Raw genomic sequence first — 1,055,999 nt, 5'->3', positions numbered from 1 at the left:
AAAAACGATTAGGACAGTGCTCTTCAACCTTTTGACACCTATGGACCGGCGGAAATAAAATAATTATTTTGTGGACCGGCACCGGTTCGCGGACCGGCAGTTGAAGAACACTGGGCTAAGTCGTGCCCATCTCCACCCAATCTTCGCCCCAGATCCCACCCCCTAATAGTACTAATTGTAACACCATTTTTTCCATCCATTTTTCATATATACACACATACAATATAATCATATTAACAACACATAGTGGTTAATCACAAAATTAAAATACACAAAGCACACTGTATGCTTTTCAAAAGTCATTCCTACCAGAAAACACATAACCCCAAGGGCTCAGAGGAAAAATATCATTGTTCGCCGACGACGCCAAACTGTGCAACATAGTAGGTAAAAGCACTATGCCTGACAGTATGACGCAGGACCTACTACTATTAGAACAATGGTCATCGACTTGGCAGCTCAACTTCAATGCTAAAAAATGCAAAGTGATGCACCTGGGTAAAAGAAATCTGTGCAGGACTTACACGTTAAATGGTGAGACCTTAGTTAGGACCACAGAAGAACGGGATTTAGGAGTAATCATTAGTGATGACATGAAATTGCCAATCAAGTGGAAAAGGCTTCCTCCAAGGCAAGGCAAATGATGGGTTGTATCCGTAGAGGTTTTATCAGCAGGATGCCAGAGGTCATAATGCCACTGTACAGGTCCATGGTGAGACCTCATTTGGAATATTGCGTTCAATTCTGGAGACCACATTACCGGAAAGATGTGCTGAGAATTGAGTCAGTTCAGCGGATGGCCACCAGGATGGTCTCGGGGCTCAAGGATCTTCCGTATGAAGTAAGGCTGAATAAATTGCAGCTGTACTCACTTGAAGAACGAAGAGAGAGAGGGGACATGATTGAGACATTTAAATATATCACGGGTCGTATCGAGGTGGAAGAGGATATCTTCCGTCTTATGGGACCTTCGTCCACCAGAGGGCATCCGCTGAAAATCAGGGGAGGGAAATTTCATGGTGACTCCAGAAAGTATTTCTTCACTGAGAGGGTGGTCGATCATTGGAATGAACTCCCACGGCAGGTGATTGAGGCCAACAGCGTGGCAGATTTCAAAAATAAATGGGATATTCATGTGGGATCTCTAATGAGGTAAGGGCAGGGGGTGGTGAGCAAAATCAAGGAGAAGGGTCACTAGAGTGGGCAGACTTGATGGGCTTTGGCCCTTTTCTGCCGTCATTTTTCTATGTTGTTTTTTTTTTTTCTAAATGCAGGACCAAAAACTAAAAGTACTAATATTCACAAACAAACCCTAAGATGCAAGACTCTGCAAGCAATACAACCCCCAGAGAAAAACAAACAAATGCATTTCTTCCTGAACAGACAGCAGATGTAAAATCACTAAATAAAAAAAATAAAAGCATTTCCCCTACCGTTGTTGTCTTTCTCCCTCCATGTGCCTTGCCTTCTGGCCTGACCCCTGGTGTTAACTTCAGGCCAGTCCACGGTGCGATCAACGCAGAGTCTTCGGGCCGGCTCCCTGATTGCTGCATTGCACAAAGATGTGGGAAGTGGCTCCTCGCGCCTCATCTGGAAGCCTTCCCTCTGATGTTGCGATGTCAAAGAGAAGGCTTCCGGGTTAGGCGCAGGAGCCGCTTCCCACGACTTTGTGCACTGCAGTACTCAGGGAGCCGGCCCGAAGATGCTGCATTGAGCGTATCAAGGACCGGCGGCTACAGAACAATCTCTTGGGCCCAATGGAGGTGCCGGACCTGTGGACCAGTAGAAAATTTCTGCGGACCGACACCGGTCCACAGTCCGGCAGTTGAAGAACACTGGGTTAGGGCACATTACACTGGTCAACAAACATTTTGCTACTGGAGTTCTGTCACCTGGGCCACATGCTGCCTCTAAATCTGAAAACAGTTTTCGTCTTTCACATCTTGTTTTTAAGTTATGCATCAGTTTGTGTTTATATCATTTTCATCAATAACGCTATCGTGAAGTGTCGGTATTTTCCTGTTTCTGTAACACAATATTGCATTATAGGACAGCTCATCAATCACATATATAGTACAGTCAAACCTCGGTTTGCAAGTAACGCGTTTTGCGAGTGTTTTGCAAGACGAGCAAAACATTTGCTAAATTTGTGTCTTGCAAAATGAGCATTGACTTGCAAAACGAGCAGTCAAATACCTTCTTCCTGCTGGGAGTATGTCCTTGTTGCAAGGTGATGGGATCTGAAGAAGGTACGGTGAGTGCACCTTCCTCCGGAGATGGGAGGGTCCACGCGTTCACTTAAGGCAGGGCTATTTCTGTGCAGCTCACGCACCTGGTTAGAGCTCCTGTACTATGCGTGTTTGGAGCTCTGGGAGGCGGGGTCGGCACGTGCATACAGGTCCAGCCAGAGCTGGTGCAAGCGTACAGGTCCGGCTAGTGCTGGTGGTGTTTACGTTCCTACAGGGTGTACATTGGGACACTGCAGAGCCTGGGAAAGCGTGGCAAAAGCATGGTGAATACCTGGTGATTGTGTTCTTGCAGGGTGTGCACTGGGACGCTGCGGAGCCTGAGAAAGCATGGCGAATACCACCTGCAGGTTCACCGCTTCTGCTCCACAAAGTGCCATGCCGGCTTCTGCGGCAGTACCGAGCCCAGCTCCGGAAGCAACGGTGGCTGCTAAGACAGGAGCAACAGTATCGGGGAGCCACCCAGGCTACGGTTCTTCTCCTCTTCCTCCTCCTTTGGCGGCTCGGCATCTTTCTCCTTTTTATTTTATACAGGTACATTAGTTTTGGGGTTATTTTATACTGTACATTAGTTTTTGGATTGTGGGACGAATCATCTAGGTTTCCATTATTTCCTATTGGGAAATAAGTTTTGATATATGAGTGCTTTGAATTACAAGCATGCTTCTGGAATGAATTATGCTCGTAAACCAAAGTACCACTGTAATTTGAAAGTTTATGCTGCTTTTTCTACCTGTGAATTTTTATATTTTGTTTGTTTTTGTCTAAGATATTATAACTATTATGAACAGACGAGGTTGTGTTAACCATCCTGATAATTTCTGTTATGTCTGCGGACAATTTACTGCACAAGATCAGCAAAATAATCTGTTCAGACGACTTCAAAGTGCATACAAGCATTTTTTTGGCTGTAAAGTTGGTGACCAAGATAAAGCATGTGTGCCGCACTGTCTGCTATTCCAGATTAACATAGTGGCTGAATGGGAAACGGAAGAAGATGCCTTCCACTGTACCCATGGTGTGGCGTGAACCAACAAATCATCACTCAGAATGTTATTTTTGCATGACAAAAATTGCTGGAATCACAAAGAGGAATAAATCAAACATTGTGTATCCTGATTGCCCGTCAGCAATTAAACCCGTTCTTCATGATTCGGAGAATTCAGTTCCAATTCCTCCTTCCACAGCTGCAGCACAATATGCCGAAAGTTCAGCTGAAGAATGTGCCTCTGCTGCTGTGGAGGAGTTGTATGAACCTGAAGTGGATGAAAAACAGTCTCACCTGCTAACTCTAGAAGATCTTAATGATCTGGTTAGAGACTTGTCACTGTCAAAGGAGAAAGCAGAATTGTTGGATTCAAGGCTGAAGCAATGGAATCTTTTAAGACAGGACACCAAAATATATTTTTTTCCATGATCGTCACATTATCCTGGCTTCCTTTTACCAAATGGAAGGAAACATTTGTTTCTGATATTAATGATCTCGTGCATGAACTGGGATATGAACATGTTTCTGACAAATGGAGACTTCATTGATTCAAGCAAAGCAAGCCTTAAAGTGGTACTTTTACACAATGGAAATCAGAAGCCATCTGTTCTTGTTGCTCATGCAGTTGGGTTGAAGAAAACGTACAAGTCGATGGAGACACTTTTAAAACCCACATGCTATGCGAATCACTAGTGGAACCTCTGTGGTGATCTCAAAGTTGTGTTACTCCTTCTGGGTCTGCAACTGGGGTGTACCAAATACATGTGCTTCTTGTGTCTTTGGAACAGTCACTTCAGGCAGAAACAATGGCCAAATTGAGATGAACTGGTACCTGGCAGATATAATGTGAAGCATCTGCCATTAGTACTTCGTGAGAAAATCTATCTTCCAGCACTTCACATAAAACTGGATCTGCTGAAAAATTTTGTCAAAGTGATGGATAGAAATGGTGATGCGTTTCAGTTCCTAAGAAGTACGTTTGGTTTCGAGAAAAATGAAGCCAAAATCAAAGAATGTGTTTTTGTTGGACCCGAAATCCGTGAACTTATCCTTGATGATGCATTTAAACAGAAGCTGAACCCAGCTGAATCAGCATCATGGGAAGTATTTGCTGATTGTTCAGAATTTTCTTGGTATTCACAGATCAGAGAATTATGCTGAGCTTGTGGAGAACATGCTGACAGCATATCAGCTAATGGGTGCCAGAATGCCACTTAAAATGCACTTCTTACATTCTCTCCTCGACTTCTTCCCACCCAATCTTGGTGATGTCAGCGATGAACATGGGGAAAGAGTTCATCAAGATATTAAGGTAGCCAAACAGGTTGAAAAGCAAAAGCTAGAAGGATGCTAGGTTGCATAGGGAGAGGTATGGCCAGTAGGAAAAAGAAGGCATTGATGCCTCTGTATAAGACTCTGGTGAAACCTCATTTAGAATATTGTGTGTAATTCTGGAGGCCGTACCTTCAAAAAGATATAAAAAGGATGAAGTCGGTCCAGAGGAAGGCTACTAAAATGGTGTGTGGTCTTCATGATAAGGTATATGGGGACAGACTTAAAGATCTCAATTTGTATACTTTGGAGGAAAGGCAGGAGAGGGGAGATATGATAGAGATGTTTAAATACCTACGTAATATAAATGTACACAGCACAGGTCACAGGGAGTAAGGCTGTTACAGCCTATGGGGCTGAACGAACAACTGCTGGAAATCAGGAGCCATAGGTTATAGCCTTATCATTGTTTTGGATCTCCTTAGGGATCCCTCCGGATCCTCCCAATGCTCCGTTATTAGAGAGGTTAGATTTGGATGCATTGGAAAAACTGAACTCTGTGCCTGAGAAATACTCATAATCAAGCACTACACTGCTACAGTCTGCGGAGGCTCCAGGTTTAACTTCATTAGTGACTCTAAGACAGGGGTGCCCACACTTTTTGGGCTTGCGAGATACTTTTAAAATGACCAAGTCAAAATGATCTACCAACAATAAAATTTTAAAAAAACACAAAGCACACTGTACACAGAGAAAATGTTAATTATCATTCCTATTCCGGGGTTTTTTCAAAGAGGTCAAGGCAGATGACTCTATGCATTGTCACCTCAGTAACAACCATACAAAAATAGACAAATATACCCCCTCCCTTTTTACTAAACCACAATAGCAGTTTTTAGCGCAGGGAGCTGCGCTGAATGTCCAGCGCTGCTCTGGACACTCATAGGCTCCCTGCGCTAAAAACCGCTATTGCGGTTTAGTAAAAGGGGGCCATAGTGCAAAATATAGACAGCAGATATAAATTCAGTCACATTTTGATCACTAAATTGAAAATAAAATCATTTTTCCTACCTTTTTGTCTGGTGATTTCATGAGTCTCTGATTGCACTTTCTTCTTCTGACTGTGTATCCAATCTTTCTTCCCTTCTTTCAACCTGAATGCTTCCTCTCCTCCAGAGCTCATTCCCTCCCCCAACTTTTTCTTCCTCTCTCCCTGCCCTTTCTTTCTCCCTGCCTCCCTTTCTTTTTTTCTCTCTCCATGCCCCCTTTCTTTTTTTCTGTTTCCCTTCTTTCCTTCTGTCTACCTGCCTGCCCCCTTTCTTTCTTTCTCCCTGCCCTTCCCCAAGCCACTGCCACCGCCATCGAGGAAAAGGCCCACAAGCCGCCGTCGCCCCAAGCTCTCCCTGCTTCCCTGCATCGGGCCGACCAGCATTCCTCTCCCCGACATCAATTCTGCCATTGGAGAGGAAGTTCCGGCCCAGCCAGGCAGTGATTGGCTGGCCCAAACTTCCTCTCCGATGGCAGAATTGACGTCGAGGAGAGGAAGGCTGATCAGCCCGGTAGATCGCCAAGGCAAAGTGAGTCTATCACGGAGCCCTGGATGGGCTCCGCGATCGACTCACTTTGCCTTGGCGATCTATCAGTTGATCGCAATCGACCTATTGGGCACCCCTGCTCTAGGATAAGCTCCAGCAGCGCTGACACATTAAATAGGTGGTGTGCTTGTTCAAGAGGCACTACAGTCTCCTGTTCTCCCATCTCTATTCTGGACTCCGAGTCCCACAGGAGAGATGAGGCACTCTGGGACAGTAAAGGCATAGAATCTGACCTTCAGACCCCCATCATCCTTGGCTTGGTCCTCTTTCTTCTGCTCAGGAATTTTTTGGGTTAGAAAGCATGCTTGGAGATGACATGTCCCCATGCATAGCCACTATTATCCCCTGAGGAAATACTATTTTACAGAAGAGTGGTAGATGCGTGGAACAGTCTCCTGGAAGAGGTGGTGGAAACAGAGACTGTGTCTGAATTAAAGAGGGCCTGGGATAGGTACGTGGGATCTCTCAGAGAGAGAAAGAGATAATGGTTACTGTGAATGGTCAGACTAAATGGGCCATTTGGCCTTTATCTGCCATCATGTTTCTTTGTTTCTTTACCAATGTAGGAGATCCCTGACAGTTTAAGTAGGCTTTCCACATTAAACTCACAAACTCTGGGATAAATCACTGACTTAGGGGTACCTGAGGCACCCTTCCTAGGCTCCATAGCGCCCACACACCTGTGCATTTGAGCTCCATCCCCCGGCTCCTGAGAGGGGTTCCTGTGTGATCCCCCAGTTGTGAGGGTGACAGAAGGGGCTAATCCCGAGGCTCTGACCCCTCCCTCACATGCCCCAAGGCACATGGCCGCTTTTCAGCTGGCCATCCATCACAAATATGGCATGATATAGGGGTATCACCATTAGAGGAGTCCATCCCAAGTGATTAAAAGTTGGAATTTTGAGGCAGATGGAGGCTTTTGATCAAAATCAGGAAAATCCAATATGGCCACCGTAGCAATGTGAATATGCTTAAAAAGGTCTGGGAAAACCCACCCAAGCTGACACAGAAGCTGGAATTTGGAGAAGACACTGCCTCACTCTGCAAATCAGGCCCACGAGCTGGAATCTTCGGGCTGCCAGTCAGACTCAAAGCCCAATCAAGCTTCAACCCCCACAGATCTACGCACGAGTGGGAGGAGAAAGACGACATGCATATAGCACCTACAAAGTCCAAAGGGACTGATACCAGGGCCAAACAACCTGCACTCAAGCACTTGATAAATCAGGATACAAACCAGCTTCAAGGGGAATGAACCCTGAGCTCCACACAGTCCAATGCAGGCCAGCCGAACAGGAACCCCAAGGGTTACCTGCTATCTGCAGACTTCTGACACAGAGTCTGTGTCCTTTACCATACAGAGCTGCCCCGGGGTCACTGGGAACCTCTCCAGCACCAAAACCCCTCAAATTTGGATTAAAAAAAACAAAAACAGTAAAAGATTGTCAGAGCAGATCAGAAGCACACCTTCTCAACTCAGTTGCAGATGGAATGAACTGAAAAGGAAGCTACATCACTGAAGAAGGATGTGGAGCTGAAGAATATTAATTTCACCCTTCTGCAGTTCAGTTTGTGAGTTTGGGATAAATCACTTACTATTAGGACTCGTATGCTTTGTGTAACAGAAATGTTGAATATGGCAGTGGAAGAGAAGAAATAAGAAAATGTTCCATGGGTGGGGGATGCAAGGGAGGGAGAGAAAGAGAGGTGTTGGACATGGGGGTGGATGAGAGGGAGAGAGAGAGAGATACATTGGGGGTGGAGGGGGGAAGGAGGGAGATGTTGGATCCAGGAACAGAATGCAGCAATGGAGAGATGCCTTGGCTATGGGGAGTGAGGGAAGAGAGAAGAAGAAATGCTGGATCATGGAGAGAGTGCAAAAGGGAAGAAAGAGGGATATGAGGGTGGGGATGGAAGAAAGAGAGAGCAGATGCTGAGCTATAAGGGTGGAGGAAGGAAGACACTGAGAATGACAGAACCCTGAGAGGAACTAGAGGGTGACAAAGAAATGGATGTAAGGATATTACAGAGAGTAGAAATATGGTAATGGGGGTATATTGAAGATGGAAGGGAATGGAGGGCTGAGGAAAGAATGAGATGGGGAATGGGAGAGGAGATGTAAATCTGATAGGTAGCTGAAAAGTGAAAGAGGAGAAGGGTAAGAAAGAGGCAGAAAAGAGCTAAAAAAAGTGATCAATATGTCAGAGGCTGGTGTAGTAAGGGAATAGACAGGAGAGAGGAGAAAAGACACATGGATAACAGCCGCTTGAAGGTAAATTAGCAGATGACAGGAAAGCAGAAAAGAGAAACTGGAACCAACATGATGAAAAAAATGAAACATCCAGATAACAAAAGTAGAAGAAAAACATTTTATATGTTTTAAATGCAATATGGATAATAATTAGCAAAACTATTGTTTACATTTTGACAAATAAACTTGCAGAATTATGAATTCTGCCAGGTGTATTTATTTGTAGGTTATACGCCACTTCTGTGTGCTTGTTCACAGAAGCAGTATTGTAAATTTTGTATTAAACAAACATTACATTGATGAAAAGCTAAATTTCAAATTGGACGTTAGTGAAAAAGTTGTTTTTTCCTATCCATGTTTATGGGCCTCTAGGGGTCCATGTATCCCAGGCTAAGAAACCCTGTCTCTTTCTTGCACTGCAACACTTAGGTTGAAGTTCCATTAGGGATCACTCCACTGGTAGTGGCCCTCCAGAACCACCAGCTAGGACCTGTGAGTTGAGGCTTAGGGCCAAGGATACATCTCATTAAATCTGCTGTTCTTTCTTTCCCCTGCCTTCCTTGAAATTTAGCTTTGCCTACAGACTCCTGTGCTGGGAGGGGGATGCATTTTTGGTAGCATGGTCCCACAAAGCATCTATCAATCAGGGGTGGTAGGTATGAGCCCTTAGGTGCCCATGATTATAAAGTTAGAATATATAAAATAATTTAGAAAAAAATCAGCTGATCCACTTGCAGATTCCAGAACAGCAGCAGCCCACAGCAGGCAGTAGGTCTTAAGGGTATTTTGCGGGTACAAAAGGATTCCATCAGAAGCGCGTTGTAGGACACCACCAGTTCATAGAATACATTAAGCCAAGAGGGCCTATCCAGATAGCACTGAAGGGATCTCAATTTGTGCAGGGCAAAAAGCAAGAACATACTGTAGCAGAGATCTGACTAATAATAGGCAACCAGACACCAAAATACTTGAATGAGTTGACCACTGTGATTGGGTTGCTGGAAAGGAGAGCGGAAAGGGAAGGTTGAATGAATGGTGTGTTTGCCAGTGACTCACATTGCCAAGGTGCGACTCACACTGCCAAGGTTTTTGCTGGGTTCAGGACAAGATGATTAGTAGAAAGCCAAACAACTGCAGAATTGAGACAAGACTACAGTAGGGTAAGGTCCAGCTTATCTATATCCAAGTGCACCACAAGGAGGATTTCAGCTGCAGAGAAATAAGCTCTGAGACCAGCATTGTGAATCAAGGTGGCCAAAGGACTTAGGAAAATGTTGAATAGCAATAGTGCAAGGCCCAAGCCCCGGGCGACTCTGCACTCTAGAGGAAAAATTGTAGAAGTTGTTGAATTAGAAGAAACTAATTTATTGGCTCTAGAAAAACCTAAAAACTTCTATGCCCTCAAAATCGGCGATATCTCAACCAACAGTAGCAACCTTTTTAAGCTGGTAAATGATCTATACAATATAGAAACATTTATCGATACACCCGAAGAGCCCTCCCTAACTGCAAACTGCATGGCGGACTTCTTCATCTCCAAAATACAAAAACTAAGGTCCTCCCTCACTGACCCAACAAAACCCCACTGGTGTTACCCCATTCTTCTAGATTTAGACAATTCTAGAGCCGATCTATTCTGGAACACATTCTCACCCATAGACTGGCAAACTTTCAGTAAATACTACAATAAGTATGCCAATTCCTACTGCAGACTAGATACCTGCCCCCCTAATGTCATGAAATCAGCCCCTGTCTTTTTTAAGGCCAAAATGCTGACTTGGATCAACTCTCTACTAACCTCTGGGAAGTTCCCAGTTGAACAAGGGCACATTATGATTTTGCCAATTAAGAAAAACACTAAAGAGCCATCTAACAATGCATCCAACTTTAGACCAATCGCCAATATCCCCCTGGTCACCAAAATAGCAGAAGGGATAGTAAACACCAAACTCACCACATACTTAGAAAAACACAATATCTTACATGACAATCAATCCGGTTTCCGATCAGGCCACAGTACTGAAACAATTTTAGCCTCTCTGCTTGATTACCTTCATCAACTATTCAGCCAAGGCTCAAGCGCTCTTATATTGCAACTCGATCTGAGTAGCGCATTTGACTTGGTTGACCACGCCACTCTACTAGACTGCCTAACATCTATTGGAATCTCAGGTCATGTTCTCAACTGGTTCCACGAATTCCTGACAACAAGAACCTACAAGGTGTTCAAGGATGACACTACCTCTTACAGCTGGGTCAACCCCTGTGGGGTCCCACAAGGCTCCCCCTTGTCCCCCACCCTATTTAACATCTACCTTGCCTCTCTAGGAAACCTCCTGCAGAGTTTGAATCTCAAATTCTTCATCTATGCAGATGACATCACCATAATCATTCCGCTCTCCTACCTTACCTCAGAGCTACTCAACTCGCTATCTCTCACCCTAAATCAGATCGAACTTTGGATGACAGCGTTTAGGCTAAAGCTAAACCCAGAAAAAACTAAATTCTTCTTAGCATCCCCAAACGACAAAATCAAGGAAACTGCGATATATATCAATGGCCTAGACTACTGTATCGAGCAATCCTTAAAAATTCTAGGAGTCACCTTAGACAAACATCTCTCTCTAGAGAAACATACTGACCTAGTGTTTAAAAAATGCATCTCGATACTCTGGAAACTCCGCACCATTAAAAAATACTTTAACGAAACCTCCTTTAGTCTGCTGGTCCAAGCTTCTATTCTTAGCGTCCTGGACTACTGTAACATCATTTATCTAGGCGCCTTCAAGAAAGTCACCAAAAAACTGAGATTGGTCCAAAACACCGCCATCCGCCTTATCTTCGGCCTAAAGAAATGGGAACACATATCCCCCTTCTACCACAAGTTGCACTGGCTGCCATTCGAATCCAGGGTCCTATTTAAGTTCTCTTGTATCTGCTACAAAACCGTATGGGGTATGTCACCTGACTATCTTTACCCCCACTTCAACCTGAACTATAATAATAAGAGCTCCCGCAGAATAACTATGTTCGCTTTCCCCTCACTGAAAGCATGTCATCTTAAAAGATTCCTTGAACGAACCTTCTCTTTTCAAGCGGCCAAACTAAACTCATGGCTCGCCCAAATTATACTTGACGCCTCTTCATACCTCCACTTTAGAAAAAAGCTCAAAACTCTACTTTTCAATGGACCAAATCCTTAATGCTCCCCTCTTCCGCCTTAACGCTCCCCCTCTCCTCATTAGAAAACAGATCAAATTCCCTCCTCTGCATCAGACCAAATCCTCCTCTTCCCCCCCCCTCAACACGGCCCACCTTTCTTTACTTTTTCCCCCTCCTCCCCCCCCCCCCCAACGATCCCTGTCCCCTCCTCTCTTACAATATGCTTGGCTCCCCCTTCTCACAAATTCTATTGAACTCTTTTACGGTAAATACCATATATGCTCTGTATTAGTCCTTCCATACTTAAATTGTCAATGTAAACTAGTTTGACCCTTCGATTGACTTGTTATGTACTTCTTTTTCAACCGCACTGTATGTAACTCATCTATTTGTTGTGAACCGCCTAGAACTCCCTGGGTATGGCGGTATACAAAAAATAAAATTATTATTATTATTATTAAATTAGACATCTAAAATTATTATACCCTAAAAAAAGTGAAAATCATAATCCATTTGGTTGTGTGAAGTATCATTTTCTCTGAATGATGGTTATCACGTATTTGTGGGGGTTTTAAAAAAATATTTTGATAACTATTTCAGCATAATTGGTTTCCTTTATAATACAATCTATATATATTTTACTTTATCGCGTTCAATTCTGGTCTCCTTATCTCAAGAAAGATATAGTGGCGCTAGAAAAGGTTCATAGAAGAGCAACCAAAATGGTAAAGCGGATGGAGTTCCTCTCGTATGAGAAAAGACCAAAACGGTTAGGGCTCTTCAGCTTCGAAAAGAGACGGTTGAGGGGAGATATGATTGAAGTCTACAAAATCCTGAGTGGAGTAGAATGGGTACAAGTAGATTGATTTTTCACTCCGTCAAAAATTACAAAGACTAGGGGACACTCGATGAAGTTACAGGGAAATACTTTTAAAACCAATAGGAAGATGTGGTAAGAGCAGATAGCGTAGCTGGTTTTAAGTAAGGTTTGGACAAGTTCGTGGAGGAAAAGTCCATAGTCTTATTGCGAAAGACATGGAAGAAGCCACTGCTTGCCCTATATCGGTAGCATGGAATATTGCTACTCCTTAGGTTTTGGCCAGATACTACTGACCTGGATTGACCACCATAAGAACGGGCTACTGAGCTTGATGGACCATTGGTCTGACCCAGTAAGACTATTCTTATGTTCTTATCATTTGTTTTAAAAAGGGGTTCATAGGTTTAATCAGACTCTCAAAGAGATTCATGGCACCAAAGGGCTAAAAACTCCTGGATTAGGGACATCTGTGGCAGCATTGTCTCATTGGATTGCTGCCAGTGGGATGAGGAGTCTTCTCTAACCCAGACCGCAAGACTTTGACCTATGGGTCCCAGTCTAGTGGTGGTGGTGGTAGTGGTGGCAGTGCATTTCTTCAGGGGCTTCATTGTTCTTATTCCCTATCTGCCTCTGAAACACTCAAAGTACACAAAACTGCTTTTAGATAAATAAAAAAAAAGACAATATTCTACTTCAGATATAATGTCTATCTCAAAACCTGGAGAACTACTTTCAGTAATTTATAATTTATTGTGAAAGCCTTATATGAATGTAGTTTTTGATCTTACTTCAGCACAAAAAGTTGCTGACTTTTTGGTGCTAAGGTTAATAACCTGCCTGTATATGATTTACATTCAGATTCTGACTCATTTAAAGGCCAGGATAAAAAATTGAAGGACATTGGCTGCATTCTTTGGGACTCTTTGGGAATCGGAAAGAATTATACCACTGCTTCAAATATGTGATCATCTACTTGTTTCAAGTTTATTCGTTCTTAATGAATCGCTTATTTAGATTGCTAAGCGATGTACAACATAATATAAATGTGCAGATAAAATATTGGTGCTGACGTACAAAATGACTTTTATATTGTGGGTTAAAACTTACAAGAATTGTGTGGGAAAATGGGGAGAAAGTTGCAATCTTTAAATAGGAGAGAAAGAAAAACATAAAAGGAATGAACAAAAAGGGAGGGTAATTTTGGCTACTTAAATAAAAATTGTTAATTTGAAAGCTAGGAATCGTAAGCATCTTTAAAAAGATATGTTTTTAAGGTTTTTTTAAATGAGGGTAAATCTTTTAATTCTCTAATGTATTGAGGTAGGAGGTTCCATGATTGGGGGGCCATTACAGAAAACATGTTGTGCCGTCTAATTCCTATAACTTTTATCGAGGGAACGGAAAGAAGATTGTGGGAAGTCGAGCGGAGAGATCGTGAAGTGCTGTATGGGATTAACCACCTATTAATAAATTGTGGTTCATTATAACTCAAAGCTTTAAAAACTAAAAACAGTAATTTAAAAGTAATGCGGTGGCTTACCGGAAGCCAATGGGATTTAATCAACAGAGGGGTAACATGATCATATTTTTTTGCATTGTGGATCAGTTTCACGGCGGTATTTTGGATTAATTGCAGCCTTCTTTTTCTTTTCTAATACATCATATTCTAAATATATTTTTCCCCCTCTCCCTCCCCCCACCCTTCTATTACTTTTCATATATTATTTTTAATTTTCAAATTTTACATAAAGTGTACAAAATATTAAAATACAATTGATGAATACACAATATCACTTTTATATCTAATACATCATATTCTAAATATATTTTTATCCCCTCTCCCTCCCCCCACCCTTCTATTACTTTTCATTCATACATTACATATTGTATAACATATTATAAAATATTATGTAGAAATTATTTTCATTACCCCCCTCTATGTGTGTCACAAAAAAGATATTTAAAAGAAGAAAAGAAGAAGAGAAATCCTACTATTTATTCATTGCAGTATTTTGTCAATGGCCCCCATATTTTTATAAATTTAGTATATGTCCCTCTTTGTATTGATATTGTTCTTTCCATTTTAAATATATGACATATTGTATTCCACCAAAATGTATAATTTAGGTTATTATAATTCTTCCAATTATTGGTTATATGTTGAATGGCAACCCCTGTCATAATTAATAAAAGCTTGTTATTTTCTGGTGAAATTTGACTTTTTTTTCTCATCATCATTCCAAATAATACCGTATCATATGATATTGCTATATGATTTTCCATCAATTTATTAATTTGTGGCCAAATTGAATTCCAAAAAGTTTTAATGTAGGGACAATGATACAGTAAGTGATCTAATGTCCCTGGTTCCAGATTACAGTGCCAGCATTTATTGGACTTTTTTTTCTCATCATCATTCCAAATAATACCGTATCATATGATATTGCTATCATGTGATCTGAACAACTGCCCACCATACCTACTAGCAACAGCGGTCCACCAACTTCAGAGCTAGCTACATATTATGGCTGCAAACAACACTCAGGGAAGGCCAGTTCCCACCTGACCTTGGTGAAATCATAGTTACGCCTATACTGAAAGACCCCAAAGGTCTAATAGACAGCCCATCGAACTACAGACCAATCGCTTCAATTCCAACATACGTCAAAATAATAGAAGGGCTAGTAGCAAAACAACTGTCCACGTACCTAGATGCCCACAACATCCTACATCCATCCCAATCCGGATTCAGAACCAACCACAGTACAGAAACTCTTCTGGTATCTTTACTAGACATAGCTCGAAGACACCTCAGCCAAGGACACAGACTGCTAATCATCCAATTTGATCTCTCGGCTGCATTCGATCTGGTGGACCATTCCATACTTCTCCAGATACTAGACGCAATTGGAATTTCAGGAAAAGTTCACAATTGGTTCCAAGGCTTCCTTAAAACTAGAACATATAGAGTCAAATCAAAAGACATTCTATCAGAACCATGGACCAATCCATGCGGAGTGCCACAAGGCTCTCCCCTCTCTCCCACACTCTTCAACCTATTCATAGCTTCCCTAGGCACCACCCTGGACACCCTAAATATTACCTCCTTCAGCTATGCGGACGACATAACCATCCTCCTTCCTTTCGACATCCACAATCCAACCTCCACAGGACGCCTGATAACAACACTAGAAACAGTAGAAAAATGGATGACAAATCATAAGTTGAAGCTGAACCCAGACAAAACCAAATTCCTAATGCTAGAGAAGGACAAAAAACCATCCCTAACAGAACTGGAAGTAAACTCAATCAAGTACCCAATACAAAGCTCCCTCAAAATCCTGGGTATACATCTAGACAGATGCTGCACAATGCAAACACAAATTCAAAAAATCACCCAAAAAGCATTCTTCACAATGCGAAATCTAAGAAAAATCAGAAAATTTTTTAATAAAGACCAATTCCGGATCATTGTCCAATCTCTTGTGCTGAGCATTGTAGACTACTGCAATAGCCTTTACTTACCTTGCCCTATCAACACAATAAAAAAACTGCAGACCATCCAGAACACAGCCCTCAGACTCATATACTCACTCAGCAAACATGACCACATTACTAATGCATACTTAGAATCGCACTGGCTACCAATAAGAGCAAGAATACAATTCAAACTCTACTGTCTCATTTTCAAAGTAACCCACGGCACGGCACCTAGTTACCTAAACAACCGCTTTCACTACTACCTCTCACCCAGAAGAAGGAGAACGCAGAACATCTTCACCTTCCCACCTCTCAACGGAACTCGTCGTAAGAAACTTTACGACAACCTCCTAGGGACACAGGCAGCTAAAATCGACTCTGACATCTCAGAATTACTGATCAAAACAACAGACATAAAAGATTTCCGTAAAGAAATAAAAACACTATTGTTCAAAAAATATCTCCCATCACTCTAACCTCCTCCCAACGAGTTCCCAATCAACACCTTCAGAAACACCCACCTATAGTATCTCCTTGTCTGTGATTTAGAAGGTACTGTAACCCTTCTACACTACACCTGATCTAACTTGATTCAATCGATATATAATATCTCCTGTGATATGTATTATCTTCTGTGACATGTATTATCCTCTGTGTTATGTACCATTCTTTTTGAGTGATATTAAGAAGGAGGGAGTTACAATAGTCTATTTTGGATATTACCAAGGAATGTATTAAAATATTAATAGATTTAGACTCTAGGAATTTGGCAAGTGAACGAATTAAGCGTAATTTTAAAAAACATGATTTAACAATATTGCTAACATGATCATGATAGGTAAGTTTATCATCAATGAAGACGCCTAAAATTTTTATAGTGGTGACCAATTCCAATTCGGTGTTGTTAATGGAAAACGGAGTGCTTAATGCTATATCCCTTTTCCAAGAAAAAAGCATCGATTTTGTTTTTTTGAGGTTTAATGCCAATTTATTTGTGTTGAGCCAGTTTTTTATGATTACAAGTTTATTGTTGATAGATGTGTTTTAGATATTACATCAAACTCCTTCTGTAAAGCAAATGTGAATATCAGTGCCTAGTTTTTGAAGAGAATTAACCTGATGAAGGGAAGGGATTATGCCACAGCTTTGAATTGTGCATCAGATAAACATGTAATAAAGAAATTGACTGATTTGAAAGCTGGCTGTTGATTTTACTGTGAAACATAAGGGGTGGCAACCATCTCAATAATACCTTTTGTTTGGTTTTTATTTATTTATTATTTTAAATAATATACAAACATTTCAGCTTGTGTAGGTAATATGAAAAGATAAACTTAGGGCTCCTTTTACAAAGGTGCAGTAGGACCTTAACGCGCGGAATAGCACGCGCTAAAATGCAGCGCGCACTAGCCTCTACCGCCTCCTCTTGAGCAGGCGGTAGTTTTTGGGTAGTGCGCGCTATAGCGTGCGCTAATCCGGCTAAAAAGGCAATTTCTCAGGCAGTCGCCAATACTGGCGCCATTTATAGAATCCGGCCCTAACTGGTCTACACAGTCCATTTGTTTTCTTCAGCATTGTGAAGATTTATAAGACAAAAGTGTCCTGTAATTAAACCTGACAAGCAAGGGAGAAGCCAAAATTAGAGGTCTCCATTAGTAAATGAGAGTTGCAGCATTAAGGAAAAAGCAGATTTGTTTTCTAAGTTTTCTAAGATGTATTGATGTAGGGCTTTTTTTTTTCTTCAAACTGGCAATTATACTTTAGTGACATGGTTTAAGAACCATCTGCCAAAAATGATCTTTTGGTAAAGCATCTTGACTTATCTTTTCATCTCAATCTGTATTTAAAATAATTTGCACAAGTTAAAAAAAAAAAAAATAAAAAAATATATATATATATACAGTTAACATTGGGAATTCTAATCATGCACAGATTAAAGATTAAGAAATCAGATGTGATTCTATTTTGACGAAAAGAAAAAGTGGTTAGATCATGTCTGATCTGGTTCCATTTCTCCAGAGGAGTAGAAATGGTGGGGAGGATGAGGAGGAAGGGAAAGTTTGTAGTCCTAAGGAATAGGTATGTCAGGGCTCGTTTTTCACGTTATTTGTTTCAAATATTGGAAAACTCCAAGAATGAGCTTAGTAAGAGATAAATGGGGTTCATAGACAACGGCGCGAAAGACAAAGGCGTGCGCCAACAACAGCGCAAGACGGAGGTGCGCGCCGAAGAAAATTACAGTTTTTAGGGGCTCCGACGGGGGGTTTTGTTGGGGAACCCCCCCACTTTACTTAATAGACATCGCGCCAGCGTTATGGGGGGGTTGTAACCGTCCACATTTTACTGTAAACTTAACTTTTTCCCTAAAAACAGGGAAAAAGTTAAGTTTTCAGTAAAATGTGGGGGTTACAACCCCCCACAACACCCCCACAACGCGGCGCGATCTCTATTAAGTAAATTGGGGGGTTCCCCCCAAGCCCCCCCATCGGAGCCCTAAAAACAGTAATTTTGAGTGGCGCGCACCTCCGCGCTGCGCTCAATTGTCTGGGCGCGCCTTTGTCCCGGCGCGCTTTTGACCTGACACCAATAAATGGACATCAGAGAACTCAGTGAAATAAGGTATGCATTAAAATTCTACTGAGATTCAACACACTGTTTCCTAATGCGTTGTTTTTTTTTTATTAAAAATTTTTAATCCTGCAAATTAGTGCAGCATAAAAAAAATGCAAAGATGGAAAATTGTGCAAACAAAACCATGGTAACATGCACAGCTCTCCTTCACGTTTTTCTGCACACAGATCTTAATTTATTCAGTGTTGCTCAATAATGATTGGTTCCTTGTCAATGAAGACATCTATCCATATTCACTATTCAAAACTGAACAGGAATTTACCCCTTTGTTGTGGGTGAAGGGGCCATTTTTTGCTGAGGTACAGTAAATAAAAGAATATAAAATACAGTGCTGGCTAAAAGCGGCACTTAATATTCAGCCCTGCAATCACCTAATCAGGAACAACACATCCAGACCAAGGAGAACACAGACACACTTTACCCACCCCCCAGTCAAAGGCATACAAAGCAAAAAAATATTTGACAAACTATTAGCAACCCAAGCAGCAAGACTAGACCACCACATTTCCAATCTAATGACCACAACGCCCAACTACAAAACCTTCAGGAAAGTATTGAAAACCATGCTATTCAAGAAATTTGTCAATTGATCTAACAAAACCTTCTCGACTCTCCAGATCCTAATGCTTTTTCCAACTATCAACCTTGGAATCTCTCTGGGAATGCACAGGCTAATTCTTTTGTAAACCGTCTAGAACTGAAAGGTATTGGCTGGATAGAAGACACCATTGTAATGTAATGTAATTCTTCTGCTGGATTTGTGGGCCCTTTTACAAAGCCATGGTAGCAAGTCCCAGTGCAGCAAATGTGATGCAGCCCATAGGAACTGAATGGGATGCATCACATTTGCTGTGTAGGAATCACTACTGAGGCTTTGTAAAAGGGGCCCTTGGTGAGCAATTCTGGGGATTCAGGGACAGGTTTAGGTATTTTCACTATAACATTGTTTTAATACACTGGGAACTAGGAGTGGGATCCACTCCGCAACTACATTATTATTATTATATTTTTTTTAATAGTGGTGGTTTGGATGCTACTCAGCATCCATACTTGAATATATTGGGATTCATCCAGGGGGAGGGGGTATCCATTTCTTTCTTACCTACTTCACACAAGAAAGTTAGGTGGAAAGTCTATAGTCTGTTATTGAGAAAGACACAGGGGAAGCAACTGCTTGTCCTGTATCGGTAGCATGGAATATTGCTACACCTTGGGTTTTGACCAGGTACTAGTGACCTGGATTGGCCACCGTGAAAACGGGCTACTGGGTTTGATGGACCATTGGTCTGACCCAGTAAGGCTATTCTTATGTTCTTAGGTGAGCAAGATGAAGAATCGCAGATAAATTAGCCTGGCACAGCAACCTACACTAATGCTAGTACTTCTGAGTCCATTGGTTAAATCCCAGCATTTAAAATGCTGCACACTTCTCTTCCACAGTGTCTCCAAATGAGTTAGTTTTGCACATACCATCACTGTACTGAATCTCATTCCTAAGCCACGGTACGTGGTTTGTGATCAATCTCTCAAATGTACTATTAATGTTCATTGTAAAACTTGCATCCTGCCAAAGAGAGCTTCCTTCTGAAGTTCATCAGATGTAATATACTGGTATATAGGCAACTTGAGCAGTTATATTTGGATTTTTTTTTTTTTTTTTTAAATCAAGCCTGTGGCAACCAAAACAGTGGGAAATATTTCTGCCACATTTTCATGATCTTGGAAATCATTTTTTGGTACTTAAAGATTTTCATTCTGTCCACACAATTCAGTCCACACAATTCACAGAGTACCGTAATTGCATTTGACTGACACCTGTTTTTCCCATGTGGGTAACTGGGGGAAACCACTGCTAGCCCTGGGTCGGTAGCATGGAATGTTGCTACTCCTTGGGTTTTGGCCAGGTACTAGGGACCTGGATTGGCCACCATGAGAACGGGCTGCTGGGCTTGATGGACTATTGGTCTGACTCAGTAAGACTATTCTTATGTTCTTATGTCCTGTGATACATACATTTTCATCCACCGAAGTAGTATGAGAGACCACTGAAAAGTTTTCAGCCCATCCAAGAAGAGAATAATGTGGAGCCATGAAACTTTCAAGTTATTCCATACTTTTCTTGACACTTTTCGTTTCAATGATATGAAATGAAGTATCAAGAAAAGTGTGAAATAACTTGTAAGTTTCATGGCTCCACATCTTTCTCTTCTTGGTTGAGCTGAGAATTTTTCAGCAGCTCCTTGTACTGTGAAGATACTGCTAGGAGTTACTAGTGCCATTTTGAACCGAGCCGAAGCAGCTGAGGAACACTATTGCCCAGAATATCTAGACCACCAGGAATTCCGAGACTAGACCCAGGTTGGAGGGATTCAGAATGGGAAAGGAGGGAAAAGCCATCTTTGAGAAACTCCGGCCCCTATAAGAAGCTCCCCTGGAGCATTGGGCAGTGGTTTAGCAGCTTGATTCTCCCAGTAAGGATGAATAATGCAGTTTGCATTATTTACCTTGGGAATCACTAACCTGATGTATTGAAATATCTCAGGATGTGACTCTTATGATAAACTAATGCAAAATGCCAACTTTTGCTATAGTTAGTTATTTTTCCTCACGCAGATTCTGATTAAGAAAGTTACAGCTGCCTAATGAGAAAGGATTGTTTGGCAGTTATGGGATTGTAAAAGAAGAAAGTGTATAACACGCATACGCGTATAGCGCGCGGGAACAAAGCATTGCTGTAAAAAAAAATCTATATAGCACGCACACGCGTATACCGCGCATGCTGCTATAACTTCCTCCCGCCACCCCCTTCTCAGATTCAGAATCTCGGAGAGAGCGAGACCAGAAGGCTTTGAGCATGTGCAAATGCTCAAAGCCCAGACCAGCCCAGCACAGGGAAAAGGGAGGATCTCCCTTGCACCGCCCAGCCCAGCCCGGGCGAGGGAGGATCTTCGGGCACTGGCACTGACACGTCCTGTGCATTGGTGCTAGTGCCGGTGCCCAATCGGGTAAGCGATGTCTTTGCGGTGCGGGGGGGATGTAGGATCGCGGGGGAGGGGTGACTCGAGCGGGGGGGGAGGATGCCAGTTCGCAGGGGGATGGCAGATCACAATGAGAAAAAAAAATTGTATAACGCGCTCACACATATAACGCGCATAGTTATACTCGGTTTATAAAATCGTGTATAACGCGCGTGTTATATGCATGAAAATACGGTAGTTGTGTATAGAAGTTATTGGGGCTCTCAAGAGGGAACAACTGTTTTCATTTCTATTTTGAGAGGGGATTGAATCTGAACTGCTGACTGCAATATTTACTTTTCTATGTAGAGTTTGCATTAAAGTCAGAGTGTGAAATGCACTTGCATACAGATGTTACAGAATATTAGCAATTGCACATATAACTGATTATATTTATATGCGCTATTTAGCTTGCATATGTTCTTACATCTAAAATTAGGTGTGTAAAGGTGGACTTACACTAGTATTCTATGATGCCAATTGCAAGCAAAATTTGTACTTAGTGCGCATCATCCCAGAACCTAACTTTAGGTGATGTTATATTAATCAGGTTTTCTATTCCGCCTTTACCTATTCAGTTCAAGGTTGGATTACATTACAAGGGTTGGGTCTGTTACCCAGGAAGTTGCAATGAACAGATTGACGCGGGACATTCAATAGGGTTGCTAGTACAGGTAGATAAGTAAAACTATTAATATAGTTAAGTCATAGTTTCAACTACATAGTTACAAGTAGGTTATTGTCGGTTCTCTGTTTTGTCCCAGGAGTTGCATTAGACAGTTTAGAAGTGTGCTTTTACAATTACCGTTTCAGTTACTTCAGGGTTGGCTCCCTGTCATGGTAAAGAAATGCTAGAAGTTTTCTGAACCTGAGGTAATGGTTACAAGATCATAGTGTAAATGATAGTTGGTTCCAGCATTCTGCTAAGGGTAATTTTGCCTTGTAGACTTTATATTGTTGCATGCTGGGAATTTTAATTGGAAAAGATTTCTGGTGCAAATATCTGTTGGAGGCACCCTGGAATAGGATGGCCAACTCTGTTAGGTAGTTGGGGGCATTCTCTCTCAGGAACTTAATTTCCACAGTCCATATATGAGTCTTACAACTGCATTTTGAGCTAGTTATAGACATGATAGCAACGTTTTAGAGCAAAGAACTAGCATTACATTACAGTAGTCTAGTAGAGCAGGCTTAAGGATTGCACTAAAATTCGGAAAGCCCTCTATTTTGAAATATTTTCTGATGGATCTTAGCTTTCTCATCACAAGGAAAGATTGTTTTTTATCAATTGTATGTGGCTTTTCATGATAGCTGGTTATAAATTTATACTCATAAGATTTGAGATTGTAGTTCTAATGGAACGTCTGTGTCATCTACTGTGATCCTTGGAGCGTAGAGTGGGTCAGTCATGGGTCCTATCTTAAGGAATTTGTTTTTGTTCTTATTTAGTTTGAGGCGGTTGATCGAGATCCAGTTTTCTCTGATGTAGACACATTTTTGAAAGCGGGAAGGGTATTGACTAATGCGGCTGTTACAGATAGTATGATCGTTATGTTGTCCGCACAGGTGAAATGTTTTATTCATGCGAGAACTAGGTCAGCTCCCAAGGATTGCATTAGGAGATTTAACACTAATAGTAAAAAGTGGGGGATCCTTGGGAACTCCACTTGGAGGGGTGCCAGCTATCAGAAAGTTCTCCATCCTTATGTACTGCATAGTGCCAAGTGGTTGGGAAGCCTTGGAACCAGGAAAGGACTGGGCCATTGAATCCAAAATTGCTGAAGGATCTTGGACATTTGATCAAAGTCTACTAGGTCAAATGCTTAGGTCAAAATGGATTATGATTGCGCTGTGACCCTTGCTTAGTAGTTCTTTTCCAAACATTACTAGTGGTGCAACTAACCGTCTCAGTGCTGTGATTTTTTCCTGAATCCTAATTGTGAAGGGTGGAGGATATTGACACTTTGTACGTAGTATTTGGAGTGTTCTATTACATATCCCTCCATCATTTTGATGAATAGGGGATGGAAGCTAAATGATATGTAGAGAATTACTCCCTTGGAGTTCTGATACAGTGTACTTCCATTCACCATGGGTACATGGTAGGAACCTATTCTGCAGCATAACCTGATATAGATATACCTAACATTTAGGCACTCATACTTACACCAACCAAAGAGCTAGTGTGAATACCTGTTACAGGGACTTGCATAACTTATAGTATTCTAAGAGTTACACACACAAGGGAGAGCCATGCCTATATCCCACCCTTGCACTTATACACTATGAAAGGGGCAGATGCTGAAAGGAAGAGAGCGAGGACAGATGCATGGAAGGGTCAGAGAGAAGGAGCAGACAGAGCCAGATTAAGGCATAGGCAAACTAGATATATGCCTTGGGCCTAAAGCAGTGTATCGCAAACTGTGTGCCGCAGCACATTAGATTAGAGAGCTGCATGGGAACGGGGATGACAGGAATCCCGCGGGACCCGCGGGCATCCCGCGGGTTCCCCCTTTGGGTCACGTGGATCCCGTGGGGACGCCCCCTAGGGTCACGGGAATCCCATGGGGACTCCCCCTAGGGTCGCGGAGATCCTGTGGGGACGCCTCGGAGGGTCGCGGGATTCCTGCGGGGCTGAATGTATAAGTCGCACAGCTTTTCTCCCTACCTGCTCTGCTTGCAGCACAGAGCCGAATGGAAGTCTTCCCGACGTCAGCGCTGACGTCGGGAAGACTTCCGTTCGGCTCTGTGCTGCAGGCAGGGTAGGTAAGGAGGAGTAGCCTCGCGGCTCGAGTGGCTACTAAGGGAGGGGGCGGTCCGCCCCGCCCCGGGTGCAGCACAGCCGGCCAGGTCCCCTTACTTGTGTGGCGTTTCCCCGACCGACCGACCGACAACAGCCCTGGTCCGACAAACCTCCCTGCCCTTAACCACGAATCTAAATTTCCTTCTTACAGCAGCTGTAAGAAGGAAATTTAGATTCGTGGTTAAGGGCAGGGAGGTTTGTCAGACCGGGGCTGTTGTTGGTCGGGGAAGCGCCACAAAAGTAAGGGGACCTGGCCGGCTGTGCTGTACCCGGGGCGGGAGAGAAGGAGGCGGGAGAAGGACGCTGAAAGCACTGGGGAAGACAAAGGGGTGGAGAAGGACGCTGAAAGGCCTGGGGAAGACGGGGGGGTGGAGAAGGACGCTGAAAGGCCATGGGGAAGACGGGGGGTGGAGAAGGACGCTGAAAGGCCATGGGGAAGACAGAGAGGGAGAAGGACGCTGAAAGGATATGGGGAAGACAGAGGGGGGAGAAGGACGCTGACAGGACATGGGGAAGATGGGGGGGGGGAAGAAGGACGCTGAAAGGAACTGGGGAAGAGAGAGTGGGGAGAAGACGCTGGCAGGGAAGAAGACAGAGATGCCAGACTATGGGGGGAGCGGAGGGAAGAAGATGGTGCCAGACCAATTTGGAAGGGGGGAGAAACGGAGAGGCACAGTGACAGAGCAAATGGAAGACACAGAAGGAAGAGAGACAGTGGATGGAAGGAACTGAATGAGAACATGAGGAAAGCAGAAACCAGGCAACAAAGGTAGAAAAAGAATTCTATTTTTTTTTTTTTTTTTTTGCTTCAGGATAAAGTAGTATATTAGTTGTGTTGATAAAAATTTATAAACAAAAGAGGCTCTGGTAGAAACCCGTTTACAAAGTATGTATTCTTCCCAATTAATATTTCCAAATTAATAAAGTCTTTTTGCTTATTTGTAAATGGGTTTCTACCAGAGCCTTTAATTCAGTAGTATAATTAAATGAAATAACTATTTCTGAAGTTTATAGGGACGGGCGTGGACAGAGGGGATTCCTCACGGGGACGGGCGGGGACGGAGGGGATTCCTCGCGGGGATGGGTGGGATTCCTCACGGGGGCGGGTGGGGACGGGTGAGACTTTGGCGGGGACGGATGTGGACGGGTGGGATTTCTGTCCCCGCGCAACTCTCTACACTAGATTCTAGGTGTGCTCCAAAACGCTGGAAGAGGAGAGGCACCAGCACCAGCTGGCTACTTACAGGATATGCCTCTCGCAGCGAGAGGTACGTGCTATAGGCAGTCAGTCGGCGCCTCTCCTCTTCGCATGTCTTCCTCTGCAGCACTCCTCCACTAGCAGTAATAGGAGGCTCAGGGCCATGGCTAGAGGACTTCCTTTCATATGCGGACATCGACGTGAAGACATTACACTTGTGTGTGACATCATCGCATCGATGTCTGCACATTTCTGGATGACCTCCAGCCGCGGTCCTGCGTTTAGTGTGCTGCAGCTTCAAAAGGTTTGCGGCAGGATTTAGGAGGTTAGGATTGCCAATTGTCTGGATTTTTCAGGATTTGAAAAAGTTGTAAATTACTTGCCTTAAAGCCAGAAGAATGGCTAAGTGTGTGGATATTTTTCAGAGTTCAGCCCCTGCAGCTCTCCATGCCCCCCCCCCCCTCCACTGCAGAGGCTGTGGTAGACTCCAGTCAATGGATAGGCTGCTCTAGTCATAGGAAAGAGGAGCTGAGTTACAAAAGCTGTGAGGGAAGTAAAACTCTGAACAGAGGCCTCGATGTAACTTACCATTAAAATCCTGAAGGCTGTTGTAGTGCCACTAAATTTTCCGATTTCAAAAAGACAAGCGCTGCTGCAAAATCTTCATATATAAATGAACTCCATAAAGGGCCACATAAAATCCATCAGATCCATTGTTGGAGAAAGTGACTGACACAAGTACAGAATAGTCCATGGAAAGAGGCATAAATATGCACCAGGAAATGCTACATTTTAGCCATATATAAACATTAGTCATAGGCATGCCTTATTGTGGTGCATCATGGGTGCACGTCAAAAGCGTCCATTGATGTAGGCAGAGAACTATCAGCAAACCATGGAAATGCTTTTTTCTACATTGCTTCTGCAGGACATATATTTTGCCCAGCCTCTCATGCAATCAGCAGCCCCAGACCTGGACAGCATATGCTTTTAACAAATGCACAAGAGATGCGCTTTTAAAGTTTCAAGTTTAATTAAAAATTTGATTAAATTACATATATGACAACTCTCTATCAAGTATGATAAATGTATGCAATTGGCTGCCCAGACCTGTTAGTGTACACTTTTGATGCACATGCATGAGATGCACCTTTAACACATGTGCATCAGATGCACTTGTAACACACGTGGTTCAACGCTACCAGCACCTTCAGACTTGCTAGTAATTTTGGAGCATTAAAAGTCAGCGCTTCATTTTGTGCATCACCAGGCAATGTCTGGGCTTCATCAGGAGTGCTCATTTTAATATTAATGACCTCATTGTACTACATTTACATATATTATTGGAGATGCTATGAAGCATGGAAAAGACCGCGCAGAGCCATATGGAACAGGCTAGGTGTATAATCCACAAGCAGCTGGTATGTAGAAACTGTCAGCCAAGTGGGTGCCCAAATGTTTGAATGCTGATGGGAAACAACATCAAGTAGACACTTCCAAGTTGATTTTGCAGCATTTTCAGTGAGCTGATGCCAAACTTTTTGAATGACTAGTTACTGTTGACGAAACATGATTACACCTGAGCCAAAACAACAGCCCATGCAAGGGCAGCACTCGGGTTCTCCAAGGAAATTCAAGACACAAAAGTCAGCAGGAAAGGTTGTGGCCAAAGTGTTGTGAGCTCAGGAAAGTGTTGTAATGATCGACTATCTTCCAAGGGGCCAAACAGTTAATGCAGAATGCAGTAAAACCTTGGATTGCAAGTAACTTGGTTTGCAAGTGTTTTGCAAGACAAGCAAAACATTTTATTAAATTTTAACTTGATATACAAGCAATGTCTTGCAATACAAGTACATACAGTATACACACATCACAAATGAGCCGATGGTTCTCTCTCTGACACTGCAGAAGTGTAGTGACTGTTCTAAATGAGTGAGGTCTTGCAATACAAGTACATATAGTATTTTATATTAAAGTTTTGGGGTTGTGGAACCAATCGTCTGAGTTTCCAGTATTTCTTATGGGGAAATTTGCTTTGATATATGAGTGCTTTGGATTACAAGCATGCTTCTGGAACGAATTATGCTTGCAAACCAAGGTTTTATTGTATTTCGGTAACTTGCTGTGCCAATGAAAGGAGGCATTGAAAGAAAAAAGGAGAGGGAAGCTGTGGAAAGGAGTTCTCTTTTTGCAAGACAATGCACCTGCTCATAAGAACAATGGAAGTTTTGATGCAGTTGGTGTTTCATTGCATAGACCATCCACCCTACTCACTAGATCTCGCTCCATCTGACTATTTTCTGGATCCAAATCTTAAAAAGAGTTTGAAAGGGCAACAATTTTTGAATGATTCCGAGGTGATTGCAGCAGCGGAGCAGTATGTCAGTGACCAGACAGCGTGTTTTTTGGGAAGGGTTACAGGAACTTCAGACACAATATGCCAAGTGTGTTGAACTTAGGGGTGAATATGTGGAATAACTTGTAAGTTTCATGGCTTCTTGTCATTCCCTTCATGACTGGGTTGAGAACTTTTCAGCTCATGATAAATAAAATAAATAATTAAAAACTTCAGGTAAGGTGCCTTTGAGGAACAGTACAAAAGCAGAGCATCTCCAAAATATTACAAAATACACTTCTCCCTCCATATCCACGGTTTCCATATCTGTGGATTCACTTATTCACGATTTTTCAGAAGCTGGCTCCACCCCCCAAATAAATTACATCATCATTAAAGTTCTTTTTCCTTTTACTGTACTGATAAAAAAATGTATCGCTTACCATTCACTCTGAAAATTGCTGCTACCATGCTTTCTCCCACAAATTTGCTGCTTCCATGCTTCCCAGTGTGCACTGAGAAAAACGCTGCTTCCCAGCATGCCTGCCCTGAAATCTCTGCTTGTTTGCCTGCCCAGAAATTGCTGTAGAAAAGTTATTTACGTTTTCAATAATAAAAATGGAAGGCTTTTTCTAAAAACCACAAATAACATTTAAAAAGTTATTTGTCGTTTTTACGTATTCGTGCCTATGGTCCGCCCGCATCCCCCACAAATACGGAGGGAGAAGTGTAGTAGCATGATACTATTTCTGCAGGAAAACCAATAAGCTTTTACAAGTTAAAGGAGATAATTAGGGATTCAAGCAGCATGACAAGCCTATTTACTGCAGCCCACTGGCACAATAAACTATAGCTACTTGCAGAATGACCTTCACATTCAGACTGCACAGGATAATCTGTGAAGCAGACAGCTAAGATATTAAGAACATACATGTAGTTTCTTTCAGAAAGGTTGTGAATTGGATCATAAAATGTTGTAATTCAATGGAAGGGCAATTCTAGTATACAAAATGTGTAAATGCTGGACTTGTACTATTGTATTGACTACCATATCCAAAGCTTGAATGTGATTATTAAGTGGGTATCTTTGAAGCCAAGCAGTCTATTAAAAAAAACTAAACAAAGGGTTATTCTTCTTTATCCTTTCCTCCTTATTTTGTTAACATCATTTCTACAGTATTTCTGCAAAAGGCAACATGGAAAAAATAATATAAACAGATTTACAATATCACAATATCTTTATACTCATTCAGCACACTTGTCTGTACAGTTTCCATCAATATTTTAATGTGAGCATACTGGCTATATAATATTACCAGGCACTTATGCATTGTCCATTTTAATTGTTTTAAAGTGCACTAAAATATTGGGGAATGAGTGTGATGAAGATGCTAAAAAGCATCCTCTATGACAACTTGCCTGCAGGAGGGATCGTCACCTGACTAAGCATTTTGGGTATTGTGCTGTAAAATGAAACTCAACATTTCTGTTTGAAGCAATTAGAGATGTTTCATACATTTACAAGTATATTTTATTAAACATTTACTCTTTAATCAAATGTATTATAATTTAAAAATTAAAACCCTTCTCCTACCAATTAGAAACAAATGGGTCATTCATTATAACCTAGACATTTTACTGTATGAGCAATTATGCCTATTTATAGGGTTAAGAGGGTTCAGTGAATTTAGCAATCTGGCTAAATGCTGCCTTGTTGAAATAAATTATCCAGCTTCATTTAAAGTAGTAGATATCATGGAAAGTTAATAGAAAAGGCAATTTTCAAAGCTATTTCCATGGGTAAAAATGTATTTTATCTGCAGAAAATTGGCTTTTAGAATTGCTAGGACTATACCTACATGATTTAATTAGATGAATTGCAATCAATCATACACATTGATTTGGCAACCATATACATTTACTTTCTCCAGAACATCTTTTATTTTCATTAATCGTATACCTACATAGAGGGTGGGTATTTTTTCTTTATAATCCCTTCTATTTTCCACATAAAATCTGAATAACCCTAGTTTCTTGCATGACTTTGACAAACCAGGAACCACTGGGTTAATTTTGTTAAATCTGCTTACTGTGTTGTTTCAGTTGGCCTGATAAGGTTTTCCTAGTAGGAGAGCCACTGCCAAATCAGGAGTTACCTGCTGCAGAAGGAGCCAATCAGCAATGAGAAAGCAACAGTTCGAGCTGGCACTTAGATTCTATAACTTGATTTAACCCTAAGCCAGGAAAAACACTATGGGGTTCATAATCGAAATAGAAATATGTCTAAAATCCCACCCAAATTGACCAATAATCAAAATGGGTTTGTAGACGTATCCGGAGACTTTTTAGGCCTCTGAATCCTGCTGTGCACCTGCTCAAAAGGGCATTTTTGGAGGAGTGGTTATGGATAATTGAAAGTTTAACGAGACTGTCTAGACCAGGGGTGCCCAACACATCGATCGCGATCGACAGGTCGCTCGCTCAGGCGACCCCAGTCGATCGCAGAGCGGGTTTCCTTCTTCCATTCTCTTTTTTCCCCTCCTGACTGGCCTGCTCCTGAATTCTGCTGCTGCCTCCGCTGCACAACATTTAAAAAAAAAACAAAAAAAAAAACTGGCTTGGAGAATTTATGCTCCGGGGGCTAATGTGTGCTTGTACCGGCTTCCCTTCTCTTCCCTCTGAAACCGGAAGTTATGTCCGGGGGGAAGGGGGAGGGGGAGAGAAGGGAAGCCGGCACGCACATGTTAGAGCCCCATTCGCGGGCTAAAGCGGGAGACAGGCAGTGAAGCTTGCGATTTGCTCTTCTTGCTGCCAGGTCCTGCCTACTTTATGTTTCCTCAAAGGCAGGACCCGGCAGCATTTCTCCCAATAGGTCGATCTTGGGCCGATCAGCCTTCCTCTCCCCGACGTCAATTCTGCCGTCGGAGAGGAAGTTCTGGCCAGCGGAACTTCTTCTCCGACGGCAAAATTGACGTCGGGGAGAGGAATGCTGGTGGTCCCGAAGCAAGGAGAGCTTGGCGGGCGGCTTTGGGAGCCTGTTATCCGATGGCAGCGGCAGTGGCAGTGGCTTGGGGGAGGGCACAGAGGGAGAAAGAGGGCAGGCAGGGAGACAGAAGGAAAGAAGAGAAACAGAAAAAAAGAAACGGGGCATGAAGAGAGAAAGAAAGAGAGGGCAGGGAGAGAAGAAGAAAACATTGGGGGGGGATGAGGTCAGGAGGAGAGGAAGCATACTGGCTAAAAGAAGGGAAGAAAGATTGGATGCACAGTCAGAAGAAGAAAGTGCAACCAGAGACTCATGAAATCACCAGACAAAGTAGGAAAAATTATTTTATTTTAAATTTAGTGATCAAAATGTGTCTGAATTTATATCTGCTATCTATATTTTACAATATTTTACTAAACCGCAATGGCAGTTTTTAGCGCAGGGAGCCTATGAGCGTCGAAAGCAGTGCTGGGCATTCAGCGCAGCTCCCTGCGCTAAAAACTGCTATCGTGGTTTAGTAGAAAGGGAGGGGGGTGGGTATTTGTCTATTTTTGTATGGTTGTTACTGAGGTGACAGTGCATAGAGTCATCTGCTTTGACCTCTTTGAAAAAACCCCAGAATAGGAATGATAATTAACAATTCTATGCGTACAGTGTGCGTTGTGTTTTTTTTAAATTTTATTGTTGGTAGATCATTTTGACTTGGTCATTTTAAAAGTAGCTCGCAAGCCCAAAAAGTGTGGGCACCCCTGGTCTAGACGGAACTTATACATTGTGACTTAGGCAATCTAAAAACAGGTATAAGTGCTCAAAAGTTATCCAAAGTGGCCAGATAACCCGCTGCAGGGACAAAGTACAGACCCACACACACACTCCCCCAGTGATCACTGACCCTCTCACACTGCCATAAAAATCGGAATAAAAATGTACATACCTGCCTCTGGAACATCAGCACCTGGCATAGGAAAACCTAGTAGAGCTGCACAAAGGTGGCTTAAGTAGCCACTCTAGCCACTGCATTCATGGTGGAAAATATGAGCCCACCAACCCCCCCACCCCCATCAACCCTTTTTTACTGCTATATAGATGACTGCTATTGGGGTTGTAGACAAATGGGTATAGTGTTTTGGGGGGCTCACCGTGACCTGCAAAGGAGTTGTGGTCACCCTTTTGTGAAGTTTACAGCAGTGCCCTGTAAGGTGCCCTACTACTCTGTTACCATGTCTGGGTATCCACTCCATTACTTTGATGGCCCCTCCCACATCCAAAAGGTCTTCTGGGTATTTGGGACATCGAAAATTTTTTGGATGAGAATGTGGTATAAAGATAGATGACTGGGCAGTCTGGACAATCAAACGGTTGGACAATTCCCCCCCCCAAAAAAAAATATATTTTGAACGTATTTTTTGAGAATGAACTTTAGATACTGCCAACTTTGGGCGACTAGTGCCTTAGGCCCAAAACAGACTTAGATTTTTTTTTTATTATGCCTCTCCAAGGGCCTGATTCTCTGTGAATCCTAATTGTAGGTGTCCTACTGCCATCTGGCAGCCAATCAGAATGCACGTTTAAAAAAAAAAAAAAAAACTCAGATGAGGAAGGATGCCCACATTGTAGGCACCTGTTGTGGGTTCAGGGAAATGCATAGGGACACTTAAGCATGTACAAGGTGGGGCGTGGGCGTGGTTTCACCCAGAAGTGGCCTCACTCGTGTTTCAGCATCCTTACAAGTCTCTGCAGGCTAGGGACAGACTTCCTGCCAGCTGAGCATAGCATGGGAATCCCCGATCAGCTGAGCCAGCAGGACTCCCCGAAACTCGTGGCCTTTGGTATCTGAGCCAATCGGAGTCTTAGGCCCCTCCCAGTGTATCCCAGGATGCACCAGGAAAGGGACTTAAGGCCCTGATTGGCCCATGTGCCTAAGGTCTAGTTTGGTGGCAGAAAGGAGAGGGTATCCCTCCTGCTGATCTCAGGGGGGGTATTGAGGTGTGTCAGGAAGGAGAGCGTGGGCATCCCTCCTGCCGATCTTGGGGGGTGTCAGGCAGGAGAGAGTGGGCATTCCTCTTACCGGTGTCAGGGGAGGGGTGACCAGGGGGGCATTTTCTGCTGTAACCGGCTCAGCTGATTGTGGCAGGGGAATTTCCTCCCCAATCAGCTAAGCCGGCAAGACTGAATCTTGATTTGGTGTTTGTGGGCTATATCCAGGACAGGTGTAATGTAGAGATTAAACAGCAGAGGGAATAGTAGTGCTCCTTGATGTACCCTGTACTTGATTGACTTTTGCTTTGATAGGGTAGTATTAAGTAGCATGCATTGGGATCTGTTTCTTAGGAAGGATGTGAACCAGAGTAGTGCTGTATCTAGGATGCCAAGCTCAGCGCATTGGGTGAGGAGGAGGTCATGGTCATTGGTGTCAAATGCTGCACTGAGATCTAGTAGCACCAGTAGGACATTTGTTTCCTTTGTCCATGAGTTTCCAGCAGTTGATGATGATATCAAGGAGGACAATTTCAGTGCTATGAAATTTCCGGAAACCTGATTGGAAAGTGGATATGTTTTTTTGTTGTCAATAAAGAAGGGTAGTTGGTTCAGTACCATTTTTTCCAGGATCCTTGAAATGAGAAGTAGGTTGGAGACAGGCCTAAAGTTGCCGAGTGTGTCTGGGTAAAATGTGGGCTTCTTCAAGAGTGGTCTAATGATTGCTGATTTCCAGCTTGTAGATACAGAGAGTGAGGTATTGATAAGAGGGAGGGCCGAGCATACAAAAGCGTTTTTACTTCAACTAGGAGGTGTGATGGGCAGGGATCTAGGATGGAGCCAGATGACTGCAGGGAGTCAACAATCTCGGTAAGGTCATTGAGTGAGACATTTTTGAAGTGAGTTAATTTTTTGGTTATGGGTTTAGGGGTTCTATTTGTGTAGAAGGGTACTGGTGATGGAGAGTGATTTGTTGTCAAGACTGGTGTTCAGGTATTGATTGTCTCCATGTGGTGCTAAGAATATCTTTTTGGATAATGTAAAGAGGTTCTTTGATCTACTGGAATTTTTTAGTAGTTGTTGGGAGTAGTAGGCCTTTCTGCGTTGAACATGGGACATATATACCGCCTTTTTGTAGTTTTTACAACCACACTCAAAAGCAGTATACATACATGTACTTCAAGCATTTTCTATACTTAAAGCATTTTCCCTCTATGTCCGGTGGGCTCACTATCTAATGTACCTGGGGCAGTGTAGGATTAGGTGACTTGCCCAGGGTCACAAGGAGCAGCGTGGGGTTTGAACCTGCAACTTCAGGGACTGTCCACTCTCTCTAATAGTAAAGTACCTTCTCTTGTTTCTTTGAGTTTGTATGATTGTTAGAACCTATGGTTTGGCTTTGATTCCAGGTGTTCTTCGTACCCCTAAAGGCTGCTGCCCTAAGCAATTACCTAGTCCTGCCTGATAGCTGGACCATCCTTGCCTGTATAGAGTATTGATGAGGTTTCATTTGGAATACCGTGGTCAGTTTTCGATAAGCATTTGAAGATGAAAATAGTCTAAAGCAGTGGTCTCAAATTCGCGGCCCGCCAGGTACTATTTTGAGGCCCTCGGTATGTTTATCATAATCACAAATGTAAAATAAAACCGTTGCTTGATCATATGTTTCTTTAGCTATAAATGACAATATTATTATTAAGACTTAGCCAAAATGAAAGATTTATAAACTATAAAGAGTTTTACCTCATGCAAAATTGTCATTTCTTTAATAAGACATTAACTATTTTTTTCTGAGGCCCTCCAAGTACCTACAAATCCAAAATGCAGCCCTCCAAAGGGTTTGAGTTTGAGACCACTGGTCTAGAGAGAGGCAGTGTACAGGAAAGCAGCCAAAATGGTGCAGGGTCTGCAGCAAAAGTCATGCAAGATGAGACTTGAGAACTGAGTATGTATACAATAGAGAAAAGGAACAATAGAAAAGATATGATGTAGATATTGAAAGGTATTAGGGCACAAGGAAAAAAAAATCCTTATCAAAGGAAAGGGATCTGTATAACTAAAGGATATGATATGAAACTGCAAGGAGTGAGATTCAGAAGCAACATCAGGAAATATTTCTTCATGGAAGGGGTGGTGAATACCTAGAATGCCCTCCTGGAGGGATTGTAAAAAAAAAAAAAAAAGTGATGGAATTCCTAAAGGAGTAGGATCAAAACCAAGGTTGTTTTAATGGTAAGAAGACCAAAACCAAGTATAGGGTGCATTTGCTCAGGGGCTCTGAGGCTTTTTCCTCTAATTTTTGTGGTGCTGAAGAGATGGAGGTAGATGTTACAGAACAAGCAGTAACTGCCCTAAATGAAGATTTGAGGGGAGAGTAATTTGCAAGAAGCCATAAATACACTGTGGAGTAACCAGCATGAAGCAGCAGGTATAATCTCAACCTGTGGGAAGACTAAATGGGCCTTTTGATTTTTAATTGCTGCCTTCTCATATCCTATGATTCTATAGTACCCAATGTTTCCATGTAATTTGTTAATTATTCATTTTAATTATAATCCATTTTTTTGAAATAAGAGTTTATATTTAGTTAACATCAGAACATAAGCAAAAAGCCATGTTGAGCCAGACCAAGATACATCAAGTCCAGCCAATCTTGGTCACCATTATCTGACGCATCCCAAGAAAGAGGTGACAAGGTTAGGGCTCTTCAGCTTGGAAAAGAGGCAGCTGAGGGGAGATATGATTAAAGTTTACAAAATCCTGCGTGGAGTAGAATGGGTACAAGTGGATCAATTTTTCACTCCGTCAAAAATTACAAAGACTAGGGGACACTAGAAGTTACAGGGAGATACTTTTAAAACCAATAGAAGGAAATATTTTTTCACTCTGAGAATAGTTAAGCTCTGGAACGCATTGCCAGAGATTGTGGTAAGAGCAGATAGCGTAGCTGGTTTTAAGAAAGGTTTGGACAATTTCCTAGAGGAAAAGTCCATAGTCTGTTATTGTGAAAGACATGGGGGAACCACTGCTTGCCCTTGATTGGTAGCATGAAATGTTGCTACTCCTTGGGTTTTGGCCAGGTTCTAGGGGCCTGGATTGGCCACCGTGAGAACGGGCTACTGCGCTATTGGTCTGACCCAGTAAGGCTATTTTTATGTCATAGGCTCACAGTTATATTATTCAGCAGACCTCTACATTAAATCTAAATTAGGGGCTGCCAGTAATTTTGTTTCTAATTACTGCTAGTATATCTAAATAGTATAGGCCTGGTCCTTCTGTATCCAAATTCTAAAATTATGAAAAGAAAGCAGTGGCGTACCAAGGGGAGGGGCGGTCCGCCCCGGGTGCCAGCCCTGAGGGGGTGCTCCCGGCCTTGCCGTTCAGTCCCCCCCCACCCCCGAAGGACCGCTCGCCCCACTGACCTTTCTGCACCACCTGTGAAGCAGCCCGCAGCAGGTTCGCGATGTCAGCGATCCCTGAGCTGCTTGGGCGCTGCATCCTGCGCCACGGTCCCGCCCCTCCTCTGACGTCAGAGGAGGGGCGGGACCGCAGCGCAGGAAGCAGCGCCTAAGCAGCGCAGGGATAGCTGACATCGCGATCCTGCTGCGACTGCTTCATAGGTGGTGCAGGAAGGTCAGTGGGGCGAGCGGTCCTTCGGGGGGGGGGGGTGGGGGGACTGAACGGCAAGGCCGGGAGCATAGGTAGTGCTGCTTCATAGGTGGTGTGGGGAGGCCAGGGGGGCGAGCGGTCCTTCGGGGTGGGGCGGGCGGGCGGGCAGGCAGGCTTTCAAGGGGGAGGGGTGACAGGCAGGCCTTCAAGGGGGGACAGGACTTCGGGGGGGTGCAGACCTTCAAGGGGGTGCAGGCCTTCAAGGGGGAGACAGGCCTTCAAGGGGGAGACAGGCAGGCAGGCCTGCAAGGGGGGGACAGGCAGGCAGGCCTTCAAGGGGGGGACAGGCCTTCGGGCGGGTGCAGACCTTCAAGGGGGTGCAGGCCTTCGTGGGGTGCAGACCTTCAAGGGGGTGCAGGCCTTCGGGGGGGTGCAGACCTTCAAGGGGGGACACAGGCCTTCAAGGGGGGGACAGGCAGGCAGGCCTTCAAGGGGGGGACAGGCCTACAAGGGGGAGGGACAGGCCTTCAAGGGGGGGACAGGCCTACAAGGGGGTGGGACAGGCCTTCAAGGGGGGTGCAGGCCTTCAAGGGGGGACAGGCAGACCTTTAAGGGGGGACAGGCCTTTGGGGGGGGACCCTGGTTTAGAAGTACACGGAGGGAAGGGGTTGTTCAAAGAGACGTGCATATGCCAAACTTTGGGGGGGGAGGAAGAAATAATGCGTCTGAAAATAGAGGAGAGGGAGAGAGATGATGGACTATGGGATTTAGGGAGGGAAGGAACAGAAAGGGAGAGAAATTGGACACAATTTGGAGGTGTGGAGGAGGGATAGAGATACTGGATAGGAGGGTAATTGGGAAAAGAAAGGGAGAGATGGTGGACTCTGGGGTGGTGGGGAAGGAGGAAGAGATGCCGGATGAAAGGGTAGTTAAGAAAAGGTGGATCTGTGGAGGGAGATGAAAAAAAGAAAAGATACCAGACTTCCTGGGGAGGGGAGGGAAATGGAAAGGGAGGACAGAGTTGGCAGATGGATGGTTAGCACGCAGAAAGAAGAAAGAAGGAGAACCTGGCAAGCAAGTTATCAGAAGAAAACCAGAGCCTTGGACCAACAAGATTTGAAATATAGCCAGACAACAAAAGGTAGAAAAATTAATTTTATTTTCTGTTTTGTGATTATAATATGTCAGATTTGAAATGTGTATCCTGCCAGAGCTGGTGTTGGACTGCAAACGTGAGCTAGGATTTAACAGAGAGAGGAAAAGTCCTTTTTGTTTCTTTATTTTATTTACACCACAGCGCCAGTGTGGTTAGGAGAAGCCAAAGGGGGTGAAAAAGCTATAAAACCCACCAGGAGTTTTGAAAAAAATCACCCAACTGGGCAGGAAAATCGAATTGAAAAACCAATTCAATAGGCTGAATTGAATCGAAATTTTTTTTCCTGAATCTGGCAGCATTAGTTTGTGCTACTGTCTTAGACTTTAGGACCTGGGATTGGGGAGAGATGGCATCCTCTGTACTTTATAATGCAAGTGAAACGAGGATTTGGTCAGACTTTTGAAGGGTCTGCAGAAAAAAAATATTGTATAGGCCGGGGACATGAGACAGCAGGAAATGGGAACTTTTCTTCCTTCTATTTTTGTGAATGGAAAGGCTGAGGATGTCAGAGAGTTCAGTTAAAATATGTGCTTTATAAGAAAATATAATAATGTGTTTTATAAAGTTTATAGCATAGCTGGCCTACCCAGTGAGGTGTTCCTAGTGGTGGTGGTGGCAGCGTGTCAATGTGTTGAGAGGAAGAGGTGGTCTGGGAAATTCTGCTGAGCAAACTCCGGGCCCATTTCCACCCCCCAGTTAGTCCACTCCACTCAACTGGTTCACACACTGAGTGGGTCTTTGGGTGTTGTTTTGGGATCTCTTCCAGTGGTTTATCAGTATCTCCTTCTGGTCCAAGGAAGGAAACTTTGTTATCCTTAGCATTGACCTACAGAATATGTTTGTAACAGCACTGCTTGTGTTTCATTAGGCTATGTAGTGATCGAAAGAAAAAAACAGACCTTTGAACATTTTTGCACTATATGGTGGGTGTATGAGGAGATTCACATTTCCTGCACAGCTAAGTGCATGTGAAGTTACCTTGTGCTGTATTTGACATCTAGCAAGGTCTCTGTTTGAAAGGAAAGATCTAAACTTAAAAATGAAGTGGCCAGAAGTTATGGTAAAAGCAGATAGTGTAGCTGGTTTTAAGAAAGATTTTGACAAATTCCTGGAGGAAAAGTCCATAATCTGTTATTAAAGACATGGGGGAAGTGTCTGCTTGCCCTGGATCGGTAGTATGGAATGTTGCTACTCTTTGGGTTTTGACCAGGTATTAGTGTCTTGGATTGGCTACCATGAGAATGGGCTACTGGGCATGATGGACCATTGGTCTGACCCAGTTAGGCTATTCTTATGTTATGTTCTCATCTGTAGGGGCCTTTGTTTTCACTTCTTATTTTAATGTATTTTTTTTCTGGGAACTTATCAGTGTTTTTTTATAATGGGAACAAAAATGGAAGAGAATTAATGTGTGTGGGATGAGGGGGTAACTAATTTCTTCAGCTAAATAATTCAATCCACTTCAAACAGACATAGGAGAACTCACGCACCATTCACACACCCTCCAACCAAAAACGTCAAAAGAAAAACACTGTTCGACAACCTCCTAGCCATTCGAGCTGCAACACTCGACCCCCCAACTCTACAACCAATTGACATCGACCACAGACTGCAAAACCTTCAAAAAGAAATAAAAACCCTTCTATTCAAAAAACACATAAAACCGAACTAACACAATCAGAACTGTCCCAAGCATCACCTGCAACTACTCCATATGTACTTCTGATGTCATGACAATTCAGACATAATTTATGTTATGTTATGTTTGGAATATAAGAAAATTTTCACTGCCTGTTTCTATTCTGACCATTTATTCCGTTTCATGGTCATTACAAAAAATATTTTTTTACATGGGGGGGTGTCAAAAAATGATGGGCCCCGGGTGCCACATACCCTAGGTACGCCACTGAAAGAAAGGATCAGTTTTTATATAATATACTAGTTCAAAATTTGTTGTCAAATGTTTTGTAATGTAGTCACCCTTAGTCCACTATTAAAGATAATAAATATTGTAGAAATATAACAAAATTTCAAAAAGAAAATAAAATTACCGGTATATCTTTTTTTATTGGACTAACACTACTTTTTTTTACCAGCTTTTGAAGGCAAGACTTTCATCAGGTCAGAAATTAGCAAAACATGACAAATAGCAGAATCCATAAGTGAAACATAAAAGTATTCCAATGACATACTCACAGGGGAAAGTTGGGGGGGGGGTGAAAAATAGGGCGAGAAGACTGGGTGATCATAGGGTGACAAAGCAGTATAATTTTAACTTCAAAGATCTTATGTTCCTGGATTGTTTTAAAATTTCCTTTTAGTATTCTATTTCTAACCATAAAGTCAGCAATGCCCTGCACTGCATCAATGATGTGAAGTAGAACGGGTACAAGTGGATCAATTTTTCACTCTGTCAGCAATTACAAAGACTAGGGGACACTCGATGAAGTTACAGGGAAATACTTTTACAACCAATAGGAGGAAATATTTTTTCACTCAGAGAATAGTTAAGCTCTGGAACGCGGTGTCAGAAGTTGTGGTAAGAGCAGATAGCGTAGCTGGTTTTAAGACAGGTTTGGACAATTTCCTGTTATTGAGTAAGACATGGGGGAAGAAGCCACTGATTGCTCTGGATCGGTTGCATGGAATGTTGCTACTCTATGGGTTTTGGCCAGGTACTAGTGACCTGGATTGGCCACCATGAGAATGGGCTACTGGACTTAATGGACCACTGGTCTGACCCAGTAAGGTTATTCTTATGTTCTTATGTTATGGTCAGAATAGTAAAATAGAATTTTTAAATAATCCAGGAATATAAAACCTTTGAAGTTAAAATGATTAGATATTTTGACACCCACTAGACAGGACTTAAAAAAGATCTGAACTTCCTATCACATTAAACTATAACATTACGTGTATACTGCTTTGTCACCCTCTAATCACCCTTCCATCTCTCCTTGCTTCTCACCACCACTACACACAGCATTGGAATGCTTTTGTTTTTCACTTATATATTCTTTTATTTGTCTTTTGCTCATTTCTAATCCAAAAAAGGTATCACCTTCAAAAGCTAGTCAAAAAAAATATACTGTTATTCCAATAGAGAAGGTAAAATCTTATCTTCTTTTTTAAATTTTGTTTTTTTTCCCTGGCAAAAATCAGAAATGTATCTGAGTTCTACGACTAGAGTCAAGGCTGGTAGGCATGCTGAGGCCCAGCGCAGAAGTGTGGGAGGGGTTCCAAAGTCCACTAGTAGGCTGTGCTTTCTCGGCCTTGACCTTTTATGGAGGGTTCAGGATAAGGGCTTTGATTGCACCTCTGTATTACTGGCCCTGATTATACTAGTAATACATGTAAGCTGAACAAATGTCACAACTAACATTAATATACAGAGCTGATGTAATCCTACAGAATTTGGTACAGTACAAAGAACTTCCAAATGAAACAGTCTGGCACATTGTCTCAAAGCTGTACTGTGTGATTCATCAGCTTTTTAGTTTATATGTGTTACTCAGAGTTTAAGATGTAGCTGGTTTGGAGGAATACGGAAATTGTTCCGTTTTACATTATAGAAAGGTACAGTACTTGGGATTTTGATGATAATGGTAAATTAAAGTACCTCATAAAATGATGCAATTTTTGGTAAAACCTCCAGAAGGCGCTGCTGTACTTCACTTAATGACATTATGGAGCAGAACAATTGGGAAGAGTGGTACAGCGATTCGGAATCAGGGCTTTTTAGACCCCTAAGAATGCAGATTCTTGTAGATGCCATAACTGCTGTAACCAGAATTGTATGTTAAACAGAAACTTTATTTTTTCCTCACATCCAAGCAATGAGAACAAAACATTGGCTAAACATTTGAGAAATTACCAAACTACCTGGAATAACCTGGTAATATACATTAAAAGCCAAATTTGCTTCTCACTGCTCATTAAAAATGTATTATGAGTTACTAGTAACTCATGTTTCCATGTTACCAGTTATTGTGACAAAAATCAATTCCAATGTACACCAAAAATAAGCTTATTAAAATTCAAGTGACTTCAAGTGACTTAGGGGCCCTTTATTAAAATTTGGCAAAAAATATGTAGCTGCCAAGCATTGGTTGCAACATTAATGTGCGGCACCTGCAAAGCTGATGTAACTATTAGAGGCGGAACTAGCATCTACCCATACAGTTAATTCAAAGATAATATACAGCATTTACATTTGTAAAATCTGGACACACCTAGACCTGCCCCCCACAGGCACACCCATCCCTACCCCATTATGCCCCAGTCCTGCCCCTAATCCCACCCTAGCCACACCCCTGCTGCTTGCTCTGGTTGGGCAGGAGGGCATGCGCGGATACAACATGATGATGTCATGCACACATGCGTGTGACATCATCGCATGGCATCTGCACATGCACGGATGTCCTATTGCTCAACACAATTTCGGGGGAAGCTTTTCAAAACCTGGACAAAGTGCCGGGTTTTGAAAAGCCGTCCAGACCCATGGACATGTCCTCTAAAGGAGGACATTTCCGGGGAAATCTGGGTGTCTGGTAACCCTAACTTAATGCTGCATATTGAGATGCCATTAAATGATTTGCATTGTCTACCATAATAACAGTTAATATGTGGTAAGGTACAGCATGTTAACTGCAAGGCACAGTCAACACTCAGTCCCCACCCATTTTTTATGCTGTGCATCTAACACACAATTAGCACACTATGGCCTAAATCCATTAAGCAAACCGATTGGTTTGTGAGCCCTTAGTGACCCCAGCCTGATTCACTTACCTCTCGGCCGACCATCATCCGATCTGCGCATGCAAACGAGGGCAACGGCATGCAAAGTAGGCAGGGACCCGATTCACAAAGCAAAACCCTGCAACACCCGACTGGAGTGGCCGATCGCAAACAAGCGACTGCTGAAGACCAGTCGCTGAAGCCCTTTCTGTCTGCCCTGCCTTCTGCTGCCCTGCTCTCTGCCCTATCAGCCCCGGTTCAGCGCCATGACTCGATCAGTTAGTAAAAGGATGAAATGCTCTATTTTCAACAGCATTTGTGCAGCTTCTTTCTCCCTATTCGGCGGAACTGAAACTCATAGCTGTAAGCCGCCTGCCTGCTGTATAAACCGATTAGCTGCCTGCCAGCCCCGATTCTCCCACCCTTCCCCTGGGTCCAGCGCATGCAATAGTAGTTAATGGAGCTCAGCCCAAGAACCTGTTTGCTCCGATCTTCCAGCCCCGAGCTCCTACTCTCTGCCGCCTTTCCTGCAGTGCGAGCCCACGGGTTTAAAGCGGGGATGCACGCTGCAATGCAGCCCCGCTTTAAACCCGCGGGCTCGCACTACACGAAAGGCGGCAGAGAGCAGGAGAGTCTGGGCAGCAAGATTGCCTGGAAGGAGGAGCAGGAGAGCCAGCCCGCGCGAAGGATTTTTTATTTATTTTTTTTAAATTGCAGCTGGACAGGCATGCACAGTCCATCTACGGATGTTGTGCGCATGCACGGGGATCGCTTAACTACGATCCGTGCCTGCATATGGGGGAGTTCCTCTGATCACCCTCATCTGCATATTTTGGCTTGAATAATTCGTCGGACCTGCCCGAATTGGGCCCAGATCGGGTCCGATCGGGCAGGTTAGTGAATCCAGGCCTATAACTGTCAAGCTTCCACATTAAACTTTAGAGTGGATTTGCACTCTCAATTAACATACACTAATTCACACCTCAAAGGCTGGATTCAGTAAATGGTGCTCAAAATTCAGTGCTGGAAAAAAAATAAAGTCACACTGATTGGTATTCTGTAATGGTCCACTCTCAACTTTGGGCACAAAGAGTTACACCAATTGAAACCAAGTGTAAATTCCAGTGCACAAATTGGGCATTGATCTGCACTATTCTATAACATTGAGCACATTTTAAGGGAATGTCCCGACCCATCCATGTTCTTCTCATCATTACACCTCCTTTGCAGATCCGCACAGAAAGATTTAAGTGTTATTCTTTAAAAGGGTATGTAAGCGTATGTTTGCACAGATCTGCCATTTCTGCCCCCTTGTGGTTTCTTACATCCATTAGAACACTTCCCCGCTGAGTGTGTCTGTTAAATCGCAAGAGGATTGTGAAAAATTGCAAGAGGACCTTGTGAAACTGGGAGACTGGGCAGCAAAATGGCAGATGATGTTTAATGTGAGCAAGTGCAAAGTGATACACGTGCAAAAGAGGAACCCAAACTATAGCTATGTGATGTAGGGTTCCACGTTAGAAGGCACTGCCCAGGAAAAGAAATTAATGAAAGTTACTCTCAAATCGGGCAACAACAGCCCACCACTATGCACAGGGCAAAAAAGCTGTTGCCCGATTTGAGAGTAACTTTCATTAATTTGTGGAGTTTTTTATGCCGATGAGAAGTTGACCAGCTTATAATCAGTTCTGATTGCTGTCAAAATTTCCAGTGTTGAGGCTTTTTCTCCACAATCTTTAGTTTAATAGTTCGCTCCTTTGGACAAGCCTCCTACCACTGGCTGGTGGCATATTTTATATTTATTTAATTTAAGCATCTCTATCACATCTCCCCTCTCCCACCTTTTCTCCAAAGTATACAGATTGAGATCTTTAAGTCTGTCCCCATATGCCTTATCACGAAGACCACACACCATTTTAGTAGCCTTCTTCTGGACTGACTCCATCCTTTTTATATCTTTTTGAAGGTACCGCCTCCAGAATTGTACAAAATATTCTAAATGAGGTCTCACCAGAGTTTTATACAGAGGTATCAATACCTTCTTTTTGCTACTGGCCATATCTCTCCCTATGCACCCTAGCATTCTTCTAGCTTTCGCCGTCACCTTTTCAACCTGTTTGGCCACCTTAAGATTATCACATACAATCACACCTAAGTCCTGCTCTTCTGTTGTGCACATAAGTTCTTCACCCTTAAACTGTACCATTCCCTGGGTTTTTGCAGCCCAAATCCCCTGTACCAATTCCCTGGGTTTTTGCAGACCTTGCATTTTTAGCATTACATTTTAGCTGCCAAATTTCAGATCATTCTTCAAGCTTGAAGTGAACTAGGTAGTTTCTTTCTTGTTTACAAATGTTTTGTAGTACAATTCTCCTTAAATGTATGCATGATAATAAAATATATTAGAGTACACTATTTTCAATTCATGAGGAGCAGGGACACAAGAACACAAGGAATTTGTGTCATATATTCCAGAAAATTCTGCTTTCCCAGCTTGCAGAAACTATTCATAACACATTTGAGGATTGCCTATTATTCAAGCACTGTTTTTAGAAGACAAATTTGGTAGCAGGTCTTGGTCAGCAGCGAGACAGACTGTGGTTAACTCTTTTCTCCATGGAAAAATTCACTGAAAAATATGACAGCCTGCCAAGAGTTGTATTTTCTAAAGCTAGTTAAATGTCATTTTCAAGAATGGGAAACATACTTTCTGTATTAATGCTTTTTTACCTGTAATCCTCCATAAGATGCTTTCCCTGAACGGTACCTTTTATTTGATAATGTCCTAGTTCAAAAAGGATTATGACTAAAAACATTTTGTAAGACAATGTTCAACCACACATTCCTGGAAAAATCATTTAATCGAGTTAATTAAAGCGAAGCTTTGAAGGAACACTCTAATTACTCAGACACTGTACTTATGGGGAGAAGAGAGTGAATCATATTAGAAGAGCCATACTGTTCTTAACCTAGAAACAGAGAAAATGACAACAGATAAAGACTATACGGCCTATCTAGTCCGCCCATCCACACCACCTACTAAACTCTGTAATCCCTTCCTCTTCCTCAGAGATCCCGTGCTGTCGTGAATCCAGATACTGTTTTCGTCTTCACTACCTCCGCTGGCAGGCTGCTGTTGCTACTATTACTACTACTACTTATCACTTATATAGCACTGAAAGGTGCTTACAATCTAACTTGGTCAATGTCACACCTGTTCCCCCAAAAAGCGTACTGGGCAGTCAGGTAGTGACACATTGCTTAAATCTGGCATGGTCCCCCTGGAACTAGGGGAGCCTCTCAGGACATTACTTCCTAGTAAACAGCCTAGAATTGCTCCTGCAATTGGTCTTCAATGAATAACCCTTAGTCAGAATGTCCACAAGGTAAAAATATAAACTTTTTTTGACCAATGGCCTCAAAATCATAGGCCGTAACAGGTTTCAATGAAAGCATGAAAACATAACCAAAAAAAAAGATTCATCAAAAACAAACTTTAACTCTGTTGCCAGCTCTGGACTTCAGTAGATAAATTATACATAGTCCTCTTCACCAGAGTCTAATGTTAGGCATGCTTTATGCAGGCAAAAGAATACAATCATTTCGCTTAAAAGCTTCAATATTTTACAGCAGCTAAAATAAGCAGCTCTCTGTTCCTGAGCTGCAGGATGAAAGTTTATAGCAGTGATTAATAAGCCAACAATATTTATTTATTTATTTCGATTTCTATCCCGTTCTCCCAGAATCTCAGAAAGGGTTACAAGTAGACATTCACAATCGTTTGAAAACAGGCTAGTCATGACAACAAATAGGTTACAGTAGACAATAACAGAGCTTATTCTAGAGACCAGACTGGTCATAGCGAAGAGTACTAGGAGAAGTATATTGAGGAGGCAGTTTTTAATGGCTCAATTGGTGGAAGAGGAAGGTCTTTAATGCTCTGCGGAAGGTCATTAGTGAGTCTAGTGACCTGATCTCTGTGGATAGTCGGTTCCATAGCTGAGGTAGAAAATGGCTGTAGGATCTTTTGTACGCCGTACTCATTCGGAGGAATCTCCCTGCGGGAATGCTGAGTCTTTGTTCTGCTTTGGAGTGGAGAGGGCAGTTAGGGGTGTATAGGCGTAGCTTGGATGCTATGTAGGCTGGGGTTTTTTGGTAGAATCTCTTGTGTGCCATGACCAGGGCTTTGAAGATGCATCGCTTTTTGACTGGTAACCAGTGAGCTGCATAGAGCGCTGGAGTAATGGGGTCATGGTAGCTGAGGTTGTATAGGAGTCAAATTGCTGAGTTCTGGACTTTTTGGAGGCATTTTAGATCTCTTGCAGCGATGCCATTGAATAGGGAGTTGCAGTAGTCTAGTCTAGAGAGTACGTAGGCATATAGCAATTGGACTAAGTCTGTTTCTGGGTGGTAGAGTTTGATCCTTCGCAGTTGGCGTAGGTAGTAAAAAGATGTGGGCGGAGAGGGACAGGTAGCCATCCGGTATAATTCCAAGACTTCATACCTGGTCTTTTGCTGTTAAGGGGGTGGATTCCCAGGATAGTGTCGGACGGGTAAAAGTAGTGTTCTTTTTCCTGATCCAGAGTAGTTCAGTCTTTGAGGCATTCAGTTGGAGTTTATTAACTGTCAATACTGAGCTACTGGCATAGGTAGCCATGAGAAAGAGACAGAACTCTGTACACTTCTATGAAGCAGGTTCTTTAGCAAGGCAGACAGACAGCTTTATAGCATTTAGGCAGTAGACAGCAAACACTGGTTCTTAAAGATGAACTCAATCAAAACTGAGATGGTGTTTAACAGAGAAAACATAGCAGTTTCAAATTCAGATTTTCAATAAGTTTCTGAGAAGCATGCAGGCTCCCTGTAATCAATAGGCTGCTATAGTAACAGCTAACAGCTGGTGTCCACGCACAGAGTTCTGCTAACAGTGAATCATAGGAACAAACAGGCTGAGTTTCCTGCCCAGCGTTTCACTTAATGTAATCACTGTTTTGTACAGTGAAGGATACTGTCCCTTTGCTTAAAGCACAGAGGAAAAATACAGCAAACTTAACAGCCCAAAAATACCTTCTCTTGCAGCACACACAGTCTGCATACCAGAAAAAAAACAGCCACGGAAAACATCCAATCAACTCATGTTTGTTTCAAGCCAATTCCATTTGCTCTGGCCAAACTTCAGCTGCAGCACTGTTGTCCTCCACTATCATAGCCTCACCCGGCTCTGAGGAAAAGGATTCTGAAGGCAGGTTCTCTTCAGCTTGCTCCTCTCTCATTTCCCAGTCAGTGCTGTGTAGCTGAGTTGCCTGGTCTGGGGTGAGCTCAGTCCCATTCTGAGCTTCTTGTCTCTCCTCCCCCTGCTCTCTGCTGTGCCTTGCTTTAAACTGAGGAAAACCACACACCCATGGCTTCAGTGGGGAGAAGGGCTTTCCTTCCTCAGCCTGTGACGTTTCTCTGAGGGAAAACTGTCTTTCTGTTTTCTGCCTTACAGAACCTGGGTAATATTAGGGCAGATATTTCCTGCTTTGCTTTGGCTCTGCCTCAGGTAAGGCAAACCTTTCCTGTTCTGTCTCAGTCTCATCTTCACTGCTAATAGGGTAGTCAGCTAAATTACTGTCATGGGGTCTGACCTGGTCTGCCCTTCTGCAGGGTTTGTATGATTTCATATATTTTCCTGTGATAAACCTTGAGATTGCAGTAGGTTTGTCACAACAGACAGACATGACATATAGGATTGGAGGATGCAGAACCCAAGGTGAGAGAAATTAGGAGTCTAAAGCATTCTCAAAGAGGTGGGCTTTTAACTGCACCTTGAACACTTCCAGAGACAGAACGCCATAGGGATTCAGGCAACTTGTTCCAAGCCTACAGCGCAGCAAGGTAGAGCTCACAGGGGTGGAGGGCAGGTGGATCATAGTAGGCGATAAGTGAAGAGAGATAGTGAGGGACAGCTGAGTGAGTGCATTTGTAGGTCAGTAAGAGGAGTTTGAATTGTTTGACTTTTGATTGAGCTCATCAAAATTTTTTTGGTCATAGGGAAGATGGAGCTCTCCACTCGTTGGACTGTGATTTCAGCTCCGGCTCAAAGTTTCTGACCTACGTTTCATCAATAGCAACAATGAGATTTAAGAATTCCTGACCTTCAGTGTTGAATCTTTGTTTCAGCATGGTTTCATTGTCCAGGCGTCTCTGCTGCTGTTCAGCAGTCAAGAAGTGGGGGGCCCATCGCGCAGAAATTTTTCTCTTTTTTAAATCATTTGTCAGAATTCGGTATACTGATGTCGGTGGAATCACTGTGATTTCAGAAAGTTCCTTGCATGTCGCATGACGATCTTGTTCAAGAGCATTAGCCACGAATTTCACACATTCATCGGTTGTTGATTTCGGCCTTCCTGGTATTGCATCATCATCATCTATGCTCACATGACCACTCTGAAAACAAGTTGCCCACCGAGAAACTGTACTATGGTTCACTGTTAACTCACCACAAACTTCACGTAACGCACTGTGGATTTCAGGTCAGATTTTTGCCACGTAGAGTTTCAGTCTTAATGTACGACCTCTGATCGTCAACAGACACAGTACCCGAGACACCTGCAGCCTCCATTTCCCACACTTGTCACAGCCACACTATATACACTACAGAGCTCCTAAGCACATGTCCTACTGCTTCAAGCACTGAAGTGAAAGTGAAACAAGGTTTACTGCTATTGCATCATCCACTCCCCAATGTTGCCAACCTGTGTATTATTTATGAAATGACCCTCGTACTTCCTTGCAGCTGTTTTCCTGGCTCCACCCCTTCCATGTCACGTCCCCCCTTTGGAGGGGCTATGGAGCTTAAGGTGGCTGTGATGCTGTGAGGGAGTATCCAGCAGGGGGAGTGGTAGTGCCTTATAGACTCCCTCACAACACCATTTACAAATTTAAGCCTTATTCTATAAGTTATGTGCATAAATATGCACCCTGCTCATGCTATGCTCATGTGTACCCACCTGAAAGCTAAGCATCATCACAGATAGGCATCTAGTTACTGAAGCATATAAGCACATTTGTATGTGTGTATGTACAGTAAGCACATATACTGTAATATTCTAAACATTTATATGTGCATCAGCTGCATAAATATTAGTGCTTCCTTTATAAAATTAGTCTATAATTGGGCTCCTATCCCTGCCAGGGGCTTTGTGCAGTTTCCACACCATCCTCAACTCCATCACGAGAGTAGAACATCTGATCCAGGAATCAAACCCGGGTTCCTGTTATGGCAAGCATGACCAGGCAAGGTGACCAGGTGGTACTTAATATGTTTATTCTATGAAGACCCGACACGTACGTGTTTAGGCCCGAAGGCCTGCATCAGGAGTCTTAATTCTTTGATCTATACAGTTTATGTTGACTGTTCTATCTTATAAAATTATAATGATTGAATCATTCACCAAACACATCAATCAGAATGATCACTAAAAAACACAGGCTGAAACATATACGTGTTTTCTTTGAGCATCTGCCTTGATAAGGTAGACTCTCCTGTAGCTTTGTAAGCTTGACCAGGCATCAGCAATTATCATTTTGTGTTTCATGCCATTTATTTTAAAATGTATTCATCAGACAGATTGTTTGAGGAGAAATGTGGATAGATGTAGGAATAGTTTATGCTAAATCATTCTTTACTCCATGAAAAATCAAATGTACATGGACGGAATATCCTGTTTTCTGTGCATCAGTTATAGTTTATAAAATGTTATATACCACATAACTTTATATAAAATCACAGTGGTGTACAAGGAAATTTAACATAAAAAATAATATATCCTGGCCGATATTCAAAACTTTTTTTGTGACATAGCTGGTTAGGTATGGATATTCAGCCCTAAACTGGCTATGTTTAGTGATTAAAAGTCAAAGCACTGCCTACCGCCAACTGAATAACAGATGCAAAAATGAAATTCCAGGAGTTGGAAACGATAAGAAAATAACACAAGAGAAATTCAACCCCTGGGTATATTTTTAGTTTTAACTAAATTGCAAAACCCAAACCCAGCCACCCACTCTAGCTCACAATGCTGGCAGCACTGGTCCCAGACATCTTTAAAGACTGTCCAGAAAAATCTTAATTGAGATGCTTCAAAAGAAACATATTTTATCTTCTGAAAAACCACTAAGTATTTACTGGAGTAATGAAAAAACATATCCACCCCCAAGGGATCTCATCTCTTGGCACAATTGAAAATAATCTTTTTCTCCTCTCTTTACTCAATTTATACAAGTCTGGGAATAGCCATCTTGTTTGACCCAAGAAAACTTCAAAAAATGAGTGCATAAAACCATACAAGGTCTTGTTCCAGTATGAATGATCCAAGCAGCATTGCCTTTTCGGACTGTTTCTTTGTTGATTCCAGAAGCAGTCCAGACTACCCTTGGTTATCCGAGCTTCTCGCTGCACTTACTCATAGTCAGTGCCACATTTTGTCATTGACATATAATCAAATGCTATTTATTGGAGGTACAAGTTCCAGTGAGTTTTTGAAAATACCAAGTAGAGAGTGTTTGAAAATATTCCTTGAAGTCATAGAAACATAGAAAGATGACGGCAGAAAAGGGCTATAGCCCATCAAGTCTGCCCACTCTATTGATCCACCCCATTAAGTCTGAGTACTAATGACCTAGTTCCTTAACTCGACCCATTTGTTTGAAAAAAGTGTAAAATATGCAAGTTGAAATGCCTGGAACTCTTGAGAAGTTCCAGCTTCCAATGTATGGCAAAATTATCTTGAATTATAGCACAGTTAAAAGTTTTAATCTATTTCATTGTTTTCTCCAGACTCTCAGTTCTCCTCTTATGTTCAACAGGAAACTTTCCTGCTTTTTTAAAGGGTTTGAACATTGTCCATCCAGGCTAATCTCCTTGGGTTTGTGCAGCCTTATAAGGACATAAGCATTACCATACTGGGACAGACCGAGGATCCATCAAGCCCAGTATCCTGTTTCCAACAGTGGCCATTTTAGATCACAAGTACCTGGCAAGATCCCAAAAAGTAAACTTTATTTAATGCTACTTATTCCAGGAATAAGTAGTAGATTTTCCCAAGTCCATCTTAATAATGCCTTATTAAAGCCAAACCTTTTTTAAACACCGCTAAACTAAGTGCTTTTACCACATTCTCTGCCAATAAATTCCAGAGTTTAATTATATGGGGCTCATAGTCGAAACAGAAATATGTCTAAAAACCCGCCCAAATTGGCACTTGTATGACCTAAAAGACAGGTTGTCCAAGTGCCGATAATCGAAACAGGTTTTTAGATGTATCCAGAGACTTTTTAGGCCTCTGAATCCTGCTGTGCGCCCAGAGCTTAAAGAGGTGTTTTTGAAGGCGTGGTTAGAGCAGGATGTGGGCCAACCTAGACTTAGTCGTGCCGCAGGAATAATTGAAAGTTTTACGAGGTTGCCTGGACGGAACTTATATGTTGTGACTTGGGCGATCTAAAAACAACTCTAAGTGTTTAGAAGGTATCCAAAGTGACCAGATAACCACTGCAGACACAAAGTACAGAGCCCCACACACTCCCCCAGTGCTCACCACATAAAAATGAGAACAAAAAGGTACATACCTGTCTCTAAAACAGCAGCATCTGGTATGGGGCATTCTAGTAGAGCTGCACACATGTGTCTTAAGTAGCCTAGTGGGTGGGCTAGTGAACCAAAGAGAGGAGGACCCAGGCCCATAAGCCACTCTAACCATTGCATTCATGGTGGAAAATGTGAGTACCTGCAGCCATAAGGGCTATTGGGGTTGTAGACAGATGGGTATGGTAGGTTTGGGGGGGGCTCACCATGACCTGCAAGGGAGTTGTGGTGAGATGTTTATGGGGCACCCTTTTTGTGAAGTTCACAGCAGTGTCCTGTAAAGTGCCCCACTACTCTGTTGCCATGTCTGGGTGGCCAGTCCATCACTTTGCTGGTCCCTCCCATGTCCAAAAGGTTTTGTTCTAGGCGTTTAGGACGTGGACAATTTTTTGGATGAGAATGTAATATAAAGACAGACGTACTAGCAGTCTGGATGATCAAACGGCTTGACTTAGAAGTAGACAGTTTTTGAAAAAAAAAACAATTTTGGGATGCATTTTTCAAGAATGGACTTTGGACACTGCCGACTTTGGATGACTAGCGCCTTAGGCCCAAAATGGACTTAGGGCTCCTTTTACTAAGGTGCGCTAGTGGTTTTAACGCATGCTTAGCGCACACTACAATGCTGCGTGTGCTAGACGCTAATGCCTCCATAGAGCTTGCATTAGTTTTTTTCATTTAGCGCCACACCATGGAGTGATACAGAGGCGTTATAGTATCCTTAGTCTTGTTAGCCATCCCTTTTTAAATAATTCCTAGCATCTTGTTTGCTTTTTTGGCCGCCACTGCACATTTGGCGGAAGGTTTCATCATATTGTCTACAGCAGGGGTGCCCAACGCGTCGATCGCGATCGACCGGTAGCTCAGGAAGGCAACGTGAGTCGATCGCAGAGCCCATCCCGGGCTCTGTGATAGACTCGTGTTGCCGTCCCGATCTACCGGGCCTATCAGCCTTCCTCTCCCCGACGTCAAAGACGCCGACGCCGGACATTAGGCTGTTTTTGTTATTTCGGGGGGTGGGGGTGGGGGTGCATGGCGGCGAGAGCAGCAACTGCCTGAAAAAGAAATTATCCTGGCCCGGGTCGGTGTCATACTCCGGAACTTCTACCTCTTCCAGCAGCCCTCTCCCTTCTACCTGCTTCCGGCCACACCCCCTGCTCCGCGGCTCTCTTCAGCAACTCAGCAGCAGCGATCGACACAAGCTTCTGACGTCGGGACCTACCCTCTGCGAGTCCCGCTTGTTTCAACTTCCTTTTTCCACAAAGGCGGGACTCGTAGAGGGAGGGCATCGATGTCGGCAGCTTGTCTTGATCACCGCTGCTGACGAGTTGCTTAAGAGAGCCGCGGAGCAGGGGGGTTTTGCCAGGTGCAGGTAGAAGGGAGAGGGCCAGATGCAGGACTCGTGGGTGAGGGAGCAGAAGAGAGAGAGAAAGAGAGAGGGGAGGGAAACAAAAGGAAATATTTCATACTGGGCTGGGCCGGAGTGGAGAGAGGGTGGAAAGATTCTGGCTACAGGGTGCATTAACAAAGGAAAAGGGGGGAAAGCTGAAAATGGAGATAGTGACACAAAGAAGAGAAAGAGTAAGCAGGACCTACAGAATAAGGATAGAGATACAGAGGGGACATGAAGAGGAGGTGAAATAGAGACATAGAAGTAATGCTGAAAAAGTGTGTGTGTGGGGTGGGGGAGATAAAGACATTGAAAGGGCAAATGGTGAACATGGGGTAAAGACAAGGACAGAGACAAATGAAGATTCTGAAAAAGTGGTGAGATAGGGATATAGGTGAGATGGACACAAAGAAGGGTGATGCTGGAAAATAGGTGGAATGGTAATTCTGACAGACACAGAAGGGAAATGCTGGATCAAGGAGAGATGGGGCTCAGGCTGGATGGAATGAGGAGAAATGCCTTGTTGGCCCGGAACTTCCTCTCCTACGTCAGAATTGACGTCAGGGAGCGGAATGCTGGTCAGCGCGACGCTTCTGCAGGGAAAGCTTGGGACGGCGGTGGCTTGGGGGCTGTTCCCCGATGGCGGTGGCAGCAAACCGAGTGGCTTTGGGGAGGGCATGGAGAAAGAAAGAAAGGGGGCAGACAGGGAGACAGAAAGAAGGGGGAACAGGGAGACAGAAAGAAAAAGTTGGGGGAGAGAATGAGGTCTGGAGGAGAGGAAACATACAGGGGGCTGAAAGAAAGGAAGAAAGATTGGATGCACAGTCAGAAGAAGAAAGTGCAACCAGAGACTCATGAAATCACCAAACAGCAAAGGTAGGAAAAATGATTTTATTTTCAATTTAGTGATCAAAATGTGTTGGTTTTGAGAATTTATATCTGCTGTCTATATTTTGCACTATGGCTCCCTTTTACTAAACCGCAATAGCGTTTTGTAGCGCAGGGAGCCTATGAGCATTGAGAGCAGCACGAGGCATTCAGCGTAACTCCCTGTGCTAAAACCTACTATTGTGGTTTAGTAAAAAGGGAGGGGGTGTATTTGTCTATTTTTGTATTTTGTTACTGAGGTGACATTGCATAGAGTCATCTGCCGTGACCTCTTTGAAAAAACCCGGAATATGAATAATTAACATTTTCTCTGCCTTTCAGTGTGCTTTGTGTTTTTTTTTAAATTTTATTGTTGGTAGATCATTTTGACTTAGTCATTATAAAAGTAGCTCGCAAGCCCATAAAGTGTGGGCACCCCTGGTCTACAGTGACACACAGATCCCTTTCTTAGGTGCTAACACCCAAGGTGGACCCTAGCATCCGGTAACTGTGAATTGGGTTATTCTTCCCAATGTGCATCACTTTGCATTTGTCTACATTATGAGGGGGTACTGAAAAGTTCTCAGCCCAACCTTACACTATTTCCTATCATTTTCAATTGGATCCTTCTTCCACTTTCTGAATGATTTTCATTTAGCTCAAATAGCTTCCTTCATCTCACTTGTTAACCATGCTGGCTTCTGTTTAGTCTTCTTTCCTCCTTTTGTAATACATGGATTATATCTGGTCTGGGCTTCTAGGATGATCTTATTGAATAACATCTATGCCTAATGTAAATTTTTGACCTTGGCAGTTGCTACTCTTAGGGCCTCTTCTATCAAACTGCGCTAGCAGTTTGTAACACAGTGAGCCGCACTGAATGGCCCGTTCTGCTCCTATGAGCTCCTAGGAGCGTCAGGAGCATCGTGGGCCATTCAGCGCAGCTCTCTGCGCTAAAAAATGCTAGCGTAGTTTGATAGAAAAGGCCCTAAGTTTCTTTTTTAACATTCTCCTTATATTATCATAGTCTCCTTTTTTAAAGTTAAATGCTATTGTTTTGGATTTCCCTGCACAATTACCCCCTGCGCCAATTCATGTGCTCCAGTAAGAACTAGATCTAGAATTGCTTCATCTCTTATTGTTTCCCGAACGAGCTGCTCCAAAATCCAGTCCTTGATTTCAAAAAGGAATTTTACCTCCTATTTACCCAGTCAATATTGGGGGAATTGTAATCATTCATTATTATTGTGTTACCCAGTGCACTAGCCTCCCTAATTTCTGATAACATTTCAGCATCTGTCTGTTCATCCTGGTCAGGCAGGTAGTACACTCCTATTACTATCCATTTCTCCTTTACATATGAAATTCTACCCAAAGGGATTCCAGGTGTGTTTTGTTTCCTGTACAATTTTTAGTCTACTCTATTTGATTCAAGGCCCTCCTTAACAGATAATGCTACACCTCCATTAGTTTGATCCACCCTATCACTGTGATATAATTTGTACACTCAACCAATAGAGCACTGTGAAAATCTTCCTTCCACCAAGTCTCAGAGATGCTTATTATATCTGTCTATTCATTTAGTGCAATATTTTCGAACTCTCCCATCTTGTTTCTTAGACTTCTGCATTTGCATACAGCCATTTCAAACAGTGTTTGTCATTCCTATGTACAACTTGTTCTGCAGTTGACATAAATAATTTGCAATCTTTAAAATCAGTCTGCTCTGTATTTAAGGATACTTAGTCTACCATGGTCTGTTTTGCAACCTTACTATCAGGATGACTTATCTTCCCTATCTTTTAGATCTTTTAAATCTTTTAGAGATACCTAGGGCTCCTTTTACTAAGGTGCGCTAGCGTTTTTAGCGCGCGCTAAAGATTAGCGCGTGCTAACCATGCGTTAATTGAAAAATACTAACGCAAGCTCTATGGAGGCGTTAGCGTTTAGCTCGTGCGGTATTGTAGTGCGCGCTAAAACCGCTAGCGTGCCTTAGTAAAAGGAGCCTCTAGTTCTGATATGTAATGAAACATTTTACAGGAAACTTTAATAAAAATATACCTCCCAAGGCAAGGATTCTTGGCCTCAATGCCAGGAATTCCTTTCTCCACCTTTGGGATTTCTGAGACATGTCTGGAAATACAGGAACATTAGAACCCAACAACTGACAAAAATATGACAAAAATACATGCGTAATACATATTCCCTATCATTCTCCAAAGCAAATGTTAACAGCAAGGTTTTCCTCTCTGTTATAACCACCAAGGAGTTCTCCAGGAAATTAGATAAATTGAAATCTACCCCATTTTCTTCTTGATTTCAATTAGGAGTAGATATCACCACAGGTTTCTTTATTTGGAGATAATTAGCTCTTACAATAGGGGGCAAATTTTCTGGTGGAATAGCCAAAATTTCCTTGAAATATTTCCTTGCCATCTCCACAGGTGCAATCAAGGGACACATAGGAAAATTCAAGAATCTCAAATTAGAGATTTGGGGTCCATTAGAGTCTTATGTCAAACACCTTTAAAATTTAGGTTACAATATTGTCTTCTGGAACCTACCAGGTTTGAGATATTTAGTTACTCTTCATACACATCCAGGACGAGGGAGGGGGAAGGGAGAAAAGGGTCGAGAGGGAGGGTTGTTTCATGTTTCATGCATAGAATGTAAGTGCTTTTCGATGAAATTACTGTTTATGTAAACTGTTGCACTTTGTACAAGCTGTTTTTACAAAATCAATAAACAATTATAAAATGAAAGGAATCTCAAATTATTTCTCCTCAATTGGTTCTCAAAGCTTTCCATTTTTCTTGCAATAAAAGTTCTTTCTTTAACCAACTCAATTTCTAAAGCTTTCATTTCAGTCAGTTTTTCTTCATGTTTTCCCAACTTCTCATTCAAGTTTCAAGTTTATTATTTTTCTTAATTAATCGCTTAATCAAATTCTAAGCGATGTACATATTAAATAAAGTCAAATAAGGACAATACAATACAAAACAAACTTTAAATAATAACATTGGGTAAAAACTAATATATAATATTGTATATTCATGACATAGGGTAAGATAAGGGTTAGAAATACAATTGATAAAGAAAAGTAAAACAAAGGAAAAATACATTAGGGAAATCAGTTAACACGTAGCTTAACACAGTAAAAGAACATCACCAAATTAAGAACTATTTAATTAAATATTAAAAGCATCTTTAAAAAGAAATGTTTTCAAATTGCTTTTAAATTTTCCTAAATCCTGCTCATTCCGCAGGTAAATGGGAAGATCGTTCCAGGTTTGAGGAGCAGTTACAGAAAAAATAAATTGACGTCTAGTGTTAATAATTTTAAGTGATGGAATGGTTAATAGGTTTTGCTCATTAGACCTCAGGGTTCTATTTGAATGATAAGGAATTAAATGTTTAAATATGAATGCTGGGGTCTTATGAAGAAGAGATTTAAAAACAAGCAGACAGAGTTTATACGTTATCCGATGATTAACTGGAAGCCAATGTGCATCTATCAAAAGGGGTGTAACATGGTCATATTTTCTAGACTTAGTGATGAGTTTAATGGATATGTTCTGAATAATTTGAAGTCGCTTAATTTCGTTTAGCGATATCCCCTTAAATAGGGCATTACAATAGTCCAATTTAGAAATCACTAAAGAATGGATAAGAATGTTTATTGATTTAGGACATAGGAATTTTGCAATAGATCGTATCCTACGTAATCTGTAAAATGTAGATTTAATTATAGTGCTAATATGATCATGGAAATTAAGTTTTGAATCAAAAGTTACCCCTAAGATTTTTATATTGTTAACTATTTGTAATGGTAAGTTTTTTATTGTAATAGGAGCAATAAGAGTAGGATTGTCTTTCCAAGGAAAGAGCATAACGTTGGTTTTTTTAATATTAAGAGAAAGTTTATTTCTATTTAATCAGTGGTGAATTTGGTCGAGTTTTTCACTAATTTCTTGAATATCAGATGTTTTGTTTAAGTCCATTGGATGCAGAAGCTGAATGTCGTCTGCGTAAGCGAACACCTGAAAACCCATGGACTGACATAGAGTGATCAGAGGAGCTAGAAAGATATTAAATAGTAACGGAGAAAGGATAGATCCTTGGGGAATCCCATAGGTAGTTGATAAAGAGGTAGATGTTGAATCATTGAAGAAAACAGTAGAAGTGCGGTTAGTTAAATATGACACGAACCAAGAAAGAATTTGGTCAGTAATACCGATAGAATGAAGTCTGTTAAGAAGAAGCTGATGGTCAATCGTGTCAAAAGCCGCAGAAAGATCAAGAGAAATTAACATTCACTTTTTTTTAGAGCTAAACCCTGCTGCTCTACTTTGGAATAGATAGTCCCATAGTCCATATTTAAAGTAGAAAAAGAAAGTTTGAGATTTGCATTCATAACTGAAATGGCCTGCCATAAGGCTTCCATGTCTATCTTTTCAAGTCTCACCAATACCACAAATTTGATGTTAGACCCACCAGAAGAACCTCTCACCTCTGCCCTGGTGTGGGGTAATTGATGTATTTCTCCTGGTGTTCTGTCGCTGAGGTCCAAAATCCCCTCTTTGGGTTTCGGCTCCTCAGATGCTCCCTCCACCGGTTTGCTTCTGGGTTGGGGTGGAGCTGACCTTTGGTCCAGGCTCAGCACCGCCCATTACTGTAAGCCAGGTTCGCCCAATGAACTCGGGCTCTCCCCTGAAGTAGCTATAGCAGATTCGCCTGATCGTGCAAAGGCTCCCGCTATGATCCTCTGCACTAGATGTTGCGGAGTTGCCGCCATCGCTGGAGGGTTAACACGAGGGGCTCCCTTCCTCTTCCCCATATTCAGATATGGGAAACGCTGTTGAGCAATGCCGGCAGAGCCGATTTAGCGGAGTCTCCCTCTCAGGCATCTGCTCTCATCGCCATATTGATTTCTGTTTTTAGAATCCAAGCAACTATTAGAATTTATAGAATTAAAAGAGCAAACTGTATTCGTAGCTCTTGATGTGTAATCTGCCATAAACTGGCTGTAGGATATGTAGAGTATTGCTGTTCTTTCATTTGATTTTATGTGTTTCCACTGACTTTTTATTCCTGATGATTTCGTTCAAATATTCAGAACCTTCAGTTCATTCTGTACCCTGGTCGGATCATCACCTTATATCTTGTAATTTTACATTTCAACAAATCATACCAAATTTATTACCTGCAAACCATAAAACAATTTCTTATGGAGATTTCACTAAAATTGAACTAATTGACATAACAACTACTTTTAATTCCATCAGTGCAACGTTCAATTCCTCCTCCTTTGATGAACAACTTTTAATTTGGGAATCCACATTAAGGGATCTCATAGACGCTAAGGCTCCTTTAATATCAAAAACAACTTCAAGCCGCAAATTTTTAAACCCCTGGCACACAGAAGAACTTACGCTTCTGAAAAAACAGCAGAGATCACTAGAAAGAAAATGGAGAAACAACAAATCTCTCACAAACTTACAACAATATAAAGAACACGCATCATTTTACAAACAAAAAATCAACCAAGCCAAAAACAAGTATTATAATAAAAAAATTATAGAAGCAAAAAATCCAGCAGCTTTATACTCATTGGTGAAATCAGTATTTCCCTTATCAAAAAAGAATAAGAACATAAGAACATAAGCAGTGCCTCTGCCGGGTCAGACCACAGGTCCATCCCGCCCAGCAGTCCGCTCCCGCGGCGGCCCAAACAGGTCACGACCTGTCTGTATCACCAGAAGGGGCTCCCTTGCACCTTGGTTTCTCATTTAAGTCCTGTCTTCCTATCGAGGTCCTAACCCTCCGGTCTTGCACATGCACGACCTGGTTTGGTTTCTATACTCATTACCTGGTTTGCTTTCTATACTTGTGTTACATCCCAGCTCCTCCCTCAGTATCCCACGATCCCTTTATCCTTCAGGAATCCGTCCAATCCCTGTTTGAATCCCTGTACCATATTCTGCCTGATCACTTCCTCCGGTAGCGCATTCCAAGTGTCCACGACCCTTTGGGTGAAAAAAAACTTCCTTGCGTTTGTTCTGAACCTATCTCCCTTCAGTTTCTCCGAATGCCCCCTCGTACCTGTTGTCCCCTTCAGTCTGAAGAATCTGTCCCTATCCACCCTCTCTATGCCCCTCATGATCTTGAAGGTCTCTATCATATCTCCCCTGAGCCTCCTCTTTTCCAGAGAGAAGAGCCCCAGCCTATCCAACCTCTCGGCGTATGGGCAGTGTTCCAGCCCTTTTACCATTTTCGTTGCTCTCCTTTGGACTCTCTCAAGTACCTCCATGTCCTTCTTGAGGTGCGGCGACCAATACTGAACGCAGTATTCCAGATGTGGACGCACCATCGCTCGATACAATGGCATGATGACTTCCCGTGTTCTGGTTGTTATGCCCTTCTTTATGATGCCAAGCATCCTGTTGGCTTTTTTCGAGGCTGCTGCGCACTGTGCAGATGGCTTCAGTGATGCATCCACCAGCACACCCAAGTCTCTCTCAAGTCTGCTGTCTCCCAACAATACCCCCCCCAATTTGTAGTTGAACAACGGGTTCTTTTTCCCTATATGCATGACCTTGCATTTGTCCACGTTAAAGCGCATTTGCCATTTGTTTGCCCAGTCTTCTAGCTTGTCCAGGTCTCTTTGTAGGTCCTCACACTCCTCCCTGGTCCTAACTCTGCCGCACAGTTTGGTATCGTCTGCAAATTTTATAACCTCGCACTTTGCCTCCTTTTCCAGGTCATTGATAAATATGTTAAAGAGTAATGGCCCCAGCACCGACCCCTGTGGTACACCACTCGTGACTCCCCGCCAGTCAGAATATTGACCCTTTACTCCGACCCTCTGCAGTCTGCCCGACAACCAGTGCTTGATCCATCTGTGCACATCCTCTCCCACCCCGTGGTTCCACAGCTTCTTAAGCAGCCTTTCATGTGGCACCTTGTCGAAAGCCTTTTGAAAATCGAGGTAAATGATGTCTATGGGTTCCCCATTGTCCACCCGACTGCTTATTCCCTCAAAGAAGTACAGAAGGTTCGTTAGGCACGACCTTCCCTTACAGAATCCGTGCTGGCTTGTTCTCAATAGGTCATTTTTCTCGATGTGCTCGCAAATGCCGTCCTTGATCATAGCTTCCACCATCTTCCCTATAATTGAAGTCAGGCTCACCAGCCTGTAGTTCCCGGGGTCACCCCTCGATCCCTTCTTGAAGATAGGTGTGACATTCGCCAATTTCCAGTCCTCTGGTACCTCACCAGTTTTCAAGGATAGGTTGCAAACATGCTGGATTGTGCCCGCTATTTCTTGTCTTAGTTCCTTCAGAACCCTTGGGTGGATCCCGTCCGGGCCCGGTGATTTGCCGCATTTTAGCCTGTCTATCTGTTTGAGGACATCCTCCTTACTTACCTCTATGTGATCCAATTTTTCAGCCTGTTCCCCACTCATGAGCTCCTCTGAGTCCGGTATATTAGATGTGTCTTCACTCGTGAAAACCGACGAGAAGAACGTGTTCAACCTCTCAGCTACCTCTTTATCCTCCTTAATCACTCCCTTCCTATCCCCATCGTCCAACGGCCCCACCTCCTCTCTCGCTGGTCGCTTTCCCTTAACGTAACTGAAGAATGCCTTGAAGTTTTTCGCCTCTCTGGCCAGCCCCTCTTCGTATTCTTACAGCACTCTTACAGCTCAAGAAATTGCAGATTATTTCTATACCAAACTAAATAATGTTCGAAACTCATTTCAATCAGGCACGTCTAGTCAACCTTCAGATAATAATATTTCTCCATCCATTCCGATATCTAAATGCTCTAAATTTAAAATCTCAACCATAAATGATATAGAACTCTGTTTGCGCAAAATTAATCTAAAGGGTACTCGTGATGAAGCAATACCACCATTCTACCTTAAAAAATTTTTTTCCTGCTTGGGCCCCTTCATCCTCTCCTTAGTACAAAACAGTCTTCTCACTGCTTCACTTCCTCAGACTTGGAAACAATCCATAATTACCCCTATTCTGAAAGATCACAAAATTACTCCAGATGAAATTTCTAATTATCGCCCTATTGCAAATATCCCTTTCATGGCAAAACTTACTGAGAGGCTTGTATTCGAACAACTCTCAAACTTCATCGAATCAACCAATGTTCTTCATCCCCATCAAACTGGGTTTCGAAAATTTCATAGCACTGAATACTCCATGATTGGTTTAACCAATAATATTCACTACTTTCTTGACCATCATAAATCCGTAGTTCTAATCTCCCTAGATCTAACTGCAGCTTTTGACACCATAGACCATGACTTATTAAACGATCGATTAGAATCAATTGGAATCACAGACCAAGTTCTAGCATGGTTCACCTCCTTTTTGTCTAGCCGTTCATCTTTCGTCAGATTTAACGATAGTACGTCCAAAATTTACTCTTCAAACTATGGTATCCCACAAGGTTCAATACTATCTCCCCTTCTTTTCAATATATTCCTCTCACCACTCTTAAACATAACACAATCTTTAGGTTTTACAGCATTTGCTTATGCTGACGACATTCAGCTAATTCATCCATTAGACCCGGAAAACAAAGATGATATTGCAGCCATTAACAACAAACTTGTAATAATAAAAAACTGGCTTAACACAAATAAATTAGCTTTAAATCTCAATAAAACGAACTCGATGATCTTTTCTTGGAAAAAAGATACACTATTAAGATCTCCAATTTCCATTAACAACACTGATTTAGAACTGGTCACCACTATAAAAATACTGGGCGTTTTGATAGACGATAAACTTACATATCACGATTACATTAGAAATATTGTTAAAACATGTTTTTATAAACTTCGATTAATTCGCTCACTTGCCAAATTCTTACAGCCTGAATCCATTAATATTCTAATCCATTCTTTAATAATCTCTAAAATAGATTATTGTAATTCCCTCCTCATTAACGTTACGCAAAAAGAAAAAAGAAGGCTGCAATTAATACAAAATACTGCCGTAAAAATGATCTACAACGCTAAAAAATATGACCATGTTACCCCTCTGTTGGTTAAATCCCACTGGCTTCCGGTAAGCCATCGCATTACTTTTAAATTATTGTTTTTAGTTTTTAAAGCCTTAAATTTTAATGAACCCCAATTTATCAATAGATGGTTAATCCCCTATAGCACAACACGATCTCTTCGCACAACCTCTCAAAATCTTCTCTCCGTTCCTTCATTGAAAGTCATAGGTATCAGACGGCATGATATGTTCTCAGTTATGGCCCCCCATTCATGGAATCTCTTACCACAATATATTAGAGAACTAAAAGATTTAACTTTGTTTAAAAAAATGTTAAAAACGTTTCTTTTTAAGGATGCCTATGACTCCTAGTATATTAAATATCGAATTTTTTTTTTTTTTCTTTCTTTCTCTTTTTAAGCAGCTAACATTACCCTCCTTTTTGTTCTTCCCTTTTATGTTTTTTCCTCTCTTCTATCCAAAAATTATAACTTTTTCCCCCACTTATCCTCACAATTCTTGTAAGTCTCAACCCATAAACTTATTTTAAATGTATGTGCTCAGTTTGTTTAGTTCTAACTCATAACAAAAGTTATTTTATATGTTAATACTAACATTTTATTTGTATATTTTATTAGTATATGTTTTTTTTGCTGTACATCGCCTAGCAATTTGAATAGGCGATTCATCAAGAACAAATAAACTTGAACTTGAACTTGTACCTATCTTATTTTTTCCTTTTCTGATTTTGGAATTATGGATCTGTTTCAAGTTATGTATACTTGAATGTAATAAGAAAAATGTTATATAAAAAGAATTTTAAAATAAAAGACACCTAGTTTTGAATTATGTCCGAGTGTCTGCCTTTCCTCAGTTTCTAGTTTAAAAGCTGCTCTATCTCCTTTTTAAATGTTGAGGCTAGGTTCGACCCTGGTTAGAGTGGAGACCATCTTTTTTATTATTATTATTATTTATCAATTTTAAACATACAGTATCAAGAATTAATCTTGTACAGAAAAGAACGCATTAGCTAAGAACAAATAATACTTAGGGCTCCTTTTACAAAGGTACACTAGCGTTTTTAGCGCACACACCGGATTAGCACGCGCTACAGCGCACGCTACCCGAAAAACTACCCTCAAGAGGAGGCGGTAGCGGCTAGCGCGTGCTGCATTTTAGCGCACTAAAACCCCTAACGCCCCTTTGTAAAAAGAGCCCTTAATCTATATCTAGAAAGAAAATACATAAGTCCACATAATGGTTGAGACCCTTGATTAAAATCTAAGGAAAACTAACCTCCTCTTCTATTAAACTGTGCTAGCACAGAGAACCGCATTGAATGGCCAGCGCTCCTCCCGACACTCATAGGAACTCTATGAGTGTTGGGAGCAGTGCCGGCCATTCAGCATGGTTCCCTCCTGATTTCCAGTCAAACAATCACTCAGTGCAAAGTAGTTCTTATTTCAGTGGGAATTCTGACTCCACTTGCTCAAAACGAGTCTGTGGTCATGGAATTCTTCATTATTCCCTTACTGATAGAATTATTTTTTTAGATTTATATACTGTTATATATCTTCAATCTTTATCAATTCCCCTTCCTGACGCGTTTCGAAGTCCTTTTTCAAGGTCGGGGGAACGATAAAATAAGGTAATCTTACTCCAATATTCTGCCACCGGCTATCCAAAAAGATTTGACATTTGTATCTATCTTTGCATTCACATTTGGTCTAGAGTAGACCATGGATAGATAACAGCCCTTCTCATAATCCATTTCATGACAACTAAACTTTTTTTTCTTAAAATTGTCCATATGCTTGGAGTCATCTAACATAGTGCTTTTCAACCTTTTTACACCCATGGACCCGCAGAAATAAAAGAATTGTTCTGTGGACTGGCATCGGTCCATGGACCGGCGGTTGAAGAACACTGGGCTAAGTCGTGGGCCAGATCCCGCCCATCTCCACCCCAGACCCCGCCCCCATAATAGTACTAATTGCACCTTGCACGTCCCGTGCCTCATCTGGAAGCCTTCCCTCTGACATTGTAACGTCAGAGAGAAGGCTTCCGGTTCAGGCGCAGGATGCCCTTAGGAGCCACTGCCCGTGGCTTTGTGTACTGAATCAGTTAGGAAGAGGGAGCTGGCTCGAAGATAACGCCGCATTGATTGCACTGTGGACCAGCGGTTGAAAAACACTGTTTTGGGCCTGATGCACGTGCTGGCCCTATGGACCGGCAGGAAATTTCTGTGGACCGGCACTGGTCCATGGATCGGTGGATGAAGAACACTGATCTAACATATCATTACAATTTGTATCCTCAGTCATAAGAGCATCCATTTTTTCCTTAGCAGCTGCTTTTAAGTAATTAATCCATTTTATAGAGGTTTCAACTAAAAGGATCATTAAGTTTAAGGAACACTTATTGAGTATGGCACATCATTTGTCTAAAACTTCTTAGTCATCACGATACATCTTAGGCTCCTTCATTATCCTGAGATGTTTCACTATTCTTTGCGCTCTACAGTACTTGAAGATGGTGGCATAATGTAACTCATTACATATGGTATACTTCTTAATGCCTTTGAGCTCTGTCCATTTAGGGATGATGGATTCATATTCCAAGCATTCTGTCAAAGAAGGATTGTTGTGTCATATTGCTGGAACTGATTCCATTTGAGATACTGTAATAAACTTACCTTGGGATTCCTGTTTCCTTATTCTTATCTCCTGGGTCATCTTGACTCACCCTCCATCCCCAATGAGGACTACACCAAGGTCTGTACAATCTTGCTGTGAGTCACAAACATATATAAAATGGAACAACCACTGGTACCAGTGAAAAAGCAGCCAAACCAACAACATAACTTCCCTTCCCTCCTCTGAGTGAACCCCTTGAGTAACAATTTTTCAGCTTATTTATCATCCCATGATGAGTGTGTGTGTATGCCTTTGAGTTGACCACCAACCCATGGCTGCATGCACGATAAGGAATCCTCCCTGTGATGTTTCAGAGCAGCTTGCAGGGGTGGTTTGCCATTGCCTTCTCCTGTGCAGTGTGTGGCTCTGCTGTGTTACTGCTGCCCAGCATGGGGCCCTGTGGCCTATGGTGCCTGGTGTTCTCCAGAGGTCCCCCATCTAGGTCCTAGCCAGGCATGATACTGCTTGGCTTCTGATGGCAAGGGTGGGCCTACTCAGTCATTGGCCCCAGTCACATATTCTGATATTCTTGTTTGCTTTTTAAACTTGTTGGTACCTGAAGGTCTCAAAGTTCCCTAAGTACTTCTCTGCCCTTTCTTTTTGAACAGGAGGGATAGTTTAATCCTTCCAATCCTAACAAAAATCTACATGAGGGAAAACTTTTCTCTCTTACCACTGGTTGCCATGCTTACTCTAACTTCAAGTTCAAGTTTATTTAAAATTTGATTTGATCGCTTATCAGACTTCTAAACTTAAGGCACACACAGTCCCAAGGGATATGTTGTCATTAGCGCCTGTTTAACTTTCAAAATCCTATATGGTATCCTCCCTCCCTTTATCCCTCTTTCTTGGAATTCCTCAAACCCTAATACCACCAGATCCTACCACAAATTAAAACTATCCTTCCCCTCGCTAAAAGGCATTTCCCACACAGGAAAGCTAGGGACCTCCCTCCACTTCAAAATCACTGAGCTCTGGAACAACCTTACCTCCCCTCTTCGGAACTTGAGCTCTCTCCAAGTTTTCCGCAAACATCTGAAAACCTGGCTTTTCTCAAAAAATGTAAGTCTCCCTCCAACTTAGGAATCAAGGAAACTCTTATATCTTGGCATCCCAAGTCCTCTAAATTTTCTTCACACTTCTACCTCTAACCCTCTGGTGTAGTTCCTTCCTATTTCTCCTACTGTAAACCGCGTCGAGCTCTACGAACGTGGAGATGATGCGGTATACAAACCTAAGGATTAGATTAGATTAGATTAGTGATACAGGAAACAGCCATCGCAGCAACCTCTTGTGCACCAGGAAATGGTGCACTTCTAATCTACTCTGCTTGATATCACCATTCCCTAGAGACACACTACTTTAGTAGTGATCTCAGTCGTGCGCTCCATTTGAGTATCCACAAGTAAGGGACCTCTATATTCGCCTCATGCTTTCTTGAATTCCAGTACTATTTTCTGAAATCCTACTTCTTAGGGTTGCCAGATTTTCCAATTGGAAAATCCGGGCCCCCTAGACCCACCCCCAGGCCCGCCCAGTTCCACCCACCCCCACCCAGTAATGCCCTAGTCCCACCCCCCAGTCCCACCTTAGCTCCACCCCCCGCTGCCTGCTCTTGGCGGACAGGGAGGACGTCCACGCATGCACAGACTTCCTTCCTGCCCGATGCGATTTGAGGAGGCTTTTCAAAACCCAGACAGCGTGCCAGGTTTTGAAAAGCCGTCTGGACCTCCGGACGTGTCCTCAAAAGGAGGAAATCCGGATGTCTGGGAACCCTACTACCTTTCATTCATCACCATTTCCTTGAAATAATATTCCATTATGTTACTCCTCAATCTACCTCCTCTGTTATCTCATTTTTTTTGTTTTTATTTTCCTTTGGGTTGCCTGGCAGTTTCTTTTTTTCTTATAAATTCTTTATTGTTTTTCAAACTTTAACAGTGCATTACAAATAATATAGCATTAGAAGATTACATAAAATGCACCACAATACAGAAATAGAACAGCAAAAACAACCATTTCCCCCAACCCCTCTCAATTATGAATACATTAAATCATATTATTTATATAGCATTATACTCAAATAATTAGCTCCTCAAAATATCCTTCCCTCCCCTCCCCCCCCAGGTGTGTAAGGAAATCTAAGAAAGAAAAATACATTACTATTATTGCGTATTAACAAATGCAGTCAACGGGCTCCATATTTTATTAAATGCATTATTTTTCCTTTGGAGTTGCCTGGCAGTTTCATCCTGTTCCCGTGGGCTTTCAGCTCAATCAGAACAGGCTTCTGCTCGAGTACAGTGCATGAGCTATGCATTGCTGATAAGGGAAACCACAAGGAAAGGAAGAAAATCAGGTATGCAGTTTCAAGAAAGGCAAAAATGATCTTCAGGTCTCATGCTGCTCTTAAATCAGGGGTAGGGAACTCCGGTCCTCGAGAGCCGTATTCCAGTCGAGTTTTCAGGATTTCCCCAATGAATATGCATGAGATCTATTTGCATGCATTGCTTTCAATGCATATTCATTGGGGAAATCCTGAAAATCCGACTGGAATACGGCTCTTGAGGACCGGAGTTCCCTATCCCTGTCTTAAATACTTTGAATTATATCCATGTACTATAACAGGGGTAGACAATTCCGGTCCTCGAGAGCCGCAGCCAGGTAAGGTTTTCTGGATCTTCACCATGAATATGTATGAGATGGATTTGCATGCACTGCCTCCTTGAGATGCAAATCTATCTCATGCATATTGATTGTGGATATCCTGAAATCCTGACCTGGCTGCGGCTCTCGAGGACTGGAATTGCCTACCCCTGTACTATAAGTTCTAAGAAGACTCATTTACTTAATCCAGCTACTTTCCAAATTCCTCCTGGGGTTTCAATAAAACAATTCACTAATAATAGAGGAAGTCCAAGATTTGATGCACAGCCTCCAGGAATTTGTTTCCCAGAATCCTATGTAGCAATAAAGGTCACAGTCACTCCATATCCAGTTGTTCTGTGCAGTGCCTGTATGATGATCTCAATCATTCTTCCTCTGTGGAACAAATAATAACAATAATAATGAGACTCCCAACAAACTGGAATACAATAATAATAATAATAATAAAAAAAGAATACCTACTTTAACCCCTCCCTCCCCCCATCCAGATGGACAAAACACAAAACTAGAACATTGCATAGAAAGTTTCAGACATAGGGTAAGATCACAACTCTCCAGCCCACAAAATACAATTCTATACAACCTTTCCCCACATTGAAATCCAAACTGAAGGCAAAGGAGGTGCTAAAGTAATTATGGACACACATAACTACATTGAAGAAGGACACAAACAACTCTCCAAAAACACAGACTATAAGAAACTGACAGGAGACCCCACAAAGGATGATACCACACAGCTAAAAAGCCTCACCAAAACACTTCCAAAGCAGGTACAACCACATTTACCCCCCTCTTTTACAAAGGTGTGCTAAGCTTTTTAGCGTGCGCTAAATATTACCCCCTGCTGACGCGCTAAACGCTAATGCGTGCATGTTATCGGCTAATGCATGCGTTAGCGGTTAGCACACATGGTGATTCAGTGCTAAATAATTGCATGGAAGAATAATTGCATTTATATTATTAAAGGGGGTGGGGGGAAACGATTACTTTTGAATATTTGTAAGTTCAAAGTGCTTTTCTTCATTTGTTATACATTCAGATTCATATGTATTGCACTGTTACTACTTGAAAATCAATAAAGATTTATTAAAATAAATAAATAAATCTGCGCTAAAACACTTAGCACGCCTTTGTAAAAGAGGGCCTTAATGAAACTGATAAGAATATAAGAATTGCCGCTGATGGGTCATACCAGTGGTCCATCGTGCCCAGCTGTTCGCTCCCGTGGCGGCCCCCAGGTCAAAGACCAGTGCTCTAAATGAGCCCAGCCTCACCTTTGTACTTTCCAGTTGAGCAGGAACTTGTCCAACTTTGTCTTGAATGCCTGGAGGATATTTTCCCCTACGACAGACTCCAGAAGAGCATTTCAGTTTTCTACCACTCTCTGGATGAAGAACTACCTTACGTTCGTACCTAACCATCCTTCTGTGGACACATTCTACATGCTGCTGAAAATCCATAAACCTGGCAACCCTGGCAGACCAATCATATTGGCACTCTCATGGAAGAAATTTCTAGATTTATAGAAGGGATTTTTAAGCCCTTGGTGCCGAAGACAAAGAGCTTTATACAAGACACCATGGACTTCCTGAACAAATTAAATAATATCAAGCAGTTACAATTAATGTGGAATCGCTATTCAGCAACATCCCCCATGCAGATGGCAAAGCTGTATATGAAAAATTCCTAAAAGCATCAACCCTGGACCACCAACACTCACCAGAAACTATTACAGCATTAATCAAATTCATTCTAACTCACAACTATTTCCACTTTAATAATGATATCCATCTGCAAATCATAGGCACAGTTATTGACACGAGGATGGCACCACAATATGCAAACCTCTTCATGACAGAATTGGAAGAAACATTTCTAAACACATTTCAGACAAAACCCCCGAAATACCACTGCTATATTGATGACATTTTTATGATTTGGACTGAGGGAGAAGAGACTCTCAAACAATTCTACAGTTCTTTCAATACATACCATTCTACAATCAAATTAAAAATTGACTATTACCCAGAAAAAGTCAATTTTCTAGACACCATAGTCTCTATCAACAATGGTTACATACAAGGATCTATATACAAGAAACCTATGAACAGATACAGCTGCCTCCACAATTCCAGTTTTCCCCCTCACATATAAAAATAAATTCATTATACACAGCCAAGCCACATGATACCACCGCATCTGCTTTGTCCCAACAGACACCTAAAGACCCTGACTGAATCCTTCAAACAAAAAAAGGATACAACCCTAAAATATTCTCCAAGAATATTGCCTTATCCTTTACAACACCCAAAGAAAATGTACTACACAACAAGGACAAGGATACCACAGACCGGACCCCCTTGGTAGTGATATACAATCCAGAGCTGGAAAAACTATGAAAAATTATAAGAGATCTACAACCACCACTCCAGGAGGATGAATTACCAAAAGAAAAATTCCTAGTTCCACCTATGCTGGCCTTCCCTCAGCAACCTAATTTGAAACAAAAATTGATAAAAATCAAGCTCCCCACACAAACTGGATAGCACATCTCTTGCTGCTGAACTACTGTCTGCATCTTATTTTTGAGCTGATTAATTAAACCTTATTAAGGTTTAGGAATACTAGACTAGTATAGGATTATATAGTATGCTTTATTTACCCCCTCTTTTACGATACTGCGATAGCAGTTTCTAGTGCAGAGAGCTGCGCTGAATTGCCCGCGCTGCTCCCGACGCTCATAGGAACTCTAGCATCGGGAGCAGTGCAAGCCATTCAGCGCAGCTCCCCACAGTAGAAACTGCTATCGCAGTTTCGTAAAAGGAGTCTTTAGTGTTTGATTCATAGCAAGTAATGAAATGCAATAAGAACAGGCAATATACAGTTCTCCTGTTATCCTAATTAGATTAATTGACTTTTGGGAAGAGGCACCTTACCAGAGGACCCTGGGCAGCACCAATGTAAGGTAGAGGGTGGCGGGGGCTGACGTCACATGCTGCCGCCGGGACCAGCAACTACAAATTCTCACCGCACTAGTGGTCCAATGGAAGAGGCACCTTACCGGAGGACCCTGGGTAGCATCAATGCGAGGCAGAGGGTGTCGGCATTTGATATCACACGCCACCACTGGGATCAGCAACTATAAATTATCACCGTGCAAGTGGCAAATGACCAGTGGCATTCACTAAGGGGCATGCCACAAGGGGCATGACTAGCCCCTTGGGAACCCCTTAGGAACTGAAAGGAGCCTGAAATGATTTGGTGGAAGACATATGGTGACTGGAGCACGAGATACACATTTTCTATATGACAATGGTGACGTGGAAGGGGGAAGCTAAAAGAACCAGTACACCAAAAACTGTGGCCCAATGGACAAACATATTCAATCTAAGCCACTTATAGCACCTATAGGTGATTTGTCCATTCTGGGGCCTTACTAAACGAGGATGGATGTTCTACTCCTTCCCCCCCCCCTCAATTTACTCCTGTTTGCCCACCTGAGAATGGTTCCTTAAAAGGAACAACCCAGGTGGACAAAATATCTGCTGATTTAAATGCATCTCTTCAGGTACAACCCGTGCTGCCAGTACTTTTCCAGTATCTATAATTTGTCCAAATGTGTCTAAAAAGTTAGACCAACCTCAAGATATTACTTTGAAAGATATTTGGCAAGTGGTTGTTAGGACCGAAGAGTGCATAAAGAGGTTGATATGTAAATTGACAAGTTGGATACCAGACTGTCTCAGATTTCTTCAAATTTACCTAATTATCAATTGGTTTTCTCTTCTTTTGACATTAACAATTATTAAAATAATTTCTTGTTGCCTCTTTCCGTTGATGTGGACTATGTATTTCATTCACTTTATTTCATTTGAAATATGTAATTAAATAATGATCAATAATAATAAAAAAAAGATTAATTGACTTTATATAAAGAAATGAGCTAGGGGTGGGTGTGAATAAAGGCTAGCATTAAAGACAAGTTGCCAATTACTGGACCATTCTTCATGCCAGATCATGCCTCATCTTATCCACACCCTCCAGGGTGTCTACCTAATTTCAGAACTTGGTATCATCCACAAAAAAACAAACTTTGCCAGAGAGTGTTTCTGCAATATCACTCATAAAAATGGTAAAAAGAGCCAGCCCAAGGACAAATCCCTGTGGCAATCCACTAACAACAACATACTTTTCCATGGACCAAACTCCTTTTACCACTACCCTTTTGTCTCATTCCAGTTAACCAGTTTTTAATCCAGTCCGTCACTTTAGGTCCCATACTGAGGGCACTCAATTTGTTTATCAGCTACCTATGCGGAACCAAAAGGATTTGCTAAATCATATCTAGTGCTCCTCCCGCATTCAACTGTTTGGTCACCCAGTCAAAAAAATCCCCTGTCTGTCTCCCTCAGGTCCTCTAAGTCTGCTACTCTAGCCTCAAGAGAACAGATGTGTTTTCTGAGAGTTAGGAGCTCTTTGCATCAAGCACACACATATAACTTCTCACCAACTGGAAGATAAGCATATATGTGACAGAGCAAAAGACTGGATAGCAATCCTCTTGCTAGTGGACTAATGTCTGCATCTTATTATTACTGAGCTGTTTACTTAAACATTGTTAATGTACTAGGTATATTAGACTATTACAGACTCATTACATTTCATTACTTGCTAAAAATCAAACACTGAATAAAGTACACAATATAATCCTAAGGCTATTTATTCTAAATACAGTAAAACCTTGGATTGCAAATAACTTGGTTTACAAGTGTTTTGCAAGACAAGCAAAACATTTTATTAAATTTTAACTTGACATACAAGCAATGTCTTGCAATACAAGTATATACAGTATATACACATCACAACTGAGCCGATGGTTCTTTTCTCTCTGACACTGCAAGAGTGTAGCGACTGTTCTAAACAAGCAAAGTCTTGCAATATGAGTATATACAGTATATACACATCACATTATCACAACTGAACTGATGGTTCTTCTCTCTCTGACGCTGCAGGAGTGTAGTGACTGTTCTAAATGAGAGAGGTATTGCAATACAAGTATGTATAGTATTTTGTATTAAAGTTTTGGGGCTGTGGAATGAATCGCCTGACTTTCCATTATTTCCTATGGGGAAATTCGCTTTGATATGAGGGCTTTGGATTTCAAGCATGCTTCTGGAACGAATTATGCTCGTAAACCAATGTTTTACTGTAATTGTCTTGTTATCCTAATTCGAATAATTGAGTATAAATTAAGTTTATCAATTAAGAAATATGCAAGGGTTGGGCGGGGAAGAAGACCGAGCTAGGCTCTGTTATGCCTGCCGGAGGCTATTTATTAACACCGTAGATTGTGACAGTTAAGTTTCTATTTCTAGCAGAAAGTTCAAGTTAAAAAAATATGAGGAAAAATCATTTCTGCTATGGAAACTAGCTACTAAGAAAAGTTTGCTCTTAAACTATCTTTATAAAGGAACCTACTATTTATCTTTTATCCCAAAATTATCAAAGCACAGAGCAAATATAATGTTCACTTACCCAGAAAAAAATGTCCTCTTCTCTTCCCCTCTCCTCCATTTGGATAATTTTGGAGATTTTACTTTTTTGTGTTAAAAAAAAAAAAAATCTACTTTATAAGAAAATGGCTCATAACTACACTCTGAATGACAAGGCTCGCACCATTTAGAACATCCTGTGAAATCTGAATGTCGACTTTAGCAACAGAGATGCTTTTCATTTCTTAGACATGAAAGCTTCCCCAATCCTTTCTAAACATGACTGTGACTAAAGGAAGTGATACGCTTGGGCATTTAGCAGACATATTTCTCACAATTAATGACAAAGAGAAATTAAAGCAGGGCTAAGAACGGATTCGTTTCAGATGATCGTGTTGTAATGCCTTTTGCGCTGCTGAGGTATCATGCTTAAGTTTCATGCTGGTGTTTTACCAGGGGTAGAGCTAAGATCTTTTCCTGCCCCCCCTTCCCCCCCCACCCCGAGGGAGCACATTGGGCTCAAAATCCCTCCCCCCATTACAACACCTGCTGTGTTGCCAGGTGGTGGTCTACTTTCAACTAGAGCAGCGAACCTTCTACTTCCAGCCAAAGGCAGAAAGGAACTTTTTTCTTCCTTTCTTTATTTTTAGTATTTATATACTACTTATAACCTAAGTGGTTTACATACAGGTACTCAAGCATTTTTCCCTGTCTGTCCCGGTGGGTTCACACTCTATATAATGTACCTGGGGCAATGGGGGAATTAAATGACTTGCCCAGGATCACAAGGGAACAGCATGGGATTTGAACCCACAACCTCAGGGCGCTGAGGCTATACCTCTAACCACTGTGCCACACACTCCCTGGGTGTCTTCTCTTCTACTGGGCTCAGTAACTAAGTTTGCCTAGCCAGCACTTTCACTAACATAGTAACATGGAGGGGCATTTTCAATAGAATGTCTAAGTCTCAGTTTGGGAAAGCATGTCCAAAAATCCAGTAGAGAAAATGTCCATTTTCAAAACAGTAAGATGTCTATCTTTTATTTTTTTTAAAAATGACCTATCTAGATGTTTTGGCCCTTAGTATATCTATCTTTTGTGGCCATTTTTGAATAGAAAGACTCCAAATGAAAAACCAAGCTATTGGGAAGTCCAAGCAGCCAGCATTCTTAGCAAACTGGCCACAGGCAGTGGAACATAGCTGAGCACAGCAGAGGGGCACTCTTGGGGGTACTGTAGTGAACGTCACATTAAAAAGTCCCAGGTATACATGTCACTATAACCTGTTGCTTATATTGTATAGTGAGCCCTCCAAAATCCATCCAAAACTTCTGTACCTATCTGTACAGTAGCCCTTATGCCTGCAGGTGGCATCTTTATGGAGGTACAGTAGGTTTGGGGTGGGTTCTGGAGGGCTCACCATACAATGTAAGCAGGTTATAGTAACATGTGCACCTGGGACTTTTTATGCAATGTTCACTGCAGTACTCCTTAAAATGCCCCTCCTGCTCTGCTCCGCTGTCTGTGTGGCCATCTGCACCTGTAACACAGGCTGGAATATACTGGGATTTTTTCACATCTTTGGGAGTTGGGAGAAGATTGGTGACCACTGGAGGAATAAAGGGGGGGGGGGGGGGGTTATGCCTTAATCCCTCTAATGCTATAACTCAAATGGCAGCACAACTTCACCACCATTAGCATACCCTTATGCCTTCAAGACTTTTAGTCAAGTTTCAAGGATCCTCAGCGGCACCACTTAGAGCTCAATAACATTTCATTGCTCCAAGCTTTATGTGTCTACTCGTCATCAGGTCCTGTTGTTATATTAATTATCACGTTCTATTATTCTTGCTTTCTTCTATTATTTACTCTTACTTTATATCAGAGTTTATATAATATTCAGATTAATATTTAAAAGCTGTTACTTAGCTTTTTCGTGTGGCCTCTGGCAAGGGGAATGTCAAGGGGTTTGACTTGGGGGACTTGGGGAGTTTCTCATAGGGAGAATGGTAAGATGGGCATAGGTATCGTATAGGGAATGGGAATTAGGAGTTAAACGCAGCCTCAAAATGTGAGCTTTTAGCTTGGATTTGAATATTGCCAGTGATGGAGCCTGACATAATGACTCGGGCCATCTGTTCAAGGCATAAGGCACAGCAAGATAGAAGGGATTTTTTCACATCTTTGGGAGTAGGGAGAAGATTGGTGACCACTGGGGGAATAAAGGGGGGGGGGTTATGCCTTAATCCCTCTAATGGCCATCTGGTCAGTTTGGGTACCTTTAGACCTGAAGTTGACAGTGAGGGAGAAAGGTACAGATAGGAGGGACTTACCTGATGAACAGAATTTGCGGGAGAGAGCATGGGGGAGATAAGTGAGGAGAGGTATTGCGGGACTGCCGAGTGAATGCACTTGTAGGTCAGGAAGAGGAGTCTGAACTATTCAGAAAAGAGATCCAATGAAGTGATTTGAGGAGAGGGGTAATGTATGATTGTTCTTGTGGAATATAAGTCGTGTAGCAGAATTTTGGACGGATTGAAGAACATAAGAACATAAGAAGTTGCCTCCATATCACATATCGGGTGGCCACGTCGTGAATAGCATATAGTACTGAGGGATTGTGCCCTGAGGAAACCCCAGCAGGTTGAAACATGTTGGCGACTTTATCCCTCCTGGCTAACCACCCAAGTTAAGTAACATGCACTTTATAATTTAATTTATTTAACTTATTTAATTTATTGAATATTTAAAGATAATTGTTGCACACCTCTAAGTATTAAATCAGTGACCCGATGACGATAGGGGGCATAAAGCCAAAAGTTATGAAAGTCTACTGAACTTTTGGTGGCACCTCTGAGGGCCTGAAATATCTACATTTCCATGACAAACCTTTACTTGCATAGAAGGCATGTAGGGGAGGTTGAAATTACACCATCCCTTCAACTATGATATAGATTCTATCCTTCTATAGAGATCCTTACATTCAAAGCCTTACATAGGAATTCATTATGACATAACATTGACATATTCTAGTGTATGCTTATTCTAGTGTATGCTTATGAAGGGAATTTTTAAAAATAAAGTAATATTCTGCAATGTCTCATGGCAGACCTGGAATCTCTTCGGGGCACACAGTTTGAGACACACTGGTCTAGATGCTAGAGGTGAGGGGCTGAGTATTACTCCAGAACAGAGAATGGAAGATGAATAGTCAATAGAGAAAAAGCTGCAGTGAGTGCATAAGATTTAGATGGTACCAGGAACGGGTAGAAATTCAGTTTTAGAGATGTTCAGCATAAGGGAGAAACACCACATCCGTAATCTGACAGTTGTGATGCAGGAGAAATGAGAATATTGAACTGGAGGATTGAATAAATACAGGAAAATGCTTAAAGGGACATAATCGAAAGGGAAGTCTAAGTCCGTTTACGTCCAATTCACAAGTCATCCAAAGTAAAAAATAGTTTAGGACACATTTTCAAAAAACACTTCTAAAATATTTTTACTTTTGAAAATCATCTAATTATACATCCTGCAGATCTGATCATCCAAGTTGCTAAATCGTCCATCTTTATACCACATTTTTGTCTAACTTTTTGTCCATAGAACAAGACCTGTTGGACATGGGAGGGGTCTGCAAAGTGATAGACTGAACACTCAGACATGCCACCTAAATAGTGGGGTACCTTACAGGGCACTGCTGTGAACTTCACAAAAAGGGTGCCATGTCTTCTCACTACAGCTCCCTTATAGGTCATGGTGAGCCCCCCAAACCACCTCCAGAATCCACTAGACCCACTTATCTACCATCCCAATAGCCCTTATGGCTGCAGGAGCCACTTATATGCCAGTATATGCCTCTTATATGCCACTTATATGCCAGGGTTTTGGGGGTGTATAGGGGAGTGCATATGTTTAAGTATCAATGCAGTAATTACAGGGGGTTATGGGCATGGGTCTTCCTCTGCATGAGTCCCTAACCCACCCCCAAGATGGATTAAGCCGCCTCTGTCCTGACTAGGCTTTCCTATGCCAGGCGGCCAGGTGATGATGGTCTGGAGGCTGAATTTTAAAGGTATGATTAATATTTTTATGGGTGTATGTGGGGGTTGGGAATAACTGGGGTAGTGTGTGTGGGTCTATTTTATGTGTTTTCATTGCTTATCTGGTGACTTAAGGTGGGTTTTTGTGACTTAGACCACGTTTTACATGGTCTAAGTCACAACGTCCAAGTTCCGTCAATCATGGGCTGCATAATTTTCAGTTATACATGCTGTACAACTAAGTCTAAGCCGGCCCACATCCCGCCCTCGACACTCCTCCCGAAACGCCCCGTTTAGCTTTGGTCATTCAGCGGCACTATGTAGGCCTAGGTCGTTTAGAAATACGTCCAAAAACCGTTTTTATTATCGGCACTTGGACGTATTTGGGAAATGTCCATCCAAGTGCCAACTTAGGCCGGTTTTTGGACGTTTTTCTCTTTCGATTATGAGCCCCTTAGGATTTTATTTTATTTTATTTTCCTGCATAACACTGAAAAAAACATTTAAAAAGTTGTGGATTTGATATACCACATTTCTGTGATTCAACCAAAATGGTTTACATTTTTATTTTTTAATCATATGTAGGTACTTCCTCTGTTCCTAATGAATTCACAATCTTAGGTTTCTTTGTACCGGGACAATAATCTAAGGGCCCCTTTTATAAAACTGCAGTAGCAAGTACCGGCTTTGCAAATGCAACAAAGCCTATTCAGTTTCTATTGGCTTTGTCGCTTTTGTCGCACTGGAAATCACTACCTCAGCTTTGTAAATGGGGCTCTAAGTGACTTGCTCAGAGTCACAAGGAGCTACAATGAAAATTGAACCCAGTTCCCCAAGTTTTCAGCCTACTATATTAGGGATTAGGCTGCTCTTCCATGGACTAATGCTGACTATATATTTTTTTTTAATTTTAACATTTCAATTTAATGTCAAAGATTACATCTTTGAAAAAAAATGCAGCAATAACCATAAGGAAGAAAAAAAAATTTCTATTTTCCAAACTGGATGGAATGTTACTTTTTATAGTCCACAAACCAAGAAAGAGGAGTCATTTAGGAAAAAAACATAGAAAGATGGTAATAATTACTGAAAGAAAAAGGGAAAGGGAGCTTATCTTCTCAAATTAAATCATCCTCAAGTGAGTAAGAATCTAGGACAGAAAGAACAAACAGCAAAAGAGACTCTGGTGTCCAATCACCTTTACTGTATCTCAAGACTTGATTGGACAGTCTTGAGATACAATAAAAGTGATTGGACAACAGAGTTTCCTTCGCTGTTTGTTCTTTCTTTCCATTCTTTGGGAAGTTGTCATCTCCTGTTTCTCTAAGAATCTAGGACAACATTAAATAAAATGAGCGCCCCTCCCTTCCAGAAAAATTCTAAATTGTGATACGTTGTTGAAAATATACTGCTATCATTGCTAGAGTGCTACCAGACCTCCGACTCAATTGCAGCAAATTGACAAAGATCTGATTACGGATATACAAAAGATGGGAAAGAAATGGGAGGTGCTGTTGATGGGTGACTTCAATCTGCTGGATGCAGACTGTGGAATTAGAAAGAAGTAGGGAGATGGTAGATGCCTTTCAAAGGGCTCTGCTCAGACAAATGGTGATGGAATCCACAAGAGAAAAGCAATACTGGATCTGGTGCTCACAAATGGAGAAAGTGTCTCTAATGTCTGAGTGGGGGCCCACCTAGCAATGGTCATACGATTTGGTTTGATATAGCAGCCAAAGTGGAGGGTGGCTACACAAAACTCAAAGTCCTAGATTTCAAACATACGGACTTTAGTAGCATGGGAGAAAGAGCTGAATGGATGGGAAGACATAAGAGAAGTGGAAAAACAGTGGTCCAAGTAGAAAGGTGCAATGAAAAGACCTACTGACCTTTATGTGAAGAAAATAAATAAAAATAAGAGAAAAAGGAAACTGACATGGTTCTCCAAACTAGAGGAGGAAAAAAATAAATGCAAAAGAATTGGCATTCATGAACTATTAAAAAACTCAAGAAGAGGCATTTAAAAAGGAATATTGGATGAAACGGAAAGAAGTCAAGAAAGGTGAAAGGAGAAAGACAAAAAATGGAATTATGAGACTGAAAGAAAGTATGAACCGCTATATGGAGAGTGATGAGGACAAAGCAAACGTGCTAAACAAATACTTCTGTTCAGTATTCACAGAATAAAAATATGGAGAAGGACCATGATTGGTTAACAAAGTTACACCTGAGAATGGAGTGGATACCCCACTGTTCACAGAAGAAAGTGTTTATGAACAACTTGAAAAATGAAATTGGACAAAGCTATGGGACCGGATGGGATCCATCTCAGGATATTGAGGGAGCTCTGAGATGTACTGGTGGGTCCTCTTTAAGATTTGTTCAATAAATCTTTAGAGATGGGAGAGGTTCCGCGGGATTGAAGAAGAGTGGATTTGATCCCTCTTCACAAAAGTGATTGCAGAGATGAAGCAGGAAACTACGGGGCGGTAAGCCTCACTTCAGTTATTAGAAAAAGTTATTAGAAAAATAATGAAAACGTTGCTGAAGCAAAGGATAGTGAAATTCTTACAATCTAATGGATTACAAAATCAAGGCAAAGGTAAATCGTGCCAAATGAATCTGATTGAATTCTTTGGCTGGGTGACCAGAGAATTGGATCAAGGACGTGCGCTAGATGTAATTTACTTAGATTTCAGCAAAGCCTTTGACACGGTTCCTCAAAGGAGGCTTTTAAACAGACTCCATGGGCTGAAGTTAGGGCCCAAAGTGGTGAACTAGATTAGAAGCTGGTTGACAGAGAGACACCAGAGGGTGGTGGTTAATGGAATTCGCTTGAAGGAGATAAAGGTGAGTAGTGGAGTGCTTCAGAGATCGGTGCTGGGACCAATTCTATTCAATATGTTTGTGAATGACATTGCTGAAGGGTTAGAAGGTAAGGTTAGCCTTTTTGTGGATGATACCAAGATTTGTAACAAAGTGAACACCCCGGAGGGGTAATGCATTTGGGGGGTAGAAATCCGAGGGAACCGTATGTGCAGGGAGGTGAGAGGCTGATAAGCCCTGATGGAGAGAGAGACTTCGGGGTGATGGTGTCTGAGAATCTAAAGGCATCTAAACAGTGTGATAAGGCAGTAGCAGTAGCCAGAAGGATGCTAGGCTGTATAAAAAGATGGCTAACCAGCAGAAGAAGGGAGGTGTTGATGCCCCTATGTACTGCAGATCATTGGTGAGGCTGCACTTGGAGTATTGTGTTCAGCTTTGGAAGCCATATCTGGTGAAGGATATAAAAAGACTTGAAGTGGTCCAGAGGAAGGCGACGAAAATGGTAAGGGGTTTGAACCAAAAGAAATATTAAAAGAGACTGGAAGACCTAAATGTATATACTCTGGAGGAGAGGAGGGACAGGGGAGATATGATACAGACATTTAAATACTTGAAAGGTATTAATATAGAACCCAATTTTTTCCAGAGAAGAGAAAATGGTAAAACTAGAGGGTATAATTTGAGATTGCAGGGAGGAAGACTCAGGAGCAATGTTAGGAAATTATTTTTCATGGAGAGGGTGGTAGATGCCTGTAATGCCCTCCCAAGGGAAATGGTGGAGAGGAAAATGGTGATGGAATTAAAAATGTGAGATAAACAGAGGATCTCTAATTAGAAAATGAAGGATGTAAATTAAAGAACTAAGGTCAATACTGGACAGACTTGCATGGTCTGTGTCCCGTAGGGCATCAGTGGGAACTCCACTAACTTGGCCAGACTTTATGGTAGATATTCTGCAAACATGATGGTTGGATAGGCTGGAGTGAGCTTGGAAGGCAACTTCAGCATTTGGAACCTAGGACAATACCAGGTTGACCCAGAAATATCACAGAAGAGACAAGTTAATTTAATCATGTATTTTTAATGGATATAACTAATGGGCAGACTGGATGGCACATTCAGGTCTTTATCTGCCGTCATTTACTATGTTACTATGGATGTTGTGGATGGGCCATTTGGCCTTTATCTGCTGTCACGTTTCTATGTTTCTAAATCTGATCATGCTATGATCACTGTTATCAAGCGGCCTCAGCACCATTACCTCCCACACCAATTCATGCGCTCCACTGAGAACTAGGTCTAGAATTGCTTTGCCTCTTGTCTTAGACCTGGATAACTTTGTAGACCTGAAAGAAATGACCCTAGTGGCTGCTGACACAATTTTATTTCTATTGTCTCATTTTGTCTACACACCTGCCAAGTCTTCTGCATTCAGCTCCACAGTTCTCATTGTGATATTAGTCCCTTGGCAGCAAGAAATGACACTTTGTTAAGAGGTTTTCTGCTGAAACTGGAAGGGGAAGCAATAGCTGGTACCACGGGACTTGACATTGGGGTGTGCCAGTAGTGGGGCTAAGGGCGGGGCTGGATGGAACTGGGAGAAGGGCTGTAGGCATGCCTTCAACTCTCTCTAAACCCTTGTAAGCTCTGAGTCTATCTGCTCTCCGGCAATTAGCTTTTTGAGATCTTCAGTAAAGTATTTTTTTTAATGGTTTGTACCATGAACCTGGACTGGATGTTTTCTCTGCTCAACTCAGCAGTCTCTCCTTGCAATCCCTTCCATGTGTCAAATTGTGTATGATACTACACATAAAACCATTTTCTGCATTGTTGCACCCTCACTGTGAAGCTCCCTCCCTATCAAACTGAGAAAAGAACATTCACGCGTCTAAATTCAAATCTGGCCTAAAAACGTTCCTGTTCCAAGACGCATTCATTATTTAAAGTATGTTTTCAACCCACGATTATTTCAGTCAGCATCGTTCCTTTTCTTCTAGGACCTTTGCTAAACCCTTTACCCCTTCATGTGCCTTTTCTATCTTTTTGGTTTGTCCTTCCCCCCCTCCCCCCGCACCTAAAATTTAGAAGATGCATCCTTTTCTGCTTTTCCTTTTGTATCCATCTTTACATTTTAGTGTATCTTATTGCTTGTCTCCCTCTTTATTTTATTATGCTATGACCTTTGAAGCATTTGTACAAATGTGTTTCATTTTATGTAAACTGCCTAGGTACAAAAAACTTGAACTTAATGGAGTGAGAAGATTTAGGGTGTAACGCACCGCTTAGCGCACCCTAAAATGCTGCACACACTAGCCGCTACCGCCTCCTTTTAAGCAGGTGGTCATTTTTCGGCTTGCGCGCGCTAATCATGTCTGTGCTCTAAAAACGCTAGCACACCTTAGTAAAAAGAGCCCTTAGTGACCTCTTAAGAACTGTTGGTTCTGTCCCAAACATACTTCAACTGCTGCTTCTGAAGGGGGGCTTCTGTCCTTAATCTCTACTTGGAGAGGGGGGGAGGTCTTTCATCATTTAGCTTTTTTTTCTCTCTCTCTCTTTTGCTGGAATTGTCACAAAATCTCCATGCTTTACTCTCCCGCTCTCAAGCTGACACAGCAGTTGAAAAGTATAGTTTTTGTTATCTATGCTTTTCCTCGCCTTCCCCTCCCTCTCTGTTTGCTGGAGTAAAACTTTTCAGGGCTCTCTCCCTCCTTGGGCTCTGAGAATTGTTTTGGTCTGGTTTCGAAATGTCAGGTTCAGCACTCCTCCATACAGATTCTTCTTTGAGAACAGAACAGAGAGAGAAAAAAAAATATTGTCCCCCCCACCCCCTGAAAAGGATTATGTGGAAACAATCCTGTGATTATGTTTCAAAACTAGGCTGAATGTTTCCTTGCAACATAGTGGCTGAAGTATATAATGACCTTGACTCTGAATTACCGGTGCACATTATTTGGACCAGTGACAGTGAAGTTTGCAGTAGTGGAACAGACTCCGCCAAAAGTAATACAAAACGTTTCAGGAAATTACTATATAAAGGCTTGTCTAGCTAAAAATAACAGAAGTTACTCAGCTATGCATGAGATCCTGTGTGGGATATGCCAGTATAAATCAGTGGCGCATCTCAGAATGAGAGCTTCGAGGGCTGTTGTCTAGGGTATAGGCAGTCTAGGGGGATTCCATGCGCCTTAAGTGACAAACCCAAAACCTGGCATACTCGTACCAGGGTCAGGATGGAATCAGGCACAGCAATTCTGGGTTCCAATGACGTCATTAACCAAACAAGCACAAAGCAAACACTACTAGATCCCAGCTTACTTTATGCAGGGAAAAGAGCAGAAGGCAAGAATAATTTCCTGTTAACAAGGTTTTAGGCCAGTGCTATTCATGTTGTTCTCAAAGGCCACAAATGGATGTGTATAAGATAGATTTACATGCATATTGCTTTGACTCTATGCAAATCTCTCTCACCCATATTCATTGGAGATAGTCTGAAAATCTGACCTTTTGGTGATTCCTGAAGACTAGGAGTGAATACTGCTGCTTTAGGTTCACAAGTCAGACAAGTTCAAGACAGCACATAACATAACATGACAAAATTTATTTTATACCGCAGCTACCTCGTGGTTCTATGCGGTTAACAAAAATTAAAATTCACTTATATACGGTATAAACACAATTAATTAAAATATTTACTAAACTGATCAGTCCTCATAAATTTTCTAAATGCCAAATGAGAAGTAGAGATAGAAAGATACATGCTAATTTGTTTATCCCACAATGCTGCCTGATGTGCTAAGATCTTACTAAAGAAGTGTTTATGCACACATCCAGTGGCGTACCTAAGAGGAGGCGTGGGGGGCGGTCTGCCCCGGGTGCATGGGCCCAAGGGGGTGCACAGCTGGCCTGCCACAGGGGAAAGGCTGCCATTGCTGCAAAAGAAGTCAGCGCCAGTTCTCCCTCCCTCCGAATTCGCCTTGCTTCTTTTTCCACGGGCCGACCAACTTTAGCCGTCCGATGTCAATTCTGACGTCGGAGAGGACGTTCTGGGCCAGCCAATCGCTGGCTGGCTGGCCCGGAACGTCCTCCCTGACGTTAGAATTAACGTCGGACAGCCAGAGTTGGTTAGCCCGCGGGAAACAAGTAGGGCGAATTCGGCTCCGGCCTGTTTCCGATGGCCAGTGGCAGCCTTTCCCCGGCGGTGGTGGCAGCATGGTGGCGGTGGCGGTTGGGGCATGGGGGAAGGCAGGGAGAAAGAAAGAAAGGGGGGGGAGACAGGGAGCCAGAAAGAAAGAAAGGGGCAGGGTGAAAGAAAGAAAAAAAATGGGGCATGGAGAGAGAGAGAGAGAAAGACAGACATACAGAAAGAAAGGGGGCATGGAGAGAGAAAGAAAGAAGGGGACAGGATGAAACAAAGAAAAAGTTGGGGAGGGAATGAGGTCTGGAGGAGAGGAAGCATACAGGAGGCCGAAAGAAGGGAAGAAATATTGGATGCACAGTCAGAAGAATAAAGTGCAACCAGAGACTGATGAAATTACCAAACAAAGTTAGGAAAAATGATTTTATTTTCAATTTAGTGATCAAAATGTGTCCGTTTTGAGAATTTATATCTGCTGTCTATATTTTGCACTATGGCCCCCTTTTACTAAACCGCAATAGCGGTTTTTAGCGCAGGGAGCCTATGAGCGTCGAGAGCAGCGTGGGGTATTCAGCGCAGCTCCCTGTGCTAAAAAACGCTATTGCGGTTTAGTAAAAAGGGAGGGGGTATATTTGTCTATTTTTGTATAGTTGTTACTGAGGTGACATTGCATACAGTCATCTGCCTTGACCTCTTTGAAAACCCGTGGAATATAAATGATAATTAACATTTTCTCTGCATAAAGTGTGCTTTGTGTTTTTAAAATTTTATTGTTGATAGATCATTTTGACTTGGCCGGTAAGGGGGAGGGAGGGAGGGGAGCTGCTGAAAGACATCTAGTAATCCTTGCAGGCTTGACTGTGCAGGGAATTATTTTTGTAAAATCATGTTTTGTTATGTGACTAGCAATATTTAGATTTTAATTTCTATGAATGAATAGAATGAAAATGATATAAAATTACTTGCTTGTTTTTATGTGCGTGTGCTGAAGGAAAGTGGAGAGAGAGTGGGCTGAAGACGCTGAAAGGAAATGAGAAACAGAGAGTGGGGAAAAGACGCTGATTTATAAATTGATAATTGTACAGAATATTGTTTCTTTTTATACTTTAATATAATAAGTTCAATATAAAACAATTCAAGGCTTGTGTGGATGGAATCAGGTGGTTTGTGGGGATGAGGATCGAGCTTACGGGGATTAGTCCAATAAAATGGTATTTTCTTATTTCTCATTATTTGTTTTATTTTTATTTGTTAATTTGTAAAGTGGTGATTGTTATGAATCAGTTTTTTCAAATTTACATCTACTGTCTTTATATTTTGCACAGTATTAGAGGTCTGTTTTTGTGGTGTTGCATTGTATGCAGAGTCTGGTTTCTTGGCAGTTCAATTTAACTTTTGTCTACATATTTCTATTTTTAGTTTGTGATTATTCCATATTGGGCAAGGGTGTATCTGTCTGTGTGTATGAAAGGGACATGGCTTTCTGATAGCATCGACTGTACAGGATCAATTGACTGTGCAGGATCTGGTTTGTTTAGTTTTACAATGTATATGTTGGTGTTCTAGTGCTCACTGCAGTGTTTAAGATGTTGCCTTTTCCTAGGTACACTCTTGTTGTGCGATATGTAGATTGTTACTAAAAATCATATTTTTCATATAGATGGGGGGGGGGGGGTGTCAAAAAATGATGGGCCCCGGGTGTCACATATGCTAGGTACGCCACTGCACACATCCTTTTACATAAGGAAAATCAAAGAGCTGAGGATCACTTAGATGTTTTCTATTGGCTCAGAAGAGAGATCAAATTTTCTAATGGCTCAGAAGACAGATCAAATTCAACGCCAAGGGTCAAAGTAAGCAAGGGTGGGGACCTATTGGGCTCCCCAAGGGTATTTTTATGTTCCATATGTGGACTAGAGTCAAGCTTGGGGAAAAAGCTAAGTGGATTATTTATTATTGCACACTTTTTAGCAAATGTGGGCTATGTGGAAAAGCAACATTGAGTAAAAAAGTAAAATTAAATAGTTAAAATAAGGAAGTGGACATACCTGATGTTTCAACAAAAAAGGGGGAGGTTTTTATGACTGATGATAGCTCAAACAATTGGGAGCAGGGTCAGAATGTTTTAAATGTTCTAAAAACCCTGTCTTCTTAAGTTCTTGAAGTTTTTTCCTCCCCTCAGCCACTTGATGAATACTGTTTAACAGCTTTCTGACTTTTATGGTTACCTAGAGCTAAGGTTACCATATTTGTTAAGCCCAAAAAAGAGGATACCTGACCCCACCCCCACCCATGCCCCATGCTGCACTCCTGCCCTGCCCACAGTGCCCTGCCCCTGCATCCTGATAGTCTCACCCCTAAACTGCCCCCCCCCCCTCCACAGCGCAACTTCTTTCTCTCCAGCCCCCACCAGGCCACCCTTGAGTCTGGCATGGCTTTCTGAAGTCTCCCCTGTCCCCAGTACCTCACCTGGCACTGCAGTTTCAAAACTTCGGGCAGCTGGCAGTGTTAGTAACATGATCTAGCTCAGTGTTTTTCAACTTTTTTATACCTATGGACCGGCAGAAATAAAAGAATTATTCTGTGGACCGGCATCGGTCCGTGGGCTGGAGGTTGAAGAACACTGGGCTAAGTCGTGGGCCAGACCCCGCCCATCTCTACTCAATCTCCACCCCAGACCCCGCCCCCATAATAGTACTAATTGCACCTTGCACATCCCGTGCCTCATCTGCAACGTCAGAGAGAAGGCTTCCAGTTCAGGTGCAGGATGCCCGTAGAAGCCACTGCCTGTGGCTTTGTGCACTGAATCAGTTAGGAAGAGGGAGCTGGCTCAATGATAACACTGCATCGATTGCATCGTGGACTGGCGGTTGAAGAACACTGTTTTGGGCCTGATGTGCAGCACTTCCTGTTCCCATGTAGGGGGGATGCTGCAGAGCAAAGGCTTCTGGGGCAGTCCAACGGCAGCAGGATCAAGTTGCTAACACTGCTGGCTGCCCAGTGTTTTGAAGTCCCAGCACTGGAGGAGGTACTGGGGACAGAGGAGACTCGAAGAGTCATACCCGTCTCTGAGGTGGGGGCTGGACTGGAGAGAGTGAGTCCAAAACCCGGACAAACTTTCACCAGTCCAGGAAACTGTCCGACCACCTGGACAGCCCTCTAAAAAGAGGACATGTCTGGGGTAAATCCAGATGACTGATACCTCTAACTAGAGCTAGAGTAGTGGTTTTCAAACCTGTCTAGAGGAATTCCCAGGTAGTTGGGTTTTCAAGATATACAACTACTACTACTATTTATCATTTCTATCGCACTGCTAGATGTATGCAGCGCTGTACATTAAAACATTCAAGGGACAGTCCCTGCTCAGTAGAGCTTACAATCTAATTAAACAGAGAAACAAGACAAGCAGGAGGTTAGGGAGTTTCTCAGGGATGGGTGTTTTACAAATGAGTTGAGGTTAGGAGTTAAAAGCAACCTTGAAAAAAAATGTTTTTATGAAAAATTTTATATGAAATTGAAGATCTAAGAATAATGGAAATGTCTTTGCTTAACAACTGTTTGATAAGACAATAATTGTTCAAATAATTTCAATCTTTTAATTCCTCTGGGAGAAGAAAAACAAAAACATTCTGTTTCTTAAAAATTTTGATTCCCTCTTTTATATTAAACTATTTGTGAATTGGCTCTACCAGGCACCACTCTTCTCACAGACCACTCTGACACTCACCAGAGATAAAACCTGATACTTAGCGGCACTTTCAGGTTAAGGGCCATGAATATCAGCAGACAGGCAGGCTCCGGTGTTTAAACTAGGTAGGAGGCTTTCCTGTCTGGCTACATAACTCTATCCACAAAGATTTGGGGCTCCTTTTACTAAGATGTGCTAGCGTTTTTAGTGCACGCACGAAATTACCACACGGTATGCTTCTAGAATAATGCCAGCTCAATGCTGGCGTTAAGGTCCAGCGCGCATGGCAATTTAGCGCACACTATTCCACACGTTAAGGCCCTGACGCACCTTAGTAAACGGAACCGTTTATGTGGGCTTTTCAGGCCTTGTGGGTTGCAAGCAGGCTAAATTTTTTCAGGATACCCCTAATGAATATGTATGAGCTAGATCTGCATGTATGCAGCCTTCATTGTATGCAAATCTTTCTCGTGTATTCATTAGCAATATCCTGAAAAGCTAGCTTGTTTGTGCCCTTGAGGACTGAACTTGGAGGGATCTGATCTAATGCACCTCAATCCAGTAAGTGTATAAAGATCTTTTCCCAGTTAAAAAGATGTTATCATTTCAGCATACTGATTTTGGCTGATACAGTTTATGGATATCTATTTCTACACAAGAGGGACTGAGCTACCAAATTACTCATTGCCAAAGGGTAGATTTTAAGACAGTCTTGGATTGCTAATACTTCTCCCTCCGTATTCGCTGTGATAGGGGATTAACAGACCCGTGAATACAGAAAAACCGTGAATAACACTGCACAACAAAGTTTTTGCTTCCTGAACACTGCTGGGTGTTTCTTATAGAATTTTGGGTGCTGATCATGAATATTACATCAAAAATTACCCATCACGTACCATTTCAGAGAAATCTTCAATTTTGTCGTGATTTTTTCTTATATTTGGATGCAAACAATTTTTTCTCCCATAAGTGTCTTATCAACAACGGTTTGTGCCGCCTGGGTATGTCCATGCATAAAATCTAGCCAGGTTGGAAGCTGTTTTATGGAAGATGACATCCTGGGCATGTCTGGGCAGGTCTGAACGAGCTTGCGCTGTCTCACCATGCTATAATGGTGGCTTCCATACACCGATCCTGCTCATTTGGTTAATATAGATAGTCCGTGTGTGTATATAGTATCAGTATAGTAAAGTATAGTAGTATAGTAGCTGTAGCAATATAACAGTAAGTAAGCTTGATGCTATAGACGTTTTGGTGTCGGGCAATATGTCTCGTCGGTGTCGTAACAGCCGCGACACATTCTGCTATATCTGTGGGGAATATACACTTACGCCTCAGAGACGTTCGATGACTGCCCTTGTAAAGAAAGCCTATCATCTGTATTTTGGCTGCAAAATAGGTGATCAAGACAAGCAATGGGCGCCTCACATTTGCTGTGCGACATGTGCTGTTAGTCTGAGAGCCTGGCTCAGAGGTACTCGAAAGACGATGCCATTTGCTGTTCCGATGATATGGCGAGAACAGAAAGACCATGTGACGGACTGTTATTTCTGTTTGACTAATGTGTCTGGTTTCTCTGCCAAAAACAAGAAGTCAATTGAATATCCTAATCTGCCTTCAGCAATGAGACCCATGCCACATGATGACAGTCTTCCAGTTCCGAAACCACCAGAGGATTGGACCTTAGACGAACCAGATGAAGAAACTGCAGTGCAGGGTTCTAACAGTGACATTGACCCGGATTTTGAACCATCCTCATCAGGCGATCCACATCTGATAACACAGTCCGAATTGAACGATTTGGTCAGAGATTTGGGTCTGTCAAAAGCAAAAGCTGAGCTGCTAGGTTCGAGACTGCAGGAATGGTGTTTGCTATCACCAGGTACGAAAATTTCTGTGTTTCGAGACCGGCATCATGATATAACCAAATTTTTTGCACAAGTCGACAGTCTCTGTTTCTGTTGTGACATTGAAGGATTGTTCTCGGTCTTTGGTTGTGATCACAACCCGGAAGAGTGGCGTCTTTTCATTGATTCGTCAATGTTAAGCCTGAAAGCTGTTCTGTTGCACAATGGCAACGTTTATCCTTCAGTACCTGTTGGCTATGCAGCACATATGAAAGAAACATATGAGAATATGGAAATGTTACTAAAGTATGTCCAGTATACCAGGTATAACTGGAATATCTGTGGAGACCTCAAAGTCGTTGCTCTGTTACTAGGACTGCAGCTTGGCTATACAAAGTACTGCTGTTTCATCTGCGAATGGGACAGCCGAGACAGAGAGTCGCACTATTCTAGAAAGAACTGGCCACTCCGTAAAAAGTTAGTTCCAGGACAGAAAAATGTAGCACATGAATCGCTTGTTGACCCGACAAAGATATTTTTGCCTCCTCTTCACATTAAACTGGGACTCATGAAGAATTTTGTGAAAGCAATGAACAAGGAAGGGGAAGGTTTTCGTTATTTAAGACAGATGTTCCCAAGAATAACTGATGCCAAGATCAAAGAGGGTATTTTTGTTGGCCCCCAGATCAGACATGTTATGAGTGACAAGCGATTTGAAGATCTGTTAGTTGGGCCGGAAAAAATTGGCTGGAAAGCCTTGAAAGACGTTGTTGACAATTTTCTGGGCAATTACAGAGCCCCAAACTACATTCAGCTGGTAGACAAACTTCTCAAAGCATACAAGAGAATGAAGTGCAATATGTCACTCAAGATTCATTTCCTCCATTCACACTTGGACTTCTTCCCCGCAAATCTCGGTGCTGTGAGTGACGAGCACGGTGAAAGGTTTCATCAAGACATAGCTACGATGGAGAAACGATACCAGGGCAATTGGAATCCGTCAATGCTTGCCGACTATTGTTGGATGCTACAACGTGATGCACCAGACACTGAATATAAAAGAAACTCGGGAGCAAAACACTTTTAATTCTGTTTCATTTAGTCGCTTGTGCGAAACGTAAACTTGACTATATATTTTATTGTCAGTAAACATAAAAATGTCTATTTCTCATAGTTCTTACGTGATGCAGTAAAACCAAAACCATATTTGAGCATACCAAGTTGGTACCTGTCATAATCACCAAAAACTTTTCAGGAATCAAGACTTAACCAAAAAATTGTTGTGCAGTGTAACTTTTTCATATGTTATTCGCTGTTTTCTATTAAAAACCATCGTGAATATGGTGAAACTGCGAATAACATGGTGGGAGACCTGGCCTGTTGCTGAAGGAGAGGCAAAACATGGTGAAGAAAGTGCCGGGAATCGGCGATTTTCTCTGTAAATGCTTGGAATCAGCGATTTCTCTATGCAAACTGATGTAATGGGGGCGGGGAGGAGCCAGCAAACTAAAAACCGCAAATAATCGAAACCGCGAATGCTGAAACCGCAAATACGGAGGGAGAAGTGTAGTCTTAACCAGATGAATCACCTTGCGTTAATCTCTTCATAAAGATGGTTAATAAAGCTCAAAAAAATAAATATCTAATATCTGTACTTGACCCCTCAGCTATAGGATAAGCTGTATTAAAGAAAAACATTTCAGTTCTATCTATGTTACTTGAATGTTCTGATCTATGCTTATTAGATGCGACATAAATATTATGTCTCCCTTTGAGTATGTATTATATCTCTCTTGTTTGAATTTCAGTGCTGCTAATAAATATATTTTACAAACTGTTTCATGGTAGTCCTATTAAATTTCAATTTACTTATTTTGACTTTATGTCATAATTGGTATTTTTACTACTGTTATGCTGTTAACAAAATTATAAGTTTTATATTGAATTATACCTGCTGTACACTGCCTTGGGTGAAGCTTTTCATAAAGGCGATTAATAAATCCCCCAAAAGAAATAAAATTATGGGACCTGTAAGACTGATTTCAATGATTGGAATCAAGGACTTCTTTATATGATTTATTTCTTGCTTTAACAAATTCCCCCCCCCTTTTTTATCAAGCCACATTAGGGTTTTTTATCACTGGCCATGGCAGTAAAAGCTCTGACGCTTACAGGAATTCTGTGAGCGTTAGAGCTTTTACTGTTGCAGCCGGCAATAAAAACCCCTAACGCGGGGAGAGGGAGTTAGCTCAAAGTGAGTTACAATTAATATAGCAAAAGAACAGTACTATGCTTTAAGAAGTAAATTTAAAACCTGGACCAGCCCAAAAAATCTCCCTTCTGGAACTGGGTAAGTTGGCAACTCTGGAGCAGTGGGGTATAAGGAGAGTGCATAAGAAGGTCACAAGATTCAAGAAACTTTATTGGCTTGCCAAATTTGTTCATGTGTTGCCAAAGTAACACATATGGTGGTAAAAAGAATTACAAAGTACAGAAAGAAATTAAAGACAATTATAGGGTTCTGGCAATATCCAGGGTTGCTTCTGGCCATAATACATTTCTGGCCTGATGGCAGGATATGACATATTTTGCTGCTGCAGATTTGGTCTCTCCTGTTTCCCTGATGATTATACAGAGTCTTTCCTACTCATTCTTTTGTGGGAAGTCTTTCATTTTCTCTGTCAGTTTTTGGAAATGCCATCTCTTTTATCTCTGTAGTTTGCACAATCCAGAAGGATATGGTTTTCTGTTATTATTTCTTTCAATGGTCTACTGCGTGCATCTGGCTTCTTTGGGTTTCCATTTCACATCTTGAATGCACATTTCTGTTTCTAATTTATAGTTACAGTTTGCATTTGTTGGGAGTCTGTTGGTGACCAAGAGAAGCTATTCTACCAGTGTGTAAGGTCTATCATGGATTTTATAGCAGTCTAGCTTAGTTGTTTTCCTCCCTAGTGGATTAACTAGTGTTCGGGTTGTTGTTTGAGTCCTGGCAGTTTGTGCCATCGTGGTATGGCAAGTTTACTATGTAGTTGCTGAGTACTTGACAGTAGAGGGAGTTGGTGTTGCTATTATGGAGCAAAATGTGAAGATTTGTATTCTTATATGGTAATATCCTAGTTTTCTGCTTCCATGGCTGGAAATATCTGTGGACTGTTTGTTAACCAAACTGGAAATGAATGGTTACCATTGGGGTACTGTCCCATTTTCAAAATTTGAGATGAATGATGGACTCCAGACTTCACTCCCATTTAGAGTTTGTTCAATGATATGCAGAAGGTCACTGGCAAGGTCAGGAGGTTTTCAACCTTTCTGAGGTAGGGGGATATAATTATAAGATTATCTACATGTAGGAGACATGAATTATTTAGTTATTGTTTCACAGAATTTATATTACAATGGGGAGATATTTGATATCAGGAGAAGCTTCGTCAGCAGGAAGCCTGAAGTCATGATGCCATTGTACAGAGCCATGGTGAGACCTCATCTGGAATACTGTGTGCAATTTTGGAGGCCACACTACTGTAAAGATGTGCTCAGAGTTGAATCGGTTCAGCGGATGGTCACCAGGATGGTCTCGGGGCTAAAGGGTCTCCCGTACGAGGAAAGACTGAGCAAGTTACAGCTCTACTCTCTCGAGGAGCGTAGGGAGAGGGGCGACATGATTGAGACATTTAAGTACATCACGGGACGGGTCGAGGTGGAAGATGATATCTTTCTCCTGAAGGGACCCTCGACCACAAGAGGTCATCCGCTCAAACTCAGGGGAGGGAAGTTTCGTGGAGATGCCAGGAAGTACTTCTTCACGGAGAGAGTGATTGAGCATTGGAACAAGCTTCCAATGCAGGTGATAGAGGCACACAGCGTCCCAGACTTTAAGAATAAATGGGATACCTATGTAGGATCCCTACGAGGGTCAGCCAAAGGATAGGATCACTAGGGTATAGACTTGAAAGAGCGGGGCAGTAGAATGGCATTCTTAAAAATCTACTTAAATGGGACATTAGACTTAAAAGGGAGGGTCGATGGTGTGGGCAGACTTGATGGGCTGTAGCCCTTATCTGCCGTCATCTTTCTATGTTTCTATGTTTCTATGATATTGATGGTTTTACTCCTGCTTGAAGTTGGGACTTTTAGATAGTATAAAATGAATGAAGGGCAGACGCATTCTTGTACAATCCCACTCTGTTCCTGGTTGTGAACCTATCCTCGCCAGACAGGCTTATAGAGAGACATAATTATTCAGAATCTTCAGCACCTCCCCTCTTATCCCAGAATCAGTTTTAACCTATAAGCCAGAATCAGTGGCGGTGGATGGCTGTCCGGTGAGTGGTCGGGTTCCACGTGCATTGTGGCACGAGAGGGGCTGAAATTTCATCGGCCCAGGTTCCCTTGACTTCAGATGGCAGTCTTACAGTCCAAAATAACCCAACCCAATCTAAACAATACAATAGCGCTGGGTGTATTGTCAGTATTTTTTTTAAAACTTTCTCAATCTAATTCACCAACAGGAGTACTTCTTGGAAATTCAGATTTCCACCTTTATCAAGGTGGGATGGGATTCTTCATAATTCCCAGTACTGTTTCTTACTTTTTATATTACTTATTTTAAAGCATACTTTGATAATTCTGCCTTCAGAATCTTGGTACAATCCCTCGTATTAAGTCAACTCGACTACTGTAACATCGTCTACTTAGCAATCCCCCAAAATAATATGCGACGATTACAACTAATGCAAAACACTGCAGTCAGACTAATCTTCGGTCTAAAGAAGTTCGATCACGTGACGCCATACTTCAAACAGCTACACTGGTTGTCAATGGAAGCTCGTGTAAAGTTTAAATTTGCCTGCCTCTGTTTTAAAGTTTTCTACGGTCTAACCCCTAAATACATCACTGACCTCTTCTCCTTCTCAGCCAACAAACACAAGAGAAGTTCCCACTCGCACTTCGTTTCTCTCCCGGTTAGAGGATGCAAACTAAAAAAACACCATGAGCATCTCCTCTCACATCAGGCTGCTCTATGGGGTAAAGACCTAGAACAACTCCTATTGCCCACCACTTATGAGGTATTCAGGAAACGCCTCAAAACCCACCTATTCCTGAAATACCTAGACAGTTGACCCACTTCCCTCTTTCCCCTCCCTTGCCCTTTCTTCCCATTGTTCCCCACATCCCTTAAGTTAATTCAACTTGTACGTCAACTCAACTTGTACTCCACTAATCTTTTGTAAACCGCATAGAACTTAACGGTATTGCGGTATATAAACTGTTATTATTATTATTATTTTCTTTATATTATTTTTTTACTTATTAATAAATATATAAATAGTGAACTTAGCTTTATTTGAAGTCCATTCCCCTTCCCGACGCGTTTCGCCTAACTTTCTCAAGGTCAGAACTGGACATTACAGCATAGCTTCTCCTAGTATAACCAGCCGTCAGCGATATTTGTTTGATAAAGGTGGAAATCTGAATTCCCAAGAAGTACTCCTGTTGGTGAATTGGATTGAGAAAGTTTTTTTAAAAAATACTGACAATACACCCAGCGCTATTGTATAGTTTAGATTGGATTGGGTTATTTTGGTGTAAAGAAGAGTGAGATTCTCTTCACATATGCTAGGAATATTGGAAGAAGTCTTACAGTCCAGCACACCCAGGGGCACTCAAAAAAAGGTCAAAAGCGGCCCCCAAGGACAGCACGTCTGCAGCCCCCATGAAGCGCAGCTGCGATTCAGAGTCCAAAGCCCACAAGTCTTCTAAGGGTTTCAAAAAAGGATCTACCGGCAGAGACTTCTGCCCAAGAAGATGGTTTTTCACCTGATTTCATTAATATGCTATATCAGGCTTATTTAGCTAAGAAAATGGTGCCTTCCACACCTCTCCTGGTGCTTGCATCGGTACTGGGGGTCCCTCCCCCAAAGGAGAGTGGTCCCAAGCGTGATCCTCTCATCATATCTTCCCCAGTTATACCAGTGGTCGACCCAGACTCTCTGTGTGCCTTTACCATGCCTTTAATTACGCAGACTGATACTACTGCAGTGGAGGATATTGGTACTCTTGTGGATTTCCAGGACCAGGATCCAAGAAGAGGATTCTGTGGCGCGGAGATTATTTTAAACCTGCAAACTTGGTTGATTTTATATCTGAGTCCCTTATGGAATTACAGCTAGATACAGGTCCTTCTGCTGCTGCTACCGATTGCTCACTGATGGATAGCGAGAGGGCACACTCTGCATCTATTGCTAAAATGCTCAGTTTTTATTGCTTAGTTTTTATTGTTTAAGATTGTTGTGGAAATGTGTTGTATTCCATCCTGTGTATGTTTATCGTGAGCCGCTTTGGCTTAAAGTGAATTATACATGTTTTAAATAAATAAATAAAATTAGATATCTGGGAAGCTCCTGAGGGTCCCTTAAAATGTGCTTGGGCCATGTCCCAGCTCTATGTCATGGCTGATGCTTTTAATCAGCATTTTGCTTCTTCAAGGGTTGATTCCTCGGTGGCTCAGGTGACTAAGTACACTTCTCTTCTGAGTGATGGAGGTGTCATTCTGAAGGATGCTCAGGACTGTTGGCTGGACTTTGTCCTTAAGAGCCTTTTCAATTTAGCAGCAGCGGACCTCTGCCCAGCCTGCCTACATGTTCCAAATTACTGGAGTTACCTTTGAATCCTTCCCCAGGGAACTCCAGTAATTTGGAACATGAGAATGGGCTGGGCAGACTTTATGGTCTATATCCTGCAAACTAGACGATAGTTTGGATAGGCTGGAGTGAGCTTTCAAAGAGAGAACAAGGTGAAGTGAACATTCAGAGAGAAAACAAGGTGGCTGCCTTGCAAATAGTATTCAAGGAGGCAGGCTTTACACCAAAATAACTCTTCAGCCATAAGGGCTATTGGGGTTGAAGACAGGTAGGTATAGTGAGTTTGGGGGGGCTCACCATAACCTATAAAGGAGTTCTGGTGCGATGTTTATCTGGCACCTTTTTTATTAAGATCACAGCAGTGCCCTGTAAGGTGGCCCACTGCTCTGTTGCCATGTCTTGGTGGCTAGTCCATTACAAGATTGGCTCCTCCCACATCCAAATGGTCTTGTTTTGGCTGTGTGGGACTTGGAAAAAAATTTGTTGGAAAATGTGGTATAAAGATAGACATCCTGACCGTCTGGGTGTCCCAATGGCCTGGACGTCCAAATAAAGGATTTTCCCCAAAAAATAATTTCTAGATGTATGGTGATTTGCCTTTCGAAAATGGGTATTTTCTTACTGCCAACTTTGGACGTCTAGTGCCATATGTCCAAATTGGACTTGGAAATGCCCCTCCATGCATATATGATGATGCCTGGAAAGAAACCATGTAGAAGGGGAAGAATGTTTGTTTTCTTAGCTTTCTTATGTGTGACCTCCTTCTATGCCTCAGGCATAATATGATCTTTAATATATAACGCTACTCCCCCTCCTTTTCTTCCTTCCCTGACTTTCCTGAACAGATTAAAGCCCAGTATAACTACATCCCAGTCATGGGTCTCTGTGAACCACGTCTCCATGATTGCCACTATATCCAACTCTTCTTCTTCCATCACAGCTTCTAGATCAAGAATCTTGTTTCCCATACCTTGAGCATTAGTATACAGTACTCCCCCGAAATTCACGGGAGTTCCATTCCAGGAACACCCGCAAATTTTGAAATACTCGAGTCGGGGGGGGGGGGCAGGCATCATTTCTAGCACTAATTATGCACTTTAACTCTGCTGAGGATACTTCCAATTCATCTACCCAACCACTCAGCAAATTCAACAATATACAGTTAAGTATTTTTTTATAATAACGCATTACAATGCTCGTATAAGATGTAAGATAATATATTCAATGGTTGGGCCAGGGACAGTGAAGACAATGATGGTCCCTGAGAGTACCCCACTTTGGTGACATCACTAAATCAACGGGTATTAGGTGTGAGAGCTTCACGATTAATTTGTCATTTTATGAAAAGCTGTGATAATAAGTACGATTTGTTTCAAGAGGCATCACAGATTCACAAGAGTTTTCTCCCTATTAGTTAGCTCTAGTATTAGCACGTTGCCATTAATGATGAAAAAGAAAATCAGCCAATTTACTGCAGTGCTGTAAATAGCCTTTGTGCTACAAATGGCCTTAGCCTTTCAGGGAGTGCATTCCAAAGAGCCTGTGAAGAAAAGTGGAATGATCCATGTAAGAGCACGTTAAGGCCACTTTTTAGCATCAATAATAATAAAACCCTAAGAACGCATGAGCACTTCTATCTCCGTGATCCCTGCCTCCGTGATCCGTAGCTCCGTGGCACTGTTCGACGCGTTCAGCAGTTTGTGTGCGGCAGACCCTTTTCCTTTTGGTTTAGTTTCAGCATGCGACAGTGGCGGTGGACCAGGGGGGGGGGGGTGTTTGAAGCGGTGATAGACCAGACGGTAGGTAGCAGCAGCGGAGGCCGGAACAGGAGGGGGACAGGCTTCGGCTTTGGCGCTGGAGGGAGGCAGGCAGGCTGGCTTTAGTGTGGCAGGGAAGGAGGTAGGCTGGCTAGCTTCGGGGGAGGGGGTGGGACAAAGGCTGGAAGGCAGTGAGGGGGGGCATAGGAAGGAGCACTGGGGGCACTAAGGACATGGGAAGGGGCACTGGGGACACTAAGGACATGGGAAGGGGCACTAAGGACATAGAAAGGAGGCACTGGGGGACTAAGGAAATGGGAAGGAACACTAAGGACATAGGAAGGAAGGAGGGAGGGAATAGAAAGGGACAATTGTTGGGCCTGAGTGTAGAAAGCGGCCAAGGAGAGAGAGAGAGACAGAAAGAAAGAAAGACAGACAGACAGACACATCTACTCTAGCACCCGTTAATGTAACAGGTTTAAACACTTGTTACTTCATAAAAGGGCTCCTAAGTACAATGCAGAAGACAATATCAAGCTGTACAAATCCAGACGTGTGAAAGGATGACAAAAAATTATGAAGCAGACAAAGATGAAATATTTGCTCCAATATTTAACCATATTATGCTCAGAAAACGACTTAGTGTAGCAGTGGGAAAGGGAAAGCAAGTTAAACATCTGGCTGTGAAAACAACAATCTTACATGGTGAGCTAAATGAAGTCATCAATATGGAACCACCCCTAGGATTTAAAGATACAGAAGAAAAACAGACCACCATATCTAAAATGCATAAGAGCATCTACAGACTGAAGCAAACCACCAGAGCGTGGACACACAAAAATAAACAGCGTGCTCACCAAAGGAAATTTCACAAGAAGTAAGGCAGACCCTTGTGTGTATCAAAAGAGACTGGATGACAGATGGATTTCTATACTAATGTACATTGACGACCTGGTGAAATGTTTTGAGTGAGAAGGGATGACTGTGGAATAATAAGACCATTAAATCAAAATTTTGGAGACAAAGGACCCCGAAACATTAACACACTACCAAGAACTACAGATACTACTCTTAAATTACCCTCCACATTTCCCCAGCTGATCTTAACAAGGACAATCTCCAAAAACCAGAAGTACCTAACTCTCAAACCCTCCCACTGGATCTGGAAGCTCACCTTTTTCTCACACCTGAAGAGGTACTGAGGGAGGATCTGTTCTGCTAAGGAGAAGAAACATCCATTGGAATATCTTGCCTGCTGGCATTCAAACTTGGGAAAGGTAAACTTGGGTTTCAGTAAACATAGAAACATAGAAATTGACGGCAGATAAGGGCCACGGCCCATCCAGTATGCCCACCCTAATGACCCTCCCCTGCCTTTACTCTGCGAACAGTAGGTTTTTTTCACTGTAGTTCTCTTTTTTAGATCAACAAAATCAGTTAGGCAATGGTGTAGCCTTTAGAGTTTCTGTTAGGGTTTCATACAAAAAAGTGTTTTAGTCTAGATCAGAATTTTAGGTTGTATTTCAGGGCATAAGATCAGATTAGGACACAAATAGCTGTTAAGGAAAATCTCTGTTTTGTGATGTAAAGGCTTTTCAGCCAACCAAGAACAGGGCATTGCTTTGGTAGGATTTTTCTGCTCATTGGGTTTTGTTTTGTTTTTTTCTTTCAGGTGTAAGTACTTCTGCAACTGCAGTATGGCTGGGAAACACCAGGTCATCAAAGCTACTGCTCAGGTTCAGCTTCTGTCTCTGTGCATAGAAAATGTTACCAAAGCAGAGGGAGTGGTTCCATGTGCAAGCTGTCTTCAGCTTGAATCCCTCATGAAGGAACTAAAGGAACTGAGAGAGGAGGTGGCAAGACTGAGAAGCATCCATGAGAATGAGAGGTACATCAATGAAATGGTACACGAGGCATCAAAGATTTCCAGCAATGAGGAAGAAGAAGCTGTGCTGAGGGAAGACAGCTGAACTCAGATTACGGATCCCTGCAAGATTAGTACTGTGATTCCACCCACCTTTGACCTGAACAACTGGTGTGCAGCCCTGGAAGTGAAGATGAGAGGACTAAAGCTTGAAGTCCCCCAAATTACTGGATCCGTGACCACTAGGAGGCATAAGGTAGTGGTGGTTAGTGATTCCCTTCTGAGGGATACAGAAGCATCCATCTACAGACCAGACATGATGACCCGGGAGATAAGCTGTCTGCCTTATGCCAAAATCCAAGATGTTACAGAGAGCTTTCTGAGACTCATCAAGCCTGATGACTATTATCTGAGGCTGATTATCCTCATTGGTACTAATGATACTGTCAGGTACCCCTACAAATGTATCAAAAATGACTTCCTGGCTCTGGGAGAGAAGGTAAAGCAGTCAGGTATGCAGGTGGTATTCTCATCCATCCTCCCTGTCAAGGGCAAAGGCCAAGGCAGAGAAGCTCATATCCTGGAGATGAATGCGTGGCTACATGGATGGTGTTATCAAGAGTGTTTTGGCTTCCTGGACCATGGGATAACTTTCCAAGGGCTGCTGAATAGGGGTAGTAAGCTTCTATCAAAGAAGGGAAGGAGTGTTTTTGGTAGCAAGCTGGCTAATCTGAAGAGGACTTTAAACTAGAAGCAATGGGGCAGAGTGATCAAAGCCCCCGGGTGAGTAAAAGCCCTCAGGTAACTAAATCATTGAATACCTCTGCATGGATGGGAAAAGGGGGCAATGTCTAGAAAGCAGTATACAGTGTTCCACCGCGAATTCGTGATTCACGTACTCAGTTATTCACGGTATTTTCTGACTGCCTCTTATGGTCAGAAAATACAGGGAATGAGTCCACAAATCAGCCTTCAGCACAGCCGATTCCTCCTCCTCTCCCCCCAATCAGCCAATCAGCCTTCTGCATAGCCAATTCTTTCTCCTCCTCTCCACTCACCCCCTCCGGTCAGCCAATCATTCTTCTACACAGCCAATTCCTCCTCCTCTCCCCGCCCCCCCCCCCCCCCCCCCCGGTCAACCAATCAGCAATCTGCACAGCCGATTCCTCCTCCTTTCCTCCCCCCACGGAGCATACCGGATATGATTTACTCCACCTGCCAGTGCCCAAGCTGCCCTCTTCTGCCTTTTTACAGACTCAAAACTGCATTTGCGGTTTTTCAAAATTTGCGGGTGTTCCTGGAATGGAACTCCCGTGAATTTCGGGGGAGTACTGTATACTAATGCTCAAGGTATGGGAAACAAGATTCTTGATCTAGAAGCTGTGATGGAAGAAGAAGAGTTGGATATAGTGGCAATCATGGAGACGTGGTTCACAGAGACCCATGACTGGGATGTAGTTATACTGGGCTTTAATCTGTTCAGGAAAGACAGGGAAGGAAGAAAAGGAGGGGGAGTAGCGTTATATATTAAAGATCATATTATGCCTGAGGCATAGAAGGAGGTCACACATAAGAAAGCTAAGAAAACAAACATTCTTCCCCTTCTACATGGTTACTTTCCAGGCATCATCATATATGCATGGAGGGGCATTTCCAAGTCCAATTTGGACATATGGCACTAGACGTCCAAAGTTGGCAGTAAGAAAATACCCATTTTCGAAAGGCAAATCACCATACATCTAGAAATTATTTTTTGGGGAAAATCCTTTATTTGGACGTCCAGGCCATTGGGACACCCAGACGGTCAGGATGTCTTATACCACATTTTCCAACAAAATTTTTTCCAAGTCCCACACAGCCAAAACAAGACCATTTGGATGTGGGAGGAGCCAATCTTGTAATGGACTAGCCACCCAGACATGGCAACAGAGCAGTGGGCCACCTTACAGGGCACTGCTGTGATTTTAATAAAAAAAGGTGCCAGATAAACATCGCACCAGAACTCACTATACCTACCTGTCTTCAACCCCAATAGCCCTTATGGCTAAAGATGGCACCTATATAGCAGTAGATAGGGTTTTGGGGGTTTTAGTATGTGCACATTTTCCACCATAAATGTAGTGGTTAGAGTGGCTTATGGACCAGGGTCCTCCTCTCTATGGTTCACTAGCCCACCCACTAGGCTACTTAAGACACATGTGTGCAGCTCTACTAGGATGCCCCATACCAGATGTTATGGTTTTAGATACAGGTATGTACCTTTTTGTTCTCATTTTTGTGTGGTGGAAGGGGGGGGGGGTCAGTGAGCACTGGAGGAGTATGGGGGTGTCTTACCTTGATGCTTGCAGTGGTCATCAAGTCAGTTTGGGCACCTTTGTGGCACTTAGACCCTACTAAAACAGGTCTAGTTCCAAACCTAAAAGTTATGTCCAAAATGTTTGATTAATTATCACAGCAAGATATCCATGTCTAACCTGCCCTTGAGACTGCCCAAAGCCTGCCTATAATGCCCATCTCATGCTCTGAACATACAGAGGCTGGAACATCTTGCTAGACGTATAGAATGATGGTATTGATTATCGGTGCTTGGACGTCCTGGCAATTAGGACATACACGTGCTGATTTAGGATGCTTTTTGAACGTCTATGTTTTTTTATTATGGGCCCCATAGTAAACATCTATGCCTAGAGGATCATTCTCCATCCATCCACCTGATCTCTCCACAGAGGCACGCCTCGACATTGAGGTCTCCCATGTCATGTCAACTGGTACAGCAGACTGCTTCAATGCCACTGTCTCTTCCAGTACTGGTACTGACTCTCCAGGAGGAGATATAGGTTATGCTCAGACAAGAGCTTTCCAGGTGCAGTAATACATTCTTCACATGCCTTAAAGGCTTCCATGTCAGCCTCAGCCCAGCCTGAGGATGCATCAAAGCGCTGTTTGAGGACAAGGTCACACACTGCTGCTCGACGTTGAGTATCAGAACTGACAAGGACCCACTCATCAAATGCATCACCTCACTGGAGGAATTATCCCCCGTTTCACCTCAACGTACCTTGATGCAGAGTCAGTGCTCTCCTTGATGAACACTCCCTATTAAACTTAGGAAAAAATATTTTGAGGAATCTGACTCAAACATTTCCATCCACTCAAATGAGGAGTTGCAGAATATTCAGTGAAAGAGTCCTATGGTATAACTTCTGATCTTCCCCTTCTTCTCCACGATGCACATCTTCACCTGAGAGCATCTCTTTTACTAGCTTCGTAAGACAGATAGGTCAGGCATTACCCATTAAAATGGAGGCAGAGGAGGAACCTGTTCTGAACTCTTTGAATTCCTTATCTATTAGATGTGTCCATGCAGATTTTATGATTCGTTGCTAATAAAGTGGGATTGAAGACCAGGTGCACTCTGCTCTCTTTTTTGGACTTGTGGTTGGTCATGCAGAGGCGTTTGTCTCTCTCATTGGCTTCCTTCTCAGCATGTCGGTCTTGCATTAGATTTTTTTCCAAGTAGGGGATTCCAGACATAGATCTCTTCACTTCCATCCCCTCCACCTCCCAACTACAAACTTCCAGACTGTATGCCCCCAAATGCCTGGAATCTGATGCCCATCAGCTCTATCTATCTAGATAGGACCCCTGGAGTGAAATGGTGTGGTGGCCTTGTTAGTCCATTTTCCAAGGTAGTACAAAGAAATAAAACAAACAAAAAAAACCCTCCAAAGGAAATAAGGTGATACCTTTTTTATTGGACTAACTCGTTGCACTTTATGATAAGCTTTCGAAGGTAACCCTTTTTAAAATCAGAAAATGCATTTCAGGGATAGGAAGAGGGGGTGGGGGATAGAAAGGTAACAGTGTAGTTTTAAATGTCTTTATAGTAGGAAAAAAATCCCAGATCTCTGTTAAGTCCTGTCTGGTAGGTGTCAAAGTACCTTATCTTTTTGATTTTAAAGGTTTTATGTTCCCTTTTAGTATTAGAACATAAGAACTGCCATTTCCAGATCAGACCTTAGGTCCATCAAGTCCGGCGATCCGCCCACACGGAGGCCTAGCCAGGTGTAACCTGGCGAATCCTTAGTCACCCGTATCCTTCTATGCATCTTGCGAGGAGATGTGCATCTAAGTTGCCCTTAAATCCTAGAATGGTGGGTTCCACAGCAACCTCCACCAGGAAAGCCAGGTGTCCACCACTCGCTGTGTGAAGCAGAACTTCCTGGCATTTGTCCTGGGCTTGTCCCCCCTCAGCTTCAGTCCATGACCTCTTGTCCTAGTCACATTTGACATCGTAAATAACTTTTTTTCCTGCTCTATTTTGTCAATTCCTTTTAGTATTTTGAAAGTCTCAATCAGATCCCCTCGCAGTCTCCTCTTCTCAAGGGAGAACAGTCCCCGTTTTCTAAGTCGTTCTTTGTAGCTTAAGTTCTCCATACTTTTTACATGTAGCTCAAGTTCTCCATACCTTTTACATGAGGATGTTACTGGCCAGACTTTACGGTAGATATCCTGCAAAAAACAGGATGGTTGAATAGGCTGAAGTGAGCTTGGACAGCAACTTCAGTATTTGGAACCTAGGATAATACCAGACCTCACCGTAAAATCATTGGTGCAGTGGTTTTTCTAAAGTGTTGTCTGATACCATCTTGTTCGATATGTTAATGAGAGCTAAAAGTCAAATATCAGCTCAAAATAATAAACTTCTCTTTATAATGACAGGGGTTACCATTCAACTCATTTTGAAGAACTGGGATAGGTTAAATTACACTTTCTGGTGGGAATTTCTCTGTTATTCTTTTAAAATGGAACATTTGATGGTCGTACAACAGGGAGGGTATAAGAAATTTATGGATGTTTGGGAACCATTGACTAAGGGCTCCTTTTACAAAGGTGCGCTAGTCTTTTTAGCACACACACCGTATTAGCACGCGCTATAGCGTGTGCTAGCCGAAAAACTACCACCTGCTCAAGAGGAGGCAATAGCGGCTAGTGCGCGCTATTCCACGCAATTAGGTCCTAATGCGCCTTCGTAAAAGGAGCCATAAGTTCTATAAGGAATGATAACTGATTTTATTTTATTGACCTTTAAGCATATACATCCAGGGTGGGTGGGAGGGTGGAGGGTTTTGCATTGGAATTTCATTCGGGGAATATTTGGAAGGTTTCCTGTAGGTATGTACTTTTTCTGATTATTTGAGGGGGGAGGGAAATAATTGTGCATTAATGTCTATAAGTTTAATGTGTATTTCATGTAATATTATGTATATTGAAATTGTTTGTTTGCACAATGCTACCATTGGAAATTTAATAAAGATTAAAAATAATAATAATAAAGTGTTGTCCAACAGAGGTGATATTCTGGTTAGCATTGCAATTCTTAATATGATACCTATGTAGGTTGATTCTGGTCTTTAGCATTTGACTTGTTTCACTAATGTGATATGCCTCTTTGCACTGAATGATGCATACCACATTAGAAGATGAACATGCGAAGGATCACCTTATGTTGAATGTGACCGCGGGATCCTTTGAGATGTGCTTGCACAGTTTGCAGTTTGTCATACCACAAGGATGATAGTGTCTGGAAAAACATAGGACCCTTTACATGGTTTCAAAATACTTTGATACTTTACAACATTTAGTAAGAATTTTCAAAATACATTAGTATGGCTAATTCATAATTTCAGTTCAAAAGCATCCTCCTTCAACCTTGATACATGCAGGAAGTCTTCAATACTACTGAGCTGCTGGCTTGATTACTTCGGGGGGGGGGGGGAGGGGGTTCATAAAGAGCTCAACTGTTTTACAAGCTCAATGCTCTGGAGCTTTGTCCTGTTGAAAAATAAAGTACTCAGAAATGTGTTGAATTTCAGGCAGATATTTCTGCTACAGTAGGACATTTTGGGGTTATTTGGAAAAAAAAATACTATCTAATATAATAAAACCCTAAGTGTGCATGCGCACTCTTACCTGCATGCTTCTGTGATCTCTGATCAGTAGGTCCGTGGCGGCAGGAGTGCGTATGCGCGCTTACCAGTGCCAGCGGCTGGAAGAGAAATTGCAAAGTGCCGGCCTCCCTACTCTATAGGTCCTCCATCCAGTCCAACAAAGCGGCCCAAGCAAAATGGCCTGGCAGGACCGGAGCCTGCGCAGGATTTGAATTTCATTTTGTCAGCCCACGTCGGCGCCTTCCCCCTCCGACTGCGGTTCCTGTTTCTGATTTGGGGATAGCGGGTGCTTGGCTGGAAGAATGGCCGGCGCAGGATTTGGATTTCATTTTCTCAGCCCACGTTGGCACCTTCCCGCCTCCGACTGCGGTTCCTGTTTCCGGTTTGGGGGAAGCGGGCACGCGGCAGGAAGAATGGCCGGTGGGCACGTGCCCTGAATGAAGAATTGTCACCCTGGAGACTAGGTAGCTCACAAAAAAAAAAAAAATTTAAAAAAAGCGCTGGTAATTCTGTACTTTTACAGAATCTATCCCCCTAATATACTCCAGCAGACCCTGCAAACATTCAAGGCTGCCTGTCTGTACAGCGGGAGCAGGAGAGAGAGAGATGGCCTTGGGGAAGGACGGAGGGGACAGGAAAGGGAAAGATGGCAAAAGGGGTGCAACAGGATCAGAGAGGGTGTACCGCTGCTGCTTTAGGGCACTGAGGGAGGAGGGGTTGGTATGTCAGGACCGCCTCGGGTAAGTAATGGGGGTCCAGGAGGTCAGATGGAGGTCACGGGTGGGGTCAGGGTCATGTTATAAGTGAGGCTATTCTAGCACCCGTTACTGTAACAAATGTAACGGGCTAAAACACTAGTATATATATATGATATTGTGCAAATGGCATCTCTTTTTCAGACTCATTTACAAGAATTTATATATACCTCTTTATAGAACAGAGCCTAATTCTAACTGTTGCCAATTAATGCCAATAATTCATTATTAATGCCCATTTAGTGCTAATTGGTTCATTACTCATTTCAACTGCCCAGATTGAGCATGCACCCAAATTTGCGCACACAATTTTATGCACCATATAGAGAATCTAGGAGATAGTATTAAAAAAAACAAAAAACTATAGAAAGCTTGATTTCTGCATAACTGTCAAAACTTGACCAATTTGAATACAATTTGGGATATACCTCAACCTGAATAAGTTTACAATAGACCACCTGACCATATGACACTGCCACCATCTAGCGATTGTCGTCATGATACATGCAGATGCAATTTTGCTGTAAATGTAAACAATTACCACAGTTTCATTCAGGAGGGTCTGCTCCTTATATAAAAAAAAAAGTATCTGGTGAAAGATTTTGGTTATCATAGACTGTTGCAAGAGTTTCCAGAAAAGAGGTGGAAGAAACAATATATTGTGAAGAAACTGCAAGAAACGGGCTCAGCTGAGGGCATGATGAATTTGCACTGAAGAAAACATCACAATGGTTGAAGAACTAGATAGTGAAGTGACACAATTTTGGTGAGGTGGCTGGAGTGCAGACTTATTGCAAATTTATATCCCAAATTGTATTGAAATTTGGTCAAGTTTTGACAGTTATGCAGAACACAACAAGCTTTGTATAGTTTTTTTTAAAAAAAACACAGCATATATATATACATAATGAAGAACATTCATTTCTGGAGGTAAATGGTCAGTATACATGCTGATGGTTGTAGCTGTCAGGGTGTATTATTTTCTTTCATTGCAGCTGCTCTTTTTGAAACTGCTGCCCTAGGCCATTGCCTAGTCTTGACTAATGGTTAGGCCCTGTTAGAGAAATAAGCATGTAGGCAGAAAATTTTCCATGTGGTTTCTACTGAGTCTGCAGAAGAGTTAATAGACCACTGGTCACTGAATAGGGCCCTAACCCTACCTCCCACCACACAAAATTTCCTTTTATTCTGAATGTCTAGATCTGGGTTTTTTTCCTCTTTAAGGAATGGGCAGATCTGACATCTTTGGATGGACACTGAGAGAGCCTTGTCCATTTGACCATGATTAATTAGAGTCACACCTTTTTGTTTTGTGCCCCCTATCCAATTTCACCCTCTCTTTTTGTTTTACTGCCTTCATATCCTTGTTAAATATATTAAATATGTTTGGGTGTAGAAGCAAACTGAATTTCAGTTTTGGTGCCAAAACTAGCCCAAAATCAGTATTCAGCCATGTTTTGATTTTGACAGAAAAAGCTGATGCATTTGTGTCTCCATAGTGCTCATAACCCCTCCCTCCCCAACAGGAGCAGCCAACCCTCCCTCTCCCACCCCGAAAAAGAGGCATTTCCTGGACTCACCAATAGGCCTACCTTTTCATTGCTAATAGACTACCTTATAATTGCTGGTGGTCTAGTGGTGATCCCCAGTCACTTCCAAACTCAAAATGGCTGCTGTGATCTCTAGTGGTTGCAGCAACTATTTTGATAGCAGGGACAGTATGGGCAGAGGGCAGCTGGAGACTTCTGCCCAAGCCCCTTTCAATCTTAAAATGGATTCTGCAACCAGTGATGTAGCAAAGGAAGCTGGTCCCTAGGGCAGAAGGAAGATGAGGCCCAGTATCCCCCCTGGTGATGGGAGGTCTCTTAAATGCACTCCCCCGTACTTTAGTCTTCTTTACAGGCAGTGAGCAGAGTCTGCTACCTGCTGTTGCGCAGGTTCTAGCCTGCCCTAGTCCCATGAACAGGAAATTATGTCAGAGGGAGGGCTCAGGGGCTGGTGTGAGCAGCGGGGAGGAGTTCCTGCTTACTGCCAGTGAAGAAAAGGCATATGTTTCTGCTGCAGTGTGACATTTTTGGGGTTATTTGGAATATATATGATATGGTGTAAATCCCCACATTAGGCTTTTAAGAGACTATCACTGGGGGAGGGGAGAGAGGAGAGAGGGGAGAGGCAGACTGCCAAGATGGCATCCAGAGTGCTCCACTCCCTTTTACTATGCCACTGGCATAGTAAAATAAGACAATTGGCATATAGTTAATTATATCTGACATATTTAATTGGTTTATGAGTACAGGAAATATGTTTCCTAAGCAATTTTATGTGTGTGTGTATATATATATATATTTTTTTTTTTAAAGAAGAGCCCGAGAGCTCGTCTCGATGGGCGGCGGTAACACGGGGATGAGGGCCCGCGCGGCCTCCCATCAAGACGAGCGCTCCGCGCGAGGGGAGGGGGAGGGTAGAGTGCAGGAGGCAGCATAGGATAGGCGGGTTTAAAATTCCCGCAGCGGGGCTGCCTCCTGATAGGATGGGGGGAGCCGGGCGGAGATGTTAAAGCCGGGACCTTGGAGGACCCGATCTCTTCCTGGGTCCTCCGAGGCGGCTTTTCCTGTTCCTCGTTTTTTCGGGCGGCGCGAACATGTCGGGTGTGGACGGAGAGGCGGAGATTTCCCTGCTCGCCGGAGACTCCCTTAGTGACGAAGAACAGGTGGGAGTCGGCGGCAGCGGGGAGAGGGGGAGACCTTTGCGCCATTCTAAAACGGCGGCTCTTTCGGCCCTCGTGGTCTCGGGGGCGGGCCTGGGTGAGGTGGGAGGAAGGGCTTCCCGATCCGGTGCGGGGCCTACTGCGCCCTTTCTAGAGCGTGGGAGGGGGAGGACACCTGCCAGGAGACCGCGTGGTCGTGGGGCAGGGAGAGCGGCAGGGAGGCCTTCCAGTCTGCCGGTTTTAGCCGGCAGACTGTATAGCCATCACAGCCCTTCTGTGGCTGGCTTGGGGCCTTCTGTAGTCGGGGAGAGGGATGTTGTGGGAGGCAGACAGTATGGGCAGCTCAGCCCTTCTGTTTTAGGTGAGAGGGAGGTGGCCAGAGATCCGGGAGGCACTGGGACTGTCGGGGTGGGCGCTTCTAGTGACCGGAAATGGGGTCCCCCCGGGACTGGGCCTTCCTGGGGTATGAATCCCTGGGGGTCTATGTGGGGGATGCCCCCTTGGATGTCGGGCGGCCCCCCTGCCGGATCGTCTTTGCCATGGGGTTCGGTGCCGGGAGCGGGTTGGCACCCGGGACAGGGCCAGGGGTGGGCTGCCGGATTCCAGAGTCAGGAGAGTTTTGGGGTCCGCGAGGGTGGGGGAGTGTCGGTTGCTGCTCCTCTGTCTGGTTTTTCGTTACAGGTCCCGAGTGCTGGAGTGGATGTTCCTTCTTCGCAGAGGCCGGAGCGTGAGAGAGCGGTGCATGGCGAGCCTCCTGGAGTGATGGCACAGCATGGATCTGGTGAGGCTGTTGCTGGTGATGCTCGGGAGCCGTCGGCTGAGCGTGCGGTTGCTGCGGACGGCGCTGTGGATCTTCTGGCTGGAGTGCGGGACCCCCCGCTTCAGGGTAATACGGCGCCTGTGGCTGCTACAAGGGGTAAGAGGGTGAAGTCAAAACGTAAGAGGCGGGGTAGGCGCGGCCGAGTATCCTCGTCGTCGTCCTCCACTTCGTCATCGTCTTCTACTACTAGTTCTTCTACGTCCTCACATGCATGCCAGGCGGGGGTGGAGACGGGTGGTGGTGAGGCGGGGCCATCCGGGTCTCAGGCGAGGGGTGCTCCGGCGTTAGTGGCGTTGTCGGAACTCTGGGAAGGGGTGCCAAAACGGTTGCGTCATAGGATCAGAAAGCGCGCTTGTGTAGATATCTTCCGCTTGCTGGAAGGCAGGTCTCGCCGTAGGAGTAAAAAGAAAGATAAGAAGGTGGGCGAGGTTTCCAAGGCGGTACCGGTGTCGCGGAACATAGTTAATTGGATTAGATCCTTCCTGCGCTTGGCCAGTGTTTGGGGTAGGGCGCGGCCGCAGGACTATGGGATTTTATTATCTTATGCGGATTCGGTGTTGGACGCCTACCAACGTTTCGGAGGCTGGTCGTGGCTCAATTACGACGAGGCCTTCCGTGACAAAATGGAGGAAAACGGGTTCATGTCCTGGGGCACGCAAGATGTTAACTTGTGGTTAACTCACATGGCGTGCCGGTCCAATTCCGCGGTTCAGGGCCCCGGCAGGTCCCCCGCGGGAGGGGGTGGTGGACGCTCCTTTCGGCCCACAGTTGGAGGGTTTGCGGGAGGAGGCACAGGAGTGTGTTGGCGCTTCAACCAGGCTGCATGCGCCTTCACGGATTGTAGATTCCGGCATGCCTGTTCAATCTGTAGTCAAGCGCATTCCGCCCTCAAATGCCCCAAAAAGGGGGGTGGAGCTTCGACCGGACCAAGTAAACCGTAAGGTGAGGGGCATGTTGCCCACACCAGTGCGGGTGGCGGCTCTTCGCCCTTGGTTACAGCGTTATGGGGATCGCGCGGCGGCTGACCAGCTGGACCGGGGGTTTACGGAGGGTTTCCCTATTCCTTTTCTGGGCGAATTGCGGGAATGTCGGGTGCACAATGCATCTTCTGTGCGGCACTTAAGGGAGGTAGTGCAGGCAAAATTGGATGGGGAAATTGCATTGGGTAGGATTGCAGGGCCGTTCCGGGTTCGCCCCTTTCCTTCTCTGATTGTATCCCCCTTAGCGGTAATTCCCAAGAAGGAGCCTGGGAAGTTTCGACTAATTCACAACCTGTCTCGCCCAGTCGGCGCCTCGGTTAATGAGGGAATCCCTGCGGATCTCTGCTCTGTGCGATATGCTTCTTTCGATACCGCTGTGCGCCTGGTGTTGCGCGCCGGTAGGGGAGCGTTGCTGGCGAAGGTAGACATAGAGGCGGCTTTTCGCCTCTTGCCGGTCCATTCTGATTCGTACCCTTTGTTGGGCTTCCGCTTTCAGGGGTTTTACTATTTCGATCGTTGCTTGCCTATGGGTTGCTCCATTTCGTGCGCCTACTTTGAGCGATTCAGTTCGTTTCTCCACTGGGTTACGGTAACGCGGTCTCGCCTGGACTCAGTGGTCCATTATTTGGATGATTTCTTGTTCGTCGGTTCTCCGGCCTCAGATGATTGTGCTCACTTGAAGAGTGTTTTTGAGCATATGGCTGCGGAGTTCGGGGTTCCCTTGGCGGTGGACAAATCAGAGGGGCCGGTGCATGTGCTTACCTTTCTGGGCATTGAAATTGATACGGTGGCCATGGTTACTCGGCTTCCTGAGGGTAAAATCGTTCAGCTGTTAGCTTTGATTCAACTTGTTCTCCAATCGCGGTCGGTGACTTTGAAGCATGTGCAGTCATTGTTGGGGTCCCTTAACTTTGCTTGCCGGGTGCTTCCCATGGGTAGAGCGTTTCTGCGACGTTTGGCGGTGGCGACGTCGGGTGTTCGTGATAAACGGCATTTTATCAGACTGTCTGCGGGAGTGCGTGCTGATTTAGGTATGTGGAATTCCTTTTTTGCGTGGGTTCAATGGCACTCTTCGAATTCAGGCCTTAGAGGTGGCTAATTTCGATTTAGAGCTGTTTTCGGATGCTGCAGGAGGTCTTGGATTTGGACTGTATTGTCAGGGCGAGTGGTGTGCGGCGCGTTGGCCTGAAAATTGGAGAACTCAGGGTGTTACGCGTAACATTACCCTGTTAGAACTGTTTCCTTTGGTGGTTGCGTGTGAACTTTGGCCTGCTCAGTTACGAGACAGGCGGATTGTTTTTTGGTGTGACAATCAGGGTGTCGTGGAGGTGGTGAACAAGCTGAGTGCGCGTTGTTTAGAGGTCAATGTGTTGGTTCGGGAATTGGTGTTGCGCTGCCTCCAATTAAATCTTTTTATTCGCGCGCGTCATGTCCCAGGGTCGCAGAATTCCATAGCTGATGCATTATCTCGCTTTCGTTTTTCACAGTTTCGGCTCCTTGCTCCGGAAGCACGCCTGGAAGGCACACCGATGCCCGAAGGTTTATGGGACCTGGTCAAGACGAAGTCTGGGAGATGCTCCGCTTGTCAGTAGCTGCGTCAACGTGGACTCATTACTGTGCAGGCTTCCGCATGGTGACTGCCTTTCTGGAGTCGAGAGGATGGGTCTCGGGTTCCGTGTCGGAGGCGTTGTTGGTGGAGTATGTGTTGCATGCTTTCCGATCCGGGGATTCCCGGGGTTCTGTTTCGGGGCGCCTTGCGGGCTTTGCCTTTTTCTGCAGAGCCTTTGGTTGGGCTTGCCCTAGGTCGGGGATTTTAGTGCGTCGCATGCTGGCCGCCATGGGGCGCTTAGTTCTGCGTCCTCCGGATAGCCGTTTGCCCATCACACATGACTTGCTGGTACGTCTACTAGCGGCACTGCCTGGGATTACTCGCTCCCCTTTTGAGGGGCGGCTTTTTCAGGCAGCTTTCTCTGTGGCGTTTTTTGGAGCGCTACGGGTGGGTGAGTTGCTGGGGACGCAGTCTGTCGGTGGATTGGCGCAGGGGTTACTGCGTAGGCATGTTAGTTTTTCGGGTCCCACATTGCGGGTTTTTATTGCGCGTTCCAAAACGGATCAAACGGGTAGAGGCCATTCTATAATTTTGCATTCCATCCCTGGCAGTGCGTCCTGTCCTGTTACTTTGATGCAAAACTTCCTTCAGGTACGGGTTCAGGTGGGAGCTCCCTTATTCATGCATGAGGATGGCTCTTCGCTTACGCGCTACCAGTTTTTGGCGGTTCTTCGGATGGCTCTTGGTAGCTGTGGCGAACTGCCTACTCGTTATGGGACTCACTCCTTCCGTATTGGGGCTGCGACCAGTGCCCACGCGGCGGGAGTGTCTGCTGAGGGTATACGACGCCTAGGGCGTTGGTCTTCCGGGGCTTACAGGGGCTATATTAGGCCTGAGGGCCTCGGGAGGCCAGACAGGGTCTAGGTTCCTTTGGACTGGGGTGGAGTGTGTTGGGGTTGGAGCATGGGCACGGGCACCTTATTTCACTTACAACTGTCTGTGCTTGTCGGGACTGGTGTTCATTGTGTGCTTTGTTTTGCAGCCATTGTTTCCCGGGCCTGTTCTGTGTGGATCGTGGGCCACTCCTTTATACATCGGGCGGGGGAGCGGGCACTTATCCGCCCAGGTGGCCGTCATTTAGGATTGGAGCACCGGGGAGTCCGTGTTTCCTGGTGGGGGCAGCGGGGAATGCGCTGGCGACAGCTTCTTCCTCTGATGGCTCGCCAGCGTTCTAATCCCCGGAGGCCGGATCTCCTGTTGATTCATCTGGGCGGCAACGATGTGGACGCCATGACAGTCAAACAGCTCATCGACCGCATTAAAGATGACCTTCGCTGTGTACTGGACTGGTTTCCCCATTTGCGGCTGGTATGGTCGGATATCATTCCACGCCTGCGCAGATTAGAGTCGCGCAGATGGACTCGAGGGTTAATTAAAATTAATAGACAGGTGGCTAAGTGGGTACTGGGGATGGGGGGGTTGCAGATTCAACATTCTTGGGTGGATGTAAATTGCAAGGGTTTGTATGCACGTGATCGGGTTCATTTGTCGGCGGTGGGGTGTGACTTGCTCCTGGATGATTTTGCCACCTGTTGCGAGTCTCACCTTGTGGTAGCGGGTGTGTAGTCGCAGCTCCTGTTTTGGGGGGAGGCCTGTTTTCCAGGCCTTGTGGCGGTTATCCCGAGCTACGGTATGGTACAGCTCATCAGGAGATGAGCGGGGGGGGGGGGGCCGGCAGGGAGTCGTGCCCGGGTTCTGGTTCTATGGTTAAAGGGGCATGTTGGGACATGCCACCCCCCAGAACCTTGCTGGCATGGCAGGATCGGGGGCCGAATATTATTGGGATTGGTTAAGGTGTAGCTCGGGAGAACTGTTTGTTATGTAATGTTAAATTAATGGTTTATTAATAAACAGAGCTGCGGCTGTTTATCCATATACATGAGTTGTGTTGTTATTGGAAGGGAAGTTTAAGTGTGGGTGGGGTGGGGGAGAGAGAGCGGGCTAATACATATCCCGCTGTTAAGAAGAGCCCGAGAGCTCGTCTCGATGGGCGGCGGTAACACGGGGATGAGGGCCCGCGCGGCCTCCCATCGAGACGAGCGCTCCGCGCGAGGGGAGGGGGAGGGTAGAGTGCAGGAGGCAGCATAGGATAGGCGGGTTTAAAATTCCCGCAGCGGGGCTGCCTCCTGATAGGATGGGGGGAGCCGGGCGGAGATGTTAAAGCCGGGACCTTGGAGGACCCGGTCTCTTCCTGGGTCCTCCGAGGCGGCTTTTCCTGCCCACCCTCCCGCCCTCTCGTTGTCTGGGTTGGTTAGTGACTGAGTTTCGGTAGGCGGTTATCCCGAGCTACGGTATGGTACAGCTCATCAGGAGATGAGCGGGGGGGGGGGCCGGCAGGGAGTCGTGCCCGGGTTCTGGTTCTATGGTTAAAGGGGCATGTTGGGACATGCCACCCCCCAGAACCTTGCTGGCATGGCAGGATCGGGGGCCGAATATTATTGGGATTGGTTAAGGTGTAGCTCGGGAGAACTGTTTGTTATGTAATGTTAAATTAATGGTTTATTAATAAACAGAGCTGCGGCTGTTTATCCATATACATGAGTTGTGTTGTTATTGGAAGGGAAGTTTAAGTGTGGGTGGGGTAGGGGAGAGAGAGCGGGCTAATACATATCCCGCTGTTAATCAAAGAATGAAAAGAGATTATGTATTCTATTGTTGTATTTGAACATGTTCTAAATAAATAATTGCAAAAAAAAAAAAAAGAATAGCAAAATAAAATGAGCAAAATAGTTTAGAGATAAAGGGGGAACAAACTAAGCACAAGGTGCAGCAAATAAAAACTGAAAAGAAAAAGTAGACAGTCACTGTAAACTATTACAACCAAAAGGAAGAAAAGCCTCTAAATCTGCCTTAACAGACTGTTCACACAAACAGATATACTGTAATATGGTGAGTAAAATCAGAAAAAAGGGGGAGGAGGCAGGAGTTTGAAGACTTTAGTTTAAACAGAACTGAAGGGGAATAATAATTGCCCAGTATTTTGAAGGGGTGCGGGGGAGGAAATGAAAACGGATCAAGGATGGGGACTGCATTAAAAACAAACAAACAAACAAAAAAAAAAAAAACATTCCAAATACTTTTATATTTTGCAGGGAGATTTAGCAGTCAGGAAGTTATCAGCTCACAATAAAAATGATAACTAAAAAGGCACAGCAGAGAACATCTTAAGCGGGAGCATCCCCAGCAGGAGTCAGAATCAGGTAGAGTACGAGCCCAGCCCCTCTCACTTCCCTCCTAGCCTAGGAGGTTCCCTACCCTCCTCGTGGGCTTGCGGAAGGGACTGGCCCTTGTCCAGCTCTCTCTCTCTCTCTCTCGCCTTCCCTGGGACTGGGGATCCAACCTGCAATAACAGTCCCCCTCCCTTCACACCCGGGGGGGCTCCTAATCCGCGCATCCTCGCCCCCCCCCCCCTCTAAAGCACCCCGGAGCCGCAGAAGGCAACTCGCCGAGGAGCCAGCTTGTGACAGCTGCCCGGGAGGGGAGGGCAGGCGCGATCGCCACTGGCCCGCAGGGCACGTTTGCTGACAAGAACATTAGTTTCCTTCAGGGAGTGCACAGAGAGAGGACTCAACGGGTTTTGCTTTCTTTCGGCTTCTCTCTCTCTTTTTTTTTTTTTTTTTTACACAGCGCTGACTGAAGAGAAACATGTGAAAAAATCTGGAATTCTCAAGGGGTTTTCTGTTTTTGTTAATTAATCTTTATTTTTTTTTTCTACTACGGAAAGTGCAATCGATTGCCAACTTAACTATTTATGAAAGAAAGAGGCGTCCATCATCAAGTTTTGTGTACGGGCTTGGGAATTTTTTTGGCCAAGTCCTTATTTTCTCTTTCTTTTCGCGCGCGCTCTTTTTTCCCCCCCCCCCCCTGAAATTGACACAACAGTTGACAGGTGCTCTGCAGCAACTTTTCAGCCCCCCCCCCCCTCTTCCTTCCCTCCCCCCCCATCCCCCTGTTTGTCTGAGTGAAAATTGCACCGCTCTCAGTGCTTGCCGGTCTCATCAAGGATCTGAGGATTGTTTTTTTTAGTCCGGTGGGGAACAAGAGTCAGGTTCAGAGCTCTTTGATCCTTTCTTCTCCCCCCCCCCAAAGCCTCTCCTTTCAAACTGGAGACAAAAAAAGGGACAAGCCTAGAGAGGAAAACTTTTCTTCGGATGGGATGATGTGGAGTCTACCCGGCGATTATCAGCTCCCCACGCTGCCGAGCCGGGCCGAGCGTTTCCCTGCGAGAGGCGACACGGTTGCTCCGTGGTGAAATTAGCGCCTGGTCTGCGGGGCTCCCCAGCCGTGCCCGCCCTCCCCCGTCCATCCAGATGAGCCTCTTAACTTTCCTCCTCTTGACTTCTGCCCTGGACGTCCTGCAGCGGGGCGCGCGGGCTGAGTCCGACCTGAGCAGCAAGTTCTACTTCGCGAGCCCTAAGGAGCAAAACGGTAAGTGCCGCTTGGCTTTAGGAACTATTTTTTTTTCTCTCTCGTCTACCTCTCTCGGCGGGACTCGTCTGTTTCTTGAGGAAATCTGTCAGTTGTTTTTTTTGTTGTTGTTGTTGACGGAAGCAGCGCGGTTGGGGAGGAAAAAAAAAAAAACCAACACCAAACACACCCCAGGGTCCACGAATAAATTACTAGAGAGGAAGAAAACCCCGAAGGTGTTCGTGAGGGCAAAGTAAAACTTTTTTTTTTTTTTTTTTAAGCACAGGGCTGTGTGGTTTGTGCGCTGGTAAACGAGTTCTGTCATTTTCGGCCTGGAAGCGAAGTCATCCGGCGTAGGAAATGGAGAATTACGCTCTTGCTTTCAAGTGTACCTGAAATGTTTAGACGCTCCTGCAATGCGAGGTCCCTGTGGGCTGGGGGGGGGGGGGGGGGGGGGGGGGGGGCGAGGGGTTGCGCGGTGTTGGAGAAAGGCTCCTTTCATTGAGCCAGCACTGCTTCGGGGTGTGTAATTTGCTTAGCCTTTGAACTCCATATGATTTACATTAATCAGATTGCTAGGCGTCTATACAGTTCATATTTTTGAAGTCTGCTCTTTTTCTGGCAAAGAATGTTAAATGCAGTTAAGTGCACTTTCAGGAGGCCACTGTGTTGAGACCATGCGTGTAAAGCTTGTTTTTGTAAGGGCCCTGCTTCCAGGTGATTCTGAAAACTATATGTAACTACTGCAGATCATGTGTGTGTGTGTGCACATCAGTGAGAATAGAATAATTAAAAAAAAAAAAAAATGAGCTGACAGGTGATATTAGAGGCCTAAAAGTAAAAATATACCAACATTGTCTCAAAATGCCAATACTTAAAAAAAAAAAAAATTGGGCAGGTTAGAGCTTTCATTTGTCTTCTGTTAATTCAGCTATTATGCTGTGCCGTTTAAGAAGAGGGTTGTTAAAAAAAATATAATAAATATATCTGTTATTATGCGAAAGCGTTGCAAAGCAGATGATCAGTTTTAGCCGGGATAATATTGCTGCTCCTTGCTCTTTGCCGCTTGCTAATGCGATGACAAGTGGCACCTGCAGACCGCGCAAGACAGCTCACCAAAGAGCAGCTCGCGCCCTAATCTGCATAACTGTAAAGGGCCAGCAGAAAGTGATCAAAAGGCAGCAGGAGCAGAGTTCTATGGAGATATGATCCGACTAACTGACCCTTTGTTCTCAGAGCTTAAGTCCCGAAGAAAAAAAAAAAGTCTTGCCGAACTGTAAGAGACGTACCCCCCCCCCCCTCAATAAAGTTGTCTGGCAGTAGTGGTTCCTTGGGGACTAAAGTGCCTCAGAGAGGCTGTGAAAGTATATGCTTCAAATTACAAAACACAGCCCTTGAACTCAAAAAACAAACAAACAATGATGCTGGTTATATAACAAGATACATAGCCAGCCATATTGTTCTCTGGTTTAGAATAACGTCATGAACTTTGCTCCTTGTAAGGATAGAATCGTGTGGTAAATATAAAATAATCCGAGGGGGCTGTGTAATATATGTTCTTGTTTATTAGAGCCTAATAACATATGGGGGAGGAGTCATTTATTAACTGTATGTGCTACACCATTGATGTGTGTTATTTGCTGCAGGACCTATTGTATATAATGCAAATAAGGCATGTACCAAGTGACCCCCATTATGTAGTAACTGACAGCAGATGAAAACCTTTTGGGCCACCCACTGATCTCTTACCTGGTGATGCAATTATGGAACTTATGAAGCACTATGATTACAGAAAGGAATTTTATTTTCTTATACATGTTCCTTTTTAGATGCCATTTATTTTGTGGTTTTTAAGGTATGTGCTTTTGGGACATCAATCCTGAGGACACCAAGAAAGAAGTTTCAGCTATAACTCTAGTTTGAAAAGAAAGGAGCAAAGCATTGGCTTAGCAAAGTGGAAAGCCTATTTATAAATCTGGTTCTCTGTGCTCTAGGTGTACAATCTTGATGAAGTCCTGTTAGAATGCATGTGTAGTGAATCTGGATAGCTGCAATGGTTTGCTGTCTGCACCTTGTACATATGTTCTCCATAGCCCTTGCATACTTTTTCTAATATTAAAATTAAGTAATCATATTAACTTGCAAATCAAATACTTCTCTGATTAGTTTGAACTGGGTTTCACTGAGGTAAATAGCCGTTGAAGTTTTAGGCAAGAAGGAAGAAGATAAAGATTACCGTATTTTCATGCATATAACGCGCGCGTTATACGAGTTTTTACCTACCGCGCATACCCCTCGCGCGTTATACGCATGAGCGCGGTATACAAAATTTTTTTTACATAGTTCCCACCCCGCCCGACGCCCGATTCACCCCCCCCCCAGCAGGACCGCTCGCACGCGCTCCCACCCGCATCCACGATCGGAGCAAGAGGGAGCCCAAGCCCTCTTGCCCGGCCGACTCCCCAACTCCCCGACAATATCGGGCCAGGAGGGAGCCCAAACCCTCCTGGCCACGGCGACCCCCTACCCCCACCCCACACTACATTACGGGCAGGAGGGATCCCAGGCCCTCCTGCCCTCGACGCAAACCCCCCTCCCTCCAACGACCGCCCCCCCCCAAGAACCTCCGACCGCCCCCCCAGCCGACCCGCGACCCCCCTGGCCAACCCCCATGACACCCCCACCCCCCTTCCCCGTACCTTTGGTAGTTGGCCGGACAGACGGGAGCCAAACCCGCCTGTCCGGCAGGCAGCCAACGACGGAATGAGGCCGGATTGGCCCATCCGTCCCAAAGCTCCGCCTACTGGTGGGGCCTAAGGCACGTGGGCCAATCAGAATAGGCCCTGGAGCCTTAGGTCCCACCTGGGGGTGCGGCCTGAGGCACATGGGCCCAACCCGACCACCACCAGAAAATCAGCCTTGGTGAAAACTAAGCGGCAAGCATGCTCAGACCATTGCGCATGCTTACAGAGCTGGGAGCAGGGCAGGGCGGGCGAAAGGAGAGTCGGGACAGCGCACGGAGAGGCGGGGCAGTGCACGGAAAGTCAGAGCGGGTGAACGGAGAGTCGGGACAGCGCACGGAGAGGCGGGGCAGTGCACGGAAAGTCAGGGAGGGTGAACGGAGAGTCGGGACAGCGCACGGAGAGTCGGGGCAGTGCACGGAAAGTCAGGGAGGGTGAATGGAGAGTCGGGACAGCGCACGGAGAGGCGGGGCAGTGCACGGAAAGTCAGGGAGGGTGAACGGATAGTCGGGACAGCGCACGGAGAATCGGGGTGGCCAGAGGAGAGTCGGGGTGGGTGAAAGGACAGTCGGGCAGCATGCGCGGTATACCCGTGAGCGCGGTATACAAAAGTTTTTGTACATTAAATCGTGGTTTCTGCGCGCTATACCCGTGTGCGCGTTTTACATGGGTGTGTGTTATCTGCGTGAAAATACGGTAGACCTCCTCATGCTCCTGCTGTAACTGAAGGATGGCTGGTGTTTCAAAACATTATATTAAATGTAAAGTTTACTTATAAATAGACCAGTCTGCTGCCAATATTGTTCATAGTAGAGAATGACACGGAGACAAATTTATCCCCATCCTCGCAGGAACTCATATTCCCCTGCAGTCCCAGCAAGTTCTTTTCTTGACTCTGCCCCATTCCTGCAAGTTCTGCCCTCATTTGCACAAGCCTCAATCACTTTAAAATCATAAGTGTTCAAGGCTTGAGCGGTTAAGGCAGAGCTTATAGGAATGGGGCAGGGACATGGACATTGGCAAAACTCAAGGGGACGTCTCTTGCATTCTTTTTCTGCAATACTACCACATGTGCTTACCGCATGCTAAAAAGGTTTACCGCACTGCCATCCCATTGTAAATTTGCCAATTTGCTTGTACAGTTTGTGCTAAAAAAATTATTTTTTTATTTTCTGGGAAGGGGGCATATTTGGGGGTTGAGAGTGGGCATGATAACATTAATCAGTTAGCACATGAGGCATTGCTGCATGCTAATTGATTAAGCGTGGGGGACCTTATCACCTACAAAATAGGTGTTGGTAAGGACTCACACGATAAGTTTTTTGTTTTTTTTTTTCCTTTTAATGGATGTGCTTATTACAGAGTGAGTGCATGGCTGTTATTTTGGAAAACGGGAAAATCAGCCATCTTATAATCACAGCAAAAGTAGCCTTAATGCATGGGAAAGACTCGCTTGAGGGGCACTCTAAGGCCACTCTTTACCGCAGCTTTAGTAAAAGGGACCCTTGGAAAGGTATATTTTTAAATTGCCTCTGAATAGGGCACAATTCTTATCTACTTGCTATGGAGGTTAATTCTACAGTAATCTAGGATCAGAATGACGTAAAGGGTAAAGGATAAACATTTCAAAACTAGTGCATATTGTTGCTTTAAGTTGTGAATCACACTTCTGTAAAGGATGCTTAAATTTAGGCACACAAATTTATAGAATAAGCACACTACTTATGTGTGTAAATGATATCACAAATGGACATTTGCATGCGTATATCCTAAGCATGCTAATGTATGTATTGTAATTGGCACACTAGTCACCTGGCATGTAACAGCAAATGAGCTGTGCCAGTGGCCTAGCATGGCCTATTATGGGCATTCCACCTTTCAATGCACGCAGCATGCGGAATAGTAGTAGATGTGCACATTCCAAGGTGCACCTAGGTGTGTCAGCTTATACCCACCATAGACCTGAGAGCTTCACGCTACTATTCTATAATGGGTTAAGCTTGAGACAGATATATAAGATCTTTAGAGGAGAGGAAGGGATAGTTGATGACATGGATGGACTGATACGGTCTTCATCTGTCTTCGTTTTTCTCTGTTTCTTTTTTGATGCACCTACTTTTGGGCAACACTTTATAAAATTATCCCCGCTATTGGGTGATTAGTAAAGATCCAGTAACTTAAGGCTTTTTAACAATCTTGGCAATGCACAAGAGATGATGGTTTTCAGATATGTGCTTCAGAGGGCCTCCAGTGGGCTCCTGGGATGCCTCTTATTAAAATGTCATGGGGCAAAGAAGAGTGTTATACTGAATAGCATAGAGCTGGCAAGAACCTCAATATATTTAAATTTGGGGAGTGTCATAGAATGCAGTTCCGTTTGGAAGAGTACATGGCTGTAAGATAGGAATGGGCGGCCCAAATATTTTTGTTTTGTTTTCCCTGTCATGTATAGCATTATTTGTTTTGTTGTAGTTAGACTCCATTTTTGTTTCAGGAGCAATGTTCTTAAAAGTACACACTCTTTTCCAATAGTGCACACATGCACAATGATTTATTTGTCAATGCCTTCATGTGCTAATGCTATTTGCTGTTAAAGCTTTACCGTCCTGTAAATGTTTTTATGGGATTTTGTCTTTCCATCTTGTAGGATGAATTTGAAAAAAGGTTTTAATTATGATACCGTTAGTTAATGTTTTATTGTGTTTGTTCTGTCGAAACATGTTTTAGTATTTTTAATATGTATACATGCAATTTTTTTAACTGCATAGTTTTTATACGGTATATAAATTTAAAAAAAAAAAAAATTTATTCACATAGGGTCAGATTCTATAAACAGTGCCCTAATCGTGGACGCCTAGCAATGCCTAATTAACCCACCCCCCTTTTACAAAACTGTAGCATGGTTTATAGCGCTGGACACGGCGGTAATAGCTCCAACACTCATAGAATTCCTGAGAGTCGGAGCTGTTACTGCCACGGTCGGCACTAAAAACCATGCTACGGTTTTGTAAAAGGGGGGAGGGTAAATTTTGCATGCAATTCAAATTGATTTAACAAGCTTAATTGGTGTGATAATTGACCATGCTATTGTTTTTGTTTTTAATATTTTTAAAATTAAAGATCAATCAATTAAAAGTTGTGTGTAGAATCCCATACGACGCCCATATTAGTTGAGGTGCCCTCCAATGCCTAATGATATATACCTGAAAAGTAGGTGTGGTTAGGGGCAAAGAATAGGCATGGTGGACTTAGGTGCTAAAAACTGGCCTAATATACAAGCACTTACCTCTAGAACGCCTAAGGCCCAGATTCACTAACCTGCTCGATCGGGCCCGATTCGAAAAATATGCAGATGGGGGTGATCAGAGGAACGCCCCATCTGCCTGCACAGATCGCTGTTGTGCGATCTGCGCGCTTGCACAGATCATCTGTAGATGGTCTGCGCATGCCCGTCTGAGACACAACCTTTTTTTTAAACTTAAAACTTTTTTGTTTAGTTTTTAGCCTTGCGAGCCAATGGTTTTAACTGGCTTTAAACCCGCGGGTTAAAACCACAGGCTCGCAGGGCGGGGAAGGGCAGGAGAATGGCGATGCGGCAGGAGAGATTCGGGGAAGATTGAGGCAAAGCAGGTGGCATGTGGGGTGAGCAGCAGGAGATAAAAGCAGGGCAGAGCAGGGCGGCATTCAGGGCGAGTAGGCAGGAGAGATTGCAGGGCAGAGAGCAGGGCTTCCAGTCGGAAAGACGTTTTCGACTGGTCCCCAGCAGTCGCTTCTTCAGGTAATCAGCCAGCCCAGTCGGATCTGAAATATGGTGTTGTGAATGTGTGTCCCAGCCTACTTTGCATGCGTTTCTCCTCATTTGCATGCACGGATTTGAAGCGGATCGCAGGAGAGGTAAGTGAATCAGGCCGAAGGGAAATTTGATAGTAAAGGGGTTGCAAACCGATCGGTACACGATCGGTTTGCTTTGTGAATCTAGCCCTAAGTCTGCTTAGGCACCACTAGGTGTGATTCTATAAAGAGGAACTAGCGATTAATTGACAACTGCAAGGACCTGCACCTATAAGTTAGGGGCAGTGGGTGCCGTTTATAGAATCAGGCCCATACTGTCTTAAGATAGTGCGCCCTTCTTTCAAAATGTGTCTGCTATGAATGGTGAACAAATCCCTCTCCCACACAAAATGTCATGTATTTTCTGTTCATTTTTGTTTGCTGACATGCAGCAACATGAGATATGTCACTGACATTTCCTGTATCCTTTGTAATTATCAATCCATCCCTACTATAAGATAGTGAAAAACAGACTTTTTAAAATAAATTGATGGCATTTGTGTCCTACTTCTTCCCCTTAGGGTATGAGGCAGCTTAATGTAATATCTACATATTACAAATAAAATCATACAATTTGTCTGTCTCTAATACAAAAAATTCCTAACAAGCTGCATCATCCTCTTAACCTCCCCAATGCAGATTTCAGATAAATCATAATATTCTGCTTTCTGATATATAAAATTCCTATATAAAGTCATCCGCATCCCTCTACAAATAAAATGATACCAACACTCTACCGTTAAGAAAAACATATGCAGTCACAATTACAGTACTACCGGTATGTATATATCTCTTTTTTTTGCTTGGGCCATTTTTCTGTTTCTTCATGGCTCCCTCTCTTATTGAAGAAATTGCTCATTTGAATGTTGCTGTACCCACGCAACTTCTGTGTACCCTGTTGTGGAAGTCTCAGCTCAGAGGTCAACTGGTGGATTGCCATGTCTGAATGTAACGTGCTTCTGTGGCACTGAGATAATGTTGCATTGAGCTGATATCACAACACATGTTGTCAGGGCAATGCAACAGTTTTTACACACCATTTCTAAATACACTACAGTCTCGATTATCCGACCTTTGCTAATCTGACCATCCCGTATATCCGACAGCCCCCTTACCCCAGTGACATTATTGGATTGCTGTTAAGAAGTGCACAGGTTTGCTTCCTGTTTTCTGCAAAGAAGCCATGTTTTCGAGCAGATACCATGCTTTTCCAGCAATTTGGGGAACATGAGTCCTTGCTTCTACAGCGAGGGAATCATTTTTTTCCATGCATTTTTTAAATACCAGCCTTGGCAATTTGCCATATGGACAATCATTTATCGGATACTATTTGGAATCCCTTTAACAGTATTTGTCACATTTATTGCATTGTTTTATCGTTTTATGATTAATGTTTTAATAAACCTGGTAGCATTCATTAAGGTTTTTTTCTTGTTGTCATTCCTTTTAAAGGATTGCCATTGTTTTCCATGTTATCTGACAATGGGTTGGCCCTGTTTACGTTGGTTAATTGAGACTGTACTGTACACGTATTTACTCTAGTTATACTAACATAGCTTATTTGGAAATTACAAGCGCATAGCAGGCTGATGTACCGTACTGGTTTAAGCAATAGATATTGGTTCTTGTTGTGGCCGTATTCATGGATAATTAGGGGGATCATTTGCAGGTGATGGCTTCTTTACAATATCTAAGCAGTTTGGCAACTCTGAGCCTCCTCTTCTGCATTTCAGCTTGATTTGGAACTCCCACCACATCACAAGTGAAAGCACTGGAGCAGTACGATTTGAAATTGAAGTCTCTTACTTTTCTGGTTTCAAAAAAAAGGCAAAATTGTCTACATCAAACATTTGCCCAATCAAGCCTTGTCACAGCCCTCTAAAGCTTCATTATGCTAGTCAGGTTAAAGTTTTTGTGAGTGGGTGCTGCTTGTGGTTGATCTAATATACAGTGGAACAGAAGGACTTTGGATTAGAAAATAACCTTCAGTATTTCAAGGTATTTTTCCTGTATAGCAAAGCCTCTCTTAACTTGGTATCTGGAGATGTGCCAGATCTGTCAACTGTAATGTAGGTATTTGGTGAACAAGACTTTTTGCTGATAATGAAGTAGTAAAGGCAAGCACGAGGGTATCAGTTACTCTATCTAAAAGGTATTAGTTTGGCAAGACATAATGAAATTTAACAATGAGGCTATTGTTCTTTTTTTTTTTTTTTTAAAAACCCATCTAGAACAAGTTACTGTATGTGTTTTTGTGCAGCTAGTTAAATAGAAATAAAATACTAACAGGAAACAGACATTTTTTTTATTGCTTCAGGGCTGGGATTGGTAATTACATCTCAGTTTGAAACCACATAAGCCTGCCTAGCAAATAAGAGTAATACACATTTGAACTTTTTTATTTGTACTTGAGCACGATTCACTGAAATTTATATAACTGCTTTTTTTTTTATAGCAACACAAATAAAAGGCAAGGATCTGCAACAAATCAAATACAAAACCAACAAGAAGATCAATCCGAATAAGTCTATCAGTCCGAATAGCAAGAAGTCTGATTTACTAGTATCCATGACCACGTTTCGCCCACAGGCTGCGTCAGGGGTAATGGCTTCAGGAGAAAGCAACAAGGAATAAGCACCTGCTAATCAGAAGTTTTGATTTGCTGTGTGATAAGTGTGTTCATTCTGCTGCCCCTCAATATCTCTCCTCACTTCTCTCTCTTTATACCTCCCAGCGAAATCCGTTTTTAAGTTAAGTCACTCTTAGCGTTACCCTTCTCCTCCACTGCCAATTCCAGACTTCGTTCCTTTCATCTAGCTGCCCCCTATGCCTGAAATAAATTACCCGAGTTTGTCCATCAAGCCCCTTCCCTTGTTTAAAAGTAGACTGAAAACCCACCTTTTTGATATAGCTGTCAATCCTTAACCCTACTCATCTGTCCTCAAACCCAGCCCACTGATTAACCGTTCCCTTTAACTGCATCCATGACATCCTGTTTGTCTGTTTTGCCTTTTTAGATTATAAGCTCTTTCAAGCAGGGACTGTTTTCTTATTCTTTGTGACTCTGTGCAGCGCTACGTGCATTTGGTAGCACTATAGAAATAATTAATAGTAGTTGTAGTGATAAAAAGTGCTGATTGCAGGGAATTATTCCTTGTTTTCCACTGTAGTCATTACCCCTGAGGCAAACTGTGGGCAAAGCGTGGCCCCTTCGGGTCATTAATACTAATAAATCAGATTTCTTGTTATTCGGACTGATTGACTTCTTTTATTTGGACTTGTGCTGTCCATCTCTCTGCATAGTCTTCAGGTTTTTGTGCTGAAGCAAGGGCTTCTCTAAGTTACTGGCCACTGTAAGAATTTCCTGTTCATCCAACCCCCAATTCTTTAATCTTGATATCACCAGTCAGACTCTGAATCAATTGAACAGTTCTTTAATAATGAAGCAAACGGGGGGGGCGCTAGAGAGCCCAAACAAGATGGAGGCTTAGGTCCGGAGCTCCTGCCAGCGATCCCGTGTTTCAGCACTTATCGCCATTAATAACCTACGGCTGCGTCGCAATTCTTGCAAGTAAAGATGCCTCAACCTAAACAAGGTAAAATAGAGGCTGCTTTTGCCGGAACATCGGGCGTGAAACGACCAAAACAAGACCCTCCAACGCCAACCAAGGGGGACGCGACCCGATCACGTGTTGATCCCGAAATCACAATTTCCGAGCAATTGCAACTGATCTCGGACATGATGTCCGAAAGTAAGGACGACATAAAAGACATAAAGCACGAGATAATAAACCTCACCGAAAAGTTTACAGCTATGGATACTCGCCTAATTGCACTGGAACGCAAACACCAGATTGTAGACGAAATCGCCACCAACCAAAAAATGGACCGTCGAGCCCTGCACGCGCTAGAGAGTCTCCTGGAGGACCTCGGTAATCGCGGCAGGAGACAGAATCTACGCATCAATGGACTAAATGAAGGAATGGAAGGGTCCGACGCCTGTAAATTTTTTGAAGATTGGCTACCTAAAGTACTCTCTCTCAAATTTGATCGAGACCTAGAGGTGGAACGCGCCCACAGAGTACCAACTAAGATGGCGGCGGGATCCCAACGTGCACGCCCTATGGTGCTAAAACTATTGCGCTTTCAGCATGTAGCTAAAATCCTGGAGAAAATGCGCTCAATGAAGAAAATAGAGTGGCAGGGCCAATCGATTTACATCTCTGCGGATTACACCAAGGATACGGCGGAGAAGCGCCGCAAATTTCTGGCCCTCCGCCCTCGCCTGCGCGCCATAGAGGCCCGTTTTGGTCTTCTGGCCCCGGCGCGATTCAAGATCACGTACCAGAACAGAACTAAAACCTATACTGATCCTACTGAGGTAGACAAATTCTTGAAAGAACAGGAGGATATTATTCGTATGGACACATGATTCTATGCTTTTTCTTGCAAGTATACAGCTTGAGCAGGTTATATTGTGTTGCTGCAGCTGTGGGTTATTGTGCATTTATCTAATGTACATTTCTTTACTGATGTTTTTGTTCCACTATGGTGGGCATAAGTGTTGAATTTCTATTTCTAGTATTTACTGTTTGATCCATTTTATATACATCGGGATTGCTGGGGGTGTTCTGAGACTTGTAGCCTCCATGTTGTTCCTGTGTCTCCTACCCCTCCATAGGCCCTAGGGTCGCCTAATGGGCGGGTTAGTTATAAGGCCTTTGTCTTGTGGGTGGTGGGGTGTTAGTGTGCATGAAGGGAGGGTGGGAGGGAGTGTGGCTGTGTGTATGCGTGGGGTTTTTCTTTCTCTTTTTGACTACAGTTTAAAGCAGCAGAAACTTTATGTACTATACTTGGCATGGGATCATATGTACTTATGCAGCGCTACTGTTAATCCCGACCTGAGAATTACTTCTCCGTGATGACTAAGTGTAAAGTTTTATCTTTAAATATCAGGGGCTTAAACCATCCTATTAAAAGAAAAAAAATGCTATTATACTGTAAACACCACTCCGCCCAGGTAGTTTTTCTACAGGAAACCAAACTAAATGTCATAGAATCTGCCAAATTAAGAAGGGATTGGGTCTCCCATTGTTTTTTCTCTCCTGCTGCCTCTACCAAAGGTGGAGTCGCTATCCTTCTATCTAAGCGCCTTCAATATACCATTCTTGACTCCTCTCACGATTCTCAGGGTAGATGGGTTGCGGTTAGTCTTAAAATTGACTCTAGTAGTTACACATTCTTATCGGTTTATGGACCCAATAATTCAGACCAGAAGTTTTTTCATGAGATCTCAGGGGTGTTGGCTTCCCTTTCCACAGACTTTGTTATTATAGGTGGCGACTGGAATTTAGTCATTGATACACACTTAGATCGTAGATCTCATTCTACCTATCGACTGCCATCTACACATTCACACCTGTTAAATATTCTCCAGACCTCTGACCTGACTGATGTCTGGCGATTATTTCATCCCAAAGCCCAAGAATATACTTTTTGGTCAGCGCCTCACTCGTCTGCTATGCGGCTGGACTATTTTTTGATTTCTAATACACTCATACGCTCGGTACAATCAACCTCCATCCTTTCCTGTCCTCTTTCGGACCACTCTGCTATTTCAGTAATCTACACTGTATCAAATTCCCCACCTACCACACCATCTTGGCGACTAAATACTGCTCTTTTATCTGACCAAGAGTTTTTGACCCAAGTTGAGACATGGACAACTGAATATCTCCTGCATAATGATACAGCAGAAGTATCATGTTCCACTTTATGGGATGCTTACAAGGCGTACTTACGGGGAAGATCTATAGCCTATTCGGCCCATATTGCTAAAATACGTAAACAATCCCTCCTAGACCTTGATAATCTGATAAAAAAATTGGAAACCCGTTATCATATATCATCTAATACCGTAGACCTGCAACAACTTCGTAAATTGAAATTTCAATACAACTCCATTCTATCTGAACAGGCTGGTGTAGCACTATTACACGAAGGGGCCTTATATTATGAGCATCGGAATAAAGCAGGTTCCTTGTTAGCCAATTTTCTTAAGCGGAAAAAACGAGCTCACCGCATTACTGCTCTTAAACCAGAGGGTTCTCTCATTACTGACCCTGTTGCCATCACCAATCATTTTCGTTCTTTCTACGAGAAATTGTACACATCAGGGGTTTCCCCCTCGGAGAGTGACTTTACTGAGTTTTTCAAAGACCTATTGCCTCCTTCGTTTCCATCTAAATTACACGAAGAACTTAATCAACCCATTACTGCCTCGGATATCAATATAGCCATTGGCGGTCTTCGTGCAGGTAAGGCCCCGGGAGGTGATGGCCTCCCTTTGGGCTTTTATAAATCTTTTCAATCCATCGTTACTCCATTGCTTCTCCGGTTATATACAGACTTTCTTGACAAGGGCTCTAGTAGAGGAACATTTACGGAAGCGGATATAGTGGTCTTTCCTAAACCTGGACGAGATCCTTTGCTCCCTAAAAATTACAGGCCAATCTCCCTACTTAATTATGATTGTAAAATTTATGCCAAAATTCTAGCGGACAGACTCGCCAAAGTCCTACCTTTGATTATACATCCGACTCAGTGTGGTTTTGTTAAGGGCCGACTTACGGCTGACAATTCCAGGGTGCTCTGCCATGTGCTGCAGGCTGCTCGAAATGACACCGTTCCTCAATGTGTGATGTCTTTGGATGCCGAAAAGGCGTTTGACTATGTGGAATGGAAATATTTATTTTACACTTTACGATGGTTCCAATTGGGAGATAATTTTCTAGATATGGTAAGCCTCCTATACTCCAACCCCAGGGCCAGATTGAATGTGGACGGTCATATCTCATCTTATTTCTCCCTATCTCGGGGAACCCGTCAGGGATGCCCCCTATCGCCGCTCCTATTCAATCTGGCCCTGGAACCCTTGCTGAGACGATTAGATACATCTATTGATATAAAGGGTATAAAAGTAGGTCCCAGCGAGATACGTCTTTCCGCATTTGCGGACGATGTGCTACTATATGTCTCTAATCCTGAGACTACTTTGCCGACTGTATTAGCTCTCCTATCGGTGTTTGGTACTCTATCCGGATATACCATAAATAGGGATAAAACTGAAGTGCTTCCTTTAAATCAGTACTGCACTCAGACAATGATATCCCCTTTTGGTCTCACATGGTGTCCTAATGATATAAAATATTTGGGTATCCGTTTTTGCAGCACGTGGCAGACCACCTTGAATTTAAATATCACGCTCTTACTTTCCAAAATACAATCTTTATGCTCTCAATGGTCCCCCTTACACTTGACCTGGTGGGGTAGGCTTGAATCCATACGTATGATGATGTCTCCCCAAATATTATATGTACTACAAATGCTCCCACTCCCGTTTCCCCCTGCTTTTTTCAAAAAATTGGACAAGATTCTGACCCAATTTCTGTGGAAAGGGAAGCCACCGCGTATCGCCCTATCAACTCTCAAAAAACCTTGGCACTTGGGGGGAGTAAATTTCCCTCAATTCTCCGTATATGCATCTGCGGCGATCTTACGGGGTGTTAGTAAATGGTTTTTGCCCTCAAATGCTGCTGGTCTCCCATACTGGGGAGAAATTGAAAGAGCCTTGGTTCTTCCACATTCAATAGACAGGTTATGTTTCTCCTCGGGAGCTTCATGTTTTAGAGACTGGGTGATTCTCTCTCTCTCCCAGAGAGCATTACTAGGTCTTGGACGTGATATGGGGTTCCCCCTTTATTTGTCTTATTACTCCCCTATTTGGGGAAACCCCCAGCTTACTATTGGTTCCCGCATGATCTACTGGTCCATTTGGATTGAGTGCGGAATCTGGCATATTAAAGATCTTATAAGGGCGGACTCTCTGCTGTCCTTCACTCAATTACAACTCCTTTATGACCTGCCCTCCAGCCAAGCTTACCGATATTTACAGCTCAGACATAGCCTTCTTGCACTATTTGGGAAGGACCTGCGAAAACTTCACTGTACTGCTTCCTCTCCTATTATTCCTATGTTATTAACATGGAGTACTAAGCCTCATGTCATGTCTAAGATCTACCATACTATTCAGTCTGCAACTCCGACAATAATGTTGCCTATTCAGAAATTATGGGAACATGAATTAGCTCTTTCTATATCTGAGATTCAATGGAGCCAGGTATGGCGACTATGCAATAGACCCCTGCGCTCGGCCTCTGTCAGACAATCTTTGTATTTTGCTTTGCACAAGTCTTTATGGACCCCGATCAAACAACAACGAGTTACTCCCACCTCTCCTAATGTATGCTGGAGATGTCACACTTCTCTTGGAACTTTTAAGCACCTACTATTTGACTGCTCCTTTGTCACTGGTTTCTGGTCAACGGTTGGAGATATTGTGAGTCACATCATTCCTTCTCCTGCAATTTTGTCATATGATATGATCATCCTACGCTCAGCAATATTTGATCCACCTCTACCACGTCATATGGAGATCCTATTTGACATTCTTTGTGGTCTGGCCGTAAAGACTGTAATGCTCCACTGGAAATCACACAAACTGATTCCCATCTCTCAATGGTGGTCCATGGTATTGTCTGCCTACAAATATGAAGCTAGAGTGGCCGAGTGCAGGGGCTCCCAATCCACTTTTCGCTCTATCTGGTCTCCATTGAAATCTTATTGCGAGACCACTGATTGACCTCTCCTCACTTTTTTGCTCTGCATTTCTTTCTTCTTTGTTCATCTCATGTTCAGTAGTACTGCCTATTTGATGCCTATGTAACCTTGCCTCTACATGTTTTTGTTATTTATCTCTTTAGATTACATACTATGGTCCTTTGACTTGTATATTGGATTGTTCAATTTGCTGATATGTGCTGCTGCTCTTTCTTTCTTTCTTTCTTTTTTGCATTCTGTATTTTTGTTATGTTTTATGGCTGTATTATATTATATTATATTATTTATTTATTTTGCTTTATCAATAAAAATCGTTTGACTTAAAAAAAAATAATGAAGCAAACAACTTACAGTTAGTTCAAGCCTGTACATTCCTTCTCACTCCACTAGCATATCAGGGCTACATTAGGAGTGTCCACTCTGTGGAGATGACACCGTTCTCCAGACTTAGAAGTAATCTAAGCTGTATTTGATTGTCAGAATTGAAGGGGTGAAAAACTTGGTGGGAGAACACCACACTCAGGCTCTTACTCTGGCATGTGCTCAGCAAATATGGCCACTGCTCTCTTTAGGCTGATGAAGGAGGCGGGTCCATGCTCTGTGGAAGCAGCCCAGACCACCCATAACTATTACACATTTAATATAAATATTAACTGAGCAAATGCCCAAATAACATGGGCCATAACAGGACTGATCTGCTTGTTGGCTTTGTAACTGCTTTTTTGATATTCTGTGTTGTTACATAGGGGAGTTGTTTGGATTTATGTTTGGTGCCATCTTAAACCCTAGGTTGTTGCCAAGGGTGACAGCTTCTAGAGGGGTGGCAAAGAGCAATTGCAGTCAAAAGAAAAACAATTGGTCCTGACAGTTGCACAGAGTCATTAGGACATACTTTGCCCATAAAAAGAGTAACTAAATGTGTAAAGGTAAAGGGTCAGGGACTTCATATACTACCTTAAGCTCTGGAACTCGTTGCCAGAGGATGTGGTAATAGCAGTTAGCATAACTGGGTTCAAAAAATTGGACAAGTTCATTGAGGAAAAGTCCATAGTCTGATATTGAAACAGAAATGGGGGAAGCTACTGCTTGTCCTGGAATTGGTGGCATGGAATGTTACTATTTGGGATTCTGCTAGGTACTTTTGGCCTGGATTGGCCATTGTTGGAAGCAGGATACTGGGCTAGATGGACTATTGGCTATTCTTATGTTCATATTTTCTTTCTGTGGTGCAACAAAAGCAATTTGCGTACTTTTTTTGTTCCTAGTGGACTCATAATAAGTGGCTAATTTTCAAAATACCTATTTACCCAGGAAAACATCTTTTGATTGTTTCTTATGTATGTGATATCTGGGGCGTGCAACAGTTTAATGGGAAATTACAAATGATGGCTGCTTGGCTTTGGAGTCTTGAACTTCATCCTAATTTGGCTAAGACTGAGGTCTGGCTGGGTAAGGATAAGTGGGAGGGTTCTTGCTTCTGGAGCTGTAAGGTTTGCAGATTAAAGGGTAAAGAGTCATGATTTTTTTGTACCTCCTTTCTGTGATATAACCAAAGCAATTTACATTTATTTTATACAAGTACTTTCTCTGTCCCTTGTAGGTTCACAATCCTAAGTATTTTGGTTTTTCAAGATCAGTAATTGCGATGTATAATGCAAATGTATACTGTATACAAGGTCTGACAATTAAGTTTGTGAACTTTATGTTCCATTAGGGTGTTCAAATTGGCATTTTATTGTTCAATTTTATAACTCACTGTTTTTATTTGTAAACTGTTTCAAATAAGTTTCAGGTATTATAGTATAAATCCTTCAAATAAAATTATATACCACTCTGGATTGGGCTATTTTACTGTATGTGCAATTCGACAACCATCAACCCAGATTTTCTAAGGGCAATGTTGGAGAACAATGATGATTCAGATTTTGAGGATTCAGACATTTGAGGTATGATTGATCTCATCTTCAAAGAACAGTCAGATCAGAGTGACATAGAATCCTTTCAACATGTTTTAGATGAACCATATGTCGATAGCAAACTTCATCGACCCATTGATAATCTTGCAAGAGCAAAAGGTCGTGCATTGTACATGTGATGGGTGATATGGCAAGAGTCATGGTCAGCTCAACCATGGCTCTGTAAATGCATCTCAACAGGAACCAACACCAGATATACTAGTTGAACAAAATACCACAGTTTGACATAGAAATGCACAAAATACTGGTTGACACAGGATTCAAGACATTATCAGACAACAACCTGGAATTTCTAATGCTGTTACTTGTTCTTCAATTTTGGATGCTTTTACATGCTTCATAACCCCAGAAATGTTTGATCTCCATTGTTGTTAGAGCCTCTGAGAATATGGTAGCATTTCAAGTAAAGAGACTTGATTCAATTACAAGGACATTATGGGTTGATACAATTTCAATCTTTCACTAAAACACTCGGGGTGACTGGTTCTCAAGATATATTGGAGCAATTCTGTAATTGGATGCCTCCATTTTGGCAAATAAAGTACATTTTCTAGCCAGGGAAAGAAGATGGCCCATGTTGTATCAGGCCAAAGGTCCATGTAGAGAAAGATGTAACATATCTCTTCCCCCAGTAGACTTAACTTTTTCCCAGCCCTCTTCATCTCACAGACTGCCATCCCTTAAACTAATCTGGCAATTTTAATCTTGCTCAGTAACACCTTACCACAAATTTAACCGATCTTGCTGTAAGCTGCAATGATTCCCTGTTAAAAATTGCAGGATATAAGAAGTTGTATTGTATTGCAAATGATGATGGGTGAACTTGCAGGGAATACAGTTGAAACGCATCTTGACAGTTAGGATAATCTGAACTAATCTGAGTGGCCACAAATTCTCAAATAATTCTTAGATTCTTGGCCACTGTATCTTAGTAACTTTTCAGATGGGGAAAAATGTACACTTGCATTTGTCTATTTAAATACAGTGTTTCATCTTTCAGTGCTTTGATCCTGGAGAATATTTGAGTTAGATAATTGCAGATCTAAACTTGGATTTGAACCAGGTGGAGGATTTACCCATCTGAAGTCGTAGGATAAACTCTTGCCCCTTTTTATTAGGTGTGTCTGAGATGTACCAAAGCCAGAGTTAGAAAACTGGAAAACAAAGTGCTTGTATCCAGAGCTCATACACTTCACACGGTATTAGGGTAAGCTTTTTGTATGATAATGATGTTTCAAGAGCAAGTCTGTGTTTATTACTGATTCTAAAACCTTGATCTTTCTGCTAAATCTGAACATTTGTGCTGGGGAGGAGGCAATTGGAGAAGTCCTAGATATACATCATATGCCAGGCATTCAGGTATTTAAATCAGTGCTGAAAACTTGTTTTATTTCACTATACTAATTATGAGGTTCATATTGGTTCCTGTCCTGTCTAGATTATTTGACTAGAGTTTTACATTTTAATTACAGGTATTTGTGTGGTCTGTGTATGGCACATAGACATGCCAGTTCTATAATCTAGGTGTGCATATGAGGTCTGACAATTAAGTTTGTGAACTTGCTTACATTGGCAGCACTGTACAAACAACTCAGTAAGATTTCATAACCTTAGTATATCAGTGTCTCACAGCTGTGTTCGTGGCAATGTCTTGTTGGCATTCATTATTGTTACATAGAAACATGATGGTAGATAAAGGCCAAATGGCCCATCCAATCTGTCCATCCACAGTAATCATTATCTCTTCCTCTCTCTTAAGAGATCCCATGTGCCTCCCATGCTTTCTTGAATTCAGACAGTCTCTGTCTGTATCACCTCTTCTGCGAGACTGTTCTATGCATCTACCACCCTTTCTGTAAAAAAAAAAAACCAACAAAAAACTATTTCCATAGGCTCAGGAGTAATCTATCACCTCTTAATTTCATCCTATGCCCTCCCATTCCAGAGCTTCCTTTCAAATGAAATAGACTCGACTCGTGCATTTATGCCATGTAGGTATTTAAAAGTCTCTATCATATCTCCCCTCTACCACCTTTCCTCCAAAATACACATATTAAGATCTTTAAGTTTGTCCCCATACACCTTATGAAGAAGACCATAGACTTTTTATATCTTTTTGAAGGTGCGGTCTCCAAAATTGGACATCAGGGCTGCCCAAGTCCGATCCTCGAGATCTACTGGCAGGCCAGGTTTTCAGGATATCCACAATGAATATGCATGAAAGAGAGAGATTTTCATACCAAGAAGGCAGTGCAGGCAAATCTCTCTCATGCATATTCATTGTGGATATCCTGAAAACCTGGCCTGCCAGTAGATTTCGAGGATCGGACTTGGGCAGCCCTATTGCACATAATATTCTAAATAAGGTCTCACCAGAGTCTTATATAGGGGCATCAATACCTCCTCTTTCCTACTGGCCATACCTCTTCCTATGCACCCTATCATCTTTCTAGCTTTCAATGTCACCTTTTCAATGTGTTTGACCACTTTAAGTTCATCACATACTATCACACCTAAGTCCTGCCTATCTCAGGCTTTCTTGAATTCAGACACAGTCTCTGTCTCTATCACCTCTATTGGGAGACTGTTCCACGCATCTACCACCCTTTCTGTAAAAAAGTATTTCCTTAGATTACTCATGAGTCTATCACCTCTTAACTTCATCCTATGCCCTCTCATTCCAGAGCTTCCTTTCAAATGAAAGACTAGACTCATGCGCATTTGCATCACACAGGTATTTAAACATCTCTATCATATTTCCCCTCTCCCGCCTTTCCTCCAAAGTACACATATTAAGATCTTTAAGTCTGTTCCCATACACCTTATGAAGAAGATCACACACTTTTTATATCTTTTTGAAGGTACGGCCTCCAGAATTGTACACAATATTCTAAATGAGGTCTCACCAGAGTCTTAAACAGAGGCTTCAATACCTCCTTTTTCCTACTGGCCATACCTCACATGCAACCTAGCAACCTTTTAGTTTTTGCCGTTGTCAGCCTAGCATTGCTAGCAGTCAGCATTTTCTGGTGGCCTAACTAATGTCAGCAAAGGCCTATGGGAGATCATATCATTCATATCTGACCTTAGGGCGTGTCAGTGCAGACAGCCGTAGATTGCCCCAGAATGCCTAAATTACATCAGTGCTTAAAGGTAATAAAGGACCTTGGTACAGCTAAGAAGTGCGAAGATGTGCTAAAGACAGCTAAAAGGTGCTAAGATGTGTTAATGTCTGGTGCTTAAGATGAACAACTTAAGATAGACAGTAGACCCAGCTAGAGAATGACACGGTGACAAAATTCATCACCGTTCCCGTCCCCATGGATAACCGCGGGAAATAATCCCATGTCATTTTCTAGTGTCTATTTCAACCTCGGTCCTTCTACACCAGCATTCTTCATAGCAAAGCTTGTGGGTTGTGCCCAATTATACTCTGATTCTTTCCTCTCTCCTTAAAGAATGACAGGAAGATGGTTTCCCGCGGTTATCCGTGGGGACGGGAACGGTGATGAATTTTGTCACCGTGTCATTCTCTAGACCCAGCTATATGTTCTAGCACAGATAGTTAGGGTAATCAGAAACTATTGTCAGAGTGATACTGGAAAATTTGACTCCAGTCAGTGATGGACAGTTTCTCCCTCTTTCCTTCTCCAGTCTCTCACACCCCACTCACCTTATTCACCATTGTTTCAAACAGTTTACAAAAGATAGGGGTACTTAATTTCAATAGATTCTATTTTTAGAATAGGTCTCAAACTTAGATGTGGAACAGCTTTATTTTCATCAGAAAAAGCTTGTGAATGGACTGAGTACAAGCTCCAGGTTTTCTTCCCCTGTATTGTGGGATAATACAGATTTTAGTAACTGGAAGTGCAATATGGATTCATTTATGTTTAATGTATAATATAGTGTCAAGATTTGTGTTATTTAATACAAAATACAGTATATTTAAATAAAAAAAACCTGTCTAGTTATATGTATTAGAATGGGTTGGAGGATTTGGAGAATGGGATGGAGGGGGAAAAAGAGATTGGGTTGGAGGGTGGAGGAAGGGGAGGAAGGGAGAGGGAAAATGAAGAGGCGTGATAAAGAGGGATTATGGTTTATAATATAAAATGTTTGGAGGAGTGATAATATTATTTGATAATATACAAGTGTATATATAGATTATATGGAGTGGAATTTTTAGATATATTAATTTATTTGTAAGAGATATTTTTTATATATTATATGAATGTATTTTTGTTCCTTCAATAAAAATGTTTGAACATAAAAACTCATAAATATATGAGATGAATTCTCTTTGGACGGCTCTCTCTTTGAAGTCTGGACTATCACCCCCCCCCCCCCCTCCCCTCTCTCTCTTTCTTTTCTCTGGACTCTGTAATGCAGGTAAACTGTCTTTTTTTTTCTCATTCAAAGAGCACAGAAGCAATCTCTCTATTTGTAAAGCTTATTTCTATTTCTTTCTGTACTTGCTTGATGCATCTTTATAAATCTTGCTTTTCTGTAATATTAAGCCTATTTCTGCACAATATATATTCTTGGTATATTCTTGGTAATTACAGGCCGGTAAGTCTGACTTCTGTGGTAAACAAATTAATAGAAACACTTTTGAAACAGAGAATGGTCAAGTTTCTGGAATCCTGTGGATTACAGGACCGTAGGCAACATGGATTCACTAGTGGTAGGTCTTGTCAGACAAATCTGATCAATTTCTTTGACTGGGTGACCAGAGAATGGGATAGAGAATGTGCGCTAGATGTGGTATATTTAGATTTTAGCAAAGCCTTTGACAGTGTTCCACACAGACGTCTGATACATAAACTGAGTGCCCTCGGGATGGGACCCAAAGTGGCGGGCTGGGTCAGGAACTGGTTGAGTTGAAAACGACATAGAGTAGTGTTCAATGGAGATCGCTCTGAGGAAAGGGATGTTACCAGTGGTGTGCCTCAAGGTTCTGTTCTTGGGCCTGTTCTTTTTAACATTTTTATAAATGATATTGCTGAAGGGCTGTCGGGTAAGATTTGCCTCTTTGCAGATAATACCAAAATCTGCAATAGAGAAGACATGCCGGATGGTGTGAATAACATGAAGAAAGACCTGGCGAAGCTTGAAGAATGGTCTGAGATTTGGCAGCTAAAATTTAATGCTAAGAAATGCAAGGTAATTCATTTTGGCTGCAAAAACCAGAGGGAACGGTACAGTTTAGGGGGTGAAGAACTTATGTGCAGGACGGGAGAGTTGGGTGTGATTATATGCGATGATCTTAAGGTGGCCAAACAGATTGAAAAGGTGACGGCTGTCTGCACTGACATGTCATAAGGTCAGATATGAATGATATGACCCAGACAAGCCCCCAAAATGTAAGGATTTAGAGGGGTAATATTGATGCAAATAAGCCCCAATGATATACTGTGGCGGCCTTACAATCTGCCAGGCCCTGGGTTCGATACCCTTGTTGAAGATTCAATAGGCAGTAAAATTACTGATAAAGACAGCTAAGAGTGGAGAGGGACCACACCTGCCCTTCTCCAGTACTCCAGTACCAGTCCTGACTCTAGAGACTTGTTGAAAAGGTCAGTCAGTGGAGCTATCAAAACTTCCCTAAATTCCTTCAGCACCCTTGGATGCACACCATCCGGCCCCATTACTTTGTCTACCTTTATTTTAGCTAGCTGCTAACAGACACAACCCTCTGAAAATTGATCAGGGTCTATTACTCCTCCATCCCTATTCACATTTGTCTTCTGCGGTCCTGCTCCCGGCGCTTCAGCCGTGAACACAGAACAGAAATATCTGTTAAGCAATTCGGCCTTTTCTTTATCAGCTTCTACATATTCCTCCCCTTCACCTTATAGTCTCACAATGCCACTTTTCTCCTTCTTCCTATCACTAATATATCTAAAAAATGTCTTGTCTCCCTGATTTACCGTGGCAACTATTTTTTTCTTCCATTTGTATCTTTGCTTTCCTGACTACACGACCAGCCTCTCTTAACTGTTCCATCAAACATACGTTTTTGTTTTTAGTGTTGAAACCAGGTTTAGTTTCAACATGACTTGAACTTGAAAAAATCAAAACATCCACCCCCCCCCAAATAATATAAAAAGCTGCAACATTGGTTTTGTATTTAACTGCTTATGAAAGTACTGTACTTAAATCCTTATTGAAAACACTTATCACACTTATACATGTAAGTACCAATTTTCTTGGCACTTTGTATGCAATGTGCATGTATCCACGGGTGCCTAGTTATAGAATTGTACTTCACTTGTCTCTTCTTCTTTCAGAGCTTTACAAAGATACAGCAGAGGATTAGTGAATTTCGGGTTCTTTTTTACTAAGGTGCCCTAACTGCAATGAGCCCATTTTATTCCTTTGGGCTTCATAACATTTCACACATGCTAAATCTGTTAGCATACCTTAGTAAAGGGATATCCTTATGTATAATGCTCCACAAAACCAAAAATTGCTCTGAGTGCTGAAAACATGAGCATTACTCCTGGAGGAATTCTGTGCAAAGTAAAAAAAAATCAGTGCAGTGTAAAAAAAAATAATCTGCAAAATATGGCATTTTTTATTTGTGCTTTTCTATGTAGAATTTCCTTAGCATTAAAGCCTGGATGTTCCATATCCCAGTCCTGATTCTCTCTTCCCCCCCCCCCCCCCCACACACATACACTTTCTCACAGCTCAGGCTAGATGCCCCCTGAGCAATTTCATTTGCCAACTAGTTTGAACCCTGGCAAGTTTAATTCTCATTTTTCTTTAACCCTTCTCCAGGGCAGACACTTTTAAGCTTTATTTCTCTTTTTCTTCTCATTACCCAGCAAGATTCCTGTTCTGTTCTTTTATGGAAGAATACTTCCTTAGCAATATCACAAGACTATCACTAAGGGTCATTAGCACCATTTTTAAGTCAGGCACTGACTTAGGCAGCAGTGGCAGAAGATTGCTGCTGTCAGGGGAGCATTACCCACTAGTGCTGACCCTTGGGTAAGTTGGGGGAGGGGAGGTATTTAGGGCTTTGGTGGGTAGTATTTTTTTGAAGGTGTGGGTCCTGGTATATGGTGGTTCAAACCATTAAGAGGACACCTTTGGAAGGGCGGTAGAATGTGTGTGTGAGGATCAGTAGGGAGCTTTGATCAGGAGATTGAATGAAGGGACTATATTGTGTGTGTGGGGGGGGAGGGGGCAATGGCATGAAGGGCTAGTGCTATTGGCCCAGGTCTTTAACTTGATGCCCAGTGCACTGTGTGCCCTATGCAGTAAATGAAAGACAGATGCAGGGCCTGATCCTGGCATTTACCACATATGATTTGCACTTAGGCCCGGATTCTATAAAAGCATGTTGTGATCTGTGGCTGCCTAGGAAATGGCCGCTGATCGCATGTCAATCACACAACGGTACCGTGTATAGAATCGGGACCGTTTATAGAATCAGAACATTGTGAAAGGTAGGCACCAGAAATGTAGGCCAGGATTTTCAAGGCTTACAATTCCGGCACCTACCTTTCATGTGAATCATTGCTACAGAGGCATTTTACAAAGCCTAATTCCACTTTCGGCATTAGGTACGCCTACAGTAGCATTAGGAATCGTAAAGCGCCTCTGTAGCCATGATGCAGGCATCATTTTACATTTTTCTTTTAAACCTGCTTTTAATCTTAAATTAGGCACCTAATTTAAGGCACCGTTTATAGAATATGGACCTTACTGCATATTAATCTTTGCTGTTATTATGCAGTAAGTACAAAACCTTCCAGAATTTAGCAAAATGGCTTGTAAGCTGTGTTGTCATTGTATTTTTTGTTCTTACACACAGCAATTAGTACAAAACATCACAATTTAATCTCAGCTGTATCAGGTCATTTCATGTACAATTTTTTTGCTGTTCAAGTAATGTTGTTTGTGCTGATTTAAATAAAGAGTTAAAACAAAACAAAAAAAAACCCCCAACAACAAACGACCCCTTTCCCCAAACAAAAATCCTCTTCCAGAAGGTGGACTTTACCTTTTTATGTAGGTGAATTCCTTGGGTCAGCTGCTAGACTCCTTCCTAAAGGGCCTATTATTTGGTGCCTGCCATGGTCTTTGTCTTACCTAGCCTTATCTTGCAGTCTGCTCTCTTCCCTCTCATGTTCCTACTTCCTATGTTTTCTTTCTGATATCTCTTGTAAGGGGAAGTACTTGGAGCTTGGCTCCTTCTTTTCACTGGGCTCCACACAGAGATTCCTTTTTTTCTTCCCTGTCAGGCTTTCCTTTTGACTTTTTTTTTAAAAAAAACACTGACATCTTTAACACACCCTTGCACCTCTTCAACTCCCATCAATACACGTGAACCTCCACCTTCCCTTCTTATCGTACCCACCAAACCTATTAATTTCAATGACCGGTATATTCCTGTAAATAAAATATTACCTTCCTATTGTACATTCTTGTATATTCCTGTCAACTTCAATGACCTGTACATTCCTAAAATGTTAATTCCAATGATTTCATCGTTTGTTAATCTTAATTAATTGTTGTGAAACGCCTAGAACTCTCTGGGTATGGCGGTATACAAAATAAAGCTATTATTATTATTAGTATCTAATTAACACAGCCCCTGGTGCTTTTTTTTACTGTCTTCATGCTTCCTGTTAGATTTACAAGTGCCTCAATCACACCTTGTCCACTAGGACTTATCTTTAAATTTCCTATTAGCTTGCTAGATCTATGAAATGTCATCATTCTCACAGACCTAAATTACAGTATAGTTGCTGTTTAATATGTTGTTTTCATTAGATTTCATTGATTGTTAATACACTTTGTTTCTTGAAAATGATTTAGGCACAGGAATCTGGTTTAGTTTAATTGACTTAAGCCATAGTGACTTGACTGCTGTGGATTGATAATAAGGGTGATGTGTTGAAGTGTATTCAGAAAAATATTATGTGTACATACATGACTTCATTAAAGAGCTGCTGCCATCCACAAGATGAGAGAAGCTGGGCGGTGTGTCCTGAAATCATGGTTCTACTAACAAGTGCATTGTTAAGTGGTCACATAAATGCTTGTGTTGGCTTCATTTATATCTTATCTATGTTTGCAGGTTATCTGTCTTAGTGACTGTTGACGATCTGTATTTTTACTGCATACCAGCCTAAACAACATAACAGATGATCAGGTTGAGTGCAAACTGTTTCTACATAGAACCCTTAAATGACTCTACCTTTCTGTAACACATTCATCGTAAACGAAGCATACTGTGTATCTTGGAAAACTGCTTGCCACAGTGTTTTGTACTCCTAATTCATGAGAACAAAACATCATGAGGTCTCATGAAAGATCTGGAAATGCACTCAAATTTTATGCTGGTAGATGTTAGTTTACACAGCTTTTCCTGCTGACTTGGGTTAGGTTGAGCGTTTTACTACTGGCAAAGGGATAGACTTGTTTCCTACTAGGTACTGTGAGAAATCTATTGCTGCTAGTTAGTGTATGGTTGGATAATAAGGAGGTCATTTTAGAAGACTTGCGTAACATTTGCATGTGCAGGTTGGCGTTTTATGCAGAGTAATGCATTTGGGGATTAATAATCGGAAGGCATTGTATATGCTGGGAGGTGAGAGGCTGATATGCATGGACGGGGAGAGGGATCTTGGAGTGATAGTGTCTGAATATCTAAAGGTGAAAAAACAGTGTGACAAGGCAGTAGCTGCTGCCAGAAGGATGCTGGACTGTATAAAGAAAGGCGTAGCCAGTAGAAGGAAGAAGGTGTTGATGCTCCTGTACAGGTCATTGGTAAGGCCCCACTTGGAGTATTGTGTTCAGTTTTGGAGACCGTATCTGGCAAAGGACATAAGAAGACTTGAAGCGGAGGAGGGCAACAAAAATGATAGGAGGCTTGCACCAGAAGACGTATGAGGAGAGACTGGAAGCCCTGAATATGTATACCCTAGAGAAAAGGAGGGACAGGGGAGATATGATTCAGACGTTCAAATACTTGAAAGGTATTAACATAGAACAAAATCTTTTCCAGAGAAAGGAAAACGGTAAAACCAGAGGACATAATTTGAGGTTGAGGGGTGGTAGATTCAAGAGCAATGTTAGGAAATTCTACTTTAAGGAGAGGGTGGTGGATGCCTGGAATGTGCTCCCGAGAGAGGTGGTGGAGAGGAAAACGGTGATGGAGTTCAAACAAGCGTTCAAACAAGCCACCGCCTTGTCACACTGTTTTTTCGCCTTCAAATCAGGAACGTACTCAAGTTTGAAATATTCCATACTTGAAGGTACTTAGTGGTTTTCTTTTCCAGTTGTGCGGTGTGTGCTTAGGTTTCCCTATCCTTGTTGTCATTCTGTTACCCCCTTAATTGGTACCGCCAAATTGGTACCGCCAAATCGATACCCTGAAATTCTTCAAAGATAGATTCCCAGTTAGTGGCTGAGCCATATTTGCATTAACCAATGGATATTCACTGGATGCAGTCTAATGAAGGTTCCTTGAGAAATCAGGTGAGGAAAATGTAGCATTTGCAATACTCAGATGTCTGCTTCCCAGGTGGGGCTAATGCAGTGCAACTGAAACAGAGAGAACTAGGTAAGGAATCTGAGTGAATGAACTTCCCCCAAATTCTTAACGGCCTTATGAAGCCTTTTAAGCTGTCATTAGGACTTATTTCTTGCCATTTGGTAAGCACCTGGCTACCTGGGTCTTTGTTCTTTATGTTTAGTAATTCCCATGTTTACTCAATATCTCCTTCCCTGCCCATGATCCAGTGTGCTCAGTGAATGTATATTTTAAATGGGAAGGAATATCCTTGGAGGAAAACCAGATGACAAACCTCAATTTACATATAACCGGAGGAAGGACTGAATGCACAACTCAACTGAAGCATTTATGCCCACATTCTCCTCCCTCAGTGTCTTCCTGTGGTTTTGCCAGTTGCCATTCCAGCTGTTGCTGCCTTTCCCTTTTTCTTTTCCTAGTGACTGCTGTTAACACTACTAGAAGAATATATGAAAAGAGAAAAACCTCTCCAGCTTCACATCTCTCTGCTTATGCTGCCTTTATCTAAGCCTGTGGGGGCCTGGTCTAATGCCCCAATCCTAGTAGATTCTATTAACCCCTATATAAGAAAAAAAGAAAGACATCCTTATTCCCTGTGTGACTCTCTGCTTCTTTACTTTTGCAGCCTGTGTCACTGCCTCCCCTTCCTGCTTGAGACACTGCTACTTCTCAGCCTGCAGTCTTAATTCAGTGCCACCACCCTGCTTTCTTTTTCTCTTACCACTCTAACTACTATTGCTTGGCATGATCAGCTACCCTGTTATAGTTGTTTTTTTTTCCCACTGTGCTGTTTGTTGTGAGAGGATTGTTAACAGTAGTGTATTTGGCATATGTGATACCCAGGGCCAATAATTTTTTAATACCCCCTACTCTATATGAAAAACATGATTTTTAGTAATAATCCACTAGTCGCACAACAAGAGTGTACCTAGGAAAATCTAGTCTAATCTAGTATTTCTGAGTCACACTATGCCTATATGCTACATTACATTACAGCAGTTCGAGGAGGACCGAATTATGAATGGAGTAATGGGAAGGGAGGATCGAGGCAGGACCTTACACACTGCAGTGAACACTAGAACATCAATACACCCATTGTAATAATAAACAAGCCAGATTAGTACAGATTGATCCTGCATAGTCAATGCTAACAGAAAACCATGCCTTTTTCATACACACAGAGCATAGATGCACCCTCACTCAGTATGGAATAAGTAATCACAAACTAAAAGTAGAAGTATGTTGACAACAGTTAAACTGAACCAACAAGAAGCCAGATAATGCATAAAATGCAACACCACAGAAACAAGAAACATTGAAGCATGTTGCTTAATACTGTGCAAAATATGATAGCAGATGTAAATTTGAACCTGAGAAATAATAATTATTCCTTAGCAACAGCAGCAGATGAATCCAGAGACCAATGGGATAGCACACATCTCCCAGCAGGTGATGATTGCTAGTCACCTAGCTCCTGGATTCTGGCTGTGACTGGGCAATTATTTTCTCCTGTTGAGGTTTCTCTTCATTGAGATGACAATTCTATTTCTCTGGTTGAGGTTTCTCTTCAGTGAGACAGGGGTGTCCGGCTAAACGGTGCCGGCTTTAGGCTCTTTTCTCCTATACTAATTATTGGAATATCGGGGGATGTTGTTCACGTAGGAGAGGAATGTGTTTCTTCCCAGAGACTGGGGCAACAGGTTACAGTCTCAGGTTTGCTTTCTTCTTCAGTCACCAAGTACAAGAGTATGGGATTCTGTACAGGTTCTAGGATCTATGGTGGTGACTCCACTGGGAATTTCGGTTCACTTTCATGTGAGAACACTACAGCAGTCGCTTTTGTTCCAGTGGTTCCCGGTATCTCAAGGCTCCAATTGTAGTATCTAGTAGGCTCCTTAAGCATCGCTCAAAATAATTTGGTGGCTCAGCGAGATTAATCTTTTCAAAGGCATGCCTCAGTCTTTGCTGGACTGGCTCATAGTCACCAAACATCCCAGGTTGTCAGGTTGGGGGGCTCAGTGCCTTCAATCCTCAGTGCAAGGAATCTGGTATTAAGAGGAGACTCAGTACTTGTTCATTCTTCTGGATTGAAGCATGGTCAGGCTACCGTTTCAGGAGTTTCAGCCCATTCTTCGGGAATGATGATAAAGGTCTTTTAGGACAGTGTTATGACGATGGTATTTCTCTACAGCCAGGAAAGTTATGGTTCTACTTCAATGGGTGGAATCTCATCTTCCTCTTCTGTCAGCGCATCATTTTACAGGACAGGAAAAGGGTTTAGATAAACTGTCTCACCACAAAATCTGAGCAGCAGTTAAAATGTACAGCACTGCATACGCCTTTCAGCGCTTTAGAAATAATAAATAGTAGTAAAATCTTCTATATCCTGGAAATTGGGAACTATTCCCTCAGGCGTTCCAGCTCTTTGTATAAAGGTGAGATCTCCTAGAACTAGGCCTCTTCTCGAAATTCAAAGCTTCCTAGCTTCTTCAGCAGACGCAGGGAGTGGCAGTCAGAAGGGGTAGCAGCGTTGCTTCTTTCTCGCCTCTGATTTCTCTTTTTTAAGTGTTTTCCCCTGGCTGATGATTGGATGGATTTGCCATCTCATGCTCATTTTCAGGGCACAGTAATCAGAGAATCTCCAGATTGGCTGCGCCGTCCTTGCTATGCAGATCTGATGAGTCTTTTGATGGCCGATCTGTTGAGATTCCTGGTATCTCCGGATTTACTCACCTAGGGTCCGATCAACATGGATATTCATCCTACTTTGGTATTACGACCTAGCTTTTTGAAAAGTCATGGCTCACATGTAAGGGTTATGCGAAGCAGGTTATTTCTTCTCTTCTCCAGGCGATACAGATGTCTTCACCTGTGGCATATGCTACCGTTTGGAGGCTTTTATTTTCTTGGGTAGTTCTCAACATTGGCACCCTTCCAGGCTTCTAAGCGTATTGCCGAGGGCTTAGCGTTCAATTCCCTTCATCTTCAAGTGGCAATTTTAGATTGTTACAAGGGCTAGGTATTTCACTCTTTGCTTACTTCTCAGCTTCATGTAGTTCAGTTCCTAAAAGAAGTACAGTATATTCGTACATCTCTTAAGAAGCCCTGTCTGGAGTACAGTCTTAAGTTACTTCTTTGCAGTTTACAGAAGGCTCCATATCAACCTTGTCTTTTGAGACTCTAAAAGGCTGTGACATTGAACACAGTGTTTCTTGTGGCCGTGGTTTTCTTAGTTGCAGGCCTTGTACGGCAGGGATTCTTATTTCTGATTTACAAATTCTTGGGTGTCAGTTCGGACAGTACCACAATTTCTTTCTAAGGTGGTGTCATCTTTTCTTTTATGCCGCTCCCACTTTTCCTTTCTTCTTCATGGGAGGAGGAATGGGGAGGCAAGCTTTTCTTCATTGCGTTTCTTAAAAGTGCATAGAATTCTCCGCAATCTGTAGGTTTCTAATGACTTTTAGTTGTTTAGATCACCTCTTTGTATTCTTCAAGGGACGTGACAAACTTATGGCAGCATCCAAAGCCTCCATCGCTCGAAAGATCCAGGAGGACATATACTTGATGGCAGGGAAGCGGTTGGCGAAAGAACTTCATGACCATTCAGCCAGAGCAATGGTCCAGAGGTTTTTTTCCTTGGAGTTTTGACATGCGGCTACTTGGTCTTCCAAGAATACTTTATCTAAGCATTACTGGTTGGATGTGGGGGTGCATGCGAAGGCTGCATTTAGTGTTTCAGTTGTTGCGGAAGCGGCATTTGCTTCCTACCCAGATTGAGGATTGCTTTGCTACATCCCATTGATCTCTGGATTCATCTGCTGCTGTTTCTAAGGAATGAAAAATTATGTTCTTACCTGTTAATTTTCTTTCGTTTAGATGCAGATGAATCCAGAGCCCCACCCTTTCTGGATATTGACTGTCGTTTTTTTCTTTTGCAACTTTCGAAGTCTGTTATTATTGATAGTTGTATTCTGTATTATTATCTTTTGAAATTTGTTATGAGAAAAAAGTTTTTTACATGCTAAGCATATTGATGGTTACAGATGCTTGGGCAAGGAGCAATACTGAAGATGCAGGAGGCGTGCAAGCCAATAGGACCACCTGTTAATCAGTTTCTCTATTTCCACCTGCTGGTAGATGTGTGCTATCTCATTGGTCTTTGGATTCATCTGCTGCATCTAAAGGAAAGAAAATTAACAGGTAAGAACATAAATTTTCCTCACTTTACAAATTAACAATTAAAAAAAAAAGCAAAATAAGAGTTATGCAGAGAACAAACTTTGTATAGTGGTGTGTTTTTTCTTCTTCAAACACAGTGTAGAATGCATGTCCTAAGGCAATGGGAGATAAAGCAGCTAGCCCAAAGTTACAAGTAGCAGGGTATATTGGTAGATTTTTACCTTTCTCATGTTTAGTAAGTATTGTTGAATTCTTTGGAAGTGTAGCTGTAAAGTGCATTGGAATCTCATGAGGTCGTAAGATACTACTACATGACCAAGATTATTATGACTATAACTCTGCATTCCTGGCATTTGCAAATGGTGTGAATAAAGGAGTGAACCTTGCAAATAGCCCAAATACCTGCCTTGATTTAATGTTCAGAATAGTTTTAAAAGAGGCCTACAAAGTTTCAGTCCTCATGTTGCAGCTTTCGGTTGGTTCATTAAATGCATTACAATTTACAGAGATTTTCAGGTTTTTTTTGTTTTTTTTTTTAATAAGTCTAAACCTGAACAAGACAAGTAGCACTGGTGTATTAGAAGGGAATGTGAAGAGGTCAGGACAGGCTAAAAGTTGGTCAGATGATAAGAGATTTGTTGACCCTACAAGTTTATTTCATATTTGGCAACTTAGAATACTGTCAGCAATACTTGGAGTCTTGGTTATAACCACATATTCCCATCATGTTTGGCTGCCTATATGGTTGGCATGCTAGCATACTACATCTGAGGAGGGGCCCACCCATAGGAGTGGCCTTAAACAACCTGGGCCAATCAGAACCTCAGGCTGCTCCCTGGTGCATTCCAGGATACACTGGGGAGGGGAAGGCCTCCCAGCTGGCTGGAGGGAGTAGGCATCCCTCTGGCCAGCCATATGAAAGTAAGGCAAGGGGAAGAGGGAGGGGGTCGTCGGAGGCATTGGGGGAGGGGGCGAGGTGTTGCATGGCACCGGAAGAGATTGGGCATCTCTCCTGCTAACTGGGGAGTGTGTTGGTTGGCGGCAGGAGAGATTGGGCATCTCCCTCTGCCAAGGGGGGTTAAAATACACACTCTCAAGAAGCGTGCTTATACTACTCACACACACACAAAAATAGACAATTTATGATTCTTTGTATAATTTTTTTTTTTCATTAGCCACAGTCAAAACACATTCCACGAAATGCACTTTTTAACACCCAGACCCCTGGACCAGTCACTGACTTTTGTTGCCAAGATCCAAAGCCGCTTTTGGAGAATAACTCGGTGATTTTTAAGAATCCACTGGAGTGCTCATTTCAGTATTCAAAAGCCCATTTGCATGGCAGTGTCAGAGACTGCTAGAAATCTCGCTAAAGACTGTGGTAAGCCATTTTGATAACCCACCGCTAAAATGCATGCAGGATAAACCATCTGCAACCAGTTTAGCAACTGCGTTAAAGTTTTCAGAATCTGGCAGGATACACATTTCAAATCTGACATATTGTAATCACAAAACAGAAAATAAAATTAGATTTTCTACCTTTTGTTGTCTGGTCATTATTCAAATTTTGTTGGTCCCAGGCTCTGGTTGTCTTCTGATAACTTGCTTGCCAGGGTCTCCTTTCTTTTTTCTCCGTGATAACCATCCATCTGCCATCTCTGTCCTCCCCTTCCGTTTTCCTTCCTTCCCCAGGAGATCTGGCATCTTTCCTTTTTTTCGTCTCCCTCCACAGATCTATCTTTTCTTAACTACCCTTTCATCCAGCATCTCTCCCTCCTTCCCCACCACCCCAGGGTCCACCATCTCTCCCTTTCTGTTCCTTCCCTAAATCCCATTGTCCATTATCTCTCTCCCTCTCCTCTATTTTCAGACCCATTTCTTCCCCCCCAAAGTCCGGCATATGCAGGTCTCTTTGAACCCCCCCTTCCCTCCCTCCCTCCCTCCGTGTACTTCTTCACCAGGGCTCCCTCCCCTGAAGGTCTGTCCCCCCCCGAAGGCCTGCACTCCACCCCTGAAGCCTGCACCCCACTCCTAAAGACTTGTGCCACCATCCCTGAAGGTCTGTTTCCCCCTTGAAGGCTTGTCCCCTCCCCTTGAAGGCTTGTCCCCCCCTTAAAGGCCTGTCCCCCCTTAAAAGCCTGCATCCCACCCCTGAAGGCCTGCCTGCCTGTCCCCCCCTCCCACAGAAGGCCTGCACATTCCCCCTGGCCTCCCACTGGTGTCCGGCTTCCCCCCTGGCCTCCCCGCACTGTTTACCTTTGAGGAGCAGCCTACAGACAAGATCACGGTGCTAGCGATCTTTGTAATGCTTCGGAGCTGTTTCCTCTGCCGCGGTCCCGCCCCTCCTCTGACGTCAGAGTCAGGATCGTGGTGGAGGAAACAGCTCAGAAGCAGTACAAAGATCGCTAGCACCACGATCTTGTCTGCAGGCTGCTTCTCGAAGGTAAACAGTGCGGGGAGGCCAGGGATGAAGCGGGAGGCTGGGGGGGAAGCCGGACGCCAGGGGAGGGGAAACCGGAAGCCAGGGGGGGGGAAGCCGACAGCAGCACTTCCCGACTGACCCTCCCCCTCACCATCTAAAGCAGGTGCGGCAGCGGCCGGCCAGCAAGAGCAGCGCTGCCGCTCCTGCTTTAGGGCGCCAGGGGGGAGGGTCAGCCATATCGGGAAGTTGATTTTTTTTTTTTTAATCAATTTGAATCGATTCACCTGAAGTGAATTGGTGAACCGATTCGAATCTTGAATCAGGCAGCACTACTCAGGGGAGATAGAAGTCTATAAAATACTGAGTGGAGTAGAAAGGGCTATGTGAATCACTTATTCACTTTTTCAAAAACTATTAGGAATAGGGGGCATGTGAAGGAGCTACTAAGTGGTAGATTTAAAATAGACCTGAGACATATTTCTTCGTTCAATGTGTACTTAAATTCTGGAATTTGTTGCCAGAGAATGTGGTGAAAGTAGTTAGTTTAGGAAGGTTTAAAAAGGTTTGGATAACTTCCTAAAAGAAAAGTCCAGAGTCTTTTTTTTTTTTATTAAGATGGACGTGGGACAATCCATTGCTTATTCCTAGAATAAGCAGCATAAAAATCTGCTTTACTCTTTGGGATCTTCCCAGATACTTGTGATCTGTATTGGCCACTATTAGAAACAGGGCTTGATGGACCTTTGGTTTGTCCCAGTATGACAGCTCTTATGTTCATATGTTATCCTTGGTGTTGTGTATAGATTGAAGAAGCTGCCATACACCTCTGCTAGTCAATCGTACTAGGGTGCAGTGTTTTTGCATGTGTGTGTGTTTTTTACAAAAGCACTTTTTTAATAATACTATTCTTAATAAGAATTTTGTGCATATACAAACAGTTCATCTTTTTCGATTTTTAATTTTTTTAACTTTATATATATATATATATATATAATTTCCATTCATATCTTTATACATTTATCTATTTTGAATTGACATGATTTTTACATTCATTCATTTATTTGTAATCCACCTATCTTGGCTCTATGTATGTATGTGTGTGTACGTATATATATTTACACACACATATATATATATATATATATATATACACACACACGCAAAAACACTGCACACACACACACACACACAGAACTGTATATATATATATAAAAAACTAATGAAGTTTAAGATAATAGAAAAAAAGGGGCATGGCAACCAATGTTCCCTCTAAGGATTGATGAGGTGTGTGCAAAAAAAAATATGCATGAGCGACAAGTTACATACTCCACAAATTTATGAGCAGGCACAGAGGAAGCATTTTTAAACAAATGTAGTTTATCCTTGTACTCCTTATGTATTTTTAATCATCTATGGATATTTTTGTATGTTTATTGTTCAAATGGTTTTATTTATTTCCCCAAATTTTTTTTTTGTTATACGCATTGAAAATATTTGATATTGCGTTTAAATCAAAATCTCAAGAAACTTGAAACGAGTGCCCGTGAGATTGTGGGAGGGTTAAATACTCAAAACTTAGAAGAATAACAATTTACTTAAAGTTTTTGCTTCGCCAGCTTTCTGGTATCTTTACATACAGTGGCGTACCTAGCATTTGTAACACCCGGGGCACATCATTTTTTGGCACCCCCCCCATCTGTACGAAAAACATGATTTTTAGTAACAAGCCACACATCACACATGAGTACCTAAGAAAAGGCAACAACTTACATATTGCAGTGAGCAGTACATCAATACACCCATTGTAAAACTAAACAAGCCAGACCAGCACAGATCAATTCTACACCGTCAATCCTAACAGAAAACCATGTCTTTCGAACACACAGAACACAGAAAACACCTTCGCCTAGTATGGAATATGTCATCACAAACGAACCCCTCCCCCTTTTACAAAACTGTAGTGTGGATTTTAGCCACAGTGGTAACAGCCCTGACACTCATAGAATTCTGAGCATCAGAGCTGCTACCACCACGGCTGGCACTTAAAAACGCTCCACAGTTTTGTAAAAGGGGGAATAACATAGAAATACACAGCTTCAACGCTCTAGCTCAGGGGTGCCCAAACTTTATGGGCTTGCGAGCAACTTTAAAATGACCAAGTCAAAATGATCTACCAACAATAAAATTAAAACACACAAAGCACACTATATGCTGAGAAAATGTTAATTATCATTCCTATTCTGGGTTTTTTTCAAAGAGGTCAAGGCAGACGACTCTATGAATTGTCACCTCAGTAACAACCATACAAAAATAGACAAATATACCCCCCTCCCTTTTTATTAAACCACAATAGCAGTTTTTAACGCAGGGAACTGTGCTAAATGCCCAGCGCTGCTTGCGATGCTCATAGGCTCCCTGCGCTAAAAAACACTATTGCGGTTTAGTAAAAGGGGGCCATAGTGCAAAATATAGACAGCATATATAAATTCAGACACATTTTGATCACTTAATTGAAAATAAAATCATTTTTCCTACCTTGTCTGGTGATTTCATCAGTCTCTGGTTGCACTTTCATCTTCTCACTGTGCATCCAATCTTTCTTCCCTTCTTTCAGCCTGTATGCTTCCTCTCCTCCAGACCTCGTTCCCTCCCCTAACTTTTTCTTCCTCTATCCCTGTCCTTTCTTTCTTTTTTCTCTCTTGATGCCCCCTTTCATTTTTTCTGTTTCCCTGCCTGCCCCCTTTCTTGCTCCCTACCCTCCACAAAGCCACTGCTGCCACCATCGGGGGAAACAGGCCCCAAAGCCACCGCTGCAACCATCGGGGGAAACAGGCCCCAAAGCCACTGCCGTGGCTGCCCCAAGCTCTCTCTGCTTTCCACCGGGCCGACCAGCATTCCCCCGACGTCAATTCTGCCGTCGGAGAGGAAGTTCCGCCCAGCCAGGCAGCGATTGGCTGGCTCGAACTTCCTCTCCGACTGCAGCCTTAGGGCAGGTGCACAGCCGGGGTATATATTTGATCCTTCCTCAGCTCATGGAACATCTTCCGGATTGGTTAATTCTGGAATGTCAACTCCTGTCTCCATTGAGATTGTGTCACATTTTAAGTATCAAGTTACCTAGGAATTATAAGGACAATAGAATTTTATTCACTGGATGGCAGACATTGAAACTTAATACCTATTCCGATTCATTTATCCATGTGTCAATCCTTGTGGTTGAACTCCAAGATTCAAATTGGCGAGTCTAAGATCCTCTGGAAGCACTGGCTGCAGGCTGGCATGTGCACACTGTATGATGTGTTATCTAATGGGAAGATGCTTGAGTTTTCACGACTGCAACAAATATTTGGTATCACAAAGTCTCAAGTATATAAGTGGTTGCAGTTGAAGCAGGCCATTCAGAAGGGGTTCCCTGAATGGCAAAACTTAAAAACTCAGAATAGCTTACCGGGTCTGTGCTTCCAGCCAGATTTGCTGGGGCATCAGGCAGTCAAGTAGTATAAATTAATATCTGAATTTTTGAATAAAAAACCAAAAACTAGTCTTAGAGACATTTGGAGCATTGAGACAAAGTAGCAGATTTCTGTGTCTCAATGGCCACAAATTTGGACTTGGAGGATGAGATGTACAGCGTCAGCATCTATGAGACAAACATGTGTTTGTTTGTTTTTTGTTGCTGCATAGATGTTTTTGGACCCCTATTAGATTACAAAAATTAGATAGTTCTAAGTCAAATAGGTGCTGGCACTATCATCTCGATATAGGGACACTGGATCCTCTGTTCTTCTTTTGTCCCTTGATACTTAAATTTTGTTAATCTATTAGGGGTCAAATCAATAGAATACTGGAAGTTCCAATGGCATTGACATATGATACAGTTCTGTTTGGCACATTTATTGAGGACCAAAAGTCCTATAACTTCATGTAACAATAGACTACTTTTCATCATGACGGGAGTTGCCATAAAGCTCATTTTAAAAAATTGGAAAAATTGGGACAGGTTAAATTATAGTTTTTGGTGGGAATCCTTGTGCCAAACTTATAAATTTGAACGTATGAGTGCAATACAATTGGGAAATTATAAGAAATTCAAGGAGGTTTTGGACCAATTGACAAAATTTTGTAATGATTGATTATTAGTTTTAACCCTTTGATTCTAAACGTCCAGGATGGGTGGGGATATGCCTTTAATTTATTATTTGATCACAATTTTATTTGTCTTGATCATTTGTGTTATATTGATTGTCTTTATGCTGTATGAAAGGGTGAGTGGGTGGGAAGGGATATGTATTTATTATATCATTATATCATTGATGGAATTAAGTGCTGTTTTTTTGTATGTTGTTTGATAATATGTTTCACTTGATGTTGGTTTTAAAATGAATAAAGATATGGAAAAAAAAAGAAAAAAGAATACTGCCCTTCCTTCACATTCTTTTTTTTTTTAGCATGCAAAAGGAATTATGCTCGATCAGGAAGAGTGAAAGTATGAACAGGTTCAAAGACAATGGATAGAAAAATACCCACAGTTTGCATACCACTTGAATTCCGAATTGGAAATACCATGGGATCTCATTTCTTTCTGTCTGTGCATGGGAAGCACATGCTGAGCCTGCATTTAATGCATGGCTCCTGAGCCCGTGCCCCTGTTTTCTTAGGTGGTGGTAAGCATGTGTTAGTGCTCACCACTGCTTAGTAAAAGGGCCCCCATTTTGTTGGGCAAACATACATCTACTTATGTAATACTTTATTTTCTCCAAAACAGGGAAAACTCTTTAGTGTATCAAGCACAGAGTGACAGAATTTGTCACCATCCCCATCCCCGTGGATAACTGCAAGAAACCATCCCATGCCATTCTTTAGTGTCTATCTGAACCTCAGTCCTTCTTCACCAGCATTCTTCAATGCAAGGCTTGAGGGTAAGTGGTTGTGCCCATTCATGCTCTGATTCTTAGAATAGGATAATGAACCCATTGTGACATCATGGATGAGGTTGGCTCTTAGGCATTGGTGGAATGAGGCATTAAGATGTTACAATATCTGCTCCGGATACCAGAGACTATTATTCTTTAGTGTTTATCTCAACCTTAGTCCTTCTACACCAGCATTCTTCAGTGCAAGGCTTGAGGGTCAGTTGTTGTGCCCATTCATACTCTGAATCTTCCCTCTCTCTTTAAAGAATGATATGGGGATGGTTTCCTGCGGCAATCCGCCGGTATAGTGACAATTTCTGTCACCGTGTCATTAACTTCTGAGGGATTAACTGAATTAGAAACCTGGGTTTGATGTACCAGGATACTTTAGCTAAATTTAATTCATTAAAGGCTTGTGAGAAGAGCCAGGCTCTCACCTGTTTCCTAAAGTAGAGATAAGAATATAAGAATAGCCTTACTGGGTTAGACCAATGGTCCATCTAGTCCAGTAGCCCATCCTCATGGTGTCCAATCCAGATTACTAGTACCTGTCAAAAACCCAGAGTAGCGACATTTCATGCTACCGATTCAGGGCAAGCAGTGGATTCCCCCATTGTTTGTCTCAATAACAGACTATGAACTTTCCTCCAGGATAGTCTTGTGTTGAGTGAAGCCTTTCAGGGAGTACATCCCAGAATGCAGGGCTACTCCACAGAAGACTTGATGGGTTTCCTATCGAGTGATGCCCTTTGGAGAGGGTTTGGTTAGTGATATTCCTTGGGAGGATCTTAGTAACCTTGGAGATGTGTATAGGAAGATCTTGTCCTTCAAGTACTCTGGCCCATTTCTTTAAAGGAACTGCTTTCTAGTTGTGGTTCATTGTTAACATTAAGGTCTCCTTTTGTCAAGCTATGTTAGGGTTTTTATCATGGGTCACTGCGGTAAAAGCTCTGACGCTTATAGGAATTCTGTGAGCATCAGATCTTTTACCGCAGCAGCCTGCAATTAAAAAAAACAAACTAACACAGCTTTATAAAAAGGGGGCCTTAATTTGACTTCAGAATTCCTTTTACATGGAGATGATCTAATACTGGATACTTCCCAAAGTCATTTATCTAGGACTGAAACACTTTCCCTGGGAAAGTCAGGTTACGTCAGCATTAATAGATGTATTTTTCTCCAATTTTCTTAAGTTTGAGTCTAGGAAAGGCCCACAGTTATTTCACAGAATAAATTTAATTTGCACAGTTTACAATATGGATCATATAACATGTGGAAAGAACAAATTCTATCTTCAGTAATTATGAGCTTTTCTTCTGCTGGCTCTGTGTCGCTGTGATTTTTCAATTGAGATAATAAGCTCGGATCTAGTGAGCAGCATGAGGGATACTTTTATGGCACTCTAGGAAGAAACTGTCAACCCTATACTCCTTTGCAGCAACCTAGATTAGCCAGTGTACCAGTCTGTGTACACCTGGGCTTGATGAAGACAAATTTTGCAGGCAGCAGGAGCTATCCTCTGTGCCCCCTCTTTACTCATTGTGCAGTAGTTGCCTCCTGCTTCCATGGAAAGGGTGTGCAGGCTTTTCTATAGAGAAATTTCTGTCACTATAGCTGCCTCTCTAAGCTCACCAACTATCAGAAATGCTTTCTAGTGCCAAATTCAGTGCTTTTAACATAACATAATTTTTTATTTATATACTGCAAAAGCCTTTCGGTTCTATGTGGTTTACAAAAGAAGGTAAGGCTGACCAAAGTCAGCAAGCAACAGCATAGATTGACAGGTGGTTAACAAAGGAATTTACAGTGAGGTAACTGAGATTTACAAAGAGGTAGAAATGGCCAATGTCGGGGGCCAATTTACAAAGAGGTATAACTGACCAGTATCATTGAGCTACACCATAGCTTGGCAGCAGTGATTAATAATGGAAGTCATATCCTAGCTGTCTTAGGCAGGACTGCCAAATTTAGAAAAGAGGTATGTTTTTAGGAGCTTTCTAAAGTGCATGTACTGACTAGCTGGTTCCATTCTGGGTCTCTGGAAGTGGCTTGGTATGATAGGAGTCTGTTGATGAATCTTTTCTGAGTGCAGCCTTTGACCGAGGGGAAGGTGAAGAATGATTGATGGCGTGTGGATTGGCCAAGTCTGGTGAATAGGAACTGATTAGTAAGGTAGTTGGGACAGTAGGCCATACGAGGTGCTATCCATAAGTTCAGGGAATTCAATTGTAAATAAAAAATTGCTTACTGAAACTCCTAGTTTCCAATGTCTCCTTCGAAGTAGTCTCCTTGAGAATGTATACAGCGATCCCAGCATTTTTCCCATGAGTCCATGCATCTATGGAAGTCATCTTGGGTGAGTGCCTTGAGGACCTCCTGCAATTCTGCCTGGATCTCTTCAATCGTGTTAAACAGCGCCCTTTCAGTTGTAATTTCATTTTGGGGAATAGGAAAAAAATCAGAGGGGGCAAGGTCAGGTGAATAGGGAGGGTGTGTAATCACTATAATGTTTCTGGAAGTCAGGAATTGTTGAACAATGAGTGATGTGTGAGTGGGCGCATTGTCATGGTGGAGCGACTAATTTTTGTTTTTCCACTTGTCTGGGCATTTGCGCCGAATGCTCTCATTCATCCGCTTCAAAACCTCACAGTATGGCTGTCCTATTATCTCACAAACATCGTGGATAGTTTGCCTATGATCTGCAAGGATAGCCTCACAAACTTTTGCAATGGTTTCCAGTGTTGTGCTTGTTGATGGTCGTCTGGAACAGTCATCGTCTTGGACAGATGTTCGTCCGTCCTTGAAGTGTTTATACTAAAAAAAGGTTTTGCTTTGGCACATGGCATTATCTCCAAAGGCTTCCTTGAGCATACGATGGGTTTCTGCAGCAGTTTTTTAAAGTTTGAAACAAAATTTGATGCAGATTCTTTGCTCAGTAAAATCCGTCATATCGAAATCTGCTGAGTCACTAAAACAAAACCTTACAAAATCGCACAGAACAAAACAACACGACCACTCAGCTGCACACCCGTTGACACACTGATTCAGAAAGCATACTTCTAGACACCTCTAGCAGCGGAAGGGCATACTATATCCAGTTCACATGCGCTGTTCACATTTCCCAAACTTATGGGTAGCACCTCGTATAATGCTTTGTAAAAGAGACAGCTGAATTTGAAAAACACTCGGCCCTCTATCGTCAGCCAATACAGTTTTTGATAGAATGTAGTTATGTGGTTGATTTTTTTTTTTTCAGGTTAAAGACGAACCTTACTGCAGTGTTTTGGACAATGCTTAGTGTTTGCGTAATCCTGCTAAGTAGACAGTGTTGGCAGTAGTCTAGAATGTTTATGACTAGTGCTTGGACTAGGAGTTGGAATTGCGTCAGTTCAAAGTATTTTCTTATGGATCTGAGTTTCCAGAGTATGATGAAATCTTTACATATGATGTGGTCCACTTGGGCTGACATGGATAGTTGTCTGCCTAGATGAACACCCAAAATTTTGATTGTAGGGGAGATAGGAAAGTTGGTTCCCCTTAGGGTTCATAAATGATCTAGAAACAGGAACGAAGTGCGAGATAATAAAATTTGCGGACGACACCAAACTATTTAATGGAGCTCGGACTACAGAGGACTGCGAAAAGTTGCAAAGGGACTTGAACAAATTAGAAGAATGGGCGGCGAAATGGCAGATGAAGTTCAACATTGAAAAATGTAAAGTATTACATGTGGGGAGCAGAAACTCGAGGTACAACTATACAATGGGAGGGATGTTATTGAATAAGAGTACCCAGGAAAGGGACTTGGGGGTAATGGTGGACATGACAATGAAGCCGTCGGTACAGTGTGCAGCGGCTGCTAAGAGAGCGAATAGAATGCTTGGTATAATCAAAAAGGGTATTACAGCCAGAACGAAAGAAGTTATCCTGCCGTTGTATCGGGCGATGGTGCGCCCGCATTTGGAGTACTGCGTCCAATATTGGTCGCCGTATCTTAAGAAGGATATGGCGTTAGTCGAGAGGGTTCAAAGGAGAGCAACACGTCTGATAATAGGTATGGAAAACCTGTCATATTCTGAGAGATTGGAGAAGCTGGGTCTCTTTTCCCTGGAGAAGAGGAGACTTAGAGGGGATATGATAGAGACTTATAAGATCATGAAGGGCATAGAGAGAGTAGAGAGGGACAGATTCTTCGAACTTTCGAAAAATAAGAGAACAAGAGGGCATTCGGAAAAGTTGAAAGGGGACAGATTCAAAACAAATGCTAGGAAGTTCTTCTTTACCCAACGTGTGGTGGACACCTGGAATGCGCTTCCAGAGGACGTTATAAGGCAGAGTACGGTACTGGGGTTCAAGAAAGGATTGGACAAATTTCTACTGGAAATGGGGATAGAGGGGTATAGATAGAAGATTACTGCACAGGTCCTGGACCTGTTGGGCCGCCGCGTGAGCGGACTGCTGGGCACGATGGACCTCGGGTCTGACCCAGCAGAGGCATTTCTTATGTTCTTATGTTCTTATGGGAGTCCACTGTGAAGTTGGTGGCTGTGGCAATGAATAATTTTGTGGTTTTTTTCTCTGTAGCTAGCCCCCTGAATAGTACTTGGCTGCAGAATGTAACACCCAGGGAATTTGTTTCTATTGGTTCATTATTTCTTTGCCTCAGACTAGATTGAAGAGATTCTAGAGCAGTGGTCTCAAACTCAAACCCTTTGCAGGGCCACATTTTGGATTTGAAGATACTTGGAGGGCCTCAGAAAAATATAGTTAATGTCTTATTAAAGAAATTAAAATTTTGCATGAGGTAAAACTCTTTATAGTTTATAAATCTTTCCTTTTGGCTAAGTCTTAATAATAATATTGTCATTTATAGCTAAAGAGACATATGATCAAGAAACTGTTTTATTTTACTTTTGTGATTATGATAAACATACCGATAGTACCTGGCAGGCCGCAAGTTTGAGACCACTGTTCTAGAGGAAACCAGGAACCAGGAATTAATCTGAATGCTCATATTTCAGAGGGATACAGAGAAAGTAAGTTCAGTTGAAAAACAGAACTGACCTGAGCAGACTGTAGGGAGAAATCTGTACAAGTATTATCTGTAAATCCAATCTGTCCTTTGTTGTAGGCAAATAAGGCAAACCTTTTAAGCAGGGGTGTCCAACCTTTTGGCTTCCCTGGGACGCATTGGCCATAAAAAATGTTTCTGGTGGCAGCACAAACGCTGCAGCAAGGCAGAGGAGGGAGCCGGCAAGACGGTAAACACTTGGGGGCAGCAGAGGAAAACACTGCATCGCCCTCGACCGGGGCCGCACAAAATACTTCACGGGGCCGCATGTGGCCCTCAGGCCGCAGGTTGGACACCCCTGCTTGTAAGCATCTCAGTAAAGCTGATACTTGGAGACTTTATGTTGGTGCCTGAATGCTTCCCTGGGCAGTCACTTGCTCTCTTTAATATTAAAGGAAAATGAAAATGAGAATGTTATAACTCCATAATTCCAACTCTCAGGTTAACTTAAGCTCTTTAGGGAAAAGACCTGAGGTTTGTGAGGGCCCTTATACAAATGACAGAAATTAAATAAGGCCTAAATCAAATAGGAAGCAATAAAACACGTGGAGGGGCATAATCGAAAGGGACGTCTAAGTCCGTTTGCTTCCAACTTGCAAGTTGTCCAAAGTAAAAAACAGCCTAAGACACATTTTCGAAAAATACTTCCAAAATTTTTTTTGTTCCGAAAATCATTTAATTATACGTCCTGCCAATCTGATCATCCAAGCCGCTAAATTATCCATCTTTATACCACATTTCCGTCCAATTTTTCTTCCAAGTCAAAAACGCCTAGAACAAGCTCTGTTGGACGTGGGAGGGGTCTGCAAAGTGATGGACTGCACACCCAGACATGCCACCTAAATAGTGGGATACCTTACAGAGCACTGCTGTGAACTTCACAAAAAGGGTGCCATGGCTTCTTCTCACTACAGCTCCCTTATAGGTCACGGTGAGTCCCCCAAACCACCTCCAGAATCCCCTAGACCTACTTATCTACCACTCCAAAAGCCCTTATGGCTGCGGGAGCCACTTATATGCCAGTAAAAAAGGGTTTTGGGGGTGTATAGCATCCCTAGGCACGGCCCTAGACGCCCTAAACATTACATCCTTCAGCTACGCGGATGATATAACCATCCTCCTCCCCTTCAACATCCAAGACCCCACCTTCAACAGACGCCTGAAAACAACATTGGAAACTGTAGAAAAATGGATGACGAACCACAAGTTAAAACTGAATGCGGAGAAAACCAAATTCCTACTACTAGAGAAGAAACAAAAACCATCCCTAACAGAACTAGATGTAAACACAATCAAATATCCAATACAGAATACTCTCAAAATTCTGGGAACACACCGAGACAGAGGCTGCACAATGCAAACACAAATACACAAAACCATAAAAAAAAGCATTCTTCACCATGCGAAACCTAAGAAAAATAAGAAAATTCTTTTCCAAAGAACACTTCAAGATCATTGTACAATCGCTCATACTCAGCTCCTTAGATTACTGCAACAGCCTTTACCTACCTTGCCCAAATACTATGATAAAACAACTACAGACCGTTCAGAACACAGCTATCAGACTCATCTACTCGCTCAGCAAATTCGACCACGTCACATCCGCCTATGTAGACTCTCACTGGCTTCCGATAAAAGCAAGAACTCAATTCAAACTCTACTGCTTACTTTTCAAAGTAACCCATGGTATGGCCCCCAATTACCTGAACAACCGTCTTTGCCGCTACCGACTACCCAGATCAAGAAGAACTCAGAATCTTTTCACCTTCCCCCCTCATAATGGTACCCGACGTAAGAAACTTTACGACAGCCTTCTAGCAACTCAGGCAGCGAAAATTGACCCCGCCATCACCAAATTGATGATCAAAACAACAGACATCAAGGTGTTTCGGAAAGAAATCAAAACATTTCTTTTCAAAAAACACGTCCCTACTTAATATTCCCCTCCCCAATCGCACATGCACTCTCCCCAGCAAATAACACACTAGTCATCCCCTTGAACCTCATTTACCAAAAATATCCAAACTCCTAAATAAGCATCTCCCCTAGGTATCCACTTAACTGATTCCTTCAAAGTTAGGTATCTTTCTTCAGTTGCCTATATTGTTTTCCCCACTGAACCTTGTAACTACTTGAACCCTGTCAAGTTATTCTATCGATAAATCCAGATATCTTATACTTGTATTTCTATACCACAACATGTAATTTACTTAAATCGTTGTAATGTAATTCTCTCGGTAATGTCCTGATCTCTTTTAACTGTAATCCGCTTAGAACCGCAAGGCACAGGCGGAATAGAAATCACAAATGTAATGTAATGTAATGTATAGGGCAATGCACGTGTTTCAATATCAATGCAGTGATTACAGGGGCTTATGGGCATGGGTCCTCCTCTCTATGGGTCCCAAACCCACCCCCAAGACAACTTAAGCTGCCTCTGTACTGGACGACTAGGCTTTCCTATTCTAGGCGGCCAGGTGATGATGGCCTGGAGGCTGAATTGTAAAGGTGTGATTAATATTTTTTTTTTGTGTGTGTGTGTGTGTGTGTGTGTGGGGGGGGGTGATCACTGGGGTAGTGTGGGGCCTGTTTTGTGTGTTTTCAGTGCTTATCTGGTGAGTTTAGGTGGGTTTTTGTGACTTAGACCCCCCCACACACTCAAAAAAAACTATGCTTGCCAACACTCTAATAGAGTTGATTCTCTGGGGATTCAGTTAGCCTTTTCCCTGACTTGTTTTGGTATCTCTGGATATGATAACAGTATGATTTTTTTTGGTGTGTGTGTGTGGTGTGGGAGGGGACAGTATTTTAAAGGTTTTATTTTTCAAACATCTACATGTGTTGCCACTTCTAAATAAGCTATCCAAAGGCTTGATTCCCAGGGTTGAAAATCTTCTTGAAGAGCACAATTCCCCTTATAAAAGGGAGTGCTCATTTTTTTGAGAACTAGTGCATGACTTGTTTGGGTTGTGGCTGTATAAGGCATTTTCAAGCTGCTAACAGCATTTCATTGGCTGGCGGTGGTAAATTACAGGAGGCCATTTCCTTCAGAAAAAGACTGAACTCTCTTGTGGTTCTGGGGCTTATTCAAACTCTCACAAGCAAAATAGATGTAAAAAAATAAAAATGGATGTAATGACTGCTTTTATGGAGAAACATGAAAAGCTACAGAGCAGCAAAAACAAATTGAATTGTTTACTAAGGGCTCCTTTTACAAAGCCATGGTAGAAGTTCCTACCATGGGCCGGTGAGGTAAATGCTCTGACGTGCTTAGGAATTCTATGAGCTTCGGAGCATTTACCTCGCTGGCCCACGGTAGAAACCTCTACCACAGCTTTGTAAAAGCCAGCATAAATGTTTTAATAGATAAATGGCAGTTCCTGCACCTGGCTTTAGGTTGGGCTAGTTAAAGCTATGAATGCTTCAGAGGGAGGGGGATTATCTGCCATTGCACGGTGGTGACACCTAATGTTCAGATTTGAGGGCACACCTATAAACAGTGTGATCCCTGGTTAAAGACTGGCTGCAGTGGTTGGTGTAGATCAGGGCTGCCCAAGCCCGGTCCTCAAGATCTACTGGTAGGCCAGGTTTTCAGGATATCCACAATGAATATGTATGAGAGAGAGATTGTATCCCAAAAAGGCAGTGCAGGCGTATTTCTCTCATGCATATTCATTGTGGATATCCTGAAAACATTACATTACATTAGTGATTTCTATTCCGCCATTACCTTGCGGTTCAAGGTGGATTACATTCAAACTAAAGACCTGGTCTGCCAGCAGATCTCGAGGCCCGGACTTGGTCAGCCCTGGTATAGATAGAAGAGAGTTAAACATACAGTGATGGAGAATATGAGTTGATAATTGTGTGAACCTCTTTAGAGGCTGGTTCTTAACTGGAAGCCCTAAGTTGCAGGAGGGTGCTGCCTGTCCAAAAAAAGAAAAATTCTACCTTGAGTGAATACATATTTGAGGAACCTGTTTGTGGGCTATGACTTGTGAATGGATTGAAATTCATTGTTTAAGTCTTTCCTCTTTGACACGAATGTGCAGCAGAGTGTGAAATATTATGAGAGCTGGAGAATTGCTTTAAATAATGCTGTTTTGTGGGACTTTCCCCCCCCCCCCCGGACTGCTTATATAATAAGATGGTACCACCGTGTAGCATTCCAAAGAATGAGAACCTTAATTATAGTTTTCCTTCTGGGGTCATGCATGTCTGGACTAGTTGTGAAATAATTCAGCCTTGGCTATCTTCAGTGTTTATGCAGCGGTGAGTCTACAGTACATCAGTTCAGAACAGCAGCACAGCAGAAATGGTAACTTGAGAAACTCCCTTCTGCATTCTTAACGGATAACATCATAACGATGCCATCCAGAGCAATATCCATGGTCTAAAAATAAAAATGCTGTGTATCGAACTGAGAACTTATTTCACTTTTTTTAAATTTTAAATATAATTGTATTCACTCTTCATTAAATAGGTAATTTCTACCTTACTGTGTTAGCATTGGTAGATAACTGCTTAATTTTTACTATGATTTTTTTTGTGCCCAAGACTGTCTTAACAATTTTGGAGTTTTACAGTTTTGGAGAGTTACTTTTGTAACTGGTAAAAGGGCTGCTGGAGAAGATGAGAGGGCTGGGGGAGGGTGAACATAAGCATCGCCATACAGGGACAAACTGAAGATCCAGAATCCTGTTTCCAAAAGTGACCAATGCAGGTTCAAGTACCTGGCAAGATACCAAAAGAGTAAAACAGATTTTATGCTATTTATCCCTGGACTATGCAGTGGATTTTTCCAAGTCCATCGTAATAATGGCTTATGTATCTTTTAGGAAATTATCCAAACCTTTTCTATCCCTGCTAAGCTAACTGCTTTTAACACATTCTCTGGCCATGAATTGTACAATTTAATTACCCATACCCCCTCTTCTACGAAACCTCGCTAGCGGTTTTTAGCTGCGCTGAATGGCCCGTACTGCTCCCGATGCTCATTGAGTTCCTATGAGCATTGGGAGCAGTGCGGGCCATTCAGCATGGTTCTCTGCACTAAAAACTGCTAGTGCAATCTTGTAGAAGAGGGGGATAGTATGAAGAAATATATTTTCTCTGATTTGTTTTAAATTTTCTACTTGGTAACTTCATTTTGTGCCTCCTAGCCCTTGTATTTTTGGAAAGAGTAAACATGCAATTCAAATTAGTGATTCTCACTCCACTCAGTATTTTATAGATCTTTATCATATCTCCCTTCAGCCTTCTCTTCTCTAAGCTGAAGAGCCCTAGACTCTTTAGTCTTTCCTCATAAGAAGTATTCCCATTCTCTTTATCATTTCCATTACCCTTCTCTGGGGGCCATACACTTAGGCCCCGATTCTGCAAAGTGTGTCCCGATTATAGGCAGCTGTAGGTGTCCTACAGCTGTCTAATCAGCCATAGGCGGCTGGGCCAATCGGGCCCTAGGATCCTGTAGGGGAGGGGCAGGCCCGCCTCATTTGGATGGAGGCATGCCTGCTAGCTGGACGGTGCGAGGACCCGTCTAGCCAACTTGCAGGTAAGGCCGAGGGGATGTGTTCCAGGATGGGGTTTTTTGTTGGGAGGGAGGGTCCGGGGAGAGGGGGGTTGGAGCATTTTGTTTGGGAGGTCATTGGGGGGGTCCGGCAGGAGGGGTTGGATACCCTCCTGACGGTGATCTTCGGGGGGGCCTACCGGCAGGAAGGATTGAGCACCTTCCTGCCGGCGATGGTGGGTTTCTGTGGGCAGTAGGGATTGGGCACCCTCCTGCCACGATCGTTGGGGTTGGGGGGTTCTACCAGCAGGAAGGGTTGAGCACCTTTCTGCTGATGAAGGTGGGGTTCTGTGGGCAGGAGGGGTTGGGCACCCTCCTGTCGTGATCATCGGGGGGAAGGGGTAGAACCCTTGCCGCGATTAAGTATAGCGGCCGTGTCTAAACAAACCCAATTCTGTAATCGGTATCTGCAACATGGACGTCGGTTACAGAATTGGGTTTAGTTTGGGTGAGTGTAGACCTGATTCTGTATAGGACACCCGGGACGGGCATCCTATACAGAATCCGGGCCTTAATATCTGCAAAAATGAAATGCCTTTGATTTTTATTTTTGAAAGTTTTAAAAACAGAATGTACGGTGGTGGGTGGTGGTTACATTTGCCCCTGCTAGTATTATTCAAGGTGCTATCTGAGAGATTAATTTAGCTTCTGCTGGCAATATGTTGTAGAAGATCAGATAATCTCTAGCAATGAGTAGTTCTAGGACTGTCACTGTTCCTGTAAGTGCAGTGTGCAGAGGAAATGGTTATCCTATATAATAAAACCTTAGTCGCGCATGCACACGCTTACCTGCGTGCTTCCGTGATCTGTGATCAGTAGGTCCGTGGCCGCAGGAGTGCGCATGCGCGAATCCCCAGCCCCTACCTACACTCGCAGGATTGGCTGCCAGTGCTGGACTCCCTGCTCTCCACACGATCGGTAAGGCTCACTTACTCCCTTTCCGCCCCCCTTCCCTTCCCGCGATCCGACCGGCTACCTTAGTCCCTTCCTGCCCCCCCCTTCCTGCGATCCGACCGGCTCACTTAGTCCCTTCCCGCCCCCCCTTCCCTTTCCGCGGTCCTGACTCCAAACCTGCGACTCCAGCAGCGTCTGCAGCACTCTACACACGCTGCTTCGGGGCCTTCTACTGCCCTGATTTACTCTGGCACGTCCCTGATAACATCATCAGAGACGCGGCAGAGCAAATCAGGGCAGTAGAAGGCTCCGAAGCAGCGTGTGTAGAGTGCTGCAGACGCTGCTGGAGTTGCAGGTTTGTCAGGACCGTGGGAAGGGAAGGGGAGGGCGAAAGGAACTAAGGGTGCCGGCCAGATTGCGGGAAGGGAAAACGGGGGTAGGGGAAACGATGCTGCTGCACAGGGAAGTAGTGTGGGAAGAGGGAAATGGAGGGGGAGGGAATGCTGCTGTGGCTGCTGCACAGGGAAGTGGGGGGAGAGAAATGCTGGTGCATAGGAGGCAGGGAGAGAGACAGACAGATAGCTAGAAAGGAAGGAAGGGAAGACAGATAGTGTGAGGAAGGGAGACGAAAGAAAAGAAGAAAGACACAGGGGCAGGGAGAGACACAGAAAGACAGACAGACAAAGGGGGCCAGGGGGAGAGACAGACAGAAAGAAAGACAGCGGAAGGGAGAGAGAGACAAAAATAAGGAAAGACAGACATATATTCTAGCACCTGTTAATGTAATGGGCTAAAATACTAGTTTTTATATATACTCCCCTTTTACAATTCTGCACAGCAAAAGCCCCAAAACCCTTTAAATCTCTATGGGCTTCAGGCAGCTACTGCAGCAGCAGCTGCTAGCACAGTTTCGTAATGGGGGTGGGTAGGGTGGGAGTAGTGATTTGATGTTGTCACAGTTGGGTATAAGAAGTCCTCCTCTTCTGCCACTCTAGCAGAGGGAAGAGTTCTAGAATGCATGGTCTGGATCTGGGTCCTGATGCACTAATTTATGGTTACCAGATTTTCAATAACGAAAATTCAGACCCATGGCCCTGCCCCCGCCCACCCAGTTCCTCCTGAGTTATGCCCCGTTCTGCCATTAGTCCTGCCCCTCAACATGTTCACTTGTTGGGATGGCATCTGTGAGTGCGCTGCTGTGATGCGATGACATCCCATACACACGCAAGCATGCGTGTGACATCACCGCGTTGCATCCGCGTATGTGCAGTTGCCGTCCTGACGTTGCTCCTAGCTGGAAGCTTTTCAAAACCCGGACAAAGTGTCGGGTTTTGAAATGCCGTCCGGATGCCCGGACATGTCTGGGGAAATCCGGATGTCTGTTAAACCTACACTAATTCAGTTTAAAGGCAAAGGAGGTAAAAGCCTGTGGTGTCTCCCTTCCCCCACCCCTAATTTTCTACCAGGCTTTCAGTAGACTTTTGGGGCTCAAGCAAAGTGAGTTTCTGAATCCTAAGAGAATTAGGCCCCAAGCACCAAAATCATCCTGAGACACAGGACAAAGAGGTACTATATTACATTACATTAGGGATTTCTATTCCGCCATTACCTTGCAGTTCAAGGCGGATTACAAAAGAATTATCAAGGAAGTATTACAACAAGAACTTACCAAAAAAAAAAAAAAAAAGAAATTTGGTCATTTTCAAAGAGAGTAAGAAATGAGTATGGTTATTTGTTTGGGGTAGTTGGCTTTAGTGAGAGTTGGTGTTTGAAAATTGCGGTGTTATTTCTTTTTTTCAGGGATTTCTTGAAGAGTATGTTCTTTATTATATTATATTATATTAGTTTACTTTCTGTTTTCCCCCATTCTGAGCAATAGCCAGAATCCAGTGTTGGAACTGTTGGACTCTCTGGGCTGTGATTCCCACGTCTGGGGTGAGAAGAAGATGCTCAGAGTAGGGTTACCAGATTTTTCCACAGAGATACCCGGACACAGGGCCCCATCCTGCTCAAGGCCTGCCATCTCCCACTATATCTGAGGTTCCGAATACCTCACAAATTTAGGGTCTTTTTTTTTAGGGTCTTTTTTACTAATGCATGCTAAATGTTGAAGTCATTGTGTCTTAAATACAAGAAATTAATGTGTGGTAAGTGCAAATTTAATGGCTCCTATTAGAGGTGTGTCAAGCATTTCTTTAGAAGATTGTGCATTAAAATGCCCCTTAGTGTGTGGTACCTGCTCACAGCACAGATGCATGTACAGTAGTACCTCATTTTTAGGTTGCACTAAGTGGACCTGCAGTAAGTGCAAAATTGTTGGTTGGCTTGCAGTAACTGCTTCAGGTCCATTCTTCATCGCTGCCCTGCCTTTCACATGTGAATTAGCTTGTGCTATTTTAAAATAACTGAAAAACAGTTTCTGTGGTTGTGCGGTAGTAGATAACATATACCAGTTTGTGTGTTGAGGGCCTGATTCTATAAACAGTGCCCAAATCAGTAGATGCCTAGAAAAACAGCATCTATCGTATGTCATTCAAAGTTAGGCGCCATTTATAGAATTGTGCCTAACGGTGCTTAAATCAAATTAGACACTGCTAAGCCTCTGCAACATAAGTGCCAGTATATTAGCCAGGGTTTTCTTTGCCTAAAATACTGGCACCTGAGGTAGGCGCTTACCAGCTCCTAACTCATTCCATGCCCAAACTCTGTGCCCAAACTCTGTGCTCACTTTTTGGGTAGGCGCTGGAGGGTGCCTTGATGTAGATGGCTACATCACGCCTACTGGGTTAGGTGCCTACTCAAAAATGATTTTTTAATTGTTTTTTAATGGTGCTGTTAAATTAACAGTGCCGATCGAACCAGTTCAAAAATTAAGGTAGGCTCCTAGATCGGCTAGGCTTTCTGATCTAGGTGCGAACTGAAGGCGCCTTTTATAGAATCAAGCTGCCTAAAGTTAGGTGGCGATACTGGTGCCTAACTTAATTGATTAATAGACATAATTAGTGCTGAAATTGGCTCTCAACACCCCACAATCGGCTTTAATTGGACTTAATTGAAAGTTAGGCACCTAACTCAAAAATCTTGATTCTATAAAAAATAGGCACCTAGCACAAAGCGCCTACACTAAAATTGTGAGCCATGGGATTGAGGGTGAAATACACATGTGGATCAAAAACTGGTTGGCAGATAGAAAGCAAAGAGTGGGGGTAAATGGACAATACTCGGACTGGAAAAACATCACCAGTGGAGTGCCGCAGGGTTCTGTGCTTGGGCCTGTGCTCTTCAACATATTTATAAATGACCTGGAAATTGGAACGACGAGCTAGTTGATTAAATTTGCAGATGATACAAAGTTATTCAGAGTAGTAAAGACTCAGGAGGATTGTAAAGACCTGCAACAGGACATAAACAAGCTCGAGAAATTGGCTGCGACATGGCAAATGAAGTTTAATGTGAACAAGTGTAAGGTGATGCATGTTGGTGACAAAAATCTTGTACACAAATACAGGATGTCTGGTGCAGTACTCAGAGAAACACCCCAGGAAAGAGACTTGGGAGTACTGGCCGACAAGTCGATGAAGCCGTCTGCGCAATGCGCGGCAGTGGTGAAAAGGGCAAACAGATTGCTTTGAATATTAAGAAGGGGATCACAAACAGATCGGAGAAGGTTATCATGCCGCTGTACCGGGCCATGGTACGCCCTCACCTGGAATACTGCATCCAGCACTGGTCGCCGTACTTGAAGAAGGACACAGTACTACTCGAAAGGGTCCAGAGAAGAGTGACTAAAATGGTTAAGGGGCTGGAGGAGTTGTCATACAGTGAGAGATTAGAGAAACTGGGCCTCTTCTCCCTTGAAAAGAGGAAACTGAGAGGGGACATGATTGAAACCTTCAAGATAACGAAGGGAATAGACTTAGTAGATAAAGACAGGTTGTTCACCTTCTCCAAGGTAGGGAGAACGAGAGGGCACTTTCTAAAGTTAAAAGGGGATAGATTCCATACAAACATAAGGAAGTTCATTTTCACCCAGAGAGTGGTGGAAAAATGGAACGCTCTTCCGGAGGCTGTCGTAGGGAAAAACACCCTCCAGGGATTCAAGACAAAGTTAGGCAAGTTCCTGCGGAACTAGAACGTACGCAGGGCTGGTCTCGGTTAGGGCGCTGGTCTTTGACCTGGGGGCCACCGCAGGAGCGGACTGCTGGGAATAATGGACCACTGGTCTGACCCAGCAGCGGCAATTCTTATGTTCTTATGGGTGTGGTCATATGTGACACCCGGGTCCCATCATTTTTTTACACCCCCACCCCCATCTGTATGAAAAACATGATTTTTAGTAACAATCCACATGTCACACAAGAGTGTACCTAGAAAAGGCAGCATCTTACATAATGCAGTGAGCAGTAAAACATCAATACACCCATTGAAAAATGCTTGAGTACCTGATTGTAAAAACCGCTTAGATAACCTTGATAGGCGGTATATAAAATCCTAATAAACTTGAAAAAAATTGTAAAACTAAACAAACCAGACTAGTACAGATCAGTCCTGCATAGTCAGTCCTAACAGAAAACTATGTCTTCAAACACACAGAACACAGAAAACACCTTCCCCTAGTATGAAATATGTAATTACAAACTAACCCCTCCCCCTTTTACAAAATTCTGAGCGTCGGAGCTGTTACTACCACTGCTAGCACTAGAACATGTTCTACGGTTTTGTAAAAGGGGGGGATAAAATAGAAATACGTAGACAAAGGTTAAATTGAACCACCAAGAAGCTGGATGCTACATACAATGTAACACCACAGAAAAGCGATGCATCTCTCCTAAAGCAAAAAAATAAATAAATATAATTTTTTTTCTACCTTGTCTTCTCTGGTTTCTGCTTTCCTCATCTTCTTGTCACTCTCTTCCTTTCATCCACTGTCTGCCCCTTCTATATGGCATCTTTTCTCCATCTATGCACCCCCAGAAACGGTATGCCTCCCCCTTCCATCTCTCCCTTCACCCCCATTGGTCTGGCATCCATCTTCTTCCCTTCCCTCCTCCAATGGTCTGGCATCACTCTCCTCTCCCTTACCCCCCCACTTCTATCAGCATCTGCCCCCTTTCTCTCCCTCTACCACCCTTCCATACCACCCTGACCTCCTTTCTCTCCCTCCACCACCCTTCTATGCTTCTTTCTCTCTCCCTCCAAATCAGCAAGGTACCGCGATGACTGCATCTGCCGCCTCTGCTCCGGAAGATGTAAGTGATGACGGAGGGGGAGGACCAGCAGAAATGGACCCCATGATGACTGCAGCTGTCGGTCCACCCCCCTCCGACATCACTTATGTCTTCCAGAATAGAGGCGGCAGACGCAGTCATTGCGGGACCTTCCTGCACTTCAGTGTGGCTTCCGACTCTTCTCTGGAAAGTACGGCAGCCGCACTGAGGTGCAGGTCCCATTGTAGAGCAGCGCGGGAGGTTCCAGACCCGGCCAGCTGTGCACCCCCTTAGGGTGTGCACCCAGGATGGTTCCCCCACCCCCTGCCCTTGGTACACCACTGGCCTTAAGACTCATTTACTCGCTGAAAAAATACAACCACATCACAGAGGCATACCACGACTCTCACTGGCTCCCTATACACGCAAGAGTACACTTGAAATTCCACTGCCTACTATTTAAAGCCATAAACGGAGACAGCCCAACCTACTGGAACAACCGACTAACTCAATCCACCTTAACCAGACACTGGAGAAACCACACACCATTCATACACCTGCCAACCAAAAATGTCAAACAAAGAAAAATGTATGACAACCTACTGGCCACCAGAGCAGCAAAACTGGTCAGACAGTTCACCGATCTGCTATTTTCGAACACAGGCTACAAAACCTTCAAAAAAGAAACAAAACCCCTACTCTTCAAAAAACATATAAAACCTATACAACAAAAACAGATCCTCCCGAGCATCACCTACGTTACTATCTACTTCATAGCAAATCAAAAATGTTCAAACCATTCCTTATGTATCTCCTAATATCTTGACAATTCTCATGGAATCCACTTTATGTATTTTGTAGTATCATGACAATCGTATGTAATCCACCTTGAACCGCAATCACTAATGTAATGTAATCATGGGCATGTATTTGAGTTAGGCACCTCTTTGTGAATTAGGTGCTGTTGGGCTCTGATATTGGCACCTAACTATAGGTGAAGAAAGTCCTTGCATGAATTGGAAGCTCCTAAATGTTATGATGCTGAGCACCGCCTAAGTACGATTCTGTAATGGGTGCCTAAGTTTTATAGAATTGGTGCCTATATCGACACCTAACTTTAGGTGGACTTTAAAAAATCAGGGCTTAAGTGTCTAATGCACTTTAGTAAAAAGACCTCTTAATGATGAATGTGAATAATCATAATCGCCCTAACACCATCCCTCCCAGAATAATCCTGTAAAAACCCATAATTGCTCTCAAGTTTAGTATTTAAAAAATATCAATTTCTATAAACCATGTGCTTGAATAGAAGGGCTATTTGAAAACTGTTCACTCTTTCTTCAGGCGAAAGGGAATTTGATGGGTCTTTGAGTTAGTATGACTGTCAGGATCTATTGTTTGACATTGACTTCAGCTGCTCTGTCACCTTAAGCAACTATATAGTCTGCTTTATGGTTAGGCTAATGTCTCTCAAACTGTGTGCCATGGCACACTGGTGTGCTCCAAAGAGATTCCGGATGTGCCTTGAGAGATTCCAGAATTTTACTTTATTTAAAGAAATTCCTTTCATAAGTAGACACTAGAATAGATGATGTAAAGTATATCATATACGCAAGTCTGTCAATGTTATGATCATCTGTGTGCATAAGAATACAACTTCCCAGGCAAACATCATTCTTTGATGTGATTGGCACTTGAAAACTAACAGCAAGTAATTTTATTTTTATTTTTATGCAGTAGTTATCCTAACTTGAGCAAAAAAACAATCAAGGATTTATCGTTTCGATCTTCTTATCTTTATGAACTTGGATTTTCAGCTCTGACTGAAATTAAATTTAAAAAAGAGAACAATTGCAGGTGGTGAATGATGAAATGTGTGTTTGCTTGTTGACTATCAAGCCGCATCTTGAGTTCATTTGCACTCAAAAACAAGCACATCCATCGCATTGATTAGCAATTCTAGTCTATCTATTTTAGTTTCACTGTTGTTACAAGTACCTATAGAAAATCACAAAAACCTGAAAATGCTTGGGAGGCAAATGAATCAACGTCAAAAAGGAAAACCTCCCAAACCCCAAGAGCTGGAACCAGATAAGGGGGAGAGACAAGAGCGGAACTGGTGGAGTGATAAATACACAACTACCGCTAATTTATGTGTGATAGACACAGGAGAGCCCTCAGTCACACAGCCACCCGCTGGAAGACCCAGCGGTACAGGCTGTCACTTGGCTTACACCCAGAAGGGTGTTAATTGTGAAACATCCCTGGGCTTTACTCCGTGTATAATTTTATATTAAAGTGCACCAAATAGTGCTCGGTGTGAAAAAAGATAATAATTAATCAAAAAAACACACACACTCCACCCATAAACAGCAATTGTCTCTGCCCCTTATGCGGGGGGCCAAAGTCAAACGTCCTAATTAGGACGAATTAAGATCTCTGCTGGCTGTTTGTTTCCATGGAGAAGCTAAGTGCTTCCTGTTGGCATTTTCACTTTGCTGGTTCTGGACGTTTGACTTTGGCGCTAAGCGTTTTAGCTCGAATTTAGCATATGCTAACCGCTAACATGTCCATAGGATAACATGCACGTATTAACATTTATCGCACACTATTATTTAGCGCGCACTAAAGCTTAGCGCACCTTTGTAAAAGAGGGGGACAGGCTCTGTCTGCTAGTGTTGGGAGATTAATCCCATTGCCTCAAAGGAAATCAGGGCTAGATTCACTAACAATAGCGACTCAATCGCTGTTGGCTGATTCCCTGGCCAATTGTCCAACAGTGATCGATTCACTATCAAGTTTGCATGCAAATGATTTGCATGGAGGTGCAAATCATTTGCATGCAAACCCACAGACTTAATTGCTCATTGAGCGATTCAGACATGCACAGAGCCCTAACAGTAGTGACAGGGGAAGTAGCTTTCTGTCACTGCTGTCAGGGCTTCTGCTTTTTTTTTTTTTAATGGAACAGATGTTCTGCGTTGACTTAAACACGCACCATCTGTCCCATTAAAAAGCCCCCCACCCCCCGTGCTAACCCCCCAAACTCCCCCAAAACAGCACTCCCTCCTGCCTGGAAAGACCTCTCCCCTCCAACGAAGAAAAAGGCAGGAGGGATGCTCACTCCTTCCTGCCACGAAGGCGCACGCTCACTCCCCCCCCCCCCCCCGAGAAAAATAGCAGGAGGGATGCCCACTCCCTCTTGCCCTGAAAGACCTCCCCCATCCTCTGAAGAAAAAGGCAGAAGGGATGCCCACTCCTGCTCCTACTTTTTTCTGATGACCTTAGGCCCTGCCCTGGTGCATCATGTGATGAATGGGAAGGGGCTTAAGGCCCTGATTGGCTCTGATGCCTCGGACTCTTCCCTTGGGAGGGGCCTGAGGTGTCTGAGCTAATCAGAGACTTTTTTAAGAAAGAGCCTAAAGGAAGTCCCTGATTGGCCATTTGTTGTGGTTCTGTGACCAGGATGTGATGTCAGAAGGGAGCCAAGGCTGGCATGAGCAGGAAGTGAACACTTAAAGTGTGTGTTTGGAGAGGAGAAAAGACACCAGCTCTGACACCCACCACAAAGAGTGTTCTGGGCGGTCCATCCCCCTTACTATGCCAAAGATGGGACCTGCAACTACGAAATTGTTTACTGAGTAGTGTCATATGCAATTTGCATGAAGGAGGGTTTAACCAGAAGGTACTGTTGGAAGGGGCGAAGAGAGGGGGATAATGGGTGTCAAGAGCTAGAAAATGCCAGAAACCTCATAGTTTGCATCTTAAAAACCAAGCATAAGCTCTTATGTGATTCTATGTATAATTGGGAGCCAATGTACATGGTTATATTTTGTCTTAAAAACCCCAGAAATTTTTAGCTGCCCATGGGGGAGACTCTCCTTCAGCGATTATTTCTAAATGGAAAGAAGAGGGCATCTCTTTTTTTTAATCTCGCTGTCTTGCTGGTAAGATGTTGAGCTTATATACTTGAGCTCTTAGTACTGGCATCTGGACAGAACAGAAGCAGATCACAAGTAGACCCTGCATGAGACATGGGAATAAGCACATGTGGTAAATATTTTATTAAAACAGACTCCAGCACTTATTATGTCACAATCAGATTAAAACCATGCTGTTTCTATTTACTTACATAAATGTTTCCCACTGTATTCTGTTAATTAAACTGTTGTGGAGCTTTTAACTTTCATTACAAAGAAGCGTAGCCCTGGTCTTACATGTCCCAATCTTCCTCTTTCATTTTAATTCCAGAATTTAAAGTCTACTTAATTCTTAAAGTTCTGAGTAGATTACAAAAATTGTAAAAGCATTCATTACAGAAAAAAAAATCCACGTATAAATACATTTCAAAATAGAAGTTCAAATAAAATAAGAATACAAAAAAATAAGAAATTAGTAAACATTACAACAAAATACAAATCTTTGTCATATCAGTTATGAGGAAATGGGAAGTAAGCACCTGGCCAAAAATGACAGCCATCCAGGATAGGGTTACCATATGGCTCCATAAAAGGAGGACGGATTGAGACATTCGAGTTTTACTTCCATTGCTTTCAATGGAAGTAAAACCCGAATGTCTCAATCCGTCCTCCTTTTTCTGGAGCCATATGGTAACCCTTTTCCAGGCTCCCCATACGCTTTAACTGTTGGCCAGAGTTTCTTAAACTGGGTAACTTCAGGTTCTTTGAGAATAGGTAGTAATTGAAGGCAGCTGTTCACCAGTCCTGATTGAGCCATTTTTTTAAATGACTTTTGAGTTGTTCTAAGTATGTGACCATCTCTGGGGAAAAAGTGACTAAAGTCAACAGAAATTTAAAAAAAGGTTTTATTGTATTCTGTTAGAGCAAACAATCTGTAATATAACAGCCCAAATCTTTTTCTTTTATATGAAAACAATAAAAAAGTTACAGAAATTCAAGCATGTAACTTTTGCAGATTGCTTATGGAAAACTGGAGATGCTCAACAATTTGGATCTGCTACTTTAAGTTACTTCCCTCCCCCAGAGATGATCACATATGATAAGCAAATAGAGGGCAATTCTGTAACAGTATAGCGAGATACCAAGAGGGTACCTAGATGAAGGTGCCTGCTTTTCTTTCTAGAAATACTAGTGCTACTGCTGAAATATATGCCTATAGCTTAGGTGCTTACACCAGCCTTACAACTAGTGTTAAGTGCTTAATCCTAAATTACTATGTGGTAATGTGAGCAAGCATGGGCCAAGAAGCCTTCACAAATACATCCAGACCACATGTTTAAAAGAACCCCCCCACTCCACCAAAGTCTTTAATGATGTGGTTCAAATGGAAAATATACAGGAAGCTGTGTCTCTCATAGGATGTTACAATAGCTCAGTTTGTATATGCTGTAAATGAGTGCAATATCAACTGAACAAAAATGGGGCCTGGTTCCTACCAGACCATGGAAGAATTCCAGGGGCCCATGCAGAAAACTACTGTGAGCTGCAGCATGTAGTTAACGAGTAGTTAACAAGTAGTCTACGTGTTTGTTATAGGCTGTATGATACAGAAAAGAGTTTAGTGATGAAATTAACTCATGAGGTAGATATTGGTACACAACATATTAAAGTCTTGAAAAACAAGCTATTAGCTAATCTGCAGTAATACAGAGAAACTAACAGTCTGTGCGCTGATGTGTGCAATGCAAGAAATTTACTGCCTGGCCTGAAAGGGTTGTAAAAAAAATTAGGGGGATTCTCTAATCCCCTCCCTCCGCAGCTTTGGTAGTCTTTGGCGCAGGAGTGGAGGGAGGAGTCACATCTGAAAACTTCAGCCACCCTCCTCTACAAAAAAGTCCCAGTGATCTAGTGGTCCACCCTCTGTCCGTTCATCCATTCCTCTGACTCACTCCCAACTTTATACATTCCTGGTAGTCTAGTAGCTCTCCTCCAATCAACCCGACCCCCATCCCAGAGTTAGATACAGGGTGTGCCATGGAAAAGTAGCCCACCTCTAATACAGGTGCCAGAAAGATGGTGGTCTACCTCTGACAGTGAATAGTGATTGTGGAAGGCTATGTGCGAAGCGGATCGATTAAGGAAGAGCAAGAGGCCTTCACCGACAAGTACCCAGGAACAAAACCACCAGCTAAACGTTGTATTCAGAGCCTGGTTTGGAAATGGCATCAAACCGGCTCTGTCACAAACATGAAGAAATCGAGGCCTCCATCAGTCCAGATGCCCGAAGTTGTCTGAGACATTCAGCAGTGGACTGCAATTAGCCCCTGAAAATCAACTCGAAGCCTCTCAGCAAGTTGGTGTATCACAAACGACATATCGGCGAGTGCTGGAATCTCTGAACCTCAAACTGTACCAAATAACATGTGTGCAGGAACTGAAAGAGCCCAACAAAGCTAAATGCGTAAATTACTGTACATGGTTGCTGGTTATGATTGCTGATGGACATTTGGACCCATTGCTGTACTTCATGATGGACGCAGCTTGGTTTCATTTATCAGGTCACGTAAATTCCCAGAATATGAGATACCGATCCACTGAGAATCCCCACTTAACTCATGAAACACCACGTCACGACCAGAAAATTGGAGTTTGGTGCATGGTGTCAGGAACACAAATAGTGGGCCCAATTTTCTTTGAATCAACTGTGAATACCACGGTTTACTTGGACATCTTTGAACAATTTTATGACCAACTAACGCGAGAAGAAAAAAATGTACTGCTTTTTCCAAGAAGATGGGGCAATATCCCACACCTCACACAACTCACTGGCACGGGCTCATGAACTATTTACAGAGGAGCGAACTGTGAGCAAGGGGGTTATGGCCACCATGTTCCCTGGACTTGTCCACATGCGATTTTTATCAATAGGGAAATTTTAAAGCAGAACGTGTACGCCAAAAATCCACATGCCCTGGATGAACTCAAGGAAAACATCACAAACACTATCCGCAGCATCACTTTTGAAGAGGTGCAAGCAGTATCAGCCAACACTATCCAACGTGCTCAAAGGTGCATAGATGCAAATGGGGACCGCTTTCACCATCTGTTGTAACTTGTTGGTAAGTGAATAAAAACAATCCACTTACTTGTTCATTTTGTCATACTATTGCCGGAGGCGGGCTACTTTTTCCATGGCCCACCCTGTATAAAAAAATCCCCTCCCCAAGCCATCTCTAAGCCCCACCCCCAGACCCATACTTCAAGAAAGGCAAGAGTGATGCCCACTCACTCCTTTCCATTTTGGGCATCGACAGCTAAAATACTTTGACGCTAAACTAATCATTAAAGGCACGGTGAGTTTTGAGCATATAGGCCTAGGAATTCGTAGTAGCTTTTGCTGAGATAGACAGCCCTAAGAGAGGTCCAGTAGACAGAAGGAAGAGGGAAGCAGAGGCAAAGCAACAGGAATCTGTGTTGAGCTTGAACTAGGGTTACCATATGTTCCCAGAAAAAGGAGGACGGATTGAGACATCTGGGCTTTACTTCCATTGGTTTCCATAGAAGCAAAACCCAGAGATGTCTATCTGTCTTCCTTACTTCCATTGCTTTCAGTAGAAGTAAAACGCTAGCTTGAGAAGGTGAGAGCTCAGAAAGGCTGTTAAGAAAAGGAACCCAGCCCAGAGAGGTGTGAAAAGTAGCTGAGGAGAGACTGACTGAGGAAAGAGGGGGCTGCAGTAGTTGAACAAGCACAGGCCAGTAGAGAGCCCCTGGAGGTATAGTGTGCTGGAAGAGAGTCACTGAGGTGTGCCAGAGGGAGTGTCTGACTCCATCTGACAGAGAGACTTGTTGAAGTTATCAGGCTGCTTGAACTGTAAGTCACTAATGTCAGCCAACAAAATTTATTTCAGTTTTTAGTTTCATGAACCTTTCTTTAGAGCTCACAGAGTAGAAACACTTTTATGTGAAGTTGTAAGACTTACCAGTTAATATGAGGTATTTTTTAATTTTTGTAAATTTTAAGTGTGAGAGGCTCACTTAAACATTATTTACCTGGGTCATTAAGCCCCGACACAGCATCACCAACTGGAGAGCTTGGGGGAGGAGATAGAGATTAGTTGGTTTGACCCCTCTAACCAAAAAGATGTTCTTCTGCCCTGGCCAAGATAAAAAAAATAATAAAACAACCTTTGACTGGTATTTCTTACTGTCTCCCTCAAAAGAAAACTTGTGTTACTTTTTTTTGCTGCAGCCTCTTGTCTTCCACTGGGAACCTTATGTGGTCATCTTCAGTAATACCAGAGAGGGGTAGTGTCTCATTGTACCTCACCCCATTGGAAGGTCAGGGCCCAGAGAGACTCAAGCTTGGCAACAATGATCTAGGGGAACTTGGATGATCAACCCTGCCTGTGTAGGCATGAAAGTTATAGTAATACTCTCATCCTTCCTGTTTTGACTGCTAGTAATCTTGATGTCATCTTTGAATCCTCTCTCTCCTTCACCGCCCAGATACAACATATCGCTAAAACCTGCCACTTCTTCCTCTATAATATTTCCAAAATCAGACCCTTCTTCTCTGAGCACACTACCAAAATACTTATCCATGCCCTCATAACCTCGTGCTTAGACTACTGCAACTCACTACTCTCAAGCCTTCCACTTAGCCATCTCGCTCCCCTCCAATCCAGTCAGAATTTGGTTGCACGACTCATATTCTGGGAGAGCTGCTATACTCACGTTACCCCTCTCCTAAAGTCACTTCATTGGCTTCTCATCCATTTCTGTATACAATTCAAACTCCTCTTACTGACCTACAAATGCACTCACTCAGCTGCCCCTCACTATCTCTCTTCACTTATCTCCAACTATGTCCCCCACCCCTGTGAGCTCCGCTCAGCTGGTAAGTCCCTCCTATCTATGCCCTTCTCTTCAACTGCCAACTTCAGATTCCTTCTCTTCTACCTTGTTGCACTGTGTGCTTGAAACATAATAATAATAATAATAATAATCAATTTATATACCACAAGGCTGTAGAGTTCTATGCGGTTTACAATAGTTAAAAAAAAACCAAAAACAAAATAAAAGAAGTTGTATAGAACTAAATAAGTTAAAAGCCAATAATTAGAGACACTAAAATGATCAAAATAGTGCATAATAAAATTTTTACGGAATTAGCTGCCTAAATATTTCAAACACAGATATGTTTTTAGATGTCTCCTAAATTCCCCATAAGTGTCAGTAAGCAAAAGCAATTGTTCTAAATCCTTACCCCATAACGCTGCTTGATTTAAAAAAAGATTTTGATGTTGTTTTTTAAAGTTTACATCCTCTAACAGGTAGAAAAACAAAATTCAGATGTGAGTTTCTCTTATGTCTATTGGTTGCAAAAGAGAAAAGCTCAATTATATATTTGGGAGCTAAACCAAACAAGCTGCCCAAATCCCTACGGCGGGCTCTCTCTCTGGCAGTGTTCAAGGCCCAGTTAAAAGCCCACCTCTTTGAGAGTGCTTTCGAGTTTCGACTCCTAATGTCTCTCACCTTTGGGTTCTGCTTTCCCAACCCTATATCTCATGTCTGTCTGTCCAAGTTAGATTGTAAGCTCTTCTGAGAAGGGACAACGCTGTGTACGCCTTTCAGCACTATATAAGTGATAAGTAGTGTAGGATAAAGCTATTGTTTTTTTAACCACAGTTCAGTAGATCATGCTGAATATATGTATTGTGGTTTCTGTTTTTATCTTTGTGTGTCCTTCTTGTCCCTATGTAATGCCCCCATCTCTGTCAATATAGGTTTTCCAGTTTTTAATGATTGTTGAGAGACAGAGGATAAGTTGGCACATTTTAAAAAAATGCATGGGGCTATTGAATTTGTGTGTCTAGAATAATGCAACTTATCACTATTGTCAAAATTTGTGAAGTTAAAGAAACACACATTACAAGCCGTACAACTTAAAACCATTTAGTCACAGGGAGAATAGATTATGAAAAGAGTACAGAAAGATAAGGAGCTACAACCCCCAGGATGCCCTGGGCTCAGCAGCTTAGGGCTGAGTTACCTGAGAAGAGACTGAAGAGCTGCTGAGTCATAGGAGTGGGACCCAGGCAGACATGAGTATATCTTTTCCAGTTAAGATTCATTCAAGGAGGTCCCAGAGTGAGAGGAAGCTTCCAAATCTAGAGACTGAGACTACAAGCCTCAAGAAACACTGTCCAGGAGAGTTCCCTAGCCATGGGTTAAGGGGAACCCTGGGAAGTTAAGTTGAGGTCTTCTAGTCTCTTCTCGTACTTATTTGGACCGCTTCAAGTCTTTTTAATCCTTGATCAGATATGGCCTCCAAAACTGAAATCAGTACTCCAAGTGAGGCCTCACTAACGACCTGTATAGCGGCATCAATTGAGAAACGAGTGCATGTTCTTTAAGTGTGGAAGCTCTTTCACATAATGCTCACTCTTTAAATTTTTTTTACTCAAAGTGCACACTCTTGACAGTGTTCATTCTGAAACAAAAACAAAGGCAAAAAAGAGACATTTTGCCCATCTCAAAATATAAATTTAATTTCTTAAAAACATACAGCATATTCCACCAGTTTGGCTGAGTCAATCAAAGCAGTTTACAACATACATAAATTTAAAAAAAAAAACCTTTATCTATATTATAACAAGCTTTTTATCATAATCATTCACACACACCCTAACATACCTGCAAATGAAACCTTACCATATAAATCACCATTCAAATATATATCATATGATTCAAACTCTCTTACAGGAAAAGCAATCATGGTAATCATAACTAAAGATTTGTTTTCAAACTGGTAGCTTCTTCCAACAGTCTGGCGCTGCCACAGAGAGAGCTCGAAATCCGCGTCGAAATCGGAGGCCTGCCACTGCCGTAGCACTTTCTCCTCTGCCTTGGTCCCGCCCCTTCTCTGACATATGGGACCGCGGCAGAGGGAACGTGTTACGGTGGCGGCAGGGCTCCAATTTCAAAGCAGCTGCTTTTAACATAGGTGGAGCTGAACTGTACCTGATGGAGGAAGGGAAGGAACGGTGGGGCAAATTTCGGCAACGGCAGGAATTGTTTGGCGGGCCAAGCACCGTGAAACATTGTTTCTTTAGGCAGCCCCGGTTGTTTACTTGGATTCAATGTGAGCCGGATGAGGAAGGCCGCCGCAGTCTCGCGGCTAGGTAGGGGGACAACAATGGCGCTTATGCTCAAGCCCCCGCCGCAGCTCCTCTCTCGATCCTGGTGCGGTTCGAGAAAGGAGTCGTGGCGGCGGCTTGAGCATAAGCGCGATTGTTGTCCCCCTATCTAGCCGCGAGGCTGCGGCGGCCTTCCTCACCCGGCTCTCACGGCTGGCGGCCGGCGAACCCTAATGCTGACATTGAATCCAAGTAAACAACCGGGGCTGCCTAAAGAAACATGGTAATCATATTCTGTCCTGAAAGCCCCCGCCGCAGCTCTTCTCTCGATCCTGCTGCAGTTCGAGAGAGGAGCCGTGGCGGCAGCTTGAGCATAGTGCACAGTGAGAGCCAGGGGCGCGCATGCGCACTCGTTTTTCCGCGATGGATCAGGGAACACGACTTTTGAGTGCGCATGCGCGGCCTAGCATTTTATTATATTAGATTGTGTTTAAATCAAAATATCAATAAACTTGAAACTTGAAACGAGTGCCCGTGAGATTGTGGGAGGGTTAAATACTCAAAACTTAGAAGAATAACAATTTACTTAAAGTTTTTGCTACGCCAGCTTTCTGGTATCTTTACATATAGTGGCGTACGTAGCATATGTAACACCCGGGGCCCATCATTTTTTGGCACCCCCCCATCTGTAAGAAAAACATGATTTTTAGTAACAAACCACACGTCACACATGAGTACCTAGGAAAAGGCAGCATCTTACATATTGCAGTGAGCAGTACATCAATACACCCATTGTAAAACTAAACAAGCCAGACCAGCACAGATCAATCCTACACCGTCAATCCTAACAGAAAACCATGTCTTTCGAACACAGAAAACACTTTCGCCTAGTATGGAATATGTCATCACAAACTAACCCCTCACTCTTTTACAAAACTGTAGTGTGGATTTTAGCCACAGTGGTAACAGCCCTGACGCTCATAGAATTCTGAGCATCAGAGCTGCTACCACTACGGCTGGCGCTAAAAAACGCTCCACAGTTTTGTAAAAGGGGGGATAAAATAGAAATACACAGTTTCAACGCTCTAGCTCAGATGTGCCCAAACTTTTTGAGCTTGTGAGCTACTTTAAAATGACCAAGTCAAAATGATCTACCAACAATAAAATTAAAAAACACAAAGCACACTATACGCTGAGAAAATGTTAATTATCATTCCTATTCTGGGTTTTTTTTCAAAGAGGTCAAGGCAGATGACTCTATGCATTGTCACCTCAGTAACAACCATACAAAAATAGACAAATATACCCTCCATCCTTTTTATTAAACCACAATAGCAGTTTTTAGCTCAGGGAGCTGCGCTGAATGCCCAGCGCTGCTCTTGACACTCATAGGCCCCCTGCGCTAAAAACCACTATTGCGGTTTAGTAAAAGGGGACCATATTGTAAAATATAGACAGCAGATATAAATTCAGAACTGTGCATAGTAAGTGAAGGGAAGTTTTCATCTCTGGGAATTTACCCAGTTAACTATTAAGTTATTTGGGCAAATTCCTGTGAAAACTGTGGTAATACTGCCTCCACTTTGCTAAATTTAAAATAAAATCATTTTTCCTACCTTGTCTGGTGATTTCATGAGTCTCTGGTTGCACTTTCTTCTTCTGACTGTGCATCCAATCTTTCTTCCCTTCTTTGAGCCTATATGCTTCCTCTCCTCCACACCTCATTCCCTCCCTCAACTTTTTCTTCCTCTCTTCATGCCCCCTTTCTTTTTTTCTGTTTCTCTTCTTTCCTTCTGTCTCCCTGCTGCCCCTTTCTTTCTTTCTTTCTTTCTTTCTTTCTCCCTGCCATTCCCCAAGCCACTGCCACTGCCGCTGCCATTGGGGAACAGGACCCACCCATGGATAACAGGCCCCAAAGCCGACGCCGACGCATGCTCTCCCTGCTTCGGGCCGATCAGTCTTCCTCTCCCCGACGTCAATTCTGCCATCGGAGAGGAAGTTCCGCCCAGCCAGGCAGCGATTGGCTGGCCCGAACTTCCTCTCCGACGGCAGAATTGACGTCGGGGAGAGGAAGACTGATCGGCCCGATAGATTAGATCGCCAAGACAAAGTGAGTCCTGGGTGATCGACTCACTTTGCCTTGGCGAGCTACTGGCGTCCCTGCCTTAGAACATTGCCTAGGACCCTGGGGGAGCCCGGGCCCCCTATCAGCTCCGGGCCCCTGAATGCAGGACTGGTTGTACTGCCCTGATGGCGGCCCTGGGGGGGGGGAAAGTTGGAAGGTCTAGCTCAAAGACTAAATCACTGGGGGTGTGGGAAGCCTTAGGAAGTTACAGTTAGGAGCACTGGGCGGCATCTTGGTGACCTGGTGGTTCAAGCCAGTAAAACAGAGGTTATTTTACCTACATATTCCATGGCTTAAAGTGGCAAAGCCACAGTATATATTTATATAGTAACAAGCTGCTTTGTATGTATTTGCATTACTATGTTTCCCACAATGTGTCAATGCCCTTTAAGTGTTCTTGACTTTCCTTTTATTTCTTCTAAACGTTGTCAAATAGTATTAAAGCTTGTCCACATAGATCATAAAAAGGCTCACGGACCCAACACGGGCTGTGTTTCTGCTGAAAAGCCTTCCTTAAGGTCCTAAGGTGTTAAGTGAGAAGCATTTATAAACATAAATGTGTTAAGGGGTGTTCTAGTGGATGGTGTGCACTAACATGGGAGTGAGAAAGAGAAAATTATCTCGTGAAAAGGTGTGCTGTGAAACTTTGGAGACACCAAAGTTAAAATACCATGGAACAAAGGCGAGACTACCTATGCATCAGAATGTGATAACTGGTGAAAAGACCCTTTATGGGCATATTCAATAAAAATGCTTAACAAACCAGTGCCCTTTAAGTCACATTAAGGGGAAAACAATGCAGATTATTTCCCTAACAAAGCATAATAACTCCAACCCCCCCCCCCCTTAAAATTTCATCCTTCATGACTCAAATCTGTGAATGCAGAAATCATTATTTATTTTGAAAATAAAATTGTATTTAGAAAGTGTACTTTAGACTAATGATTCTTCTAAAGAACTTCTTACTATAGATAGGAAACTTCTTGAAGTAATAGGGACAAATACTTCTATTTTGCCAACTAGTGATGAATTATTATTTTTAAGGACATTCAAAGGGATATTATTGTTCTAGTCTAGTGGAAGAGTAGTCTAATGGTTAGTGCAGCAGCCTGAAAGCCAAGGGACTTGGGTTAAATTCCTACTACAGCTCTTTGAGACTCTGGGCAAAGCCACCTAAGCCTCCATTACCCAAGGTACAAACATTACACTTTGAGCCCAGTAGGGACAGAGAAAGTACTTCTATGGAATCTGTAAACCACTATGGATGTACCACTGAAAGATGGCTTTTACCCTCTAGTTACAGCTGGGTCCTTTAAAGAAAATGTTTGCAAGGGGGTCCGAGAGAATTTCTCAACATTACAGAAATATTATTTTACTAAATCATTTTGATAAAGGAAGTAGTGTGGTAGACTCGTATACATCTTAGCTTTTTAAAAATTAATACCTTATGAATGCAGAGTGTTTGGGGTTTAGCAGTACATTTAATAGAGTGTGAGTCCATTGACTATATTTGTTACATCATAATAATTGTAATGTATTTATTTATTTTTGAGGTTGGTAGAATTCCTTACAAATCCAGGAGAGGGAGGGGGGAGGGAAAGATATTTTGTTTTTTAAAATACTTAATTATAATATTATGATTACATAATTAGTCTTATTGTAGTAATTTGGTAAGAGAGGGGAGAAAATGATTGTTCTAAGTATAAATTGTATGTTTAATAATGTGTTTTATGAAATATTTATGTTCAGATATTTGTATTGCATTCTCAAAGTTTAAAAATCAATAAAGATTTATTTAAAAAAAAAATTAATGCCTTATGCATCTGATGCTTATTGATGCTGCAAGCACTGTGAAGCAGAGCCGAATTTGACCTATTGTAAACTGAAAAATAGTTCCAGTTTGATTTTTCTCTCCTATGTGCAAGTGTTGACCTTTACTTATTTATTGCATATTGATTTTTTTCTCCAATATTGTGCATTGCCTGGATCTCAGTGGGACAGATGATAAATCTAAATAAACATGTCTTTCTTTCCCTACCTTGCCTAATTTTTCAGCATGAACTGAGAGATGCTCTGAGCAGAACAGTAGGCATAACCGCATTTCCATCCAAGTTGCAGGGGATAATCCAATAAAAAATCACCTCATACACCACAGAAGTTGAACAGTTATCAATCAACTCACAGAGCTGAGGGTTCTCTTTCAAGGAAACCTTCGTGTCTGCTATTGCTACTTATTCGTATATTGTTACTAGATGTATGTAGCACTGTACACGTTATATACAGGTACTTTCTTTGTCCCTAGTGGGCTCACAGTCTAAAGTTTTTTTTAAATTTATATATTTTTTGTACTTGGGGCAATGAAGAGTTAAATGACTTGTCCAGAGCCACAGGGGGCTGTGGTAGGAATTGATCCTAGTTCCCCAAGATCTCAGCGCTAACCATTAGGCTACTAGTCTGCCCTTAGGGGCATGCAAAAGCTCCCTGGCCAGCCAGATATGATTGATGAGTCATGAGGAGCAAAGATGGCTGAGGGTACTGGGAGAGAAATTGGGGTAAAACATATATTTAAAAAAAGAAAAAAGTTTCCTTTTACTAAAGTGTGTTACATTTGCAATTACAATGACCTAACGCAGCAATTTTATGCACCACAGCTGCATATCTAACGCAGCAACTATGTCCCTGTACTATTCTAATCTTAATGTATCCATTAGCGCCTGGCACCTGGATGCAATTAGTGAAGATGCAAAAGTTGACCTGCATTAAATGCAAAAATGACATTTAGTGGTATTTACCATGTGCTACCTGCAATATGCCCTCCAGCCCTAGTCTCCGTTCATGCCCTGTCTAGTTAACACTTTATAATAGAAAATGCACATAGTATTTTTATTTATTTATTTGGATTTAGCTCATACCTTTTTCAATAGCAGTTTAAGGTGAGTTACATTGAGGCATGTTAGGTATTTTCCTGTCTCTGGAAAGGCTCACAATCTAATTTTGTACTTGAGACAATGGACTTGCCCAAGATCACAATAAGAGGTTGGCTGCATTTCTACCAGTACCACAGGCTAAACCAATCACACTTGTGTGCTTTTACCATGCATTAACCTCCAGGTTCTATAAATGGTGTACATGTTTGTGCACGGTTCATAGTCTAAAGTGCGCAAGGACAAAGGCGCGCCAACAACCAAGCGCGGACAACTGAGCGCAGGACTTCATCGCGCCGAAGAAAAAACGTATTTTAAAGGGCTCCGATGGGGGGTGTTGGTGGGGAACCCCCTCACTTTACTTAATAGAGATTGCGCTGGTGTTTTTTAGGGAAAAAGTTAAGTTTTCAGTATAATGTGGGGGGTTACATCCCCACACACCCCCAACATGGCAACGTGAGGCAGCGCGATCCCTATTAAGTAGAGTGGAGGGATTTCCCCCCACACACCCCCTCAAAGCCCTTTAAAATACGGGTTTTCTTCGGCACGATTAAACCCTGCACTCAGTTGTCCACGCTCAGTTGTCGGCTCACCTTTGTCCTCACGCGCTTTTGACCCGTCACCATTTGTGCATTGTTTTGGGATGTATGCACAATTAAGTTGGCTAATGAGCCAATTATTGCCAATAATTGGATGCTAATGATGATTTATTGGTGTTAATGGGCATGCAACTTGCTAAATGCTATTCTGTATACTGTACAGTAGACTCTCAGTTAACTGGCACCCATGGGGATTGATAGATGCCAGAAAAATGTAGTTTCTGGTTGCTTGAGAGCTCCTATTAAAAACAGGCCTAACTAATACTATGCCCCATACTAAGTCATACCATAAACTGTTCCAGACAAACTACTGGACATGTGATAGGCAAAACATGGGCGTACTCAGGTGTGGCGGGCCAAGTTTACACTTAAGGGCTCCTTTTATCAAGCCACGCTAGCGGTTTAATGTGTGTAATAGTGCGCGTTAAACCACTGGCTACGCTAGCCGCTAATGCCTGCCTTGAGCAGGCGGTAGTTTTTTGGCCAGCGTGGGGGTTAGCGCATGATTAAAAGTCATGTGCGCTAACCCTGCTAGCGTGGCTTGATAAAAGGAGCCATTAAATTTCCTCCAAAAATTGATTTTTTTTTTCCATTTTTATTTAAAGTACAGTGTTCCCCTGCGCTAGGGATTGAGTCACTTAATACTCCATTGTCCCAGGTATGTTAGATTGTGAGCCCACTGGGACAGATAGGGAGAAATATTTAAGAACATAAGAAGTTGCCTCCGCTGAGGCAGACCAGAGGTCCATCTCGCCCAGCGGTCCGCTCGCGCGGCGGCCCATCAGGCACATTGCCTGAGCAGTGGTCCCTGACTAGCTCTATAGCCTATCTCTACTCCTATTCCTGTAACTTACCTCTACTCTTATCCTTACAACCCATATCTACACCTATCTATACCCCTCAATCCTTTTGTCCTCTAGGAACCTATCCAAACCTTCTTTGAAGCCCTGTATAGTGCTCCTGTCTACCACAGCCTCTGGAAGCACATTCCATGTATCCACCACCCTCTGGGTGAAAAAGAACTTCCTAGCGTTTGTTCTAAACCTGTCCCCTTTCAATTTCTCCGAGTGCCCCTTGTACTTGTGGTTCCCCTTAGTTTGAAAAATCTGTCCCTGTCTACTTTCTCTATGCCTTTCAGGATCTTGAAGGTTTCTATCATGTCTCCCCTAAGTCTCCGCTTCTCCAGGGAGAAAAGTCCTAACTGTTTCAATCTGTCAGTATATGAGAGATTTTCCATACCCTTTATCAGCTTTGTTGCTCTTCTCTGGACTCCCTCAAGTACTGCCATGTCCTTCTTGAGGTACGGCGACCAGTACTGGACACAGTATTCCAGATGCGGCCGCACCATTGCACGATACAGTGGCAGGATGACTTTCTTCGACCTGGTCGTGATACCCTTTTTAATGATACCCAACATTTTGTTTGCTTTCCATGAGGCTGTGGCGCACTGCGCCGATGCCTTCAGTGTTGTGTCTACCATCACTCCTAGGTCTCTTTCCAGGTTACTTACCCCTAGTAGTGATCCCCCCATTTTGTAGCTGAACATCGGGTTCTTCTTCCCCACATACATGACCTTGCATTTCCCTATGTTGAAGCTCTTTTGCCACTTTTTGGCCCACTCTTCCAGTGTCGTTGGATCCTTTTGGAGATCTTCGCAGTCTTCCATGGTTTTAACCCTGCTGTATAGTTTGGTGTCATCCGCAAATTTAATGACCTCACATTTTGTTCCCTCCTCTAGGTCGTTTATGTAGATATTGAACATGAGCGGTCCCAGCACTGACCCCTGCGGTACTCCGCTTGAGAGCCATTTCCAGTCTGAGTAATGTCCCTTTATTCCAACCCTCTGTTTCCTGTCCTTAACCAGCGTTTCCATCATCTTTCCCGGGACTTAGGTCAAGCTCACCGGCCTGTAGTTATCTGGGTCACCCCTTGAATCCTTCTTGAAGATGGGCGTGACATTTGCTATTTTCCAGTCCTCCGGGATCTCTCCAGTTTTTAAGGATAGGTTGCATATTTGTCGAAGTGGCTCTGCTATTTTGTTCCTTAGTTCCTTGAGTACCCTTGGGTGAATGCCTTCCGGACCCGGCGATTTGTTGCTCTTTAGCCTGTCTATCTGCCTGAGGACATCCTCTTAGCTTACCTCTAATTTGACCAGCTTAACATCTTGGTCTCCATTTACGATCTCCTCAGGTTCCGGTATGTTGGTTGTGTCTTCCCTCGTGAAGACTGACGTGAAGAACTCATTTAACTTGTCCGCTGAATGTAAACTGCTTAGGCTATAAGCGGTGTATAAATACTAAAATAAAAAAATTGGCACCAGGATTCAGTTCGTATAAATTTTTACATATATGCCCTCTTTTTGGTTGACTTTCAGAGGTTGTGTCTTTTTGTATGTGCTGCATGTAGAAGCAATTTGTCATTTTTTTTTAAACTATATAAATGTGTATCCTTGTACATGCATACATCTCAAGTGATACGGCTTAAGTACAAAGAGCTAAAAACAACTGTGACTGAGAAGAGAAAATGTATTGAAGAAGATCAGATGTGGAAAGGAGGTCAAGCATAATTACCAGCTGCAAAGAAAATGGCACTTTTGTTTGTTTATCAGAAAATAGCAATAAGAAGAGTGTATATTATTGGAAAGAATGAGTCGCAAATGCCCCCAAAGCATGATGTCCCTTCAGTCTCTTTGCCTGTATCATCATTACTAAAAAGATTACAGTCAAATCTTGGATAGCGAGTAACGTGGTGTGTGAGTGTTTTTGCAAGACGAGCAAAACATTTTATTAAATTTGGACTCGATAAACGAGCGTTGTCTTGCAGTACAAGTACATATCGCGCGTCACCTAATCAGAACCCACAGTTGAAGTGTGCACACCTTACGTTGAGCGCGGCTGAACGTAATAAAAGTGTCACGCCCAATTTACCCACAGTTCAAGCATGCACAACATATGCGCATCTTACACCAAGTGCGGCTGAACATAATAAAAGTGTCACACCCAATTTACCCACAGTTCAAGCATGCACAACATACACGCATCTTACGCCAAGCGCCGCTGAACGTAATAGAAGTGTCACACCCAATTTACCCATGGCTCAAGAGCTCACAGTATACAGTATTTTGTATTAAAATTTCTATTATTTCCTATGGGAAATTCGCTTTGATATACAAAGCGAATGAATTGTGCTCGCAAATCAAGGTTTTACTGTATTAGCATTCAATTTTTTTTTTCTTGCTCATATTCAGTATATTAATGCAAAGTGTTCTGAATCAACTCCCCCAGTCATTTAGTAGCGGTATAGAAGTTTCCAATAAACAGAAACAGAGTAGATGGGTGTAGAAGATGCAGTTTTTATTTACTGCTTTAGCTCCCAGGTTTATAGGAGGAGTGGTCTAGTGGTTAGAGCTGCTTTCTCAGTGCCCTGAGGGCGTGGGTTCATGCCCAGTGCCACCCCTTGCAACCCTGGGTAAATCACTTAACCCTCCTGGTCCTCCTGGGACAGATAGGATATGAAACAATTATGAACCGCTCAGGTGGCTATGCTGATGGGCAGCATATCAAATACGCCAACATAGCTGCCTATGTGAAAACGCAGGTAGAGAGATGGTTTTTTAACCAGTTTAGTGAAATTTGGATTTTGTGCCAGCTGGTGGTGTTCATTCCCCCCCCCCCAAAAAAAAAAAAGAAGTGTTTTTTTCCCCCTTTGAAAATTCTGGTATTCTCTTGCCGGCCGCGTTGGGGCGAGTAGCTGGCTGCCGCTCCAGGCTGAAGACTACCCCCGATCCGCTCCCACGCGCCCGCATCGGCTCGAGCCGTGCGTGCCTCGACAGAGAGAGTGCACGCTGCAACAGAGGCTATTTGGGGATGGGTGCTCCTGGCCACAGAGGTTCGCGGCACAGACGGGCCAGCGACGCTCCTAGGCCGCCTGTGCAGTGGCCCAACCCCGTCTAAGCCCCTAGTGCTCTTACCCGCAGGTCCACTGGTAGCGCTTGGGCTGCTGGGACCACGAAGCCGCAGCCGTCTCCCGCTCACCTCAAGGCACAGAGCCAGAGAGGGAACCAACAAGGTGATGAAAATTTTTTTTTTTTGTCGAGGGTGAGCGGGAGGGAAGCCACGTCCGCCTCATGTGAAGCCGGATTGAAAGGGGCGATCTCCCCTCCGCTCACCCCTAATCTATACTACCCCTCCCCCCCCTACACCTAGCCGATTGGCCCCAAGGCTTCGGCCTATTTGTCATCGCTCCTCCCTATGTGGCTCGGAGCTTGTTCTTTTCTGATGTTGACATGGAAAATTTGTTCTTATGATGCTGGGTTTGTGTTGTCTGTACCCAGTAATTGGCAGTAATTAGAAGTTGCGTGCAGATATGCCCTACTCTATAATATGCATGCCTAAACTTCATAGCACGCAACTCCAAAAGGGGCATGGCTATGGAAAGCGCATTCCTAGAAATTAGGTGCATTGCATGCCTAACTGCCGTCAGGTGGGTGAGAGCATTTACACCAGTTTTGACAGGCATTAATGCTTGCACCCAGGTGTGAAGGGCCAGATTCTATAAACGTTGCCTAAGCGCACCTGCATAGTAGGCATCATGCCGCGCATTTATCAATCAACCGCTTAGGTGCTGCATGTAGAATCACGCCTAGGGGCATCTAACTGGACATATGCATTGCCTATGTCCATAAGACATATGAGGAGAGACTGGAAGTCCTGAATATGTATACCCTAGAGGAAAGGAGGAACAGGGAAGATATGATTCAGACGTTCAAATACTTGAAGGGTATTAACGTAGAACAAAATCTTTTCCAGAGAAAGGAAAATGGTAAAACCAGAGGACATAATTTGAGGTTGAGGGGTGGTAGATTCAAGAGCAATGTTAGGAAATTCTTCTTTACAGAGAGGGTAGTGGATGCCTGGAATGCGCTCCCTAGTGAGGGAGAGTAAAACGGTGACTGAGTTCAAAGAAGCGTGGGAAGAACACAGAGGATTTTAGAATCAGAAAATAATATTAAATATTGAACTAAGGCCAATACTGGGCAGACTTGCATGGTCTATGTCTGTATATGGCTGTTTGCGGGAGGATGGGCTGGAGAGGGCTTCAATGGCTGGGAGGGTTTAGATGGGATGGAGTAGGTTTTAATGGAGATTTCGGCAGTTGGAACCCAAGCACAGTACCGGGTAGAGCTTTGGATTCTTGCCCAGAAATAGCTAAGAGAAAAAAATTTAAAAAATTTAAATTGAATCAGGTTGGGCAGACTGGATGGACCATTCGGGTATTTATCTGCCGTCATCTACTATGTTACAATGTTGCGAGGTGTCAGCACATTAGGCCAGGTTTTACTGGGCCTAATTTATCGGCATCTAAGTCCACCGTGCCTATTCTCCATCTCTAACCACACGTACTTTTCAGGTTGCCCATGTCTGTGTCGTTAGGTATCGGTGCCTATCTTGACTTAGGTGTCGCTAGGTGCTGCTCTGAGTTCTGCACGGAACTCTTTAATTGTTTAATATTTTAAAAATTGATCAATTAACTTCAATGGTGCGGTCAATTACCACGCCATCTAAGCTAATTAACACAATTAGGGTTGCACAAGGATTTTAATTAGGTGTTGCTAGGTATCTGCAATCAAGGTGCCTAGCGACGCCTAATGTAGGCGCCCTGTATAGAATCTAGTCTGAAATGCGTACTCAACAAATATTCTGTAAAGGTTGCTTCATTCAGAGCATCCTTTTACAGGCTACTAGCTTAGCACGGATCATCTTGGCGCCTGATTTTGTGTACCCTTTACAAAATCTTAGCACAAAACTCATACAAGTGGAGAACCATCATCAAAAAGCACAAAACTGACAAAAAGCATGGAAAATACTATAAAAGGGTTAAAATAGAATTATAAAATCAGATGTTGAATGAAAGTCATCACAATCTTTTACACAATGATGGATTCACATTGTCAGTTTTGTTTCCTCAGAGTAACGTTCCGTTCACTGTCCTCTTCCCCCACCCCCCATTCCCTTTATAAATTTAAGGTGATTTCTATTGGCAGCTGTATAATGCATATGTGTATTAGAAAGGCTATGGGCTCCTTTTACGAAGGTGCGCTAGCGGTTTTATCGCTCGTACCGGATTAGCGCGTGCTATAGCGCACACTAGCCAAAAATCTACCACCTGCTCAAAAGGAGGCAGTAGCAGCTAGCTCACGCGGCAATTTAACGCACGTTATTCTGCACGTTAAGCCCCTAGCGCACCTTCGTAAAAGGTGCCCTACATTTCACCAAAGAAGTTGCTGGAAATTCATTGTATAACTAGTTTCTTGCTGATGGTTCTGACCCAATGTAGGAATAGCATGAGCCAGCTCTCCTATTTCATTGTGGTCCAAGCTAAATGGTTATGGAAAAGACATGTATTCCTTCATATGCTGTACTGGCATAGTTCGGTGTTTGTCTTCCTTGCCTCACACAGTGGTTACCCAATTCCAGCTGAGAGCAGCTACCACAACATATCCTGAGGTTGTATATAGCAAATGCTGTACTTCATAGTAAAGAATGTTTGTCCCTGCTAGAAGTCTCCTAAGTCTCAAATTATCTTAATGGTAGGCGTACCGAACAATGGTAGAGTGGCCTGTCTTTACTAAAATGGTGATGGTTTATTTTTTGTGCCTGGGAAAACCCGTGACAGATGCTTACAAAACTCTTCCTGTACCAAATATAAAAGACTTTGAACTTTAGATTTTCATTATCCTCTTTCTCACAAGATTTTATATCTAGGCAGCAGAATTTTTGGGCCATTAAGAGGCAGAGCCTGACCAATATTTTGTACATCGTAGCATTGGCAACCGGAGAGCTGCTGTGACGCTGGAGATCGGCTTGTTTGTCCCCTCCAGCCTATAAATGGTGTTCTGCCCGTCCCTTTTATGGAATACTTTACTTTCTTAAATGAATATTTGCAGATTGACCATTTTGAAAAGCTTGTCTGCAAAGTCTACCATGTTTTAACCTCACTGGATGCCAGAGTCCTTCGTTTCTGCCCAGAACAAGTATTTCAGTAGCAGTGTGAACATCTCTACTAGGATTTCACCCCCATGTTGGAAGATCACCTCTAATGATCAAAGGACAGGGCAATATAGGAAATCAGTAATAGGTGTCCTTCTTAAACTGCTGTACAGATGCACGTATAGCTCCTCTCCTTGGAGTTGGACCAAGTCTGTGATAATAATGGCTACAATGGCCACCAAATCATAAGAACATAAAAATAGTCTTACTGGGTCAGACCAATGGTCTATCTAGCCCAGTAGCCCATCCTCACGGTGGCCAATTCAGGTCATTAGTACCTGGCAAAAAATTCAAATAGTAGCAACATTTCATGCTTACCAATCCAGGGCAAGCAGTGGCTTCCCCCATGTCTGTCTCAATAACAGACTATGTATTTTTCCTCCACGTAACTATCCAAACCTTACGTTAACTATCCTCTGAGTGAAAAAATATTTCTTCCTATTGGTTTTTGAAAGTATTTCCTTGTAACTCTGAGTGTCCCCACTTCTAATAACCAGAGCTAGATTTGAACTGGTGACCTAGAGATAAAATGTTCCCTTGACTTGAGTAGAGATGCCCTGTCTGTGGTGTTTCCCTTTTGAGAGAGAGTTCCATAGACTTGCTATAGTTTGCAGTTTAATTTCACGACCTGTGCTCTTTTACATGATTTTACCAATTTGACATATGTGCAGCTACTAGAAGAGTTCTTATTTAACCCACATGTGACATCTCCACTTGGACTCCTAATGGGGCAGGCAGTGCTTCTCGAGTCTGGTAGCATTTGTTGCTTTCTGAATAGGTGGGTCCTCAATCAACACCTTGACCCATTCCCTAGTCATCTCCCAATTAGACTACTGTAACTCCCTCCTTAACGGACTCCCTCAAAAAGAACTACGACGACTGCAATTAATACAAAATTCCGCAATAAAACTAATATATAAAAAAGGTAAATTTGAACATGTCACTCCCCTTCTTAAAGAGGCCCATTGGCTTCCCATCAATCATCGCATCACCACAAAATCATCCTACTCTCTTTTAAAATTAAACTTTTCCATCAACCATTATTCCTCGATAAACTACTGATTCCACAAAGTTCCCCTCGTATATTAAGATCTACCGACCAAAAACTCTTGTTTATTCCTTCTTTAAAAGAATTTTACTACACCCGAAAAACCAACTTCGCAGTAACTGCCCCCACACTATGGAATTCTCTCCCACAATCTCTACGGGACGAACAAAATCTAATTAAATTCAAGTCTGGCTTAAAGACATTCTTATTTCAAGATGCTTTCAATTGAACCTAGATCACTCTTTTTCTCTTTTCAAATCTTCTTTTTTTTTTTTTTTTTGTCTCTTTCTCTCCCTTTTTCTACCTCTTACTGCGAATAAGTACTTGCTCCAACAATGCCACCCTATCCCTCACGTTCTACCCCTTCCCCTCCCCCCCTCTTTCACTAAATTTTGTAACTTCTCCCCTCCTCCCCTCACATTCCTCACTATCCAGTTTGTCTAGTCTATGTCATCTATGTTCACTTTAGCTTATAACATTTTTAGCCTATACAAAACATTGTTAACCGGCCAGATATTCACTTGATGGTCGGGATATTAAAAACTAATAAACTTGGAAACTTGGAAACTCCCTGCTAGGGGCATTCTTTCAGCTTCTCTGCCATCCAACCCCATAACCCCTCATTAATAATTTCCCAAGGCCAATCTGTTTTAAAGAAACAAATCTTGCAGCAAAGACCATCAGAGTGAATTCCTTTTTGTTGCTACCTTTAATGATTAATTGGAATGATGTTAATGTTCTGAAGAAAAGTAACAAGTGAGCAATGCATCCATTCTAATCTCTTTCTCATCCAGCTGGGGGTCTCAAAATAGTTGTGCATTGTCCTCCAAATTCTATATATGGTGCCTAAAAAAAAAATCTGTGCTGTATAGAAAAGTGCTTAGCGCAGTTCTACAGGGTGCACATAACTTTTATAGAATTGCGCTTAGCACCTGTATGCTTTACACAAGTTAGGCACACCCATTTAGGCCATTTTAAACCAGGCCTAAATGCTTGTGCCTAAGTTGTGTGTGCATTGGGTGTTGTATGTTTATTTATGGGTGCATTTTTGTAATAACCATGAAACGGAATAAATGGTCATAAAGGCAGTGAAAATTTTCTTTTATTGAACCTCATATGTAACCATTATTCCAAACATACCATAACATAACATAAATTATGTCTGAATTGTCATGACATCAGAAGTACATATGGAATAGTTGCAGGTGATGCTTGGGACAGTTCTGATTGTGTAAGTTCGGTTTTATGTGTTTTTTGAATAGAAGGGTTTTTATTTCTTTTTTGAAGGTTTGGTAGTCTGTGGTCGAGATCACCAGGGTTCAGGTAACTAGCAAATGATATTCTTAGTCCATAAATGCCATGAAAAATAGAAACACAAAACATAGAAGGCCAGCACTGTATCCAAATAGGAAAATAAAGCCAAACCTCCAATGCTTCAGTCACTGGTTTGGTATATTCTATACAGTAGTTAGCTTTCCGGGTCACACAGCCAAGTTAACTTTGCTTTGCAGCTTGATCTATGGAAAGCCAGAACCCAGCCCTGGGTTCCCGTCACTGCTGACTTTGCTAGCACAGCTTCCCTGTTTTTGCTCCTCAGAGTTCCCTTTGCTTAGAAGGCTTATCACAAACTGTTAAGCTTCTGAACAAACGTGGTACAGGAGGATGCTTAAGGCAAATTACTTATGCTGTAGAGCAGTGGTCTCAAACTCAAACCCTTTGCAGGGCCACATTTTGGATTTGTAGGTACTTGGAGGGCCTCAGAAAAAATAGTTAATGTCTTATGAAAGAAATGACAATTTTGCATGAGGTAAAACTCTTTATAGTTTATAAATCATTCTTTGTGGCTAAGTCTTAATAATAATATTGTCATTTATAGCTAAAGAGACATATGATCAAGAAACTGTTTTATTTTTACTTTTGTGATTATGATAAACATGCCGAGAGCCTCAAAATAGTACCTGGCGGGCCGCATGTGGCCTCCGGGCCGTGAGTTTGAGACCACTGCTGTAGAGGCTTTTATCAGGTCAGTTTCTTAGCAAAAAGAAACACGGGGAAAACAGAAAGGGCTAGATTCACTAAGCAAACCGATCGTGTACCAATCGGTTTGCGACCCCTTTGCAACCCGATTTCCCTCCGACCTGATTCACTAACCTCTGACCCGATCATCCTCCGATCCGCACATGCAAATGAGGGGGAACAGCATTCAAATGTAGGCAGGCAGCGATTCACTAAACAAAAACTGCAACACTGACTGGACAGGCCGATCAGAAAACAAGCAATTGCTGGGGACTGCTTTCCGACTGTATCTCCTGCTCTCTGCCCCGACTTTGCATCTCTGTGCCCTGGACTCTCCTGCTCTCTCTGCCCCGATTTTGCAGCTCTGTGCCCTGGACTCTCCTGCTCTCTCTGCCCCGATTATGCAGCTCTGTGCCCTGGACTCTCCTGCTCTCTCTGCCCTGACTTTGCTGCTTTGTGCCCCAGACTCTCCTGCTCTCTGCCCCGACTTTGCAGCTCTGTGCCCTGGACTCTCCTGCTCTCTCTGCCCCGATTTTGCAGCTCTGTGCCCTGTACTCTCCTGCTCTCTCTGCCCCGACTTTGCAGCTCTGTGCCCCGGACTCTCCTGCTGTCTCTGCCCTGACTTTGCTGCTTTGTGCCCCAGACTCTCCTGCTCTCTGCCCCGGCCTTTCCCCGCAGTGCGAGCCTGTGGTTTTAACCCACGGGTTTAAAGTGGGTTAAAACCATGGGCTTGCGGGGCTGGCTAAAAAGATGCTAGAGTCTATCATATCTTCCCAACTCTCATCCTACTTAGAAAGATTCTCTATTCTCCTTCCTTACCAATATGGATTCAGACCCAATTTCAGCACCGAATCCCTATTGGCCTCACTCATCTCTAAGGTTCAACAACTTCATTCTCGTAATAAGTTCGCTGTTCTTCTACAATTTGACCTTTCTGCTGCTTTTGACGTAGTCCATCATGATATTCTAGTTTTCCAACTCTTCGAGATAGGCATCAACTCCACAGTTCTAGACTGGTTCTCAAAATTCTTACGTTCCTGTTCTTACACCGTTAACATGAACGGCACCTCATCCTCCCCCTGGAAACCGACATGTAGAGTCCCGCAAGGTTCACCTCTATCTCCTATTCTTTTCAATATCTATATGTCCTCTCTGAAACTCCTCCATCTATCCCCCTTGAAACACTTTACACTTATGCTGATGACATCCTTGTCCTCCTCGAGACCGACTCAAACCTAACTAACCTCTCCGAGAACATATCCTCATATATATCAAACCTCCAAAACTGGGCCCTCACTGTTCAAATGAAACTAAACGAGTCCAAAACAAAACTACTTTGGCTCGGTCCAATATTAGACCATTTACCCACCTCCATTCCACTGTCCTCCGGCCCCACACTACAGCTTGAGTTCTCAAGCAAAGTTCTGGGCATCATCGTGGACTCTTCACTATCCTTCAATGATCACCTCCACTCCCTGGTAAAAAAATGCTTCTTTAGCCTTCATATGCTGAGGAAAGTGAGATCCTGTTTCCATCAAAAACACTTTTCCGTCCTTGTACAATCCATCATCCTCTCCAGATTACACTATTGCAACTCTATCTACTTAAGCCTACCTAAGAAAAGCCTCCTCAGAATCCAGCAGATTCAGAATGCTGCGGCTAAGCTTATTTTCGCAAAAAGTAAATTTGATCATGTCTCACCACTTCTGTCCAAGCATCACTGGCTTTCAATAATCTCCAGGGTCCACTTCAAATGTGCCTGCCTAACTTTCAAGACCCTTCATGGCATTCTTCCTCCCGTTATTCCACTATCTTGGAATTCCTCTAATCCCAGTTTCACCAGATCCTCCCAAAAATTAAAACTATCCTTACCGTCTATAAAAGGTATATCCCATGCTGGAAAACTAGGGACATCCCTCCCCTTTAGAATCTCCGAGCTCTGGAACAACCTTACATCCCCTCTCTGAAATTCGAGCTCCCTCCAACTCTTCCGAAAGCATCTGAAAACTTGGCTTTTCTCAAAAATGTAACACCTCCCCCCTCTCTGGTACCCTAAAACCCTCTATTCCCCCTTTTCTCTTAATCCACAACCATCCTTTGGAGTTCCATTCTATCTTAGTCCTGTAAACCGTGCCGAGCTCTATGATCGTGGAGAAGATGCGGTATACAAACCTAAGGTTTAGTTTAGTTTAAAAAAGTGAAAAAAAAAAGGTTGCTGCTCTTAAAGCAAGGGAAAAAGGAAAAGGCGGTTAGCCTCCAAAAAAAGGAAGATTCTCATACCTTGAATGCATCCTTGAATAGGAACGTTTTGAACTTAAATTTAAAGTTTACCATGGAAGATTCTAGTCTGAGATCTTGAGGCATGGAATTCCATAACTGAGGGGCCATAACAGAAAAAAAAATGTTTTGCACATAGTATCATACACTATCTGGCGGATTAATATAATTATTAAGATATTTTGTGATTTTGATTGTAGTAATCTTGATGGGGTATATGGAATGAGACTTTTATTAATAAAAGTGGGTGCATGCTCGATTCTAGTTTTAAAGGTGAAACATAGAATTTTATAAGTTGGTCTAAAATTCAGATTAGGTCATGATTTGGTTTCAACTGAAAATGCTGGTGCAGTTTTGGCTGAAATCAAAACTTCTTCCCCCATTCTCCGACCAAAAGCAAGACTGCTGCAGGAGGTCCTGGCAGCAATTTTGAATTTGGAGCTGGTATGGGCAGGAGTGATTGGATATTAGCCCTGTCCCAACTAGGGCACTAGATCACCAGGGCTTTTAAGGTAGGCCTGGGGAGGGCCTATATGTAGTGGGAGGGTGGTACATTTGGTTGGAGGGGGATTTCTGTCATTGGGGGAGGGAGTATAACCCATTTTTGGTAGAGGGAGGGAGGGGCATGCCATCTGGTCTCATCTTTGGTTTTGGCTGAAATTATGTGGTAGGTTTCGGCAGCAGATTCATTTTCTTCTGAAACCAAAAAAAACCTGGTTACTCTCTCTAGGAAACTGCATTAGAATCCAAAACATTGTTTCTACTACTAAGTATTAATTCAGTACCCCTCCCCTAACACTTGTAACAAAAAAGTCTTGAAGGAGAGGAGAAAAAAGACATAAGAACATAAGAGTTGCCATTTTGGGACAGACCGAAGGTCCTTCAATCCCAGTATGCTGCTTCCAACAGTGGTCAAAACAGGTCATGAGCCACATCATGTACACTTGACCAGAGCAAGCCAGACTGAAATGTTCTGTTGCTTCTCTTCTGCTACCAAACACCTGTATGGATTCTGTTACCAACTGCTAGAACACTTCTTCCTAAAGAGCCTGGATCTCCCTTCTTCTAGACTGCCCTACAAAAGGCATGCCCCAGTCAGCATCTGGCATATCAAAATCGTCTATTGGTAGTACTTCCTTTTTCATAGCTATATTCTGAATGTTCTCAATTATATCTCTGTCCACTTCCTCTGCCTGTGAAGGAGGCCTGAATATCACACCAATGTAAATATACTTTTCCAAGTTTATTAAAAATTTGTTGTACACGCAATGTTGAGTACTTCAATTCGTATGACAATTTAAAAATCGGAGACAAAAAAAAATAAAACAATTTTATACAAATAAGCATACAGTATATATGTACAAATAATTACCGATACAAAAGGAGAGGGGGGATGAACTACAATCTTTAAAGAAAATAAAGAAACATTTAGGGAAAATACATCTGGAGGGTAACAAAGAATAATCATAAAAGCATGGATAAGCCTAGAAGAGAAAGTAAAGAAGATTTCAACCTATACATAGGGTCTGATTAAAATTAGGTATTAGAGCATAAGCATTAATGATAGACAAATTATCCTATCTATGTCTCAAAAGCGTCCTTATACAGGAAACCTTTTAAAGAGCTTTTGAATTTTTCTAATGAGGATTCATCACGCAAGTAAATTGGTAAGTTGTTCCAGAGCTTGGGTGCTATAAGCGAAAAAATAGTAGATCTCCTAGTACCTATTACTTTTAAAGAAGGGATATTAATCCACAGTGCTTCTTCCTTACCCCCCATAACTTCATTTATACTCCAGCAAGGTGTGGTAGAGAGGGGAATTGAATCTGGATTTCCATATTCACAGCTGTGTATACTAATCTTGGCAGGTCCATTTCCAGGGGAGACATTTGGGACTTGTACAGTAGAATGATGGTGTGAACTGCAGCTATGTTTTTATTTCATCATCTGCCTGTTTAATCCATATTGCAGGTTATTGCCTTTGCTGAGTGTTGCCTGGTACTTTTTCAATTGGCTGTTTTTTAACCCTTACTACAGTCCTTTACATGCCCACTCTTTACCACCAAGCTGTTTCATGCTGAGAGTTATCTCTGTTATTTTTGGCAGTCTGGGTGAAGGAATTTATTTATTTTTGTGCAAGGAATTGTTTTTTTCAAAAACAAATATAGTTAAAATTATACTTTGATTTAGCCTTTTTTTCTTTTTTTTATACAGTACTTGTTTAAGAAAGCTGGTGGCTGGTATGGTCATGCCAATTTAATCCATCCTTCTACATTCTATTCTAGGTATGAAAAAGGGCAAACATTCTTTTTGTGTACTTATCTGAAACATAGGGTACCATTCAGCCACATGTCAAGAACTGTGTTTAGCGAGGGAGAGATTGTGCTATAAGCCAAAAAAACCAAACAGTTCAAAGAAAGCATACATGTGCTGCGTTGCATTGTCCATTCTGTACCAAGGCATGCATGAGTAGCATAGGGCTTGCATAATAGCAGCATCTATAAAGATTATGGATTGAGGTTTGTTTGTTTTTTGTTTTTGCTGCCCTCCCTGCTCCGCTTCCCCTAGGAAGTGTTAATGCATTCTCTTTGGTGGTTTTGCTTGATCAACAACCATCTATTATTTCTATAGTGCTACCAGGCACACACAGCGCTGTACATTGTACATGCAAGAGACGGTCCTTGCTCAGAAGAGCTTACAGTCTAATTATGACAGACACACAGAGGGGATAGGAGACTATTAAGGGAATGAGAGACAGATAAGTTGGTTGAGTCATTGTTTAAACGCGAAGGTGTGCTTTTTACCAGGCAGACTGCTTTCTTAGGGGAATGTGAGATACCCTCTATTTATTCAGATTTATTGGTAGCCGTGTTTATTTACATTGTTTTCCATTACTATGAATGCAAAATATATGTTTATGAAGAATACACTTCTCCCTCCTTATTTGCGGGGGCAGAACATAGCCGTGAATACTGAAAAACCGCAAATAACTTTTTGCATGTTATTTGCAGATTTTCAGTAAAATAGACCTGAAAAAAGATAATAAACCGTGAATAACCCGACCTGCAATTTGCTCCGTACAACGCTGGGAGCAGCGATGTCCTTCAGGAACCACCGGGAGCAGCGATTTCCAATGTGAAACGCTGGGTTCAGTGACAAAAATTAGGGGGCAGAGTCGGCAGCTGAAAAACCGCGAATAAGTGAATCCGCAGATACGTAAACCGTGGATACAGAGGGAGAAGTGTATATTGTGAACTTGCTCTTTACATTCAAGCAATTTTTATTGATGACTGCACATGACAAGTTACAAAAACAAGGTGATCAAAAGATACAAATGTGCTCATCATCATTTAAAGTAGCCCCCCCCACTAATCTTCCCTCTCCTCCCCCCACAATCAAAGTGATCCAAGAATTAGAACAACAATTTCCAACTAGGCAACAGATCAACAAATTACAAAATAATTCCAAACAGTCTAGCGGGTGCCGAAACAGTGAAAGACTCCTACTCCACAGATGGTCAGGGAAATACTAAAAGTCAATGTTGCACCCAAAGTCTAAGTGGACCATAGAAAACATCAAGAATACTTCTCATGGAATTGGGAAAACCTGGGATAGACTAAATTATAGCTTTTTGTTGGAGTTTTTATGCCATATTTTTAAAATGGAGCGAATGTTGGCTGTACAGCAGGAAAATTTTAGGAAATTTTCAAAGGTTTGAGATCCATTGATAACTTATTGTAAAGAGTAATCTTATTTTGTTCATTTTATTATACACATCCAGGGTGGGTGGAGTGGGGATTTACAAGGTTATTTTAAATGAGATAAATTATTGATAATCTTAAAGTATTAATATTTATGGATTATTAATTATAGGGGTGGGAGAGTTAAAATGTTTGGTTAGAGATATTTTTTAGTGGAAAGTGCTTTTATTGTATTATTATATGTGTGTTTATTTGCTAATGCACTATGATTATTTTTAAAATTAATAAAGTTTATACAAAAAAAAAAAGAATACTTCCCATACCCCCCCCCCATACACACACACATATCCCCCCCGATCAACTCATCCCCTAGAAATACTCTCTAGGAGGACGTGCCTGTGAACTTAGAGATCCTTTTACGAAGCCGCGTTAGTGGTTTAATGTGCGTAATAGCACACGCTAATTTGCCGGCCACACTAGGCGCTACCACCTCCTCTTGAGCAGGCAGTAGTTTTTCGGCTAGCACGGGGGTTAGCGTGCGCTAGAAAGGTGCGTGCGATAAAGCCGCTAACGTGGCTTTGTAAAAGGAGCCCTTACTCTTTAATGGGGTTAATTACTAAAGTGTGTTCACATAATAACATACAATATTTGCCTCTTAATGCACCTTAAATGACAATATCTTGCTTTATATTGCCATAACACACGTAGTTTGCCACCAAGGGAAACTTTGTGATGTGATACAAAGCATGCAAATGCATGCAGAACACCTCATTTTTATAAACATTGAACAAGGCTGTGGTAGTATTGCAGATGCAAGCTGACTCATTTTGAACTTGGCACTGGCCAGATGTAGGATCGACTAGGAATCACACCTGTCCCGGAAACCTGGACCATCAGGGATTATAAGAGGTAAGCTAGAGAGAGAGAGTCTATGAGATAGTGAGGGTCTTCAGGGGGTTTTCTTTGAAGGGGGAGGGGAAAAGCATGCATCTAGCCTCTTTAAGAAGGGTCACTGGGAGCACTGGGCTCCAGGGAAGATGAATAGAAACACAATTTGCAAAGTTAGTGACTCCCATGGTAAATAAATTAAGGTATGGTAAAAAAAACCAACAAAAAAACACACCCAAAAACAAAAACAACAACAAAAACAAACCAACAATTTTTATCGCACCATAGTAACTGTCCTACTATATTGGTGAGTGTTCATGATATGCTAGTTGCCATAGTGGACGAAAAAGAAGTGGCTATTGTTATGGCTGGTATGATGATAACAAATTTGTCATCAGGGTGCATAACAGCTTGTGTCAGCCTAATTTATAGAAAGATCTCAATTTATGGCTAGGTGGTTTCAGTGAATCTACTGGGTGCATGAGCGCTCCTGCATCTTTTGTTATTTCTTCTGCCCTTCCTTTCCCTTCCCCATTTTATGTTTTAAAAGAGATGGGGGAGAATATCAAACCTCACACAGAAAGCATAAAAACTGCAATGTTTGTTTCTAAAGAAATTTTTACTAGGACAATAAATATTTATGTTAAGCCATTAGTCTTCTAACATAGAAACATGATGGCAGATAAAGGTTTCATCTTCAGTTTGCCCATCTACAGCATTCACTATCTCTTCCTCTCCATAAGAGATCCCACATGTCTGTCCAATGCTTTCTTAAAATTCATAAACAGTCTTACTCTTCCATATATATATATATATATATATATATATAAGCTCATGCAAACCTTTTCCTTTCTCTTCTTATATTTTAAGTTCTTGTAAACCGTGCCAAGCTCCACTTCCGTGGAGAGGATGTGGTATATAAACTTAAGGTTTAGTTTAGTTTAGTCTTTGTCTCCACTACCTCTACCAGGAGACTATTCCATGCATCTACCACCCTTTCTTTAAGAAAGTATTTCCTTAGATTATTCCAGAGCCCAGCACCTCATAATTTCATCCCATGCCATTTCAAACATGGAGATTCATTTTAATTGAAAGAGATTGTCTTCATACACATTTATGCCACGTAGGTATTTAAGCGTTTCTATCATATCTCCATTCTTCTGCCTTTCCTCCGTAGTATACATATGGAGATCTTTGAGTCCATCCTGTACACCTTATGACATAGACCACTGACCATTTTAGTTGCCTTCCTCTAGACCAGTGGTCTCAAACTTGTGGCCCCCCAAGTACTATTTTGAGGTCCTCAGTATGTAACCATTGTTCTGGAACTTTGCCCACCTCACTGCTGTAACCTTCTGCAAGTGCTTTCCTGCATCTGTACACAATTGTGAGGTGGAATGGAGAGGACAGTCACGTACAGACGCAGAAAAGCACTTGCATGAGGTTACAGCAGTGAGGTGGGCAATGTTCCAGAATGTAAGGTAACCACTGGACGCAGTACGTATGTAATCTTGTGAATTCGCTCAAAATTTTGCACCTCTCCTGGCGGTGGCTGCTTGATGTAAGATAGCAGTTGTGTCCGGTGCTAGAGCAGGTGAGAGCTGAAGGCGGTTGCGGACGTGACCACCGAACACTTAAGGCACAAGCTTTCCAGGCACAAGTCAGATATTGATTCTCCTCTCTACAAAAAGCCTAGAGGACTACACCAAAATCTTGTCTCTTGCAGTTGATACTTTAGAATCTAAATCACAACTTTGCATGAGTTAAACTCTTTATAGTTTATAAATCTTTCCTTAATTGCTTCTGATAATTTCAGCTATATACACAGCTGAAAGCAGTGTAACATGCAGAAAGTGAAAAACTATCTAAACTTCACTAACAGCGGGATCTGGATAGCTCCTACTACCCCCAAACACCCCTACCCCTCCTTTCCCATAAATAACTGATAGACCACACACATATTTGGTATAAATAGCCGCAGCTCAATTTATTAACAAAACCGGAAATAATTTGCATAAATTAACATCCAAAATCATTAACATCCATCTATCAAATCAGCAGCTCCTCCCGAGCTATCTGGTGTAACCATCAACAAAGTTTCCCCCGACCCCGCCATGAACAGCAAGAGTCTGAGGGGTGGCATGACCCCATGCCCCATTAACTGATTCAGTAGACCCCCGGGCACGGCTCCCCGCCGGCCCACCGCTCATCGCCGGATGAGCCCCAGCACCCAGTAGCTCGGGAGACCCGCCAACCCGAGCTACTAGAGCCATCAATAAAGGGTGGGTGGGCGGGAAAAAAGCCGCCCTGGAGGACTCAGAAAAAGAAGTCCTCCAAGGTCCCGGCTTTTGAAACTTTTCTCCAGCCACGCCCCTTAGCAACCACCAATCGCGCTCCTATCTAAACGCGATCCAGCTTCACCTCTGCTCAGCCTTCTTAATTCAATTCCCCTAACTTGCCTACCCATGGGCACTTAGGGCTCCCAGCCCCGTGTTATCTTTCGCCCGTCGAGACAGGCTCTCTGGCTACATTTAACAGCGGGATCTGGATAGCTCCTACTACCCCCAAACACCCCTACCCCTCCTTTCCCATAAATAACTGATAGACCACACACATATTTGGTATAAATAGCCGCAGCTCAATTTATTAACAAAACCGGAAATAATTTGCATAAATTAACATCCAAAATCATTAACATCCATCTATCAAATCAGCAGCTCCTCCCGAGCTATCTGGTGTAACCATCAACAAAGTTTCCCCCGACCCCGCCATGAACAGCAAGAGTCTGAGGGGTGGCAAGACCCCATGCCCCATTAACTGATTCAGTAGACCCCCGGGCACGGCTCCCCGCCGGCCCACCGCTCATCGCCGGATGAGCCCCAGCACCCAGTAGCTCGGGAGACCCGCCACAGGACTGTAAACATACAGGCCCCCCCCCTAATAAAGTGAACTGCGGCTGTCAACGTAAGGCAAGGACCCTCTCACAAACCGACGCAAAATCATCGAGGAGAAGATCCCACCCCACCGCCGACAAATGAACCCCATCCTTGTTAAACAAACCCGCACAAGATACATCCACCCACTCATGCAATATTTGCAGTCCCCCTTGACTAACAACCCACTTACCCACTTGTCTATTCAATTTGGACAACCCCCGTGTCCAACGCCGAGACGCTAAACAACGAGGTCGGGGCACAATATCAGACCAAATCAATAAAACCCCAGGAAACCAATCCAATACAATCCTGAGGTCATCTTTGATAATATTCACTAAGTCCTTTCCGGAACATGCATCCACATCGTTCCCCCCAAGGTGCAACAACAGTAAATCAGGATGACGAGGACGCGAACGAATGCGCTCAAGCAACAGCAGCAAGTGACTCCATCGCATCCCACGCTGACCCCACCAAGATACACGCAGTCCCTGATGACTCAATCCCAAATGGCGACCACCAGGACGGATAGCTGCTCTCTCCGATGCCCAGTGTATAAAGGAGTGGCCAACGATCCACAAGGAGTAAGAACGCCCACAGGAACCTGCAAGACAAACAAGAACAACTAACCAACAACAAAGACAACCCAAGGTGAACAACATAGGGCGGTAACATGTTAACACCATACCGACACACCCAGGACCTCACAAAGCTCCCCTCCCCGAATTCAACTCACTGGAAGACCTCTCCCGACGAATATACCCCCGAAAAGCATCAGAAGCCCAACGCCCCAACCTCTGTATGCCCTCCCCTGACATACCCGCCATGCTCGCACTCGTAGCCGCTCCAATCCGAAAGGAATGCGTCCCGTAAGCAGCCGGGTTCTCCCCACAACGAACCAAAGCCAAGCGCAAAACCGCCTGAAACTGATAACGCGTAAGCGGAGCACCCTGCGCATGCACAAACAATGCGGAACCCCCTACCGGACGCATCCCCAGAAACTCTCGCAACCGGGTAACCGGACAGGAACAACAAGCCGCTACTGAATGTAAAACTACCCAGTGCCCCCGAGCGCTCTGATCCGTCTTTGAGCTCGCAATAAACAATCTCACCAAAGAAGGCTGTAGTCGAACATGCTGTAACAACAGGCCACGCGACGCTAAGCGAGCCAAAGGACCGACCAACAACTCGCTCACCCGCAACGCCCCAAAAAACGCGATGGCGAAAGCTGCCTGAAACAAGCAGACTTCGTAAGGCGAACTCGCCACTTCTACCAACGCAGCCAACAACCGAAGGAGTAACTCATGAGTGATAGGCAACCGCGTATCCCGAGGGGCAGGACGAACACGCCCCATAGCTCTAAGCAATCGCTGTACCAAGAATCCAGACACCGGACATGCCCAACCTAAAGCTCTGCAAAAGAAGGAGAATCCCGCTAATCGACTACGAACCACACCCCGGGAGGTATGCACCCGAAAAGACGACAGCACGAAATCCGCCAACAAGGATTCGGCCACATCACCAGGGCACCAACCACGCTCTGCCAGAAAGGTCGCCACCAATCGAAAGCCCACAGAATAATGCGACCACGTAGAATCCGCTACGGACAAGCGGAGCAGTTCCCAGATTCCTTCCTGACCAGGTTCCATAAATGAGCTGGCATCTGCGAACCTTCCTCCTGAGCATCCGGGGCCAACTGGCGAAACTGCAAGAAATTGAAACGAGACAAGGCATCAGCAATTCCATTCTGCAAACCTGGAACGTGACGCGCCCGTATATACAAGTTCAACCGCAAACACCGCAAAACGAGCTCTCGCATCAACGCATTTACAGCCAGACAACGCGCCGCTTGCTTATTAACTACTGCCACTACTCCTAAATTATCGCACCAAAAGACCACCTGCCTATTGCGCAACACATCCGCCCACATCTCACAAGCCACAACAAGGGGGAACAACTCCAATAAGGTAATATTTCTGGTAATACCCGAACTGACCCAGACGTCAGGCCACCTTTCAGCACACCAGGCACCGCGACAATATAGACCAAAACCCACACCTCCTGCGGCATCAGAAAACAACTCCAAATCCAAGCTAGACACCGCAGGCGCCTGCATAGGCACCGTCCCATTGAAATCCTGTAAAAAACGCGCCCACATACGAAGGTCAGCTCGTACTCCTGCTGAAAGACGTACGAAATGTCTACGATCCCGCACCCCCGAAGTGGCCGCAGCAAGTCTCCGCGAAAAAGCACGTCCCATAGGCAACACTCTACAAGCAAAATTAAGGGAGCCCAACAAGGACTGCACTGTATGCAAAGTCGATTTAGAAGCCCCTATCACCCGCTCAATAAGCCCTAACAACTGTCGCACTTTCAGCTCCGGAAGACGAGTAACCATGACGTCCGTATCAAGCTCGATCCCCAAAAACACTAAAGAGGTAACAGGACCCTCAGACTTGTCCCCCGCTAACGGAACACCAAACTCGGCGGACATTTCTTCAAAAACCCTCTTTAAACTCTCGCACACCATACTGCCGCCGGCACCAACAAATAAGAAGTCATCCAAGTAGTGTACCACTGAAGCGAACCCCGCTCTCTGCACTAAGACCCAATGCAAGAACGAACTGAACTTTTCAAAATAAGCACACGAAATGGAACATCCCATCGGCAAACAACGATCATAAAAGAAAAAACCTTCAAATCGAAAACCCAATAACGGAAAGGACTGAGGATGAATCGGCAACAATCGAAACGCCGATTCAATATCCACTTTGGCCAACAATGCGCCCCGTCCCGCCTCCACGATAAGGCGCAGAGCACAGTCAAAGGATGCATACCTGACAGAGCACATATCTCGCGGAATGCCCTCATTAACAGAATGACCCAAAGGTCGAGACAAGTTATGAATGAGCCGAAACTGCCCTGAAACCTTTTTAGGAATCACTGCCAAAGGTGAAATAATCATCTGTGGAAAAGGAGGCTCCCGAAAAGGACCGGCAATACGTCCCAACCGCAATTCCCCCAATAACTTGTTTCGCACTATGTTCCGCAACTGAGAAACCGAAGAGGTGTTCTGAACCCGCCCCCTAACCAAAGAACCCTGAAAAGGTATAACAAAACCTGAAGTAAAGCCCGCTTCCAACAAGGCAGCCGCCTCCCGCGGCCTATACCTCAGAAGCCAAGGACGCATTGCCTCAATTCGTATAGGAGTCGGCAACTCACCAGAAAACTCACTTCCCTGCCCCACCTGCAACACCGCCACTGCGCTTGGGGCACTTGAGGGCTGTATGCGCCTGACCACAGACCGAGCAAGCATGTCTAAATTTACAGTCGGTGAAAGGGCAGCTGGACTTATTAAATTTCCAACAGACGTCGGACCCAGCAGCGGAACCTCCACCGACTCCCCCTCGAAAAGGCCGCCCGCCACCTGCGGGGCCGGGTGCCGCCTTACTAACCTGATGTGACAGAGACTTAGACGCCATGTGAGTAAGCCACAAATTCACATCCTGGGTACCCCAAGACATAAACCTGTTCTCCTCCATTTTGTCTCGAAAAGCCTCGTCATAATTTAACCAGGCCCAACCGCCAAACCTCTGATACGAATCTAAAATAGAATCTGCATAAGACAGCAATAAACCGTAATCCTGCGGGTTAGCTCGCCCCCAAACACTGGCCAGCCTCAAGAAAGCCCGCACCCAATTAAGGATTGACCGCGCTATAGGGAAAGGTTTCACCTCCTTCCGATCTTTTTTGGATTTTTTAGTACCCCGTCTGTGAGCCCTGCCCTCCATCAAACGAAAAATATCCACGCAGGACCGCCGTCGGATTTTACGACGCAAAGAACGAGGCACCCGTTCCCAAAGCTCCGACAAGGCCACTAATGCCGGAACCCCACGCACCCCTCCCGAAGAACCCCCAACCTCACCTCCCGCCGAAGGCTCAACCCTGCCTGCATGCCCTTTAGACGAGGACGAGGAAACAGACGAAGACGACGAGGAAGATGCTGACGACGACGAAGACGACTCGCCCCGCCGCCGGCTACGCTTACCCTTTTTACCGCGAGCTTTACCCACAAGAGCAACCTGAGCAGGCGCCACATTACCCTGTGAAGAAGATCCGGGATCCACGACTCCACCAGAAGATATGCCGCGGACAGCATTCCCACTAGAAGAAACAGGTCCAGAAGCCGAGACGCCCCGAACAGCAACCCCTGGCAAGGAAGACGAGAGATGAGAAGATCCCGTAGCGCCTCCGCCAGCAGCTACTTCACAACCGAACGCCGAACTGCGCTCCGAACCGGAACCTCCTGGCCGCTCAGGTGCTCTCGCAGCTCCCACATCCGAAACACCAGAATCTCGACCACCAGGAAGAAATGCAGGCATCTGTGGAGACCAAGAAAACAAGGAGGCAGGACCAGGCAAAATACTTCCACCCATGCCCAAAGGGACACCCCAACCAGTACCATAACTACAACTTGGCATAATTCCCATAGCCATAGGGCCAACAGAACTCCCCCCCCACTGTGATACCGAGGGTCCCACTCCACTAACAGAAGACCCTGGACCCCAGGACGGAGAACCCCAACCAGGACCCCAACTCCCAGGAAAAACACCTGCCCAAGACGTCGATGCACCTCCAACCGGAACGGACCCCTGACTGAAACAATCCATCCCCCTACCTACACCAAAAACGTGAGGAGACCCACAGGAATCCAAAACCCCCATCCCCCGATGCAGAGGAGCAGCCACCCCGTCTCGGAGCGATCCCAAACCCCCTTCAATCCCTATGTGTGCCGAAGAAGCAGCAGCAGCATCCTCGGCCACCCTCCCGCTCATTTCCAACGACACAGGGGCCGCACTAGTAGCCCCAGGCAAAAAAGCCGTTGCAGAAGCCCCGCCCACACACGACACCGACGAGCTGCGGCCGGCCGAAACAGCCCCACCCGGGCCACTCGACGCAACAGCCTGAAGCCCCACTTTGTTCCCAGGTACACCCGCTAACCCAACACTCCCCCGAGTCCCCCCGAGACCTGCAATGGCCATAGCGGACAACGCGGCGGTCTTAGACCTGCGCACGGGCCGAATTCTTTCCTCCCCTAGGCCCCGACCCACCTGCTGCGTCGCGTCTTCCGAAAAGGAATCACCAGCTAGCAGCGAAATCTCAGCGACGTCTCCCTCGGCGCTGTCACACTGCAAACCGCTGGGCTCCATACCGCCGCCGAAAAATTACTGAAAACAGCTCAACCGCCTACAAAGTCCCAGCACCTGCACACAACAACCGCCAAAAAAGCCGCCCTGGAGGACTCAGAAAAAGAAGTCCTCCAAGGTCCCGGCTTTTGAAACTTTTCTCCAGCCACGCCCCTTAGCAACCACCAATCGCGCTCCTATCTAAACGCGATCCAGCTTCACCTCTGCTCAGCCTTCTTAATTCAATTCCCCTAACTTGCCTACCCATGGGCACTTAGGGCTCCCAGCCCCGTGTTATCTTTCGCCCGTCGAGACAGGCTCTCTGGCTACATTTTTCTGCATGTTGCATTGCTTTCAGCTGTGTAAAGCTGAAATTATCAGAAGCAATTAAGGAAAGATTTATAAACTATAATGAGTTTTACCTCATGCAAACTTGTCATTTCTTTAATAAGACATTAACTGTTTTTTTCTGCAGCCCTCCAAGTACCTACAAATCCAAAATGTGGCCCTGCAGATGGTTTGAGTTTGAGACCGCTGCTCTAGACCATGGGTGCCCACACTTTCTTGGCTTGCGAGCTACTTTAAAAATGACTAAGTTAAAATGATCTACCAACAATAAAATTTAAAAAAAAACACAAAACACACTGTATGCAGAGAAAATGTTAATTATAATTTATATTTGGGTTTTTTTTCAAAGAGGTCAAGGCAGATGACTTTAAAATATGCAATGTCACCTCAGTAACAACTATACAAAAATAGACAAATATACCCTCTCTCCTAATACTAGACCATGATAGCAGTTTTTAGCTCAGGGAGCTGGCTGAATGCCCCATGCTGCTCTCGACGCTCATAGGCTCCCTGCGCTAAAAACCACTATTGCGGTTTAGTAAAAGGGGGCCATAGTGCAAAATATAGACAGCAGATATAAATTATCAAAATGGACACATTGTGATCACCAAATTGAAAATAAAATCATTTTTCCTACCTTTGTTGTCTGGTGATTTCATGAGTCTCTGGTTGCACTTCTTTCTGACTGTTCATCCAATATTTCTTTCCTTCTTTCTGCATCCTGTATGTTTCCTCTCCTCCAGACCTCATTCCATTCCCCAACCAACATCTCTCTCTGACCCTCCATGAGTCCTACTTTTTCTTCCTCTCTCCCTGCCCCTTCCTCCCATTTCTTTCTTTCTCTGCCCCCTTATTTCATTCTGTCTGTCTTTCTTTCTCTTTCCCTGCCCACCCTTTCTTTCTTTCTGTCTGTCTTTCTCCCTTGTCTCTTGCCAGAGAAGGCAGCACTATTAGTTGGTCATTGGAGGAACAGTAGCCTGTTTAGTTCCAGGAAGCATGAAGCTCTGTGTCTTTCTTTCTCTCTCCCTGCCCAACCCAAGCCACCGTCTTTCTTTTTATCTCCCTGCCCCCCCCCCAAGCCACCACCGCCTGCTCCCTCCCCCAGCCACTGCCGCTGCCGATTTCTCCCTGCTTCCCCGACGCCACAAAAGCCAGGTGTGTGCAGCCACTACATAAGCGCTGGACCCACAAGTCTCCTCCCCCAACGTCAATTCTGACATCAGAGAGGAAGTTTCGGGCCAGCCATGCAGCGATTGGCTGGCCTGGAACTTCTTCTCCGATGTCAGAATTGACGTCGGGGGAGGAGGTTTGTGGGCCCAGGGCTTGTATAGTGGCTGCACGCGCCTGGCTTTTGCGGTGTTGAGGAAGCTGGGAGAACACAAAGGCGACGTGATGTGCTCCGGGATGGGCTCCGCGATCGACTCGCGTTGCCCGTGCAATCTACTGGTCGATCAGGATCGACCTTTTGGGCACTCCTGCTCTAGACTGACTCTATCCTTTTTATATCTTTTTGAAGGTACGGCCTCCAGAATTAGTGATGCTGGGGAATAGGGGGAGGGGGGCAGGTCTATGAAAGCATGAGGTGATAGGGACTGGAGAGGTTCTGTGTCTCTGTGAAAGGGCTGGGGATGGGAAGATTTAGGCAGAGTATGCCTTGTTTGTTTGTTTTTTTATTGTTGTTTTGATTGTATACTGTAGTGAGCAATTGTATACTGGCAGAGCAGTGATAGAAGAAAAAAATTAAATGAAATAAACGTGTGTGTATGCATTTGTGAGAAGTTCTAAGAATTTGTCATAGTTTTACTGCAATCCAAAACATCATAATTAGGGGCTTTCACTTTTAATGCAATATTTTAATTTCATGCACACATACTTCATCTGATGGAGCCTTGTCCTTTAAACACTCATGTGTGGTCCTTATTGTGCTTTTATTCTCTCTGTCTTTTTTTTCTGCTATTCATTGACAAGGCTACTTCACTGGAACAATTATGTATGAAATCCTATAGCAACAGATTTTGCCAAACAATAAAGGGCTAATTAGACCAAATGCTTGTAAAATGATCCATCAAGTAATGCGTGTACTTTTGGCACATCCAGGAACTTCAGGGTGCTGTCAGCAAACACGTGAATGACAGCTCCTTTAAAAGCAGTGCAAATGGTGGGGGAGACTCTCCTGCTACCTGTTAACTGTTGATTGCTTGGAAATAGCTTCAGTAAGGGAGAGATGCAGAAAGGCTTATGGTAGAGTTGTGCACGGATGTCTGAATGCATGACTTCTACCACATGTATAATACCACAACATGCAGAAAGCAAATCATAAGCACATTTTATACATGGTAAACCTGTGGCAAGTGTGTGTGTGTGTGTTTAGGGGGGGGGGGGGGGGGTGGAGTATACTGCACAAGGTTTCATGGTAAGCGCAACATCTTGTGCGCATGTCCAAATCAAAAATAAGTGTGTCGGCACAACCAGCGCTTGTTTTTCTGTGCCTAAATATAAGTCTTGCGCAAATTGTTTTCCACTTGGAATTTTCAAGAGGTTCATGTTTAGGTGCAGAAGAACAGGCACCATTGTGCGTTTTCATGTTCAGGTTTGTTCAGCCACACATACGTGTATGTTACTTACCATCTGCCTTTAAAACTTATACGGGCCTCCTTCTGCTTGTATAACCAGACAAAACCAGCACTGTAATGTGAAAGAAAGACGAGCACTGTAATGTGAAAGAAAGACGAGAAATCCTCTCTGCAAAACCTTCTACTCTACTCCGGACCCTTATGGAAAAATTATTGTATTCTGCATGCATTAACAGTAGGCAGAGTACTCTCTGTACCAGAGAATACCTAAATCATCTCAGCATACATTTTAATACAATTTGTGGCTGTGTCTTCTGCATGAGTTAACACCTACGCACAAATCCTCTTTGCATTCCTTGGCCCATACAAACAGTATTCAACCTGTGGTAACCCTGCGGTTAAGCCCGTGGTTGGTTTCTGCATGGCCTCTAAGTGATTTGTGTGAGTGAATTCAAATTTCTTGAGAACATCTCTGCTGTGAAATGATATTGCCTATCTTTTGGGGGAAAAATAGTGCATTCCATCCTTCTCCCCACCAGTTGCACATACACATAAACTCCTTTCCCCCTGTTCCCACTAGGGTCTCCCTTAGCCCCCTCCCTCCTTTTTTTTAACCCTATCCCCTCCAGATTTTCCTTTCTGTCTTATACACCGTCCTGACAGGCAGCAGCAGCAGTTCTCCACTTTGGCCAATGATAGTGCAATCACATCCTCATCCCCTCCTCTTCCTCCTTCTTTCACTGCATGGACTGATTGCATTCTTTTTGGCTCCTTCCATTCCCCTCCCCTTTGTGAAATCTGTAATATCAGTGGTCAGCTAGGGATAGTATGCATTACCTTCTCCATGTGCAAAGCCATGTCCGTCTAATGCCCTAGGCAGACCTTCAGTTGTGCACCTCCTTCATGACAGCTCTACCTCCTATATTCTAGCATATTCCTCCACTCTCCTCCCTACCTCCATGTCTAGCATATCTCTCTTCCCCTCTCTAACCAACCCCATCTGATCAATAGCTGCCATTCCTTTCTCCCCTTCACCCCATTTGCCAGCAACTTCCTTCTCTTTGCTACGCCTTCAGATTCCAGCATCCTTGTCCAACATTTTTCCTTCTTTTATTTCCTCCCCCCATGTCTAGAATCTCTCTCCTTTTCTACTGTCTCCTTTCTAAAGGTGTCCAGCATCACTTCAACTCTACCCTTTCCACCTTCCACCGCAGTCACCCTACCTCTATCCTTTACCTAACTCATACCTTAAAAACAATGTGTGCTTTGGGCCTGCTAAGTTCCACCTTCTCCATTGCAAACTTTCTTTTGGGAGGACAGGATATAGCAGGCCTTGAGGGTATGGGTGCTCAAAGCTTGTTGCTGTGAAAGTGTTGCTCCTGCACTGTCTTGCAGAATGTCCAGGCGCCATGCTGTCACTCCCAAAACCTACTGCCTTAAATGGACACCTGGTCTGCCTAGTGATAGGGCCAGCCATGGCAAAGTATTTCTGATGTTACTTTTTTTCAAAAAAAGCTGTTTCCACTCCGTTGGCTGCTTGAATGTTGATGGGGAAATGAAAGAGGTGTGGTGCAAATCTCCCAACATAGGGATACTTGGTCTGTCATTCTGTCTATGTATTCACTTGCACAAGTCTGGAATAGAGAATGATACAGTGTCAAAATTCATCATCGTTCCCATCCCCATGGATAACTGCGAGAAACCATCTCTTTATCATTCTATAAGGAGAGAGGGAAGAATCAGAGTATGAATAGGCACAACCACTGATCCTCAACATTGCATTGAAGAATGCTGGTATAGAAGGACTGAGCTGAAATAGACACTAAAGACTGACACGGGATGGTTTCCTGTGGTTATCAACGGGGACGGGAATGGTGATGAATTTTATCACGGTGTCATTCTTTAGTTCGGAATCCTTACTGTTTCTCTAGATAAGTGTTCTTCAGCCCTTCCCAATGTCTGTTCAGGACTCAGGTTTTTTTTTTTTTTTTTTTTTTTTACTGGTGAGAGAGTTATTTGGAAGAAAGGTAACAGCATGGGTATATCAGTATCATGGAGGTATTTATGTCTCTCTCTCATAAGAACACAAAGAGTCACTTTCATTTGAAAGGAAACTTTAGAATGAGGTGGACAGACTCAGGAGTAACCTGAGGAAATACTTCTAACTGGTCTCCCACTGTGCCACCTCTCCCCCTTACAGTATGTGCCAAACCTTTCTGCACGACTCATCTTCTACCAATCTCGTTTCACTCATGTTAACCCTCTCCTTAAATCACTTCACTGGTTCCCTATCCTCCTTTGCATACAGTTCAAACTCCTATTACTAACCTACAAGTGGGTTCATTCTACTGCCCCTCAATATCTCTCCTCTCTTCATATACACCTCCTAGGGAACTCTGTTCTTCAGATCCACTACTTTTAGCTGTACCCTTCTCCTTTACTGCCAATTCCAGACTTTGTTCCTTTCATCTAGCTGCCCTGTATGCCTGGAATAAACTAACTGAATTTGTCCACCACACCACACCCCTTCCCTTTCCTTCCCTTGTTTAAAAGCCGATTGAAAACCCACCTTTTTGATGTAGCCTTCAATCCATAACCCTACTCCCCATAGTCCACCATCTTAGCTAGCAAATTAACCATTCCCCCTACTTCTATCCATGGCATCCTGTTTGTCTTGTCTGTTTAGATTAGGGATATCAAAGTCCCTCCTCGAGGGTCGCAATCCAGTCGAGTTTTCAGGATTTCCCCAATGAATATGCATGAGATCTATTAGCATACAATGAAAGCAGTGCATGCAATAGATCTCATGCATATACATTGGGAAAATCCTGTAAACCCGACTGGATTGCGGCCCTCGATGAGGGACTTTGACACCCCTGATTTAGATTGTAAGGGACTGTCTTCTTCATGGCTCTGTACAGCACTGTGTATGTCTAAATATCAGCACTTTACCACAGATAAGCAAATCATTTTAAATATCAGCCGGTAACATTACAAGTCTTCTATGATAACAATATACCTACTGTATACCGTGAGAATGGGCTACTAGGCTTGATGGACCATTGGTCTGATCCAGTAAGGCTATTCTTATGTTTTTATGTCCCTGTCCCCACAGAAAATTGTGGTACATTATCCCTTTTCTTTCTTTAGTGTCTATATTAACCTCATTCCTTCTGTAACAGCATTTTTCAGTGCAAGATTTGAGGGTCAGTGGCTGTTTCCATTCATGCATTGATTCTTCCCTCTCTCTTTAAAGAATGACACGGGGATGATTTCCCATGGTTAACTGCAGGGACGGGGCCACATTCAGAATCAAATGCAGGTCTCTTGTACGTAGAATTCTTTACTGCTTTCATTAAGACAGAATTCTTCAACACTAATGAAGGAAAATTTTGCAAATTAGTCAACTGTGTTTTTCTTTTAGCCCAATAAAAATAGCAGTGATCTTCAAGTAGGCACATGCCATCATTTTTAATGTTTTAGATCAAGAGTGTTCAACCTGCGGCCCAATGGCCGCATGCGGCCCCGTGAAGTATTTTGTGCGGCCCTGGTCGCGGGCGATGCAGCCCGGGTGTTTACCGTCTTGCTGGCCCCCTCCTCTATCTTGCTGCAGCATTTGCGTGGCCCCAGAAACATTTTTTTTGGGCCAATGCGGCCCATGGAAGCTAAAAGGTTGGACATCTCTGTTTTAGATTCACACTTCTAAATCTAATCTAATCTAATCTTCCATTTGTGTGTCGCACAAACCTGTACAGGCTCTAGGCGACTTACATAGAAATGAGAGAGAGAGGAAAAGGTAGTGGAGAACTGAGGGAAAGGCATGAGAGAGGAGGGGAAGAAGGGACATAAAGATTTAATTGTCGAAGAGAAGAGTTTTCAGCTTCTTCCAGAATAAGGTGCAGCTAGTTTCCAATCTGATTGCATCGGGGAGGTCTTTCCAAGTCGTCATTCCCAGAAAGGCAAACATGGAGTGGAAGATTCTTCTGTAGGATTTAAGTACCCTTTCCTGAGCAAGAAGTTTTAAACTGTAAAGTTTCCATGAAAACTGTGCATAGCACAATTATAATAAAAATGTATCACAGCTGTCTAGACTTGGCATGGGAGCACCATAGCCTAACAAATGCCTTGTTCAGCAGTCTTATCAGTCTTTTATGAAGCAAACTATGCATGAAAGACAAGCAGATCGTGAGGGTGATCGTATCTGATGAGCTTAAGGTAGCCAAACAAGTAGAAAAGATGATGGCAAAAGCCAGAAGGATGCTGTGTTGCATAGGAAGAGGAAAGGCCAACAGGAAAACAGAGGTGGTGGTGCCTTTGTGTAAGCCTTTGGTGAGACTTCATTTGGAATACTGTGTGAAATTCTGGAGACTGTACCTTGAAAAAAATATAAACAGGATGGAGCTGATGGTCAGGAATTTGACATAAAGCATATGAAAACAGACTAGAAGATCTAAATGCATATTTGGGAAGAAAGATGAAAGAGGGGAAATATGAATGAGGAGGGGGGGAAGGGAATGGCCAAGATGCTGCTGACAGAGGAAGCAAATATCTAAGCGCTGACTCTAATATGGGTGAATTGTGGGGAGAACCATGATGAAACACAAAGGATAGCCCTGGACTTAATGTCTGAAGCCAAGGCATCCTCAACTTCAACATAGCAGAAGATATTGAGAGGAGAAAAAAGCCGGAGAAAGTTACTCTGGAGGAGTTGTGGGAGAGCGTTGGAAACATGGAGAATTCTTTGTTGAATAAACTTGAATTGCTTCAACAAGGAAGAGTCTGCAAACCCAGGCAACCCATTGTGAAGAAATGATGATAAAAAATGAGAAGAAAACTCTAACATTGAAAAAAGACCTTAAGAAGTTTGAAAAAGATCTTTCAGATATGAAAAATATACAAGGTACTCTGATTAGAGATAATATTTTTACAAAAAAACTTATTTTTACTCATCAGAAGCTTCAGACTTTGGAAAATTATGAGCAACGTTTGAACTTGCACTTTATTGACTTTCCTAAATCTCAAGTTTTTACATCATCTGATATGTTAAAAAATAAATAATGGAGATATTCCAGGTTCCTAAAGAGTCTTTGACACCTATCACACGGGTTTATTATGTTGACAGGAGAGTGTCATAAGGACACAAGAAAAGAAGACTGAATAGATAGCTTTGATCTCTCTGGTTTTCTAGAGGGCTTTAGCCCAGTGGTGACCAGAGCCACTTTGATTGCTTCCTTTGCCTTAGAGCCAGATCAAAATTGACTCTTGTGACTATATTTTCGTTATAAAGATGTAGAATGTCTGGGACATAAAGTGCAGATATTTCCTGACCTCTGAAGAGCCACTCAACTCAGAAGGAAGGCTTTTTAGATTTAAAATCTGAGATGTTGGCCTTAGGAGCAACATTTTTCCAGCAGTTTCCATGTAAATGTTTTGTTAAACTTGAATTGAAATCATGTTTTCCTAGACCCAGAACAATTTAAGAGTTTTCTAGAAGCTAGGAAACCTCCTAGAGTCGTGATGACTTCTACTCCATTTCTTAATTCGGCAAATAATGTCTATTTGAAAAATTAGGTTTAGTACCTCTGTTTAAGAAATTGGCTTAATTTTCTTTTTTGTACCAGTTAAAAGCTTCCATTTACTGGTTATAATTTCTTTACCTCCTTCCCTTTTTCTTTTTCGTCAAAATTTCCTCTTATGTGGTATATTGATCTCTGTTATGAGTAATTCACTTGGTTAGCATGATGTGTGCTTTGTTTTTCTTAACAGGGAGCAATATTTTTGTTTATCAAGAATTATCTTGAATGTATTTGAAAATTTATAAAATAATATATATATATATATGAAAAGAAAGATATTGCTCCACTTTTGTTGTCTCTTGGAATTTAGCTGACCTAAAGCTCAGTAGTGTAGCTAGAACATTGGGGGGTGGGGGAGGGCTCATGGGAAAAATATTGAGGACCCCCACCCCTCTCTCATGACCCTGTCCCCACATCCCACAAAACATACTCCCCCCCCACCATATCTCATATTTTTCTTGATCTCTTTCACCCCAACCAAACCTGAGGCTTAAAGTTTTTAAAGAGCTTTGCTAGAGGCTGGAGACTTTTCTTATGCAGGCTGTTCTGCTCCCACTGGTCTTGCCACTCCCAAAACGCCTCCTACTGCTCCTCGTGGGTCCCTGTAAACCGTGTCGAGCTCTACTTCTGTGGAGATGATGCGGTATACAAACTTAAGGTTTAGTTTAGTTTAGTTTAGTTTAGTCCCCAATATTCCTTCTGCCACTCCTCGCCAGTCCTTGATCTGCAGGCTGTTGCTCCCAGATATTCCTGCTGCTCACCACTGGTCCCCTCCACTGCTGCTGTACAACTGCCATGTGTGTATATGTGTGGAGGGAGGGGAAGGGGAGAGGATAAAAAGCACTCCACTGTTATACAGCTGCTACTATACTCCAATTCTTAGTTATCTATTTTGCCAGCAGAAAATCTTAGGCACCAGGTCTAATATTTATCCCAGGACAAGCAGGCAGCCTATTCTCACATATGGGTGACGTCATCCACGGAGCCCGGATGCGGACTGCCTCGCAAGCAAACTTGCTAGTAGAAACTAGAAGTTTCGAGTCAGCCGGACTGCGCATGCGCGAGTGCCTTCCCGCTCAGCACAGGGCGAGTCTCCTCAGTTCTCCATGGAGCCGAGAAGTCCGTCTTTGACTCTCTGCGTTTAACTTTGTTACTTTGTGCCTTCTCTCACCGTGGTTTGTGTTTATTTTCTTCACGAATCGCTGTGTTCTTTTATTTATTTCTAGTTAAAAAAAAAATTTTAATTTAATTTCTTCCATTCGACTGGCGGGGCAGGCCGCTTGGCTGCAGCCCGTGGGCTTCGACTTTGCGGGAGCTATATTTCCTTCTATGTCCTGGCCAGCAACGGGCTTCAAGAAGTGTAGCCAGTGCCAGCGTGAGATTTCTCTCACGGACCCACACCGTTGGTGCCTCAAGTGCCTTGGGCCGGACCATCAACTGAAATTCTCACACCCTGGTAGGAATTTATATGTACATGCACCAATTTACACATACTCCAAAAAAAGGGTGTTAATTTATGTGCTTTTGGAGCTGGATCTGGAAGCCTGTTTTTATAGGTATATAGGTACCTATATTGCTTTTTTCAAATAGGCTTCAAATAGGATTTTGGATTTTAGGCATTCTGTTATAAAATCAAGCCTACATTGTATTGTATTTTGTAACTTATTGAATGTTTATGAAATGTAGAGACTCCTGAGGCTCTGCCTTGCTTAAATGGCAGAGACCTCTAGTGGTTCTATGACAGTATTGTGCTGTGACCTTTCTGTACCTCCTACAGTTTCCAGAACAGGAGAGAGCACTCTGTACCATTGAAGTAATGATGGAAGGAGACCTCACTTGCAGGGAAATCAGAACTGGAATGAAAACTTAGCTCAAGTGTGTTAACTGTGTATACTACCCCTTGATTTAGGAGTCAGAGAAAAGATTTGGCTCTTAAGAGTCTCAAGACACATCCATAATGTGTTGGGAAGGATGTGGGAAAGAGTATAATATAGGGATGTAGATTTAACTTATTGTATTTGATTTGTTTTGGTTTTATTTATGTGAAATAAAAATTTAATTCAGCCTTTCCAATAGAATGGAAAAAAAAAAGGAAATAGTAAATGAACAATAGAAAGCAACAGTAAGAAGACAATGTAATGCACAGGCTCTAGTGAATACATCCAAAAAACTTTAATTGTCATGACACTACTTAAAGCAGTCCTAGAGAGAGAGGGATTAAATTACTGGTGCTGAAACTACTACTTATTTGTATGTTAACTTTCCAGGTTCCAGAAGAGTTTGCTTCAGCCATGTCTTGTGTTTCTCCTGCATTGCATTCATTTATTCTGAAAAATGTACTTTGGGTGTTAGCAGTAAGTGCTTGCAGGAGGTATTCATTTGCCCACACTAGCCCTGTAAAGTTTCTTGGAAGAGCATTCTCTCCTTTTCCACCTTTTCCCCCCATTTGCTCTCGCATAACCCCCTACCCCACCCCACCCCCCACCCCTACCCCTACCCTCATGACCCACCTGCCCCAACCCTTCCTTCCCTTTTACACTTCACATCCCCACCCATACCCCTAGCCTTTATCTTCCCCTTCTCACCTTTCCTTCCCGTTTTCCCCTCCCCCTCCTTCCCTTTACCCTTTATTATTTTTTTTTCTTTTTATCCCTTTTTTTTGATTCTTCTTAGGATGAGATATATCTTTGGTTGTAATCATTTAAACCCTTTGAGATATATATGTTTAATATAATAGTACAGTGGTGCCTCACACAACGGACGCCTCGCACAGCGCACGCTGCGCACAACGAACTTTATGTCTTGATTTGTACAACGAACTTCGTTTCACACAACGAAGTCGCCCGAGCTGCATCCTTCCGCGCAGGCACTGCGCTTAACTGCCCTCTCTCCGCCTGGCTCCCTCTTGCCCCCCCGACTCCCCGACACGATCGGGGCAAAAAGGAGCCCAAGCCCTCTTGCCCCGCCGATTCCCCAACTCCCCGACAATATCGGGCCAGGAGGGAGCCCAAGTCCTCCTGGCCACGGCGACCCCCTAACCCCACCCTGCACTACATTACGGGCAGGAGGGATCCCAGGCCCTCCTGCCCTCGACGCAAACCCCCCCTCCCCCCAACGACCGCCCCCCCAAGAACCTCCGACCGCCCCCCCAGCCGACCCGCGACCCCCCTGGCCGACCCCCACGACACCCCCAACCCCCTTCCCCGTACCTTTCTGTAGTTGGCCGGACAGACGGGAGCCAAACCCGCCTGTCCGGCAGGCAGCCATCGACGGAATGAGGCCGGATTGGCCCATCCGTCCCAAAGCTCCGCCTACTGGTGGGGCCTAAGGCGCCTGGGCCAATCAGAATAGGCCCGGGAGCCTTAGGTCCCTCCTGGGGGCGGGGCCTGAGGCACATGGGCCCAACCCGACCATGTGCCTCAGGCCCTGCCCCCAGGAGGGACCTAAGGCTCCCGGGCCTATTCTGATTGGCCCAGGCGCCTTAGGCCCCACCAGTAGGCGGAGCTTTGGGACGGATGGGCCAATCCGGCCTCATTCCGTCGATGGCTGCCTGCCGGACAGGCGGGTTTGGCTCCCGTCTGTCCGGCCAACTACAGAAAGGTACGGGGAAGGGGGTTGGGGGTGTCGTGGGGGTCGGCCAGGGGGGTCGCGGGTCGGCTGGGGGGGCGGTCGGAGGTTCTTGGGGGGGGCGGTCGTTGGGGGGAGGGGGGGTTTGCGTCGAGGGCAGGAGGGCCTGGGATCCCTCCTGCCCGTAATGTAGTGCAGGGTGGGGTTAGGGGGTTGCCGTGGCCAGGAGGACTTGGGCTCCCTCCTGGCCCGATATTGTCGGGGAGTTGGGGAATCGGCGGGGCAAGAGGGCTTGGGCTCCCTTTTGCCCCGATCGTGTCGGGGAGTCGGGGGGGCAAGAGGGCTTGAGCTCCCTTTTGCCCCGATCGTGTCGGGGAGTCGGGGGGGCAAGAGGGCTTGAGCTCCCTCTTGCCCCGATCGTGTCGGGGAGTCGGGGGGGCAAGAGGGCTTGAGCTCCCTCTTGCCCCGATCGTGTCGGGGGTGCCAGGGACCACACGGAGTCACCCACCGTACCACCCGATTCGGGTAAGCGCAGGTATCGGTGGGTGGCTTATTTGCGGGGGGGTGCCTTATTTTACATTTTTTTCTAAAAAGGGGGGGCTGTCTTATTTGATGGCCCTGCCTTATCATCGGGGAAACACGGTAGAAAAAAAAAAAAAATGAACAGTTAAGTCCCAGTTTTTGCCGCTGAGACTCTGCCCTCTCTCACTGTAAAATTAGACTCTACTTAGTCTGTCTTTAAATTTAAAAAATGTGTGTTGTTTTAAAAAAACAATTATGTTTTTAGATGTATCTAAATAAAAATAATAACCAAAAATTTATCTTTTTTTATGTCATCTTAGCATATTTTATGCTACAGAACGAATTATTTTTTTTAACATGTATTGTTATGGGAAAACGCGTTTCACATAACGAACTTTTCGCATAACAAACTTGCTCCTGGAACGAATTAAGTTCGTTGTGTGAGGCACCACTGTATTATGTTTTTGGTTTGTTTTATACCAATGGGGTCTCATTAAAAAAAAAAATTTTAATTTAAAAAGTTATGAAATACTGTGGAAATTGAGGACCATCAAGAAGTTCTTTGATATGGAGACCTTCCGGTTGTTGGTCCAGTCTTCTGTTCTGTCCACTTTGGATTATTGTAATATTGTTTATTTGAGGTTACCTAAAAATACTTTAATCAAGACTTCGATTAGTTCAGAATGCTGCTGTTCATCTGATTTTTGGTCTTAAAAAATATGATCATGTCAGTCCTTTTTATGCTAAGTTGCACTGGTTGACATTTGGGGCAAGATCGCTCTTTAAGTTTGGGTGTATTTGTTATAAGGCACTTTTTGGATTACTGCCTTCTTATTTGGTTTCCTATTTGAAACTGTCTTATTCAAATTATACCATAAACTCAGGTATGTTCATCTTCCCTTTTCCAAGGGCCTCCTGTTACAAGACTTTTTTGGACAGGACACTGGAATATCAGGCTGGGAAGATGAACTCCTGGTTAAATCCGCTGATGGTCCAAACCTATTCTTACTTTACATTTAGGAAACTATTAAAAACTCACTTATTCGATAAACAAGAATGTTGATTTTATATTCATGAAGAGGTGTTTTATTTTTTTATAATTTTTTATTATGTTTTAATTGATAATAGTTTGGAACCATATTTTAACTAATGTCATGAAATTATTATTATGAAATTGTACTTTTTGCTGAAATGGTTCAGTTTTTTCTGTTGTGAACCGCCCAGAACTGCTGGTTGGGCGGAATATAAGAAAATAAATTATTATTATTACTTTAATATTGTATCATTATTATTTTTAACTGTGTGATCATATATATGGTTTTTATATTTTTTTGAACTATTTTTTTTGTAGGCCCCTGAGGCAGGCCTTGTGGCCGAAACACATATGTGTCGGGTCTTTAGTGAATAAAAAGTCTGAGCACCATAGGTCGCCTCTTTTGTTTTTCTTTGCTCTACCTTGAGGATGTAGAATCTCCTGTTTGTGTGCATCTAGAACCCTTGTCAACCAGTGCCACATAACGTAGCGGTTGTCATTTTCGGCTAAAAGTGATGCAGAGTAGGTTAGTGGAAAACAAAATAAATAAGAAAAGTATTATGATGACCTTAAGTTGAATAGACTGTATGGATAGACCAAATAATTCTTTTCATATCATAGGCCTCCTTTTACAAAACTGTGATAGCAGTTTCTAGTGCAGGGATCTGCGCTGAATGGCCTGCGCTGCTCCAGATGCGCATTTGAATGAAAATCATATAGAAAAAAGAAAATTACTCATTTGCTTCCTTAAAAAGGAAGCATTTTAGACTACCCTTAAATTTATCTAAATTATATTCTGCTCTGATAGAAAATGGAAGAGAGTTCCAGATCATGGGTGCTGTGACAGAGAAAATGGAAGCACGACAAATGCCAATAATTTTTAGCGAGGGGATGTGGAGAGTTCGTTGAGAAGTAGATCTTAAAGCCCTTGGTGGATTGTATGGAATCAAAAGACGGTCTATAAAAGCGGGTTCTTTAGTTTTTTGTGTTTTAAATGTTAAGAGGGTAATTTTATATGTGATCCGGTGAGGTATAGGTAGTACGTGTGCTTTTTTTTAAATAGAGGAGTGACATGGTCAAATTTTTTTTGAATTTGTAATGATTTTTATGGCGGAGTTTTGGATCATTTGAAGGCATCTGATATATTTTTGACATAGTCCTTTATAGAGTGTGTTGCAATAATCGATTTTTGAGATAACTAAAGAATGTATCAGAATATTAAGTGATTGGGAATTTAGGACAGAAGCTAATGAACGTATCATTCTTAGGCCAGGATTCACTAACCTGCCCTATCGGGCCCAATCCGAGTAGGTCCGACCAATTCAGGAAACAAAAATATGCAGATGGGGGCGATTGGAGGACTGCCTCCATCTGCCTGCATGGCTCACGCATGCGCGATGGGTGCACATTCGCAGTCCGCGCAGACCCGTTCCAGCCATGACTTTTTTTTTTTAACTTTAAACTTTTGCAGCCCGTGGGTTTAACCCGCTTCGGGTTAACCCACGGGCTTGCCCAGGTACCGTAGTCGGGGCAGACGTGTTCGGGGCAGTGCACTGTGCTGATTTCAAAGCCCCTATGTGCAAGCTTCGGAGCCGAGCAGATCGGGATGGGTTTTGTATGTATTGTTTCTGAAAAGGAGGAATACTGTTACTTAAAAACTTTTTTTTTACTTAAAACTTTAGTTTTTAGCCCTGTGAGCCTGTGGTTTCAACCCATTTTAAACCTGCGGGTTAAAACCACGGGCTCGCTGGGCGGGGAAGGGCAGGAGAACGGTGATGCGGCAGGAGAAATTCGGGGAAGATCGAGGCAGAGCAGGCAGCAAGAGGGTGAGCAGCAGAGATAAGAAGCAGGACAGAGCAGGGCAGCATTCGGGACGAGCAGGCAGGAGAGATTGCAGGGCAAAGAGCAGGTCTTCCAGTTGGAAAGATGTTTTTGACTGGTCCCCAGCAGTCGCTTCTTCAGGTGTTCGGCCAGCCTAGTCGGATTGGAAATTTGGTGTCTTGAATCACGTCGCTGTCCAATTTGCATGCATTTCACCTCATTTGCATGCATGGATTCAAAGCGGATCGCAGGAGAGGTAAGTGAATCAGGCCGGATGGAAATTTGATAGTAAAGGGGTTGCAAAACAATTGGTAAACGATTGGTTTGCTTTGTGAATCTAGCCCTTAGTTTGTAAAAACAGTTTGTAAAAAAGGCGCTAATTTGTGGGCGATAGGTAAGCTTGTTATCAATGATGACACCTAAGATTTTGATTGAGGAGAGTAATTCAATCGGAGTGTTTTCAATGGACAAAGGGACAAGAAGATGAAGGTTTCCTTCCATGGAAAGAAGACACAGTTTGTTTTGTTGATACTGAGAAAGAGCATGTTACAATGGAGACATTCTCTGATTATTTCTTATGTTTTTTTTTTTTTTTTTTTTTTTTCAAACTTTAAGGTTCCTTTTACAAAGTTATGATAGAGGTTTCTAGTGCAAACTTGCGAGGTAAATGCTCTCATGCTCATAAGAATTTTGTGAGCAACAGAGTATTTACCTCGCCAGCCTGCGGTAGAAATCTCTACCGCAGCTTTGTAAAAGCCAGTGCTAATTTTTTAACAGATCACACCCAGTGTATAAACATTATAGAGGCTTACTTAGGGAATGCTGGTATATATGTAAATGATATGATATGAAACCCAAATAATTTGAACACCTGCCCACCCTCTTCGCATTACCCTCAGGCACTGCAACTTGAATTCTCATGCAAGGTCCTTGGCATCATTATCGATTCTTCTCTCTCCCTCAATGACCACCTCAACTCCTTGGAAAAATCATGATTTTTCAGCCTCCACATGCTGAGGAAAGTAAGATCCTACTTTCGCCAACAACATTTTGCCGTCCTTGTTCAATCCATCATCCTCTCCAAACTAGACTACTGCAATGCCATCTACTTAAGCCTATCAAAAAAACAGTCTTCAAAGACTCCAGCTAATCCAGAATACTGCAGCCAAATTGATCTTTGGAAAACGCAAATTTGACCATGTCTCCCCACTCCTTGCCAAACTTCACTGGCTCCCAGTGATTTCCAGAATCCATTTCAAATGCTCCTGCCTGGCTTTTAAGATCATTCAAGGCATCCTTCCTCTCCTAATCCCACTATCTTACAACTCCTCATGTCCTGACTCCTCCAGACCTGCCCAAAGGTATAAACTATCCTTCCTCTCTACAGATAAACTGGGAAAATCCCTTCTCTTCAAAATCACAGGTCTTTGAAACGATCTTACTATCCCGCTACGGAACCTGGGCTCCCTCCAATTATTCCGCAAGCAACTGAAAACTTGGCTTTTCACTAAAATGTAAACTTTATCTTCCCCCTTATTCTTCTCTTCTTCATATAAGTTCATGTAAACCTTTTCTTTCTCTTCCTATTTTTAAGTTCTTGTAAACCGTGCCGAGCTTTTTCAGATCGCTAAAACCCTTACTTTTTTTTGCACATAGCCAAGCAATGTTAATGCATCAAGCACTTGGCTAGTTTGCATGGGGTTTTAGCTAATTTGCATGGCCAGATCAGAAAATGGGCGATCGAGGTTGCGTGCATCTGGTAGCACTATAGAAATAATAATAGTAGTAATAATAATTTTTTTTTTAAACCCACCAAAATGAAAAAGCTGAAATCATTTTAACTATTTGCATAAAATCTAATCTAAAATGTCATCATCCAAAAAGACTCTCTGTGTTATATTTGGCAATGAAAAATAAGTTAAGGAAAAAAATCTTTAGAAATTCATACTGGAGGTAATTTTTTTGAGGGGCACTTTAGGCCACACATGTGTATTTAAAATCCTGAAAAAGACAGTATGATGGTGTGTACTTTTAACAGTGGGCTTATGCATGGATGGAGTTTGGGTAGAGTTTGTGAACAAGAAACAAATGCGTTAAGGGTTGTAAATCTAAGAGATTTCATCAGTGTCTTTTGTCCTTCCAAGTAGCTTCTTGGGACAAGGATTTGAATCATTTAATTGTGTCCTCCGACACCTATCACCGATTTAGACATGCTTTCAAAATCTATCTTTTTATTAAATCTTTTGGAAGTTAGATATATTTTGTTTATTCCTTTACTTTGTAGATCCTTTATCTTTGGTGAACTGCATATAACGTAACGGTTTTGCAATATAAAAGTGCATTTTTATGTTATGTTACTTTACATTACATTACATTACATTACTGGCTTATATTCCGCCTGTACCTTGCAGTTCTAGGCGGATTACATCAAAAAAATAACTGGACATTTCCAGGAAGAGAAATACAATTAACGAAGTTGGACCTAGTACAACAAAAAAGATAGCTGGACTATTCCAGTAAGAGGAATACAAGTAAAGGTGTAAGGTCTAAAACAATTTTGATGTGAGGATTCTAAGAGGGGGCGAGAGGGGAAAAGGAAGGGTTTAGGACGTTTGGGTGAATTTCTTGAATAGTAGGGTCTTGATTTCTTTGCGGAAAGCCTTGAGGTCAGTTGAAGCTGTCAGTAGGTTGGTGATGGTGGGATCCAATTTAGCTGCATGTGTTGCTAGTAAGTTGTCATACATCTTTTTGCGTTTAGTTCCTTTAAAAGGGGATTGGGTTCTCCTCTGTCTGGTTGAGAGGTTCCTGTTTAGACGGTTGTTTAAGTGGGTGGGTGCCATTCCGTTTAATGCTTTGAATAACATGCAGTATAGTTTGAATTGGATGCGGGCTTGTATTGGAAGCCAGTGTGAGTCTAGGAAGGCGTTGGTGATGTGGTCAAATTTTCTTGGGAATAGATCATTCTGAGGGCAGTGTTCTGCACGGTCTGTAGTTGTTTTATTAGGTAGGTGGGACAAGATAGGTAGAGGATATTGCAATAATCCAATAGACTTAGGACTAGGTATTGGACTATGAGTCTGTGTAGCTATGTACACATGTGACTATGTCACATGTGTAGCTTGTGAAATACTGCACTTTACATGCAAACTTACAAAATATAATCACAGACATTTACAACAGCTCTAGGGCTACTGTATATATCCACACCAGCAATGAAGGTGCACATTAACCACCAAATTCTATATATGGCACCTAAGGTTGTGCACATTCATGCACAACTTCTTTAATTGGCGCCAATAATCAGCAATTAACACTTATAATTGGCATAATTGGGCTAATTAAAAGGTACGCACACAACTCAAACAGGTGCTATAAAAAATATGTGCCAGTTGCAGTGTGTGAATTTGAAATGGGAGGGGGGGGAGACATGGCCAGAGACAGATTGGGAGCATTCCTAAAAGTTGGGTGCATTGTTATAGAATACACCTGATGTGTGCATAACTTAGCCAAAGGCATTTAAAATTTTAATGTTAACACATAAAGCCTTTCATACGCTTGAACCCAGTTATCTAAACTCCTTAATTATTCCATATGTTCCATCACAAGTGCTTAGGTCCTTACAAGACAATAGATTAGTTTTACCATCACCCAAAAGAACAAATTGGGACTGTACCAGACGTAAAGCTTTTTTTTTTAATCCGGCGCCGAGTTCTTGGAACCAACACTTCTCCCTCCATATTCGCGGTTTCAATTAATCACGGTTTTTAGCTTGCTGGCTCCTCACCCCAAATTACGTCAGCTTACATAGAGAAATTGCTGATTCCAAGTGTTTACAGAGAAAATCGCCGATTCCCAGCACTTTCTTCATCGTGTTTTGCCTCTCCTTCAGGATCAGTCTCCCACCATGTTATTCGCGGTTTCACCCTATTCACGATGGTTTTTAATAGAAAATAGCAAATAACACATGAAAAACATATTTGCAGTTTTTCTGTATTTGCAGTTCTGTTAATCCCCTATCACAGCGAATACGGAGGGAGAAGTGTACTAATAATGTTCGTCTTGAACTGAATTTCAAAACTTTCAAGACTTAGGGGTCCTTTTATTAAGGTGTGTTAACCAATTTATTGTGCGCTAAAGATTAGTGCACACTAAATGTTAAGATATCCATTATATTCCTATGGGCATCTTAGCATTTAGTGCGCTTTAATCTTTAACATGTGCTAAATTGGTTGGCGCGCTTTTTCCAATCTGCCTTTGGGTCGGATATTCCTCAAAAGGAGCATATTATTAAGAAGATATTAACGTATTTTTTATGGATTTTGTTTTCCTCTTATATGCTTGTATAGGTCTTTGCTATATAATATGGAGTTCCTTTCTTACCTCTATTGAATATATGGTTTAATTGTTAGCCGCAGAGATCTGTTGTAAGCTTCTGTGGGATATCAAATTTAATAAACAAACATTTAGGCCTGGTTTTAGCTTGCCTAAATGCCTGCACCTAAGTTATGCGTCACGCACCAGCACTAAACGTGATTCTACATGCATCTTGTAGAATTATGCTTAGCGCCGCACTAGTCAGCACTGATTTTTTTTTTAGGTGTGAAATGTAAAATCAGGCCCTAAGAAAATTATACCAGCACTTTAAAAAGAAAAAGGAAGTGACCACTTTTTTTCTTTTTTTTTAATATTCTTCATTATTTTAAAAAAGCCAAAGTGCAACAAGTAAACAAACAACTTTTTTTATAAATAGCGCTGCTACCTTATGACTCTTATTCCACTCAGCAATGACTCTTCCTGCTCTACCCTTCTCCTCACAGTATGTCACCATTTCATGAGCCTGCAGCCTTTTTGTGGTCTGCTCACCATTTCCTTCCGTCTTCACTTCATGGGCATAACATTTCAGGAACCAAAATCCAGAAAATTCAGAGCTTCTGAATTTATGCTCTTAAATTAGGCTCATACATTTGTGCCCTAATTTCAGCCAAACTCATGAGCATATGTTTTCATCCGAAAATTCATCTTAATTTTGGAGCTTAAAAAATTACTTTCATAAATTTAAGCCTGACATTTGCCTAGATTTATGAGCCTAGTGCTGAAATCAGTGATAAGCTCCTAGCTTCTTTTGCCCACCTTAAATCATCTGCCCCTATTACTACCCACTTTCTATGCTCCTAAATTTAAGAGTTCAGTAAAATTTTGAGTAAAAATGTATGCACTCAGGTCAATTCTATAAACAGCACCTAACTTGCAGGTGCTGTTGAGCGCAGTTGTCAATCATCTGCTAGGCGCTGTTTAAAGAATTGTGCCTCATGGCACCTACGTAGTTTTAGGCGCCAGTGGGCACTGAAACTTGAGACGCACTTCCATTTAGGCCAGGCTTTTCTTGGCCTAAATGAGCGCACCTATGTTAGGTGCCTATCACCATCTAAATCAAACCATGCCTAAAATCTGCCTCAAACCACGCCTACTTTCCGGTAAGTGCCTCAATGTAGACACCTACCTCACAGTGGTAGGCACCTAACTTGGTAGATGCCTACCAGATAATTTCTTCAATAGTTTTTTTAATCGTTTTTTTTTTAATGGCACTTTCAATTAACAGCACTGATTAAGCCAACTAAGAAAATGAAGTTAGGCATCTAGATCGGCTAGGCACACCAATGGAGGTGCCTAACTTTAGGCATCATTTATAGAACAATGGCCTCAGTCCTAGCAAATTTTCAAAGAGGCAAATTTATGAGCATAATTCCTTTGACTATCAGACCCTCAAAGTCTACATAAAACTAGTAGATAGGAAGTGTTTGTGCATTTGGTAGCTAAGTACAAAATCCAACGACTCAACTCTATCCAGTCTTCTCGGGGTGAGGCTTCAGTGTTATAATATGCAAGGTGTAAAAGAAAAAAAAAAAACTTTCTGATTTGCGGTCGTTCAGAAGGTTTCCTATTTTCAAGGAAACAAAATCCACTAACTTCTGAGGGAACGGCAGCTGAAGGGGCTCTTGAACAGTTCCACAATTCAAAGCATTTGGACCTTACAAAGAATGACCCAGTGTCACATTTTCTGCCTCTTCAGCTTAGCAATAAAGCTCCAATTTTCCTGTCTAGAAACAAGATAATTATGCTTTCAAAAACTTCAGTCTTCCTGTAAACCCTACAGAGAGCCAGCCAGTGTCTGTGGGGAATGCTTGGAGAGGTTGGCTTTGAATAGACAAAACTGAAAAGAATTGTGAGAGCAAGAGATGTGACAGCCTCAGAATTCCGACCCCTGAAACCTGAAACCATATGTATGACCCAGCAATTCAGCAAACATGAATTCTTTTGTATTATGGGTGAAATGGCAAATATTTCCTGTTATTAAAAACATTTTTGGATTACCTTCTCTCAACTCAAATGTGGAACTTCTGAAAAGCTGATAACTGCATGCAGTGACAATAAAAAGATTGTTAAGGGTGCCCTTAAGCTATGGCCTAAAGCAGATTATGTTTCTGCTACAAAGAACAGTAAAATTACAGGCCTGGGTCCCTGCTTGTTGGGTTTGCTGAAGACCACATTAACCCTTTTACTATCATCAAGGCTGTTTGCTGGAACTCATGATCCCCTGGCCTAATGAAAGAGTGAAATACACTGAACTATTCTGCTCTACAGAAATGGAGTTGAATAAGCTTAGACAAGAATCTGTTCAGTTGTATCTCAAACTATTTGTTCACGTTTAGCTTGCATCAAATGTGCATTTCAGTACCTGTATCAAATTCATGAGACCTTCCTAAAACCTATGCAACGGTATCCAAAGATTCCTTATCAGATTAATGTGTTTTTCACCAGGAACTACTGTACATACAACTCAGGTTAGAGGAAGAGAGTACTGTAATAAAGACATGCAGTGCCTGGGATTTTATAAGAATAATAAGGGTGTTCTTTGTGATGACTCCAGGGCTCGTTTCTGCAGCAGCATTTGAGGGGCTTCGGTAAGATATCAGAAGAGAATTTTGGGAAGCTCCTTTTCCTACTAGGATTTCTCCTTTCTAGCAATTTCAAGTTGGAGAAACATGGGAGTTTGGGAGGGGAGCAGAGTTATAAGGCATTTATGACCCTATGACCAGTGTGTATGCCTTGTAGCTGCTCTGTCAGGGTGGGAGAATAGGAGAGGGTAGGCAGATAGGTAATAAGTACTGGTTTACATAGAAATGTGTGGCTGGGGAAGATATACAACTACAGTGTATGGTACTGGAAACAATATGTACTGTAGGATTAGAGATAGATGAGTGTGGGTTTATGCATGCGCATATCAATGGAGATATCCTTTATTGCCTGCATCTCCTCCAGGATTCTCCTCAGGGCCAGCTCAAGGGATTGTAGCACCTTGAGCCAACTTTTGTTTTTATACCCCACCCATCTCAGTCAGTCAATTTTGCAGTATGATCTTGTAGTTCATACCAAAAGACTGGTCCTCACACTGGAAGAAAGTCACTATCTAACTTAAACCCCATGCATTTAAAACTCAAAACTCTTCCTCCGCCACAAACAAGGACATTTAAACTTTCAAGACCCCTTCAACTACCAGCCCAGTAACATTGCTTCCATTCCTAAACCCCTTCCTCCAGCAACTTTACTTCTTCACCCTTCCCTCCAGAATATTCTTTCTTCCAACCTTACCAGCCCCATATATGTTCATCTTCCCCATTCCCATCATACTTCCTTAGACCAAGTCTCCTCTCATCTGAGGCTGGAACTTGAAGATCCACTGAAATCTTCATTGGTGGGTCTAGGCAGCGACAGAAAAAAAGAGTTACAGCAGCATAATTTTAAGAGTAGTGGTAATAGCAGCATGCTGAATCAGCTGAACAGAGCATGCTGGGATTTAGTCACAGTATGTTGGGTGAAGAGGGAAAAGGCAGTTGGGGGGTGGGTCAAAGGAAATGCAGCAGCACTGTATATTAGCCCTGTCTGCATGCCTATTAAAAGGTGATTTATTTTGGCACCCCGATCTAGTGGTTCACTGGCTTACCTCTTAAATTAGCCCTGCCCCCCCAAAGCTAGCACTATATCTTGTTGACCCCCTCCTTAACTGAATCCATGAGCCCACATACCATTGATCTTTCTTGAGTTCAGCTTTGTTTAGATCAGATTGCTAGTTGGTTACTGGAGAATCATCTAGTGTTGAACACAGTGACGACCTGGCTATCTGAAGGGCATGGCTTACCATCTATAGTGACTACTATCAACAGAGGTCTCTATTACCCTTGTTTCTCAGTATAAGTATTTAGGAATGATAGACTGTAATCTCACCTTTCAGCTGCAGATCTGACTCTTAGGCAGTTTCGTTGTGTATGTACATACCTAGAAGAGCCATCTCAGAAGACTTGAGTTTACATTGATAGTAGCTTCTAGACTTGACTACTGCAATGCAGCATATGTAGGTCTTCCTACTCTGCCCTCAAACAATTACAAACCATAGCCATAGCCATCAGACTCCTCTAGGACCCGGTTTTTCTGTTGTCAGTTTTAATGGTCTGCATGGCAGCTGGCCTGGCCACTAAAAAGCTGTCCAAGCTGACTGAACTGTCCAATTGGCAACTCTATTCCTGAATATACTGCTTCTCCCCCCTTTTCCTCATGCTTTCTGTCTTTTCAGGTGGAGCTGTTTGATCTGTGTGTACCTGTTCTCCACTAGCATGTGCCTTCATGTGTCCTTTGTCTCTTATTGGGACTCCACGATTGCTAATCTCCTTTGTCTGCTCTTACCTCAGACCTGCCAAGTCTCCCGCTTTCAGATGATGGGCCATGATCTTCCACTGAGTTGCTCGATGCTGCGACAACAGAAAATGACCTTTTTATGAAGGTCTTTCCTGCTGCTGTGGCACCTGGAGTCAACTCTTGTGTGTTGAGGAGGTTGCCTTTAGAATAGACCCGTGTTTGATCAGGATTAAATTTTGAGAGACTGAATTTTGAGGAATCTTTAAATATAATTGAATTGTTAGTAAGTGTCTGAAATAAAGTTTAAAATACCGTATGTAACGTCACCTGTGATACAGAAATACATTTTTCCATGCTTCTGAAGGCACTACTTTTCAAGAAGAGTAGCCAGCAGCCCTTCCTCTGGCATCAGTCCTTTCACCACCTTCCCAAATTTATACTCCAAATGCACCACAAGAAAAACTCACTCATTGGCCTTCCATCTCAGATTGGGATGGACCACCCTTGGTATCTTCCTCCCCTCCCCTGGTCCAATAGCTTCTTTATCCCCCATACTCCCTGCCAGCCCCACTCATGCCGCAAGAAATTAATCTATAAGGTGCCACCTGCCTCTCAATAATATACATAGTTTTCCCAAGAAAAACATCTGCAGGGAAAGAGGCACAGTTCTACTTTTGTCAGTATGCTGTAGATTAGACACCGTAGGTATAGCAAAGCACAGGATAGGACAAAGAAGGGGCATGAATGGTTGGCAGATATCCGTTTTTTATCTCTGTTAAAAAGTTGACAACCCTAACATAACATAACATTGTGCTTATTAACCGTGTAACCAGAAGTTCAATGTGGTTTACAAAAAGTTATAAAAGTAAACATGTTACATAGAATAAGATAATTCATTAAGCAGTCAAATATTTAGAAAAATAGATAGGTCTTCAGTTGTTTTCAGAAGTGACCATAAGAATGGGCAGTAAGCAACAATATTTGGAATTCGTTGTCATGAAGAGCTGCCTGAGATGCCAAAGTTTGAACATGAGGCCCCCTCACCCTCCCTCATTAAGGAAAGAGCAGGAGTGTATCACAGTGAAGCACAAAAGCTGGAAGTGGAAAACTGAATGTTGTGCTGCCCAGCCTAGAAGAGCTGCAGCTTGAGCTGATGACAGAGGCTGAAGCACACAGAAAGAGAGGCCAGGACATACACGCTAACAGAGCGCTGGACTGCCAGTAAGTCAGACAGAAGCTCGGGGCTGAAAGTTTCCCAGGGTTGTGATGCTAAGCCAGAGGTAATCAATTCAAAGACAGACAGACAGACAAATGTCTACAAGAGAAACTTGTGAGAAGCCCGTGCCAGAACACATCCTGCCAGAGGATAAAGAAGAGAGCTGCAAGTGGCAGAAGACAAGTTCTGGCTAGAGAGAGAAACCCCTGCTCCAGAGGGGTTGCAAAGCTACTACAGGTCCCTGAAGGAAAAGCAGCTAGAGCAGTTCAATAGTTTCTAGATAGACTGATAACTGTTTTTTTTTATTTGCAGTTTAGGCCCAGTTTCAGAGAAGTGCACACCAGAGTGGGCATATTTAGAGCAAGGCCTGGATTCAGAGAGTTTCTATTTGCCTTATATAAATGCTGTAGGCGCAGTATGGGAAAGGAGGGTCTTGTGGTATAACCAAGGGACCCCCCCCCCCCAGTGCCAGATAAACCTGCAGGAGCTAGGGCATGAACAGAGAGTGTGGCCCAGATGCACTAAAGCCAGTGATTGTCGTTAAACCTGTTTTGACAGCTTTAGTGACGATCACATTTGCTAACCTGATGCCCAAAACGGCTCACTGTACATTAAACACGCAAGACACTATCCCTGGTCGAAAGAGCTTATAATCTAACTAGTATTTAAGCCCATTATATTAATGGGTGCTAGAATAGATGTGTAGACTTTTAGCACAATGGGTCGCTGAGGCGTTTCTTTCTTTGTTATTTTATGTTTTTTATCTCTCTCCCTTCCCCCCTTTCTTTCTGTCTCTGTCCCCCTGTGTGTCTCTGTCTCTTCCGTGGTCCCCTGTCTTACTGTCTCTCTCCCTGGCTGTCTGTCAGTCTTTCTTTGTTTCTGTATCTTACGGTAGGAGTGCGCATGCGCCGCTTAGGGTTTTATTATGTAGTCATTAAGCCCGTTACATTAACGGGTGCTATAATATATGTCTGTCTGTCTCCCTCCCGCTGACTCTCTCTCTCTCTCCCTAGCCCCCTTTCTCTGTCTGTCTTTCTGTCCCTCTCCCTGCGTCTTTCTTTCTTTCTTTCTGTCTCCCTCCCTCCCTCTGTCTGTCATTTTTCCCATTTCCCTGTGCAGCGACATTTCCATCCCACTTCCCTCCTATCCCCCCCCTTTCCTGTGCAGAAGCAGCAGCAGTATTTCCCTTCCCCTCCAAGTCCCTGTATAGCAGTAGCAGCATTTTCCCCCACCCCCCTTTCCCTTCTCTTACCGCGATCTGCTCTTCTCTTACCTGCTCCGTTCGGCCCCACCCCTTCTTTTACTGCCGTTGTTCTCCTGTTCTGGCCTGCTCCTGACCCTCCCACCGCCGACAAACTTCCGGGCTCCAGCCGCATAGGCAGCACTTTAAACACGATGCTTCGCGGCCTTCTACTGCTGATTTCCTCTTCCGCGTCTGTCTCTGATGATGTTTATAGTGCTGCCTATGCTGCTGGCGCCGGGAGATTTGTGGAGGGTCAACGGGCGGAGTGGGGCTGCTCTCCACCACTTGGTTGCTGCCACTGCCCCACAGGGCCGCGAGTGTGTTGTAGTCGCATTTGTGGAGGGTCAACGGGTGGAGCGGGGATGCTCTCCACCACTCGGTTGCTGCCACTGCCCCACAGGGCCGCGAGTGTGTTGTAGTCGCGCATGCGCACTTCTTCAGGCCACGGACATACGGAACATGCAAATGGAAGTGCACATGCGCGGCTTAGGGTATTATTATAGAGATTATGACAGACACACTGGACAAAATTGGCCTAGTTTTAGGTTGTTTTGCCTCACAGAATATTGAAGACAGCTAACAGACAGGATATTACAATTTTATATCATGGCCTAATACTTTAAGAGAATGTGCGCTGTTATGCAGAAGACCGAGGTTCAGATCCCAAGGCAGAAACCTGCTCCTCACGACAACCAGGGCTAAGGATGTGGTAGCAATCAGGTTCACAGTCTCTAAGGATTGTTTTTGTTTAATACAGATACCTAGCATTCAGATTCAGGACTTGCATGAATGAGTTCTAGAAGAAAGTGTGATTTTATGCCCTTTTACTAACAATTATCACGGCGATGGCTGGGACAGGAAAGATTGGGCAGGAAAATAAGGGAAAATCCCTCTGGTAGTTGTAAATGAAGACTCAAGGTACTGTAATGCAGTGACGTATCTAGGGTATGTGATAGTGCTGCCCGATTCACGATTCAATTCGATTCACCGATTCGAATTAGGTGAATCGATTCAAATCGATTTAATTTCCCAAAAAATTGGCCTACCGATTAAATGATTGACCCTTCCCCCCGTGCCTGCCAAAAGCAGGAGCTGCAGCACTGCCTCTTGCTGGCCATCCGCTGCCGCTCCTGCTTGAGGGGGAAGAGTCAGTCAGAAAGACCTCCCCCAGCTTCCCCGCTCTTACCTTCTTAAGGTTAACACGGCAGCTTGCAGACTCGATGGTGTTATAGCGATCCCTGCAGCTGCCCGTCGTCCTCAGCGGCACGTTCTCTCTGCTACATTCTGCCCCTGCTCTGACTTCAGGGACAGGATCGCGGCAGAGAGAATGTGCCGCTGAGGACAACGGGCAGCTGCAGGGATCGCTATAGCACTAGCGATCCTGCAGGCTTCCATGTTAGCCTAAAAGTAAGAGCGGGGAAGCTGGGGGAGGATACAAGCTTGCGGGGGGAGCAGGCGTTCACAGCAGGGAGCAGGCCGAAGAGTGCTTTCATGGCAGGAGGGCAGGCCATTGCGGGGGGGGGGGGGGGGCAGGCCTTCGTGGGGGGAGCAGGAGAAAAGAGTGCTTTCACGGCAGGGGGGCAGGCCTTTGCGGGAGGGCGGCAGGTCTTTGCGAGGGGAGCAGGAGAAAGGAGTGCCTTCACGGCATGGGGGCAGGCTTGTGCAGAGGAAAGAGGAGGAAGAGTTCCTTCGCAGTGGGGAGGCAGGCTTGTGCAGAGGGAGGAGGAAGAAGGAGGAAGAGAGGGGAGGAGAGATGCCAGACCTGGAGTGAAGGGAAGAGAGAGACCAAACAAAAAAGAGGGGGAGGAAAGCAAAGGAGAGGTGCTGGACTAAAGGAGAGAGGGAGAAGAAATGCAAGACCACAAGGGGAAGGGTACAAGAGGGACAGATACTGCTCCAAAGTAGGTGGGCAGGGTGCAGGATGGCAGGAGAGATAGTAGGAGAAAGCCTGTACCTGGGGAAGGGAATACAGGAGGTAAGGAAGAGAGAAAGAACAACTGGATATGGGGAGAGATAAGATGCTGGACATGGAGGGAGCATAGGAATGGGGAAACAAGGGGGACAGTACTGGAGAGGAGAATAGGGACAGGGACACAGAAGAGAGATGCTAGATGAAAGGGTAGTTGAGAAAAGGAGAGATGGTGGATCTGGGGATGGTGGGGTCCATCACTGCAGCTGCAGGGGGATGGAGATGAAAAAAAGAAAGATGCCAGACCTCTGGGGGAGGAAAGGGAAACAGAAGGGGAACACAGAGATGAAAGATGGATGGTTAGCACGGAGAAAGAAGAAAGAAGGAGAGCCTGATCAGAAGACAACCAAACCAACATGGGACCAACATGATTTGAAAAATAACCAGACAAGAAAAGGTAGGAAAAATAATTTTATTTTCTGTTTTGTGATTACAATATGTCAGATTTGAAATGTGTATCCTTCTAGAGCTGGTGCGAAAATGCGAAAAGGTCCGTTATGTACTTGGAGGTTAGGCCGTATAGTACTATGAAGCAGAGGCAGGCAAATTTAAACCTTACTCGGGCTTCCATTGGTAGCCAGTGCAGCTGCCGATAGTAGGGTGTCACGTGGTCGAATTTCTTCAGCCCGAAGATAAGTCTGACCGCAGCATTTTGCATTATTTGGAGACGTCTCATATTCTTTTGTGAGATTGCTAGATAGGCGATGTTGCAGTAGTCAAGCTGACTCAGTATGAGGGATTGCACTAGGATTCTGAATGTTGACGTATCGAAATATGATTTAATGGTTCTGAGTTTCTAGAGAGTAAGGAAACCTTTTCTGAATAGGGAATCCACTTCTTCCTTCATTGTTAGGCATTGGTCTAGAATAACACCTAGTATTTTCATGGTGGGCTGAATAGGGTAGTTGAGTTTATTGATGCATAGTGGGGTTTTATTGATGCATAGTGGGGTGAGGGGAGGCAACGAAGAATTTTGTTTTTTCTGGGTTGAGCTTGAGCTTGAAATCTGTCATCCATTGTTCCATCTCATTTATGGCATCGGATGCCTTGGGAATGGTTTCCGAGATGGAGTTGGAAATGACCAGAATTCTCTCTGTAATTATCCTGGAATTGTCCAGTTGTCTCTCTTGTAATCCGCACAGAACTGCAAGGTTGAGGCGGAATAGACATCGGTAATGTAATGTAATGTAATGTTAAGTGCGTGTTATTGCTTAACTGGCTTAGCCAATGGCCCCAAAGTTAGGTGTGTAACAGACCTTATTCTTTAAATTGTGCACACATCTTTGCGTGGTAGCATAAAGTTGGCACCTAACTTCATAGAATTTAGGGGGGAATGGGTATCTTTAGCGTTAGTGCATGCTAACTGCTAAAGATGCCTATTACGGTTAGCGCGTGTTAACGTACTTTGCACCCTTTCATGAATTCCCTCCTTAGGGATAAGTGTGCGTGTCAGGTTTTTTAAAAATGTTTTTTTTTATATATAAAATCTGGAATAGAATGTTTATTGAGCTTGTGAAAAATTTTATTTTTTCGTCTGCAGAAATTTAAAAGAACAACAACATGTATTGTCTTTTTAGACCTGGCCCCTTTCTGCTTCCCTTTCAAATGCGTCCAGAGGCTCTGGTGCCATGAGCCTTCATTTTTAGGTTACCCAGGGTGTTTTCCCCTATTTTATATTCTTCTCCTCCCCCCTCCCCAGCTTTCTTAGTCCAATTATTTCATAAACAATCCTTAGTTCCATCTAAAATCCTGCAATACTATGCCCTATATCCAGCCACTAGGTGCTAGTGTTGCACAATGACCAAGATTTCAACCCCTACAAGATGTGAACTGTCTTCTCTGCAGCATCATTAATCCTAGTAGGCCTCGTAATTAGAAGATCTGAGGCTGGACTTAAATTATAGGTGTACAGTATATCTAACTTGTTGTAGGGAAAGGGATTAGGACTTGTATACTTCCCTTTTTGTAGTGTTACAACCACTACAAGCAGTTTTCATACTTCAAGCATTTTCATACTTCAAGCAGTTTTCATACTTCAAGAAGTTTTCCTTTCTATCTTAGTGGGCTCACAATCTATCTAATGTACCTAAGGGCTCCTTTTACTAAGCTGCGGTAGCGTTTTTAGCACGCACTAACCCCCACACTACGCGGAAAATACTAACACCAGCTCTATGGAGGTGTTAGCGGTCTAGCGCGCGTGGCATTGTAGAGCGTGTTAAAACTACTAGTGCAGCTTAGTACGAGGAGCCCTAAGTGACTTGCCCAGGATCATATGGAGCAGCAAGGGGTTTGAACCCACAACCTCAGGGTGATGAGGCTGTAGCTGTAACCAGTATGACACACTCTCCTCCAGTAAAGGAAAGTAGTCTCCTCCTAAGTGCCCTCTGGGTGTCTAAATATAGGCACATTGTCTAAACAGCTGTTAAAACAATATTTTTCCTTTGAAAATTGGCAGCAAGTTATTTAGTACCCAAGATGTCTGTCATTATCAATAAATATACAAGGCTATAATAATATTTACAGTTTTAGGATTTATTTTCCACCTTTTTTGAAGTCATTCACTCAAGGCAGCGTATAGCAAGAATAAGTCAAACATAGGCAATAGACAAGTACAGCAATACAAATATTCAAATAACAGTACAAGGTATGACATAGTTTGCTATATTACCATGACAAAAAGTATAAAACATTTTAATAGACCTATAGGGGGTAAGCAAGAATGGAACATGTAGATAGAGTAACAGGAGTTAGAAAATAAGGGGACTAATTTAAGGAAAGTTGAACATGAGGTCAAAAATGTGCTTGAATATTACCTCAGCTAGGGTAGGAATGGAAAAACATATCCTGCTACAGTATGTGCAGCTGGTGTTACTTCTTGTGTGTGTGTATAGGCCTGGGTGGCAAGCCAAGCTTTCACTTGCTTCCTAAAGTAGATATATTCTTGTGTTATATGAAATCCTTCAGGGAGTGCATTCCAGGGTGTGGGGGCTGTTCTGGAGAAGGCTTGCTGGTAGGTGATATCCTTTAGAGAGAATGTGCTTAGGGATACTCCTTGGGAGGACCTTAGATGTGTGTAGAGGGAGACCTTGTTCTTCAAGTACTCCCAGAGTCACAAAACAAAATGGGATAAGATATCTGGATATCACGGTATCTGGATAAACACACACAATTTTATTGTAGGAACAATTCATGATTGTACTAAATTCAAAACAATTTTCAAATGTGGATGGTAGTAAAGGATATAAAATGGGACTCTACACAGTCCATGTTTCAGTAGTGGATGCCTTCCTAATGAAGTCCGATTGATTCAATTCAGAGCACATTTGAGAGAAAGTATTCTTTTTAAAAAAAAAAAAATCTTTATTAATTTTCAAAACAGATACAAAGTGCAAAAAACATACAATCAAATTGTACATTACACAGCACCTATGACCAAACAAATATTAATACAAAGTAGATTTCCCTCCCCCCACCGCCTCACTCCCTCTCTAAATGTGTGTAGAAAAAAACTAGAAATTAAAGGTCTATTTGATTAATCAGTTTTAACAAATGCCGCTAATGGACCCCATGTTTTTAAAAACTTTTTATTATGATCTAATTGCTCAGCATTCATTCTTTCATATTTATAATATTGACAAAGAGTTTCCCACCAAAAAGTAAAGTTCAATCTGTCCCAGTTCTTCCAATTTCTCGTTATTAACTGCATGGCCACTCCTGTCATAATAATAAGAAGTCGGGGGAGGGGGGGGTTCCCATCAATTGGACTCTTAGGTTTCAATAAAGTCCCAAATAAAACAATGTCATAAGACAGTGGACTAGAAGCCTCCAATATCCTGTTAATTTTACCCCAAATTGATTTCCAGAAATTGAGTTTCAAGGGACAGTAAAATAATAAGTGATCCAATGTCCCAACTTCAAGATGACAGTGCCATCTATTAGACTATGTACTATCCAACTTTTGTAAACGAACTGGGGTCCAAAAAATTCAATATAACAAAAAAAGCCAAGTTTGTCTCATAGATGCTGACGCTGTACATCTCATTCTCCAAGTCCAAATCTGTGACCATTGTGTAGCAGAAATATGCTGCTTTGTTTCAATACTCCAAATGTCTTTTAGGCTTGATTTAGATTTTTTAGTCAAATATGCAGATATTAATTTGTACCACTTGGCGGCCTGATGCCCTTGCCAATCTGTCTGGAAACATAGGCCCGGCAAGCTATACTGATTTTTTAAGTTACGCCAGTCAGGGAAATCTTTCTGAATAGCCTGTTTCAACTGCAACCATTTATAACCCTGAGATTTAGAAATGCCAAATGATTGTTGCAATTGTAATAAATTTATCATTTTCCCATTCTTAATTACATCATCTAGAGTACATATGCCTGCCTGCAACCAATGTTTCCAGAGGATTTTAGACTCGCCGATTTGTATCTTGGAGTTTAACCATAGAGATTGACATATGGATTGTTGTATTAGAGTAGGAGTTAAAGTATTAATAAATTTTAATGTATTCCAGGTGGAAAGAAGAATACTATTGTTTTTGTATATTCTAGGAAGCTTGATACTCAAAATATGGCTAAGACGTAATGGGCCTTAAGATGACTTTCCAATATCAGCCAATCTGGCAGATTCTCCATGAGTTCAGGAAAGATCCAATACATACCCTGACACAAAATAAAGGCTTGGTGATACCTGTAAAAATTTGGAAAATTTACCCCTCCCACCACTTGTGATTTTTGCAAAGATACTAAGACTATTCTAGCAGTTTTACCCAGCCAAAGAAATTTATAAGAATCCCATTAATTTTTTTATAAAAGGAACTTAGAAAATAAACTGGTAACATAAACTGGTAACAAACCACAGACAAAATCATCATTTTGATAGTTTGTACTCTCCCCCACCAAGAAGGATGTAATGGATTCCAATGCTCACACATTTCTTTGACTTTCAATAATAAGGATTTTTCATTTACTGTCATTGTGTCTTTCAATATTCTTTGAATCATTATATCCAAATATTTTATACCCTCTTCCTTCCATCCCGGGCGTCCTATACAGAATCGGAACATAACCCATCCAAAGTAAAACCTGATTCTGTAACCGACATCCATGCTGCAGACGCCGATTACAGAATCGGGTTTTTAGAAGCGGCTGCTATACTTAATCGCGGTAAGGGATCTCCCTGCCGTGATTAGTATAGCGGCCGTGGCTACAGCCGCCAGTCTCCCCAACTCCCCCCCGACATTCACGGCAGGAGGGTGCCCAACCCCTCCTGCAATAGAACCCGCCCTCCCCGAAGATCACCGGCAGGAGGGTACCCAACCCCTATAGCGGGAGGGGCCTTAGGCACCTGGGCCAATCAGGCCCTAGGATCTTGTGGGTTGGGCAGGGGCAGGGGAGGGGTGGGCCCGCCTCATTTGAACAGAGGAGGGCGTGCTGGCCGGACTTGCAGGTAAGCCCGAGGAAGGGTTCCGGGTTTCGTTATGGGGGTCCGGTAGGAGGGGTTGGGCACCTTCCTGCCGGCGACCTTCGGGGGAGCTGTTGGGGGGTCCAGCAGTAGGGGTTGGGCACCCTCCTCCTGGCAATCTTCGGGGAGCTGTTGGGGAGATCCAGGGAGGGCGGTTGGGGCATGTCATTGGGGGGTCTGGCAGGAGGGATTGGGTACCCTCCTGCCGGCGATCTTTGGGGGAGCGGGTTCTGTTGGGCACCCTCCTGCCGTGAACATCGGGGGAGGGGGGGGGGTTGTGGAGACTGGCATCCGTAGCTGCGGCCGCTATACTAATCGTGGCAGGGAGATCCCTTGCTGCAATTAAGTAGCAGCCGCGTCTACTTACCATGTAGGCCAGCATTTTTCTAGCCTACAATGTAAGCATCTCCCGCTCTGCTAGGGAGATGTGTAGGGCCACCTAGGTTCACCGTCTAGCCTTAGGCGAGCTTAGGCGGGCCTCCCTAGGCTCCCAGAGGCGCCTTCAATATAGGCGGCCTGCCTGGGGAGCATTTTTTTTAGAAAATATGCCTCCCGATTGGCTGATTAGACAGCTATAGGACGCCTACAGCTGCCTATAATCGGGACGCACTTTGCAGAATCAGGGCCTCAGTGTACTGGCCTGCGCCAAAAAACGCTTCCGTGGTTTTGTAAAAGGGGGGGGGGGATAGTCACCATCTTTTTCAGCCAGAATTTCAAAAAGCAGTATGGAATCCATATCCGGTCACCCGATAGAGATCCTATTTCACGATAAATAATCGCTGTTTCAGGGGTAGGCTGTGGCAAATGTATCACACCGGCTCTTCTGTTGTCCACTGCAACGCTATTATTGGTTTTAGTTGCTTGTATTTCTTGAATAAAGTGTTGGCAATATAGTCTCTTACTGCTCCAAGCTGTTTGCATTTGCATTGCTCTGAGATGCCAGTTTCTTCACTACAATAAGTTCCTAAAAATTGTAGGGTAAAAAACAGAATGAACCCAGCTGTTCAACTTATATCATATCTTACATCTCCAGTACTCAGACATTACCACAAGAGGAAACAAAGAATTTGATGGCATTCTTGTAGCTACTTGTTGTGGGCCTCAGGTACTCCATCACATACCACCATTCTGTATGCAAGCAGTGGCAGGCAGAAAAGGGGTGAAAGTATGTTTCTACAGAGGAAGAGTACTGCTCAATATGGAATGTGATATAGCAGAAAATGTTTGCCTTTCCACTATGAATAGTCTTTCAAAAACACATCTTACTTAGCTAACCTCCTCCCCCCTTTACAAAACTGCAAAAGTGGGTTTTAGCGCAGGCCAGTGCGCTGAATGCGCTGCTCCTGACATTCATAGAGTTCCTATGAGCGTTGGAAGCAGCACAGCGCATTCAGCACGCCGACCTGCGCTATAAACCGCTTCTACAGTTTTGTAAAAGGGGGGGTAATATCATTGACACTCCATTATTACAGGCCGGACTTAGTAAAATCTGATGAAAAGAGAATGCATTTATAATTTGCACTGACTCTTTAAAGACAAAGACTGTGACTGTGGAGAATCACTCGCTGCTTCTGTGTTCAGTGGAGCTGTTCAAGGAAGTGTGCTTTTCAGAAAGGGATTATGGGATGTGATTATGAAGTTGATTTATAACAATGGTCTCAAACTTAAACCCTTTGCAGGGCCACATTTTGGATTTGTAGGTACTTGGAGGGCCTCAGAAAAAAATAGTTAATATCTTATTAAAGAAATGACAATTTTGTATGAGGTAAAACTCCTATTACTAAGGTGCGCTAGCGTTTTTAGCGTGCGCTGCATTGCCGCGCGCGCTAACCCCATGCTATGTGCTATGAACTAACACCAGCTCAATGCTGGCATTAGCGTCTAGCGTGCGCGTAAATGCCGTGTGCGCTAAAACTACTAGCGCAGCTTAATAAAAGGAGTCTTAATAATACTATTGTCATTTATAGCTAAAGAGACATATGATCAAGAAATTGTTTTATTTTACTTTTATGATTATGATAAGCATACCGTGGGCCTCAAAATAGTACCTGGTGGGCCGCATATGGCCCCCGGGCCGCAAGTTTGAGACCACTGATTTATAACATCGCTACACATGTCCAAATTCTTTTGTAAAATTCTGTGAAAAGTTAATAATGCATTAAGGGGCCCTTTTACTAAACTGCGTTAGGCACTAGAAACATAGAAACATAGAAAGATGACGGCAGAAAAGGGCCACAGCCCATCAAGTCTGCCCACTCTACTGACCCACCCCATTAAGTCTGAGTGTTGATGACTTAGTTCCTTAGCTCGACCCTCGTAGGGATCCCACGTGGATATCCCATCTATTCTTGTTAGGGTTACCAGACGTCCGGATTTCCTAAGACATGTCCTTCTTTTGAGGACATGTCCAGGAGTCCAGGCAGATTTTCAAAACCCAGCACTTTCTCCAGGTTTTGAAAAGCCTCCTCAAATCGCATCGGGCAGGGAGGAAATCCGCGCATGCCACGCGATGACATCATGTGTGTGCATGTGCGGACTTCCTCCATGCCCGAGGAGAGCAGGCATTGGGGATGGGGATAGGGTGGGACTCAGGGCGGGATGAGGGCATTACAGGGTGGGGTGGGCAGAACTGGGCAGGCCTGGGGGTGGGTCTAGGGGTCCTTATTTTCCGATTGGAAAATCTGGCAACCCTATTAATGTGCACCTAATGCACTCTGAAATGACATTCTGTGGGACACACTATGATTGATGTCCTGCAGTAATTGCCAAATAAGCATGCAGTAACCGTGTGCTAAAAAATATTTTAAGCTTTTTTTTGAGAGGGCATGTCAGGGAGGTGGTGAGTGGGCATTCCTATGCTAATCGATCGGCACTACTACATTTCCGTGTGCTAACTGCTTAGCGCAAAATACCATGTGATCTCTTACCACCTACAAAATGGGCGGTAGCAAGTGCTCTTGTGGCAGAAGGTTTTAATGGCCACATGCTATTTGCAAAATTAGCGCACAGCCATGATTCAAAAAAAATACAAAAAAGGCCATTTTTACAGCTACAGTAAAAAAAAAAAAATGCTTTAACATGGAAAAAACTCACATAAGAGCACACTAAGGCCACTTTTTCTGCTGCAGCTTAGTAAAAGGACCCACAAGTAGGTATTTATAGGAGAACTGAGCAATCAGACTGACCAGTACCAGTAATGACCTTGACTTAGAACCGTAACAATTCAAGGTGATGAGAAACTGGCCTGGTGCTGTAATTTATTTTTAAATTTTTCTTATTTTAGCAGTTCTAATTAGTGCATTTTTTTCTTTTTAATGTTAATGTGTATCTACTGACATGAACTTAGTGGAGTCTGGAAGCTTTCTAGAAGTAGCTATGGTTTGACCTTAGGTGGTATGCAGCAGATGCTAATAACTTTTACTGATCAACCCTTCCATGGCAGCTGGCCAGGGAAAATTATTCTACGTATGAATGAGGAATGTGAACCTCTTATCAGTCTGGATGTTGACATGCAGCTGTCTCTGATGCATGAGAAAGTGAGTGGATTATATTCAATTCAAATAAGAATGGGTGTGATTAATTTTTACAGCACCCTAGAGGTTTCCTTTTGCTGTATGAGCTGCTGCTGCATGCATTCAGAGACGTGATACGTGATGGAGTACCTGAAGTCCAGAACACATGGTCTTTGGCAAATGAGTGGGGTTTAAAGACTAGAGATTCAGTCTAAGCAATGGGAATTTCAGTTTCTTTCCTGTTAGTCTTATGATCTATACATCAGTGGTGGGACACAGCTGCTTCTTTTCTTTCCTGCACAGGAAAAGGGGCAGGTCTTTGAGCAACGAATGGAAACGCTTATTCAATCCTGGATTTACCACTTCTAGATCTAGATTTGAGATTTAGGCAATAAGTTAACAGTATGGGTTACTATTAAAGTGTGTTATTTTATTCTTAACCTGGGTTATTAGTAACTAGATTTCAATGCAGAAAATGGGACGTGTTCTAAAATAGCACGAGCTGTAGTAAAATAACCCATCTTCACAGTAGCCCACATTGATAACTCCTCCCCCCAGTATGAAGAGTTTTAGTCTCTGGTAACTAGAGCTTATATTGTGATGTCATAATGCCTAATTCCACCAATGTCTAAGAGCCAGCCTCATCAGTGATATTGCAATGGCTTGATTTCCCCTTTACTTGGCTCACTTTTATCATACAGGTAGGCTAAAAGTAGGTATAAATTATTTATTCATTATTTATTTTTATTTCATAGGTATCACAAATAACATTTGTGTAAAGTTTTTGTATTAGTTACATCATAAAACACTTTTTCTACCTTGATTATTGTTCAATACTGCATTATACCTATTCGATACCTGTAAAAAAAAAAAAGAATAAATATACCAACTTTTGGCCCACCATACAGTATATATAGCAGTGATTTAGATTTCTGGAGACATTTCTTTTTCTTTTAATTAAAGGGAGAAGCTGTCAATGGAGCTACCTTTATGACATGTTATTTTATTCTTAACCCAAATTAGCAACTAGGTCTCATTGCATAAAATGGGACCTTTTGTAAAAATAGCATGAATTAGAGGTAAAATAACAGGTCTTAACCATAGCCCATATTGACGCCAAACCCTTTTATTGCTTGCCTTTGTCCAAATCGTGAGCTCAAGGTGAGATGCATTTTTTAAATTATTTATTTAAAGCTTCTATACCTGGGCTTTTTTTGTAAACAAAGAAACAACTAGCAGGGAGGAAATACTCCGCAGGATAGCACTTAGTTGCTCTTCAATGAAGGCTCTCGACAAAGTATTCAAAGGCAAGAAGGTAACACTTCAATTGAAGATCGGACTTGTCCACGCACTCATTTTCTCAGTGGTCAGTTACGGATGCGAAAGCTAAACACTACAGAAACAAGACGGAAAGAAGATTGACTCATTGGTGCTGGAGAAGGATTTTAGACGTGCCATGAATCGCAAGAAGAACTAACAAATTGATTCTGGAAGAGATCAAACCAACTATGTCACTCGCAGCCCAAATAATGAAGTTATGGCGCACCTTAGTAAAAGAGGGCCCAAGTCTTTAGGACTCAAGCACGAGTCGATGGCACCTAACAACAATACCGCTACTAATGACTATGAAGTCAATTCAGAGCGGTTTACATGAGCAGCTATGATGGAAATATGAACATTAACTCCAGTAATGATGTTATAGTACTCAAGCTACAATATATGAACTATAGTCCAGGAGAAATACACTGCAGGAATTATGATAAAAAGCCTAGAAATGGTGTTACATAAAGAATTAGATTGTTTCTGAGATGTCCAATATACATATATATTATGATGTGCAAAAATGATCTCTATTGAACTTCCTGTGTCCTTTTGAAAAACATTTTTCTGAATCAATAATCAATGATATATTTGCATATGCTCAGTATTATGTAGCCCCACCAAAGATAAAAATCCTTATAGCAAGATCCACCACCCAATCATTGCATATGCGCTGGAAATGTGCTAATTTATGCTACTAACCACCAATAAATTCTGAGTAATAACGAATAAGCACTTATCTTTGGTGCTTGAGTGAATGCGCTTCCTACATGCAGAGCTTTCAATAAAAATGGCTGCTGTCAGTTCCCGCTGTAGTCTCGTGAGACCACAACTGATGGCAGCCATTTTTGTTGATGGCTCTGCACGGGGCAGGAGCATAGGAAGATTGCTTCATCACCATTAGACCACGAGGTTAGGTGTGGAGAGATGCAGGAGGGAGGCGGGGATGGGTCAGTCGGCCCTAAAAGTTATTTGCGATTTTTCCATATTCGCGAGCCGGCTCTGCCCCTAACCCCCGTGAATATGGAGGGAGAAGTGTAGTCTGACATAAATATTATTGGTAGTTGAATGCATTGCCTACCATTTCCCAGCTAAGGCACCTTACCCTTAACCCTGCTCTTAGCGATGTGGTCACCTTAGCTGAAATAAGAAAGCTCTGGGTTGTTCATGCTCTCACAAGAAAACAAGCTGGCATAAAACCAGCTAAGGTTAGCCACAGAAAAGTAAATGATAATCTTTTACTCCATTTGAGACTACCTACTAAATCCCTGGAATTAGAAAACTAGGTATTAAGTCTTCAGGTCGTGTGTGCACTTCTTTACATCTGCTGGGTTTAAGTGAGCAATATGCTGATGTCTGTACAATCCTTTATACACAGTTTTCAGAAAATTATGCTCAGAGCCAATGCTATACTGTGCACTAAACAGGGCCAGTTTTAGACATGCTGGGGCTCAGGGCAGAAATTAAGGAAGTGGGGGCCCCTCTCCCAATTTCCCCACCCACCATTACTACCATATACATATAAAATGATTTTAAATTACTTCTTCACCCGCAACACACAGAAAGACCTTCGCCAAATAGAGAACAATGTGTCACAAATTAGAAATATGAATACCAAAACTGAACTGGGAACCCCCCAAACATACTCAGCAAGTACTTCATTTTGCACAATTGGTGGCATAACCATGAGAGGGGGGCTGGGCCTTCCATTTTGAGCTTAGGCCCCCTCACAATGAACATATGCCTTGCTGTAGCTGGTGGGAATCCCCAAGCCTCACCAGCTAATGACCAGCTCTTAAGGTCCAGAGACCAGAACTTTCCAAGTTCTGCAGCTTGCAGACCTGCTGTTGCTGCTGCCTCTCCACTAGTGCTGCCCGATTCACTGATTCAAATCAGGTGAATCGATTCGAATTGATTCAATTTGAAAAAAAATCGGCCTCCCGATTCAATGGCCGACCCTTCCCCCGTGCCTTCCTAAAGCAGAGCTGCCTCTTGCTGGCCGTCCACTGCTGCTCCTGCTTAAGGGGGGAGGGTCAGTCAGAAAGGCCTCCCCCAGCTTCCCCACTCTTGCCTCCCCCAGCTTCCCTGCTCTTTCTTCCCCCAGCTTCCCCGCTCTTACCTCTGTAACGCTAATAGGGCAGCTTACAGGCTCGCTGGTGTTACAGCGATCCCTGCAGTGCCCGTGGTCCTCAGCGGCACATTCTTTCTGCCGCAATCCTGCCCAAGCTCTGATGTCATGGGCAGGATCGCGGCAGAGAGAACGTGCCGCTGAGGACCACGGGCAGCTGCAGGGATCGCTATAACACCAGCAAGCCTGCAAGCTGCCCTATTAGTGTTAAGGAGGTAAGAGCGGGGAAGGTGCAGCCTTGCAGGGGGAGCAGCGTTCGTTCACGGCGGCGAGGGGGGGGAGGAGAAAATGTGCCTTCATGGCGGGGGAGCAGGCGTTCGTTTGCGGCGGGGGGAGCAGGCCTTCATGGCAGGGAGGAGGAGAAAATGTGCCTTCGCTGCAGGCGGGGGGGGGGGGGGCGAGCAGGCCTCGTGGAGGGAGCAGGCCTTCATGCGGGGAGGAAGAGAAAGTGCCTTCCTGGGTGGAGAAGGCCTTCGTGGGGGGAACAGGTCTTGGTGGCGGGGAGCAGGCCTTTGCAGAGGGAGGAGGAGGAAGAGTTCCTTTGCCGGTGTGGAGGTAGGCCCGTGAAGAGGGAGGAGGAGGAAGGAGTAAGAGAGGGGAGGGGAGGGGAGATGCCAGACCTGGGGTGAAGTGAAGGGAAGAGAGAGACCAAAAAGAGGGGGAGGAAAGCAGAGGAGAGGTGCTGGACTAATGGAGAGAGGGAGAGAGAAATGCAAGACTCACACGGTCAAACTTTTTCTGACCATAAATCAGGTGGACTGCAGCCTAGATAAATTCTTTTGTAGGCCTGCTAAATATGTTATGTTGCAATAGTCCAGTTGTCTCAACATCAAAGATTGTACTAGTAGTTTAAATGATGCAATGTCAAAGTAAGATCTTATACTGCACAGGTCCCAGTTTCTCTTTCTGCTTTTGTCTGTCTTCTACTAATTCTCTTTCCAGTGTCTGATGTCTATTTTTTTCTTCTCTTCCCTCCTCTCCATTCCCTCACTATGCCTGTCTCCAACATATTGATTTTGCCCTTTCAGCTGTGCTCCCTTTTTTCTTTACTGCCTCTGTCCACTCAAATCCCACCCTTCTTCTTTTTTTTTTTTATATATAATATTTCTTTATTGGGCAAAGACAATGAAACAGAGTACAACGGAAAACAGATACACGTCTGTAATACCAAAATGCAGACACATCTAAAGTACCCACAAAAGCGGGTGAACATACCTCCACACAAGCCCAATACCGTGTTTTATTATAACCCCCCCAAAAAAAAAACCCCAGCAGAAACCCCCCCCAACCCATCCCCCCCCCCTTCCCCAACCCAAACCCGTATGGTGTACAACCTTCCCAAGGAGAGAAAAGAAAAGGACAAAAGAAAGGGGTAGGATACTGTAGAAAAGATACCATGGCAGGAGACCTATCGTACCCTGCTTTAGGGGAAGTAGCAGACGATCCCCCACCCATTAATAGCACATCCCACCAGATTAACTATTCAGCAGCATACTCCTCTCCCTATGTGAAAGGGACAACCAGTATCCCTCCCAAACTTCTTGAAATTTAGTCCACCTGCCTTCATCACGGGTCCCCACCATCTTACGCTCTACAAGCGCCAACTCGTAAAGGAACAGTTGCCACTGAGAAAAAGAGGGAGCATGTGGAGCTCGCCAGAATATCAGAATGGCCCTCTTGGCCAAGAGCAGAGCCTTGAACACCAATAATTTCTGCCCACCAGAACAACTGGAGAGAGCCGCTCCAGCATAAAAAAGAGCAATATCCGGGGAACAGGCAGGTAGTGGGATAGATAGGGAGGACAGGAAACTCCACACTTGCCTCCAAAAAGCCTGTATTAGAGGGCAATGCCAAAACATATGTCCCAAGGTAGCAGGGCACTCAGGACATTTGGGGCAGCGCGCATGCTCCGCAAAGCCAGCACGATAAGCCCTCTGGGGAGAAATAAACATTCTCTGTAGAAATTTATAATCCTGTTCCCTGTGTAGCATGTTACAGGAAAGAGTGCGCAGGAGAAGAAAACAATGAGAAAGTAATGGAGACGTAATAATGCACCCCAAGTCATCGCTCCATGCCCCAGCCAGCAAATCCGCCCGCTCAGTCGACAACGGCATCTGTAGCTCAGTGACATAGTAACGCAGGCGCGGAGCTGTATCCTCCCACAAGGCCAGACTTTGTCCCAGGCTCTTCGCCACCGAGGCACGGCGAGCGGTCTCCCCAAGGCTAAACACATAATGGCGAAGTTGCATATAGCTAAAGGCATCCACTCGGCCTAACCCATATAATGACGCCAGTCCAGTAATGGAGAGAGGGGCCCCATGATAATCAAGAACATCCCCTACCCTGCGGATCCCCCGTGCATGCCAAAGCCGAAACACTCGATTATCACTGCCCGGGGTAAATTGAAGATTCCCCACAAGAGGCAGCATAGGGGAAGCCCCATAATTAACCCCCAGATGTTTACAAAGCAATTTCCAGATGAGTCTCATATAAGCCCAAACCACATGTCCTCGCTGAGAAAGGTCCAACTGAGTCGAGGGTGCATGCAACAGAAACAATCCCGAAACCGGATACAAAAAATCCCTTTCCACCGAAAAAGTCAAGAAGGAGGAGCTCTCCAGACACCAATCTCGAACTAATCTCATACCACACGCCAGATTGTATGCTCGTAAGTCTAACAGACCGAAACCCCCCTGCGCCTCCGGCAGCATCAAGACACGCAAGGGTAGTCGAGGCCGTCGCCCCCGCCACAAAAACAGCCTCAGGGCTCTGTAGAATTCCTCCAGATCCGCTCGGCGCAACCAGATCGGTAAAGTCTGCAACAGATATAACCACCGAGGCACCACCATCATGTTATATAGAAAAATGCGACCAGCCAGAGAAACCGGTAGAGCACCCCATAGGCGGAGGCTCTCAATAGTCCGCCGGAGCATGGGCCTGACATTTATCTCATAAAGACGTGATAAAGAAGAAGGTATGTAGACACCCAGATATTTCACCTGCGAAGAGGCCTCCTTCATGGGAAAGTCAGACCAGAGGTGAGAAATATGTAGGTGAATAGGCAGTGCCTCGGATTTAGACACATTGAGTCCAAGGCCCGAGAGCTCCCCAAATTTACTAAACAATTCCAACAATAGGGAGAGATGCGATACCGGATCCGTAAGCAGAACCATGATATCATCCGCGAAGGCCATGCATCGCAAGGAGGAACCTCCTACCTCCACACCCACAATCAGGGGATGAGTACGAATACTTAATAATAGGGGTTCCAAAAATAAAATATAAAGCAAAGGGGACCAAGGGCAGCCCTGTCTAGTACCCCGCTGGAGGGAAAAAACCGGAGATGTCCATCCATTGACCAGCACAGCCGCCTGAGGACCTGCATACAAGGTACGGAGAGCCCCCATAAAGAACCCATCCACCCCATATCGATGTAACAACGGAAAAAGAAAGGCCCACTCAACCCGGTCAAAGGCCTTTTCAGAGTCAAAACTAATAGCCAGGGCCGGTTGCTTTCTGGAATCACAATGGGCCAAGGCAATCAAGAGCTTACGAACATTATGACCCGCCTGTCGCCCCTTCACAAAGCCCGCTTGGTCTACCCCAACCAGCGAAGGCACCAACGGAGCCAATCTATTTGCCAAAATCCGGGCCAATATTTTCAGATCAACATTGATGAGCGAAATAGGGCGATAGGATTCCACCAAAAGTGGGTCCTTACCTGGTTTAGGCAGGACCGTAATCAACGCCCGATTGGATCCAACCGGAAAATGCCCCCCTTCCACAGACTGCTGAAAGTATCGTCTCAGTGGATCCGCAACATAACCCCGCAGAAGGCGATAGAACTCCCCACCATAGCCGTCTGGACCCGGGGATTTACAAAGAGGAAGAGTCTTAATTACCCCTAAGACCTCCTCCCGAGTGATAGGGGAGGCCAGGCTCTCGCTATCCGTCTCAGAGAGTCGAGGTAAGGGGAGAGAGTCTAGATAGTCCTTGATCGAGACATCCCTATCCACCACCTCCGCCGAGTAAAGAGAACTATAAAAGGAGACAAAGAGCCGTTCTAAATGAGGTTGAGCTGTAACCAGTTGCCCCCCAGAGTCTTTAAGAGAGGTGATGGAGGAGGGTCCCCCCCGCGCCCTAGCCAACCGAGCCAGCATTCTGCCCGGCTTGTTGCCAAAACGGTGCAATCTATATTTGTAGTAAAAAAGAGATTTTTCGGCACGTTCATGTAGAAGGGCATGGAGCGCTGACTGTGCTACCTGAAAGTCCCGCTTATGGGACATCGTGGGGGAATGAAGGGCCAAAAGCCTGCTCTCCCGAACCCTACACTCAAGGGCCAAGATCTTGGCTGCCATTAGTTTCTTCTGGCGAGCACAATAAGCCAACACAGCGCCACGGAGCACCGCCTTCGCTGCCTCCCAGAAAAGACGCCCCTCCTCTGCATGCCCACCATTAAACTCTACATAATCCTGCCACTGTTTCTCGAGGTACACTTTAAAGTCTGGGTCCGAGTACAAGGCCACCGGAAACCGCCAACGTCCCCCTCCACCCTGGGTGCCCCCCGCCAGACTCACATCCATCCACACCGGAGTGTGATCAGAAATGACCAGTGCACCTATTTCGGAGTTATGGACCTCAGAAAAGTAAAAACGGGAAAGAAAAATAAAATCAATTCTGGATGAGGAATCATGCGCTCTCGAAGTATGCATAAAATCCTTTTCACCAGGATGCAAAGTTCTCCAGACATCCACCAAATCTAGAGCAGACATCCACGCTTGTAGCCCATTATCTGACCTTCCCAACGAACGTAGGTCCCCCCTAGTGGAGTCTAATACAGGATCCAAAATAGAATTAAAGTCCCCCAGGAATATCATAGGGACCCCCGGCGTCTGTGATAAAGACATTATAACCCCTAAAAGCTTCTTATAGAAAGCCCTTTGAGCATTATTGGGAGCATACACTGATAGCAAAATAACTGGACGCTGATGCAACATACCCTGAACTATTACATAATGACCCTCCGGGTCAGCAGTGACTCGTGAGTGTACAAAGGGGACCGCTTTATGTATCAACAAGGCCACCCCGGCCTTCGCCTTAGGAGAAGAAGCAGAGTAACACTGGCCCACCCAGGACCGTCTCAATTTGCCATGTTCCCTTTCATTAAGTTTGGTCTCCTGCAACCCCACAATGTCCGCCTGGTGTCGGGCTAAGTGTTGTAAAATCTTAGTCCTCTTAATAGGGGAATTTATGCCCGACACATTCCATGTCACACAGCACACTCCCCGTTTAGGTGGCATCCCACACAGTGATCAGCTCGGCCCTCTGATCAAAAGAAAAGTAAGCCGTTGCCAGGGGTCCCAGCCCTCCCCCCAGCAACCAAGCATCCAACCCTCTACCATCCACAACCATTCTACCACCATACGAATCCCTCCCCTCCCCCCTCCCCCTGCCTGCCCCCCCCACCCCCCCATACTCCAAATACCACCTCTCCAGAGAAGGGACCCAAAAGACCCAAGTCCCCCCCTCCCCAACCTCCCACACAGCAAGCCCGCACCCATTCGCATAAGAAGAACAAAAACGGAAATGAAAGCGAGAAAGATTTCAATAGCAGTGGATAAAACAGTAACAGTGATCTGAGCATCAATGCTAAGAATATTACAAATAATCAGAAACAAATACAAAAACAAAAACAGGGGCCAGCAATCTACAACCCCCAACAAAGATATTATTATGTAACAGGACCACATGCCGCAAACCCTGCACCCTCCAGCTGGAGGGCAAACTAAGCACATGGTACAGAACAGAATATCAGAATGCACTTACGGCTGAAGGGGCCCCTGAATAGGGACCCCCTCCAGCACAATAAGAAAAATAATAAAGAACAGTCCGAGGTGTCTCTTCATGCAGGTAGTCCTCCCGCCTCAGAGACCCTCTCACAAGCAGAAGAGAAACCACCAGGAAATGTCAGCACTCCTCAGGTGCTGGGCGCTAGATCCGGAAACCAAAGGTATACTTGCGCCCGTGCTGCCTCACAGTTGTCAAACAAGAATGGTTGGCCATTATGCAGCACCCGAAGCTTAGCTGGAAACTGAAGCGTGAATCTCATCTTCTTTTCCGATAGAAGCTTGCAGACGGAGGAAAAGCTCCTACGTAAAGAGGCTACTGGGGCCGAATAATCCTGGAACAACAAGACACGCTGATTTTGAAACCGAAGATCCTGTTTGTGTCTATAATTTTTCAGCAGCAGATCTTTCAGAGCAAAATTAAGAATCCGAATGATCACCACCCGTGGCCTGGCCGCTCCATCCTGCTTCCTGCCAAGGCGGTGTGCGCGCTCAATACGCAGGGGGCCCAGACCATGTGCCACGAGCAGCTCTGTCGCCAGCCATTTTTCCAGGGTAACCAATAAGTCCGCTTCCATCACCGATTCTGGGATGCCCACTAAACGTAGGTTGTTCCGCCTGGAGCGATTCTCCAGGTCATCCAGCTTTTCCTCACAGTGGGTCATTTTTTTCTGCAGACGTTGAAGCTCCTCCTGAACCGAAGTCAGGGTATCCTCTGCAGAGCTAACTCGGTGCTCCACTTCCTGCACTCTTCCATTGAACTCTGCCACTGTCGTGGTAAGTGTTGCCAGGGTGTCGTGCACTTTGTCTAGGCGGGTGCCCAACGCAGCCACCACCGCCTCGGTCAATCGCGCAAGCGTTTCCTCGCTCACCGTGTCCGCCGCCTCAGGCGCACCCGCCATCTTTCCCTCACCAGTAGGCCCAGATTTTAGCGTGCCTCGCTCCTTCTTCCCCGATTTTGAGGCCATCTCCACGCTGCTTTTTTGGACAAACTTGTCCATACGCCAGCAGCGATTCCGAGGGTGAAATCGGGCTAATATTTATTTGCAGATTTTAGCGCAGGGAGGCTGGATAGGAGAGAGACTGCGGAGCTCAGGGAAAATGCGTCTCTCCCGCTCTCCGCACGGCCACGCCCCCCCCACCCTTCTTTTTAAATTTTCAGCTACTTATCAATTTTCCACCTCCTCTCATTCTGTAGCTGTTCCATTTCCCATCTCACTCCTTTCCCAGCCTCCTATCTCCTTCTTTCTACTTCCCATTACCACATTTCTACCACTGTACTTGGTGTTCTCTTTCATATGTACTCAGTATTCTCTTTCATGTGGCTCACCACTTCCAGAATTGCCCTCCCTCTCTTGTCAGGCTATATCTCTCTGTCCCTTTCTCTCCTTCCCCTAGCATCTTCTTATCCCAACTCTCTTCCCTTCTATGGGTCCATCATTCATCCTCTTTCCCCATGGTCTAACATCTCTCCCTCTCTTTTCTGTTCTTCGCTTCCTCCTTGATACTTAAAAATAAGAGGGAGGGAGGGAGGGAGAGAAGGAAAAAGATGCTGCACCTCTTTCCCTTCCACCCCCAGACCTAATATTTCTCCCTCCCTCCTTACCATCCTTCCATCCCCAGGTCCAATTCTCTCCCTTTCTCTTCCCAACTGCCCTCCAATGCCATATCTCTCCCTTTCCAACTATCCTATCATCCTATATATCTCCCTCCCTCCCTCTACACCACCCCCAGGTCCACCATCTCTGCCTTTTTCCAACTGTCTTCCTTTCAAGTATCTCATTCCCCTCTCCTTCACAGCACCCCATATCCAACTGCTCTCCTTTTTTTTCTCCCTCCAGACCATTGCCCAGCATCTCTCTCTTTAGTACCCTCTGTTTCTGGCCCTATAAGTTCTTCCCCTTCTTGCCCCACTCCCAGTCTGGCACATCTTTGAAACCCATCCCCATGCTACTTTAAAAAAACAAAAATCAAACCAGTTCAGGGGGTTCCTGGCCCAGCATGTCCTCCCCCTTCATCTCCACTTGTATCCATTTTTGTTGCAGAGGAATGCTGGCTGCGCAGCAACTCTGAAACACAGCCTGCAGCCTCCCTCCATACTTTCCGTGAGTCACAGTCACTGATGCAACTTCCTTTTTCAGCCTGGGTGGACCGTAGCACAAGGAAAGCGTGGATAGAGGATTTCAGAGTTGCTTCCATAGTCGTCATGCTCCTGCAACAAAAATGGATCGAGCGGAGGTGAAGGCGACGTTGGACCGGCATACTTAGAAGAGAGAGGATATGCCAGCCTGCAGGGGCCTCCCATAGCCTTGGGGCCCAGTGTTTGTTCCTCCTCCCACCACCACCACCAAATGCCGGCCCTGGCACTAAGCTCCTTATGTACATCAGCAGCCTCTTGGTGTCAGTAGGGGCATCAATGCAACTAGTTAAGGACAATTTTGTGACACCTTTACACAGATGTGATGCAAATGTTTTCATTTTAGGTATTGGTGAATTTTTTTCCTATATATTTCCTTCTAATCTTTTAGTATTCCAGCTCCTTTGGAACTAGGGCACGGATCTGGTTCTGTCGGGGTCATTTTTTAAGGACCTGTCTAATTTTAGGCATTGAGGACACGAGTTAATGCTGGTATTTGTCATTTTTGTGCGCCTAAGTGACCTCTTACCAACTAGCTTAAAAGTACATGCCTAAGTGTCACAAACCTTCACTGTGAGTGTGCACTGGGATGGAGTAAAGGTAAAATCCACATTTGCACATGTAGATTATAAAGTTCCATAATTTATACGTTTGCTCAGAAAGTACATACTAACATTTTCCAGCCCTTGAGCTGGTGTATGTGCTAGTACCTCTGTGTAGACATGCATTTCATTTTATCAAATAGGCATAACATAGGGAGTGTGAAAACATGCATTAACTAGGCATCCAGGGATTATCCTCAATGAGCATTGTTTGCAGGCAGCTGGGTATTTTTTCCCCCCTGATTTATAGCTCCTTTCAACTTGTGTTTTAATCCAGCGATGGCAGTGAGATTCCTTGGCATATGCCCATGCATCAGGACTCTTTCCAGAACCATGCAATCATTTATAGATAAACATCTCACGAATACTCATTGTGGATGTCATAAGACTCCAACATGTTGCAGCCCAATTGCCTGGAACTGACTTTGTAAACATTGCATATGGATTAATGTGACAAACTGTTTTCTATTGTATGAAGGGCTGTAAATAGTTTCTCTTGGTGTTTTGATGGCTGTCTTTTGCACTTCGCAAGTTTCCCTGTGATATTAATTCACATAGGAATTAGCTCTTACGGTGCAGTGGGTGCTTGAGCACCCCCAATTCTAAACTGTGTCTAGGGTTAGGTAATTTCCATTGGGTTTAGCACCCCCAATAATTTTGAAAACTTGACTCCTGTGTTAATTGATGTTGCTGAGTTGCTGTCAAATGTAACCTGGACCACAGCAACTAGTTTGAAAGCCAAGGAGACAGACAGGTCAAGAGAGAGAATTTATATAAGAACATAAGAAATGCCTCTGCTGGGTCAGATCCGAGGTCCATCGTGCCCAGCAGTCCGCTCACGCGGTGGCCCAACAGGTCCAGGACCTGTGCAGTAATCTTCTATCTATACCCCTCTATCCCCTTTTCCAGTAGGAATTTGTCTAATCCTTTTTTGAACCCCAGTACCGTACTCTGCCCAATTACGTCCTCTGGAAGCGCATCCCAGGTGTCCACCACACGTTGGGTAAAAAAGAACTTCCTAGTATTTGTTTTGAATCTGTCTCCTATCAACTTTTCCAAATGTCCTCTTGTTCTTTTATTATTCAAAAGTTTGAAGAATCTGTCCCTCTCTACTCTCTCTATGCCCTTCATGATCTTATAAGTCTCTATCATATCCCCTCTAAGTCTCCTCATCTCCAGGGAAAAGAGACCCAGCTTCTCTAATCTCTCAGCATATGACAGGTTTTCCATACCTTTTATGAGACGTGTCATATGCTGAGATTAGAGAAGCTGGGTCTCTTTTCCCTGGAGAAGAGGAGACTTAGAGGGGATATGAAAGAGACTTATAAGATCATAAGGGCATAGAGAGAGTAGAGAGGGACAGATTCTTCAAACTTTCGAATAATAAAAGAACAAAAGGGCACTTGGAAAAGTTGATATACTGGTCCATCAAGTCCAGTATTCTATCTCCAATAGCAGTGGTCTCAAGCTCAAACCCTTTGCAGGGCCACATTTTGGATTTGTAGGTACTTGGAGGGCCTCAGAAAAAATAGTTAATGTCTTATTAAAGAAATGACAATTTTGCATGAGGTAAAAACTTTATAGTTTATAAATATTTCTTTTTGGCTAAGTTTTAATAATAATATTGTAATTTATAGCTAAAGAGACATATGATCAAGAAACTGTTTTATTTTACTTTTGTGATTATGATAAACATACCGAGGGCCTCAAAATAATACCTGGCAGGCCCCTGGGCCGTGAGTTTGAGACCACTGTCCAATAGTATCCAACCCAGGTCACAAGTACCTGGCAAGATCCAAGGAGCAAAACAAAGATTTTACGCTCCTCATCCTAGGAATAAGTATTGGATTTCCCCAAGTCTATGGTTATGGACTTTTCTTTTAGGAAATTATTCAAACCCTTTTCAAACCCTGCTAAGCTAAATTCTTTCATCACATTCTCCAGCAATGAATTCTAGAGTTTAATTATATGTTGACTGAAGAAATATTTTCTCAGGTTTTAAATCTACTACTTAGTAGTTGCATCGCATGCTTTTGGAAAGAGTAAACAAGTGATTCACATCTACCCTTTACACTCCACTCAGTATTTTTTAGACTTCTATTATATCTCCCCTATGCCATCCTGTAGGATAGGAAGCTTAACCCAGGAATTTCTCTCTTGTCCTACTGACCAGGTCAGGCAGCCCCTGGTCACTGGCATGAGAAAGTATCTGGATTACGCCTAGTGGGATTCTCCACAAATGCACAGCACAGAATTTGTGCAGAATTCTCTATCTGTGCAGAATTCTCTGCACAAACATTACTTCCTGCCCCTGTCCCCCTCCCTTACCCAGGTCTGGTTTCTCTCCCTCTGACCGAACCAGATAAACCTTTGGGCCTTCCAAAGAAGCAGTGGTAGTCGGCTGGCAGAGGCAGCACTGTGAGCAGGCTACTTGCGGCCCCTCCCTCTGGGCCTTCCCTCTTCTGCATCACTTCCTATAGATGGATGATACGACAGAGGGAAGGTTCTGGTGGGGCTGACTGCAAACAACCTATTCACATCGCTGCCTCTGCCAGCCAGCTGACATCGCTACTACTGCTCTGGGAGGCCCGCAGGTATGTTTGATTTCATGGAGGTGGAGTCAGTCAGTGGGAGAGAGGCCAGACCCATGTGGGGGAGGGGAAATGGATGGGAACATGGATGCTAAATCACAATATGTTCAACATTTTGCTTAACATCAAATGGTACGTCACATTAAAAACTTGCACTACTTTAAACTGTGTAAGCTGAATGATTTGTTCCATTCCAAATCCTTTTGAAGTTTTTTTGTTTCTTAATGCTAGAAACTATCTTTTGCAGATAAACTAGGATTTTGTTTAAGTCATTTAGCAGGTAAATTATTAACGGGCACTAAGCACGTTAGCACATCCTAAATGCTAAAGATGCCCATTTATATTCCTATAGGTGTCTATAGCATTTAGCATGCGCTAATTGTTAGTGCATGCTAATGTGATTAGTCTGCGCTAAAGTACTTAGGGGCAAATTCTATAAGAGGCTCCTAAAATTAAGTGCCTAAATAAAAATTAATTGGGAGATAGGTGCCTATTTCACAAAAGATAGGCACCTGACAGTAAAGTAGGCATGTTAAGGGGTGGAGAGTGACTTAGGCATGATTTGATAAAGGACTTAGGTGCATATAATGAAGGCCTGTAAAACCCTGGCCTACATTATAAGCATCCATGTTTTTTAAGGTAGGCGCTGCTAAGTGTGATTCTGTAATGGGTGCCTAAGAGTGATTGACATATGATAGTCGTCATACTTATAGGCGCCTATGTTTTGAGGTGCCCCTTACAGAATCTGGCCCTTAGAGCCCTTTAATGAATTTCCCCCTTGGTACACATGCAAAACATTAGTTGTTTTGCAGGTTGAAATAAAAATCATTTGACTTATAGGTTTTCTTTGTTTGGATTTTAGCTCATTTGGAACAGTACTCTGCTGGAAAATAGCACCAAAGGCCTTCGTTCGCAACTACTTACATTTTCTCCTAAACGTTTATATTCTCTTTCAAGTTCACTAACCCCATTCATTCACCCCAGTGACGGTGGGCAAGATAATCCCCTCTGGATCTTTGCCGTTGTGGACCCAAAGTCTTATCACTAGGTGGCAGCGTTGGGCAGCAACTTATTTCCTCCTTTGAACAAGACAAGAGAGCGTCTTCCACTGCCTGAAAATTTGAAGGCTTTTCGTACTTTGTTCAGAAGTTAAAATGTGGTTCTTATTTTCCTTCTCTTTGATGTAAATTTAGGAACACAGTTATTTAAGGTCCTACATTATACTTTTGAATTGTTTGAGTCAACAAGAGAACGTGATGACATCTAATTGTATGTGTGCTAAGTGAAAATAAAGATCTAACTAAACAACAGAGGACATTGATCCAGAGTCCTTTTGTGGAGTCCTTAACAGAATCTGGACAGTTAAAACTGATGAATGGTGAATTCTAAATTTGTAGTGACTCAGGTAAAAGATATACTTTAAAATGGGTAAAAAGATAACTTTTGATTCTAGGATGGTAACATTGTTCTACAAATAGAATAGCTATCTGATTTTACCACATTCTCCAGAAATGAATTCCAGCAGTCAGCTGGCCAGAATGAATCATAGGTGGGAGAGTAGCACCCCTGGGCACTAGTTCAGGGGCAGGTACCCTCAGTCACTTTAAAACAATTTCTTACGTGGACCTTAACAAAAGAGTAGACTCACTGCCCCCATCAGACTCAACCTTAGACCCCTGCCCAGCAAATCTAGTGACATCAGTTGAAGCTTCAGTCAATTCATCCTCTGATCAATGAATCCCTAAAATCCGGAGAAGTACCTGTGACCTGGAAAATGGCCATGGTCTAACCTATCCTAAAGAAACCAAACGCAGACCCCGATCAACCAAACAATTTCAAACCAGTCTCATTCTTATAAAATATTTTAGCAAGGTTGTTCTACAACAACTGCAAGATTTTGGAGTCTACCAAAAAGCTCTTTCAATCTATCAGAAAATTTCACAGTACCGAAACAGTCTTATTAGAAATTATTGACAACTGTTGGAAATTCCTTGATAAAGGAGAAGATTTGCTGCTTGTTCTCCTAGACCTCAATGATGCCTTTGATACCATTGACCACACTTTTCTCATCTCCAGACTAGCCAACATTGGTATCTGTGGCACAGCATTATGTTGGTTCTCCTCCTTTTTAGAAAATAGATCACAGTATGTACTACTAGGGTCTGTCATGTCACATCCCAAACCACACAAATATGGTGCACCCCACGATGCTTTACTATCACCAATGCTTTTAATCTGTACATTAGACTAGCATGCAATATTGCTTCAAAATACAGCATTAAAAATCACTCATTTGCAGATGATATCCAATTCTACCTCCCACTAGCTACAAACCAGGAAAATCAAATAATAATAATAAAAAACTACTGTGCTGCTTACCCGAAATAAAAAATTGGATGACTGCAAACAAGCTGCAACTAAATGCATCAAGACCGAACTAATTTGGATTTGCAAGAAAAACTGCACCCACCTTTGCCTAACTTTCTCCTGAGATAATGCAGCCCTCAAAGCTAAGGTAAAGTCTGCAGCCTTGGAATTACCCTTGATGCAGACCTATCATGAATGAGTCATGTCTCATAGGTGGTATCAACCTCCTACTACCTGCGCCAAATATTAAAAATCTGTACATACTTCTCTGAAGAAGAATTCACTCAGCTGCTCTATGTCTTAATCTTATCCCACATGCAGTGGCGTACCAAGGGGGGGGCGGGAGGGGCGGTCCGCCCCGGGTGCCAGCCCTGAAGGGGTGCTCCCGGCCTGGCCGTTCAGTCCCCCCACACCCCCGAAGGACTGCTCGCCCCACTGACCTTCCTGCACCACCTGTGAAGCAGCAAGCAGCAGGATCGCGAGGTCAGCTATCCCTGAGCTGCTTGGGCGCTGCTTCCTGCGCCGCGGTCCCGCCCCTCCTCTGACATCGGAGGAGGGGCGGGAACGCGGCGCAGGAAGCAGTGCCTAAGCAGCGCAGGGATAGCTGACGTCGCGATCCTGCTGCGGCTGCTTCATAGGTGGTGCAGGAAGGTCAGTGGGGCGAGCGGTCCTTCGGGGGTGGTGGTGGTGGTGGGGACTGAACGGCAAGGCCGGGAGCATAGGTAGTGCTGCTTCATAGGTGGTGCGGGGAGGCCAGAGGGACGAGCGGTCCTTCGGGGTGGGGCGAGTGGGCAGGCAGGCAGGCATTCAAGGGGGAGGGAGGTACAAGGCAGGCAGGCCTTCAAGGGGGGGGGACAGGCCTTCGGGGGGGGTGCATACCTTCAAGGGGGGGGCAGGCAGGCCTTCAAGGGGGGACAGGTCTACAAGGGGGGACAGGTCTACAAGGGGGTGGGCAGGCCTACAAGGGGGTGGGACAGGCCTTCAGGGGGGTGCAGGACTTCGGGGGGTGCAGGCCTTCAAGGGGGGACAGGCCTTCAAGGGGGGGGACAGGCCTTCAAGGGGGGGACAGGTCTTCAGGGGGGTGCAGACCTACGGGGGGTGCAGACCTTCAAGGGGGGGGACAGGCCTTCAAGGGGGGGACAGGCAGGCAGGTCTTCAAGGTAGGGGGACAGGCCTACAAGGGGGAGGGACAGGCCTTCAAGGGGGGGACAGGCCTACAAGGGGGTGGGACAGGCCTACAAGGGGGTGGGACAGGCCTTCAAGGGGGTGCAGGCCTTTAAGGGGGGACAGGTCTACAAGGGGGGACAGGTCTACAAGGGGGTGGGCAGGCCTACAAGGGGGTGGGACAGGCCTTCAAGGGTGGTGCAGGCCTTCAGGGGGGGCGCAGGACTTCGGGGGGGTGCAGGCCTTCAAGGGGGGACAGGCCTTCAAGGGGGGGGACAGGCCTTCAAGGGGGGGGACAGGTCTTCAGGGGGGTGCAGGCCTTCGGGGGGGTGCAGACCTTCAAGGGGGGGGACAGGCCTTCAAGGGGGGGACAGGCAGGCAGGTCTTCAAGGTGGGGGGACAGGCCTACAAGGGGGAGGGACAGGCCTTCAAGGGGGAGGGACAGGCCTACAAGGGGGAGGGACAGGCCTTCAAGGGGGGACAGGCCTACAAGGGGGTGGGACAGGCCTTCAAGGGGGGTGCAGGCCTTTAAGGGGGGACAGGCAGACCTTTAAGGGGGGACAGGCCTTTGGGGGGGACCCTGGTTTAGAAGTACACGGAGGGAAGGGGGTGTTCAAAGAGACGTGCATATGCCAAACTTTGGGGGGGGATGAAGAAATAATGGGTCTGAAAATAGAGGAGAGGGAGAGAAATGATGGACCATGGGATTTAGGGAGGGAAGGAACTGAAAGGGAGAGAAATTGGACACAAGGGATGGTGTGGAGGAGGGATAGAGATACTGGATAGGAGGGTAATTGGGAAAAGAAAGGGAGAGATGGTGGACTCTGGGGTGGAGGGGAAGGAGTGAGAGATGCCGGATGAAAGGGTAGTTAAGAAAAGGTGGATCTGTGGAGGGAGATGAAAAAAAGGAAAGATACCAGACTTCCTGGGGAGGGAAGGGAAATGGAAAGGGAGGACAGAGTTGGCAGATGGATGGTTAGCACGGAGAAAGAAGAAAGGAGACCCTGGCAAGCAAGTTATCAGAAGAAAACCAGAGCCTTGGACCAACAAGATTTGAAATATAACCAGACAACAAAAGGTAGAAAAATTAATCTTATTTTCTGTTTTGTGATTATAATATGTCAGATTTGAAATGTGTATCCTGACAGAGCTGGTGTTGGACTGCAAACGTGAGCTAGGATTTAACAGAGAGAGGAAAAGTCCTTTTTGTTTCTTTATTTTATTTACACCACAGCGCCAGTGTGGTTAGGAGAAGCCAAAGGGGGTGAAAAAGCTATAAAACCCACCAGGAGTTTTGAAAAAAATCACCCAACTGGGCAGGAAAATCGAATTGAAAAACCAATTCAATAGGCTGAATTGAATCGAAATTTTTTTTCCTGAATCTGGCAGCATTAGTTTGCGCTACTGTCTTAGACTTTAGGACCTGGGATTGGGGAGAGATGGCATCCTCAGTACTTTATAATGCAAGTGAAACGAGGATTTGGTCAGACTTTTGAAGGGTCTGCAGAAAAAAAATATTGTATAGGCCGGGGACATGAAACAGCAGGAAATGGGAACTTTTCTTCCTTCTATTTTTGTGAATGGAAAGGCTGAGGATGTCAGAGAGTTCAGTTAAAATATGTGCTTTATAAGAAAATATAATAATGTGTTTTATAAAGTTTATAGCATAGCTGGCCTACCCAGTGAGGTGTTTCTAGTGGTGGTGGTGGCAGCTTGTCAATGTGTTGAGAGGAAGAGGTGGTCTGGGAAATTCTGCTGAGCAAATTCCGGGCCCATTTCCACCCCCCAGTTAGTCCACTCCACTCAACTGGTTCACACACTGAGTGGGTCATTGGGTGTTGTGTTGGGATCTCTTCCAGTGGTTTATCAGTATCTCCTTCTGGTCCAAGGAAGGAAACTTTGTTATCCTTAGCATTGACCTACAGAATATGTTTGTAACAGCGCTGCTTGTGTGGCATTAGGCTATGTAGTGATCGAAAGAAAAAAACAGACCTTTGTACATTTTTGCACTATATGGTGGGTGTATGAGGAGATTCACATTTCCTGCACAGCTAAGTCCATGTGAAGTTACCTTGTGCTGTATTTGACATCTAGCAAGGTCTCTGTTTGAAAGGAAAGATCTAAACTTAAAAATGAAGTGGCCAGAAGTTATGGTAAAAGCAGATAGTGTAGCTGGTTTTAAGAAAGATTTGGACAAATTCCTGGAGGAAAAGTCTATAATCTGTTATTAAGACATGAGGGAAGTGTCTGCTTGCCCTGGATCGGTAGCATGGAATGTTGCTACTCTTTGGGTTTTGACCAGGTATTAGTATCCTGGATTGGCTACCATGAGAATGGGCTACTGGGCATGATGGACCATTGGTCTGACCCAGTTAGGCTATTCTTATGTTATGTTCTCATCTGTAGGGGCCTTTGTTTTCACTTCTTATTTTAATGTATTTTTTTTCTGGGAACCTATCAGTGTTTTTTATAATGGGAACAAAAATGGAAGAGAATTAATGTGTGTGGGATGAGGGGGTAACTAATTTCTTCAGCTAAATAATTCAATCCACTTCAAACAGACATAGGAGAACTCACGCACCATTCACACACCCTCCAACCAAAAACGTCAAAAGAAAAAAACTGTTCGACAACCTCCTAGCCATTCGAGCTGCAACACTCAACCCCCAACCCTACAACCAATTGACATCGACCACATACTGCAAAACCTTCAAAAAGAAATAAAAACCCTTCTATTCAAAAAACACATAAAACCGAACTAACACAATCAGAACTGTCCCAAGCATCACCTGCAATTACTCCATATGTACTTCTGATGTCATGACAATTCAGACATAATTTATGTTATGTTATGTTTGGAATATAAGAAAATTTTCACTGCCTGTTTCTATTCTGACCATTTATTCCGTTTCATGGTCATTACAAAAAATATTTTTTTACATGGGGGGGGGGGGGTTGTCAAAAAATGATGGGCCCCGGGTGCCACATATCCTAGGTACGCCACTGCCCACATGGACTATTGCAATTCACTATTAGTGAGTCTGCAAAGAATCTACACAGATTACGTGTGCAAAATGTAGCAGTTCACCTACTGAAGAACCTAACTATTTGCAACCCCGTCACTCCAGCTCAGGCCGCTGTACACTGGCTGCCTTTTTGGAAAGGCTGCATCTTTAAAGCTATGACACTAGCTTTCAAATTCCTTGAAAAAAGGTCCCATCCTACATGGCAAAGAAACTAATAATCTACATCCCCAACTGACCTCTGAGATCGCAAGGCAAGAGAAGACTATCCCACCAGCATGAACCCTTCCCTAAAAAAACACCCGCAAACATGCCTATTCACACTTCCTACCCAGAATATGGAATGAAAAACTACCAACTATTAGGCCACTGGCAGGTTTATTAAATGTCAGAAAGGCGGTAAAAAAACACCTTTTTACCTAATTATCGTCAGTAAAGACACCCCCAAAACTAAACCAACTATTTAAATCTACTTCTATAAGAGTTGTGCACACATCATTAAAAATGCTTTGCCATTTAAATTGTAACTGCAATTAAATCCCAATGTATATTTTGGTTTTAGACTATGCATGGACATGTCTTCCTACTTCATGTGCCCACATCAGTAGAGTGCCTTAACAATTGTCTTACTACTGTACTTAGTTCCTAAAACATGTATTTGATCTTTCATGCTGTGTATAGAAATTATCCTACTGTTGCTGTACTGTACATAGTTCCCAAAGCAGATACAGTAAAACCTTAGTTAGCAAGCATAATTGTATATCAAAGCAAATTTCCCCATAAGAAATAATGGAAATTTAGAAGATTTGTTCCACAACCCAAAAACTTTAATATAAAATACTGTATGTACTCGTATTGCAAGATCTCGCTCATTTAGAACGGTCACTACACTCCCACAGCGTCAGAGAAGAACCATCAGCTCAATTGTGATGATGTGAAGCGTGTATACTGTATGTACTCGTTTTGCAAGACCTCGCTCATTTAGAACAGTCACTACACTCCCACAGCGTCAGAGAGAGAAGAACCATTGGCTTAGTTGCGATGATGTGACGCGTGTATACTATATGTACTTGTATTGCAAGACATTGCTTGTTTATCAAGTTATAATTTAATAAAATGTTTTGCTTGTCTTGCAAAACACTTGCAAACCAAGTTACTTGCAATCCAAGGTTTTACTGTATTTAAAAATTGCCTCATTACTGTATGAAGAATGTGCCCACCTTGTTGCTAAACGCTATTATATATGTCAACTTGTAATCTTATCGCTAACCTTTATTATGTATGTAAACTTGTAACCCATTCTGGGCTATATTGGGAGGACAGACAAGAAAATTGAATAAATAAATAAGTAAAAGCAGATTTTGCCTCTGGTTCCTGCTTTGTCCTCTATCCTAGTGTCTACAAAAGAAAAACAAGTAGGCTGAAGAAGTGTTTTTTTAAGGACCAGTAACTCCTGGGTGCTGTTCTGGAGACCCATTCAGGTCTCTTTCAGGAGACTCTGTATCAAACTAGAACCTGACTCCAAACTCGAGGGGCCAGAGCCAGCACAGATCTATCCATTCAGCTGCAATGGCTAGTGCCCAACCATACCAACCTCAGCATACCTACACCACTGGATCAAACCTAGACAGTTCCTTGGAATAACCTTTTAATCCTGCGCCCAGTAGTGTTCATTACATTACATTACATTACGTTATGGATTTCTATTCCGCCTATACCTTGCAGTTCAAGGCGGATTACAAAAGATTTGACTGGACATTTCCAGTGATGATCACATTACAGAGGATTTTACTGGACATTTTCCAGTGAGGATACAATTTTTTTTTTTTTTTCTAGGGGATCTTACGGGTTGGATAGTAAACTGACAGTGCCTAGCTGTGTGATATTAGCAAATGGAATACAGTTAGAGTAGGCAAGATTACAATCTTTTTTAGGGGTCTGTTTACTTGAAGGGTGATAAGGTGTGATATTTGGGGGAGGATTATCTGGTGGTAGATGAATTCAGTGGAGGTAGGTGAATTATCTGGAGGTAGGTGAACTTAGCTGGAGGTAGGTGAAGTGGGTTTAAGGTTTTTGGATGAATTTTTTAAAAAGCAGGGTTTTGATTTCTTTACGGAATGTTTTGAAGTCGTCCGATGTTGTCAGCAGGTTGGAGATGGAATGGTTGAGTTTTGCTGCTTGTGTTGCCAGAAGGTTGTCAAACATTTTCTTGCGTTGTGTGCCTTTGAGTGGAGGGAAGACAAAAGGATTCGGGGTTCTTCTGTGTCTTGTGGTGGAGATCTGGTTTAAGCGGTTGTTTAGGTAGGATGGGGAAGAGTCTTGTACTGCTTTGAATAATAGGCAGTGGAATTTGAATTGAATTCGTGCTTGTATGGGTAGCCAGTGGGAGTCTAAGAAGGCGGTTGTTATGTGATCATATTTTCTAAGTGAGTAGATCAGTCTGAGGGCGGTGTTTTGTATGGTCTGGAGTTGCTTTATCATAATGGCTGGACAAGGAAGATATAGGGTGTTGCAATAGTCCAGCAGACCTAAGACTAGGGATTGTACGACTAGTCTGAATTGTGTTTGGTTGAAGAATTTTCTGATTTTGCGTAGGTTTCTCATGGTTAGGAAAGCTTTCTGGGTCGTCTTGTTGATTTGGGACTGCATTGTGCAACATCTGTCTATGGTGACTCCTAGTAGTTTTAGTTCGGGTTGTATTGGGTATTTGGTATTTTTGATTATCAGTTCTGTGATGGTAGGAGATTTGGCTTTTTCGAGCAGGAGGAATTTTGTTTTTTCTGAGTTTAGTTTTAGTTTGTGATCCATCATCCATTTTTCTACTGTATCTAGGGTTGTTTCCAGCTTTGCGGTGGTGGTAGGCTCTGATGGGTCAAAGGGGAGGAGTATGGTGATGTCGTCTGCGTAGCTAAAGGATGTGACATTTAGGTTATCTAAGGTGGCTCCTAGGGAGGAGATAAAGAGGTTGAAGAGTGTAGGTGAGAGAGGTGATCCTTGTGGAACTCCGCAGGGATTTGCCCATGGCTCTGATTTGATATCATTGTATTTTACCCTATAGGTTCTTGATTTGAGGAACCCTTGAAACCAATTGTAAACTTTGCCTGAGATCCCTATGGCGTCGAGTATCTGTAGTAATATGGTGTGGTCAACTAGGTCAAATGCTGCAGAGAGGTCAAGTTGTATCAGTATCATCTTTTTTCCTTTACTGATGTGTTGCCGGGCTGTATCTAGAAGAGAGACTAGTAGTGTTTCTGTACTATGGTTAGTTCGAAATCCTGATTGTGAGGGGTGGAGTAGATTATGTTTTTCCAGGTAGTTTGTGAGGTATTGTGTGACTAGGCCTTCTATTATTTTGACGTATATTGGAATTGAAGCGATAGGTCTGTAGTTGGAGGGGCTATCTATTGGGCCTTTGTGATCTTTCATGATTGGGGTGATTAAGATCTCTCCTAGGTCCTGTGGGAATTGGCCTTCTGTTAGTGTGGTTTGAATCCATAACATAAAGTTGGTTTTGAATGTGGTGGAGGCGTTTGATAACAGGTAGATGGGGCAATTATTTAGTTCGCTGGAGGCATGGCTGTATTTATTGTAGAGTCGGTTCATATCCGACCAAAGTAGGATTGGGAAGTTGGACCAGCTTCTGTCTGCTACGATGGCTTCACCTGTTGTTGGGTTTGTTGTTATCTTTTCGAGATGGGTGGGTGTATTGATGAATGCGGTTCTGATATTAGTGATTTTGTTTTTGAAGTGGTCTGCTAGGTGGATGGCTGTCGGTGGGTGGATACCTTGAGTGGCAAGATAAGGTTTAGTATCAGTGAGGTTCTTTACTAGGTTGAATAGCTTTTTTGTGTCTGGGATTTTTGTGCCTATCATTTTGGAGTAGTAGGCTTTCCGTTTTTCCTTGAGTTTGGTTTTATATTGGTTAATTTGATTTCTCCATGCTGTTTTAGTGTGTTCTAAGCTCTTATTTTTTTTCCAGTCTCTCTCTAGTTGTCTGCAGAGCTTTTTTGATTGGAGGAGTTTGGAGTCGAACCATTTATCAGAAGGTCTACATATTTTAAATTTTAGTTTTTCTGGGGCTAGTTCATTCAGGATGGTTTCGCTTATGGTTCGCCATTGGGATATGAATTCGTTGGGGGCTGTGTTGGTGATGGAGTGGTCTGCTTTATCCCAGAATGTGGGGGGTTCGATTTTTTGGCGTGTTTTGAAGGAGGTTTTTTTTGGCGGTTGTTTGTTAATGCTTTGAGGCCAGTTGATGTTAAAGGTGTATTCATAGTGGTCTGACCAGAGTGAGGGGTGCCAGGCCCCATTTGAGATATGGATTTCGGGTTTGTGGGGGTGTTGGGTCATGTAAGCAGCGACATCTAGTTGGTGGCCTTTTTCGTGTGTGGGTTGGGGGTTAAGGATCTGGTAGTTCAGTGCTTTGAGGTATGAGAGTAAATTTATTACTTGTTTAGAGGTGTGATCTTCAAGATAGAGGTTTATATCTCCTAGGATTAGATTATGAGGTGAAGTTAGGGAGTTCTGGTAAATAAATTCTTCGATATCTTGTTTGTTATCATTCCATTTTCCTGGTGTTGAGTAACAGAGGATGCATGTTAGTGTTCCAGTGAGAGAATCATTGGATAGTTGACAGGCTAGGAGATCTAGGTGAGGGGTGGTGTGTTTATCTAGGGTCTTTATATTGATGTTGTTTTTGAGTATGATGGCTAGACCTCCACCACGTTTTTTTTCCCTGCAGATCAGTTCTATTTTGTAACCCGTAGGGCATAGTTCTGTGATGGTGGGATCGGATTCCGAGGTTAGCCAGGTTTCGGATAGGAATAAGCAGCTTAGTTGCTTTTTAACTATCCAGTCCTTAATGAGGTCTGCTTTTGTGCTTATTGATCTGATGTTCATGTATGCGCAGGATAATGAGATGTTGAGATGTGTACCCCTTTCTCTTGTCTTTTCACGCACTCCATGTCTGGCATTTTGTTTTCTCCTAACCTCTTGCTCTGTTTGGTATATCCTTAACTCCTCTCCTCCTCAAACCCACCAGAATCAATTGGAATTCATCATCCTTGAATCCTGGTCACTGGAGTCTTCCATTGTCTCCTCAGTATGGCTGTGTACCAACACAGTCTCACAGAGGTTTCAGCGGAAGGCAGCATGTAGCTTAGGGTAGCAGAACAAACTTTTTCACTTGTCCTGACCTCTGCTGTTTGCAGGCATGTTCTGCACCTGTATGCTGGGTATGTCAGTGCAGTGTTCATCCCTTCCAGCACATCCCATTCCTGATGAACAAGGAAGTAAAAGTGAAGAGCTGCAACAGGCTGTTCCTTGGATGCCATGTTGGCTGATTCAGAAGTGAGGAAGAAGCTTACAGTTTTCCCTTTTGCTTCTGTGGGCTGCCCACATCTAAGTAGCATAAGATTTTGGGCAGCCACCCATTCACCTCATGTCTCCGAGTCCAGGCACTAGTAACTAACTGGGGAGTAGCTTTTACAACTTTAAAATTTGCAGTGTAGTTATTAAAATGCTTTGTAATTCCTGGATGAATTGATTCAGCTCTTATTCTGTGGGATCTGTCCTAGAACTGACAAGGTATAGGTGAAATAAAAATATTAGCATAACATAAATACCCCCTTAGAAATTGTGCAATCATGACAAACATGATCTTTGCTGTCTTCAAAATGTCAGCCGAATTGGGAAATACTTTTGTAATACCGTTGCTTTCAGTTAACGTGTCTTGTACATTGGAAGAAACTGTAGCAGTTCAGAAGGTATATCCAGCTTGTGTGAGATCCTGCTCAACTTTTAACCCTTCTCCTAATATGGTGCTGACTCAGAGTAAAGCACCGTGGTCTTTTCCTTGCCCTGGGAACGCCTGGTGAACAGCTCGCATCTGCTGCAGTGTTGAGTGAGCACAGATTGAGAGGGCAGCCATCAAATATTTCTTGGTTCTTTTTTTTTTTTTTAATAGAACTGTAAATAAATGAGCTGGTGTAGCAGAAAGATTTGCCAGATGAGTTTTGATCATCAAGTGGACCACCAAAGAAGCTCTTTAATGTACCCTTCCCTGTCTGCTAGAGGTACAGAAGGGTGTGCATATTCTCACCCTGTCCCTCTTCTACGTTCATATTTCCTTCACAAGAAAAAGGCATGGCAGCCCAGAGAAATTTTGAGGGTGGGGTGGGGAAAAGTTTTGACATAATAATAAAAAAGTAGTTTAAATTTTTTTCTTAATGCTATATTGAGGAGAGAGAGAGAGAGAGAGAGAACGAGAACTAGCAGAAGAAAGGAGGTGTTAATGTCCCTGTACAATTCGTTGGTGAGGACGAAGGAGGTTTAATTAACAGGAGATAGCATTACATAACCACACTGAAACCATCTCATCCCGCTGCCACCATTGTGATACATTCAAAACACATTCTCTGGTGCAAACTCATGCCAATTAAACCTCCTAGGTTTCTTATATGCTGTTTTGGGTGAATTAATATGGCAACAAGCTTTGCCTATTGGCTTTACATCAGGTAATAGGCCAAGCCCGCTCCCACTATCTCCTACTGGGCCTCTTCTCCCTCGAAAAGAGGAGATTGAGAGGGGACATGATCGAAACATTCAAGATATTGAAGGGGATAGACTTAGTAGATAAAGACAGGTTGTCCACCCTCTCCAAGGTAGGGAGAATGAGAGGGCACTCTCTAAAGTTGAAAGGGGATGGATTCCGTACGAATGTAAGGAAGTTCTTCTTCACCCAGAGAGTAGTAGAAAACTGGAACGCTCTTCCAGAGTCTGTCGTAGGGGAAAACACTCTCCAGGGATTCAAGACAAAGTTGGACAAGTTCCTGCACAACTGGAAAGTACGCAGGTGATGCTGGGCTCATTTAGAGCACTGGTCTTTGACCTGGGGGCCGCCACGGGAGTGGATTGCTGGGCTCGATGGACCACTGGTCTGACCCAGCAGCGGCAATTCTTATGTTCTTATTAATTAAACCTTGGTGAGGTTAATTAAACCTTGGTGGGTTCAAACCCCATGCAGCTCCTTGTGACCCTGGGCAAGCCATATAATCCTCCATTGTCCCAGGTACATTAGATAGACTGTGAGCCCACCATGGCAGATAGGGAAAATGCTTGAATACCTGATTGTAAATCATTTAATACCTTTTGTCCAAGCGGTATATCAAATATCAATCCCAGTATTCACAGGGGAGGTTGTTAACCCTTTAGACTTACTGTATACAGGGGAAAATTGTACCTTTCAACTTTTGGAAGCCCTCCAATTTTGGAAGCCATCCAATTTTGATGGCCTTCCCTTGACAACTTGTAAATTCAGTGGTGCCTCCCAAGGATAAGTTAATACAATCCTAAATTTTAAATGGTGGCCTACCTTTGTAACTTATTTCTTAACATTAATATTTCCTTAATGATTCACCAAACAGTTGGCTCCTATTTCCACAGAAACGTTTTGAAACAAAACGGGGCAATTCTATAAATTGGTGCCTTAGTCTAGGTGACCCAATGCCTTGCGCTTGGTGCCATTTCTATAATGGCATCTTGGTGCCAAGAATCTGTTATAGAATACTAGTTTAATATCTGCATTGGTTCACCCATGGTTAGGCATGCCCTCTTATAACATGTCAATGGCAGGCATAAGCTGGTGTGGCTAAGTGCACCAACTAGCACATGTAATTTATAGCATTCTATGAACTATGACCCAGATTCTAGAAATGACACTTAAATTTAGATGGCTAGAATGGCGCACCTTGCCATTATTATTTTAAAGGCGTCCAAGGCGCCTACCAGAAGGTAGAAATAGGCCCTCTTTTACAAAGGCACGCATGGAGGGGCATAATCGAAACGGATGTCTAAGTCCATTTATGTCCATCTCGCAAGTCGTCAAAAGTTAAAAAGAGCCTAAGACACAATTTCAAAAGATACGTCCAACTTTTTTTTACTTTCGAAAATCGTCTAATTATGCATCCTGCCGATCTGATCATCCAAGTCACTAAATCGTCTATCTTTATACCACATTTCCGTCCAACCTTCCGTCCAAGTCCAAAACGCCTAGAACAAGCCCTGTTGGACGTGGGAGGGGTCTGCAAAGTGATGGACTGCATACCCAGACATGCCACCTAAATAGTGGGGTACCTTACAGGGCACTGCTGTGAACTTCACAAAAAGGGTTCCATGGCTTCTCCTCACTACAGCTCCCTTATAGGTGACGGTGAGCCCCACAAACCACCTCTAGAATACCCTAGACCCACTTATCTACCACCCCAATAGCACTTATGGCTGCAGGAGCCACTTATATGCCAGTAAAAAAGGGTTTTGGGGGTGTATAGGGCAGTGCACATGTTTCAGTATCAATGCAGTGATTACAGGGGCTTATGGGCATGGGTCCTCCTCTCTATGGGTCCCTACCCATCCCCAAGACAACTTAAGCTGCTTCTGGGCTGGATGACTAGGCTTTCCTATGCCAGGCAGCCAGGTGATGATGATGGTCTGGAGGCTTAAATTTAAAGATGTGAATAAAATTTTTATGGGGGGGGGTTGGTGATCACTGGGGTAGTGTGTGGGGGTCTGTGTTATGTGTTTTCAGTGCTTATCTGGTGAGTTTAGGTGGGTTTTTGTGACTTAGACCATGTTTTACATGGTCTAAGTCACAACGTCCAAGTTCCGTCTAGGCTCTGTTAAACATTTGTTTACACATGCTGTACGACTAAATCTAAGCCGGCCCACGTCCCGCCCAACTCCCGCCCTTGACACATCTCCCGAAACGCCCCGTGTAACTTTGGACATTGAGCGGCACTATGAAGGCCTAGGTCGTTTAAAAATACGTTCAAAACCCGGTTTTATTATCGGCGCTTGGACGTTTTTGAGAAATGTTCGTCCAAGTGCCGACTTAGGATGGTTTTTGGATGTTTTTCTCTTTCGATTATGAACCCCTAAGCGTTTTAGCGTGAATTTAGCGCACGCTAAATCAACATGTACGCTAACGCATCCATAGGATAACATGCAAGTGTTACCTTTGTAAAAGAGGGGATAGTTAGGGGGGTGTATCATGAGCATGTTTGTCATGTAGGTGCCTGTTTTGGACTTAGGTGCCTAATTTAGTGTACTCATTTAGTCCAAGAAAACCTTGACACAAATAGGGTATACTTAAGGTTAGGATGCCTAAGTCCACTTTAGATGCCACTAAGTGTGATCCTATAAAGCGTGTCTAACTTTTATAGAAATGCACTTAGGTGCCATTTATAGAATCGGGTTATACGTGTGTATCTGCAAGACACGATCTGGGCCTTCTCATATGCTATCCACAATTATACCAGGTGCCTATGGGGTGCTCATTTTCAAAAAAGAAAAACTTCCAAAAGACAGCATAAACAGGCACTTGGATGTTTTAATTGCCAAAATGTCCAAGTGCCGATTTTTGAAACTGGCATTTTTAGACATCTTGCAGGTCATTTTCCCTCCAGTACATCTAAATTTTAGGGGGGCATGCTAGAGGCTTGTTTTGGGCGGGATCAGGGTGGGATCTTGCAACGATAATGAAACATTTTTGAAGATATTCAGAGTTAGACCTGTTTTCGAAGTGCATAAGAGCACAAAACGTACCCAAACTGACCATATGACCACTGGTTGCATAAAGGCATGATCCCCCACACTTCCCTAGTGGTCACTGATCCTCTTCCACCCCCAAAGATGTGAAAGAAACAGAATATACTGGCCTCTAACAGCTGCAGTTATTATGAGAAATCCTAATAGAGCAACAACCAGGTGCTGGAGTAGCCTGGTGGGCAGTATAGTGAGCCATAGAGAGGAGGCTTTAGGCCCATACCCTACTCACTACATTTATGGTGGAAAGTGTGATGCCACAAAAACTCCCCCCCAAACCTACTGTACTGCCATACATGAGTAGGTGACACCTGCAGCCGTAAGGTCTATTGGGGTGGTGGACATGGGTTTAGTAGGTTTTGGGGGAGTTTTGGAAATGTGTACCTGTCACCCTTTATGTGAAGTTCAAAGCAGTGCCCCCCCCCCTAAGGTGCCCACTGCTCTGTTGGCATTTCTGTGTGACCAGTCCATTAAAATGCTGGCCCCTCCCATGTCCAAATGGGCTCGTTTTGGATGTTTTGCATTTGGACGTTTTGATTTTTGAAAAGGCCAAAAAATATAGATGTCCTAAAGGCCAGAATGTCTGGGTGAGTCATTTTCGAAAAAAGAAGATAGTGGGCCTGCGGTTTTGAAAATGGTCATTTTCCTGACCTAACTTTTGGATGTCCTTGCAAAGATGGACTTGGACATCCTATTGAAAATGCCCCACCTTAGATTCGCATATGTGGTACATACATCTAGCTGCCATAAAGTTGTCCTAAAAGTGTTTTGTGTTTAAAGAGAAAATTGCTTTGGGGGGGTCACTTTTTGCTTTTGTTTTAAAGGGCTGTTGTCTTTGTTTTGCTTTGGGATTTTGTTTCTGAAGCATAGCATGAAGAACCCTTTTTTCATCCCTTTCTTACCGCTGTTTGGAACATGTAATTGCACTGTTGCTAAGAAACCAGCCATACAGATTCTAGAATTCAGTTGAGTAGGAGTTTAAAAAATTCATGCAAAAAAAACCCCTGAATGGATGTAGGTAGTTTTCATGTTTTATCGTTATTTGATAATCTTGCCAGAAACTCAACACTTAAATAGTGCAACAAGAGAAATTAAATGTTGATGTTTCTGGCCTTATTCATTCAGGGACCCTTTTACTAAAGCATGCTAACCGATTTAGGCTAAAGCGTGCACTAATCGGTTAGAGTGCGCTAAATCAGTTAGCGCGCCATAGTAAAAGTTTTTATAATTCATTGAGCTGAGTATTGACAACCAGTTTTCCTATAGATGGTATTGCTAGAGTTTTTCCCCAGGCAATGGCAAAAATGTATTTATTCTGCCCAATTACCAACCATTTAATTTTTGAGTGGCCAAAGCCAGATTTACGTAATTCAGTTGCCAAAGTCACTGTTCTGTTCTGATTCTTTTTGCATTTTCTCTTTTATTTTCGTGCTTGCTTCAAGGCCGTCTTCAGCACGTTTGCTGTTTTTCCTCTCATCTCTGTTTTGCCAGATTTTGAGGTAGGCAAAAAAAAAAAAAAAAGATCCACAGGATAGGCCTTGATATTCTCTGGGCTGGCTTGAATATATTTCTCAGCAATGAGAGAAAACGCTATAGGCAATAACTTTTTCAGAAGCTTGTCCAATTGTGCGACTCAGCTGTAGGATTGGGGCCTCCAGCTAATACTAATGATGCTTTAATTAATTTTGGAATCACTTGTGCTTTTCTGTAGACCTGGAATCATAGCTTTGAATAAGTATTAATGGACACACATTTAAGCATTGGTAAAATATTTTGCACTGTGTCAGCTTTCCAGTTTATTAGCTGTGATTTTAATTTCCTCTTGAAACTCATGTAAAGAGTTCTACAAAAAAAATTGGCTTTTTGTATGTGACTGATTTTATTTATTTTTGGCAAGGAGCAGCTGTACTGTTAGTTTAGTTATTAAAATGTATTGTCTTAAATTAAAAACAGCAAATCCTTCAGGCAGTAAATTCCAGCTTGTTGGATTCTCCAGTACTTTCTGTCACTTACTTCTCTTTCTTTTCTGGTAAATCTGCTTATTGTCTCTCTTAGTGCATATGACAAGTGAATAATAAATACATTTTAAAAGACTGTCATTTTGTTATAAGCAATGTGATTGGTAGGAACATTGGTTATGAAAAAAGGGGACAGAGAAGTGGGGAATGACAGGCTGGTAAGGCTTACTTTGTTGATTGGAAAAGTAATAGAGTCACTGCTTAAAGGAAATGATAGCAAATTTCCTGGAATCCAGTGGGTTGCGAGATCTGGGGCAAAGGAAAATTGTGATTTTCTTTTGACTAAATAACCAGAGAACTAGATAAAGGACATGTGCTAAATGCAGTCGACTTCGATTTCAGAAAAGTCTCTGATATGGTTCTTCCTAGGAGACTCATGTGTAAAATGAGCAGGCTGAAGTTAGATACATAAGAACAGCCATACTGGGTCACACCAATGATCCATCTATCCCAGTTTCCTGTTTCTAACAGTGGCCAATCCAGGAAACCTAAACAGTAACGACATTCCATGCTGCCGATCCCAGGGATAATCAGTGGCTTCCCCATGTCTTTCTTAATAGCAGACTATGGCCTTTTCCTCAAGGAACTTGTCCAAATATTTCTTAAACCCAGCTACACCAACCACTGTAACCACATCCTCTGGCAATGAGTACCAGAGCTTAAAGTGATGAACCGGATTAGAAACTGGTTGATGGTGGTACATGGAATTCATTCAGATGAAAGAAAGGTTAGCAGTGGAGTGCCTCAGGAATCAGTACTGGGGCCAATACTATGCAATATACTTATGAGTGACATCACAGAAGAATTAAAAAGGAAAGTTTGACTTTTTGCAGATAACACATAGACTTGCAACAGAATGAACTTCTCAGAGGACATTGTCAGTACACAGAAGTGATCTACAAAAATTGGAAAAATGGCCTAATATTTGGCAGTTAAAATCCTATGCAAAGAGTGATGCTCTCAGGGTGTAAAAATCCAAAGTCGGTGTATACAATAGGGTGTGACATGTTGATATCCATGGACCAGGAGAGGAACATTGGCATAATAGTGTCTAAGGAACTCAAGATGGCAAAACAATGTGACAAGAAAGTGGCCATAGCTAAAAGGCTGCAGAGAGAGAGAGAACTAGCAGAAGAAAGGAGGTGTTAATGCCCCTGTACAACTCATTGGCGAGGACGAAGGAGGTTTAATTAACAGGAGGATAGCATCACCTCCCACTGCCACCATTATGATACATTCAAAACACAGTCTCTGGTGCAATCCCATGTCAATTAACCCCCCCCCCCAGGTTTCTTATAGGCTATTTTGGGTGAATTAATACGGCAACAAGCTTTGCCTATTGGCTTTACATCAGGTAATGGGCTGAACCCGCTCCCACTATCTCCTGTTAATTAAACCTTAGAGACTGCTTCTTGCTAAGGACATAAAGGCCCTCATTTTATAAGCCTTATTTGCATTTGATATGGGCATAAACTGGCACTTAAATGTTTAATTTGCATAAAAAACTAACTCTCCATTTTACAAAGCCAGCATATGCATGTATCAAACCTAAGTTTATACATGTGCCTAGGGGCTATAGACTGACTCCCTCTTTTACAAAGGAGCGCTAAGCTTTTTAGCGCGTGCTAAATGCTAACGCGTGCATGTTATCCTATGGATGCATTAGCGGTTAGCGCACGCGTTGATTTAGCACACACTAAATCCACGCTAAAACACTTAGGGATCCTTTTACAAAAGCGCGCTACGGGGGTTAGCGCGTCGGAGATTTCATCACGCGCTAACCCCTGCGGCAAGCCAAAAAACTAAAGCCTCATCAGTGGACGCTTTAGCGACTAGCGCGACAGGTGGTTGAAAGCGTGGTATTCCATGCGTTAACTGCCTACCGCACCTTGATAAAAGGACCCCTTAGCGCGGCTTTGTAAAAGACGGCCTGAGTGTGTTTTGGGTGGGACAAGTTTATAGACATATTTTTCCCATTTCAGAAGGGGACTAAGGGGCTCAATTTCAAAACAGATAAACATCCATAAAGTGGCACTTGGATTGTTAAATTGCCAAAATATTGAAATCACCATTTTCAAAACCTATTTTCTAGACATTTTCGTTGCTGTTTGTCAGCTGTTCACCTAAATTCCAAGAGGGTGTGTTAAGAGGTGTGGTTTGGGCGGGAGTTGGACAGGCTTAGGACCTGGACATTTTGCAGTGATAATCAAACATTTTACAAAATATCCAAGGCACAGTTTGGATGTTTGGGGCTAGACCTGTTTTGAAAACGAATAAGCCCCAAACGAGGAAGGACGCGGTAAAAGAGCTCCTCTGTGAACCCTTGAGAAAGCCCTTTTGGGCAAAATGGGTCTCATCGGGGCATGTTAGAGACACTGCATTAAAACGATAAGTAAAAAGAAATTGTGCCATCAATTACTCTTTATTTCTGAACAACAATGATAAAGAACACAGAAGTAAATAGACAAGCTACATTTGATAAGGAGGCAATGAGATGAGCCAAACCAGACATTTACATTTGTGCAGACGCCTTTATGAGCCCCTTTGCCATCCTATAACTGAACCCTAACCAGTGAGGATTGCGGTTGTTGTGGTTGTTTCCAATTTGGCCTCACTTTTTCATCTTCTGCATCTTTTTAGTGTTTACTAAGGTTGTAAGCATGACCCCTTGCATACTCCCTCTGTGGTCACTGACCCCCTCTTATTCCCCAAAGATGTGAGTGATGCAGTACTTACATGCTTGTATGACAGCTGCAGATGTCGTAGCCAGCCCTATTAGAGCAGCAAAAAGGTGTTTTGAGTAGCCCGGTAGGACTCTAACTAGTACACTTATGGTGAAAAGTGTGAGCCCAAACAGGAGATTCTACCCCCTCAAGGTACAACAAAGAAAAACAAAAGAGGCGACCTATGGTGCTCAATCCTTTTATTTACTTAAGACCCAACACATGTGTTTCGGCCATAAGGCCTGCCTCAGGGGTCTAGGGAGATCAGAGTTTCATAATTCTCCTTCATCACTTCCCTGTAAAGCTCCTTCTGTTCTTTATCTAAATACTTCCACTCCTCCTGGGAGAAAGAGACAGCGATGTCCTCAAACGATACCTGCATCTGAGCAGGTTTGCTGGAGCTTCTGCTCAGATGCAGGTGACGTTTGAGGACATCGCTGTCTCTTTTTCCCAGGAGGAGTGGAAGTATTTAGATAAAGAACAGAAGGAGCTTTACAGGGAGGTGATGAAGGAGAATTATGGCCAAAACACATATGTGTTGGGTCTTGAGTGAATAAAAGAATTGAGCACCATAGGTCACCTTTTGTTTTACTTTGGAAAATACGAGCCCGCCAAAACCCTACTGTACTGACTTATAAGTGACACCTGCTGCCATAAGGGCAATTGGAGCAGTAGACCAATCAGTCCAGTAGGTTTTGGGGGTGTTTTGGAGGGCTCCACAAACAATGTAAGAGGACTATGATGAGATATGTACCTAGGACCTCTTATGTTTATTTATTTTTCGTATTTATATATCACTTATAGCCTTAGCTCACTGCGGTGCCCCCTAAGGTACCCCACTGCTCTGCTGGCATGTCTGTGTTGCCAGTCTACTAAAAATGCTGTCTTCCCCCCCCCCCCATCCTACATCTAAACGGCTTGTTTGTGCATTTTTCGTTTGGACATTTTGGTTTTTTTGAAAAGATAAACTCACTAAGGGCAAACGCATCTAGAAAGTTCATGTTTGAAAAAAATAAAATAGATGTTTTGCTGTTTCAGACTATGTCTGTGACACAGACATAGTCTGAAACAGCAAAACATAAAGGAGTAAAACCTGTTACAAGCATATGTAGAATTTGGTGAACAGCTGCTATTATGCAGTACTCCAGTGAAGGGATAGGGAGATTGCCCTCTTATTGCCCAATGATTTTTGCCTCCCCATAATGCCAAACTGGCAAGGGAAATCTGTCAATGTGACAGTATCGGGATAATGATCACTTATGCTTCTAAGGTTACAAAGATAACGGGTTATGTGCCAGCCCATAACCAGTTACGTCACCGTTGTACAACTTGAGCAATTATGTGAAAACTAGCTTTATTGCCCGTTACATTAACGGGTGCTAGAATATATGTGTGTATCTGTCTTTATTTTTTTCTCTCTCTGTCTCCTTAGCCGCTTTCTGTATTTCTGTCTTTCTTTGTTTGGCTGTCCACCACCACCCCTTGCGTGCTCCCCCTGTCCATTCTCCCTTCCTTTTACCTCCCCTTCACTGCTCCCCTTATCCAGCAACAGTCTTTCTCCCTTGTTTTACCTCTCCCCGTCCATCAGCACCTCTTCCTGCTCCCCCTGTCCAGCAGTAGGCCTCCCTTCCTTTTTTCCCCCCCTATCCATCAGCACCTCTTCCTGCTACCCCTGTCCAGCAGTAGGCCTCCCTTCCTTTCCCCCCTATCCATCAGCACCTCTTCCTGCTCCCCTTGTGCAGCAGTAGGCTTCCCTTCCTTTCCCCACCCCCCACCAGAGCAGAATCTCCCCTCTGTCTATCCCCCCAACAGTCCAGCATCTCCCATCAATCCATCCTCACCTCTGTCTCCTCCTGTCAGCCACTGCCGTTCGCCATGTGGTCGATCCGCTGCCGACAGGCGGGGTCCAGCTCTGGCGCGTCACTCGCACACAGCAGCAGGAGCAGCGCCACCAGCAGCAGTGCCGCCATCGGGAGCCCTTCTCGAGGGAGCGGGACAGGCTGCTGAGGAGCTTTGTGGCCTGAGACGGAGCGGCCGAGCTGAACTGGCGTCCCCCACCCCTCCCTGGTGCCAGCGCCTCTCTCCCTCTCAGCGAGCCGGGCTGGAAAAAAAGGAGACTGTGACGTATAAGCGCGCATGCGCACTCATGGCCACATCGCGACGGATCAGGGAACACGGCTTTAGAGTGCGCATGCGCGCTTACCATTTTATTATATATGATAATCAGTTCTATGCCTGTTTTGAACCAGTAAATATTACACATGTTTACTTTTATTAATGGATGTTTATGCTGTATGACCAAATGCATAAATGCCCATTTCCCCAGTATTTCAGAGGAGGCTCTTCATTGGTAGAATCTGGTGAAATGTGCGCGAGTGTATGTAGGGGTTCCCTCCCATCCCCCTCAAAGCGGAAACGGGAAGGGCGTAAACAGGAAGGGAGAAGTGCTCAGAGCAGAGAGCGTGAGTAGTAAGTTTAGTGGGGGAGGTTCCCCCCACACACCCCTCAAGGGGAGCCTCACACCCCCCTCAGAATGCAAAAGGGAAGGCATAGGGTGGCGTGCATTTGTCCAGCGTGAAAATGTCAGGGCGAAATTGTACCCCCCCATCAACAAGAGTGTGAGTGTAGTGGGGGGGGGTTCCCCCCATACCTCAGAACGCAAAAGGGAAGGCATATGGGAAGGCATAGGGCGGTGTGCATTTGTCCTGCGCGCAAATGTCAGGGAAGAATTGTTGGCGCACCAATGTCCTGCGCGCATTTGATGGGTCACCTCCCAAAGTACATGAGCTAGACCACTGTTCTTCAACTGCCGGTCCGTAGGAAATTTTTGCCAGTCCGCGGAGGGCCGGCGAGATTAATTAACTTCAATTTCCTGCCGGTCCGCGCAGGGCTGGCGAGATCGACGAGATATTTCCAGCTGGTCCGCACCGGGCCGGAGAGATCTCCCGGTGGCTTTCTCCCCTCTCAGCAGTGGCTTTCTCCCCTCTCAGCAGCTCTCTTTACTTACCAGCGCAGCGATTCAGGAAGGTAGCCTTGGGGCTTTGCTGAGTTGCAGCCATCTCTGATGATGTAACTTCCTCTTTCCTCAGAGGTGGCGTGACCCATCAAACGACCCGAGGCTGCCTTCCTGAATTGCTGCACTGGCAAGTAAGTAGAGCTGCTGGGAGGGGAGAAAGCCACTGTTAGAGGCTGGGAAGCTGCTGGGCATGGTAAAAAAAAAAAAAAAAAAAGGGACAGCTGCTACTGGATCTGAAGGGAAGCAGAAGGAGAGATGCTGCTGGGAGGGGAGGAGGGAAAGGAGTCTGGGAAGCTTCTGGACAAGGGAAAAAAAGGGACAGCTACTACTGGACCTGGAGAGGGAAAAGGAGAGATGCTGCTGGGAGGGGAGGAGGGCAAGAAGTCTGGGAAGCTGCTGGACAAGGGAAAAAAAGGTTCAGCTGCTACTGGACCTGGAGAGGGAGAAGGAGAGATGCTGCTGGGCGGGGAGGAGGGAAAGGAGTCTGGGAAGCTGCTGGACAAGGGGAAAAAAGGGACAGCTGCTACTGGACCTGGAGGGAAGGAGAAGGAGAGATGCTGCTGGGAGGGGAGGAAGGGAAGAGAGTTACTGCTGGACAGGAGGAGGGAAGGGAGAAGGAAAAAAGGAAGGAAACAGCTGACAGAGAGATTAGAGGAGGGGAAGGGGAGACACAGGCATGAGAAAGTAGAGAGATTGATGATAGGAAGGGGTCAGCAGAAAAATAAGCAGAGAGGTACAACGATGCTAGATCTGGTGTAGGAGAGATAAAAATGAAGAAAGCAGTGAAGCTGGAATGAATGATGTAAAAAGGAGAGAGAAGGCATAAGCTGGATGGAAAGGGGAGAGGGGCATAGAAAGAAGTCAGATACATATGGAACGGGGAGAGGGCAGACAGTGGATGGAACGGGCAGATGCTGGATTGAAGAGACAGGGCAGACGCTGGAAGGAAAAGAGTGAAAAGAAGATGAAAGCAGAAGCCAGAGACAACAAAAGGTAGAAAAAAATAATTTTATTTCTATTTTGTAATTAGAATATATCAGATTTGAAAAATATATCCTGCTAGAGACATAACTGGGGACTGCAAAGCCCAGGGCTCTCTCTGATCAGGGGGCACTCCCCTAACACTATTCCTCTCATGTAAGACTTCAGTATACTGTTAACAAGATATTTCTATGTAGCATTCTGTAATAACTTGGCTTGTTCAGTTTTCTTGATAGTAGAGGGGATATATGTGAAGGGGAGGGGAGACAGGGGTTTTGTTGGTCCTTGCTCTGTATATTTGTATTTATAAAATGACAATTGTACAGAATATTGTTTATTTTTATACTTTAATAACATACGTTCAATGTAAAATCATAACTGCGGCTTGTGCAGATGGGATCAGATGGTTTGCGGGGACTGAGCTCGCAGAGACGGGGCGGAAATGGTTTTTTAAAATTTCAGTCTTAGTAGTTTGCCGGTCCACAAAATAATTCTTTTATTTCTGCCGGTCCACGGGTGTAAAAAGGTTGAAGAACACTGAGCTAGACAATGTGGGGATGTTTTGCCATGAGAGTTCTTCAGAGTGTAGCACTTTGGTTCTTAAATCTATCCTGAGGGACCCCCAGGCAGTCGGGCATTTGCATGCCTACTGCCTACTTTATAGGCAAATCTCACTCATGCATATTCATTAGGGATATCTTAGAAACCTGACTGGCTGGGGGAGGTCCCCCAGGACAGGTTTAAGAACCACTGGTTCTAGCACTCTCATTCTGATGTTACAGTGTATTTAATTTCCACCTTTTATTTCTGGAATGCCACAGTTATGGTAATCTGATTATAGCTGACATTACTTTGGTGGTATTGTGTGTATAAATCATCTTTATAATTTGGTCCAGAAATATAGCAAGTGTTTTCAAGTTGGAAAAAATAATAATAATAATAATAACAACTTTATTCTTCTATACCGCCATAGTCAGATGACTTCTAGGCGGTTCACATCGAAGAGGGCTGGACAATCAGCGAATTACAGAATACAAGAGAGCCCTCACTTCTCTCCACTACACAGAAAGTTTAACCAACAATGCAAATCTGTGCATAAACCTACTTAGAGGGATTAGAGATAGGGTTTAATCCAACTCACTACTCAGCAAAAGTAACCATTCTGGAAAGATGTAAACATATCTACTAAAAAAAGGTGCTGGACCATTTTGTTCTATCAATATCCATGCTGTTATATTTATTTTAAACGGGGTTTAATTATTCAGTATGAGTTGCTAAGTACTTTTGCAATCTTTCTGACAGCCATATTTCAGACTTCCTAAGCATACAGTGATTGGGTACGTGGAGGAGGAAGAAGAGGAATTTCTGTCTGAAGCTCATTTTCTAATGAACTCTGATCACTTCTTTGCTTTGCCTTGAGCAGCCACAGCCTCCATGGCCTTATGGACGGTCTCCTTATCCCCCAGGAACTGCATAGGCTTAATGGGCTTGAGGTTCTTGCCCAGCTCGTAAACAACAGGGATGCCAGTGGGCAGATTGAGTTTCATGATCGCTTCTTCTGACATACCCTCCAAGTGCTTGACAATCCCTCGTAGGCTGTTGCCATGAGCTACAATCAGAACTCTCTTGCCCTCTTTGATCTGAGGGACAATTTCCTCATTCCAGAAAGGGAGCGCCCGGGCAATAGTATCTCACAGGTTGGCAGCTGGTCCTCTGTCAGGTCTGCATAACGACAGTCCTTTGGAGGATACCCTGGTCTATTTCAAGGCTATTATCCAGTGGTAATAGCCTTGAAATAGTGGAAAACAATCATGAGAAGGTTCCAGTGTCCGTAACTGAGGTGCCATGAGATCCATCCAGCCGTGTAAGTCTGCAGAATGAGGGATAGCACGCAGATGTAGACAATCAACACAATGGAACTGGTGAGCACGATCACCAGAGCCACAAAAAACACACCAAACCACCTGGTCATATGATTCACAAGCCAATAGCTAGGCTCAAAGAGAGAGTCAATGACAACATCACTGTAGGTGAAGGAGTTGTAAACCAATGAGAGCAAACATAGCCGCCCATATCTGTAGAACTCTTCAACGTTCTTCATTAGCTTGAACTGTCGCCGCTGCCACCATCCCAGATGCAAACACTTTAGAAAGAGGCGCATGATGCTGGCAAAGAAGTGCCGACGACTTCTTATTCCCACCATTCAAAATCAGCCTGTAGTTCCCTACCTCTTCCTTATTTCCACTTTTCTGGAGAGGGACCACATCCACCCTTCTCCAGTACCACTCCCGACTTTTTGAAAAGACCTGACGTGTGTATTCATTCAAGAGTACATCAGGAATGAATACACATATAGGAATGACTTATACTTCCCCTGTCTGAACCTTTCTCCAGTAGATATCACCTGGACACCAGATTACACTGACTTTCTCTCCCTCAGCACAGATGGATAGTGCTGGCATGCTGCTTAGTTCGGGAGAGAAAGAATTAAAGCAATCCTCGCCAGCCTTTCTTTTTTCTTGTTCTTCTTGTCCTATACTCTCTGCTGCCCGTAACACAGCAAGAAATATAATTATCTATGGTTAGATGGGCATTGTTCATGACAGAGAAATCTAGACTAGGGTGTGTCTGTATTTAATCTTCCTGTTTTAGGTCTTCACTTTTTCTATATTGTTAATGTTCCGCCAGGTATAACTCATATATGCATGTCTATTTCAGGATTAGACCTATAGTTAAAAGATTTTCCAGCTGGTACAATAGCTTTCTGGCTTGAAAAACCTCACGGGGAACTGTTTTTTAAATTTCTTTAGCAAGACAATTTTGCACTGAATAGTTCCACAAAACCATTTAAGAAAGCAGGTTGCAAACTTTGGAAGTAGCCTGTTCTCTTTACCTCCTGAGATGATGTGAAACTCATGTACAGATTTAGCAAGAGTATTTCAAAATAGTAAAAAATCTTTCTGTAGGAAAATGCTTGCTAGGATATAAAGTTTCAATAACAACATTTCTAAATACAACTTTATCATTTGCTGTAATTGCTACTATAAAAAATTCATATTTTATAATTGTATCATAAGATTAACTTACGCATTTGTGCTTTCTTATACAATCTTTTCTGTGCATTATATTTTTCTTGTGTTTCAGGCATACAGGAGAGAGAAGCTTTTTTAACGAGCCCAAAACAGGGTTTCAACAATGAATTAAGGTTGTATAGCTGGGAGCGGTTTCCTTCCACAACCTAATCCTCCTTCTGATTACAATATGTCACTCCTCCCAACTTCTCCCTCCTTCTAGAAGAGGCCAGAATGTCTAGCTAATCAACTTCTGCCTGCCTACTGCTGAGGTCAGATAAGAGGTATTGGGTTAAGTAGAGCCAATGGGAATCTGTGCAGAAACCCCTACTGCTTGCAAAATCTCCCCAAGAGAGAACTGAACATCCAGCAACAAACACTGAACTCTGATACCATATGAGAAAACACCTCAGTTATACAGGAGGGGGAACAAACCACCCAACCTTCCATCTCTTCTGTATAACTGAGGCTTTTTCTTTCTTTGGCTTTCATATGGTATCAGAGTTCAGTGCTTGTTGCTAGGTATTCAGTTCTCTTGGGGAGATTTTGCAAACTGTATTTAGATTGATTATACCTAAGGTGATCATATGTTTACTTTTGAACGGGACCGTCCCGTTGTCCCAGCACACAGCTTCGGGATGCCGAAATGTCCTGTTTTCAGAGACAGCGTCCCGAGACATCCCTCCCTGCCACGCCAAAGCCAGCCTCCCTTCTTCCCTCCCTCCTGCTCCCACACCCCCGGTCTGCTGCCGCTGCTTGCCAGCCTACCCTCCTTCCTTTCCTCCAGCGTCGATTCAACCCCCCGCTCCCCCCAAGTCCGCTGATGCTGACTACCGCCCACAAAAGGAAGGTTCTGACGTCGGCCCATGGGCCGGGTAAATCCGGATGTCTGGTAATCCTATTAAAAGTGATTTAAATCTCTTGCACCTGCTTGTCTGATGATAATTCAGAGACATTCAGTGTCTACTGTATATCAGCCTTCATCGTCCCTGCACTGTCTGCATACTAGTGCTGCAGCAGTCTGTGGGTGGAGCTTGGGCAGAATCTGGGTGAAGCCAGTTCTTAAACGATTAGTGGCGATATTCAAACTGAGAACCAGTTAGGTAACCAGCTAAAGTTAGGGCAGCCCTGAGCTAACTTGGTGCTGGTCTGACTAATGGCCAGGAATTGCAGCTATTATACTAATGGACCCTAGTAGGAAAAATTCAAGAATGGACTGTCAGCAGTCCAAGAGGGGATATTCAGCAGCCAGGGAAGGATTAACCAATAGGCCAAGTAGGCATGTGCCTAGGGCCCGAAATGGTCAGGGGGGCCCGATGAAGGAAGGCATCAACATTGTTTTTTCCAAACAGCGATGAGCCCCTCCAGCATAGATCGGCAATGCGGGCCCCACCCCGATCGGCAACCCCCCCCCCCCATCGACGGAAAGTAAGACAAGCAAACAATGCGGGTAAGAAAGGCAACGGGAACTGTAATTGTGCAAGCGGTGCTTCTTGCCCAAAGCTTCCTGTTTCCGCCTGGGCACATGGTGGAGTGGGGTGGGGCAGGGGGCCCAGTGTGCCTAGGGGCCCTCGACGAATTAATCCTGCCTGTCAGGCAGTGTTCCCGCTAAGCTGCGCTGGCCTGCGCTCGCGCACAAAATATTACATCGCAGCGCACAAGTTTCTCTTCACAGCGCACACACGCGTCGCAAAGGTAAGGGGAGGTAAGGTAAGGGGACGCATTGGGGGGATTGCACTTCCCCACAATTGCCATGCTTCGGTTCCTCTTCTTCCTTCCTTCCCCCCCCCCCCCCCCCCCCGCGGGACCCTGCGGCACCATCAACTCTTACTCCCTCTAATGTCGGCCCTGCAGCTCCAGACTTCCTCGCACCTTCTCCCCTCCCCCTTTGGATCGCTATTATTTTAAATGTTATAGCCGCGGAGCTGTATCCATCAGTGGAGATGTCTAACCTCGGCCTGCCCCGGAACTCTTACTGCAACAGTGACTTCCTGTTCCTGCCTAGACGGGCGGCTGCTGCAGTAAGAGTTCCGGGGCAGGCCGAGGTTAGACATCTCCACTGATGGATACAGCTCCGCGGCTATAACATTTAAAATAATAGCGATCCAAAGGGGGAGGGGAGAAGGTGCGAGGAAGTCTGGAGCTGCAGGGCCGACATTAGAGGGAGTAAGAGTTGATGGTGCCGCAGGGTCCCGCGGGGGGGGGGGGGGGGGGGAAGGAAGGAAGAAGAGGAACCGAAGCATGGCAATTGTGGGGAAGTGCAGAGCTGGAGGGAAGAGTGTTGCGGTACCCAGCTGGAGGGAGAAGGAAGATGAGGGAGGGAATTAAAGGAGATGCCAGGGCTTGGAGCGTAGGAGGAAGGTATGCCAGTCTAAGGGAAAAGGAAGGGGGAGATGTGAGAGCATGGAGGGGGAGCGAAAGATGGAAGAAAAGGGAAGGAGAGAGATGCCAGAGAATCAGGGAAGGGGAGATACCAGACTATGAGGAGAGGTGTGGGAGAGGGAAGGCGAGGAGAGAGATGCCAGACCAATGGGGTGAAAGGAGAGATGGAAGGGGGAGGCATACAGTTTCTGGAAGGGGCATAGAAGGAGAGAAGATGCCATATAGGGGAAGAGAGACGGCAGACAGTGGATGGAAGGAAGAGAGTTACAAGAAGATGAGGAAAGGAGAAACCACAGAAGACAAAGGTAGAAAAAAATTTCTATTTATTTATTGCTTTAGGAGACATGTGTCACTGTTTCTGTGAAGCATTGTATGCAGAGTCCAGCTTCTTGCTGGTTCAATTTAACCTTTGTCTATGTATTTTTATTTTATCCCCCCTTTTACAAAACTGTGAAGCGTTTTTAGCACCAGCCTTGGTGGTAGCAGCTCTGATGCTCAGAATTTTATGAGCATCAGAGCTGTTACCTCCGTAGCTAAAATCCACACTACAGTTTTGTAAAAGAGGGAGGGGTTAGTTTGTGATTACATATTCCTTACTAGGCGAAGGTGTTTTCTGTGTTCTGTGTGTTCGAAAGACATGGTTTTCTGTTAGGATTGACGGTGTAGGATTGATCTGTGCTGGTCTGGCTTGTTTAGTTTTACAATGGGTGTATTGATGTACTGTTCACTGCAATATGTAAGATGCTGCCTTTTCCTAGGTACTCATGTGTGACGTGTGGCTTGTTACTAAAAATCACGTTTTTCGTACAGATGGGGGGGGGTGCCAAAAAATGATGGGCCCCGGGTGTTACATATGCTAGGTACACCACTGCATTATGTAAAGATACCAAAAAGCTGGCGAAGCAAAAACTTTAAGTAAATTGTTATTCTTCTAAGTTTTGAGTATTTAACCCTCCCACAATCTCATGGGCACTCGTTTCAAGTTTCAAGTTTATTGAGATTTTGATTTAAACGCAATATCAAATATTTTCAATGTGTATAACAAAAATAAATTTTGGGAAATAAATAAAACCATTTGAACAATAAACATAAAAACATATCCATAGATGATTAAAATTACATAAGGAGTACAAGGATAAACTACATTTGTTTAAAAATGCGTCCTCTGCGCCTGCTCATAAATTTGTGGAGTATGTAATTTGTCGCTCATGCATATTTTTTTTTGCACACACCTCATCAATCCTTAGAGGGAACACTGTGGGCTGTCAGCAGCACTTAATTAGTCAGTGTGTTGTAGAACATTTCCTGTGACTGCTGTAGCACTGTGTGATCAACACCAGGGCAGATTATGGGCAGTGTCAGCATAGAGCCAGGAGGTACATGGGCTCCTGTGATATTCATTGCCAGTGCTCACGTGTCTAACCAAGAAGATAGAACCGCACAAAAGCAATGTTATCTTTGCCTGCGTTGAATATTAGCCTGGCTGCCGTAATTTCCGGGTCTGCTGTGAACCTGGATATTCAGTGCTGGCATTAAGGGTTCGATTCTATAAACGGTGGCTCGTAGGTGCCATTCAGCGCAGTTGTAAGTCATTGGCTAGGCGCTATTTATGGAATCGCGCCACTGCTTGTCCTGGATCAGTAGCATGGAATGTTGCTACTCTTTGGGTTTTAGTCAGGTACTAGTGATCTGGACTGGTCACCGTGAGGACGGGCTACTGGGCTTGATGGACCGTTGGTCTGACCCAGTAAGGCTATTCTTATGATCTTATGAATCCTTAGGTGCACTGCCATTTAGGCCAGGGTTTGTTTGACCTAACTGAGTGCACCTAAGGCACCTAAATCAATGCATGCTGAAACTCCGCCCTGAATCTGCCCCAACCATGCCTACTTGCTGATAGGTCCTAGGTTTAGATGCCTACCTCGAAGTGATAGGCACCTACCAGCTGGTTGATTAATTTTTTTTAAAATTGGGAGTGTGTGGTGCAGTGGTTAGAGCTACAGCCTCAGCATCCTGAGGTTGCGGGTTCAAATCCCACACTGCTGCTTGTGACCCTGGGTGAGTCACTTAATCCCCCATAACACCAGGTGCATTAGATAGAGTGTGAGCCCACTGGGACAGATAGGGAAAAATGTTTGACTACCTGAATGTAAACCACTTAGGCTATAAGTGGTATTTAAATAAATAAATAGTTTTTTAATGGCACTTTCAATTATCAGCGCTGATTAAGTAAAAAAAAAATTAGTGGCTCTTTTTACATGTAATATAGTAAGTGAAAGCAATCGGCAGGATAGTATGACGCAGGATCTGCTTACGTTGGAAAACTGGTCCTCGACATGGCAGCTGGGCTTCAACGCTAAGAAATGTAAGGTCATGCATCTCGGCAGCGGAAATCCATGCAAAACTTACACCTTAAATGGAGAAACATTAGCTAGGACTTCAGAAGAACGAGACTTGGGAGTAATCATCAGTGCAGACATGAAGGCTGCCAAACAAGTAGAGAAGGCCTCATCCAAGGCAAGGCAAATGATGGGATGTATCAGTAGAAGCTTCATCAGCCGCAAACCTGAAGTCATAATGCCACTATACAGAACCATGGTCAGACCTCATCTGGAATACTGTGTGCAATTCTGGAGGCCACATTACCATAAAGACGTGCTTAGAGTTGAGTCGGTTCAACGGAAGGCCACTAGGATGATCTCCGGGCTTAAAGGTCTCCCATACGAAGAAAGACTAAACAAATTGCAGCTCTACACTCTAGAGGAATGCAGGGAAAGGGGGGACATGATTGAGACATTTAACTACATCACAGGACGTGTCGAGGTGGAAGACGACCTCTTCTTTCCCAAAGGACCCTCGGTCACAAGGGGGCATCCGCTCAAACTCAGAGGAGGGAAATTTAATGGTGACACCAGGAAGTATTTCTTCACAGAAAGGGTAGTAGATCACTGGAACAAGCTTCCAATGCAGGTGATCAAGGCCACCAGCGTGCTTGACTTTAAGAATAAATGGGACATACACGTGGGATCCCTACGAGGGTAGAGTTAAGGAACTAGGTCATTAGCACTCTGACTTAATGGGGTGGGTTAGAAGAGTGGGCAGACTTGATGGGCTATAGCCCTCTTCTGCCGTCATATTTCTATGTTTCTATGTTTCTAAAGCCATGGTAGTAATTCCAATGCCCATAAGGATTTGATAGGCATTGGAGCAATTGTAAAAGGGGGGGAGGGGAGTAAGTTAGGTACCTAGATTGGCTAGATATACCAATCTAGATGCCTAACTATAGGTGTCTTTTATAGATTCACTCCTAAGTATCTAGGTCTAATTCAATTTATGATGGTCAGTAGTTTTAAAATCACTGACCACCGCAGGCTGACTATCATCTAGGACAGTGTTCTTCAACCTTTTTACACCTATGGACTGGCAGAAATAAAATAATTATTTTGTGGACCGGCATCGATCCGCAGACCGGCGGTGGAAGAACACTGGGCTAAGTTGTGGGCCAGACCCTGCCCATCTCTACCCAGTCTCCACCCCAGACCCTGCCCCCATACTCCTAATTGTAACACTATTTTTTCCATTCATTTTTCATATATACAAACAATATAATCTTATTATCCCAGGACAAGCAGGCAGCATATTCTTGACTGATGGGTGACGGCACCGACGGAGCCCCGGTACGGACAATTTTAGAGTGATTGCACTCTAAGAACTTGGAAAGTTCTAGCAGGCTGCACCGCGCACGCGCGAGTGCCTTCCCGCCCGACGGAGGCGCGCGGTCCCCAGTTTCTTAGTTTCCGCGGAGCTAAGAAGACGCACTTTTCAACGGCTGTTGAAAACTTTTTTCTCTTTCGCCTTCCCGCTCGCGTAAACTCGTTGGGAAATATTGTTTCCTTCATTTTATTTTATTTTCTTTGTAAAAAAAAAAAACAAAAAAACTCTTACTTTGTTTTTCTTTCTTTTTTATGGTTTCGCCCCAGCGGGGCCTGTTGCCACCATCGAGGCCTCGGCCTTCGATTTGGCTGAAGCCGTTTTTACCTTCATGCCCTCTCAACCCGGGTTTAAGAAGTGCCAGCGGTTCGCTCGACCAATTTCACTCACAGACCCGCACAACTAGTGTCTACAGTGTCTTGGTCCTGACCATCGAGCGTCCACCTGCACCCGCTGTGCCACTCTTAAAAAGAGAACTTTAAAAAATCGCCAAATCCAACAGCGATTATTATTTGGTACCGAGATGTCGGATTCAACGGCACCGGTTCCGGCTTCGGCCCCGATGCAGTCGGCACCTACTTCATCGACACCGCGCGATACCGCGCCGGCGTCGCATCCCTCAGGTAAGCCGGCTAAGAAGCCTTCCCCGCTGGAGCGCCCTCCGGTCTCAGTGGCAGCGAGCCCAATCCTGCCGACCTCGAGGCGCCCACGGAAGCGCTCCGCTCCGATTGAGGTTAGCCCCTCGACATCGGGTTCCTCTTCGGAGTGTAGAGCAGCACCCAAGGTACCGCAGAAGAAAAAAGCGGTACCGGTGCCTTCACTGGACGAGCGCATTGCCGCCGTCCTGCAGGTCCAGCTCAAAGAACAACTCCAACAGCTACTCCCTGCTCTTTTGACACCGAGCCTTCCAGTCCCGGTCTGGTCTGAGCCGCCGGTACCGGCAGTGGAGCAGCCTCCTTTATCGGCATCCACCTTGTCGATACCGATGCATACCACTTCCTCGGTATCAATGCCGGTCTTAGCGCCGGAACCGAGATCCTTACACCAGGCTGTTCAAACCTCGGCGCCGACACAGCCTATAACATCTCCCGGTACCGTTTCACAGAGGTCTGGTAAATCGATGCATAAAACTCGACACCTAGAACCCTCCATACCGGACTCCCGGGACCGCAGTTTTCAGGTGAGGGACCCTGATCTGTGGGGTGATTCGGAGGACCCTCTCCTCTCGGAGGGAGAGTGTTCATCAGGGGAAGAGGATCCTTCTGGTTTAGATCCCTCCTCTAAACCTGATTCAACCTCTTTTACCTCTTTTCTCAAAGAGATGTGTGACTCTCTCTCTATTCCCTTGGAGGCTGAATCCAAAAAATCCAAGGCATTTCTAGATGCTCTGGACTTTGACCAGCCTCCAAGGGAATTTCTCAAACTGCCTCTCCATGACATATTAAGAGAGACATTTTACAAAAATCTAGAGACACCCTTGACCATCCCAGGAGCTCCCCGCAAACTGGACTCCTTATATAAGGTCATACCTATTCCAGGCTTTGACAAGCCGCAACTCCCCCATGAGTCTTTACTGGTGGAATCTACTTTAAAGAAATCCACGGGGGCTAGTGTATACGCTTCTGTCCCTCCTGGCAGAGAAGGTAAGGCCATGGATAAGTTTGGCAAGAGGTTGTATCAAAATGCGATGCTAGCAAATAGATCAAGGAACTATGCTTTCCATTTTTCTTTTTACCTTAAGCATCTCATTCAGACTTTGTCATCTTTTGAGAAATACCTCCCTGACCGTAAAAGATCCGCCTTTCGCCAAACTTCTTCATCGCTCTTACAACTGCGCAAGTTCATGGTCAGATCAATCTATGACACCTTTGAGCTGACCTCTAGGGCCACGGCTATGTCGGTGGCTATGCGGCGACTGGCCTGGCTCAGAGTTTCAGAACTCGATGTCAATCATCAAGATCGACTGGCCAATGCACCTTGTTTGGGGGATGAGCTATTTGGAGAATCCATGGACTCCACTACTCAAAAGCTCTCAGCTCATGAGACTCGATGGGACACTCTCCTTAAGACAAAGAAGAAGACCCCACCTACCAGGCCTTTTCGCCAGCAATCGGCCTATCAACGTAGATTTGTGGCTCGTCCTTTACCTCAGGCCCAACAACAACCCAGGCGTCAGAGGCAACAACAGAGGCAAGCTGCTAGACCAGCACAGCAGCAACAACAGGTGAAACCTCCCCCTTCACAGAAATCAACTCAACCCTTTTGACTTGGTTCTCCAGGACATAGCCAGTCTCCCTCCTTCTGCCCATCTTCCGCAGCCCATAGGAGGACGCCTTACTCATTTCATAAGCCGTTGGGAAATCATCACCTCGGATCAGTGGGTCCTCAACATCATCCGCCACGGCTACTCTCTCAATTTCCAGACTCTTCCTGCCCAAAGTCTGCCAAGAGAGTCTGCTTTGAACACTCCTCAGTCTTCCCTCCTTCTTCAAGAGGTTCAATCCCTTCTTCTCCTGAACGCCATAGAGGAAGTTCCTCTAGATCAAAAGGGGCAGGGATTTTACTCCCGTTACTTTCTAGTTCCCAAAAAAACAGGAGATCTCAGACCCATTTTAGATCTTCGCGATCTCAACAAATGCTTGGTAAAAGAGAAATTCAAGATGCTTTCTCTGGCTACTCTTTATCCTCTTCTCAATCAAGGCGACTGGCTATGTTCCCTGGATCTCAAAGAAGCATACACTCACATACCGGTCAATCTGGCCTCCAGACAGTACCTCCACTTCATGATCAACCATTGTCATTACCAATACAGGGTGCTACTCTTCGGTCTTGCCTCCTCTCCAAGAGTGTTCACCAAATGTCTGATTGTGGTGGCTGCCTTTCTACGTTCCCACCACCTTCAGGTGTTTCCTTACCTGGACGATTGGTTGATAAAGGCCAATTCTTCTCAGACAGTACTCCAGGCCACCCACCAGATCATCCTGTTTCTACAACTTCTGGGGTTCGAGATCAATCTACCCAAATCTCATCTCATCCCCACTCAGAGACTTCAATTCATTGGAGCAGTGCTGGACAAAGTCCTCATGAGAGCATTTCTGCCGTCCAACCGTCTCCAATTTCTGTGTCAGCAGGTGCTTCATCAACGCTCCATCTCTGCCAAGCAAATGATGATACTCTTGGGTCACATGGCCTCCACAGTTCATGTCACACCCTTCGCACGTCTCCACCTGCGCACTCCTCAATGGACCCTAGCGACCCAGTGGTCCCAAGCATCGGATCCTTGCTCCCGACACATATCTGTGACATCATCTCTTCGTCAGTCTCTACAATGGTGGTTGATATCCTCAAATCTCTCCAGAGGTCTTTTGTTCCATCTACCTCCTCATCAACTTGTCATCACCACCGACGCCTCCCCTTATGCCTGGGGAGCTCATTTGAACCAATTCCAAACTCAAGGACTTTGGTCAGCCCAGGAAATGAAACATCACATCAACTTCCTGGAACTCAGCGCAATGTTTTATGCCCTCAAGGCCTTCCAACATCTTCTCTTTCCTCAGGTCCTCCTGCTGTGCACAGACAATCAAGTTGCGATGTACTACATCAACAAGCAGGGTGGGACAGGCTCTCGCCTCTTGTGCCAGGAAGCCCAGAGGATTTGGGCTTGGGCCACAGATCACCATCTATTCCTGAAAGCTATCTACATTCAGGGAGAACAGAATTCCTTAGCGGACAAGCTCAGCAGAATTCTCCAGCCTCACGAGTGGACACTCGATCCTTTCACTCTACAGTCCATCTTCGCTCAGTGGGGCACTCCTCAGATAGACCTCTTTGCAGCTCCTCACAATCATCAGCTGCCCCACTTCTGCTCCAGACTCTACTCTCCTCACCGTCTGGCAGTGGATGCATTTCTCCTGGATTGGTCCAATCTCTTCCTGTATGCTTTCCCTCCTCTGCCTCTCATGCTCCGGACCTTGTTCAAGCTCAAGAGGGAACAGGCCACCATGATTCTGATTGCGCCACGGTGGCCAAGGCAACATTGGTTCTCCCTTCTACTTCAACTCAGTTCCAGGGAACCTATTCTACTTCCACAATTTTCTTCTCTGCTTTCACAGCATCAGGAGACCCTTCTGCATCCCAACCTCCAGTCTCTGCACCTGACAGCCTGGTATCTCTCGGGCTGACTTCGAATGATACTCTTTTGTCTCAGTCCATTCGTTCTGTTTTGGATGCCTCCAGGAAACCTGCCACTCTGCAATGTTACCATCAGAAGTGGACACGGTTTTCTTCCTGGTGTCTTCTTCATCATCATAATCCTACGTCCCTTGCTGTGGAGACCTTGTTGGATTACCTTCTTTCTTTGTCTGACTCTGGTCTCAAGTCTACTTCCATCAGAGTCCACCTCAGTGCTATTGCTGCTTTTCATGAGCCAGTACATGGGAAACTCCTTTCAGCTCATCCCTTGGTTTCCAGATTCATGCAAGGTCTTTTCAATGTGAAACCACCTCTTAAAGCACCTCCTGTGATATGGGATCTTAATGTGGTTCTCTCAGCCTTAATGAAGCCTCCGTTTGAACCTTTGGCCACGGCTTCTTTCAAATTTATCACTTGGAAGGTTCTCTTCCTGATTGCTCTCACCTCTGCCAGGAGGGTCAGTGAGCTTCATGCACTAGTAGCAGACCCACCTTTTACCGTCTTTCATCATGACAAGGTGGTTCTGCGTACACATCCAAAGTTTCTCCCTAAGGTTGTCTCTGAATCCATCTCAACCAATCCATTGTTCTGCCTGTCTTCTTTCCGAAACCTCACTCTCATTCTGGAGAACAGGCTCTGCATACTTTGGACTGTAAGCGGGCTTTACCTTACTATTTAGACCGTACTAAGCCCCACAGATCATTCCCTCAACTCTTTCTGTCCGAATAAATTGGGACATCCTGTTTCTAAACGTACGCTGTCCAATTGGCTCGCAGCGTGCATTTCTTTCTGTTATGCTCAGACCGGATTGACACTGGAAGGTTCTGTCACAGCCCATAGAGTTCGAGCCATGGCAGCATCTGTGGCTTTCCTCCATTCCACACCTATTGAGGAAATCTGCAAGGCTGCTACTTGGTCCTCAGTTCATACTTTTATAGCTCACTATTGTCTGGACACATTCTCCAGACGGGATGGTCTCTTCGGCCAATCTGTTTTGCAAAATTTGTTTTCCTAATGGCCAACCTTCCCACCATCCCTCTTTTTGTTAGCTTGGAGGTCACCCATCAGTCAAGAATATGCTGCCTGCTTGTCCTGGGATAAAGCACAGTTACTTACCGTAACAGGTGTTATCCAGGGACAGCAGGCAGATATTCTTGCGTCCCACCCACCTCCCCGGGTTGGCTTCTTAGCTGGCTTATCCTAACTGGGGACCACGTGCCTCCATCGGGCGGGAAGGCACTCGCGCGTGCGCGGTGCGGCCTGCTAGAACTTTCCAAGTTCTTAGAGTGCAAATCACTCTAAAATTGTCCGTACCGGGGCTCCGTCGGTGCCGTCACCCATCAGTCAAGAATATCTGCCTGCTGTCCCTGGATAACACCTGTTACGGTAAGTAACTGTGCTTTAACAACGCACCAATCGCACCGCGGATCGGCAATTGAAGAACACAGTTTTGGGCCTGATGCACATGCCGGCCCTGTGGACCGGCAGAAAATTTCTGTGGACTGGCACCGGTCCATGGACCAGTGGTTGAAGTACACTGATCTAGGAAGTGCTTTTAACAGGCTTTGACAATAGAGAGGCTCCTTTAGTTTGGTAATACAGCTTGTGATGTGACACTCGCAATGTTGTAGCATCATATTCAGAGGTTCTTGTTTGGAAAATAGGACTTCACTCTCTCAAGAGCTCTCACGACTTATTCTTCTTAAGTTTAATTAAACTGTGTTTATCGCATGTTCCCCTCTTCTTAATCTTCCTTTTTTGGTAGTGTTACCGAGCTTGTGAGCTTTCGCTATTGTTTGTAATGCTGCCAAACATGCCACTTGAAGATTATTGAAAACTTATTAGTTGTCTAGTATGTGAATCCTTTTGGCATAGCAGGAGGACTGTTAATAAGTTAATTATGTAGCCTCGTGAGTTTTTTTAATTGGAACTATTTCAGTGTGTCTTTTGCAGTCAACATTTTTTTCTTCTTTGTTTTATTCCCAGCAGGTGGCAGGGTTTGTGGAAATAAAAAATAAAAAAAATATAACAATTACAGCATGACAACATAATGAGAGGATTTTTTTTTAGCAATATTTAGTTGTTATACTGTGAAGGGAAGAGACTACTCCAAAATTAATCTGTCTGCCCTTCAAAGTCTCTTTTTCCACATCTTAGTTCAAAAGATTCTGTGAGCTAGCTACTTAAATATTTAGACCAGGGATCTCAAAATCCCTCCTTGAGGGCCGCAATCCAGTCGGGTTTTCAGGATTTCCGCAATGAATATGCATTGAAAGCAGTGCATGCACATAGATCTCATGCATATTCATTGCGGAAATCCTGAAAATCCGACTGGATTGCAGCCCTCAAGGAGGGACTTTGAGACTCCTGATTTAGACAAAATGATTCTAGCATTTCTACTGTTATGTCCAGGGTCTGATCTCAACTCATACCTATTTTGTTCTGCCCAATATGTCTTCTAAGAACCAGGATATTTTCCTCTCTATTGGAGCTATTGTTGTTTATCTAGGACAGTGGTAGAAAATTCCGGTCCTCGAGAGCCGGAGCTAGGTCAGGTTTTCAGGATATTCACAATGAATATGTATGAGATGGATTTGCATGCATTGCCTCCTTGAGACGCAAATCTATCGAAGATGGCATCTGAGTAGCATCTGAGCTGACCCGTCTCCTACATTGTTAGGGTTAAATTTGGCTACTTACCCCACTTAGAGTGGACTTGGCGGCAAATACAAATCTCGTAGAGAAGCGGCGCCTCTGTCTTCCCTGTGAAGTTTGAGCCGCATCTGAGGAGCTGCGGATGGACTTCGGCGGTTCTGCCAGGCCAGGAGGAAGGGCCGCGAGTGAACGGAATGGAGAAGGAATCGGCCCCGACATCGTTGAGGGAGGCAGTCTCTTCTGGGTTAGGAGGAGCGCAGGACCAGAAGTATAGTCGGAGCCTGGGAGCCGCAGGGCAGCATACGAGTTGCTCAGAGAAGTTGGTAGCTGCCTAGAAGTTTGGCAGACCTTCCTTTTTTTCCCCTCCCCCATGTTAAAGGCTGTGAACTGAGAGGAGAACGAGAACAAGAGAGGAGGCACTGTTTGTGCCTTGGAGAGGGAAAGATATAGAGCTGGAGCCCAGGTGCCGAAGGTAAGACTGACCCAAGGAGGCAAGCACTGGAACTGGGTAAGGACTGTGGCTGAAGACTCTTAACAAAGATTTTTGATGGTGTGTTGGTAAAGATCTGGAGAGAAACAATAGCCTTTGCATTCTTAAAAATATTCTTTGATACTACATTCAGATAGAAAGAAAGGAAAATAAAGAATTGAATCAACTAATTGATATACATAACTGTGCAAGTGACTCTAGGGGTATATTATTTAAAAAAAAAAAAAAAAAAAGCATTGATTGATTGAATTTTTGAAATATGGCTACTAAAAAGAACAGACCTGATCTTAAGGCTTTTGCTTACCGTCCAGAAGGCGTGAAAGAAAAGCCAACTCTGGAACAAAATCTCACACAGGAAGAAGAAGAGACAACAACTACATTAGGAAGAGAAACGTTAGAGACTTTGGAATCTCCACCAGCAGACTCAGCCATGGCAAGTAAGGGAGACCTACAACAATGGATGGCCAACATGAAATTATCATTAGCAGTGTTCACTTCAGATATTAAAGTCAATATTGATGGCCTACATAAAAAAATGGACGATATGAGTCAGAGTCTACAAGAATTAGAAGAACGGGTTATTTCTCATGAACAAGAGATAACGGAAATTCAAAAACATTGTAAACAAATAGACTTATCGATAGAAGAGTTACTCCTCAAAGTTGAAGATGGAAAGAACAGGCAAGGTGAAATAATCTGAGATTTCGTGGGATCCCTGAATTGGAGGAGTTTAAAGATCCGACAACTTTTATACAGTCCATTTGTCATAAGTTTTTATTAACAGAAAATTCAGATGTAGAACTTCCAGTTATAGAATTCGAAAGGATTCACCGAGCTTTGGGACCACGTAATTCGGAAAGACCAATGGATATAATTGCATGTTTTTTTAAGATATCCACAGAAGGAGAGAGTATTCCAAGCAGCTCGGAAAATTGGACATTTGATGTGGAACAATGCAAAAGTGGAATTGTTTGCAGATATTTTTTCAGCAACTTTGAAACGTCTCCTCTAAGAAATTCATAAGCTAAGCAGCTACAAGATTCTCCATTTGAAACAAAAGAAAGGTTAGATGTGACAGACTTTTGAAGGAACAAATGCTTAACAAACCTTTCAAACTGGCCAGGCTGAAAGATATCCCAGAGGCCGGTGCACAAATATACTAGCATCTAGGGCCAAAATTGCAGTGCAGTTCTCCCCAAACTCTTATATAATGGCATAGAGACTGTTAAGGGTCCCCTGATAGTAAACTGTTAATATCCTGAGGCACATTATATTCAAAAGGCAAACAGGTACCTGGGAAAATGTACTTAATTCTAATAAAACTCCATTTTATTGGGCTATCCCCTCCCAGCCGGCTCGGACTTGTGTTACAGACAGTCAACAGCTATGGGTTTCTGATGAAGGGACGTTGAGTTCCTGAAAAAGGGCTTGGTTGAACCCGGCATCTAGGGGTGTTTGGATCATCGTGGGACTCCCCTTCTTCCAGCAAGACTTATGGATACTTCCTTAAGCTAAGTCTAGGTCTATTTGTGGAGTTGGCTGGGGGTTCTCAGAGTAGTTCTAATGATTGATTTCACCTATGTGATTATTAGTTACTTCACTGTGGTATTTTCACATATTTTGGATAAAGTACACGTGAGGTATCCGATGATAGTGTGCAGGCAGAGGTGTGCTTACCTTTGCCCTGTTGTGTAAAGCGCTGGAGAATTTCTCCCTTCGCTGACCTCTCACGCTGAGGATACCTTGCTTTACTAATATTTCAGCAACATTATTTAATGAATTCCAAGTTTGTGTTGGGTCACACAGGTTTATCTATCATTAGGTTACCATTCTCAGAACTCTGACTTGTCCTGCCTTTTGGTCTGTGTCTTTTGAAGTTACTGGCAGTTCTTTTGGAGATTGTGTATTATCCCAGGGGTAGGCAATTCCGGTCCTCGAGAACCGGAGCCAGGTCAGGTTTTCAGGATATCCACAATAAATATGCATGAGATAGATTTGCATCTCAAGGAGGCAGTACATGCAAATCCATCTCATACATATTCATTGTGGATATCCTGAAAACCTGACATGGCTCCGGCTCCCATGGACCAGAATTGCCTACCCCTGGGCTATCTATGTATAGATAAATAAAAGAAAACTAATAAGAAAAACAACAAGGCAAATAGTCTAAAAACAAAGTAATGCATTATGTAAAGGATCAGATAGTTTCAATGGAATGGTAACTCTTGGTCTTTTTTGCTTCAAGCTCAAACATCTTTCACACTTAATGGACTGGATAGTTGTACAAATCCTTGCTCTCCTTAATGATGCCTTTTATCCTCCTCAAGATCATTCATTAGCCCTCCCTTTTACTACTGTAGTTATTAGACCTAAATATGTATACTCTGGAGCACAGGAGGGACAGGGGAGATATGATACAGATGTTTAAATACTTGATTAATATACAACCAAATCTTTTTCTGAGAAGAAAAAATGGTAAAACTAGAGGGCATAAAGTGAGGCTGCAAGGAGGTAGACTTAGGAGTAATGTTAGGACATTCTTTTTCATGGAGAAGGTGGTTGATGCCTGGAATGCCCTCCCGAGGGAAGTGGTGGAGAGGAAAACAGTGATGGAATTCAAAAAAGCGTGGGATAAAAATAGAGGATCCTTAATTAGAAAACGAAGAATGTAAATTAAAGAACTAAGGCCGGTATTGAACAGACCTGCACGGTCTGTGTCCCATATATGGTGATTCGGTGAAGGATGGGCTGGGGTGGGCATAAGTTTGAAGTTTTTATTAAAATCTGATTAAGTCTCTTACCCAATTTCTAAGCGAGATACAAGTTAAAATATAATAGGGAAAACGAAAACAAAAATATAACTAAAATAAAAACAACGCCAATAACAGGATAATTAAAAGAACTTAAATGAAACATCAAATAAATGGTTGACTAATGGTTGACAGATTGACAGACAAACAGCATCAATGTGAACTCCACTAATATGGAACATGAGGATGTTACTGGCCAGATTTTACGGTAGATATCCTGCAAACAATGGGATGGTTGGATAGGCTGGAGTGAGCTTGGCTAGCATCTTCAGCATTTGGAACCTAGGACAAAACCAAGCAATCTGATTCTTAACAAGTCAATTAGCGCTGATAATTGGGCGCTAATTGACAAAGATTGATACTTACGTATATGCGCCTCTTTATAGTTGCTTCTTTAGAAAGATGTGCATGTAAATATTTCTGTGCGGATCCGAAAAGGGGGCGTTGCCATGTGAGGGGTGTGGGCAGGCCATGGTGTTTCTAGGATATGCATGCAGTGTTCTAGAATTCAGGAGATCAGACATAGGAATTTACAGCAGAGTTCAGTTGATGTAAATTCTTGTGCCTAAAATTCAGTGCTAAGTGCTAAGTAAACAGCACCTAACTTTGAGTGCCATGTATAGAATAGTGCTTACCATGCCTTAAAGGAACACCTAGCAGCCAATCTGCAACTGTTGTGGAGCTCCTCCTCTTGTTCATTGGAGTGGTGAGTGTGCAGGGAGGGAGGGAGGCAGCTAGAAAGTAAATACAGTGGTACCTCGGAATCCGAACGCCCCAGAACTCGAACATTTTGGAATCTGAACTTTTTTTGTAGTAAATTTTGTCTCGGAATCTGAACTCTGTTTTGGAATCCGAATGCCCTGCACATTGTATGTGTGTGCTTGTGCCCCAGAATCTGAATGCTGATTAATATTTTACCTTAAAATCCAGTGTATTTCCTGTTAAAATTTGAGTTTGTGGGACCCAGGAACGTATTAATCCAGTTACTATTATTTTCAAAGGGAAAAATTGTCTTGGAACTCAAACGCTTTGGAACTCGAACTGAGTTCTGGAACGGATTAAGTTCAGATTTGAAGGTATCACTGTATCTGTGTTGCTCAGCAGTGCAAAAACAGACTGCACAGAATTCTGCACAGGAAAGGCAGAATTTTGTGCATTCTGCCCATATTCAGAATTTCTTCGAGATATACTTACAAAATAACTAGGGTTACCAATTTTTTCTGGTCCCGCCCACAGGCCCACCCATCCCCACCCAGTTCTGCCCGAGCAATGCCCTGTTCTTCTCCTAGCCCTGCCCCCAGCCCCACCCTCTCAACCTGTTCACATGGGAGGCCATCTGTGCATGTGCTAGAGTGACGCGATGTGCGCTCCTAGCTGGAAGTTTTTCAAAAGCCGAACAGAGTGCTGGGTTTTGAAAAGCCATCCAGACGGACATGTCCAGGGAAATCTGGACGTTTGGTAACCCTAAAATAACAGAGAGAGAGAGAGTATTTTGTTATTTATGTGTGTATGTGTGTTCACATAAACGTGGCATTGTGCATGTACTTTATGCAAAAAATCTAGGCAGCTCCTTACAGATTTACCTCCAATATGTCTATTAGAAATCTCAAGTTAAGTGAAACATTTCATGTAACCCTAGTTGGATGGGATGTGGGAAAGTGTCTGTTTTATTATGGATGTTCTATTGTGTGCTGCTTGGTTTAAGCGTTATATAAATACTATAAAGAATATAAATAAATGCCCTGTTCCATTATTTAATTTAACCTTTGTTTTATTTATTATTTAATAACTGTACAACTAACTATAGTAGGGAGCTAGTTTGAGAAAAAAAAAAAAAAAAAGACGCAAGTGAGTACATTTAAGTCGGGGTTTTCTTTTGCCAGCTGAAAAATGATATAGAAGCTCCAGTGGACTCTGAGCATTAAAAGGTGACCCATCTGAACCCCTATAAAATGACACCAGGACATCTGTCAATGCGAAGGGTAGTATAAGTGAAGAGTGATGGGAAGAATCTGCAAATAGAATCATATTGTCGACAAGAGGTGAGGCTTATAAGGCTGATGAAATGGAATGAATAAATAATATGAGTGACAGCAGCAAAATGAACTCTGTTATTCCCATATCAGAAAAGAGCAGCGTGTGAAATGAGCAGTAAAAAAACAAAACAAAACCCCTCTGCTAGAAAGCATCTGACTTCATTACTTTCTAAACTTAATAATCCATCTGCAGCTCTTCTGATAAAAATTAACACAACTTTGTCATACGTTGCAGAGACCTCACATGGTGTGTGTTTGCATGTTCTGTAATCTCTTGACCATAGCTTTTCCATCTGTCATCGGACTGGCTTTTCAAGTTTAATTTCTTTTCCCAAAGATCTAAATATGCTGCCGTTCCACTCCATTCAATATAAATTAAGATATTTCACTTGTAAAAGCATCATTGTTCTAGAGAATCTCACCTCCACATAATGGTCACGAGCATTAGCCTTGCTTCCCAGAGGCTGCTACTGTTAAGAGTTGACGTTAACGGTGGAGGGGAAAAGGCATGTCTGCAAAATCTCAGGTCTCGTGTGAAAATGTCAACATTTGTAACTTAATCTAAAAAAATGACCAAAAGGAGATCCTACTGCTTGGTTACATTTCTTCTGCTTAGCTAATTGCTGATATATTCAGCAGCACTATTTATGTAGTGCTGGGGTGGTCTTGGGGAGGGCTGGGGGGAGTGGAGTCTGGGTAGAGCTGGCACTTATCTGAGCACTGACAAGGTTCAGTGCTGGTGCCCGGAGAGCTAAACGGGCAGATAGGACAGCATGAAAAGCCAAGTAGCGGTCTGCCCTTGAATATCATCTCCCAGTGTCTTCCCTCCCCCAAAGCATTCTCCCTTGTGACCAGGGCAGGATTAACCAATAGGCCAAGTAAGGACATGCCTAGGGCCCAAAATGGTCAGGGGAGCCTGATGGAGGGCATCAACATTGTTTTTTCCAAACGGCGATAGACCCCTCCAGCATCGATCGGCAACGCGGGCCCCCCCCCCAATCGGCAACATGGGCCCCCACTCATCGACAGAAAGTAAGACAAGCAAACAATGCGGGTAAGAAAGGCAACGGGAACTGTAATTGTACAAGTGGTGCTGCTTGCCCAAAGGTTCCCTCTGATGCAGCTTCCTGTTTCCGCCTGGGCGCATGGTGGAGTGGGGCAGGGGGCCCAGTGTACTTGTGTGCCTAGGGGCCCTCAACAAAATTAATCCTGCCCTGCTTGTGACCTCTCCCGCCTCCTCATAGAATGGTCATCTCCCCAACTTCTCTAAAAAGCTGGCCCCCTCCAACATCTCTTCCAAAGAGCAGACCCTTGCTAGACCTCCTTAAGGGCACTCCTTCTCCTAAAGCCCCCCATTCATAGCTCCCTCCCCCAGGACTACCTGAAGCAAAGGGGACCTGTCAGGGCAGGAGCAAACCCCAGTCATTACTCTCAGTGCCAATTCCAGTCCGCTGTTGTCTTGATACCTATTAGAAATATTATGAAACTACTACTAGAGGTTGTGGCTCCTATTATTGCAACATACCTTAATTACAGGTAAATATATCTCAGTTACATTTATTTATTTTTCATATTTGTCCCCGTGTTAGGCTACTGATGACACAGCATTGTCTGATTAGTTGACATTCCACCTTAAATAGTTTCAGACAGTTCAAAGTATTAAAGCAAATAAATGCTTGAAGCAACTGTGTGTAAACTGCTTTGATTGTGGTTGTATAGCTACAAAAAGGCGGTATACAAGTCCCATTCCCATTTCCTTAAATTAGATCTGCAGTACTGGTTGCAACATCAACACAAGGTGCTTATGTGAACTCTCTCCTATGTCTATTCATTCTAAAATGCAGCCACCCTCTCCCGCCTGAGTTAACCCACCTTTCTGATATAACTTTCACTCCTTAACCCCACTCCTCTGCCCTCCAACCCAGCCAGCTGATTAACTGTATCCATGACATCCTATTTGTCTTTGGGAAGCAGAGCTGAGATTGTGATGTCATAATGCCTCATTCCACCAATAAGAGCCAACCTCCTCAGTGATGTCACAATGGCTTGATTGTCCTGTACTCCCCTCTGCCCTCCAACCCAGCCAGCAGATTAACCGTTCCCCTTAACTGTATCCATGACATCCTATTTGTCTGTCTTGCCTGTCTAGATTGTACTCTCTTTCGAGCAGGGACTCTTTTCTTACTCTTTGTGACTCTGTGCAGCACTGCGTGCGTCTGGTAGCGCTATAGAAATAATTCATAGTAGTATTTATATATGACTTATTGCCTAAGTGGTTTACATTCAGGTACTCAAGCATTTTCCCTTGACTGTCCCGGTGGACTCACAGTTACAATTTATCTAATGTACCTGGGGCAGTGGGAGATTAAGTGACTTGCCCAGGGTCACAAGGAACAGCATGGGATTTGAACCCACAACCTCAGGGTGTTGAGACAGTAGCTCTAACCACTGTGCCACACGCTCCCCACAAGAGTTGTGCCTACTGTACAACTCTCAGACCTCGGCGGTTCTGCTGTGTGTATTAAACTTCATACATAGATTCGTCATCTGTCATCGATTTAAAATCATTTTCTTTATCTTCAGTTATTTAACCATTTGCTTTATTATTACTTTATAAATGATTTAAGATTCTTATAGATACTCATCTTATCAAAGATTCGGCTAGGGGGTTCTTGTTCCGACACAGAACTATGTTTTTGCCGAAGCATTTTCAAGTACTGTAAGTTCCCCTTAGATTGCCGGTACCATTATTTCCACATCATACTTAGAGATTGTGGCTGCCATTTTAAGGCTCAAGCCAGCTTGGTAGACAGGAGCGATTAGGGATCATTCCTGTCCTGGTGCCCCCCTCCCAGACCACTAGGGAGCTTAAGGTAGGCCCAAGGTAGCTTAGGCGGTAAGGGTTTGGGAAGTGTGGGTAGCTCTGATCCTAACCCAATATTCAGTCTGCTACCTGGATATCGAACCTGATCACAGAAAGTCTGGCACATAGCCCAGATCTTCCATAGCAGTACCTGCATAAGTGCTGGCACTGAATATTGGGGCTAAATTCAGACCATGGTACTCAGCATTTAAAAACATACTAACCGCTGCTGGCTCAGTGTTGGGGGTCAGGGTATCGTCATCTTCTTGGTAAATGGAAATTATTTTTCCAAGGTAGCAGTTTTTTGTTTTTTTTAAACTCCAATTGCCATGGGTTTTCTATACCCAAATATTCAGCCGTGGTATCTGGACACCAGCTGGCACCGATACTTGGGTATAACCTGGCTAGCGCTACTTACTAGTGCTGCCCGATTCAGGAAAAAAAATTTTGATTTGATTCGATTCAGCCTACTGAATTGGTTATTCGATTCGATTTTCCTGCCCAATTGGGTGTTTATTTCAAACATCCTGGTGGGTTTATTTTATAGCCTCTTCACCCCCTTTGCCTTCTTCTAACCACTCTGGCGCTGTGGTGTAAACAAAATAAACAAACAAAAAACACTTTTCCTTTCTCTGTTAAATCCTAGCGGTCTAACACCAGCTCTGGCAGGATACAAATTTCAAATCTGACACATTGTAATTACAAAATGGAAAAGAAAATTAGTTTTTCTACCTTTTGTTGTCTGGTCATTATTCAAATCTTGTTGGTCTCAGGCTCTGGTTGTCTTCTGATAACTTGCTTGCCAGGGTCTCCTTCTTTCTTCTTTCTCCATGCTAACCATCCATCTGTCCTCCCCTTCCATTTCCCTTCCCTCCCCCAGAGGTCTGGCATCTTTCTTTTTTTTTTTGTCTCCATCCACAGATCCACCTTTTCTTAACTACCCTTTCATCCAGCATCTCTCCCTCCTTCCCCACCGCCCCAGGGTCCACCATCTCTCCCTTTCTTTTCCCAACTACCCTCTTATCCAGTATCTCTATCCCTCCCTCCACACCATCCCTTGTGTCCAACTTCTCTCCCTTTCTGTTCCTTCCCTCCCTAAATCCCATTGTCCATCATCTCTCTCCATCTCCTCTATTTTTAGACCCATTATTTCTTCCCCCCCAAAGTCCGGCATATGCACGTCTCTTTGAACCCCCCTTCCCTCCCTCCATGTACTTCTACACCAGGGCCCCCCTCCCTTGAAGGTCTGTCCCCCCCTGAAGGCCTGCAACTGCCCCCTGAAGGCCTGTCTCCCCCCTTGAAAGCCAGCCTGTCCCACCTGAAGGTCTATGTCACCATTCCTGGCCTATCCCCCCTTTGAAGGCTTGTCCCCCCTTAAAGGCCTGCACCCTCCCTTAAAGGCCTTTTCCCCCCCTTAAAGGACTGCACTCCCCCAAGGTCTGTCCCACCCCCGAAGGACTGCCCTCCCCGAAGGCCTGCCTGTCCCCCCTGAAGGCCTATGCCACCATCCCTGGCCTGTCCTGCCTTTGAAGGCCTGTCCCCCCCTTAAGGCCTGCACCTCCCCAAGGCCTTTCACACCCCCTGAAGGACTGCCCCCCAAAAGACTGCGCACCCCCCCCCCCGGGAAGGCCTCCGTGTTCCCCCTGGCCTCCCCGAACCGTTTACCTTATAACTTCAGCCTGAAGCGAAGATTGCAGTTACAGCGTCTTTGCAAAGTGCTTTAAACTATTTCTTCCGCCGTGATCCTGCTTCTGACGTCAGAGGAGGGGCGGGACCGCAGCAGAGGAAACAGCTCAAAGCACTGCAAAGACGCTGTAACCGCGATCTTCGCCTGCAGGCTGAAGCTATAAGGTAAACGGTTCAGGGAGGCCAGGAGGCCTTCCCGGGGAGGGTGCACAGAGTTTCAGGGGGGGGAGGCAGTCCTTTGGGGAGGCCAGGAGGGAAGCCGGACTGCAGCACTTCCTGACTGACCCTCTTCGCCCTCTAAAACAGGTGCGGCAGCGGACAGCCAGCAAGAGCAGCGCTGCCGCTCCTGCTTTAGGGGGCGAGGGGAGAGGGTCCGAATCGGGAAGCCAATTTTAAAAAAATTTAAATTGATTTGAATCGATTCACCCGAAGTGAATCGGGCAGCACTACTACTTACTCAGGCATTGTAGATATTCAGATGGAGATTTTCTGGCACAGAGGTTAAAGCTACAACCTCAGCACCCTGAGGTTGTGGGTTCAAACCGACGCAGCTCCTTGTGACCCTGGGCAAGTCACTTAATCCCCTCATTGCCCCAGGTACATTAGATAGAATGTGAGCCCACAGGGATAGACAGAGAAACATGCTTGAGTACCTGAATAAATTCATGTAAACTGTTCTGAGCTCCCCTGGGAGAACAGTATAGAAAATTGAATAAATACATTTAAAAAACTGGATAAAGTTAGGATAGCATTTTGCCATCCTAACTTTATCTGTGCCGTTACACAGTTAATGGACTGTGGAGCAAATACACAGAACTCTGGCGTAGTAGAGGAACAGCGCTGTAGAAACATCGGTCTGCTTTTAGTGACCAATGCATGAAAATTATATGCATGCTGTTACTGTGGAGCATTGATTGCTAAAGGGGCTGGAACTTCCTTGGGCATGCCCATAAGAGCTTGCAGAAGGCACAACTCTTGTGTGCATGCCAAGGGAACCCTATAAAGATTTACTGGGTCCCCCTCCCTCCCTCCCTCCCTGACCCAAGCCCCTCCAAAATCAGGTACCATTAGGCTCTGATATCGGTATCTAACTTCAGGCATAGAAACCCTGGCATAAGTTGGGGACACCTACATGTTAGGATGCTGAGTGCCACCAAAGCACAATTTTATAATGGGTGCCTAAGTTTTATAGAATTGGTGCCTATATCAATACCTAATTTTAGGCAGACTTTATGGAATCAGGGCCTTAATGTCTACTAACTAGAAACATAGAAACATAACGGCAGATAAAGACCAAATGGCCCATCTAGTCTGCCCATTCACAGTAACCATTATCTCTTTCTCTCTCTGAGAGATCCCACGTGCCTATCCCAGGCCCTCTTGAATTCAGACACAGTCTCTCTTTCCATCACCTCTTCTGGGAGACTGTTCTAAGCATCAACCACCCTTTCCATAAAAAAGTATTTCCTCAGATTACTCCGCAGCCTATCACCTCTTAATTTCATCCTATGCCCTCTCATTTCAGAGTTTCCTTTCAAATGAAAGAGACTCGACTCATGTACATTTAACTTTCTTTATCATATCTCCCTTCTCCCACCTGTCCTCCAAAGTATACAGATTGAATTACGAAGACCACACACCATTGTAGTAGCCTTCCTCTGGACCGACTCCATCCTTTTTATATCTTTTTGAATGTGCGTCCTCCAGAATTGTACACAATATACTAAATGAGGTCTCACCAGAGTTTTATACAGAGGCATCAATACCTCCTTTTTCCTACTGGCCATACTTTTCCCTATGCACCCTAGCATCTTTCTAGCTTTTGCCGTCACCTTTTCAACCTGTTTGGCCATCTTAAGATCATCACATACAATCACATCTAAGTTCCTCTCTTCCGTCGTGCACTTAAGTTCTTCACCCCTAAACTGTTCCCTCGAGTTTTTGCAGCCCAAATGCATGACCTTGCATTTCTTAGCATTAAATTTTAGCTGCCAAATTTCAGACCATTCTTCAAGCTTCGCCAGGTCTTTCTTCATGTTATTCACAGCATCAGGCGTGTCTACTCTATTGCAGATTTTGGTATCATCCACAATTAATCAAATCTTACCCGACAACCCTTCAGCAGAAACTTGAGGCACACCACTGGTAACATCCATTTCCTCAGAGCGATCTCCATTGATCACTACCATCGCCTTCCACTCAACCAGTTCTTGATACAACCCATCACTTTGGGACCCATCCCAACAGCACTCAGTTTATTTATTAGATATCTGTGTGGAACACTGTCAAAGGCTTTGCTAAAATCTAAATGCCCCACCAGTGGCATACCTAGCATATGTGACACCTGGGGCCCATCATTTCTTGGCATCCCCCCATCTGTACGAAAAATATGATTTTAGTAACAAGTCACATGTCACACATGAGTACCTAGGAAAAGGCAGCATCTTACATACTGCAGTGAGCAGTACAACATCAATACACCCATTGTAAAACTAAACAAGCCAGACCAGTACAGATCAATCCTACACCGTCAATCCAAACAGAAAACCATGTCTTTTGAACACACAGAACACAGAAAACACCTTCACCTAGTATGGAATGTCATCACAAACTTACCCCTCCCCCTTTTATAAAACTGTAGTGTGGATTTTAGCCACGGTGGTAACAGCTCTGACGCTCATAGAATTCTGGGCATCAGAGCTGCTACCACCACGGCTGGCGCTAAAAATCGCTCCACAGTTTTGTAAAAGGGGGGATAAAATAGAAATACATAGACAAAGGTTAAATTGAACCAGCAAGAAGCTGGACTCTGCATAAAATGCAACACCACAGAAACAGTGACATATGTCTCCTAAAGCAATAAATAAATAGAAAATTTTTGTTCTACATTTGTCTTCTCTGGTTTCTGCTTTCCTCATCTTCTTGTTACTGTCTTCCTTCCATCCACTGTCTGCCATCTCTCTGCCCCTCCCTATATGCCATCTTCTCTCCTTCTGTGCCCCTTCCAGAAACTGTATGCCTCCCCCTTCCATCTCTCCTCTAGACCCCCCCCTTTGGTCTGCCATCCATCATCTTCCCTCTGTTCCCTCATGGTCTGGCACCTTTCTCCTTTCATCTCTCTTTCCCTCCCCCCTGTGATTTTTAGCATCTCTCTCTTATCATTTCCTCCGCTCAGATCTGATATCTCTGTCTCCTTCCCCGTTCTCTGGCATCTCTCTCTTCCCTTTCCTTCTCTGGTCTTCCTTCTTTATCTTCTGTCTCCGTTTAAATTAAATTCTTTCTTACTATGCAGTCCTCAGTTTCCCTCTTTTCACTATGTCTACCCACAGCATGCCACCCCTTTCCTTCACCCCTCCACTATCTCACTAACTCTTATCTTCTTACGCCATCCAACGTTATTTTTCTTTATCCCTCCTTTCATCCAGTATGTGTTCTCTTTCTCCACTTCCATTCAGCATTTACTCTCCCTTCTCCCCACTTCCATCATCTGACCTCTTCTCTCTCCACTTTCTACCCACTTCCATCATCTGCCCCTTCTCTCAATCTCTCCATCCACCACAGGCCCATCTTTCTCCCTTCCTCACCTTTCCGATTTTGGCAACAAGATCTGCAACGCTCCCCCCCGGACAACAGGCCCGGTCCGACAAACCTCCCTGCCTGTGGCCGGCGATGCCTAAACTGCCTTCTTACAGCAGCTGGAGCATTGTAGTTGCATATGGCTGCCGTAAAAGTCGTCTCTGATGCAACTTCCGATTGTGTCAGAGATGACCTTAACGGCAGCCACACGCAGCTTCAATGCTCTAGCTCAGGGGTGCCCACACTTTTTGGGCTTGCGAGCTACTTTTAAAATGACCAAGTCAAAATGATCTACCAACAATAAAATTTTAAAAAAACACAAAGCACACTGTACGCTGAGAAAATGTTAATTATCATTCCTATTCTGGGGTTTTTTCAAAGAGGTCAAGCACCTCAGTAACAACCATACAAAAATAGACAAATATACCCCCCTCTCTTTTTATTAAACCACAATAGCAGTTTTTAGCACAGGGAGCTGCGCTGAATGTCCAGCGCTGCTCTGGACACTCATAGGCTCCCTGCGCTAAAAACCGCTATTGCGGTTTAGTAAAAGGGGGCCATAGTGCAAAATATAGACAGCAGATATAAATTCAGTCACATTTTGATCACTAAATTGAAAATAAAATCATTTTTCCTACCTTGTCTGGTGATTTCATGAGTCTCTGGTTGCACTTTCTTCTTCTGATTGTGCATCCAATCTTTCTTCCCTTCTTTCAGCCTGTATGCTTCCTCTCCTCCAGACCTTATTCCCTAACCCAACATTTTCTTCCTCTCTCCCTGCCCTTTCTTTCTCCCTGCCTCCCTTTCTTTTTTCTCTCTTCATGCCCCTCTTTCTTTTTTTCTGTTTCCCTTCTGTCTCCCTGCCTGCCCCCTTTCTTTCTTTCTCCCTGCCCTCCACCAAGCCGCTGCTGCCACCATCGGGAAACAGGCCCCAAAGCCGCCGCCGCGGCTGCCCCAAACTCTCTCTGCTTCCCAGTGTCGGGCCGACGGAGAGGAAGTTCCGCCCAGCCAGGCAGCGATTGGCTGGCCTGAACTTCCTCTCCAACAGCAGCCTTAGGGGGGTGAACAGCCGGCCAGGTCCGGAAAATGGTCGATCGCCAAGGCAAAGTGAGTCTATCACGGAGCCCGGGATGGGCTCCGCGATCGACTCACTTTGCCTTGGTGATGGACCATTTTCCGGACCTGGCCGGCTGTGCACCCCCCTAAGGCTGCACCTGGGGCGGACCTCCCCCCTCCCTTGGTACGCCACTGTGCCCCACATCTAGCTCACATCCTCTATCCAATAATCACTCCTGGTGTGAGCAGCAACCCCCCAAGCTGCTATTGCACCAGCATCGGCTCTTCCTCTGACATCACTTCCTGGACTTGCGCCTAGGAAGTAATGTCAGAGAAAGAGCCGACACTGGTGCTACTTGTGCAAGAATGTTACAGAGGTACAGGGGAAGGGAAGCAGTGTGCATGTGCGGTAGGAGAGGGTGGGGAAGGAGCAGGTGGAGACAGAGAAGAGGGTGAGGAAGGGGTACCACTCACCCTTGTTACGCCACTGAAAACATGGCAATACTTAATATTATAGTGCCTGACAGTACACATCGTGGTAAAGGAGTACATAACAGAGCATGGCAGTGCATTAGGATGCATGACAGTACATGGTATGGCAGAGAATATATACAGGAGCATGGCATGAATATGACAGTGCAAGGCATGACAGCACAACCAGCCTACCTGTGAATGAAAATATATGCTAGGTATGGTATAGCATGGAATGTCTGGCAAAGTGTGGAAGTATCGGAAGTGACAGTGCATGACAGTACGTGGCATGGCAAAATAGTACATAACAGCGCATGATAATATGTTATGTATGACATGGTATGGAATGTATGTTGATTACAAGGTGCTAATTGTTAATTATAGGCACTGATTAAGCCTTTTATTTAATTGAGAGTGGGTGTGGAAGGCATTTGGCAGTTAGCTTGCAGTAAGTGCAGCATGTTGACTGCCTAATGAAAAACTAAAGATTGGAGATAACAATATAATCTCTTTTCAAATGATGTCATCTGGTCTTCTTTTTTGTTTAGTTTTTTAGTACATTATACTGCATGGAGAACTCTTCACTCCTTAAATCAACATCTATTGAGTGTTCCTTCTTTTAGGCAGTTATTTCTTGATGTACATAGAAATTTTTCATTTTCAATTATGGCGCCCACTCTGTGGAATTCTCTTCCTACTTATCTTTGTGAAGAAAAATCATTCTTCACATTCAAAGCTCAATTGAAGGCATTCTATTTTTCTCAAGCATTCTGCTCATAGTTGCTTCTATTATACTGGTAATTTTTTTTTTCTCTCCCTTTCTTTTTTTTTCCTTTTCCCTAATTTTGCCTGTAAGTGTAATGATGTCTGTTTTTATGTATTGTTCTTCCCTTCCCCAATTTATATTCATTGTAAAACAGCTTAGATTTTAACTTTGGTTTTATATTTGTGGTATAGGAAATAAATTGAACTTGAACTTGGTAAGTGCTTCCATGCTAACCTAGAGCAGGTACCACACATTAATCTGAAAGTTAACGCATGACCTACAATTAAAAAAAAAAAGTGAAATGCCACCAATAGCTGCTGTGTTAAATTAAGAGCCACTGGGTAGTGAAATACCATATTAAGCCACAGTAATAGCAAATCTTATCACAGTTTAATAAAAGGGCCCTAAATTCAATATAAATAGTTCTTGCAACTCCATCTGTTCCTTTACTATCTTGAAATGATAAAAACACAAAATCTTTTTGTGAGGGAGTCTGTAAGACTTGGCCACATCCCCTTAAGGACACTCCCTCACAGAGTCATAACCACCTGAAAACTTACCGATCATCTAGCGATCGATCGGATCGGATTACCCGACACGATGCACGAAACTGCTTTCCTCTGTGTTTCTCCGAGTGCTCACTCAATCTCTGATCCGAGCATGCTAATGAGGGGATTAGTATTGAAATGCTTTGCAAAGTAGGCGAGTGATCGGTGTACAAAAAGGTCTCAAGCAGAAGTGATACCGATCGGGTTTGCCGAGCCAACAAAAAAGCGATTGATGAAGACCAGTCGCTCATTATCCTTGCCTTGAAAAAGTAATACTCAGTATTGAAGTTATATAGTGACACTATAAAAATGATTTTAAAAACTATACTATTTTATAAAAAATATAAAAGCCAATATAGATATGCACAAGAACTTATGTTTGTGCTATACGTTTGTATCATGTGCGCATGTGTTTTTAAAGTGTGTGTTCAAGTTCTGTTCAATGCATGCCCATTATCAGCGTACAACAAAAAAAATAATAATTAAGGGATGGCGGCAGATGGGGTGATCACAAATCTTTTCTTTCTAAAAAAACTAAGGAGTAGGGCCATCACTATATAACACCCTCTTTTTATGCTACCGTAGTTAACTGCAACCACCCCACACCCCTCCTTATGGACTTGATGGTCGCGTGGATATGACATCACGAGGTCGCATTGTCTGCTTCGTGCTTTATGACACAAGAAGCCACAGAGCATCATGGGATAGCTATGCAGCTCTGTCCAACAGCTTCAACAGCTACCACCAACTCCTCCCAACACAAGGAAAATCTCTTCCGGCATTCCTTATATCACATTTTTTATGACAATGCTTTGCGACCGACGCCTTCAACTTGCTGATGACACATGCAAATAAACCATGCCTATGAACTATGTGCGCGTGCATACATTGCATCAAGAACCAACAAGAATAATCTGCGCGTGCGTTTAAATCACTCTCACAGCAATCGATCGGATCTCTGTAGGGTGTGTGTCCGCCCAAATAATTTGCATGTGAACTCAGTTGTGCATCAGTCGCATGGCAAAAATTGGTCAAAGAATCAGCCAACAGCGATCCAATCGGTAGTACCGACTGACTTTTGTGCATCTAGGCCATAGTATTGTCCATGGGGGAAGTGACACAGGAGGGCATGGCCCAGGAAGTATAAAAGCTCAGTACACAGCTAGGTTAAGGAGGCTAAGAGGAAAGCTGTGACACTCAAATGCATATGCCACCACCACCCTCTATGTATGAATTGCAACCACTAGGGTCACATAGGCCAAGTTTGATTTGGAACCTTTCGATTTGTTCTCTTTGACTTAGCTGATAGCAGGCTGGCAACTCTGGGGAGCTAGGCCAAAGCCTAGCAGCGTACGTTGCATTCTGTGGCTCTGCAGGAGCAGGCTACAGCAAGACACTCTTGTATGAAAGGACTAGTTTTTCACTTGTCTTCCCCACCTGTGGATCGAAGAGGATCTCTGATGCCGTCAATTTATTATTTACTATTTATTTAAAAATATATACACCGCCTAAAAACCTAGGCGGTTTACAAACAACATAAAAATTGTTAAAAATCATTATTTTGTAAGCCTTAACCTGGTCTGGTTTAGGGCCACCCTCATTCACATTATTACACTCCCTCTTCAAAAATATGTCAAACCATATGCAGCAAAACAATCTTCCCTAGCAACAGCAGCAGATGAATCCAGAGACCAATGGGATAGCTCACATCTACCAGCAGGCGGAGATAGAGAAACTGATTAACAGGTGGTCCTATTGGCTGGCACTCCTCCTGTCTCATCAGTAAACTCTGTCTCCCAGCAGGAAAAGGTCGCTATTCAACTAGCTCCTGAATTCTGGCTGTGGCTGGAACTTTATTTTCTCCTGTTGAGGTTTCTCTTCAGTGAGACTGCCATTCTGTTTCTCCTGTTGCGGTTTCTCTTCAGTGAGCTGGCAGTGCTATTTCTCCTGTTGAGATTTTTCTCTTCAGTGAGACAGGGGTGTCCGGCTGAACGGTGCCGGCTTTAGAGGTTACACTTGGGCCCCCCCTTGTCCTGCCTCACCCTCCCTCCATTGCTAGAGGGTCTGACTGGGTCTCAATTTTTTTCTTCTTTCCCTTCTCTGTTAAAAAAAAAAAAAAAAAGAGACCACAGTTGTTACATTCCGCCATGCTTTTGCTGCAAACTGACTTCAACTGGCCCTAACAACTAGCTTGTGAGTATGTCTGGCTTTTACGGTTGTTTGAACTTCAGGTTCTGTTTGGGAGTCTTAGTACTGTGGGTTCGGTCATCATACATTTAAGGTATGGATATTTTATTGAGGCTACGTTTTATGACTAGAAATCCATGGAGGGAGCCGGGACTTCCCGCCCTGTGCATGCACGCGCTTTGTTTCCTTGTTGGTTACAGCGCAGCAGTAGCGATGCGATTTCATGCTCGTACTTGTTCTCATTGTTGGGTTTCAGTGCAGCAGTAGTCCTGTTTATTCTGAGGCTCTCTTTCATCAGTGTTTGTCACGGCCATGTGCAGCTGATTGTGCAGATGCCAGTTTCTAGCAGCGCACATGAGATGGGATATGTTTTTTCCGGTGCTGTGGGCCGTTCTTCTGGTTATTCCCCGAGTCTGATTTTCTTTCTATGCAAGCCGTGGCAGGGTAAATTTTGCGGGGCTCGAGTCCGACTATGTTTCTAGGAGCGTTGATGCAGCGGCCATGTGTCAGCGAGAATCAGGCGTGCGCATGGGTCTCCGGCGATGGCGGGAGAGCTGCAGCGTTCCGGTAGTTTGTTTCCAGCTGACTTTGGTTAGGGTATGCCGGGGCTTCTCTCCTTTCCGGTTCAGACAAGTTGTATGTGTTTCACCAGCTTTGGGACAAGCTTGGGCAGATTTATAGGTCTATGTCTGTGTTCCTGCTGTACTCCCTTGAAGGAAGCTGCTTGTTTAATCGGACTCTGGGTTAGCACTCAAGGGCTTTACCAGAGAGTCTCTGACCTGTGCTAGGTCACCCAGTCTTGGTTTGTCTCCAGACTGGGGTGACATACGGCAACTCAAGGCACAGTGAGATCAGCAGTGCCCTGTATTTCACACAGGTATCTCATTGTCTCTCTTGGGGTCCCTGCAGATTGAGCCTTTGTCTATTGGTAACTGTCCTTATTTGGGCCTCTGTGCTGAGCTGCATGTGCCTAGTAGTGGCACAGGATATTTATGCCTAAAGGTAGTACAAGCAGTTTCCAAGTTCGGGCTGTCTCTATGGGCATAATGACACTGCACATATTCCTGCGGCCAGGACTCTCTTTCTCTATTTCTGAGGGGGCCTGGACTTCAGATTTCCATGCTTATCACACTGGTTTCTCCTGTCACCATTTTCTCATGGCACATGCTAGACGGGCCCCCCGACCAGACAGAAAGGGCTGTACAGTTCCTTTTAACCAGGAGCTAGTTATCTATTCTATCAAACCCACGGAGGATCACGCACTATGTGGCTGTTAGCCTTATCCCTGAAGCTCTCATTAACGATGTGAGCTTTGTCTGATACCTGTAAGGATGCTGTTGTTTTCCACGGGGCGGTAGATGCAGCATCTTAATTAAGTCTAGTACGTATTCACTTTAAAGGACATACGTATTTCGCTCATGTTGCATGGGGTTAGTACTGTTTTCATGGTTCCAGTATATTCCTCTTTACATTGTGAACCTTGATTTTTCCTAGGAGAATCTTCTTGCAGATCCTACAGTCTCATTCTGCCATTCCCTGACCTTCTGCACTTCATTCTGAGGGGATCTTGACTTCTTCCAATGACTCTTCAGGCTTTCTCATGAGGGAGAAGACACTATAATGTCAGGTCAGAGGGCTGTGAAGATTTTTCAGGATGCTTGCATCTTTGCATTCTCCTCAGGTTTTCCAGTTCGTTCTTGGAGTCTCTATGTTTTGTGTTTCCCTTTTCAGTGTTACTGGTCATCAGGACGGTTCTTGTAGTTCTTCGGGAACTAAGGGACGTTGTTCCACTTACTGCATGGTGCCCGAGACGGGGGCATTGGGCAGGCTGGATCCCATTCTGCTGAATTAGTTTCTCGGGGTACACATTTCTGCAGACAACCTGGGAGTATATTTACATTTTCTCTATGGACTCCGAATTGGCACTTGGTTTGCCTGCCTCTCTTGGAGCGGCGCTTTCGATTTTGGCACATGCCATTTCGCCTACCCAAGGCTTCACGAACGTTTTAGGTGATGTGGGCGGTGGTACCGTTTTGGCGCTACCAGGCGTTTCATCTAATTTCTTCTTGACTGCCTGCTTGATTCGGACGACTTCCAGTCGGGCCATTTGACTGACACGAAAAGGGTGATATCTTTTCCTCAGTTCTTTACACGTGCATCTTTGAATTTGCACAGCACTCTTTTCTCCTGTACTATTTATAGGTATATCGGGGTGATGTTTTTATTCATATAGGAGAGACATGTGTTTCTTTCCGGAGACTTGGGCGTGGGGTCTCGGTCTCAGATTGGTATTCTTCTTCGCTTACCATGACCAAGAGTATGGGATTCTGTACAGTTTCTGGGATCCATATTGCTGACTCCACTGGGGACTTCGTCTTGCTTTCCCCTTCTTACGCTACAGCAGTCGCTTTTGTTCCAGTGGTTCCCGGTATCTCAGGGTACCAATTATTTGGTATGCTCCTCCTGCATCACTCTGTATGATTTGGTGGCTCAGCGCGATTTCTCTTTTCAAGGCATGCCTCGGTCTTTGCTGGACTATCTCATGACCACCGACCATCCCGGGCTGTCGGGTTGGGGGGCTCCGTGGCTTCCATCCTCAGCTCCTGGAGTCTGGTCTTCAGAGGCGACTCAGTACTTGTTCATTCTTCTGCTCTTGAGCAGGGTCAGGCTACCTTTTTGGAGCTTCAGATCATTCTTCTGGATTGCCGCTGAGAGTCCTTTTGGTCAGTATTAGGATGGGGGTATTTCTCTACTGCTTGGGCAGTAAGTGTTGTACTCATTGGCAGGTGAAGTTGTTCTGCTTCAATGGGTGGACTCTCATCTTCGTCTTCTGTTGGCAGATCCTTTTATGGATCAGGATAAGAGTTTGGATAGACTTTCTCTCCGCGGAATCTGAGCATGGCCCATTTCTTGTATGTTACAGTGTACAGCACTGTGTACGCTCTGGAAAGTGTGCATGTTAGTAATAATGTAATCTTCTGCATCCTGGATATTGAGATTTGTGGCTCAAGCATTCTAGCTCTTTTTATGGAAGTGAGATCTGCTTGACCTAGACCTCATGGCCTCGTCTCTCAATTCTAAGCTTCCTAGCTTCTTCGGCGGGCCCAGGGAGTGGGAGTTAGAGGGGGTAGCTGCATGGCTCCTTTCTCACTTCTGCCTTCTCTTTTTCAGTGTTTTCCGCTGGCTGATGATGGCTTGGATTTGCCACCTCGAGCTCGCTTTCCGGGCACAGTATTTGTAGAATCTCTGGATTGGCGGCGCCATCCTTACTTTGCGGATTTGATGAGTCTTTCGACAGCTGGACTAAGAAGTTTCCTGGTATCTCCGGCTTTGCTCGCCTAGGGTCCGTTCAACATGGATATTGGTACTACTTTAGTATTACGACCTAGTTTTTTGAAAAATCTTGGCTGACGTGTAAGGATTATGCGAAGCAGGTTGTTTCTTCTCTTATCCAGGTGCTCCGGACGTCTTCTCCTGTGGCTTCTGCTTCCTTTTGGAGGTTTTTCCTTTCTTGGGTGCTTCTTAACGTTTGAACCACTCCAGAGTTCCTTTTTGGCACAGCTGTATTGCCGAGGGCTTAGCGTTCAATTCCCTTCAGCTTCTAGTGCCATTCTTAGCTTGTTACAAAGGCTAGGTATATTGCTCTTCGCTTACTTCTCAGCTTCATGTAGTTCAGGTCCTAAACAGAGTGCGGTATATTCATGCGCCTCTTAGAAAGCCCGGTTTGGAGTACAATCTTCACGTACTTCTTCTCAGTATACCGAAGGCTTCATTTCATCCTTGTCTTTTGGGACTCTAAAGGGCTGTGCCATTGAACATGGGGTTTCTTGTGGCCATGGCTTCAGCTCTGCAGTTTTCTATGTTGCAGGCCTTGTTCAACGGGGATTCCTATTTCTGATTTCCGAAATATGGGGTATCAGTTCGGATGGTACCATTATTTCTTTCTAGGGGGGTGTCATCCTTTCTTTTATGTCATGCTCGCTTTTCCTTCCTTCTTCCTGGGAGGAGAAATTGGGAGCAGTGCTTTCATTCACTGCATTTTTCGATATGTACATAGCGTTCTCTGTGAGCTTGGTTTCTAACGACTTTTAATTGTTTATATCTCCTTTTTGCATTCTTCAAGGGACGCCTCAAACGTTTGGTGGCGTCCAAAGCCTTCATCGCTCAATGGGTCCAGGAGGACATTCTTTATGCTTGCTTGCTGGCAGGGAAGCGGTTGGCGAAAGAACTTCATGACCATTCCGCTGGAGCGATGGCTACTTCTTGGGCTCGGCCCAGAGGTTTTTTCCTTGGAGGAGATTTGTCTCACGGCTAATTGGTCTTCCGAGCGTGCTTTCTCTCCCCATTTCTGCTTGGATGTGGGGGCGCATGCGGTAGGGGCGTTTTGTGCTTCGGTTGTTGCGGAGGCGGCGTTTGCTTCCCACCCAGATTGAGGATTGCTTTGCTACATCCCATTGGTCTCTGGATTCATCTGCTGCTGTTGCTAGGGAAGGAAAAATTATGTTCTTACCTGTTAATTTTCTTTCCCTTAGACGCAGCAGATGAATCCAGAGCCCCACCCTTTCTGGATATTGTCTCTCGTTTTTTTCTTTTGCAACTTTCGCAGTTTGTTATTATGGCAGATTGTTTGTTTTCTGTATTATTGCATTTTGAGATTTGTTATGGGAAAGAAGTTTTTTACATGCTATGCCTATTGCTGGTTACGTGTGCTTGGGCAAGGAGCTATACTGATGAGACAGGAGGAGTGCCAGCCAATAGGACCACCTGTTAATCAGTTTCTCTATCTCCGCCTGCTGGTAGATGTGAGCTATCCCATTGGTCTCTGGATTCATCTGCTGCGTCTAAGGGAAAGAAAATTAACAGGTAAGAACATAATTTTTCCATATGCAAAATCTATCTTGTGCAATGTGTTTTAATATGCACGTATCTTGTACTCTGCCTAGATCAGGGGTAGGCAATTCCGGTCATCGAGAGCAAGAGCCAGGTCAGGTTTTCAGGATATCCACAATAAATATGCATGAGATAGATTTGCATCTCAAGGAGGTACTGCAGGCAAATCCATCTCATACATATTCATTGTGGATATCCTGAAAACCTGACCTGGCTCCAGCTCTCGAGGACCGGAATTGCCTACCCCTGGCCTAGATGGATCGATAGATGGATAATAAATATTTTAAAACAAGTAAATAAAAAAACTGACAGATTCTGATACCTAGCAGTTTTATTTGAAATATGTTTACATATTTAGTTTTATGACAGGTTTTATAGGCTGAATATATTTTGCCTGTTATAATTGCTGACTAAGGTATTGTACCAGGACATTAAGGTATTGTACCAGGACATTGGTATGTTTCTCTTTAGGGAGAACAGGGTAAAGCAGAAGATATATAGACACAAAAGATCTGTCAGCAAAGGTAAAAAAAAACTGTATAGTAAGTCTAAACCAATTTACAGGGACCTGTTGAAGAGTTTGAAAGGCAACAACAAGTGAATATGAAAGAAAAACTGTCATGTAAAAGGAGAGAAAAGACAAGGGTGGAAAAGAGCTAAAATCCTCTGTTCCAGAATATTAGTTGCTCTAAAACATTTTGTTAAAATTAGGCCATAATTTAGAAACCGAAACATAACCTCCAAATCTTTGAAAAGCAAGGGAAGCAGTGTGACCCCCCCCCCCAACACATTTCTTGTAAGAATGCGATGTCTAAAGTGCCCGCTGACAACACATGTAAACTATATTTATACACACATCGTTAAACAATTTTAATTCATGCCACTGTCTGATTTCCCATAATTTATCAAAATATCAAGACACATCCACAGTTAATCACTCCCCCTTAATTAAAAACAACAATTAATGTAGTGAATAGACCAGCTTAGTAAATGTCAGCAGACGAGGACCATTTGGCCCACCCAGCCTGCCCAGTTTTCTCTGCTTACACTGCTCTAATGGAGGGTATCTTTAAGCTGTCAGCTGTACTAGTTTGATTGCCAAGAGATCATTCCTTCTATTTGTCCTTATCTGGGAGTACGTCCAAGTCATCATGCTGCACATACTAGGATACTTATCACCTCCCCCTGATTATAACTGAGAATGTACCAAAACCCTGCCCCTGCTAAGTATTCTTTGATCTTGTCTACTCATCTGAGGAGCTTGGCACAGTTATGCCATTCTGTGGAAACAGGCCTGGTCATCTTACTCTTTTAACCACTATCTTTCTGGGTAGATCATCATACGTTTACATACCTAAGCCAGCTCACTAGTTTTCCAATTACTGTTCCTTGTCATCAGCAGCAGATGAATCCAGAGACAAATGGGTTATGACCATCCACCAGCAGGCGGAGATAGAGAACACAAAAGCTGAGCTCTATCATATGTAGAATGGTAAGCCTCCTGGTAAGCCAGTATTCTCTATCTCTCAGCAGGTGAATGGATAGTCTCTCACAAGCTCCTGGTCTTCTTGGCTACTTCACTTCTGTTCCAAGTTTCTCAGTTCAGCGAAGCGGGGGGTGTTTAGGCTAAGCAGTACCTACTTTAGGGGGTACATCGATAGTGCAGAGATTCCCTTCCCCACCCCATCCTCCCTCTATGCTGCTGCCCCATTCTCTCTCCTCACACCAAAAAGATACTTTTTGGCATCTTCTAAATGCTTGTGGCTATAGTTTGGAGGGAGCTAAATTAGTTCTGAGCCACTGCAAACTGCTTCAGATCTGTCAGCCCTTTACAATAGTGAGTACACCTGTAAGTTTCTTATTCCTTACTATCTCGGCTGAGACTATAAAGTGCTGCTGTTGCACTGGGATGCGAAGAGCAGCGGCAGGGCACGGTTTGGGATTTCCCTCGAGGTCAGAGTCTTCAGATTTGACATGGATGGTGACAGGGCCATTGGGTTCCCACACATCCTTGTAGCTCAGTCACTGGCATTCATGACCATTTTTTTTTTTTACTTTATTAATTTTCAAACTTTCAATAGTGCAATACAACAAATGTAACATAATTATACAATAAAGGCACATTCAACTTACACATGTTCATAATAAACCATTTCCCCCCCACCCACCCAATGATTATTCAATAAAACACAAACATTCGTGACCATTTTGAAACCCGTGTTTCAGGCTCTGCAGGTGAGAGGGACTCCCTGTTGTTTTACCAGCTTGCTAATTTCAGTATCTGCACAGCTCACTGTGCATCTTTCTCCTCTGGTTATTACTTCTTCTCTATTGACTTTGTTTTCTTGCTTCAAGCTGATCTTCCTTGGACACTTCTGTTCCTTTCCAGAACTTTCTGAAAGGGCATTCTGTGATTCCTATTGGCATTTCTGTCAGCTGGTATTTCTGCATCTAATTATGCTGCCTGACTGTAACTCTGGACTTTTATAATAATATGAAATCCCCTAAAAGGTGTGTGTGTGTGTGGGGGGGGGGGGGTAGTTTAATTGAGAAATTGTGGAGAGTGGTGATTTTATTCACAGTGAGTTTTAAAAGCATGTTTGCTTTCTGTCTGTTCTGTGGTGGAAAATAACAGTGGCTTCTGAATAACATTTCTATCGCTTAAGCAGAATTGCACCCCGTTTGAAATGGTTATATTGCTGATGTCAGTTACTGGCTTATCTGGTGAGCTGTATTGGTGAATAGGCTGGATCATATTACTGATCATTTGTATGTCAGTCCTCATAGCAACTTTGGCGTGCTAAGCATTTTAGCGCATGCTAAATCAAAACATGCGCTAACCGCTAACACGTCCATAGGATAATATGCACATGTTAGCATATAGTGCGTGTTTAGTGTATCTTTGTAAAAGACATTCTCTTTATATTCCTTGTATCGCACAATTGCCCAACACAAATCTGTGTTTCGCCTATTGGAATAACATACTCATGAAGTGATAAGCTTGCACAATATCAAGAACTTTTTTGGCCAGTGTATGGCCAGTACCGCAACAGAGTAGTTTTCAAATGAACTTTTAGTGGGTTGGTTGGGTAGGTTGGTAAGGTTAATATATGATATGAAGTATTAACACATGTGGTGTGAAAAAATCTTTTTTAAAAAAGTATAAAATAAATAGAAATGATTAATGAATGTGTGGAATTTTAGTTTATAAATTTGTAACAAATATAGCTCTTTGTGTTTATAAAATATATTTTAATATAGTAGAGCTATTGAATTGATATTATAAATCGCAAAGTTGTTTAGTGTGTGGAACACCTAAAGTTTGGCGCTCTTTCTTGAATCTGTCCCTAAGAAGACAGATCAGTACCCCAAGATCAAGCAACAGGTACAATTATTGTTTTTTTTAGAAAGTTTTAGGAAAAGAAACATTTTATTCTAAATAACATTTCAGTTACCAATTCTATTGACAACGTCTCTTGCTTCCTTCTGCCCTTTCTTTACTCCCAGTCTCACAGGACCAGTATAATCTTTCTCTTGTGCTCAGAGAGCCTTTTCTGTCTGTCTTCACTGTGGCATAAATGGTACTTATTGTCTTTATTAATGATTTTAATATGTTTTAGGTTACAACAGTCTTCTGCACAGCTCCTTCTTTATAGACATGTCGCCTTTCCATCTTTCAGGCTTATGTCCTTCTCATAAATTATCCATTCCATGTACTACTTGTACTTCCATTTTTCATCACTTCTCATCTCTTCAGTCTGTCGACTGGATAACCAAATGTCACATTCTCTCTGTTCGAGAGAGCCTTTAAAAAAAAAAAAATTAAAAAAATGGCGTATTCTACCAACTGAAAACAGGACTGGGTTAAAAGTCAGAGCCAGGCTAGGCTGCCCTTGTCTGAACCAGCCGTCAGTTTAGATAATGGCTGGTTCACTCATCCTTAAACTATGTTGACTCTGTTGGCTGAAACTAATACTCTGGGTTTCTTTATGAGGAATGTGTAAATATTTTTGCTTAGATAAGGCTTTTTTCCCTGGCACTCTAGTTTGAGGAGGAGATCTGAGTGGGCAGACTGGATGGATCCTGCAGGTCTTTTTCTGCTGTCATTGTATTACTGTGATTGGGAATAATTTCCCAGTCAAAAAACAGTAGTTTTGTTTCTACGATAGGTGGCTTCTGATACATTGGGACACCAATGGAAGCTCTAGTTCGTAGTAATTAATCATCTGTGCTATCTTTTCAGTATTCTAGTTGAGACTGCTTAATAGTTGCCAACCTATTATTCTGTAGCTTAGAATTTCCCTGCACTGAGGTAGGGTTAATGGCTCTGGTTGATGTCCTCACACAGAGGTTGACACAAAAAGCCCCACAGTAGAGCCAAGTGTGGGTGGCTAAGCATATGGGCTTCTGGAATGAGTTTAAAGCCGCACTGTGCATTTTATCCAAATGTTATGCACAGAGAACTTGCACACTGATTGGGGGAAGTCTGCTAGGCACGTGTGCACAAGGGTTGAGTGTTAAACATGGCTTCTTGTGCACGTGTCTGAAGCACATGGAAGTTGACAGCACACATGAGCAGCTGTTATGCACATGAATATTAGCCTCATAAAATTTCTTACACATAAATTTTTTGCGAGGCTAATATATATACTCAAATATAAACCCATCTGAATATAAACCTTTTTCTCCTCAAAAAGGGGGGGGGGAAAGGGTTGACTCAAATATAAACTGAACTCACGGCAGTCTTTCGAGGTTATTGTGGAGTGGAGGGGTGGCCTAGTGGTTAGAGCGGCTGCTTCAACAGCCTGAGGTTGTGAGCTCGATCCCTGCACAGCTTTTTGAGATATTAACCCTCCATTGCCCCAGGTAGATTGTGAGCCTGCCAGGACAGATAGGGAGAATACTTAAGAGTAACTGATTACTATTCAATGTATTGTAAACCACTTTGGGTGAATCTCTTCATTAAAAGGAAGTTGTTAAATCCAATTAAATACATAAACTTGCGTTGGCCATTTTGAGTAGTGAGACTTCAAAGGGCAGGAGCTTAGCAGTAGGGTTACCATATGGCTCCAGATAAAGGAGGATAGATTGAGACAGCTGGGTTTTACTTCCATTGCTTTCAATGGAAGTAAAACCTGGATGTCTCAATCCGTCCATCTTTTCTGGAGCCATATGGTAACCCTACATAGGAGTAGAGTTGCCAGATTTTCCAATCGGAAAATCCGGAACCCTAGACCTGCCTGCCCAGTTCCACCCATCCCCACCCTGTAACGACCCAACCCTGCCCCCAGTCCCACCCTAGCTCTGCCCCGCGCCCCCTGCTGCCTGTTCTTGTCGGGTAGGAGGAAATCTGAGCATGTGTGCATGCCTTCCTGCCCGACACTGATTTCTTCAAAGCTTTTCAAAACCCTGGTTTTGGAAAGCCGTTCAGACCCCCGGACATGTCCGGGGAAATCCGGATGTCTGATAACTCTCCATAGGAGGATCACTCCTGCCTTGGCTCACCCCTGGACCAGCAGGATTTAAGGTAGGCCCCAGGAGGCCTGTGATGGGTCCAAGAGCAGGTGGAATTGAATATAAGCTGAGATCCCATTTTTGAGTCATTTTTTGGCCCCAAAATCTAGGTTTATAGACTTCTAGTTACTTCACAATCGGTTCCTCAGTTCCTTTTTTTGGCCACTTGTGTACTGTCCTGTCTGCTGTTTTGTATCACAGCAACAGCCACAGATGTGTGCTGGCACTTTCATTTTTGTTTAGACTTGCACACATTATTGCTGTTACCTCCTGTGTGTGCTTTAAAATTGCAGATGTTGTTTTGGCTGAATAAAAAAGAGAAATAAGGCATTTAAATTGCTAAAGTAGCATGAAATCTTCTTGAGCAACCCTTCTATACTGCCCTGGGCCTTGCAAAAAAAATTATTGTCATTATGCATAGGTAAAATGACACTTTTAACTTTTCTGCTTTCCACAGAATAGTTAATGGCCTTATTACCATTAATTTTAATGCAGTATGTGGCCATGTTTTCTGCACAAGTTAACACTCATTCTTATCCCCTTTCTGCATTGTTTTACGAGTAATGTGAGCATAAGAGTTGCTATTCTGTGACAGACTGAAGGTCCATCAAGGCCATTATCCTGTTTCTAGCAGTGGCCAATTCAGGTCACAAGTGCCTGTCAAGATCCAAAGAGTAAAACAGATTTTAAGTTGCTTATTCTAGGAATAAGCAGTAGATTTTCCCAAGTTCATCTTAATGGCATATGGACTTTTCTTTTAGGAAATTATCCAAACCTTTTTAAAACCCTGCTAAGCTAACTGCTTTCACCACCTGCATTAACCACACAGTTAAGCTCATGGTAGCTTTTTGCATCCACTTCACAGTCCCTTAAGTTATTTTTGTTGTTTACCTGTGCCGCCATCAAAAACAGCAACATTCTTTAGTACAAGACCCAGATCCACAGATGGATATGACAACAATTTTGGAAACATCTCTTAAAGATTTAGGGCTCCTTTTACGAATAAAAAAAAAACCGTTCAAAGAAATTGGGCCTTTTTTTCTGTTTCATTTTCTACATATTTCTTTCTCTTCTCGAAGCAATCTAGCAGTGTCCTAATAGCTTAGTCCATTGGGAGAACTTCCCCAGTGTTATATAAATTCTTAACATAAGTTGTCTGATAACTAAATTCCTGGCATTTCAGAGATTTTATTCAATATATCCTTAGGCATGCCAGAGAGACACATTGCTGTTTGGTCCTGTTCATTCATCTTCTTAAAGCCATTAATTATTCTAACCCCTTCTTTTACTAAGGTGCGATATGTTTTTTAGCACGTGATAAATATTAGCACGCACTAATCACGTGATAAACGCTAACGTGTGCATGTTATCCTATGGACGAATTAGCAATTAGCGCATGAGTTGATTTAGAACGTGCTAAATGCGTGCTAAAACACTTAGCGCACCTTAGTAAAAGAGGTCCTAAGTCTTATATTAAAGTCGTTCTTCCTAAGTTAGAGGGGCTGCATGATTTTAATGGTTTTTCATCTAAGGAACTGATCTTCTCCTTTGCAATTTGAGTAAACTAAATTACATGAAAATGATTAAACAAAAGAAATCAGATTTTTCTGAATTGATCTCGATTGCTCTTTATACTGTATTGTATTTTACTAACCCCCTCTTTTACTAAGGTGCGCTAACTGATTAGCACGTGCTAATTGGTTAGCGCACCTTGGTAAAAGAGGGCCTATGTGATAAGCCATTTGTGGTCCACTTAGGAAACTGCCCTCTCCTCCACCCACCCCACTTCTTCCCTGACTCCCCCTCCCCCCGCCGCATGAATGGCCCCTTCACTTCCTCCGCACATGTAGTTGTTAACTGCTGCAAGCAACAAGAACTTCAGCATGCTCCTTGTGACCTCATTATCTCTCACACTGACGTCACTTCCTATATGCAGGACCCGGAAGTGGCGTCTGCGGGAGAGATGACGTAGTTGTAAGAATACGTTAAAGTTGTTGTTTGCAATGGTGAATAACTAGAGGTACGGGGGGAGGGCGCGTGCATGGCGGGGAGGAGTGGGAAGAGGCGGGGGGGGGCAGAGAGACGGAGAGATGCTAGAACCCCTACCAACGAAGCACCCAGGACTGACCGCCCCTCCCTTACTATGCCCCTGGGTTAACTATTTTACCCTCTAATAATAATAATAATTTTATTCTTATATACCGCCAAAGCCGTAGTAGTTTGAGGAGGTTTACAATAAGAAGAGCTGGACAATCAGCGAAGATAGGTACAAAATAAAGTTACAGAGTACATGTAAGCGGACACAGGGATGGGAAGGGCTGGAACATTCAGCGAACAATCAGCGAGAATAGGTGCACTGTACAGTCATCAATACATGTAGGCAGAGAACAGAGCGGGATTGAGAGATCGTGGTAAAAATCAGTTGGAAAATCAATTGGAGTAAAGCGATAGGACAATAGGAACATTTAGGTTACAAATCGATTGAACAAGTTTGTTTTTACTAGTTTTCTAAAACTTAGATAGGATGAAGAGTGTGTTATTAAGTTACCCAGCCAGTTGTTCATTTGGCCTGCTTGGAAAGCAAGTGTTCTGTCTAGGTATCTTTTGTATCGGCAGGCCTTTATTGTTGGATGAGTGAACATATGGACTCTGCATGTGGGCCTGCTAGGACAGCCCAAGTTGAAATGAGCAACTAGGTGTGTTGGAGCCGAGCCAAGTATAGATTTGAAACAAAGATAGGCAAATTTGAACAGGACACTTGCCTCCAGGGACAGCCAATGAAGCTTTTGGTAATAGGGAGTTATGTGGTCCCATTTTTTTATGCCAAAAATCAGTCAGACTGCCGAGTTTTAGATGATTCAGAGTCTTTGAATGGTTTTCTTGAAGGACCCCAGATAAATGATGTTGCAGTAGTTGAGTATGCTTTGTATGGAGGCTTGCACCAGTAAACGGAAAAAAGTTGCATCATAGTACTTTCTGATGGTTCTTAGTTTCCATAGTGTCGAGAAGCCTTTTCTAATCAATAGCTCCGTGTGTGCCTCAAGGGTAAGGTAACGGTCCAGAGTTACTCCCAGAATTTTTATGGAATCGACAATAGGGAAGACTTGACCATTCAAGGAAATTGAAGAATCTTTGAGTTTGTCATTCGGGCTAGCTAGGAAGAATTTGGTTTTTTCTGAGTTGAGTTTCAATTTGAATTGGGCCATCCATTGATCGATTTGCTTTAATATGGATGCCAAGTGGATCTTTGTCTCAGAAGACAGGTTTGTTAGGGGAAAAACTAAAGTGATGTCGTCTGCATAGATGTAAAATTTGACTTTTAAGCTTTGCAGTAGGTTCCCCAATGAGGCTAAGTAGAAGTTAAAGAGTGTGGGGGATGGGGTAAACCTTGATGGACTCCACATGAGTTAACCCAGCTATAGGATTGATTGTTGTCACTGTAAACTTGGTATGAACGTTTCCTCTAAAAACCCTGGAACCATTTTAAGACGTTACCCGAAAGGCCAATTGACTCCAGACACTCAATTAGGATGTCATGATCGACTAGGTTGAAGGCGTTGCTTAAGTCAAATTGTAGGATTAGAGCACTTATACCCTGACTAAATAACCTAGCAGAGAGGCAATAACTGTTTCCGTACTAAACCCAGGACGAAAACCTGATTGATTGTCATATAGTATGCTAAATGTATCCAGGTAAGTTACTAAGTCCTGGTTAACCAGGCCTTCCATCAGCTTTATAAAAAATGGAATGCTTGCGATGGATCTGTAGTTTGCAGTCAGTTTAATGGATTCCTTGGGATTTTTTACGATCGGGGTGATCAGAATCTGGCCTAAGGCTTCGGGAAAAGTGCCTGACAGTAGTAGAGAGGAAAGCCAATTATGTAATTTGGCTTTGAAGGTGACTGGAGCAACTTTCAAAATGTTTGGTGGGCAAGAGTCTAATTTGCAGTAGGAGTCAGCGTATTTTGGATAAAATTTGCAGACTTGTTGCCAGGTGGGGGTGTTAAAATTATTCCAGAGCATGTCTACCCTAGGTTTGTCTATGTATTGAGCAACTGGGTAGTTTGAATGATTGGTTGTAGTGACCAAAAGGATGGATCTCAGGTTGATTTTGTTGTTGAAAAACTCAGCCAGCGCATCGGCCAATGGTGGGGAAGTCTAAGGTAGGGCAGGAAAATGACTGTATGTCGTGGAGATTGCTGACTAATTTAAAAAGATTTCTAATGTTGTTGTTTGGCGAACCAATTTTTTGTGGGTTTTACTGTGATTAGATTTTTGCATTCTTTTAATTTTTGTCTCCAGTTTGCTCTCCCTTTACTGTCACCTGATCTCAGCTATTGTCTTTCAAGTTTTCGTAACTCCCGTTTCACTGTTCCTAGCTCGGCGTCAAACCAACCTCCCAGATCTTTGTTTCTCATTTTTCTTGATTTAATGGGGGCCATTTTGTTTAATATCTGCTTGCTCGTGTTGGTCCAGGAATCAGCCGAGAAGGATTTGGGGTTAGAGTTAGAAGTCATGTCGTAATGAGACCAGAATTCTACAGGGTTTACTAAACCTTTAGTGGCTATTATTTTCTTATTCCTTTTAGCCACCTTGGGATTGGATGGGGAATGACTTACTTGCCAGCTGAATTGGAAATTACATAATCGGTGGCCTGACCATAGAGAGTTAGTCCAAGTGGTTTGATCCCAGAGTTTCTTGGGGTGGTCTAGTTCTTAAGAGAAAAAGGTTACTAGGTCAAGTTGATGTCCTTTTTGATGGGTCTTTATTGGGGCCGGCGTGAAGAAATCTAGGGAAGCAATGAAGGAAAGTAGATCTTTGGTGTCACCTTGCTCTTCCTGCTCTAGGTGAATGTTCAGACTTACAGACTAATCAATACACTAGGTAAAGAGGGACAGAACTACAATTCAATATTTTAAAGTACAGAAGAGAACCATAAAAGTTCTATAGCACCCTTTGTCATATTTTCTGTATTTTGCTTTGGTCTTCATCCTGCAAGGTGTTTCTCTTGTTTTGCTGATGGTCAATTACTATGCCATTTAACCCATTAAAATTCAATTAAGTGGTGTACAAGTTTTCAGTAGGCATTGCTAGGCATCAGCGATTAGGGCACCTAGCAGCGCTTAATGTATGCACCATTTATAGAATCGGGCCCAAGATGAATAACAAAAAAAGTTTAAAATTTCAGCAGAAGAAAACAATCATATGTTTAAATCTCCCAAATAATAAGGCCCCTTGTACACAGCTATTATAGTCAATCCCATGTGGCAGATGCAACACAATCCATTCAATCCCTTTGGGCTGCATCACGTTTGCCGGAGCTTGGTAAAAGGGACCCATATTTGGAATTCAGATATGTCCTGGGGTCCTGTTACCAAACAGCGGTAATAACTTGCCTTATCACATCCTTACACAGGCCATTTCTGTGTGCTGAGGCCATTTTTACTGGTGGGGTAAAATGGCTGATTTTTCTATTTTCCCTATTAATGGCTATGTGCTAATTTTTCCATTAGCACATGGCCATTAACATAGAAACATAGAAACATGATGGCAGATAAAGGCCAAATGGTCCATCTAGTCTGTCCTTCTGCAGTAACCATTATCTCTTTCTTTCTCTCTCTGAGAGATCCCACATGTCTATCCCAGACCCTCTTGAATTCAAACACAGTCTCTGTTTCCACCACCTCTTCTCTTCATGCATCTACCACCCTTTCATAGATTATTCCGGAGCCTATCACCTCTTAACTTCATCCTATGCCCTCTCATTGCAGAGTTTCCTTTCAAATGAAAGAGACTCGACTCATGCGCATTTATATTACGTAGGTATTTAAACACCTCTAACATATCTCCCCTCTCCCGCCTTTCCTCCAAAGTATACAGATTGAGATCTTTAAGTCTGTCCCCATACGCCTTATGACGAAGACCACACACCATTTTAGTAGCCTTCCTCTGGACCGACTCTCTCCTTTTTATATCTTTTTGAAGATACGGCCTCCAGAGTTGTACACAATATTCTAAATGAGGTGTCACCAAAGTCTTATGCAGGGGCATCAATGCCTCCTTTTTCCTAGTAGCCATACCTCTCCCTATGCATTCTATCAAATTTCTAGCTTTTGCCATCACTTTTTCAACCTGTTTGCCTACCTTAAAATCATCACATACAATCACACCCAAGTCCCTCTCTTCTGTTGTGCACATAAGTTCTTCACCCCCTAAACTGTACCATTCCCTTGGGTTTTTGCCCAAATGCATGACCTTGCATTTCTTAGCATTAAATTTTAGCTGCCAAATTTCAGACCATACTTCAAGCTTTGCCAGGTCTTTCTTCATGTTATTCACACCATCCAGCATGTCTAATCTATTGTAGATTTTGGTATCATCCGCAAAGAAGCAAATCTTACCTGACAATCCTTCAGCAATATCATTTATAAAAATGTTTAAAAGAACAGGTCCAAGATCAGAACCTTGACATGCATAAACCCCTACTGTCACCTATTTTGTAGTCTGTAGGGACTTACATGCTAAACATGTAGGGAAATCCAATATGGGGATTTTATTTTGTTTTGTCACTTTTTCCCTTGTTTTCTTTTCCTTTTCTCAGTTTTCTTCATTCTGCTTTCATGCTTATATTTTGGGGGTGATAAGAGAATTCTCCCTGCTGTTACTCTTTCTCCTATGTCAGCTGGCTGCAATAACTTTTTGATCTCGACCGTTACTGACCAATGGACTTGCGGCATATGGGCCTGTGTATATTGATCTACCGCTGAGAGAACACCTACCCCTTTCTCCTAGGAAGCCTTGATGTTGGTGTGTTTCAGTTGCTGCTCCTGGAGGTTCTTGTGAACGCGATCGGGACAGTATTGGTGGCTTACAGTACTTCTTGCTGCCCGCATAGATGGTGGGATGTGGCATGGTGATGGCTTTGCTCCATTCAGAGAAGAGCTGGCAAGAAGCTTGAGACAGAGGCTTTGGGTTTAAGTATGGACCTTTTCATCGTTATTGGTTGCTTTCTGCAACTGTTAGGAAGGACACTGGAGATGGAGCAGGCAGTTGGAGGAGTCCAAGCCTTTCTGGTGTAGCAGACTGGAAGCAGAGGCGTTGGTAAGCATTGAGTTTGTCCTTGCCTGCTCGGAGAGTCAGAAGTTGAGGCAGCCAGAAGGTAAGGATGCAGGGGAGAGACTCTGTTATACTGTACTTTGGAAAAATTATGTTAGAGTTTCTTCTTATCTTGAATTTAGAAAATTGTTAAAGACACAACTATTTGTTTTAATTCTCTAATAAGTTTTTTTACATTTATAATTTGATATATTTTATCTGCATTATATGTATCAGTTTTATTTGTTGTGAACCGTCTAGAACCATTTTGGTCTGGCGGTATATAAGAATAAAATTATTATTATTCTGTTGTTATTTTTTTACCAACCTTTTTGGATATGTTCACTTTATCCTTCTCGTATTCCATCCCCAGCTTGCCCAATCTTTCCTGTTTATTTATGCAATCTTGTCCCCTTCCCTTACCCCCCTCCCTTTCCCCCTGCCCCCCCCCCAGTCCCCTGTGAATCAATCTTCTTGTCTGTTGGGACTGGGAGGCAATGCTAGTTTGCAATTCCATCTTCCTGGCTCTTTCTTTGGGATAATGTGGTGATGGTGTTCGATTGTTTTTTAATCTTTTGTGCATTATCTACTGTGAAGACCCCTTACTGTATTCCATCTATGCCCAGGGCAGGATTAATTCGTCGAGGGCCCCCTAGGCACACAAGTACACTGGGCCCCCTGCCCCGCCCCACCCCACCATGCGCCCAGGTGGAAACAGGAAGCTGCGTCAGAGGGAAGATTTGGGCAAGCAGCACCGCTTGCACAATTACAGTTCCCGTTGCCTTTCTTACCCGCGTTGCTTGCTTGTCTTACTTTCCATCGATGGGGGGGGCCACGTTGCCAATTGGGGGGAGGGGGGCCCGCATTACTGATCGATGCTGGAGGGGCCTATCGCCGTTTGGAAAAAACAATGTTGATGCCTTCCTTCATCGGGCCCCCCTGACCATTTCAGGCCCTAGACACATGCCTAATTGGCCTATTGGTTAATCCTGCCCTGTCTATACCTCTCCCTTCTTGGGACGTTTCTTTTAGTTGATAATTGTACTACTGTTAGATAAGTTTGGAAGTATGCATTGCAATATGTAACCTTATGTCTATTTGCTCTGCTGTGTATGCTTTCTTGTAAACCGCCAAGAACTTTGAATTGTTCGGAATAGAAGTGTAAATAAATAATCAGTTAGCACAGGGCAGTGTTGGCACGCTTTTTAGTGTAGAAAACAAGTTTCAAGTTTATTTAGTTCTTGATATCCTGCACATCCAATATCTATGTGGCTTACAATTTAAAAATATGTTAGATTAAAAAAGCAATAAAAACAATTGGGGTAACAAGACAAAGACTGATGAAAAAAAGGGAAAGAAATATCCCGCCCCCCCCCCCCTCCTTTTATAAAACAGCAATAGCGATTTTTAGCGCAGGCCGGTGCAATTCCGTTCTTAAGACATATTAATACCAGGAGAAATTCTATCTGTTCAGTTGTTGCTCCCTTCCTTTGGAATTCTGTTCCAAACTTTTACGTCTACTACGTACTGTATGGGGAATTTAGGAAACACCTAAAAACATATCTGTTCCTGAAGTATTTAGGCAGCTGACCTGTACAATTCTTACTCCAAAATAACTGTTAATTTATACCTGCTAATCACTAGCTCTTAACTCTGTTTAGTGCACTCAAGTTGTACCATCTTTTAATTATTGTAAACTGCATAGAACTTCACGGTCCTGTGGTATATAAACTGTTGTTATTATTATTATTATTATCCCAGGACAAGCAGGCAGGTATTCTCACTAGTGGGTGATGTCATCCGACAGAGCCCCGATATGGACATCTTGAAAGCATGTCTTGCTTGAAGAAACTTAGAAGTTTCGAGATGCCCGCACCGCGCATGCGCCAGTGCCTTCCCGCCCGATGTACCGGGCGTGTCTCCTCAGTTCTTTTCTTTCCGCGGAGCTGAGAAGTTATCTTCAATCTGCGCTGACTGAATTTCAGTTTTTCTTTGCCTTTTCTTTGCAAAACCCGCGTTTTGGTTTATTTCTTTGAATTTACTTTATTTAAAAAAAAAAAAAAAGTTCAAAATTATTTCTTCCGGCGGTTCGGCCGGCCCGGCCTCGTGGCTGCGGCCTACCTCTTTCGACATTGCAGCGTCGATTTTCCGGCCTATGTCACGGCCAATCACCGGTTTTAAAAAGTGCAGCAAGTGCCAGCGTGCGATTTCGTTGACGGACCCGCATCGACGCTGCCTTCAGTGTCTTGGTCCGGACCACGTTCCGAAATCGTGCAGGCCTTGTTCCACGCTCACTGCGCGCTCGTTTAAGCGGCGTTGCTTACTTTGGGAGTCGATGTTCAAGATGGAGACTGCCAAGGATCTGTCTGCTTCTACATCTGCTGAGGTTTCACCGATTCGCTCGAAACCTGCATCGACGACTTCCGCATCCGGCATCGTGAAGCCAGCATCGTTTACACCAGCTGCGGCTTCCAGTTCCGCTGCGGCGCCTGCCTCTGTCTCTTCGGTTCAGGTACCGCCTTCCACTGTCCCTCCCGTGGTCATCAAGGTGCCCAAAGCTACTAAGCAGAAGCACTTGGCCGCGAAGGAGCGCGAAGACCGTGCAGGAGGACCCCCTTTCGGTGCGGATCCCTCCATATCAGCTTCGCTTCGATCCCTGCTGGAAGCTCAGTTTGTCGAGCTTATGCAAACTATGGGACCCCGGCTTATCGCCAACATTCAGGGTGAAGTCCGAGCACCGGTCCCTGAGGGCGGTCCGCCCCCTCCCCCTCCCCCTCGCCGTTCGATCTCGCTGCTCGACGAGGGGGATCGGCGGAGGGCGGCGGATGCCTCCAGGAGGGCTTCCCTTCCTGATATGCCACCTTTAGAGCCCATTACTCCTCCAAGGCAACAGGGCGCTGGGACGGTCCCTGATATTCGGAGTCCTGGGCATACTGCATCGCAGGAAGAGTTCTTCCGCACTCCATACCAGACTTGGGTGGCGCTGCGTGAGTCCGCGTCCTTGCCACCTCTGCGATCCACCGCTTCGAGCCCCATCCATTCCTTAGAGGCTTCGGGGGATCGTGCGATGCACAGAAGTTCTCGCTCCCCATCCCGGCACCGGGAGGGGCATCGTTCTCGTCATTCATCTCGACACTCCTCACGTCATTCGGAAGTGTCCCCACAGAAAAAGATGCAACGTTTGGGATACTCATCGTCCGATGTTTCCCAACCGGAGGGACCAGAGTATGAGGAACCATCTACCTCTTATTCTCCATGCCGGTCTCAGCTCTCCCTAGACCCGGAGGCTTCCACTTCGTCTAGTCCGTCTCGGCGGCCGGCCTTGGCGGACCAATTGTCTTTCTCATCTTTTCTCCGACAGATGGCGGATGACTTAGATGTGACTTTGGATACTGGATCTAAATATTCTAAAGAGTATTTGGATACGATGCATTTGCCTCACCCTCCGGCGGAGACTCTTCGGCTTCCTTTGCATAAATTGCTGGACCAGACTTTCATGCGCTGTTTTGAGACACCGTATTCTATCCCTGCGGTTCCCAGCAAGCTGGATGCTCGATACCGCATCGTTCACCACAAGGGGTTTGAGGGAGCTCAACTTTCTCATCAGTCTCTGCTGGTCGAGTCTTCTCTCAAGCGTTCTCACCCTTCCCAGGTCTACGCTTCTGTGCCTCCGGGCAGGGAGGGGAGAACGATGGACAAGTTTGGTAGACGAGTTTACCAAAATTCGATGATGGCGACTCGAGTACTCAATTACAATTTCTTCTTCTCTTCTTATTTGGATTTCTTCTTGCCGGTCCTCCGCAGGTTCGTCCCTTTCATCGATGCTGAAGCTCGTTTCCAGGTTGAGGAGGTGGTGGCAACCCTGTCCCAGTTGCGGCTGCAGCTGATGCAATCCTCCTACGATGCCTTCGAGCTCTCGGCACGTGCTGCGGCCTGCTCAGTCGCCATGCGTCGCCTGGCCTGGCTTCGCACTATTGATATGGATCCGAACCTCCAAGACAGATTGGCTAATGTGCCTTGTGCGGGAGCGGATCTATTCGATGAGTCTATCGAGACTGTCACTAAAAAGCTTTCGGACCACGAGAAGTCTTTTCAATCCATTCTGCGTCCTAAGCCTAAGCCTCAACAGTCTCGTCCATCTAGACCGCCTCAAATCTACCAGAGGCGTTATCAACCAAGACAGGCTCCCCTAGCGAGACAGCCTGCGAAGAGGCAGCCTCCACAGAAGTCTCAGCAGAAGCCTCAGATGCCGGCTGCACCCAAGGCCACTCAGCCCTTTTGACTCTCTTCCAGGGAGCATAACCGACGTTCTGTCTTCCCTTGTTTTTCCCATCGGGGGTCAACTCCACCATTTTTATCATCAATGGGAGTCGATCACCTCGGACCTTTGGGTCCTTACCATCGTAAGAGAGGGATACTCTCTTCATTTCCAACGGGTCCCCCCGGACCACCCTCCAAGAGAGTATCCTTCCAACTCGATGCAGACCGCTCTTCTTCTACAGGAGGCGCAGGCTCTGCTTCGGCTTCGAGCCGTCGAGCCGGTGCCAGTAGATCAGCAAAACCGGGGGTTCTACTCCCGGTATTTCTTGGTTCCGAAGAAGACGGGCGATCTGCGTCCCATTTTGGACCTTCGAGTCCTCAACAAGTTTTTGGTCAAGGAGCGGTTCCGCATGCTGACCCTTGCCTCTCTCTACCCCCTACTCGAGCAGAACGATTGGTTATGCTCTCTGGACCTCAAGGAGGCCTACACTCACATCCCGATTCATCCGGCCTCCCGCAAGTTCCTCAGATTTCGGGTGGGACATCTACATCTGCAGTATCGAGTGCTTCCATTTGGCCTTTCCTCTTCGCCCAGAGTCTTCACGAAGTGTCTGGTGGTGGTGGCCGCTGCACTCCGGAACATGGGTCTTCAGGTGTTTCCATACCTCGACGACTGGCTCATCAAGGCCCCGTCGGCCCCAGAGGTCATTTCGGCGACCTTGACCACGATTTGTTTTCTGCAGAGCTTGGGCTTCGAGATCAACTTTCCCAAGTCACATCTTCAGCCCACCCAGACTCTCCCCTTCATCGGGGCGGTCCTGGATACCATCCAACTTCGAGCGTTCCTCCCTCCTCAGCGCATGGATGCTCTTCTTCTACTCTGCCAGTCGGTGTCTTCTCGCCCGTCCATCTCAGCGAGACACATGATGGTCCTCTTGGGTCACATGGCATCCACAGTTCATGTGACGCCTTTTGCCAGACTACATCTCAGAATTCCTCAATGGACCTTGGCATCTCAGTGGACTCAGGTCTCCGACCCATTGTCCCGACACATTGTAGTCACTCCTGCTCTACGGCAGTCTCTTCTTTGGTGGATGACCTCTTCGAATCTATCCAGAGGTTTGCTGTTTCACTCTCCTCCCCACCAGAAGGTTCTCACGACCGATTCATCGAACTATGCATGGGGAGCTCATCTGGATGGTCTTCGCACTCAGGGGTTCTGGACCAGTGCGGAACGACTCCATCAAATCAATCTTCTGGAGCTCAGAGCCATCTTCAATGCTCTTCAGGCTTTTCAACATCTCCTTCACGACATGGTGGTCCTAATTCGCACCGACAATCAGGTCGTCATGTATTATGTAAACAAGCAAGGAGGCACGGGCTCGGCCTCCCTTTGCCAGGAAGCTCTTCGAGTCTGGGATTGGGCGGTCCGCCACAACACCTTCCTCAGGGCTGTCTACATTCAGGGGAAGGACAATGTCTTGGCAGACAAATTGAGCCGTCTTCTCCAACCTCACGAATGGACGCTCAATTCCAAACCCCTTCATCAGATATTTGCACAATGGGGGACACCTCAGATAGACCTCTTTGCAGCCCCCCACAACTTCAAGCTGCCTCAGTTTTGCTCCAGGATCTACACTCCTCTCCGCCTCGAGGCAGACGCCTTTCTACTGGAGTGGGGGAATCGCTTCCTTTATGCGTTTCCTCCCTTTCCTCTCATTCAGAAGACTCTGGTCAAGTTAAGATCAGACCGTGCCACCATGATCCTGATTGCTCCTCGGTGGCCCAGACAACCTTGGTTCTCCCTTCTACTTCAACTCAGCAGCAGGGAACCAATACTTCTTCCAGTGTTTCCTTCACTGCTTACTCAACATCAAGGTTCACTGCTTCATCCCAACCTGCAGTCTCTCCACCTGACAGCTTGGTTCCTTTCAACATAACCCCTCACCAGTTCTCTCAGGCTGTGAGGGAGGTCTTGGAGGCTTCCAGGAAGCCTGCTACTCGACAATGCTATTCCCAAAAATGGACGAGATTCTCGACCTGGTGTATTTCCAATGCTACAGAACCTCAGAAAGCTTCTCTATCGTCTGTATTGGACTATCTTCTACACCTGTCCCAGTCTGGTCTCAAGTCTACTTCTATACGAGTCCACCTGAGTGCTATTGCGGCTTTCCATCAGCCTCTACAGGGGAAACCTTTGTCTGCTCATCCTGTGGTTTCCAAATTTATGAAAGGACTTTTTCATGTCAATCCTCCTATCAAACCTCCTCCTGTGGTTTGGGATCTCAATGTTGTCCTGTCTCATCTTATGAAGCCTCCGTTTGAACCTCTCAAAACGGCTCCTCTTAAGTATCTCACCTGGAAGGTGGTTTTCCTGGTGGCCCTCACGTCAGCTCGCCGAGTCAGTGAGCTTCAGGCCCTAGTGGCAGATCCACCCTTCACTGTATTCCATCATGACAAGGTGGTTCTCCGTACTCATCCAAAATTCTTACCTAAAGTGGTCTCTGAATTTCACATCAATCAATCCATCGTGCTTCCAGTGTTTTTTCCAAAGCCTCATTCTCATCCTGGAGAATCTGCTTTGCACACTCTGGACTGTAAACGTGCTCTGGCTTTCTACTTGGATCGCACAAAGCCACACAGAACTGCACCTCAACTTTTCGTCTCCTTTGATCCAAGCAAGTTGGGACGACCTGTATCGAAGCGCACCATCTCTAACTGGATGGCGGCTTGTATCTCTTCCTGCTATGCCCAGGCTGGATTATCCCTTCCCTGTAAGGTCACAGCCCACAAGGTCAGAGCAATGGCAGCCTCTGTAGCCTTCCTCAGATCGACACCGATTGAGGAGATTTGTAAGGCTGCCACTTGGTCCTCGGTTCATACCTTCACCTCTCATTATTGTCTGGATACTTTCTCCAGACGGGATGGACAGTTTGGCCAAACTGTATTACAAAATTTGTTTTCTTAAGTTGCCAACTCTCCCACCATCCCATTGGGGTTAGCTTGGAGGTCACCCACTAGTGAGAATACCTGCCTGCTTGTCCTGGGATAAAGCAATGTTACTTACCGTAACAGTTGTTATCCAGGGACAGCAGGCAGCTATTCTCACGTCCCACCCACCTCCCCTGGGTTGGCTTCTCAGGCTAGCTACCTGAACTGAGGAGACACGCCCGGTACATCGGGCGGGAAGGCACTGGCGCATGCGCGGTGCGGGCATCTCGAAACTTCTAAGTTTCTTCAAGCAAGACATGCTTTCAAGATGTCCGTATCGGGGCTCTGTCGGATGACATCACCCACTAGTGAGAATAGCTGCCTGCTGTCCCTGGATAACAACTGTTACGGTAAGTAACATTGCTTTATTGTTAAGAGAGCCAACATTCCTAGAGAAATTTAAATCCTCCCTTAAAACGTTCCTTTTTAAAGATGCTTTCCAAGTTTAACTGTCCTTGTAAGGACATTTTAAACTTTATTTAGTCCATGCTCTTGGACAGATTTGTTGTCTTCCCTTCCTTTTGTATTTTCCCTCTCGCCTTTCTTTTCGTTAATTATATTGTAGTTTTCCCTATTCCCTCTTGTACCAGTTCATTTATTTTTGTTTTGTCTGTCATGTTGGCAAGATTATTGTTTTGTTAGACTAGCCTCCCTCGGCTTAAAATTTTTGTTCTCCATTTGATTTTAGTGTACAACCACCTTGAAATGTATGATAAGGTGGAATAACAAATTTTTAATAAACTTGGAAAACTTGGATGTATTGTTAATAAGATTGTATTGTGTGTAAATGAAAAATGAATGGAAGAAATGGCATTTACAATTAGTACTATTATTATGGAGTGTAGTCTGAGGTGGAGCTAGGGCAGGTCTGGGGCGGGGTCTAGGGCAGATCTTTAGGGCCCTCCAAATAAAACTGTGTTTCACTGCCTATGAGTCAAAAAAAAATCTTGAATAGAACTCAAGTGAAAGGGAAGCCAGGTTAGGTGAAGTTAAAGGGTGGTGAGATGGTCAAATTACTGGTCGATGGCAAAGAAACTTAATTCAAACAATAAAGTAATAATTGGAGAGGCTCTAAAGTCTCTTAACCCACTGACCTCAGAAATGCCTAGGGGTATGTTTTTCCTGATATAAAACTCTACAGCGGGAAGCATGAGTCGCTGGATTTAAGGGGGATTCCTTGATACAGCCCGTAGGGGCGAAACATAGTCTATGTCGGAGTGCCTACCCCCACCCGCGTAGATGAAAACAAAGCAAAAGATGAGTACTGTTTTGATACTTTAAATAACAAAAGAAATATTTATATAAACTATTGAATAAATAAAAAGAATTTAGTGACCTATGACGACTATGGGTGCCGCTATAGGTTTGTATGTTCTTTGAAGATTTATGAACATACCCCTAGGCATTTCTGAGGTCAGTGGGTTAAGAGACTTTAGAGCCTCTCCAATTATTACTTTACTGTTTGAACTCTTTGAGAGGTGTCAAATATAAGAGCCTGCTATAATAGAAAGAAACTTAATGACAGTATTTTGGAGAGTCTGCATGTGTTTGGCTTGAATGGAAGGGATGCTGGCATAGATTTACTGTATAGACTCGAATATAAACCTAGAATTTTTTTTGGCCAAAAATGGGGGTCTTGGTTTATATTTGAGTCTTCCTCCTCTCAGATCCGTCACGGGCCTCTCCCCTGGCCTACCTTAAACCCTGCTGGTTCAGTGGTGAGTCAGGGCAAAGCGATCCTACTACACTCCTGCCCCATGCAATCTCACTACTCAAAATGGCTGACACAAATTCCCACAATGGTTGCTATATTTATTTACTGCCTTTTCATGAAGAGATTCACCCAAAGCAATTACAATACACTGAATAGTAATCAGATACTTTTAAGTATTTTCCCTATCTGTCCCTGCAGGATCACAATCTAACTCTTGTACCTGGAGCAATAGAAGGATTAAGGGCTCCTTTTACAAAGGTGCACTAGCGTTTTTAGCGCACGCACAGGATTAGCGTACGCTATAGCACACTACCTGAAAAACTATCGCCTGCTCAAGAGGAGGCGGTAGCGGCTAGTGCGTGCTATGGCCCTAACTCACCTTTGTAAAAGGAGCCCTAGATGACTTGCCCAGAGTCACAAGGAGCAGACTGGGATGGAACTCACAACCTCAGGGTGCTGGGGCAACAGCTCTGATCACTTGGTCACTCCCACAGTAACCTCACAAGACTGAGTCAACATTCCCCCTCTCCCTTTTTTTGGGTGAAAAAGGTTACCTCTGTTTATGTTCAGATGGGTTTATAGTCGAGTATATATGGTACATTGCAGTAGTCCAGCCAGGATATCAAGAAGGCCTAGATAAGAGTATGGAAGGCTGAGAAATTAACAGAGCTATGCAGGTAGCGGAAAGCCAGCCATAACTATTGCAGAGATCTGTTTGTGAAAGTTTAATTTGGAGTCTAAAATGACCTTCTAGATAATGAAATGATGAAACAGGTGCTATTGGTAGCTTTGAAAATCTTAAGGGCATCACAAGCTGAGATAATACTCCGGTTTCCCAGCAGGCTACTGTCTTGTTGGGATTTTAAACTAATTTTTGTTCTTTTTAACCACGTAGCAAGAGAGTCAAGATTGCAATGAATCAAGGACAATACCAGAACTGGACATTGACTTAGGTTTCAGTTGACTTGCGCAAGATCAGTCTTGCATTCTTTTAACTATTGATGGCATCTTTTCCTATTCATATTAACTTTCTTAGAAGCCCTTTAAAACATCGCTCAAAAGTGGCCTGCACTAGCCCCAGCACAAGTCTTTTCTGCATGCTATGGCCACTTTTAGAACTGCCGGGAAATGGATGATTTTTCTATTGCAGCTATAATAGCTATGTATTTATTTTCCCTTTAGCACGTGAGCACTTACCAACTCTCATAAGATTGCCATACTGGGACAGATAAAAGGTCTATCAAACCTAGTATCCTGTTTCCAACAGCAGCCAACCCAAGTACCTAGCAAGATCCTAAGTAGTAAAACTGCATATCCTAATAAGCAGTGGATTTCCCTAAGCCATCTCAATAATGGCCTATGAACTTCTCATTTGGGAAATTAGCCACACCTTTTTTTAAAACCCTGTTAAGCTAACTGATTTTACCACATTCTTCAGCTCATGCACATACCTATTCTCTGCTCCCAGTCCAACCCCAGCACTAAAAAATAAAAGCTATTTTTAGTGCATGCATAGTGCATACACAACATGCAAAAATTACTGCAGGATGCTTGAGCACATCCCATAGCAATGCATTTTAGCCTGTAGTGAACACATGATAGTACATACCACAGCTTAGTAAAAGGACCCCTTAGCTTCTTCTGATGCCTTTTCCCACTGTTTAGCAACCTTTAGATCCTCTGAGATGATCTCTCACTTGACCTTTCATAACAAAAGAAAGTATGACTTTCTTGGCTGTTCTCCAGAATAAAGAGTTAGTGGAGTAGAAATGTCTGCCTTTTTTTTTTTGGGGGGGGGGGGGGAACTTAGCAGTGGGAAAACATGCTTTATTAATTTTATAATGGTGGCCTCATATATTAACAAATCCTTTTCATAGCGAGTCTTGAGCTTGACAGATCCCAGGTGCCAGGTCACCATGACGACTAAAAATTACTCACTGGTGCCTGGGATTTTCTTGTTCTGAATACATTTGTATTTTTAACTGTTACTGTTTTCCAGAACAGTGGCTGGTTCTTCACAGCATTGCTCTGTTAGCTTGAGTTGCATGGTATAGGAGTATTCGTGCTGGTCTCAGGAATGTAAGTCTCGTGAGGTCAGCTTTGCAATTCTTGCATTGCACAGCTCATACACCAGGAGCATAGCCTGGCCCGCCCACCCCCTTCCAAAATTTTGGCATAGCTGGGGGGCATGACCAAGCCCTATTAGCCAGAGATTCGCCACCCAAGCCCCCTACCCATGCTGCTTGAGCAGCTTGAAGTTGGTGGGGTGCTCCAGCTGCTGAGGTTAACACTAGAGAATAACACGGGGACTGTTTAGCACAGTAAACCATGGTCACTACAGTAAATCTGCAGGAATGGAGACATTTGCAACTGATTTACTTCAGGAATGGGGACAAGACCTTTAACCGCCCCGTGGGAGTGGTGAAAAGTCTTGCTCCTGTGGTAAAAAAAAAATTACATTACATTAGTGATTTCTATTCCGCTTGTACCTTGCGGTTCAAAGCGGATTACATTAGAAGAGAGCTGGACATTTCCAGGAGGATGCATTACATTGGAAAATTTCTGGTACAGGTTACAAATTGAGGATTCAGATTACATTACATTGGAAATTATTTCAGGTTACGTTACATAGAAAAATATCCGGCTTCCTTACATTGGTAGATAGCTGGTTTTCAGTAGGAGATATTAGGTTTCAGGTTGATTACTTGGGTTTCCGGTTACTTTTTTGGGACGATTGAAGATATGGTACCAGGGAGTTGACTGTACTTGGGAAAATTATAGAGGGGATAGGAGGAGGGGGAGATTAAGTAGATTGAATATACTTTTTGAATAGAAGTGTTTTGATTTCTTTATGGAATGCTTTGAGGTCAGATGTTGTGGTTAACAATTTGGAGATGGAGGGTTCAAGTTTTGCTGCTTGCGTTGCTAGGAGGTTATCATATAGTTTTTTGCGATGAGTGCCTTTGAGTGGTGGGTAGGAGAATGGGGTCTGTGTTCTCCTTGTTCTGGGTGGAAGGTTATGATTTAGGCGATTGTTTAGATAGGCAGGTGCAGTACCGTAAATTACTTTGAAGAGTAGACTGTATAGTTTGAATTGAATTCTAGCTAGAATTGGTAGCCAATGTGAGTCTAGGTAGGCATTGGTGATGTGGTCAAATTTTCCGAGAGAATAGATTAGTCTGAGAGCTGTGTTCTGAACGGTCTGTAGTTGTTTGATCATGTTTGTGGGGCATGGTAGATATAGGATATTGTAGTAGTCTACAAGGCCAAGTACAAGGGATTGAACTATGATCCTATATTGTTCTTTGTCAAAGAATTTTCTTATTTTTCTTAGGTTGCGCATTGTGAAAAATGCTTTTTGGGTAGTTTTGTTGATTTGAGTCTGCATTGTGCAGCATCTGTCTATCAGCACTCCCAGGATTTTGAGTGAGGACTGTATTGGGTATTTGGTTGCTTTAATTTCCAGGTCTGTTATGGATGGATTTTTGTCCTTTTCTAGCATTAGGAATTTAGTTTTGTCCGAGTTCAGCTTCAGTTTGTGGTTTTTCATCCATTTTTCTACTTCCTCCAATATTATTTCCAGGTGTCCTGATGAGGTGAGGTCTTGGGTATTGTAGTGGAGGAGAATGGTTATGTCGTCTGCGTAGCTGAAAGATGTTATGTTTAGGTTGTCTAAGGTGGTACCGAGGGAGGATATGAAGAGATTAAATAGAATGGGTGATAGTGGAGACCCCTGTGGCACTCCGCAGGGGTTTGACCATGGGACTGATTTAGTATCTTTTAGCTTAACTCTGTAAGTTCTTGTTTTGAGGAATCCTTGGAACCAGTTGTAAGCCCCGCCAGAGATCCCTAATGCGTCTAGTATCTGGAGTAGTATGGTGTGATCAACTAGATCGAAAGCGGCGGAAAGATCTAGTTGGATAATTAGGATCCTGCGTCCTATACTGAGGTACTGTCGGGCTATGTCTAGTAGTGTTACTAGCAGTGTCTCCGTGCTGTGGTTTGATCTGAATCCTGACTGAGAGGAATGAAGTAGGTTATTGTCATCTAGGTAGTTGGTGAGGTATTGAGCCACAAGTCCTTCTATCAGTTTGACATACAATGGGAAGCTGTTGGTGGTTGTTACCTTGAGTGGCTAGGAATGGGTTAGTATCTGTAAGTTTTTTTACTAGGTTGAAGAGTATTTTTGTGTCGGGGTGTTGGTGCCAATTAGTTTAGAGTAGTATGCTTTGCGTTTTTCCTTAAGTTTGATGTTTTATTGTTTGATTTTGTTTCTCCAAGCAGTTTTGATTTGATCTTGTTTCTTTTTTCTCCAGGATCTTTCAAGTTGTCTGCAATGCCTTTTTGGTTCAGAGTCGAACTATTTGTCGGAGGATCTGCAGGTTCTGTGTTTGTTTTTTTCTGGGGCTAGCTCATTCAAGGTTGTTTCACTTAGGGTACGCCAATGGTTTACAAAATCTGTAGGGTCAATGGAGACAGACGATTGCAGGGTCCACTTTGTCCCAGAATGTAGCAGGTTCAATTTTCTGTCTAGATTTGAAAGTTGTTTTTTGGGGCTCGGATTTTATGTTATTTTGAGGCCAGTTGATGGTGAAAGTATATTTGTAATGGTCTGACCAAAGAGAGGAATGCCAGGTACCATTGGTGATGTGGATATTTGGGGTGTGAAGGTTATGAGACGTGAATGCAGCGATATTAAGTTGGTGGCCTTTTTTGTGCGTGGGTTCAGGATTGGGAATCTGGTAGGACAGGGCGTCGAGGTATGAGAGTATATCCTCTACTTGTTTGGAAGTGTGGTCCTCGAGGTGGAGATTTATGTCTCCAAGGAGCAAATTATGTGTGGAGGTTAGAGAGTTCTGGAATATGAATTCTTCGAGTTCAAGTTTTGAGGCGTTCCATTTTCCTGGCGTGATGTAGCATAGCAGGCAATTCAAGGTGCCTTTGAGTGTGTCGTCGGAGAGTTGACAAGCTAGAAGGTCCAAATGAGGGGTTAAGTGTTTGTGTAGGACTTTTAGGTTGAAGTTGATTTTTACTAGAATAACTAGTCCTCCCCCTCGTTTGTTTTCTCGACAAACCAGCTCTAGTTTGTATCCTTTGGTGCAAAATTTGGTTATGCATGGGTCTGAGTAGGATGTTAGCCAGGTTTCGGCTAAGAAGAGGCAGCTTAGTTGTATTTAATCAGCCAATCCTTGATTAGATCTGCTTTTGGGCTAATTGATCTTATGTTCATGTAAGCAACATACTAACGAGGTATATTTTGTGTTGGAATTAGAGTTGCAATTTGGGTAGAGGAGATTTTTTGGTGGTGTTTGTTGTTTTTAAGTAGTAGTTTTGAGCTTTGGTGGAGGTCTTTTTCCCCATGACAAATTTATAAACAGACCATGATATTACTTTGGGGTAGAGAATGACACATTTTTAAATGGTTTTCTATCCTGTTTGTCTGCACTTTGTCTAAATCTCTGGGGACATGTTTTGGTTGGGATTAGGGCGGACTTATAATTTGGATATTTTTTCTGCAATAATGGAACATTGCAGGAAATATCCAGGGCAAAACTTGGATATTTAAGGCTAGACCTGTTTTAATAATGAATATGTGCTAAAAAGGTAGTCAAACTGACCAGATGACCACTGAAGGCATGGCTACTCCTTTTCTCCCCTAGTGGTCACTGACCCCCTTACCACCCCAAAGATGTGAATGAAACAGTACATACCAGCCTATATGACAGCTTTAGATGTTATGGCCAGTCCTATTAGAGCAGCAAACAAATCTCTGGAGTAGCCTAGTAATCGGAGCAGTGAATTGCAGAGAAGGAGACCCAAGCCTATATCCCGTTCTAATACAATTGAGTTGGAAAGTGTGAGCCCTCCAAAACCCACCTAAGATCTACTGTATCAACATATAAGTGATATCTGCAGGCATAATGGTTTTGAGGATAGTATACAGTTGGGTACAGTAGGTTTTGGGTGAGTTTTGGAGGGCTCACCATATAATGTAAGGGGGTTATGGTAAGATGTGTAGCTGGGACCCCTTATGTGAAGTTCACTGCAGCGCCCCCTGGGGTGCCTCACTATGCTGGGATGTCTGTATGGCTAGTCTGCTAAGAATGCCGGCCCCCTGCTATGACTCAATGATTGGATTTTATGTGTTTTTCATTTGGACTTTTGTTTGAAAATGGTTCAAAAAGATAGATGCACCGAGGACAAACATCTAGGAAATGGCAATTTTCAAACAAAAGAAAAAAAAAAGATGTTTTCTGGTTTGAAAATGGTCATTTTCTCTACTGGATTTCCCCAAAACATCCAAAATTGAATTAAGACATCATGTTGAAAATGCTCCTCCACATCAATTTAGCCTTTTAACCACCCCCGTCTAAAACTAATCTAAAATATTTTTATTAGCAGGTTTTTTTGGGTTTTTTAAATTAATATATATTCTACAATGGGTGGACTGTTTTAAAATATTGACCTCCAACCCCTGAAATGCATGAATTATTATTTTTTTTTTTTATTCTGATAAAAAGTGAAGGGCATTTTTAAAAACTGTGGGAGTATGATGAAATAAGTGCAGTCTAATATAAGTGCCCAGATAAAGACTGCAACAAACATAAAAAGCAGCCAAACAGGTCAGAGGGAAAGCTGGAAAGCAGGTGTTAGGATCAACTATAGACCAAAAATGAGCAGATCTACAAGGGAAATCAAAGCTATTCTATCAGAATGAAGTAAGACCCTGTCCCCCCTGCCTCCAGCCCCAGGTTTGTGACTTTACCACTACAGTGCATAAGATTTCCATTCTGGGTCAGACCAAATGTTCATCTAGCTCAGAATCGTGTTTCTAAGTGAACAATCCAGGCATGGCCAGCCCAAAGATATCAGACACCCTAGAAAACCTTCAAGTGTGCCCCCCCCAGTCAAGAATCTCCTCTCTTCTCTCTATCCCTCCCTCTCCCCAGTACCCAGCATCTCTCCTTCCCATCCAGCACACTCCCAATTTGTCAGCTTCTCATAAGACAGAAGAATAGCTACTGGGTCAGACGAATGGATCATCTAACCCAGTATTCTGTTTCCATAGTGGCCTATCCCATGACTCTAATTTTTTCAGGAGCCTCTCATGAGGAACTTTGTTGATAGCTTTCGGAAATTCTAGATACACAACTTTAACTGGTTCACCTTTATCCACATGTTTATTCACACCTTCAAAGAAATGTAGCAAATTAGTGAGGCAAGATTCCCATTAAAACATGTTTGTCTACTTGTTCCATAATTTTATTTTATTTTTATATATAATGGTTTCAACTACTTTTCCCAGCACTGAAGTCAGGCTCACCAGTCTGTAATTTTGTGGATCACTCCTGGAACCCTTTTTAAAAATCGGCCTAACATTAGCCACTGTCCATCTTCAGACAATAGAGCTGATTTTAGCAATAGGTTACAGATCATTAACAGCAGACCAGCAATTTCATGTTGAGTTCTCTCACCTCTTCCCTATCTACCCCACATCCAGCAACAGCCATCTTCCCGTTCCTTCTTGCTGCCAAGCCTGCTCTGTTGCCTCCCTACCTCCTCCAGGCCAACCCACAGATTAAAGAAGCATCAGGGCCTTACAGGTCCTATAAGCACAAACCCATGCCGAAGTGCTGCTTTGTTCTACCTCCACCCCACCCCCCAGCACAATCACTTAAATCAATTTCACAAAATTAATTGTGGATATTTAGCGTGGCTGGGCCACTCATCTGAAATGCAATGTTTTTATACTTTCATTTGATGGATTTGCTGCAAACATTTAAGAAATAACTTAAATATTTTCTGTTTGAAGACACTTTTGGAGCTCAGCTTTTTACCTTGCAGGTGTGCCAATTGTTCACTGGTTTAATAGTTGGGGCCAGAATGACCAACACTGGATAAATGCTTATATCTTTTTGTTTATGTTTTTTAGTTTTTTTGCTGTTCTATTTATAGATTGTATGTTTACTTTTATTTTCAACTATCCTATTTTAAGTTAAGAGTCTAAATCACCGAGAACATCATTCAAATAGGCAGTATATTAAATTTTAAAAATAACTTGGAGATTTGCTTTCCCCATCCCCGCCCCTCAAACTCGGTCCACGTCCCCACCCTGCAAACTGTCGGATCCCATCTGCACAAGCCTCAAATAGTTATGATTTTATACTGAACTTATTTTATTAAAGTATAAAAAGAGACACCCCTGTCTTCCCTCCCTTTCACAAATGTCCCCTCCATTATTGTGAAAACTGAACAAACCAAATTACTACAGAATGTTACTTAGAAAAATCAAGCTAACAGAATACTTCAGTCACATATGGCAGGAATAGTGTTAGGGGAGAGCAACTAGGGCAACTGCCCTCTGGTCAGAGAGAGAGAGCCCTAAGCCAGCTGGAAGCTAAAGAAGCACAACCTGGGCTTTGCGGTCTCCAGTTATGTCTAATACCAGTTCTATCAGGATACATATTTCAAATTTGAAATATTCTAATCACAAAATATAAAATACATTTATTTTTTTCTACTTTTTGTTGTCTGGTAATTTTATTCTTCAAATCACATTGGTCTCAGGCTTTGGTTTTGGGTTCCTGCTGTCTTCATTGTGGCATGGCTTACTCCTGAAGGTAAAATAGGCACAAGAGGAGCTGGGGAGGAGATGCCAAGTCTGAGAAGGGCACAATTTTGTGTAGTCTGTAGAAGTTAGATTGTAAGCTCTTCCGAGCAGGGACCATCTATAAATTTCAAAATGTACAGCGCTTTGTATGCCTTTCAGCGCTATATAAGTGATGTGAAGACTTGTCTTTAAAGATATATATTGAAGAGATATTGGAGAAAACAGTTATTATTTAACAAGAATATGAAGTACGTATTGATGTGAAGTTGCACGATTTTTATGTTTGAGTAGTTAAGCTACAGAGAGATGCATGGTTAGCGCGCATGCGCACTCTGCCGACCATGGAACTACAGATCAGGCAACACGGCGTTAAGAGTGCGCATGCGCACTTAGCGTTTTATTATTATAGATGGCAGACATTCTAAAAAGTTCTATAATGGGGTGCCTAGAGGTAAGCACTTATGTGCATCAAAAGCACCGCCAAATTGACAGGCATCTATTCTATAAAGTAATGCCTAAGCATCCTAGCGCTAATTGCAAAGGAGCACATACATGGGTGGGGAATGGGTATGTCTTTCAGGCACATAGGCTATTCTATATACGGCGCCTTAACTTAGGTGCCAGTAGGCATAAGAACATAAGAATAATCTTACTGGGTTAGACCAAAGATCTATCAAGCCCAGTAGCCCATTCTCATGGCGGCCAATCCAGGTCACTAGTACCTGGCCAAAACCCAAGGAGTAGCAACGTTCCATGCTACCGATCCAGGGCAAGCAGTGGCTTCCCCCGTGTCTTCCTCAATAACAGACTACACCTTTCTTAAAACCAGCTAAGATATCCGCTCTTGCCACAACCTCTGGCAATGCGTTCCAAAGCTTAACTATTCTCTGAGTGAAAACAAAACAAAGAAAAATGTGTCCTATTAGTTTTTAAAAGTATTTCCCTGTAACTTCATCGAGTGTCCCCTAGTCTTTGTCATTTTTGACAGAGTGAAGATTCAATCCACTTGTACCCGTTCTACTCCACTCAGCATTTTGGAGATTTCAATCATATTTCTCCTTGGCCGTCTCTTTTCCAAGCTGAAGAGCCCTAATCGTTTCAGTCTTTCCTCATACGAGATGAGTTCCATTCCCTTTATCATCTTGGTCGCTCTTCTTAACATATAAACACAGCATATTTCACCAGTTATTATAATCTGATTTAAAGTTATGATTAATAAATATATTTGGGGCTCCTTTTACAAAGGTACGCTAGGGCTTTAATGCATGGAATAGTATGCGCTACATTGCCACGTGCACTAGACTTTAACGCCAGCCTTGAGCTGGCGTTAGTTCTAGAAGCGGAGCACATGGTGTAGCGCGTGGTAATTTCCTGTGTGCGCTAAAAACGCTAGCACACCTTAGTAAAAAGGGCCCTTGGTCTTTTTACTACTGTTACACTGTTAACAAAATTGTTTTATGTTGAACTATACCTGCTGTACACCGCCTTGGGCTGAATCTCTAAATAAAGGCAATTCAAGTTTGCCTGTTTCTGTTACAAATCCATCCTTGGCTCGACCCCCCTTTACTTGATATCCCATTTCATCCTAGACCACCCATCCAAACTCACATGTAGAACCCACCTGTTTAGCTATCCTACCCTAAAGGCCTGCCGCTACAAAAGATTTCTAAATAGAACTCTCGCCTTCCAAGCAGGTCAGCTCAATGACTGGCTGGCCCACATCATCTCACGCACTTCATCCTACTTAAACTTCAGGAAACTACTAAAAACTAATCTTTTCACCCGATTCACACCCTAAACCCCTATGCCATACCCTGGCCCCTTCTTTCTCACCATGTCGTTCACGCAGATTGTCTTGACTTTCTTCCCTGTACCTATTCTACCCTAATTGTACCTATCCTCGCTGATTGTACCATTCTTCGCTGATTGTACCACTGTTCGCTGATTGTTCTATATTTCTCTGTTTGTACCATTGTACCAGTTTCGCTGATTGTCCAGCCCTTCTTCGTTGTAAACCGCCTCGAACTACTATGGCTTTGGCGGTATATAAGAAATAAAATTATTATTATTAATAAATCTCAATAAATACCCTCAATTGGCATTTCAGTAGGTGTCAGCTAACACATTAAACAGCTGTGATAACCACTAATATTCATGGGTTGCTTTTATTTAGTGTGATTTAATTTAGATTAACTGAGCACTTTTTTTTGGCAACAATATTAGTTGATGACTTTGGATTATTTATGCTCATGTGACAAACACCAGAAGGAAAGATGAAATTATAGGTGAGTTGAACTCAGACTTGCCAGTGTCGGTAGAATTTGAAGGTAATAGTATGTTTCTGATGAACCTATGGCATATATAGATATTCAGATGAAGTCATACCATTATTAGCCAGTCCCACTTTAAATTATTATCACAGTGTGACAGCACAAGAATTCTACAAATACACAGATAATTTGTTTCTTATGTCTTCAGAGACTTGGCATAAATATTGCTGAAGCTTGAATGTCTACTTTTTTTTATTTTCCTAACGTATCTGTGAATTTAATCAGATGCGGGTATGTCAAAGCTTACACAGCTGCACAGACAGCACTGAGACAGCTGTCAGAGGCTATTTTTTTAAATTTATTTAGCTGGCATATTTCCTTGAACCACAGCCTTAGCTTCTGGACACACAGTAGTCTGGTTTCCAAATGTTATGGAGCTGTGGAAATCTTATTTACAATCACACTGCACACTCATTACCACAAGAATTGTGCTACGTAATGCAGACACACTTCTAGAGATGTTGCAATTAAGGTAAATCTGAGTCCAGAATTTTATTTTCTTGCTATACGGTATATTTAGGTGTATTTTCAAAGCACTTAGATGCACAGAGTTCCATAGGATACAATGATATTTTTAGGGGCATTTTCAAAATATTAAGATGTCCATAAAATGTCATAAATTGGCACTTGGATGTTTTCTCGCCAAAATGTTCACGTGCACGTTTTTTGAATTATTTGTATATTTAAAGTGTGTTTCTTGATTGGTTTATGTTTAAATTCATTGTATTGCAATCTTCGGGCAATTCCTACCCCTCTCACTTTCCCTCCCACTTTCAACCCCTCTTACATTTCCCTTCACTACTACCCTTTCTTCTGTAACTTTCCCCTCATGCATTTGTAATTCGCTGAATGTCCAGCCTTCTTTTGATGTTGAACCGCCTAGAAGTCATCTGACTATGGTGGTATAGAAAAATAAAGTTATAATAATTATTATTATTTATATTTTAAAATTAATAAAGATTTTTTTAAAAAAGCTGACTTTCTGGATGTCTTGCTAGGCTTCTTAGCTACTGTGCATCCAGAGTTCACCGGGGGGGGAGGGAGGGGGGGTGTCGGAGGTGTGTTTTGGGCAGACTTTGGGCGTTCTTAGCACTTGGATATCTTTCAGTGATAAATGAACATTTCCTAAGATGTCCAGAACGGAACTTAGATGTCCAGAGCTTTGCCTGTTTTTATAGCGTCTAAGTGCCAAAAAGAACCAAAACTGTCCAGATGACCACTGAAGGGATTATGTAATGACCACCCACCCCCACCCCCACATTCCCCAAGTGGTCACTGACTGCCTCCCACCCCACAAAGATCTGACTAAAACTGTACATACCTGTCTCTAGGAACAGCAGCACCTGGTATGGAAAAGCTTAGTAGAACAACACGGTGTCTTTAAGTAGCCTGGTGGGTTAGTGAACAGTAGAGAAGTGCCTAATGCCTAAGTGGGCATTTTTATGGGCAGAGCATTACGTAGGCACCACTAAGGCCTCCTTTTACGAAACAGCGATAGCAGTTTCTAGCGCGGGGAGCCACGCTGTTCCCGACGCCCATTGAGTTCCTATGAGCATCAGGAGCAGCGTGGGCCATTCAGCGCGGCTCCCCGCGCTAGAAACTGCTGTCGCAGTTTTGTAAAAGAGGGGGTAAGTGTTATTCTCCCAAAACTTAGATGCTTAAAATGTAGCCCTTTAAAACCCTAGCCTATATTTCAGGTGCCTGTTTTTACATAAGTGCCTCAAGCTACGATTCTGTAGATGGCACCTAAATGTGACTGGCCGATTTAGGTGCTGTTTATAGAATCAATCCCAAAAATTGTACACCTGTGTGCACAAAAATAAATGAAAGGAAGCAAAACCCCAATCTTCCTGGATGAATGCAGGCTAAAAGTGTCGTCTTAGGCTAAGGGCATGTATTTCACTTTTTTTTCTGTTTTAGAAAAAAATATTTATTCTGAATTTGTTGGGTTTTTTAAAAATGTTTTATTTTCAATATAACAAAAGCAAACAAAACAAAAAATAAAACAACAAAACAACAACAACAATATACACTCCACCAAGCACATGATACATCAATACAAGAACACCATAATTAAGGCCATGTATTTCTAACTAGATGTGCAAAAGAACAGATAATTTTTTAAGCCCTAAGCTGACTCTCCCATGAAAAAAAAGTTTCTGATATGAAATCAGCTCACAGAACTTCAACACACACATTCATACAGTATCTGAGCAACTTCAGTTTTATCTGTATATCCAAGTATCTTTGATTCAGAAACAATGAAACACCTAAGTAATTGTCTCACAGTCCCACAGAGCCTGCCAGTATATCTGGAATATTAACTGGAAACAGCTCTGCACCACAGAATGTCTCAGAGAGATTACTCAAAGTTTTAGTCCTTAAGTTCTCAGAAGAACATAAGAACTGCCATCTCCGGATCAGACCTTAGGTCCATCAAGTCCGGTGATCTGCCAGGTGTAACCTGGCAAAGAAAAAAAGAAAAAGAAAAAATTAGTCACCCATATCCTTCTATGCTTCTTTTGAGGAGATGTGCATCTAACTTACCCTTAAAACCAAGAACGGTGGGTTCCGCAGCAACCTCCACCGGGAGAGCGTTCCAGGTGTCCACCACTCACTGCGTGAAGCAGAGCTTCCTGGCATTTGTCCTGGGCTTGTCCCCCCTCAGCTTCAGTCCATGACCTCTTGTCCTGGTCACATTTGACATCGTAAATAACTTTTTATCCTGCTCTATCTTGTCGATTCCTTTTATTATCTTAAAAGTCTCAATCAGATCCCCTCGCAGTCTCCTCTTCTCAAGGGAGAATAGTCCCAGTTTTTTAAGTCGTTCTTTGAAGTTCAAGTTTTCCATACCTTTAACTAGCTTCGTTGCTCGCCTCTGCACCCTCTCCAACAGTTTTATATCCTTCTTTAGGTAGGAAGACCAGTGTTGGACACAGTATTCCAAGTGTGGTCTGACCATTGCTCTATAAAGCGGCATTATGACCCTCTCCGATCTGCTAGTGATTTCCTTCTTTATCATGCCCAACATTCTATTTGCTTTCTTTGCCGCTGCCGCGCATTGTGCCGACGGTTTCAGGGTCCTATCTATCAGTACCCCCAGGTCCTTTTCTTGTTCACTCTTACCCAGAGTTGCACCTGACATTCTATACTCGTGCTCCTTGTTTTTTCTGCCCAAATGCATTACCTTGCATTTTTCCACATTAAATTTCATCTGCCATTTCTCTGCCCATTTCTCTAACTGGCTCAAATCTCTCTATAGTTCCTCGCTATCCTTTTGTGATCTGATTGCCCAAAATAACTTTGTGTCGTCTGCAAGCTTGATGGCCTCACTGGACGTTCCTTCTTCTAGGTCGTTGATGAAAATATTAAATAAGATGTGCCCAAGAACCGAGCCCTGGGGCACACCGCTAGTCACTTTCTTCCAGTCTGAGAGCTTCTCATTTAAGCCCACCCTCTGCATTCTGTTTTCCCTCTATTCCGTGGCTTTGTAATTTCCTGAGAAGTCTTTCGTGTGGAACTTTGTTGAATGCTTTCTGGAAGTCCAAGTATATTATGTCCACTGGTTCCCCGTTATCAATTTGTTTGTTTACTGTTTCAAAGAATTGTAGTAAATTTGTCAAGCATGACTTCCCTTTCCTGAAGCCATGTTGACTGGCTCTCATCAGGTCGTGTGTATCCAAGTGCCGGACTATGCTGTCTTTAATCAGTGCTTTGACCATCTTTCCAGGGACAGACGCAAGACTCACTGGTCTATAGTTACCCAGTTCTCCTCTTGATCCTTTTTTGAAAATTGGGATGACGTTTGCTAATCTTCCAGTCATCCGGTATCTGTCCAGTTCTAATTGACAGGTTAGCAAGATTTTGCAGTAGTTCTCCAATTTCTGCCTTCAGTTCCTTTAATACTCTCGGGTGAATTCCATCCGGTCCAGGGGATTTGTCACTTTTAAATTTGTCGATCTGGTAGTATATCTATTCCAAATCCACTTCTACTGTGGTGAGGCTGTCCTCTATTTCTCCCTTGAACACTCTCACTGCTTCAGGTATTGATGTAATGTCTTCATTTGTAAAGACAGACGCAAAGAAGAAGTTCAATCTGTCTGCAATTTGTCTGTCTTCTTTGATGTACCCTTTTCTTCCCTGGTCGTCCAGCGGACCCACTGCCTCTTTTGCAGGTAGCTTTCAAAAACTAGTAGCTTTTAAAAAAATAGTTTCAGATTCTCTAGACTTCATACAATGATATATACTGGTTAAGGGCTCAGCAGATTAGTAATCAGAAAAGACTGCAGGGAGCACTCCAGCAGAAAAACAGCTGAATACTAAATTACATTCAAAACATTTGGTGTACACACCAATAATATTAGGCAATCTGAGTTGAATCGGTGGTCTTACACAGTGAAGGGATTAAAACTCTATTTCCCATTATTTAACACTTCTTTTTAGCAGCAGGAGTCCCAAAAGTCCAGTTTAGATTCTGTAACACACTTTAAAAGTTATCAATTTTCCTTTGAAATATAACTCCAATCTTAATTTAAAAATCTCACTAAATCAACTTGGCTGATCAGTGCTTAAAATTGACGGCTTTTGCACAATATAGCCTGCCAAGTTTAAGCCGCAGCTGCTAATATTCAGTGGAGATAGCCAGTGGAGATTGAATATCAGCAGTTAGCCAGCCAAATGCTATTTAACCGGCCAGGAGCCATTCCTGATCAGTTAAATAGCGCTGAATATCAGGCCCATATTACCTAAGACACATAGGGGTCCTTTTTTTTTCAAAGGCTTGCTAATGATTTCTACATGCTAAATGCTCCTGACCTATTAAATATCACTTAGCTCAGTGGTTCCCAACCCTTTCCTGGAGGACCACCAGGCCAATCGGGTTTTCAGGCTAGCCCTAATGAATATGCATGACAGAGATTTGCATATAATGGAAGTAAGAGGCATGCAAATCTGCTCCATGCATATTCGTTAGTGCTAGCCTGAAAACACGATTGGCCTGGTGGTCCTCCAGGACAGGGTTGGGAACCACTGACTTAGCTGGCTAAGCGCTAATACTCAGCATGAGATGGCCGCTGAATATTAGTGCTTAGTGACTAGCCCGGTCATCGGCTACGTCATATGACATAACCAGTTAGTGCCAATGCTCACTGTCTGACCGGCTACGTTTAATGGCTAAATAGACCTGCATAAATATCGACTCTATTTAGCCCGATACACCATACACCAACATCAAGAAGGAAAGGGAAGGAGCCTAGAGCAGTGGAAGAGAGAACTAAGTAGGGGGGAAAGGACATTTGGCAGAGCAAGGAGAAAAGACTTTCCTTACCCACACACACCTCTCTCACAAACACTCCATGCCCATATACCTCCCATCTTCTCAAATACCCTTTCTGAGTCTCACTTTTTATCCATACATATTCCCCACTTATTCATAACTCCACCATATATGCCCCCACTCACTCATACCTCCATATCTGCCACCAACTCATGCATACACTCACTCCATGCTTTTATTAACTCACCATAGAAAACAAATACCCCCGAGGAGTGCAGTATTAGCCTAGTGGTTATTGAGACCCAAGAGAGCTAAGTTTGATTCCTACTGCTTCTCCTTGTGGCAAGTCACCATTGCCCCAGGTACAAAATAAGTAGGACAGTATATATAAATGTACTGTTTTGATTGTAACTATAGGCGGTATATCAAGTTCTATACCCTTTACCCAAAATATCAACCATATAAAAAATATTTTTAGGACTATCAGAGGGATTATAATTAGCTACATAAATTGGTGACTGATATAACTTTCACCCAAATAACCATCAGTCCAGTTCTTGTACAGAATTCTTCTTATTGTACCGATATCTCGCCTTAATCCAGTATAAATTTATCATTCATCCATCATACTCAAAAGTATGTATGATCCCACTTATCTAATTTTCTAATGAAAATACAGTAGTTTAATTCTTATCTGAATATAATTTTTGTTATATTCTTAGGAGACAGGCAATTCTGATTTGGCTTATTGTTCAATTTGAACAGTAGCAAATCGCCTGGACTAGATGGTATACGTCACAGAGTGCTTATGGAATTGAAAAATGAACTTGCAGAGCTGCTATTAGGAATTTGTAATTTTTCTTTTAAAAACCAGCATAGTACCAGAAGACTGGAGGGTGGCCAACATGATGCCAATTTTTTAAAAGGGTTCTAGAGGTGATCCAGGAAATTATAGACCGATGAATCTGACAGTGCTGGGCAAAATGGTAGAGATTATTATAAAGAACAAAATGAGAGAACATATAAGTAAGCATGGATTAATGAGAGAAAGCCAGCATGGTTTTAGTCAATGGAAATCTTGCCTCACCAATCTACTGCATTTCTTTGAAGAGGTGAGTGAACATGTGGATAAAGGTGAACCGGTTGATATTGTGTATTTGGATTTTCAAAAGGCATCTGACAAAGTACGTCATGAAAAACTTCTGAGAAAATTAGAAAGTCATAGGATAGGAGGTAATGTCCTTTTATGGATTGAGAACTGGTTGAAAGATGGAAAACAGAGAGTGCATTTGAATGGTCAATATTCTCAATGGAGAAGGGTAAATAGTGGGGTTCCCCAGAGGTTTGTGCTGGGACCGCTGCTATTTAACATATTTATCAATGATCTAGAGATGGGAACAACTAGTGAGATAATTAAATTTGCTGATGACACAAAGTTGTTCAAAGTTGCTAAATCACAAGAGGATTGTGAAAAATTGCAAGAGGACCTTGTGAGACTGGAAGACTGAGCATCAAAATGGCAGATGACATTTAATGTGAGAAAGTGCAAAGTGATGCATGTAGGAAAGAGGAACCTGAACTATATGTGATGCTGGGTTCTGTGTTAGGAGTCACTGCCCAGGAAAAGGATCTAGGTGTCATTGTTGAGGATATGTTAAAACCCTCAGCTCAATGTGGGTTGGCTGCTAAGAAAGCAAATAGAACGTTAGGAATGATCAGGAAAGGAATGGAAAACAAAGATAGGAATGTTATAATGCCTCCATTGTGCAGCCACACTTCAAATATTGTATGCAGTTCTGGTCACCATTTCCTAAAAAAGATATAGTGGAATTAGAAAAGGTACTGAGAAGGGTGACAAAAATGATAAAAGAGATGGAACAACTTCCCTATGAGGTAAAGCTAAAGCAGCTAGGGCTTCAGCTTAAAGAAGAGACGGCTCAGGGGCGATATTGATAGAGGTCTATAAAATAATGAGTTGAGGGAAAGGATAGATGTGAACCACTTGTTCTCTCTTTCCAAAAATACTAGGACTAGGGGACATGTGATAAAGCTATTAAGTAGTAAATTTAAAACAAACTGGAGAAAATTTCTTCACACAACGTGTAATTAAACTCTGGAATTTGTTGCCAGAGAATGTCGTGAAATCAGCTTAACAGGGTTTAAAAAAGGTTTGGATAATTTCCTAAAAGAGAAGTCCATAGGCCATTATTGAGATGGTGTATGAAAATCCACTGCTTATTCCTAGCATAAGCAGCAAAGATTCTGTTTTGCTACTTAGGATCTAGCTAAGTGCTTGGAACCTGGGTTGGCCAGTGTTGGAAACAGGATACTGAGCTTGATGAGCCTTTGGTCTGTCCTAGTATGGCAATTCTTCCGTTCCTATGTTATATTCTTATGTTTTGATTGCTGCTTCAGGAAGGTTTCTGTCAATAAGCATGCGTTTCATTTCATTTACTCACCAACCCTTGGTTCTACCTACTAATGTACACACAATTACCCTCTGCCCACCCACAAAGGCAGTCACTAATGTTTTATTTTTTAAATAAATAATGAACTCCACCTTTTACAAAACCGTGAAAGCATTTTTAGTGCTGGCCGGCACGCTGAATGCTCTGGGAGCGTCGGGAGCAGCGCAGAGCATTCATGTGCCGGCCTGTGCTAAAAACTGCTTCTGCAGTTTTGTAAAAAGGCAGGGGGGGGGGGGGGGAGGATTAAAAACATCAATTTATGGCACCGAGTGTTAGCTGCAGGGTGAGACTTGATGGTTAGAGTAGCAAACTGAGAAACAGGGAAGTCAAAGTTCAAATCCCAGATCCCAGTGATGCTCCTTGTATGACAGCCACTTAACTGTCCATTGTTTCAGGTGCATACTTGGACTGTGAGCCCCCAGGGAACAGAGTATACCTAGTATACCTGAATGTAACTTGCCTTGAGCTAGGGTTGCCAGATTTTCCAATCGGAAAATCCGGACCCTTAGACTCTCCCCCAGGTCCGACCAGTTCTACCCATCCCTGCCCTGTAACACCCTAATCCCGCCCCCCAGTCCCGCCCTAGCCCTGCCCCACTCTTGCCCGACACGATTTGAGGAGGTTTTTTAAAACCCAGACACCTTGCAATATGCCTTTGTATGTATTTTCTTTTACATATTTTCTGTTCTTGTTCTTTCTGTTTTGTATAAAACAAAAAAATTTTCAATAAACTTTCATGAAAAAAACCCCAAAAAACGGACAAAGTGCCAGGTTTTGAAAAAGCCGTCCAGACCCCTGGACATGTCTTAAAAAGGAGGACTTGTCTGGGGAAATCCCGACTTCTGGTAACCCCACCGTGAGCTAAATGCAAATCCACTTCTCTTTCCCCCTCCCTTCCCATTTTTCACTTGGCTGTGGTTCAGTTGTATTTCCATTTGCTGTGAGCCTCTCTGCATCATTTCCATGAGCTTAAAAGGGTGTGGCATAAGTAGGAAGTTATATGTATATAACTGATCTTTCTACATATCCCTGTGGTATGTTCTTTCTTATTTATACATCTTTTAAATTATTTTTAATTGAAAAGCACAGATCACCTTGTGCTTTAGGCTGCAATTAATACGAATGAATTTCTGACATGCCTGTGTTCATCGCTGAAGTCGAGTCTTCCTGTCACTGACTTTATTCAACACGCCTCACTTGGCTCTATTCAGAAGTAGAATACAAATATCTCATAGACTTATACTTGCTTTAACTTGTTGGGAAACTAATCCTGCTTCACTTAGATATCTTAAGATTCAAGATAGTGAATGGTTATAAATGATTAACCCTTTGATTTTTTTTTTAAGATGAAAGGCAATTATTATGTTGAAAAACCATAAATGCTGTATAATGAGAACTGCTGCAGTGGTTTCATTTCTCATACCAGACATAAAGATATATGGAATATTTTCTTTTTGTATGTTGCATTGCAAGCTAATAGTGTGGGAAAAATAGACTCTACATCATACTGCATTATTTTCATTCTCTTATATCCTTTGTGTTATCCATGTATTCAGATGTAATGTAAACTACTTTGATGTATCACATAGAAAGCAGTATATAAAGAAACTGGAAATTACTAAAACAAAAATCTCTGGATATTCTCCATTAAAAAGTAGCCCACATTAGAAGAATTAAAAACATGTGTAAGACTTTTAAAAAAAATATAAAAAAAGACCTGCCATATTTATTTAAGACACTTGTAGCCCGCATATCAACCATCTATGCAGATAACAATGATACATACATAATTAAAACAAAACATAGCAGATTATTAAAATAACAGCATACAGTAAGCTTTAAAATAAAAAGCCAAGCAATTACAAGATTACAAAGTAACCACATTTGAAAAGGCAAGTCAAAAAAAATGGGCTTTCAAACTTTTCCGAAATGCCCCCCCAAAAATCAAAGGTCAGACGGATAGAATCTGGAACCGAGTTCTATAGATAAGGGCTCCTTTTACTAAGGTGTGCTAGTGTTTTAACGCACGCAGGAAATTACCGCGCGCTACACCGCGTGCTACGCTTCTAGAACTAACGCCAGCTCAGTGCTGGCGTTAAGATGTAGCGCGCGCTATTTCGCTCGTTAAAGCCCTAACGCAGCTTAGTAAAAGGAGCCCTAAGTTCCGGCTACTTGGAACGTACGTGATCGAAGAGTGGGAACAGCCAAAAAAGCTCTGTCTTGTGATCTCAAAGACCGAAAAGGCACATAAGTTTGCAGCCAAGAAACAATCACCTTGGGCAATAGATCTCAGACAGATTTGAATACCAGATTTGTATTCTCCAAACAATCGGCAACAAATGAAGTTCGGCCAGCACAAGTGTAACATGGGAATAACGGGGCAATCTAGTTATTACCCTGGCAGCAGTATTTTGAGGTACCTGAAGCACTCTGAGTGAAGACTTCGGCAAGCCACAAAAAATAGATTTACAATAGTCTAGATGTGGTAAGACGTAACTCTGCATAACCAGTCTAAAATTCGTAGCTGATAGCAAATCCCGTAGTTTTAATACCATCCTTATTTTTAAAGAAAACAGTTTTAACTACTGACGCAATGTGCGAAATTTTAATGAGGTATCAAGGATTACTCCCAAACTCTTAGGGCTCCCTTTACTAAGCTGCGATAAGCGTGCGCTAAATTGCCGCATGCGCTAGATGCTAATGCCAGCATTGAGCTGGCGTTAGTTCTAGCCACGTAGCACGAGTTTAGGAGCGCTTAATTTCCTGCTGCATTAAAATGCCATATGTTTGAATGACAACTTAAAAATAAAATGACGACACCAACCGGCTCAAATATACGCTATAAATTATTAAGATGCCCAGTGGCACATGTAATGCAAACTCTCGGCATTTGCATGCATGTGCTTCATTCTCCTAACAGTAACTTTTTAGAGATAACAAATGGACCCGAATGGTCCATCCAGTCTGCCCAACCTGATTCAATTTAAATTTTTTTTTTTTTTTTTAATTTTTTTTCTTAGCTATTTCTGGGCAAGACTCCAAAGCTCTACCCGGTACTGTGCTTGGGTTCAAAATGCCGAAATCTCCGTTAAAACCTACTCCAGCCCATCTACACCCTCCCAGCCACTGAAGCCCTCCCCAGCCCATCCCCCACCAAACGGCCATACACAGACACAGACCGTGCAAGTCTGCCCAGTACTGGCCTTAGTTCAATATTTAATATTATTTTCTGATTCTAAATCCTATGTGTTCATCTCACGCTTCTTTGAACTCAGTCACAGTTTTACTCTCCACCACCTCTCTCGGGAGCGCATTCCAGGCATCCACTACCCTCTCCGTAAAGTAGAGTTTCCTAACATTGCCCCTGAATCTACCACCCCTCAACCTCAAATTATGTCCTCTGGTTTTACCATTTTCCTTTCTCTGGAAAAGATTTTGTTCTACGTTAATACCCTTCAAGTATTTGAACGTCTGAATCATATCTCCCCTGTCCCTCCTTTCCTCTAGGGTATACATATTCAGGGCTTCCAGTCTCTCCTCATACGTCTTTAGATCACGAGCAGGGATAATATGGTCTGTGAAGCATACTTGGCCCACCAGTGCTCTTGCTGGCCTGCTTCACACTGTTGATTTTTAATTACCACTGGCTCATTAACACCTATCCCATGGTCATTCTTAAGGTCCTTTTTTCACTAAGCCACAGTAGAGGTTTTTACTGCAGCCCAGAACGGGGAAGAGATAAAACGCGGACCTGATGGACCTCACAGATCTAAAACCGCACGTCCTTAAAAATCTGAGGTCCGTCTCCGTACCACTTGTAGTTTCTGTCTTTTACAGACCTCTATGACATTTTAGCTCTGACGGATCCGTCTCAGCATAGGGAGGGAAAAGTATTAAGATCCGTCAGCGCTAACGACCTCAGATTTTAGGAAACCGGTTTAAAAGATTCGTTTTAGAGCCGCTCCAGCACTAGTCTCTGGCTCTGACAGACCTCTATGACATTTTTGGCGCTGGCAGATCCTATGCTGAGATGGATCCGTCAGCGCTAAAATGTCATAGAGATCTGTAAAAGACAGAAACTACAAGTGGCACGGAGACGGACCTCAGATTTTTAAGGACGTGCGGTTTTAGGTCCGCTAGATCCGTCAGGTCCGTGAGGTCTGCGTTTTACCCCTTCCCCCCCAGAGCGCTAAATGCTCTGACACTCATAGGAATTCTGAGTCTCTGAGCAGCGTCGGAGCATTTAGCACTCCAGGCCATGGATAGAAACCTCTACGGCAAGCGTTACTATACAACTAAATACTTTTAGTACATATTTATTTAAATAAGTATAAAGTAAACACAAAATGCAAACATAAAAGGGTATAATCCAATGACGATTTTGAGCATAAGGCCAAGCACTATGAAAAGTATTTGAGTGCTTGGTGGCCCTGCTGAGGATCGTGAAGACAATCATTTGTGATATTGTCTATGAGGTGCAATACGAATAGAATTAAGTCTATGAGGTGCAATACGATTACACCCAGCATTCTAAGATTCAATTCAAAATTTAGAATAATGGCATACATACATATAAATGAATTGCTGGCTGCTGGTGAGTGCTTAATTCCCTTTGAATAGCTGTCCAATATTTATTAGAAAGACTCGGGCTCCCAGTTTGTGTCTTCATGAAAAGCTGCTGTTTGGAAAGTAAAAAACATGGCACAAATCAATGGGAGGTGGACATAACACCCTTATTCCGCATCCCATCAGCTATTTCTGTACTTCTATACACCTTCCCCCCAATTTCAGAAATGAAACTTTGAGTTGGGCACATGTCCACTTTGCATGCACAATTTAAATGAAAAACAAGTCAATAAGTGCTAAAGGTTTCTTAGCAAACTGTTATTTACAGTATCCCATAAACTTTTCGATGCCGTGGCACATTAAAATCAGTGCCGTGGCCGGAGGGTATCCAGAAGTGTGCAGATGTCGATGCGATGTCATTCGCACATGTGATGTCATCGTGTCACCATCTACGCATGCGTGGAGGCCCTCCAGCTGCGGCCCTGAGCCTATTTCTATGCCGGTAGGGATTACTGACGGAGAAGAGGTACTGGGAGAGGTGCCGGCACCAATTGACAGCCTACAGGACATGCCTCTCACCGCGAGAGGCACATCCTTTAAGCAGTCAACTGGCACTGCCACCTCTCCTCATCACCAATGTCTCGTAGCACACAGTTTGTGATACACTGAGTTATTAGCATAATTAGTTTTACTGTATATACTCGACTACAAGTCAACCTAATGCATAGGTCAAGGGGAAATTTTAGACCTAAAAATGGTCTAAAATCCCTCAATCCCTGTATAGGTCCACTCTCCCCTCCAGCCCTCACCTGGGCTAGTACTGCTCTCTCCCTCTCTTCCCTACCAATCCCCTTGGCAACCAGCAACCTTCTCCCTCCCTCCTCTCCTTTTAACACTCTACAGCATGGGGAAAAGCTCATACACATGGGGAGAGGGTCTCATGGAAAGTTGGAGGAAGAGCTCACACGGAAGGAAGACCAATGGGGGAATAGCTCACACACAGGGGAGGGTTTCATGGGAAAATGGAATACATGCTCACACACACAGAGAGGGAAGTCTGTGCAGCATCCCGCTTACGTTGGAATAGGAAGTCGCTGCAGAGAGGCAGCTTCCAGGGCAGACTGATGGCAGCAGGCTCACCTCATTGCCACTTCCAGTTGCTCGAAAATTCAATTGCAGCAGTGGGGAGGAGCAGAGGTGGGGGAGTCGGGAGAACTAGGGGGTGTAAGCTGGACAGTCGGTACACCACCAGCCTGAAGTCTTCAGGCCCAAGGCACGTGCTTACTAGGCCTACCCTTTAATCTGGCCCTGCTCCCAGTTCCATATCCATCTGAGCTTGCTATGCCTGGCCCAAACTCCCCCCCCCAACCCCTTTATAAATAAGAGAAATTTGCAGTTAGTCATGGGACTTGATAGATATAGGATATTAGAGGTGAACTAAACATGGGATTCTGTATGCTCCTTTTCCCAAGAGACTAGAGTAGAAAAACAACAAAACAGGTTTTAAATAAGGAATAATATTTTGCACCTGTTTTCTAAAAGCAACATACAGTATACTGTATGTCTCTATACCCTTAAAATAGCCTACTGAGAAGATCTCATGCTGTATATCTAATATACACTGACTTATGAATTATTCATGCAGCCTTTAGCTATGGTGCTTATAGTTTGATCTATAACTTTATCAGCAATTATAAGGCAGTTTTAAATGCAGTTGAAATACAAGCAGCAACACCCTTAGCAGTCCTTTCACTCCTGGCTACCAAGCCAATAGTTGATCAGGTTTTTTCACTCTCCCAGCCACCAAGGCAAGAGTCTCCCAGGTTTTTTCACTGTGCTGTCTAACTCCTACTATACGGATACAGCTCTCTGCATAGTCTTCAGGTCTTTGTGCTGAAAGCAAGGACTCCTCTAAGTTACTGGCCACTTTAAGAGGTTCCTGTTCAGCCAGCCCCTAATTCTGTAATCTTGATGGCACCAGCCAGACTCTGAATAGTTCTTTAATAAATGAAGCAAACAACTTACAGTCAGATAGTGGTTCAATGCAGTTCAAGCCTGTTACATGTCTTCTCATTCTACCAGCATATAAGAACATAAGAATTGCCACTGCTGAGTCAGACCAGTAGTCCATCATGCCCAGCAGTCCGCTCACGCGGCGGCCCTCTGGTCTAAGACCAGCACCCTGAGATAAGCCCTACCAGCGCACGTTCTTGTTCAACAGAAACTTGTCTAACTTTGTCTTGAATCCTTGGAGGGTGTTTTCCCCTATAACAGCCTCTGGAAGGGCGTTCCAGCTTTCTACCACTCTCTGGGTGAAGAAGAACTTCCTTACGTTTGTACGGAATCTATCCCCTTTCAACTTTAGAGAGTGCCCTCTTGTTCTCTCTACTTTGGAGAGGGTGAACAACCTGTCCTTATCTACTAAGTCTATCCCCTTCAGTACCTTGAATGTTTCGATCATGTCCCCTCTCAATCTCCTCTGTTCGAGAGAGAAGAGGCCCAGTTTCTCTAATCTTTCGCTGTACGGCAGCTCGTCCAGCCCCTTAACCATATTAGTCGCTCTTCTCTGGACCCTTTCGAGTAGTACCGTGTCCTTCTTCAGGTTATCCCAGGACAAGCAGGCAGCATATTCTTGACTGATGGGTGACGGCACCGACGGAGCCCCGGTACGGACAATTTTAGAGTGATTGCACTCTAAGAACTTTTTAGAAAGTTCTAGCTCGGCCGCACCGCGCACGCGCGAGTGCCTTCCCGCCCGACAGAGGCGCGCGGTCCCTCAGTTTCTTAGTTTCCGCGGAGCTAAGAAGACGCGTTTTCAACGGCTGTTGAAATTTTCTCCTAACTTGCCTTCCCGCTCGCGTAAACGTTTTGGCTTAAATTGCCTTTTTTCTTTTTTCCCATTTGAAAAAAAAAAAAAAAAAAAACTTTCATTTTTATTCTTTATTTTTCGGTTTTCCCCGGCGGGGCCTTCTGCCACCATCGAAGCCTCGGCCTTCGATTTGGCGGAAGCCGTTTTTACTTTCATGCCCCCTCAACCGGGTTTTAAAAAGTGCCAGCGGTGTGCTAGGCCTATATCTCTCACGGACCCACACAACTGGTGTTTACAGTGTTTGGGTCCTGAGCATCAGGCCTCTTCTTGCACCCGCTGTGCTACTTTAAAAAAACGGACATTGAAAAATCGCCAAATTCAGCAGCGATTGTTATTCGGTGCCGAGATGTCCGACCCCGTTCCTTCGACTCCGGCTTCGGCACCGATTCAGTCGGCACCCTCGTCTTCGACGCCGCGTGATTCCACACCGGCATCTCAACAGTCAGGTAAGCCGGCTAAGAAGCCTTCCCCGCTGGAACGTCTTCCGGCCTCGAGTGCAGTGAGTCCAATCCTGCCGCCTGTAAGACGCCAGCGGAAGCGCTCCGCCCCTATAGAGGTGAGTCCCTCGACATCGGGCTCCTCATCTCCGGGGCGTCGAGCGGCACCGCAGGTACCGCAGAAGAAAAAAGCGGTACCGGTGCCATCCCTCGATGACCGCATTACGGCCATCCTTCAGGTGCAGCTTAAGGAGCAATTAGAACGACTCCTTCCTGCTATCATGACACCGAACCTTCCGGTGCCAGTCCGCACCGAGCCACCGGTACCGGTTATGGATCAACCCGTATCGATACCGATTGTGGAACCCGTGTTACCCGCTTCCACTGTCTCGGTACCGCTTCACCTAACCTCATCGGTATCGATGCCAGTCCTGGCACCGGAGCCGAGAGCTCACCATCAATCGGTGCAGACTTCGGCACCGGTGCGACCGTTAACTTCTCCTGACTCGGTATCGATGAGGTCGGGTAAGTCGGTGCGCAAAACCCGACACATGCAAACGTCGACACCTGAGTCTCGGGACCATTCTTCCCATGTCAGGGACCCTGATCTGTGGGGAGACTCAGAGGAACCCTTTCTTTCTGAAGGCGAATGTTCCTCAGAGGAGGAGGATTCGGCTGTCCCTGACCCATCCTCCAAACAGGCCACTTCCTCTTTCTCTAGTTTTTTGAAAGAGATGTGTGAGTCCTTGTCCATTCCTTTGGAGGCTGAATCCAAAAAGTCTAAAGCTTTTTTGGATGCTCTTGATTTTGATCAGCCTCCAAAGGAATTTTTGAAACTTCCCCTTCATGACATCTTGAGGGAAACTTTCTATAAGAACTTAGAGACTCCTTTAACTGTCCCAGGGGCCCCACGTAAACTGGATTCTCTATATAAGGTAATTCCCATTCCTGGGTTCGACAAACCTCAACTTCCACATGAATCCTTATTTGTCGAATCCACCCTTAAAAAGACTTCAGGAGCCAGTGTATATGCATCTGTCCCTCCTGGCAGAGAAGGGAGGGCCATGGATAAATTTGGTAAGAGACTCTACCAAAATGCTATGCTAGCAAATAGGGCTAGTAATTATGCTTTTCATTTTTCTTTTTATTTAAAGCATCTCCTTACCACCATGGCTTCTTTCGAAAAATATCTTCCTTCACGAAAGCATCCCGCTTTTCACACATGCTTGTCGTCTCTTCTACAATTACGTAAGTTTATGGTGAGATCCATATATGACACCTTTGAACTAACATCCAGAGCGACAGCAATGTCAGTAGCTATGCGTCGTTTGGCCTGGCTTCGGGTATCCGAGCTTGATGTTAACCATCAAGATAGGTTAGCCAATGCCCCATGCCTAGGGGATGAGCTCTTTGGGGATTCCATGGACTCAACCACACAAAAGCTCTCTGCTCATGAGACGCGCTGGGATACCCTGCTCAAGAATAAAAAGAAGCCTCCTCCGCCAAGACCATACAGGCAGCAATCGGCCTATCAACGCCGCTTCACAGCTCGTCCATTGCCTACCACTGCTCAGCAACCTAGGCGTCAGAGGCAACAACAACGTCAGCCTCCCAGACAACAGCAGCAGCAACAAGCTGTAAAACAACCTCCTCAGCAGAAGTCACAGCCCTTTTGACTTCATTCTCCACAGTATAGCCAGTATCCCTATTCCTGCTCTCCTGCCTCAGCCTATAGGAGGTCGACTTTCTCTGTTCCTCAGCCGGTGGGAAGTAATCACATCGGACCAATGGGTCCTCAACATCATCCGCCACGGCTACTCTCTCAACTTTCAGACTCTTCCACCTCAAAGCCTGCCAAAAGAGTCTGCTTTGAACAGTCCTCAATCGGCCCTCCTTATTCAGGAGGTCCAATCCCTCCTCCTTCTGAACGCTATAGAGGAAGTTCCTCTAGATCAAAAGGGGCAGGGATTCTACTCCCGTTACTTTCTAGTTCCCAAAAAGACAGGAGATCTCAGACCCATCCTGGATCTTCGCGATCTCAACATTCATCTAGTAAAAGAAAAATTCAAGATGCTTTCTTTAGCCATCCTTTATCCCCTCCTAAATCAAGACGACTGGCTATGCTCCCTCGATCTCAAAGAGGCTTACACTCACATACCGATCAATGTAACCTCAAGACCATATCTCCGATTCATGATCAATCATTGTCATTACCAGTACAAGGTACTGCCCTTCGGTCTTGCCTCTTCTCCAAGGGTATTCACCAAATGTCTCATTGTGGTAGCGGCATTTCTACGCTCTCACCACCTGCATGTATTTCCTTACCTGGACGATTGGTTGATCAAAGATACTTCCGCTCAAGCAGTCCTTCTGGCCACCAACCAAACCATCCAGTTTCTACAACTTCTGGGATTCGAGATCAATCTACCCAAATCTCATATCATTCCCACTCAGAGGCTTCAATTCATTGGAGCGATCCTGGATACACTCCTCATGAGAGCTTTCCTACCATCCAATCGTCTCCAGACTCTTCAGTCTCTATGTCACCAGGTGCTTCCTCTGCCGTCCATCTCAGCAAGACAAATGATGGTACTCTTGGGGCACATGGCATCCACAGTTCATGTCACACCTCATGCCCGTCTTCACCTGCGCACTCCTCAATGGACCCTTGCTACCCAGTGGTCCCAAGCGTCGGATCCTTGCTCACGACACATATCTGTGACATCATCTCTTCGTCAGTCTCTTCAATGGTGGTTGGTATCCTCAAATCTATCCAGAGGTCTTCTGTTCCATCAGCCTCCTCATCAACTAGTCATCACCACCGACGCCTCTCTGTACGCATGGGGAGCTCACTTGAACGAGTTCCAGACTCAAGGTCTTTGGTCAGCCCAGGAAAGGAAGCATCAAATCAATTTCCTGGAACTCAGAGCGATGTTTTACGCCCTCAAGGCCTTCCAACACCTTCTCTTTCCTCAGGTCCTTCTGTTGTGCACAGACAATCAGGTTGCGATGTACTACATCAACAAACAGGGTGGGACAGGCTCTCGCCTTTTATGCCAGGAAGCCCAGAAGATCTGGACTTGGGCCATAGATCACCATCTCTTCCTGAAAGCTATATACATTCAGGGAAAACAGAATTCCTTAGCGGACAAACTCAGCAGAATTCTCCAACCTCACGAGTGGACACTCGATCCAGTAACTCTGCAGTCTATCTTCAATCAATGGGGCACTCCTCAGATAGACCTCTTTGCAGCTCCTCACAATCATCAGCTGCCCCTTTTCTGCTCCAGACTTTACTCTCCACACCGTCTAACAGCAGATGCTTTTCTCCTCGACTGGTCGAATCTGTTCCTGTACGCCTTCCCTCCTCTGCCTCTCATGTTGAGAACCTTGTTCAAGCTCAAGAGGGAACGAGCCACCATGATTCTGATTGCTCCGAGGTGGCCCAGGCAACATTGGTTCTCCCTTCTACTTCAACTCAGTTCCAGGGAACCTTTTCTTCTTCCTCTGTTTCCTTCTCTGCTTACGCAACAGCAGGGAACCCTTCTGCATCCCAACCTCCAGTCTCTACACCTGATGGCTTGGTATCTCTCGGGCTGAACTCGACTGATACTCTTTTGTCTCAGCCCGTTCGTTCCATTCTGGATGCCTCCAGGAAACCAGCCACTCTACAATGTTACCATCAAAAGTGGACGAGATTTTCTTCCTGGTGTCTTCTTCATCATCTTGATCCCACTTCCCTAGCAGTGGAGACGTTGTTGGATTATCTTCTTTCTTTGTCTGACTCTGGCCTGAAGTCCTCTTCCATCAGGGTCCACCTCAGTGCCATTTCAGCTTTTCATGAGCCAGTCCATGGAAAACTTCTTTCAGCTCATCCCCTGGTGTCCAGGTTCATGCGTGGGCTTTTCAATGTGAAACCACCTCTTAAAGCCCCTCCGGTTATCTGGGATCTCAATGTGGTTCTTTCAGCTTTAATGAAACCTCCATTTGAGCCTTTAGCTACGTCTCCTTTCAAATTTCTCACTTGGAAGGTTCTTTTCCTTATTGCTCTTACCTCTGCCAGGAGAGTCAGTGAGCTTCATGCACTGGTTGCAGATCCACCTTTTACGGTTTTTCACCATGACAAGGTGGTTCTGCGTACACATCCAAAGTTTCTCCCCAAGGTTGTTTCTGAATTTCATCTCAACCAATCCATTGTTCTACCTGTTTTCTTTCCAAAACCTCATTCTCATTCTGGGGAACAAGCTCTGCATACTTTGGATTGTAAAAGGGCTCTTGCTTACTATCTGGAGCGTACGAAACCCCACAGATCAGTTCCCCAGCTTTTTCTGTCCTTTGATCCGAATAAATTGGGACGTCCTGTTTCGAAACGTACATTGTCTAATTGGCTAGCAGCGTGCATTTCATTCTGTTATGCTCAGACCGGACTGACACTGGAAGGTTCTGTCACGGCCCATAGAGTCAGAGCAATGGCAGCATCTGTAGCTTTCCTCCGTTCCACTCCTATTGAGGAAATCTGCAAAGCTGCTACTTGGTCCTCAGTTCACACTTTTACATCTCATTATTGTCTGGATGCATTCTCCAGAAGGGATGGTCACTTCGGCCAATCTGTTTTACAAAATTTGTTTTCTTAATGGCCAACCTTCCCTCCATCCCTCTTTTTGTTAGCTTGGAGGTCACCCATCAGTCAAGAATATGCTGCCTGCTTGTCCTGGGATAAAGCACAGTTACTTACCGTAACAGGTGTTATCCAGGGACAGCAGGCAGATATTCTTGCGTCCCACCCACCTCCCCGGGTTGGCTTCTTAGCTGGCTTATACTAACTGAGGGACCGCGCGCCTCTGTCGGGCGGGAAGGCACTCGCGCGTGCGCGGTGCGGCCGAGCTAGAACTTTCTAAAAAGTTCTTAGAGTGCAATCACTCTAAAATTGTCCGTACCGGGGCTCCGTCGGTGCCGTCACCCATCAGTCAAGAATATCTGCCTGCTGTCCCTGGATAACACCTGTTACGGTAAGTAACTGTGCTTACGGCGACCAGTGCTGGACGCAGTACTCCAGATGAGGGCATACCATGGCCTGGTACAGCGGCATGATAACCTTCTCTGATCTGTTCATGATCCCCTTCTTTATCATTCCTAGCATTCTGTTTGCCCTTTTTGCTGCTGCCGCACATTGTGTGGACGGCTTCATTGACTTGTCGATCAGAACTCCCAAGTCCCTTTCCTGGGAGGTCTCTCCAAGTACATCCTGTATTCGTGCATGAGATTTTTGCTACCCTGGGAGTGTCCACCCTGTGGAGATGACACCGTTCTCCAGACTTAGAAAAATAATCTAAACTGTGTTAGATGGTTGGAATTGAAGGATGAAAAAACCTGGTGGGAGATCAGCACCACACTCAGGCTCTCATCCAGGCATGTGCTCAGCAATATGGCCACTGCTCTCCCCAGACTGGAGAACGAGGTGGGCCCATGCTCTGTGGAAAGCAAAGCCCTCTGGGAATCCGAGTCCACAGAGCACCCATAACCTATACATGTAATACAGTGGTCTCAAACCTGCGGCCCGGGGACCACATGCGCCAGGTACTATTTTGAGGCCCTCAATATGTTTATCATAATCATAAAAGTAAAATAAAACAGTTTCTTGATCATAATGTCTCTTTAGCTATAAATTGCAATATTATTAGTAAAACTTAGCCAAAAGGAAAGATTTATAAACTATAAAGAGTTTTACCTCATGCAAAATTGTCATTTCTTTAATAAGGCATTAACTATTTTTTTTCTGAGGCCCTCCAAGTACCTACAAATCCAAAATGTGGCCCTTCAAGGGGTTTGAGTTTGAGACCACTGATCTAATACAAACAATTAACTGAGCAAATGTCCATATAACATGGGGGCAGGACAGTTGGCATATATCTTTGGCAGTTCAGGCAAGAATCACTGGCAAACTGGATGGTGCAGCAGATTTTTTTTCTTTTTCCATCATGTACCGTTGTTATGGAAACAAGATGTAGTTTATTACATGCTCTCATATTCTCCATCGATATATCACTCATAGTTTTTGGAGAAGTAATTACAAAACAGTTCAAAGATATATGTGATTACTTTTACAGCCCACCAGTGGAGTGTTTAAATAAGTAATAGTGTTTAGATAAATAAATGTCTGTGCAAACAGTTTATAATTTACGCTTTGCCAGCTATAGAAATTGTTTACCTAATAAAGGCAAGCATCCTTACAAAGTTCCTTCTGAAGTACTGCAGTGTTCATTGAATAATGCACTTTATAAATCTTATGATATAAATGGTCTTGGGCAGCTCCTCACTACAGTTGTTTAAGAAAACACAACACGCAAGTCAGAAAAGAGAGAGTGGCTTTCCAGGAAGAAATCTGTCCTCAAAAAGCTGATAAACAGCGATATTGGTACTGTAGAATGGGACTCTGGCAGTCCCATTGGTTGATTTCTCTTTGAATGTGGACTCGCCTGGTGCATGATTGCCCAAGTTTTGGATTTAAAATGGAAAGTTTGGGCTTCAGGAAACACGTTGCCTCCACAATTGACTGTCATCATCAATGCATGCTCCTCCCCGCAATGAGAATTGAGAATTTATGTTATCTGCATGCTACCCCTGCATTTGTTTCTTTACGTCTACATTTCTTTATGCTGAGTGATTCTAGTGTATAATTGAAGCCTGTAGCCACACTGTGGCCTAAGACCGGGGCTCTACAGCACTCCAAGTGGCTCCACATAAATAGTACACCAGCGTGTGACCCGGCCTGGAGTCACCCTGCAGGACTGGATTGACACAAACCAGGAACTGAATGCAAAACCACACAATTGGAGTTTGAATGGAAATATATTGATTTTACTTTCCAAAAACAAAAAGGTCAGAATGATACGAATAAGGAAAATGGTGTCAAAAGGCAAAAATCCATCAAATCAGAACTCAAAAGGAGAGAAATTAAACAGTTCAAATAAAGTTCCAACTTTCTCTCTTTTAAACACAGTCAAACCTGCACCTGAGATATTGCTCTCCTCAGAGCTTGCACAATCTGCTCCCAAGCAGTTTATCACGAAAAAACCCAAAATATAGTTCTCTGCAGTAGTGCTAACAAACACAGTTCCAAACTAAAGCCTCCAGCAGCTTTTATAGCACTGCTGGGCAAAACGGGGAAAGCGCCTTAGGTTTGCCTTGCACAAGCTGTTCAAACAGCCTTCCAAAATTTCCCACCCTGGGTGATTGCAAACCCCACTTTCAGCTTTATAAAGCAAAAATCAAAAGCAGGGTTCAAAACAATTCAAAAGCCAAAACTCTCTGTTGCAGACTTATTCATGGCACCTGGTGAGCAATCTTACTTCCATCGGTTCCGACACCTCCACAATTTCCTCTGGCAGATGTCTTTGTATTTCCATAGGGACTTCCTCCTCCTCAGGCAATGGAAGGTTCAGAGTCTCACCAGCTTCTTCTGTCTCCATGAGTATTCATCTGTCCCCTTTGCTTGGCCAAGGGAGGTCATCAGGGAAGAAAGGCTTTACCCTTCTCCCTATCCTGCTTGCCTGTCTGTATTCAACTGAGAGCTTTTCTACCTTAACACGTCCTAACCTAGCTAAGTCAGCAGGATACTGTGGAGCTCTTGAGCTCCCTTGGTGGTGACCTGAATACTGCCTGCCTAGTGTTCCCCTAGGACAGGGGTGCCCATACTTTTTGGGCTTGCGAGCTATTTTTAAAATGACCAAGTCAAAATGATCTACCAACAATAAAATTAAAAAAAAACACAACGCACACTGTACGCATAGAAAATGTTAATTATCATTCCTATTCCAGGGTTTTTCAAAGAGGTCAAAGCAGATGACTCTATGCACTATCACCTCAGTAACAACCATACAAAAATAGACAAATATACCCCCCTCCCTTTTTACTAAACCACGATAGCAGTTTTTAGAGCGCAGGGAGCTGCGCTGAATGCCCAGCGCTGCTCTCGACGCTCATAGGCTCCCTGCGCTAACAAACTATTGCGGTTTAGTAAAAGGGGACTTTAGTGTAAAATATAGACAGCAGATATAAATTCAGACACATTTTGATCACTAAATTTAAAATAAAATCATTTTTCCTACCTTGTCTGGTGATTTCATGAGTCTCTGGTTGCACTTTCTTCTTCTGACTGTGCATCCAATCTTTCTTTCCTTCTTTTAGCCTGTATGCTTCCTCTCCTCCAGACCTCATTCCTTCCCCCAACTTTTCCTTCCTCTTCCCTGCCCTTTCTTTCTCTCTGCCTCCCTTTCTTTTTTTTCTGTTTCTCTTCTTTCCTTCTGTCTCCCTGCCTGCCCTTTTTCTTTCTTTCTCCCTGCCCTCCCCCAAGCCACTGCCATCGGGGACCAGGACCCAAACCACCAAAAATAACAGGCCCGAAAGCCGACGCCGCCCCAAGCTGTCCCTGCTTCGGCCGACCAGCATTCCTCTTTCCGACGTCAATTCTGCCGTCGGGGAGAGGAAGGCTGATTGGCCCAAGATCGCGATCGACCTATTGGGGGAAATGCTGCCGGGTCCTGCCTTCGCGGAAACAGAAAGTAGGCAGGACCCGGCAGCAAGAAGAGCAAATGCTTCACTAACCTGTCTCCCGCCTTAGCCCATAGCGAACGCTTGCTTCAGGGCTCTCAACATGTGCGTGCTGGCTTCCCTTCTCCCCCCCACCCCCCCGGACATAACTTCCGGTTTCTGAGGGAAGAGAAGGGAAGCCGGCACGCACACATTAGAGCCACGGAGCATAAGTTCACTGCGGGCTGAAATCTCCAAGCCGTTTTTTTTTGTTTTTGTTAATGTTCAGCAGCGGCGGCAGCAGCAGATGATAGCTGGGCGGACCGCCCAGCTAAAAGGCCCTAGAGAGAACACTAGAGAGAAAGGCTGATCGGCCCGGTAGATCAGGACGGCAACACAAGTCTATCACGGAGCCCGGGATGGGCTCCGCGATCGACTCGCGTTGCCTTCCTGAGCTACTGGTTGATCGCGATCGACGTGTTGGGCACCCCTGCCCTAGGAGTTTCAGGCTCCCCCTGGTGGTCAGCCGGGAAATCACACTGAACAGGGACCAGACAGGTCTTGCACATTTCTTTCCTGGGTTTCTTATTCACTTGCCGGTCTGCTTTCACTGGGACCCTGGCAGGCACGGCGCCTGGCTGGTCACAAGCCCCATTGGTAGTGCATTATGGGGTGGATTAGTTCTAATAATGGCAATTGCTCACATAATTGTTGTTATGAAATAGCAACCAAGGGGTCCTTTTGCTAAGGTGCGCTATCCGATTTAGCACATGCTAAAGATTAGTGCGCACTAAATGCTAACGCGCCCACAAAATATAACGGTTAGCGCGCCTTAGTAAAAGGAACCCTAAGACTACATTTATGCATGCACATTTTATGCCAGCTCAAATTTCAAGTTTATTAAAATTTTATATACCGCTTTTCAAATATCTAAGCAGTGTACATGGTTACAGAAATAAAATTTTTTAAATAAAGAAAATTAAGGGCAATCACAATAACCAAGACAGACTAAGTAGGGGAAAAAGGGGAGAGAAGTACAATAGTCAATAGGAAAGAGAGACGCCAAAGGTAAACAAAATAGGGAAGATATAAAAATAGTGTAAGATAGTAGAGGTATAAAGCGATATTAGCGGCAGTCAGATGCATCCTTGAATAGAAGTGTTTTTAAGTTTGATTTAAATTTGGTAAGAGAGGTGTCATCCCAAAAGTGCATGGGCATACTGTTCCATAACGATGAGGCAATGACAGAGAAGATTGATTTTCTGGTCACATCGTATATTATACAGTATGTCGAGGTGATGGAATTTCTAATAGATTTTGATTACCTGACCATAGCTCAAGTGCTGATGTAACTGTGGGCACCTGAATGTTGCAGAATGTGCAGAAATGCATGTATTCTCTGCATACACTAATCCTGGGCCCACCCCTGACCTGCCCATGCCCTTCCCACATTACCGCCCCCCTTTGCAGATGCATGTTCTAGAATTAGCACATGCAGTTTAGGCAATAGCGACTAAGGGAAGTTGTACACACAACTGCAAATGCATACCAGTTAACACTAATAACAGCCAATAATTGACTGTTAAGTCCAATTAACAGCCATTTATTGAATTAACTTGTGTACAGAAATGATCCTATTCAGGCGTAGCCGGACACCTCATTTTGGATGGGCCTGGACCCAAGGTGGGCGAGCAGAAGAACCCTACCCCATTTCACTCTACAGGTGATTCAATCTCCTCTTCTCCCTTTCCCACCCACTTGCAATTAATCAAACTCCAGCTCCCCCCTCCTCCGCTGCATATCTTTTAAACATCCTATCTTCAGTAGTAGTGAGCAATGTCTGAAACACACTACTAGTGCCAGCCCAGACCCCCCCCCAGCCTTCCTTATAATTTATTCCTTCCTATACAGAACCAGGAAGTTCCATCACAGGGAAGGCTGCGAGGCCAGCGCAAGGAGTGCGTATCAATTGCTGCTCACTGCTGGCAAAGATATGCTATTTAAAAGGTACATGGGAGGGATAGTTGGGAATTTTCAGCTGGCGGGGCTTGGGTATATCCTCCAGTCACAACATATGAGTAGGCCTGAGCTCAAAGTGGGTGGGTTTGGACCTACCTGAGGCAACACAATTGAATGAAGCGTGCAAATTTGCCCTCCCATAATGTGGTGACACATTTTGGAATGCTGCTAGGGTACCACTCCCTCCAGCGAAGATTAGATCAAATGGTCAAGTGTGGAGGATCAGTGTGAACTGACCAATACAACTGTTGGAAATTGGGCCATGTCCATGCCAGCACATTGTCATCTCCAGCACCTCCTGGAGATAGAAACATGATGGCAGATAAAGGCCAAATGGCCCATCTAGTCTGCCCATCTGCAATAACCATTATCTCTTTCTCTCTCTGAGAGATCCCACATGCCTATCCCAGGCCCTCTTGAATTCAGATACAGTCTCTGTTTCCACCTCGTCTGGGAGACTGTTCCATGCATCTACCACCCTTTCTGTAAAAAAGTATTTCCTTTGATTACTTCAGAGCCTATCACCTCTTAACTTCATCCTAGGCCCTTTTATTGCAGAGTTTCCTTTCAAATAAAAGAGACTCGACTCATGCACATTTATATTACGTAGGTATTTAAATTTCTCTATCATATCTCCCCTCTCCCGCCTTTCCTCCAGAGCCCCCATACACCTTATCACAAAGACCACATACCATTTTAGTAGCCTTCCACTGGACCGACTCCATCCTTTTTATATCTTTTGGAAGGTGCAGCCTCCAGAATTGTACACAGTATTCTAAATGAGGTCTCACCAGAGTCTTATACAGAGGCATCAATACCTCCTTTTTCCTACTGACCATACCTCTCCCTATGTAACCTAGCATCCTTCTAGCTTTCACCGTCACCTTTTCAACTTGTTAAGATCATCACATACAATCACACCCAAGTTCCTCTCTTCTGTCGTGCACATAAGTTCTTCACACCCTAAACTGTACCGTTCCCTCAGATTTTTGCAGCCCAAATGCATGACATTGCATTTCTTAACATTAAATTTTAGCTGTCAAAAACCAGACCATTCTTCAAACTTCGCCAAGTCTTTCTTCATGTTATTCACACCATCCGGCGTGTCTACTCTATTGCAGATTTTGGTATCATCCGCAAAGAGGCATTTTCAACAGATTAGAGGAGTACGGTACAAATGACTGCTCAATTCCTCTTTTTCTTATGCTGCCATTACAATTTGGAATAATCTACCTGTTTATATTAGGAAGGATATCAATTACTTAAGGTTTCATAAAAATTTGAAAACTTTTTTATATGACTTGTTGCAATATTCGTGTTATGATATTTTAAATATTGATTGCTTTTGTATTTTCCCATAGATTTTACGGCCTCTTTGAATGTAAATTGCCTTGAACCTTTTTGGTATATTGCAATTAATAAATTGTGGATTAGATTAGATTTAAAAACTGCTGCATGGTCTACTACTTGGCAACTGAGTTTTAATGCCAAAAAGTGTAAGGTTATGCACCTTGGTAGTGGAAACCCATGCAGAACTTATACTCTGAATGGCGAGACCTTAACAAGAACTGTTGCAGAACGGGGCCTGGGAGTAATCATTAGTGAAGATATGAAGACTACCAATCATGTGGAGAAAGTTTCATCCAAGGCTAGACAATTTTCTGGGTTGCATCCGAAGAAGTTTTGTCAGCAGGAAGCCTGAAGTGGTAATGCCGCTGTACAGGTCCATGGTGAGACCTCATCTGGAGTATTGTGTTCAATTTTGGAGGCCACATTATCAAAAGGATGTGCTGAGAATAGAGTCAGTTCAGCGAATGGCCACTAGGATGGTCTCAGGACTCAAGGATCTCCCATATGAAGAACGTCTAGGTAAGTTGCAGCTATACTCTCTTGAGGAACGTAGAGCGAGGGGAGACATGATAGAGATGTTCAAATATGTTACTGGCCGTATTGAGGTGGAAGAAGACATCTTTTTCCTTACAGGACCTACGGCGACAAGAGGGCATCCATTAAAAATCAAGGATGGGAGATTTCATGGTGACATTAGGAAGTATTTCTTCACTGAAAGGGTGGTTGATCGTTGGAATGATCTTCCACTTCAGGTAGTTGAGGCCAGCAACATTCTCGATTTTAAGAAAAAATGGGATAAACATGTGGGTTCACTTCGAGGAAGTGCTTAGGGGGAGGGTTCTTTGACTGGGCAGACTTGTTGGGCCGATGGCCCTTTTCTGCCGTCATACTCTATGTTTCTATGATGTATATTTTAAGCCAACTAATGTTTAATTATTTTTAGGAATTTGAAGTATTTTATCTTCCCAACTTTATTGTGTTGGTTATCACTGTTGGAATCTGCAATGAACTGAAAGGAAGATGCGGACTATAAATGTATTTATAAATTTGTATGCCAATTTAACATGCACTGACCTTCAAAGTAATACACAAGCCAATTTGTGTATGTCAAAAACTACTAAGAAAAGATAAAAGGGCTCCTTTTACTAAGGTGCGCTAGCGTTTTTAGCGCAAGCAGGAAATCACCGTGCGCTACGCTTCTAGAACTAACGCCAGCTCAATGCTGGCATCAAGGTCTAGCGCGCGCGGCAATGTAGCACGTGCTATTCCACGCGTTAAAGCCCTAGCACACCTTAGTAAAATGAACTGAAAATTTTCCCTGTGCCATCCCTAGTAATAGAAGGAAAAAAGATAGAAAAGAATAAGGTTTCACTATAGAACCTTGTGGGTCACAGATGAGAGAGAGTGTAAACTTCCAATCCACATAAAAAAAAAAACAATGGCTAATTAAAAAGGGCTTAAACTAATTAGAAGCTAAAATTTAAACTAAGGGCTCCTTTTATTAAGGTACGCTAGCGTTTTTAACGCACGCATGAAATTACCGCGCGGTATGCTTCTAGAATAACGCCAGCTCAATGCTGGCATTAAGGTCTAGCGCTCGCGGCAATTTAGCACACGCTATTCCATGCGTTAAGGCCCTAATTTCCTTCAATGTGAAGCTCTTGTAATCAAGGCTTTAGAAGCAAGTCAAAAGCAGCATTCACATCCAAAAGGATATTGCGAGTCATTTTTATGTCATTGTGGTTGCAATAAAGCTTTTAACTGGATTACTGCTGGTTTGTTGGTTTACCCCGCTGCATGTTTTTTTATTGGATTTATCTGCTGTGGAGTTTTCTTCTTCTTTTTTTTTTGTAAACCACTTTTGCATACTGATCTACGTACATAAATAATCTCTTAAAAATACACCAGTGTAAAAGTAGGTTCCATGACATGATAGTGCTTATTTTGCTGGTAGATGTGTACAAGGATGAAATATGGACAAAATTTGAAAGTACAGTCAAACCTCAGTTTGCGAGTAACCCGGTTTGCGAGTGTTTTGCAAGACGAACAAAACATTCTCGCAAAACTTGTCTCGCAAACCGAGTGTTGACTCGATTTTTTGAGCACCCCCCCCCGAGAACTGGCATCATTCCCCCCACTCACAAAGGCCCCCCCCCCCGCCCGAACTGGCACCCCCCGCCCGAACAACTTGAAACTTACCCCCGTCTGGCACCGGCACGCAGCCCACATGACGTGCCGTTGTCGCTTGAAGAACTTCCTGCCTTTGACGGACCTTGAGCATACATCTGCGTATGCTCAAGGCCTAATTCTCCCTTCCGCCGCAAAGGCCTGCCCCCCCCCACGCCACGAAGGCCTGCTCCCCCAGCTTCCCCACTTTTACCTTAAGCTAATATGGCAGCCTGCAGGATCGCTGGTGCTATAATGATTCCTGCAGCTTCCGTCGTCCTCAGCGGCATGTTTCCTCTGCCGCGATCCTGACCCTGACGTCAGAGGAGGGGCGGGGCTGTAGCAGAGAGAACATGCCGCTGAGGATGACAGCAGCTGCAGGAATCACTGTTGCACCAGCAATCCTGCAGGCTGCCATTTTAGCTTAAGGTAAGAGCGGGGAAGCTGGGGGAACATGCAGGCCTTTCCGACTGACCCTCCCTCTCAAGCAGGTGCAGTCGTGGACGGCCAGCAATAGGCAGCACTGCTGCTCCTGCTTTAGGAAGGCATGGGGGGAAGGGTCAGTCATCGAATTGGGAGGCCGATTTTTTTAAAAATTGAATCGATTTGAATTAATTCACCTGATTTGAATCGGTGAATCGATTCAAATCGTGAATCGGGCAGCACTAGTCCACAGATCAGACTTATAAATGACCCACATTTCATAGCATCAATGAATGAAATCAAATCATGTAACCTGGTCTTCATTTGTTCTTGATGTGAAAAACTTTCTTGGCAACAAGAAGGCAGACAACTACGCACAATTAGTAGAAGATATGCTTTTTTATTTCAACAGGCTTGGCTTTAAGATGAGTGTTAAAGTCACAATCACTTAGATCGCTTTCTAGAGAACCTTGGTGACTTAAGCGAAGAGCAAGGTGAAAGATTTCACCAAGACATAAAAACAATAGAAGCCAGATACCAAAGAAGATTGGATGCACACATGATGGCAGACTATTGTTGAAATCTTATACAAGATTGACCTGGCAGATCCCACTTTTCGGAAGTCTTACAAAAGGAGCTTCTTGTGTGTCAGACTAGAAAGTTTGTATCATAAACTTGTGCTGTGATATGAAATAAGTACATTTTCATGGTGTACACTTTTCTTTTACTTTTTAATGTTTTCTTCATGCTTAAAATATATTAATTTAAACACAACATTAAAATATCCATTTTTCTATACCCTATCCCCTCATCGGCCCTCCTCCAGAGAGAACCACACTCACTCAATCCGACAAGCATCCAACAATCAACACAAAACTATTATACCCCCCAGTCACTACTCCAACACCCTCCACCCCCCGTGTGAGAGACTAGAAGAAGATTTAAATAGGCTTTCCACAAGGCAGTGTTAGGCCAGAACCTCAGGGTTCCTGGTGTGTTTGTAGTAACAGAGCTCGAACCGAGCCACTTCAGGCATGTGATGAATCCAACTCTCCTGAGGTATCTCCCCCTCCTGCGTCCAATGCTGTAATATTATCTTCCGGAGGTTTCCTTTGTTGTTTGGCCTGATCAGTTTGTGAGTGATCAGTGGTTGTACCTGCACGTAATCTGTGTCAAGCGATTTGCATCTTTGTACTTTTGCTGCCTGTATACTTTTGTACTGCTGTCCTTGTTCTCTGTTGCCTTGTTAATAAAGATGATTTTTTAAAAATCCTGATTTTTTTTTAATGGGCGAGCAGAATGAAAGAGTATATCTCAAAATTAGATGTGATAGGAGAAAACTGATGCCATGTTTTGAATCAGCAGGTCAAATATACCAAGAAACAGGTCTAACATGAGGCACCAAAATGAGTGTTGGCCAGTGTAGTAGATGCTAAATTTGAGGAAAACTTCAATTTCAGAATTTTTATCTGCTTTGAGGTTGCTGGATCTAGATAACAAGTTGCGATCCTTATAGCTGTTAAGTCTCTTCAACCTCAATGGCAGATACCAATCTACAATAAGTGCTAGATTCTTTAAATGGTGCAAAAAAGCCTTCAGCACTATAATATAAACAGTGCTCAATGGCCCTTCCCCCCCCTCCAACCTCCCTTTTACTAAGCCTGATAGTGTGGGTTGGCACAGAAAATTCTCAGACAGCATAAGAATTGAATAGGCTGTGGAACATTTGCCACGTGGCTCTCAACTGTGTGGCTTAGTGAAAGAGGACCAAAGTTGAACAATGCTTGATGCTGGGAACCATGCCTAAAATTTAGGCTCAGTCATTTACATCAACTGAAATGCAGTACAAATCCTTATGCCTAAATTGGGCATGGAACTCCCCTTATTCTCAAACTGCGCATGTAAATTGGAGATTCGCATAACCCTTCTACGGTCACACTCCCTTTTTGGATCGCATGTAAAATTTATGCATGCAAATTTTAATTCCAATGAGCACCAATAATTTTTTGTTAAAATCCCAATTGTTGGCGCTAATTGGCTCATTATTCAATTAAATTTTGCATGCAAATTGGGAGCACACTGAAATTTGTGTGCACAAGTTTTAGAACTTTGTATAGAATTAGGGTAATAATACATGACAACTTTGTAAGGAATCATCTGTTAAGCAGTATGGAGATAATTCTGTAAATATGCAACTGTGCTATAATTAATAATAATAATAATTTTATTCTTCTATACTGCCACAGTCGAAAGACTTCTAGGCGGTTCACATCAAAGAAGGCTGGACAATCAGCGAATTACAGAATGCGAGAAGTGAGGGCACAACTTATTACATAAGAAATAGATAAAAAGACAGCTTATTACACCGAGAATGACAGAGGGAAAATATAACTTAGTAAGTGGTGAGGCTGCTGTTTAGGAGATGAATTTGTCAAATAATACGGTTTTAATTGCTTTCCGGAATGCGCCGTAGGATAGCACCTAGAGGACACCTCGCAGGATCCTTTTTGCTTTATAAAATACTAGAATAACAGTAAAAATATTTATTTATTCATTCATTTATTTAGCCCTTTCTCCCAAAGGAGCCCAGACCGGGTCACAAGAGTACATTCACAGTATAAGCAAGACAGACTTTACAGTGCTTGAATACTCAGTGGCATAGCGAGGGTGAGAGGTGCCCGGGGCGGTGGCACCCATCCTCCTCCTGCTCCTTCTCCGATCCCCCCCCCCTGTCGCACACGTGCGCCCCTATCCCTTTCCTTCCTCCGTACCTCTAGTTCACTGACTCGAGTGATGAGAACTTCAATGGGCTCTTCGTGACCCCATCATATCTCCCATTGACGTCGCTTCCTATGCATGGCAACCTGAAGTGACATCAGTGGAAGAGACGACGTGGTCGCGAGGAGCATAAGAACATAAGAATTGCCACTGCTGGATCAGACCAGTGGTCCATCATGCACAGCAGTCTGTTCACACGGCAGCCTTTGGGTCAAAAACCAGTGCCCTAACTGATACTAGCCTTACCTGCGTATGTTCTGGTTCAGCAGGAACTTGTCTAACTTTGTATTGAATCCCTGGAGGGTGATTTCCCCTCCCAGATTTCTACCACTCTCCTTACGTTTGTACAGAATCTATCCCCTTTCAACTTTAGAGAGTGCCCTCTCGTTCTCCCTACCATGGAGAGGGTGAACAACCTGTCTTTATCTACTAAATCTATTCCCTTCAGTATCTTGAATGTTTCGATCATGTCCCCTCTCAGTCTCCTCTTTTCGAGGGAGAAGAGGCCCAGTTTCTCTAATCTTTCGCTCTACGACAACTCCTCCAGCCCCTTAACCATTTTAGTCGCTCTTCTCTGGACCCTTTTGAGTAGTACTGTGTCCTTCTTCTTTATGGCGACCGGTGCTGGACGCAGTATTTCAGGTGAGGGCGTACCATGGCCTGGTACAGCGGCATGATAACCTTCTCTGATCTGTTCGTGATCCCCTTCTTAATCATCTCAAGCATTCTGTTTGCCCTTTTCGCCACAACCGCGCATTGCGCTGATAGGTTCATCGACTTGTCGATCAGTACTCTCAAGTCTCTTTCCTGGGGGGGGTCTCTTCAAGTACCACACTGGATATCCTGTATTCGTGTATAAGTTGTTGCGGCAGTGAACAACTAGAGGTACGGGGGAAGGGAAGAGTGGTGCATGTGTGGCGAGGGGAAGATTGGAAAGAGGTAGGGTGGAAAGGAGGAGGGGTGTCGGCGCCCCTACCAGCATGGTGCCCAGGGTGTACATCCCCCCTCCTTACTACACCACTGTGAGCACTTAAGGCCAGTCACAGAGTTGGTGTAGGCGTGTGCACCTACGTTTTTGTGATACATGAATCATTTATGTTGCATGTATAACTGTGCGCTCTGCTCATGTGTATGCCCACCTACGCACTATGCTTTATGTCTGTGTTTCTCAAACTGTGTGCTGAGGCGCACTAGTTTGCCTCCTGAGATTTCAAGTGTGCCGCGGAGGAGGAAGAGAGGTGCCTACCAGCTGACTTCCCTATGCGGTACGGCGCCAGTGCTGCCCGATTCGCCGAAAGCCTGCATGTTTCCCCCTTCTCTCTATCGTACTCCGGCTTCTCCCCTGGCCTCTCGGTCTCACCTTTAAAGATAATTACAGCAGCCTGCAGAGGATCGCCGGTAGGTTAAATGATTTTATTTCAATTTAGTGATTGAAATGTGTCAGTTTTGAGAATTTATATCTGCTGTATATTGTGTGTATATGAAAAATTTATATCTGTGTATATTGTGTGTATATGAAAAATGAATAGAAAAAATTGCATTACAATTAGTAAAGGGGATGGGATCTGGGGTAGAGCTTGGGTGGGCCTAGGGGGAGGTCTGTGGTTGGGGTACTCAATTGATATTTATTAGACTTAAGGGGTGCTCAGCTTGAAGTAGTTGAGAAACACTGCTGTAGGCAATCAGCTGGCGCCAGTGTCTCTCCTTCTCTCCGGCCATCTTCCCTGCTGGCACCCCCTGTTTATTGGGATTTCGGCACCCCCTACTAGCATCTCAGAGCCCATCTGCACATGTGCGGACATCGATGTGATGATGTCACGCATATGCCTCAAGCCGTGGCCACTACCTTTAGTGTGCCCCAGCTTGAGAAAGTTTTGAGAGGCACTGCTTTATGTAATGTTTGTGCATGGCTACAGAATAGTGCTTAGATGGGATATTAATATATATATATATATATATATATATATATATATATATATATACACACACACACACACCAGTGGAACCTCGGTTTGCGAGTGTTTTGCAAGACGAGCAAAACACTCAGCAAACTTTTGCCTCGCAAACCAAGCATGTTCTGGTGTACGAGCACCTCCCGCTGCTCTAACCGGTATCGCACCCCCCGAACCTGCATCGCAACCCCCCCCCCCCCGCGAATGCCCCCCCCTGCAAGAATCGCAAAGCACCCCCGTGCTGAAAGCGGCATCCGCCCGCCCTTCCTCCCAAGCACGGTCTTTACCCTTTCTGCTCGTTGTAAGGGTGAATGCGAGCTCCCACCTCTTGCCTGGGCTGGGCCTTGAGCATGCACAGATGCTCAAGATGCTCAAGGCCCAGCCCAGGCAAGAGGCGGGAGCTTGCATTCACCCTTACAATGGGCAGAAGGGGTAAGGACCGTGCTTGGGAGGAAGGGCAGGCGGATGCCGTTTTCAGCACAGAGGTGCTTTGCGGTTCTTGCGGGGGGGGGGGCGTTCGCGGGGGGGGGTTGCGATGCAGGTTCGGGGGGGTGCGATACCGGTTAGAGCGGGGGAGGCGGTGATGGAGTAGCGCCGGTAGCCTCGGGGGGGGGGGGGGGTTGGTGGAACGAATTGTTCAAGTTTCCATTATCTTCTATGGGGAAAGTTGCTTTGATATACGAATGTTTTGGTTTAAGAGCATGCTTTTGGAACGAATTATGCTCTTAAACCAAGGTACCACTGTATATGCACATATAGGGTCAGATTCTATAAATGGCCCTGAAAATTTGGCGCTCATTGCTATTCTATAAAGGGCATTTGGGGATGAGCATGGTTCATAGAATAGTGTTGAGTATCAAATTTGGTGCTCAACTTTCAGTGCGAGGACTTACACCAGCTGTAACGTGGTATAAATCTCGGCGTGCAAGTTAGGCTTGGGTTCCTGCTATTCTTTAACACTGAACACATCATTTATGAATACCCCTGACCTGCCTATGCCCCTTTCATGGTCACACCCCCTTTTGAGTGGCATGGGATCCAATGTAGGTACCAATTGTTACAGCATAGTGCATAGCCAGATTGCGGCCAAATCACAATTAGTGCTTGTTACTCCAATAATTAAATCCACCCCCCCCTTTTTTACAAAACTGCATGAGAGGTTTTTAGCATCAGCTGGCACGCTGAATGCTCTGCGCTGCTCCGACACTCATAGGAACTCTATGAAGCTCGGAGCAGCGCAGAGAATTCAGTATGCTGACCAGCGCTAAAAACCTCTTGCGTAGTTTTGTAAAGGGGGGGGTAAATTATTGTAGCCCATTAATTAATTATTTTTGATACCCAAATTTGGTTGACCTTTATAGAATCTGGGGATATAGTAGTAGTCTTTTTTAAAAAAAAACTTTTATTTTTATTCGTGTTTTTTAAAATTATCCAGTTATTTACATATTTTTGACTACATTTACATACATAACTAGTGTGTAAATGTTAGATTACTCCCAATGAGCTCTATGTAAATATGTTAATAGTGCTAATAATATATTTGGCTTATTCTGAGCAAGAATCCCCTAAATTGACTCCCTCGTTAGGACTCATGAGCCAGTCCTTCCACATAGAACATAAGGCACTAGCTGCTTCTTTCTTTCTTTGAAGAAAGTAATTTAGCCTTGAGAGCTTGTATTATACAATCATCAACTGGAGTGATTCCCTTCATGGAACAAATGTGCTCTTAGTATCAGCACTTCTACTCTCAAAAAAAGTAGCAAATTCTTTGCTAGTGAGATAATAATGGTGCCATGACCTAGCCTGGAGGATTGAGGAATATTCTGAAACCTCTTATGACTAGCTATGCTTAACTCTTCATTTAGACCACATATGCATATCTCTGGTTTTTGAGTCAATGCTCTTTCCTGCTATACTGTAGAATCCCAAAGCATGGATTTTCCTTAAGCTGAAGTTAACAGTAATATTTGAATTTTTAGATCCCTTTCTCAAAATAGGGCTAAAGGTAATGGGGAAATAATGCAGAGTCTGGCTTATGAACAGGGCAGAATTAAGATATTGCTAAACTAGGCACATGCCTAGGGCCCAAAGATGTGGAAGGCCCATGTCAGGCTAGGGACTTAAAAATTAAAAAAGAACTTGCAAGAGCCTAAGGCATCAATATTCTTGTGCCAGTCCTGAACCCATAACTCACTTATCAGTATATTTTTAGCCCTTCTGTGGATGAAATCTGCTGTTTACTAAGGCAGTATTTCTCAACTCAGTCCTGGAGTACCCCCTTGCCAGTCAGGTTTTCAGGATATCCACAATGGATATGAATGAAAGAAATTTGCATATAATTAAGGCAGTGTATGCAAATCAAATGTATGCATATTGATTGTGGATATCCTGAAAACCTGACTGGCAAGGGGGTACTCCAGGACCGAGTTGAGAAACACTGTACTAAGGGACCAGCATTGCAAGGAACAAGGGCAGAACAGACACATGTTCAACTGCCGAGATGGCTGAGTGGGGGATATGATTGAGGTCTACAAAATCCTGAGTGGTGTAGAATGGGTTGAAGTGAATCAATTTTTCATACTTTAAAAAAGTACAAAGATCAGGGGATACCCAATAAAATTGCATAAAAATCATTTAAAATCAAATAGGAGGAAATATTTTCTCACCCAAAGTATGGTTAAGCGCTGGAACTCGTTGCCAGAGGATGTGGTAACAACGGTTAGCATAGCCGAGTTTAAAAAAGGTTTGGACAAGTTCCTGGAGGAAATGTCCGTAGTCTGCTATTGAAGCAGACATGGGAGAAACCACTGTTTACCTTGGGATTGATAACATGGAATATTGCTACAGTTTGGGTTTCTGTCAGGTTGGATTGGCCATTGTTAGAAGCAGAATACTGGGCTAGATGGACTATTGGTATGACTCAGTATGGCTAGTCTTATGTTCTTATGCAATATTCACAATAAAACAGGGGAACCAATTCCACAAAAATCTAACAAGCAAGAGCAAAGTGGAAATGTCCAATCAGAATGGTGCACAAAAAAGTGTCTTTCAACTCATCTGATAAATTTATCAGATGAGTTGAAAGGCACTTTTTTGTGCACCATTCTGATTGGACATTTCCACTTTGCTCTTGCTTATGCAATATTCAACCACTAAATAGATGGCAGACCTAAGGGCTCCTTTTACAAAGGTGCGCTAGCGTTTTTATCGTATGCACTGGATTAGCGCGCGCTACCTGAAAAAATACCGCCTGCCGAAGAGGAGGCAGCAGCAGCTAGTGCGCGCGGCATTTTAGCACACGCTAAGCGCGCGCTAAAACTGCTAGCACGCCTTTGTAAAAGGAGCCCTAAATCTAAGCATTTAGTTAAAGTTTCAAGTTTATTAAAATATTTTTTTGACCGCTTATTCTAGTTTCTAAGCGGTTAACAAAATAAAATTACATAAAAACAAATTGTAAAATTACAATAAAACATATAAAAACAAGAAAAAAGGGTAACATACAACGACATACAGCCACACAGTGGGATGGTAGGGAATAACTACAATTGATATAGAAAAGGCGGTTGAGTAAAAATAACAGAAGTTTAAAATTTGGATTATAAATTTAGCCCTTAAAAGGGCATTTTTAACCAAAAGCGACTTGGAATAGAAATGTTTTTAATTTTGTTTTAAATTGTTTTATATCAGATTCGTAACGTAGATGAGTAGGCAATGAGTTCCACAGTAACGGCAAAGTTATTGGAACGCAGTGTATTGATTGATTTTAATGAAGGTATAACTAAAAGATTTGGGGAAGTTGAACGGAGGGATTTTGATGTGCTATATGGAATTAAAAGGCTATTAATAAAGTCAGGTTGATTATTCAGTCTGGTTGTAAGTGTTAAAAGTAAAATTTTTATAGTTGTTGGTGTAGTCACCACATGTGTGTATTTGATGACAATAATCCAGTGGTCTCAAACTGGCGGCCCGGGGGCCACATGCCAGGTACTATTTTGAGGCCCTCAGTATGTTTATCATAATCACAAAAGTAAAATAAAACAGTTTCTTGATCATATGTCTCTTTAGCTATAAATGACAATATTATTATTAAGACTTAGCTAAAAGGAAAGATTTATAAAGTATAAAGAGTTTTACCTCATGCAAAATTGTCATTTCTTTAATAAGACATTAACTATTTTTTCTGAGGCCCTCCAAGTACCTACAAATCCAAAACGTGGCCCCTAAAGGGTTTGAGTTTGAGACCACTGCAATAATCACACATCAGCTCTAAATGTAGGTGCAAAATTAAGCGTTGGTGCCAGTGCTTAACTAGCTGCCCCAGCTGCATACCAGTTCCCCAAAGAAAAAGAAATTCTGTGTCAAAGGAATTTGGGGTGCTTAGCATGTGTGAACTAGACATCACTGTGCACTCCAGTGTCTGTAGTACAACTCTGATTGAAACTGGATAAATGTTTGAAAAGTTACCAGGGTGTATGCACAGATATGGGGCTCCTTTTACCAAGGTGCGCTAGCGTTTTTAGCGCATGCTACCCGAAAAACTACTGCCTGCTCATGAGGAGGCGGTAGTGGCTAGTGCGCGTGGCATTTTAGCGCCTGCTATTCCACGCGTTAAGGACCCAACACACCTTTGTAAAAGGAGCCCATGGTGTTTTTATAAGGTCATTTTTCCTATAGGAAACTGCATTAAAAACTAATGTTCTCTACACAGAAGTTTCTGTGTTCCTACAGTTTCGTGCACTTTTATTAAGCAAAGAAAAAGCTATTTATGCATAAATATTTAAAACTGTCTCAGGGTTTAACTAATGTTTCTGCATTCCAGTACAAAGACATGTATTCTGCCAAGACCATCCCAAAGACCTTTATAATTGAGTCTAATTATTAAAGATGGATTACACAGATGCATTTATTGTTTTTATGTTCCCATTTTTGCCTTTCCATTTTCTTTAAAAGGTGACAGGTAGATATAATAATAAATGAGTATACTGACCATTACTCTTCACTTACATCATTCCTGTTATTCCCAAAAAATTTTCTGTGTCAAGAAAAAGAGGCTCCTAATGGTAGTGTTTATAATGGTTTGATTGCAGACTAAGCAGAAGACGGGGTGGTGGCAGTCTGAGATCTGCAGCCAGAGTTCAAGGGCTTGCATTCAAAGACAGACGGCTCCCCCTTCCCAAGCTCTCAGAAATGAATGTTTACACCAGATTTCCAGTACATTTAAGATTTTGCTTACAGCACAGATCAGTGAGGTTTTCCAGGATTCAAACCCATAACCTTGCGTCCCAAAGACTGGAGACTTGCAGTGGAGCTGCACCCAATTACAAGGACATAAAAACTCAAATGATAAAGAAATGCCCTGACTGGGCATCCAAATGCTAGATGAAATTTAATGTGGACAAAGTGGATCGATTTTTCACTCCATCAAAAATTACAAAGACTAGGAGACACTCAATTAAGTTGCAGGGAAATACTTTTAAAACCAAATGGAGGAAAAAAATTTTCACTCGGACAATAGTTAAGTTTTGGAACGCATTGCTAGAGGATGTAGTAAGAGTGGATAGTGTAGCTGGTTTTAAAAAAGGTTTGGACAAATTCCTGGAGGAAAAGGTCATAGTCTGTAATTGAGAGACACGGGGGAAGCCACTGCTTGCCCTGTATTGGTAGCATGGAAAATTGCTACACCTTGGGTTTTGGCCAGGTACTAGTGACCTGGATTGGCCACCATGAGAACAGGCTACTGGGCTTGATGGACCATTAGTCTGACCCAATAAGGCTATTCTTATGTTCTTATGTACAACCCTGAACTGCCAGGGATTGTAAGACAGGCCTGAGGGGAACACCTATAGGTGGACAGGGGGAGACATATCTCCTGTTTGGAGGGGAGGGGAAGATGGACACAAGCATAAAACAATAAGCCGCTGGTTTATCCTGACAGTCTTCTCCCCAACAAGAATGGACCTAAATATGTTTGAGATAATTTTTCAGCCTGTAAATTCCTTCTGCTGTTTTTGAATCACTCTGGATTCACAACTTACCTTTGCGTCCCAAATATCCAATCTTTGCACGATTAGTTTCTTTATTCTTCTTCAATTATGTTTGGTAAAATGATACTTTGATAACAACTCTTTTCACTCTCTTATTCTTTCAGTTCTGATCACGACTAGACTACTGCAGTGTTGTCTACTTTGCCTTGACACACACTCAATTTTAAAAACTGCAGGCTGTTCAAAATACTGCTGTTTGGCTTTTATGTCGTACTCAAGAATACAATCATTTCCTATCCTTTTTTAAATTTTCACTGGCTTCCAGTAGAGCAGTATCTGATTTTAAAATCCTCTTACTTCAAGGCATTGAGAACAAGTCTTCCCTTGGACTTATCGTCTCTCACCATAACCTATTCTCCAGCTCAGTTTCTCCATTCACTAAACAATCTCCGTCTGGTTTTTACCAGGTCTGAAAAAAGCAATTAGAATCTGCTGAAAAATCCTTGATGAGGGGGAAAGATGTTCTGCTGGTCCTATTAGACCTGAGCGCCGCCTTCGATACCATCGATCACTCTCTCCTCCTATCCAGACTACACTCTATTGGAATCCATGATATCGCACTGGCATGGTTCTCCTCCTTCTTAAACTAAAGGCCTCAGAAAGTATTATTGGAACCCTCCTTATCGGAGCCAAAACCTCTCGACTACAGAGTGCCTATTGAGTGCCTACTCTCGACTACGGAGTGCCACTCCTTTTTAGCATATATGTCAAACCAGTACTTGACATCTCAGAAAAACACCAAATCAAAATACATTCATACGCAGATGAACACCGAGGTCAACACCGAGATGTACAAATGGAAAAACGTCACTGCTGCCTAACAGAAATAAAAAAACCGGATGACTGCAAACAAACTACAGCTCAATGCGTGAAAAACAGAACTTCTCTGGATATATAAAGATTCCTGCACATACCCACGCCTATCCCTTTCCTGAGGAAATGACACCCTCACAGCCAAAGACAAAGTCCACAGCCTAGGAGTGACTCTTGACTCAAACCTGTCGCTCTCAGACCATGTATCAAATTTAGTATCTTCATCCTTCTATTACCTCCGCCAACTAAAATGCATCCATGCATATTTTTCAGAAAACAACTTCGCCCAGCTACTATACGCGTTTGTAATATACCGCTTAGATTACTGCAACACTCTACTAGTGGGCTTATCAGCAAAATCACTCTCCTGAAGTGTCCAACGCCTAAAAAATTTGGGCTTCCGCGACCATGTCACTCCTGCACTAACATCCATGCATTGGCTACCTATCCAAAAATGATGCGCCTTTAAAGCCTTAATGCTAGCTTACAAGCCTTTCCACAAAATGACACCAAACTACATAGCATCAAAACTTCAAAATTACATCCCCAACCGATCACTCAGATTCGAAACAGAAAAATGGCTGGTACTGCCACCAGGCCGCTCACTCAAGTCTGAGATTCTCATATTCTCATTATATACCCAGAATGTGGCACATCATCCCCTCATCCATTAGATCACTAGACAGTCTTTGGAACTTCAGAAAACCTTCCTCTTTACAAACCTAGCTCCTTGAAGACCCACGTCTACACCCCAGACGGATAGAATCTCAAAGACACCACCTAATATATCAAACGGAATCTAGCTAAAACTCGCATGCCACCACACATATAACCTGAATTGCTACCACTTTTCTCTGACAACAAAGATGTACCCACCTACAAAGAAAGCTATTTCACTTCATAGTATATCTACACTGGAAATGCTGCAATTTAAACTACCCTATGTCCATTAAGTCTGTATTTGTAAGTCTGCATGTTATGTCTATAAAAACATAAGAACATAAGCATCACCTCTGCCGAATCAGATCATAGGTCCATCATGCCCAGCAGTCTGCTCCTGCGGCAGCCCCCCCCAGGTCCATGATCTGTAAGTGATCTTTTACCTAAAACATTTTATCCCCTACTCATTTAATATCCTGTATAGGAGACCTCTAACTGTACCCTTCAATCCCCTTTTTCTTCAGGAAATCATCTAATCCCATTTTGAAACCCAAAATCGTACTCTGCCATACCACCTCCTCTGGAAGCGCATTCCAGGTGTCCAGGCTTCCTAGCATTTGTTCTGAATCTGTCTCCTTTCAATTTTTTTGAATTCCTCTTGTTTTTGTTGCCCCGGCTAGTCTGAAGAATCTGTCCCTCTCTACCTTCTCTATACCTTTCATGATCTTATAAGTTTCTATCATGTCCCCTCTGAGTCTCCGCTTTTCCAGGGAAAAGAACCCCAGCTTCTCTAGCCTTTCAGCATATGAAAGGTTTTCCATGCCTTTTATCATCCTTGTTGCTCTTCTCTGGACCCTCTCGAATATCGCCATATCCTTCTTAAGGTACGGCAACCAGTATTGAACACAGTACTCCAGATACGGGCGCACCATCGCCCGATACTGTGGCAGGATAACTTCCTTCATTCTGGTAGTGATACCTTTTTTGATAATGCCCAACATTCTGTTCATCTTCTTTGAGGCCGCTGCACATTATGCCGCTGGCTTCATTGTTTCATCCACCAAAACCCCCCAAGTCCTTTTCTAGTTTGCCTTCCCCCAGTACCATCCCCCACATCATGCAGTTATACATCGGGTTTCCTTTCCCTATGTGCAAGACTTTACATTTCTCTATATTGAAGCTCATCTGCCATTTATTTGCCCACTCACTCAGTTTGTTCAGGTCCCTTTGTAGTTCTTTACATTCCTCAACAGTTCTAACCCTACTGGAGAGTTTTGTGTCGTCCGCAAATTTTATAACTTCGCACTTCGTCCCTGATTCCAGGTCATTAATAAATATATTGAACAGCAGCGGTCCCAGCACTGACCCCTGACCCCTGTAATTGCTATAATCTAAACCCCTTGTCCATGCTGTAAATGCTGAAGAGTATATCTTGCTAAAGTTTGTTCTACCCATACTATGAATGTACTAGTAGTGTTGTTAGATCTACCTTCTTTAGATTATGGCAAATTCATTCAGTTTCTAAATTTTTATACCCCAAATCACTAAACATATTAATTCATTCGCCGGTGACCTCAAAAATTGATTATTGTAACGCGTTGTTCAAAGGAATTGCCCAAAAAGAAATCCATCGTTCAAAATGCTTCAATTAAACTCATAAGGAATGCTAAAAAATTTGATTATGTGACCCCTTTATTTAAGGAAGCGCATTGGCTTCCAGTAGAACACCGCATAACTTATAAATTAAGTCTATTGACTTTCAAATCTCTCCTTTACAAAACGCCTGCTTTCATACATAGATTATTGATTCCCTATAACTCTTCTAGATTACTTAGATCTACTGACCAACACCTCTTGATTGTTCCCTCTCTTAAAACCATAAATACACGGCGGCAATCTATTTTCTCCGTCACTGCACCTCAAATATGGAATTTACTCCCAATTCAAATACGTGAAGAACATAATTTAGATAGATTTAAGAGCAGGTTAAAATGCTTTCTTTTTAAGAACATAAGAACATAAGAAGCGCCATCTCCGGATCAGACCTTCGGTCCATCAAGTCCGGCGATCCGCACACGCGGAGGCCCTGCCAGGTATACACCTGGTTTATTTTATAGCCAACCATACTTTATATGCCTCTCTCAAGGAGATATGCATCTAGTTTGCTTTTGAAGCCTAGGACTGTCGATTCCGCAATAATCTCCCCTGGGAGAGTATTCCAGATGTCAACCACTCTCTGAGTGAAGCAGAACTTCCTGACATTAGTCCTGAACCTGTCCCCCCTTAGCTTCATTACATGTCCTCTAGTCCGTGTCAAATTGGACAGTGTAAATAATCTTCTCTGCTCTATTTTGTCGATTCCTTTCAGTATTTTGAAGGTCTCGATCATATCCCCACGCATTCTCCTTTTCTCAAGGGAGAACAATCCTAGTGTTATAAGTCTGTCCTCGTATTCCAGTTTTTCCATACCCTTCACCAGTTTTGTTGCTCGTCTCTGCACCCTCTCCAGCAGTTTTATATCCTTCTTTAGGTAGGGAGACCAATGTTGGACACAGTATTCCAAGTGTGGTCTGACCATTGCCCTATAAAGCGGCATTATAACTTTCTCCGATCTACTCAAGATTCCTTTCTTTATCATGCCCAACATTCTATTTGCCTTCTTTGCCGCTGCCGCGCATTGTGCCGACGGCTTCAGGGTCCTATCTATCAGTACACCCAGATCCCTTTCTTGTACACTTTTTCCCAGACTTGCACCTGACATTCTGTACTCATATTCCTTATTCTTACTGCCTAAATGCATTACCTTGCATTTCTCCACATTGAACTTCATCTGCCATTTCTCCGCCCATTTTTCTAACCGACACAAATCGCTCTGGAGTTCCTCACTATCCTCCTGCGATCTGATTGCCCGGCAGAGTTTTGTGTCATCTGCAAACTTGATGATCTCACTGGATGTTCCGTTTTCCAAGTCATTGATATAAATATTAAAAAGGATCGGTCCAAGTAATGAGCCCTGGGGTACACCACTAGTCACTATCTCCCAGTCGGAGAACTTCCCATTAATGCCCACTCTCTGCTTCCTGTTATCCAGCCATTTGCCTATCCATCTTTGTATATCTCCCTCTATGCCATGGCTTTGTAGTTTCCTGAGAAGTCTTTCGTGTGGAACTTTGTCGAACGCTTTCTGGAAGTCCAAGTATATTATGTCCACCGGCTTTCCACTATCAATTTGCTCGTTCACGGTCTCAAAGAATTGGAGTAAATTCGTCAAACACGATTTCCCTTTCCTGAATCCATGTTGACTGGGTTTCATCAAGTCGTGTGTGTCCAAGTGCTGAACTATGCTATCCTTGATCAGTGATTCAATCATCTTGCCTGGGACAGACGTAAGACTCACAGGTCTATAATTGCCCGGTTCTCCTCTCGATCCTTTTTTGAAAATTGGCGTGACGTTCACTTTCTTCCAGTCGTCTGGTATCTGACCAGTTCTGATTGACAGGTTTGCAAGTTTTTGCAATAACTCTCCGATTTCAACCTTCAATTCCTTCAAGACTCTTGGGTGAATTTCATCCGGTCCAGGGGATTTGTCACTTTTAAGTTTGTCGATCTGGTAGTATATCTGATCTAAGTTCACTTCAACTGTGGTGAGGCTGTCCTCTATTTCTCCTGTAAACAGTTTCTCCGCTTCAGGTATTGTTGAGGTGTCCTCCTTCGTAAAGACGGACGCAAAGAAGGAATTTAGTTTGTCTGCGATCTGTTTATCTTCCTTGATGTACCCTTTTCTTCCCTTGTCGTCCAGGGGTCCCACTGCCTCTTTTGCAGGTTTTTTCCCCTTCACGTATCTAAAGAAGGGCTTGAAGTTTTTGGCCTCCCGGGCTATTTTTTCCTCATAGTCCTGTTTTGCATCCCTCACCGCCTTGTGACATTTCTTCTGTTCATCTTTATGTTTGTTCCAGGCTTCGGTTGTCTTTGTGCATTTCCATTTTTTGAAAGAGTCCTTCTTTTCTTTTATGGCTTCCTTCACCTGTATGGTAAGCCATGCCGGTTTTCCTTTGCCTTTAGTTCTCCGATCTTTAGAAATCCTCGGAATGTAGAGATCTTGCGCTTCTGCAATAGTATTTTTCAATAGGCACCATGCCTGATCTACTGTTTCAAGTTTGTCCACCATCTTCTCGAGTCGTTTTGTTACCATGGCTCTCATGCAATCGTATTTACCCTTTTTAAAGTTTAAGGTGGTGGTTAAGGTTTTGGCATGTTTCCCTTTCCCGATGTCCAGTTTAAAGTTGATTACATTGTGATCACTCGTTCCCAGTGGAGCCATGACTTCTACTTCTGTTATCGGTCCCGTGAGACCATTTAGGACCAAGTCCAAGGTGGCGTCGCCTCTTGTCGGCTCTTTTACCATTTGCTCCAGGAAGCAATCCCCTAGCACCTCCAGGAACTTTGCCTCCTTGCCGCAGTTGGAGGCTCCTAGTTTCCAGTCTATTCCTGGGAGATTGAAGTCTCCCAATATAACTACATTGCCTGTCTTGCATACTTGTTTGATTTCCTCCATCATTTCTGAGTCAGTGTCTTCCGCCTGTCCTGGGGGACGATAGTAAAGGCCAATTTTTGTATCTGCGCCATTTTGACCAGGAATTTTGATCCAGAGGGACTCCAGCTTCTCTTTCCTGTCTGTTGTAATCATTCCAACAGAATCTATTCCTTCCTTAACATATAGGGCAATACCTCCACCTTTCTGCCCTTCTCGATCCCTTCTATATAGTTTGTATCCCTGTAGTACTGTGTCCCATTTGTTTTCTTCATTCCACCATGTTTCTGTTATGCCAATGATATCCATGTTCTCATGTCTTGCTATCGTCTCTAGTTCTCCCATTTTCTTTCCTAGACTTCTAGCATTTGTATACATGCATCTAAGTTCCCTTCGTGTTACCTTTTTGGACCTTCTACTCTTGGCTGTCCTTACAGTTTCATTTACGGTATCCTTTACTGCTCCTGTGTTATCTCCCATGTTTGCTGTGTGGTCATCCCCTCCTGTGTCTGAGTTGTCCCTTCCTGCTTGTTCTCCTTTGTTGGCTGTGAGGTTGACCTCTCTTGTGTATGAGTAGTAGTCCTTTGTTCCTACGTCGGGGCATCCTGTTGTCCGTACCATCGACCGGTGGTCGACTGTCGGCTTTCCCCTGTCCTTCAGTTTAAAGCCTTCTCTATTGCTTTCTTCATGTTGCCTGCCAAAACTCTTGCTCCTTCCTTGTTGAGGTGTAGTCCATCCCTTCTGTAGTACTTGCTTTTTCCCCAGAACGCCGTCCAGTTTCGCACGAAGTCGAAGCCTTCGTCTTCGCACCATCGTCTCATCCAGGCGTTGATCGCTTGCAATTCCCCTTGTCTCTTTCCATCTGCTCTTGGTACAGGAAGGATTTCAGAGAAGGCCACCTTCACCTCCCTGATCTTCAGTTGTCTTCCGAGTGAGCGGAGCTGGCCCTTCATCTCTTCCCTGTCATACTTCCGCCCGCTCACATCATTTGTTCCCACGTGGATAAGCACAGCGGTGTCCACTCCCCCTGCTCCATCTATGATCCTGGAGATCCTGTTGGTCACATCCTTTACTCTTGCTCCAGGCAGACAGGTGACGACTCTGTCCTCTCTTCCTCCTGCGGTGTGGCTGTCCACGTGTCGTATAATGGAGTCGCCTATGATGATCCCCATCTTCTTTATTCGGGAGTTCCTTGGGGGGCGTAGGTCCATGTCCTTGGAGTAGGGCCAGTCTTCTTCCTCCAATGATACTCTTGAAATTGTTTCCTGTTCTTTGAGCGGGGGGACATCTTCCTGTGCTCTCACTATTCCTCCTGGTGTGCGGTTGTCTCCTACCTCGTCTTCGTTTTCTTCTGTGTTTGCATGGGTGTCTTCTCTATTCACATGGGTTTCCTGAGTACAGTTTTCCAGCCCTGGGATCTCTACGTGGTGCTGATGGGCTTCCTCTATGAACATTTCTAGATCCTTGACCTCGTTGTTTGGGCTGTACTCCACTAGAATCTTCTCCTGTGCTCGGATTCTGTCTTCAAGTTCCATCACTGTTCCCTCCAATAGTCTTACCTGACATTTCAAGCTATCCATCTCCATGCATCGATCGCAAATGTATGCCTGGATCCCCGAAGGGAGGTAGTCATACATATTGCAGTCGATGCAGAAGACAGGAAAGCTCATCTTCTGACTTCCTTGGGCTTCCATTTCGTGCTTTACTCGTGGGTTGTCTGAGTGATTTGATGTGACCTACTTGTGCTCTTTTTTCCTACTGATCCTACCTCCCCCTTTCCTTCTGACTTCCTGACTGCAGGCTTCCTATTTGAGTGAGTCTGTTTGTGTTACAGTGCCTGTGTGCTTGTGTCCCTTGCCTGCTGCTTCCTTGCTTGTCGGTTCCTTACCGGTCAGGTCTCCTCTGGTGTTCTTGAGAGTGTAGCGCTCGTCCCTTGCAAGGCCCTTCGCAAAGGCGCTCTCGCTAAGGCGAGCGCCTTTGCCGCTCGCCGAACGGCTGCGCGCCGTTGGCTCCGCCCCTTTTCAAGGGGGAGTCCGACGCTGCCTCCGACGCGGTGGGGGTGGGCGGAGCGTACTCTCGCCGCTTCCCCGAACTTTCAGCTCTCACTTGCCTCCTTCTCCTGCTCTGCCCCGACTCTGGCCGCTTCCTGGTTGCTGAGCACGCTGCTTTCTGCCTCTCCTGTGCTCAGCACCAGCACCACGAGTTGCCGCGTTGGCTCCGCCCCTTTTCAAGGGGGAGTCCGACGCTGCCTCCGACGCGGTGGGGGTGGGCGGAGCGTACTCTCGCCGCTTCCCCGAACTTTCAGCTCTCACTTGCCTCCTTCTCCTGCTCTGCCCCGACTCTGGCCGCTTCCTGGTTGCTGAGCACGCTGCTTTCTGCCTCTCCTGTGCTCAGCACCAGCACCACGAGTTGCCGCGTTGGCTCCGCCCCTTTTCAAGGGGGAGTCCGACGCTGCCTCCGACGCGGTGGGGGTGGGCGGAGCGTACTCTCGCCGCTTCCCCGAACTTTCAGCTCTCACTTGCCTCCTTCTCCTGCTCTGCCCCGACTCTGGCCGCCTCCTGGTTGCTGAGCACGCTGCTTTCTGCCTCTCCTGTGCTCAGCACCAGCACCACGAGTTGCCGCGTTGGCTCCGCCCCTTTTCAAGGGGGAGTCCGACGCTGGCTCCGACGCGGGTGGGGGTGGGCGGAGCGTACTCTCGCCGCTTCCCCGAACTTTCAGCTCTCACTTGCCTCCTTCTCCTGCTCTGCCCCGACTCTGGCCGCTTCCTGGTTGCTGAGCACGCTGCTTTCTGCCTCTCCTGTGCTCAGCACCAGCACCACGAGTTGCCGCGTTGGCTCCGCCCCTTTTCAAGGGGGAGTCCGACGCTGCCTCCGACGCGGTGGGGGTGGGCGGAGCGTACTCTCGCCGCTTCCCCGAACTTTCAGCTCTCACTTGCCTCCTTCTCCTGCTCTGCCCCGACTCTGGCCGCTTCCTGGTTGCTGAGCACGCTGCTTTCTGCCTCTCCTGTGCTCAGCACCAGCATTTGACAACTAAAAAAACTAGATTAGATGCATAAACCAGAAAATTAGACTAGGTGCTTCAACTGAGCCCTGGTTCTCAAACTCTTTGAAGCTTACTGCTTTCCCCTTTCCTATTGTTTTTTCCCTTACTTGTTTTACTTACTATTTTTAACTTGTATTTCTTTTCCTATTCCTTTCCTTTTGTATAATATGTTTTGTCTTGTCTGTCATATTTAAATAGTTTGTTTCCCTTTGATTATTGAGCAACAATATTTTAACATTTTGTACATCGCTTAGAATTTTGAATAAGCGATTACTCAAATACATAATAAACTTGAAACTCCTGTAACCCGCTCTGGGCTCCTTCAGGAGGATGAGCTAAATAAATGACTAAATAAATAAAAAATAAAAGAATCCACAAGGCATAGTGCTTTCTTCTTTGCTGCCCCTAATCATTAGACCAGAACTCTCTCTCTCAAAAATTTCAAGAAGCATCTAAAAATCTGGCTCTTTCAGCAAGCTTTTGTATCTACCTGAGGATGGTCACTGTCCCTTCTATGGTATGAGAGAGTGCTGAAAATTTTTCAACCCAACCAACGTCCTAATTCTGAGCATTATTTTGCAATGTACCAATCTGCAGAATTGTAATGCTATGTTTTGACATTGTTTCAGATCATTGATTGAAACATATCAACGAAAAGAGTGGAATTTTCCAGTGTGGACTCCAAGCCTTCATGCAGGTTCTATTCTTGCAGAAAAAAACTCCAAAGAAAATCTATAAATGTACGATGCAAACATTGAGTGACAAATGCCCATCATACTCCACAGTGAAGAAGTGGTGTACAAACTCTCAGCATGGAGATTTCAAGACCAAAGATACAGCCGAGGTCTGGCAGGCCTCAAATGGTGTCAACTCCTGAAATTGTTGACCATGTCCATGATACGATTTGGCAGATCAGTAAATATTGGCTAAAACATTTGCTGAGACACTACAGATATCCAGGGAATGTGTTGGGTAGATGATCCACAAGCAGCTGAGCATGCAGAAGCTGTCAGCCAATGTTTGAATGCTGATGAGAAACGACATTGAGTAAAAACTTCCAAGTTGATTTTGCAGCATTTTCAGCAAACTGGTGCCAATCTTTTGGAATGACTAATTACTGTTGAAGAAACATGGTTATACCACTATGTTCCTGAGACAAAATAACAGTCCATGCAATGGCTGTACTCAGGCTCTCCAAGGCCAAGGAAATTCAAGACCCAAAAGTCAGTAGGAAAGGTCTTGGCCACAGTGTTTTGGGATCATGAGGTATTGAAAGAAAGAAGGAGAGGAAAGCTGCCGAAAGGAGTCTCCTTATTGCAAGACAATGCACCTGCTCTCAAGACTGGCAAAACTATGGATGTTTTTATGCAGTTGGGGTTTCAGTGCATAGACCATCCACCCTACTTACCAGATCTTGCTCTATGTATCTATTTTCTGTTTCCAAACCTTAAAAATAGTTTGAGATGTGACAATTTTTGAGTGATTCGGAGGTGATTGCAACAGTGGAGTCATATTTCAGTGACCAAACACCAGAATATTTTTTGTAAAGATTTCAGAAACTTCAGGCACAATGTGCCAAGTATGTTGAATTTAAGTGGGAATATGTGGAATTACTTGTAAGTTTCACTTTTCAGCACCCCTTTGTATTTTACTACCCCCTTTAATGTATCCGCTGCTACTACCCTAATCCCTCCTGTGATCTTAGTTATGACTAGTCGTGAATGAATATTTGCATTCCTGTTGGGTATTGCAGTTCCTTTCTGTCCTTTTTTTGTGTTTAAATTATAAATCATTTCAGTCCATGAGTTACCGTAAGGCAGTGTAGCAATTAAATATAAACTCTAAACAGGATAAAGCACAAATTTTCCGCTTCCACCCAAACCAGCAGTTTCTGCTGAAACTGAACCCATAGCCATAACCTTTTATCAAAACTGAAAACAGAAAGAAAAAGAATTGTGTGCCAATTTCAGCACTAAAACTGAGATTCATGTTCTGTATCTGAAAAATGCTCCAGATCAGGTGTTTTGGGGGCCAACCTCTGTAAGCGCATGAAAACATTTACCAATAGCTTATAACGTATCTTGTTCCTTACTTTCAGCCAATACAACTTTATAAAATATTCTGTCACATGCTCATGTCTGTCCAATTTAAACAGAGATCATACCACTGAATTCTGGGCCACCTGAAGCACACTCAAAACTGATTCTGGTACTCCCCAAAACACCAGACTGCAATAGTCGAAAACAGATAATACCATTGACTGCAACACCATCCTAAACAATGGAGCCGCCAGATAAGGTCTAAGTCCATTGACTAACCAGAGATGAAAGTACACGTTCCAAACTACTGCAAGCACCTGCCCTCTCATGGTAAGTCCTGAATCCAAAAGCACACAGAGATACTTCACCTCACACTTCACCAATACTCTCTTCCCTAGCAACTCAACTGCCTCTGGGACATTAGCATTAGTGAATAAGATACTGGGACCAACACAATCAGAAGAATAAAATGCCCAGATAACAAAGGTTGAAATAAAAAATATGCTTTAATACTTTTTAGGATTGAGAGCTGAGGTGGATCAAGGTGGAGTTTGGGGTAGAACAGGGCAAGGTTTGGGACAGAACTGTGTGGGGCTGGGGGAAGGACAGGGCAGACTCAGGAGAACTGGCAGCAGCCATTTAGGGAGTGGCGCAGGGCCAGGCTGGAGAACATAAGAATTGCCATTGCTGGGTCAGACCAGTGGTCCATCGCGCAAGGCAGTCTGCTCCTGCGGCAGCCCCAGGTCAAATATCAGAGCGCTAACTGAGATCAACCCGACCTGCATATGTTCCGGTTCAGCAAGAACTTGTCCAACCTTGTCTTGAATCCCTGGAGGGTGTTTTCCCCTATAACAGCCTCCGGAAGAGCGTTCTAGTTTTCTACCACTCTCTGGGTGAAGAAGAACTTCCTTACGTTTGTATGGAATATATCCCCTTTTAACTTTTAGAGAGTGCCCTCTCATTCTTCCTACCTTGGATTCAGAACCAATGCTAGGAAGTTCTTCTTCACCCAACAGGTGGTGGACACCTGGAACACGCTTCCAGAGGGAGTGTTAGGACAGGGTACGGTATTGGATTTCAAGAAGGGATTGGACAATTTTATGAAGGAAAGGTGATAGAAGGGTATAGATAGAGGGCTAGTATACAGGTTCTGGACCTGATGGGCCGCCGTGTGAGCAGACTGCTGGGCATGATGGACCTCAGGTCTGACCCAGCAGAGGCACGGCTTATGTTCTTATGGAGAGGGTGAACAACCTGTCTTTATCTACTAAATCTATTCCCTTCAGTATCTTGAATGTTTCGATCATGTTCCCTCTCAGTCTCCTCTTTTTGAGGGAGAAGAGGCCTAGTTTTTCTAATCTCTCGCTGTACGGCAACTCCTCCAGCCCATTAACCATTTTAGTTGCTCTTCTCTGGACCCTTTTGAGTAGTACTGTATCCTTCTTCATGTACAGCGACCAGTGCTGGACACAGTATTCCAGGTGAGGGCGTACCATGGCCTGGTACAGAGGCATGATAACCTTCTCCAATCTGTTCGTGATTCCCTTCTTAATCATTCCTAGCATTCTGTTCGTCCTCTTCACCGTCGCCACGCATTGCGCAGATGGCTTCATCAACTTGTCGACCATTACTCCCAAGTCTCTTTCCTGGGGGTTCTCTTCAAGTGCCACCCCGGACATCCTGTGTTTGTGTATAAGATTTTTTTACCACCATGCATCATCTTACACTTATCCACATCAAACCACATTTGCCATGTCTCAGCCCATTTCTCGAGCGTGTTTATGTCCTCTTGCAGGTCTTCACAATCCTTCTGCATCTTTACTATGAATAGCTTCGTATCATCTGCAAATTTAATCACCTCGCTCGTCGTACTAATTTTCAGGTCGTTTATAAATATGTTGAAGAGCACAGGTCCAAGCACCGAACCCTGCAGCACTCTGCTCGTGATACTTTTCCAGTCCGAGTATTGTCCATTTACTCCCACTTTCTGTTTCCTATCCCAACTCTCTGTTTCTACTCCTGCGTGCTGGCCTGGGTTCGCCGCTGGCTTCTGGACGTGAGATCGGAAGGAGGGGCTCAGCATGAGGCAGGAGCATGGAAAGCTCACTCCTGCCCATATACTGCTGGATCACCAGGGATGTGAAAAAAGGTACGCAGGGAAGGGGTAAAATATTGTTAGTATCGGCTGGGACAGGAGACGGGAGGGATCCCTCCTGTCCCGGCCTAACAGCAGGCCTGCAGCAAGTCCGGGAGGGTGTCACTGGGTATGACCTGAATTATAGGATGAGACCCCCATTTGTGGGTCATTTTTTTGGCCGAAATATCTTATCCTATATTCGAGTATTTATGGTAGTTTCTATATATTTTGCGCCATAAGACGCATCTGACCATAAGACGCACCCTTGATTTAGAGGAGGAAAACAAGAAAAAAACCATTCTGAACCAAATTCTCCCTGCCAGGCTCTGCACCCAACCCCACATTCCTTGCCAAGCTCTGCACCCTGTCCCCCCTCTGGTGGTTTAGTGGTAGGCCGAGACAGGGCAGGCAGGGAAAAGGCACAGGGCAGGCAGGCCTAGTGGCAGATCCAGTGCTGTATTGACATCGTTCCTAGCTGGAAGCTTTTCAAAACCCGGACACCCTAGCCTCACAGTTTGCAGCCTTAACTCTTCTCAATGGTAGAGCCAGCTTTTGGAGCGCAATATAGGGGGATACACATTCAGTCAGATATTGTGGGCCATATGATTACTTTGTACCAACTGATTAGAGTAAATGACCATAAATAAACAGACACTCTATGAAAGAAGCTGCCAAAGCGTTATTTTTTCTCATCTTTTTAGTAACTTCTGTCAATCTCACATTTCTTCTCTCTCCATGTCCACCATCTTCCTCCTGCAACCTTATCTGTCCTGTGTAACAAATATCTCCTTTCTATATCCTGTTCCTTTCCTCCCTCCTGTTTCTACATCTGCCCTCATAGTCAGCATTTTCCTTCTGTGTGTTTTTGTGTGTCTTGTCCTGTCCTGCATTTCATCCTCTTTCTCTAGTCCCTCCCTCTTCTCCACTGATCAGCATTACCCCTCTGTCTCTCTATCCCTTCTTCTTCCATGCCCACCATCTCTTATGTCTCCCTGTCCCTCCCCCCCTATCGGGATTAGTATATCGCACTGTTGCTTCCCACTCCTCAGCTCCCTCAGTATGACTCTCTCATGGGTCTCCAATGTCTTTCTCCTATCCAGCACGGAAGGAAGGAGCGGGCTCGGGGGATCGGGGCATGCCTGCTGCCCTCGTAGTCCAGCTGTCCCCTTCTCTGAGCAGTACACGCTAGGTAAAATCCGAGGGCGGCTGCATGCAACTTCTGTCCGGGTCTCACTCGGTCACGGCCATTGCTCCCAGTGCCTTAGAGCATCAGCGTCAGTCATGCGTGCGTAGGGGAGGCAGCGGACGAAGACTGGACGGCATGGCGCTATCGGGAAGAGAAAGGCCTGGTGCAAAGAGCCGAGACTCATGGCAGGTGGAAAAGGAGCTTGAGGTGGAAACGGCTCTGCCGGGTGGGCAGGCTGGTGGAGCTGGCTGCCGAGACAGGGGCTGTTTCGAACCGCGATCTGGCTCAATCGCAGTTCTGCTAACCTCTGAGCAACGCTGCAGGTGGAAGTGCTGGACCGCCGAGATTACAAAATGTACTGGGGGGGGCGGGCGGTATTCGCTCCATAAGACACACCCTTATTTCCACCCACTTTGGGGGGGAAAAAAGTGCGTCTTATGGAGTGAAAAATATGGTAGTTAGTGATATTTAGTCCAATAATTGGTTAAGTAAGCAGGTAAAGTTATGGCAGCAAAAAGGCTGACCTAACTTTCTCTGTCAAATTAACCAAGCACTGATCTTACTATCAGCCGGTGCCCAGTTAACTTCCGCATTGCAACACTAACTGAGGTATTCTGTGCTGGAGTCCAGTCATGCCTCAGCATTGAATATCCAGGTTTAATTCAGCCCAAAGCTCTGAGTGGTTTACAGGCTTCTCCCTTACACTGGCCTGCTGGTTTTTGTTTTGTTTTTTTCTTAAGATTCTGTATATTTACATTTTTAAAGCACAGAATGCAGGAATTGAGTAACTGACACACATTAAGAAAAACGTGCTATGTGCAGACTACAATATAATTTAAAGCGATTATTACAAGCAACACTTGACTTGGTCAGGCATGATGTTTGCTTTATAGAGGAAACCATCTGAGCCGGCCCTAGCTAGGCTTTTCTTCTTACACAGCTTGCACCTGCTCAACAGATTTGTCTGATTTATTTATTATTCATTTGGCTTTTTCTAATCCGGAAGGCCTTACTGTAACTAAACAATAGATTTGAATTGAGCTTTCTATGAATTTCTTAAGTTAGTACAGCTTTGCACTGGAAGATTTAGAGATTTTATCTTGCTCATAATTGTATCCGAAACATAAAATAAGTAGAGATTTCCTCAGTAAAGGAAGCTGGGGTTAGGATTTCTTAACAAACATGGTGCTTCACATCATTCACTATTTTGAGGTTTTATTAGATATATAGAGAAGATAACATGGATAATGCAGGATATAGGGGTATACGCTGGAAATATTGGCTTTGTTTCATTGTTTCCATCATTCCCGGACTTTGTATTTCATTTTATGCAGTTTTTCATTTGGAGATTCCATTTTTATTATTAACGCTTACTCTTCTTAAATTAGTACATCCACACTAGGAACACAGAATGAAATTTTAAACAAAACAAAACTGTGCCCAGTGTTGATATTCTTATGTTTTTTTTCAAATGACTGCACATCCACATGGAGGCCTTGTGCTAAGTCTCTGGGACCGAGGGTAATAGGTAGTGTGGCTTGTGTGCGATCTGTTGAGTGAGGGAAGGGGTGGCTGTTTGAGCAGAGGAGAGAGGGGTTATTATGTCTTCAAAATTTGAATTTAAGGGATGCTGATTCTTGATTGGTGAGGAGGAGGTATGAAGGTAGGGCTTGGTATAAAATGGGATGCTTCTTTCTTGTGTTTAGATTATGGTTCTGGATTTGTTTTTCTTGATTACTTGTTGCAGCTAGCTTTCTATGCTTAAAGAAACCAATTTTTTTTTTTTTTCTGTTGATGGGGGGGGGGAGGGAAAGGAGATGGATTTTGCTACAGGCCAGGGCTGCTTGTCAACTGATGGAAGCCTGACCAGCTCCTGGTCTCAGGCTTCTTGGTGGATTATTAAGCCCGTTGCTTTAGGGACTATGACAGTGATATCAATGCCATTCAGTGTTTTTACTCTGAATGGTGTAGTTACCTGTTGAAAGCATTGGTCTATGTAAGACTTACAGGAGACCCTGTATCAGTTACCCATGTTACTAATATCCTAATAAAATAAGAAACTGTCTTAAGGGGACCAGTACTGAGCTTCAGATTTGGAAAGGTTTGACCTTAATATCCTGTCCTTGATATATAGAGTCAGCCACCTAACATCAACATCAAGAGGAATGGAGTTACCTCAGTCCTTACAGGCACAGAAATGGATGAGAGAAATTCTGTCATCCGCATTATGGTTATAATGCCATGCCCTCTGCCCTGGAGGAGAAAAAGTGGGTGACTTTTAAATAGTTTTTATATTATAACTTGTTTTTATTAATAATATGCAGCATCTGAACTAGCTTCATAGAGATGTTTAAATATTTACGTGGCATAAATGCGCATGAGGCGAGTCTCCTTCAATTGAAAGGAAGCTCTGGAGTGAGGGGGCATAGGATGAAGGTGAAAGGGGATGGATTCAGAAGTAACCTTAGAAAATGCTGTTTCACAGAAAAGGTGTTGAATGCTTGGAACAGCCTCCTGGTGGAGACAAAATGTGTATCTGAATTCAAGAAAGCAAGTATGTTGGGACAAGCATGTTGGATTTCTAAGGGAGAGGAGGAGATAGTAGATTGCATGGTTAGGCAAACTACCGTATTTTCTCGCATATAACGCGCGCGTTATTCGTGTTTTTACAAACCGCGCATACCCTTGCGCGTTATACGCGTGAGCGCTTTGTACAAAATTTTTTTTACATAGTTCCCCCCGACGTCCGATTCACCCCCCCCCGCAAGACCACTCGCACCCCAACCCCGAAGGACCGCTCGCACGCACCCGCACTCCGAAGGACCGCTCGCACGCACTCCCACCCGCACCCCCAGCCTGAAGGACCGCTCGCACCCCCACAGCCTCCGGACCCCCCCCATCATGTAGAAGCTCCTACCGGTGATCTGCTGCTTCCTCTTGGCAGTCCCGGCCCTTCTGTGAGCCCTGTGCCTGCGCTGCTTCTTCCGGCGGTCCCGCCCTTTCTCTGACGTCAAGCCCTCTTGCCCCGCCGACTCCCCGACACGATCGGGGCAAGAGGGAGCTCAAGCCCTCTTGCCCCCCCCCGACTTCCCGACACGATCGGGGCAAAAGGGAGCCCAAGCCCCCTTGCCCCGCCGACTCCCCAACTCCCCGACAATATCGGGCCAGGAGGGAGCCCAAGTCCTCCTGGCCCTGGCGACCCCCCCCCTGCTAGTTGTTCGGCCCAGGAGGGAGCCCAAACCCTCCTAGCCACGGCGACCCCCTACCCCCACCCCGCACTACATTACGGGCAGGAGGGATCCCAGGCCCTCCTGCCCTTGACGCAAACCCCCCTCCCCCCAACAACCGCCCCCCCCCCAAGAATCTCTGACCGCCCCCCCCAGCTGACCCGCGACCCCCCCGGCAGGCAGCCAACTACGGAATGAGGCAGGATTGGTCCATCCGTCCCAAAGCTCCGCCTACTGGTGGGGCCTAAGGCGCCAGGGCCAATCAGAATAGGCCCGGGAGCCTTAGGTCCCTCCTGGGGGCGGGGCCTTGGACACATGGTTGAGTTGGGCCCATGTGCCTCAGGCCCCGCCCCCAGGAGGGACCTAAGGCTTCCGGGCCTATTCTGATTGGCCCAGGCGCCTTAGGCCCCACCAGTAGGCGGAGCTTTGGGACGGATGGGCCAATCCGGCCTCATTCCGTTGTTGGCTGCCTGCCGGACAGGCGGGTTTGGCTCCCGTCTGTCCGGCCAACTACACAAAGGTATGGGGAAGGGGGGTGGGGGGGGTCGGCCAGGGGGGTCGCGGGTCAGCTGGGGGGCGGTCGGAGGTTCTTGGGGGGGGCGGTTGTTGGGGGGAGGGGGGTTTGCTTCGAGGGCAGGAGGGCCTGGGATCCCTCCTGCCCGTAATGTAGTGCGGGGTAGGGGTAGGGGGTCGCCGTGGCCAGGAGGGTTTGGGGTCCCTCCTGGCCCGAACAACTAGCGGGGGGGGGGGGGGTCGCTAGGACCAGGAGGACTTGGGCTCCCTCCTAGCCCGAACAACTAGTGGGGGGGGGGGGTCGCCAGAGCCAGGAGGGCTTGGGCTCCCTCCTGGCCCGATATTGTCGGGGAGTTGGGGAGTCGGCGGGGCAAGAGGGCTTGGGCTCCCTTTTGCCCCGATCGTGTCGGGGAGTCGGGGGGGGGGGCAAGAGGGCTTGAGCTCCCTCTTGCCCCGATCGTGTCGGGGGTGCCGCGGTTGGCTGGGGCAAGAGGGCTTGAGCTCCCTCTTGCCCCGATCGTGTCGGGGAGTCGGCGGGGCAAGAGGGCTTGACGTCAGAGAAAGGGCGGGACCGCCAAGAGGAAGCAGCAGGACACCGGTAGGAGCTTCTACATGATGGGGGGGGGGGGGCGGGAGGCTGTGGTGGTGTGAGCGGTCCTTCAAGGTGGGGGTGCGGATGCATGCGAGCGGTCCTTCAGGGTGGGGGTGCGAGCGGTCCTGCCAGGGGGGGGTGAATCGGACGTTGGGGGGGCATCAGGCTTTCAGGGTGGGGACAGGACTTCAAGGGGGAGAGGTGAGTTGGGGCGGGCGAAAGGAGAGTCGGGGTGGCCAGAGGAGAGTCGGGGCGAGCGAAAGGAGAGTCGGGCGGCAACGGGAGAGTCGGGCAGCATGCGCGGTATACGGGTGTGCGCATTATATAAAAATTTCTGTACATAAATTTGTGTTTTTCGCGCGCTATACCCGTGTGCACGTTTTACACGGGTGCGCGTTATCTATGTGAAAATACGGTAGGTAGGCCATATGGTCTTTATCTGCCTTCATTTTTCTATGTTTCTATGACATTTTTTGTAGAAGTGATATGCATAAAGATATTTATTCTCATATTTATTTAAAACTTATAAGCCATACTATCTAAGGGGTACAGAGATATGTACACAATAAAAACAAGAATGAACAAAAAAACCAACAAAAACATATAAAATGCCATCACATAACATCAAAATCTACATTTTAACTTCCAAATGATGTTACTACTCATATCTGTTTGAAAAAGGAAAGAATATTAAGTAACATCAAAAGCCTGCTGAAATAGAAATGTTTTGAGAGATTACTTAAAGATCTCTGAGCTTTTGATGGACCTTATATTAGCAGACAAAGTGTTCCATAATTTTGGGCTCAAATTATAAGAAATACAATTCCAATATGCATGGGTACAAATAATATGGAGTGATCTGCATGTAGTGTGAATGAAAAGTGTGAGTGACATATTCATGTATTTCATTGTTAATAATGATATGTAGTGTTTCATTTTTAATTATTTTGATTAAAACAATCCATATACATTACATGCTTGCTATTGTTGTGAGGTCTGTGTGTTGTAGTATCCCTCTAGCCCTGGGATCCATACTGTGATTGACACATATTGACTGTTTCAGAATTTAAGAACTGTATATAAAAAATAATTTCAATATACAAAGAACACAATCCAGATTTGTGTTACACATTGCACCTGAAGATGTAGCAAAACTGTGACGTGCAAGTTAATGTGCACATTAGAATACAACAAAAAGGTTTTATCTCCAGTTGAAAATGTGGTTTGGGCCCTTTCAGTGCTCCTTTTTCAGGGAGGAGCATAAAACAGCTCACTAAAGGCTCCTTTTACTAAGCAGCGGTAGCGTCTCTAACGTGCGCGACTTTTAATCACGCGCTAACCCCTGCGCTAGCTGAAAAACTACTGCCAGCTCAAGAGGAAGCGGTAGCGGCTAGCGCGTCTGGCGGTTTAGCGCACGATATTACGCGCATTAAACCACCAACGCGCCTTCGTAAAAGGAGCCCTTAAAATATTCTTTGGCCATTAGCAAATGTAAAATGATTAATTCCTGCTAGCATTCCTGTTTTCTAATCCTGTGAAACAACTTTAAACGTTTCAGAGCTGCTTGCATAGAAACAAGTAGGAACTTCAAGGGTGTGGCTGCTCTGTTAGCGAAACACAGGAACGAGGGGCAGAGGCGGAGGGTTTGGGTTTGGGTGAACTGACACTTATTTGGAAGAGTGGAAAGATGTAAGTAAATCATTTGTGGAGATGCTGCCTCCTGCATGCTTAGAATGCCTTTATTATCAGGCCATAAAAAATATTTAATTTTTTTTTTTGATAAATATCTGTTTTGACAGAGGCTGTTTTGGATTTTTCAGATATTTTGCTCTTCAGAGGTGAAAATGAACTTGAATAAATAAAGCTATAGAGAGTAATTTTGGTGGGCAACGATGACAAATTTTAATTGCACGACGTAACAGGCTTAATCACTGCATGCAAGGGTAAAATAGGACCATGTATTGGGGAGGGACAGGACTCAGCCAGTAGTAGGCTCCTGAGTCGGCTGCAGAGAGTATGTGGGAGGTGGAAGCAGAGATGTGCGATCAACAGAGCGAAATAAAAAATTTTAGTCAGTTGAAATTTTACCAAAATAGTCAAATTAACAGTGCACTACAGCCCAAATTCTCAAAGCTGCACCAAATGTTAGGTAGCAGTAGGCGCCCTACCACCGCCTAATTTAAGTGGTTTAATTGGTGATAAACGATGCGGTAATTGACCTAGTTATTGTTTATGCCTCCCCTCCCCCCCCCCAAAAAAAATTAATACTGGCAAAGACTATGAGGCTCTGTAATAGCTTCAGAAAAACCACATGTGTATTTCAAAATTGACCGACATAAACCTGAATCATTTCATAGGCCAGATTAGGGCCCTGAAGCTCTAAACCAGGGCTGCCCAAGTCCGGCCCTCGAGATCTACTGGCAGGCCAAGTTTTCATGATATCCACAATGAATATGCATGAGAGAGAGATTTGCATACCAAGATGGCAGTGCAGGCAAATCTCTCTCATGCATATTCATTGAGGATTGTCACCACTCTGCTGTCCGGGAACGGGTCTCCACAGCACTACGAGTGGCTGAGCATTAGTATTACGTGTTATTATTAGTATTGACGTGTGACCCGAACTGGAGTCACCCTGCAGGAATGGAGTGATAAGATGAACACAGCAACACACAACTCCCAAAGTTATGTAATAAGGTGAATTTTACTTTCTTCAAACTAAGGATAAGAATGGCAAACAAAAATAGATAATCAGTTTTGTCCAACAGAAGCAAAAACCAAAATCACATTACAAAAGGCAAAAAATAAAAGTTCAAGTTTTTCCTTCTTTTCACCAGAAAAAAAGCAATGTTCTTGAACACTGGCTCTCCTTAGAGCTAATGGCTAGCTTGTGCTCTTCACCTGCTCCCAAACAGGGAACCACTAATAAAGTCCTCTGCACTGCTTGCAGATATCAATTAGAAGCCTCCAGCAGAGTAAGAAGCCCTTCTGGGTCAAACAAGAGTGTCCCAGTTTTGCCTTACAATTAGCTTTTCAAACAGCTATTCACAATACCCTCCCAGGGTGTTAGCAAACCTCACCCCAAATGAGCACTCTTAGCTTCAACAATTTAAACACAAAAAATGCTGAGTTCCCAAACCAGAAAGTCCCAACAAAACTCACTATGCAGAAAAATAGATCATTAGCACCTGGCAGTAAGTCCAACCTGCATAGGTTCAGGATCCTCAAAGAATTCCTCAGGCAAGCTTCCTTGAAAGTCCATCGGAGTTTCTTTCTCAATGTCCTGCAGATCCAAGGTGTCTCCAGCCTCAATTACCTCCATGGATGTACTGGTATCACTCTGCCTGAACCAGGGGGTCATCCTGGGAGAGGAACCTGATCCTTCTCCCTAGCTTGCCTGTCTGCTTCTCCCAAGCTGCTGGCTTTTCTAGAGCAGGGCCACACCCTGATCTAGCTTAGTCAACAGGCAACAGCACCGCTCTTGGGCTCCCCCGGTGGTGACCTGGATGTTGACTGCCTAGTGACTTTCCAGAGAGTTCAGGCTCCTCCTGGTGGTCAAGTGGGAAATTACCATGCTCAGGATCAGGACAAACCTTGTAATTACCCTTCCTGGATTTCTTCTTTACTTTCCCCCTTGTCCTAACAGGAACCTGGGCAGGCATCGTGTCTGACTGGTCACAGGATATCCTGAAAACCTGGCCTGCCAGAAGATCTCGAGGACCAGACTTGGGCAGCCCTGCTCTAAACTAACTGTTAAAATTCCGTGGGGTCATTGTGGTGCTGGTAAATTTTCCGATTTCAAAAAAAACAAGCAATACACGAACTTTGCAGGCAAATGAGCTCCATGGAGGTCCACAGAAATTCCATCAGATCAGACATTGGAGAAAGCGACTGACGCATGCGCAGAATAGTCAATGGAGCGAGGCATAAATGTGTGCATGTGCCAGGAAATGCTACATTGTAGACACACATGAGCATCAATCATAGGCGCACGTCGTAACCGTCCGTCGATGCCATAGGCGGAAGGGAGGGGTGGAGAACTACCAGCAAACAATGCAAATGCTTTTTTTTCTACACTGATTCAGCGGGACATATATTCTGCCCCTGTATTTTATTTTATTAGCTTCCACCTCTCATGCAATCAGCAGCCCTAGACCTGCTGTCATATGTTTTTAACACACGCGCATGAAATACATCTTTAACGTGCAAATATATGACACTCCCCTATCAAGGAACAGGCAGTAGACAGTTGAAACCAAGAGCTTCTTTTACAAAGGTGCGCTAGCGTTTTTAGCACACGCAGGAAATTACCACGCGCTACGCTTCTAGATCTAACACCAGCTCAATGCTGGCGTTAAGGTCTAACGCGCGCAGCAATGTAGCGTGTGCTATTCTGCGCGTTAAAGCCCTAACGTGGCTTAGTAAAAGGAGCCCCAAGAGTGATACACTAATTTTTGTTCAATATAAACACGAATAGTCTTTCTATAGAATGGCTAATTGAATGAAATTTCTAGTGGTAAAGTTGGATAAAGAGGCTGTTGAGTGCTTGCCTTCTCAATCCAAGATGGATATAACGCTCAGAATTTAGAAAGTTGGTTGGGCTGAGAACTTTTCAGCACCCCCTCGTATCAGCACTTCACTGGCCAAGTGCTGATTCCATCCCAGAATGCCCCCCCCCCCCCAATAGCCATTTTTCACTTAGGTACTAGCCACTAATTTTCAGCAACAATACCTGGTTAAGTGCTGCTTAAAATTTGTGGATAGCTCCAAACAAGTGATTTACGGTAACCGGTCAGCAGCCGTATCTTACCCTTCTCCTCCACTGGCAACTCCAGACTCCGTCCCTTCTGTTTTGCCGCACCGTATGCCTGGAACAGGCTGCCTGAATCAATACGTCATGCTCTATCCCTAACAGTATTCAAATCCAAGCTAAAAGGCCACTTTTTTGAAACTGCTTTCAACCTTTAAACTCCCACTCACTGCTGCCTATCATTGTATCACCCACTGTATCATTTCCTCTACCATAATCTCCCCAACCCTGAGATGTCCTGTCTGTCAAATTAGATTGTTAGCTCTTCTGAGCAGGGACTGTCTATTGTATGTTAATTGTATAGTGCTGCATACGCCTTTCAGCGCTATAGAAATGATAAATAGTATTAGTAGATATATTTTTCCTTGAGTGAAGGGTACTTAGGAAAATCTAGATGGACTGGAAAGAGCTAGTAGGATCAAAGGGTGAATCAAAACCTAGAAGCACTGGAAACAGCTAGTTGGGTCAAAGGGTGATGGTGGGGGATGAGGTGTGAAGCTAGGCAGGTCTCAAGGAGATCAGAGGGAATAAGTTACATGTACCATGTATGCTGTACGATTTGTACTCCACTTAGATTTTAGGCAGAATAGAATTTTTTAAATAAATAAATAAACCTATAGAACTACATGAACCTAGTAGGAAACTGTTGCTTGCTTTAGCCCAGTGGTCTCAAACTCAAACCCTTTGCAGGGCCACATTTTAGATCTGTGGGTACTTGGAGGGCCTCTTATTAAAAAAAATGACAACTTTGCATAAGGTAAAACTCTTTATAGTTTATAAAACATTTCTTTTGGCTAAGTCTTAATAATAATATTGTCATTTATAGCTAAAGAGACATTTGATCAAGAAACTGTTTTATTTTACTTTTGCGATTATGATACACATACCGAGGGCCTCAAAATAGTATTTATTTATTTATTATTTAATTTAGCCCGTCCTCCCAAAGGATCCCAGAACGGGTTACAAAGGTACATTCACAGTATGGAAGAACAAAATTATTGAAAGACATTTTTGGCAGACATAGCTTAGAAGAATTTGTGGCATTCGTAGAAGATATTACATGGAATAGATTTAGATTTAGGACAGCATTCACTGTACATAACATAAAAGTTTTAATGTTGTAAGCGATTGGTGGTCGACAGTTTAGGTAGCGTTGGCCAATTTGGAGCTCATGAGTAGTGTTGGACATTAAAGAGCTGGATTTGTGAAGAGGAAGGTTTTCACGGCCTTCCTTAAGTTCCATAGATTGTCTAGCGCAGTGGTTCCCAACCCTGTCCTGGAGGAACACCAGGCCAATTGGGTTTTCAGGCTAGCCCTAATGAATATGCATGAAGCAAATTTGCATGCCTATCACTTCCATCATATGCAAACCTCTCTCATGCATATTCATTAGGGCTAGCCTGAAAACCCGATTGGCCTGGTGTTCCTCCAGGACAGGGTTGGGAACCACTGGTCTAGCGATCTAATGGATGTGGGGATGATGTGCCAGAATTTGGGTATAAACTTTGAATAAGAGTGTTTGCAGGCTGTTTCAGGTTTAAGTAAATGACCAGGTGGTAGTGTGAGCTGGGCCACGAGTTTGAGCCCACTGCTTTAGCCTATAGGCTGTCGGTACAATGAAAACGTGTACGTAATTATCACACAAAACTGCAAAATAGCTCAAGCAATCACCCAACCATTTCATGATTGCTGTATTAGTTTATTTTATCTGATTTACTGCTCACTAGATACAATCTCAGTGGTTTAACATAGTTGTGAATAATTAGTCTGGCAGGTTTTTCTAAATATGTAGATTGGGCCTTAGATGCCCGTGACCAACTAATTTCAATAATTTAACACGTTTTACATTTCTAAAAAAATAGATACAGCTAGTACTGGGTCGAGGTAAGTGGAAACAATAATCTTTCCAAATTTTTTTTAAGAAACTGCTTTGAAGAAACAGAAAAAAAGTTTAAAAATCAGACTGAATGTTACAAACACCTTTAATGACATCCTTCGTATTTTTTTTTCTTCCCCCGTATGTCTTTCTGACGTAGGAGTACACAATCCCCAGCATGAGAAGATCGTTTCTGTGTCTGCTAATGGAAGTATTCACAGTCCCAAGTTCCCCCACACCTATCCACGCAATACAGTCTCCATCTGGAGATTGGTAGCAGCAGAAGAAAATGTGCGGATACAGCTTATATTCGATGAAAAGTTTGGACTTGAAGACGCTGAAGATGGCATATGCAAGTAAGATTTTCCGGTGCTTAGTTGATGCGAAGTTGAAATAAGATGGGAATAGCCAAATTACTCCTTGAAATCTACAGTCGACTCCATTTAAGTGCACGCCCCTCGGACCAGGTCACCACGTGCGCTTAAACAGAATGTGCGCTTAATAGGAGTGGAGGGGAGGGTACGGGGAGGCTGTAGCTAAGCCGGCCGAGTTTAAATATGGCGTGTGGGCTGCTAGAGCCTAAAGTACAGGAAAGCTATGCCCTACAGTTTGAGTGGAAGCAGAGCACTCACTTTCCCAGCTGTCCCAGCGCTTAAGCTGCTGTGTGAAGCCTAGCCATTCCCAGTCAGAGCGTGATTGCATTTAACCGGAGTGAACGTAACGTGAAAGAATAGAAGTTGGACCTGTGACATCAGTGCGCATAAGCGGATTGTGTGCTTATCCGAATTGCAAATATCTTGAGTTTACGTCCATTGACTTTAATGTAAAAAAAAAAACAGGACCATGGTAGTAGGGTGCGGATAACCAAAGCGTGCGCTTAACCAGCATGCACTGTTTCATAGTTTTTTTGAAGTAAGTACCATGCCATGCCTAGATATTGAAATGTTTTCTGTCCATATCTTAGTAGTATAGTTTTCCTACAGCTGTTGACCATAGAATTGAAGTTAATCTGTATCTATCCCTTTCACCTTCATCCTATGCCCCCTCATTCCAGAGTTTCCTTTCAATTGAAAGAGACTCGCCTCATGTGCATTTATGCTACCTATATGGCATAAATGTGCATGAGGTGAGACTCTTTCAATTGAAAGGAAACTCTGGACTGAGGGAGGCATAGGATGAAGGTGAAAGGGGATAGATTCAGAAGTAAAGTCAGAATATACTTTTCACGGAAAGGGTGGTAGAGGCAAAGAGGGGGAGATTCGAAAAGAGGCACCTAATGCTAATGCCTAACTTAATTAGTAATTGGCTTCAGTTATGAGCTTTAACAAGCTTAAAAATTTTATTACTATATTAGCAATTCATGCTTATATATATACAGTATATGTCATTTTTAAGATTTAACACAAATCACTTATCTTGAATGCTTCACTCTCATTTGATTGAGCCTGGGAGGGCTGGACCTGACATATTTCACCAAAGCTTTCACAAGGGTCCCCCAGAGTTGCCAATGTCAGCAAATTCAGTGAGTCAGATGACATTGGCAGCTCCAGGGGGACCCTTGCGAAAGCTTTTGCCAAACATGTCGGGTCCAGCCCTCCCGGGTTTAATCAAATAAGAGTGAAGCATTCAAAATAAGTGCAGTAAATGCACTGAAGTTCATAGGAATTGGAAGAGCTTTGATGCACCATTTACCGTGGCAGCCTTGCTACCGCGGCTTTGTAGAACTGAGACAGTCATACAGGATTAAATCATCATATATAGCTTTACATTGGCTCCAAATAGATGCCAAGGATAATGTTTAAACTCTGTTGTCTACTGAGCTCACCGATCGTGTTTGTGATCGTGTTCCAACCCGATTTTCCTCTGACCCGATTCACTAACCTCTGTGCCGATCACCCTTCGATCCGATCCACGCATGCAAATGAGGGGGAACGGTATGCAAAGTAGGAAGGACGTGATTCACAAAACAATATCAGCAACACCGACTTGGCTGTCCAATCAAAAAACAAGTGACTGCTCAGGACCAGTCACTTGTTTAAAAACCCCTGCTCTCTTCCCCAATCTCCTGCTCGCTGCCCCGACTCCGTGGTTTTAACCCACGGTGCAGCCCCACTTTCAACCCCCGGGTTAAAACCACGGGCTCGCGAAAGTTTCCAGCTCTGTGATAACAACAGCAACAAAAAGTTTCCAGCTCTATCTTCGTGGTGAGCGTGCGCAGAACGTCTACAGGCAAAGGAGATGGTCTGCGCATGCGTCAGGATCGCTGGAGAGAGATCTGTGCGGTGTGTGTGTGTGGGGGGGGGGGGGGCCTACGATCGCCCGCATTTGCATGAGGATTCATTGAGAATTCATCGGCCTGCCACGGATCGAACACGATCGGGAAGGTAAGCGAACCTAGCCCTAGGTGCGTTGACGCCACAGTATATGAATAATTTAATATGTAGACCGTTGGTTAGTCAACACTGTAGCATACATGATGCATTGTCATTGCAATTCCCTAGTTCAAGGGGAATTATTTCTAAAAGGTTGTTTACCACTCTTTTCTCTTATAAGGCTGCTTCTGTTTGGTCAGCTTTGCCAATTCAGTTGCTATCAATAACTAACTTTAATGTCTTTTAAAAAAAGTGCTTAAAACTTTTTTGTTTCAGAAATTTAACCTTTGTACTTAATAATAGGCTAATATTTTTTCTTTACCTAGATTGATTTTATGACATGTACATCCTAGATTTACTAATCTAGCCTCTTTCTATGTTATCCGCTATGAAGTAATTGCTGACAATAGTGGAATATAAATGATTTAACTATAACTATAGTTTATCAGCCAATCCTGATTTTCCGCAGAGATTGAAGAGAGAAGCAGTGGGAGGGGGGTGAGAGTGGGTGGGATGGGGGGAGGGCTCAAGACTGTGTTGGTGAATTTGAGCAGAATTTTGGTATTCATGACACTTGTTGTACACCATGTGCACTTGAGTGCTTTGTTCTTTTCTTATTGAAAAATTTAATAAAAAATATACTTTTCAAAAAAAAAATAAATAAATAAAATACTTAAAACTACACTATTTCTAGAAGCTTTTCAATAAATGATATGTTGTTTACTGCTGGTTGTAAGAGGAATGAGGATTTTTCAAATCTTGGTTTTAAGATGTAACTATTCATTTGTATTTTAAGATATGTGTATAAGTCGTGTTTGTTTGACTTTATGTATGCTACTTTTGTAATGCCGCTTAGGAATAGGTGGTTGACAAATTTTTTAAATAAATAAAGCCACCCAGTGGACTCCTCTACTTTCCTTATGATTTCCAGACTTACCAAACGATCAACTCTTAGCTTTTCAGTGCTAATTTTCATATTTTTTGGTTGCATGCCCTGCAGGATTTTTTTTTTTTTCAGTTTTGCTTTCTATGTCATAGGCAGTTTTCCCATCCTAAAGATAACATCATCATGCCTTTTATCAGGTTTTGGAGGTATTCCAAGATCCTTCAATACATTTGTTCGTTTTTTCTTTTCTTTTCTTTTTTTTTTGTCCCATCAATTTACATCTATTCTTTTATATATCCAGCTCATTTGGAATCAAAGAGGGGGGAAGGGAGGAATCATGTTGCACAAGACTTTAGTACTTCGATTACAACCACCTAATAATTTTTTCCCCTAATTTAAGTGCCCACTCCCACTCTAAACATACCTAGTTTTAGTAATTATAGCAATTATAGTAATTATAGGAGTGTGTGGCGCAGTGGTTGAAGCTACAGCCTCAGCACCCTGGGGTTGTGGGTTTAAACCCCGCGCTGCTCCTTGTGACCCTGGACAAGTCACTTAATCCTCCATAGCTCCAGGTACGTTAGATGGATTGTGAGCCCACCGGGACAGATAGGGAAATGCTTGAGTACCTGATTGTAAAACCGCTTACATAACCTTGATAGGCGGTATATAAAATCCTAATAAAAGTAAAAAAAATAAAACAATAGCTTATGCAAATTACTGCTGCAAGATTGATTTTTTGGTAAAGCTATCATGTATCACCTTTGTTAAGGAGTTTACATTAGATTCCTTTTCGATTGAGAGTTCAGTTTAAATGTGGCTGTATAGTTTTTAAAATCTTACATGGTATCTCTGATTCGCCAATTTCTCTGGCTTTAAATTCTTTGAGATCTTCAAGAAGTAGAACTATTCATATATTTAAACTTTCTTTTCCTACTGTAAAAGGCACTAGATCCATCAGTAAGATTGTGCATTCCTTACCGTACCTATTAACAGCAATTTGGAATGACCTACCATCTCAAATAAGATCTTGTTTATCTCCTCAAGTTTTACGAAAAATTCTGAAAACTGCTTTGTTTCAGCGTTTTCTAGCAGATAAGTTTCCATGATGTCAATCCTTTCTTCAACTACAACTATTGGTAACCGAGTTGAGCCTTGTTTTTCAGGGATAACTCGGTATATAAATCCAAGATTTAGATTAGATTAGATTAGAACTGGCCTGAGCTGGAAGACATGTGGTAGGGCTTCTTCTGGGCAAAGCATTTGGCCTTTATCTGCCATCATGTTTCTATGTTTCTATTGTGTCTGACTTCAAAAGGGCCTGGGATAGGCACGTGGGATCTCTCGGAGAAAGAAAGAGATTAATGGTTACTGTGGATGGGCAGACTAAATGGGCCATTTGGCCTTTACGTGCCATCATGTTTCTACATTTCTATGTTTAGTCACTACTGTTTTGGACAGTTATTTGGCCACTGCCATTTGGGCACCATTGTTCTGGTACCTATACATATAGTGCCAGACCTTTGGGCACCCAAATGCCAGCATCCAAAAGCCTAAAAGTCCTGCTGGTCCTCTGGGCTCTCCTCCACCTCCCTCACTGATTTCCCAAGAGCCCCAGCAGGAACTCTCCCCTGCTAACTTGTCTCTTTGATCCACCTCCCTATGGCATCATTTCCTCCTTTCCTTTCCTTCTTTGCCTCCCTGTTCACCTGCTTCCGCTGTCAGGAAGGCAAGGCAGAGGTAAGTTGACAGGGGCAGCTCCTGCTGGGGCTCTTGTCCCTACTGAGGTTTTTTGTGTAAGCACCCAGGGAAGCGGAGGAGCAAGGCCAGCTCAACCACTGGACCAGGTAAGGCTCTGATCCAGGGCACCAAAATCCCTGGCCCCTGAGCTCATCACCAGTCCTTCACCTGCTTCAAAGCTTTCTCCCCCTTCTTTCCAGCCCATAGTCTGGCATTGCTTCCTCTCCTCCCTCCCTCCTCCTTCCCCCATAGCTAGGGTTAGTAGATTTTCTGTCTGGAAAATCCAGACCCCAATTTGACCAGAATAATAATTCCATCACTTTGTCCTCAAGACCACTTTGTAATCATAGTAACATAGCAAATGAAAGCAGATAAAGACCTGAACGGTCCATCCAGTCTGCCCATTAGTTACATGCATTATAAATTCATAATTAAATTAAATTGTCCTTTTTTCCTTTGATATTTCTGGGCCATAGACCATAAAGTTCATCCGATACTGTCCTTAAGTCCCAACTTCTGGAGTTGCCATCAATAATAATAATAATAATAACTTTATTTTTGTATACCGCCATACCCAGGGAGTTCTAGGCGGTTCACATCAATTAAACAAAACTTAATAAGAAATTACAATAAACTATCTTTACAAGTAAAGAAGGTATTGGAACAAAATTAACAAGAAATTACAATTGATCATGGTTACAGTTGATCATAATTACAGGCAATGAGGTGATAAAGATGGGCATGCGAGGGGGGGGAATGAGTAGGTCATTGGAGTTAGTGAGATGGGGGAGATCAAAAAGAGGGGGGAAGGGACCGGGAGAGTTGGGTCATTTGAGGGAGGGGAGAGAGAAATGGAAGAGATGGGATTAGGGATATTGAGCGTGGAATAAATGCGTTTTGAGTGTTTTTCGGAAATCAAGGTAGGAGAGGGCCTTGAGCAGAATTTGGGCTAGCCAAGTGTTCTGTTTGGCTGCCTGGAAGGCGAAGGTTTTGTCGAAGAACCTTTTGAGGTGACAAAGTTTTAGGGAGGGGAAGGCGAAAAGATTGATTCTGCGGGAGTTCTTTTTGTTGCAGTTCAGGATGAACTTGAGGTAGGTTATAGAAGTGGTCAGAAACCACTTCACAGGTCGCAGACCTGATGGGCCGCCGCGGGAGCGGACCGCTGGGCGAGATGGACCTCGGTCTGACCCAGTGGAGGCAACTTCTTATGTTCTTATGTTCTTAAATGAGGGGTGAGGTAGCTCAGAGATAGCCCAAAGACAGTTTTGTAACAGAAGCACGCGAACTTGAATAGGATTCTAGATTCAAGGGGTAGCCAATGTAGTTTGTGGTAAAAAGGGGTGATGTGGTCCCATTTGTTTAAGCCAAATATAAGGCGAACGGCGGTGTTCTGGATAAGTTTCAGTCTCCTGATGGTTTTCTTCGTGGAGGCCATATAAATGATGTTGCAGTAGTCTAGAATGCTGAGAATGGAGGATTGAGTCAACAGGCGGAATGAGGTGTCGTCGAAGTATTTTTTTATGGTGCGTAGTTTCCAAAGAATTGAAATGCATTTCCTGACCATAATCTCAGTATGTTTTTCCAGGGATAGATGTTTGTCTAGGGTGACTCCCAATACTTTTAAGGTTTGTTCGATGGGGAAGGCCATACCTTTCACTTGGATTGTGGTGTCTTTGATTTTGTCGTTGGGGGTAGCTAGGAAGAATTTGGTTTTGTCAGGATTTAATTTTAGTCTGTGGGATAGCATCCAGAGTTCTATCTGAGTAAGTGAGCTTGAAAGAGAGGTGAGCAACTCTGGAGTGAAGCTGGTTAGTGGGATGACTATTGTAATGTCATCTGCGTAGATGAAGAATTTGAGCTTGAGGTTTTGCAGTAGGGTTTCCAAGGGAGGCGAGGTAGATGTTAAACAGGGTGGGGGAGAGGGGGGAGCTCTGTGGGATCAAAGTTAATTCCAGCACATCCAACCATCTCATTGCAGTATAAAGGACACATGCACACTCTTACATCAAAGTGACCTTGTAACTGTGAAGGGATCCTTTCTCCATTCACGCTCTAATTTTCTACAGTGCTTTTTCAACTGAAGAAGTTCAAGATCAAAACATTTACCAGCTTGGCAGGTTTGCTTTTTTCACAATCTATATAAAGAAACCTCATCTAAAACAGCTTTACTCATCGATAACCAATTAAAAATAAGAGGTTTCCTTCTCATCTTCTCCCTTAGCATTAAACCCATCACAAAACTTCAGTGGGTCAACTTTATCCCTTGGAAAAGTTGACACCCGGGCTGCAAGATGTTTCCGCACAACACTTTTCCAGTTTAAAGTAAATGAATAAATAAAATGATCTCCCACAACATAGACTCCCACTTCCATCAGTATTAGTTGTTGATTATAAAGAATAAAGAGGACCTGAAAAAGACACTAAAGGCCTCTTCTTTCAAACTGTGCTAGCAGTTTTTAACGCAGAGAGCCGCGCTGAATGCCCCAATCTGCTCCCGACACTCATAGGAACTCTATGAGTATGGGGAGCTGCGTGGGCCATTCAGCGCGGCTCACCGTGCTACAAACTACTAGCGCAGTTTGATAGAAGAGGCCCTAATTTAAGATGATGGCCATGGATATGAGTCACAACAGAGTTTGGACGAGTATAATTCAAGGACAGTATGAAGAGGCAATGATCTGCAAATATTCTCATAGGCAGAAACAGAGCAGACCAATGATATCAAGGAAACTGCAATTTATTAGATAAGCCAAACCCGACGTGGCCACATTTTGTCCTCAGGCTGCGTCAGCGGAAAACTGCTAAAGTTCAATTTAAAACAAGATATATAAACATACAAAATGTGTAATTCATAAAATTCTATAACAAACAATAAGTAATATTTTAAATAAAATATAATAAAATGAAGGAACATGCACAAATAAAACAGAACATAAAAATGTGTTCGTCCAGTGTACATATCTAAAAATAGATGTTACAAAAGCTATATTTATACATGCCTTAATAGTGTTACATCAACAAACTAAGCACTTTTGAAGCATGATGAACAACTTTTGTTAGCTCTATTAGGCATAATATCGCACCAAGATCACAATTAGTTTGTTGATATAACACTACTGTGTTCTGTTTTATTTGGCTTATCTAATAAATTGCAGTTTCCTTGATATAATTGGCCTGCTCTGTGTTTTTACCCGCAAGTATAATTCAAGGCAGTTATATATGAAAACAATTCTGGCACTGGAGCATTTAGAACATTTTATATGCAAATTGGTGTCCTCTAATAATCAATTATAAGAGGCAGAAATAGAATTTCTAAATATAAAATCAAATAAGTCATCTTTTGCAAAAGACCACGTCTTAAGGGGGGCCATAAAAAGCAAAATAATGAATATTATCTTGTGGTAAAGGATCACCTATCTGTCAAACAAATATTTCCAAATCTGGGGAACAATGGGAATCCAGTTTTTACCCTAAAAAAAAAAATCCTGTGTAGTAATAGCTAGCCCTCCCCCTCTCTTGGCAGCTCTACATAAAATAGTTATTGTAAAACCCAGTGGACATAATTTTTTAATCAACGGGTCCTCCTCAAGTCTCAGCCATGTTTCTGTTAAAAGTACACATCCCAACTGACTGCCCCCCCCCATGGGCTTTCACAAAATTGTAGTGAGGTTTTTAGCACCATCCACATTGGTAACAGCTCCCATGCTCATAGAATTCCTGTGAGCATCAGAGCTGTTACCTCCATGACTGGTGTTAAAAACCATGCTATGGTTTTGTAAAAATAGGGGGGGGGGGGTGAATCTCTCCTAACCAGTCATAAATCAGGCTAGTTTAATTTCTAATCGAATAAATATTAAAATAGACACAAGGAAATGGGACAGAATTCTGTTGAATAGACAAGGTAGTGGGGATTAAAATCAAGTTCAACCGAGCTCTGCCAGTATATGCCAAAGAAGTATTAGCTTTGTTCCCTTGTGGGCAGTGTCCCCAAAACTAGGAATCTCATGATTTAAAACAGTAGAACAATCCACCAAATTTCTGTGACTAGGAGCAAAGCAATAAAATTGAGGTGTTATTGAGTGAATTAAAGGAGCATCTTGCAATTCTGCTTCCCTATCCCATATTAACTTATCCCATTCAAACAGTGCAATAGTAAAGCTAACCATTCCATTTTGTTCTTGATAAAAACCTCATCGCTAAATAAAAACAAACCTTATCACCATAGATAATGTCCAAACATATATTCGTGCAAATCTTTGTGCGAAGGGGTGTACAAGGGGGTAGGGCATGCCCCTTTGGCACCCCTCTTAGGTGCGACGCTTCAGAAACCAGTGCTCCTTATATATAAGTGGATGGCATCACTGGTGGTATGGCAGATGTGCTAGAACACCAAATTCCTACTAAACAATACAGTAGACCACACCAGGAACAGGAGAAGACTCCAAATTGTAGTGGTCTAGCAGCAGGTAATTTTAAAAAGTCCAGAAACTGGTGCCGCTTATACATGAGTGGATGATGTCACTGATGGCGCAACAGACACGCTAGATCACCAAGGTCCCACTAAATTGTAAGGTAGGCCACACCATGAACACGAGATGACTCCAAATTACAACAGTCTAGCAGCAGGTAATTTTAAAAGTCCAGAAATTGGTGCTGTTCATATATTAGCCGATGACATCTCTGGTATATGGAGTTGAGGAGTAACCTAGTGGTTAAAGCAATGGACTGAGAACCAGGGGAGCCAGGTGCAAATCCTACCATCAGGGCAGGATTAATTTGTCGAGGGCCCCTAGGCACACAAGTACACTGGGCCCCCTGCCCTGCCCCACCCCACCATGCGCCCAAGTGGAACCAGGAAGCTGCGTCAGAAGGAAGCTTTGGGCAAGCAGCACCGCTTGCACAATTATAGTTCCTGTTGCCTTTCTTACCCGTGTTGCTTGCTTGTCTTACTTTCTGTCGATGGGGGGGCCCGCGTTGCTGATCGGGGTGGGGCCCGTGTTGCCAACTGGGGGGGGGGCCTGCATTACCGATCGATGCTGGAGGGGCCCATCGCCGTTTGGAAAAAACAATGTTGATGCCCTCCTTCATCCAGTCCCCCTGAACATTTCGAGCCCTAGGCACGTGCCTACTTGGCGTATTGATTAATCCTGCCCTGCCTACCACTGCTCTTTGTGATCTTGGGCATTGCCACAGGTACAAACTCATGTTGTGAGCTCTCATGTGACATTAAAATACTACTTTCCTTGATTGTAAATTGCTTTCAGGCTTACAGGCAGTATATACAACATAAGAACATAAGAATAGCCTTAATGGGTCAGACCAATGGTCCATCAAACCCAGTAGCCTGTTCTCACGGTGGCCAATCCAGGTACTCGCACTAGCTCTAGAAGTTTTAAAAATACATGTGTATATGCCATTATTCAAATGACATATGAGGTCTGTTCAAAAAGCTCCAGGACTGATTTTATAAAAATGTATTAAACAATCTTATAACTTATTCCATTGGGTCCCCTTCAAAGTACTACCCTTCTCTACGTATACTGTGCACTTTTCCCAATGTCATTTCCACTTCTGGAAACAGTCCTTAAAATGCATCTTGAGGAATCGCCAAAAGTTGCTGCTTTATGTCTTCAATGGTGTTTGAATCGCTTTCCTTTCAGCGTGGATTTAAGTTTAGGAAACAAGAATCAGGAATCGCCAAAAGTTGCTGCGTTGAATTTTGCTTCATGTCTTCAATGGTGTCGAATCGCTTTCCTTTCAGCGTGGATTTAAGTTTAGAAAACAAGAATCAGGAATCGCCAAAAGTTGCTGCATTGAATTTTGCTTCATGTCTTCAATGGTGTCGAATCGCTTTCCTTTCAGCGTGGATTTAATTTAGGAAACAAGAATCAGGAATCGCCAAAAGTTGCTACATTGAATTTTGCTTCATGTCTTCAATGGTGTCGAATCACTTTCCTTTCAGCGTGGATTTAAGTTTAGGAAACAAGAATCAGGAATCGCCAAAAGTTACTGCATTGAATTTTGCTTCATTTCTTCAATGGTGTCGAATCGCTTTCCTTTCAGCGTGGATTTAAGTTTAGGAAACAAGAAGAAGTCAGCAGGGGCCAAGTCAGGAGAATAAGGTGGCTGGGGAAGTACTGTCATCGCATTTTTTTTTGTGCAAAATTTGCGAATTTTGATGCTTTCAAAACACCTTCCACGACTCATGACATGTTCCCCCTAAGTCACTTTCAACATTTCATAAGTTTCTGTAGCGGTCTTACCCAATTAAAAACCGAACTTCACGCTGTAGCGTTGCTCATTGAGGTCGCACCTGATGAAAAATAGCTGATCACGAAAATACACGTTCACAAAAACTGCTGTAGCTTGGAGACGAAAACAGATATCAACAAACGGAAAAAAAGGAGGTTACTCGTGAGGTTTCAAGCTACTCAACGCCACATAGCATGTCTCAAAAGAACTTCCCGTTGATGCACATTTCAAACTTTTCTGGAACGTTTTGAACAGACCTTGTATATAATTAGTGTGTGTTCATGTATACTTTGTAGAATTGCCCTGGATGAATGCAACATTCAGAGCTATTTTCTATAGTTTGTATTTGCATGGTGTGTATTTGTTTTCCTGGAAAAACTATGGAGCTGCTACTACGTATTAAAACACTTTCATCAGACATCACTTTTGAAAATTGATACAAATTTCAGGAATAATGTGTGTTTCAAGTTTAATTTAAAAAAAAAAAAAATTGATGAAATCGCATTATCCTAATTTCTAAGCGATGTACATTTTTTAAAAAAGGGAAGAACGAACAACATATTGGTGACCAAAGATGTAGACAGAGACATACCCAAACAAAAGGAAAGCAGGGGGAACTACAATGAATTATAGAAAGAAAGAACATAAAAGGGAATGACATAAAGTTGGGTTGTTGTTTTTTTTTTAAAGAGAGGTCTCGTATGAAGTTTTAGGATTCGAACGCATCTTTAAACAAAAATTATTTTAATTTTCCTTTGAATCGATCAATGATTTTTTTTTCCTTCCTTAAGTGTACTGGTAATGAGTTCCAGATTTGGGGGGCCGTGACTGAGAAGATGGTGTCCTGCTGTGTGATTTCTCATTCTTCCTATATAACTTTATGGGTCAATATTCAGTCCACAGTACTTCGAAATATCATAAGGCTGCTGCTTATAGTCATGGCAGGCATTTGAGGGAGGCAGAATAAAGGGCAGGAGTGAGTGGGCATTGCTCCTATCCATTTCCCCACTGGACCACCGGGAAAGAAGGGCAGGAGAGCCCGCAAACTTGAGGGAAGGTTGCTTGATATTGTAAGGGTGGGGATGCAGTAGGGGTCCTGCTTTCTTTGGCGGGGTGGGAGGAAGGTAGAGGGTACAAGCTCTTGCTGTACTTTTGGTGATGGGGGAGGGAAGGAGTGAGGAATGGAAGGGGTGATAAAGAATGTGGAAGTGGTGTTGCAAGGGAGCGAGGGGGATGGCAGGGCTTCATATCATGATCAGGAAGTTAACAGGATACGGGCTGATATTCCAGAGCAGTGCCTGGTTGATTCTGCCACAAAGTTAGGGCAACCTTTTTTTTTTCCCTGTTCCAAGATTATGCAGTTGCTCAGTCGGTTAGCAAACTGAAAATCTGTGTTAACCAGCTAGGTTTTTGCACCATCCTAACTCTTCTTCCTACACTGCCCCCAAACTAACCGGTTGTGGAATAAATAGTGGTTAAGTGATGCTGAGTATATTCAGTTAGCACGGGCAAGCAATTTTAACCACTATGAAATCGACTGCTTAATTTTTATAGTACATCAGAGTCATGTCAACTTACCTCGTGAGCAATTCATGTCTAATGCACTTTGCTAATGCTTGTGGGCCCATTTCATATTGTGACTTAATAAGTGAAAGTGGATGAGGTAATTGGCAGACGATTTGATAGTAAATTCTACTTCCTGCTGATCAACCTGGGCTCCTTAAAATTTCTAGAAAGCTCTTTCTTATCCACATGTTGTAAAGAAATGCAGTGTCAGCCCTGGATTCTTGCCACAGTCGTGCTAAATGGTAAAGAAACCTGTCTTTAAAGGACAAAGAATTTTTTTTTAACATCAGACTTGTTTATTGAACATAAAAGAACATAAATCCTCTATAGTTCCCAAGAGAGATTCAGAGAAAGGGAGTAATCATTATGAAGCACTTAATGCTGTATGCAGTGTATCATGTTGCCGTGAGAAAGTTAGGTTTGATTGGTTCATAAAACAGGTTTAGCAAATGCTGTAAATAGTGATTTCAGGCAATTGTGTGAACTGAAATACAATGCTAGTCATTAAGTCTCCTGAAAATCTTTTTCTCTGTGGAGCATTGGGTTTCCTGTTAGCGCTACAGTAATTTTTCATTTTTATTTTTTTTTTTACTTTTCAGCATGATGTGGTACTTCCCATTGTTGTGCTATCTTCATTTTCAAACCTCTGCGCTACATGGCCTGTGTGATAAAACATGTTAGAAAGGTTTATCTTACAATATGAGATAAAATGAGACTGAACATTCTAAAAAATATACGAGGTTTGAAAATAAAGTTTGCAAACTCATACCTCATTGCTGAATATCACTACAGTCACCTACGAAGTACTCCCTTTGAGAAGCTACGCACTGACGCCAGTGCCTGGTCCACCCTTCAAAGAAATTTTGGAGCTCTTTTTTGGAATGCCCATCAGAGCTGTCATCGTATTACTCTTGATGTCCTGAATGTCATCAAAATGTCTTCCTTTCAATATTTCCTTTATCTTCAGATGAGTAGGAAGGATGTTCCAATACAGGTATTTGATTTCTGGCTAAAAGCTCCCTCACAGACAGTGTCGTGTGAGCTGGCGCATTGTTGTGATATAAAAGCCTTGAGCGGTTGGCGAAAAGTTCAGGTTGTTTTGACTCTTGATTTGGACTGGCGGAATTTTTTGGGTCTTGGAGAATTGGTGAATTGGCTAATTTCCATTGTGCACTTCGACGCTTTGTTTCAGGGTCGTATTGGTACACCCATGTTTCATCGCCAGTGATAACATAGCCCAAAATATCGTCTTGCCTCTCCAAAAGGTCTTGGCAAACTTCGACTCTCCTTTGCTTTTGTTCATCGATGAGCTCCTTTGGGACCATTTTTGCACACACCTTTCTCAAACCAAGATTTCCAGTTAAGATTTTCCTGTTTCTCTAACAATGTTTACTTGGTCTGCTATGCTTCTCTTCTCACAGTCAGCTGACGATTTTGATGCAGAATCCGATGAATCTGCTGTTACTGGCCACCCTGACCTTTCTTCATCAGTGACACTTTCTCTCCCCTCAGAAAAAACGTTTAATCCATTTGTACACTTCCATTTTCTTCATGGCATTATCCCCATAAACTTGGACTAACATATCCCTGATTTCACTTCCACTCTTGCCAAATTTAACAAGAAATGTAATGTTTGTTCATTGCTCTAGTTCAAGCTCCAGTCAGGCCTTAGGCTTAGTGGGGATGGGCGGACCCAGATAACCCTAAGGCCTGATTGGTCCAGGCGGGTATGAACCGGGAAGGGGCGGGCCCGCCACATTTTGACAAGGCGGGTCTGCTGGCCAGCAGCAAGACCCGGCCGGCTGGCCAACAATTAAAGGTTAGTTGGGGGGAGGTTAAGGGGGGTCATCGAGGGGTGTTAGCACGGGGGGGGGGCGTTAGTATGGGGGGGTCGGCAGGGGGGCATCCTCAGGCAGGAGGGGGTTGAGTACCCTCCTGCCGGCGATCGGGAGGGAGGGGACAGGCGGCTCCAGCTGCTATATCTATTGTGGCAGGAAGATCCCTTGCCATGATAAGTGTAGCGGCCGCGTCTACTCTAACCCGATTCTGTAACCAGCGTCTGTAACATGGACGCTGGTTACAGAATTGGTGTTAGTGTAGGCCCAATTCTGTATAGGACGCCCCTCCCAGGCATCCTATACAGAATCCGGACCAAAGTGTTTGTTTTTTTAGACACGAAGTGGCGTAGCGAGGGTGAGAGGTGTCTGGGGTGGTGGTATCCCTCCGCCGCCCTCTTCTAGGCCCCCTCCCCACACCACCTGCGCCCCTTCCCTCCCCTGTACCTTTTTAACTTTCCTGGCGCAAGCAGCATTGCCACCAATCTGCTGCCCGTGACAGCTCTCCCTCGGACATCACTTCCTAGGTACAGAAAACAGAAGTGACATTAGAGGGAGAGCCAATGCTGGTGCGAGTAGCAGGTTGGAGTTGCTGCCAGCGAAGAGCTAGAAATATGGCGGGAGGGGGGTGGGGGCAGTGAAGGCGCATGCACAGTGGGGGAGGAGTGGGGGTGCAGAGAGAAGGATGGCTGCTCTTGCCACTACCAAGATGGTGCCCAAGGCGGACTGTACCCCCGCCCCTCCTTTACTATGCCAATGACCACATGTCGACACGAACACAGCTATGAGACACTGATACACCAAGGTTATGAAACCTTACCAAGTTGATAGTACAGTACTGCCAACGTAAGCGCACAGAGGCAAGTTTGCAAACTTAATTGTTAGACATCGTATACAGAGGGTACAGTAACTGGTCCTCAGTACACAGCAGCAGCACTAAGGCATTAACGCAAAAAGATTTACCGTATTTCCCCATAGATAGGCCGCCCCATTCTATAGGCCACAACAAATGCTGATTAATATTTTAACTTTATGGTATTAGCTGCGGCTTTCCTTACCGGTACCTTTTAAAATCATCCCCCCCCCCTTAAATTCCTCCCTCGCTGGACAGCTGCCGGCTGCCTCCTCCAATCTCACAGCCAGCGGTGCAACACAGGAGCTTTCTTTTCGATCTCCAGCCCGAGAGAACTGACGACAGACATTCAGAAAACAGCGCGGGGCCAGGCTGGAGAGCGAAAAGATTGCTCCTGCCCTGCCCCGCTGGCCGTGAGATTGGAGGAGGCAGCCGTCCAGCAGGTAATGTCCCGTCTGACTGCAGCAGTCTAAGTAGGTTTGTGTGCTGGGAGCAGGGTCATGCTGTCTCAAGCAGTCCTCATCATGGACCCTGCATGTGAACCCGGTATTCACTTTTTTAATATGCAACCAAGTTTTCCTGCCTTTGTGGGTCATATCTCTGCCTCAGATCAGTTCCTGCCCAGACTTGTTCTACTGTTTTCCCAGGGCAGGATCATTCATGTCACAGCCTGAAGAAGCAGAATGTGACGAGGCTGGACAGAGGTTGCTTGTTTTCATATTGCTGCTGCCAGCAGGTTTGCAGGACCCACAAACAACTCCTAAGACATCTTCCCAAATAACGTCCCCCCGCAGCTTGAACCTCCCATTCTGAATCCCCCAAATCAAGGACTCCAAGAACCCCCTGGCATAAACTGGGGACGTCTAAATGGTAGAACACTGAGCACTGCCTAAGCCACTCAAGCAGCAAGACTGGACAACCGGATCTCCAACCTTCTGATGTCCACCCCAGACTACAAGACATTCAGAAAAGAACTAAAAACTATACTTTTCAAGAAATTCCTGAAACAGCCCTAACCTCACGTACTCTCAACAACACTAAAATAGACAAAGGATCTACCCTTTACTATCATAACAAGGGCAATTATGCTTCCACTGATACCCCAGTTCATAAATCTTCTGTTAAGCCTCCTTGTTCTTAACTACCAAAGAAATATCAAAAGATCTTCTCTTTAGCACTCTAGCAAATCTATTGTTCTCCCATTGTAACCCTGTTTATAAATCTTTTGTAAGCCGCCTTGAACCGCAAGGTAATTGTGGAATAGAAATCCCTAATAATAATAATAATAATAATAATAACAGTTTATATACCACAGTACCGTTAAGTTCTATGCGGTTTACAAAAGATTAGTGAAGTACAAGTTGAGTTGACGTACAAGTTGAGTTAACTTAAGGGATGTGGGAACAATAGGGAGAAAGGGCAGGAACACCGTTAGAGAGGGGAAAGAGAGAAGTGGGTCAGCTGTCTAGGTATTTCAGGTATAGGTGAGTTTTGAGGCGTTTCCTGAATACCTCATAAGTGGTGGGCAATAGGAGTTGTTCTAGGTCTTTACCCCATAGAGCTGCTTGATGTGAGAGAAGATGCTCATGGTGTTTTTTTAGTTTGCATCCTCTAACCGGGGGAGAAACGAAATGCAAGTGGGAGCTTCTCTTGTGTTTGTTGGCTGAGAAGGAGAAGAGGTCGGTGATGTATTTAGGGGTTAGACCGTAAAAAACTTTAAAACAGAGGCAGGCGAACTTAAACTTTACACGAGCTTCCATCGGCAGCCAGTGTAGCTGTTTGAAGTATGGTGTCATGTGATCGAACTTCTTTAGACCGAAGATTAGTCTGACCGCAGTGTTTTGCATTAGTTGTAAGCGTCGCATATTCTTTTGGGGGATTGCTAAGTAGGCGATGTTACAGTAGTCGAGTTGACTTAATACGAGGGATTGTACCAGGATTCTGAAGGCAGAGTTATCAAAGTATGCTTTAATGGATTTAAGTAATGTAATGTAATGGGTGCCTAAGTTTTATAGAATCGCTGCCAACATTAGCGCCTAACTTGAGGCAGACATTATAGAATCAGGGCCTGAGTGCCAGTAGTCAGGTATAATCCAGCACTGAATATACCAGTCCAATTCAACTTATAGTGGCCAATATATATATATACACTTCTCCCTCGGTATTCGCGAGGGTTAGGTGCAGAGCCGGACCACGAAGTGTGAAAAATCGCGAATAACTTCTCGGCTGGCTCTGACCCACCCCCGCCTCCCTCCTGCATCCCCGAACCTTACCTGGTGGTCTAGCGTTGAAGCGGGGTAGGAGCGATCTTCCTATGCTCCTGCCCCATGTAGAGACGTCATCAGAATGGCTGCCAGAAGTTCCCATTGTAGTCTTGGACGGCTTAAAAATAGCCAAAAAATGAAAATAGGTTGTTTGTAAAAAAAAACAACAACAAAAAAAACATTACGAATTACCAAATCTGCGGATACTGAAACCGCGGATTCGGAGGGAAAAGTGTATATTTTTTTAAACCAAAACAATACTGACCTGCACAGGCTATTGGTCATGCTGATTCTAGGAAAGAGTTAGCACAGGGTAGCTAATCAGGGCAAGTTTCAAGGGAATCCTGAACAATTGCGTAAAGGAAAATGCCACGAGAGGGAAATTCTTTGAAGCTTGACCTTTTATTGCAAAGGTTTTGACATTTTTAAAGCAGCTCCTTTGCCCGTTTCCCTGGTCTTCTACAAGTTGCTGCCTTTGCCAGCATTTTATCATTCCCACCAGCCCCTGAGCGATTCCTGCAGTATGTTTGATGACACATTCACAGGAAGGGAACACTTACATCTAATGTAGATGAAATCATTTCTGATACTTCACCAAATCTGAATTTTTTTTTTTTTACAGGGTTTTATTAGAGGTTAAAAAATAAACCAAGCATTCCTTCCTTTTCACATGCACATTTAGACTAGTGAATGCTGCTTGTTGTCTACAACCGTCCACAACTAATATTTCAGTAGAGTGCAAGCATTTAAATCACTCAAGGGGTCTTTTTACTAAGCTGTGGTAGAAAGTAGCCTTATTGTGCTGTTATGCAGATTTTTTCCTGCATGCCAAGGCCGTTCTTACTTCAGCCAGAATATCAATGTTCTTGAAATTTTTCTAAAACGGCCTTGGCATGCAGGAAAAAAAGCTGCGTAACAGTGCAGTAAGGCTACTTTTCACCACTGCAGTCAAAAGATAAGTTATAGTACTCCCCCGATATTCGCGGGGGTTCCGTTCCAGGAACCCCCACGAATCTTGAAAAACCGCGAATACAGGAGACAGGAGAGGGCAGCGGGACTTGCTCCCTGCCCGACAAGAGCAGGCAGCAGGAGGCGGGGCTAGGGTGGGACTAGAGGCGGGATTATGATGTTTACAGGGCAGGGATGGGCGGAACTGGGCGTGCCTGGGGGGGGCGGAATAAGGGGTCCGTATTTTTCGATTGGAAAATCTGGAAACCCTATATCTATCTATGTATGTTTTGAAATTTTTCTTAAAAAAAAGGAAGAATATTAAGAATCAATGACGAATATAGCTGTGTGTTGAGTTTATCTACTCAAACAGCTTCCTGAAGATCCTGAAGAAAAATAACAGATATAATTAAGTGTATATATACACACAGATCCTCAAGGGCTTCACTACCAGAGAGGTGTGTTGGCACGATATTGTTTAATTAGTTCTAACATTTTCAGTGGTGTCTGAATTGTTCATGCACTAATACTGCCATACATGCATGGCCCCTACCCAAAGTAAGCGTGTGAGCCCTTTTTGCCACCTATTTTATACTCAGAGGCGAGAAGGGCTCACATGCTGATCAGCACACTGCAATGTGACTGCGCTAACTGATTCACATTTTCATGCCCACGCTCTAGCCCCACCCCCTCTGAGAAAATGAAAGAAAAATTGTTTAGCATATGGTTAGTGTGTGTCCTTTGGGCTTTTACCACAGGACGCCCCAGTGCATCCTGTGGTAAGCCCTTTTAAACTGCAGTAAGCGCACGCTAGCACTTACTGCAAGCCCTCAGTGAAATCATAGATGAGAGAGTCTTTCTGTGGTCCTATACTTAAATCTAAAACAAAAAAATTCCTTTTAATCTTCTCAATTTATATTTATTCCCGTCAGGGAGCTGTCAAAATTATTGAAAGGGTGAAGTTCTCAATGGGGCTACTGTTACGAAGTGTTATTTTACCACTAATCCAGGTTATTAGTAACTAGGACTCATTGCATAAAATGCGACCTGTGCTAAAATTGCACAAGTTAGTGGTAAAAAAAAAAAAAAAATAGAATGTCTTAAATGTACCCTTAAGTATGTCATTTTTTAATGGAGAGTTCATCAAAGGGCACATGCTAATAATTAGTGCTCTCTAAATGCTAATGACACCCATAGGAATATAATGGGTGTCTTTAGCGTTTAGGGTGCGCTAACATGGTAGTGCCATTTGATGAATTCCTTCCTAAATGTATATTCTAACACCCTTAACACATTATCAACCACAGGGCCCATTACATAAACCCCCTAATTCTATATAAAGAGCTTAAAATTGCATGTGCAAATTTGGGCATGCGCCCAAATTGCACAATTTAATTGCATAACAAGCCAGTTAGCACAAATAATTAGCACTAATAATTAGCCAATAACAAGCCAATTAGCACCAATTAGCAATCAATTATCAGTGTTAATTGGAAATAATTTGAATTTATACATGCATCTTTACAGTCACTATTCTATATAAGATATGTGTGTAATTTTTTCCTCATGGATCTGAAAAGGGAGTGTGGCCCTGGGAGGGGCATGACTAGGTCAAGGATATTTCTAGGATTCATGCGCAGTGTTATACAAGCATAGAAACTTAAAACATGATGGAAGATAAAGGCCAAATGGCCCATCTAGTCTGCCCATCCGCAGTAACCATTATCTCTTTCTCTCTCCAAGAGATCCTATGTGCCTATCTCAGGCCCTTTTGAATTCCGACACAGTCTCTTCTCCACCACCTCTTCCGGGAGACTGTTCCACGCATCTACCACCCTTTTAGTAAAAAAAGTATTTCCTTAGATTACTCCTGAGCCTCACCTCTTAACTTCATCCTATGCCCTCTTATTCCAGAGCTTCCTTTCAAATGAAAGAGACTCTAGACTCATGCACATTTATATTCCGTAGGTATTTAAATGTCTCTATCATATCTCCCTTCTCCCGCCTTTCCTCTAAAGTATACAGATTGAGACCTTTAAGTCTTTCCCCATACGCCATATGATAAAGACCACATACCATTTTATTAGCCTTCCTCTGGACTGGCTCCATCCTTTTTATATCTTTTTAAAGATGTGGCCTTCAGAATTGTACACAATATTCTAAATGAGGTCTCACCAAAGTCTTATACAAGGGCATCAATACCTCCTTTTTCTTACTGGCCATACCTCTCCCTATGCAACCTAACATCCTTCTAGGTTTCCCCGTCACCTTTTCAACCTGTTTGGCCACCTTAAGATCATCACATACAATCATACCCAAGTCACGCTCTTCTGTCATGCACATAAGTTCTTCACCCCCTAAACTGTACCGTTCCCTCGGGTTTTTGCAGCCCAAATAAATGACCTTGCATTTCTTAGCATTAAAGTTTAGTTGTCAAATTTCAGACCATTCTTCAAGCTTCACCAGGTCTTTCTTCATGTTATTCACACCATTCGGTTTGTCTACTCTATTGCAGATTTTGGTATCGTCTGCAAAGAGGCAAATCTTACACAACAACCCTTCAGCAATATCGTTTATAAAAATGTTAAAAAGAACAGGCCCAAGAACAGAACCTTGAGGCACACCACTGGTAACATCCCTTTCCTCAGAGTGATCTCCATTGATCACTACGCTCTGTCGCCTTCCTCTCAACTCCAGTTTCTCAGGTTTGAAGTCAACTTTCCCAAGTCACAACTTCAGTCTTGTCAAGTGCTGCAAATCATAGAAGCCTATTTGACACCACTCTTCTATGGGCTTTTTTACCTCAACAAATGCAAGACACCTTGCTTCATCTTTGCAATCATGTTTCCACTCTACAAACCATTTCAGCAAGACAGATGATGTGACTCATAGGTCACATGGCATCCACAGTTCATGTTACTCCCTTCACATGACTTCATCTCAGATCAGCTCAGTAGGCCCTAGCATCTCAACGGTCTCAAGCCCTTGATCCCATATCCCGATAGATCAAAAACACATCACCTCTTTGACAATCTCTTCAGTGGTGGATAAATCCAACAAATATTTCCTGTGGTTTGTTGCTTCACATCCCCACACATCAGAGTGTGCTCACCACGGATGCGTCCATGTATGCTTGGAGAGCCCACCTGGACAGTCTCAAGATACAAGGTCGGTGGTCTGCTCAAGAAAAGACATTTCACATCAACCTGTTAGAACTGCGGGCAATTTGAAATGCTCTAAAAACCTTTCAGGAGAGTCTTTCCAACCAAGTCCTCCTTGTTCGAACAGATAATCAAGTAGCAAAGTACTACATCAACAAGCAGGGAGGAACAGGCTCTCTTCCTCTGTGTGAAGAAGCCAAGCACATTTGGAATTGGGCAATTGCTCGAAAAATATCTCAAAACCATATATGTATAAGGAAAACAAAATGTTCTAGCCAACAAGTTCAGCAGATTTCTTCAGCCACACGAGTGGACTCTCAATTCCAAAGTCTTACGCTACATTTTGTCATTATGGGGGACTCCTAAGATAGACCTGTTTGCGTCTCCCCACAATCACAAATTGCCTCAAATTCTGCTTCAATCAGTACTCACCTTATCGTCTCAAAGCAGATGCATTTCTTCTGGATTGGATGAGCAAGTTCCTCTATACATTTCCATCAACCACCATGATCCTGATAGCTCCTCGGTGGCCCAGACAATCTTGGTTTTCCCTTCTGCTTCAGCTGAGTTCCAAAGATCCAATTCCTTTACAGATCATTCCATCTCTGCTCACTCAGAGTCAAAGATCTCTCTTACATCCCAATCTGCAATCTCTGCACCTAACAGCTTGGTACTTCTCGGTCTGACTTCAGCAGATTTTAATATTTCTGACTCAGTACAAGCCATTATCGCTGCTTCCAGAAAACCTTCTACTTAGCAATGCTATCAACATAAGTGGAAACACTTCAATTTGTAGTAATCTCCATGCTTCTTCCTCTTCTTTTCCTTTAGTGTTGGACTACCTTCTCTATTTATCCAGTTCTGGACTTAAGACTACTTTGGTCAGAGTTCACCTCAGTACTATTAGTGCTTTCTATGCTCCTGTCAATAATAAACCTCTGTCCAAGCATCTGCCTGTTTCCTGGTTTATGAAAGGAATTTTAACTCCAAACCTCTGCTCAAGCCACCTCCAGTTGTCTAGGATCCTAATATAGTCCTCACCAGTATGATGAAGCTGCCATTTGAACCACTGGCAACTACTCATCTTAAGTTTCTTACTTAGAAAGTGGTCTTCTTGATCTCCATCATTTCCACTCATCGAGTGAGTGAACTTTAAGCATTGGTTTCCGATCCGCCGTACAAAGTATTTCATCATGACAAGGTGGTTCTCAGGACCCATCCTAAATTCCTCACAAAAGTATTCACAGAATTTCACCTGAATCAATCCATTGTGCTTCCAGTTTTTTTTTTTTCCCAAAGCCTCATTCTCATCCTGGAGAAACAGCTCTACACACTTCGGACTGTAAGCATGCCTTGGCTTACTTACTACATACAAAGGACTAGGCCACACAGGACTTCATCTTAACTGTTCATCTCTTTTGATCCTAACAGATTTGGCCTGCCTGTAACCAAGAGAACTATTTCCACATGGGTAGCGGCCTGTATTTCTTCTGCTATGCTCAGGCTGGGCTTGTGGTACAGCACACAAGGTCTGAGCTATGGCATCATCATTGATGAAATTTGTGAAGCAGCTACTTGGTCATCAATTCACATATTCACATCTCACTACTGTCTATAATACACTATTGCAGTAGCTTCCACACTCCAGCTTTCAAATAAATCTAGGTCACATCTGTGTATGCACTACAAATAGAAGATGGCTACAGTATGATTCAGTATCTGTGACCTATCTGCATGCCATCCAATTATTTTGCTATCTTTTTCTATTGAGTTGCACTAGCTCTTTAATACTCTCCAATAGAGCAATTTCAATATTTGCTTTGATTGGCTGAAAACTGGTCAATTACCACACCAGTTTTTAAAAAGTTGAACATGGATTTCGAAGTTAGATATCGCTAGGCGATTAGGGTGCCTAGTGGCACCTAATATGGGCACCCTATATATAATCTGGCCCTTATTGCCAGAGCCATCAAGGGATGGAGTCAGAGTCAGTACAAAAATGTTGTCCTAACTTTATCCAATTAATTATCTTGGCACCAGTCTGAACACTGGCCAGCACCTTGATAACTGCTGGCAGCCTGTACATGACCCAGATATTCAATGCCTGTGGCCCGATAAGGCCCTGCATTAAATTAGAGCTGGGCTTCAACGCTAAGAAATGTAAGGTTATGCATCTCGGTAGCAGAAATCCATGCAAACCTTACACCTTAAATGGAGAAACACTAGCTAGGACTTCAGAAGAAAGGGACTTGGGAGTAATCATCAGTGCAGACATGAAGGCCGCCAAACAAGTAGAGAAGGCCTCATCCAAAGCAAGGCAACTTATGGGATGTATCAACAGAAGCTTCGTTAGCCGCAAATCTGAAGTCATAATGCCACTGTACAGAACCATGGTGAGACCTCATCTGGAGTACTGTGTACAATTCTGGAGGCCACATTACCGTAAAGACGTGCTTAGAGTTGAGTCGGTTCAGCGAATGGCCACTAGGATGATCTCGGGGCTCAAGGGTCTCTCGTACGAAGAAAGACTAAACAAATTGCAGCTCTACACTCTAGAGGAGCGCAGGGAGAGGGGGGACATGATTGAGACATTTAAATACATCATGGGACGTGTCGAAGTGGAAGAAGACATCTTCTTTCTCAAGGGACCCTCGGTCACAAGGGGGCATCCGTTCAAACTCAGAGGAGGGAAATTCAATAGTGACATAAGGAAGTATTTCTTCACAGAAAGGGTTGTAGATCACTGGAACAAGCTTCCAGAGCAGGTGATCAAGGCCACCAGCGTTATTGACTTTAAGAATAAATGGGATGCCCTAGTAGGATCCTTACGAGAGTCGAGTTAAGGAACTAGGTCATTAGTACTCAGACTTAATGGGGTGGGTCAGTAGAGTGGGCAGACTTGATGGGCTATAGCCCTTTTCTGCCGTCATGTTTCTATGTTTCTATGACACTTGGAACAATGTTTTAGATTAAAAATCAATAAAGATTTTTTTAAAAAAGAGAGAATGACACTTGGACAAATTTGTCCCCATTCCCGCGCAATCTGTCTTCATTTCCGTTCTAACTCCGCGAGTTCTATTCCTGTCCCTACCTCATCCCTACAAGCTCTGCCCTCATCTGCACAAGCCTCAAACACTTATAATTCTAAAGTTTTCAAGGCTTATATAGATGAGGAAAGAGCTTGCAAGGATGGGGCAGGGACAGAGACAAAACTTGCGGAGAAAGTACGGAGATGGAAATTAGATTCCATGGGGATGGGGACAAATTTTTCCACTTGTCATTCTCTACATTGCATAACTCGGTCTAATTAGATTGTGAGCCTGCCGGGACACAAAGGGAAAAATGATTGAGTAACTGAAAAAATGAATGTAAACCGTTCTGAGCTCCCCTGGGAGAACGTTATAGAAAACTGAATAAATAAATAATTCAGCCCTTGGCTGTCAGTAGTTTCAAAATCTCTGACTGTTGTGAGCTAAATTTTGGTGGGAAAATAACCAGATGTCTGTTTCTAAAATCCTTCTGTTTAATGAATATATTTTTTTTCTTTTTGTCTCTGTAGGTATGACTTTGTAGAGATTGAGGAGCCCAGCGATGGTACCATTCTTGGGCGCTGGTGTGGTTTCAGCAGTGTGCCAGGCAAACAGCTGTCCAAAGGAAACCAGATCAGGATACGATTTGTATCTGATGAATATTTTCCTGCTGAACCTGGGTTCTGCATTCATTACTCATTACTCATGCCAGTAAGTAATAATCCTTTCAAGACTCTGACCCTATCGGGGACAAAAACCAAGCAAGCTCCCTGCTTGTAACTTGATATGCCTGAGGTCGGTTGCTTTTAGCTGAAAAAAGAAAAATGTTCATGAAAGAAAAACAGTTGTCTGAGGTCTGGAATTTCATTTCTGCATCATAACTAACCAAATGTTCCTGTGGTTGTCATGGATGGCTTTATACAAGGAAGTTGTGGGTTCAGTAGTTCATGTGGTCATAAATGTACCCAGTAAGTTTAAATGCAAAAATAATCCAAGGACCCTTCTCAGCTTGTGAAAGATGCAGCAGATTTGGAGAACTAGCTGTCTTATATGTGGGGAATCTTGGCTTTCCAAAATGCATTGAGAAATACAATGCAGAAAAGCTGTCATTGTCCCATGGGAAGGATGGAAACAACTCATCTATACATTCCACAGTCTAAGCATAGGGCATTGCTAAACTCCTGAAAGCTTGGGCTGAATTGCTATTAAGCAGTGCTTTTTTCTTTTTATATGTATTGTTACAAAATATTTACACCCACCCCCCCACAGACACACACTCTTTTCCGAAGCTGCATTAGCGTTTTTGATTGCCGGCTGCGGCAGTAAAAGTTCTGATGCTCATAGGAATTCTATGAGCATCGGAGTTTATTCTACCGTGACTGGTGATAAAAAACCTTATTGCGGCTTCATAAAAGGGGGGGGGGGTAGTTTTTCAGTGGATCCCCATTAAATAATCATTTCACCATTGCAGATTAAGCTAATCATGAGTTTGTCAGAGGTCCTGTAAATCCACATCCCAATGTTTGTGTGTCCGTGCTTCCTTTCTCAGTTTCCATGGGGCAATTTGTCCAAATAGGTTAGTGTTGTGTATATTATGATAGGAATGAACTTTACTCCTAAGCCAGGGCGTGCGGAGTATGATCTCAGTCTCTCAGATTTGCTGCTAATTCTCACTGTGGTGCTTCCATTGTGCCAAAGAGAGCTTCCTTCTGGAGTACATCCTCTGTTCAGTCCTTTTTAGTTTATACGCTGAGGAAAGACATCGTTATGAATACCTAACGTAGCCTTCCATCAGTTTTATTAAAAACGTACTTGCAATTTACAAGTTGCCCACATACAGGGCTTATACATAGGGCTTCTTTTACTAAGCTAGCGGTTTTAGCACGCGCTTAGCGCATGCTACAATGCCGCGTGCACTAGATGCTAACACCTCCATTGAGCTGGCGTTAGTTTTTCCGCGTAGCGTGGGGGTTGGCGCGCGCTAATCTACAGTGCACGCTAAAAACGCTATCGCAGCTTAGTAAAAGGAGCCCATAGTAACTGAATGAAGAGGTTTCTGAACGACCTCCTTCCAGCTGTGATCTGTTGATGATCTCTGTTGAGCTTTGTGTTGAAGAAAGAGACTCCTCAATCCTAACTGACCATAATGAATTAGGTTTTAGGAAACAGTAGGAAAGTGGTAAGGAATGATCATTGGGGAATGTTTACGGGAATTCTCACATACTCAGATGTTAGGCCTGGATCATTTAACCTCTCATCTCCTTTCCCCATAGAAGAGGTGCATGTTGAACTTGTCATGGAAAGTAAAATAAACGGGTTGTAAAGGAGCATAAGTAGGTGGAGTGGAAGGATGGTCACAATGGATTCTGGAAGATAGTCAATAAGTTCACCTTCTGCATGAGAGCTCTTTTCAGTAGGATGGTCTCAAAAGCAAATTATGATAGGATTGAAAAAATTCATTCATTTTCATTTGAATTTCCTCCAGAAAGTTTTAATCTGCAAGCAATATATTATTGAATCTCCAAACAGGTCTAGCAGAATCTTCTTCATTAAACTATTCAATCCAAATGCCAGCATGATCCATCAAAAGGATCGGGTCTATGCTAGCCCTTGTAACCAAACTAAATTAAACCTTAAGTTTATATACCGCATCCTCTCCATAAAGATAGAGCTCGGCATGGTTTACAAGTACTTTAATAAATGAGGGAAAAACATAATAAGAATTAGTGGTTATAAAGAGGGTAGTAAGCTTTACATTTTTGAGAAAAGCCAGGTTTTCAAATGCTTTCAGAATAATTGGAAGGAGCCCAGATTCTGCAGCAAGCTCAGTGATTTCCCAAATTTTCCTGCATAGATGACACCTTTTAATGAGGGGAAAGATAGTTTAAGTTTTTGGTTGGATATGGTAATGTCAGGTCTCAAAGAATTCCAAGATAGTGGAATTAGGGAAGGAAGAATGCCCTGTAGGATCTTGAATGTTAGGCAGGTACATTTAAAGTGAACTCTAGAAATCATTGGAAGACAGTGAAGTTTTGACAGAAGCGGGGAAACATGATCGAATTAACTTTTTGTGAAGATCAGCCTAGCCGCAATGTTCTGGATCCGCTGAAGTCTTTGAAGACTTTTCTTGGTTAGACTTAGATAGATGGAGTTACAATAGTCCAGTATAGAAAGAATGTTTGATTGTACAAGGACAGCAAAATGTTGTTGCTGGAAGCAGGATCTCACTTTCCTCAACAAAATGTAATCAATTCTTGAAAATGATGTATGAACATGAGAGCAAAAAGTAAATCTGTGAGCATTAAAATGAAAAAGCCTCCATATATCTTTTAATCCACATGACTGTACAAGATTATTTAGACCTAGTGAATTTAATTGCTTACTAGGTTATTTGTCCAATAATGGATCCATGACAGCATTGAAATCTCCGGCTACAATTAAATTAGATGTAGCCAGTGACAGAATTAATTTGGCTGGGTAAATCTGCTAGAATAGCTTTAGTATCTTTGCAAAAAACAATCGGCGGGAGGGGGGGAGGGGGGATGTACATTTTCCAAAGATATCATCAAGCTATCATTACTGGAATCTTCCTGAATTCATGGAGCATCTTCCCGACTGGCTTGCTTTAGAATGGCAACTTATGTCCCCATTACGGTTAAACAAACACAATCCCTGAGAGAGAAAATTAAGAAACAAGCGAATGGATTCAAATCTAATCAGGAGGAGAGAGCTGAATGGTTTTTTTTTGAAGACGATTTTGTTTTGTTTGTTTTTTCATTTTGTGCTTTGAATACTACTGGATCACATTGTTGGACTTTGCACTTGCACTTTGCTCATCGTGATGAATTTAGGAACAGTTTGCACATGACTCTTTGAACTTGTGGACGTTTGATCTTCAGATAGTTTTGGATGGCTTAGGATTTCAATTTATTCTTGATGTTTCATTGGACTTGACATCAAAGGATGGAAGATGAACTAAGATGAATTAAGCTGACCTAAGCCGAAGTTTGGGTCTATTCGAGATAAGTGACTGATGAAATATCTGATGAAAATATATGAATACTATGAATGATTGAATTCCTGTGCCTTGTCTGGTGTTTGTGTATATGTTTATATGTTTGTCTGTTTAATTTATTGATGGTGATATATATATTAATAAAATGTTGAACAAATGCTATATTAATGAACTTATATGACTATTCTAATAATTAATGTGATAGATTATTGGGTTAATGGATGAATTTGGATTGTGATTTTAAAGAGTGGGTTCGATTGATGGTTATAACCCATTACGGTTAAGCCATATTTTGAGTATCAAGTTGCCCCGAATCTACAAGGACAATAGTATTCTTTGTGCCTCCTGGAAAACATTAAAATTCATTAACAATTTAACATCTATACCAGTACAACAATCCACGTGTCAATCCTTAGGTTTCAAATTGGTCAATCCTTATGATTCAAATTGGCGAGTCTAAGATCCTCTGGAAGCATTGGCTGCAGGCAGGTATACATACTTTAGATGATGTGTTATCAAATGGGAAAATGCTTGATTTTTCACAACTGCAACAATCATTCGGCATTGCACATTCTGAAGCATATAAGTGGTTGCAGTTGAAGCAGGCCATTCAGAAGGGATTCCCTGATTGGCATAATTTAAAGAATCAGTATAGCTTGCCAGGCCTATGCTTCCAGACATATTTGCTAGGGCATCAGGCCGCCAAGTGGTATAAATTAATATTGAATATTTGAATAAAAAAACCAAAAACTAGTCTAAAAGATATTTGGAGCATTGAGATAAAGCAACAGATTTCTGCTACTCAGTGGCCACGGATTTGGACTTGGAGGATGAGGTGTACAGCGTCAGCATCTATGAGACAAAGTTGTTTTTTTTTCTGTTACATAGAGTTTTTTGGACCCCAGTTCGGTTGCAGAAGTTAGATAGTTCAAAGTCTAATAGATGCTGGCATTGTCATCTTGGAGTTGGGACTCTGGATCATTTGTTGTTCTATTGTCCTTTGATACTCAACTTTTGGAGATCAATATGGGGAAAAATCAATCTGATTTTGGAATCTTCAATTCCGCTGTCTTATGAGGTGATTATTTGTGGTACATTGTTGTCATCCAAACCTCCTTTAGACAAATATAAAAGTAGATTATTTTCCATCATGACTGGGATAGTCATGCAAATGTTTACCAAAAACTGGAAAAATTGGGATCGACTTAATTTCTCCTTTTGGTGGGACTCTTTATGTTTATGCTACAAATATGAGAAAATGAATTCAGAAATGTTGTATAATAATAAATTATTCAAATTGACATGGAGTCCACTGATGAATTTTGTTAACGATATTTAGCTGGATTAATTTCCTGATTTCTTATTTGATGCAAACATCCAGGGAGGGAGGGTGGGTGGACGAAGGAGTATTTTATTTTGAGGTTATCATTGATTAATAAGTTCTTTTATTATATGTCTGAAATAATACATTTTGTTTTTGTTCTTGTATTGGGGTGGGAGGGAGGGTAAAATGTTTTTGAAGTATTTCTATGATTGATGTAAATGCAATTTTGAAGTTTATCAGTATATGTATATTTGAAAGCATTGTTTTTGAGTGGAAAATTAATAAAGATTTATAAAAAGAAACAAAAAACAAATTATGATAGGATTATGCATGTTATTTTTCTATAATTCTTCCCCTCCTCACCAATGGTGCTTGGTAGAGTATCTCCATCTTCAACTAAGTTTAGTTTTGAGGATATCTATAGTAAATATTTTTTTTAGCTGTGCTTGAATATTACTGACCTAAACATCAGATAAATTTGCATATTTTGTTTACTCTGAAAACAGCTTGGTTGAGGGTTCCCCAGTCTATGAAGCTTTGACAGCACACTGATCATTTGCTGCATAGTTTAATTGAAAAAAACTCCTATCCATTAGAAGTCAACCTTCAAATGAGCCCTTACCAAGCAATTACTGTATGTTTTATTCGTAAATAAGTAAAATTAAAACCCGTGGCATATAAGCTAGTTTAAAAAATTAAGAGCAATTTAATCATTCTCTCTACAAATGTTAATGCAAATGTCAAATGATGCAGTGCAATTTATTTATTAATAATGTAGTGTACTATCATGGTGGCACAGTTTAGGAAATCAAGGCATGCTGGCATTTTGCCACTGCTGGAAATAGGTCCCAGCTTCTACTGTCATCTCAATGAAAGATAAGTTTGTCAAATTCCTATTCAGACTATCTCTTATTAGCTTGATAATGATGATCTCTTTCCTTATTGAAAATGTTATCTTCAATAAATTATTAAAGCGTGCAAGTTATCTGAATGTTTGCATCATATCTCATCTGTCACTTCTTTCAGAAACATAGGACATAGAAAATGAAGGCAGATAAAGACAATATGGCCTAATCATATCATCTACTATCCTTTCCTCTCCCATGTCCAAAGCTTTCATGAATTTAAATATACTTTTTGTTTCCACCACCTTCACCGGAGGCCATTCCATGAATTCACCACCCTTTTTGTGAAATAAGTATTTTCTGAGGTTACTTCTGGGTCAATCCCCTTTCACCTTCATCCTATGACCTTTATTCCAGAGTTTTTTTTCAACTGAGACTCACCTTATGTGCATTTATACCATGTAGGTGTTTAAACGTCGCTCAAGAATAAATACATAATAACTCTAGATAACTAAATAATCGAAATGTTATTAGCCAGCGATGGAGATGCTCCAAGAAAGCCACATTTAGCAATTAAGTGGAGAAAAAGCCTCGAGCCATTTATATAAAGACGGCAATCTCAACAAATTTTAAGCCATTCAAATAATATCATAGGCAAAAAAACTCCACAGTTCAAAATGTATATTTCAAAATGGGCATAACACCCACCACTGTGCACAGGAAAAACAAGGGAGAAAAGTTTCCAAACTTAGCTTGGCATGTTAATGTTTGCCATAAACATAAGAACATAAGGAATGCCTCCGCTGGGTCAGACCTGAGGTCCATCGTGCCCAGCAGTCTGCTCACAAGGCAGCCCAACAGGTCCAGGACCTGTGCAGAAATCCTCTATCTATACCCCTCTATTTCCAGCAGGAAATTGTCCAATCCTTTCTTAAACCCCAGTACAGTACTATTACGTCCTCTGGAAGCGCATTCCAGGTGTCCACCACACGTTAGAAACATAGAAACATAGAAAAAGACGGCAGAAAAGGGCTATAGCCCACCAAGTCTGCCCATTCCAAATACCCGCCCTCTGGTTTCACTCCCCTAGGGATCCCATGTGAATATCTCATTTTCTCTTAAAGTCCAACACGCTGTTGGCCTCAATCACCTGCAGTGGGAGTTTGTTCCAATGATCCACTACTCTTTCAGTGAAGAAGTATTTTCTGGAGTCGCTATGGAACTTCCCTCCCCTGATTTTCAGCGGATGCCCCCTGGTGGTCGAGGGTCCCATGAGGTAGAAGATATCTTCTTCCGACTCAATACGGCCCGTGATGTACTTAAACGTTTCAATCATATCACCCCTCTCTCTTCGTTCCTCAAGTGAGTACAGCCTCAGTTTATTCAGTCTTTCTTCATATGTGAGATCCTTGAGCCCCAAGACCATCTTAGTGGCCATTCGCTGAACCGACTCGATTCTCAGCACGTCCTTCCGGTAGTGTGGCCTCCAGAATTGAACGCAATACTCCAAGTGAGGCCTCACCATGGACCTGTACAGCGGCATCATAACTTCAGGTCTCCTGACGGGTAAAGAAGAACTTCCTAGCACTCATTTTGAATCTGTCCCCTTTCAACTTTTCCGAATGCCCTCTTGTTCTTTTATTTTTTGAAAGTTTGAAGAATCTGTCCCTCTCTACTCTCTCTATGCCCTTCATGATCTTGTAAGTCTCTATCATATCTCCTCTAAGTCTCCTCTTCTCCAGGGAAAAGAGACCCAGTTTCTCCAATCTCTCAGCGTATGAAATATTTTCCATCCCTTTTATCAGACGTGTCGCTCTCCTCTGAACCCTCTCTAGTAACGCCATATCCTTCTTAAGATACAGTGACCAATATTGGATGCAGTACTCCAGATGCGGACGCACCATCGCCCGATACAACGCCACTGTCTAACCTCCACTACAGCTGCAAAAAACGCTCAGCAGCAAACACCATCGCTGTTCCTCAGTGTTCCAACAAGGCTGTAGTGAAGGTTCAGACAGTGGCATGTGAACAACGTTGCTTTATGGTGAACATCAACATGCCAAGCTAAGATTGAAAACTTTTTGTCACCCCAAATTTTTTTAAGGGATGCTGAAAAGTTCTCAGCTCAACAAAGAAGGGAATGGAGGAAGTGACGTCATCGTGGCTGATGGCAGCCTAGAGCGATAGCTCAGCGGACCCCTGTGCTGATCTTTGCTATCTTCGCGCGATTTTGCGTGCCTGCACTTTTCACTTCCTTCAGCTTGTTTGTAAAACTGATTTGCTGCATCTCGATGGCGACGCGAAAGAAGCAAACGGATATTAAGGCGTTCTCCTCGCCGCTCCCGAATGGGCCACCTAAAGCTGGTTCCAAAATGGCGCCCGATCCGACCGCGGCTGCGGAGGGTTCACTTGCTGATGCAGCGTTGCCGACTTTTCATCTGGAGATGCGTGGCTGGTTCCAGGAACTGAAGTCTGAACTCTCTGCGGTTCGGGCTGATATCCATGCTGTTGTCGCTGAGTTAAAGCGTGAGGTGGGTGAGATCGGGAGTCGAGTGGGAGAGACAGAGGTTGCAGTGGAGGCACATGGCTCTGAATTAACACAGTTGAGAGGCAGGATTGCAGCGCTGGAGGAGAAAGCTGATGTGAGCACCCTAAAGCTGGAGGATCTGGAGAATCGTTCCAGACGATGCAACCTTCGCTTTCGGGGTGTGCCTGACACTGTTTCTGACTCTCGCTGTATGGAGGTGATTGATCATATATGTATTCAGGCACTAGAGACTGCTGGCTTACCTTTGGAAGTGGGGAAACCATTGCTTGATAGGGCCCATCGCATCCCTGGCCCTCGTGATGTTAACCGCCCCCGTGATGTAGTGGCTTGTTTTCATCGCTATATGGATAAGGAACATGTGCTTAGAGCGGTGCGGCGATCTGGAGGAGCGGTTAAATGGGAAGAAGTGGATATTGATGTTTATCCTGATGTGGCTCCAGCAACCTTGGCCCGCCGTCGCACATATCGAGACTGTACCCGTATACTGCAGGAGCGCAGTGTTCGGTATAGATGGATTTATCCTATTGGGCTGGCCTTTACTCATGCGGGCAAGAACTATTCTGCAATATCTGTGGCTGATGTTCAATCCCGAATGGTGGAAGCGGGGTTGATGACGGCCTCAGAAATGGCTCCACTACCTCAGAGGTCTCCTGTACCCAAACCAGGGAGGGGGCTCGGCTGGCAGAGAGTGGCTAGGTCGACTGCTGCTCGTCGTCCCTTGGAAGTGGCTGCTTCTTCATCTCTTTGAACTTTTGCTTTTGTGGGACTTGTTCCTGAGTTATTGTACTGTATATGTTTATTTTTGCAGTGAGATCTATACTGCGAAGGTTGTTTTGTGGGTTTGTTCTGAGGGTCCCTGCGGGAGCTGTTTTTCTACACTTCCTGTACCGTGGTATCCAGGTGCTTTGGTAGCTGGACCATGTGGGGTGATGATGGGGGGTTGGGGGGAGGGGGGTGGGGTGTTGGGATGGGTGGTGACCGAGTGCAATTGAATGTGGTTGTATGGGAGTGTGTTTGTTTATTGTTTCTATTTAGGGTGCGATTAAAGGGGTTGGTTGATTTGGGTGCTTTGGACCATGGTAAGGGTTTGGCGTTCCAGTGCATTTATTTTTATTATATGAATGGATAAATTTACTTTGCTGTCTTATAATGTTCATGGTTTGAATACTCCACAAAAGCGACGCTTGTTATTTAAGGAATTGAGTCGCCTGAATATTGCTGTTGGATTCATTCAGGAGACCCACTTTCAATCTCATTATGAGAAATTGCTTGTTCACAAGAGTTACCCTCATGTTTTTCTCTCCTCTAATAAGATTCGGAAAAAAACTCAGGGGGTGGGTATTTTAATCCATAAACGTGTCCAGGTGGTATTGAGAGAGGTTGTGCGGGATGTTGAGGGACGCTACGTCCTGGTCAAGGCTGAGTTGGATGGCATTTTATATAGCTTATTGAATGTCTACGCTCCTAATGTTGGTCAAGGGGCTTTCTTTACTTTGTTAGAACGTGTGCTGTTGGATCATGTAGAGGGTACTCTCCTGGTGGGAGGGGACTTTAATCTTACCTGCTATCCTCAGGAGGATAATTCTAATTCTTCCATCCGTTATGCTAGAGGTGACAGAAGGGCTTTTTTGCGCTTTCTCCGTCGGCAGGATTTGATAGATGTGTGGCGCTATTTACACCCTGGTGCTCGGGATTATACATTTTATTCATCGAAACATGATTCGTATACCAGGATTGATATGTGGATGCTGCCTCGTGTTGTTCTACCGCGTGTCTTAGCCTCAAGTATTGAACCCCGTGTGTGGTCTGATCATGCTCCCTTAACTCTGGAGTTACAGGTTGGACTGGTTAGAGGAGGTCGTCGATTGTGGCGTTTGAATGATTTTTTGTTGAAGGATCCCATTACCTTATCTTTGTTGGAGACGGATGTTAGGGAGTTTTTTGTTTTTAATGATGTGGCCGGCATTAATGTAGTGGTACTGTGGGAAAGTTTTAAAGCCACTCTTCGTGGTTGTTGTATTTCAAGAGGGGCGTATCGCAATCATTGTCGGGTTGCTCGCAGGTTGGAGTTGTTGACCCGCCTCCGACGCTTGGAGAATGCTCATAAGAGAGCCCCGTCGGTGGCTGGTGGTGTAGCTCTGGCGAAGTGTCGGAGGGATTTACAGGAGCTTGATTTAGAGGGAATGGCGTGGGCCCTACAACGGCGGAAGCAACGGTTTTTTGAATGGGGTGGTAGGGCGGGTCGTTTGTTAGCTACGCAGATTAGGCAAACGCAGGCACAGCATTCTATCACACGGATTCGTAATGAGTCGGGACAGCTTTGTGCTGATGATGCGGCTATTCACCAGGTTTTTTTGTCTTTCTATCAGACTTTGTGTTCTCCGGAGATTGAAGCCACGGAGGGGGAGATTGATACTTTTTTTTCTAGAGTGACCTTGCCTTGTTTGGCGGAGGTTGATGCGGACTGGCTCTCTTCCCCTATTCAACCCGCTGAGGTGGTGGCTGCTATACGTCATTTAGCCGCTTCTAAGGCACCGGGTGTTGATGGCTTCTCGCCTTTATTTTATAAGAAAATGGAGACCTATATAGTTGATCCTCTTACTCGATTGTTTAATTCTTTTTTGGAGGGTGAATGTTTACCGTACTCATTTCGGCAGGCGGCGGTCTCTCTTCTTCTTAAACCCGGCAGAGATCCCCTCCTTTGTGGGTCCTACCGTCCTATCTCGTTGTTAGGAGTTGATTATAAGCTGTTTACCCGTATTTTGGCAGTCCGTTTGCAACGTTTTTTGCCTTCCCTAGTTCATGGTGATCAATGTGGCTTTATTTCAGGGAGGCAACCTGGCGATAACATACGGAGAGTGTTAGATCTTATTGGAGTGGCCCATCAATATTCTGTTCCAGCTGTTTTATTATCAGTAGATGCTGAAAAAGCCTTTGATAGGGTCTACTGGCCATTTATGCTAGCAGTTTTGAAGCGGATGGGCATTTCGGGGGCTTTTTTGCATTGGGTGACTTTATTATATTCTGCTCCGGAGGCTTGCTTAAGGGTCAATGGGAGATACACCGCCAACTTTTCGATCCGTCGAGGTACCAGGCAGGGGTGCCCTTTATCACCACTGATTTTTGCGTTGGTTTTGGAGCCTTTAGCAGCTGCTATACGTGAGCATGCGGATATCCAGGGGATTGTGGTGGGTGGCGAAGAGCATAAGATTCTACTATATGCTGATGATATCTTGTTTACATTGACTCGCCCACTTCAGTCTCTGACAGTGGTGCTTCGAGTTTTGGCTCGGTTTGGTGTAGTTGCCGGCTTTAAAATTAACATCGATAAATCTGAATTGCTTAATGTCTCGCTTCCAGAATCATTGGTAGCGGACTTGCGTGCTAAATTCTCGTTTCGATGGGCGGCTAAGTCTCTTAAGTACCTTGGTGTGCGTATATCTCGAAGGCTCTCTGATCTTTTTGATTTGAATTACCCTCCGTTGTTACGGACTGTGTTTGCGGATCTGGACCGCTGGGAAGGTTTACGGTTATCTTGGATGGGTAGGATTAGTGCTTTGCGTATGAATGTGTTACCTCGTTTTTTATATCTGTTTTCCTGCCTGCCTCTCTCAATTCCTAAGCAGTTTTTACTTAGGCTGCAACGACGGGCCTTTGCCTATATTTGGACACATAAACCGCCCAGGGTACGGAGGGAACGTATGTATTGGGACAGGTTACATGGGGGAATGGGTGTCCCTGACTTTTTCACATATTATTATGCGTCCCAACTGCAAGTGTTATTCCATTGGGCTTATCCTTCCCAACGTTGGGTATCTTTAGAACAGGCTCTACAGCCGACTTACCCATTGGCTGCACTGCCTTGGCTATCTTTTGAGATCCTTCGGGATTTACAGAAGGGGGCCTCTCATGGGATGGCATGTACGTTGCAGGCGTGGTGCCGGGTCCGACGGACTTGGTTTCCCCGTCAACGTTATTTTTATGCTACTCCCATTAGATTTGCCCCTGGTTTTTTGCCTGCCAGAGATACTGGGATTTTTCGACGTTGGAAAATGGAGGGTCTTCGGGTGCTAGGCCAATTGGTATCGGGTGGAAATTTGGTCCCATTTGCTGCCTTGCAATCTTTATATGATCTACCAACAACGGATTTTTTTGCTTATGTTCAACTTCGGGACTTTTTGATGAAGAGGGTGATTCCTGAGTGGGAAGGGGCGGATTCTGCCTTTCTTCAAGTTTTTAGGATGGGATCTGGAGTGGGCCTTATTTCACGTTTATATAAAGCTCTTTTATACACCAGACCTCAGGCTCGCACATACGAGCATCGGTGGGAAACCATGTTGGGTAAGACCTTTGATTTACAACAATGGGACCGCCTTTATGGTACATTACTAAGAGTTTCTTTAGCGTCCCCCTTAGTTGAACAGGGTTATAAAATGCTGTTTCAGTGGTACCTAACGCCGGAAAAGGTGCACCGTTTCTATCATTGTGGTGATGGACATTGCTGGCGTTCCTGTGGGGGTCTTGGCACTTTTGGGCATATATGGTGGGATTGTGCTAAAATTGTACCTTTTTGGAAGATGGTTCAACAACTGGTGATTGATGTGTTACACTTACCAATTTTATTGCGCATGGAAGTATTTTTACTTAATTTTCCTTTGGGAAGTTTGGATGTTGACCAGAATCATTTTGTGGCCCTAGTTGCTACGGCGGCTAGACTTACGGTGGCCACGTTTTGGAAACATACCTATTTGCCTTCTCGTTCTGATCTTTTGAATAAGGTTGACCAAATTTATTTGATGTCTAAATTGACTGCTTTGAACAATGATTCCTGTGGTACGTTTCATCGTCAGTGGTCAAGATATGGCTCCTGGAGGGGTCTTTTTTGAGTTAATTTTCTTCTTCCTTTGTTTGGGACTTATGCTTTATCACTCGGTAGGGGGTGGGGGGGTTGTGTTTTCTGTGGGGGATTGTACATTTGCTGTTGGCATTCAGCCTGTGTACTGTTTTTCATTTTGTTGAATAAAAAATAAAAATATAAAAAAAAAAAAAAAAAACAAAGAAGGGAATGATGTGGAGCCATGAAACTTACAAGTTATTCCACATATTCACCCCTAAGTTCAACACACTTGGCACAACATATCTGAAGTTTCTCTAACCTTTCCAAAAATATTCTAATGTCTGGTCATTGAAATATTGGTTCACTGCTGCAGTCACCTCTGAATCACTTCACTTAAAAATTGTCACCCTTTCAAACTCTTTTTAAGGTTTGGAAACAGAAAATAATCTGATAGAGCAAGATCTGGTGAGTAGGGTTGGATGATCTATGCATTGAAACCCCAACTACGTCAAAACATCCATTTTGCCAGCCTTGTGAGCATTGTCTTGCAAAAAGAGAAATCCTCTCCACAGCTTCCTTCTCCTTTTTAATTTCAGTACCTCCTTTATTCGGCACAGCAAATTATAGTAGTACTAGCTGATGCCCCGGCGTTGCACGGGTATTTAATTATAGCAATAACACTGTAAATTGATTCAAATAAAGATACTTTATAGTGGTGAATGAAATTATTTTTTTACAGCTTTATAAAAAGTACAATATTCAAATTATAATGTGAAATATTTGACAAAATGAATACAATACAACTAACACAAAACTTGATTATAAACAACATTTTTAGTTTCACCTCCAGGAGCAAGAACATATAAATTCTTGGGTGAACCCACCCTTGAGCAAGCAACATAGAGTTGTCCATGGGAAAAACAGGGGGATCTTAAATCCACTCCACAGTATGTAATAGTCTGTCCCTGTGATTTGTTGATTGTGATAGAGAATGCAAGTCTCACTGGAATTTGCAATCTCTTAAACTGAAAAGGAAGATGTGTTGCAAGTTTCGTTCAAATCGGGCAAGCCGTTTTTGCGTTGGCAGCTTTGTACAATTTTTCCATTGACATGAATGGGTGTAATCTGATTTTCTGTTTGTAGCTCCGCCCACGTGTGCAGGTGGGCCGCGAGACCCCCAGAACATATCACCCCAGGTAGTGAGGGATCTGCATACCAAGTTTCGTTCAAATCGGTCAGGCCATTTTTGCGTGATCGCGGCACATACATACACACATACATACCTCCGATTTTATATATATATATAGATTCTGCATTAACTGTTTGGCCCCTTGGAAAACAGTCATTTCAACACCTTCCTGATTCCAAAACACTGCTGACTTTTGGGTCTTGAATTACCCTGGCATTGGAAAACTTGAGTGTCGCCTTTACATGGACTGTTGTTTTATCTCAGGATCATAGTGGTGTAACCATATTTCATCAACAGTAACTAGTCATATTAAAAGTTGGCACCAGCTCACTAAAAATGCTGTAAAATCAACTTGGAAATGTCCACTTGCTATCGTTTCTCATCAGCATTCAAACATTTGGGCACCCCGTTGGCTGACAGCTTGCATGCCCAGCTGCTTGTGGATTATACACCCAACACATTCTCTGGATATCTGTAGAATCTCAGTAATTGAATGGTGCCTCTGGTAAAGATAGGCGCCGGAAAGGTAGGCCAGGGTTTTCCAGGCCTACATTTCCAATGCCTATCTTTGACATGAATTGCGTCTCTGGAGGTGCCTACCGATGCCTAATGTCTCTTCCGTCATTAGCCACAGATATAGTGTCGTTAAGTACCTCTGGAGGCATGATTCCAGTGCCTTTTGTTTAGGCACTGGTAGGAACATTAAATTTTATATTAATTGCTGTCTCAAAAGTCATTACTAATTAACTTAGGTGCTAAGTTTAGGCGTTGGTTAGAGAATTTCCCTCTAAGCCTCAAAGCTATGTGCACGGCATGCTTCTAAGTGCAATGCTGCACAAGACAGTGTCCCTGCTATTTTTTTGTGACAGGCTCTTATGGAGTTGGCGTCTTCAATTGGTACAAATTAAGCTGATTGGTTAGCAATGGAAAGCTGCTTATGCTAGGCAAAGCGACCGGTAAAACACCAGCTTCTCAGTGGAGGCCACACACAGTGAAGAACATGCTTGTAAGGAAAAAGTCATGTTTAATTCTGATGTGATTTATACAACTATGCAGTGTATTTTGTTTATTGGCCGTTAACTATATCTGGAGAATGAGTCTTTTCCTGGCTTCCCCAGAGAGAGCAATTTCCAGCAAGTTGTCTGATGTCATTAGTTTCAGCACCATTTGCTGAGGTACTAGGATTCAAAGAATTGAAGATCTGATAACCAGTAATTATGTATGAAGGCATAAATTCAAAAATAAACCATTTTTTGTAAGGGACTGACACACTGGGGTTTTTTTCATTAGGGCCAGACACTGTTTTGTTTAGTAATACCTGGAAATAAATGTATTTGTCTGTGGTGATGCACTGTCAAAAAAATGACACATATAGCTCTTATCCAATGCAGAACGTTAGAGCAACCTCAAAACCTGTAATAATTTGTTTCTGGGAAGCCATACTTTTACAGGTTTCCTCACAATTGCAAATTTTATAAAATTCTTTAAATAATGGATTGTTCTCACTGGTATAGCTGAAACCCCTACTTGATGTCTTAGGTGCCATTCTGGAGTGCATGACCTATAAAATAGTTATTACATACTAGTCTTTAAGCCCGTTACATTAACAGGTGCTAGAATAGATGTGTGTGTCTCTTTTTTTCTCTCGCTCTCTCTCCTTGGCCGCTTTCTGTCTGTCTGTCTGTCTTTCTGTCTCTCTCTTTCCTCGGCTGTCCACCACCACCCCTTGCCTGCTCCCCCTGTCCAGCAGCAGCCCTTCTCCCTTCGTTTTACCTCCCCCCTGTCCAGCAGCACCCATTCACTGCCGGTCCATAGGTGTCAAAAGGTTGAAGAACACTGCTCTAGAGATTGCTGCTGGATAGATGGATGAGAGATGAGAGATCTCTCTGAGGAACAAGCTTGAAATCCTTAACCCTTCAAGTCAACTTCTTGTCTCATCCAAATACTTGTCCTAAGTAATAACTGTCATGCCATCGTAAAAAACTAAAATAAAAGTGTCTCATGTGGAACTTAAAGGGCCAACCAAGACCTTCCATCACTGCAGAAAATAAGGGTTGACACGGAAACTGAAAACACCATTATCTTGATTAGAGTTACCAGACGTCCGGGAAAAGCCAGACATGCCCAGACGGACTTTCCAAAACCCAGTAGTTTATCCATCTTTTAGAAAGCCTTGACCTACCAGCCACGTCTGGAGGGCCTCTGAGCATGCGCGTATGATGTGACATGGAGGCCCAGAGGTTTGAAGGGGCGGGGCTGGAGGCAGAATAGGGCGGGGCCATGTGTCTGGGTTTCTCCGTGCAAAAATCTTGTAACTCTAATCTTGATCATTTGGGAGCTTCAAGACCCAAAAGTATTACTAACAAAATAATGGTGCACTGAAGAAATTAAAATGGGAGCAGGTTCCCTTAAAACACCAATTGTATAAAAAAAGAGCAAGGCAGATATGGAAGAATGCACTTCCTTCTTGATAGCTACTGTGACATTGCAGCAGGGCTGATTCAAAAACAGGTGATCCATGGCTCACAAACCCAGTGATCTGTGCTTTTGGCATGACTTTGCAGTCTCATTCTATGGAATTTCTCTTTTAGACATAGATTAAGAGTTAACTCTTTGCTTTTCAAGCGCAGATACAAAAGTTGAACTGTTTCTACTTAATATAGAAATGCTTGTGGATGAAGTACAGAGTAATATATTTGGCCCTCTTTACCTGTTGAGTTTGAGATAAATGAATTTGTGGAAATCAGATAAAGCTTTCCAACCTTTTATTCCAACAGATAATAGATCCGATATCAGAGGGTCTCATCAATTATAAGGATAATTTGGTAACAGGATGCCTAAATTGTGCATCAAATATGAGTATAAGTTGTACCAGTTTTCAAAAGCAAAGTATACAGTCAGTCCCCGGGTTAAGAACGAGTTACGTTTTTAAAGCTGTTCTTGTCAGATTTGTATGTAACTCAGAACTTTTAGATTTTAAGATTTTGCTGCTTATCTCTGCTCCCAGCTGACTGAAGAACCAATTGTCCCTACCAGTGTTCTTCTAAGGTACAGACAAAAACTCTGGAGAAGGTGATGTTCAAGATGCAGACTTTATTTTTAAAATACAGTTTAATAATCCACATAAAAATATTTAGGACCCAAAGAGGTTTTTTTTGTCTTTGCCAGATTTTCATTTTGTGGAGCACAACTTTTGTTTGCACTTATGTCCCACTAAGGTACAGCATGCACTGTTCTTAATACAGTATAATCTCGTTATAACGGACTCGCTTATAATGGAACCTCACCTATAGTGGATGAGGTCCCCAGATCCCAGCTGTGCACCATTATATCTTTGGGACATTGCTGAAACAAGGCTGCCCTGTGAACTTCTAAAAGCTAAGTTACTCAACATTTCATATTCTGCTCTTTTCACTGGTTTTCAGCATTATATCTGCTTAATTTCTCTTCTCCTCCCTGTTTCTTACTAAAAAAAATATAAAAAAGCACAAAAAAATAAATCCTTCTCTTTCCTCTGTTAAATCTTATTTCCTCTTCCTGCATTTTTGTTTAAAATACTGTGTTTTAGGTGGTATAGAGCCTATATATTCTGGTGCCTGTGGCTCAGGGTGACTAAAGTAGGGAAAATCCTGTGTTTTAGGGTAGCACTGATAGAACCTGCAGTTTTGTTTAAAAATAAATATACAGAAAATCATTGCATATAGCGGACTCACATATAACGGATTTTCGGATATAATGGACAACTAATTTGGTCCCAAGAGCTGCTTTTAGCTGTAGTTTTCTTCAGCTATAACGGACATGCAGGCTCTGCCTACAAGGCGTGTGTCATTCCAGTGATATAGTATCAAAGTGCAGCCCAGAAGAAAGTGACAGAGTATTTTTCTTTCCAGTATAGTACGACATAATGCTTTAGAACATCTTTTAGTGTTCTGGTTTTGCAATCATTTCGTGCCAGATCAATGTTTTGCTGAGTTTTGTTCTTAATGTTGCTGACATGCTTGTGCAGTGACTGTTGTTCATTGATTGAACGTTGTTTCAAGTTGACCTAAATAAAGTTTTTTATAAAAAAATGCAACTCTGGATATAACGGACCATTTTTCCAGGTCCTTTGAAGTCCGTTATAACGAGATTATACTGTATGGCCATGCATTATTTCTGAATCTGCTACATGAGAAGTGTAGGAGTCTATGCCACTGGAAATACTGCTCAGTGAAATCAAGGGGTCCTTTTACAAAGGCGCGGTAGCGGTTTAACGCGCAGATACCGTGCGTTAAACTGCCTGCCGCGCTAGTACCTAACGCCTCCATTGACGAGGCATTAGGATTTTAGCTGCCGCGGGGGTTAGCGTGTGATGAAATGTCCAATGCGCTAACCTTGATAAAAGGAGCCCCCAAATGAAGTTACACCTGTGTTCTTATGTACAGTACACGAGTCATACTTAAGTCGAGTGTCTGTAACTCGGGGACTGCCTGTACACACGTAGTTCCTTTTGAAAATTACCCCAGTGAACTACACACACATTAACTGCTGCTCATCTTTATCTGTTTTCAGAAAATATGTGCAATAAGTAACAAGCCTTGCCTCTACCTAGGAGCATAAGCATCAACATTTCCAAATGATTGATGGAGCCAAAAAGAATGCACACTGTAGCTCTCCCTAGACAGAGTGGAGCTGGCATCCCCCGTTGCTCCTCTGCCCAAAGAGTTTGCACAGAATGACATTCAGGGTCGGATCTGTAATTGGCATCTAAAAAAGATAGGTGTCTAAAGTTACATGCCTAGGGCCAGATTCCATAAACGGCGCCTAAATCAGCAGGCACCTCGAAAAAAGGCGCCGGCCGCCTGTCAACCATTATACCTTACCGTTTACAGAATCACATCTTATGTTGTGTGTTCATGTTGTGTTACTGAGTAATTGTATTGCTTTTATTTTATGAATGTAATGTTGTAACTCGCATAGATTTCAGATATACAGGAAATAAATGTGTAAATAAATAAATAAATTAAGTATTTTAACATAACATTCATCATACAACTTATAAAATGGTATCAGGTATGAATTAAATCACTCCTGAATCCTGGAAAGCATTTCTAAAAAGATGAGCCTTTAAACTCTTACGAAATGATTAAAAAAAACCCCAAACAACCAGAATCAAATGAATCGCATCCGAGAGAGAATTCCATAACTGGGGTCCAATGAGAGAAATAATACATAAATGACTTGAACAATTAGATATAGATTAGGCTGGAGAAACTACTAATTGTTTAGACTGAGAGCGCAGCGAGTGTGTGGGTACGTATATCTCCAGTTCTGAAGCAACAACTTCAGGTAGCAAGCCATAAACTGATTTATATACCAAAGTCAAGATCTTGAATTGAATTCTTCATGTTATCGGTAGCCAATGAAGCTGAACAAGCAAAAGAGAAACATGAGCATAGTGAGGGATCCCATCAATCATTCTGGCCGCGGCATTCTGAGCCACTTGAAGGGCCCTCCGTGATTTCTTTGGCAGTCCGCACAAAAGAGAATTACAATAATCCAAATGTGGCAAAACAAAACATTGCATGACTTGTCGGAAATTAGATGGGGGAGAGCAAGTCCTGTAATTTTACGACCAAATTTAGGCACCGGTAAAGCTGGCCAGGGTTTTACTGGCCTATATTGCATACTAAACTAAACTAAACCTTAGGTTTGTATACCGCGCCATCTCCACAAGTGTAGAGCTCGGCACGATTTACAGGGTTAGGTTGAAAAGGAGCTACAATGAAGGGTTATAGGAAAGGAGCTAGGAAGATAAAGAGGGACAGGGAACCAAATAGCGGGAAGTGTTAGATTTTTGAAAAGAGCCAAGTTTTCAGGTGTTTGCGGAAGGATTGGAGGGAACTTGAAACTCTGAGCGGGGATGTGAGGTTATTCCAGAGTTCTGTGGTTCTAAAGGGGAGGGATGTTCCTAGTTTTCCTACGTGGGATATACTTTTTGTAGAGGGGAATGATAGTTTCAGTTTTTGGGAGGATCTAGTGGAATTAGGGTTAGAGGAATTCCAGAAGAGTGGGATAACGGGAGGGAGGATGCCATGTAGGATCTTGAAGGCTAAACAGGCACATTTAAAGAGGACTCTGGAGTGAACTGGGAGCCAGTGAAGTTTGGACAGGAGTGGGGAGACGTGGTCGAACTTGCCTTTTGTGAAAATAAGCTTGACCACGGCGTTCTGGATTAGCTGAAGTCTATGGAGTTTTTTATTTTTATTTACGCATAAGTTCTTTTCAGAATTGTGCCTAAAAGCACCTATCTTTGTCTCCACCCCAAAACACACCCACTTAGGTGTTAGGCGCTGCTTGGCATCATGTAATAGGCACCTATCAGCCAATTAAATGTTGTTGTTTTTTCCAATTACGAGCTTGTTAAAGCTCATTTAGATAATTAATGTATTTGCCGATTTAGATGCCTAGCAGCGCCCAGCATAGGCATTCATTATAGGATCTGACAGCTATTGCATGTCAATCACACTTATGTGCCAATTACAGAATCATGCTTAGTGACACCTAACTTAAAACTTAGCTGCCTGTAATATAGTCTAGGGTTTTAAAGACGTACATTATAAGTGCTAAGTCCTTTAGAGAATCGCGAAGTCTTTCTCTACCCCTAAGCACATCTATTTTGGTGTTAGGTGCCTAATTTTTGTAGAATCGCGCCTAAGAGGATAGGCGCCTATCTCCCAATTACATTTTTTTTTTTTCAATTATGAGCTCAACCCTGCTTAGCCTTCAAGATCCTACATGGCGTCCTTCCTCCCGTTATCCCACTCTTTTGGAATTCCTCAAATCCACACTCCATCAGACCCTCCCAAAAACTGAAACTATCATTCCCCTCTATAAAAGGTATATCCCGCGCAGGAAAACTTGGAACATCCTTCCCCTTTAGAACCACAGAACTCTGGAACAACCTCTCATCCCCACTCAGAAATTCAAGCTCCTTCCAATCCTTCCGCAAACACTTGAAAACTTGGCTCTTTTCAAAAATCTAATCACCTCCCATTCTCTAGTATTTTCTCCCTCTTTATCTTCTTAGTCCCTCTCCTATATCCTTTCATTGTAGTTCCTTTCCTCTTAATTCTGTAAACCGTGCAGAGCTCTGCGCTTGCGGAGATGGCGCGGTATACAAACCTAAGGTTTAGTTTAGTTTAGTTTAACTTAGAGGGAACGGTGGTCCTAAAAGTACCATCCTGCAACTCCAGTTCATGCCCTCTAGTTCTGTTTGTCAGTCTGGTTACATTTGCTGATTATTTATGTCGCATTGGGAAAAATTCAGCATAATATCGGTGTGAATTTATCCCTGCTGTTCCTAACTTTTTGAGTCTTTTGCCTGTGTGTCTATTCCTAAGCAGTCGTTTTCTGTTCTAGGTGCCCAGCCAATGAGACCAAGCTGCCTACAGACTGCCTGCAGATTATGCTAGCATTTTGTTTCAATTTTTTTTTTTTCAAGCAACCTTAGAGCTACTGGTTGCCCTTTTTATGAACTTATATTTCTTGCACCTGCTTGGAAACTTAGACATTCTGGCAGCAGAACCTTCCAAAGACTTGGGGAAGTCAATGGAAGGGAATAGAAGTGAAACAGTAGTTAGATTTTTAAATGTTCCTTTCCCAAAGTAATTTAAGCTCCTGCTTTGCCTGTCAACATTGTCTTTGGTACTCTCCTGCCTCTGACCTTCCATCTCACAGGGAGAGCTCTTACTTTTGTTTCCTGTCATGCCTGTCACTGTTTTCTGAATTTTGAAGAATCAGCCTGCCTATACCCCCATGGGAAGGCATCACAGGCACTTGTTTTTGAAAAAGGATTTAGGTGTTCCTGGACCAGATGGCTGCTACTGTGTGGTAGTGTGGGGAGCCACTACACCCCAGCAAAATCCAGGCGAATGAGGAGATTTATTGGAGTAGTGCATAATGCATATCATCCAGGCTACATCTCTGGTAAAAGTGGATGTCAGTTTTCCCAGCAAGCTTAAGCAGGTTGCAGATCATTAACATCTGACTGCTGGAAACTGTCATCAAGCTGGCTACTGGTTTTAGATCAAGGTATTTCTAATTTAACTGTAACATCTGTAACTGAAGGAACAGACCTTAACATTTTCAACAGATATTTTTGTGTTCTGGAAAGACAAAGGAGGACTGCTGTAAATAAGATGCCACCTGTAATGGCCTGTTATGGTGTTGTACTTCATCAGTTGAAAGCACAATAAAGTTTGTTTTGAATCACATGATCAACTGTTGTGGAGTAATTTATTTTTATAGAGCTATGAGTCTGGTGCTTTCCTTGCCTGGCCTGACAGGACTTTCCTGATCGTGGCCCTGGTCCCAACTAGTTTGTGACACACTAATTCCATGGTTACTGTGGTAATGGAACTGACTAAAACAATTTGTCTGGTATTACCATGGTATCTATAAAAACATAGAAACATGATGGCAGATAAAGGCCTAATGGCCTATCCAGAATGCCCATCCTCAGGAACAATTATCTCTTCCGCTCTCTAAAAGATCCCACGTGCCTATCCCAGGCTTTCTTGAATTCAGACACAGTCTCTATCTCCACTGCATCTTACAGAAGACTGTTCCATGCATCTACCATCCTTTCTGTAAAAACATATTTCCTTAGATTACTCCTGAGCCTATCACCTCTTAACTTCATCTTATGCCCTTTCATTCCAGAGCTTCCTTTCAAATGAAAGAGGCTCAACTCATGTGTATTTACCGTATTTTTCACTCCCAGGGCAGGATTAACCAATAGGCCAAGTAGGCACGTGCCTAGGACACGAAATGGTCAGGGGGGCATTGATGAAGGAGGGCATCAACGTTGTTTTTTCCAAACAGCGATGGGCCCCTCCAGCATCAATCGGCAACGCGGGCCCCCCTGATCGGCAATGCAGGCCTCACCCCAATCGGCAATGTGCCCCCCCCATCGATGGAAAGTAAGACAAGAAAGCAACACGGGTAAGAAAGGCAACGGGAACTGTAATTGTGCAAGCGGTGCTGCTTGCCCAAAACTTCCCTCTGACGCAGCTTCCTGTTTCCGCCTGGGCGCATGGTGGGGTGGGGCAGGGCAGGGGGCCCAGTGTACTTGTGTGCCTAGGGGCCCTTGACGAATTAATCTTGCCCTGTTCACTCCATAAGAAGCACCCACCTCTAGAGGAGGAAAAAACAAGAAAAAAAAATTCTGAACCAAATGGTGTGCCCTGTACCCTCTCCCCCCCTCTGGTGGTTGGTAGGCAGCCCCAAGCCAGCCTACCCACAGCCAGCCCGCCAGCCCTAAGCCAGCCAGTCCACCAGCCACAAATCAGCCAGCCCCAAGCGAGCCAGCCAGCTCCAGGCCAACCAGCCACCCAACCAGCCCCAAACCATCCAGCCAGCCCCAGGCCAACCAGCCAGCCAGCCTCAAACCATCCAGCCAGCCCCAAGCCAGCCAGCTCCAGGCCAGCCAGCCCCAGGCCAGCAAGCCCACCCCAAGCCAGCCAGCCAGCTCTAGTCAGCCAGCCCCAGGCAAGCCCCCCCCCGAACCATTTAAAATTCTGCCCAGCAGCTCCAGCCGGCTTCTCTCCCTCCCTGCCTACCGCGGCAGCCTTCGCTCTTCTGGGCTCCTCTTTTCCCGGCCAGTGGCGAAACAAATCAGCAGCGCAGACATCAGGAGCAAGCTTTACGCTCTCCTGCTCAGCCCCGTGCTGCTTTCCAAATGGCTGCCGTAAGTTCTCGCGAATCCCACGAGAACCTGATGTCCACGCTGCTGATCTGTTTCACTGCTGGCCGTGAAATAAGATGGGGATGCTGGATCACCAGGTAAAAAAGGGGAAACGGCGACAATGGATGGACGGGGGAGGGGGGAGAGTTTTTAAAAAAGGTGGTGCAGTGGCAGTGGGCGGGTGGGTTTAGAAAGGTGGCGTGGCAGTGGGGGGCGGGTTTTACAATAGTACGGTGGGAGGGTAACAAAATTTATACCTTCGCTTCATAAGACGCACCAAGATTTCCACCCACTTTTGGGTGGAAAAAAGTGTGTCTTATAGAGCAAAAAATACAGTACATCAAATATAGTAGGTATTTAAACATCTCTATCATATCTCCCCTCTCCCGCTTTTCCTCCAAAATATACAGATTGAGATCTTTAAGTCTGTCCCCCATATACCTTATGACAAAGACCACACACTATTTTAGTAGCCTTCCTCTGGACCGATTCCATCATTTTTATATCTTTTTGAAGGTGTGGCCTCCAGAATTGTACACAATATTTTAAATGAGGTCTCACCAAAGTCTTATACAGGGGCATCAATACTTCCTTTTTTCTACTGGCTATTCCTCTCCCTCTGCACCCTAGCATCCTTCTAGCTTTCACCGTCACCTTTTCAACCTGTTTGGCCACATTAAGATCATCATATACAATCACACCCAAGTCCCACTCTTCTATCGTGCACATACATTCTTCACCCCCTAAATTTCTTTCATTTCCTCTGCATCATGTAATGTCTTGTAGCAATGCACCCAAATTTGAATAATATTCTTCTTTTGATTTGCAACCAATGTAGCTTCTGATAGTAACCCATGACATGATCGAATCGCTTCAGATTAAATATCAATCTGACGGCGGTATTCTGAATAATTTGTAGCTCCTTAATGTTCTTTTTGCACAAGGCAAGATAAATCAGGTTGCAATAATGCAAGGCACCTAATAGTCCGAAGTTTCCAAAGCAAGAAATAACACTTCTTAACTACAGAACTGATTTGTACTTCAAATGATAACTCCCAATTTAAGTTTACCCCCAAGATCTTAATATTAGAAAGGATAGGGTATGTTGTCCCACTCAGATCTAATATGTTCTCTTTGGGCTTACTTAAACGTTAAGCCAATAATAACTTGGTTTTATCAGGATTCAATTTAAATTTAAATTCTTTCATCCAGGATTCTACTTTATGGATGATAGAAGATATAAATTGTAAAGTATCTGTCGAAAGGTTGGAAACAGGCACTAAAATTATTATGTCATATACATAACAATAAAGTTTGATATCAAAAGAAGATAGCCTATTGCCCAAAGAGGTCAGATAGAGATTAAAGAGTGTGGGTAAAAAGGGAGAACCCTAAGGAACTCCAGTTGGATTTTTCCATTTTAGTGAAAGCTGTTCTCCTGAACGAACTTGGGAGGTACGACTCTGCCCCCCCCAAAAAAAACCGGAACCAATTCAGAACCTGCTCTGATATTCCAATAGCATCAAGGCATCTGAGCAAAATTTTGTGATCTACAAGATCAAATGTGCTGCTTAAATCAAATTGTAGAATCAGAGTACTCACACCCATACTGAACTGTTTGTACAGATAATCCAATAAATTAAACAAATTTCATCTCTGTTCTGTGCAGGGAGTAAAACCCTGATTGGGAAGGATGTAGTATTGAAAACTGATCCAAGTAGTTATTCAATTCATGACAGACAAGTCCCTCCATCAATTTGATCAAGAAAGAGATTTCGGCAGTTGGAACCCAAGCACAGTACCGGGTAAAGCTTTGGATTCTCGCCCAGAAATAGCTAAGAAGAAAAAAAAAAAAATAAATAAATAATTTAAATTGAATCAGATTGGGCAGACTGGATGGACCATTCGGGTCTTTATCTGCCGTCATCTACTATGTTACTATGTTACTATGAAAGGAATAGCTGCAATCGATCTGCAATTATTGATATATATTACAGATTCTTTGGATTCTTAATGATTGGTGTTGTTAGAATATGACCTAATTCTAAGGGAAATTCTCCTTTTTGCAAAAGTTATTATGCAAAAGAATACGTTCTTTCTAAATTGTAGTGTACTGACCTGAGGAAGGAGGTTTTGGCCCTAAAAGCTTATTGAAAAATGGCATCATTTTATTGTCCATTTATGTTAATTTGTAAAGTGGTTATTGTTATTTGTTAGTTTTTTGAGATTTACATCTGCTATCTATATTTTGCACAGTATTAGGGGACATGTGTCATTGTTTCTGTGTCTGTGGTGTTGCATTGTATGCAGAGTCTGACTTCTTGGCAGTTCAGTTAACTTTTGTCTACATATTTCTATTTTTAGTTTGTAGATACTTATCCCATGCTTGGTGAAAGTTTGTGTGAAAGGGGCCATTTATTCTAATACTATTGAATGTCTATATAGAATCGATCTGTACTAACCCATTTTGTTTAATAACTTGGAAACAAGAAAATTTTGAACTTACTGCTAAACTTGAACAGTTATAGAGGACATTGATATTCCTGTCTCTCTTTGGTTTCTTGATGAAAAGGCAATAAGGATTGCCTGTACACTTCTTCCTCGGTATTCACGGAGTTATGGGCAGAGCCAGACTGTGAAGTGTGAAAAATCACGAACAACTTTGTGCCGGCTCTGACCCACCCCCGGACCTTACCTGGTGATCTCCGCCTCCGATCGCCTCCTTCCGTGCGTGTTTGCAGGGGCCAGTGTGGATGCTTCGGTCTCCTCTTTCCCCGCTTAATGTCGAGCTGGGCAGAGTGAAGATCGTTCTTCTCTGGGCTGGGCATCCTGTGCCGGCCTTACCTGGTGGTCTAGCAGGCTTTCAGGGCAGGAGCGATCTTCCTACACTCCTGCCCCATGCAGATCGCCAATAGGAAATGGCTGCCATGAGCTCCTGTAGTCTCTCGAGACTATGACGGGAATTCATGGCAGTCATTTCCTATTGGCGATATGCACGGGGCAGGAGTGTAGGAAGATCGCTCCAGCCCCGAAAGCCCGCTAGACCACCAGGTAAGGCCGGGATGCCAGGGAGGAAGGTGGGAGGGAGGTGGGGAAGGTCCAAAACAAAGCTTTTTCCCCCCCCTAAAAAAAATTGCGACTAACCGAATCCGCGGATGCTGAAACCACGGATTCAAAAGGGGAAATTTATAGGTTTCAAGGTTCCTGGAAATGACTGAGGGAAAAGCACTCTTTTCCAAAGCCAGGGTAGTGATGCTCCTCTATCTTTAGTTGCAGTTCCGTTACCTCTGTTTTATATGTATAGTGCAGAATTTCATGTTAAATGGGAGATAATTTTCTTTCCCCCATCTCCTCACATATTTCTTCCTCCCCTCCTCCCATATTTCTTTCTCCAGTCTGTGAAAACAAGGCATGTTTTGTTTTTTGTTTTAAAAAATGAGCTCCTGAATATCCTTGCTAATCAGATAACCTTTGGCTTCATCTAAGCTCTACCCCAGCACTATCTGAACAGTTGTATGGTGGTCAGAGAAAATGATAAGCAGCACTAATCCAGTTTCTGCTGTTGAATATTCCCATTGGCCAGCATTTCATAGGATAGCAGCACCTGCTAGCCTCAATTTTTAGGTGTCAATAAATTGTAAACTTAGGGGGGGGGGGGTCGATATCCAAAATGATTTAACTGACTAGATCTTGGCTGGCTAAATCACCTGTTTGGGGCTAACCACTAGTTTTCAGTGACAGTTAACTGGTTATTGCCATTGAAAACTGATTGAAGGGGGCATTCTGGGGGAGAGTAGACATTTGGCTGGTTAAGTGCCAGTATTCAGCATTTACCAAGCCAGGCTAACCATATAAATAAGATCACTTAACAGTCAGATCTATATTTATGCAGTAATCCACAGCCCACTGAATATATTATGTTATATTAATCAGGTTTTCTATTCCGCCTTTACCTATTTAGTTACATTATAAGAGGTTGGGTCAGTTACTTAGGAAGTTACAATGGACAGATTGACATGGACATTGAATAGGGTTGTTAGCACATGTAGATCAGAGCAACTATTAATACAGTTATATCATAGTTTCAAATACATAGTTGGCTCTTTGTTTTGTCCTAGGAGTTGCATTAGACAGTTTAGAAATGGGCTTTTACAATTCTCATTTGTTACTTCGGGTAAGCTCCCTGTTTTGGTAGAGTAATGCATTTAAAATTTTTCTGAATCTGAGGTAGTGGTTACAAGATCATAGTGTAAATGGTAGTTGGTTCCAGCATAATGCTAATTGATATTGGATGGATAATGTAATTTGCCTGGTAGACTCTATATTGTTGCATGCTGGGAATTTTAAGTGGAAAAGATTTCTGGTGGCATGTCTGTTGGAGGTGCCCTGGAGTAGGACAGCCAACTCTGTTAGGCAGTCGGGGGCATTCCCTTTCAGGTTCATAAAGGCAGTGATGCCTAATCTAAACTTGATACTTATGGTTATCCACAGACAGTGTAGTTTCATATAGTAGGGTTTTCCGATTTATAGGTCTTTAGCTAGTTTTCAGCTAGTTGGGGGGTTTTAAGAGTACAAAAAAGTCCATGTTCACCAGTCTTTTTGTTGAGTAGCTGCTTCGGCAACCTATCTTTCCTGTTTGAACTAAATGCATACAGCTGCTTCCCATTATATCGTCCTCCTCATCGTACATGCACTTCAGACGTAACTTGAAAACCCATCTGTTCAATACGTTTTTGATGGAACATTGATCTATGCTTTCCGTTTACCTCTCTGACTCTGCTCAGTCTTTAGATCACTGTCCCTGTACTATGTGCTGGTTATGTTCACCCTCTAGATAATTCTGTTAACTGCATCAAATGATCAGGTGTATAGTGGCATATAAATAATATTTTATGCTATGTTACTTTTTGAATTAAATATATATATTTGTGTAGCTAAGGAGTAAGCAAAGTGAACAAGGCACAAAAACAGAGTGGTAAATCCAAGGAAGGCTAGTGGAGGGGTGAGAGTACCAGGAGAGATTTGGAATGCTATTCCACTTATAAGAGACTTAAATTCATTTCAGTCATTTCGTAGAACATTGAAAACATTATTATTCTTTAACAGCTCCTTTTACTAAGTTGCGGTAGTGGTTTTAACGCATGCTTAGCGTGTGCTACAATGCCACGCGTGCTAGACTCTAACGCCTCCATTAAGCTGGCATTAGTTTTTCTGCGTAGCGTGGGAGGGCAGCACGCGCTAATTTGCAGCGTGCGCTAAAAGGATGCCTAAGTATCTGTCATCTCATTCTTCTTAATTTTTGTTATTGTTTTTCCTAGACCCTTCGGTTTATCTTTCCTTTTTTTATATATTCATCGATATTATTTGTGGTTATTATTATTAATCTATGATTGTTAACTGAGTCGAGCTCCATTTCCATGGAGATGACCCAGTCTATAAACTTAAGTTTTAGTTTAGTTTAGTTTACCCAATAATGTCTATTTTAATTATTATTATTATTATTTTTTTTTTTGCATCAGGGATATTTTAACTGTTTATGAGTTAAAACCTAAAAATCAGAAGGTCTGCTTATATAAAATATACCCTTCTTGTTTTTGTGGTTTCTGAGGAAAAGCACCATGCTTCATCAGGATTACTGATCTTGGCATCTACACTGACTTTCTTTAGAGCAAAACAATGGCCTTTCCCTCCAGGGACATTTACAAGTGCTGATTCACAGCATCTGCTGCACTGGAACACCTGCCTGGCATATCTTTTGCTGTAGTTTTAATGTACCTCTAATTACTGGAAATGTCTTTGCCTATTTGATACAAAAAAAATTAGAACATGAAACATTGTCTTTTTCTCTTCCCTGGGCCAATTAGAGATTCCAGAGGCGTCTTAATTTATGACCATTGGACATATTTTTAAGGAATTTTACTGCTGTTGGAAACCATTTTCTCTTTTGTTCACAGGATGACACAATCAGGACAAATGTGCTGATAGGAGTGCTGGCATCATTGTGTTACTTCCTCTCCTCCTCCTTTTCCCTTTCTCTTGCTGCGGTTTGGTCCCAACACAAAAACAACTCTGAACTGGGTCGTGGATTGTTTTGTTTCACTCCATTGACAATGTAAACAAAAGCTTCACCACACACTCAACACGCAGTGCTGTTCCAAAGTGTCCTATAATGAGTTAGATATTACTGCTTATTTTTATAGTGCTGGAGAGAAATCTGTGGATTTCTAGTACTTATGAAAGAACAATAAAAGAAAATTGAAGATTTGGACATAAAAGGGACATAGGAAAAGAATAGATGCACTAAGCCTCAATGGAGAATGCAAAGCCAGAATGCTTCTTGCGATTCTTCATGGAGGTCTCATCTAGTGGAAGGGGAAGATATGCAGCAATTAGACCCAGTGTGTTCCTTGAGACCCCAAGGAAACTAGACAGATGTCTAGAAAAATTAATTATTATTGTAAACTTTGACTCCAATTCCTACTGATATTAGGCTTTAAATTTTGTGTTCTGATTCTATCTAAAGTATTGGTAAATACAGCTTATATTTACCAGTATTTTAGATCCAGGACATACAGTATAAAGTATAAAATGATAAATTTATCATATGTTATAATGCGAGTTTTTATGTAGAAGCTACAGTCAGAATTTGTCAGAGAGTTATGAAAATCCCTATCTGAAAAGCAGGAAATAAAGCTTCTCTTAAAAGGAGAATAAATACTTTTCCAGTTCCTGGAGCGGTAATGGGTAGCAAACTTTAAGATTCTTACATGTAGGGGAAGTACTGAGACAGGCAGGGGACAGTCTAGTGAGTATAGTGGAAGGCTAAGAATCAATGAGAGGCAGGAATCTCTCTGATGCTTTTCTCAGGGGACAGGAAAGGGGAGCAGCCAAGGGCCTGTGTGGGTTAGTGCTTAGGCCTGAAAACGTTCCTTCGGATGAACAGAGGGAGAGCAGCCACAGAGCCAATGGACACTACTGAACAGTGGCGTACCTAGCATATGTGACACCCGGGGCCCATCATTTTTTGACACCCTCCCATCTATATCAAAAATATGATTTTTAGTAACAATCCACATATCGTACAACAAGAGTGTACCTAGGAAAAGGCATTATCTTAAACACTGCAGTGAGCACTAGAACACCAACACATACATTGTAAAACTAAACAAGCCAGATCCCGCAGTCCATTGATCCTGTAGTCAATGTTAACTGAACACTATGTCCTTTTCATACACACAGAACAGAGATACACCCTCGCCCAATATGGAATAATCACAAACTAAAAATAGAAATATGTAGACAAAAGTTAAACTGAACCGCCAAGAAACCAGACTCTGCATACAATGCAACACAACAACACCACAAAAACAGTGACACATGTCCCCTAATACTGTGCAAAATATAAAGACAGTAGATGTAAATTTGAAAAAACATAACAATCACCACTTTACAAATTAACAAATAAAAATAAAACAAATAATGAGAAATAGGAAAATACCATTTTATTGGACTAATCCATTTTTCAATTAGCTTCCAGAGGCCAAATCTTTCTTCAGAACAGTACAATATACTGCTGTTATGGTATCCTGTCCTGAGGAAAGGGGGTTTAGTCCGAAAAATTGTCTTATTTCCATTTCCTATTTATAAACTTTTATCAATACAGTTATAATACTACTTGATTCTAAGTAATGCAACAAAACAAATCCTTCTACCTTTTGTCGTTTCTACTTTAATCATCTTCTCTTTGCTCTCTTCTTTCTATACAGCATTTGTCCTCTCTCCCTTCCATGCAATATCTGTCCTCTCTTTGCCCGTTCCACCCAGCTTCTGCCCTCTCTCTCTACTCCTTCCCTCTACTGCCCACACTCTCTCTCTTCCATATGGCATCTTCCCTCTTTCTATGTCCCTTCAATAAATTGTATATCTGGGGTCCCTTCTCTCCTTTGCACATGATTTATTTCAGCTTCACCCCCTCTCCATTTTTCTGTCTCACCCCCTCCCCTATGCTTTGACATCTCTCTCTTTCTCTTCTCCTTTCCTTCCTCCCTTCCCACTCCAAACCATGGTGTGGTATCTCTATCTCCTTCCCTTCTCTCATGCCATGGCATCTCTTCCTCCCCCTCCATGGTCTGGTATCTTCTTTCCTTTTTTCCTTACCCTCCCTCTCATGGACTTGGCATCTCTGGTTCCTCTCCCTTGTCTTCCTTCTCCCTCCTTCTATCTCTCTCCCCAATTGGATGCTGCTGCAACATTTCTCTCCCCCTTCCCTATGCAGAAGCAGCATTTCTCCCCCCTTCCATGTGCAGCAGTAGCAGTTCAACCCCCCCTTCCCCACACAGCATTTCTACCCTCCCCCTTTCCTGCCCAGCATTTCTACTCTCCCCCCTTTCCTGCCCTGCCCAGCATGTCTGGCCAGTTCCCCTGCTGAAAGCCGCGGGCGTCTACACCTCACCGATCCGCGGCTGCGTCAGAAGCCTTCTCTCTGATGTCATGAAATCAGAGAGAACGCTTCCAACGCAGCCGTTGATCGTGCGAGGAGTGGACGCCCGTGGCTTTCAGCAGGGGAGCCGGTCAGAAGTTGACACCCCTGTTTTACTGCCGCTGCTGCTGGTTAAGGAAAGGCAGCAGCGGCAGAATAGGGAGGATGGCCGGCTGTACACCCCCATGGGGCGTGCACCCGGGGCAGACCGCCTCCCCCCCGCCTCCCCCTTGGTATGCCACTGCTACTGAACCCTTATTTGAAACTGGATAGAAGGTAGGGAGATCGATTTATAAAAGCAGGCAAAACATGAACGAAATTCTTTTGCTTTATTTTGACTATTTTGAACCAGAAAGGTAGTGTTTCGGCCTGCTTACATTTTGCAAACATATGGACATTGATTTAGAGGGAGCAAGAAATTAGAACATCCAGAGCTAGATTTTGGGCTGATTTTTATTTATTTTTTTTCTTTTGAAGAAGAAGTAGAACAGCCTGATGTGGATTTGAGGTGCTGGCTTTTTTTTTTTTCTTCTTCTTTTTGAGAAAGAAGGGCAAGATTTTGTCTACTGAGTTTTTTATTTCTTATGGCTGTAGGTGCCACCTATATGGCAGTACAATAGGGTTTTGAGGGGTGCACATGCTTCACCATGAATGCTGTGGTTAGAGTGGCTTATGGGCCTGGGTCCTCTTCTCTATGGTTCACTTGTCTACCCCCCAGACTAATTCAGCTACCTCTGTGCAGCTCTACTAGACTTTCCTATGCCAGGTGCTGATGTTCTGGAGGCAAGTATGTACATTTTTATTCTGATTTTTATGGCAGTGTATGTGTGTGTGTGTGTGTATTGGGGGGCGGGTGATCACTGGGGAAGTGTGTGGGGGTCTGTACTTTGTGTCTGCAGTGGTTATCTGGTCACTTTGGATACCTTCTGGGCATTTAGACCTGTTTTTAAATCGCCTGTCGTTATGTATAAGTTCCATCTAGGCAGTCTCATTAAACTTTCAGTTATACTTGCAGTACGACTAAGTCTAGGTCAGTCCACGTCCCGCCCAAATCCCGCCCTCACTCCTCCTCCTAAAATACCCCTTTCAGCTCTAGGCATACAGCTCTAGGCATACAGGCCTAAGCTGTTTTTAGATACGTCTAAAACTCGTTTTGATTATCGGCACTTGGACGACCTGTCTGTAAGGTTGTCCAAGTGCCGATTTGGGCAGGATTTTAGATGTATTTCTGTTTCAATTATGAGCCCCTCAGTGTCTCCAGGACCCCCCTCCCCCTCTCACACAGGAAGTCAGCTTTGGAGAGGGGGCAGGGGGGGGAGGCTCTGGCAGAGACTGGGCAATGCCCAAAAGCTCCAGAGTCTCATGCTGTTCTTTGCTCTTACATCTGCCGCAGACCCATGAGGATGGCAGCAATGATAGCAGCAACAGCAGAAGTAATGATGTGAGAAAGAGAAATGTTAGGAGAAACTGGACCAAAGAGGAAAGGAACAGAGGGAGAAATAGAAGGGGAGAAAATACTGCCTTTTTGTATCTCTTGTACAGGTTCACCATCACCAATTGCTCAGATCGCCACTGCTGGTAACTTGTAACCCTCAAATCTACTATCAAGATTCTGCGTGTGCTAATCTAATCTAAACCTTAGGTTTGTATACCGCATCATCTCTACATTCGTAAAGCTCGACACGGTTAACAAGAGTTAGGGTAGAAGGGAACTCCAGTGGAGGGAAGAGGCAAAATGAAGAGAAAATTTAGAGGCCTAGAATAACCAGAGGGAGGAGGAGTTACATTTTTGAGAATAACCAGGTTTTCAGATGTGCTGTTTGATTCTCTCAGCTTTTGACTTGCTATTTCTTATATTGGCCATCGCTGCTTCTTCAAACTAAAGATGATCTATTCCGTACATAAATTCTTACAAAATCTTCTTTGGAAATTTTTCTTCACTTTAGTTATTTCAAATTGCAGCAGTTTTCTCCAAAAGGCCAATGTCTCAAGAATCAAGATGTTTGTAACTAGCTCAAAACCCATCAGTAAAACTTCTTACAGGCTCAAAAAAAAATTGATCATGTAACCCCTCTCTTATTCGAAAAACACTGGCTTCTAATAACAACCCGAATTTCCTATAAAATGTTGACCATTGCACATAAAATACACTACTCAGGCTCTCCCCTTACCTCTTTTGCCTGCTAATTCCCCATATGCCATCTAGACCCTTTCACGTCTCCCTATCTAACAGTCTTTCAACACATGTGCTATGACTTCATCAGAACTAAAATCTATAACATAGTAGATCCTTTCTTGTGGAATGCTCCTATCACATTTATACCTAGAAGACTCCCTGAAGAAATTTAAATCTGGCTTTAAAATACCTGTAGTCAAAGATGTATTCCTTAACTAGTTACAGTAGGTGTGCCTGAGGACTGGTTTGATAACCCCTGGTGTAAGGAAACTTATGTATTTTGTTTTTGCAATCAAAATTGCATTGGTGTTCCAAGGACTGGTATAATACTTTGTATTTTCAGGAAAAAAGAAGGAAACAGCCTTCCCTTTATGTCTTCATCTTCATCTGTGGACTCTTCTGGACCAATATGTGCAGAAAACCCTTATTCATACTTCATGATGACCATCTCTGTATAAATGTATGCTTTTTTTCTTATTTTCATCATTCCTTCTTCTTTCATTCATTTTCCTTATTTCTCTCTTTTATGTATGATGGCGATTATTGGCAAGCATCATGTTAGAGAGTTTAATTATTCGATTTCAACCACATTTGTACCGAATTATTGATTTGTTTCTTACTGATGGTTTTTTGTAACTTTTCTAAAACTTCAATAAATTTTTTGAACTAAAAAACAACAACTTTAGAACTTAAGAAAGAAGTCCTGATTGGTGCCAGCATGTATGCATTTCGTTGAGTACTACAGACTCCTGATGCAGGTGACACACACAGAAACAAGGCCTTGTTGGGTCTTTTTATGTTTGAATAAATCTGGGTTGACTCATTGGAAAGAAAAAATATATTTTCAGTGCTGCCGTTTTCATATGCTCTGTGGGACTGGTTGCAGAAGGTGTGGCTATTGTGGGGGTGGAACCACAGTCAGCCTGCCCCTAAAGCTGACCCTGTGAGTACCAGCAACCTTTTTGCTAGAAACAAAGCACTTCTCCATATAATAATATTTATATTCAGAAATCCTTCGCAGTTATGAGAAACCTAAGACAAGTCAGGAAATTCTTTGAAAAAACATAATTCCAGCTTATAGTACAATCCCTAAGTCTACTAGATTACTGCAACATCCTCTACCTCCCCTGCCCTGCTACAATGACTAAACAACTACAAACAATCCAAAACACAGCTCTGAGACTCATCTACTCATTGAGAAAACACGACCATATTACAGAAGCATGCATCAACTCACATTGGCTACCAATCCAAGAAAGAATACTATTTAAATTCTACTGTATGTTATTTAAAACCTTAAATGGAGACAGCCCAACCTACCTGAACAACCGCCTCATCCAAACCACCTCAATCAGACATAGAAAAACACACACCCCATTCACACATCCCTCGATCAAAGAAGTAAAACGGAAAAAACTATACGATGGCCTCCTGGCCACTCAAGCAGCTAAACTAGATAACCAAATCTCCAATCTACTGATAACAACACCAGACTACAAGACGTTCAGAAAAGAAATAAAAACTATACACTTCAAGAAATTCCTGAAACAGCCCTAACTTCAAACTTACCGTCCTTCCTCCCTCCCTCTTCCCGCCACACAGAAACTACATAATCTACTCTTTACCTCTCTAGAAAGGACAAATGTTCTTCCATTGTAACCCACCGTTTTTTTATCTCTTTTGTAATCCGCCTTGAACCGCAAAGTAATGGCGGAATAGAAATCTCTAATGTAATGTAATTATCTAGACATTCTAAGCAGATAACAGACATAATAATTCAAGACAAATGATAAAAAAAACATAAAATTTAAAATAATAGCACCTATTTATATTCCACATTATGCATCTAACAACCCAGTAAGGAAGGCTCAAAGTCAGGTCAAAAACCCATACATTATCCTGTTTGTTAAAATTTATGTTCAGATTTCTTGTTTTTAAAGCATAATTCATCAAAATAAATTTTTACATTCAAAACAGTTTGCTTCCCTTTCACTCACTATTTGTGATATGCCAAGTTCAAATGAGTAATTTGCACTGCCTATGCTAACAAAGTTGCCTTGTTTTCTTATATTTTTCTCTTGGTTTTTCTTTTCTCTCTCTTCTGTTATAATGCAAAATCAAAGCAACTTTTGGCAGCCCGTGCAAAACAAAAGAGGAGGCAATAATGATTAAACAGATTGTTGCAGGGCATACCTATCCTTCTGTAGAACCTACTATTGGTTATTTCTGTCATGAATGAGGGGGTGCTGAAAAGTTCTCAGCCCAACCAAGAAGGGAATGACATGGATCTATTAAACTTACAGGTTATTTCACATATTCACCCCTAAGTTCAACACACTTAACACATTGTGACTGAAGTTTCTGTTACCCTTCCAAAAAAAAATAGCGCTCCGTTGCTGCAGCAGCTTTGAAATGGCCCAAATATAGTCCAGTAAACAACTTGGAGCTGCTACATAGATTCCCGACCTCAGAGCATCTTCACCCTAAGGTCTTTAGGTCCCGGATCACTGCAATTTAGTCCTGGTTTCCAAATATATAACACAGCTGTCAGTCTCCCAGTATGTTCACTAATACATCTCAAAAAGAAACAAGACAGCAAGCACACAGTCTTTCCAAGCATAAATACATAAGCGTCGCCATACTGGGACATACTGAAGGTCCATAATACCCCAATATCCTATTTCCAACAATGGCTAATCCAGGTCAAAAGTACCAAAATACCCAAAAAGTTTAAAACTGATTTCATGCTGCTTATAGGTGGTTCATAGACAACGGCGCGAAAGACAAAAGCGCGCGCCAACAATTGAGCGCAGCGCGTGCCGCCGCACCGCTCTAAATTACAGTTTTTAGGGGCTCCAACGGGGGGGTTTGTTGGGGAACCCCCCAGTTTACTTAATAGACATCGGGCCGGCGTTATGGGGGGTTTGGGGGGTTGTAACCCTCCAGATTTTACTGTAAACTGAACTTTTTCCCTAAAAACAGGGAAAAAGTGAAGTTTTCAGTAAAATGTGGGGGGTTACAACACCCCACCCCCCCCACAACACCCCCACAATGCGGCGCGATGTCTATTAAATAAAGTGGGGGGTTTCCCCCCACGCCCCCCCGTCGGAACCCTAAAAACAGTAATTTAGAGCGGCGTGGTGGTGCGCGCTGAGCTCAATTGTCTGGGCACACCTTTGTCCCGGCGCGCTTTTGACCTGACACCCTTATAGGTATAGTGGCTTTATATATATCCCACCCTTCCCCAGGGCAGGTTACAGTTAAAAAAGATGCATAATCTATATAATAAAACCGTAGGCGGCGCATGCGCATTCTTATCAACGTGCTTCCATGATCTGTATGTCCGTGGCCGCCAAGAGTGCAGCATGCCCCGCGCTTACTACGGCCCCAAGCACAGCTGAGTTCGGCACGGCGGTTTCCCCAGATAGGGGAAGTCGAACAACTCACTCCCGAAGCGCAGCTCAGTTAGGCACGGCGGTTTCCCCAAATAGGGGAAGTCGAAAAACTCACTCCCGGCTCTCCTCGGAACGGCGGTTTCCCCAGATAGGGGAAGCCGAACAACTCACTCCCACCTCATGGTCCTGCCGCCGCTCCTGTTCACAGCGGCCTGCACGTCAATGACTCCCCCCATCCTCCCGCAACAGCTGCTACCGCTCATGTTCAAAGCGGCCTGCTGAGGTTCGCGGCCGACTGTAGCGAACCTCTCAGGCCGCTCTCCACATGGTAGCACGTTCCCTCTGACGCGATCGCGAGATAACTATCAACGTACATCCTTAACCGACCTCTGTGATCACAAGGTGAGATAAGATTATCTACTCCATCAGACGAACCCTTCTACTAGAAAATGCCCGCAAACATGCCTATTCACATTTCCTACCCAGATTATGGAACAAAATCACACCAACTATTAGATCACTGTCAGGTCTATTAAATGTCAGGAAAACAGTAAAAACCCAGCTTTTACCTAATTTATCACCAATAAAGCCACTTACCTAGTCACTGTATATATGGAAATGGGAACACGTCACCCCCTTTTACCACCAACTTCACTGGCTGCCATTCGAATCTAGAGTTATTTTCAATTTGCATGCTTCTGCTACAAATCGGTAAATGGTTCATCACCAAGTTACATCAATCCTCACTTTAACCGTTATTGCACAAACAAGAAATCCCATAGAATTCAGCTGTTCGCCTTCCCCTCGCTAAAACTTTGTCACCTCAAAAGATTTCTAGATAAAACCTTCGCCTGCCAAGCTGAACTCATGGCTTGCCCAAATGATACTCGAGGCCCCCACTTACCTCGGCTTCAGAAAATCACTCAAAACTTACCTATTCAGCAAACAAGACCCCTAAGGGTTCCCCCTGATTTCACTACACTTCGCCCCACCTACTCCACACCCCCGCTCTTCTCCTCCTCCACGATAGCTTCTCTATTCCCGATCCTCCCCAATCTCCCCTCCTCCTCTATCAAGTTCGGTTAAAATTTGTTATATTTCTGATAAATTGTTGTAAATCTGCTTGTCAACGCGGATCCTAATCTAACTGATGTAAACCGCCTAGAACTCGCCGGGTATGGCGGTATATAAAAATAAAATTATTATTATTATTATAAATGTCTCGCTCTTGTAAGAATGTGCCTACCTTGTCACTATGTATAAGTGTCTCACTATTGTATAAAGGATGTGCTTTTCCTGTCGCTGTGAATAAATGTCTCATTATTGTATGAAGAATGTGCCTACCTTGTTGCTACATACCTACAATACTGTTACCAAATAAATTACATCACCTTATGTTTGAGGTGCTACCCAAATGTTTGGGGAATGTGAACGCACGCGAACTGGATATAGGATGCCCTTCCGCCGCTAGAGGTGTCTAGCAGTATGCTTTGTGAATCAGTGTGCAGCTGAGTGGTCACATTGTTTTCTTCTGTGCGATTTTGTAAGGTTGTGTTTTAGTGACTCAGCGGATTTTGATATGACGGATTTTACTGAGCAAAGAATCTACAGCAAATTTTGTTTCAAACTTAAAAAAACTGCTGCAGAAACCCATCGTATGCTCCAGGAAGCCTTTGGAGATAATGCCATGTGCCAAAGCAAAACCTTTCTGTGGTACAAACGTTTCAAGGATGGTGACCGTTTTGGCTGACTGTCAACAAGCACAACACCAGAAACCATAGCAAAAGTTTGTGCGATTATCCTTGCAAATAGTAGGCAAACTATCCAAAATGTTTGTGAGATAGTAGGACAGTCATACGGGATAGTTAAACGAATTTTGTCGGATGAATTGAACATGAGACGCATTTCTTCGAAATTTGTGCCAAGACTGCTCACCGGTTAACAGAAGGTCCATTCATACATCACTCGTTGTTTGACAATTCCTGACTTCCAGAATCATTACAGTGATTGCGCACCCTCCCTATTCGCCTGACATTGCCCCCTGTGATTTTTTTCCTATTCCCCAAAATGAAACTATGACTGAAAGGATGCTGTTTTATCACGATTGAAGAGATCTAGGCAGAATTGCACTCACCCAAGATGACTTCCATATATGCATGGACTCATGGGAAAAACGCTGAGATCGCTGTATACATTCTCAAGGGGACTACTTCAAAGGGTAGCACCTCGTATGAGTATCTGTCTTTATTGTCCAATTGTATAATTATGTATATTGTCCTGTAACCTGTTTTTGGGAGTATGGGTTAAACAACCAAATAAATAAATACTCTAAGGGGCTCATAATCGAAAGAGAAAAACATCCAAAAACCAGCCTAAGTCAGCATATTTCTCAAATATGTCCAAGTGTTGATACTAAAAACGGGTTTTGGACATATTTCTAAACGACCTAGGCCTTCATAGTTCCGCTGAACGTAAGTCCCCAGATAAGCACTGCAAACACATAAAACAGACCCCCACACACTACCTCAGTGATCACTGACCCCCCCCATAAAAATATTAATCCCACCTTTAAAATTCAGCCTCTAGACCATCATCACCTGGCCGCCTGGCATAGAAAAGCTTAGTCGTCCAGCACAGAGGCAGCTTAAGTCATCTTGGGGGTGGGTTAGGGACTCATGGAGAGAAGGACCCATGCCCATAAGCCCCTGTAATCACTGCATTGATGCTTAAACATGTGCACTTCTCTATACACCTCCAAACCCTTTTGTACTAGCATATAAGTGGCTCCTGCAGCCATAAGGGCTATTGAGGTGGTAGATAGGTGGGTCTAGGTGATTCTGGAGATGGTTTGGGGGGCTCACCATTATCTATAAGGGAGCTGTAGTGAGATGAAGACATGGCACCCTTTTTTGTGAAGTTCACAGCAGTGCCCTGTAAGATACCCCACTATTTAGGTGGCATGTCTGGGTCCCTTGCCTGGTAAAAGGTTTTTAATCTAATGTTTTATTCGTTATAAATAAAGGCTGCCTGCATCGTGTACAAAGTCTGCAGTTTTTTGTTTTGTTTGCTCTGGGTGTTCAGTCTATCACTTTACAGACCCCTCCCACATCCAACAGGGCTTGTTCTAGGCATTTTGGACTTGGACGAAAAGTTAGTCGGAAATGTGGTATAAAGATGGACGATTTAGCAATTTGGACGATCAGATCAGCAGGACGTATAATTAGACATTTTTCGAAAGTAAAAAAATTTTGGACGTATCTTTCGAAAATGTGCCCTAGGCTGTTTTTTTACTTTGGACGACTTGTGAGTTGGATGTAAACGGATTTAGACGTCCCTTTCGATTATGCCCCTCCACATTTTTAGGCTCCAAACAAAATCTTTTACCCCCTTTTTTGGAGGGTTCCATTGTTTTTCCTTCCTTTTTGCCAGAAATTGCTGCTTCTATTACCAGTCTGGAAAATTCTAGTCTTTTCAATACCATGACTCTGTCTCCTGGTGATCCTAAGAATCTTGAGAGCTTTGGTCTTTCCAAATTCTTGTTCATGCTTCTGCTTTCCAGTTTCCGGCTGCTGTACTTCTTATTACCCAAGCTCTGGCACCTGGGTGCTTAGTTCCTGTGATGGGACATTGGGACATATACTGTACATCGCCACGTTGCTAATGTGCATTAAAACTATGACAGATAATGTGGATGCGGCTAAGAATACTTGTGAAGGTGCTATTAACTATTCCATATTATCTGATGGGTTTGTAGTTGATGGCAATTAGCTTTAATAGCACATAACACTCCTTGCCTCTTTTCCATCCTCATCCTTGCATTATCATAAAATTCCATGGCGAGTATTTGACTTGGTATTTAACACATTAGTGATATGACACATTTGCCGCCTTCTAATATGTGTTAACCCCTAATTCTATATAATGGCACCTAAAAATTTGGTGCCAATCAGAACGGCATTTATCAAGATTCTATAAAAGACACCTGCTCTATATAGAATCACATGGCATAATCTTTAGGCATATCCAGTTAGGCCAGTTCTAAATACCTGCACCTAAGTTGTATGCAGATCGGCCGTATTCTATAACAGTGCGCCTAACTTTTAGGAATGCCCATGATCTGCCCATGCTCCATCCCTAGCCATGCCTCCACCCCCCCTCCCTTATGCAATAGAAGTGACACGCAGCATTTTATAGAATGTGCCTACAAAGTTGTGCACATAACTTCTACAGTATTGGTCGCCGTACCTTAAGAAGGATATGGTGTTACTCGAGAGAGTTCAGAGGAGAGCGACACGACTGATTAAGGGGATGGAAAGCCTTTCATACGCTGAGAGATTGGAAAAACTGGGACTTTTTTCCCTGGAGAAGAGAAGACTTAGAGGGGATATGATAGAGACTTACAAGATCATGAAGGACATGGAGAGAGTAGAGAGAGACAGATTCTTCAAACTTTCAGAAAATAAAAAAAACAAGAGGGCATTCGGAAAAGTTGAAAGGGGACAGATTCAAAACGAGTGCTAGGAAGTTCTTCTTTACCCAACGTGTGGTGGACACCTGGAATGCGCTTCCAGAGGACATAATAGTACGGTACTGGGGTTTAAGAAAGGATTGGACAATTTCCTGCTGGAAATAGAGGGGTATAGATAGAGGATTACTGCACAGGTCCTGGACCTGTTGGGCTGCCGCGTGAGCGGACTGCTGGGCGCGATGGACCTCAGGTCTGACCCAGCGGAGGCATTTCTTATGTTCTTACTGCCAATTGAGCATCAGTTTTGAAGTGTTAGTTATCATTTATCAGCACCAATTGTCTTGTTAATTAAATTGAGCTATCTTGGGGAAATCCACTGCTTAGTCCTAGGATAAGCAGCATAAAATCTGTTTTACTACTTGGGATCTAGCTAGGTACCTGGGACTTGGGTTGGCCACTGTTGGAAACAGGATACTGGGCTTCATGGATCTTTGGTCTGTTCCAGTATGGCAATTCTTATGTTCTTAATTAATTTAGGATGCCATATACAGTACAGAATATGGGCCTAAGTATATTAATGCAAGTCAAAACATCTAATTCTAATCTATTTGTATGTGAGATATTTTTAATTGTACTAGTAATTTAATTTAAAATTTACAGTAAATTTAAAATATTGTAGTACTGATAGTCACATGCTGTAAAAAGTGAAAAAGATTTACATCACTACTTCAGGTGCTGCATTTCTTCCCAATGGAAGCAAGAAGCAAGAAATTTATTTAAAATAGACGATGTCTTGCTTATGGCATATGGCCAGTTGTTTAAGTGAAAAAGCTTATATTGCAATGAGGTCATTGCGTTCAAGTGGAATAGTGAATTCATCATTAGCCACGATTAATGTGTTTAGATGCATCAAGATCCTTGCTAGTTTTCAGAGGCAGAACCGGGGTTTTGGAATGGATTATCGGAGGATTTTTTTAAAATGCTAAGGATTATCTGAGTTTTAGAAAGCAGTCGAGTCCTTGACTTTTTAAAGAACATTTCGATAGTGTGAATGTTTCTAAGCATGTGTGTTTTTTTTTTCAGTAGAATGGGATTTTAGAAGGGGTTGAACAGGTTAGATGTGGTTTGTTAAATGGGAGAGGAAGGAGATTGAGTGATTATAATAGAAATAGTTGTTGAGGTGTACAGCTTTTTGTTACCAAAAGAAACAGGCCGCACATTCATGTATTAAATTAAATTAAATGATCTAGATGTGACATATTTGTAATTGTACTGGTTACTGTCATATTGATGATAATGAAAGTCAGCTGCTGTGCCCACTGTTTAACATTGCAGACAGCTGTAGCCATAGGCAATTCATTTTCTGAGCCGAAACCAGGATTACCGATTCATGTGGACAGGCTGACTAGTTTTTAGGAATGTGCATTTATTCGTGCATGTTCAGCTCATTTTAGCATCTTTTAAAAAGTGCAAGAAAAATCAAGTTGACATATATTATTAGCCCATGATTCCATGCACACAAAGCCAATTTCTGTCTGCTAAAAAGTTCTAAAACTCGGTATAAACTGATAGTGTCTGAAAGTCAGGGGGGGGGGGGGAGAGGGAATGTCCAACCTAAGCTAAAATGAACCAGAATATTTTCCATGCACATTCCTACTAGGTCTTACCCTATTCCGTTTACAAAAACTGGAAATGGAATTAAACAGGAGAGCTGAGGTTAACAATGTCGAGGGATAGTATATTCCATTGTCTAGGACCTAAGGGATGGAACAATCGCCTAAACCAGATCCACACCTCAAAACAAAGAAGAACTCCGAACCCTTTTGCCTTTCCTCCACTCAAGGGCACTCAGCGCAAAAAGATGTTTGATAACCTTCTGGCGACGCAAGCAGCAAAACTTAACCACTCCATCTCCAACCTGTTGACAGCAACGGGCGACTTCAAAACTTTTCGAAAAGAAATCAAAACCCTACTTTTCAAAAAATTTATCCAGATATCTTAACCCAACCCTTGCCCCTCCTCCTAGATAAATTCTCCCCCAAAACCTCCACTTAAATAATCTCTTCCTCTCCAAAACACCAACCAAGTATTCAGATCCCTGAAATGTAACGTAATCTTATTTGTACTCTAACTGTAATCTATTTGTTATATCACACAGTAACGTACAGTCAATTTAATATCCAATTTGCAAGTTCTTCCAGAATTAATCCAGGTACCTCTCCTCCCTTGTAACCAAAAAAAAACCAAAAAAAAAACCACCCCAAAACCGTTGTAACTTCACTGGAAATGTCCAGTTAGTTCTTTTGTAATCCGCCTTGAACTGCAAGGTATAGGCAGAATAGAAGTCCCTATAGTAATGTAATGTAATGTAACAATCTCCCTAAGTACATTTGTTGACAACAGAACATACAGAATTTTAAAAGATTGCTGAAACAGCATCTTTTTTGCCAGATGAAATACAGGATATGAGACTGTCCCCCTCTTTTACTAGGGTGCGCTATGATTTTTAGCATGTGATAAATATTATCGCGCGCTAATTACGTACTAAATGCTAACGCGTGCATGTTATCCTGTGGACACGTTAGTGGTTAGCGCATGCGTTGATTTAGCGCACACTAAACGTGCGCTAAAACGCTTAGAACACCTTAGTAAAAGAGGGTCGGTGTGGTTGATGAGGAAGAGATGACAGTAAGGTGCTGGTCATCTATGTGTTTTACTGTTTGTATTTTTGCTCTGTTTTGTGGGTGTGTTTATTGTCGATCTTGTATGTAATTTTGTATTTTTGTATGTTAGTTTGTAACCCGCCCTGGGTAAGGGCGGGCTATAAATAAATAAACCAATCCAAACACCTTTTCTGCTTTTCCAACTGCCCTCCTTTTACAAAACCGTGAAAGCAGTTTTTAGCGCCAGCTGGCATGCTGAATGCTCTGCACTGCTTCCAACGCTCACAGAGTTCGGGAGAGGTGCAGAGCATTCAGTGCGCCGGTCTGCACTCTTTAAATGTGCCTGTTTAGCTTTCAAGATCCTACATGGCATCCTCCCTCCCGTTATCCCACTCTTCTGGAACTCCTCTAACCCTAATTCCACTACATCCTCCCAAAAACTGAAACTATCATTCCCCTCTGCAAAAGGTATATCCCGCGTAGGAAAACTAGGAACATCCCTCCCCTTTAGAACCACAGAACTCTGGAACAACCTCACATCCCCACTCAGAATTTCAAGCTCCCTTCAATCCTTCCGCAAACACCTGAAAACTTGGCTCTTATCAAAAATCTAACACCTCCCGCTCTTTGGTACCCTGTCCCTCTTTATCTTCCTAACTCCTTTCCTATAATCCTTCATTGTAGCTCCTTTTCAACCTAACCCTGTAAACCGTGCCGAGCTCTACACTTGTGGAGATGGCGCGGTATACAAACCTAAGGTTTAGTTTAGTTTAGTTTTAGTTTAAAAACCGCTTTTGTGGTTTTGTAAAAAAAAAAAAAAAAAAGAGAGAGGGGGGAGAGAATGCACAATGTGGTCCTCCGTTCATTTCATCCCGGTTTGCATTGCATTCCGTATGAGCTAGTGCGAGAAACCATGTCATTGCGAGAAACAGAAACTCTGATTCATTGTTCACAAATGCTAAAGAGGTTCATGAAACACCAGAAAGCAGAGAAATTTGGTTTCAAGAGGTTATAGTGAGCTATCAAACCAGTGAAAAGGACTCCTAAGAAATTCAGCCTTGGTGCCATAGAATCTAAAGAACGATCTCATAACACTATATTTCATTTTGTAGGCTGTAGTGTACGAGGGCTCCACCTGCATCTTGATAAATCAAAATAAAGTATGGATGTCGTGGTGTTCATCTTGTGGAATCTACCAGAAAGGCACGTTATTCACCTTCATTCATCTTTCATCTGCTAACAAATGTTTCTGGTGTGGGACATACACTGATTTACTTTCCTTTCCTAATTTGATAAGAGATTTGCAAGCTGTGAGCCGTCATTTAATACAGGCTCTAGTTTGGTCATGTACAAGTCTGGCCAGCCTGTTTCTATCTCTGTATCAGCAAGGCTGTACGTTGTCTCTTTCCTTTCAGTATTCACCATAGACTGGAGCTTGTTAGTAGCACAGTGATATGCTTCCTAGCAAAAAAACTGAAGAAGGGAAGAAACTAAGCTCTCATGGGTATACATGAATAAATGTGGGGAAATCTGAGCCTGGATGCACAAAAATCATCATTAAAGTCCTGTGGGTTGCTGTGGGGGCCAATAAATTGTCCGATTTTAAAACGCGGTGATCAATGTTCAAATGACTTTGTATGCAAATAAGTTTCGTGAAAGTCTGCTGTAATCCCATCCGATCAGTCATTGGAAAAGCAACTTTGACACATAGGCAGAGCTGGCAGGGGAAGCCCGAACACCTGGGTGGTAGGGGAAGCCTCAAAGCAGCCTCCTGTTGCTCAGCTGTTCAGGGCAGGAAGACTTTTACACACGCACAATATCTGTCCCCATTTAAAAAAAATCATGACTGCTCCCCCATGACCTCCTACCAATGATAGCCCCGAACAAAAAAAAAAAATGAAGATAGTCAGGAGGGATGCCCACTCCCACCTGCTACAGAAACCCAGACCCCCCCCCACCCACCCACAAACTGTCAACCCTCCTCTCCCACAAAGTCATTGGCAGGAGGGATGCCTATTCCCTCCTGCCTCGGCCACCCGCCGACTTGCCCCTGCACCTTATACAAAAGAAGACAACAGGAGAGATGCCCAGTTCCTCCTGCCTCAGCCACCTGGACCCCTCCCCACTCTTCCCCCCCCCCGCACACACACACACACTAAGATCGCAGCCACCCAGACCCCCTTACATACTTCAGACCCCCTGTGAAGATTGTTGACAGGAAGGATGCGCATTCCCTCCTGCTTCAGCCACCCAGACACCCGCTGACTTGTCCCTGTATCTTATACAAAAGAAGACAGTAGGAGGGATGTCCAGATCATCCTGCTGGCAGGCCCACCTCTTCAACATGGTGGGCCTTCGCGGTGCATCCTGGAATGCACAGGGGTGGGGGGGCTAAGGCCCTGATTGGTTCAGACACCTAAGTCTCCTCCCAGGTCTTAGGCACCTAAGCCAATCAGTCTTAGGCCTCTCCCCCTGGGAAGAGACCAAAGGCACCTGAGTCAATCAGAGCCTTAGGCCACTCCTGGTGCATCCCAGGATGCACCGGAAAGGCAAAGGCCTGCCAATTTGAAGAGGCAATTATCAACACTAATTGGCTCATTGTTCAATTAAGCTGTGTATCTAAATTTGTGCACACAATTCAAAATTCTGTTTATAGAATTCAGGGGATAACTTACAGAATAATGTAAGTTGCACTTGCTGTTACCACATTTACATACCGGCCATCGTGGTAACAGCTCCAACGCTCATAGAATTCCTTTGAACGTCCCAGATGTTACCGCCATGAACAGTGCTAAAAATACTAGCGCTGCTTTGTAAAGCAGGGGGAACATTTTTTATTTATTTTTTTTAATTTATTTACATGTTTATTTATCCCGTCCTCCCATAGGAGCCCAGAATGGGTTACAAGGTATATTCATAGTATGGTCGAGACAGGACAGAGACGACACAACTTACATTGGAGACATGACACAATAAAACATATTACTTTATGCAGCATCTCGGTGAGTTGGCACCCAGATGTTATAGAATAGGCAATCACTGCACTTGAGAAGGTGCCCACAAAATAATTACTGCCTAAGTGGCTGGATATATTTGTTCTGTTAATGCGATATATTATTTAAAGTTAGACATTTAGAGGGGCATAATCGAAAGGGACGTCTAAGTCCGTTTACGTCCATTTCGCAAGTTGTCCAAAGTTAAAAAGAGCCTAAGACACATTTTCGAAAGAGACATCCAACTTTTTTTTACTTTCGAAAATTGTCTAATTGTACATCCTGCCGATCTGATCGTCCAAGCCATTAAATTGTCTATCTTTATACCACATTTCCGTCCAACTTTCCGTCCAAGTCCAAAATGCCTAGAACAAGCCCTGTTGGACGTGGGAGGGGTCTGCAAAGTGATAGACTGCACACCCAGACATGCCACCTAAATAGTGGGGTACCTTACAGGGCACTGCTGTGAACTTTACAAAAAGAGTGCCATGGCTTCTCCTCACTACAGCTCCCTTATAGGTGACAGTGAGCCCCCCAAACCACCTCCAGAATCCCCTAGGCCCACTATTCTACCACCCCAATAGCCCTTATGGCCACAGGAGCCACTTATATGCCAGTGCAAAAGGGTTTTGGGGTGTATCAATGCAGTGATTACAGTGGCTTGGGCATAGGTTCTCCTCTCTATGGGTCCCTAACCCACCCCCAAGATGACTTCAGCTGCCTCTGAGTTGGACGACTAGGCTTTCCTATGCCAGGCGGCCAGGTGATGATGGTCTGAAGGCTGAAATATAAAGTTGTGAATAAAATTTTTATGGGGGTGGGGGGTTTGAGCTTGAAGTTTGTCATTCATTGCTCCATCACGTTTATGACTTCTGAAGCCTTGGGAATAGTTTCCGTGATAGAGTCAGCAAATGGGATTATAATTGTGAAGTCATCTGCATAACTGAATAGTTTTATCCCCAGCTGAGTTAATTGGAAGCCCAGTGAGGACATGTAGACGTTAAATAGCAATGGAGACAGTGGTGACCCTTGTGGCACACTGGATGGATTGCTCCAGGTATCGGAAAGCTCATAATTGAAGCGAACCTGATAAGTGCGGGATGTAAGGAAGCCACAAAACCAGTTCAGCACCTCGTCTTTGATACCAGTGGCATCTAGGCATTGTAGCATTTTCCTGTGGTCTACCAGGTCAAAGGCTGAGCTCATATCGAATTGCATAACCAATGCATTGAGGCCCCTGCTAAACAGTAGGCGCAGGTTGTCTAAAATAGCTGCAATTACTGCCTCCGTACTGAATAAAGGTCTGAAACCAGATTGAGTTTCGTGTAGAAGATTAAGATAGTCCATCAGTTGGGTGTGTGTACTAGTCCCTCCATGATTTTTACAATAAACGGAATGGATACTACCGGTCTGTAGTTGGTTATTAGGGCTGAGGGTTCTTTGCGATTTTTTAGAATTGGGGTTATTATTATGTGACCGTTATTAGAGAGGAACTTCCCATTTTTTAGGTTGTGGGCCAGATATTGTAGCAGCAATAGTTTGAATTGTAATGGTGCCACTTTCATAATTTCTGGGGGGCATGAGTCCAGAACGCAATAAGTTTTAGAGTATTTGTTGTATAGTTTGGTGTAATCACTCCATTCTAGGTCTTGAAAGGAGCTCCAGATCATGTCTGCTGGTATGTCATTTCCTTGGGTGTTAGCTATTTGATGATCATTAGGGTCGTTTGTTGAGCAGTGGTTTCTAAGGTTTTTAATTTTTGAATCGAAGTGCAGTGTTAAGTCATTCGCAGAGGGTAACTTAGTGTTGTGTGGGGTATGGTGTAGCGAGTGGTGTCGAATAAATTCGTGACCAGGTTGAATAGCTCATTTGTATTGATTCCTTGCAAATCATTGCAAGATAAGTTGATTTTAGTGGAGTAAAATGCTTTACATTTGTCTTTTTTCATTTGTTTGTAGATTTTTATATTAGCTCTCCATTTGTTACGGTCTGCTGATTCTCCTGTTTTTTTTCCAGATTCTTTCCAATCATCTGGCTAGTTGTTTCGTTTTTAGAAGTTCGGTGTCGATCCATTTGTTATATTTGTTTGCATTGCTTTTGCTATTACGTTTGGGGGCAATTTTATCTAGAATGGATGTGCTGGTTATCATCCAGTGATCCCAGAAATCGATTCCTTCTATCTCCCCCCTCCCCCCCCCTCCGACCATATGGATCAAGCATGTGCAGACCATTTTATTTGCCTGTAGATGGTCTGCGCATGCGTTTGCCCTCCATAGCCAAACTTTTCTTTAACTTATTTTAAGCTCCCGATCGGTCCGGTGGAGGAAAAGCGCACCCGGGAGGTTACCTAACTGGTGTTTGAGCCGTGCCTCTGAAAGGCTGAGGCTGGGATCAGTGGGCTGGAGCTGGGACTCAAGTTTTCCCTGTCCTGGGAAAAGCCAGGAGGCACAGCAGAGCTCCTCCAGCAGTGACTGGAGGCAAACGGGGCTTTTAAAGTTTCACCTTCTCTCTCCGACCCCCTCCAGAATGAGCAGCAAGTGTGAGGGACTCCTTTGCAGTCGTTCAAGACTCCGGCACTGCAAACCATCTTTGCCATAGTGCAGCCCCGCTTTTAACCCGCGGGTTAAAACCACGGGCTTGCAGAGGGGGCTTCTGAGCAGGCAGCGGGAAGTTCGGTCGCCGAAGAGGAATCCTGCACTGGGCTAACGGAGCAGGGTGGCAGAGAACTGGGAGCAGAGAGGCAGAGAGCAGGGCGCTTTTGATTGGTTTATTCAGGGCGGCAGAGAGCAGGACAGTCGGCAAGGACGTGAGCGACTGGTCCCCAGCAGTCACTTCTTCTGTTGATCGGTCAGCCCAGTCAGTATCCCAGATTTGTTTAGTGAATCACTGCCTGCCTACTTTGCATGCCGTTTCCCCTCATTTGCATGCATGGATCGGAATCGGATCGGCACAGAGGTTAGTGAATCGGGTCAGAGGAAAATCAGGTTGCAAAGGGGTCGCACGATCGGTTTGCTTAGTGAATCTAGACCAAAGTTTGGAGGCAAGCGTGGAAATACCCGTGGAGTTGGAAATGGGAACAGATATAAATAACACACAGCCTGATGACACGGAAGTCAGCTGAAGTACTATGCAAGGTGCCTGAGTTTACTAGAGACTTTGAGAGTCCCAAGGAATGGCTGGGGGCCACTTAAAATAACTGTTACTAGAACATGCTTGAAAGACGGTTTTGATGGATGGTTGAAGTCCAACAGGTAAAGAGTTGTGGGAGAGTCTGTTGTTATTAGGGTGAGTCTGTGGGTTTTGTCCTCCAAATATCACAGACACTCGACAGCTGTCTAGCAGTTTCCAGCCCAAGAAAAGGAGGCTAAAAGAAGCTGTTTGATATTATGCAAAGGGCTGTGCAAAGCAAAGCAATAAGACGTTGGATGTCTGAACTGTTGGGGGTTTCAAGGACTGAGCTCCTGGATTTTTTTTGCGTGTTTTCTTTTGTTTTGTGAGTGTTTTCTAAAAGCAGTGCTCTCCAAAGCAGAGTTACTTATTACCAGTGGTGTGCACAGCTTTCTTGTTTGGTGTTCTGTTGAGGGAAAAGGCTGCAAGGACTTGCGTTTTTGACTTGGGATCCAGTATTATGAATATGGGAGCATGCTGACCACATGCTTTTGTGTTTCTGAGCAGCTTGCCCTAAAAGCCAACTAATTTTAGGACGCCAAGATGTTAAAGGTGCCATTGAGATTTGTTTGAACTATTTCTTTTTATCGATTGATGTAAAGGCCACCAGCAGCTTCTTCTGTTGAGAAGAGCTCATATAATTAAATTATGCCACCAGCCAGCATCAGAACTCAGATTAAGGAGTGGCTGGTGACAGCGCAGATCCTGGCGTTAATTGCTATTCTGTGAAAAAAGTCTTTATCTTTGAGTGCCATTTATAGTTGGTGCTGATTTTTTTGTGCCATTTATAGAACTGAGTCCAAACTGCTAAACGCACTTTAATAAATGGGCCCTTTTTTTGTGTGCTAAAATTAAAGTGCATTAATGAATGCACATCTCTAGTAAACTTGTACACCCAAAAGTTTATGACTAACACTAGCTGTATTTTACCAGTGTTTTTTCAAAACATGGCAAAAAAATACATCCAAAATACCCAAATTTTGGTATTTTTCTGTGTTTCTGGATATTTTGTGTGGGGTTTTTTTTTTTGTCACACCTTGCCGGAAAGATTACACTTTCACCTTCTATGTTTACCTCAGTGTCTCGCGAACTTTGTCGACTCGAGGCACGCTAAACGTAGTGGTCACGGCTCGAGGCATCCGGAATTGCACGGATGTCGACGTGATGATGTCACGTGCATGCATGATATCATCACATCCATGTCCGCGCGTGCGCGAAGTCCCTCCATCGCGAGAGGCACGTCTTGTAGGCAGTCAGCCAGTGTCGGCGACTCTCCCCCTCCCCAGCATCTCGCGGCACACCTGAAATCTCAGGAGGCACACAGTTTGTGATACACTGATTTACCTTTTAGTACAATAGTATTCACATCAAATAAGGAAACAGTTGACTCCTATACAACCTCAGCTACCATGATCCCATTACTCCAGCGCTCTATACAGCTCACTGGTTACCAGTGAAAAAGCGATGCATCTTCAAAGCCCTGGTCATGACACACAAGAGATTCTACCAAAAAATCCCAGCCTACACAGCAACCAAGCTAAGCCTATATACCCCTAACCACCCTCTCCGCTCCAAAGCAGAACAAAGACTCAGCATTTCCGCAGGGAGATCCCTCCGAATGAGTACGGCGTACAAAAGATCCTACAGCCATTTCCTACCTCAGCTATGGAACCGACTACCCACACAGATCAGGTCGCTAGACTCACTAATGACCTTCCGCAGAGCAGTAAAGACCTTCCTCTTCCACTAATCGGGCCATTAGAAACTGCCTCCTCAATATACTTCTAGTACTCTTCGCTATGACCAGTCTGGTCTCTAGAATAAGCTCTGTTATTGTCTATTATAACCTATTTGTTGTCATGACTAGTCTGTTTTCAAACGATTGTGAATAACTACTTGTAACCCGTTCCGAGCTTCTGGGAGAACGGGATAGAAATAGAAATTAATTAATTAATAAATTGAGTGTTTGGGGTTTTTTTCTTTTCTTTTATTAGACTTTGTAGTATATGATGCATGAAATGTAAATAAAGAAAATGGGGCCACTGCCAGTCCCTTACTCTCCAGCCTCTTGGGTCGTGTGTCCTGGACACTTCATTTGTTTAACCAATTTGCAACCTAAGAAATTTGTTAGTTTTTCACTTCTTCCATTCTGTAAGCTTGTATTCGATGTCTTTGTATGGTGCTAATTTCCAGCACCTCTTGTTGTTAACTGCCTCGAACTATCATGGCTTGTATTCGATGGCTTTATACTGTGACCACTTCGCTGATTGTCCAGCACTTCTTGTTGTAAACCACCTCGAACTTTCATGGCTTTGGCGGTACATAAGAATAAAATTATTATTATTAGTCCCACTGCCAGTCATCAAACCTGAGCCCCACACCTGGACTCCAGACTCTACCGGGCCCTCCAGCTACTCCTTCCAGGCCCTCTTCCAGCCAGTATTTCTCTGAGAGGTCTTCCTGAGAACTCCTTCCAGTCCCTCAGCTGCTCTCTGTGAGGACTCTCCCAGTCACCCATTCTCCTGGTCACATACGCAACTCTACTAGGCACCCTGCTGGTCATCAAGCTTGAGCCCCCTCCCTCCCTCGGACTCCAAGCTCTACAGGGCAAGCCACTCTATCAGGCTTACCAAGGGTTAGGCCAAAGGCAGCAATCCTCCCTTTGAGGGTCACCTGGCTCCAGAAGGTTCCTTTCCCAGCTCTTTGCTCTGGAACTGCCCTTTTCAGCACCCTACTTCACTCATGGTGAAGTGGACAGCTCCCAAGTACCTTTGCAGGGTCTTATACATTTACTCCTTCTTTCTGCTGCTCAGACTCACTCTGATGGCCAGTGACAGAATCTTCACCCTGTCACATATAATAATAATAATAATAATTTTATTTCTTATATACCACCAAAGCCATGGTAGTTCTAGGCGGTTTACAGTAAGAAGAGCTGGACAATCAGCGATATAGTTCCAATGTAGAATCAATGAATACAAGTACAAAGAATGCAAATGCAATAAGAAAGCTGGACAATCGGCAATGTTACAATGTAGAAGCAATGAATATCATAGTACAGAGTAGGAAAGGTGATGAACGGAAAAGGAGAGGGGTAATGAACGGACAAATTCTTAGGTAACAAATCGATTGAACAGTTTCGTTTTTACTAATTTTCTAAAACTAAAATAGGATGAAGAGTGGGTGATAATGTTTCCCAGCCAATCATTCAGTTTGCCTGCCTGGAAAGCTAGAGTTCTGTCCAGGAATCTTTCGTAACAGCAGGCCTTTATTGTTGGTTAGGAAAATATGTGGATTCTACGTGTGGGCCTGGTAGTATAACCCAGATTAAAGTGGGAAACCAGGTACATAGGGGCCAAAACAAAGATTGATTTGAAGCAGAGACAAGAAAATATAAAGAAAATTCTTGCTTCTGCCAATGGAGTTTTTGATAATAGGGACTTACGTGTTCCCATTTTTTTAAACCGAAAATCAGGCGTACTGCCGAATTTTGAATAATTCGGAGTTTTTAAAGGGTTTTCTTGAACGTACCCAAATAGATAATGTTGCAATAGTCCAGCATGCTTAGAATAGAAGACTGGACCAGTAAATGGCTTAACTCATTAGTTTGTGCGTGGATATGAGATCCATGCCCAAATCTGGTCTCCTTATACAGAATCAGTAGGATGATCATGTTATAATGGAGCACCAAGGCAGGAAAGGCACATGTGCTTTCATAAAACAGCCCAGTCAAACGCTCCTCACAAAGATACAGCAGCTCCGAGGCAGGAATGACTTTAGGCTGGTTGAACTAGGTACATAGGAATGTACTTTAAAACAGATAGCAGAAGCACAGTTGTATAGTAAGGAGAGGGGGGCGGACCACTCCAGGCATCATGTGGGTGGGGGCGCCGGAACCTCTCCGCTCTGCCCCACCATACCACGCCACACTTGTGCCATCCCTACCCCCACCCTGTCCCTTTGTAGATCTCTGCCTAGCGTGAGCAACTTCTTCTCCTGCCTGTTGCTCTGGCCAGCCTGGTTCCCCTCTGAATCACTTCTGGATCATGGGACCAGGAAGTGACATCAGAGGGAAATCCAACACCAGTGCGAGCAGCAAGTTGGAGAAGCCACTCACGCTGGCAAAGATTTAGAGGTATGGGGGAGAAGGAGAGTGCGAGTGTGGAGTGGGAGGGGGGAGCAACACTGCCCCTGGCACCTCCTACCCTTACTACGCCACTGGTTAGAACTGCTGCCTCAACATCCTGAGGTTGTGAGTTTGATCCCAGCCTATGATTCTGACATGGATATTCTGGAACTGAGATTGCTTCAAATTAGAGAATGACACGGTGACAAAATTCATCACTGTTCCCGTCCCCGCGGATAACCGTGGGAAACCATCTTCATGTCATTCTTTAAGGAGAGAGGGAAGAATCAGAGTACGAATGGCCACAACCACTGACCCGCAAGCTTTGCTTTGAAGAATGCTGGTGTAGAAGGACTGAGGTTGAAATAGACACTAGAAAATGACATGGGATTATTTCCCGCGGTTATCCGCGGGGACGGGAACGGTGATGAATTTTGTCACCGTGTCATTCTCTACTTCAAATGTCAGGTAAATTTGTTGAATGCCGATATAGGCAAAGCTAAGTACTCTGGACCTTTGCAGTTTATCCATGCCGATTCAATATCCTTGAATGTAATCTTAGATGATTTTCAATTTGGATTTAGGCAGTAGAGAGTGAAACGGGGCAAAGATTCATTCCCATCCCCTCACCATCCCCACATTTTCATCCCTATACCTTCACCGTCCCCTCAGTGAAGCACATTTTTCATCCTCGTCCCCTCATCATCACTACATTTTTCATGTCTGTCCCCTCACCATTCCCATAGTCTTAATTTTCTTCCCTGCATCACACTACTCAGAGCAGAAAGATGCTTTTATGCCATTTTATGGGCCTAAGGCATTGCAAATAAATACTTAAGCCTATAGTGTGTGTGTGTGTGTGTTGGGAGGGGGGGGGGTTTCTAACTTTTATGTTCACTGAATAAACTTCAATAAAAGTTAGAATTTGTGAGGCATACTGGGGTCTGCATTGTGCACAGAAAACTAAACATCAACTCAATGCTAGTGATAGTTTAGTCCTGACAATAATTTTAGTTCTAATCATGCGTAAATCTGGAATTTTAATTCTTATTTTATTCTAGTTCTGTCAATGATGAAAATTTTAGTTTTTATTCAGTCCTGTCTCAAAACTTGCAACTTTTATTCAATTCACAAACTCACAGCAAATAAGCAAGAAGTGTTTTTTTTTTATTGTGAGCAACCAGACAATTGCAACATATCAAGAACAGTCATAGTAACATAGTAACATAGTAACATAGTAGATGACGGCAGATAAAGACCCGAATGGTCCATCCAGTCTGCCCAACCTGATTCAATTTAAATTATTATTTTTTTTTTTTTCTTCTTAGCTATTTCTGGGCGAGAATCCAAAGCTTTACCCGGTACTGTGCTTGGGTTCCAACTGCCGAAATCTCTGTTAAGACTTACTCCAGCCCATCTACACCCTCCCAGCCACTGAAGCCCTCCCCAGCCCATCCCCCACCAAACGGCTATACACAGACACAGACCTGCAAGTCTGCCCAGTAACTGGCCTTAGTTCAATATTTAATATTATTTTCTGATTCTAAATCTTCTGTGTTCATCCCACGCTTCTTTGAACTCAGTCACAGTTTTACTCTCCACCACCTCTCTCGGGAGCGCATTCCAGGCATCCACCACCCTCTCCGTAAAGTAGAATTTCCTAACATTGCCCCTGAATCTACCACCCCTCAACCTCAAATTATGTCCTCTGGTTTTACCATTTTCCTTTCTCTGGAAAAGATTTTGTTCTACGTTAATACCCTTTAAGTATTTGAACGTCTGAATCATATCTCCCCTGTCTCTCCTTTCCTCTAGGGTATACATATTCAGGGCTTCCAGTCTCTCCTCATACGTCTTCTGGCGCAAGCCTCCTATCATTTTCGTCGTCCTCAGAATATCACACACAAGTAACTAAAACCCCCCCCTCTCTTTATTTTTTTTTTTTTTTTACACAAAGTCACACTGCTGAGCAGCACAAGCTAAATGCCAAGCAACCCTAGGAATAGAATGGATGGCTCGGCATTTAGCTCATGCTGTTCTGCAGAGTGACTTTGTAAAAGGAGGGGTTAGTGTTTTATTCAGTGTAAAAGCAAACCAATATCACATGGCCTAATGCTTTTTCAATGTGAAGCCAAACCAAACATCATAAATAGTCAATGTCCATTTCCAAGTAACAACAGCAACAACAACAGAAAAAAGAAAAAAAGACAGAAAAATTCAATCAAGAATTTCACATGCAAAAATCTTAGGACCTCTTTTACAAGGCTGCGGTAGCAAAGCTCCTTCAGTAAATGAATTGAAGCCCATATGAATTGAATGGGCATTGGTGTGTTTATTGCAGCAATATTGCTACCATGACTTTATAACAGAGGCCCTTAGTGCAAAGTTTGAAGAATGGTCTGAAACTTGGCAGCTTAAATTTAATGCTAAGAAATTCAAGGTCATGCATTTGGGCTGCAAAAACCTGAAGGAACAGTACAGTTCAGGGGCTGAAGAACTTATGTGCACGACAGAAGAGCGGGGCTGGATGTGATTGTATGTGATGATCTTAAGGTAGCCAAACAGGTTGAAAAGGTGACGACAAAAGCTAGAAGGATGCTAAGATGCATAGGGAGAGGTATGGCCAGTAGGAAAAAGTAGGAATTGATGGCCCTGTATAAGCGTCTGGTGAGATCTCATATAAAATATTGTGTACAATTCTGGAGGCCATACCTTCAAAAAGATATAAAAAAGATGGAGTCGGTCCAGAGGAAGGCTATTAAAATGGTGTGTGGTCTTCGGGATAAGGCGTATGGGGACAGACTTAAAGATCTCAATCTGTATACTTTGGAGGAAAGGCGGGAGAGGGGAGATATGCTAGAGACGTTTAAATATCTATGTGGTGTAAATGTGCATGAGTTGAGTCTTTTCATTTAAAAGGAAGCTCTGGAATGCGAAGGCATAGGATGAAGTTAAGAGGTGATAGGCTCAGGAGTAATCTAAGGAAATACTTTTATAGAAAGCATGGTAGATGTGTGGAACAGTCTCCTGGAAGAGGTGGTGGAGACAGAGACTGTGTCTGAATTCAAGAAAGCATGGGTTAGGCACGTGGGATCTCTTAGAGAGAGAAAGAGATAATGGTTACTGTCGATGGGCAGACTGGATGGGCCATTTGGCCTTTCTCTGCCATCATGTTTCTATGTTTCTTCTATTTCCAGGAACCTTGAAACCTATACAAGCAATCCTTAACGTTAACTTATACTACATGGCTTATTGCCTTTTCAGTGAGAAACAGAACAGCCCAAACAAACATAATATCAACGTCCACTGTAACTAGTCAAGTTTAGCATTAAGTTTTAGAAATACTCTTGTTTCCAAGCTACTAAACAAACTGGATTAGTACAGATTGAGTCTACATAGACATTCAATGCTATTAGAATAACTGGTCTTTTTCACACAGATAGATCCTCATCAAGCATGGGATAAGTATTTACAAACTAAGGGCTCCTTTTACTAAGGTGCACTAGTGTTTTTAGCGCACGCACGAAAATACCGCATGCTACACTTCTAGAACTAATGCCAGATCAATGCTGGTGTTAAGGTCTAGCGCGCGGCAATGTAGCACGCGCTATTCCTTGCGTTAAAGCCCTAACGCGGCTTATAAAAGGAGCCCTAAAAGTAGAAATATATATATTTATATTTAAAATTTATATACTGGCTATATCTAGATGGATTCCATATAAAACATGCAAAGCATAAAATTAACATTACAAAAATCTGAGTCTTCATGACATTTCTTGCCCATTTCCATCTATTGCCTGTACAAATAGAATTCTTTACTTAAATGAAAGCAGATACAAATAGCTGCGTTTTCAATAGATTTTTAAATTTCAGTCTGTCAGCACATAGATGTAATCGCCTCATCAATATGTTCCATATTTTAACAGCTGCCACACAAAAAGCAGCTGCTCTAGTCTCAGCATATCACACTTTCGTCGATGTTTCAAGTAAATGGCTTTTTTTTTGAGCACAGTACTCTACCGGGACAGTATAATATCAGCAATTGCTTAAAATATAAAAGTACTGGACGGTAAAGTGCTTGATGAAAAACTGAGATTATTTTAGATTGGACTCTCTGTGCTACTGGTATCCATTGCAGTTTCTGAAGGACTGGGGTTATATGCTTATTTCTTTCAACGCCAATAACCAACTTGCTGCTGCATTTTGGATCAACTGCAATGCACTGCTCCTTGTTTTAGTTATTCCAAGGTACAGGGCGTTAACAGTAGTCCAGCCTGGAGATAACCATTTCCTGAACTACAGTTCTAAAATCAAAAGGTGTCAGCATCGGCTTTAAACGATATAGTAAGTAGCCAAAACAGGCCTGAATAGTTTTATCAATTTGACACTTCATTGTTAAACCAGAGTCCAGCTTTACCCCACCAAAAAGCCAGACTCTGCATACAATGCAGCACCAAAGAAAAAATGACACACATCTCCTAATACTGTATAAAATATAAAGCTTGTGCCCCTTCTCTCCTTTATACATGATTCATTTTAGCTTCACCCCCTCTCCATTTTTCTCTCTCCTCTCTCTGTTTCTAGCCCCACCCCATGCTCTGGCATCTCTCTCTTCTTTCCTTCCATCACCCCTGGCATCACCATCTCCCTCTCCTCCCTTCTCCTGACATCTCTCTTCTCTCCTCCTCCACACTCTGGCACCTCTACCCACTCTGGCTGGCTGGCTAGCCTCTCTCGCTCCCTGCTCTGCCATCCCTCCCTCCATTGGCTGACTGGCCTCCCTCCCTCCCTGCTCTGGCATTCCTCCCTCCATTGGCTGACTGGCTGGCCTGCCTCCCTTCCCTCCCTCCCTGCTCTGGCATCCCTCCATTCATTGGCTTGATGGCTTCCTTCCCATTCTCCATGCTCTGACCTCTATCTCTCTTTCTCCCTTCTGCCACACTACAATCCCTTTCTTCCTTATCCCCTCATGCCATGACCCCTATCTCACCCCATGCCACAACTTCTTCCCACACTATGGCCCCTCCCCGTGCCCTACTTTAATAGACGTGGTGGTCTGTAGCCTCTTTGGGGGCCGAAATAAACCCAGCTCTTTCCTGCTCCTGTTGTAGTTGCTACTACTACTATTTATCACTTATAGCGCTGAAAAGCATATGCAGCACTGTACATTTTGACATTTAATAGATGTTCCGTGCTCGGAAGAGCTTGCAATCTAACTTTGACAGACAGACATTACATATAGGGTTAAGGATGCAGAACCCAAGGTGAGAGGAATTAGGAGTTGAAAGCAGTCTCAAAGAGGTGGGCTTTTAACTGGGCCTTGAACTCTGCCAAAGCCAGAGCCCACTGTAGGGATTCGGGCAGCTTGTTCCAAGCATATGGTGCAGCAAGGTAGAAAGGATGGAGTCTGGAGTTGGCAGAGAAAGAGAAGGGCACAGACAGGAGGAACTTACCAGCTGAGCGGAACTTGTGGGAAGGGGGGAGGGATATAAGGGGAAAATAAGTGAAGAGAAATAGTGAGGGGCAGCCAAATGAGTGAATTTGTAGGTCAGTAAGAGGAGTTTGAATTTTATTTGGAAATGGATGGGATTTCAATGAAGTGACTTTAAGAGAGGGGTGATGTGAGTATAATGGCTCTCACGGAATATGAGTCATACAGCCAAATTCTGGATGGATTGGAGGAGAGCGACATGTCTAAGTGGAAGGCCTGAGAGTAGCGAGTTGCAGTAGTCTAAACGTGAGGTGATGAGGGCATGGATAAAGGTTTTGGTAGTGTGCTCAGAGAGAAAGGATCAGATTTTGGTAATATTATAGAGGAAGAAGTGGCAGGTTTTAGAGATATGTTATATCTGGGTGAGAGAGAGGAGTCAAAGATGAGTCCGAGATTGCAAGCAGACAAGACAGGGAGGATGAGCTTGTTGTCCACAAAGACAGAGAATGGTGCTTCATGCAGCAGCCTTAAAAGACATCAAAGTTATTTCCTGCCCCAAAGAGGCCATTAGACCACTAGTTCTAAAGGTAGGTTTGTGGGGAGGGCCAACCGTTGTCCCCATTACCGCAGCAGTGGTTCTCGTTCCCATAACACTACCACAGAATGGTCTACCATTACTATGGTAATACTGGGCAAATACCTGCAGGTTTTCCTGTTACATTTGTAATTCCTGTAGTAGCCACAGAAGTACAGTGTCAACAATTACTGTGTCAGTCTCTATTAGGCAGCATTATGATACTGAAACCTTATTAATCTCTCTTTTTGATTTAGTGAGAAGGCACAAGCCTGTAAGATATTGGTTAGTATCTTTGGATATTTCAGCTGCCTTTGATACCATTAGCCATACCATACTGAAAAATTGTTTACAATCAGTTGGCATAGCTGACACAGTATTTAGGTGGTTTGCTTCATTTCTAGAGGACAGGAAATTTCGTATGTTTAATGAGGGTATGAACTCTAATGAGCATGACATAGTAACAGGTGTTCCTCAGGGATCCTGTCTGTCAGCAATGCTATTTAATATCGATTTGTTGCCATTGAGTTGGTTATTAGGTCGTTTGGGGTTGCAATATTGTCTATATGCGATGACATACAATTTCTTATTCCTGTCCACCACTCTCTGGAACATAGCTTTGAATTACTCAATTTGTGCCTAGGCAAGATAGAAAAGTGGATGTTAGCAAATAAGCTCAAATTGAATATTGCAAAAACTCAAATTATATTCTTGTCACCTTCTCCCTAAAGTCACAATTTCAGATATTCAGTTTCTAGATGTGACACAAATTCAAAACTTGGGAGTAATGATCGACTCCAATTTGACAAGGAAGTGTCGGGTATTGTGTAGGCCATGTACATTGCTTAGATTAAGAGAATATCTCATAGAAGATAACTTCAGGAAAGTTATTCAAAGTTTAGAGTGTTCTTATTTTGATTACTATAATTGGTTACTTTCAGGAATATTGAAAAACTTAGGGCTCCTTTTGCGAAGCCGCATTATCGCACGTGACTTTTTATCACGCGCTGACCCCCGCGCTAGCCCAAAAACTACCGCCTGCTCAAGAGGAGGCGGTAGCGGCTAGCGCGGCCGGCAGTTTAGCGCGTGCTATTATACGCGTTAAACCGCTAACGCGGCTTCGTAAAAGGAGCCCTTAGAGCGCTACAGGTGGCCTAGAACACAACAGCCAGAGTAATTTTTGGCAGATCTAAATATGAACATACTTCTCCACATTTAAAATGATTATACTGGCTGCAGATCCAACAGAGAATTGAGTTTAAGGTTATGTTGCTGGAATTTAAGACACTGAGTAATACAAGCTCTGTTGTCATCACTGCTAGATTAAGATTGTATCAGCCTTCAAGAGCTTTGAGATTAATGAATCAGGCTTAGAGCAATTCCGGTCTTCTATTTTCTTCATTATGGGGCCAAAGCTCTCGAATATACTACCTTATTACTTGAGAATTTTGCAGGGTGTAGGAATTTAAAAAGGTGTGAAAATGTTTCAGCAGGCATATCAGCAAGTATAGAGAGTACCTATGTGAATTACTTATGGAGTCATGATATTTGTATTACATTGTGATGTTATAATGTATTATGAATGTTCCTTTCTTCTAAATGTTTCTAAATAAATAAATCAAAAAAATAACCAACAAATATTCAGAATAAAGCTGCTAATAGTGGAAGGAAACAGGCTGAAAGGCAAGTAACTAACATGGAGAAAAAGACCTCAGTGTTTCAAGGAAACAACCAAGAAACTATATGTTCAGTTATAAACTGCCATACAAAACACATCCCAGGTCAAAAAACTCCATGGAAAAGATTCATAAAGATACAGTTTAAAATACACAAGTTAAACTGCAAAAAAACTGTAAAAACTTGCACTTATCTTCCATTCATCTCCCACAAGCAGTGGAAATAAATATCCGTTGCTCCAATACGGAACCAGACACACTTTTCAAAGAATGAACTCAGTATTCCCGACAGGCCCTGTTTCGCCAAGTGGCTGCATCAGGGGAATATCTTTAGAAAGAGAGCAACTGCTTCAAAAAATCTTCCACGGGAAAATGGCCGTGGAAGTAGTTGCTCTCTTTCTAAAGATATTCCCCTGATGCAGCCACTTGGCGAAACAGGGCCTGTCGGGAATACTGTGTTCATTCTTTGAAAAGTGTGTCTGGATCCGTATTGGAGCAACGGATATTTATTTCTACTGCTTGTGGGAGATGAATAGAAGATAAGTGCAAGTTTTTACAGTTTTTTTGCTGTTTTTTTTGCAGTTTAACTTGTGTATTTTAAACTGTATCTTTATGAATCTTTTCCATGGAGTTTTTTGACCTGGGATGTGTTTTGTATGGCAGTTTATAACTGAACATATAGTTTCTTGGTTGTTTCCTTGAAACACTGAGGTCTTTTTCTCCATGTTAGTTACTTGCCTTTCAGCCTGTTTCCTTCCACTATTAGCAGCTTTATTCTGAATATTTGTTGGTTATTTTTTTGATTTTTTTGAATATTCAGCTTGTATACTTTTTTTCTAAATAAATAAATACATTTTCAGTGGCACAAAACCAGTTAGCACTGTGGAAAAATAACCAGTTAATGCTGAACTCAAAGCCAGCTATTGTGGGGGCATTCTGGAGTCAACACTTGGTTGGTTAAGAACATAAGAGTTGCCATACTAGGACAGACCGAAGGTCCATCAAGCCCAATATCTTGTTTCCAACAGTGGCCAATCCAGGTCACAAGTATCCTATGGAGTAAAACAGATTTTATGTAGCTTATCCTAGGAATAAGCAGTAGATTTCCCCAAGCTGTTTCAATAATGGCTTATTTAGGAAAATCCTAAATACAACACCCTTCTACTCATGATTATTTGAATGAAGACAGCATGCAACCGAGAGGGCTGAAGTATTAAATCTGTCTTTTCCCTGCATTGCTTAAGGCTTGTAACATTTCCCAGTGGGAAAGGTTTTTTTATGCCTATGATGAGATTTACCCCTGGAGAATTTTCCCACATTTTGTTTCACTCAAGAAGGTGTATGTGTGTGGGAGGGGGCTCTGAGGCTTTTTCCTTTACATTCCTTCACATTGGTTTGGCTAAGATGTTTTTGAAGCCCTCGCACTGACAGGGATTTAGTTATTCACTACCACTTTATCCTCTTTTCCTTGGAGTGTGTTTTTGAGTAGAAGGGTGTTGTATTTAGTATTATAGTGTCCTTCCACACTTGTGTTTGTTGATCTCTTATTTAGGAAATTAGCCAATCCATTTTTAAACCCTGCTAAACTAACTGATTTCACCACATTCTCTGGCAATGAATTCCATAGTTTAATTACGTTGAGTGAAGAAATATTTTCTCCAGTTTGTTTTAAATATACTACTATTATTTTTGGAAAGAGTGAATAAGCGATTCACATCTACCTTTTTACAAAGCTGCACAGCCCTATGGGCTTCGGAGCAGTTACCGCAGTGGCCCATACTAAATGGCTTTGTAAAAGAGGCCCATAGAGTTTAAACCAGAACTTAAATAACAGTCTCACAGTAGCAGGCAGTTTGGGGAAAATTAAAAAAGCTATTTTCCATCAGTTCTATCTCACAATGTAATATCGTATTTTATTTCATAGCTACCAAAGTCGGTTTCTGCTGTAATTCTCATTGAGTCATGTTGAGGTACCACCACTTCCAGTTGCAGCAGTTTATCTTCATGAACTTTAAATTTAGATAAACTGTCTCCTTTGCGAAAGGTGAACTCTATTCATAAAGCCAGTCAGAAGTCAGTGTGGGCCACTATCTTCCAAATGTCCACAAATGTAATGTCAGAAGAAAAATCAAGCAAGATAATTATCCCAGGAAGTGAGACCTTCCTCTTCTCCCTCCTTGAAACTCAGAAACCAGCTCACTAGTTTCAGATCATATAGGAGGATCGTATAAGAGGGTCAGTATCCTAACCCTCAAGGTTAAAGAAGTTCCAGAGGACCCCCAGAGAGTCCATAAATAGCAAATTCACATTAAGGGAAGACATAACTGGCAAGATTTGCAAATGCTTATCCATCGATGCTGAAGAAACACTCCTTTACTTAATCCAAGTTTCCGAGTTTACTAAAAAAATAATTTATACCGCCTAATCAAGCTTCTTCTCCAGCTCATCAGACAAAAATGTTCATTCAGTTTACAATTGTGGCTCATATTGGCACTGAAGAGGCCCCAAAAGTGCTAGGTGTGGCCCTTTTGACCAAACCTCTTTGACCACATCTTCAACCACACACTGCAACTGTGTGCCACAGTGGAAGAGGTATTAAGAAGGAGCCTATGTTGAAAATAACTTCATTGCCCACTAACTTTCAAGGTTCGGTTCACCTCAGTCCTCTGTCAGCTTCAAACGCCTTGCCTCACCCTGCCAGGTTCCTTCAGGCCTTTTCTCTCCTTATTTCTTTGCTTGAAAAATGTATCGCCTGACAGTCAGCAAATCATCTTGGTAGCAAGCCAAATTTCAGAAATAGGTGAAGCAAAATGATATAGCAACAGGTGAAGACAGAAGAATTAGAGCTGATATAGCATCTCGCAGAAATTAAAAATGGACCCCTGCCCCCTTCCTCCTTCACCAGTCCCTCCCTCCCCCACTCTCTACCTCCCCTACCTAGCTCGATCAAACCTGCAATTTCTGTAATATTGTTGTAAACCTGCCCTCTTTGCAGACAGTTAAGAATCGCTGTAATTTCACGGCTGACTGCGGCAAATCACTGTAATTTATCGTAACTCAGCCTGCAATTTGCTGTTAAAAATACTTCTAATTATGCTGTAAATCTACTTCTAATTTTGTAAACCTACTTCTAATTTTGTTGTAAATCTGCTATTCAATGCAGATCATTTGCTAATTGATGTAAACCGCCTAGAACTCACTGGGTATGGCGGTATATAAGAATAAAGAATAATAATAATAATAATAATAATAATAAACTTCTATGTATCGATAGTTATCTATCTGCACTCACATATATTAGGAACTCAGCTTCTCCTTTTATTTTTTGTAGTTATTGCAATTATATACATTCTGAAAATATATGAATTATAGAATTTGGGATAGCCAGTCTCCTAGGTACCTTTACTCAGTGGAAGTAGCCAAGGGGGATGAGCACACTCCTTACATACTGTACTTACATTTCTGTGGGGAGAGTGTGGCACAGTGGTTAAAGCTACAACCTTAGCACCCTGAGTTAGTGGGTTCAAACCCATGCTACTCCTTGTGACCCTGAGCAAATCACTTAATCTGCCCCAGGTACATTAGATAGATTGTGAGCCCGCTGAGACAGAGAGAGAAAAATACCTGAGTACCTGAATAAATTCACCTAAAGCATTCTGAACTCCCCTGGGAGAACAGTATTGAAAATTGAATACATAAAGATCAGGGAGAAGACAGGTCTTCTGTAGGTGGAATACTTTAAATAGTTTCAGGTGTGTTTTCTTTCTTTCTCTCTCTTTATCCAGTCATTCCTAAATCACCCAAATGAATTTAAATCCAGTCCAGGTTTTGGCTATATATGCAACACTGTAGGCTTTACTGGGCAATCAAATGCAGAATACAATTTGCTATCTTCACAATTTTTAATGAAAAAAAAAACAAACAAACAAGGAACAAATTTACTTTTTTTGTCCTCCTCTCTCCATGTCTGGAAACTCCTCCTACCGGTCTTCAATCCAAGATTCCCTTCTTCATCATTCCATGCTTATAGTCAGTTACTCAACATTTGGATCTGCAAGACACTATTAATCCTCTCATTAATCCATCTCTGTTGGATGGTCCTTCAACCCAAGGGGGAATTCCCATTAGATACTCTTCCAATATTATGGTTTTCTGTGTTTCTTGTACCCTACCAGGCAATCTCTACCAACAACAAGACCCTAGCTAAGTAATCCAAACATCTGACACTTGTGCTGATCCTACCACAGCGGGTTTTAAAAAGTGAAAATCTCCACTGCCCAAATTTCAGAGACTTCTTCCCTCCAGGCTTGGATGAAGGAATATAATCTCAATAACCTTCTCCATCTGATTTACCTACCGCATAGTAATAGGCTCTTAGACATTCCTCAACAATTCCTGAGCTAAATAAGGATGTAAAAGAACACAACTCATCAATTTATTTCATTTGTCTAGGGACTAGGCAAGGATACAGAACCCTATTTATTTATTATAGGTATTTATATACCTTCTATCAAAGTTACCTAAATGGTTTACACTCAGGTACTCAAGCAAGTTTCCCTATCTGTCCTAGTGGGCTCACAATCTATTTAATATATCTGGGGCCATGGAGGATTGAGTGACTTGCCTAGGATCACAAGGAGCAGCATGGGATTTGAACCCATAACCTCAGGGTGCTAAGGCTGTAACTCTAACCACTATGCCACTCCTTCCTTCCTGCTGTAATTCCCAAGTAGAAGTCATCTTCAACTCATTCCTGTATTATCCCCCGGATTCTATACAGGTTGCCCAAAGTTGAGTACCCAAATTTGATGTGAATCTAGGTGTGTTTATAAACTAATTAGTCAATTGGGTAGTAACAATTATTAACATTAATTTGAGTTAATTGGCACTTGGCACTAATTTGGATTTATATATGCGTCTGCATACATTCTCTTTGATAATGCTGCATGCTCAAAGGGGAAAATTCTATAAAGGGTGCCTAAAGTTAGGCATTCACAATGTAGATGTCCAGCATCATATGCATCCAAATAGATTGAATAATAAGCAGAATTAATGACTTTAACATGCTCATTGTTAGAGCTGCTACCTCAAGAGTGTGAGGTTGCAAGATCAAATCACAGTACTGGCAAGGATATCTGTGAATTATTTTATACATGTTTAAACAAGAAGGTGGTATTTACATTATTATTTATAGCACCATAGCTATAGTGATACCAGTAACATATACTTACAGCACGAGGGAAGGAGGCAAGCCTATTGTATCTTCTTGCCAGTCTTTCCCAGGCCTTTTTGTATTGTAGGCATGTTCTCCTCTGGCCTGGGAGGACAAAATAGTGGTGCTCCTTGGGGGGGAAGAGACTAGCCAGCAGCCTGGAGTCAGGCTCTGTAAAACTGGGCTGCCTCCTGCATGCCATCTTACAGCATATAATTTTAATGAAAAAATTGCCATTCTAATGTCGTCATGATGCTACAACGCGATTATGTCATTAGATGCCGTGAAGATGTCTATATGACGCCTAAACAGTGATTCTACAAAGCACGCACATACACTTGATTCTGTAAAGGACGTCTAAAAATATAGACGCACTTAAATTCGCTGGGTGGAGCTGAGCATGATTTTCTATTGTGCCTCTATGCATATTAGAATTGTGCTGAGCATTGTGCTTCTGGATGTCTAAACAATGCCTAACTTTTAGGCTTCCTTTATAGAATTTGCCCCAGAATGTCTCATGCACAACCCAAATGAAGGTGTGGCCATGGGAGGGGGCATGGGTAGATCGGGGTGTTCCAGATATTTCGGTGCACTGTTATAGAATACCGGCATTACGCGCCCACCTTGTGCACAAGGATTTACACCAAGTTTCAGCTGGTGTAAGTCCTTGCGCCCAACTTTAGACACAGGAATCTAAACAGTATTCTAGAAAGGACGATCTGCCCAGAGTACCCTAGCACGGATTTTTCCTGGTGTCTACATTTGACTGCCTTCTGCTGAATCTAGCCCTCTACTCATATGCATCTCCCTGGGCCAGTGGAACCTCTGCAACACATACAGTATGTTCTAAATTTAGAGTCATCAATGGTCAATCACTAGGGGCTCCTTTTACTAAGGTGTGCTAGCATTTTTAGTGCGCTGAAGATTAGCGCACGCAAACCCCGCGCTAAATGGAAAATACTAACGCAAGCTCCTATCACACTGGGGTTATTTTTCTATTGCGTTGTTGACCTTATACATTAAAAAATCCAAACTGACTCATAGTAGTTCATCCGTAGGAGTTAGGAAGAATTTTGTGTTGTGTGTGCTATTCTAGTTTCTCTGTTTTTCTTTCTCCTCCTCTTCTGTTACTAATGAACACAAAACATGTATTACTTACCTGGAGGCAAGTAAAATATAAGAACATAAGAATAGCCTTACTGGGTCAGGCCAATGGTCCATCAAGCCCAGTAGCCTGTTCTCACGGTGGCCAATCCAGGTCCCTAGTACCTGGCCAAAACCCAAAGAGTATCAGTATTCCATGCTACCGATCCTGGGCAAGCAGTGGCTTCCCCCATGTCTTTCTCAATAACAGCCTATGGACTTTTCCTCCAGGAAATTGTCCGAACCTATCTTAAAACTAGCTACGCTATCCGCTGTTACCATAACCTCTGGCAATGGTAACTATTGGTTTTAAAAGTATTTCCCTGTAACTTCATTGAGCATCCTCTAGTCTTTGTAATTTTTGACGAAGTGAAAAATTGATCCACTCGTACCTGTTCTACTCCACTCAGGATTTTCTAGACTTTAATCATATATCCCCTGAAGAGCCCTAGCCTTTTTGGTCTTTCCTCATATGTTCTTATGTATAATCACCAATTTAATTCAACTGGGTAGGAAAGACTGGGTTTGCTCCAAACTGATAGAGACATAGCTATTGCTTCCTAGAGGGCAAGGGAATTTGCAGGCAGCAGATCTCAGCTCACTGTGAAACAGATGTGCTATGAGACATTCTGAAATGAAACCTTGGAGCCCAGATAAATCAATTAATCATAGATGCTGTATTCACTGTGAGATCTTATCCTTTGTAATGATGATTTAATTGGACCACAGAAAATGTTTCCCGATAACATTTACCACAACAGTTTTCTCAGCTCAAAACAGGGATTATTGAGCTGGCAATTGCTTAGTTTACCCAGAGTAAATTATGATTTTAGTCTTTAGTGGCCTTTATACTGTAGCATCAAACATACTAATATTGGCAATGATATTTTCTTTGAAAATGATATACAGTAGAAAGGATCACACAGGCAGGCTAAATACCCACCTTTTTGATGTAGCCTTCAATCCATAACCCTACTCCCTATTGCCCACCAACACAGATTAACCGTTCCCCTTAACTGTATCCATGACATCCTGTTTGTCTGTCTAGTCTGTTTAGATTGTAAGCTCCTTCGAGCAGGGACTATCTTCTTTGTGACTCTGTACAGCACTGTGTATGTCTGGTAGCACTAGAGAAATAATTCATAGTAGTAGTAGTATGAAAAGTTTGTCTTTGGGAAGCAGAGCTGTGATTGTGATGTCATAATACCTCAATCCACCAATAAAAGCCAACCTCATCAGTGATGTCACAATGGCTTGACTGTCCTGTACTCCCCTCTGTCTTCCAACCCAGCCAGCTAATTAACCATTCCCCTTAACTGTATCCATGACATCCTGTTTGTCTGTCTTGTCTGTTCAGATTGTAAGCTGTTTTGATCAAGGACTGTCTTTTTTGTGACTGTACAGTGCTGTGTACATCTGGCAGCACTATAGAAATAATAACAGTAGTAATAGTAATAGTAAATTATATCAAGCAGCCATTAAATTATACAGCATATGAAACACCCAAGTAAAGACTTACATATCATAAATAAAAGCTATGTGGTCAAAGCCCTGATCTTAATCCCATTGAGATGCTGTGGGGTGATTTGAAATGGGCTGTACATGCAAGAAACCCCTCAAACATCTCACAGCTGAAAGAATTCTGCATTGAGGAGTGGGCCAAACTTTCCTCAGGCCAATGTCAGAGACTGGTAGATGGCTACAAGGAGTGTCTCACTGCAGTTATTTCAGCCAAAGGGGGTAACACTAGCTATTAGGGTGTAGGGTATCCTAATTTATTCCTCAGTTAGAATACATATTTTTGTAGATATCTTTTGTTTCTTGAGTAAATCAAGGAAAATTTTTGTTGTTTACCTTGTAATTACATCATTTTCTTTTCCAGAAATAGATTAAAAAAAAAAAGATTTGACATTGATATATGAACATTTCTTAAGAAAGAACTGAATATTTCATGGGGTGTCCTAATTTTTTTCATATGACTGTATATACAGTAAAATCTAGGGGCGGGTGCATCCACTGACTTCTTAATCCTGATTGGATGGTGTTCTTAGTCACTGTTTGTTTCTGTCCTTCAGAATAAGGCAGAAGCAGCGGCATAGCGAGGGTAAGTGGCAACCCTCCCCTGCCCCCCACCATGCACGCACCCCCTTTTCCCGTGCAGCAAGTTGGTGGCTGCTTGCGCCGAAGTTATAAAGGTATGGGGGAAGGGAAGGTTTGCGCAGCAAGGGGAGGAGTGGGGGGCGGAGAGGAGGGACTGCCCCCCCTCCCGCTCCCTAGTTACTATGCCACTGGGCAAAAGCATGCAAAGAGATGACATTCCTGAAGCTGTCCAGCTAACAAGGCAGGGAGCATTGTGGGCTCAGTACCACAGATGACATGGTGGAGTGATCCTGTTTGGAGGGAAGGCGACAGAGCTGGTAACTTGATGGCGGCCTTGGTTGTTACCCATTCTACAAATTTAATGCTTCTCAATTCTTTTTGAATAGAATGAGTGCTGGTGCATATGTGGACTACAAGGAACAGAAGCAGGTCTGTGTGAGTGTACTATATTTGAAATTGACCCCTTCATATTATTATAGAACTTTAGGCTTTCTGATATTTTTGGCCTTGGTTTAGCAACACTATTTTCTTCGGCTAACTCTATTTGTTTAGGGGTAGGTGACAAGCCTCTCTGCTAATATGCGAAGACATTTTTTATCACTTGGCTGCTAATTTTAGCTCTACTGAGTTTGAAACACGGACCGTGTTGGGTCCGACACAAAGCTCGATTTGTACATCATACATTGTTATCTGTAAGGACTTATTAGCATTATACAGATTCTTAGGTTTATAGATTTTCATAATTAAATGACTCCTGAGACATCCAGGGACTTTATTCCATCTTTTTTGTTTTTGGATCTACCCACCTTGCCCTCATCTAATATATGTATTTGACCCCCCCTCAGCTATAGGATAAGTTGTATTATAGAAAAACATTAGCATCATATCTATGTTATTTGAATGTTCTGATTGTGCTTTTTAGATGTCTCCATTTTAGTATGCATTTATACAGTATTTCTCTTATTTGAATTTCAGTGCTAAGTATATTTTTTAAACTGCTTCATGGTAGTCCTATTATAAAGTCTACCTTATTCATTGTATTTATGTTTGGTCTTTTTACTACTTTTGTGCTGTTAACAAAATTGTAAGTTTTATGTTGAATTACACTTCCCCCTCCCCGTTCGCGGTTTCGACACTCGCGGTTTCACATATCTGCGATTTTTTTTTTTTTTGGGGGGGGGAATCCCATAGTTTAGCATGTTCCCGCCTCTCTCTATCCTTCCTCCCGGCCTTACCTGGTGGTCTAGCGGGCTTTCGGGGCAGGAGCGATCTTCTGACGCTCCTGCCCCTTGTAGCTCGCCAATAGGAAATGGCTGCCGTCGTAGTCTCGACGTGGATTTGAAATTCTAAATCAAAAGGAAGAGAACTTGGGGAGATGGAGAGAAATATGCACCAATATGAAAGTTAGTGATTCTCCCTTTTAACACAACAAAGGTATTTCCTCAGCATCTAAATGTTTTCCAAATGTCAATCACTGGAAGCTATTCACAATTTTGTTTGACCCCAAGGTAGCAGATACTCTTGAAATGGTGAAGTTTCTGGAATCCGGTGGATTACAGGACCAGAGGCAACATGGATTCCCTAGAGGTAGGTCTTGTCAGACAAATCTGATCAATTTCTTTGACTGGGTGACTAGAGAATTGGATAGAGGGTGCGTGCTAGATGTGGTGTATTTAGATTTTAGCAAAGCACTTGACAGTGTTCCACATAGATGTCTAATAAATAAACTGAATGCCCTTGGGATGGGCTCCAAAATGAAGGGATGGGTCAAGAACTGGTTGAGGGTAGTGGTTAATGCAGATCACTCTGAGGAAAGGGATGTTACCAGTGATGTGCCTCAAGGTTCTGTTCTTGGGCCTGTTCTTTTTAACATTTTTATAAGCAATATTGTTGAAGGGCTGTCAGGTAAGATTTGCCTCTTTGCTGATGATACCAAAATCTGCAATAGAGTAGACACCCAGGATGGTGTGAATAACATGACGAAAGACCTAGTGAAGCTTGAAGAATAGTCTGAAATTTGGCAGCTAAAATTTAATGTTAAGAAATGCAAAGTCATGCATTTAGGCTGCAAAAACCCAAAGGAACGGTACAGTTTAGGGGATGAAGAACTTATGTGCACAACAGAAGAGCGAGACTTGGGTGTGATTGTATGATCTTAAGGTTGAAAAGTTGACAGCGAAAGCTAGAAGGATGCTAGGGTGCATAGGAAGAGGTAGAAAAAAGAATGTATCGATGCCCCTGTATAAGACTCTGGTGAGACCTCATTTAGACTATTATATACAATTCTGGAGACCACATCTTCAAAAAGATATAAAAAGGATGGAGTCTCTTCAGAGGAAGGCTACTAAAATGGTGTGTGGTCTTCATCATAAGGCGTATGAGGACAGACATAAAGATCTCAATATGTATACTTTGGAGAAAAGGCAGGAGAGGGGAGATATGATAGAGACGTTTAAATACTTATGTGTCGTAAATGCACATGAGTCAAGTCTCTTTCATTTGAAAGGAAGGGCATAGGATGAAGTTAAGAGGTGATAGGCTCAGGAGTAATCTAAGGAAATACTTTTTTTATAGAATGCGTGGTAGATGTGTGTAACAGTCTCCTGGAGGAAGTAGTGGAGACAGAAACTGTGTCTGGATTCAAGAAGATGTGGGATAGGTACGCGGGATCTCTTAGAAAGAGGAAGGATAATGGTTACTGTGGATGGGCAGACTATCTGCCATCATGTTTATATGTTTCTATGAAAAGCAAGTGTGACATCAAGGTTTACTTCCTTTTTCTCTCTCAGCTTCTTTGAAGGTCATTTCAGGTCAATGAGGCCTAGGATCAGTGTGACAGTATGTTTGAATATGGATTTAGCTATTATGGTAAGGTGTGACCATCTGATTCAGTAGCAAATCTTTACCACAGTATGGTGCCTCCCTCTAGTGGTCAGGTGTATTATTCCATGTAATCTCTCCATTTGATAGAAGAGGCAGTGTTGTTCCCTATTTCCCAAATTCAAGCTTGCACAATTATATTTTATAAGGGGTTTAGGGAGGCCATTACTAAAAGCTTGTATGGTATTTGTATGTGTAAACAATAGTGCAGTTTGAATGTATAAATGCCCTATGCATGTAAGCAATTTTAGTAAAGCTGATATTACATCTGTAACTAGCATGCATAGTTTTGAATGGGATATATTGTTTGAATGGGATATATATGGTTTGGAGAAGCCTTGAATTATTCTTGTATTTCCATTCTCTATCCTCTAATCTGCTCCATGACAGGCCTACCAACTAGGTTTTCATTTGAACCTGGGGTTTGCACAAGTGACTTCATGGGACAACTGTGCTTACCTCTCAGGTATGTAAAATCACCTCAAAATCTGAGCCTTCCTGGATGCCAGTTTTATAAACTACAACACATCAGTTGTCTTTGGAAAATTTTTATTTTTATTTTTTTAATTTCTATTTCTTTTTTTAATATCCTGCCTGCAAGCCTAAAAAGCTATCAGTATGGAAATGGGGCTTTTCTGTAACTCCATGCAATGTTCCAAAATGCCCTTGCTCCTCTCCTGACCTTTTGAGCTCGTGATATGGTATGTAGACATGTGGGGTTATAGTATGCACATACAAATCCCAATTACAGCCAATTAACTGCAATAATTGATTGTTGCCATCAGTTACGGTAATTGCTAGTTAATGGCTCATGTGCTAATTAAGATCTTGGATCCACACTCAGCTTTCAGCACTGAAATTTCACACCATCTACGGAATCCAGGGGAAAGTTCAAAACAGGTCATTTAGCCTCCATTTAGGTCTAACTTGTCCTCTTAATCTATTTTTATAAAGACAGACAGGCACTTATGTGTCTTTACAAAAATACCAGCACACATCCTTCAGAAATCGCATCTCCTATGAGACCACGGACATTTATACCTGCTTGAAAGCAAATATAAATGTTCCTGCATAAATTGTGACCCTATCTCGGAACACACCTACATCTGCATTACATTAAAGCAGATGTGTTCTGGTCCTCATGTGTACTTTTATGTGTGGGGTAATTTTGAAAGAAACATTTTACATGCAATATGTCTTTCTAAGTTTACCTTCTGCATGTACATGAATTTCTTCTTTTACAATTTCCCTTTAGTGCACCCAAATTAGGTTCAATTTATTGTTTCAAAAACACTTGCTTGTTGCAGGGTTCTGTGTTGAATAATAAAATATCTAAGGTAGATTCAAAAACTCTAGTGGTTGGGAACCAAGACCGATGCTAGACACAGTTCTACGGCCCATATCCCACAAATGGCAAAAGACAGATGAAGATCAAGTTTATGGTTTTATTAACACTTTATCTACCGCCTTTTTTTTATAAACAAAAACAAGGTGGTTCTCAACATGTTAAAAGGAGAAACATAAAAAGAAAAGTACTCTATTTCATTTAGGACAGAGAAATGGTGAAGAAAAGGAATTAGTTAACAAGAGTAAAGAGAAAATGATTAATATACACTATCAGTCATTCTCAAACTCTGCTCCCAAATGCTAGAATAAAACAGTGAATCTGTAACACTGCCTTAAACTTGGGGAAAAGAAGACTCAAGTTATAGACTGGTAGAGAGCTTCAAAGGAGTGGGCCTAAAAATAAGAAATCATAGTTCCTAGCGGAATCAGAGTGAGTTTCAGAAACCAGTGGAAGAAATGTGGGTCTGCAAAAGAAAATCAGAGTCAGGCCAGATGTGGAGGACAGCCTTAATATAAAGCCTTGTTCACCAGGGAACAGATTTTAAAATGAATGCGGTAGAAAACCTTAAGCAAGTCTGCATATTGTATCACTTTATTCTCATATGCCATGTATCTCAAGGGGGAAGGGATGACATCTTAATATTGAAATTAGCATGCAAAATACTGGTGGCAATACTTTTGTTTTTAGCATATGTTGTTTCAAGACTGCATCATATGTAACTGTCCATATTTGGTTGGCATGATGGCATTTGCCCCAGGCCCCTGCATAAAAGGGGCCCAGTCACCCAGTTGCCTACTGATAAATTTATTTTGGAGTTAAGCATCTCTCTCTTTCTCTTTGCTCCCTATGTGGTTCCAGCATTTCTCTCTCCCTTTCTTCAAGGCCCTGTGAATGCATCTCATTGCTAGTAGCTGTAGCAAGTCAAACAGTCGGCCTTCTACTCACATCAAGGATTTTCTTCTGGTGCATATAACTTCTTGTGATGCATCTTCCTGTTCCTCATAGGGTGGGGTTCACCAGAGGAAAGGCCCCAATATGAGTAGAAGGCTGACTGCCTGACTCACTATGGCTGCTGTCAATAGAAAATGCATTCATAGAATCTCAAAGGGGGGGGGGGGAAGAAATGCCGGAACAACATGAGGAGCAAACAGATGCTACAGGTGGCTGGGCCCCCTTTAAGCAAAGGCCTGGGGCAGAAACATTTCTAAAATATCTCTGGAACTGAGCACATCCCAGCCTAGACATCTCAAATCCAATCTCTAGGTTCTCTGTAAATTAGGTCTTCCACATGAATAATCTTGCTTGCTAAATTTGCAAATATTTAATTAAAAGCTGCCGCTCTCCAGAGAATAGCCAAATTTGGGAAGCAGGTTCCATACTGGAAATACCACAGAGACCTAGGAGGCCAGCTATTCAATCAACAGCTACAAATGTTGGTAACTATCTATCTTGTAATCTCACTGGGTATGCCCAGACCATTTCTTTTGTAATCAGCCTAGAACCAAAAGGATTGTTGGAATAGAAGACACTAATGTAATGTAATATTTAAATTAATGCAAAACTCTGCACTTGGACATGGGATGGGAGGGGTGCTGAATGTAACTAAGAAGAAGATTTTGTATACTAAGCTAACCAAGATGGTAGACTACAGAAGAAGAGTGCAGTTGTCTTGGATACACTTTATGGATGGCAGCTGGGATATATGAGCAGAGGTGACTGCCTAGATTAAGGAGTACATTCTATAAGTTGTCTGGGCAAAATCAACATTAATCGCTGTTTTGAGTGCCCTATGTTCATGGATCAGATTCTTGCCCCCAACTTTGGGCATGAAGACTTATGCCTGCTGAAACCTAGTATAAATCTTACCATGCAAGTTGGGCACATAACCCCTTTTTGGAATGCCTATGGCCTGCCCATACTCTTCCTATGTCCATGCCTCCTACGAGGTTGCAGGCAAGGCACTTTGGATGCCCAGCGTTTTAGAATAGTGCACAGGTTCAGGACACACCAATTATCTGAATCAGAGTCTGAAATGGTCTGATTACATCGAAAACATTTCTTAAAGCCACTCGGTACCTTCTTTGACATTGAGGAGAAAATGGCTGATGCTACATCAAATGGCTCAATAACCCAGGGAGTTCAAGAAACTAGGATGCTGAAAACGGTCGACACTTCAGGGAGGAAAAAAGGGCTTGAAGTGACTTAAACCAAAAAATTAACCAATGCCAGGTAAAATATGGAACAGGATAACAAGAACAAATTATGAGGAAAATAATGAAAAGGGACAAAAGAATGGCTGAAGAGAAAACTGAAGGCAGTTTCTTAGCTCTTCAGAAAATGAAGAACTGATGGTCCCATGATTTGACATCAGGCGGGAAGGCACCGACACACATGTGGTAGGGGTACTGCCTAAAGATTTAAAGTGACAATATACTTGGTAGTGTCCGTACTAGGTTCCATGGTTGATGTCACACATGTGAAAATATTAAGCCTGCTTGTCCTTGGAGAAGGTTCCAAGTTTATTCTATACTTAATATACCGTCTATCAACTTGTACCTAGATGGTTTGCAATACTAAAAAATTTAAAAGAGGGTAAAAGATAAAAATATATATACTGTATGTTCAACAAATAAAACAAGAGGATCGAGGGTTCAGTAAGAGTAAAAATACATCGAGATAAAATAAATGAAAAAGGGTGGTAAGAGGGTAAGGAGAAACAAAGGAGGAGAGGAAGTTGCTTCTTAAAAGCGTTTGGTATTCATTACTGTGAGCATGTAGATTACTAAGGGGTTATATCACATTTAAATTCTCAATTTCTGTTTAGATACCAAAAAATCAGATTGATTGATTTAATTTGATTTCTAGCCCATCCTCCCCAAAGCTCAGAACGGGTATACCAGAAAGTATTTCTTCACAGAGAGAGTGGTTGATCATTGGAACAAGCTTCCAGTGCAAGTGATCGAGGCAGACAGCGTGCCAGACTTTTTTTAAGTTCAAATATTTTATTATATTTTCAATAAATGACAACCAAAATAGTAACAATAAGATCAAGCTTACATAAGGTAATGCATCTAAATATAAGTGATTTGTGAAATAAATTCTGAGTTCAGACATTGCATTACAACTAAGAGGAGTAATATGAAAGGAAACTAACATAAATAGTAAATCAATAGTAAAGAGAGAGAAATGAGAAAGAGAGAAAGAATGACTGCTTGGTTAGTTTTCATAGGTATGAGGCATAGAATATATATCTTATAGTAAACAACATCACATCAATCGGAGCAATAGTCCAATAATGGTTTCCATATATTTTGTGTTTTGTACAGCGATCCTCTACGTTCAGCAGCAGCCAGTTCAAATTTAGCAGTAAGGCATACCTGATTCCACCACGCCGAATAGGACAGTGCCGGCGAATTTTTCCAGTTAGCCAAAATCTGTTTGATGGTAATAGCTATTAGAGCTTTTAGCAGTTTGGCTTGGGGTTCAATTAAAGGAGTCTTAAGTCCATAAGGGCCATACATAACAATAGCCAATGTAATGGGTTCCGATATGTGTAGTATAGCACTAGTAGTAAGCCAAATTTGAGACCAAAAATGTTGAATAATGGTGCATCGAAAGATCATATGTTCCAAAGTCCCAGGAGAGGCATGGCAGGACCAACATCTGCCATTCAACGAATCCGGCTGGTGTGCAATCTTAGCCAGTTTTATCGGAGTCCAAAACGCTTTGTGAAGGAGGAAGAAGAGAGATTGAGATATAGCTGAGGAAGCTAGTGCAGAGTGAGACAATTTCCAGACCATATTCCATTCGGATAGTTCCAGTTCCAAACCTGTGTCCCTACTCCACAAGGAGTAAAGAGTAGTGAGTGAGAAAGTATCATGCTTCCTCATGATTTTGTACCATTGTGAGGATTCATGTCTATTATGGGAAAGTAGATCACATAAGGTTAAGAGTTGAGGAGGCTTCTCAATTATTGATAGCGTGCCAGACTTTAAAAATAAATGGGATACCCATGTGGGATCCCTACGAGGGTCAAGATAAGGAAATTGGGTCATTAGGGCATAGACAGGGGGTGGGTAAGCAGAGTGGGCAGACTTGATGGGCTGTAGCCCTTTTCTGCCGTCATCTTCTATGTTTCTATGTACATAAGGACATTCACAGTACAGATATTTTACAAAAACGAAGGTCATAGTAGATGATGACGGCAGATAAAGACCCGAATGGTCCATCCAGTCTGCCCAACCTGATTCAATTAAAAAAATTTTTTTTTTTTAATTTTTTCTTCTTAGCTATTTCTGGGCAAGAATCCAAAGCTTTACCCGGTACTGTGCTTGGGTTCCAACTGCCGAAATCTCTGTTAAGACTTACTCCAGCCCATCTACACCCTCCCAGCCATTGAAGCCCTCCCCTGCCCATCCTCCACCAAACGGCCATACATAGACACAGACCGTGCAAGTCTGCCCAGTAAGTATGACTGGTCATAGGGTAGTGGGTACATAGAGACTAAGATAATTGTTTGGGATCATAAAATATATGAGAGAAGATTTATTCTCATAAACAATACAAGTGCAAGAAAAACACACACACAAAAATTAATCCCCAGAGCCTGTGCCCTAGGGTGAAGTGCCAAGAATTCTTGTCATCGCCTTCGGATATTTTTAGACAATAAATAAATATTCTAATCTTGCAAACCATGAACAATTGACCCATATAGCGGAAATGCACCTTTAGGACAGTGTTCCTGTCCAATTCCAGAGCAAAAGTTATTATTAAGGTGGTTCTCTGAGAACCCAAAGAGGCTTTTCTTATAGATGCAACTTTTGAACATTGCCTCATTAATGACCATTAAAATCTCAAGAATGTTCCATTGGCAGTAGTCTGTTCTAAAAACAAACAAAAATTACTGCCAGACTAGAAAAGGAAATGAATACTCCCGTCCAAAGATTTTATTTGTATTTGTTTCAAATGCCACTCTTTCCAATATTGGATCTCTCGCTCCTTTTAAACAAAGCAAAGAGGTAGCAGGAGCCCTGAGGATAAGTTTAAAAGTTTTCATTACATTATATACTATGTCCTACTTGCTGGCCACAGTTCTAAGAGGAGATTTATTTGTTTACCAGAAGCATAGTGACATGCAATCTGAAGTCTGCCTCAAAGCATTTGGGGGGTAATTTTCAAAAGAATTGGACTACTATTGTTTGAGATGAACACTTCAAGTCACAGACTATTTCAGTAGAGAGCCAAGTGTATCAGGATTTTCATAATTTTTCATTCTTGATGATACATTTCTTCTCCTGAAGTTTGACATGAGCTTCATTTTAAGAAGAAATTGTGCCAGCTTCCAAATCTTTACACCTGCAGCAGAGTTCAACAATAATGATCTATGCTTTAGAGCAAAAGATAAAAAATAATTTTAAAAATCCCTTAGCAATAAAATAAATAAATGGAATTAGTGCTTCTAATATGTCTTTGTGGTAAATGTCTTGCCCATGCATCAAAATTATTAGCCGTTGTAATCTGCAATTCACAGTATGTTTCTGAAACATTAACATTCTCCTTGGAATTCTTCTTTGGGACTATGATTTTATAACGGGGTGCCGGTGTTTGAGGTTCAAAACGTGTTTATTTTAAGGCTTTTTTATAAAGGCAATCCAATCAGAATAGCAAACTAGTAATATACCCCCCTTTTATGAAACCGCGTTAGGCTTTTGTATCGCCAGCCGCAGCGGTATTAACTGTGATGCTCATAGGAATTCTATAAATTTCTGAGAATGCCGGCGACTTACTTACCCATGCCCCTCCTGTGGCTAGGTCCCAGTTTAGTTGCATTCTATGAAATTTAGGCACACATGCTATAGAATGGGGCCTAACTCCTAATTACTGCCAATTAATTGCTTTGAAACATCAGTTCTTGATTGTTGACACCTAATTAATTAGTTTAAGTGCTGATCTGGGTCAAAATTGTGTGACCTATAGAGAATTTGGGAGTTAATATGCAAATTAGCATATGCTTTTATACTGGTATGATAAGATAATTTTTGGGGTTGTATAGTTACCACATTTGGATGATAACAGCAAATGCTAATTTGCTTGTAAACTCTAGTAAAAAGACCTCTGTGTTTTGGGGGGATAGCTTTTACTATTTGTGTTTTTTGCATATCTCTGCCATTATGTAATTTTGTTTCTCATTATCTGTTTTCTCTAGCTTTTCATGACTGATTAGAACAGGTTGGCAAATACCCAACTCCAGATTGTTTTTTTTTTTGTTTTTGCATCTTTATACTTCGTTCTCGTATTATCGTTATGACTGTATACTGCTTTGATACTCTTAACAAAGGTGATATCAAAATTCTAAGATAAATATAAATAGAAATACATTTTGCTTAGATCCAACATCAAGCTTAACAGTCTCTGGTTTCCCTGGATCATCTCTGGAGTTAGTTTTGTAATTTTCTATATTCCTGAAGTGATGTAACAGACTATTTACCAGTGATTGTTTTATGCTGCGGTTGATTTATAATGAAAATTTTAAAAAAATTGTGTTACATTAGCCACTATTCAGTCCTCAGCTACAGTGGGTGTTTTAAATTTCCATGGGCTGATGGAGTATATTGTATGTGGACTATCAAATTGGTATTTTTAAATGTCCTTGCCTATTTGACTTTAATAACGCTGTAATTGCATATGGCTGCCGTAAAGGTCATCTCTGACGCAACCGGAAGTTGCATCAGAAACGACCTTTACAGCAGCCATGTGAAACTACAACACTCCGGCTGCCGTAAGAAGGCAGTTTAGACATCGCCGGCCACAGGGCAGGGTGTTTTGTTGGCCCGGGCCTGTTGGGGGGGGGGAGGGGAAAAGCGCCACAAAGGTAAGGGGGGGGTGAAAGCGCCATGAAGGTAAGGGGAGAAAAAGCGCCACGAAGGTAAAGGGGAGGGAGAAAGGGAGGAAAGGTGGGGTGGAGAGGAAAAGATGCTTAAGGGAAATGGGTAAAACAGAGGGGGGAGAAGGACGCTGAAAGCACATGGGGAAGACAGAGGGGGAGAAGGACGCTGAAAGCACATGGGGAAGACAGAGGGGGTGAAGACGCTGAAGGGAAATGGGGATGACAGAGTGGGGATAAGACGCTGAAGAGAAATGGGGAACAGAGAGTGGGGATAAGATGCTGGAAGGGAAGAAGACAGAGATGCCAGACTATGGGGGGAGAGGAGGGAAGAAAATGGGTGCCAGACCAATTTGGAAGGGGGAGAAAGGGCAGATGATGGAAGTGGAGAGAAGGGGGAGGGAGAAGGGGCAGATGATGGAAGTGAGGAGAGAGAAGAGGGCAGATGATGGAAGTGGGGGGAAAGAGAGAGAAGGGCAGATGATGGAAGTGGGAGGAAAGAGAGAGAAGAGGGCAGATGATGGAAGTGGGGGGAAAAGAGAGAAGAGGGCAGATGATGGAAGTGGGGATAGAGAAGAGGGCAGATGATGGAAGTGGGGAGAAGGGAGAGCAAATGCTGAATGGAAGTGGAAAAAGAGAACACATACTGGATGGAAGGAGGGATAAAGAAAAAGGACATATGTTGGATGGGGGAAGAAGATAGAGTTAGTGAGATAGTGGAGGGGTGAAGGAAGAGGGAAACTGAGGACTGCATAATAAGAAAGAATTTAATGTAGACGGAGGCAGAAAATAAAGAAGGAAGACCAGAGAAGGGAAGAGAGAGAGAGGAGAGAGAGATGCCAGAGAACGGGGAAGGAGACAGAGATATCAGATCTGAGCGGAGGAAATGAGAAGAGAGAGATGCTTAAAATCACAAGGGGGAGGGAAAGAGAGATGAAAGGAGAAAGATGCCAGACCATGAGGGAACAGAGGGAAGATGATGGATGCCAGACCAAAGGGGGGGGGTCTAGAGGAGAGATGGCAGGGGGAGATAGACAGTTTCTGGAAGGGGCAGACAGTGGATGGAATGGGCAGATGCTGGACTGAAGAGACAGGGCAGACGCTGGAAGGAAAAGAGTGAAAAGAAGATAAAAGCAGAAACCAGAGACATCAAAAGGTAGAAAAAAATAATTTTATTTCTATTTTGTCATTAGAATATATCAGATTTGAAATATATATCCTGATAGAGACATAACTGGGGACTACAAAGCCCAGGCAGTGCTTCTTTAGCTTCTAGCTGGCTTAGGGCTCTCTCAGACCAGGGGGCAGTTGCCCTAGTTGCACTCCCCAAACACTATTCCTGCCATGTGTGACTGCAGTATTCTGTTAGCATGATATTTCTGTGTAGCATTCTATAATAATTTGGCTTGTTCAGTTTTCTTGATAGTAGAGGGGATATATGTGAAGGGGAGAGGAGACAGGGGTTTTGTTGGTCCTTGCTCTGTATATTTATATTTATAAAATGACAATTGTAGAAAATATTGTTTCTTTTTATACTTTAATAAAATATGTTCAATATAAAATCATAACTGAGACTTGTGCGGATGGGATCAGATGGTTTGCGGAGACTGAGCTTGCGGATACAGGGTGGAAATGTGTTTTTTAAATTTCAGTCTTAGTAGTTTGCCGGTCCATAAAATAATTATTTTATTTCTGCCAGTCCACGAGTGTAAAAAGGTTGAAAAACACTGCTCTAGAGCAGAGTCGGCAGCTGCGCTGAGGTGCAGGAAGGTCCCTCGATGACTCGTCTGCCGGCTTTGCTCCAGAAGAAGTAAGTTATGTCGGACGGGGTGGACCTGGTAGACGCAGTCATCGCGGGACCTTCCAGCACATGGCTGCCGACTCTGCTCCAGAGCTAGTACGTCAGAGTGGGGTGGACCAGAAGCTGGCAGCTACAGTCATCGCGAGAAAGGAGCAGGACTGCTGGAATGAAAGAGTGGTGCAGGGAGAGAAAGGGGGCAGGGTGGTATGGAAGGGTAGTGCTGATGGAATTGATGTACAGGGAAAGGGGAGAGAGACATAAGGGGAAGGATACTGGATGGAATTGGATCGGAGGGAAAGAAAGGGGGCAGATGCTGATTGAAGAGGGGTGGATGGAGAGAGAAAGGGCAGACATTGGATGGTAGTGTGGCGGGTAGAGGGGGAGCCTATGCTGGATGGAAGTGCAGATGGGAGAGATAAGGGAGCAAATGCAGGAAGGAAATGGGAGGAGAGAAAGAGGGGAGCAGACAATGGAAGTGGACAGAGAGAGGAGAAGGTACTAGATGGAAGGGGTAGAGAAAGAGGGCACATGATGGAAGGAGGGGATAAATAAAAGGAGGGCACATGATGGGGGGAAAGGATTGAGTTAGAGAAATACTGGAGGGGGTGAGGGAAAGAGGTGGCAAGCTGTAGGTAGACAGTAAAAAAGGAAATTGATGAGAGGGTAGTAAGAACGTAATCTAGATGGACGCAGAAAATAAATTGAAAAGGAAAATGAGAGAAGAAAGGGATTGCAGAAGAGAGGTGTGGGAGAGGGAAGGAGAGGAGAGAGATGCCAGACCAATGGGGGTGAAAGGAGAGATGGAAGAGGGAGGCATACAGTTTCTGGAAAGGGCATAGAAGGAGAGAAGATGCCATATAGGTGCAGAGAGATGGCAGACAGTGGATGGAAAGAAGAGAGTAACAAGAAGATGAGGAAAGCAGAAACCAGAGAAGACAAAGGTAGAACAAAAATTTTCTATTTATTTATTGCTTTAGGAGACATGTGTTACTGTTTCTGTGGTGTTGTATTGTATGCAAAGTCCAGCTTCTTGCTGGTTCAATTTAACCTTTGTCTATGTATTTTTATATTATGCCCCCTTTTACAAAACTGTGGAACGTTTTTTAGAGCCAGCTGTGGTGGTAGCAGCTCTGATGCTCAGAATTCTATGAGCGTCAGAGCTGTTACCACCGTGGCTAAAATCCACACTACAGTTTTGTAAAAGGAGGAGGGGTTAGTTTGTGATGACATATTCCATACTAGGCGAAGGTGTTTTCTATGTTCTGTGTGTTCGAAAGACATGGTTTTCTGTTAGGATTGACGGTGTAGGATTGATCTGTACTAGTCTGGCTTGTTTAGTTTTACAATGAGTGTATTGCTGTTGTACTGCTCACTGCAGTATGTAAGATGCTGCCTTTTCCTAGGTACTCATGTGTGATGTGTGGCTTGTTACTAAAAATAATGTTTTTCATACAGATGGTGGGGGGGGTGCCAAAAATGATGGGCCCCGGGTGTCACATATGCATCCAACTGTACCTACCACTAGGAGAACACTCAGATTGCAAAACTCTTAAACTGCCTCTCAGAAATCAAAAACTGGATGTCCGTCAACAAATTACAACTAAATACGCCTCCAAGACAGAACTCCTTTGGATTCGCAAAGAACACTGCAACTGTGCCAGTCCTTTACTGCACTGGGACTCGACTACTATAACTGCAAAAGACCAAGCATGCAGCCTGGGAATACTCTTTGTGCAACCTGTCGCTTTCCAACCATATCTCTCAGGTGGTATCTTCCTCGTTTTACTACCTGTGGCAACACTGAAAAATAAGGAACTACTTTCCAGAGTCTGACTTCGCCCATCTACTCTATGCCATAGTACTCTCCCACATGAATTACTGCGATATGCTATTCACCGGTCTCATGGTGAAAAATGTATGTCTCCAGCGTGTTCAAAATGTGGTGATCAGTCTTCGAATCCTGTTTCCCAGGCTCTAGGATCGGCTCACTGGCTACCCAAAGCCAAACGTTGTATCTTCAAGGGCCTGATGCTAGCATTCCAAATCCTTGCACAAGAAGGTCAAGTTTCAAGTTTATTAAAAATTTGATGTACACGCAATGTCAAATACTTCAATGCATATGACAGTTTAAAATTGGGGGGACAAACAATAAAACAACTTTATACAAATAAACATACAGAGGGGCATAATAAAAAATAGTCTAAGTCCCCTTTTGGCCTAAGGCCTTAAATGTTGAAAGCAGAAGCAGAGAAAATGTCCATTATCAAAAAAAGTCCAAAATGAGGTTTTTTATTGATAATGGCCTGCCTCTACGTTCAGCTGTTTAAACACCCAGACCACCACTACATCTACACTAACAACATATAATCAACTTAAAAAAAGCCTAACTCTCAAACGCCCAAAACAAGAGCTTTTAGGCGAAGAGAAGCCAGTCCTTCGTCTAAAGGCTGGATTCTGTAACCAGTGTCTGTCAAAAACAACACTGGTTACAGAATCCACCCCACCCTACAACGATTGGGGCAGGAGGGAGCCCAAGCCCTCCTGCCTGGTGACACCCCGAACCCCCGACAGCATCGGGGCAAGAGGGAGCCCAAGCCCTCTTGCCCCGCCAACCACTTGAAAGCATGGCTAAGCCTGGAGGAGAAGGTAAAGAAGATTGCAACCTATACATAAAGTCTGATTAAAATTAGGTATTAGAGCATATGCATTAATGATAGATGAATGATACTTTCTATGTCTCAAATGCGTCCTTATACAAGTAACTTTTTAAAGAGCTTTTAAATTTTTTTAGTAAGGATTCACCACATAAGTAGATTGGTAAGTTGTTCCAGATCTGGGGTGCTATAACCGAAAAAATAGTAGATCTCCTAGTACCTATTACTTTTAAAGAGGGGATAGTCAGCAGATGCTGTTCGGTTGATCTAAGTGTCCTAACTGGAGAATATGGTATTAGAAGACGATCCAGAAATATTGGTGCGTTAGTTTGTTGAATTTTAAAGGTTATCAGTGCGATTTTATAAATTATTCTACTCCCATTTAATAACGAGCCACTGGAATCGACTGCCCCCGCAGATCTGATCCCTTGAAGGACTCCTCAACTTTAGAAAAGCAATAAAAACATCCTTCTTCACCTAATCCCCTGCCCTTCACCAATGAAATACAAAGACATGTATATTGGTACCAGAACCAGTATGTGTCACGTAAGGAAAACTTGAACTGTAAAATTTTGCTCTGTAACTATGGCAAATTGTAACTGGTAAACTGTATTCTGTATATTAATATTAGACCTTAGTATAGAAACATAGAAACATAGAAAAATGACGGCAGAAAAGGGACAAAGCCCATCAAGTCTGCCCACTCTAGTGACCCTTCTCCTTGATTTTGCTCACCACCCCCTGCCCTTACCTCATTAGAGATCCCACATGAATATCCCATTTATTTTTGAAATCTGCCACGCTGTTGGCCTCAATCACCTGCCGTGGGAGTTCATTCCAATGATCGACCACCCTCTCAGTGAAGAAATACTTTCTGGAGTCACCATGAAATTTCCCTCCCCTGATTTTCAGCGGATGCCCTCTGGTGGAAGAAGGTCCTATAAGACGGAAGATATCCTCTTCCACCTCGATACGACCCGTGATATATTTAAACTCAGAACGGGTATGTGTCAAGTTTGGATAAAAACTTGTATTGTAAACTTGTACTGAAATTATGGGCTCCTTTTACTAAGGTGCGCTAGCGTTTTTAGCGCGCACACAAGATTAGCGTGCGCTAGCTGAAAAATTACTACCTGCTTAAAAGAAGGTGGTAGCGGCTAGCGTGCGCGGCATTTTAGCGTGCACTATTCCACGCGTTAAGGCCCTAACTCGCCTCTGTAAAAGGAGCCCTATATATGCGTAACCTGTAACCCGTTCTGAGTTCTTTGGGGTCAGCAGGATTTAAAAAAGGAATTAAATAAATAAATAGTATGCCCTAATGCAATTAGCACACGTTAAATTAGTTAGCGCCCCTTGATGAATTCCCCCCTTATCCAATCAAAATTGGGGTTTCATTTTTCATTTTGAATTATTTATTTATTGAATTTTTCAATATAATCAAGCATTAACTTGTACAGAAAGGAAATTCAGCAAGAAACTAATATAACAAACAATATAAAACTATATAAAAGATAACAAATATAAGCATAAATTTCAACTCAAGTCCTCAAAAAGATCCAAGGTGGGTAATCGGCGAATAATAGAAAAAAGAAAATCACATTTACAAAGTAATAACTAGTTGAATGAGGTTAATGCACCCTTTCTTAAACTGAGCATTCATGTTTTCTCTTTCTCCAGACATGAAGTTGAGAGAAAGGTTGTCAGTTGAGATGGCTCAAAGAAAACAAATTTATGTGAACGGTAGATAATTACACATTTACATGGATGTCGCAAGTAAAAAGTCGCCTCCAGGGCCAACACACCAGGTTTCCTTAACAAAAATTCACGTCTCCTTCTCTGCGTATCCCTAGCCAAATCTGGGAACATCTGAATTTTACAATCTAAAAATTATTTTTGTTTATTTTTAAAGAAAAGTCTCAACAACCAGTTTTTATCTGGTGCGAGAGCTACCGTCAAAAGTAAAGTTGCTGGGGTCACTAATTCTTTGTCAGATATTTCCAAAATATTAGATATATTCATTAAATCTTGTCCCAATTTCTGTTGTTGTTGATTATCCTGAGTCCTTTGCGGGAGGTAATAAACCTGCGTGAATGGTGGTAATGATTCTTCAGAGAGCTCCAATATTTCCATCATATAACGTTTCAACATTTCCCTAGGGAAATTAATCAATCTAAGATTATTGTTTTGAGAAAAATTTTCCATTGCCTCCATCTTCCTTCTTAAATTAATATTGTCCTTAATTAATGTCTCAGTGATTTGCTTGGTGACTTTTAATTCTTGGTGGACATTCTGTACTGAAGTCTTAGAGCCCTCAATTTCAATCTTTAAATTTTTAATCTCAGTTTCATGATCATTAAATTTTCTTTCCAGGTGTTGTAATTGTGGATTTATAGATCTTGCCAAATTAGCTACAAGATCCCACAGAGAATCCAATGTTACCTCCTGGGGCTTCTCAATTTGAACAGAGTGTAATTTCAATTTTAATTGAGTTAGCTCACCCTCTGGCAACATCTCTTGTCGAACGTCCTGTCTGGTTCGTTTATCCCCCGCCGCTTCCTCCTCAGTATCAACGCTCAGGTTCCTCTGCTCCAACGAGGGATCCGGCAGCCCAGTCCCCCTCTCGTTCTCCTCCGAGAGGAGGTGAACTCCAACTTCCGGGAGAGCCTCCGCTCGCAGGAAACTGGTGGACTGAGGGCGTGGGGGAGGTGCTCTCGCATCGTGGCTCAACGATGTCTCCAACCCTATGAAGAACGGCACGGGTTGATCTCCACCATGCGTCTCCTGCAGGGGACTCCCCGATGATGTCAGCGTGCCCTGCATTCTCCTCATCAGCTCTTCGATGTTGCCGAAAACGGCTGTTCTGGAGCGCTGCGAGGCTCCAGCAGTGCTGTGTCCCCTCCTCTTCGGCATTGCTCTGAGCGAGTAAAGAAAATATACCGAAGTAAGTATATTCGAGCGAGCTTCAGGGAGAGTGTAGCTCAGACAACCTTGCATGCGGCCATCTTGGATCCTCTTGAGGTTTCAATTAAAAGAAATAAAGACCATACTCTTCAAGAAAGCCCTGAAAGAAGAAATAACACCGCAAGTTTTAATCACCACCTCTCACTAAAGCCAACAACCCCAAACAAATAACCATACTCATTTCTTATTCTCTTTGAAAATGACCAAACTTTTTTTTTTTGGTAAGTTCTTTTTGTAATACATCCCTGATAATTCTTTTGTAATCCGCCTTGAACTGCAAGGTAATGACGGAATAGAAATCCCTAATGTAATGTAATTATCCCATTACTACTGTGTTTTCCTAGCCTTCTTAATTTCTGTTAGTATTTCAAGTTCTGTCGTCTCTCGTCGAGTGTCCAGCCCTTCTTATTGTAAACCGCCTCGACCTACTTCTTATTGTAAACCACCCCTACAATGTGACTTTACTCTGTCTCCCTTCCTCCCTACAAATATTCATGCACTCAAAGACTTCATTGTTTTTTCGCTGAATGTCCAGCCCTTCTTATTGTAAACCGCCTCGAACTACTTTGGCTTTGACGGTATATAAACAATAAATTATTATTATCCTGGTACAATATCCCCACCGTCATAGGTGGAATTTGTTTCACAGTTTTTCAAACCAGTTTGCTGTGTCCCTGGATATTTTTGGAAAGAAAGGTAAACAAACAATAACATAAAGTGATGGGTTTTTTTAAAATTGCACTAACTTTATACATATCTTGGCTAGGGCCGAGATCTGACATTTGTTTCAAGTCACGACAGAATGAGCAATGATATAAGTAAATCATGAAATGCATTCAAGTGATTTAATCCCACAACCGTACTACTGCCTCTCTAGAACATGTATTAAGTTAGTCCCAGTAAAAAAGATGTCTCCTGCAGTTTGATCAAATTGGACTAACGCAGCAACCATACTGCTTTATTCAGGATGGCAGCCCCACACATCTCTTTGCTCGGTATGAGCTTGAAAGCACAGCACACAGGCTCATTTATCATCCTGCTCTGTGCATTCCTTCTGGAGATGTTCCAAGTGCTTGGTCGTTGGTTACAGGGAAGAGTGCTGCTTCTGCACTAAATCATTGTTAACGCTCCTGGTGATGAATTGTGCATGCCATGGATTTTTAATGTGACTTTCAACATTTTAATGGTTAACTGTTTATTTTAGTATGGAAGACTGATGCCCTTCCATTCCCTTGTCTCTTAGAAACGGTGCTCTCTACCAGTTTTGTTCTAGGAGAAATATTGTAGAACCATTCCAGTTTACAGAACCAGAGATAAAATAAAAGAGTACATCTTTAGCATTTTTACAGGACTTTCTAATCTGCAGTACTTCATGCACACAGATGGATATTCTCTTTCTGCTTCTGTCTTGGATAGCTGGCCCATAAAGGAGAGCAAAGCAATGGCTTTTTATGTTGTTTTCTTTCTTCCTTTATTTAATAAGCCATTATTTTTGTCCCTGCTGCACACTTATCAAATCATGCAAGCACAACTACTCATTTCTTCCATCCAGCTTTCATTATTCAACAACACAATATTTCATCTCACTAGTTCGCCTGATTTTTAATCTTAAAAAGTATGATCATGTCAGCCCTTTTTATACCAAGTTGCATAGGTTGCCTTTTGGGGCCAGAGTGCTATTTAAGTTCTGATGCATTTGTTATAAGGTGCTTTATGGATTATCTCCCTCATATGTGTCCCCCTATCTGAAACTTTCTTACTCAACAAAAGGAACTAGAAATTCTGGAAAGTTCATCTTCCCTACTCCAAAGGCCGGTCGTTTTAAGACCTTTTTAGACAGGACTTTGGAGTATCAAGCTGGGAAGATGAACTCCTGGCTAAGTCCGAGGATTGTTCAATCTAATTCTTACTTCACATTTAGGAAATCATTAAAGACCTATTTATTTGACCTCCGGAAAGATCTGAACCAGCTAGAAACGTGGGCAACAAATGCAAGGTGTTGCATCTAGGAAAGAAAAACAAAGAACACGAGTACAAGATGTTGGGGGTGACATTAGCAAAATGCGAACAAGAAAGGGATTTGGGGGTACTGATTGACAGTACCCTAAAGCCATCGGTACAATGTGCGGCGGCGGCGAAGAAAGCAAACAGGATGTTAGGCATAATTAAGAAGGGGATCACGAGTAGATCGAAAGATGTCATAATGCCACTTTATAGAACAATGGTCAGACTGCACTTAGAATATTGTGTCCAACACTGGTCTCCATACCTTAAGAGGGATATAACTCTGTTGGAGAAAGTGAAGAGGCGAGCCACGAAACTTGTCAAAGGAATGGAGCATTTGAGCTACAAAGAACGACTCAGGAAGCTGGGACTATTTACCCTCGAGAAAAGAAGACTGAGAGGCGATTTGATAGAAACTTTTAAAATATTAAAAGGATTTGATAAAATAGATCAAGAAGAAGCATGGATAGACAACATGGATATCAATGCACATCTTCAGGGAAGACAACATGGATATCAATGCACATCTTCAGCTTTGCAGTCCAAGATGCAAAGCACTGGGTCATTAAGTTGGTGCATCATTTTTTTCTGTCCTAATTAGGGTTACCAGATTTTCCATCTGGTAAAAGAGGATGTGTGGCCCCGCCCCATTCTGCCCCGGCCCCATCCCGTTACGCCCCCAAGCCCAGCCCCACACAAACCTCGTCTCTTCAGGCCGGGGCTGGAGTGCATCCACGCATGCACAGATATACTCCAGCCCCGGCCCCGATCTCACCAACTTTTCAAAATCCGGACAATCCGGGAAATCCGGACTTCTGGGAACCCTAGTCCTAATACCCACTGTTTGCCATGCACCTGTCAATTTGAAAAAACAGCAAACAGTGCAGCAGGTTTTCAAGACAGGTTTGACCTAAGGAGATGCTGCCAAGCCCAAGTGGGAGTAAAGGAGGGAGTAATAGTGAGAAGAGAGAGGAGAGTGCAGAGGAGTGGGGCAGAGTGGGTTGAGGACAAGGGAGATTATGGTCTGAGCAGATAGTGGAGAAGAGGAGACTGAGGGGGTGATTACTCGGCAGTAGTATAATATTGTATTTTACTGCACCAGTATTTACTGAAATGTATTGTAATAAAATGCTGCAGGTAGTCTAGAAATGATCCCACCCAACAGACTTTCTATCTGGTCAGCGCCTCCAAATTTGGCCACCCAGCCCCTGAAATGCCTCCTCTTCCCCTGGCATCTACTGAAAATCTCTCTAGTGTCTAGAGGGGAGCAGGAAGGAAAGATTAGGTTTTTACCTTGCTAATCTTCTTTCTTGTAAATGTGACACATATTCTTGACCATCGGCTTAAATCCCCATTAGTTGCAAGGGTTGTAGAGAGTCCACTGTTCGCTTTCTTGCGCCACCTCCCATCACTCTGGGATGAGCTCCACCCACTTGGTTGATAACAAAGCTTGTAGCAAGTCTTTGCATTCAAATATAAGAAAGGAGTGCGGGGGAAACTCCCTGAAACTACATAAGTCTGTTCTGTTCAAAATGCAAACATTAAAGAACAAGGTGGTAATAAAAAGGAACCACCTACCTGTGTGACGTCTGTACTGAGAGTTCTGCAGCTCTTATGAGTGACTTCTTCATTTCTGACTCTATCGGGTAGGCGATAGAAACAAGACTAAGCAGGTATGTCTGAAACAGGCAGGGTTGAGCTTCTGTCCATTAGGGCAAATGCGATTCTGTATAGGACGCCGGGGTGCGATTCTCAATCACATCTTAGGCGGCTGTGGAAACCGGCATCCTATACAGAATCCGGCCCTAAGTGCAAGGCATAGACTCAGAAACTGAAGACAGAGTATGAGTTATTATGAATGTTTGAGGAGGGTTTTTTTCATAGAGCTATGATGATATAAGCGTCAACTGATAAATGTAGTTTCTGGTTGCTTGAGAGTTACAGTGTGCTATTAAAAATAGGCCTAACTAATACTATACCCCATACTATTCCATACCATAAACTGTTCCAGACAAACTACCAGACATGTGGTAGGCAAATCATGGGTATACTCAGGTGTGGCGTGCCAAGTTTACACTTAAATGTCTGCCAGAAATTGATTTTATTATCATTTTTTATTTAAAGTATTATTTCTTTGATTTTTTTTTTTTTTTTTACTGGTTGCTTGAGAGTTCTGGTTGCTTGAGTTCCAGTTAACAGAGAGTCTTCTGTATATAGAACCTGAGTGTTTTATCCTGAGTTATACAGACTTATCCAGATAAAGATGCTGAAAATCACTGCTATCCACAGCTCAGCCCATGGACGCCCCCTGCACTGTACAGATTGTGACGCTAAATATCGGGCTCGCTGGGACTTATTTGGTAAGCAAATCTTGCTAACTACTACTATTAATTATTTCTGTAGCGCTACCAGATGTACAGAGTCACAAAGAAGACAGTCCCTGCTCAAAAGAGCTTACAATCTAAACAGACAAACAGGATGTCATGGATACAGTTAAGGAGAACGGTTAATCTGCTGGCTAGGTTGGAAGACAGAGGGGAGTACAGGACAGTCAAGCCATTGTGACATCACTGATGAGGCTTTGGTGGAGTGAGGCATTATGACATCACAATCTCAGCTCTGCTTCCCAAAGACTGAAACTCTTCACACTACTACTACTATGAATTATTTCTATAGCGCTACCACATGTACGCAGCACTATGCAGATTCACAAAGAAAACAGTACCTGCTCAAAAGAGTTTACAATCTAAACAGACAAGACAGACAAACAGGATGTCATGGATACAGTTAAGGGGAACGGTTAATCAGCTGGCTTGGTTGGTTGGCAAAGGGGAATAAAGGACAATCAAGCCATTGCAACATCGCTGACGAGGTTGGCTCTTATTGGTGGAATGAGGCATTATGACATCACAATCTCAGCTTTGCTTCCCAAAGACTGAAACTCTTCACACTACTACTACTACTACTATGAATTATTTCTATAGCACTACTGGATGCATGCAGCACTGTACAGAGTCACAAAGAAAACAGTCCCTGCTCGAAAGAGCTTACAATCTAAACAGACAAACAGGATATCATGAATACAGTTAAGGGGAACGGTTAATCTCCTGGCTAGGTTGATGGGCAGTAATATTGGCTCCTTAGTCTTTAGCAGATAATAAAGGGAAAGAGGATGAGACTTAATATACCTTACTTTCTATGGTTGCAATCAAAGCAGTTTACATATTATATCCAGGTAGTTATGTAGTACCTGGGAGAAAGGAGGTTTAAGAGACTTGCTCAGAATCACAAGGAGCTGCCAAGGAAATCAAACCCAGTTCCCCATGTTCTCTACATTAACCATTAGGCTACTCCTTCACTCCTCAGAGATTTGGGCAAACTGTTTACTGTCAAATTTCAAACCTATTGTATATCACATATCATTCCTGTAGCCTACCTGATTTATAGCAAGTATTGTATCTAACACGATTTTTTAAATACTACACACTTCTGCATGAGTGGTTCGATCAGCTTATTGAAATCTGCTGGTTAAATAAATTACATAAGAACATAAGAGTTGCTGCTGCTGGGTCAGACCAGTGGTCCATCGTGCCCAGAAGTCCGCTCACGCGGTGGCCCTTAGGTCAAAGACCAGTGCTCTAAATGAGTCCAGCCTCACCTGCGTACATTCCAGTTTAGCAGGAACTTGTCTAACTTTGTCTTGAATCCCTGGAGAGTATTTGTCTCTATAACAGCCTCTGGAAGAGCGTTCCAGATTTCTACCACTCTCTGGGTGAAGAAGGACTTTCTTATGTTTGTACGGAATCTATCCCTTTCAACTTTAGAGAGTGCCCTCTCGTTCTCCCTACCTTGGAGAGGGTAAACAACCTGTCTTTATCTACTAAGTCTATTCCCTTCAGTATTTTGAATGTTTCGATCATGTCCCCTCTCAAGGGAGAAGAGGCCCAGTTTCTCTAATCTCTCGCTGTACGGCAACTCCTCCAGCCCCTTAACCATTTTAGTTGCTCTTCTCTAGACCCTTTCAAGTAGTACCGTGTTCTTCTTCTTCATGTACAGCGACCAATTCCGGACGCAGTACTCCAGGTGAGAGAACACCATGGCCCGGTACAGTGACATGATAACCTTCCCCGAATTAGGGTGGATATCAACCAGCATTCAGTGTTTAATGTGGTAGAGCCTTCTCTCTGCAACGCACTTCCCTTTTACATTTGACAAGGTGTGCTTGGATCATGGATGGGAAACCTCAGCAGTCTGATGAGACACTGTAGCAAGCTTGAGAGCTGCATGCTATTCTCACGATTTTATAGCTGTCTTATCTGATACATTTTTATTATTTAGGCTTTCTTTTTTCTTTCTTCTATTATTATTATTTTATTGTAAACCATGAAGGTGGATTCCCTATTACTAGTACAGTCAAACCTTGGATAGTGAGTAACGTGGGTTACGAGTGGTTTACAAGACGAGCAAAAACATTTTCTTAAATTGTAACTCGATAAACGAGCATTGTCTTGCAGTACGAGCACATATACGTGCGTCACGTCAAATATGCACAATATATGCGCGTCACATCACTAATCGCGGCTGAACATAATACATGCACCTGCAGTTCAAGTGCGCACACCTCACCCTGAGCGCGGCTGAATGTAATAAAAGCATCACGCCGAATTCGCCCGCAGTAAAGTGACTGTTCGAAGTGAGTGAGATTTTGCAATACAAATACGTACAGTACTGTATTTTCTATTAAAGTGTTTGGGATGTGGAACGAATCGTCCGAGTTTCCATTATTTCCTATGGGGAAATTCGCTTTGATATACGAGCGCTTTGGATTGCAATCATGCTTCTGAAACGAATTATGCTCGCAAACCAAGGTACCACTGTATATCCTAACGTAGGACTTGGCAAATTCTGGGCACCAAGTCACTATGACGTCTAGAAATTGCATCCTGGTGCTCAGGATTTCCTGAATATTTTTTTTTTCCCTACTGCAGCATTGTCTGTAACTGCTGCTCTCCACTCTTCGTGGCGGTCAGGCTGTGTAAATACTTAAGCTGCATGGTGCAGGGGTTTGGAAAGTGTCACAGGACATGTACTGTCAAGTACATGCAGAACCCGGTTGCTGTGCAGGGTGAAGAGAAGAGTTTCAGGTAGTGAGGAACACGAGTGAAACGGGGGGAAGGAGGGGAGCGGTAAGGGGCATGAGAGAGACTGGGAGAAGGCTGGAGAGGAGGGCATAAGAAAAATAGTCTGAATGAAAGCATTGTTGGGGGAACATTAGAGAGACAGACAGACAGACTTGATGAAGGCCGGGGATATGAGAGAGTGACTGATGGGGATCAAGAGTATGATGATAGGTAAAACAAAGATGCAAATGTCTCTTTGCTTCGGCTATCTAGAGGGTGATGTCACACAGCTGACAGTATTCTTTATAAAGGGAAATTCAGCTTCTGCAGTTGATTAGCAGAAGCACCTTAAGGAACTGGTTTATTAAAGTTTCCTTGCGCACAGGCAAAAAATAGGGGAGGGGGGAAACTCTTGGTAAGACAATTTCTAAAAAAAGCTACTGAGGACAATATGGGAAGGATGGAAGAGGAGAAGCAAAAAGATCTAGATCTAGATTTAATGAAAATTTGTTGAGGCCTGTCATAAATAAATAATTTTGGGGTCCTTTTACTATGTTGCAGCAAAAAGTGGTCTTAATGTGCTCTTACGCAGGTCTTTCCAGTGTGCTAAGACCTTTTTTTTTTTTTTTTTTTCTGCAGCGGTAAAATGGCCACTTTTATTTGCATTATGGCTATGAACTAATGTTGATTATCAAAGGGCTCCTTTTACAAAGTTGCGCTAGCGGTTTTAGCATGCGCTAACTGCTACCGCCTCCTTTTAAGTAGGTGGTCATTTTTCAGCTAGCGTGCTATAGCACGCGCTAATCTTGTGCGTGCGCTAAAAACGCTCGCGCACCTTTGTAAAAGGAGCCCTAAATCTCTTGAAATGGTCTAAATGCGCAAAAGAGGTGACCCAATATATCAAATAACCAAACAACCTTGTTTGCAGGAGATTCCCAAGAAATATACAACGAACATCAATGTTTAAAACAATGTTCAATTAAATTATATGAGAGAATGTCAGTAGTGTGAACCTACCCTCAGGTAAAGTATCCTAGTGGAACCACGCATTTATATACAGCAAAATATATACAGGTCCACCACTACATCATTTCCTCTACTGTAAAGTCATTTTTTAAATTTAATTTGAATATAAATCTTGGAAATCTCTCATTATAATTATGTAAATTTTTAGTTCAAAAAGTCAATTAACTCCTCGCTTATTCACCAGTATGTTAAGCTAATATTTAAAGGCGAGATCACTTGTCTGTTTGTTTGTTTTTAAAGTACGGCGTGGCTTTGAACTACCCAACAGAGTTCTCCATTTCATCCCTTCGTCAGGGGTAGACACCCGCTTTTCTGTGCTAAGCTCCTAGCTCTTTTCGAAATCCGATTGATCCTCCTGCTGATGTGAATCTGAGTCGAAAAACGTTTTTGCGACGTTCTTTTTGCAAGGAATGTTCGAGGCTATGTACTCTTACATAAATATAATGAGAGATTTCCCAGATTTATATTCAAATTAAAAAATCAAAAATTATTACAAGTCGCCATTCAACAAATTACATTTAATTGGAAGAATGGGAGTAGATTAAATTTTAATTTCTGGTGGAACTCTTTGCGTCATATTTATAAGATGGAAAAAATATTAGCCATACAGAAAGGACATTTTAATAAATTCAAGGATGTTTGGGGACCATTAACAGATTATTGTAATGAGTAAATAACATTTTTCCATTAATTATACAATTGCAAATGAGAGGGTGGGGGTGGGGGGTTTCTGATCTTATATTAATTGTTTGGATTAGTAGAAAAGAATATATTATATGATATACGTGATTACATATGATATGGTAAGGGTGGGAAGAGGAGATAAATTTCATTCATTTAAAATGATTGTAACAGAAATTCAAGTGATGTTTGTAAGTTTAAATGTTATTTCCGATTACACTTGTTGTAAGTTGTAAAAATGAATAAAGAATTTAAAAAATATATATATATATTTTAAAATCAAGAGGAAATGATATTAGTGTACAGTAATGTAAATGAACTGTTTAGAGCAGGAATGCCCACGTCCTACCCATGACACACCCCCTCAAAAGAAATCTGAAATATTTTTCAGCGCACGGTTAGTGCATGCACATTTCTGGGTTACCACAGGATGCCCGAGCCAAGCGCGTCCTGCAAAATTTTCTACTGCATTAGCTGCTTGTTAGTGCCTAATGCACTTAACTGCCCCGCCCCCTCCGCTTTTATTAAGCTGGGTGATTCGGCCACTAGCTCGTGCTGCTCAGCAGTGCAGCATGATAAAGTAGGGAGGGTTAGTAAAAGGGCCTCTTTGAAACTTGATTATGTAATGGACAATTGATTCAAGTGTTTTTGTATTCATTGTGCTGTACACATGATGAATGTTTGGTGGGACAAACTGCATCATCTATATGTGTATATCAAGGGATTTTCTGTAATTAGGAGACATCTGCCTTTTCTTTGATTATTTAGGCTTTCAATTAGCTGCAGATTTAAGTCCTTGATTTTAATTTCTCCAAAAAAAACAAAAAAAAAAACAACCAAGAGAAAATAAAGGAAGAGAAAGAAATTAATAAGCTAAATTATTTTCTTGTAGCAGCAACAGATCTTTATAATGAAAAGCACCTTTCAAAACTATACAGTTACCAGAATTGCAGGTGGGAGCAATTGTGCCTAATGGAGTTTGATTTTTTTTTTTATTTCCGGGCTTATAGCTCCACTTGCTCTAATTATTTCTGACACACTGCTTATTATTTTATGACCCCCTTTAGAGGAGAAATAGAACAACTTGTCATACCGAAAGCAAAAATAGCAAAGAACTGAACACAAAAGGGAAAATTGCATTTTGGAAATGTGCTGTACTATATAGGATCGCTCTCATTATTATTGCCATTATGGAACCTATAATATATAATGAACTATTTAATGCTAGACTATTCATTATTTAAGGCTAATTAACGATGTATGGAAACACCTTTTTATTTCCCTTGTAATTTCATATAATTGATTCCTGTTAAATATCTGCTCTTAATGACAAAATTAAGATTCTATTTGCTGGTGGGTTTCCTCAGCAGGTATTTTATTGTCAGTAAATGCAAGAGGCCCTAGTGACTACTGGACTGGTATCCTATATGCTGGACCCAGTTGGGCTAGAACATCTTTAGGGAGTGTATCTAGATCCAGTGACAGGGAAGGATAAGAGAAGGCAGATGAGCATTAAGGTGACAGTTCTATAAAAGAAACCAAATGATAGGTACCAAGATGCAGCATTCTTTCATGGTACACAGGCTTCAGCTTCCATTAGAAAATAATAGCATTAAGTAATCATTTATATGCCAACATTTAGGTATATCCAGTGGCATAGCGAGGATGAGAGGCGCCGTGGCGATGGCACCCCTCCCCACCCTCTTCTCCACCCCAACCCCCATCTGCTCCTTCCCTACCCCCTCCTGCCATGCGCCCCTTCCCCATACCTCTTTTAACGTTCACGTTATGAGCAGCAACCCTCAACCTGGTTCTTCCTCTGACGTCACTTCCTAGGTGCGGGTCCAGGAAGTGGCATCAGAAGACGAGCAATACTGGTGCCAGAAGCAGGTTGGGGGTTGCTGCTCATGCCGCAAATGTTTAAAAGGTACGGGTGAAGGGAAGCGGCACACACGTGGTAGTTGGGGGAGGGGAAGGAGGGGGCATAGGGGAGGGTGGGTGCTGGTGCCCCCACACTCCCCCCCCTTACTATACCACTGGGTACACCCACTTATGCCATGTCACTAGCAGACATGCGTGTGCCTGAATGTAGCACTTCAGTGTATAAGTTACAGTAGTCTTTGAGTTATGTGCATAAATGTTTGACCTGCCCATGCCCTCGCCTACATATATCAACCTTGCATTGACATACTAAGCAAGTTGCATGCTTATGTTAGAAAGTACCACTGAGGGACAGCAGTTATGCACTTAACTGCCAATTGCATGTTAAGTGCTGGTATTTTATAACTTAAGTTATAAAGATGAATAAACTATACAATCTTACTAGCAAAGCCCAAAAAATATATAGAGTATAACCAGAAAACAGGCTAAGCACATTAGCAATTATATCAGTAGAGACTGCATAAGTTTCAAATAGTGGAGAAAAAGGACCTCAGGTATATTGCTCCAACTTCTTGAGACTGAATATATTTTATATATAGGAGCTTCTCCATTCATTGGTCAAAAAAATACTGCTTTAAATATATCAATCTATTGCAGTCTTCAAAAAAAATTGCAAAATATGTGTATTTAAGCACCGTTTTCATAGACACAATTCCATATCATTCACAACTCACAACCATAACAGTTGAAAAAAAAAAAAAGCGAAGTCCAGCTGTATTCTTTCTCTCACATTCACAAAAAAGCCATAACTTGCACATACCTTAGGCAACCTGGTATAGAATGAGGGGGTAGGTGTTATCATGGTGTGATTAAAGGTGGGCTTTTACCTCACCATAATTTACTATGGGAGTAACCAGCCTAGGGTATCTTAGTATTTATTGCATGTTGCTGACTCCTCTAGTAAAGGAATAACACTGCTTCTAAGCCACCTCACAAGGAGCATTATTCCATCCATCCACAAGGAGCATCAGGCCACCAAGCTTCCACGCCACATTTTAAAGGGGCTAGCATCAATAGGAAAAGTAGTCTCCAGAGTGGCCTTGATTGGGAGGTTACTTAAAGGGGTTTTGCTTGGAGGATGCTTTAGAGCAGGGATGTCAAACTGAATCATATAAGGGGCCGAAATCTACAACATAGGCTAAGTCGCGGGCTGAATTTTTTATTAAGATACTTAAGGGTCCTTTTATTAAGGGACGCTAACTGATTTAGTGCACGCTAAATGCGCACCTTAATAAAAGAACCCCTTAGTTTTAGTAGAAGTATAGGGTTACAACCTCTCCAACCCCACGCCGGCTCTGTGATGTAAACAAAATTAAAAAAGACTTTTCCTCTCTCTTTTAGGTTCTAGTTCACACGTATTTTATTCGATTACCCTCACATTCTCCCACACCCAAGCACTCCTCTTCAATTGGCAATCAGAAACTTCTCCCTTGTCCAGCATGTTTTTCCCTCTACTCCCCGTCCACAGTCCTGCACTTATCCTCCAGGAATCTTTCAAATAATCTTGACATGGGGACGTCAGTGAGGTCAAAACAGCCCCTAAGTCTCAAAGGCCCTGATTCTTACCCCCAACATTTAAAGGTTAGTTGGGGGTAAGGTTAGGGGAGTCATCGGGGGGGGGGAGATCGTTAGCATTTTGTGGCCTACATTTTATGGCCTACATTTTAAGCGTCTCTTCATCTACTAGGGAGACGCGTAGGGCCGCCTAGGTTTGCCTAAGGCCCTTAGGCGAGCTTAGGCGTGTTGCGGGCCTCCCTAGGCTTCCGGAGGCACTTTCAATATAGGTGGCCTGCCTGGGGAGCATTTTTTAAAAAAACGTGCATCCCGATTAGCTGATTAGACAGCAGTAGGATGCCTACAGCTGCCTAAATTCGGGACGGCACTTTGCAGAATCAGGGCCAAAGTGCAGCAAAAAGCAAAGCCGAAGACACACTCAAAAACACGTACGCAACCTGCTACCTGGTAGCGGTACCTTTCTCAAGCCCAGCCCCTCCAGCTACACTACGGGATCTCTCCCTCATGCTCCAACACACCACCACTGTCCCACCTTCAAACTTATCTTGCAAGGAACTCGTGACTGGCCCTGCAGTTTTCCCTCGGATCTGCCCTGCCGGAAACAGGAAGTGGCATCAGAGGGGGCGTGTCAAAACTGAGGGAAAGATATTGCATTAGAGGTGACGGGATACCCGAGAAGAAAAACTGCAGGGCTTGTTACGGGCGCTTGTACCTGTCTGCTGGCGGGCCAACTTAAATTAAATTTTGTATTTGTCTGGCGGGCCAAATTTTATAACACCACAGGCCAGATTTGGTCCACGGGCCAGAGTTTGACATGTCTGCTTTAGAGAATACTTTTCCTGCTGTGTCGGTCTTTTTAACATGCAGCCCAGGAGCATCAGGCCATGCAGCTTGCAATGTGCACCTCATGTTCACTGTAAGATGCATTATACTATTTGCATAGTAATGAGCTGCTGTACATGTATTTGCATAATTTGCATTTCATTACTACATAACACTGGGTGACCTAAATGACAATGCCGTAGGGCACTGCAACCAACGTGAAAGGGTTAGTGTCTTAATGCAGCTTAATAGCTACCCATCCCCCCTAAGAAGACACAGATGACTAATAAGAATTCACATAAAGGGTGGCCTCTCCTAATGCCTCTGCCCATTATGGTTTATAGGTTTTCTTTCTGTTTTTGATATTTTATTTGATCCTGATCTCTCTCGCCTCACTTCTGCAATATCTATAATCTCTTTCTTATTAGTCTTCATTAGGCTCTTATTTCTGTCATTTCAGGATGTGAATTTGTTAATGTGTAGTCAGGTTATTGGAGCATCTAAAATATTTTAGGAGTAGATATTCAGAAGGAATTAGGGTAGGAGCCATTCCTAACTGAATAACTCCCATATGCCACATCTGACCTGGATTTACAGCAGCACTTGCTTGGAGAATACCGCTGAAAATCTAGACCAGGGGTGTCCAACTTTGACAGGTTTTCAGACTTTCCCCAATGAATGTGCTTGAGATCTATTTGCATAACATGAAGGCAGTTCATATAAACTGATCGCATGCATAGTCATTGGAGAATTCCCGAAAACCTGACTGGATTGCGGCCCTTGAGGATTGAGGTTAGATACTCCTGATCTAGGCAGAATACCAGGACAGAGTCAGGGTAGCATTCAGTGACTGTAACCAGCTAGCTACTTGGTTAGCTTTACAGTATACTGAAAAAAGGCTGATCTCGAGTGAACCAAGCAGGTCTCCTTGTACCACTGTTGAACATAGCAGCAGTACCTGAATAACTTCCAGCAATTGCCCTAGGCTGGTGACCAGGTATGGCCCGGCACTGAATATCTAGGACTCAATCAGCCTGCGGAAACCAGGGTTTAAAAAAAAAAATGCTGGCCACCATGGACTGAATTTTGACCTTTCAATTCAATATGTATGCACCTATAAATTAACACCATGCAATCGAATTGTGCACACAAAGAATGTTCTAGTAAGCATATGGGGGTGATTCTATAAAGGTTGTAAAAGGCAGGTGCTGAAATGCAGTACATTAAGTACCAATTCTATAACAGCATCTGAATGCCCAGATTTCTTTATGGAATACTAACATAAGTTGGCATTTATCCATCAAAATGTAGGTGAACCCAATTTTGCAATGTCAATAGCTCGTGAAAATGTATGTAACTTGTAGCATCCTGTAAGTTAAATCTGGGAACTGCCTATGCCTCACTCATGCACCTTCCCTCACATTTACATGCTAAGGGCTCCTTTTTACTGATATGCAAATTGATTTAGTGTGTGCTAATTGCTAAGAAGCAATTCACTTTTGTGCAGTTTCTGTTGTTGAAGCCATGCAGCACTCGAACGTTACACTGTCTACAGACACAGTTTTTATTCATAACTTCCCTGGGAGTTTCTCACGACATGAGATTTAGATGTTTAAATGTTTTTGCGCCATCTACTGGATGGCCATCCATACTCCTGAGTCAGGCTCCCTCTTTGGAGCCGAAACACGGATCGTGTCGGGTATTGAAAAAAAACCACAAGAGAGTTTGGTTATTTTATATTGTAAACTTTATCATATCCCAAGGTTGATGTGTAAAGTTCCTTTCCCACTTTCCTTTTGCTGTATATTAACCGTGGGTTGATTTGCCTTGTTCTATGCACTACTATTTGCTAAGAAGCCCATAGGTATAAAATGAGCTTCTTAGCATTTAGCACATGCCAAATCCATTATCACACTTTAGTTAAAGGGACCCTAAGTGAGCAGCTAACAGTTATGAGTAACAGTCTTTTGCATAAATTTCACATGCAGTTGGTGCTTAGCTATAAATGACCTGTTAGAAAGAGGGGGACAAAATGCACATTAAAAACAGATCTGTAAGTGAACTGGGAAAAAACACCCAAAAATATAGCCATGCACCTCTCTGTCCTCCGCTTAAGACACTGCTTCTGCCAAAATACTGGGAAACAGACAGAATATTGGGGTGGCCTCTCATCCACTGGGAGCTGCCTGTTGAAGCCTCCAAATGACTGCAGTGGTCCAAAAAACATTGGAGGAGCAGAGAGTCAGAGCCTGCATGGAAAAATCGCTCTGCCCCCTCCGATTCTGACATCACATGGCGCCCATGGCAAACATCTTCCAGAGCACCCAGAAGTAGGCAGGATGTTGAGGCAGTCCCTCATCCACCAAGAGCCATCTGTTGAAGCCCCCAAATGATGGTGATGGCCCAAAAAGCATTGGAGGAGCAGAGAGAGTCGGGCTGATGTGGAAGAATCGCTCTGCCCCCACTCCTCCCCTGATGCTGACATCACTCATGGCACCCACTTGGACACAGTTATAACAACTAATCATACCTACAGGCTATAGTGAACCAATTTCTGAACGTGAGCCAACTCAAATACAACTACAGTGGTTAACCAAGCTTACCTTCTATAGGGTACTAATTTCTGAATGTGAGTTCACTCTTATACATCTAATCTAATTCATAGTCTTATATACCGAATCATCTCCTAAAAACAGGAGCTCGATTCAGTTTACATAATTAGATTAAAAACTAAGATCCATTAACATTCATTGGAACTATAGCCTAAAAAGCAATGAAACATAGTTGTTTTTAAGGTTTTGCGAAACATCTGAAGAGATAAACACGATCTAATTTAAGGAGGTAGTCCATTCCATATCGCAGTTAGTAAGTATGGAAAGGAATGTGAAATTTTACTAATGGACTTGATTCCTCTTAATGATGGAAAAGAGAGCTTTTATATATGAATTGTTCTCGTGCCTGAAGATCTCATGGTGTTTAGAGCTAAAGACTTCAAAGGAACAAATAGTCCATGTAAAATTTTAAAGACTGTACACACACATTTAAATGGAACTCTCAGTTGAATTGGAAGCCAATGTAATTTCCTCAACAGAGGTGACACGTGATCAAATTTTTTTCTAAATCAGAATGGCTGCAGCATTTTGAATCAATTGCAGCCGTTTCTCGTATCTTTTGCTTAATCCCACATAAATGGAATTACAGTAATCCAGCTGTGCCAAGATAATGGTTTGAACTAATACTGCAAAATGATCTTGATGGAACAGATGAACTTTTCTCAGTGTGCGAAGATTAAAGAAACATTTTTTGGTAAAATAGATTACCTGACATCGAAAAGACAGAGAAGAATCCAAAACAACACCCAATACTCTAGAATATGATTCTATATGCAAAATATCACTGGAATGAAGAATAATTGAAACTGGCAAATTACCAATTTCTGTGCCAAACCATAATAATTTTGTCTTTGTTGCGTTAAGCTTCATATGAGCCTGAAGTAACCACAATTGCAATTTAAATATACAAGAGTTTCTAGTAGCTGTAAAGTTGCTCAAATTAGGATCAACTTCTAGCAGGATGAAGATATCATCAGCATAAGTGAACATCGTCTTGATGGAACTTAATTTATAGTGTTTTAATGTGGTCATATAAATGTTGAAAAGAATTGGAGACAATGAAGAGCCCTGCGGGACACCACAATCTGATATCCATGCAGCAGATGTCTTACCTTCAAAGTTTACCACATAAGAATATAATGTAAGAAATCCTTTAAACCAGCTTAGAATTTTTTCTTCTAATCCTATATCTGAGAGTAATTGAATTAAGATATCATGGCTGACCACATCAAAAGCAGTAGAAAGGTCAAATTGTAGCAAAATGGTATATCGATTCTGAGATATTAAGCTTTGTACCTTAGAAATCAGAGAAACTAATAGAGTTTGGGACAAAAACCATGTTGAGATGGTAAAAGAATAGAGAATTTATCTAAATAGTTGGATAGTTGTTTGGAAATAATAGTTTCAATCATCTTTGTTAATAATGGAATATTAGCAATCGGATGGTAATTTGATGGTACTGTAGGATTCGTCAGTGCCTTTCAATAAAGGAGTAAGAGCTATATGCCCTATGCTCACAGAAAAATAACCATTATCCAAGAGAAAATTTATAAATAATGTTAATCAAAAGACAGCCTGGGAGGAGATTTTTTTGAAAGATATAAGATGGAAATGGATCCAGAGAACATCTGCTATACCCTAGTTTACTACATAACTTTCTAATCTGATCTTCATTGACATGCTCAAAATCTACAACACCCACCCAATCTGTCTTCTACAGTGAACTAAAAAAATGAGTTGGTATCTCATAACAGTTATCTGCCTACTGATCAGCACCAGATGAACCAAAGCCTACTTCATTCCTCCCAACAGTAGATCAAATAACTCCTCAGAATACACAGTCCCATCCTGGAGTCACCCTATGATAAACTGCGCCGACCACATGCATGGGTAATCCCAATGCTAGTTGGATCCCCCAGACACCAAAAACCATGCCACATACACATCACTAAACTAAACCCGGGCAACCTAATAAGAATCCCAACCATTTACACTAATGAAGTATTCACCTCAGTCCCATGTGAATATGTTAAAGCAAGATCAGTGGTCAACAAGACTGAAATCATAAAAGATCTCCTTGATGAATTACAACCCAGCTTCTCATTCCTAACTGAAACATGGATACCAAAGTAAGATGACCCCAGATTACAACTACTCTGCCCAGTAGATTACAAAATCTCCCAACTATTGATGACTGGTCACAGGTGCAGCGGTCTGGCAATATTGCACAAATTATCTTTTCACATCAAATTCATGGAATCTATAACTCTCGCCTACTAGAAATACTAATGGTAGAAATAAACAACGACTCTTCTGTTGCATACTATTCTACATCACTCCTGGAAAGTGGCTAGAAGCTGAACCACAGTTCTCAAACATTATCTCAACAACAGTACAATATGATTCCACTTTCATCATTGGAGACCTCAGCCTCTACCTAGACTCAACCTCAAACTCGCAAACCCTGAAATTCCTAGACCTCTTAAATGAGCTAGACCTCAAACCCTTGTTTCAATAACCCACACCTGAAAAAGTTCATCAGTTAGATCTACTTGTCTCCATTTCAGCAAAAAGCACAAGCTACCTAGAATTTAATTCCCTATCCAAAATACCTTGGTCAGTCCACCTACTCCTAGAATTCACCATATTCTGGAAAGAGATATAAACCAAGCTGACCCACCAAGTAGCCTCTTATTATAGAAACAAAGTAGCCCCTGAATCATGCTGGAAAGAAATAGATACCTCATTACTGTTCCTCCCAATCCCTGACCAAGACTTCCTGGACCATTGGAAAATGATCAATGAACAAATCCTGAACAAACTGACTCCATTCAAATGCAGTAAAATAATCTAAAGATCATCAGATAAGTGGTTTGACTCAGTATTTATATCCCTAAAATGAGCTTGCCGACAAGCCAAGCAGTACTGGTTTAAACACTCCTCCACAGAAAACAAGACTAAGTGGCACCAGAAAATCCTAGAATATAAATCATTACTGATGCAAAAGAAGAACGAATACTCTAAACAGATCAGCACTGAAGATAATCTTAAAATTAACATTGTTCTCAATATAAACCATATAAACTAAGATGTTTGGGGTCAAAAAATGGACCAAAATTGGGGGTCTTGGTTTATATTTGGGTCCTCTAGTCTGCACCCCTTCCTGACCCTGCCCAGACCTGTTGCAGGCCTCTTGTGGGCCTTCCTGGTCCAGTGGTGAGCCAGAAATTGGAACACCTACAGCCCTACTATATGCCCATAACTGCACGGATCAAGTTTAAATTATTCATCACTGCCTTTAAGATCCTGACAAGCAATGCCCCCAACTACCTAATAGAGTTGGCCATCCTACTCCTAAATGCCTCCAACAGATATTCCACTAGAAATATTTTCCACTTAAAATTCCCAGCATGCAGCAATATAAAATCTACCAGGCAAATTACCTTATCCATCCAATATCAATTAGCGAAATGCTGGAACCAACTACCACTAATACTGCGATCTTGTGACCACTATCTTAGGTTCAGAAAACTTTTTAAAGTACTAGCTGATGCCCCGGCGTTGCACGGGTATTTAATTATAGCAATAACACTGTAAATGGATTCAAATAAAGATACTTTATAGTGGTGAATGAAATTATTTTTTTACAGCTTTATAAAAAGTACAATATTCAAATTATAATGTGAAATATTTGACAAAATGAATACAATACAACTAACACAAAACTTGATTATAAACAACATTTTTAGTTTCACCTCCAGGAGCAAGAACATATAAATTCTTGGGTGAACCCACCCTTGAGCAAGCAACATAGAGTTGTCCATGGGAAAAACATGGGGATCTTAAATCCACTCCACAGTATGTAATAGTCTGTCCCTGTGATTTGTTGATTGTGATAGAGAATGCAAGTCTCACTGGAATTTGCAATCTCTTAAACTGAAAAGGAAGATGTGTTGCAAGTTTCGTTAAAATCGGGCAAGCCGTTTTTGCGTTGGCAGCTTTTTACATTTTTTCCATTGACATGAATGGGTGAAATCTGAATTTCTGTTTGTAGCTCCGCCCACATGTGCAGGTGGGCCGCGAGACACCCAGAACATATCACCCCAGGTAGTGAGGGATCTGCATTAGAGAATGACACGGTGACGGTTTACCCGCGGCCACCGCATTTAAGCCGCGGGTCACCGCCGAAAACGGGGAAGAAAACTAGCAGTCGCTGCGGTGACGGGGACAAGGCCATTCACCGACCGCGGAAACGGTGAACAGGTTTGTCCCCGCGGGCCAATGTACCCCCTTCTAGGAACCGCTATTTACCTGTGTTTCACCGTGCTCCTCATTTGTCAGATCAACCCTTCCTGCCAATCGCAGCAGAAGGGTACCCAACCCCTCCTGCCAGTCCTCCCAATGGCCTCCCCTAAGATCGCCGGCAGGAGGGTACCCAACCCCTCCTGCTGGACCCCCCCCCCCAACGAACCCTCCCACCCCGGAACCCCCTTAGTCTTACTTTCCAAGTTGGACCGGACAGCTCCTCGCTCGTCTGGCCAGCAGGCCTGCCTCCGTCCAAATGAGGCGGGTCCGCCCCTCCCCTCCCCTGCCTAACCCACAGGATCCTAGGGCCTGATTGGCCCAAGCACCTAAGGCCCCTCCTATAGCGGGAGTGGCTTTAGGTGCCTAGACCAATCAGGCCCTAGGATCCTGTGGGTTGGGCAGGGTAGGGGCGGGCCCGCCTCATTTGGACGGAGGCAAGCCTGCTGGCCATACGTGTGAGGAGCCGTCCGGTCCAACTTGGAAAGTAAGACTAAGGGGGTTCCGGGGTGGGAGGGTTCGTTGGGGGGGGGGGTCCAGCAGGAGGGGTTGGGTACCCTCCTGCCGGCGATCTTAGGGGAGGCCATTGGGAGGACCGGCAGGAGGGGTTGGGTACCCTTCTGCTGCGATTGTCGGGAGGGCCGTTGGGGGGGTCTACAGGAGGGGTTGGGTGCCCTCCTGCCGTGATCGCTGGGGGGAGGGGAGACTTGCAGCACTGCTTATACAGCGACTCTGGCTGTGAGGAACTACAGTAAGGCCAGTGTTGAACAGACTTCTATGGTCTTTGTTCCATGTGTGGTAAGACAGATTAGGATGTGTTAGATAGGGCTTCAACAGCAATTTCAGTAGTTGGAACATTAGAACAAAGTCAGGCAGATTTCTACAGTGTGTGTCTCATGTATGGCAAGACAGATTAGAATATGCTTCAATGGCAACTCCAGTAGTTGAGACTTAAAGAGAACACCAAGCAGACTTCTACGCTCTGTGTCCCTTCATGGGTTCTAATTTTGGCCATTGGGGTTCCTTGGAATAATTGTACCTAAAGGGAGGCCCTACATTCTTTGGGCTAAAGTACTTTCGGAAACCCTTTTGGCCCAAATGAGGTGTATGGGATGGGAGCTTGGGGGTTTGAAGGAGCTCAGTAAGATCTCTAGTAAAGAGGTGGGACTTTGTAAGCATTTAAAGTACATGTCGTGTTTGTTTTTGCATTGCTAGCCCCAGGGGTGGTGGAAGATTAGTGATTGAAAAACTGTATGAAAAATAACAATTTTAAATTTAGTGATCAAAATGTGTCAGTTTTGAGAATTTATATTAATTAATTTTTTTCTCTGCGTGTTTTGTTTTTGTATAGTTATTAACTAATATTTAACTAAGTTTTAAAGTTTTAAAGAATGTTTCCTTTATACGTAAATAAAGAAAAGTGAATGGGATTGCAGTGGCGGTGACGGGGCAGTGAATGGGGTGGCAGTGGCGGTGACGGGGCGGTGAAGAGGATGGTGAGACGGGGACGGGGCGGTGACGGGGATGGTGAGACGGGGACGGGGCGGTGACGGGGACCAATTTTTTCACCGTGTCATTCTCTAATCTGCATACCAAGTTTCGTTCAAATCGGGCAAGCCGTTTTTGCGTTGGCAGCTTTTTACATTTTTTTCCATTGACATGAATGGGTGAAATCTGAATTTCTGTTTGAAGCTCCACCCACGTGTGCAGGTGGGCTGCGAGACCCCCAGAACATATCACCCCAGGTAGTGAGGGATCTGCATACCAAGTTTCGTTCAAATCGGGCAAGCCGTTTTTGCGTTGGCAGCTTTTTACATTTTTTCCATTGACATGAATGGGTGAAATCTGATTTTCTGTTTATAGCTCCGCCCACGTGTGCAGGTGGGCCGCGAGACCCCCAGAACATATCACCCCAGGTAGTGAGGGATCTGCATACCAAGTTTCGTTCAAATCGGGCAAGCCGTTTTTGCGTTGGCAGCTTTTTAAATTTTTTCCATTGACATGAATGGGTGAAATCGGATTTTCTGTTTGTAGCTCCGCCCATGTGTGCAGGTGGGCCGCGAGACCCCCAGAACATATCACCCCAGGTAGTGAGGGATCTGCATACCAAGTTTCGTTCAAATCGGGCAAGCCGTTTTAGCGTTTGCAGCTTTTAACATTTTTTCCATTGACATGAATGGGTGAAATCTGATTTTCTGTTTGTAGCTCCGCCCACGTGTGCAGGTGGGCCACGAGACCCCCAGAACATATCACCCCAGGTAGTGAGGGATCTGCATACCAAGTTTCGTTCAAATCGGGCAAGCCGTTTTTGCGTTGGCAGCTTTTTACATTTTTTCCATTGACATGAATGGTAAAATCTGATTTTCTGTTTGTAGCTCCGCCCACGTGTGCAGGTGGGCCGCGAGACCCCCAGAACATATCACCCCAGGTAGTGAGGGATCTGCATACCAAGTTTCATTCAAATCGGGCAAGCCGTTTTTGCGTTGGCAGCTTTTTACATTTTTTCCATTGACATGAATGGGTGCAATCTGATTTTCTGTTTGTAGCTCCGCCCACGTGTGCAGGTGGGCCGCGAGACCCCCAGAACATATCACCCCAGGTAGTGAGAGATCTGTATACCAAGTTTCGTTCAAATCGGGCAAGCCGTTTTTGCGTTGGCAGCTTTTTACATTTTTTCCATTGACATAAATGGGTGAAATCTGAGGTTATGTTTGTAGCTCCGCCCACGTGTGCAGGTGGGCCGCGAGACCCCCAGAACATATCACCCTAGGTAGTTGGAATTACTGTGAGAATGGCAGCTTTTTACATTTTTTCCATTGACATGAATGGGTGAAATATGATGTTCTGTTTGTAGCTCCGCCCACGTGTGCAGGTGGGCCGCGAGACCCCCAGAACATATCACCCCAGGTAGTGAGGGATCTGCATACCAAGTTTCATTCAAATCGGGCAAGCCGTTTTTGCGTTGGCAGCTTTTTACATTTTTTCCATTGACATGAATGGGTGCAATCTGATTTTCTGTTTGTAGCTCCGCCCACGTGTGCAGGTGGGCCGCGAGACCCCCAGAACATATCACCCCAGGTAGTGAGGGATCTGCATACCAAGTTTCGTTCAAATCGGTCAAGCCGTTTTTGCGTGATCGCGGCACATACACACACACACACACACACATACATACACACATACATACCTCTGATTTTATATACTGTATATAGATTTCTCTTCCAAGGCAGGGAGCCAACCCTGAAGTAACTGAAATGGTCATTGTAAAAGCCTATTTCTAAACTGTCTAACGCAACTCCAGCGACATAACGGTGAGCCAACGATGACCTTTCTGAACTTGTAACTATGTATTTGTAGCTATGAACTAACTGTATTAATAACGGTACTGATCTACTGTACCTGTACTAGCAACTCTATTGAATGTCCATATCAAACTGGGTAAATGAACCAACCTCTTGTAATGTAATCCAACCTTGAACGGAATAGGTAAAGGCGGAATAGAAAACCAGATAAACATAACATACAGTAGAATTGCCTTTAATTGTAAGCCTTTAAACTCTGCATCAACTCTATTTGACCTCTAACTATGCTCTACTACCCTACTCAGCAGCAAGTACACTTTCTTAATCTAGTCCCTTTCTTCCTCCCCCCCGCCGCTCAAAGTTTCATCCAATCACCATCACTCTGTGGCTCTGTCCACCACTTTCTTGTGTTATATTATCAGACAGATAATAAGGCAGTTTTTCATATGCTACTGCTCTTTGAGAGCATACAGAATAATATGTGCTCACTTATGGATACATCTCATTGGAACCCAAGTGTGGGAAAGCACCCTCTGGTCTTTCTAGAAGCAAATCATTTAGGAAGCAATTCTATAATGGATTGATTACATTTATGTTTGCATTATACATGTAAATGTACTGTCTATTACTGTTGACATATGCATGTGTGCAATTAGGCATGTAATTATCAGCATTCCCTCAAATGCTATTTTGTCAGGGCACGCCTAAGTGGTATTGCACCTAAATGCAGGGGGGGCGTACACAGGAGTGGAACATAGGCAGGGCTGTCCCTTATATACATCTTGCAGAGTGCTGTAAGTTGAACACATGACCTCACATTTGGGCGCCCACTATTACATCAGGTCTATGGCTAGTGTAACAGTGGGCACCTAGATTTTAAGTACCGTGGTACCAGGTTATGCTAGTATTCTATAACTGGACACCCACAAACACAGTTGTATAGCTAGGGAGGTTGGAGCCCGGCATTGCTGTGCCATGTGCCCCCTGCTCTTTCCCACTGCTTGAGCCCCCTCTCCCCCCCCCCCCACCGCTTGAGCGCCCCCTGGTCCCATATACCTCTCAAAATGTTTGCTGGCATGAGCAGCATCTTCCACCTGCTGCTCGGGCCAGCCTTGGCTCACTTCTGACATCACGCCCTGGTTCTGTGATCTGGAAGTGACTCCAGCCCTCTTCGATGTGAACCACCTAGAAGTCATCTAACTATGGCGGTATAGAAGAATAAAGTTATTATTATTATTATTATTATCAGAAAGGAGCCGAGTAGCAGGTAGAAGTTACTTCTAATGCTGGTGAATATTTCAAGAGGTATACGGGGGAGGGGAGTGGGGGGGAAGATGAGGAGAGTGTCGGCACTCCTGCAAAGACGGCACCCGGGTGATCTGTCTGTCCCTTACTACGCCACTGTAGATGCCATTATAGAATAGGCTGTCGTTATACAGCTGCACAGATCCCAAGAAAAGGATCTGGGTGTCATCGTAGATAATACGATGAAACCTACCGCCCAATATGTGGTGACGGCCAAAAAAGCAAACAGGATGCTAGGAATCTATATATATAAAATCGGAGGTATGTATGTGTGTATGTATGTATGTGTGTGTGTGTGTATGTGCCGCGATCACGCAAAAACGGCTTGACCGATTTGAACGAAACTTGGTATGCAGATCCCTCACTACCTGGGGTGATATGTTCTGGGGGTCTCGCGGCACACCTGCACACGTGGGCGGAGCTACAAATAGAAAATCATATTTCACCCATTCATGTCAATGGAAAAAATGTAAAAAGCTGCCATTCTCACAGTAATTCAAAACCGGCTTGACCGCTTTGAACGAAACTTGGTATGCAGATCCCTCACTACCTGGGGTGATATGTTCTGGGTGTCTCGCGGCCCACCTGCACATGTGGGCGGAGCTACAAACAGAAATTCAGATTTCACCCATTCATGTCAATGGAAAAATTGTAAAAAGCTGCCAACGCAAAAACGGCTTGCCCGATTTGAACGAAACTTGCAACACATCTTCCTTTTCAGTTTAAGAGATTGCAAATTCCAGTGAGACTTGCATTCTCTATCACAATCAACAAATCACAGGGACAGACTATTACATACTGTGGAGTGGATTTAAGATCCCCCTGTTTTTCCCATGGACAACTCTATGTTGCTTGCTCAAGGGTGGGTTCACCCAAGAATTTATATGTTCTTGCTCCTGGAGGTGAAACTAAAAATGTTGTTTATAATCAAGTTTTGTGTTAGTTGTATTGTATTCATTTTGTCAAATATTTCACATTATAATTTGAATATTGTACTTTTTATAAAGCTGTAAAAAAATAATTTCATTCACCACTATAAAGTATCTTTATTTGAATCCATTTACAGTGTTATTGCTATAATTAAATACCCGTGCAACGCCGGGGCATCAGCTAGTTATTTTTAAAAGGGACGGTTAACAAGACTAAGAATGTTATAATGCCCCTGTATCGCTTCATGGTGTGAATTCATTTGGAGTATTGCGTTCAATTCTGATCTCCTTATCTCAAGAAAGATATAGTGGCGCTAGAAAAGGTTCATAGAAGAGTGGCCAAGATGGTAAAAGGGATGGAACTCCTCTCGTATGAGGAAAGGCTAAAATTTTTAGGCTTTTCAGCTTGGAAAAGAGATGGCTGAGGGGAGATATGATTGAAGTCTACAGAATCCCGAGTGGAATAGAATGGGCACAAGTGGATCGATTTTTCACTCCGTCAAAAATTACAAAGACTAGGAGACACTCGATGAAGTTACAGGGAAATACTTTTAAAACCAATCGGAGGAAATATTTTTTCACTCAGAGAACAGTTAGCTCTGGAATGCATTGCCAGAGGTTGTGGTAGAAGCGGATAGCGTAGCAAGGTTTAAGAAAGGTTTGGACAATTTCCTGGAGGAAAAGTCTGTTATTGAGAAAGACATGGGGGAAGCCACTGCTTGCCCAGAATCGGTAGCATGGAATGCTGATACTCTTTGGGTTTTGGCCAGTTACTAGTGACCTGGATTGGCCACCGTGAGAACGGGCTACTGGGCTTGATCCAGTAAGGCTAGTCCTATGTTCATATTAGGATACTTAAAAGGAGGCACCCATGTAGAGAACTCCCTCCATGTTTCCTGTTCTGTTTCATCACATGGATAGTCTGTTTGCTCTGTTCCATGGAGTTTATGTTTATTAAAAATCTTTATATACCACTCAATTTGCCAATATAATTAACAATATAATCCAAAGTAATGAAAATTACTCCATTTAAAAATAGGAAAGGCAAAGTAAAAAAACAAACAAACCCTGCACAGTCTTCACTGGTTTTCATGCTTGGGTTGTTTTTCTCTTTTTGCTTTTTAGTCCTCATATAGTCAGTTTTTACAGAGTTCAATTTTATCTTCATCTTTTCACATCTATTTCTTCACTAGGATTTCCTGGTGCTCTTGGAAGTTGATTGAACTTTTTTTTTTAACAGAATTGTTTGAATTTTTTTTTTCAACACTGTGGCCCAGAAGAAAGCCCCCAGTGGCTTTAAAGAAATGGCTGTGCAGCAAGTCCATATCCAGAATGGCATACACAACTGGAGCTTGCAGTACTTCAGCCAACAAAAACATTGTAGTCTAATTGGACAACTTGGTAGATATGTTTTATATCAAAAATCAGGGAGAAACAGGCTCATTCCTCCTGTCTTGGGAGAACTGTGAGAATTATCAAATGGGCTACCTCCCTCAGCGCCACATATCTGACTGAGAAAGAGTGCCTTGGTGGATAAATAGAAGTTTTACAACTACGGGAGTGGTCTATTTTGCGAAACACCTACATTGCACTTCTCCATGTTTCCTCAGAACAAGGATCCTTGATTCACTTCCAGGATAAGGACTTTGGATGCCTTCCTCCTACCTTGGAAGAGGGTCTTCTGCATGCATATCCTCTATAGTACCGCTGGCAAAAACGTCCCTAAAATTCAAGCAAGAGTTTATGACTCCCATAGCCTCTTATTGGTCAAGGCAAGGTTGGTTTCTTCCCTGTCAGAAGATGTGCTTCAGAAGGCTTATTATACTCAGTGGCATAGTAAGGGTGAGATTTCCCCCCCCCCATTGCGTGCGCATGCCCCCTTCCTTTTCCCTGTACCTTTTAAACTTCTCTGGCAGGAGTACCATGCCTACGTCAGAGTCGGTTTGCCCTTTGACGTCACTTCCTAGGCGCGGGTCCCGGAAGTGATGCCAATGCCAACGTGGGCAGCAACCTTGAACAGGGGAAGTAAAAAAGGTACCGGGGAAGGCAAGGGGGCGAGGAGAGGAGCAGGGGGAGTGGAGAGGAGGAGGGGTGCCCGGGGCTGAGCCCCCACCCTTACTACGCCACTGATTATACTTGATATAATGCCTACATTTCCAACCCAAAGCTCAGCCTTGGAATGTCAGCCTTGGAAATTCTCAGTGCTGGTTATGAAGGTGCAGCGTTAGGTCCATAACCCCTGCAGCCTGGATGTTGAAAAGATGATAACGGTTTTAAACCTGTCTGATTCCATGTCTTCAATCCTCTTGGCTTCTTGAGAGACTGCACTAAATGGTATTATTATTATTATTATTATTTAAATGGAGGTTATAAAAAACCTGGCAGAGTATAACCAAATATTCAGTTAAAAGGTTATAGGGACAGATTTTTCAGATTATGGGGAAGCACAAGTACAAGGGGGCACTCAGAGAAATTGAAAGGGGACAGGTTTAGAACAAACGCTAGGAAGTTCTTTTTCACCCAGAGGGTGGTGGATATGTGGAATGCACTTCCAGAGGCTGTGATAGGCCAGAACAAGTTACAGGGCTTCAAAGAAGGTTTGGATAAGTTCCTAGAGAACAAGGGAATTGAGGGGTACAGATAAGGGTTGAGGTTAGGTTATAGGGATAGGAGTAGAGATAGGTTATAAAAATAGTCAAGGACCACTGCTCAGGCAATGGGCCTGATGGGCCGCCGCGGGAGCGGACCGCTGGGCGCGATGGACCTCTGGTCTGACTCAGCGGAGGCAACTTCTTATGTTCTTATGTTCCTATTACATCTATTGACGGTTTTCTATAATCCACAACTACATACATATGTTATAGAATAGTGTCATTTGCATTCCAAAGTGCAGCATTTAGACCAGTGTGTCGCACACTGTGTGCCGCAGCAGATTAAAGTTCAAGTTCGATTTGTTTGATATACCGCAGATATAAAACTAGGGTAAATCTAAGCGGTTTACAATAAAATATTGTTTTAAAAAATGAAAATAGGAACAAAAAAGGGGACGGGAACAAAATGTACAAAACACAAAATTTCGATAAACAAGCAAGCAAATTATTGAGAACACGAGGAAAGGAAAGAATGAGCAGGTTACAATAAAAATGAAAGAGTGGGGAAGGGGAGGGAGTAGAACAAATAAGGGAGGGATAAAAGAACATATTTGATTTCTGCCCACGCATGTTGAGATGTAATCACAGAGACCATAGAAGGAGAAATTGCCTGTGATTATAACTGCACAAACAAAAGGTGAGCGTTAAGAGCAAAAAGTCTAAGATAAATAGCACGCCTTTAATTGCATCTAATGCCAGGTGTGCCATGAGACGCCCGCGGCTGACTGCTTACAGGATGTGCCTTTCACGGTGAGAGGCACGTCCTATAAGCTGTCAGCCTGCGCAGGGGCCTCTCCTCCTTTCCAGCCGCGGCCTCACGTTTAGTATGCCGCAGCTTCAAAATGCTTGCGGCACACTGTTGTAGACACGCTCGCACCTGCCGTAAACGTGGCTTAAGTGGGTGCGCTTAGATGTTGGTGTGTAAGTTCTAACTTATGCCTACCATTCTACAATGAAATCTGGATGTCCAGATCCTGTTATAGAATTTGCACTTAGGATGGTTTTGCACATGCGACCAATGTTCCAGCCTAAGGTGGTATTGGATTTCCACCTTAACCAGTCTATTTTGACCCTAGTAGACCTAGTATTGCCATAGCCAACAGAATCTGATTGACCAGCCGATAGTATCTCCATATTTGCCCAAAAAGTCTGACCTTAAAGACTTGTGTTAAGGCTCACAGTGTCTGAACCACAGCCATGCTGCGTACGCCTTTCAGCACTTAAGAAATGATAAATAGTACCGTAGTAGTGGTAAGCCCACTTCAGATCCACCTCTGTGGAGAAAAGTTGCATGGCTACTATTTATTTATTTAAAAATTTATATACCGCAGTTTCCATATCACATACATAAAATCTTGTTTCCCTACGATTATCACATATAACATAGACATATCTAAATAACATCATTAATCGTCCCTATTATAAACAGGGATAGAGCGCATATTCAATCAGTTCAGAAATACAAGCAAGCTTTAAATCATACATTGTTGTCAAAAAATTATAAAAGGTGATTATCAACTGAAACATACCTTAACATAAGAAGGCATTGGCAACTAGTTGGGTTTCTGTCCATACATTCATATCTTTTGGGAAAAAAATTGTGATAAGAGAATATGAGGGGCTGCTGAAAAGTTCTCAAGACAAGTGTGGAATAACTTGTAAGTTTCATGGCTCCACATCTCTCTCTTCTTGGTTGGGCTAAGAATTTTTCAACGGCCCCTAGTAGGTTTGGTCAATCCATCCTGAGGAATTTTGTAAGGATTTACAATCTAAAGCTTTCCCGCCCCCATCCCTCGGAAAGTCAGTTTTTAAGTTTTCTAGGCTGCCTTAATAAAATAAGAGGTCAAACATTTTAAAAAGCTGGTTTGCAGAAAAAAAATTGCTTTTATTGTCTCTTTTTTTCCTTTTTAGTTAAAAACAACCTGTTTTTGAGGAGTTTGTGTGTTAATCATTTTTAGTAAATCCCTTCATGGAGAAGGCTTCATGTAATCCACTTTGAATTCTTTGGGATAAAAGTAGACTATAAGGCACAGAATAAAATAGAGTCCCAGATATGAAGACTTCTTATCATGCATGCTTTCTGGTAAATCCAAGTTACTTGTAGCAAATATTTTAGTTGGTTAGCAGGCTAGAAGTCCTCACAGACACCCTAGACACCATGTGAGGCCACTGAAAGACCATGTGGAAAAAGAGAGCACAGGGAGAGGAATGAGGATTTCGGAAGGGAAAGGGAGGGGTCAGAAAGGAGGAAAGGTCTCTGAGATGCAAACGTGTTGTGCCTGTGTGGGAGGGTTAACATGCTGGAGAGGAGGTGAAAAATCTAATCTAGTCTTCACTTTATATACCAGGTCATCTCGCGTCGGAGTTTGACTCGGTGTACAAGACATCAAGAGATTAGGGGCTCCTTTTATTAGCTGTGCTAGCGGTTTTAGTGTGCGCTACAATTCCACGCACGCTAGACGCTAACGCCTCAATTGAGCTGGTGTTAGTTTTTCCGTGTAGCGTGGGGGTTAGCTCGCACTAATCTGCAATGCGCACTAAAACCGCTACCACAACTTAGTAAAAGGAGCCCTAGAATATGCATAAAATAAGGAGAAATAAAATATAATAAAAATTAGTTTAGTCTATCATAGAAGGAAACCTTGTAATGTTAACAATTAGTAGGTTCTGCATGTAAGCTAATTCGATATTGTGAGAATAGCAGGGTTTTTAAGGTTTTCTGAAATAATTGTAATTGGTATGTCATTCTAATAATACCAGGGAGTCCATTCCAAATCTCTACCAATTTGAAAACATAGGACTGACAAAGTTTTCCAGCTGATTTAATTCCCTTGAAAGAGGGAAACGATAATTTGTACTTCTGTGTGTTCCTCAAATAGCAGGTTCTATAAGCATTCCAGTGTAAGGGAATCAGAGGATCAAATATTCCATAAAGAAGTTTGAAAATAATACTTGCACATTTAAATTGGATCCTGAAGCGAACAGGAAGCCAAAGAAGCTTTCTAAGCAAAGGAGAGACATGATCAAAGTTTCATTTCCCAAAGATAAGTTTCGCCGCTGTGTTTTGTAACAATTGAAGACGTTGCAAGTTGCCTTGCTTGATACCCAGATATACAGAATTGCAGTAGTCCAATTGAGTAAGCACAGTGGACTGTACCAACAATGAAAATGTTCATGGCAGAGGATGAACAAGAAGAGCAATAGGATGCAGAATAGCAAAAAATGAAGAAGCAGGACCGTGATCACAGGAATACATATAGAGATTACGGTAAATAAGAAAGAAAATAAGCATACTTTAGAACTGGACCTCAAAACCGCCAGCTTGCTGTTTGACCGAGACTGCATAAGGAAAAATCCCTGACAGTCAAGGTGAATATGTGAAAGCAAAGAGCTTGAGTGGTTAGCAGCCTTGGAGCCGCTCCCAGCACAGTAACCCAAACATCAATATCCCGGCATTAAATTGGCAATTAGAGAAAATACGGAACAGGTACGAATTTAGAAGAAGATGGGAAGTGGATGAGGGTGTGGCATTTGCATCACACCACTGGAGCGATGCCTTGCTGGAAGATTAGGCGATGATATCACCATTGGCCTAGTTTCTCTGCTTTTAGTATTTCATTGAGGGACTGGTTTGTGCATGTTTCTAAGATGATGTGTTCCTGTGGGTTCATAGACAACCCCGCGAAAGACAAAGGCGCGCGCCGACAACTGAGCGCAAGGCGGAGGCACGCGCCGAAGAAAATTACAGTTTTTAGGGGCTCCGACGGGGTTTTTTGGGGGGGAGCCCCCCAGTTTACTTAATAGAGATCGCAACAGCGTTGTGGGGGGGTTGTAACCCTCCACATTTTACTGTAAACTTCCCTAAAAACAGGGAAAAAGTGAAGTTTTCAGTAAAATGTGGGGGGTTACAACCCCCCACACCCCACACAATGCCCCCACAACGCGGCGCGATCTCTATTAAGTAAAGTGGGAGGGTTCCCCCCTACCCCGTCGGAGCCATAAAAACAGTAATTTTCTGTGGCACGTGCCTCCGTGCTGCGCTCAATTGTCTGCGCCTTTGTCCCGGCGCACTTTTGACCTGACACCGTTCCTGTATTACTGCTTTGAGTCTGAGAGATAGAAGTAATGAATATGTTGAATCATTTGAAAGGAAACTCTGCAATGAGAGGGCATAGGTTGAAGTTAACAGGTGATAGGCTCCAGAGTAATCTGAGGAAATACTTTTTTACGGAAAGGGTGGTAGCTGCGTGGAACAGACTCCCAGAAGAGGTGGTGGAGAGAGAGACTGTGTCTGAATTCAAAAGGGCCTGGGATAGGCATGTGGGATCTGTCAGAGAGAGAAAGAGATAATGGTTACTGTGGATGGGCAGACTAGACGGGCCATTTGGCCTTTATCTGCCATCATGTTTCCATGAAGGTTTAATTTTGTACCCTATAGAGGTTGTGTCAGGTGCTGTATACTTAATTATTCGGTGAAACATATAGTTTGACCATAACTCTGCGATGCTTAGAAGGTTTCCCATTATATTTAGTAGTTGCAATAATGTTTTAGCGTGGTACACTGAAAAGCCATTATTTTCTAGTTGTATTTGTCTATCAGATATTTGGGGAGGAGGTATTAATTACTGTAATTTAGTCATTTTCCTCCCTTTTAGAAAACCGCGATAGCATTTTTTTTTTTTTGCGCAGGCCAGCACATTGAATGCTCTGCGCTGCTCCCGACACTCATAGAGTTCCTATGAGCAGTGCAGAGTATTCAGCACGCCGGCTTACTACTATTACGTATCACTTATATAGCGCTGAAAGGTGTATGCAGAGCTGTACATTTTTATATTTATAGACAGTCCCTGCTTGGAAGAGCTTACAATCTAACTTGGACAGACATACATAACATATAGTGTTGGGGTTGCAATTGCGGTTTTGTAAAAGGGGCGGCGGGAGAAGGAGGTTAGTTTGCTAATTCTTGCAACAATTACAGTGTTTCACCAGCTCAAGAGTCTTGTAAAATAAGCTTATTGCATTCATAATTTGATGGGTGGAAAACTTATTTTCTAATAATGCTGTTCCTCCTCTAACGACTTCATTTTCTTGCAGTACCACCCAGAACCTGCAACTCCCTCACTGCTGCCCGCCTCAGCATTGCCATTGGACTTGCTAAACAATGCTGTTGCTGGCTTTAGCACCGTGGAAGAACTTATGAGGTATCTTGAACCCGATAGGTGGCAACTGGACATAGAAGACTTGTACAGAACAACATGGCAACTACTTGGAAAGGCTTATATCCATGGAAGAAAATCTAGAGGTACAGCTTGATGTATTGATATTACACAGTTTTTAATAAATATTTATTTATTCATTCAGTTTTCTATACCGTTCTCCCAGGGGAGCTCAAAACGGTTTTCATGAATTTATTCAGGAACTCAAGCATTTTTCCCTGTCTGTCTCGGCAGGCTCACAATCTATGTAATGTACCTGGGGCGATGGGGGGATTAAGTGACTTGCCCAGGGTCACAAGGAGCAGCATGAGTTTGAACCCACAACTTCAGGATGCTGAAATTGTAGCTTTAAGCACTGTGCCACACTGTCTTCTCATCTTGTCAGTGCCGTCGCGGGGGGGCGTCGATGCCGCTGAGTTCCGTCTGAAGAGCTGAGAAGTGGCGCTGTTCACACCAGAATCTCTCAGCAGACCTAAGATGCTGTTTTAGGAGGCAAAGACCACTATGGAACCCTAGTTCTTTTTGGACTAAAGAGGGAGTAATCATAAAAGAAGGGGCAATGTAGTCCAGAGCTGTGTGCAAGCTCTGATTTCAAGAGTCAGCTTGTTCTTCTATAGGAAGGGAGAAAAAACCCGAAGGAAAAAAAAGTTAAAAAAGGGGAGTGCATTCCAAATGGTTAACTCAGGTCAAAACCTGGTTTGAAGATAAGTAGTATGGGTGCAAGACTTGGGGAAAAAAAAATAAGAGACAGTTTAAAAAACACTAAGAAATGATCTGACCAAGAGAATGGGAGTGAGGTAGACTGAGACACAGGAAAAAATGGTTGAGGGCACCAGAACAAGGTCCAGCATGTGACCTTCTATATCAGCTTGAAAGTTTTCGAAGACAAGAATCCACTTCATAAGATACATGAAGTGAAGCTCAGGAGATGGGCACATGTACTCCTAATATAGACGTATGGGGGAGGGAGTGGGACAGAAAGAGAAATTATTGAAAAGTTCAGGGCAGGGTGTGGAAAGGGAGTGATAATAGCAGCATATTTCACTAACAGTTATGGTGGGTGAGAGAGAACAGAGACAGGATAACCTCAGAAAAGTTAAATCAATATTCAGGCTGAGGGCTGTGGCGTTAAGTGTTTTGATGAGTTCCAATTCAGCAGTTTCTCACCGGAGCGGTTGCCATTACTAGTGTCAGATTTGCATTCAAAAGGAAGAGTAAAGGGGGATGGGACTTGTATACCATTTTGTCTGTGTGGTTTAAACAATCAAAGCAGATTGCGTATTTTAGACAGGTACACTTCTCCTTCCAAATTCACAGGTTTAGAATTCGCGACTTCAATTATTCACGAGTTTCTAAACCCTGAACCACCCCCGCCTCCCGGACCTCCCTACACTATACCTGGTGGCCTAGCAGTGAAGCGGGGGCAGGAGTGATTTTCCTATGCTCTTGCCCTGTGCAGAGCCGTCAACAAAAATGGGTGCCGTGAGTTCCACTGTAGTCTCATTAGACCATGGGAACTTATGGCAGCCATTTTTGTTGATGGCTTTGCACGGGGCAGGAGCATCAAAAGATCGCTCCTGCTCCACTTCACCGCTAGACCACCAGGTAAGGTGTGGAAAGGTTCAGGAGGCAAGAGGGTGGCGGGGGTGGGTCAGAGTCAGCCCTAAAAGTTATTTGCGATTTTTTTTCATATTTGCGGGCTGGCTCTGCTCCTGGCAGGTGGGCCGACCTAGACTTAGTCGTACAGCAAGTATAACCAAAAACTTGAGCAGGTTGCCCAGTTGGAACTTATACATTTTGACTTAAATCAAGACAAAACAGGTATAAGTTCTGAATAGGGGCCGCTGAGCTGATTGCGGCTGCCGCGATCAGCTCAGCAGCCCTGGCAACCTGCCACCCCTCCCCCCCCCCCCCCCGCAACGACCGCGGCATGAGAGATGGCCAGACATTTGCTTGATGGTCGGGATATTAAAAACTAATAAACTTGGAACTTGGATCTCCCCTGCCACAATCGCGATCCCCACCACGAGAGACGGCCAATCTCTCCTACTGTGATCGCGATCCACCCCACCCCCGAACCCCGAAACAATACCGGCAGGAGGGAGCCCAACCCCTCCTGCTGAGACGCACCCGTGACACCCCCTGAAACAATACGGCAGGAGGGAGCCCAAGCCCTCCTACCGAGACGCACCTGTGACCCCCCCACCCCCCTAAAATACGGGCAGGAGGAGCCTAAGTCAACTCGGCCAATTCCGGTTGGCCCAGGCACCTAAGGCCCCTCCTGTTGGTGGGGCCTTAGGTACCTGGTCCAATCAGGCCCTAAGGCCCGCCATTCGGAGGATGACGGGTCTGCCGGACGGACGGGCTTGGGACCCATCTATCCAACTTACCGTAAGTGAAGAGGGGGTATCGGGGGTGGGGGTGGGTCATGGGGTTCAGGGGCGATCGGGAGTTGGAGGGCTGATCGGGAGTTTGGGGGGCATTTACAGAGGAGTACGTCGTGAGAAGGAGGGCCTGGGATCCCTCCTGCCCATATTTTAGGGGGGGTGGGAGGTGCGCCGTGGGCAGAAGGGGTTGGACTCCCTCCTGCCTGTATTTTAGGGGGGTGGGGGGTGTCGTGGGTGCGTGTCAGCAGGAGGGGTTGGGCTCCCTCCTGCCGGTATTGTTTTGGGGGTGGGGGTGGATCACGATTGCAACAGAAGGCATCGAGCATCTCTCCTGCCGCGATCGCGAACCCCCACCCCCCTGAACTGCCATGAACCACAGCAGTTCGGGGGTTGGGATCGCAATCACGGCGGGGGAGATGAGCCATCTCTCCTTCAGCGATCATTGCTTGGGGGGGGAATTCTGTAACCGGTGTTGTTTTTGACAGACACTGGTTACAGAATCCAGCTTTCAGGAGAAGACTGGCCCCTCCTTTGCCTAAAAGGTCTTGTTTTGGGCGTTTGGGACTTGGGCTATTTTTGGGTTGATAATGTGTTGTAAGTTTAAATGTAGTGGTGGTCTGAGCGATTAAACTGCTGAACGTAGAGGTAAGCCATTCTAATAAAAACCCTCATTTTGGATGCTTTTTTTGAGAATGGACATTTTCCCTGCTGCTTCTTTCAGCGTTTAGGGCCTTAGGCCAAAAGGGGACTTAGATGTTGTTTTTTTATTATGCCCCTCCATGCATATAGCTAGTGAATGCCCATGCCTAGATGTATGCATGAATTTGCACAACTTATAATATTCTCTAATTTATACATATACATATTTGCTCTACCTACACGCTCACTTGCAAAGTGTATGTCATCAGAACATGATGTGTACTTTTCAGTTGGTATTCCAGAACATAAGAACTGCCATCTCCGGATCAGACCCATAGTCCATCGAGTCCGGCGATCCGCACACGCGGAGGCCCAGTCAGGTATACCTGATGTAGTTTTAGTCACCCATATCCCTCTATGCCTCTCGAAAGGAGATGTGCATCTAATTTGCCTTTGAATCCTAGCACAGTCGATTCCTTAATAACCTCCTTTGGGAGAGCATTCCAGGCGTTCACCACTCGCTGCGTGAAGCAGAACTTCCTGACATTTGTCAAGTTTCAAGTTTCAAGTTTCAAGTTTAATACGTTTTTGATGAATCGCTTCTTCTAAATTCGAAGCGATGTACAATATAATAAAATTACAATGTAAAAACAAAATCATAGAAGATACTACTAACAAGGTTAAAAAAACAAATTTGACAAAACTGGAGACAAAAGGAAAATAAGGGGATGAAGTTACATTTTAAATACAGTAGAATATACATAAAGGGAAGGCACATATGGGAGTCCTAGACTTGTCCCCCCTTAGCTTCAAACCATGTCCTCTTGTCCGTGTCGCATTGGACAATGTAAATAATTTATTTTCCTGCTCTGTTTTATCGATGCCTTTCAGCATTTTGAACGTCTCGATCATGTCCCCTCGCAGCCTCCTCTTCTCAAGGGAGAACAGTCCCAGTTTCTTGAGTCGTTCCTCATATTCCAAGTTCTCCATACCTCTTATTAGCTTCGTTGCTCGTCTCTGCACCCTCTCCAGCAGTTTTATATCCTTCTTTGGGTTGGGAGACCAATGTTGGACACAGTATTCCAAGTGTGGTCTGACCATTGCTCTATAAAGTGGCATTATGACTTTCTTCGATCTACTCGTGATTCCTTTCTTTATCATGCCTAACATTCTGTTTGCTTTCTTTGCCGCTGCCGCGCATTGTGCCGATGGCTTCAGGGACCTATCTATCAGTACACCCAGGTCCTTTTTTTGTTCGCTCTTACCCAGAGTTGCGCCTGACATTCTATACTCGTGTTCCTTATTCTTACTACCTAAATGCATTACTTTGCATTTCTCCACATTGAACTTCATCTGCCATTGCTCTGCCCATTTCTCTAACTGATACAAGTCGCTCTGGAGTTCCTCACTATCCTCCTGCGATCTGATTGCCCGGCATAGCTTTGTGTCGTCTGCAAACTTAATGATCTCACTAGATATTCCGTCTTCCAGGTCATTGATATAAATATTAAATAGGATCGGTCCAAGTACCGAGCCCTGGGGCACACCACTAGTCACTTTCTCCCAGTCTGAGAACTTCCCATTTATGCCCACTCTCTGCTTTCTGTTTTCCAGCCATTTGCCTATCCACCTTTGTATATCTCCCTCTATTCCATGGCTTTGTAGTTTCCTGAGAAGTCTTTCATGTGGAACTTTGTCGAATGCTTTCTGGAAGTCCACTTGTGTACATAAATGATTAAAATATTACCATTTACACCTTCTTGCCAACTTAGACCTGGCTCAACCCGTGTTATGCTTATTGCAGGAATTTTATCATGCAGTAGTTTTTTACACATAAGAACATAACCTTACTGGGTCAGCCCAATGGTCCATCTCACGGTGTCAAAGTAGCCCATTCTCACGGTGGCCAATCCAGGTCCCTACTACCTGGCCAAAACCCAAGGAGTACCAATCCAGGGCAAGCAGTGGCTTCCCCCATGTCTTTCCCAATAACAGGCTAACAGTGTAGATTTGTAAACAAGAATTCTCTGGTGCTATTTCTCAGTAGTGTGTAAAGTTTCAACTGTATCAAGCCTTGATTTTATTTGAAGTTTGCTTAATGCATTAGATATCTGTATTTCCTCCACCCATCACATATTTAATACTTAATTTCAGCAAAAGTAGTATTGGTTTTTCTAAAGAGAGTAATTCATACACAAATACTACCACAGTTACCTAAAGATGCAATTGTAAAATTGTTCAAAAATTCCTTCTGTTGCCTGTAGGCCAGTTCAACAATCACAATTAATCAGGTATAGGGTCTTTTGCTGAAGAAACCATGCTTTAGCAAAACCTAGACCAATGAAAATGTTCCTTGCTTTAATAAACCAATAGCAATATGTATCTCAAGGTATTCTTTGATTATATTTGATATATTTAACCTTTTGATGGTGTAACTGGAAAAATAAGAACAGTTTACTGTTTCTGGTGTTCATGAAGCATTTCCATCCCTACAAACACTAATGGTTCAGTAAAAATTAAATGAGACATCCCGGATGGTTTAATTAATTTGTTCTTCTCTTTCTTGCCTTTTGTTGTTTTAAGTGGTAGATCTGAACCTTCTAAAAGAAGAAGTACGACTTTACAGCTGCACGCCACGCAACTTTTCAGTATCACTGAGAGAGGAGCTAAAACGAACAGATGCCATTTTCTGGCCAGGTTGCTTGTTGGTCAAGCGATGTGGAGGAAACTGTGCCTGCTGTATTCATAATTGCAATGAATGCCAATGCATTCCAACCAAAGTCACCAAAAAGTACCATGAGGTATTCTGTGTTCCTCATTAATACATGTTAATAATATTACTATGTGTATTTACATAATGGAATGATAGTAGAATGAGTTGGGAAATGATAAAACCAGCACCTAAACTTAGGCACTGGTAAACACTTTACTGATGCCTCAATTAATTGAAAAACATCATTAGAAACAGCAACAAAACGGCAAGGTTGAGGTGCCGGAATCACATCTACATAGGCGCTTTAGGCCACAGAACACCACAGGCGTTGCCATTCAGCAAATTACATATAATTGGAAGGATTGGAGGAGATTAAATTATAACTTTTGGTGGAACTCTTTATGCCATATCTATAAAATGGAAAGGTTTATTGCATTACAACGGGGATATTTTAAGAAATTTCAGGATGTGTGGATACCATTAACAAAATATTGTAAAGATTAATTGAAATTGTTTCCCTTATATTTATCAATTTAAGGGGTAGGGAGGGGGGGAATATTATTATTATATGTTTTATATGATAATGGAATATATGGGTGGGAGGGATGGGAAAGGGGAAGGGATAAGAATTTATATAATGTACCAATGATTGTTTGTAAGTGATGTATTTATTGTTAATGTGAATGAATATATTTAACACTTAATGTAATTTTGAAAATGAATAAAGAATATTTAAAAAAAAAAAAAAAGAACATAAGAATAGCCTTACTGGGTCAGACCAATGGTCCATCAAGCCCAGTAGCCCGTTCTCATGGTGGCCAATCCATGTCACTAGTACCTGGCCAAAAGCCATGGAGTAGCAATATTCCATACTACCAATCCAGAGCAAGCAGTGGCTTCCCCCATGTCTTTCTCAATAACAGACTATGGACTTTTCCTCCAGGAAATTGTCCAAACCTTTCTTAAAACCAGCTACGCTATCCGCTCTTACCACAATCTCTAGCAAGTAAAACAAAACCCGTGGAATGATCAGGTTCCACTTTCATATCTAGTTTAGTTGTAAAGCAACATATATGTGGCATCCTTATTTTCAAAATTGACTTCAATTTTTACATTTCAGGTTCTTCAGCTGAAGCACAGGAGTGGTATGAAAGGATTACACAAATCCTTGACTGATGTCCTCCTGGAACACCATGAAGAATGTGACTGTGTGTGCAAAGGGAACACAGATGGATAAACAAACCTCTCTTCTTCATAGTATCTAGTCAGTGCTCATGTATGTTCTGGGACTTGAGCATTATCTTTCTCTAAGCCTCATTTGCTTGATTTGGTGATCTTCCACCTTTCAAATGTAGAGCAAGTTAACAAGAGGATTCAGCTCAAACTGGGATTACGAATTATATACTGGTTCTGCTGCTTGGAGACTATATCAAAGGACAGCCAAAAAAAGACAATGAGAGATTTTTTTTTTCTCTAGCTTCTAAGATTGTCCAATAAAATAAGCCTGAAATAAAAAAACAAATCGTATGAATATTAAGAAAGAAAGTACTTTCCAGACTCTTCTGAACACCTGCCTTTGCTGACCAAACTAGTTTTGGAGCTCCATTTTAATGTACATATGAATATCACCATCCAGGAAGCCATAAACTCTTTATCTCTGCTTGTTCTGAGATCACTATATTTTGTGTCTTACGTATTTGGCTTTTATTCATTCAGTGAGGAGAAAGTGGACTTTATTGGTTGGGTACTAGAAGGAATAACTGGAGTTTACTATGGTCCTCATTTATATGTGTTTCAACTTACATTACTGATTATGGGACCAACCCAGTAAACAGAAGGAACCAGCATTAAAATAAGCAATGACCATATGTCCATGATGGCCTACACACTGTTCTTGTTGTTTGTTTGTTTTTTTTGTCGCTTGATTTTGTTTTTTGTTTTTTTGTTTTTTTTTGTGGCTTGTGTACATTTTGTATTCTTATTTTAATATTTTGACCATATACTTGGTTTTCTAATCTTGTTAAATATATCTATTTTTACCAAAGGTATTTAATATTTTCTCCTTTATTTCAAACTAGATCAGTTTTTGTTTAGGTTTTTAAGTTGTTAAAAGTAGTGTTCTGCAGTGACAATATGTCATTATTTGTATATGGTGCTAAACATCTGGGTTTTTAAAAAAAAAAACGTTTGAGTAGTATACTGTATTGCTAGAGACAAAGAATCCATTAGTGTTCCCTCAATTGACTAGCTGAGTTTTCCAGTTCCTTCCTTACCCTTCCCACCTACCCCAAACCCATTACTCTCCTTTCTTAAGTTGCTTATTATTTCATGAAAGTTTCAGCAATAGATAAAAATAGGATATTGTAGAAAATGTTGTGAAATTCCCTGCTGTGTGCTGAACTTTTTTTTTTGTTACATAGACTCAAAAAAACATGCTCAGACTTGTTTTCTACTGGGGGAATATTGCAGTTAATAGAAGCAGCACAGTACCTCAGTCCCTTTGGATAGAAATGTATCCCCTGACTAGGACATGCCCGGGGGTCCGGCGTCTTTTCAAAACTCAGTACTTTCTCTGGGTTTTGAAAAGCTTCCTCCACATCATGTCGGGCAGGAGGGCATCCGCGCATGCGTGAATGCCTTCCTGCCCGATGGGATGGGGTTGGGTGGAACTGGGCAGGCCTGGGGTGGGTCTAGGGAACCAGATTTTACTAATATAAAATCTGGCAACCCTACCCCTGACCAAATACTTGATGAGTCTCTCATATTTACTGTTACATGTTGCCTCCAACCCAACTAAGTTGTCAATTCCCAGGATCGATTAATCACATGCAGTGGCACGATCTTGTTCGATGTTGCAATATCGGTAATTCCACTCATCGATGCTTATGATCCCACCAACAGCAGAATCCACAATTATTTGGTTTGGGTTATGGTTTAAGATGGTTTTAAGTTCTATTATGTTTTCTGAAACTACAGGAGAATGTTAAATTGAATCCTTTCAGCCACTGAGATATGATTTTCAACCTTCAAAGGAATATCAAGGGGCTGTGAAAATTGTATTGTTTACATGGACACAAAGAAGCATCTAGGAATCAATAGTGCCTGAATAAAGCATAACGTAAAGTTTTCTGCATAATATTACCTGTGATTTGTACTTCTGCTAAATACAGTTATGGTACAGTTGTATTTCCCATGTATATTCGTTACCCAATGCACTTAAACCAGTTTCTTGCAAAGTGGAAGGGAAGCAATAAAGCATTTGCTTGAAACAGCTCCATTGCTTTGCGATCAGTAATTTTAAAAAAAAAGTTTTCCAAGCCATGCTCTTTATTTCCTCAATTTTTTTTTTTTTTTAATTTAGGCATTTTCTTTAAAAGAGTTTCTGTGAACATAGTATCATCATAAAATGTCTTATGCAAGCAGTTAGGAATCTCAAAAATAACTAATGACTGCCATGGAAGAAAAACAGCTCTTATTTGCCTCTCCACAGTATAGAGCATGTTTTTTACACTATTTTTCTTACTAGTAAAAACATATTATTCCCATTGCTATTTAGCTAAAACACATACTTCAATAATCCAAGTAAAATTTATCAACTTTCTCTCAGTGTGAAATTGCAATGGTTTGATTTTCCAGTAATTTCACTGGGGTCTTTAAAGGCTGTGATAACCTCTTATTAAATCAATACATAAATTATTTAAAGATGACATATATGGCCATTCAGTACCACAAAAGTCACCTCTTCGAATGTGTTTAAAGTCTTGAAAGTTTATATATAGCATCTTTAGTCAAACATTATACAACTTCAATCAAGAGTATTACAAAATGCAAATAATTTTATTCAGAACCAATAAATTTACTAAAGGGCTACAGGAGGCATAAGGTAGTGGTGGTTGGTGATTCCCTTCTGAGGGATTCAGATGTGTCCATCTGCAGACCAGACATGATGTCATGAGAGGTATGCTGTCTGCCTGGTGCCAAAATCCAAGATGTTACAGAGAGCTTGCCGAGATCCATCAAGCTTGATAACTATTATCCAATACTGCCAGGTATCCCTGCGAATGTATCAAACGTGACTTTGTAGCTCTGGGAGAGAAGGTGAAGCAGTCAGGCTGCACAGGTGGTATTCTCATCCATCCTCCCTGTTGAGGGTAAAGGCCAGGGCAGAGAAGCTCACATCCTGAAGATGAATATATGGCTAAGTAGATGGTGTCATCAAGATCGTTTTGGCTTCCTGGACCATGGGATGATTTTCCAAGGGCTGCTGAGCAGGGGTGGTGTGCACCTATGAAAGAAGGGAAGAAATATTTCAGCAGCAGGCTGGCTAATCTACTGAAGAGGGCTTTAAACTAAAAATGATGGGGCAGGGTGATCAAAGTCCTCAGGTAAGTAAAACACTGAATACCTCTACACAGATGGGAAAAGGGATCAATGTCTGTAAAGCAGTATATTCTAATGCTCAAAGTATAGGAAACAAGATTCTGGATCTAGAAGCTGTGATGGAAGATGAGTTGGATATAGTGGCAATCATGGAGACTTGGTTCATGGAGAACCATGACTGGGATGTAGTTATACCGAGCTATAATCTGTTCAGGAAAGACAGGGTAGGAAGAAAAGGAGGGGGAGTAGCGTTATATATTAAAGATCATATTAAAGCCACACAATTACCGTATCTGCAGAGCAAGGAAGAGGCACTGTAAATCAATTTGGTAAGAGGGAATGGTAAATATATTTACATTGGTATGATATACAGGCCTTCTTCACAGACAGAAGAAGTTGATAGAAATTTAATAGTAGACATTCAAAATATATCTAAAAAAATGTGACGTTTTACTAATAGGTGATTTTAACATGCCGGATATTGTTTGGGGTATTCCTGTTGCAGAGTCTTCTAGAAGTAGGGAGATGCTGGATTCTCTACGAGGACTGTTCCAGCAGTTGGTAATGGAACCCACGTGGTATGGGGTCATACTGGACTTAAGGATCTCCCGTACGAGGAACGGCTGGATAAGTTGCAGCTGTACTCACTCGAGGAACGCAGAGAGAGGGGTGACATAATCGAGACATTCAAGTATCTCACGGGCCGCATCGAGGTGGAAGAAGATATCTTCTTTTTCAAGGGTCCTGCGGCAACAAGGGGGCATCCGTGGAAAATCAGGGGCAGGAAACTGCACGGGGACACCAGGAAATTCTTTTTCACTGAAAGGGTGGTTGATTGCTGGAATAGTCTTCCACTTCAGGTGACTGAGGCCAGCAGCGTGCCTGATTTTAAGGCCAAATGGGATAGACACATGGGATCTATTCACAGAGAAAGGTAGGGGAGGGTCGTTGGGGTGGGCAGACTAGATGGGCCGTTGCCCTTATCTGCCATCTATTTCTATGTTTCTAGTGCTTACAAACGGGGAAAGTGTTTCTGATGTTACAGTGGGTGATCATCTGTCATCCAGTGATCACTGCATGGTATGGTTTAATATTAAGACGGATATAGAGAAAGCTCATTCAAAAGTAAAGGTTCTAGACTTTAGAAAACCTAACTTTCTTTGGATGGGGGGGGTTACGTCAAGGAATTGCCTGGATGCGAACATCTAGAAGCAGTAGAAATGCAGTGGGCAAAATTGAAAGGAGTTTCTGTGAACATAGTATCATCTTAAAATGTCTTATAGAAACAGTTAGTAATCTCAAGAATAATTGATGACTGCCATGGAAGAAAAACCGCTCTTATGTGCCACTCCAAAGTATAGAGCATGTATTTTACATTGTTTTTCTAACTAGGGCGACAAACCTTTTTGTGAGGCAAGTAAAAGTAAGAGGAAAAGAAGGCTGTTTTGGTTCTCAAACGTAGTAGCTGAGAAGGTAAGGAATAAGAGGTTAGCTTTCATAAATTACAAAAGATTGCAGAAAGAGGAAGACAGGCAAAAATATCTGGAAAAATTAAGAGAGGCTGGTCGAGTAGTTAGAAAAGCAAAGATACAAATGGAAAAAAAAAATAACTGACATGGTAAAATGGGGAAACAAAACTTTTTTTAGATATATTAGTGATAGGAAAAAGTGCAAAATTGGCATAGTGAAGGGGAGAAATATGTAGAAGATGATTAAAAAAAAAAAAAATAAAAAAGGCTGAATTGTTTAACAAATATTTCTGTTCTGTGTTCACAGCTGAAGTGCCGGACTGCAGAAGACAAATACAAATAGGGATGAAGGAGTGGTAGATCCTCATCGATTTTCTGAGTGTTGTATTCGTGAGGAGCTAGCTAATTTAAGGTAGACAAAGCGATTGGGCTGGATGGTGTACATCCAAGGGTGCTGAAAGAACTTAGGAAAGTTCTTGTGGCTCCACTGACTGACCTTTTCAATGCTTCTCTAGAGTTGGGAGTGGTACCTGAGGACTGGAGAAAGGCAAATGTCCTTCTACACAAAAGGAAGAAGTAGGGAATTACAGGCCAGTAAGTCTCACTTCTGTGATAAGCAAATTAATGGAAACACTTTTAAAACAGAAAATAGTGAAATTTCTGGAATTCTGTGGATTAGAGCAGTGGTTCTCAACCCTGTCCTAGGGGACCCGCAGCCAGTCGGGTTTTCAAGATATCCCTAAGGAATATGCATGAGAGAGATTTGAATATAACAGAAGTGACAGGTATGCAAATCTCTCTCATGCATATTAATAGGGATATCTTGAAAACCCGACTGGCTGGGGGTCCCCTAGGACAGGGTTAAGAACCACTGGATTAGAGGACCGGAGACAACATGGATTCACAAAAGGTAGGTCTTGTCAGACAAATCTGATCAAGTTCTTGGACTGGGTGACCAGAGAATTGGATAGAGGGAGTGCGCTAGATGTGGTGTATTTAGATTTTAGCAAAGCCTTCTACAGTATTCCACACAGACAACTAATAAATAAACTGTGTGCCTTCGGGAAGGGCCCCAAAGTGATGACCTGGGTCAGGAACTCCTTGAGTGGAAGACGTCAGAGGGTAGTGGTCAATGAAGATTGTTTTGAGGAAAGGATTGTTACCAGTGGTGTGCCTCAAGGTTCTGTTCTTTGGCCTGTTCTTTATAACATTTTTATAAGCGATATTGCTGAAGGGCTGTCAGGTAAGATTTGCCTCTTTGTGGATAATACTAAACTTTGCAATAGAGTAGACACCCCTGATGGTATGAACAACACGAAGAAAGACCTAGCGAAGCTTGAAGAATGGTCTGAAATTTGGCAGCTAAAACTTAATGCTAAGAAATGCAAGGTCATACATTAGGGCTGCAAAAACCTGAAGAAATTATACAGTTTAGGAATTGAAGATCTTATATGCACGACAGAAGAGCAGGACTTGGGTGTGATTGTATGTGATGATCTTAAGGTGGCCAAACAGGTTGAAAAGGTGTCGGCAAATCTCGATGAATGCAATGGTGCATAGGAAGAGGTATGTCCAGTAGGAAAAAGGAGGTATTGAGGCTCCTGTATAAGACTCTGGTGAGACCTCATTTAGAATATTGTATACAATTCTGGAGGCCGCACCTTCAAAAAGATATAAAAATGATGGAGTCAATCCAGAGGACGGATACTAAAATAGTGTGTGGTCTTAAGGCATATGGGGACAGACCTAAAGATCTCAATGTTAAGGCATATGGGGACAGACCTAAAGATCTCAATGTATACTTTGGAGGAAAGGTTGGAGAGGGGATATATGATAGAGACTCTGAAATGAGAGGGCATAGGATGAAGTTAAGAGGTGATAGGCTTAGGAGTAATCTAAGAAAATACTTTTTTACAGAAAGGGTGGTAGATGCGTGAAACACTCTCCCAGAAAAGGTGGTGGAGAGAGAGACTGTGTCTGAATTCAAGAAAGCGTGGGATAGGCACGTGGGATCTCATAAAGAGAGGAAGAGATAATGGTTACTAAAGATGGGCAGACTGGATGGGCCATTTGGTCTTTATCTGCCATCATGTTTCTATGTTTCTAACATTTGGGACTTCAATTGCCTGATTTCACAGCTCCTGCAGCTGCTAATTATCAGCATCATCCCCTGGCAACCAATTACCAGCCAATTTATCCCATTAGAAGCCTCTTTAAAAACAAATGCACACAGTCTGCTTAAAATGAAAATATATTATGGTTGATATTTTGAACATAGCATGAAATAGGTAGACTCAAATAAAGGCACCTACATTGACTTCACTTTCTTAACAAATGGAATTTGACATATCTGAATGATCGTTTGCAGGTGCCATTTTTAACCTGGAGCCAGAAGGGGCAGGATTGTTCCTGTCTTGAACCCACTAAACACCAGAGATTAAGAAAGGTAGGCCTGGGGTTGCCTACAGAAGATGATTGAGGGAGGAGCATTGGTTTAGGGGGGCATCATTGGAGGGAGGTCTTCTGAGCAGGATGATATACTTGGGGGGGGGGGGACCTTCCAGGTAGGAAGATATTGTGGGAGGGAATTTCCAGGGGGAGGGAATGTTACTGCAAGAAGAAAGAGGATGGGCAGCTCCTAATTGCAAGCACTGGCCCTTTAAGAAATGCTTGGGGACATCAAACCACAACTTTGCAGCCCAATGCTTCAGAGATAGTAAAATGACATTTCTGGTGAGACTGATTGAAAGAAGTGTTATTTGTGTACTGTGGGAGGGATTAATATGAGGTACTGAGATGCAGCCCAGGTTAGTCATTCCCGTGGTAAATTAAGGTATAGTAAAAGCTTAACTGTTACTGTACCTTAGTTACTGCCCCCTTAATCAGTGACAAATATCCAAGTTTTCGCTTCTTATGGAATCTCATATGAGGGTAATTTTAGAAAAGTAGACTGACTGCCAAAAAAGGTACTTAATTTGGGTCTCAGAAAAGTAGGCAATTATTTCATCAAAGCCTGAGCGAGCACTGAACATGCGTTTAGATCGATTTGAAGATATGGTATATTAAATGATGTCACTTTTTTTTACTTTCTGATCATCCATTGATCTCTCTTTTCCATTCCCCTTGAGACTGCTTCCTGCCCCGCGGTCCCGCCCCTCCTCTGACATCAGAGGAGGGGCGGGACCGCGGGGCAGGAAGCAGCGCCTAAGCAGCGCAGGGATCGCTGACATCGCGATCCTGCTGCGGCTGCTTCAGAGGTGGTGCGGGGAGGCCAGGGGGGGCGAGCGGTTCTTCGGGGTGGGTCGGGGCATCAGGCCTTCAGGGTGGGGCGGGCAGGCAGGCAGGCTTTCAAGGGGAGGGGGGTGACAGGCAGGAAGGTAGGCCTACAAGGGAGGAAGGTAGGCCTACAAGGGGGGGACAGGCCTTCGGGGGGGGGTGCAGACCTTCAAGGGGTGCAGGCCAGGGGGGGCAGGCAGGCCTTCAAGGGGGGGACAGGCCTAAAAGGGGGGGACAGGCCTTCAAGGGGGAGACAGGCCTTCAAGGGGGGACAGGCAGACCTTTAAAGGGGGACAGGCCTTTGGGGGGACCCTGGTTTAGAAGTACACGGAGAGAAGGGGGTGTTCAAAGAGACGTGCATATGCCAAACTTTGGGGGGGGGGGGAAAGAAATAATGGGTCTGAAAATAGAGGAGAGGGAGAAAGATGATGGACCATGGGATTTAGGGAGGGAAGGAACAGAAAGGGAGAGAAATTGGACACAAGGGATGGTGTGGAGGAGGGATAGAGATACTGGATAGGAGGGTAATTGGGAAAAGAAAGGGAGAGATGGTGGACTCTGGGGTGGTGGGGAAGGAGGGAGAGATGCCGGATGAAAGGGTAGTTAAGAAAAGGTGGATCTGTGGAGGGAGATGAAAAAAGGAAAGATACCAGACTTCCTGGGGAGGGAAGGGAAATGGAAAGGGAGGACAGAGTTGGCAGATGGATGGTTAGCATGCAGAAAGAAGAAAGAAGGAGACCCGGGCAAGCAAGTTATCAGAAGAAAACCAGAGCCTTGGACCAACAAGATTTGAAATATAACCAGACAACAAAAGGTAGAAAAATTAATTTTATTTTCTGTTTTGTGATTATAATATGTCAGATTTGAAATGTGTATCCTGCCAGTGCTGGTGTTGGACTGCAAATGTGAGCTAGGATTTAACAGAGAGAGGAAAAGTCCTTTTTGTTTCTTTATTTTATTTACACCACAGCACCAGTGTGGTTAGGAGAAGCCAAAGGGGGTGAAAAAGCTATAAAACCCAACAGGAATTTTGAAAAAAATCACCCAACTGCGCAAGAAAATCGAATTGAAAAACCAATTCAATATGCTGAATCGAATCGAAATTTTTTTTTCCTGAATCTGGCAGCATTAGTTTGCGCTACTGTCTTAGACTTTAGGACCTGGGATTGGGGAGAGATGGCATCCTCAGTACTTTATAATGCAAGTGAAACGAGGATTTGCTCAGACTTTTGAAGGGTCTGCAAAAAAAAAAAATATTGTATAGGCCGGGGACATGAGACAGCAGGAAATGGGAACTTTTCTTCCTTCTATTTTTGTGAATGGAAAGGCTGAGGATGTCAGAGAGTTCAATTAAAATATGTGCTTTATCTATATATATATAAAATCGGAGGTATGTATGTGTGTATGTATGTGCCGCGATCACGCAAAAACGGCTTGACCGATTTGAACGAAACTTGGTATGCAGATCCCTCACTACCTGGGGTGATATGTTCTGGGAGTCTCGCAGCCCACCTGCACACGTGGGCGGAACTACAAAGAGAACATCAGATTTCACCCATTTATGTCAATGGAAAAAATGTAAAAAGCTGCCATTCTCACAGTAATTCAAAAACGGCTTGACCGATTTGAACGAAACTTGGTATGCAGATCCCTCACTACCTGGGGTGATATGTTCTGGGGGTCTCGCGGCCCACCTGCACACGTGGGCGGAGCTACAAAGAGAACATCAGATTTCACCCATTCATGTCAATGGAAAAAATGTAAAAAGCTGCCATTCTCACAGTAATTCAAAAACGGCTTGACCGATTTGAACGAAACTTGATATGCAGATCACTCACTACCTGGGGTGATATGTTCTGGGGGTCTCACGGCCCACCTGCACACGTGTGCGGAGCTACAAAGAGAACATCAGATTTTACCCATTCATGTCAATGGAAAAAATGTAAAAAGCTGCCATTCTCACAGTAATTCAAAAACGGCTTGACCGATTTGAACGAAACTTGGTATGCAGATCCCTCACTACCTGGGGTGATATGTTCTGGGGGTCTCGCGGCCCACCTGCACACGTGGGCGGAGCTACAAACAGAAAATCAGATTTCTCCCATTCATGTCAATGGAAAAAATGTAAAAAGCTGCCATTCTCACAGTAATTCCAACTACCTGGGGTGATATGTTCTGGGGGTCTCACGGCCCACATGCACATGTGGGCGGAGCTACAAAAAGAAAATCAGATTTCACCCATTCAAGTCAATGGAAAAAATGTAATAAGCTGTGGGACCGATTTGAACGAAACTTGGTATGCAGATCCCTCACTACCTGGGGTGATATGTTCTGGGGGTCTTGCGGCCCACCTGCACACATGGGCGGAGCTACAAACAGAAAATCAGATTTCACCCATTCAAGTCAATGGAAAAAATGTAAAAAGCTGTGGGACCGATTTGAACGAAAATTGATATGCAGATCCCTCACTACCGGGGGTGATATGTTCTGGGGGTCTCGCAGCCCACCTGCACACGTGGGTGGAGCTACAAACAGAAAATCAGATTTCACCCATTCAAGTCAATGGAAAAAATGTAAAAAGTTGTGGGACCGCTTTGAACGTAAATTGGTATGCAGATCCCTCACTACCTGGGGTGATATGTTCTGGGGGTCTCGCGGCCCACCTGCACACGTGGGAAGGGTGGGTTCACCCAAGAATGTATATGTTCTTGCTCCTGGAGGTGAAACTAAAAATGTTGTTTATAATCAAGTTTTGTGTTAGTTGTATTGTATTCATTTTGTCAAATATTTAACATTATAATTTGAATATTGTACTTTTTATAAAGCTGTAAAAAAATATTTTCATTCACCACTATAAAGTATCTTTATTTGAATCCATTTACAGTGTTATTGCTATAATTAAATACCCGTGCAACGCCGGGGCATCAGCTAGTAAGAAAATATAATAATCTATATATATAAAATCGGAGGTATGTATGTGTGTATGTATGTATGTGCTGCGATCATGCAAAAACGGTTTGACCGATTTGAACGAAACTTGGTATGCAGATCCCTCACTACCTGGGGTGATATGTTCTGGGGGTCTCGCGGCCCACCAGCACACGTGGGCGGAGCTACAAAAATAACATCAGATTTCACCCATTCATGTGAATGGAAAAAATGTAAAAAGCTGCCATTCTCACAGTAATTCCAACTACCTGGGGTGATATGTTCAGGGGGTCTAGCAGCCCACCTGCACACGTGGGCGGAGCTACAAACATAACATCAGATTTCACCCATTCATGTCAATGGAAAAAATATAAAAAGCTGCCATTCTCACAGTAATTCAAAAACGGCTTGACCGATTTGAACAAAACTTGGTATGCAGATCCCTCACTACCGGGGGTGATATGTTCTGGGGGTCTCGCGGCCAACCTGCACACGTGGGCGGAGCTACAAACAGAAAATCAGATTTCACCCATTCAAGTCAATGGAAAAAATGTAAAAAGCTGTGGGACCCCTTTGAACGAAACTTGGTATGGAGATCCCTCACTACCTGGGGTGATATGTTCTGGAGGTCTCGCGGCCCACCTGCACACGTGGGCGGAGCTACAAACAGAAAATCAGATTTCACCCATTCAAGTCAATGGAAAAAATGTAAAAAGCTGTGGGACCGATTTGAACGAAACTTGGTATGCAGATCCCTCACTACCTGGGGTGATATGTTCTGGGGGTCTCGTGGCCCACCTGCACATGTGGGCGGAGCTACAAACAGAAAATCAGATTTCACCCATTCAAGTCAATGGAAAAAATGTAAAAAGCTGTGGGACCGCTTTGAACGTAAATTGGTATGCAGATCCCTCACTACCTGGGGTGATATGTTCTGGGGGTCTCGCAGCCCACCTGCACTCGTGGGAAGGGTGGGTTCACCCAAGAATGTATATGTTCTTGCTCCTGGAGGTGAAACTAAAAATGTTGTTTATAATCAAGTTTTGTGTTAGTTGTATTGTATTCATTTTGTCAAATATTTCACATTATAATTTGAATATTGTACTTTTTATAAAGCTGTAAAAAAATATTTTCATTCACCACTATAAAGTATCTTTATTTGAATCCATTTACAGTGTTATTGCTATAATTAAATACCCGTGCAACGCCGGGGCATCAGCTAGTATTATATATAGGTACAAATATTTTTTGTACTTGGGGCAATGGAGGGTTGTGACATGTCAAATTCCCTTGGTTCTTAGGTCACTGTATTAATCATTAGGCTAATAAAAAGGCCCCTAAGGAGGAACTTCCATAAATGACACCTTAACTTAGGCACCGGTAGTTATCCTACTGGCGCCTAAGTTAATAAGGAAATGGTCTTCGATGGAGGAGATCCAAGATGATGTTGAGGACAGATATGTGACATGGAGCTCTCCCTTAATGCTGGTCTGATTCCCTGTTTCCTTTTACCTGAGTTTTCAATAGTTTTCAATATTGTGTCAAAATGGGGAAGGGAACTGCCCCGTCAGTTCCTCCAGTGCCCGGAAGCTCCAAAAACCTAATTCAGATGACGATAGATGGCAGGACCCCGCACCAAATGAAGGAAGCACTTCCGGTCACGGGAGGCACGCTGAATTCTACGGTGAGCTTCAGTTCAGTTTTGGTTTTCCCTTAGTCCAATCCTGAAGCAGGCTCCTCTCCAAACCGGAAGACAGAGCTCCACGGAGAGAAAGGCAGTGCACTTTGCCCAAGGAGACAGGCAACTGCTAAGCCCTGGAGGAACATAAGAACATAAGAAAAGCCCTCACCGGATCAGACCGAGGTCCATCCAGTCCGGTGATCCGCATACGCGGCGGCCCATTTAGGTACTCCTGATTGGAGACCCAGATATACCATAGCCCTCAATACGATTTGCAAGAAGGTGTGCATCCAACTTGCGCTTGAATCCCAGAACAGTAATCTCCGTCACAACATCCTCCGGGAGAGCATTCCAAACTCCGAGCACGCGCTGTGTGAAAAAGAACTTCCTGACATTCGTCCTGAACCTGCTACCACTCAGTTTCAGTCTGTGACCTCTTGTCCGTGTCACCTCCGAAAAAGTTAGTAATGCTTCTTCTTGATCTATTTTATCAAATCCTTTTATTAATTTAAAAGTCTCTATTAAATCCCCTCTCAGTCTTCTCTGCTCGAGGGTAAACAGTCCCAATTTCCTAAGGCGCTCTTTGTAGCTCAAATTCTCCAATCCCTTGACAAGTTTCGTGGCTCGCCTCTGTACCCTCTCCAGCAGAGTTATATCTTTCTTGAGGTATGGAGACCAGTGTTGTACACAGTATTCCAATTGCAGTCTGACCATTGCTCTATAAAGTGGCATTATTACATCTTCCGATCTACTCGTGATCCCCTTCAGTGGGTCAAGAGTTGAAAAGAGGTGAGGAGCCCACTGGAGCCCTGAAATCGGCCCTCACTGTGGAGCCAGCAGAGGTTTTAGCTTCCGTTGCTAGAAGTGATCAGTTTGAAGAGTTAGTAAAGCCTGCTGTGGTCAATATGGTTGAAATGTGGAGAGCTTTAGAAGTCATGGACCACAGAAAGGCAGTAACCATGGTAAGAGCTGATTGTGCTTCTATCAGCTCTCAGGTAAATATCCATGGTGAGATGTTACAAAAACAAAGTGAGAGTTTAAGGAGACATGAAGAACAAATTAATCAAAATAAAATCTTAGAAGTAGATATTGTTAAAGAAAGAGCTTATATCCAGAAAAAGTTGGAGTATATGGGGAATAAACAGAGATGGAACAATTTGAGAATGTTAAACTTTCCTCAATCTCCTATAATATCAGCAGTTGAAATGGTTCTGAGATATTTGAAAGAAACTTTGTTAATTCCAACGGAAAGTTTGCCACCCATAGTTAGAGCTTAGTATATGTCTTTGGGGAAGAAACAGGAAAGCTCTACCCCTACTGAAATAGTAGGTGTAGAAGGTAGTAAAACAAATTTGACTAATTTTCTGGAGAATTCACTGGAAGTTTGCCTTGGAGTTTGATAGAGATTTGATTTGTCGGACCTACTGTAGACATATGTAATGTAATTTGTAATGTAATGTAATTTATTTCTTATATACCGCTACATCCGTTAGGTTCTAAGCGGTTTACAGAAAATATACATTAAGATTAGAAATAAGAAAGGTACTTGAAAAATTCCCTTACTGTCCCGAAGGCTCACAATCTAACTAAAGTACCTGGAGGGTAATAGAGAAGTGAAAAGTAGAGTTAGAGGAAAAATAAAAATAAAATAAACATTTTAACAAGACAGCATTGATCAAAATACTTTGGAAGGTAGAAGAGAGGAGAGAAAGGAATAGAAGCAGAAGGGGGAGCCGTTGAACAGTAGAATTCTGGAGAAATTTAAATGATAGAAATAGAACAAAACAAAGACAAAAGGCAAAACAATAGATAAGATTAAAGATAAATCATAAGCTGGAAAGAAAAATAAAATAAAACTTTGTCTTCAATCCACGGTTTCAGCGTCAGTGATGAAGTGGAGCAAGTAAGTTTAGGAGGAGCGATTGACGTTTCCAGAAAGGGCTTCTTCAGGGAAGAGACTTGGCAGACAGTCCCAGGATGCCTATGTCTCCTCCCCTGCGATGTTCTCCCATCCATGCATTCCCTCCCAGACACACTGCCCGTGCCCCAGCTGCTCCAAGGAGGCTGCCCCAGATGAGGCCCACGGTGAATGCAGGATTCTCTCCTCTGCGGGAAAGCCGCCCGGAGCCGACAGTCGATCTTCTTAGCGGATTGCATGGGGGGAAGAGTTCACACTCTTGGTAGGATCGGGTCTGTGTGCTCTCGGTGGTTGTGGCTGGTCTCGTTGCTGCTTAGGTGTAAAAGCAGTTGATCTTCACTGCTGCTGATATTTAAAAGCAGGCAGATTGATCTCTCCAATGGACTGCAGGGGGAGGAGTTCACACTCCTGGCAGGATCGGGTCTGTGGGCTCTTGGTGGTTGCGGTAGGTCTCGCTGCTGCTTGTATGTAAAAGCAGTTGTTTTTCTACTGCTGCTGATATTTAAAGCAGGTAGATTGATCTCTTAAACGGGATATAGGGGGAGGAGCTCACATGCCTGGTTGGATCGGGGCAAGGGCTCCTATTATAGGCAGCTGGTCTTGCTGCTACTTAGGTGTTAAAGCGGACTGCAGGAGGTGTGGAGCTCACACTCCTGTCATGATCTGGTCTATGGGCTCTTGGTAGTTGCGGTTGGTCCCAATGCTGCTTAGGTGTAAAAGCAGTTGTTCTCCCACTGCTGCTGATATTTAAAAGCAGGTAGATTGATCTATCCAATGGAATGCTGGGGGAAGATCTTATATGTCTGGCTGGATCGTGGCAAAGGGTTCCCGGTAGTGGCGGCTGGTCCTATTGCTGCTTAGGTGTAAAAACAGTTGATCTTCTTATCGAATTGTAGGGGGGGGCGGATCTCACATTCCTGGCAGGTTCGGGTCTGTGGGTTCTTGGTGTTTGAATTGGGCACTCCTCCTGCCATGGACATTCAGGGGTTCTGGCAGGAAGGAGTGGGCATCTCTTCTGCTGGCATCCTTCCTGCTGGCCAACTTCGTGGGGGGAAACGGGTTCTCTGCGGCGGCTGCTAAACTGGTCACCGCAGGGAGATTTCCTTGCGGCAATAAACTCAACAGCAACATGATTCTCTCACCAGCTTCTATGACATGGACGCCAGATAGAGAATAGGGGTGGTTAGGTGACGGACAGACATGATTCTATATAGAACGCCCGTTTGCGATTCTCAAAAGCCGATTAGGCGGCTGCTGAAACTGGGCGTCCAATACAGAATCCAGCCCTTAGTGAATAGCACATCTAAGTTACGCATCTTCAAATTATAGGTCCAGTAAATATTAGAATATTGACATTTTCATGTCTAATAAGGAAGTTACAGGCAAGCTACACATTAGTAGAAAATGAATTTTACTCAAACTAAAAAATTATATACATCTGTGATAGTATTTATCCTTGTGTGTTTCATATGAAAACATATTTTTGCCATAGTATAAATATTTTTGGCACTGCATGAGGAAGAATTAACATCCTTCAGGGATTTAAGTATTTATAAAGAGATTAAGGCTTTCCCTGCAGTGCTTTTGGAAATGGAACAAACAAGACTGCTTTGAGACTGATTGATGTGCCTATACCTTGCTAAGAAAACATGGCCTACCAACACGACTCTTTTGATAAATAAGATGCTTCATTTATGGTTTCCAAATTGCTTGTGATTTATCTGTATTCTAACATTTCAGATTTTAATTTTTTAAGTGTACTTCTGTCAAGAAAGATATAGCAGCACTAGAAAAGGTTCAGAGAAGAGCAACCAGGATGATAAAGGGGATGGAACTCCTCTCGTATGAGGAAAGACTAAAAAGGTTAGGGCTCTTCAGCTTGGAAAAGAGACGGCTGAGGGAAGATACGATTGAAGTCTACAAAATCCTGAGTGGAGTAGAACGGATACAAATGGATCCATTTTTTTGCTCCGTCAAAAATTACAAAGACTAGGGGACACTCGATGAAGTTACAGGGAAATAATTTTAAAACCAATAAGAGGAAATATTTTTTCACTCAGAGAATAGTTAAGCTCTGGAATGCACTGCCAGAGGTTGTAGTAAGTGTGGATAGCGTAGCTGGCTTTAAGAAAAGTTTGGCAATTTCCTGGAGGAAAAGTCCATAGTCTGTTATTGAGAAAGGCATGGGGGAAGCCACTGCTTGCCCTGAATCAGTAGCATAGAATGTTGCTACTCTTAGGGTTTTTGCCAGGTGCAAATGACCTGGATTGGCCACTGTGAGGACAGGCTACTGGGCTACTGACCCAGTAAAGTCTTATGTTCTTATGTCTTCAGCTTTATTACAGAGCAAATAATTTGAATGAGTACATAAATATCTCCAAGCACTTGCATTAATACATTTCTAAAATACACTGGTTGGCTTATACTGTATATTACCATGGACATACAGACTTATTCCTTATTACCTGTTCAGTAGTGGAAAATTATTATCAGTGTTTTAGTTGGCAGTTGTTTGCACAGCTAAGGGCTCCTTTTACAAAGGTGTGCTAGCATTTTTAGTGCACGCACAAGATTAGCGCGCGCTATAGTGCGCGCTAGCTGAAAAATTACCGCCTGCTCAAGAGGAGGTGGTAGCTGCTAGTGCGCGCACCATTTTAGCATGCGCTTTTAGGCCCTATCGCACCTTTGTATAAGGAGCCCTAAATTTCTAAACATAATACTGGCAGTGATCATCAAAATGCTGAGCACCACCGACTGAATATTGAGTCAGAATTTTTGAATGACTTGCTGTCTGCTTAAATTTTTGTTTTGGTTTTGAGATGTCTTGTTGGTTTTTGCGAATAATAAAAAGAACAGAGAAAATAAAATCAAAGCTATTTCAAGAACAACAATAATAATTTTTAAAAACCCAGTCGACTTTGAAAGTTTGAAGTGCATTTTAATGGTTTTAGGTGATCCACCTCTCTAAGAATTTTCCGATTTCAATTACAGTGGTGCCTCACACAACGAACTTAATTCGTTCCAGGAGCAAGTTCGTTATGTGAAACGCGTTTTCCCATAACAATACATGTTAAAAAAAATAATTCGTTCTGCAGCATAAAATATGCTAAGATGACATAAAAAAAGATAAATTTGTCAAAATGGTGAAAATGGTGGTCTTGCTGAGGCCAAACTCTTTGACGAGGTCACACTGTTTTACCCCACATTCACTCCTTCTAATTATTTCCCGTTTCATTTCAACAGAAATCACCTTCCTGCTTTTTTTAGAAGCCATGATATATAAAAAATATTGAGTTTATCTTAAAAGGACGACTGTATACAGTGAGAGAGGGCAGTTAAGCGCAGTGACTAACGACTGCCTGCAGTGCCTGCGCGGAAGGATGCAATACATCGGCAGCTCGGGCGACTTCGTTGTGTGAAACGAAGTTCGTTGTGTGAAACAAAGTTCGTTGTGTGAAACGAAGTTCGTTGTGTGAAGTTCGTTGTGTGAAACGAAGTTCGTTGTGTGAATCAAGACATGAAGTTCGTTGTGTGCAGCGTTCGTTGTGCGAGGCGTTCGTTATGCGAGGCATCACTGTATAACTTTTTTGGTTTATGATTCTATAAGAATTAGGAGACTATTTGGGGCATTTTCCAAAACACTATCCCCTCTTTTACTAAGGCGTGCTAACTGATTAGCGTGCGCTAATCAATTTAGTGTGCGCTAAACACTAACGTGTGCATGTTAATTTATGGACGCGTTAGCGTTTAGCGTGTGCTAATTTTATTAACGCGCGCAAATCGGTTCACGCCCCTTAGTAAAAGAGGGGGTATGACTTCCAATAAATGGCATACATCAGCAGTTCGACGTCCTAATCACCAAGAGGTCCTAGTGTCGATTTTTGAAACCGTTTCCCAAGGGTCTTCCGGTCTGGAGTAAAATCTTGGTGCTTTCACTCTCGTTTGAGAGTAAGCAAGTGCAGGGTCCGTATGAGTAATTTAGAAGATAGAACCTATTCAGTAGTTTTATAATATAGCTCAACTGGACAGAGGAAAACTCAAATCTTCCAAGAGGTATTGTCCTGAGGGCTATAAGACACCGTGGTTTTCTCTGTGGCCTTTATTTACTCCAGTTACAAGCTAGTCTGGTGTTCAGACCTCTCAGCCTGAGCTTCAGGGCTGACCAAAGTTCAAGCCCCAGATGGAGTTTCTGCCCTGTCATAACAGGACTGAGCCAATGATGGAAAAAGGATTATGTATGCTTGGAGTTGCTATTTTTCTTATGAATTAATACTGTTGAGGTCACAGATGCTATTAACACATAGAAGCAACAGTTTTTTACGGGTTAACATGCATGACATTTTTGGTGTGGTTTTATTTTACAGTTAGTCACTCTGTACAGTTGTCTGCAATTGAATGATGCAGACTTTAGTTTCATATATTAAAATAAATTACCACCACATGCTAAAATTTAATGTATAGTCCATTAAGTGTAATTTTTGTGAAAATGTTAAATTGTTAATGATGCTCATGCTTCACTCTTTGAACAGAAGTTTAAATCTATAGACTTCAAGCTTCCACCATGGTTAAATATCTTTCTGTTAATTTCATTTTCATTGTTCATTTTCTCTGGGCTGTATTTAATGTTCATGTTTTTTGAGCATTTAAAATGGCAATACAGAGATTTTTAAAGGACAAATCTGACAGTAGCCTTTCACATATTTGTACCTAAGCAGTGTTGAAACAGAGAAACTTGAGGTAGAAAGGTCTCATCTGTGGGATGAGGAATGACACCATTACTGGACAGTTTTATCATCATCAAGTATCATAAGAACATAATAAGAACATAAGCAATGCCTCCGCCGGGTCAGACCATAGGTCCATCCTGCCCAGCAGTCCGCTCCCGCGGCGGCCCAAACAGTTCACGACCTGTCTAAATCACCAGAAGGGGCCCCCATGCCTCCTTGGTTTCCTAATTGAGTCATATCTTCCTATCAAAGTCCTAGCCCTCCGGTCTTGCACCTGCACGACCTGGTTGGGTTTCTACATTTATTTTCTGGTTAGCTTTCTCAGTATCCCACGATCCCTTTATCCCTCAGGAATCCATCCAGTCTCTGTTTGAATCCCTGTACCGTACTCTGCCTGATCACTTCCTCCGGTAGCGCATTCCAAGTGTCCACGACCCTCTGGGTGAAAAAAAACTTCCTTGCATTCGTTTTGAACCTATCTCCCTTCAGTTTCTCCGAATGCCCCCTCGTACCTGTTGTCCCCTTCAGCCTGAAGAATCTGTCCCTATCCACCCTCTCTATGCCCCTCATGATTTTGAAGGTCTCTATCATATCACCCCTGAGCCTCCTTTTTTCCAGAGAGAAGAGCCCCAGCCTATCCAACCTCTCAGCATATGGGTAGTGTTCCAGCCCACTTACCAGTTTCGTTGCTCTCCTTTGGACTCTCTCAAGTACCTCCATGTCTTTCTTGAGGTACGGCGACCAATATTGAACACAGTATTCCAGATGCAGACGCACCATCGCTCGATACAGTGGCATGATGACTTCCCGCGTCCTTGTAGTTATGCCCCTCTTTATGATGCCCAGCATCCTGTTGGCTTTTTTTGAGGCCGCTGCGCACTGTGCAGATGGCTTCAGTGATGCATCCACCAGCACACCCAAGTCTCTCTCAAGATTGCTTTCTCCCAACAATGCCCCCCCCAATTTGTAGTTGAACAACGGGTTCTTTTTCCCTATATGCATAACCTTGCATTTTTCCACATTAAAGCGCATTTGCCATTTGTTTGCCCAGTCTTCCAGCTTGTCTATGTCCCTTTGCAGGTCCTCACACTCCTCCCTGGAGCTAACTCTGCCGCACAGTTTGGTATCGTCTGCAAATTTTATAACCTCGCACTTTGCCTCCTTTTCCAGGTCATTGATAAATATGTTGAAGAGTAACGGCCCCAGCACCGATCCCTGTGGCACACCGCTCGTGACTCCCCGCCAGTCAGAATATTGGCCCTTTACTCCGACCCTCTGCAGTCTACCCGACAACCAGTGCTCGATCCATCTGTGCACATCCCCTCCCACCCCGTGGTTCCACAGTTTCCTAAGCAGCCTTTCATGTGGTACCTTATCAAAAGCCTTTTGAAAATCGAGGTAAATGATGTCGATGGGTTCTCCATTGTCCACCCGACTGCTTATTCCCTCAAAGAAGTACAGAAGGTTCGTTAGGCACGACCTTCCCTTACAGAATCCGTGCTGGCTTGTTCTCAGTAGGCCATTTCTCTCAATGTGCTTGCAAATGCCGTCCTTTATCATAGCTTCCACCATCTTCCCTATAATTGAAGTCAGGCTCACCGGCCTGTAGTTCTCGGGGTCACCCCTCGATCCCTTCTTGAAGATAGGTGTGACATTCGCTAATTTCCAGTCCTCTGGTACCTCTCCAGTTTTCAAGGATAGGTTACAAACATGCTGGATTGTGCCCGCTATTTCTTGTCTTAGTTCCTTCAGAACCCTTGGGTGGATCCTGTCCGGACCCGGTGATTTGCCGCATTTTAACCTGTCTATCTGTTTGAGGACATCTTCCTTACTTACCTCTATGTGCTCCAATTTTTCAGCCTGTTCCCCACGCATGAGCTCCTCTGAGTCCGGTATATTAGATGTGTCTTCTCTCGTGAAAACTGACGAGAAGAACGTGTTCAACCTCTCAGCTACCTCTTTATCCTCCTTAATCACTCCCTTCCTATCCCCATCGTCCAACGGCCCCACCTCCTCTCTCGCTGGTCGTTTCCCCTTTACGTAACTGAAGAATGCCTTGAAGTTTCTTGCTTCCCTGGCCAGCCCCTCTTCGTATTTCCCTTTTGCTTTTCTAACCTCTCGGTGGCATTCTTTTTGGCATTTCCTGTGCGCCTGGTGATTTTCCTCCGTTGGATCCTTTTTCCATCTCCGGAAAGATACTTTTTTGTCATTTATTGCCTTCTTTACTTCTGCTGAGATCCAATCTAATAAGAACATAAGAACATAAGCATTGCCTCTGCTGGGTCAGACCAGGGGTCCATCGTGCCTGGCAGTCCGCTCCCGCGGCGGCCCCCCAGGTCCATGACCTGAAAGTGTTCCCTACCTAACCTAAAATATCCATACCCTATTCGCTCAATGTCCTGTAAGGTAACTCTATCTGTACCCTATAATCCCCTTCGCTTCCAGGAAGTCATCCAGTCCCTTTTTGAACCCCAGAATTGTACTATGTCTTATCACCTCTCCGGGAAGCGCGTTCCAGGTGTCCACCACCCTCTGAGTGAAGAAGAACTTCCTTGCATTCGTTATGAATCTGTCTCCTCTCAGTTTTTCTGAATGACCTCTTGTTTTAGTTGTCCCTGCTAGTCTAAAGAATCTGTCCCTCTCCACCTCTATGCCTTTCATGATTTTATAAGTCTCTATCATAGAAACATAGAAACATAGAAATAGACGGCAGATAAGGGCCCACGGCCCATCTAGTCTGCCCACCTTAATGTCCCTCCCCTACCTTTGCCCTGTGAAGAGATCCCATGTGCCGATCCCATTTGGCCTTAAAATCAGGCACGCTGCTGGCCTCAATCACCTGTAGTGGAAGACTATTCCAGCGATCAACCACTCTTTCAGTGAAAAAGAATTTCCTGGTGTCACCTCGTAGTTTCCCGCCCCTGATTTTCAACGGATGCCCTCTTGTTGTCGTGGGACCCTTGAAAAAGAAGATATCTTCCTCCGCCTCGATGCGGCCCGTAAGATACTTGAACGTCTCGATCATGTCCCCCCTCTCTCTGCGCACCTCGAGCGAGTATAGCTGTAATTTGTCCCCTCTCAGTCTCCGCTTCTCCAGGGTAAAGAGCCCCAGCCTGTCTAACCATTCGGCATATGAAAGGTTCTCCATACCCTTTATCATCCTCGTTGCCCTCCTCTGGACCCTCTCGAGTATTGCCATGTCCTTCTTGAGGTATGGTGACCAGTATTGGACGCAGTATTCCAGATGTGGGCGCACCAATGCTCGATACAGTGGCAGGATAACTTCCTTCGTTCTGGTAGTGATACCTTTCTTGATAATGCCCAACATTCTGTTCGCTTTTTTTGAGGCCGCTGCACATTGTGCCGCCGGCTTCATTGTGTTATCTACCAATACCCCCAGATCTTTTTCTTGGCTGCCTTTCCCGAGTACCCTCCCTCCCATCGTGTAGCTGTACATGGAGTTTCCTTTCCCTATGTGCAAGACCTTACATTTCTCCACATTGAAGCTCATCTGCCATTTTTTTGCCCACTCACTCAGTTTGTTCAGGTCGCTCTGCAGTTCTTTGCATTCCTCAACAGTTCTGACCCTGCTGGAGAGTTTTGTGTCATCCGCGAACTTGATAACTTCGCACTTTGTCCCCATTTCTAGATCATTAATAAATATATTGAACAGCAGTGGTCCCAGCACTGACCCTTGCGGAACACCACTTGTGACCCCTATCCAGTCAGAGTAGTGCCCCTTTACTCCTACCCTCTGTTTCCTGTCCGCCAGCCAATTTTTGATCCATCTGTGCACGTCCCCTTCCACCCCGTGGCTCCACAGTTTCTTCAGTAAGCGTTCATGGGGCACCTTGTCGAAGGCTTTTTGGAAATCTAGATATATAATGTCTACTGGGTCACCTTGGTCCAATTGCTTATTTATCCCTTCAAAGAACTGCAGTAGATTTGTCTGGCATGATCGGCCTTTACAGAAACCATGCTGGCTCGATCTCATCAGATTATTTTTTTCTATATGCTCATTGATACCTTCCCTGATCAGTGATTCGGCCATCTTCCCCGGAACAGAGGTTAAGCTCACCAGTCTGTAGTTTCCCGGGTCGCCTCTCGATCCTTTTTTGAAGATCGGTGTAACATTCGCTATCTTCCAGTCCTCCGGGATTACCCCTGTTCTCAAGGACAGGTTGTAAATATGCTGCAGTAGCTCTGCTGTTTCATCTCTGAGCTCTTTCAGTATTCTCGGGTGGATCCCATCTGGGCCCGGAGCTTTGTCCGTTCTTAATCTATCTATCTGTCTGAGAACGTCTTCGAGGCTTACCTCCATGCATGATAATTTCCCCTCTTGATCTCCCCTGATGTTCATCAAGTTTCAAGTTTATTAAAAATTTGTTCGATTGCTTTACATAAAATTCTAAGCGATTTACAATAAAAGTGGGGAAACGTGTAATCAATTAAAAACATAACAAGACACATAAACACAAATCACTTACTGGAACGTATGAGAAAAGGGAGAACTACAATTTAAAAAGGAAAGGAAGCACGAATGGGAGGGGAAGATATGTAAAAAGGCGAGAGAGGACTGATGAGTCAGTGTTGTGGGAGGGAGATCGAATTTAGGAATCGAAGGCATCTTTAAAAAGAAAGCACTTTAGAGATCCCTTGAACTTATCTGTGTTTGTACTCTCTTAAAAAGGCAGGGAGCGAATTCCATGTAGTAGGGGCTGTAACAGCGAAAGATGTGTTTCGATGTGCATTAATTACTTTCAATGATGGGACTGTCAATAGATTTTGAGACGTGGAGCGTAGCGTACGGGATGGAGTCATAAACAGAAAAGAGATAAAACATCTTCAGAAACAAAAACCACCCACACACATAAGCAAAAGCTGAAGCCAGGGTAAAATATTAAGAGCATAACATAAGACCGTAAGAACTGCCATATTGGGACAGACCAAAGGTCTATCAAGCTCAGTATCCTGTTTCCAACAGTGGCCAACCCAGGTCCCAAGTACCTAGTTAGATCCCAAGGAGTAAAACAGATGTTATGCTGCTTATCCTAAGAATAAGCAGTGGATTTTTTCAAGCCTTCTCAATAATGACCTAAGGACTTCTCTTTTAGGAAATTATCCAAACATTTTTTTAAACCCTGCTAAGCTAACTGATTTCACCACTGTATAATCTGCATTTACTGCCTGTTTTACAAAGCCGCATGGCAACAGCCCTGAAGCCCTTTAAATCTCTATGGGCTTCGGGGCCGGTACTGCGCAGCAGCCCCTAGTGCGGCTTTGTAAAACAAGCTCTTAGATTGTTTTGTTGTTGTTTTTTCATCCAGGTGTATCCTAACAAGTTCAGAATATTTAACATTCCAATTCTAGTTGTTTTTGTGTGCAGCTGAAATCTGTATTTGTACTTATAATTTAACAGTTCTGTAATGGTAATGACATTAATTTTTTTGCATCCTATTTTGCCCTTGGGGCCATCTGTGCCCTTCCTCGTATCGGCCCACTGGGAGATTGCATCTGCAAATTTCCTCCTTCTAATGTCTGAGAACAACATCAATCACTTTTCAAATGGTCTGGATGGCTGTTTGCACATTACTCTCAAAGTTGCTGTCGAGTGGATGGCAAGGATCAGCTGCAGCTAAAGCAAGAGGTCACCCAAACTTTTTACCTGCAGGGAGGGTGGGAAATTTTCAAATTATGTCACAATTGGCTGAAATATTGAAGTGTATCAGTGTTGGCTTAGGAGCTGCTGTTAGATGTGAGTGGAATTTTTTCCTGACCTATGATTAATGTGAACTCTCTATAAAAACACTTTATGCTTTATTAGTGTAGCTCTTTTTGACTGAAGTCTTTTTTTTTTTTCTCTCCTTTGGTTAGTTTTCTTTGTGAGGTTGTCAGCTTGTTCCCATTCCATAGTGGTATCTTGATATAATTGAACTCTGACCTATAATATTAGTTCTTAAATGTTCAAATAGCCCTTTCACTAAGATAGATATTTTTGTATATTGCCTGTATTATCTATATTTATTTATTTATGTTTAAAATTTATATACAATCTATATCTAGACCAGGGGTGTCCAATCTTTTGGCTTCCCTGGGCCGCATTGGCCGAAAAAAATGTTTCTGGGGCCGCACAAACGCTTAAACGCTGCAGCAAGACAGAGGAGGGAGCCGGCAAGACGGTAAACACCTGGGGGCAGCAGAGGAAAACACTGCATCGCCCTCGACCGGGGCCGCACCAAATACTTCACGGGGCCGCATGTGGCCCTCGGGCCACAGGTTGGACACCCCTGATCTAGACGGTTTCCATATAAAACATTCATAACATAAAATCAACATTACAAAAAGCCGAGTTCTCATGACATTTCTTGCCCACTTCCATCTATTATTACCTGTACAAATAGAAATCTTTCCTTCCATGAAAGCGGATTCAAATATGTACTGGGCAATTCAACAATCTAGGTGCTCGCATTTAGGTGCCACTTGCCTAGGGTTACCAGACGTCCGGATCTACCCGGGCATGTCCTCTTTTTAGAGAACACTTTTGTTCGGGTTTTGTAAAGCTTCCAGCTCAGGACCACGTCGGCAGGTCATCTGCGCATGCGCGGAGGCGACGCGGCGATGTCACGTGCACGCACAGATGTGTATGACATCATTGCGTCACACCTGCGCATATGCAGATGCCCTCCCGATGCGGCTCCCAGCACAGGAACAGGTTGAGGGGGGCGGGCCAATCTGGTTACAGTAAAATCTGGTAACCCTACACTCCTCCATGTAAATGTCTATAATACTAGCACTTATGTATAAGTGAAAGTATTACAGTGGTACCTCGGTTTACGAGTGCACTGATTTGCGAGTGTTTTGCAAGACGAGCAAAACATTTGCAAAATCGGCACCTTGGAAACCGAGCGCGCCTCGATTTGCAAGCGCCCCCCCCCGCAAACCGGGCACCCCCCACCGCCATCAGGCACCCCCTCACCGCCATCGGGCATCCCCCCGCCGTGACTTGAGGTCCCCCAATCCACCCGAACCCTCTTCTTACTTTAGTGTAGCCTCCACACCGGCACCAGCATGTCCTGTGCATTGGTGCCGATGCCCGAAGATCTGCCTCCTGTGCTGGGCCTTGAGCATGTGCACGTGAACTCTCAGGCCTTGAGCATGCTGGTGCCGGTGCCGGTGCGGAGGCTACACTAAAGTAAGAAGAGAGTTCGGGTGGGTTGGAGGGACCTCAGGTCGTGGCGGGGGGGGGTGCCCAATGGTGGCAGGGGGTGCCCGATGGTGGCGGGGGGGGGGGCCCGATCGCAGGGGGGAGGGTGCCGGTTCGCGGGGGGGGGGGGTTCTTCGGGGGGAGCAATGCCGGTTCTCGGGGGGGGGGGGAGGGAGCAGCGTTGCTGGCCTCGGGGTGGGGTGAGAACATATCAAAGCGAGTTTCCATTATTTCCTATGGGGAAACTTGCTTTGATAAATGAGCATTTTGGATTACGAGCATGCTCCTGGAACGGATTATGCTCGTAATCCAAGGTACCACTGTACTATTAATAATCAGGGCCATAGCAAGCCATAACTGCTCCCTGTGCAATCGCACACCATTGCAACCCTCCCCTCCTCCTCCAACACACACACACAGAGTGCCTTCCTATTTTCCTCCTGCTATAACCAGTGGCGCAGTGGTTGAAGCTACAGCCTCAGCACCCTGGGGTTGTGGATTCAAACCCCACGCTGCTCCTTGTGACCCTGGGCAAGTCACTTAATCCTCCATAGCCCCAGGTATGTTAGATAGATTGTGAGCCCACCGGGACAGATAGGGAAAATGCTTGACTACCTGATTGTAAAACCGCTTCAAAAACCTTGATGGGCGGTATATAAAATCCTAATAAACTTAAACTTAAACAATGCAGCATCTCCATCCATTCCCCCTGCCCCAGAGTTCACCCCTTTCCATACCTCTCACTTACAGGCAAAAGACTGTGCCCAGCAAGCACAACAGGCTCAAAAACAGGTCAATGCTTGGCCTGCAGATAAAAAACATCTGGAGTACCTGCAACTAGAGTTAGTCAATATCAATGATGCCCTTTAGAAAGTCTGACAGGAACACTTTGAATCCAACAGTAAAGCTAGCTGGAACAAACAAATTACTAAAAATTATATAATGCATATTCGTGAAGACACTAGAAATTCATGGGTGGACCAACAAGGTATTGGTGAAGCTTTTGTACAACTTTATAAAAGCCTTATTTTCCCCCAGTTGCTGAACATACAAAAGCAGATATAGACCATTATCTGTCCTGTCTTTCAATGAGAAATGTTTCTAGAGGGAAAAATGTGAGTCCATCCCCCCAAAAACCCCACAACCTACTGTACTGCCATATAGGCGGCACCTGTAGCCATAAGGGCTATTGGGGTTGTAGACCGGTGGGTATAGTAGGTTTTGGGATGTTTTATGGGGCTTACCATGACCTGCAAGGGAGTTGTGGTGAGATGTTTATGTGACACCCTTTTTGTGAAGTTCACAGCAGTGCCCTGTAAGGTGCCCCACTACTTTGTTGCCATGTCTGGGTGGCCAGTCCATCACTTTGCTGGTCCCTCCCACATCCAAAAGGTCTTGTTCTAGGCATTTGAGACTTGGATGATTTTTTTGGACGAGAATGTAGCATAAAGATAGATGTACTAGCATTCTGGATGATCAAATAGCTGGACGTAGAAGTAGACGATGTTAAAAAAAAATATTTTGGATGTATTTTTTGAGAATGGACTTTCGACGCTGCCGCCTTTGGGCGACTAGCGCCCTAGGTCCTTAGACATTTGTTTTGATTACGCCCCTCCACACCTTCAACTTTCCATACATTATCCAATTTTGGATCTTTCAAGAAAAAGCTCAAGACTATTCTTTTCCTTTGTGCCTGTGGGGTCTTCATAAGTGTACCACTGTCTAACCATCTTGGTTCGGTGTTTTTATTAATTGTCACTAACTATTCATTGGCTAGACTCTATTGTTTCATTTAATGCTGTATATGTCTGTTGTAATCGCCTAGAACTTTGGATAGTATACAGAATAGAAATGTAGAAAATATATAAATAAATAAAATTCCCTGTTCCAAAAAATCGTTCAAAATGGTTTAAAGGCATATAAAATAATAAAAGTCTAGATCTAGAACAAAGAAAAAAAAATAATCAAACGAGAATATTAAAATAATCTAATAGCCTCTACCTCCTTCATAATAACATTTAATTAACATAGAAATGCATTAAAGTGGAAACATAAATGTTTTGAACTTCCTCCAAGCTCAAATCTATGGAAAGTTTATCCCATAACGCTGGCCCAATTATTTGAAAAGCGTTTGACCACCATCCTATTTTCTTTACAATGTCTGTGCCTGGGCTTGAAGTAAATTACCCTGACCTAATTCTAACGGTCTATTTGGTATATGAGAAGTAAATTTATCTTTCAAATATATCATGCATGGAAAGGGAGGGGCATTGAGTGAAAAGGGAAAAGAGAAGGGAGGGCTGAGTCATTCGCAATTGTCTCCGTACTCTTTAACTGTTCACTCTTCTTCCCTCCCACTAGTATCCCCAATTCATACACAGTCACACAGCCTCCTGCACCCTCTCTTCTCATAATCGGACTCTAACCTCACAACTCAAATCCCACCGCTGCCTCTCACAGCTGGCACACCCCCAAACCAGTTAGTGCCCACACAAACCCAGACACATGCACTCACTCATATAAATGTGACTTCAGTGAATTGTTAGAGCACTTACAGTGACTAATGATTGGGGGGGGGGGGGGGAAGAGAGTAACCACTGTGGATAAGGAGGGAGGGGGTTGTGTGTGTGTGTGTGTGTGTGTGAGTGAGTGAGTATATGAAAGAGAGAGAGAGAAAAAAAGATGGACACCAGAGGCAGGTGTTTAGAAAGAGAGTGGGAATGGAGAGATTGCGAGAGAGAGAAAAGAAGAAGAGAGGGAGAGAAAGTGCTAGGAACAGGTACATTAGATAGATTGTGAGCCCACCAGGACAGATAGGGAAAATGCTTGAGGACCTGATTGTAAACCACTTAGATAACCTTTATAGGAGGTATATAAATACCTTAAATAAACAGCGAAGAGGCTATGGTTAATTTCCAAAGCAAATGAACAAATCCCTCTTACTGAATTCAGTAGGTTTCCTTTTAGGCACCAAATGCCATTTTAGAATACTAGAATGACCTGATACGGGGAGGGGCCTTAAACCTGGGCACACAAAGATACACCAGCCTTAGGCCTGGTCTAACTGCAGATGCCCAAATATGGCAATGATGTGCATAATTTACAGTATTCTATACATTGAGTGCGCTAAGTGGTACCTCAGCCTATGCTATTCCCTTGCCATACCATTTAGGTTCACCCTTACAGAATAGCATTTAGGAAGAATATTGATATTTTCTCACATATGTCAAGGTCGGCATTCTTTACATTTACACAAGTGTATGTGTAAAAGTGTAAGTGTCATATTATAGAAATGCCTCTTTAATGCTCTGATCCTATTGGTCCTTAGGTGTAAGGGACTGGCTGAGGCACAGTTGAAAGGGGTTGCTGGGAAACAGGAAACTGCTTGCAGTAACTCAAAGCTGAACTCTCTTTCTTGTATGCAAACCTTTGATTTCTCAGATTCTTTGTGACACTTTAGTTATGTCTTTCCATCTTATGCTGTAGTTCAACCAGTTCTAGCCTTTATTACTAGTGCTGATACTGCTAATGACCTGTTCCCTGACTCTGCGTTTTTTGGCCAATCATGCTAGCTTGCTTCTAGGCCCTGATCCAGCCCTGCAGACTGGCTCCTGATCCTACTCTTGATTCCAGGTCAGCTTCTGACTCAGAATCCATCTCCTGCCTCCTGGGAGGTTCCCAGCTGTGCTTGACTCAGCCTGTGCACCCACATTTGAGGTTCATCTATGCTGTGAGTACTAAAAGTACACAAGGGGCTGACGTTCTGATACATTTCTTGTATGTAAAACAATTTAGTAATGAAGTTTAGATGACTACGTCAATGTACATGCACAGATCGAAGATTTACTGGCAGCGGAGAAGCAATGTTGATTGGTGCTTTGGTTACTCAAGAATTTGACACAGTCAACTTCCTGCGAGGGGCCGCTGAAAAGTTCTCGGCCCAACCAAAAAAGAGAATGATGTGGAGCCATGAAACATACAAGTTATTCCACACTTTCCTTGACACTTTTTGTTTCAAAGAAGCAAATGCATCTAGTAAATGGGCACAAGTATAGGGAAACCAAGTCATTGTGACATCACCAATGAAGTTGGCTCATAGGCATTGGTGGAATGAGGCATTATGACATCACAATATGAGAAGCTGCTGAAAAGTTCTTAGCCCAACCAATAAGAGAATGATGTGGAACCATGAAATTTATAAGTTATTTCACACTTCTTTGACACTTTTTGTCTCATTTCATATCATTGAAATGAAGTGTCAAGAAAAGTGTGAGATAACATGTAAGATTCATAGCTTCACATCATTTGCTTCTTGGTTGAGCTGAGAAATTTTCAGCAGCCCCACGTATATGCAATGTATATAGGGAAATTGTACTTACGCCATTATATCTAGATAATTTTCCCTGTTGAGTATTCTAATACTTAAATTTGCTAAAAGCAAAATTTAAAGCTTTGTGCTGCTCAGCCCCCCCCCCCCCCTTTTTTTCCCTGACATCTACAGTAAGGATGATTTTATCTCGACGTCTGCATACAGTTCAAAGCTTCACTTTTCACCGATGACAAACTTAATCTTGCCAGAAATGTTGAAACCCTGCAGCATAAACTTGAAAGTGAAGCTACGTCTAAACAGAGATGAGCTGTAAAACTTCAAGGAAAGTTAGACAAAATGATTTTGCGAACCACAATGAAAAACAGACTTGGGCCGCGAAGAATGCATGTCAATAAAACATTCCGATGGAGAGAGCATGTTAAACACCAAGGTGGTCCTCGTGTTTCTCTTTCGACAATGGATGTATTATAGCATTCGTGATTTACTGTCACAAAAAAAAAGCAGACAAGCACTCATTCATTCTCCATTACAGATATAGCCAGCTACAGTAACTAAAAAATGGAATTAAGGATCTCATAACTCGTGTATACACCGTGTCAGCTGGAAATTTCTTTGAAGAGAACACATTTTTAAAGAGAAATAGGTTTCAGTATGTACAACTCTTTCCCGTTTTAGGATTTATAAGCTGAAAGATAAATACAGATAAGCAGCTTAAAAATCTGTTTTACTTTTCTGGGATCTTACCAGGTACTTGTGACCTCGATTGGCCATTGTTGGAATAGGATACTGATCTTAATTGACCTTCAATCTGCCCTAGTAGTGCAATGCTTATGTTCTTATGTGCTTCATGTTTTAAATTAACTATTCCCTTTGAAAATCACCCCTTCCCCTCCCCCCATTTGGATTTTATATTTTCTAATCAGTATCTATTAGCGTCGTGACAAGTGTACTTGGTAATGTTCTGTTGGGATGATGTTTCCCCCAATGTTACCCTAACCACTTTCAAGGCTTCAAGCAGCGAATTAGTTAAAGAACTGCTTTCTTGTTAGTCGTTACTGTTTAATATCAAGTGTCTTCACTCAGAAAAGTTAGAAGTAATATAAATAGCCCTGCAGACTGTTGCCCTCTTTTACAAAAGCCCTCTTTTACAAAGGCATGCTAAATCAACACGTACGCTAACGCGTCCATAGAATAACATGCATGCGTTAGCATGTAGCGTGTGTTTAGCGCATGCTAAAATTTAGTGTGCGCTAAAAAAGCTTAGCGCACCTTTGTAAAAGAGGGGGGAAAGTGATTTCAAATAAAAAACGAGGGAACCCCAGATTTTGTTATCTTTGTTTAGCATGTAATTTAAGCAAATTTGTATAAATTGTAACAAAATAAACATTAATCAACACTTTACAGAATTGTCTGTCAGACCACACTGCTTGCTTATTTTTTTCTACCATGCAGAAATGACATGAGTGTGGTGTCATTGTTTCACTATGAAAATTGGTGACGGGTCTTAAGCGCGCGAGACAGACGCGTGCCGACAAACGAGCACCGACAATTCAGCGCAGGACTTCATCGCACCGAAGAAAAACCTTCTTTTAAAGGGCTCTGACGGGGATGTGGGGGTGAACCCCCACTCTACTTAATAGGGATCGTGCTGGAGTATAATGTGGGGTTACAACCCCCATAACCCCCCCATGCCAGAACGATCACTGTTAAGTAGAGTGGGGGGGGTTCCCCACCAAGACCCCCCATCGGAACCCTTTAAAAGAAGGTTTTTCTTTGGTGCGATAAAGTCCTGTGCTGAATTGTCGGTGCTCGTTTGTCGGCATGCGTCAGTCTCGTGCACTTAAAAGTACTGGGTGTAACACTGGACAAACATCTATCCCTCGAGAAACACTATGATCAATTTGATATGTAACCACTTGTAATCTCTGTCTAACTAATGTGAACCGCCTAGAACTCTTCGTGGTATGGCGGTATACAAAAATAAAGTTATTATTATTATTATTATTAAGACTATGAACCTGAAAATTATGTTTGTTGAAGAAGATATTTGTTTTCAAGTTTTTGGACAAACAAAACAGCACAGTACAAAGTAGCTAATTGCCGAATCTCTGTGAAAGAATTGGACATTGCAAGGCTTAATTGGCTTCTGAAAAAGATTGATGACACAGGTACAGCAGAACATCGTCAGGGTAGTGACTGCGTGAGAAGAACTTGATCAATGCGCGATCAATGCTGCAAGAAGACAGCGGCGCACAGGTCTTCACACTTCTTTTTTTTTTTAAATAAATCTTTATTAGTTTTCAATTATTAACAGTGCAATACAGTAAATTTAAATATAATCAAATCAAACAAAAGCACTTTAAATACACAAATATTTCAAAAACAAACATTTTCACCCCCCCCCCCTTAACTAATGAAAATAAAACCACATGTATAATTTCAATAAAATAGATATAATGAATAATAATTATAATGTTTTCCCAACTCTCTCCCTCCCACCCTGGATGTGTAAGGAGGTCATGACAACTATTGTGACTCAATAAACGATGTCAATGGGCTCCACACCCTTTCAAATGCACTACTATATCCTAAAATTTCAGCATTCATTCTTTCATATTTGTAGCTAGAACATAAGTTTGCCCACCAGAAAGTATAATTAAGTCGATCATAACTCTTCCAGTTGCGTGTTATCATCTGGATGGCTATTCCCGTCATTATTAAGAAAAAAACAGCTTTTATAGCGATCCAAAGAAGGTTTAACATGTAATAGAGTACCACAAATTATGGCTTCATAAGTCAATGGTATCGATGACCCAAGTACTACATTAATTTGGCCCCCATATCATCACACTTCTGTGTCTGCTCAGGGAGGACAGTTTGAACAAACTCAGGGACTGAAATTCACTTTATAATTTACTAGCTGATGCCCCGGCGTTGCACGGGTATTTAATTATAGCAATAACACTGTAAATGGATTCAAATAAAGATACTTTATAGTGGTGAATGAAAATATTTTTTTACAGCTTTATGAAAAGTACAATATTCAAATTATAATGTGAAATATTTGACAAAATGAATACAATACAACTAACACAAAACTTGATTATAAACAACATTTTTAGTTTCACCTCCAGGAGCAAGAACATATACATTCTTGGGTGAACCCACCCTTCCCACATGTGCAGATGGGCCGCGAGACCCCCAGAACATATCACCCCAGGTAGTGAGGGATCTGCATACCAATTTACGTTTCAAATCGGTCACACAGCTTTTTACATTTTTTCCATTGACTTGAATGGGTGAAATCTGATTTTTCTGTTTGTAGCTCCGCTCACGTGTGCAGGTGGGCCGCGAGACCCCCAGAACATATCACCCCCAGGTAGTGAGGGATCTGCATACAAGTTTCGTTCAAATCGGTCAAGCCGTTTTTTGATTTACATGTGAGAATGGCAGCTTTTTACATTTTTTCCATTGACATGAATGGGTGAAATCTGATGTTCTCTTTGTAGCTCCGCCCAAGTGTGCAGGTGGCCGCGAGCCCCCAGAACATATCACCCCAGGTATTGAGGGATCTGCATACCAAGTTTTCGTTCAAATCGGTCAAGCCGTTTTTGAATTACTGTGAGAATGGCAGCTTTTTACATTTTTTTCCATTGACATGAATGGGTGAAATCTGATGTTATGTTTGTAGCTCCGCCCCCGTGTGCAGGTGGGCCGCGAGACCCCCAGAACATATCACCCCAGGTAGTTGAATTACTGTGAGAAAGGCAGCTTTTTACATTTTTTTCCATTGACATGAATGGAGATATCTGATTTTCTGTTTGTAGCTCCGCTCACGTGTGCAGGTGGGCCGCGAGACCCCCAGAACATATCACCCCAGGTAGTGAGGGATCTGCATACCAAGTTTCGTTCAAATCGGTCAAGCCGTTTTTGAATTACTGTGAGAATGGCAGCTTTTTACATTTTTTCCATTGACATGAATGGGTGATATCTGATGTTCTCTTTGTAGCTCCGCCCCCGTGTGCAGGTGGGCCGCGAGACCCCCAGAACATATCACCCCATGTAATTGGAATTACTGTGAGAAAGGCAGCTTTTTACATTTTTTCCATTGACATGAATGGGAGAAATCTGATTTTCTGTTTGTAGCTCCGCCCATGTGTGCAGGTGGGCCGTGAGACCCCCAGAACATATCACCCCAGGTAGTGAGGGATCTGCATACCAAGTTTTGTTCAAATCGGTCAAGCCGTTTTTGAATTACTGTGAGAATGGCAGCTTTTTACATTTTTTCCATTGACATGAATGGGTGAAATCTGATGTTCTCTTTGTAGCTCCGCCCATGTGTGCAGGTGGGCCGCGAGACCCCCAGAACATATCACCCCAGGTAGTGAGGGATCTGCATACCAAGTTTTGTTCAAATCGGTCAAGCCGTTTTTGCGTGATCGCGGCACATACATACATACACACATACATACCTCCGATTTTATATATATAGATTTTGCAGGAGGTAGTCCTTTGGTTGTTACTAATTGAAAAGGGCCACACAAGTTTTTGCTTAATGTACACTGGATAACATGTTTCACCCAAATTATTGAATCTTGTATTTAACCAGGTATGTGACAACAGCATTGGAGTGTGTTAACATATATTGTTATTACCTTTTTGTCATTATATTTCTGCCCATGTACTGAAAAATTGACCTGTGGCATACCTTCATTGGTTGCCAACTAGGGCGGAGTCTAATTTTATGATGCTGTATGTTTATTGACTATGTGTGGTTTTTTTTACCCGCATAGAATTGTAGGATAAGCGGGATAGAAATAAAAATAAATAAATAAATAACCCTCGCCAGGTGAAATACTCTCCCTACAAGCAATGTGTGTGTGTGTGGTGGGGGGGAGGGGCCAGCATAGAACAGTCATGGAGTTGTGGTCTGGTGGGTGTGGCTGTCGGCTCTGCTGGTGCCCTGCCCTTTGAGCAGTACACGGTTGTGCAGCCTTTGGTAGGCGCATTGAGCTGAGTCGGGAGAGTTCTTTCTCAAACGGCAGTCGCTTTTCCAGAACAGTACAGCGTTTGCCACTATATTGCAGTGGAAATGTTTGCGCCCTTCTGAGGGGCAACACTGTTTATTAACCACCGAGGAAGATCTGTTTTTCAGATTGAAACGCCCGCTCCTTTTTGGGAGGGCGTCGAGAGCTGATTACTGTAACCAGCACTGGTTTTTGGATGAAACCATTTAAGTTAAGTGTTGCCTTACTTCTAAGTTGTTATCATTAGAGAGTAGGGCATAAAAAACAGGCACACACTTGCATATGTAATTTTATAAGGACTAATTATATAAGATTGGTGAGGTAGGTGATGGGGACAGGCGTAGTGATTAAAACATGGGTCTCCTTTTACTAAGCCGCGTTAGGGCTTTAACACGTGGAATAGCACGCGCTGAATTGCCCAGCGCACTAGACCTTAACGCCAGCATTGAGCTGGCGTTAGTTCTAGAAGCATAGCGCGCAGTAATTTCCTGCATGCGCTAAAAACGCTAGCACACCTTAGTAAAAGGAGCCCATGGAGTCAGGATGTGGACCTTGAATAATATAGAGATTATAGGAGGTCCTATGATCTGATTATCTATAATTATGATACGCCTGTCTCACATATTAATTAGATGTTTAGAAAAAGTATATATTGGACAAAACTCTACAGAAATATACATAATCTAGAATATAAGTTTTTCTGAAGATGAAAGCTCTATGTAGCCTTTGTTAGTTACTTAAAGATCTAAAAAAATTTTGTCTTTTTTAATCATCCATGTTATACCCCTTTGGCTCTATAAAACATTTATGTTCGGGTTGGATGCTGCTGTTTTGAAAAAGCCCGTTTTCTTTACATCTTTGTGCCCTGCCCTGGAACAGGAAGTTGACATCAGAAGGGTGGAGTCATCTGCTGTGAACACTAGACTGTGGCCCCATGGCTTCTCCCTGCACCCCCTTACTGGCTGCATCCAGAGCAGACCACCCATACCGCCTCGCCCTTGGTATGCCACTGAATTTGACTTAAATAGGTGCATAGTGCCTCATGTTATGAATTAAAATGCGGGAGTTTGTTTATTTTCCACACAACGAGTGGTATAAAGTGACATCACACTGATGCCACTTGTGCACAGTAGAAAAAGTAAACAGCGACTTCTGGTGGTCAGTTATGCAAAGCGTTGTTTTGACGTTTATTTTGCTACAAGTTACCCAAACTTGCTTAAATCACGCCGTTCAACAATATACCAAAATCTAGGGCTTCCTTTTATTTCCAGTCGCCTTGTAGATTAATCGAGGGCAAATTGTGTGATTCCCTGCGTATGCGGTTATTTTAGCCATTTACATGCCAAAAATCTATGGGGCTCATAATCAAAAGAGAAAAGCGTCCAAAAACCGGCCTAAGTTGGCACGTGATCGATCATCAGTCAAAAACGTCCAAGTGCTGATAATAAAACCGGGTTTTGGGCGTATTTAAAAATGACCTAGGCCTTCACAGTGCCGCTGAACGACCATAGCTGAACGGGGAGTTTCAGGAGGAGTGTCGAGGGCGGGATTTGGGTGGGATGTGGGCAGGCTTAGACTTAGTCGTACTGCATGTATAACTGAAAGTTATACAGCCCACGATCGACAGAACTTGGACGTTGTGACTTAGACCATTTAAAACATGGTCTAAGTCACAAAAAAACATCTAAAATGACCAGATAAGCACTGAAAACACATAATACAGACCCCCCCACACTACCCCAGTGATCACCGAAACCCCCCAACCCCATAAAAATATTAATCACAACTTGAAAATTGTCCCTCCAGAATATCATCACCTGGAAGCCTGGCATAGGAAAGCCTAATCATGCTGCACAGAGGCATCTTAAACTGTCTTGGGGGTGGGTTAGGGACCCATAGAGAGGTGGACCTATGCCCATAAGCCCCTGTAATCACTGCATTGGTATTGAAACATGTGCACTCCCGTATATACCCCCAAAACCCTTTTTTACTAGCATATAAGTGACTCCTGCAGCCATAAGGGCTATTGGGTTGGTAGATAAGTGGGTCTAGGGGATTCTGGAGATGGTTTGGGGGTCTCACCATGACCTATAAGTGAGCTGTAGTGAGATGAAGACATGGCACCCTTTTTATGAAGTTCACAGCAGTGCCCTGTAAGGTACCCCACTATTTAGGTGCCATGTCTGGGTGTTCAGTCAATCACTTTGCAGAACCCTCCCGCATCCAACAGGGCTTGTTCTAGGCATTTTTGACTTGGACGAAAAGTTGGACGAAAATGTGGTATAAAGATGGACGATTTAGCGATTTGGACGATCAGATCGGCAGGATATATATAGAGACGATTTTCGAAACAAAAAAAAATTTGGATGTATTTTTCGAAAATGTGTCCTAAGCTGTTTTTTACTTTGGACGACTTGCGACTTAGACGAAAACGGATTTAGATGTTCCTTTCGATTATGCTCCTCCACGTGTCAACTCTGCCCCTGAAACACCCACAAAATAGCTGGCTTGGCTTGGGCACTAATTGGGCATTTTCATTGGCCCTATCCTGTTAAATGCCATTGCAAATTCCTGGTTAGCCCTGTGCAGGTACTTGGAATAGCCAGGAACCTCTCCTGGCCAATTAAATCATTTTGAATATCAATCCCTATGTTGTTTGACACCATCCAAACACTACTGCCTGGAAATGCCATTTTTGAGGAAAATTAAAAACCGGATGCTTTTCCTCTTCTTAAATCTCACTCCTTAACTTGAAACACTGTGCCTTAATTGATTTGTATTTTGTGATGAAATGAGAGTACAGTAAAACCTTGGATTGCAAGTAACTTGGTTTGCAAGTGTTTTGCAAGACAAGCAAAACATTTTATTAAATTTTAACTTGATATACAAGCAATGTCTTGCAATACAAGTACATACAGTCTACACACATCGAACCCTTCGCTCATCACAACAAGAGTTACTTTTGGTCCCCTCACTCAAAATTGTGGGAACAAGGAGAAACAATATGTTCTCTGTTTTAGCTCCCCAACTCTGGAACACTCTGCCTCTTTTTATTAGAAAGGATAGAGATATTATCTCTTTTAAAAACTTTTTTATTTAATGATGCTTTTAATGAATAATTTCTTCTCTTTTTTGTTTTTTCATCCCTACTTTATGTTTTTTCCTAATATATGTTTTTTTCCTTCACCATTAGAAAAATATGTAACTTTTCCCCCCTTTCCTCCCTTTTCATGTTTGTTTTTAATGTATTATTTAACTATTTAACAAATATTTGTTTTGTTGTTTTTAATGTTTTACTAATATGATTGAATGTTCTCTTATAATCTGTTTTTAAATGTACATCACTTAGAATGTTTTAAATAGGCGATTCATCAAAAATAAAGTGAACTTGAACTTGAACTTGAACACAACTGAGCTGATGGTTCTCTCTCTGACATTGCAAGAGTGTAGTGACTGTTCTAAATGAGCAAGGTCTTGCAACGCAAGTATGTATAGTATTTTGTATTAAAGTTTTTGGGTTGTGGGGTTTCCATTATTTCTTATGGGGAAATTTGCTTTGATATGCGAGTGTTTGGGATTACAAGCATGTTTTTGGAACGAATTATGCTCCCAAACCTAGGTTTTACTGTCTATTGATTAAAGGCCTCTTTTACAAAGCTGCGGTAGCAATGCTGCTGCAGTAAATATACCGAAGCCCACAGGAATTGGCAGTGGTGTCATGAGGCTGAGAGGCGCCTGGGGCGGTAGTGCCCTCTCCCCCACCCTCTTCTCCACCCCCCACCCCCAACCTCATCTGCTGCTTCTCCTTCCCCCATGCACGTGCGCACCACTTCCCCCATACCGCTTTAACGCTCGCGGCGCAAACAGCAACCCCACCCTGCTGATCGCGGCAGCTCTTCCTCTGATGTCATTTCCTAGGTGTGGACCCAGGAAGTGACATCAGCGGAAGAGCCGATGCTGGCGCAAGCAGCAGCTTAGAGTTTGCTGCTCGCACTGCAAATGTTAACGAGGTATGAGGGAAGGGAAGGGGCGCATGTGTGTGATAATGGGGGGGAAGGGAAGGAGGGGGGGGCAGAGTGGAGGATGGCACCTGGATCAGACCACTCCCCCTGCCCTCCCCCTTACTGCGCCACTGGTCTTTGGTGCATTTGCTGCTGCAGCATTGCTACCGTGGCTTTGTAAAAGGGGCCCAAAGTGAGGAGTTTTATAATCCCTATAGTTAATTTGGCGTCCTGTGTTCATCTGCCTCTGAAATGTTTAAATCTGGGCTGCAACAACAACAAAAAATGACAACTTCAGTCAGGGTTTCGTGTAAGTCATAGCACTGAGACAGTTGTAGGGACTATGGGATCCTTTTACAAAGCCGTGGTGGAGGTTTCCACCATAGGCTAATGAGGTAAATGCTCAAGTGCTTACAGAATTCCTTTGAGCATTGGAGCACTTACCCTCTCCTGTGGCTTTGCAAAAGGAGCTCTGTGTTGGATAAAATAAAATCATATGTTCCAGAAGGGAAGAGTATTAGTCATGCAGTTTGACCTACCAAGGGCTTTTGACCTGGTGCTTCATAAGATATTAATGTAGTTGTTAGATCACATTGGAATATTGGGAGAGGTAGCAGCTTGGCCGAAAGGTTTTCTAAGTGGAACTTAAAAAGTAAAAATGTGTTCGGTTATGTCAGATCGTTGGAATATTCACAAAATACAAATTGCCCAAAGGGGAATATCAAAACAATCAAAGTCACAAAATCCCCAGATATAAATCAAGAGGTGGGTAGCACTGCAAACTACCACATAATACTAAATGAATGTATATAATAATAAATGTGAGGCCTCAGTGCAATAGTGCAAGCTGTGGTGCGCTGATTACCAGCGCTCCTGGCTTAACATATTAGAGCGTGGCTCTCTCTCAAACCCCACTGTGCACCATCAGAGGCCCCACATGTGCACAAATAATAATAAATGCTAATAATAACAATAAAGTGCAAGCGCAATAAATAAATTTAGTTAACAGGCATAGGAATGCAGTGCTATCAACGTTTCAAGGTGAAGGCTTAAAACCAGCGAAATATTTAAAACTTATCTGCGGTAACTGCCTGTTCAACATTCTCAAAATATTTCCTCCATTTCCAAACGAGGCGTAACAAAATCGCCAAGTTCCTCAAGGTTCTCCACTGTTGCCTACACTTTTCAATATTTACTAGTACATTTACTAGGTTTTACATTGGAAAAAAACTAATTTCTGCCCGATTATATTTGCGGATGACATCACAGTTTTGATTCCTTCTCCTACTACTTTAGAAGACGTACTGGGTGATATTGTCAACCGTATGAGTTTAATAGAACCATGGATGCAAGAATTTCAACTGAAATTGAATAGACAGAACACAAAATGTATAATAGTGGATCCACCTAATATGTTATAATGCTGATTTTACTGTCTCATCAGTTATTTGGATTTTGGGCGTCTACATAGACAGAAATTTATCTCTGGAGCCTCATATTAATTTAGTCTGGGTTTTACTAAACCGCAGAAGAGCTTCTTAACACGGGCCGCTGAGGTAAAAACTCTGACGCTTATAGGAATCGAATGAGTGTTGGAGCATTTACCTCACCGGCCTGCGGTAAGAAGTTCTACCGCGGTTTAGATTTGGGGCGTCTAAATAGACAGAAATTTATCTCTGGAGCCTCATATTAATTTAGTCTGGGTTTTACTAAACCACGGACGAGCTTCTTAACACGGGCTGGTGAGGTAAATACTCTGACGCTCATAGGAATTGAATGAGAGTTGGAGCATTTACCTCACTGGCCTGCGGTAAAATGTTCTTCTGCGGTTTATTAAAAGGAATCCTTACGGCCTCTTTTACAAAGCCGTGCTAGTGGCTATCACGCGGCAACAGTCCCAAAGCCCTTTAAATCTCTATGGGCTTTGGGGCCGCTAGTGCGGCTTTGTAAAAGAGGCCGTTAGTGATAAAAAAACAAACGCCATTTGGTTTATTTTGGAAATTGAGGAGAATTAGAAAGATTTGGGAGCACATCATTTTGGATTATTAGTGCAATCTCTATTCTTCTCCCTAATAGATTATCGCAACCAGTGACGTAGCGAGGGTGAGCAGAGCCAGGGGCAGTGGCGACCCTCCCCCGCCACCCCCGCGCTCCTTCTTCCCCGTCACCTTTTTTTACTTCACCGCTAGCAGCCACCAACTTACTGCCCATGTCCTTCCTAGGTGCGAGCCCTGGAAGTGATGCTAGAGAGAGCGCCTAAGCCGACGCGGGCAACAGGTTGGTGGCTGCTTGCACCGAAGGTAAAAAGGTATGGGGGAAGGGAAGAGGCATGTGCACGGCAGGGGGAGGAATGGGAAGGGGGTGGAGAGAAGGAGGGGTGTTGGCACCCCGAGCAAGATGGCACCTGGGGCGGATGTCACTGATTGTAACATTATTTACTTAGATTGTTCAAAATTACATTACATTAGATTACATTAGTGATTTCTATTCCGCCATTACCTTGCGGTTCAAGGCGGATTACATCCAAACTAAAACAAAAATTACATTCAAAATTTGAAGGAATAGAATAAGCAATGACATAAAATTTTTAAGGTAATAAAACATTGGGTAAAGAGTTACCAAAGGGAAGTGGAGGTTTTAGGAGATAAGAATAGGGTGAAATTATGGGTTTTAGATAACATTTGGTAGATAAAAGAATATTAGAGAGATCTAAGAGTAAATAGAGTGTTGGATATTGGATTGGGATTGGTTGTGCTGGATAGGTTTTATGTGTTTTTTGAAGAGTATGGTTTTAATGTCTCTCCTGAAGGCTTTGTAGTCTGTAGTCGAAGTTAACAGAGTGGTGATTTGTCTGTCCAGTTTAGCTGCTTTGGAGGCTATTAGGTTATCATAAAGTTTTTTTCGTTTGACATCTTTGGATGATGGGTGAGTGAATAGTGGGTGGGATCTTCTGTGTCTGGTTGAGGAAGATTGATTTAGTCGGTTATTCCAGTAAGTTGGGCTTTCTCCGTTGAGAGCCTTGTAAAGAAAGCAGTAGAATTTGAAGTGCACTCTCGCTTATTATTATTGTTATTATGTAGATTGCATACTTTACAAAACACAGCAATTTGATTGATTTTTGGTCTAAGAAAGGGTGATAGAATCTCACCGTATCTGTTAAAGTTGCACTAGCTTCTTGGGGGTGCCAGAATATGGTTTAAGTTTTATTGTCTATTCAAAATTTATTATGGAACTACGCCAAATTATTTAATCATTTTAATATGCTTTTCTCTGGTTAGAAAGTACTATCTAAGAACACCCCTCCCCCCTTTTTACTAACCCCCCTCTTCTACGACACTGCAGTAGCAGTTTCTAGTGCGAGGAGCCGCGCTGAATGGCCCGCGCTGCTCCTGACGCTCATAGAGTTCCTATGAGCGTTGGGAGCAGCGCGGGCCATTCAGCGTGGCTCTCTGCACTAGAAACTGCTAGCGCAGTTTCATAGAAGAGGGGGTAAGTTGCAGTAGAGGTTTCTACCATGGCCCAGAGCGTTGAATACTCTGACACTGCTCCGACGCTCATTGAATTCCTATGACTGTCGGAGCAGCATCAGAGCATTTAGCGTTCTGGGCCGCAGAAGAAATCTCTACCGCGGCTTTGTAAAAGAGGGACAACTTCTCCGTTTCAGTTTCCAGAGGTGAAAGGAAAGAAATGCACTAACATAGTAACATAGTAGATGACGGCAGATAAAGACCCGAATGGTCCATCCAGTCTGCCCAACCTGATTCAATTTACTTTTTTTTTTTTTTTTCTTAGCTATTTCTGGGCAAGAATCCAAAGCTTTACCCGGTACTGTGCTTGGGTTCCAACTGCCAAAATCTCTGTTAAGACTTACTCCAGCCCATCTACACCCTCCCAGCCATTGAAGCCCTCCCCTGCCCATCCTCCACCAAACGGCCATGCACAGACACAGACCGTACAAGTCTGCCCAGTAACTGGCCTAGTTCAATCTTTAATATTATTTTCTGATTCTAAATCTTCTGTGTTCATCCCACGCTTCTTTGAACTCAGTCACAGTTTTACTCTCCACCACCTCTCTCGGGAGCGCATTCCAGGCATCCACTACCCTCTCCGTAAAGTAGAATTTCCTAACATTGCCCCTGTACTATACTGTACTATACTAAACTGTATACTGCAACGTTCGCATACCAAGCCGCTAAATCTTGGAAATATTTGCCAGTCCATATTATTTATTTGACTAATTATAAAAGTTTTAGGAGGGCATTGACGACATATTTTTTTGGTAAATGAATTCATTTTTTTAAAATGAATTCATTTTAATTTAGATATTTTATTTAATTTGATTGTAATTCTGGAATATGTCTCCATTTTTTTATATTTGTAAACGGCAATGACCTTCGCAAAGGTATTTACGGTATATAAACAAAGACTGTAATGCAATGTAAAAAGGGTCCAGGGAATAATATAGATGTCATACTTCTACTACCCAATATTCTGCCAACTGTGAGCAGTGCTTTGACAGACTAGCTGCCAACAATGAATCCAGATATTCAATGCCAAAACATTTCCAGTGACTGACATTTGGTTGTTGGTTTTTTTTTAATATCAGTTAAGAACATAAAAACATAAGAATAGCCTTACTGGGTCAGACCAATGGTCAATAAATCCCAGTAGCCTATTCTCATGGTGGCCAATCCAGGTCACTAGTACCTGGCCAAAACCCAAGGAGTAGCAATATTCCATGCTACCGATTCAGGATAAGCAGCAACCTCCCCCATGTCCCTCTCAATAACAGACTATGGACTTTTCCTCCAGAAAATGTCCAAAGCGTTCTTAAAACCAGCTACACTATCTGCTCTTACCACAACCTCTGGCAGCGCGTTCCAGAGCTTAACAATTCTTTGAGTGAAAAAAATTGTCATCCTACTGGTTTTAAAAGTATTTCCCTGTAACTTCATCGAGTGTCCCCTAGTCTTTGTAAATTTTGATGGAGTAAAAAAAATCAATCCACTTGAACCTGTTCTACTCCACTCAGGATTCTGTAGACTTCAATCATAGCTCCCCCTCAGCCTTCTCTTTTTCAAGCTGAAGAGCCCTAACCTTTTTAGTTTTCCTTCATACGAGAGGAGTTCATAGAAACATAGAAAATGACAGCAGAAAAGGGCCACATAGCCCATCAAGTCTGCCCATACCAATGACCCACCCCCCTGACTTTACTCCCCTAGAGATCCCACGTGAATATCCCATTTTCTCTTAAAATCTGACATGCTGTTGGCCTCAATCACCTGCTGAAGTAGTTCGTTCCAATGATCGACCACCCTTTCGGTGAAGAAGTACTTCCTGGAATCACCATGAAATTTCCCTTCCCTGACTTTCAGCGAGTGACCTCTGGTGGTTGAGGGCCCTATAAGACAGAAGATATCATCTTCCACCTCTATACGGCCCGTGATATACTTAAACGTCTCAATCATGTCTCCCCTCTCTCTTCGTTCCTCCCCTTTATCATCTTAGTCACTCTTTGAACGTTTTCTAGTGCTGAGATATGGAGACCAGAACTGATTGCAATACTCCAGATGAGGTCGCACCATGGAGCGATACAGGGGCATCATAACATTCTTAGTCTTGTTAACCATCCCTTTTTAAATAGCATCCTGTTTGCTTTATTGGCCGCCGCAACACATTGGGCGGAAAGTCTCATTGCATTGTCTACGAAGACATCTAGATCCTTTTCCTGGGCGCTAACCCCGAATGTGGACCCTAGCATCCGGTAACTGTGATTTGGGTTATTCTGCTTAATTAACATTGCTAGTGTCCCCTACCCTCCTTACATCCACCCTGCTACCCTTAAGAAAAACGAAAAGCATCAGCTTCCAGCGACCAATGATAATGTCACGGCGGTTACAAATCATCTTAGTACCTTTTCACTCCATGGAAAAGTTGGAAGCAGCGTATGTTTATTTAAAGTGTACTGTAATTCCCTCCGCTACCATTAAAAGATGGCACTTAAATTGATAAAAGCAGCATTCCTTCCGACATGAAAGCAATGAACAAGTCCCTCTGTGTAAATATTTTGCTTCATAAAATACCTGCATTAACATATTGCTGTAATAACAACGCTCAATCATGTCAGGCTAGCTGGCATGGCCTTCACAGTTTTGGACATTGTTTTGAATGCCGTAGTTTAGCTTTAAACCATTTCCCCTCTTTGAGTCTGAAAACTTCTGGCAGCCCTTACGGGTTGCTGAAAGGGCACCGTAAATGTACAGCCTTAAAACGTGCCTTTCATCCTTATGGCCTGTGAAAGACTGTTTTAAGTGCTTAGGTGACGGAAACATTCCCAGAGACAAAAGGCCAGACGTCGATTTATACTGAGGTTTCAGAAGGAGGAGATTAATTCTGTGTGCTGATCTGAGTATATTGGCCTTCGTTTAACATCCATTAACCTTTTAACACCTGTAATCCATTACAATCCAACAGAGTACAAAATAGGCACGCAGCTAGTGATAAAGAAATCGGCTGGGGGAATTAGCATAGAAATACAGAAACATAGAACATTGGAAGCAGATATGCACTTTGAGGTCAAAGTCCCTCCTTGAGGGCCAGAATCCAGTTGGGTCGAATGAGGTTGAAATCAGAGAGGATTGTGAATGAAGACACAATATGCGCCTTACCCAAATTTGAATGTGATTGTGGCAGCTTCAAACTGTAACTGCAGACAGCTAGTCTAACGAGCACCAAGCTAGCCGCTTGCAGCTCAAGTTTGAAGCTGCCATAATCACGTTCAAATTTGGGTAAGTCGCATATTGTGTATTCATTTACAATCCTCTCTGATTTCAACCTCATTCAAGGCCTATTATAAGGACCCCTGAGGAAGGCAAAACATTGCCGAAACACAGCCCAAAGTTGGATGTGAGATTGATGCTCAAGTACGATTCCATAAAGGGCACACACCTTTTACAGAATGGAAAAAGGATCTGAATGAAGAAAATAAGAAGAGACACAAGCACTGGCAAGTTAGTTGCAAAGCAATGATAAAGACAGCTAGGAAAGAATATGAAGAGAAACTTGCAGAAGAGGCAAAAACCCATAACAATTTTTTTAGGTACATCAGAAGCAGAAAACCTGTGAGAGAATCTGTGGGACCGTTTGATGATCAAGGAGCAAAAGGAGCACTCAGGGAGGATAAGGCCATAGCGGAAAGACTGAATTAATTCTTTGCTTTGGTCTTTACAGAAAAAGATGTAAGAGATCTACCTGAACTAGAAATTGTTTTAAAGGGTGATGATGTGGAGGAACTGAAAGAAATCTTGGTGAATCTGGAAGATGTACTAAGCCAAATCGACAAGTTAAAAAGTGATAAATCAGCTGGACCAGATGGTATACATCCCAAGGTACTAAAAGAACTCAAACATGAAATTGTTGACCTGCTATTAGTGATCTGTAACCTTTCGCTAAAATTGGCCAATGCGATTTTAAAAAAAGGTTCCAGGGGAGATCTGGGAAATTACAAATCGGTAAGCCTCACTTCAGTGCTGGCAAAATAGTAGAAACAAAAAAAATAAAATAAAATTGTGGAACACATAGACAAACATGATTTAATGAGATGGAGTCAGCATGGGTTCAACTGAGGGAGACCTTGCCTCACCAATTTGCTTGACTTCTTTGAAGGTGTGAATAAACAGGTGGATAAGGTGAGCTGGTTGATATAGTATATCTAGATTTTCAGAAAGCTTTTGATAAAGTTCCTCATGAGAGGTTCCTGAGAAAATTAAAGAGTCATGGGATAGGTGGCAAAGTTCAGGTGTGGATTAGGAATTGGTTATCAGATAGACAACAGAGGGTAGGGTTAAATGGTCATTTTTCTCAATGGTGGAGAGTAAACAGTGGAGAGCCGCAAGGGTCTGTACTGGGACCGGTGCTATTTAAATTATTCATAAATGATCTGGAAATTGGAACGACGAGTGAGGTGATTATATTTGCAGATGACACTAAACTGTTCAAAGTTGTTAAAACGCATGCATAGTGTGAAAAATTGCAGGCAGACCTTAGAAAATTGGAAGACTGGGCTTCGAATTGGCAGATGAAATTTAAAGTGGAGAAATACAAAGTGAAGCACATTAGGAAGAATAACCCAAAACACAGTTACCGGATGCTAGGGTCCACATTGTAGACAATACGATGAAACCTTCCACCCAATGTATGGTGGCGGCCAAAATAGCAAACAGTATGCTAGGAATTATTTAAAAAAGGAATGGTTAACAAGACTAAGAACGTCATAGTGCCCCTGGATCGCTCCATGGTGGGATCTCATCTGGAGTATTGCATTCAATTCTGGTCTCCTTATCTCAATAAAGATATAGTAGCGCTAGAAAAGGTTCAAAGAAGAGTAACCAAGAAGATTAAGGGGATGGAATTCTCTTAAGAGGAAAGACTCTTCAGTTTGGAAAAGAGATGGCTGAGGGGAGATGTGATTGAAATCTACAAAATCCTGAGTGGAGTAGAATGGGTACAAGTGGATCAATTTTTCACTCTGTCAAAAATTACAAAGACTAGAAACAGTCAATGAAGTTACAGTGAAATACTTTTAAAACCAATAGGAGGAAATTTTTTTTCACTCAGAGAATAGTTAAGCTCTGGAACGCATTGCTAGAGATTGTGATAAGAGCGGATAGTGTAGCTTGCTTTAAGAAAGGTTTGGACATTTTCTTGGAGGTTTGGACATTTTCAAAATGGCAGGCCTCCCCCTTCCCGGTGCTTCCTGGGATGCACTGTTAAGGGGTCTAAGATTCTAATTAGCCCAGGTGCCTAAGGCCCTGTGCTAAATTCTAAAAAGCCCTTAGAAAGGTTTGGACAAGATCCTGGAGGAAAAGTCCATAGTCTCTTATTGAGAAAGACATGGGAGAAGCCACTGCTTGCCCTGGATTGGTAGTATGGAATATTGCTACTCCTTGGATGTTGGCCATGTACTAGTGACCTGGATTGGCCACTATGAGAATGGGCTACTGGGTTTGATGGACCATTGGTCTGACCTTATATTCTTATGTGCTTAGTGCTGATCTTTCCTGCTTCCATTATTAAACACCATTAAGGGTAATAGATTTACTGAATCTGCCCTAAGTACATAAGAACATAAGAATAGCCTTACTGGGTCAGACCAATGGTTCATCAAGCCCAGTTGCCCGTTCTCTCGGTGGCCAGTTCAGGTCCCTAGTAACTGGCCACCCAAGGAGAAACAACATTCCATGCTACCGATCCAGGGCAAGTAGTGTCTCTCCCCCCCCCCCCCCCCCATGTCTTTCTCAATAATAGACTATGGACTTTTCCTCCAGGATCTTGTCCAAACCTTTCTAAGGGCTTTTTAGAATTTAGCACAGGGCCTTAGGCACCTGGGCTAATTAGAACCTTAGACCCCTTAACAGTGCATCCCAGGAAGCACCGGGAAGGGGGAGGCCTGCCATTTTGAAGAGGCAAGCCTGTTGGCCAAAGGGAGTAGGCATCCCTCTGGCTAGCCTTCGTGAAGAAGGTAGGGAGTAGGGGGGTCATTGGGGGCATGAGGTATTTGTCAGCGGCACGATGGTAGAGGGAGGGAGTGGGCATTCCTCCCACTGCCGGTGGATGTTATCAGGGGGGGGTGTTGACGGTAGTGGGAGGGAGGGCGCATTCCTCTTGCTGCTAGGCGTGTGTGTCAGAGGATTTGTTTGACAGCATTGATGGTTGAAGGGAGTGGACCTTCCTCCCGTTCCTAAGGGTATTGCTTTATGGCGGGAGGGAGTGAGCATCCCTCCCACTGCCTGGGAGGAGTGTTGGCAGGGGTTGTTTGATGGTGGTGATGGGAGGGAGTAGGCATGCTTTCTACTGCCAGGGGTGTGTGTCGGGGGGGTTTTGTTTTATGGTGGCGGCGGGAGGGAGTGGGCATCACTCCCGCTGCTGGTGGGGGCTGCATGACAGTGGCAGAGGAATTGAGTGGGCATCCCTTCCACTGTCTGGGGGTGTTGGGGGGGGTTGTTTGTATGTGGTGGGAGTGGACATTCCTCATACTGATCTTCAAAAAAAAAAATTGTGGTTAGGGGGGGTCTGAGCTGTCAAACTTTACTTTCCTGTCAGTGTATGAGCCAATCAGCACTCAGTCACTGATTGAAAGTAAGGGTACAACAGCTCAGACCCTGCCAGTAAAATTTGCCCGCACATTTACTACAACGAGGTTAGGGAATCACCCAGAGATGATAGATAATCACCTGGAGTGTTCATTTTAATATTGATGACCTCATTGTAATACATTTACATGGCAGAGACGGAAACAGCTAGGTAGCTCAGAAAAGAACACGGTGAGCCATTCTGATCATCGTCTGGTAAAATACTGCCCTGCTAAACTGGCTGGAGCAGATTTAGCAACCATGTTAAAGGCAACGCTAAGTTTTGAGAATTTTCCTCTTAATGCTTATAATCAGGGAAAGTATTTCTGATGTTATAGTGGATGGTCATTTGGTAATATGGTGTGGTTTAATGTTAAGACAGGTGTAGAGAGGGCTCATTCGAAAGTGAAGGCTCTAAACTTTTAAAAAACTAACTTTGTTCAGATGGAGGATTATGTCAAAGAACTGTCTGGACAATGGCCAATCAGGGACTTCCTTAGACTCCTCCCTAAGGATGTCCCTGATTGGCTGAGGTGCCCCGGCCCGTCCAAAGGGAGAAGCCTGAGGCGCCTCAGCCAATCAGTACCTTAGGCCTCCCACCGTGCATCAGATGATGCACTGGGACGGGGCCTAAAACAGCTATTGGAGAGGCGGCTGGCCGGAGAGCAGGAGCAGGAGGACTTTCTTCCTGCTTCCGAAGATTTTGAGCAGCGTAGGAGCAGGAGGAGGGACCGGGCACCCCTCCTACTCCCAACAATTGTATAGGTACCGGGGTGGGTGGGCTGGGCCCGACCTCTTGGGCCGACCAGGGGTGGACCGTGGGGTGGGAGGCCTAGGAGCAGGAAGGACTGAGCACCCCTCCTGCTCACAACTTTTTACTGCCGGGGGTGGGCCGTGCCGGTCCGGTCGGGGTGGGGGAGGGGGGAGGGCCATGCTGCATGCACGCAGCATTTAAAAAAAACGCTGATGGCAGGAGGGAATTGGCATCCCTCCTGCTTTTTTCTCCGGGGAGAGAGGGGGGTGGGCGGCATGGCACAGCAGAGTGGGGCAGGCAGGAGAGATCGGAGCCTGGGGGGGGGGGGTCTGGCAGATCTCTCTTGTCTGCTCCTGGACTCTCCTGCTCTCAGCTGCCGTTCTCCGCAGTGCTGGCCCGCTTTAAAACCACAGGCTTGCACTGCAGGGTACGGCGGCAGAGAGCAGGAGAGTCCGGGAGCAGGCAAGAGAGATCTGGGCTGGGCTGAGTCCCGACAGCAGTGACAGGAGGCTGCTTCTCCTGTCACTACTGTCAGGGTGTGCGCATTAGCGGGGATCGCTCAGGCCGTGGGTAGGTGGGGCGTGTTAACGATCATCCCCATTTGCATGCAGGCCTTTACTGAATTGGTTGGCCGGCATGCAAACGGAAACGGATTGCACGTGGTTTGGAAGTTTAGTGAATCCTGCCCTAAAGCTGTCAGTCTAACACCTGCTTTGGCAGGATACACATTTCAAATCTGACATATTGTAATCACAAAATAGAGAATAAGATTATTTTTTTCTATCTTCCACTGCCATATCCACCATTTGTTTCTCATTGCCTTGTGCCCTATATCAAGCCTCTCTATTCCCCTCCAAGCAGCATCTCTCTTTTCCTTCCCTCCAATATAATGTGCAACATTTCTTTCTCTCTCCCCATGCACCATCTTTCCCTGCCCTCCACCCTATATGCAACATATCTCCCTCTCTCTTTTCCATGCATATCTTCCTCCCCTCCACCACATGCAGGATTTCTCCCTCTTTGTTTCATCTCTCCCTTCTTCTCCTCCACCCCAATTCTTCCTTTCTCCTCTCATGTGCAGCATCGTTCCTCCCCTCTTACCCCCCTGTACAGAAGCTTTCCATCTACCTGTGAAACAGTGCCCCACCGATCCTGCCACGGTGAGACCTGATGTACCTCAGAGGCCTCCTAAAACAGCAACAATGGCAGTGCTCTGAACGAGCTGCTTCAAGGCTTGCTCCACCAGGGCTTCCCTCTGCTGCATCACTGATAATTACATCATTAGTGACATGGCAAAGAGAAGGCCCCGGCAGAGTAGGCCGCAAAGCTGCCCGTTCAGAGCACTGCCGTTGCTGGTATTTTAAGAGGCCTTGGAGGTGTGTCAGGTCTCACTGGGTTGGTGTGGGAGGGTGGTGTTGGTCACTGAATCGGTGAGTCTGATTTTCTCAAGCAACAAATTGATTTGAATTGATTCACCGAAGTGAATCGGCGAATTGGACAGCACTAGTATGGAGTTGGCCTGGGGGAGCAGAAGACCATCTGTGCAGCACTGCTATTGTCAAATACCATGCAGCCCCATCACTCTCACTTTCCCCTCAGAACACATAGTTGCTTCCTGCATGAGCAGTTTCTCCTGGCCTGAGCTTGGCCCCCCAGGGGGTAGATGGCTGCAGAGTGCACCGCTGATATAGTGTAGGTGTGCATTCTACACTCCACCCATGGGCACAATAGTGTTTCAGTGACCTGCTCTGTAGTCTCAGGTCTGGGTCCGTGAAGCAATATGTGGATATTGTCTTCTTGCAAAGTTCACCTACATACCCTTCCCCTATTCCTTGGAGGCAGGCAGGAGGAGCATTGACTGGGCTGGAGATTGGAGCATGGCCTCCCTAAGTGGGGACCAGAGGCCATTTATCAGCCCGGTGTAGCAGGATATTCACACATTTCTTACAGAGTGGAGGCAAACATATTATTATGTAAAAATATATTTTAAAAAAATATCTATTGAGCTTAAAAACAATATTGGAACTAGCTTGTCAACATGTAAATCAACTCTGCCATTTGTTGCCAGAGAATGTCGTGACTGCAGTTAACATAGCAGGGAATCAAAGAAGGATGTGGATAGTTTCCTGCAAGAAATATCCATAAGCCATTATTAGGATGGCCTTAGGGAAATCATCAGGTTATGCCTAGGATATCTGTTTTTACTCTTTGGGGTCTTGCCAGCTATTTGGTGACCTAGATTGGCCGCTCTGGAAACAGGATTCTGGGCTAGATGGACCATTGGTTTGACCCAGTATGATTAAAAAAAACAATCAATGAATAATTGCATCTGAATAACTTCATCCATTCACCAGCTTGTTAAATATCAGACTCACTATTCTATGGTATTTGATCATTAAAAATAGAACATTTTTCAGAGCTGCAGTCTCTCTTTATTTGCATAATATGCTTTTCTATGCCAAACATTTCTGTCTGCAGGTGGAGTATGCATAAACCTGAGGGAAAATAACTTTTCTATTTTTCCTGCATACTCTTTTTTTTTTTTTTCATATTACATGTGAGGACAAGGAAAAATGAGCTCATTGAGAACAAAAGATAAATGCCTTTAATTATTCTGAGCTCTCTGGTTCGTCCAAAACTTGATTTGCTGGAGGATTTCTTAAGTCTGGGTTTTCAGACTAAATTTAATTAAATTACACAGGCATTAGCTGAGGAGCGCCTGGTTTGCAGCCATGTCCTATTTCACAGATACTGTCCATCTGTGGTTATACAGAAAATAATACCTTGTAGATTTATTTATCTGTTTAAACAAGTTTTTATGAGAGTTAAAAAAGAAAAGTTTCCACACTTTCAAATTTTCATGGGAAATGGGGGCGGCGGGGGGAGAAGACGCCTTCAAATCATCCAAAACACCGCTGTAAAAATTATTTCCAAAGCACGTAAATACGATCGTGTCACACCCCTTCTGATCAAAGCTCATTGGCTCCCCATTGAGCACCGAATCACTTACAAAATTATGGGCTCCTTTTACAAAGGCGCGTTAGGGCCTTAACGCGCGGAATAGCGCACGCTAAAATGCCACACGCGCTAGCCGCTACCGTCTCCTCTTGAGCAGGCAGTAGTTTTTCAGCTAGCGCATGCTATAGAGCGCGCTAATCCGGGGTGTGCGCTAAAAACGCTAGTGCACCTATGTAAAAGGAGCCCTATGTTACTGACCTTTAAAACAAAAATTGCCGGCCAATCAGAATTCATCAACATCGTACTATATGCTCCTCAAATCAAAACTTACCCCCTCTTTTACTAAGGTGTGCTAACCGATTAGCGCGCGCTAAATGCTAACGCATCCATAGACTAACATGCACGCGTTAACGTTTAGCACGCGCTAATCGGTTAGCGCACCTGTCTATCCCATCACTATCATCCATTAACACTATGCGTACTAGTATTTTTTTCCTGTTACGGCCCCTACAATCTGGAATTCGGCACCGAATCACATAAGAGAAATTACATCCCTCGATAACTTCATACGACCCTTATCCTTCGTATTGCTGTATTGCACTACTCCTTCTTTCTCAAAGGAAACCAGGCACACCATTCCACACAACCGACACACAACCCACACAACCCACACAACACCACTCCACACAACAGACAACTCTAACTCAACAACCAACTCAGCCACCAACCCATGCAGTCCACCTGTATGAAACCTACCCTCCCTCCCCCCTCCCATCCTCGGAGTGCAGGCAGGGACCCAACCAGGAGCCCCCATCAGGAGACCCTGATGAACAAATAAGCAGAAAAAAGGGGCATTCAGCCCCAAGGAGCTAAGAAGAGAAGAGTTCCAGCATGTTCTTCCACAGAGCAACATAATATTTCAGATCTAGGTTCCGGGAATGAACATAGGAGCGAATCTCAAATTGTGCCATCTCTCTCAGTTTGGCACGCCAGTGAGCAGCTGGGGGAGGTGCCTCGGAGGTCCTATAAGTCAGGATCAATTTCTTCGCCACCAGGGTGGCGTTATACAAGAATCTGCATTGAGGAGGAGAAAGACCCTGCTCCTGCAGGGAGCCCTGAAGGCCCAAGAGAAGGGTGCCATAGTCCCACTCTATAGAACTATGAAGAACAACATCCAGAAGGCCCAAAATGTGCCGCCAAAAGATGAGCTCAGTGCATTCAAGGAAAGAATGGACATAGTACCCGGTTAACACTTACACTTGATACAGAGATTGCTGCTCCACAACCCAATCTGTGCTCCCCGATGTCTGGTGAAGTAGGCTCAATATAAGATCTTATACTGCATCTCCTGATAGTCAGCAGACTTAGAAAAAGTAAAGGGTGCGGAAACACTCCAAGAATTGAGAATCGGAAAGATTCCGGCCCAAATCTCCCGCCCAACTTTCCCGTAGCTTGCGCATCCCAGGAACTTGGGAAGAGAGCCTTAGAATACTATACCAGTGGGACAACCGACTGAGCACAGGCGGGATAGCTGCAAAAATCCTATCCAGGGGCCCCGAGTCCCAACCCCCATTACATGCCTGTCACATAGTGGTCCAATAATGACCAAGCTGAAGAAAGGAAAACAGATACTGATGGGGGATTGCCTACCTTGCCTGGATCTGTTGAAAGGAGGGAAAGGAGTCCTCTGATAAAGCCAACAGCTGAGCCATAGAGTGACATCCGCGACCTGCCCAATCCCGGAAGATCGACCACCCCCATCCAGGCAAAAAGCCCGAATTACCTTCAAACAACAGAAAAGGAGAAACCAGGGTCGTAAGGCCCTGCCGCCGTTGCCACCACTGCTAAGCCCGCTGAAAAGGCAGCAGAAACCGAGAACGACCCCCGAGCGGGCAGCCCGGTCCGGTTGGAAGTAAAGTAAATTGAAGAACTGAAAGGGTTGACTCCACCCCGCATTCCACCCCAGTGGGAAATAGCGTGTGTGCCCAGTATAACCCTCATGGATCCATCGCATAAGGGCGGCAACATTATAGAGGCGTAAATCGGGAACATTCAACCCGCCCGCTGCCTTAGCCAGAGTCAATTTGGCCAAAGCCACCCTAGGGGCCTTAGACTGCCAGAGGAACCGGAAGATCAGGGAGTTAAGCAGTATTCTTCCTGACGGCGCAGCCAGAACGGCACCGTCTGGAAAAGGTAAAGTAATTTAGGGAGCAGGACCATTTTAACCAGAGCTACCCAACCCAATAAGCTCAAGGGTAGATCCTGCCACACTTGGCACAGCCTCTCAACTGCATCAAGATGGCGAGTGATGTTCATGGAGTAAAACGTGGCGGTGTTGGTGCTCAGATAGATACCCAGATAGCGGACAGGAGCGGCAGAGGGCGGGATAGGAAGCAATGCATGCCAGGGCTCTACGGGGCCCCCAGCCAGCAGCAGAAGTTCAGATTTACTACAGTTAACCTGTAGGCCCCAAGGTCCCGAACAATCGCCAACGCTGCTGCCAGATGCGTGGGGGCCTGGTCCAGATAGAGCAAAATGTCGTCCGTGAACAGACTAATTTTACATTCCTGCCCCCCCACCCAAATACCCCGAACACTAGGTGCCCGACGTATCCGTATAGCCAAAGGCTCAATAGCCAAAAGAAACAGGGGAGGAGAAAGTGGGCAGCTCTGTCGAGTTCCCCGCTGCAGCTTGAACACATCCGTCAGACTCTCATTGATGAGCAGCTGAGCCTGGGGCTGAGTGTGCAGCGCTTGGCTCTACTCCAGGAATCCTCCAGTGAATCCAAAGCCCTCCAACACCTGAAACAAGTACTCCCACAAAACACTATCAAACGCCTTCCAAATATCCAGTCCTTCTACCGCCGATTGACACCCTCTGCCCCTATGTTCGTGGATGGACCCCAGCACCTTCAGCAAGTTCATCGAAGCGTAGTGGCCAGGTACGAAGCCCACCTGATCCGGATGGATCAGATCCGGCAGGAAACAGTTGAGGCGCCACGCTAACATCTTAGCTAACAATTTAACATCCTGATCCAAGAGAGAAATGGGGTGTAAGGAGCCCACTAATTCGGGGTCCTTCCCCAGTTTTGGCAGCAGCACAATATGGGCCAGATTCTCGGGGAAGCAACCCTTGTCACCAGCTACCAGGTTGCACATCTGACTGAGCGGGCCCGCCACCAGATCCCGCAGTATGCGGTAGTACTCCGGGCCCAAACTGTCCGGTCCCAGAGCCTTAGCCAAAGTAAGGGAGCCGATGGTAGTAAACATCTCAGCCACCGTGATTGGAGCATTCAGGGTTGCTGCCTGCACCTCAGTCAGCCGGGGCAGCCCTAAATCTGCGAAAAAGGTTGCCATAGCTGCTCCATCTAGAGGCCGGCGCACATATAGAGACTGGTAAAATTGAACAAATTGCAAAGCTATGTTGCGCTCCCCTACATGACAAACACCCCAGGGGTCCTTGATAGAGGTAATAATCTGTCGTTTTTTATGCGGGCGGATCAAGTTAGCCAGTAGCTTCCCTGTTTTACTACTCCAGCGATAAAGCTGGTACTTCTGATAATATAAAGAGCGTTCTGTGCGTTTGTTGAGGAGGGTCTCAAGTTGGTCCTTGACCTCCCGCAGTTCCAAATGGTCCGCCTCCGACAAAATGTGGATATGTGACCGTCTAAGATCATGAAGCCTCCCCGACAAGCGTAATAGCTCCCTCTCCTGTTTCTGCTTTTGTCCGGCGATATAAGCATTAATATGCCTACGGAGAACTGCCTTAGAGGCATACCAAAATGTGACAGGGCCGACGTCAGGCGTATTATTTGTAAGTTGATAATCCACCCAGCGTGCTCTCAGGAAGGTGTGGAACTCCGGGTCCTGATACAGGTGGGGAGGCAATTTCCAAGAGGAAGTCCGTTCCGAGGGAGCTATGCTCAACAGGAGTCCCACCGGTGCATGGTCAGATAGTGTACACTCAGAGATCTCAGATTGAGTGGCCATACGGAAGAGACGCCTATCCAAAAGAAAATAGTCCAGTCTAGCATACACCTGGTGAGCATGTGAATAGAAAGTAAAATCAGTGTCATAAGGGTGCAGGATATGCCAAACGTCCACCAGGTCCAAATGCTGAGTAATAAAACCCACCCCCCAGCTATAATGATCCTGGGTGCGCGCTCTGGGTGGCTTGCAATCCACCCCAGGGTTCGCAGTGATATTGAGATCCCCACCCAAAATCAAATGGTAGTCAGAGTGCTGAGAGATGTGAGCCAAAAGAGTGGAGAAAAATTTGTGAGAGTAAACGTTGGGAGCATACAGGTTGCACAAGAGCAGCTTAAGACCCCAGAGCTCCCCCAGGACCAACACAAAGCGGACCTCTTTATCTGAGATATGTTTGTGGAGATGAAAAGGGAGGTTCTTATGCAGGAGTATGGCCACCCCCTCTGTTGGCCCATAAAGGCCGAGGAGAAGACCTCCTCCACCCAGCTATGTTCAATTTGGCATGTTCCAACTGAGATGCGTTTCTTGTAGGTAAGCAATATCAGTACCTAATTTACGAAGGCTGGTCAGAACTCTGGACCTCTTCACAAGAGACTTGATGCCGTCCACGTTGAACGTGGTCACCTTTAGATCAGCCATAGTCACCTCGAAGAAGGGAGAAAGGATCAACCAGAGCCACTACAGGACCTCCCAGCCGGGCCCTATGGCTTGTCAACATACTCAAGCCAATGTTATGCCCCCCCCACCTGCACGCCAAGCAACAACCCTACCACAAGCATACCCCCACACACTCCCTCATACACACACCCTAAGCTGCCCCTCCCCCACCCTCCGGAATCCTTCCCCCCACACCAAACCCACCTCGTGTAACCCGCATTCACCCAATGCTTCTCCCCACAGCTAGCACAGAGAGCATCCCCGCTCCCACCACCCCAAGCAGCAGGACAAAAAAGGAGCAATAAGCCCCCCCAGCCACAATCCCCCACAGAACATATGCAAACAGCAAACAGGCAAAGGCCTCAACAAGAAAGAACAGGTTTAAACATGAAAAGACCACACTGGAAAATACACAGCTATCGGCAGGAGCAGTCCCAGGAAAAGCTGTCTTGCAGGGAGAGCTGTCGTGAAGTAGACTGGCATAGGACCACCATAGGCACACCTCCCATCTAGCCGAAGATAAGGACAGGCTGCCGATCCAGGGCCCTAGCAGGAAATCGGCCAGGAGCATCCCAGGTCAAGTCCTCTGGTCAGCAAGTTCAGTGAAGGTAGAGCCCGGTTTCGCGGCCATGGCGGCACCGAGAACAGGAACAAACTGAGCCTAATTCGGGCAGGTAACAAAAGGGAGACATAGATTCGGCCCTGAGCAGACCAGCGCTGCACGGAGCCATCCAGAAAGGCATGCAACAGCAACACAAAACTCTAGGTTGGTAAGTCTAAGCGCCCTGGAGACCTTGGGTGCAATCTGAACGTAAAGGGAAGGCTGATATCCAAAGCTCCCCAAGCCGTAGTAGGGAAATGGAGCGGAGGGATGGTCCAAAAGTGTCAGAGAGCAGTGTCCCCAGAGAAACAGTCAAGCAGGCAGCTTCTGCACATAAGCCCGCGCCTCATCCACTGTACTGAGGAGTACTGATTTCCCATTCTGCCAAACCCTAAGTAGAATCGGGTAGGCTAGGGTGAACTGAACACCTCAATTGTGCAGCTCAGTGCAAAATGGGGACATCAGCTTCCATTGGGCCGCAACCCGCACTGAAAAATTATTGAACATGAGCACTCGTGAACCCTCATACTCCAGCATTCCTGCTTGGTGGTACACTTTAAGAAGAATTTCCTTGTCCTGCCAGTTGCTGAAGGGAGCTATCGCTGTGCAGGGCCATACTCCAGCCAGATCTCTGTTGCCAATGCGGTGGGCCAGTTCACACTCAAAGTGAGGGCCATTTCCTGACCAGGCCGAGCTTTTCGGGCAGCCAGGAGCTGAAGATATTGTACAGCTCAGAATCTTTGACCGCCTCGGGCAGCCCAACTAGCTGCAGGTTGTTATGGCGGCTACGATTCTCAAACACTTCCAGGCGATCTTGCATCTCTGTGCCCTGCTTTTTCAGGTCCCGCACCTGTCCAAAGCGGCGCACGTGTCTTCGTGGTTAGAGACGCGCTGCTCAACCTCTGTAAGCCGGTGACTGTGGGAGTCAATCTTCTCATGTACCTCCTCCACCACCGACTGCAACTTGTTCAAACGGTCAGTCAGGGCAGCCAAAACGGAGCGGGTGATCTCCTATATCCAGTCCCCTGCTGGGATCGTAAAAGACGCGGGCTCTGCTGCCATCTTGGCTGTGGGGGACTGGAATTTCTGTCGGGTCGATTTAGCTGCTTTAATAGGCATACCTGCCACTGTGCAGCCACCCTGTCACCGCCGGGATGTGGTACGAAGCATTCCGCCACTTAAGGCTTGAATAGGGAGAGTTGTGGGGAAATTTTGACATGAAAAAAAGCCGATATCACCGTGGTAGGAGCGGAGCTCTCCCTTCCCGCGTCCGTTTAGGCAAGCTGCATCACGTGACCCCGGATTCATCGATTCCATTAACCTATGTTGTAGTTATCTGTGGGACACTTTTGCATATTAAACCCCCATTGGATAGGTATAAATGCCGGCTTTTCCTGATCATGACCGGGATAGCCATGCAAATGGTAACTCGCAATTGGAAAAATTGGGATCGCCTTAGTTTTACCTTTTGGTGGATGAATGTATGTTTATGCTACAAGTATGAAAAAATAAACGCTGACATATTGGGACATAATAAGTTATTCGGATTAGTTTGGGGTCCATTGACGTCTTTTGTTACTTTGTTATAGTTGTCTCTTACCTTAATTTCCTCTATATTATACACACATCCATGGAAGGGTGGGAGGGAGGGGGATATCTACTTTGTTTTAGTACTTGATTGAATGTACTGGATGGGAGGGAGGTAATTCATTTTGTATTGTTACTGAAGGATTGTAAGGGCTGATTCTGATTATTAATGTATGTACAATTTTATGCACTTTATAATAGCTTTGAAAACTTAATACAGATTCCCCCCCCCCAAAAAAAAAAATCATAGATGAAATTGCATTCCAAACCTCCGTTAATTTAAACATATAGGAGTTTGCCAGTTTTCCTGGTTATATCTGTTCAAGTTATTGTCAAGGATCACCATCTCACTCTGACCCTCTTTTACTAAGCCACGGTAGAGATTTCTACCATGGCCTAGGGCGCTAAATTCTCCGATGCTCGTAGTTATTCAATGAGCGCCAGAGCAGCATCGGAGCATACAACGCTCCGGGCCACAGTAGAAACCTCTACCGCTGCTTAGTAGAAGGGGGGAGGGGGGTGTTCTGTTTTATTAATCAATGAAAATCGATTGAGATGTTCATGCTGTGCTTCCCCTGTTCATCACAACAAAGAAAAATGGGGAGACACAATGATCCACAGTGAAAACAATCCATAATTTATTAAACACTGACATATAAAACCATGAAAATTAAATTAAAAAAGTACAATGATAAGAAAAATACTGTGATAAAAATCCAACCGGACCCTAAAAGGTCCGTGTTTCGGCGAAAACGCCTTCCTCAGGGGTCCAATGGTTTGCAATCTCACATATAAAGAATTGGACTGAAAACAGTCTATTGTCTTTAAACATGTGAGAAAAGAACACCGCAGACAAGCTGAAGCAAAAAAACACCAGCAGACTAGGAGCTGGCAAGTGTCTGATGCGCTCCAGCAAGAAAACTAGAACCTGACCTTCAATCCATTAACACCAGTAATGAACCGGTAATAAGTGACTGTAACAAAAATAAACAAATGAAAGAAGCATATTTATGGCCTGGAAGTCACAGAGCAGGAGAATGCATGGAACCCATGCATCTCGTGTTACAGAGGGAGTTAGAGTAAGACACAGATTCTTGAAATACTTTGCGACAGCCAGCTATTAATTATAGTTTGGTAAGAATGTTCCAGTATAATTTTAACTTGATGGTGTCAGAAAAAGCATTAAAGCCAGGTAAGCTGTGATATTAGCATACGTTTTGTGGTTTAACCTACTGGGCCATAACTACTTTGGTATAGAGCTGTATATATTTATAAGGTGATTCTGTGTAATGTCAGGAATTTTGTAATGTAATTGTATTCATCTACTGGAGATAACATCAGCATCCTTACATTCCCCCACCCCCACCCTCTCTGTGTCAAAAAACGGGATGCATTTTAAGCTTAAGGCCTCCTGAACCGAGTGACAGAGAAATGTCGAGGAGCGGCAGATGCTTGGGTTAGGAAGGATTAGCGGGATTCCAGAGGGATGCCAGGAATATAGCAGCAGGCCGAGAAAGGCCTTAAGCTGTCAGTCCGTCATTTTAAGGCAAAGCCCCTTGGTGAATTCAAAATTCAAATCAATGAAGCCCTGTAGTTCAGACTTGAGTACAGTTTTTGAGAATTATAGCCGTTCCCTTTATACCCGTCTCTTCAGCGTGTGCGGTGAACTGAATGCTTGTCAATGATAGTAAACGGTAATACACTCTTACCCCCCTCTTTTACTAAGGTGCGCTATGCTTTTTAACGCGCGATAAATATTAGCGTATGTTAAACGCTAACGCGTACATGCTATCCTATGGACGCATTAGCGTTTTGCGCGCACGTTGATTTAGCGTGCGATAAACACGAGCTAAAATGCTTAGCGCACCTTAATAAAAAAGGGCCTTAGTGGCCGTAACCCGTTTGTAGAACAGCACTTGTTGCTCTACCCCAAGGTCTGACGCGATACAAAGACGACACTCAGACATTTATCAACTCAGTGTGGAATTTATTAGGCCGCAGCCATAACAGCGAGATTACATTAACTTATCAGCAACTGAACCGAATAACCATTATGCATGTTGATGAACTGTACACTGCACTGAACATGTGAACATAACATAACAACAGCCGCACAGCATATGCCTCTCTCTCCCCGCACAATGTAGGGGGGCCGTACAAGCTTCCCCGGCTCGCCAGACCCGTCCCATTCAAGGAGGTGTCCTCTCATCAGTGGTACGTTGCAGTGAAGCTCATGGCCTGGCCTCCCTGCCGTCCAAGCAAGGTGATGTGCCCCATTTCTTAACACTACCCAGATGTATGCCTTTTAGACATATGCTGTGCTTACCTTCCGGCGGATGGCTGCGACAATAGTCGAGGGAGGGCGGGAGGGATGCCGCTTCCTTCTCCAGCTCTTGCCTTCGCCGAAAAGGGCGACCTCCCTCCCATTCCTCGCTTATCTACCCTCCTCCCCCCTACCTTATATGGCAACGTCTTTCGGCCGATTTGCCTTCGCTCCTCCCTATGGGGATCGGAGCTGATTCTAAGGAAGCAGTACCACTTTCCAGTATGACAGTGAATGCAGGATCTCATTCTATTTAAGCACTAAAAAGTTCTGCATCCTGGAGAATTTTTCCATTTTTCAAATTGAGTGAATTCAGGAAATAAAGCTGGGTGATTTTTGAAAACCACTGATTGCATAGGTGCTGTAAAACAAGTGTTTTTCTTTCAAAACTGGTGGCACTCATGACCTGCAAGCTGAGTACAGTTTAAGATTCTTTCAATCATACAGCAAATTTTATATCACGTTTCTCCAAAGGTACTAAAGTTTTTGTTTTTTAAATCTATCAACCCAGAAAATGTTTGAGATCTGAAAATAGTATGAAACTGAGTTTGGAGAGTAAGATGTTAGTCTCTCATTTTAAGATAGGAGCAACAATGCTGTTTGTGGCTGGCGCCAAGCTCCGGAATGCGCTGCCTGGTATTCTGCGATTCTGTGATGGGAAACTGAACTTTAAGAAAATGTTGAAAAAGCAATTATTTGTCAAGGCTTTCCTGTGCTAATGTTATTCTCTGTTAATACCTTCCTGTTCTGTAAATGATTTTATGGGCTCTTGTGTTTCCATCATGTAGGATGAATTTACAGAAGATTTTGATAACGATACCGTTTGTTAATGTCTTCCTGTTTGTCTTGTTGAAACATGTTTAGCATTTGTTAAATATGTATGCATGTAATTTTGTAAACTGCATAGGTATTATGTGGTATATAAATTTTTAAATAATAAATAAATAAGTTCTGCATATACAAATGGAGTGGACTTGAGAGGACGGGGGAGGGGAGTCAATAACCTGCATGGAGAAACCCAAAATTCAGCTGCTACCCATATAACTTAAATGTATAAACAATGCCACATAATACCAGGTACAAATTCTACACTCATGAGTTATTCATTGGAATGGCATTTTAGAAAGGACGTTGACCTCAGACCATGAATGCCCCAGGTAGTAGATCAGAAATGGATGTTTATCTTACATACTGCATATTATAGAACACGATAGAGCCTGTTTATAATACATGTGAGATGGGCAGCCATGCGTTGGAAAATTCCAGCGTGAATATCCATTTTACAAACTGAAATGTCCAAATTATGAATGGGAAAATTAAGGGACATAGACATCTCTCTTTGACAGAAACATCCAGCTTATAAAATGGTCCCATAACAGTATATTACCAAACAATTGACAATGAGGCACTGGAGTAAATAAACTACAAATTAAAATATAAATTCACCTCCAGTAGCATGCCATTAACCATGATTCTCATCAACGGTAGCTATCAGGAGGAAAAAAGCCTCAGGAGCTATTAAAGAAATATCACTTCTGTAGCAGTGAAGAGCAGTGCTCCCTCTAAGCGGGCGGGTGTTGTGAGCAAACTTTTTTTCGCTGTGAGCTAAAAATATCGGGCGCCAGCAAGTTATGAGCCAACTCGCCCGATTCTCCTCTCGCCGCCCTGCCATCTGCCGTATGCCGTGCGCTGTGACGAGAAACTTGTGCGCTGCGATGTAATATTTTGTGCGCCAGCGCACGCCAGCACAGCTTAGCGGGAACACTGAAGAGTAGAGTTGGGCAAACAAGCTCTCCTTCACGTTTCTATTATGGGCAAGAAACCTCCTACTAATATGCACTCTTATCACAAAATTATAGGAAACGGCTCTGGTCTGTGCTGTTCCTTGCAGCTCATACTCCGAGCAATCGGGAATCGCTCACTTTGTTCGTTATGCTTTCACATTCACCAGGAATTCATTCCGTGCTTTAAAAGCTCTCACACCAACCGCACCATGCTCACTGGATTCTCGCGCTTGACAAATTTTCACATTTGCTGATGATGGTCAACGTTTCATGACAAAACAGTCACTGCTTCAGGGCTCTAGAGCTTTAACACTTGTCCAGTTTGTCTGCTGTTTTCTAATAATTTCCTCATACCAGCAGAACCTACTAGTTACTGTTAATGAAACACGGTTACACCACTATGATCCTGAGACATAACAACCGTCCATGCAATGGTAGCACTCAGGTTCTCCAAGGCCAAGGAAATTCAAGACCCAAAAGTCAGCAGGAAAGGTTGTGGCCAAAGTGTTGGGATGTTGTAATGATTGACTATCTTCCAAGGGGCCAAACAGATAATGCAGAATACTACTGTAACTTGGTGTGTCAATTAAAGGAGGAATTGAAAGAGAAAAGGAGAGGAAAGCTGCAGAAAGGAGCTCTCTTTTTTGCAAGACAGTTCACCTGCTCCCGAGGCTGGCAAAATTATAGAAGTTTTGACGCAGTTGGGGTTTCAGTGAATAGACCATCCACCCCACTCACCAGAACTTGCTCCATCCGACTGGTTTTTGTTTCCAAACCTTAAAAAGCGTTTGAAACAGTGACAATTTTCAAGTGATTCAGAGGTGTTTCCAGCAACGGAGCAGTATTTTAGTGATAGGAGGCTTGCGCCAGAAGACTTATAAGGAGAGACTGGAAGCCCTGAATATGTATACCCTAGAGCAGGGGTGTCAAAGTCCCTCCTCGAGGGCCGGAATCCAGTTGGGTTTTCAGGATTTCCCCAATGAATATGCATTGAAAGCAGTGCATGCAAAGCGATCTCATGCATATTCATTGGGGAAATCCTGAAAACCCGACTGGATTCCGGCCCTCAAGGACTGACTTTGACACCTGTGCCCTAGAGGAAAGGAGAGACAGGGGAGATATGATTCAGACGTTCAAATACTTGAAGGGTATTAACGTAGAACAAAATCTTTTCCAGTGAAAGGAAAATGGTTAAACCAGAGGACATAATTTGAGGTTGAGGGGTGGTAGATTCAAAGGCAATGTTAGGAAATTCTACTTTACGGAGAGGGTGGTGGATGCCTGGAATGCGCTCCCAAGAGAGGTGGTGGAGAGTAAAACTGTGACTGAGTTCAAAGAAGCGTGGGATGAACACAGAGGATATAGAATCAGAAAATATTAAAAATTGAACTAAGGCCCGTACTGGGCAGACTTGTACGGTCTGTGTCTGTGTATGGCCGTTTGGTGGAGGATGGGCAGAGGAGGGCTTCAATGGCTGGGAGGGTGTAGATGGGCTGGAGTAAGTCTTAACAGAGATTTCGGCAGTTGGAACCCAAGCACAGTAGCGGGTAAAGCTTTGGATTCTTGCCCAGAAATAGCTAAGAAGAAAAAAAAAAATTTAAATTGAATCAGATTGGGCAGACTGGATGGACCATTCGGGTCTTTATCTGCCGTCATCTACTATGTTACTATGATCAGATATCAGAGTATTTTTTGGAAGGGTTACAGAAACTTCAGACATGATGTGCCAAGTGTATTGAACTTAGGGGTGAATACGTGGAATAACCGTAAGTTTCATGGTTCCACATCAATTTTTCTTGATTGGGTTGACAATTTTTCAGCACCCCCTCCTATGCTGCTAGATAAAAAATAATAATTCAGTAGGTTTATTAGGTTGTTAAAGTTTTAAGAGCTGTGTACTTCCGACAGAGCCTGGAAGAGAACAATTATTAATTTACTGAAAGTTGTACTTTGCTACTGCGAGTACCTTAAGTTAAGCTCAAGTTTCATTATTTGAATGGTTTTTAATGCTTATGTTGTAGCTGTTAAAAAAAAAATACCTCTAAATAATTTCCCAGAAATTTTGTGGTGTAGTGTGCTATTTGGTGTCAGGTCAAAAGCGCGCCAGGACAAAGGCGCATGCAGACAATTGAGCGCAGCGCGGAGGCGCGCGCTGCAGAAAATTACTGTTTTTACGGCTCCGGCGGGGGGGGGGGAAATCCCCCCCACTTTACTTAATAGAGATCGCGCCGCGTTGTGGGGCGTTGTGGGGGGTGTGGGGGGTTGTAACCCCCCACATTTTACTGAAAACTTCACTTTTTCCCTGTTTTTAGGGAAAAAGTTAAGTTTACAGTAAAATGTGGAGGGTTACAACCCCCCAACTCCCCCCCAACGCCGGCGCGATCTCTATTAAGTAAACTGGGGGGGCTCCCCAACAAAAACCCCCGTCGGAGCCCCTAAAAACTGTAATTTTCTTCAGCGCGCGCCTCCGTCTTGCGCTCAGTTGTCGGCGTGCGCCTTTGTCTTTTGCGGGCTTGTCTATGAACCGTACTATTTAACTAATGGGAATTTTTTTTTTTTTTTCCAAATGCACCTCATCATAATAAACCACAGACAAGTTTAGTGGTGATTATGGGGAACTGACGGGCTGATTCTATAAATGGCACCTAAATCGGCCAGCGCCTAGAAAAATGGCACTGGCCGCATGTCTCACTTAGATGCCATTTACTGAATCGCATTTAATGGCACCTGAGTAAAAACTTAGGGGTCCTTTTACTAAGGCGGCTAGACGATTTAACACGCGTTAAAAATTAGTGTGTGCTAAATGTTAATACGTGCTAACACGTCCATTATATCCTATGGACGTGCTAGCACGTTAGCATTTAGCCCGCGCTAAATCGGCTACCGCACCTTAGTAAAAGGACTACTTAGGCACCTGAAATGTAGGGCAGAACTTCAAAGGCCCTACATTTCAGGTGCCTATGTTTTTGGAGAATTGCACTTAGCAGTGCCTAAGGGGTCCTTTTATCAAGGCGCGGTAGGGGGTTACACTGCCTGCCGTGGTAGTCGCTAACGCCTCCATTAACGAGGCGTTAGTTTTTTGGCTTGCCGCAGGGGTTAGCACGTGATTAAATGTCCGACGCGCTAACCCCACTAGCGCACCTTGATAAAAGGAGCCCTAAGTCATGCTCTGCCCATAGAAACGCTCACTTAGGCATTAGGCGCCACTAAGCGCCATGCAATAGGCGCCTATCTTTTATAGAATCGGATAAGCCCCCATCGCCCAATTAAAATTTTTTTTGCCCAATTATTGAAACTATTAAGGCTATTTTGCCAATTAAGGCCCCCTTTTACGAAGCTGCGTTAGTTTTTTTTTTTTTTTTAATCGCCAGCTGCGGCGGTATTAGCTCCAATGCTCATAGAATTCCTATGAGCATCGGAGCTAATACCGCTGCAGCCAGTGATAAAAAAAAAGCCTAACGCGACTTCGTAAAAGGGCAAGGTAAGTTTGATGCTTTTTATAGAATCTGGCCCTGAGTACCTACGTGCCAATCGCCAATCTTGTGCGTGTATTTTTCCTTGCAAAAACTACCCATAGAAAGCAGCAGATGCAAGTTGAAGTTTGGATATTTCCCTGAGATCATTTTCAAAGTGAACGAATGCATACTTTTTTTTTTTTTTTCATACTTTCTGTCTGTGGGGAAAAAAGTTTAGTAAATTAGGCCCTAAGCAATTACATTATATTCAGAGAATCAACAGACTGTTTTCTGATTACTAATAAAAAAAAAAAACGTTCACTTATATATTCTCTCTTTCATCCCCCAAACCTATGAAATATCTTTATACCGATCATTCCATTGTACTGTGGCATGGGATTCAGTTACAACCTTTGGCCACCCAAGCAGTTTGCAGTGGTAGATTTCAATGTCAGGCATCTGTGCTGTAATGCAATCACTCATCTATCTGAGAGTGATACAGACTTTTGCTTTCACGGTCATTAGACTTCACTTAGTTGTCTTTTATTGCTAGAGGGAGTAAACTTTGAAATGCTAGCAAAAATATCCGTGTGGATGAAAAAGCTAGAAATGACGATCCATACAACAGCCGCAGAATTTAAAAAAAACAAACCAAAAAAAGCTTTACCCACCTAGGAGATTCATAGTACATAAGCCATGGATTTAATATTGAATCAACAAGTTCCTGACACATCGTAAAAGCTCATTTTTCTAAAAGATTGATTTACTAAGGCTTCTCTATTTTATGCTAATGGAAAAAAAAGCTTCATGAATCAGACCTTAAGTCAAAGCATGAACCTTTAAGCCTTTGAAAAATGTTTTCCTTATGTTCATCCTAATTAAGGGTCTATTACTTGAAAGCATAGCCATGAAATGAAAGCTTATTTTTTTTAAAAAAACGTTGCATCCTATGGAGCACTGGATCGCAATATGGGTAATTTTTGCGGGCACTGACATCCCTCTTTATATAACTGTTATCCTTAATCATTGGTAATTTAATCCTGAGCCATCTCTCTCTTCTTTGCTTGATGGTTTTGCCATAGATAAAGTTAGAGTCCCCTATTCATTAATTTTCCCACCACTGAAGTCCAAATACAGTCAAACCTTGGTTTGCGAACATAATTCGTTGCAGAAGCATGCTTGTAATCCAAAGCACTCGTATATCAAAGCGAATTTCCCCATAAGAAATAATGGCAACTCAGACGATTCGTTCCACAACCCAAAAACTAAACTAAACTAAACCTTAGGTTTGTGTATACCGTATCCTCTCCACAATCGTAGAGCTCGGCGCGGTTTACAGGAGTTGGGATAGAAAGAAACTCCAATGAAGGGTTAAAGGCCAAAGTATAAAGAATGTTTAGAGGGCTTAGTATACCAGAGAGGGAGGAAGTATTACATTTTTGAGAATAGCCAAGTTTTCAGATGTTTACGGAAAAGTTGGAGGGATCTCAGATTCCGAAGAGGGGAGGTTAGGTTGTTCCAGAGCTCAGTGATTCTGAAGGGGAGGGAGGTCCCTAGTTTTCCTGCATGGGAAATGCCTATTAATGAGGGGAAGGATAGTTTTAATTTTTTGGTGGATCTGGTGGTATTAGGATTTGAGGAATTCCAAGAAAGTGGAATAAAGGGAGGAAGGATGCCGTGTTAGACATCTTGAAAGTTAGACAGGCGCATTTAAAGTGGACCCTGGAGATTATCGGAAGCCAGTGAAACTTGGACAGGAGCGGTAAGACATGGTCAAATTTACTTTTTGCGAAGATAAGCTTAGCCGTGGCATTCTGAATCCGCTGAAGTCTTTGAAGGCTTTTCTTTGTTAGGCTTAAGTAGATAGAGTTGCAATAGTCCAGTCTGGAAAGGATGATGAATTGGACAAGGACGGAAGTGTTTTTGATGGAAACAGGATCTCACTTTCCTCAGCATGTGAAGGCTGAAAAAGCATTTTTTTTTACCAAGGAATTGAGGTGGTCGTTGAAGGACAATGTAGAATCAATGATGATGCCCAGAACTTTGCTTGAGAACTCAAGCTGCAGAGTGGAGCCAGAGGACAGTGGGATGAAGGTGGGTAGTTGGTCTAATTTTGGGCTGAGCCAAAGTAGTTTTGTTTTGGATTTGTTCAGTTTCATTTGCACGGTGTGGGCCCAGGATTGGAGGTTCGTTATACAAGAGGATATGTTCTCAGAGAGGTTAGTGAGGTTCGAGTTGGTCTCGAGGAGGACAAGGATGTCATCAGCATAAGTGTAAAGTGTTTCTAGGGGGGATAGATAGAGAAGTTTTAGGAGCACATATAGATGTTGAAAAGAATAGGAAATAGAGGTGAGCCTTGCGGGACTCCATATATCAGTTTCCAGGGGGAGGATGAGGTGCCATTCATGCTGACAGTGTAAGAGCAGGAACGTAAGAATTTTGAGAACCAGTCTAGAACTGTGGAGTTAATGCCTATCTCGGAGAGTTGGTAAACTAGAATATCATGATGGACAATGTCAAAAGCTGCAGAAAGGTCGAATTGTAGAAGAACAGCGAACTTATTACGAGAATGAAGTTGTTCAACCTTTGAGATTAAGGAGGTCAATAGGGATTTGGTGCTGAAGTTGGGACGAAAGCCATATTGGTAAGGTAGGAGAATAGAAAATCTCTCTAAATAGGATGAGAGTTGGGTAGATATGATGGACTCTAGCATCTTGGTTAGGAGAGGGATATTTGCTATTGTACGATAGCTAGATGGTGTGGAAGGGTCTAGGTCAGATTTTTTCAGTAGTGGGGTCAAGGCAATATGTCCCATTTCTGGGGAAAAAGGCCCGAATGGAGGGCGGAGTTTATAAGTTTGGTAAGAGATGAGATGGCCTGTGTGGGAATTTTCACGTATAGGTAGGACGGGAATGGGTCCAAGGTACAGTTGCAGGATTTCAGTTTGAGGCAGAGTTTGAAGACCAGGGATTCGGATACGTACTCAAAGGCAGTCCATGATCTGTCGACTGGGATAGGGTTGGAGACCATTAGGGTAGGGTTGGAGTCGGTGGGCACCAGAGAGTTGTAGGAGACTGCAGGTGGGAAGGAGCATCTCAAGGTAGTGACCTTTTCGTTGAAGAATTTTGCTAGAACTTTAATACAAAATACTATACGTACTTGTATTGCAAGACCTCGCTCATTTAGAACAGTCACTACACTCCTGCAGCGTCAGAGAACCATCAACTCAGTTGTGATGATGTGACACGTGTATACTGTATGCACTCTTATTGCAAGACTTTGCTCGTTTAGAACAGTCACTGCACTCCTGAAGCGTCAGAGAGAGAAGAACCATCGGTTCAGTTGTGATGTGTGTATACTGTATGTACTTGTATTGCAAGACATTGCTTGTATAGAAGTTAAAATTTAATCAAATGTTTTGCTTGTCTTGCAAAACACTTGCAAACCAAGTTACTTGCAATCCAAGGTTTTACTGTATTTCTAACTTTCTAACCTATTTTTACTGTCACTTTTTGTGCACAAATAGAAAATTTTGATTAGAGAAACGAATTAAATGAATAAATATTAAAGGAGGACAATTGCTGCTGTTCACTTGTTCCCAAGTATATATTGCACAAGTTCTTCAGAAGGTTCATAAGAACAATTTTTCCCACACTTTTATCTAATAGAAAATAACAAAAGCAGATATCAAGGCTTCACTATTTGCCTTTCTTATGTGCGGAGTTGTGTCTTTTGTATTTACACTGTTAGCCAATATGATTCCATTTAAACGCTTGGCCTGGATTCTGTAACCAGTGCCTTTATCGACGGGCGTCGATTACATGCCAATCACGCAATAGCATGGGTACAGAATCGCACCTCCAGCAAATGTAGGTTCAAGAACTGTAGGCCTACATTCCAGTGCCTTCCTATTATGTAAATCGCGCTTTATGGTATTCAGCCTATGCCTGCTAGGTCTGTCTCCAGAACAGTGCACAGCTCAGGAGTAGACACATGACAAACAGTTCAATTTAAACCCCAAACTGAACATTTTCTTCTTTGGCCTCTAGAGGGAGCAGGAGGGCTGATTTGCCTTTCCCAACCCCCACACAGCTCTAGTTTAGTTCCCAGTAGTCACCTGCAGGCTGGAAGCAGAAACAGCAGGAAAACCTTTTCACCAGGGAGTTTGGGGCATGTCTGCAGGCTATTACACCAGTGAGCAGAACAACTAGAGAAGCAGAAAGAAAAGGAGCAGCAACAGAAAAGGCAGGGAGACTCAGGGTTGAGAGCTCTGGATGGCAGTGAACAGCTGGAAGGTATGGAGCTGACTGAGGCTGGTCTGGATCCACCAAACTTAGAACATAGAAAATGATGGCAGAAAAGGGCCACAGCCCATCTAGTCTGAACATTCTAATGACTCACCCCCTAACTACCTCCATGAAGAGATCCCACAAGCCAATCTATCTTTTTTTTAAAATCTGGCATGCTGCTGGCCTCAAGATTTTCAGGACATGGAGCTGGAGCCATATGCTGAGCCACGGAATGGAGTCCTGTCAATGGAGGTTTGCTGGACTAAAGGCAAGTAATTTGAACTGCCTAAATGTTTAACCAGTACACTGCTTGACTAAGCTGACTAAATGTTTATTTTGTGTAACCCTGAAGAAGGTGTGGTGCTTGGAGGCACCTGTAAGAACTGTAAAAGAACTGTTTTGGATTTGGGGGGGTGGTTTCTTCCCTCTGGGTGGGGAAAGGGTTGTTACTAGTCCCAGGAAGTGGGGAATGCTCTGCGTTTTCTCTGGTGGGATTGAGGGCCTATGATTGGCAAATTGTGACCACACAGAGCACACTCCCTGGCCAGCAAGTCAGATGCTGGAACCTAGAGCCGTAGCACTAGCGCAGGCTGAGGTGGGGATATCAGCCCAAAAGACTGATTTTTGGAATGCTTTAAAAGTTTGGACTGTTAATTGGCTGGAGAACCAGCAGCAGCTTTGAAGAGCCCATATTATGTGTTTTTTGAACTTTATTGGCCGGCACTAACCCAGAGACTGTTTAGAAGGGCACTTTGTTTGTTTTGGGACTATATTTTATAGTTGGAACATCCTGACAAGATTGTTTTTTCAATATTGAACTGATTGAACTTTAGACAAGCAGGCTGGTTGGAATGTTTTGCTTTGTGAATAAACCCAGAACTTGCTTGATACAATACCTACCTGGTGTGGTGATGTTCACTTCTGTTGACCTTTTTTTTCTTTCCTTGTGCTGCCCGTAGCGGCTCACAAGAGTTTTCCTATTGCTACTAGTGGCCTAGGACCCATTGCCCTGAGGCTGCTGGTGACAGCTTCCATAGGTGCTTTAGGCTGCCTAATGCAACTCTGGCATTAGCCCACAGTGGTGTTAGGTAGCCTAAAGCACCTATAAAGGCACAATTCCAATACCAATTGTTGAGCCACGATGCCTCATTTGAAATACAAGGGGAGCATCCAAACTGATTCCCTGTGGTAAGGATGTCTACCAACTGCGCAACGCTCAATTCTCGAGTTTACTGCCATCTCCATGGGTTCCTGCGTTGAGTCCGGAGAGCTGTCTGAGTTGTCTTTGGCAGGAAGAGTTGCCAAGAACTTGGCCTTGAAGGTTTAAGAACATAAGAACATAAGAAACGCCTTCACCGGATCAGACCAAGGTCCATCTAGTCCGGCGATCCGCACACGCGGAGGCCCATTTAGGTGCTCCTTGTTGGAAACCCGGATTTCCCATATCCCTCAATATGATTTGCAAGAAGGTGTGCATCAAACTTGCGTTTGAAACCCAGAACAGTATTCTCTGCCACCACCTCCTCCGGGAGAGCATTCCAAGCGCCCACCACTCTTTGTGTGAAATAGAACTTCCTGACATTTGTCCTGAACCTGCTGCCATTCAGTTTCAAGCTATGACCTCTTGTCCATGTCACATCTGAAAATGTCAGTAATGCTGCTTCCTGGTCAATTTGGTCAAATCCTTTTAATATTTTAAAAGTCTCTATCAGATCCCCACGCAGTCTTCTCTTTTCGAGGGTGAACAGTCCCAGTTTTCCGAGGCGTTCCTTGTAGCTTAAATTCTCCATGCCTTTGACTAGTTTCGTGGCTCGCCTCTGCACCCTCTCCAACAGAATTTTATCCTTCATAAGGTATGGAGACCAGTGTTGGACACAGTATTCTAAGTGTGGTCTGACCATTGTTCTGTAAAGTGGCATTATAACATCTTCTGACCTACTCGTGATCCCCTTCTTAATCATACCTAACATCCTATTTGCTTTCTTTGCCGCCGCCGCGCATTGAGCCGATGGCTTTAGGGTTCTGTCTATCAGAACCTCCAAATCCTTTTCTTGTTCGCATTTGGCTAATGTTACCCCCGACATCTTGTTATCATGTTCTTTGTTTTTCTTTCCCAGATGCATCACCTTGCATTTGTCTATGTTAAAATTCATCTGCCACTTTATCGTCCACAATACCAGCTGATTTAGATCCTTCTGAAGATCCTCATAGTCCCTTTGAGAGCCAACCGCCCGACATAGTTTTGTATCATCTGCAAACTTGATTATATTGCATGATGTTTCCTCTTCCAGGTCATTTATAAAAATATTGAACAAGATGGACCCAAGAACTGAGCCCTGGGGCACGCCACTGGTCACCTTTTCCCAGTCCGAGAATTTCCCATTTATGGTTACCCTCTGCGTTCTGTTCTCTAGCCAATTTCTGATCCATCCGTGCACTTCTCCTCCTATTCCATGACTTAGTAGTTTACTCATAAGCCTTGCGTGCGGAACCTTGTCAAACGCTTTTTGGAAGTCCAAGTAAATTATGTCCACTGGATCTCCACTATCTATTTGCTTGTTCACCTTCTCAAAGAATTGAAGTAAATTTGTCAAACATAACCTCTCTTTCCTGAAGCCGTGTTGACTAGCTCTCATTAGGTTGTGCTTTTCAAAGTGTTGTACAATGCGATCTTTAATTAGTGCTTCGATTATCTTCCCAGGAACCGATGTGAGACTCACCGGTCTGTAGTTTCCTGGTTCACCTCTTGATCCTTTTTTGAAAATTGGGATGACATTTGCTATCCTCCAGTCATCTGGTATTTGCCCAGTCCTCTCTCCCCTCCGATGGCTGCTTCAATCGTGGCTTCATTGGGGAAGCCCTACGGAGTTCCTCTCATGGGGAAGACCCCAATTTCAGGGCTGGTTGCTGCGAGAAATCCAAAGGAGCAGCGAGATTTGGGAACTGGCCTGGGGGCTAGCTCTCAATTAACAAGACCAGCGGTGGTGACTATAGAGAGCATCTTGGAGGTTATCTCAAAGCTGAACGCCTCAGTTGTCAAGTCTTCCCAGGAAGTTGCAACACTTATGAGTACTGTGGATGCTTTGTGGGAAAAACTCGAAGGTGCAAAAGAAGTATTCCCCTCTATATTTATTGTGGTCTAAGGAAGATATATAGTTGATTGCTTCTTTTTTGGTATGTGTAATTTTTCTTTCTTTACGATATTTCTTTCTGCTTTTCCGAAGCAAGAGTTATCTTGCAAAATATCTTTATATAGCAATTAAAAAAAAAAATCAAACTAATAGTCCTTCCATCCATTTCTTTTTTATTCTACTTATCAGAAATGTCTATAAATGGAACTCAAAACTGTGTATGTAAATTTGAGCACACATTCAATTTGTGTGTGCAGTTTGAGTAATGAACCCTATTAGCACCAATAACTGGACATTAACAATCAATTTCTGGCACTAAGGGCCTGATTCTTTAAATGGCGCCTAAATCAGTAGGTGTCTATGAAAATGGTACCTACTGCATGTCATTCACAGTTAGCACTGTTTATAGAATCGTGCCTAGCGGCATGCCTAACTTAAATTAGGCACCAGAAGACATCTGTAACTTAAGTTCCAGTATATTAAAGGAGGGTTTTCATGGCCTAAAATATTGGCGCTTAACTCAATCCATGCACAAACCCCACTCCTAACCATGCCTACTTTTCAGGTAGGCATTGGTAGGTGCCTTGGTGTAGATGCCTACATCATGCCAGTCGAGTTAGGTGCCTAACCAAAAATTAATTTTTTAAAATTGTTTTATAATGGCACTCAATTAACCCCTAATAGAATTCTACAATAGCACTAATTGCTTTTCACCAAGGGTATACAGTCAATATAGACCAACTCAAAGGGAGGACCGAAACTTAGTCACCCCTTTCATGCCCTGGAGTACGTAAAGATTTTACCCCGATCCTCAGCGGCACCACTTGGAGCTCAAAACAATCTCATTGCTCCAAGCTTTACGTGTCAATTCGTCACTGGATCGATCACTTATATTATATTATTTATATTTTTCTTAACTTTTGTCTGTTCTATATGTATCAAACTTCAATATTCACATTTTGAAATAGTTTTTAAGCATATCACTTAGCTTAGTCATGTAGTCTCTGGCAGGGGATTAACACTGACATGTTTCGCTATACAAGCTTTATCAAGGATATCCCCTGTTCAAAAACAAAAGTTAAAATTAATAATGTTCAAAAGGATAGCTGTCGAGGTCGCCAATCTTAATGGAACCAGAACAACTACAGATTTCTTACCTTAACATGAATAACCGCCAACCTCTGACCACTAAATCAAGAGAGATGGCGGCGGCGTCTTTTACAGAAATTAAATAGAGCAGAACCCGGGACAACTGTACCCACGTGATTACGTGGTCAACAGCGTCACGGGACTACTTGCCGGATTTAAAGCTACAGGCTCGAATTATTAAAGAAGAGACTGACAACCACCCAGAACACAGACTAGATTAACGTGCCCCACTCTAATTCCCCATTCAAGCCTTTTGGTGTTACAGTATCCAGAACATATATCCATCTCTGCTCCTTATAATTCAGCCATTCTTCACAATTTCCCCCCTCCCACCCCGCAGCAAGGCTCTCTATTACCCGCCATTGTATCTGTTCCATAGTGTGTTGACTAGCCAAGAAATGTTCCACCAGAGGGGCTTGTGTATTCCTAGTTTTAACTCGTGACTTGTGCTCGTTCAACCTTATGTGCACGGGCCTTGACGGGCCCACATACACAAGCTTGCACGGGCACACAATCACGTACACTACATTGACCGACTGACAATTTGTGTTGCTATTAAAATTTATTATTTTGCCAGTATGAGGGTCCTTCCATGAGGAACCCGAAATCGTGGTGGCACACCATTGACAGTGTCCACACTCCATATGGGTGCCCTGTATTCGCTCCCTATAATTACCCAATTTCTGTTGGATCAGTACCTGTCCTATGGTCTTCCCTTTCCTGAAAGAGAACATGGGAATTTCATTAAATATGGAGTGAACCTGCAAGATATGCCAATATTTTTTAATGAGGGATATCAGTTCTTTAGCAGCTATCGAGTACGGGAGAACACAAATCAATCTCTCTATACTATCTTCATGCTGCCTTTCGGCTAGCAACAGGTCACGATTTGCGTATTTTGCTCTTAAGAACGCCTGTTTTATTGATTTTGAGGGATAACCCCTAGCCTTAAACCGATTATTTAACTCTCTAGCTGCTATTTTAAAATCATTGTCCTCAGAAGATATTCTACGAGCCCTCAGAAATTGGCTGACTGGGAGATTAAATTTCAGATGGTAGGGGTGATGGCTGGAAAAGTGCAGCAGAGTGTTACGGGCCACTGATTTTTGGAATAGTTGGGTAATCAACCGATTTTCTTCCTTGATAATTCGAATATCCAGAAATTCAATTTGGAGCGTACTAAAAGAGGAGGTAAAGTGGATGTTAGGATTTCTGGTATTAATCCACTGGAGAAATTCTACAAGCTCACTTTCAGGTCCTTCCCACAGAAAGAATATATCGTCCAAGAACCTCTTCCACAATGTAATATGGCAAAAATATTCTGAGGGGTAGATTTCTTGATCCTCAAAACGTCCCATATATAATGTTGCAACTGAAGGGGCTAACGTAGCCCCCATGGCGACACCTTGAATTTGCTGATAGTGAACTCCTTCAAAAAAGAAGTAGTTACTCCCTATTACCCATTGAGCCAATTGGCATAAAAAATCACTACTAATACGAGGAGTTGGTCTCTCATCCAGGGTATCCTTTATGATGGTCAAAGCTTTACCTTGGGGAATCTTCGTATATAGGGATACCACATCAAGCGTCACCAATATCGTTTGAGGACTCATATGGACTTCCTGTGACAAAATTCTCAAGAGGTGTGACGAATCTTTCAGGTAGGAAGAAACCTCCAAAGCTTTTTTTGAAAGGAAGACATCAATAAACTTAGACAAAGGCTCTAGTAAAGACCCCCTAGTATTAACAATGGGTCTGCCCGGCGGGGCTTCTACATTCTTATGGATCTTTGGTACAAAGTAGATATTAGGGGTGCGAGGATATTTTTCTAATAAGAATTGATATTAACAGCACTGATTGAACCAATTAAAAAAAATTAAATTAGGTGCCTAGATTGGCTAGTCACACCGATCTAGACACCTAAAGGCTTGCTAGAGATGCAGCCCCAAGAGAAAAGACCCCACTGAACTGCTTCCAGGCAACCTACCCATTAGAGGTGGTTGCTATTGACTATACTGTACTAGATCCAGAGGCAAATGGGGTCGGTGAATGTACTGGTCATTACTGACATAGCGGAGAGACTGAATGAATTATTTCCTTCAGTCTTTATGGAAGAAGACGTAAGAGATCTACCTGAACCGGAAATGGTTTTCAAGGGTGATGATGCAGAGGAACTGAAAGAAATCTCAGTGAATCTGGAAGATGTACTAAGCCAAATCGACAAGTTAAAAAGTGATAAATCACCCAGGGTACTAAAAGAACTCAAACATGAAATTGCTGACCTGCTATTAGTGATCTGTATGCAATCTGTTGCTAAAATTGTCTGTACTACCTGAAGATTGGAGGGTGTCCAATGTTACTCCAATTTCTAAAAAGAGTTCCAGGAGAGAACCAGGAAATTACAGACCGGTAAGTCTGACTTCAGTGCCGGACAAAATGGTGGAACCAATTATAAAAAATAAAATTGTGGAGCACATAGACAAACATGATTTAATGAGACGGAGTCAGCATGGGTTCAGCCGAGGGAGATCTTGCCTCACCAATTTGCTTGACTTCTTTGAAGTTGTAAATAAACATGTGCATAAAGGTGAGACGGTTGATGTAGTGTATCTAGATTTTCAGAAAGCTTTTGACAAAATTCCTCATGAGAGGCTCCTGAGAAAATCAGAGTCATGGGATAGGTGGCAAAGTTCAGTTGTGGATTAGGAATTAGTTATCAGATAGAAAACAGAGGGTAGTTTTAAATGATCATTTTTTTTTTTTCAATGGAGGAGAGTAAACAGTAGAGTGCCACAGGGATCTGTACTAGAACCGGTGCTATTTAACTTACAGTGGTACCTTGGATTACGAGCATAATCCGTTCCAGGAGCATGCTCGTAATCCAAACTGCTCGTTTATCAAAGCAAAGTTCCCCATAGAAAATAGTGGCAACAGCAACGATTCGTTCCAGAACCCGGGGTCTGTACCTGTCGGTTGCCAGGTGCTGCAATGCCGTCTCCTCCATCTACCTCCTCCATCCGTCATCTAAAGAAGAACCCCACAGTGCTGCTTTGAGGGGATGCCTCTAATGTCGCCGGAGAATCCTGCAGTGCCATTTCAGAAGGATGCCTCCTCCATCCACCGGCCAGCCCTCCACGTCGGATGCTCCTCGCATGCTGGAGAGCCCCCACCTGATCCCACACAGCTGAGCGCCGCCCCACCTGCATGCTGCGCACGACAAGCACAACGCCGTTGATTGACACTGTGCGCGTGACACGCAACGCGCAGGCGGGACGGCACCCAGCCGTGCAGTCCCAGACAGAGGTCCTCCAACCTGCGGAAGGCACCCGACGTGGAAGGCTGACTGGAAGACGGAAGAGGAATCCCCCGAAGTGGCGCTTCCTGGATTGTAAGTGCTCGTTTATCGGGGCAGTGCTCGGTTTGCGAGTCAAAAGTTTGCTGAGTGTTTTGCTCGTCTTGCAAAACACTCAAAAACCGGGTTACTCGCAAACCGAGGTTCCACTGTATTTATAAATGATCTGGAAATTGGAACGAGTGGGGTGATTAAATTTGCAGATGACACTAAACTGTTCAAAGTTATCAAAACGCATGCAGATTGTGAAAAATTGCAAGCAGACCTTAGGAATTGGAAGAATGGGCATCCAAGTGACACATGAAATTTAATGTGGAGAAATATAAAGTGATGCACATTGGGAAGAATAACCCAAATCACAGTTACCGGATACTAGGGTCCGCCTTGGGGGTTAGCACCCAAGAAAAGGATCTGGGTGTCATTGTAGTCAATATGATGAAACCTTCCTCCCAATGTGCGGCAGTGGCCAAAAAAGCAAACAAGATGCTAGGAATTAATATAAAAGGGATGGTTAACAAGATTATTATAATGCCTCTGTATCGCTCCATGGAGTGACCTCACCTGGAGTACTGTGTTCAATTCGGGTCTCCTTATCTCAAGAAAGATATAGTAACACTAGAAAAGCTCAAAGAGTGACCAAGATGATAAAGAGGATGGAACTCCTCTGGTGTGAGGAAAGACTAAAAAGGTTAGGGCTCTTCAGCTTGGAAAAGAGACGGCTAAGGGGAGATATGATTGAAGTCTACAAAATCATGAGTGGAGTAGAACGGGTACAAGTGGATCGATTTTTCACTCCGTCAAAAATGACAAAGACTAGGGGACACTCGGTGAAGTTACAGGGAAATACTTTTAAAACCAATAGGAGGAAATATTTTTTCACTCAGAGAATAGTTAAGATCAGCAAGGCATTTCCAGAGGTTGTGGTAAGATATTGTAGCTGGTTTTTGTAGATAGTGTAGCTGGTTATTGTAGATAGTGTAGCTGGTTTTAAGAAGGGTTTGGCGCCTTGGAAGATAGTCAGTCATTAGAACACCTTCCTGATCCCAAAACAAGTTTCAAGTTTATTTAAAATTTGATTGAATCACTTATCAAAATTCTTAGCAATATGCAAAGAATATAAAATGGGGAACATACACGTAATTATGAATAACAAACATAATAAAATATATACCAAAAACAAACAGACTGACAAACTGAATCAAATGGGCAGAGGGGGTAGAACTACATTAGAATAGGACAGTAAACATAAATGGTAAAAACAACTTGGAGGGGGGACCTTTCCTGCTGTCTTTTGGGTCTTGAATTTCCTTGGCCTTGGAGAACATAAGTGCCGCCATTGCATGGACTGTTGTTTTGTCTCAGGATCATAGTCATATAATTATGTTTCATCAACAGTAACTGGTCATTACAAAAATTTGGCACCAGCTCATTGAAAATGCTGCAAAATCAACTTGGAAGTGTACGCTTGATGTTGTTTCTTGACAGCATTCAAACATTTGGGCACCCTTGGCTGACAGCTTCTGCATACCCAGCTGCTCTACACTACACCACACCACATGTTCCCTGGATATCTGTAGTGTCTCAGCAATTGTTTTAGCTGATATTTGACAATCTGCCAAAATCAGGTCATGGATATGGTGAACAATTTCAGGAGCTGACACTGTTTGAGGCCTCCCAGACCTTGCTGCATCTTTGGTCTCAAAATCTCCATGCTCAAAGTTTGCATACTACTTATTCACTACTTCGTTTCCCCCCCAGTTAGAGGTTGTAAACTGAAAAAACACCATGAACACCTTCTTTCACATCAAGCAGCATTGTGGGGTAAAGACCTAGATCAACTGCTTTCGCCCACTACTTATGAGGAATTCAGAAAACGTCTAAAAACTCAACTGTTCTTAAAGTATCTAGACAACTGACCCACTCATCTTTTTTCTCCTCCATAGTGATTCCTTTGTCCTTTTAATCTCTTTCTCCTCAACAACTCATTTCCGGTCCTATTAACTCTCCTCTTCTCCCCTCTTAAATTCAATCAATTTGTACCTCGCTTAATCTATTGTAAACCGCATAGAACTTAACAGTATTGCGGTATATAAACTGTTATTATTATTATTATTACTTCTTCACTGTGGAGTACGATGGACATTTGTCACTCAATGTTTGTATAAAACATTGATGGATTTCCTTTGGAGTTTTCTTCTGCAGGAATAGGAACTTCATGACAGCTCAAAGTTCGACACTTGAAAATTCCATATTTTTGGTGACATGGTTCAATCAATGATCTGAAACAATGTCAAAACATAGCATTACGATTCTGCAAATTGGCACTTTGCAAAATAAAATAACACTCATTTCAGCTACAATAGTGGAACAATAACACTCGGAATTTAGGAAGTTGGTTGGGCTGAGAATTTCTCAGCATCCCTTTGTAGCACAAATCGCATCCAAAAAGGTCTCCTGGACTCAGGTCAGTGGTAGAATGGAAATCATCTCCATTAAAAAAAAAATAAAATAAAATCTCCTAAATAGCAACCAGACCTTCCATCTAGTCTCCAGGTCCTCTTCCAGCTCCACCTGAAGCCTTGACCAATAGTGATCCTGGAAATCATCCTCTGATTGCCTTGCCTTGCCTACCGAAGTTAGAGGTGAAATGGCCACAGTACTAGATTTCAGTTTTATTTCCATGTTTCAAGGCAAAGATGATCCTTCAATACCACCTCCAGCTCAAACTGGTCAAAACCCTGTCTCACTGGAAGGTACAAGGGACTTTGTGGGCTGAGAGATACCTTCCTCTCCAGATCAGAGCTTATCTCCATCCCTACCAACTCAGAAATGTCCACCACTGCAGACATAGGGTGAGCATACATGGTGATCCGTGCTTGCAGCAAGGCAAGAAGATCTGATATAAGGGGAAAGGGTCCCCTAAGTTTCCTCTTGCATTTAGGTATTACGAAGAAGGAAATAATAAAAGAAGAAACAAGGTAAATAGGGAGAAGTAAGAGCATCATTCCAGTATGTTATACTCAGTGGCCTTTTTGCATAGAATTTGAATTTTCAAAAGAATGCATGGAAAGAGAGGGACACGGAGATTTAAAATGAATCAAAAAGACCAGACATGACAATGTTGACTTTGAAGAAACAAAATTTAATTTGATGTTCCAATAACTGAATTTTCAACATTAAAGTGCATGGTCTTTTTTAATCCAATTGAAACTCTTGAATGGTACCTGGAACTCTGTTAACTTTACACATAGACAATCTATTTACCTGTGTTATGCCCCCATGTTATGTGGACATTTGTTCAGTTAATGACTGTTTAAGTGTATAGTAGTTATGGGTGCTCTTTGGACTCAACTACCCAGAGAGCTTTGCTTCCAGTAGTCTGGGCTGCTTCCACAGAGCATGGGACCGCCTCCTTCTTCAGTCTGAAGAGAGTAGAGGCCATATTTGCTAAGTGAGAGCCTGAGAGTGATGTTCTCCCACCAGGTTTTCACCCCTTTAATTCTGACAAATAAATACAGCTTAGATTACTTCTAAGTCTGGAGAACGGTGTCATCTCCATAGTGTGGACACTCCTAGCATAGACATGATATGTTAATGGAGTGAGAAGGAATGTACAGGCTTGAACTACATTGAACTATCATCTTACTGTAAGTTGTTTGCTTCGTTATTAAAGAACTGTTCAACTGGTGACATCAAAGATTAAAGAATTGGGGGTAGGCTGAACAGGAAACTCTCACAATGGCCAGTAACTTAGAGAAGTCCTTGCTTCAGTACAAAAACCTGAGGACTAGGCAGAGAGCTGTATCTGTATAATAGTGAAGGTACCTTTTAGGATAAGGCCCTCCGTCAGTAGTGCAGAGACTTGAGCCAGAGACTGAAGAGATGTAAAAAGGCTTTTATTAAACAAGCATATATGCTGGACTTCTGGGCAGAACTGGCTGCATAAACAGAAGACCCTGAGAATTTCAAACACAAAGATTATATAGGGTCCTAACCAGTCCGAACCAGTTTAACCAGTTCTGACCAAAAGGTAGGAGCAAAGAGAAAAACAAAACCATAAATCCATCCTATAATCTATACATCAATGGCTAGCTAACATCTACATTCCTTTGCCTCCTGGCTGTACCAGGCACTAAGACAGATACATAGAACAGGCCTGCATGCATACGTGATTTCTCAGAGCAGTAAAATGGAGTCACAAGTTGTTCTTTGTACTAATTATGACCCACTGGTCTAAAATAAAGTTTTCTTCATCTACACCGTGACCCAGCTATGTCAGCTAGCTAGGGATCCTTCATTCCCAACTTTTCTTCTGTAGGCTAGCTGACTAGCTGGGTTACGGGAGGTCAGGGCCATCTGTATCAGAGGTGGGGACTGGGTGATAGGAGGAAAGGGCCAGGACTAGGGCGGTGGTACTTTTGTCAATCGTAGTCCTAATAGTACGGTTAAGGGTTTTCAATAAACATGGTAACAGGCAAGGAAGAACACAAAATATGACAGAGAATACCAGGAAAATTATGGTGAGGGCTTTAAAGAGTCCCGGTTTGGAGGCCCAATCAGTCAGTGAGTTAAGTCCAAATATATCAGCAGAAAAACCCTTTCAAGTCTGGACAGGAAAGTGAGCTAATCTGGTAATTTTATCTATGACCTCTTCAACCACAAATCCTTCATCATCCAGTTGTAGACAGCAGTTGGAAAGATTGAATTTGCCACATACCCCTCCTTCAGCGGCCAATAGATAGTCTAAGGCCAGTCGGTTCTGATAGATGGCGGTACGCATCATAGTGTTCGCTTTGGCCAGGGCTCCCAGGGCCCTAGCTGTTTCATTGGTGATAACTTCTAAAACCGCCTGCAGTCGTATGAGGCGGTTAAGCATGTAGATTGGGGTCCGGTTCCCAAACATACCATCATCAGCCCAAGTAGCAGGACCGTAGACAGCAATGATGCGCTCCGGGGGCCAAGTGTCATCCCATTTACCGATTTCCAAACTTCTTTCAGGACGGGCCCGTTGATCGAATACTGGGACAGCCAGATGTTCTCCTTCGGATAACGGGAGGAGGAAGAAGGCTGGTTTGATAGTGCCCAGAACACAAGTGCCAGTCCAATTTGAGGGTAGAGTGGGGTATGCCGTTTTCCCACAGATCCAGTAGTATCCTTCCGGTGCAGCCCAAGGGGCAGAAGCAGGCAGGTTGAGGTAGACATTTAATGTGGTAGCATTGCCAGTAGTATTCCATCGTCTGGGTATTTTTAACTTAGGATCTCCGGTCCAATAAGTCCAACCGGGCTGAGAGGTGCTGTTTTTAGTCCATAAGGATTGGCACTGCAGGTGTCCAACACGAGTGGTAAAGGATGGTCCGAGACGCTGTATGCAGTGTTTTGCCAGAATGGAGTTTTTCAGGGGCCAGCTGGGTGCCCGCTGTAAGTTGGGGGTGTAGTTGAAAGACGGGAGGCTGGCCAGCCGGAGCATGGAAACCTGTTTAGCCTCCCATGGTCATTTCTCTCCCATATTTGTGCCCCCGCAGACATAACAGTTTGTCAGATTTAAGGTGGCTCCTATGGCTTCAGCGAACTGTATGAAAAGGTTGCGGGTGGTGGCAGAGGGCACAAAGTCTTGTTGGTCTAGTTTCATATGTTCATAAAAGTCAGGAAACACAATGCTGTGTTGTTCAGGGATCCGGTGTCTCTCAACGAGTTTGATGTGTAAGACAGTACCAGGGTCCGTGCCTTTACCATATATCTGTAGGCCCACAAGATAGCGAGCTTTCCGGAGGCTATCATCGAGGTTCCATTTAAACGGCTGTAGGATAGTGAAATTAAGTGGATTACAGTTCTGGAGGCCACAGTCAGAGGTAGTCACCCTTTGGATAATATGGCTCGGATGGTGGGCAGTCGGGTCATACCCCAAGTAGCCCAGGATACACATTTCCAGTAGTTACAGTAGTAGTGTTCGGAAGAACCTTCACAGTGGGACGGCTTCTGTCCCGCCAGGCACATGTATTTATCATTGTGCATATATTCCCTCCTCCATGCTAGGGCACCACAACATCCAAGGAAGGTGGGGTTTTGGTCCATGGCATGGCAAGCATCAAAGAGGACTGAGGCCGGGACATGGGAATTAGTGACCAGGGTTTGTTGAATCAGGGGGCCCTGATCCCAGACTGACCTGACCTCTATCCAAGTATCCCTATTAGTTGCTTTGGGGTCGAAACAGATCTGTGAATCTCCATTATTACATATAGAATATTCAACCTTGTTTTATATACATACAGGGGTCACTAGTTGACCCCTACACTCATAATTAGTTTGAAATCTAATAACATTTTCCGTTTTGCCCCCATTGTCCACTAGTGCCACACAAGGGGCACACCCAGGCGTGGGAGGGGTAGGGGACATGGACAATGTTGGCAAGACGTAAATCACAAGCAGTAAATATACACAACAGAGTTCATATTAAATATCTTGTCAGATCTCCGGATCAGACGTGCGTGATTACTCTTCCAGAGTGTGGGGCAGCCGTGTGATTTTCAGTTGAAGGTCCGTAGGCCCTTTTTCACAAATATACTCAGCAGCGGGCTTCACACGGCTGTAGTGAATCCAAGACTCGTGGCGGGACAATTTGACAGCTGTGGGAGAAGCAAGTAAGACAGTGAAAGGCCCTGTCCAAAGGGGTTTCAGCGGTTCTTTCTTCCATACTTTTAGCCACACTTGATCCCCAGGTTTGTAGAGGTGAACAGGGGTTGTAATTGGCAGCGGGGCTCTAGAAATGACCCAGTTCTGTAATTTCATAATGGTCTTTCCTAGCTGCTTTATCTCTGCGTCTGTGATAGCGTTCCCTATCTGTTCAAGAGACTCAGGGTCTGGGCTGACTATCGGCGGGGGTCGGCCATACATGAGCTCAAATGGGGACAACTGATTGCGTTTACCTGGGGTACAGCGGATGCGAAATAAAACAGAAGGGATCAGTTTGGGCCATGGCAGGCGGATTTCTTCTGCCGCTTTGCCGAGGAGGGTTTTAATAGTTCTATTAATGCGTTCAACTTGGCCAGAGCTCTGGGGTGATAGGCCGCATATAATTTCCAGGTGATTTGCAGAGCCTGAGAGACAGCTTGTGTGACTTGTGATATGTAGGCGGGGCCATTATCGCTGCCAATCACTAGGGGCAGGCCATAGCGAGGGATGATGTCATGGAGTAAAACCTTTACTATTTCCCTACTTTTCTCTGTGCACACTGGGTAGGCCTCTGGCCACCCAGTGTGGGAATCAATGAAAACCAGGAGGTAACGGAACCCATGGGAGGGGGGCAAGTGGGTAAAATCAGTAGAGAGGACTTGCATGGGGTGTGAACCGATAGGCTGGTGACCAGGAACGGGGGACCTGACAGAAGAGGGGTTGTGTCGGAGGCAAATGACACAGCGGAGCAGGACATGGGAGATGAGTTGAGAGAGATTCGGGATATAGAAATTCTGTCGGAGAAGAGTGCGGAGAGCTGGGTTACCGGCATGAGAAAAATCGTGTGCACGTTGGACAACAGTGAGGGCCAGGAGTTGAGGGACGTACAGGAGGGGGGTGGATGTGTGAGAGGAAGGTATAGTAATCCATCCAGATGGGAGGGTGCAATGGCCAGATTGCTGCACGGCCCACTTGCGCTCGGGGTCAGTGTACTGGGGGGAAAGGGAATGAAGGAAAGGTTGAGGGGAGGAAAGGGATAACAGAAGAGGGGGTGTGGGCGGACCTTGGAGGGCCGCCTGGCGAGCCGAGTGGTCAGCCAAGGCATTACCGCGGCTGATGAAATCACGGAGGCGACGGTGGGCCCGGCAGTGCATGATAGAAACTTTGGAGGGTAGCAAGATAGCATCCAAAAGGTCCAGGATGAGTTGGTGGTGTTGGATAGGGGATCCAGAGGAGGTGAGGAAGGAACGCTGGCGCCAGAGGGCAGCGTGGGCATGAACAGCTAGAAAGGCAATTTAGATAGGAAAAAAACAAAAATGCAAAAAGGGAGAGAAAAATCTTCAAAAATGGCCAATGGTATAGTTGGTTTCCCTGGGGTACCCCACAAACCAAACAGATAGACAACACAAAGATTACAGGGCATAAACAAACATAGAAAACAGAAAAGGCGTGAAACTTTTCTTCCAGCTGGCAAGGATTCAGAGCTGAACTTAGATCTGCAGAGAAATGCACAGTTATACAAAAACAAACGTCCATCATAGCACGAATCATAATTGTGTGCACACAGTGGCAAAGTAAAGTGCGATATAACACATGGCATAATAATCACATAATCATAAAAGGCATCTATTAATGGTTACTGGAACGTCCGAAAGAGAAAACGTAAGAATGTGATCACTCTGGCTTGGTGCCCTGCCAATTACATTCATAAGGCAGACAGGGACGCAACTGCTAGGGTGTGCTTCAATCTTGAAAAATAAGCAAAACTTACTAGGTACAGTGTACAATGTTAAATATAGAGGTATTCTGAAGTATGGCAATGTCAATTCAAAGGAAAAAAAAAAGAAACATGTTAAATGTTAAGTGCAAGGTCATTTCAAGGTTACTGAAAGCAGAACATTGTCCTCCTTCTCTGGGTAGAAAAAGGCTCATTGTAACAGGTCCAGAACAGCTCTGTATGTATGACTGCGAAGACAAAGAAGAGACATTTTAACGTGACACCACCCCTGAGGTCACTTAGCCATGTTCCCTGCAGGCAGACCTGGAACCCTTGTCTGCCACCTGGGTCCCGCTACACTCTGAGGAGTGGGCACTGCTGCAGACTAGATGTAGCTACTTTAGTCTGCACTGTCCTTACATAATAACTACCCCCTTCCTCTGGAGTTTGAGCTACCAAGTTTATTTGAAAGGTATTTCTGTTTCCAATTGTATTTAAAATCAGATTGATAATAACACTTTATACAAACATGCATGGGAAGAAAGAATTCATAAAGAACACCAGGATAAAGACACAATACGGGAAAGCAAGGGAGACTGTTAGCACAAAAGAAGTAATCTCAATCCATCCGTTATCAATAAAACTCATTCATAAAGGGAAAAAAAAAAAAGTTGACCACATTACACCGCTATTGATTAAGTCCCATTGGCTACCTATTAGCCACCGAATTATTTTTAAGATATTATTCTTGGTTTTTAAAGTTCTAGCTTTCAATGAGCCTCAATTCATTTCTAGAATGATCATTCCTTATTATGCCCCTCGTTCTCTACGATCATCATCACAAGACTTATTAATTGTCCCTTCCTTAAAAATTGTGGGTACAAGAAGAAATGACATGTTTTCTGTTACAGCGCCACAAACGTGGAATGTACTGCTACTGTACATCAGAAAAGAAAAAGATCTTATCTCTTTTATAAAACTCTTAAAAACTTTGTTATTTAACTTTGTACTTGTGTCTTAAAATTGTTTGTCCTCTAAAATGTTGGGTTTTTTTTAATTTTTTTTTTTTTTGTTCAGCGCTTAGAATGTTTGTATAGGCGATTCATCAAATAATAATAAAACTTGAAACTTGAACTTGAATTATCAAGCCCATGTTTAGTAAATATTTCAATTTTCAGAAAAATATGGATACTTAACCTCTATCATTGTTAGTCTTGTACTTTAAATCCCCCAACACTGGGATACAAAGGCAGGGATGTGCCCAACACAAACCCCACATGTCTGACAAACGGTTGCTTTTTTTTTTCTTTTTTATTACCAGCAGACACACTTTGACAACTGCGAGAACACATAAACTATCTGGCTCAACTTTCTTTAAATTGCTCACTGTCTGTAACAAATCCACTGCACGCAACATATATCTAAAATCACAGTCTTTATTCTCGTTCATCAGTGCGAACTCACATTCTTAATTCTGGCTAGATCCACACGCATTTTACCCTGTTAAGCAACTTACAGTATCCTGTCTGCAACTTTCGGCAAAACAATCATGCTGGCTTACTTTACCAACTTTTCCCAGGTTTCCAACCTAAATGCTATTTCCATCTACCCGGGTAATTTCTCAACATCACCAATTTCTTGTTCTCTGTGTCTTGTCAGGTGTCCCCAGAGCTTTTGTTTTATTAATTTGACAAAAAGTTGATTAAATTCCAAATACTAAGCCTTTGACAACAATAAAAATAAGGATGAAAAAAAACAATAAAAAAATCTTAGGGTCGCCATAATCGCCAGAAAAGGCGGTTGTAAAATATTTAAGCATGATCTGAAGGGGGTCGGTGGTGCTCTGACCCATATTTTACAATCTATATATGCACCCAACAAAAGTTCCAATTTCCAGAAACCAGAATCCTATATACCTCTCTGAGCTTCACAACGGATTAAGAAGTTACTAGACAGAAGAGATAGAGACAGGATAGAGAAGGAATCAACTTCTCACTTACCAAGACAGGTCCGGTACCGGCACAACAAAACCAGGAGCCAGAAATCTCCACCGATTCGTTCCTTCTCGAGGTGCAATCCGTTGTCTTCGACGAGAAACCGTTCCTGATCAACCATCAGGCTAATGCCGGCTATTACGGGTCTCGTAGGAGGCAAGGTTTGAAATCCTCCGAGGGAGACGATCGTGCCAAACAGGCTCAAGTCTGTAGATCAAGTCCCTGTTCGGCTGCGCCAAATGAAGGTACCTTTTAGGATAAGGCCCTCCGTCAGTAGTGCAGAGACTTGAGCCAGAGACTGAAGAGATGTAAAAAGGCTTTTATTAAACAAGCATATATGCTGGACTTCTGGGCAGAACTGGCTGCATAAACAGAAGACCCTGAGAATTTCAAACACAAAGATTATATAGGGTCCTAACCAGTCCGAACCAGTTTAACCAGTTCTGACCAAAAGGTAGGAGCAAAGAGAAAAACAAAACCATAAATCCATCCTATAATCTATACATCAATGGCTAGCTAACATCTACATTCCTTTGCCTCCTGGCTGTACCAGGCACTAAGACAGATACATAGAACAGGCCTGCATGCATACGTGATTTCTCAGAGCAGTAAAATGGAGTCACAAGTTGTTCTTTGTACTAATTATGACCCACTGGTCTAAAATAAAGTTTTCTTCATCTACACCGTGACCCAGCTATGTCAGCTAGCTAGGGATCCTTCAAATAGAAGTTAGACAGCAACAACCTGCAACAAAGATTCTAAAGATAGGAAACATCTTTAGATACTATCTAATATAATAAAAGTCTAAGCCGCGAATGCGCACTCCCATCGCGTGTTCCGTTTTCCGTGCGCTGTAGGGCACCGCAGATAGGAGTGCACATGCGCGCGAAACACTCTCTCTCCTCCCCCGAGGCGGATGTCGGACGTGGCCCCCTGCTGTTCTTTGGTCTGCCCTGCTCCTGCGAGGAGCCGCCGCCGCCGCATCTTTCAACTTAAAAATATAGTAAGGTAAGGAGCAGGGCAGACCGATCCAGGGGAGGTTTTAAAATCTTCAGGCGTGAGCGACGGCTTGCCGCACGCGCCCCAATGCCAAGCGTCTTTTTAAAATCTTCAGATGCGAGCGGCGGCTTGCCGCACGCACCCCGACCTCCAAACCCCCTGCCGCCATCTATTTTTCCCCCTCCTCCCTCTCGCCTACTTACAGCGTTTAACTGAAAAGCGCTGCGCTGTGCTGCCACTGGCCTCACTATCTTCTCTCCACTGCGGCCCGCCCTCTCACAACTTCCTATTTCCACTAGGGTTGGCCGTAGTGTAGAGAAGATACCGAGGCCAGCAACAGCGCGGTGCAGCGCTTTTCTATGAGGCAAGTAGAGCGTATGCACAGGGGGAGCAGGAAATGAATGCTGATGGACAGGGGAAGGGAACAGGGGGAGGATGCAAGAGATGGGTGCACAGGAAAGGGGGGAATGTTGCTGCTCAGGGAAGTAGAGAATGCTGCTTCTGTACAGGGAAGTGTGGGGGAATGCTGCTGTACTGGGAAGGGGGAATGCTGCTGCACAGGGAAGGGGAAGAATGCTGTTGCTGCTACACAGAGAAGGAGGGAAATGCTGCTGTTGCTGCACAGGGAAGTGGGGGGGGGGAGGAAGGGAAAGGGGGCCAGGGAGCAATCTTGGTTTGCTTGACATAGAAAGAAAGAAAGACAGATAGACTTATTCTAGAACCCGTTAATGTAACGGGCTTAATGACTAGTTTTTATATAAACAATTTAGAACAGATTTACAGAAGGATATCACGCTTAATAAAGAAACCTCTCCCCTCATCACATACTGGTAAACTATGTTCCCTCTAAGCTGAGCACGTGAGCAATTGCTCATACATTCTAGGAGCGTCGCTTACAGATTTTACATGATCGCTCACAAACGTACTTGCAAATCTTAGAGGGTTTTTAGAACTTGTGGCTCACATGAGAAAACATTTGCATGCACCTGGCTAATCCTTAGAGGGAGTATTGCTGGTAAACCTCCTATTAAGATTATGAGATAGCAACAGCCCATCCTTAACACCAAACTATATAGAATAAGAATATCAATAGAAATTTTACAGCTCTTATTATTATAGGACTCATGGGGGTAGATTCACTAAACTTAACGATCCTGTACCGATGGTTTTGCGATCATTTCCCGACCCGATCGTACCCCCACCCGATTCACTAAACTGCTGTGTGATCAATCTCCTACCCGATCCGATCCACCCATACAAATGGCATGCAAAAGTAGGAAGCCATCGATTCACTAAGCCAGTGGTTCCCAAACCTGTCCTGGAGGACCCCCAGGCCAGTTGGGTTTTCAAGATAGCCCTAATGAATATGCATGACAGAGATTTGCATATAATGGAGATGCCAGGAATGCCGATCTGCTCCATGCATATTCATTAGGGCTATCTTGAAAACCCGACTGGCCTGGGGGTCCTCCAGGACAGGTTTGGGAACCACTGCACTAAGCAGAAGAAAAAACTGACTGGTATGCTGATCAGAAAAGAAGCGACTGCTGAGGACCAGTCGCTGTCCTATCCTTGCCAACTCTCCTGCCCTCTTCCATCCTGAAATCTCAGTATCGAGGTTACAACCCCATATAAAACAACCATCAGAATAAAAAAATAAAACTGTCTTTACATATACATAAGATTTCCTTTTTATATATATACTAGCTGATGCCCCGGCATTGCACGGGTATTTAATTATAGCAATAACACTGTTAATGGATTCAAATAAAGATACTTTATAGTGGGGAATGAAAATATTTTTTTACAGCTTTATAAAAAGTACAATATTCAAATTATAATGTGAAATATTTGGCAAAATGAATACAATACAACTAACACAAAACTTGATTATAAACAACATTTTTAGTTTCACCTCCAGGAGCAAGAACATATACATTCTTGGGTGAACCCACCCTTCCCACGTGTGCAGGTGGGCCGCGAGACCCCCAGAACATATCACCCCAGGTAGTGAGGGATCTGCATACCAATTTACGTTCAAAGCGGTCCCACAGCTTTTTACATTTTTTCCATTGACTTGAATGGGTGAAATGTGATTTTCTGTTTGTAGCTCCGCCCACGTGTGCAGGTGGGCCATGAGACCCCCAGAACATATCACCCCAGGTAGTGAAGGATCTGCATACCAAGTTTCGTTCAAATCGGTCCCACAGCTTTTTACATTTTTTCCATTGACTTGAATGGGTGAAATCTGATTTTCTGTTTGAAGCTCCGCCCACGTGTGCAGGTGGGCTGCAAGACCCCCAGAATATATCACCCCAGGTAGTGAGGGATCTGCATACCAAGTTTCATTCAAATCGGTCCCACAGCTTATTACATTTTTTCCATTGACTTGAATGGGTGAAATCAGATTTTCTGTTTGTAGCTCCGCCCACGTGTGCATGTGGGCCACGAGACCCCCAGAACATATCACCCCCGGTAGTGAGGGATCTGCATACCAATTTTCGTTCAAATCGGTCCCACAGCTTTTTACATTTTTTCCATTGACATGAATGGGTGAAATCCGATTTTCTGTTTGTAGCTCCGCCCACGTGTGCAGGTGGGCCGCGAGACCCCCAGAACATATCACCCCAGGTAGTGAGGGATCTGCATACCAAGTTTCGTTCAAATCGGTCAAGCCGTTTTTGAATTAATGTGAGAATGGCATCTTTTTACATTTTTTCCATTGACATGAATGGGTGAAATGTGATTTTCTGTTTGTAGCTCCGCCCACGTGAGCAGGTGGGCCACGAGACCCCCAGAACATATCACCCCAGGTAGTGAGGGATCTGCATACCAATTTTCGTTCAAATCGGTCCCACAGCTTTTTACATTTTTTCCATTGACTTGAATGGGTGAAATCTGATTTTCTGTTTGTAGCTCCGCCCACGTGTGCATGTGGGCCGCGAGACCCCCAGAACATATCACCCCAGGTAGTTGGAATTACTGTGAGAAAGGCAGCTTTTTACATTTTTTTCCATTGACATGAATGGGAGAAATCTGATTTTCTGTTTGTAGCTCTGCCCACGTGTGCAGGTGGGCCGCGAGACCCCCAGAACATATCACCCCAGGTAGTGAGGGATCTGCATACCAAGTTTCGTTCAAATCGGTCAAGCCGTTTTTGAATTACTGTGAGAATGGCAGCTTTTTACATTTTTTCCATTGACATGAATGGGTGAAATCTGATGTTCTCTTTGTAGCTCCGCCCACGTGTGCAGGTGGGACGCGAGACCCCCAGAACATATCACCCCAGGTAGTGAGGGATCTGCATACCAAGTTTCGTTCAAATCGGTCAAGCCGTTTTTGAATTACTGTGAGAATGGCAGCTTTTTACATTTTTTCCATTGACATGAATGGGTGAAATCTGATGTTATGTTTGTAGCTCCGCCCACGTGTGCAGGTGGGCCGCTAGACCCCCAGAACATATCACCCCAGGTAGTTGGAATTACTGTGAGAAAGGCAGCTTTTTACATTTTTTACATTGACATGAATGGGAGCAATCTGATTTTCTGTTTGTAGCTCCGCCCACGTGTGCAGGTGGGCTGCGAGACCCCCAGAACATATCACCCCAGGTAGTGAGGGATCTGCATACCAAGTTTCGTTCAAATTGGTCAAGCCGTTTTTGAATTACTGTGAGAATGGCAGCTGTTTACATTTTTTCCATTGACATGAATGGGTGAAATCTGATGTTATGTTTGTAGCTCCGCCCACGTGTGCAGGTGGGCCGCGAGACCCCCAGAACATATCACCCCAGGTAGTTGGAATTACTGTGAGAATGGAAGCTTTTTACATTTTTTCCATTGACATGAATGGGTGAAATCTGATTTTCTGTTTGTAGCTCCGCCCACGTGTGCAGGTGGGCTGCGAGACCCCCAGAATATATCACCCCAGGTAGTGAGGGATCTGCATACCAAGTTTCATTCAAATCGGTCCCACAGCTTATTACATTTTTTCCATTGACTTGAATGGGTGAAATCTGATTTTCTGTTTGTAGCTCCGCCCACGTGTGCATGTGGGCCACGAGACCCCCAGAACATATCACCCCCGGTAGTGAGGGATCTGCATACCAATTTTCATTCAAATCGGTCCCACAGCTTTTTACATTTTTTCCATTGACATGAATGGGTGAAATCTGATTTTCTGTTTGTAGCTCCGCCCACATGTGCAGGTGGGCCATGAGACCCCCAGAACATATCACCCCAGGTAGTGAGGGATCTGCATACCAAGTTTCGTTCAAATCGGTCCCACAGCTTTTTACATTTTTTCCATTGACTTGAATGGGTGAAATCTGATTTTCTGTTTGTAGCTCCGCCCACGTGTGCAGGTGGGCTGCGAGACCCCCAGAATATATCACCCCAGGTAGTGAGGGATCTGCATACCAAGTTTCATTCAAATCGGTCCCACAGCTTATTACATTTTTTCCATTGACTTGAATGGGTGAAATCTGATTTTCTGTTTGTAGCTCCGCCCACGTGTGCATGTGGGCCACGAGACCCCCAGAACATATCACCCCCGGTAGTGAGGGATCTGCATACCAATTTTCGTTCAAATCGGTCCCACAGCTTTTTACATTTTTTCCATTGACATGAATGGGTGAAATCCAATTTTCTGTTTGTAGCTCCGCCCACGTGTGCAGGTGGGCCGCGAGACCCCCAGAACATATCACCCCAGGTAGTGAGGGATCTGCATACCAAGTTTCGTTCAAATCGGTCAAGCCGTTTTTGAATTAATGTGAGAATGGCATCTTTTTACATTTTTTTCCATTGACATGAATGGGTGAAATGTGATTTTCTGTTTGTAGCTCCGCCCACGTGAGCAGGTGGGCCACGAGACCCCCAGAACATATCACCCCAGGTAGTGAGGGATCTGCATACCAAGTTTCGTTCAAATCGGTCAAGCCGTTTTTGAATTAATGTGAGAATGGCATCTTTTTACATTTTTTCCGTTGACATGAATGGGTGAAATGTGATTTTCTGTTTGTAACTCCGCCCACGTGTGCATGTGGGCCGCGATACCCCCAGAACATATCACCCCAGGTAGTTGGAATTACTGTGAGAAAGGCAGCTTTTTACATTTTTTCCATTGACATGAATGGGAGAAATCTGATTTTCTGTTTGTAGCTCTGCCCACGTGTGCAGGTGGGCCGCGAGACCCCCAGAACATATCACCCCAGGTAGTGAGGGATCTGCATACCAAGTTTCGTTCAAATCGGTCAAGCCGTTTTTGAATTACTGTGAGAATGGCAGCTTTTTACATTTTTTCCATTGACATGAATGGGTGAAATCTGATGTTCTCTTTGTAGCTCCGCCCACGTGTGCAGGTGGGCCGCGAGACCCCAGAACATATCACCCCATGTAGTGAGGGATCTGCATACCAAGTTTCGTTCAAATCGGTCAAGCCGTTTTTGAATTACTGTGAGAATGGCAGCTTTTTACATTTTTTCCATTGACATGAATGGGTGAAATCTGATGTTATGTTTGTAGCTCCGCCCACGTGTGCAGGTGGGCCGCTAGACTCCCAGAACATATCACCCCAGGTAGTTGGAATTACTGTGAGAAAGGCAGCTTTTTACATTTTTTCCATTGACATGAATGGGAGAAATCTGATTTTCTGTTTGTAGCTCCGCCCACGTGTGCAGGTGGGCCGCGAGACCCCCAGAACATATCACCCCAGGTAGTGAGGGATCTGCATACCAAGTTTCGTTCAAATCGGTCAAGCCGTTTTTGAATTACTGTGAGAATGGCAGCTGTTTACATTTTTTCCATTGACATGAATGGGTGAAATCTGATGTTCTCTTTGTAGCTCCGCCCACGTGTGAAGGTGGGCCGCGAGACCCCCAGAACATATCACCCCAGGTAGTGAGGGATCTGCATACCAAATCGTTCAAATCGGTCAAGCCGTTTTTGCGTGATCGCGGCACATACATACATACTCACATACATACCTCCGATTTTATATATATAGATTCTGCAAAAAACTCAGTGCGAGCCTGGCATTGTCATTTAGAAGCAGGAACTTTAAATCATTTATTGTTTCATTGCCCATATATTATGAATTTTTGGAAATCAATTTGGGACCAAATTAATAATTTATTAGAGAACCCAGTGGCATTATCCTATGATACTGTGATATTTGGTATGGATATGAGAGCAAAAAGTCAGATTTCTGCGAATAACAATAAATTATTACTAATAATGACAGGGGTTGCCATTCAACAAATCACATATAATTGGAAAGACTGGAGGAGATTAAATTATAACTTTTGGTGGAATTCTTTATGCCATATCTATAAAATGGAAAGATTTACTGTGTTACAAAAGGGATATTTTAAGAAATTTCAGGATGTTTGGAAAACCATTAACAAAATATTGTCAGGATTAAGTAAAATTATTTCCCTTATGTTTATTGTTTATTAGTTTATGAGGTAGGGGGGTATTTTATTATTACATATATCATACAATAATGGAGTATATGGTTGGGGGGATGGGCGAGGGATAAGAATATATGTAATATACCAATGATTGTTTATAAGTGATGTATTTATTGTTATTGTGAATGAAAATATTAACACTTAATGTAATTTGTGAAAATGAATAAAGAATTATTAAAAAAAAAACAAAAACGTGTTCTGTTCCATAATCTGGCTGCACAAAAATTCAAATCATTCCTATTAAATGTCCACTCGTAGGGCCTGCAAGTAAACTGCAGCCCGCCCCTCCCCCTTTCTTTTGAGCTCGCTTGTGTGAAGGGCAAGTGCACGGGCAAATTGCATCTATAACCAACAAGGATGCTCTGCGCATGCGTTTCAATTCCTGCAAGGCATGCTTCCGAGTTCCGATCAGATCATTTCCATGCAGAATCGGTTGTTTGGCAAAACCCGGCCAAGAATCGCTCAACAACGATCCAGATCGGTGAGTTTAGTGAATCGGGGCCATAGAGCCCTCTGAAGCTGGTTACTTTCCAAGAAATGGCATAAAAATGTGAAGATCCCTTTGTCCGGATTGCCTTTGATCTTAAAACAAATACTCCAATCATGGCTGCAGAGCAGAACTAGGATGTTGGATTTGAAAAGTGTGTCTCTTGGGCTGCAAGGTGATCCTGCAGGTTTGGACCACTTCCTCTGCCCCCTCTTACTGGGCTTGGCGAGCTCATATTGCTCGATTGATTGCTTGGGAAGTGCTAGATGCACGCCATATATTTAAACGGCGGAAGCTTTTCTTACTTATCAGGAATCCATATTTGCAATCCCTGCCCCAGAGAGCGCTTAGTCATCTTTTGAATACGTTAGGGGACGTGTCCCTTTAGGGCTGCCCAGGTCCCTCTTTCTTTATCTCTTTCCATCTGGAGTTCTTGATTTTGGTGGCATTGGTCTTTGCCTTTGGCATCCCCTGCACTAGCGTTTTTGGATCGGGGGAGACCCCTCCATCAGGACTTTCAGTTATTCTGTTGGACTTGTGATTGGTTTTGATGGGGGATGGGGGAGGGGGGACTTGGCTACTTGGTTGTTTACTGTTTTGATACCTGTCTGTATATACCTTCTTGGGATTGTGATTTTTTGATATGTTGCAGTATTTGGACTTGGTGGGATGGGGGTGGGATTATAACTCTTTGTTTGGTTTGCCCTTTTTTTTACTGTATTTTTTTTGTACTGTTCAAGGTTTTCTTGTTGGCTAATCAATAAAAAAGATTTTATTCTAAAATTTGATGAAAACGCTTATAATCTCAAAGTGATTTACAATGGAAATATAATATTCTTTGAGACATATAAACAAAAGACATTGCTCATGACGCACTTTGGGAGAGGATAAAAGGGAGAACTACAATTTAGATAGGAAAGCACAAAAAAAGGAAAGAACAAAAGGAAGTAATTGCAGTTTAAATATGCCTGAACTTATTATTTTTTTTTTTTTTAAAGGATGATCGGACTACCTAAATTATTGTTATCTATCGAAAGCGTCTGTGTAAAGATAGCATTTGAGAGAGCCCTTGAATTTCTCCAAGGTAGATTCTTCTCTAAGGTAAACTGGTAGATGGTTCCAGATTTGGGGAGCGTTAATCGAGAATATTTGCATGCGTCTTATATTTATTACCTTTAAGGAGGGGATGGACACGATCTGGGAGTCCTCGGGATTGAGTGTGGAATTACGTGCTTATCCAAGAAGGCTGGTAATTTTGATTGTTGAATTTTAAAGGTCAAGATTGAAGCAAGGACAACATTTCCTCCCCATTCCAATACCATCCCCGCAATCAAGCAGACAATGTAACCTGATCCCTTCATCATCCCCACAGTCTTAATTTTCTTCCTCGCATTTCCCCCCTCAAAGCAGAAAGGAAGATTTTATACAATTTTATGAGCCTAACATGCATTGCAAATAAACATGTTACACTTCTCCCTCGTCATTCGCGGGGGATACGGGCAGAGCCGGACCGCGAATGCCGAAAAACCGCGATAATCCAGCTCTGACCCACCCCCACCTCCCTGCCGCCTTCCCGGCCTTACCTGGTGGTCTAGAGGGCTTTCGGGACAGGAGCGATCTTCCTACGCTCCTGCCCCGTGCAGATCGCCATCAGGAAATAGCTGTAGGGAGTTCCCGACGTAGTCTCGAGAGACTACGGGAACTCCCAGCAGCCATTTCCTCATGGCGATCTGCACAGAGCAGGAGCATAGGAAGATCACTCCTGCCCCGAAAGCCCTCTAGACCACCAGGTAAGGCCGGGAAGGCGGCAGGGAGGAAAAAAAGATGGATTTTTTTACATGAAGACTGTTTTTTTTATTTCCCCCTCCCCAGAAAAAAATTGCGATTATATGAAACCGCGAGTGCAGGAACCGCAAATGGGGAGGGGGAAGTGTATTATCCTAAAGAATTTACTGACGAGACTATGGGCTCCTTTTATGAAGTCGCATTAGGGCCTTAACACGCGGAATAGCATGCACTAAAATGCCGTGCATGCTAGCCGCTACCGCCTCCTCTTGAGCAGGCGGTAGTTTTTCGGCTAGTGCGCACTAATCCAGTGCGTGCGCTAAAAACGCTAGTGCACCTTCAGAAAAGGAGCCCTATATTTGATAGAGACATGTAAATATTTCCATGGCATTAATGCACAGGAGGTGAGCCTTTTTCAAATGAAGGAAAACTCCAGAATGAGAAGGCATAGGATGAAGTTAAGAGGTTATAGGCTCAGGAGTAATCTAAGGAAATACTTTTTTACAGAAAGGGTGGTAGGTGTGTGGAATAGGCTCCCGGTTGAGGTGGTAGAAACACATGTATTCAAGAAAGTGTGAGACAGACACATGGAATGTCTTAGGGAAAAAAAGAAATAGTGGATGCTGAGGATGAGCTGCCCAATTCAGGGAAAAAATTTTCGATTCGGCCCTTTGAATTGATTTTTCGATTCAATTCAATTCAATTCACTTTTCCCCCCCCAATAGGGCATTTTTTTCCCCAAACGTCCTGGCGGGTTTATTTTCTAGATTCTTCACCCAGCCCCGCCCCCTTTGTCCTCTCCAGCCCCTTGCTGGCACTGTAGTGTAAACAAAAAATACTTTTCCTTTCTCTGTTAGGTCCTAGCTTACTCTCGCTGTCTAACACCAGCTCTGGCAGGATACACATTTCAAATCTGACATATTGTAATCACAAAATAGAAAATAAAATTATTTTTTTCTACCTTTTGTTGTCTGGTCATTTTATTAATCAAATTATGTTGGTCCCAGGCTCTGGTTTCTGTTTGTCTTCTGTTAACTCACTCTCCAGGGTGTCCTGTCCATTTGACATTTTCTTCTTTCTTCATGCTCATCATACATCTTCCATCTCTGTACTGTCCCTTCCACTGACATATCCAACATTTCTGTTTCTTTCCCAATGTCTACCATCTCTCTCTCTTTCCCTGCCTTGTGCCCTGGGTTAACCCTCTCTATTCCCCTCCGTGCAGCATCTCTCCCTTCCTCTCTCCATTATCATGTGAACCATTTATTTCTCCCCATGCGCCATCTCTCCCTACCCTATGTCCAACATTTCTCCCTCTCTCTTCTCCATGCACGTCTCCCTCTCTTCCACCATATGCAGGATATCTCCCTCTCATCCCTTTCTACCTCTGTAGCATCTCTCTCATCCTTTCCTCATACCATCTCTACCAGTTCTTCCTTTCTCCCCACATGTGCAGCAGCTTTCCATCCCTCCTATCCCCCTATGCAGCAGCTTTTCTCCTTCCTATCCACCTATGCAGCAGCTTTTCAGCTTTTCCTCCCATCCCCCTGTGTAGCAGCTTTCCATCCCTCCTATTCTCCTGTGCAGCACCTCCTGACCGAATCCCCACCCCCCTTCGGGCCTGCTAAAGTAGCAGCAGTGGTGGTGGTAGCGACCGGCTTGGCAGTAGCAATGAAGTGAACAGGCTTCTCGCGACTTGCCTGGCAGGGCTTCCCTTTGCCGTGTCATCAATGACATAATCAGTGATGCAGCAGAGGGAAGGCCCCAACGGGGTAGGCCAAGAGAAGCCTGTTCACTACGCTGCTTCTGCCAAGCCGGTCACTGCCACCACTGCTGCTACTTTAGAACACCTGGAGGTATGTCAAGAGTCAGTACTTACTGAATTGGTGAGTCTGATTCTTTTAGAAAGTGAATCGATTCGAATCGGTGAATCAGGCAACACTAGAGCAGACTGGATGGGCCATTTGGCCTTTATCTGCCGTATTGTTTTGATGCTGGATTAACACACAAATCTTACTCCCTCCCCCCCTCCTTTTATCAAGCTGCACTAGAATTTCTATGTGCATCAGAGTGCTTACTTCGCTGGCCCGTTTTAAAAACCTCTGGTGCAGTATGATAAAAGGGGGGCCTTAGAGTGGTCTGTCCTATTGGCTATATGAAGAGTGTAGCCTGTTTAGAACAAATGTTTACAGCCTCCTGGCAATCTCCCCATATAGTATCCAGACATACACAAAGGACTCGCCTCCCCCACCCCACCTACTGCCTTGTATGAATCTATTAATAACAATAGTTAATAAATCACAATAAATAAGTGAAATAAATAAAATAATTTTACTTATAGATAACAATTGAAACTTTGGATTTATTACAACAGGCTTCTTGGCTTGGATGAATCACTGTGTACCTAATGAGTTCCAAATATTAGTCTGAAAGACAAAATCTGGGGGCAATTAGCAAAACCATTTAATCAGGAAAACTGACCTTTCAAAAAATTATTCTCCTCAACTTGGGTAAAAGCATGCATAGGGTTTCACAGCATGCATATTTTTAGCCTGTTTTGAAATAGATCCATTCCTGGGGTTTGTGCTTAGGTGTGGGAGGAGGAGGAAGAGTAAAACCGAGTGTAAATTCTGTTCAGTATCATGGTTGTGATTCACAGATGTGCTTACCTGGTATGGTGAAAGCTTAGAAGGGGCTGGAGGGATTAACTGATGTGCTCTTGCCTGCTCATCGCCACTGCTCTGCTGCTGCTTCAAAGTATCCTCTTCGGGGACAGGAAAGAACCTCACTCTGAGCAGGAAAGAGCCATTTTGAAGAAGGGGACACACCGGGCAGAGCAGCAGCAGCAGCAGGCAGGAAAGAATGGAGTTTTTGCTTGCCCCCAAAGAGGACACTAGACCACCAGGATTCATTAAGGTAGGTCCAGGGTGCTTCCACTGAGGCCTGGGGGGTGGGGCAGCCAGCCAGCCATATACAGTCAAACCTCGGTTTGTGAGTAACCCGGTTTGCGAGTGTTTTGCAAGACGAGCAAAACACTCAGCAAACTTTTGACTCGCAAACCGAGTGTTGACTCGATTTGAGAGCACCCCCCCTGATAACCGGCATCGCTCCCCCCCCCACTCGCAAAGGCCCCCTCGCTCCAACCGCCACCCCCCGCCCAAACAACTTAAACTTCCCCCACCCCTTCTAGCGCAGGCACAGATCGTGTGCCTAGAAGATCTTCCGGCTTCCGGCTTCTGCCTGCCTGCCTTGAGCATGCATCTGTGCATGCTCAAGGACTTCTAATTCTCCCATGCGCAGATGCATGCTCAAGGCAGACAAGCAGAAGCCGGAAGATCTTCTAGGCACACGATCTGTGCCTGCGCTAGACGGGGAGGGGGGGTAAGTTTAAGTTGTTTGGGTGGGGGGGGCAGTTCCCGCGGGGGGGGGGGGGTGCCGGTTGGAGCGAGGGGGCCTTTGCGAGCGGGGGGAGCGATGCCGGTTAGTGGGGGGGGGGTGGAGGGGTGGGAACGTATCAAAGCGAGTTTCCATTATTTTCTATGGGGAAACTTGCTTTGATAAACGAGCATTTTGGATTACGAGCATGCTCCTGGAACGGATTATGCTCGTAATCCAAGGTACCACTGTATCTCCATTACTGCGGGATTACCATGATATGAGTCCCCATAGAGTTTAATAATTCTATACTGACTATCCTTAAGAAATATGTTGTACTTTTACTATTTGTATTTTGTAAATCACTGATTGTCCAGTTCTCTTCAGTGTAAACCACCTAGAAGTCGTATGATTGTGGCGGTATAAAAGAATAAAGTTATGTTATGTTATTACCATAGCACTACCGCAAAATGGAATACCATTACCCATTACCATGGTAAATTTGGGGCAACTTGATACTCAAAATATGGGTTAATCGTAATGGGGACATAAGTTGCCATTCTAAAATAAGCCAGTTCGTAAGATGCTGCATGAGTTCAGGAAGGATCCAGTACATACCCTGACGCATAATGAAAGCCTGATGATATTTATAAAAATTTGGAAAATTTACCCCCCCCCCCCACCAATTCTGGTTTTTGCAAAGATACTAAAGCTATTCTAGCAGACTTAATGAAATTAACTCCTATGTCTCAGTACCTCAGTTTGGTAACATGTTACAAATCCCAACCAAATACAAAGTAACATAACAGAGTAACATAGGGCTCCTTTTACTAAGCTGTGATAGTGGTTTTAGCGCGCTCTTAGCACACACTGAATTGCCACGCACACTAGACGCTGATGCCAGCATTGAGCTGGCATAAGTTCTAGCCACGTAGCACTGTGGCAATTCAGCGCACGCTAAAAACGCTATCGCAGCTTAGTAAAAGGAGCCCATAGTAAATTACAGCAGATAAAGACTTGAACGGTTTAACCAGTCTGCCCATTAGTTATTCTCATTAAAATACATGATTAAATGAACTTGTTTCTTCTTTAATATTTCTGGACCATAGACTAAAATCCACCTAATATTGTCTTAGGTTCCAACTTCTGAAGTTGCCATCTAAGCTCATTCCAGCCTATTCAACCATCCCGTTGATTGCAGGATCTCTACTGTAAAGTCTGGCCAGTAATGTCCTCATGTTCCAAGTTAGTGGAGTTCTCATTGATGCCCTCCCCAGCTCATCCTACACCGAATCACCATATATGGGACACAAACCATACGAGTCTGTCCAATTCTGGCCTTAGTTCTTTAATTTATACCATTTGTTTTCTAATTAGAGATTGTGACAAATCTAGCTCTCCTTCTAGCTTTGTCACAGGATTGACTAGGAAGAACAGTAAACCCCTATGCAGGAGAGCTGACCAGGTTGGCTTTGCTGAGTTTAGTAGCACTGACCTCCCTTGCACAAGTAATGATGAGCTAGACAGTGACTGCCAGGTAGAGCTCAGACCAACTATAGTTCACTTTACCAAGCTTGCTGTTAGCTCACCTAAAACCTCAGGAGCAAGGAGACTACATTTCCCAGAAAAGTAGAGAACCAGCAGGAAGCTGACATGTGAGCAGTCACAGCTGCAAAGGGAGCTTTCTCTCTTCCTCCCTCTTCAGAGCAGGGAGGGGTGGCTTGGAGCCAGTTAAAACAAGGCATCTCAGAACCAGAGGGGAGGAGGAGCAAAGAGGCTGGAAATGAGAGCCTCAGTGGCAGCAGGGCTTGTCTCCCCAGCTGAATGCTGACAAGCTGGGAAAGGATTGTGAAATGGTGGACATTTCAGAGATGCCTGATCCCACAATTTAGAGTCAGCTAGAAAGCTAGGAACCCATGGACATTGTTGTGCCAATTATCCCTGGTGTGAGATTGGAAGCAATGGTCACAAGCTAAAAAAGGTTGGAAGTGTTTTTGCTATTTTTGATTCTTACCTGTTTCCTGAAAGTTTTGGGACTAAATTTGTTTTTGTGTTCAGAATTGTTTAAGCTTCCCAGAGCTAGGCTCTGAAGAATTCTTGCACATAGTATTGTGCTTGAACTGCCTAACACAAACTACTCAGTGTTTTGTTTTCTCTCCTCTCCACACAACTGGAGGCTAATTTGATGTAGATAAGCTTCTGCAGGGAACCTAAGCCACGGAGGAGCTCCATTTGTATGAGTTCCCTAGCTGCAAGGGAGCTTCAAGTTTAGCCATTTCCTTTTTGGTTTTGAAAAGTTTTATTTTTCATGCAGCAAGTATCTTGTGTGCTTCTCTCTCCTGCTCCTTTACAGGAAGAGAGCATTGCTAAAACTATCTTAACCATTTAAGGCTGGAAAAGAGGACTGAGTTAGAAAGGCTAAAGTCCAGCCACAATTCTGGTATGTTTTTTTTTTTCTGTTTTTGAAATAAGAACCAGGCTATTGTTTGTGAAGCCAGTGTGGCCAGGTTGGCCCAGCGTTTTATGTTTTGGTTCTGGAACAAATGTCTTGAAAAGTATAGCATCTTGTTGATAACACCAGAGCAATCTGACCAAGGGTCAGAAATAAAAGTATATCTTTATTTTGGACATTTCTGGGTGTGTGTTGTGGTTTTCCTGGCCTATTCCATTGTGGTCATTTACCTGACGTTTTCACCCTAGGTCGGTGCCTAGGGAGCCTGAAGGATTCCTTAGTTGGCAGGAACACGCTGGCAGCAGTATCAGTCGCTGTGAACCAGGCTCGCGGCACTTATCAGGAGCCCAGGTTGCCACAAGATCCTCTGTTTATCCCATGTTTATTGAATTCCATCACCGTTTTCATCTCCCCCCACCTCCTTCGAGAGGGCATTCCAGGCATTCATCACCCTCCGTGAAAAAGAATTTCCTAACATTACTCCTAAGTCTTCCTCCCTTCAACTTCAAGTTATGCCCTCTAGTTCAGTAGTTCCCAACCCTGTCTTTGATTACCTCAGGTTTTCAGGATAGCCCTAATGAATATGCATGGGGCAGATTTGCATGCCTGTCACCTTCATTATATGCATATCTCTCTCATGCATATTCATTAGGGTTATCCCAAAAACCAAACTGGCTGGTGATCCTCCAGGACAGGGTTGGAACCACTGTTCTACTTGACTCTGCACCAAAACAAGTGAAATATGCTAACCAAAACTGATTCAGAAGTATGAATCGGCAAGGAACAGAAAATTATGCAAAATACAAAGATGTGCATTATGTTTCCAAGAGCTGACTGATAAAATTTAAGACTTCCAATAAAAGAAATAGGAAAAAAGTCTGTAATTCACCAGGAGACAGACATAGAAGCCAAATATTGTGTATTGTGCAACCAGGCCAGAAACATAATTGCGGTAATGTTATAGCAGTCTGCCTGTGTTGGAAAGTCCAACAAAAACCTGTTTTTAAAGGCAGCAGAAGTGCTTGTAACAGGGGTTCACTGAACCAATCCCCAAAGCTCTGAATTGCTCACACAGAAATACGGTATACTGTATATGTACTCTATACAAGGTAGAAATGTGTGCATGTACTCTGTATTTTTTAAAATAAAATATGTATGTACATTACAGGTCCCTCCACGTTATCCCTCTGTCCCCCTGGGAATGCCAATATGCAGATTATTAAAAAATTAGGTTTCCTTTTTCCAGGTATCTTTTTATGTATGTATGCAGCCATACAGTTAAAATAGGCTTTAAATGTAGAAAAAAAAGCTTTCAAAAATTACCTCTAATAGGATCAATTCTATAAGGTGACCCGTCAAATGCGCGCAGGACAATGGCGCTCCAACAATGGTGTGCCGGACATTTGCACGCCAGCACGCACTGCACTGAGACCCAAATTTTTTTTTTATTTTTGAGGGTTACAAAGTAACCCTCTTTTTTGAGGGGGGGAACCCCCTCCCACTACACTTAAAAACATTCACTTGCTTTCTAGTGTTAGGGTAAGGTTTACTGTACATGATGATTATGGGAACCCACCTGCTACCGTGAAATTTCAAAAATTCTACAAACAGTTCAATCAAAGATTGGAAAAAAATAATAATTATATGGTTGCTGAAAAGACCCCTGAGGCAGGCTAAGAGCTGAAACAGTGACAGTGCTGGATCTCTTTTCTCTGGAATAAAGGAATACATGTCCCAGATCTTCAAGCGTCTACACTCATTATTGAGTGATATTTTGTTTGTTGTGTACAATACTTGACAGAAAAAAAGTTGACTCGGTATGTAAGCTGGTATTTCACTGCATTTGGAAATCAAACATCTTTAACATTCATAGATTTAAAAAAAGGCAAAAGATTATTTTGTTATATCCATAGTGGTCGCAATTATGAAACTAATAAGATTGAAAATGAGGGAAAGAGGTAATAGATTTATTTTGTACAAGAATAGTAAGCTTCACTGGACACAAATTATAAGGATGATGTGCTATCAGTGGCTTTGGCTTGCTCTTCCTCTTGCACACTCTGTGCTCATAAAATGTATTTGTTTATTAGGATTTATTTACCACTGTTTTGAAATAATTTCACTCAAGGCAGTGTACAACAAGAATAAGCCAAACTTAGAGAACAGATAATTAAAGCAATATAATCTAAAAGAGGCCTCTGGGAATTCCCAGAATCCCTCTGGTGTGCTATCCAGCATACATCCTCCTGAATGTAACCTTGGTTAGACTAAGATGACAATTGTTACAATTTTGAACCGCACTAGAGGAGACTGTACTACCAAGAGTTTTTACTGGAATCACCATAAAAGTATCAAAGCTCTTTTATTTTCCAGGATTAGCAGAACACTTCATGTACTCTGCTTGAAAGCATAGCAAAAGGGAATAATGGGATTGCATAAAATCCTCTCACTTGAACAAATAAAATAAAAGGAAACCTGATATATGCCAGCAGTATTAACATTGTATGTGCAGCTGCTGGGACTGCCCACCTAAAGAAATGTTCCTGGGATAACAATGATCAAAGGTATTGCCACAATGTGATATGATATATTGAAGTACAGTACATAAAAACTACCCCATTAGTGATTTAACAGATTGTTTTGGATAGATCACTCGTGAAATGAGCTGCAGGTGTTCACAGAAACAGAAGAATAAAACATGTAAAGATATCAGTTCTTTGTTCTTCCAGATATAATTTTATTGGATTTTAGTGAAAGATACCATTTGGATAGATGTAGATATAGTAACTTTTGTGGTATTTGGTTGTCTTAAAAAAAAAAAAAGGGGGTGGTAGTGCTCAGCCATTTTTGAAGTAAGTTATAATGTTGGTGGTCATTTTACAAGTGCTATTTTGGCTCTAAACATCTCAATCCTGGCCAAAACATATAAACCAGTATTTTACAAAAGGACTCAGGCAAGTTGGGGATGGTATAGGAGGAACGCTGAGGGCAGAGATGATGTACATCCAAAGCCAGATGAACCGCAGCACTTAGACCACCTTTAAACCATATAACATGTCACTTAGGGCTAGATTCACTAAGCAAACTGATCGGTTTGCGACCCGATTTTACTCCGGCCCGATTCACTTACCTCTCCTCCGATCCGATTCTGATCTGTGTATACAAATGAGGGGAACGGCATGCAAAGTAGGCAGTGACGCGATTCACTACAGAAATCTTGCAAACTGACTGGGCTGGCCAATCAACACAAGAAGTGACTGCTGAGGACTAGTCGCTGAAGTCCTTTCCGACTGCCCTGCCTTCTGCCGCCCTGCTCTCTGCTCTGCTTCTCCGCCCCGATCTGCTGCCCTGTCTCAGACCCGATCTCCTGCCTGCCCCGATCTCCTGCCCTGTCTCAGCCCTGATCTCCTGCCTGCCCTGATCTCATGCTCTGCCCCGAATCTCTCCTGCCTGCTGCCCCGACTCGCCACCCTGCTCTCACCGCAAATCTCTCCTGCCCGCCGCTCTGACTCTCCTGCCTTTCCCGGCACTGCAAGACCGTGGTTTTAACCCGTGGGTTTAAAGCGGGTTAAAATCACTGGTTGGTTGGGCTAATAAAAGGTTAAAAAAGAATGTTGCAGCTCTTAGACGCATGCACAGACCATCTACAGATGGTCTGTGCATGTGTCGGGATTGCACATGCGATCTGTATGGTCGGGGGGGGGCATTCCCCCAATCCCCCTCATTTGAATTTTTTTATTTTCTGAATATATCAGGCCTGCACAGATCGGCCATTGATCGGGGAAGCAAAGGAGGTTTAGTGAATCTAGACTGTTCGTACTGGTGCTAACTATGAGAGAGCTGAGAGAGAGTTCGAGTGCAGGGCAAATATTTTGCAATCCAAGATGGAGTGGAGGGGTAACTTTAAGTTTTGCCCCACGCATTTCCACTCCTTACAATTCTGGAGGCCGCACCTTCAAAAAGATATAAAAAGGATGGAGTCGGTCCAGGGGAATACTACTAAAATGGTGTGTGATCTTCGTCATAAGGCATATGGGGACAGACTCAAAGATCTCAGTCTGTATACTTTGGAGGAAAGGCGGGAGAGGGGAGATATGATAGAGATGTTTAAATACCTACGTAATGTATGTTGAAATCTATTTTATTAAGCAACAGTAAGTACAACTACAATAATAACCATGGTATGCATTTTCAGCAAACACCCGCGGAGGACTGGACTCTGATGTCCTCCCCGGACCTACCTTACCCCCACCCCCAACAAAGAAAAACCCTACCCCCCACCCACCCCTCCCCATCCCCCCTTAGAGACAGAAAAACTCGTAAGCAGGGAACAGCAGAGACATCTAGAAACACAGTTTCAGAGGTGGAGTCTATTCAAGACCCGGCTACGACTCTCAGGAGGCAAAATGTTCAAATATGGAGTCCAAGTGTGAACAAAGTCTCTGCTCTGGCGTCGGGAAGAACGTGCCAAACGGGCTTCCCAACCCATAAGTTCATGGAGGCGATTCCTCCAATACCAGAATGATGGTGGTTCAGAAGACAGCCAACAACACAAGATACATTTCTTCCCCAAAATAAAACATTTACTAAGAAATAATTTTTCATATGAATTGTACATATACAAGAATGAAAAATGGGCAAACAGCATAGACTGCACGGATACTGGCACAGGGGTCCGCAACAAGCCCTGTAAAAAGGAGGCCATCTCTGTCCAGAAGGTCTGAATCCCCTCACAACTCCAAAGACCATGAAAGTAAGAATTTATCTCCACCGAGCAGCGGATACATAACTGAGTATCAATACAACCCATATGGTAAGCCTGACTCTGGGAAGCGTAGGCCCGCAGGACAGTTCGAAAGTGACATTCACGGAGCTCAGCACTATGTACCAAGCCCGCAATTCGAGTCAAGGTGTTTAACAAGAAATTGTCCCCCAAGTCCCTACCCAAGTCCCGCTGCCATGCCTCCAAAATACCAGGGAAAACCCTAGGCGGGCAGAGAGCCAGAATCCGGCCATGCAGAGCAGATATAGAGACCCTAGTATCAGGATCCGCAGCCAAAAAAGTACAAAGCTGGGTCCCAAAATCCCCCTGCAAGGAAGTCCCCTGAAGGGAAATACCTACGTAATGTAAATGCGCATGAGTCGAGTCTCTTTCATTTGAGAGGAAGCTCTGGAATGAGAGGGCATAGGATGAAGATAAGAGGTAATAGGCTCTGGAGTAATCTAAGGAAATACTTTTCTACTGAAAGGGTGGTAGATGCATGGAACAGTTTCCCAGAAGAGGTGGTGGAGACAGAGACTGTGTCTGAATTCAAGAAAGCCTGGGATAAGCACGTGAGATCTCTCAGAGAGCGAAAGAGATAATGGTTATTGTAGATGGACAGACTAGAGGGGCCATTTGGCCTTTATCTGCCATCATGTTTTTATGTTTCTATTAATGATTAGAGCATGGGCTTGACATCCAATAGTGCCCAGTTCAAATCCCACCACTGCTCCTTCTGGACTTGCGCACATCACGTCATCCTCCGCTGCCTCAGGTGTGTTAGGTTGTGTTCCTAATAGGAGTTTAGTTACTGTTGAAAAAAGGTGTGAACAAATTCAAAATAAATATACTTCACCCCAGAGCAGTGCAAAACATTTTGTATTACCAAACAGAGCAGAGGAGTGGCTTTGTGGTTAAAGTACTGGCCTTTGTGACAAATCAAGCTCTCTTGCTAGCTTTGTCTCAGGGTTAGATAGGAAGAGCAGTAAACCCCTATGCAGGAGAGCTGACCAGGTTGGCCCTGCCGATTATGAAAGCGCTGACTTTCCTTGTACCGACATTGAGCCAGACACTGACTGCCATGGAGAGTTCAAACCAGTTGCAGGTTACTCTCCCAAGCCTGCTATTAGATCTCAGAGGAACTCAGGAGCTAGGAAACTACAGCTCCCAGAAGGCCAGAGTCATAGCAGGAAGCCGTCACATAGGCTGACACAGTTGCAGAGAGAGCTTTCTCCCTTCCCTCTCTTCAGAGCAGGGAGGGGCAAATTGGAGGCTGGTAAAACAAGGCAGCTGAGACCCAGAGAGGGGGAGGAGCAGAGGAACTGGGAGCGTGTTCTAGAAAGGCAGCAGGATTTCTCTCCCAGGCTGAATGCTGAGGAATTGGGAGAAGAATGTGAAGTGGTGGATCTTTCAAAAGAGTCTGAACCCACCATTAGGAACCAGTTGGAAGTTTATGAACCGATGGATATTGGTTTGACCAGTGAACCATGTGAGAGGTTAGAGATTATGGACACAAGCTGAGAGGTGGGAAGAATTCTGCTACTTTTTCTTACCTGTTTATTTTGTTTGGTGAAATCCTGAGACGTGTGTACAACAGAACTTTCTGAATTTGAAAACTAACCTCTGAAGCATTTTTGTTATATTGGGTTTTTTTTGCTCCAAACTGCTTGAACCATTTAACTACGATGCCCTGCTCCTTACGCTCCCCTCCACACAGTTGGAGAATTATTAACCACTGATAAGGCTCTGTAGGGAACGTCAGCTACGGAGGAGCTCCATTTTCATAATTCCCTAGCTGCAGTCAGCCTGCACCAGAGTGTCAGTTTGATTAGTATACTTTGTGGGTTTTGAAAGTCTTTTTGTCATGAACTTTGTGTTTTGTTCTTTACTGCTGCACAATTGAAAAGAACATTACTAAACTTATTTTGAGGACTGGTGAAGAGGACTATGTTACTGAGACTGAAGTCCAGCCATAATTCTGATTTTGTGGTTTCTTTATTTTTCCTGATTTTTTATAGTGCTGGTAAAGCCAGTGTGGCCAGATTGGCCCTGTTTTGCATATTTTGAGTTCTGAATGAATGTACTATAGAATGTTACAACATATTGATAAATACCAGAACCTTCTGACCCAGGGTCAGAAATAAAAGTACACCTTTATTTTTGAACCTGTTGAGAGTGTGTGGTTTCCTTGCCTGTCTTCATTGTGAACATTTGACCTGTGGTTTTTTTACCCTAGGCAGTTCCCTAGATGGAAGGAACGCGCTAGGAGCAGTAATGGTCGCTGTGCTCACTGCGGTGATCAGGAGCCTGCGGGTTGCGACACCTTGGCATTTAGGGGTGCCTGGTTCAAATCTCCCTCAAAGCAATGCAAAACATTTAGCAGCCCTTTTTCTTTTCTTTTTTTTGGGGAGGCCTTTATTTAATCAGCACTACACAGAAATGGACCACAGCATCTAATCTAATCTATTATTTATGGGTTCCACTATGCCTATATAGGTTCAAGGCAATTTATAATGCAAAGAGCCCATGAAGAAATGGGGAACTTACATAATGATTTTAAGATAAAGAATAAAAGTTACACAAAACCAAATAATATACAGTACAGTCAGTTGTACAATATAGCCAGTTAAGCAATACAGGTAAACATTGCAGTAGTTGGTACTGTAACAACTGAATGCAGGACAAAAGCGCTCCGACAAAGGCGCACCGACAATTGCATGCAAGATGTATGTGCACTGCCAGTCCCGCCACTTTCAAGCCTTATCGTTAGCGCTGTGAGGGGGGCATGGGGTGGAACTCTGAAAACTTCCATTTTCCTTTCAGTTTTCAGTGGTCGGCAGTTTTTCAGTATATTGGGGGGGGGGTTTCCACCCACACCCCCCCAACGGGAGCGCGAGTACTTGTACATGTAGTAAGGGGGGTTTCCCCCCACACCCCCTCACAGTGGTAATGGTAAGGCTTTAAAGCTGTGGGACCAGTGCCATGCCTATGTCTTGCGTGCAATTCTTTGTCGGCACGCCAAAATCCGGCACGCTTTTGAAGGGCCACCCAGTAGTTGGCTGAAGTCAGAGTAGTGCAACACTGTCTGGAATGAAGAAGTAGTTCAGTGGTTAGAGCACAGGGCTTGCTGGCCAGAAATACCAGGTTCAAATAACACTTCTGTCGCTTGTGATCTTGGCCATGTTACTAAACCTAGGCCCCAGTGCACAAAAGCTTTCTATGGAAGTAAAAGTGTTTTAATGACTCTTACTGGCATGAAAAGCTGTCCTCCTGATGCAGAGAAGGGTTCTCCGTGACTGTTGCCGATTGGCGTAGCATTGCTAATAATAGGGTTACCAGATGCCCTGATTTATCCGTACACGTCCTCTCTTTAGAGGGCCTGTCCAGGCGTCCGGATGGGTTTTGAAAAGCAGATCACGTTGGGAGGGGTCATCCGCGCATGTGCATGACATCATCGCATTGCATCCCAATCGAGGAGAACAGGCTGAGGGGGTTGGGGCTAGGGGTGAGGCTGGGGGTGTGGCATGGACATAATAGAGCGGGAATGGGTGGAACGCGGTGGGCCTGGATGCGAGTCTATAGGTCCGGATTTTACATAAGTAAAATCTGGTAACCGTAGCTAAGAACATTATGCAAATGCATCGCTAGGAGCTCATTAGTATTTAAATGAGCTCTCCTAGTGATGCAAAATAGGGAACGCCTCACCAGCATCGAAGGAAACTTTTCGACAGTTCTGGAGCTGCTGAAATCTGCTGTGTGTGTATTCTGTGCTCACAGGGGGGAAAAGTGGTACCGCAAGAGACCAGTTAGAAGTAGACTGCAGTAATTTAAGTGTGTGGTTATGAGAGTGTGGACTAGGGTCCGGGTAGTATGCTCAGAGAGGAAGGGGCGAAATTTGGTGACGTTGCAGAGATGGAAGCGATAGGTCTTAGCAGTTTGTTGGATGTGCATAGAAAATGAGAGGTCAGAATCGAAGACGACGCCAAAGTTGCAATCAGAGGAGACTGGAACGATGACAGTATTATTTACCGAGATGGAGAATGGAGGAAAGAGGAGAAGCTCAGTCTTGGACATGTTTAGTTTCAGATGGCAGCAGGACATCCAGGCAGCAATGTCAGCCAAACAGGCAGAGACTTTTTGTTGGAATTTAGGTGAAATTTCAGGTGTAGAGAGGTAGATCTGGGAGTCATCAGCATATAGGTGATACTGGAAGCTATGGGAGGAAATCAAAGAAGAGGTCTTATGACAGAACCCTGGGGTATGCCAACCGATAGCGAAGTAGCAGTAGAAGAGGACCCACTAGCACATACACTAAAGGTGCGATGGGAGAGGTAGGAGGCAAACCAGGAGAGGACAGGCATTACATTGGGTGACATTTACTCAGCAAGCAATGACCTTATGGACTTGCAAGTAAATGATAACATACAGTGTTTTCCCCAAAATAAGACAGTGTCTTATATTCATTTGGGGCCCAAAAAAGGCACTAGGTCTTATTTTCAGGGTATGCACATGATCATCTCTCCCCTCCTCCCCTTCACCCCAATTCTTCCTTTTTCCTTTCTCTACCCCACATGTACAGCATCTTCCCTCCCTCCCATCCCCTATGCAGTAGAACTCTTGAGCACTCCCCCCCCCCTGCGCAGCTGAACCCCTGCTGACCCTCCATCCTTTCCTCCCCGCTGACCGTGAGTGAGCCCTACCTTGATCCGATGCAGCGTCGGGCCGGCAGCACTCTAAACAGGCTGCTTGGCCTTGTCCGTTAGGGATTTCACTCTGCCGCCTTACTGATGTAAAAACTTAGGTGCCAGAAATGTAGGCCATGGGTTTAAAGGTCTACATCTCAGGTGCCTAAATTTTTGGATAAAAATAACCACTTAGGTGTTAGGTACCTTTTATAGTATTGAGTAGGCGCCTATCGCCCAATTGTATTTTCTTTTCAATTATTGAAGCTACTAAGGGGATTTTGCCAATTAAGTTAGGCCCTCTAAGCTAATGCTATAATGGGTGCTTATCTTTGAGTTCCTGTTATAGAATTAGCATTATATGCTGATTTTTTTCCAGCGTCGAGTTTTGAGCATCATTGACTGAATCCAACGCATTATGCTGCCGAGAATCCTTCTTTTTTAAAAAAAAATATGTATCTTTATTAATTTTCCATTCGAAAACAGTGCATTGAAATATACATACAATTAACTTCAAGACAGCACATACAATCGATCAAAGAAATACGACAAAACATTTCCCCCCTCCCTCCCACCCTAATTCAAGAACAAAAACAAAGTGCATTACTTCATGCATACAATTAAAATCATAAATAGCACTTACATATGATCAGTGAATACATCAAAATATAATAACCCCCCTCCTTCCCACCCACCTTCCCTGGATGTGCAAATCAAATAGGAAATAAGGGTAATAATCCGGCTAATAAGAGTTAACAAAATTTGTCAATGGACCCCCATATTAATTTAAATAGCTTATTATTACAGAATATTTCTGAATTCATTTTTCATATTTGTAACAAACATAGAAATTCCCACCAAAAGGAGAAATTAAGTCTATTCCAATTTTTCCAGTTTTTGGTAACCATTTGCATGGCTATCCCAGTCATTATGACAAATAGTCTGCTTTTATATCTATCTAACGGAGGTTTAGGTGACAACAAGTTACCACAGATAACCACCTCATAAGACAACAGAATCGAAGACTCCAGAATTAAATTGATTTGTCCCCATATTGATTTCCAAAAGTTGAGTATCAAAGGACATTAGAACAACAAATGATCCAGTGTCCTTATTTCAAGATGACAGTGCCAGCATCTAACTTTTGCAAACAAACTGGGTCCCAAAAACTCTATAACAGAAAAAACCAAGTTTGTCTCATAGACGCTGACGCTGTACATCTCATCCTCCAAGTCCAAATCCGTGGCCATTGAGTGGCAATGCTGAGAATCCCTCTAACCATTGTCAGAGATAGTGAGGAGCGAGGGCAAAAGCACACAGACAGCAGCAATATTAGTCACTATCCTCCTGATATTCAAAGCAATTTAAATGACCCAGATAATCTCCAGGATATTTAAATGACTTGGCTGGGGCTAACCATGAATATTCAGAGGCAATTAACCAGTTAGTGTTACTGAATATTCACAGTTAACTACTAATCTGAAATCAGCTAACTTGGCATTCTAGGGGTGGATTTGATATTAATGTGATTAAGTGCCAATATTCAGCTCTAAACCTTTGTATTTATCAGGAAGTTAAACAATCAACATGCTAACACACACATGGAAAATCCTTATAATCTTCTGAATTATGTCTAAAGAGGCCCAAACAGTTAAATGCCTTTTACACATGATGAATATTGCTGCTCTCAGCTACCATATTATACATATATTCAGTGCCATTGCCTTTCTACATAGGTGGCAATGAATATAAGTATATATTTTTTAAAAGCAGTAAGTGGTGTGATCACTGCCACTGCTGAATATTTATCTAGACTGACTGTGAATAAATTATGTTTTCCACTCTACCGTTTCTCAATTTCCCAGTTAGATGTCTCCGAAAAACAATACTGATATGGCTATTAACTAGCAGAATCCTCTGAAAGCCACAAATCACTTTTCTAGTATTCTTTGATCCATTTTGGATGGCTACTCAGTGGTTTCTGTTGAGGAGTTTTGTGGAGTCCTATAGTGCCATATGACTGAATGAAAAGGATTAAATACAGGCAGTCCCCGAGTTACAGACACCCGACTTAAGTATGACTCGTACTTAAGAACACAGTTTCTCTCTCCTATAGTGTTGTGGTCTGAGAAGGAGAATTATTCCAAAGTATTATTTACTTAGTTTAATAATTTCCTTTTTTTTCTATTTTGGAATTTACTCTGTATTACTAGAATGAGTGTTATAATTTTAATGATTGAATAAAGTTATAAAAAAAAATTTTAAAAAAGAATATAGTTGTAGCTTCATTTTATTTCACTGCGCAGTATTTCCAGTAGCATAGACCCCTACACTTCTCCTGAAGCAGATTCAGGAATGATGCATGATCACATTAAGACCAGTGTGTGGTTGTGCATGCTGTACCTTAGATGGAACTGGTATGGACAGTTGGCCCTTTTGTCAGCTGGGAGCAGAGGGAAGCAGCAAGAGTCTTAAAATCTACAAGTTCTGAGTTACATACAAATCCGACTTAACAGCTTTAAAAACGTATTCTTAACCCGGGGACTGCCAGTATATACAGTTCTCCATTAGTCTTGCCTTATGTATGACACTCCAGCTTCTGTTGTGAGCATGAATACTTTTTTCAGAAGCAGCTACCTTGACGATGTCATCTCATGCGCCTTCTACTTGGCAGCATGTCATAGACACATTCGCTGACTGTTCTGCACTTGGCACAAAATGGCTGCTTCCTGGAGGCCTATAGAGTTGCTAGAATACTTCTGCGTAAAGTTTATTGTTCGAGCTTTCATTTGCTCGGACGACATATCTTTTCTTTATTCCACAGCGACACATGTCCTCTAATTGCATATTAATATATGTATTGAATACAGGGATTTTATAACAGGTCATACTTAGAGAGGCCAAGTAGACACCTATTTTGAGGCTAAAGATACAAAGATGCCTATCATGTATCCTTATAAAATACCTTCACAAAACCTGCCAAAATTGTGGTTAAAAATGCTCAGGATCTTGTGCTAACAGGAGTGGCAAAGTATGCACTTATCCCCTCTTTTACTAAGGTGCGCTAACCGATTAGCGCAAGCTAAACGCTAATGCGTACATAGACTAACATGCACGTGTTAGTGTTTAGCATGCACTAATCAGTTAGCGCTCTTTAGTTTTGGGTTTTTTTTTTTTTTAATTCTTTATTCATTTTCAAACTTACAATAAGTGTGATAAAATGTCCAAACAAATTAACAATATCTATATCACTTAATAATCATCAATGGTAACAGTGATAAATTCTTAACTCCCACCCTACCCCCTTTACCTATCAAATAATCAATACTTATACAATACATAACTATAAAATCCCCCCCCCTTCCCTCACAATTGAACTTGTAAATTTAAGGGAAAAGAAAATTTCATCTAATCAGTACAATACTTTGTTAATGGCTCCCAAACATCTTGAAATTTCTTGAAACTACCCCGCTGTATTGCCAGAAATCTCTCCATTTTATATATATGGCATAAGGAATTCCACCAAAAATTATAATTTAATCTACTCCAGTTTTTCCAATTATACGTAATTTGTTTAATGGCAACACCAGTCATGAGTAATAATTTATTATTGTTTGTAGAAATCTGACTTTTTGCTCTCATTGCCATACCAAATAGCACAGTATCATATGATAATGCCACTGGGTTATCTAATAAACAATTAATTTGGTCCCAAATTGATTTCCAGAAATTCATAATAAATGGACAATAGAATAATAAATGATCTAAAGTCTTTAGTAAAAGAGGGCCTTAGTTTCATAATTAACGACCAAAGTGAGTCCATCTAGGCATCCCGATCGTGCCTAAACCCAGCCTCGCATAAAAGTACACATTGTCTTGTTATTGTGCGCAATTTTATATCTAGAATAATGTTATGAGGCCTTTTACATGCATGCAACAAAAAAATCCTTTATATTTATTTATTTAAAAATTTATGTACCATGTATTACCTATACGGTTTACATAATAACAAATATAAAATATAAAACAAAACATACATATTTCAAATATTACAAATCATCAAACTTTAAAAAGCAATCAGCAGGACAGAAGACAATTTCAGATCATTCTAAGGTGCGCTAAGCGTTTTAGTGCGCTACTAAGGTGCGCTAAGCGTTTTAGTGCATGCTAAATATACGTGCGTGCTAAACGCTAACACGCCCATTATAAGTCTATGGACGCATTAGCGTTTAGCATGCGCTAATATTTAGCGCACGCTAAAATGGCTAACGCGCCTTTGTAAAAGAGGGAGATAGTCTCAACACAGAAAAGCATTAACAAATAGTTGGGATTTTTTAAACATTTTCTTAAAATTCACCCTAGCAGTACAGAAACACAAAAAGGTACCCCCAAAGTGCCTCTTTTATGTTTCTAAGACATTATATGGTTTCCTAATTTCACTGCAGATTTAGGGCTCCTTTCACTAAGGTGCGCTACTCATTTTAGCGCACGCTAAATATACGCACGTGCTAAACCCTAACACACTCATTATAAGTCTATGGATGCATTTGTGTTTAATGCATGCTAATATTTAGTGCATGCTAAAACAGCTTTGTAAAAGAGGGGGTTAGTGAAACTAGAAGCCATTAATATGACCATCAACCCAGACTATAATAGAATATATGTTATGTTTTCTTCATCACTGGATTTAGTTAGGATGAAATCAATTGTTTCAGTACAATGAAGAAAGAACTTGAGACCCTGACAACCATTACCGAGAAGTTCAGCATTGGTGCACAGACACACCATCTGGACAGTGTTGACTCTTTTGCTGTGACGAAAGCAGTAAACGAAACCTAATTCCTGTTTGCTGATGTCATGGGGATTCCTCGAGTGTATGAGCAGCTGGAGCTCCCTGTAATAAGGCATTAAGGGATTTTTTTTGCGTAGTGCATATGGTCTGCTCACAGACTTTTGCATCCTTAATGAATAGTATTGCAATATCTCAGAAGTTGAGCGAAGAGCGAAGAGAGAGGGGGGACATGATTGAGACCTTTAAGTATATCACGGGGCGTATAGAGGTGAAAGATGATATCTTCAGTCTTACAGGGCCCTCGGTGACCAGAGGGCACTCGCTGAAAGTCAGGGGAGGGAAATTTCAAGGTGATGCCAGGAAGTACTTCTTCACCGAAAGGGTAGTCGATCATTGGAATGAGCTACCTCAGCAGGTGATTGAGGCCAACAGCGTGTCAGATTTTAAGAGAAAATGGGATATTCAGTGGGATCTATAGGGGAGTAAAAATCAGGGAGTGGGTCATTGGTATGGGCAGACTCGATGGGCTGTGGCCCTTTTCTGCCGTCAATTTCTATGTTTCTATGTTTCTACCTGTCCTATCAGGACCGGCAGCAACTGAGATAAGTGCTGGGCTGATTTTCCATATATTTATTGCACGTATAAGAAAAGTAAAAAAGAAAAATGCACTGAGCTCAATGAATGATATCTATCATCTGCTGAAACTGATCTAAAAATCCTTGATCGATCAGTGCAGGTATCTGAGAGCTCAAAAGCGTCACAATAAGAATACACATTGAAGAGCAATTGTGTAAAAAAAATCCAGCTATAACCTATCTTTCATAAAACCATCCCATCAATTGAGACTACCTTTTTGATGAAGGAAAATAAGATAGTCACATTTGAATAAAAATAATAACCAGTTTATATACCGCAGGACGGTGAAGTTCTATGCGGTTTACAATTTTTTAAAATGCTACAAATTGAGTAGAACTGACAAGTTAAAACTAGTGAATAGTGGCTTTAGAGATCAGTTAATGTGGGAAAGATTGTACAATTCAGCTGCCGAAGTACTTTAGGAACAGATATGTTTTTAGGTGTCTCCTGAATTCCCCATAAGTATTAGCAAGCATAAGTAATTGCTCCAGGTCTTTACCCCATAATACTGCTTGATATGAGAGAAGATGTTGATGATGACTTTTGAATTTACATCCTCTTATCGGTGGAGATACAAAATTCAAGTGTATGCTTCTCTTATTTCTGTTGGTTGGGAAGGAGAAAAGGTCAGTTATATATTTAGGGGCTAAACCAGGAGTCTCAAAGTCCCTCCTTGAGGGCCGCAATCCAGTCGGGTTTTCAGGATTTCCCCAATGAATATGCATGAGATCTATGTGCATGCACTGCTTTCAATGCATATTCATTGGGGAAATCTTGAAAACCCGACTGGATTGTGGCCCTCAAGGAGGGCCTTTGAGATCCCTGGGCTAAACCAAACAGGTACCTTAAAGCAGAAACATCCAAACTTAAACTTCACATGTGCCTCCATCAGCAACCAATGCAGAAGTCGGTAGGAAGGAGTTACATGGTCAAACTTCTTCAACCCCAAAATCAGTCTGACCGCTGCATTTTGCACCAGCTGTAATCGCTGCATATTCTTCTGGGAAATTGTCAGATAGGCGATATTACAGTAGTTAAGTTGGCTCAGTATAAGTTGACTACTGTAATATCTCCTATCTGGCAATTTCCCACAATTCATGTCAGTTTAAAGCTTTCCCCAAATTAATTTTTTTAATTTAGATGTAATGCAGTGAAGGTATTTTTTTTAATTAGGGGATTTTTTTTCAGAGTATGTATTTTTAGATATTAAGAAATTTTGCTAATCAGACTAGGGTCATGCTTTAATTCCCTGCCCATTTAAATGTTTCTGGTCTTTAGTGTTTTGGGTATTTTTGATAAAGAAGTTCTTACTAATTAATTTGTTTTCTATCCTGTTTCCCCTAAAGAGCTCAGAATGGGTTACAGGTTAAATATACGTGGAGGGGCATAATCGAAAGTTGCCTAAGTCTGAGGTTGTAAGTCAAACGTGCTGGGTGGAGAGGACTTACAAAAAGGTTCCTTCATTATATGAAACATCTTTCGTCTGAATCACACGTTTTTCCTTGGCAATTGAAGTCTAAAACCATTCTTTTCTTGGGTTCCTTGAAAAAGACCCTCGAAACATGCTCCATGTCGGGACCTGCAGCAACTTTTTAAGTTAAGTAAATTCATTTTTCTTGCCACTGAAAATCTTTATTATTAGTACACAAAGAGCATTTTGCTTTAGCCAGCATTTTTACACTAGAGCCATACACTGTGATGGGACAGTGTGTTCGGCTATAGGAGTCTAGGCTCTTGGTCAGATCACACATTTTCTGAGTAATGTGAAGATTGTATAAATGCAATTTATATATTTATTTATACTTTCAGTTCTCTATATATATTGAGAAGTCTTGCTTGCAGTATTGTAAGTCTGAGGTTGAACATTTTGTGTAAGACGTCCACAAACCCAGCAGGAAAAATGTCCATTTTCAAAGCTGCCAAATGTCTATCTTTTATTTTTGAAAATGAGCTAGGTATAAGTTGTGGTCCTTAGGATGTCAACCTTTTTTGCTCATTTTCAAAATTAAAAACGCCCATGTGAAAAGCGTACAAAAGCAAGTTTTATAGGCCAACTACCTTGTCCAATTGTGGCAGAGGAATCCCCATCAGCTGAGCCGGTTTGGTGGATTCCTGACGGCTCAGCTGATGGGGATTCCCCCTTCCAGGATCAGCTGAGCTGTGGAGCTTTATATCCCTCCCCCATCTCCTGCCGTCCCAGACCTCCCCCTGACATCCCCGATATCCCATTGACATCCCCCACATTCTTGTTCGACACTTAATGAAGCCTATCTAAAAAGCAAGCATGGTTAGGGGGTAGAGAATAGGCCTGGTTTACTTAGGTGTTGCTAGGCCTCGTAAATAGACACTGGTAAATTAGGCCAGGTAATGTGCTTACCTCACAGATGTTTACTGATGCCGTCCAGTTAGGCGCTGCTAGGCGTGATTCTGTAAACAGCTCCGTGCAGTTGATTGACAAATGCATTGAGCGGCGCCTACAAAATAAACGTCGTTTATAGAATCCATCCTTTTGAGCATTTACATTGATTGTGAAATTTTGACATGTTAATTGTATTTTTGAATGATGCCATGAGGGGGGGGGGTCTGCTGAAAAGTTATCCGCCCAACCAATCAGCTTCCTAAGTTCTGAGCATAATTTTGCCATTGCAGCTTAAGAGTATCTTATTTTGTTACGTGCCAATTTGCAGAAACAAAATTCTGTGTTTTTGACATTTGTTTTGGATCATTGATTGAACCATATCCACGTTATCCTCTTCTTATATGGACTGAGAACTTTTCAGCACCTCCTTGTATTTTGCTGTGTTTTAGCTTGACCATTTTTAGTGTGCAAAAATCGCTAGGTAGTAACATTAAAATGTCAGTAACATCAACATAGCTTAATTAAGAGCTTTTTTTTACGAAGGCGTGCTAGCGGTTTTAGCGCATGCACCGGATTAGCGCACGCTATAGTGCGTGCTAGCCGAAAAACTACCGCCTGCTCAAGAGGCAGTAGCGGCTAGCGCACGCGGCATTTTAGCACGCGCTATTCAGCGTGTTAAGGCCCTAACGCTCCTTCGTAAAAGAAACCCTAAATGTTAATAGTAATACATAAGTACAGTATGATGATTAAATAAGTACATAAAGTTTCTCATTGAAATTCTAAGTGGTTGTTGAGAAAACAGCAAAAAACTGTAGGGGGTTACCTTTCTTTCCCTCACCCTGTACTGTATACTGTAGAGTATTAAGTTCCACAGTTATCGCTAGGAATCAAAGTACACATCCCCCTCCATAATTGCGGGTTCAGAACTCGCAACTTTAGTTATTTGCGGTTTTCGTCTGGGTGACCCACCCCCTCCCTCCTCCCGGACCTCTCTACTTACTTGCTTTTTAAAACCTGGTGGTCTAGCAATGAAGTAGGACAGGAGTGATCTTCTTACACATAAAAATAAAAGCATAAGAATTGTCATACTGGGACAGACTGAAGGTCCATCAAGCCCAATATCCTGTTTCCAACAGTGGCCAACACAGGTCTTAAGTACCTGGCAAGATCCCAAGTAGTAAAACAGATATTATGCTGCTTATCCTAGGAATAAGCAGTGGATTTCCCCAGGCCATCTCAATAATGGCCTATGGACTTCAATTTTAGGAAAGTATCCAAACCATTTTTAAACCCTGCTAAGCTAACTGATTTCACCACATTCTCCAGTAACGAATTCCAGAGTTTAATTACACGTTGTGCGAAGAAATATTTCTCTGGTTTGTTTTAAATCTACTACATAGTAGATCCCCTAAGCCTAGTATTTTTGGAAAGACTGAACAAGCGATTCACATCTACCCTTTCCACTCCACTTAGTATTTTATAGACCTCTATCATATTACCCCTGAGCCATCTCTTCTTCAAGCTGAAGAGCCCTAGCCGCTTTAGCCTTTCCTCATAGGGAAGTCGTCCATCCCTTTTATCATTTTCATCGCCCTTCTCTCTATCTTTTCTAATTCTGTGGTTAGCGGTAGAGAATAGGTGTGGTAAACTTAGGCGTCGTTAGGCATGTGAGATAGGTGTTGGTAAATTAGGCCAGATATAACCTGAACTAATATATTAGCATCTACTTGTAAGGTGTCTAGCGATGCCTAAGTCTGCTAAGGTGCAGCTAGATGTGATTCTATAAGTGGTGCCTAACAGTTGATTTACAATTGCTCTCATCGGCGCCTAAAAGTTAGGCACCATTTATAGAATCTGGCCTTTACTCTCTCCCTGTAGCCAATAAGAACATAACATAAGAATTGTCACTGCTGGGTCAGACCAGTGGTCCATCTGCTGGGTCAGACCAGTGGTCCATCTGCTGGGTCAGACACAACGGCCCTTAGGTCAAAGACCAGTGCCCTATTTGAGTCTAGCCTTACCTGCGTACGTTGTGGTTCAGCAGGAACTTATTTAACCTTTTCTTGAATCCCTGGAGGGTGTTTTCTCCTATAACAGCCTCTGGAAGAGTGTTCCAGATTTCTTCCACTCTCTAGGTGAAGAAGAACTTCCTTATGTTTGTACGGAATCTATCCCCTTTTAATTTAGAGAGTGCTCTCTCGTTCTCTCCACCTTGGAGAGGATGAACAATCTCTTTCTCTACTATGTCTATTCCCTTCAATATCTTGAATGTTTCTATCATGTCCCCTCTGTCTCCTCTTTTCAAGGGAGAAAAGGCCTAGTTTCTCTAGCCTCTCATTGTACAGCAACTCCTACAGTCTCTTAATCATTTTTGTCGCTCTTCTCTGGACCCTTTCGAGTAGTACTATGTCCTTTTTCATGTACGGCAACCAGTGTTGGACGCAGTATTCCAGGTGAGGGTGCACCATGGCCCGGTACAGCTGCATCATAACCTTCTCTGATCTGTTTGTGATCCCTTTCTTAATCATTCCTAGCATTCTGTTGTCCCTTTTCGCCGTGGCCGCACATTGCGCGGACGGCTTCATTGACTTGTCTACAAGTACTCCCAAGTCTCTTTCCTGGGGACTCTCTCCGAGTACAACACCGGGCATCCTGTATTCGTGCATATGATTTTTGTTACCGACATGCATCATCTTGCACTTATCCATATTCAACCTCATTTGCCATTTCATGGCCCATTCCTCGAGTACGTTTATGTCTCATTGTAGGTCTTCACAGTCCTTCTGTGTCCTTACTACTCTGAATAACTTTGTATCGTCCACAAATTTAATCACCTCATTTGTACCAATTTACAGATCATTTATAAATATGTTGGAGAGCACGGGCCCAAGCACCGAACCCTGTGGCACTCCACTCATGACACTTTTCCAGTCCGAGTATTGTCCATTTACCCCCACTCTCTGTTTCCTATCCGCCAACTAGTTTTTAATACATGCGAGTATATCACCTTCGATTCCGTGGCTTGCAATTTTTCAAAGTAGATGTTCATGCGGGACCTTATCGAATGCCTTCTGAAAATCTAGATATACAATGTCAACCGGGCCACCCTTTTCTATCAGCTTGTTTATTTCCTCAAAGAAGTGCAGTAAGTTTGTCAAATAAGATCTTCTTTTGCTGAAGCCATGCTGACTGGTCCTCATCAAATTGTGTCCATCAAGGTAATCAATGATGCGGTCCTTTATCAGCGCCTCTATCATCTTTCCTGGAACCAAAGTCAGAATCACTGGTCTGTAGTTTCCCATATCTTCCCTCAAACCTTTCTTGAAGATCGACGTAACATTCGCCACTTTCCAGTCTTAAGGAATCTTTCCTGATTAGATTGACACTGGTCGCCGTACATGAAGAAGGACACGGTACTACTCGAAAGGGTCCAGAGAGCAACTAAAATGGTTAAGGGACTGGAGGAGTTGCCGTACAGTGAGATTGGAGAAACTGGGCCTCTTCTCCCTAGAAACATTAAAAATACTGAAGGGAATAGACTTAGTAGATAAATACAAGTTGTTTACCCTCTCCAAGGTAGAGAGAACGATAGGACACGCTCTAAAGTTAAAAGGGGATAGATTCCGTACAAACGTAAGGAAGTTGTTCTTCACCCAGAGAGTGGTAGAAAAATGGAATGCTCTTCCAGAGTCTGCTATAGGGGAAAACACCCTCCAGGGATTCAAGACAAAGTTGGACAAAAAGTTCCTGCTGAACCAGAACGTACGCAGGTGAAGCTGGAATCATTTAGAGCACTGGTCTTTGACCAAAGGGCCGCCGCGTGAGTGGACTGCTGGGCACGATGAACCACTGGTCTGACCCAGCAGCGGCAATTCTTATTTTCTTGTGGCTATTAGTTGAAGCAGTTCAGCTATAACTCCTTTCAGTTCCTTGATTACTGTCAGGTGGATGCCGTTCAGTCCAGGGGATTTATCTGTCTGCATACCTCTTCTAGACTGATCGTCGACCCTGTCAGTTTCCTTTCTTCATTTCCTGTGTATTGCCTGTCGGCTTCTGGTACAGTGGCGTACCTAGCATATGTGACACCTGGGGCCCATCATTTTTTGACACATACCCCATCTATATGAAAAATATGATTTTTAGTAACAATCCACATATTGCACAACAAGAGTGTACCTAGGAAAAGGCAGCATCTTAAACACTGCAGTGAACACTAGAACACCAATACATACATTGTAAACTAATCAAGCCAGATCCCGCACAGTCAATTGATCCTGCAGTCAATGCCAACTGAAAACTATGTTCTTTTCATACACACAGAACAGAGATACACCCTCGCCCAATGTGGAATAATCACAAACTAAAAATAGAAATATGTAGACAAAAGTTAAACTAAACCGCCAAGAAACCAGACTCTGCATACAATGCAACACCACACCACAAAAACAGTAACACATATCCTCTAATACTGTGCAAAATATAAAGACAGTAGATGTAAATTTGAAAAAACTGATACATAACAATCACCACTTTACAAATTAACAAATAAAAATAAAACAAATAATGAGAAATAAGAAAATACCATTTTATTAGACTAATCCCCATAAGCTCGGTCCCCATCCCCGCAAACCACCTGATTCCATTCACACAAAACTTGAATTGTTTTATATTGAACTTATTATATTAAAGTATAAAAAGAAACAATATTCTGTACAACTGTCAAATTATAAATCAGCGTCTTCTCCCTACTCTCTTCCCCATTTCCCTTCAGCATGCTCAGCCCACTCTCTCTCCACTTTCCTTCAGCGTATGCACATAAAAACAAGCAAGTAATTTTATATCATTTTCATTCTATTCATTCATAGAAATTAAAGTCTAAATAATGCCAGTCACGTAACAAAACATGATTTTACAAAAATAATTCCTTGCACAGTCAAGCCTGCAAGGATTACTAGATGTCTTTCAGCAGCTAGCCTCCCTCCCTCCCCCTTACCTTTGTGGCCAAGTCAAAATGATCTACCAATAACAAAATTTTAAAAACACAAAGCACACTGTACGCAGAGAAAATGTTAATTATCATTTATATTCCGCGGGTTTTCAAAGAGGTCAAGGCAGATGACTTTATGCAATGTCACCTCAGTAACAACTATACAAAAATAGACAAATATACCCCCTCCCTTTTTACTAAACTGCAATAATGGTTTTTAGCGTAGGGAGCTGCGCTGAATGCCCCATGCTGCTCTTGACGCTCATAGGCTCCCTGCTCTAAAAACCACTATTGCGGTTTAGTAAAAGGGGGGCCATAGTGCAAAATATAGACAGCATATATAAATTCTCAAAACGGACACATTTTGATCACTAAATTGAAAATAAAATCATTTTTCCTACCTTTGTTTGGTAATTTCATCAGTCTCTGGTTGCACTTTATTCTTTTGACTGTGCATCCAATATTTCTTCCCTTCTTTCAGCCTCCTGTATGCTTCCTCTCCTCCAGACCTCATTCCCTCCCCCAACTTTTTCTTTGTTTCATCCTGCCCCCTTCTTTTTTTCTTTCTCCATGCCCTCTTTCTTTCTGGATGTTTGTCTTTCTCTCTCTCTCTCTGTGCCCCATTTCTTTCTTTCACCCTGCCCCCTTCTTTCTTTCTCTCTCCATGCTCCCTTTCTTTCTGTATGTCTGTCTTTCTCTCTCTGTGCCCCATTTCTTTCACCCTGCCCCCTTCTTTCTTTCTCTCTCCATGCCTCCTTTCTTTCTCTGTGTCTTTCTCTCTCTCCGTGCCCCATTTCTTTCTTTCACCCTGCCCTCTTCTTTCTTTCCCTCTCCATGCCCCCTTTCTTTCCATTTGTCTGTCTTTCTTTCTCTCTCCGTGCCCCATTTCTTTCTTTCACCCTGCCCCCTTCTTTCTTTCTTTCTCTCCATGTCCCCCTTTCTTTCTCTGTTTGTCATTCTCTCTCTCCGTGCCCCATTTTTAAAATTTCATTCTTTGTTTCACCCTGCCCCCTTTCTTTCTTTCTTTCTGCCCTCCCCCATGCCACCGCCATTGGGAAACATGCTACTTCCACCGCCGCCGGGGAAAGGCTGCCACTGCCGCCATCGGGAACAGGCCGGCGCCAAGTTCTCCCTCCCTGCTTTTCTTCCCTGCGGGGCCGACCATTTCTCGCCGCTCGATGTCAATTCTAACGTCGGAGAGGACGTTCCGGGCCAGCTAGTTTGTCGGTGATGGTTTTGTCCTCCTTTAGTCCTCCCTTTATTCCATGGTCATCTAATGGCCCCAATGCTTCTATCGCGGGTCGTTTCCCCTTAATATATCGAAAGAACAGCGTAAAAATACGCTCCATTAGTTCTGGATGGTACTTCTTGTTATTTCTGCTTTTTTGTATTCAAATTGCCTTGAAAATATTTGCAACTAAAAATGCATATCTTAGATGAGATTTCTAGTCCTAAGTCTTATCTCATAAAAGATGTGCAGAAAATAACAGAGATAATTTCTCCATTTGCCAGCAGCCTTCTATTTATTCATATTACATTAACTCCTTACAGAAAATATCCTTATGTAGCCCCTGCTCCATTCACTGGTTAGAAACATTAAAGCAAACATGCTCCGGTGATCTTTTCTTGGCAGGCACAAATGTAGTTTTTCAAAGCACTTAGGCATGTGGAAAATGCTTTTGCTAAGTTCCAAAGGTTGTTCGGAAAAAATATTTTCGTAGATAATTGGTGCAGACGAATAGCTTAGGAAATCATACATCAAGATTTGGTTCAATCTATTTAGAAAATCACAAGTCAGAAAATTTTCAGTTCACCAAGTAGCTGCTGATGTCGTTGGCCAGATTAGCCCTGGATATTCAGTACTTAGCCATGTCTGAGCACTATCACTGAATATCGGGGGTTAATTTACACCAGAACTCATGTGGACCCCAGTTGAATTTTAACCAGGACCTTCATAACTATTTTTTAGTTTAAGAACCCTCCCAACCCCTCTTCTGGTCTCCCAGATAGCCCCCTCCCTCTTACTCCCTCACCACAGCATGTGAGCATCAACACCCCTCCCCTCCTCCTCCCCCTGAATGAGACCCTCACCTCAATTCTCCTGAGGTCTAGGCAAGCCCCTTATGGGCCTACCTGTCTCCATGGTGTCCCGGTGGGTTTTTATAGGGCAGAAGACCCTTGCTTCTACCCCTCATGGCTGCTACAACCTCTTGCGGAAATTTACGGTACTTTGAATATTGCCAGCATCCACATAAACCCTGCTGCCCCTCAGCATTGCCCCTGACTTGCCAACTGTTTTGTTGGGTGGTCTATGGGGATATTTAATGGCACTGTCTGGTTAAGTGCATTTGAATATCCCCACTTGGGTGGCAGTAAGCAATTAACAGGTAGGAGAGGCACTTTGAATATCAGTCAGCTAGAATCCTACTTTTATTTTGACCTACTTATGTTTACGTTTATTAAAATGTGGTGTCCCACAATTTACAACAGATCAATGTGGCTTACAAAACACAATACAATCAGTTAAAACAAGAAAAGAACACTGTTATCAGTAGGAAAGACCTAATCTAAATACTGAGGAGAAAAAAAATCCAAACCTCTTTGTGGTAGTCTCCTGAATGCAGTCTTGTGTCCTCTGACAGTCTAAAAATAACCTCAAATTAAATGCCAAATTGAGAAAATGAGTTTTCAACATAGACTTAAATGTTGGAAATGAAAGTTCACTTTGAATAGCATGTGGAAGGTCATGCCATAAGAAAGGAGATAAACAGAATTGCGAGTTGATTCATAATGGGCCATTTTTGTTGAAGGAAGTACCAGTCTCCGAGAGTCAACTGACCGTAATATACATGTCGGAGTGTATGGAATGGTTACAGCAGTTACATAAAGTGCTGCATTGATTCCACAATATATTGAATTACAATAGTATAACCTTGATATTACAAAGGCATGAATAAGTGTGTGAATGGAGTCAAAATCTAAGGTCTTACTGACTGAATGAATATGTCTAAGCCAGTAATAGCCTTTTTTAAATACCTGACCTATCTGCTGTTTAAAGAAGAGTTTACTGTCAAAAAGGATTCCTAGATAATAAAATGTCTTTGCTGGAATCAAATCAACATCTAATAATTTAATAGAATCTATAGATGCAGAAAGCATTCCACTAATCCAACAGGTAGTGGGGTTTTGTTTTGGTTTTCGGCTTAACTAGACCACGAGACACACATGGTTGAAGAGCATCTAAATCTATATTAAGTGAGGCGACCAGAAAGATCAGTAGGATGTCATCTGCATATACAAATGCCTTAATATTCTTTTCTTGGATTAAAGTCAGTAGTAGACTTTAAAAGATATTAAATAATAATGGAGACAAAACTGAACCCTGAGGCTTTCCACAGGTCAACTTAAATAGAGATGAAATAAGTGTAGATGAAGTAAAAAAAACCTTAAATAGTCTTTCAAAAAACTATTCTAGCTAGAAAGAAGTTATCCTGCCGTTGTATCGGGCGATGGTGCGCCTGCATCTGGAGTACTGCGTCCAATATTGGTCGCCGTACCTAAAGAAGGATATGGCGATACTCGAGAGGGTCCAGAAGAAAGTGACACTTTTGATAAAAGGTATGGAAAACCTTTCATACGCTGAAAGACTGGAGAAACTGGGGCCCTTTTCCCTGGAGAAGCGGAGACTTAGAGGGGATATGATAGAGACTTACAAGATCATGAAGGGCATAGAGAAAGTGGAGAGGGACAGATTCTTCAAACTTTCAAAATCTGAAAGAACGAGAGGGCATTTGGCAAAATTAAAAGGGGACAGATTCAGAACCAACGCTAGGAAGTACTTCTTCATCCAACGGGTGGTGGACACCTGGAATGCACTTCCAGAGGGCATGATAGGACAAGATACGTTATTGGAGTTCAAGAAGGGATTGGACAATTTTCTGAAAGAAAAGGGGATAGGAGGGTATAGATGGAGGGCTACTATACAGGTCTTGGACCTGGTATTGGAGTTCAAGAAGGGATTGGACAATTTTCTGAAGGAAAAGGGGATAGGAGGGTATAGATAGAGGGTTACTATACAGGTCTTGGACCTGGTGGGCTACCACATAAGCGGGCTGCTGGGTATGATTGAAGTTGTGTAATAAGAAGTTCATGGTCAACCAAATGAAAACCCTCAGAAAGGTCTAAGGTAGGGTTACCATATGGCTCCTGAAAAAGGAGATATGAACTAATGTGCACACAGGTGATTATAACACACACTTTCTAACACTTCTCAGTGCTCAGAGAACCATTTTTAGCTTATGAGACCGCTGGGTAAGCAAAATTTTTTAGCCCACTACTGATACGGCTCAATTCTCAATCATTGCACTGGTCCCTGTAGTATCTATAGTATAATACTCTCTCACTTTTTCTTGATCTTTTTAAATTATTTTGTCTTTTTAAATGCTCAACTGCAAAACTTAATTCTGCCCCCACCAAGTCTGTTTTTACTTCAACCGCTCTTACTAAGACTTGCGGTTGAAGTAAAAACAGACGTGGTGGGGTCAGAAATAAGTTTGTGTTGATGTGGGTTCTCTGAGGCAGCATGGCGAAACGTGTCAGAACCCGTTGAACCCCTGCATTAAAAGCCAAGTATGTTTTGCAGTTAAGTATTTAAAAAGACAAAATGTAATTTAAAAAGATCAAGAAAAAGTGAGAGAGTATTATACTTATAGATACTACAGGGACCAGTGCAATGATTGAGAATTGAGCCGTATCAGTAGTGGACTAAAAAATTTTGCTTAGCCAGCGGTCTCAAACGGTTCTCTGAGCACTGAGAAGTGTTAGAAAGTGTGTATTATAATCACCTATGTGCACATTAGTTCATATCTGTTTGCAGTTTAGTGCACTTGGGGCAATTAATTATTCCTGAATATATATTTGGGTGTCCAGAAAAAGGAGGACAGATTGAGACATCCAGGTTTTACTTACATTGCTTACATTATAGCTCCTGGCCAGTTATATGGCACTTACCGGCTATCTGCCAATATTCAGCGGGAGATAGCCAGCTAAGTGCTATTGATAACCAGTTATCTGGCAATATTCAATGGGAGACAGCTGGTTATTTTCCACTGAATATTGCTGGTTAGTGCTTAGCAGGTAGCCGGTTATATTTGGCACATCATTAGCTAATTGACGGGGGGCAGGTGAGCTAGTGAACCTTAGAGAAGAGGACCCAGGCCCATAAGGCACTCTAACCACTGCATTCCTGGTGGAAAATATGAGCCCACCAAACCCTACTGTACTGCCATATAGGTGGCACCTCAGCCATAAGGACCTTTGGGGTTATAGACAAGAGGGTATAGTGGGTTTTGGAGGGACTCACCATGACCTGCAAAGGAGTTGTGGTGAAATGTTTATGTGGCACCCTTTTTGTGAAGTTCACAGCAGTGCCCTGTAAGGTGCCCCACTACTCTGTTGCCATGTCTGGGTGTCCAGTCCATCACTTTGCTGGCCTCTCCCACATCCAAAAGGACTTGCTCTGAATATTTGGGACATGGACAAATTTTTGGTCGAGAATATTATATAAACATAGACTTCTTGGTGGCAAATGGCTGGATGTATAAGCAGACAATTCTTGAAAAAAATATATATTTTGGACATATTTTTCGACAATGAACTAACACCCTAGGCCCAAAACGGACTTAGATGTCCTTCTAAGGAGGTTGGCCATTTCAGCTTGCTATAATCTATTTATACACATACTATTTATACGTTTAGGCGATCCAAACTTCCAGATGCCACTTTATACCACTTTATGGAACTCTCTGTGTTTTGAAAATGAGCCCCATTGGTCTGCTTTTACTAGGCCATAGGAATAAAAGCGGCATTAATGTGATGTTTCATCGTCATTTGAAAACTTCCCACCTGTTTTACTAAGGTGCGCTGACCGATTAGCGCATGCTAAACGCTATCTCGTCCATAGACTAGCATGCACGTCGTGCTAATCGGTCGGCTTACCTTAGTAAAACAGGGCCTTGGCTTTTTACAAAATGTTTCCCCACGTAATGAGACTGTTATTAAGGGTGAAAGCTGAGGTTTAGTATTGATGTATAGGACAGAAATATTTTATTTGGTAATCCAGTGACGGTTCGGCAGAATATAAATGAACTAAAGCTATATTTTGCATTCTGAAGCCTGTTTGACATGAGGCACTAGAGGGTCATACGGTGACCAAACAGAATTAGTTTGGCACATGGCCGGTATTCTGTGCTTAGGATTAATTAATTACCAATAATGACTGTCACATACTTTTCACAGAGAGAGATTTTGATGAGCATTTGTATAATTGTGATTTGAATACGGTGTGAAAACTCGGCCTGCTCTGACCGGCCTCATGATCAAACCCACAGATAAAGGAGGAGGAAAGCGCCGCACTTGAAGACAGCGCAGGGTTCAGCTTCCTGTATACAATGACTAATACAAATTCTAGATTTTACATGTATCGTATAATAAGAGATCTGTATCTGTTTTTGAAGTCAGAAGTGAATCGAATGGATTTATTCTCCAGAAAATATATTCAAATGCTTTGCAAGAGAGAGTGTGTTGTTGTGAACACATACTGTATACTTAAATAAATTTTTTTTAACAAAAATGGAACAAGAATAATAACTCTCCTTTTGACGGCCCGGAAAGTTTCCCTCTGCGGCATCCTGCCTCGGTAGAGGTAGGAAAATAAAGCAGAGGGAAAGCTTCTGGGGCCACCGAAGGCAATGTGTTTAGGAGAAGAAAGAGAAAGCAATCAGTTATCCTAGAAATATGCAATGGATTTCTCCACATCCATCTTAATAATGGGCTATGCACTTCTGTTTTAGGAAGGTATCCAACCCTTTTTTAACCCCTGCTAAGCTAACTGCTTTCATCCCATTCTCTGGCAATGAATTCTACAATTTAAAAAAAAATATTTTCTCCTGTTTGTTTTAAATCTACTATTTAGTAGCTTCATTGCGTGCCCCCTAGTCCTAGTATTTTTGGAAAGAGTAACCAAGCAACTTGCATCTACCCGCTCTACTCAGTATTTTGTAGACCTCAATCATACCTCCCCTGAGCCATCTCTTCTCCAGGGTGAAGACTCCTAGCCGCTTTAGCCTTTCCTTACAGGGAAGTCCGTGTGAGACGACTGCTGGTCTGACCCAGCAGCGGCAATTCTTATGTTCTTATGTTATTTTGTCACCCTTCTCTGTCTGCTATATATTTTTTGAGATGTAGTGACCAAAATTGCACACAGCAGAGCAATTCAAACGCATTATAAAATTTTCATCTTTATTTTCTCTCCCCTTTTACTTTGATCCTATGCCCCCTCATTCCAGAGCATCTTTTCCATTGAAAGAGATTCTCTTCCTGTGGCATTTATGTCTTGGAGGTATTTAAATGTCTCTTATCATATCTCCTCTTTCCCACCTTAGTAGCTACATTTTACTTATTAATTTTTTTACCTTTAGCATGGCTGAGAGAAAAGGCACTATTTGGGTGAGACTCCTGGCCTCTTCACATATGTTTCCATGTATGGGAGTAGCCAGCGGGGTAGAGGAGGGTGTAGCTGCACCCTCCCAACTGACTGAAAATTAATGCAATGCTAAATGCTTTTGCGGCCAACCTCGCCAGGGCCTTTCCTCTGCCGTATCACTTCTGACATGGCAGAGGAAAGGCCCTGGTGGGACTTCCTGGAAGCAGCCTGTTTGCAGTGTTTCCTCTGCTAGCCAGTCACTGCTGCAGCTTTGGGAAGGCCCATGGGTAAGAAATTCTGGCTCCACACAGGGAGGAGGTCGATTTGAGGTCAGACACACACAAAGGTCAGAAGCAGGACAGCAGGGAGAAGCCATGGGGGATATGTTAGAGAGAGAGAGGGCAGACCCACAGAAGGAGGAGGGGGAGAGGAAGGGGACAGATGGTGAACCGCAACTGGGGAGGAGAGGAGAGAACATGGACGGTGAAACTGCAGGGTGAAGGGGAAGGGAGGGGCTGGAGATGGATGCTGGACCCATAAGTGGGGAGGAAAAATGTGATCCAGACCTGAAAGGAGGGTGGGAAGGGACATGTTCTTCTCATTTCTTTGACCCAACCATGTACAAAAATACTACCGAGTGCTCATTTATACCCTGTGCAGAGTGAAAACTTGGTTGTGCTCAACAATAAGAGAGGATCGCTGGAATGGGCTGTGTATGTTGAGTATGCATCGAAAGCTGGTTCAGGAAGGAAGGACAGACATAGAAAAGGAAGTTCTGGCAAGGTTTAGCACAGCTAGAATAAAAATTGTTTTAGTGTAAGTTGAAGACCAACGCCGTATTTTACAAAGGTCCGTTAGCGTTTAGCGCGTGCTTAGTGTGCGCTAATATGTACCTCAAGCTAAAAAGCATAGTACACCCTTTGTAAAAGAGGGGGCAAGTTTAAAATAAACATTTTTTCAAAAGCCTATTTTTTCATGTCTTCCAACCTTGAACAAAAATCCGCTTACTTAGCTTACACCCATGTATTCAAGCTCAGTCCAATCCCTGTGTAGTTCTCTCAGTCTAAGATCGTTTGCATCCCCTGACTCAGATCATGGTTACGTCCATGTCTCCATGCCAGACAACATTTTAAAACGTAGCATCTAGATAACTCTGACTATATTCGTTTATTTATTATTTATTTATTTATTTATTTATTTAGATTTATATCCCGTTCTCCCAGTAGCTCAGAACGGTCTACAAGTAAACATACATAGTAGAAGTAATTAGGCAAATAAGATGTACAATAGGTTTAGATGCTTGGACATACAAGATTGTGCAGTATTTATCAGGGTACAAACAATTTTTCAGAGTCCAGACAATTTATCAGAGTACAGACTAAGAGAGGACTATACTGAAATTTAGGGAGAAGTTAAATAGGGGAGAGAAGAGAGAGGTGGGGTTTAAGGGGGGGTGTAGACTGAGGGAGACCTTTAGTTGAAGAGGAGGGTCTTTACCATTTTACGGAATGTCAATAAAGAGTTCTGTTGCCTGAGTTGGGGGGGGAGTTTATTCCAGAGATGTGGGATGAAGTGGCTGTAGGATCGTTTGCGGGCAGTTTCTGAGAGGAGGGACCTTCCAGGGGGAATGCATAGGCGTATTTCCGATTTTGAGCGGAGGGTGCGAGTGGGGGTGTAGATGGGAAGCTTAGATTTTATGTAGGAGGGGGTGGTGGCATAAATTCTCTTGTGGGCTACTGCTAGGGCCTTGAAAGCACAGCGCTGGCTAATTGGGAGCCAGTGTTCAGCGCGGAGTGCTGGGGTGACGTGATCATGGTAGTTGAGGTTGTGTACGAGGCGGATAGCTGCATTTTGGACACGTTGGAGGCGTTTGAGATTATTTTTGGTTAGTCCATTAAATAGGGAGTTACAGTAATCCATTCTGGAGAGGACATATGCGTAGAGGAGTTGGGCGAGGTCAGGTGTGGAGATGTAGGGTTTGATCCTTTTCAGTTGGCGGAGGTAGTAGAAGGAGGTGGAGATTACTTGGGATATGTGGGCAGATAGGGATAGGTGTCCATCTAAGGTTACTCCTAGGCTGCGTACCTGATCTGTTGCCGTTAGTAGAGTGGAGTCCCATGCTAGGGTAGGACGTGTGAATTTGGTGCTTTTTTTTCCTGATCCATAAGAGTTCTGTTTTAGTGGCGTTTAGTTGAAGTTTGTTGTTTGACATCCAAGTTTTCATATCAGAGAGGCAATGTTGGAGGTTAGTAATTTGGGACGATCGGTTCTCGCCTAGTGGGAGGAGCAGCTGGATGTCATCTGCATAAGAGTGGATTTTAATGCTATATTTCTGCGCTATATCGATGACAGGCCTGATGTAGAGGTTGAATAGGAGGGGGGATAGAAGGGCGCCTTGAGGAACACCATATTTGATAGGCTTGGGGCGAGATTTGTGTGTTCCTAGTAGGACAGTCTGGGTCCTTTGATGGAGGAAGGAGGTGATCCATTGGAGGGCTGTGTCCTTGATTCCGAGGTCATAGAGTCTGGATGTGAGGAGGTGGTGGTCGACTGTGTCAAAGGCAGCGCTGAGGTCAAGTAGGCATTTAAATTTACTGCCAAAGTTAGCTTTGTAAAAAGAAAGTTCATCAAACAGTAACATGGGTGATCAGAGCTGCCCCAGAATTCCATCCTCTGTAACCACAGCTGGGTAATCCAACCACGCCTCTCACATTCAAATTCCCATTCAGAGCTGGATAATTTTTCCATTCACTTCCTAGTAGTAATAAATTTTCTTGCGGCCCCAATGTTCACTATACTAAAGCAAACACAAGGTCTCTTTTTACATGTGCTTCATTTTTGATAAATCTAAAGATAGGCTTAATTAAACAGAACCTTTAACAAAAGTCTATGGTATGATCACATCCTATAAAAAGGTCACCACACATGAAACATTACATTCAAACATCAGCACCATATCCTCCCCTTGACACTGGTGGGTTATTTATACTGACAAGGAAGACAGTAGATCTTAAAATTTATCTCACAATTGTCTTTAAATACAAACTGTGGGTTTAATTAAAATACAGGGAACTAATTCCAGAACTATGAAGTGTGAAAGTGGCTTGCAAGGTGAGAGCACACATAGACACAAAATATGGGTGACCAAGGCTAGGAGTCAAATCTTTAATAAGCATTGGCAAAGAATGATTTAACAAGGCATCTTTTCCTCCATCACATGCTTAAAAAATACAGGGTCATGCATTTGGGCTGCAAAAACCTGAAGGAACAGTGCAAATTAGGAATGAAGAACTTTTGTGAGTGAAAGAGCAGCAGAGTTTAGTTGTGATCTTATGTGATGATCTTAAAGTAAACCAGCAAAGGAAGAGTAACATAGTAACATAGGAGATGACGGCAGATAAAGACCCGAATGGTCCATCCAGTCTGCCCAACCTGATTCAATTTAAATTTAAATTTTTTGCTTCTTAGCTATTTCTGGGCAAGAATCCAAAGCTCTACCCGATACTGTGCTTGGGTTCCAACTGCCGAAATCTCCGTCAAAACCTACTCCAGCCCATCTACTCCCTCCCAGCGATTGAAGCCCTCTCCAGCCCATCCTCCACCAAACGGCCATACACAGACACAAACCGTGCAAGTCTGCCCAGTACTGGCCTAGTTCAATATTTAATATTATTTTCCGATTCTAAATCTTCTGTGTTCATCCCATGCTTCTTTGAACTCAGTCACAGTTTTCCTCTCCACCACCTCTCTCGAGAGCGCATTCCAGGCATCCACCACCCTCTCCGTAAAGTAGAATTTCCTAACAATGCTCTTGAATCTACCATCCCTCATCCTCAAATTATGTCATCTGGTTTTACCATTTTCCTTTCTCTGGAAAAGCTTTTGTTCTATGTTAATATCCTTCAAGTATTTGAACATCTGAATCATATCTCCCCTGTCTCTCCTCTCCTCAAGAGAGGTATCTACACCAACCACCAGTTACATTTATTCACACAGTAATAATTTTCCAACAACAACAGATGAAGTCCCAACTAGGATCCAAGTTTTGGAGACTGTGTCGCCTTCCTCAGGGGACAAGAAATAAACCTATTGGGTCCGACGATAGCTGCAATACCTTATGCATTGGCTTTTCAGAGACATCTAAAGCAAATCACATTAAGGCAACACTACTGTAAAATTATAGTATGGAGGGAAAAAAAAAAAAGATATATACTGGCTGTATATCACCTATGATACAAATTTCAGTACTAATATTAGAACGAAATCCATGTTGAAAAGGTTGAAGTAGAGAAAATTTCTCCAGGTAATTGGTGAGTTGACCAGCTACAATTGATTCTAGCAACTTTGTCAACAATGCTATATATGCAATTGGTCGATAATGAGAAGGGATAGTAGGATCTAGATCTGATTTTTTTTTCAGGAGGGGAAGGAGTGTTATTTGCCCCATAGATTGCGTAAAGTATCCATTTTCCAATGAGTAATTTAGTAAGTTGGTCAACCACGATATGGCCTGTGAAGGAATATTAAGAAAAAGGTGGTAGAAAACTGGAACGCTCTTCCGGAATCTGTCATAGGGGAAAACACCCTCCAGGAATTCAAGACAAAGTTAGACAAGTTCCTGCTGAACAAGAACGTGTTCTGGTAGGGCTAGTCTCAGTTGGGGTGCTGGTCTTTGACCAGAGGGCCGCTGCGCAAGCAGACTGATGGGCATGATGGACCACTGGTCTGACCCAGCGGCGACAATTCTTATGTTCTTATGTAAGATGGAAAAGGATCCAGTGAACATTTACACTTTCTCAACTTTTCACACAATTTGGAGACATGGAAGGGCATAAGTCCATTTTTTGTCTAAGTCGCAAGTCGTCCAAAGTAAAAAAACAGTCTAGGACACATTTTCGAAAAATACATCCAAAATTTTTTTTTGTTTCGAAAATCATCTAAGTATACGTCCTGTCGATCTGATCGTCCAAGCCGCTAAATCGTCCTCTTTATACCACATTTTCATCCAACTTTTTGTCCAAGTCAAAAACGCCTAGAACAAGCCCTGTTGGACATGGGAGGGGTCTGCAATGTGATGGACTGAACACCTAGATATGGCACCTAAATAGTGGGGTACCTTACAGGGTACTGCTGTGAACGTCACAAAAAGGGTGCCATGTCTTCTCCTCACTACAGCTCCCTTATAGGTCATGGTGAGCCCCCCAAACCACCTCCAGAATCTCCTAGACCCACTTATCTACCACCCCAATAGCCCTTATGGCTGCAGGAGCCAATTATATGGAGTACAAAAGGGTTTGGGGTGTATAGGGGAGTGCACATGTTTAAGTATCAATGCAGTGATTACAGGGGCTTATGGGCATTGGTCCTCCTCTCCCTGGGTCCCTAACCCACCCCCAAGATGGCTTAAGCCGCCTCTGTGCTGGACGACTAGGCTTTCCTATGCCAGGCAGCCAGGTGATGGTCTGGAGGCTGAATTTTAAAGGTGTGATTAATATTTTTATGGGGGGGGTGTCGGTGATTACTGGATAGTGTGTGTGGGTCTGTATTATGTGTTTGCAGTGTTATCTGGTGACTTTAGGTGGGTTTTTGTGACTTAGACCATGTTTTACATTACAATAACATTACTCCATTCTGAACATATAGGGCAATACCTCCACCTTTCTGCCCTACTCTCTCTTCTGTATAGTTTGTATCCCTGTAGTACTGTGTCCCATTTGTTTTCATCATTCCACCATGTTTCTGTTATGTCAATGATTTCCAGTTCATCGTGTCTTGCTATTGTCTCTAATTCTCCCAATTTGTTTCTCAGACTTCTAGCATTCGTATACATACATTTGAGTTCCCTTTGTTACCTTCTTGGACTTTCTAAGCTTAGCAGTCTCCACTGTTTCTTTCACAGTATCCTTTTCTGCTCCTGCGTTATCTCCCTTATTTGCTTTGTGGTCGTCCCCTCCCGTGTCTGAGTATTGTACATCTCGCTTTTGAGTGATTTGGTTTTTGGCAGCAGCTCTTGGTGTAATACACAGGAATTTGTTGTTACCTTCATTTTTTGCGGTACATTGTATACCTTATTTACCATGGACCCCTGACGAAGGCGTGTTGTCCGAAACACGGACCGTGTTGGGTCTCTTGGTTGGTAAAAAGGCTTTTTATTACTGCATTTTAACTTTGGTACAATAAATTCTTGCCAGCAGTTTTTGTTTGGTTTTCCTGTTTTGGTGGTTTTTCTGCAGATTCGTTTGATTTCATTTTTTGTTGCTCTTTTGCAAAAGCTTTTCATAAATGCGTATTTCTTGATGAATTTCTAGATCAAAATGTGAGAATAGAGAATATATAAATGACTTTTTGCCTGTATGATGGCAGAGAAAGGCATTGAATTGCTGCTGGGGTCATGATTTACGTACAAATCTCCAACATACAAGTATGGATAGTCAGCTGCCATTGGCTCTTATGAACTGCAGCGAGATGTACAATACTCACACTGGAGGGGACGACCATAAAGCAAATAAGGGAGACAATGCAGGAGCAGAAAAGGATACTGTGAAAGAAACAGTAGAGACTGCTAAGCTTAGAAAGTCCAAGAAGGTAACAAAGGGAACTCAAATGAATGTATACGAATGCTAGAAGTCTGAGAAACAAAATGGGAGAATTAGAGACAATAGCAAGACACGATGAACTGGAAATCATTGGCATAACAGAAACATGGTGGAATGATGAAAACAAATGGGACACACTACTACAGGGATACAAACTATACAGAAGAGAGAGTAGGGCAGAAAGGTGGAGGTATTGCCCTATATGTTCAGGATGGAGTAGAAACTGTTAGAGAGGCTACGACGGAAAGGACAGAGAAGCTGGAGTCCCTCTGAATCAAGATTCCTAGACACAATGGTGCAGACACAAAAATTGGCCTTTACTATCGACAAACGGAGGAGACAGACTCAGAAATGATAGAGGAAATGAAACAAGAATGTAAGACAGGTAATGTAATAATCATGGGAGACTTCAATTTCACGAGGATAGACTGGAACCTGGGAACCTCGAACTGCGGCAAGGAGGCCAAGTTCCTGGAAGCGCTAGGGGACTGCTTCCTAGAACAAATGATGGAAGAGCTGACGAGAGGAAATGCCACCTTGGACTTGGTTCTAAATGGCATTACGGGACCGACAAAAGAAGTAGAAGTCACAGTCCTGCTGGGGATGAGTGATCACAACTTGATCAACTTTAAACTTGACATCGGGAAAGGGAAACGTACCAAAACCTTAACCATGACCTTAAACTTTAAAAAGGGAAGATACGATAGCATAAGAGCCATGGTGAAACAACGGCTTAAGAAAAAGATGGACAAAGTTAAAACGGTAGATCAGGCATGGTCCCTACTGAAAAATACTATCATGGAAGCACAAAATCTCTACATTCCACGGATTTCCAAAGAAAGGAAAACTAAAGGCAAAAAAGAGCCAGCATGGCTTACTAGAGAGGTGAAGGAAGCCATAAAAGAAAAGAAGGACTCCTTTAAAAAATGGAAATGCACAAAAACAACCGAAGCGTGGAACAAACACAAAGATGATCAGAAGAAATGTCACAAGGCGGTGAGGGATGCCAAAAAGGACTATGAGGAGAAAATAGCGCAAGAGGCCAAAAATTTCAAGCCCTTCTTTAGATATGTAAAAGGGAAAAAACTTGCAAAAGAGGCGGTGGGACCGCTGGATGACCAGGGAAGAAAAGGGTACATCAAGGAAGACAAACAAATTGCAGACAGACTAAATTTCTTCTTTGCGTCTGTCTTTACAAAGGAGGACACTGCAACAATACCAGAAGCAGTGAAAGTGTTCAAAAGAGTAATAGAGGACAGCCTCATCACAGTAGAAGTGGACTTGGACCAGATATACTACCAGATCGATAATCTTAAAAGCGACAAATCCCCTGGACCTGATGGAATTCACCCGAGAGTCTTTAAAGAACTTAAGATTGAAATCGGAGAGCTTTTGCAAAAACTTGCCAACCTGTCAATTAGAACTGGACAGATACCGGACGACTGGAAGATAGCGAACGTCAAGCCAATTTTCAAAAAAGGATCAAGAGGAGAACCGGGCAACTACAGACTTGTGAGCCTTATGTCTGTCCCTGGAAAGATGGTTGAAGCACTGATTAAAGATAGCATAGTCCGGCACTTGGATACACACGACCTGATGAGAGCCAGTCAACATGGCTTCAGGAAAGGGAAATCATGTTTGACGAATTTACTTCAATTTTTTGAGACTGTGAACAAACAAATTGATAGTGGAGAACCGGTGGACATAATATACTTGGACTTCCAGAAAGCGTTCGACAAGGTTCCACATGAAAGACTTCTCAGGAAACTACAAAGCCATGGAATAAAGGGAGATATACTAAGATGGATAGGCAAATGGCTGGAGAACAGAAAGCAGAGAGTGGGCATAAATGGGAAGTTCTCAGACTGGGAGAAAGTGACTAGCAGTATGCCCCAGGGCTCGGTACTTGGGCCCATCTTATTTAATATTTTCATCAATGACCTAGAAGAAGAAACATCCAGTGAGATCATCAAGTTTGCAGACGACACAAAGCTATGCCGGGCAATCAGATTGCAGAAAGATAGCGAGGAACTCTAGAGTGACTTGTGTCAGTTAGAGAAATGGGCGGAGAAATGGCAGATGAAGTTTAATGTTGAAAAGTGCAAAGTAATGCATTTAGGCAGAAATAACAAGGAACACGAGTATAGAATGTCAGGTGCAACTCTGAGTAAGAGCGAACAAGAAAAGGACCTGGGTGTACTGATAGATAGGACCCTGAAACCGCCGGCACAATGCGCGGCAGCGGCAAAGAAAGCAAATAGAATATTAGGCATGATAAAGAAAGGAATCACGAGTAGATCGGAGAAAGTTATAATGCTGTTATATAGGGCAATGGTCAGACCACACTTGGAATACTGTGTCCAACATTGGTCTCCCAATCTAAAGAAGGATATAAAACTGCTGGAGAGGGTGCAGAGACGAGCAATGAAGCTAATAAAAGGTATGGAGAACTTGGAATACAAGGACCAACTTAAGAGACTGGGATTGTTCTCCCTTGAGAAAAGGAGACTACGAGGGGATATAATCGACACTTTCAAAATACTGAAAGGAATCGACAAAATAGAGCAGGAAAAAAAATTATTTACAATGTCCAATGTGACATGGACAAGAGGACATGGGCTGAAGCTAAGGGGGGACAAGTCCAGGACAAATATCAGGAAGTTCTGCTTCACGCAACGAGTGGTGGACACCTGGAATGCTCTCCCAGAGGAGGTTATTGCAGAATCCACCGTTCTAGGATTTAAAAGCAAACTAGATGCACATCTCCTTATGAGAGGCATAGAGGGATATGGGTAACTAAAATTACGCCAGGTGTACACCTGGCTGGGCCTCCGCGTGTGTGGATCGCCGGACTTGATGGACTGAAGGTCTGATCCAGAGATGGCAGTTCTTATGTTCTTAACATAAAAGGCATCGAGATTAAAAAAAAAAAAAATCAAGGTGCTTGGCTGAAAAACTCAAGCAAAAATACTTCTGTCAATCTACTACTCCTCCCTCTAATGCCAGGTATAGAACAAAGAGTTTCTTTTTTCTTTCGTTCTTTTTTAGACAAAGCATTTCTGGTAGTATATAAAAATGTCTATCTTTTTGAGTTTTATAAGGGCTCTCTTTCCTTCTGATATTTGTCATTTTCTCATGCTTCTCATTAAATGTAAAACTGTTAGCTTTCTGTTTGAGCTGCCCAGAGGAGAGTTCATTTTGGCTCTTTTCCTCGTCATGAGTCATGACTAACTGATGAATGCACTTTATTCTGGTTCTGAGCATACAGAGTCTGAGTCCTGCTCTGGCGTAATAACCCTGGAATAGAATATGATAATGTACAACGTGAGTCTAAGGCCCTCTTTTACTAAGGTGCACTAACCAATTAGCGTGTGCTAAATGCTAACGTGTGCATGTAAGTCTGTGGACATGATAGCGTTTAGCGTGTGCTAACCGGTTAGCGCACCTTAGTATGTGTCACTACGTATTATTTGGGTGAAAAATCTGAGACTGTTTACTAATACAAGAAAATAAGAGGGAAAACACTAAACTGTTCACTTTGCAGAGTATGAAACTCAAGCAAAATAACCTACATGGAATATTTATTTATTTGCTCATTTATTTATTCCATCGTCCCAAAGGAGCCCAGAACAGGTAACAAGGTACATTCACAATAGGTCGAGACAGGACAGAGATGACATACTTTACAATGTACACAATATACCACTTATTCTGAAAAGTGCAATTAGCGTCTTTCAACCATTCCACTATAGGCCTCAGAATTGGAGCCTACGCACAGTTGTAAAGTCACAAACTGAGATAGTCGGCGTAGTATTTCTGCTCCTTGCTCCAGTCATCGGCCAAGGAAATGGGTACTATCCATCTATTTACTTTTTAGCAATTTTATATCAGTTTTTTTTATATTTTTATCAAGGTTTTCTCTTCAAAAATTTATAAATATTTTTCATTGCTTATTAAACAGCAGTGTTTTTTTCTGTATCCATATCTATTCATCAATTTTCTAACGTGCACTTATTCATTATATTGCAAAAAATTGACAGAAAAGAAGAACTTATCTCAAACAGTCTTCATTCTTAGAAATGCTTTTGTTCTTAAACCATCTTCGTTATGCCTTTGTTCACAAAACAGCTATTGCCACAGCTAGTGCATAACGAAGATGGCTTAAGAACAATCACAGATTATGGTCCATTTTACAGCTACACTAGAAATGGGCTTAGCAGATGAGAAAGAACCAGCCTAATAAAAGATAGCAATGGTCTGCTGCAGCTGGAGCATTCGTACATTGGTATGGTTTATAACATAAAATCAAACAAAACTAAATTACAGTGTTTATAAACTCATATGTTCAATAAATACTATTGTTATATAAAGTGCTCAGACCCGCAACCTTGTGGAATAGTAGGAAACTAAACCAAAGTTGCCGCTGGACTCATCATAGCAGCTTTATTGGTTTAATTTCATACTATTCCACAAGATTGCGAGTCTGAGCATTTCTTAAATATGTATGTATGTAATTTTGTAAACCGCATAGCTTTTATGCGATATATAAATTTTTAAATAAATAAATATAACAATAGTATTTATTGAACATATGAGTTTATATTGTCACTGTGCGTCACCAGGCCGGGCTGGGCCCAAGCAGGTGTGGCTGAGAGAGCCCAGAACACACGGCGTTGACCGAGCGGTTAATTAGTTTCCAATTGGAGTGGTGGATCAAGTAATAAGAATACCTGGATTGATTCCAACTTAAAGTACTTTATTTCATCTGGAACTTCAATTTTCAAAAAAAACCCCCAAAATCCCAAATAACATTCATTGTTCAAAGAAAACTTGGCTTTGAAAGATACAGTCCAAAATGGACTCCCTTGGGCCGTGTCCCTCCTAGTCTATTCAAACTTCTGGTACCAGGGACTCCTTCCTCTTCCCAGTGCTATATTCAGCTGGTTTCAAAAAAAAAAAAAATGCTTTCATACAGTTTCTTATTCAAAACTCATAACAAAATTATTACTGGCAGCGTCAGACTGTATCTTGCTTCTGAGCTCTTCTGACTGAAGAACTCGGGGCAGAAGGGTCCTCCTCCCACAGTAACCGTTGGTTGTGGTCCCTCCCCACAGGACCTACAATCCAGTCTAAAAGAACAACCAAAAAGAAAAAAATATTCCAAAAAGACTACTGTCAGGGCTGTGCAGTGCAAACTGCCACAGCCTAGAAAAATTCAGGTTCTTTCAAAAGAAGCTTGCAAGAGCCTTCACAAGGCATTAAGCTTTATAGTAAACTTTCCAAACTTGAGTTTACTGGGGCAGCCAGCCACTTAACTTCCCCAACAAATTAGCAAACCATTTTAACTTCTAAGTTTGCTATTTGGCAAAGTCCCAGCATGACCTCAATTTAAACACAATCAGTTTCCATGTCCCACAGGTCAATTTCAGTATTTCCCTCATTAAAGTTCATGACTTCTTCATGGTCTAAATACTTTTCATTGTCAGAAGCTTTAGTCCCAAAATCTTCTAATATTTCAGAATCAGTATGGTTGGATCTGATCTGTGTATTCTGTTGAGGTATGCTTCTTCAGGTCTTTGGAACTGATCTTCCTTTACTACCATGTTTCCTCTCCAGTGTGGGTAGGTTCAGTGGTTGCATCCTTTCTGAGCACTGCTGCTGGCCCTTATAAGCCTCAGGATAATGAGCTGCAGGTGTTGCTTGTTCCTGGCTAAAGTGGAGACTAGAATGTTCTTTGTGTCGCCTTGAATTGGGTCCCCCATGAATGTTGTGAGTTGCCTTGTAAACATTACCCCTATTCTCAGCACTATTAGTTCCACCCGCATATTGTTACCCCTTCCTTAATTCAGGTGAAAACAAATAGGCATTTTCCTGCTCATGACTAAACCTTCCCTGGCAGGTTCTAGTTCTGGGTTGAGGAGTTGGTAGGGTTTTTCCACTTTGGGACAGTACTTTCCTTTGCCTAGCCCTAGGCACAGGCGTTTTCTTACCACCCTTCTCCGTCATAGGGTCTACCCTGTGACAATATACACTGTAATTTAGTTTTGTTTGATGAATAGTATTGCAGTGATTGAATCTGAAACTCCCTGGAACTGATATTAATAATTATAACATAAATCTTTATTTATATACCGTAAAAGCCTTTCGGTTTGAGGCAGTTTACAAGAAAAATGGCTGAGGAGAATCAGCGAGCTACAGCAATGGAGAGAGAACTGAAAATTGTATAGATTGCATAGAGGGAGGTTAAGCAGGGTTTTATAAAGAGGTAGATAAATAAATAGGTAGGAATGTTCATAGTTTTAGAGCAACAACATGGAATAGAGTCAATGTGTCGGGAGTCTTTTCATGGAAAATTTAAGCTGGGTTGTCCTGTTTGGGGAAGAGGAATGTTTTTAGGAGCTTTCTGAAGTGCATGTAAAAGGTTGATGTTCTGACCAGTTGGCTCCATTCAGGATCTTTGGAGGCTGCTTGGTAGGGTAGGAGTCTGTTGATGAATATCTTATGGGTGCATCCTTTAATTGAGTGGAAGGCGAAGAATGATTGAGGTCGAGTAGATCGTCCGGGTCTGGCGAATGTGCACTGATTGGTGAGGTAGTATGGTTTAATTCTATTTAATAATACTGCCCTTCCTTAGTCAATAACAGAGTGGTGTTCAATCTCGTTTATTGAATAGAAAGACTCAACACAATCGTGTTTCGGCCCTAAATGGGCCTGCCTCAGGAGTCTGCACTTGTGATGAGATGATATAAGTAAAAATATCCAGTCTTATTTCTGTATTAAATTATACATATGCTGATTATTAAAGAAAGTATGGCATCCAGAAATATCCTTCTAACGCTGCCTGTCAAAGTGTGCCCCTCTTGATGTATAAACGAAACTTAAGCTGGTTTGGTCTCGGCCTTGTCGAAATATGCCCTACATTATGACCAAGCTACAGGGCAGACCCCCCTCCCCTATCACTCAATTTATTAACAATGCTTTATAGTAAAATAATAAGACAATGAGCCTTTATGACAAAGTACAATCTTAATACACTGAATCTATTCTGTCAGTGTGGCACTCTGAACTGTACAATCACTAACCCTTAATACGAGCAAAATTAGAAAATTTGCTTCAGGGTTGTAGAATATAAAAACAGAAACTATCACACAGCTAAATCATTTCTGTTAAGAAAGGATGTATGCCATAAATTGTTTAAGAGTGTAGCTGCTATTTAGAAGTTATTCATGGTGCTGTACGTCTTAAAAAAAAGATTAAGTATTGATCTGTGGTAGGATGCCAGAGATAATTTAAGGCAGTGGTCTCCAACCTTTTTTCACGTAAAGGACTGCAGTGTGAATACGAAAAAGCTCTAGAGGGCCACCAAAAGATTTCAAGTTTACACTTACCACAGATTTTGTAAACCGCCTCGACCTGCTTGTTCAGACTTGATATTAAACATTAAAAATTAATACTAATATTGATTCCACAGCAATTCAATGATATATTTTTAAAACTCACTTTTATTGGGATTGCCAACAGTAGCAAATTCCATGAATGAGACACCTGAGTTGCTCACACTTATGAGATTGTTTGCAGTGACTATACCAAGTGGGCAAGGTCAAAATGAACGCATTTACAGGATTTGAAGGCCATTTCAGCCAACTGTTTGAGGACCACAATCGGAGGCTTCAGGTGATGCATGAGGCTCTGGGACTGCATATTGGAGGAGAAACCATTCTCTGGTTAAATCAAATATGCAACTCTTTCTTAGTTATAAGTGTTTAAAAATGGAAGAACATCAGCAAGAGCCATTCTTAAAAAAGATTCAAGCATGAGCATTGGGGGAGGGACGGGCTGCAATACAGAGGGCTGGACCTCAGGGTTTCAGCCCACTGCCCTAACTAATAATCTACTCCTCCCCTCCCCTCTTTGAAGGATATTTTTTGATAACCAAACTACTCAGAGCAGGGAATTCTAACTGTAGTGCCTAATGCTGTGCAGTGAAAGCCTATTCTATGGGTACTTATGTTCCTTTATGGAACACAGTGGTACCTTGGAATCCGAACTTAATCCATTCCAGAATGCCGCTGGAGTTCCAAAACAATTTTTCCCCATTGAAAATAATAGAAACTGGATTAATCCATTCCTTGGTCCCACAAACTCAGATTTTCCAATAAATTTAACAGTAAACACACTGTCAGAGACGGCACAATCGGACACTCCCGCTCCTTCTCTGCCCCCCTGTCGTGCACACCCCCTCCATTCCCTTATACCTGTAGCCTTTCGCCACTGCGAGCAGTGACTTCAACTTGCTGCCCGCATCCATGTTGGCTCTCCCTCTGATGTCACTTTCTAGGTGCAGGACATGGAATGACATCAGAGGTTGGTAAGTGTAGCACGTTGAAGTTGTTGCTTGCGTCGGTCATGAACTACGGGTATGGTGGAGGGGAAATGAAGGCGCATGCGCATGGCGGGGGGAGGAGTGGGAAGGAGCGGGGTAGGGGGCAGAGAGGGAGAGGAGTGCCCGATGCCCCTACCAAGAAGGCACCCATGCTGGACCGCCCTCCCCCCTCACATACTGCCTGGTACACAAACCCTTGTATTTATGTAGAAGGCCACTTATTCTTGCTGATAGAGAATAGCACAAAGTTAACTCTGCTATCATTTATGCAGACAGAAACATAGTACACTTCTCCCTCGGTATTCGCGGGGGATAGAGGCAGAGCTGGACCGCAAATTGAAAAAAAAACGGGAATATTTTCTCGTCTGGCTCTGATCCACCCCTGCCTCCCTCCCGGCATCCCGGCCTTACCTGGTGGTCTAGCAGGCTTTTGGGGCAGGAGCGATCTTCCTACGCTCCTGCCCCGTGCAGATCGCCAATAGGAAATGACTGCCGTGAGTTCCCGTAGTCTCTCAATACTACGGCGGGAGCTCACGGCAGCCATTTCCTATTGGCGATCTGCATGGGGCAGGAGCGTTGAAAGATCGCTCCTGCCCCAAAAGCCTGCTAGACCACCAGGTAAGGCCAGGATGCTGGGAGGAAGGCTGGAGAGAGGCGGGAACGTGATAAAATATGGGTTTTCCCCCCTCCCCCCCCAAAAAATCACAAATTTGTGAAACCGCAAGTGTGGAAACCACAAATGGGGAGGATGAAGGGTAACATGATGGCTGATAAAGGCCAAATAGCCCATCCAGTCTGCCCATTTGCAGCATCCACTATCTCCTCCTCTCCTAAGAGATCCCATGTGCTTGCCCCACGCTTTATTGAATTCATACACAGCCTGTGTCACCGCCAACTCTTCTGGGAGACTAGTCCATGCATTTACCACCCTTTCTGAAAAAAAAAAAAAGTATTTCCTTCGATTACTCCTGAGCCTATCATCTCTTAACTTCATCCTACGTCCTCTCATTCTAGACTTTTCCTTCATTTCAAAAAGGCTCAGCTCATGTGTATTAACGTCACGGAGATATTTAAACATTTCTGTCTTATCCCCTGTATTCCACCTTTCTCCCAGAGCACACATATTGAGGTCTCTAAGTCTGTCCCCTTACCCTTTATGACAAAGACCACAAACCAAGTTTGTAGCGGCTTTCTGGACTCACTCCATCCTATTTATATCTTTTTGAAGGTGGGGGATCTCCAGAATTGCACACAGTATTCCACATGGTGCTCACAACAGCATTATCACCTCCTTTTTCCTACTGACCATTCCTCTCCCTATGCACCTGGCTTTGACTATCACCTATTTTGCCACCTTAAGATCATCAGACACAATTACGTCCAAGTCCCGCTCTTCCGTCATACACAGAAGTTTTTCTCCCCCTCTTGGATTTTTGCAGCCCAAGTGCATGACTCTATTTTTTAGCATTAGATCTTAGTTGCCAAATATCTTACCATTCTTCAAGCTCTGCTAGATTCTGCCTCAGGTTATGTATACCCTCCGGGGGGGTCTACCCTATTACAGAGTTTGGTTTCATCCGCAAAAAGACAAACTTTACCTGTCTGTCCTTCCTAGGGTTATCAGACGTCCGGATTTACCAGGACATGCCCGGGCGTCCGGACGGCTTTTCAAAACCTGGCACTTTGTCCAGGTTTTGAAAAGCTTCCAGCTTGGGACCGTGTTGGGAGGGCATTTGCGTGTGCTCAGATGTGACGCGGTGATGTCACGCACGTGTGTGTATATGTGCGATATCATCGCATCACGCATGCACAGATGCCCTCCTGACGTGGCTCCGAGCATGAGAACAGGTTGAGGGGGCGTGGGCGAGGCTAGGGTGGAACGGGGCCTGACTTGAGCGGAATAGGGTGGGGCCATGGGTCCGGATTTTACAATAGTAAAATCTGGTAACTGTAATCCTTCCACATTACACTTCTCCCTCGTTATTCATGGGGGATAGGGGCAGAGCCGGACCGCGAATGGTGAAAAACCACGATTATCCGGCTCTGACCCACCCCCACCTCCCTGCCGCCTTCCCGGCCTTACCTGGTGGTCTAGAGGGCTTTCGGGGCAGGAGCGATCTTCCTACGCTCCTGCCCCGTGCAGATCGCCATGAGGAAATGGCTGCTGTGAGTTCCCGTAGTCTCTCGAGACTACGACGGGAACTTCCTACAGCCATTTCCTCATGGCGATCTGCACGGGGCAGGAGCGTAGGAAGATCGCTCCTGCCCCGAAAGCCCTCTAGACCACCAGGTAAGGCTGGGAAGGCGGCAGGGAGGTAAAAAATATGTTTTTAAAAAAAATTTTCCCCCTCCCCAGAAAAAAATTGCGATTATGTGAAATCGCGAGTGCAGAAACCGCGAATGGGGAGAGGGAAGTGTATAACAGAGATGATAAAAAAGAGCCAGCCCAAGGACAGATCCCTACGGCACTCCACTAGCAACAACATGCTTTTTTTTTCCATGGATCAAACTCCATTTACCACTATGCTTTGTCTCCTTCCACTTAACCAGTTTTTAATCCACTTTAGGTCCCATACTGAGAGCACTCAGTTTGTTTATCAGCTGCCTATATGGAACAGTGTTATAGGCTTTGCTAAAATCCAAGAACACCATATCTAGTGCCCCTCCCATATCAACTATTTGGTCACCCAGTCAAAGAAATCAATTAGATTTGTCTGACAGTATTGTGTACATTTTTTCAACCAAGTGACAAATAAATATAGGCACCCTGCTATAGAACTGCCCTTATGGCTCCTTAGCTCTGCAAATATCCAAGGTTTGAACCTATGCAATTCCTCTTCACATTCATCTGTGCTTGGAAACAGAATGAGAGACTCACGGGTGCCACAATCTCATGTCACCAAAGCAGTCCAGCTGGTGTACTACTATGAATTATTTCTATAGCGCTACCAGATGTACGCAGCACTGTACAGAGTCACAATGAAGACAGTCCCTGCTCAAAAGAGCTTACAATCTAAACAGATAAAACAGACAAACAGGATGTCATAGATACAGTTAAGGGGAACGGTTAATCTGCTGGCTGGGTTGGAGAGCAGAGGGGAGTATAGGACAATTAAGCCATTGTGACATCACTGATGACATTGGCTCTTAGGCATTGGTGGAATGAGGCATTATGACATCACAATCTCAGCTCTGCTTCCCAAAGACTGAAACTCTTTATACTACTACTACTACTATTAATTATTTCTATAGCGCTACTAGAAGCATGTAGAGCTGTACAGAGTAACAAAGAAGACAGTCCCTGCTTGAAAGAGCTTACAATCTAAACAGACAAGACAGACAAATAGGATGTCATGGATACAGTTAAGGGGAATGGTTAATCTGCTGGCTGGGTTGGTGGGCAGTTGGTGTAGCCTTATGGGAAATTTGAAAATACTTCCAGGAAAAAAAGTTACAGGTTCAAAACCAATGTATTTTATGCCAGAAATACTGTTACATTAGTAAAGAATATGTTCTTTTAGTATTGCTCTCTTTGTTTTATTTGCATTCAGTAAAATTCATAAAAAAGCTTTATTGAAAAATGATGATCTGGATTGGACTGTGACATATATATTTTTGGTGTATCGCTCGAGTGAAATGTCAGTGAGAAGAGGAACACACTGCAAATAGCGATGACCTTTTGGAGGTGGCTTTCAGGCTTGATGAGCCGACGGAGTTCTAGACACGCTGCAATCAAAAAACTAACATTAGCTCAAACAGGATGCATGACTCAACCATCAAACTGAAATGGAAAACAAAAGTACGCTGGAATTTGTTGAGCTGAAATTGCCGGCCATTATTCGGAGCTCTGGCTGTTGAAGTTTATAGACTGGAAAGGAAGCAAACAAAAATGAAACAGTTAAAATGAGTATTGCAGATAGCATCCATCAGGTGATGCAATATTCAGGGAAGTGGGAACGAGGTAGAGGGAGAGGTTTCAGCATTAAAAGGCATGGATAGTACGTGAACAAAGTTTGTTAAGATTCTCAGCCAGCCTTAGTTACCGTATTTTCATGCATATAACGCACGCGTTATACGTGGTTTTTACAAACCGCGCATACCCTTGCGCGTTATACGTGTGAGCGCGTTGTACAAAATTTTTTTTACATAGTTCCCCCCCCGACGCCCGATTCATCACCCGGAAGGAGCGCTCGCACTCCCACCCCGAAGGACCGCTTGCACCCCCACCCGAAGGACCGCTCGCACCCCCACAGCCTCCCCCCCTCCCCCATGGAGAAGCTGTCTACCTTGTTTCTGGATGCCAGCCCAGCTGCTTCCTCTGCCGGCGGTCCTGCCCCTTCTCAGAGCCCTGTGCTTCGCTGCTTCCTCTTCAGGCGGTCCCGCTCTTTCTCTGATGTCAGAGAAAGGGCGGGACTGCCGGAAGAGGAAACAGCGCAGCAGGGCTCAGAGAAGGAAACAGCTGGGCTCGCTGGCATCCGGAAACAAGGTAGACAGCTTCTCCATGGGGGAGGGGGGAGAGGCTGTGGGGGTGTGAGCGGTCCTTCGGGTGGGGGGGCGAGCAGTCCTGCAGGGGGGTGAATCGGACATTGAGGGGGGGCATCAGGCTTTCAGGGTGGGGACAGGACTTCAAGGGGGAGAGGAGAGTCGGGGCGGGCGAAAGGAGAGTCGGGGTGGCCAGAGGAGAGTTAGGGCAGGCGAAAGGAGAGTCGGGCGGCGACGGGAGAGTCAGGGCGGCATGCGCGGTATATGGGTGTGCGCGGTATATAAAATTTTCTGTACATAAATTTGTGTTTTCCGCGCGCTATACCCGTGTGCGCGTTTTACACGGGTGCGCGTTATCTACGTGAAAATACGGTATATATCTGATGTACTAACCCACAAAAATATTTATGAGTTAGTACCTGCTTTAGCGAAATGTAGGTATGGGATGCAAATGAGGTTCTGGCTCATCCGCATCCCATAGCTAATTTTTTTCTTAAGTGTTGCTTGCATTCTTGGCTGTGGCAATGCACAAAAAATTGCTATAAAAAGGCCTACATGGTGGCGGTACAGTTTAAAGAGCTCTGATGGCCTGCTCCAGTTGTCCTCTGGACCCCCTCCCTCTGGTAAGCTTCCAGTTCCTGGTGGGCCAGCGATTCCTGCAACCCCTCCACTCCAGGCCTGACAGAAGACATACATGTGAATTTTTTTAAAAAAAGGTTCCCTAGATCTCCTCAGAGAGACCTCAAAGCCATGGTGATCTAGTGCAATGGTTCTCAACCCTGTCCTGCAGGACCCCCAGGCCAGTTGGGTTTTCAGTCTAGCCCTAATGAATATGCATGAGAGAGATTTGTATATAATGGAAGTGACAGGCATGCAAATCTGCTCCATGCATATTCATTAGGGCTAGCATGAAAACCCGATTGGCCTGGGGGTCCTCCAGGACAGGGTTGGGAACCACTGATCTAGTGTGCTATGACCCTCTTTCCCAGTCCCGGTTATTGCATGGGGTACAAATACCTAAAGAACCCCACCTTTCCCATCAAAGTCTAGAAATCTGAGTGCTGCTCCCACCCTCTGTGCCCCTCTCTACCTTAGGACTGAGACTCACTAATGGGATTGGGGCAGATGGAGGCAAGAGTGATCCCTGTTCCCTCTTGCCCTACCAGATGCTGCTAAAACAGCATGTATCTTTTTTGGCTCACTGAGCCCCCACCCCCCACCCCCCATCCCCTCGTGATTTACTGCTAGGGGTTTTTGTAAAAATGGGCTTGTAAATCCTTTTTTTATGTACTTGCTTTGCAAAACATCTTAGTAAGCTGCTTCTTTGCATGAATCTGAATTGCAGCAGTTCATTCTTAATCACCTATGCCAGGAGTAGGCAATTCCGGTCCTCGAGAGCCGGAGCCAGGTTAGGTTTTCAGAATATCCACAATGAATATGCATGAGATAGATGACATCTCATATATATTCATTGTGGATATCCTAAAAACCTGACCTCGCTCCGGCTCTCAAGGACCGGAATTGCCTACCCCTGACCTATGTGAAGAGGAATTTTTATGAAAGTTTATTTATGTTATTTATTTATTTCACCGAACTTGATATGCTGCAAATGGAGCTAACAATGGTTAACACAACAGAGAGAAACGGGGGAAAAAAGTGACTTCCTAAAAGTACACTTTATGTGAAAAGTAATAAGGAATTCATGAAATTTTGCATTTTTGCATGTTTCCAGGTGAAGTGTGCTATTTTTCACGGTGTCAGGTCAAAAGCGCGCTGGGACAAAGGTGCACCCAGACAATTGAGCGCAGCGCGGAGACGCGCGCCGTACTAAATTACTGTTTTTAGGGCTCCGACGGGGGTGGGGCGTGGGGAGGCGTAAGGAGGGAACCCCCCCACTTTACTTAAAAGACATCGCGCCGCGTTGTGGGGGCATTGTGGTGGTTTGGGGGGTTGTAACCCCCCACATTTTACTGAAAACTTCACTTTTTCCCTGTTTTTAGGGAAAAAGTTCAGTTTACAGTAAAATGTGGAGGGATACAAACCTCCAAACCCCCCATAACGCCGGCGCAATGTCTATTAAATAAAGTGGAGGGGTTCCCCCCCCACACACCCCCCCCGTCAGAGCCCTAAAAACAGTAATTTAGAGCGGCGCGCACCTCCGCGCTGCGCTCAATTGTCCGGGTGCGCCTTTGTCTTTTGCGCCGTTGTCTATGAACCATTTTTCACAACACACACTTTTGCAAAGCTACTTCACACTTTAAGGTCAGAGTCTGAATGGAGATGCTGTACACGTGAATGTTTGGTTTTGATTCCAGCCAAACAATGATTCAAAAATTAGAAAAATCCCTATCATTTTTTAAAGTAACTATTATTAATAATGTTCATGACATAGAAACATAGAAATAGATGGCAGATAAGGGCCACGGCCCATCTAGTCTGCCCACCTCAATGACCCTCCCCTACCTATCTCTTTGAATAGATCCCACATGTCTATCCCATTTGGCCTTAAAATCAGGCACGCTTCTGGCCTCAATGACCTGAAGTGGAAGACTATTCCAGCGATCAACCACCCTTTCAGTGAAAAAGAATTTCCTCGTGTCACCGTGCAGTTTCCCGCCCCTGAGTTTCCACGGATGCCCCCTTGTTGCCGTGGGACCCTTGAAAAAGAAGATATCTTCTTCCACCTCGATACGGCCCATGAGATACTTGAACGTCTTGATCATGTCTCCCCTCTCTCTGTGTTCCTCGAGTGAGTAGAGCTGTAACTTCTTTAGCTGCTCCTTGTACGGGAGATCCTTGAGTCCCGAGACCATCCAGGTGGCCATTCTCTGGACCGACTCCAGTCTCAGCACATCCTTACGGTAATGTGGCCTCCAGAATTGCACACAGTATTCCAGGTGTGGTCTCACCATGGATCTATACAATGGCATAATGACTTCAGGTTTACGGCTGACGAAACTCCTGCGTATGCAACCTATGATTTGCCTTGCTTTGGAGAAAGCTTGCTCCACTTGATTGGTAGTCTTCATGTCCTCCCTGACGATCACCCCTAAGTCTTGTTCTGCTTCAGTTCTTGTCAGGTTCTCGCCATTAAGGGTGTAAGTCTTGCATGGATTTTGGCTGCCCAGGTGCATGACTTTGCATTTTTTGGCATTGAAGCCGAGCTGCCAGGACCTAGACCAGCGTTCCAGTAGAAGTAGGTCGTGCATCATGTTGTCGGGCATTGAATTTTTGTCTGTTGTACTTTTGTAGTAGAAAGTGTTCAAAGCCATACCAAGTTACCCTGCTAAATTAGCCATCTGAAAAATGTCCAGTGCTTCTTTAGAGTCTGGAGTGGTTCCAAAGAACTGGAGAAGGGCGGATGTAGTCCCTCTGCACAAGAGCAGAAGTAAGGAGTGAGTAAGAACATAAGAATAGCCTTGCTGGGTCAGACCAATGGTCCATCTATCCCAGTATCCCGTCTTCACAGAGGCCAATCCAAGTCACAACTACCTGGCAAAACCCAAATAGTAGCAGCATTCTATGCCACCGATCCAGGGTAAGCAGTGGCTTCCCCCATGTCTGTCTGAACAGCAGACTAAGGAGTAAACTAACGGCAATGCATCTTAGGCAGAAGATAGAGAGATTTCTGGAATCAAATAGACTGCAGGATCTGAGGCAGCATGGTTTATGAGAAGCAGGTCTTGTCAGACAAATCTGATTGAGTTTTTATGACTGTGTGACCAAACGGTTTAATGTGAGAGGGGCGCTAACATAACATAAAATCTGATTTCTATACCGCATAACCTTGGAGTTCAATGTGGTTTACAAAAGATTAATTAATAAAGATAGAAGGAATCGAGAAGATCTAATTAATTATAAATCTTGACAAAAGATAAGTTTTTAGTTGATTTCTGAAATGTAAATAGGATTGTAACATAAGAAGAAAATGATGAAAGACCTTGTCGTAAAAAGCTGCTTGAAAGGAAAGAGTACGATTGTGGTTCCACATAGGTAGCAAATAAACAAATTGAGTGCCCTCAGTAAGGGACCTAAAGTGACAGATTGGATTAAAAACTGGTCAAGTGGAAAGAGACAAAGAGTAGCGATAAATGGAGTGTGGTCCATGAAAAAGTAAGTTGTTGTTAGTGGACTAAAAACTTACTTATTTGAAGTTGCATTTAAGCACTGACCCAACCAACTTATCTGCTTGTCATTCCATTAATAGTCCCCCTACCATCTTTAGCCTCCTCTGTGTGTCTGTCATAATTAGATTGTAAGCTCTTCTGAGCAGGGACCGACTCTTGCATGTATAATGTACAGTATTGCGTTACAGAAATAATAAATTGTTCTTGTTATTGAGTGCCACAGGGATTTGTCCTTGGGTCAGCTCTTTTTAATATCTTTGTGAGTGATATTGCGGAAGGTGGGCAGACTGGATGGGCCTTGGCCCTTATCTGCCGTCTATTTCTATGTTTCTATGTTTCTAAGGACTGTCTGGCAAAGTTTGCCTTTTTGCGGATGATACTAAGCTGTGTAATAAGGTAGACTTCTCAGAGGGTGTGGATAACATGAAGCGAGATTTGGCTAAGCATGAACAATGGTCCAGTAATTGGCAACTAGTTTTTAATGCTAGCCTTCATTCACACCCACCTCTAGCTCATTTACTTAAAGTCAGTTAATGTAATTAGGACAACAGGAGAACTGTTTATCGCATATTCTTATTACATTTCATTACCTGCTAAGAATCAAACACTAAGGGCGCCTTTTACGAAGCCGCATTAGCGGTTTTATCGCCCGGGATGGTAGCGGCTAGCGCGACCGGCAGTTTAGTGCGCACTATTACGTGCGTTAAACCGCTAATGCAGCTTCGTAAAAGGAGCCCTAAATAAAGCATACTATATAATCCTGAGGCTCTCTATACTAGTCTAATATCCCTAGAACCTTAATTAGGTTTAATTAATCAGCTCAAAAATAAGATGCATACAGTAGTTCAGCAGCAAGAGAGGTGCTATCCAGTCTGTTGCACTGTCACATGCAAGGATTAATTCGTCGAGGGCCCCTAGGCACACAAGTACTCTGATCCCCCTGCCCCTCCCCGCCCCACCATGTGCCCAGGCGGAAACAGGAAGCTGTGTCAGAGGGAAGATTTGGGCAAGCAGCACCGCTTGCACAATTGCAGTTCCCGTTGCCTTTCTTACCTGTGTTTACTTGTCTTACTTTCCGTCGATGGGGGGGGGGGGGGCTGTGTTGCCAATTGGAGTGGGGCCCGCGTTGCCGATTGATGCTGGAGGGGCCCATCACCATTTGGAAAAAACAATGTTGATGCCCTCCTTCATCGGGCCCCCCCTGACCATTTCGGGCTCTAGACACATGCCTACTTGGCCTATTGGTTAATCCTGCCCTGGTCACATGTATGATTATCTCCCACTTGGTGAGAAGTTATGTGTGTGTGTGCTCGCTGAAAACATAATATAAAATCGATTTCTAGACCGCATAACCAAAAAGTTCTATGCGGTTCTCAAAAGATTAATTATTTATCAACAACAAGAAGGAAATACAAGGCAAAGATGGAATACTAATTAGCCGTAAACTTTGAGAACAAGTAGGTTTTAAGTTGTCTTCTAAAATGTAAATAGGAATTTGAGCTCCTAGCTCTCAGAGAATGAGTCCGTTCCCTTGAGACTAGAGTAGCAGTCTTGAAGGAGCCATTGGAGACATTCATAGAGGAGACCTACAAGGATATTGTAAAATGAAGCTCCACCTTCAGGCAGCCAGCCCCTGTGCTGTCTTGGAGGGAGGTCTCCTAAAAGGAGATCATCACCCAGGTGAAGTAGGAAATAATCCTGTAGGCAGGCCCTGCCCACTAGAGGATGCAATATCCTCTTGCACCGAGGATGTATCTCTATGGGCTTCTGTCCAGGAGGGAAAGTTTAGCATAGCTGTTGTAGTTGGTGATTTGATCATTAGGCAGGTAGACGGCTAATGGGCATGAAGATTACTTGGTCACTTGCCTGCCAGGTGTGAAGGTGGCAGACCACACGTGTCACTTAGATAGGAGGAGCCAACTGTCTTGTTTCACATAGGTAAAAATGACATAGGAGAATGTGGTAGAAAGCTGAAATCCAGATCCTCCAGGGTAGCAATTTCAGAAACGCTCCCAGTTCCACGTGCAGGACCCAAGAGACAGGCAGAGCTCCAAAGTCTCAACATGTGGTTGAGGCGATGGTGCAGGGATAAGGGATTAAGATTTGTTAGGAACTGGGCAAGAGCCTCAATAATCACTGAAATAACCTTGAGAAACCAAATCAACAAGGAACCATTTCTCAAATCTCTGTTGTGCATCAGGACTCCAAGAAAGCTTAATGCAGTTTGATGTGGAACGCAGATTTGAAACACAGATCTTTGTCAGCTTTTCCAAAGTTATTTCAGTATATACATAAAACACATAAGGGGCTTGGGGTTGGGTAGGGATTGTTATGGGTTTCTTTTTGTATTCATGTTTGGAAAACTGAGCCTTATGTTGATTACTTGTACTCTCTGTAACTTTATTCTGTTTGGCTCAATAAAAATCATTTGAATATAAATAAAACATATTTAGGTAATCACTAAACAGCCTTGTGTTCTTATGTTCTGGCCTTTTTTTCCTAAAGTGTGCTGAAATCTGGGGAACTTTCCCGTGAGTAAGTCCAGATATAATACATCACTTAAGAGGGATTTTTTTTTTTTAAAATTTGCAGACCCCGTGCTAATGTTCCCATTAGCATGTAGGACCTGCAAAAAATTAGCATAGGCGCACTCACTTAGCCCCCCCCCATTAAGGTGGTGCTAAGTGCTTCAACATTAAGGGCTCCTTTTACTAAGGTACGCTAGGGTTTTTAGCGCACGCAGGATATTACCGTGCACTACGCGACTAGAACTACAATTACATTACATTAGGGATTTCTATTCCGCCATTACCTTGCGGTTCAAGGCGGCTTACAAAAGATTTATAAACGGGGGTAACGATGGAAGAACAGTTGATTTACTAGATTGGTAAAGAGTAGATCTTTTGACATTTTCAGGGGATGGAATTAGAACAGCTTACAAGAGGTATAAAGACGGGGGTTACAATGGAGGCACAATTGTCATTGCTGGGGTAGTAAGAGTGGATCCTTTGTCTATTTTAGCATTGTTAATAGTACGTGAAGTTAGGGCTGTTTCATGAATTTCTTGAAAAGTATAGTTTTTACAGTGGTGCCTCACACAACGAACTTAATTCGTTCCAGGAGCAAGTTTGTTATGCGAAAAGTTCGTTATGTGAAACGCGTTTTCCCATAACAATACATGTTAAAAAAAATAATTCGTTCTGCAGCATAAAATATGCTAAGATGACATAAAAAAAGATAAATTTGTCAAAATGGTGAAAATGGTGGTCTTGCTGAGGCCAAACTCTTTGACGAGGTCACACTGTTTTACCCCACATTCACTCCTTCTAATTATTTCCCGTTTCATTTCAACAGAAATCACCTTCCTGCTTTTTTTAGAAGCCATGATATATAAAAAATATTGAGTTTATCTTAAAAGGACGACTGTATACAGTGAAAGAGGGCAGTTAAGCGCAGTGACTAACGACTGCCTGCAGTGCCTGCGCGGAAGGATGCAATACATCGGCAGCTCGGGCGACTTCGTTGTGTGAAACGAAGTTCGTTGTGTGAAACGAAGTTCGTTGTGTGAAGTTCGTTGTGTGAAACGAAGTTCGTTGTGTGAATCAAGACATGAAGTTCGTTGTGTGCAGCGTTCGTTGTGTGAGGCGTTCGTTATGCGAGGCACCACTGTATTTCTTTTCTGAATGTCTTGTAGTCTGCCGTGGTCATCAGCAGGTTGGAGATCCGGGTATCTAGTTTTGCAGCTTGAGTGGCAAGGAGGCCGTCGTGTAGTTTAGATCGTTTTACTTCTTTGATCAGAGGAGGTATGAATGGGGAATGCGTTTTTCTGTGTCTGATTGTGGATGCTTGGACGAGGCGGTTGTTCAGGTAGGATGGACTGTCTCCGTTTAGGGATTTAAATAACATGCAGTAGAATTTGAATTGTATTCTTTCTTGGATTGGTAGCCAATGTGAGTTGATGTAAGCTTCTGTGATGTGATCGTGTTTTCTCAATAAGTAGATGAGTCTCAATGCTGGCGTTAAGATCTAGCGCTTGCGGCAATTCAGCGCACGCTATTCCGTGAGTTAATGCCCTAACGCACCTTAGTAAAAGGAGCCCTAAGTCTGCATTATCTGGTTAGTTCACATTAATCTTGCTGCATTGCTGGATAATGTGGTGATGCTCATTCCTGGCCCATGACACTCCTCCTCTAAAATTGTTTTAAATAAATTTAGTGAGTGATTAGCAGGCGAAAACAGGCACAATACCGCTAAACACATTAATGTGTTTTGCATTAAGCCTTTTCTTGCTCACTAATAAAAGGACCCCTAAATACATATAAATGACGGCAGATGAAGACCTGAACGGTCCATCCAGTCTGCCCATAAGTTATACCCAATAAAAAATAAATGATTAGATTAACTTGTCTATTCTTTGATATTATTTCTGGGCCGTAGACTGTAAAGTCTGGTATTGACCTAGGTTCCAAATGCTGAAGTTGCCGTCCAAGCTCACTCCAGCCTATCCAGCCATCCCGTTGTTTGCAGGACATCTACCGTAAAGCCAGCCCAGTAACATCCACCTGTTCCATATTGGTGGAGTTCACATTGATGCCCAGCCCATCCTCCACCGAATCCCCATATATGGGACACAGACCGTGCAGGTCTGTCCAATACCGGCCTTAGTTCTTTACTTTACATCCTTCATTTTCTAATTAGAGATCCTCTATTTTTATCCCACACTTTTTTTTGAATTCCATCACCGTTTTCCTCTCCACCACTTCCCTCGGGAGGGCATTCCAGGCATCTACCAACCTCTCCGTGAAGAAGAATTTCCTAACATTGCTCCTAACCCCCCTGTTTTACTAAGGTGCACTATGCGTTTTAGCATGCGCTAAATTTACACGCACGCTAACGCATCCATAGGCTAACATGCATGCATTAGCATTTAGTGTGTGGTTAGGGTGCGCTAATAGTGCGCACTAAAACGCTTAGCGCACCTTTGCAAAAGGAGCCCTAAGTCTTCCTCCCTGTAACCTCAAATTATGTCCTCTAGTTTTACCATTTTTTTCTTCTCTGGAAAAGATTTGTTTCTATATTAATGCCTTTCAAGTATTTAAACAGCTGTACCATATCTCCCCTCTCCCTTCCAGAGTATACATTTTTAGGTCTTCCATTGAAAGAAGGATAGCATATTCTGTAGCTGCTAGAGCATTTTTGCCATTATAATTTTAATCTATTAAAACCTGAAAATACAACAAAGCAAGTTCAAGCATTCGTCCTCCCATGTTTTCTGTACTGATTGCCAATTTTGTTAAAAAAAAGGTACTTTGCCTATTTTTCCATTTTTTAAGGATTTTTTGACTTTGTTGCAAGTGTAATTATGTTCAGCTATTAACTCCCTTAGTTGCAAAAGGTTTATTTTTCTTGTTCAGCCTACAGAACTTTACACCATTTCGATGTGATGGCTTCTTTGTGAGTACTTTTCGTGCTATTGATCACATCTGACCTTTCCATTTACAATGCCATTGATTTCCCACAAGCCCTGGACGGCTGCTGGTAACTTTGATCTTCCTACCATCACCGTATTTCTTGTTCTCTCGTTAAAAAAAAAGAAACTCATCAACTTTTATCGACAGAGCTGAGATCCTCACATAAGAATTATTAGAAAGTTGCTCGAGGTCTCTAACCAGCCTGAATTAAGTTACTGAGAAACTAAAATATTTTTGGGTATTATTTTTTTTGTATGGTTAAATGTTTTTATTGATGATGATTAAGAACATATAAGCTGGACAAACAAATACAGAGCAAAAAGTTAGCTAGGCAAATTTAAAAAAAAACATCAGTGGTATGTCACCGAACATTAACCCTTAGCTCCCCGTCTCCGAAAACCACCACCTTCAGAAAGCCATGCTAATTGTACTAGGATCCTGGACTCATATGGGCCCTGGAGATCGGTAGCAAACAGCACGTCTCCCTCCCCACCCCCCGTACCCTCTAGCTCCCTCCTCTCCCAAATTCTAGCTAAAAAGTGCCAAGAATATAAAGAAAGCCCAGCAACGGTGAACAAAGTTCAATGTCAGAGCAGACCTCTATTGAGCAGAGGAGGGTACCCACCCAACCTCCCTTCCCGCTACACCTACCCAACTATCAAAAGCCTGAGTATTTATTTTTTTTAATATTGTTTATTTATCCCATGGGGATCCTAAGCAGTTTACATTGAATAGTAGTCAGGTACTCTGAGGCCCTCTTTTACTAAGGTACGCTAAATGATTAGCATGCGATAATTGAATTATTACGCGCTAAACACTAATGCATGCATGTTAGTCTATGGATGGGTTAGTGTTTAGCGCACGCTAAAGCTAATCGGTTAGTGCACCTTAGTAAAAGAGGGGGGGTAAATGATCTCCCCTTCTGTCCCAGTGGGCTCACAATCTAACTATGGTACATGGGGCAATGGAGGGTTAAGTGATTTGTCCAGGGTCACAGGGAGTTATGCTAGGGTTAAGCCTGAATCTGCAGGGTGCTGAGGCAGCAGCTCTAACCACTAGGCCATGCCTCTACTTCTTCATGCAAATAAGTCTTATATTACCTATTATACCCCCCTCTTTTACTAATGCATAGCGCGGGTTTTAGCACCGGCAGCGTTGGGGCAGTTACTGCCGCTGTTGGCACTAAAGCCCACGCTATGCGTTAGTAAAAGCGAGCAATAGTTTTTAAATTAGATTTTATAAATTAAAATCCACATCAACATGCAGCCTAATGTTCTCAGGAGGCATCTTAAAAGGGTCAGAGTCCTCTTCCCTTCCCCCTTCTTCTTCTCTCTAGCAGAGGCATTTCCCCAACCATAACCCCCTTCCCCTGAAGGTACTTGGCAAAACTTTAATCCAAGTCCCTACTCCACCTTCCATAATCCACATTAATAAACCTCTAATTGTTATTCCAGAAGTGCCCACTTACGCACATGAATTGCTAGGATACCACCATTTATGCATCTTTCTGCTTTCTGAAACTAGGTCGCTCATGCATACTTGAGACTCATATTTTCCTATTATCTATTTCTTGTGTAATAAGTTGTACCCTCACTTCTTGTATTCTGTAATTCGATGATTGTCCAGCCCTCTTCGATGTGAACCGCCTAGAAGTCATTTGACTATGGCGGTATAGAAGAATAAATTTATTATTATTATTATTACAGAATTATCCCTTTCATGCAGGAATTATAACCACATTAACTGTTAATACAAGAATGTGCTAACAATGAGTATTCACTAATTCATATTTGCAGTTACTGTTCATGAGTAGCAAACTTAGGGGTCCTTTTACTAAGGCGTGCTATCTGATTTAGTGCGCAGTAAATGCTAAGGAACACATTATATTCTATGGGCGCTCTAATATTTAGCGTGCGCTAAATCGGTTAGCGTGCCTTAGTAAAAGGACCCCTTAATGTGTGATATCAACAAAGCATAGCGTGTGTGGTAACCGTTGAGGTCAGACCCAGCATCTTCCCATACAGCAGTGGTCTCCAACATGTGGCTCCAGGGCTGCATTCGGTCCCCGAAGTCCTCGATTGTGGCCCTCAAACGGTTTGCAGAAATGCTGTAAATGCGTTAATTTCAGTCCTGCTCACTCGATATATTAACTGCAAACAATCTTTTAAGCCTGTTCCTCAGGTGTCTCATTTATGGAATTTGCTACTGTTGAAAATTCAAAATAAGGTGTAAGTTCTTAAAATATATCATTGAAGTACTAGGGAATCAGTATTAGTATTAATTTTTAATGTTTAATAGTCTGAACAAGCAGGCCAAGGCAGCTTCCAAAATTATTAGTATGTGTAAGCTTGAAATCTTCTGGCGGCCCTCAGAGCTTTCTCGTATTCATACTGTGGCCCTTTATATGAAAAAGGTTGAATTAAATAGATTCACCGTACATTAACTGAATTGCAGATAATGAAGATATCGCTTAACACTACTTCAAGTTGGTAAACGGTGGCACAAAAGTAAAAAAATAAAATAAAATTACACATAGTTCTGTTCCTTACTCCAGTCATGGTACATGGGCCTGTCGTGCCACTAGGGCATGCACACATCTAAGAATCTGAAAGCTTTGCCATCGGTGGTTTCACTAGCACCAGGGCAGACAGGTTTCAGTGGAGATGTCAGACTAATGATGTACCACCCATCTGGACATACGAACATAAGATTTGCCGCTGCTGGTCAGACCAGTGGTCCATAGTGCCCAGCAGTCTGCTCACGGCCCTTAGGTCAAAGACCAGTGCCCTGTTTGAGTCTAGCCTTACCTGCGTATATTCTGTTCCAGCAGGAAATTATCCAACCTTTTCTTGAATCCCTGAAGGGTGCTTTCCCCTATAACAGCCTCCGGAAGAGCGTTCCAGATTTCTCCCACTCTCTGGGTAAAGAGAACTCCTTTACGTTTGTACGGAATCTATTCCCTTTTAACTTTAGCGAGTGCCTTCTCGTTCTCTTCACCTTGGAGAGGATGAACAATCTCTCTTTCTCTACTAAGTCAATTCCCTTCAATATCTTGAATGTTTTGATCATGTCCCCTCTCAGTCTTCTCTTTTCAAGGGAGAAGAGGCCTAGTTTCTCTGGTACTGGAGGTGGAGGATCGCCTGGGATAGGCATGGGAGATTTCTTAGAGAGAGGAAGAGATAATGGTTACTGTGGATGGGCAGACTGGATGGGCCATTTGGCCTTTATCTGCCATCATGTTTCTATGAGGACTTAAGAGTTTGTTATCCAATTTATTTGTATGTAAATCTCAGGATCATGCACAAATTTGGGCACCATTTCTAAAATCTGTAGGTAAGCGCTTAACATACTTTAGTAAAAGGTTCCAAGTTACATGCTCCTAGACACAACATATGCAAAGATATTTGTAAAATCTGTTTATAAAAAAAGATTATTATATAAGCTAGAATTGATTTTTTTTTTTTGCCTTTGCTTGAGTTTGTAGCTTTACAATTGTATTACTTTTAATGACCTTTATGTTGAATAGTCTATTGCAACAAAAATAAGATTATCTTTTTACAAACTCATCTCAGGGGAGCTACAAAACATTGCCATAATAAAAAAAACATGCCCCATTGCTTAATTTTCAGTTCCTAGATGTCTGACATTAGAAAAAAAGCACTTGCTATTTAGACTCACAAACTAGTCTTTAAAACTATGGTTTGCTGAGAATTCCAGGAGGAAATAGATGTTACTATTTGACATTTCTGGGCTCAGGTCTGCCAAATTCAGCGGTGTACTAAAAAGACAAATCATTGAGATATATGGGGCGCCTGGAGCAGGGTAGCAAGGGAAGGAGGCACCCAGGGCAGTGGCATTCGACATCGTAACGATGTGCGACTCCCATGATCTTCCCTATCGCGCATGCCCCCTCCCTTGTACCTCTTCCCCATCACATCCCCCATGTACCTCTTCCTTGTCATGCTTCCCCCCTAGTATATCTCTTTAAAATCTTCAGCAACAGTGATCAGCATCTCCTAACTGCTGCTTGCGCCGGCCTCAGCTCTCTCTCTAACGTCTAGAAAACAAAATAAATAAATGAATGAATGAATATTAGAATAAATAAAATAAACTCCAACTACCCACATTCCTGTGTCCTCTCTGTGGAGCATCTTTGGCTAAAATTCTGAACTAATGTTAACTTCATAAATAATTCTTGACTTCATTTGACAAACTCTCTTGCCTCCAACCTTCACCATCTTTTTGCCAATCTGAAGTCCCTTCTCCTCAAAGTGCCGCCATCGCTAACTCTAATCCCCAAATCCCCACCTCCTTTTGCTTTCTGCCCAGAATATAATGCGGAATGGGAAGAGTGAGAGTAACCGAAGCAGAGCAATTCTTTCCTCAGGCACTATGAATGCTGTCTAGATAGCGTCTCTAACCTCAATTGACAGGGGGAGCAGAGGTACAAGAAATACAATTTTTTTGTGTGTGATATAAGAAATACCTTATTCTGGTGGGTTCAAGTCTTTTGTTTTCAAGATTTTCACAGTTGGAAACTCCTTGCATGGTTTTAACAGATGGTAATCTCTGAAATCTCTATTTGATTCATTTGTTTCGTATGACCTTATGCTAGATGGCTGTATTACATCAGAACACAGAAGATTTAGAATCAGAAAATAATATTAAATATTGAACTAGGCCAGTTACTGGGAAGACTTGCATGGTCTGTGTCTGTATATGGCCGTTTGGTGGAGGATGGGCAGGGGAGGGCTTCAATGGCTGGGAGGGTGTAGATGGGCTGGAGTAAGTCTTAACAGAGATTTCGGCAGTTGGAACCCAAGCATACTACCGGGTAAAGCTTTGGATTCTTGCCCAGAAATAGCTAAGAAGAAAAAATAAAAAAATTTAAATTGAATCAGGTTGGGCAGACTGGATGGACCATTCGGGTCTTTATCTGCCGTCATCTACTATGTTACTATGTTACTATCTAAAAACACAGAAGCAGGGAGGTCAGCATTCTCTCCCTTCTGTAATAAAGATAGGCTGCTTCCAAATGAGGACATGCCACATATGATATGTACTGTACAATATTATATTCATTATATATATCTATATATATAAAATCGGAGGTATGTATGTGTGTATGTGTGTGTGTATGTGTGTATGTGCCGCGATCACGCAAAAACAGCTTGACCGATTTGAACGAAACTTGGTATGCAGATCCCTCACTACCTGGGATGATATGTTCTGGGGGTCTCGCGGCCCACCTGCACACGTGGGCAGAGCTACAAACAGAAAATCAGATTTCACCCATTCATGTCAATGGAAAAAATGTAAAAAGCAGCCATTCTCACAGTAATTCAAAAACGGCTTGACCGATTTGAACGAAACTTGGTATGCAGATCCCTCACTACCTGGGGTGATATGTTCTGGGGGTCTCGCGGCCCACCTGCACACGTGGGCAGAGCTACAAACAGAAAATCAGATTTCACCCATTCATGTCAATGGAAAAAATGTAAAAAGCTGCCATTCTCACTGTAATTCAACAACGGCTTGACCGATTTGAACGAAACTTGGTATGCAGATCCCTCACTACCTGGGGTGATATGTTCTGGGGGTCTCGCGGCCCACCTGCACACGTGGGCGGAGCTACAAACAGAAAATCAGATTTCACCCATTCATGTCAATTGAAAAAATGTAAAAAGCTGCCATTCTCACTGTAATTCAAAAACGGCTTGACCGATTTGAACGAAACTTGGTATGCAGATCCCTCATTACCTGGCGTGATATGTTCTGGGGGTCTCGCGGCCCACCTGCACACGTGGGCGGAGCTTCAAACAGAAAATCAGATTTCACCCATCATATCAATGGAAAAAATGTAAAAAGCTGCCATTCTCACAGTAATTCAACAACGGCTTGACCGATTTGAACGAAACTTGGTATGCAGATCCCTCACTACCTGGGGTGATATGTTCTGGGGGTCTCGCGGCCCACCTGCACACGTGGGCGGAGCTATAAACAGAAAATCAGATTTCACCCATTCATGTCAATGGAAAAAATGTAAAAAGCTGCCATTCTCACAGTAATTCAAAAACGGCTTGACCGATTTGAACGAAACTTGGTATGCAGATCCCTCACTACCTGGGGTGATATGTTCTGGGGGTCTCGCGGCCCACAACTCTATGTTGTTTGCTCAAGGGTGGGTTCACCCAATATTTTATATGTTCTTGATCCTGGAGGTGAAACTAAAAATTTTGTTTATAATCAAGTTTTGCGTTAGTTGTATTGTATTCATTTTGTCAAATATTTCACATTATAATTTGAATATATGTGTGTGTGTGTATGTATGTATGTTCCAGCATAACTCTTCAATGCATGGACAGATTTCAACCAAACTTGACATACACATTACTTACTATCTGAGGACAAACACTGTGGGGGTGGGAAGGGGGGGGATATGTAAAAATGATTGAAAATGACAGATTTTAGTATCTACCCCATAGTGTTTTTGGGCTCACAGATGAATACTCACCATAACTCTGAAACGCATGGAGAGATTTCAACCAAACTTGGTACACATATGACTTACTATCTGGGGAAAAATATTGTGCAGGTGGGACGGGGTAAAATACTGTGGGGGTGGGAAGAGGGTGATATGTTAAAATTATCAAAAGCGACAGATATTAATGTCCAACCCATAGTTTTCAGGCTCGCAGAGATGAATACCGACACTCCCGATGCCGTTTAAGTCTAAGTTCAGCCCCATAGAGAGGGGCATTCCTTTGGGACATGTAGAGGGTAGGGGGTTGGGACATGTGGGGGGGTAACGTGGTTGGTGGGACATGTGGGACATAGGGGGGTGGGACATGTAGGGGGTTGGACATTTTGGGATAAATAAATATCCGGGCAACGCCGGGTTATCAGCTAGTTATATTATATTTCATGTCTGAGGTATTCTTCAAAGCAGCAACAGCTTCCTTATGACGCACATCCTACAGGTTGCTGTTATTTACCTGGAGAGAGGGGAAGAGAAGAAAATGCGGACAGTGTACACCAGATGTTTTCTGTAGTCTTCCCCCCTCTTTTACTAAGGTGCGCTAACCGATTAGTGCAAGCTAATTGCTAATACATCCATAGACTAACATGCATGCGTTAGAGTTTAGCATGCACTAAATCGATTAGCGCACGCTAATCAGTTAGCACACCTTAGTAAAAGAGGGCCTTTGAATGTATTCAGCATACCCCAGGCCCTGCCTCTGCGTTTTGGATGCTACTAGCCTGTCTACCCACGTGGTTCCAACCCTCAGCATTCTACATTTTAAGTGTTCCCTGAGGAAGGCGTTGTTATATGCCGAAACAGGGATCCTTGTTGGGACAATTATTGTTACAATAAAGACTTTATCATTAGTTGAAAAGACACCGCCCTTGCCTCTTCTGTTTGACTAAGTATAAGTGTACCAAAGTAATATATAAGTTGTAAGTTATTGATTCTATAGCTTTGTGTTTTGATTGTGTAGCATGTTATTAACTCTGTAATGTACATTTCTCTGTTCCTGAAAACTTTGTGTATGTATCCTTGTAACTCGTCCTGGGCTGGGGAGACGGGCTATAAAAATGAATAGATAAATAAATTACATGAGGATGAAAAGGAAGGTGTGTGTGTGCTATTCGAAAGGGTACTACTCGAAAGGGTCCAGAGAAGAGCCACTAAGATGGTTAAGGGGCTGGAGGAGTTGCCGTACAGCGAAAGATTAGAGAAACTGGGCCTCTTCTCCCAGTACTGAAAGGAATAGACTTAGTAGATAAGGACAGGTTGTTTACCCTCTCCAAGGTAGGCAGAACAAGAGGGCACTCTCTAAAGTTGAAAGGGGATAGATTCCGTACAAACGTAAGGAAGTTCTTCACCCAGAGAGTGGTAGAAAACTGGAATGCTCTTCCGGAGTCTGTCATAGGGGAATACACCCTCCAGGGATTCAAGACAAAGTTAGACAAGTTCCTGATGAACCAGAACGTACACAGGTAAGGCTAGGCTCAATTAGGGCACTGGTCTTTGACCTAAGGGCCGTCGCGTGAGCAGACTGCTGGGCATGATTGACCACTGGTCTGACCCAGCAGCGGCAATTCTTATGTTCATGCACAGTGAGGAATCCTTCCTGTGATATTTCAAGGCAGAGTACAGGAGTGGTTTGCCATTGTCTTCTCCTGTGTAGTGTTTGACTCCACTATGTTGCTGCTGCCCAATATAGGACCCTACAGCCTACAGTACTTGATATTCCCCAGCGGTCCACCATCCAGGCCTGACCCTGCTTAGCTTCTGATAGAAGGAGTGGGCCTACCCAGGGAAGCCAGGCCATAGGCTGAAAAGGATGTTAAAGATTCATAATATAAACAATTACAGCAGTGGTCTCAAACTTGTGGCCCGGGGGCCACATGCGGCCCGCCAGGTACTATTTTGAGGTCCTCGGTATGTTTATCATAATCACAAAAGTAAAATAAAACAGTTTCTTGATCATATGTCTCTTTAGCTATAAATGACAATATTATTATTAAGGCTTGGCCAAAAGGAAAGATTTATAAACTATGAAGAGTTTTACCTCATGCAAAATTGTCATTTCTTTAATAAGACATTAACTATTTTTTCTGCGGCCCTCCAAGTACCTACAAATCCAAAATGTGGCCCTGCAAAGGGTTTGAGTTTGAGACCACTGAATTACAGAGATGAAGTGTTATGGATCACAAGAGGAGGGAAACATTCAAGGAAGGGTTAAACTATCATTAATTAAATGTTTATTTACATTAGCATGATAAACTGCGTATTGCACTGATATACCACTCATTAATGGCATGAATCTTCCTTTTAAAGCAGGTGTAAAACTTGTCTGTGGTTCTAGATTTGGGCCTTAATAAAGAACCTCAGATTAAAACAGTGTCAAACTCCCACACCAAAACTGCCCTCTGTTTCAGCAAAATATGTTTGATTTAATTGTTCATGCTTCTGTTAACTCTAGGTTCCGTTATTATAAGATGCTACATCCTGGTTTCCCTTAAGAAAGCCACTTAAAAATTACAACTCATGCACAATAAAGCAGCTGGACTTTTAACAGACTCCCGCTTGAAAGGCATTACACTGACTCTAAGGAAGTTACATTGACTACCAGTTTCCTTTAGGGTACAATTTCAGTTAATCACAATGGGTTTAAAAAAAAATGCTTTATGACGTGTGGCCTAGTTATCTGAAGGAGAGGCTGCTTACCAAATAGATCTATGATTGATGCCCTTTTCGTACCTCTTTCCCCAAAGGAAATAACGTTAACAATGACACAGAATGCCTACTTCTGGAACTTGATTCCAAAACAAATTTGTTTAATTAGAGATATACTAAATTTAGGCATTAATTAAACCTTGTTTATTTAAATCAAGTTTTAGTGCAAATGTAATCAAGTTTTAGTAGACTTTAGCTGTTACCTCGCTTTTAGTGAATGATGGAGATTTGAAGCACAATTTGAAATAAATGTGGAGGGCCATGTTCTATAGGATGTCTAAGTCCAACTTCAGATGTTTCCCTTAAGACAGGGGTGTCAATGTCCCTCCTCGAGGGCTGCAATCCAGTTGGGTTTTCAAATATGCATGAGATCTATTAGCATACAATGAAAGCAGTGCATGCAAATAGATCTCATGCATATTCATTGGGGAAATCCTGAAAACCCAACTGGATTGCGGCCCTTGAGGAGGGACTTTGACACCCTGCCTTAAGACGTCTAAATATCAGGTAGAAAAAATAGCCATTTTCGAACCCGCAAAACGTCTAAACTTTTTTTTTAACTTTAAATGGCCCAGCTATGTTTTGTCTAGCTAAATGTTGTTATTTTTATGCCATTATCAGAAAACAAATGTCCAAACAAGCCATTTGCATGTAGGAGGAGCCAGCATTTTTATTTTTTTTAATTTATAAATTTAGTAGTTTACAATATCAAAAGATACCAAGGATAAAGGTTATTTACAACAAATTAAACAATATTTATACAACACAAGCATTCCTTTTCAAGCCCACAAAAAATGGAGAGGCAAACAACTTTCCGATTAACAAAAATAAAGAAAACTAAGAATTGGTTCCGATTGATAAGAATCTTAACCAATCCATACTATTTGGGAATCTTACATCCACCAATTTCTCAGTAATGAACCATCAAAACAATTAGGAAAAATCATTTCCTGTTCTCGAGCTATCAGAAACTGTTGTAATTGAATAGGATCCCAGAATACATATTCGATGTCTTGTAATTTAACAAGACATTTGCCTGGAAATTTTAGGTAAAAAGATGCCTCAAGAGCTAAGACTCTTGTTCTTAATTTCAAAAATTCTTTCCTTTTTAGTTGCGTAGCTCTTGAGACATCAGGAAAAATTCTGACCAAATCTCCACAAAATTTTGTCAACCTATTTGGAGCCAGCATTTTTAATGGACTGGCCAACACAGACCATCTCTATTTGATTCATTTGTTTCTTAAGCTAGATGGCTGTATTACATCTAAGAACACAGAAGCAAGGAGCATTCTCTCCTTTCTGGTTACAAACTTGTAATAAAGATAAAATATTTTAGGCTGCTTCAAAATGAGGACAAGCTTGAAGAGCAGTGGGGCACCCTAGGGGGCACTGCTGTGAACTTCACATTAAGGATGCCAGGTACACGTCTCCATAACCTCCATACGTTATATGGTGAGACCTCCAAAACTCCTCCAAAACCTACTATACCCACCTGTCTAACACCCCAATAGACCTCATGCCTGCAGGTGTCACCTATATATCAGTACAGTGGGTTTTTGGTGGGATATAGGATAGAAAGTATGAAAAGATGGACTGGAGACCCTGGGAGGAGACTTAAGAGAAGATAGGGGACAGCAAAGAGTTCAGAGAAGGAGAGTTAAAAGAAGATAGAGTGGACACCCTGGAAGAAGTGCAAAATATGAAAAAGGATCTGCAAAAGTTAGAATAGTCTAATGTTTAGCAATTAAAATTCAATGCAAAGAAGTACAGAGTGAGGCACTTGGGGAGTAGAAATTTGAGAGAGCCGTATGTGCTTGGAGATGAGAGGTTGATACACACCAATGGGGAGAGGGACTTTGGGGTGATAGTGTCTGATGATCTGAAGGCAACGAAACAGTGTGACAAGACAGTGGCTGTAGCCAAAAAAATGCTAGGCTATATAGAGAGAAGCATAACCAGAAGAATAAAGGAGATGTTGATACCCCTGCACAAGTCATTGGTGAGGCCCCACTTGGAGTATTGTATTCAGTTTTGGAGGCCGTATCTGGCAAAAGATGTAAAAAGACTTGAAATGGTACAGAGGAAGGCAATGAAAATGGTATGGGGCTTGCACCAAAAGACGTGAGAAGAGACCGGAAGACTTGAATATGTGTTCGCTAGAGGAGAGGATGGACAGGGGAGATATGATACAGATGTTTAAATACTTGAAAGAAACAGAAACAAATCTTTTCCAGAGAAGGGAAAATGGTAAAACTAGAGGACATTAATCTGGGTTGCAGGTAAATTTAGGAGTAATATCTGATCTTTTTTTCATGGTTGATGCCTTGAATGTCCTCTTGAGGGTGGTTGTCATGAAAACAGTGATAGAATTTAAAAAAAACCATGGGATGAACACAGAGGATCTCTAATTAGAAAATAAATGGTATAAAAAAACAAAACTTTAAATGGTTGCATGTGTGTTTTGATGTATCAGATGTCTGATGCTTAGATGATGACTCTGGGAGTGAAGAATTAAGGCCGATACTGGTCAGACTTGCACAATCTGTGTCCTATATATGGCAATTCGGTTTAGGATGGGCTGGTGAGGGCTTCAGTGAAAACTCCAGTCATTTGGAATGTGAGGGTACTGCCAGGCAGACGTTTGCAGTCTAAGTCCTGCAAATGACAAAAATGGTTTGGATAGGCTGGAGAGAACGTCAACGGCAGCTCCAGTAGTTAGAACCTAAGGACAGTACCGAACGGACTTCTGCAGTCTATGTCCTAGAAATGTCAAAGAGACAATTTCATCAGGATTTAATAAACTAAACTAAATTTAAACTTAAGTTTATAGACTGGGTCATCTCCATAGAAAATGGAGCTCGACTCGGTTAACAATCATAAACTAGAAGGCAAGTATCTCTGAATCCTTTATTCTTTTGAAATTTAAATTCATTCCCTCTGCTTGCCCATTTCATTTCATAAGCAATTGAACATCGGGTGCATACTCATGAACATCAGAAATTATAAGATAAATTGAAATGTCTTTGATTTACCATTGCTAGACTTTTAACCGTAATATTTTAAAGACTTTGTAGGTAGATAAGGGAAACAAACAAAAAGTTCTAAACCTTTTAGAAGACCATGCTGTTAACAATTTGCTACAATAGATGATTTCAACATTTTGGCAGCAGTACAGACGATCCAGAGTTAAGAAGTTTCAAATATAGCAGAGGGATTTAATCCCTTTAATGGTATATATTATGCACATGGAGATGAAACTCTGATGTACCGGAGAATGGCCACTGCTTAGCAACTGGCATTGACAACAGGGAAACCTGGGTTTGATTCCTTATCAGAACTGGCAACTAACTTCAGGTTGCCAGCAACAGCGTGAGTCAGTCCTGCTTAATTTTCCTGCTCTAAGATTTCTATAATTTCTCGTTTGCATCAGTACAAATGCATATAGAACAAATATAAAACAAGAGAAATGGCTTCCGGTATCACATGACTTGGAGATTCTTGTCAAAACAAAACACACTCCAAAGAAACTGCCACAACCTAAACTAGATACTACAAAAAGGCAGAATAGTCAAAGGTTCCAGAAAGGGGTCGCTCAGAGGAAATGAAACACCCAATCACACTAAGCCACAAAATATTTTATATATGTATGGGGAGCCCTCAGTGTGTCCGAGCAGCAATGGGAGACAAGCTCCAATGCTTCACAAACCAGGCAGAGGATGCCAACCCCCACCCATACACCATCACTGGGCCCCCCAATGTGTGCAGTAATCAAATAAAGTGAAATCACTCTAAACTCAAAGCAACTATAAATATAAATAGGGTGAGAACAAAGCAAACCTCTAAGCGGCCCCTCTAAGCGGTTCTAATTTATATTTTAGAGTGATTTCACTTTATTTGATTACTGCACACATTGGGGGCCCCAGTGATGGTGTGTGGGTGGGGGTTGTCAACCTCTGCCTGGTTTGTGAAGCATTGGAGCTTGTCTCCCGTTGCTGCTCAGACACACTGAAGGCTCCCCATACATATATAAAATATTTTGTGGCTTAGTGTGATTGGGTGTTTCATTTCCACTGATCGACCCCTTTCTGGAACCTTTGACTATTCTGCCTTTTTGTAGTATCTAATTGGAGATTCTTGTAGCATTACTTTATAGGCAGTAATATTTGAAACAAATGTGAAATGTTTGTGTTTGTGTTACATGGCTCCCTGTATTTGGAGTTAGCTCACACCTTTTCAGTAATAGCTCAAAGTGAGTTGTATACAGTATACTGTAGGTACAGTATGAAGGGGTGCGGAAAGGTTCTCAGCCCAACTAACCAACTTCCTAAATTCTGAGCGTTATGCTGCCACTGTAGCTGAAAAGTGTTATCTTATTTTGTTAAGTGTCAATTTGCAGAAATAAAATTAAGTCAAAAAAGAACAGCTACAGCTCAGCTCAGCCGTTCCTGAGGAAGGGGGTGTTCACCCCCGAAACGGAGTCCCGTAGGACGTATTGGTTATCTGCTGGCTGCATTTTTTCAGAGAAGCTAAGTACTTCCTATTGGCTTTGCATAGTTGAATTTGGACATTCGAACTTTGTGTTCGGGCCCCCTGGATCAGGGGTAGAGACAACTTGTGTAGAGTGTGTTTTTTGATTTAGTTTGCACCTATCAGCACTTTTTTGTGTGTTATTTATCACTAAATTTCACAGAGAGCCCGGGGATGTTTCACAGTTAACACCCTGTTGGGTGTAAGCCAGTGACAGCCGTTTACTTCTGGGGGTCCCCGGAGGGAGGCTGTGTGACTGAGGGCTCTCTAAAAACATTTAATATTATTTTATCCATTCCTTTGAGTGGTAGTAGTATCATCACTCTACAGGTTGTCTCTCCCCCTCATCTAGTTCCTTTTCTTGGGGTTTTGGGAGATTTTTCTTTTTTGAAATAAAATTAAGAACATAAGAATAGTCTTACTTGGTCAGATCGATGGTCCATCAAGCTCAGTAGCCCGTTCTCACGGTGGCCAATCCAGATCCCTAGTCCCTAACCAAAACCCAAAGAGTAGCACTATTCCATGCTACCGATCCAGGGCAAGAAGTGGTTTCGCCCATGTCTTTCTCAATAACAGACTGTGGACTTTTCCTCCAGGAAACTGTCCAAACCTTTCTTAAAACCAGCTACGCTATCCTCTCTTATCACAACTTCTGGCAATGCATTCCAGAGTTTAATTGTTCTCTTAGTGAAAATATATTTCCTCCTATTGGTTTTAAAAGTATTTCCCTTTAACTTCATTGAGTGTCCCCTAGTTTTGACACTGTTTCAGATCATCGATTGAGCCATATTCACGTCATTCTCTTCTTGGCTGGGCTGAGAACTTTTCAGCACCCCCTCGTAGGTATTTCCTTGCCCTCCGAGGATGTACAATCTAATTCTCTACCTGAGGCAATATAGGGTTAATTTTTTGAACACTTGCTTTCTTGGATGTCAGTCTGCTGATCTAACAGGTAGCTTACTTCACTCCATTAAGAAAGATAAACCATAGGCAGCAAAATGGGATGTCTTTGTAAAGGAGGATTTGTGAGGAATGCCATGATTGAATTAAAAAAAGATATAGTGGAATTAGAAAAGGTTCAAAGAAGAGTCACCATAATGATTAAGAGATTGGAACACCTTTTATATGAGGAAAGACTTAAGATGTTAGGGCTTGGAGAAGAGACAGCTAAGGGGGGAATATGATAAAGATCTACAAAATTCTGAGTAGATTAGAATGGGTAAATGTGAAAAATATGACCAGAGGGCACTCCATGAAGTTACATAGTAATACTTTTAAATCACCTAAGAGAATTTTTTTTTCACTCAACAAATAGTTAAGCTCTGGAAGTCATTGCCAGAGGATGTGGTAAAAACAGCATATCTGGGTTTTAAAAATAGGGTAGGACAAGTTCCTGGGGGAAAAAAGTCTATAGGTTTTAGTATGGTAGACAAGAGGAAAACCATTACTTATCCCTGGAGTTGATAGTATGAAATCTTGCTAGCCTTTGGGATTTGGGGGCCTTGATTGACTTTTTTTGGATAAGACTCTTGCATTTCAAGCTAGTAAGCAGCAGTTCTGGTGGGGTAATTGTATTGGTGGAGTCATACTGTCTTATGGTGCATTTCAAAAAGTAATTAAATTAGCATTGTTTGATAAATTTATTTCCTGAATGTGGATATTATGGCTAACATAAATTTTACATTGAATGTATTTAAGAAATTTGTTGTATTTTAATTATTGTATTTCGCTGATTGTCCATCCTTCTTCTGTGTAAAACGCCTAGAAATTGTTTGATTTTGGTGGTATAGAAGAATAAAGTTATGTTATGTTATTACATTACATTACATTACTGATTTCTATTCCGCTTGTACCTTGCGGTTCAAAGCGGATTACACAGGAAGAGAACTGGACATTTCCAGGAGGGTACATGACATTGGAGAATACAGGTGGAGGGTATAGACTTAATAACAGAATGAGTGTATAGACATAATAACATTGGAAGGTAAATCTGGTTACATTACATTACATAGCAGATTGTCTGTTTCCATATGTTGGTAGGTAATCGGTTTCGGAAGATGATTTAGGTTCCATTTTTTTTTTTTTATTGGTCGATTGAGGGTATGGTGTCAGGGAGTGCGTAGAACCTTGTCGGTGTTATGATTGGTCTCTGTTGGAAGCAGGATAGATGGACTATCGGTTTGACTCAGTATGTCTGTTCTTATACTTTATATGTAAGCTGACCATATTGGATGCACTAAGAGTGATTGCTTCTGGATTAAAAAATAGATATGCTGCCTCTGGAATTTTTCATAAGGATAAGAGTGTTTTGATGTCACTTTAATGAATAGGACCTCACTGTATATAGATTTTTTTAGACCGTATCACAAGAAGATTATTGAGTTGGACTGAATTTATGATTAAATTCTCTTAGTGTATGATACTAGGTCTTATGATTGACAATTGAAAACTTTGATATACTTTCCTCCAAGTCTGATGATCCTTTTTTTTAATGCTATTCTATGAGTAGGAAGTTTTTGACTTAATTTTATTGTGAAAAAGAGGCATGTACAGGAGGAAACAGGAGCTACTTTGGTAACAGTGAGTTCCTTGCTTTCATTGTCTTTGTATTATTGTAGCTGTGCTGGAAAAGAGAGAACCGAGAGAGGAGAGAAGAGCATAAGCGTTGCCATTTTAGGACAGATCGAAGGTCCATCAAGCCCAATATCCTGTTTCCAAAAGAGCCAATATACTACCATAAACAATAATCCACTCAATCAGAAAAGTGCATTACTATATCAGTTTCTACTTCATTCAGGAAAAAGGCCTCAGAAAAAGAGCCTACAAATAGTCTTCTTATCAACTAATGTAGTCCGCGTAGTTTACAATGCTCCATACTCCAGTCATCGGCCAAAAAACCTGACTTCTTTATTTAATCTTTTATTCTTTTACTTTTTTTCTATATACATTAAGATTTCTTAAATATTACTTTAAATAATTTATTAAATTCTTTCATTTATATTTTGTAAAGCATTATTTAGCTCTATTCAAAAGTCACTAGAAATGCACTTCTCTAGTTTGAAAAAGATTGACAGCTGTTTACTTATCTCAATCGATATTATTCTGAACCATGTCGACGCAGGCCAGCATTTCGCGGGATTTAATTTTTATCCGCTGCTTCAGGGCCAAAATTAAAGCATTAAGACATATTTCTATTTCCGACTGTCAAAGATTCTCGATATGATAGAGATGTTTAAATACCTATGTAACATAAATGCTCCAGAGTAATCTAAGGCTCCAGAGTAATCTAAGGAAATACTTTTTTACAGAAAGAGTGGTAGATGCATGGAACAGTCTCCCAGAAGAGGTGATGGAGACAGAGACTGTGTCTGAATTCAAAAGGACCTGAGATAGGCACGTGGGATTTCTCGGAGAGAGAAAGAGATAATGGTTTCTGCAGATGGGCAGACCTAGATGGGCCATTTGGCCTTTTTCTGCCATCATGTTTCAATTCTGAATTCATTATCTCACTAGGTATTCCCAAAATATGTTAAAAAGCATCAGTCCCTAAGGAACTCCACTGTCTACCCTTCTCCATTTAGAATACTGACCATTTAACCCTTAGAGAAAATTCATCCCATGCACATGAAGGTGTAGTAGGGTGTTATAGTCCTTGCAATGGTGATTTAGAGGTTTCTATTACTTGTCTATGCTGTCATATCCACATGTAAACTGCCATTTTTGAAACATTGAATTAAAAGTTGAAATGCCTGCTACCTCCAGAAATCTCTCTGTGGAAAGGAGGCATGCTAAGGGCATGGTGTGGGCTGTGCTAGGTCGTACACATGTGACATTGACTTATATAGCATGCCAATGTGCAGGGCAGGACATATAAATATTGGAATTTATAGCTGCTATAAAACTCATACAAATGGTTCATTAAACTTGATATACCGCCTTTCCCGATTACATGTAGCAAAGTTAAAAATATGGAGAACTTGAGCTACAATGAACACCTCGGAAAACTGGGATTGTTCACCCTCGAGAAGAGAAGAATGCGCGGGGATCTGATAGAGACATTTAAAATACTAAAAGGAAGGAATCGACAAAATAGAGCAAGAAACAACGTTATTCACATTGTCAAATGTGACTCGGACAAGAGGTCATGGACTGACACTGAAGGGAGACAGGACCAGGACAAATGTCAGAAAATACTGTTTCACACAGCGAATTGTGAATGCCTGGAACGCACTCCCGGAAGAGGTTGTGGCGGAAACTACCATTCTAGGATTTAAGGGCAAGTTGGACGCACATCTTCTTGCAAGACATGTTGAGGGATACGAGTGACCAAGGTCCTTGTCGGGGAACACCTAGCTGAGCGGACCACTGGACTAGATGGCCCCACGGTCTGATCTGGTGCGGGCATTTCTTATGTTCTTAAAGCTATTTACTGTGCAAACAAAGAAAAATCCAAAGGAAGAACAAAATGCTATTAATTTATAGGAAAGAAGAGCTGCAAAAAGGAAGGCAGAAATAATCAAATTAAGATCTCATGCCACGGAGAGTTGCCCACTGCCACCTACAAAAGGGAAGGCCTGCTAGAAAAGGCAGGTTTTTAGAACAGTCTTAAACTTACCCCCTCATTTACTAAGGTGCGCTAATGATTAGCGCGAGCTAAACGCTAATGCGTCCATAGACTAGCATGCACGCATTAGCGTTTAGCACGTGCTAATCGGTGAACGCACCTTAGTAAAAGAGGGCCTAATGAAAGAAGATTCTAGGCACACAGAGGGGGAATCCATAAGGAAGATGCTGTAAACAAGAAAACTGATTGCCTAGAGCAGGGGTCTCCAAACATTTTGCCATGTTGGGTACTTCAGCACTTTTCAGCGGGCTGTAGTGAAAAAAAAAAAGATAACTAAATCTAGATATATGAGTTTTATTGAAAGCAACAAAGCTTCAATAAATTATAACCGAGTGGTATTAGTAGTCAGTATACAATAAGAATCAAGAACATATGAGTGGAGTATTGATTCTTAATTTTATTGAAAGCAGCAACATCACAGTCAAAACAGATTTTGAAACAATCTAATTTCCCTAGCATTGGCATCCAAATCAGCAAATCGCTACTGAAATTGTTGTTTAAGATCTGAAATAACTAAATTTGCGGACGAGAAAGGAAATTCTGATTCACCCTTTTTATACAAATCTGTACAGTATTATGCATTATGCTTACCATTATGTTTAAAATGATATGAGGAGTTGATAAACACTGATACAAATGTCATGTTTTATAGGGAGGACCCTTGGCAAAGCTGGACACGAAACATGTTGGGTCTACTCCTCTTCCAATGCGCCTAAAATCAAATTGAGAGATGATTGAAAAAAAGAATTATATTCAGATAATTTTATGATTTGAATGAAATTGGGTATTGAGAATATATTTATTTATTATGAAATATTAATGAGCACAAAGACTTTAAAACTGAATAAAAGTCTAAAGCAGTGGTGTCCAACCTGTGGCCCGAGGGCCACCTGCGGCCCGGTGAAGTATTTTATGTGGCCCGGTCAATAGAACAATAAATGATCCAGTGTCCCTATGTCTAGATGACAGTGTCAGCATCTATTAGATTTAGAACTATCTAATTTCTACAAACGAACAGGGGTCCAGAAACTTCTATGTAAGAAAAAAAAAAAAAACATGTTATAAGCTGTGCAATTAGTCATCGGCACACAGCTCTAATGCAAGCTTTCTGCATAATTTGTGATCTTTTTTTATGCTTAAATCTTTTATTGATTTTTCAATTTAAATTTCAAGTGTATAATTTGTGATCTTTAAACAGAGTGGAGATGATCCTCTGTCCATGCGTAATGGACAAGAACGTTTGGGGAAATGTTTGAATGTAATTGACTACATTAAGCTAGAACTTGCTGCAGGGGTTTGCAGTGTTGTAATTGTGCACCCATGAATGCATATGCAACATATGGGAAAACTCAATAAATAGATTCATAATTAAAACAAAAGATTTGCATGAGTACACACACAAGGAATTCATTGATTCTTTTGAGATTTTCACAAAAGCTGGCTGAGACTCAAGAGCCTGTTACGATAAAGAGCTATGCTGAAAAATGAAACAGCACCGTTTCATTTACAGTACTTTGTTATTCAGGTCAGGTTCATTAATAAGGGCCTAATTCATTCCTCATACAGTTGCTTCCTGAGCAGGGTAATTGCACACAAGTGCACTCGTAAGCATTAAGCTGCTAGCTTTACTCTAGGTTTGTAAAAATGCACAAGAATAATGAGATGATGCAAATGTTTATCCAAAAGCAAAAATATTATTTATTCATTATCAAATATGATTAATCATAAGGTTAGTTGCATCATGAGAATTATTACAGAAGCCAAAAACTGGCCTTGCTATTAACGAATTCCAACGTTTTACCAGTTACACATCCATATATATCCTAAATGACAACATTCCTTCGCTATAATTTAACTGGTCCATATAAGGCTTGCATCTATACCTTCATATGGGCGTGTAACAAAAGCATTCCTAAAAATTACATTCTTATACCTAAAACGTTACATTCTCATATTAAACTTACATGTTTTATAAAGAAAAGAAATACAATGACAGATATTGTAATGTACTCACCAAACTAAGGCTCACATACAGCTTTTAAATCCCTTCCTGGTACTATCTCTGTGCTGAGAAATTCATGTTCCTTTGTCTAACTGAAACTAGAGAGAGAAGGAGAGAAGGAGGGATTAACCCCCCCCCCCTCCCATCAGAGTTTCACAGAGTAGAAAAAGTTGCTTAAGGTCAAAGGTTAAATCTCAGAATTTCTTCAGATTTCACATATATGAAATCAAAGTAAAATGTATTCTAATCTACACTTGTTACCTATAGCTACATAAGTAAATTCCTATTGTGTAGTTTTAATGACTTACTGACTTACTAAAACTTAATTCTGGATCTATACATACAATGATACACATGTGGATTCGATTTGTCTTTCTCACTGCAAACTCAGGGCCCCTTAGAATGTAGGCAACCAGGTCAGAGGCCAACTCCTGTCTGCCATAACTTCCCTGAGGACCAGCCTAGTCCAGGCTGGACACTCTTCAGAACAAAGAAACCTTGTAAACCTTAAGCTTTGCCATCCGGGGTAAATATCAATCACACTAATGTCCCAGTCTGCCTTCCTGTTCCTTCAAGCACATAGCACATGTGTGAAATCAATATGTTAAGATTCCTATTTTTTTGCTTTACCTCTCTGATTATGATATTCTGGCTTATCCAATATTTTATACTTTCATATATTTATGTATAGCAACTAATACCACATTCTCACCTGCTCTTAGATTAGGCCCTATCTATCAACAGGTTTTTTTCTAACTAGTGAATCCCGGTGCAATGTGAGAAAGTGTAATGGCTGAATTTTTATTTCATGTTTGCTCATTTCACCACATCTACCTGTCCAGATAAATAAGCTGGCCCTCCCCAGGTCTACTTAAGGCACAGGACAATCTCATTCCATACCCAGTAGAACAGTGGTTCTCAACCCTGTCCTGGGGACCCCCCCAGCCAGTCAGGTTTTCAAGATATCCCTAATGAATATGCCTGAGAGAGATTTGCATATAATGGAAGTGACAGGTATGCAAATCTCTCTCATGAATACTCATTAGGGATATCTTGAAAACCCGACTGGCTGGGGGGTCCCCAGGACAGGGTTGAGAACCACTGCAGTAGAACAGGGAATTAAAGGTGTGAACAGATTTCAGAGAGACCAAAAATCATACCTTACTACGTTTGGAATTATAGTGTTTCCTTTGATGCAGTCAAATTGATAGAATGTCACATCTTTGAAATAGTCCGGCAGGCAAGGCTTGAAGCTGCTTGAAGCTCCCTCCTATACACGTTCTTCAGGAGAGAAACAGAAGTTTAAGGGTTAAAACTAGCCAATTATGTATTTGAAAATAAGGTTTGACTATGACTATGTTTGACTATGACTATGTTTGTCAGCTAAGTAGAAAAGCACAATTAATATTTTTCCCATCAGAACTGGCACTGTCTATTAAAAACTGGTAGACTGCTCTAGGAAATCCCCTGTGCAGCCACAGTTAGCTGCTGGAAACCCATAACTGGTGGCCGCATTTAGTATTCTGACACATGCAAGATAAAATCATAATTTGCAAACTGCCATTTTCTGATTGTTTTTGCTGTGAAAATGATTACTTTCATGCCATCAATAACTTTTTCAAAAGCTTTAATAACTTGCCTTTTTACTGATTATCTGGATGCAACTGTGGCATCCAGGATGAGCTGCAAAAATATAATTCAAAGATTTTCCACAGTTAATTGACTAGCTGCTCTTTTCTTATCTATGCTTTTTTTGTGGCGGTGGAGGGGGGATTTTTTTTTTATTAGCAAAGTTATATCAGTACTGTTTAAAATTATTGGAATTTCTTATGGGTCAGTTCTATTAGTAGGCGCATAGAGGTACGAGTCAGTTTGGCGTGTAGAAGCAACATTTAGGCCCTCTTTTACTAAAGTGCGCTAAGAATTTTAGCGTGCGTTTAGCACGCACTAAATCAACTCATGCACTAACCGCTAACGCATCCATAGGATAACATGCACGCATTAGCGTTTAGCATGTGATTAGCATGTGCTAATATTTATTGTGCGCTAAAAAGTATAGCGCACCTTAGTAAAAGAGGGGGTAACTGACTATTCTATTCTGTGTTCTTTTCTATAAGGTAAGTGCCATAGCTCCTAGCTGCAAGCTGGGCATACATTTGGGCAGTGGCATAGTAAATGGGGTGCGGGGGGTGGTCCGCCCTGGGCATGGTCTTCCTAAGGGTGCGGCACTCCTGATCGCCCTCACCCCTCTCCTTGCCACAAACGCGCCCCTTGCCTTCCCCTGTACCTTTTCTACTTTCCTGGCGTGAGGTTGCTGCCCGCGTCGGCATCAGCGCTCTCCCTGACATCCCTTCCGGGACCCGCGCCTAGGAAGTGACATCAAAGGGCGAGCCTACACCGATGTGGGCATGCTGCTCATGCCGGAGAAGTTAAAAAGGTACAGGTAAAGTGAAGGGGGCACGCGTGTGGCGGGGAAGAGAGTGGGGGAGGGGTGTAGTCACCTCGAGCGCTGCTCACCCTTTCTATGCCACTACATGTGGGTACAGCATCGGTGGGCCAGCTAAAACTAGGCCTAAATGTTTGCACCTAAGTTGTGCGTGCATCAGGCATATTCTATAACAAAGCACATAACTTTTAGGAATGCTCACGATCCATACACCCTTTTCAAATTCACATGCTGCAACTGGCCCATTACTTTATATAGAATTGTGCTTTCCAAGTTGTGCACATAACTTTTAATTCATGCCAATTAGTGCCAATTATTCACGCCGATTAAGTCAATTAATTAAGTTGTGCACATACATTGGCTATGTGCACCGATGTATACACACAACTTTAGGGGCCATAAACAGAATTTGGAGGATAGGGCCAGATTCAGTAAACAGTGCCAGGAAAAATCGACGCTCATTGCTGTTCTGCAAAAGGCACTCTGCAACAAATGTTCTTTATGCAAGCACACACAGCGCCAATTCCCACAACCAATTTTGGGTGCGAAGACTCATACCAGTGAAAACCTGGTGTAAATCTTGGCACGCAAGATGGACATGTAACTCCAGTATTCTATAGCATTGTGTCCAAATTATCAGAATTCCCCTGACCCACCTATGTCCCTAGGTACCAGGAACAATGGAGGCGACAAAGCAAACCCAAACTAGCCAGTGGCACACCTATTCCCCTCCCATGGTCCTGCCCCCTTTAGGTTGCATACTATGGGATTTGGGCACTCAGGCTCCGATTCTGCAAACTGTGGCTAATTTTAGGCCTGCTTTAGACGTCTTCTGTGCACATGTCGCACTCAGCATCACTTAGGCGTCGGATGCGCGTCTCCAATAATCTCATTTTTTCTCTTCTAGATGCCAGGTAGAAGTCTATACAATGTATTTAGTTATATGTAAAAATGTGTTTTTTTCTGATTCTTTTTAATTATTTCAGGATTGTAAGCTTTAACATAATAAAAACACAGTATACCATCTTTAAAAGGATATTTATAATATATTATTTTTAGTGGGAGTTGAACTGGGAACATCAGTGTGAATCTTAAGAATGGTGGAATAAATGTGACATGCTTACACGCTAACCTTCATTCTAATCCGCTGTGCTAGACAATGACCTATACAATACTAGCAATTCTGGTTTTATTATACTGTTCCGTATAGGCATCGTCATGGCAGTTAATTATGCTAGGATAAATACCAGGAGATAACACAAGGTGGATCGCACTGCCCTGTAATATTCTTTTTCTTCATTATTTCAGGATTGTAAGCTTTAACATAATAAAAACAAAAAAAGTAACACAGTATGCTATCTTTAAAAGGATATTTATAATATTTTATTTTCAGTGGAGGTAGAGACTGGGTGTTGAACTGGGAACATCAATGTAGAAGAGTGTAATTTTAACCTGTGTGCTACATAGGAAGCTGCATAGTAATTGTAAAATTAGCTCCTACAAGCAGTGTAAAGCATAACTGTTTGAGCATTGTTTGGGCTTTAGATAGACGTGGTTTGGGCTTCAGAAAGATGTTAGTTGGATAGATGCTATTTAGGCAGCCCTGTAGGTTGAGCTTTGTTTGGGCATCAGATAGACATTTCTCTGAATGGGATTTAGGCAGATTTTGGACATTTCCAAAGTGATCTTCTAAATACAGTTCAGGGATTTTATTCTGTGATTCAGCCAGCACATAAACAGGACACATTCATACAAGCCTATTAAATTTAAAACTTACTCATTTCCTGGCTAAAGAATTAATGTTATTAGCTAATTACAGTACATGAAAATCACAGCTTTAGGTTTTATGCTCCAAATAACATTTTCTTTCTCACTAAACATTGCTCCAATCAGCTCATTCTTCAAAACAAACAAAGCCCATAACTTCATTTGGCAAAGCTTAAAAACATAATAAAACACATAACAGACCTGATTGTGGCTTCTAGTTTATTGCAAATAGTATTTATTTTTATTTTTTTATTTATTTAGATTTTTATCCCGTCCTCCCAATAGCTCAGAACGGTTTACAAATGAACATACACAGTGCGGAGTAACTAGACATATAAGTGGTACAACAGGTTTAGTGATTGGATTTATAGTTTTTGGAGAGAATTAAATACAGGGAGATTAAGCAGAGAGAGAGAAGGGGGAAATACAGTAGTTTAATTAAGGAAAGTTATAAGCGTATAGGTGCAATTTGTTAGTGGGTAGAGTAAGAGAGGGTCATACTGGAATTTCGGGAAGGAGATAGGAGAGTGGAGGGTGGGGCCTAAGGGGGGGAGAGACAGAGGAGATCTTTAATTGAAGAGGAGGGTCTTTACCGATTTACGGAATGTTAATAATGAGTTCTGTTGTCTAAGTTGGGGGGGAAGTTGGTTCCAGAGGTGTGGAATGAAGTGGCTGTAGGATCGTTTGTGGGCAGTTTCTGTGAGCAGGGATCTTCCGGGGGGGACGCATAGGCGTATCTCTGACTTTGAGCGGAGGGTGCGAGTGGGGTATAGTATGCAGTGGCACAATGCTGACCTCATTGTGAGGAGCAACAGAACCAAAAGAAGGGAGGTCCAACCTTGTCTGCAGTAAAAAAAAACAGCCAGGAACAAACAAACCAAAACTGCAGATATGTACAACGATGTAGGCGAATTTTATTGTGACAAGCAAACTATATATTAAAACCTTTTTACCAAACGGGGGACCCAACACGGTCCGTGTTTCGGACAACCTTCATCAGGGGTCCATGGTAGATAAAGGAAAAAACATATGTCACAACAAATATTGAAAAAGATAATATAAAACCAAACAGATGATGTGTCACGCCGAGAGTCTCTGCAAATAGTAAAGATCGCATCAAGGTGCACCTGCAGGGTACAATGCCACTGTTAAAAGATAGACTGGGAGTTGAACTCACAACCTCTGCAAGATCAGCACAGAGCTTTTACACATTGAGCTACACTACCTTCTACTCCAGTTTCTCTGACTCCCCTGTCAAATCATAGCTTACTGATCTGCTAAGGTATCATCTGCTTAGCTATCATATCACAGTTAGCTTACACAAAACATTGTTAGCTCAATGGCTTAAAGCACTGCTTTCATTGTCCCAAAAGCCAGAATCTCAAGTATAGTTGAATAAATGTGACATGGAGTCAAATGCTGTTGTTTATATCAATTGCAAACTCCACTTTTGGAATTTCTTGCTTCTAGTATTGCTAATATTGTGCTCTTTGAGATGAAAATTGTATTTGATTGGTCCGTAGCTTGTAATTTGTATTTAAATGAGTATTGTGTTTAGCTGAAGTACATGAGGGAGTTGAACCCACACCAGGCTCACATGCTAACCTTCATTCTAACAGCTGTGCTAGACAATGAGCCATAAAACAATAGCAATTCAGGTTTGATTATACTGTTCCGTATAGGCATCGTTATAGCTGTAGTGACAGCATTCTTACAGATCTGTAGCAGAACGCCAGAAGCACGCCTAAACGGCTGCAGTTAAGCATATCCTAAGCTGTCAGGGTAGGAAACTTCTCCCCTGACTAAAAGAAGTAATTTCTGACTCACCAAGTTAAGGCACCTTGTAGCACCTTGTTCATCCTCTCCAGATCTCATATAATGCCATTGTCTCAAATATTATGCTGTTTGCAGGCTGTGAGACAGGAGACATGCTAGCCTATTCCCCCCCCCCCCCCCTGAAACATAGCACAGGGCCACCCCACTTCTCTCCTTTGCAGCCTGGGCTTCATGGAACACTATATAAGACAAAGGTCAATGTGATGAATTTAAAGTGGTGCTTATTAAGGAAAACACTAATGCCCGGATGCTTCTCAATGTATCTGAATGGGCCCTGGCTTTCCTTTTGTAAATAAGCACAAGGTGAAAAATAGTTTAAGATTTTTATTGTAGAACATCATGTCACTTCCTAGACACTCCAATCTAGAATCCTTGCACAGTCCAGGAAAGCAGCATGCAAGTGTAACATCATGAAACTGCAGTTCAATGAGATGGATGATAGGTATGCAGCGTAATCCAAGCCTAGGTCCAACTGTGGTTGAATTGTTAATGTCCCATAATCTTCTCCTGGTAGGAAAAGGCAGGCTGTAGAAAAAGGAAGATGGATTGAGACAAATTGGTAAGTTTTAGGCTCTCTTTTACAAAGGTGTGCTAAATCAATGCATTCGCTAACTGCTAGCGTGTCCATAGGATAGCATGCACGCATTAACATTTAGCACATGCTAATGGTGCCCTAAAGGGCAATGCATTTAGCACCTTTGTAAAAGAGAGCCTAAAACTCATCAATTTACTGTTCTCTCAGAAAATCATCAAGAAGTACACCCTTGTGAAGGAAGCTGTTAAAATTAGTGAAGGTGATGGTGGAATTTGAACCAGTGAGCTGGAAAGGATAGAGGAGGTGCATCAACTTAGTGAGCTAGAAATGCTTTCTTTGTGGTGACTGTGATATCATTCCTAAGAAGGTGATACATAGGCAGGTCAGTAAGCTATGATATGACAGGGCAGTGAGATCCACCTGATTAGAAGCTGATATAGCTCATTGTGTTAAAATCCTCTGCTGATCTTGTAGAAGTTGTGAATTCAACACTCAGTGCATCTTTTAATTGAGGCATTCTACCTTGCAGGTGCACCTTGATGATCTCACAATGAGGTCAGCATTGTGCAGCTGCACACCTCCATTTACAATGAAGGAAAATGCATGTTAAGGTCTTTATCTGGTTTTTCTATTTTTAAGCTTTTATAAATGAAGTAATGTTCTTTTTTTGCTTTCAAGAAAGATCTGATTGCAGCACTGGTTGGTGAGAAAAAAGGGGTTCTTTTTAAGCAGGAAATCCAAAGGTGTGTGTTTTTCATGTGCTGTAATTAGTAAATCATATTGCTGTTTGGGCAGAAAAGTACTATGTTTTACATGCAATATGTTTGTATTGATGTGCCCTATTGATATGGTGCCTTATTAAATCTATTAGGAGGGAAAAAAAGAGGAAAAAATATATTCCTGACCTCTATTTAGAAAATATCATTTCGGAAGCCGAAAGCACGCCTATGTTACGCCTATAGAAAGTCATGTTCAGCCCAAGCAGAAAGCACACTTAGACCAGCTTTTCATTCACCTACAATTTCCGTGATGTTTAGATGCGGTCTGCCACCCAACTAGCGCCTATCTCGAGCCTATCCCTAACCACGCCCAGGTTACACCCACGTTACGCCCACATCTACATACTTAGAAATGACTTTTCTTAAGGATGCCTACAAATATGGAGACGCATCTGAAAACTGGCGTCTACCTCGCGTCTATATTCTAAGGATGCCTAGCTAGCACCTACCTCCGTCTAAGTCCCAATTAACACTTGTTAAGACCATTAAATCGCTCATTAACCACTTAAATCGGGCGCCTAAACAGCAGGCATCACTTAGGTGCTGTTAGGCGCACTTTGCAGAATTAGGGCCTCAGTGTTCTAGAATCATGTATAGGCAAATGCATGCACGACTTCTAATCGGTGCAAATTAACATCAATAACTTATTGTTAATATCTAATTATTTCTTATTAGTGGCTCTTTAACCAATTATGCTGCATGCCTATTTCATGACTGTGCGCAAATTTTTGCACCCAAATTTGTGCAACCTTAACAGAATCTGGAGAATAATTCAAGAATACCGAATATACTCAAATATAAACCGAGATTTTGGGGACAAAAAATGATTCAAAAAATGGGGGTCTTGGTTTATATTTGAGTCTACTACCTTAGTTTTAAAAAATATCCAAATTTAAGCCTACCGGGCTGTTGGGAATGGAATCGTGGATCAGGGGCAGGCCTGACATGCTAGGCAGGCAGCTCATTCCTCCCGGTGGTGGCCCTGGCAGTCCTCCATGCTATTTGCTGGCTGCCGGGAAGAGGAGAGAGTGAGGAGGCAGCAGCACATCCGGATTGTGTGCAGCTCTGCCTTCGGTCCTGTCCCAGCACCGCTACAAAGCCAGACACAGCGGGGGCCATCTCTTTTGCCAAATCATTAAAGGCTCTGCCGGTCTCAATCCCACCCCCTCCCCCTCTGAAGTTAATTCCTGATTTTGAGGGGTGGGATCGAGACCAGCAAAGCCTATAGTGATTTATCAAGGGGGAAGGCCCCCTCAGCATCTGTCTTCATTATTGCCAGCCGGTTTAGCAGGACCAGGACAGGACTGCTCTCACAATCCAGATGTGCCAAAGACTCCTGACTTCCCCCTTCCTCCCGGCGGCTGGAAAACAGCATGGAGGACCGTCGCAGCTGCTGCCAGGAGAAATCAGCTGCCTGCCTCACATGTTGGGCCTGCCCCGACCCGTGACACTATTGGAAGAAGCAAAGGTTAAAAGGTGGTGGGGGAGATCTTGGATGTAAGTGGAAGGAGAGACAGAAAGATGAGGTGTTGGAGGAAAAAAGGGAGAGGATATGCTGAATAGAGGGGGCAAGACAGTAGATTCTGTTTAGAAGAGCGAAAATAAAGGGGGGAAGAGAGAGAAAGAGAAGATGCTAGAAGGGGAGAGAGGGAAGAGTTAGAAAAAAAAAAATCCCCAAACCTGGAGAAATAGAAACAGATAAAGATGCAGAAAATAAATAATCCAAAACTAAAAGGAAAAGGTTAAAGTCAGAGATGAATGTAGGAGAGGAAGTGAAGACAGGAATGAGAGAAGAGGCAGATAGACTGCAGACCCTGGAAAGAAAATTAAGAAAAGACAGAAGAAAGCAGAAACTGGGATAAACAATGTTATTAAACATAAATAAAATGGCCAGATAACAAAGGTAGAAAAAAATTAATTTGCACTTTCTTCTTTTTATTTTCTAAAGTGTAGAATGCTGTTTCTCTTTCTCTGGTGTTGAACTGCATTTGGCTTCTTGAGGTTTAAGTTTGATTATTTAAAGTTTGTGGTTGCTTGTAGTTGCGTTTTCCTATTTAGGGGCCTTGTTGTGAATATGTTAGCTTTGGGATACCGTATTTTATAGGCCGTGGCCTATACATGGGTTTTACAATCCCCCATAGTGGGTGTGGCTTCCTTATATGGGGCGGCCTATCTAAAGACATTGTAGATAGGCCGCAGAGTCCCCCATACCTATAGCTCCCTCCTGGATGGCTGCCAGCTGCCTCCTGCCTCGTCGCGGCAAGCAGTGCAAGGCAGGAGCGATCTTATCAGCATTCAGCCAGCCCCACACTACTTCCTCAATGCCTGTGCCAGTTCTCATGGGACTTGCAAGTCTCACGAGAACTGACGCAGGCATTGAGGAAGTAGTACGGGGCTGGCTGGATGCTGAAAAGAATGCTCCTGCCCTGCACCGCTGGCTGTGATGAGGCAGGAGGGAGCCATCGAAGGTATTTACTGGGCAGGAGAAGGGGGGGAGGGATGTATAGGCCGTCCCTTTGTATAGGCTGTTTTAGGTTTTAAAATGCTTAGATAAGCCGCAGCTAGTAACATGGGGCGGCTTATCTAAGAATTTTAAAACCTAAATCAGCATTTTCTGCGGCCTATACATGGGGGTGACCAATACTTGGGGAAATACGGTATATGCATCATAGATATTTGTATTATGTTTAGTGACTTACGAGACAGCTGATGGGGAGAGAGGGTGAACAGTCTTTATAGATTGGCTTACCATGATAACCTCAATTTTTAACCTCAGTTTATGTCCAAGTCAACCTTTTTCCCCCTTTTTGGAGGGAAAAAAGGATACCTCAGTTTATATTTGGATTGTTTATATTCTAGTATATACAGTACTACAAGTTAAGCATGCTTCAGTGGTGTTTAGGTGCTAACACTTACAAGTGCTCTTGCCTTGCATGAGAGAGATTTTCATGCCTGTTACCTCTATTGTATGCAAATCTCTCTCATGTATATTCATTATTAATCCCAAAGTAGGAGCGTATTACCCCTCCACCTTTTAGAAAAGCGCAGAAGAGGTGTTTAGCGCACTGAATGCTCTGCACTGCTCCAGTGCTCCTAGGAACTCTATGACCATTGGAGCAATGCATAGCATTCAGCAGGCCGACTGGCACTAAAAACCTCTTCTGTGCTTTTGTAAAAGGATGGGGGGGGGTTAAATTATTATATGCCTGTGCTGTTCATAAATCATAAACTCGTATACCCAAACATGAGCATCAAAAAAATATTTTAAAAAATCATATTTTTTTTTAATGTGTGATGTGCTCTGACCCATAACCAATATGCCATCAATTGGCATATTGATACGCCACACATGTTTGAGTTTAGGATACATATTCATTAGGAATATCCTGAAACCCCGACTGGCTGTTTGTCCCCAAGGAAAGGTTTGAGAACCACTGCTGTAAGACATTGTTTCCCAATCCTGTCCTGGAGGACCCCCAGGCCAGTCGGGTTTTCAGGATAGCCCTAATGAATATGCATGAAGCAGATTTGCATGCCTGGCACCTCCATTAAATGCAGATCTCTCTCATGCATATTCATTAGGGCTATCCTAAAAACCCAACTGTCCTGGGGGTCCTCCAGGACAGGGTTGAGAACCATTGCTCTAAGAGACAAATTATTAGGCAAGCCAGAGTTATTATCAATGAAAGTGATTTATACTTATTGTATGTATCTGTTTATAAAAGATTTTTAGTTGTCTGAAAGATATCAGAAACTCTATTAATTATTATATATTAAGACAGCATTTTGGAAATATGAATGATTCCTTATTAATAGCATGACATATTTATATCCACAGAATACTGCTGTAAGCTCTTTTATAATTAGGCAATAAGACATGACTTGGAGAGTGTGTGGTGTCCATGAAATAACCATAACTTCCGGGCGCTCCGTAGTATGAGAAACAGCTGTTTGCCTCTAGTCCCTCAGGGGACCAATTATCCAATGATAACAACACACCCTGGACTTGCTAATTTACTGCTGAAATTGAAAGGACTTCATGTTTTGGAATACGTAGGATTGTGAATTTTGTAAATGATGTTGGCGTTTCCAACCCCTTTATGTTTTCAGCTAAGTGAGGTTCATCAATATTAATCTGTAGCTCTAGCAATTCAAGTAGGCAAATGACCATTGATAGATCTATATGTTTACAGTCGACTCTGCTTAAGTGCACTCCCTTCGGACCGGATCGCCATGTGTGCTTAAATGGAGTGTACACTTAATAGGAGTACTACTTGTTAGTCATGAAAAATTACAGTACGCTGTAGTCAAATGCAATAAAACTTTTATTCAACCAAAAACACACCGAATACAATGTAATACGGTACAGTTATAGAAACAGTACTGTTCGGTCTAATGCAATAAAACTTTTTTTAAACCAAAAAACACACTACAGTATAGTAGTTGTCAACCGTCCAAACATTCTACATTTTAATAAAATAATCAGTCATTTTTTTTTTGCACACAGATTGCATGATTCAGGCTGTGTATGTGACTACTGATGCTGTAAAACTGTCCATAGTCGTGACAGCCCTTTATCTCCAGATAACAACGCAGTGTGTGTAGGGACTTCAGCGCGTCTGAGAAGGAAACAATCTCTGCAGGTGTTTCATTAGTCATGATGACAGCAGCAGTATATCTTATCATCAGACTCTTGGTTGTCTGCAGTGTCCTTTATGACTGTACAGATATCAGAATTAGAGCTGTCAGATGATGTGGGCAGATCATTGTCAACGGCAACATACAGCTCAAACTCTTGTGGCGAGAATCCAACTGGTAGTTCAATGGACGAAGTGTCTGCTTCAGTTGTCTCATCAGACACGTGAACGAAGCTCGTCCGTCGATAACAATTTGAAATTGTTTATGATGAGACTCGACTCCATGCCTCCCGGACCATATGAAGAGAGTTGAGCACTGTCAATTTTCTTGCCAGCTCAGCAACTCGGGGGCTGGATTCTGTGCTTGCATCAATCACTGCCATTACATATCATAAGACGAGTGATCTGTAATGACGTTTGAAATTTGCGATTATCCCTTGGTCCATCAGCTGGATCAAAGAGGGCTTTTACCCATTGAACCACAGCAGCTTCCACTAATGTCTTTCTTCCTCACATCTGATATGATAGCTTAGGGATCTGCTAAGCTATGATCTTCTCAGGTATTTTAACCTTCACATGGCTAGGATCACAAAGCTTTCATTGTAGGAACCCCCACAACTGAAAGCAGTGGCTGTGGCTCAATGGATAAAGGTCCTGTGCTTATTTTCCAGTGGTCATGTGTTCAAATCCCAGCACATATTTTAATTGTGGCATTCTACCTTGCAGGTGCACCTTGATGATCTCACAATGAATTCAGCATTGTGCAGCTGCACACCTCCATTTGTAATGAACTAGAAGCCATGCTAAGGTCTGTATCTGGGGTTTTTTCAGTTTTTAAGCTTTTGCAAATGAAATTATGTATGCAATCTATATATTTTTTTCATGTGCTTTCCTTGCTTTCAGTAATGAGCTGATTGGAGCACTGTTTAGTCAGAAAAAAAGAGTAGCTTTTTAGCAAAAAACCTAAAGCTGTATTTTTTATATGCTCTGCTTCAGTAAATGGATGTTTTCCTTTAATTAGCAAATAACATTGCTTTTTGTCCACAAAAATATAAGGTTTTGCATACAATATATCTGTTTTGACGTGCCCTGTTTATGTGGTGCCTTATTAAATGTATTTTGAACTTAATAAAGCAAAAATAAAAATCCAGAGAGATATTTAGCAGATCACATTAAGGATGTCCAAACTGTGTGTAAGTTCCGTCCATAGAACTTAGGTCTATCTGAAGCCCAAACTATGCTCAAAAGTAGACCTAGTTTTCATTCATCTACAATGTAGACATAACATAGATGTCCTAGGATGCTCAGCGTTATGCAAATGAATCGAAGGACGCCCATAATGAAGCCTCGCCCAGACCACACCCATTCCATGCCCATGCCTATTCTGTTAGGTGTGAGTTTTCCCAATGGGCATCCATGAATTTGTGGACGCGCCTACAAAGTGACATCCACATTCTTTGGATGTTCATGTGCCAATTATCGCTCATTAAGACCCTTAAATGGCTCATTAACTACTTAGTTTAGATGCCTAAGTCTCGCTCAGCGTTAGGCGGGATTTAGGCGCCCTTTATAAGATCAGGGCCTTAATGTCCAAACCTCCAATATATACAGCAGGCTTCTCACCCAGCCACATTTTCTCACAGTCTTTCTGGAGGTTTCTTCCCTGAGATCACTCTTTCTCTGGAGCCTCTCTCTCATGGAGACCTCTCTGAATGAATTCCAAACTGGGCCTATGAACTTCTTCATGCCTGGGTCCTACCCTAAGCAGGGTAGCCTGTTCATGTCATTTAATGCCACCTGCTGGATGAGGGTTGAGCTTTAAGCTTCAGAGGTCAGTGCATCCTGTACCCTGTAGTTTATCCACTAAAGGGCCTGTGCCCCTTGCTGCCTATTGACATAACTCGTGAGGGAGAATCCCTGACTCGCTCACACTGTGTCTAAACTTGAAGAGCTGGATAAGTTTCTCAAAGAAGACAAGCATTTCCAGAAAGTGGACTCTATGCTTGTTTCTGTACAATCAGCTTAGTGAGCGACAGCAGCTAAGAAAACAAACAGAATGTTAGGAATCATCAGGAATGGAATGGAAAACAAAGATGAAAATGTTATAGTGCTTTTGTATTGCTCTATGGTGCAGTCTCACCTTGAATACTGTGTGCAATTCTGGTTGCCGCATTTCAAAAAAACAGGAAACAGGATTGGGCTTGATGGACCTTCGGTCTGTCTCAGCATTGGCAACTCCTATTTTCTTATGTACTTATTTGGGTTATCTAAGTATAGACTACTTAAACCTGATGCCCTACTGCAACAATCTTCACTACTTTTTAATTTGGGGCCACTGTGGATCCAAATGAGCTGAAGGAGAGCTGCTAAATATCTTTCCATATGGGGCCACAACACTGCTGACAAGCTTGTGTAAATGGCTTCCATCTCTTCTTCAAGTGTTTCACTGAGGGTATTCCCAAGGACATGGGTGGTTCCAAATGAATTCTCTGCTTTTCCAAGAGAATTACCTTGTTCTTTGAGCATGTGGTTCGTCCTCCAACCCACTTTCCCCTTTCTGTCGTAAACTTACATACCCCCCTTTTACAAAACCATAGAATTCGGGGGTAGGGGGTAGGGAGTGGGATTGTTTTAATTGCTGGGATAACAAGATATGTTCATTTATTAGTTTATTAAGGCTAGGAATTATGCTAAATGTATTCCATGTTTTGTATTGAGACTATGGTATTAATATTTTCTTTTTGTTAAAATTATTAAAATAAAGAATTTACAAAACACACCATAGAATTCATAGGAGCATTGGAGCTGTTACTGTCATGGCTGGTGCTATAAACTGCGCTATGGTTTTTATAAAAGAGGGGTGGGGGGTGTTAGAGAGGCAAAATATTGTGAAAAACAACAAACAGAATGTTGATCAGTGGCCCCTGGGTCTTGCATTGAAAAACACTACCCTACTGAGTAGATATTTGCAAGACGTGTTGAAAATCTCAAAGCCTGAGGATATTTGAATTTATCATATATATTATATTTCAGGGAAATCATGTGTGATTAATGAGAAAGAAGGAGCTGTGGAAATGTTAGCTGCAGAAAATAGATTAAATTTGACAGAGTTTTAGAAAGCTCTAATGATTTAATATCAACTAGAGTTACTTTGGTAGTGACTCACTCTTCTGACGAATAAAATATATATATTCTTAAAGAGTATTTCAAAAAGAAAGATTTCCTCTTCTGTGGTCAGATTTAAATTTTTCCTGATGTTCACATGCCACACAACAGTGGCATAAGCCATTCCTGTTCCCAAGAAACTGAGTAATTGCAATGGAGGAAACTTTTTTTTCTTTTTTTGAGGTTTTCATGCAAGTGCCTCATTATTTAGCAGGGTCAGAGAGAGATTTTTTTTAGTTCCTTCAAAGATGGCAATGCTTATTCAACAAAAAGAACAGAGAAGATAACTAAGGCCCTCTTTTACAAAGGCGTGCTAAGCGTTTTAGCGCAGATTTAGTGCGCGCTAAATCAACGCGTGTGCTAACCACTAACGCATCCATAGGATAACTTGCACACATTAGTATTTAGCGCGTGCTACAAAGCTTAGCACACTTTTATAAAAGAGGGGGCAAGTATCTTATGGAGAAGACCCAAGATAAGTTCTTCTTCTTGATTTGGTAAAAAGGATACGGGCACTAAGGGCACCTTTTATCAAGGCGCGCTACGGGGGTTAGCGCGTCGGACATTTCATCACGCGATAACCCCCGCGGCAAGCCTAAAAACTAACGCCTCGTCAATGGAGGCGTTAGCGACTAGTGCGGCAGGCGGTTGAATGTGCGGTATTCCGCGCATTAACCGCCTACTGCACCTTGATAAAAGGAGCCCTAAATCGTTGTTAAACTGTTGGTTTTGTGAGTTGCGACAGTTCTTGAGGCTGAAACTAGTTGACATGGGAGCTATTTAAAATGCATGATATTTCTGTACTCATCTGATAACACAAACTCATAAAAGAGAAAAGAATGCAGGTCGTCTTACACTAGTATATTGCTTATGAGAAACAAGAGATAGGATTTATCAATAATAGAAAAAGATATAAATAAGAAAATAGATTTAAAGGTTGGATTTTTTTTTTTTTTTTGGCTTATGACTTTATTAGGAGCAAAGTGAGTGATCATGTTTGGAATCCAGAGCAGGTACACAGCTCCAGACTCAGGCTTTTTTACTCCATAATGATAGGAAGAAATTATAGGAAGGATTACAAGAAAGACAAGTAATTAAATACCACAACTAAATAGTGGGGTGTGTTTAATTACTCATTTAGGAAAGTAATTGATTACCGTTTGCAGTTACCTGCTTAGAGTAACTAATTGCTTTTCCATCACTAATACAACTTCCTGAAATACTTATGGTAAAAGCCGTTATTTCTTGATGCTTATTTCAAGGAGGTTTGACCAACTCAGACCAACCACATCCTCTGTCATGTCATGCTACGGTAGTTACTCTTCAAAAATAATTAATTACAGTTACTGGGTAGGTGAATAAGTAGTTAACTCTGTTGATTACATAAGAACATAAGAATTGCCACTGCTGAGTCAGACCAGTGGTCCATCATGCCCAGCAATCCACTCACGCGGTGGCCCTCTGGTCAAAACCAGTGCCCTAACTGAGACTAGCCCTATCAGCGTACGTCCTTGTTCAGAAGTAACTTGTCTAACTTGAATCCCTGGAGGGTGTTTTCCCTTACGACAGACTCTGGAATAGCATTCCAGTTTTCTACCACTCTCTGGGTGAAGAACTTCCTTACGTTTGTACGTTATCTATCCCCTTTCAACTTTAGAGAGTGGCCTCTCATTCTCCCTACCTTGGACAGGGTGAACAACCTGTCCTTATCTACTAAGTCTATCCCCTTCAGTACCTTGAATGTTCAATCATGTCCCCTCTCAATCTCCCCTGTTCGAGGGAGAAGAGGCCCAGTTTCCCTAATCTTTCGCTGTACGGCAGCTCCTCCAACCCCTTAACCATCTTAGTCGCTCTTCTCTGGACCCTTTCGAGTAGTAACGTGTCTTTCTTCATGTATGGCGACCAGTGCTGTACGCAGAAAGCAATTAACTATAGTAACTAATTACTCGTAACTCAATATATCACAACACTGCAGGTATCTAAATGATCTCTGTGCTAAAACTGGAAATCATTAAATCCCCACATTTTTCCAGAAACCCAGAAATTAGATTAAGAACCATTTAGATAGTCTAAAAAAATGACAGATTCATATTAATTTGTTACTAAAGAAATGTCTCCTGTAGGAGAAGACATTGAGCTTTCTAAGAAATATTGTATCCCCAAAGTTGTTTGGGCGAGCTAAAAAAAAGGTGGGTCTGTACATAAATTTCATGGAGGCCTACGCTCCCATACAAACTACCATATTTTACCAGAAATTCTTCTATGTCCTGAGAAAGGTTGGATTGGTCCCCAAAGAAAAACCAGAGCAGTTTTGTACATAAAAGACAGGCTAAGAACTGAGGGGGTCCTTTTATTAAGGCACGCTAACCGATGTAGCACACGCTAAAGATTAGTGCGCATTAAATGCTAAGGCATCCATTATATTCTATGGGAGCCATAGCATTTAGTGCACGTTAATCTTTGGCGCGCACTAAATCGGTTAGTGTGCCTTAATAAAAGGACCCTTAAGGAAGGGAGGAACTAAAACGAGTGAATTATTTTTAAGAATGCAGATACTCTTCCAAAGCTTAGATCAAGGAGAAAGACTTGATACAGTTATTATCAACTGTATATCTCTGAAAGGAAACTCTGCAATGAGAGGGCATAGGATGAAGTGAAGAGGTGATAGGCTCTGGAGTAATCTAAGGAAATACTTTTTTTACAGAAAAGGGGGGCAGATGCTTGGACTGTCTCCCAGAAGAGGTGGTGGAGACAGAGAATATGTCTGAATTCAAGAGGGCCTGGGATAGGCTGTGGGATCTCTCGGAGAGAGAAAGAGATAATGGTTACTGCAGATGGGCAGCTCTATGACCTCACAATGCAGGTGCACAGAGCCTCAGCCTATAGGAAGAGGAGATGCAAATGTTAAGAGCCTTAGCCAATAGGGAGAGGAAGAGATAATGGTTACTGCAGATAGGCAGACTAGATGGGCCATTTGGCCTTTATCTGCCATCATGTTTCTTTGTCTCTATCATGCACATTTCATTATAAAATACTGCTTTTATTTTTAGAGTTTTAATTGCTTATTCTACCTCTAGATTTTTGAGATCACATGACCAACACTTATTGGTCATTCCCTCGTTGAAAATTATTAACACGAGGCGTCACACTATTTTTTCAGTAACGGCTCTTCAGTCCTGGAATGCCCTTCCACTATATATAAGAGAGGAAAAGAATTTGGACAAATTTAAGAGCAGACTTAAGAGTTTTCTCTTTAAAGATGCATTTAATGAGTAAACGAAATGCTATTGACTCTCTTTACCCATGTATTTCATTATAATCTACACTTGTTTTCCCTCCTCTTGTTTTTTACTTTAAATGTATTGCCTTTAAACATCGATTGTAATTTCTTAATAATTTTCCCTCTTGTTTTGACATTGTTTGTATAAGTTATTATATTTAACAGACTTAAATTTTGTCTAGGAATGTTTGTATTTGTCGATTTAACTTGTCTAGATTCATGTTTGTGAGATTTGTTTCCCATATTTTGTATTTTTATCTAGTGTACATCGCCTAGAATTTGGAATAGGCGATTATTCAAATTTTATAATAAACTTGAAACTTGAAACTTGTTTGAGGCTGTGGTTTCCTTGGTCTTCATGGCCAGTGATTTGTTAAGCTGTGTCAGAACAAATGTTGTTTTTCTCCTGTGGAATACAACAAGCCATCCATAGTTGCCCTTGACAACTGAAGGGATTTGAATATCCCAGCCTAACATAAAAGGCAGACTGTGCAGCGGCTGAAACATTTAAGAACTAATCCACTAGACCTTTTCAAATACAGAATATCAGGAGCTATGAACCCTCCATTTTTATTTTTATTTTTTTATTTTTTGCCTAATTAGAGAACTCAACAATTAGGTCATATTTTTACAAGTTGAATTCCACCTGATATTTTTAATGGGAAATTGCTAAAGAAAATTGCTTAGGTATCGTAATTTCCATACCAAGCACAGAAATTCTGCACTTTTCTATAAGATGAATTCAAAGATTCTAATTTGAGAGATTTGAATTTAATCTTTATTAAATCCAAACAGACGTAGACAACACCTTGCTATATCAGTTCACTCTAGAGGTGGCAGGGAGTAGGAGGGAAGAGACAGAGATCTGTTCTGTACCCTATAACGAGTACAAAAATATGTTAGTGGATATTAATAGGTGAATTAGAGTGAAATCAGAATGTCTGGTATTCATATATGGCCTCTACTAGCTCAGTACAAAATGACGTTTTCCATGCTGTCATTGTAGCTTGAGGATCTTGGCTACTAAGGGCTTCTTTTACTAAGGTGCGCTAGAGTTTTTAACACGCGCTACATTGCCGCACGAGCTAACCCCATGCTATGCGCCCAAAACTAACACCAGCTCAATGGAAGCATTAGCGTCTAGCGTGTGCGGCATTGCTGCGCACGCTAAAGCCGCTACCACAGCTTAGTAAAAGGAGCCCTAAGAAGGACATTTTCTTATTCCATTTTATTGGTCTTTCTTACAATTAACAAAATAACCAGGGTTAGCAAATAAAAACATACAAGCTGATACATTTTTATTTGGCTGCCAATACATTTCTTTGCTAGATTTTATGAGCGAATGCCCCCTTCCTCAGATCAGAAGAGTAGCATAAGATGGATGGAAAGTGTGGTAGCCTCTCAAATTACAGAATATTTGGAACGCCACAGCTTATTACATGTCATGCACGCTGACCTCCGAGATAAGTAAGTGTTTGAGCATTGAGCAAGTTCTCATTTTACAGTTCAACCTAGCTAGCAAGTCTGATGTGGTTGACCAACATCACCTACTGCTGTTTCTAAACTTCCTAGGGATTGGTGGTAAGGTGTTCTCCTGGTTGAAAGGATTTTTGACAAGCAGATCATACTGTAAAAATGAGAGATCCAAAGAATGGACAGCTTTAAGCAGAGTACCTCAAGGCTCACCACTCTTTCCAGTACTCTTCAATGTACTGATGTCAATGCTAGGAGTTTTCTTGGATGAGAAAATACTAAAATACTTCTACACAGATGATGTTAAACGTTTCAACAAGAGTGGAAACAAGATTAACAATTTAGTAAATTAAGTTATAAGTCTAGTCAATGACTGGGGAAACAATATGAAACTCAAACTAAACAGAGATAAACCCAAATTTCTACTGTGTTCAGTTTTGGAAACCATATTTGGCTAAAGATGTAAAAAGACTTCAAGTGGTCCAGAGGAAAGTGACATGGGGCTTGTGCCCAAAGATGTATGAGAAGAGACTGGAAGACTTGAATATGTATCTCTAAAGGAGAGGAGGATAAGGGGAGATGTGATACAGACGTTTAAATGTTTGAAAGGTATGAATATAGAAAACAAATCTTTTCCATATTAATGGAATGGTAAAACTAGAGGGCATGAATTGAGGTTGTGGGGTGGTAGACTCAGGAGTAATGTTAGGAAATTCATTTTCACGGAGGGGGTGGTGGATGCCTGGAATGGCCTCCCGGGGGAGGTGGTGCAGTTGAAAACAGTGACAGAATTTTAAAAAATGGAGGATGACCACAGAGGACTCTAATTAGAAAATGAATTATACAAAACAAATTAAGGCTGGTACCGGGCAGTCTTGCATAGTCTGTGTTCCATATATGGCAATTCCATTTAGGATGAGCTGGGGAGGTCTTCAATGGAAGCTCCAGGGATTTGGATCATAAGGACAGTGCTGGGCAGACTTTATGGTCCATATTCCACAAAAACAAGATGGTTAGCACAGGCTGGAGTTAGCAACTCTGGTAATGGGAACCTATAGATAGTACTGGGCAAATTTCTACCATTAGTCTAACCCAGTATGACTATTCTTATAACATGGCAACTGTTTAACATGAATATTCAGCAGCACCTAATATTAAATGCCAGCAGATATGTAAATTTATAAGCATATTAATTCATGTTTTTCTTATTACTTTTGGTTTGCTGGTGTCATTTCAAAAGAGTTAAATGATCTATATCCTATTTTCCCTTAGCAATGCTACTTATTGTTATACCCCAAAAGGGAGAGTTTCCAGTGTCATACATCAGACGTTTTGTGATGGGGTACTTGCTATAATTAGTCAAGAGCCAGAAAGTTACACTGCACAGGTCTTGTTGGAGCTCAGCGTGAGAAGCAATAATTTAAAGCATTTGACAGTGATGAATAATTCATGTAACCTGTTAGAAATCAAAAGCAGAGCTCCCCCAGCATCTAGATGAATGCTGGAAGGTTCTAAGAGATCAGCCGAGCTGATAAGCTTAGGAATAAAAATAGAGGGCCCCTTAAAGTGGTGGGAAGGTTAAGGAAGACTTTAAAATTGACCATGCCAACTTTCGATTACCCAAAGAAATGACTCATGGTTTGAAATCCCAACCTGCCATGAGATAGCATGGCAATTAGTACTTTTGGTAGGTATCTCATCACTAATCCAAGCACAAAATGCGCCTTTATTTTGTACTCTCGTTTTTTGCGAAATGTGTGTGGCATACCTTGTCAAAAGAACTATACGGACTCGATGGGAGAGTGTGAGATAATATGGGGATAGCCTTGAAAAAGCCTGAACGGTTAATACGGGGATAGCCTTGAAAAAGCCTGAACGGCGAAACATGTTGGCAGAGTTCCCTGGCTGACAGAGCTTCAAATAAGAAATATAAGTGATAAATAAGCTTTTAAATAAGTTAAGATAAGTTCAATAAGTTAAGAGTAAGGGTGGGGTGGGGGAAGGGAGTTGCATTGGAATTTGATTCAGGGAATTTATGGATAGTTTCTTGAATGTTTTATTTTATTTGAGTATTAGGTGGGAGGGTGGGGGAAAATATAATTGTACATTAATGTCTGAAAGTTTATTGTGCTTGTCTTGTAATATTTTATGTATGTGAATTACTTGTTGCACAATTGTAGTTTGGAAAATTCAATAAAGATATATAAAAAAAAGAAATTAATAAAATTTAAAACAGTCAAAAATAAAAATAAATGGAATTGATGACAATTTAAACAGTTCTTCTATACAAAAATGTGAAGGAACAGCTGCGCTAAGGGATCCTTTTACAAAAGTGTGCTAGCATTTTTAGCGTACGCACCGGATTAGTGCATGCTACCCAAAAAACTACTGCCTGCTCAAGAGGAGGTGGTAGCAGCTAGCGTGCGTGGCATTTTAGCGCGTGCTATTCCGTGCATTAAGGCCCTAACGCACCTTTGTAAAAGGAGCCCTAAATTCTGGTGGTCCAAGAAAGGGATTAAAAAGATATAACTGATTTAAGAAATTTGTACATTATTGATATATGATTACACATTACATATTTATAAGTTTGCGTACCTTGTTTATTCAGTACCTTTTAGCTGTGGCAATACAAAATAAAACATCATTTTTGCTTTCCTTCATGGGAAAGTCATTTGACCTATCTCCCAAATATTTTTTTTTTGATACTCTGGAAACTTTTCTTGTAAGGGTGTAGGAAAACTAGCTTAGCGCAAAAGGCAAAAACGTGACCCCTGTATCTGTGACTTGTTTCATATAAGAATGAACCAGTGATTTAAAATACTCAGTTACCTAGCAACAATAATATTGTTTCCACACAGGTGTTTTAACTGTCACAGATTTTTGTAAAACTATCCCCAGCCGGCTAGGCAGTTAGACAACGCTATAATGTCATTATAAAGAACATTTTCCAAGATAGATAAGTATGCTTCATTGTTATGATAAGGATTGCCTTTCATTTATTAGGCAATTACGATGTTCAGTTGCTGAATTTATTTATCTGCAGGGCCTGGATCACCTATGTATTTTGTAGCTTCTAAATGGTGAAGATAGCCAACCAAACAAATAAAAATGGCAACAAAGGCAGCTATTTAGAACTATTCTTTTTTTAAAAAAAAATCTGTCTTCTTCTGTTCAAAATTTTTTATTGACATTAAACAACTGGAATAAACACAATACAGTGCAGTATATACTGTACCAGGCACCAAGAAAGCTAAAGCTCTAAAGAATTATAAACAGTCTGACAATAAGAATCAGACAAGCCCCATACTTTCTGAAAATATAACATCTGAGACTTTTTCCTAGGAGCAACTTCCTCATACAGTAGAATCTCAGTTAACTGGCTCTCGGTTAACCAGCATTCTCATCCGACCAGCAAAAAATTTGGGAAAAAAAAGTCCCTCAAGGCAGCAGTCCTGAGTTGCAAACCTCCCTCAAGCCCCAAAGCATTACAAGCAGCAGCAGTACTGAGCCGCGAACCCCACCTCCCTCCCGACCCAAAGCACCAGCTCAGCAGTGGTCCTGAGCTACAAATCTCCCCTTCCTCCCTCAAGAACCCAAGCCCCAAAGCAGCTGAGACAGGTACTCCTTTCCCTCCCGCCACTAAGCACCAGTGTGGCAGCAGTCCTGAGCTTGAAATCCCCCCTCCCTCCCTCAAGCCCTAAAGCAGCAGAAGCAGTCCTGAGCCGCGAGTCCTCTCGCTCCCTCCCTTTTTGTTTTGTCGAGTAGGTGTGGTTAAATGTAATTAGATGATGATTAGACCAGGGTACTGGTTTGATGGAACAGCTAGGAGATTCTGTGATAGTTGATGTATTTTTTTGAGTACAATTTAGGTCTAGGATGTGGCCTGCAGAGTGGGTTGGTGGTGGAAGCCTAGGTCTGAAATTGACGTGATGAAGTCTACTTGGGCTCCGGTCTCGTATGGGTAGTCTGTGAAGTTGAAGTCTCCCAGTATAACCACCACTTTGCCAGGGTCATCTTGGATAGTCAATGGAGAATGTAGAGCTCTGAATACCAGGGTGATGGTGAGATCTCTGTTGTGGCCCACTGAGAAGATGAGGCATTCTAGTGTGTTTAGTGTGATAGCATTGATTAATCTTGGGCTGTGTTTGGATTTGATGTTAGCAGCTATGCCTCCTCCTCTGGTGTCGGTACGTGAGCAGGCTAAGGCTTGGTATCCTGGTGTGGTTCAGTCACTATCTTTGAGCCAGGTTTCAGTAATTTGGAAGATGTTCCAGTTATTGTCTGTGAGCAGGTTGTCTAGAATGATATCTTAGTTGTTTATGGATCTTGCACTTGCAAGGGCAATTTTGAGGCTCTTATGTTGGCAGATAAAGGCCAAATGACCCATCTAGTCTACCCATCTTGTGACAAACCCAGCACCAGCACTAGCCCAGTCCCTGATAGGATTAAGTGCAGAAGAATGGACCAGATTGATTCTGGCGCTCAACTTGAGGCTGACCTCTCTTGCCCCTATAATCAAAGTGATAGTGAGCTGGAACAGAGGCAGGCAGGTTGGCAACAGCAGCTTCCGGGCTGTAGAACAGCTAAAGAAGCCACAAGGAAAATAGCTGCAGTTGAAAAACCCAGGCAGAGGAAAACTGCTGTAGAGCCAAAACCCATCCCCCGCTACAGGCTGAAGGGGATTGGCTCTGGTCTGTTTAAAAGCAGGCAGAGACAAACAGGAGGGGGAGGAGCGAGTGACGAGGGCGAGTCACTCCCACAGCCCAAGGGAAGAGAGGAGCTGTGGAACAGGGCAGCAGAGGAGAACGTGCTGGATTATCCCATGCAGGATTTGGAGGAAGGCTTAACCCCTTCAAACTATCCAGTGCCAGACCAGGTAGAAGGCATGGAGATAGAAATAGCTGGCCCTAGGGTAGAAGGCCAGTTAGAAGGTATGGAATTCTGAATGAAAGAATACAGCAACAGGGAAACTGTTTGTGTTTTGTGTTTTCTTTTTGCATATCGTTTTTTTTCTCTCTCTGCTGCCCAAGTTAAACCTGAAGAAGGGGATATATATATTGAGCTGTATAAGCATGAGAAGTTGGAGAATAATACTTGCCTGAAGTCTGAATCAAGTTATGCATTCAAAGACAAGTTTGTGAACCAGATGCAGGCTGAACTGTTTAAAGTGCAGTTGGAACTGTGGGAAAGTTACTGTGACTCCCGTTGCAGGGAGCTAATTAGATTAACCGTCTCAGCTGTGTGATTTGTGCCTGCATGTAGGAGCTGAGAGAAAAGCTGAACTGCTAACAGAGTGTGCTGTGACGATTTTTGCCTAATGAGTTCTTGTCTGCTTGAAAATGTTCTGTAAGTTTGATTTTTGCCAATTTACTATTTTTGTTCAATGACCTGCAAAGTGATATTGTTTTGCTGTTGCATATCTTTTGACCTAGAGGTCAGAATAAACCACTTTATGTTTTCCTAAAGAACTCGTTTGCTTGGTGATATAGTAAAACCTTGTACTTACCCTATATCTCGAGGGGCCTAGACCGTTGTCTGGGGCCGCCTAAAAATCCTGAAGGTACCCCTAGTTGAAGGGGACGCGCCCGAATCAGTGTGTTTGTCACACGTCAGCCCTGTACTGCCAGGGGGTTTGTGACAGTTTGGTATCAGGAGTGCGGTCTGTTACCTCTTCAGGTGAAGATTGGGGAGTGCAAAGGTGGAAATTTTTTTTTTTGTTTGTTTTTACTCTCTACTATTGTTTGGTTCATCGGAACCAGGATTATAAATGCTGGTGAATGAAAGCGGCTTGAACATTCCAAGGATATCGGTTCCAGCGTCCGGAGTTTGGCGGCTGCAGGAAGGGTGGATAGCAGACCGGGGGTCAAGGCCATCGTCCTGAGCTGGCGAGGAACAAAAGGGGGACCAAGGGGTCTCTGAAGAAGGGTGGTGCACCCTGTAATGAGCACGCAGGCGATGATGCATCAGTACCTCTGGTAAGCATATACAACAGAGGGGCTGGTGAAGATAGTTTCGGGGAGAAAGAACTGTGTGGTATCGCACTTGGAGTGTGTGTTTTTTCATTTTTTTTTACAGAGTCAGCATGGAGCCGGCGGCGTTAGCAGTGGTTGCGGGAGAACGTCAGAGGCAGAATGAGGACTTAAAGAAGGTCCTGGAGACTAGCCACGGACTATGGCAAGCAAGCCAGGAGGCTAGTGAACGTCATCACAGTGACTTTATGCGAGCTATGGAGCAGCAATCGCAATTAATGGCGCAGCTATTGAAGCCTACGACTGGTGGACAGATGCATATACCGGTATTGGGGACTGGGGGTAATCTACCTGTGGTAGGGCAAAACTCTCTAGGTTTATTGAATTTGAACAAAATAACACCACAGGATGCCCCAGATGATTTTTTAAACTCTTTTGAGAGGGTTGCTGCTGCAGCAGGTTGGCCTCCAGAGCAGTGGGCGGTTCGCCTTCTGCCATGTTTGGCTGGCGAGACCCTTGCGGCTTTTCAGACCATTGCTGCGGATCAGGCCAGTAGTTACCCAGCTGTGAAAGCGCATATCCTGGATTTTCTGGGATATACAAGAGAGTATTATAGGCAAACCTTTCGTGCTCTCCAGTTAAGGGTAAAAGAAAGACCTAAGGCGCTGTTACAACGCCTAACGAAAGCTGCAGAAAGGTGGTTACAGCCTTTCTTGGCAGACCCACGAGCTATGTTCGCTGAGTTAGTCAGGGAACAATTCCTAGAAGCTCTGCCCCAGAACATAAAGGGGTGGATCCAGAAACAGGGATGCCAGGATCTGACACAGTCACTATCTGTGGCAGAAGCCTATCTGGATGCCCAGGGACTTCCCGAGAAACCAGGCCCAAGTTATAGACCCCAGACACAGTTCCAGAGGGACATTGCACTTCAGGCTCCTACTATTAATAACATACCACCCAGGAACCCTCAGAAGCAAGTACAGAAACCCTTTAACCCAGCTCCCATCGTTTGCTTCAGGTGTGGGGGAAAAGGTCACCGACAGGGGGAGTGTGTTGAAAGAAAAGGTTTTACGGTAACCTGTGACCTGGAAAAGGGTAAGATTACACCAGGGGGGAGATATCTGGTGGTGGTATCAATAGGGGGCAGAGACATGGAGGCCTTACTTGATACAGGGGCGGACCAGTCAATGTTAGCCCACCGGTGCTGGAACACAGTATTTCCTAGGGAAAAGGGGCATGAGTTTGTAGGTAGAGTAAGAATCAAGTGTATCCATGGGGATAGTAAACAATACCCATTGAGACCTACCACAGTTAGGTATAAAGATAGAGTGTATCAAACTTCCTTTGCGTTAGTGCCAGAGGCACCGTATGATGTTATACTGGGGAAGGATTGGAAAGGGTTCCCGGTAGCATTACAGGAAAAACAGTGTCTAGTTAACACAAGAGCGCAGGGATCCTCTAACCATGAACCTGAAGGGACATTAGGCAGGATATTTCCTTTTGCAGGAGAAGCCTTTCAGGAATATGAACAAAGGCAGGGGCGTAGGACACGGGCCCAGAACAAAAGACAACAGCAAGGGAGAAGTAGAGCCATGAAGCGGGCGGGGGAAACCAGGGAAGTCCCGTGGCTCCCCAAGGATGTTATGGATGCTTTTCCTACATTTCGGGAGGAGCAGAAAACCGATCCAACCCTGGGAGAAGAATGGCAGAGAGTAGGAAAGGGGTGTATAGAGGGTAAACGCTGGATCGAGAAACAGGGCTTGCTGTATAAAGAAGGCCCGGGGGACCTAGAAGGGGAAATGGTACAACAATTATTGATTCCCCAAGGGTTTAGAAGACTGATACTTAGGTTAGCCCATGATCACCCGTTATCGGGTCACAAAGGAACAGAAGCCACTATTAAACAGATAGAAAGACGGTTTTTTTGGCCGGGATTAAGGCAGGCTGTGATAAATTTTTGTCAGTCCTGTTCCACGTGCCAAAAACTGTCTTTGGCGAAACCGGCCAGAGCACCCCTCATTCCTGTACCTGTGGTAGAGGAACCATTACGGCGGTTGGCCATGGATATTGTGGGACCATTGGAGAAAACACCTAGGGGATATAATTTCATGTTGGTAGTAATGGACGTAGCCACACGGTTCCCTTGGGCTTTTCCATTAAAGAAGGCCACATCTACCATTATTATGAAAGAACTGTTAGGATTGTTTTGTATGGTAGGGTTTCCCCGGGAGATTCTTACAGACCAGGGTAGCAATTTTTTATCTAGTGAAATGAGGTTGTTTTATGAGGGATTTGGCATCCGTCATATTAAAACGTCTGCCTACCACCCTCAAGCTAATGGTATGGTGGAACGTTTTAATCAGACAATTAAGCAAATGCTGAAAAAGGGCATAGAAGGAGATTCTAAGAACTGGGATATGTTTATTCCTTTTGCGCTCTTTGCAGCGCGAGAGAAGGTGCAGGATTCTCTGGGACTTAGTCCGTACGAATTATTGTTTGGGAGACCACCTAGGGGGGTGCTGGATATGTTGAAAGAGAAGTGGGTGTTTCCCGAGGATTCGGGGAGTAACGTAATAACATATTTAGCTCAGCTTAAGGATAGGTTACGGAGGTCCCTGGAACTCGGAAGAGGGAATTTGGAGTGGAGTCAAAGACAGCAAAAGACTTATTATGACAGAAAGGCAAAGGAACGGGAATTACAGATAGGTGATCGAGTCCTTATATTAATACCCACAGACACTCACAAATTCTTGGCACAATGGAAGGGCCCAGCCACCATTGTGGACAGGATAGGGGAGGTGGACTATCGGGTCAAGGATGATAAGGGGAGACTGCAGACCTATCATGTCAACCTATTGAAACCATGGAAAGATCGGGAGGTGTTGGCTTTGGTAGCACAACAAGGGCAGGAAGATGACCTAGGACCTCAGGTTACGGACTTCAAGGCTGAAGGGGAAGTGAATGTAGGAACTGCCCTCACACAAGTACAGGTCCATCAGGTGAAGGAAGTAGTCCGACAGTTTGGGGATGTGTTCTCTTCTGTGCCAGGGAAAACGGGGGTAGTATCCCATGATATTATAACAGTACCAGGGAAGGTGGTACGGGTACGCCCCTATAGGCTGTCAGAGGAAAAGAAAGCTCTGGTAGAGGAGTTGGTACAAGAGATGCTAACTTTAGGGGTTATAGAGACCTCGCAAAGCCCATGGTGTAGCCCCATTGTTATTGTGCCTAAAGCTGATGGGACACCACGTTTTTGTATTGACTTTCGCCAGGTAAACGAGGTGTCCCAGTTTGATGCATTCCCAATGCCAAGGGTGGATGAATTACTGGATAGATTAGGATCAGCCCAGTTTTTAACTACCATTGACCTTACAAAAGGCTACTGGCAAATACCACTGACTGAATCGGCTAAACCTAAAACAGCGTTCAGCACGCCACGGGGCCTATTTCAATTTAGGCGCATGCCATTTGGCTTACATGGGGCGGCGGCTACATGTCAGCGCCTAGTCCGCGAGGTGCTACGGGATCACCATGGGTACGCGGACGCTTACATCGACGACATAGTGATCCATTCAGGTACATGGGAACAGCATGTACAACACCTTAAAGCTGTCCTGGAAGCTCTGAGGGGGGCCGGTCTCACAATAAATCCAAAAAAATGTTTCATTGGTCAACAAGAGGTAAAGTACTTGGGATATATTGTGGGAAAGGGGCAGATAAAGCCTATAGTGGATAAGGTGCAGTGCATTCGGGAATATCCGGCTCCTAACAACAAGAAACAACTCAGGGCTTTCTTAGGACTGGTAGGATACTACAGGAGGTTCATCCCTCACTTTTCGTCCCAGGCAGGACCCTTGACTGACATGTTGAAGAAAGGGAAACCAGAGACACTGGGTTGGGACAATATGAGTAGGCAGGCTTTTCAAAGATTAAGGGCTAGTTTGTGTGAAAGGCCTGTGCTCAAAGCTATTGATTTTGACCTACCATTGATTTTACAAACTGATGCCTCAGGCACAGGCTTAGGAGCAGTCCTAAGTCAAGAAAGCCAAGGGTTAGAACATCCCATTCTGTACTTGAGTCGGAAGCTCCATCCTAATGAACAAAATTATGCAACGGTGGAACAGGAATGCCTAGCGGTAAAATGGGCTGTTCAGACTCTTGAGCATTATTTACAGGACAGGGAGTTTACGCTAGTGACTGACCACGCAGCCTTGAAATGGTTAAATACCATGCGGAACAATAACGCTAGACTTACACGATGGTATTTAGCCCTTCAGGTGTTCAAATTTAAGGTGGTGCATCGGCCAGGTAAACTTAACACCAATGTAGATATTCTGTCACGTATGCCTGAGAATATAGGGACTCCTCCGGGTACAAGTGAGGGTCATCCTTTAAGGGTGGGGGAATGTGACAAACCCAGCACCAGCACTAGCCCAGTCCCTGATAGGATTAAGTGCAGAAGAATGGACCAGATTGATTCTGGCGCTCAACTTGAGGCTGACCTCTCTTGCCCCTATAATCAAAGTGATAGTGAGCTGGAACAGAGGCAGGCAGGTTGGCAACAGCAGCTTCCGGGCTGTAGAACAGCTAAAGAAGCCACAAGGAAAATAGCTGCAGTTGAAAAACCCAGGCAGAGGAAAACTGCTGTAGAGCCAAAACCCATCCCCCGCTACAGGCTGAAGGGGATTGGCTCTGGTCTGTTTAAAAGCAGGCAGAGACAAACAGGAGGGGGAGGAGCGAGTGACGAGGGCGAGTCACTCCCACAGCCCAAGGGAAGAGAGGAGCTGTGGAACAGGGCAGCAGAGGAGAACGTGCTGGATTATCCCATGCAGGATTTGGAGGAAGGCTTAACCCCTTCAAACTATCCAGTGCCAGACCAGGTAGAAGGCATGGAGATAGAAATAGCTGGCCCTAGGGTAGAAGGCCAGTTAGAAGGTATGGAATTCTGAATGAAAGAATACAGCAACAGGGAAACTGTTTGTGTTTTGTGTTTTCTTTTTGCATATCGTTTTTTTTCTCTCTCTGCTGCCCAAGTTAAACCTGAAGAAGGGGATATATATATTGAGCTGTATAAGCATGAGAAGTTGGAGAATAATACTTGCCTGAAGTCTGAATCAAGTTATGCATTCAAAGACAAGTTTGTGAACCAGATGCAGGCTGAACTGTTTAAAGTGCAGTTGGAACTGTGGGAAAGTTACTGTGACTCCCGTTGCAGGGAGCTAATTAGATTAACCGTCTCAGCTGTGTGATTTGTGCCTGCATGTAGGAGCTGAGAGAAAAGCTGAACTGCTAACAGAGTGTGCTGTGACGATTTTTGCCTAATGAGTTCTTGTCTGCTTGAAAATGTTCTGTAAGTTTGATTTTTGCCAATTTACTATTTTTGTTCAATGACCTGCAAAGTGATATTGTTTTGCTGTTGCATATCTTTTGACCTAGAGGTCAGAATAAACCACTTTATGTTTTCCTAAAGAACTCGTTTGCTTGGTGATATAGTAAAACCTTGTACTTACCCTATATCTCGAGGGGCCTAGACCGTTGTCTGGGGCCGCCTAAAAATCCTGAAGGTACCCCTAGTTGAAGGGGACGCGCCCGAATCAGTGTGTTTGTCACACGTCAGCCCTGTACTGCCAGGGGGTTTGTGACAATCTGCAGTAACCATTATATAGAAACATGAGTGCTGGGGGAGGTGGAACTTAAGGTATTAGGTTCTGTTGTCTAGGGATTTGCTGTGGGGGAGGTGATTCAGATCACCATACCTCCCTTGACCTGTAATGACTGGGATGGTGAAGTACATGTTCCTAAGGAGGGCTGTTGCTGAGAGATAGGACAATAAAAATCACCACATTGGTGTTTACTTAAGGTAGTGTAAATATATACAGTAGATTGCTTTTTTTATGGATAGAGGAGGATTGGGAGTGGCAGAGTGAATTTATCCTTGGCTTATATTTCTAGCTATACTTCTAATCTCCGGACAATCCATTTGTCATCCGCCTTGAACCGCAAGGTTATGGCGGAATAGAAATCCCTAATGTAAAGTAATGTACTGTGATGTATAGTGTAGCACAGAGTGAAGCATAGTGAGATAAAATGTTTCATTTTAAGTTTAACAGAGGTAAAAGAATGTCCATACTCTTGTTGGCTTGGGTAGTTCGGGCATAGTGTTCTGCTTAGTCCTTCTTGGTCCATTCAGCGGGGCTCGCTGGTGGGAGAGGTCCACCTGCTCTGTGGCCCTTTAAAGGGCAGTTGTGGAGCAGGAGTTCTCCCATTGAGGGAGGGAGTGGGGTTTCCCCCCGAAGATGAAACCGGTGCGGTGTGGGGGAGCCGATCGCGCTGCTTCTCCTTTCCCCACACTGTGTTATAATCTTTTCAGGAAATACAGGGTAGGAAAAAAGTGTGGAGTAATGTTATTATATATTAAGAATAATATTAAAGTGACAGAATTGCAAGATATATTGGGTAAAAAAGAAGCACTTTGAGTTAATCTGGAAAGAGGGAATAGAAAATGTATTTACATTGGTGTGATATACAGGCTCTTTCACAATCTTAAGAAATGGACAGAGATTTAATTGAAGACATTCACAAGATAGCAATGAAAGGGGAAGTACTACACGTATGTGATTTTAATATGCCAGACATTGATTGGAGCGTCCTTGCTGCAGGGTCATCTAGATGCAAGAAGATCTTGGATTTGCTATAGGAAGAATTGTTCCAGCAGTTAGTAATGGAACCCATGTGGGATAGATCTGTTCTGGACCTGATGCTTACAAACTGGGAAAGTGTTTCCGATGTTATAGTAGGTGATCATTTGGCATCTAGTGATCACCAAATGGTGTTCAATATAAAGATGCAAGAGAAGACTTATTCAAGACTGAAGGTTCTAGACTTCAAAAGAGCTAACTTTGTCAAGTTGGGTGGATGCCTCAAGATGGAGTTAGTTGGATGGGAACAGCTGAGTGAAGCAGAACAGCAGTGGGCAAAATTAAAAGGAACTATTTTAAAGGTGACAAACCTTTATGTTACAAAAGTACATAAAAGATAAAGGGAAAGAAGACTGCTTTAGTTCTTAAATGTAAATGAAAAAAGATTAGCCTTCATAAATTACAAGACATCACAGAAAGAGGAAGGCAGGCAAAATTATGTGGAAAAGCTACAAGAAGAAACATAGAAACATGACGGTAGTTAAAGGCCAAATGGCCCATCTAGTCTGCCCTTCCACAGTAACCATTATCTCTTTCTCTCTCTTTAATTCAGACACAGTCTCTGTATCCATCACCTCTTCTGGGAAACTGTTCCATGCATCTACCACCCTTTCTGTAAAAAAGTATTTCCTCAGATTATTCCGGTGCCTATCACCTCATAACTTCATCCTATGCCCTCTCATTGCAGAGTTTCCTTTCAAATGAAAGAGACTTGACTCATGCACATTTATATTATGTAGGTATTTAAACGACTCTGTCATATATCCCCTCTCCCGCCTTTCCTCCAAAGTATACAAATTAAGATCTTTAAGTCTGTCCCCCATACGCCTTATCACGAAGGCCACACACCATTTTAGTAGCCTTCCTCTGGACCGACTCCATCCTTTTTATATCTTTTTGAAGGTGCGGCCTCCAAAATTGTACACAGTATTCTAAATGAGGTCTCACCAGAATCTTATACAAGAGCATCAATACCTCCTTTTTCCTATTGATCATACCGTTCCCTATGCATCCTAGCATCCTTCTAGCTTTCACCGTCACCTTTTCAACCTGTTTGGCCACCTTAAGATCATCACATACAATCACACACCCAAGTCCCGCTCTTCCGTCTTACACACAAGTTCTTCACCCCTTAAACTGTACCGTTCCCTTGGGTTTTTGCAGCCCAAATGCATGACCTTGAATTGTAGCTGCCAAATTTCAGACCATTCTTCAAGCTTTGCTAGGTCTTTCCTCGTGTTGTTCACATTATGATTTTGGTATCATCTGCAAAGAGACAAATCTTATCTGAGAGCCCTCCAGCAATATCGCTTACAAAAATGTTAAAAAGAACAAGCCCAAGAATTTGAGGCACACCACCGATATGAGAAACCCATGACTAGGGAGTGATGTCAGAAGGGAGCCAAAGTCTGTGTGAGCAGCAGGTAGAAAAGGAGGGGCAGAGAGAAGGAGAGGCACTGGCATTGGTGTCCCCATGAAGATGGAACCTGGGGTGGTCCACCACCCGCAGCCCCCCCCCCTTAATATGCCACTGGGTACAATTTAAGGGGTGAAGAACTTTTGTCTACAAAAGAGTAACGGGACATGGGTGTGATAGTATGTGATGATCTTATGATGGCCAAACAGGTAGAAAAGGCAATGTCGAAAACTAGAATGGAGAAGAATGGCCCGCAGGAAAAAGGGGGCATTGATTCCGCTTTATAAGACTCCGGTGAGACCTCATTTAGAATATTGTGCACAATTCTGAAGACTGCACTTTCAAAAAGATATGACAGGATGGCATCTGTCTAGAGGAAGGCTACAAAAATGGTCGGTGGTCTATATCATAAGGCGTATAGGGACAGTCTCAAAGATCTCAATATGTTTACTTTGGTAGAAAGGTGGGAGAGGGGAAATATGATAGAGATGTTTAAATGCCTATGTGGCATAAATATGCATGCGGTGAATCTCTTTCAATTGAAAGGAAACTTCAGAGTGAGAGGGCATGGGATGAAGTGAAGTGGCAATTGGCTCAGGAGTAATTTTAGGAAATACATTTTTACAGAAAGGATGGTAGATACATTAAATAGTCTCCCAGTAGAGGTGGTGGAGACAAAGACTGTGCCTGAATTAAAAAAAGTGTGGGACAGGGAGAGGAGGTGATAGTGGATACTGTGGATGGGTAGACTGGATGAGCCATTTGGTCTTTCTCTGCCATCATGTTTCTGTGATTCTTTCTCATGTTCTACACTTGGTCTAGCTGTAGGTATTGTATGATGTGTACAAAAGAAAAGCAAGACTTGGGGGTGATCATGTCTGATGATCTTAAGGTGGCAAAACAGGTAGGAAAGGTGATGGTCAAAGTCAGAAGGATGCTTGGGTGCATAGGGAGAGGAATGGCCAGTAGGAAAAAGGAGGTGATAGTGTCAATGCATAAGTCTCTGTTGAGGCCCCATTTGGAATACTGTGTGAAATTTTGGAGACCCACCTTCAAAAAGATATATATAGGATAGAGTCACTCCAGAGAGCTGCTACAAACTTGTTTTGTGGTCTCTGCTGTAAAAGGTATGGGGACAGACTTAGAGACCTCAATATGTGTGCTCTGGAAGAAAGGTAGAATAGAGGGGATAAGATAGAGATATTTAAATATCTCTGTGGCATTAATGTACATGAGTTGAGCCTTTATGAAATGAAGGAAAAGTCTAGAATGAGAGGGCATAGGATGAAGTTAAGAGATTATAGGCTCAGGAGTAATCTAAGGAAATACTTATTACTGAAAGGGTGGTAAATGCATGGACTAGTCTCCCAGTAGAAGTAGTAGAAAAAAGACTATCTAAATTCAAGAAAGTGTGGGACAGGAACATGGGATCTCTTAGGGCAATAGTAGATGCTGCAGAAAGGAAGACTGGATGGGCCATTTGGGCTTCATCTGCCATCATATTTCATCTTCTGGGAGACTGTTCCTGTGTATATTTTTAATGGCTGTAGATGAAACCAGTTGCAGGCCCTTGATAGAGGAAAGAGGTGTAGAGAGGGAGGATGGCACCTATCATCGCCACACCACTCTTCACTACTGTGTCATGCATCTTCAGTCTTCCTTGCTGTGCCATGTGCTCCCCTGCCCCCTTGAAATGTTTGCTGGCATGAGCTCACGCTGGCCTCGGCACACTTCTGATGTCACGTCCTGGTCCCATGACCAAGATGTGATGTCAGAAGGGAGCTGAGGCTGTGTGAGAAGCAAGCAGATGACACATTGAAAGGCAGGCCACAGAGCAAGGAAGAGATGATTTAATAAGAGCTGAGCAAGGAGGACATGGTCAAGACAGGATAAAACTGTCAGCATAGAACAATCAGATGAGGCCCAGAGGAGAGGAGAGAAGTCCTCTATCCTACGTCTCCAGCACAGCCATAAAAACTGTAGAAGCTCTACCCAGGTAAGCCAAATTTGGCTTGACATCTGGTGAAATTGTGACTTTTACACTAAGGGCCAAGCCTTGCTAATTATGTTCCTTTTGAAAAGACAGAACTGTGACTCTGGGATTCCAGGCTAGAGGCAAGTTGTTTTCCTGCTTTTGAAAGGCAGATCAGTACACGCTGTGGGTCTGCAGGAGCTGGCCACAGCAGAGAACTTTTTGAACACAAGAACTACTGTTTGCTGTGTTTATTTCCTCCTGACCTGTGAGAAAAATAGGTCATTTACTTTTTTCTGTTATCAAAATAAATGAACTTATTTCACTTTTAAACCTCTCTGTGGCTGTGTTATTCAAGGCTCCAGGTCAGCCTTTGCTCACACTACTACAATAATCAATACAGTTATTGTATAGAACTTGGTGCTGAATCTCTTTTATTATCAACGATTGGTGTTATAAAACAGGGGATTGATAAACAGGCTAAATTTTTTTATCTCACTTGTTTGATACTGTAGATCATGATATTTTGTTGTAGCACCTATGTGATATGGGTCTCAGAGGAAAAGGTCCATGGATGTTTTATATTGTATTTGGAGAATCGTAAAATGATGGTGAAATGGGCTGATCTGGTGTATGGGGTCCATTTGTTGAATATGGAGGTGCCATAAGGGACTGTCCTTTTGGTTATTTTGTTTACTTTGCTGCTAAAACCCTTCCCTGATGTTTAAGAGGTTTGAATATAGAATTCAGGATTTATGCTGATGATGGTTTTTTTTTTTGGGGGGGGGGAGGGTTGATGATGATTTTGTATTTGGTCATATCAAATTGCACAGTGTATGGAAGCTATTCAACTCTGGATGAAAAGTAATAGCTTAGTCTTAAATTTGACAAATACAGAAATTATATTTATCAGTCAGGAGTGTGAAAGTCAGGATTAGCCCAGTACAGCTTCAAGGCTGTTTTGTTCCTGTAAAACATTAGATCTTAAGTCTGGGAGTTATATTGGATGCACAACTAAATTTTAACAGTTGTTCAAAATTGTGTTTTTATCAACTACATGTCTTGAGTAAGATTAAACCTATGATTTCCCATTTTGATTTTAGGATAAAAATTTTCTCTAGATTAGACTACTGCAACAGTCTTTATCTAGGTTTATCTCAATCTTGTTGCAAGGCTTTACAAGTTGTTCAACATGTAGCTGTAAATCTGATTTCAATGTGATGATCATGTTATGTCTTTTCTGAAGTCTTTAGATTGGTTACATGTACGTTTTAGAATACATTTTGAGTGAAATGGAAATGGTGTGGTGGCCGTGTTAGTCTATTTTTCAAGGTAGTATAAAGAAATAAAACAAAAAAACAAAGGAAATATGGTGATACCTTTTTATTGGACTAACTCAATGCATTTTATGATGATCAAATGTTATCAGTATATAGAAGGAAAGCATTTTGGGGATAGGAAGAGGGAGGGGTAGGTGGGTGGACAGGAGACAGAAAGGTGGCAGAGTAGTGTTAAATGTCTGTAGTGGGAAAGAAAGCCCAGATTTTTGTTAAGTCCTATCTGGTAGGTGTCAAAATGTCTTATCATTTTGAATTCAAAGGTTTTATGTTCCTTTTAGCATTCTCACCACAAAACCATTGCTGCAGTGATCAGTTTTTCCAAACTGTTGTCCGACAGAGACACAAAGATCTAATAAACACTCTGGGACAACCTGTAGTCTCTATGAAGAACTCTGTGCTAGAGACTTTATCACAATTCATCGATATTTTTCTGAGAGAAGTATGTAATGTTCGCTCTTACATTAAAGATATTACTCATATGCTTTTAACGCTATCTGCTATAACAAATGTGGAAGATGACTGGGTACTAGTTACCCTGGATGTAGCTTCATTATATACAATGATTTCAGCAGAACGAGCATTAAAGTTATTGGAAGAAATCTTTAATCGGAAAACTCTCCACCTTAGAATCTCGTCGGAATTTCTAATGAATCTAGCTAAGATGGTATTAAAAAAGAGTTATTTTTGGTTCAATGGTGAATTTTTCCAGCAAATCCATGGAATAGCCATGGGTGCATCGGTGGCACCATCGATAGCGACTTCATATTTGGCTGATATGGAAGAAAAACAGATTTATGGGTCGGGATAGTTTCAAAATGTGATAATCTGGCAAAGATTTCTAGATGACATTTTCATCTTTGAATGAATTAGAGATCTTTATCAATTGGTTGAATGGATTGGATCTGAATATCAAATTCTACTTTTAATACACGAGAAATTGCTTTCCTTGATATTACTATACAAAAGGATGGGAACACGTTTAAGACCACACTTTATAGAAAAAGCACTGACAGGAACAGTCTTCTTCGATACCACAGTTTTCATCCCCAACGCTTGAAGGATAGCTTACCCATCAGTCAATTTTTGCACCTAAGACAAATTTGCTCATCCTTTGAGGATTTTAAAGAGCAGGTCAAAAATATGAAATATAGATTTTACTGACGGGGCTATCCTAAGGAAATTGTTCGACAAGCATATATCAGGGCGAAATTTGCCGAGCGTGAATTATTACTAAACTATCATGAAGAGAAGGAAAATTCTGGATTGTTCTTTGTTCGGAAATGGAAGTGTGATATCTGACTTCAAAAACAAAAATGTTCTGTATCGCTGGAGTACATCTGTGGAACAATCTGCCTGGCATCTGATACTGTGCATAGAATGTGCCAACGTCAAGAAATTACTAAAGATTCAACTATTTGTTGATGTTTATATGTAAGATGTAGAAATAGTTCTCATGTCGCTTTGGAACATGTGGCTGCCATATACATGTCCATGTATTTTATAGATATGCAGATAATGAATGCTGTCTTGTTTGTTGATTTTATGGAATTTTATAAATGTTTTGAATACCAGAAACCGCCTAGACTTTAGGTGGTATATAAATGTGCTACATAAATAAAGAAATATAATTGAATGCCATTAGCTGTGAGCATTATCTGTGAGCTGTGAGCATTGTTTTAGTACCAGGGCTTTAGCCTACGACAGAGTTGCCTTCCTGGAGCAACGGTGCAGCCGTTCCTTTGGTAGAACAACAAAAAGGCAGTGGAGGGTCCTTTTCAGCAGAGTTGGCAATACTACTTTCTTGTGTTTCACTAGTGAAGTGAAAAGTGCAGTTCTACTGAGGTAAAATTCCCTTCATAAGGTGCCGAATGGAGTCTGGAATTAAAAACCACAAGACCATCAGGTCAATCGGGTGACAAGATTGACATCTCTTGAGTACATCACATGAGTACATCACATGAGTATATAACTGAAGTATCCAGGGCCGCAGATTGGCATGCAGGACAGAAATCTCCCAACTCAGTGGTGTAGCGAGGGTGAGAGGTGCCCTGGGCGCTGGCACACCTCCCCTGCCCTCTTCTCTGCCGCCCACCTCCACACTCTACTTCCCCGTGCACGCCGCTTCCATTTCCCTGTACCTCTGTAACATTCCTGGCATGAGCAGCAACCCCCAAGCTGCTGTCGCACCAGTGTCGGCTCTTCCTCTGATGCCAGTTCCTAGTTGTGGGTCCAGGAATTGACATCAGAGGATGAGCCAACACTGACACGACAGCAGCTTGGGGGTTGCTGCTCGTGCCAGAAACGTTACAGAGGTATGGGGGAAGGGAAGTGGCGCACACGCGTGGCAGTGGGAGGATGGGGAAGGAGCCCTCACCAAGATGGCACCCGGGGCGGACTGCCACCCACCCGCCCCCTCCCTTACTACGCTACTGACTGTTCTGTTAAAAAGTGAATTAGGATTGTGTTTGGATTTCTGACATTGCAGAAGAACTGTCCATGATCAAAACTATTACTGAAATTAGAACGCATTGACAAGCAAACAGACATAACAGAATGAGGCAATTGCAAAGTTTGGCTTTATTTTTGCTGTTTCATTTACAAATAATGAATCCATGTTATTGTTTGCTCATTTCGGACCCCAAAAAAGGTAATGCCTTTAAAAGCTAGTTCAATAAAAAACAAGTATCCTCTTATCTTCATTTTTTGTTTTCTTTCTATTTATTACATGGCAGATTTACAATCTCACACCCTCAGGTCCTGGTGTTTAGACTAATTCAGCTCGTATTTTTCTAGCTGCTTAAGTAGCAGATAATCATTTGAATGTATCGTTTCCAACCTGGATTTCATTTTCAGTCATGCTGAGGTTCTTCAAATGATTGCAATGCCCTGGAAAAAATCTTTAATGCCCTAGTACATCTTTTGCTGTCCAACAAATGCAATTCAAACATGCATTAAAGCAGGAGCTCGTTTCACTGATCTACACATCATACTCTCTGGAGTATGAATGAGCAAGTGAAGAAATATTCCAGTTAATTAAAGCAATCAAAACATTTAGGCCTTCTTTTATAAGGTGCGCTAACCGATTTAGCGCACGCAAACTGATTTAGCACACGCTAATCAAATTAGCGTGCAATAAACACTAACGCGTGCATGTTAGTCTATGGACACTTTAGCGTTTAATGCATGCTAAATCAGATTGCACGCGCTGTATCGGTTAGCACACCTTAGTAAAAGAGGGGGTTAGATTTCATCAGTCTTCAAGCTCTTCGTCATAGCAAAGGAAATGTATTTCATTTTTTTTTATCCTTTTAGTTGTGTTTCGTTACCTTAGATTTTAGGGGCAGGAACCCATTGTGAGGGCTATTTTATAACAGGGCATCTAGGTTAAAGTATGAAGGTGCTTCTTTCTGACTCATTTTATAAAGATATGTAGGTTCGGAACAATGTGTCTTTAAAAGATATCATTAAAACAGGACATCCTGAGAGCGAGGTTGCAATAGAGACCATAGTAGACCTTAAATACAGAGTAGAGAATGACACGGTGAAAAAATTGGTCCCCGTCACCGCCCCGTCCCCGTCTCACCATCCTCTGCACCGCCCCGTCACCGTCATTCCCTTCACCGCCCCGTCACCGCCACTGCCACCCCATTCACCGCCCCGTCACCGCCACTGCAACCCCATTCACCGCCCCGTCACCGTCACCGCTGCATACATAAAAGCCTCAAACGGGTACGATTTTATATACTTTTCCTCATTTCTAATATCTCCCCTATGTATCTGCCATTGCCCCCCCCCTGTGTCCATATACCATCCCCATGGCATGTCCCCTTTTTGTCTCTGTCCCTATGCCCCATGCACATAATTTCCCCTCTTTCTGTTACCTTCCTGTGTCCAGATTTCCCCTATCTTCCTCTTCCATACCAGTGTGTCTCTTCTTTTCAAACCCATCTAGCTTTTTTCCCTCTTTCTTCCCCCCCCCCCTGCTTCTAGCATCTGGCTCACCTGCCTGTCCTTCCCTTTCTTTCCTGCTGTGGGTTTTTCTTTCCGTTTTCATCCCCTTGGCCCAGAATCCTTTTCCCTTTCACTCCCTCCTTACAGTCTGAGCCGGGAACACGGGTGATCGCACGGTCCTCGCAGCCCCCACCCGCCTGCCCAATCGATCCTAGTGTTTAGCCAGCTCTCTCCCTTCTCCTCACCTTAATTTGCAGGCTTTCTTTTTCAGCGACCTGCACGCTTTCCCAAAGAGCCGCACACGCGCGGCTGCTCAGTGTTCAATCTTCTGCTCTGCTGCAACTTCCTGTTTCCGGTTGCGTCAGAGCAGAAGATCGAAACTGAGCAGCAGCGGCTCTTTGATAGCGTGCGGGTCGCCGAAAAAGAAAATCTACAAACTAAGGTGAGGAGAAGGGAGAGAGCTGGCTAAACACTAGAATCGATTGGGCAGGCGGGTGTGAGCTGCGGGGACTGCGCGATCCTTCATGCCTCACTGCGGGGACAAGACCCATTCACCGCCCCGCGGGCGGTGAATGGCCTTGTCCCCGTCGCCGCAGCGACTGCTAGTTTTCTTCCCCGTTTTCGGCGGTGACCCGCGGCTAAAATGCGGTGGCCGCGGGTAAACCGCCATCGTGTCATTCTCTAATACAGAGTAAACATATTTTAAAGATTGCAAATTTTCCATGTCAACTGCTGAGCAAGTTGTGAATAGGTATGAAAAACATTGAAATGTCTATATTCAAATGCCAGAAGCCTAAGTAGCAAGATGGGAGAGCTACAATACGTATATTGCACTAAAGAAAAGATAGATATAATAGACATCTCTAGAACCTGGATAACCAATGGGACACTGTGATAACCAGGGTACAAATTATATCGCAGTGATAATAATAATAATAATAACAACAGTTCATATACCGCAATACCGTTAAGTTCTATGCGGTTTACAATAGATTAAGCGAGGTACAAATTGATTGAATTTAAGAGGGGGGAAGAGGAGAGTTAATAGGACCGGAAATGCGTTGTTAAGGAGAAAGAGATTAATAGGACAAAGGAATCACTATGGAGGAGAAAGAAGATGAGTGGGTCAGTTGTCTAGATACTTTAGGAACAGTTGAATTTTTAGACGTTTTCTGAATTCCTCATAAGCAGTGGGCGAAAGCAGTTGATCTAGGTCTTTACCCCACAATGCTGCTTGATGTGAAAGGTGTTCATGGTGTTTTTTCAGTTTACAACCTCTAACTGGAGGGGGAAACGAAGTAGGAATGAGAGCTTCTCTTGTGTCTGTTGGCAGAGAAGGAGAAAAGGTCAATTATGTATTTTATGTATGATAGGGTGGATCGAATTGCTGGAGGCATAGAATTATATGTTAAAGAGGTCCTTGAACTGAATAGGCAAAAAATTATGCAGAACAAAACCATACTTTGGAATCCCTATGGGTAGAAATTTGGAGTTAGGGTCCATTAGGCACCATGTGATTGGCACCTATCGTTTGTAGAATTGCGCCTAAGATAGATGCCTATCACTCAATTCATTTTTTAAAAAATTCTTTATTGATTTTTCAAACTTCAATACTGCATACAATAAAAGCTCATTCAGCTTACACGTATTCATAACCAACCATTTTCTCCCACCCACTCACCCACCCACCCAATGATTATTCAATAAAACACAGAAACATTGGTTGTATGTTCCCGTTACAATTGCTAATAAAGATATTTTTTTTAAAAACCAACAAAAAAACACAGAAACATAGGGCTCCTTTTACGAAGCCGCATTGGCGGCTTTATCGCGTGTGACTTTTAATCACGCGCTAACCCCCGGCGCTAGCTGAAAAACTACCGCCTGCTCAAGAGGAGGCGGTAGCAGCTAGCGTGGCCGGCAGTTTAGCACGTGCTATTACGCGCATTAAACCGCTAACGTGCCTTCGTAAAAGGAGCCCATAGATTATCGCAAAAACCTTATCCTAATCCAATTAATGATATCCTCTCATTCACCCACTCACCCCCAAGTGCAAATACCCAAAGATCAAAATTAAGACAGAAATAATCCCCCCTTCCCTTGGAGGTGCATGAAAACAAACAAAAACTAAGTCCTGATCAAAGATCTACTAAAGTGAAGAAATTATGAACTTGTTAAAGCTCTTAATTATACCAGGTGCCTTTTAAAGAATTTCCTCCTTGGTTTTTATCAGATTTAGAATGCATGTGGCTTCAAAAATTTGTCATAAGAACGGATCAGTGACAGCATTGATGATATGTTAAATATTGACATTTCTAATATTACTAGGATTATGAAAAGCATTTTCAATATTCTCTTTTATATACTTTCAGAGGGTGGCTGTCACTCTGCAGTAGCAAAAAATGACAGGATGGAGGCACCTTAAAAACGAACCAATTTACTGAGGCACGTTTTCATGTTTTGATAAACCAGTGCTGTCAGTCTTTGTCTCTTTAGTACTGGAAGTAGGGAAGTACCCAATAATGTAAATTTGATTTGTTCTCGTAGTATCTCCATCATCATTATCAAATGCCATCTCTTGTTTGAAGGTTACCAATTATAGTACTGGAAGGAAAAGACCTGCAATCAATTCTGGGAACTATTTTAAACCTGCAGGCTTTCAAAGTTTGCACTACTTGATTAATATTGGTCAGATACATCAGGAAACTCTAGAGCAGGGGTGTCAAAGTCCCTCCTTGAGGGCCACAATCCAGTCGGGTTTTCAAGATTTCCCCAATGAATATGCATGAGATTTATTAGCATACAATGAAAGCAGTGCATGCAAATAGATCTCTTGCATATCCATTATGGAAATCCTGAAAACCTGACTGGATTGTGGCCCTCGAGGAGGGACTTTGACACCCCTGCTCTAGCTGGGGATGGCTATCGGTTCATGGGAACTTGTTGGCAGAAAGTCAAAAGTTCACCAGGGCATATCAGGTATAAAGCACCCAAGAGTGCATGCAAGATTACCCATAAACATCATTTAAAGCAATCCACTAGCTTAAAAAAACCAATTAATGTGTTGAAAATTCTAATACATATGAATTCTAATGTTCAAAGATTGGAGATAATAATAATAAAGTGCCCAAAGTGTCAGGTGCAAAGTCACATCGTTCCTGAATTTGAAAAAGCACACTAAGGGCTCCTTTTACAAAGGTGCATTAGCGGTTTTAGCGCGCGCTACATGCTAACGCCTCCATAGAGCTGGCGTTAGTATTCTCCATGTAGCGCAGGGTTAGTGCACGTGGCATTGTAGCGCGCGCTGAAAACGCTAGCGTTTATAGCAGGCACTAACCCCGCGCTACACGAAAAATACTAATGCAAGCTCTCTGGAGGCGTTAGCGTGTAGCACACGGGGCAATGTAGCACACGCTAAGCGCGCGCTAAAACCGCTAGCGCACCTTAGTAAAAGGAGCCCTAAGTGCAAAATCACCAATTGATGAGCCTTGAGAAAGCAAGAAATCACATTTGTCCAATAAATTTAAACTGCCATCTGCAAGGACTTATCTGAGAAGCCACCAACATCCATCCAGTAGTGCCAACTGATCGCCCTACAGAGCCCCGTTTCGTTTCCTTCTTCAGGGGCAAACTCAGGGACGGTCTTCCACTGAAAACTAAATCAAGCACTGCTCCTCTCCTCTTCAGTTATAGTACACCAGCCCTCTCTGTATGCCCATATGTCTTCATTATAAACATTTTTTTCTCCCCTCCTTCCTATTGAGATTTTAGCCTCCTATAGCTATATTCCATTCACAAGAATGTAAGAATAGCCATATGGGTCCAAGGATCTCAAAGTCCCTCCTTGAGAGCCGCAATCCAGTTCGGTTTTGAAGATTTCCCCAATGAATATGCATTGAAAGCAGTGCTTGCACATAGATCTCATGCATATTCATTGGGGAAATCCTGAAAACCCGACTGGATTGCGGCCCTCAATGAATGATACATCTAGCCCAGTATACTTTCTTTTTTTTTTTTTTAATTCTTTATTCATTTTCAAAATTACATTAAGTGTATGTGTATATTCAATCACATTAACAATAAATATATCACTTATATTCTATCATTTGTATATTACATAAATTCTTATCCCTCCCCCTTCCCATCCCTCCCTACCATAAATTCCATAATCATATAAATACATATTAATAAAATATCCCCCCTACCCAATTGAACTGATACATTTAAGGGAAACAGTTTCATCTAATCCGTACAATAATTTGTTAATATTTTAGTATGGAAATGAGAGCAAAAAGTCAGATTTCTGTGAACAATAAATTGCTACTTATAATGACTGGTGTTGCCATTCAGCAAATTACATATAATTGGAAGGATTGGAAGAGATTAAATTACAACTTTGGTGGAACTCTTTATGCCATATCTATAAAATGGAAAGATTTATTGCATTACAAAGGGGATATTTCAAGAAATTTCAGGATGTGTGGAAACCATTAACAAAATATTGTACGGATTAAAAAATATTGCCCAGTATACTTTCAATCCAGGTCACACATACCTAGAGTTGCCAGATTTCCTCTTTGAAAAAAGAGGATGACTGGTCCCTCCCCATTCCACCCCGAGTCCCACCCTGTTCCACCCTGTTCTGCCTCAGTTCTGATCCTGCATGCTCGAAGGGCGCATTTGGAAGCTTTCGCTCATGCACAAATGTCAACTTGATGACATCACACGCATGCACACGTGCTTATGATGTCATCATGGTGATGGCCACTCATGCTCAAAGGCTTCCAGATGAGGCCTCCGAGCTCAGGACTTCCAAAACCCGGACAAATTGCCGAGTTTTGGTAATCCCTCCAGGCATCTGGACAGTCCTCTAAAAAGAGGACATATCTGGGGTTTCCTTGATGTCTGGTAACCCTTTAGGTAACTGGCAGAAACCCAAATAGTAGCAACATTCCCTGATACCATTCCAAGGCTAAGCAGTGGCTCCCCCATATCTGTGTCAACAGCAGACTATGGACTTTTCTTCCAGGAGCTTATCCTAACCTTTTATAAACCTAGACACCCTAACTGCTGTTACCACATCCTGTGACAAGAAGTTCCAGAGCTTAACTATTCCTTGAGTGAAAAAAATATTTCCTCCTATTTGTTTTAAAAGTATTTCCATATAACTTCATTGAGTGTCACCCAGTCTTCATAATTTTTGAAAAAGTAAAAAACTAATTCACTTTTACCCATTCTATACCACTCAGGGATTTTGTAGGCCTCAATCACTGAAGCAGATCTATATCATAGTAACAGTAGTTAAGTCTACTTCCACCATTAAGAACATAAGAATAGCCTTATTGGGTCAGACTAATGGTCCATCAAGTAACATAGAAACATAGAAAGATGACGGCAGAAAAGGGCTATAGCCCATCAAGTCTGCCCACACTATTTACCCACCCTCTTAAGTCTACTGACCCCCTGAAGTATAATTGTAATTATACTGTCACTCTACTGACCCGCTCATTCAAGTCCTAGTGACGCTATCCCTTGGCATGACCTCGTAGGGATCCCACATAGGTATCCCATTTGTTCTTGAAGTCTGGGATGCTGCGTGCCTCAACCACCTGCACTGGAAGCTTGTTCCATTGCTCAATCACTCTCTCCATGAAGAAGTACTTCCTGGCGTCTCCACGAAACTTCCCTCCCCTGAGCTTGAGCGGATGTCCTCTTGTGGTCGAGGGTCCCTTGAGAAGAAAGATATCATCTTCCACCTCGACCCGTCCCGTGATGTACTTAAATGTCTCAATCATGTCTCCCCTCTCCCTACTCTCTTCGAGAGTGTAGAGCTGCAATTTGCTCAGTCTTTCTTCGTACGGGAGACCCTTTAGCCCCGAGACCATCCTGGTGGCCATCCGCTGAACCGATTCAATTCTGAGCACATCCTTACGGTAATGTGGCCTCCAGAATTGCACACAGTATTCCAGATGAGATCTCACCATGGCTCTGTACAATGGCATCATGACTTCAGGTTTCCTGTTGACGAAGCTTCTCTTGATACAACCTATCATCTGCCGTGCCTTAGATGAAGCCTTCTCCACTTGAGTGGCTGCTTTCATGTCAGCACTGATGATTACTCCTAATCAGTGAAATCAGATTTTCTGTTTGTAGCTCCGCCCACGTGTGCAGGTGGGCCGCGAGACCCCCAGAACATATCACCCCAGGTAGTGAGGGATCTGCATACCAAGTTTTGTTCAAATCGGTCCCACAGCTTTTTACATTTTTTCCATTGACTTGAATGGGTGAAATATGATTTTCTGTTTGTAGCTCTGCCCACGTGTGCAGGTGGGCCGCGAGACCCACAGAACATATCACCCCAGGTAGTGAGGGATCAGCATAGCAAGTTTCGTTCAAATCGGGCAAGCCGTTTTTGCGTTGGCAGCTTTTTACATTTTTTTTATTGACATGAATGGGTGAAATCTGATTTTCTGTTTGTAGCTCCGCCCACGTGTGCAGGTGGGCCGCGATACCCCCAGAACATATCATCCCAGGTAGTGAGGGATCTGCATACCAAGTTTCGTTCAAATCGGTCAAGCCGTTTTTGCGTGATCGCGGCACATACACACATACACACACACATACACACATACATACCTCCGATTTTATATATATAGATAGGGCACTGGTTTCCAACCTTATAATGCTTCTGTATCGTTCCATGGTGCACCCTCACCTGGAATATTGCGTTCAGTTCTGGTCTCCTTATCTCAAGAAAGATATAACGGCGCTAGAAAAAGTTCAAAGAAGAGCGACCAAGATGATAAAGGGGATGGAACTCCTCTCATATGAGGATAGACTGGAAAGGTTAGGGCTCTTCAGCTTGGAAATGAGAAGGCTGAGGGGAGATATAATTGAAGCCTACAAAATCTTGAGTGGTATAGAACGGGTACAAGTGAATCGTTTTTTCACTCCGTCAAAAATTATAAAGACTAGGGGACACTCGATGAAATTGCAGGGAAATACTTTTAAAACCAATAGGAGGAAATATTATTTTACAATACATGAGCTACGATTTAAGAGCTTTTATAATGGTGTTACTATACACGAGCTTCAGTAAAGGTGCTACAATACATTAGCTATGATATATGAGCTTTAGTACAGAGTTAGAGTGTTTCTGTGATGGTTATCCTTACTTGAGCTTCAGAAGTGTTCTATTGTTGGTTTTGAGCATCCTGTTGTGTTGTATTTACATACCCTTTATGAGTGTACAGTATTTATACACTTTCTTCACTCTATATGTGTGCATTTTAGATTACTATATTTACTCTATATCTACATTTATATATTTGGCTTTCTAGGATTGAAAGACACAGACACAAAGGGGGCCATACATCATTAAACATTACTAGAATAACACCATTTTGAAGGTGTGAACTTTGCTTAGAACCTTCTCAACACCAGATAAAGTATGTCTTCTGCTTTGGTACTGACAGCTAAAGATTACACAGAAGCAGTTAGACACAGCGGGCGGAAAGATTAGACAGAAAGGTCAACTCACTCATCTTAATATTCAGAACCACAGTTGATATTTTCATGTACTGCTTTTCAGTATAACATTAATGAGGCATGAAGACAGAAGAAAACTGTTTCCCTCGAGTTTTTCTTGTTGCTGATTTTCTCTTTTTCCAGTCAGTAGTCTACAGGAGTCATTTTATTTTATCTGCCCTATGCTTCCTCTTATAAAAAGCCTAAGAGAATCAAAATAATGTGCAACTGTTCAGAGCAGGGAGTTCAAAGGAGTAAGAAATATAATACAGAATAAAATTATTGCAGTGACAAGGAATGGTCAAATATTAATTCACATAATTTTATACGGGATTGGGGCATAACAGGGGGCATGGATGGAACTAGGAAGACCTGGGGGTGGATCTAGGGGTTCGGATTGGTAGCCCTACATTCACTGTCATCAATTGCTTTGGGATAAGCACATGGGATTTAATCTAATCTAATCTAATCTTCCATTTGTATGTCACACAAACCTGTACAGGCTCTAGGCAACTTACAGAGAAAAGGAGAGAGATGGGGAGAGGGGAGGGACAGGGGAAGGACTTGAAGGAGAGGCCTAAATAGTGGGAAGAGAGATACAGTAGAAAGAAGCATATAGCATCAATAGTTGAAGAAAAGAGTTTTCAGCTTCTTCTGGAAGATGGTTTGCATTCTGATTGCTTCTGGGAGGTCATTCTGAGTTTTTACTCCAAGGAAGGTCAGCATGGAGTGGAAGATTCGCTTGTAGTGTAGATATTTTGTGGATGGCATGTTTAGTTGAATTCTGTTAAGGATTCTTCTGGAGGTGGACCAGGCCATTGAGAATAGTTGGATAAGGGGGGCAGCTGTGTTTCCATGAAGTATGTGGTGTAGGATGCATGATATTTTTAATTTTATCTGCGATGGTATGGGTAGCCAGTGTAATTGTTTGATGAAGGCTGAGATCAAATCATATTTCTTTGGGTTTGAAAATCAGCCTTACGGCTGTGTTCTGGATGAGCTGTAGTCTGTGGATTAGAGTGGTGTTGATTCCCGAGTAAGCGGAGTTACAATAATCCAGTTGAGGCAGAACCATCATCTGGACGATCAGAGCAAAATGGTGTGGGTGAAAGCATGGCTTAGTTAGTCTCAGTTGTCGTATGGTGTCGATGGTCTTTTTTCGAAGGTTGGAGATTTGTGGTTCCATCGTGATAGTGTCATCTAGGATGCAGCCGAGTACTTTAGAACAGTGCTCTTCAACCTTTTTACACCTATGGAACAGTGGAAATAATTGTTTTGTGGACCGGCAAACTACTAAGACTGAAATTTTAAAAAAATACCATTTCCACCCCATCCCCGTGAGCTCGATCCCCACAAACCATCTGATCTCATCCGCACAAGCCTAAGTTATGATTTTATATTGAACGTATTTTATTAAAGTATATAAAGAAACAATATTCTGTACAAATGTCATTTTATAAAAACAAATAATACAGAGCAAGGATCAACAAAACCAGTCTCCCCTTTCCGTCACATGTATCCCCTCTACTATCAAGAAAACTGAATAAGCCAAATTAATACAGAATGCTACACAGAAATATCATGCTAACAGAATACCACAGTCACATATGACAGGAATAGTGTTAGGGGAGTGCAACTAGGGCAACTGCTCCCTAGTCAGAGAGAGCCCTAAGCCAGCTGGAAGCTAAAAAATCACTGCCTGGGCTATGCAGTCCCCAGTTATGTCTAACACCAGCTCTAGCAGGATGCATATTTCAAATCTGATATATTCTAATCACAAAATAGCAATAAAATTATTTTTTTTTCTACTTTTTGTCGTCTCTGGTTTCTGCTTACATCTTTTTTTCACTCTCTTCCTTCCAGCATCTGCCCTCTCTGTTTCTTCAATCCAGCATCTGCCCCTTCTATCCACTGTCTGCCCTCTCCCCCTTACATATGGTATCTGCCTTCTTTCTATGCCCCTCTCCCCTTTCCATCCAGCCTGCACCCCCTCTCCTTTTTATATGATTCATTCCAGCTTCACTACTCTCTTTATTTTTATCTCTCCTACACCAGATCTAGCATCTTTGTCCCTCTCTCCTTATTTCTCTGCTGACCCCCTTCCCAGCATCAATCTCTCTCTCTCTCTGCTTTCTCATTCCTGTCTCTACCCTTTCCCTCATCTTATCTCTCCATTCCACCCTGACCCCTTCCCTTCCTCTAATCTCCCTGCCAGCTGTTTCCTTCCTTTTTTCCTCCTCCCCTACCCAGCAGTACCCCTTCTCCCTTCCCTCCTCCCCTATCCAACAGTAACTCTCTTCCCTTCCTTTTCACACCTCCCCTCCCAGCAGCATCTCTCCTTCTCCCTCCCTCCAGGTCCAGTAGCAACTCTCCATTTATCCAGCATCTTCCCAGCCTCCAACAGTGGCTTCCTCCCTTTACCTCCGCTCCCGTCCCGTCCCAGCAGCACTCAGTACTTGCCTGCAGCAGCAATTCACTTAGGCAGCCTTGGGTCCTTTGATGGGTCGCACCTCCTCGGAGGAAAGAGTAAGTTGCATCATCAGAGGCAGGCCACGACTCAGCAAAAGCCCCAAGGCTGCCTAAGTGAATTGCTGCTGCAGGCAAGTACTGAGAGCTACTGGGAGGGGAGCGGAGGAAAGGTGAGGAAGCTACTGTCAGAGGCTCTCACTGGTCCTGCACAGACCAGCAGGAATTTTGTGCACCAATCTTGCCGGCCCTGTGTGGACCAGCAGGAATTTTTCTGTGGACCGGCACTGGTCCGCGGACTGGTGGTTGAAAAACACTGCTTTACAGGATTTCTCCATTGTGAGGGTGATGTCAGATTGTAGGGTGATGCTAGTCAGAGCGTTCTGCTAAGTGGTGTGGAAGCAGATGGATTTGGTTTTGATGGTGTTTAGTTTTAATTTGTTAATAGTTGCCCAGTTTTGGATTGTAGCTATATTGTTTGAGATTTTTTTTGGTAGTGTTTGGCTGGTTATAGGTTATGGGAATGAGGAGGAGAATGTCATCAGCATATGACAGTATGGTTTCATCTTCTAGCTTGATGTGTCCGAGTGAGCTCATGAATAGGTTAAATAGGATGGGGGATAGCAGGGAGCCTTGTGGGACACCACACAATGACTTCCAGGGGTTGGAGAACTCTCCGTCCTTTTTGACCATGTATTCACGGTTCTGTAGGAAGTTGGTGAACCATTTCAGTAGTGTCCCTGTTATTCTGATTTCTGATAGTTTGGTTAGGAGCAATTGGTGGTCCACAGAGTTGAAGGCCGCAGAGATATCAAACTTCTGTTTGGACTGATTTGATTTTATTGAGGAAGAAGTCTGCTAGGTCTTGTGACAAAATTTTATTGGTGTGGTTTGCAGATTCTTGGTTCGGTAGGGATATTAATTGTCGTACCAGGAGGAACAATTTCTTGCTGTCAGTTGTTTTGCTTCCTAGTTTGCTAGCTTAGTAGTTTTTCTTGGCTTCAGATATGTTGAACTTATATTTATTTATTGCTACTCTCCACTGTGTTCTGTGCTCCGGCGCTTTGCTCTTTCTCCATTTCCTCTCCAGTCATCTGCATAATTGTTTGTCTGCTCTTAATGAATCCGTAAACCAGGGTGAGGTCTGGTTTGGCTTTATTTTGTGTAGATTAAAGGGGGTTATGGTGTCTAGGGTGTTGGTTATGGTTTTGTTCCAGCTATTTATCATTGATGTAGTGTTGTTCATGGATGATGGGAGAGACTCTGTCACTGTGTTCCAGAAGATATCTGGTCTTGTTTTCCTGCACACTAGTCTTATGTCCATGGTGGCTTTGGTGTTCAGGTCTTTGTCATCAAGATTTAGGCAGAATTTCAGGAGATAGTGGTCCGTCCATGGGACAAGGACCATTTGGTGTTAGTTAGATTCAAGGGGGAGGATGCAAAGAAATCTAGACTATGACCTTTTTCGTGTGTGGGGCCTGAGGAGATGATTGTGATTTGGCAGTCTTCAAATAGAGCCTTGAGTTTGGCAACATCTTTGTTAACTGTAGATTCGAGGGGTGATGGAGTTGGATTGAGAGTTGGGGGGCCTGTAGAGCAGAATAATTCCTAAGTTCTTTTGTGGGGAATTGTGCTTGCTTTCAAGTTTACAGATGATGAATTCCAGATCTGATTGAACACCTGAGTCTATCTCGGTGATGATATTTGAGTTTTTGTATATTATTGCTAGACCGCCACCTCGTTTGAGATTTCTGGGGAGTTGAAGTATATTGTAACCCTGTGGGCAGAGGTGAGGGAGTTCAGGACTTTCAAGGTCTTTTAGCCATGATTTCGTGATGAGTGATAGGTCTTCAGCATGGCAGTTCACAGCATGACCACAGAGCCACCAAGCCAATTGTGTGACTAATGCATTTAATCATGGAAAGGCCTTGCAAGATGGGAGGAGGAGGAGGAGGGGCAGTGCCAGTGCCAGCATAGCAGCAAAGCAATACATATAAAATGATCAGTGTATTATCAGAGCAGGGGATAACAGCAAACAGGACAGGGGGAAGCATTTCCCTGAGATAAAATAACCTGCAAAGAACCTATTTTCAAAAGATTCTAATTTTAAATGTGTATTGCAATGTTCTTGTCATCAAGGCAGAGCTCTGGCCTCAGAAGATAAGGGTTTTATTGTGCTCGCTCAGCTATATATTCATATAATCACAGCTATGTTCAAATAGAATTATTCTTCATTAACTATACTTTTATTTAAATTATTGTTGATTATTTTATAAATTGTTTGTGAAGTGCTCAGACCAAGAAACCCATACAATAGTGATGTCACTACAATGAGGTTTTCAAGGGGACCATCATAGCCTTCACAAGTCCCCGGCCCTCCCTATACTATTCTGTTTGATATATCTAATAATTATTGTTGCTATTTCTCGGAGAACTGCTTCAGGTGTTACTTCTCATTGGTGACATTGAACTAAACAACTAAATATGTGATTAAACCAAAAAAATAAAAAATGTAAAAGTGCTTATCTAAAATGTTGCATTGCTCATTGTTTCATTGTCTGTTTGGAGTCCCGTCCCTCCGACCCGGATTTCGCTACTTCTTCAGGGAGGAACACTAAGAAAGATCAGACAAACTCTATGTTAGCGTGTTAAAAAGAAATAAACAACTAAATAAAATGATAATGGAAAAACTCTAAAGAAAATTGTAAATAATAACCCTACCATGTGATTCTAGATCTAAACTTAGTTATAGCTTAAGTAATAACTTTAAAGACCCAATCTACCGGTTCTTATAAGTTTTATATATTCAATTTGTACCTGGTGACGGCTCACTTGAGGCTTGAACAGACCAAGCGGACGTAACGTTTGAACCTATCTATTATTCAAGCACTATTTATATTGACTAAACGGAAGTGAAGAAATCTCATACTGCCGGAAGTAGAGACAGCATTGAGAGTACTATCTGTTGGCCTAAATTGCCAGCCAATCAATGTCTAAATTCAAACCATCAGGTTCTAGAGTGTGCCAATTATATATTATACGTTGTTCTTTTTGTATTAAAGATTTAGATATATCTCCATCAGTTTTTCTTGTTTGGATCAATACTGTGTATTTTAAATCTTGAAGTGTGTGTGATTTTTCGGTCCAATGTGAAACCAGGGGAGCAGAGATCCGATTTGTTCTGATATTACTTAAATGTTCAGTAATACGTGTTTTGATTTTAGCGGATCGTTTGGCCTATGTATATCTTATTGCATGGGCATTGTATATAATATACTACTCCCCTGGATTCGCAATTGGTACCGCTGTTAAGAATGAATTTTTTCTTAGAAGTTGGAATATTCACGTGTTTGGCATCCAAAATATGTTTACATGTTCGGCATTTTCCACAAGGCTTATGTGGAGATTTTGTTTCCGTAGTCCGGTTGAATTGACTATGTTTAAGCATTTCGCCCAAATTAGACGCACGTGAATATGCAAATTTTGGTTTGTCATTGAGTGACGGATGGTGCTGTAGTATTGCCCAATGCTTTAAGTATTATGTGTTTTATTGCTGTACTGTTATGTGTATGAGGCATTACACAGACCATTTCTTGTTGTTTTTGTTTGGTTTGTTCTTTGAGCATTAGCCAGGGACGATGGCAATTTTTGGCTCTTTTCCATGCTTTTTTGACGATTTTCCCAGGATACCCTCTTTGCATAAATTTATTATACATTTGATTAGCTTCTATATCGAAATCGGATTCCTCCGAGCAGATCCTTCGAACGCGAAGGAACTGCCCGGTAGGAATGCTATTTCTCAAAGTTTTAGGATGAAAACTCTGATATTGTAAGAGAGTGTTACGATCTGATTTTTTCTTGTAAAGAGTGGTGGAGAAACCTTGTTGATGTTTGTTAATCTGTATATCCAGAAATGAAATTTGATACTTATTATATGTATAGGTTAATGCTATAGTTGGGATCCTTTTGATTTAATTCCTCCATAAAAATTCTTAAAGTAGTTTCACCCCCTCTCCACACAAAGAATATATCATCTATAAAACGTTTCCAACATGAAACTAAGTGGTAATGTGATGAATGTGTAAACATGTGATTCCTCATACTGAGTCATATATAGACACGCTAATTGTGGGGGCTACCGTGGCCCCCATTGCAACTCCCTTAATTTGAAGATAGAATTCATTTTCGAATTTGAAATAATTATTATGAATAACCAACTTGGCAAATTCTTTCAACAGATTCTTTTTAGGGAGAGAGTAATTCATCTTAGCCAGTTGAGTTTGTACCAGCTGGACTGCTTCTAGTCTGAGGGACGTTAGTGTATAACGCAACCACGTCTGCTGTAACTAATAATGTTTCTTCAGAATGAAGCTGTTCAGAAAATTGATCTATAAATCGTAAAAAATGTGTTGAGTCTTTAATATATGACTCAGCATGAGGAACCAGATGTTTTAATTGGCTATCCAGGTATTGAGACACTGGCTCAAGAACTGAGCCCGTGCCTACAACAATTGGACGGCCAGGGTGGTGAACTATCCGACTTGTGTATTTTAGGTATGAAATGGATTCTGGGTATCCTGGGAAAATTGTTGGTAAGAAATTTGATTTCCTTAGAAGACAAAATTTGTTCGGTATTGGCCTTGTTTAGTAACTCAGTCAATGCTGTGTTTAATTTCGGCAGTAGGATCCTGTTGAAGTACTTGATAGTAAGACTCTTCTGATAATTGCCGTATAGCTTCAATTTTGTAATCCGTGTAATTCTGGATTACTATTCCCCCTCCTTTGTCAGCTCTGGAGATGTATATAGGAGGTATCTTTCTTCAAATTTTGTATTATTTGTCGTTGTGATCGAGTCAAATTAGAATAATTGTACTCATTGGTGTTAGCTTCTAGGTTAAGTATATCTTTAAGGACTAACTTCTCAAATGAGGCTATTAACGGATCTGGTTGTCCTGGTGGCATCCAGTTAGATTTATATCTAAGTCCTTCCGGTAAAGAAGCAGTCATTAGGATTGTTTGTTTTCAAAAAACTGTTTCAATTTAATTGTGCGGAAAAATCCTCTGCAAATGAGCTCTTGTATCAAAGCTATCATAATTGATGCTTGGGACAAAGGAGAGGCCCTTCATCAGTAATTCTTGCTCTTCTGTGTCGAGTTCTCGTGAAGATAAATTGAAGATACCGGTTGAAGTCTGTGTTGTTATTTTCTGTCTTTTTTGCTGCGTGTTTCGATTTGATTTGTTGAACGTGTGGGTGCCTCGTTTGGTTGTAGTCTTAAAAAAGACTCAGGAAGGGTTGTGGTATCTTTATTGATTGTTGTTGTCATCACCGGCACATCTGATTCGTTGTCATCTGTCAGAGATGAGTTGCTGGTGGATAAATTGAAGGCAATTTTTTTATTATTATTAATTTTGTTGTTATATGCTTGTTCGTTGTCTTCTGGTTTTGATGTTACGGTTCATCCATGGGTATACGTAACCCTTGGTGAAATCGTGTTCATCTCGCCTGAATTTCTTTATTTTTAATTGCCTCTGTTCTTTTTGATATTTATCCATTTGACTCAGATGATCTTGGTAATTCATTGATGAATTGTTCATCTGTAAGTTGTTGTTTAATTTGTTCCAATTTATCTCCCAGATCTTTTTGTTGAGTATCGAATCAAGGGAGCTAATGCATCTATAGGTTAATAGCATAAGATCAATCGAGCATCGGGTCAGTGTTTCATTCCAATTTTTTATGTATTCTGCATTGTCATGAAATCTTGGTTCTTTATATAAACGAAGCCCTCTAGGTACTCTCATGGAGTGACAATATTCGACTAATGCAGCTGAATGTAATTGTGATCTTATCAATGCTTTGTGAATAAATTTAATGTCTTCCCATGTGATGCTCTGATCAGGTAATCCTTCTTGGAATAAACGGGCACCCCCCATTAATGATGAGATACGTTCTTCTGTTAGTCCTGACTTAGATGTCCTGCCAAGAGTAGCCATTACTCTCTGCTGTACTAGATCAACTACTAATTAGAGAGATATATTACTCAGTAATCTGTGACACTAATAACTATATATTCATATAATCACAGCTATGTTCAAATAGAATTATTCTTCATTAACTATACTTTTATTTAAATTATTGTTGATTATTTTATAAATTGTTTGTGAAGTGCTCAGACCAAGAAACCCATACAATAGTGATGTCACTACAATGAGGTTTTCAAGGGGACCATCATAGCCTTCACAAGTCCCCGGCCCTCCCTATACTTTTCTGCTTTGATATATCTAATAATTATTGTTGTTCTATTCTCGGAGAACTACCTTCAGGTGTTACTTCTCATTGGTGACATTGAACTAAACAACTAAATATGTGATCGAAACCAAAAAAATAAAAAATGTGAAAAGTGCTTATCTAAAATGTTGCATTGCTCATTGTTTCATTGTCTGTTTGGAGTCCCGTCCCTCCGACCCGGATTTCGCTACTTCTTCAGGGAGGAACACTAAGAAAGATCAGACAAACTCTATGTTAGCGTGTTAAAGAGAAATAAACAACTAAATAAAATGATAATGGAAAAACTCTAAAGAAAATTGTAAATAATAACCCTACCATGTGATTCTAGATCTAAACTTAGGTTATAGCTTAAGTAATAACTTTAAAGACCCTAATCTACCGGTTCTTATAAGTTTTATATATTCAATTTGTACCTGGTGACGGCTCACTTGAGGCTTGAACAGACCAAGCGGACGTAACGTCTGAACCTATCTATTATTCAAGCAGCTATTTATATTAACTAAACGGAAGTGAAGAAATCTCATACTAGCCGGAAGTAGAGACAGCATTGAGAGTACTAGTCTGTTGGCCTAAATTGCCAGCCAATCAATATCTAAATTCAAACCATCAGGTTCTAGAGTGTGCCAATTAGTATATTATACGTTGTTCTTTTTGTATTAAAGATTTAGATATATCTCCATCAGTTTTTCTTGTTTGGATCAATACTGTGTATTTTAAATCTTGAAGTGTGTGTGATTTTTCGGTCCAAGTGTGAAACCAGGGGAGCAGAGATCCGATTTGTTCTGATATTACTTAAATGTTCAGTAATACGTGTTTTGATTTTACGGATCGTTTGGCCTATGTATATCTTATTGCATGGGCATTGTATATAATATACTACTCCCCTGGATTCACAATTGGTACCGCTGTTAAGAATGAATTTTTTCTTAGAAGTTGGAATATTCACAGTGTTTGGCATCCAAAATATGTTTACATGTTCGGCATTTTCCACAAGGCTTATGTGGAGATTTTGTTTCCGTAGTCCGGTTGAATTGACTATGTTTAAGCATTTCGCCCAAATTAGACGCACGTGAATATGCAAATTTTGGTTTGTCATTGAGTGACGGATGGTACTGTAGTATAGCCCAATGCTTTAATATTATGTGTTTTATTGCTGTGCTGTTATGTGTATGAGGCATTACACAGACCATTTCTTGTTGTTTTTGTTTGGTTTGTTCTTTGAGCATTAGCCAGGGACGATGGCAATTTTTGGCTCTTTTCCATGCTTTTTTGACGATTTTCCCAGGATACCCTCTTTGCATAAATTTATTATACATTTGATTAGCTTCTATATCGAAATCGGATTCCTCCGAGCAGATCCTTCGAACGCGAAGGAACTGCCCGGTAGGAATGCTATTTCTCAAAGTTTTAGGATGAAAACTCTGATATTGTAAGAGAGTGTTACGATCTGATTTTTTCTTGTAAAGAGTGGTGGAGAAACCTTGTTGATGTTTGTTAATCTGTATATCCAGAAATGAAATTTGATACTTGTTATATGTATAGGTTAATGCTATGTTGGGATCCTTTTGATTTAATTCCTCCATAAAAATTCTTAAAGTAGGCTTTGACACTAGAGCTCATTTGCAGAGATTTTTCCGCACAATCAAATTGAAACAGTTTTTTGAAAACAAACACCCTAATGATGCTTCTTTACCGGAAGGACTTAGATATAAATCTAACTGGATGCCACCAGGACAACCAGATCCGTTAATAGCCTCATTTGAGAAGTTAGTCCTTAAAGATATACTTAACCTAGAAGCTAACACCAATGAGTACAATTATTCTAATTTGACTCGATCACAACGACAAATAATACAAAATTTGAAGAAAGATACCTCCATATACATCTCCAGAGCTGACAAAGGAGGGGGAATAGTAATCCAGAATTACACGGATTACAAAAATGAAGCTATACGGCAATTATCAGAAGAGTCTTACTATCAAGTACTTCAACAGGATCCTACTGCCGAAATTAAACACAGCATTGATGAGTTACTAAACAAGGCCAATACCGAACAAATTTTGTCTTCTAAGGAAATCAAATTTCTTACCAACAATTTTCCCAGGATACCCAGAATCCATTTCATACCTAAAATACACAAGTCGGATAGTTCACCACCCGGCCGTCCAATTGTTGTAGGCACGGGCTCAGTTCTTGAGCCAGTGTCTCAATACCTGGATAGCCAATTAAAACATCTGGTTCCTCATGCTGAGTCATATATTAAAGACTCAACACATTTTTTACGATTTATAGATCAATTTTCTGAACAGCTTCATTCTGAAGAAACATTATTAGTTACAGCAGACGTGGTTGCGTTATACACTAACGTCCCTCAGATAGAAGCAGTCCAGCTGGTACAAACTCAACTGGCTAAGATGAATTACTCTCTCCCTAAAAAGAATTTGTTGAAAGAATTTGCCAAGTTGGTTATTCACAATAATTATTTCAAATTCGAAAATGAATTCTATCTTCAAATCAAGGGAGTTGCAATGGGGGCCACGGTAGCCCCCACATTAGCGTGTCTATATATGACTCAGTATGAGGAATCACATGTTTACACTTCATCACATTACCACCTAGTTTCCTGTTGGAAACGTTTTATAGATGATATATTCTTTGTGTGGAGAGGGGGTGAAACTACTTTAAGAATTTTTATGGAGGAATTAAATCAAAAGGATCCCAACATAGCATTAACCTATACATATAACAAGTATCAAATTTCATTTCTGGATATACAGATTAACAAACATCAACAAGGTTTCTCCACCACTCTTTACAAGAAAAAATCAGATCGTAACACTCTCTTACAATATCAGAGTTTTCATCCTAAAACTTTGAGAAATAGCATTCCTACCGGGCAGTTCCTTCGCGTTCGAAGGATCTGCTCGGAGGAATCCGATTTCGATATAGAAGCTAATCAAATGTATAATAAATTTATGCAAAGAGGGTATCCTGGGAAAATCGTCAAAAAAGCATGGAAAAGAGCCAAAAATTGCCATCGTCCCTGGCTAATGCTCAAAGAACAAACCAAACAAAAACAACAAGAAATGGTCTGTGTAATGCCTCATACACATAACAGTACAGCAATAAAACACATAATACTTAAACATTGGGCAATACTACAGTACCATCCGTCACTCAATGACAAACCAAAATTTGCATATTCACGTGCGTCTAATTTGGGCGAAATGCTTAAACATAGTCAATTCAACCGGACTACGGAAACAAAATCTCCACATAAGCCTTGTGGAAAATGCCGAACATGTAAACATATTTTGGATGCCAAACACGTGAATATTCCAACTTCTAAGAAAAAATTCATTCTTAACAGCGGTACCAATTGCGAATCCAGGGGAGTAGTATATTATATACAATGCCCATGCAATAAGATATACATAGGCCAAACGATCCGCAAAATCAAAACACGTATTACTGAACATTTAAGTAATATCAGAACAAATCGGATCTCTGCTCCCCTGGTTTCACATTGGACCGAAAAATCACACACACTTCAAGATTTAAAATACACAGTATTGATCCAAACAAGAAAAACTGATGGAGATATATCTAAATCTTTAATACAAAAAGAACAACGTATAATATATAATTGGCACACTCTAGAACCTGATGGTTTGAATTTAGACATTGATTGGCTGGCAATTTAGGCCAACAGATAGTACTCTCAATGCTGTCTCTACTTCCGGCAGTATGAGATTTCTTCACTTCCGTTTAGTCAATATAAATAGTGCTTGAATAATAGATAGGTTCAGACGTTACGTCCGCTTGGTCTGTTCAAGCCTCAAGTGAGCCGTCACCAGGTACAAATTGAATATATAAAACTTATAAGAACCGGTAGATTGGGTCTTTAAAGTTATTACTTAAGCTATAACTAAGTTTAGATCTAGAATCACATGGTAGGGTTATTATTTACAATTTTCTTTAGAGTTTTTCCATATCATTTTATTTAGTTGTTTATTTCTTTTTAACACGCTAACATAGAGTTTGTCTGATCTTTCTTAGTGTTCCTCCCTGAAGAAGTAGCGAAATCCGGGTCGGAGGGACGGGACTCCAAACAGACAATGAAACAATGAGCAATGCAACATTTTAGATAAGCACTTTTACATTTTTTATTTTTTTGGTTTAATCACATATTTAGTTGTTTAGTTCAATGTCACCAATGAGAAGTAACACCTGAAGCAGTTCTCCGAGAAATAGCAACAATAATTATTAGATATATCAAACAGAATAGTATAGGGAGGGCCGGGGACTTGTGAAGGCTATGATGGTCCCCTTGAAAACCTCATTGTAGTGACATCACTATTGTATGGGTTTCTTGGTCTGAGCACTTCACAAACAATTTATAAAATAATCAACAATAATTTAAATAAAAGTATAGTTAATGAAGAATAATTCTATTTGAACATAGCTGTGATTATATGAATATATAGTTATTAGTGTCACAGATTACTGAGTAATATATCTCTCTAATTAGTAGTTGAGCTCGCTCAGCTAAACATGAAAAATGGGTTTCCCCCAGTTCTAGACAGGACAGAAAATGTGAACAAAATAACAGAACACAGGCCAAGCTCAGCCTCTGTTTCATAAATGTTAAAAAGACAGAAAGAGCCTATAAGTCCTTCTCTGGTTATGACCTGAATCCGGGCTTAAGGATTTAGGTGCAGCAAAATCTCGTTGGCTGGCAAAGCTTTCACCAGTGAGTAGATTTTCCATCCGGCCTCTTTCCTGTCTGGACAGAGGGTTTTTATGTGGGAAAAGGCAGAATCCAGTGACTCAGAACACTTCCTTTCTTCCCCGCCCGGCTGGTTTTCATGTTGTAAGTTGTAATGCCAGTTTGCTTTGATTCTCCTAATAGAGTCAATGACCTTGTCACATCTGCTTTAATTTTTTTATATACCTGTATATATATATATATTTGGAAATAGGACCCAGATTGATACTAATCATATACAAAACTATTTGAACGCTCACTGCAATAAAAGCACTGATTAGTTTAGCCACAAGAATAAATTATTATATTGTTCCTTATTACTTTGACATCGTTTTACTGGTGGTGCTACTTTGATTTGCATTTTCTGAAAATTCATGCTTATATAAATGATGCCATGAGAATAATAATAATAATAACTTTATTCTTCTATACCGCCACAATCTTGCGACTTCTAGGTGGTTTACAATCAAGAGAGCTGGACATTCAGCGAATTCCAATATGCAGATAGTCAGAGGAAATACAGAGAGCAGAGACTTCAAGAAAGCAAGAATATAGAAATACAATTTTCTGGGCAAGAGTATAAGATATACAGTATGGTGGGTAATGTCCGAGAGGACCTGTTTGGAATAAGCCGCATGTTTCAGAAAATACAGCAAAAAAATTACGATATGATAAAGATAACAGTTTATATGTATCACAGTACCGTGAAATTCAAGTGGGCTAAGGAGTGGGGAGGGGGTAAGGGTAGGAGGGGGTAAGCAGTATATAACACTTGTTTTCTTGGGGCAGCTGACATCGGGCTTGTTGCACGTTTCCAGGTCTCATTATGTCTTGTCAGGTAGAAACTGACTTTTCAGCCATCACGCTGTGGCTTTCTTCAGGGTATGCTGTGAGATCTGCAGTTTGTCTTTGTAAATAGTGGGCTAACTGACCAGATTGGGAACAGAGCAGTCTACTGGTCACCAATTTGAATTTTGGTGGGAAAATCAGTTGGTCTCTTTTTGTTCCATAGAATGGAAACATCTCTGGTGAGTTTAAAGATGTTCTGCCTTTAAGTTTCAAGTTTTCAAGTGTTAATTAAAATTTGATGCTATCGCTTATACAACTTCTAGGCGATTTACAGGCGCCTTTTACATAGGTGCCACTAACTATGATTCTGTAAACAGTGCCTAAGTGTGATTAACATGTGACAGAAGCTTTTCCTTTCTTTTAGGCACTGACCGATTTAGATTATAGAATCAGCCCCTAAACATATGTACATTCACTGGGAGGGAGCAATGTTCAAACAGGTTTTTAAGTAAAATTGAACATTGTTATTCCCTTACCAAGCCAAAAACCTTAGTTGACTTTGGTTGTTGTTGTTAGGTGCCATTGACTCATGCTCGAGTCCTAGTGACTTGATGAATTGCAGATCTAAAAAGAAATTGGTTTTGTACTAGTCCGGAGAGGTCCTACAGTGTCATCCCCATGGTTGTTTTCAGTGTTTTCAGCCATCTGATTGCTGGTCGCCTTCTTCACCTGGTTCCTGTGCTCTTCCCAAACATGATGTCCTTCTCCAATGATCTCTCTCTTCTGTTGGTGTGACCAAATACGACAGTTGTAACTTCATCATTTGGGCTTCGAGTGACTAACCAGTTTGATCTCTTCCAGAATCGATTTATTAGTTCTTCTGGCGGTCCACAGCATGCCTAAAATCCTTCTCCTGTACCAAAGCTAAAATAAGTCAGCCTTCTTTTTGTCTTGTTTCCATAGAGTGGCATAATCGAAAGGGATATCTAAGTCCGTTTACATCCATCTCGCAAGTCATCCAAAGCAAAAAAAACAGCTTAAGACACATTTTCGAAAAATACGTCCAACTTTTTTTTTGTTTCGAAAATCGTCTAATTATACGTCCTGCCGATCTGATCGTCCAAGTCGCTAAATCGTCCATCTTTATACCACATTTTCGTCCAACTTTTCGTTCAAGTCCAAAATGCCTAGAACAAGCCCTGTTGGACGTGGGAGGGATTGCAAAGTGACGGACTGCATACCCAGACATGGCACTAAATAGTGGGGTACCTTACAGGGCACTGCTGTAAACTTCACAAAAAAGGTACCATGTCTTCTCCTCACTACAGCTCCCTTAAAGGTCATGGTGAGCCCCCAAAACTACCTCCAGAATCCCCTAGACCCACTTATCTATCACCCCAATAGCCCTTATGGCTGTAGGAGCCACTTATATGCCAGTCAAAAAGGGTTTTGGGTGTGTATAGGGGAGTGCACATGTTTAAGTATCAATGCAGTGATTACAGGGGCTTATGGGCATGGGTCCTCCTCTCTATGGGTCTCTAACCCACCCTCAAGACGACTTAAGCTGCCTCTGTGCTGGACGACTAAGTTTTCCTATGCCTAGAGGCCAGGTGATGATGGTCTGGAGGCTGAATTTTAAAGGTGGGATTAATATTTTTATGGGAGTGGGGAGGGTCATTGATCACTGGGGTAGTGTGTGGGGGTCTGTTTTATGTATTTGCAGTGCTTATCTGATGACTTTAGGTGGTTTTTTGTGACTTAGACCATGTTTTACATGGTCTAAGTCACAACGTCCAAGTTCTGTCAATCTTGGGCTGTATAACTTTCGGTTATACATGCTGTACGACTAAGTCTAAGCCAGCCCACGTTCCACCCAACTCCCACCCTCGACACTCTTCTGAAATGCCCCGTTTCGCTTTGGTCGTTCAGCGGCACAATGAAGGCCTAGGTCATTTAGAAATAAGTCCAAAACCCATTTTTAGTATCGGCACTTGGACGTATTTGAGAAATGTTCGTCCAAGTGCCGACTTAGGCCAGTTTTTGGACGTATTTCTCTTTCAATTATGAGCCCCATAGTGTCCAGCTTTAACATCCATAATTGACGACTGTGAAAATGAGTGCATGGACAAGACTAATCTTCATTTGGAGTGTTACCTCCTTGACTTTAAATACTTTGTCGAGAGCCTTCATTGAAAAGCGACCAAGTGCTAGTCTGCGGAGTACTTCCTCCCTACTAGTTGCTTCTTTGTTTACAAAAGAGCCAAGGAGATTGAAATCCTTTACAACGTCTATTCTATGGCCTTCAAGCTCAAAATATAAGTGCATTATGGTGAGATGTATACCCGGGACTTTTTATGTGATATTCACTGCAGTAACCCCTAGTGTCCCTCTGCTCTGCTGATATGACTGTTTGGCCATCCGAAGGTATCATACAGACGGATATGTACTGTTTCTTTCACATCTTTGGGTGGTGGGAGGGGGTTGTTGACCACTGGGGGAGTAAGGGGGGGTCATCTGGTCAGTTTGGGTACCTTTTTGACCCTTGTTTTTAAAACAGATCTTGCCCCAAACATTTAAATGGTGCCCTGAACATTTTGTTAACATGCCCCCTTGGATTTTAGACGAACAGCCTAGAAAAACATCTACATAAAATATGGGTTTTGAAAATAGTGATTTGGACATTTTAGCAAGAAAAATGTCCAGTATTCTCATAGAAGGATTGATTTATAAGTCATGGCAACTCATTTTTTTTCTCTTGAAAATGCACCAACACTCGAAATCTAATCTACGTTTCAAAGTTTGTGACGTATTTTCATACTGCTAACTTCATTTCTGAAGGATATTTCATAGGGGCAGCGAACCGATGCACTTCATTTGGCTTTGTTTCACGTGTGCTATATGCGCATATAACATCACATTGAGTTCATCAACTACAAGGTTACAGTGGGCCGATTCTAAAGTTTCTAACTGCTAAGACTCCTGATGCAGGCCCTTTAAGCCAAAACACAGATTTGTCGAGTCTTTATTAAACAATTAAACATTCTAGAACCTAGGGGTCACCTTCGCTGTGTTTTGTTGATTCTCCTGTGCTTGGTACTTACTATTTCATAACGTTGCCACCAGATAAGAGAGGAGTGCAGTGGTCTCTGGTAGGGGAGAAGCAAAAAAACATCATTTGAAATCATTGTTTTAGTATGACGTGCAGCGTACAGCACGAAACAACAAAGTGCAAGTACAAACTGTTTAATTGTTAGCATCCTTCAAAGCAGTCTCCTAGGTTGTCTTGTGGGTCATCCAGTTCGTGAGGGACACACTGTGAATGCAGTACCACCTGAGCCATTTCTGCAGTACCACCTGTGTTGTGCAGTACGGGAGAAACGGCCAGAACTGTTGCACAATGCCAGAATCCTACAGGACAATGCTTTGAAGGATGTTAACAGTTAAACATACTCGCTCTCAAGCTGATTGTGTGCTTCGTTTAGGGAAACAGCTAACATTTATTACTTGTTTGCTAATAAAACGATGATTTAAAATGTCATGTTTTTTGCTTTTCCCCTAACAGAGACCGCTGAACTCATCTCTCATCAGGTTTCAACGTTAAGTACATATCACACACTTTCAAACATATATATTAGTTTTCAAATGTTGGTGTTTTTTCGAGAGAAAAAAATAGTTGCCATGACTTATGAATCAACTCCTGTAGAATTCAGGGGATCTACATCTAATTTCCTAAAAGAGAAGTTCATAGGTCATTATTGAGATGGCTTGGGGAAATCCACTGCTTATTCCTAGGATAAGCAGCATAAAAATCTGTTTTACTACTTAGGATCTAGCTAGGTATTTGGGATCTGGGTTGGCCACTGTTGGAAACTTGATGGACCTTTGGTCTATCCCAGCATGTCAATTCTTATGTGAGCTAATCAAGAACAATTAGGCCATTGTGGCATCACTGATGACTTTGACTCTTAGGCATTGGTGGAATGAGGCTTTATGACATCACAATCTCAGCTCTGGAATGTTGCTACTATTTGGGGTTCTGCCAGGTACTTGGAACCTGGGTTGGCCACGATTGGAAACAGGTTACTGGGCTTGATGGATCTTCAGTTGTTCCAGTATGGCAATTCTTATGTTTTTATGTTCTAATTTATGTGCTAGGATTTTACACCAGGTTTTAATTGATGTAAATCTTCTTGTCCAAAGTTGGGCACGGATCCCGATGCTATGCACCTATGCACTATTCTGTAAACGGTGACTAACTCAGAACACTATATATAGAATAGTGCTCAGCCCACATCTGGGCAGCATTTACTGAATCTAGTCCTTATTCTACCTTGTTGGACAAACTGGATGAACCATGTAGGTCCCTATCTGCGACACACAACAAAAAAAGTAGCTATTATGTAGTATAAGGATGACAGAGGAAAAATATAAAAAGCATAAAAATGTATTTATTAATAGCCACATAGGCCCAATGCTTTACCACTGTGCATTGTGACTTGTTTTTGTGAATTTTGTGGTTATTGAAGAGCCTGCTATTACGGCCTTCACTGACAGACAACTCGACTCTCTTTATGCTGGTTCAAATAAAATGAATTTAATAATCATATAGCAATAGCTTACAGGAACAAATCACACAGCATACAGAGTAATAGATCAAACACCAGGCTGGCCAGACTGATGGAGAACTTCCGATGAGTTCTGAATCCTAGGTTCAAGCAGTTTTCTTTTATATGATTCTGACAGCTCTGGCCCACGTTGGTGCATGTTAGATTTCACACTTTCATTGGTTAATCATATTCCTTATCTCATTTATTAATCTATGGATTGGTTAACATAATTGAGTGATACTGTGTGTCACACCTTTTTTCATCTACTTCTCCCTTACTTCCCCATAAATGTCCTATTAATATATCAAGAACCTCCCTCGAGCACCTGGGCCTAACGGCTTTTCAGTTCTGAGGTTAGCTCTCTTGCATTCTCATATCCCTTGTTTCCTGCACAGCATTCGTCCTTCTTCTTGTGAAACTTCCATAAGCTTATCATATCACTATAGGGCTAAGTTCTCTTTTTCACTAGAATTGTTTTTCTCTCCAGCTGTGCCTTCTGTTTGACCCCGCTTTCAAGAAGGCAGAAGTGTCTTTCAGAGCTGACAGTTTTTTAGTCAGAGTGTCCGTTTTGCTCTTTCAACAACCATTTTAGGTTTTAGCTGTATTGGCCTGTTTCTGCTATATTGGGGAAATTCTCATGGGGTCTTCATTCTCAGGGGTCTTCACCTGGCTTTTCCTGCACAGGACTTCTCTTCCCTCCCTCATTATTAATAATATATTTTTATGTTTTTTATATTTTCCTGAGTCATCCTTATACTATATAATATCCACTTTTTTATTATGGTTCTTTTTTATGGTCATTGTTTTTAGTTTGGTCTCTATCTGTGGTTACTTATGATGTTACTTTGTTAAGTTGATAACATTAGTTTGTTACAGTTGTTCAAAATGTGTGTGTGGGGGGGGAGGGGGAGTCAGTTGCAATTCCTCTGGCTGTAGGTTTAGGGTGTGTTCTTTGCAAGTGTTACTCCATGCTTTCTCCTCTCACATTTCTTAGATACACTCCATTCCCCCATACTTCCCCCTTCTCCTGATCCTTTTATTCTCCCTGCTCCATTGTACTCTTCCGCCATCCCCCTCCCTCACCATTTCAAGTATTCCCACTCATTCTCATATGTTGCCTCTCCCAACATTCTACTTGTTCCTTGCATTCTCTCTGTCCCAGACTCTTTCTTCTCCTTCCACCCCTTCCTCATGTTCCAGTGGAAGAGCCAGCAATGAGCATCAGAGTTGCCAAGTAATCCAGCACTAGGAGGGAGACTTTTTGCTCACTTCTGGTTTGAACTTATATCCCAAAGCAGTGTGGAATTGTCGTTTCTGATTCTATATTATGAAATCATTGCTGTAGGTCCCATTATGCACCAAGGTAGATGTGCCAGAAATTCAAGACTGGCTCAAAATCTCCCTTCTGAATCAGGATAACTTGGAAGCCCTGTAGAAGAGCACACAGCAAAGAATTGTTTGGTTGAACAGTATGCCACTATAATGGAAAAAAACCTTCAGCTAGCAGGATTCTAGGAACCCATCAGCCTGCCTGATCTGATTACTGTGACATATTTACCTTAGGTTTCTTCTTCTGCCTACCTGTTCTTACCTGTGATCAGTGTCACAGACAGATGGGCATATATATAAATGCATAAAAGAAATGCTTTATTTTTCTGAAACAATGCTATGGGAAGGTACATTTTCAAACCATATATGTAAATACAGTTTTATGTCTTGAAACCCAACGTGCTGGAAGAATTATGTTATCGTGGCATGGATGCCTGTGGTTCCTGTGGTTTATCCTTGGCAGAATCACCGAAGTCTCCTAATTTTGGAAAGCATGGGTGGAACATTTAGAGCAGTTTACAGAAGCAGCTTCTCAAGTGATGATTATTTTGCAAAATTTGTTTCTTTTATTCCATTTGGTTCTGTAGAAATGTAGGCAAAGGATGCCAGTTTCAAAGCCATTTACCATAGTAAATTAGCTGTCTTTTAGCCTCCCTCAAACCAAGTAAAGCTGCTTCCCTGGTATTTTTACTTTCAGCCAGACAATGAGGAGGTAGTTCCAAGGTTATTTGCAGGTCATGGAGCAAAATCAGGTGTGTAAACTGCGATTAGAGGTAAATTTTAGGTGGATTGAGCACAACTTCAATATTCAAAAGTCTGATTTGCACATGTAAATTAACATAACTCTACTAACATTTTTTAAATTGAATTTTATATTATACAAGGTAAATCAAATTCTGAGAGGATGATAACATGAGATAAACAAAAGAAGATACATGTCCAAATATAGGCCACCCTTTTACTAACCACGGTAGAGATTTCTGTGGGTGTCCTATAGAGAATTGCATCTGTCCTCACGGACAGACACCTAAGCCCACCTAATAACCCAATTCTCTAACCGGTGTCCATTTCTAACATCATCTGAAGAATAAAACAAAAGAAATCTTGGACTAAAATTTCTACATACACCCTGTTCAAAAGAACAAATTGCCTATTTATTCCATCCAATTTCAATTCTCAGCTGGTGTTAAATTAACTCTCTTAACTTCCTGAGAATGTAAAAGCTTCTCTACGTAAATGTAAGGGATTGAGAAGTTTAAAGAGATAGGTGTGCAGTACAGAATATATGTCGATGAGATTCTGTTCTTCTTCCCGATAAAAGACATCCTTAATATAGATCTTTGCTTGCAAAAGTACAGTGGAACCTCGGTTTGCAAGTAACGCAGTGTGTGAGTGTTTTGCAAGACGAGGTGGTTGAGCAGAGTACGATTTTGGGTTTCAAAAGGGGATTGGACGAGTTCCTGAAGGGAAAGGGGATCCAGGGGTATAATTAGAGGGTTACTAAACAATACAAAACGCCCTTGAGTAATAGATCACTACAGGTCCTTGACCTGGGGGGCCGCCGGCGGAGCGGACTGATGGGCGCGATGGACCTATGGTCTGACTCGGCAGAGGCAATGCTGATGTTCTTATGTTCTTATGAGCAAAACACTCAGCAAACTTTCGTCTCGCAAACCGAGCACTGCCCCGATAAATGCCCTCTTCCGTCCGCCAGCCAGCCTTCCACACCGGGTGCCTTCCGCATATTGGAGAGCCTCTATCTGAGCCTACGCAGCCAAGTGCCGTCCCACCTGCACATTGCGTATGATCACGCACAACTTCAATCATCAACGTTGTGCGTGATCATACGCAAAGTGCAGGTGGGACGGCACTTGGCTGCGTGGGCTCTCATAGGCTCTCCAACATGCGGAAGGCACCCGGTGTGGAAGGCTGGCCGGAGGATGGCAGAGGAATCCCCCTGAAGCGGTGCTGTGTGGGCTCAGGGGTTCTTCAGCGGCTGGCGGACAGAAGAGGCATCCCCCCGAATTGGCACTGCGGGGTTCTCCATCCCCCCGAAGCGGCACTGCGGGGTTCTCCATTCCCTCGAAGTGGCACTGCGGGGTTCTCCAGCGGCTGGCAGTCGGAGGAGGTGGACGGAGGAGACGGCGCTGCAGCACCCAGCACCTGACAGGTACACACCCCTGGGCCACCCCTCGCCACTTCCTCAGCACCTTTTGGGTTCTGGAACTAATTGTCAGCATTACCATTATAGCCTATGGGGACATGTGCTTTGATATACGAGTACTTTGGATTACGAGCATGCTTCTGGAACGAATTAAGCTCATAAACCAAGGTACCACTATATATGGAAATGATCGGAAGTTGGATGAGTGAACATGATTTGAAATTAAGGGCTCCTTTTACGAAGCTACGTTAGGGCATTAACGCGCGGAATAGCGCACACTACATTGCTGTGCACGCTAGAAGCTAACGCCAGCATTGAGCTGGCGTTAGTTCTAGCCGCATAGCGCATGGTGTAGGAGATGACTGTTCTGGGAGTGTGCTTAGATAGTTGTTTGACAATGGAAAACCAAATATTAAAAATAATCAGGGTGGGATACATGCAACTTCAAATACTTTATAGATTGAAGCCAATACAGTACTCCCCCGATATTCGCGGGAGTTCCGTTCCAGAAACCCCCCAAATCATGAAAAAACCGCAAATATGGTTTTCCAATGGGGGAGACTGGAGAGGGCAGCGGGAGAAGCAGAAGAGAGCAGCCAGAGCGCCGGCGAGTGCAGGAAATCACTCGCTGTATGCTCCGACCGCCTCTTCCTGCACTAAGTCGGGCCTTACTAATCAGGTCAAAGCAGCTCCTGATTGATAAGGCCCAACTTAGTGCAGGAAGAGGCAGTCGGAGCATACAGCGAGTGATTTCCTGCACTCACCAGCGCTCCAGCTGCTCTCTCCTGCCTCTCCCGCTGCCCTCTCCTTGTCGGCGGTTCGCGGTGGGAAAATACCGTGAATGACTGGGACCGTGAACCGCCGTCCGCGAACGACTGGGGGAACACTGTATTACCAGCGTATGATTTCCGTACTGTGGTTCAGACATTGATCCTGAGTATGGTGGATTATTGTAATTCCCTATACTTAAGAGTTATGAAAAGGAAGTTGAGGGCTTTGTAAATGCTTATCAAGTTTAATCACAGGGGTTCCAAGGAGTACCCATATAACTCCTGTGTTGAAGAAACTACACTGCTTGCCTATGCAACGTAGAGTGCAGTTTAAGATTGTTGCGATTATACCAGACATTATATCATACTTTCCAAAAGATCTTACAAGAATTGTTTAAGATCTATAAACCGAGAAGAGAGCTTACAGATGTAAATGAGATGAAATTAAGTTTGAAGGGTAGAATATCGACTATGCATGCTAGGATCGGAGCATCAATAATATCTGTGGCTGACGTACAAATATGGAATGCCTTGCCTGGTATCCTGTGGTTTTGTATGGGGAGGTTGAATTTTAAGAAAATGGTGAAAACTCAATTATTTGCCAATGTCTTCTTATGCTAAGGTATATTTCAGTTGATAATCGCCTTTTAGAATTTTTTTTTGACAGCAATGTATGATTTAAAGCTTGCTTACATTTCTGAATTGATTGAATTTGTGCTCTATCCTTGTTTATAACAGGAACGATTAATGATGTTGTTTAGACATGTCTATGTTATATGTGATAATCGTAGGGAAACAAGGTTTTATGTATGTGATATGGAAACCAAAAAGAAAAATAAAGAGGAACTGGAGCAAAAATCCACAAACACAACACTTATATCCTCCAGTTCAAACACTGAAGCTATAGCTCAACGCTTAATTATTTTGTACCTAAAGTTCAAGTTCAAGTTCAATTTTATTTGATGAATCGCCTATAACACTTTCTAAGCGATGTACAATTTAAAACATCATATAAGATAACAAACAGTATTAAAAACAAAAATTCTTAACAAACTTTTTTTTTAAAAGCATAAATTTATAACATACAGTGTTAGAACTTAAGGGGTTACATCACTAACTAGGTACATTAGGGAAAAAAGGGCACAATTACAATTTTCTCAATCTAAGATGGAAGAAACATTAAAGGTAAACACATAGGGAAGGGGCAAAAAATATATTTAGAAGATTAAAATTTTGAGCTTGAAAAACAACAATTTTTTAAACAGAATTTTAAATCTTTAAATAATAAAAGCATCTTTAAATAAAAAGGTTTTTAAAGATTTTTTAAAGGAATTGAGGTCTTTTTCTTTTCTTATATAGAGGGGCAGATCATTCCAAGTTTGAGGTGCTAAAACGGAAAACATTTCATTTCTTCTTGTGCCTACTATTTTTAGAGAAGGGACTGATAATAGATCTTCAGAAGAGGATCGAAGGGATCGAGAAGAATGATAAGCATACAATTGAAGCACCTATGCAGGAGAATTTGCCTAGCTCTGGAGAAATGGTTGCCCGGTAGCTTCTGAGGCAAATTCCCCTGCATATGTGCTTTAGGTACAAAATAATTAAGCATTGAGCTTTAGCTTCAGTGTTTGAACTGGAGGATATAAGTGTTGTGTTTGTGATATGGAAACCGCATAGTTGTATGTGGTATATAAATGTTTAAATAAAGAAAGAAAGAAAGAATCATGGTCCCTGAAAGTTTACCTGACATATACTAGGAAACTTCAGGAAGAAGGTTATGCCAAGAGATAGAGCTCTTGGTCTCAGTTTAAGAAAATCCGGGTGGATCCCTTGGGTCTTACAGGAAATATCAGGAAATAAATTAACAGGAGAATCATGAAATAAGCGAAACTCTTGCTGAAGAAATTGTATTAACATATATTTAAACTTATATGCTAGCTGCAGGCACATGTTAAATGAGGCATGTTTTGGACATGGCTTGAACAGACTTTCAAAGTACAGTGGTACCTCGGTTTACGAGTGCACCGGTTTGCGAGTGTTTTGCAAGACGAGCAAAACATTTGCAAACTTGGTGCCTCGTAAACCGAGCGCGCCTCGATTTTCGAGCGCCCCCCCCCTGCGAATTGGCACCCTCCCCCCCGCAATCCGGCACCCCCCGCCGCCATCGGGCACCCCCCCGCCGCGACCTAAGGTCCCCCCAACCCACCCGAACCCTCTTCTTACTTTGATGTAGCCTCCGCACCTGCACCAGCATGTCCTGTGCTGTGCTGTGCTGGGCCGGTGCCCGAAAATCTGCCTCCAGTGCTGGGCCTTGAGCATGTGCACATGCTCAAGGCCAGAGAGTTCATGTCCAACGTGAACTCTCACATCCAATGTGAACTCTCAGGCCTTGAGCATGCGCACATGCTCAAGGCCCAGCACCGGAGGCAAATTTTCGGGCACCGGCACAGCACAGCACAGGATATGCTGGTGCAGGTGCGGAGGCTACATCAAAGTAAGAAGAGGGTTCGGGTGGGTTGGGGGGACCTCAGGTCGCGGCGGGGGTGTGCCCGATGGTGGCGGGGGGGTCCCCGATGGCTGCGGGGGGGGGTGTGCCGGATCGCAGGGGGGAGGTGCCGGTTTGCGGGGGGGCCTTCGGGGGGAGCAATGCCGATTCTCATGGGGGGGAGTAGCAGCACTACTGGCCTCGGGGGGGGGGGGGGAGGGTGGGAACCTATCAAAGTGAGTTTCCATTATTTCCTATGGGGAAACTCGCTTTGATAAACGAGCATTTTGGATTATGAGCATGCTCCTGGAACGGATTATGCTCGTAATCCAAGGTACCACTGTATACTGTATGTATGTGCATTCTGAATTTTAGAAAAGCAATTTTTTGGGGGGAAAAATGCAGAAAATTTCATTAATTACACCTGCTTCAAATAACTCTTAACTGGAGGCTAACATCCTGTTTGGGCCTGAGTTTGGGAGGAGAGTTTGAGAAAGAAATTACGCTGATCTCTGTAACACAAAAACTACTATGAATGTGCAAGAGAGGTTCAGATTTCCAAATTGCACAATGTGGTACCCACCAATGAGCCCCCACACTCTGTAACTCATTCCCATAGGAACTGTGTCTAACTCAAGGCTACCTTTACATCAGAAAACAAGTAAAAGTCTGGCTTTTCTCCCAAGTCTCAAGAGATTGTGGTGCCCTGAGACACCTTTTGCTTCTCTGCCCTCCCCCATCACCATCACATCAGCACACACCTTTCCCTCTTGGCACTCCTCCACATCAGTTCTCTTCTAGCCAGCCAGCCCAGGTGCATAATCTGAAATCATTCCAGAGGTACCGTAGAAAAGAAGGGCAAGTTCAAGCCCAATTCTTGCCGCTAGTTTAAGATGCCATATAAAAGATAAAAATCCTTATATGGCAGCTTGAGCCCCCTATCAGTAATACTCAAAGAATGCCACTAGGGGTCAGTGGCAGGCTCTATAACAGGAGTAGACAACCTTTATACAGAGAGGGCTGCATGAATATCGGCAGTGTCCCTAGTAGGCTGGAAATGAATAGAGCTCCATAGACCTTCTAAAATTAAAACATTAAATAAGTAAACATTTAACTAAAAACAATGGAGACAAACTGCTACAGTGGTCATTTGAAAATATTTGCGAAATGCAGCATTTAAAATCGACAAAGCTCTGGTTGACAATTTCTGTGTGTACCTCCCATGGTCTCATGGGCCACAGGTTGACCACTCCTGCTCTAGATCCTCAATATACCTACTGGGAAAATTAAACTACACTTCTCTCTCTGTATTCACTGTGAGAGGGGATTAACAGAACCGTGAATAACTTTTTCATATGTTATTTGCTGTTTTCTATTAAAAACCATCATGAATATGGTGAAATCGCAAATAGCATGGAGGGAGACCTGGCCTGTTCCTGAAGGAGAGGCAAAATACATTGAAGAAAGTGTTGGGAATCAGCGATTTTTCTCTATAAATGCTTGGAATCAGCAATTTCTCTATGCAAGCTGATGTAATTTGAGGAGAGAAGCCAGCAAGCTAAAAACCGTGAATAATCGAAACCGTGATTACTGAAACTGCAAATACGGAGGGAGAAATGTAGTTGGATTACTAAATATCTCAACTTAGAATCCTATTGCCAACAGAATATCTGGTCTCAGCTGCACAGATAAAATATAGATAAATCCTCAGTACAGAATAATTAGCCAAAAATTAAAAATAGAAATAAATACACAAAAATTAAACTAAACTCCCAAGAAGCCTCTGTAGGCAGTACAGAACCAAAGAAATAGGAGATGTAACCACCCCAGCACCAGGATTGGACGCCAGTCCTCGACATCATTACCAGCTGACTTAAAAGCAAGCACCGGCAACAAGAGAGTTGGAGGCGAGGAGAACTTGAGTGATTAAAGTGCTGCCTGTTACCAGTAAGAACTGTTCTCTGAGATTGGACGCCAGTCCTTGAAGCCATTACCAGCTTACTTAAAAGCAAGCGCCAGTAACGGCGCACAGCTGTTGGGGCACACCTGAAGGGGTGTGACCTAAGGTGCACGCCCCTTTGAGCCCCTTGGAGACATGAGGAGACTCGAGGAGATCTATGGAGGAATGATCAGATCTACGATGGGAAAGCATACAGCTAAGTTAAATTATGTTCAAACTTTTTCCCGGAAGATAACAGGCCCGATGGATAAACATTTAATTTCAATGGTTGAGAACACTCAATTATCTAATGCCTTCTCTCCAGAATCAGGCCCCTCCTTCACCATGGGAGTAAGACCAACTCCCCCCATCCATTAGTTTCTTCTCCTATTACCAAAGTGGTTATGAGGAATGGAGAAGCTAAATGTTCTTTGGTGGAGGAACTTAGGGAACCTGTCCTTGAATTAGCTGCCTCCGAGAGTTTAGCTGTACCATGCCTGTTGTCTTATTGGATTCACAATCTGGGGCTTCAGCTAAAGCTATGAATTCTGATATATCTTTAAAATAAATGTGGTCTATTGTTTCTAGAACTGAAATCATGCTAAAGGACAATGTATCCAAATTATGTTCCTTTACCAAGGTAGCAGCTGAGACGTTTACTGAGTTAGCCCTTAAATCAAGGAAATTAGAGGAACATACTTGCGGTTTAGAAACACAGATTATTTATTTATTCATTCAATTTTCTATACTGTTCTCCCAGGAGAGCTCAGAATTTATTCAGGTACTAAAGCATTTTTCCCTGTCTGTCCTGGCGGGCTCACAATCTAGCTAACATACCTAGGGCAATGGGGGGAGATTAAGTGACTTGCCCAGGCTGTAGCTTTAACCACTGTGCCACACTCTCCCCTTAGGAATGTGAAATCCACCAGTCAATCTGCTATAAAAGTTTATTAGTTCATAGGAAGCCTTTTTGGCTCTGAAACCTCAGCTAATCTCAAAAGGTGGAACCTTCTATTTGAAGTTTCCCTGTAAGTGTTTAGCCACCTTTGAAGGTAAGAGTTATATATTTTTTGAACCTTATCAATTAGCGAATCTTCTTTCGGGAGGAAGTAAGGTATAACTTTCTTAACAAAGGGATGGCTGGGTTTATTAAAGGTTGAATAAATAATAGGCACTAAATAGTCAGGATTGTATTATCCTATATATTTCTTTTTATATTATTTCTATTGTTGATTTATTTTCCCTTTACATCTCATGATGTGGACTGTTTCACAATATGTATGTGAGCTTTCTTATATATTACCGTTGAAATTTATGAATTACCTGATTTGCTTGTTCATATGTGTAAAAACACGTGGAGGGGCATAATAAAAAAAAAGTCTAAGTCCCCTTTTGATCTAAGGCCCTAAAAGCTGAAAGTAGCAGCAGGGAAAATGTCCATTCTGAAAAAAACCATCCACAATGACCGGTGAGTCTGACCTCGGTACCGGTAAAGATGGTAGAGGCGCTGATAAAGGACCGCATCATTGAGCACTTAGACGGACACAATCTGATGAGGACCAGCTAGCATGGCTTCAGCAAAGGAAGATCTTGCTTAGCAAACTTGCTGAACTTCTTCGAGGGAGTAAACAGGCAGATAAACAAGGGTGACCTGGTCGACATTATATATCTGGATTTTCAGAAGGCGTTCGACAAGATTCCGCATGAATGACTACTTTGAAAAATTACGAACCATGGAATCGAGGATGAAATACTCACATGGATTAAAAACTGGCTGGCGGATAGGAAACAAAGAGTGGGGGTAAATGGACAATACTCGGACTAGAAAAGCGTCACCAGTGGAGTGCCACAGGTTTCGGTGCTTGGACCCGTGTTCTTCAACATATTTATAAATATGGTACGACGACTGAGGTGATTAAATTTGCAGACGATACTAAGTTATTCAGAGTAGTGAAGATGCAGGAGGATTGCGAAGATCTGCAACGTGACATAAACATACTTGAGAAATGGGCCGCGACATGGCAAATGAGGTTCAACGTGGATAAGTGTAAGGTGATGCATGTCGGTAACAAAAATCTCAAGCACGAATACAGGATGTCTGGGTCGTTACTTCGAGAGACCCCCCAGGAAAAAGACTTGGGAGTGCTGGTCGACAGGTCGATGAAGCCATCCGTGCAATGCACAGCAGTGGCGAAAAGGACAAATAGGATGCTAGGAATGATTAAGAAGGGGATCCTGAACAGATCGGAGAATGTTATCATGCCGCTGTACCGGGGCATGGTACGCCCTCACCTGGTATACTGCATCCAGTACTGGTCGCCGTACATGAAGAAGGACACGGTACTACTCGAGAGGGTGCAGAGAAGAGCAACTAAAATGGCTAAAGGGCTGGAGGAGTTGCCATACAGCAAGAGATTAGAGAAACTGGGCCTCTTCTCCCTTGAAAAGAGGAGACTGAGAGGGGACATGATCGAAACATTCAAGATACTGAAGGAAATAGACTTAGTAGATAAAGACAGGTTGTTCACCCTCTTCAAGGTAGGGAGAATAAGAGGGCACTCTCTGAAGTTAAAAGGGGATAGATTCTGTACAAATGTAAGGAAGTTCTTCTTCACCCAGAGAGTGGTGGAAAACTGGAACGCTCTTCCGGAGGCTATTATAGGGGAAAACACCCTTCAGGGACTCAAGACAAAGTTAGACAAGTTCCTGCTGAACCGGAACATACACAGGTAGGGCTGGTATCAGTTAGGGCACTGGTCTTTGACCTAAGGGCTGCCATGGGAGCAGACTGCTGGGCACGATGGACCACTGGTCTGACCCAGTGGCAATTCTTATGTTCTTAATGGCCTACCTCTACGTTCAGCAGTTTAATCGCCCAGACCACCACTACGTCTAACCTTAGAACACATTATCAACATTGTTACACGTTAAGCCCCCAATGGATCAATATAAGAGCTGTCTTTTCCTTATCATGACCGGGATTGCCATCTAGATGATTAACCGAAATTGGAAGAATTGCAACCATTTAAATTTCCCTTTCTGGTGGGCAAATCTGTGCTCCAGTTATAGATGTGAACGAATAAATGCTGATAATTTGGGGTACAGTAATTCATTTAGATCAGTATGGGGTCCACTGACATCTTACATTTCTTCAATATAGTAGGTCTTTGATCATGTGTTAGTTTTTGTTTGTTTTCAGGCACATCCAGGGAAAGGGGAGGGGGAAAGGGGGGATAATTTTTGTCTTAATTTTATTCTTTGGGTATTTGCACTTGAGTTGGGGGGTGAATGGGAGAATATTATTAATTGGATTAGGATAAGATTTTTGCGATAATCTATGTCTTTGTGTTTTATTGAATAATCATTGGGTGGGTGGGTGGGAGAAAATGGTTGATTATGAATATGTGTAAGCTGAATGTGCTCTTATTGTAGTATTATATGTTACATTTTATGTATAGCAATTTTGAAGTTTGAAAAACCAATAAAGAATTTAAAAAAAGAATGCATTATCAACCAAAAAATTGCACAAGTCTCAAACCCCCAAAGCAAGACCTTTTAGACAAAGGAGGGGCCAGTCCTTAGCCTAAAAGCTGGATTCTGTAACCAGCGTCTGTCAAAAACAACCCATTAACCCTGTCAGTTTCCCTTCTTCACTTCCAGCATATAGCCTGATGGATTCTGGTATGCTGTGTATATCCTCTTTGGTAAATAGAGATGCAAAAAATGTGTTCAGTTTGTCGGTGATTGCTTTGTCTTCTTTTAGTGCTCCCTTTATTCCTTGGTCATCCAGAGGTCCCACTGCTTCCTTCGCAGGTCATTTCCCCTTAATATATCAAAAGAACATAATAACATAACATAAGAACATAAGAAGTGCCACTGCTGGGTCAGACCAGAGGTCCATCCTGCCCAGCAGCCCGTTCATGCGGTGGCCCACCAGGTCCAAGACCTGTATAGTAACCTTCTATCTATACCCTCCTATCCCCTTTTTCTTCAGAAAATTGTCCAATCCCTTCTTGAACTCCAATACCGTACCTTGTCCTATCACACCCTCTGAAAGCGCATGCCAGGTATCCACCACCCGTTGGGTGAAGAAGAACTTCCTAGTGTTGGTTCTAAATCTGTCCCCTTTTAATTTTGCCGAATGCCCTCTCGTTCTTTCAGAGTTTGAAAGTTTGAAGAATATGTCCCTCTCCACTTTCTCTATGCCCTTCATGATCTTGTAAGTCTTTATCATATCTCCTCTAAGTCTCCGCTTCTCCAGGGAAAAGAGCCCCAGTTTCTCCAGTCTTTCAGCATATGAAAGATTTTCCATATCTTTTATCAAATGTGTCGCAATCTTCTGGACCCTCTCGAGTATCGCCATATCCTTCTTTAGGTACGGCGACCATTATTGGACGCAGTACTCAAGATGCGGGCGCACCATTGCCCGATACAACAGCAGGATAACTTCTTATGTTCTGGTTGTAATACCCTTCTTGATAATGCCTAGCATTCTATTTGCTTTCTTAGTGGCCGCTGCGCACTGTGCCGACAGCTTCATTGTTCATCTATTTTTGACCTTTTCCATTCTTTAAACGAAGTCTTCTTGTCTCTGATCGCTTCCTTCGCTGCTACAGTGAGCCACGCCGGTTCTTTGTTCTTTTTCCTCTTGGATCTCTTGATTCACGGTATATATAGATTTTACGCCTCAGTGAGCGTGTCTAAAGAGGGACCATGCATGCTCTAGCATTTTTACAGTGTTTATCCTCTTCTTAATCTTCTTCCCCACTATGAGTCTCATCCCTTCATAATTCCCTTTTCAGAAGTTCAGTGCCGTGGCTGTCGTTCTGGACCGATGTTTCGCCCCTGCGTCCAGGTCGAAGCGGATTATGTTATGATCGCTGTTTCCCAGCGTCCCTTCTACTTCTATACCTTGCGCCGGTCCTTGCAATCCATTTAGAATTAAGTCCAGAATTGCATTTTCTCTTGTATTTTCCTTGACAAGTTGTTCCAAGAAGCAATTGCCTACAGCATCCAGGAACTTGGTTTCCCTAGCGCAGCCGGAAGTGCCTAGGTTCCAGTCTATCCCCGGATAGTTGAAGTCACCCATGATAACTGCGTTGCCTCCCTTGCAGTTGCGTTTAATCTCATCCATCATTTCTCCATCAATTTCTTCAGACTGCCCTGGGGGTCGGTAGTAGATTCCAATCTTCGTTTCTGTTCCATTTGTTCCTGGAATTTTGACCCATAGAGACTCTAACTTATTTTTCGTATCCAGTGTGTACTCTCTGGTAGACTTAATTCCCTCTTTGACGTATAGGGCAATTCCCCCACCTTTTGACCCACTGTGTCTCTACGATACAGCTTGTGTCCAGGTAGCACATTGTCCCAGAAATTTTCTTCATTCCACCATGTTTCCGTGATGCTGATGATGTCAAGATTTCGGTTGCTCACTCACCGAATCCAGAGCCAGATGGACTCAGGGTTAGAACGTTTAGGGAATCCAAATGCACAGTCTCCTAAGCTACCCTATAGATATCTCTAACACAGGTTTCTCTTATTCTATTATGCAAAAGCTACATTTGTTTTCTAAATGGGTATAGTCAAGAGAGCAAGTAGGCCTTAGAAGTGCACTAACATAGTAAATGACAGCAGATAAAGGCCCGAACAGTCCATCCAGTCTGCCCAACCATACATGCTCCATAAATTAATCAATTAATTCAAATGGTCCTTTTTCTTAGATATTTCTGGGCAAGAAACCCAGAGCCCTGCCCGGTAGTGTGCTTAGGTTACATCTACTGGAGGCTCCATCAAAACTCACTCCAGCCCATCTTAACCATCCTATCCATTGAAACCCTCCCCAGCCCATTCTCAACTGAATGTCCATATACGGGGCAAAGACCGTGCAAGCCTGCCCAGTACTGGCCTTCGTTCCTTCAATATATGCCCATTATTGTCTGATTAGAGATCCTCTGTGTTCATCCCACGCTTGTTTGAAATCTGTCACCATTTTCCTCTCCACCACCTCCCTCAGGAGCGCATTCCTCGCATCAACCACCCTCTCCGTAAAGAAGAATTTCCTAACATTTCCGTAAAGACTACCATCCCTGAACCTCAAATTATGCCCTTTGGTTTTATCATTTTCCTTTCTCTGGAAAATGGTAAAACCAGAGAATAAGGACCCACCAGTGAACTAACAAATAAGAGAAAGATTATTACAGCTTTGATTTTAGCTCCATACAAAATTTCCATCTGAATAATGTAATACTAAGCAAGTGAAAGACAGAGGACTCTCTGAGAGCTCTACCTGTTTGGGGTACAAGAGAACAAAATGAAAATGAAGACAGTGGCAGATCAGATGGTATTTGAGGAGAGCCTTCAAGATTTCACTGATGCACAGTAACCCCTGTTACCGTTACCTTCCGTTACTACATGTTGTTGGGTTTATTTTTTTTTAATTATTTTTTTTTTGGGGGGGGGGTTGGGGTTGTTTTCTTTTAGTGAATTGGCCTCACTGAAAATAAAGGGGCCTGCAGCAATTAAGACATGGTAACCCATAGCAACGGTAGCACTTTAATGAATCTGTAGAAAGCAATTTATTATCCCTGTGCTCAAAAAAATTAAACAGCTAAGCATCTTAGCCAATGTTTTATTAGAGGCTGAACCTGAAAACAGCTTTCATAGCTTTTAAAGAGATGTTAATAATATGTTCCTTCTAAATTATCTAATTCCCCATTTGAACCACCCATCATGCTTTTAAGGATCAGTGAAAAAAATGTCTCTATAATACTCTGCAGTCATAAATTAAGCAGCCATTTAGCAAAGAGTTTACCTTAAAAGGGGAGATCTATGTGTGTTCTCTGTATATTGAAAAATGAAAGGCCAATTCAGACAGAGGGATGACTAATCACATTTCTGGCTGGCTCATTAAAGGAAAAAAAGGCAGATTTTCAGTATGTGAATCTTTGGCCATTTAAGGTGTATTTTGTTTTCTTTGTAAAGCTTGTTCTGAAATTATAAGCAGATGAGTGTGCACATCACTTTTCAATAGATTAAAAGGGAAATTCTGTAATCAAGGGGTCAGATTTTAAGACCACAGTGGTAAAATGTTGGTAAATTGTGTCCATCCACAGGCTGAACTAACTCTGGATCACCCTGGACACCACCAGGCTTCTGGAATTAAATTTTGGGGTGTGTCCACAGACCTGGAAGTTAATTGGGCACCAGCTAATAGTCAGACCAGTTAACTCATTACATAAAATCAGGACAACTGTTTTGCAGCTTAGCTGCACACATGCTGGCTTTTACAACACCACGGTAGAGGTTTCTATCCTGGGCCAGCGAGGCAAGTCAGCAATTAAAAAAAAATAATAATAATAAGGTTAGATAAATATTTCAAATTAATCAAATCATTAAATATTTTTAGCAAAACTATAAAAGGGCTATACAAAACCAAGCAATCCCTGCCTTGGATTCTGTTATAGGGGAAAACACCATCCAGGGATCCAAGACAAAGTTGGACCAGTTCCTGCTAAACTGGAACGTACGCAGTTGAGGCTGGACTCATTTAGAGCACTGGTCTTTGACCTGGGGGCCGCCGCATGAGCGGACTGCTGGGCACGATGGACCACTGGTCTGACCTAGCAGCGGCAATTCTTATGTTCTTATGTTCTGGTACATTATGAGGAAAGAATAAAAAAGTTAGGGCTCTTCAGCTTGGAAAAGAGACGGCTGAGGGGAGATAGGATTGAAGTCTACAAAATCCTGAGTGGAGTAGAACGGGTACAAGTGGATCAATTTTTCACTCCGTCAAAAATTATACTTCCCCCTCCGTATTTGCGGGGGTTAGGGGCAGAGCAGGTCCACAAAAATGGAATAACTGCGAATAATATTTGGGCTAGTTCAGCCCTTATCCCCCGCTTCCCCCAGCTATTTTTAGCCCTGTAAACCCCCCCCCCCCCCTTAAGCCTTACCTGGTGGTCTAGCGGGTTTCCAGGCAGGAGCGATCTTCCCACCCTCCTGCCCCGTGCAGATTGCTCACAGGAAATGGCTTCCTTGAGCTCCCGTAGTCTCTCGAGCCATTTCCTGTGAGCGATCTGCACAGGGCAGAAGCGTGGGAAGATCGCTCCTGCCTGAAAACCCACTAGACCACCAGGTAAGGCTTAAAGGGGGGGGGGGGTAGGGTCTTAAAGGGCTAAAAATAGCCCGAAAAATGAAAAAAAAATTTCTGGTCAAAAATTGCAAATAACCGAATCCGTAGAAATGGAATTCGCGAATATGGAAGAGGAAGTGTACAAAGACTAGGGAACACTCGATGAAGTTGCAGGGAAATACTTTTAAAACCAATAGGAGGATTTTTTTTTTTTTCACTCAGAGAATAGTTAAGCTCTGGAACGCATTGCCAGAAGTTGTGGTAAGAGCGGATAACGTAGCTGGCTTTAGGAAAGGTTTGAACAAGTTCCTGGAGGAAAAGTCCATAGTATGTTATTGAGAAAGACATGGGGAAGCCACTGCTTGCCCTGGATTGGTAGCATGGAATGTTGCTACTCCTTGGGTTTTGTCCAGATACTAGTGTCCTGGATTGGCCACTGTGAGAACAGGCTACTGGGCTTGATGGACCATTGGTCTGACCCAGTAAGGCTATTCTTATGTTTTTATGTTCAAATGTTCCAACACTTATTGAATTCCTATGTATGAGAGTCGAAGCATTTACCTCACCAGCCTACAATAGAAACCTCTACTGTGGCTTTGTAAAAGAAGCCCGCAGTTACTTAATTGGTCGCAGTGTTTTTCAATGCTTTACGACTTGAACTTTAGCAGCCATATTTAGGGGGTGCGCGTATCTCTATACATTGTACGTCTTTTCAACACACCCGTTGAAGACTCACAAGACTCCTGAGGCAGGCCGGTTAGGCCGAAACATGTGCATGTCGGGTCTTTGAGTCATTGGACGAATTTATGTGGCTTTGGATGAATAAAGGCAATTGGATTTATCAGATGAGTTCAAGGACACTTTTCTTTGGTGCACACCATTCTGATTTCACAATTCCACTTTGGTTCTGTGAAAATGTACAGTGCTGCATACCCCTTTCAGCGCTATATAAGTGATTGGTAGTGGTAGTATGGTCTTTATCTGCCTTCAGTTTTCTCAGTTTCTCTGTCTCTAGGCAAGTGCCTAGAATGAAGCACCTACCTGAAAGAAAGTCTGGTTAGGGGCAGATTGTGGGCAGATCTTGTGAGTGTTTTGCATCTAGATGCCTAAATTAGACTTAAGCGCTAGCATTTAGGCCAAGAAAACCCTGGCATAAATAAGGGGCACCTAAGATTTTGATGCCTACCGGTGCCTAAATCTAATTCAGGCGCCGCTAGGGAATGACATCGTGAGGGGAAGAGGTGCCCAGGGTGGTGGCGCTCTTCCCCCTGTTCTCTTCTCCAACCCCCACCCTACACACTCCTTACCCGCCTCCCCACTGCTGCATGTGCACACTTCCCCCGTACCTCTGTAATGTTCTTGGTGAGGGTCCAGGAAGTGACATCAGAAGAACAGCCAATGCAGGCATGACAGCAGGTTGGGGGCTGCTGCTCGTGCCAGGAACGTTTCAGAGTTACAGGGGAAAGGAAGTGGTGTGCATGTGTGTAAATGGAGAAGAGGGGCCGAAGAGGAGTACGGGTGCCATATCCCTATGAAGACAGTGCTCAGGGTGGACCACTCTCCCCACATCCTCTTACTATGCTACTGCCACTAGGTGCAATTCTATAAATGGTGCCTAACTCAAGACTGTCAGCCACCACGCGCTGCATTGCTCAGCACCTATAGAAACAGGGCCTTGGTTCCCACTGGCGCAGTGAGGGCAGGGGGCACCTGGGACAATGGTGTCCCCCTTGCTCCTTTACTGCTAACCCCCCTCACTGCCCTTCCACCACACTCACTCCCTCCCTTCCCAATAGCTCTTCACATCTTCTCCAGCTCAAGCAGTTACTCAGGCCTACTGTTCGCACTGGCTTTCCAGCTCCAGCTCGATATCCCCAGTCGCTCTTCCAGCGAGAGAAAGGTCGAGCAAGCCTCTAGGTACAACGGGGTTAAAGTCCAGGATAGATCTCTGGGTAGGGGTAGATGTCCTAATCGCAGCGGGCTCGGGATGGACACTACCCTTCCATTTCTAATGAGGCATTATTGAAAAAAAAAGGTGCTATATGATGAAACGCTCCTGAACTGTTGTAAAACTGCTAGCTTCGTGCTGCCGCCATCTTGACTCCTCCGTGAATGGTAGTTTAACCATGAAGTTTTTATATCTGTATTTCTTTACTTATTACTTATTTCATATTAACATTACTTATTTTTGTAGTAGTTAGGTTAGACATGGATTTTAGTTAGTCATCACTAGGCTGCCTCAACAAGGGTGCCTAGCGGCGTCTAAGACGCTGTTTATAGGATCTGACCCTAATTGATTAACATGTGACTAGCAAGTGAGCCCGTTCTGCTTACAAAATAGGTGACAATAGGAGCTCACATGCTAATGGCAAAATCAGCACATATTCATTAATTCAAAAAATAGAGAACTTGGCCATTCTACCCATATGATAAAAATAGTCTTAGCATGTGGGAATGACTTGTGTAAACATGTGATAAGGCCGCTTTTTACCACAGTTTGGTAAAAGGGCTCCTTTGTTTCACTTGTAGTTTATATTGTTGTTTTATGTTGACACCTATTTAATTCACGGGGCCTTTAACTGAAGCTGACAGCAGTGGGCCAGTGTAGTAAATACTCCAACGTCCAAAGGAATTGACTGGGCATTGGAGAATCTACCATGCGGCGCTTGGCTGTGCAGCTTTGTAAAGGGGGAGGGAGGTCAATTTGGTGTACATTTTGTCAAAAGTGACCCATTGTACCATTGTAGGGCTGTGGTGTTGATGTGATTCATGTGGGAGTGTGATTGTGCATGCTTGATCAGGTGCAAACTTGTCCCAGAGCATGCTGGGAGGAAGGGAGAAGCCAGAGAGAGCCTGAAACTGCTGCAAATTTTTTGCACATGTGCATTTTAATGAAGGAGACCAGCTTAGAACCTAACAGATGTAGCGGTATATAAGAAATAAATTATATTACATTACACAAAGACTTGCTGCTACTACTACTACTATTTCTAATTTCTATAGCGCTGAAAGACGTGCACAGCGCTGTACATTTGACATGTAATAGATAGTGCATGCTCTGAAGAGCAATCTACTTGACCCTATTTTAAAGACCCTAACAAGGTATTTGAGGATCCAGAACAATTTTAAAATTCCAGTGGGAATATTTAGATACCTGAAGTATGTGGACCTAGTGTTGAAGAATTAGGAAGCTGATTGAGCATGCAAATGTATGGAATAGTATCCAGTTTATTATAAAATCAAAATAAATTTCAAAAATTAAAAATTTCTACACAAAAACAAAGCATTGTTGCACTTAATACGACTCGGGTACATTAAAAGTAAAAACAATGCTTTTAAATTTTATTTTAAATTTTGTTTAAAAATGTGGATTGCTGTGTTCCGAATGCTCTGAAAGCAGGCTCCTGATTGGCTGCATAACTGTATAAGTGTTTAATATTCTGGTGTCACACACTATGGGCTCTTTTTACTAAGTTGTGATAGTTTTTTTAACGCGGGCAGAATTGCCGCATGCACTAGACGCTAATGACAGCATTGAGCTGGTGTTAGTTCTAGCCGCATAGCGTGGGTTTAGCGCACGCAGCAATTCTGTACTTGCTAAAAACGCTATCGCAGCTTAGTAAAAGGAGCCCTATATACGGTATATATCGGAGAACACAGTTTTCTTATTCTGTGATATTGTATAACAGTACTCAAAATAATCACAGATTTTTACTTTTCAATAATGATATTAATATTCATTATAATACTATATGTGAAGTGCAAACCCAGTGCAAAAGTGTTAATCGACACAGCAAGGACCTCAGAGAACTGTTGTGGAGTGATGGTTGGGGTTTTGAAGAGAGCAGAAATGCTGTGGTGGGTGAGTGTGAGAGAAAGATTGGAGAGGATTGGTAAGAGAAAAAGTTTGAATATTTTTAGTAAGGGTGGTGTAGGTGAACTGGAGTTGAGAGAAGTGTTTTGGGAATGTTTTGAAGTACATATATTTCTCTTAATTTTTAAAATGGAATTTATTGAAAGAAGTTTTGAGGAAAAGGATTTAAACCAAAAAGAAAAATATTTTTTCTATATCAAAATAATATTGAGACAGTGAGAGAAAACATATTTTACTTCAGGTTTTCTCACAATTTGTTTAGACTGAAAAGAAATTTAAGGGGAGACTCAGAAAGTCCTAGTTACTTCTGTTGATATACTATTTAAGGAAAAATAAATCATATTCTGAAAGTAAAGGAAAATTTTGTTTCTTTAAGCATAATTTGGTTGTAAAGAAACTGTGTAAGTGTATGAAACTGAAAGGCTTTTGTGTTTTAAGTCACTTATTGTCAGCAGGTAATAATTAGACTACTTGTTCCTTTTATTTTGGATGCTAAAATAACTAATAACTAGAAAAGACTTATAAATCCTGAGACATTTTTTTTCTCTAAAGTTTTCTTCAAAGGACCCAAGAGACGATTTATAAAAAGCTGACAATCGGTTAAGCTAACTAGAAGAACTGCAGGCAATAACTTCTGAAGAGGTGTAGCCAAACAACTGAGGGATGAGTAGCCTAATAGTTAGTGAAATTGCCCAATCTCTCCTGCCGACAACCGCCATGACCCCCCTCCCCCAAATGATCGTGGCAGAAGGAATGTCCAGTCCCTCCGTTCCGGCACCCGCCACGACCTCTGATAGTTCTCCAGCACGAGAAATACCCAATCTCTCCTTCCGGACACCCCCCTCCAAAGGTTTGTCAGCAGAAGGGATGCCCAGACACCCCCCACCAGTAGCCCACCCAGACCCCTTAAGGCCACCTCTTAGGCCCATCTTCTAGTGCATTCTGGAGTGCTCTGGTAGTGGCCTAAGATTCTGATTGGCCAGATCCCCTGGGCCAATGTGAGGTACTGGACGACTAAGTCTAGTTCGGCCCACATCCCGCCTACCTCCTTCCTTACCCACTCCTCCCAAAACACCCCTTTTCTTTCTGGATGCACAGAAGCAGTGAAAAGGCCTAAGTTGGTTTTAGATACATCTAAAACCCTGTTCGATTATCGGTACTTGGACAACTTGGACGACCTATATTTTTGATCGTCGAAGTGCCGATTTAGGTGGTTTTTTTTAGACATATTTTCTTTTTGATTCTGTACCTCATATTCTCAGCAAGGCTTCTTTTTCCTGTTATAGTAAGATATAGCCCATCATTACCATTACCATCATTACTCTGCTTTCTGTCTTTTAATCATTTCTTAATCCATAATAGGCTATTACCTCCTATCCGATGACTTTCTGATTTTCTCAGAAGTCTTTCATGAGGTGCTTTGTCAAACACCTTTTGAAAATCCAAACACATGATAACAACTGGCTCACCTTTATCCATAGGTTCATTCATCCCTTCAAAGAAATGCAGTAGATTGGTGAGGCAAGATTTCCCTTGCCTAAATCCTTGTTGACTTTCTCTCATTAATCTTACCTTTTTCAAGAATTAGTTATGAATGATTCCTAAAAATTGTAATACTTGTTTTAAATTTGTATCATCATAATTACTCAGCAATCCGCCTCCTGTGCAACCTCAATTATCACGACCCCACTTCCCCAAACGACTCCCAAACGATTTCATCTCACCACACCAGCCTACATTACCTCCAAACTTCAGCAGTACACCCCTGCCCGCCCCCTCTGCTCTGAGGCAGAAAGGCGGCTATGCATCCCCCCAGGGAGATCTCTCCAGATAGAAATCGCCTATAAGCGCTCCTATAGCCATTTTGTCCCATGCCTATGGAGCCAACTGCCTACACAGATCAGATCACTGAACTCATTGATAAGCTTCCGAAGAGCAGTAAAAACCTACCTTTTCACCTGAACTACATTACATTACATTAGTGACTTCTATTCCACCTGTACCTTGCAGTTCTAAGCGGATTACAGTATAAGATAGCTGGGCATTTCCAGGAAGTTACAATTTAGGGGATGCTTACAGTTCTAAGCGGATTGCAGTATAAGATAGCTGGGCATTTCCAGGAAGTTACAATTTGTGGGACGCTTACACAGTAGATGCATGGGAATTACAATTTAGGGGACGCTTACACAGTAGATGCAGGGGGATTACAATTTAGGGGACGTTAAATAGAGGAGGCATAGGGGAGAAATTGAGGAAGGGAGGAGAATTGAGGAATACTAGAAGGGAAGATGAAGTTTAGGGTAGGTTACTTGTTAGGATCGTTGGGGAGGTCTGCTGGTAGTTTGCATGGAGGGGGAGGATGCGAGGGGGATAGAAGGCTGTATAGTTTTTTTGAATAGCGGAGTTTTGATTTCTTTTCGGAATGATTTAAAGTCACTTGTAGTTGACAACAGGTTGGAGATACAGGGGTCCAACTGCGTCGCTAGGAGGCCGTCGTACATCTTCTTTCGCTGAGTTCCCTTGAGTGGTGGGTAGGAGAATAGGATCTGGGTTCTTCTTAGTCTGGATGTGCGATTACGATTTAGATGGTTGTTGAGGTAGGTAGGTGCAGTTCCGTTTATTGCTTTGTATAATAGACAATAAAATTTGAATTGGATTCAAGCTCGTATTGGTAGCCAGTGTGAGTCTAGGTAGGCATTAGTGATATGGTCAAATTTTCCGAGTGAATAGATTAGCCTGAGGGCTGTGTTTTGAATGGTCTGTAGTTGGTTTATCAAGTTTGTGGGGCATGGAAGGTAGAGGATATTGCAATAGTCCGCTAGTCCTAGGACAAGGGATTGGACTATGATCCTGTAGTGATCTTTTTCGAAGAATTTTCTTATTTTTCGAAGGTTGCGCATGGTGAAAAATGCTTTTTAGTGGTTTTGTTGATACCTCCAGCAAGCAGCTCACCTTTACTCTCTTCTTTCGATGAACACTGTTACAAAATCAGCAGGAAACACCTCCATGATTGCTACGAACATCTCTCTGCATCCTGTCATGTCCTACGCTACCATAGATGTCCTATGTAAAGTACCATGGATAACTATATAATTTAACTATAATGTACCATGAATGTCTAATTTAACTGACTGTATGTGTCTACTGATTTTGTAACCCATTCTGAGCTCATGGGAGGACGGTATAGAAATCTAAATAAATAAAATAAAATAAATAAACCACTGTGAACTTCATGGAGGTATAGGCTGTATACAAAAAAAGATTGTATTGTATTATATTGTATTATGTATATGTTCTGCCATTTTGTTCTTTATAATAGTCTCTACCATTTTGCCCGACACTGACATCAAACTCATCGGTCTATAATTTCCTGGATCACCTCTGAAACCCTTAAAAAAAAATTTGCAGTCACATTGGCCACCCTCCAATCGTCCAGTAGTAAGTTGGATTTTAGAGAAAAATTACAAATTGCTAACAATAGCTCCGCAAGTTCATTTTTCAATTCTATCAGCACTCTCGGATATACTGTATACCATCTGATCCAGTTGATTTGCTACTGTTCAATTTGTTAAATTGACACATTACATCTTTCACTGTTATAGAGATTTGATTGAGTTGCTCTGATTCATCAGTACTGAATACTATTTCTAGTATCAGTAACTCCCCTAGATCTTCCTCAGTGAAGACCGAAGCAAAGAATTCATTTATTTTCTCTGCTATGGCCTTTTCTCTAAGATCCCTTTTATCACTCAGTCGTCTAGTGGTCCAACCGATTCGTTTCCTGGTTTCTTGCTTTTAATATACCTAAAAAAGTATTTATTATGAGTTTTTGCGTCAAGTGCAATCTTCTTTTCAAGGTTTCTCTTTGCCTTCCTTATTGGTGCCTTGCATTTGACTTACCATTCCTTGTGCTGTTTACAATTATTTTCAATCGGATCCTTCTTCCACTTTCTGAAGGATTTTCTTTTGGCTCTAATAGCGTCCTTCAGCTCACTTATTAACCACGCCGGTTGCCGTTTAGCCTTCCTTCCCCTTTTATAATACAAGGAATATATTTAGTCTGGCTTTCAGGATGGTATTTATGAATAGCATCCACACCTGATATAGATTTTTGACCTTTGCAGCTGCTCTTCTAAGTTTCATTTTTACCATTCTTCTCATGTTATCATAGCCTCCTTTTCTAAAGTTAAATGCTTTTGTTTTGGATTTCCTGTGTGAACTTATTCCAGTGATTGTTATTTGCTCTCTCTGTGGTTTCAATCCTTTTCAACAGTAGAGTTAGTATTAGAGAATGACACGGTGGCGGTTTACCCGCGGCCACCGCATTTTAGCCGCGGGTCACCGCCGAAAACGGGGAAGAAAACTAGCAGTCGCTGCGGCGACGGGGACAAGGCCATTCACCGCCCGCGGGGCGGTGAATGGGTCTTGTCCCCGCAGTGAGGCATGAAGGATCGCGCGGTCCCCGCAGCTCACACCCGCCTGTCCAATCGATTCTAGTGTTTAGCCAGCTCTCTCCCTTCTCCTCACCTTAGTTTGTAGATTTTCTTTTTCGGCGACCCGCACGCTATCAGAGAGCCGCGCACCCGCTGCTGCTCAGTTTCGATCTTCTGCTCTGACGCAACCGGAAACAGGAAGTTGCAGCAGAGCAGAAGATTGAACACTGAGCAGCCGCGCGTGTGCGGCTCTTTGGGAAAGCGTGCAGGTCGCTGAAAAAGAAAGCCTGCAAATTAAGGTGAGGAGAAGGGAGAGAGCTGGCTAAACACTAGGATCGATTGGGCAGGCGGGTGGGGGCTGCGAGGACCATGCGATCGCTAGTGTTCCCGGCTCAGACTGTAAGGAGGGAGTGAAAGGGAAAAGGATTCTGTGCCAAGGTGATGAAAACGGAAAGAAAAACCCACAGCAGGAAAGAAAGGGAAGGACAGGCAGGTGAGCCAGATGCTAGAAGCAGGGGGGGGGGGAAGAAAGAGGGAAAAAAGCTAGATGGGGTTGAAAAGAAGAGACACACTGGTATGGAAGAGGAAGATAGGGGAAATCTGGACACAGGAAGGTAACAGAAAGAGGGGAAATTATGTGCATGGGGCATAGGGACAGAGACAAAAAGGGGACATGCCATGGGGATGGTATATGGACACAGGGGGGGCAATGGCAGATACATAGGGGAGATATTAGAAAAGTATATAAAATCGTACCCGTTTGAGGCTTTTATGTATGCAGCGGTGACGGTGACGGGGCGGTGAATGGGGTTGCAGTGGCGGTGACGGGGCGGTGAATGGGGTGGCAGTGGCGGTGACGGGGCGGTGAAGGGAATGGCGGTGACGGGGCGGTGCAGAGGATGGTGAGACGGGGACGGGGCGGTGACGGGGACCAATTTTTTCACCGTGTCATTCTCTAGTTAGTATTGTTATTCTGTTGAAACCTTTATTGTTTGCGTTTTTATAAATTAGATACGCATACATTTTCCCTATCTATCCTGGTGGGCTCACAGTCTATCTAATATACCTGGGGCAAAAGAACATAAGATTTGCCGCTGCTGGGTGAGACCAGTGGTCCATCGTGCCCAGCTGTCCGCTCACGCGGTGGCCCTTAGGTCAAATACCAGTGCCCTATTTGAGTCTAGCCTTACTTGCGTATGTTCTGTTCCAGTAGGAACTTATCCAACCTTGTCTTGAATCCCTGAAGGATTCTTTCCCCTATAACAGCCTCTGGAAGGGCACTCCAGGTCTCCACCACTCTCTGAATGAAGAAGAACCTCCCCACATTTGTACGGAATCCTTCCAACTTTAGGTGCCTAACTTTAGGCGCTGGTTACAAAATTTGGGCCTAAGTGGCTTGCTCAGAGTCACAAGGATCAGCGCGGGGTTTGAACCCACAACCTCAAGGGGCTGAGGATGTAGCTCTAGCCACTATGCCATGCTCTCTCCTCGTTTGCTATCATTTTCTCTGTTTCCGGGGGGGGGGGGTGGGGGGGGTTCACTGTATGCTTTGTGAAAAAGAAACAAACAGCATTCAATGGGCATGGTCGAATACTGAACTATAGCTTGTGATGTTTGTCATAATTTATGGGAATAATAATGAATGTGACATCTGTACAGCATTTCCAAACTGCTGTAAGTGCCATTAGTTATTTATATATAATCTGTCTTCTGTGTGAGCAACAACAGCTGCAGTGGAAATCCTTGGCACAATCTCACTTAAGAATGACATGCAAAGCAGAGGCTTCTCAGGATAATATGACTTGCAATAAAATACTGTCTAGTGATGCAAACCCCTAGTGGATAATACGTTTAGAAAGGAAAAGACTACCTTCAATTGATTAATCAACAAACTGACAGAAGCTACTATTTTTGTCCATAAAAGGTGGGAAACGCACAACAGGGCTGTGACTAAACCTAAGTCTGACATTTGTCTTGAGGTAGTATGTTCTTACAGAGGTCAATGTCTAATGTTGCCTTCTCCGGTTAATGGTCACAGGATAGCACTGTGTATACCAGTGGTCTCAAACTCAAACCCTTTGTGGGGCCACATTTTGGATTTGTAGGTACATGGAGGGCCGCAGAAAAAAATAGTTAATGTCTTATTAAAGAAATGACAATTTTGCATGAGGTTAAACTCTTTATAGTTTATAAAACTTTCCTTTAACAGTTAAAAGGAAAGATATATAAACTATAAAGAGTTTTACCTTATGCAAAATTGTCATTTCTTTAATAAGACATTAACTATTTTTTCTGCGGCCCTCCAAGTACTCTATTTATTCTGCAGCACTCACATTTAAAGTTTAATATCTTTTCTTTCTCAAAACTGGCACATTTCAATCACTAAATTGAAAATAAAATCAGATTCCTACCTTTGTTTGGTAATTTCATCAGTTTCTGGTTGCACTTTATTCTTCTGACTGTGCATCCAATATTTCTTCCCTTCTTTCAGCCTCCTGTATGCTTCCTCTCCTCCAGACCTCATTCCCTCCCCCAACTTTTTCTTTCTTTCTCTGTCTGTCTTTCTCTGATTCCGTGTCCCATTTTTTTGCTTTGTTTCTGGCTCCCTGTCCCACCCCCCTTCTTTCTTTCTTCCTTCCTGCCCTCCCCCATGCCATCGCCGCCGGGGAATAGGCTGCTGCTGCTACCGCCATCGGGAACAGGCTGAAATCTCCACGCTTCTATTCTCCACGGGGCCGACCAACTCTCGCCGCCCGACATCAATTCTAATGTTGGAAAGGACGTTCCGGGCAGCCAGGCAGAATTGACGTCGGGTGGTGAGAGAAGCAGGGAGATCAAAGAGCACGGTGCCGACCTGTTCCCCGATAGCAGCGGTGAGAAGGGAAGGGAAGCAGGTTGGGCACCACTGCTCTAGACGAGCCACACTCTAGGGAGAACAGTGGAGGGTGGCCAGCTGTGCGGACCACCCTCCTCCCCCTTGGTACGCCACTGGAGCAGCAGCGTGTCTGACTGGCTCGTTCTGTTCAAAGCCGCGGGTGGCGGCTCCTTGCGAGATCCACGCCTGCGTCTGAAGCCTCTCTGATGTTGTGATGTCAGAGAGGCTTCCGATGCAGGAGTGGATAGCGCGAGGAGCCGCCAACCCGCGGCTTTGAACAGAATGAACCGGCCAGACACGCTGCTGCTCCAAAAGGAAGAGAATGATCCAGTCCAGACCGCAGGCGGCAAATAAAACTTGGAGTGCCACATGCGGCCCGTGGACCGCGTGTTTGAGACCGCTGGTGTATACTTAGTAGTGCTATAGAAATGGTAAGTAGCAGTATTGGTACACCGATGGAAGCACGCAGGACATTGGCGTGCCGACAATCGCGCACCGACATCTGCACGCAGGATGAGTGCGCTGCCGGTTCTGCCGCTTTCATGCCTTATCGTTAGCATTCTGGGGGAGAACCCCCAGTACACTTAGAACTGGTCAAGCTCCACTGAAAACTTCTATTCTCTCACTTTTAGGTAATTTTCAGTATAGTTGGGATCCCCCCCCCCACACACACACACCCTCAGTGAGAGCGCGAGCAGTTATAAGTGTAGTGGGGGGTTCCCCTCAATCTCAGAACGCTAACGGTAAGGCGTAAAAACAGCGGAACTGGCAGCGCAAATGTCCGACGTGCTTTTGACATGTCGCCAGTCATATTAGTAGTAATAATAGCTTTGATCCAATATTTAAAGAGATAACCAGATAAAGGGGGAAGTTACTAAGCTGTGGTACAACATTTTATCACAGTGATATTTACTGCAGTAGTCACTAACCTGTACTATCTCAGTACCGCAGGTAAGTAATTTAATCTAATTTAAATCTTGGATTTATATAACGTGTCATCTCCCCAAAAGGAGCTCGACTCGGTTCACATAAAAACCAATAATCGAAGTGAAAGTAGTTAGATTAGAGAGAAAATAATAGAGAATGATACGGGGACAAATTTTTTCCCATCCCCGTAGGAACTCAAATTTCCACGCCCCGTCCCCATGAGTTTTGTTGCTGTCCCTGCCCCATTCCTGTAAGCTTTTCCTTAATTGCACAAGCCTCAAACACTTATGATTTTAAAGTGTTTGAGGTTTATGCAGATGAAGACGGAGCTTACAGGAATGGAGCAGGGACAAGGACAGGAAAAGAACTCACAGCGATGGGATGGGAAAATGAGTTCCAATGGGGACGGGGACAAATTTGTCCCCTTGTCATTCTCTAGAAAATAACTGATTAATGAAGACCCTCATCCGACATCCTAGAGAGAAGATAACTAATTTTCTTTAGAACTGTTGAAATAACAGTGTTTTCATAGATTTACGGTAATATAGTAGAGGGCCTCATATTAGGCCCTCAGACTTATAAAGGGGACCAGTCACGGGATAAATTAATCTGCCTTTCTATATTCCCTAGATACAATCCCTGACCCCCTCTCACCCCCTCCAACATCAAATAATTGAGCCTCTTAGTCTGCAAATTTGATTCAGTGGTAGTGCTCCTGGTGCCATTGTGAATGAATTATTGACAGGCAGGAGGGTCTGGGGATCAGTCCTGCTGTCCTACTAGCTAAACTCCTAACTCCCACTCACCATCGTATCATTCCTTCTCCTATAAACTCCCCAACTCTTTATGTCCTCTCTATCTGTACAAATTAAATTGAAAGCTCATCTGAGCAGGGACAGTCTATTGAATGTTAAATGTACAGTGCTGCATATGCCTTTCAGCACTACAGAAATGATAATGGTAGTAATAGAACAAAAACATTAGTAAACAAGTTTACGTTTCAAGTTTATTAAAAATTGTGATAAAACGCCTATCACAAATTCTAAGCGTTGTACATATAAAGGGATGTACAGTGGTACCTCGGTTTACGAGTGCACCAGTTTGCGAGTGTTTTGCAAGACGAGCAAAACATTTGCAAAATCGGTGCCTCGGAAACTGAGCATGGCTCGATTTACGAGCACCCCCCCCCCCCCACAATCCGGCAACCCCCCCTGCCTCGAACCGGCACCCGCCACGATCCGACCCCCCCCCAACACGATTGGGCACCCCCCACCACAATCCGACCCCCCCCACCACAATTGGGCACCCCCCGCCACGATCCGACCCCCCCCAACACAATTGGGCACCCCCCTGCCGCTTCTTACCCTCATCTGGGCACTCTTGAAGATCGGCCCTCGTCTGCTGAGCCTTGAGCATCTGAGCATGCTCAAGGCCCAGCAGACGAGGAATCCGATCTTCTAGAGTGCCCAGATGAGGGTAAGAAGCGGCGGGGGGTGCCCAATTGTGTTGGGGGGGATGTCGGATTGTGTCGGGGGGGGTCGGATTGTGTCGGGGGGGTGCCCAATCGTGTCGGGGGGGGAGTCGGATCGTGGCCGGGGGGGGGCGCTGGTTCGAGGCAGGGGGGGTGCCAGATCGCAGGGGGGGGCATTCGAGGGGAGCAATGCCGGTTCTCGGGGGGGGGGGGGAAACGCATCAAAGCGAGTTTCCATTATTTCCTATGGGGAAACTTGCTTTGATAAACGAGCATTTTGGATTACGAGCATGCTCCTGGAACGGATTATACTCGTAATCCAAGGTACCACTTTAAAAACAAAACATATATATATATATATATATAAAACAAATGACATGGATGGTAACGGACTCACAAATACAGAAGGAAAAGGGTAGAACTACAAAATTATAGGAAAGTAAACATGGAAAGGGCAAAATGAGAGGACAGGTTTATAAGATTTTTAATCAATCTCTTCAAAAGGAATAGTATTTCAGAGGCAATAACGGATGTCAGAAAGGAGACTATATATGAAAATGATTATTGTTCAAAAGCATCTTTGAAAAGAGAGGATTTCAATGCCCCTTTAAATTTATATAAATTTTTTTCTTCCCTAAGAAAAGAGGGTAGAGAATTCCATATTGAGGGGGCAGTTACCGAAAATATCATAGTACGTCTTGTATTAATATTCTTTAATGAGAGAACATATAGTAAATGCTGATTTATAGATCTAAGTAGTCTCGGCTGAACATGTGAAATAAGAATTTTGTCAACAAAAGTTGGAACATTTGATGATAGAGTTTTGAAAGTTAATAAAGCGATTTTATTAGTTATTCTGTGACTAATGGGGAGCCAATGTGCAGCTTTTAAAAGGGGGGTAAAGTGATCATATTTTTGGGACTTTGTAATGATTTTGATAGCAACATTTTGAATCAATTGAAGACGCCTGATTTCTTTTTGGTAGCTAGGTCCACAAAGGAGATTTTAGATCCTTCCATCTTTCTGATGGTACTTGGGGGTTCTTTTATCAAGCTGCTTTAAGGGTTTAACGCACGTTAAACTGCTTGCCGCGCTAGTACCTAATGCCTCCATTGACGAGGCGTTAGGATTTTAGGCTGCCGCGGGGGTTAGCGCATGATGAAATGTCCGACGCGCTAACCCCCCGTAGCACGCCTTGATAAAAGGAGCCCTTAATTTGTATCATTTTTAATCATTGTAATCCACATAGAACTTCACGGTCCTGAGGTATATAAACTGTTGTTCTTCTTATTATTATTAATCTATTTTTGAAATGCATACATTAAAAATTTTAAAACATCAAGAAATAGAAGTTGTATACATAATCTATCCCCCGATACTGAACTTGTGGCAGTCAATGAATTTTAAGGTGCTGACTATCGAAGACAGAATTGACCCACAGCAATGCGCCACAGCCTCTAGGAAAGCAAACAGAATGCTGGGTATCATTAAGAAGGGTATTACGACCAGGACGAAGGAAGTTATCATGCCGCTGTATCGTGCAATGGTACGGCCGCATCTGGAGTTCTGTGTCCAGTACTGGTCGCCGTACCTCAAGAAAGACATGGCGGTACTTGAGGGAGTACAAAGAAGAGCAACCAAACTGATAAAGGGAATGGAAAATCTCCCATATACCGACAGATTGAAGCAGTTGGGACTTTTCTCCCTGGAGAAGCGAAGACTTAGAGGAGACATGATAGAAACCTTCAAGATCCTGAAGGGCATAGAAAAAGTAGACAGGGACAGATTTTTCAAATTAAGGGGCACCACAAGTACAAGGGGGCATTGGGGGAAATTGAAAGGGGACAGGTTTAGAACAAACGCTAGGAAGTACTTTTTCACTCAGAGGGTGGTAGATACATGAAACGCGCTTCCAGAGGCTGTTGTAGACAAGAAAACACTAAATGGTTTCAAAGAAGGTTTGGATAGATTCCTAGAAGAAAAAGGGATTGGGGGGTATAGATAGGTATAGACCATTGCTCAGGCAATGGGCCTGATGGGCCGCCGCGGGAGCGGACCGCTGAGCAGGATGGACCTATGGTCTGCCTCAGCGGAGGCAACTTCTTATGTTCTTATGACCCAGATTCGATGCCAGACCTACTCAAGGCACTAGCATTCGGGGTCACAAGCAGCCACTGGAAGTTCCTCAGATCCCAGATGATATTCCAACTGGTGCCCAGATGACTAGCTAGATAAAGTTAAGACAGTCTTTTTGTTGTCCTAACTTTTTCCGAGCACTGAAAATCGCCACTAAGTTTTGGCTCCTCCCTGACTTTGCCTTTAGACCACCCCAAGAGTAACTGTCTAGTGTAGCAGTCAGAGCATACATTTAGTAAGGATGGCGGCTAGAAAAAATTTCTTCCTGCTTATTCTTACTAGGGTTTTTTTTTTTGTTGTTTCAAACTGAGTAGTTGCATAAAGTGTGCACTTTTCTTAAAAAATGCATGCTATCCCTCTGAATTCTATGAAAAGTGCTATAAATTATGGGGCTCATAATCAAAAGAAAAAAACGTTTAAAAAGTGGCCTAAATGGCTACTTGGACGATCAAAAAGCCTGATCATCCAAAACCAGCTTAGGCCTTTCCCCTGCCACTAAACGCACAGAGAGAAAAGAGACGTGTTTAGAGGAGGGGAAAGGGCGGGAGGTAGGCCCCCTAAGACTCCCGGGCCTATTCTGGTTGGTCCAGGTGCCTTAGGCCCCACCTGTGGGCGGGGTTTCAGACGCCTGGGCCATCTGGCCCCATTCTGCAGCCGGCTGGCCTGCCGGACGGGCGGGTTTGGCACCCGTCCATCCAGCCAACATTTTACAGGTATGGGGGTGGGATTGGGGGTGGGGGGGTCGTGGGGTTGGCGGGGGGTCGCAGGTCAGCGGGGGGGGCAATTGGGGGTTTGGGGGGCAGTCGTTTGGGGGGTTGTGTCGAGGTCAGGAAGGCCTGGGATCCCTCCTGCCCTTATTGTAGTGGGGGGGTGGGAGGTAGGGGGTCTGCCTGGGCAGGAGGGGTTGGGCTCCCTCCTGGCCTGATTGTAATCGGGGGGTGCCGTGGGTGCCCGGGGCAGGAGGGCTTGGGCTCCCTCTTGCCCCGATGTCGTCGGGGAATGTCAGGGTGCTGCGGGGCAAGAGGGCTTGGGCTCCCTCTTGTCCCGATGTCATGGGGGGGGGGATTGGTGTGGATTCTGTAACCGGTGTTGTTTTTGACAGACACCGGTTACAGAATCCAGCTTTTAGGCGAAGGACTGGCTCCTCCTTCGCCTAAAAGCCCTTGTGTTGGACGTTTGGGGCTTAGGCGTTTTTTTGGTTCATTATGGGGTATAAGTGTAGACGTCGTTGGGGTATAAGTGTAGATGTAGTGGTGGTCTGGGCGTTTAAACAGCTGAATGTAGAGGCAGGCCATTATTTAAAAAAAAACTTTTGGATGTTTTTTTTGATTATGGACATTTTCCCTGCTTCTATTTTCAACATTTAAGCCTTAGGCCAAAAAGGGACTTAGACATTTTTTTGATTATGCCCCTCCACGTGTGAAAATTAGGGTGTGACCAATTTAATTGAATAATGAGCCAATTTGCATTGATAATTGGGAATATAATGAGCAATTATTGGTACTAATTGGTTTTAATTAAAATTATATGTGTGGGTCCAAAAAGGGGGCGTGGAAAGGGAGGCCATAGATATAGGATAAGAGGAATCCAACTCTGCTTTAGGTTCAAGAATTTATACCACTTTTCAGTTGGTGGGGAGCCACAAGCACTAGGGGTCACTCGGAGAAATTGAAAGGGGACAGGTTTAAAACAAATGCTAGGAAGTTCTTTTTTACCCAGAGGGTGGTGGACACATGGAACAAGCTTCCAGAGGAGGTGATAAGCCAGAACTCTGTACAGGGGTTCAAGGAAGGTTTGGATAGGTTCCTGGAGGATAAGGGGATAGAGGGGTACAGATAGAACTTGAGGTAGGTTATAGAAGTGGTCAGTAACCTCTTCACAGGTTGCGGACTGATGGGCCGCCGCGGGAGCGGACCGCTGGGCAGGATGGACCTCTGGTCTGACCCAGTGGAGGCAACTTCTTATGTTCTTATGTTCTTATGGTGTAACTGGCCATGCCTAAAGTGGTTCCTGGCACTAAGCGCTATTCTATAAATGGTTCCTAACTTTGAACGCTGGGGTGGGGTTATTTTCATGCTGAATTTTTAAGCATCATTTATAGAATTCAGACCCAGATGCCCAGAACTCTGGCACTGTAGAGAATAGCGCTAGAAAACACTGGCCCAAACACAGAGAAAAATTATTGTATAATGCTAAACACTAATAACATGCAAAATATATGTATACTGTTAATGTTGAGCATTGGAAGTTAAAAGAGGAAGAATATTCTGGTGGTTGCACCAAGTACTGCAAGCTGCTGTGAGAAGTCATGGCAGCTATATCAGCTTAGCAGCCACAAGTGGCTGGAGAAAGGGGGCTCTGCTCCTACCCCCAATGACCACCACTGGACCATTTTTCTTCCACCAGGTTTCTAGCTTTTCATTTATTCTAACTCTCCCATTTTATTTCTTAGACTTCTGACATTTGCATACAGACATTTCAAACAGTGTTTGTCATATCTATTTACAATTTGCTCAGCAGTTGGCATAGATAATTTGCAGCCATTAAAATCAGCCTGCTCTGAATTTAAGGAAACCTGATTTACTGCGGCCTGTATTACAGTCTCACTATCAGGATGTTCTGTCTTCACTTCTATAATGATATCTTTTAAAGACACCTTGTCCCCTCTTTCTGCAATCTTTTATAGTTTATGAAAGCTGACCTCTTATCTCAGCTTCTACTTTTGAGAACCAAAGCGACCTTCTTTTCCTCTTACTTTTAATTACTTTCCTTACAAAATGGTTTGTTGCCCTTACAAAAGCTCCTTTCAGTTTTGCGCACTATTTTCCTTACTTCTTCAAGATGTTCCCATCCAGACGCTATCTGAACAAAGTTAGGTTTTTTAAAAAAATCTAGAACATTTACTTTTCAATGAGCCCTCTCTACACCTGTCATAATATTAAACCACGCTATGCAGTGATCACTGGATGCCAAATGATCGCCCAGTATAACATCAGAAACACTTTCCCTATTTATAAGCACTTAGGGGCAAATTCTATAAACGCGTCCAAGGGGAGTAATTTTTGGTAAATCAGCAGCTTGTGTGATTGGGCATAAATGTATTATGCAATTTAAGTTACAGAAAGAATCTCCAAGTTTCTGGCATTGGAGGAATCAGTTACATCGTTTACTTTGGTTTGAGATTTGGGAGGCAAGGCGATCGTCTAGAAGAATTTGTCTTTTTATGGAAGTTTGGGATCCATATATTCAAAACCTTTCACCTAGAGCAAGAAGTTTAATTACCAATGATTTATGTTGAAGCTAAGGTTGTTTAAATTACATTCCAGTTTTTTAATTTTTATCATCTTTCATCCGGGGAGGGGGAATTGATTATGGGATGGAAGGGAGGAAATGGGGGAATGGATAGTGGGGGGATTATGGTTTATTATATAAAATGTTTGAAGGAATGATAGAATTTTATATAATATATGGATTAGAATTTTAAATATTTGTGAATTATTTATTACTAGTCTTATAGCCCGTTACATTAACGGGTGCTAGAATATATGTGTGTGTGTGTCTGTCTTTATTTTTTTTTCTCTCGCCTTAGCCGCTTTCTGTATTTCTGTCTGTCTTTCTTTTTTTTCCTTGGCTGTCCACTACCACCCCTTGCCTGCTCCCCCTGTCCATTCTCCCTACCTTTTACCTCCCCTGTGTCCTCCACCACCCCATCAATGCTCACCTTATCCAGCAGCAGCCCTTCTCCCTTTGTTTTACCTCCCCCTGTCCATCATCACCTCCTTCCTGCTCCCCCTGTCCAGAAGTAGGCCTGCGTTCATTTTTCTGCCCCCCCTGTCCATCAGCACCTCTTCCCCTGTCCATGAACCCCTTTTCTGCCCCTCCATTTCCGTGTGCTGCAGCATTTCCCTCCCACCCCACTTCCCTGTGCAGTATTTCCCCTACCCCCCATACCTTCCTCCTTAACTCCATGCCCTACCATTCTCTCCCCTTCTGCTCCCTTTCCTCCTTCATCAAGCAAAGGGTCTAAACTTGCTATATTGTTTCATCCATTTAAAAAACAATATGCAAGGAGAGCTTTGAAATGACTCCAACTGAACCTGTAAAGGCCTCCTGAAGCTCTCTCTCTCCCTCCCCTATTTACTATCCCACCTGGTGTTAAATAACATGTGTTACAGAACTCATGCTCTCAGTATGATGCCGTCCGGGTTCAGCCGCCGCGGCCTGCAGCCACTGACAGCCACCGCGGCTGACATCCGCCTCGGGGGGGAGGGAGAGAGAGAGAGTTTCGGGCGGCCAGCAGCCGCCGCGTCCGACATCCACCTCGGGCCGCCAACAGCCACAGAACTCATGCTCTCAGTATGATGCCGTCCGGGTTTGGCCGCCGCGGTCTGCAGCCGCGGACAGCCACCGCGGCCGACATCTGCCTCGGGGGGGAGGGAGAGAGCTTCGGGCGGCCAGCAGCCGCCGCGGCCGACATCCGCCTCGGGGGGGAGGGAGAGAGAGAGCTTCGCGCGCATGCGCACTCCTACCTGCAGTGCCTTACAGCTCACATAAAACGGGCGCACGCAGGTGGGAGTGCGCATGCGCGGCTTAGCGTTTTATTATATTAGATTTGTAAAGAATATCTTTCTGTATAATTTATGTGTCTTTTTACTCTATTCCTTTAATAAAATGTTTGAACATAAAATTAAAACAATGGGAAGAGGGGGAAAGGGGGAAGGGGAGGGGGAAGGGAACAGGGGGACTGTATAGAAGTATGTAATAGGTAATATGGAAATATATTTTGGAGGAATGATAGAAATATGTATGAAAATTAATATTGTGAATATAAATGTAATGAATATTTTATTGTATTATATTTTTGTATATTTATTTTATTCCTTCAATAAAATGTTATAAATTAAACGCGTCCTGATTGTAGGTAGCGGCAGGCAACCTATCACTGTCTAACTCAGGGGTGGGCAACTCCAGCCCTTGAAGGCTGGAATACAGTTGGGTTTTCAGGATTGCCCCAATGAATATGCATTGAAAGCAGTGCATGCAAATAGATCTCATGCATATTCATTGCAGAAATCCTGAAAACCCGAATGGATTCCGGCCCTCGAGGACCGGAGTTGCCTACCCCTGGACTAACCAGCCAATCGGGATGCACATTTTTTTAAAAAAACAAAAAAAAACCCTAGGCAGGCTGCCTACAATATAGGTGTCTGTCATGGGTGCAGGGAGGCACCTAGGGACACTTAAGCTTGCCCAAGGCTGGGCATGGGCATTGTTTGGCCCGTAAGTGGCCTTGGGCAGGCTTAAGCGGCCCTAGGCCTCTTCCTAGGGCTGTGATAAGCGCCTGAAATGTAGGCCAACAAAAACCTGGTCTACATTTTAAATACATGTGGCCGCTGAACTGATTGCCACAAAGAAATCTCCCTGCTGTGATCAGCTGAACAGCTGCAGCAGGGAACCCACCCCATGAAGTCAGCCGGCAGGAGAAATGCCCACTCCCTCCCGCAGCCACCTCCGAAGTCCCACCCGACACTGTCTGCGGAAGGAGGAATGCTCACTAATCTCGTCAATCCAACGAACCCCTGACACTTACGACCCCCCCACCCCAACATTCAGTTGGCAGGAGGGATGCCCATTCCCTCTTGCTGCTGGCCCCGTCAAACCCCTGAACCCCCAACACTCCCCAACACCCACCCAACACCCACCCAACATTTTCCGACATTCCCTAACACCCATCTGACACTTCAAAGCACCCACCCAACACTCCTTGGGCAAATGTGGATTATAAAAAAATTATCTATTTAAAACACCCCCTCCATTTCAAAAATTCTGCGGCACGCTCTGCTGGTGTCACTGAATATGACTTGCTCTTGGGCAGGCCAGAGAGATTTAACAGGATAGGAGTCTTATTGCCTAGTTAAATGATTTTGTACAAATACCCCTGTGTGTTTTGTTAGTCAAAGCTTCCAATTCCTACCATTCCCTATAAAGAGTTTTGGAGACATGAGAGGAACTGGGGTGGGAGGGGGGGGGGAGGATGGAGCTTACAAAATGTCTTCTGTAGTGTTTTGCTTTTATCCAGCTAAAGGTTAACTGAAGTCCTCCATGCTGCTCAGCATCCTTTAACTAAATTAATTCCTTGAGATGATCAAAATGTAATCTGAGGTCAAGAATATTTTAATTATTGCCTGTGGAAGAAAAATCTAATGAAACTGGCTAGATACTGTATTTGCTTTTGAAATGTTTTGATTCAGGAGCAGGTACAGAAGTTCTTTTCTTTCCTCTTTTTTTTTTTTTTCCTTTCTTCCATTTTCTAAGTGCTTTTCTAGGTCAGTGCATTAACAGAAAGCCAGTAATGTTTTAACACATTAATCTGTCTGAAATATTCTCCGTCTGTAACTTCCTTAATAATATATTTGAAACATGCGCTGAGAAAACATTAGTCTTGCCGATGTAAATCATTTAAAGATTGTCGCAGAATGACAAATTTCTCCCTTTAAATAGATTTTGGGAAAATGGTTGGTTCACTTATGCTTGCAGAAACCTGTTGTACCCCAGGGAGCTATTAAGCCATAACTGTATTCGGCATGTACATGTGCAATTGCATTAAAACAGGTTTTGCTGGATTGGATGAGCCCCACATTTTGAATTAAGCAGGGAAGTTTTAGAATCTGTCTTTTTAGTTGGATGCAGACAGACAGCAACAGAGGTGAAACCAGTGAAGGAACTATTTAAATTGTCTGAGCGTATATGCATGCAGAGATGGCTTTCATTTGCAACCTAAGGAAATGCCTAGAGAACAACAATTTTGGAGCTGGCGTCAGGGGCATCATTATGGATGAGCATAGAAGGCATTGCCTGATGATTCTATTGGCCAAGGCTTTTAATCTCAGGCAGTAGACCCATCTGCTTCCTTCTTCAGTTTCTTCCAAGTAAGGTGCAGAGAAGCGGAGATGAGCCTAGACCAGACGAAGTAGAGATGGGAAGAACCATATACTCTCTAATCCAGCCCTTCACTTCCTTTATTTAGTTATTTTATTGCAAAAATTTATATTCCGCCTATCAACTATAATAATAATAACTTTATTTTTCTATACCGCCAACACCCAAAAAGTTCTAGGTGGTTCACAGAATAAAAAGGACTGGACAATCTAGTGATGATACAAAGCATACAGAAAGGCAGAATGATATTTCAATAAGAAAAAATACAATAAGAAACTGACATAGTCATCAATCAAGTAACAAATTTTTTGAACAAATAGGTCTTAACCAGTTTTCTAAAGGTGCAATAAGATGCAGATTGTTGAATCAGATCGTCTAACCATACTTGAACTTTACCTGCTTGATAAGCCAAAGATTGATCAAAATACTTTTTATAACGGCAATTTTTGGGATTAGGAAAAGTGAAGAAACCAGTACGCCGGGTAGACCTAGTCGAACACTACAATTCAAAATGAAGGAAGATATATAACGGAGCTAATCCAAATAACATCTTATAGCAAATACAAGCAAATTTCAAAAGTACTCTTGCTTCCATTGACAACCAGTGCAGCTGACGGTAATAAGGGCTGACATGTTCCTGGTTTTTTAATCCGACAATTAAATGGACCGCTGTATTTTGGATTAGCCTTAATCTTCCTAAAATGGTTTTATAAGCTCCCAAATAGATTATATTGCAGTAGTCAAGAATAGATAAGATTAATGCTTGAACTAGTAATCTAAAAGAAGTAATAATAATAATTTTATTTCTCATATACTGCCAAAGCCATAGTAGTTTGAGGCGGTTTACAATGAAGAAGGGCTGGACAATCAGCGAAAATGGTACAAGGTCAAAGTATTTTTTTTTTTACAAATCTTTATTCATTTTGCATCATATAACAAGTGTAACAATAAATAACAGTTAAAATTGAATACAACACTTATAACTTTATCATATTCAGCATTAAAACATTATAATTTTAACCCAATCCCTCCCAACCCAACCATAATCTATGCATTCACAAAACTCCTATATAATATTCTTTACTATTGGTCTAAATATTAATAAAATTATAAAATCTCTCCCCCATCCCTTCCTTGTTATTGTATTTATAATGGAAAAATGCTATCTATTCATTACAATATCTTGTCAATGGCCCCCAGATTTCATTAAATTTATTATTGGTCCCTCTTTGTATAGCAAGAACTCAAAGTATTTTTTAATGGAACACAATTTCCATAATGCAAAGAAACATTTCTTAACAAGCATATCGGTATGTTCCCCCAGGGTTAGTTGGCGGTCAAGTATAACTCCTAAAATTTTAAGAGATGAGACTATGGGATATTCTTGTCCTCTTAAATAATGAGTTTTATCCATAATTTTATCGTTGGGACTAGCCAAGAAAAATCTGTTTTTTTCAGTGTTTAATTTCATTTTCAATTCATTGTTCAATCCGATTTAGGATAAAAGTGATCTGGTTTTTTATTTCAGTAGTAAAATAAATTACTGGTATCAGTATTGTGATGTCATCAGCATAAATGTGAAAAATTACATTTAAGCTTTGTAAAAGATTGGCCAAGGAAGCAACATAGATGTTGAACAAAGTGGGTGATAGTGGTGAACCTTGAGGTACCCCACAAGGTTTATTCTAAAAATTGGACGTACATAAATTGAGACCTACAAAAATTCAACTAAAAACATACCAAAATACAAACTTGGTAAAAAAATTAGTTCAGCAAATAAAAAGATCCTAGGAAAAATCCATCAAAGCAGGAATTCCTTATTCATATTCATTGAATCCCTCCCCCCACCTCCCTTATAGTATACAGAGAAAGGAGGTTGAGAGGAGTAAAGCTAGAGTAGACAGATAAGGTCAAATTTAAATTCAAATAACTTTATTAGCATCCTAATGTTGACTTACGCTGTCAAAAGAATATACAGTAAAACCTTGGTTTTGGTTTTTCGAGCATAATTCGTTCTGAAATCATGCTTGTGAATTGAAAACACTCGTATATCAAAGTGAATTTCCCCATAAGAAATACTGGAAACTCAGACGATTCGTTCCACAACCCCAAAACTTTAATACAAAATGCTGTATTTACTCGTATTACAAGACCTTGCTCATTTAGAACAGTCACTACACTCCTTCAGCGTCAGAGACTGAAGAACTATTAGCTCAAATGTGATGATGTGACATGCATATACTATAAAATTTAATAAAATGTTTTGCTTGTCTTGCAAAACACTTGCAAACCAAATTACCTGCAACCCAAGGTTTTACTATATAAAGTCGGTGACCCGTCAAAAGTACAAAGGACATTGGTGTGCCGACAATCCCGCCCCAACATTTGCACGGAGGATGGCATACCAAGTTGGTGACCCGTCAAAAGCGCAAAGGACATTGGTGCGTCAACAATCCCGCCCCGTTTTGGGACTTAAAGGAGAGGTTGGCTATTTTGTATATGATTCGGTATGAAATTGGTAGCCAGTGTGCATTTATTAACAGGGGAATGACATGGTCAAATTTTTTCCTGTTTTGTGCTCCGAGGGGGGGGAGGGTTGGGGGGAACCCACCAATACACTCATGCTCTCGTTGAGGGGGGGGTGGGGGGACTCCCCCCCCCAATATACTTACAAGTTCCAGTCTCCTCACCTGAACTCCAAACTTTCAATTTTCCGCAACGCGGCAGAGGAATGCCCGGGAGATAGAAGGCTGCTCAGCAGCCTGTGCAGATTGCTGCCAACACTGTTATAAGGTATTCCTGTCTCGTGGTTCAGATGGGAGGAAGAGATGAGTCAGTGGGGGGGAGTGGTGCGTTGTGGCAGTGGCGGGTGGTGAGGGGCTAAAAAGATGCTACACGGGGGATGGGAGGAAGGGAGGGATAGAATCTGCAAGGTTTATGCTGCACAAGGGATAGGAGGGAGTGATACAAGCTGCAAAGGTTTTGCTGCACAAGGGGATGGGTGAGTGGGGAGGAAAGATGCTGCAAATGTGGGGGAGAGAAAGGAAATAGGAAGAATTGGGGTAGAGGAGAGGATGGGAGAGATGATCATTATATGAAAAAAATAAGACATCCCCGAAAATATGACCTTGTGCCTTTTTTGGGCCCCAAATTAATATAAGACAGTGTCTTATTTTCGGGAAAACACGGTAGATGTCCAAATATATATGTGGAGGGGCATAATCAAAAAAAACGTCTAAGTAGAAGCAGGGAAAATGTCCATAATCAAAAAAAAAGTCCAAAAGGAGGTTTTTTTAAAATAATTGCCTGCCTCTACATTCAGCTGTTTAAACGCCCAGACCACCACTATGTCTACACTTATACCCCCATGACGTCTACACTTATACCCCATAATGAACCAAAAAAACGCCTAAGCCCCAAATGTCCAACACAAGAGCTTTTAGGTGAAGGAGGAGCCAGTCCTTCGCCTAAAAGCTGGATTCTGTAACCCGTTGTCTGTCAAAAACAACACCGGTTACAGAATCCACACCAGTCCCCCCCCCCCCCCACGACATTGGGGCAAGAAGGAGCCCAAGCCCTCTTGCCCCGCAGCACCCCGACGTTCCCCGATGACATCAGGGCAAGAGGGCTTGCCTGAGGCACCCGCGGCACCCCCCGATTACGATCAGGCCAGGAGGGAGCCCAACCCCTCCTGCCCAGGCAGACTCTCCTACCCCCCACCCCCCATTACAATACGGGCAGGAGGGATCCGAGGCCCTCCTGCCCTCGACACAACCCCCCCTCAACGACCGCCCCCCCGAACCCCTGATCAGCCCCCCGCTGACCTGCGACCCCCCGCCGACCCCACCCCCAATCCCACACCCCATACCTGTAAAATGTTGGCCGGACTTAGACGTTTTTTTCTTTTGATTATGAACCCCATATTGTGGCCGGGCATGGCTGAACTGGACCATGACAGAGGCCTGGCCCGGGTCACACAGACCTCAGCCGAGCGGAAGGCGAAGTATGGTTGGTAGTTAGGGCATGCAACAAGGAAAGTTCAGGCTTCAAAAGAATCAAAACAGACTTTTATTCCACTGCTCAGGAAAATATAATGTTTAAATATCAAAATAACAGAGCATAATGCAAAACATCAATCCCAGGTAAGAAAACACAAAACATCTTCACTTTATGCTGAAGTTCTCAAGCTCTCCACGCACAGTTCAGAGAATTTGCACAAAAAATGTCACCCATATATACATATATATTAGCACTTTGCTCTTTGAAGGAATTCCTTGGGGGGAAACCACCAGATGAAACCCACACACACACACTTTATGAAGCTGTATTAGGGTTTTTTTAATCACCAGTTACGGCAGTAAAAGCTCTGATGTTCATAGGAATTCTGTGAGTGTCAGAGTTTTTACCTCCGCAGCCTGTGATAAAAAACCCTACTGTGGTTTCATAAAAGGAAGTGGGGATGTAAGTAAATGTAACCACTGTATTTCCCTGAAAATAAGACACTGTCATTAATTTTGGGCCCAAAAAAGGCACTAGGTCTTATTTTCGGGTAGGTCTTATTTTTTTTCATGTACAATGATCATCTCTTCCTTCCTCTCCTCCACCCCAATTCTTCCTATTTCCTTTCTCTCCCCCACATGTGCAGCATCTTTCCTCCCCTCTCACCCATCCTCTTTCTATCCCTCCCTCCCATCCCCCTGTGCTTGAAGCTTCTATCCCTCCCTTCTTCCCATCCCCCTGTGCAGCATCTTTCTATCCCTCCCAACATCCCCCCGCCGCTGCACACCCTGAACCCTGACCGCGAGCCGAAATACCTGGAAACAAACGGCAGCGTTTGCAGCACGTCTGGGCGTTCCTCTGCCGCATCACTGATGATATCATCAGCAACATGGCATGGAACGGTTGGGCGTGAGAAGGGCAGGCCGCAATGCAGCCTGGGCTGCCAACGCTGCCATTTGTTTAATTTATAACATTTTACTGAAGGAATCAAATAAGTATACAATAATATAATAAAATGTTCAATACAATTATATTCACAACACTAATTTCATACATATTTATATCATTCTACCAAAATATATTTCTATATTACCCACCTCATACCTCTATACATTCTCCCCATTCCCATACCCCCTTCCCCATACCGCCTTCTCTACCCCCCTACCCCCTCCCTATCCCCCTTATTTATGTTCATATATTTTATTAAAGAAATAGAGTAAAAATACATATAAATTATACAAAAAGATATTCTTAACAAATAAGAAAGAATTCACAATTGTTAAAATTCTAATCCATATATTATAAAAAAAATAGTTATATCCCTTTCATCCCATAATCAATTCCTCCTCCCCGGATGAAAGCTGACAAAAATAAAGAAAAATAAAGAACTGGAATGTAATTTAAATAACCTTAGCTTCAACGTAAATCATTGAGAATTAAACGTCTTGCTCTTGGTGAAAGGTTTTGAATATACGGATCCCAAACTTTCAAATAATGCCGCTGCTATTTGGTACCAGGTATTTCGGTCTCGCGATCAGGGTTCAGATGGGAGGGATGGAAGGGTCTGGGGGGAGGGGGAAACGCTGCTGTTGGCAACCAGGGCTTATTTTGGGAGGTAGGACTTATATTAAGACCTACTCTGAAAATCATGCTAGGTCTTATTTGGGGGTTTGATCTTCTTTTCAGGGAAACACGGATAGTTACTGTAATTAAGTAAAAGTTTTGTCCCTTTTACCCTGTACATAATTACAGGAAACATTTGTTACTTTTACCTATACTGAAGAATTAATTTCACCAAATTGTACTACTTTTACTCAGCTACATCTGATGCTTACAGTTCAAAGTAAAAATTACATTATACCTTATACATCCCTACAAGCAAATGTTTTACAATCCAATAAACCCTTCTGCTGAGATTCATGTACAAGATAGAAAACACTGATGCTCAACACAAGAACTATCTTGAAAATGACCAAAAATAAAAAAATAAAAATTACTTAGTCCCCCCCCCCTAGTTGTTGGATGATTGGGAGATATTAAAAAATAAAAAGTAAGAGGAAGTGAAGTGTAAATGGCAATTCCACAGTAGACCAAATGAAACAACAAAACCTGGAACAGGATTTTGCTATTGCAAACCTCGCCATGTAAATAGTAGATTATCTCATTTTAAATTTTGCTGTTCAGTGAATCTAGCTTATAAGAACACTGGAGCTCTCTGTATTTGCTAAATTGGTCACTGGTCTCCAGCCAAACTGAACAGTGATGAGTTGAGTCACTTTGAAGCGGAGATGAAGTTGAAACTGGCTACGGTTCTTGGTGAAGAAACACATGTCTCAATCACAACAGTCTGCTGGTCATCCCATGGAAAATTGTACATTGGGGTGACTGTCTACTGGAATGAAAGAGCCTTTAGAGAAGAAGTCTGCTTGTCATAAGAACATAAGCATTTTCTCTGCCGGGTCAGACCAGGGGTCCATCGTGCCCATCAGTCCGCTCCCGCGGCGGCCACCCAGATCCATGACCTGTAAGTGATCCTTTACCTAAACCTTTTATTCCCTAATCATTTAATATCCTGTATAGTAACCCTCTATCTATACCCTTCAATCCCCTTCTCCTTCAGGAAATCATCCAATCCCTTTTTGAAACCCAATATCGTTTCAAAAAGGGATTGGATGATTTCCTGAAGGAGAAGGGGATTGAAGGGTATAGTTAGAGGGTTACTATACAGGATATTAAATGACAATAGAACAACAGATGATCCAGTGTCCCTACTTCAAGATATGTAACAAAAAGAATCGTGTTTGTCTCATAGATGCAGATGCTGTACATCTCATCCTCCAAGTCCAAATCCGTGGCCATTGAGTAGCAGAAATCTGCTGCTTTATCTCAATGCTCCAAATGTCTTTTAGGTTAGTTTTAGGTTTTTTATTCAAATATTCTGGCCATATGACTGAAGGGTTCCCACAGATTTGACATTGTTTTATCAGTTCTCAAAGATTTTCAAACAGTTTGCTATTAGATGAAAAAATGTTAGAACAGGCAATCTAATCTAATACTCAACTAATCGCACTATACCAAAAAGGTTCAAGGCGATTTACATTCAAAGAGTCCGTAAAATCTTAATTTGCCTCTCAACCGATAACCAATGAAGATTCTTGTATGCTAATGCAACATTTTCCTATCGTTTTAGACCAAAATTAAGCTAATTTAATACTTTGTACAATTCTGGAGGCCGCATTATCAAAAAGATGTGCGGAGAGTTGAGTCGGTTCAGCGAATGGCCACCAGGATGGTCTCAGGTCTCAAGGATCTCCCGTATGAGGAACGACTGGGTAAGTTGCAGCTGTACTCACTCGAGGAATGCAGAGAGAGGGGAGACATGATCGAGACATTCAAATATGTCACGGGCCGTATCGAGGTGGAAGAGGATCTCTTTTTCCTTAAAGGACCCACGGCAACAAGAGGGCATCCGTTGAAATCAGGGGTGGGAAATTTCATGGCGACACCAGAAAATATTTATTCACCGAAGGGTGGTTGATCGCTGGAATAATCTTCCACAACAGGTAATTGAGGCCAGCAGCGTGCCAGATTTTAAGAAAAGATGGGATTGGCATGTGGGATCTCTTCATGGAGGTAGTTAGGGGTGGGCCATTAGTGTGGGCAGACTAGATGGAAACAAATGTAATGGAAAAATCAATTTAAGTGACCAAATGAAGTTACTTTAACAAAAAATATGTAGGAGCACTTAACTATATAATGTGTATTTATAAACAAGGGAAAAAAGACCTCAAAATACCCCATAAATGTGATCAATGAAGCCACAAAGTCTTTGGGGTGGGTATCATCACTGGTCAAAAAACCCTTGATTTTTGAATTTTTTAAGAAAGATTTTTTATGTGCTTTAACAATTTTTCATATATATTTAAAATCTTATTAGTGACTATTAGAAAGAGTTTTCTTTTCTTGACTTTTTTACTTATTTGAGCAAAAATATAACCAGCAGTTTCTATAACAGGTATTCAAATAATTCTCATGTTTTGATGATAAATACTCAAAAAGCACTTATCTTGTAAACCCGACGGAGGCCATGCCCGTTTCGCTCAATAGGCTTCTTCAAGGGTATGTTTTTGATAGTGCCAGTACAATTTTCATTTTACTGCTCAAAATATCTTAGACAAAAAAGAGAAAGAAAAGAAGAAAAGAGAATCACATTATATTTATATTTATGTTAGAAAAGTCTCTGGACTGGTTTAATGAAATATTCAATTGAATGAGAACAAAAGCATCCAATATATATTAAATAGTTTTAAACGTAATAATGTAAAGGCAGCCATGATTCTATCTATCATCTCGTTTTTGCTTTAATCAGCATGAGACATAAAAAGTCATAGTGTCTAAATAAATCTATTTCAATTATAATGATCTCTGAACATTATAAAAAAGATCAGAAAGCCAATGTTATATTTAAACCAGCAATTTAATAAAGCAATACCTATGAAAATCAAAGTATATTGCCAACAAAGTTGTACTTGCCATTTAACAGGACTGCTGTTGATTTCGTCCGTAAAAAGCATAACAAAATGGCGCTTCTATTTAAACTGGACGCCGCTGATTTTCAACCAATGGAAACGACGTTAACGTCAAACTTAATGACGTAACCAAAGGCATCGCCATTTTGAATATATTATGACGTGTGAAGCTTTGTAAACAACGATCGCCATTTTAAAATAATCATTCACAAATGCCGGTATAAATAAAAACAATCCATATAAACAGACACTCATTCTTCCAAATTTTGGCTGTTTAAACTGACACATACTTTGTAAAACATGATGAATCAGCTATTTTAATGTTATATTTCATGACTGTCTTAAACTAACATATATATTGAATGATGTGAAATATTTATATGTTGGTAATGTAGTGATCATTGATCACATTTATGGGGTATTTTGAGGTCTTTTTTCCCTTGTTTATAAATACACATTATATAGTTAAGTGCTCCTACATATTTTTTGTTAAAGTAACTTCATTTGGTCACTTAAATTGATTTTTCCATTACATTTGTTTCAATTTATATTGTGTATCTAAATATGGAAAATACAGAGAAGTCATGGACTTCAGGTTTAAGCTTTACCTTTGATAAAGCTAACTCTTTGTTAAAAGAATTTGAGACACTAAGCACCACTACTCACATAAGTGAAAATTCAGACATTGCTGACATCATTAACAAATATAAACGCATTGTTAGACTTGAATTGAATGGTTCAGCTTTAGTGGAATACTGTAAAAAGGAACAAATTCCTCGTGGATTAAGAGTACATCTGGAACCTCAAATGTTTAAAGATGACGTTGATTTCATAGATTGTTGGAACAGAATATTAAACAAATGCTCATTGGACATTATGTTATTAGTTATTGAGCGGAGTAAGAGATTAATCAACACACAAAGAGCTTCTTTGGATACAGATCTCGTTAATTTAAAATCAAGACTGGGTGAACAAGAATTTGAGATCAAATATAAAGACATTATTAATCAAGTTGACAAACACAGAGAATCAGTGAAAAAACAGAAAATGAGAAAATTGACTAGGGATCAAAAGGATTATGATACAGGACATGTTTATGCATGGATGTATCGCAAAAATGACAACGCAACTATAGCAAATCGTTCTGGTAATTCCTCATCACAGAGTGTATCAACAAGTAGTGATTCTTCGTCTGATTTTTTATCCACAAGGAGACAAAATTACCGAAGACAAAGAGGAGGAAGAAACAATCGAAGGGGACGTCAATACAGGAATCAATATCAACAGTAGTCAATATATCATCATATACTCTCTCTCCCATTGAAGAACATGTTTTATCTTTGGGTTTATCTTTTGTTCCAACCAATCATTATAATTCTTTTCAATTTCGTGTAGACTTTGAAAAATTTATACGTTCACTTCATTTAAAGATCCATTTTGAAGGCAAAGAATTTCATGACCGCTCTATTGTGTACAACAAATCGAATTGGTCACCACCTGGACCTATTGATCCCACCTTGATGGTGTTCAAAGAAATGGTCTTAAAGGAAATAGATCAAATAAACTTCACTTTTAAAAACAACAATCTGACAAAAATTGAACGCAATGCATTACAAAATATCCGTGACAATAAAAAATTAGTCATTAAAAATGCAGACAAGGGAGGAGCGGTTGTAGTCATGAACAGGTCTGATTATATAGAAGAAGCCTTTTTACAACTGGGAAATGTATCCATATATAAAGAAATACATCTTGATCCAACATTTAGATTGAAATCAGTGATTTCTAAAATCACTAAAATAGGATTGGATAAAGGTTTTTTAACCAAACGTGAACATAAATTTCTCAATGTGTCTTTTCCAGTTATTCCAGTATTGTACTTATTACCTAAGATACACAAGAATCTACAGAAACCACCTGGCAGACCTATCATTTCAGCTAAAGGGTCTATATTAGAAGCATTGTCAACATACGTTGACAAATTTTTGAGGGAACATGTTGAAAATCATTTCTCCTATATAAAGGACACTACACATTTTTTGAATATTTTAAAAGAATTGAATGACTGTATGTCTGATCAGGAAACATTTCTAATGGTAACTTTAGATATTAATGCTCTTTATACATCCATTCCTCAATTCGAAGCAATTGAAGTTATCAAACGAGTTTTGGAGTCCAGACCACGTCCACATTTTGTACCGACGGATTTCATTGTTCAATTAACAAGAATAGCTATGCAGGAAAACCATTTTTCATTTCTAGACAAACTCTATATTCAACTATCGGGTGTTGCTATGGGTTCCACTTTTGCACCATCCATAGCTTGTCTTTTTATGAATGATTTTGAAAATGAATGGGTAAAGTCATCTCCTTATAGTGACAGAATAAAATCATGGCATAGATTTATAGATGACATTTTTCTTTTATGGTCAGGTTCCATTCATGAATTCAAAAGTTTTTTTGCCTGGTTAAATACTTGCAATGATAATATTAGATTCACACAAACATATTCATACAACAATATAAATTTTTTAGATGTTAACATTGTTCAAACAAGGGTTGGTTTTGAGACTAAAGTTTATCATAAAAGCACAGATCGTAATACTTTATTACACTCATCCAGTTGTCATCCTTCAGGATGTAAGACTAGTATACCTTTCTCTCAGTTTTTAAGGTATAAAAGGATCTGTAGTTCTAATGATGAGTTCAAATCACAATCTAAAACCTTGAAAGAAAAATTCATTGCAAGAGGTTACAACAAGAAGAATGTGAGCACAGCATATAAAAGGGCAAGATTTAATAATAGAGATTTACTATTGGATTCTGTTTCTAAAGAAAATAAACAAGAAAATATCTGTACTTTTGTTTCTAAATATACCAATGCGAGTCCGAGAATTTCACATGTGATTAAGAAGCACTGGAAAATTATGCAAACCATGGATATTTTTAAAAACATCGGTTTAAGAAATGCATATTCACGTGGAAAGAACTTAAAAGAATTATTAAGTCCATCGGAATTGAAATCAAGTATAATTAAACATCCTATTTTGAAAGGACATTATATATGTGGAAAATGCATTAATTGTAAAATGATGATACAATCTGATAACTTCATTAATCCTCGTGACAAGAAACAATATTACATCAATTTCTATTCTAATTGTAATAGTACACATATTGTTTATCTTTTAATATGTCCATGCAGCAAGGTATATGTTGGAAAGACAATCAGAAGTCTCAAGATCAGACTTAATGAACATCGGTCCAACATAAAACGGGTGAAAATGGAAGCACCAATAGTAACCCATTGTAAAGAATTCAAGCATGAATTTCATGAGTTAAAATGTTGGGTTATTGATCAGGTTATGAAACCATCCAGAGGAGGAGATCGTAATAATATTCTCATGAGAAAAGAACAATTATGGATTTCGAGATTAAGATCGTTGGAACCTGATGGTTTAAATAATCAGATTGATTGGCATGTTTTCTTTTAAATTCGATTTAAATTTGATTCATTTATACAATATCAGCAATGTCTTCATAATCTCTTCACTACATTACCAACATATAAATATTTCACATCATTCAATATATATGTTAGTTTAAGACAGTCATGAAATATAACATTAAAATAGCTGATTCATCATGTTTTACAAAGTATGTGTCAGTTTAAACAGCCAAAATTTGGAAGAATGAGTGTCTGTTTATATGGATTGTTTTTATTTATACCGGCATTTGTGAATGATTATTTTAAAATGGCGATCGTTGTTTACAAAGCTTCACACGTCATAATATATTCAAAATGGCGATGCCTTTGGTTACGTCATTAAGTTTGACGTTAACGTCGTTTCCATTGGTTGAAAATCGGCGGCGTCCAGTTTAAATAGAAGCGCCATTTTGTTATGCTTTTTACGGACGAAATCAACAGCAGTCCTGTTAAATGGCAAGTACAACTTTGTTGGCAATATACTTTGATTTTCATAGGTATTGCTTTATTAAATTGCTGGTTTAAATATAACATTGGCTTTCTGATCTTTTTTATAATGTTCAGAGATCATTATAATTGAAATAGATTTATTTAGACACTATGACTTTTTATGTCTCATGCTGATTAAAGCAAAAACGAGATGACAGATAGAATCATGGCTGCCTTTACATTATTACGTTTAAAACTATTTAATATATATTGGATGCTTTTGTTCTCATTCAATTGAATATTTCATTAAACCAGTCCAGAGACTTTTCTAACATAAATATAAATATAATGTGATTCTCTTTTCTTCTTTTCTTTCTCTTTTTTGTCTAAGATATTTTGAGCAGTAAAATGAAAATTGTACTGGCACTATCAAAAACATACCCTTGAAGAAGCCTATTGAGCGAAACGGGCATGGCCTCCGTCGGGTTTACAAGATAAGTGCTTTTTGAGTATTTATCATCAAAACATGAGAATTATTTGAATACCTGTTATAGAAACTGCTGGTTATATTTTTGCTCAAATAAGTAAAAAAGTCAAGAAAAGAAAACTCTTTCTAATAGTCACTAATAAGATTTTAAATATATATGAAAAATTGTTAAAGCACATAAAAAATCTTTCTTAAAAAATTCAAAAATCAAGGGTTTTTTGACCAGTGATGATACCCACCCCAAAGACTTTGTGGCTTCATTGATCACATTTATGGGGTATTTTGAGGTCTTTTTTCCCTTGTTTATAAATACACATTATATAGTTAAGTGCTCCTACATATTTTTTGTTAAGGCAGACTAGATGGGCCATGGCCCTTTTCTGCCATCATGTTCTATGTTTCTATGTTTCTATGTATTCTGGAGCAACTTTGTGAAAGCCTCTGTAATTGGTTAGCATGACAATAACAAAGATGAAGATGTAAGTGATGAATTAGACACCACTACTTGTAATGCAGATGATAATTACAATCATGATACTAAAACAATCTTTGGTATACGTAAGTCAAGTGTTTCAGAAATTCCCTTGATCAGTACCTGCAGTCCCAATCAGAAAACGTCAGTAATAATGCAGCCTGGCCTGATTTGAAGGATTTTTTTTTAAGTCAAACTGAACAAGTTGTTGATTATCTTTTTAACTGTGCTGGATTTAAAACAAAAACACCTGAATTAAATCTCTTCCTTCCCTTCCTTCGGGAATACCTAAAAGTCGGAAATGATTTCTCATTTCTTTATTGTGCAGGTTTTCCAAGTCACCTTCCAGCAAGCTAATTTTTTAAAAGTCACCTTGTAAAGTCCCCATTGCGTTTGAGCCACATTTTGAGTATCAAGCTGCCCAGAATATATAAGGACAGTAGTAACCTTTTTTCTAGCTGGAACACATTAAAATTAATTAACATCTATTCCAATACAACAGTCCACGTGTCAGTCCTTATGGTTGAACTCCAAGATTCAAATTGGCGAGTCTAAGATCCTCTGGAAACATTGGCTGGAGGCAGGCATACGTACGTTAGATGATGTGATCTCAAATGGGAAAATGTTAAATTTATTACAATTGCAACAATCATTCGGCATATCAAAGTCTCAAGTTTATAAACGGTTACAGTTGAAACAGGCCATTCAGAAAGGGTTCCCTGATTGGTGAAATTTAAAAAATCAGTATAGCTTGCCGGGCTTATGTTTCCAGACAGATTTGCTAGGGCATCAGGCCACCAAGTGGTATAAATTAATATCAGAATATTTGAATAAGAAACCTAAAACTAGCCTAAAAGACATTTGGAGCATTGAGATAAAGCAGCAGATTTCTGCTACTCAGTGGCCACGGATTTGGACTTGGAGGATGAGATGTACAGTGTCAGCATCTATGAGACAAACCTGGTTCTTTTTGTTACATATCTTGAAGTAGGGACACTGGATCATCTGTTGTTCTATTGTCTCTTGATAATTGACTCAATTTTTGGAGATCAATATGGGGACAAATTAATTTGATACTGGAATCTTCGATTCCGTTGTCCTATGAGATAGTAATTTGTGGGACATTGTTGACGACTAAACCTCTATTAGAAAGATATAAAAGTAGACTCTTTATCATTATGACTGGGATAGCCATGCAAATGATTACCAAAAACTGGAAAAATTGGGACAGACTTAATTTTTCCTTTTGGTGGGAAACTTTATGTTTATATTATAAATATGAAAAAAATGAATTCAGAAATATTGTGTCATAATAAACTATTTAAATTAAAATTGGGGTCCATTGGCGAATTTTGTTAACTGATTAGTTGGATAATGCCTTTATTTCCTATTTGATTTGCATATCCAGGGAGGTTGGGAGGGAGGGGGTTATATATTTTGTAGTATTCATTGATTGAATATAAGTGCTGTTTTATGATATTAATTATATATATAATTTAATGCACTTTGGGCTCCTTATAGTGTTTTTAGTGCGCGCTAACCCCCGCGCTATGTGTAAAATCTAACACCACCTGAATGGAGGCATTAGCGTGTAGCGTGCATGGCATTGTAGCGCACGCTAAGCGCTCACTAAAACCGCTAGCACAGCTTAGTAAAAGGAGCCCTTTGGTTTTGTTCTTGAATTAGGGTGGGAGGGAGGGGGGAAAATATTTTGTAGCATTCTTTGATCGATAGTAAGTGCTGTCTATGTATGTATATTTTAATGCACTGTTCTTGAATTGAAAATTAATAAAGATTTATTTAAAAAAAAAAAAAAAAGTCACCTTGTAACTTTTTAATATTATTTTCTGAAACTACAACTCTGCCTTCTATAAATGTCATAAGGACAGTTTATAGTTGATTACAAATTTGATAAACTTGTCTAAGAACTGATGTCAGGACTTGAGTGTATTCTCTTGTTGTCTGATTGTACCTTTCCTATTATTTATTGGAGTTCTTTTATTTGGTTTTATAGTTTTAATTGTACACCGCTTTGACTTGTATTACAATTAAGGTGGTATATTAAGTCTAAATAAATGATATAGACAGTCATTTCCAAAATTTATACTATGGCGCACTAATCAAATTAGCGTGCGCTAAATGCTAACACGTCCATAGACTAACATGCACACATCAGCGTTTAACGTGTGCTAATCGATTAGCGCACCTTCGTAAAAGAGGGTCTTAGTTTTATTAAAATCTACCACCACCACCACCCCCCCCCCTGCCCTTTTTCAAGTTCTGCTGCTGAGCATTGTGAGCTAAATGCCAGATCCCCTCTATGAATAGAATGGGCAGTTCAGCATTTAGCTCATGCTGCTCATGGCTTGATAAAAAAAAGGGGGGGATATGTGGGTTGTCTATCTGCCTATTTACTCCTTTGAAGGAGTGCAGTAAGTTTGTCAAGCAAGATCTTCCTTTGCTGAAGCCGTGCTGGCTGGTCCTGTTGACTTCTGGTAAATACAGATGCAAAAAAATGTGTTCAGTTTGTTGGCGATGGCTTTGTCCTCCCTTAGTCCTCCCTTTATTCCAAGGTCATCTAACGGCCTCACTGCTTCCTTCGCGGGTCATTTCCCCTTAATATTTAAGGTGTGGTGGCACAATGGAGTGACCTAGAGGCATTTCAACATATGTACAATGATGAGGCCTAGACCCTTTCTGACCAATATTCTTAATGAAGGGTATCTAGAATTATGTAGTTACAATATGGACTGTTCCTCCCTTTGTGAATACTTTTCATCTGCTTACATTAAATTTCATCTGTTATTTGGATGCCAGTTTCCTAGTTTCATAAGGTCCTCTTGCAATTTCTCACAGCTCTCCTATGATTTAACAACTTTGAATAACTTTGTGTAATCAGCAAATTTGATCAACCCACTTGTTCTGTTTTCAGGTCATTATAAATATGTTATTAAAAAAAAAAACCCCAAACCAACCAGCAGTCCCAGCACAGATCCCTGGAGAACCCCACTATTCACCCTTCTCCATGGAAAATGTTGATCTTTAAACCCTATTCTCTGTTTTCTATCTTTAACCAGGGCTCTATCCATAATAGGACATTTCCTGCTATCCCATGGCTTTTTAATTTCCTCAGAAGTTGTTTATAAGGTGCTTTGTCAAATTATTTCTGAAAAGCTAGATATGCGGTCTCTTTTACAAAGCTGCGCTGGTGTCCCGAAGCCCATAGAGATTTAAAGGGCTTTGGGGCTTTTACCGCGTGGCAGCCGCATGCACGACTTTGTAATAGAGGCCGATAGTAGTTATATGGTATTACATCTATCTATTTAAATATATATATATATATATATATATATATATATGTATTATGCTGGCTCCATTACATGGGGACAGCCTTTGCTACATATTTGTTTGAGTATTTGAGTTATGTGGAATGAACTGAGACCCTCCTTGATGATTAGCCAGTATAGGCATCTGTGCTGTTTTCAGTGCCTGAAGCTTTTTTGTGATGCCTGCCTCTGGGCATCCTGGGAGGAGCAGAAAGCTCCCTCCCTCCATCTGATCTCTGAGGAGAAAAAAAGACATAACTGACAGGGCTGACCCAATGTGTGTGAGGACCATTGAGGCTGCTACCCCAGGTGCTTTATTTCCCTGTTAAACATAGACGGCCATAGTGTTTTCAAATGAGTGTGTTGGTGACTGAAATCTGGGACTGCGGGATCTATTATATCATAACATTGTACTTATAGACTGTGTTACCAAAAAGTTTTATGTCCACTGATGTAATTTCTGTCTTTGGAACTAGTATGTCAGTACATCTTTTATTATTATTATTACTACAGTATTATACAAACATGCCTTTATCTATTTAGTTCAAGGACAGATTGCAGAAATTAATAGCTAACCCCCCTCCTTTTTTACAAAACTGCGGAAGCGGTTTTTAGTGCAGGCCAGCGCACTGAATGCTCTGCACTGCTCCCGACACCCATAGCAACTCTATGAGTGTCAGGAGCAGCGCAGAGTATTCATTGCATTGGCCTGCGCTAAAAACTGCTTTCATGGTTTTGTAAAAGGGAGGGGGGTAAGTTAATTGACCTAGGAATTAGAGCGCATGAACTGAGTTATACTAACATAATACAGAACGTTGCTTAAATAAAGTATGAATTAGTTTGTGGTCAGTTCGGTTTCTTGCGACAGGAAAGATTTTAACAGTTTCCAGAATCAGTAAATTCAGTGGGAGTTGGTTCCATAGGTTAGTTAATTGATATTGAATGGATAGGATTAGGTGTCTAGTTGATTGCAGATTTTTATACATTAGAAATTTTAGTTGAAGGGTGTTTCTGGTAGAGTATTTAGAGCAGTGCCTCTCAAACATTTTTAGTTCTGGCACACTAAACAGAGCAAATTTTTTTCATGGCACATTATAACTGAAATTATAAAATTGCAAAACCAACAAAAAATTAAATTTGAGAGTTATTTATTTAAAGTTCTTTAAGCTAAGTATGGGTAATTGTAACAGTGATGAAACCAAAGTAGATGGAATAGAATTACAATCAACGCAATGGATGTGCTTGCTTTTGAGTGCAAATTAATTCAAAACGTAGCTCGATAGTCGACAAGCAAACACACATTTCATCACCCACCGTCTGCAGTCATTCTCTTTTTTTAATTTAATTTCTGTCAGAGCTGAAAATAAAAGTTCGCAAAGATAAGAAGATCCAAATGGTAACTAAGCCTTGATTGCTTTGTTGCTCAAGTTAAGATAACTACTGCATAAAAAATAAAAATAAAATTACCTGCCGTTAGTTTTCAAGAACCAATAACATCAAAGAACGATGCTTGTCTGGGCAGTTGTATCGCTTCAGAATACTGGAGAAATTGATACACTGCTCGACACAGCTAACAAACTTGTTTACTGGTTACTTTGTTCGTTTTGTTTGTCCAATTGACTATTTGATCCGAGTAACACAGTCATAAGGGAGAAAAACTGTGACATAATACTCTGCATTGAGGCTCAGACTCCTGAGGCAGGCCACATGGCTGAAACACATACGTGTCGAGTCTTGACCAGAATAAAGATATTGAGCCCTACAGATTGCCTTCTCTGCTTTCTTTGTGTTTCTACTGTGACAAGGTAGGATCTCCTGTTTAGGTGCTCAGTTGTACACACACAGATGCTCATAACATTAACATAACATTACATTAACATGCTACGTATATGTCATCTATTCTAGTGTATACTTATAAATGGAATTTTAAAAAATAAAGTAAAATTCTGTAATCTCTTTTGGCACATCCAGAATCTCTAAGGGCACACTACTGTGCTGTGGCACACAGTTTGAGAGACACTGATTTAGAGGAACCTTGGAGTAGTATTGCTAAGTCAGATAGATAACTAGGAGCATTACCATGAAGGATTTTGAAGAATGTGATGTCTAGTTTGAATTTTATTCTGAAGTTAGCCAATGTAGAATTCTTTAGTAAGGTTGCAGATGTTTAAATTTTCCGAGTCTGAAGATCAGTCTGATTGCAGAATTTTGAACCAGCTAAAGTCGGGTTATAAGAAATTTGGAACAGATTGTGAATGTGATATTGCAGTAGTCTAGTCTCAACAAGATCAGGGATTGTACCAACATCCAAAATGTCTCCATGTCAAAATATTTTCGTATGGATTTTAATTTTATTTTGTGCATGCTGGTACATTGATAAGGAATTGTCTACTTCAATCCCTAGGATCCGTGAGTGTAGGTCTAGTAGGAAATTGTTCCCACCTAGAGTGATGGTTGGTGAGTACCTGGGGTTGTTTTGAGGTCCTAGCTTAAGAACTTTGTTTTGTTTTGTTGAGTTTGAGGCAATGAGTGGAAATCCAGTTTTTGATTATCAGAAAGAAGGTCTTCATGGTAGAGAGGGTATCCATTATATGCGAGTTGACTGGCAGGATGACGGTGATATCGTCAGTATAGGTAAAGTACTTCACTCCAGCTTGTTCTAAGAGAGCTCCTATGGATTGCATAAGTAGATTGAATAGTGTGGGTGAGAGTGGGGAACCCTGAGGCATACTGCTTAAAGAATACCAGCTGTTTGAAAATGTATTGTCTGTTTTGATGGTATATTGGAGTTGTGTTATGAGGCCTTGGAGCCAAGTTAAAGTGAGACCATGTAATCCATAATGACTTAATGTTTCTAGCATTTGGTCGAAGTCTACTAGATCGAAAGTGCTGCTGAGGTCAAACTGGACAATAAAAGCACAGTGACCTTTGTAGTAGTTCTTTACTGTAGCAATTATTGCAGACAATACTGTCTCTGTACTATGATTTTTCTTAAATCCTGATTAGTAGAGGTGAAGGATAGTGTAGCATTGGAGGTAGCGTTCAAGTTGTTATGTGACGTAACCTTCCATTATCTTTGCAAACAGTGAGATAGATATGACTGGTTGGTAGTTAATTATATCATCTAAGTTGCGTTTTGGATTATTTGGGATGGGGGTTAAGACTATTCCACCTCCAGATTTAGTAGCCATTGACAACTCTCTCTCTAAGGACAGAATCCTTAGCTAGCTTCATTATTACAATTGACCTGTTTATTTAATTTGTCATCAATAGTAAACATGAGTTTTGGATTAAGGAATTGGAGTCCTATATTAATAGAAGAGCCTCGGTACAACCACATGTTTAAACTACAAAGACATGCTTGAGTAGAAGATCAAGTATAGGCTTTCATAGATATAGATATAAATATAGATCTAGATAGATATTTATTTATTTGTTTGTTTTTAGAGCCCATCCTCCCCAGAAGCCCAGAATGGGTTACAATAAAATAAAATTAGGTACTTAGAACTTCCCTAACTGTCCCGAAGGCTCAGAATCTAGCTAAAGTCCCTGAGAAAACAATTATTAAATATTAAAGATATAACAATTCAAATAATTAAAAAATTAAAAATAAAAATAATTTAAAGTAAATTAAAAAACCCTCAAAGTCCCAAAGCAGTCCATGCAAGATGATTATTATTATTGTTATTCGATGATTGTCTATCACTGGCCGAAGATGATCTCTGGATCCCAACAATGGGTGAGGGCTAACGGCCGGCGATTGCAGATAGATATAAGTATATATATGTGTGTGTGTGTGTATTGTAAAAAAATTGAGGCTTGGAATGCCCTGAGAGAGGCGATTGGAACACCAGAATGATGCCTGGAATATAATGAGAGGAGCAGCTGGAGCACCAGAATGAGGTTGAATAGTGAGTATCATCCCCAAATCAATGGGAGGCTTGTTGGGATTGTAAAGAAGCAGAGAGTTGTGAGTAAGTAAATAATAGTTCCTGTGGGTACAGGTAGAGATGGAGAAGATTAATTGTGGGGATGAGTGAGGATGGAATGGATCTTAGTGGATACAGGTGAGTATGGGTTAGATTCTATTGGGGATGGGTGAAATTTCTGTCCCTGTGCAATTTTCTAGGGGAGATTTAGTCATTTCAAAATCAGAAAATAAAAATAATTATGTATTTGATTTTTATTTGTTGATGCTGTGCTTATGTCATTTGTAAATTTCATTGTATTTGCTGCCTAGATGTGCTCTTTGATAGCGCAGGTTATCAAATGCTAAATAAACAAATAAAAAGAGCATCCAGAAAATGTCTCCTTTAGTGCTGAAGGGTGAGGTAATTAAAGAAAGGCCATTGATTTTTTTTTTTCCTCCTGTAGTGGAACTTTACTCTCTTTCAGAATAATATTTATATTGCAATGTATCTATCTAATATAAAACAATAGACAATATTCTAGCCTAAAGTAAGGAGACATAAAATTAATTCCCTATAAAAATCTGAAATTAATTTCCTGTGCATTTAAAAAAAGGTACCTCAAAAGTAGGTTACTTCAGGTTGCTAGGAAACAGAATCAGAGCCTAGCAACTGCTCTTGACAATGAAAGAACATAGCATTTAATGGTCGACATGCAGCTCTATCCTATTTACAGTGGAAATCTTTTTTTCTGAATATATTTTATGTTCAGGCTTTAACAGAGTATATCTGAGTATATCTGGTAAGATAATAGCCCCCCCCCCCCCCATTTTACTAAGCCACGGTAGACGTTTCTACCATGGCCATAGCTCTATATCAGGGGTGTCAAAGTCCCTCCTTGAAGGCTGCAATCCAGTCGGGTTTTCAGGATTTCCCCAATGAATATGCATGAGATCTATTAGCATACAATGAAAGCAGTGCATGCAAATAGATCTCATGCATATTCATTGGGGAAATCCTGAAAACCTGACTGGATTGCGGCCCTCGAGGAGGGACTTTGACCCCCCTGCTCTAAATGCTCTGCAGTTTATAGAATTCCTATGAGAGTCGGAGCAGTACCAGAGCATTTAGCGCTCCGGGCCATGGTAGAAACCTCTGCCGTGGCTAAGTAAAAGAGGTTTTGTATTTGTGCCATCTCACAGACTAGTCGAATCCCAACTTGACTACAATATACAGCTTTATTAACTGTTATAAATATTGCAAGGAGGGGTGTGTGGCGCAGTGGTTGAAGCTACAGCCTCAGCACCCTGGGGTTGTGGGTTCAAACCCCGTGCTGCTCCTTGTGACCCTGGGCAAGTCACTTAATCCTCCATAGTCCCAGGTACATTAGATAGATTGTGAGCCCACTGAGACAGCTAGGGAAAATGCTTGAGTACCTGATTGTAAAACCACTTAGATAACCTTGATAGGCGGTATATAAAATAGATTTGAACATAAAATCCTAATAAAACTTGATGTGATTGCTGCTAAACTTGCAATAAGTAAAAGAGGGCCATAGTGAAACTAGGCAATAAATTTATTTATTTATTTACTTTGATTTCTATCCCATTCTCCCGGGAGCTCAGAACGGGTTACAAAAGGACATTCACACTACACTTCTCCCTCGTCATTCGCGGGGGATATGGGCAGAGCCGGACCGCAAATGCTGAAAAACTGTGATTATCCAGCTCTGACCCACCCCCATCTTCCTACGCTCCTGCCCCGTGCAGATCGCCATCAGGAAATGGCTGTAAGGTGTTCCCGACGTAGTCTCAAGAGACTATGGAAACCCCTAGCAGCCATTTCCTCATGGCGAACTGCACGGGGCAGGAGCTTAGGAAGCCCTCTAGATCACCAGGTAAGGCTGGGAAGGCGGCAGGGAGGAAAAAAGATGGATTTTTTTACATTAAGACTGGTTTTGTTTTGTTTTTTCCCCCTCCCCAGAAAAAATCGCGATTATATGAAACCGCGAGTGCAGGAACCGCAAATGGGGAGGGGGAAATGTAGTAGATTACATGGTGAGACACTCACGATAGCAAGAACAAGAAGGTGCGAGAAGGAGTTCAAAGTAGAATCACAGAAGAAGTCACAGCAATTAAGAAAAGTCTAGCTGTAGGACAAGGAGTCCACAGGAAAAGAGAGAATAGAGTAGTCCGATGGCTGGTGCTGTTCAGCTAGGGTTATCATATGACTCTAGAAAAAGGAGGACGGATTGAGACATCTGGGTTTTACTTCTGCTGAAAGCAATGCAAGTAAGGAGGACACATAGAGGCATCTGGGCTTTACTTCCATTGAAAGCAATGGAAGTAAAACCCAGATGTCTCAATCCATCCTCCTTTTTCTGGAGCCATATGGTAACCCTATGTTCAGCTGAAGAGGACGGTCTTCACTGCTTTTTGGAAGGCCATCAGCGAGTCCTGTGATCTGATCTGAGTCGACAGTTGGTTCCATAGACGAGGGATGAAGTAGATGCATGAGCCTAGTCTTCAATATATCTTTCATTTCTGAAATCTGAAAAGATGACACTGCATCTAATACTGAAATGGGACTTTACCTCTTTAAAGGTGTAATAACGGCATAAGAACATAAAAACTGGCATACTGAGTCACAGCAAATTGTCCATCAAGGAATAATCCTGTTTCAAACAATGGTCAGATCCCCCCAAATAGATTCCATGCTTACTCATTATGAGTGCAGCAGTGGCTACATAGTTAATAACAATTTATTGGCTTTTCCTTCAGAAATTTGTCCAAATCTTTTTCTTTTCTTTTTTTTTTTTTTTAATGCTTTTACCACATTCTCCAGTAATGAATTCTAGAGCTCAATTTTGTGTTAACTGGAAAACATATTATGCTTTCTGATCTTTTTCAATGTATTGTTTAGTAGGGCAGGGCAGCTAGAACATTCTCGTGTCATTTTGAAACAACAGTTTTTAATGGTGTGCACATTTCATAAAGTGTGCACTATTTGCGCAGAGTGGGGAAATCTGTTTATGTTCCCTAAAAAATTGTCCCCCTCAAAAAAAAATCCACGCTTAGTGCAATTCTATATTCATCTGGAGTTAAGCATGGTTTATAAAATAGGCGTTGCACCTATCCACGCAACTAAAATTTAAGCACACCCATATACACCAATGAAAACCCAGCATAAATGCCTGCATCTAAATTGTGTCTGGATCAGTCGTATGCTATAACAATGCACCTAACTTTTAGGAGTGCCCATGACTTCCCTTGCCCCTTCGCTGGCCATGCCACTTTTTGAAATCTGCGCATTAGATTTTACGTGCACCACTTTATAGAATATGCTTAGAAAGTTGAACGTGTAAAATCTAATTAGTGCCAATAATTGCTTGTTAATTATCGGTATGGACTGAATTGTTAACTAATATGTACACATTTGCACTCACATCTGTAGTCGCTGAATATAGAATCTGAGGGGTAGTTGTATATAGGAAAGCCTGAACAACCAATTTGGGTTTACCTGTTCCACTTCACTCATGATGTTCTAGACCTCTGTTATTTCACCCCCAACCCTTTCTTCTTCAAACAGAATAGCCCTGATCTTTTTTAGCCTTTCCTTAAAGAGGAGCTAATCCTTTCCCTTTAACATTTTGTTTGCCCTTTGCTATACCCCGTTTTTTTAGTTGTGCCATATCCTTTTTGAGATGTGGAACCAGATTTGAACACAATAATCAAGGCGTGGTGCACCCTGGAGTGATTATGATATTCTCAATTCCAGTTTCTATTTCTTTCCTAGAAATTCCTTATGGAGCGATTATGATATTCTCAGTTCTAGTTTCCATTCCTCTCCCAGAAATTCCTTGTGGAGCGATTATGATATTCTCAGTTCTAGTTTCCATTCCTCTCCCAGAAATTCCTTGTGGAACGATTATGATATTCTCAGTTCCAGTTTCCATTCCTTTCCCAGAAATTCCTTGTGGAGCAATTATGATATTCTCAGTTCTAGTTTCCATTCCTCCCGCAGAAATTCCTTGTGGAACGATTATGAAATTCTCAGTTCTAGTTTCCATTCCTCTCCCAGAAATTCCTTGTGGAACGATTATGATATTCTCAGTTCTAGTTTCCATTCCTCTCCCAGAAATTCCTTGTGGAACGATTATGATATTCTCAGTTCTAGTTTCCATTCCTTTCTCAGAAATTCCTTGTGGAGCGATTATGATATTCTCAGTTCTAGTTTCCATTCCTCTCCCAGAAATTCCTTGTGGAACGATTATGATATTCTCAGTTCCAGTTTCCATTCCTTTCCCAGAAATTCCTTGTGGAGCGATTATGATATTCTCAGTTCTAGTTTCCATTCCTCCCGCAGAAATTCCTTGTGGAATGATTATGAAATTCTCAGTTCTAGTTTCCATTCCTCCCCCAGAAATTCCTTGTGGAACGATTATGATATTCTTAGTTCCAGTTTCCATTCCTTTCCCAGAAATTCCTTGTGGAACGATTATGATATTCTTAGTTCTAGTTTCCATTCCTTTCCTAGTAATTCCTTACATTCTGTTTGCTCTTTTGATTGCAACAGCACACGGATCCAATAATTTCAATGTATTATCCACGATGATCCTTTTCCTGGATAGTGTCCTGTTGGCTCAGTTTGGGCAATTGAGGATGGCTGGGTCCAATTGTTGAATACATGGTGGCTTTTTCCTCTAAGGCCAAGAGGAAGACTCCAAATGGATACTTTTAAACAACTGTCTTTATTACAGCCACAGTCACTTTGGTCCAATAGAGAGGAGAGGAATAATACCTGTCTCGAAATAGACCCCTGATCCATTGCTTAGGAAACTTTCTCCACACTAGGCACAGTATTTCCCTTTGGCTTTATTCACCTGTAAACTTATATTTTCTTCATTGAGTGATCTAAACATTTACAGAATAATTTTGTTCTAACGTACTCACTTATAACGGAATATCATCTATAGCGGACGAGGTCCGCTGGTCCCGGCCGTGCGCCTTTACGAACATACAGAAAAGTACTGCATATAGCGCACTCGCATATAATAGACAAACAATTTGGTCCCAAGAGCCGCTTTTAGCTGTAGTTTTGTTCAGCTTTAATGGACATGCAGGCTCCGCCTACAAGGTACATGGCGTGCTGGTGATACAGTATCAAAATGCAGCCCAGAAGAAAATGACAGCTTATTTATCTTTCCAGTACAGCATGACATAATGCTTTAGAACATCTTTTAGTGTTCTGGTTTTGCAATCATTTTGTGCCATACCAATGTTTTGCTGAGTTTTATTGATGTTGCCGATATGCTTATGCAGTGACTGTTGTTCATTGATTGCACGTTGTTTCAAGTTGACCTGAATAAAGTTTTTAAAAAATGCAACTCTGGATATAGCGAGCTCTGGATATAATGGACTGTTTTGCCAGGTCCCTTGAAGTCCATTATAACGAGATTATACTGTACCAAATAATCCACACCTAGATATTCAACAATCACAAAGTGCTTGCAATTTTTTTTTTTTTTTTTTTTGCATAGCCTGACAGTTTCACACCATTAGGTCTGGAGGTGATTTCTTAGCACAGTTTCTGCTATTTTAACTAACTTCAGTGCTCCAGTACAGCTGGTAAGATAAATAAATGAATAAAAACCTGCTCTACTGCAATTCCAAAACACTTTTCTCTTTCCACTTGTTATTTTACTTTTATATGTTTACCTTCCCTTGGTCTAAGGCAAAGGAGGAAAACCTGCCCACTTGGCATGTATGGCCAGATCCTCCCTCTGACCTTTCTCAAAGCTTATCACAAACAAACAGAACCACATGTTCTGGAATAGCATAAAACAAGTCTCATCAGCTGTTCATTGGCTGCCATGCCCATCTCACCGATCTTTCAAACAGACAGTTCCTTGTTGGGTTTTGCTCAAAATAAAACATTTGCAAGGCCCACTTTCATCAGAGATCTTTTCCTCTATGTGGGGCGTGTCAGTAGGGTCAAAGCCAAACCCTATGACTTCTGATTCAGGTGCTAAGAGGTTTTCTCCAGCTGCATGCATGCGATACTGCCCTTTTCCTTTTCAGGGGCCCAGTCACTGCACATTTGATCGAGAATCTCTCCCCTGAGATTTATCTGTAGACTCTTGACTATTCTTTCCTGCATGAACCTCTCTCCTAGGGCTTTCACACATGCATCTTCTCTTTCTTAATGTTCCTTCCTTTAGGGACCCCTCCCCCTGGGGTTTTTACCCATGTACCTCCTTTGAAGGCTCTGATCTTCAGAATCCTTACTCATGGAAATTTTACCTGTATCTTTTACCTACCTCCCACGCTTGCCTTTCCTCTCTGCTCTCCTGGACAAAAGCTATTTATGGCTCCCGCTGGGCTCTTGTGTTGCCTGAGTCTCCCCTTCTTCAAGCTGTAGAGGAGAACATCAGAGCTCTCCTTCTATTGGTGGATGGGACGAGGGACTACATCTTCCAGCCTTCCAGTATTTACCCCTACCTGCCTTGCTGAGTGATCATTTAGCTACCTTTCCCTCAATGCTCATAGTTGTCCGTTTCCTACTGATCTGCTCAGGGACCAGGCAGGGACCAAAATCCATCCTCTTCTCTCTGAACACATGGCTGAAACCCTTGTCCACGCTCTCGTCACCTCGCGCTTAGACTACTATAACGTACTTCTCTCGGACCTCCCGCCTATCTGTCTCTCGTCTCTTCAATCCGTTCAAAATGCTGCTGCGCGACTCATATTCCATGAGAGCCGCTATTCTCACATTACCCCTCTCCTCAAGTTGCTTCATTGGCTCCCCGTCCATTTCCGAATACAGTTTAAACTCCTCTTGCTGACATACAAGTGTGTTCGCTCTGAAGCCCCCCCGATATCTCTCCTCGCTCATCTCCCCCTATGCTTCCCCTCCCCCATCCGTGATTTCTGCTCATCGGGCAAGCCCCTCTTATCTGTACCCTTCTCTTCCACTGCCAACTCCAGACTCCATCCCTTCTGTCTTGCGGCGCCATATGCCTGGAACAGGTTGCCTGAATCAATACGTCGTGCTCCGTCCCTGGCAGTGTTCAAATCCAAGCTAAAGGCCCACTTTTTTGAAACTGCCTTCAACTCTTAACTCCCCCTCGCTGCTGTCAGATACCTAGACCCACTATAACCTCCCCAACCCTGAAATGTCCTGTCTAAATTAGATTGTAAGCTCTTCTGAGCAGGGACTGTCTATTGTATGTTAAAATGTACAGCGCTGTGTACGCCTTTCAGCGCTATAGAAATAATAAATAGTAGTAGTAGTAGATGGGGATTTTAATAAGTACATGTTTTGGCTCCATCCCAGAGCTCTACATGGGTTTCGGGGGGATTTTTTTAGGGGAATATTTAATTTCTTCTCACACTGCTGACTTTGACCAACTTTGTGAATCACAGACTAGAGCTGTACCAAATAGCATATACACTTCTCCCTCCGGATTCATGGGGGATAGGGGCAGAGCCAGACCGCGAATGGCGAAAAACCGCAAATATCCGTGTCTGACCCACCCCCGCCTCCCTCCCTCCTTCCCGGCCTTACCTGGTGGTCTATCGGGCTTTCGGGGCGGGAGAGATCTTCCTACACTCCTGCCCCGTGCAGATCGCCATGAGGAAATGGCTGCTGTGAGTTCCCGTAGTCTCTCGAGACTACGATGGGAACTCCCTACAGCTATTTCCTCATGGCGATCTGCACGGGGCTGGAGCGTAGGAAGATCGCTCCTGCCCCGAAAGCCCGCTAGACCACCAGGTAAGGCCGGGATGCCAGGGGGAAGATTTAACAATGTTTTTTTTCTTTTTCCCTCTCCCCAAAAAATCACGAATCTGTGAAATCGCGATTACCAAAACCGCGAACGGGGAGGGGGAAGTGTAGTCCTATTATTATTCCACCAAATATGAATACCAAATAATAGGCATTGAGCTTTAACCTAACAACCAGTACAAGAAGCAATGTGACATCAGAGATTAACTGCAGAGCCCCGGATTATTCGTATTTGAATGTAAATCACTATCCGGCTGAATATGAGTAATGTATTCGCAGCACTATTCGGTACAGCCCTATCACAGATGTGACCATTAATATGCCGCCTAGCATCATGTAACTAGTTGGAAAATGGGTTGCGGGATGCCACAAGGTTCTCCCTCATCCCCAATATTGTTTAATGTTATGATGCAATCTTTGGGTAAGACACTCGGGGCTCCTTTTACAAAGGTGCGCTAGCGTTTTTAATGCACGCACCGGATTAGCGCGCGCTAGCCAAAAATCTACCGCCTGCTCAAAAGGAGGCGGTAGCGGCTAGTGCGCGCAGCAATTTAGCATGCGCTATTCCGCGCGTTAAGGCCCTAGCGGGCCTTTGTAAAAGGAGCCCCTGAAAACCTTCATGTATTCTCTTGCCTTTTGATATTAAGGATTCTGATGGGTCTGCATTAAAGTTAGCGCTTGATACCGTAGAGAAATGGATTACAACCCATAAGTTGAAGTAAATACAGACAAAACTAAGGACCTCTTTTGCGAAGGCATAGCGCGGGTTTTAGCACCGGCAGCGGCAGTAACTGCTCCGACGCTCAGAGGAATTCTCTGAGCATCGGAGCCATTGCCGCCGCTGCCGGCGCTAAAGCCCGCGCTATGCCTTCGCAAAAGAGGGAGTAAGTTTCTTTGGCTAGGCCCACAGGATCAGATCTTTTATCACACTTTAGCCAAAGTAATTATACTTTTGATATGCAAACTACAGTTTTGGATATTCAATTAGATAATTTCAAGTTTTATTATAAGAACATAAGAAACGCCTTCACCGGATCAGACCGAGGTCCATCTAGTCCGGTGATCCGCACACGCGGCGGCCCATTTAGGTACTCCTTTTTGGAGACCCGGGTTTACCGTATCCCTCAATATGATATGCAAGAAGGTGTGCATCCAACTTGCGCTTGAATCCCAGTACAGTAGTTTCCTCCACAATCTCCTCCGGGAGTGCATTCCAAGCACCCACCACGCGCTGTGTGAAACAGAACTTCCTGACATTTGTCCTGAACCTGCTGCCACTCAGTTTTAGGCTATGACCTCTTGTCCTTGTCACATCTGAAAATGTTAGTAATGCTGCTTCTTGGTCTATTTTATCAAATCCTTTTAATATTTTAAAAGTCTCTATCAAATCCCCTCTCAGTCTTCTCTTCTCGAGGGTAAACAGTCCCAGGTTCCTGAGTCGATCTTTGTAGCTCAAATGCTCCTTTGACAAGTTTCGTGGCTCGCCTCTGCACTTTCTCCAGCAGAGTTATATCCTTCTTAAGGTATGGAGACCAGTGTTGGACACAGTATTCTAAGTGCGGTCTGACCATTGTTCTATAAAGTGGCATTATGACATCTTCCGATCTACTCGTGATCCCCTTCTTAATTATGCCCAACATCCTGTTTGCTTTCTTCGCCGCCGCCGCCACACATTGTACCGATGGCTTTAGGGTACTGTCAATCAGTACCCCCAAATCCCTTTATTAAAATTTGTTATCCCGCCAAATCAAATTTCAAGGCGGTGTACATCCAAAAGTTAAAAGGCACTTAGATTTATAAATACAGCACACTACCCCCCTCTTTTACAAAGGCGTACTAAATGTTTTAGTGCAGATTTAGCGCACGCTAAATCAATGCATGTGCTAACCGCTAACGCGTCCTTAGGATAACATGCACGTGTTAGCGTTTAGCATGTGTTTAGCGCCCGCTAATCGATTTAGCACCCTAAACACACATGTGTGCGTGTTAGTCTATGGACACGTTAACGTTTAGCATGTGGCAATTCGATTAGCGGGCGCTAATCGGTTAGCGCACCTTAGTAAAAGAGGGGGTAAGTTTTAGGTTGTCATACAAAGACCTAACAAGACGAACAGACAAACTGGACCAACTGGTAGAACTACATTATTTAAGATAGAAAGCACAAATGGGAAGAACACAAGGAAAGGGACCAGGTGTCAGATACGTCAATAAAATTCAGGGAAGTTACGTCCTTAGCAGGACTGTTATTTATTAAAAGCGTCCTTAAACAAGTGGGTTTTTAATTTAGACTTGAAGCCAGTTAAAGATGTGCCTTCTCTTAAGTAGTTTGTCGAAGCATTCCAGAGGGTAGGAGCTGTAACCGAGAAAATGTTTGAGCGCATTGTATTGATGTGTCTCAAGGACTGAATCGCGAGTAGGCTTTGAGATGTGGAGCGGAGGGACCTTTGGGGGCTATACGGAATGAGCAATCTATCCATAAAGTCTGGGGAATTGGTGGAACGGATTTTGAATGTTAATAGAAGGATTTTATATTGAGCTTGGAGCATCAAATTAATCTGGCTAGTAAAAAAAAAAAAAATTATTATTTTCTTTTAAGGAAATTACCGGTAGTTTGGAAATATTTTAATAAGTCAGTTTTTGCACTTGTGGTTCAATCGCTTATTCTTTCCCAGATAGATTTCTGTAATATTGTTTATTTTGGACGTGCTAAAGGATTGTTGAAAAGATTACAAACTGTGCAGAACACTGTAGCGAGGGTAATTTTTTCCATCTCTAAATATGATAGAGTTACACCATATTTTATTAAATTACATTAGTTGCCAGTAAATGCAAGGATTTATTTTAAGCTTTGTATTATGATTTTTAATACTCCATATGGCCAGGTGCCTTATTATTTAATGGAATTGATTTCATTACTAACAGGAAGACCAGGTCTATCTTCAATGTCCCTCACCAAAGACAATTAGATCATTAGTTCAATGGAGGGCATCCTTCTGTTATCAGGCTCCTTTAATTTGGAATGATCTCCCCATTTTAATAAGATCAGAAGGTCAATATACTGTTTTTAGAAAACTTTTTTTATTGTTATCATTATTTCTGTATTGCAATTTTAACATAATTTCGAAAGAGATCTCTTGTTCAAGCAAAAACAGATAGAAAATCGCATTCCAAATCACAGAGACTATAAACAAAAATGACAAAAACTAAATCAAAAAATTACATAAAATGTTTTTTTTTTGTGTGCATAAAGTGCTCAGACCTTACCCAAGTGCTCAAAAGGTTCGAGCAAAGGTAGCAACGGGACCATCATTGCACTCTATAGTCCCGTACCGCCAAACCAATAAGTATATTAAAGATTTTACTTAGCTTGGGTAATAAGAGCTGAAAGCCGACACAATGTGAAGTTCGGCGGTCTCTGCCCAAGTTGTTGCTACCTTGTAACGAACCCTTGTGAAGTAACTGCTAATAGCTAACAAAACTGCTTCCCAGTAACATCAACCCCCTCGACCCGAGTTTCGCTGTGCTTCGTCAGGAGGAGAAAGGCTAAAATACAAACAAACACAAAAAAGAAACAGCTAAATCTAATCAAATCAAAGCCTACTTTATGCTCTCAAGATTATATAATAAAATTCACCTTAAAGGTATCCTAAATGAATTTGATACAATTGCTAAATAGCTGTTAGAGACGGCTCAGTAAGGGAAGAGCTTCAAAAATGGACGCTCACAAAAGGCCACACCCACAGATAGAAAAACATATCAAGAAACTAATACATTAAACCAGGGGTGTCCAATGTCGGTCCTCGAGGGCCGCAATCCAGTCGGGTTTTCAGGATTTCCCCAATGAATATGCATGAGATCTATTAGCATACAATGAAAGCAGTGCATGCAAATAGACCTCATGTATATTCATTGGGGAAATCCTGAAAATCCGACTGGACTGCGGCCCTCGAGGACCGACATTGGACACCCCTGCATTAAACCAATAAAGCAAAACATCTTAAATCTTTCTTAGACCACTATTCAAAGGAAGAGAGTACCAAGAGCGAAGAGCAACTCTAATAAAGCAAAAAAAGAATTAGAAATGGGCTTAACAGTTAAAGGCCCTTTTTTCTTTATGACTGTAAAAAGATCTTACAAAACTAAACTTTCCCGGTTTTCTACATACCCAGGAATGCTCGGAGCTGTTCTGGCATAAAAATTACACATTTCACTCCTAAAAATTTGATTAGACATTTGCATGGGTATGCCAAAAGAAACGTTGTTAATGTCTCGGGTCTCATCGCCAAGTACAATTTTCTCCGCTCTTGTGTGTTCCTTGTGACTTCGGGGAAAATCCAAACTTTGATTTCCATGAAACAATGTTTGAGAGTTACGAAAGTATAATTTTATGATGGGATTAACATCTCGTTAAAAAACAAAAGGAAATCAATAATGCAGCTCTCTCGTATCTGAAGACAAAGGGGTCCTTTCGCTAAGCTGCGTTAGCGTTTTTAGTGCACGCAGCATTTCAGCGCGTGCTAAACCCACGCAACGCGGCTGAAACTAACGCCGGCTCAATGCTGGCGTTAAGGTCTAGCGCGCACTGCAATTTGGCGTGCACTATTCCGCGTGTTAAAGCCCCAACGCAGCTTAGTAAAAGGAGCCCTAAGGCTCTAGCTGGTTTAGCACACGCTAAATGCTAACGCATGCGTTATAGTCTATGGACATGTTGGCTTTTAGCATGCACTAATATTTAGCGTGCGTTAAAACGGCTAGAGCGCCTTAGTAAAAGGACCCCAATGTGGTTTCTAATAACTCAGTAACATATAGGGGTTCCACTATATTTAAACCTTCCTCTTCTGGGGTGGCAGCTAACTTTTTCTTAGTAGGCAAATAATGTATACAATGTACAGGTGGAATAAGTTCAGAGGAAAATTTCAAAACGTCAACCAGGTATTTTGAAAAGTTCAATAAGCGTAGATTTAACCTCCTATTGTAATTTTAATATTTTTTTCTTTCAACATGCCATTATTTATTTATTTATTTATTCAATTTTCTATACCTTTTCTCCCGAGGGAGCTCAGAACGGTTTACATTAATTTATTCGGGTACTCAAGAATTTTTCCCTGTCTGTCCTGGTGGTCTCACAATCTATCTAATGTACCTGGGGCAATGGGAGGATTAAGTGACTTGCCCAGAGTCACAAGGAGCAGCGTGGGTTTGAACCCACAACCCCGGGGTGTTGAGGCTGTAGCTTTAACCACTGCGCCACTCACTCTTTTAAATTTTCCACTTTGTCATTAACTTTTTTAATTTCTGAGGTAAATTCTTCTTTAGTATTAGCCAAGGATTTTTTTTCCCAAGTCGTCAACGGTACCCACAAGATTAGCCAACTCCTGGGAAGATCCAGCAAGTGTTATGTTCAGTCTCTTGAGAGTGTCCCATATGCTCTCGAGAATCACCACAGCAGGGTTTTTTTTGTTCCTGAACCAGCTAACAAGCCGGCTCCCAGAGCTCCCTGCTCTCCTTGTTCTCTCGTGGGTTCTGCTCCTTCAAACGGGTTATCTCTGTACAGGGTTCCCCCGACTGGACCACGAGTGGAGCGGGATGCGGCGCACATTGTACTTCATAGTTTCTAAATATAGAAACATGAACATAGAAACATGATGGCAGATAAAGGTCAAATGGCCCATCTATTCTGCCCATTTCTAGGTATTTAGTGTTTTTTGGGGAGGGTTCACACTTTTCACCACAATTGTACCAGTTAGAGTAGGTATGGCTCTGAGTCCCCTTCTATATAGTCCACCACATTGACCACTAGCCTACTCCTGGAACCAGCTTGCTGCTGTAATAGGAATGACCATCATATCTAAAGATATCAAAGAGCCTGTTATGAGCTGTCACTGTCCATCTTTGGGAGGAGGGGAAGAGGAGGCCAGCGACGACTGAGGGATTTAGGGGAGGTCATGCCTTAATCTCTGCAGTGGTCATCTGGTCGTTTGGGGCACCTTTGTGTAACTTACCCCCTCTTTTACAAAGCCACACTAGCGGCTGCTATGCGGTAACGGCCCTGAAGCCCATCGAGATTTAAAGGGCTTCGGGGCTGTTTCCGTGCGGCAGCCGCTGGCCCAGCTATGTAAAAGAGGGGGGTTAGTGTTTTCCTAGACCTGTTTCAAGCACCTGTTTCAATTTTTGCCACTAATGCTTTGGTTTTGTTCCGTTATGGCAGAACACCCAAGTCCCACTCAAAAGATGCCCTCAACATGCCTCATTGAAATGTGGATGAACTGCAGAGAAAAACATCTCAAATCAGAGTTTTGAAAATTATAACTTAGATGTTTTGGCATAAAAAGCGTCCTTCTGCTGCTTTATGATATGCTGCCCTGACTTTCTCCTTAAGTGTGTGCATGCGCACACACTATCTCTCTCTTAGGCCAATCTTCAGCTAGTGGTAGTCAGATTTTTTATTAAATCATGACCGTCACTGGCTAAATTAGCCCTCTATAGGCCTGGAAGTACTGCACGGCTGCTGCAAAAGCCATTTTCAGGAAGCTGTCCCTTTTACCCTACTGGATCACCAGGGAGGTCAAGTAGGCTTTTGAGTGGAGGGGGAACCTATCTTAACTGATAGGTGGAAGTGGAGGTGGGGATGGGAAAGGAATGATGACCGTTGAGGTATAGGTTTGTAAAAAGGGCTATACAGCACATGGAGGTGGGGAGGTGGAAGGGGGTCTATGCAGATCGTCAAAGGGGCAGGAAGTAGAATCAGAAGGAAAGACCAATTTTATAATTTTATGTGGGTCCTGGCCAATAATAATCATAATAATCAATTTATATATCGCTGGACCGTAAAATTCTATGCGGTTTACAAAAAATTAAAAAGAATATAATTAAAAGACAAATTAGATAACCAGATAATTAGACATGATCTAGGTAATTCGTTACAATATCCAAACCAACTGGTTGCCTAGATGTTTCAGAAACAAATATGTCTTTAAATGTCTCCTAAATTCCACAGAGGAATCTGATAGCATAATCAGATGTTCCAGTTCCTTACCCCATAATGCAGTGGGATAATTTATAACAGATTTTGAGCTGTCCTAAATTAGCTCACTTAGCTATGTGGGTTCTTGCACTGAATATTGTCAGCATCCGCATAACCCCGGGGTCCTCCCTAACACTGCCACCTATACTGTCCCTGGCCTGCCCACTTTTTCAGGGCCGGTCAGAGGCGATATTCAGCAGCACTGTCCATTGCTTAAATCACTTTGAATATCAGCTGGAATATAAATCTATTGTTTGGTGATATGTTTCAGCATTTGTATAAGAACATAAGAACATAAGAAGATGCCTCCGCTGAGGCAGACCAGAGGTCCATCTCGCCCAGCGGTCCACTCCCGCGGCGGCCTATCGGGCCTATTGCCTAAGCAGTGGTCCCTGACTATTTCTATAACCTACCTCTACTCCTATCCCTATAACCTACCTCTACTCCTATCTGTACCCCTCAATCCCTTTGTCCTCTAGGAACCTATCCAAACCTTCTTTGAAGCCCTGTAACGTGCTCCTGCCTACCACAGCCCCCGGAAGCGCATTCCATGTATCCACCACCCTCTGGGTGAAAAAGAACTTCCTAGCGTTTGTTTTAAACCTATCTCCTTTCAATTTCTCCGAGTGCCCCCTTGTACTTGTGGTTCCCCATAATTTGAAAAATCTGTCCCTGTCTACTTTTTCTATGCCCTTCAGGATCTTGAAGGTTTCTATCATGTCTTCTCTAAGTCTCCGCTTCTCCAGGGAGAACAGCCCCAACTTTTTTAGTCTATCAGTATATGAGAGATTTTCCATACCCTTTATCAGCTTGGTTGCTCTTCTCTGGACTCCCTCAAGTACTGCCATGTCACATTAAACCAGAGAGCTATTTTGTACAGAGGCAAAAACCTGGCCCAAATAAAAAACATAGAAACATGATGGCAGATAAAGGCCAAATGGCCCATCCAGTCTGCCCATCCGCAGTAACCATTATCTCTAACTCTCTCTAAGAGATCCCACTTGCCTATCCCAGGCTTTCTTGAATTCAGACACAGTCTCTGTCTCCACCACCTCTTCCGGAAGACTGTTCCACATGTCTACTACCATTTCTGCAAAAAAAGTATTTCCTTAGATTACTCCTGAGCCTATCACCTCTTAGCTTCATCCTATGCCCTCTCATTCTAGAGCTTCCTTTCAAATGAAAGAGACTTGACTCATGCGCATTTATGCCACGTAGGTATTTAAACGTCTCCATCATATCTCCCTCTTCCGCCTTTCCTCCAAAGTATACGCCTTATCACAAAGACCATGCACCATTTTAGTAGCCTTCCTCTGGAGGTTCATAGACAACCCCGCGAAAGACAAAGGCGCGCGCCGACAACTGAGCACAAGACGGAGGTGCGCGCCGAAGAAAATTACAATTTTTAGGGGCTCCAACGGGGGGTTTTGTTGGGGAGCCCCCCCAGTTTACTTAATAGAGATCGCGCCGGCGTTATGATGATAAAAACAGGGAAAAAGTGAAGTTTTCAGTAAAATGTGGGGGGTTACAACCCCCCAAACCCCCCACAACGCCCCCACAATGCGGCGCAATCTCTATTAAGTAAAATGGGGGGGTTTCCCCCCACACCCCCATCGGAGCCCTAAAAACAGTAATTTTCTGCAGCGCGCATCTCCGCGCTGCGCTCAATTATCTGCGCGTGCCTTTGTCCCGGCGTGCTTTTGACCTGACACCTCCTCTGGATCAACTCCATCCTGTTTATGTCTTTTTGAAGGTACAGTCTCCAAAATTGTACACAATATTCTAAATGGGGTCTCATCAGAGTCTTATACAGGGGCATCAATATGTCCTTTTTCCTACTGGTCATACCTCTCCCTATGCACCCTAGCATCCTTCTAGCTCTCGCCGTCACCTTTTAAACCTGTTTGGCCACCTTAAGATCATCACGAACAATCACACCCATGTCCCGCTTACACTGGGAGATGAATAAAACAATTTTTAAAGAATTCCCATGCACAAATACGTGTCTATCAATAGAATCCTCCCCCTCCCTTTTGAAAATTGTCCTGATCCCTAAAAGTACGAACACTGTTGACAGGACATAGTAAGGAAACTGAGCAATACTTGGGGCTGGTCCTAGAGAGCAAGCACAAGGATATACTGTATAGGGATTGATGTGTTGTTGGGTTTTTGTGTTGTTTTTTTCTTTCTCCCTGCATACTTTGTACTTACAAAATATATGGGAAAATTTTTTCCTACAGCAGTAGCCAGCTGGCAGATTTTGAAAGTGAAGAAGTACCGAGTTTCCCTTTCAGAATCTGATTGTAGGCACAAAGATGCCATAAGAACATAAGCCATACTGGAGCATGCCATACTGGAGCAGATCAAAGGTCCATCCAGCCCCTTTTCCTGTTTCCGACAGTGGCCAGTTCAGGTCAAAAATACCTGGCATGATCCCAAAAAGTAAGGCAGATTTTATGCTGCTTAACCTAGAAATAAGCAGTGGATTTTCCGAAGTCCATCTTAATAATAGTAACATAGTAGATGACGGCAGATAAAGACCCTAATGGTCCATCCAGTTTGCCCAACCTGATTCAATTTAAATTTTTTTTTATTTTTTCTTCTTAGCTGTTTCTGGGCTAGAATCCAAAGCTCTACCAGGTATTGTGCTTGGGTTCCAACTGCTGAAATCTCCGTCAAAATCTACTCCAGCCCATCTACACCCTCCCAGCCATTGAAGCCCTCTCCAGCCCATCCTCCCCCAAACGGCCACATACAGACACAGACCGTGCAAGTCTGCCCAGCACTGGCCTTAGTTCAATTTTTAATATTATTTTCTGATTATGGACTTTGGATTTATGAGTGAGCAAGCTAAGTAGGACAGCTGAAAATGCCTCCCCCCCACCTCCATGATAGTAACAAAGTGAATCAGTGAGAAATGCAGGATTTGAACTCTTATCTCCAAAACTAAAGCCCATCACTGTACTCATGCGACACCAAGGAAATGTTGAAGTCTAGAAATGTTTTACTCAAGTTCCCTCCTTAGATTTTTTGCATGGTAAGCACCGATCGAGAGCTTCTTCCTTCTTCAGCCCAGTTGATTAATTTTCCTACAGTAACTATTCTGCAACATTAGCTAATGAAACTTGATGGAATATTAACAACGACTATGAGATACGAGGCTGAGGCTCGCAAGGCTGAGGGCAATTAATGGTAAATTTCATGAGAGAAGTTGACGAATGAAACTGTCACCTTGAAACGAGCCTGTGTTGATTAGTTGATGCGGCTGAAGATTTGGGATTAGTGATCTGCAGCTTCCAGAGCGAAAAAAGATACCAGACGGTGTCTATTCACTATATGTGAGTGGCATACTGTACGGGAGGTGTTTGCCTTCAAAATGACCCTCCTATCCAAACAAAAGGGCCGTCTTGGATGCTCTTGTCATTCATTAGGCTTTGACATTTAATCTGGATCTATAAAAGGCTCTTTCTTGCAGTTGTACCCATTACTTTACCATGGTGCTACACTGTAAATAAGTTCTATTGTTTAGGCTACTCGTGTATTTGTCTCTCCTCCCTCACCCCCCCACACACACAATATGGGACTATGTGATTATCTGTGTGCATTTATTTTCACCTCACTTTCTGGTCCCTTAGTTCAAAGATGTCCTAGGAAAGTATAAAAGAACAAGCCAAGTTAACTAAAAGTGCAGAGAGGGCATACTTGATCATTTGGGGTTTGTAGTTTACAAAAATGAAAAATAAAATTGTGCATCAGTTTTGTGATCTTTTTTAAAATACGCTAAGGAGCCTTAAAACTACCAGAACAGACCTCACACTAAGATCAATGAAGAGAACAGAGGGGCAGCTGTTGAGTCTATGTGCACTGATGGCAAAATTCTCCAGAAAAAAAAAAAATTACTAAAAGTGTTGCTTTGTGGTTCTTTGCAAATTTTTTTTTTTTTCAATGACCATGAACCTTGACTTAAAACATTGTGTTTTATATAATACGTGTCTATCATAATCCTCATGTTAACATAAGGAGAGAAACATTAAAGTGTGATGAATTCACATGGTAAAAAACAACAACTGCTCTTTAGACCTGAACAACCATTAAAAACAAGACTCCTTGTCTTTGCATTTTATATATCATATCTTGACAGGGCAGTTTTCAGACTGTTCACATTAGACAAAGACTGTATGTGCTTTTTGTTAGAAGTTTTTCCATTAATCTTCAAAGTGAAGTGTGCTGTTGTTTTGAACTTCCTGTGGTATCACATAGGGATGCTCATGGCCACAAAATTATTGGCTTGTTTTTAAATTTTTTAAAAATATTTTCTCAATTTTTAGGTGGGGTTTTTTCAGTTGGTTTCACACATTCATTGTAATACTATTTGTGATACGCATATGATATGTCTGCGTCAATCTATCCACTGTAGCTTCCTGGGTAACTGACCCAACCTCTTGTGATGTAATCCGACACCCTCTCAGCAGCGGAAGGGATGGCCACTCCCTCCTGCTACCAAGCAACAGCCCCCTCCCTTACACCCCTTAACTTATTTATGAAGGCCAGCCTTAGTGATGCCTACTCCTTTTGGCCAGCAAGCCTGCCTCTTCAAGATGGTGGGCCTTCTCCTCCCCGGTGCATCCTGAGATGCACCAAGGAGGGGCCTGATTAGCCCAGTTGTTTAATGTCCCTCCTAAGGGATTGAAACTACTAGTCTGTAATTCTAGACCGTTCATTTCTCCATTTTGATCTTTTGGAATGGGTGTTAGAATGATTTTTCCTAGGTTTCTGTGGAATATTCCTTTTTTAGTGAGTCATTCAGCCAGTCTAATAGATAGTTGTAAATTTGTGATTGATTTTTTTTTTTTTTTGAAAATTGGGCAGATTCCTAGGGCTCCTTTTATGAAGCTGTGTTAGCGGCTTTATCACACGTACATTTTTAGTGCGAGCTAACCCCTGCGCTAGCCGAAAAACTACCGCCTGCTCAAAAGGAGGTGGTACCGGCTAGCGCGGCCGGCAAATTAGCGCACGCTATTACGCGCGTTAAACTGCTAACGTGGCTTCGTAAAAGGATCCCCTGGTGAGCATTGAAGTTTGGTGTAGTTGGGTAATAATCTTATTAACTCTGTTTCTGTGATTGGGGAGAGTTCCTCCCGGTACCTATCCGCTGGGCATTTTATTTGTGGAAGGTCTTCACTTTCTTTTGATTTTGTATTGTTTCCTAGTACTTCTATGCAGTTCACTGCTTTGTCATTGCTAGTGTCAGTTCCGATGTGGTCTATTTTTGCTTTGAAAAAAAGATGCCAGTTCAGCTGCTATTGGGGTATTTGTTGATTTGGATGTTAATTCAGTTAGGTTAGCTGGGAAATGTGTTATTTGAAATAATTTTTTTTCAAATCTGGTTTTTGTTTTCCAATTTGTTTGGAATAATACTTACATTTAGCTAGTTTTATTTGTGTTTTGTAGTGCTTGACCTTTTTTCCTCCATGGGATTTTGTCTTCAGTTTGCTACTGATTCCATTTTCTTTCTATGACCCTGCATGCCTATTTCATTGATAGTATAAACTAGGGGGAGTTTCTTCTCCTTTTTTAAACTCTTTTAGGGTATATTTCATCTAGTACTTCTTTGACGTTCTCATTCCATTTGTTGATGGTTAGGGGTTTTTCTTGGTTGTGAAGTTTTTCAAAGGCCAAAGGAAAATACTGCAGAGATGATGTACTTAATGACCAGTCTTTATTACAATCAATAAACGTTGTTTTAATGTGGTCCACCTTTGTAATGAAGGAACAAAGGATCGAACATGGTCCGTGTTTCAATCAACACATCTTCCTCAGGGGTCTGAATTAGTCCTTTATGTGGTGCCACAAAAAAAAACGTACAAATGAACCAACATTGGTGTCGAAGCGTGAATGCCTAGGAGTGCTGCATATTAGTGAGTGGCACTTCAACACCAATGTTGGTTCATTTGTACATTTTTTTTGTGGCACCACATAAAGGACTAATTCAGACCCCTGAGGAAGATGTGTTGATTGAAACACGGACCATGTTCGATCCTTTGTTCCTTCATTACAAAGGTGGACCACATTAAAACAATGTTTATTGATTGTAATAAAGACTGGTCATTAAGTACATCATCTCTGCAGTATTGTCCTTTGGTTTTGTTGCTTCACGTCTACTGCTGTTCTGTTGGAATCCGTGTTTTTGGTGTTTTTTTTGAGTCCACAATTTATTTTATTTTAACCTCAAAAACTACACTGAGATAATGAACTTCATAAACACTTTAAAAATATATTCTGTCATGTAAAGATTATTTTTTTATTTTTATTAATTCTTTATTCATTTTCAAAAATACATTAAGTGTTAAATATATTCATTCATATTAACAATAAATACATCACTTACAAACAATCATTGATATATTTCATAAATTCTTATCCCTTCCCCTTTCCCATCCCTCCCTCCCATATATTCCATTATCATATAAAACATATAATAATAAACTTCCCCCCTCCCTATACCTTAAGTTGATAAATATAAGGGAAACAAATTCAAATTAATCTTTACAATACTTTGTCAATGGTTTCCACACATCCTGAAACTTCTTAAAATATCCCCGTTGTAATGCAATAAACTTTTCCATTTTATAGATATGGCATAAAGAATTCCACCAGAAGTTGTAATGTTTTCATCCGTGTTTTGCCAAAATACATGATCTATTTCACCTCTTGTCTCTTTGGTAATTCTATTGTCTTATTTTCTTACTTTGGTGTTCTTGCTAGTAGATGGTGAAATGTGCTAGGACGTTGTCAACCATATTATGGGTGTCCAGTTTTTTTGCTATTATCTTTAGGTTGTTTCTCCTTTTTCTATTGCTTACTATAAAGTCTAGTTGGTGAACTTTATTGGGAGTTTTTTTGAAAGGATAGGATCTCTAGATCTATGTCTTCCAGGAAAGAGAAACTCTAAGGTGTCTTTTTCTTCTTTTTTTTTTTTTTTTGTCTAAGTGTATGTTCAGGTCTCCTGCGACTAGAACAGTGTTGTCATGCAGCATTAGATTAATTAGGAAGGTGTTGAAGTAGTCTTTGGCATCTATCCATTTCCCTGTTGGGCAGTAGCAGATGGCGCAGATTAGTTTGTCTTTTAGGGAGGGGTGTTTTATTTTGCATGCTATGATTTCCAGTGATTCTGAGAGGTAATCATTGGTTATGGTGACTTCAAAAGAGTTCTTATAGATAATTGCTACCTCTCCTCCTCTTTTTTTTTCTTTCTTTCTGCATAGATGTAGTATTTTATAACTGGAAAAAATGTCTCTTATTGCTGGGTCATCCTGTAATTGCAACCAGATTTCAGTTACTAGTAATAAACTTGGTTGGTCTTGCATTAGCCAGTCCCTGATTAGGTCTGTTTTGTTTATCAGGGATCTAGCATTAATATAGAAGCCAGGGATTGTGACTGAGGAGTTGTTTGGGGGAGGAGTTATTATTAACCTTTTGGGCCATAAAATTGTTGATCGATCTACCATGGTCTGGTTACTTGTAGAATTTCTCCTGGGGTCTATTGCCTGTGACTACCTCAAATGTCCTTGTTATTCAGTTGTGACTTTTAGGAACTTCATTTATATATGAGAGGCTTACCCTCTGCTCTGTCTGGATTCTGTTGGTCAAGATAGTAGGTAACAGGCTTTTCAGCAGTGTGCTTTCTGTTAGTTGACCTAGTAGTACTACCAGTAAACCTAGTCTTATCCACATTGTAGCTATGCTTCTTAGCATTCTGAATGTTGTATTTGGAAGAAGTAATTAGGGGTTATTGTTTCTACAATAAGAACATAAGAATAGCCTTACTGGGTCAGACCAATCTAGCCCAGTATCCCATCTTCAGAGGCCAATCCTGGTTACAGGTACCTGGCAAAAACCCAAATAGTATCAGCATTCCATGCCACCGATCCAGGGCAAGCAGTGGCTTCCCCCATGTCTGTCTCAGCAGCAGACTATGGACTTTTTCTCCAGGAACTTGTCCAAACTTTTTTTCTAAAACCAGCTACATTAACCGTTCTCACCAGGTAATGTAGCTATAACATGCCTTTGACCGTCCTGTTTTTGCTGGGTGTTTGGTTCACATTGGGTGGGGTTTTCATCAGTTTTTGCAGTGTCTGAGGATCTTGTTTGGAGATCGTATTGAGGCTGCGCAATTCACTGTGCAAAGAAGTACCTATTAAGGGGTTTTAGTTGACAAGTGTATTAAAAATTTGATTAAACGCCTATCTTGAATTCTAGGCATTGTACATTAATAAAAAGAGGTACAAAATTTATAGGCACGAACAAAACTGATACGCGATCTTGACATACAGTTAAACATAGTAGATGAGGGGAGAACTACATTGAGATTGAGATTGAGAGGGGACATGATCGAAACATTCAAGGTACTGAAGGGGATAGACTTAGAAGATAAGGACAGGTTGTTCACCCTCTCCAAGATAGGGAGAACGAGAGGGCACTCTCTAAAATTGAAAGGGGATAGATTCCGAACGAACGTAAGGAAGTTCTTCTTCACCCAGAGAGTGGTAGAAAACTGGAACGCTCTTCCGGAGTCTGTTATAGGGGAAAACACCCTCCAGGGATTCAAGACAAGTTAGACAAGTTCCTGCTGAACAAGGACATACGCTGGTAGGGCTGGTCTCAGTTAGGGCACTGGTCTTTGACCAGAGGGCCACTGCGTGAGCGGAATGCTGGGCATGATGGACCGCTGGTCTGACCCAGCAGCGGCAAGTCTTATGTTCTTATGTACAATATAGAAAAGAAAAGAGAACATTCAAGGGATAAACAATAGGAAGAGGAGAGGAAACCTTGTCGATGGACATTTTTAGAGAAAAAAGGAAAGATCATTATTCGAAAGCATCTTTATAAAGAAAGCACTTTAATGCTCCTTTAAATTTATCTAAATTTTGCTCCTCTCTGATATGACTAGGCAAAGCGTTCCAGATCGTAGTTGTGTCATACTAATATAAGTTAGAAAAACATACAGGGACTCATATGTGAATACTAGTCAGTAAATTGAATGAAATAATAAATAGGAGACTGACTATATAGATACTATGTACCAGTGGGAAGAGAGCAAATGACTCCTAAAAACGCTCAGAGAAGTGAAACTCTGAAGGGGAGGTGGATACCTTCCCTTGGGGCAAGAGTTTACCGTCCAGTCATTGCATTTTACTTTACAGAACTTCACTTTCTAGCCACTGGTAAAATTGTGAACAGTTTAAATAATTTATAAATTGACAAAAAATTGTTCAAAAAATTATACAAAAGACTCTTGCTCATTGGAAACTATACACTTATCTGTGCAAGCTTTTTAAAGTTTGTGGTTGTACAGGCTCTTAGGGGACCCCTAAGAGCCTGTACAACCACAAACTTTAAAAAGCTTGCACAGATAAGTGTATAGTTTCCAATGAGCAAGAGTCTTTTGTATAATTTTTTGAACAATTTTTTGTCAATTTATAAATTATTTAAACTGTTCACAATTTTACCAGTGGCTAGAAAGTGAAGTTCTGTAAAGTAAAATGCAATGACTGGACGGTAAACTCTTGCCCCAAGGGAAGGTATCCACCTCCCCTTCAGAGTTTCACTTCTCTGAGCGTTTTTAGGAGTCATTTGCTCTCTTCCCACTGGTACATAGTATCTATATAGTCAGTCTCCTATTTATTATTATACTAATATAAGTAACATGAATGTTCTTCCATGCTGCCTCTTACGATGAATCACTTGTACCCTGCTGACATTTTTCTTATTTCTGTTATATCATTGTTCTAGTGGGCTGTTTTAATTTGTGGACATCTAACACTGTATCATGTTATTCCTATATCAGGATTCCATTTGCCTGTTTCTAAGTTTATCTCGTCTATGTTTCAGCTATCTACTATGATGCTGTTAACAACATTGTAAGTTTTATATCAAGCTATACTTGCTGTATGTACACTGTGTTGGGTGAATCTTCATGAAGGTGGTTAATAAATTTCAATAAATAAAAATAAAGAGGACACTGCAGGATGATCAGGTGGAGGACATTGGTGTGGTTCTATGGAGTAGTATCTACAGGACATGGTAAGTGTGACAACTGAAGATACTACAGCTGTTTATTATTTCTGTAGCACTACTATAGCACTACTAGACACACAACATGCTGTATATCAGTGGTTCCCAACCCTGTCCTGGTGGACCACCAGGCCAATCGGGTTTTCAGGATAGCCCTAATGAATATGCATGGAGCAGATTTGCATGCCTGTCACTTCCAAAAGTGGGATTGTGAGACTCAAAGGCGAAGGGGAGAAATATGTAGAAGCTGATTAAGAAAAGGCTGACTTGCATTAACAAATATTTCTGTTCTGTGTTCACGGCTGAAGCGTCAGGAGCGGGACCACAGAAGACAAATGTGAATAGGGATGGAGGAGTGGTAGACCCTGATCGATTTTCAGAGGGTTGTGTTTGTGAGGAGCTCGCTAAATTAAAGGTAGACAAAGCGATGGGGCCGGATGGTGCACATCCGAGGATGCTGAAGGAACTTAGGGAAGTTCTGGTGGCTCCATTGACTGACCTTTTAAGTGAGTCTCTAGAGTTGGAAGTGGTACCAGAGGACTGGAAAAGGGCAGATGTGGTCCCTCTCCACAAAAGTGGAAGTAAGGAAGAAGTAGGGAATTACAGGCCGGTAAGTCTGACTTCTGTGGTAAGCAAATTAATGGAAACATTTTTAAAACAGAGAATGGTGAAGTGATTGGAATCCTGTGGATTACAGGACCAGAGGCAACATGGATTCACTAGAGGTAGGTCTTGTCAGACAAATCTGATCAATTCCTTTGACTGGGTGACCAGAGAATTGGATAGAGGGAATGTGCTAGATGTGGTGTATTTAGATTTTAGCAAAGCCTTTGACAGTGTTCCACACAAATAAACTGAGTGCCCTCAGGATGGGTCCCAAAGTGACGTGCTGGATCAGGAACTGGTTGAGTGGAAGGTGACAGAGGGTAGTGATCAATGGAGATCGCTCTGAAGAAAGGGATGTTACCAGTGTTGTGCTTCAAGGTTCTGTTCTTGGGCCTGTTATTTTTAACATTTTTATAAACGATATTACTGAAGGGATGTCGGGTAAGATTTGCCTCTTTGCGGATGATATTAAAATCTGAAAAAGAGTAGACACTCAGGATGGTGTGAATAATATGAAGAAAGACCTGGCAAAGCTTGAAGAATGGTCTGAAATTTGGCAGCTAAAATTTAGTGCTATGAAATGCAAGGTCATTCTGTTCAATATGTTTGTGAGCAACATTGCTGAAGGGTTAGAATGTAAAAGGTTAGCCTTTTTGCGGATGATACCAAGATGTGTAACAGAATGGACACCCCAGAGGGAGTGGAAAACATGAAAAAAGGATCTGCAAAAGTTAGAAGAATAGTCTAGCGTCTGGCAACTAAAATTCAATATGAAGAAGTGCAGAGTGATGCATTTGGGGGGTAGAAATCTGAGGGAACAGTATGTGCTAGGAGGTGAGAGGCTGATAAGCAGAGGTGGAGAGAGGGACCTTGGGGTGATTGTGTCTGAGGATCTAAAGGCATCTAAACAGTGTGATAAGGCAGTGGCTGTAGCCAGAAGGATGCTAGACTGTATAGAAAAAGGAGTAAGCAGCAGAAGAAGGGAGGTGTTGATGCCCCTGTTAGGTCATTTGTGAGGCCGCACTTGGAGCATTGTGTTCAGTTTTGGAGGCTGTATTTACTTATTTAAAAGGTTTCTTAACTGCCTATAACTAGGTGGTTTTACAAAAAGAATAATCATCTAAAAATAAGAAACATACAACACATGTTATACAAACAATACAGCAGTTCCTTCATATCAGCTATAATTTATGGCACTCCACAACATATCAATACAAAAACATTCATAACCCAGGAAAGACATTTATTGAAATTATTCTTCAAAAAATGTAGTTTATAGGAGTTTCTTAAACTTCTGAAAATCTACAAGAGCTCTTAACGGACTAGTCAACATATCACACTTGCTTGCATACACATAGAATCCACCCCAGAGCCCCTACAGAAACACCTCATGCCCTTGACAAACCCTTATCTTTCTCACTGACCTTGATCTCTGTCTTTCTCAAACCTTTCCTCATCCTTGGTGATTTTAGCATTCATGCTCTGGACACCTCTCACTCTTACTCCTCAATGTTTCTTGCTCTAATATCCTCATTCACTCTTCAGCTGTGCTCCAGTAGCCCTACACACCAGAACAGCATCTGTCTTGATCTTGTCCTGTTCTCTGACTGCTCAATTGAAAACTTCTCCACCTCAATTCTTCCTCTCTCCGACCATCATCTCATAACCTTCACAATTCATCACCTTCCTCCCCTCCCTCCAGACGACCAATTTTCACCAATACTTTCAGGAATCTTCAGACTATTGACCTGTTCACTCTCTCTGCTCCTGTCTCTCTCCTCCTCTCAAACACTATGCTATGTAAATCTGTCAATGAAGCATTCTCTTCCTATAATACTATTCTCTCTTCAGTTCTTGACACCCTTGCTCCTCCTATGTCATGTTTTGTAAGGCACAACAAAACCCAGCCCTGGTTGACCTCTACGATCTGCTGCTTACGTTCCTGTGCCTGATCTGCAGAACATAACTGGCTGAAATCCCGTGCTCATGCTGGCTTCATGCAGGATCTCCCTACTTCTAGAAGACCCCGCAATAGGGATACCCCAATCAACATCCGGCATGTTAAAATCGCCTATTAGTAAAACTTCCCCTTGTTTAGAGATATTCTGAATGCCTATTATTAAATCTCTGTCCACTTCTTCCATCTGTGAAGAAGGCCTGTATATCACACCAATGTAAATATATTTACCATTCCCTCTTTCCAAATTGATCCACAGTGCCTCGACAGACAGTGTGTGTGTATCTGAGTGAGAAGGCAGTGGAAGTCCACTCTTCTCCCCTTTGTAATGATTTTATTCCTGTACATCGCTTAGAAGTCTGAGCGATTAAATCAAATTTTAAATAAAACTTGAAACTTGAAAACTTCATTTGTGATGGTCTCTGGATCTCTCTCCCCCGCCCCCATGTCTTCCTGACACATTTCCCTCCTTCATACCTGCCTCAGTTCACCAAATGTTTCTCACCCCTCTTCTCCTTACTTTCACACAATATCACAAACTCCTCCAGCACTTCCTCCTCCTATTGCTCACTGTCTTCTGAGCCACCACTACATCAGTGGTCTAATTTCCCTGCTACCATAATGCTCCATTCAGTTTGCAGTCTCCTAACTTTGGACTGTGCTTTTGTTTTCGTTTGCCCTGGATTCCCTATCTGCCATACTGCTTCGCTCACCTCCTGTCTTCTCACTTCAGCAGGCAGAGCCCAGGTTCCACACTTGCCACACTGCTCTGCTCACCTTCTCACTCTCTCATCATTTCAGTGAGTGAGGCTGATCTCCCCCACCTGCTTCCTTGCTCAGTTTCAATCCCGTCATGCATAAATGAAAACAAGCAGGAAGGCTGTTCTTCAGTTCTTTTCCCATATACTTATTCTGTCACAGGGACCCTTAGAGTACAATACTTCAGAACCCCATCAAATTTCCCAGGAACTATACTCTGTCTCCAAGGTAACAGCTATAGCCTTCTTTTCTTACTGTACTAAGTATACCTACTGCATTCCATTTCCGCATATCTTCAGAGGTAGCAATTCAGAGAGATTTGCCCTGAATATTCTCTAGCCCTGTCTAGACTAGCTTAGCTATTTCAGAGATCAGGGTGCTTGCTTTATCATGGCTGCCAACATCTTGTGCATACATATCTAGCCTTTCACGGAAATGTACTCTGTGTACCTCTTTCAACAGAAGTCCTACGGGAGTTTACCTTAGTATTTCTTTCTTGGAATACTAGAGCCCTCTGCTGGCTAGTTGTTGAAAGGCTTCAATCATCTTTCACACAACACAGTGATATAGCATTGACAATTTTTTAACAAAATTTTACAAATAACCCAAATCATCGCTTTCTTAGGCTATGGAGTTGGCCTGAAAAATGTAGGCCTCAACATGATCACATGTGTGCTGAGTCTATCCATACTGGTTGCCAGTGGCATTTAGGTTTCAGTATAAGTTAGTAACATGATTTGCCATCAGTTACTGTATGGTATAATTCCAGAATTTTTCAAGAGCAAGATGACTAATTATCAACCTAAAAGATCATTGCATTCTGAAAATTCTGCTCTGTTAAAAGCAAATATCAATCCAAAATATGTAGAAACCAGCGCAATGACTTTTTGTTGTGCAGGGGTAAAATTGTGGAACACATTTGCAGGACAAATACGGAAATGTGTTGATAGAGGTACTTTTAGGAAACTACTTAAAACACAACTGTTTAAAAATGCCTTTTTATAGGGTCTGACTTTTTCCGACTGTAGATTTTCTGAGGATTTCATCATTGATGTTCATTAGTTTTTTGATTTGTTTTAAATTTTATGGGGGTAATAATAATAAAAAAAAAAGTCTAAAAAGTGTCCTAAATGGCTATTTGGACGATCAAAAAGCCTGATCGTCCAAGTACCCATAACCAAAGCTGGTTTTTAGACTTATCTAAAAACAGCTTAGGTCTTTCCCTTGCCACTAAACGCACAGAGAGAAAAGAGGTGTGTTTAGAGGAGGGGAAAGGGCGGGCAGTGGACGGGAGGTGGGCCAACCTACACCTAGGTGTACAACAGGTATAACCAAAACATTTACAGGTTGCCTAGTCGGCACGTAGACCTTTTTGACTTAGACGTAGTCAAACCAGGTCTAAGTGCCGAAAAAGGGGCCGCTGAGCTGATGGCCGCTGGCGCCATCAGTTCAGCGGCCTGGCAACCTACCCACCACAACTATCGCGGCAGGAGAGATGCCTCATCTCCCCTACCGCGATGCCATCACTCCTCTACCCGAACTGCCACGACCCGCAGCAGGAGAGATGCCCTATCTCTCCTGCCGCGGGTCATGGTAGTTCCGGTAGAGGAGTGATGGCATCGCGGCAGGGAAGATGAGGCATCTCTCCTGCCGTGATCCATCACTCCCCCTCGCAATTAACATCGGGCCAGGAGAGAGCCCAAGCTCTCCTGACCCGCGGCAACCCCCGAGTACGATCGGGCCAGGAGGGAGCCAAGCCCTCCAGGCCCCAGCGACCCCCCTCCCCCCCTGCCGCTACTTGAATGGGCCAGGAGGGAGCCCAAACCCTCCTGGCCCCGGTGAAACCCCCCCCCCCCGCCACTACTTGAATGGGCCAGGAGGGAGCCCAAACCCTCCTAGCCCAGGTGACCACCCCCCCCCCCCCCCGTGACTCGTTTGGGCCAGGAGGGAGCACAAGCCCTCCTGGCCCCGGCGGCCCCCTACCCCCACCCCGCACTACATTACGGGCAGGAGGGATCCCAGGCCTTCCTGCCCTCGACGCAACCTCCCCTCCCCCAACGACCACCCCCCCAGAACCCCCAATCACCCCCCCCCAGCCGACCTGCGACCCCCCCAGCCGACCCCACAACCCCCCCACCCCCACCCCCTTCCCCGTACCTTGTTTCAAGTTGGCCGGACAGACGGGTGCCAAACCTGCCTGTCCGGCAGGCAGCCAACGGCAGAATGGGGCTGGATTGGCCCAGCCGACCCAAAGCCCCACCCTCAGGTGGGGCCTAAGGCGCCTGGGCCAATCAGAATTGGCCCGGGAGCCTTAGGCCCCTCCTGGGGGCGGGGCCTGAGGCACATGGGCCCAACCATGTTCTATCACATTAAAAAGATTTGGTGTATTCTCTGTTTATTTCTTAGAAACCTTGTGGTTCCCTCTGCTGTATACTAAAAAGTTAGACACTACTAAAAAAGGAAACCTGCATGGGAAGTATACTTTGAATTAAGTCATGCAAATGATTTTATGTTAACTGTAAAAAGTCGTTAATAGGAAGCTTATGATGAAACACCCACTTAAACTTGTAAATAAAGCATAATTATTGTACAACGATGTCCTGTTCATGTATGGAAAGGGAGATTAATGCTGAGCTCCTGACCTAAAGAGTTGAATGATAGGGGCCACAATTAGGGTTACCAGATTTTCCATTTGGAAAATACAGACCCCTAGACCCGCCCTCCCAGGCCTGCCCATTTCCAGTTCTGCCCCCAGCCCTGCTCCTGCTGCCTGTTCTTGTTGGGCAGGAGGACATCCGCATATGCGTGCATGCAACGTGATAATGCCACATGCGCATGCGTGTGACAGCATTGTGTGGCATCCGCGCATGCGCAAAGGCCCTCCTGCCTAACGCAATGTGGAGGAAAGCTTTTCGAAACCCAGACAAAGTGCCAGGTTTTGAAAAGCCATCCGGAGCCCCGAATGTGTCCTCAAAAGGAAGCCATGTCCGGAGAAATCTGGATGTCTGGTAACATTTATCATCTGAAAATTTAATCGTCACACTCATTTTTAGCTTTTCAAGATTGTTTATAAATACTGTATGTTAATAGCATTTGTCCTAGTAGAGATCCCCAGGGAACTCCAATATTTATCGTTCTTTATTAAGAAACCTGAAAATGTAACATAGAAACATAGAAAATGACGGCAGAAAAGGGCCAAAGCCCATCAAGTCTGCCCACACTAATGACCCAGCCCCCCTAACTTTACCCTCTTAGATATCCCATAGCCCATCAAGTCTGCCCGCTCTGATTGCCCTCCCCCAATTAACCCTCTTAGAGATCCCACATGTGCATCCCATTTTTTCTTAAAATCTGGCACGCTTCTGGCCTCAATCACCTGCATTGGAAGTTCATTCCAATGATCAACCACTCTTTCGGTGTAGAAATACTTCCTGGTGTCGCCATGAAATTTCCCGCCCCTGATTGCCTCATAGCTCGTGACTTTATTTTAATTTTCCTTAGGGGTTCTGTCCTAAAGGTCATTATTAAATTCAGGTACTCTACATTAACTGGCTCGCCCTTATCCACATAGGGAAATTCTATAACCAGCATCTAAACTTAGGCATCGGTAGGTGTCCTGCCGATGCCTAAGTTAACTGAAAAATGCCATCAGAAATGGCAAAAAATGGCAGGGTTGAAGTGCCTACCAATGCCTAAATAAAAGGCATCTGGCATCGTGGCTAGGTAGCTGCTTTAGGCTGCGGAACACCAAAGTAGGCGTGGCCAATGCCGGAAGTTAGGCAGGCTAAAGTGTCTACCTAGCTGCGATTCATGGCAAGATAGGCGGGTGAAATATAGGCCTGGAAAACCCTGGCCTACATTTCAGCCATCTATCTATGCTGCCGCGAGATCCTAAAGTCAGGCCACCACAGCCATAAACTAGTCACAGCAGGGGAAGTTTTCCCCGATTAGCTGAACCGGCAATGCTCCCCAAAGTTGTGGCTTCAGGGAGTCCTGCTGGCTCAGTTGATCCCAACATGATCAGCTGAGTGGCTGCAGCAGGGGATTCCCCCCCAAAAAAAAATTGGCAGGGGAATGTGGCATAAGTCTCCAAATGGCCAGATACTTAAGGGAGTGGCCTTAGGTATCTGGTCAATCTGAGTCTTAGGCCCCTCCCCATTGCATCCCAGGAAGGCCCACCATTGTGAAGAGGCAGACCTACCAGCTGGAGGGTGTAGGCATCCTCTCCAACCAGCTTTACAGCAAAAGGTATGGGGGTTGGGGCTTGGAGGGGTCCCCTGCCTCAGCCACTCAGCTGATCACACAGGGGCATCCCCCCTCCCCCGATAAGCTGAGCCAGCAGGATTCCTCAAAGCCATGGCTTTGGGGAACACTGCCGGCCAGCTCTACTGATCTGGGATAACTTTCCCTGCTGCAATCAGTTTATGGTTGCTGCGGCCTGACTTTAGGATCCCGCGGCAGCATAGATAGGTGGCAAGGGTTTTCTGGGCCTACATTTCAGCTGCCTATTTTAGCTGAATTTAGCTGTGATTCTGTAACCAGCACTGTCGTGTGATTGACACATTATCATCGGCCCACCGACATAAGTGCCAGTTACAGAATCCGGCCCTTAAGGTGTGTCAATTTTGGAGATGTCATAATTTTAAAAAGTACTAGTTATAAAATGGTACAATTTCAGGTGGGAAATCAACAACTAGCTTTACATTTTGTGTAATATGATATTTACTTACCTGAAATTTCTAGTAAATTATACAAAAATATACAAATTACTGAAATGTGTTTAAGTGCTCTTGTAATAGTTTTTATGCCTTTTGTATCTCAAGGAAAGACTGTAAAACTTAAGAATGATTGTAGAGTTCTGCGGCTGGCGCTAAAAACCACGCTGCCGTTTTGTAAAAGGGGGAGTTTATTCCTTTGTAATGTCCATGCTTTTCTTTTTCAACGTTTGGCTGTAGTCCAAGAGTCTATGACATTCCTTAATAACGTTTGCTTGCAGCAGCAACATTTCCTCAAATGTTTTGTCATTTAAGTGGTTCCATTTCAGCAGTGAAATTAAGAACCCTTAGAGAATAATCTCTCAACAGGTGCAGAAAATGGCAGTGTTGCACTTAACTTGCAGCATAATAGCTTGACCACTAGATACTGATTCAGTGAATTTGAGCATGGCTCCCCCAGATAGCATAGGCATTCTACTGTATTGTCACTTTTAAGATAGTATTTTTGGTATTTAAAGTACTATCTTTTAATGAACCACAATTCATGTCTAGAATGATCACTCCATATTATGCCCCTCGTTCTCTTCGATCATCATCTCAAGATCTACTAACTGTTCCTTCCTTAAAAATTGTGGGTACAAGGAGAAATGAAATGTTTTCTGTTATAGCTCCACAAACTTGGAACGCTTTGCCACTTTATATCAGAAAAGAAAAGGATCTTATCTCTTTTAAAAAACTTTTTTATTTAATGATGCTTTTATTAATTAAACTATTAAGCCAATGCAGACTTTCAATTTTTTTTTTCCCCCTTCCCCATGTTCTTACCTCTTTTATGTTTTTCTGCCTCTTTTTCCCCCTTTCCTTCTATATCATGTTTGTCACTAAGCCACATGTATAAAGAAATTTATAATGCGTTATAAGTATTTTAACTTTTTACTTGTGTCTTAATAGTGTTTGTCCTCTAAAATGTTGTTTTAAAATTGCTTGTTTCCTAATAAGTCGTTCTTTTAAAATTGTTCATCGCTTAGAATGTGTTATATAGGCGATTCATCAAATAATAATAAACTTGAACTTGAACTTAATAGTCAATACAACTACTACTATTTATTATTTCTATAGCGGTGAAAGGCACACGCAGCGCTGTACATTTTAACATACAATAGACAGTCCCTGCTCAGAAGAGCTTACAACCTAATTTAGACAGGACATTTCAGGGTTGGGGAGGTTATAGTGGGTCTAGGTATCTGACAGCAGTGAGGGGGAGTTAAGAGTTGAAAGCAGTTTCAAAAAAGTGGACCTTTAGCTTGGATTTGAACACTGCCAGGGGCGGAGCACGACGTATTGATTCAGGCAACCTGTTCCAGGCATACGGCGCCGCAAGAAAGAAGGGACGGAGTCTGGAGTTGGCAGTGGAAGAGAAGGGTACAGATAAGGGCTTGCCCGATGAGCGGAGATCGCGGGGGGAGATGAGTGAGGAGAGATATCGGGGGGCTTCAGAGCGAATGTACTTGTAGGTCAGCAAGAGGAGTTTAAACTGTATTCGGAAATGGACAGGGAACCAATAAAGAGACTTGAGGAGAGGAGTAATGTGAGAATAGCCGCACTCACAGAATATGAGTCACGCAGGAGCATTTTGAACAGATTAAAATCATAAAATGTTAAAGTTCTGAAAGTTATTGTTAATAAGTTAACAAATGTCAAACTGAAACAAGCTCAGTAAGAGATTTTAATCTATAAATTATTTATATTCTACATTAATATATTAATATTTAATCATTATAATAATTTTTTTTTAAATTTAAATATTTTATACCACTTATTACTTAAGTGGTCCGTGCTAATTGTGCTAAAGATTAGCGCGCGCTAAATGCTAAAGTGCCCATTATATTCTATGGGCGCCTTAGCATTTAGTGTATGCTAATCTTTTTTTTTTTTAAATTATAATTTTGAATACATTACAATATCCAATGATTCAAAAGGAAAAAAGGAAAAAACTCACAAAATAATACGTCCGCGCTCTTCAACCTCTCCCTTAGTACAGGCAGCGTCCCGTTGGACTGGAGGACGGCTAACGTCATTCCACTCCACAAGAAAGGCTCAAAGATGGAGACAGCAAACTACAGACCAGTGAGTCTAACATCGATAGTGAGCAAACTAATGGAAACTCTAATCAAACACCAATTAGATAAGATCCTGGATGAGGAGAATCTACGGGATCCCCGACAACATGGATTTACTAAGGGGAGATCCTGCCAATCCAACCTGATCAGCTTCTTTGACTGGGTAACGGGGAAGCTAGATATAGGGGAGTCCCTGGACATCGTGTACCTGGACTTTAGCAAAGCATTCGATAGCGTACCACACCGCAGGTTACTGAGCAAGATGAGTTCTATAGGATTAGGTAACACATTGACGAAATGGGTTGGGAGCTGGCTTGGAGGTAGGCTCCAAAGGGTGGTGGTGAATGGCACCCCCTCCGAAATGACGGAGGTGATTAGTGGAGTACCACAGGGCTCAGTCTTGGGCCCAATCCTATTCAACATCTTTATAAGAGACTTGGCAGAAGGGCTTCGAGGTAAAATAACATTATTCGCCGATGACGCCAAACTGAGTAATGTAGTGGGCAAATGCACAACAGACGAAGATTCAGTGCCCGACAACATGATGCACGACCTACTCCTACTGGAGCGATGGTCTAGGACATGGCAACTCAACTTCAATGCCAAAAAATGCAAAGTTATGCACCTGGGCAGCCAGAATCCATGCAAGTCTTATACCCTTAATGGCGAGATCCTAGCAAAAACGGTAGCAGAACGAGACTTGGGGGTAATCGTCAGTAAGGACATGAAGTCTGCCAATCAAGTGGAGCAGGCTTCGTCCAAGGCAAGACAAATCATGGGCTGCATACGAAGGGGTTTCGTCAGTCGTAAGGCGAAAGTCATTATGCCATTGTATAGATCCATGGTGAGGCCCCACCTGGAATACTGTGTGCAATTCTGGAGGCCGCATTATCGCAAGGATGTGCTGAGACTAGAGTCGGTGCAAAGAATGGCCACCCGGATGGTCTCGGGACTCAAGGATCTACCATACGAAAAACGGCTTGACAAATTACAGCTATACTCGCTCGAGGAGCGCAGAGAGAGGGGGGACATGATCGAGACGTTCAAGTATCTTACGGGCCGCATCGAGGCGGAGGAAGATATCTTCTTTTTCAAGGGTCCCACGACAACAAGAGGGCATCCGTTGAAAATCAGGGGCGGGAAACTACGAGGTGACACCAGGAAATTCTTTTTCACTGAAAGAGTGGTTGATCGCTGGAATAGTCTTCCACTACAGGTGATTGAGGCCAGCAGCGTGCCTGATTTTAAGGCCAAATGGGATCGGCACATGGGATCTATTCACAGGGCAAAGGTAGGGGAGGGACATTAAGGTGGGCAGACTAGATGGGCCTTGGGCCCTTATCTGCCGTCTATTTCTATGTTTCTATGTTTCTATGTAATCAACTCTTACATACATAATTCCTTTTAAGCCCACATTTATGGGGAAACATGTTACTATTTCTAATCAAAGAAATTCAAGAAAAGCTAAAGGACAATAATTCTCAGTTCGTCCTAAACGACCTTAAATCATTCCTTACTAAATCGGGACATTAATTTCTCTGCTTTTTTCTCAGCAGATGAAACAAACTCATTTCTGTTCTCTCGCAACTAAAAATTGTAATTGTATGGGGTCCCAAAAAACATACTCAATATCTTGCAACTTAACCAGACATTTACAAGGAAATTTCAGGTAAAAAGATGCCTCTAGGGCCAGGACTCTTACCTTCAACTTCAGAAATTCTTTCCTTCTCAACTGAGTGGTCCTTGAGACATCCGGAAAAATCCTAACTAATTCCCCACAAAATTTTGTTAACCTGTTTTTAAAGTAAAGTTTCATTAATAACATCTTATCTATCTCGCTCATACATGTTTTCACCAGGGTGGACCGACTTTGGATCACGTCCTGAGTATCTTCCAAAAATTCAGTCAAATTTACTTCTGGCGTGGCCAGATGGTCCACCTCCTGGGGAGCTGCTACAAACTTGGAGGGATACTCGGAGGAGGCTTTTTGTTTTGATCCCAGTTTCCTGCAGCAGTGGTTCTACTTCTTTGCGACCAAGCCGGCAGGCACTGATAGAGACGTACCCCTGACGTCATCGGGTCCGTCGCCAACACTTTAAGAGCAGCCGCTGCCGCGGCTACTTTGGGAGCTGCTACAAACTTGGAGGGATACTCGGAGGAGGCTTTTTGTTTTGATCCCAGTCTCCTGCAGCAGCAGTTCTACTTCTTTGCGACCAAGCCAGCAGGCACTGATAGAGACGGACCCCTGATGTCATCAGGTCCGTCTCCAACACTTTAAGAGCAGCCACTGCCGCGGTTGCAGCAGCAGCCGCGCGGCCCCAGGGTGTGGCCGAAGGGGCGTGCCCAAAGGGGCACGCAAGGCCCCTTGGGAGCCACGAGGAGCCACGAGGAGCTGGAGAGTTGGAATCCAAGTTGTTAATATTATTTACTTTTATAATTTCTGTATGTTTAGACTTGAATATGGGGAAAAGGAAAATCAAACCAAAAAGTTCAACACCAGTTCTATCTGGCCCCATGGACAGGCATTTATTATTACTATCTGAAAATCCATCTGCAGTACCATTAAATATTGATTCCTCCTTGTCAGGAGCCTCAATAAGTCCCCTCGAACGGACTCCTCCCCTTCACCCAGTATCTGGTGATAGTAGGAATATAAACCCTACTAAATCCGACGGACAAGTGGTACCCTCCACCCATATAAATAAATTAGTCTATACTGAAATACCTAAACCACTGATTTTTTCAGGAGGAGTGGAGGAAAATCCACTAACGGAGGAAACACAGGATATTACCTTAAAAGACTTATGGTTAGGAATTTCTAGAGTTGAAGGGTTTCTCAGGACAACAATGAAACAAATGGGGGACTTTTCTCAGTCAGTTTCTCATAAATTAGAAAATGTGGACTCTAATTTAATTTGTTTGGATAAACGATTAAATGTTATGGAAACTCAATGTAATACACTACAAGCTGTCTCGGTATCTGCTGTTAAAGATTTAACAGTGATACATTCTAAAATAGAATCTATGGAGAATATGCATAGAGTGAAAAATCTCCGCTTAGTCAATTTTCCAGTAACTTATCTATTGTCACCTGAAATTTTATTAAGGAAATTTTTTAAAGAAGTACTGGGATTGGCCAATGCGGAGAATTTTCCAATAAATAATTACTGTTATATTCCTCCCAAAAAAATTGAATCTGCCCAGGAGCGTGTGCTAATCTTTAGCGTGCACTAAATCAGTTAGCACGCCTTAGTAAAAGGACCCCTAAGTGGTTTACATTCAGGTACTCAAGCATTTTGCCCTATCTGTTGATTATACCTTTGTAGCTGAGTTTTCTGATTCAGTGCCAGGATTTTCATCATCATCAAAATCAAAGAAGAAATTGGACTAATGCTATGCATTTTATGATAAGCTTTATTTATTTTACGTTTGCTATACCTCTGCAGCCATCCAGGACAGAACTAAGTATTGTATATACTCAAATATATGTCGATCTGAATATAAGTCGAGACCCCCATCCCCCCAAAAGGAGGAAAAATGGTTGACTCAAATATAAGATGGGGTCTTAATATTCAAGTGCCATGCCCTGCCAGGATCTGCACCCAGTGTCCCCTTCCTCACACCCTCCCCTGCCAGGTTCTGCACTCAGCCCCCTTCCCTCCCTGCCCTGCAAGGTTCTGCACTCAGTTCCATTCCCTGTCAGGCTCTGAACACTGTCCTTCCTCCCTGCCAGGCTCTGCACCCTGTCCCACCTTCCTTCTCTGTACCCTCTTCCCACTAAAAACAGCCAACATCATCAGTGATGTCACAATGGCTTGATTGTCCTGTACTCCCCTCTACCCTCCAACCCAGCCAGCAGAATAACCCTTCCCCTTAACTTAAGCCACCTAGTGGTAGGCCGAGACAGGAGGGATCCCTTCACGTCTCCTGTCCCGGCCGACACTAACAATTGCCACCCTCCCTCCCTCGCGTACCTTTTCCCTGGTGGTCCAATGTGTATCCCGCTTTGAACCCCTCCTGCCAATTTTGAAAGTAGTAGCCAGCGGCGCACCCGGGCTAGCATGCAGGAGCGAGCTTTTCGTGCTCCCGGCCAGCCCTGCATCGCTCCTTGATAGGCTGCCACGAGCTCTGCTATTACAAACACTTGTTTTATCCTGAGGCAAATCTGGCACTATGGAAGGTGTTTCCACAGTTACCCTTAGTCCCATGTTACAGGGGAGGGATTGGGGGTGGTTGAATGGGGTATGTGTTTGTGCTTGTGGGGTGTCTGAATGTATGGCTGGATGGTGTCGTGTGGAGGGCCCGGACTCTTCTCTCTCGGGGAGCTGTTCCGGTTGGGATGTCAGTAAGCTTTATAAAACAGAAAAATAATTTTTAACGCTAAAAAATTTGACCATATGACACCACTCCTCAGAAAAGCTCACTGGCTACCCATTTCACATAGGATTACTTTCAAAATACTACTTCTTACTTTTAAAGTTCAATCTAATCACATTCCATCCTTTATAGATAGGATGTTAATCCCATATGATCCACCTAGAACTCTACGTTATTCCCAACAATACCTTTTAGCGGTCCCTTCAGTATGCCAACTGTTTTATGATACCACGCGGAAAACAATCTTTTCTGTAACCGCTCCCACACTGTGGAATACTTTACCTCTGACCTTGAGACAAAAAAAGAATCTAAACTAAACTAAACTAAGCCTTAGGTTTATATACCGCATCTTCTCCACTGAAGTGGAGCTCGACACGGTTTACAGAGTTTAAAAAATATAGGAAGAGAGAAGAGAAAGAGTTTACAAAGCATAAAAAGAGGGGATGTAATCAGGAGAAGAGATTATTATATTCTAGAGAAAAGCCAGGTTTTCAGTTGTTTTCGGAATAGTTGGAGGGAGTCCAGGTTCCGCAGCGGGAGTCCAGGTTCCGCAGCGGTCGTTCCAGAGGCCGGTGATTTTGGAGAGGAGGGATCTACCCAGTTTAAATAACTTTTAATCTAATCTTAAAACATTTCTTTTCAGAGATGCTTTTGAGATTTATACTTAATTTTTTTAATTCAAAATCTCAGACATCAGGCCTTACATTAATGATTAAGCATCAGATTAGTGCATCTCAATGGCCACGTATTTGGTCTTGGACAATTAAAGGTACGATGTCGGCATCTATTAGGCAAACATGATTCTTTTTGTTGCATAGAGCATTCTGGACCCCTACTAGATTACAAAAATTAGATTGCTCTAAGTCTAATAGATGTTGGCATTGTAAAATTGAAATTGGAACTTTGGATCATCTTCTATTTTATTGTCCATATATTCAGGCATTTTGGGTATCGATCTGGGATCAAGTCAACCTAATGATGGAAAATCACGTGGCATTGTCCTATGATACGGTTATTTTTGGTATGTGTATGAGAGCTAAATGCCAAATATCTGCAGCAAATAACAAGCTTCTGATGATTCTTACTGGTGTGGGGATCCAGCAAATAACGTTTAATTGGAAAAATTGTACTAGATTAAACTACAGTTTTTGGTGGAATTCAGTTTGTCACCTGTATAAAATGGAAAGACTACTTGCAGTGCAAAATGGATGTTTTAAAAGGTTCCAGGATGTGTGGAGGCCAGTAATAGATTATTATAATGATTAAGGTTAATTATTATTTATTATTCTTTTTCCTTATGTGACAATTTGAAGGAGTGGGAGGGGGGATATAATAATGTAAATAAATATTTGCATAGTTTAATTGAATAATACACATAGGAAGTATAACATATATGTATAGATATGAATGGGGGTGGGGAAAAATTTATGTTGAAATATTTTGTTTTGAAATTTCAAGTGATAATGTAATATGATGAGCTATATTTATTGTACACTTGATGTATATGAAAAAAGGAATAAAGATTTTGAAAAAAAAAAAAAAAAGATTCCTTTTGTACCTTTTGTTTGTTACCTCCTCTTTTTTTTAATTTTATGCAATGTATCCTCCCCATTTGTGTTTGTATGGTAATTGTGAATTTGTTCCCTTTATTTTATTTTTTTTTTAAACTTTGTATTAATCGGAAACCGCTTTGACTATAAAAGCGGTATATCAAGATTTAAATAAACTTGAAATATCGCTTACAAAAATGATAACAAGAGCAGGCCCAAGAACAGAACCTTGAGGCACACCACTGGTAACATCCCTTTCCTCAGAGCGATCTCCATTGACCACCACCCTCTGTCGCCTTCCACTCAACACCAGTTCCTGACCTTGTCCATCACTCTTCTTTGAACCTTTTCTAATTCTGTTAGATCTTTTTTGAGATACGGTGACCAGAATTGAACACCATACTCAAAGTGAGGTTGCATCATGGAGCGATACAGAATCTTACCATCCTTTTCCTTTAGTGTTATCCTTTCAAAATGCTTTTTATTGCCTACTGTGAGTGGTGTTATTACCACCTCTTTGTAAATAGTCCTGTGTTAAATAAAATATGTTTACAGTTATTTATTTATCTACCGCCTATTAATGGAGGTTGTCTAAACGGTTTACATTCAATAATAATAATAATAATAACTTTATTCTTCTATACCGCCATAGTCGTGAGACTTCTAGGCGGTTCACATTGAAGAGAGCTGGACAGTCAGCTAGTTACAATATGCAGTTAGTCAGAGAATTAAAGGATGCAGAATCTTTAAAGGCAGCGAATTACAATATACAGATTGTTAAAAATTGTTAAGAATTTCAGACTTATACACAGGAGTGGACATATTTGAAATAATAGAATTTGATTTAGTGTTTGGTGTAGATACTTTTTAGGTGATATTTCTATCGAATTCAGGTACTCAAGCATTTTTTTCTATCTATCCAGGTGGGCTCACAATCTATCTAGCATACCTGGGGCAGTGGAGGATTAATCCCTTCTTTTACTAAGGTATGCTAACTGATTAGCGCGTGCTAATCTAATTAGCACACACTAAATGCCAACGCGGCCATAGACCAACATGCATGCATTAGCTTTTAGTGCATGCTAAATAAATTAGCACACGCTAATTGGTTAGCGCACCTTAGTAAAAGAGGGCCTAAGTGACTTGCCCAGGGTCACAAAGAGCAGCACGGGACTTGAACCCACAACCTCAGGGTGCTGAGGCTGTAGCTCTAACCACAGATGTGCTTCTTTTTTTCTTTAATTACTACTGTAGTGACTCTGATGGTAAAGAAAGTCAATTTGCATGATTCAGAGATTTCTTGTTTTCCTATCATAGATCTGAAATGGCTATTAAACGTTGCATCATATTTTCCAGGTCATTTGCTGCCAAAGCAGTCTTAATCAGATTGATGTTTACTTGTATATTTTTAGAAAAGGATGAAATGTGTATTTTATGTTACTCTCTACACCAGTGGTCTCAAACTCGCGGCCCAGGGGCCACATGCGGCCCGCCAGGTACTATTTTGAGGCCCTCGGTATGTTTATCATAATCACAAAAGTAAAACAAAACAGTTTCTTGATCATATGTCTTTTTAGCTATAAATTACAATATTATTATTAAGACTTAGCCAAAAGGAAAGATTTATGAACTATTAAGCGTTTTACCTCATGCAAAATTCTCATTTCTTTAATAAGACATTAACTATTTTTTCTGCGGCCCTCCAAGGACCTACAAATCCAAAATGTGGCCCTGCAAAGGGTTTGCGTTTGAGACCACTGCTCTACACTGATGCCAGATGGATTACCTTAACAATAATTTCTTAAATCATGAGAATACAGTACATGGAGCATGTGCTTAATGTACTATTATTAGGAGTCGTGAAGCCCCGTAAAATTGCTCGCATCTGTTTTATTGATCCTTTTTCCTTCGCATAAGGAACCTATTTTTGCAAAGGTTTCTTTTTACAGCAGCGTGAAGACATAATTAGAGAAATCCCTTCCCAAACATTTCCAGCTAATTGTGTCACCCACGTTGAATGCACAAGTAGATGGAAATTCTGGAACAGGCACCCGGAGGTGCCTTTAGGCCACCTATTCCCAAAATTGGTTTGTCTCGCAATATACTCTTCACCTCCCACGATACAGGCAAACATACGCCACGCTTACTTTCACAGGGGGGAATCACAAAAAGCTTCACCATAAGTAAACATTGCTTTTTAAGTTTTTCCTCTTTTCTTTCCTGGCTTCAACACTTAGGGCTCCTTTTACTAAGGTGCGCTAGCGTTTTTATGCGCACGCTCAAGATTAGCGCGCGCTAGCTGAAAAATTACTGCCTGCTTAAAAGGAGGTGGTAGCAGCTAGCGCGCGGCATTGTAGCGCACGCTAAGCACGCGCTAAAACCGCTGGCGCGCCTTTGTAAAAGGAGCCCTTAATCCTCAAAAAACTTTCATTATACTTTATTTAATTGGAAAAACGATATCTCTCTTTCTAAATCTTTTGTTCTTAACAACATACCCATTAACATGGTTTCCTCAACAAAAATTCTTGGCGTTTATATAGATGAAAAACTATCCTATCATGAACACATATCCTATACGGTTAAAAACTGTTTTTATAAATTACGGCAGATAAGATCTATTGCTAAATTTCTTACTCCTTCTTCTTTAAAGATCCTAATCCATTCATTTATAATAGCGAAAATAGATTACTGTAATGCCCTATTTCTAAACATCACACAAAAAGAAATAAGAAGAATACAAATAATTCAAAACACAGCAATAAAATTAATTTATAATGCAAAAAAATTCGACCACGTATCCCCTTTACTAATAGATGCACACTGGTTACCAGTAAATCATAGGATCTGTTTTAAATTAATGCTTCTAATTTTCAAAACGTTAACATCCAACGAACCTCAATTTATCTCCAAAACTTTAATTCCATATAAACCTCATCGATCTCTTCGCTCTTCCGACCAATGTCTATTAACTGTTCCATCTTTAAAAATTATAGGCACCAGAAGAGCTGATACTTTTACCGTCGCCGGCCCACAAAGGTGGAATAAACTTCCTCAATTTATTAGAACAGAAAAAAATATCACAACATTTAAAAAACTTTTAAAAACTTACTTATTTAATGATGCCTTCGATCTTTAATAGTTCTTTTAAATTATTTATGATCTGGTTTTAATGTTAAAGAAGTTAATGAAGTTTGCTTGAGCCACTTTGTTCCATCCTTTTACCCTACCTTTTGTACTTTTCCTTTTTTCTTCCAAAACCCGAAATTATAACTTTTTAATTTTCCCTTGCCCCTCAAGTATATTTTAAATGTTTTATATTTGATGTTATGTAATTAATAATTATGTTAAGTTTCTTATCTCTTTTTATTACTATATGTACATCGCTTAGAAATTGTTATAGGCGATCCATCAAAAGATTGAATAAACTTGAAACTTGATTTATAGAACAATCATTCATTGTTCCACCTTCAATTCTCACCCAGATAATTTCACATTTGAATTCTACTGACCCTCAGAAACACCACCTTCGACTCCTATACACTTCCCCTTCCCCATTCGCGGTTTCCCTACTCACGATTTCACATAATCGCGATTTTTTTTTGAGGGGGAGGAGGAAAAAAAACTCCATATTTTTGGAGGATGAGATGTATAGTGTCGGCATCTATGAGACAAACTTGGTTTTTCCTGTTACATAGAGCATTATGGACCCCTGTTTGGTTACAAAAATTGGATAGCTCTAAGTCTAATAGATGTTGGCACTGTGATCTCGAAGCAGGGACTTTAGATCATTTATTATTCTATTGTCCATTTATTATGAATTTTTGGAAATCAATTTGGGACCAAATTAATTGTTAATTGGACAACCCAGTGGCATTATCATATGATACTGTGCTGTTTGGTATGGCAATGAGAGCAAAAAAACAGATTTCTACAAATAATAGCAAATTATTACTTATAATATTTGTTAGCACTGACAATATGGGGAGAAATGCTTATAAATCTGTGATGATTCTTAACTCAAATAATACTAATTATCACAGCTATTCAAATATTAAATAAATATTAGATTATTAGTGAAGCTTTCAGACCAAATACCCGTTGATTTAGTGATGTCACCAAACCGAGGTACTCTCAGGGACCATCATTATCTTCACTGTCCCTGGACCAACCAGATATAACAAATACTAATGTTATAGTTCATGATATGAAAAACCACTTATCTGAATGTTGTTGAGTGGACTGCATGGTTGGCTGGATAAAAAAGTTGAAAGTATCCTTGGAGAATTAAAGTGCAGTGCAGAAACTAGTGCTTAAATACTATTAAAAATGTGCATGACCCCCCGACTCGAGTTTCGACTCTTCATCAGGAGGGGTATCTGTTAAAAAGCAAAAACTATTGTTAAATATTATATATTAAATATCAAACCACTAAATCGTTATCACCTCTTAATATGTTATTATGATTCTTTAAAGCTCTACTAGAACTAAACTCAAACCTGTTATAGGCATTCTATGTAGAGGCGGTACCGGAGTGAGGACAAGCTAACTGAAAAACTCAAAGCATATCTTTTATGCCATTCTAGTCCGGAAGTGACGAACACTGAGGATTCAACTTTATATATTTAACCATTCTATTTCAGAATTCAAACCGTGTGGGGACAAGGTGTTCCAATTATAAATGAAACGTTGTTCTTTTTGTAATAAACATTTAGTTAAGTCCCCCACCGGACATTTAATATGAAGTAAAACAGTATATCGGAAAGCTTCCAAGGGGTGTGACTCTTGTAACCAATGAGCTACAAGGGGGGGCGGAGACTCTACCTCTACGAATGTTGCTAAGATGTTCCGTTATCCGAATTTTGATCTGTCTACTAGTTTGCCCAACATAGATCAAGCCACAAGGGCATATTACACAATATACCACCCCGTAAGATTCACAATTATCGTGAGCAGCATTAAGTCTATAGAACACCTGGTCAGGGTTTCATTCCAATTTTTGATATATTCTAAATTGTCTTGAAATCTCAGTTCTTTATACAGTCGCAATCCTCTAGGGACTCTCTTGGCACGATAGATGTATTAGCCCCTATTATAGAATCTCACCAATATGAACTGGACAATAAATTGGAGTTGATGAAACAACAGGAGACAGAAGAAGATTTTATGAAGGAGTATCAGGAACATCAAGCAGCGATGGATAAATACAAAAAAGAGCAAAGACAACTCAAAATTAAGAAGTTCAGAAGAGATGAGATGGACTTTACTAAGGGGTACATTTATCTGTGGATGAATCGTAACTCTAAAACTAAGCGACAACGTAAAATCAACAATGTGAAAAAGTGGGATTCAATTTGTCCACTAGCGAATCATCTTCTGACAATGAGAAATTAACTACTAATCTTTCTAATCCGGTAACAAAACAAGGGGGTCTCAGCACTCTATCGGATTCTTTTTTAAGACTTCCACCTATAGAACCAACAATCCAGGAACCGATCAGGATAGAAACCAGAAGTTCCACCAAATACAAGAAATAACTCCAGTTACTAATATAGGTATATTTAATTTGTCATCTCGAAGACTTAACACATAGGAAGAAACTTTACCATCAAGGGGTCTATCATTTGTACCTAGTATAAGATATGATGGTTTTGACATGCATACCTGTTTACAGAGATTTTTTAGAACATTACGTTTAAAAGTATTTTTTCAAGACAAAGAGGATAATATTAAGGATCCTAGTGTTCCTGAAGGACTAAACTATAAGAAATCATCTTGGATGCCTCCGGGCATACCTGATCCTCTAGTCACTACATTTGAATGTCTAGTAATGAATGAAGTAAAAACATTAGAAAAGAAGAACATTAAAATGAGGTCTAATGTAACTTTTAAACAGCGTAAAATTATTCAAGATCTGAAGAATGATCGGTCAATCATCATTCAACGAGCTGACAAGGGCGGGGGAATTGTTATCCAAAATTATGTAGACTACCAGAAGGAAGCATTACATCAGCTGTCAGATACAGCATATTATGCAGTGTTAGATCAGGACCCCACAGGGCACATTAAATGTAAAGTGGATATAATACTTCATAAAGCTAAATCTGAAAGTATTTTAACGTCTAAAGAGCTAAGGTTTCTTACCAATAACCACCCCCGGATTCTAGAAATTTATTTTGTTCTCAAAATACACAAGTTGCACACAAAAACCCCCGGTCGCCCTATCGTAGCCGGCATTGATTCAATTTTGGAGCCATTATCACAATATATTGATGGTTTTTTGAAAAGATTCGTGCCAAAAGCAAAATCATATATAAAAGACTCGTCTCATTTTTTACAAATCATAGAACAACTGTCTAGCCAGTCCTTACAGGACAAATCCATAATGGTAACTGCGGACGTGACGGCCCTGTACACGAATGTCCCCCAGGCATCAGCTATGTCAGTAGTCAATACTCAGCTATCCAAACTTGACATTCCTATCGCTAAGATAGGTATGTTGAAATATTTAGTAGAAATGGTTATTACTAACAATTATTTCAAATTTGAAGACACCCTGTATTTACAAATTAAGGGTGTCGCTATGGGGGCAACAGTAGCCCCCATGTTGGCATGTCTCTACATGACACAGTTTGAGGAGACCTTCGTGTACAGTTCCAGCCTCTTCCGCTATGTAACATGCTGGAAAAGATTAATCGATGACGTGTTCTTCGTGTGGCCTGGTAGTATGGCTAAGTTAAGTGAGTTTTTAGATGAAATAAATATGAAAGATCCACACATTAAATTTACTCATAAAAAAGACCATCAACAAATATCTTTTTTAGATATTGTACTTTATAAGAAGAATAATGTCATTACTACCAGCCTACACAGGAAACCATCTGACCGAAACACACTACTCCAGTATCAAAGTTTCCACCCTCGGGCCCTTAGGAATAGCATTCCAATCGGCCAGTTTATGAGATTACGCCAAATTTGTTCAGAGGAAGCAGATTTTGATAGGCAGGCTAGCGTAATGCATAAAAAATTTTTAGATCGAGGGTATCCCAGTAAGATCATAAAACGAGCATAGAAACGAGCCAAGAACTGTCATTGTTCATGGCCCATGCATCCTAGAAGTAAAAAAACAGATAATCACACAGTGTGTATGATGCCCTATACCACCAATAGTAATGCAATTAAAAAAATAATCAAAAAATACTGGCATATAGTTCAAGGCCATTCTGCCTTAACAGAAATACCCAAGTTTGCTTTTTCCAGGGCCTCGAATTTGAGTGAGAAACTAAAACATAGGAGGAGGCACCATAGCACTGGAAGGTTGCCCCCTCACCAGCCATGTGGCCATTGCCGGCTGTGTTGTTATGTTTTAAAACAGTCTTTTGTCGATATCATTTCTATTAACAGAAAGTACGAGTTATATACTGGCACGAATTGTGAATCTTACGGGGTGGTATATTGTGTAATATGCCCTTGTGGCTTGATCTATGTTGGGCAAACTAGTAGACAGATCAAAATTCGGATAACGGAACATCTTAGCAACATTCGTAGAGGTAGAGTCTCCGCCCCCCCTTGTAGCTCATTGGTTACAAGAGTCACACCCCTTGGAAGCTTTCCGATATACTGTTTTACTTCATATTAAATGTCCGGTGGGGGACTTAACTAAATGTTTATTACAAAAAGAACAACGTTTCATTTATAATTGGAACACCTTGTCCCCACACGGTTTGAATTCTGAAATAGAATGGTTAAATATATAAAGTTGAATCCTCAGTGTTCGTCACTTCCGGACTAGAATGGCATAAAAGATATGCTTTGAGTTTTTCAGTTAGCTTGTCCTCACTCCGGTACCGCCTCGACATAGAACGCCTATAACAGGTTTGAGTTTAGTTCTAGTAGAGCTTTAAAGAATCATAATAACATATTAAGAGGTGATAACGATTTAGTGGTTTGATATTTAATATATAATATTTAACAATAGTTTTTGCTTTTTAACAGATACCCCTCCTGATGAAGAGTCGAAACTCGAGTCGGGGGGTCATGCACATTTTTAATAGTATTTAAGCACTAGTTTCTGCACTGCACTTTAATTTTCCAAGGATACTTTCAACTTTTTTATCCAGCCAACCATGCAGTCCACTCAACAACATTCAGATAAGTGGTTTTTCATATCATGAACTATAACATTAGTATTTGCTATATCTGGTTGGTCCAGGGACAGTGAAGATAATGATGGTCCCTGAGAGTACCTCGGTTTGGTGACATCACTAAATCAACGGGTATTTGGTCTGAAAGCTTCACTAATAATCTAATATTTATTTTATAATATTTGTTGCCATTCAACAAATTATGTATAATTGGAAAAACTGGAGTAGATTAAATTATAATTTCTGGTGGAATTCCTTATGTCATGTTTATAAAATGGAGAGATTTAAAGCGGGGATGTTTCAGGAAAATTTCAAGATGTGTGGGAGCCATTTACAAAGTATTGTATTGACATTTTTTTCCCCTTAAATTTACAAGATCAATGGTGAGGGGGAGGGAGGGGGGGGTAATTTTATTATTACATATTGTACAAGATATTTGATTATATGATAGGAAAGGGTGAGAAGGGTGGGTGATAAGAGCATATTATTTGTACCATTGATGATTATTAAGTGATATATTTATTGTTAATTTGTTTGGATATATTGTCACACTTATTGTAAGTCTGAAAATGAAAAAAGAATTAAAAAAAAAAAAAAAAGATATGTTATTTTAGCACGACCTCGTAATGTTATAGTACACAGGCTCCATTTTGTTCAATGAAACCTACTGCCTCTTTTACAAAGCTGTGCCAGCGGCTGCCGCACGGCAACAGCCCCGAAGCCCTTTAAATCTCTATGGGCTTCGGGGCCATTAGCGCAGCACAGCCGCTAGCGCGGCTTTGTAAAAGAGGCCGCTAGTTACGAATAACTCGGGTTAAGAATAAAATAACACATCTTAATGGTAACCCATGTTGATCAGCCTCCCCACCCCCAGATTGCTCGCTTTGATTAATAGGCTTATCACTGTGACAGACGCTTGCTTCATTTGATACACTCTGCTTTTTCTGAAACCCACTTGGACGCTGTTAAAGCAATTCCAGATCGGATTGTGCGTGCCTTCTCCCGAGGACCACAGGCCAAAGACGCCACCTCCTCGTCTTTGCCCCAGGCAGGCAGCACTGAAGAGAAATACGACGGGCAGCAGGTGTATAAATCTGAGGCAATATTGTGGGTGTTTGTCAACCATGATCTTCTGCAAAATCCGTGTGTCTTATGAATCATTACTTCCCCAGTCACATGACCTTAAGTTACTACTTACAATTCTTCTGGCTTATTTCTACCAGACATTTATTATTCTGATGATTTGTATAGTTCTGCACAGAGAGATCAACTTCTCGACTGACTTCTTGTTTATGCATTCCTCTAACCACACGGGAGTCTAATCGTCCTTCCCTGTCAAGTGTTGCTATGGATACCAGCTGATCACAGATGCTTTCTAAATGTGGCAAAACCCTAAAGTCCTCCTTGTCTTTGTCCCGGATGGCAAGTGTTGAAGAGAGAGAGAAAGCTGTCACTAGTGCACATAGAAGTAATGTACAACATTGGTCTGCTGGATGGCAATGTGACAGCATATTTTCAAGCTTATGCCTCCAGCACTGACCTGTTTTATTACAAACTTGGCCGTTCCCATCATCAAAAATGAAAACAATTTTCCATCAGTCTCTGGTATATTTAAAATACACAACACAACATACACTTCACAAGATGAGCCATAGTCAACGTCCATAAAATAAATTACACAACGTAAAAACAAAGCTACTGTAGAATATTTACGAGGTGCGAGCCAAAAGTTCCTGGAAAGATACTCTCCCGCCACAACGGAGCATGCTACGCTGCTACGCCACTAGATTTTACCTCCGGTATCACGAAGGAACTAGTCTACAAGTTATCGTTGTCGTGGGAAGCAGTGTTTGCTTACACTGTACATTTTTATGAAGCTGTGTTGAAGCTGTTTTGCTATAATAATAATAATAATATTAATTATAACAGCTTATATACCGCAATACCGTGAAGTTCTATGCGGTTTACAAAAGATTAAGCAAAGGTACAAATTGACTGACTTCAAGAGGGGAAGAGGAAAGAGAAGTAATTAGACAGGAAATTCATTGTTGAGGAGAAAAGTGATCAAAAGGACAGTAGGTCGCTATTGAGAAGAAAGAGATAAGTGGATCAGTTGTCAAGATGTTTTAGGAACAGGTGTGTTTTTAGACGTTTCCTAAATTCCTCATAAGTAGAGGGCGAAAGTAATTGTTCTAGGTCTTTACCCCATGATGCTGCTTGGTGTGAGAGAAGGAATTCATGGTGTTTTTTCAGTTTGCAACCTCTCACTGGGGGGGGGGGGGGAAACGAAGTTGGAATGTGAACTTCTCTTGTGTCTGTTGGTTAAGAAGGAGAAAAGGTCAGTAATGTATTTGGGGCAAGTCCGTGTAATGCTTTAAAGCTATCTGCATTACGATCCTCATAATTTCCTCTACCGTCTCAAATCTTTTCCCCTTGAACTTCATTTTCATTTTTGGGAACAACAAAAAAAAAATCACAGGGGGCTAAGTTGTGTGAGTGAGGGGGGTGGGGAATGACAGTCATGTTTGTGGAAGTCAAAAAACTGACGCACAATGAGTGAAGAATGGGCCGGTGTGTTGTCATGATGCAACACCCAAGATTTGTTGCTCCATGTGTCAGAAAGACTCCGTCGAACCTGTTCTCTAAGATGCCTCAGAACATCCCAAATGATAAACCAAGGGCTTCACAAATTGTTAAACGGCGATCTTTATGGATTTTTTCATGAACTCTTGCCTTGCCACATTTGCTTCGGTGATCCCAGCTGAAGGGCATCCGGAGCGTTCATCATCATCCACGAATGTTCTGCTATTTTTAAACCGCTTGAACCACTCGAAGGTTTGCATGTGACCCATGGCTTCATCCCCAAATGATCTTTTTAACATTTGGTACGTCCCTGCTGCTGTCTTTCCCAGTTTGAAACAAAATTTCATACACATTCTTTGTTCTTTCAAGTCAGTCATAATGTTGATAGCAAAACAGCTTCAACACAACTTCACAAAAACGCACAGTGTAAGCAAACACTGCTTTCCACGGCAACGATAACTTGTAGACTAGTTCCTTTGTGATACGGAGGCAACATCTATTGGCGTAGCAGCATAGCATGCTCCGTTGTGGCGGGAGAGTATCTTTCCAGGAACTTTTGGCTCGCATCTCGCAAATAACACAACATAACATAACATCGTACTTATAAACCGCATAACTATAAGTTCAATGCGGTGAACAAAAGATTTAAAATAACATAACCTAAGGATGATTTAAATTAGTTCGCTAAATATTTTGAAACAAAAATTGAGTTCTAAAGTGCTTGTAAGAGCAAGCACTACGCAACAGTGGCCTAATTCCCTGTCATAGAAAGCAGCCCGAAATGCTAGTGTATGTTCCAAGAATTTCTTGCTCTTACAACCTTGAGCAGACGGAAAATTGAACAATGCATGTGGTTCTCTCCTATGTTTATGGAATTCTATGAGAAATCTATCGGTCATATAGTTTGGAGCAATACCATACGCAACTTTGTAAGAAAACCCAGCTTAAACAAAACACGCGCCTCCACTGGAAGCTAATGCAACTCACGGTAGAAAGGAGTCACATGATTATATTTCTTTAGACCATAAATTAATTTGACCCTCGTATTTTGAATCAGTCTAAGCCTAGCCATCTCTTTCTTGGTACATGTCAAATAGACACTGTTACAATAGTCGAGAAGACTTAGAAGTAACGACTGAACTAAAAGTTTAAAGGCTGGAAATAGAGAATGACACGGTGGCGGTTTACCCGCGGCCACCGCATTTTAGCCGCGGGTCACCCGCCGAAAACGGGGAAGAAAACTAGCAGTCGCTGCGGCGACGGGGACAAGGCCATTCACCGCCCGCGGGGCGGTGAATGGTCTTGTCCCCCGCAGTGAGGCATGAAGGATCGCGCAGTCCCCGCAGCTCACACCCGCCCGCCCAATCGATTCCAGTGTCCAGCCAGCTCTCTCCCCTCTCCTCACCCCAGTCCGCAGATCCTCCTCCTCGGCGACCCGCACGCTACCAGAGAGCCGCGCACACCCGCCACTGCTCAGCCTCGATCTTCTGCTCTGACGCAACCGGAAACAGGAAGTTGCAGCAGAGCAGAAGATCGAACACTGAGCAGCCGCGCGTGTGCGGCTCCCTGGGAAAGCGCGCAGGTTGCCGAAAAAGAAAACCCACAAACCAAGGTGAGGAGAAGGGAGAGAGCTGGCCAAACACCATGATCGACCGGGCAGGCAGGTAGTGGCCGCGGGGACCGTGCGATCCCGGCTCAAATTGGAAGGAGGGAGTGAAAGGAAAAAGGCTTATATGGATGCAGCGGGGACGGTGACGGGGCGGTGAATGGGATGGCAGTGGCGGTGACGGGGCGGTGAAGTGAAAGGGATGGCGGTGACGGTGACGGGGCGGTGAAGGGATCGGCGGTGACGGGGCGGTGCAGAGGATGGTGGGCCGGTGACGGGGCGGGTGACGGGGACAGATTTTTTCCCCGTGTCATTCTCTAGCTGGAAACTCAAAATATGATTTTCTGGTACGCAGCTTCCACAATGTATAATAACCCTTTTGCACTACAGCATCTACTTGCTTTTTCAAGGCCAAGTGTTGATCTATAACAACTCCCAATATTTTAATCGTAGAAATTTAAAAACACTTGAGCAGTAAAAAAAAAAAAAAAAAAAAACAAATTTCTGCAATTCAGTTTCAGGATATTGCAGAGAAAACAAAGAAAAATAGGGAGACCCAATGATCCACAGTGAAAACAATCCACCGATGAAAACAAAAACAAAAAACTGTGGATACAGATGTTCTGGAGATAATTTATTATACACTAACATATAAAAACATGAAAATTCAATTAAAAAAGTACAATGATAAAAAATACAGTGGTAAAAATCCAACCGGACCCTACACATGAAAGAACACCAAGGGCTCCTTTTACTAAGCTGCGATAGCGGTTTTAGCGTGCGCCCTAGACGCTAACGCCAGCATTGAGCTGGCGTTAGTTCTAGCTACGTAGCGTGGGTTTAGCGCACGCTAAACTGCGTGCGCTAAAAACGCTATCGCAGCTTAGTAAAAGGAGCCCCAAATGGATGATGCATGCTAAGCATGAATTCTATAATGGCGGCTCTATGCAGAATTGACATTATAGAATATTAGCACAAGTTCACAGCTTCACGCCTAACTTTACGCACGAGTATTTATGAAGGCACAACTTCTAGAATAGTGACTAAAGGCTCCTAAGCTGCGATAGCGGTTTTAGCGCGCGCTAGATGCTGACGCCACCATAGAGCTGGCCTTAGTTCTAGCAGCATAGCATGGGTTTAGCATGCGCGGCAATTCTGCGCACGTTAAAAACGCTATCGCAGCTTAGTAAAAGGAGCCCTAAGAGAAATTGTGTGCTAACTAGTACCAGCTATCACCAATTGGCTATTAACTCTAATTAACAGCCAATTAATTAAATTAAGTTGCACATGTAATCGACCTTATTCTATAAACTATGGGCCCGATTCTATAAAGGACACCTGAAAAATCAGTGCTGAGTAGTGCAGCGCTAAGTGTAGAATCGTGCTTCGCATCATCTAGGCGTGTTTAGGTGTCACTAGGGGTTCTAACTTTAGTGCACCTTATTTATGCCAGGGATTTCTTCATCTAAATACCTGCACCGCAACTTTCTCAACGTTGTACTGTACTTTCAGAAAGTTTGAAATTAAAAAAAATAAAGTTTCAGGTTTGGGAAATAAATCAGAGAACTTTGACACCAGTTTAAAAGCTTTGGAAATACAAGCACTAACCCTGGTTAAGGACAGTGCAAGTCTCCATTTCAAGCAAGAAATGGAAAATTCAATAAGAAGATGCAATTTGCGGATTATGAGTTTACCAAAAGTGTTTTCTGTACCTGTAATAGTTATGAAAAAGTCTTAACACCGTGAATACCTCCCTCTTCCCATCTGCTTCCTGACTCACCGACACTACCTGAACTTCTCTTTACCTTCACTAGAAATGACCGATGATCTTCTTTTGTAACCCACCATCTACAGCTCTTTTGTAATCCGCCTTGAACCGCAAGATAATGGCGGAATAGAAATCTCTAATGGAATGGAATGCAAACGCTATTTAAATGAAGTTTTGAAAGGGCATGAGTCTTCTTATCCACCTCTTTCTAAAATGCATTACCTGCCTAAAAGAGTTAGGTCTCAAAATCCCAATCAGCAGAATTTATCTGCTAATAGTTTGGATTTATCTAATTTCCTGGAGGGGTCGGATACAGAGACTCAAGTTCCTGCCACGTTATTGGTACAATTTGCTATTGATTCAGATAGGGAATGGATGTTTAAGTTTTTTTAAATATAAAGATGTTCCCTTTCTATCAAATAAAAAAACAAAAGGACTTGACCCCAAAATATCCACAAAGAAGAAAATCCAGAGAAAACCAAAAAAACTCTGTGGAGTGACGATGTTCCCAAATGGACTTTATTTGAAAGTATCAAAGTTCCAAAGGTACACTAAAATCATCCACATAAAATAATTCCATCCACATAAAAGTAAATCATCCACATAAGAGCCTTAAAGAACCTAATCCGCTAGGGATACAGGACCCAACACGGTCCGCGTTTCGACAAAAAGTCTTCTTCAGGGGTCCCTGGGAGTCCTATAAAGGTGAGTACGTGGGAAACAATTGTGTGGTGAACCTGAAGTGAGACACTGCTTGCATTTGCATTTGTTTCCCACGTACTCACCTTTATAGGATCCCCAGGGACCCCTGAAGAAGACTTTTTGTCGAAATGCGGACCGTGTTGGGTCCTGTATCCCTAGCAGACTAGGTTCTTTAATAATAATAATAATAATAACAGCTTATATACCGCAATACCGTGAAGTTCTATGTGGTTTACAAAGATTAAGCAAAGGTACAAATTGATTGGCTTTAAGAGGGGAGGAAGAAAGAGGGTTAATAGGACAGGAAATCCATTTTTGAGGAGAGAGTGATCAATAGAACAAGTTAATCGCTATAGAGGGGAGATAGAAGAGAGGATCAGTTGTCTAGATACTTTAGGAACAGGTGTGTTTTCAAACATTTCCTAAATTCCTCATAAGTAGTGGGCGAAAGCAATTGTTCTAGGTCTTTACCCCATGATGCTGCTTGGTGCGAGAGAAGATGTTCATGGTGTTTTTTCAGTTTACAACCTCTCACTGGGGGGGAAACGAAGTTGGAATGTGAGCTTCTCTTGTGTCTGTTGGCTGAGAAGACGAAAAGGTCAGTTATATATTTAGGGGCAAGTCCGTGTAGTGCTTTGAAGCAGAAGCAGGCAAATTTTAACTTTACGTGCGCCTCCATTGGCAGCCAAGGCTCTTATATGGATGATTTACTTTTATGTGGATGGAATTATTTTATGTGGATGATTTTAGTGTACCTTTGGAACTTTGATACTTTCAAATAAAGTCCATTTGGGAACATTGTCACTCCACAGAGTTTTTTTGTTTTTCCCTTTCTATCAAATAAAATAAGAATGTATCCAGACGTATCTCGTCCTACCCAGAAGAGAAGAAAGCAGTTTCTTATTTTAAGACCTCGGGCTGTGAAGTTATGGGCGACCTTTATGCTGAGATACCCATGTAAGTGTATTTTGGGGCTCCTTTTACTAAGCTGTGGTAGCGTTTATAGCGCGCGCTGCAGATTAGCGCACGCTGCCCCCTGCGCTACGTGGAAAAACTAACGCCAGCTCAATGGAGGCGTTAGCGTCTAGCGTGCGCTAAAACCGCTAGCGCAGCTTAGTAAAAGGAGCTCTTGGTATTTAAAGAGAACAGATATGTTTTCTGTGAGCTGCAGCAGTTATCTAAATTTATTTTGTCTAAGGATGATAAATAATTAGCCTTTGATTTCAGTCTCTTTTAATTCGCTCAGAGAAGAAAGGTTTGAGGGCACTCAAGCCACATTTATAAGTTTTCCTGTTATTTCTTTTAATGGTAAAATTTCAGCTAATTTTCAACTCCGTCACTATAGATTGTGGACTAACTATACTTTGTAATATGATATTTACCTGTGATATATATAGCTTCATTTTTCCTTGCATTGTATTTTTTTTCTTGGTTTTTTTTGACTGATGGAATGCCAAAAATTATAAAATCAATAAATAAAGAATTTAAAAGAAATAACTGCACCTAGGTGAGATGCCTAACGGCAGCTAATTTACAAAAGAGGCATCTAACTTGAAAACACGCCCATAATATGCCCTAACTACGCCCACTTATAGGTAGGCGGTTTGGACTAGGTGCTTACATTTTATTGAATCTTGTTGTTTGAGTTAGGTGCCAACTTTCAACTAAGTCTAATTAAAACCAATTATGAGATGTTTGAGTGCCAATTAAGCCTATTAATCAATTAAACCCATCCCCATTTACTAAGCCATGGTAGAGGTCAGTGGCATAGTAAGGGAGGCGGGAGAAGATCTGCTCCGGGCACCATGTGGTTGGGGTGCCAGCACCCCTCCTTTTCTCTGTCCCCCTGTTTATTGCCACTCCTCGCCACACGTGTGCACCCCTTCCCTTCCCCCGTAACTCTAGGTGTTCACCACCACGAGCAACAACTTCAATGTGCTCCTTGCGACCACGTTGTCTCTTGCTGATGTCACTTCCGGGTGCTGCACATAGGAAGTGATGTCAGACGGAGAGCTGATAGGTTCTTGTTGCTTGCGGTGGTGAACAACTAGAGTTATGGGGAAAGGAAGGGAAGGGGGGATCGGGGAAGGAGCGTGGGGACAGAGACAAGGGTGGAAAGTGGCGCCACCGACCCGGGTGCCTCTCACCCTCTCTATAGAATGCCCGTTCTCAGAAGCTGACAGGCATCCTATACAGAATCGCGCCTAAGTCCGCCTAAAATGAACCCGATTCTCTAACCGACATCCATGTTACAGACGCCGGTTAGAGAATCAAGTTCCCGCTGAGCTTATCTTGACAAGGGATCTCCCTGCTGCGATTAGCGGCAGCCCATCCCCACCCCCCGTGAAGACTACCAGCAGGATGGATGCCCAATCCCTCCTGCCCAGAACACCCCCCACCCCTCAAATGAAAGTGGCAAGAGAGATGCCCAATTGTGCCCAGAACCTCCTCCCCCGAAGATCAAGTAGCCCCCCCCTGACTCCCTCAACCTTCCTGACCCCACCGGACCCCCCCCCCCCTGACCCCCCTCTAACCTTGTAAGTTAGCCAGCTGGGGATGCACAGGGGATAGGCCTAAGGGCCTGATTAACATCATGCCAAACCTTCCCTTGTCCATTAAATGTAAGTATGTTATGGTCTGGAAAGCTGATTTGGGGCTCCAGTGGTATGAGGACATCTGATTAGATATATATGAGAAAATTACAAAAGCTTCCATATCCATACTAGTGTAATAACAGCAGGTTCAGTTAAATAAAATTTATATAGGGGCCACAGCTCCCAGCCCTGTGTTGAAGACAATTTATTTAATGGTGTATTTTTTTATTAGATTTTAATTACTGCTTTTTTGAAGGACATAAGAATAGCCGTAATGGCTCAGAATGATAGTACCTCTAGTACAATATCCTGTTTCCATAGTGGCCAATCCAGGTCACAAGTATCTGGCAGAAACCCAAATAGTAGCAATATTACATGCTATCAATCCCAGGGTAAGCTGTTGTTTCCTCCATCTTTCTCTCAATAGCAGACTATGGAATTTTCCTCCAGGAACTTGTCCAAAACCTTTTAAAACTCACCTAAGTTACTACATCCTCCGGCAATGATTTACAGAGCTTAACTATTCTGTAAATGAAAAAAAATACTTCCTCCTATTTGATTTAGAGGTATTTCCATGTAACTTCATTGGGTGTCCCCTAGTCTTCATAATGTTTGAAAGAGTAAAAATCGAATTAGTTTTAGCCATTCTATACCACTCAGGTTTTTGTAGACCGTAGTCATTTCTCCCTTCACTCATCTCTTTTCTAAGATGAAGAGCCCTAAACCTTTTAGCCTTTCTTCATATGAGAGGAGTTCCATCTCATTCGCGAGGAGTTTTATCATTTTGATTGTTCTTCTTTGAACCTTTTCTAATTTATTTATTTTTAAAATTTATAAACTGTTTAAGTCTAAGCGGCTTCCATATAAAACATACATAATATTCAATCAAACAACACATTACACATGTTATAACCATTACGACCAAATTCTAACTTAAAATTCCTTCACATCCTTCACCTAATCATAACATTCTGGGTAAGGGCGAGAGTAAAAATAATCAAATTTCTGTTCAATATATACTAATACTGGATCATTCTTCTATGCAATATCATAAAAAGGTGTCAACAAATAATTGTGTTTTCAACATTTTTTTTAAATTGCACTTGATCCATACAAATCCTTAGGGTACCAGGGAGAGAATTCCACAGCTTCATCTCATCCATAGAAATCATAGAAGCTCTAGATCTTGCATAATGAACACTGTTGTTCTTTACAGAAATCAGCCTCATCCCTCCTTCAGATCTTAATTTTCTACAGGGATGATAGACCTTACAAAGAGTATGAAAATTTAAAGGAACAGACCCATATGCACCGTAGATAACACTTTATGACAGATTCATTTGCTGAAGACGGGCTGGCTGGTCCTCATCAGATTGTGTCCGTCAAGGTAATTAATGATGCGGTCCTTTATCAGCGCCTCTACCATCTTTCCCGGTACCGAAGTCAGACTCACTGGTCTGTAGTTTCCCGGATCTCCCCTCAAACCTTTCTTGAAGATCGGCGTAACATTCTCCACTTTCCAGTCTTCAGGAATCCTTCCTGATTTGATCGATAGATTGGCTATTAGTTGAAGCAGTTCAGCTATAACCCCTTTCAGTCCCTTGATTATCCTCAGGTGGATGCCGTCCAGTCCCGGAGATTTATCATTTTTAAGCCTATCAATCTGCCTGCATACCTCTTCTAGACTGATCGTCGACCCTGTCAGTTTCCTGTCTTCATTTCCTGTGTATAACTTGTCGGTTTCTGGTATATTGGATATATCCTCTTCGGTAAATACAAATGCAAAAAATGTGTTCAGTTTGTCGGCGATAGCTTTGTCCTCCTTTATTAATCCCTTTATTTCATGGTCATCTAATGGCCCCACTGCTTTCTTTGCAGGTTGTTTACCCTTAATATATCGAAAGAACTGCTTAAAGTTTTTTGCCTCCTTGGCTATTTTTTCCTCATAGTCTCTTTTGGACCCTCTTACCGCCTTATGGCACTTGCTTTGATGTTGTTTGTGCTTTTTCCAGTTTTCATCCATTTTTGTCCTTTTCTATTCCTTAAACGAAGTCTTCTTATCTCCAATCGCTTCCTTCATTGCTACAGTGAGCCACGCCAGTTCCTTGTTCTTTTTCCTCTTGGAACCCTTTTTAATATGCAGTATATTTAGATTTTGTGCCTCAGTTACTGTGTCCTTAAAAAGGGACCATGCTTACTCTAGCATATTTACAGTACTTATCCTCTTCCGAATCTTATTCCTCACAATGACTCTCATCCCTTTGCAGTTCCCTTTTCGGAAGTTCAGTGCTGTGGCCGTCGTTCTGGATTGATTTTTTGTTCCTGTGTCCGGGTTGAAGTGGATCATATTGTGCTCACTGTTTCCCAGCATCCCTTCTACTTCTTTACCTTGTGCTGGTCCTCGTAGTCCATTTAGAATTAAGGGGGCATATTGTGGGCTTGTTTTGAATGGGATTAGGGCAGACTTACAATGTGGACATTTTTCTGCAATGGTGGAACACTGTAGAAAACATCCAGGGCAAAACTTGAACGTTTGAGACTAGACCTGTTTCAATTAATGAATAACAGCCCAATAGGTGGCCAAACTGACCAGATAACCACTGAAGGCATGATCCCCACATTCCCCCTAGTGGTCACTGACTCCCTCGCACCCCTGCAAATGTGAATGAAACAGTACATTCCAGCCCATATTACAGCTTCAGATGTTAGGGCAGTCCAAATTACCAAGTTTTATTAAAAATGTGATATTCTGCCTATCGGATTTCTAAGCGGAGTACAAATGGGTCTACAATAAAAAGTAAAATCTTGTGGACATGGACTATAAGACATACTGGTATAGAAGGTAGAGGAGTAGAACTACATAGCTTATAGGAAAGAGAGACAATAATGGGAAGAACAATTGGATGGGACCCTTCTATAAGTATTAAGTTTAAGAAAATGCTGAAAAGAATTATTTGCCAATGCCTTCTTATGCTAAGGTAGAATTTTTTTTGCCAGCAATGTATGATTTAAAGCTTGCTTGTATTTCTGAATTGATTGAATTTGCGTTCTATCCCTGTTTATAACAGGGACAATTGATGATGTTGTTTAGACATGTCTATGTTATATGTGATAATCAGAGGGAAACAACATTTATATGTACGTGATATGGAAACCGCATAGTTGTATGCGGTATATAAATTTTTAAATTAATAAATAAATAATCATAAGAGGAGAGAAGCTTACCCCCTCTTCTACGAAACTGCGCTAGCAGTTTCTAACGTGGGGAGCTGCGCCAAATGGCCCGTGCTGCTCCCGACGCTTATAGGAACTCAATGAGCATCAGGAGCAATGCAGGCATTCAGCGCAGCTCTCTGCACTAAAAACCGCTAGCGCGGTTTTGTAGAAGAAGGGATAAGAGGAAAGATGCTGCATTAAAGCTCGAAAGCATCTTTAAATAAAAATGTTTTCAGTTTTCAGCAAACAGTGATGCAGTGGACTGCAAAGAAGGGGACCCAGGCACATATCCCTCTTTAACTAATACAGTACACTTGTGGTGGAAAGTGTGAGCCCTACTAAACCCACCTAAAACCTATAGTACCGATATATAGGTGACACCTGCAGACATAAGTGCTATTGGGACTGAATTTTTTTCAATTACAGCTCCCCAAATATGGAATTATTTGCCTTTATTTATCTTAGAGAAGAAACTATGCTGGAGAGATTTAAAGGCTTCTTCAAAAGCTTTCTCTATATAGATGCTTTTGAAAAATAACAAGAATCATTTCATAGATCAGTTCTCTTCCTCACAATCATTGTCCTGCTATGCACATTTAGACAGCTCTTAATCCCTTCTCTAATGTTTCTCCCCATTTATGTGCTTTTCTAGAAAATTGTAGTGTTTCCTTTTTTTTCTCCCCTATAAGTCTGACATGGGTATTGTCTGTCATTCCTCCGTATTCGCTGTGATAGAGGATTAACAGAACCGCAAATACAGAAAAACCGCAAACAACTTTTTCATATGTTATTCTCTGTTTTCTATTAAAAGCAATCGTGAATATGGGTGAAAACCACGAATAACATGGTGGGAGACCTCGCCTATTCCTGAAGTAGAGGGAAAACACGGTGAGGAAAGTGCTGGGAATCAGCGATTTTCTCTGTAAATGCTTGGAATCAGCGATTTCTCTATGCAAGCTGATGTAATTTGGGGGCAGGAGCTAGCAAGCTAAAAACCTTGAATGCTGAAATTGCGAATATGAAGGGAGAAGTATATATGATTCAAGATGCCTATTTCTTACTTTGTAAATCACTTAGAAATTTCACATAAGCGATTTTATCAAATTTTAATAAATTTGAAACTTGTCCACTTCCCCCTCCACATTCGCGGTTCCTGCACTCGAGGTTTCATATAATCGCAATTTTTTCTGGGGAGGGGGAAAATTTTAAAAAAACAGTCTTAATGTAAAAAAAATCCATCTTTTTTTCCTCCCTGCCGCCTTCCCGGCCTTACCTGGTGGTCTAGAGGGTTTTCGGGGCAGGAGCGATCTTCCTACGCTCCTGCCCCGTGCAGATCGCCATGAGGAAATGGCTACTGGAAGTTCCCGTAATCTCTCGAGACTACGTCGGGAACTCCCTACAGCCATTTCCTGATGGTGATCTGCACGGGGCAGGAGCGTAGGAAGATCGCTCCTGCCCCGAAAGCCCTCTAGACCACCAGGTAAGGCCGGGAAGGCGGCAGGGAGGTGGGGGTGAGTCAGAGCCGGATAATCGCGGTTTTTTGGCATTCGCGGTCCGGCTCTGCCCGTATCCCCCGCGAATGATGAGGGAGAAGTGTATACCGTTGGGTGAGTTCTGGAGGGCTCACCATACAATGTAAGGAGGTTATGGTGAGATGTGTAGCTGGGACCTTTTATGTGAAGTTCACTGCAGTGACCCTAGGGCACTGCTCTGCTGAGGTGTCTGCATGGCCAGTCTACGAAGAATGCTTGCCTCTCCTATATCCCCATGGCAAGAGGCATGTCCTGTAGACAATCAGCCAGCAGCAGCGTCTCTCCTTCTCTCCAGCCCTCTTCCCTGCTGGCACACCCCCACTGGCGGCTGAGGGCCCATCTGAAGGACCTCCACGCATGCGCAGACATCAATGTGATGACCTCACGCATGCGCATGACATCATCACAGCAAGGTCATGGGATCCATGTGCCTCGAGCCGCAGCCACTACGTGTAGTGTGCCGCAGATCGAGAAAGTTTGCGGGGCACTGATCTAGCAAATGGTCATTTTCAAAACAAAAAGTTAGATGTTTTTCTGGTTTGAAAAAGGCCATTTTCTTTACTAGATTTAGACATCATACTGATAATTTATTTTAAAATTTATGTTTAAATGATTTTTATTATTCCAGCAGTAAGAAGCAAATACAAACAGTAGTACCAGTCAGGAAATAACATTTTCAACAATATAATCAGTTCCCCTCCCCCCCTCCCCTCCCCTTCCCTTCCCAAGAATCCATGGCCAGTCCAACAGCTGAGAGTGGAAATAAAATCTTAAAGATTCAAAAGTCTACTGCGAGCACGCGGTGTGAGGTCCTGCCAGAAGTGCTCCCACACCAGTTATTTTAAAATGTATATACCGCCTAAAACTATGCAGTTATCATATTGTCCTTTAGTCGCATGGATATGTACATACAATAGACAAATATCATAGCAATGAAACATTCAACAATAAAACTGTAACAAGTTAAAACCTAGATATTCGTTGGGACTATATCTTGCAGGAAGAATAAAAGTAGCAGCATTTCATAGAAAAGCATTAACATTTTTTAAGATACAGCGCCCAAAATTGAATGCAATACTCATGGGGAGGTTGCACCATGGAACGACACAGAGGCATTATAATATTCTTGGTCTCTCGTTACATCCCTTTCCTAATGATTCCTAGAATCCTGTATGTTTTGGCAGCTAGGAAGGTTTTAGGGTATTATCTACAATGATACCTAGATCTTTATCTTGGATGCTGATCCCTAAGGTGGACCCTAGCATCTATAACTATGATTTGGATTATTCTTCCAAATGTGCATCACTTTGCATTTGTCCACATTAAATTTCATCTGCTATTTGAATGCCTAGGCTTCCATTTTCCTAAGGACTTCCTGCAATTTTTCACAATCTGCATGTGTTTTATTAACTTTGAATAGTCATCTGCAAATTTAATCACCTCACTTGTTGCTCCATTTTTCATAAGAACATAAGAACATAAGCAGTGCCTCCGCCGGGTCAGACCACAGGTCCATCCCGCCCAGCAGTCCGCTCCCGCGGTGGCCCAAACAGGTCAAGACCTGTTTGAATCCCCAGAGGGGGTCCCCTTGCCATTTAAGTCATAGCTTCCCATCGAAGTCCTAACCCTCCAGTCTTGCACATGCACGACCTGGTTGGGTTTCTATACTTATTACCTGGTTAGCTTTCTATACCTGTGATACATCCCAGCACCTCTCTCAGTATCCCACGATCCCTTTATCCCTCAGGAATCTGTCCAATCTCTGTTTGAATCCCTGTACCGTACTCTGCCTGATCACTTCCTCCGGTAGCGCATTCCAAGTGTCCACGACCCTTTGGGTGAAAAAAAACTTCCTTGCATTTGTTTTTGACCTATCTCCCTTCAGTTTCTCCGAATGCCCCCTCGTACCTGTTGTCCTCTTCAGTCTGAAGAATCTGTCCCTATCTACCCTCTCCATGCCCCTCATGATCTTGAAGATCTCTATCATATCTCCCCTGAGCCTCCTTTTTTCCAGAGAGAAGAGCCCCAGCCTATCCAACCTCTCGGCGTTCAGATCATTTATAAATATATTAAATAGCACTGATCCTAGTACAGGTCCCTGTGGCACTCCACTATTTACCATTCTCCATTAAGAAAAAAATGGCCACTTAACCGCACCCTCTGTTTTCTGTCCAATAACTAATTCCTAATCCAGAGCAGAACATTGTTTTCTATCTCATGACTTTTTAATTTTCTCAGGAGTCTCTCATGAGGAATTTTATCTAAAACTTTCTGAAAATCAGATCTGTACAGACCCTGACATTATGCTCTTCCACTGGGAATCATTTATCTACAGTATTTCCCCTGTTTCCTTCTCCTGGCTTTAATCTTTGCATTGTTCTGCTGTTTTTTCTTTACAGCTCCATCTCTCTGGAATTCTCTTCCACTTGATCTCCAACCCAAGATCTTGTTCCTCTTGTTTAAGACCTCCCTTAAGACCCATCTTTTCTTTCAAGCAGTTGAAGTTATCACATAAGATTGTCACCTTCTTCGTCAGCATTGCAGTACAGCTCCTTTCTCCTGATTCCCTTATATATAATTTCCTACTTTCATTTTCTGTTCTATTTCTGGTTGTGGTTTTTTTGTTTTTCTTTTAGCATTGATGCCATCTGTAACTTGATAAACCGCTTTGCTTTACACTTGGAGAGGTGCCGTCTCTGGCAGTATTTAAATCCAAGCTAAAAGCCCACTTTTTCAATGCTGCCTGCAACTTACCTAACTCCCACTCGCCACAAGTTTACCCATGTCTATCCTATCATTCTTTCTGCAAGAAACTCCCCAGCCCCTATCCCCCTCTTTTACTAAGGTGCGCTAACCGATTGGCGCGCACTAATCGAATTAGCACGCACTAAACGCTAACATGTCCATAGACTAACGTGCATGAGTTAGCATTTAGCATGCGCTAAATCGGTTAGCGCACCTTAGTAAAAGAGGGCCTATATGTTTTGTCTGTCTGTCCAATTAGATTGTAAACTCTTATGAGCAGGAACCATAAGAACATAAGAACATAAGCAATGCCTCTCCTGGGTCAGACCTGAGGTCCATCATGCCCAGAAGTCCGCTCACGTGGCGGCCCAACAGGTCCAGGACCTGTGCAGTAATCCTCTATTTATACCCTTCTATCCCCTTTTCCAGCAGGAAATTGTCCAATCCTTTCTTAAACCCCAGTACTGTACTCTGCCCTATTACGCCCTCTGGAAGCGCATTCCAGTTGTCCACCACTCGTTGGGTAAAGAAGAACTTCCTAGCATTCGTTTTGAATCTGTCCCCTTTCAACTTTTCCGAGTGCCCTCTTGTTCTTTTATTTTTCAAAAGTTTGAAGAATCTGTCCCTCTCTACTCTCTCTGTGCCCTTCATGATCTTATAAGTCTCTATCATATCCCCTCTAAGTCTCCTCTTCTCCAGGGAAAAGAGACCCAGTTTCTCCAATCTCTCAGCGTATGAAAGGTTTTCCATCCCTTTTATCAGACGTGTCGCTCTCCTCTGAACCCTCTCGAGTAACGCCATATCCTTCTTAAGGTACGGCGACCAATATTGGACGCAGTATTCCAGATGCGGGCACACCATCGCCCGATACAACGGCAGGATAACTTCTTTTGTCCTGGATGTAATACCCTTCTTGATTATACCTAGCATTCTATTTGCTTTCTTAGCGGCCGCTGCGCACTGTGCCGTCGGCTTCATTGCATGTTGATTGTACAGTGCTGCGTACGCTTTTCAGCCCTATAGAAATGATAAGTAATAGTAGTATATCAAGTACTAATAAACCAAATGAATCCTGTACTAATCAGTTATCAAGTGGTAATGTGGCTGGACTATCTGACAGCGGCGTAGTAAGGGGGGGATAAGGGAGGGAAGTCCGCCCCAGGCGCAATATTGATGGAGGAGCCAGCATTCCTCCTCTTCTCCGCCCCCCTCTGCCTCTTCCCACTTCTCCCCTCACCACTCGTGCACCCCCTTCCCCCGTACCTCCAGTTGTTCACCACCACGAGCAACAACTTCAATGTGTTCCTGGCAATCGCTTCAGCTCTCCCACTGACATCACTTCCAGGTGCCGTGCATAGGAAGTGATGTCGGAGGGAGAGCTGCTGGGGGTCATGAGGTGCAACTAGAGGTGCGGGGGAAGGGAAGGGGGTGCGCACGCAGCATGGGGGGAGCGGGGAAGGAACGAGGGGCGGAGATAAGGGTGGAGGAGGGGCACCTCTCACCCTCACTACGCTACTGCTAACTGATTCACACGGTCACGCCCACTCTCTGCCCTCAGACATAACCCCTCCAAGAAAAAAAAATCAAGATTTTTTTTTTTAATCATGTGGTTTGCGTGTGCACATTGGGATTTTTACTGCAGGATGCTTCAGTGTGTCCCAGAGTAAGCCCTTTTAAAGATGTGGTAAGCGCAAGCTAGCGCTTACCACAGCTCAATAAAAGGACCTCTTAGAGTCCCATTTACAAATCCGCAATAGCAATGCTGCTGCGTACATGCACAAAAGCCTACTCAGTTCCTATGGGCTTCGGTGCATTTACTATGGCAGCATCACTACCACGGCTTTGCAAAAGGGGCCCTTGGTGTCATTCACTGTAGAGAAAGATAAAATTCAAGTACTGAAATTTTACTACAGCAACTCGAAAGAGCGACTACAATGGTTAAGAGGCTGGAGGAGTTGCCGTACAGCGAGAGATTAGAGAAACTGGGCCTCTTCTCCCTTGAAAAGAGGAGACTGAGAGGGGACATGATCGAAACATTCAAGATACTGAAGGGAATAGACTTAGTACAGGGCTGTCTAAGTCCGGTCCTTGAGATCTTCTGGCGGGCCAGGTTTTCAGGATATCCACAATGAATATGCATGAGAGAGATTTGCATACCAAGAAGGCAGTGCAGGCAAATCTTTCTCATGTATATTCATTGTGGATATCCTGAAAACCTGGCCTGCCAGTAGATCTCGAGGACCGGACTTGGGCAGCCCTGAATAAAGACAGGTTGCTCACCCTCTCCAAGATAGGGAGAATGAGAGGGCACTCGCTAAAGTCAGAAAGGAACAGATTCCGTACAGACGTAAGGAAGTTCTTCTTCACACAGAGAGTGGTAGAAATCTGGAACGCTCTTCCAGAGGCTGTTATAGGGGAAAACACCCTCCAGGGATTCAAGACAAAGTTAGACAAGTTCCTGCTGAACCAGAACGTACGTGGGTAAGGCTAGACTCAGTTAGGGCACTGGTCTTTGACCTAAGGGCCACCGCGGGAGACGATGCTGGGCACGGTGGACCACTGGTCTGACCCAGGAGCGGCAATTCTTATGGTCTTATGTTCTTACTTTAAAAAAATAATAATAATTTTTTTGTGTTCAGAAAATTCAAATGTTCCCAGATGTGGCTTGGGCCACGCAACTGAGAAGAAAAATGTTTATTGAATCAAAACCTAAGGTTTTGCGAGTGGGAGGTACCTTTTTTTTAAAGGTCGCCATGTAAATGTTTTGATTTCTTGGGAAGGGAAACAGTTTGCCTTTTTGATACCTCTTAATTAGAGAGGTTTCTAATAGATAAGATTCCTTCATGATTTCCCTAAAACTTAGGGGGTCCATAATCAATTGATACCATATATAGTTTAGATTTATATAAGAATCTTATTTGATTACTGATCTATATCTTTGATTTCCTTTAGTATATCTCCTCTCTTCTTCATGATGGGGATTGCTATTCCTGGGGCTCTTTCTACTAAGGTGCGCTAGCGTTTTTAGCGTGTGCTACATTGCTGCACGCGCTAACCCCATGCTACGTGTAAAAACTAACGCCAGCTCAATGGAGGCATTTGCGTCTAGCGTGCGCTAAAACCGTCAGCGCAGCTTAGTAAAAGGGGACCCTAATTTTGATTATTTTAAAATGTATCTTTATTTATACTGTGCTGCATTTGCTTCTTGATTCTGTATTTTGTAATTAAATAAAATAAAATATCATTGGAAAAAAAATGGAGTCTTGGATACATCAATATCTTATTGACCTAACTGCAAAATAATCAAGTTTTCATTTTCTTTCCAAAGATATTATGATTCCTTGCTAACCTCAAAAAAGGCTTTACCTTTCAATGACCTGTCTCTCGATACTTTCTATCTGTCAATGCGGATCCTAAAGTAATTGTTGTGAACCGCCTAGAACTCGATGGGCATGGCGGTATAGACTCCACCTCTGAAACTGTGCTTATGGGTGTCTCTGCTGTTCCCTGCTTATGAGTTTTTCTGTATCTGTGGGGGGATGGGGAGGGGTGGGTGGGGGGGTAGGGGCTTCTTTGTTGGGGGGGGGGGTATGGTGGGTCCGGGGAGGACATAAGAGTCCAGTCCTCCGCGGGTGTTTGATGAAAATGCATACCATGGTTGTTATTGCTGTTGTATTTACTGTTGCTTAATAAAATAGATTTGAACATAAGAATAAAATTATTATTATTATTATTATTATTACATTCCCAAAGCTGAAAAAACTACTGACCATATGCCATTCTCAGACCTTAAGGCTCAAGATAGATCATAAACAGAGAGAAAGTTGCTGACATCTCCCAGACCTAGACCCAATATTGTGCTGTGGACAATAGCCAACAACTTTAATTTAACTCTCAAATGATAGCCAGTGCTGTTCTCATAATAATGGTGTTGCCCTATGCCATGTTTTGCTCTTTTCATTAACTGTGCTCGTGTCCTTGATTAACTGCAATCTTATAGCAGTCTTTTTTGGATGCTCTCATTTGAAGAAGGATGCAGTGATCCACATGGGAAATCACAACTGCTTGAATTATTGGCTAAAAAAGATCTTTTCACTATATTTATCACCTTTTGCTCCATTGACAAAAAGAAGTCATTACACTGAAATTTCACATTTCTGACTCTAACTGCAAAACTACAACACTATCATTGGCACTATCATTGGCAGTGTATTTTCTAGATCCTGATACCTCCAGGCCTAGCTTTGAAGCTTTGGCCCTTTGAATCAAAGGCAGGAGCTGTTCCAGGGGAAATATTCTGGCCTGCAGATAATTGCTGTCAGCCCCAAAGCCCTGCTTCTCTCATCCCCTCAAGTAGCCATGAATGAGTCCTGGTCTCAATTTTTCACAACATCCACACGTTACACATACCCCATTCCCCCTGCTAGGCCACTTTAGAGGTCACAAAAATTTTGGTGCCAAAATTGGTCTAGAATCCTTTTTTTCTCTGCCTGGTTTCAGTTTCAGCTGAAAGTGCCCGTATGTTTTTGGTGGAAGCAGAATAAATTTGTGCTTTATCCTGCTTGTCTCCCTCATCTCCCTCCGAACAGTAGATGCATAATTCATGGTGGTCTAGACGTGTAGTCAGGGCAGGAGTGGTCCCCATTTGCTTCTGGCCATGCTTACTCTGCTCTTAAAATGGCTGCCATAACCTCTACTGGCAATCTTGTAAGGCTCTTGCAAGAGGTCATGGCAGCCAGGATTGTAAGGTTATATGTGTATATGTGTGTGTGTGTGTGTGTGTAAAAGTTTAGCAGGAATTTAAATCCATAAGGGGTCCTTTTATTAAGGCACACTAAGGCCTTCTTTTACTAAAGTGCGCTAACCGATTTGGCATGCGCTAAACACTAATGTGTGAATGTTAGTCTACGGGCAAACTAAAGAGGGGGTAACTGCTAAGGCATCCATTATAGTCTATGGGCACCTTAGCATTTAGTGTGCACTAATCTTTAGCACTAATCCTTATTATTTCCAAATTTATTTTGTTTTTCCCTTTCCTTTTGTAATTTACCCTCAATGTTCTCTCCTTTCCTATTATAAATTGTATTTCTTTCCCCTCTATCCTAGTGTTTCCTGTTGTAATTTGTCTAATATTGAAATGATTTTTATATTTTTATTTATATTATTGTTATTGTTTTATCCTGTACTCTTTGTATATGTAAATCGCTTAGTAATTATGATAGGCGATCAATCAAATAATGAATAAACTTGAAACTTGAAACTTAATAAAAAGGACCCCTGATAGGCTAATTTTTTTCAGTGGAGAAATGACATCAGCCGTAACTCCAAACATGGCAGAAAGTCAGCCATTGTATAAGCACTGTGACTTTTACCCCCTCTTTTACTAAGGTGCGCTAACCAATTAGCGTGTGCTAATCAAATTAGCACACGCTAAATGCTAAAGCATCCATAGACTAACATGCATGAGTTAGCATTTAGCGTGCGCTAATTCAATTAGTGCGCACTAATCGGTTAGCGCACCTTAATAAAAAGGACCCCCAATTTAGACTGATAGGCTAATTTTTTTCAGTGGAGAAATGACATCAGCTTTAACTCCAAACATGGCACAAGGTTAGCCATTGTAAAAGCACTGTGGCTTTTACCCCCTCTTTTACTAAGGTACACTAACCGATTAGCGCGTGCTAATCAAATTAGTACGCACTAAACGCTAACGTGTCCATAGACTAACATGCATGAGTTATTTAGCGTGCGCTAATTCAATTAGCGCGCACTAATCGGTTAGCGCACTTTAGGAAAAGAGGGCCTTCGTTTCAGTATTCATTGACTGAGGACCACATGTTTGGAGGCTATTTTGCTTGTTGGCAAAATACAATCTTTCATAATTTTGATTATTATACATGTTCTAGCTTGGATACTATTTGGGTGATTCTAAAGAATTTCTAGGCGCTGTTGGATATGATGAAGGTCCAAAGTTTTAATCAAATTTGCGGCATTTAGAAACTAGATTCTATGAGAGAGGAACCTGCAGTGATTGTTTTCAAGCACAAGCACTAAACTAAACTAAACCTTAAGTTTATATACTGCATCATCTCCACGGATGTTGTGGAGCTCGGCACGGTTTACAAGAACTTAAAATATAGGAAGAGAAGGAAAAAAAGGTTTACGTGAACTTAAATATAGACGAGAAGAGTAAGGGGGGATAGAATTACATTTTAGTGAAAAGTCAGGTTTTCAGTTGCTTGCGGAATAATTGGAGGGAGCCCAGGTTCCGCAGCGGGGTAGTAAGGTCGTTCCAAAGACCTGTGATTCTGAAGAGAAGGGATTTTCCCAGTTTGCCTGCATAGCGAATACCGTGTAGAGAGGAGAAGGATAATTTATACCTTTGGGCGGGTCTGGTAGAGTCAGGACTCGAGGAGTTATAAGATAGTGGGATTAAGGGAGGAAGGATGCCGTGAATGATCTTAAAAGCCAGGCAGGAGCATTTGAAATGGATTCTGGAAATCACTGGGAGCCAGTGAAGTTTGGCTAGGAGTGGTCAGACTTGCGTTTTGCAAAGATCAACTTGGCTGTAGTATTCTGGTCAGCTTATAGTATTAGTAGGGAAATGATATTACAATGAAATAAAATTTATATATTAAAATAATAATTTGAGAAATGTATTGCTCTTGATTGTAATTTTTCAGAGCATACAGTCCTCACATTCAGTGTGTGTGTGTGTTTTTTTTTTTTTTTTTTAAATTATGGATTGTTAATCAGGCTAATATAATGTCCACAGTGTAGACCAATGTATGGACTCCTTTACCCTATTTTAGTAAGAATCTATAATATAGATTCTATATCATGCTTGTCCTAATCAGTTCTATAACTAAATACAAAAAGGGAAACATCTCAGTGCTACCTTCTCTTGCTACGGTTTGTGTAAGCATAAAAAGCTGGTAATCATCATTTCTTTTTATACATCCTCACAAATTCCTGTCTCAGAATATTTAAGAACATATGAATTGCTGTACAGGGACAGACTGGAGATCCATCAAGCCCAGCATCCTGTTTCCAGCAGTGGCCATCCCAGATTCCAAGTACCTAGTTAGATCCCAAGTAGTAAAACAGATTTTATGCTGCTTATCCTAGGAATAAATAGTGGGTTTCCCCAAACCATCTCAATAATGGCCTATGGACTTCTCATTTAGGAAATTATCCAGCCCTTTTTTAAACCCCGCTAAGCTAACTGATTTCACCACATTCTCCGACAACAAATTGTAGAGTTTAATTACACATTGTGTGAAGAAATATTTTCTCCTATTTGTTTTAAATCTGCTACTTAGTAGCTTCATCGCATGCCCCTCAAGCCTAGTATTTTTGAACAGAGTGAACAGGTGATTCACATCTACCCTTTCCACTCCACTCAGTATTTTATAGACCTCTTGCCATATCAACCCTGTCTCTTCTCCAAGCTGAAGAGCCGTAGCCACTTTAGCCTCTCCTGATAGGGAAGTTGTCCCAAACCTTTTATCATTTTCGTTGCCCTTCTCTGTGCTTTTTCTAATTCCGCTATATCTTTTTTGAGATACAGCAACCAGAATTGCACACAGTATTCAAGTTGCAGCTATACCATAGAGTGATACAAGGGTATTTTAACATTTTCATCTTTGTTTTCCATTCCTTTCCTACATCTGCATTGGGTTTGGGAACCTAAACATGCCAGACTTGTTGAGAAATCCTTGTTAAAATTGCTCTTCCAGTTGTCAACCTGTGCTGGGACTGGAGGGACATTATCTCCTATGGGTGTATCAGAAGGCTACTGAAGGCAAGTTCTGACTATCCCTAGTGGGCCTCATTAGTTCACATTCACACAACCAATCTTTAGCTTCGGTTTCAGCTGCAATTTTGGTTTTGACTGAAAGTGTGTAGACAGTTTCAGTGGAAGTTTTAGCTTTTGGCCCAAACTGATAAAAGCCTCTAGGCCACCTACATGTTGTATCCAGCACTACAGCAGATGTATTTCAAAGTGTGTTGCCTAGAACATAAAAACATAAGAATTGCCTCTGTCGGGTCAGACCGGAGGTCCATCGTGCCCGGCAGTCCGCTCACGCGGCGGCCCCTCAGGTCCAGGACCTGATAGTGCTCCTATCCTAAAACTCACATACGCTTTTCGCTTTTGTCCTGTAGAGTAACCTTCTATCTATACCCTGCAATCCCCTTCGCTTCCAGGAAGTCATCCAGTCCCTTTTTGAAACCCAGTACATTTGTGAAAAATGTAGGCTCACTGTTGGTACTATTCTACATCTTTTTGTGGAATGCTCCAAGCTCAGGGATTTCTGCTGGGAATTTTTTCAGCTATGGAGGCCGTGTTGGGAACCTCGCTTGAGTGGTCCTACAAAGTGTTGGGTTTGAGGGGGGGGGGGTGATCTCAGTGACCAGGGGCTAGGAGAGCACCACACACAATGCAACTTTCTGTGTGTCGAATTAGGTAAAACTTGTATCGTAAGGACAACCATAGCAAATTGTAACCAGTAAACTGTATATTATCATTAGCCCCTAGCGTGTATCAAGTTAGGATAAAAATTTGTATGTTAAACCTGTAACCCATTCTGAGCTCTTTAGGGACAATGGGTTAGAAAACCAATTAAATAAGTAAATAAATCTTGTCCTTCTGGCGGTTGTCTTGGCCAAGAAGTCCATTCTGCAACATTGGTTGGGGGAGGGGTGGGAACACCCACCGCCTCTTAAACACTGTCAGAATCTTAACGCTGCAAATGGCTCAGTGGGAACAGGCTAGATTTTTCCCAACGTAAGAAAGATACCCACAAAGCAAACTGTTGATTATGGAAGAAGTATACCTCATTGTACACTGGAGCACTGGGGTTATAGGTTGAGTGGAGAAGGGGGGTGGTTTATTTTCTGGTTGGATGGTTTGGAAATATGAAAACTTTGGTCTTTATATTCCATAGTAGCACTGTATATTGCCTTGCTGCTGTACTGTTCTTTGGTGTTATGTTTTCCTCATAGGTTTCAAGGTTTTATTAAAATTTGATTTAATCGCTTATCTAATTTCTAAGCGAGTTTACAATATATATTAAAAAAAAGAGCATGAACATAATAAAAATGCCATTAACAATACCATTAATACTTACAAAATGAAAGCAATTACAAAGAAACATCAACTAATAATTGGCATATTAAAAAGGGATAAATGAGACAGACAGACAGGAAACAAAAGGAAATAGGGTTAGAAATGCAATTTGGATATGAATGAAAGACAAATAAGGAAAAAAAAAAAAACAAAAGGAAAGGGCTCGTTACTGCTTAATTCCATAAGGGAGTTAAAAAGGATACTGTAAAATGTAAATCAAATGTTAAAAGCTTCTTTAAATAAATGTTCTTAACTGTGTGATACGCTCTATCTTGCTTACCAATAAAAAAGATAATGACAGAAAAAAGTAGTATTTTTTGCTTGTATTTCTACTTTAAATACTTATCCCCAAGTATTTAGTATTTTCAGAAAGTGTAACAAAATGCTGTGGTCAAAATACTTTCCCATTAGGCTCAGCCTCTAAGTCACTTTGTTGAAAGATGCTTCTTTTCATCTTTTTGAGTATTCTAGCAACTCCAAAGTTTATGCTGCAGAAGTAGCAGTCTGTCAACCTAATTTCAAGTTGCTCTTGGCATGACCTGACGAGAAAGATAGTCGCCTTTCTGGATGAAGAAAAATCAATTTAGATGTTGGTGAAACAAATGGAGGTGCATCCATGACTACAGCAGACAGTTTTTTCTTTGATCAGGTAACTAAATTCTATTGGAAGCTACATTGGCTCCAAGCTGAGAATATTATTCAAGTTAGGTTGTACCTATTACAAGACATTGTTTGTCTAATAAACACTTTCACAAAAAATATATATGTAATATCTAGTGCAGGGGTGTCCAATGTCGGTCCTCGAGGGCCGCAATCCAGTCGGGTTTTCAGGATTTCCCCAATGAATATGCATTGAAAGCAGTGCATGCAAATAGATCTCATGCATATTCATTGGGGAAATCCTGAAAACCCGACTGGATTGCGGCCCTCGAGGACCGACATTGGACACCCCTGATCTAGTGGATATCCATAGCTCCGCTCAGGCTTGATCACAATGTGCAATTCAAAAAAGAGAGGAAAAAGCCTCAGACTGAGGCCCTCCCACCACCACAAAAGGTGATTAAAGGTGGTTAGGCGATAACCTCACTGGCAAAAAAAACCTCTGTTGTATTGCAGATAGATAAAAGCACTGCTCAGTGCTATTTAAATTATATGCACTTAAAGATAGAAGAAAAAATATTAATAATCTTTCCACTTATCTTCTCTTTGATCGGTGCACCAACGGTGGCCAGCGTTTCACAAGTATGCTGCCTCAGGGTGTAACATATCCGATCGAACTTTAAGTGGGACGCCAAAACACGCCTTCGCATCAAAAGACATTGGCCTTATACCTGATTATGGGGTCCTTTTACTAAGGGCTCCTTTTACGAAGCCGTGTTAGCGGTTTAACGTGCGTAATAGCGTGCGCTAATTTGCCGGCCACGCTAGCCGCTACCACCTCCTCTTGAGCAGGCAGTAGTTTTTCGGCTAGGATGGGGGTCAGCGCTCGCTAAAAATGTGCGTGCGATAAAGCCACTAATGCGGCTTCGTAAAAGGAGCCCTACGGCGTGCTAACTGATTTAGTGCATGCTATCTGATTTAGCGCACGTTAAATAGCGTGACTATATTACTGATCACTTTAAATTTACTGACAGAAAACATTTTTCTCAGCAGTTTAGATTATCTACATTTCCTACTGTAAAAGATTTTTCCATAGAATTTTATCTTTTCAAGCTGGATCATGGGATAAACCCTTTTCCGTCCTGATAATAAACTCCAACTCCCATCTTTCCTTTAGAAAAATTTTAAAGACCTTATTTGACAAATTCTTCTGAATGTGATTATAATGTACTGTGCATGGACAGTCTCTTGATTGTTGTTAACCATGTTGAATTGAGAGGTTCCTGCGGTATACAAGTGAATTTGTGAAATTATGTTTTGTTGATGGTGAAAATCCTGGCACTGAATCAGAAAACTCAGCGGCAGAGGTATATCTACTAGCAGCATAAATAAATTCCCTTATCATCATTGCTATAATGATTAAACATTTGCATATTAATGTAGAGTATAAATAATTTGGAGGTCATCATCTCGTGTTGAGCTTGTTTTAACTCTAGACATTTGTTGACATTTTAACAATAACTGTCAGAGCGTTAATATTTTATGATTTTTACAATGTTGCATTGTCTTTCAATCTAACAATAAAATGTCCACTCTGTCTGGAGGAACCATTCCCTTGACCGCCTGAATCAGTATCCAGTGGTCAAGCTGTTATTTCGCAAGTTCAATGCAACACTGCCATCTTCTGCACCTGTTGAAAGATTGCACTGGCCAACACTCATTTTCGTGCCTCAAATATTAGACCTGTGTCTGGGTATATTTGGCCTGCTCATTCCAAAAATGCCATCAGTTTTCTCCTATCACCTCTAGTTTTTGAGATACAGATCATGTGCCATATACCACTCTTCACTCTGCTCGCCCATTAAAAATATCAGGATATTTTAATGTAGTGTTAAATTAATCTTTTAAGCATGAAGGAAACATATTAAAAATTAAAAGAAAAGTGTGCAACATGAAAATCTATTTATTTCATACCAAAAGCACAAGTGTATGATACAAACTTTCCAGCAATTCGACACACAAGAAGCTCCTTTTGTAAGACTTCCGAGAGAGGGATCTGCCAGGACAATCACACATAATATTCCAACAATAGTCTGTCATCATGTGTGTATCCCATCTTCCTTGGTATCTGTTGTCCATTGTTTTTATACCTTGGTGAAATCATTCACCTTGCTCTTCACTTAAGTCACCAAGGTTCTCTGGAAAGCGATCTAAGTGACATAAGAACATAAGAAGCACCATCTCCGGATCAGACTTCGGGCCATCAAGTCAGGTGATCCGCACACAAGGAGGTCCTGCCAGGTGTACACCTGGCGTAATTTTTAGTCACCCATATCCTTGTATGCCTCTTGTAAGGAGATGTGCATCTAGTCTGCTTTTGAATCCTTGGACGGTCAATTCCGCAATAACCTCCTCTGGGAGAGCATTCCAGGACAGGTGTCAACCACTCTCTGCATGAAGCAGAACTTCCTGATATTTGTCCTGAACTTGTCCCCCCTTAGCTTCATTCCATGTCCTCTTGTCCGTGTCAAGTTGGACAATGTAAATTATTTTTTCTGCTCTATTTTGTTGATTCCTTTCAGTATTTTGGAGGTCTCGATCATATCCCCTCGCAGTCTCCTTTTCTCAAGGGAGAACAATCCCAGTCTCTTAAGTCGATCTTCGTATTCCAGTTTCTCCATCCCTTTTATTAGTTTCATTGCTTGTCTATGCACCCTCTCCAGCAGTTTTATATCCTTCTTTAGGTTGGGAGACCAATGTTGGATGCCGTATTCCAAGTGGGGTCTGACCATTGCTCTATAAAGCGGCATTATGACCCTCTCTGACCTACTCGTGATTCCCTTCTTTATCATGCCCAACATTCTATTTGCTTTCTTTACTGCTGCCGCACATTGTGCTGACGGTTTCAGGGTCCTATCTATCAGTATACCCAGGTCCTTTTCTTGTTCACTCTTACCCAGAGTTGCACCTGACATTCTATACTCGTGTTCCTTATTCTTACTGCCTAAATGAATTACTTTGCATTTCTCCACATTAAACTTCATCTGCCATTTCTCCCCCATTTCTCTAACTGACACAAGTCGCTCTGGAGTTCCTCGCTATCCTTCTGCAATCTGATTGCCCGGCATAGCTTTGTGTCATCTGCAAACTTGATGATCTCATTGGATGTTACTTCTTCTAGGTCATTGATATAAATTTTAAATAAGATCGGCCCAAGTACCGAGCCCTGGGGTACACCACTAGTCACTTTCTCCCAGTCGGAGAACTTCCCATTTATGCCCACTCTCTGTTTTCTGTTCTCCAGCCATTTGCCTATCCATCTTTGTATATCCCCCTCTATTCCATGGCTTTGTAGTTTCCTGAGAAGTCTTTCGTGTGGAGCTTTGTCGAACGCTTTCTGGAAGTCTAAGTATATTATGTCCACCAGTTCTCCACTATCAATTTGTTCATTCACGGTCTCAAAAAATTAAGTAAATTCATTAAACATGATTTCCCTTTCCTGAAGCCATGTTGACTGGCTCTCATCAGGTCATGTGTATCCAAGTGCCGGACTATGCTATCTTTAATCAGTGCTTCAACCATCTTTCCAGGGACAGACGTAAGGCTCACAGGTCTGTAGTTTCCCGGTTCTCCTCTCGATCCTTTTTTGAAAATTGGTGTGACATTCGCTATCTTCCAGTCGTCCAGTATCTGTCCAGTTCTAATTGTCAGGTTGGCAAGTTTTTGCAATAACTCTCTGATTTCAACCTTCAATTCTTTTAAGACTCTCAGGTGAATTCCATCCAGTCCAGGGGATTTGTCACTTTTAAGTTTGTCGATCTGATAGTATATCTGGTCCAAGTCCACTTCTACTGTAGTGAGGCTGTCTTCTATTACTCCATGCATATAGGGAAAAAGAATCCGTTGTTCAACTACAAAATGGGGGGGGGGCATTGTTGGGAGACAGCAGACTTGAGAGAGACTTGGGTGTGCTGGTGGATGCATCACTGAAGCCATCTGCACAGTGCGCAGCAGCCTCGAAAAAAGCCAACAGGATGCTGGGCATCATAAAGAGGGGCATCACAACCAGGACGCGGGAAGTCATCATGCCATTGTATCAAGCGATGGTGCGTCCGCATCTGGAATACTGCGTTCAGTATTGGTCGCCATACCTCAAGAAGGACATGGCGGTGCTTGAGAGAGTCCAAAGGAGAGCGACGAAACTGGTAAGAGGGCTGGAACACTGCCCATACGCCGAGAGGTTGGATAGGCTGGGGCTCTTCTCCCTGGAAAAAAGGAGGCTCAGGGGAGATATGATAGAGACCTTCAAGATCATGATGGGCATAGAGAGGGTGGATAGGGACAGATTCTTCAGACTGAAGGGGACAACAGGTATGAGGGGGCACTCGGAGAAACTGAAGGGAGATAGGTTCAAAACAAATGCAAGGAAGTTTTTTTTCACCCAGAGGGTCGTGGACACTTGGAATGCGCTGCCGGAGGAAGTGGTCGGGCAGAGGACGGTACAGGGATTCAAACAGGGATTGGACGGATTCCTGAGGGACAAAGGGATCGTGGGATACTGAGAGAAGTATCCAGGAAATAAGTATAGAAACCCGACCAGGTCGTGCATGTGCAAAACCGGAGGGTTAGGATTTCGATGGGAAGATAGGACTTCAATGGGAAACCAGGGTGGCAAGGGGGCCCCTTCTGGTGATTCAGACAGGTGACCTGTTTGGGCCGCCGCGGGAGCGGACTGCTGGGCATGATGGACCTATGGTCTGACCCGGCGGAGGCACTGCTTATGTTCTTATGTTCCTTTAAACACTTCCACTGCTTCTGGTATTGTTGCGGTGTCCTCCTTCGTAAAGACAGATGCAAAGAAGGAATTTAGTCTGTCTGCAATTTGTTTGTCTTCTTTGATGTACCCTTTTCTTCCCTGGTCATCCAATGGTCCCACCGCCTCTTTTGTGGGGTTTTCCCTTTTACATATCTAAAGAAGGGCTTGAAGTTTTTGGCCTCTTGTGCTATTTTCTCCTCATAATCCTTTTTGGCATCCCTTACCGCCTTGTTACATTTCTTCTTATCATCTTTATGATTGTCCAAGCTTCGGTTGTTTTCGTGCGTTTCCATTTTTTGAAAGAGTCCTTCACTTGTTTGGTAAGCCATGCCGGTTCTCCTTTGCCTTTAGTTCTCCTTTCTTTGGAAATCCATGGAATGTAGAGATTTTGTGCTTCTGTGATAGTATTTTTCAGTAGGGACCATGCCTGATCTACTGTTTTAATTTTGTCCATCTTTTTCTTGAGCCGTTGTTCTACAATGGCTCTCATGCGATTGTATTTACCCTTTTTAAAGTTTAAGGTCATGGTTAAGGTTTTGGTATGTTTCCCTTTCCCGATGTCAAGTTTAAAGTTGATCATGTTGTGATCGCTCGTCCCCAACGGGACCATGATTTCTACTTCTTTTGTCGGTCCCGTGAGTCCATTTAGGACCAAGTCGAACATGGCGTTGCCTCTTGTCGGTTCTCTTACCATTTGTTCCAGGAAGCAATTCCCTAGCGCCTCCAGGAACTTGGTCTCCTTGCCGCAGTTGGAGGTTCCCAGGTTCCAGTCTATCCCTGGGAAATTGAAGTCTCCCAAGATTATTACATTGCCAGTCTTGCATTCTTGTTTGATTTCCTTTATCATTCTGAGTCAGTTTCCTCCGTCTGTCCTGGGGGTCGATAGTAAAGGCCAATTTTTGTGTCTGCGCCATTATGACTAGGAATCTTGATCCAGAGGGACTCCAGCTTTTCTTTCATTTCCGTCGTAGCCACTCCAACAGATTCTACTTCTTCCTGAACATATAGGGCAATACCTCCACCTTTCTGCCCTACTCGATCTCTTCTGTATAGTTTGTATCACTGTAGTACTGTGTCCCTTTTGTTTTCTTCATTCCACCATGTTTCTGTTATGGCAATGATTTCCAGTTCATTGTGTCTTGCTATTGTCTCTAATTCCCCCATTTTGTTTCCCAGACTTCTAGCATTCATATACATACATTTGAGTTCTCTTTGTGTTACCTTCTTGGACTCTCTAATCTTTCACTATACGGCAACTCCTCCAGCCCCTTAACCATCTTAGTCGCTCTTCTCTGGACCCTCTCGAGTAGTACCGTGTCCTTCTTCATGTACGGCGACCAGGTTTTTAATTGCTTTCTAAAAGATATCTTATCTCTACACAATCTCAAGTATCCTGACAAAGCATTCCACAAATATGGACCCTGCCACAGAAATGGCCGTTGTTGTGTCTTCTTATAGTGAGTCTCACCAAGGGCGCCCATTGATAACATCATTGTAGACTGTGACCTTAACGATCTATGTGGCGTATACTGTTTCAACATCTGCTTTACGCACCATGTGGCAAGCGTGTGCTAGTGCTTACTGCAGTTTAGTAAAAAGATATGTCTGTGACGGAACCTTAGTGAACCATCAGTAAATGCTCTGTTGAAATAATATTTCAGCCTTTGAATCCATCAAATTATAGTCCTAGAGACATAACAGCTTGAAATTTATGAATTATGCAATTTAGTTCCTGAATTCTATAATAACATAACCATTCTGTGTTCCAGAGAATTGTGTAATCCAGAATTATCTTCCTTTACAAGGCCTAAGCAGTACCGAGTCCTATAATTTGGATCCTATAACTATAATTTTGTCCAAGTGTATTTCAGATGGCATTCCGATTCCGCTAGCTACAGATAGAATTACGAGTATTTCATGTTTTCCTGCATACTTGCTATGTTTAGTATTTCAGCTTTCTTCCTCACCAGTGGCATCTCAGTGTGAGCACATTATGATTTGATGTATGTAAGATGAAGATATTGATCCATTCTGTGCACCTTCATAGCGAAATAACTTGCCTCCTCTTTTACAAAGGTGCACTATGCTTTTTAGCGCGTGCTAAATATTACCACGCTCTAAACGCTAATGCGTGCGTGTTATCCTATGGATGCGTTAGCGGTTAGCGCACGTGTTGATTCAGCACGCTCTCAATTCACGCTAAAACGCTTAGTGCGCCTTTGTAAAAGAGGGCCTTGGTGTCAATGCACAGCTCTGTAAACTGTGCTCTCCAGCTGGAACTAATTGTGTAGCACTGGCTACCAGAAAACAATAAATAAAACCCGCTTTCAGTAAAAATTGTAAAAAAAAAAAAAAAGTTTTGGGGCTCCTTTTACTAAGGTGCGCTAGCGTGTTTAGTGCACGCACAAAATTACCGCGCGCTAAACCCCGTGGTACGCTTCTAGAATAACGCCAGCTCAATGCTGGCGTTAAGGTCTACCACGTGCGGCAATTTAGCGTGCGCTATTCCGCGCGTTAAGGCCCTAACGCACCTTAGTAAAAGGAGCCCTTCCTTGGTAAAAAAAATTGTAAAATAATCTCCTGGCCTTGTTTACAAGCCACATAATTACATACTTACACGAGGGTCAATTCGCCCATTTCACTGCTGGAAAGCTGCTGAAGGCAAATAACTGGGCAGACAGACAAAATATGTTTTCTATTTAGAGTCAGAGCAGGCGCTTTGCAGGAGGCTGTCAGTGGTGAATTGGGCAAATAAGGGTGTTTATAACTGCATTTTAGTGCCACCCAGCTCTGAATTGTATGCATTAGCTAGGCGCAGAAGCAAAGGAGACAAAGACACAAAAGAGTCCTATGGTGTTCTATTGGAAAGATTTATTACACTAGACCGAAACCTTGGCTCACTTGACTCAACATGTGTTTTGGCTGCAAGGCCTGTATCAGGCGTCTAAGGCATTCAAATGGTATACCCAACATAGGCACACAGTAGGTATACCCCTCACATCATATTCATCCACAGTGTGTGTGTGTGCACGTGCATATACCTAGCAAGCAAATTGAATTAAATCAAAATAGAGACTTAAATTGAAATAGTCATTGAAATCAGTGAAGTGCTGCCATATGTTCAAAAAATTTATCAATGAACTGTGAATTATAGCAGTTAAATGTGAAAATAAAATAGTGTTTATCTTCAAAAAGTGCGCAAAACTGGTACCCATTAAACATGAAACTTTTATTCCTTCAACCTCTGTTCGCTCTAAGCCAGGGGTGTCAAAGTCCCTCCTCGAGGGCTGCCATCCAGTCGGGTTTTCAGGATTTCCCCAATGAATGTGCATGAGATCTATTTGCATGCACTGCTTTCATTGTATGCTAATAGATCTCGTACATATTCATTGGGGAAATCCTGAAAACCCAATTGGATTGCGGCCCTTGAGGAGGGACTTTGACATCCCTGCTCTAAGCTGAGCAGGAGTCCTCTACTTCCAGTTCTGCCAGTAGGTGGTGCTGTTTCACTTTCATATTCCCAAAAGTGAGGGACGGTCAAGCTCTGCTGGACTCTAGAGAACCTGCCTATCCCTAGTGGTTGAAAATACAATATTGAAGCACCACTGCCCACAGGCAGCAGTGCAGTTGGAGGACTCCTGTTCAGCTTAGAGAGAACAGTGTCTTCATATTCACTTGCGATGCCCAGATGATGATATAAAGGGTTTAAAAAAAAAATCTCTTTTATGAACTGTAATCCCCTGGGTGATAGCCAGCAAACAATAAATAACATAACATAGCATAAAAATGTATTTATATACCGCCATACCTTGCAGATCAGTGCGGTTAAGAAAATAACACACACACACATACCCTTTTACAAAACCACGCTAGCATTTTGAGTACTGGTCGCGGTGGTAACATCACCAATGCTCATAAAAGTCCTATGAGCATCAGAGCTGTTACCGCCGTGGCTGATGGTACAATTTTGTAAAAGGGGTGTGTGTGTGTGTGTAAAAGAGGACGGAGTAATTCACAGCAAAATACAAATAATAAATTTTCAAAAAATTTAACAAATAGATAAGCTTTCAGTTTCCTAAAATGCAAACAAGAATTTGAATCCTCTATAATAAAACCCTAAGGGGTTCATAATTTAAAAAAAAAAAAAAAACACGTCTAAAAAGTGTCCTAAATGGCTACTTGGACGATCAAAAAGCCTGATCGTCCAAGTACCCATAATCAAAGCTGGTTTTAGACATATCTAAAACCAGCTTAGGCCTTTCCCCTGCCACTAAACGCACAGAGAGAAAAGAGGGGTTTAGAGGAGAGGAAAGGGTGGGCGATGGGTAGGAGGTGGGCCGACCTACACCTAGGCGTGCAGCAGGTATAACCAAAACCTTAGGCAGGTTGCCTAGTCAGCACTTATACATTTTGACTTAGACGAAGTCAAAACATGTCTAAGTGCCGAGAAAGGGGCCGCTGAGCTGATCGTGGCTGCTGCGATCAGCTCAGCGGCCCCAGCAACTTGCCTACTCCCTACAGCAATGATCGCGGCAGGAGAGATGCCTCATGTCCCCTACCGCGATGCCATCACTCCTTTACCCGAACTGCTGCGACCCGCGGCAGGAGAGATGCCCTATCTCTCCTGCCGCGGGTCGCGGCAGTGCGGGTAGAGGAGGGATGGCATCGCGGTAGGGGAGATGAGGCATCTCTCCTGCCACGATACATCACCCCCACACACACAACATTGGGGCAAGAGGGAGCCCAAGCCCTCTTGCCCCGCGGCAACGACCCCCACCCCCGATTACGTTCGGGGCAAGAGGGAGTCCAAGCCCTCTTGCCCCATGGCTCCCCGACCGCCCTGACATCGGGGCAAGAGGGAGCCCAAGCCCTTTTGCCCCGGGCACCCACGGCACCCCCCGATTACGATCAGGCCAGGAGGGAGACCAAGCCCTCCTGGCCTCTCGCCCTCCACTCCTCTACATGATCGGGCAGGAGGGAGCCCAACCCTTCCTACCCAGGCAGACCCCCTACTCTACATCCCCCACTACAATACGGGCAGGAGGGATCCCATGCCCTCCTGCCCTCGACATAACCCCCCCAACGACCGCCCCCCCCAAAATCCCCAGCCGGCTGCCGAATGGGGCCGGATTGGTCCAGGCATCTGAAACCCCGCCCACAGGTAGGGCCTAAGGTGCCTGGGCCAACCAGAATAGGCCCGGGAGTCTTAGGCCCCTCCTGTGGGCGGGGCCTTAGGCACATGGGCCGGGTTGCCCTGATGTTGTCGGGGAGGTCAGGGGTGCCGCGGGGCAAGAGGGCTTGGACTCCCTCTTGCCCCGATGTCGTGGGGGGAGGGGGGTGGATTCTGTAACTGGTGTTGTTTTTGACAAAAAACGGTTACAGAATCCAGCTTTTAGGAGAAGGACTGGCTCCTCCTTCACCTAAAAGCCCTTTTGTTGGATGTTTGGGCTTAGGAGTTTTTTTGGTTCATTATGGGATATAAGTGTAGACGTCGTGGGGGTATAAATGTAGACGTAGTGGTGGTCTGGGCGTTTAAACAGCTGAATGTAGAGGCAGGCCATTATAAAAAAAAAAAACCTCCATTTGGACGTTTTCCCTGCTTCTACTTTCAACGTTTAAGGCCTTAGGCCAAAAGGGGACTTAGACTTTTTTTTGATTATGCCCCTCCACGCTTGCATGCGCATTTACAACTCTGTGTTCCCTGACAGCATGATGTGTGCCTCTGTGCCGAATTCTATTTCAGGCACGTGGGGTGGCTTGCGGTGCGTACAATGATTTGAGCGGCAGAGGCAGTTTGACTCCTGCGCTGCCGCTGCCAGGACGCCTCTTCTCACCCCCTGATCAGCAAACGCAGCAGCCGCGGGGCATTTGCTAGGCTGGCCCACTTCGATAATGTGGCCTAGCAAAAGCCCTGAGGTTGCCCAGGCTAGCGGATGCTGGACAGGGGGAGCAGGGAAAGAAGACCTACTGCTGGACAGGGGATCAGGTAAGAAGTGCTGCTGGACAGGGGAGAGGTAAAAGGAAGGGAGAAGGCCAACTCCTGGACAGGGGGAGCAGGAAAGAGGTGCTGCTAGACAGGGAGGAGGTAAAACGAAGGGAGAAGGGCCGCTGCTGGACAGGGGGAATTTCAAGTTTCAAGATTATTTAATTTTAATATACTGACCATCGACGTGCACCTGGCCGATTTACAATACAAATGAAGGGAGAAGGGTTACTGCTGAACAGGGGGAGCAGGGAAGGGGTGGTGGTAGACAGCTGAAGAAAGAGAGAGACAGAAAGAAAAACAGCGGGCAAGGAGAGAGAGACAGAAAGAAAGACAGACAGAAAGAGACCAAGGAGAGAGAGAGAAAGAAAGAAAGGAAGACAGACACACACATCTATTCTAGCACCCGTTAATGTAACGGGCTTAAAGACTAGTTATCTAATAATTGGTGAAAGTCAGCATCCTAAATAGCTGCTTGAAATGAAAGTAAATGGTGGAAATATTGTTTAAATGAGAAGCCTTTTGCCGAAGGAAATGCAAATAAAGTTGTAATACGCAATGAATGTCTAGATGTTGTAACAGTAAAATGGTCAGCGAGGTAATTAGGCACCAAAGGAAACGTCCCCACCACTTTATTGTAGAAATCCACTTGCCTGCTTTTGCCAAGCACAACATATTTCTGAGATAAAACTGCAAAGCATACATTTTACAACCGAATAATTTTCATGGCAGCTCAAATACTGCATCGGTTAAATTGTCCATTTTATACCTTGCAGAAGAAAATGACAATGTTTAAAATTTGGTTAAGAAAACATAGCTCTAATCACACTGTAGAAATAAAACATTTTCCATTATAGAGAAGCAAGGCACAAGACATCAGTCTTTAAGGTGATTCACCCACATTACGGGCTGTATTTACTAATGTGCATTAATGCACCTTAATGTGTGTTAATTTGTGTAAAGTGTATAGTTGATAAATAGTAAAAATAGGGCATGCATTAATTCATGTACACTAAATTAAATTAATGAACATTAACTGGCTAATGCACATCAGTAAATAGAGTTCTTAATTTGGCTTAAAGTGGATGAATAGAAAATTTATTCAGCTTCTCGGGAATAGCAATCTCATGAAAATACTGTATGCGTAACCCTTTCCTGCCCAGATCAGTATTAAATGGCATAATTACATAAAATATATTTCTTTTGTTGGTGGGCCTAGATTGGAAGGAATATTCACTAGAGGCCAATAGTAGAAATAATCCACATTCTCGTCACTCCACTAGCATACAATAACTCAGTTCAGGCCCAAATTTGGGATCTAAACCAAAAGGGTTAGATTAAAATTAGAGGGTCCGATATTCAAAAAATGTGTGCTCCTAACTTTCAGACTCGTTGGGTCTGATATTCCAAAGGGCTTAACTGGGCAGGAGAGGCGACCCAGCACCTGTCATTCAGCGGCCCTTAACTAATCTAATCTAGTATTTATGAGTTGCTCTCTACCTGAATAGGTTCAAGACGATGTACAAGTCAAAGGAAATACAACTCTAGGAACATACGAGGGAATAATCAGGAGGAGAGTTAGAAGAGAAGAGGCAGAAGCTCTATAACATAAAATGCGTGAAGTATGAGGTTATCATTGCATATTTAACATTTTCTATCCATTGTCAATGGAGTGTATTGTCCCAAAGAGGAGAGCTTTTAGTTTCTTTCTAAATTTAAGGTAGTCGCGTTCATCTTTGACGGTTGTTGGGAAGTCATTCCAGTTCTTTGCACCGATGTAGATGAAAAGTGTATTAAATATACGTTTGTATTTGATTCCATTTGGTGAAGGGAGGATCAGCAGGAGTTTCTTCATGTTCCTCGCTGAGATGGACCAGGAATTGACGAAGAGGTTTATTAGAGGTTCTGAGGAGCTTGCATATAGTATATGGTGCATTGTGCATTTTACTTTGAAGTCAATACGTGCAGAGATGGGCAGCCGGTGCAAGTTTTTCTAGTAAGGAGATATGGAGTTGAATTTTCTTAATTTGAAGATAAGTCATATTGCCGTGTTTTGGATTTGCTGCAGTTTGTGCAGGAGGGCGGAGCTTATATGCAGGAGGGAAGAGCTTATTTGTAGTGCCACTGAATATTGCTGCTCGCTGGCCATCTCCAAACTGGTTAAGTTAGGGGAGGGCCAGGGGCTGAGCATGGGCCTAGCTAGCGGCAATTTTCAGTCCTCTAACCAGTTAAGTAACTGTACAAAGCTAGGACAGCAAAAAGACTGTCCTAATTTCCCTCCCCCTCCCCTTTATAAAACCGTAGCTCAATTTTTAGTATGGCTGTAGCGATAACAGCTCCAACGCTCATAGGAATTCTATGAGCATCTGAGCTGTTACTGCCATGGCTGGTGCTAAAAGACACATTAGAATTTTATAAGGGGGGGTTTATGCACTAAAGTTAACTGGGCATCAGTCTGAATATCGTTCGGTGTCCAGTTAACTTCGGGGGGACCACTGAAACCCAGATATTTAATGCTGGGATCCGTGTATGCTTCCAGTATTGAATATTCGGGATCAGATCAGCACGCTGTAAATGGCTCCAACACTACGTATTGCCACGAGCTCAATAACGGATGGGGAAAATTTACTAGTATGTTACTAAAGGTGCATCTTCCCTTAAAAAAAACCCTTCAAAATACTGGGGTGCTCTGCTATCCTTGTCTTTATTTTATGTTTAGTTTGCCAAGTAGGCAAGGGCATTAAATCATATAAACCACTTGATCAGTGAATCAAATTGTCATTGTTTTCAGATGATGCTGTTTTTGAATTGCTGTGTGACAGATTCTGTCACTTTCCTATAACATAGTGACAGTACTTGCAGAGGCCACATTTTCTATAGCCACCAACTCCAGCTTCCAATCTTAGCATAGTGTATGATTTATATAACTCCTTTTAAGTTTTCTCTCTTTGATATCCAAAACAAGGTGAAGAAAATGCATCAAGCAACTGTAATACCTGCTATGAATAGGGAAGAACATACACAGAGCGCCTTTACAGATGATCATGTTGTAGTTTTAAATAGTAGTAACATAGTAAATGACAGCAGATAAAGACCTGAATGGTCCATCCAGTCTGCCCATTAGTTATATATATTATAAATGCATGATTAAATTAATTTGTCTCTTCTTTGATATCTCTGGGTTATAGACTGTAAAGTTCACCTGATATTGTCCTAGGTTCCAAATGCTGAAGTTGCCATCTAATCAAGCCATTGGGACATCACTGCTGAGGTTGGCTCTTAGGCATTGGTGAAATGAGGCATTATGACATGACAATCTCAGCTCTGGAATGTTGCTACTCTTTGGGTTTCTGCCAGGTAACAAAGTAACATAGTAAATGATGGCAGATAAAGACCTGAACGGTCCATCCAGTCTGCTCATTAGTTATACCCATTACAAATACATGATTAAATTAACTTATCTCTTCTTTGATATTTCTGGGTCATAGACTTTAAAGTCCACCTGGTATTGTCCTAGGTTCCAAATGCTGAAGTTGCCATCCAAGCTCACTCCAGCCTATCCAACCATCCTGCATGCAGGATATCTACCATAAAGTCTGGCCAGTAACATCCTCATGCTCCAAGTTAGTGAAGTCTCCTATAAAAACGCCCATACCCCCAGACCTGGTGAACTTCCACCAATACATTCAGGAATCTTCAGGCTATTGACCCTTTTACACTTTCCACCGCTGTCTCATCCCCCCCCCCCCCTCCTCTCAAACACTTTGCTACACTAGTCTTGTGACATGAAACCAGAAGTTGTATCAATGACCTCCATGTGATCCTAATGATATCCTGAAACAAACAGGAACCCTGTTAAACCGCGGTAAAATTTGCAGTTACCTCTACTTAACACGGCAATTTACTGCAAAGTGGCTGCAAATTTAACACAGCATCTACTGGGACATTCCCACCAATTTCCTGGAGGAAAAGTCCTTAGTCAGTTATTGAGAAAGCCATGGGGGAAGCCACTGCTTGCCCTGGATCGGTAGCATGGAATGCTGTTACTTTTGGGGGTTTTACCAGGTACTAGTGACCTGGATTGGCCACCGTGAGGATGGGCTACTGGGCTTGATGGACCATTGGTCTGATCCAGTAAGGCTATTCTTATGTTCTTTTTTTTTTTTTTTTTTTGAAAATGTATTTATAAAGGAACAGTGCACAGAAGCAATACAAGAAGGTATGGTGAACAAAACAACCAGTCCCTGTTCCTGATTAATATGGAAGCATAACATAAAAACATAAGAGTTGCCATACTGGGACAGACTGAAGGTCAATCGAGCCCAGGATCCTGTTGCCAACGGTGACCAATCAGGTCACAAGTACCTGGCAAGATTCCAAAGAATAAAACAGATGTTATGCTGCTTATCCTAGGAATAAGCAATGGATTTCCCCAAGTCCATCTTAATAATGGCTTATGGACTTTTGTTTTAGGATATTAGCCAAACCTTTTTTAAACCTTGCTAAGCTAACTGATTTCAGCACATTCTCTAGCAACGAATTCCAGAGTTTAATTACAAGTTGGTTGAAGAAATATTTTCTATGGTTTGTTTTAAATCTACTGCATAGTAAATTAATTCCATGTCCCCTAGTCCTAGTATTTTTGGAAAGCGATTCACATCTACCCTTTCCACTCAGTATTTTATAGATATCTATCATATGTCCCCTGAATCATCTGTTCTCTAGGCTGAAGAACACTTTAGTCTTTCCTCATTACGAAGTTGTCCCATCCATGTTATCATTTTCATTACCCTTCTCTGTGCCTCTTCTCATTCCACTATATATTTTATGAGACACAGCGACCAGAATTGCACACAGTGCACTTAGCATCTGCAATTTAGGGGGCAGTAAATGGATCCATGTTAACTCGGGATTAGTTATCACATGGTAAGTGCAGCACATTAACTGCCAAAAACCTTCCGTGCCCACTCTCCACCCTTGCCACTCCCACTGACACAAAAAGTACTTGGTAACTGCCAAATTACTGTAAAGCTCCTTAATGTGGCTCTGAGTTAACAGTCACTCTCTTTTATAGAGGTGCGCTAAGCTTTTTAACGTGCGCTAAATATAGGATACAGTTTTAGTGTGTATGTGATGTCTTTAAATTCCTTTATGGAATATTTGATCCTTCAATCCCTTTATGTTGGAATGCTACTAGATCCTGTTATTCGAGGATTACAACAATATATTATCATTTCCTTCTTTTAGCGGACTTAAATGTACTGGGAAGCTTAGTAAATCTATGGCATTTAAACTGCAGCAGAACGAGACTTGGGAGTGATCATTAGTGAAGACATGAAGAGTGTCAATCAAGTGGAGAAGGCTTCATCCAAGGCTAGACAAATCACGGGTTGTATCCGTAGAAGTTTCGTCAGCCGTAAGCCCGAGGTCATGATGCCGTTGTACAGATCCATGGTGAGACCCCATCTGGAATACTGTGTACAATTCTGGAGACCACATTACCAAAAGGATGTGCAAAGAATTTGAGATGGTTCAGCGAATGGCCACCAGGATGGTCTCAGGACTCAAAGATCTTCCGTATGAGGAACGGCTGGGTAAGTTGCAGCTTTACTCACTTGAGGAACGCAGAGAAATATCACGGGCCATATCGAAGTGGAAGAAGATATCTTCTTTCTTAAAGGACCCATGGCAACAAGAGGGCATCCGCTGAAAATCAGGGGTGGGAAATTTCATGGTGACACCAGAAAATATTTCTTCACCGAAAGGGTGGTTGACCGCTGGAATAATCTTCCACTACAGGTAATCGAGTCCAGCAGCGTGCCAGATTTTAAGAAAAGATGGGATTGGCATGTGGGATCTCTTCATGGAGGAAGTTAGGGGGTGGGTCACTAGTGTGGGCAGACTAGATGGGCCGTGGCCCTTTTCTGCCGTCATTTTCTATGTTTCTATGGTTGAAATTTGGAAAATAGTCTTCCTGATCCTATCAGATTGATAGGTCAGTTACAACCACTGTTCCCTCTAAGCTGAGCAGGTGTCCTCCAGCTGCATTGCTACCACTAGGGGGTGGAATATTTTCAAACTTGGTTGTTTACACAATATCTTAAAAGCTTACCTGCTGAAGTGCTGTAGTAATAGTATATTTTACTTTTCTAGTTTTTTTAACTTTACACCTTCAATTTTAATTACCACTGTTGTTCCTGGAAATGATACCCCAATAGCACTCTCTCTCTCTCTTAGGCCTACTTTTATGTCATTCTAATTTTAATCAATTGTGAACCGAGTCGAGCTCCTCCGGGAGATGACCCGGTATATAAACCGAAGATTAGATTACATTAAATGCTAACGCGTGCATGTTATCCTAAGGATGCGTTAGCGGTTAGCGCACGCGTTGATTTAGCATGCGCTAAATCCGTGCTAAAACGCGTGTTTGCGTGCCTTTGTAAAAGAGGGCTTATGTTATAAGCTGTGTATTAAGGCCCAGATTCTCTAAACAGCACTGTTTTTTTTAGCCGCCGGAAGGTGCCTTGAAAATCAGTGAAAATTTTCATTTAAACAACGTTTTTCAATTGGTTTGGGTGCTTTCTGGCGCCTACAAAATCAGCGCTGGAATCGTGCCTCTGTAGGCGCTTTACAGCACCTACCCCCACTTTAGGCATGGATAAAGCCGGAAGTGGTGTTAGGCGCTATAAAACGCGTACAGAGGTGCGATTCACATCAAAAGTAGGTGCCGGAAAGGAAGGCCTGGAAAACCCTGGCCTACATTTCCTGTGCCTACCTTTGACAGAGACGTGATTCTCTAACTGTTGCTATAGCATGATTGACATGCGATCGACAGCCGCTTTTAAGGCGAGCACCGAAGACGGCGCCAGTTAGAGAATCAGGGTCTAAGTGCTTAATGTGGCTTAGTGAAAGGGCCCCCTTTTTTATTTGCTTTATTAACCATCTTTATAAAGAGATTCACCCATTCAAAGTATAACTGGTTTGATGTGGCTTTTTTGTTTTTAAATACAAGTCATCCAGGTCACTTGAATAGATTATTTTGGGAGTTAACAAGACTAAAGATAGATTGTTGATATCTTCTTACAATTGAACATAGAACATAGAATATGACGGCAGAAAAGGGCTATAGCCCATCAAGTCTGCCCACCTATTGACCCACCCTCAGACTTTATCCCGCTAGAGATCCCACATGCATATCCCATTTCTTTTTAAAATCTAGCACGCTGCTGGCGTTAATCACCTGCAGTGGAAGTCCATTCCAATGATCGACCACCCTTTCGGTGAAGAAATACTTCCTGGCGTCGCCATGAAATTGCCCGCCTTTGATTTTCAGCGGATGACCTCTTGTGGTCGAAGGTCCTTTAAGATAGAAGATATCGTCTTCCACCTCGATGCGGCCCGTGATATATTTAAACGTCTCAATCATGTCCCCCCTCTCTCTAAGTTCCTCGAGCGAGTATAGCTGCAATTTATTCAGTCTTTCCTCAAAGAGCCAATAGACAAAATTCTCTCTCCTTCTAGTGGTTTGTATTGAGGCTAAGGTTAAGGCTAAGGTAAGCACTCAGTACCCTTCCCACAGAAGTAGGGTTACCAGATTTCTTAATTGAAAAAAAGAGGACATGCATTCCCACCCTGTTCCATCCCCAGTAACCTCCCACCACACATAAACACAAAACTCTTCTTCCACGAGTCTGGACCACATCTGAAGGGACTCCAAGTATGTGCAGATTGATGTGATGACATCGCATGCGTGCGTACATGTGTGTGATGTCATTGTGACACATCGGCACATGCTTGGAGGCCCTCTAGACACAGCTCTGAGTTCAGGACCTTCCAAAACCCAGACAAACTGCTGGATTATGAAAATCCATATAGGCGCCCAAACATTTCTCTAAAAAAGTCATATCTGGGTTTTCCCATACATCTGGTAACCCTAAATAGAGTTTGGGTTTTAGCAGCAAAACTAGCCTGAAATCTGTATTTGGTCTTGTTTTTAGGGCCCAAAATGCCAGTGCGTTTACAGCTGAAACCAAAACAGTGCTTTGTCCATTTCTTCCTTCCTTTCCGGAATCCCAAAAACTAACAAAAGATTCCGGAACCCCAAACAGTAGCAACATTCCATGCTACCGATCCCAGGGCAAGCGGTGGCTTCCCCCATGTCTTTCTCAATAATAGACTATGGAATTTTCCTCTAGGAAATTGTCTAAACCTTTCTTACAACCAGATAAGCTCTTACCACAACCTCTGGCAATGAGTTCCAGAGCTTAACTATTCTCTGAGTGAAAAAAAATGTCCTCCTATTGGTTTTAAAAGTATTTCCCTATAATTTCATCAAGTGTTCCCTAGTCCTTGTAATTTTTAATGGAGTGAAAAATTGATCCACTTGTACCCGTTCTATTCCACTCGCAGATAATACGATGAAACCTTCCACCCGATGTGCGGCGGTGACCATAAAAGCAAACAAGATGTTAGGAATTATTAAAAAAGGGACAGTTAACATACATACAAAATCATCATCGTGACAACACACGTTCAACAAACAATCACAAACAATAATATAGCTAATTCAGCAACCAGCTGAATTATGTCATGTTACACTTCACATGACATAAGATACAGAGTTTAGGTTCCACACTTCATTTTACAAAAAAGATAGTTTTTCAGTAATTTTTTAAAATTCTGCAAATTATTCTGCTGGCGGCTGTATAATGGAATGCTTGTTCCATTCCCTGGGACCTATACATGAGAATATACTGTCCCTAGACACCTTCAACCTTAATTCCTTAACAATTGAAATATGTAAATCCACATGATCTACGGAACGCAACTGAAGAAGCGGAACATTCTCGGAATGTTCTCCACCAAATATGCACAATTCAGTAACCATATCTTCATTGTTCCTTTAATACTACTATAGGTAACAGTACCTGATTCATGACACCTGTGAGACACCCCAGCACATCTCAGGAGGAGCAATACAGCATGGCACGTTAATGGAACAGGTCCATTATATAGTGCACCTTCGGTCTCCTGAGGTCTCAACAGGACCAAGGTTGAGCTCTTATACAGTCTTCAGAAAGTGTGTGATATATTCACTGCATGCTGCACAGCCTTGCCATCCGAAGAGGGCTAGCTCTTCCTGAGGAGAACATCGCTGAAGAGCCAGACAGGGGATTTGTGTCTGCAGATAATCCTCCTTCCCACCCCAGGCAGGCAGCAGCAGCCGCCGCTAATACAATACTTCCAGAAATTGATTGATAAACAGGCCTTTTACATGCAAAAGGTGAAACATTTAATAAATATAATAATAAACAGAAATGTGCAGATAAAGTGACTCAACAAAAATGTTTTGGAACCCTTATCCTTCCCCCCCCCCCCCCGCCAAAGCCATGCACTTTTCTTCAAACATACAGTCAGATGTTGTGGTTCCCTGTTTTCCATGAATATCATGTCCCCTCACTGGAGAATGTTCAGGCAGAGGCTTGAGAGGCAATTAGGAGGTAAGAACAGCATCCCCCATGACCAGTGTCACCTATTTGCCAGTAGATGCTTTGAAGTAGATGCCTACTGATGCCTATGGAAGATTGAGCACTAATAGAGGAGTTTCTGCAAGAATGAAAGTTGTGGAAATGATAGATGTAATGTTGGAAAAGATGGGTTGTAAGAGATCCTTCACTTAACTCTGTTAGTGAGTAAATGTAGGCATTGGGCACCTAAGTATACAGTTGAGTTAAGAACATAAGAATTGCCATACTGGGACAGACTGAAGGTCCATGAAGCCCAGTATCCTGTTTCCAACAGTGGCCCACCCAGGTCCTGGCAGAAACCTAAAGAGTAGCAACATTCCAGAACTGAGATTGTGATGTCATAATGCCTCATTCCGCCAATGCCTAAGAGACAGCCTCATCAGTGATGTCACAATGACTTGATTGTCCTAGACTAAGCTCACATAAGAGCTGCCATACTGGACAGACCGAAGGTCCATCAAGCCCAGAATCCTGTTTCTAACAGTGGCCAACCCAGGTCCCAAGTACTTAGCTAGATCCCAAGTAGTAAATCAGATTTTATGCTGCTTATCCTAGGAATAATCAGTGGATTTCCCCAAGGCATCTCAACAATGGCCTATGGACTTCTCTTATAGGAAATTAGCCAAACTTTTTTTTTTAAACCCTGCTAAGCTAACTGATTTTTATCACATTCTCCAGCAACGAATCCCAGAGTTTAATTACATGTTGTGTCATTTAAAAACACAAATGGAGGAAATTATGGAATGAGCAAGATGGGTATTGTTATTTGAATTGTCTTGGGGAATACAAATAATATAAAAATTATTAAAAAAGGGACTTTGGCACTTAGACCACCTTTATAGGATGAATAAGTGCCACCGCATCATGTCCTTGTGATTGCTTGCTTCGCTGCTGATTGTGGCTTTAGTGCAGTTTCTGTCCACCTAGGTCTGTCATCTGCATCTCCTCTCTACCCACACCTGCTACATTCCCTCCTCCCCTCCCCCCCCCCCCACTAGCTAACACCCTACCGATTTTCCAGCTCCTATAGCCCTTGTTCTCCATTCCATAACCACCTTTGAACCCCTGGTGTCTGGCAGGGGGAAGTGACTCTGCCCCATAAGAGTCCCTCTGTGTCAGTCTCTAGCATACTATATCTCACTCTCTAGTCCTATATTCAGTCTATGCATACATGTGTATTCAAGTGCTGTTTGAAAGGACTGTCTTTTTGTCTGTCATTGCTTATGCTGTTTCATGTTACACTGTTACTCGTGGTGATGGTTTCAAGAAAGGTTTGGACAATTTCCTGGAGGAAAAGTCTATAGTCTGTTATTGAGAAAGACACGGGGGAAGCCACTGCTTGCCCTGTATTGGTAGCATGGAATATTGCTACTCCTTGGCCAGGTACTAGTGACATGAATTGGCCACCATGAGAATGGGCTACTGGGCTTCCGGAGTCTGTTATAGGGGAAAACACTCTCCAGGGTTTCAAGAAAAAGTTGGACAAGTTCATGCTAAACTGGTGAGACTGGACTCATTTGGAGCACTGGCCTTGGGGCCACCACGTGAGCGGACTGCCTAGGCTGGATGGACCATTGGTCTGACCCAGCAGCGGCAATTCTTATGTTCTTTTGACCATAGGCTGACTTAGTAAGGCTATTCTTATCTTCTTATGCTCTTAGATATTAGTGATGGGGAGCACTGGGTTTTCGAGGTATGTTCTGGTGATGAACATACCTCGGATTATCTCGGAGAGAGCGAGACCAGAAGGCTTTGAGCATGCGTAAATGCTCAAAGCCTAGTCCAGCCCGGCGCAGGAAGAAGGAGGATCTCTCCTGCACCTCACCGCCCAGCCCAGCCCAGCCCAGCCCAAACCAACGAGGGAGGATCTTCAGGCACTGGCACTGGCACGTCCTGTGCATTGTAGCTGGTGCCGGTGCCCAATCGGGTAAGAGATGTTTGGTGCTGTGGGGATGTAGGATCGTGGGGGAGGGGGGGTGACGCGAGCGGGGGGGGGGAGGATGCCGGTTCGCAGGGGGATGCCGGATCGGATTGAAAAAAAAAGTTGTAAAACGCGGGTAAGCGAGCGGGGGAAGAGGATGCCGGTTCGGAGTAGGCGGGAGGAAGTTTTAGCATGCGCGGTATACGCATGTGCACGCTATATTAAAAATTTTTTTTACATAAATTTGTGTTCCCCGCACGCTATACCCGTGTGCGCGTTTTACACGGGTGCGCAGTATATGGGTGAAAATACTGTACTTAAGCAAGTTCCAGTCAATATTCAGTCATAACCACATAAATTCTGGCAGCTAGCATCTGAGGCTATTGCTGGTGACTGGACATGACCCAGTATTGAATATCTGAGGCCAACTTCTGCCCATGACGGTTAGTGTTTTCTAAAAATGCTGATCACTACAGGCTGAATATTGATCCGCTTGTCTTCAAATTAATTATGCTATAAAGGAAAAATCCTGAATGAAAAGTTTTCATTATCTCATGAAAATAGCATATTTACCAAAAGAAGCACTTGTTAATCTGTTACAGGTAAGCACAGATATTCTAATCATTAACTAGAGATCAGGTTTAATATACAGGATAAGAAATCAAACCCGAAGTATTGTATACACAGCTGTTACAGGAAATAAAAAGGGAAATTTTATTAGATTCTCATGCCAGCTTAGATGAATCAAAAACAGTTTCAGGTGAAATTCTGCATTGACAATACAAATCCTCTTGATATGTTAACACTTGTAAAATTTATAGGAGCTAAAGCATAGAAACTTGTTGTTTCTCTAGATTATTTTTGTCATGGAGCTTGTTTTTCCTATAGATTTCTTTGAAACTTGCTGTAGTTATATTTTGCTGGAAAGTACACATGAAGATTTGATAAGGGCCATCCATTCTGTACCCATGCTTTTTTTTCACCCCCCAACCTAAGCCCATCCCCAGGAATGCCTCCACTAAATGCTATTAAAATTGCATATAGTGTGAAACACAAACAATACTTTCAGCTGCATGGAGGGAGGGAACTTATCGGACAGTCGGGTGAACCCAGGTAAAACATTTTTGGCCCTTTGATAATTGTTCTGCGGGCTAGGCTTTTGTTTTTGGGTGACTTTATATTCATAGTCTTTGAAGCTTGACAAAGTCTTTTTCTGTAGGCAGAGCTGACTTACTCTTACTGCTGATAACTGTGACACTTCATATGAACATAAGAATAGCCTTACTGGGTCAGACCAAGGGTCCATCAAGCTCAGTAGCCCATCCTCATGGTGGCCAATCCAGGTCACTAGTACCTGCCCAAAACCCAAGGTGTAGCAATATTCCATGCTACCGATACAGGGAAAACTTATATGAAAAGGCTGATTGCTACCTTAGAAATCTGGTCAATAAAGTTAGAATTGTTTCTAAGGTATTTGGCTGTTTGTCTAATGGATTTGAAGTACACGGCTGCAGTAGTGGGGAGACCCCTGACGAAACTTCAGTGAAACATGTCGGGTCTTACCGTTCAGTCCGCATGAAAAACAAGATTTCACCATTACTAAGTTAAGTAATAATACACTAAGAAATGCATGTTATTTAAAACTTTGAAGAGACCGGTGAGGATTTCACCATTTGTAACTCCCCGTATATACACTTTGGTGGGACGGAGGAGTGGTGGTTCTGAGGTCTTATGAAAAAACAAAAAAGAAGTGCTTTCCAAACATTATGAACACTCAGTTAAACTAGATGTTGGATTTGAAAGACAAACAGCCAAATACCTTAGAAACAATTCTAACCGATACAGGGCAAGCAGTGGCTTCCCCCATGTCTCTCTCAATAACAAACTATGGACTTTTCCTCCAGGAACTTGTCCAAACCTTTCTTAAAACCAGCTACGCTATCTGTTCTTACCACATCCTCTGGCAACGCATTCCAGAGCTTAACTATTCTCTGAGTGAAAAAAATTTCCTCCTATTGGTTTGAAAAGTATTTCCCTGTAACTTCATTGTGTGTCCCCTAGTTTTCATTTTTTTTTCCTGACTTGTGGAGGAGGAGTGAAGTGGACTGAGAACCTGGGAGACTGAGTTGGATTATCACGGTGACTCCTGGATGGATGAAAGCATGGACCCCCCACACTCCTCCAGTAGTCACTGACCCCCTACCACCCCCCCCCCCCCAAAGATGTGAGCAAAACTGTACGTATCAGCCTCTATGGACAGCTGCAGATATTATGGGACATCCTACTACAGCAGCAAGCGATTGTTTAGAGTAGCCTGGTGTGTAGTGTAGCGAACCATAGAGAAGAGGATCCTGGCCCATATCCCATACTACCCACTACATTTTTGGTGGAACCTGTAATCCCACCAAAACCTACCCAAACCCTACTGTACTGCCATATTGATGACACCTGCAGTCATAAGAGCTATTGGGGGTATAGTAGGTTGTGGGGGAGTTGTGGAGGGCTCACCATACACTATAAGAGGGTGGCATGTGTACCCAGAATCCTTTATGTGAAGTTCACAGCAATGCCCCTAAGATATCCCACTTTCTGTTGGCATGTCTGTGTAGCCAGTCTATTAAAATGCTGGCCTCGCCCATGTCCAAATGGGTTTGTTTTGGACATTTTGCATTTTGATTTTTAACAATGGCTGAAAAAGATAGATGACCTAAAGGCCAGGATATCTAGGCAGGTCATTAAAAAAAAAAGAAAAGTTGGATGTATCGCAGTTTTGAAAATGGTTATTTTGCCTCCCCAATTTTTGGACATCTTGCAGGAGACATCCAAAGTCGGACTTAGACATTCTATCGAAAATGGCTCTCCACATCTCATTAATCCAAGCTTATGTCTACGCTCTATAATTTTGTTCTTTATAATAGTCTCTAACAATTTGCCTGGCACCAACTTCAGACTCGCTGGTCTATAATTTCCTGGATCACCTCTGAAGCCCTTTTTAAAACTCGGCATAACGTAACATAAAATCTATTTCTAGACCGCATTACCTTTGAGTTCTATATGGTTTACAGAAGGTTAAACTAGGAGAACAAAACAAATGAAGAATAAAGAAACTAGGATCCCAAGAATTTGGCCACCCTCAAGTCTTCCGGTACCATATTGGATTTTAAACATAAATTAGAAATTATTAACAGTAACTCTGCAAATTCATTTTTCAATTCTTGCAGTACTCTGGGATGTGTATCATCAAGTACAGGTGATTTGCAACTGTTGTATTTGTCAAATTCCCCCATTACATTTTCCAGTGTTCCAGTTTTGCTTAGCTGCTAAAACCGCTGTTCGAAGTAGCTAGTCTCATGCAAAAATGCATTCTTTGTCTGCAGAGCGTGGAGAGAGTGAGTGAAATCCAACCCATTCTTCCTCCCAGTGAGTGCTCCAGTCCTCAAGATAAATACTGTGACTTACAAAAACCTAAGCAAGGAGATACCTATTGACAAAAAAATGGAAACAAAAAAAAATATCCTTTAAAAATAGACTAATTCCCCTGTGTTAGGGTTTAAAAAAAAAATTTGCTGGTCGCTGCGGTAAAAGCTCCAACGCTCACAGGAGTTCTATGAGCGATGGAGTGGCCTGCAATAAAAAAAAACCCTAACGCAGCTTGATAAAAGAGGGACTAAGATCAAAGTATATAGAGAAGTGAGAGAGAGAAGGTTTCAGTATTGGTGGTTCTCTTAGGTTTTGATTGTTAAGGGAATGTCTACTTTATGAGTTTTGCAACAGGAGCACTCCCCAGTCACCGTTTGACTTTAACTGAGGCCTTTTTCTCCACCTGTTATATGGTTATTGACTGTGTGGAAAACTGCCGGCCATTCCCTGGATGGGAGTAGATTTTTGTTGCCTTTTTGGGATATTCTCTCTACTCTATCCTTTGTCATTTTTTCTCTCACTTCTCTACATACTTTGATCTAAGTTTGTTTTTGAAGGAGATATTTTTTTGTCAAGATAAATAAAATTATGTACACTGGAAGCCACCAAAGGCAGTCCTGACCGTCCAAACCCAGACCCTTCATACAAACTAATGTTTATCATGGTGATTAAGGTATGAGAAATAGATCCACGTGAAAGCCATAAAAATGACTGTATCATAAAATATATTTATGTCAATATGCATTCAAATTGAGAAAAATGAGCATATTTGGCATTCCTGCATCATTTACAGCATCTGAATTTAAAATATAATTGATTTTTCCTGGACCTTGTTTCAGAACCAAGATCTCATGTCGATAAGGATGGAAGATAGACATCGTTTTGAAGGATATTTTGTAAGAGCAAGGAAAAGTAAGGTACCCTTTAATTTATTCATTTGATACATCAACCATCACATATAACACTTGAACAGTTCACAATTTGAAAAAAATAAAAAAACCATCTAGAAAAAATGCAAATTGCAAAATAAAATCAGAAACTTTCCCCTCCCCCACCTCCAGGGTATGCACTTTCTTCTTCTTCATCATTGTCTTTATTCATTGTCTTTCTTCTTCTTGATCATTGTCATTAATCTTTTTTTTTTCCAAACATACAAATCAAAGTAGTATCTAAATCTGTGAAGATACATGTTTATACATATTTCCATATTAAACTCAAGAAATTTATACTAAGTTAACTCAAATTAAGAGAGAGAGCAGGTGAAGAAAATCTAGAACATAAATAGAAACCTAGAAAGAAACAAAATTATGGAAAAGTGTAAGGTGTGCACTCTCAATAACAACTGCCTTTATCCAAGTTACTTAGGGCTCCTTTTACTAAGCTTAGTGCGTGCTGCATTGCCACGCGCGCTAGATGCTAACACCAGCATTGAGCTGGCGTTAGTTCTAGCCGCGTAGTGCAGGTTTAGCACACACTAAAATTCTGTGTGCGCTAAAAACGCTATCGCAGCTTAGTAAAAGGAGCCCTTAATTTATGGAAATAGCTGATTTTTGGCATTTCTGTAATAATGAACATAAGAGTTGCCATACTGGGACAGACCGAAGGTCCATCAAGTCCAGTATCCTGTTTCCAACAGTGGTCAACCCAGGTCACAAGTACCTGACAAGAACCCATGGAGTAAAATGTATTTTATGCAGTTTTTCCTAGGAATAAACAGTGGTTTTCCCCACGCCATCTCAATAATGGCTTATGGACTTTTGGTTTAGGAAATTATCTAAACATTTTTTAAGCTCTGTTGTGCTAACTGAAATGGTTCTGGTCCCAATACTGCCTCACATACATACTCTGTCGTCTCTGGTACAGATGCATCTGGGGGGCACCTCCCTAGACAGAACAGACCACGTCATGTTCCAGGAGATGTCCGTTTATTATGAGTCCTTCATTCATATATATAGCATTATACATGGGTTAGTTTTTTTCAGCATAGAAACATAGAAAGATGACGGCAGATAAGGGCTACAGCCCATCAAGTCTGCCCACACTATTGACCCTCTCTATTAAGTCTAATGACCCCCTTAAGTATAATTGTAATTATACTGCCACTCTACTGACCCGCTCCTTCAAGTCCATACCCCAGTGACCCTATCCCTTGGCATGACCCTCGTAGGGATCCCACATAGGTATCCCATTTATTCTTGAAGTCTGAGATGCTGCGTGCCTCGATAACCTGCACTGCAAGCTTGTTCCAATGCTCAATCACTCTCTCCATGAAGAAGTACTTCCTGGCATCTCCACAAAACTTCCCTCCCCTGAGTTTGAGCGGATGACCTCTTGTGGTCGAGGGTCCCTTCAGAAGAAAGATATCATCTTCCACCTCGACCCGTGCCGTGATGTACTTAAAAGTCTCAATCATGTCTCCCCTCTCCCTACGCTCTTCGAGAGTGTAGAGCTGCAATTTGCTCAGTCTTTCTTCGTACGGGAGACCCTTTAGCCCCGAGACCATCCTGGTGGCCATCCGCTGAACCGATTCAATTCTGAACACATCTTTACGGTAATGTGGCCTCCAAAATTTCACACAGTATTCCAGATGAGGTCTCACCATGACTCTGTACAATGGCATTATGACTTCAGGCTTCCTGTTGACGAAGCTTCTCTTGATACAACCTATCATCTGCTGTGCTTTAGATGAAGCCTTCTCCACTTGAGTTGCTGCTTTCATGTCAGCACTGATGATTACTCCTAAGTCTCGTTCTGCCGTAGTCCTGGTTAAAGTTTCTCCATTCAGGGTGTAAGTTCTGCAAGGATTTCCGTTACCGAGATGCATGACCTTACATTTCTTGGCGTTGAAGCCCAGCTGCCAGATCGAGGACCAACTTTCTAAAGTACGCAGGTCTTGCTCCATAGCATCCTGTAGATTATAGCCGTTTACTATATTGCATAGTTTGACGTCATCAGCGAATAAGGTTACCTTGCTTTGAAGCCCTTGAGTCAGATCCCCAATGAATATGTTGAAGAGGAGTGGGCCCAGGACTGAACCCTGTGGCACTCCGCTAGTCACCCCTAACATTTTAGAGAGGGTACCGTTAACCACCACCCTCTGAAGTCTGCCACTAAGCCAATCTTTAACCCATGCAGTTAGAGTCTCTCCTAATCCCATCGATTTCATCTTGTTCAGCAGCCTGCGGTGTGGGACGCTGTCAAACGCTTTGCTGAAGTCCAGATACACGACATCCAAGGACTCTCCTGAGTCCAGTCTTCTTGTCACCCAGTCAAAGAAGCTGATAAGATTGGACTGGCATGACCTACCCCTGGTGAATCCATGTTGACTGGGGTCCCGGAGATTTCCCTCATTCAGGATCGTATCTAATTTATACTTAATTAGTGTTTCCATGAGTTTACACACTATTGAGGTGAGGCTTACCGGTCTATAGTTCGCAGCTTCAGCCTTGCAACCCTTTTTATGTAAAGGAACGACGTTGGCTGTTTTCCAGTCCAACGGAACTTTCCCCGTACTTAGTGAGAGATTGAAGAGCACTGCCAACGGTTCCGCCAGAACATCTCTCAATTCTCTGAGCACTCTTGGGTGTAAATTGTCCGGTCCCATGGCCTTGTTTACCTTTAACCTTGCCAGTTCGTTGTAGACGTCCCCAGGTGTGAACTCAAAATTCTGAAACAGATCATCCATGTCTTGTTTTACCTTCAACTGTGGTCCGTGTCCCGGTGCTTCGCAGGTGAAGACTGAGCAGAAATATTCATTTAGTAGTTCTGCTTTTTCTGAATCCGCCACCGCGTAATTTCCGTCCGGTTGTCTAAGGCGTACTATACCGTCTGTGTTCCTTTTCCTATCACTGATATACCTAAAGAAGGATTTGTCCCCTTTTTTAATGTTTTTTGCCAGAGTTTCTTCCACTCGAAGTTTGGCCTCCCTAACTGCTGTTTTGACCGCTGCAGATCTGGTCTTATATTCTACTTTAGTTTCTCTTCTCTGCGTACGTTTGTAGGAAAGAAATGCTTTTTTCTTCTCCTTAATGAGAACATAAGAACATAAGCGTTGCCTCTGCCGGGTCAGACCAGGGGTCCATCGTGCCCGGCAGTCCGCTCCCGCGGCGGCCCCCCAGGTCCATGACCTGAAAGTGTTCCCTACCTAACTTAAAATACCCATACCCTGTTCACTCAATGTCCTGTAAGGTAAATCTCTATTTGTACCCTGTTATCCCTTTCGCTTCCAGGAAGTCATCCAGTCCCTTTTTGAACCCCAGAATTGTACTCTGTCCTATCACCTCTCCGGGAAGCGCGTTCCAGGTGTCCACCACCCTCTGAGTGAAGAAGAACTTCCTTGCATTCGTTATGAATCTGTCTCCTCTCAGTTTTTCTGAATGACCTCTTGTTTTAGTTGTCCCTGCTAGTCTAAAGAATCTGTCCCTCTCCACCTTCTCTATGCCTTTCATGATTTTATAAGTTTCTATCATGTCCCCTCTCAGTCTCCGCTTCTCCAGGGTAAAGAGCCCCAGCCTGTCTAACCGTTCGGCATATGAAAGGTTCTCCATACCCTTTATCATCCTCGTTGCCCTCCTCTGGACCCTCTCGAGTATTGCCATGTCCTTCTTGAGGTATGGTGACCAGTATTGGACGCAGTATTCCAGATGTGGGTGCACCATTGCTCGATACAGTGGCAGGATAACTTCTTTTGTTCTGGTAGTGATACCTTTTTTGATAATGCCCAGCATTCTGTTCGCTTTTTTTGAGGCCGCTGCACATTGTGCCGCCTGCTTCATTGTGTTATCCACCAATACCCCCAGATCTTTTTCTTGACTTCCTTCCCCGAGTACCCTCCCTCCCATCGTATAGCTGTACATGTAGTTCCCCTTCTCTATGTGCAAGACCTTACATTTCTCCACATTGAAGCTCATCTGCCATTTTTTTGCCCACTCACTCATTTTGTTCAGGTCGCTCTGCAGTTCTTTGCATTCTTCAACAGTTCCGGCCCTGCTGGAGAGTTTTGTGTCATCCGCGAATTTGATAACTTCGCACTTTGTCCCCGTTTCTAGATCATTAATAAATATATTGAACAGCAACGGTCCCAGCACTGACCCCTGCGGAACACCACTTGTGACCCCTATCCAGTCAGAGTAGTGCCCCTTTACTCCTACCCTCTGTTTCCTGTCCGCCAGCCAATTTTTGATCCATCTGTACACGTTTCCTTCCACCCCGTGACTCCACAGCTTCTTCAGTAAGCGTTCATGGGGCACCTTGTCAAAGGCTTTTTGGAAATCCAGATATATAATGTCTACTGGGTCACCTTGGTCCAATTGCTTACTTATCCCCTCAAAGAAATGCAGTAGATTTGTCTGGCATGATCGGCCTTTACAGAAACCATGCTGACTCGATCTCATCAGATTATTTTTTTCTATATGCTCGTTGATACCTTCCCTGATCATTGATTCGACCATCTTCCCCGGAACAGAGGTTAAACTCACCGGTCTGTAGTTTCCCGGGTCGCCTCTCGATCCTTTTTTGAAGATCGGTGTAACATTCGCTATCCTCCAGTCCTCCGGGATTACCCCTGTTCTCAAGGACAGGTTGCAAATATGCTGCAGTAATTCTGCTGTTTCGTCTCTAAGCTCTTTTAGTATTCTCGGGTGGATCCCGTCTGGGCCCGGAGCTTTGTCCGTTCTTAATCTATCTATCTGCCTGAGAACGTCTTCGAGGCTTACCTCCATGCATGATAGTTTCCCCTCCTGATCTCCCCTGAAGATTTTTTCCGGTTCTGGCACACTGGATGTGTCCTCTATTGTAAAGACCGACGAGAAGAACTTGTTTAGCCTACCAGCCACCTCTTTTTCCTCTTTCACCACTCCCTTCCGGTCACCCTCGTCCAGGGGCCCCACCTCCTCCCTCGCTGGCTGTTTCCCTTTCACATACCGGAAAAATGGTTTGAAATTTTTTGCTTCCTTGGCTAGTCTCTCCTCATACTCTTTCTTGGCTTTCCTGACTACTCGGTGACATTCTTTTTGTTGCTTCCTGTGCTCTCTCCAGTTTCCTTCAGTTTTGTCCTTTTTCCACTTCCGAAATGATTTTTTCTTGTCTCCTATCACTTTCTTTACTTCACTGGTTATCCATGCAGGGTCCTTTGTCTGATTTTTCTTGGAACCTTTCCTAAATCTTGGTATATATAGGTTTTGTGCCTTGTTTACTGTGTCCTTGAATAGGGACCAGGCTTGCTCCACAGTCCGCGTTTCCTTGGAGCTGTTTCTGAGCTTTTTTCTCACCATTTGTCTCATGGCATCATAGTTCCCTTTCTTGAAGTTAAATGTTGTTGCCTTGGTTCTCTTTCCCATAGGTAGTCCTACTTGCACTTTGAACTGAATCATGTTGTGGTCACTGGTTCCTAGTGGTCCTATGATCTCCACATCCTTCGCGGGGCCTTTCAGCCCATTGAGGATCAGATCCAGAGTCGCTGATCCTCTCGTTGGTGCCTCGACTAGTTGTTCCATGAAGCAGTCCTGTACTGCTTCCAGGAACTCCGTTTCCCTTGCACATTTTGAGTTTCCGAGACACCAGTCTATCCCAGGATAGTTGAAATCTCCCATAACTATGGTGTTTGGGTTCTTGCATTCCCTTCTCAGCTCGGCTACCATTTCTGTATCTTCAGCTTCAGTTTGCCCAGGTGGACGGTAGAACAGTCCCATCTTTATCTCGGCTCCGTTGCTTCCTGGTACTTTGATCCACAATGCCTCCAGTTGGGCATTTGTCTCTGCTGTGTCCACAGTGGTTGAGTGAATTGTATCCCTTATGTATAGTGCTATTCCTCCCCCCTTCTGGTAAGTCCTGTCTTTTCGGTAGAGTTTGTATCCTGGCAGTACTATGTCCCATTTGTTTTCCTCGTTCCACCATGTTTCCGTGATCCCTATGATGTCTAGTTTCTCATTATTGGCCATGACCTCTAGTTCCCCCATTTTGTTCTTTAGGCTCCTTGCATTTGTATACATGCAGTTCAAGTCCTGGCATTTTCTCTTCCTTTCTATTTCATCTTGCATTTCATTCTTCATTTTGTCCCCTTCCTGGCCTGCCAACTCCTGAGTATTGTCTCTTTTGGCCTTTCTTTGTGGTAGATTCCTATTGCCTTCCCCTTGTGGCATGTTCCTATTGTCCTCCTCTTGTTCTCTCTCAACATCCAGTCCCGTTTTGACTTCCCCTTCCAGTATGTTCATCCTGGCCCCCTCTCGCTTCATCTGACTCCCTTGTTTGTTCATAGTCTGTTGCTTGCCACTTGTGTCATCCCCAAAATCTTCAGTGAACCATTGGGGTTTGTTGTTTCTTTGCCATTTATCTACCGATTTTATGTAGCGATTAGTTGCTTCGAGTATGGATGATTTCAGGTACGACCACATAGTTTCTACATTGCCGGGCTCTGCTTGGTCCTGCAGCGTCTGATGAATGAAATCTCCCATGCGTGCGAAGTCGGTGCCCCGGAATTTGAGCACCTTTGTTTTTGTAATTGATTTAGGGGATCCTTTCCCAAGGTTGAACCATACCATGTTATGGTCGCTGGAGGCTAGCGTATCTCCTACCGAGACCTCTGAGACGCTTTCCCCGTTGGTGAGTACCAGGTCTAGGATCGCCTGGGCCCTAGTGGGCTCCGTTACCATCTGTCTGAGATGTACTCCTTTTATGGAGGTCAAAAGCCTCCTGCTGTTGCTGGTTGTTGTTGAAAATGTGTTCCAGTCTGCATCAGGCATGTTGAAGTCCCCTAGCAGTACAGTGTCGCCCCGTAGAGTTATATTCTCTATGTCTTCAATTAAATCTGCGTCCATGTCTTCCGGTTGTCTTGGAGGTCTGTATACCACACCAAGATACAGGCATTTTTTGCCACCTCTTGCCATGTTTACCCAGAGGGACTCCCCGGTATACTTGACATCAGTGATCCTGGTGGTTTTGATGTTCTCTTTAATGTATAGTGCTACCCCTCCACCTAACCTGCCCTCTCTGTCCTGACGAAGTAAATTGTACCCTGGTATAGCCATATCCCACCCATGTGCGTCCGTGAACCAAGTCTCGGATATTGCCACCATGTCCAGGTTGGCATATCTTATTTCAGTTTCCAGTTCTAGAATTTTATTGCCTAAACTGTGTGCATTAACATACATGGCCCTCCACACTTTTTGTTTGCTGAGTCCCTGTAAGGCTATTCCTGACTGAGTCTGTGTGACACCTAGAGAACTGTTTGCAAATTGGGTCCTTACCTCGGAAACAGAGTGTCGACTCGTCCCATCAGGATAGTTCCTTTCCACACCAGTATATGAGTAGGTCCCCTCCCCCAACTTACCTAGTTTAAAGCCCTGCGAAGCAGGCGGGCTAGTCGGTGTCCGAAGATGTTCTTACCTCTGCTGGTCAAATGGAGTCCGTCTGGTCCCTGTAGTCCCTGCAGCGCCTCTTTATGATCCAGGAATCCGAAGTTCATATCTCGACACCATCCTTGTAGCCATTCGTTCGTTCTCAGGATGCATTCATCTCTGGCTCTTCCCTTGCCTCTAACTGGGAGGATTGATGACCATAGGAAAAACCATATTTGGTAACAGGATACATAAAAGTAACAAAACTGTAGGAAAGACCATATTTGGTAACAGGATACATTAGAGCAAACATAAGGGGGGTTTTAGTGGGAAGTTTCCGTCTAAGGTCTAGCAATGTTTCTTATCTCTCTAAAGCACAAGATGTAAGACACAGAGAAAATGGCCTTGTAATTTCTTGGCACATACAACCTGTTTTCAGCAGTTCAATCAGGAACAGAAAACTTCTACAAGGAATGGGCCCCTTCACTAACCGCTTTCACCAAATTCTCTGGCAACGAATTCCAAAGTTTAATTACATGTTGAGTGGAGAAATGTTTTCTCTGCTTTGTTTTAAATCTACTACTTAGTAGCTTCATCGTATATCCCCTAGTCCTAGTATTTTTGGAAAGAATGAGCAAGTGATTCACATCTACCCTTTCCACTCTCATCAGAGTTTTCCTGGCCTTATTTAACAGTGCCTAAGGGATCCTTTTTAGAGAATGACACGGTGAAAAAATTCATCACCGTTCCCGTCCCCGCGGATAACTGCGGGAAACCATCTTCATGTCATTCTTTAAGGAGAGAGGGAAGAATCAGAGTATAATTGGGCACAACCACTGACCCGCAGGCTTTGCTTTGAAGAATGCTGGTGTAGAAGGACCGAGGTTGAAACAGACACTACAGAATGACAGTCTCTGGTATCCAGAGCAGATATTGTGATGTCATAATGCCTCATTCCACCAGTGCCTAAGAGCCAATCACATCAGTGATGTCACAATGGCTTCATTATCCTTGGCTCACATGAGTATGAATAGCCACAACCACTGACCCGCAAGCTTTGCTTTGAAGAATGCTGGTGTAGAAGGACCGAGGTTGAAATAGACACTAGAAAATGACATGGGATTATTTCCCGCGGTTATCTGCGGGGACGGGAACGGTGATGAATTTTGTCACCGTGTCATTCTCTAGTCCTTTTATCAAGCTGCGGTAGGGGTTTAACACGCGTACTACCGCGCATTAGACCGCCTGCCGCGCTAGCCGCATTGAGCAGGCATTAGTTTTTTAGCCAGCTGCAGGGGTTAGCACATGATGAAATGTCCGACGCGCTAAGCCCGCTAGCGCAGCTTGATAAAAGGACCCCTAAGCGTTACTATGCCTACTCTCTGCCCTTAAGCATGCCTACTTTTCAGATAGGCATAAGTAGGCACCACTCTGAATTCCACTCAGAACTCTTAATTGATTGCTAATTTTTTTTAAATTAGATGTTAATGGTGTGATCAATTATCATGTCAATCGAGCAATTAAGTAATTTTGAGTTCTGCACAGAACTTGGATAGGTGCCACCAATCTAAGCAGTGCTTATAGAATCAGGCCCCTCAGTATTTAAATTGGGTGATAAATGTGATAATCAGCTCATTTAATATTATTTTAGGCAATGTCACTCTGCTTTAGAATTACTTTTAAAACAAAAAAATGAACCATACCTCCTAGAAACATAGCTAAGTTTTTACGTTAAAGGCAGCCTTACTATAAATGTATTTAGTTAATGCAAAAACCTGCTTTACATTACATTAGGGACTTCTATTCCGCCTATACCTTGCAGTTCAAGGCGGATTACAAAAGAGCTAACTGGACATTTCCAGTGAAGTTACAACAGTTTTGGGTTATTTTTGTTTGTTTGTTTTTTTGGTTACAAGGGAGGAGAGGTAGCTGGATTAATTCCGGAAGAACTTGGAAATTGGATATTAAATTGACTGTACGTTACTGTGTGATATAACAAATAGATTACAGTTAGAGTACAAATAAGATTACGTTACATTTCAGGGATCTGAATACTTGGTTGGTGTTTTGGGGAGGAAGAGATTATTTAAGTGGAGGTTTTGGGGAGAATTTATCTAGGAGGAGGGGGAAGGGTTGGGTTAAGATATCTGGATAAATTTTTTGAAAAGTAGGGCTTTGATTTCTTTTCGAAAAGTTTTGAAGTCGCCCGTTGCCGTCAACAGGTTGGAGATGGAGTGGTTAAGTGCTTTCAGTACATAATGAATTAAAGCAGCGGTTCTTAAACCTGTTACAATTAGCTAGTTGGGTTTTCAAGATATCTTTAATGAATATGTATGAAGCAGATATGTATGCCTGTCATCTCTATTATATGCAAATCTGCCTCGTGCTTATTCATTAGGAATATCTTGAAAATTTGACTGGCTGGAGGTCATCCAGGACAGGTTTAAGACCCACTGAAGAAAAAGGATTTACTTCTAGTGCATCATGCTTTGGCTAATATTGATTGATTTGCCTAATATTGATTGATTTGCCTGCAGAAATAGCTAATTGTAACACACTTTAATACTGTCTGTTTCTTTGGTTAAGCAGCCGCATTTTTTACTGATTAATATATAAACCATGGATCATAATTAAGTATATTCTAGTTATATCGATTATGCTGAACCTAACAAACATCAGTATGGAAATACTGTTTGTCCCATTTTAATTGAAAAAGAAGCCTTCATCTATTGTACTGTGTGACCAAGAGAATGCTTTCATAGACATTGAATGATAAATTGTTGTGAATATCCATTCTCCAAAAGCTCATCAGTTCACCAGAATTAATGAACCACTGCAGAGACTAAATAAAGCCATGAGGCCTTGATACATTAATAACGTGCATTGCAATTTCATTTATAAGGGAGTTGCATGAAATAATGTACTGTTGCTATGTTACGGCTCCTTTTATCAAGCCGCGCTAATGGTTTAACGCGTGTAATAGCGCACATTAAACCGCCGGCCGCGCTAGTCGCTAACACCTGCCTTGAGCAGGCGGTAGTTTTTGGGCCAGCGCTGGGGTTAGCGCGTGATCAAAAGTCGCGCGCGCTAACCCCCTAGCGCGGCTTGATAAAAGGAGCCCTTAGTCTATTTGAAAAACATAAAAATCTAGGGCTCCTTTTATCAAGCCGCGCTAGCGGGGTTAGCGCGCGCAACTTTTAATCACGCGCTAACCCCCGCGCTGGCCAAAAAACTATCGCCTGCTCAAGGCAGGCGTTAGCGGCTAGCGCGGCCGGCGGTTTATTAAGCGCTATTACACGCGTTAAACCACTAGCATGGCTTGATAAAAGGAGCCCCTAGTTTGTACAGACTGGTGCCCTTAAGAAGAAAAAAAATTTGGTGGGTAATTAGGTAAAAAATGTCCCCCTTCAAATAGTTAAAAATACAAAAATTCTAGGAGTCACTTTTGATAATAAACTAAATTTTCACGACCACATCAGTAATATTGTTAAATCTACTTTTTATAGATTACGCAGGATTCGATCTATTTCAAAATTCTTATGCCCGAAATCATTAAATATTCTTATCCATTCTCTGGTGATTTCAAAAATAGATTACTGTAACTCTCTTTTTAAAGGAATATCATTAAACGAAATTAAACGTCTTCAAATTATTCAAAATATCTCCATTAAACTCATAACCAAATCAAGAAAATTTGACCACGTTAAACCACTTCTGAAAAATGCGCATTGGCTCCCAGTCATTCACCGGATAACATACAAACTCTGTTTACTTACCTTTAAAACTCTTTTATACAAAACCCCAGCATTTATATATAAATCATTAATTCCGTATCATCTATCTAGAACATTAAGATCCAATGAGCAACATCTTTTAACCATTCCATCACTTAAAATCATTAATACTAGACGGCAATTCATCTTCTCTGTGACCGCCCCACAGATGTGGAAGTCCCTCCCAATTTATTTACATATGGAGCAGGACCTCGGAAAATTTAAAAGTAATTTAAAAACCTTTCTTTTTAAAGATGCTTTTAGTAACCCTTAGGCCACAGATTACATATTATTAAACTATCTTTTAATTTGTCTTCCTATTATACTTTTCCTATGTATTGCTTTACTATTCCTAATGGTATTTCGCTATCCCTTCCCTCCCTATGTTTTTTAAATGATGTCCTAGTTTTTAACCTAATGTTACTATTCAAAGTTTGTATTGTATTGTTTATTTTGTAATTGCTAATGAATGTATTTTAAATTGTTCATCGCTTTGAAATCTGACTAAGCGATCAATCAAGAGATATATTAAACTTGAAACTTGAAACTTCAGTGGAGTAGTGGTTAAGGAACCAAAACAAAACTGCAGAGAAATGTACAAGGTGCAGGAATTTATTCAATAAAAATCATAAAAACATATAAAAAGTTTCTTGTATAAGGACGCATTTGAGCCACAGATAGGATAATTCGTAAACCTTCCTTATGAAGGTCTTATAAAACCCCTTATGGAAGTCGTTGAATGGATAAAGCGAAAGTAGGCCCTTTGTTATACACCCCAACTTAAGGGCCGAATCAAGTCAGCTTCCTTGTCAATTCGTTTGATATAGGACCCAGCTTCTAGTCTATATCCATTTATAACTTTCATAGAACCAAAATAAAATTTGTTCTATCTGTAGCCGATATGTGAACACGGCGATTCCATCTATCCCTCTAAAGCCCTGTCCCTTCATGTATTGGACTTACCTCCCAGATGCTGATTATCGAACTGCCGATGCTTGTGCGTACAGGATTCGAGATGTCAGCTGATGTGGTCTCTGGTAATGAGGTAGTAAACACGATGGTATGAATAGACTGTGTGGGAAAGAAAACCGTTAATACATGAGGTGTGCCGGAAGTGAGGTAAATCGAACTGGTGTGGCTAAGCTTGTGCAAAATGATGCGTTAGTAGGAATTATTTACCCACATGTCCCATTTTATGCAATAGGACCTATTTACTATCTGTGTTAATGGCATTAGTGTGCACTAAGCCACTAATTAATTTTAAGGAAATTTAAAGGAAAATTGTAATTTTATCAATTATGTTTCTTGATGTATTATCGCTGTGTTTCACGTATAAGGGGCCCGTTAAGGTCAAAAGAAAATTTAAGGAGGCCCAGTCGGATAACCCTGTAATGCTGTAACGGCCTCCTTCTTACCTCTACGCAAAGAGAAGATAAAGTGATACCCTTGTAAAATTGCCTGTATCTGGTTCCTTCGGTTGTAGGATGCGTGTGCTCTCGTATGAAACAAGTGTTGTACAGTAGTATGCATCGGAGCCGTGACCTGTGAATCGAAGTTCCCGCCGAGTGGATGCTGCCCCAATCTCGGGAGATCTTATCCAAGGCTAAGCCATTGGACTATCTCATTTGCCTTCCAGCTTAGTGGGGTTAAAATCGCGGGCGGTGCTGAGCTCCAGCTGAGAGGTGCGGCCGTAGAAGCCGCGGTGGTAGCGCGCGTGCTGGCCACGGGCCTCTTCGGTGCTGGTGGCTTCTTCGGCACAGGCGGCATGGATCGTGACTTGTGATGTGGAGGTTGTCGGCAGTCAAATCCAGTTGAACAGCTATTCCCATCATGATCATGATGTGTGAGATGTGAAGATCTCAAAGCCAGATTTTACCAAAAAAAAAAAAACAAAAACAAAAACTATTGCAAGTTATAGTTAAAGAAAATTCACGGAAAAGAAATAAGATAATTCATGGAAATAAAAAGTTATAATAAAGAAATTCATGGATCGCTGTCTCATTAACTGGAATAACGGGAAAGATAAATGCCGATCTAATGTGTTGTAAATTTAGCACATCCCTTGGATAAGAATTATAGGATCATAAAATTCAGCTGATTGGATAGATGGCAAGACTAGAATTAGCACAGTGAAGCATAACATCTCTATCCAACACAGCCCTGAAGGCAAGTTCCTATAGTTTGTCCAGTACATTGCATCAGAGAATTAGACTGAGATAGCAATAGGGAAATCACAGAATGCAGAGAATTTACAGAATGCTCCGTGCATAACTCCCCACCGAAGGATCAGCGCCTACCCTGCCTGAAGGCCACTGTATGGAGTCAGGCACAGCGAGTTGGAACGGTACCGGCTTAGTGGCCACGTGGGCGCTGTACCCTCATCGGAGGAGGGCTTTTTGTGCCCATGAGCTTTTTCTTAATTCAGTAACTGTCTGTACTAAAGTAATTGTGGCAGGCAGAATCTGAAGCTTTTCTTCTTCCATAACAAATCTTGCAATCCTCGTATAGAGCTTAGTACCAAATTTCAAATGGGCTTTGAAAATAAATAGAGGAGGGACCAATGTCTTCTTTAACATATATCAATTATCAAGAGATGGGAATAACTAGCAAGATAATTAAATTTGCTGATCCCTAAACTTGCCACAGAAGGGGCCAGAAAACCCGTTTTCCCGCGGCACAACCACAGGGTACTGAGGTTGTAGCTCTAACCGCTGCACCGCACCCTCCCCTAATTGCGTCAGGGATATTCCCCTTTTCATTCTACCAAGTTTGATTCATTATTGTCATTTTTTGGGAGTGTTGCTTATAGCGTAATAGCATAGCATTTAATAGCATGTAATCAAATAGCATATAATAGCCGTAGATAGCATATAATTGCGTAATAGCATAGCATTTAATAGCATTTAATCAAATAGCATATAATAGCGTAATAGCATAGCATTTAATGAAATAGCATATATTTGCCTAATAGCATAGCGTTAAATAGCATGTAATGGTATCTAATCGCAAGGAAGCTCACCAAAAGAAAATTTTTTTAACCCATGGAGAACTCCTCAGGCAGGCTCAAGCAGAGAGGGGCCACGTGGGTGCTCGGTAGAGCCGCAAAAGCTACCTGCTGGATCCTGGGGAGGACCAGGGCCAAGTGGCCACAGTCCTGCCGTGGCCCCCACAGGATCGGCTCTCGCCACCCCCCCCCCAGCGGTCGAACGCCAAGACCCAGCCCTCAGACTTAATTTAAAATTAATATTATTTTAAGAAAAATTTTTTTTTTTGATTTGCAGAGGCAGGAGGCACAAAGGCCCATAAGTGCTCTCCTAGCGAGCGAGCGGAGGTGAAGGCACGCCACGACCAGGGCGGCGAAAAAAACAGCTGGGGTGGGGTGGGGTGGGGTGGGTGGGTGGGCCGCCCCCCCCCCACTCAGCTTCGGTCGTGTTTGCCGTCAGTGCCGGCTGGATATGATAATCGCAGAGACCGAGTGGGGCGGCAGCCGAACATCATCGGGCCCGAATTGGCCGATGCAGCTCGAAATCGGGGGAGCTTGCGGCTCACCGCCGCATGGCCGCTGTTGGCCGCAGACCGCGGCGCTGGGCCATCAAAAGTTATTTTTATTTTTATTTTTTTTACTTATCTTCGTAGTGGAAGCAGGGGGGGGGGCGGCAGTGGAGCTCATCGGAGGCAGACAGGCCGCCTCCTTCTCCAGCTCCTGAGCGGATACGCAACGCAGTCCGCCAACCCCCCCCCCCGAGCCAGATCTCCCAACTGAAGTGGCCGCGTGCAGCGTGGCTCCGACCAGGCCATCCACCTCCCAGCGCGCCGAGCAGCCGCAGACGGCGGCGGCCCCGCAAAGCCGCTGGAGATGGGCCGCAGAAGAAAACCCCCAGCAGGCGCGACCCACCTCCCGACCACGCTCGGGGCCGCCGGCCCGCGACACCGACCACACCGATCGGCGATCCCGGCCGGCGACTCCCCAACTGACCGCGTGTGCAGCGGCCCAACCCCTCCAGACGCGCACCCACTTCCCGCAAGCACCCCGCGGGCGGCAGTCCCCGACATATCGGCGTGCAGCCGTTGGAGTGAGGATGCAAAGGATGATCGCCGCGGGAGCCGGAGGCGGCCGCAAAGATGAAGCAACAGTCGAGGGGGGAGGAAGGGGCGCCGCGCGAAGGGACAGCCAAGGGTGGGAGGAAGGGAAACTGCGTCCGCCTCGTGTGAAGCCGGATCGAAAGGGGCGATCTCCCCTCCGCTCACCCCTAATCTATCCTCCTCCCCTCCCCCCCCCCCCTAGACCTAGCCGATTGGCCCCAAGGCTTCGGCCGATTTGTGATCGCTCCTCCCTATGTGGTTCGGAGCTTGTTCTATCCATTCTCTGGTGATTTCAAAAATAGATTACTGTGGGGGGCGCTAGTGAGCACCACAGTAAATGGCTGCCTGATAGCTGTGCTCCACAGACTGAACTACTAAAAAGCTTATTTTCACGGTGTTTTCGTGTGATTTACATACATCAACATACATCAATCTGCAACTTGCTAAACCGAGCTATCGATGGCTGCCTCAAAAACTGGTAAGAGGAAGAGTGTTGAGCTAATTTCACCACAGAAAAATGCGCCGACTAAAGAGGATGGTGATTCACTTACTACTGTCATGGCGGAACTTCGCGCCATGCGTGACCTCCTCACTTCCACTAATCAAAATACGGAAGATATCAAAAGCGATCTTGCCTCTCTTACCGTGGAAATGGCAGTGTGTAGATCTAGACTCGACACGGCGGAACAAAAAATCGAAACCAACGAAATGAACATCAAATCTTTACAACGGCAGATCAAGAAAATCGCCATCTTGGAACATGAGCTGGAAGATGCTCAAAACCGTTCTCGACGCAATAATTTGCGTATATTGGGTGTCCCGGAGTCGCGTGAGGGTAAAGACTCTATTGCTTTTCTTCAACAGATGCTCCCTAAGCTCCTTAACTTTACCTCTCCATATGACATGGAAATTGATCGAGCACATCGTGTGCCTACGCACGTGCTGGATGCAGCCGCCAAACATCCGCGTCCCATTGTCGCTCGGCTACTGCGATATAGCCAAGTGATGGAGATAATGAGACTTGCAAAGCTACAACACCCATTAAAATTTGAAGGACATAGTATCCTTATTGTTCCGGATTTATCCAAACAAACTGCCAAACGTCGCAAGTTACTCCTGGAATTTCGCCCTAAATTAAAGCACATGGGCGCAAAGTACGGTATGTTCTACCCTGCTACTCTCCGTGTCACCTACAACAACATCACTAAAAATTTCTCACACCCACATGAATTGGCCGACTACTTGGAAGCACAAGCACCGAGCACCATTGATAAAACTTGATTCTCTCTGAAACCACGACTGATGGATGTAACTTCCTCCGGATTGAAGTGTTCTGCTGTAGTTCAGTTGTTTTAAACTTTCACTGCATTAGCTGCGTTTGTTGCAGATATCATTAGCTTATCGATCCAGCAATAGAAGGTTTATTGCTTCTATATATGTTTTCACCGTTTACATTTACATGTGAATACCTAATATGCAATTTTTATGTTGCTTATTATATTGCAGTTAGTTTGGTCTGTGTTGAGCTAGCTGAGGCCTGCCTTTGTGGCCTCTCTATCCCTTGCTACTTCTTCTACCATATGTCTGTTTCTCACTGCTTCTGCTTACAAATTGGATCTTTTTATCTTTTTGCTTATTTCTTTTCAACAGCATTTCAATCATGCTTTCATACCATTTATAGCGCATATAAGATATGTTTACACCATTGTATTTTATACTTTACCTAAAAATATGTTTTCTTCTGGTGTATATGCACAGGTGATTTTGACTCTCCTACATTTTACTCTGCTCTGGAAATATTATGCATTCCATGTGTACTGTTATAATATGATAATCTCTGCTGTCCTTTATATTGATTACCCCATTTATATTCAATTTACACTTCTACCACGCACTAACTCCATGCATTATACATCTATACACCACTATAAGGGGCTATTGAGCTATGATGTAGTCTAAACTGCTTCTGATGATATGACACTGTCTTTTGGTTCCCTTAATGTTAAGGGACTTAATAACCCAGTTAAACTCCAAAAAATTAGAGACTACATTTTTAGGCTCCAAACTGATATTATTTTCCTTCAAGAAACTCATCTTGCCCCAAAGGATTCGGCTAAGATTCATTTTCCATGGGCTTTTCCTACTATATTTTCCCCAGCGGAAGATAAAAAAAATGGGGTTATGATAATTATAAAACGTAGACAAGATATTAAAATCCTAGCTCATAGTTCTGATCTGCATGGCAGATGGGCTATGGTCTCTTTAGAAATCAATGGAAAACTCCTCACCTGTTTAAATATATATGCTCCAAATGCTGACGTACCACAGTACTTTGATATGATCTCAGATCTACTCTCCTCAGCCGATGGATCATCTTATATTATAGGGGGAGACTTTAATCTGACCCTTGATCCTATCAAAGATCGTCGCTCTCATGCCACATATAAAAAATCCAGATCATGGTATAAGCTCCATGACCTTATCGCTCAATTTGACCTAATTGACTCCTGGAGAATCTCCCATCCAACAGAACAATCATTCACATTTTATTCTCCCCCTCACTCCACATACTCTCGTATAGACTATTTCCTGATTAGTTCATCGCTAGCTAATTATTTGGCCTCTACAGATATTAAAGAAATAGCCATCTCAGATCATGCAACTATATTGCTATCCTTCCAAAACATATCAAATCCTGTACCATACCGACAATGGAGACTTAATAATTCACTCTTACAAGAACCAGAGTTTGTGGACTATATTTCCACTGCCATTACTGACTTCTTTACTCTTAACCTTGACCCCTCTATATCCTGGATAACGATGTGGGATACTTTCAAAGCGTACATTAGAGGTGAGATGATATCACGGGCTGCATATCTTAAAAGACAGTCCCTGTCTTTGTCTAAAGACATGGAGCTTCAAATTAAAAATTTAGAATCTTATCATATCAGCCACCCCTCTGATTTCCAAAGCCTCCTCCAATTACGTACGTTGCGAATCGAGTATAACGCCCTTCTTAGTAAAATGGCTTCCCACACTGTTCTCTTAAGAAATGCATCATATTATATGGAAAATAATAGATGTGGTCATAGTTTAGCCCAATATTTGAAAGGCAAATCTTCTAAAACATACATAGCTGCCTTGACTAATGAAAATGGTGAGACTGTTACTAACTCCACGGATATACTTAATCAATTTCATAGATTTTATTCCTCTTTATATTCATCTGAATCTAATGGCCTTTCTATCACATCTACATTCTTGAACTCTCTTCCTTCCTCATCTATTGACGATTCACAAGCTCGTGAATTGGCTAGACCCTTACACAAGGATGAAATATCTGCATCTATCCGTCAATTGGCAAAAAATAAGGCTCCAGGTCCAGATGGTCTCACGACGGAGTTTTACCAAACTTTCTTACCTCAATTACTTCCCCATATGTTTGATTTCTATACTTCTCTTTTGAAGTCTGGTGATGTCTCTGGAACTTTTACCGAAGCAACAATCATTGTCCTGCCTAAGCCTGAAAAATCACCCTTAAATGTTTCTAACTATAGACCTCTTTCCCTTATAAACACTGACGCAAAAATTTTTGCAAAGCTTATTGCTACAAGATTGACTCCCTGTTTACAACAACTCATATTGCCTGATCAAACGGGTTTTATGCCGGGTCGTCTTTCCAGCGACAATACCAGACTGCTGACTGATGTAATACATACGTCTAGTTCTCTACAGACCCCTTTATTACTTATGGGCTTAGACGCTGAAAAAGCGTTTGATCGCATAGAATGGGAATATATATTTCAAGTACTTCATTGGTACGGATTTCCGGATTATATTATTTCTATGATCAAACTATTATACACAGCCCCTAAGACACGGTTATATATTAACGATTTATTCTCTGTCCCTTTCCACCCTAAGAGAGGTACTCGGCAGGGATGTCCTCTCTCGCCACTCCTTTTCAATATTGCGCTTGAGCCCTTTCTTACGGCGATTCGTGTCCACTCTAACATAATTGGTATTAAACTGAGTTCCACAGAAATTAAACTATCGGCTTATGCTGACGATGTTCTGTTATATACAACTCCCGATTCTATTCCCCATATTCTTGATTTAATAGCTCAATACTCTACTATATCTGGTTACAAACTAAATTTGACCAAAACCGAAATTATGCCACTTAATTGTCCAGAATATAGTGTGGACGTCAAAAAATATGGATTCTTATGGTCCCCTAACAAGATTAAGTATTTGGGGATCTTCTTTGGACGTACCATTGAGGATACCATTAGTTATAATCTGGACTTCATACTTACTAAACTCAAACGTCTATCTACAAAATGGTCACCCCTCAAACTTTCTTGGTGGGGTAGACTGGACACTATTAGAATGATGATGGTCCCAGTCATAAATTACACCTTAAGTATGCTCCCCTGCGCTCTACTGCCCTCTGACTATAAAAAATTAGAAAATATTCTTATTTCCTTCCTTTGGAATGACAAAACTCCTAGAATTAGCTTGCAGAAACTTAAATGCCCCAAATCGGAAGGGGGGGTAAATTTTCCTAGTATACAGGACTATCATATGGCCTTCCTACTCCGGCAATGTGCCCAATGGTTTATCGCTCCATTATCTTCTCATACTCCCCTCTGGATATCATTGGAAAAGGATAGCACCTCTATACCACTCCAACATTTGCCTGCAATGCATGGACTACAGGAAATAATCAAAAACCCGGTTGTCTTATCCTCACTGCATGCAATTAGTGAATTTGACAAATTGTCTAAACTCCCCTGGGCTCTCTCCCTGATTGCCCCAATATGGAATAACTCTAACTTCTTAATCCAGAATAAACTGATCTCGTGGCAAAGCTGGCAAACACATGGTATATGGTCAATCTCACAATTATATGATGGAACCTCATGGTTCCCCTTTACATCCATATGTCGCAAATATGACTTACCTCCCTCCCAATTTTTCAGATGGTTACAATTGACTCACTGCATTAAAAAGGCACTCAAGTCACATACATACACCACTGATACGCCTACATTTTTAACTTGCTGTACCGCGCTTGCGGGAGCCTCCAAAACAGCCTCTAAATGGTATAAATTCATTAAGAGTAATAAGTTCTCTTGGGATCTAAATACTAGAGATACCTGGCATAGAGAACTTAATCTGTCGCTGGAACTTGAGACATGGGCTGAGTTATGGCTCTCTGTTGGTAAGGCGTTTCATTCTGCCTCTATTTTACAATCAGCTTTCTTTTTGCTGCATAGAGCGTTTTGGACACCCTGTAGACTGTCCAAAATGAACACTTCTTTGTCCAAGCTGTGTTGGTCATGTTCATTACATGACGGTACCCTCCAACATATGCTTTATGAGTGTCCAATGCTTGGTAATTTCTGGCAAATGATCTGGACAGATATTTGTGGGATATTGCATATCAAGGAAAACATCTCATATCCTGTGATTATTGTTGGTGCATTTGCATTAAAGGATCAATTAACTAATTCTGAGGTCACCCTGCTGAGAGCACTTATTCTATTGGCTATCAGAGTTATTCTTTCCAATTGGAAATCCCTAGCTAATGTCTCACATGCTGCCTGGTGGTCTAATCTGTCACTCACCATTAAATATGAACTCATCTATGCTAAGAAAATGGGTTCTCCTTCTCATTTCCACAATATTTGGGACCCTGTATTACAATATTGCTCAAAATATAACTGATATGCTTTCCTTTTAATTTTCTTCCTGGAATATTCTCACCTCAGACTGACTCCTATAACTTAATTACTTTATCACTTGTGCTTATGTTATCTGCTTTATGTTCTTGATCTCTTATGGTACTACATATGATAACAATATGTGCTGTTTACCCTGTTTGGATCTGATTTTACTATTTACCTGATTTCACACAGACATTGGTTCTATTTTCTGTATACGATACTGTTGATATGTTTTCTGTTGTGTTTTTCATTGATAAATACAATAAATTTTATTGAACTTAAAAAAAAAAAAATAGATTACTGTAACTCTCTTTTTAAAGGAATATCATTAAACGAAATTAAACGTCTTCAAATTATTCAAAATATCTCCATTAAACTCATAACCAAATCAAGAAAATTTGACCACGTTAAACCACTTCTGAAAAATGCGCATTGGCTCCCAGTCATTCACCGGATAACATACAAACTCTGTTTACTTACTTTTAAAACTCTTTTATACAAAACCCCAGCATTTATATATAAATCATTAATTCCGTATCATCTATCTAGAACATTAAGATCCAATGAGCAACATCTTTTAACCATTCCATCACTTAAAATCATTAATACTAGACGGCAATTCATCTTCTCTGTGACCGCCCCACAGATGTGGAAGTCCCTCCCAATTTATTTACGTATGGAGCAGGACCTCGGAAAATTTAAAAGTAATTTAAAAACCTTTCTTTTTAAAGATGCTTTTAGTAACCCTTAGGCCACAGATTACATATTATTAAACTATGTTTTAATTTGTCTTCCTATTATACTTTTCCTATGTATTGCTTTACTATTCCTAGTTGTATTTCGCTATCCCTTCCCTCCCTATGTTTTTTAAATGATGTCCTAGTTTTTAACCTAATGTTACTATTCAAAGTTTGTATTGTATTGTTTATTTTGTAATTGCTAATGAATGTATTTTAAATTGTTCATCGCTTTGAAATCTGACTAAGCGATCAATCAAGAGATATATTAAACTTGAAACTTGAAACTTCAGTGGAGTAGTGGTTAAGGAACCAAAACAAAACTGCAGAGAAATGTACAAGGTGCAGGAATTTATTCAATAAAAATCATAAAAACATATAAAAAATTTCTTGTATAAGGACGCATTTGAGCCACAGATAGGATAATTCATCAATCATTAATGCTTATGCTCTAATACCTAATTTTAATCAGACCTTATGTATAAATCGCAATCTTCTTTACCTTTTCTTCTAGGCCAGGGGTGTCAAAGTCCCTCCTCGAGGGCCGCAATCCAGTCGGGTTTTCAGGATTTCACCAATGAATATGCACGAGATCTATTTGCATGCATCTATTGTATGCAAATGCATCTCATGCATATTCATTGGGGAAATCCTGAAAACCCGACTGGATTGTGGCCGTCAAGGAGGGACTTTGACACCCCTGCTCTAGGCTTATCCATGCTTTCATGATTATTCTTTGTTACCCTCCAGATGTATTTTCCCTAAATGTTTCTTTATTTTCTTTAAAGATTGTAGTTCATCCCCCTCTCCTTTTGTATCGATAATTATTTGTATGTATATACTGTATGTTTATTTGTATAAAATTGTTTTATTTTTTGTCTCCTATTTTTAAACTTGATAAAAACATATATAACATAAATAAACCAATTGTATCCAAAAACTGGTCCTTGTTTTCGTGTGTACCGGACCCGACACGGCCCGTGTCTCGAAAAACACTTCTTCCTCAGGGGTCCCTGATGGATGGTACGTAGAGTTTCAAAAGACCAGATTGGACGAAAACAAACAAAATCTCAAACGGAACAGTTGTAAAAAAAAAAAACCTCCTGTTGAAAGTGCTGCACTGAGAAAGACCCAGGATATCACAGTTCTGAACGCATTTGTTTTGCACATCAAGGACTTGTTATTGAACTTCAGACAAACTATTACCGTATTTTCACCCATATACCGCGCACCCGTGTAAAACGCGCACACGGGTATAGCGCGCGGGGAACACAAATTTATGTTAAAAAATTTTAATATAGCGCGCACACGCGTATACCGCGCATGCTAAAACCTTCTCCCGCCTACTACGAACTGGCATCCTCCCCCCCGCTCGCTTACCCGCGTTTTACAACTTTTTTTTTTAATCCGATCCGGCATCCCCCCTGCGAACCGGCATCCTTCCCCCCCCCGCTCGCATCACCCCCCTTCCCCCGCGATCCTACATTCCCCCCAGCACTGCAAAACATCTCTTACCCGATTGGGCACCGGCACCAGCACCAATGCACAGGATGTGCCAGTGCCAGTGTCTGAAGATCTTCCCTCGTTGGTTTGGGCTGGGCTGGGCTGGGCGGTGCGGTGCGGGAGAGATCCTCCTTCTTCCTGTGCTGGGCTGGACTAGGCTTTGAGCATTTGCGCATGCTCAAAGCCTTCTGGTCTCGCTCTCTCCGAGATAATCTCGGAGGATCTTTGGGCACTGGCACTGCCACGTCCTGTGCATTGGTGCTGGTGCCGGTGCCCAATCGGGTAAGAGATGTTTTGCGGTGCTGGGGGAGATGAAGGATCACGGGGGAGGGGGGGTGATGCGAGCGGGGGGGGGGAGGATGCCGATTCGCAGGGTGGATGCCGATCGGATTGAAAAAAAAAAGTTGTAAAACGCGCTCACACGTATAACGCGTACGGTTATGCACAGTTTGTAAAATCGTGTATAACGTGCACATTATATGCGTGAAAATACGGTAATAAAGTAAATGTAACTGTAAGTTGGTCTTGACATCTCCTGTGCCTCTTCTTTCGTTGTTCTGCCTGTGTTAGGTGCCATCGACTAGTGTTCAAGTCCTAGCGACTTGATGAGTTACAGATCTAAAAAGAAATCAGTTTGGTGCTAGTCCAGTAAGGTCCTCCAGCATCATCGCCATGGTTGACTTCAACACGTCCAGCCATCTGACTGCAGGTCGCCCTCTTTACCCGGTTCCTTCGATCTTCCCAAACATGATGCCCTTCTCCAATGATCGTTCTTTTCTAACAGTGTGATCAAAATAAGACAGTCGTAACTTCATCTTCTGAGCTTTGAGTAACAGAGTATACTGTATCGAGTACATCCAGAGTGAGAGTATATACATACTTTAGAAACATGACCTCAACATGCCCTGGGAAGGGGTAAAACGCAGACCTCACGGCCCTGACGGATCTAAAACCGCACGTCCTTAAAAATCCGTGCCACTTGTAGTTTCTGGCTCTGACAGACCTTGATGACAATTGAGCTCTGACAGATCCGTCTCAGCATAGGGAGGGAAAAATATTAGGATCCGTCAGCGCAAAAAATGTCATACAGGTCTGTCAGAGCCAGAGACTAGTGCTGGAGATGCTCTAAAATGAATACTTTCTGAACGATACAGTGATTTTTGCATAAGGGCTATTCCACTCAGTTTCCTCCATTATTTGCAGGAGGGGAGGCTCTACTAAAACCATTCCCCTTAATGAACTTTTGCAGAAAATCTCTCCTGCAAAAGATACCAGTGGCGGGGACCCAGCCCAACCGTCCGGACTCTATAAAACATTCAATTATTGCCAGATTTTCTGTGCTCTTTAAAGAGTATATGCATTGTTTGTTTTCAGTCAATTAAAAAATCTGAGGTCCATGCCACTTTTAGTCTCTGGCTCTGACAGACCTCTATGACATTTTAGTCGCTGACGGATCCTAATGCTTTTCCCTCCCTATGCTGAGACTGACAGTGGCACAGACCTCAGGGCAAAAGTTTTGCCGCTAGTCTCAGCATAGGGAGGGAAAAGCATTAGGATCCGTCAGAGCTAAATTGTCATCGAGGTCTGTCAGAGCCAGAAACTACAAGTGGCACGGGCCTCAGATTTTTAAGGACGTGCGGTTTTAGATCTGCGAGGTCCGTGAGGTCCGTGTTTCACCCCTTCCCACATGCCCTTTTTTCCACACTTTTCCACATGGAACTGGCATAAATATTTTGGTGCATTGCGTTCCATTGCACCCAAAAAATTATGAAAGGTGTTTTAACGGTTAAAGAAAACATATCACCATATTTGGATTTCAAAAAAATGTAAACTAACATTGAGCGTACTTTGTAACCTAAGATATACTCTTCATCCTGTCACTCACAGTGTTATTTAATGAGTTTAAACAACTTGGATCAAATCAAAAGGAAATGATTTTAATTAGTGGCTTAACTATATGATTAATGGAGTTAGCGTTAAAGCACATACTTGTCCCAGTGAGAGAAAAAACTCATTATATTAAGAAGTTTGCTTCTGCCTAATAGCTTTGCTGTAATAGCCAGACAAATTGAATAACAGTGCTTGAAATCCATTAAGCTTAGCATTTCCAAATGGCCAAAATTAATGGTGCAATATAGTTTACTGATCAACTAACTTGAAACTAATAACAGCATCACATATGGTTATTGTTCAAAGCTGGATGCCAGCTCAGACTGAATCACAATATTTGACTAAATAGATTAGATAGACAGACAGAAGTGAAACACTTCTCAGCACCCCGAGAACACAGAGTACGTTGTGGAACATAAGGTACCAGTAAATCCTGTCAATAAGATGGACAGTCGGTTCGAAGCAATTGATTGATTTATGAGTTTTTATATACCACCTCCATGTTAATGAAAACAACTGAAGCAGTTCACAAATCCCTTTCCCACCTTCCTTAATAAAACCTTTAACATTTTCTAATTACAAACTCTTTCCCTAATTCCTGGCTTGAGAGGCCTAGTGCTTAGAACTGCTGCCTGAGGTTGTGAGTTCAACCCCAGCCTGCTCCTTGTGACTCTTGGCAAGTCACTTTGCACTTCATTGTCCCAGATAGAGACAGACAGGGAAAATAGTTAAGAGTACCTGATTGCTATTGAATGTGTTGTAAACCACTTTGGGTGAATTTCTTCATGAAAGGGTGATTAATAAATCCCAATAAATAGATAATAAATGATTTATATACCGCAATGCACCGTGAAGTTCTATGCGGTTAACAGGGGGAAGATAGAGGATCATACATGAGAGGGGACAGCACAACGACAAGTAACATAGGAATGTAAATAAGAAAGGATCGTGGCAAGTCAGAGCCAAATGCAATACAGGTGAGGCGATAAATGAAGAACTCAAGAAATAGATTGGATGTCGGAACAAATTCAGATATGGTCAGGGAAGAGTGAGTCGTTTTGAGGAGAATGAGAGACGTACAAAGAGGGCACAGGGTTTAGTGTTCTACAAGGAATTTATCTCACTGTCACCAATTTTGCATGTGGTAAGGGCTCCTGTGTTAATTGGTCAGTATGCACCAACGTCCACTTACTAACAAGTTAGTGCAAGACACACCTACTCTCCGCCACTAAACACACTCTTGGACTAAAAAATAAAATGTATTTCTTAGCACATGGGTGGTGTGCACCCTTTTATTGAGAAATGGTAAACATCAATGTGGGCTTCTTCTGTTTTAAAATGACACTAGCAGGCCATGCTCTTCTATATTTCATCTTCTCCCCATTACCACATTTCTACCCTCTTTACTCTATCCTCCTCTCGCTCATCTCCTTGATAACTCAATATTGCCTCTTCCACTTCCTCCACTTTTAGAGCCCAACATCTTCTCCTAAAGAATGACTCAGGGACAAATTTGTCCCCGTTCCCGTCGGAGCTCAATTCGATTCAGCCTATTGAAATGATTTTTCGATTCATTTTGAGTCACTTTTCCTGTCCAATCGGGCGTTTGTTTTGTTTTTTTAACAACCTGGCAGGTTTATTTGTGAGCCTCAGCAGCTTCCACTAATATCTTTCTTCCTCATATCTAATATGATAGCTTAAGGATATTCTAAGCTATGATCTTCTCAGGTATTTTCACCTTCATATGGCTAGGATCACTAAGCTCTCATGATAGGAACCTCCAACAGGAAATGGCTGTAGCTTACCAGGTAAAAGCCCTGTGCTCATCTTCCAGAGGTCATGGGTTCAAATCCCAGCACATATTTTAATTATGGCATTCTACCTTGTAGGTGCACCTTGATGATCTCAAGTGAGGTCAGCATTGTGCAGCTGCACACCTCTATTTGCAATGAAGTAGAAGCCATACTAAGATCTGTATCTGTTTTTTCTGTTTTTAAGCTTTTGAAAATGAAGTTATGTATGCAATCTATATATTTTTTTCATGTGCTTTCTTTGCTTTCAAGAATGAGCTGATTGGAGCACTGTTTAGTCAGAAAAAATGGTAGTTTTCTAGCAAGAAACCTAAAGCTGTGTTTTTCGCGTGCTGTGCTTCAGTTAATGGATCTTTTCCTCAAATTAGCAAATAGCATTGCTGTTTGTTAACAAACATAGAAGGTTTTGCATGCCATATATCTGTTTTGATGTGCCCTGTTTATGTGATGCCTTATTAAATGTATTTTGAGCTTAATAAAGCAAAAATAAAAACCCAGAGAGCTATTGGATCACATTAAGGACGTCCAAACTGTGCCTAAGTTTCATCCATAGAACTCAGGTCTATCTGAAGCCCAAACTATGCTAAAAAGTAGACGTCCTTTACAATGCCTATAATAATAATAACTTTATTGTTCTATACCGCCACAATCTTGCAACTTCTAGGCGGTTTACATTCAAGAGAGCTGGACATTCAGCGAGTTACAATATGCAGATAGTAAGAGGAAATACAGAGTACATCAACTTTAAGAATGCAAAAATATAAAATGTACAGTTCGCTAAGAAATTTCCGAGAGGTCCTGTTAGGAAAAGGTCGCGAATTACAAAAAATACATCAAAAATTACAATATACAGTTTAAGAATTTTCAGGGGGGACATATTAGAAGAAATGTCCCGAATTGCAAAATACGGTTTGCAATTTCAGAGGGTGTATATTGGGAACGAGAAAAGAAAGAAGTGTTCGGTGAAGATTCTGTTTAGGTGATATATTTGTCGAATAAGGCAGTTTTTATGAGTTTTCTAAAAGCGTTGTAGGTCAGTCTAGCTTTATTAATGTAGTTGTCTAGCCAGTGTTGTTTGTTTGCTTGGTACGCGAAAGTTCTATCCAGAAAGATTGTGTATTTGCAATTGGTAATGCTTGGATATGCAAAAAGATAGCGGCTTCTGGTTTGTCTTATAGGGCTGTAGAATATGAAGTGAGGTAGCAAGTACGTAGGAGTTAGTCCCCAAACTAGTTTGAAACATATGCAGGAGAACTTGAAAATGATTCGTGCCTCGACTGACAGCCAGTGCAGTAATTTGTAGCAGGGGGTGACATGGTCGCTCTTTTTTCATCCAAATATCAAGCGGACCGCTGTGTTCTGAATAATTCTAAGTTTCCTCACTGTTTTTTTGGGTATACCCATATAAACGATATTGCAATAGTCCAGAGTAGAAAGCACTAGTGATTGCACTAGTAATCTGAACGATAATGGGTTAAACCTACAGCCTTTTACTCTAATGTTGCTGGTTCAAATCCCAGTCACTCTCTCTGATGGAAGAGAAATAAATAAAAGCATTAAACAGATCCAACTCCCAGTATAACAATTATAATGAAAAACACCATAAAATTGCCATTCTAATAATGTCATAATCCTATATAATAAAACGCTAGCCGCGCATGCGCACTCAGACCTGCGTGATCTGTAATCCCTGATCCGTAGGTCCGTGGCCAGAGTGCGTATGCGGCGGCTACACAAAGGGGGAGAAACAGACTCAGGATGGGAGGATGCGCCGCAGCAAAGTGCTGCAAAGGTACTGCAGGGGAAGAGACACATAGAAGACACAAAGACACATATCGCTTCTACACAAACCTCCCTCCAGCGTTGGCAGTCGCAGCACGTTAAACAGGCTGCTTCGCGACTTTCTCCTGCAGTTGAGTCCCTCTGCCGCATCACTAATGATGTCATCAATGACGCGACAGATAGACTCAACGGCAGAAGAAAGCCGCAAACCAGCCTGTTTAGCGTGCTGTGGCTGCCAACGCTGGAGGGAGGTTTGCTATTAAAGTCATCTCGCCGGGAGGGTTGCAAAGTCAGCAGGGGTTGGGCTGGGAGGGGAGAGAACCGTCTGCCTCGGGTGCTTCAGGCAGCAGCAGCGTTTACAATTCGCTGCTGTTGCGGCTTCAGGCCTTCCTCTCTGGCGGGTCCTGCCTACTTCATGAACACAGGACCCGCCAGAGAGGAATACCTGAAGCCAGCAACAGCAATGAATTGTGAATGCTGCTGTTGCCCGATGAAGTAGTTGAAGGAGGAAAGTGAGCAGAGGGGGAGAGAATGGCTTGGAGGGAAGAACAGATGGCAGGGCATGGAGGGAAGGAGGAAGGTATGTCAGACCAAGGGAAAAGGAAAGAGGAGATGGAGAGAGGCCATATGGGACAGAGAGAGAGGGGGCGGACACTGGATGGAAAGAGAAGAGAGGGCAGTGAATGGAAGGGGCAACATAGAGGGTGAACAATATTCTAGCACCAGTTAATTAACAGGCTTAATGACTAGTAATATAATATTATGACATTAAGGGCATTGTTTGGACGTCTAACTCTCACCTAAAACCTGATTCTCTAAAGGACACCTAAAAAGTTAGACGTCTAAACAGTGCTGAAGATCAAGGACTGTTTATGCTGGACACTGAGGGAGAGGCATTTGGAAAGGGTGAATTTCCTAACTGCTATTTTTTTCACTGCGTCAGAGTTTCTGCACCACAGAAGCTGGAACTGCACTGACCATTTGTTTGGAGAACTTATTTCTTTTCTTTTTTTTTTAATCTTTATTCATTTTCAACCTTGCAATAAGTGTATCAATATGTTTAAACAGATTAACAATAAATATATCACTTAATAATCATCAATAGTACAAATGATATATTCTTACCCCCCACCCTTCCCACACCTTCCTATTATATAATCAATACCTTGTACAATATGTAATCATAAAATTACCCCCCTCCCCCCTCATAATTGAACCTGGAACTGTGAACTTATTTCTATGGAACCCCGAGTCTGATCTGTCCTTTTTTTTTTCTGTTTACAGATTTTCATCTCAAGCCCAATTTGTTCTCATTCTGTTAAATTTTTAGTGAGTTACTTTACCATCAGACACAAAGGTGACATTCTCGATCCCTTATGTATAATTCCTCTTCAAGATTCTTTGGATTGCAAAGAAATAAAACTGAAAAACCTTTCGACATAAGAAGCTGGCACTCATGTGTGCTTCTGTAATTTATAATTTCCGTGCTCTGTAATTCATCATTTTTCTAGTGCTGCTATGGCTGCTGGGTTGTTTGTTGTTTTTTTTTAATTATTATTTTCTCTCCTACCATAAAAGATATTTAGATCAGCATGAGAAATATTCAGTTTTACCTAATAGAGATTTACCTCTGTGCACCTATAGAGATCGTAATGTTTGCCGTTTACCAAGTACCAATGTATGAATTTATTTATTGCGCTCAGAGACTCTGAGCTTTGAGATGGTCTTGAGAAATATAAACAGCATAGGTGGATAAAAATATAATATAATATACTGTTCAGGCACAGTATGTGCTTTCTCAGACTTGACAGGTTTTGAGGCCTCCCTCATGGGGCTTCCCTTGAATTTAATTCCATTTTTGACCATAATGTCTCTTTGGTAATGTTTTGGGGTGATAAATAACATTAACTGGATGTATTTACATCATATTCTGCAGGCAAACAAGGCTTGTGCTCATGAATGTTGAGCTAGAAACAACTGATAAACATCTCACATTTGTGAATGTTTTACTTTATACACATTGAGAGTTGTTTGTGATTTCTATTTTGAAATACTAGCACTTGTATTATCACATACACACAGTGGCATAGTAAAGGGGGTGCTGGGGGCACTGGCAACTGGGGGCGCTGGCGCTGGGGGGCGCTGGCACCTCTCTGCCCTGCCACACCAAGACGCACTCGTGCCATCCCTCCCCCCCCCACCCTGTACCTCTGTAGATCTTCGCTAGCGTGAGATACTTTTCCTGCCTGTTGCTCGCGCCAGCCTGGTTCCCCTCTGAATCACTTCTGGGTCATGGGGCCAGGAAGTGACATCAGAGGGGAAATCCGAAACTGGTGCGAGGAGCATGCTGGAGAAAATCCACTCGCGCTAGCAAAGATGTAGAGGTACGGGGGGATGGGAGAGTGCGAGCATGGAGTGGCGGGCGGGAAAGAGAGAGGGGGCATGGAAGGAGCGGAGGCATGGAGTGGAGGGCATGGGAGGTGCCATTGCCCTGGGCGCCTCCTACCCCTACTATGCCACTGCATACACATGTAGAAAATGATTCAGAAAGCTGCTAATTCCACACTATGTAGAGATTTCAAGGAGGCAAGGTTTGAGTGTAGTTTGGGCAGGGCTCAGGCAGGATTAAATTCTGCATGTGTACAGTAGACCCCTGCGAATTCGTGTTTCGCGAATCACAGACTCAGTCATTCGCAGTATTTCTGGTCAAAAAATACAAGGAATGACTAAGTCCGCAAATCAACCTTCTGCAAAGTCGATCCCCTCCCCCCCCCCCCCCCCGTCAGCCTTCTGCACAGCCAAACCGCCGGCCAGTCTATATATATATATATATATATATATATATATATATATAGTACCTGCCATTGCCCCTGCAGCCCTCTCTTGCCTCCGATCTGCTCCTAAACCGCATTCGTGGTTTTTTAAAATTCATGGGTGCTCCTGGAACGGAACCCCCATGAATTTGGGGGGAGTACTGTATTCCTTATGCCACAAAAGGAATACATATACATGGGGGGAAATATCCACACCAGCTTTTAAAATATGTCTTTTTACAGCCAGGGCTTTCCATTTGGGAGTCTTTCTCCTTAATACCATGTAGTTAATTTGACAGAAATTCTATAAATGGCACCTAAACTTAGGTGATGGTAGGTGCTCTACCAGCACCTAAGTTAATTGGGAGACGCTGTTTGAAATGGCAAAGCAACGCCAGATTTAAAGCATCAACTGGCACCTAAATAAAAGACACCGGAATCGCACCATCAGAGGTGCCTAACGCCACTATAGGTGTGGCTAATGCCAGAACCACCACTATAGGTGTGGCTAATGCCAAAGCACCTACATAGGCATGATTCACAGCAAAGATAGGCACCAGAAATGTAGGCCTTGAAAGCCCTGGCCTACATTTTCCGTGCCTATCTTTCCCAGAGGCACAGTTCTCTAAACGGCGCTGTCCTGTGATCAACATATGATCAGCGGCCGCTTTTTAGGCACTGTTTAGATTGCAGGGCTGCCCAAGTCCAGTCCTCGAGATCTACTGGCAGGCCAGGTTTTCAGGATATCCACAATGAACATGCATGAGAGAGATTTGCATACCAAGAAGGCAGTGCAGGCAAATCTCTCTCATGCATATTCATTGTGGATATCCTGAAAACCTGGCCTGCCAGTAGATCTCGAGGACTGGACTTGGGTAGCCCTGGTTTAGAGAATCCAAGGCCCACATTGGAGGCCTATATTGGGCAAATAAGAAAAAAAAGAACTGACTAAAAACCTTCCTAAGGCAATACTATAGTTCAGGAACCGCACGATAAGAGCTTCTCATGACACATCCAAAGCTCTGTGGAAAATAAGACTGAGGTAGGTGGCCAGATTTTGTTCTAGAACACTTGCATAACCGAGAATCCGGCACATTTTACATTTTTGCAAGCATAGGTTCATCAACCATATAGAACTGGTGTAACTACAGTTATGTAAATGCAGTATGGACACACAAAACTTTCAGTATTCTCTAAATTAGTGCATCGACGGGATCTCCACCGATTGTGTTTCAATGCTCTGCTCACACATGCACCCCCTTTAGCATTTATGCACTCATTTTTAAAAGAGAAAAAAAAAATATCTCAAAAGTGGCACAAAGAGGCAGTTGGATGTTTTCCTTGTCAAAATGTCTAAGTAGTGATTTTTGAAACTCAGAATTGGGATGTCTTACTCCTCAGGGCATCTAAATGGCAAAGGGGCATGTTGGAGGTATGTTTTGGATGAGATTTTGGGCAGGCTTTCAATTTGAACATTTTTCTGTGAAAGTGGAACAGGAAAAGATACAGGGCAGAAAAGAAATGACTTTTTTTTTCCTTCAGAAAAGGTGCCCTAGCTGACCAATGACCCTCTCCCACCCCCAAAATGACAGCATATACCAGGCTATGAGAGCTCCAGAAATTTATTTATTTTAAGTATTTATATATCACTTAAAGCCTAGATGGGTTTACGGCAGGTACTCAAGCATTTATTCCTTATCTGTCCCAGTGGGCTCACATTCTACCTAATGTCCCTGGGGCAATGGGGGATTAAGTGACTTGCCCGGGGTCTCACAAGGATTAGCACAGGGTTTGAACCTACAACCTCAGGGTGCTGAGGCTGTAGCTCTAATCACTGTGTCACACACTGTAGCCATTCCTAAGAAAGAAGCAAGAACATGGCTAGAGTAGCCTAGTGGACATTTCAGTAGACAGCAAACAACAGGAGTCAGGTTCAATTCCCATTTTAACTCTTTTTCATTTCATTACAAATGTGTGAACCCTCCTGTAACATAAAAATACCCCCTGCACCTAATTATATAAGTGACCTACAAGCCTGAAGGCTATTTAGTGGTGGATATTTAGATGTTGTAGGCTTTTTCTGCTCCTGGAGTGCTCATCTTACAATATGAAGGGGTTTAGGTGGGATTTGCAACTGGATCCCTTTATGTGGTGTTCACTGCAATGATCACTAGCCTGTCACTTTGCATCGGTGAGATATCTGTGTGGCCAGTTAGGATTACCATATGGCTCCAGAAAAAGGAGGACGTATCGAGACATCTGGGTTTTACTTTCATTGAAAGCAATGGAAATAAGGAGGACAGATACTGAAATCAGTTACTAAAACCATTAAATAAAACTTTAAAAATCTATATTCTCAAACAATTTAAACACAAAATAATTAACGGCAGCTACCGCATGCGAGAGACCAGATGGTCTAACAGTGATTGCTTCCCAACTCACCTCCCTTCTCGTTGAGGCTTGTATGATGGACTTAAAAGGGCAGTATGGCCCCTCTCCCGTCTCCTCGAGCCCAGAGCTGTGACTTACTTTCTCACCCCTTAACAGCCCTGCGTTTAGATTCCAGCTTGTGAGTTGGGAAGCAGTCACTGTTAGACCGTCTGGTCTTTCTCATACGGTAGCTGCCGTTAATTATTTTGAGTTTTAAATTGTTTGAGAATATTTATATTTTTAAGTTTTATTTAATGGTTTTTGTGACTGATTTCAGTATGTTTGGTCCCTTAGAGAAGAAAATCATTCTTCCTCCTGAAGGAGCCATTCGTGAAACACGGAATTCATGTTGAGGAAGTAGGAACTTTGTGAAGATCAAGGACTGTTTATGTTGGACATTGAGGTTGTTTTTTTGGGGTTTTTTTAATTGTTTTTGTATGATTGTTTTTACACTGGGAACACTTTACATTTGATTTTTTTTTCACTTGGGGACTCCAGCCCGGATATTTTGTGACGTCATTTCTCTGAAACCTGCTGGACAAGATAAGTTCTTTAATTTTAGTACTGGTTATTATCAGGGTTTTTTTTATATTTATTGTTTTTCCAGCTTAGGCTGATTGGTAGGGATTCCGGTGCTATGATGTTCTTATATACCATCGCTATCCTGGCTGGTATGTCATACAGAACATTTAATTTATTTTAGTAATGCATTTTTACATTATTTGATTTTTGGTGAGTTTTTTTCTTTAGAGAGAAATACCCATGTATTACACAGGGTTGGTGTTGATTTGCCATTTACATGTTAGAGGTGGCAATTGGTAATACAGAGAATGGGTGGGAGTAAACCTGCTATGTCACCAGTTGAGAGGCTAAAAATATATGTAGCAGATGGCTGGGCCCTAATTGAATGTTGCAAGTGCCGCAAGAAATAGCACTTCAAAATCAACTCCAGAGACCTTCCATCACTTAAATTATTCTTTCCACTGGCCCCATGATTTAACAGCTAGTGAGTGATGCAGTGAGCTATTTCCTTCCTTGATGGAGGCCTTCGCTGGTGAGCAAAATAAGTTGCTTCAAGGAGGGCTGGGCTGTCACAGGGTCCCAAAGGCAGGTGGCACAGCTTTTCTGAAGAGAAATGGCATGGGCAAACACCATTTAAAAAATTTTAAAACACTATCCCCTGGGACCACAATCCAACTTTATTTTTTAAACTTGAACCTTAAATCTAGCCCCACATAAAGCAGTGGTCTCAAACATGCGACCCGCCAGGTACTATTTTGAGGCCCTCGGTAGGTTTAGCATAATCACAAAAGTAAAATAAAACAGTTTCTTGATCATATATCTCTTTAGCTGTAAATGACATTATTATTAAGACTTAGCCAAACAGAAAGATTTATAAACTATAAAGAGTTTTACCTCATGCAAAACTGTCATTTCTTTAATGAGACATTAGCTATTTTATTCTGAGGCCCTACAAATCTAAAATGTGGCCTTGCAAAGAGTTTGACTTTGAGATCTCTGACATAAAGCAAATATACTCGAAAGTGAAATACTACAGCAAATCTCTTCACTCCAGCCATTGCTATCACTATCTTATTATATAATTTCTGTATTAGACTTTTAGCAGAATGAAATGTGTTTGAGTTTCTTGATATACCACCTTTCTGTGGTACAATCTAAGTGATTTACATATTACATACAGGTACAGTAGATAGAACTCACGACACCATTTTTATAATCTATACAGTCAATAGTTGTTTTATTAAGGGAAACTTCCTCATATACAGTAAAATGTTGGTTTATGAGCATAATTTGTTCCAAAATCATACTTATAATCCAAAGTACTCGTATATCAAAGCGAATTTCCCCATAGGAAATAATGAAAACTCAGACGATTCGTTCCACAACCCAAAAACTTTAATACAAAATACTATATGTGCTTGTATTGAAAGACCTCGCTCATTTAGAACAGTCACTACTCTCCCGCAGTGTCAGAGAGAAGAACCATTGGCTCAGTTGTGATGATGTGACGCGTGTATACTGTACGTACTAGTATTGCAAGACCTCGCTCGTTTAGAACAGTCACTACACTCTTGCAGCGACAGACAGAGAAGGACCATTGGCTCAGTTGTGATGATGTGACGCGTGTATACTGTCCTACTCTATTGCAAGAACTCGCTCGTTTAGAAGTCACTACACTCTTGCAGCGACAGACAGTGAAGGAGCATCGGCTCAGTTGTGATGATGTGACGCGTATATACTGTACGTACTCGTATTGCAAGACCTCGCTCATTTAGAACAGTCACTACACTCTTGCAGCATCAGAGAGAGAAGAACCATCGGCTCACTTGTGATGTATGTATACTGTATGTACTTGTATTGCAAGACATTGCTTGTATAGAAGTTAAAATTTAATCAAATGTTTTGCTTGTCTTGCAAAACACTTGCAAACCAAGTTAATTGCAATCCAAGGTTTTACTGTATTTTCTTTGCTTATTTGATTTAGTGGGGTATGGCCTCTCATAATGTGGGCTAGATGAAAGTTATCGATGTAAAGATTTTTTATTTCCTTTGCTTTTGTAAATAGTGTTTCATTCCTTACTGTTCTCTAAATTGAACTGTTATGAAAATTATAAAGAAAAAGAACTCCCTAATAGAAAGCAAACTGAATCTTATCATCTTCCCATAAGTCTTTATTAGGACCAAATGGAGGGGCCTTTTCTTACTCCAAGATTCTCTCTTAGTCAGGGCTAGCCACTAATTTTCAGTGGCACTTAACCGGTTACATGCCGCTAAAATATGTGGTAAGTGCCTAACTCAAAGCTGATTATATTGAGGGCATTCTGGGACAGAGTCAGCACTTGGCCACTTAAGTGCTGATATTTAGCTCTTAAGCGGCCAGGAACAGTGCATAAATGGGACTGCATAAAAGTTTGTCCTATCTTTATCCACTACCCCATGGATATCAAAAACTAAAGCCCAGACAAGGCTCAACTTTGAATAGTTGGGAGCAAGTCCCTGGTTGAATATCAGGCCCATTAAGAATTGTAGTAAGGCTGAGTTAAAATCCATGGTTGCTAGGGTCACACAAAATGAAATACTTATTAGTGAACAAATTGACTCAGTAGCATACTTCCAAATTAAAATCAGAGTTTTAAAAACTGAGAATAGAGATGTCAAAAGTAAGCAGGAAGACCCAGAGAACCTTCACATCTTAAGTATTTTGGAAAAAGAAAACGAGGAGACGTAGATGATATCTTTACCCATTTTGCACTAGGAAATCCAAATAAGGTGTGCATTGATAGAGCTCATCAAGTCCATAAAAGAGCACCCTTTAAAACCAATTAACTCTGCCCTACAATGGTATGTTTCCATTACTTCAAGGGCAAACTAGCCTTAATGGCTGTCATCATACCAAAGGGGAAAAAATAGATATCTTTGCAGATCTAGCCATAAGTACCTTACAGCAGAGAAGGGAATTCTATCCCATTACCCAATTTCTTATAGACAAAAGTGTTGAATATAGATGGATTTTCCCATTTGTATTGATTCTCATCTACAATGGAGAATAATACCAGTGTATGATTGTGAACTGGCTTTGAACTTTGTGGATTGGCTTAGATTTATAAATGACCTTGACCCGCAGGGACCTCCTCCAAAGGAATCGGAAGGGAAGACGGTCATGCCAAAACATGGGAAATGGCCTTCTGGCCGGGAGCTCCTTCAGTCATGCAACAGATTGGTCTTATACCCCCCCCCCCTGCTTATATGTGGAAGAAGGGGCCTTTGTTGTCTGGGTAATTCTCAGCTTTGCTTTATTAACCTGCCTTTATAGTCCAACTATTTTTGTATTTGGTTGGTTATAGTCCCAACAGCTGATTGCAACCATCTATATCAGGGATGTTAAAGTCCCTCCTTGAGGGCCACAATCCAGTTGGGTTTTCAGGATTTCCCCAATGAATATGCATGAGATCTATGTGCATGCACTGCTTTCAATGCATATTCATTGGGGAAATCCTGAAAACCCAACTGGATTGCGGCCCTCGAGGAGGGACTTTGAGATCCCTGATCTGTATTGACTCGCAAACAGTTTTTTTTTCTCTAACCACTCTCACATTAATTGCTATTTCTTTCTTGACATGGAGAAATGGTAAACTGAAGGCAAAAGTCTCTTAAGACTCCCAAAGTTTGGGCTTTTACTCCCATCCACTTTTGATGGGATATTTTTCCTTCATAGACCAGTTGTCTTCATTACCTTTGTTTAGTTGGGGAGTTTCTTTAAATTATGGGGAAAGAGAGGGAAGAGGGAAGAAAGGCTTTGACCAAAAAGGAGATCGCACTGCTCCTGTTACAGATTGCTTTCCCTTTTCATCTGCATGGTAGCACAATCAATAGAGCACTCTAATCAGTTAGTAAAGGAATGTCTCTAAAATTAATCACTTGGAATATTAGAGAAATACAATTAAAAAGAAAAAAAAAAGGTAGGGTGCAGGAAAGACATTTGACTACTACAGAGTATGAAAAATTAAAGCAAGCTTGGGTGAATCCAGCAATTTCAGCCTCCTATAAATCTAATACAAGAAGGGTTGGTATTTTAATTTCCAAACACTGCCTTCTAGTGATTCAGCATGCAAATGACGATAAGGAAGGAAAAAATGTTATTCTGTTTGGAGAATTGCATAAGAACGTAAGAATAATGTAACATAACAAATGCTATTTATATATTGCAAAAGCCTTTTGGTTCTATGCGGTTTACAAAAGAGGTAGAATTGACCAATGTCATAGAGCTATCACATAACTTGGCAGCCATACTGGGTCCATCTAGCCCAGTATACTGTTTCTACAGTGGCCAATCCATGTCACAAGTTACCTGAAAGGAACCCATAAAGTAGAAAGATCCCATGCTACCAATCCAGGGCAAGCAATGTCTTCTCCCACGTCTGTCTCAATAGAAGACTATGGACTTTTCCTCCAGGAACTTGTCCAAACCTTTTCTATGTGAATCGCTGTTACCACATACCCTGGCAACAAGTTCCAGCGCTTAACTATTCTTTGAGTGAAAATATATTTTCTCTTATTTGGTTTTAAAAGTATTTCCCTGTAACTTCATCGAGTGTCCCCTAGTCTGTGTAAATTTTGATGCAGTAAAAAAAATGATTCACTTGTACCCATCCTACAGCACTCAGGATTCTGTAGCCTTCAATCATATCTCCCCTCAGCCATCTCTTTTCCAATCAGAAGAGCCCTGACTTCTTTAATTTTTCTTCATATGAGAGGAGTTCCATCCCCTTTATCATCCTTGCAATAAAAATCACTTTTAGCTAATGTCTATGCCCCTAACATGTAGCTGTCACAATGTTTTCACATTTTCTTTTATTCATTGTAATCCTCTGCTACAGGAATTCTCTACCTAGGGGTAAAATTTAATCCTATGCTATCTTCAAAAGATAGGTCACGAATTAGACCTGAAACAGACAAGAAAACAAAGATTTGATATCTAAGAGAATTGTACCGTCATGACACCTGGAAGGAGTCTGTACATGACAGCACAAAGTATACCTGTTTCTCTTCAACATGCCATCCATATTCACAAACTGACGTCTTATTTGGAACAGACCTGAATATGTACTGTATACTCTAGAGTAGAGGAGGGGCAGGGGATATATAATATAGACATTTAAATACTTCTAAGGTATTGATATAGGAACAAATCTTTTCCAGAGAAGGGTAAATAGTAAAACTAGAGGAAAAGATTTGAGCTTCTGGGGTGGTATACTCAGGAAATTATTTTTCACACATAGGATGGTTGATGCCTATAACGCCCTCCCAAGGGAGATGTAAGAAATAAAAATGGGGACAGAATTCAAAAAAGATTGGGATGAATGGTATAGATGGTATAAAAAACCCCAAATGATTACATGTGTGTTTGATGTCGAGTGGTGCGACTCCAGCTGTGAAGAGCTAAAGCCAGTACTGGGCAGACTTGCAAGGTCTGCGTCTCATAAATAGCAATTCGGTTTATGATAGACTGAAGAGGGCTTCAACATATACTCCAGTAATTTGGAACATGAGGATGCTGCCAGGCAGACTTTTATTGTATGTGTCCTGAAAATGACAAAATGGTTTGGATAGGCTAGAGCGAGATTTGAAAGCAATTCTGGTAGTTAGAACCTAAAAACAGTGCCGAGAGGACTTCTACATTCTATGTCCCAGAATTGCCAAAGACAATTTAATCATGAATTAATGAGTGTACCTGTTGGGCAGACTGGATGAACCATTCAGGTCTTTATGTGCAACCATTTACTATGTTACTATATTTGTCTCTGTGGACATATTGCCTGACCTGCAGACTTGTGAGATAGTTCCTGATCTAATATCGCACCAGGAAGAAAAATAAATAAATTTAAAGCATTTGCAAAGAAATTGGTGAGAAAGTACTGAGGGCTGCTTAGGGGATGGGTCCATGCACAGCCTGGAGATCAAAGCCTCTTTCAAGCCTAACCTTAACCACGCCCAGGTTACGTCCACGCCTACATAGGTTGGGACAGACGTGGCATAGGCGCAAGTTTTTGTTGAGGACGCCTACAAATAAATAGGTGCCCCTCGGAACTCGTGTCTACCTTCTAAGGACGCCTAAGTGGCGCCTACCTCCGTCTGTCCCAATTAGTGCTTGTTAAGACCCTTAAATCGCTCATTAACCACTTAATTAGGATGTCTAAATAGTAGGCGCCACTTAGGCGCTGTTAGGCACACTTTGCAGAATTGGGGCCACAGTGTCTAGTTAAAAGATCAACTTCTTTTTTGTTAGAGATATTGGATCAGTGCTCAAAAATCCTAGTTTGCCCAATATACATAAGCTGATAGGGGCAAATTAAACCATAAATCATCCCTTTTGTTTCACAAGTTGTTAGACTTCGAAGGACAATGGACTTTATTCCAGGCAACTGAACACTAGAGCCCTCCAACATATGCTCACAAGCAGCACACTTACCACATTTAAAATGACCCACCTCCCCAACCCTAGGACTTAACCAAATATCACTTTTGCAGAGTATGTTTGGGAGAAACGAGCAAGGAAGGAGGAAGGAGCAGAGAGAGAAAAAAAGAGGGGAGAAAGAGAGAAAGAGCAAAGAGAGATCTAGGGGCAGCGGCGAAAGTAAGCTCCGCCCATCTCCACCGCATCGAAGGAGTCATCATCTGAGCTCCCCCTTAAAAGGGGAGGAGCCAACGGCCGACTAAAGGCTCGGCAACACAAGCAGGAGCCAACAGTAGGGAGAAACGAGCAAGGAAGGAGGAAGGAACAGAGAGAAAAAAAGAGGGGAGAAAGAGAGAAAGAGCAGAGAGAGATCTAGGGACAGCAGCGAGAGTAAGCTACGCCTACCCCCACCGTGTCAGAGGAGTCATCATCCGAGCTCCCCCTTAAAAGGGGAGGAGCCAAAGGCCGACTAAAGGCTCGGCAACACGAGCAGGAGCCAACAGTAGGAAGAAACAAGCAAGGAAGGAGGAAGGAGCAGAGAGAGAGAAAAAGAGGGGAGAAAGAGAGAAAGAGCAGAGAGAGATCTAGGGGCAGCGGCGAGAGTAAGCTCCTCCCACCCCCACCGCGTCAGAGGAGTCATCATCCGAGCTCCCCCTTAAAAGGGGAGGAGCCAATGGCGCGCAGCCGTTCGGCGCGCAGTGAAGGCGAACGGCAAAGGCGCTCGCCTTAGCGAAAGCGCCTTTGTGAAGGGCCTCAAGAAGGGCAGAGTCACCACACCCAAGGACCCCAAGAAAGGCAATCAAGGTAAGGAAGCCAACAAACAACCAAACAAGTGCACATACATACGTAACAACAGCAGGTCACACTCAAACAGCTATCCTAAGTTTAGGAACACCAACCAACACATAACACCACAACACTAGTCAACACTAGAAAAATGCGGCACATTAGGAGTGGATAAAGGGAAAAACATATAACTAGGGAATAGGGAAGTAACAAGCAGCAGGCACAGAAGCGAGCACACACTCACACAAGCAAAAAGGAACCGGTGAAATAAAAGAGAGTACTCCAAAAAGGCGGACAGCATTTGGAAGCAGAGAGAATCCAGAAGAAGAGCTTTCCAGTGTTCTGCACAATCTGTCATATGTATGACTACCTCCCCTCGGGGAGGCAGTCATATGTATGCGGTCGGTGTCAGGAGCTGAAAAGCTTGAAGAGGGAAGTCAGGCAACTGAAGGACAGGATACATAAACTGGAAGGACTCTACATCACAGAAGATCCACTCAGGACAGCGGAGGACTTCATGAGAGGGAGACACATTAAGGAAGAAGTCAAAGAACTCAAGGAATTCATTGAGGAGGCCTACAGGAGGAGGGTGGAAGAACACGAACATCAGAGGAAGGATGAAGACACATCAACATGGAAGGGAGAACAAGTGGAAAATGACTCCAAGGAAGATACCCACAGAGGAATCCTGCAGGAAAGGGAGGAATGGTCTAGTCGATGCCCAGTAGAAGAGGCAGCGAAGCACTCCGACCGGAGCGAAAACTGAAAAAGGGAGTCTGTGATCCTAGTGGGTGACTCAATCTTTAGGCAAGTAGACAGCCACATAGCAGGTTGGAGAGAGGATCGACAGGTGACCTGCCTCCCAGGAGCGAGAACAAAGGACATCGTGGACAAAATTGGAAAGATCCTAGAAGGAGCGGAGATGGAAGAGACTACAGTAATTATCCACATCGGGACAAATGATGTCAGCAGGAGGGACTACAATAGAAGTCAACTGATAGAACAGTTCAAGATTCTGGGAAGGAAGTTGAAGATGAGGACTCAGAAGATAGCATTTTCAGAGATCCTACCAGTACCGAGGGCAGATGTGAAGAGGCAGACGGAACTACAATCAATAAATGCATGGATGAGGAGATAGTGTGAGGAAGAAGGGTTCCACTTTGTGAGGAACTGGGCAACGTTTTGGGGCAAGAGCAAGCTCTTCAGGAGAGATGGACTGCACCTAAGTGCGGCGGGAACTAGACTTCTAGCAAACAAAGTCAGGAGAGGAATAGAACAGGCTTTAAACTAAGAAGAAGGGGAAAGCTGACAGTCGACCAACTGTCGACGATTCGGAAGAAGGTATCCCGTGAAGATACTAAGTGGGAAAAATGCTGGGAAGAAACAAAGGGCAAAACACAGGAGTTGACTGATCCAGAAGAGAAGGATAAGAGGATAGTAGCACAGGAGAAGAAAATAAAGATCGAAGCACAGAGAAAGGAAACGAAGACAAAAAAAACCAGGACTTAAATTGCATATATACTAATGTAAGGAGCCTAAGGAACAAAATGGGGGAATTAGAAGTCATGGCCAAAACTGAGAACCTAGACATCATTGGGGTCTCCGAAACATGGTGGAATGAAGAAAACAAATGGGATATAGCACTGCCGGGGTACAAACTCTATCGCGAGGACAGGTCAGGTCAGAAAGGAGGAGGAAAAGCCCTATACATAAAAGAAATCATACACTCGACCAGAGTGGACACAGCAGCGACGACCAACAAATTGGAATCACTATGGGTTAAAATACCAGAAAGGAAAGGGCCCGAGATAAAGATGTACTATCATCCACCTGGGCAAACTGAAGCTACCAATGAAGAAATGGAAGCCGAGATGAAACGAGAATGCAAAAGCGGTAACACGAATATTATGGGAGACTTCAACTATCCCGGGATAGACTGGAGTCTTGGAAACTCAAAATGAGCCAGGGAGACCGGATTCCTAGAGGCTATACAGGACTGCTTCATGGATCAGCTTGTCAGAGAACCGACGAGAGGGAATGCCACTCTGGATCTAATCCTTAATAGACTTAGAGGACCTGCAAAGGAAATGGAAGTAGTGGGACTGTTGGGAAACAGCGATCACAATATGATCAAGTTCAAAGTTGAAGTAGGAATACCGAAGGGAAAGAGAACCACAGCAACAACTTTTAACTTCAAGAAAGGAAACTACGAAGCTATGAGGGTAATGGTAAGGAAGAAACTTAGGAACAGCTCAAAGAAATGGCAGGCTGTAGAGCAAGCCTGGTCTTTATTCAAGGACACAGTGAGTGAGGCGCAAAATCTATATATCCCCAGATTCAGAAAAGGGTTCAAAAAGAGCCAAACAAAAGACCTGGCGTGGATAACTAAAGAAATGAAGAAAGCGATAGGTAATAAGAAGAATTTATTCAAGAAATGGAAAAAGGGCAAAACTGAGAACTGGAAAGAACACAGGAAGTATCAAAAAGAATGTCACCTTGTGGTTAGAAAAGCAAAAAGAGAATATGAAGAGAAGCTAGCTTCACGAAATTTCAAACCATTCTTCAGATATGTTAAAGGGAAACAGCCGGCTAGGGAGGAAGTGGGACCGCTGGATGACGGAGATAGCAAGGGAGTGGTGATGGAGGAGAAAGAAGTGGCGGAAAGACTAAACATGTTCTTTTCGCCAGTATTTACAAAAGAGGACACATTCAACATACTGGAACCTGAACAAATCTTCAAAGGAGACCAAGCAGAAAAATTAACATCCATGGAAGTAAGCCTTGAAGACGTACACAGGCATATAGAAAAATTAAAAACTGACAAATCACCAGGCCCAGACGGAATCCACCCTAGGGTACTGAAAGAACTAAAGGAGGAAATAGCGGAACTACTACAGCAAGTCTGTAATCTATCCCTGAAAACAGGCATGATCCCGGAGGATTGGAAGATAGCCAATGTTACACCCATCTTTAAAAAGGGATCAAGAGGTGACCTGGGGAATTACAGACCGGTAAGTCTGACCTCGGTACTGGGGAAAATGGTGGAAGCGCTGATAGCATCGAGGAACATCTAGAAAGGAATAAACTTATGACAACAAGCCAACATGGCTTCTGCAAGGGAAGATCGTGCCTGACAAACTTATTGCACTTCAAAGGAATTAACAAATGGATGGACAAAGGGGATCCCATAGACATCGTATACGTAGACTTCCAAAAAGCCTTTGACAAGGTACCCCATGAACACCTACTTCGGAAATTGAAGAACCATGGAGTGGAAGGAGACGTACAGAGATGGATCAGGAGTTAGTTAGCGGGTAGGAAGCAGAGGGTAAGAGTGAAGGGCCACTACTCGGACTGGAGGAGGGTCACGAATGGTGTTCCGCAAGGGTCGGTGCTTGGACCGCTGCTATTCAATGTATTTATAAATGATCTAGAAACAGGGACGAAGTGTGAAGTAATAAAATTCGCAGACGATACCAAACTATTTAATGGGGCTAGGACTAAAGAGGACTGCGAAGATTTACAAAGGGACCTGAACAAACTAGAGGAGTGGGCAATGAGATGGCAGATGAAGTTTAATGTAGAGAAATGTAAAGTCTTTCATGTAGGAAACAGAAACACAAGGTACAATTACACGATGGGAGGGCTGGTAATGGGTGAAAGTAGCCTAGAAAAGGACTTGGGGATACTGGTAGACAAGACAATGAAATTGTCGGCACAGTGTGCAGCGGCCTCTAAGAAGGCGAACAGAATGCTAGGTATTATCAAGAAAGGTATTACAACCAGAACGAAGGAAGTTATCCTGCCGTTGTATCGGGCGATGGTGCGCCCGCATCTGGAGTACTGTGTCCAATATTGGTCGCCGTACCTTAAGAAGAATATGGCGATACTCGAGAGGGTTCAGAAAAGAGCGACGAGATTGATAAAAGGTATGGAAAACCTTTCATATGCTGAAATATTGGAGAAACTGGGGCTCTTTTCCCTGGAAAAGTGGAGGCTTAGAGGAGACATGATAGAGACTTACAAGCTCATGAAGGGCATAGAGAAGGTGGAGAGGGACAGATTCTTCAAACTTTCGAAGACTACAAAAACGAGAGGGCATTCGGATAAATTAAGAGGAGACAGATTCAGAGCCAATGCTAGGAAGTTCTTCACCCAGAGGGTGGTGGACACCTGGAAGGTACTTCCAGAGGAGGTGGTAGGACAGAGTACGGTATTGGGTTTCAAGAAAGGATTAGATGTTTTCCTGAAGGAAAAGGGGATAGAAGGGTATAGATAGAGGATTAATATGCAGGTCCTGGACCTGATGGGCCGCCGCGTGAGCGGACTGCTGGGCATGATGGACCTCTGGTCTGACCCAGCAGAGGCACTGCTTATGTTCTTATATTGCCTTGCAAATTGCGGTTCCTAGAAAACGCAACTGTACACTCTGAACACTGGAATCATTCTTTCTCTTGTAACAAAGGTCAGATGTTCTTAATTTTTCTTCCCAGCGCTTGAGCTATAGATGAATAGCTATAGAGGCTTCTTCTGATACTTAAGAAGACATTCCTTAGGGCTGTATTTTGCCCTCCGCTACGCCATTTGAATAATATGGGAGGGATAACCCCGTTCTTGCTACCGCTTCTTAAGATACTGTGCCTGATTATGAAATTGTTTAGATGAAGAACAGATATGTTTATATCGAAAAAATTGGGAGGTAGGGAGATTGTTTTTAAGTGTGCCAAGGTGCATGCTTAAATATTGTAAAAGTGTGTTGCGATCACATGGTTTAAGATGTTGGATCTTAGTAAGGTTGCCCACTGTTGGTGAGTGACATTTTTTGATTTAAATATCTTTATCATATCTTCTCTCTCCCACCTTGCCTCCAAAGTATACATATTCAGATCTTTAAGTCTGTCTTTGTATGCCTTATGCTGAAGACCACAACCATTTTAGTAGCCTTCTTCTGAACTGACTCCATGCTATTCATATCTGGTCTCCAGAATTGTACACAACGAGCACTCACTCATTTTTTCTACTGATCATTCCTCTCCTTATGCACCGAAGTATCCTTCTAGCTTTCACTGTTAACTTTTCAACTTGTTTGGTCACCTTAAGATCATCATATACCCAAGTACAGATTTTCTTTTGTGCTAAATCCCACTCTTTATTTCATGGGGGTTATAGAATTACCCCCACCCCCACCCAGGACTGTTTTGTTGTGAGAAATTAAGTCAAAGCTTTGAAGGGGAGGAAAGTATGACTATTAGATTAGACTGTGAAGAGTAAGATCACAAAACTTGCTGAGTGTAGTACATTTATTTAGGATTTAATGAATCTCCAAACTATGATATAACCAAATCTCAGCAAATAATAAAGTAAATAAAAGGAATGAGAGGAACACCAATTAAAATAGGATAGAAAACAGACACTCCAAGAAACATTACAATCAGTGGATTAGTAAGGGGGGTGGGCAGACCGCCCAGAGTGCCATCATGATGGGGGTGCTGGTACCTTGCTGTTCCCTCATGCCATGCTCATGCCACGCTCATGCCCTCCCTTCCCCGCCCCCGTACCTCTTTAAAATCTTCGCCAGCACGAGCCACTACTCTAGCCTGCCACTTACGCTGACCTGGCTCCCTCTGAAATTACTTCTGGGTCGCGGGGCCAGGAAGTGATGTCAGAGGGAAAGCCAATGCCAATGCAAGGGGGGCACAAGGGGGCGCCTCCCACCTTCGCTGCGCCACTGATTACAATCAGACCACATTAGTCCATATTAAAGAGTTAGCCATTAAAATAAACTACAGAATCTTATAGATAAGCTAATGTTAATATTGTAAATGTAATCCTGCCGACTGTAAGCAGACAGTGCTGCTCGTTCAGAAGGGGAAAACATGGTCGGTGTGCTTTGCATCCTACATGAAACTAACTGAATAACCTTTCAAGTTCTCAAAGTTGAACAATTTCTGTACAGACTTTTATGTTCCTAGGCTCTAATTGCTGACTTGGACTAAACAATGACATCCATCTCCGTTACAAGATGGACTCTCTGTTGCATGAGATAACAATGTGATGACCTGTTCAGTAAGAGCAGACATAATTGCTATAATATGATCTATGGCTGGCTGATGCCATTTGGATCATTGACTAGTTTACTTTTAGGGCTTTTACCTTGAGTACATGGCAGTTAAGAACAAAATTAATACTGAAATATCACATTTTCGATGGAAGAAGTTGTGTCAACTTTAAACAAGCTGCACTATTCATTCTCCAGGACTGATTATTGGGGTATATCTGCTGATATCCTGCTGCGGGTTCGGGATGCGGCTGATGAACCACAGGTTTGGTCCGACCATGTTGTTTTTTTTTGGGGGGGGGGGCGATCCGTGGAGGACTCCAAGACCTGGACTTATTCTATCTCCCAGCATCTCCAGGTGCTACAGTAGGAGTACTTTGAGACTGGAAATACAGCAGGGTGTTTGCTGGCACACAAGCTTAAGATAAAACATTTGCAAAATTATATCCCTCGGATTAAAGGCCCAAATGAGATTGAATAGCGGACCTCTAAGCAAATTGGAAAGAACATAAGAACATAAGCAGTGCCTCCGCCGGGTCAGACCATAGGTCCATCCCGCGGCGGCCCAAACAGGTCACGACCTGTCTGAATCACCAGAAGGGGCTCCCTTGCCACCTTGGTTTCTCATTGAAGTCCTGTCTTCCCATCGTAGTCCTAACCCTCCGGTCTTGCATATGCACGACCTGTTGGGTTTCTATACTTATTACCTGGTTAGCTTTCTATACCTGTGTTATATTCCAGCACCTCTCTCAGTATCCCACGATCCCTTTATCCCTCAGGAATCCGTCCAATCCCTGTTTGAATCCCTGTACCGTACTCTGCCTGATTACTTCCTCCGGTAGCGCATTCCAAGTGTCCACGACCCTTTGGGTGAAAAAAAACTTCCTTGCATTTGTTTTGAACCTATCTCCCTTCAGTTTCTCCGAATGCCCCCTCGTACTTGTTGTCCCCTTCAGTCTGAAGAATCTGTTCCTATCCACCCTCTCTATGCCCCTCATGATCTTGAAGGTCTCTATCATATCTCCCCTGAGCCTCCTTACTCAATATTTTAAAAAATCTATATGAGGCAGAAGCCCTTGCAGCTGAGGGGGATATTAGTGATTATTTGTGCCAAGCTAGACTCCCACATCTGACATAGGAGGAGGAGGCATAGTGGTTATCTAGGCCAATAGAGGAGGAGGCAACCCTAGAATCAATTAGCACCCTTCCATTAGGAAAGGCCTCCGGTTTGCATGGGTTTACTAATAGATTTTATAAATGTTTCAGAGCCCTGTTAAAGAAACCCTTAACAGAAATGTATAATAGTATAAAGGAGGGGTCTGAGCTTCCTTGGTCTTGGCCCTTGGCGGGGGTTACCTTGATTTTGAAGCCTGGTAAAGAATCGACTTGCTGTGACTCCTATCGCATGGGGACAGATTATAAAATCTTTACTGGCATCTTGGCTCAAAGATTGCAATGTTTTATTGGCCAGCTCATGAAAGATGACAAGGCAGGCAAACTTTAAACAATATAAGAAAGGTCTTTCATGTCATCTATTCAGCAAAAGCTCATAAGGCACCAGCATTGATCCTAAGAGTGGACTCAGAAAAGGCCTTTGATAGAGTCTCTTGGCCTTTTCTGTTTAAACTTTGTCCTCCTTAGGTATTAATGGCTTTCTGTACATTACTTTTTCCAATGGGAGAACCTGTTACACACGCCAATTACACCTCCACAATGGAGGATTTTTTTTTTTGTGATCTTTACTTACAGCATCAATAGCGAGCAACATGGTTGAAAATGGCTATAAACTTCTGTACCAATGGTACCTCACACCTGTACAGTTGCCTAGGATCAATTTGAAGTATTCCAGACACCTGTTGGAGACAGTGTGGTGGGCAAGTGTCCTTTGAACATATTTGGTGGACCTGTCCCAAGGTGTGTTTGTTTGGGGATAAGATTTTCTCTTTCCTGTCTGATATATGCGGGGTGATCATTGTAAGATACGGGATGTGCTTTGTTGAATATGAAATCAGTAGGCATCCCCAATAAATTCCATAAAATAATAGCAACCATTGTTGCAGCAGCTCGATTGGTATTGGCAGCAGCATGGCGCCACGTGATGATTCCAACACGCTCCTAGGATTTGCTCAAGATTGACTGTGTCTTCCGTATTTCCAAGCTGACTGCTCTGAAACATCATAGACTGTGTATGCTCTTGATTGCTGTATATAATAAAAATAACAGCTTATATACCGCAATACCGTGAAGTTCTATGTGGTTTACAAAGATTAAGCAAAGGTACAAATTGATTGACTTTAAGAGGGGAGGAAGAAAGAGGGTTAATAGGACAGGAAATCCATTTTTGAGGAGAGAGTGATCAATATATATCACCTGGCACGACTCTCAGGGAGCCCATATGTAAAATGGCATACGGTTTATATGTCTTAGCTGAACCCTCAGGGGAAAGGGGAGGGGGGTGGGAACTGTTGGGATCAACCTAGTTTTTATTGATGTGTATAGGTGCATTGTATGCTTCTCTTTGTATTTCTGTAGTTTCTTTATTTTTTCAATGAAAATGTTTTTTAAAAATTTTGATTTAAGATTTCAATAAAGGGTTTTCTGGCCACAAAGCAGTGGGGGAAGGGTAAATATTAGAGGTAGGCAATTATTGTATTGTGATTTATAGGTTGTCATTTGAAGAGAAGAAATTGTTTATTTATTTAAGCATTTATATACCACTTATAGTCTAAGTGGTTTACATTCAGGTACTCAAGCATTTTCCCCCATCTGTCCTGGCAGGCTCACAGTCTATCTAATGTACCTGGGGCAATGGGGGGATTAAGTGACTTGCCCAGGATCACAAGAAGCAGTGTGGGATTTGAACCCACAACCTCAGGGTGCTGAGGCTGTGGCTCTAACCACTACACCACACACTTTAATTATGTAGATTTTATGATATGGTTTGTTATCTTATGTATGTTGTAATTGATGTAAATATTTTATAAAGCCAACATACAGATTACAGATTTATTTAATTTTATTTAATATACCGCTATATTACAACACAATCTAAGCAGTTAACAATCATAATAAAATCCACACACTGGAAAAGAACTCCTTAAAACTGAATAGGAAAGATCCACCTAAAGGCCACCCTGACCCAAACACACAAAACTCAAGATTCTTCCATTAACTAAAAACTAAATAAGTGCCTTCCTAAACATCAACTTCCAGAAGTGAACCTGGAAAAGCTTGCAGAAATAGATGTGCTTTACGCTGTTTCCGAAAATGAGTTAAAGAGCCTTCCCCCTGTAAATATGCATGCAGAGCATTCCAAAGGGCTAGAGCTTGATTTTTTTTTTGGAAAACAATATTTTATTGATTTTATTTTTTTTAATTCTTTATTCATTTTCAAAATTACATTAAATGTATATATATATATATTCAATCACATTAACAATAAATATATCATTTTACATTCTATCATTTGTACAGTACATAAATTTTTATCCCTCCCTACCATATATTCCATAATCATATAAAAAAAATATATTAATAAAATATCCCTCACCCTACCCAAATTAATTGATACATTAAAGGGAAACATTTTCAATTAATCCTTACAAAATTTTGCTAATGGTTTCTACACATCCTGAAATACCCTCTTTGTACTGCAATAAATCTTTCCATTTTATAGATATGGCACAAAGAGTTCCACCAAAAAAGTATTTAGGCATTTGGATTAAAAGTACATTGGATGAAACAATGAAAACAAATGAAAAATTGTTATTACAAAAGGTTACGGAAATGTGTGAGCAATGGAATCCTTTACACCTTTCGTGGTGGGGGAGAGTCCAAACTATTAAAATGATGATTTTGCCTGTGATTTGTTATCAGATGGGTATGTTGCCGGTATATTTTCAAGGGTCATTTTATAAAAATTAAATAGCATTCTTTTAAAATTTATTTGGCTGGGTAAAACTCCTAGAGTGGCTTTGGTATCCCTACAAAGATCAATTTCAGAGGGAGGGGTAAATTTTCCAAACTTTTATAGGTATCATCAAGCCTATATTTTGCGCCAAGGTATGTATTGGATCCTCCCAGAACTTATGGAAAAACTCCCTGACTGGTTGTGGTTAGAATGGCAACTCATGTCCCCGTTACGTCTATGCCATGTGATCAGTATCAAAATTACAGTTTTGTTTTGTTTTTAAAAAGATGTATTACTTGTGCTCATTCAATGAGCAGAGCTGACCTCAGGAACAGTGAGAAGGTTTTGAGAACCAGATCTCAATGCTCTACAAGGCACATAGGCACACAGGCCCTGATTCTCCAAAAGTGAGTCCCGATTTTAGGCAGCTGTAGGCGTCCTACAGCTGTCTAATCAGCCAATCGGGATACATGTTTTTTAAAAAAAAATGCTCCCCAGGCAGGCCTGAAGGCGCCTCCGGGAGCCTAGGGAGACCCGCAAGACGCCTAAGCTCGCCTAAGGGCCTTAGGCGGGCCTTAGGCGAACCTAGGTGGCCCTACGCGTATCCCTAGTAGAGGAAGAAACCTTAAAATGTAGGCCAGCAAAATGCTGGTCTACATTGTAAGTAGACGCAGGCGCTATACTTATCGCGGCAAGGGATCTCTCTGCCGCTATAAGTATAGCGGGCCGCGGCCTGTCCGATTGGATGCCCCCCCCTCCGACACTACCGACCGCCCCCCCCAACACTACCAACCCCCCCCGACATTACCGATCTCCTTCCCACCCCGTACCGATCTCCCTCCCACCCTGACACTACCGATCGCTGGCAAACCCTCCTGCCAGAAGATGCCCCCCCCCGACAATATGGATCGCTAACAACCCCCAAACCTCCAAACTAACCTGTTCTTCAGGCCAGACGGTTCTTGCACGTCCAGCTGGTAGGCCCGCCTCGTCGAAATGAGGTGGGCGGGGGCGGGGGCGGGGCAGGCCCGCCCCTTCCCAGCCCATCCCGCCGAAGCCTAAGGCCTGATTGGCCCAGGCTCTAGAAGCTTGGACCAATCAGGCTTTAGGCATAGCGGGTCCGCCCATCCCCACTAAGTCTAAGGTCTGATTGGCCAATCAGGCCTTAGATTAAGTGGGAATGGGCGGACCCGCTATGCCTAAGGCCTGATTGGTCCAGGCTTCTAGAGCCTGGGCCAATCAGGCCTTAGGCTTCGGCGGGATGGGCCGGGAAGGGGCGAGCCCGCCTCATTTCGACGAGGCGGGCAAGAACCGTCTGGCCTGAAGAACAGGTTAGTTTGGAGGTTTGGGGGTTGTTAGCGCCGGGGGGGGTGCGTCTTCGGGCAGGAGGGATTGGACACCCTCCTGCCAGCGATCGGTAGTGTCGGGGTGGGAGGGGGCGGTCGGTAGTGTCGGAGGGGGGGCATCCGATCGGACAGGCCGCGGCCCGCTATACTTATAGCGGCAGAGAGATCCCTTGCCGCGATAAGTGTAGCGGGCCGTGTCTAATCTAACCCGATTCTCTAACCAGCGTCTGTAACATGGACGCCGGTTACAGAATCTGGGTTTTAGTGTAGGCCGATTCTGAATAGGATGCCTCTCCCAGGCGTCCTATACAGAATCAGGGCCTAGGTGTCTTGCGGGCCTCGCCTTCAATATAGGCGGCCTGCCTGGGGAGCATTTTTTTTTTAAAACGTGCATCCCGATTGGCTGATTAGACAGCTGTAGGACGCCTACAGCTGCCTAAAATCGGGACGCACTTTTGGAGAATCAGGGCCACATTCTCTAAATAATGCCAGTGTATTAGGTTCTGGTATGTATTAGGTGCTGGTTGGTATCCATTCTTGTTCTTTTTTCAACAACACAAGTTTTCTATCACCTCCTCTAGTGGTCAATAACCCAACACTTCAAAGTTGACAAAAACAAAAACCCCCACATCATTGAAATAACATTTTTAACTGAGTTTGGAGCATTGAGATAAAGCAGCAGATTTCTGTGTCTCAATGGCCACAAATTTAAACTTGGAAGATGAGATGTACGGTGTCTGCATCTATGAGACAAACATGGTGTTTTTTTTGTTACATAGATCTTTTTGGATCCCTGTTCGTTTACAGAAATTGGATAGTTCTAAGTCTAATAGATGCTGGCACTGTCATCTCGATGTAGGGATCATCCCCTGTTCTATTGCCCTTTGATACTTAAATTTTGGAGATCCATTTGGGATCAATTG

General features: G+C 42.7%; 1 protein-coding gene across 1 annotated transcript; it reads left to right on the top strand.

Moving 5' to 3' along the window:
* Positions 1-118,035: 118,035 nt before the first annotated feature.
* Positions 118,036-589,115, top strand: PDGFC (platelet derived growth factor C). The gene is made up of 7 exons (XM_033941302.1): positions 118,036-118,074; positions 422,272-422,404; positions 431,316-431,511; positions 456,592-456,772; positions 579,982-580,189; positions 585,713-585,930; positions 586,963-589,115. The coding sequence occupies exons 2-7, from the start codon at positions 422,335-422,337 to the stop codon at positions 587,077-587,079; spliced, it is 990 nt and encodes a 329-aa protein (XP_033797193.1). The 5' UTR covers positions 118,036-118,074; positions 422,272-422,334; the 3' UTR covers positions 587,080-589,115.
* The last annotated feature ends 466,884 nt before the right edge of the window (positions 589,116-1,055,999 follow it).

The sequence above is a fragment of the Geotrypetes seraphini genome, chromosome 1 (genome assembly GCF_902459505.1).
Source record: "Geotrypetes seraphini chromosome 1, aGeoSer1.1, whole genome shotgun sequence".
In the NCBI taxonomy this organism is placed as follows: domain Eukaryota; kingdom Metazoa; phylum Chordata; class Amphibia; order Gymnophiona; family Dermophiidae; genus Geotrypetes; species Geotrypetes seraphini.
Note: the sequence above shows the minus strand (reverse complement) of the source record. Positions and strands in the feature narration are given on the sequence as shown.

Excerpts from the sequence above, each read along its gene's own strand:
- PDGFC (XM_033941302.1), top strand. The coding sequence starts at position 422,335 with ATGGATGAGAGAAATTCTGTCATCCGCATTATGGTTATAATGCCATGC. Across the intron at positions 422,405-431,315 it reads TCTGCCCTGGAGGAGAAAAA|GAGTACACAATCCCCAGCAT; the intron begins GTGGGTGACTTT and ends TTTCTGACGTAG. Across the intron at positions 580,190-585,712 it reads CCATGGAAGAAAATCTAGAG|TGGTAGATCTGAACCTTCTA; the intron begins GTACAGCTTGAT and ends TGTTGTTTTAAG.